Source organism: Cetorhinus maximus, chromosome 2, assembly GCF_964194155.1.
Source record: "Cetorhinus maximus chromosome 2, sCetMax3.hap1.1, whole genome shotgun sequence".
NCBI lineage: Eukaryota > Metazoa > Chordata > Chondrichthyes > Lamniformes > Cetorhinidae > Cetorhinus > Cetorhinus maximus.
Window position 1 is genome coordinate 90050443 of NC_135880.1, and position 1153433 is coordinate 91203875.

Sequence of the window (1153433 nt, forward strand, 5' to 3'; positions counted from 1 at the left end):
TAATAAATTAATTTACCATATTGAGAAAGCTGCCCGTCCAACCTTAAGGTTGGTGGGCAGGCGAAGAGCCCAGGCGGCCTTCGCATTTTTCATGAAACCTCATCAGCAGGCGGGATGAGGTTTCATGAAGGTTTCATTAATTGAATAAAATTTTTTATGAAAATTCATAAACATGTCCCAGCTCATGTGACACTGTCACATGAGGGCACATGTCTGAATAATCTTACTTTTTAAATTTTTTCCAAGTTTCAAACTTAAGTTAATCTCCCTGAAGCAGCTCCGTGCCTCAGGGAGATTTCTGCGCTCTTTCGCGAGCATGCCCCGACTCTCCCTCCTCTCCCCACCTACACAGACAGCGCAGAGCGCTTCCAGACCCGCGTCATGCTGGGCGGGCCTTAATTGGCCCGCCTACGTAAAATGGCGGCCGCAGCTGATCGCTCCCATATGTCTCCTATCACCCCCACTGCTCCTTTTCTATGCAAATCCAGCCATTAATGAACTAGACCCAGTTTCCTCTCTTTCTAACACCACGAATGGAAGCGATTCTGGCCACTTTATACCATAGATGGGAATTATTATGAGAACAGAAGCTCCTATCTACACTGGCCAAATCACTGCTATTAGCAGCAGAAGCACTGCAGAGAAGAATGGATTTCCAGTTCAGTCCATTAGCAGCAGGACTCAGATAGGAGAAGGGGAATGAACAGGAATGCAGAAATGGAATTGGTACCAATGGTGGGGAGAATGAAAAGAAGGAAAAGGATCACTGGATAACCATGAAAGAGCAATGAAAATGAGAGGGGAAGGGGGAAGAAGCTAGGAATAGTGCTTTGTCTGGGGAGGAAGTGAAGGGAGTAGGAATGGAGAGTGACAATATAACCCGGGGATGGGGGGGGTGCAGCAGCCTGATCTGAAGATATTAGAGGGAGAAAGATGGTCAACTTGAATGTAATGCAATGAGTACCACTATGAACTGAGTTGGAGGGAAGAAGGGTGCCAGGTTGAATTGAGGGGAGAGGGAGAAGTGTACCAGGATGAATTTGAAGAATTAGGTGAAGAGACAGTGGGGTTGATTTAAAGCTTCACCACTTGGGCAGTTACCTGGTGGAGTAAACTACCTGCCCACTGTACAACCTGGAAATTTTTAGTCCGCTGAAATCAATATGATGTAGCTTTTTCTATAAATGATGTGCATATTAAACTTGACAATATAAAATGATGATGGGGCCAGTGATCTGTAAACAAAAATTATGTCAATTAAAGGATGGTGTGGCTGTGACCATGCCCAGCAACGAAGCTGAAACCACTGAAGATAACATTTTGCTCACATCTGATTGTTTTCCTGACATCTCACTTCTCCCTCATTCTACAAAAGCTGCAGATGGTGTAAACATGCTCATCAGGCTTTCCCTCCTCCCTCAGCACTACCCTATTGTAGTGCCTGTGGTGTTCAATTGTTCAGTGCTTGATTCTGTGTCTATTGACTGCTCACTGGGTAAGGTTAGTTAAGCCTGAATGTGGTCACTTAAAAAGAGAGAGACTGAACTAAGGTTAGCTGCTGTAAACACGAGAGCAGCCATTTTAAAGCATTGTAAATAAAGCTCCTTACACATATAAACTGGTGTATCATCTCTGCATATCTCTGCAACATAAAATACAACAGTGCCTTTCTCCTTTCAGATACCCAAGAACTACAACATAGTCAGGAGGAAGATGTGGGAGAAAAAGATACTGATGATGAACAAACATCATCACTCAATTTCACATTCATAGCCACCAACTCAGATACTGATGCTGCACGTACTTTAGAGGGTAGTTTAGAGGAAGAATCTGCGTGTAATGGATTACCAGGCAGGAGCGGCCTGCTGCCAGGACAGGGGAAAGTGTAGCGCAGGTGTGGCCCCACCAGAGGGTAAGGTCACACACAATGATCTGCAGCAGAGAACTCGGATGTGGACTTTAATGGGGTGACGTACAAAAAAATGCTGAGGTGTATACAAAATGAAATGCTTGCTGCTTTGGGAAACCTGCCAGAAAGCCTGTGATCAATGTCGAGAAGCTTGGAGGGATCTGGCACTGACATGACACAGGGCTTTGTGCAGAGCTTGGAGCCCACCCTGTCCAGCGTGGAAGTGGTGGCCAACTCCATTACCACACTTGACAACCCAACTATGAAGCAGCACCTGATGGCTGATGTCTCACATATCATTTCAGCTCAAGCAGAAGCTAGCCAATGCCTAAGTGCTTCAGTGGAATCTTCAACTGAAGCCATGCAAGCTCAGCTTGTTGCCAGCATTCAAAGGAACTTGCAGGATGTCAAGCTGTCCAGTAATCTGTCCTCCAACAAGGTCACTGTGGCACCACCCTTCAGATGTGGCAGTGGGTCTGAGGAGAATGTACCTGCTGTCCTCCCTCAGGATGATAGCAATGGCAGGAGTTTCTGGGAGTAATTTGGGAGACACAGCAAAAATTCATCCCTAGGAAGAAGAAGCATACTAAAGGGAGGACGAGGTAACCATGACTGACAAGGGAAGTCAGGGACAGCATAAAAGCTAAAGAGAAAGCATACAATGCAGCGAAGAGCAGTGGGAAACCAGGGGATTGGGAAGCCTACAAAGACCAACAGAGGACAACTAAAAAAGAAATAAGGAGGGAAAAGATTAAATATGGGGGTAAACTAGCCAGTAATATAAAAGAAGATTGCAAGAGTTTTTTTTAGATATATAAAGGGTAAGAGAGAGGCAAAAGTAGACGTTGGGCCGCTGGAAAATTACGCTGGAGAAGTAGTAGTGGGGAACAAAGAAATGGCGGAGGAACTGACTAGGTACTTTGCGTCAGTCTTCACGGTGGAAGACACGAGTAACATCCCCAAAGTTCAAGAGAGTCGGGGGGCAGAGGTAAGCATGGTGGCCATTACCAAGGAGAAGGTGCTAGGAAAACTGCAAGGTCTGAAGGTGGATAAATCACCTGGACCAGATGGATTACACCTCAGAGTTCTGAAGGAGATAGCTGAAGAGATAGTGGAGGCGTTAGTGGTGATCTTTCAGGAATCACTGGAGTCAGGGAGGGTCCCAGAGGACTGGACAATCGCTAATGTAACCCCCCTGTTTAAGAAGGGAGTGAGGAAAAAGACAGGAAATTACAGGCCGATTAGCCTGACGTCGGTCGTTGGTAAGATTTTAGAGTCCATTATTAAGGATGAGATTTCAGAATACTTGGAAGTGCATGGTAAAATAGGGCAAAGTCAGCATGATTTCATCAAGGGGAGGTCATGCCTAACAAATCTGTTAGAATTCTTTGAGGAGGTAACGAGTAGGTTAGACAAAGGAGAGCCAATGGATGTTGTCTACTTGGACTTCCAGAAGGCCTTTGACAAGGTGCCGCACAGGAGGCTGCTCAGTAAGATAAGAGCCCGTGGTGTTAGAGGCAAGGTACTAGCATGGATAGAAGACTAGCTGTCTGGCAGGAGAAAGAGAGTGGGGATAAGGGGGTCCTTCTCAGGATGGCGGCCGTTGACAAGTGGAGTTCCGCAGGGGTCAGTGTTGGGACCACAAACTTCACTTTATACATTAATGATCTAGATGAAGGAACTGAGGGCATCCTGGCTAAGTTTGCAGATGATAAAAAGATAGGTGGAGGGACAGGTAGTATTGAGGAGGCGGGGAAGCTGCAGAAGGATTTGGACAGGTTAGGAGAATGGGCAAAGAAGTGGCAGATGGAATACAACGTGGGGAAGTGTGAGGTCATGCACTTTGGTAGGAAGAATAGAGGCATAGACTATTTTTTAAACGGGGAGAGAATTCAGAAATCTGGAGTGCAAAGGGACATGGGAGTCCTAGTCCAGGATTCCCTTAAGGTTAACTTGTAGGTTGAGTCGGTAGTTAGGAAGGCAAATGCAATGTTGGCATTTATTTCGAGAGGACTAGAATATGTGGGATGTGCTGCTGAGGCTTTATAAGGCTCTGGTCAGACCACATTTAGAATATTGTGAGCAATTTTGGGTCCCGTATCTCAGGAAGGATGTTCTGGCCCTGGAGAGGGTCCAGAGGAGGTTCACAAGAATGATCCCAGGAATGAAAGGCTTAACATATGAGGAACGTTTGACCACTCTGGGTCTGTACTCGATGGAGTTTAAAAGGATGAGGGGGGATCTGATTGAAACTTACAGAATACTGAAAGGCCTGGATAGAGTGGACGTGGGGAAGATGTTTCCATTAGTAGGAGAGACTAGGACCCGAGGGCACAGCCTCAGAGTAAAGGGAAGACCTTTTAGAACAGAGATGAGGAGAAACTTCTTTAGCCAGAGAATGGTGAATCTATGGAATTCATTGCCACAGTGGGCTGTGGAGGCCAGGTCATTGAGTGTATTTAAGACCGAGATAGATAGGTTCTTGATTGGTAAGGGGATCAAAGGTTATGGGGAGAAGGTGGGAGAATGGGGTTGAGGAACTTATCAGCCATGACTGAATGGCGGAGCAGGCTCAATGGGCCGAATGGCCTAATTTCTGCTCCTATGTCTTATGGTCTTAATTCATCCTCCCAGCACTGTCACTCTGGCCAGTGGCCTTGCTGTTGCCTGGCAGCCAGCCAGTAAGGCACACACAGGACAGGGAGAAGGGTGATTAGTTGACTTTTGCATGGAAAATTGGATGGTTTGATTCATAAATTTGGTTTGGAATGTTTGCTTTGTGATGGCTTTTATTTTTGCATTGTGGCCAAGAAGACACAGTGATGGTCAATGACAGAGGGTAGGTAGGTGTGGGACTGGTTAAGACCCCTTCTACCCCATATATTTCTCCCTCTTTGACCAGTTTGACCTCCTCTGTGGAAGCCACACTCACAGCCTGCCCAAATTGTTGCCTGATGAGTCCCATCCCAGAAATACGTGTGTACAATGTGGATGTTATTTTGGTGCAGGTACTGGATCCCTTATCCGGTGTCCCAAAATTTGGAAGGACCCGAAAGCTAGCTACATTCGAAGCTGGCGCCTGGGTAGCAATTTGAATAAAATCCTTTCATTTTTTATTTTTCATACTTTATTTTATGTATTATGCTAGCACATATTAGGCCTAGGACATAAAAGCCGTAAAATCCCCAAATCCAGCATACGTCCGCTCCCGAGCTTCCCTGATATGGGGTCCAATACCTGTACTGGAAAGGAACCTGTAGCTTCAAAAATGAGGATGCTACTCAAGTGAATTTTGAGGCCTATGATTTTATGTACATGTAGGTGAAAGTATTATTAAGGTAACAGAAAGCAGAATAGTGAAAGGAATCATGGGAAGAACTTTTTGTCCCGTGGGTGGGCGTGCGCCCGACCGAACGGGAGTAAAATAGTGCGCGATGACGTCGGGTGAGCGTCCCAACGCTGTCGCGCACTTGCCCAATATTTTGCTCGACGGGTATGCGCTCGTCGCACGGGTAAAACGGGCAGGCAGCCAACCGTCATTTTCACAAACCTCATCCAAGGGTGGGATAAAAAGGGTCAGCAGCATTGCCAGTGTGAGTAGTGAGCTGTTTTGGAGACAGTTAGCAGCTGGTTGCTTATTGGTATTTATCAGCTTCATCTCCATTCAGGGCTTCATTCTTAGCATTTCCAGGCCTCATTTCAGGACTCATTGCTGTCTGCCAGGCTCCTGGAGGATTCAGACCATGTGGACCCTTCCAGGTATCAGGCAGCCATCCCTTACCCTGGTAATGGTGATTGTGGTCTCCGTTGGTGGCACCTCCTCTGAGCAGAAAGAGAGGGCCAGAAGGGAGAGGAGGCCAGATGTCCTAATGCAGCTTCCAGGGGAGGGACCTGTGGGAGGAAAGCTGCAGACACCAGGAATGCAGGGCCAGCAGGAAGTCCAAGGTGGAAGGGGCTGCAGGAAACACCACTATCCTGCTGCCAGCATTTACAGGTGATGATATAGCTACCTCAAAATATCTGAGGTGCAATGCCAAAGGAGGCTCTGCCTCTCAAGAGAAACTCACCACCATTTGCCAGATAATTGGGCCTGAGATCAGCTCCGACTGTGTGGGTGGACACCCCATGTCAGTGGCTCTGAAGGTCACAATGGCCCTCAACTTCTATGTCTCCGGCTCTTTCCAGGGCTCAGTGGAGGATCTATGTGGAGTGTCCCAATCAGCTGTCCACAGTTGGGTCAAACTGGTGACAGAAGTTCTGTTCAGGTGGGTCCTGATCTTTATTCAGTACCGTATGGACGAGGCCAGCCAGGCTGAGCGAGCCAGAGGTTTTGCAGCAATTGCTGGGTTCCCCCCCATCCAGGGCGTCATTGACTGCACACATGTGGCCACCAAAGCATCAGCCAGGTACCTTTGTCAACAGGAAGGGTTTCCACTCCATGAACACGTAGATAGTGTGCAACCACAGGATGCAGATTCTGCAAGTCTGTACAAGGTACTCTGGCAGCTCCCATGACACTTACCCTGAGACATTCTCAGGTGCTCCAGCCCGACTGGATGGATGGCTGCTGGGTGACAAGGGCTATCCCCTCAAAAGGTGGCTCATGATGCCCCTCCACCACCCAAGAACAGGGGCAGTGGTAGAAAGGACCATAGGTCTTCTCAAGATGTGCTTCTGATGCCTGGGCCGTTCAGTGGAAGCACTACAATGCCCCTCAGAGCGGGTGTCACTGATAGTGGTTGCATGCTGCACTCTCCACAATCTGGCAGTGGCAAGGGGGAACCCATTAGAGGAAGAGGATCTTGACGTAGCTGCACAGGATGAGTCCAGTAGTGAGCCTGAAGAGGAGCAGGGTGAGAAGAATGCTGAGGGCATGGAGGCAGACCTCGGTAACCTCCAAGGAGGTTGGGACACCAGGAACGCCTTGATCCAATGCTCCTTCAGCTAGGCTACCAAAGGTCAGCTTCAGCCACATGCCAGGGCTGCCACCTCCATCCCGGGTGTCTGAAAGGACCCTTTCATTTGAACACAAAGAACACTCAGTGCTTGTGCAATAAAGTTCAGAGTCACGTACATCCAGCCTTACATACTGGCATTCCCCGCACCAATAAAATAAAAAGGTGAAGCATACTCAGGCCATGACAACAAGAACAAAATTGATCTCATTTCAACAATTCCAAACTATTTACATAAACTTCTCTGGTCTTCATTCCCAGACCAGTATAGATAAAGTAAACATAAATGAACATAAAATCACCCGTGAGCTGTCCCTCTTGTGCTCATGGTGCCTTTAACTTATGTTTGTGAGTGCTACGTCTAGATTCTTCCCCCTCACTGACACCGGTATTACAGACAGCCTGCTCCCTTTGGTGTCTTGTTGGCCTTGATGACCTTGGCCTTTGTCCTTTGGCCAGTGGAGCCTGTATTGGCTCCGCCTGGGAGGGAGTGGCCAGTGCCATGGCTGGTATCTCCCTAGTCACCGCAGCCTCATCAGATGTCATGGTCACTGCCGGAGGGGCGGAGGAGCGGCTGACATCATCCAGTGCGCCCTGAGAGGAGCCCGCAGAGACAACAAGCAGCTCATGCACCGATGTGAGGTCGCTGTGGACTCCCTGCTCACCATTGATGGATGGGCGCCTAGCTGGGATATTAGGTGCCTCATCCATCTCCCACACTGGCACTGACCACCTGAGGTCATTGCCTGTGTAAGGGCTTGCAAGTCCGAGCGCAACCCCAGGAACCCCTGATTCAGTTCCTGGAGCTGCCTCTCCATGAGAGTCGCCACTCGCTCAAAGGAGGAGGCAGTGTACTCGGCCATGAGGTTCAACGCTGTGCTCATGTTCCACATGGACTCATCCATCATGGAGACCCTGGCACGCAGACACTCATGGATTTCTGCCAGGTCCTCCTGCACATCCCGCTGGACATCCAGCATCTGCTGCCTAATGGATGACTCCGGAGGCTCATCTTCAGCCTTCGACTGAGCATCGTTCTGGTCTCCAGCAGTTGTCTGACTGCTGGCGCCCTGGGCATTCTAAAAAAAGTGCCCTCACCAATGTGCACTGAGATACTATCTGCTGATCTAATGCTCACCGAGGTGCTGGTATCTGCGCTGGTGCTTGCCTCAGAGAGTGGTTGTGACGCAGGTGACAGTGACACATGGTGGTCCTCCGGTGTCAGGGGTGGTCCTTTGGGGTCTGCAGATGGGATGCCTGCTGGTGAACCTAAAAGAGAGTAGAAGGACATAGGCGAACCTAAAAGGGAGAAGAAGGACATGTCATTAGTTAAGGTCATCACACTGTCACTGTGCATGCCAGATACCTTGGTGAGACAATGGAGATCAGCATCATGATGCCATCGTCTTTCAATGATCAATGGGGCCTCCAGGTTTGAGGCTCACATCCATTAGGAGACTGCACTAGAATGGTTGCACAATCTGAAAGTCTCACCTCCGTGCATTGCGATCTTACCTTTGTCTGGCATACCCACCTCTCCATGCCAGTTGCATGGGGAGCGTGCTGGCTCTCCAGCTCCAGGGCACCTTGCTCGAACCAGGAGAACATCAGCAGGTTGGGTGAGCTTCTGCCTGTATGCGCCATCTTGGCTTGGGTATGGCTTGTCTTCTCCTGAAACAACAGAGGAGCATTGATTAGTCCACTCTCTACCTGCAGCGCCATTGCAGCCTGGCCAGCCCCAGCTGAGGAGCACCTCACAGGGCACATCCGAGTTGTGGCCCTCAACCCGCAAGGCACTCAGTCCAAGCAGCCAAGGCTCATCCCATTGGCCAACTCCAGCGTGATTGACAGTTGGCACTCAGACTCTAGCACCCTTGGTGTCCCTCCTGGCAGCTACCTCCTCCAGGAGGACAGCGAGGCACTCATCAGAGAAGCGGGGGGTCCGAGTACCGACCCAATCTGCCCTCCCACCTGGTGTTTACTGCTGCACTCGAGTGCATTTTCAGAATGGCAGCCAGCCTGGCAGCCTTTCAGGGGCCGTCCCTGATAAGGGCAAAATCCAGTCCCATTTAACTGGTGGAATGTCATAGCAATGTGGAGAGGGAATTTCTTTGTGATGTCTTGGGCTTGAAAGTGTTAGCATGTCTGCCAATCCTTGTAAATTATTCTTTCAGTGGAACTAAGTACCATGCAATTTATGTCTAAAACATGATCTAACAAATCTACAGATTTGAACCATTGGTCCAAAACTTGTCTGCAAGTTAACAATGCTGAATAAGCAGAATTACTATCCAGAATATGTTAAAAGTATTGAATAACGTAGTGTGATAGAACTTTTTTTTCACCTCTGGGACCTGGGTTCAAATCCAATCCAGACTGATGAGATGAAACAATGCTCACCCTAGTTTATAGGTGAAACAACTTGTAACAGTCTCTCTTCAATTTGAATCAGCCACACAGGTCACAGCACAAACTGCTAAGACATTAATTGTCATTCTCTAGGACTGGCACCCATCACATTAATGAGTTCAAGCACACCCCAATTTCCTGCAATAAATGTAGGAATATTGCTCATTAATTTAATTCATACTTAAGTCTAGCCAAAACATCTGTCTGTGATTAGCTAAGTACTGGTTTCTATTCTATTTAGTGAAGAGTGCTAAAATAAATCCCTTTGAGCCTTCAGTCTTTCAACAGACATCTTATAAATGAAAGCATTATGATCAGCTTTTAAAGACAATTTTGCATATTGATATCTATTGACAATTCCTCATGTCGGTGATAATTGTTTCTTGCGGATGGCTGGTGAGATATCAGCGTTGGTTGTGAGTTTGTAGCTGAGCCCAGTCTTAGCCTTGTAGGCTTTCCCACAGCGAGGGCATCAGTTGTCTGCTGTAGATGTAGTGGCGGAGAGTTGGCTCGAGCATCTGCCCTCTCTTTTCATCTCTCTTGCTGTTTTCCCTCAGTGGCTGCTTTTGTTGATTGGGAGCTCGTGACACCATTTCTGATGTTGAATCACTATTTTGGTTGTGATTGGGCATCTGCTTCCTATGTGTTGATATAAATAGAGCAGACCTTCACGGAGGTTTTGAGATTGTCTTTGAAATGTGTGAACGGTCTCCCTGGTATAGCTCTGAGTAGAGCACCTGTTTGGGCAGGCTGACAACATGTCCTGCCCATCTCAAATGAAGTGAGATTATCATGATCTTTACATTTGATGTGTCTGTGTCTTGGAGGATACTCATGTTTGTTCTTTTGTCCTCCTACTTGGTGTGCAAGGTCCTTCCAGGACAGCATTGATGTTGTTGTTCTATGGCTTTAATATGGCGTCTATAAGCTGTCCAAGATTTAGCAGCATAGAGAAGTGCAGGGAGAACCACTGCCCAATGGACTTTGAGTTTGTTGGCTCTGATATCATGATTCTCAAAACTTGAGTAGATAATTTATTATAGGCCGAACTGTCATATTGGATATGGTGGTGTACCTTGTCATCAGTATCAGCTTTAGATAGATAGCTTCCAAGATATGGGATGTAAGGAACATTTTCCAACACTCCACCATAAATCTTAATTGAAGGTGTTGTCCATTTGGTGTGCATTGGTAGAGGACTTTGGCCTTCCAGGTGTTCAGGTCAAGTCCCATGCTGTCAATGCTGACAAATTCACCCAAAGCATATCTATTGTAGTTCTTCTTCAGAATGAGCACTAACTTGCGCATCCTTAGCGTACCATAGTTCTATTACAGAAGTGGTTGTTGTCTTGGTTTTGATATTCGGCCTGTTGAGGTTGAAGAGTTCACCATAAGTGCAATTAAGTTATTACCATAACTAGGGGGACACTGTCAGTAGTAAGTTGCAGTGTTGCCGCAAGAAAAATTGAGAATATTGTTTATGCACTGTCAGCCTCCTGTTTTGACAATAAAGGGACCTGTGGTGGAGCCCTTATTTAGTACCACAATTTGCACATTGTCATGTAGTAGATGGATGATGTTTGTGCAGTTATGGCATCTACATCGCTGTAGCACTTTCAAGGGAGCAGTTCGATTCACTGAGTCGAAGACTTTTGTGAGATTGAGAAAGCCGTGCACAAAGGGATGTTCTGCTCTCTGCACTTCTCCTGGCAGGTTGGAAGCACATCGGGATTCTGGAAGGACCTCCTTTGCAATTAGCAATTAAGAAGTACCTAGCTAGGACTTTAGCAACTGTTGCGAGCAGTGCCCCTGTAGCTGTTACAGTTCGACTTGTCTCCTTTCTTGAAGATTGTGATCGTGATGGCATCTCTAAGGTCACCTTGAATTTCTTCATTCTGCCAGAGGTTCACAAATAGGCCATGTATCCAAGAAATTAGTACATCTCTTCCAAGTTTCAATACTCCTGTAGGGATATTGTCAGGGCCAGAAACTTTGTTGTTTTCCATCTGATTGACAACTGCTATCACTTCATCGAGCATTGGATCATCATTGAGCTCATGTCTGATTGCATGCTGTGGGATGTTCTCCAGCAGCTGCATGTCCACCATGAAAGTTCTGACTGAGTATGTCTACAAAGTGCCCTTTCCAGCAAGTGTTCATCTTGTCTGTGTCTTTGAGGGGTATCTTGCCATCTTTGGATCTTACCTGTGTCAGTCCATGTGTTGAGGGTCCATAGATGGAGGATACCCTTCATCATATTGTGTGGCACCACCACCAGGGCAAATGGGATAGATTTCAAACAGATCTAGCAATTCGAGACTGGGCACCCATGAGGCGCCGTAGGCCATCAGCAGCAGCAGGATTGTACTCAAGCACAATCTGTAACCTCATGGCCCGGCATATACCCCCACTCTACCATTACCACCAACCCTGGTTCAATGGAGAGTGTAGGAGGGAATGCCAGGAGCAACATCAGGCAAACCTAAAAATAAGGTGTCAACCTGGTGAAGCTACAATACAGGACTACTTAAGAGCAAAACTGCACAAGCAGAAAGTGCTGGATAGAGTTAAGCGATTCCACAACGAATGGATCAGATATAAGTCCTGCCATATCTAGTCGCGAATGGTGGTGGACAATTAAACAACTCGCTGGAGGAAAAGGCTCCACAAATACCCCCATCTTCACTGATGGGGGAGCCCAGCACATCAGTGCAAAAAAAAAGGCTGAAGCGTTTGCTACAATCTTCAGCCAGAAGTACCTAGTGGATGGTCCATCTTGGCCTCCTCCGGAGGTCCCCAGCATCACAGATGCCAGTCTTCAGCAAATTCGATTAACTGCATGTGATATCAAGAAATGGTTATGGGCCCTGACAATATTCTGGCAATAGTACTGAAGACTTATACTCCAGAACTTGCCGCGCCCCTAGACAAGCTGTTTCGGTACAGCTACAACGCTGGCACCTACTGGCAATGGGGAAAATTGCCCAAATATGTCCTGTACACAAAAAGCAGGACAAATCTAATCCGGCCAATTACCGCCCCATCAGTCTACTCTCGATCATCATTGAAGTGATGGAAGGGGTCGTCAATAGTGCTATCAAGCGGCACTTTCTTAGCAATAACCTGCTCACTGACACTCAGCTTGGGTTCCGCCAGGGTCATTCAGCTTCTGACCTCATTACAGCATCAGTTCAAACATGGATAAAACAGCTGAACTCCTGAGGTGAGATGAGAGTGACTGCCCTTGACATCAAGACCGTATTTGAACAAGTGTGGCATCAAGGATCATCGGTAAACTGGAGTTAATGGGAGGCAGAGGGAAAACTCTCTGCTGGTTGAAGTCATACTTAGCACAAAGGAAGATGGTTGTGGTTGTTGGAGGTCAATCATCTCAGTTCCAGGACTTCACCGCTGGAGTTCCTGAGGGCAGTGTCCTCGGCCCAACCATCCTCAGCTGCATCATCAATGACCTTTCTTCCATCATAAGGTCAGAAGTGGGGATGCTCGCTGATGATTGCATAATGTTCTGCACCATTCGTGACTCCTCAGATACTGAAGCAGTCAATGTCCAAATGCAGCAAGACCTGGACAATATCCAGGCTTGGGCTGACAAATGGCAAGTAACATTCACGCTACACAAGTGTCAGGCAATGATCATCTCCAACAAGAGAGAATCTAACCATCGCCCCTTGACCATCAATGGCATTACCATCACTGAAACCCTCACTATCAACATCCTGGGGGTTACCATTAACCAGAAACTGAACTGGACTAGCCATATAAATACTGTGGCTACAAGAGCAGGTCAGAGGCTAGAAATCTTGTGGTGAATAACTCACCTCCTGACTCCCCAAAGCCTGTCCACAATGGCGACGCACAAAGAAAAACTGAAGCTGAAAACTAGCCAGCTGATGGAGAAGGTGCAGAGGAGTCCCAGTGACATTGGCTCCACAGAACTGCAAATCGCCATCTTAACAGCAGAACCAACAAACATCCCATGCTAATGGCAATCGACAGGCGGAAGAAGTTGTTGAACCATCTCTGACTACATGCTGCCGAATGGCAGAAGCAGAAAGCAGCAGCTGCAGAGAAAGCCCAGTCCGTCAATAAGGAAGTGAATGAAGGTATAGCAGTGTGATCAGAAATGCATGTGGAGCATATACTGCTGGGCTGAGTATATGTGTTGTGCACAGAAACTGTATTTTACGAGAAGACAATGAAACTCCAGTGTCAGATTAATAAATATTTATCTCTATAAAATAAAATCAACAAGGCACAAGCCAACAGTGTGATGGAATACTCTACACTTGCCTGGATGAATGCAGCTCCTTGAACACTCAAGAATCTTGACACCATCCAGGACAAAGCAGCCCGCTTGATTGGCACCCCTTCCACAAACATTCATTCCCTCCACCACTGACACACAGTAGCAGCAGTGTGTACCATCTACAAGATGCTCTGCAGGAATTCACCAAGGCTTCTAAGGCAGCAGCTTCCAAACCCACAATCACTACCATCTAGAAGGACAAGGGCAGCAGGCACATGGGAACATCACCACCTGGACGTTCCCCTCCAAGGCACTCACCATCCTGACTTGGAAATATATCGCTGTTCCTTCACTGTCACTGGGTCAAAATCCTGGAACTCCCTCCCTAACAGCACTGTGGGTATACCTACACCACCGGGATTGCAGCGTTTCAAGAAGGTAGCTCACCACTACCTTCTCAAGGGCAATTAGGGATGGGCAATAAATGCTGGCCTAGCCAGCAACACCCACATCCCATAAAGGAATTTAAAAAAGATTGCAAGATCTGTGCATTTTGTTATATGGCCCTGCCTGCTTCCCTCTCTGTTGAGAAGGTGTCAATAAAGTTAGTTCAATAATGGCTGCCTGCAGTAGAGCATGTGTTAATCTTACTCAGTGCAATACACAACAGGTATCATTGGTTGCCTCAAAAAAGGCATGTGTGTCATGCATGTCAGCAAGGAATTGAATTTCTTCAGCCTTCTCTGTCCATTTGTTCTTCAAATTGCGGGTCCTTCTTTAAACTTTAACTTTGGCTGCCTGGTGGGTGAGCTTCTTTTCTGTAGGATATGAATCCTGTTGTCAGGTTTAGAATGCTGCCCATTTACAATCGATGAGTTTGCATCTTTCTTTTTTGCTCTCATCAAATCAGTCCTTTTCTGCTGTCTTTTAGTGGTGTTTCTGAGGATTTCTTGGTATGTATGAGTGATGGTGGATTTTATTGATTGTTGATCATCTTGGATGTTGCTTGCTGGTGTGACCGCCCGTTCCTGTAGTTTCCAATTGATTTGTCCTTGAAATTCCTTGAGCTTGATATTGTTTAACAGACCAGAAACTTTGAACTCTCTCTGTATATGTCATGGCTGTTGGTCCATTTTGGGGGACACCTCAAGCGCCAATACAAGGAAATGAGTTACTATGTCCAACATTCATCAGCCGTAACCATGGCATGTGCAATGTGCACATCTTTTTAATTCCTGGTCCTGACGATCACATTCTTTATTAAGTGCCAGTGTTTCAATCTTGGATTTTGCCAGGATGTCCTGAAATGGTTTATTTGGCAGAAAAAACTATTCATGACCACAGGATCACATTCAGCATACAGGATAAGGAATTGGATGTTCCAACTCCATGCTTTCCAATGGTGTTTGGCCAAAGAGTTTATGGTTGATCCCCACCATGGCATTAACATCACTGAGAAGCATGATCTTTGACAGTGATGGTACAGCTGCAAAAAAGGTTGTGGATATTCCAATGCTGAATAAATTTAAGGTTGGGCTAGACAGATTTTGGTCTCTCAATTAAGGGATATGCGGACCAGGCGGGAAAATGGAGTTGAAGCTCTTGTTCAGCCCTGATTATACTGAATGGCAGAGCAGACTCGTTGGGCCATATGGTCTACTCTTGCTCCTATTGCGTTCTTGTGTTCTTGTGTTCTTGCTTATTTTGCAGTTAGCCTCCATACTTGGAGGTTGTTCTGGCTATCCACTGCCCGCCGACATTCCAAAGACTCACAACCTTGTAAGTGAAGCAATTTCTCCTCATCTCAAGCCCTAAATGATTGGCTCCTTATCCTGAGACTGTGCCCCATTTTTTAGATTCCCTGACCAGCGAAAACAATCTCTCAGAATCCACCCTATCAAGCCCCTTCAGAACCTCCCATTCTTCTAAACTCCAGAGAATTTAAGCCCAATTAACTCAGCTTCTCATTATAAAACAATCCCCTCATCTTTGGGACCAATTTAGTGAACCTTCACTGTACCGCCTCGAATGCAAGTATATCCTTTCTTAAATGTGGAGACCAAAATTGCACACACTATTCCAGATATAGTCTCACCAAAACCCTGTACAACTGTTGCAGGACTTCTTTATTCTTGTACTCCAATCTCCTTGCAATAAAGGCCAACATGCCATTTGTCTTCCTCATTGCTTGCTGCACCTGTATTCTAACTTCCTATGCTCCACACCAAAGACCCTTTGAACATCAATACTTACGAGTTTCATACTTTTGAAAAAATATTCTGTTTTTCTATTCGTATGACCAAATGGAATAACTTCACACTTCCCTACATTATCCTTCATCTGCCATATGGCAGATCTTGTTTTGCACTCACTTAACCTGTCTATATCTCATTGCAGCCTTTCTGTATACTCCCCACTGCTTACCTTCCCAGAGACTGTAGCAGTAGGATGTTTAGGGTAGGGTGAGGTAGAGGGTGGTGCCTCTACATCATTCAAAACCCCCATTCGCCTACTTTACAGCACTCTGTGACATAGTGCACAAGGGTTGCCATTCAATAAGTCCCACCATAACAAAATCTTTCAATGGTGGAGGTGCTGGTGGCTGTGGAGGTGGACGAAAGGCTGCAGTAGGGCCTTGTCCTCAATTATACAGGCTTGATCATTGAAACCAGGCAATGCCCAGCCAAGACAGTGCGGGGCCTGATGAACATGCAACACTCTAAAAGTCACCAGAAAAATGCCCTTGTACAGATGGCAAACTTCCTCCAACCCCTTGCTGATCAATTAGAGATGACGGGAGCAAGATCATGATATCTGGAAGCTTCTCGTCATAACCTGACACAAAGACAGCAGGTGGAACGTACAGAACTAAGAAGAATCAGTTCGCTGTTCTGACTAACCACATAGACACTTTTGTGTCTGGAACAGAGTATTTGCCACATTTTGTAAGAATAATTTTGATATTCCATCTACCCTTATACTGTGTGTAATAATCAGCTTAGTGTCTGCAAAATTATGTTCCCAGTACAATTTAATGGCAGCAGAGATCTCATTCTAGATTATTTGCTTATGAACATGATTCCATGTACCACGGTGAAGATTTAAAAGTATGTTAACTTTTATCTTTCACTAATTCTGAACAGTCGTCCCTCCTCCCAACTCAAGAGTGAGAAGGCAGTCAGAGCGTTATACTTTCACTTCTGCTGCTTTGATGAGGCAGGAATAGAAATTTTGCCCTGGTAAACTTGATATTTGTAGGAGGCTATAATAACTAAGCTTAGAAAATGATTGGTGGTCTGTTTAAAATGACATTCAACAGCTGTACCCCTGGGACATCTTTAAAAATTTAAACTGCAGTGAGGCTAGTTTGTGACTTGCTAATGAACATTGCTGGTTGCAAAGTAACATAATTGTTAATTAGAAAGAATCTGTGTTAAATATATGTTGGAATTGTTTCAGCCAAGTTTTTCAAATTGTAAAATGATCATCATCATTTTGTGTAGATAACTGAGTGTTAGGGTTATTTGTCAAATGTGACTTTTAATCTTGAGGAAAGAAAAAGAGAGTCTACATTGTTGGGCAGAGGATGAGAATAATATTCCTACTTTGACATTTAATTTAAACAAGCTTGAAGGGCAATCCTATGTTCAAATAGAGAAGAATCCTTAAAACCAGCTTTGTTGGAAGATCTACAATATCCTCATTCATTCTAACTATGTCAGAAAGATATGGTTCCATTAAGAAGGCTAATTTTCATAGAATCAAAGAATGGTTACAGCACAGAAGGAGACCATTTGGCCCGTCATGTCTGTGCTGGCTCTCTGAATGAGCAATGCATCTAATGCCATTCCACTCCCTTCTCTCCGTAACCCTGCACATTCTTCCTTTTCAGATAATAATCCAATTCCCTCTTGCATTTTCACAGAACATAGTAATAGTTTCAAGCAGGAAAATGCCATTGGTCCATCTAGCCCACCCATCCATAATATTACTGCATTCCTCATAACCCTATAAAGATAGGCTGAGGAATGCCAAGGAACAGATAAGGCCAGCAAAGACGGTTCACAAAGGAAATATAGCTGGACACTTGAAAAGGAATTGTAAAGCATTCTTCAAGTATGTCAGAAGTAAACAAAGAATGCATAGAGGGGTTGGCCCACTAAAAAATAAAAATATGGGAGGGGAAAATAGAGAAAGCGCTGAAGTACTTGATCATTACTTTTCAATTAAAAAATGAGGGAGAAAGCCATAATTGGAGTCAGTTTAAATTGAACATAGAATTTTTTTTAAATAACAAGAGGGCATATTGGGGAAGTTGCTGCATTTCAAATAGATAAGGCTCCGAGCTCTGATAACTTTCATCCCTGGATTCTGAAGGAATTGATTGTGAGTCTTTTTCAGACATCACTGGACTCAGGCTAAATCCCAGAGGATTGGAAAATGACAAATGCAACTCTCATCTTCAAAAAAAAGGCACAAGATGAACCATCTAATTGTAGACCTTACTGCCACTTGTGGGAAAATGTTTTAAAGTATTATGAGGGATAATGTAAGGGAGCATCTTGAGGAGCATGTGCTAATCCAAAATGGTCAATATGGTTTTAGGACTGGAAAATAATGCTTGACTGAGTCATTGAATTTCTCTGGGGGATTATCATGAAAGGACTCAAACTGAACTGAAAAGCATTCCTGCGGTGTAGTAGTGAGTACTCGCTAAAATGTTTCTAATTTTCTACTGCAAGACTGAGTATTAGATTAGAGTACTGACTTTTGACTTCTGGGACCTCTGCTGAAATCCAACTAAAATCCAGACTAAAGTGATAACAGTCCCCCTCTCGATGATAGCTAGAAATGACCGAATTGAAGCAAACTCAATCCAATTCCTCATGGTGTGGGGATAAACTGCTAATAAGTTAATTTAAGCAGTTGATATATTGAATGGAAATGTTCACACTAATGCAGATAGAGATCTTTTCTGAAGTTGGAGATAAAACATACTATTCAGTCACAGTAAAGAGAGTCGGCATCTGCTTGTGTAAAATGAAAGAGATCGATGCTAACAGTGATTGAAGCTAACATTGTGTGTAAATTTGAATGATGTTCTGTTCCCCAGTACTGACTGTCACACAAAAAATTCACCAAAAAACAAAATACTGCACAAATGCATGTGATGTAATCACAGTAAAAATGAAAGAACTTCAAGAGAAAGCGTGAATGACCCCTCTGGGGAGGCATAGAACTCATCTAGTGAAATTGGACTCTCACTTCCTGCCTATATGTATTCATTTTCTCTCATATCTCCATTTGTTTTTGAGCTGATAGTATTACCTCTCTTATTACCAGCTCCAGCCTGGTTGACATTCTCTTAACAATGCTATTCATGCTTATAGCCACCAAGGTAATGACATTGCTCTGCAAGTTAGACTAAGTACATGTATTTAGTGTGTGTTATGGTATGGTAATATTTATGAGTAAAGGAATGGTCACTAACTTTTGACTAGATCTTTAAATTGTACATCAGTACAGAGATTATGCTTTTAAGGGTGTTTTAAGAGGTTCTCCCTAAAACGTAAATTTTCCATGTGATTCTAAAAACCTTCAAAGTAGTGGAGCTTTGTGCTTGTTACTTGGCACTTCATCCAGTCTCACAGGAGTTTTCATGGTCAGCTGGACTGAAATATGCAGTCAGTTCACCACCCATATAAAGCTTGTCCTTAAGAATTACTGGGAAAATTAAAGGGATGTAGTCACTTAAAGGTAAATTTTAGCTTTGTATTGCAAATAAAACATATAAGTTTAGAACACCAAAGAAGGCCAGTTAGCCTATCATGTCTGTGCTGGCTTTTTGCTAAAACAATCCAAAATGAATTACATTGTCTTGTTCTCTTCCCATGACAATTGATTTTTCTCTGTTTCAAATTTATTAGCTTTTTCCTTAAAAGATACAATGGTTGTATCTCAATCACTCCCAGTGTCAAAGCAATCCATGTTCCAACAGTTTTCCATCTAAAGAAATTTCTCCTAACCTCGCTTCTCATTCTCCGAGCGACAGAAGTAATTGTTACCCCTCATCCTCAATTCTTTGTTTCCTATTCACCTTCTGAATGGTTATGTATTTATGCAGCAGGTTATTAGCAGAACTACTGGAACTTATAACATTTATTATTATTGAAAGTAATATTAATGTGGCATGAATGCATTTTACTTCCCTTTACAATGCAAGCATTTCAATTTCGGGACCCAGAACATGAGATGTAAGTGAGCGCAAGAGTGAACATTTGCTATTGCAAGCTCAGGAATATGCTTTGTCAATTTTTCATTACTTACACCACAGACTAAAACCAAGTTTAGAAATTTTATCAAATGTACCCAAGTTGGTGAAATATTCCACTTGAACAGGGACTAGTTTATTGTATGTCCCAGGTATGATGGCTTAATATTTTCGACTACTAACACATACTTAAATGACTTCATTGTCATGGTATTGAAAAATGATTTACCTGTTCCAGAAGCTGGTCCTTATTTGTATTTTAGCTGATGATAAACTGTATGAAAATGTTAGGAGAACTGTGGCAAATATATATATATATATATGTATATGTATCATCTTTAATGTTAAAAAGGAGAATAGTTGGTTATGTAGGGTCTTCAGGATACATTTCTACCTGAGCAATCAGATCTGGAAACACATGTGGCACAGCAGTATTGGAAAGAAGTTGCAGGTTTGAGCTCATTAAGTGCATGATTAGAAGCTTAACAACAGTAGCAGTATTGAAGGTGCATTCTGATTGGCTTTTCAATGGATCATTAATTGTCATCTATCCAATTTCACAGGAAGTGCACAGAGCAGAGACAAATGTTCTTGACAGTATTAAAAGAGGAGCAAATATTAACTCCTATTCAATACTTTCTCTGTAGTCTAAGAGCAAATCACCTCTTACATTGCCATTTTCTTCTTACATCAATTTAACTAGAGAATGAGTAGTAAAACACATGGTTGTGATTTTTGTTTCACTTTAATTATAGGTTACTAGAATTATAATTGAATCAAGATAAAGGCAGAATTAGTTTGCCTGGAGATTTTGCTTGGATGAGCATTATGCTTGGATCAGGATTTTGAGTAGCTCAAGATAAAATTATAGCAAAGTGCTTTGGTTAAGAAATGCGTTTTGCTGGGATCAGGAATTCAGTATAATGGGGATAAATGGGACACTTCAGCATTTGATTCTGATGCTCAGGTCAGAATCAGGTGTTGGATCGGATATTTGTTAATCTGGAATTGACTGTGTTTGCTTTGACCCTCGACGAGACTTCTAAATAAACAAAATTACATATTAGAGGAAGGGGCTCATTCAGCGGCAGCGAGACACAAACCATATAGTTATAAGATACAGGTTGCAAAATTCTGCTCTGTAGTGTTGGGTTTTAGGTACTAGGAGTGCCGTTTTGCCTCCAAAAATTGTATCTGTGGGTGCAGGCACACTTCTGGTGCTAGTCACGCAGACACCATTTTGTTGAGGATGTCGCTCATGTGGGTAGTAACAAGAACTGGACTGGAGAATTGCAAATGTTACACCTTTGTCCAGAAAAGGATGTAAGAATAAAATCAGCAGCTAAAGGCTAGTCAGTTTAATGTCAGTGGTGGGAAAACATTTAGAAGCATTTGAATTAAGAATTATTACTGCAGTGATATTTATCTACGGCACTATCAAAATATAACATTGTAAACGCATTAACAACTAATTTAAACATACAGCACAAGTAATATTCTCTCCCCTCTGTAACATCTCATCATTAAATATTTTGCCTTGGCAATATCATAATGCTGAACCCGGAACAGCTAGGATTTAATTCTGAACTTTTAATTTACTTTCGAGCAAACATTTCATTCCTCGCAGCTTACGGTATCAGTATTAGTTTCAAACAGAGCCATTCTGTTTTAAAGCAGTGCTTTCCTATGTTTCATCATTAACTTTGAAAACTGTTGCTATCTGCTTTGTCAGCTCTTGCTCAGGTTTTACCTGCATGTTTAATTCAGACAGTTATAATTTGTCTCTAGTTGCCATTAATCCTTTGTCAGTCCAATGTTCCAATCTTCTTTTAAAATTAGCAGTCTGAGCTTCTGAATCTTGGGACACGTTAATTTGAAATAGTAATTTCCACTGCAAGGTTTCAGGAAGTCATGGACTTTTGTATGGCACTCAATTTCTTTCGTACATTTTCAGTTTCAACAGCTTTGCTGCAATTTTCTGAATCACTGGAGATGGCAGCACCTTATCCCAGGCTGGGTCATTCCCTAGAGGAAATTTGAAACATTGTGGCACTATCCCCACAATTACTAAACCAAAAATTAAACCACATTTTAAATTAATCCTATACAATGTAACGGATAAACAACCACCATTAACACTCCATATCAATCATATAGCAAATTTTCCAGAGGGAAATTCCCATCACCTACCAATTTCAGTGATTGAGCTGACTCCGTGTTTCTAAAAATATTAGTTTTCTTGCCTGCTTCATGGACAAAAATTGGGTCATTTCACCCTTAAATACAAAACTTCTTTAATCTTCTATGCGCTGATCTACCCCAACAGTAAATATATTAGAAGCTACAGGTTTGTCATAAGCTCCACTTACTGGCACAGCATTTTCTGAAGACACACTATGCAATACCATAAATTATATAGTCTTGTGTTTTAATTTTGAACAGTCAGCTTTTGCATGTCCTCTCATGACAAAAATAACAGTTGGTCCCCTTCAATCACACTTATCCTTCATACTGTCTTCTTTACTATTCTGAGGAGTATCTATCTTTTTATTTTTGCTATTTTCTTCACTGTAACCAGAATTTTGATCCTTGTCAAACTTTGTATCTCTAGTCTTTCTGTGTGGGTTTGTAAACAAAGGCAAGCTGATACTCACATGCTTGTGAATGTTGGGATTTTCATTGTGTACTAAACCCCAGAGTAAAAACATTCTTGTAGGGGAATAACCATATTGGTAAAAAAGGCAACCACTAACTTAGAATGCAAACTAACAAGGTTTATTGAACAACAAAGATCAATAATTAATAACTAATTTCATTAGTCAAAACTTGGCATGATACACTGTCTTTCCCATAGATCCCAGGACTTCTGAGATCTTCTCTTCTTGGTTCCTGGGATTTCTTGGGCCTTCTCCTCTTGGTCCTTAGGACCTAATATCTTGACTCTTGAAGTCTTGAAGATTCTACCTTAGAATTAAGTTGACTAATATACATTCAAAAAGCCCTTTGCATCTTTAAGACTTGAACTCTAATTTCCCAGTCTATCTATTTCACAGCCACTCGCTGAATACTTTCTACCTCTCTCTCGCTCTCTACAACTGCTGCTGAGCGCTGAATGCAGCTTTCACGTTCTTTCTAAAGCAACTACCTCTAGTCTGAATACTGAATTCTACTACTGATCTAAAACTGATATCTTGCATTTCTCACGGCAATTCCCAGACCCATAGTCACCTCTTGGTTTCTTGTGGCAAACCCTCAACCTATATGACAATTACCTTAGTCATTACTAGGTTTCTTAGGGTAAACGCTCAAACCTATATCTGGGTTCTTTATGGTCAACCCCAAACCTTACCTGTTGACTGGCACAACTACTAACTCCTAACTCTCTCCCAACACAAGCCCCCTTTTAGCAAGTCTCCTGAGACTAATGCTAACCCCTGACAAATGCTGCTCCGCTATTTTTATATCCTTTCTGCAGGCAGCTTTTGCAACATTCAGCCCAATTCTGAGCACCTGTGTTAATACAACTAATAACTTTTCCCAAATATTTGTATCACCTGACCAATGGAAAGTGAGCTTATGGCTTCCCTGCAACAGCCACTTACACCCTATATTTACAATTCTTGACTAATGGGAAAAGTACTTATGGCTTCCCTATAACAAACTAACCACTACTTGTATGCTTTCTTACAATTCTAGCCCTTTGGCCATCCTTTAAGCCAATCCGTATTCCAGTTTTGGTTTCCGTTTACTGGTAATGCTGGACTCACTGGAGCCCGAATGCAACATGTGACCCAACTACAACCTCAGTTCACGCCTGAGTTTTTTTTTTCCTTAAAGTTACATGATAGTATTTTATACTTAAAGAAAGGCCAACTTAAAGATTTCATAACAGCACTCCAATTACACAGAAAAATTAAGACTTTCCATCATTATATTTGTGTACAGTACAATTTGATAACTTAAACCTTATAAATTATGTAAATGTGTCAATGATATGACATCTAACATGAAGCAATTCAGAATCATCTGCCATGATTGCAACTACCCTTATTTTGGAAAGTTTATGTTCCTCCAGGTGGGGCCATATTCCTAAAGGGATACTCTTATTAAATATTCTCTCGTTAATATTACTGCGTTAAGGTTTTCAAAATCTTGTTCAAATTTCTTAGAGTTATAGCACCTTTTAATTATAATTTCCTTTTCTCTAGCAAATTCCGTAAAAGTCTGATCCTGTTTCTTCCTTAAATTTCTAAACTTTGCCTGTAAGATTCTGACATTAATTCACACCCATTGAGAACAGCAGTTTTCACTGTATCATAATGAATGGACTGTATGTCTGAAAGAGACAAGTATACTTCTAATGCCTTTCCCACAAACCTCTGCAATAAAATTGTCCAAATTTCTTTTGGCCAATACAGCTTTGAAGCAATTTTTTCAAACCGCACAAAATATATTTCAACTCCTCCCTTACTGAATTTAGGCAAAATTGTTAAATCAAAACTAAGCATTAAATCTGAGTAATCATCAGGATTTTCAGCCAGTCCCTGTCTGCATAATCTCAGCTTTGTTTTTTGTCAAAATCAAATTTCCTTGTCTCTTTTTCTCTCTGGAATTCAACATTTTCCCTTACTAATTTTTCACTTTCTCTTTCTCTTTGGAATTCAAGGTTTTCCTGTTCTTTTGCTCTTTGGAATTCAAGTTCAAGTTTTCACACTTATTTTTCTTTTCCTCTTTCTGATTAAAGATTTTCATTTCTTTCTCTTTCTTAAATTAAATTTTTAGCTTTTCTCTATCTCTTTCCAATTTGAGTTGTTTCATTTGTAATTGAATTCTAGTTAACTCAACTTGAGTGCTATCGGGATTACCCTGTTCTTCTCTGATGCTTGTTGCCCATCCCTAAATCCCCCTGAGAATGTGGTGATGAGCCGCCTTCTTGGACTGCTATAGTCCATCTGGTGCAAGTGCATCCTCAGTGCCATGAGGAAGAGAGTTCCAAAATTTTGATGCAGCAGTAGAGAAAGAACAGCAATATAGTTCCAAATCAGGATGGTGTGTGGCTTGGAGGAGAAATTGCTGGAGGTGGTGTTCCTATGCGTCCACTGCCTTTGCCCTTCTAGATAGTAGAAGTTGCAAGTTTGGAAGGAGATGTTGAGGGAGCCTTGATGAGTTGCACACAAATGCACACACACACACACACACACACACACATGAAACAAATAAAGATAATGCATTTTTACGGTTAATTCAGACTCTGATTTATGATTTTTGGCAGGCTTGTGGTTTATTGATTGGATTTGATGTTTTAAAGTTGAAGTGAGGACCTTGTAAACAAAGGGTTCACAGGAGATTGTGAGATTTCTTGCAGTTGAATATCTAAGAGGTTGGTTCTCGAGTGAACTTTGAAAGTGGAACAGGTTAAGTACTTTGGCTGCTTGATGACTTGCAGCTCGATTCAGACTGGTTCTCAGACTGGCTGATGGCTGATGGTTCTTAAAAAAGGCAAAGATAACACTGGCTTTTCTGCAGTTGCTGTCTCTTTGGTGTTTTCCTGTGGACTGCCCTGGTCTATCTGAGTCTTTAGGTAAAACTCATTAGACGGAATCGCCCCAGATTTGCACTAAGTGCGGTAGCGGTGGGAAAAATGACATTTTACAGCCAACCGCAGTGGTGGCTTCTCATGCCGTATCATCCCAATCCCGCTGCATTAATTATACATTCCCCTCATTCGCCCATCAGGCCATCACCTCGCTGCTTCACCACTCCAGGTGCCATATTTAAAGTGCAGCTGCATGCACACCTCTCAGTGCTTCCAGCCCACTAACAGCTGCACAGAAGACATGGCCCTGAAAGGTAAAGAAATTGCAGCCCTCAGGTTTAATGACACGTCCCTTGGCGTCTTTTGGATGCAGTGGAGGCCTGCCATGATGTCTTCTACCCCTGCTCTGGCCGCAGGATGGGTAGCAACATCACCAATCCAGCATGGGAGGCGGTGGCGGCAGTAGTCAGGGCCAATGTGCTGCAACAGAGGACAGCTGCCCAGTGCCAAAAAAGGATGAATAATCTCCTCCGTTCTGCTAGGGTACTTCATTCTTCTCAACACTCCCGACTCACACACTCACAAACTCATCACTCATCCACAGGGATCTCACACCACAAGGGACAACACCACTAACTCTCACACACGCACTCACATCGTCCATCAGACTCAAATCTTCTGGAGCTCGTGTCCTCATCCCATCCATGGCTCCGCTCACCACACAAACATCGCATGCAGTGCCATGTCCTGCTCACACTCTCTCCATCTGTTTTCATGCAGGGGAATGCTGCTCAGGTCAGCAGGGAGAGGTCCCAAGCCGGGGCTGGAGGGCCCACATTAGGCCCCTCACTCACTTTGAGGACTGTGCCATCGCGCGGGCTGGTGAGGATATGGATCGTGCCTGAGGTGACGGTGAGGTCGGCGATGAACACCCTCGTGAGGATCCTGCATCACATTATCCCTCTCTAAACGCAATTGTGAGTGCTCTCTCTCCTGCTTTTGACTCTGCTGCCATGCACTAATTATCTCTACTTTGGTTCACAGGGAGCTCTGCCAAGCAACCGACACCCTCAGCCAGCCAATCCCTCAACTCCATCCAGGTCCTCATCCCCAGCCAAGAGGATTCCTCCATTGAAGAGCTGGAATTAAGCAGCCTGGAAGACCCGTCACAGCGCTTATCCATACCATCCACCAGCGCAGATACACACACCTCGGTGGGCCTAGATCTAGAGCAGGCTCGGGTTCACAATCTGGTGGTCACTGCATGGACACGCGTCTGCAGCAGGAGGAGGCAGGTTCAGCTGAGCTCCCCAGCTCCTGGAGGACTGCTAAGGAAGAGGCATCTGTGAGGTCCAAGTCAGATGATGAACCTCTGGATTTGGCCTTTTAACTCATCCTGGACAGTCAGCAGAAGGCGTGGGAACATCATGCAGAGCTGTTGGAAGCCCTCAACAGTGTGGCATGCGAGTCAGAAGCCCTCAACAGAGTGGCACGCATGCCTGCTTGCTCCCTGATGAAGTGGTGCCCACATCTGCGTGTATGGAGGTCTCCATGGGGAAGATGGTGGATGCCATGGAAACCCTGGTCCAGCAGAACGTGGAGATGTGCGCAGACCTTCACTCTATCGTGGAAGCCATGGGTAGCAATGTGAGAGTGAAATGGGCACCTTGACTTCCCCCCAGGTGCTCCTTCCCCTCAAGAAGTCAGGCCGGGACCCCTGGCACCCGAAGGGAGGACAGCTGGAACACCTGATCATCCACTCCGGAATCTCAGAAGCTGTCCGCTCCCTCCAAGTCCCATTTGCCTGTGAGTCCCTCAACCTTGTCCTCTGTCACCGCAGAGGGAGCAGCTGGCCCACAGGAGGACAGCCAAAGCCAGCCAAGACCCTCAGCTCTCCAGAGGACCCATGCCAATTGCAGCAGAGGCAACAGAGCCAACCACTGCACAGGCTGTCTCCACCCCTGCTGCTGTCTTTCAGATTCATTGACAGGCTTTGCAAGTCCTCCCACTGCATTCTCCCTCCCCCACTCACTAGCAGTTCAGCTGCATGCAGCCAGCCCATGAGTGATTCTGGAGGGAGAAGCATGTGCGTGTGTCTGTGCGCACTTTCGGAGCATTGTGCAAGCACTTTCCCACGCACGCGGATCCTTCCTCTAACACACTCATCTCACTGTCCTGAGCATTTTTAATGCTGCCTGTTGGGGTTCACTTTCAGTTGACCATCTGAACTGACCTTCATCTCCACTCACCCACTGATCACACTCCCATGCAGCACCTGATCTCGCCCACCATGACTCTCATTTCACTTTTGATTTAGCCAGCATGGTGGTCATACAGTGTTTCTTTCTTTCTCCCATCCTATCCCCTCTCCCAGTCACCCATTTCCTCTCCCCCATCACTGTTGACCCCTCGGCATCACCTTCCACCTCCCCTCCTTGACCTACCATCTACAACCCTTTTATTAAGTGATACCCAGCTCAACGTGCACATTCCCTCCCTTCCCGAAAATCCCGACCCCATCCACATTGACCTCCCCAACCTCTTCCTTCCCACCCCCAAGGTCCGTGTCTGCCTCTGACTCCCCACCAACCACCCTCGCCCGTCCCTTGTACCATTACCATCGAACCCCCATCCTCCCACCCTACCTGCCCTCGGCCGTGCTTACCATTCCCTTGTACCATGCCCATACTCAGTTCACTCACCAGGAGGCAGTCATGGATTCCTCAGAGCCCTCCCTTGCAAGTTCATCTGGGCATCCCCACCTCCAGACTCCTTCACCCTTGCAATCCCTTCCTTCCTTATAACTCCTGCCCCCCCGAGACCCCTTCCCCCCGAGGCCCTTTTCCTCCCCCGGAATCCCCCCCACCTCCCTCCCCTCCCCCAGGGAACCCCTTCCCCCAAGGAACTCCTTCCCCACTCCTGGAACTCCTTCCCCCCCGGACTCCCCTCCCCACTTAGTCCTTCCCCTCCCGAGACTCCTATTCCTTAGTCCTTCCCCCTTCCTGACTCCTTCAGACACTCTCACTTCTTCCACTACCCTTAGTCCATCCCATTTCCTGACTCCTTCATCCAGCCTTACTTCTTCCTCCAGCATTACTTCTTCCTCCAGCCTTACTCCCTCCCCTCTTAGCACTCCTTCCTCCATCCTTCCTCCACCCTTACTTCCCCCCACCCCCACCAGACTCCTTCTTCCCCCTGGACTCCGTCCCCTCTCTGCTCTCCTTCCCCCCTCAGAACTCCTTCCCATACACCTTCCACCCCCTTACACCTACCTCCCCAGTTGATATTTTCTTCCCTGTTACCCCCTCCTCCGCCCCACAGTCCCTACACCCTCAACCGCCCCCGACACCTTTGTTCCCACCACCCCCCAGCCTCACCCCCTCAACACCTTCATTACCCCCCTTCCCAACATCACCCTCCAACATCTTCGTTCCCCACCTCCCGACCTCACTCCCTGACACCTTCAATCCCCGCCTCCCAACTTCACCCCCTGACACCTCTTCCTCTCCCAGTTGATCCTAGACTGTCCTCTCCCACCCCCCGGTACATCCTCCTCTCCCAACACACAGCTGGAACTTCCTCTCCACCCCCTTGACCATCATCCATTGTGTGCAGACCCTCAACGGCGACTTTTCACGTTCCGTGATCTGCTTCGCAGCAGAGCCATGTCCATGAAAATCCACCCAGCATGCCATGGACACTTCTTCAGGGTCCTGTTGCTATCGGGCTCCAGCATCATCTGCTCCTCGGTTTCCACAATATGAGCAAGGCCCTGCCGGTAAGTCCTGAGTTCTGCTTGTCACACTTGTCAAGACGTTTTCTGCACCAGTGTGTTTTTCCACCGATGTGGGCGAACAACCCAGCAAGGGGGGATGATTCTGGCAGCTGGCCTTATAATGAGGTGCAGATGTATTACAATGAGGCTCCTGACATCCGACAGCAGGAAACATGGCCCGCCAGCAACAGGCTGAATGGACAATCTCAAACTGGTTTCACATAGTCGTGAAACTGATTTTTGGCCTTCTCCCCATTGTCCGCTCACTCCACTGAACACGCCCGACACCAGCAGGCATGGAAAATTCCGCCCATTATCTCAAGCCAGTTTTGATCATTGACCAATATTGACAACACCACCCAACCATAATGGTTTGGAAGTCAAAAGCCACACATTAAGAGAAAGATGGTGGTCTTCCACACTTGTGTATAACTGGTCTTGTCAACTTTCTTTTGTTAAATTGTAAACCTGGAAACATAGAGTCTAGGAGTCCATTGATTCTGTGTTTTGGGTAAGCTTTGTACAATAGCAGACATGAACTCAACAAAGGGATGCTGCCTGGATATGTCCATTCCAGAGGAGGTTCCTCACTCAGGGTGATTCATTTAGCACTTTCCAGAAGCTTGATAGTCTGTGTTGAATAAGTAAATGTCAGCTGACCTATTGGCAGACATCGTAACTGTTCATCAGTGCCCATTTTAAATAAATAAAAGACAGTCCCAGAAGTTTTCATATGACTTCAGTCCATTTTAAAATTTATGACATGCCTTTATTGAGCATGAAAGACCTCCACTACACGGGAAAAAAATGGAATTTTGATTACATTTTTTTACTGTTGCTTTCCAGGAAAAGCAAGTGAAATAGGATCACACATTCTGCACTCATTCTACATCCATACATTAATCTTACACTGCATTTGTCTGTAACAAGTTTTATTTTCAATCTTTCTCACCATCTCTCTTGGGACGAGGCTCAAATGTAATTGAATTTTCATTGGGTGTTGGGGTCTGGCTCAAAGAAGGCTTGTATTCAGGACTCTAGTGCCTTCCACCCCCCTTTCCTTTTAAAATTCCTAGTTATATTTTGTTTAGTGGGCTAGGATTTTTATTAACATTTGGCTGTAGTGCTTGGGAATCTTTACCACTCACAGACATGTGACTTCTTATGAGCTATGGGGTTGGTGGGGTGTACAATTTAATTCTACAGTCCTGAGAAGAATTGGATTTCACAGGCTGTTGAAGGACAATGCCTGTACTATGCAAACTACATGGTTGTTCTGCTTGTACATGCCTTAACCCTTCGATGGCTGTTTCTACAATCCATGGGTTAGATAATTCTGTTTACAATGCCTTGATAAGTCTTATTTCTAAGGTGATTGTGGGTGGTGAGCTGGTTTTAGACCCCTGGAAGGTGTCTGGATTCGCTTCCTGCACCTTGTCTTCAGAGGGTTCAGTTGAATTTTTGATATTTGAATTTTGAACTTGACCATCTGGTCTTTTGGTGGGTAATTCTGCACACTCTGCATTTGTATTTCTGTTGTGGTTTTCACAAGTGCTATTTGTCTTAGGGCATATTGCCTTCCCTTTTCCATTTACCTTGGGGAGAGATTCTTCCCCAATTTGTCCCATACTCTCTGGGAAACTATTACACTGAAGTGGTGATCCAGCTTCTGCTGCACTCACCTGTGGCACTTGACTAGGTAAGGCATCTCCCTCATTTTCTGTCTGCCTGCTAGTGAATTCTCTTGGCCTCTATTTAAATATTGGAAGGAGGGTGCATTTCCTTCAACCTTTGCTGCTTTTATCCCAGTACTTTCACTCTTCTCTGCCTCTATTTTGGCCTTTTAAATTCTACAAGCCCTACTCTGGCCTCTGTAAATTTAGCTGCTTGAAATTCTACAGGCTCCAACCTAGACCCTGTAAATTCTGATGACTTTTCTTTCGCATCTTTAGTCCTTACAAGTTCTATCACTTCCTTTAGGATCTTAGGGGCTTCTTCAGCCCTCAGCAGTTGATCAGCATTTTTCTAGTTCTGATCATTTTCTCTAGTCTGTTCTGAACCCTCTGGACACTGCACTTCTAGCTAATTCATTGATGAGCAATAGGTCCACCCTTTGCATTGGTGAGCTAGGTATTACCCCAACTGTCACTAGTCCAGTGACCAACTTACTCTGCAGGTAATTTATAACTTAGGGAGCTTTCAAATATTAGCCAGTAAGCCCTTTTACCAACACTTTGGCATTTGTCCTGCTTTCAGGTGGCATCTCTGCAACCTTTGCTACAAGTATGGTTTGAAGTTCGCTACCCTCATGGCTACAGGCACTATCTTGATGACAATACCCCTGTTGGTTTCTTGGCATGCCAATAATTTACTTTAATATGCCCAGTTTTCCCACGCTGAAAACACACAGGGTGGGCTCCTACCCATTTAGCATCCAGGTTCTTTCTTTTAGAAGTGGGAGACTGATCTACTTTTCCTTCCTTCCTTGCTCTCCTTTTCTCTGGAACTTGTTTCTGTTTCATCATTGAGTATGGTGATATTTCTGGAGCCTCCTCCTCTTGTTAATTATTTAATTATCCACCATCATTCATCACTGGATGTGAAAGGACTGCAGAGCTTTGATCTGATTCATTGATTGTGGGATCACTTAACTCCGTCTGTCGCATCCTGGTTCCACTCTTTGACATGCAATTAGCTTCACCAGGTTGACACCTTATTTTTAAGTATGTCTGGTGCTGTTCATGGCATGCCCTGCTGCACTCTTCATTGAACCAGGGTTGATCCCCTGGCTTGATGCTAATAGTAGAGTGGGGGATGGGTATGTCAGGCCACAAAGTTACAGGTTGTGTTTGAGTACAATTCTGCTGCTGCTGATGGCCCACAGGGCCTCATGGCTCCCCAGTAACTTTTTAACTTAACCAAAAACCCCACACCATGTTTATATGCTTTGGCACATTTTCAGCAGACTTGTAGCTTTGTATTTAAAGTCCCAAATGTCTCCGAGCGATTCAACAGGTTCTCTTCCCCTTGCCCTACCAAGCTGAATCTTCCACTGTCCTTTTAAACAAAGTCCTCTTCACCCAATCCTCTGAGCATACTTCAATTGACTTCCAGCAGGTGGGTATTCTGAAAATGTGGGGCTGTCCAGCCATGACAGATGTTCAGTCATGTGGGTGTGGCTCCAGTCGAAGGTTTGGTGGGGGCAGCTCTGATCACGGGGGTGGTCGGGAGGCTCTGACCACAGGGATCATGGGTGGGTGGGGGAGGCTCCTGTCATAGGAGTCATGGGAGGGCTCTGTTAGTGGGGGTCCAAGGGAGGGAATCAGGTTAGCTTGGTGGGTTGTGGGGAAGCACCCCTGCTCCTCTAGCCCACACACTGTGCTTGAAAAGCAATTTGCCTGCTGAATCCAGCTGTTCTCAACTCCCTTCAGCTGCTAGTTTTCAGAACTCTGGGAAACCAGGCCCACAGACACTGGAAGTTATCTATGGTTAAATTTGAAGCATGCCACCTCATTAAAATATTTAAAAATATGATTACCCCGTCTCTGGGAGCAGGTTGCCTACCCCACTAACTCTCCTCTATTAAAACCAGAGGTGGGCAAATTGGAGGTAAAACAAAAACAGAATTACCTGGAAAAACTCAGCAGGTCTGGCAGCATCGGCGGAGAAGAAAAGAGTTGATGTTTCGAATCCTCGTGACCCTTCAACTGAACTAAGTAAAAATAGGAGAGGGGTGAAATATAAGCTGGTTTAAGGTGGGGTGGGGGTGGGGGGAGAGAAGTTGGGGGGGGTGTGGTTGTAGGGACAAGCAAGCAGTGATAGGAGCAGATAATCAAAAGATGTCACAGATAAAGGAACAAAGAGGTGTTAAAGATGGTGATATTATCTAAGAGAATGTGCTAATTAAGAATGGATGGTAGGACACTCAAGGTACAGCTCTAGTGGGGGTGGGGTGGAAAGACTGACAGGGCATTACAGGTATAGATTAAAAAATAATGGAAATAGGTGGGAAAAGAAAAATCTATATAACTTATTGGAAAAAACAAAAGGGAGGGGGAAGAAATGGAAAGGGGGTGGGGATGGATGAGGGAGTTCAAGATCTAAAGTTGTTTTGTCAAAGTTTTCATCCTGTACTCATCAGGACAATCGCAAGAATACCAATACCAATGTCAGAGGAAGCAACAACTTCATACTGTATGAGGAGACAGTGCTGATTGGTTGGCAAGTGGACTTTGATTTGTAGAGTTGTTGCCATGGAAAATGCACCAGTTAATGGTGAGTGACAGTTAACTGCCAAGTATTGTTTGAAATTTCAACCAGGCAGCTTGACTCTGATTGGTCAAGGCATTGCCTTGAGGAATGAACCAGTGAATGGCTATCACTTATTTTGTTTAGCTGGAACAGGTGCAATGTGTGTACATGTTCTTTCTGTCTGCAAAGAACAGGGCCCTGTGTATGAATATACGCAGCTTCCAGTACACACAATAGTAATAAAAATAATATAATAGTAATAATAATAATAATAATAATAATAATAATAGCAAGGCTCAAGTTCTATACTACCAAATGACTATTTGTAAACCTGGGAATATTCATAGTACTCCAAGCATGGGCTAACAGGTCTAAATGTTTGATGAAAGTTTAATGTAACTTCCTTGCTTTGCAAATCTATCCCTGTGGAAATGAACCCCAGTGTTGGGTTTCTTTTAGCTTTTAAGATCTTATTAACCTGTGTTAATGATTTGTGTATCCATACCCCTAGAAGCCTTTGTTGCTCAACCTCATTTTGACTCTCATTCAAAAAAAAGTCACCTCCTTATTTTTCCTATTTTTATACAATATTTATGGAAATTTAGAAAATAGAGAAGTAGAGTTAGAAGCAGAAACTATGTCAAGATTCAAAGTCATATTGGATAGGCAGATGAAAGAAAGGGAAGAAAGGTTATGGAAACAGATTGGATAAACGTGATTAAGAGTATTTGTTTGTATAGTGGGTAAACACTGGCATGGAATTGATTGGGTCAAAGGGCTTGTTTCCATGTTGTAACTTCCATGTATTACAGTGCACCAGAAGGATTTCATTGCAGAACAGGCTGAGTGCTGGAAATTCCAGACTGAGACATGACAATGCCATTGCTGGCAGGTAGGTTTAATTACAGTGTGACAAGTTTACTTGAGCCTTTTCCATTATAAATTGTCCCATAGAAATTTCCAATAGAAAACTTGAAAGGAAAAACTGGCAAGGGAAATAATTGCATGCATACTGGGGAACTTTGGCAGGTCCTTGGAGTTAGGTTTGGAGGTAGGGGAGGGGTGAGTAAAATTAGAACAAATTGATGTCAGACAGGAATGCCAACGTGTTCTTGCCTCCTCCCGCTTTTCTTGGAGATGGATTCCATGTACTGATGGTGAGAAGCCAATTGTGGTGTTAATGAAGCAATTGGCAGGCATTTTCTGACAGCAATGGAATTTTGCTGGCAACACACAGGACCCCCAAAGTGTCTGCACTCATCAACTCACAGGAGGCAAGCGCAAAGCAGGAGGTCAGCGTGCCAGGAAGATAAGTGATCTGCATGTTAAAGTTGCAAATTAGTAAGCCTGAGGTCAGTCACAGTCAGAAGCTTGCAACTGCACAATTATCTCCTGAAGTCTGAAGTCATGGCTGTAGTACAAAGGGTTAACAGAATGGATATGCTGATCTATGATTTAGATGATGTAGCACTGACATCAGGTAGTGATGTGCTAGGCACTCTAGGCAGTAGATAGACAACTTTGAGAGGAGATGTGCCTTCTATATAACCCACTATACATCCAGTAAATAATGTAAATAAACTAGTTTTTTTAAGTAAATGCCCTGATTTGCCAACAGTTCCTTCTGGTTAGAGCTCAGACCTAACATATTCTACAACATAGATAGTGCTGGTGGTAAAGAAGTGGCTGCTGTTTCTTTCAGCTGCTTTTTGCCTCCATTTCATCCTGCCATCTCTCATCCCTTTCACCTCAGCAGTACTCACTGCTGACACTGTGAAGGCTGCTGGCCACCCTTGCAATAATACACTCTGAGCTGAATTTAACAGGGTGCAGTGGTTCTTGCACCCCCCACCACCGGCGTAAAAGTTGGTGGGGAGTCCACCCAGGGAAAAATGGCTACCCCACAGTCATTTAAAGACCAATTGGCGGTTAATAGGTTGGAGGCAGGGTTTTCGCCGCTAGGGAGAGAAAGTCCTGCCTCAGAAAGATGCCAGACAATCTGGTAGCCAATAGCTCTGTAGTCCCAGTAATGCCAGTGGGAGCCAATGGCCACTATTGGGACTACAGACAGGCTCAATGGAGATAAATTGGTGCCTGGCTCCAGGGACTAAGTTGTGGGGGAGGTGGGCGGGGGAGGAGGGATTTCGCCAGGGTCAGGCTGTCAGGCTGGGATGATGGGGGTGGGGTCTGCATTTGAGAGACCAGTGGGGGGGATAAAGGGGCAAGTGGGATTCTGGGGGTAGTGTTTCCAATGAGCACAAAGGACCCACAAAGAAGGTCCTCCAGAACAAAACAAAATTACCTGGAAAAACTCAGCAAGTCTGACAGTATCTGCGGAGAGGGATACAGTTAACGTTTCAAGTCCGTATGACCCTTCATCAGAACTAAGACATATAGAAATGAGATGAAAAGAAGGTCCTCTACCCTTGCCTGACACCAGCCCACACGAGTAAAACTGCTGAACTTCCCACATTGCATGGGCCTCTCCCTGCAACAAGTAAAATAGCGGCGGGGGCAGGATGAAATCCTAATGGCCACTTAAGGGCCTCAATAGGCTCAAGGGTGGGCAGGCTGCCCAATGCCTCCTCCCCCACCCCCATAAAATTTCATACAGGTCAGGGGCAGGCAGGAAGGCAGTGGGAAGGCTGCATACTGGATTTTACAAGCACACCCCCTCCCCACTGCCACCTTCAACCTGCCAGCTGGGGAATAATAAAATCCAGCCCTTTCAATCGCCCTCCAGCATTCTCAACCCACCTGCTATCGCTAATTGAACGATGTTCCTGGCAATGCCCTCTTATTTGGGTGCCTGCTGGCACTGCTGTGCCGATTGGGTTTATGACCCAAAAATAGCCCCTCCCTCAAAAATAAAACTAAGGTGCGAAAATTCAGCCCAATAATTTTAGTTTCAAAATATGAAACTTGGAATGGTGGGAACATCAGTTGCCAAGTCATTCATGCACAATGAGCTCCTTTGTGGCTTTGCACTTGATTGATAGCTCTTTTATTAGATTAAGTATATGGTGCAAATTTCCCCCAATGGGCACTCAAAGGGCTTCACCTTCCCCTGATGCTATTTTACCCACAGCAGGGGGAGGTCCACACCAAGCGAGTAGACTGGCAACTTTGGCTGCACGGGCTGATATTGGGCAAAGGAAGGGAATCCCCTTTGCGGGTCCCCTGTTCTCATTGGAGGCACTCCCTGCCAAGGTCATACTTCCCCCTTTACCCTCCCACACCCGACCTCTCAAACCCATCCCTCCATCGCTTCACCCCCTCGTCGGGGCCTGCCAGCGTTACCCCCGTGAAATTGCTCTCGCCCCTTACCTTGATGTCCAGCTCCAGTATTGACTGCCTTTGGGCATTGCCTGTAGTCCTAGTAGTGGCCATCACTCCCACCTGGCACTGCTGGGACTACAGAGCTACTGGCCACACAATTGGGGCACTCTCTGAGGCAGGACATCCTGACTCTGAACGTTGGAAATCCTGCTTCCAGCTCATTAATGCCCAATTGACATTAAATGATAGCATTGCAGCCTTTCTTCCTATGGGTGGGCTTCCCACCAAATTGTTATATAGGGGGAAGGGATGGGGGAGTGGGAGCCACATGTCCCATAAAATCCAACCCAATATCTTCTAAATAGATCAGCTTGTCTCTGGGTGTCCTTTGTTCACGTATGAACCCAGCACATTTAGAAAAGTTTGTTTCATTCAAAAGCCTTGCAGTTTTTTCAACTGTGAAAGAAATGTATCGTAGAAAGGATATTTAATTCCATGAGAAGTAATCCTTCCTTTAACAAACTTTGTCAAGTTGGAAAGGGTTGCACCTTCGAAGTGTAGCCAAAAATGAAGGGGAATGGAACCTTAGATGATGGATGAGCTGAATTTCTGTTTTGTGGTTCCTGAAGTCAAGCTGGTGTTTTACAAGGTGCTTTGTGAGGAACATTGTGCTCTGTGTTGCTCTGTAGCACCAGTCTCATAGGTCATAATTACAACATGCCTATAAGGAAGTGCAACTTAGTTACAGGCCACATTGGCCATTGCCCATTGACCATCCCTGCATTGGACCATTGACCATCCCTGCATAGGCCACCCTCATGCTGCATTTTAGCAGCAGTGCCCCTGAAGGTGACAACAGAGCTCTTGATGGCCATTGCCAGGTAGGTATTCCACACCTGCACAAATGGTTGGCAGAATGTTGGCAGAGGTCACTAATTGAGCAGTTCTGGCTCTTGATCACCCTAGTTAGGCTTTTATTAGGCAGTGTCATGTGCAGTATGGTATGTTGTGACCAGGCTGTTGCTGAAGCACTGCCCAGTATAAGTGTTAGTCACGTAATCATATAGCTTAGTGAAGCCAATGTGGGTGGGGGGGGGGGGTTGGGGACGGAGCTTGTTGCAGCAATTTGCTTTGGAGGAGGAGCCTTCATCAATACATCTGTCAAAGCAAGGCAATTTTACCACTGTTAACAGAGGCATTGACTGGCAGTAGAGCTCTGAGCATGTCCCATAAAACCTGACATTGCTCCATAAATGTGTTAGCTTTGGGAAACTCATGGATACAAGTAATGGTGCTGGATGGGAATTATAAATAATTAGCACAAATCTTCATGAAACAACAGGTTAAAAAATGAAAAATGACCTAACAGCTCTTACGTTTGCATTCTACACCCTTTAGGCTAATTTTTGCTTGACCTGTCAGCTCCCAGCAACACAAATGCCTCACCACAACAACAGGGATACAAGCAGCAATTCCTGTGCCTGAATGGATAGGCCCAAGATGCACAAAATATTGGACCTCTGGCCTCATTATCATCAAGCTTTTGTGCTGCAGGTATCTAATGGGCAACCTGAGGCAACTTGCTGGAGAAGAAGAGTAGAAGATCGCGAGCTGGTTTGATAACAGTGGCTCTCAGCAAAGTTTTTAAAGGGGTTGCTGCTGCTACCTCTCCCTCGCCCCATAATTCTACCTTCTGCCCTACAGCTCACTGGCTCAATGATAATGAGGGCTGAGGCAGAATATTTATTACACCTCAGGCATATCCATTCAGGTGTGGCAATCCATCAATGCACACTGTATGTGCCCAAAAATAGACATTTCCAAGTCCAGGTTTCACTAGTGAAAGGTCAGTATTTTGATCCAGAATATCCCATCAACCCCAATTTGATTTAATTTTGACCTGTTGAATATGAAGCTCCGCTCAGAGGACTTAAAAGCAACCCCTCTGTTTCAAGAAAGGCTGGATGGAAGACTTTGTATTTATGAAAGCTCTGTCACTTCTGTGCAGAAAGAAGAACGATATTATTATTTAAACCTATCAATCAACACTTCTCCATAAGCATAAACATGAACATGTGTTGATAACATCGACTAAAGACACATTAATGTTCAGATTAGTGTCATGTTTTCATATTAACTAAGCTTGTTACTAAGCCTTCTACACTGATGTAACATTGTTTGTCTATATGTGCAAGCAGCGTGATTAGAAAATGATACAGGCATATGAGCAAGAGCACATACTTTCAGTCTTCCAATGAAATTAAAATACACACATCGAAGAGGCTGGAAGGCACCCTAAAATAAATATGGTGCGGAGGAGGTTTACCAGGATGCTGCCTGGTCTGGAGGTTATTAGCTATGAGGAGAGGTTGGAGAAACTCGGATTGTTCTCACTAGAGCGACGGAGATTGAAGGGCGACTTGATAAAGTTTACAAAATTATGAGTGGCATGGACGGAGTAGATAGTCAGAAGCTTTTTCCCAGGGTGGAAGAGTCAATTACTAGGGGAAATAGATTTAAAGTGAGAGGAGAAAACTATAGAGGAGATGTGCGGGGCAAGTTTTTTACGCAGAGGTTAGTGAGTGTCTGGAATTCGCTGCCAGAGGAGGTGATGGAAGCAGGTACGATAATACATGAATAGGATGGGAATAGAGGGATACGGACCCCGGAAGTGCAAAATGTTTTAGTTGACGGGCAAAATGATCGGCGCAGGCTTGGAGGGCTGAAGGGCCTGTTCCTGTGCTGTACTTTTCATTGTTCTTTGTTCTTTGAAATATGTTCCAAACCCTTTACAAATCCAGGAATTAATGCTGCTGGTTTGCTGTGCTGAGTGTATCCCATTAATGCAGATAAAATGAGCAGCATGTTGGTTTGTTTTTAAAGCAACTTAGCAAACATCAGTGAAGGAAGTAAAGGTATTTAGTTAAAAGCAAAACACTGCTGATACTGGAAATCTGAAATAAAAACCGAAAATGCTGGAAAAACTCAGCATCTGTGGAGAGAGAAACAGAGTTAACGTTTCAAGTCTGTATTACCTGAATCTGAAGAAGGATCACATGAACTGGAAACGTTAAGTCTGTTTCTCTCTCCACAGATGCTGTCAGGCCTGCTGAGCTTTTCCAGCATTTTCAGTTTTTAAAGGCATTTAGTGCTCATTTTATAGGCCCAGATGTTCCGTAAAGTGGCACTCATCGTCGGATTGCTGCTCCACTCAAACTTTCCATTCCTAGAGGCTGCTCCACATTTCTAGCCATGTCTTCTGAGTCCAGTTTCTCCAGAAATGCGGAGCGCAGCGTTCATCAGAGAGCTCCATCGCAGTGCTGTAGCATCAGGTGGAAGACAAGCTGCCGTACGGTAAGTTTAAATGTCCAGTGTGAAGGTTAGTGAATAGCTGAGTGGATGGCTGAGTGAGTGGGTAGGGCGGTGGGGTAGCAAGTGAATCAAGGGCTAGTTGGGTCAGTTCAGTTCAGGAGGCATAGTCCGGTAAGTGGCTAGTCAGGTCGGGTCAGGTGTTCGTCAGGTGGTGGGGATTAGTCAGGTCTGGTTTGGGGGATGGTTGGGGGTTTTGTTGGGTCATTGGGTCGAGTCAGTAGATTGTCGTGGGAGGTCAGGGGGGTAGTCGGAGTGGTGTGGGATGGTAGTTGGGAGCATTAGGGGTAGTAGTCAGGAGGGGCGAGGGGGTAGTTGGCGGGTCAGGGGTAATCGGGGTGTCGAGGGGGAAGGCGGGGGGTGATCAGTGTGAGTGATTTCGGATTGTTGGAGATCAGAAGATCAAAGGTCTCCTTTAATGTCAGTACAAATTTCTATAGGTGATGCAGCCATTAAATAAAATGAAATTAAATTGAGAATTACAAAAAGATTTTAGTAAGGATTGGATTCACCATCACCATTCTGGAGTTAGTTTTTATTTACTTTGAATACAATGACCTTAGCTTTTTCATAAAACTAGATACAATTGGATTCTACAACATTTCCAATGAATGTTAATCAGTTGCATATGAGGATTTGTGAAAGTCCCTTTTGTGATTATATATTTCTAATCCTTGACACTGATAAACTTATTTGATCCATATGTTCACTTGGTAATCATTGTTTAACATTCATCTCATGACTTGAAAAAATGGAAACAATTTAACATTGTTAAACTTGTAATAACATTTAAATCTTGTGTCTAACTCAAACTCATTTTCTTTAATGAGTACCTGTGATAAGTCATCCAGCCACTTTGTCTATTACAGTGAGGTCATTATAAGATTCCTTGACAGGAATTGTGATTTAAATAATTTTTTACTATTTTTTTCCCAAGCAACATCTAATGAATAGAGGCAGAATGACATCTTTTAAATTGACAGTACAAAGACTTTGGTGGCAAGTTTGGATCCCTGTTTCTTGATCGTGAACACACCAGAGTCGAGAACATTTAACGTTTTGGAATTCAAGCACAGCTAAGTACTAACATATTTAGGTATGCCTAATGTCAGATAGCAGGACTAGCAGCATTAAGTCCTGCTATCTAATAGCAGTTCTAAGGGCAAGGCAGAGTTCTAAAACTAATCACAAAACTGCTCAAATCAGTTCAACTGAATGTTTTTACCTTCTTCAGAATCATTTTGAACACCTTCAGGGAAAAATAAAATAATGAATTAAATCCAACTTGGAAATAACCAACACAATCTGAAGCATGTCATTCAGAATTTGAAGCCATGAACGTAGTTTATAAAGCTTTGTGATTTTTCAGCAATATTAAATTTAGCTTTATAGACCATTTTAATGAACTAGATCTATAATTTAAGCATTACTTTTTAAAATAAGCTTCTTTGATAAGCAAATATAGGTATATTAAACAGACAAGGTGGAGAACATACTTTGGGCTATGGAACTTTTAAAGGCTTATAGCACTGTTTATGGACTATAAACCAGAATAAAGGCTGACATCCACTTGTATGTTGACACAGTAATCAAAACCTGAATGAATCTCTGGTCAGTCATGAATTACTTACTTACTGTGACACTGGAAAAGCTGACAGTTCAATCACAACTCTTTTTTTTTAATGGTGAATACTATGTTTAAAGTGGTAACGCTGTTTCTTCCTCCAAATGACAGTAATGACAAATGGCTTTGAAGGAATGCATAACTTTGAACAAGAAAATATAGGCTACCTGCTGAAAGCAGGGCTCCATGCAGCCATGTGGCAATGATGAATAGAGTGATATTGTGCCTGACAAGTAGTAAAATAACTATTCATTCACTGCAGAACATCTGCAGAACACGTTATTATATGTACAGAATGGGAGGAAGCAAGCCAGAAAAATGGAAAATGGATCTTTCTATGCTTGTGAGATTGTAACATAAGAACATAAGAACTAGGAGCAGGAGTAGGCAATTCAGCCCCTCGAGCCTGCCCTGCCATTCATTACGATCATGGCTGATCTCATTTCGGCCTCAATTCCAATTTCCTGCCCTCTCCCCATAACCTTTCAACCCATTACTAATTAAAAATCTGTCTATCTCCTCCTTAAATTTATTCAGCGTCCCGGCATCCGCTGCATTGTGAGATAGTGAATTCCACAGATTCACGACCCTTTGAGAAAAGTAATTCCTCCTCATCTCTGATTTAAATCTACCACCCCTTAACCTAAAACTATGGCCTCTCGTTCTAGAATGCCCCACAAGGGGAAACATCCGCTCCACTTTGTCTATCCCCTTTAGCATCTTATATACCTCAATTAGATCTCCTCTCATCCTTCTAAACTCTAGCGAGTATAGGCCTAAACTGCTCAATCTCTCCTCATAAGACAAGGCCCACATCTCTGGAATCAATCTAGTGAGCCTCCTCTGAACCACCTCCAGTGCAATACATCCTTCCTCAAGTAAGGGGACCAAAACTGTGCACAGTACTCCAGGTGCGGTCTCACCAATGCCTTGTACAGTTGCAACAACACTTCCCTATTTTTACATTCTATTCCTTTAACAATAAATGCCAAAATTCAATTTGCCTTCCTTATTACCTGCTGTACCTGCATACTGACTTTCAGCGATTCATGCACGAGGACACCCAAATCCCTCTGCATTGAAGCATTCTGAAGTTTCTCTCCATTTAAATAATAAGTCACCTTTTTATTCTTCCGACCAAAGTGGATAACCTCACACTTATCCACGTTAAACTCCATCTGCCAAATTTTGGCCCATTCACCTAACCTGTCCATATCCATTTGTAAATTTCTTATTTCTTCATTGCAACTTACTTTCCCACCTATTTTGGTGTCATCTGCAAATTTAGCTATAGTACCTTCTATCCCTGAATCCAAGTCATTAATATAGATTGTAAATAGTTGGGGCCCAAGGATCGAACCCTGTGGCACCCCACTAGTTACAGCTTGCCATCCAGAAAAAGACCCATTTATCCCGACTCTCTGCTTTCTGTTGGTTAGCCAATCCTCTATCCAAGCTAATATATTACCCCAAACTCCGTGTGTTCTTATCTTGTGTATTAATCTTTTGTGGAGTACCTTATCAAAGGCCTTCTGTAAATCCAGATATACTACATCTACAGGATCCCCATTATCCGCTTTGCTTGTCACATCTTCAAAGAGCTCTAGCAAATTAGTCAAACACGATTTACTCTTCATAAAACCATGCTGACTCTGATGGATTGCATTTTGACTTTCCAAATGCCCCATTAGTACTTAATAATGGAATCCAACAATTTCCCAACGACAGACGTTAAACTAACTGGCCTATTGTAACTATTGAAAAATTGTTCATTTTAATTGAATGAAACCAAATAGCTTAATGCTCACTTATTCATGTCAAGTGTATTTTTTTATTGTGGACTTTCGAAGGAACGTCAAAAATCACAATTCTAGGAACTGAAAGCATAGGAAAGAAAAACAAAAGTTATAGAGTTAATTTGTGTCATCAGGACATGGCTGGCAGTGCTAAGGCAACTGAAATGCTCCAAGAGACTGTGTTCCATCCTAAGAAGGATGACTGGCCAATGGGGATGTTGGCACCAAAGGAAGTGCAAGCCTAGAGGAGAGGAGAATAGAGGGGGGTTGTTAATGTTGGGGCAAGAAATGCCTGGCAGCAGCCTACAGTTTTAATGTGGAGTTTGAATGAGTAAGTCTGATCTTGCTGGTTTCAAGCTCAGGTCAACAAAAAATTGTTATGTTAATCTTTTCTTTCCTGAGGGAATGTGACTCCATACTTGTAAATGCTGAGGCTTCTTTTTTCACAGGTCTTTGGTGCAATAATAGTGAGTAATTAGCCCAAAGTCATGCCTCAATGATAATTTCTGTATAGATTTCATCTGTGAAGATGGCAACAGCACTGCTTATGGAGGAGCAGGATCCCACTAACAGCAACTTCACATTTAACTGCAAATGTGCAGATGCCAGATGTTGCTGTCAGTTTCACACAATAATGGTGATGAGCTCTGATAACCTCATTGTTATTAGTACAGAAAAATCTGGCCTTTGATTATGACGATTTGCATTTTCCTTGGCAGGCAATGGCTGTGCATTTGTAAACCTCTGAACTTATGTTAAAAGGGTGGATTAGCCTTTACTAAATGCTAAACTATTTAATTGCAAAATGCATGATTTGCTTGCTGCTTATATAAGTGGTCACTACTGGTAGCTGATTTCCAACCTAGTGGTGGTGAATAAAATGCATGACAACTGGATGATTATTTCCAAGTTCCCACAATACTGAGCTACCATCAGAACCAAGATAAAATAACGGGTGGAATTTTCTATTTTGGAGACTAAGTGCGGTAGCAGATGGGAAAGTTGGCGTGATTCTTGCTGGGCGGCGGATCAGATTAATCCACGTGATCTCCTGCTTTCCAGCTCATTAATTATGCATTAGTGAGGAGCTCGGCGAATCTCACGGTCAGGTGGGTAGGGATTCGCCTGCCCCACAGTTACCTCATGGGTTTGAAGCTCCTGGCGCCATATTTAAATGGCACTCAGAGAGATGTTCGCTCATTGTTAGCCAGGTATGTTTTTCATTCTGGTTCTCAATGGCGCCCAACAGAATCAAATGCTCCACAGTTCAGCAAGGCCTCCCAAGGGATTCTCCTCCAGGCCATCCAGGAAAGGCAGGAAATTCTTTTTCCGAGCAATGAGAGCAGCAGATCCTCCCACCTGACCACGCCAGTCTGGGAAGAGGTCACCAGGAAGGTCAGCACTCGTGGCCGACAAAACGGACTGCCCTGCAGTGCAGGAAATGAATGAATGGCCTGATACACTCCTCCAGGGTAAACAAAACTTCTACTCACTCCAAACTCACACTCTCACAATGGGGGCAGTCTAAGGGTTAGAGTGCACAGGGATCTCACACACTACCAGCAGCTGGGACATCAGGACTGAATGTCTGCCAGCTACTTGGAGCTCATCATCTCATGTAAGTTCTTGCACAAATGGCATCTTAATCCCTTACTGAGGAGGGCTCAGCAGACGTTACAGGCATGCTTTCTTCTGAACTGCTCTTTCAACCATAGTCCGCACAGTCAATCCATCTGTCTTTAAGCAGGACAAAATTGCCCACAACAGAAGGGAGAGAGCTAAGACCAGAGGGAGGACCCCTGAGTTGAGGACATTCTCCATCCATGAGGAGTAGGTGGTAGAGCTTACTGGAGAGGATAGAGATTGTTCCTGCGTGGAAGACGAAATTGGCCTTCCCCGACAAATCTGTGAGTGTTCATCCAGAATACATTGGCCACACGTGGACAAGAACTGTGATTGACCTATAATGTTGCAGCCTGCCTGGTCAATCACTGATAATCCCTTCTCTTGAATCCAGCTACCGGCAAGAAAAGGCAAAGGCCATCTTCAAGCAAGCAACTCAGCCCCAGCCCCCAGACTAGTTCAAATGAGGATGCTGCATACCTATCTGATCCGTCACTGCGTTCACCTGCACACTCCACCAGCGCAGATACTCACACCTCAGTGGGTCCTGGTTCTAGAGTAGGCTCAGGTTCACAATCTGGTGATCACCTCATGGACACAGGTCCACAGCAGGTGGAGGCAGTGACAACCCAGGTCTCTGATACTTGGAGGACTGCTGGCGACCAGGCCCCTGCTGAGTTGGAGTCCAATGATGAGCCTCTGAAATCAACCCTGAGAGAAATGTTCAAGACGCAGAGACAGACAGAGTTATCAGAGGTTGTCACCAGACTGGAATGAAGGATGGAGGAGTCCGTCCATGTTCTGGATGATGTCATGGCTCTGACACGTGAGCACATCGAAGTCTCCATGGAAATGTTGGTGACTACCTTGGAGACCCAGGTCCAGCAGACAGCCAGTTTTGCCAGATTTGCACATGGACCTGCACACCATCGCTCTAGCCATGGGTTTGTTCCAGCAGTGGCTAGGCAAGAGGGGGACGGGACACCTCAACCTCCCTTCAGGCGCCCTCTCCCCTCAAGGAGTCAGGAAGGAGCCCTCAGGCACCCAAAGGGAGGAGGAATGTCAGCCAGACACCCTGGGGGTATCCGTTGAGGACAATCCAAGGATGTCCTGCTACTTCAAATCCCCTCTGCCTGTTACTTCTTCAACACCAGCAGGTCAGGCCGAGGAGGGGGCACCTGCCCCATTAGCAGGAGACCCTTAGCAGGGAACCCCAGGCCTTGGGCCACCAGAGGACGCCTGCCAAAGTCATCTTAGACAGCAGGGCATAACAGTCAGCAGGCTGCCTTCATCTTTGCTGTGGATGTCGGGGCTGCACCTAGACGTAGATGTAAGGTTATAAAAATTAAGAAGTTTGGAATTCACAATGGTGGCACGAGTGTTCATTCACTGTATATAATCTGTATTTTGTAAATATAGTTCTGGCTAATCGAAATGATGCAAGGTCCCATATTCATTCAAGGGTCCAAAATGTACCCCTCCCCTCACTCAATGAGTTCCCATCTGGATCCTCAGTTCCATTAACTCCCACTCAGTCTCATCACAATGATTAGCTTTTATTTCCACATTTGCGGCCTTAACAAAGGCACTTCATATGTGAGAATGATGGCTGGACAATACAGTTGTGACCCTTGGATTTCACATTATTTGGCCTCAGGATAATTGCTTATAAGATTTAGTGATTATCGTGACGCTGTCGCACTGAAGTCATAGTTTGCTGATGTAACAAGTGTTTGTTGCAATCAACATTAGAATCTTTTGTCCCAAGTGTACTTTGCAATGGTATATTTTATGACACAGAATTTTTGGAAAAAGTAGTATTCATCATCGAGCACCTCCTTAATGCCTCCTTGCAGCATGTTTTCATCTCCACTTTTAAGACTGAACATTATTCCTTTCTTAGTTCCCATTCTCCTCATGCATGACGCTGAGTGATGGAAGTAGGTTCCACTCAATGACATTTGGGATGTCTGCTAGATTGGAATGAGTGTGTGCTGTCAGATGTGTTTGCTCGTTGTGCTAAAGCCATCGACTTATATGTGAGGATCTTATTTTGCTCCTGAATGGCTGCCTAGCCATGCTTTATGGAATCTTTCTGTAAAGGCACAGTACGCAAATCAATATGGAATTCATTGCATGACTGTGCACTCATTGACTTAGGGTAGATGGAAATGATTGGCCTTTGTGAGATGAACAATGTTGAGGACTGTAATGCTATGAAAGCGATGCTTTGGCACATCTTCTGAGTGCTCAGCAGGGTATATGAAGGAAAGAAATGGTCATTGACTGCTGTGTCAATAATGACTGGGCCACGTCTCTCCCAAACGCCAAGGCAATGTAGGACATAGACTTAGCAGGCTTCTGACAATGCAGGCTCATGAGTGTTTGTAAAAATAATCAAACAATGGTTGTGCTGAGCCACTCTCTGTAAGGACAATGTGAACATAACTCGCAGCTTTGGGTGCATGCTGTAGAGTAACAGGTCACTGTGTCCCGATGTCCGAAGGCATATTGGGGATCAGTAGTAATATGAGGCCTCTGCATTATTCATCCATGAGAGCTGGCGAATGGGGAGATGGTGCTGTGCGGATGTTGCTCCCTCTTGAGACAGTCAAGCGCTAAACATTGAAGAATGTTTTTCCTGTTAGCGCCGCCTTGCTAAGCTACTGCCATACTAGCATGAGTGCATCCATGTATGCAATGGCGTTTTAGCTGCTTGATGGCTGCCGACTTGTCGATGCCATGTTGATCAGACTGCGCTATGTGTAGTTGCTTAAGAAGGTGCGCTAGTGGAGTACTAATCCCCATTCCACAGTAGCCACATGTTCCCTAGGCTGCTGCAGCTTCCAAGAATGACCCCATAATTAGGGATGAAGGTGACTTATGCTGCTCCTCTGTGATCATTGTGAGATTGTTGACCTTATATGCTGATTCTGAAAATTAAGGTTTTGTTGTGTCGCTGCATCAAAGCCTGAAGAGAACTTTGATTGTGAAAACTTTCCTTCTCCTTATTTGTCTTGAAATCTTGTAGCTATGAAGTTGTCATGGGCATAGCTCATCTGAATCCTCACCCTCTTTAGATTTATATCCTTCCAAGTCCCCCTCATCCAAAGCTCCTTGATGTATCCCTCTTGTGACACATCACCTTTGCAACGTAAAGTTGCGCAGGGCGCAGCAAACAATGATGATGTGAGACACTCTCTACAGTGAGTATTGGAGAGCCCTGCATGACCAATCCGAGCATCGGAAACACATCTTTAAGAGGCCAATAGTTTGGTCAGCTCCCTGGGTACCGAGCACAAACATGCTGGATCTGCTTTCTGTGATCACAAATGAGCTGGACATTGAGAGTGAAATCCTTTTCTATTAAGGAATCTCATAGGCTGCTGTCAGGGACCTCTCAAGGCTGCACGTGTGCAGTTGATGGCATCATGCACTTGTGGGAAGGCGGAGATTGCAGCGATTCCTACAACTCGGGTTTGCTTCATCCACGTGGAACTGCACATAATGGTGAGCTTTACTGAAAGGGGCATCTTTCACCATTCTTATGCATTTGTGTATCGCCGATTGTGAGATTCCACAAGTGGAGCCCTAGAAGAACCCGTGGGGAAAATTGTTTAGTGCAGCAGTAACCTTCAGAGCAACCAGCACGAGATGCCCTCCAAGTCCGTGTGGCGTAAGATCCTCGTGGAGAATGTGGCAAATCTGAACTACCACTTCCCTAAACTAGGGAAGACACCTGTGGCACTGTCTGGAAAAGCTCAGCAGGTCTGACAGCATCTGCGGAGAGGAATACAGTTGACGTTTCGAGTCCGTATGACTCTTCATCAGAACTAAGGAAACAGAAATGAGGTGAAATATAAGCTGGTAGAGGGGGGGTGGGACAGGTAGAGCTGGATAGAGGGTCAGTGATAGGTGGAGCCAAAGAAGAGATTGCCAAAGATGTGATAGGCAAAAGGACCCTTAATGTCCCCATTAGCACATTCCTTAGATAATATCACCACCGTCAACACCCTTTTGTCTATGACATCTTTGGCAATCGCTTCTTTGCCTCCACCTATCACTGGCCCTCTTTCCAGCTCTACCTGTCCCACCCCCCTCTACCAGCTTATATTTCACCTCATTTCTCTATTTCCTTAATTCTGATGAAGAGTAGGACGGACTCGAAACGTCAACTGTATTCCTCTCCGCAGATGCTGTCAGACTTGCTGAGTGTTTCCAGGTATTTTTGTTTTTGTTTCAGATTTCCAGCACCCGTAGTATTTTGCTTTTACCTGTGGCACTGTCTTTTGCTCATCTCCATGTATGAGCTCTGTCTTCTGCTGACCCTTGGTCGCTCCAAATGTCTTTGTTGATTTGGAAGCTCCTCGTTAGCATCTGGGTCTTCCTGGGGCCCGCTGGCTCTTGTCCCTCAGAGCAAAGATCTTCCCTGAGTTGTGCCAATCAGTGATGGGACCTTCTTCTCCTCATTCTAATCATGGTTATCAACAAGGCAGCATTGCCTGCAGCCTGCATTCTCCACTCCTGCTTGTATCTGTGAACGGATACAATTGAGCAATCAATGGTAATTCCCGTTAAATGGCCTCCCTCCCATGAGATCATCCATGAGGCAGGAATGCAGTCTCCAGCCCTTGCCTTTCTCTCAGTTTGTGAATGGCATACCAAGGCTACCCCTTGTATGATGAGATCATCCTGGAGGATGACATGTAGCTGAGATGTGACCTTGAGATGTGACCTTGAGATGTGACTGCGCATTCACAACAAGGGTCTTAATTAGGGTCAAAAGACCCATGTCCTATAGCCTACTGTCAGGCTGTCAGGTTCTGGTGGTTTTCCTCCAGTAGCCTTGACAATAACTATTGATATCCAATCCTTGCATTTGTGCCATGACTGCAAGCATGGTGCCATGAATACCATGACCAGTGCAATGGGAATGTGGAGGCTTGTAGGGTAAATGCTGCCTCTGCGCTGCGGCCTTGACCTTAGATAGTTTGACCCGACATCTGTCCTGACGTACCTCTGTAATTGATGCCAATTAAGACCATATGCACTGCAGCACCTAATTTAATTGGTTCCCACCTAAATATGCAACATTAGTAAAGGAGCCAAGTTCATTCATTGTGCATTAGATCCTCGGGTCCAGCACTCAGCTGATCCATGGTTTGAGCAGGAAATGTATGGGGTGCCCCTTCAATCAACTGCTCTGAACTTCTCCCACACTCCCAGAGATCCCTTCCTTATCGATTTTTTTTAGCTTGTTTTTCAAACTGCACCATTCTTCATTGAATGCTAAAATAGTGCTGCTGACTTTCATGCCTGAGACCAGCTTTCAACGCCCCCCATCACCCACCAAGGTCCCCTCATCCTCCTCCATACTCACCACCTCCTAATTCCCATTCCTCCTACCAATATCCAGCCTCCTTCTGTTACCCTTGACTCCATTTCTATGGATATTCCTGTTCTCCCCCAGAATCCTTTAATATTGATGACTCTGTGCTATTTGCCGACCTGACCCCCTCCCCTCCTCATGGCCCCATGTACCCTTACTTTTTGCACCCCCCGCCTTACCTCCCATGAGACCATCCAGTATCCTCCCAGGACTTTTGAGCTGCTGACTTACAGGATCCACATGCCACACCTGAATGTTACCGTGCCCTTTGTCTCACAAAACCATGACTCAAACCCCTAGGATCCAATGCCTTAGATGACTGACCACGCCCTGCACACCATGCTGTGCATGATTGTAACAGCCCAGAGATGCCTTCCCCCACCCGGGACTGGGAACGAAACATGTCCGCCATGCAGAGCCCTCTATCATGGTCCGCACAGCCCCATGACAGTCTCTTCAATATGCCCCCAACAGCATGACCTCAGCCCCAGGACAGTGTGTAACACCTCCTTGGACAACTTGGACTTATTGCCCCAGGACAATAGTTCACTACTCTCCTCCCATGTTTCCCCCTGGTCCTGCCTCTGTCTCCCCTCTCCCACATGTGGATCCCCCTGTCCTGCCTCCATCTCACCCCTCCCCTCTCTTGTCCCCCTTTGATCCTGTCTCTATCTTCCCCTCCCCTCTCGTATTTCCCCCTAGACCTGCCCCTTTCTCCCCCACTTGTCTATCATGTCCCCGCCAATCCTGTCTTCTATCTCTGTCTCCCCCCCAACCAAGTCCTGTCTCTGTCTCACCTCTCCCTGCTGGTCTTGCCTCGCATGCGCAGCCTAGACACAGCTTGTGCTCCTGATATCTCGCAGCTACATTCTTAAAGGTGGGCGAAAGCAGCGTTTACCAACCTCCAAGTTATGAATGAACTGAAGCTCGTCAGGTGCACACCACTCACATACAGTTGTGAAACAGACCATTCTAATTATCTGCTGGCAGGGCACTTAATTTGGAGTGGGAACGTAATTCAGGCAGGTTGGCCTTTTAATGAGCATTCATGAGAAGCAAATGAATGCAAATGTGGTTCCTGACATAGGTCAGTGGGAAAATCAACCTGCCTTTAACCTACCATCAAAGTCGGGAGAACAAAATTTCAAATTGATTTCCCACTGGTGGGAAACTGACTTTTTCCATCATGCCAAATTTAGTGACACCGCCTGCCACTATTCCTGTCGCTGGTAGGAGTGGGCAATTCTGCCCAGCAAGATGCAATCCAAGGGACTAGCAGCACTCCTCATAGACTCAGATGGCCACAGAAGGAGGCCATTCGGCCCATCGTGTCTGCATTGGTAAACAAAGATCTGACTATACTAATCCCATTTTCCAGCGCTTGGCCCATAGCCCTGGAGGCTATGGCAATGCAAATGAATATCTAAATACTTCTTAAATGTTACGAGAGTTTCTGACTCAACCACCCTTTAAGGCAGTGGTTTCCAGACTCCCACCACCCTCTGGGTGAAAAAATTTCTCCTCAACTCCCCTCTTAGCCTTTTACCTCTTACCTTAAATCTATGCCCCCTGGTTATTGACCTCTCCACTAATGGAAAAAGTGCCTACCTATCCATTCTATCTATGCCCCTCATAGGGCTGAATGTTCTGGCTGATGTGCGGTTGGTGGAGCCTGCATGTCAGCGCTTAAAATGTCGTGCAAGCGTCCCGACGTCAGCGCGAGGCATCGCAATGTTTAGGTCGGCGGGTGCGCTATGCAGCGCGACGTGTGCCCGCCATTAATTAAAGGCCTTGTTAAGGCCATTAAGTCACCAAATGACGAGGATTTTGAGGAGCCCATGCAAACTTCGGCTCGGCGCACGGGCCCAACGAGCAGGCGGGTAAGTGATTTTTTAACAAACCTCATCCACTGGCGGGATGAGGTTCGATTTCGGATTTTAAAAAGTTCAATAAAGCTTTTGTGTACTTTATTAACATATCCCATCTTGTGTGACATTTTCACATGAGGGGGACATAGTAATGATTTTTTTATTATTCTATTTTTAATCTTTCACAGACTTTCAGCAATTTCCCTGAGGCAGCACTTAGCCTCAGGGAGATGCGCGCTCTTTCGAGCGCATGCGCGAAAGAGCACACTCTTGCAGTTGGGGAATCCCCCCCCACCCCTGCCTGCACAGGAAGCACACAGCGCTTTCCGTCAGGCGTCACACTGGGTGGGCCTTAATTGGCCCGCCCACGTAAAATGGCGGCGGGGCCCGTTTCGGCGGCGGTGATCAGCTGCCCACCCGCCGCCGAGTCGGTCAGGCCCACCCGCCCATCAAAGGCAAAATTCAGCCCATAATCTTTTACACCTCTATCAGGTCCCCTCTCAACCTTCGTTGCTCCAAGGAAAACAACCCCAGCCTATCCAATCTTTCCTCATAGCTCAGACCCCCCAGCCCAGGTAGCATCCTGGTAAATCTCCTCTGCGCCCTCTCCAGTGCAATCACATCCTACCTATAATGTGACCAGAACTGCACACAGTATTCCAGTTGTGGCCTAACCAGCATTTTATACAGTTCCAGCATAACCTCCCCACTCTTGTATTCTATGCCTCGGTTAAAAAAGGCAAGTATCCCATATGCCTTCTTAACCACCTCATCTACCTGCCCTGCTACCTTCAGGGATCTATGGATATGCACACCAAGGTCCCTCTGATATTCAGTAATTACCAGGGTCCTACCATTCATAGTGTAATCCCTTGCCTTGTTAGTCCTCCCCAAGTGCATTACCTCACACTTTTCCGGTTGAATTCCATTTGCTACTGCTCTGCCCACCTAACCAGTCCATTGATATCCTCCTGCAGTTTATGGCTACCCTCCTCACTATTTACCACCCTACCAATTTTCGAGTCATCTGAAAACTTCTTGATCATACCCCCTACATTTCAGTCCAAATCATTTATGCACACCACAAACAGCAAGGGCCCCAACACTGAGCCCTGTGGGACCCCACTGGAAGCAGACTTCCAGTCACAGAAACATCCCTCTACCATCATCCTCTGCTTCTTGCCTCTCAGCCAATTTTGGATCCAACGTGCCACTTTGCCTTGGATCCCATGGGCTCTTACTTTCTTGACCAGTCTGACATGAGAGACCATGTCAAAAGCCTTGCTAAAGTCTACGTAGACCACATCAAATGCATTACCCTCATTAATACTCCTGGTTACCTCCTCAAAAAAATTCGATCAAATTTGTCAAACACGACCTTCCCTTAACAAATCCATGTTGACTCCTGTTGACTTGTCCTTCCACATCTGACACCATCTATAAACTGGGCGCAAGAAAGAATGAACATATTTGGTTGAAGTTTCCCAGCCCCATGGAGGCATTTTTGGAGGTAGCTGGATGAGGAAAATGCCATTGACTCCTATTAATGGATCAGCAACATGTTCCTGCCTTTTTCTTCCAGGGGTGGGCTCCCAGCAGCGACGGCGACCTGCCCACAGTTTCGGGTAGCCAATTAGATCACTTGATAAGGCAATTAGCCCATATTGTGGAAATGGATTACAATTTTTTTCAAAGATGCACAGCCACCCCTCTGCCCCACCCCCCCACCACCCACCCCCCGCACCTGCCACCGAGGAAATGAGTGTGTCATGAGCCCAGAAATTGAGTGGAGGTGGCTTCACAGTGGGAGGTCTAAGCTATGAACCATGTGAGGCCTTTTATTAAATTGCCAGCATTAAGCCGCAGTGCTCAGGCCTCCCCAAGTGTAGAGCATACCATTGCAGCCACTTCAGGAAGACTGATGACTCTGCTAATGCAGTTCTTGCTACAATCGCAGCAGCTACCCTACTACTGAAAGCGCCTCCATGACGCCACTGATGCTCCTTCTGCTGGCACTTCAGCAGCACCCACATTGTGAAGGCATCTCCTGGCCCTATCCGCTGGCTCTGCTGAATGACCTCCCGATGATGGAACACAGCCACTATCCCTAATTGGTTGTGGCTTCCAGGGGCAGTTTCTTAATTGGCTACATTTAGCATGATCAAGTTTAACATCCTGTGACAGCCATGTTCCTGACCCAGAATTGAGGTCAACCTCAGGATCGTGACACATCCAAGAAAATTCAGCCTGTCACAGCTGTGCCATGGTCATTAATTTTTCATCCTTCACAGTCTCATCGTGGATACAGACTGGAGAATTCTTAAAAGTTTTATGATCTGTTATTTAAAACTAAGATCAAAAGTGAAATACAAATATCAAACCACATAAAGACCCACACTCTGCTTGGTTAACCTTTCTGCACACTGTATGGTCACAGCAGCTGAATGCAATAGATGCCAGAAAGATTAAATTCCATGAGATGAACCTTTACATATGTTATATGTATCAGTACATCGATGCAACAAATTACAAGAAAAGTGAAGTGAATCAAACATATTATAAGTGATAAAGTCAGAAATGGAATCAGATCATCCTTATTATGATCCTTGGCCGGACTCCAGGACATTGGGAGGGATCTGCTTACTGGCCAATAACGTTCTGTTTAAAGTAGATAAAGTGTGAGATTCAAGACACTTACTACGTGAATAAAGCCATGAGATGCCACGGGTTTTGAACAAACAAAGGTAAACTTTACTATACAAGATCAGAAAGAAAAAACAATTGACAGCAGGCAGAATTTTCCGTGCCCGCTGACATCGGGCATGTTCGGTGGCATGAGCGGAAATTATGGTGAAAAGGCCAAAATTTAGTTTCACGATGCCGTGAAACCAGTTTGCAATCATCTGTTCTACCCGTCAGTGGAGGGCCACGTTTCCCACTGTTGGACGTCAGAAACCTCATTGTAATACATCTGCATATGATTATCTGGAATCATCACCGCACGCTGGATCATCCGAACATGTTGGCATGATTGCATGACAATATGTTTCACAACTGTACGTAAGCGATGGGCACTTGGTGAGCTGCAGTTTGCTTGGGACTTCGAGGTTTGTTTGCCTATCTTGTTTCAGGCAGCACTCGCAGTCATCAGCGCCAGGCTTCACAGACAGCACCAGGTCACTCTTAGGGGGTTCACGGGCAGGTCTCTACCTACCATACCAGCCATAAGTAATGGGTGGCTTTTCAATGGCTGTAGGGCTGGGGCAAGTTTGAGGAGGGGGGAGAAGAGGCCGCAGGCAAGGGAAGAAGCTGCAGAGCGAGGGCTGCACTGGGGAAGGGGGGTATCCCAGGGTATGTGTGGGGAGCACATGTTGATCTGTGCAAGTGGCCTCAAGCTGGTGAGGGCTGAGGAGGCAGCCTCCAGAGGAGATGAGGCCAGATGGGATGTGAGGGTGTGTGTGAGAGTGAGTGGTGATGTCCCTTGAGCTGGCAGTGTGTGAGATGCCAGTGAATGTGTGATGGCCTTGTGAATGTGTGGGTTTAGAGTGATGAGATGGTTGCCATACCCTGGTGGCATGGATGAGGTCATTCATCTTCTTTCTGCACCGGATGGCCAACTTCTTCTGTGCAGAATTGGCAATGACCACCACTGCCACCACCTCCCGTGCTGGAGTGGTGAGATTGCTGGACCTCCTGCAGCCGGAGCAGGGGTGGAGGACATCACGGTGGGCCCCCAAAAGGCATTCCAGTGACGGGTCACTGAACTCTGCTTGCTTTCAGGGCCATGTCTTCACTGGAGCAGTCTTGAGCTGCAAGCATTGAGAACTGTGTGCGTGGCTACAGTTTAGATATGGCACCTGGAGTTAGGGAACGGTGTAGTAATGGTGTGGCGGGCGATTCAGAGGCTGCCTGCCAGCGAGATGGTGTGTTTCCTGTAGCTGCATACTTAATGAGGGTGGGATTGGGACAATACAGTGTAAAAAGCCGCCAAGGCGGCCAGTGGGTAAAATGTCCTTTTTCTCACCCAGTACTGCACTTAGTGCAAATCTGGGACAATTCCGCCCAATATCTATCTTATACTATCACATGCTAGGACACCCTGTTTAGCCTTTACTCAGACAGCTGGTTTACTTATCGGTCATGAGAATCACTTTATCAGGCTTCGGGAATGTCTTATTTCAGAACTGTGCTGCTGTCATGTCCTTGCCAGAGATAACAGGCCTACGCTGCCTTGTGTCTGTCAGCCCAGCCGCCTGATGTAGGAACTTCCTTAATAAGAGATAAAGCAATTTCTATAATATTCAATTAACTTTTTAATAATTTTTAGAGTTAGTAGACAGTGATTTCTTACAGTGGGATTATGAGCTTCAATACAGAGCAGCTTCTGAGCACTGGAAACATTGAGATCTCCAGACACTGGAGACAGTTTTCCAGGCATTGGTGACAGTTATCTGGCATTGGAGACTGTGAGAGCTTCAGGTATTACAGACTGTGAGGGCTTCGGATCTTGGTGATATTGAGGGCTCCAGATGTTAGAAACAGTGAGGTCGCTGGATACTGGAAAACAAAATACCAAGCCAGGATGGTCATCGACTATGACATGCACATGTACTTGTCAAAGGTATAACTCCATGGACCGTAACTTCTGAGCTCCAGGGCGTCATATTGGAGGATACCCCAAAGATGAGCTGGGAAAGCCCCACCACCCAGAAATTCACAGGTACGGCAGTTGCCCGGAGGTGCAAACTTCCCTTGGGCAATTGCCCTGCCCTGGAAACCATCCGAAAATACGATTCAAATTGCAAAGTTCGGATGGTTCTGACTGTGTTACACCAATAGTTACCCAGAAAACATTAGAAGGATTAAAACCTCTTCTAACTTCTGGGTAACTATTGTACAGACCCACACCAACCCCACGATGGGACTTCCTCCACACCCCGACTGCCCCATGGGACTTCTCCCACCCCCTGACTACTCCCCTCCATGAGACACACCCACATCCCAACCCCCCCCAATCTTCCCCCCCTCCCCTACCAATGGACTACAGCCCACAATGGAAACTCCCCAACCTATGGGATACCCCCACACAGGGATTCTCTCCTCCCCACCATCAGGCCTAACTCTCACCCCTCCCCCTGCCAGACCCGAATCTCATGCCCAACCCCCCCGAGGTCCGACCCAATATCCCCACCCCGGCCTGACCTGACCCCCCAACCCCCAACAACAAGGCCCAACCTAATACCCAACCCCACTCCAGGCCTGAACCAACCACCCCCCCCACGGCCTGAGCCAACCTGACCCCCCTCCTTCTCCCGAGATCCAACTCGACCTTCCCCTGCCAGTCCAACCCAATCCGACCTGACCTTCCCCTAGGCTCCCCAAACCCCGAACAGCAAGTATAACAACATCTTTCATTCACATGGTACCAAAACATTCCATTATCAAATAAAATGTAACGCCAATCCATGTCAGGAGTTATTGAGACAGATGGAGTTAGGTTTTAAGGAGGAGAGAGGTAGAAAGATTGAGAGCTCTAGGGAGGGGATTCCAGAGCTTAGGCCTTTGGCAGCTGAAGGAATGACCTCCAGAGTGGAGCAATTAAAAATGGGAATGTGCAAGAGGCCAGAATTGTAGGAGTGCTGACATCTTGGAGGATTGTAGGGCAGGAAGATGTTACAGAGATAGGGAGGGGTGAGGCCATGCAGAGACCTGAGAAAGAGAGTTTTAATACTGAGGTGTTGTTCACCCGAGAGCTACAACAAGACTATCTTTTACTTATATAGTACCTTTATCATGTATTAATAATCAGCTGTAGCTCAGCCTGTGGCACTCTTACCTTTGAATCAGAATGTCATGGGTCAAAGTCCCAAATGAGAGACCTGAGCACAGAAATGATACTCACACATCAGTGGAGAACAAAGGAGTCTCTGCACTGTTGGAAGTGTCATCTTTCAGACAAGACATCATGGCCCTGCCTGCCCCTCAGGCAGTGTGAAAGATTTTGTGGCACTATTTTAAAGAAGAGCAAAGATTCTCCCCAGTATTTTGGCCAATATTTATCCCTCAACCAAAATCATTAAGCTGATTATAAATGGTCATCGTATCTTTGTGGTGTGTGGGATTTCACTCTGTGCAAATTGGATGTGGTGTTTCCTGCATTACAATTCAAAACTACTTCATTGGCTGTAAAGCTCATTGGGACATCCTCATTGGGACACCCTGAGGTCATGAGAGGTGCTATTGTTACAAATATTAAGTTTGTAAAATTGCTATGTTTTGGGACTGTCTCTTTAATTAAGGGTAAAATGGAGGAATGGAGGGGTCATGTGACCTGCTCTGAATTCTGCTGAACAAGCTTGGGCAGCTTGGTTGTTAAAGGTGAAAGGGGAGGCCCATGTACTGGGAAAAAGGTGCAAGATATTCTTACCTGTAACCAGTGACCACGGCAGGTGTGCTGATCGTGGATAGGCTGTTAGTCTCCAAGTCTCAGGGTGGCGTTGGGAATTCCATGGGAAATATAGAAAATCGGAGCAGGAGTAGGTCATTTGGCCCTTCAAGCCTGCTCCGCAACTCAATATGAGCATGGCTGATCCTCTTTCTCCCACTCTTTCCCCATTCCCCTTGACACCTGTAGAGTCTAGACATCTATTTCCTTCTAAAATATATTCAGTGACTTTGGCCTCCACAGCCTTCTATGATAGAGAATTCCACAGGTTCACCACCCTCTGCATGGAGAAGTTTCTCCTCATCTCAGTCCTAAATGGTCTACGCCATATCCTGAGACTGTGACCCCTTGTTCTAGACACCCACCCGGAGGAAACATCATCCCTGTATCCGGTCTGTCCATCCCTGTCAGAATTTTAAACATTTCAATAAGATCCCCTCTCATTCTTCTAAACTCCAGTGAATACAGGCCTAGTCGGCCCAATCTCTCCTCATACAACAATCCTGCCATCCCAGGAATCATTCTGGTGAGCCTTCACTGCACTCCCTCTATGGCAAGTATATCCTTTCCTAGGTAAGGAGATCAAAACTGCAGACAATGCTCGAGGTGTGGTCTCACCAAGGCTCTGTTCACCTGCAGTAAGATATCCTTGCTCCCGTGCTCAAGTCCTCTCATAATGAAGGCCAACATACCATTTGCTTTCTTAACTGCTTGATGCACCTGCATGCTTGCTTTCAGTTATTGGCGCACAATGACACCCAGGTCCCTTTGTACATCAACATTTCCCAATAATCACCATTTAAATAATACTCTGCCATTCTGTTTTTCCTACCAAAATGGATAACTTCACACTTATCCCCGTTATACTGCATCTGCCATGTATTTGCCCACCTACTCAACCTGTCTAAATTGCCTTTAAGGCCTTCAACATCCTCCTCACTGCTCATGTTTCCACCAAGTTTTGTGTTGTCAGCAAACTTGGAAATATTACATTTGGCTCCATCATCCTAATCGTTGATATATGTTGTGAATAGCTGGGGCCCAAGCACTGATCCCTCTGGTCCCCAACTAGTCACTGCCTGCCACTCTGAAGAAGAGCCATTTATGCTCTCTGTTTCCTGTCTGCTAACCAATTCTCAACCCATGACAGTATATTACCCCCTATTCCATGTGCTTTAATTTTACACACTAACCTCATCTTTATCAAAAACTTTCTGAAAATCCAAATATACCACATCAACTGGTTCTCCTTTACCTATTCTGCTAGTTACATCCTCAAAGAACTCCAGTAGGTATACCAAACAAGATTTCCCTTTCATAAATCCAAGTTGACATTGTCTATTCAGTAAGAGACGCACGATCAGTGAGTGGGGACTTTGGCCTAAGCAAGACAGAGACCAAGTGAGTATATTTGGGAATTTGGTTCAAGTGGGAATTCAGTGCATAAGGGGAAAGAGGTGCTGTAGGTAAGGTTTACTGCAAGGACGGCAACTTAGAATAGGATGCAGGGAGTTGGGTAATTAAGGGAGTTAGGGAAGGAAGGGAAAGAGGTGCTCTTTTGCTTTCTGCTTTCTAACTTTCTCAGCCTTCAGGAAGTGGTCATACTCTGTTACAGGAAAAGAAGCTAGTTATTTGGTGAGTAGCTGGTAGGTGACTAAGGTTTATTCTATTCCTAAGGTTCAAAATAGCCTAGCAACTTGTGGTAAAGTTAATAAAATATATAAAAACAAAAGTAAAATATATAATTGCATAAAATAATTAAATAGTTAATTAGAAAACATTAAGGGTGTCAAGAGAGGTGATGTGTCACAGCTGCAGTTTGTGGATGCCAGTTTGATCCAGGGCAAATATATCTGCAGTAAGCGTTTGAAGTCTGAGCAAATTCAGCTCAGAGTTTATGAGTTGGAGGCTATACTACAGACACTGTGACGCTTCACGGAGGGGGAAGGTTACCTGGTTTCTTTGTACCAGGAGGCAGTCACACTTCTTAGGACAGGGTCTTCTGATTTTGGTCGGTGGTCAGGCATAGGAGAGTATGACTATGAGTGAGGCAGGTGAGGGGACTCAGAGGGCAGGAGCACAGGATTGTGAGACTCTGCAATTGTCCAACAGGTTTGAGGTTTTTTCAGTTTGTTTGGATGAGTGTATGGGCTGCAGAGTGGATGAGCTAACTGGTCTTGGCACCGTGGTACAGGAAGCCCTTTAAGTGGGGGGAGCAAAAAGGAATGTAGTGGTAGTAGGGGATAATATAGTCAGAGGGATTGACACTGTTCTCTGCAGCAAAGAGTGTGAGTCCAGGCGGCTGTGTTGCCTGCCCGGTGCCAGGGTTCGGGACATATGCTCGGGGCTGGAAAGGAACTTGTAGTGGGAGGGGGAGGACCCAGTCATCGTGATCCATTTAGGTACCAGGATGTGGAAATGGTTTGGGTAGAGATGAGAAATGGTAAAGGCAAGAAGTCACTTGTGGGAGTTGTGTACAGGCCCCCTAACAGTAACCACATGGTAGGGTTAAGTATAAAGGAAGGAATAATTGGAGCTTGCCAGAAAGGCATGCCGATAATCATGGGAGATTTTAATTTACATGTAGACTGGAAAAGTCAGATGGGCAAAGGTAGCCTAGATGAGGAGAGCATTGAAAGTTTTCAGGGTAGTTTCTTGGAACCGCATGTTCTGGAGCCAACCCAAGAGCAGGCTATACTAGACCTGGTATTGTGCAATGAGATTGGAGTAATTAATTATCTCGTAATGAAGTCACCCCTAGGTAGCAATGAACATAATATGATTGAATTTTACATTCAGTTTGAGGGAGAGAGGTGGGGGTCTGAGACTATGTTTTTAAACTTAAGTAAGGGCAATTATGAGGGCATGAAACCTGAGCTGGCTAAAATGATTTGACAAGTTAGGTTAAGGGGTAGGTCAATAGAGATGCAATGGTTAATACTTAAGGGGGTATTTCAGAAAGCACAGAATAGATACATTCCAACGAGTAAGAAAATGTCCAAGGGATGGACACACCATCCGTGGTTAACTAGAAAGGTTAAAGATGGTATCAAACTTAAAGAAAAAGCTTATAATTGTGCAAAGATAAGTGGAAGGCCAGAAGATTGTACAGAATATAAGGAACAGCAAAGAATGACTAAAATACCAATAAGGACGGAAAAATTAGCCTATGAGAGAAAGCTAGCCAGGAATATAGAAATTTTCTGAGTCCGAGTCAGATGACGAGCTTCTGAACTCGGTCATGTCACTGCTACTGAAGCTGCAAAGGCAAGCTCGGGAACATCAGGAATGGGTATCCACTCACTCCTAAGATTGCAAGGCACGATGGAGGAGTCCGTCTGCCTTCACTCTGAGGTGATAGCACCAGCATGTCAATGCACCGAGGTCAACACTGGTAGGATGGTGGCCGCCATGGAGACCTTGGTCCAAGATGTCACTGCTGCGCGAGCGCAACTCCATCACTAATGACATAGTTGGCCTCCAACAGTGTGTACACGAGAGGGGTGCAAGGCAGCTCGATCTCACTCCAGCTACCTCTTCTCCTCAATGAGTTAGCCTGGGGCATAGGGAGGAGGATCAGCGGGTGCACACCCTGGGGCCATCCATTCAAGTGACTCTGGGAGTGACTGGCCCACCTGAATCCCTTCTTCCTGTGACCTTAGCAGCTCCGGCTCCACAGGCCGAGAGGGTGCCACTGCCACACAGCTGGACCCCAAAAGCAGGCCTGGATCCTCCAAGTCTCAGCCCTCCAGAGGATGACCGCCAAGGTCATCACAGAAAGGGTGTTGTCAGCAGGCTGCCTCCACCTCTGCTTCGGATGTCCTGGGAGCAACAAGACATAGCGGGAGGGTTAGGAAAGTTAAGAAGAATTAGTTGCGCAGCTTGGGCATGGGTGTTGATCACTTGCACCTACTGTTCACTATTGTCATTAAACTGCCAAGAATGTCTCCCTGCCTATTGCTCCTTGTTCTGATGAGCAGTGTTCTTATCACTCAAATGTGAAACCTTCCTGCACAAGATAAAGGCAGCTGTCTCAGTCCAGAGCCTTTTCACTGTGCTCTGTGCGGACTTCAGACCGAAGTGATAGTCTGGCTTCACACTCCCTGGGCACATTACTGATGCCTGCACCTCAATGGTGCTTGTCATTGCCGCTAGAATATTGTGGGCAGGCATCACAGAGCTCTGTCATTTTCTCTGTGTGCTCTAAGCACCTTTAAGGTGGGGCTGGCCCCCAACTCCTCAGCATTTGTGACCACTGCTACGCTCCTGAAGGGCTCAGGTGCTGAAGGCAGACAAAGAATCAGATGCTTCTAAAGTTTCATGGCTGTGTCTCCATGATATGACCCTGATCACAGAGCGCAAGCGATCTGTCCTTGGCCAGACAGGAGTCAAACATTCTCAGAGACTATGTGAAGATCTATGGAGTGTTCTCACTGCATGCCATTATCATCCTCCTGAAATTGAGTGACTCCACTGTGTCTCCATGACAGGAGCATTCTCCCAGAGGGCAATTGCATTGCCATAAGCCAGACTGGAGTCAAACATTCACAGATGCAATATGAGGATCTACAGGGTCTCCTCACTGCATGTCGTCATCATCCTCCACAAATCTAGCAGCTATGCTCACTGACACACAGTTTGGGTACCGCCAGGGCCACTCAGCTCCCGACTTCATTGCAGCCTTGGTTCAAAGATGGACAAAAGAGCTAAACTCCAGAGGCGAGGTGAGAGTGAGCATCAAGGAGCCCTAGCAAAACTGGACTCAATGGAAATCAGGGGGAAAACTCTCCACTGGTTGGAATCATACCTAACACAAAGGAAGATGGTTGTGTTTGTTGGAGGTTAATCATCTCAGCTCCAGGACATCACTGCAGGAGCTCTTCAGGGTAGTGTCCTAGACCCAATCATCTTTAGCTACTTCACCAATGATCTTCCTTCCATCATAAGGTCAGAACTGGGGGTTTTTGCTGATGATTGCACAATGTTCTGCACCATTTGCGACTCCTCAGATACTGAAGCAGTCCTTGTCCAAATGCAGCAAGACCTGGATAATATCCAGGTTTGGGTTGACAAGTGGCAAGTAACATTCATGGCACACAGGTGTCAGGCAATGACCATCACGAACAAGAGAGAATCCAACCATCACCCCTTGATGTGCAATGGCATTACCATCACTGAATCCCCCACTATCAACATCCTGGAGGTTACCATTGACCAGAATCTGAACTGGACTAGCCATATAAATACTGTGGCTACAAGAGCAGGTCAGAGGCTAGGGATCCTGTGATGAGTAACTCCCTTCCTGACTCCCCAAAGCCTGTCCACCATCTACAAGGTACAAGTCAGGAGTGCGATGGAATACTCCCCACTCCAACAACACTCAAGAGGTTTGACACCATCCACGACAAAGCAGCCCGCTTGATTGGTACCCCATCCACAAACATTCACTCCCTCCACCACCGATGATCGGTAGCAGCAGTGTGTACCATGTACAAGATGCATTGCTGGAATTCACCAAGACTCCTTCAACAGCGCCATCCAAACTCATGACCACTACCATCTAGGAGGTCAAGAAAGCAGATAGATGGGAACACCACCACCTGTAAGTTCCCCTCCAAGTCAGTCACCATCCTGACTTGGAAATATATCGCCGTTCACTGTCACTGGGTCAAAATCCTGGAACTCCCTTCCTATCAGCACTGTGGGTGTACCTACACCACATGGACTGCAGTGGTTCAAGAAGGCAGCTCACCACTACCTTCTGAAGGGCAACGAGGGATGGGCAATAAATGCTGCACAGCCAGCGAAGCCCACATCCTGTAAATGAATTTTTTTTAAAAGCTGGCAGATGTGACTGACCAGTTCCCTAGACATGCGCAGTCTTCGGTGAAACTGGTTCTCAGTCATCTGCAGGAATGAAAGGCGGCATCTATAGACCCTGGGTGTTGCTAGGTGCCGACCAGTGACGGCTCACTGTGGCTCTTCGGTGGGAGCCTCAGCCGCCCTTCTTCCTGAGGGTGCTGCTCCTGCCTCTGCACAGCCAGGAGCTGCAGTCACTCTCTTCTCCATTGTCTTTACTTTCTGTAGGCCATCAGGCATACAGCTAATTCACCAGGCTCCATGATCCTGATGTACTCCTCCTATGGGATAAAAGAGAGAGAGGGACACATGGTTAGCATGGGTGTACTAAGAACCTGTCCTGGTTAAGCGTGAAGGCCTCTTAATGCTTCCTGGAGAGTGCTGGCCACCACTTGGATCACCAGAGATTAGTGCGCTGCATGGCTGCCCGAAACCCCACCACCTCCACCCCACTCCACCTGACCGATTGACAGTAGCTTTGCCCACTGGACTGCATGCAGTGTTCTCAGCTCAGGCACAGGCATTCTCCTAACCCGCACTGCAAGGCTGCACTGTTAGCTTGAACCATGGGGGAGACTGGTCCAAACCGAGGTGCCGACATTGCAAGGGGCTGTGAGCACTTCCAGCAGTGACTGCTCCATGGCCAACCTTAGTAAGGAGAATGTGCAATATGTGCAGTCATCCAACTGTTCTGCAGTCTACTAAAGCACTCACGGCTTTGCAACCTGTGCTGGGGGGCTGAAAAGCTTTGGAGCACTTGGTGGCACTTTGATGCCTCTGCGTTGCCTGAGTGGGCAGTTAAGCTAGAGGCCCGACTCCAATAATGTCAATCTGGCTGTGCCTGAACTGTCTCAGCTGTGGAGGAATGGCCACTTTATACAGGTTTCCCTAATACTTGGCTGCTTCCCTCGCCCACTGTACCCCGCAACCTGAATGCTTGTGCATTATATTCAATGGCAGGGCTGCACTGACCCTCCCCACCAACAAGTCGCTTGTACAGCAGGGCTGCCCTTGACTACCCCTGCAACACTCCTCAAGCTTCAAGTCCAACAGGCGACCCTGGCGAGCGCTGCACAACGTTACTGTGTACTCACCTCCGAGTTCCCCTCAAAGTGCAGCCCGCCAAGTGCACGCCTTTTATGTGCTGTGTGAAACATGTCAGTGTGCTTTCCCATCAACATAGTCGGATGACCCAGTGGAGGGGGTTGGGGGTTGGGGGAACAATTCCAGGGGGCTGGCCTAATAATGAGATACAGACGTATTATAATAAGGCTCCTGATGTCTGATGGCGGGAAACACGGTCCCCGTCAGCAGTCTGAGCGGATGACAGTGAATTGATTTCACACCATCGTGAAACCAATTGTGCCACATTGTCTGCTGCGACCACTGAACAAGCTCGATGCCGGTGGGCAAGGAAAATCCTGGCCTATGGCCAGGATTTTCCTCTCGGCGATTTGGGGGCGGGGCCCGCTCGCCGAGGGGAAAATTATGTGGGATGATGTAGGGAGGAATCCCCGACGTCATCCCAGTCCCCTTAAATTTTTAGGAAGGTGGGCGGACAGCTGATTTCGCTGTCCACCCGCCGACCTGTCAATGGCCAATTGAGGCCATTGACAGGCTAATTAAAGTAATTAAAGACCTGCCTGGCCAACCTTAAGGCTGGCGGGCAGGCCAGGAGCCCCAGCGTGCTTCAGATTATTCATGAAACTTCATCCACTGGCGGGATGAAGTTTCATGTCTATTTTGTGAAAAAGTTATAAAGTTTATGTGCTTTTTATTAACAGGTCCCAACTCGTGTGACATTGTCACATGAGGGGGACATGTTAATAATTTTTTAATTTTTGTATTTTTAAAGTTTTTCGGACTGTCACTGGTCTCCCTGAGACAAGACTTTGCCTCAGGGAGAAGTGCACTCAGATGGGGAATCCCTTCCCTCCGGAACAGGAAGCGCATAGCGCTTCCTGTTGGGGATGCCGCTGGGCGGGCCTTAATTGGCCCGCCCACTTAAAATGGTGGCGGACCCCGTTTCAGTGGCGGGGGTCGGCTGGCCGCCCACCGCCAAGCTGGTGGGGCCCGCTCGCCATCCGAGGGCAAGATTCTGCCCTATGATTTTAAGAGATGACTGCCACTTGCATCTTTCTCTGTCTCTCCACAGCACTTTTTACAATGATAGCAGACAGTGAGAGTATCTTCCCATAGTCAGGCTTTTGGCAACAATTCAAAAATCTGTGATTGAAAGTGGTTAAAGAGGAGAAATGGTCTGGAGGTGGGGTGGGCCAGTGCAGAGGGTTAACAAAGATATTGTTCACCCAAATGTGCAGTGCACAAAAAATTTGTTGTTATGCTTCAGTGTCCAACTTACTGAGCAACGGATGACTCAAACTCTCACCTATCACTCCAAAGAGCACCTATGATTGAACAAACAACCTCATCCGTTACATTGAGGATGAGTCATATTACTAACATCGAACAAAAGCAAAATACTGCAGAAGCTGGAAATCAGAAATAAGCACAGGAAATGTTGGAAATACTCAATGGGTCTGGCAGCATCTGTGGAGAGAGAAACAGAGTTAATTAGGCCGGTGACCATTCATCAGAACTGGGAAAAGTTAGAGTAACCAGAAGGTCTGTGATAGGTTTGGAGAGAGGAGAAATTAAATGACAGATGGGTTGGTGATGCAAGGCCAAAGGGAAAGGTAATGGGGCAAGTAAAGAAACAAATGAGGAGGGATGAATGGCAGAATTATGAACAGCTGACATCTGAAAGAAATAACAAGAGAAAAGTAACAGAGTAAAACCAAAACCAGCGAAGAAAAAGAAAACAAAATGGGGACAGCGATTATAGTCTGAAATTGTTGAACGTAATGCTGAGTCTGGAAGTTAGAAATGTGCCTAATCAAAAGATGAGATGCGTTGTTCGAGCTTGCGTTGAGCTTCATCAGAGCACTGTAGAAGGCCAAGTTGAGAGGTCAGAGTAGGAGCAAGTCAATGTTCGTTGATAGCCTGCCCCCATAAATGGAGACAGAGAAGTTAAGGAAGGGAAGGGAAGGAAAGGCTGGAGATGGAACATGTGAAGGTGAGAGATGGGTGGGAATTGGAAGTAAAGATGATGACTGTAGTAATTATAGTTTTGGGAAAAGTAGGACTATAGCTTTAAGAATAATTCTGTGCTGTAAGATCACATGATCTCTGTAAACCAATGTGTGAACAGTGCGGGGAACCTCTACAGAAGGGAGTTCTTCTTTCGTTATGGAGTTTGATGCACACATGTAGTTGCTGCTGCTGCCTTGTAAATAAAGTTAAATGTTTCCACTAAGAAAAGTTGTCTGAAGATCAACTCCATAATAATGAAATTTTCCAGTTCAAGGTCAGAGCAGGAAATGGCACTGATACAATCATCAATATCCCAGAAAAAGTGGTGATAAAGGGGCTCTGAGTAGGGCTGGAACAAGGAATGTTCCTAATATCCCACAAAAAAGCCAGCAGGAAGCGGGTGGGGTTAAAGGAGAAGTTGTTCAATGTGAGAACAAGTTCGGCCAGGCAAGGGAAGGTAGTGGTAGGTGCAGGCTGGTTGGGCATCTGTTCAAGGAAGAAGCGGAGAGCCCTTGGACCATCCTGGTGGTGGATGGAGGTGTTGAAAGAATGGATGTCCACGATGAAGAGGAGATGGTTAAAGTCAGGAAACTGTAAACTGTTAAAGTGACAAGGTCATCAGAAGAGTCACGGGTGTAGGTGGAAAATATTGGACAAGGGGAGAAAAAAATAGCTGAAATAGGAAAAATCAGTTCAGTGAGGCAGGAACAGGCTGAAACGATGATTAGGATTTTCAAATCGGGTCAGGAACCCGGCCACTGGTTCAGTTCTGGGTCCCGACCCTGCATGGCATGTTCCAGACACACCCACCTGGATTTTAAAAGGGCCAGCCAACTAATGGCGGCCAACTAATTGGTTGCCATCCAATTAAAGATGACAGGCAGGCTCCCGAGGCTCGTGGGCCAATGGGATGCTCTCCAGCACTGAGACATCAACAATTCAACAACCTCATCTGCTGAGGTGGGAGCTGCAGAGCCCTGATGGAGAAAGAGAGGGTGCCCCAACACGGAGGCACCCTCTGAAGAAGAGGTCTGAAGGAAGGACAGCCACTGCATGGAATGGCCAGGGGCCATAGCTGTGGCCTGGCAGCCATTATGAGTTGTGGGGGTGGGGGTGTTCCCTTGCATGATCCATCAACGTCCCCGCTTCCTGCCCTGAGCTCATCGTATTGGCCTGGACATAGTCACCTGCATTGCCAACTGAAAACCAGTCAACGTGGGAATGAGGCCTTAATAGGTCCAGTAATTATTGATAATTGTGTGAGCTGGCTGCCTGCTGGAGATCAGTGGGAAGCTGATCTGACCCCAAGCCGCCCTCATTGAAAATCAGGCACTGCATGAATTTTAAAATTCGGCCAATAGATCTATCAAGGCAGTCCTGTTTGTGGATCTTGGGAAGAAGGTAGAGTGGGCTGTTTGGGGTTGGGAGACCATGAGGTTGGAAGCCATGGAGGAGATGAGAGTCAATGACAGTCCTGAAGACAATAGCCTGATGTTCGGTGGTGGGTTCATGATCCAGGGGGAAGTAAGAGTAAGTGCCAGACAGTTGGCGTTTGGTCTCTGCTAGGTAGAGGTAAGATCACCAGGCAACAACAACACCACCCTTGTCAGCAGGTTTGATGGCAATGTTAGGGTGGGGCCTGAGAGAATGGAGTGATACCAATTCAGAGGCAGCCAGGTTAGAATGAGGGGAGCAGAGAAATTGAGACGGCCGATGTCACGGCAGCAATTCTCAATGAAAAGATCTAGAGAGGGTAGGAGGTCAGAGAGAGGGCTCCAGGTGGTGGGAGAATACTGGGTAAAGAAGTCTGATGTGTGGGGGGAGGAATCCTGGCCAAAGAAGTAGGGGTGGAAGTGAAAACAACGGAAGAAGAGCTCCACATCATGACGATTCAATTAAGTATTCACCCTTTTGCATTCCTTTAATGTCTGTCTTGCAGGTGCCTTTGCTTGTCCTGGTGCTCCTGTAAGGAACTACCCCTGCAGCTGCAGCATGGCTGGTGGAAGGCATTAAGATGGGGTGTAAGGGGACCAGTAATATTACTAGCATCATTAAGGCATTGTGGGCTTGTGTTATCATTTTTAAATTTTAAACAAGGCTTAGGCATTAATGGGGTTAAGATATTAAAGCTGTATGCATGTAGGGGTACATGGGCAGCTGGGAGATTTGGATGGGGATATGCAATAAGTAAAGTTTCGGCGCCCGTGGTCTGAGGGGATGGAGAAGTCCAGCTCAAATATGGCATGGGGAATCATGCAGAACTTGAAGTCCATCCTTTCCAGTATCGAAGTGGTGGCCAACTCTATGGCAACACCGTGGGACCGAGCCGTATCTGGTGATTGCTGTTGCTTTCACTTCAGCACAGGCAGAAACCACCCAATGTATCAGTGTTACAGTGAGAGCTCAGACTGCTGCCATTGTGGGTGCAGATCTCAATGCACAAAGGGGTTTGCAGGCTCTCACATCAGATCAACAATCTGTGCTCCAGCAGATTACTAGGACTTCTAATGTGCTTCCTTGTGGGAGTGGCAATGGCCCCATGGAGCACAAAATTGCTGTCCTCCCTCCAGATGGCAGAATTCATCATTGCACCATTGACACTCTGCCAATGTCCTTGCTGTTGCCTATCAGCCAGACAGCCCAGATTGTTGCCAGCCACACTGAAGTGACATAGTCTGAAGCTGGTCCCTTAAGGCAGCTCAAAAGCAACATGCAAGTCCACCTACAGCTTCTCCCAGTGAAAGTTAGCAGCCAAGCTGCAGCTGCAGGCGCAACAACTCATAGGAGCAATAGGACAAGAAAAGGCATCTGCAAAGCAGACACTAAAAGAATGTAAAAGGGTGATCAATTCATTGTTGTTTGTACAATTGGCTGGGTTGCCTGATAAAGATGTTTATGAAGATTTTTGATGGCAGGTTTTAATTTTCAATGTTGGACAAGGAGGCATTGTGATGGGAAATGTGAAATGGATTAAACAATGATGAATGGTGGCTCCGTGTTGGGATGGGGAAGCTGTTGAAGTAAAAGCGGAGCCCCTCAATTTGTTCTCCTACAGTGCGTCCACTTGCATGGGGTCCAGGATACCCCCTTCCTGCCTCCTCCTTCCTCCCTTCCTCCCTTCTCCCTCCTCTTCCCCTCTCATGTTGAAGACTAGGAGGGGCTGCAGCAATTTCTCCCATAGTTGGGTCAGGTAGTCCTCTCTCCTCCTTGGCTGTATTGGAAAAAATTACCTCCAAGAACACAGCAGAGTGTTTCCATCAATTCTGCCTAAGGAAAATTCACTGAAAACACTTCTCCTGCTACAACTTGTGGAATGGCCCTTTAATTCGAACAGGTTCAAGTCCCACCTTGGAGCTATAAGCCTGAGCTTCTTTGAGTGATGCATGAATTTGTGGATTGGACCTGCATGGTCCAGGTTCCTAATCCTGGTGTTGTGTTGGTCAGTCCGGCTGTGTAATGTCAGGGAAGCGCCCCTTCAAGGTCTTCCAGTGTGTGTGGCCGATGTACCCCACCCACGCCCCTTCCACCGCCTCATTTCACTGCAGCAGAACCATGTCAGCAGCACCAAAAGCGGGCACCAGCGCATCATGTTCCCTGGAAGCAGTGGTAGGCTCCTGTATGACTGCTTGAAGCAGTGCCAGGGAAATGGGTTTCTAGCTTTCAGTATTCTAAATCAGTGCTTTAACAAATGCCAGGAGTCTGGGCCTCTGAACTACACTGGGCTGAGCACTTATGAAAAAAAATCAATATAGTGGAGGGAGGAGAACTTTATATTAGACTGTAATGGGTCGAGCAGTTTTAACATGTATTCTCTGCGTAAAACATAAATCAATTCTATTAAAAAAACTCCACAATACTATAACTATAATGTTATTTCATTAGATATACTCTATAGGCATTTATTCAGATTCAGATTACAGACAATAATTTTCTTCTGACCCTGGTTCTCAAGAAATTATAAGAGCACATTTCAAACTTCACTGAGACAAGCCCAAATAACAATGTCTAGTCTGACATTAAGTAGTTCTTGTCACTTAAGGAGACAAAGGATCTTTGCAATGTTTTTTTACTTCTTGCTTGACTTCATAGTGGAAATGCTTTTCCAAGGAGACTACATACAAAGTGAAAGAGTTGTCAGATGACTGGGTTGCCATGTCAGGGAGGTGAATTCAGACATTCAGGCATGACAGGCATTCCGCACTCTTTCAGTCAGCCATTGGAAGCCTTGGAACATTCTGTTCCGATTGTGGTGGCAATTCACTCACCACACAGCCGATTAATCTTTAATTCTTTGGTTTGTTTGTGAACAAAGAGCAATGGCGCTGTTTGTACAAGAATAATAAAACTGGTATAGAAACCTGACATAGGTACACCAAGCTACTTTGATATATGAGACTCAAGAGGGGTCAAAACACAGATGTCAATTTTGCATAACAGCTTTATGTTCATGTACACAGTAAGGATTCAGGTATCTGCCAGTGAAGACTAGTTAAGAATGAAGGGCAATGGAGGGTTCGCTGTAAAATTTACAGCATATGAATTTGTGGTTGAATGGTAATTGCTTGTGCTTGCAGACGTAATGTGAAGCTAAGGGCAACTTGGAAATAGGATCCGCTTCTTCAAACCATATGTTCTGCATTACATATTGAGGCCAACTTTCATCTTGTGACTACATCACATGTGCAGTTCAAGGATCTTAATAGCCTGATAAAAAGGGCAGAGATCTGAAATGTCAGAACTCCAAATCCTTTTATGCATAGCACATTATAATAACCAAGTGATGTGGAAGAACACCTCCCATGCCTTTTCTTTAGTCTTTTCACCTGATCTACTCTTCTTTCAAATCACACCTTTGTGAATAGGCACCCATCGTTGCTAGGCGTTGTGTTTTATGGGCTTCGTAAGAGAATTCAGACAGGATTTTAGGCCATTTATTGCCTGTTTTACTTTGTTCATGTATTTTTCTGTTAGAATTTTATAAGCCTTTTTACCAACTGGTTTAATTTACTCACTCTCCTTCCCCTCTATTCTCTGTCCCTGTGGGAATTCCCTTATTTGAGGTGCTTTTATGAAGAGGAGGATTTGTGTGCTAGCCAAGGCTCAGTTGGTAGCATTCTTGCCTCTGAGTCAGGAGGGTCTGAGTTCAGGGGTTGAGCACAAAAATCAAGGCTGACACTACAGTGCAGTACTGAGAGAGTAACGCACTGTCAGAGGATGCTACCTTTTGGATGAGACTTTAAGCTGAGGCCTCTCTGCCTCTTCTAGTGGATGTATAAAATCCCATGGTGCTATTTTGAAGAAGGCCATGGATGGAATTGTCACAGATTTGCACTAAGTATGGTAATGGGTGGGAAAAATGACCCGTTGGCTACAATGGCGACTTCTCACCCAATCCCGCAGCATTAATTATGCATTCCCAGGAAACACACCATTTCAATGGCAGGCAGGCTTTCATTTGCCCGCCATGTCATCATCTTGCTGCTTCATCACGCTGGGCACCATACTTAAAACACAACCGCTCGCACACCTCTCAGTGCTTCCAGCCCACGGCTGCTGCACAGAAGACAGATGGCCCCGAAAGGCAAAAAGACTGCAGCCCCCAGGTTTAATGACACGTTCCTTGAGCAGCTTTTGGACGCAGTGGAGGACCATCTTGATATCCTCTACCCCCACTCTGGCCACAGGATGAGCAGCAACATCACCAATTCAACATGGGAGGCATTGGCAGCGGTGGCCAGCGCCAATGCCTGACAAAAGAGAACAGCCACCCAGTGCCGCAAAAGGGTGAATGATCTCCTCTGTTCCGCTAGGGTAATTCATTCTTCTCATCACTCTCAACTCACACACTCTCAAACCCATCACACATCGACAGGGAGCTCACACCTCAAGGGACAACACCACTAACTCTCGCACACACCCTCACATCTCCATCAGGCTCATATCCTCTGGAGCTCACGTCCTCATCCTGTCCATGGCTCCGTTCACTACACAAACATTCCATGCAGTGCCATGTGTCCTGCTCACACAGTATTCATCTGTTTCCATGCAGGAGAATCCTCCTCACATCAGCAGGGAAGGGTCCCAGACCAGGGTTGGAGTGGCCCACATTAGGCCCCTCACTCACTTTGAGGAGTGCACCATCACGCTGACTGGTAAGGATGTGGACCGTGCCTGCGGGGACAGTGAGGTCGGTGGGAACACCCTCATGAGGATCCTGCACCACATCAACTCTCTCTCAAAGCAACTGTGAATGCTCTCTCTCCTGCTTTTGACTCTGCTGATATGCTCTAATTATTTCTACCTTGGTTCACAGTGACCAACACCCTCAGCAGCTAGTCCCTCAGCTCCATCAAGGTCATCACCTCCAACCAAGAGGACACCTCCTCCATCTAAGAGCTGGAAATAAGCAGCCTGGAAGCTGTCACAGTGCTTACCCACACCCTACACCAACACAGAGACACACACCTCGGTGGGACCTAGATCTAGAGCAGACTTGGGTTCACAATCTGGTGGTAACCGCACGGACACATGTCTGCAACATTCGGAGGAGGCATTTGTGAGATCCGAGTCAGATGACGAACCTCTGGATTTGGCCTTCCAACTAATCCTGAAGAGTCAGCAGAAGGCAGGGGAACATCACGCAGAGCTGTTGGAAGCCCTCAACAGAGTGGCACATGAGTCAGAGGAGTGCGTCCGCCTGCTCTCTGATGCAGTGGTGCCCACATATGCACGTAAAAAGGTCTCGGTGGGGTGGATGGCGGATGCCATGGAAACCCTGGTCCAGCAGAACGTGGAGATTTGTGCAGACCTGCGCTCCATCATGGGGGCTGTGGGTGAGTTGCTGCAGTAGTGATGCGAGAGGGAAATGGGGCACCTTAACATCCCCCTAGGTGCTCCTTCCCCTCGAGGAGTCAGGTCGGGGCTCCCAGTCACCTGAAGGGAGGAGCGGCAGCTGGACACCCCTAGGTCATCCATTCAGGCATCTCAGGGTCTGTCCTCTCCCTCCCAGTCCATGTTGCCTGTGACCCCCCTCAACCTCATCCTCTGTCACTGCAGAGGGAGCAGCAGGCCCACAGGAGGACAGCCAGAGCAAACCGGGGCCCCCAACGCCTCGGCTCTCCAAAGGATCTATGCAAAAGGCATCAGGGGGACCAGGGCCAACCATTGCACAAACTTTCTCCAACCCCTGCAGTGGATGTCAGAGCAGCACCTAGAAGTCTAAGGCGTTCAAAAGTTAAGAAATTCTGATCACAGTTGGTTGCACGGGGAACACATTTTGTCACTTTACAATCTGAAATAAATTCCTTTTCACTGAATAATGTGTAATGTTTTTCAGCTTCATTGACGTTTTGTGAGTCCTCCCACTGCATCCCCCACACTAGCAGTTCAGCTTCATGCAGCTGGCCCACGAGTGTTTGTGGAGGGATGTGTGTGTGCGTGTCAGTGTGTCTGTGTCTGTGTGTGTGTGTGTGTCTGTGTGTGTGGGGCAGAGCCTTTCGGAGCCTCATGCAAGCACTCTCCCACGCATGCGGACCCTTCCCACACTCATCTCAATGTCCTGAGCATTTTCAATGCTGCCTGCTGGGGTTTGCTTTCAACTGACCATCTGAACTGACCTGCATCTCCACCCATCCACTGATCACACTCCCATGCAGCACATGATCTCCCCAGAATGAAGTCATGGACTCATCAGAGCCCTCCCTTACATATTCACCTGGACATCCCCTCTCTGGACTCCTCCCCCCTCTTGCAACGCCTTTCCCCTCAGAACCCCTTTCCCTGCTGAAACCCCTTTCCTCCTTGGAACTCCTTCCCCCCACCGGACTACCCACCCCCGCTCCACCCCCCCCACACAGTCCTTCCCCCTTCCTGAGCGTCTGTCAGTAATCTCATATCTCCAGACAGGGATGAAGATTGCTTGTATTAGCAGACAATTAATACACGTGGAGGCTCAACTCTCGAGGTGAATTATGACAACAAATCGAATAGCACACACGCACATGGAAGACCTAACTATTATGTTGCATGGTTCTTTAGAAGTAACCCAATCACAAAATCATTTACTTAGCACGTCATAAAACAGGTCACACCAGGGTGACCATCAGCCGGGTAAGTGTGAGTGGCTAGCCCCATAGCGCCACCAATAATTTTTGCAGGCACAGTTGCACTTGCCTGGCAATATTCTGAACTGTCTTCACAAGGTCCTCCTTAGCAGTGAGTTTAATGCAGAGTCATAGCATTTATTGCGTGAATACTTACTGTGAGGTTGCACCACAGGGAGCCACAGGCAGTGACAGTGATAGTCAGACTGCCTCCACCTTATTGCATGCATACTGCAATGCAGATTTATGGGGACAGTACCATGGAGGTGGATCAAATGCTAGCTCAGTCTGTTACTTCTCACTGGAATAATGTATACATTTAGGGTTTTCTTTCCCATGTTTTTTCATTTTTGCCTGTCAGTTCTTAATCTCCTGTTCCTTCAACTTTGGCTAATGGGCTGAGATGCTTTGTGAACTTTTTCAAAAGCTTTCAGAATTTTTGTTGCTCTACAGTGACACATTTTTAAAAAATGCCTGTTTCTTTAAATTTTACTTGCTTGCAACTTTCCACTTGCATTACCAATGTGTTCTCCTCAAGAATCTGAACTGTGCCTGGATCTGTAAACAGTTATGAACTAGAGTGGTTCATGACATTTGAGTGCTATTAGCACATTACCATCTTGGCTGAGTTAGCACCATTAACCTTAACCATTTAAAATTGAATCATACTAGTTTACAAAAATCAGCCCCAATCCCAGTGAACTGTTCAGAGATTGCACCTAACCAGAGGGCAAACCTGAAAGACTAGTAGCATCTGATGCCTCAGAATAAACAGCAAAAGGAAAATTGGTTAATCTAATGAGTTACAAAGCTACCCTTTCATCTCCCTACTTCGGTTTGAAATTAGCCCAGCAGTTGATCTGCTGGAATGAACATTTCTTCCTTCCCTCGCCTAGTTTATGAATTTTGAGGGCTAATTGCAATCCAGTTCACAGTACATATAAGACAATTACATAAAATCATGGATCATTTTCATTTATGACTATTAGTTGGCTAATAAAGGAAATAAAACTGCCAGATTGCTGGAGTGGTGGCAATATTCATCGAAGATTATACTATTAGGGGAGAAGGCGGGAGAATGGGGTTGAGAAACTTATCAGCCATGATTGAATGGCGGAGCAGACTCGATGGGCCGAATGGCCTAATTTTTGCTCCTATGTCTTATGGTCTTAAAGTGCTTTAATGGAACAGTGAAAAGGAGGTTCTGCATTGCACTCAATTCACATTATTCCCTCCATTGGGACTACTTGATGATGTAATTGCCTGTAAAAAGAAAATATTCCAATTCCTTCTCCTCGTCGCTCATCTCGATTAGCATAACATGACAAAACAGCACCAAAAAAGAGTGTGCGCAATGTGCAATTTTTTAAACAAAGTAAGTGATCAGTATTTCCTTAAATAATGCCTATTCAGCCCTCATTGGAGGTATGGTACTGTAGTGTATTGGTTATGTTACTGAACTATAAAGACTAATGATTGGGAGATATGAGTGCAATTCCCACAACACCAATTGGGAAACTTAAACTCAATTAATTGCATAAAATCTGGAATACAAGTCTGAGATCAGTAGTGGTGACCATGAAACTACTGAATTGTTGTAAAAATGCATCTGGTTCACCACTGTCCCTTAAGAAATCTGCAGTCCTTCCTGGCCTGATCCATATGTGATTCCAGACCGACAGAAATATGTTTGACTCTTAACTGCCCTTTGCAATCAGCTCACAAGTCACTCAGTTGTATTAAAGAAGGTAGCTCACTGCCACCTTCTCAAGGGCAGTTAGAGATGGGCAATAAATACAGGCCTTCTGATTCCCACAACCCTTGAATGAATAAAAACAATCTAAGGAATTCATCATACAAAGACTGCATGTTTAAAAGTACACAGAAAAGTTAAAAGTACCCAGTACTTAAAATGAGATAGAAGTGATTAACTAAACATGAATCTGGCACAATGACAAATATTTCATAGCAATGTCCATACGTATTTGATTTTTCCTAGACTTGACATTTAGGCAGGTGCCACCCCAGGTTGTAAATTCTGTTGTGCAATATATGATAGCTTCATAGCTTCAACAGTCCTCTTCCTGATTTCCTAAAGCAAATAATCATATCACAGAGATTCATGCATGAAAAAGCCCAATGTAAAGTAATTGTTTAGTCATGAAGATGTGTATTTGTAATATAGACATTTATGAGAAATCCCTTTCGCTTATTACTCTATAGACTGTAACTTTTGCTAAACCAGAGGTAGAAAGATAGCACAAGAAAGAAAAACTTTATAACTTAATTTCAGATGCCATATCAAAGCATAACTTATGAATCCTACAATTCTGGTTTTAGCTCAAAGACTGTAATTTGGCAAATGTTAGGTGGATTGTTGTATCAAGCAGACAGCAAGACTCCACCGAATAAAATCGCATAAAAGCTCTATTACTTACAGTGTGCCTGGTTTGCATTTTTTTTCTTTTGTTTGTGATGTATTACAAATTTAGAAACAGAATATTCTGGAAACACTCAGCAGGTCAGGCAGCATCTGATCTTGCAACACTCAATTTCTCTGCTCACTGCATTCTAATTTACCTTACTCTGAATTTGCAGCATGTGTCTGATTATATTACACATTTAGCTTGAATAAGCATTTGAACTGGGCAAACTCTGCACTTTCAAGAGATACCAAGGATGAAATTCCCCTATATGCTACTTTTAATCAATCAGTTAATACATCAAATTAAAAAAAAATAAATAGGCCACCAACTCCATTTAAATTGGGTGCAAAAAAATTTCATATGAATGTGTTCAACCCCTCTATTCTTTTAAGTTTATTTACTCAAGTTCAAACATAAAATTGTTCAAATCAAATCTTTACATATCCGTAAGCCATGCTCAATACGTCGTTTTTCACACAATGGAACAGAAATGAGCATTATTAAATTTGAATTTTTAGCTTCAGAAGTAATCCTGTTGCATGCCCCAGTTCCAGAGGAATGGAACTTGATAATCAGTGAGGTGGAGATGGAAAAAGTAAGTAGTAACATTGCCATTGTATCCTGACCTTAGCGAACTTTAATGATATTAATCCAACTTCTTTCATATTTCTGGCCTTTTTGAGTTCTTTGCTTTCAACTCAGTATGATGGGACATTGAAAACCTACAACTTGTGCTTGGGGTCAATGATAATGAGCCCTGGAAAATAAACAGTTTTCCTTCCTGCAGGTAAACTGAATCTTGTCACCTGTAACAATTATATAAATAACTGAATTTGTAAACATAATCCACATTAATTACATAAATAAATAACTCATGAATCTATATAGTTATCCACAACAACAGATTGCATTTATGCAATGCCTTCTATGTAGTAAATTGTTACAAAACGTTTCAGTGGAGCTGGCATTAAACATTGAATTGGAGGCTGTAACCAAAGTTATGGTTACTGAGATAGGTTTTGGGGAAGTTTTTGGAAAATACAAGTGAAATCCGAAGGTGTAGGGGTTCAGGGAGAGTTTTCCAGAGTTTAGGGTCAAACAACTGAAGGATCTGTCAATCAGGGTCAATTAGAGGGAGAGTGTATACACAGGTCAGAATTAGATGAACAGTGGGTCCACAATGACAGGTATGGCAGGAAGAACGTGCAGAGGTAGGGGAAGGGAGGAGAGTCTGGAATAACTTGAAACTGAGGACAAAGATTTTCAATTTGGGATTCACTTGTGGATGTTAAGTCATTGGAGGTTGAGGGCAGGGTGACATGACAAGGACATGCACAGGACAGTATATGGGCAGTGGTGTTTTGGGCACATTTTTAGTTTTTGTGGGGTGGAAGTTGACAGGCCTTTTTTCATCACCCTGTCAAAGCTGCATCAAATAAAGTTCACGTTTCACCTTGTTTTGATATTTTCTGGCAAGAAGAGATGAGCAGGGCTGCCCATAAGTTTGTTCAAAGAGGTGACTCTGAATATTTTTTAAAATGTGGAGGTGGATGTGCAGAGGATTAGGGAGAGAGGTCCATAGAGTAGGGAGCAGTTGAAAGCTCTGTTGCCAATGATAGGGCAGTTTTGGGAAGCGGGGTGCAAAGGCAATGCACAGATGGCTACAGTCAAATGAACAGTGCATTTAGGAAGGCATAAGGGACAGAGAGGAGTGCAGAGATAGGATGAGGCTTGGCCATGGAGGTATTTTGCAGTTAATCCACGGAAAATGATAAGCCAATAGCAAAGAGGAGGGTGAAGGAGAAGTAAGATGTAGTGTACTGCAAGATATATGCAGCGTATTTTTTTGACTGGTTGAGTCTATATACTGTGGTGCCCTGCACAGAGCATTCAAGACTGGAGGTAACAAAGGCACACAGAGCATTTGAGCCCCGAGGGGCTGTGTATGGGCAATGCTGCAAACATGGAAGGAAATATATGGACTTGGTGGTCGATAAAATATAGGAGATAAAGTTAAGCTCATAATCGAGCAGGATGCTGAGGAATGAATGGAATCAGTGACAAGGGGCCGATATTTGTGAGAGGAGTTGAAGCCAGTGGCATTGGTCTTCCCAATGTTGTGCTTATGAAGTTATAAACCAGACTTGATGTAGAATAAACAATCTGACAGTACCTAGGAAATTGAGGAGTCAGGAGAGGTAATGTTAGGTATCATCTACATACATCTGAAAGCTGCCAATCATGTTGCAAATGGCAGAGTATAGGTAAGGAAGAGGAGGAATGTTGTAAAATGCCAATTTTTATTCTTTTATCTTCAATGGAGAAACATCTTATTACTGACGTCAACACATTTTAGGTTGAAAGGGCTGTACTGTGCAATTACTTTGAATCAAGTCTACTGTTTACTTTTCAAAACTGTGGAGCCTACATAGTTGTAATTCTAAGAACAATTACTACATTGTACAGAAATGCTTTTCATAGAAGTGACTTAGGCACAAATATGCCATGGCAGGTGTTTCTGCCAAATACCTTTGTTTACAAAGTCCATATGAATTACACCCACATTCCAAGGTATCACTACCAAGAAACCATATAGGTTTCTGAAACTAAGCCACCTCAGTGATTTTGACATGTTTAATTTTAAAGTGATTTGGAATCGGAGAAGATATATGGTAGAAGTTTAGGGAATACCCCTCCCCCCACCCCAGAAAAAGAACCAAAGGATATCAAATGTTTTCAAGCTGAAACTCCACTGTTACTGATAGGATGTTGTAAAATAAAACTAGCAAATTCAAGAAGAGAAAACAGTGTCATTATTATTTATTGGCCTGTATTGCTATGATTGTTTTGAAATTTTCATCTTGTCAGATGACCTTTAAGGGTGACCTGTTATAAAGTAAAGATTTTAAAGTCCTGCTGAAACTCTTTCTCAGACTCCCTGTTTCTGAAAGCATATTACCCTGCTAAAAGCAATCACAAGACAAGGAACCTTAATTTAACCTCAGCCAGCAGCAGCAGTTCCCTTGAGACACATGGATGACTGATAATATAGCAGCAAGCCGAACCAATCCAAAAATCATTGAGTCAAAGACAGAGGAGTAGAATGCACTATATTATATTTCTGACTGACTCTTCTTTATAAGAGGAGCTGTGCATGTTTATTTACGACAGCTGATCAAAATGTTTAAAGGTTTAAAAGATTGGACGCATTTTTGACACTCCCATTGCTCTAAAGCTGTAAATAGAGTCCAAGTATTTTGCTTCCAATGCACTCTGTTTGAGAGTGTTATAATAGATAATAGCTTTGTACCTAATATATTTTCTTGCTAATCAATCTAATATCTGCTTATAAAGTTATTGATTTGAATATCTCATTTTGCAACAGGCCATTTTGAACTGCACAATTTAATTCTAAGGTGACTGCATTAGCAATTGCAAGAGCTACTGATTAATAAGCAAACATTCTAATAAATCACGCTATTTTAGACTCTAAATGTATTGCCTTATAATTATCATACAATTAGCTTTCCTGTAATTTAGTTTGGTGAACCAAGATCTCCTGATCAATAGTGAATTGTGTTAAGCGCAGCAGGTGCTTCCATGCAAGAGCAAATTTGCAAAATGATTCCATCTCTAATATATTAAATAAATCCTCAGACACTGCTAGCATTCATAACAGTGCTAATCCAGCAAGGCTGTTGACAAGCTGGTGAAAGTTGGATACAATGTGCAAGACTGCGGGTTAACTTAGAAGTGTTATCAGTAACCCACACAGATTAGACGCAGTGATGGAAGCAAACGCTCACATTCAGACAAGAAAGCTATAATTAAAGCCATTTAGGTTTCAGTCGGATTCCACTTCAATGTCCTAGTCTTGTGGTTAGCAATCTGAACTCTCAGTGGCTAAAACCTTTAAGTGCCATCTAAGTAAATAATAGCCCTTTTGAGAGTGTGTTAAAACTATCCAAGATGCAATCTACTAGTTCACTTTTCCACGGTTTCAGTTTGAAATCCATTAAGAAGGCTTTCGCAATAAGGTAGATGAATTAACAGCACAAATAGATATAAACGGTCATGATATAGTTGCAATTACAGAGACATGGCTGCAGGGTGACCAAGGATGGGAACTGAACATCTAGGGGTATTCAATATTTAGGAAGGACAGACAAATAGGGAAAGGAGCTGGGGTAGCACTGTTAGTAAAGGAGGAAATCAATCCAATAGTGAGGAAGGATATTTACTCGAAAAATCATGATGTGGAATCTGTTTGGGTGGAGGTAAGAAACTTCAAGGGGCAGAAAACATTCTATAGACTCTGGAGCAGTTCCTACAGATTGGAGGGTGGCAAATGTTTCACTATTTCAAAAAGGAGGGAGAGAAAAAACAGAGAACTACAGACCAGTTAGCCTAATATCAGTAGTGTGGAAAATGCTAGTCTATTATAAAAGACATGGTAACAGAACACTTGGAAAGCATTAACGGGATTACACAAAGTCAGCATGGGTTTATGAAAGGGAAATCATGCTTAACTAATCTACTGGAGTTTTTTGAGGATGTAACTAGTAGAATAGATAAGGGAGAAACAGTGGATGTGGTGTATTTGGATTTCAAGAAGGCTTTTGATAAGGTCCCACATAAGAGGTGAGCGGGCAAAATTAAAGCACATGGGATCGGGGATAATATACTGGCATGGATTGAGAATTGGTTGACAGACCAGAAACAGAGTGGGAATAAATGGGTCTTTTTCCGGATGGCAGGCGGCAACCATTGGTATACAGCAGGGATCAGTGCTTGGGCCCCAGCTATTCACGATATATATAAATGACTTGGATGAGGAAACCAAATGTAATATTTCCAAGTTTGCTGAGGACACAAAGCTGGGTGGAGTTGTGAGTTGTGAGGAGGATGCAAGGAGGCTTCAGGGCGATTTAGACAAGTGTGTGTGGGCAAACACATGGCAGATGCAGTATAATGTGGATAAAAGTGAAGTTATACGCTTCGGTGTGAAAAACAGAAAGGCAGAGTATTATTTAAATGGTGATATATTGTTAAATATGGGGAAAAATTTTCCCCCTGTCGGGGAGGAAGTGCAGGAGCGGGCATGCTGCCATTTTACGTGGGCGGGCCAATTAAGGCCCACCCAGTGTGACGTCCACTCGGAAGCACTATGCACTCCCTGGGCGGTTGGGGGGGAGAGTCCATCAGCCTGGAGTGCATGCACGCTTAAGAGCACACGGATCTTCCTGAGGCTAAGTGCTGCCTCAGGGAGATCAGCTCCGATTTAAACTTTGTAATACAAATGATAAAAAAATTTCCCTGACATGTCCCCTCATGTGATACTGTCACATGAGTTGGGACATGTCCATAACTTTTATTGAAACCTTTAATAAAATTTTAAATACCCTCATGAAACCTCATTCCACCCGTGGATGAGGTTTTGTGCTTTTTCCGAAGCCCGCCTGGGCTCCTGGCCTGCCCACCAACCTTAAAGTTGGACGGGCAGGTCCATTGATGATCTTAATTAGTTTCAATGGCCTCAATAGTCCGTTGACAGGTTGGTGGGTGCACAGCTGACTCGGTTGCACCCCCGCCGACCTGAAAATGGAAATGACACGGGGTGACGTTGGGAGTTCCGCCCGACGTCATCCCGCGTCATTTTATGCATCGGCGAGCGGGCCCCGCCCTACTTGCTGACCGGAAGATCCTGCCCATGAATGCACAAAGGGACCTGGGTGTCCTTGTACATCTGTCAATGAAAGTAAACAGGCAGGTGCAGCTAGCAATTAGGAAGGATAATGATATGTTGGTCTTCATTGCAAGAGGATTTGAGTTCAGAAATAGGGATGTCTTACTGCAGATATACAAGGTGTTGATGAGACCAAACCTTGAGTATTGCACGCAGTTTTGGACTCCCTACCTAACAAAGGATATAATTGCCATAGAGGGAGTGCAGCGAAGGTTCATTAGGCTGATACTGGGGGTGGTAGGACTGTCATATGAGGAGAGATTAGTTTGACTGGGCCTGTATTCACTAGAGCTTAGAGGAATGAGAAGGGATCTGATTGAAACAGGGTTAGACAGACTGGATGCAGGAAGGATGTTTCCCCTTGTCGGGGAGTCTAGAACCAGGGGCACAGTCTCAATATACAGGGCAGGCCATTTAGGACTGAGATGAGGAGAAATTTCTTCACTCAGAGGGTGGTCAACCTGTGGAATCCTCTACCACAGAAGGCTGTGGAGGCCGGTGCACTGAGTATATTTAAGAAAGAAATTGATAATTTTTTTGGATATTAGGGGCATCAAGGGGTATGGAGTGAAAGTGAGAATATGGGTTGAGATAGAGGATCAACCATGATCATATTGAATGGTGGAGCAGGCTCGAAGGGCCGAATGTCCTTCTCCTGCTCCTAGCTTCTATGTTACTTTGTGAGAACTGGACTATGCTTGTACGCCTACTTATATCCCCCACAGGTTTCCATCCTAAGTCAGGAGCTCAAGATTGAGTAGATGTAGCAAACACATTTCTCCCAGGTCATCACCGAATGGAACACAGGAGCCATTTGCAGAAAATCGCCATCTAATTTTACGTAGTCAAGCGCGAGAAACACCTGGCTTGGGATAATTGAAGAAAATTTTAAACAAGAAAAATGAATCAGTTTCCCTCAAAAATCAAGACATCAACTGGAAAATAGTTTTCTGACCAAACCATTCAAATGAGACACTCAAATGTAACCCAAAAAGATGATTGTTAAAATCTGTCGGCCTTTGCTAAATGTGAAAGTAATTTGAGTCTCTCAAAAAATTGCTTGCTGTAAACTGGAAGTTTATTTTTTGTGAGTAGTTTGTGATTTAATTAGTGATGAAAACATCAAACTAAATCAAACAAAATTCTCCATCCTACCTCCACATGTACAATGCTGATCTGAAGAAGTTGCACCTTCCAAACCCACGACCTGTACCACCTACAAGGTCAAGGGCAGCAGACATATGGGAACACCATCACCTGCAAGTTCCCCTCCAAGCCACACACCATCTTGACTTGGAACTATATTGCCGTTCCTTCACTATCACTGGGTCAAAGTCTTGGAACTCCCTTCCTAATAGCACCGTGGGTGATCCTACAACACATGGACTGCAGCGGTTCAACAAGGCAGCTCACCACCACCTTCTTGAGGGCAATTGAGGTTGGGCAATAAATTCTGGCCCAGTCAGTGATGCCCACATCCCATGAATGAATATTAAATAAAAAGACAAGTTAATCAACTTTTCTCCTTCAGATATCAATGGAGCTTCGTTGTTTGTTTCAAATTTTCAGCACTGACTCTTTTTTTTCTACCTTCACTTCATAAAGAAAATGTTTTTTCTGGTCAAGGTGTGACTTTTCAAGTCTTGCTGTGAAAGCTTTCCTCTTGCACCTTTTGCTATGTTGCATGGAATCACTTACTAAGCCAAGCAGTAAGAGGATGGAAAGTAACATTTACGCCATAAATTTCACAAAGGGTTTTGAAAATCAGCTCCACGGCGTAGCCAAACATCTCTAAAAACTATCCTCAGAATTCTCACATAAGACTAAATGATTAGTTCTGTTCATTTAGAGATTACCAGCTATTAATAATAGAAAATCCAGCAGGCAATAGATGGGGTTGCCATCAGTTACAACACAATCAATTGGACCTTACATGGGATTTCTTCAGCTCCATCACAATAACTTTGGTAGAAGCTCTACTTGCTTTTGTAAACAAGGTTTGTGCATAATCTCTTCCCAATTTCATTAGCAGAGTGGAAAGAAACTCGAGGAACTTCCCAGTTAAAGAATTTTAAACAACCTAAACTGCATCATGAAGTAATTTTCTCAGTGGTTGACTTGATTGGGACCTGAATATTGAAGGGTATGTGGCATCTAGGAAGGACAGGAATCTAGGAAATGGTGGAGGGGTGGTTTTTTAATTAATGATAGTATTAGCACATTAGAGAAGGATGACCTAAGTTCAGGAAACCAGGATGTAGAAACGGTTTGGGTAGAAATCAGAAATTATAAAGGCAAGAAGTCACTTGTGGGAGTGGCTTACAGGCCCCTGAACAGTAACCATACAGTAGGACAAGGTATAAAGGAAGGAATAATGGGAGCTTGTCAGAAAGGTATGGCGATAATAATGGGAGATTTAAATCTGCATACAGACTGAGAAAATCAGATGGACGAAGGTAGCCTAGGTTAGGAATTCATAGAATGTTTTCAGCATAGTTTCTTAAAACAGCACATTTTGACACCAACCAGAGAGCAGGCTATACTAAACATAGTATTGTGCAATGAGATAGAACTAATTAATAACCTCATAGTGAAGGTGTCCCTAAGTAGCAGTAATCATAATATGATTGAATTTTACATTCTGTCTGAGGAAGAGTGGGTCTAAGACAAGGATTTTAAACTTAAATAAAGGCAATTATGAGGGCATGAAAGCACAGTTAGCTAAAGTGAACTGGCAAATTAAGTTAAAGGATAGGTCATTAGTGATGCAGTAATGGACATTTAAAGGGATATTTCAGAATACACAGAATAGACACATTCCAACGAGTAAGAAAAATTCCAGCCCTCCATGGTTAACTAAATAAGTCAAATATAGTATCAAACTTAAAGTAAAAGCATATAATTGTGCAAATATGGAGGGGAGGTCAGAAGATTAGACAGAATATAAAAAACAGCAAAGAATGACCAAAAGATTGACAAGGAAGAAAAAATTAGAGTATGAGAGAAAGCTAGCTAGAAATATAGAGACAGGTAGTAAGAGTATCTCTAGGTATTTAAAAAATAAAAGAGTTAACAAAGTGAGCGTTGGCCCTATAGAAAGTGAGTCTGGGAGATTAATAATCAAAAGGAAGGAGATGGCAGATGAATTGAAATAATATTTTGCATTGGTCTCCAGTATAGAGCATACAAGTAACATCCCAGAAATAGCTGTAAATCAGGAAATAGAAGGGAAGGAGGAACTTAGGAAAATTGCAATAACTAGGGAAGTGGTGCTGAGCAAATTATTGGAGCTGCAGGCTGACAAAATCCCGGGTCCTGATGGACTTCACCATTGGGTCTTAAAATAAATGGCTAGTGAAATAGTTGATGCATTGTTTTTAGTTTTCCAAAATACCCTAGATTCGGGGAAGGTTCCATTAGATTGGAAAATAGTGAATGTAACTCCTTTATTCAAAAAGGGAAGGAAACAGAAAGCCAGAAACTGCAGGCCAGTTAGCTTAACATTTGTTATAGGGAAAATGTTAAACATTGTAGCAGGGCACTTGGAAAAATTCAAAGTAATCAGGCAGAGTCAATATGTTTTTGTGAAAGAGAAATCATGTTTAACCAATTTATTGGAGAAGTAACATATGCTTTGGATAAAGGGGAACTGATGGATGTACTGTACTTAGATTTCCAGAAGGCATTTGATAAAGTGCCACATCAAAGGTTTTTGCGAGAAATAAAAGCTCATGGTGTGGGGTAACATATTTGTATGGATAGAAGATTGGGTAGCTAACAGGAAGCAGAGGGTAGACATAAATGGGTCTTTTTTACTGGTTGGCAAGATGTAACGAGTGGTGTGCCATAGGGTTTAGTGCTGGGGCCAAAGGTATGGTTGCTAAATTTGCTGATGATACAAAGATAGGTAGGATAGTAAGATGTGAAGGAGGCTACAAAGGGATATAGATAGGTTAAGTGAGTAGGCAAAGACCTGGCAAATGGGGTATAACGTGGGAAAATGTGAAATTGTCCATTTTAGCAGGAAAAATAAAAAAGAAGCTTATTCTCTAAATGGTGAGAGATTGCAGGGTTCTAAGATGCAGAGGTGTCTGGGTATCCTAGTGCATGAATCACAAAAGGCTAGTATGCAGGTACAGCAAGTAATTAGAAAAGCTAATAGAATATTATCATTTATTGCGTGGGGAATTGAATACTAAAGTAGAGAGGTTATACTTCAGTTACACAGGGCATTGGTGAGACCACACCTGGAATACTGTGCACAGTATTGGTCTCCTTATTTAAGGAAGGATGTAAATGCGTTGGAAGCAGTTCAGAGGAGGTTTACTAAATGAATACCTGGAGTAGGCAGGTTGTCTTATGAGGAAAGGTCGGAGAGGCTAGACATGTATCCATTGGAGTTTAGAAGAATAAAGGGCATATAAGATCCTGAGGGACCTTGACAGAATCGATGTGGAGAGGATGTTTCCTCTTGTGGGAGAATCTAGGACTAAGGGCCAGTGTTTAAAAATAAGGGGTTGCCCATTTAGGGCAGAGATGAAGAGAAATTTTTTCTCTCAGAGGGCTGTGAGTCTTTGGAACTCTCTTCCTGAAAAGGTGGTGGAAGCCGAGTTTTTGAATATTTTTAAGGCAGACATAAATAGATTCTTGATAAGCAGGGGGGTGAAGGGTTATTTGCGGTAGACGGGAGAGTGGAATTGAGGTTACTATCAGATCAGCCATGATCTCGTTGAATGGCAGAGCAGGCTCGAAGGGCTGAGTGGCCTACTCCTGCTCCTAATTTGTATGTTCGTATGTTCATATTGTCTGTGGTAACTTTAGTAGATAATCGCCGGAAAGTCTGTTTTTCATGCATCTTTTCTTGAATCTTGCAACAGGTCCTCAGTGGAGCACATACAAAGTTGACCACGTGTCATATATTGTCACATTTAGCACTTCCCTATGTGTCAGTGTCCTGTTGTCTCCAGCTGTTCTCATCACTCCACTACCAATACTTGCAGGGCCTCTTCCACAAATTGGCTTTTCTCTGCTGAAGGATGGTCAGTTTCTTTTTCCAGCAATATTGCACACATCTGATCCTTTTTTCGGCAGCCGTGACATAATCAATGCCATTTTGTCTGGCATGGAATGTTTTGTATTGCTTCTTGTCAGACCTCGTACATCTTGGTTTAATCCTGCATATTTTTTGAAGTTTCTTGTAACAATTCAGCCTCTGCTTATATCAGATCCAGCACGCTGTCTCATAGGCATCCTGATCCATAAGATTTCCTGGACTGGTTTCAATATCCTGATATCCGTTCTGGTTGGAAATTTCCCAGAGTATTTTTCCCTTATTGGCCCTGTGTTTTCTTTCTGATATTTTTGTCTCTCCCAGTTGGGGAGGAGAGAGGGAGGGAAGGAGCAGGCTAGATAGATTTTCTTTGGCCCATTAATTTTGTATCATGGGCTCAGATCTTCTGATCTCCGGATCTTTGGAAACCAGACATACCCCCTCAAGAAGTGTTTTGGGACCCAAGTCCCAATGCAATGACTCCACGGAAATTGCCCTTTGAACTTCCAGTGGGTAATTCCCCTGTTTGTTGGGACCCTCCAAAAAGTCTCAGATTCTGAGTCAGAGTCAACAACTTTGGATAGTTCTGACTTACCTGGATAATTACCCAGGAAATGTTGGACAGAAAATTCCTACTCTAACTCCTGGGTAATGATACAACTGACATTCTGACTACCCCCATGACCTCCCCAACTCACACCCGACCAGACCTGACCAACCCCCAACTTGACAACCCCTCCCGACTTAACCCATTTACCCAAGACCAGCACTTGGTGCCTATCCCTAATTGCCCTTCAGAAGGTGAGGGTGAGCCACCTTCCTGAACTGTTGCAGTCCATCTCATGTAGGTACATCCTCAGTGCTGTTAGAAAGGGAGTTCCACATTTTTGATCCACTGACAGTGGAGGAATGATGATACAGTTTCGAGTCAGGATGAAGTATAACTTAGATGGGAACTTGCAAATGATGATGTTCCCATGTGTCTGCTGCCTTTGTCTTTCTAGGTGGTAGGAAGTATGGAAGGTGCTGTTGAAGGAAGCTTGACGAGTTGCTTCAGTGCATCTTGTATATGGTACACTACTGTACTATGCACCAGTGGTGGAGGGAGTGAGTGATTAAGGTGGTGGATGGGGTGCTGACCAAGCTGCATACATCCAGACAAGTGGAGAGTATTCTATCACACTCCTGACTTGTGTCCTGTAGATGGCGCACAGGCTTTGGCGAGCGAGGAGATGAGTTACTCACCTTGGAATTCCCTGACCTGTTCTAGTAACAATATTTATATAGCAGGTCAGTTCATTTTCTGGTCAGTTTTCTGGTCAACTCGCAAGATGCTGACAGTGGAGGATTCACTGATGGTAATGCCATTGAATGTCATGGGGAGATGGATAGATTCTCTCTTGTTAGAGATAGTCATTGCCTAGCACTTCTGTAGCATGAATGTTACTTGCCACTTATCCAGCCCAAGCTTGAAGGTTGTCCATATGGGCACAGATTGCTTCAGTATCTGAGGAGTCATGAATGGTACGGAACACAGTGCAATCATCAGTGACACCCCCACTAGTGACCTTATGATGGAGGGAAGGTATTTGATGAAGCCACTGAAGATGGTTATGCCTCAGACACTATCCTGAGGAACTCCTGCAGTGATGTCCTGAGGCTAAGATGATTGGCTGCCAACAACCACAGCCATCCTCCTTTGTGCTAGGTATGATTTCAACCAGTGGAGAGTTTTACCATTCACTTCATTTTGCTAGGGCTCCTTGATGCCGCACTTGGGTCAAATGCTGCCTTGATGTCAAAGGCAGTCACTCTCACATCACCCCTGGAATTCAGCTCTTTTGTCCATGTTTGGACCAAGGCTTAATAAGGTGTGGAGCCGAGTGACCCTGGTAAAACCCAAAATGAGCATTTGCAAGTAGGTTATTGCTCTGTAAGTGTCACTTGACAGCACTATCAATGACCCCTTCCCTCATCTGCTGATGAATGAGAGCATACTGAAGGTGCGGTAATTGGCCGGGTTGGATTTGTCCTGCCTTTTGTGTACAGGACATACCTGGGCAATTTTCCACATTGTCAGACAGATGCAAGTGTTGTAGCTGTACTGGAACAGCTTGGCTAGGGCTGTGGAAAGTTCTGGAGCACAAGTCTTCAGTACAACTGCTGGAATGTTTTCAGAGCCCATAGCCTTTGCATGTCCAGTGTATTTAGCTGTTCCCTGATATTACGTGGAGTGAATCGAGTTGACTAAAGGCTGGCATCTGTAATGCAGGGGACCTCAGAAGGAGGCAGAGATGGATCATTCACTCAGCACTTCTGACTGAAGATGGTTGCAAATGCTTCAGCCTTATCTTTTGCATTGATGCGCTGGGCTCCCCCATCAATGAGGATGAGAATATTCAGGAATGCTCCTCCTACAGTATTTGTCCATCACCATTCATGACTGGATGTGGCAGGACTGCAGAGCTCCATTCTGTTCAACTAGCATAACTGATATGAAGCTTTGTCCACTAGTTCAGTGGCAGTGGCTGCGTGCAGGAATATTCTCTTCTCTGCCTGTGGTACCAGAAGGCATGCAAGACTGACCAAATGGGGCATGGTTAGAGGTGGCACATGAAATCAGCAGCAGAGGAGTGTTGAGGAATGCAGTGTGGGAAACCCTTCAATGACCTTCTTGGGTCTGGCATGATGAATGTCAGGAGAAATCCAGATGGTATGCCTTCTGGTCAGCAGTCACCAGGAGAGGGACATCCTAAGTGAGCATTGAGGTCTCCTCAGCAAAGGAAAGGGGTATGTGCAGGTGCTTTGCTGACCATGAGCATTGATCAGAAATCTAGTGCTGCTGGCCAGGTTGGAAAGCCATCTGCAATGTTGTATGTGAATGAGAAGCTGTAAATGGACAGAGGGAGGGAGGCCCTATGCTGATGGAATCATTCTTCATCTTGCTGACCAAAAGGGAATTGAATACTCAGGTTGAACACCTAGTGGCACAGTTGGTGGTATTGACATGATTCAAGAAGCAGGCACTTGATGCGGCCAGAGCATCCGCTTCAGGGACCATAGGAGCAGGAGTCCACTGCAGACAGGGTGAAGAGATCTCAACATCCCCAGGTTTGTTTTATTCGTTCATGGGATGTGGGTGTTGCTGGCTAGGCCAGCGTTTATTGCCCATGCCTAATTACCCTTGAGAAGGTGGTAGTGAGCTGCCTTCTTGAACCACTGCAGTCCATGTGGTGTAGGTACACCCACAGTGCTGTCAGGGAGGGGCTTCCAGGATTTTGACCCAGCGACAGTGAAGGGACAGCGATATATTTCCAAGTCAGGACGGTGAGTGGCTTGGAGGGGAACTTGCAGGTGGTGGTGTTCCCATTTGTCTGCTTCCCTTGTTCACATCTAGATGGGAGCGGTTGTGGGTTTGGAAAGTGCTATCTAAGGTCCAGGGGATGCATGCCAGTGTTCCCCATGCAACCACCTGTCATTGCATAAGCTGTTATCTCAGTATTTTAACAACAGAAGCATCTATTGACTGTGCTTATCCTTCATCACCATCTTGTCCAATGTTTCCCACAGAGTCAGCTGTGGAGGGGCAGGAGTCCTTACACAGGGAACAAGTTTCAGAGGACTCACAGAAAGAGAATACCTTTGGAGGCTGCACAGTCACATCTTATTAGTGCACCATCCCCCGGCACAGACACTCACTCCTCAGTGGGTCCTCATGGGTTATGAGAGGTGGTGCCAAAGGACGAAGGGCACATCATTTCAGAGCTGCAGGATTTGGAGGATGGAGAACTGGCACAGGGTGGAGAAGTTGAGCCTCATTTGTCACAAATCAGACAGCTCCGCATTTACAACCAGCCTGAGATATGTGCCCACATTTCCAAGTTACCTGAAGCACTAGGGAGTCGTGAAATGAAAATGGAGGAGTCCGTTCAACTCATGCTCCTCAATGATTCAGTGCTTTGAACATGTGAACTCCTCCCTTGAGAGAGTAGCGAACCTAATGGAGAATCATATGCAGCATCACTTAGAATGGATACGGGAATAGCTCACTGACATGCAAAAGATGCATGCCAGGCTCAGCAGCATTGACCGGTCAGTGGCACAAATGGCACAGGGAAGCATGGAGCGGATGGCGACATGGAGCCACAGACCAGCTAGTCGTCACCTCCAGCAACCAGGGTCACCATGAAGGGCCTGAAGAGGTGACAGATGGTGATGAGGGAACCGCCCTTAGGGGTTCCATCATCATCATCCACCTCCATGGACAAAGCGTCTGTGGAGTCAACCCCTTGTGACAGAGACTGCCTGTAATGATGCCGGTGCAGCAGCCTTTGGAGGTGCCCCATCACCCCCACCACTCCCTGCTGACTACCACGACAAGGCTGGTTGCCATGGGCATCTCAGTCCCAGACATGCACAAGTGAACAGCCTGTTGTCACCTCATCCTCTTCCGCATGGGGAGCACCTCATAAGATTAGCCATCTGCAGAGGCCACCACAAGGGTAATGTCATTTTGTCAGTCACTCGGGTGTTTATAATGTAAATAATAGGAAATGTTCAGTGATAAAACACTGACAAAGTTGTTGCACCAAGGTAGGCTTGGTGTGGTACAATCTCATGTTGGTGAAACGCAGAAGAATGTGAAGTGAGGGTTGGCAGAGTGTTGGAGTATGCTGGTGAAGATTCTGTAAGGTTTAGAGTCTGCAGCCTTTCTGTCCCTCCTTCCTCACCCCGGCATCTCTGCTGCTCAGCAGTCTGCCACTGTTCCAGCAGATGCTGCTTCTGATGGGTGGTCAGACCAAGCTCGCAGAAGTTTGATCCCATTTCCTCTTGAGCCTTTCCATTGTTGACGTCTGAATGTGGAGTCTGCCTGAACCACCTTCCCCCAACCTCCCCCCACATAACACCAGCCCCCACTCCCAAAAAGCCCTTGTGAAGAGTGCAGAGATATGAAGGATATTTCTTATCATTGAGCACAGTTGTCTACCTGTAAAGAAGAACTATCTCTCAGTCTTCTTTCCTCAATTTTGCCTCCTGCCTCAGTCCCGGCATTGGATATTGCTCCTGCTCTGTCACCACTTCCTCCTCCCTGTCATGGTTTTGACGGCCTGTTTAGCCTTTAGAACCAAAATCCAAGTCTGTCCCTTAAAAAGGCTGACATCAAACTCTTAATGCCTTACGTGGCCATTTAAGCATTTCAGACAGGCTGCCTCTTCCGGCTCCCAAAAGTACCTTTCAAAGAGTGTCAGGAAACCAGCAGACCAACCCAAGCGGCTGGTTTTAGTGATCGCCCGCCCCATTCCTGCCCTCACGATGATTAGTAACCCTGCTCCTATCTCTGTAAGCTCCTTCAGCCCCACAATTTTCTGAGATATCTGCGATTCTCTAATTCTGGCCTCTTGAGCACCCCCAATTTTAATTTCTCCATCATTGGTGGCCATGTCTTCAGTTGCTTGGGCCTTACACTCTGGAATTCTCTCCCTACATCTCACCATCTCTCTACCTCTCTTCCCTCCTCTAAGACACTCCTTAAAATGTATCTCTTGGACCAAGCTTTGACCTGACCTAATAGCTCCTTGTTTGGCTTGGTGTCATATTTTGTTTTATAATGCTCCTGTGAAGTGCCTTGGGATATTCTATTAGGTTAAAAGTGTCATATAAATATAAGTTGTTGTTTAGTGGTTGCATTTTCTTTAAGGTCCTCAGTCATACAAAGAATTTGAATACAATAGATTTATGTAACTTTTTCACAGGAGATTATCTCTTTTTTTTGTGTGTCAGCAGACTTGCAAATCTCCTGCTTGAGAACGAGTTGGAGCCCTCTGTCAGCAACTCTGCAAATACCACCTTTGGCTGCATGTTAGAAGATATGCATCAAAATCATGATTTATCATAGTGTGTGTCCCAAGGCAAATTCTATTTCTATAAACTATTGTGGCAGGTATGCCCCTGAAGAGCATGATTTTTAAATATTCCAACTCAATCCATCGGGCATCCTAAATTTAATTAGGTTGCATGTGTATTTATTTTAAAGGCAGAAACTCAGCTGAGCCCAATGCTACGGAATGATACAGAATTGTGACTCTCTGCTGCCTTTAGTGTTCACCTGTGGCTGGGCCCTAGGATAAGCCATGCAATCTAAACAAATTCAATTTCAAATATATTCTCCAAAACCACAGAAACAAATGACCTTCTAAAATGTCCCATCTTGGTAATTTGTGGGGGAACTGTGTCGACAGATCTGCTGTTGAATTGGTTGTTGCATGCCAGCTGATCTTGTTAGCAGAGCTCAGTGCTGTTGAGATTTATCACTTCCCTCCGCTTCACATTTAGAAAGCGCAATATTTCAGAGTTTAAAAAAAATCAAAGCAAAAGCAAATAGCATTTAATGTGGAGTAGATTAATCCTTTTATCCATTTACCTTGACTTTCTCAATTTTGCATGGCAGCTGATCTGAAATTTTAAGTTTCTTGTTATGAATCATGATAAGACTTCATGTTAAGACTTCCCACCTGATCACCTCACCTCCTTCATAATGAAGACCCTGGTCCCAGTTAATGAACCTCAGATCAGAAACTAAACATTATAGAGATCAAACCTATACTAACTCTTGTGCACTCTCATGCTTGCCTCATCACATTGCAGCTATGATGGATTATTCTATCACATAGTATCACCCTGAGGAATGCATACTAGACAAAACAGCATTTAATTCATTTTTTAAAGTGGATAAAGAGAAAATGTACATTTATATATTGCCTATCTGGATCCCTGGGCCTCCCAAAATGCTTCAATACCAAAGAAACACTTTTAAAATCTAGTTACTATTATAATGCAAGAAACATAAGCTAACTTTACAGATAGCAAGATAAATAGCAATGAGATAAATGATCAGATAATATGTTCTAGTGATAATGGTTGAGGGTTAAATGTTGGCTAAGTGATCTCCCCTGAAAATAGCCCCTTTATGTCCATCTGAAAGGCCAAATTGATCTAATGTCTAATCCAAAGATGGCTCCTCTCTCCTTTGACAGTGCAGCATTCTTCTAGTACAGTACACAATGTTATCATACAACTGCCATATTACCATTTACATTTGCTTGAGTAACACAGTATCTCACATTTGAAAGGATTTTGTTTTATTAATTGGCCCCTTACTTGCAGTTCATCTGATGTGATTGAACCTGCCTACATTTCCAGCTTCAAATTATTAGTATTCGTCTGATATTTCCCAGATGAAGACCTACCCTGGACAGGGACCTATATTAGGAAGGAGAGGGCCTGAAATTCAATTGCTGAGAGGCTGGCAGATGTAATTATGGCTGTTCATGGCTGTGAGGCTTTCTGGCTGCCATTCAAACAACAACCAGCCTCGAAGATCCGTTAAGGACCTGGGGGTAGAAAATAGAGCTACTTACATTTCAGACTTTCCCAGTCTTGCTACCTGGCCCTCTCAGATCCTCTGATTTGAGGGTTGAGGAACAAAGGCTATTGGGCAAGTTCTTGGGGTTCCCCTGCGTTCTAGCTGGTGAACCTGTAAAGTGATGAGATGGAAGTCCCTGTCAGGGCCATCTTGCTTCACAGGCATAGCTGTGCAGCACCTGCACCTACTCAGGGCATAACACTCCACCCTACCACCAGGAAATTCTTAGGAAAATGGTGGAGAATCAGCATCGCACATCTCTGCCTCTTAATCCACTCCTTTGTGCTTAGGAACTGCATTCCCCAAGCATACAGGCCTGTGAGACTGAACTGGTAGGTGGATAGGTGGCTTGTTAGGTCTCCAGTAAAACCTATTTGGTATTTCATTAGAAATACAAAGCACCAATCAGCAGCACACCGTCTTCTGATGTTCCTACCCCTGCTCTGAGATACTACAGGCTGCACATGTTGCCCCCTCTACTTCCGGTGGCTCAGATTTGGCACTGAACCTAGTCAAACGTCAAACCAGTAAGCATATGGTATTAGTTTATCAATTAATAATCCAGAGTCACATGACTTGTACCTTTGTTGTTCAATTGGTCTACAGTGGCAGCATTGTACTTTTGCAGACTCCAGGCATGTAATCTTGACATTGCATAAAATTTCCAGCAGATTATAACAAACAAAGCGGAATAAGTACAGCTTCAGATATCACTTATCAAACAGAATACCAGTTTTCATTTTTGAACCTCAAAGAAATGTGAGCTATCCAGGAGCCAAAGTTCACAGTCACTAAAATCAAGCCTTTATTCCTTTGAAGATTCACATCCTCAGCTGTGTGAAGGGAATTTTTTTTATCATCCTGCCAATATCTATCAGCAGCTGATGCTTTGTGCCAAAGAGAATAGACCAAGAAGAAGATGACAGTCCATTTGACACAGAGATCTGAAGATAAGCAGTTAGGCTGAATGCATTAAAATTGGCTGAGGATTCAGAGTATCCCATCAGGAAATTAATGTTACACTTCAATGCAAGTCAGCTTGATCACTTGGGATTTTGAACAAATAGCACAAGGATTTTCAAATGAAGAAAAATGCAGGTACTCTCCCTGTATTTATAGCACCCTAATTACCGTTATCTGCTAATTATCATATCAGATCTGTTATGTATGCAGGGTGTAGTGTGAATTGGAAAAGACTCTTCAAAATCACACAATGTCAACTGAACCCGTAATGCTAATGCTTTTGGACTGTGCTGATTCAAGGCGAGCTCATCTATTTCACTGACTGATTCATGTTTTTTTCTATACAGCAGTAGCACTCTGCTCCATCAGCCAGCCATTCAATTTTCTAGCTGACAAATATTCAGGATGAATTTATTCCTGCTTACCAAGCAATAGTGAATAAACATTTCATGCATAGAGAAGTGTGTACGATGCTTCGGTGCTGAAAAGTGCTGCTTTATGTAGCCTTTTATGAGAATGACCTTTGGATGACAGATGTGCACAGTATGTTGATTGCTGAAAATCAATCCCCCACTACCCCACCCCCCACCAGTTGCCAAACAGACCGATGATCAGGGATGTGCTGCTTTATCATTACAGGCATTCTAGTTATACTGATTGGATACAGAGCTAACCACTGTAGCAGTAAGTGTTTTGGAGCGTCAGAAAAATTAATGCAATTCACCTTAGTTCCAACCTTTTTTTAGAGCACCTGGATGAGCTTAATGCAATGAAGAAAAGCATCACTATTTCCAAGGCACATGGGGAATATCCCCCGCTGAATATCTCAAACACATATAATGAAGTTTGTCCATGGAACTGCGCAAGTCTCTTTTTCCCTATAATGCAGTCCCAGTGAAAATCTCAGGGCTATACATGGAAAAGACCCTGGTTTTTATTTTCTCTTTCACTCTGCTTGGCTATGCTTTTAACTTGATTTTTCCTTATTACTTCTTCTTTCCCCTTTTTGTTAGTATTTGAGTATTGTTGAAAAAGAAACTTTGTCGAAGCTTTTTGTTTTGCACTCATCAGGGCAATTGCAAGAATACCAATCGGTAGAGGCAGAAACTTTAAACTCTTTTAAAAAGTACCTGGATCTGCACCTAAAGTGCTGTAAGCTGCAGGGCTATGGGCCGGGTGCAAGAAGGTGGGATTAGAAAGGGCACCTGGGTGTCCTCGGGCTGGCATGGACAAGTTGGGCCGAATGGCCTCCTTCTGTGCTGTAACTTTTCTATGGTTCTATGGTCAGGGGAAGCAACAACTTTATACTGTATGAGAAGAGAGTGCTGATTGGTTGGCAAGTGGACTCTGATTGGTAGAGGTGTTGTCATGGAGAATGCACCAGTTAATGGTGACTGACAGTTAACTGCCAAGCATTGTTTGAAATTTAAACCAGGCAGCTTCACTCTGATTGGTCAAGGCATCACCCTGAGGAATGAACCAGCGAAAGGCTATTATTTATTTTTTTAGCTGAAACAGGTTTAATGTGTGAACATATTCTTTCTGTCTGCAAAGTGTATTAATATATGTAGCTTCCAGTACACACAAATGTGCCACACTGTGAACCTGACTGACAATCTTAAATCGGTTGTTGGCATAATCTTTAGCACACTGAGGATTATTTAGCAAATATTGTTCAATCATGGAATCACATCTAATGTTGAACACTGTGTTTTGACTTTTGCAAGCACAGCCCTGTTGGGTATGATTGTATCTTGCTCATTGTGAACAGCAGAAGGGACATGCTGTTTGATACTATCTGCCAGTTTTTTGGACATATGGCCTACATACCTAGCATCACACTGGCACTGAAATTCATATACCACGTTATTCATTTGTGTGATAGGCAGAACATCTTTTTGGCTTGACGGCAGCATCCTGTCAGTGACGAACACCACTTGTGTTGCTACTGCATAGTAGCAACGTGAAGCATCTAACTTCACCTGTTGCTCAAATCTTTGAGATACCTTGCCCTTTCAGGGTAATCTGAGATAGACTGGGCACTTTCAGGGTGACAGCCTTAGTTTGCATGATATACAGCACAAAATGATCTGATCAGTGTAACCATTATCCTACAGGATGTCATTGATGCGCCGATAAGGCCAATCTTATAGAGCACAGAACTGTAAGAATCCCAACACGCATATTGACCAGTGAAGGTAGGTTTGTGGCAGACCGTAGTAGAGTTGGCAGATTTCTCAACTGGTACGTCAAGGAAGGGGAGTTCATTTGATGCCCCATTTCAAAAGTGAATTTGAGCACAGGATGGAGCCCATTAAGACATGTAAGGAAATTATTACATGCTGCTATATTTAAATATAGCAAACATATCATCCACATATCCGAAATATGTGAAGGGTAGGAGGTTAGGTGTCATTCCATCGAAGACACGTTTCTCATGGAACCCAACAAAGATGTTTGTGGGAGCTTGGCCTAGAAGAGATCCCATGGCAACACCATCTATTTGGACATACATGGTGCCATTAAAGCTGAACTCAACTGCATGAGTTGCTTAGGTCATAAGCTCAATGAATACTGATTCACGCAATGGTGGCGGGTTTAGATCGCTATGATATAATGATGCAACACAAATATCTATGGCTTCCTTAAGTGGAACATTGGTGAATAGGCTAACAACATCAAATGAGCAATGGACACAGCATTGCTATCGATAAACGAGTCCTGTAGGTCTTTGCAAATGTGATTGTTATATTTCTTGCCCTGTCATCTCAATAGCACAATAATTATTGTATGCTGGTTAAGGGGAAGACTCAAACATATCCATTATATTAATGATATTGGCCATGTCTGGTGGGATTCTCATAGGATTGTAGCAGTTATTTTGAAATCAAACTTGACAAATGCCAAAATCTAGAGAATAGTTTGAGAATATGTAGACAGATTGATTTTTGCTACAAAATCTCCACGGCAGTTTCATTTTTATCCCACGTGTTTATATCAAATAATTTAGTGTTTTTCATTTTATGTGGGTTAATATAAGCAAGCAAAAAAACCCAAAGTAAATAGCTTATTTATACAGTACCTTTCGCGACCTCAGGGCGTCCCAAAGTTCTTCACAGCCATTTAAGTATTTGTGTAGTCACTGTTGTAATGCAGGATGGAGGATGCTATAATATGCCATGGAAAATAATGTTACGGGGTTTTCACCTCATCAGTCAAAAATGCATGATTCTTTTACAGCCCTGGATATGAAATATATTTACAGTGGAGGAGATCCAACATTTTGGAATCCTTCTTTTAAATGAATAATATTAAAAAATCATGATGCTGTAAGACATTGCTATTAAAACCAAAGGAGAACGAATAATCCCAACAATCCTTTCTGGGACACAATACAGAATGTGTATTAAACTGTGTTTTCAAAATATTGGTGCCACTAAGCTACAAAACACCAGTTTGGCAATGAATTGGCTATGCTTCAGGATATGGCTTATTCTGTGAGATTTGCTATACACCCAACAGGTATAGATTTAAATCATTTCTAGCCATTTAGAAACAAATATTTGGAGTGGAAATTATGTTTGATAAGCCCTTGCTTGAGGTTTCAAAATGTCTATTTAGAACTGAATGAGTCTCGGTATAACAGATGTGAATTCCTTCCTGTATGTCTGTAGAGCTGTAAAGAGACCATTTGTAACAATAAGCTGATAAACTGTGTCCTTGAAGCATTCTTCATTAGGAAAATAGGAAGGATGCTGAACTTTGTTGTGAGGAGATGCTGAACAGAGTAAACCTTGCAGAAATGCTTCTTGTCCTCCCAATGGATTACTCTTTGTACTGCTGTGTGAATGTTAATAATAGTATCTGGCTCTTAACTGTGGAACTTCAGTCTTTGACAAGCTCACCTCCTTTTGTATATGATTGGCTGATCTCTGGAAAATGACACTTCAAGTTCCTTTCCTTTATCATCTCGATCATCGATTGGTTCTCTTTTATTTTTCTGTCTAGACTTTGTAAAACTGAACATTGCAAATGGAAGTGATGAACCCTGAGAAGCAGTCTGTTTATATAACAGAATCAGTAGGTATAATAGAGAATTGAAAGGATGTGCACGAAAAAGCAATTGTGAGTCTGGAACCTAAGCAATTTATTCCAACTGGCAGCAAAACTGACCCATGCAAATCCGCTCCTGTGAGTCTATCTGCCAGATTTGTGCAGCCACACTTTCAGGTCCTTATCATCAGATCGAAACATTTGACGGATACTTAGAATTTTTTATCATAAAGATTTCTACCATTCTTTTGCCAATCTAAATGAACATTAGGTGCTGTGAATTCCTTCATTGTTTCAGATTGCCCTTGAATTTGTAGAATATGACTGTAGGTTCATGTTTGCTGGCTTTGTATTGAGTACAGTTGTGTGAAAAGAACAGAGCTTTTCTTTGGAAGGTGCATTCCAGTTAATTTGTACCAGAGATAGTTCAAGTTCAGACAGTCTGGCTGCAGCCCAGGCAATTGTGGCATGTATTAGAAGCTTGGAGACAGTTCCCTCTGGCAGTAGAGATTATCTGCACCCCTGCCCCATCCTGCACCCCAGTCCCCCCACAAAACCTCATCAGACCACTTTGGATGAATAGAGCATGATAAGCTCTTAGTTAGAAGGTTGTGGGTTCAAGTTCCACTCTAGAGACCCTAGCACGATATCTAAAATGATGTTCTTTTGGAGGATACCTTAAACCAAGGCCCTGTCTGCCCCCTCAAGTAGAAGAGCAGTGGAATTCTTCCCAGAGTCTTGGCCAATGTTTATTCCTCAACCAACATCATTAAAACAGATTATCTGGTCATTATCACATAACTTCTTGTGGGAGCTTGCTGTGTGCAAATTGGCTGCCGTGCTTGCTACAATAGAACAGCAACTACATTTCAGAAGTACATCATTGGCTGTAAAATGTTTTGGGGCATCCTGAGGTTGTGAAAGGCACTGTTGAAATGCAAATTTTTTTCTTTTTTTTAAACCATCAGATAATCATGGAACTTGCAAACTATGGTCAGAAAACGACATAAAATAAAAATGGTAGAGCAAAGAAAACAGAAATCACCAAACTGACAATCATAGCCTTCCAGTTGTCAACACCAATACTCAGATTTTGTAGATTTGATTTGTCTAGATAAGTACGAAATTTTTGAGGTATAATAGACTTTCCCATAGTTTTATTATTTCACAAAATACACCTGCAGCATTCACGAGGAAGAACAAAATGCATCATGGTACATTTGGGGTGCAAATGTTCTTGAGGAGACAGGCCATCTGTATGAAAATGTTGCTAAAGTTCAGATTTTTGCAAGTAAATCTAAACTAGCTCAGATTTTGCTCACATCCTTTTGTTCGCTGTTTGCAGAATTTATCCAGAATAGGGTCATTAAATCAAATCAGCAGCAGCCTCAAACTGCAGGACCACATTATAAAGCTGTAGTTTATCTTTCTAATGACCTACTAGTCAATTTTAGAGCAATTTTACTCAGCACTTGGCATGCTCCTGTTTTTATTGGCTGATTCCAAAGAACCAATCAACCTGGCCATTCAAAACACCAAGTTTCCAGTCCGTCCCAGTGGAGGAGACTGTGTGAAGAAGAAAATCATTTTAATCTGACAAGTTATAGGTGAGTGAAGAAGGTGGGGAAAAAAAAGAAAGAATATTGAAATAGAAGCAAAATTGTTTTGTTGTAAATTATATCATTAACCAGCAAATACTCAGAGTAACATTAGAATTTTAATACACCGTGCCACTTGACTTTAGTTACAACCATTCGGATTATGTATGCATTTATTATCTTCTCAGGCAAGTGTTTTTTTTTAAAAAATAAAAAAATAAAAACATGAGAGATTATGTACCACCTAGAATATTATTGGATTTTCTATAGACTGTATTTTAAGGCTTCATTGCTAATGCTGAGTAACATAGTGTGATCCAGGGGGAAATTAGAATTATATCTGAGATCACAGCACAGATGGTTGCTTTGGTTTTATTTCAAAATTTTCAATCATGATAAAAAGGAGATTTCAAAACAGATGCAGCAATGAACAACAATACTTAACATTTCTTAATCTGAAGACTTTACAGGCACAGATAAAAGAAGGCAGCTTTGCATCATGTGTTAGATGTCAGACATAACATTTTTACTTTCAAACAAGGCAGCCTTGAAGCTTCCAATGCATTCATGGTTCCATTTTATCATGTATCAGCGTCTTTGTGGGGTTCCTGCCAGCTAGTAAACAGGAAATTGCGCTTTAATAGCCTGCAACCGCTTTATCTGTTTTTTTACCTTCATTTGTTTTTTGAAAAATATAGGCAAAGTAAGTAGCTGCCTGAAATTATAATAATATATTAGTAGTCATTTTCTACCAAATTAAAATCCTGCTATTCAAATCACCTTTATGCTCAGCATGGGCTATAGAACTGTGATTTGATTAGAATGGGCCAGTGAAAGCTGAATTAGTGCGCAATTTAACCAAATGGGTTTCATTTTCAGATCCTACAGGAACTGACATAGACCAGATGCAATGCTTTTAGTTGCTTCCATTATTTGTTAATTAACACAAAGGCTACACATCCATTATTGCCTCATGTCACTGATGAATTAAAGCTGCTGAGAATTTGTTATTGGATTCAATTCCATCTTCCAGGATGAAAGTGTTTGTTGTTCAGACAGGGCAGGGCTACAACTTGCCTCTATGCCACTCAGTCAAGGAGGAAGGAAAATCAGCCAATGTTTCTGCTCCTGATAACTCTCCGCTGACTCCTTTTGGAAGTGCACATGTCTAGATGCTGGATGAGGTGAGAATCAGACTCAGCCAAGACAGCACACAGTCAGATGCTCTGCCCATATATGGTACCTAGACTCAGATGAAGCATAAGCCCCTTGAGTGATGTACGTGATGGTGCTTCACATCTGTACTTCAACAAGGAATCAATGCTTTTGTAAGAGAAAAATATAAAAAAAATGGAACCTCTCACCATAAGTTGCATTATCAGTTATCATAAAGTGCTCAGTGTAAGAAATCGTTGCAAAATGAACTGTGGGGAATAAGTTTTCAATTAACAACAGCTCTGTAGAAAATTTGTAATGGGATATGTATAAAAACAAATAGACTGTGCTTAGAATCTGCTGAGGAACTGATTAAATTTTCATTAAAATAATATAGGCAAACTGCCTGCATTGAATGAGAGCTGCCAGGCAGTTCGCCAATTGTCAGGGCCGTGTGGTTGCGGATGAGCTATCGAAAATCCAACAAGGAGCCGAACTGGAATTGGGACCTTAAGTGGGGCTAGAGAGAGGCTATTCCAGGGTTAGGGATAAGAGGGATTGAGACCATGTAGCTACTAGTGCTAGAGAAATTCATGTGGCAACATTTTTTTCCATTTTTGTGGAGAGGCTTGCAGTGATTTCTTTTAAGGATTACAGGTTGAGTTGTTCTATACTAAGTTGGCAGATCCCGAGAGCTCATTCCTTGGCTAGCGGATAGAGCAATGGGGGAATCACTTACTGGTAAATACACATGTATGTTATATGGAATTAAGGAAGGAATTGGCTCAACTTTGATATCCTTCTGTGACGTAGAAAATTAGAAAAAGGGACTGATCATCTGCAGAGGTAGAATCTGACCACTACCAGAAGAAACCACCGCAATGTATTGTCATATTCAGTACAAGCATGAGGGTTTTGGCTATTACGGACTGCATGGTCGTACTTTCTGAAAATGGCCACAAAACCTGTTTGATGGCTGCAACTTAGCATGTGACTTTGGGCATATAAACTGTGGGCAGTATTTGATTCTGCGGCCAATATTTAGTTAAACCTGAATAAGGGTGCTTCCCAGCCACCTGTGAAGTTTAAATATCTCATTATTTAAGGATGACCCAGCGTTTCTGGAATTTGGGGTTTCTAGACTGTTTGCCTTCGAGTGCCATATCGAACAAAAGAGAATATTTGAGCTCAAGTTGGGGCAGAGATAAATGTGAATGACCCATGACAACTGCTATTGTATTGTGGTGGTCTTGACCCCAGAAGTGTTAACCCTGCAGTCATGTGACTGAAACTATTTCCTTGATCTTTACCTTAACTTTCCCTCTTGGAACAAGAGTTCTTTGTACAGGCTTTGATGTTCTTGTCAATGGTTAATCTCACTAAGCAGTTGTGTAACTTCCTGATTCCTTGAAACATTGGTCCAGACTCCTCCCTTAGCTTCACATAGGATTTCACAGAATTCACTTTCAATCCAATGCACCCACAAGGCTTTGGAGGTTCTCTGCTCAGAAGAGGCTCACCATCCTTCTCAATCACTACAAACTCTGCCACTATGTTCTGATCACCAGCTATCACATTCACAATGAAGCATCCAACAGTGTGAAGTGGGAATTTGGATGGGCAAGGATGGAGTTTTTGACATATTTTCAAGATATGCACTTGATTCTCTTTGTCATCAGTTCCACCCACAGTGCTCTGTCGATGATGTTACTGTCACTACCTGAACCTACAATAATGCTCACTTCAGCACCACCAACAATCACTGGAACTTTCTTGTGGATGCTCCTATTGACAGGAAACATGCATCCATGATTGCTGTTCATGTCCTCAATCACTGCATCTCTTTCAACCTGTCTCACAGTTGTGCTACTTTCATCTCTTTCCTTTTGTGATTTGCCAGGCTTCCCTCTCTGATCAGCCTTGCTTCTGCACTTCTTGGTGAAATAGTCTTTGCCCCCACACTTTCTGCAGGGCAGCAGGCATAGCTTGTGTAGTGTCCCAAGTTTGTCACATCTGAAACACTCTCTCTCAGACATTTGCTGTTTACATTGATATGTACCTGGATTCCGTTGTGTTACCGATTTAACCTCAACTTTTGTCCAGCTAATGGCAGAGGTGGGACCAGTTTCATGCTGCGAAATTGTCCATCCACTGCTTCCAATGCAACTGCTATTTCAAATCTGGTCATTCAAATCTGTCACAACATAATTGCATCCATCCGATGCCTGCTTCAAATGGGTCACAAATTGGGCTACTATTTTTCCCCCTCGTTCTGTCTCATTTGATGGAAAACATGCCTTTGGAATGTGGCATTTGGCATCATGCCAAAATGGTCCTTCAAAGCTTCCACTGCATGTTCATAATCCGCGTTTTCTCCCATATTAGGCAACGTCTTGAAAGTCTCCTTCATTGAGCACCTGCATTGAACAACAATAAGGTCCATCGCTATGCTTTTGGCACCATGGTTGCCCCATGCAAAAACAGACTGCGACTGTCAGTATATACTTCGAACTCCTCCAGCCATGCTTTTCATTTCATGCTGATGAAACCAACCTCGCCCATCAGATCAAAAGGCTCAATTCTCTGACTGCATTCGTATCAGCTCCAGCAAATAAGATGACACAATCCTAAGTATCTCCGTATTTATCCTCGTCACCAATGTCACCAATGTCACATCTTGGGCTGAAAGAACAACGCTCAGAGTCATAGATTTAACTGCAAGAACAACATCATTTAATCTGCCATGTTGTGCCATCTGACCTTCAACATTCCCAGGTCAGGTGACCCCCTATGTAGTTCAGAGTGTACCTTACAGTATCTTATCCGAATACTGTATAGTATCTAGCACTCAAATCCACACACACAATCAGCTATCATCAAGACAGCAGTGGGGACAGGCAGAGGTAGGTAAGCACTGCAGACAGCACCATTGGCATGGCATGAAATTTTATAGCCCCCCCACCCCCACCCCCCTCCCCCCACACCATGCTGCCCTTGGGGGTCAATGAAATTTCAGCCCATGTCTTGGAAAAAAGAAAGGCACCCCCTTTTGAAGCTGCTACACACACTAAATGGTGAGCTGACTATGGCGAGTATTTTTTCTACTAGCAGTTTGTCACAACCATCCAAGAATGTAACGAGGAGCTGGTTCCCTGTCAACTCTTTCACCTGGTGTTGGTCTCTAACTGAACACGTGTAGATGGGGTTAGGACAAAGCAGACCAATTCCTAGCCAATAATCTTGCTTAGCTCAATTATTTAACTTGCTTCCTATTGTAGCTCATCTGATTGTAAATCGGAACCATGTGACTGCAAGTCACTTTCGTAACTAGAAATGTTGGGCTTTAGAATCGAATGTGTCAGTTTTAGAGCAAATGATCAATTCGTGAGGTGTCACAGCTCTTCTGTAACTCTTGCATGTGTTGCTGTATTTTCAATGTTGTTTGCATTGATATTGAACTGTATAATCAATTTTCTAAAAAATTGAAGCCATTGTTTGCAATAATTAATAACATTACTAGCTTACGGTGATCAGTTAGAAATGTTTAATGCATTTTGCTGGAGCTCTGCAGAACTGTGTCCTCCTCATTTTGCAGTGATGCCTTTGAGCAGTTGCCATCTGACATTGTTGTTAAAATATATTTGATGTTGTACTGTTTCACAGTCCATGTAAAATGAATTACATCTGCTACAATAAGCGATTGTAAATTTAACCATGGGCTGAATTTTACAAGCCACCTGTGGGTGGGAAAACAGAAGGGTGGACCTGTAGATTAGTGCTTTGTGCCATTGGCGGTGTACCCCGACCTGTTCACCCACCCCCACCCCTCCAAAATTTTACGTGAAGCGAAGGAGTGGTCAGGTGGGTGACCTGCCCATGGCCCAATTGAGGCCCTAAAGTGAGCAATTAATGCCCAATTAAAGGCTTCACTCCACCACTGCTCCAATATAACAGGTGGCGAGAGAGACCTGCACCTGACATGCAGCCTGACAGGTTTAACCCTGTGGGTTGTTGGCCAGTGAAAGGGAAGATACCTCCTTGGCCTATGTACAGTACCAGGGGTGGCCACCCCTCTTGCTTGGTGGTGCTGGTGTGCAGAGCTGCTGGCTTCTGGTCAGCAGCTCCATGAGGTGGGACATCCTTCTGGAGATGGATGGGAGTCCTGCCTCATACTAATTAAAGGGCTGTAGCCCAAAAAAATCAAAGTGTGGCGAGCCAGCCTAGCGGAATTGGGCTCGTCCCCGAAATTTACACTGGAGTGCGGTCATTCTTCCCGCTTTCTTAAAGGACAAGGTAACAAATCACAGGAGGGAGCAGAGGAGAATCGGAGAACACAAGGACGCCTGCCTCTCCCGAGCTCGACAAAGGAAATGGTTCTCCACATCATAGGGCCAGTTGTAACAGAATTCATGGCATTCGCCCTTGCTGAGAGTGGCCTTATGTTCTTTCTCAACCCCTAACTCATCCTTATTCTGCAATCGGGCAAGATTAGAAAGCTGCTGATGGTGTAACCATGGACCTTTTTGAGTTACACCCATCCCATTTCCCTCATCTCAATCTTCCTCCACTGAGTTCCTGCTCTCAGACACCCTAAAATTGCTGCCTGTCCAGCCACAGCAGCCCTTGAAGGGGGGGGGAGAGAGAGAGAGAGACTCAGCACAGGAGAGGTGGTGATCTGATAATTGCAGCCACCAGCTCAAATATTAGCACTGAATGTACCTTAGAAACAAGTATAGATTTGGAATCTGCGCATGGTGAGTCATCAGGGACAAGTGGGGAAAGAACGGTTTGTGTGCCAGCTCATTGGAGGGCGAGGTTGCTGACAAAAACTCTGCTGTAGAGGATTTAGATGTGGTCCTCAATGGGGCAGCATATATGAGAACTCTGGCCTGCCATACGTTCTTGTGCTAGTGGCAAGGAACATGGGCCAGAAATTTATGTCTCGCGGACATGCGCCTGACCCGAATGGATGTGAAATAGCACAAGATGACGTCAGGCGAGCGTCTCGATGTTATCATCCCACATGGGAGCAATCTACAGGTCTGCGGCATGCACAGGTGTTGGAGCTGCACCTGCCAACAAATGAAGGACCACTTAAGGCCATTAAAATCCCAATTTTTACTTTGCCCGTACAAATTTGCGCTTGTCACACGGGCAAAACGGGCAGGCAGGCAGCCCACTTTTAACGAAACCTCATCCAAGGGTGGGATAAAAAGGGTCAGCAGCATTGCCAGTGTGAGTACTGAGGAGTTAGTTTGCTGCTGGTTGCTTATTTGAACTTGACAGCTTCATCTCTGTTTTGAGCTTCAGTCTTAGCATATCTAGGCTTCATTTCAGGATTCATTGGTGTCTCCAAGGCGGAGGATTTTGACTCTGTGAACCCTTCCAGGTACCAGGCAGACTTCTGTAACCCTGGTAATAGGGATTGTGGTCTCCACTGGTGGCACCTCCTCTGAGGAGGAAGGGAAAGGAGGCCAAGTGTCCCTATGCAGCTTCTAGGGGAGAGACCTGTGGAAGGAGGGGTGCAGGGCCAGCAGGAAGTCCAAGGCGGAAGGAGCTGCAGAAGGCTCTACTATCCTGCTGCCAGGGTTTACAGGCAGCGATGCACCTCGGACATGTTCAGGTAGCTGCAATGCTGAAGGAGGCTCTGCCTCTCCAGGGAGACTGTCACCACCTTTTTTCAGATGATTAGGCCTGAGATCACCTCCAACTGTGTGGGTGGACACCCCAAGCTAGTGGCTCTGAAGGTCAGAGTGGCCCTCAACTTCTATGCATCCGGCTCTTTCCAGGGGCCAGTGGGGGATCTTTGTGGAGTCTCCCAATCAGCTGTTCACAGTTGCATCAAGCTGGTGACAGATGCTCTCTTCAGGCGGGTCATGATATTTATTTATTTCCGTATGGACAAGGCCAGCTAGGCTGAGCAAGCCAGAAGATTTGCAGTGATTGCTGGGCTCCCCGACATCCAGGGTGCAATAGACTGTACACATGTGGCCATCAAGCCGCCAGCAGGTCAGCCGGGTGCCTTCGTCAACAGGAAGGGCTTCCACTCCATGAACGTGCAGATAGTGTGTGATCACAGGATGCTGATTCTACAAGTCTGTGCAAGGTACCCTGGCAGCTCCCACGACGCTTACATCCTCAGACACTCACAAGGTGCCGAAGCTCTTCAGTGCTCCAGCCTGACTGGATGGATGGCTGCTGGGTGACGAGGGCTATCCTTTGAAAAGGTGGCTTAAGTCGCCTCTCCACCACCCAAGAATAGAGGCATGGCAGCACCATGCCTCCACAAGGGCGATGATAGAGAGGACCATAGGTCTTCTGAAGATGCGCTTCCAATGCCTGGACCATTCAGGGGGTGCGTTACAATACCCCCCAGAGCAGGTGTCGCTGATAGTGGTTGCTCCCACAATCTGGTACTGGCAAGGGGTGACCCACTGGAGGAAGAGGATCTTGATGCCACTGCACAGGCCACAGATGATGATGAATGCAGTGGTGAGTCAGAAGAGGAGCACGGTGAGGATGTGGAGGCAGACCTCTGTATCCTTCAGGGAGGCAAGGACACCTTGATCCAACGCTCCTTCAGCTGGGCTGCCAAAGATCTGCCTCCACCTCACGCCAGGGCTGCCTCCTCCATCCAGGATGTCTGAAATGACTCTTTCGTTTGAACCCAAAGTCCACTCAGTGCCTGTGCAATAAAGTTTAGAGCCACTCATGTCCAGCATGAGATACTGATGTGCCCTGCACCTACAAAACAAGCGAAGCATATTCAGGCCATTAACACAAAAGCAAAATTTATATCATGTTGGCACTCGCATCAAATGAACATAACAATATCTGGTGTTAATGGTCATCCCAGTAAACATATTAACAAAACATGACAGAACAGAAGATCACCCATGAATAGTCCCTCTTGTGCTCACAGTGACGTAAACTTACATTTGCGAGTGTTCCATCTAGTTGCCCCCACCCCCAACCTCACTGGCACCAGCACTGGCAACAGCCTACTGACTCTGCTGTCCTGTTGGCCTTGGCGGTCATCCTCTGGCCAGTGGAGCCTGTGCTGGCCCTGCCTGGGAGGGAGTGGCCAGTGCCACAGCTGGCATCTCCCCAGTCATTGTAGCCTCGAGATGCTACAGTCACTGGCAGAGGGATGGAGGAGCTGCTGCCATCATCCAGAGTGCCCTGAGAGGAGCCCACAGAGATGACAAGCAGTTTGTGCGCCAACGTGAGGTCATTCTGGACCTCCCTGCTCGCCATTGATGGATGGGTACCTAGCTGGGACACTGGGTGACTTCCTGAGGTCATTGGCTGTGTGGGGGCTTGCAGGACCGAGTGCAACCCCAGGAACCCCTGATTGTGTCCCTGGCATTGCCTGTCCGTGAGAACCTCCACTTAATGGGAGGAGGCAGTGCACTTGGCCATGAGAGCCAACGTAGTGCTCATGCTCCACATGGACTCCTCCTCCACAGCAGAGACGGCATGCACACCCTCATGGATCTCCGCCAGATCCTCCCACACAACCCACTGGACATCCAGCATTTGCTGCCTAATGGACGGCTCCAGAGGCTCATCATCTGCCTTTGAATCAGCATTGTCCTGGTCTCCAGCAGTCCCCTGATAGCCGCACCTTGGGCACGCTCTGCCTCCGCCTGTTCCTCAAGTGAGTGTGAAGTGCCCTCACTGCTATGCACCAACATTCAAGCTGACAATCTTATGGCCACCGAGGTGCTGGTATCTGCGTTCAGAGGGTGGGTGTGACACAGGTGCATCTAAAGCCAAATGGTCCTCTGGTGAAAAAGGTGGCTCTTTGGGTCCTGCATTCATGGGTGAGCTGGTGATTCTACAATCATATGTCATTAGTTTTAAGTCTTCGCACTGTCACTGTGCATGCCAGGCACCCTGGTGAGGCAATGGAGATCTGCATCACGGTGCCATCATCTTTCAATGATCAGCGGGGACTCCAGGTTTGAGACTCCCATCAATGGTGAGACAACACAAGAATGTTTGCATAATCCACACTCTTACCTCTGTGCACTGCACTCTTAACTTCGTCAGGGACCCCTGCCTCTCCATGACCGGCTGACCGAGGTGGGTGGCGGCACTCCAGCTCCAAGGAATCCAACTCGTACCTCGTCAGAATGAGGAGGTTTTGGGGGGCCTCCGCCTGTCTCAGTTCTTTCGTTGGCGTTACGGCTTCTCTTCTGGAAATGAGACAGGAGCATTGATTTGTTCACTCCCTACCTGCCACGCAATTGCAGCCTGGCAAATCGCACCCCCCCACTGGGATACCTTGCAGGACGCATCCGAGTCATGGCCCTTGACCCACAAGGCATTGAAGCCAAGCAACCAGGGCTTACCCCCTTGGCTGGTATCAGTGACAGTTGATACTCAGACTCTTAACACTCCTGAGCTCCATGGGTGGGGGGGGGACGGTCAGCCCTCAACACTTCATACTGATCCATGCCAACTTGGTACTCACCCTTGCTGAGCACAGCAGAACATTGAGCCTTTTGTGGCACTGCACACATGTGTGCTGCACAACGTTGTGGCCACTAACTGTGGCTGCCACCTCCTCCCAGGTTTTTTGGTCAGATGCGGTGGCCTCCTCCTTCCATCCCTGGGAACGAGAGGGTCCTGCCTGTCACCAACCTCCTCCACAAGGACCGTGTCCGAGAAATGGGGGAGTGGGGTGGTGCCGGGTACCCACCCGACTTGCCCTGACATCTGACGTCTCCAGCCGCTGGTGAGGCCATTGTTCGAATGAAATGGTTTCCTGGGCTGACTTCAAAGATTCTTCCCTGGCAGCCTTCAGGGAGCTGCCCCTGTCGGTTTTAAAGAGCCCACCAGGTTGCCATTGGACCCAGTGCCCGCCAGGCTCCCACCCCCCACCCGGCCCTGCTTGACCATTTTTATTCATTCATGGGATCTGGGCGTCACTGGCTAGGCCAGCATTTATTGCCCATCCCTAATTGCCCTTGTTCAGAGGGCACTTAAGAGTCAACCACATTGCTGTGGGTCTGGAGTTGCATGTAGGCCAGACCAGGTGAGGATGGCAGATTTCCTTCCCTAAAGGACATTTGTGAACCAGATGGGTTTTTACAACAATCAGCAATGGTTTCATGGTCATCATTAGACTTTTAATTTCAGATTTTTATTGACTTCAAATTCCACCATCTGCCATGGCGGGATTCGAACCCGGGTCCCCAGAGCATTACCCTTGTATGACAAGGCTCAGGGTAATGACCTTACGTAAGCTGGATGGAAATTGAGTGTTGTAGGATGCCACACAGATTTAAATAAAATATGTTCTGTGTAATGTCGGAGTTTCACTTACACTTTGTAGTGAGGGTATGTAGATAACTACATGAAGTCAGTTGGAGACATGCTTCCTTATTATTTTGTTCAGGATAAATCAAGATTTTCTCAAGGGTTTTGTTGAAAACTTGTTACAGCTGGATTAATGTGTTTTTTTTCTGACATTTATATGAGCGATAAGCAGCTATTTTGAAGAGTGTTAAAGAAGTGTTACTATAGATGGGTTGTTATCGGCTGTTGTTTTGTTTCTGCCAACAAATCACTTTCTCAGCAAATCGGATATGTTAGAAACACTTGTTCAAGCATTTTCATTAATGCATCAAAAGGTGATGAGCAAGCACCTCTCTTCTTTACTTTCTGAACTGTTAAAAATATGGTCTTAAGTGGGCACATGCTATTTTACTTCCCAAGTTTCTGAATGTGAGTGTGTTAGCATTAACAAAATGGAATTGGCCAGTTAGCACCTGTGGTAATGCTACTTTTGTACCTGGCGTGTAATCAGCAGATAGACAGCTGCCTTTTTTATTCAGCTGTGAAATGCGCACAATTTAACCAAATGGCTCACAAAAAGCTTTCACAAAATTCTACCTTTTAGACATCAGGATGAAGAAGTCCCATTGGATAGCATTATATGTGGTATTAGAAAGCTTCCTATATAGATATGTGGTAAACATTTTGACCTGGGAAAAGCAACAACAAGTAGCCAGCCATGGCAGTAAATAGGATGGCTTTAGGAAGCATGTGTTTGTATCTCCACTGGTAACCATAAGTCCTGCTGAGACAACCCCTGCTTACAACCCTGAGTCATCCCAGTCTCCCAGCAACTCTCATACTCAAAATGAGTGTACTTAACAGTTGACAAGTCCACCACTCTTTAGATGGAGGCAATTATGTTACAAATGCTAGTTTTCAATGATATATTGCAAGTACATAAAATACTTGCACACATGTGGAGGTGATGACATTGTGGTAATGTCACTGGACTAGTAATCCAGAGACCCAGGCTAATGCTCTGGGGACATGAGTTCAAATCCCTACCACGGCAGTTGGTAGAATTTAAATTCAATTAATAATTCTGGAAACGAAAGCTGATAATAATAAACCATCTGGTTCACATGCCCTTTATGGAAGGAAATCGGTAGCCCATACCTTGTCTGGCCTGCATGTGACTCCAGACCTACATAAATTGACCTGATGCCATGAGACTTCATGGGATGTTCAGGACTCCAGGGCAACTCCCTCCCAACTGTATACCACTGTGTCACCACCTCTGTTGGGTCAGTTCCGTTGGTGCCCTCTGAAATGGCCAAGCGAGACACTCAGTCGTATCGAACAGCTACGAAGCCTAAAAGGAATGAAACTGGACAGACCACCTGGCATCAACCTAGGCACCAGAAATGACAACAGCACACCAAGCCCTTTTGACCCTGCAAAGTCCTCCTTACTAACATCTGGGGGCTTGTGCCAAAATTGGGAGAGCTGTCCTACAGGCTAGTCAAGCAACAGCCTGACATAGCCATGCTCACAGAATGTTACAGACAATGTTCCAGACTCAGCCAGGGATGGTGATGGTGATGTCCTGTTCCACCAAAGGATAGATCCGCCAGAGATGCTGGCACAGTGGTATAACGTCGAGAAGGAGTTGCTCTGGGAGTCCTCAACATCGACTCTGGGCCCTGTGAAGTTTCATAGCATCAGGTCAAACACTGGCAAGGAAACCTCCTGCTAGTTACCACCTACCACCCTCTGTCAGCTGATGAATCAGCACTCTTCCATGTTGAACACTACTTGGAAGAAGCAGTGAGAGTGGCAAGGGCACAGAATGCCCTCTGGGTGGGGGACATCAATGTCCATCATCAGGATTGGGTTGGTAGTACCACTACTTGTCCTAAATGACATAGCTGCTAGACTAGGTCTTCGGCAGATGGTGAGGGAACCAAAAAGGGGGAAAACTCCTCCACTAGTCTACCTGTCACAGATGCATCTGTCCTTGACAATATTGGTAGGAGCGACCACCATACAAGGTGTATCACCTTGTACAGATGAAGTCTCTTTTTCACATTGAGGATACTCTCCAACGTGTTGTGTGGCGTTACCACCGTGCTAAATGGGATAGATTTTGAACAGATTTAGCAACTCAAAACTGGGCATCCATGAGGCTCTGTGGGCCATCAGCAGCAGCAGCAGAATTGCACGCAAACACAATCTGTAACCTCATGGCCCGGCACACCCCCAACTTCACCATTACCATCAAGCCGGGGATCAACACCGGTTCAATGAAGAGTGCAATAGGGCATGCCATGAGCAGAACCAGGTATACCAAAAATGAGGTGTTAATCTGGTGAAGCTACAGCACAGGGCTACTTGCGTGACAAACAGCCTAAGCAACTATCGATAGGTAGAGCAAAGTGATCCCACAACCAACAGATCTAAGATCTACAGTATTGCCACATACAGATGTGAATGGTGGTGGGCAATTAAACAACTCTGGAGGAGGAGGCTCCACAAAAGCCCCATCCTCAATGATGAGGGAGCCCAGCACAACAGTGCAAAAGACAAGGTTGAAGCATTTGCAACTATCTTCAGCCACAAGTGCCAAGTTGATAATCCATCTCAGCCAAGCATCACAGATTCCAGTCTTCAGCCAATTCAATTAACTCCATGTGATATAAAGAAATGGTGGAAGGCATTGGATACTGCAAAAGGTGTGGGCCCTGATAACATTCTGGCAATAGAACTGAAGACTTGTACCCGAGGCAAGCTGTTCTAGTACAGTAACTACACTGGCATCTACCCAATAATGTGGAAAATTGCTGAGGTATGCCTGTCCACAGAAAGCAGGACAAATCCAAACCAGCCAATTGCTGCCTCATCAGTCTACTCTCGATCATCGCAAAGCGATGGAAGGTGTCGTTGACAGTGTTATTAAGCAGCACAATGTGGCATTGCTGCTGACTGGAAGATCTGGGCATTATTGGTAGAGACAAACCTTTACTTCAGAGAGCGTACCTGCGAGTGTGTGTGTGTGTGTGAAAATCAGAAGTGAAATTAAATCTGGATTGCATGACCCACACTTCCTTTCTAGTGATGTCATGCTGCAATACCTTCAAGGCAAATTACAACAGTACCTGGTAACTCCACAAAGTTTAATCGTGTTCCTAAGAATAGCCCACTGAAGTATCCCAGAAGTCAGTTTTGTATCTGTCTTTAAATAAGAAGCTTTCAAAAGTAATTCCCAGACAAAGTCAATCGCCAACAAAAAAACTGGGCCATCGATTGTCTTTTGTCTGCACTGTCTTCTATTTCACTTGCTAAAGTTTTTTTTAGTTAGTTGGCAAAGGCAGATATGGAGTTAGGTTGCAGATCAGCCATGATCTCCTTTTTAGACTCTAGGGCTAAATGGCCTCCTCCTGTTCCTACATTCATGATTATACTGTATTCATACTTACAGTTCATGTTTGCAGGTGGTATGAAGATTTCTGATAATGTTAGGATTGTGGTTGATAATAAATTACTGCAGCAGATGTTAACACGGTGGGGGAATAGGCCCACGTTTGACAAATGGAATTGAACAATATAAATGTAATGTTATGCACTTGTGCAGAAACAACAACAAGCATGTTTACAACTTGCATGGTACTGAAGAAATAAACCGTTGAAAGAAAAATGTTGTCAATATTGTTGTACACAACCTTCTTGAGGTTCAAAACCAGCAAAATAAAGTGATAGCCAAAACAAGTAAGGTTTTAGGTTGCATTTTTAGAACAATTTGATCTAAAACACAACATTCCATTTTGGCCTTGTAACAGCTTGTTCAGACCTTGCTTAGAATGCTGTGACTAGTTTTGGTTCTTTATTGGCGAATGATATAGAGGATTTGAGAAAAGGTTTAGAGGAGGGCCTCAAGAATGTTATTCAGTTTAAAACTACCTTAGTTACCCAGATAGGCTTAAAAAGCTGGTCTATTTGAAGTATTATGGTTTTATTTAGTGTGTTATATACCTTTAAGAATAATACTTAAGGAAGATCGCATGATCTGTAGTAACCAATAGGAGAGTGGCATGGGCTATCTCTGCAGTCAGTGTAGAGATAGAGTTGAAGTTGAAAGCATGTGTGTAGTTGCTGCTGAGCATATTGTAAATAAACTTAATGTTTCCACCTAAGAAGTGTCTGCAAATCAACTCTATCATTAATAGAACAACTTGGCCACCCTATAAACTATTTAAATTTAGAGATGCAGAAATTACAGGGTGAACTGGGGTACCTAAGGTGTTCATATTGGCAAATTATTTCAATTAGGATAGGAAGAGTTATGGTTCAAGTGCAAAAGTTATGCAGAATTTTCTCAGATGCAAGGTAATTCTATTAGAGGATATAATGATTCAAATGTTGATTTATATTAAATCATCATGACAATGCAACCCTATGTTTTTTTGGCTCTCATTTCATGGCACTGACCTTATAGCCTATGGAACAAGTAAGCCAGCTTGTCTGACTGGGGTAGATATCATGGACACAAAAGGTAGGTGGAATACTAAGTAATATAAATCATGCTCAGTGTGGTCTTCTGGGTTAGTTGTGGTCATTTAACCAGGTTGGAGAGAAATTTTCCTGACTTTCTTTCCCTAAACTGGTCTTTGGATTTTTAAAATCCATTTTTTTTTCGGCCTGGCTGTCGCTGGGTAGAGGGTTTTGTTAATCATGATTTGTCAGAATCTTCACACCCGCCCCCCCACCCCACAAACAAGGTCACATGCATCAGGAAGGGATGTGGCTGGAGAAGACCATCACTGGCCTAATGGATTGGCAGCCATCATCCAGTGAAGGAAGTGGAGACCATTGATGGTCCAGGACTGTAATGCCTATATAAATCATTTTCTTCTCTGATTTGCTTAAACCCTCTATGAAGAGTTAACTTGTTGAATGCTTTGCCAGTTTTTCTATCCTTTAATAATGAGCAACATAGGGAAGTAGCTGCTTACAAGAGAAGGAAAGTTCAGAATAAGCACATTTTAGTCAAAGCACTCTTCAATTTTAAAGAAATAGTAATATTTTTTTAAAGAACACTAACTTCCTTGTCACCATAAAGTCCCTTGATTTGAATCTACTCCCCCAATATGCAGCTTTGGGAACATCAATTAAACTATTCATTCTAATAAACAGTTCAGTGAGGTAATTTTACATTGGGCAAATTTGAGAGCGAGGTAATTTTACATTGGTTTCCCATAGTTGAGCAGCTCTCAAATTTGCCAATCTATATTGGGGTTGCAATTTTCTTAGCCAAGATTGCAGTTTCCTGGAGATTCCCAGAGCTTTTTTGAAGCTAGTTTGGCTCACTGTCACATGGACCAGTACTGCACCATTGCCCTCAACAAGGGAAAAACTCGACCAGAGGATTGCCATGGTGACAAAGAAATTAGCAATGTTTTAAAAATTCAAACAATGAATGGATAAGATGAGTACTTTGGACAAAAAAAAACTCGCTGCTAGATTTCCCTTCCCTTTTAGCACTTAACAAGGGGATAAATGATATTGACATTAAAGAATGACTTTTTCAGCGGGCGCAGGTGTCCCTGAATGAAATACACATGTGACTATTGTTATCAGCCTAATGGACTGTTTTGACAGTTTATCATTTACAACCTGCCCTCTCATTACAGTGTAAAAGAGACTCCTGTGACTATACTACCCTGATATCTATACTGCCTGTTCGAAAGATGACTTGTTTTCTTGCCATAATGCTGGTTATTCCAAAAGGGTTTGATTTATTTTGTTCACTGACAAAGGGCCAGTTATGAATCTATTAAATAGCTGAGTGAATGTTTTTAAGTTTAGCCCTGAGTAGATCATTCTACTTGCAACCTGCTGTTTGTCACCAGTCATTGTTGAAAACATTCTTTCCTACCCAAAATAATGGATTTGGATCCCTGTTTTGGAAAATTGTTTCTCCGCTCCACCCGTGAAGAAGCACCAGTGAGAAAGCTTCGGAAATTCTGCAGGGTGAAACTTAAAGCAATTATACAAACAATTCCGCATAGTGAGACATCAGTTATGATCAGGATGCTGGCAATGGGTTCATTTGAAGTTTTAGATGGATGAGATTGACACAGCCAAGAATTCTTAACATCGGAAAATTCCACCCATTAAATATTTTCCTGCCTCACCAGCAGTGAGCATCAGAAGATCTGGTGGGAGGCCAAAAATCAGTTTCCTAACTGATTCCTAATGGGAAATCAGTTGGAATCTTCCTCACCCGACTTTTTTTGGTGGGCTGCCTTTCCCACTGGTCAATGTCGGGAATGTATTTTGCATCTCATGCATGCTCATTAACTGGGCAACAGACCGGAATTTGTGCCCTTGTGAAATCTTACGCCCCACCAATGGGAATTTAAGTTGTTCAGTTACCCAGCTTGACAAATGTGGCAGGCATGCACCCAGTGAGAGAGACCTGTTGGACTTGCTGTCACTGTTTGCACCACTGTTCTGCTGGGTGCTGACAGTCTCATGTGCAGCAGATTGCACGAAGGAGGAGGGGTTGGAAAACACAAAGCCTGGGGGGGGGGGTTGAAAGACAAAATGCAAGGGGGGAGGGGTGTGTATTGAAGGTGAAGCCCAAGGTGAGGTAGTGGGTGTGGAAGGCTAGTCAATGTTGGAGGCAGCCTGCTGACTACTATGTCCTCTTGTCTTTGACTTTGGTGGTCGTCCCCTAGAGGTCGGAGGCCTTGAGGGCCCTGGCCTGCTTTGAGTATCCTGCTCAGGGGCAGGGGCACCCTTCTCAGCCTGAGCAGCTGGAGCTGATCAGGTCACAGGCAGAGGGAATGGGAACGCCTGGGCACCCTTGGTGTGTCCTGCGTGGATGCTCCTGGACTGTCCAGCTGACGCTCCTTTTCTCTTTGGGTGCCCAAGGACCCCTCTCTGACTCCTTGAGGAAAAGGCGCACCTGGAAGGAGATCAAGGTGCCCTGTTCTCCTCTCACCTAACCACTGCAGGAACACAGCCATGGCTACAGTGATGGTGTGCAGGTCTGGGCGCATTTCCGGCAGAAACTGTGTTCTGCTGGACCTCGCTCTCCATGGTGTCTGCTATCCTGTCTTGGAGATCACAATGTGCTCACATGCTGGAGCCACGACAGAGCATACAGACAGACTCCTCCATCTCTCGTGCCACTGTTGAGGACCTCTGACTAATGTTCCCATGCTTCTCCACTGTATCTCTGCATTTTCTTCATGACCGATCTAGTGGCTCGATATCGGATTTGGACTTAGCAGGCGCCTGGACTCTAGCAGTCCTCAGTGCCAGAGGCCTTGGCTACCACTCCCTCTGCCTGCTGTGGACATATGCCTCTGAAGTAACCACCAGAGTGTGAACCTGAGCCTACACTAGACCTATGACCCTCCTAGGTCTGTCTCTGGGCTGGTGAAGGGTGCTGGTGAATGCTGTGATGGCTCTACAGGTGAGAACTCTTCTACCTCTGAGGTGGCCTGGGGGCTTGGGCTTTCTTCACTGGAAGAGGCTGGCCACCCCCTCTTCTCTTCTTGCTGGAACCTGGAATGGAGAAAAGAGAATGAGTGAGTGCCTGGGCCTGCTCAAATATTGCATGCATCAATCACCTTAAATTTCCAAAGGTCATGGAATAAGGTATGCTGGATCCTTGGGAGAGGCTGACCTCGCCCTCAGCATGTTCATGGTCCCTAACCTCCTTTCATGCTAGCTCTACAGCCTGCTGCTCAAATGCAGTGAGGAGCTGCAGCTCCAGCAGTCTACCTCCTGTCGTCTCTCACTTCCCCCTGTTGTGGGTGGCTTCTCCTGCATAAAGACAAATGGATGAATTGAGAAAGTTTGATGAAAGAGAAGGGCGTAGGCTACTAATCCTGTGGCTACTAACTGACCTCCTGATTCCCCAAAACCTGATCACCATCTACAAAACACACACAAGTCAGGAGTGTGATGGAATACTCTCCAGTTGCCTGCATGAGTGCAGCTCCAGAAAGACTTAACAAGCGAGACAGTATCCTGGGTGAAGCAGCCGATTTGATTGGCACCCCATCCACCACCTCCAAAATTTAGTCCCTTCGCCACTAACACCGAGTGGCAGCAGTGTGTGCCATGTACATGATGCATTGCAGCAACTCACCAAGGCTCCATTGATATTGACTTCCAAACCTGCGAGTAATAGGAAGTACCTGGACACGGCTGTCCAAGGAAAAAGCTGAAATTACTTTCAAACCCGATTGTATAATGGGAGCAACCACGTGTTTGTTTCACATGGTTTAATTGTTTTCCTCATGTATTTTGGAGTTATGATCTCAATCTGTACAGCACCTACACATTAGAAAATAAGTTGAATGGAGTAGAAGAGCAAAGGGATCTAGGAATACTGGTGAACAAACCATTAAAAGATTGGAGTTAATTTTAGGTGTATGGAATTCAAAAGTGGTGAAGTTGGCTGTCCTGAGCACAGTCTTAGTCTGTATTTTATGCCAGCCATGGCACAGTTGATAGCAATCTTGTTGCTGAGCCAGAAGGTTGTGGGTTCAGATTCCACTTCAGTACCTGACCATAAAACCTAGGCTGATAATCCAGTGCAGTGCTGAAGGAGTACGTACTGTCAGAGGTGCAGTCTTTCAAATGAGATGTCAAACTGAAGGGCAGTCTACCCTCTCAGTTAGACATAAAAGATCCCCTGGCAAAATTTCAAGGATGAGCAGGGGGTTATCCCTGGTGTCCTGGCCAATATTTGTCCCTCAATCAACATCACAAAAAAGAGATTATCTAGCCATTATCACATTGCTGTTTGTTGGAGCTTGTGTGCAAATTGACTGCCATGTTTCTTACCTTACAATAGTGACTACGTTTCAGTCGGTACTTCATTGGCTGTAAAGCATCTAGGGACATCCTGTGGTCACAACAGTTGTTATAGAAGTGAAAGTTTATTTTTTGTCTTTGAAAAGGGCATTGAAGCACTGAGTGCAAAAAAGATTTACAAGATCATACCAGAACGAGAGATTACAGCTGTTGCCATGCCATGTTCCTCAATCTCCTGTCCCTCAGCCCTGCTGCAACTGGTTCTAGTCTTCTAGTCTGCCTGGCCTCATGTCTTCCCCACACCCCCATTCCTTGCCCAGGCAAAGGGGACCCCTAGCATGGTGTCCATGGCTCGGTACACCCTTTCGCCTGGTGACTTTTAGATAGTGTCCAAGAAGGTAGAGGAGTGCAACATTTTTTTAGGTGATGTCCTCAAATAGTTTGTGCCATAGACTTTGTTGATTAAGTCTTGACCAAGTTTCCCAGAAAGCCTCCCCATGTGTTTTAAAAGTTCGCTTCAAAGCTCTAGCAGCAAGTGAACATGAAATGGTGAGTATCTCTTTAAGTAGCGCTTGAAATCCACACAATTTGTTTTCTCCCAAACTGCTAGATGCTGTTGGGAGAAGGCGTGAGAACAAGTGCTAGCCACCAAAATGCCATACTGCCTCTTGATGAGCACTAGTAGATGTTTTAAGTAGCAGTCAGCCCTGCGAGGAGTCTCCAGATGGTTGTTCCTAGTGCAGGTTTCAACTTCTTTACCAAGATGTTGTCTTGTGTTAAAAGTGAGTTAATCTGACATTTCAGCTCAAGATCTCACCTTGGCCACCTTGGAGGCCCTTTAGCACCTGGATGCACTTCCCAAAATCATCCCTACAGTGTTTTTGAGTTGGCTATATTAACAGAACAAATATTAGAACACCATGGCCTGAATTGCACTCAGCGGTGGGGTTGGGGGGTGGGGGGGGCGTGGTGCGGTGCGGTGGTGCCCATTGGGGGAAGGGTGGGCACAGAGACAAGTGAGGCTGTGGGTGGGTGGGATCACATGAACTCCCTGCAGACTGACAACTGCTGTGAAGATACCTCAGGGAGCTGTAGGATTATTGGAGGGATATCTGCAGACGAGGAATACCCCAAACTATCTATAATGCCACAACAAACAACTGACAGTAATACTCATTAATCATCGAACCTCAAACATATTTGGGCCTCTTAACCTGCCCTGGATTGAGAATGGTGAATAAACACGAACACACCTGGCCAATTGGGCCTGTGCGCAAAGCATGAGAGCTCACGGGCCATGTAAAATTCAGGACAATTGCACGTTTTAATGGGCTTAATTGGCCTTATAGTTGTTGGCGGGCACACACCTGACTCCATGCACCCGCCGATTATCATATCATGCAAGGGTGCCATGACGTCGGGATGCCTGCCCGATGTCATCTCGTGCGATTTCAAATGAGTTTGGGTCAGGTGTGCGCCCACTTCAGCTCCATTAAATTCTGGCCCATGATTTATTTGTCTAGAGTAGTTGAATACATAGAATTCGAGCTGTATTATCTATAAGAAGGCAATTTAAACGAGCCTGATCAGTTACTGTTGATGAGGCAAGCTGTTGCCATGGAGATGTCCTTAATCGTAAACACTGCACTCTGACAAAATTGATTGTGAGATGAAAGTGAATCACAAAATTATAAGAATCTTCACTATTCATGAAACCTGTAAAAATGGTTTAGTAGATGCATGTGATATGTTTGAATGATCTCAGTATAAAAGCATTCAACCATGGGCAATGATTGAATTAAGAGCAAGTGTAATCTAACTGATATTTTTATCAGAAATAAACTTTTCTTTGCAATGTGGCAATAAAGGGAACTTGATTCTGAAAGTTATGCGCTTGGGATGCAAAAATCCTGTCTGTTGATTTTAGCAAGAAAAAGTAGATATGAATAAAATGTGTTGTATTTACAGAAAGATGAATAATTATTTAATCATGTTTACTGTTGCTCTTTGGATTTTTAACCACACAAGTGGAATTTTAAAAATAACAAGTTATGATAAATCCATCTTTTATCCATGAAGACCTTGTTAACAGTCATTGATAGGAAACTCATGCAATAATCCACAGCAACTCAGGCAAATCAAAAAGTGAGTTTTACTGCAAGTCTGACCAATGGTTAATGAGGCTAATGCAGGGAAAAATTCCAAATTATTACTGCTGATGAGAATAAATTGGATGGTCTGTCTATTAGTTGGTACGTCAAATTCGAGGAGTAAAGGTGGCCAAGGTGTCTATTTTAGAGTCAATCCTTCAGGGGTACCTGTAACTGAATTCTCCACCGCAGTTGAAGTTGCCTATTTCTGTATCTTGAAGTCCGGACACCAAAGTCTCCATAGCTGCAGTGGCAGAATTCATGAGATGCTTGTGCCGTGCTTATAACTTACATAATTATGGTGCTCCCTAATGTTGCCAACAAGTTGTAGAGTGTTTATTGTTTATCCAAAGTTCTGTGCTTGGCCACATGCTCTTCCTTATCAACAGGCTACCCCTAAATGACATTAACCACAGACTCAAGGCCAACTTGCATTTGTAATTCACGCAGCTCTACCCATAAACAATTTCCTTCAACTGGCTCTGTACTTCCAGACTGCTGGTTCAACATCAAGTCCTTAATGAGTCATAGCTTCCCACAGTGCACCATCAGCAAGAGTGATATTTAGCCCTGCCACAAATTCCATATTCAGCACTGACTCCACACCCCTCCCTAGCCACATTCTCAGACTAAGGCAGACTGTTAACAACCTTGGCATTCTGTTTGATTCTGAGTTAATTTTATATGTTCCATCACTGTGAACACTTCTGCATTATTCCCATCTGTTGTTGCTCAGCCCCTCTATCACAAAAATTCTAATATATGCTTTTGTCACTATTATAATGTTTTCCTTGTTTAGCTTCCATCTTCTATTAATTCCAACAGATCCAAAACTCTGCTCCCTGTCTTGCATTAAACTCTGTTTACCCATTCTTGCTGACAATCATTGAATCTCCATCCTCTAATGTTTAAATTTGGAATCCTCACCCTTGTCTTTTTCCTAGGGCTTTCCTCACTCCTTCACCATAACCTCCTTTAGCTCTATATCTCTGACCCCTGAACACTGCAATCCTCTTGTGCATTTCCCCCCCCTCCAATGCTTCACCATTAGTGGCAGGGCTTTTAGCCACTTTATTTATCTGAAATTCCCTGATTAAAGCTCTCCCCTTCTCTTTCTTCCATTATCAACCTGCTTAAACCAATTTCTGCCCAAGCCCATTTGTCATTGGCCTATCAGCCCTTTGAGTCTGTTCCACTATCCAGTTAGGTCATGGCTGATGTTTACATTAACGTCATTTGATTGCCTTGGCACCATAAATTTTAATACCTTTGTCTAAATCTGTGTTTTGAAATTTTCAATTGACCTAGCCCCAGCAGCCTTTTGAGGGAGGTAGTTCCAGCTTTCTACTACCCTTTGTGCTCCCTGACATCACCCTGAGAACCCAGCTCTAATTTTAAGGCTACGCTGCACGTTCTGAGCTCCCCCACAGGAAAAATACTTTCTATCAACTCGTTTGATCATTTTAAACACCTCAGTTCAATCACCCCTTAATCTTCTATTACTGAAGCCTAATTTCTGCAATTTAGCCTTATAATTTAACCCTTGAAGCCACACTGAACTTACATTACAAGTGCTCCAAGGCCAATCTCCTTCCTGAGGTATGGTGTCCAGAACACAGTGCTCCAAATGAGATCTAACAGGAACTCTGGACTGATGCCACCATTATCCTAGCTGTTTGTCCTGTTTCCTGTCTTTTTTAAAAAGACACCTTTTTTTTAAACATTAAAAGCTCCACGTAAATGGATGTTGTGGTTGTGACAAACTGAGACTAGATAAAGGAAAGAAAGGAATCTATGATTAATCTAAGACATATAAAAAGTGACTTAGTGCAGTTTAATTGGTTGGAAAAAAAGGCGGATCAAATAGTGGACCAGCAATGGAGGTATTTAAATAGAAAGTAGTTAAAAGTACAAGATAAATGCATTCAAAAATTAAGTGGGGAGGAACAAAAACGTTTTCTGAAGGAGAGATGTGTAAAATATAAGAGGGATAATGCAAAAGCAAACTATAGTGGTAACTTTTCTTGGAGTTGCTCTTGCTCTGTCGTCACAACTTTGCTGATGTTTTTCCAGGTGGTGCTGCTGTCCCCCCCAACCTGTCTCCTACCCTCCACTGAGAATCAAAATCCCCATCCTATGTGTTGTGCACCTGCTTTGGAGTTCTAACCCCTATAGATTTAAGGAAATGTATGTAGGAAGGACAATCATAAGTGGAGGATGCTAGCGATAGTACCAAGTTCCCAGGCTCTGCAAGAAGGGAAAGTGGCCTTAATTTCTATTTGTGCTATGTGCAGCAAAGATGCAGCAACAGTCAAATGCCTCTTCATCCATAGTAACTTATGGTACATATAGAAAATGTCATTTGACTGAGGCAGTGGGAAAGGGTGGAGAGGGCACTGATTTGAAGTCAGGAAATCCAGAAGCACAAGTTTTCTCAACATTTCCTGAACATTTAGCTTTAAATTTTTATGGTAGGCCTTCTGCCCACAGTCATTCTGATTGACGGATGGGCTAGAAATCCTACAGCACAGGACAGCAGCTGAGCAGGGTTGAGAGCAGGTAGATCTAGTGAGGTGAAGGGGGGGGTGGGAGAGTGGCGTTGTGTGGAGGGGTTGGTGAGAGAGATTATACTGGGAGTAATTAGATCATAGAGGGTGTGTCTGATCATGTGAGGGGTGGTTGGTTCAGATGGTTGTCATAATTAAGCCCTGATTATGGAGGAACAGATCTTGGGATGACTGCTGTTTATTGGTAAACTTGTTGGGTCTGGAAAAAACCCACCTGTTCCTCCTGGCCGAAAAGCTGTTCTTTAGAGCCACTTACCTTTTGGATTCAGCTCTATTTTGCCTCCCTTCACCTGCTGGGTTTCCTGGAGCCTGCGAAGACCAGCTGCCTGTACTTAAAAATAGAATCATTGTTAAATATTCTAATGAGGCTCTGTGACTTCATTTTAAGTGATCAGCCTGGCTCCTGCAAGCAGATTGTTCCCCCTGCCCCTTCTTCCACCTTTGTTGAAAAGGGTTATAGGTGGGTTGGTTTTTGTTAAGGGCTTTTAACTTTTTAATCTCCACCTAAACCAAGCCCACATTACCCCCATTATGTTTATCCATGGACACTTGTGGTTTGTCTATGAAGTAATTCCAGACTGATGCTTGAATAATTGTAGCAGATTTAAAATTAATGCCATTGTCACTCCTAATTCATCAAACAATTTGACTTCCATTTTCCTAGCACCTGATAAGTTGTTTATTGCTTCTTAGCCTGGACTACATACTTAAACTGAACCGCTCTGTAGTAATACATACATCTTGATGCCATTGTCAAATTTTATTTTTAAATATGTTTTTAACATTTAAAAAATATGATATATACAAAAAGCCCTAAAAATAATATTGGATTAGCTCTAGTTAGACTTATTATACATCATCCATATGACGTGTCATATGCAGTTTGGGAGATCAGGTTGGAGAAGACTCTGATGCTACAAAGAGCTGGGCCATTAAATTTTCCGTCTACTATGTAAAAGTAATGATTGACAGTGGACAATTTGAAGGTTAGTCCTTTAAATCAATTCTTCTTTCATAATCGAACATTTGCTTCTGCTGTGTGATAAATATTACACTGCATTTTCTTTTACATTGTAAACCTCTCATTGAGATACTTATACATTTTACCATTAACATGTGACAGAAGCAGCAAGCACAAGGATGGTACCACATCTGGCTCAACTATATAGATTTTATTAATAAATGTCAACTTTCATTTGATATTTGTAGCTTATTCTGTACCACATGTAAGTAACATAGAAGCAAAAATTATACAAGGCATTTTATTTGATTTCCTGTTTTATGAGCTATCTCCTGCATACAGTGGCCTGGAAATTGGGCTGTGCCTGGGGAGTTCAGGATCCAGGATCTAGGACTAGGCCAGGAGTAGAGGGGACATCAAGCTTTGGGACTGGGGTTCAGTCAGTAGAGAGGACATCAGGATCACAAATTGGGGCTGGGAGCAGAGGGGAGATCAAGGACTACAGGCAAGATCAAACTCAGGGTTTGGGGTATGGATAAGAGCAGGGAGGCGATTAAGAGCAGAGATTGGGGCTGGAAGCAAAGGGGAAATCGGGCCGGGAGGGTTGGCCAGGAGTAAATGGGTGATCGGGGCTGGGAATTGAGAGTTGGGCTGGGATCAGGGAAAAGATTGAGGCTTGGAGCAGAGGGGAGATTGTGGCTGGGGTTTACAGGCGTTGGGAACAGAGAAGAGACCAGTGGCTGGGCCAGAACAGAGGGTGTTTGTGGCTGTAGATTGGGCCAGGAGCAGTGGCGATGGGAGGTGTTGGGTGTAGCGATTGCAGCCTTTAATGTAGGGTCAAGAGGAGGCTCGCAGCTCCACATTTAGGTAAATTACTTATTTCTTTATTGCAGGCATATCCAGGTGCTGGTGCCAGGTGTTTCAGGACAAACCAGTCTTACTGAAATGGGCTGCAGAAAGGTGCAAGGACCTTATTTGCATATGCAAAGAGCCTACCTCCTGTTCCAGGTGTCAGTATAGGTCACCTCTTATTTATTCTTATCCAGTATTCCTGGTGGTGCATTGCTGAATAGAAATGTGCACATGCTTTCTGCACGCCATATTTGGGCCTTAGTAGCTTGAGCTGTGCTTGGGAAATATGTGCCTTGTGGCCCAATTTCTAGTGGCCACTGCTTCTATTCCTCACCATGTGTGGTAATGAAGAAAGATGATGATCTCAATAGATCCCAGGAAAACTGGAAATAGTAAAACACTTTTACAGAAGCTCAGTTATATTCAAAACTGTCATTTTTTTCATTCTTTCCTAAGTAACCTTTCCACACAACCGTACTTGTGAAATTCAGAGCTGCAAAGTAGAGCAAATTGCTAAGACCAGTACAAGTAAAAGTCTTACCATCAAGAATGTTGGACCTAATTTTATTGATAGTAGTACCTTTTTTTGACAAAAACTAATTTCAGATGGAATCCTGAAAATAAAAATAATAATTTTAATCCTACAACGTGGAGCCAGAGGAGCGGTTTCAGCAATTGTGGGACCATGGATGGAATCATTCCAGATTTGCACTAAGTGCGGTAGCGGGTGGGTAAAATGACAATTTACCCACTGGCCGCGGTGGCGGTTTTTCATGCCGTATTGTCCCAACCTCGCTGCATTACTTTTGCATTCCTGGGAAGCATGCTTTTTCCATGGTGGGCGGGCTCTAATTTGCCCGCCACGGCATCACCTCGCCACTTCATCACGCTGGGCACCATATTTAAAGTCCAGCCGTGCGCACTCATCTCAGTGCTTCCAGCCCACAACTACTTCAGGGAAAAAGTCCACGAAAGGCAAAAAGATTGCAGCCCCCAACTTTAATGACGAGTCAGTGGAATGCCATTTGGATGCCATGGAGGCCTGCTGTGATGCCCTCTACCCCACCTCTCTAGCTGCAGGATGGGCAGTAGCATCACCAATCCAGCATGGCAGGTGGTGGTAGCTGTGGGTCAGTGCTAACACTGCACAGAAGAGGTTGGCTATCCAATGCAGATAGGGGATGAATGATCTCATCCATGCAGTCAGGGTATGGCAATCAGCTCATCACTCTAAACTCTCACACTCAAGCCCATCACGCATTCACTGGCAGCTCTCCCACTGCCGGCTCAAGGGACATCACCACCCATTCTCATACACATATCACACACACGTCCATCTGGCCTCACCTCCTTTGAAGACTGCCTCTTCCGCCCTCACCATCTTGAGGCCACTTGCATAGATCAACATGTGGCCCCACACACACTGGGATATCCTCCTTCCCCAGTACAGCTCTCATCCTGCAGCCTCTTCCCTTGCCTGAGGCCACTTCTCCCCCTTGCCCTGCAGCCATTGAAAAGCTATTCAAATATGGCTGATCTGGTAGGTAGAGACCTACCTGTGAGACCCCTAAAAGTGATGTGGTGCTGTCTGTGAAGCCTGGCGCCGATGACTGTGAGTGCTGATGGAAGCAAGGTAGGCAAAAAATTCTTGAAATCCTGAGTAAAGTACAGCCCACCAGGTGCATGTCACTTATGTGCTGTTGTGAAACACATCAGCAAGTTTTCCCGCCAATGTGGACAGACCATCCAGCGGGGCGGATGAGTCTGGCAGGCTGGCCTAACAATGATATGCTGATGTATTACAATGACGTTCCTGATGTCCGAGAGCGGGAAACGCGGCCTGCCGTTGACGGGCTGAGCGGACGATCGCAAACTGGCTTCACACCGTTGTGAAACCAATCGCACCATATTGTCCGCTCACACCACTGAACACACCTGAACCTGGTGGGCATGGAAAATCGCAGCCCATGGCACTGAGAGTTAAGATGGGCAACCTACGAATTGCACAAGAGGAGTCAAGAGTAGCTTATCCTACAGTTTTCCTGTTTCAGTGTAAGGACACGCTTGGACCATTCTCAGCATCTGGCAAATACATTCTGTGTACGGAATCTGCATTTTCCACGGCACTTTGTGCTGCAGTACCAATATGCTGTACCACAATCTAATCCTACTACTTTTCAACTGTCTATTTGACAAAGACGGGTTGTGTAAGCTGAAACAAGGTTCAAGAAATACTAGCAGAGTGCCATGAGGGGTTTGATGTCTCCACCACCTGCCCTTATCCCTGTCATTATTCATACTAATTCTTGATACTCTCCTGGATTGGTAGATTGGTAGATCTCTAACATAAGTTTGAGAGAGAAAGAGAGAGTGAGTGAATAAGGAGAAAGATCAGAAAGTTGCTTGTGATCATCATGTACCTTCACTGAATAAAATTGAAATCTGCATTTTACCCAGTTACACCGAGCAGTAAAATCTGGTACAATGGTTCCTCTCCCAGGGTCACAAATGGATCTGTGTTCAGACGCTGAATTTAATTACAGTTCATGATGTTACGCAAGATGAATTTCATTATGTCGCTGCAGACAAAGTATCTGCCTGCAATCTCTACGCATTGAAAGCCTCTGCGCAGCATTTTTGCAACACAAAACACAGGAACAAAAACATATTGCGGGCTTGTCAAGTGTCATTTCATTTGGACAGAATCACTCATTTTCATTTAAAAATGCCACCCACTTGAATAAAACTTACTCATGTATAAAGGGGCTTTAAATTAATCTCACCCCCAATATTGCTAGAATGTTTATAGATTCGTCAGTGCCACATGTACAAAACATTTAGAACCTTATGAAAGTTCTAAAGAATTAAGTTTATTTTTATACACAGGGGGTACTCCTTTTTAAATAAAATGTACATCCGTCCATTAATGATGAAACCACCACCCAGTTTAGTTCAGAAGCAGAATGATGAGGAAATTCCCAGGTTTGATCTCTGACCTATGCTGAGTTAGCCTATCTGGGGGATTAGGATGTCGGTACGGTTACTGTGCATATATGTGAATGCAAGGAGTGTGGTAAATAAGGTTGATGAGCTGCAGGCACAGATAGCCTAGTGGAAATACGACGTTGTGGTGATAATGGAGACCTGACTCCGAGGGCAAGGACTGGGTATTAAATATTCCTGGATACAAGGTGTTCAGGAAAGATAGGGAAGGAAAGAAAGGAGGAGGGTTGGCAGTATTGATTAAGGAAAGCATTGCAGTGTCTGAGAAAGAGAGGATGTCCCAGAGGGGTCAAGGACAGAATCAATTTGGCTAGAATTAAGGAACAAAAAAGATACAATTACATTGCTCAGTGTAGTCCATAGCCCACCAACGAGTGGGAAAGATGTAGAGGAACAAACTTGCATGGAAATTACAGAGAAGTGCAAGAATTATAGGGTTGTTATAATGGAGGAGTTTAGTTATCCAAATATAGATTGAGACAGTAGTAGTGTAATGGGCAGAGGGGGGCAAGAGTTCTTTGAATTTTTTTGCATCAGTATATTTTCAGTCTGATAAGAAAGGCATTGTTGGATGTGGCTCTTGGGTATGCGTTAGGCCAAGTGGACCAAGTTTCAGTACAGGAACATTTAGGGTACAGCGATCAATGCATCATGAGGTTTAGGTTGGCTATAGAAAAGGACAGGAGCAATCCAGAGTAAGAATAATTAATTGGAGGACAACCAACTTCAATTGGGTGAGAATGGATCTGGCACAGATAAATTGGAAGCAAAGATTGGCAGGAAACTGTAATTGAACTATAAGGTGCCTTTTAAAGAAGAGATGGGTTGGGTATAGTCACGGTAGATTCACAAAAAGGGCAAAGGAAGGGAAAACAAACCCAGAGCTCTCTGGATGACTAAAGAGATGGAGAGTAAGATGGGGCAGAAAAAGGGTGCATATGACAGTTATCATGTGGATAATACAACTGAGAATCGGGCTCAACGTAGAAGGTTTTGAGGGGAATTGAAAAAGCAAATAAGAGAAGGAGAGAGTATGAGAAGAGCCTGGAAACTAACCATAAAAGGGAATCCAAAAATCTTCCAACTTCCAAAAATAATGCCAGAGGATTGGAGAATTACAGATGTTATACACTTGTGCAAAAAAGGACGTAAAGATAAACCCAGCAACTACAGGCTACTTCACTTAACTTGGTGGTTTAGAAACTTTTCGGAACAATGGCTGGAATTTTCCAGTCCTTCACACCGGCGGGATCTTCCGGTCCTGCCGATGTGAACGGAGATTTCAATGGTTCACCGGCCCCTCCACGGCGGTACCTGGAAAATTCCGGCCCATGATTCAGGACAAAATTAAATGTCACTTGAGCAAATGTGGGTTAATTAAACAAAGCCAACATGGAATTGCTGAGGGAAAATTGTGTTTAACTAACCTTGGCCAGAATTTTCCCGAAGGCGATTTGGTGGCGGGGCCCGCTCGCCGACAGGAAAATGACGCTGGATGACATCGAGAGGAACCCCCGAGGTTATCCCGGTCCCTTTAAATATTCAGGAAGGCGGGTGGACAGCGAAATAAGCTGTCCACCCGCCGACCAATTAAGGCCATTGACAGGCTAATTAAGATCATTAAAGATCCTGCCCATCCAACCTTAAGGCTGGCGGGCAGGCCAGAGGCCCCAGCGGGCTCCACTGGCGGGATGAGGTTTCATGTCCGTTTTTAAAAAGTGTAATAAAGTTTATGTCGTTTTTATTAACATGCCCCATCTTGTGTGTCATTGTCACATGAGGGGGACATGTTAATAATATTTTTATTTCTCTATTTTTTAACTTTTGTGCACTGTCATTAATCTCCCTGAGACAGCACTTAGTCTCAGGGAGCAGTGCACTCTTTCACGTGCATGCACGAAAGAGCGCACTTTGACAGATGGCGAATCCCTCCACCCCCCGCACAGGAAGCGCTTAGCGCTTCCTGTTGGGCAGACCACTGGGCGGGCCTTAATTGGCCCGCCCACTCAAATTGGCGGTGGGCCCCATTTTGGTGGCGGGGGTTGGCTGTCCGCCCGCCGCCGAGCCGGTGGGGCCCGCACGCCCACCAAGGGCAAAATTCTGCCCCTTATTTGAGTTTTTTAATGAGGTAACTGAGAGGGCTCATGAGCGTAATGCCATTGATGTGGTGTGGATGGATTTCCAAAAGTTGTTTGATAAAGTGCCGCACAGCAGACTTGTTAGATAAGTTAGAGCTCATTGAGTGAAATGTGGGGTAACAACATGGATACAAAATTGTCAGAGCGATAGGAAACAGTAGTGCTGAATGGTTGTTTTTCAGACAAAAGGATGGTTTTTAGCGAAGTTTCCTAGGAAGGATGTGAAGACATGAAAGAGGGAAGAGCATGGGTCCCAACACCGACCCCTGGGGAGCTCCACTATAAACAGTCCCTCACTCTTTTTGATATTTGACCTAGTCTTTGATGTACTGTGCACAATTTGAAGATTTTCAGATGGCACTGTGAAGAAGATAGTGTTAAACTTCAAAAGGGCATAGACAACTTGGTGGAATGGGCTGACAAGTGGCAGATAAAATTTAATGCAGAGAAGTGTGAAATGATTGATTTGGTAGGAAGAACGTGCCGCCACAATATAACATAAAGAGTACAAATTTAAGGAGTGTGCAGGAGCAGAAGGACCTTGGAGTATATGTGCACAAATTGTTGAAGGTGGCAGGACAGGTTGAGAGAGTGGTTAATAAAACATATGGGATCCTGGACTTTATAAATAGGGGTATAGAGTCCAAAAGTTATGATAAACCTGTATAAAACACAAATTTGGCCTCAGCTGGAGTCTTGCATCCAATTCTATGCACCACACTTAAGGAAGGATGTGAAGACATTAGAGAGGGTTCGGAAAAGTTTCATGAGAATGGTTCCAGTTGAGGAACTTCAGTTACATAGATTGGAGAAGCTGAGACTGTTTTCCTTTGGGAAGAGAAGGTTGAGAGGAGATTTGATAGAGGTGTGCAAAAACATGAGGAGACTGGACAGAGTAGGTAGAGAGAAACTGTTCCCAATGGTGGAAGGATGGAGAATCAGAGGGCACAGATTTAAGTTAATTGGCAAAAGAAACAATGCCAACATGAGGAAAACATTATTTTACACAGCAAGTGGTTAGCACTACTTGAGAGTGTGGTGGAGGCAGATTCAAAGGAGGCATTCAAAAAGGAATTGGGTCATTATCTGAAAAGGAAAACTTTGTAAGGATACATGGAAAAGGTAAGGGAGTAGAATTAGGTGAATTGCTCTTGAAGAAAGGCGCCACGGACACAATGAGCTGAATAGCATCCTTCTGTGCTGTAACCATTTTGTGATTTTATGGGCGTGCTACAGTTGACCTCGGCACCACTAAGATCATCCTCATAACATCTACTTGCAGCCTAGTTGAGTTGTTCTTGTGATACTGGTTGACATTAGCATGAGTGTGAATGATGGGTGAGTAGAAGGTCAAGCACAGCTATAATAACTTGCATGGGATGGAAAATAGTTTAGTGGACAGTACCATCAGAATCATTCGTCTAATTATGGCAATCACAAAATTCCAGATAGAGCGAACTAGAAAATGTATGAATGACCAAACGCAGAATGATTAACACTAATGTGCTGATTCTTTTTTGATTTTCAACCTTTCTCAAGTTGCCTGAGCACAAATTTTGTGTACTGATTTATAAACTATATTTACAAAAGTGCTATGTTGCACCTTTTAAAGAATATAAAGCATAATTTGACTAGAAAGTAGGAACCGTTGGAGGAGGTGTAAAATTATAAACCAGTTTGTATCTAATCCCATTTTGTTGGATTTTGTCTCACTTTCAGAGTTTGTTTCCTCTCTTGTGGTGTGTAGAATAAATACTGTAGCCAGTCTGTTCTGCACTGTTAACGTATCCTAGGAACCTAAAATAAAGCTCCGCACCAAACAGCAAGAAAAGGAGCAGCTAAACCAAGGAATTAACAGCAAAACGTTGGGATCTGGAGAGCAAAATACTTTCTCTAAAGTGTTATATTGAACTGCTGAAGTGGGACTCATGAGAGACAATTGTGGAACTGCTCCAGGGAGAAATGTAACAGGCTTATGAAGATAAAGTCGTCTCAGAGGGGACTATATTCACTGGCATGAGAAGATGCGGAACATGCGGCTGGTATGATTCAATTTCATGTTAGTTAATGTCCAAGCTGGACCAGAATTTAATTCTGAGAGATAAGGCTAATTTAGTCTTTGGGTAATAGGGTAAAATGGGTGCCTTTTGGAAGAGATTTACAGCAGGCAGCTGAATTGCCATTGCTTGTTTTACGTATCAAAGTTTAAACTACCCCAACTGTGCCTAAATAAATATAACGTAATGGAAAATCCTTTTTTTTAAAAATGGTTAAGAAAGAGATTACAGGGACACTGGAGTTGAGGCACCACTGAGGATTTCAGATCGTTTGGGGAGGTTCCCTATTTCATATAGGGATACTGTGTACCCATGCTATTTTGGGCACTCATCATGTCTGACTTCCAGGTGCATTCTCTTTACAAAGGGGCCGACGTGAAAACATTTAGAATTATTGGCGATTTTTCTTCAGGGTTCTAGGCTCCCGGCCAGCCTGAACCTAAAGTTGTCCCTGTTTAGGGAGGTATGCCTGGTGAGATTGGGTGTGTACCTCTGCTAACCATAGGCTTGGTCCCGATGAAGGCCCAGAGTGCAGGAGCACTGGTGTTTCCAAGCCCCTGCCTCAGCCTCACCATGTCTCTGACAGGCAAAGGCTCTCCCTAAAAGACTATTCAGCAAATTTTGGTGCAAAGGCAGAAATCGGTGTATTTGGCTCCTCACTAATTGTTCCATGTCTTCCTACTGGATTACAGGATTATGGTCTCAAATTTTTAGAACCAGTGCTTTGAACATAACAGTTGGTCTAAGGGTGGATGGGTCACATGCCACCTTCCCTGTCACAGGTAAAATGGCAGTGATAACGGGAAGGGTACAGCACTCCTCTCCCTCACTTTGCATCCTGCTCATGTGGGGGTTGTCGGGGTGGGGGCAGGTGGGTGGTTGCAGTGTTGGCGTGGGAGCGTGAAATTCTGTCTAAAAAGTACAGCAACTAATTTAGAAGGCAAATGGAATGTTGGCTTATTAGAAGGAGGATGGAATATAAAAGTAGGGAAGTCTTGCTACGACTGTACAGGGTGTTGGTGAGATCACACCTAGAGTACTGTGTACAGTTTTGGTCTCCTCATTTAAGGAGGGATTTACTTGCTTTGGAGCAGTTCAGAGAAGATTCACCAGGTTGATTCCAGGGATGAAAGGGTTGCCTTATGAGGAAAGGTTGAGCAGGTTGGGTCTACACTCATTGGAGTTTAGAAGAATGAGAGGTGATCTTATTGAAACATGTAAGATTCTGAGGGGGCTTGACAGGGTAGATGCTGAGAGGATGTTTCCCCTTGTGGGGGAATTTATAACCAGGAGCATAGTGTATCCCATTTAAAACAGCGCTGTAGAGGAATTTCTTGTCTTGAGGTTTCAGGTGAACCTTTGGAACTCTCTACCACAGAGATCAATGGAGGCTGAGTCATTGAGTATCTTCAAGTCTGTGAGTTAGACAGATTTTTGAACTACTGGGGAGTCACTGCTTATGGGAACAAGCTGGAAAATGGAGTTGATGCCAAGATCAGAGCAGCCTCGATCTTGCAAATGGTGAGCAAGCTTGGGAACCATAAGATTTACTCCTATTCCTACTTCTTATGTTCTTATGTTGGATAATACTGATATAGGAAAGGGCAAGGCAATAATCTGAAATCTGAGCTGGTGTGAGAATCGGCCCCAATATAGATCAGTGAGGATTGAGGTTATGGTTAAGTGAGACTTGGGCCTGGATTTTCACAATGATGAGGAGCCTCTCTATTGTTGTGACAATTGTGGAAGAAGCCAAAAATCAGAAGTTCTGCTGCCAAACATGGCACCTACTATTTTCATGGGCGCAGGAATGGGCCCGCATCAGGATTTGTACATGTGCGTTTTGCCAAGACAGTTGCCCATGTAAATAGGCAACTGGCTCCACTCATGTCTAATTTTGGTGACCCAGAGGTGTAAAACATGATGTCTGGAGGTTAAGCTTGGTAGCAGCAGGTTTGAACTTTGTGGAGTCCTTTGGCGAGGTAGGGTACTCCTTTGTCTTTGGTCCTGGGACACCCTAGGGGAAGGGCAGATGCCCTTTGGGGGATATCAGGTGCCCCTTGGGAGAGGTAAGCTACCCCTTGAGATTGTTAAAATTAGGCATGAATGTGCGCAAAAAGTGCATTAACTCCTCAACTATCAAGCTCATTGGAACTGTCAAAGGCAACTGTCAAATTTTTAAGGCACTTAAAACTGCTGCCCTTTAAATCTATGAAAAAATGTCTGGAATGTTTATTAAAAAATCATTGCTTGCTATTTCACTCAGGCTGTTGAGATAGGCCTGGGGTATACCATTATTAGATTAGTGTTGCATGACTGATTTCACAACCTTCCATTATCGTATTAGGATGCCTTCTATTTCACAGTTTGATTGACAGCTCCAAGTGGTTATAGATTCTTTGAAGTGGGACTATGAATTCTAATGTTTGTTTCTATAAGGGATTAAGCACTTGGATGGAATGTTTGTTTTGATAAGGATGTAGTTGAAGGAGGATAAATGTAGTGAATGGGTCTTTATGAATAAGAGTGTTCTTCTAAAAAATCTAAAGTCTGCAATAGATACTTAGTACTTTATTTTATTTAACTTCAGCGTCGGTCCTGAGGTCTGCCCATGATGTACTGAGTGAGTTGGCATGATAGGCGTTAGGACAAAGAGTGATGGGTGGGGGGCATAGATTGACATGAGTTGGCACTAAGTTGGCATAGCATCTATAAAGGGACATGATAGGTGAGTAGGGGTTGGCATGGAGGACATACAAAACTATGGGGATGGGTAGAGGGCATAGGTTAGCATGGAGGGTATGAGGAGTTATAGGGGTGAGTAGAGGGTCATAGGGTTGGCATGGATGAGGCTTGGGAAGTTGAGGCGGTGTGAGGGCTAGATGGCTTTTCTTTTGGTTTTATTGCTTTAATAATCTTGGACACAGTGCCAGAGCACAGAGGCAGGCCTTCCGCCCAGCCTGCCTCCGCTCATGGCAGCCTCTGCACTCTTTCTGGAGGTGGCGGGCCTGATTCTTAGAGAACCCCGCGATCCTGGAATGAAAATCCCAACCTCAGGGGCACTGTCACCTGGGTTTGGTTGGTCAGATATGTTTCCGGAAATGTCCTGATTCTGTGCTCCCGACCCAAGAGCAAAAATCCAGGCCTTGGTTTAGGATAGAATATGGGCAGCATGGTTTTGGCCAGGCGGGAGTTTCTGAAAGGTAGAGAATGGGAGAGCCTCTATGGAGAGCATCACAGTAATTGAATCTAGAGGTGACATAGGCATGTCTAAAAGTTTCAACAACAGATGAAACCTGAAGATAAGCGATATAATGGAAGTCAAAATAAATCCTTTTTGTGATAGAGAGGATACAGGGCTGGAATTTCAGTTCCATGTCAAATGAGAACCATCTTCTTAAACCCCTTTACCCTGTGCCCTCCATCCTTCCCTCCAACAACAAGTGCAAGGAGCTCATGGACTTCTTTGTCACTAAGATCGAGACCATACAATCACTTGCATCTGCAGCGTCTCTCCTTTCCACTAGCCCATCTGAGCAAACTTCTTATAATACTCCCCCTGTTGTTGCCCTGAACTTACATCATTCTCTTGTTTCTCTCCACTCCCCCCTCATAACCTCCCTGAGCTCATGTTGTCCATGAGATTCACCTCCTGGTGCCTCTAAATTTTCCACTAAACTGCCAATCACCCAACTTCCCCTCCTGGTCCCCATGTTAACTGACATTGTAAACAGTCCTTTCTTCAGGTGTCATCCCTCTCTCCTTTAAATCTGTCATCATTATCCCACTCCTAAAAAAAACAACCTTTGACACTGCTGTTCCTATAACGTATTGTCACATCTCCAACCTCCCTTTCCTTTCCAAAGTCCTTGAATTTGTTGTCACCTCCCAAGCCTTTCCCATTAATGTTTGAATTGCTGCAATCGGGTTTTTGCCCCTGACACAGTACCAAAGTGGCCATTACCAAAGTCACAAATGCCATCCTATGTGACTTTGACAAAGCTAAATTTTCCCTCTTTACCCTTCTCAATGTGTCTGCAGCCTTTGTCATCGTTTACTACACCAATGCCTAACTACTGTTGTCCATCTGGGTGGGACAGCTCTCATATTTGGTTCCATTCTTAGTTATCTAATCATAGCCAGAGAATCACGTGTAAGGCCTCCTTTTCCTTCTCCCACGCTCAGAGAGAATCTAGCCTCAACCTCGCTCCTATTTCTCATCTACATGCTGCCCCTCAGCCATATCAGTTGAAAGCACAGCAATAGTTTCCACATGTATGCTGACAAAACACAGCTCTATCTCACCACAACCTCACTTGACTCTTCCATTGTTATTAAATTATCAGTCTACTTTTCCGACAACCAGTACTGAATGAGCAGAAATTTCCTCCAATTAAATATTGGAAAGACTGAAGCCATTGCTTTCGGTCCCCACTCCAAATTCCGTTCCCTAACTATTGACTCTATCTCGCTCCCTGGCAACAGCCTGAGGTTTTTGTGATGTTTGTATCACATTTGACCCCAAGGTCAGATTCCAACCTCATTCGTGACATTGTTCAGACCACCTATTCCCAGCTCCATAACATCACCCAACTTCATACTGTCTTAGTTCATCTGCTGCTGAAACCCTCATCCATCCCCTTGTTACCTCTTGGCTTGACTGTTCCAATGCATTTCAAATGGGTCTCCCACATTCTACTGCCATAAATTCGAGGTCATCCAAAACTCTGCTTCCATGTCTTAACTCATACCAAGTCCCATTCCCCTATCACTCCTGTGCCTGCTGACCTACCCTGGCTTCCGATTAAGCAACACCATGATTTTAAAATTCTTATCCTTGTTTTCAAATCTTTCCAAAGCCTCGTCCCTCCCTATCTCTGTAATCTCCTCCAACCCCACAACCCTCCAAGATATCTGAGCTCCTCTAATTCTGGCCTTTTGTGCATCCCTGCTTTTAATCGCTCCATACTTGGCAGTGGTGCCTTCAGTTGCTGAGGCCCCAAAGTTCTGGAATACGCTCCCTACAACTCTCTGCCTCTTTACCTCATGTGCTCCCTTTAAGACATTCCTTAAAACCTAACTCTTTGACCAAGATTTTGAGCATCTGACCTAATAACTTTTTTTGTGGCTTTAGACTGATCCTTGCTCTTTTAAGAAATCGAGGGACATGGGGAACAGGTGGGAAAGTGGAATGAGGCCAAAGATAAGCCATGCCCATGTTGAATAGTGGAGCGAGCTCATTAGTGTGGTCTTCTCCTGCTCTTATTTCTTATGCTCACATGATGTCATACTTTGTTTTATAACACTCCTGTAAAGCACCTTGGGACATTTTATTTTGTTATAGGCTCTATATAAAGATAAGTTATTGTTAGGGCAAGAATATTTGCCGCAGCCAAAAGCAAAATATACTGAAGTCCAACAAAGCAGCTTGAAGATCTTTGTAAACAAGGAATGCTCATGCAAACCTGCAGGGGATAAAAGTAGAAGGCTGGAATTTTCCGGCCCCATTTGCGTTGGGCGTCATGGCGGGTGGGGGGGGTTTACAATATGGCGAGATGGCCAAAAATTGGCTTTTTGCTGTCGTGAAACCAGTTTACGATCGTCCGCTCTATCCATTAATGGCGGGCTGCATTTCCCACCGCCAGATGTTGGCAATGTCATTTTAATACACATGCATTGTTGGAGTGACTTCAGAACGGCATACTTCATGAGTGCTTTTAAAAGGTGTGCACTTGGTGACCTGAACTTCGAGCGGAACTCAGAGGTGAGTGCACACAAACTTGCACAGCACTTGTGAGCATTGCCCAGAGGACATCTAGGATGAGGCGGTGCACATTTACGGTGCTATGGTCCCAGCTGATGTTACTACTGGACAAGCCTGATCCCAGGGTGGAACCTGATAGATCCTAAATTTTATTTTTTGTTACAATACGTGGAGAGTGGCTTTTAAACAGAGTCATAGAAGTCAGCTGATAAACTTTTAACAAAAGAATAGGTTTTCCACAGGTGCAGGGTGCCATCGACTGCACTCAGATGCTTAGGTCTCCATGGCAACAAGCAGTCAACTACATCAATCACAAGGGCTTCCACTCGCTGGATGTTCAGCTGGTGTGCGACCCTCACAAACACATCCTACAGGTCTGTGTATGATCCCCAGGGAGCGTCCACAACTCTGACATCCTTAGCAGGTCTCAGACCCCTGACATCTTCCAGGATCCAAAGAGGCTGCAGGGTTGGCTCATCGGGGACGAGGGCTACCCACAGAGGGCGTGGTGGATGACGCCTGTGCGACAGCCTCAGACTGCAGCAGAGAGACAGTATAACGAGGTTCATGCTGCAACCCAGACTTTGGTGGAGCAAACGATTGGCATTTTGAAAATGAGGTTCTGGTGCCTCGACAGGTCCAGAGGAGCACTGCAATACAGTCCCCGGAGGGTGTCGCACATTATCATAGCTTGCTGCGCACTCCACAAACTGGCACTCAATGTGGGGAGGACCTGGCTGAGGAGATGGAGGAGCTGCACATCTCCTCCAATGAGGAGGATGTTGAAGGTGATGATGGCAATGAGGTCCTTGAAGGCGAGGATGCTGGCAATAAGGCCACCGCACTGGCCAGATGAGGCAGGCGCACTCGAGAGGCCCTCATAGCTGCAAGATTGGTGGAGGATGATGATAAGATGCAGTAAGGACACTCCTGAAATCTTTACCTTGCAGCTGTGAACGTTTAACTCCTGTGTGGATGATGGCAGCGCACATACACTCAATACTCAAGCTCAAGTCATGGAGACGCAGCGGAGGCCCTAATAGTCCCAAGATTCAGGAGGATGGTGACAACATGCAGTGAGGACACTCCATAGATCTTCACATAGCCTCTGAGAATGTCTGACTCCTGTCTGGCTGAGGACAGCTTGCTTGCACTCCATGATCAGGGCCATGTCATGGAGACACGGCTGTGAAACTTTTAAATGCACCTGATCCTTTGTCAGCCTTCAACACTCTTCAGGAACACAACATCACTGGTCACAGATGCTGAAGAGACCAGCCCCACCTCAAAGCTGCTGAGAGCACACAGAGAGAATGACGGAACTCTGTGACACCTGCCCACGACATTCTGGCAGCAATGGCAAACACCATCGAGGTGCAGGCATCACTTAATGTGTCCAGTGAGTGTGAAGCTGCACCATCACTTTGGTCTGAAGGTTACACACTGCACAGGGAAGAGGCCCTGGACTAAGGCACCTGCCTTTATCTTGTGTAGGAACCAAAGTTTCACATCTGAGTGACATGAACACTGCTCATCAGAACAAGGAGCCATAGGCAGGAGATATTCTTGGGAGTTTGCATACAATAGTGAACATTATGTACAAGTGATTAACACCCATGCCCAGGCTGTGCAGCTACGCCTCATTGATCCTCCCTCTTACCATTGGGGACCTAGGGTGGAGGGTGTTGCACATAGCAGTCCCTTACAACTGTAGGATGTGTTGGTTCGCGGACTCCCAAGATACCTGCACCTTTTGCGGCCTTGTAGAGTCTATGGACCATGTATATGTTAATTGTTATAGGCTGCACCCCCTTTTTAGTTTCTTGTATTGTTTGCATTTCAGTCCCACGCTCCTGAGTGGGCACCCAGTGCGGAGGAGGACTTCCTCGTGAAACTGCTCCTGGGCCTGGCCAAGTTGGCCATTAACAGCCCAGGCAGCGGGCGATTGAGGGGGTCGTCCGACACGACTGTTTGCTCCTCTTCCACGGCTATGTTCGCAGCCGGGTGTCCCTGGAGAGGGAGCACACGGTGTCTGCCGGCACCGTCGAGGCCTTCTGTGCCTCATGGGCACCGGGGGGACTGGGGTGCTTTATTGACCCTTTTAATCACATTTTGTTTTAATGTTGGTAAGTCTCCATTAAGTTTTGTCTTTGTTTTTGCAGTTTCCCTTTAAGGGGCTGCTTTTTAATTTGTCCCTGATTTTGTTAACTTAGGTTATTTGTTTTGACTAAAAAGAGTTACATCATCTTAACACCTGGGGTGTTCACCTGCTGATCATCCTATCTATGAGTGCTCAAGGGCCCCTGGCTGACTCCTTGAGGAGAAGGGTTAGCTGGGGTGAGATCAGCTGCCCCGCACCCCTCTTGCGTTGACACTGTTGAAGGCCAACTATGGCATCAGTAATGGATTTCAGCCCACATAGCAGTGCAGGACTGATGTCCTGGATCAAAGTCACCATGGAAGTTGCCATCATACCTCAGTGCGTTGGCATGCCAACGCACCATCACCACAGACTGAAGGCAGATGGACTCCTCCATCGTGCCCTGTAATCTGAGGAGTGCAGCAGACATCCCTTCCTGATGTTCCCGAGCTTGTCTTTGCAGCTGCAGCAACTGAGGTATGACCAAGTCCAGAGGCTCCTCATCTGACTCAGACTCAGCAGATCTTTGGCCTTCAGCAGTTCTCCGAGTGCCGAACGCCTGGGAAGTCCCTGCTGATGCCTGTTGTGGATCAGACAGTGCAATCTGCTCACCAGATTGTGACCCCAAGGCTACTCTAGAACTAGATCCCACCGAGGTGTGTGTCTGCACTAGTGGAGGGTGTGGGCGAGCGCTGTGATGGGCCCTCAATGAGGGTGTCATCAGATTCTTCTTCCGAGGTGTATTTGGGGCTTGAGTCAAGGACCTGGTTCGTGGACTCTCTCGGCTGCTTCCCAGATGTGCCCGTGAAAGCAAGGAGAGATAATTAGTACATGTCAGGGGTCTGTGGAACATGGGAACTGACTAACAGCATGGTCACCTGATGGATGTTGCACTGCTGGATCCTCAGTTGGCTCAGCTCTGCTGACCTCACCATCAGCACAGGAACCGCCCGATTGTCGCCGGCCAGCTGGATGTTTCAAAGTCTCAGGACCTTGATGTCAGGCATTCCTTCACCAGCCTGTGACCTCCTTTTTGTTGTGTGCCAGCTTGTCCTGTGTGAAGGCGGATGGAGAAAGTGTAAGCAGCATGCCTTCCCGGCCAGATGAGAAGGATGCCTGGCATCTGTGGATGGTGAGTGAAGCCGTAGACTGCATGAGGACACGATCGTAGGGCAGATGAAGGTGTGTGTGGGAGAATGAATGGTGATGTCCCTTGAACTGGCAGTGAGTGAGATCTCTGTGGATGTGTGATGGGTTTGTGAGTGTGTGGGTTGAGAGAGGAGAAGGGTGACTTACCCTGGTGGAATGGAGGAGATCATTCATCCTTTTTCAGCACTGGGTGGCTGGCCTCTTTTGCAGGGCATTGGTGCTGACCACCGCTGCCACCACCTCCCATGTTGGATTTGTCATCTTGCTTGCTGGCCTTCGCTCAGAGCAGGGGTAATAGGCACTTGAGGGAGGCATTGCTAAATTTGGGGCAGCCATGACTTTGCAACAGCTTCCAATCCCTTAAGAGAATTCTAGCCCTGTGCGGGGACACCCTTTAAATATGGCATCCAGATTACTGAAGGTCAGTGGGATGGGCAAATCAGAGGCCACCCACCAGCAGTCTGTCGTGTTTCCTGGGAATACATTATTAATAAGGCTGGGAATGAGAAGACACGGCGTGAAAATCTGCAATTGTGGCCGGTGGGTAAAACATCCTTGTTCCTGTCTGCAACCGCGCTTTGTGCAATTCTGGGATGATTCTGCCTGAAGTCGCTAGTGAATTTCCTAGTTCTGCAGAGAATCTAAGTTGCTCAACACTTTGAAATAATATTTAGCTTTTTAAAAATACATTCCCTATACTGGACATTTTATTGGAAATAGCTGCACTAAAAACATTGCAAAATTACACCTGATAATGATGTTTTCAGCAGTTTCAATTTGAAGCTGTTGATTTTATTCATAGATTTCTCTTAGGACATCATCAGTATTCAGCAATTATTGACTGAAGCTAGTCAATTATTAACAGGTCAGTGCTTTCTAGCAGTGAAATGGTTTCTAAAACTTTACAAAACTATATACACCAAGTAATTATTGGAGCCTAGGGACTTCCATCTCTTCATCACTTCGGTGCTTATAAATGGCCTTTGTTGTCAGTGGTCCCTAATTTCAGAGGCTCCTTTTAAGCTTTGATGATCTTGTATCTTTCTGAAGAACCTCTCCTGGGTTTCTCTCTTCAACCCAGTGAATGATTTGATTTGTAGTGACCAGGATAAAATAAACTGAATTGTCTTTTGAGCATGATTGAATGGATTAAGGTTAGTTTTTACAGATTACTAACTTTTTGCAATACATGGCAGGTAATCTGCTCACTTTATTCTCCACTTCACAATGTCTTTACCTCAGGTGGAAAGACATTAGCATTTCACTTCATCATTCAATTGCAGAGATCTTATTGTAATTTGCCACATATTTTTTGCTTTATCTTATACATATGAACCTCTATTCTTGCTATCATATAAAAAATTTATGATCATGCAAAGAAATCATAAACTAAAATTAAACCAGTAGGTGTGCAATATTTGACTAATCTATAGGTAGTGTTGTTGTCTGTTCAGTGCGGTGGGTAAAATGGCTTCAGCCTCAATTCTTTATTCATAAAGCTATGACATGAGAGGCCACATCTCTGAAGTCACGTAACTATGGCAAGCCACAGTACACAACATGCACAGCGCGCAAAAGGCAAAGGCATTTCTCCAAACATCCCCCTTATTTTCGTAAAAAGAAAAAATACATTGTGCATACACAGTCATTTGCAGTTGTAAGGTACCCACACACAGAATCTATAAAGAAAGCCCTCAGTTGTGGACAGAAACTGTTCCTTCTAGTCTGTCTCAATTTTGTCTGTCTCTTCACATGCGTTGCACACTGTTGAGACTTGTGAATCCCAGTTGAAAGCTTGTTGTGGGATAGCCAAGTTGGTACTATAGAGTTGATCAGCAGACACTCCTTAGGTGGAACACATTCTATTTATTTACAAGGTACTCAGCAGCTACACGTGTGCTTTTACACCAAATCCTGTCTCTATACTTCTGCTTCTAACTACAGACCACTGACTGCAGAGGTGGCTTGTGCTACTCTTCTATTGGTTACACAAGATCATGTGATCTTCCTTTATAACATCCTTCTTAAAGATATACTACCTATTATATAAAACCATAATTATCTCACACACATAATCTTTAAAACATTCAGGTCTTCTAATGGTACAAGTGTGGGTTGTTGTAGGTTGTTCTTCTGGTGACATTGCCTCCAGGGAATGTTGTTGCTGTGGTGAGCGTTGCTGCTGATCTGTTGCATTTGTTGGGGTGCAGTTGATCTCTGGGACTGATGGTCTATCCATTCCTTGTTCAATTGGCAAAATCACAGGGAGGTGATAGCGTAGTGGTATTGTCACTGGATCACTGAATCCCTACACGGCAGATGGAATTTGAATTCAAGTGCAATGATGACCATGAACCCATTGTCAATTGTTGTAAAAACCCACCTGGTTCACTAATTCCCTTTAGGGAAGGAGACCCTGTCGTCCTTACCTGGTCTGGCCTACATGTGACTCCAGCAATGTGAAATGGCCTAGCAAGCCACTTGGTTGTAACAGACCACTACAAAGTCACGAAAAAGGAATGAAACCGGACGGACCACCCAGTATCGACCGAGCACCAGAAATGAGAATGACAATGGCAGTCACAGCCCTGTCGACCCTGCAAAGTCTCGGGGCTAGTGCTAAAATTGGGAGAGCTATCTCACAGACTAGCATAGTTTTCCTCATGGAATCATAACTTACATATAATGTCCCAGGCTCCATCATCACCATTCCTCAGTATGTCCTGTCCCACCGGCAGGACAGAACCAGCACAGTGGTATACAGTCGGGAGGGAGTTGTCCTGGGAGTCCTCAACTTTGACTCGGGGCCCCATGAAGGATCACGGCACCAGGTCAAATATGGGCAAGGAAACCTCCTGCTGATTACCACGTACCGCCCTCCTCAGCTGATGAATCAGTCCTCCTCCATGTTGAAAACCACTTGGTGGAAGCACTAAGGGTGCAGAATGTACTCTGGGTGGGGGATTTCAATGTCTATCACCAAGAGTGGCTCGGTAGCACCACTACTGAACGAGCTGGCGGAGTCCTAAAGGACATAATTGCTAGACTGGGTCTGCGGCAGGTGGTGAGGGAACCAACAAGAGGGGAAAAAAATACTTGACCTCATCCTCACCAACCTGCCTGCCGCAAATGCATCTTTCCATGACAGTGTCAGTAGGAGTGACCACCACACAGTCATTGTGGAGATGAAGTCCCGACTTCACATTGAGAATACCCTCCATTATGTTGTGTGGCACTACCACTGTGCTAAATGGGATAGATTTTGAACAGATCTCGCAACTCAAGACTGGCCATCCATGAGGCACTGTGGGCCATTAGCAGCAGCAGCAGAATTGTACTCGAACACAATCTGTAACCTCATGGCCTGACGTATACCCCACTCTACCATTACCATCAAGCCAGGGGATCAACCCTGGTTCAATGAAGAGTGCAGGAGGGCATGCCAGGAGCAGCACCAGGCATACCTAAAAATGAGGTGTCAACCTGGTAAAGCTATAACACAGAAATACTTGCGTGCCAAACAGCATAAGCAGCAAGTGATAGGCAGAGTTAAGCGATCCCACAACCAACAGATCAGATTTATGCTCTGCAGTCCTGCCACATCCAGTCGTGAATGGTGGTAGACAATTAAACAACTCACTGGAGGAGGTGGCTCCAAATATCCCCATCCTCAACGATGGAGGAACCCAGCACATCAGTGAAAAAGATAAGGCTGAAGCATTCGCAACCATCTTCAGCCAGAAGTGCTGAGTGGATGATCCATCTTGGCCTCCTCCGGAGGTCCCCAGCATCACAGATGCCAGTCTTCAGCCAATTTGATTCACTCCATGTGATATCAAGAAATGGCTGAAGGCTCTGGATACTGCAAAAGCTATGGGCCCTGACAAAATTCTGGCAATAGTACTGAAGACTTGTGCTCCAGAACTTGCCATGTCCCTAGCCAAGTTGTTCCAGTACAGCTACAACACTGGCATCTACCCGGCTATGTGGAAAATTGCCCAGGTATATCCTGTACACAAAAAGCAGGTCAAATCCAACCCGGCCAATTACTACCTCATCAGTCTACTCTCCATCATCAATAAAGTAATGGAAGAGGTCATCAGCAGTGTTATCAAGTGGCACTTCTTAGCAATAACCTGCTCACAGACACCCAGTTTGGGTTCTGCCAGGGCCACTCAGCTCCAGACCTAGTTACAGCCTTGGTTCAAACACGGACAAAAGAGCTGAACTCCCAAGGTGAGGTGAGAGTGACTGCCCTTGACATCAAAGCAGCATTTGACAGAGTGTGACATCAAGGAGCCCTAGCAAAACTGGAGCCAATGGGAATCAGGGAGAAAACTCTCTGTTGGTTGGAGTTATACCGAGCACAAAGGAAGATGAGTGTGGTTGTTGGGGATCAGTCATCTCAGCTCCAGGACATCGCTGCAGGAGTTCCTCAGGGTAGTGTCCGAGGCCCATCCATCTTCAGCTGCTTCATCAATGACCTTCCTTCCATCATAAGGTCAGAAGTGGGGATGTTCGCTGATGATTGCACAATGTTCAGCACCATTCGTGACTCCTCAGATACTGAAGCAATCCATGTCCTAATGCAGCAAGACCTGGACAATACCCGGCTTGGGCTGTCAAGTGGCAAGTAATATTCGCACCACACAAGTGCCAGGCAATGATCATCTCCAACAAGAGAGAATCCGACCATCGCCCCTTGATGTTCAATGGCATTACCATCACTGAATCCCCCACTATCAACATCTTGGGGGTTATCATTGACCAGAAACTGAACTGGACTAGCCATATAAATACTGTGGCTACAAGAGCAGGCCAGAGGCTAGGAATTGTGCGATGAGTAACTCACCTCCTGACTCCCCAAAGCCTGTCCACCATCTACAAGGCACAAATCAGGAGTGTGATGGAATACTCTCCACTTGCTTGGATGAGTGCAGCTCCTACAACACCCCAGAAGCTTGACACCATCCAGGACAAAGCAGTTCTCCACCACCAACACATAATAGCACAATAGCAGCAGTGTGTACCGTCTACAAGATGCATTGCAGGAACTCACCAAGGCTCCTTAGACAGCACCTTCCAAACCCATGACCACTACCACTGTTAGGGGGAAATTAAAATTGCTAAATAAGAACACTGTAAGAAGTTACTGAAGAACACTTCAAATCTCCAAGCAGCCATGGATGTTAAACCTATTGACAGCTGAGGGTAAGCAGATGGACATTGCACACAAAGGAGCTTTGGGTTTGTGTGACTTACACAGTTTCAAGAGATGAGCTAATGTCCAGTCACAGGCAGAACCATTCAAGTGGTGCAACGATGCGGTGAAGCCTTGAGAGCTGGACTGGAGATAAAGCATAACATAAAGTTAGTTTAGGTATACTCCTCTCTCAGATAAGGACAGGGCAGATGGTTTAGCTTAGATATGGGAAAACATACAATGGACAGAGGGGTCTTTGATGAAACAACAGCAGTCTTGAGTTGAGAACACCAAGGTCTTTGCGTAAGTGTTTTAATTTTGATTGGATAATATAATTATGTATACACCCTTTAGAATAATTGGTTAGCAAAATCACATGTTTATGTACTCAATAGGATAGTTTTAACATGGTACCTATGTGTAGGTTACCAGTTGGATATATTCAAATGTATTGTGATAAGAAAAAGTACAAAAGTAATGAAATGTCATCAATCAGGGAGCTGGGTCTTCATTCTTAGCAATGATTGCGGCTCCCTTGCATATGCTTGAATAAAACCGGTAAAGGAAGCCTGAGTCTCTCTGGTCGCTATGTGGTCGGGGATTGTAGTTTTTCCTCTTCAACTGGCCTATGTGGTAGTTGCAGGATTGGAGGGAATGCCCTCTTCAAACGCCTAGAAGGATAAGGACAGCAGATAGATGGGAACACCACCACCTGAAAGTTCCCCTCCAAGCCACTCACCATCCTGACTTGGAAATATATCGCCATTCCTGCACTGTCGCTGGGTCAAAATCCTGGAACTCCCTTCCTAACAGCACTCTGGGTGTACCTACACCATATGGACTGCAGTGGCTCAAGAAAGCAGCTCACCACCACCTTCTCAAGGGCAAGTAGGGATGGGCAATAAATGCTGGCCCAGCCAGTGAAGCCCACATCCCGTGAATGAATTTTTAAAAAAAGCCGTCTGCTGTGAAGAAGCTATTTCAGGAGACGTTTCAAAATACTCAGAAAAGATGCATTCCAGTGAGACAAAGAGAAGGTTGCACTATCCATAATTAACTAAGGAGTTGAAATATATAAAACTGAAAGAAAAAGCATATAATTATGCGAGGATGAGTGGCAGATCAGAATATTGGACAGAATATAAAGAACAGCAAAGAGTGACTAAAAGATTAATAAAAAGGGTGAAATTTGAGTTTGAGGGAAAACTAACTAGAAATATAAAAACAGATATTAAGAGTTTCTATAGGTGTTTAAAAAGGGAAATAGCAAGTTAAGTGAGCGATGGTCCTCTAGAGTCATTTTGGGGAATTAATGGAAACTAAGGAAATGGCGGATGAATTGAACAGATATTTTGTGTCTGTCTTCACTGGAGAGGATACAAATGATATCCCAGAAATAAGTGTGAATCAGGAGGTGAAAGGAAGGGAGGAACTTAAAACAATTACCAGGGAAAGGGTACTGAGAAAATTATTAGAACTAAAAGCTGACAAGTCCCCAGGTCCAAGGATGACGTCTTAAAAGAAGCGGCTGCTGAAATAGTAGATGCATTGGTTTTAATCTTCCAAAATGTCAATGTTCTGGCTGCTATCTCACTCTTACCCTGTTTCTCCACTGCAGTCCAAACCTTTCATTTTTTGATGACACTTGTCTCTCACACCTTGGTTCCCTCCTGCCAGCTCAGTTTCTCTTTTGCTCTTTCATACATTCTGTTTTCCCTTCTATAGTTTGCCATCTTGATGTGGTAGAGAGGCTTGTGTGCTCTGATGATTCCTTGAACAATCTCGTTAGGAGCTCTTTGTTACTGGTAGGGCCACCCATGGCAGCAAGGTCAGGGGAAGGACCTTACCAAGTACAGTCCCAAAAGTCCTCAACTTCAGGACAGGCGAAGGATACCTATGTGTCTCACTGGCTGTGAAGGCGGAAGAAGGCTACAGTGGCAAGGTGGTCCCGATCATTGTGGTTCGACATGTCACTGAAATCTGACCACCAACCAGTCAAGATTGTGTGGACAATGATGGTGTGCCAAGGTCTCTATGTTAAACAAAATCACATGCAGGCATCTACCAGGGTCCTGCTGCATACAAGGAACTTGGCTTGTCCTCGAATATTGCCAAAACAAAATTCATGTCAACCCAGACCTGCCAGTCAAATATTTCACCTCCCATATATGTTGAAAGAGAGACCCTGGAATATGTTGAGTCCTTCCCATACTTTGGCAGCTGCCCCTCTCAAAAGGCCACCATTGTCAATGAGATCCAACACTGGATCAGTTGTGCCAGCTTAGCCTTCAACAAACTATGGTAGTGAGTGTTTGACAATACAGACCTCTGAAAGTTACCAGAAGTCCTGGTGTACAGAGCAGTTTTCATCACCACATTGCTGTGCTGCAGTGAGACGTGCATGGTGTATCAGTGACATAAGAGCGCTAGGGAAATTCCATTAGCAATGCCTCCGCGGCATCCTCCAGATTCAATGGGAAGATCATCAAACAAATGCTAGTGTCTTTTTTGAAGTCAGCTCCACAAATATTCAGGCAACAGCCCCACAAAATAAACTTCAATGGACTGTACACTGTCTGGATGGCCAGAAAGTGTCACCCCTGTCAGGTCCTGTTTTCTCAAATCTCAAATGGCCAATGTTCCAGGAAGGACATAGAAAGCACTTGACAAACACTCTGAAGCTCTCCTTGAAGTGTGGCAGCATTGACATTATTGACTGGGAGGAACTTGTTACCAATCATTCAAAGTGGCAACAACTTGTCCATCAAGCTGCATCACATCTTTGAGTCACAATGTCTCAATCTTGAGGCTAAGTGGTGGCAGAGAATGAAAGAAAAGGAAGCAAATCCTGCAACCTGGATCCCACTACCTCATGGGACATCCTGCCCCATATGCCCAAAGGTCTGTGGTTCGGGAATTGGCCTGTTCAGTCACATGAAGACCCATGGCAGAAACTTGCAACCCTGAGTAAACATCATCCTTGAATGGTGGGATAGCCAAGATGATGACTTTCTGTTTCATTGTTTATTGCTGAGTTCCTCCTTTGCTCTGTCTGTTCACTGAATTTCTCCATCTCCTTCTATGGTACGGCTACTCTTTCTCGCTTTCTCATTTCCTGTTGCTGTCACCGGCCTTGATGTTCTTTCAACCTTTCTCTTTTCCAGTCTGATCTCCTCCTTTGTTGTTCTAACTGCCCTAGTGTATCTTCTACTTCCCTTTTTAAGTCTGAACTTCCCCATTTTATATTATACACTATGTCACAACATCCATTTCCAGCTTATGCATGTTTTAAACCTTTATTTGCTCTATTTCTTACCACATTGTTTCCATAGTTTTCTATTGTTTATTTTGAATTCTCATTGAGCTCTAGTTTGCCATGTTGCTTTCGCAGCTTTCTTCTCAATGTGTCACTGGCCCACCCACCTTCTATGTTGCTGTTGTGAATTCCTACTTCATGTACTGAAATATATCTTTGTTACTCTCCAGTTAATCAATTGTTGGTATTTAAATGAAGCTTAACTGGAAACTTGCTGACATCATCATCAATCAGTGGTAAGGATGTAAAAGCCAAACATCGTGTGTGTGTGTGTGTGTATGGGTGTGGGTGTGTGGGGTCAAGCTGATTCCAGAGGTGTTTAAAAATGGCAGGTGGGACCCGGATGCAGAAAGCCTGTCACCAATCCCAGCAGAACCCATTTTTGCTGACTGGGGAAGGGGACAGGCGGGAAACCCAAATTCAGCAGCACTGAAATGAGTGATGAATTCAGACAGACCCCATTTTTTGCTGTTCCAAAGGCTTTAATCCACAGCGTAGGAGTCACAAATACATGGAGGAGGTGTAAATGCTTGTGAAGGGCAGTAAGGCCTGTTTAAGTGTCATAATCTTAAATTATTTAAATCCCAGCTCTTAAAAAAATGTAGAAACAATAGACTGCAGCTCTCAGTTGGAATAAAAAAGGAGACATGAGTACTTTGACAGGCTAACTGGTGTAGCTTAGATAAAAACATTAGTTATCTGTTCCTGCAGTTTCAGTAGACATCATTCCTGGCATTTCCCAAGGGCTATTTTTAGACCTGAGCCCATTATGAATGTTTAGTTGAGTTTCAAAAGCTCCAAAGCCACTTATCTCAGCAGGGCGACTGAGTTCCTATTTTGACTGGCAATTTAAAGAGGTTTTTAAATAATTAACTGTCTATGGTGTGGTTAGTGAATAGAGGTTTGTTTTTACAGCAGATTTATCATGATGGATTTAAAATTTTTGAATGGGTTTCATGAATGAGTTTTGTTCAGCATCAAGTGTGTTTGAGTGAGAGCTCTTTTAGGTTGTTGGAAATTTAATCTTCATCTCCACATGGCTCCTGAGGTCAGTCTATAGTGGATACTGGGTGAGTGGCTATGGAGGTGGTATTAGGGGGCATGGAGATGGCATGTGGGTATGAGGGGGTATCTAGGTAGCATGGGGATATGAGGGTTTATGAAAAGTGGCCTGAGAGGTGAGGGCTAGGGGTTCTAACAGCCTTTTATACAGCTGGGCCAAAGTCTTAGAGAACCTCTAACCGTTGCCCCTCGGCACTCGCTCGCCTCTATGACCGCCTCCAATTTGCCTGCATGCATGCAGTGGCCATTTTTATGGAGATGGGCCTGTTGAATCAGGAAATTTCCTGATTTGAGCTTCCTGCCTTGATGGTGAAAATGCAGCCCAAGGTCTCAATCCAGTTTCTGTTGAACGATATTTCCAAAGTGATTTGGGTGTTTGACATGCTTTATGGATTGTAAAGTGTGGACTGCAGCCCCAGTGATCCAGGAAGACAATTATATTTCTTTATTCAGGAAAAACACTAAGCAACGACAGGCAAGCACCAGAATGAGTAAAACCTCACTACATCCTGTGGAAAACAAGGGCAGGATTATTCTTCCAATAATAAAATCAAGACTTGCATTTATATAGTGCTTTTCATGACCCCCCTGCTGTCTCAAAGCGCTTTACAGCCAATGAAATACTTTTTGAAATGTAGTCAATGTTGCAATGCAGGAAATGCTACAGCTAATTTGCATTCAGCAATCCCTACAAACGGATCAGGTAATCTGTTTCTTGTGATGTTGATATCATAATCAAAGAGTGAAAGAAGAGAAATATTAAAAGATTAAAATGTAGATGAAGTTAAGGAAGAAAAGTGGAAAGATTCCAGGAGAGGTGGCTGATTCAATATTTCCCATTTTATTCTAACGACTCTCTTTCTGTGTAAAGATTGTCTTACATTTTCACTTTTTCTTTATCTGGTTTGTGAATGTTACCTAAGCGAAATGATGTCTCCAAAAATACCTTATAGAAATAGAGCCATTTTGGATATTCTCTGCTAAATCTTTTCCATCATTTAGAAAAGTGACAAAACCGAGTTGACTTCATAAGTAAATACTTTGGGTAAAGTACCTGGTAATGGACACAATTTTGTTTTCACAAAGTTATAGAGCATATCTTAATTTCTCCTGAGGATATAGTTAATTAAGTTTTAATTATAAAACTAGTTCATTAGAGATATAAGATGCACACATAACTGACCTTGCTCCTCTTTGTGATATCTCTGGATTAGATTATAGTGATTAAAAGTATATTTTTCTTCATTTTTTAGATTTGGTGAAAAAAGTAGATGCAAATGTAAAATGGTACTTCCAGATATATAGGTTGGGGCCCAGAAAGTAGGTCCAGGAACACATGGCAGTATTTTTTTAAATATTCATTCATTGGTGTTGCTGGCTAGGCCAGCAATTATTACCCATTCCTAATTGCTCTTGAGAACTGAATGGCTTGCTAGGCCATTTCAGAGAGCATTTAAGAGTCAACCACATTGCTGTGGGTCTGGAGTCACATGTAGGTTAGACCAGGTAAGGACAGTAGATTTCCTTCCCTAAAGGGCATTAATGAACCAGATGGGTTTTTACGAAAATGATTTCATGGTCATCATCAGACTTTTAATTTCAGATTATTTATTGAATTCAAATTTCACCATCTTCTGTGGTGGGATTTGAACCCAGGTCCTCAGAGCATTACCCTGGGTATCTGGGGTATTAGCCCAGTGACAATACCACTATGCTGAGATGCATCAGCTAGAAATCTTTGCTGCTGATCTAGGTTGACTTTCTGGGGTCAGACGATTGTTTGCTGCTGTGCATTACAGTGGTGGGTGCCTGTGCCACTCAGGGGGCACCTTGGTCGCACTGTTGGAATTGCAAGCGAAAGTTGTCAATTTGATGAGAGAAATCAGAAAGATATAGTTGCCCCCAGCAGTCCTCTTTGTAATGGTTTTGGGGTGTTGCTGTTCTACCAAAATGAATGAAAGGAGCAAAATATAGATCCCAAATTTCATCTAATTCTACTCCGCCACTGTTTGTAGGATAACGAGGTCATTCCATCCTTTGTAGCAGAGCTGTTTTTTTTTAAAGCAAACACTTTCTTTATGGATAAAAACAAAAAGCTAAAAGCTACTGTGGATGCTGGAAATCCAAAACAAATACAGAATTACCTGGAAAAACTCAGCAGGTCTGGCAGCATCGGCGGAGAAGAAATCAGTTAACGTTTCGAGCCTTCATGGCCCTTCGGCAGAACTGAAGCATAGTTAGAAGAAGGGAGAAATATAAATTGGTTTAAGGTGGGGGGGGGGTGGCGGGGGGGGGGGGGGGGGGGGGGTGGCGGGGGGGGTGGGGGGAGAGAGAGACATTGAGGGTGTGGTGATTGTGGAGATGAGCAGATAATCAGAAGATGTCACAGACAAAAGGGTCAAAGAGGTGTTTTGTCTGAGAAAAGTGCTAATTAAGAATGGAGGACAGGATATTCAAAGTACAGCTCTAGTAGGGGTGGGGTGGAAAGGCTAACAAGGTTTTAGTTTTAGATTTAAAAATAATGGAAATAGGTGGGGAAAGAAGAATCTATATAAATTATTGAAAAAAAAGCGGCGGGGGGGGGGGGGTGGTGGGGGGGTCGGGGGGAGAAAGGGGTTGGAAATGGGGGGAGGGGGAGTTTAAGATCTAAAGTTGTTGAATTCAATATTCAGCCCGGAAGGCTGTAAAGTGCCTAGTCGGAAGATGAGGTGCTGTTCCTCCAGTTTGCGTTGGGCTTCACTGGAACAATGCAGCAAGCCAAGGGCAGACATGTGGACAAGAGAGCAGGGTGGAGTGTTAAAATGGCAAGCGACAGGGAGGTTTGGGTCTTTCTTGCGGACAGACCGCAGGTGTTCCGCAAAACGGTCGCCCAGTTTGCGTTTGGTCTCTCCAATGTAGAGGAGACCGCATTGGGAGCAACGAATGCAGTAGACTAAGTTAGGGGAAATGCAAGTGAAATGCTGCTTCACTTGAAAGGAGTGTTTGGGCCCTTGGACGGTGAGGAGAGAGGAAGTGAAGGGGCAGGTGTTGCATCTTCTGCGTGGGCATGGGGAGGTGCCATAAGTGGGGGTTGAGGAGTAGGGGGTGATGGAGGAGTGGACCAGGGTGTCCCGGAGGGAACGATCCCTACGGAATGCCGTCAGGGGGGGTGAAGGGAAGATGTGTTTGGTGGTGGCATCATGCTGGAGTTGGCGGAAATGGCGGAGGATGATCCTTTGAATGCGGAGGCTGGTGGGGTGATAAGTGAGGACAAGGGGGACCCTATCATATTTCTGGGAAGGAGGAGAAGGCGTGAGGGAGGATGCGCGGGATATGGGCCGGACACGGTTGAGGGCCCTGTCAACGACCGTGGATGGAAAACCTCGGTTAAGGAAGAAGGAGGACATGTCAGAGGAGCTGTTTTTGAAGGTAGCGTCATCAGAACAGATGCGACGGAGGCGAAGGAACTGAGAGAATGGGATGGAGTCTTTACAAGAAGCGGGGTGTGAGGAGCTGTAGTCGAGGTAGCTGTGGGAGTCGGTAGGCTTGTAATGGATATTGGTGGACAGTCTATCATCAGAAATTGAGACAGAGAGGTCAAGGAAGGGAAGAGAAGTGTCAGAGATGGACCATGTGAAGATGATGGAGGGGTGGAGATTGGAAGCAAAATTAATAAATTTTTCCAGGTCCCGACGAGAGCATGAAGCAGCACCGAAGTAATCATCGATGTACCGGAGAAAGAGTTGTGGGAGGGGGCCGGAGTAGGACTGGAACAAGGAATGTTCCACATACCCCATAAAGAGACAGGCATAGATGTGGCCCATGCGGGTACCCATAGCCACACCTTTTATTTGGAGGAAGTGAGAGGAGTTAAAGGAGAAATTGTTCAGTGTGAGAACAAGTTCAGCCAGACGGATGAGAGTAGTGGTGGATGGGGAATGTTGGGGCCTCTGTTCAAGGAAGAAGCTAAGGGCCCTCTGACCATCCTGGTGTGGGATGGAGGTGTAGAGGGATTGGACATCCATGGTGAAGAGGAAGTGGTTGGGGCCAGGGAACTGGAAATTGTTGATGTGACGTAAGGTGTCAGAGGAATCACGGATGTAGGTGGGAAGGGACTGGACAAGGGGAGAGAGAAGGGAGTCAAGATAACGAGAAATGAGTTCCGTGGGGCAGGAACAGGCTGACACAATCGGTCTGCCAGGACAGTTCTGTTTGTGGATTTTGGGTAGGAGGTAGAAGCGGGCCATCCGAGGTTGGGCGACTATCAAGTTGGAAGCTGTGGGAGGAAGATCTCCAGAGGAGATGAGGTCAGTGACAGTCCTGGAAACAATGGCTTGATGTTCTGTGGTGGGGTCATGGTCCAGGGAGAGGTAGGAGGAAATGTCTGCGAGTTGACGCTCAGCCTCCACGAGGTAGAGGTCAATGCGCCAGACAACAACAGTACCACCCTTGTCAGCGGGTTTGATGACAATGTTGGGGTTGAGCCTGAGAGAACGGAGTGCAGTGAGTTCAGAGAGAGACAGATTAGAATGGGTGAGAGGAGCAGAGAAATTGAGATGGCTAATGTCACGCCGACAGTTCTCAATGAAAAGATCAAGAGAAGGTAAGAATCCAGAGGGAGGGGTCCAAGTGGAGGGAGAATATTGGAGGTGGGTAAAAGGATCCGTTGAACGGGGAGAGGACTCCTGCCCAAAGAAGTGAGCACGGAGACGAAGACGGCGGAAAAAGAGTTCAGCATCATGCCGAGCCCGAAATTCATTGAGATGAGGGCGTAAGGGTATGAAACTAAGTCCTTTGCTGAGCACTGAACATTCAGCATCGGAGAGGGGAAGGTCAGGGGGTATAGTGAATACGCGGCTGGGGCTGGGATTGGAAGATGGGGTGAGGACGGAGGGACAAGCAGGGGTGGAGGGTCCCAGATGGGTGTTGGAGTCGATGAGTTGTTGGAGCTTGCGTTCCTTAGCACTTGAGAGAAAGAGAAAAAGTTTCTTGTTGAGGCGACGGATGAGGCGAAGAATAAAATGAAACTGGGGGCATGCGCAGCTTTGAAAAAGGGTGCGGCGGTGCTGCTGGAGGGAGAGGTCGAGTGTGTTCATATGGCGGCGCATGGCACTGAGTGTGGATCTCAGAATGCGACGGGAACAGCAGTCCGAGAAACGTTTTATGTCCCGGAGATACCTGTAATCCTGGGTGGGTTCGAAACAAGAGGGATGGAATTTCAGTTGAAATCCACGTGGGGTGAGTCGGAGACGGAGACAGTCACTGAGAAAGAAGATATGGCTGTGAAAGCGGGTTTTAGTAAACACCTTGTCAAACACCAGGAGAGAAATGGAAAGCAATGAAGGTGAGCAGGGCAGAAGAGACAGTCGGAAATCCTGTCGGAGGACAGAACCGTACTTCTTCAAAGAGGGCATTTCTTGAAGAGGGGTGGCAGTCAATTAAACACAAAGATAAAAACAAAAAGCTAAAAGCTACTGCGGATGCTGGAAATCAAAAACAAAAACAGCACTTTTCTCAGACAAAACACCTCTTTGACCCTTTTGTCTGTGACATCCTTTGATTATCTGCTCATCTCCACAATCACCACACCCTCAATGTCTCTCTCTCCCCCCACCCCCCCACCCCCCCCACCCCCCCACCTTAAACCAATTTATATTTCTCCCTTCTTCTAACTATGCTTCAGTTCTGCCGAAGGGCCATGAAGGCTCGAAACGTTAACTGATTTCTTCTCCGCCGATGCTGCCAGACCTGCTGAGTTTTTCCAGGTAATTCTGTTTTCACTTTCTTTATGGGTTCAGGCCATGATTCCTACCTGGACCCCAAGTGGGTTCCATTTCTGCTAATGGCTAGTGAGGTATGCCACAAATGACCAACTATACACCTGTCAATCCATTACACTCGGATGCAGAATTCAAAAGATTCACAACCCTCTGAGAGAAGAAATTCCAACTCGTTGCCCATTTTAAATGGATGACCCCTAATTCTGAAATTAGGTCCCCTACTCCTAGATTCCTTGTTAAGCACCTTCAAAATCATGATAAGACTACCTCTCATTCCTGTAAATGATAATGATTGTAGGCCCAACCTGCTCCAGATTTCCTCATGAGGCAACCCCTTCAAACTGAAAAACAAGCTCATGAACCTGAGCTGCCTTCAATGCAATTATCTTTTTCTTCTTGAGTTATCTGCCTGAAGGTAGTTCCTTTGCTAATTATTTGCCAAACCATGGCTAAGTGTCATGATTTTTTACTATGGGTAGGATGGGGAGGTAAGTCTCAGGTCTGTCTCATCTGGAGTAGGGATTGAACCCTGTGATGTTAGTATTAAACTGATCCACATGCTGTCTGTCTAGCTAACTAACCTAATCAGCCCCCTAATGCATGCATCCCTCCTTAAATAAGGAGACCAAAACAGCATGCAGTATTCCAGTTGTGGTCTCACCAATGGACTGAACAGTTGTAGCTAGACTTTCCTATTTTTAAAGTTCAGCTCCCTTGCAGTAAAGGCCAACATTCCATTTGCCTTCCTAATTATTTGTTGTACCTGTATGCTAACTTTTTGTATTTCATGTATGAAGACACCCAGATCACTCTGTACAGTCCCACTCCATTTAAATAATATTTTGCTTTTCTGTTCTTACTACCAAAGTGAATAACCTCACATTTTCCCACGTCATACTTCACCTGCCAAATTTTTGCCCACTCCCTTAACTTACATACATCCCTTTGTAGAGTCTTTGGGCAGGATTTTTCCAGCGACAGGGTTTCCCAACCCCGCCCGAAAAGTCAGCGGGGAACACATCCCCACTGTTACTGGTTTCCCTGCAGCAATTAAATGCTCCAAAAAGCGTTAATTGGCTGGAGGCGGGACTTCCATCCCTCACTCAGAGGAAGTCCTGCCTCAGATTGCTGCCAGCCAATCTGATTGGACTGTAGCTCTGTAGATCCAGTGATGCCAGTGCCACAGTGGCCAGCTCTGAGGCCACAAGCAGTCTGAGAGTCCTGGACAAGGTAAGTGTGGGTGGCCTCATGACAGGGTGGGAAGATGAGGCCCAGAGGGGTGGGTGGTCTTGAAGGAGAGGCCAGGGTGAGAAGGAGCACCTGCAGGGGTAGTCCTTTTGGGAGACACCTGATATGGAAAGGAGGCGATTAAGGGAGGTCCCCCCTGCTTCTCACCTGAGCAGAATGTCTTTCCAGGCTTCCCCCTGCCCCAGAACTTCTGCCAGCCTTAGAATTGAGGTCGGGTGGGAAATGGCCCTTAAGTTGGCATTAATTGCCCATTTAAGGGCCCCAATTGGGGCACAGGCAGGCCGGCATAGACCTTGCCCGAACCACTGTAAAATTGCAGTCAGGTTGGGGGCAGGTGGTGGGAAGGCTACCTGGGAATTGTATAAGCCTTCCATGCCTTCAAACCCATTGGCAGAGCAAGGTAAAATTCTGCCCTTTGTGTCATCCTCACAACTTGCTTTCCAACTGTTTTAGAGTGGCCGAATTGTACTATTAGTGAGAGAGTTGATCTGCAGACACTTCTTGGGTGGAAACTTTTAGTTTATTTACAATATACCCAGCGGCAACTACACGTGTACTTTCAACTCCAACTCTCCTCTGCACTGACTGCCTGGTAGCCCGTGCTACTCTCCTATTGGTTACTACAGATCATGTGATATCTCCTAACAAGCATTATTCTTAAAGGTGCATTACACACTAAATAAAACCATAATTACTACATTCCTTCCCCCTTTAACTCGGCTATACAGATTATATTTACAAATACATATTTTTCAAGACAACATGATATTTACACTAGATAGGAATTTACAAGTTCAGTCTTTCAGGTGGTTTCCTGGTACATGTGGAATGTTGCAGCCCCACAATTTCAGATTCTTTGTCAGGAACCTTCTTTTCTGGAGTTGCCTGAACATCAGGTGCTTTGGTGGGCACTTGCAGTTCTGTATCCTCAGCTCTTACAGGAACATCAGACATGCCAGTCCTGGGTTGAGTATCCTCAACAGGAAACTCTGACTCGGTCATGATCACTGGTGGAACCAAATCTTGATGATTTGTCTCTTTCTTCCTTAAATGGTCCACATGTTTACAGATTATCTGGCCTTCCACCTCCATGTGGTAAGATAGAGGTCCAGTCACTGCACTTATTTCACACTGGAAACACTTCGGTCCTTCCCCAAAGTTTTTCACGTATACCAACCCTCCCACGGTAAATTTCCTGCCACGATTATGCCAGTCATGTCGAGTTTTCTGGCTTCCCTGACACCTTCCCCTCTAAATTCGACATTATTGAGCTCAATCTTGTCCTTAGACAGCGTTTCAACAATAACTCCACAGGTGTGACACCTGTTGTTGTGTGAGGGGCGTGAATCTACCCAGTGACACAGATAGATTACCTCCCTCGCTTGAAACATGCATTTTTCTTTTTTTAAACGCACTCCAGCTTGCAAGAAACATTTTTAGACTTCTTCTAAGTTTGCCCAATGCTCTTTTTCAGTGAATCCTGTCACCAATACATCGTCTAAATAGACTACAACCTGGGGCAGTCCCAGCAGCAAGCTTTCCATTGTTCTCTGAAAGATGGCACAAGCGGAGGAGACACCGAAAGGCAATCGTGTATATTGGTACAACCCTTTGTAGTTATTAATTGTGACAAATTCCAGGAAGCATTATCCAAATCTAGTTGTTGATAAGCATGACTCATGTCAAACTTTGTGTACGTTGTCCCTCCTGCCAGTTTGGCATACAGGCCTTCGATTTTTGGAATGGGGTGTCTGTCTAGCTTTGCTACTCTATTAACCGTCAGTTTGTAGTCTCCACAAATTTGGATGCTTTGATCGGGTTTAAGGACGGGGACTTTGGGTGCTGCCCGTTCTGAGAACTGAACAGATTGTATAACACCCAGTTTCTTTAGTCTGTTTTCAGTTCAATGTTGACTTTTTCTCGCAGGGCATGTGGCATTGGTGTCGCCTTCATGAAGCAAGGGGTTAATTCTGGATTCTCATGAACCTTGGCCTGCAGTCCCTGGATTTTCCCCAGTTCATCCTTAAAGATGGTGGTGTACTTTCTAAGTAGCTCTAGTCGCCCACTTGCTCTCAACTGGAAAACTTCAGCCCATTCTAACTTAATCTTCTTTTAACCAATTTTGCCCCAGGAAGCTTGGTCCTTCACCTGCTACCACCATCAAGGGTAGCTTTGCTGAATGGCTTCCATAATGGACAGTTACTCTGCTTATGCCTTTTGCTTTAATATCTTCACTCATACATGTTTTTAGCTTGGTGGCTATTTCTTCTAAACTTAATTGATGTTCACCATTATTCAAATACCTGAAGGTATGTTTCCCAATTACTGTAGTACTGTAGTAACACCATGTCCACTTCAATTCTAACAGGTTTGCCATTTATTTTCACTGCCAAATACTGGTTCTGTCTTTCCAACATTCAGATTAAACAATGAGTAAATGCCTGAATTTGTTGTTTCAGGCTCTTCTACATTGTAGATTTCATTGGGCTCTTCTTTTGTTTACAAGCCTGCTTGAATCTTTCCTTGCGCTGCCTCATCATATGTCAATTTCCATGACAATAGTAGCATTCGATTTTTTTAAACTGCAAATCGCTAAAAGACTGATTATTTTTCCAGCTCTATTAAAATTTTTCTTCGATTTTACTGCTGTTATTTTTCTTTATTCTTCGACTAGCGGGGGCTGTTTCCTGTTTCTCAGCAGAGTCTCACTTTCTGATGAATTGCTTGCAACATAAATTTCAAAATGCTGCAACGCTAACACTAGCCCCAAAGTCTCCTTTTCAATTGTTGAATATCTTCTCTGTTGTACATTCAACTTCAGTGAAAAATACCCTATCGGTTTCTCAATTCCAGTTTCATCTTCTTGTAACAGTACAACCTCAATGCCTATATCATTTGCGTCAACGGCCAACTTGAATTGCTTTGCATAATTAGGTACTTCAAAACTGGTGTCGTAGCCAATACTAAAGGTTTTCAAACTGTCAAATGCATTCTGACACCCCAGTGTCCATTGAAACTACTACTACTTCTTCTTTAATAGTTTAGTCAATGGAGCAGCCACACTGCTAAAATTTGGTACAACTTTCTGGTAAAACCCACTCATGCCGAGAAATCTCAAAACTTCTCATTTTGTTGTAGGCATGGGGAAATTCACGAAAGCTTAGACTTTCACATCTCTCGGAGCCACCTTATCATATCCAATAATATGGTCTAGAGATGTAACTTGCGCTTTTGCAAATTCACTTTTAGCCAAGTTAATTACTAAATTAGTTCCTTATAGTCAACAAAATAATTATTCCAGATGTTGTAAATGCTCCTCCCATGTTTGACTGAAAACTATCAAGTCATCAATATGAACAGCACAGTCCTGCAATTACTTTGTTTGTTGGTCTTTGAAATGTTGCAGGTGCATTTTTCATACTAAAGGGCATAGCTTTAAACTGATATAGTCCATCTGGCAACACAAAAGCTGATATCTCCTTTACTTTCTCTGATAATAATGCTTGCCAAAATCCTCTTAGCAAGTCAATCTTAGTGATAAATTTTGATTGTCCCACTTTCTAATGCAATCTTCTAACTTGGTATAGGGTATGAATCCGCTTTTGTCACTGTATTCACCTTTCAATAGTCCACACACACATTTGTGTTCCATCCGGTTTCAGTACCATCACAATTGGCGAACTCCAGCTATAGCAACTAGATTCAATTATGTCATTTTGAAGCATGGATTCAACTTCTTTCTGTACTTGTGATAACTTTGCCGGATGTAATCTATAAGGATATTGCCTTATCAAAGATGAAACTTCTACACACACATCGTGTATAGCTAAATTTGCCCTTCCCAGCTTATTCCCACAAATAGCTTTGTGTGATTGCAATAGGTTCTCCAAATCACTTTGATACTTGTCTGGAAGGTAACCCAATATTACATTTAAAATTTCAAGTACCCCCTTATCATCCAATTTGATTAGAGGAAAATCAATTTCAGAATCCTTCATTTCTACCTCTTTATCCTTATCTACCACCACTAATACTTCCTTTTGGTCCTTTTCCCTGTCAAAGTACTTTTTAAGCATACTTATATGACACACAATCTGCTTCTATCTGGAATATTTATTAAATCATTTACTTCACTCAGCTTCTTTTCAATCCTGTAAGGCTCACATAGCCTTGCCTTTAACGAGTCACCTAGTACTGGTAACAAAACTAGTACTTTATCCCCAGCAACAAAGCTACGAGCTATAGCTTTCCTGTCTGCCTTCACTTTCATCACTTGTGATATCTTTAAATGTTGCCTAGCCAACTTGCATACTCTGTCCAATCTTTCTCTGAAGTTTGATACATAATCCAGGAGAGTAGTTTCTGAATTTTGACCCACCGATTTCTCATGAATCAATTTCAGTGGTCCTCTTACCTCAAAATGACTAAATCTGGTTGATGCATTAGGAACAGCCCTAATAGCAAATGACAAGAATGGATTTCCTCAACCTAATCCTGTGGATAGACCTGACTATACACCCTCAGCATAGTTTTTAAAGTTCGATGCCATCTTTCCAAAGCCCTTTGTGATTCAGGATGGTAAGCTGCTGACTTAAACTGTTTTATTCTCAAACTGTTCATTACTTCATTAAACAGCTATGACATGAAATTTGAACCCTGATCTGATTGTATTTCTTTTGGTAAACCATATCTTGTTAACAAAAAGAAAAAGTCAACTCTACCACATTTCTCTTTGTTGCAATATTTCTCAAAGATATCGCTGCAGGAAACCTTGTAGACACATCCATTATTGTCAATAGGTAGTGATCTCCACTTTTAGTCTTAGGAAGGGGTCCTGCACAATCAATCATGACCCTAGTGAAAGGTTCTTCAAATGCTTGAATTGGAATTAAAGGTGCCAGCTTAATCACTATTTTTGGTTTCCCTATCACATGACATGTATGACATGTTCTACAGAATTTGACTATATCTCTATGCAATCCAGGCCAATAAAAATGTTTTTGTATTTTTGCCTGTGTCTTTCTAATTCCTATATGTCCCCCCCATTGGAATTTCATGAGCTATTCTCAGGATCTAATTTCTATATCCAAATGGTAAAACAATCTGATGCACTTCCCTCCAGTTTTCATCTGCTGAAACATAATGCCACCACTTTCTCATTAACACATTATCCTTAAGGTAATAACATTCTGGAGTACATTCTGCCTATGTTTTTGAGTAAGCTGTTTGACATACCTGTCTTATTTGCATATCCTTTTTCTGTAACTCTACCAACAGATTTGAACTAAATACCTCAGCTGCATTATCCTCCATTCTTTCTTCCTGAACAACCTTCTCAAAAACATTGTTAGATAATTGGACTTCAACACCTTCTCACTGCCTTTTAACTTCCCTGTTCTTCCTGTTTCAACCTATGAGCTTGTGATCTTATCACACAATCTGGAAGCAATCCGGGATACTCTTTCTGCAACATTTCTGTTGAAAACACCTCTACAGGCTGCTCAACTACCATATACAACACCCACATCTGTGACACAGGTGTATCATTACTTAAAATAAATTGAACCCCTTCAATGGGCAATTTTTCTACTACTTCAACAATCACCGCACCTGTTTTCCACTTACTCTTTAAATTTACTTTCCAGAATGGAATAGGTTTAGTATCTCCATGAACCCCACTTATTATCACCTGTTCCTGCAATACTCCCTCTGAACAACAAATATCACTATCCCACAACATTAAGGATTGACTAGCTCTTAAAATTTTAATATCTTTACCAATCCACCTTGTACACATGGAAAGACTTTCCCTTCACATACAAAATCTTTAAACATTTTGGCAACCTGCTTCTCGGAACTCCCTTGGGTAAATTACTTCTTTACCTATCACTGATTCTTCCTGTTTTACCTGTACACAAACCACTGGTTCTTGCTGTGCCTAAATCTCAGAACCTTTTACTTCCAGAACTTTTCTGCATCCCAATAATCCCAACAGATTTTCCCTGTAATTTCCAACACACTGACTTTGTGTGCCTAACTTTATTACAATGGAAATGCCTCAATTTTCGAGTGTCATTTCTACCCTCAGCACCTTCCTTTTTATTCTGAGAAAAAACTTCCTGGGAATTTCCATTTACTCCTTCACTTCCCTGACTACCCACCCTCATTTCACCTTCCCATTCTCTATCCTTCTCTGATTTAAAAGGGTGACAAAAAAAGGTTTAGATCTATGAACTAACTCATAATCATCAGCTATCTCTGCTGCTTATCTTACTGCTTTAACTCTCAGTTCCTCCACTTGAGTTCTCACTACTGAAGGAATTGATTGTTTAAATTATTCCAAAAGAATTACTTCTCTAAGAATTGCATGTGTTGTCCCTATCTTTAATGCCCATATCCACTAATCAAAATTATTTTGTTTTACTCTCTCAAACTCAATATAAGTTTGCCCAGATTGTTTTCTCATATTCCTAAATTTCTGCCTATATGCCTCAGGAACCAAGGCATATACACTGAAAATAGCCTATTTTTTTTTTACTGCATCATAATCCACTGACTTCTTCTGGTAGTGAAGCATAAACCTCATGGCTCTGCCCATCAACCTGGATTGTAACAACAATGTCCAGTTTTCCTGTTGCCATTTCATCTGTTTAACTATCTTCTCAAATGAAATAAAAAGGCTTCCACATCTCTTCCCTCAAACTATGGAAGAGCTTGCACAAATTTAAACATCTCCCAACTAGGTTTTAGGTTAAAGGTTTTCTCATCAACAGAACTTTTCTCAGCATCTGACGTTGCTTTTTAAAAATCCAGCTTTTTAAGCCGGTACCCTCTGTCTCTTTCCTTCATTCTGTCTTCCATTGCTAACTTTTCTCTCTGGAGATCGAGTTTTGGCATTTCCTTTCCTTTTTAAAATAATCTTTCTTTTTCCCTTTCTTTTTCTGCTGCCTCTAGTTCCAGTGTTTTCATTTCCAATTCTTCTTCCTTTTCATTTGTCTCCAATTCAAGTTTTCTCAGTTCCTTTTGCTTGTTTGAATTCAAGCCTCTTCATTTCTATCTGAAGTCTCAGTACCTCAGCTGTGACTCACTAGTGTCAGGTATCACTTCCAACTTTAAATGCTGTGCTATCACTTCAACTATGTGTGCTTTCTTTGCCACTACAGGTAACCTCAACTGCAACTTGTTCACCAACTGTGTTAAATTACCCTTAGATACTTTTTGTAACCCAATCAGAGTCATATTTTCTACTTCCAAAAAAGATTTAGCTTTGGATACACCCATTTTTGTAGCCTCACCACTTTAAAAAATCGTCACACCAACTCCTGAATTCAAAGTGCTTCTCGTATTTGTAACCTTATGATTCACCAGCTCCAAACCAATCAAGGAATTTCAAATATATCCCAGATGAGCCCCCAATTTGTTATGACCTGGCAGATGCCAGGCAGATCAAATCCATGAGGGAAACTTGATCACGCGATCACAACTCTTTTCCAATTTGTATTTTATTTCGAGATGCGTGTCCTGAATTCAGAAGTAATAAGACTATCACAACTTCAGAGGTTTTTAAAAAAACTAAATTAAACATTTATTAACTAAAAAAAAGATTTCAAGCACATACATAGGTCTATAAATTACCAGTATAATAACTCCTAAAACCCCTATTTAACCTGGCTTCCAGTTACACCCCCGTTAAGGCAATGCTTAAAAAAAGATTTTAACAGACCCAGGCAATTCAAAGTGAGTTTTCTTCACTTTGGTTCCTGTAGATAGCAACTTGGTGCACAGAGGCTGGAGGCTTTTTACACTTTTGTAAGATCTTAGAATTCCTTCTTCTCTTACATATAGCATCATCTTCTTTGTTTCTCCCTTTTTAATGCAAATTCCATTTTTCCTACATGTCTTTGGAACTTTACCTTTCTCATAATATAAATCTTTTCATTGTACTAATTTTATTAGTAACCTTTGGGAAAAATAAACACACTGTTTGGCTTAGCTTCTTCTCACTGTGTGTAACATCCTACCATCTCTTTGAAATTCAAACTACCCTAATTTATCTATAAATGCAAATTTTCCTTACACCTCACATTCTAAAATTTCAGCCATATTTATACATTTAGCATTTCAAACCTAGCTTCTTGCTGATGACTCAATGCCTCCAGATCAGCTGTCTCCAATTCAATTATATCCCCCCACCCTCCATACACACACCCCACACACTCACACACACACGCACAAACTATCCAAACCCCACTATTAACCTACCTTAACAATAAATCACAATATTATGAGAATTATTATATTATCATGACAGGCCCCTCTACCTCTACACTTCATCTAAGCCAATAAATTGCCACTATATAATCCACCAATAATCCAATTCTTGCCACTACACTTCAGGAAGGATGTGGAGGCTTTAGAGAGAGTGCAGAAAAGATTTACAAGAATGGTTCTAGAGATAAAGGACTTTAGTTACGTGATAGATTGGAGAAGTTGGGGTTGTTCTCCTTAGAGAAAAGAAGATTGAGAGGTGAATTGATAGGGTGTTCAAAATCATGAAGGGCTCAGACAGAGCAGGCAGAGAGGAACTGAGGAACTGTTCCCATTGGTGGAAGTATTGAGAATCAGAGGACACCAATTTAAAGTGATTGGCAAAAGAATCAAAGGTAAGATAAGGAAATTTGAGGTTACTTGGTGCTGGTAAAAGAAAAAAGACTTGCACTTTTTTAGCATTTTTCATGATCTCATGATGCCCCAAAGCGCTTTACAGCCAATTAAGTAATTTTGAAGTATAGCCAATATTGTTATGTTGAAATGCTTGCACTGGCAACTATTTTTTTGCCTCAAGCTGCCTTAAGCTGGTTAGATTTTTGTGCATGTTGCAAATAGTTTCAGCTGGAAAGTCAACTTGGTATTTCAGGGGCGAGGCCAAATTCCCAACAACAGAAACTGGATCTGTAAAATTGTAGAAATGCTTCAATTTCAAAATTAAACCATCTGCAACCATTCCAGGATCAATTCTTTTTAAAATTTTAAAATTACCACAGATTCCATAATGTTGGAAAATGTTCTTAATTTTCCACTGAATGATCTTGCCTCCAGAACGCCTGACAAAATCTATCTCATGTCATCATCGCTTGGGTCACCTTTCAGAAATTTCTGAATCCACTGCAACTTTAAAGTGCATATTATATTTCAGTGCTTCCCCTCCGATACAAATGTTTGGTAATGTTCAGTTCATATTATAACTTGCCCATTTTTTTCACTGCAGTTTGAACGTAATAACTCATTTTGACACATGACACACTCATTTTGGCCAGTATTTTTGAAACTGACCTTTGCTTCTTTATGAGATTGGCATGCATGTGAGCATGGATGATGGAACTTTTGGAAATCTGGCAAGCAGCTGCAGTGTGAAAACTGTGTTACTTTGGGTCAAGAGTTGACCCTAAGAGAAGTGATTTAATAATGGCAGCACAATAACCAGATGTAAATTGGATCCACTTGAACTGCAATGAAAGGCATTCCTTTACAGCAGGATCATTGGATTTAAATGATAGATTGACAAAAAGGAGTGGTTAAAATAAAATTATGTTGTGTAGCTAGACGGCAATCCTCAAACGGTTGTGGAAAATGTTGTGGGATTGATTAACTGGAAATTTTTGTTCGATCTTCAAATGAAGGCATGATGAAGACTTTCTGAACTCAGAATAGATAGAGATATGAAATTAGTTGTGCAATGCGGTGACAGGTGTGCGAAAACATTTTATAGCTTATTTAACTTCCTTTTCTTGCGAGTAAAGTTGGTAATTATTGTACGGGGAAAGAGCTCTCAATGGGGAGAAAAATATATCTGCATCCCACTACAATATTTTAAACAAAGCAATAGCTCTGTGGATCACAAATGTTTAATGCCTCATTTAATGTAAAATCAAGATGAGCTTGAAGTTACTTATCCATATTGAAACTGATTTTTAATAATGTATTTTAAACATTAGCCCCTGAACTCTATCTGATTTGCTTCCTGCTGCTTTCACGATGCGATGCAATGCAATGGGAGAAAAATTGAGCAGGGAGTCAAGAGCCTGATTGTAAACATTTTTTTTTTGCCAATTCAAACAGGCATAAGCAATGGAGTATCTTCATGGTGCATAATGGGTAAACAAATTTACACATACATCTGGACAAAATAACACTAAACTGGAACCCTTCACAAATGATGATGACTGCTGGAATCGTTATTTGCAGGGCCCCCCTTTCTGTGGTGCCTAACATAAGTCAATGCTGTTTTTATTAGAAAGAATTCTCAATTTTACCAATGTTTTGAGCAACACATTGCAGATTTTGCTTCCTATAACCAAGCACACTGCCTTATGGGAATTGAATGAATCAACTTAAATTTTTATTACTTGGCATTACAGGATTTGGGAGATAGCATTTTGCAATTCCATCCATTCTTCCAGGGGAAGCACAAATCTGCTCTCTGCTTATATTTTTCTTTTGAAAACACCGGAATGAGGTTTCCCCAGAGGATGCAAGTTTGGCTTCGGACAAGATGATTTTGCTTCCTCTTGCGAGCACTAATAGATGGTTAATCATTGGAGATCTGAACATTTTTGTCTTCCAAGCTTCCCCCGGCTTTAGAAAAGCTATTGAGTGAGGGGTGTCATGAGCAAACTGAGTTGAAAATGCAAAGGAACTCGAATCATCCAGGCCCACTGCTTTGCAGTGACTGAGTAAATCACATTTTGCTTTTATCGCATGAAGTAACAGAAATTTTAGCAACCTTGTGGGGCTTACGTTTCATAATTCGGTCTCTTAGTTTATGTGGAATAAAGGAGTCAAATGCAGCTTTTTATTACAAGTGATTGAAGGTTTGTGCCACTGTTTGGTGGATCCCATTGTACAATTCCCCTCATTTTCTGTGAGAAACAGAAACCTGAGACCTTAGAATTGCCCTAATCTGCTCCCCCACACCCAGCATCACCAGCTGTTTTTGCACAAAGCTCCATTTTCATGTGTGAGCTTAGATTTTGATTGCAAACAGAATGAACTGAGCTTGATCCTGTCCTCAACACCCACACCCCTTCTTTTCCAGCTGGGCTCACAAAAATGCCATCACAAACACGGGTCAAGGTTGATATTTATTCTTCCCTAGGCAAGGCAAGCTGACGTAGTTTGTAACATTTCCACATCAGTCCAGCTTAACGCAGCTCCCAAAGTTTAGACAGGGATTGAACCATGGCAGGATGTTCACAGCCCATGTGCCTTGGCTTATCTATTGAGCTAAGGGAAACCTTACTTATCTTAGGCTTGTTTGTGAATTATATTTTGGCTTAATAGAAGAACAGAGAAATCTGTAAAATAAATGACGGGTGAATGGCTACTACATCAGAATGCCTATTGGCACCATTGTCATCAAATGAGATGGAGCTGAGGTAGGACTTATGACAGGATAGACAGGATTTTACAGCAAACATTGTTGATTAACTCGGGAGAGTCTATGGAAAATCTATTTAAATAGTGCACTGCAGAAAACAGTTTATCAAGCGTATTGACTATAGCAAAAAGGAAACTCATGACCAAAACTACAGCAAGATCTCCTGATAAAAGTAGTGATTTCTCTGGCAAAATGCAGTAAGTGGAATATAGTTACATGCAAATTATGCACGTAAGACCAAACTGTCACTTACGGCAATGCAATCTCTAGATGTGTTTGATTGGATAATTACACAATCATCTCCATTCTGGCCAGGAATACCAGTGTCATTATATGCAACCCAACTTCATTAGCCATTCCCCTCCCCCTACCCCCCGCCACCAATGCCACTGCCATTATGTCAGTTTTGAAGATGCGACTGGTAATGTGCTGGGCTTGCCAAGGAATCCAATGTTTGGACTTCCTATCTCCCTGAGCATTATTACCTCCACCGACCACTTCCTTCGTCTTCCCCAAGCGATCAGCCAACCCAATATCTGAACGCCCCCCCGCCCGACCTGAGCCCCCACACTACCTGTCCCACCTACTGAGTAACATTCCTACCAGCAGGCCCAATTTAAATGACAGATATGTAGCAAATACTTGGAGCATGGAGCTATGGGAGGATGCAGGGAAGGAACAGGAAATCAGAGTTGTTGGGGGTGGGGTGGTGTGGTGGTAGATGGTAGTTTTATTTTATTCATTCATGGGATGTGAGCATCACTAGAGAGACCAGCATTCTTGCCCATCCCTAGTTGCCCTTGAGAAGGTGATGGTGAGCTGCCTTCTTGAACCGCTTTGGTCCATGTGGTGTAGGTACACCCACAGTGCTGTTTGGGGAGCGTTGGGTTAGGGGGATCAGTAAGTTGGGGGGGAGGGGGGGGCGATAGTGGGTACAGTTTGGTCAAAGGAAAAGAAAATTGGTAGCTGGAGCACTGGAATCCCACATTCTTTGTATGTAGGCTTGGGAAGGACAATCCTACTCCTGCTGGCTCCACATTCAGGTATCTATATTTAAAAAACTTGTCGTTTGCAGCGTAACAGGCAGTCCCTTTAAAGTTGCTAAAGATTTTCCTAAGTGCAATCTGCTCTGCCACCAGTTGCCTCTAGGCAAATCAACCCTACTGTCCATCATATTGGAGGTATTTAGTACCCAAAAAAATTGGCACTGTAATTTCTAGGTCATTAGTTCTTGCTAATTTTCAATGTACCTTTTCCTTTATGTAAGATTACTAAAATTTATAGCTCTATTAAAATTCAATCACTATGACATAATTCAAATGGACTTTAATGATTTGTAAGACGAACATACGAATTAGGAGCAGGAGTAGGCCACTCAGCCCCTCGTGCCTGCTCCTTTATTCAATAAAATCATGGCTGCACTGATTATAACCTCAACTCCACATTCCTGCCTACCCCTGAGTCCTGCCTACCCCTCAATCTGAGTCCAGAAAGCTGTAGAGTGCCCAGTCAAAGATGAAGTGCTGTTCCTTGTGCTTGCGTTGAGCTGCATCGGAACATCACCACAGACAGAAAAGTCAGATGGGCGCAAGGTGGAAAATTAAAATGACCTGCGCCTGGATGCTCAGGTTCACACATGCGGACTCAATGGAGGTGTTCCACAAAGTGATCAACCAGGCCCTTGATTTTCATGGAGTCAGGCTGAGTCAGGAGGCCTTTAAACATGGCAGGGCCCAATTCAGCGATTTCCCTGCCCCAGCCTGTATCCAGCCAAAATTGCCGGCACGGGGTAAGAATGCGGGCAGCATGCTTGCAGGCAGCGTTCCTGCCCTTGTCGGCTCCATTGTGGGGGTGGGCATTTAAAACCCCTTACATTTTTGATTAAGCCACGTCCATTTTATTAATAGATGTGGTTCACAGCACCTTAAAGGAGTCATGAACTATGGGGGGGCACCTTATTCCCGGGCCAGGGACCAAAAAAAATCCTTCCAATACTCTCTTTGAAATACACATCACTTCTTACCTCCTCATAAAGTTGTCAATCACACACAGTGATTCATAGGGTGGAATCATCCCAGAATTGCACTAAGTGCGGAAGCAGGCATGAAAAATTATGTTTTACCTATCGGCTGCAATAGCCATGTCATTAATTATGCAGCCACAGGATATACACCATCTCACTGGTGGGCGGCCTCTGTATCGCACGCCACACCGTTACCTCACTGTTTCTTCACTCCGGTTTTCATATCTAAACTACAGCCATGCACACAGTTCTCAACGCTTGCAGCCCAGGACTGCTCCCATAAAGATAATAATAATAGAAAATGCTTGAAAAACTCAGCAGGTCTGACAGCATCTGTGGAGAGAGAAACAGCGTTAACGCTTCGAGTCCGTATAACTTTTCTTCAGAGCTAAAAAGAAGTAGAAAGTGTTGGAATTTATACTGTTTAAGGGGGGTGGAGCAGGTGAAGCTGGATTGAAGGTCAGCGATAGGCGGGAGCTAAGGAGAGATTGATGAAGATGTCATGGACACAAGACAAAGGGAGTGTTAATGGTAGTGGTAAGGGCTGAAGAAGGTGCTGATAGTGGCAAAAAAGGTAAGAAAGCAGAATGTGTGAATAACAGAACAAGGGTCATCACTCTGTGAAAGAACAACATGAAACAAGTGACAGATTGCCCTTTAAGGGGTTGGGAGGGTGGGGAGGGGACGGTGGTTGAGGAAAAAGGAATAAAAAAGGGGGTAAAACAATGAATGAACAAAAATAAGTAAATAAAAAAGAAAAAATAAATTTTCAATGAGGGATTAAAAAAGGGGTGAGGATAGAAGAGAGAGTTCATGGTCTGAAGTTGTTAACTTAATGTTAAGTCCGGAAGGCTGTAAAGTGCCTAAACAGAAGATGAGGTGCTGTTCCTCCAGTTTGCGTTGAGCTTCACTGGAACATTGCAGCAGGCCAAGGACGGACACGTGGACATGAGAGCAGGGTGGAGTGTTGAAATGGCAAGCAACAGGAAGGTCTGGGTCATGCTTGTGGACAGACCGAAGGTGTTCCGCAAAGCAGTCACCCAGTCTGCGTTTGGTCTCTCCAATGTAGAGGAAACCACATTGGGAGCAGCAAATGCAGTAGACTAAATTGAAGGAGGTGCAAGTGAAGCACTGCTTCACCTGAAAGGAGTGTTTGGGCCCTTGGACGGTGAGGAGGGAGGAGGCAAAGGGGCAGGTGTTGCAACTTTTGCGATTGCACGGGACTGTCCACCAATAATCATTACAATCCTAGTCATCTGTTTTGTAACCAGTTTTGTTTCAAGTTTGAAAAGTGATTGTGGACATTTACATAAAATTTTAATAACGTGTCCTTTTAAAAAAAAAAATAATCATTACAAGCCCACCAACTCCCACAGCTACCTCGACTACAGCTCCTCACACCCTGCTTCCTGTGAGGACTCCATCACATTCCCTCAGTTCCTTCGTCTCCGTCAGATCTGTTTCAGTGATGCCACTTTCCAAAACGGCGCTTCTGACATATCTCCCTTCTTCCTTAACTGAGGTCTCCCCACCACGGTGGTTGACCGGGCCCTCAACCGTGTCTGACCCATCTCCCGCGCCTCTGCCCTCACACCTTCCCCTCCCTCCCAGAACTATGATAGGGTCCCCCTTGCCCTCACTTTTCACCCCACTAGCCTCAGCATTCAAAGGATCATCCTCTGCCATTTCCGCCAACTCCAGCATGATGCCACCATGGGAAGGGGATGAGGTCTAATAATGAGGGTATCAGGTGTGGTGGAGGAGTGAACCAGGGTGTCCCGGAGGGAATGGCCCCAACAGAATGATGACAGAGGGGGGTGGGGGGAAATGTGTGTGATGGTGCCCTTGCCATGTATTCACCATACTTTCTGACCTTCCCCTCTCTGATGCTGAACGTTCTATACTCAGCAAAGGACTCAGCTTCATCTCCTTAACACCCTCACCTCAATGGATTTTGGGCTCGGCACGATGCTGAACACTTCCTCCACCGCCTTCGTCTCCGTGCTCACTTCTTTGGGCGGGAGTCCTCCCCTCCTTCAACGGATCCCTTCACCTGCCTCCAGTATTCTCCCTCCACCTGGACCCCTCCCTCTGGCCTCTTACCCGCTCTTGATCTTTTTATTGAGAACTGTTGGCATGACATTGGCTGTCTCAATTTCTCTGCTTCTCTCACCCACTCTAACCTGTCTCTTTCTGAACTTGCCACACTCCGTTCTCTCAGATCCAACCCTGAATTTGTTATCAAATCTGCCGACAAGGGTGGTGCTGTTGTTGTCTGGCGCACCAACCTTAACCTCGCAGAGGCTGAGTATCAGCTCGCAGACACTTCCTCCTACCTCCCCCTGGACCATGATCCCACCACCAAACATCACGCCATTGTTTCCAGAACTGTCACTGACCTCATCTCCTCTGGAGATCTTCCCTCCACAGCTTCCAACCTCGTAGTCTCCGAGCCCACTTCTACCTCCTTCCAAACACCCACGAACAGGACTGTCCCGGTAGACTGATCATGTCAGCCTGTTCCTGCCCCATAGAACTCATTTCTTGCTATCTTGACTCCATTCTCTCTCCCCCTGTCCAGTTTTTTCCCTCCTACATCCACGATTCCTCTGATGCCCAATGCCATATCAACAATTTCCAGTTCCCTGGCCCTAACCGACTTCTCTTCACCATGGATGCCCAATCCCTCTACACCTCCATCCCCAATCAGGATGGTGTGAGGGCTCTCCACTTCTTCCTTGGACAGAAGCCTACACAATCCCCATCCACCACCACTTCCTCCGCCTGGCTGAACTTGTTCTCTCATTGAACAATTTCTCCTTAAACTTGTCTCACTTCCTCCAAATAAAAGGTGTGGCTATAAGTACCCGCATAGGCCCCAGTTATGCCTGTCTCTTGTTCCAGTCCTACTCAGGCCCCCTCCCACAACTCGTTTTTGGTACATTGATGACTGTTTCAGTGCCGCTTCATGCTCTCGTCTGGACCTGGAAAAATTTATCAATTTTTCTTCCAATTTCTACCCCTCTATCGCCTTCACGTGGTCCATCTCCGAGACTTCCCTTTCCTTCCTTGACCTCTCTGGCTCCATTTCTGGTGATAGACTGTTCACCAATATTCATTACAAGCCCACTGACTCCCACTGCTACCTCGAATACAGCTCCTCACACCCCGCTTCCTATAAGGACTCCATCCCATTCTCTCAGTTCCTTCGCCACATCTGTTCTGATGATGTCACTTGAAAAACCACGTTTCTAACATGTCTTCCTTCTTCCTTAACTGATGTCTCCCCCCAACTATGGCTGAAAGGGCCCTCAACCAGGTCTGGCCCATCTCCTGCGCCTCTGCCCTCACCCCTTCCCCTCCCTCTCAGAACCACGATAGTGCCCCCCTTGATCTCACGTTTCATCCCACCAGCTTCTGCATTTGAAGGACCATCCTCCGCCATCTCTGCCAACTCCAGCATGATGCCACCACCAAATACATCTTCCCTTCACCTCCCCTGTCAACATTCCCTAGAGACCGTTCCCTCTGGGACTCCCTGGTCCACTCCTCCATCACCCCCAACACCTTATCCCCTTCCAACGGCACTTTCCATGCAATCGCAGAAGGTGCAACATCTGCACCTTTACCTCCTCCCTCTTCATTATCCAAGGGCCCAAGCACTCCTTTCAGGTGAAGAATTGCTTCACTTGCATCTCCTTCAGTTTGGTCTACTGTATTCGCTGCAGTCTCCTCTACATTGGGGAGACTAAACAGACTGGGTGACTGCTTGGCGGAACACCCTCGCTCAGTCCACAAGCATGACCCAGACCTTCAAGTCGCTTGCCATTTCAACACACTATCCTGCTCTCATGCCCACATGTCCTTCCTTGGCCTGCTGCAATGTTCCAGTGAAGCCCAACGCAAACTGGAGGAACAGCACCTCATTTTCTGATTAGGCACTTTACAGCTTTCCGGACTTAACATTGAGTTCAATAACTGCAGACCATGAACTCTGTCCTCCATCTTCACCCCTTTTTTAATCCCTTTTTTAAACTTTATTTTTTATTTACTTATTTTTATTTTTATTAATTTATTCATTGTTTTATTTCCTTTTTGTCCCTTATTCTATCCTTTTGCCCTCCCCCACCCCACCCCCTAAAGTGCCATCTGTCACTTGTTCTATGTTGTTCTTTCACAGAGTGATGACCCTTGTTCTGCTAATCACACATTCTGCTTTCTTAACTTTATGCCACTATCAGCATCTTCTTTAGCCCTTACCACTACCATTAACACTCCCTTTGTCTTGTGTCCATGACATCTTCATCAATCTCTCCTTAGCCCCCACCTATTGATGACCTTCTATCCTGCTTTAGCACTCCACCCCCCTCCCCTTAAACAGTATAAATTCCATCCCTTTCTACTTCTCTTTAGCTCTGAAAAAGAGTCTTGCGGATTCAAAAGATTAACTCTATTTCTCTCTCCACAGATGCAGTCAGACCTGATGAGTTTTCCCAGCATTTTCTGTTTTTATTTCAGTTTTCCAGGATCTGCAGTATTTTGCTTTTATCTTAATGCTCCAGTAAGGACATGGCCCTGAAAGCCAAGAAGAGTTCAGTGACCTGTCACTGTCTTTTGGAGGCCCACCATGATATCCACCACCCCTGCTGTGGCTGCAGGGGGTCCAGCAATGTCACCACTGTGGTTGGGAGGCAGTGGCAGTGGTGGTCAGTGCCAATGCTGCGCAGGACTGTTTGGCCATCTAGTGCAGAAAAAGGATGAATAATCTCACCCGTGCTGCCAGGATATGGCAACTATCTCATCACTCTAAATTAACACACTCACAAAGGCCATCACACTTTCACTGGCATCTCACGCACTGACAGCTCAAGTGACATTACCACTCAATCTCTCACATACACCTTCACATCTCCACCTAGTCCCATCCCCTCTGGAGACTGCCTCCTCAGCCCTCACCATCTTGAGGCCACTTGCACAGATCAACATGTGCCCCCACACACATCCTGGGATATCCTCCTTCCCCAGTACAGCCCTCGCCCTGCAGCCTCTTCCCTTGCCCGAGGCCTCTTCTCCCCGTTCCCCAAGCATGGCTAACCCCTGCAACCATTGAAAAGCCATCCCTGCCTTATGGCTGGTCAGGTAGGTAGAGACCTAACCATGAGCCCACTAAAAATGTGGTGCTGTCTGCGAAGCCTGGCGGTGATGACCATGAGTGCTGCCCGAAGCAAGGTAGACAAACAAACCTCGAAGTCCTGAGTGAAGTGCAGCTCTCCAGGTGCACATTGCTTATGTGCAGTTGTGAAACATGTCTGTGTGATGGCTGGATGTTTTAGTGTGGGGGGATGATTCCAGCAAGTAGGACTTATAATGAGGTGCTAAAGTATTGAAATTAGTTTCCGGATGTGCAGTGGCAGAAACGTGGCCCGTCATTGACAGGTGGAGTGGCCGATTGCAAGCTGGTTTTATGACAACGTGAAACCGATTTTTGCAATCTCCCAATATTTTATATGATGCCCACTGCAATCGGGAGCAGACGATTATGTCCATAGTATGAATCACAAAAAGCTATTATCCGCTTCATCCCTCTTAATCTTGTGTAAGTAAACACAGAGGCATTGAAAAATCTCTTCAAAGAAAGATAATGTAATGAAGATGTTAATCAAGCATAGCTGCCACTCCCCTGTAAGATGCACCAAATTGCCTACAGGGCTGAGCCTATTACCCATTTTTGGAGCCCAGCCAAGCATTCATAATGACACCACCTGGAAAAACAGATGTCTCAACCTCCTTTGTTGATACAGTTGCCAACCAGAGGCTGGCAGTTCTTTTGACCCAACAGGCCCTCCGGGAGTGGTGGCCACTGGTAGGAGGCCCAGGATGAAGGACAGTGATGGAAGTGTCAGAGGAGAGATAAGTTAAGTGGTCTTGCTGCGTGCAGCCAGGCAGGCTCCAGTGAGGAAGGGGAGGGGGCTCAGTGTGGAGGGAAGCAGGGTTCTTCCCATGGAGGCAGCCCTTGCTGCCATCAGGACCCTCTGTTGAGCACAGGGAGCCTCGATGGGAGGGCAACCCCCAACACACAAGCAGGTTACCAGAGCATACCTGACAACCTGCCAAAATTGTGTGTCTCACCCCATCTCTAGTGGAATACCAGAACAGCAGGATTAATTTGCCACTTAAAGGCCTCAATTGACCTCTGGGTTGAAAGGCTGGTCCTTGACCTTCCCCACCCCTGAGTGAGTTGCAGAGAGGAGCAAAGGCCATGGGCACTCCGCCCCATGCCTTCCCACCCAATTAAACAGTACGCTGCCTGCAACGTGGGAGAGATTAAATTCAACCCATTTCACTCTGTCTGGAATCTTGGACTGCTCCCGGCAGAGGGAATGAGGTGAGTGGACATAATTATGCGGGAGGTGAAATGTCAGCTTCCTGATGGTGGGATGAAAGTAGGGAATTAGGGTTGTGGTGGATTGAAGGCGGACCGAGCTTCCCGGCGGCAAATGGTGCTTTTGTATGTCATGCGTACTCATTAAAACACCATTTTCCCAGATTAAATGATGCCTTTGAAAGGGGAAAGGTTTAGGGGGAACATTAGGGGGAACTTCTTCACTCAGAGAGTGGTGGGAGTGTGGAACGAGCTACCATCTGACGTGGTAAATGCGGGCTCACTCTTAAGTTTTAAGAATAAATTAGATAGATACATGGATGGGAGAGGTCTGGAGGGTTATGGACTAGGTGCAGGTCAATGGGACTAGCGGAATAATATTTCGGCACAGACTAGAAGGGCCGAATGGCCTGTTTTCTGTGCTGTAGTGTTCTATGGTTCTATGGAAGGAGGGTCGTGGTGGAGCTATGAGGGTTTGTGGGGGCCAGAGTAAGGAAGCTGGTCTACACAAGGAAGGTTAATAGCTGTAGGTGCAGGGTGAAGCAGGATGCTGGGGACATCCACCTTGATAGAAGGAACATCAGTTGTGAGATTCTGAGAGTGGAGGATAACAGAGGGCAAGTCAAGGGTGATGGAGGGAGGTTTGATAATAATGGACGGCAAGTCAAAGGTAACAGCCATTGCTCACCTGCCGCCATGAGGTTTGTTTGCCCTCCACCGCCCCCCCTCCCCACCACCATGCTTTCCTGAGAGGCACCAGGAGCTGGATGTAACTCCAGGCTCCTCCTCCCCCTTTCACCCTGGCTCTGGGCCCGACAGGTTAGAGACAAGTGCAGGTCAGAACACATACTCACTATCGCATCAATGAGCAGCTGGGTTTGGCCCTCCATGACAGTTGCCAGTCTGTCTGTGGAGAAAGCCATGAGTCGTATAGAGTGGGTGATCATAGCACTCATGGCCTGGATGCACTCCTCCAAAGTCTGTGCCAGTGCATGCAACCTGTCTGGTATCTCTGCCACATCTCTATGAACCTCGCACTGCACATCCAGCATTTGCCACCTGACAGATGATTCCCGAGTCTCATTGTCAGACTGGGGCTCAGCATCTAGGTCACCTCTAGCACTCCTCTGACTGTCAGAGGCCTGCTCCATCTCAGTCTCTGGCAGCTGTACGTGCGACTGTGATCTGCTTTCACCAGCATGTGTATTCCTTACAGCCGAGGTGCACATACCCACCGAGGTCCATGTAACTGCTCTGTGCTGGGTTTGGATCAAGGATGAGATGCTGTGCCCTCTGATACATTCTCCTCCTCCTTAGAGGTAATATCGTTCCCTGGGGCGTAGAATTAGCAGCTGCCAAAGTTGTAGCTGTATAGGAAACAAAAGGAAAGAGAACTGGGGCATGTTCAACATTCGAGGTGAGTGCACTCACTCCTCATTGCAAACATTGGAACTATTGGGAGATGCAACTCAGTGTTTGACCCTTACACTATTCAACAGAGATTCACATCTTCCTCCCTGATGCATGGAAGCTTCAAAGTCACAAACCATCAATGCTTGATTCCTGACAGCTTGCCCATGCACCCTCCCTTCCCCAGCCCTCTCTACACTTCTTTTAGAATTATAAAACTTGTCCTTGCAATCTCACCACCCCAGGGCCTTCCTCCTATTTAGCCTTGACCAATGACTCCATTGTCTCTAGACATTGGCTGCCAACTGCAGTATCTCCTCCTCAATGGATTCAATGTGGCCAGGTTTGGCACACCACCTCTGGTCCTGCTTCTCTTCCTGGCATTGTGTGCCCTCCTCCTGTGATTAATGAGGGATATTGTAATGAAAACGATGCTGTGCTACAATCATGCCTTTAAAAATGTGGCCATTATATACTGTGTCATAAGCACACGTTTCTCAATGTTGTTTGCGAACTAACAGGTGTTGCATTCCACCGCACCGCCCACCCTACCCTCCCCTTCATAATCCCTGTTGCCATGCTGAGTGGCATGTATACACACTTGGGCAACACACATGACAATCCCATAATTGTCCCAAAACACACCCTTCCAGATATGCCAATCTCCAGAATGGTGACACACTAACCCTTGTAGATCTCAGTGCCTTTTGTGGCACTGAAGCTGACCCCAAGGCTGCTGACCTCAGCTGCAACTTCTGTCCTGGCTGTTTCGGTCAGGCTAGGAGGTGCCCTCTTTCTGTCAGCTGGCATGTGGGCCTCCCACCTGGCACTTTCAGCCTGGAGGAGAACTGGCGGGGAGTGATTGTCAAATATTGGGGTCATCCTCGGTCTTTTGCCCTCCCCATCTCCAGGCTCCATTCTCTTAGCCATTTCTGGAGAGGCAAAGAGAGTTAAAGTAATAATTTTCAATATCTCCCTAAACACTTGCTATTCACCGGGGGATTGGGTCAGCTATATTCCAATGTAATTTCTTCCTGGGCAAAAGTCCTGAAAACTCCCCAACTAGAATAACAGTTATACACTTTTATAAATTATCTCTTACCTACTCTAATGGTTACAGAAATTCAAAATCTTCACCACAAATTTCTTATGTGTCCAAACAATGTTTCTTGCTGCAGCTGCCACAGTCTGGTGCCAGGGGTCCCTTTAAATGAGTGGATGTGACCTCCTTCCGGGTCACAGCCTGCCCTCTCTGTCCCCGGACATCCTGCTTTCAGTAGCCAATTGGGCATGCTGCCCATTATTGCCTGAAGCTGTTGGCCGGCTCGCCACCAGGCGGCTATTAACTGGTGTTATGAACCATCTTTCAAAGGCAGGGGTGGGAGTTGGTGATCCATTGACTTTTGGAATGGACTCCTGCCCACCACTGCAGTATGTAAAATTCAGTCCCTGGAGCACTGTGTACAGTTTTGGTCTCCTTAACTAGGGAAGGATACACTTGCCTTGGGGTGGTGCAACAAAGGTTCATTAAATTGATTTCTGGGGTGAGGGGAGTGTCATCTTAGGAGCTTTAACAAGGCTTACTATATTCCCTAAAGCTTAGAAGAATGAGAGGTGATCTCAATTAAACAGAAGATTGTTAAGAGGCTTGACAGGGTAGATTTTGGGAGCGGTTGCCCTAAGAGCATAAGAGCGTAAGGAATAGAAGCAGGAGTAGACCATATGGCCCCTCGGGCCTGATCAGCCATTTGATAAGATCAAGTGGATCTTGGGCTTCAGTTCCACTTTTCTGCCTGCTCTCCATTCGCCTCGATTCCCTGTAAGATCAAAAACCTATTTCAGATTTAGATTTATTTAACAATGGAAAATCCACAACCTTCTGGGATAGAGAATCTTGCAGATTCACAACTCTTCAATTGCAGAAATTTTTCCTCACCTCAGTACTGGATGATCAGCCTCTTATCCTGAGACTGTGCCTCTGTGTTCTAAATTCTCTAATCGGGGAAACAAGGTCTCAGCATCTACCCTGTGAAGTCCCTTCAGAATCTGGTATGTTTCAATGAGATCACCCCTCAATCATTTAAACTCCAGAGAATTTAGACCCAATTTACTCAGATTTTCATCACTGGACAACACTCTCATCTCAGGAACCAATCTAGTGAAACTTTGCTGAACTATCCCCAATGCAAGCATATCCTTCCTTAAATATGGAGACCAAAACTGTGCACAGTATTCCAGGTGAACAGTATTCCACTATTACTGGCTGGGAAGTGTAGATCTAGGAGTCATAATCTCAGAATAAGAGGTTGTCCATTTAGGGAGGAGATGAGGACAAATTTCTTCACTCAAAGGGCCATGAATATTTGGAATTCTGTACCCAGGGCACTGTGGATGCTCAGTTGTTGAGTATATGCAAGACAGAGATTGATAGATTTTTGGATACTAAGGGAAATAGGATGATGCAGGAAATTGTAGCTAAGGTAGAAGGTCAGCTATGATCTTATTGAACAGCAGAGAAAGCTTATGGTGTCAAATGACACATTCCTGCTCCTATTCCTTACGTTCTTATGTTCTTCCGAAAACGAAACTCATTTGACATGTCAAGGTACGTGCTCCTTGGTCTGTATACACATCGTTGGTTCAAGTTAGGTGCAGTATGACCATTTATGACGGAAATCAACTTCTCTCTCATGCCTATTCTGACCTGTCTCTTTTCTCAGAGTCAGCAAATGTAATGGCATGTCTAGCATCAGACCCATCATTAGGACTATGGCATTGCTGCATTAAATAGAATTACAGAATTTTACAGCACTGAAACAGAGCAGTCAGTACAACAGGTCTATGCTGGTGTTTATGCTCCACAAAAACCTCTTCCAATCTTGCTTAATTCCACCCTTACGATCAATCCATCTTTTCCTTTCTCCCTTTATGTACTTAACTGGCTTACCCTTAAACAAATCAACACTATTCACCTCAATTACTCCATGTAGTATCAAGTTCCAGAAATAATCCTGTACTTCCAGGTAGCAGATAGTCTCAATAACAGATAGAAATAATTAATACAGCAGCATAAAATGAAAGGAATGCCAAGCCAAAAAAAAGATGCTTAAAAGTTGTGATGCTAGTACTGCCAAATTAAGTTTGCTCCCTTTAAGGCTGAAATCTCAAAAATGGCTGAATGGGCTTTCCCTGTCCCTGTTTTAAATAGGTGCTGAAATCCAGTTGTGCTTGCACTGCACTCAAACTGGATTGTGAGGGGAATAAGTGATCTAAATAAATTTGGCATGCGTAATGAAAGAAGCGCATCTGCTCTGTTCCCCTGACATTGGTTTACCATATTATTAGCATGTTGGTCTATATCATCGTTGAATCAGCTTCTATGCCCCTATGTAGCTTCAAAAGTAAACTCAAAGACCAGCCCGCATTTCCCTCCCACCAGTCTCATTGTGACTGGTCACAACGGCGCCATCTGCTGCATGCCTGGGTGGTGTTGCTGGGGGCAAAGGTCCAGGTCCCTGGCACATTTCCATGGCAACTGGCTATTGTGGTTGTTTTTCAAGGCCACCACATGAAAAGTGGCAATAGCCTCCAAAAAGCAGCCATCATGTTCCTAACGTGCCCACTCTTGATGTAGAATACTTGGTAGCAGTCTCCTATCTTTCTATTTCACTTCCAGAACTTATTTGATAAAGAGTCAGCCAAGGCTTTCAGCAGGATCTTTCTTCGTTTCTTTAGTGTGATACCAATCTTCCACTTTAACACTTTTCCCATGTCTTCTGGTGTTGCAGTGGAGATCCTGTTGCAGCTCTAGCTAAATTCCTCTCTTCTGCAGCAGTGGGCTGTCCCTTGGTTACTGTGACATCATAGCAGTGAACAGAAGTCCTGACCTGCTGGAACACAGTGCCTGGGGGAGAAACTCAGCATGGTGTGGCTCATTGCATTTATAGATGCAATGTTGTTCATTTTTCTTTCATTCTGACTTAAAAACATGGGTTTAAAAGAGGGTTTCAAATAATACTGTCATTCTTGTGATCTCTGATGATATCAGTTCCTTTTTTTAAAACTTCTTGCCTGAGGGAAACAATTTGATACTATACATTTTGCTGGTATAAAACATACTAATATCTTTTGATGTCCATTTCAGATGACTTTTAGTTAATACTTTAAAATACTTAAGGACATGATTATTTATGTATATATAAAATGTAAAAGGATAACTTGTCAGAACCAGAACAACTGAGTGACTAAGCTTTCATCTTCACTTATTGGATATAAAAGCCTAGACATAACTTTCTTCAAGGAATGCTATTTTTTTCGGGAAGTGCAACCTCTATCTTTGCCTTGCTTCACATAAGCCCATCTACACTCTGGTGAACTGGCAAAATGTGATCAATAATAATCAAGCCTACAATTTTAATGTGTTTCCTAGCTGGGAGGGTAGGACCAGCCACTGAGACATGTAGGAAAAACGTGTTTTAGAGCTACTTCAGGAGCAAGAAAAACAACAGTGCATCTCAGACAAGGCTTCTTTTTACACATGCATGGGTTTCTGTTATTCCAAAAGGTTTAAATTGTACAGTCAGTGTTCACTGATGACAAAACAAATTACTTTAGATTTTTAATTAACTAGTAGGATGTAGAGCCCGGTGCTTAACTAGTAGGTTAACTTCTAACGTAGTTCAGAAAACCATCCAGCCTTTAGAATCCTGATTATCCTTTGTTGCTTTCACAATGTGTATGTAATTATTTCTACATTAAATATTATAAAATAGAAGTGGATAAATGTATAAATTCATAGACCAATGCTTTAGTTGCAGTTATTAAATTATTAAGTGGAATTAAAAAAATAATCTTACTTTGTATTTATTTTATTTTGGTGTTTGAATATAATTGCAGCCCTTAAAGGGCTAGATTAATACATTTTGCAAACTTTTCCAAAGATGCTTTCAATTCTTATTTAAAATAGTAATTTGCTTCTGATCATGTACCCCTCAAAAATGGCATGTGACAATTGCAGCAATACTATACTGCTGGGAAAAGAGAGTAGAACATTAATGGCACTTCAGCCTACTTTCATTATATTTCCTGAAATACATCATCCTTGCTGAAGTAGTACAGCAGTTGTCACTTCTGTACAGTGTAGCCTCAAAAAGTATCATCTTAAATCTTTCAAAGAGATAGGAATTACAGTAATAACTTACTATAGTAGTAATGTTCTCCTAATTTTATTATTTTCCTCTATTCACATTGCATCTGAAACTTCTAATTCGACCATCAGTCAGAAATTGCCACTATGTCCAACATTGTCTGTACCTCCAGGCATGTTAGTGGCATAGGCTAGTGAGCAGCACCAGTAGAGTAGGAGGAATTAGATAGACTCATTGGAGGCCCCAGTGGCACAAAGAGAAGTAAACTGAACAGCTGCCTGAATAGAAAAATATGGAATTAAATGTTGATGTGCAAATCTTTGGGGCACATGTATCAATGCATCAACAATCTACAAGAAGCAGTGATGCACTAAGACAAATCACTGCATCAAATATTGGAATGATATTGGCCTGGATTTTGTGGTAGAAATAACATTGAGGTTAACAGCATTCACCATTGTTTAAGTGCAAATTGGATAGCAATATCTGTCAACTGCATTTGCACACGGACCTGGACCTGGACCTGGACCCAGTTTCTCCTGCAAGAAGTTTGTGTGTGGCCTAATGAAAGATTGTGGGAATGTGTGTGCCAGGATAAAATAGTGTTAGCGCCTGAAAGATGTGTACCAGTTTTGGCAGCCTGCTAATCTTAAATGTGCACTAGATTTTCACATCATCATCAATCACACAATTCAATGGTGCTGGCCATTTTCTATCTGTTTGTGAGTGAAACCTGACAGATCACCTGGCATCGACCTAGGCACCGGAAACAACAATGGCAAACCCAATCCCGTCGACTCGGCAAAGCCCTCCTTACTAACATCTGGGGGTTAGTGCCAAAATTTGGAGAGCTGTCTCACAAACTAGTCAAGCAATAGCCTGACATAGTCATCCTCACAGGATCCTACCTTACATTGTCCCAGACACCACCATCTCCATCCCTAGTTAGGCGCTGTCCCACCGGCAGGGCAGACCTGGCAGAGATGGCGACACAGTGGTACACAGTCGGGAGAGAGTTGCCCTGGGAGTCCTCAACATCGACGCCGGACCCCATGAAGTTTCATGGCATTTGGTCAAGTACGGGCAAGGAAACCTCCTGCTGATTACCACATACCGCCACACCTTAGTTGATGAATCAGTGCTCCTCCATGTTGAACACCACTTGGAGGAAGCACTGAGGGTGGCAAGGGCGCAGAATGTGCTTTGGATAGGGGACTTTAATGTCCATCACCAAGAATGGCTCAGTAGTATCATTACTGACAGAGCTGGTTAAGTCTTAAAGGACATAGCTGCTAGATTTGGTATGTGGCAGGTGGTGAGGGAATCAACAAGAGGGAAAAAAACACTTGACATCATCTTCACCGACCTGCCTGTCGTAGATGCACTTGTTTATAACAGTATCGGTAGAAGTGACCATTGCACAGTCGTTGTGGAGGCGAAGTCCCGCCTTCACATTGAGGATACCCTCCATTGTGTTGTGTGGCACTATCACTGTGCTAAATGGGATAGATTTCAAACAGATGTGGCAACTCAAGACTCAGCGTCCATGAGGTGCTGTGGGCCATCAGCAACAGCCGAATTGTACTCGAACACAATCTTTAACCTCGTGGCCCGGCATATCCTCCACTCTACCATACCATCAAGCCAGGGGATCAACCCTGGTTCAATGAAGAGTGCAGGAGGGCATGCCAGGAGCAGCACCAGGCATACCTTAAAATGAGGTGTCAACCTGGTGAAGCTATAACACAGGACTACTTGCTGCCAAACAGCATAAGCAGCAAGTGATAGACAGAGCTAAGCGATCCCACAACCAACGGATCAGATCTTAGCTCAGCAATCCTGCCACATCCAGTCGTGAATGGTGGTGGACAATTAAACGACTCACTGGAGGAGGAGGCTCCACAAACATCCCCATCCTTAATGTTGGGGGAGCCCAGAACATCAATGCAAAAGATAAGGCTGAAGCATTTGCAACAATCTTTAGTCAGAAGTGCCGAGTGTATGATCCATTTTGGCTTCCTCTGGAGGTCCCCAGCATCACAGATGCCAGTCTTCAGCCAATTCAATTCACTTCACGTGATATCAAGAAACAGCTGAAGGCACTGGATACTGCAAAGGCTAGGGGCCCTGATAATATTCCGGCAATAGTACTGAAGACTTGTGCACCAGAACTTGCCACGCCCCTAGCCAAGCTGTTGTAGTACAGCTACAACACTGGCATCTACCTGGCTATGTGGAAAATTGCCCAGGTATGTCCTGTACACAAAAAGCAGGACAAATCCAACCCGGTCAATTACTGCTCCATCTGTCTATTCTCGATCATCAGAAAAATGATGGAAGGGGTCATCAACAGTGCTATCAAGCGGCACTTACTTAGCAATAACCTGCTTATTGATGTTCAGTGTGGGTTCTGCCAGGGCCACTCAGCTCCTGACCTCATTACAGACTTGGTTCAAACATGGACAAAAGAGCTGAACTCCCGAAGTGAGGTGAGAGTGACTGCCCTTGACATCAAGGCATCATTTGACCAAGTGTGGCATCAAGGAGTCCGAGCAAAATTGGAGTCAATGTATCAGGGAAAACTCTCAGTTTGTTGGAGTCATACCTAGCACAAAGGAAGATGATTGTGGTTGTTGGAGGTCATTCACCTAAGTTCCAGGACATCACTGCCAGAGTTCCTCAGGGTGGCGTCCTAGGCCCAACCATCTTCAGCTGCTTCATCAATGACCTCCCTTCCATCATAAGTGCAGTAGCGGGGAAGCTCGCTGATAATTGCACAATGTTCAGCACCATTTGTGACTCCTCAGATACTGAAGCGGTCCATGTCCAAATGCAGCAAGACCTGGACAACATCCAGGCTTGGGCTGACAAGTGCCAAGCAATGACCATCTCCAACAGGAAATAATCTAACCATTGCCACTAGACATTCAATGGCATTACCATTGCTGAATCTCCCACTATCAACATCCCGGGGGTTACCATTGACCAGAAACTGGATTGGACTAGCCATATAAATACTGTGGCTACAAGAGCAGGTCAGAGGCTGGGATTCATGCGACGGGTAACTCACCTGCTGACTCCCCAAAGCCTGTCCACCATCTACAAGCCACAAGTTAGGAGTGTGATGGAATACTCTCCACTTGCCTGGATGAGTGCAGCTCCAACAACACTCAATAAGCTTGACACCATCCAGGACAAAGCAGCCTGCTTGATTGGCACCCCATCCACAAACATTCACCCCTTCCAACACCAATGCACAGTAGCAGCAGTGTGTACCATCTACAAGATGCACTGTAGGAACTCACAAAGCCTCCTTAGACAGCACCATCCAAACCCATGACCACCACCATCTAGAAGGACAAGGGCACAGGTACATGGGAACACAACCACCTGGAAGTTTCCCTCCAAGCCACTCACCACCCTGATTTGGAAATATATCACCATTCCTTCACTGTCGCTGGGTCAAAATCCTGGAACATCCTCCCCCCCACCCCCCACCCCCCTCCCACAATGGCACTGTGGATGTACCTCCACAAGGACTGCAGCAGTTCACGGGAGCTCACCACCACCTTCTGAAGGGCAACCAGGGGATGGGTAAGAAATGCTGGCCTAGCCAATGATGCCCACATCCCATGAATGAATTAAAAAAAAGTTTCTGGCGCGAGTTTGATTTTTTACTATGTGTCACTCATATCATGGGCCGAAAAAGGAGTGTGTAGTGGTGCTGAATTATATAGTACACTACACTTCGTCAAACCCATCCTGGATGCTAAACCATATATATAGCAAACAGCGAACTGTATGGGCCAGATTTTGCACTCAGCGGCACATGAATGGCGGCAGCCATTCATTACATTTGGGTTGGCGATTTTGCACTGGAACTTGCTGTGAATGAGAGGGCCAAAATACACAACACCCTCTATAGAGCATCTTTGGCCTGTGCAAATAGGTCAAGAAACTGTGTATCTCCTTAAATAATCAGGCTGAAGAATTAATTAACAGTGTAGCATCTAATCCAGGAACTGCCAATTAGAATATTCAATTGAACGTCCAATCAAGTGCAGAAAATGAAATAAAGAGAGGGAAAGAAAAATTGGAACAAGAGCAAGATATATGAGACAGGGAATTTAAAAATATATATTTTTTTAGTTTTAAATCTACAGCAATAATTAGAATCTGAAGTTTTATATTTGACGTTAAAAGTTAATTTTCAGTCCCAGAGAAGTTGCTTGGAAGTAATTAAGAATTATCATGCTATTAAAGAGGTACTTACACTGGAATAGACAAGCCTTAGCCTTTCTGTTGAACTTAATTCTTATTTCTGAGGGACATGCAACAACTTCACACCATTTAATGTGCTTCTTTGGTAAGTTAAACAGCGGAATACCATTATAACAAAACTTTTGGAGAAGTAAGGATCTGGTATTTTTGATTTAGTTAAAGCTTTGAACTAGTACTGATGTAGATGGGTGAGGCAGAGTTGGGACTTCTGTTGGTTTTGACATATGCAATAATTTCAACAATCTGCATAAACACTCAAATCAATACCCATTAGACTTAATTCCATAAGGACACATTTAAAAAAAATGCTGGTAATGAATGTAAAATGTCACACTCGTGCATTGGAGTGCTAGTCTGAGATTGGGACTGAGACATGTAGTTGGAATGCTGACTGTACTGTACCTGACTTGGGAGTGCTTGATGTCAATATTGGATGCCAGAAATGAGAGCAGTAACATTTCCCAGCACTGACATTGCTCATCTTAAAGGAGCACAATTTTTTTGAAAAACACTAATGGACCAAAACTGTGTGTCAATTTCCCAAAATGCAGTTCTGATGTATGAGCAGGAAGTTTGCGCTATAATGCACATCAGTGTTAATACCATAAGCCCACCTCCATTTTGTCAGGAATTCCTGCCATTTGGAGCCAATCTGTCTGTGTTTTTTGAACAAATTGCCTTTCATCATAATTGTCCCCATTGCAATTAGTCACCATTACTTACTAATTGTGATGTAATGAAGATTTTTAAAGAGTTGTTTTGTTTCAGGGAAAGGAAGAAAGACAAAGCAGGGAAAGAATGGACAATAAGTGACACTGGAGAAGTTACAGTGACAAGCCTGGGCGGTCAGAGAAAGAATTGTACGGTCCAAGAAAAGACTACATCCAGCCCTCAGCCTTGGATTCATGATCAATTAGCTTACAGTTAAGCTGTATAATTAAATAAGCAGTGGCTATGGTTGACTCAGAGAAGTCTTAACCCTGAAGATGGCTTCCATTATATTCCTCAACAGTTTGCAGGTAAGCAAATAAATGATTTTCTAAAGTAACCTGGACAAATCAGTGAAATCAGGGATTGAGGGAGACAGCCTGTGAGTAAAGTGAAAAAGATAATCTCATCTATTTCAATAGGAAAATGGTCAAAATTGCATCATAATTAAAACTTGGTATTGTTTTTGGCAATGAACTGATTTTCTTTGCAGATACTAAATTTAGCAAATTAAACACTTTCTCTGCTTCATTCTTGACAGGTCTTGGTTATGTCATAGATCCCTAGGATCTAGGGTTTTAGGGTAGGTTTTAGGGTTAAGCATCAGATCTGTGGAATTGTCAAGGTCAACCTTGGTGAGATACAATATAAAAAAGACAGTCGATGTCATGCAGTTAGGTTAAACATTGCATGAACACAGTCTCTTTTAAATAATTCATGCAGCTTCTTGTACGTGGCTGTATTAATTATTTCAGCCCTCCAACACCACGGAGTATTGTTCTTGCTTGATTTGAATTGCGAGTAGTATCAACTGCATAATAACTGTTGAAAAAAGAAAACAAATGTATTCATAGGATGCAGCATTCATTGTGCACAAGTACAGAACTGAATATGCCTGACAGATAAAGAAAAAGGGGAAAAAAGTCACCATGATGTTAAGAGACAGCCTAGCATCTCTGCAGAATAAATTACATGATTCACTGAAGGCCTAGGCACTGCATCTCTCATACACAGAAATTGGAATGATAAAAGCTTGCATTGGCTAGAGATGGTATTTACTGTGTGATAGATTTACTAGCACCCCTTGTACAGTCATACTGTATTGAATTATTGGCCTTTATTTAGCTGCATGTCCGCTGAAGCTTGAGTGTCTATTTAAGCATAAGTGAGCTGGAGCACTGCCAAAGCTTTCAAGCCTCTGGCAGATTTGTGGATAGAAGCAAATGGCATCAAGCTCAAATAACAAGGGGCTTAAGGACAGGTCAGTGCTGGAAAAACAATGCAGACAACAGTAGCCTATGAATATTGATGCATACATAAATATTAATGAAAGAAGCTGCAGACCATTTGTTTCATAACCCTTGTTCCCCGCACTTCAAACAATACCGAAAATCCTTGTATTCTCTGGTATAAGCACTACATAAATATTATTCAATTTTTCAGAGGGGAATACAATTGTACAGTATTACAGGAAGTAAGCACCCAATAAATCTCTTCAAACATTTTCGTATCTTTTAAGTCCTGCCGAATCTATAGATTTATATAAAAGTTTTATGTATTCACTATCACTGTTGCTTTCATTTGAAAAATAAACTAGTGTAATACAGCTCTTATTTGTTAAAGGAGCTACCCTTCAATGATGTGCAATGATTTAACACCATCTAATGCAACACATAGTTGAACACACTTGTTGTGCCAGACGTAGAAAAGCTTTATTGCAATTGTATTTGTGCTGCTGCTTTTTCCTTGCTGAGTATGTTGTCAATGTATGAATTTTTAAAAACTCTTTCTTGGGATGTGGGAGTCCTGGCAAGGCAAACCATTGTTTCCCATCCCTAATTGCCCTTGGACTGTGCAGCTTGCTAGGCCATTTCAGAGGGCAATTAAGAGTCAACCACATTGATGTGGGCCTGGAGCCACATGTAGGCCAGACGAGGTAAGGATGGTAGATTTCCTTCCCTAAAGGGCATTAGTGAACCAGATGGGTTTTTAACAACAAAAATTGATGATATCTGCCATGCTCACCATTACTGAGACTAGTTTTAATAATTAAATTCAAATTCTACTAGTTACCTTGATGGGAAACATGTTTCCAGACCACTGAACATCAAGCCACTGTTTCTACTACTGAACATCAAGCCATTGTTTCTTCAAACCTGCTGACAAGGGTGGTGCTATTGTTGTCTGGCGTACTGACCTTTACCTCGCAGAGGCTGAGCGTCAATTCGCAGATACTTCCTCCTACCTCCCCCTGGACCATGACCCCACCACTGAACATCAAGCCATTGTTTCTAGGACTGTCACCGACCCCATCTCCTCTGGAGATCTTCCTTCCACTGCTTCCAATCTCATAGTCTCCCAACCTCGGACGGCCCGCTTCTACCTCCTACCCAAAATCCACAAACAGGACTGTCCCGGCAGACCGATTGTGTCAGCCTGTTCCTGCCCCACGGAACTCATTTCTTGCTATCTTGACTCCATTCTCTCTCCCCTTGTCCAGTCTCTTCCCACCTACATCCGTGATTCTTCTGACACCCTACATCATATCAACAATTTCCAGTTCCCTGGCCCCAACCTCCTCCTCTTCACCATGGACGTCCAATCCCTCTACAGCTCCATCCCCCACCAGGATGGTCTGACGGCTCTCCACTTCTTCCTCGAACAGAGGCCCGAACAATCCCCATCCATCACTACTCTCCTCCGTCTGGCTGAACTTGTTCTCACACTGAACAATTTCTCCTTAAACTCCTATCACTTCCTCCAAATAAAAGGTGTGGCTATGGGTACCCGCATGGGCCCCAGTTATGCCTGTCTCTTTATGGGGTATGTGGAACATTCCTTGTTCCAGTCCTACTCCGGCCCCCTCCCACAACTCTTTCTCCGGTACATCGATGACTGCTTCAGTGCTGCTTCACGCTCTCGTCTGGATCTGGAAAAATTTATTAATTTTGCTTCCAATTTCCACTCCTCCATCATTTTCACATGGTTCATCTCTGACACTTCCCTTCCCTTCCTTGACCTCTCTGTCTCAATTTCTGATGATAGACTGTCCACCAATATTCATTACAAGCCTACCGACTCCCACAGCTACCTTGACTACAGCTCCTCACACCCCGCTTCCTGTAAGGACTCCATCCCATTCTCTCAGTTCCTTTGCCTTTGTCGCATCTGTTCTGATGATGCCACTTTCAAAAACAGTTCCTCTGACGTATCTTCCTTCTTCCTTAACCGAGGTTTTCCACCCACTGTGGTTGACAGGGCCCTCAACCCTGTCAGGCCCATCGCCCGCGCATCCGCCCTCACACCTTCCTCTCCCTCACAGAACCATAATAGGGTCCCCCTTGTCCTCACTTATCACCCCACCAGTCTCCACATTCAAAGGATCATCCTCTGCCATTTCCGCCAACTCCAGCATGATGCCACCACCAAACACATCTTCCCTTCACCCCCCCTGGCAGCATTCCGCAGAGATCGTTCCCTCCGGGACACCCAGGTCCACTCCTCCATCACCCCGGTCCACTCGTCCATCACCCCATACACCTCAACCCCCTCCCACGGCACCTTCCCATGCAACTGCAGAAGGTGTAACACCTGCCCCTTTACTTCCCCCGTCCTCACCGTACAAGGGCCTAAACACTTCTTTCAGGTGAAGCAGTGCTTCACTTGCACTTCCCTCAATTTAGTCTACTGCATTCGCTGCTCCCAATGCGGTTTCCTCTACATTACAGAGACCAAACGCAGACTGGGTGACCGCTTTGCGGAACACCTTCGTTCTGTCCGCAAGAATGACCCAGACCTCCCTGTCGCTTGCCATTTCAACACACCACCCTGCTCTCATGCCCACATGTCCGTCCTTGGCCTGCTACAATGTTCCAGTGAAGCTCAACGCAAACTGGAGGAACAGCACCTTATCTTCCAACTAGGCACTTTACAGCTTTCCAGACTGAATATTGAGGTCAACAACTTTAGTTCATGAACTCTCTCCTCCATCCCCACCCCCTTTCCGATCCCCCTTTTTCCAATAATTTATATATATTTTTCTTTTCCCACCCATTTCCATTATTTTTAAATGTATTTCCATCCATTGTTTTATCTCTACCTTTTAGCCTATTTCGATCCCTTCCCCCCACCCCACCCCCACTAGGGCTATCTGTACCTTACTCATCCTGCTTTCTACCCTTAATGTCACCATTAGCACATACCTTTTGTCTATGACATCTTTTGGCAATCTCCACCTATCACTGGCCCTCTATCCAGCTCTACCTGTCCCACTCCCCCTTAAACCAGCTTATATTTCACCTCTTTTCTATTTTTCCTTGGTTCTGATGAAGAGTCATTCGGACTCGAAACATTAACTGTGTTCCTCTCCGCAGATGCTGTCAGACCTGCTGAGTTTTTCCAGGTATTTTTGTTATTGTCCTCAGAGCATTAGCCTGGGCATTACTAGTCCAGTGGCATAACCACTTTGCCACCATCTCCCCATAAACATGCCTTGATGTGTTTATTCATGTGTGTGAGTGTGCATATGTGTAGACATATCAGCCAGATAATGATCCTTTAATGGATCAGTTAGTAAACTACTAACTGGTGTAGAACTGGCTAGGCAAGTTACATTCGATTCTTGACCTGTGCTGCTATCTGAGATGGTTCTCAGCATCATAACCAGGGAGGAAGAAAAATTAATCAACCAGGTTTCCAACACTTGAATGCTTAAATATGCCTCCACCTGGAAAGTGTGGATATCCACTGAGTCCAGGACTAGACATAGATGTGAATGCTCCACAGGTGATTAGGAGCAGTCTCTCAATGTCAGGGCTCTTGCAGAAAGGATGGTCAATTGGGCAGGGAAGCCAGTCTCTTACAAATCAATGCTTTCGGGAAAGAAAGAGAAATTGGAATTTTTCTTTTTCTTTTTTGTAAAGAACAAGATTATAATTGATCAATATTAAAGATTTAGCATCAAATCATATTCTATGTTCTATGGCGTTCTTACCATATTTAATGAATTCCAGTATAGCAAGTTCTGCTCATGAGTTCGTTGGTAATTTGCCATATGGTGTTGCACTGAGCCACACAGTTTGGTAAAGTCCCCCAAATTCAGTTTGTGTTCAGTGCTTTGTATCATCAAGTGATAGCCCAGCGATTAAATGTCCTCCAACTCTCATTTTTCTAAAGTCATGTTGAGAAAAACGAAGTACTTCAAGTTTTTGAAGCAGATCTAGCATAAGATAATTTATTTAAGAGGGAAGGGGAATGGAAGAAAATCAAAGGGAAGGAAAATCTTAAAATGCAAAATAAAGCCTTGCAGTGACCTGTGGCATTTTCTGCTTTTAGAAATGATGCTTTTCTCTTTTGTGGTTAGGGAAGAAATATATATTACAGGAAACTGGATGCTGACCTCCGGTCTATCCAGGTAGATTCTAAGCACAAAAAAAATTGTCTTTTAACTTATGTGGTTTAGCAAATAGCAATGATAACCCACTACCATCAGACTGACCAAAATTTCAAATTGGCTATCTTTGTCCAACTCAATGCTGCAAGATTAACAGCCATTACTGCCCCCACACCAAGGCCGGTATTCAAGCCTGTGCTTATACTGTTGAATGGATAAGGAGTACCATACCCACTTGGCCACCAGGAGTAGGGAGGTTGGCGGGGTTGGTGTGGGTGAGAGTTGAGCACATGTAGACATTTCCCGTTGAATTCATGTGCAACACCTCAACCACTCAACCATCCTGGAAAAGTGCCGAATTGGCAGACATTGCCCAGTAAAACGCAATAGTGCAAGTTTAACAGCCTCATTAGTTGCTGAGGCTAGCATAGTAGAAACTTGCATTTTGCAGTCAGCTAAGGTTTAAGGGATTGTTGCTTTAAGTGAGAACTATTATTCCATTTCCAAGTAGGGTGTATTGAATAGGTTAAATTACCATATAAAGCAAAGGCTAATTAGCGCTAATTTTAACATGTAAAACAGTTTCCATGTCCCTGTGCAGCTGCAGAATCCAGTGCCACACTGCTTATCAGAGTACAAGGTGAAAATTATATCTTTGCACAGCTGAAAAATAGAGCACTAACAAAGACTTCCAGCCCCACACAGAATGTGTGCTGCTAGTAGACTAGGGAATGTACTCAGCTGTGTAGAGCTGATTATGAAAGATGAAAGAACCTAACGTTTAATTCCCCAGCCTCAACAACCAGGCACACAGCTCAAAGAGAAGCCAGAAGGATTCATGCCTTCTGTTTTGGAAAGAAATCTTCAGCTAAATCCTCAAATGATTCATTGTAGGTATATAACTTACAAAGACATCCCAGTTTAATGGCTTGCAGCATATCTTTAGCAAGTTCAGCAATTCAAGATTGTACGTTAATCAATTTTTTGTGAGTTGTCAAATCAATTTTGGTGTGTATTTTCTTGCAATGTTAATATCAGTCTCATGGGATGAGCCATACCACTGGCAATTTAATAGAATTTGTGATTATGCTAAATGCAAAGTTATTATTTTCAAACCATAATCATTCCAAAATGAATACAAATTTGAAAGCTGGACTCTCTGAAACTGGCTATAGAAGAAGATATTGTATATTCACATTAAACCTGAAACTCCTTTCACACCCTCCACCACCATTCTCAACAATTTGCTCCTCTCCACCACATCCTTCAGCATATAATCACAAGGGCACACTACAATGTCTCTCTTTCTCATTCAAAACACACCTCTTGCCTTTCTCTCTTGAACCTGCTACTCAGCACTTTATTCTTATATCTAAAGAAATCTTCCTCACTTCTTATGTGGTTTTATCTTCATTGCTTCCCTATCCTCATTCCACCTCCCGTCTTTTCCAGCTTTCAATACATGTACTATGTACAAAATGCCCTTAAATCACCACTTACCTTTTCAAAAGCCACTCAAACTCTCAACCTCTGTTTCTGTGGGGCAAAACAATATGAAATGCAAGAAACAGGAGTAAGATCAGTGGAGGATTACCTAATATCATTGCTCTCGCCCAAGAAAAGCAGGACACTCCCAACCCTTTATCTCAGCAAAGGTGCAGCAAGTTGCACAATGTCAAGTTATTTTTTACCAAGATTATCAACTGCAAATGTGCAGCACCTATCTTTCATCCTAACTCGTCTCTTTTCTCCTTTCTTTAGCCCCTTCTCAGCACCCATGCAGAAGATGACACCTTGGACGAGAGTAATCCTCCTGATGGTGCATCATTACAGGTTCCATCCCTGTCAAGAACAAGCACAGACATTTACACTCTGTGTGGATTACAATGAGTTAGTGGGGTCTGCACACGATGAAATGCCCAGCACAAGTGAGCAGCAGCAGGTGCTCATGGTGGAAACAGCCCAGGAGAAAGTTTTCCTCAGAGGGAGAGGTCACCTCCCCATTCTGTTGAGTAGGAAAAAGAAGCAAACGCTAGAGGCCATGAAAAGAAAACTGCCTTCCTCACACAGAATTGAATTCTAAAGATCTCATCCAGTACTGTGGCTTGAGCAGGTGAAAACCCATGGCTTCTTTTCTTAGCATCTTCCTTCACAATTTTTAATCACTTGACACCTGCACTTCAATTTAATTTCCTGCACTCCTCTTTTACTAGAAATTAAAATTTATATCCTCCACAGCCAAACACAACGGACTTCAGACAAGGAATGACTTTTCCAATGGGTATATTGCTTGATGCCATCACACTTGAGAAGTTGTAGCCACAGCTTATCCAGGTGCGGAGAATCAAACATCAGGTTGGAAGGCAGCAGCTTGCCAGGAACAGCGCTCCCCAAACATTTGTGCAAGTCACACTGGCCCTACAGGACCTCACCGAGAAAACTTGCAACCAACAGCTGCAGCTCTCCAAGGATGCTATTGGGCATCTCAGCCAAATTGTATCACCTGTGGCTGAATTCCCCTCCATTGGTGGGTGCAGCATAGAGTGAGAATATGGCACTTATCCTGTGAAGTTTTTTTAAACAGCTTTCATTTGTCCTCATGGTGGGTTTGGAATATTAATGAAACCTTTAAATAGCTGCAGCCAGTAAAAGAGCGATATCATTTTGAGCAGCCAAGAGTGCGAGATTTTCATGGATTATTTTCTGAAATGGATTTTCATTCTTTTTGGTGAATGCTGTTCTGCAAACTGTAAGATTAAATTATTAAATATGAGAAACCCAACACCAGCCCTCTGCCTATGGATCCATTTCCGGTTTAACCAGTGAGGTTTCGAGGTCAGACGAGTAACCCATTCAAGGTGGGTCAGTTATCATAACATTTAAGTGAGGCTGCGTGACTTAGGTTTTGGCAATAATTTGGATTTAATGCCTTCAGCAGATGTTTTCCAGGGCTCAGAAAAGCCAGCAGCTGAAGAGGAGCAGCTGCGAGGTGCAGCAGGAAAGAGCCTTTCCAGTATTGCTTCTGAGGCAGGAGGAGCAGAAGCAAAACTGTCTGAAATCTCCAGACATCTCCTCATGATCTCCATTTCTCCCTGCACCATGATCCCTATTGTTCCCTTCACTTCATTATTGTTTCCTCTCCCTGCCCTGCATTCTCTTCACCCATTCCCCTCTCCAGAGCATAATTTAGAATCCCTCCTGATGGGGTGGGGAAAGAAAATGGAAAAGAAGGGTAGTGATATACAGAGTGCTGAGGAATACAGAGCAAAGGACCATAGGGTAATAGGTAGCATCCATACCTTGGAACCCCAAATATTAAAAGAGTGGCCTACACCTTTAGACATGCTAGAACACAACATAACCATAGACACGATGTCTGAATTCACCATTATAGAGCTGGTAATACCATCTCAGCATAGTGACTCCAGGATCACCACGCATGCTTATAGTAACTGAGCTAACATCACCCATAATGTAAGGTCTTCTCACTATTGACCCAGATCTTCTGGTCTCTGGATTGTCAGAGACCGGGCATATGATCCAAGATGTGTGTAAGGACTCAGGGAAGTCCTGATGCGCTGACCTCCGTGATAATTGCCTGGGAAGTTTGAACTTCTGATGAGCAATTCTCCTGCTCCCTGGGACCCTCCACGAAAGCCTCTGTCTCTGAACTAGTGTTCGAGGCTTCGAACAGTTCCGTGGGATTTAATTGAATAGGTATCCAGGAAATACCAGACAGAAAAATCCTAGTCTAATTCCTGGGTAAGCATACAACTGCCCCCCCAGTCGCTCACAATGACACCTCTGACTGCCTCCTAGACTCCCCGCCTACCCCCCTGAGCCCCCTACTACCTCATAATCCGACTCGACTTGATTACACCCCGACCTAACTAACTCCAGGCCTTATGATGCCTCCTGACCGGATTCAGCTACCTCAACCCACCTATCACTTCACCCACCTGCCATCCTACTCACCTATCATCCTACCCGTCTACCAGCGTATCCACCTGTCACCCTATCCACCTACCACCCTATCCATCTGCCATCCTACGCACCTACCAACCTATCCATATATCATTTCATCCACCTGCCATCCTACTCACCTACCATCCTACCCACCTACCAGCCTATCCACCTGCCACCTCAGCCCCTGCCAACCTACTCACCTACCACCCTATCCACCTACCAGCCTATCCACCTGCCACCCTACCCACCTACCACCTCAGCCCCTGCCAACCTACTCACCTACCATCCCATCCGCCTACCAGCATATCCACCTGCCACCCTATCCGCCTACCACCCTACCCACCTACCACCCTACCCACCTACCACCCTACCCGCCTGCCACTCCACCCACCTACCACCCTACCCACCTACCGCCTTACCCACCTACCACCCTACCCACCTGCCACCCTATCCACCTACCACCCTACCCACCTGCCACCCTACCTACCTACCACTTCACCCACCTACCACCTCAGACACCTGCTACACTACCCACCTGCCACCTGACCTCTTACCACCTCACTCACCTGCCACCCTAGCCACCTGCCACCCTACCCTGCACAAGAACCTTACTCTGTGAGCTTCTCTTCACAGCAAAACAGTTCAACAGTTAAGCAATGAAGTAACATTTAATTTATGGAAACAAATGAAGCAAATTCAAACAAATAAGTACGCTTATGGAGAACAAACTAAACATAAGAGCAAGGTTTCCTATACAATGCCTAGTTTATGTGATCAATAAGTTCCTGGAGCACTTTCAGTCAGTTCAACTGCAGTATGGAACTTCAGCCTTATTAAGATAAAAGCAAAATACTGCGGATGCTGGAAATCTGAAATAAAAACAGAAAATGTTGGAAAAGCTCAGCAAGTCTGGTAGCATCTGTGGAGAGAGAAACAGAGTTAATGTTTCGAGTCCGTATGACTCTTCTTCAGAGCTAAGGAGAGGTAGAAATGTGATGGATTTTGTACTGTTCAAGAGGGGATGGAGCAGGTGGAGCAAAATAGAAGGTCAGCGATAGGTGGGAGCTCAGGAGAGACTGACAAAGATGTCATGGACGCAAGACAAAGGGAATGTTAATGGTAGTGTTAAAGAATAAAGAAGGTGCTGATAGTGGCATAAAGGTAAGAGCAGAATGTGTTAATAGCAGAACAAGGGTCAGTACTCTGCGAATGCAAAACATAAGAACAAGTGACGGATGGCCATGTGCAGGTTGTGGTTGGTGGGGGGTGGGGGAGGTGGGGAGTGTGGGGGTGTTGGGGGGGGTGGGGGGGGGGGGTGGAATTAAAAATAAATAAATAAATAAATGGATTTTAAAAAGAGGTAGGAATGGAGGAGAAAGTTCATGGTCTGAAGTTGTTGAACTCAATGTTAAATCCAGAAGGCTGTAAAATGCCTAATCGGAAGATGAGGTGCTGTTCCTCCAGTTTGCATTGGGCTTAACTGGAACATTGCAGCAAGCCAAGGATGGGCATGTGGGCATGAGAGCAACATGGTATGTTGAAATGGCAAGCGACAGGAAGGTCTGGGTCATGCTTGCGGACTAAGTGAAGGTGTTCTGCAAAGCAGTCACCCAGTCTGTGTTTAGTCTCCACAATGTAGAAGAGACCACATTTGGTGCAATGAATGCAGTCAACCAAATTGAAGGAGGTGCAAGTGAAGAGCTGCTTCACCTGAAAGAAATGTTTGGGGCCTTGGACAGTGAGGAGGGAGGGGGTAAAAGGGCAAGTGTTGCTCCTTCTGCAAATGCAATAGAAGATGCTGTGGGAAGGGGATGAGGAGTTGGGGATGATGAAGGAATGGACCAGTGTGTCATGGAGGGAATTGTCCCCACGGAATGCTGACGGGGGTGGGGAGGGTGAGGGGAAGGTGTGTTTGGTGGTGGCATCATGCTGGAGTTAGCGGAAATGGCGGAGGATGATCCTTTGAATGCGGAGGCTGGTGGGGTGAAAAAGTGAGGACAAGGGGGGACCCTATCATGTTTCTGGGAGGGAAGCGAAGGAGTGAAGGCAGAGGCACGGACAAACGGTCGGACACAATTGAGGGCCCTGTCAACAGTGCGGGGAACACTCGGTTAAGGAAAAAGGAAGACATGTCAGAAGGTGGCATTATTGGAACAGATGTGACAGAGGCGGAGGAACTGGAAAAATGGGATGGAGTCCTTACAGGAAGCAGGATGTGAGAGCTGTAGTCGAGGTAGCTGTGGGAGTCGGTGGGTTTGTAATGAATATTGGTAGACAGTATATCACCAGAAATGGAGACAGAGAGGTCAAGGAGGGGAGAGGATGTGTCGGGGATGTACCATGTGAAGGTGAGAGAGGGGTGGAAATTGGAAGCAAAATCAATAAATGTCCCCCCCACCCCCTCACTGTGTTAGCCAGGGCCCTCAACCGTGTCCAGCCCATCTCCCATACCTATGCCCTCACACTCTCCCCTCCCTCACAGAACCAATGATAGGGTCCCCCTTGTCCTGACTTTTCAGCCCACCAATCTCTGCATTCAAAGGATCATCCTCCGCCATCGCCGCCAACTCCAGCATGATGCCACCACCAAACATATCTACCCCTCACACCCCACCCCCTCGTCAACATTCCGTAGGGACTATTCCCTCCAGGACACCCTGGTCTACTGCTCCATCACCCCCTACACCTCAACCCCCTCCCACGGCACCTTCCCATGCAATTACAGAAAGTGCAATACCTGCCCCTTTACCTCCTCCCTCCTCACCGTCCAAGGGCCCAAACACTCCTTTCAGGTGAAGCAGTGCTTCACTTGCACCTCCTTCAATTTGATCTACTGTATTCGCTGTTCCCAATGCAGTCTCTACATTGGGAGACTAAAAGCAGACTGGGTGACCGCTTTGTGGAACACCTTCGCTCAGTCCGCAAGCATGACCCAGACCTCCCTGTCGCTTGCCATTTCAACACACCACCCTCCTCTCGTGCCCACTTGTCCGTCCTTGGCCTGCTGTAATGTTCCAGTGAATCCCAATGCAAACCGGAGGAACAGCACCTCATCTTCCAATTAGGCACTTTACAGCCTTCCAGACTTGATATTGAGTTCAACAACTTCAGACCATGAACACTTTCCTCTGTCTTTACCCCTTTTTTAATCCAATTATTATTTTTCTCCCCACCACCAACATCCCCAACCCTCCCACAGGGTCATTTGTCACTTGTTCTTATCTTTTGCTTTCACAGAGCGTTGACCCTTGTTCTGCTATTAACATATTCTGCTTTCTTACCTTTATGCCACTAGCAGCACCTTCCTTAGCCCTTACTACGACCATTAACACTCCCTTTGTCCTGCGTCCATTACATCTTTGTCAAATTTTTCCTGAGCTCTCCACTATCCCTGATCTACTATCTTGCTCCACACCCTCTTAAACAGTATAAAATCCGTCACATTTCTACCTCTCTTTAGCTCTGAAGAAGAGTCATACAGACTCGAAACATTAACTCAGTTTCTCTCTCCACAGATGCTGCCAGGCCTGCTGAATTTTTCCAGGATTTCTTGTTTTTATTGCACCTTTATTAATGTTACTTTTGATGCATGTTCTTATACTGAGTAGACCTCAGCTGGGCCTCAACGTCCCATTCCTGCAAATTTCAAGGATTTCAACTCTGATTTACCTAATGGAAAAATGGATTCATGTGGTGTGCTTTAGGTAATGAGGGATTGGGTTAGTGGTTGACTGCTTCTTGTCCCAAAGCACATCACTCCACCAGTTTTCCCACAGTAACAGAGCTTGCTGTGCACTTAAGAGGCACAATGACCTTGACTGGACATACAACTTCCTCTATCTCCAGTGGAATGAGGCTACCCTCTGCTTCAGGTAACTGGGGCAAATAACTGGAGTAACTGAAGGTAATGTAATGATGTACATATATATCCCACACAGAAACAATTGATTTTCTATGTGAATCCACACAAGACATGTCAGAAGATTAGATTTCTTCCTGGATCAATCAAACTGCCCTGAAACTGTTTGCTGCAATAATGCTGTAATACCTTGATTAATATGGGGGATTGTTAGAGGTTATATAGACTGGGATTTTCCATGCCTGCTGGTGTCGGGCGTGTTCGGTGGCGTGAGCGGACAATATGGCGAGAAGGCCCTATATGGAGACACGGACCCTGGGAGTGGAAAGGAGGAGGTTGGGTAGGTCAGCGTGGATGGGGATGGAATTTTCAGGAAGGAAGGGAATGTGCACGTCCACCTGGACATCCCCGAAGGAAAAGGATTGTGGTTGGTAGGTCACGGAGGGGAGGTGGAAGGTGATGTTGGGGACGTAAACAGTGATGGGAGAAAGGAGATGGGTGACTGGGGAAGGGGAAAAGATGGCGGAGTGCATGGACAACCGATTCCAGACCAGGCTGTCCAAATCAAAAGTGAAATGACTGTTGTGGTGGGCGAGATCAAGTGCTGCTTGGGAGTGTGATTGGCGATCGGTGGGCGGAGATGCAGGTCAGCTCAGATGGACAACTGAAAGTGAACCCCAGCAGGCAGAATTGAAAATGCTCAGGGCATTGACGTGAGAATGAGACGTGAAGGATCCGCGTGCGTGGGAGAGAGCTTGCACGAGGCTCCAAAAGGCCCTGTCACACACACACTTCTCCCTCCAGAATCACAATGGGCCAGCTGCTCCCTCTGCGGTGACAGAGGACGAGGTTGAGGGAGTCACAGGCAAAGGGGACTTGGAGGGAGAGGCCAGCATCTGAGATTCCTGAGTGGATGACCCAGGGGTGTCCAACTGCTGCTCCTCCTCCCTTCGGGTGCCCAGGGGCCATGGCCTGACTCCTTGAGGGGAAGGACCGCCTGGAGAGACATTGAGGTGCCCTGTTTCCCTCTCATATTGCCACTGCAGGAACTCACCCATGGCTCCCATGATGGAGTACAGGTCTGCACAAATCTCCGCGTTCTGCTGGACCAGGGTCTCCATGGCATCCACCATCCTCCCTATGGAGACCTCCATACACGCACATGTGGGCACCACTTCTTCAGAGAGCAGGTGGACACACTCCTCCGACTTGCATGCCGCTCTGCTAAGGGCTTCCAACAGCTCTGCATGATGTTCCCTTCTGCTGATTCTCCGGGATGAGTTGGAAGGCCACATCCAGTGACTCATCATCTGGCTCGGACCTCACAGATGCCTGATCCCCAACAGTCCTCCGAGTGCTGGGGAGCTCGCACAAACCTGCCTCCTCCTGCTGCAGACATGTGTCCATGCGGTGACCACCAGATTGTGAACCTGAACCTGCTCTAGATCTAGGCCCCACCAAGTTGTATGCCTCTCCACTGGTGGAGGGTCTAGGTAAGCACTGTGATGGGTCTTCCAAGCTGCTTATTTCCAGCTCTTCAATGGAGGAGGTGTCTTCTTGACTGGAGGTGAGGACATGGATGGAGCTGAGGGACTGGCTGGCTAAGGGTGTTGGTTTCTTGGCAGAGCTCCCTGTGAATCAAAGTAGCGATAATTAGTGCATGGCAGCAGAGTCAAAAGCAGGAGAGAGAGCACTCACAGCATTGAGAGAGGGATGATGTGGTGCAGGAGCCTTACGAGGGTGTTTGCTGCCGGCCTCACCGTCACTGCAGGCCAGGTCCATTTCCTCACCCGTCAGCGCCATGGCACACTCCTCAAAGTGAGTGAGGGGCCTAATGTGGGCCACTCCAGTCCCCGGTCTGGGACCTCTCCCTGCTGATGTGAGCAGGCTTCTCCTGCATGAAAATAGATGGAGAGACTGTGAGCTGGACACATGGCACTGCATGGAATGTTTGTGTGGTGAGCGGAGCCATGGACGGCTTGAAGTTGTGAGCCCGAGAGGATATGACCCTGATGGAGATGTGAGGGTGTGTGCGAGAGTTAGTGGTGTTGTCCCTTGAGGTGTGAGATCCCTGTGGATGTGTGATGGGATTGTGAGTGTGAGAGTTGAGAGTGAGGAGGAGAGTGAATTACCTTCATGGAATGGATGAGACCATTCACCCTGTAGTGGCACTGGTTGGCTGTCCTCTTTCGCAGGGCATTGGCACTGACCACCACTGACACCGCCTCCCAAGCTGGATTAGTTAGGTTTCCGCCCATCCTGTGGCCAGATTGGGGGATAGGGGACATCAAGTTGAGCCTCCGCTGCATCCAGAAAGCACTCGAGGGACATGTCATTGAACCTGGGGGCTGCAGTCTTTTTGCCTTTTGGGGCTATGTCTTTGCAGCAGTCGTGGGCTAGAAGCACTGAGAGGTGTGCGCGCGACTGCACTTTAAATATGGTGCCCGTGGCCTGAAGCAGTGAGGTGATGGTGGTGGCGGGTGAATGGGAGCCTGCCCGCCATGGAAATGTCATGTTTCCGGGAATGCATAATTAGTGCGCAGGTTTGGGACAATACGGCGTGAAAAGCTGCCATTGCGACCGGCAGGCAAAACGCCATTTTACCTGTCCAAATCTGGGACAATTCTGCTCATAATAATTCATTGTTGGGATGTAGGCATTGCTGGCTAGGCCAGTATTTATTGCTCATCCCTAATTGCCCTTGAGAAGGTGTTGGTGAGTGTCAACCATATTGCTGTCAGTCTGGAATCACATATAGGTCAGACCGCTTAAGGATAACAGATTGCCTGCCCTGAAGCATATTAGGAATTTTCCAGCAAGTGGTGACTTGACTGTCTCAGTCAGCTTTTGCTTGTATGTCCTTTTTTTTAAAAAAAAACACGTCTTTCTTAAAAGTTCAATATGTTGTAATTAATTCGGGGCTATGATTGGTGGCCATGATACTTCCTGCACATGATGAATGAAATGAGATTCATTCTCATTTCATTACAAAAGGAAAAAAATTAAATATAAAACAACAAACACACTCACACACACATTCATTCTCTTAGCCTTGGTCAATATTACCTTTTCGGTTCTAACCGGGTCTCTAAATTCTGGACAGGCTGTCTGCAATCACATTTGACTTACTGGCAATTTGGGTGATTTTTAGGTGGCACACTTGGCGTGACAAACTCCAATGGAATAACCTGGCATTCTGTGTCTTAAACTTTTCCACAAAGCTTAATGGGATGTGGTCAGTATAGACTGTGGTCTCTCTCTATCGGACTCTTTCGGACATATATCTCAAAGTGTTTGAGAGCCAGTATTAAACCAAGGGTTTCGTTCTCTACCATCTCTGATGTTTGTTTAGTTTTTTGGAGAAGTACCTGATTGGTCTCTCTATCCTTGATTCATCTTCCTGGAGGAGGACAGTCCCTACCCCAATGTCACTTGCATCGATGGCTACTTTAAATGCTTGGTTAAAGTTCAGGGTTGCAAGCACAGGCTCGCCTATTAAAATGACTTTCAGCTTTTCGAAAGCAGCCTGGCATTTCTCATTCCATACTATCGTTGCTTTTTTTGGTAGTAGGTCTGTCAGCTACTATACTTAAGTTTGGAAGGAAGTTGCAGTAGAATCCACACATACCCAAGAACCTCATGGGGCAGGATTTTTAGTTTGGCGGGCAGGCGCAATTGGCGGGCCCAGGAGTGGCCAGGGAACGGACTGCCGAATGCAATTGGCCCCCAACTGTGATTTCTGTAAAGTGCATGTTGAAATGCTCAGTGCCGTTGGTGTGGGGGCGGGAGGAGGGCAGGCACTGACGTAAGCGTGGGCACGGGGGAGCGCGGAATGAAAGCTCCCTGAAGGCAGAGAGCTGCGTCAGGGAGCTGAAGAATTTAAAAGCAATAAATAAAGATTTAAAAATCCTGAAAAAAATATCCACGCATCAGAATCAGTCACCTGAACAAAAAGGCGATGAAAATTCTGTCCAAACATTTTAATTTTAAAAAAATTAATAACGGAAACTTCACCCCGCCCTTCGATGACGTTTCATCAAAAATGCAAAGTCCGCCTTGCAGATTCCCTTGTCCACCATCCGTAAACCGGAGTCAATTGGAACTTTAATAAGCTTAATTGTCCCCTCGATTGTCAGCGGGCGCACTTCTGACTTTCGCGCGTGCCCACCAACTGAAATATCACATGAGCACGGGATGACGTTGGGATGCTCGCCCGATGTCTCAATGGTTTCACTCATGTGAAAACTTCACCGTACCATCCTTGCTCAAATGGACTGGCTGAAAGGGCAGTTCAAATGTTCAAGGCAGGCATGAAAAAGCTAACTGGCGATTCCTTGGCAACCAAGGTAGCACGCTTTCTTTTTCATTACAGGACTATCCTTCACACAATAACAGGTGCCATACCTGCCGAGTTCTTGTTGAAACGCCATCTCAGGATGAGATTGAGCTGAATGCCGAATTCAGAGGGGAAGGTGGAAAGGAGTTGGGGAAGCCAGAAAACTAGGCACTACTGGCATAGTTGCAAGAGGAAATTTTTATCCATGGAGAGCTGATATATGTGAAGAACTTCAAGGAAGGACTAAAGTGGTTACTGGGTGAAATAAGTATGGTGACTGGACCTCTCTTACCACGTGGAGGCGGAAGGCCGGATCATCTGTAAAATGTGAACCATTTAAGGAAGAAAGAGACAAATCACCAAGAGAAGTGAGGTAATGCATTTGGGGAGGGCAAACATACCTAGGGAATACTCAATAAATAGGACGATATTGAGAGAGGTTGAGGAAATGAGGGCCCTTGGAGTGCATGTCCACAGGTCCTTGAAGGTGGCAGGACAGGTGGATAAAGTGTAAAGAAAGCATGTTAATGTTTTCCTTTATTGGGTGAAATATTGAATACAAAAGCAAGGATGTAACGATGGAACTGTATAAAATGCTGGTTAGGCCACAGCTGGAATGTTGTGTACAGTTCTGGTCACCACATTACAGGAAGGACATAATTGTTCTGGAGAGAGTAGAGCGGAGATTTACAAGAATGTTGCCAGGACTTGAAACTTGCCGCTATGAAGAAAGATTGGATAGGCTAGGGTTATTTTCTTTAGAACAGAGGAGGCTGAGGGGTGACCTAAATGAGCTGTACAAAATTGAGGGGCCGAGGTAGGCTAGACAGGAAAGACCTGTTTCCCCTAGCTGGTGGGGTCAATTACCAGGGGGCATAGATTTGAGATGATTGGTAGAAGGATTAGAGGGGACATGAGGAAAAACTTTTTCACCCAGAGGGTGGTGGGTGTCTGGAATTCACTGCCCGAATTGGTGGTTGAGGCTGAAAAGCTCAATTCATTTAAAAGGTACCTGGATATGCACCTGATGTGCTGCAACCTGCAAGGCTGCAGACAAAGTGCTAGATAGTGGGATTTAAAATGAGTAACTAGCTTCTTTTTTCTCACTTTATGGCCAGTGCAGATGTGATGGGCTGAATGGCCTCTTTCTGCATCATAACTTTTCTATGGTTCCATGGCTAATTGTCAAAACAATGGGGGTCATTTTTGACTTTCTTTGCATTGAAATTGGGATATATAAGCGGCAGCCGATTTGCTACCATTTGCTTTCTGCTACCACCAGAGTTGAAAAATTACAACCTCGTATCTCACCAAAGCAAGCAGGGCTACATCAAGAAACTTTAATGTCACAATGCACTTAGAATTCTAAAGAATCAAAATATATAATAGCTTCATAAAACATACTTGAACGTAAATGTAATATATTTTTTTAAAGGAATGCTTTGATTATGGAAAGTGGAGTGAGGCAGATGTTTCCACATACAAGGTCACTTTTTAATTGAATACAATTTATGATGGCATGCCATATTCTCAAGCTTGTTAACTTTGAAATCAATGACATCTTTCATGGACTTTTGATGCACATTGCATCCTGCAGAAACATGTTTCACAGTCTGCCTTCATTATTCAACCACAACATCTGCCACACATGTATCTTATTTGTGGAATTTAATAGAATTTGCTTTAATTTACTGTCAAATATACTACTACAAATGGACCTAATTTACCTGAAATATTTGGCAGTTCTTAAGCATATAACTAAAAATAAACAAAATGGGCATAAAATTAATTTCCGTACTAGAGGCTGGACCCGCAAACTTGAGAAGGACGTCTGCCCAGGCATCCTGTGTTCACCAGAAGCAGCTGAACCAGCATTGCCCTGATGTCAGTCAGCCTGAGTGGTTGACGTGATAACCATTGCTGACATTCGGACCTCAAAGGTCCATTGTACAAATCCATACATCATTCACCAAAGATCAGGCATTCAGCTGCAAGAGGGCCCACCTTAAGATTTACTTAAAGGATCAAAGACCCAACTTGTAGGTAAGGTGATTTTTAGAAACTTCTGCTAGTGCAGGCTGACTGGGAGTACCTTTGAGTATTATTGGAGGTGATGTGGTGAGTTCCTGGATTTGACAGGGAGCACCTCTGCACCCTCACAGGGAGAGCAGAGGATATGTGATCTGTCCACATAGAGGTTGCAATCACCATTGTAGTGCCTCTGGGTCTGCAGCACATCAGGGGCATGGAGCAGAGGCTGAGCTGAGGGCAAACTTTGCACAATGTCCTGAGCCAACTTGGAGCTGTGTACACCGTACATCAGTATTCCTCCTGTATGCCATGCCAACAGGGTCATCATCCGAGCCCCCTTTAGCCAATTGGTCTGTGACCTCACCCTTTGGTAAGCTGGCAAATGAATCATCCTTTACCTCTATCCAATCCTGTATGACGAGCCTGGTGCTGATCCAAACTCTATATTAGCCTCCAAGATATGTACAGTGCCAATATTTGAGCTGGTAGCTCTGAGTGCCTGATCAAGTGACAGGGCCTGTTCATCAGTGCTGTGCAGTTGCTCTGCCTCTTCCTCCAAAGGCTGCTGTGGTTGGACAGGCAGCAACTCTTGGGTGTCTGAAAGCAGGAAATCAGTGGGGGGAGGTTGATGTGAGGGAAGCAAGTTGGGGTGGGATCAGGAAGTCTATGGTCACACCATCAGCAGCTCATTCATCATGCTAGATAATAAGATGAGGGTGAGCTGGAAGTTGAGAAAGGGCATAAGGCAGGAACACACTATCATTCTCAATGTTGTCATTCAGCATCACTGACATGGGCTCTGTCACTAGATCCATGATGCTGAGAGCCATGTCCTCATGGGGCTCAGGAGATGCAGGCCTTTGCTGTTAATGGTATTTTAATTATGTTAAGACACACAGGTGAAGGGCATTGTTTAATTAACTAATTAGAGCACTTAAAAAGAGACTTGGTGTTGTCACTGGGCTGGTAATACAGAGGAGGGTAATACAGAGGAACCAGGGAGCCAGGTTCGAATCCCACCGCGATGGGTGGTGGAATTTGATTTCAATAAATATCTGGAATTAAAAGTCTAATGATGGAAATTTGCTGGTCGGTCCTGCATGTGGTTCCAGACACGGTTACGACAGCAGATAAAAAGAGACTTGGCCTTGCCATTAACAGGTCCAGGCAGCGGACGGTCAAGTGGGTGGTCCAGCCCGACTGTCTGCCCCTCTTCCACAGCTATGTTTACAGCCGGGTGTCCTTAGAGAGAGAGCACACAGTGTCCACCAGCATGGTGCAGGCTTTCCATGACCGGTGAGTACCTTGGGGACTGGGGTGCAATATTGACCCCTCACAATCACATTTTGGTTTGACCTTTGTAAGTTTCCTTTGTGTTTTGTCTTTTCTTGCAATTCCTTATAAGGGGCTGTCCCATTTACTTGTTCATTTGATCTTTTGTTGATTTGTCCCCTTTTTCTATTGGTTGTTTTCAAAAAGAGCATATAAAGAGACTGGGGCTGGCAATTAACAGGCCCAGGCAGCGGATAGTCGAGGGGGTCATCCAACCCGACTGTTGGCCCCTCTTCTGCGGCTATGTTTGTGGCCGGGTGTCCTTGGAGAGGGAGCATGCGGTGGCATACTTGACGCTTTCCATGGCTGGTGGGCACCACGGGGACTGGAGTGCTTCCTCAGCCCCCAAAATGACATTTTAATTTAATTTGGCAAGGTTCCTTTTAATTTTTTCTTTAGTTACAGTGTCCTTCAGGGGCTGTCAATTTGTTAAGATTAGTTTACTCTTTAATTTAATTTGCAAATTGTTTTTTTGCCCCCGGTTAATTTGGCCTACCAAAAGAGTATAAAGTGAGACTGGACCTGGCCAGGCTGACCATTAACCGATCCAGGCAGCATGCAGCCGAGGGAGCTGTTCAGCCTGACTGACTGCCCCTCTTTGGTGGCTATATTCGCAGCCGGGTGTCCTTGGAAAGGAAGCACGGGGTGTCCACTGGCATGCTTGAGTCCTTCCGCAGCCGGTAGGCACCAGGGGGCTGGAGTGCTTCGTCTGTCCCCAAAATGACATTTTAATTTGACTTAAATAGGTTCCTTAAAAAAAAACTTCTTTGTTACAGTTCCCCTTTAAGGGGATTATCACTTTGATTTGTTCGGTTTTTTAAATTTGATCTGTTCATCTGTTAATTTAGTTGCAGGTATGCTCAGAAGAGTATAAAGAGACACTCTCCTTGTGAGCCTGCTCCTGGGCCTGGCCAAGTTGGCCACTAACAGGACCAGGCAGTGGGCGGTCAGGGGGGGCTCATCTGGTCCAGCAATTTGCCTGTCTTCTGCGGCTATGTTCGGACCAGGTGTCCTTGGAGAGGGAGCAGTGTCCACTGGCACGCTTCAGGCCTGTGACCAGTGGGCACTGCAGGGGGCTGGAGTGTATTATCAACCCCCTAAACGACACTCTCATTTAATTATGTAAGTTTCCTTTAAATTTTCTTTTAGTTACAGTGCCCTTTAAAGGACTATCAATTGGTTTAATTAGCTTTTCTTTATTGGTTAATTAGCTTTTTTTTCCACCAGCACTCAAAAGAGTATAAAGAGAGACTGCTGAGATGTTGGGTTGGTAGGAAGGAAAGTTACATAAATAATGCTGCATCCTGTGAATAAACCTATTATCAAGAAAAGTATTAGTTTCTAGTTTCATGCTTCACCAACTGATTTCTGATCCTTATAACATGGTAGCAGAGAATGGTTGCCTCAAGTTGAGGATTTGAAACTAAGATTTTTTTTAGACAGAAGATTGTAACCTGAGTTACTTGTGGAAAAAAAGTTGGCTGAAAGCAGGTATAAAGTGTCAGTCTTATGACCAATAGAAAAAAGAGTGCATATGTGGACATATGCCATGGCTTTACCAAAGAGAAAACAGGTCTTGGCATTACGACTTCCCGGCAAAAGCAAAATAAGCAGCAATTGTTTTTGTGAACTGGATGCCCATCACTTGGACACTCATGAAGGTTTGGATATTCCATTCAGTTTCATGGATGGAATTTAAAAGAAATGTGAACTATTAAATGCCTATGTGGCAAAGTCAGACTTTGATAGATTTGGAAAGATGGATGGTTATTCCAAATTGGAATATATCATGGATTTTAATAGACTATGTTATCTCCAATGATGATTCACTTGATGAAGAGATATCAGCTAGGGCAGCAAGATGAGCCAGGTGCTCGGAAGGCTTCGCATCAGAGCAGTAAACGATCACAGCATTGGACTGTCCGTGAAGATTGAGATGTACAACACTCTTGTCATTACTTGCCTCCTTTATGGCTGAGAGTCCTGAACTTTATACTGCAAACGCAAGAGTTGGAACAATTTCACATATGTACTATTTGTTCCATCCTCTGTGTCTGTTGGCAAGACTGAATTACAAACCTCAATCTTGGATTGAGCCCAGACAAGTATTGAGGCAATGCTCCTGATAGCCCAACTACGCTGGCTAGGGAATGTAATTAGAATGAATTCGCATTCCAAGACAGCTGCTGAATGCAGAGCTAGTGTCTGTCAAAAGAATTCAAGATTGGCTGTGCAAGTGCTACAAAGACATGCTTAAGGGAAATCTGAAGTGGTGCGGCATCAAACCTACCGAGCTGGAAGAATCAGCTGAGAAGGAACTTGCTGGAGAGCCCTGATCCGTAGAGTTTCTGAAATTTTGAAAAGGATTGACGTCAACGTCTTATTGCTGCCTGTGAACAACATCATAGAGATGCATCTGTCCAAGTCACAACACATGAGTTCCAATGCCCCAACTGTTTCCAAATCTGTGCATCCAGACTGGGACTACATAACCATCTCTGTGTTCCTCATTGATGAGTCTGCACATCTATCATCTTCACCGAACTCAAAAGGCAACGATCATCATCATCGTAAAAGATGGCAAAAATTCAATTTGGAAATTCCTTGTTTAGTGTTTGCTTTTAAATTGTTGGATTGTGCTAGAAGTGTCTCACATGGATAGGCTCCTGGTCTTCTCTGGAGAAAGAGACTTGCAGTTGGATCAGATATCGGATGCTTTAAAACTATTTCTGAGAAAGCAATCATTTCCAGCACCCTTCATGGACAAATGGGATATTTGGCTGTGTCACAGAAGATGGAGGACTTCCATGATCATGGTCTTTCAAGAGTTCAGATTTGGGGTGCAGGCATCAATACAACTGAAGAATTACAGACAAATGAGGATGGAGCCGTTTTTGGCAGATCTGGCCGATGACAGGATTTAAGTAATAATAATAGATAAATGCACCCCAGGAATTCCCGGGGAGCTGTTAACAAATGATTCAGATGTGACTAAATATTATGCAGCAATTGTCTAAAGCTGAGCAACAGGGTTTTTGAAGTAACCTCTGTCATGGAAAGTATAGAATGGAAGATGACGATATTGAACAGTCAGAAGAAATTGTACTGGTTACAAAAATCTTCAGTCTGGTAATGAGTGTACCAGTCATTGATCACCCCTTGACACTCAATGGCATTACCATCACCTAATCCCCCACTATCAATACCCTGAGGGTTAGTATTGACCAGAAACTGGACTAGTCATATAAATACTGTAGCTACAAGAGCAGGTCAGAGGCTAGGAATCCTGCGACAAGTAACTCCCCTCCTAACTCTCCAAAGCCTGTCCACCATCTGCAAGGGCATAAGTCAGGAGTGTGATGGAATAATCCCCACTTGCCTGGATGAGTGCACATCTCCTGAATGAATAAAAATAAAGTTGTGGATTCATTTAATTGTGCCATGTTGAATAGTGGTTGCACATTAACAGTATGTGGAACTGATTGGTTGAAATGTTATTTAGATTCACTCATATTCCCTGACCTTTGATTTTTACTACTGAGAATTCTACTTGCTTCGGGTTTGGGGATGACAATATACTGGAAAAAGGTCACTGGAAAAAGCGATGATTCCATGCAAAATAGCTGGAGTAAGCCATGTTATTGGTACAGATGTGGCATCTAGTGAGATACCCTTGCTACTCAAGAGTCTTCATGGAAAAAGGCATAAATGGAACTGGATATGAAACATGATAACAAGTCTTTGGAAAGTCAGTAGATTTGCAATTTACCCAAATAGAACATTACTGCTTCCATACATAGAAACATAGAAAATAGGAGCAGGAGTAGGCCATTCGGCCCTTTGAGCCTGCTCCACCATTCATTATGATCATGGCTGATCATCTAACTCAATACCGTGCTCCCACTTTCTCCCCATATCTTTGATCCCTTTCACCTCAAGAGCTATACCTAACTCTTTGAAAACATACAATGTTTTGGCCCCAACTACTTTCAATGGTAGTGAATTCCACAGGCTCACCACTCTCTGGATGAAGAAATTTCTCCTCATCTCAGTCCTAAATGGTCTATCCCGTATCTTCAGACTGTGACCCCTGGTTCTGGACTCCCCCACCATCGGGAACATCCTTCCTGCATCTACCCTGTCTAGTCCTGTTAAAATTTTATAGGTTTCTATGAGGTCTCCCCTCATTCTTCTGAACTTCAATGAATATAATCCTAACCGACTTAATCTCTCCTCATATGTCAGTCCCGCCATCCCAGGAATCAGTCTGGTAAACCTTCGCTACACTCCCTCTATAGAAAGAACATCCTTCCTCAGATAAGGAGACCAAAACTGCACACAATATTCCAGGTGTGGTCTCACCAAGGCCCTGTATAATTGCAGCAAGATATCCCTGCTCTTGTACTCGAATCCTCTCGCTATGAATCCTCTCGCTATGTCTTCTTCACCGCCTGCTGCACCTGCATGCCCCTTTAACTAAACCCACCATCTCTACTCAGAATGTTAAGGAAGTATTAATGGCTTTAGGTGATAGGAGTTTGTGGGGGAAAAAAGCAAATTGCCTCAAAATTTGCTCATCTCTCTTGGCACATGTTACAAATTCTACTAAAGGATGCAGGGATGGTTGATCAGTGCACAAAGTTCATTGAAGAGATTAGTGAAAAGTATGATATATGCAAAAAATATTGGAGGAGACCATCAGAGTGAAAAGCAGCATGGAGAAAGGTGGACCCAGCCAGTTAAAACAGCAGGGGAGGGGAGAGCAGTTTCAGCAAGATGGGGTGGGCCTCAGCCTGTGAACTGGCTGCATTCTCAAGATATGAAAGTGTGACACCGTAGGGAAACAGAAGTGATTGGTGGGTGAGTATTTTTCTCATTTATCTTTCAAACTTGGGTAATTTATTATTCATTGAATGTTTTTATTAAATATTAGTCAGGATTATCAGTATTAGTAAAGTTTATTAGTATTGACAAAGCTTTATTAGTATGTTAAGGTTTGTTACCACTAATAAGGCTTATTATCAGTAACACGGTTATTAGTTAATAAATAAAGTAATGGCAGGGGGTTGCTCCAAACTTGAGCGTGCACATCCTGTGCAATGTGGGAACTCTAGGATGCTTCCCGTAACTATTAGTACAGGAAGTGTTGTCAGTTGCAGCAGCTTCAGCTGCATGTTTCAGAAGTTGAGCAGCAGCTGGCATCACTGTGGTGCACCTGTGAGGTTGAGAGTTATGTCATTAGCACGTTTATAGACGTGGTCAACCCACAGTTTAAGGGTATGCAGGGAGATTGGGGAAAGGGTGATCACCAGGCTGTCAAAAAGAAATGGGCAGGTAGTGCGGCTGCCCCCTGAGTGCATCCCACTCTCCAACCAGTATTCAATTATGAATACTGATGAGGGTGATGGTTCATCTGGGGATTGCAGTCAGAGCCAAGTCCATGGCACCACAGATAGCTCAGCTGTACAGTGGGGTACAAGAAGATGAAGAGCAAGAGTGATAGGGGATTCTATAATTAGGCGAGTAGACAGGCGTTTTTGTGCTACAGATGTGAATCCAGGATGGTATATTGCCTCCCTGGTGACAGGGTCAAGGATGTTACTGAGTGGCTGCAAAACATTCTGAAGGGGGAGAGGGTGAACAGCCAGAGGTGATGGTCCATATTAGTACCAATGACATAGGTAGAAAAAGGGATGAGGACCTGCAGGCAAAGTTTAAGGAGCTAGGTAAAACATTAAAAAAGCAGGACCTTAAAAGTAGTAATCTCTGGATTACTCCCAGTGCCACATGCTACTGAGCATAGAAATAGGGAGTTAGAACGGATGAATGCGTGGCTGGAGAGATGGTGCAGGAGGGAGGGCTTTAGATTCTTGGGGCCAGTTCTGGGGAAGGTGAATCTGTACAAACTGGATGGTTTGTACCACAACAGGGCCAGGACAAAAATTCTTACTGGGAAGTTTGCTAGTGCTTTTGGGCAGGGTTTAAACTAGTTTGGCAGGAGGATGGGAAACAGGGTGAATTCAGATGAGACAAAATCAGAAATGGAAGGCAGAAAATTAGCGAATGAATCTGGTAGGCCGAGGAAACAAGAGTTAGAGAATACAAAAAGGAGTTGATTTAAAGCAGGTGAGCTGAGGGCACAAATGTGGCAGTTTGATTTTTTAAAAATTCATTTTGCTGGATGTGGGCTTCGCTGGCTAGGCTAGCATTTATTGCCCATGCCTAAATGCCCCTGAGGTGGCAGTGAGCTGATTTCTTGAACCGCTGCAGTCCATGTGGTGTATGTACACCCACAGTGCTGTTAGGGAGGGAGTTCCAGGATTTTGACCCAGTGACAGTGAAGGAACGGTGATATATTTCCAAGTCAGGATGTCAGTGGCTTGGAGGGGAATTTCCAGGTGGCGGTGTTCCCATGTGTCTGCTGCCCTTGTCCTTCTAGATGGTAGTGGTCGTGGGTTTGGAAAGAGCTGCTTAAGGAGCCTTGATGAGTTTCTGCAGTGCATCTTGTAGATGGTACACACTGTCCCACTGTGCATTGGTGTTGGAGGGAGTGAATGTTTGTGGAAGAGGTACCAATCAAACAGGCTGGCTTGTCCTGGATGGTGTCAAGCTTTTTGAGTGTTGTTGGAGCTGCACTCATCCAGGCAAGTGACCCCTGATTTGTACCTTGTAGATGGTGGACAGGCTTTGGGGAGTCAGGAGGTCAGTTACTCACCTCAGGATTCTAGCCTCTGACCTGCTCTTGTAGCCACAGTATTTATATGGCTAGTCCAGTTCAGTTTCTGGTTAATGGTAACCACCAGTATGTTGATAGTGGGGGATTCAGTGATGGTAAAGCCATTGAATGTCAAGAGGCGATGGTTAGATTCTCTTTTGTTGGAGTTGGTCATTGCCTGACACTTGTGTGGTGCGGATGTTACTTGTCATTTGTAATAACTATTACAGCAACATGGCTTAAAGAAGTTCAGGAATGGCAGCTCAATGTTCCTGGTTACAGGGTTTTCAGATGAGATAGTGGGGGGATGGCACTTTTGGTTGAAGAAACAATCCTGTGAGGAGGGATGATATCTTAAAAAGGTCATCAATTGAGGCCATATGGTTTGAGCTAGGCAACAAAAAAGGGGCTGTCACACTGCTGGGAGTGTACCATAGACCCCTAAACATTCAGAGGGAGATAGAAGAACAAATATATAGGCAAATCTCTGAAATGCAAAAACAATAGAGCAGTAATAGTAGGGGATTTTAACTACCCTGATATTAAGTAGGATAGTTTTGGCGTGATAAGAATAGAGGGAAAATAATTCTTAAGATGCATTCAGGAGAACTTTTTAAGCCAGTATGTAGCAAGTCCAATAAGAGAGAGCACAATTCTGGACTTTGCTTTAGGCAATGAAGCAGGGCAGGTGGAATGAGTAACAATGGGAGACCATTTTTCTGTAGTAATCATAATTCAGTTAGTTTTAACATAATTATGGAAAAGGACAAAGGTAGAACAAGAGTTAAAATTCTAAATTGGGGTAAGGCCAATTTTGCTAAGCTGAGAAGTGATTTAGCAAAAGTGGACTGGAAACAGCTTCTTGAAAGTAAATCGGTGTTAGATCGGTGGGGGGCACTGAAAGGGGAGATTCAAGGGGTTCAGAGTAACCATGCCCCCACAAAAAAAAGGGTGGGATGGCCAAATCCAAAGCTCCTGGATGTCAAGGGACTTACCGGGTAAGATAAAGCAGAGAAGGAAAGCTTATGTCAGACACCAAGAACTCAACACTATGGAAACCTGAGGGGAATACCGAAAGTGCAGGGGTTAAATCAAAAAGGAAATTAGGAAAGCAAAGAGAGGGCATAAAAGAATATTTGCAAGCAAAATCAAGGAGAACCCAAGGATGTTTTATTAATACATTAAGAATAAGAGGATAACTAAGGAAAGAGTAAGGCCCATAAGACCAAAAAGGTAACCTATGCGTGGAGGCAGAGGATGTGGGTATGGTTCTTAATGAATACTTTGCACTTGTCTTCACAAAAGAGAGGGGAGATGGAGGCATTATAGTTAAGGAGGAGGAATATGAATTATTGGATATGATAAACATAGGGAGAGAGGAAGTATTAAGGGGATTAGCATGCTTGAAGGTAAGATAAATCACCAGGCCAGATGAAACGTACCCCAGGCTGTTAAAAGAAGCCAGGGAGGGAATAAAAGATGCTCTGACCATCATTTTCCAATCCTCACTGGATACAGCTGTGGTGCTGGAGGATTAGAGGACTGCGAACATTGTATCTTTGTTTAAAAGGGGAATGAGAGACCGAATAACACAAGTCAGTCACTCTGACCTTGGTAGTAGGCAAATTATTGGAATCAATTCTTAAATAGAATAAACTGTCACTTAGAATCAAGAACAGTCAGCATGGATTTGTTAAGGGAAGGTTGTGTGACTAACTTGATTGAATTTTTTGAGGAGGTAACAAGGAGGACTGATGAGGGTAGTGTAGTTAACGTGGTCTACGTGAATTTTAGCAAGGCTTTTCACAAGGTTCCACCTAGCAGACTGGTTAAAAAATAAAAGTCCATGGAACCAGGGGAATGTAACAAGCTGGATACAAAATTGGCTCAGTAGCAGGATACAACGAGTAATGGCTGACGGGTGTTTTTGTGACTGGAGTCTGTTTCCAGAGGGGTTCTGCAGGTCTCAGTAGTAGGTCCCCTGCTTTTTGTGGTATATATTAATGATTTTGACTTAAATGTAAGGGATATGATCAAGAAGTTTGCAGATGACACAAAAATTGGCCATGTGGTTGATAGTGAGGATGGAAGCTGTAGACTGCAGGAAGAAAGTGACAAATGGATCAACCTGGAGAAGTGAGGTGATGCATTTGGGGAGATCAAACAAGGCAAAGGAATGCACAATACATGGGAAAATACTGAGAGGTGCAGAGGAAGTGAGGAACCTTAGAGTGCATGTCCACAGATCCCAGGAGGTAGCAAGATGGTTAAGAAGACATATGGAAAACTTTCCTTTATGAGCTGAGGCATAGAATAAAAGAGCAGGGAGGTTATGCTGGAACTATGTAAAACACTAATTAGGCTACAACGTGAGTACTGTATGCAGTCTGGTCATCTCATTAGAGAAAGGATGTAATTGCACTGGAAAGGGCACAGAGGATGTTGCTAGGATTGGAAAATTGGATTTTTCAGCATTCTTTCGTGCACATGCATGAAGTGTGCACTTGGCCTGCTTGCCCTCCTCCCCCCACCCACACAGACAGCGCTTAGTGCTGCTGCTCACGTATCATGCTGGACGGCCCTTAATTGGCCCGCCAGAGTGAAATCACGGCGCGCTGTAGATCGCGGGTGGCAGTTGGCTTCCCTCCACTGGCGGTGGCCGCTTCCACCGATCCCGCACGCCAAGGGCAAAATTCTGCCCTATGTTTCTGAGGTCTATTTTAAGTCTCCCATTAGCACGAGACTTGGTGAAGTATTGCTTTGGGTTGAAAGGTTGGCACAAGGACCAAAACAATTTTACCTTGCATTTTATAGACATGGCAACCAGATTCAGTCTTTCTACAGGAATACATGTTAAAAACAAAAGACTGTAGATAAAATCATGGAAGAATGGATAAGGATTGGATTGGGAACAGTGGCTAAATGTCTCACTGACAATGGGGGGAAAATTTGCCAATGACAAGTTGAGACATGTGAAAATAGGAACATTGTACTTATGAACGCCACAGCTAAAAGTCCTCCCAGCAATGGAGCCTGTGTGAAAAAAATCAGTGATCGATGAGATGCTTCATAGGATCTTAGCTAACCAACCAAATTGCAAGCTTATATCTGCCCTGTCATGGGCAGTCCATGCAAAGAATTCGCTTCAAATGGTTGGGAGCTATTGTCTGTATCAGTTGGTCTATTAGAAAAATCACAAAATACCTTTGGTGCTGTGTGTTAATCCCCCAGCCCTAAAAGTTCCACCCTTTCTGTGCACTTGAATGCCCGACATGCAGGGAGAAGGGCATTCATCAAGGCAGAAGTCTCAGAGAAAATTCAGTGAGCTTTATAGCATTGCATAAGGATGTCGAAGGTAAACTTTAATCTTGGTTATTTAGTATACTATAAAAGAGAGATTCAGAGTTGAAAGGTCTGGGTAAAGTGATGAGGTGTGATGAGAAAAAAGTAGTCCTCCAACATGTGGTTAAACTATTAAGGTCCATTCATCTTGATTAATCGGGATTGATCATAAACTTTCAGAATCTGAGCAATTAATAGAAGGTGATGAGGCAGCCTGTACCCCTCATGCTCAAATGGTTGACAGTTATGAGGAATAGAATAGGTAGATAAGGGGCAGGATGATAGACAAAATGATACTGATGCACAGAACAGGGCAATTGTACCCAAAGGACAACTGCATAAAGTTGATACCAGGGTGACGTACATACCAGAACGTCCAATGAATGGGGGGATGTGACTATTGTAGGGAGTGCAGGCAAAGCCACTGCCAAATTTAAATGTTGGCTAAATGTCCAAGAGGTAAGATCTATGGGTTGGCAAAATGAAATGATATGGTAGAAAGCAAGAAAATGCAGTGCAAGTCCCCATGGTGGATCTGGAAGTGACTCTAGCACTAGGAATCAGTCGTATACTAGTGGCAAAACCTCTGATCATGGGAGGGAGAAATCCTGTAGCAGTGGTGCAGAAAGACATAGGAAGGCAAGGTGAGGCCAAGGCTTGGCTAGGCCATAGAACAAGAACAACAGAACAACCTAGGAATACTACTAGAAATAGAAGGCCTTATGATAGGGAAGTTTTGGTGACTGCAAACAAATTAGAAAATGTAATAAGAGGCAAAGCAAAACGTTGGATAGTTGGGAGGAACTTAGTCTACTCTGAAGTGACAGATAATGGACAGCCATCCTTTTCACACAGATGGATATGTATGGAAAAGGTACTACCAGATGGGACATATAAGGCTGAAGTGAGACTAATAGATCAGGGTTTTGAAGAGGGACTTGGAGATTAAGATGTCAGAGTGGACTCCCCCATGGCAGGAAAAGTGATCTTGAAAATTTTCTTAGCTCTGTTAGTCACATATTCATGGGAATGTCGATCGATATAAAAGCTGCATTTTTGCAGGGTGAAAAGTTTCAAAGAGAAATCTTTTTGAAACTACTTAAAGTGAGTGAGTGATATAAAAGGGAAGCATTGGAAATTTAACAAATGTATTTATAGATTGAATGATGCATTGAGGGTATGGTATTTCTCAGGTACATCTGTCTTGCTGAAAAGAAGAAAGGGAAGAAAATCTGCTGTCCTTACCTTTAGGGAAGGAAATCTGCTGTCCTTACCTGGCCTACATGTGACTCCAGACCCTCAACAATGCAGTTGACTCTTAAATGAACTCTGAAATGGCCTAGCAAGCCACTCAGTTCTCGAGGACGATTAGGGATGGGCAATAAATGCTGGCCTAGCTGGTGATGCCCACATCCAATGAATTTTTTTTAAAAGTGTGATAAGCAAAGGTTAAGCATAAAAGTAATGTTAGAGGAAAGAAATCTCTAAGATAAAATGGGTCTAAGATAAAATGGCAAGTCACCAATTACCCGACTGCTTTACAAAAATGAATGCTTGCTTTAAGAAATTTAGAGGTCCTAGAAGCATGGGGTATTGTAATATGATGGATTATACAAAATATGTTTAAAAAACATATTTTTTGTTTTAAAAAAATTCTGATTTGTTTTGCAATTATTTGTGTGTCATAAAGTTTTTGTTTAAAGAAAAAAATGGAAATCTGTTAATGGCATCATTGTTAAGATACACAGGTGAAAGGAAATGTTTAATGAAGTACTTAGAGCACTTACAAAGAGAGACTGCTGGGACCCTGGGTTGGTAGGTAGGAAGCAGACATACATAATTCTGCATTCTGTGAATAAAACTTTTGGCAAAAAAAAATTACTGCCTAGTTTCATACTTCATGTGGGATCGTTATAATGCTTGTCCCCCACCAGTTCTGCTCTGCTCCCTTCTATTGAATCCCACCTTGTCCTGAAAGAGTGAGAGCAGAAAGCCAGTGATTGTGTAGTGCTGTGTTTTGGTAATGTACCAGTCATAGCTGAATAGCTGGAGTTATATGGAAGGAGTGAGAGGTGGGTGTGTGGCTGGCAGCATTGGAAGGTGCGTGGATGAGTTGGAATATCTAGATGTTATATGTGAGTCCTGAGTGCCAGGCAATGCTGCTGGGTCAGTGATATGAGTGTGATGCATTGAACGCATGAGAGGTGGGTTGGTGACGTTATATGAAAATGACCACTTGCATGTGGTCATTAAATTTCTTGTGGCACTGCTCTCAGGTTCTGGGTCCAGACGTCCCTGGCCATCTGTCCCCACTCCCTTCCAGGATTTCCATTGAGGGCCTCCTGTTTTTTTTCCTCTTGTGCACCACCACTATGGTCTCCAGCACCATATCAGTGACCCTGAAGCCCTCTCTCTGCTCTGGTGTTCCATTTTCCTTGAGTACAATTGCAGCAATAGTATTCAGCAGCAGTGCTTTGTCATTTAGTGCACTTTCCCTATAAGAGTGGCAGGCAGCCTTTAAGAACAGAAGGCTGCCTGCAGCACTGCAATTACTACTAGGGACAACAAGAGACAACAGCAGCATGGGAGTTATTTGCCCTATGCCATAATCATATAAATGGGTGACAGGATCAAATTTGTGTACTGCCCACCTCTACTGGAATTAGCACGGACAGGACACGAATTGCAACCTCTGTGGCCAATTATTTGCACCATCCAGTTTTTATCTCAATGTCCTTTATTTTTATGACTGTTTACATATGGTAGCCTGTTACTGATTGCCACCAATTTGGGACCATACTGACCAACATTGTTGAGGTGTCAAATTACATTAGATTTTCCCTCAGTTCCGCTCAATCATTGCAAATCATATTTTTATTTAGTATTTTCTTCCAAAATAAACTATATTTATTCCTTAACCAATATCACTATTAGAGATTATCTGATCATTATCACATTGCTTTTTGTGGGAGCTTACTGTGTGCAAAATAGCAGCTGCATTTTCTATGACTAGCAGTAACCACACTTCAAAGGTAACTAATTGGCTGTGATGCACTTTGAGATGTTCTGAGGTTGTGCAAAGCACTATATAAATGCAATCCTTTATTCTTTTTCCCTTCCTATCTAATGGATAACAGCACTGATTTATGCTCTGGTAAAATTTTTATGGATACTATCAGTTATTCAGTACCTCCCCAATCCTTAGTTTGGGTCACTGAGACCAATTGACGTGCTGTTGGTGCCACTTCGTATGTGGCAGGTTAATACTGCACGGACCAATATTTTGGACTTTGGCTTGAATGTATCATTTTTACCAACTGAGCTATCAGGAGAGCTTGCTCTGAATTTTAAGTGTCTTCTTTTTCTCTTTTTGAAAGTTGCTTGTACTGATTTGAAAATTTCTTTTCAGGCTCCCATGATTATTATAAAAAATTCCCATACCAGTTATTGCTATTAGCTGTAGAGTAAAAGGCCATGTATCCTGCTCCAAAAAATGCCTCAGCCCAAACACAGAAAAACATTACATACTGATCATCCATTTTCTTACAGAGAGAAGATGTTTCTTACTTCAGTATGGGCTGGATTTGAATCCTAGAGGTAAAATCCTGTCTATCCCACTGCAATATTTAGTTCTTACCCCTAGTGACACTCAAAAAGCTTCAAATGTGTTGCATCTTTAACAACTGGATTTCAGTCAGGTAACCAAAATACTAGGACTAATGAATGTGTTTAAATAGTTTTGTCGCTAGTTATGCTGCCAAGCCTGCTATTGGGGTTTAACTGCCTTTCATTGTGCAGTGGTTAATGTATTTTTGCAAAATCCTTTGGTTCATTGTTCTGTCTCCGTTATTAATCTTTTGTTTTAAACATGCTACCAAATATTAAAACAAATGTACAAAGAAATTTTACACAGAAATTTTACACTAATATATTGTATGTAATAAATTAAACCCCACAATATTTTACATAATATTTAAACATTTATAATTTCTTTCAGCAGTTATTTTAGCTTGCTGTTTGGTTGTCAATCTATTGTAGGATTCTGCTACCTACCAGGTGTAGACATGGTGAGAAAGATGACACTTTAATCATCAGTTGGATTTTAAGGTTTGATTAGAAAAAGAACGTTGGGAACAGAGATGAACCTAGCAGAAAACTGACATTAGGAGAATGGACTATAAGGAGTAAGTGGCTTCATGCCATGAAAAATATGCATTCAATGGAAAATTGACGATAGAAGAGGTGATAATAAAAATGCATCATATCGTTCTGAAGTAGCAGCTAAATGGTTCAGGAAGACAATAGTTCTACACAAATGTAATTTATCTGTGCATGAAATAAAACTGACCTGATGAAATGTCATGAACTTCATATGTGCCATTTCAATGTTGGGAATAAAAAGTGTAACACCAATATCTCTCTATCATTTTACATGCACTGATATGTAACGCCATGCTCAGATCAGACTGCATCTTGTAGCAATCAAACAGCAGTGTTCACAAGTTATTCTTCTACTGGATCAGTTATTGTATTGCTACTGCAATAACAATTTAAAAGGGGATCACTGACTAAAAGGATGTTCCCTTAAAAATCGGAAGGATGATCTTGCCACATTTTCCACCATGGTAGATCATAAGCAGGTATAGAATAAGGAAGGCATTCAACCCATCAAGTCCACTTTGTCCCTTCTTTCATAAATTTTACTCCATCCATTTAACCTCCTGGGGGGAAATACAAATACACCCTGGACTCCAAAGATAATTAAATGATCTCCTCAATCCATCCCCAGAGCTCAACTGTTGAGCCAAAAGGCAGCTCTGAGTGATTAGAACACTTATTAGTGATAATGTGGATGCTCAATTACTATGTCTGAAAACTATTACAACTTCTCCATGCACAGGGCCATGTACAAGACGCTGAGATCATTCACAAATCATGCTTGTACTCTCCCTAGCATGAGAATCTCCTGTAGCTTATAAGTTGTAGTTTTTGAAGCAGCAAGGACAAATATTTTATTATTCCATCCTTAGCTCAGTCAAGTACACATAATCTTCAGCAGCAATGCCCGAACTCTCTGCAAGTGCAGAAATGCAATATACTTTCTCTTACTTGTTAATTTGAGGGCACCTTCATGAAGTCAACATACTATTGATCTTCAGAAATGCAATTATAAGTGCGAAAATAATTTTGCTCTACCACGAGCCTCCAATCATGACCTTGTTGCTCACAGTAGCCTTCGTCATCTGTTTTCTATGCAATGCATGTGTTATTGTTTAGCCCAAATGCTTTGGGTGAAGCTGATCCTACACATGAATATCTCCTTAATGCTGTTCATTATAGTGATGTTGGTTTATATGACGGTGACATTGAGTTTCATGACATATAATAGTGACTGGGGTTTTTTTTCTTTTGGTTCCTTGCATTAACTGGAGCAAAGACAATGTAAATCTACTGTGAAATGTTGCCTTACTGCTGTCTCCGCAGTGAATTGTAGTGTCATATTTACAGTTCGAGAAATGTGAATATAGCACTAACATGCAGGTATAACAGAAGGAATAATTACTAAAAGAAGAGAAAATTGAATTAAGAATTTCAAAACCCATGCGTATTCTTCCAAGTGCTAAACACAGGAGATAGGGAGAGAGATCCATGATGTTAGGTCTTTGTCCCCTTGAGTTTGTCTTTAGGATTTCTGGAGTTTCCCCAAAAATAGGTGCACCTGCAAGGCAATGGAAATCTATCAAATGAGCAACAAGATTACATTCCCAGTCCACTGCCTCGTTTTGCAGATCCTTCTTCTGCCAGGCGCCCATTTTGGAGAGGCGCTCAGAAAGATCATAAACAGGCAAGCAGCAATCCTGTAGCTGAGTTCCTTTACAGTGAACTCAACCAGGGATCAGCAAATGCCTTTCTGTTTGTTGTTCTTCAACCACAGCAACTGGTCGTTGCTGCTGCAGGCAGATCCTTACCTAGATGTGTTCTTGTGATGTCACTTTAAAGAAAAAAATGAGAATCACTTGTAGGTCTTCTGTAGCAATGGACAAATGTCCTGCCACCTTTTCTAAACATCTTGTCACAACTGTAGCACAGGAGACCAGAATTCTAGATTACATGATTTTTTAAGGACTGAAAAAGTGATCCAATTTTAGATTTTGATGTTAGCAGTGTAACACTTGATATCACTTATACACACATACATCCTCCAACAGTGTCAGCTGAAATGATTATTGTTAATTGTTTATTTACATGCACTCTGCTCACATGGAGGGAGAGGAATTAACCACCTACATCATAACACTAACATTTTTCTTAAGTCTTCAATCTAATTGAGATTGTAACCAAGAATTTTGTTTCTTGAAATGCCAACGTCTGTTCCCTTTATGAAGTGATTGCCCTTAATGCTAAAAATATTTCTTGATATGGTGCAGTACAGCTAGCTATTGTACAATGAAATATAAAGGAAAATCCTTATAAATCAGCATTAATGTCACTAAGAAACTTGGAAGCAAATCACAAGTGTAATTCTGCAGTGTTGTTCCCACTTGGAAACTACTAAATTGTCCACAAAAAGGTAAGCAAAATCGCACCATTTCATTATCTTAAATCTGAGGATTGTCACTTTGATTACAAGGACCTGATGGTGACAACTCAGGTGATGTTAAGCACAAATCACAGATGAAACAGTACTTACGAAACATTATTTTTCATCCAATGTGCTATTCAATGGCTCAAATTCTGTGGGAGGTGAGGGAGGTAGATTCATGGTGAACTCTCCATGATAACCATCATTACTGCTCTGAAGTTGACAACAACTTCAGGATGTTGGGTATCTGCTGATTATCACAGAAATCCTGAAGTTGTGGTCTGTTACTCGTGGTACCAACTATTGCCCAGCACCCCCCACCCCATCCCTGCTCCCCACCGCAGAGCCTGCAATCACTGAAATAAGTGAGAATTTTGACTTTCCTGCTCCTACATTGCTGTTTGGAAACCCCATAAAAAGTTGGTTTCACCTTGTTCAATCAAATGTAACTGAGCTTTTAACATATTAATAATATAGTTGTATTGCTGAAAAATGAGACATGCTATTGAAGCTTTTCATCTTGCACTCATCAGGACAGCTACGCAAGATAAACCAACAGTAAAGGGAACAACAATTTATACTGCATGAGAAGAGAGTGCTGATTGTTTGGCAAATGGACTCTGATTGGTTGAAGTATTGCCATGGAGAATACATCAGAGAACAGCTAACTGTTAACTGCCAAGATTTTGTTTCTGATTCAAACCAGGCAGGCTAATTTTGATTGGTCAAGGCATTGCCATGGAGAATGAACCAGGGAATGGCTGTCCCTCAAGCTTTTGTTTACTTGGAAAAGGCATAATGAAACGAGCAAAGTACTGATGTACCCAACCAGCCCATGTTTGCAAAGCTCAAAACATAGTGCCTAACATTAGATGTGATTCCGCAATTGGGCAACACTTGCTAAACAATCCTGATTGTGCTAAGAATTACACCGAAAACCAAATTAAGGCGATCAGTCGGGCTCGCGGTGTGATTCACTTATGCACGCTAGAAGCCACATACGTTAACACATAGGGCCCTGTCCTTTGCGGATCGAAGGTGCATGTCTATGCATTTTCCAACCTTTTCAAATTAAACAAAAGCTTGGGGGACAGCCATTCCCTGGTTCAATCTCCATGGCAGCACCTCTACCAATCAGAGTCCACTTTCCGACCAATCAGCACTCTCATGCAGTATAAATTGTTGTTCCTTTCACTGTTCATTTCCTTTGCATAGCTGTGCTGATGAGTGCAAGATGAAAAGCTTTGATAGCATGTCTCTTTTATCAGCAATATTAATAAGGTATGATGAACAGAAATAGCTCTGAAAAAATAATTTTATATTTGTGGAGTGGGGTTAAATGCTAATTCAAAGAAAGACTTGCATTTATATAGTGCTTTCCATGACCACAGGACATCTCAAAGCGCTTCAAACCCAGTTAAGTACTTTTGAAGTGTGGATACTGTTGTAAGGTAGGGAACGATGGAGAAGTAGATTTTCAGCTAAATTTTTAAAAAGCATTTTCAGAATATTTTAGCTTCAACGTTCATCACATATGTACATCTCAACCTTAAAATTTTTATTTAGAACAAATTAAAATGATTTTATTTTACAATTTATTTATTTACAGTTTACACCTGATTGGGTGGGGTGTGAAGCTGTGCAAATCCTTTTATATGTTTAGCTGCTCGGACATCATGATGACATCACTCCAGTTCCGTGCTGTAGACGCCCAGTTGCAGTATAACCCCACAGCAATAGAGATGACATCTCCCATCGAAGAGACCACTTGAATTTTTCATTGAGGCTTACTTCGAGGTCAGCAGTGAGCGCTCTTGCTTTGTCACTGACCACAAACTCTGGGAAAATGTTTATGTTTTCAGTACCTTTCCGAATATTAAATAGGTTGAGCAGAGTCCATGATTTGAATATACTGGCCTAGAAATTGGTTCTGGTCCATTATAACCAATGCCATGCATTCAGTGTATACCCCAACCAAAAGGACTGAGGTTGGCTTGAAATTAAACCTGAGGCCTTGTAATGATTGTAAGTTAAACCATTTCTTACTGTTATGGGGATCATGTGACTGTATAGAACTTATGGGGATCATGTGACTGTATAGACCAATCAGCCCTAAGCACGGGGAATCTTAGGGATGGAGCTTTTTGCCTTTGGTCTTGGGACAAGCATGTAGTCTCCTCTGAAGTCTGTTAATAAAGTTCACTGTTTATTACAAGAAACCCGTCCTGCACTCTTCAGGTTTATTGCAACTCGTGACGAGGATAAATAGCGTAAACGCAGCACCTCGACTTGTGACTGTGAGTATTTCAATATTTTAATGGAAGAAAAGAAGTATACTCACCAGTAATGACTCACTTTGGCAGAATTGACCTGTACAACTCATCTGTCAAGGACTAGAGTCAATACATTGAGCGATTAGGTTTCTATTTTATAGCTAACGAAATAATGGCAGAGGAGAAACAGGAGGCAATTCTCCAAAGTGTCCGCAGGAGCAAAACCTATAACCTAACTCGTAGCTTGATGGCTTGACGTACATCGTGAAGTTAAAACAGTTAATGGAGCACTGTGACTTCGGTGATATCTTAAATGACGTTGCAAGATCATTTGGTTTGCAGCATAAACGACGATGCCATTCAGCGCCGTTTGTTTACAGAAGTTGAGATAGATCTGAAGCGTGTCATGGAGATACCGCTAGCAATGGAGAGTGCTGAGAGGGATTCACAGGCTCTGCAGAGTGTGCAACATTGCGCCGTTCTGCAGCTAGGATGGGAACCTGCCACTGGGCGTGGCGCGAAGATCAGGGAAGCAACCGCGACGCAGGACACGGTCCCTATTGCTAAAAAAACAAAAGAAGCACTGGAAGCAGCTCACCAGTAACCCAGAAATTAGTGTTACCGTTATGAGGGAAATCATGCACCCGCAGTCTGTAGATTTAAAGAGGCAGAATGCCACTACTGCCACAAAAAAGGGTATGTTGTTAAACAGTGCAGAACTCAATCAAGACAGCCATTCAGACAGCAGGTCAAGTTAAATGAAGTGCACAGTATAGAAGTGCCAGAAGTTACTGAAGCTGATGTTTATTCCCTACACAACCTGAAGGCCAGGAAAACTGAACCAATCACTGTTACACTTCAAGTAAATGGAAAGCCTCTGCTCATGGAGGTGGCCACAGGAACATCGACCACAGCGATGGAAGAACATATCTTTAAATATCTCATAGAAGGTAACCAGCTATTGAATTTGGAGAAAATTGCTGCTCAGTTAAAAACATATACAGGAGAAGCAATACAGGTGAAAGGCATCACCTCTGTACCTGTATCATACAGACAACAGACAGCTCAGCTGCCAATAATTGTTGTAACAGGAGAAGGACCTATCCTTCTGGGCTGTGATTGGTTGAAGGAAATCAAACTAAATTGGTCAGAAATTTTTTAGGTCAGAACAGGAGGAATTCCAGAGTTACTGAAAAAGTATGACCAAGTATTCCGAGATGGGTTGGGGAAAATCAAAGGTCTGCAAGCTAAAATATACATGAGCCCTGAAGCAACGCCCGAGTTTTTTAAGGCTCTGAGAGAAGAGGTTGATGCAGAATTATGTCACTTGGAGAAGTTAGGAAAAATACGGTCAGTCCAGCTTTCAGAATGGGCAGCATCCGTAGTCCCTGTGATAAAGCCGGACCAAACTATTCGCATCTGCGGAGATTATAAATTAACGATAAACAAGGCTGCAAAATTAGACAAACACCCAATTCCAAAAATTGAAGATCTGTTTGCTAAACTCGCAGGAGGAAGATCTTATACTAAACCGAACTAGAGTCATGGGTATCAGCAGCTCGAGCTGAACAACACATCAAGAAGTTATGTCACCATAAACACGCACAAGGGCCTGTACCAGTAAACACGCCTACTCCTCGGTGTGTCCTCTGCCTGAGCAATTTTCCAGAGAACCATGGAAAGCTTATTATAAGGACTCCCCTGAGTTACAGTGTACCTGGACGACATCCTAATCACAGGATCTAAGGAAGCAGAGCATGTGGCAAACCTGGAAGAGGTTCTTAAGAGATTTTTAGAGGCTGGCATTCGTTTAAAAAAAGAAAAGTGCACTTTCCAAGAAAAGGAAGTTGTGTACCTCGGTCATCGAGTGAAAGCCCAAAGGTTGCATTCATTGGAGGAGAAATTCATGGCAATCAAGGAAGCGCTGTATCCTACTAATGTCACGGACCTCAAGTTATTTTTGGGCACGATAAACTATTGTGGTCAATTCTTGCCTGATCTATCTACAGTGTTAGCCCATTTAGATTTGTTATTGAAGAAAAACCACAGATGTTCCTGGAAGGCACAATAAGAGAAAGCCTTCATTTGAGTTGAGAAACTTTTACATTAGTCATGTCTGCTAGTGCACGATGACTCATCTAAGGGATTGATACTCACTTTGATGCAACTCCCTATGGAGTAGGAGCAGTATTGTCACACAAGATGGAGGACAGATCTGAAAGACCGATAGGATATGTATCCAGAACCCTTCCTGCAGCTGAGAAAGGATACTTGCAAATTGAAAAAGAGGGTTTATCTATCGTATTTAGAGTAAAGAAATTCCATCAACATTTACATGGTTGACACATCACCATAGTGTCAGATCATGAACCACTGTTAGGATTGTTTAGTGAAGATAAGGTAATCCCACCGATAGCCTCTGCTAGAATTCAAAGATGGGCTTTAATTTTGTCAGCATACGAGTACACTTTTATACACCATCTGGGTTTGCATAGAGCAAATACAGATGCCCTCAGTCGTTTCCCTTTGCCCGACAGTATTACACATGTTCCAGTACCTCAGGAGGTAGTACTTGCATTGAATTTCCTGGGCTACTTACCAGTCTGTGTGAGACAAATGAAGAATTGGGTGAATCAAGATCCAATTTTAATAAAAACCCATGAACAAGTATTACAAGGATGGTCAAATGCACAAGTTCCTGAAGAATTAAAACTATTCTTTATACATAGATTTGAACTGAGTTGCCAAGATGGTATCTTACTATGGGGAGCAAGAGTAGTTTTCACTGTGCAGGGAAAATAACCAGTATTGGAAGAACTTCACAATGTGCATCCTGGTATTTCGAAAATGAAGATGCTCGCAACAAAGTTTTATCTGATGACCAGGCATAGACAGTGATATAGAAAAAATGGTGCAACACTGTCTCCAGTGCCAGCAACAGCAGAAATTGTCTGTTTCAGTTCCACTGCATCTGTGGGAGTGGCCTAGTCGACCCTGGGCTAGACTACATATAGACTATGTAGGTCCATTTCTAGGTACCATGTTTCTTGTGATTATCGATGCACATTTCAAATGGATGGATGTGTTTGAAGTGAGATCACCAACTTTGTCTGCAACCAATGAAAAACTGCACCAGGGTTTCAGTGCTCATGGTTTACCTGAAGTTATTGTGTCAGACAATGGTACTGCTTTTACTAGCACTGAATTCTAAAGATTCGGGAACCTAAATGGGATTAAACACGCCAGAACAGCACTGTATCATCCCTTGTTTAATGCCTTGGCAGAGGGAGCAGTACAAACCTTTAAAGCAGGCATGAAGAAACTATCAGAGGCAACATTAGAAACACGAATTTCAAGATTCCTGTTCTGCTATCACACAACTCCTCATGCTACTATTGGGTTAACACCTTCAGAATTGTTGATGAAGAACTGACTCCGTACAAGATTGAGTCTAGCATTCCCTAATCTAGCGGGAAAGGTGGAGAGAAACCAGGGGAGTCAGAAAGTGAATCATGATGTTCACAGTAAAGATTGAGAGTTTACCGCAGGAGAGACAGTTTTTGTATGAAATTTTGCAACTGGACCGAAATGGGTCCCTAGTACAATCGTCTTTGAAACAGGACCTTTATTTTATCAAGTAGAAGTGGAAAACAGGATTGTTAGGAAACACGTGGATCATCTCAGAAGTTGAGAAACCCTCCAGCAACCAGTTAATCCACCTGAAATCGAAGTCGAAACTTCGACCCCTGAGGTTCCATAATTTTTTTTTTGGAAAAATATACTTTATTCATAAAATATCTGAAAGAAAATTAGAAAACATTTCTAAATGGCAATCACAAAAAGTGCAATCAGATTCAACTTTTCCACATAGATCATGAGGTGCTTCAATACAATCAATGAATATTACAGGCATTTCAACATGGTCATTACAGTCAGTCAGACAGTGCAATGGTATTCAAGTTATTGGCATAGATATGCTGCACTCTTCAATACAATTATGATACATTTTGTTTTCACTGTATGCATTCCCTGTGAGTCATACAGCCGAGGGGTCTATACAATTCCCAGCCTCTTGGTGCCCTATGGCAGAAAGGTCTTAGTCAGCGACCTTTCCCCATTGCGCCTTTGCGGTGGCTGCCCCAAGCTTTAGTGCATCCCTCAGCATATAGTCCTGGACCTTGGAATGTGCCAGTCTGCGACACTCGGTCGGGGACAACTCTTTGCACTGGAAGACCAACAAGTTTCAGGCAGACCAAAGAGCGTTTTTCACCGAGTTAATGATCCTCCAGCTGCAGTTGATGTTTGTCTCAGTGTGTGTCCTTGAGAACAGCCTATAGAGCAGAGAGTCCTGTGTCACAGAACTGCTCGGGATGAACCTCGACAAAAACCACTGCATTTCTCTCCACACCTTCTTTGCAAAGGCACATTCCACAAGGAGGTCTCTAATTATTCTGAACTGCCAGTGTCTTGGGATGTCTCCGAAGCTGCAGTTCCTGTGCAAGTTGATCCAATGGAAGAACCTCCAGCTGTAGAGTCGCTTTACCTAAATCCGAAAACCTCTTCAAAGACTACATTTATAATGACATGAACTGTATATTATTGTATATAATATGGGTTAAGATGTTTTGTAAATAAGAGGGTAAAACAAAAGTAAAGTCGGAGGAATGTAATGATTGTAAATGAAACCATTTCTTACCATTAAGGGGATCATGTGACTGTATAGACCAATTAGCGCTAAGTGGGGGGAATCTTAGGGGCAGAGCTTTTTAACCTTTGTCTGGGAACAAGCATGTAGTCTCCTCTGAAGCCTGTTAATAAATTTCACTGTTTCTTACAAGAAACCCGTCCTGCACTCACCAAGTTTATTACAGGCCTCATTTACATTTTTGCACAAGCTGTTGATACCTATTGCACCTCTACAAGCAGCTTGCCCATTTTATACTGTTGGCTTTCAGTCTGTTTGCCTGGATATGCCAATCCTGGCCAGATAACAGAGTTCCTGTGGGCCTTGCAAGAGGTACAGCCTCCAGTTGCACCTTATAAGACTAGTGGCATCAGAGGGGCAGAGACAAGGATGGTGTAGTAATTATGGTTTTATTAGTGTGTAATGTACCTTTAAGAATTATACTTGTTAAGGAAGATCACATGATCTATTGTAACCAATAGGAGAATAGCATGGGCTACCTCAAGAATCAGTGTAGAGATGGAGTTGGAGTTGAAAGCACACATGTAGTTGCTGCTGAGTATATTGTAAATAAACTTATATTTTTCACCCAAGAAGTGTCTGCAGATCAACTCTATCATTAAAGCACAACTTGGCCATCCTACAACAAACTGGTGATGAGAATAAAACTGAATTGAACAGAAGAAATCAAGTTAGAAAGAAATTGGCACACCCAGTGATTGTAAGTAGCAAGCTCTGTTAGAATTGAAGAAGTTATCCCCTCACAAAATGCCACAATTTGGGAGAATTGATCCTTTTGAACTAGCCACAGATGATTGGTCTCAATACACAGAATGCCTCACATTCTTTTTTCAAGTGAATGAGATTATGCGGAAGAGAAGAGGTGAGCGATCCTCTTGAATACTTGTGGGAGTAAAACCTACAGCCTGATTCAAAGTTTGATGGCACCCAGTGCTCCAGATTCAAAGAATTTCGATGAATTGGTGGACCTCGTGAAGGGTCACTTTCAACCAAAGCCCTCAGTCACAATTCACGAAATAAAGCCCCAGGTGAGACAATTGCATGCTACATGTCAAATTTGAAGCAGCTAATGGAACATTGTGAGTTTGGTAGGACTCTGAACGACATGTTCAGAGATTGTTTAGTGTGTAGTGTGAAAGAGGACACTATTCAGAAAAAATTATTGTCCGAAGTGAATCTGGATTTCATGAATGCACTCGAGATAGCCCTGGCCATGGGAAGCGCAGGAAGAGATTCAAAAGCAATACAGGGTGCTCAAAATGGTGCTGTCTTCCATATCGGGTGGGAAATCTCAGCTGAAAGAGGTGTGAAAAAGCGAGACTTTGCTGAGAAGCGGAAAATAGCCTCAGCTAGCTGAAGAATAAAGAAAAATAACTTAGCAGTGAAATTGAAGAATAAGAGTAATAGATGTGGAAAGTCTTTTAGCGATTTGCAGTTTAAAAAAATTGAATGTTACTATTGTCATAGAAATGGACTTATGATGAGGCAGCGCAAAGAAAGATTCAAGCAGGCTTGTAAACAAAAGAGGCCCAATGAAATCTACAATGTAGAAGAGCCTGAAACAACAAATTCAGACATTTACTCGTTGTTTAGTCTGAAAGTTGGAAAGATAGAACCAATATTTGTCACAGTGAAAGTAAATAGCAAACTGTTAGAATGGAAGTGGACATGGGAGCTTCCACTACAGCAATTGGGGAACATACCTTCAGATATTTGAAAAATGGTGAACATCAATTAAGTTTAGAGGAAACAGCCGCCAAGCTAAAAACAGATACAGGTGAAGACATTAAAGTAAAAGGCATAAGCAGAGTAACTGTCCATTATGGAAGCCATTCGGCAAAGCTACCCTTGATGGTGGTAGCAGGTGAAGGGCCAAGCTTCCTGGGGCGAAATTGGTTAAAGGAGATTATGTTAGAATGGGCTGAAGTTTTCCAACTGAGAGCAGGTGGGCTACCAGAGCTCCTTAGAAAGTACACCATCATATTTAAGGACAAACTGGGGAAAATCCAGAGCCTGCAGGCCAAGATTCATGTGGATCCAGAAGCAACCCCTTGCTTCATGAAGGCGAGACCGGTGCCATATGTCCTGTGAGAAAAAGTCAACATCGAACTGCACAGACTAGAGAAACTGGGCGTTATACAACCTGTTCAGTTCTCAGAATGGGCAGCACCCATAGTCCACATCCTTAAACCCGACCAAAGTGTGCAAATTTGTAGAGACTATAAACTGATGGTTAATAAAGTAGCTAAGCTAGGTCAGGCACCCCATTCCAAAAATCGAAGACCTGTATGCCAAGCTGGCAGGAGGGGCAATGTACACAAAGCTTGACATGATTCATGCTTATCAACAACTAGATTTGGATAATGCCTGCTGGGAATTTGTCACAATTAATCCCACAAACGGTTGTACTAATGTACACAGTTGCCTTTCAGTGTCTCCTCTGCTTGTGCCATCTTTCAGAAAACAATGGAAAGCTTACTGCAGGGACTGCCCCAGTTTGTTGTCTATTTAGATGATGTATTGGTGGCAGGATTTACTGAAAAAGAGCATTTGGCAAACTTAGAAGAAGTCTTAAAATGTTTCTTGCAAGCTGGAGTGCGTTTAAAAAAAGAAAAGTGCATGTTCCAAGAGAGGGCTGTAATCTATTTGGATCACTGGGTAGATTCACAGGGCCTCCACCCAGTTGAGGAGAAAGTGAGAGCCATAAGAGACGCACCTGCGCCAAAGAATGCCTCAGAACTCAAATCATTCCTAGAAATGATCAACTATTATGGGCGTTTCTTACCTAATTTGTCTACAGTGCTGGCCCCCCTGCAGTCTCTACTCAAAATGAACCAACACTGGTCTTGGGGGGCGCCCAAGAAAGAAGCTTTCATAAAGGTGAAACAATTGTTGCATTCATCCAATCTATTAGTACATTATGACCAGACGACAGGATTGGTGCTGACATGTGACACATCTCCCTATGGACTGGGAGCAGGGCTCTCTCATCAGGTGGACAACAGCATGAATGGCCAATAGGTTACGTATCAAGAACGCTCACCACAGCGGAAAAGGGATACTCATAAATAGAAAAAGAAGGCCTGTCCATCAACTTTGGGAAATTTAGGACAAATATAATAAAGTAATATAAATAATCCAAAGTAGGATAAAGTTAATGTAAGGGACTTAGAAATAAGACATGGCAGGGCAGCTCAGTCGAGTGGAATGCATGTCCTGTAATATGTGCGAAGTCATGGATGCTACCGGTGTCCTTAATTACCACATGTGCAGGAAGTGCTGTCAGTTGCAGAAACTTGAGATCTGGGTTTCAGAGCTCGAGCGGCGGCTGGAGTCAGTGTGGCTCATCTGCGAGGCTGAGAGCTATGTGGACAGCACGTTCAGAGAGGTGGCCACACCACAGCTTAAGGGCCTGGGGACAGGGAGGAAATGGGTGACCACCAGGCAGTCCAAGAGACGTAGACAGGCAGTGCAGGAATCTCCTGGGGCTCTACTCACAAATCAGTTTTCCGTTTTGGAAGCTGGTGAGGGCACTGGTTCTTCAGAAGAGTGCAGTCAGAGCCAAGTTTGTGGCACCACGAGCGACTCGGCTGTACAGGAAGGGAGGAAGAAGAAAGAAAGAGCAATTGTGATAGGGGATTCATTGGTTAGGGTAGCAGATGGGTGTTTCTGTGGCCGTAGATGTGACTCCAGGATGGTATGTTGCCTCCCTGGTGCCAGGGTCAAGGATGTCACAGAGCAGCAAGGCATTCTTCTGGGGCAGGGTGAACAGCCAGAGGTCGTGGACCACATTGGCACTAATGACTTAGGTAGGAAGGGGGGAATGTGGTCCTGCAATCAGAATTTAGGGAGCTAGGTAGAAAATTAGTAAGCAGGACCTCAAATGTAGTAATCTCCGGATTGCTCCCAGTGCCTCGTGCCAGTGAGTAAAGAAATAAGTGGGTAGCGCAGATGAATGCGTGGCTGGAAAGATGGTGCAGGAGTGAGGGCTTTAGATTCATGGGACACTGGGACTGGCTCTGAGGGAGATGGTACCTGTACAAGCCAGGCAGGTTGCACCTGAACAGAGCTGGGACTGAGTTCCTTGCAGGGTGTTTTGCTAGTGCTGTTGGGAAGGCTTTAAACTAACTCAGCAGGGGTGTGGGAACCAAGAGAAAATATTACAGAGAAATACCAGGGTGCACAAAATACTGGGAGGGACAGATAGCACTAATATAGAGAATAGTAAGTTAATAGTTGAAGTCAAGGTGAGGGAGAAAGTAACAAAATCTAAAGCAGGGCTACTATGCATGTTTGTGAATGCATGGAGTATAGTAAATAAATTGGGGAGTTACAGGTGCAGATTACCATGTGGAAATATGATGTTGTGGCAAAAACAGGGAGCCGGTTCAAGGAAGGGCAGAGCTGGGTGTTAAATATTCCTGAGTTCAAGGTGTTCAGAAAAGAGAGGAAAGGAAGAAAAGGAGGAGAGGTGGCGATATTGGTTGAGGAGAGTATTGCAGTGCTGGAGAACGAGGATGTCCCAGAGGGTTCAAGGACAGAATCAATTTGGCTAGAGCTAGGGAACAAAAAGGGTGCAAATACATTGCTCAGTGTAGTCTATAGACTGCCAACTAGTGGGAAGGATGTGGAGGAACAAATCTGTAGGGAAATTACAGAAAGGTGCATACATTATAGAGTAGTTACAATGGGGGACTTTAATTACCTGAATATAGACTGGGATAGTGGTAGTATAAAGGGCAGAGATGGGTAAGAGTTCCTAGAGTGTGTTCAGGAGAACTTTCTACAGCAGTATGTGTCCAGTCCAACAAGAAAGGAGGGACAGCTAGACCTGGTTCTTGGAAATGAGGTGGGCCAAGTAGATCAAATTTCAGTGGAGCAACATTTAGGAGACAGTGATCATTGTATTGTACGTTTTAGGATGATGATAGAAAAGGTCGATGGGCAATCCAGAGTGAGAATAATTAACTGGACGAGAGCCAACTTCGATGCTTCGATGGGGCAAGAATGGAGCTGGGCCAGATAGACTGGAATGAAAGACTGGTGGGTAAAACTTTAGCTGAACAGTGGGCTACCTTAAAAAAAAATGGGTTTGGGTACAGTCAAGGTATATTCCATCGAAAGGGAAAGGTAGGGCAAACAAATCCAGAGCTCTCTGGATGTAAAAGGGGACAGAAATTAAAATTTTAAAAAAGTATGCTTATGACAGGTGTCAGGTAGAAAATACAATTGAGAACCAAGAGTAATACAGAAAGTTCAGAGGGGAAATGAAAGAGAATATTAAAGAAGCGAAGAGGGATTATGAGAAAAGGCTGGCAGCCAACATAAAGGGAAATCCCAAAGTCTTCTATAGACATATAAAAGTAAAAGGGTGGTAAAAGGAGGAGTAGGGCCGATTAGGGACCAAAAGGGAATTTACACATGGTTGAAGAGGCCATGGCCGAGGTATTAAATGAATACTTTGCATCTGTCTTTACCAAGGAGGTAGATGCGACCCAGGCCATGGTGACAGACGAGGAAACTAGAAGAGTTCAAAATTGACAAGGAGGAAGTGTTGAATAGACTGTTGGTACTTAAAGTTGACAAGAGACCAGGACCGGATGAGATGCATCCAAGGATATTGAAGGAAGTGAGAGTAGAAATTGCAGGGGCACTGGCCATAATCTTTCAGTCTTCCCTAGACTTAGGGGACATGCCAAAGCACTGGAGAATTGCAAACATTATGCCCTTGTTCAAAAAGGTTTGTAAGGCTAAGCCTAGCAATTACAGACCAGTCAGTTTAACTTCAGTGGTGGGCAGGATTCTAGAAACAATTATTTGGGATAGAATTAGTAATCACATGGAAAAATATGGGTTGATAAGGAAGAGCCAGCATTCATTTCTAAAGGGGAAATCATGTTTAACTAACTTGCTGGAGTTTTTTTAAGAAGTAATAGAGAAGGTCAATGAGGATAAGGCAGTTGATGTGGTGTACATGGACTTTCAAAAGGCATTTAATACAGTGCCACACAACAGACTTGTGAGAAAAGTTATTGTTATTATTAAAAGCACAACTCGGTCACCCTACAACAGATGGGAACTTCTTATAAACAGGGATCCTGTGAACTCTGCCCTCAAAAGGACCCTGGTGTATCCTCGGTGGCTGTATACCAGCTGGAATCCAGATAGGGGTTGATGCCCTGAACCTATTACACTGAAGAGAAGATTTTTTTTTTAAGCAATGTTTTGTAGTCTCCTTATAACATGGGAGTGGGGGTGGGGGGTTGGGGGGGGTGGGGTGGTGGTGGTGGTGGTGTTGGGAGGGTAAGTTAAGGGGTGTGGGGGTTGTGGATCAGTACTCTGTCCAGGGGTGAGGCTGGCAGTGTCCTGCATCTGGCCAACAGTTGCCAGATTTCATGGCAGCTTGGGGATGGCAGACACCTCTAACAAAGCAGCAGGTTAGTGTGTGGGGGGGTGAAAATTATGAAAAAACTGAAAAGAAAGGAGAGCCCAGGAGAGGCTATTAAAGTCTCCAGAACACAAAATAGGACAGAGTGTTTGGAAAGGGCTAGGAATCTAACTTCAAGCACATCAGATAAAGGGACGACAATGAGAAAGGGGACGGGAAATACAGGACTGAAGGTGTTGTATCTGAATGCATGCAGTATACGAAATAAGGTAAATGAGCTTGTGGCGCAGATTGACATTGGCAGGTATGATGTGGTGGGCATCACGGAGACATGGCTGCAAGGGGAACATGACTGGGAGCTAAATATACAAGGATATACATCCTATCGAAAAGATAGGCAGGTTGGCAGAGGGGATGGGGTTGCTTTGTTAGTAAGAAATTAAATTAAATCGATAGCAAGAAACGACATAGAGTCAGAATCTGTGTGGGTAGAGTTGAGGAACCGCAAAGGTAAAAAAAACATAATGGGAGTTATGTACAGGCCTCCGAACAGTAGTCAGGATGTGGGGCACAAGATACACCAGGAGATAGAAAAGATGTGTAAGAAAGGCAAGGTTACAGTGATCATGGGGGGATTTCAATATGCAGGTAGACTGGGAAAATCAGGTTGGTAGTGGATCCCAAGAAAAGGAATTTGTGGAATGTCTATGAGATGACTTTTTGGAGCAGCTTGTGGTGGAGCCCACTAGGGAACAGGCAATTCTAGATTTAGTGATGTGTAATGAGGCAGATTTGATAAGGGAGCTTAAGGTGAAGGAACCCTTAGGAGGAAGTGACCATAATATGATAGAATTTACCCTGCAATTTGAGAGGAAAAAGCTGGAATCAGATGTAACGGTATTACAGTTGAATAAAGGCAACTACAGAGGCATGAGGGAGGAGCTGGCCAGAATTGACTGGGAGATGAGCCTAGCAGGAAAGACAGTGGAACAGCAATGGCAGGAGTTTCTGGGAGTAATTTGGGAGACACAGCAAAAATTCATCCCTAGGAAGAAGAAGCATACTAAAGGGAGGACGAGGAAACCATGGCTGACAAGGGAAGTCAGGGACAGCATAAAAGCTAAAGAGGAAGCATACAATGCGGCGAAGAGCAGTGGGAAGCCAGGGGATTGGGAAGCCTACAAAGACCAAAAGAGGACAACTAAAAAAGAAATAAGGAGGGAGAAGATTAAATATGAGGGTAAACTAGCCATTAATATAAAAGAAGATTGCGAGAGTTTTTTTAGATATATAAAGGGTAAGATAGAGGCAAAAGTGGACATTGGGCCGCTGGAAAATGACACTGGAGAAGTAGTAGTGGGGAACAATGAAATGGCGGAGGAACTGAATAGGTACTTTGCGTCAGTCTTCACAGTGGAAGACACGAGTAACATCCCCAAAGTTCAAGAGAGTCGGGGGGCAGAGGTGAGTATGGTGGCCATTACCAAGGAGAAGGTGCTAGGAAAACTGAAAGGTCTGAAGGTGGATAAATCACCTGGACCAGATGGATTACACCCCAGAGTTCTGAAGGAGATAGCTAAAGTGGAGGCGTTAGTGGTGATCTTTCAGGTTCACTGGAGTCAGGGAGGGTCCCAGACGACTGGAAAATCGCTAATGTAACCCCCCTGTTTAAGAAGGGAGTGAGGCAAAAGACGGGAAATTACAGGCCGATTAGCCTGACCTTGGTCGTTGGTAAGATTTTAGAGTCCATTATTAAGGATGAGATTTCAGAATACTTAGAAGTGCATGGTAAGATAGGGCAAAGTCAGCATGGTTTCAACAAGGGGAGATCATGCCTGTTAGAATTCTTTGAGGAGGTAACGAGTAGGTTAGACAAAGGAGAGCCAATGGATGTTATCTACTTGGACTTCCAGAAGGCCTTTGACAAGGTGCTGCACAGGAGGCTGCTCAGTAAGATAAGAGCCCATGGTGTTAGAGGCAAGGTATTAGCATGGATAGAAGATTGGCTGTCTGGCCGGTGGCAGAGAGTGGGGATAAGGGGGTCCTTCTCAGGATGGTGGCCGGTGACTAGTGGAGTTCCGCAGGGGTCAGTGTTGGGACCACAACTTTTCACTTTATACATTAATGATCTAGATGAAGGAACTGAGGGCATTCTGGCTAAGTTTGCAGATGATACAAAGATAGATGGAGGGACAGGTAGTATTGAGGAGGTGGGGAGGCTGCAGAAGGATTTGGGCAGGTTAGGAGAATGGACAAAGAAGTGGCAGATGGAATTCAACGTGGGGAAGTGTGAGCTCATGCACTTTGGTAGGAAGAATAGAGGCATAGACTTTTTTCTAAATGGGGAGAGAATTCAGAAATCTGGAGTGCAAAGGGACTTGGGAGTCCTAGTCCAGGATTCTCTTAAAGTTAACTTGCAGGTTGAGTCGGTAGTTAGGAAGGCAAATGCAATGTTGGCATTTATTTCGAGAGGACTAGAATATAAAAGCAGGGATGTGCTGCTGAGGCTTTATAAGGCTCTGGTCAGACCACATTTAGAATATTGTGAGCAATATTGGGCCCTGTATCTCAGGAAGGATGTGCTGGCCCTGGAGAGGGTCCAGAGGTGGTTCCCGAGAACGATCCCAGGAATGAAAGGCTTATCATATGAGGAACGTTTGAGGACTCTGGCTCTATACTCAATGGAGTTTAGAAGGATGAGAGGGGATCTGATTGAAACTTAGAGAATACTGAAAGGCCTGGATAGAGTGGACGTGGGGAAGATGTTTCCATTAGTAGGAGAGACTAGGACCCGAGGGCACAGCCTCAGAGTAAAGGGAAGACCTTTCAGAACAGAGATGAGGAGAAACTTCTTTAGCCAGAGAGTGGTGAATCTATGGAATTCATTGCCACAGAAGGCTGTGGAGGCCAGGTCATTTGAGTATATTTAAGACCGAGATAGATAGGTTCTTGACTGGTAAGGGGATCAAAGGTTACGGGGAGAAGGCGGGAGAATGGGGCTGAGAAACTTATCAGCCATGATTGAATGGCGGAGCAGACTCGATGGGCTGAATAGCCTAATTTCTGCTCCTATGTCTTATGGTCTTATGGTCTAATGTGTCTGGTATGCTAATGAAGTAACCTTCCCCTGACCCCACATAATCCAGCCAGGTCAGTGTCAGTGATCAATAGTGCACAGATTACTGTTATAACTGTTAGGAGTTCATGGATTTTCTGGACCAGTAAGTCTAAAAAATGAATGAGGAAGACAATAACTCCTTAATTATTTATTTACAGCTGCTCTTAGCAGTTAAAAAACCAGATCGTTTTTAATTTAGCTGAGATGTGACCAGCTATGTGTTTAACCTGAAATACAACACCATTAAGAAATTAGAATGCTGGGACTAAATTATGATGTTAGAGTTAGTCTTTTACCAATGAGCCAGAACGTTTACAACCTAGTTCCTGTGATTTATATGAATGTGACCCAGAATGACCACAAAGAAAGGTAAATCGCTTCAAAAATATATCAATTCCTTTTCAAATGAAAATTTTATTAAATCTTTTTTCCCAATTGTTAGGACCAATAGCAGTTCAGTTTTGGCAAGGCGCCTTCTTTTTAATTTCTTGAATGCTTGCTGCTTCATTTATTTCTCTCTCTGTATTTATCCATTCTCATTTGGGTTATGAATCCTTTTGATATCAGAAATTGAGCTGCTAATGCCTTTCTTGCACAAATATTTTCATAAACTGATGCTAAGAAAATACACAGCATTAGTATTTTGCTTGACAAATATGCTTGTTGTGCTGACAAGTCCAGATTATACAGAGAATGGTATCACAAAGTGTATTTGATTACCAGGGACATTGGCTCAGCAAAACATGAGTCTGTCACTACTGCAGCCAAAACATGTTCTTGACAAATTGCCACTTCGTTTCATCTTTACAGTGAGGGAAAAAAAGGTTTTTTTTATATATATATGCTGAAAGAAAGGAAGGCAGTTTTGGGATTTACAGACACTGAGGAATACATGGAATATATATTTTGTTATATTTCAAGCAAAATTTTCACTGAGTTGCACAAGTGCGGTGGCAGGTGTGAAAAAAGGCCACAGTGGCGGGTTTTTGTGCCGTATTGTCCGCTTCCTGGCACATCCCACCTCATTAATAATGCATGCACAGGAAACACACCGGCGGGATGAGGTTTCATGTAGGGTTTTAGACAGTTTAATAAAGTTTTAGTGTAATTTATGAATATGTCCCATCTCATGTGAGGGGGACATGTTAAGGATTTTTTTTTCTATTTTTAACGTTTTTAAAACTGTCAGTGATCTCCCTGAGGCAGCACTTAGCCTCAGGGAGGTGTGCGCTCTTTCGTGCACATGTGCGAAAGAGCGCACTCTTGCATTTGGTGAATCCCCACCCCCCCCCACCCCCTGCCCATACAGGGAGTGCATAGCGCTTCCCAGCGGACGTCACGCTAAGCGTGCCTTAATTGGCCTGCCGATGTAAATGGCAGCGGGATCTGCTTCTTCGGCGGGGATTGACTCCCCGCCCGCCGGAGATTGGGTCAGGCCCGCCCGCCCAGCAGGCAGAAAATTCTGGCCACTGTTTCTGAACTTCACCTGACTAGATGACACATTTCACCCCTCCTTTGAAAACAATCTAGTCTGGTTTATTTAAAATGCAAATGTCCTTTTACAACTTACATTCTAAACCTCCCCCATGTTTACCGACTTAACATTTCAAACCTAGCTTATCTTTTGTTACGTCAAAGCCTCTAGACCAGCTACCTTTAATCCAATTAAGTCACACACACACACACACACACACACATATGGACACAGATGCCACTATTTTCCAATACATTCCAATAACATTATTATATTTTCCTGGCACGGTTGCAGACCAGCTGAACATTTAGCGAGTGGAAGCCCTTGCCGTTCACATACTGGATTGCTTGTTGCCATAGAGATCTAAGCACCAGGTGAATGCAGTTGATTGCACCCTGCACCTGTCAAAAATTAGAGATCACCACAGATCCCAATGCCCTTGCTTCCTGGTTTTCCTGATCCTGGGCGAAATGCACAAATGTCTGTGCCTTCGCGAAGATGGCGTCCGTGACCTCCTGGATACACTTGTGCGTGGAGGCTTGTGAGATCCCGCACAGGTCACCTGTGGAGCCCTGGAAGAAGCCACTGGCATAAAAATTGAGCACCGTAGTCACTTTTGCTGCTACTGGCAGAGGATGTCCTCCAAGTCCCTGGGGCACCAAGTTCTGCGGAAGGTGGCATACATGACCGACCAGTTTCCTAGACATGCGCAGCCTTTGGCAACAGGTGTTCTTGCTCATCTGCAGGAATGACAAGCACCATCTATAGACTTTGGGTCTAGCGAGGTGCCTAGGTGTGATGGCTCACTGTGGATCTTTAGCTGTGTCTGGAGGAAGCCCTGCCACCCCATCATCTTGATAGTGGCGTGCTCCTCCCTTTGCCAAGCCAGGCGCCTCTATCTCAATCTTCTTCTTCTCTGTTCCCTGTAAGCCAGGTCACCAGGCTCCATGATCCTGATGTTCTCCTCCTGCAGTGTCAAAGAGAGAGACAGGAGGGTTAGCATATGTCTCCTTAATCTCTGTTGGTTAAGTCTCTGGCTCTGGCTGCGTCTCACCGCCCCTTCACACATGCTGGAGAGTGCTGGCCACCACTTAGATGGCCACTGTGTAGTGTGCTCACTGGTTGTCCAAAACCCCACCCACCTACGCCCCACTCCACTTGACCGATTGGTGTCAGCTTCGGCCATTTGACTGCTGCTGTGCTCTCTGCTCAGTTGCAGGCATTCTCCTAACCTACACTGTAAGGCTGCACTGTTAGCTTGAACCATGAGGATTACTGGTCCAAATCTGAATAAATATATTACAGGGGGCTCTGAGTGCTACCACCAATGACTGTTCCATGCCTACCTTTTTGCAAGGGGATTCAACAACTTGCCCAGATATCCAATTGTTCAGCTTCCCCCTAAAACTCACATAAATTTGCAGCCTGCGCCTGAGGGGTGAAAAGTTCTGGAGCATTTGGTGGCACTTTCATGCTTTTCTGTTGCTTGAGTGGGCAGAAAAGCTTCAGAGGCCCAACTCCAAGCATGTCAATGGAGCTAATGGTGAACGGTCTCAGCTGCAGAAGAATGCTCATTTTTGACAAACTTTCCCAAGTGCCTGGTCACTTGCCTCACTCTCCCACAGTCCCCCCGCCCCCGGCATGCACTTGTGTACTTCCATCAGTCTGCGTTGCCTTGCCTCTCCCCGGCCCCGCCCACACTGCAACCCTTGCCTCGGCACCACAATGAAAGCAGCCGGGAAAAAGCGACTTACCTATGCACAGTGGCACATACAATAATTCCTCCAGTTCATACTTGTCAATTAAGATAGGAAGAATGTAGAATGGGTGGCGCCTCTTCCTTGATGTCCTATGGACAATCCTTGCAAGCACTGCACAAGTTTGTGTGCACTCACCTCTGAGGTCCCTCGCCAGGTGCACACCTTTTAAAGGCAGTCATAAATCACGCTTTTCTGAAGTCACGCCAATGTGGGAATTAAATTTGATGTTGAGGGACGGTTCCAGCGTGTGGGCACAATAATGAGTTGCAAATGCATTAAAATTAAGCTCTCAACATTGGATGTTGGGAAACATGGCCCACTACTGACGGGGGGAAGGGAGATTGGTGTCCTGGATTTGTGTTGCTGGGAAATGCGACTAGGGCCATCTTGCGAAATTTCCACTCACGCCGCCCAATATGCCCACTGCAAATGGGAGTGGAAAGTTCCGGCTTTCAGCCCAAATCCTTTTCACAATTTTGAAAGAGCATGCAAGTAGAAAGTAGTTTTGGTATCCAACACTTCAGTTTCTTCAACTATTAAATGTTGAAGCTTATTGAGTGTGAGCATGCTAGCTGGCATCTGAAAAATTCCTGGTAGGAGCAGACAGAACATTTTATTTTTACATTGGCCCTTTACATTGGTTTCAGTGGATTTTTTAATGGTTAGTTCATTTTAATACCATGCAAGCATATCTCTGTTGTGAATAAATCCTTCCACCTAAGTGCCAATATTAACTTAGTACTTTATATACTTGTGTAAAAGTCAAATTTTTGAGACCCTTTTTAGGCAAAAACTTAAGGGGTCGACTTTAACATAGGAGATGTTTTTGAGGGGTTTACTTTCAACTAAAAAACATCTGCCTGGCATACCTAACATGGCTCTCAAAAGAATCCACAAGGTCATGGGGGAAGTAGCGACCACACCAGCCGTTTATTGTCTCTCTGTCTATCTGTGGATTTTTATTAAGGAGCCTCCCCCAACCCCCACACCCCGGGAGAGGAAGCAGCAGCATTGGCTGGACCTGTGGTTTCAGTGCTGCTTGGAGGGTCAGAGAAAGGGAAGGAAAGGGAAAGGCTATGCCCAGCCCTTGACCTAAACCGTGATGCAGGGGTTTGCATTAAGTCTATGTTCACAAGGGCCCAATTGGCAAGGTCTGAGCCTCCCCTCCTCTCCGCAAGAAGGCTTAGGGCAATGATTAAGGACATAGCCCAGGGCATTCACTTTTTTAAAAGCCTGGAAGTTGTTCCCCACATCTTGTTTCCATGTGCGCTGTTTATTACTCTTCTTCAATCTGCTGGTTTCTCCCCTGAAAATTCAAGAGCAATCTACATTCTTCCTATCTTAATTGACAAGCATGAACTGGAGGAATTATTGTATGTGCCACTGTTTTAATGAATAATGAGTTGTTGTTTTTGATTGTAGAGATTCTGAAATTTTTGGGCTTTGATTCCCTGAAAAAGTGGGGATGCCTCTTACATGTGGTATATGAAAAACTATGGCTGGGATTTTCCTCTCTGGGCCTAAGTTCTATGGCAGGGGTGGGAAGTGAGAGTCTTTGCCTCCGCAGAGCCTAGCGGGAAATCACGCCGAATTGCGAGATGCTGGGCTCATTAATTATGCAGCTGGGGGTTTCCCAAGCTTTTTAGCAGTGAAGCCGCGTGTCCCACCTTCGTATCTGGGCACCATATTTAAAAGGTGCCCAGACAGCTGCAGCCTTATCCAACTCTGAACGGAGGTCCAGGAAGGTGGCTTGGAACCCAAGGCAGCACCTGTACCAATATTCAGCGAAGCATCCCTGGAAGTACTGCAGAACGCAGTGGAGGACAGGAGGGATGTCCTCTACTGCCCCAGGGGTGGAAGGAGGCGGCCCACCTAACTCACCAGTCCTGCATGGCAGGCAGTTGCCAGGGTGGTGAGTGCGAACAGTGCGGACAGCCCTGCAGTACAGGAAAAGGATGAATGACCTCATCCAGGGAAAGTGAACCCTCTATTGCTTATCTCAGAGTGGAACTGGGACATGGCCACGGTGGCCAGGCCACCATCTGTGCTGCCCATGCATAAAGGGCTTCTCAGCATGATTTATTGATGCCTCATAGCCATGCTACTGTCCACGTAGTCTGCAGGTACTGAGGTGACTGCCGGTCCTTGACTCCTCCGCACAAAGTGCTCATAATGTGCAGCGGGGTGGATGCCTGGCATAGAGGCCACCAGCAAGCACAGCTGATGTCATGCCTCCTTATGCCTTATCCTTTTATCTGCATGAGCTTATTGCTCTGGAGGGTGCTGCCAAAAACCCCTAGTGGACTAATTGCAGCGCCATCTTTCACATAGCATACAGTAGCCAGTGGGTTGCTGCTGTTGGCTGGCAGCAGGTGTATGCCACCTGCATCCCAAGTGCTCACAAACCATCTTCTCTCCTTGTGCAGGAAAAGTTGGTGCACAACAATCATGAGAGAGAGAGGATGGGAGGGGGCATATCTCAACTAAGGGAGCTCATGCCATACGAAGATAGGGCTGACAAGCTGGCAGAGGAGGATCAAGACCAGGCATGTGGATGTGACAAGTTAGGTGTCCAGACTCCATTCAGCAAGGAACAATGCTTAATGTCTCTACCTAGAGACCTATAGGTCATGCGTGGTGCCATGTTGGAGGCAACCCATACAGTCACTCACTTTCTCCTCTCGCAATTGCAGGTGCCAGCAAGAAGAGGGTGAGGTCAGACCCTGGATCCCAACTCTACCACCAGTTCCAACCTGCAGAGGAGCGAGGATGTTGAGGGCAAAGACACGATTGTACCTGTAGAGCTGTCACAGTAGTCACCTGCACCTAGCAGTGTTCAGAGACACCCACCTCGGTGGGTATGAGAACTAGTTCAGGCAGGATCCCACATTCTGGTGTCACTGCGTTTCTGCTGCAGGAGGAGACAGGGGTAGCCAAGCTCGCTGGCACTCTGAGGACTGCTGGGGAAGAGGCCCCTGCAAAGTCTGAGTCAGATGACGAACTTCTAGGAACGGTCCAAGACAGGATGCTTGAGATGCAACAAGAGGCATGGGAACATCAGGCAGAGCTGTCGCAGGCATTCAACAAAGTGGCACGTGAGGTGGAGAACTCCATCTGCCTGCTGCCTGATGAAGTTATATTGACCTGTGCAAGCATTGAAATCTCCATGGGGAGGGTAGCAGACACCATGGAGATCTTTGTCCAACAGAATGCCCAGTTTCTGACAGAGATGCGCGCAGACCTGCACTTCATCGCAGTTTCCATGGGCAAGGTTTCACAGTGGCAATGCAAGAGGGGGAACAGGACACCTCACCTCCATTCAGGTGGAATCAGGGAATGACCCTTGGGCACCCAACGGGAAGAGGAGTGACAGGTGGACACCTCTGGGACCTCCGCTCAAGACTCTCAGAGGGTGTGCAGCCCTTCAGATTCCCCTTTGCATGTGACCTCATCAGCTTCAGCCTTTGGGTGCAGCTGCACCAGAGCAAGAGACCAAAGTAAGCTGGGGCCCTCCAGGCCTTGAGGATACAGAGGACGCCCGCCAAAGGCATCAAGGACAACAAGGCATAGCAGTCAGCAGGCTGCCTCCACTCCTGCTGCGGATGTCAGGGTAGCACCTAGACGCAGTGGCAGGCAACAAAAAAGTAAGCAGTTCCGATGTCACATGTGGTTGCATTGGTTCACTATCATTGTTCAATGTGGATACACTTTTGTAAATATATGGACACTTGCACTTTTAGAAGGTCTGATGCCTTTTCATTACGCTTCATAGTTATTAAACCTGTGCACATCCTCTGCATCCAGGGGGACAACCCAGGCTGGGTCTACGTGCCCCAGAAACATGCTTGCACAGGGAGGCATCGATCTTTGCCAGGGCCCTTGCCAGCCACATGTGCGAGAAGCCACCCGGGCATGCTGTTCCTTTGCCATTCACACCGTCCTCGATTCCTAAGGCTTTGCTTTGGCAGTACTCCAAGATGGAGTTCCCTTCAGTTGTCCAGTTGAGTTGACCTACAAGTCTGCCCATTCCTAATGGCCCAAGTCCCATGCAGCATCTCGATATCTCCACTACAAGGCACTGGATATTTGTGAGCAGCCATGGTGCAAGACACTTTTGAGGCTCAATCCAATACCTTTCATGCTCCCTTGGTTACCCACACCTTCCTCACCTGCCACAACCACTGACCCTCCTGATGTGACCTTTGACCTCTCCAGTCACCTTAGAACCGCCCCCCCATCACCCTTCGTCTAGTGCAGGTAAATGTTACCGCCCCCTTCCTTCCTGAGGAGCCCACCCCAGTAACTGTTGAGATGCCCCCCTCGTCCTGCTGACCCCAGAACCTGCCTTCCAACAACACTCAGTGCCCCTTCACCTGCCACTGCAGGACCCTCATCCTCCCATCCTACAGGATCCCACTGCCCCCTTTAACCCTCACCATCCCTTCATATCACTAATTCCCTCACTTTGCCCTCCAGGACTCAGCAGGAGACAGGACAGACCCCTTCCTCTGAACCCCTTCCTCACCCTAACTGCCCAATTACACCTGCAAATTCCCTCACTGCCCATTCACACCTGCATGCACACATACCTCCTGTTGCCCATTACCACCTGCACACTCCGCTGCCCGTTCACACCTGCAGATTCCCTCACTGCCCGTTCACACCTGCACACACACATACCTCCTGTTGCCCGTTACCACCTGCACACTCCCGCATTGCCCGTTCACACCTACACACTCACTCACTGCCCATTCACACCTGCACACACACGTACATCCTGCTGCCCGTTACCACCTGCACGCACACACTCCCCCACTGGCTGTTCATGTCTGTAAACATACACACCCTCTGCTCCCTATTCACACCTGCACACACAAACCCCTTCTGCCCATTCACACTTGCACACACTACCCCAAACTGCCTGTACTCCACCATGGCCCATCCCACACTCCTGCTCCATGAAACACCTCACCTATCCCTCACCCCCACTGCTTTTCATTCTTTCTCCCAGTTACAAACCGCAGTGTTCCCTGCCCCCCGTTTAGCCCTCCGCCCCTGCCCCAACTCTTCTACCCTATCCTCTCCATCTTCTTGACCCCACAACAGAGAGACCATCACCGCTCCACACAACCTCAAGCTGCCACACACCTGCAGTAGAGTCCACCTGATCGATCCCACAGATTCTTGTACGGTCCACCAGAGCGATGCGGTGCTACTGGGGAGCCCACCTGAGCGATGGCCTGCCCAATAAATGCACCACATGGTGCTCAGGAAACCACCAACTATAGAGTCCTCCATATTTTCCAGCATCTGAGGGCTCTCCCTGGCCTCCATCCAGGTAAGTCCGACAAGGGGATGTCACGTTTGTCCGGATGTGTTCCGGACCGGCGCAATTTCACACTGGCCATGGAGCGGGTGGATGATTGGCCGGTGGGGGAATGTTCCCATTAGGGGTTAATTTGAATCTGTCAATGGGATACAAAAGGGCTTCCCGGCAGCCTGTGGTAGGATTGGGGACACGCCATTATCCTGCCAATACTGTCTGGACTGCAAGTTCCCGTCCTCAAATCCCACCATCGGGAAATTGATTTTCATATTCTCGTGGGATTGTTTGCCCGTACCCCCCACCATGACGTTAGCTGGTGGGTGTGTGGGGGATGATTCCCCCCTACTTCTTTTAAGGCTATAAGTCATGGGGTCAACTTTTACAGAGATGGAATTTTACACGAGTATGTATAGTATATACGGAAGTAATGTTGGCATTTAAATTGTATTCAAGAATGTGTTACTGCCTTGAAGAGAGTGGAAATAAGGGAAGATATTTAGAGGACAAAAAATATCTATAAAAGAAATGAGGATATTGGGCCGGATTTTTTACAGAGCTGTGGGGAAAGGGGGTGGGGCATGACTCACAAATGAGAGAAAGCCAAGCTCAGTCGTGCCGTTTGAACTCAGAAATAAAAACAGAAAATGCTGGAAAAACTCAACAGGTCTGACAACATCTTTGGAGAGAGAAACAGAGTTAATGTTTCGAATCTGTATGACCCTTCAGACCCTTCTTATTTTGCTTTTATTCATTTGAACTCAGTGCTGAGTTCAAGCAGATTCCATTTTTGCTTTAGCAAAGGTCCTATCCCACAGTTTGGGAGTCACCAATTTATTGAGGAGACATAAATGCTCATGAAGGATGGATAAGGGATGTAGGACTGTCAAGCTGTGAAGTTATTTAAATCTGCTTCCCTTTAAATATTTGAACAAAATAGCCAGCCTTTATCAGAGTTGAAAAAATCTGTTCTAGCATTCACATAGGTGTTTGTTGACATTAGCCCAAGGGCTGTTGTTATAAAATATGAATGCTTGGCTACTTTCCGCAACCTATAATTATCCCAGCAGAGGGACTGTAAGTTCCATGATGGAATCTGTACTTAAAAAAGCTTGTATTTTTTGAGACTGCCCCTTAGTGCAAAGGGGAATCAAAAAAAAGAAACTGAAAAAGGAAACAGAGAAAGGAAACTGAACCTCCCAGTTTCTAAAGAAACCAAAATTTCTGAGCAGACTGAAGCTGGTTGAAGCTATATAAAGGGATGCAGAGCCATCCAAGCGGAGTAATAACAGTTGATGAGTCCAGTGGTGCAATACAGGCAAGCTGTATGAGACAGAGGACAGACCCAGAAACTGAGAATAAGTTGCTGCAGCTGTTTCTGTTACTTGAAGATAACATCGGTGGATCTATGTTATCCAGACCGAGTTGCGGAGGTTACATAGCCCTGTGACATTTTTGGTGAAGACCATGCCCATGGAACATGGGTTGTCTGTGCGCTGCTGTCAGCTGAGGATCAGGCTGGCTTTTAGAAGGAGAGGAGCTGAAATTCTTCATGAGAAGATGGAGCTTTGAAGGACTTTGTGACTGAGTTTGATGATTTATATACTGTGTGAACTGCTGAACCAATTTGTAACATCGGTCTTAGTTGTATCTGCCAATAAATGTGTAATTCATAGTTTATAATTGACCACAATTTGCCTGGTAATGTGTGTTTTAACTTACGTTGATTCTGGATGTTAAAGCATAGGTGGTTACCTAAGGTAATACTTAATGCTTGCTTTGTTTGAGTCTTGTGTAGTATAAATGATTTTGGGTGGGATTTTCCAGCCCCGACAATGGTGGGCATCATTGTGGACTGGACTGGAAAATTTGGAGCTCTATGGCTCTCCAAATTTTCCCATCCCACCTGCGATTATGCCTGCCAGTGTCGGGGCCAGAAAATCCTGGCCTTTGTTTAAATCTGTAGAATCTTGTGGCTTGGAATTTGGATTTCTACTTATAAAAATCATTATTGGTCTCTATGGAGATCGTAAAAATTCAGTTTGATTGATAGCTCAAAGAGATTATTAACGTATTAGCTGTCTTTGATGTGGTGTTATGAATACAAGTCTGTTTGTTTTGATAAGGGATTAAGTACTTGAGGGACTTTTAACATGTTGAATGGGCTTTCATGAATAGCAGTGTTATTTTATTATAGTGAAGATATAGATATTTAGGGCAGAATTCTTGATAGATTTCTGGTAAGCAAGGGGGTGAAAAGTTATCAGGGATAAGCGAGAATGTGGAGTTAAGTTTATACTCAGCTCAGCCATGATCTTATTGAATGGTGGAGCAGACTCGAAGGGCCGAGTGGCCTACTCCTGTTCCTAATTTGTAAGTTCATATGTTTTTATTCCATCCATTTGTCTTCATGCAGAGAAGGCCAAGCTTGCCCACTACAGGAGGGAGAGGTCCCAGATGGAGGAGGTATGGCCAACATACTCGAGCTGACCAAATTCGAGGAGGCTGCCACCGTGATGGCAGGAGAATACATGGATCGCTCCTGTGGTGAGGGTGAGATTAGCCTCTCTCAGCAACCCAGGCCTCCATGAGTTAATCATATCCTGACATTCACAGTGAGTGACATGCAATGTTATATTCAGCCTACTCCTGAATTAAATCTATCTTCTCTCTTTTACAGCCACCAGCAGGCCCAGACTGATCACCAGAGCTAACATAAGCCCCAGCCCATCTCAGAGTAGGAGGGTGAGAACCCATTTTATGAAGGCCCAGCACTGCATTCACCTGTACCCTCCATCAGCGCAAAGATACACACCCTGGCGGGTCATGGGTCTAGATTAGGCTCAGGGCCACATTCTGGGAAACACCTCACCAACATGTCCCTGCAGCAGTCAAAGGCAATGACAGCCCAGGTCTCTGGAATTCGGAGGCCTGCTGAAGAATAGCCAACCGCTTAGTCCGAGTCAGATGATGAGCCTCTGGAAACAGCCTTTGCAAACATGCTGGAGATGCAACAGGTGGCAGAACGTCTGTGTTCTGCCTGATGTCGGGCTATGACATGTGAGCACCTTGTGGTCTTCATGGGAAAGGTGGCGACTGCCCTGGAGACCTTGGTCCACACAGTTTCTGCCTGATTTGCATTCGGACCTGTACTCCATCACTATAAGCATTGGTGGGATCCATCAGTGGCTAAGTGAGGGGGAGAGGGCAGGGCACATTGACCCCACTCCAGGTGCAGCTTCTCCTCAAGGAGTCAGGCAGGGGCCCCCAGGTACCCAAAGGGAGGAGGACCAGCAGCTGGACACCCATGGGCCATCCACTCAGATGACTCCGAGTGTCCAACCGACCCTAATCCCCTCTGCCTATGGCCCTATCACCTCCAGCACTGTCATTTGAATGTGTTGTGCATATGCATCTATGTGCCCTCTTATTGCGAGAATGGCCCAAGCTCCCACTCCGTGAATGCCTCCCTTTGTGAGCCTCAGATTCATGTAATGTTTAGCAAACTCTTGTTAGTTACTTGCCCGTTGTGTAATGTCAGGGAGATGTGTCAAGCTCTTTCCTGAGAGTGTCTGCACCTAGAGTTTGGAGCCTTTATTCCTTACAAGGCATCAGAGAGTTATGTGGGGTGTTGTGCCTTGGAGGGTTGCAAGTAATGTTTCATCAACAATGTAATGTCTTCATAGCTAGTGCCAAAGCACAAGGCCTGCAGCCATGATGGTCTCTCCAACCATGCACATATCTCTGTGGCTGCAGGAAGTGTCTCATTCAAGGTGGCCACAACTGCATAATATACAGTTGATGCAGGGTTTGAGCTGTTGTGCTGCTTTGCATTTCCGACACCAGCTTTGGCTGCTGACCTTTCCAAAGATGTGGGCCTCATGATCCTTGAGGGTTGCAGATCTAAGGCCATATGCAGGCCTTGCTCTCAACATCACTGCTTGTAAAGGAGCAATGGCATGGCACTAAGGGACAGGAGCGATGCACTGGGTTCCCCTTTCCTGGGCCTTACTTCTCCTGGAACCTTGTGGCTATCAGTGTGTCACAGGCAAGTCTTCCATGTTGTGCCACTTTGAGAGCATCATCACATGGAAGTGGACACTCATTGCCCTCTGCAGGTTATTACCCTTCCATGTCTTCATCATCCGAGGAGGTCTCAGCCTCCTCCCTGTCTCCCTCTGGCAAGTGATCTCCCCTTTGAAGTGCCAGGTTGTGCAAGGCACAGCAGACCACGATGATGCAGGACACCCTCTCTGAAGAGTACTGCAGAGCCCCACCTAAGCGATCCAAGCATCAGAAGTGAGTCTTCAAGCTGCCAATGGTCTGCTCTATGATGGATCTCATTTGCATTGTGCTCAGCATTGTACCTCTCCTCTGAGGCACTTTGAGGACGACACACGTGTGTCATGAACCACCTTTTCAGCGGGTACCCTTATCACCCAGCAGCCAACCCTGTAAGCATCACGGCCCTTTGAAGATCTGAGGGACCTGGGAGTAGCTCAGGATGTAAAGTCGTGGGAACACCCAGGGTACCTGGCACAAATGTGCATGACGTGCTTCTGATGATCATGCACCAGTTGACTATTCAGGCAGTAGAACCTTTTCCTGTTAATGAAGATCAGAGGCTGGTGCCATGGAGCTCTCAAAGCCACATGTGTAAAATAGATCACACCCTGTACTCTAGGGAAGCCTGAGATTACTACAAATCCCAGAAATCTAACAACCTGGCTAGCTTCATTCATTGTGGACTTAGTATAATGATGAGCCCTACTGGAGAGGGCATCTGTCACCTCTTTTATACAAGGACTGGGAGATGCCACATAGCTCCCATGTGGATCCCTATTGAGCATACAAGCCTTGCCCCTCCCTGGAGCAGGACCACGAAATGCGTGCCATGCATAGCCCTGTAGCATGACCCGCAAAGACCCAGGACTGTCTTTAATCTCTCACCCTGACTACAAGGTCCACAAAGCCCCAGGGCTGCCTTTAATCTCCTACCCCAGCCTTTTTCCCTCAGTCCTGGGACACTGACTGTCGCTCAGCTCCCCGGTTCCTTCAGGACTGAGCACAACGCCATTTCCCTCCCCCACTCCACTCTTTATAACCCTTCCTACTGTGCAAGCGTTACCCCCCCAGTCATGAGTGTACGTGCAATCCTCCCCTCTTCAGTTACACTAACCCCCTCAGCCTTCTCTACTCTAGAGTCTGCATCCATTCCCTCCCACTTGTGCCATATGATGCCTACTCACTCTCCTGCTGTCCCTGTGTTGTCAGGCTCCAGCTTCCCCACCCCCAATCTTCTTTCTGCTTGCCATCTTCCCTCCACACCAAACAAGTCCCCCCTTGTACCCTTCACCCTCATATCTCTGTCAACCACTCCCCCAACCATCCCTCCCCCAACATCCCAGTGGCCATGCTGGCCTCTGTTAGTAGAGTGCAGACCTGCTTGAGACCCGCAGCACACACTGAGGGCTGTCAGTCTAGAGAAGCGTAGTACCTGCCGTGAGGAGCCCAACAAGTCAACCAAGGCAACCACCATGAAGAGCCCAGCTACGCACCCGTGACACCCAACTGTGATCAGCCCAACTAGGCAGCCCCACCAATCTGCTCTAACACACCAGCTTTGGCATGGCTGATGACGCGGAGCAGCATTGTTGCAGGTAGGCTTTGAATGTTGCACTCACCTCTAAGTCATAAACAAAGTGAAGATAGACAGCTGTATGCCACTCAGGTCGGTCTGAATCACGACCAGATATAATTTCCTGATAGCATGGCACGCAATTGGGAGGGGGAACGTGATTCCAGCAACTTGCATTTTTATTGAGTATTCTAGACATGCTAATGCATGCAAATGGGGTTCCCAACATGGATCAGTGGTAAATCCAACCCGCCACCTTCAAGTCATGAAAGTGCTGAGGGGAAAATTCCGACTTGTTTTGCCACCTGCGGAAATCCAACTTTTAGCTTCTCTCTGAATTTTCCATGCCATCCACCATGAATTCCATTGCTAGCGGGACCAGAAAATTTCACCCTTAGATCTTTATTTTATTTCACCTCAACATAGCTCCTGAGATCTGCCCATGGTGGAGAATTAATGAGTTGCCATGGATGGTTTAAGGACCCATGGTTGGCATAAAGGGTGTGAGGGCACCGGGGGGGTAGGTGGTATGAGTTGGCATGGTTGGAGCACCGGTTGTGGGTGGAGGGGTGATGGGGTATGAGTAGTGAGGGTTAGAGAGCCCAATATTTAACAAAACAACTGTGATGAAGTCCCAGAGAACCAAGACAGACCTTTTAGACAGCCTGCCCCAGACCACAGCAGCCCAAGTGGCCACCTCCAATCCAGGTCCAGGAGCTGTGGGCTGGACTCCACCCCACACCTGAAGCTCCCCCTCAACTTTTCCAGAGCGAAATTCATGCCAGTTTGGGCATTTTTTCCTGAGGCATATGCGCTGAGCGTAAATGTGCCGATTTCAAGCTCCCCACCTCGGGTGCGAAAATCCAGTCCATTATCTCACAATAGCTTAACAATAAACAAGCCTCTGTGCTTTGTTGTATATTCTAGAATGAGCTATAAATCTCACTTCAGGCACCCTTTCTACTTGGGGTGGATTTCAGGAACCTGCCAAGAGGTGAAGCCCACACAATGCATTATTGAATGTTTGGGAAGATGATTGAGCTGTGTCATTAACTCCTTTAATAAGGGAGGCGAAAAATGCTCAAAATTTCTAAGGTCTGGACCTTATGTAGGTTCTAATTTTGTCAGAAGGCACACTATTAGTTGGTGTAGTCACTGTCCCATCAGGATGAAGATAGGGATCTCCCAGGCTGGAAGGTTCCTTATCATAGACAGGCAGGGGACCATGTTTGGGGCTGATACAGTTGCCACCCCTAATGCTCAAACACAACTGGGTTACAAATATGACACCAAGCCATATTATGAGATATTAGATCAAAAGACCAAGAGCTTAGTCAAAGGTTTTAGGGAGTGTCTTAAAGAAGGAAAGTGAGGTAGAAAGGTAGTAAGTTGTAGGGAGGATTGTGGGGCTGGAGGAGATTACAGAAATAGGGGGAGGTGAGGCCATGGAGGGCTTTAAAAGGAAGAATTAGAATTTTAAAATAAAAATGTTGCTTGGCCGGGAGTCGGTGTGGGTCAGCAAACACAGGGGTGATATGGGAATTGGTGCAAGTTAAGACATGGGCAGCATGTTTTGGATAACCTCAAGCTTAGGAAGGGTAGAATGTGGCAGACCAGCCAGGAGTGCATTGGAATAGTCAAATCTTAATCCACTCCAATATTGTCCTCTTTATTACTCTTTCTGTCTCTAATTCACCTATTTCCTTCTCAGTCTTTCACTTAGTTTCTCTCTCTCTAGTTTTTTGGTTTCATTGTTCAGGGAAATAAGCCATTGGGCGTGATGTTCATGAAGTCACAGATGTGGCATTGATATTGCTGTGCCATTATCACATTGGCGTCACAGCAATTTGCAGTACAATTGTTGTGTAATATCAAAGGTGAACATATATTAACCAATTTGTGTTATTCGCTGCCAAATCTGCTATTACAGCAATTTCTAGTCCAATTTCTTATCATATCCTCATGGCAATAATGCATCAGGGGATGACCCTTAACATTTATTTTTATTGCAAACAGGAAAATGTTATTCTTAAACAGAATTTAATCTTGCTTAGCTTTTGTGCAGTAAAGAAAATCTAGGAAAGGAGGGTGTGGAACTAATTTCTATAGTTGGCGTTGCTGGCTGAGCCAGAAACTATATTAAAATGAAAGATAAAGAGAACAGCATCAGCTTTTCCTTTGTCAAATTATTGTCAAGGTGGCTGTAATTATAGGCTCAATGTTCAAAATTGCCAAGTATGGTGTTTTTGCAGCACTAACGCTATTAGTGTTGCACTGTTTCTGCATCAGAAAGCAAATGCGAAACTTTGAAACAATTTATGCAACCACATCAATCAGTTGTGACATATATTTCCATTTAAATGATCCCATCAGTACAACTGGAGTACAGTGTTTCCTGTCTGAAATGACTATATTTAGTCCAGAAGAATATAATACGTGTAAATTGATGAGATGGTGACTTAGCTATCAATAGTTACTTCATTGCAAATGAATCAAGGCTCAAAAAAAAATGGTTAAAAGTATAACATTTCTCAAAATATTTTACTTCTTAACCAAATTTTTATTTAACACTCAAATAATCATTCACCTTTTTTTCATGCACTGTGATTTCCAACAGATGATAGTGATATAAAAGTGAATTAGAATAATATAATGGGCCAGAATTTGCTGTCAAAGAAACAGTGAAGCTGATGGCACTTGGCGTTATTCATTATAATACATTTTTCATTACAATCTGCATTTGTAATGTAGATGCTGCACCAAATTCAGATGAGGGGCAGACATGTGGTTAAATTCCAAAATCCAAAAGTTGCTACTTGAGTTGTGCTGCTCTGCCATTAGCTTCGCGAAAATGGCATCTCACTATCTGGCTCACTATTGTACGACATTGAATAGTGTGAAGTTGTATTTGCGTGATAAATATGAATAAAACTCACCACAGAAAGTTAAGTCTTGATAATTTCAGTCTAGTTACCTTTTAATGACATGGGAAGTGTTAATTACCACCAATCAAACCCTCTGGCACTGAAAATTAACTATTACAAGCGTGAAGTCTCATTCCTTCAGGTTTTAATTGCTGTTAGATATATTAAAAGTGTTGCATTTTACGAAAAAATGTACTTTTCCTTTCTATCTTTTTTCCCTCCTAATGCAATGTTTCTTTTCCCTCTATTTTTTATCCTTCAGTGCCTGATTTGACATTGAACTGACCCACTCTAAATTAGACTTCCTGCATTTCTTGCACTATTTATTTCACAATCCTTCAATATGATTTGTTATGAAGATAAACAGTTGCTTACCCTCTTCACTCAGTTCCCCAGCTGCTTGGTTTCTTTCGCTGCACTGTTATCTACTCACACTTTCAGCAACTTGGCACACCAGTAATTTAATAACCAAATTGTTTAAGGACAATTCTGCCTGACTGCTGCTGCTTGTAGCTACTCCTAACAGGAGATCTGCTGTTTAGCATGTCACACTCGTCTGTCTTGCGCTATCCTCACACATCCACTGTAACTTGTCTGTAGCCACTCTGTGGCATCCATCATCCAACTACACCTAGGTCAACCTCTCTTTCCGCTGCTCCACTTTACCTTCTAGAAGAGATCTCTTTAGCTTCTCAGCTCTGATCAAGTGGCCGAAATACTGACATTTCCTTTTCTGGATGTCACTTTTTAGAGTTCATTTTGCTCTTGCAATTCAAGCAACACGTAATTGGTCTTGTGGTCTATATATTGAATTTTAAGCATATGTATTAGCATTTCAAAAGCCTCTATTTTCTTCAACAGATCTTTATTGCCCAGGTTTCTAAGGCATACAGGAAAGTGGATAGAATGTAGCATCTTATGAATCTTTTCCTTGTTACAAGCTTCAGTTTTCTTGCTGTTTACACATTCTTCATCTTCACAAAATTACTTCTAGCTATCTCTATCCTTCTTCTGACTTTGGCATTGCATCTACCATCTTCTGTTATCATTTGACAGCAGACCCAATAGATGCCCCATCATAGAAAATTATAGCCTGTTATCTTACAAGAAAATTCTCAGTTGCTAACTTAGTTTTGTGCCATACAGTAGTGACAGGATCTCTGAATGAACAGAGATTTGGAAAATAAGTTGCAGATCACAAAGATCAAAAGGCACTTTGATTAAAAGAAACACAACATGGGGTGGAATCATCCCAGATTTGCACTAAGTGCGGTAGCGGGCGGGGAAAATTATGTTTTACCTGCTGGCCGCAATGGCGGCTTCTCATGCCATATTGTCCCAAATGTGCCACATTAATTATGTATTCCTGGGAAACACACCATTTTGATGGTGGGCGCACTCTCCTTCGCTCGCCGCGCCATCACCTCCAGCATGGGAGGCAGTGGCAGCGGTGGTCAGCCCAATGTCCTGAAAAAGAGGACAGCCACCCAGTGCTGCTACAGGGTGAATGATCTCATCCATTCCGCCAGGGTAACTCACTCTTCTCATCATTCTCAACTCACACACTCACAATCCCATCACACATCCACAGGGATCTCACAACTCAAGGGACAACACCACTAACTCTCACACACACCCTCACATTTCCATCAAGCTCATATCCTCTTGAGTTCGTGTCCTCATCCCGTCCATGTCTCCGCTCACCACACAGACATTCCATGCAGTGCCATGTGTCCTGCTCATACTCTCTCCATCTGTTTTCATGCATGAGAAGCTGGCTTACATCAGCAGGGAGAGGTACCAGACCTGGGGTGGAGTGGCCCACATTAGGCCCCTCACTCACTCTGAGTGCACCATCGCGCTGACCAGTGAGGACCGTGCCGGCGGTGACAGTGAGGTCGGCAGCGAACACCCGCATGAGGATCCTGCACCATATCATCCCTCTCTCAACGCAAATGTGAGTTATGTCTACTTCAGTTCACAGGGAGCTCTGCCAAGTGACCGACACCCTCAGCCAGCCAATCCCTCAGCTCCATTCACCTCCTCACCTCCAACCAAAAGGACACCTCCTCCATTGAAGAGCTGGAAATAAGCAGCCTGGAAGATCTGTCACAGCGCTTACCCACACCCTCCACCAGTGCAGACACACACCTCTTTGGGAACTAGGTCTAGAGCAGGCTCAGGTTCACAATCTGGTGGTCACCGCACGGAAACGTGTCGGCAGCAGGAGGAGGCAGGTGTGGCCGAGCTCCCCGGCACTCTGAGGACTGCTGGAGAAGAGGCATCTGTGAGGTCCGAGTCAGATGACAAAACTTTGGATTTGGTCTTCCAACTCATCCCGGAGAGCCAGCAGATGGCAGGTGAACACCACGCAGAGCTGTTGGAAGCGCTCAACAGAGTGGCATCAGAGTCGGAGGAATGCGCCCGCCTGGCCTCTGATGAAGTGGTGCCCACATGTGCATGTATGGAAGTCTCCATGGGGAGGATGGCGGATGCCATGGAAACCCTGGTCCAGCAGAATGCCCAGCAGAATGTCTGCACACGTGTGCAGACCTGCACTCCATCGCGGGGGCCATGGGCGAGTTCCTGCAGTGGCAACGCGGGGGGGAAACTGGGCATCTCGATGTCCCTCCAGGTGCTCCTTCACCCTCAAGGAGTCAGGGCCCCTGGGCACCCAAAAGGAGGAGGAGCAGCAGCTGAACACCCCTGGGTCATCCATTCAGGAACCTCAGAGGCTGTCCTCTCCCTCCGAGTCCCCTTTGCCTGTGACCCCCTCAACCTCATCCTCTGTCACCGCAGAGGGGGCAGCTGGCCAACGAGTGATTCTGGAGGGAGAAGTGTGTGTGTGTGTGGCAGAGCCTTTCAGAGCCTCGTGCAAGCTCTCTCCCACGCACGTGGATCCTTCCTCTATCACACCCACCTCAAGGTCCTCAGTATTTTCAGTGCTGCCTGCTGGGGTTCTCTTTCAGTTGTTCATCTGAGCTGACCTGCATCTCCACCCACCCACTGATCACACTCCCATGCAGCACCAAATCTCGCCCACCATGACTCACGTTTAATTTTTAGACAGCATGTTGGTGATACAGTATTTCATTTGCTTCCCCGTCCTTTCCCCTCCCCCAGCCACCCATTTCCTTTTCCCCATCATTGTTGGCCCCCCTGGCATCACCTTCCTCTGTGACCTACCAGCCCTTTACTTTCAGGATGTCCAGGTGAATGTGCATGTTCCCTTCCTTCCCGATAATCTGACCCCCTTCCACATTAACCTCCCCAACCTCCTCCTTCCCATGCTCAGGGTCTGTGTCTGCCTCCGAGTCCCCACCAACCACCGTCACCTATCGGTATTCTACTGATACCCTTGAACCCTCACTCGCCTACCCTACTGCCTCAATCTGCCCTCAGTCACTCTCACCATTCCCTTGTACCATGTCCACCATCAGTTTGCTCCCCAGGAGGCAGTCATGGACCCATCAGGACCCTCCATTGCACGTTCACCTGGACATCCCCCTCCGGACCTCTTCCCCCATTTGGAACCCCTTTTACACACAGAACCCGTTCCTGCCCCCTGCAAACCCTCCACCCTCCCAGAACTCCTTACCCCCCCAAACCCCACTGGACTCCCCCACATCCCCTCGTCCTTTAGCCCTTCCCCCTCCCCGTACTCCCTCCCCTCTCTACACTCCTTCCCCTCCTTTAAACTTCTCCCTTTATATCTTCCACCCCATTACACCTATCTCCCCAGTTGTCCTCTTCTCCCATTATCTGCTGCTCCCCCCGGACTCCCTCCCTCCCCGTCGACACCTTTGTTCAGCCCCCGCAACCTCACCCTCACCCCCAATACCTTCGACTCCCCTCTCAACCTCAACCCCCCCGACACCTCCAACCCTCCCCTCCCAACCTCACCCTCCCGACACTTTTGTTTCCCCCCCCCAGCCTCTCCAGCCTTGACACCTTTGTTCCCCCTTTCCCAACCTCAGATTCCCTCCCCCCTCTGCCACCTCTTCCTCTCCCAGCTGATCCTAGATCTTCCTCTCCCAAACACAGCTGGACCTTTCTCTCCCAACACCTCGGCCATCATCTGTTGTGAGCAGACCCTCAACGGTGACTTTCCACCTTCCGTGGGCTGCTTCACAGCAGAGCTATGTCCATGAGAATCCACCTAGCATACCATGGACGTTCCTCCAGTCTGCCGTTGCTATCGGACTCCAGCATCTTCTGCTCCTTGGATGTCCGCATTGTGAACAAGGCCCTGGCGGTAAGTGCTGACTTCTGCACGTCACACTTATCAAGACATGTTATGCACCGGCATGTTTTCCCACTGACGTAGACAGATGATCCAGCTTGGGGGAGGCTGAGTCCGGCGGGCTGCCCTTATAATGATGTGCAGATAGATTACAATGAGTTTCCCGATGTCCAATGGTGGGAAACATAGCCATCATCAACAGGCTGAGCAGATGATCGCAAACTGGTTTCATGACGCCATGAAACCAATTTCTGCCTTTCTCACCATATTGTCCACTTACGCTGCCGAGCTCGCCGGTCGCCAGCAGGAATGGGAAATTCCGCCCATATAGCTTACATCACGTTTACTGATTTGCACAGAAAATGATTTGCAAGCAATTAATTTTCATCCAAAAGACATCTATGCAGCCACTAGATATATCATCCTAATCCACCATAATTAGAAGTGAGAATACCTTCTCAAGCATTACACAGATGTGTGATGTGAAGCAGATTAGTTTTTTGACTGAGGATTGCTGAAAGGAGAACTATTTGTGAGACTAAGGATCTGCAGAGTCCCTTGCACATTTAGCTTTGGATGTTATGAGGGTCCAATGTTATTTATGTATTTTTATTTCTCCACAAATGTTGACAGTTGTCTTGAGTGGAAATTTGGAACTTACCGTTTTAAACTTCACCCTTGTAACCCAGTAAACTGACTTCAAAATTTTTCTCTTCACTTTAAAATCACCCTAGGGACTTGCTTCACCATATCTTATTGATCTTCTCTTACCTTATGGCCTGGATTTTCGTGGAGTCATGGAGACCCTGCAGACCTTCCAAAATGGCAGGTAAGGCCCAGATCTCGAAGTCTTGCCCCCATTCCCAATAGTTCCCATTTTTGCCGATTGTGGAAAGACACAGGGCATGACTCACACGTGGGAAACCCAAACCTACCAGGGCCATTTGAACTCAACACTGAGTTCAAACAGACCCCAATTTATTTTGGAGCAAAGGCCTTAGTCAGCAATGTGGGAGTTAAAAATTTTGAGAGTAGATGTAATGCTCTTGAAGGGTGGTTAAGGTCTGTAGAACTTCAAGCTATGAAGCTATTTAAATGCCCAGCTCTTTAGTAATTTTTAAAAAGCAGCCTGCCTTTGTTAGTGAGAGGTAAAAAGAAACCTGGTCTAGCTACAATAGTTTTTCTTAATGTTACCCTAAGGACTATCATTTTGTCATTGCTTGGCTGCTTTTTACAACCTATCATTGTCCCAGCAGAGGGTCCAAAGTTCAGTGTTTGGTTTACAGCTCAAAGAGGTTATTAAATGATTAGCTGTCTTTGATGTGGAGTTATGAATACATGTCTGTTTTTATAAAGGATTAAGTACTCAAAATATTTAAATGTTTTGAATGGGTTTTCATGAATGGAAACATTTTTATCATATGAAAGGCTGTAATAGATAGTTAGAACTTATCCCAACATGGCTCCTGTGGTCTGCCCATTGTGGATACTGGGTGGGGTGGTATAGAGGAGTGTAAGGGCAAAGGGTGGTGAGTGGGTTGGCATGAGTTATGAGTTGGCATTGGGGCAATAAGGGGCCAGGGGAGAGGGTGATTGGACAAGGGTTGACATGAGGGTATGAGGGCCATTGGGGGTGGGTGGGCAGCATGAGTAGGCACGGTGAGTGGGTGGGGAGTATGAGAAGGTATGAGGGCTGAGGGCCAGAGGGCCTAAAATAAAAGCTAACAACTGTGAAGGAGTCCTGGAGAACTGAGATGGCCCTTTTAAATAGCCTACCTCGGCACTCAGCAGCCCCTGTGGCTGCCTCCGATGTACACTGGGGTGGTGTGCCCAACTCCATTCGCAGGGGCGCCTTCCCTCAACCCACAATAAAGATCCTGCCATTCAGGGGAGTTTCTCTGCCAGCCGGGAAATTGCCCAATTTGCACAACATGCCTCAGGAGCAAAAACCAAGGCCTCTGTGCTTGCTAAACAAGGAACCACCATATTAAGACCAATAATCTAGAAAGAAACTGCAATGCCAAGGTTGATAGTCAGGCTGTTTATAGGGCTGAATTTTACGCTGATCAGGCAGGTGCACACCCGATCCGATCGCACGAGATGAGGTTGGACGAGCGTCCTGATGTCATCCCGCACTCGTGCAATATTTCGGTCGGCAGGTGCTCGCAGGTGTCAGAGCCACGCCCGCCATCATTTAAGGCCATTAAGAAGGAAATTGACCAAAGTTTCACATTTCCCGTGCGATTTCGTGCTCATCACATGGCCAACCAAAAGGACACTTCCTCCATTGAAGACCTGGAAATAAGCAGCTAGGATGATCTGTCACACTGCTTACCCGCACCCTCCACTAGTACAGAGACATACACCTCGTTGGGAACTAGGTCTAGAGCAGGCTCGGATTCACAATCTGGTGGTCACCGCACGGAAACGTGTCGGCAGCAGGAGGAGGCAAGCGTGGCCAAGCTCCCCGGCACTCTGAGGACTGCTGGAGAAGAGGCAACTGTGAGGTCCGAGTCAGATGACACAACTTTGGATTTGGTCTTCCAACTCATCCCAGAGAGCCAGCAGATGGCGGGGTAACATCATGTAGAGCTGTTGGAAGCCCTCAACAGAGTGGTACATGGGTTGGAGGAATGCGTCCTCCTGCTCTCTAATGAAGTGGTGCCCACATTTGCGTGTATGGAGGTCACATGGGGAGGATGGCGGACACCATGGAAACCCTGGTCCAGCAGAACATGGAGATGTGTGCAGACCTGCACTCCTTCGCGGGAGTCATGGGTGAATTCCTGCAGTGGCAGCAGACCAACGCAGTGTTATTGCTCCCCAAATTTGTAAATGGAACAGGCCTTTTATAAAGCTAAGTATTTAGGGAATGAATAAATAGTGACCACCAGTTAACATTTCTAAGCATTATTGAATGAGTAGTTAACAGTTTGTTCTGAATATCTCACTCAATATCATTGTTCTATCATATAGATTTCTTTTATATAGATTATATATATAGACTATGTTGCTGCCGCAGTCCTATCACATTCTGCCGTTTTGTGCAGGGTACCTGACTTTAGTCAATCTTATATAACTGATAGCCATTCAAGAGTAGCATTTTTTCAGTTAAAAGTGGGTTCTAGCAAGATAGATTTTCAACTGGTGACTTCTGAGCTAATTAGTTGATTTTAATTCAGTTAAGGTTGTGTGTGTTTCTTCAGGATACAGTGAGATTTTGTTGGTTTAAGGATGCCTATGAAGGTTACTTAGGTTATAGCGTATCCTTTTAACTGCCATCTCTAAACAAAAGCAAAAAAACATCATCCAATGAAATGGGAAATCCTAAGAAGTTGCCTCACATTTAAAGGAAAGTAACTGGATGAAATACTAGAAATAGAATCTCAACAATTGCGGATGATACAAAGCTTGGAAGCATTGCGAACTGTGAAGTGGATAGTGTAGAACTTCAAAAGGACATAGACAAGTTGGTGGAATGGGCAGACAGGTGGCAGATGAAGTTCAATGTGGAGAAATGTGAGGTGATTCATTTTGTTAGAAAGAACATGGAGAGACAATATCAAATGAAGGGTACAGCTCTAAACTCTGCAGGAGCAGAGGGACCTAGGTACATATGTACATAAGTCATTGAAGGTGGCACAAGTTGAGAGAGCAGTTAATAAAGCATTCAGTATCCCAGGCTTTATTAATATGGGCATCGAGTACAAAAGCAGGGAGGTTATGTTGAACTTGAATAAAATGTTAGTTCAGCCTCAGCTGGTATATTGCGTCCAGTTTTGGGCACCGCAGCTTAGGAAGACATTTTGAGAATGCAGAAAAAATTCATGAGAATGGTTTCAGAGATGAAGTTGTGAAGATAGATTGGAGAAGTTAGGACTGTTTTCCTTGGAGAAAAGAAGGCTGAGAGGAAATACAAAATAATGAGGGGCCTGGACAGAGTAGATGGGAAGAAACTATTCCCACTCATGAAAGGATTGAGAATGAGAGGCCATACATTTAAAATAATTGGCAAAAGAAGAAAAAGCAACATGAGAAAAAAAACTTTTTCACACAGCCAATGGTTAAGGTCTGGAATGCACCGCCTGACTGTGTGGTGGAGGTAGATTCAAGTGAAGCATTTAAAAGGGAATTAGACTGTTATCTGAAAAGGGAGGATATGCAGGGTTATGGTGGGAAGGCAGGAGAATAGCACCAAGTGAATTGCTCATTTAGAGAGTCAGTGCAGACATGATGGGCCCAATGGCCTCCTTCTGTGCTGTACCAATCTGTGATTCTGTGTAACTTGAGGCAAGATTCGTGTACGACTAAGGGAAGTATTCTAGTCCAGTTCTGATGTGGGCTTGATCTGCAAAATTTGTGCTGAAGCTAGAATAGCCAGCGACTTTCCCTACTGGCAAGAAATGGGAAGATGGATGGAAGTTGGGTTACGTGAAGAAGCATTTATCAAGCCAAGGTCAATCTGCTGTACATATTTTTAGAAGCACAACTTTGTGCCCAATGGGATTGATGTGTGAAGTATGCTATCACAAACCACTAATGACAGACAGAGGAGACTGGTGCTGATGGAAAGACAATGTTCAAAGCCAGAAGAAATAAATGCTCTCATACATGATGTTCTACTTGCAGTACAAATTAACAATTCCATGAACTCTGTACAGAATATAAATGACCACATGGCAAAATATTTGCATGTACCAGCAAGATGGCATAGCAAAAACTATGCTTTCGAGGTTTTGGAGGTAATCAACAGTGTTATCCATGCAGGGTTATGTTGGAGATTCACCTGTCTTCCCATCATACATTTATCATTGATGAAAGCACAGATTTTTCTGTTAACAAAATGCTTATAATTTACTTTAAGTTGGGAGATGCAGCATCTACAGTGCATAAGACAGTGTTTGGTGGAATCATTAACTTGTCTGCTTGCAATGTGCAAACCATTATAACTGCTATCAAAGATCTTTACATCTGAATAAGCTGGACATGATAAAAATGGTGATGTTCGCTTCAGATGGTGCTTCTGTTATGCTAGGGGAAAACAATGGTGTTGCCACACAACTCAAGCAGTGCATTCTGTGTTAAAGAACTACACTGTGTAGCTCATTGAGAAGATCTAGGCTTATTCAATGCCTAGAACAAAGTACCCATGATGAAGGAAATAGAGACACTTTTGAAGACCATTTATATAATCTTCTGCAGATCTTCAGTTCGAAGAGGACAATTTGAGGATGTCATAGAAAATGCGACTGTATCGTTTAAACCCCTAAATGAAGTAAGGTGGCTCTCCAGACATTTCATTGTAAGTGCTTTGATGTGCAATTACAAGACCATTCTTAGATACTCTGAACATGACATCTCAGAAAATAATGACCCCATAGCAAAGTACTGCCTGAAGAAGCTCTCTGACACTAATTACTGTATCACTCTAACAGCATTAAATGATGTATTATATGAATTAGCTGAACTGTCCAAATGCTTTCAGAAGAACTCTTTGACAACACTTGAAGCTGTACAGTTAGCAAGGGCCAAGATCCACAAGATGAGAGGACAATATCTCTGAGAGACAGTCTGTTGGAGCAATAGTGTGAAAAATCTAATTGCATCACTTTCATCACACCAAATTAGTTATGAATTTGGCACTAAAAACATTAACAAGCTAGTTGACGAGTATAGAAAAATTTTGGACCTTAGTCGACTAAGTCTAGTGAAGTCATTTGCCCAAAACACCATGGAGGAGGAGTTCATTGTGAACCAGTACAATGATTACAAATACATAATTTTCAGGGTGACATGCAGGGGTCAGGTCCCGCATGTCAGTGCATAAAATGATGCGACCCAACGTCACCGCGCGCCATCGCGATATTTCATTGGGCAGGCGCGCGATGAAGTGTGATGCGCGCCTGCCATTAATTAATAGGCTAGTTAAGGCACTTAATTCGGCACTCGATGCTGATTTTCAGGCGCCCATGCGATCTTCGGCTCGGCGCAACGGGCAGGCGGGTAAGTGACTTTTTATTAAAACTCATCCACGGGCAGGATAAGATGGCTCAGTGGGGTTGTCAGTCTTTATTGCAGAACGTTTTTCAAACTTGCCTGTGTGATCTATAGCAGTTCAGAACAAATTCCATCAGCTTTCTGTGTACTTTGAACCTTCAAGTCAGCACTCTGCAGTCAGTAATCTTTATCGGGTCTGCAGCTTTCTGGAGGCCTCCCTTTAGCCTTGGTGTGGGTTCTGACATGTCTGCTGGAGGCAGCTCCTCTGAGGAGGAAGGGAGGGCTAGAATGAGGACAAGGCCAGGAGTGCACAATCAGCCTCCAGGGGAGCCACCTTTGGGAGTACAGGCATAGGCACAAGGGATGTAGGGCCAAGAGGTAGTCCAAGGTGGAAGGGGCTACAGAAGATGCCACTATCCTGCTGCCAGGGTATACAGGTGGAGAAGTAGCTATCTCAATATGACTGAGGTGCAGTGCCAAAGGAGGCTCCAACTGTCAAGGGACACAGTACACTACATCTGTCAGATGATTGGCCCTGAGATCTCTCCTGTGTGGCCAGACACTCCATGCCAGCGGCTCTGAAAGTCACAGTTGCCCTCAACTTCTGTGCCTCTGGCTTCTTCCAGGGCTCGGTGGGTGATCTTTGTGGTGTCTCGCAATCAGCTGTGCACACTTGTGTCAAGCAGGTCACAGACGCTCTGTCCAGATGGGCATTGGCCTTCACCCACTTCCGCTGGGACCAGGCAAGCCAGATACAGTGAGCTAGAGGCTTTGTGGCCATTGCTGGCTTCCCCTGCGTCCAGGGTGCAATAGACAGCACACATCTGGCCATCAAGGCACCAGCAGGTGAGCCCGGTGCCTTCGTGAACAGGAAGGGCTTCCACTCCATGAACGTGCAGATAGTGTGTGATCACAGGATGCTGATTCTACAAGTCTGTGCAAGGTACCCAGGTAGCTCCCATGACACCTACATCCTCAGACACTCCCAGGTGCTGGGGCTCTTCAGTGCTCCAGCCTGCCTGGATGGATGCATGGCTGCTGGGTGACAAGGGCTATCCCTTCAGAAGGTGGCTCATGACGTCTCTCCGCCATCCAAGAACAGAAGCTGAGCAGTGCTACAATAGGAGCCATGGCACCACAAGGGCTGTGGTGGTGAGAGCCATCGGTCTTCTCAAGATGTGCTTCCGATGCCTGGACCGCTCAGGGGGCACACTCCAGTACCCCCCACATCGTGTCTCGGTGATAGTGGTAGCATGCTGCGCCCTCCACAATCTTGTGCTGGAAAGGGGGATGCTGTGGATGCTGCTGCACATGATGAGTCCAGCACTGATCCTGAGGATGAGGAAGCACAGGGCAATGATGAGGGGCTAAACGCTGACCCGGGACTACACCAAGGAGGCAGGGGCACCCGGGAAACTTTAATCCAATCAACCTTCAGATAGCTCCACACAAATGGATCAGGAGGGCCAAACTTGCCTGGCGCTTCCATACGGAGCACTTAAGGGCTACATCTGCCACTTCATTAGCTGCAACCAAGGGCTTTGGACATAAACCTTAATGTCCGCTCAAACACTCATGACATGTATGTAAAACATACAAATGCAGCACAAAGGAGCCACCCTCAGCCATGGTAACACATCTGGATTTAATTTCATCCATGATATGGTGCAACAAAATGAAAGCAAAACGTTTTTACAACAGCAATAAACAATAATTCCTTAATCTAGGGCCAACACAAAAGCACCAGTGAGAAACCCGTGCTGTGCCTAAGGTGCCTTATGCTTACATTTACGGGTGCTATGTCTTGGTGCTGCCCCATCGCTCGGAGTGGCTTCTGAGACAGCCTGCTGACTCTGCTGTCCCGTTGGCCTCAACCTTGGCGGAAGTTCTCTGGCCTGTGGAGCCTGTGCTGGCCCCGCCTGGGAGGGAGTGACCAGTTCCACAGTGGCAGACTTAATGGATGCAATGGTCACTGGCAGAGGGGTGGAGGAGCTGCCATCCTCATCCGTAGCACCCTGAGAGGAGCCCGCAGAGACAACAGGCAGCTGCTGCACCGACGTGTGGTTGCTTCGGACCTCCCTGCTCACCGTAGATGGATGGGCACCAAGCTGGGAAACTTGGTGCCCAGACCATTTACCACATTGGCAATGACCAGCTGTGGCCACTGGCACTGTGAGGGCTTGCAGGTCCGAGCGTATCCCCAGGAGAAGCTGCTTGTTCTCCTGGAAGCTCCTCTCCAGGAGAGTCGCCAATCTCTCCATGGAGGAAGCATGACGCTCTGACATGAGGCTCATGGCATCACTCATGCTCTGTGTGCACTCCTCCACCATGGACACCAAGCGAAGCATAGTCTCATGCAACACTCCCAGATGCTCCGGCACACCCGGTCACATTTCCTGCAGCTGCTGCATCGCGGACGAGTCCAGAGGCACATCATCACTGCCCGACTTAGCATGTGCCTGGTCCCCTGCAGTCCACCGGCTGTTGGCGCCATCGGCACTCTCTGTCTCTGCCAGCTCCTCCAGCGATTGTGAAGTGCCCACTCCACTGTGCCTCAGGGCACTAGCTGATGTTGCAATTCCCACCGAGGTGCTAGTATCTGCGCTGGTGCCTGCCTGGCAGAGACGGTGTGACGCAGGTGACAGTTCACGGCCCTCAGGTGTGAGAGGGGCATCTGTAATGGAGACTGGTTGCCATCCTCTGATGATGCTGAAAATAACAACAAGGATAGTGGATCAGTTAGCGTCCATACAGTGACACACTTCATCCCTTTCCCCCAGGCTCATTATGAGCTAAACCTTCCAGAACCTAAGGACACGAACATTGGTGCGGTGGCAAATAGTCAGGAGGAGGCCCAAACATTATAGACGGATACAGACGGGCTGGTCAGATGGCCTAAGAAATGCCAAATGAAATGTCATGTGGATAAGTGTGAGGTGATGCACTTGGGCAGGACAAACAAGGGACGGGAATACACGAGGAATGGTAGGACCATGGAAAGTAAGGATGATTAGAGGGACCTTGCTGGGCATGTCGACAGGCCCGTTAAGGTAGTGGGACAGGTACATAAGGCATTTAAGAAGGTAAATGCTATACTTGCCTTTATTAGCCAAGGAATAGAATATAAGAACAGGGAGGTCATGTTGCAAGTGCAGAAAATGCTGCCGAGGCCTCAGCTATACTTCTGCTTGCAGTTGTGATCAGCGCTTCATGGGAGGGATGTGATTGGAGTGGAGAGAGTGCAGAGGTCGCTGACCAGGATGCATCCTGGGCTAGAGAGTTGGAGTTATGAGGACAAATAGCATAGACTGGGGATATTTGCTGTGGAGTACAGGAGTTTGAGGGGTGACATTATTGAGCTTCATAACATTATGGGGAGCATAGATAGGGTGGACAGAAAGGAACTTTTCCCCTTGGCGGAGGGATGAGTAACCTGGTGGCATTTATGTAAGGTAAGGGGCATGAGTTTGACAGGTGAGGTGATGAGGGACTCTGGCACACAGTAATGTGAGACGCACTGGCTGAAAGGGTGGTGGTCGCAGAAACTCTCCTAACATGTAATAAATATTTGGATGTGCAGTTGCAATGCCGTGGCATACAAGGCCATGGGGATAGTGGTCAGAAATGGGATAAGGTGACTTTGGAAAGTGCTGGACACGCGCATCTTCGAAGGGCCGAGGGACCTTTGTCTATGACCCACACCTCTGACTCTATCAGTCTGTGAGTGAGCAACGTTGCTACATTAACGATTCCAACAATCTTCAGTACTTTGGATGGTGGGAAGACAAGAGCGGATGTGACTGTGGACCTCAAATACCTGGCCGTTCCACCCCAGCCTCACTGACACCTGTGGACCTGAGCGCATGGCCCCTTTTAAGCTCCAGGGCCTCCTGCTCAAAACGGCTCAATATCACCAACTGGGCCTGGCCGCTTCCAGTGTGCAAACGCTCATAAGCATTGTGTGCATTTTTCTCCTGCAAAACAGAGAAGACCATTGATTGGGGCTAATTGCTCATGTACTCTGCACGTGCACACCACACCCCAACCACTGTGGCCCATCTGAGGCCTCCAGTGCCTGCTGCCCACGCTCCTGCTGATTGGTCACAAAAAGATAGTACGGCTGCTCCCAACTCCCCCCACCCCCAAACGGCCACCTTGGACACATTCTGCGTCCATCACTTTCAGAAACACACGGTCTTAGCGCCCATGGCAAGGAGGCGTAACTAGGTGCGGCGCTGAGGGCACCAGATGGCTCTTGGCCACGACACCTTGAGGATCCCCTTCCACAATCTCATCACTGTGAATAGCACATGTGTTGGAGTTCTGAGTATGCGCCTAGCTGCATCTCCTGCAGGTTGCCCCCAGACTAATCATGTGCGACTAAGACCAACACATGGTGCGGAGGAGAACCCATTTCCTCATGAGCCACTCAGGCTGATGTAAGCATGGGTACTATCTGCTGCCCACCCAGCGTGCGACAAATGCCCAACATAATTCAATGCAGTCATGACAGTAAGACTTGGGGCGGGGGGGCCTCAAAGGCTAAGGCTACCTGCTGGGTTAAATGGGCAATAACAACATGGTACTCACCCTTCCAGAGCGCAACAAATCATTGAAGCGCTTACGGCACTGGATCCAGGTGCGCCGCACCACATCGTGGGAGCTCACCACCTCCGCCACCTCCTCCCAGGCACACTTTGTCATGTTGGGGGGGTGGGGGGGGGGGGGCCCTCCTCCTCCCATCCTGGGGAAACAGCACCTCCCACCGTGCTTCCACCTCCTCGACAAGGGCAGCAAGGCAATCATCAGAAAAGCGAGGGGCACATTGGCCCGTGGGTGGCGAGCGGGTCTGTGGCTGCCTGCCCACCAAACAGTGCTGGAGAAGTAAATCTGGACACAGCATATAAACACAGGAAGACTGGTAAGGACAGAAAAGAAAAGATTCTTGATCAGGGACAAGTATCTACCCCATTTAACCTGCCAACTACTGGCCCAGGGTCTCATTTCAGTGACAGGGTTAGTGGTCAAGGCATATACGTGTGAATTTTCATCATCGAGGCAGGTAGTGAGAGTCAGGAAAATTCCTGGCTTGGCACCCCTCCCCCCCCACCTCGGCAGAAATTGCCAACAAGGGCGGGATCTTCGTTGCTGGAAGGCAGGTGCAGGCTAGAGTTGGGCCAGCTGACTTGGGAAGAAGTTCAGACGCAGCAACAGGGGCTGCCAGAAGCTGAGATAGGCTGTTTAAAAGGCCAAGCATATATAATGAGGCTTGTCTGAGAGCCCAGAAATCCAATACATTTGTTGAAACAGCTGGGCCCCAGAGAAAGCAGTGCTTTATTTACAGCTCAGGCTCTCTGATCTCTGCTGTCAATTTCACAATGTTTATTTACACAAGGTTAAGTGGTTTCAAGGGTTTGTGGTTTCTGTTATTGATATTTTAAAGGGTCTGGATGATTGCCTTGTAGTGAAATGACTTTTTTAGCATTGTGGAAACTGATGAATGAATGGCTTTTTAAAAAGTGTTTTTAAATGCATCCTACTGTCACTTTAGGGTTCATTGGTTCTATACAATGTATTGTGGGTCAATGGGCATGGAAGTGCCATAGCTTGGTGTAGGTGGCATGAGGGGCCTTAGGGGTGGGTGGAGTGCCATAGCTTGGCATAGGGGGCATAAAGGTCCATAGGAGTTGAAAGAGTGCTTAGCTTGGCATAAGGGATATGAGGAGCCATGAATAGAGCAAAATGACCCCGTCTGGTTGCTGCCTTTTTTTGGATAGATGATTGGTTAGCTAACAAGAAATAAAGAGTATGCATAAATGGGTCATTTTCACTTGGCAAGATGTGGCAAGTGGAGTGCCAAAGGGATCACTGCTGGGACTTCAACCTCTTACAATTTAAATCAATGAATTGGATGAAGGGACCAAATACATTGTTTCTAAATTTGCTGATGACACAAAGATAGGTAGGAAAGTAAGTTGTGACGAGGACATAAGTATTCTGCAAAGGGACACAGATAGGTTAAGTGAATGGGCAAAAATTTGGCAGATGGAGTATAATGTGGGAAAGTGTGAACTTGTCCACTTTGGCAGGAAGAATAGAAAAGCAGCATAATATTTAAATTGGAGAGAGATTACAGAGCTCTGAGGTATAGAGGGATCTGTGTGTCCTGGGACATGAATCCCAAAAAGTTAGTATGCAGGTACAGCAAGTGATTAGGAATGCAAGTAGAATGTTGTCATTTATTGCAAGGGGAATGGAATATAAGAAGGAATTCCAGGATTTTGATTCAGAGGCAGTGATGGAATGATGATATAGTTCCAAGTCAGGATGGTATATAACTTGGAATGGAACTTGCAGGTAGCAGTGTTCCCATGAATCTGCTGCTCTTGTTCTTCTAGGTGGTAGAAGTCACGGATTGGGAAGGTGCTGTCAAAGGAGGCCGGGCAAATTGCTGCAGTTGGTACATGCTGCTGCCACTGTGCATTGGTAATCGCGGAAGTAAATATTTGAGATGGTGGATTGAGTGCCAATCAAGTAGGCTGCTTTGTCCTGGATGGTGTCGAGTTTCTTGAGTGTGTTGGAGCTGCACTCATTCAGGCAAGTGAAGAGTATTCCAGCACACTCCTGACTTGTGCCTTGTAGATGGTGGGCAGGCTTTGGGGAGTCAGGAGGTGAGTTACTTGCCACGGAATCCTCAGCATCTGACCTGCTCTTATAGTCACAATTTTTATGTGGCTGTTCCAGTTAAGCTTCTGGTCAATGGTAAACCCCAAAATGTTGATGTTGGTGATTTTAGAAAATTGCCATCAGACGTTAAAGGGAGGTTGTAGATTCTGTGTTTGGAGATAGAATTGCCTGGCAGTTGTGTGTTTTGAATGTTACTTGCCACTTATCAGCCAAAGCCTGAATGTTGTCCAGGTCTTGCTGCTTGTAGGCATGCACTGCTTCAGTATTTGAGAAGTTACGAATAGTACTGAACACTGTAATCCTCAGTGACTATCCCCACTACCAACTTTATGTTGGAGGAAGGTCATTGATGAAGTAGCTGAAGATGGTTGGGCCTAGGACACCTGCAACAATGTCCTGAGGCTGAGCTGATTGGCCTCTAACAATCACAACCATCTTCCTTTGAGCTGGTATGACTTCAATCATTGGAGGGTTTTCCCCCTGATCCCCACTGACTTCAATTTTACTTGTGCGCCTCAATACTACACCCAGTCAAATGCTGCCTTGATGTCTAAGGCAATTACTCTCACTTCACCTCTGGAATTCAGCTCTTTTGGGCCAAGACTGTAATTTTCCACATTGTGGGTAAATGCCAGCATAGTAGCTGTACTGGAATAGTTGGCTCAGAGCATGGCTAGTTCTAGAGCATAAGTGTTCAGTACTGTAGCCAGGAGGATTGATGAGTGTAGTGCAATGGATGTTGTTTACATGGATTTCAGTAAGGCATTTGACAAGGTTCTACATGGCAGACTGGTCAGGAAAGTGAGATCTCATAGAATACAGGGGAAGATGGCAGGTTGGATCCAAAATTGGCTCAATGACAGGAAACGGGGTAATGGTCGATGAATGTTTTTGCGAACGGAAAATTGTTTCCAGTGGTGTTCCACAGGGCTCAGTGTTGGGGCCCTTGTTGTATATATTAATGATTTAGACTTAAATGTGGGAGGCATGATTGGCAAATTTTCAGATGATACAAAATTTGACAGTGTAGTTGATAAGAGGATAGCTGTCGACTCCAGAACAATATCAATGGTTTGGTTGAGTGGGCAGAGAGTGGAAAATGGAATTCAATCCAGAAAAGTGTGAGGTAATGCATTTGGGGAGGGCAAGCAAAGCAAGGGAATACTCAATAAATGGGTAGTTATTGAGAGGGGCTGAGGAAGTGAGAGACCCTGGAGTGCATGTCCACAGGCTCTTGAAGGTGGCAGGACAGGTGGACAAGGTAGTCAAGAAAGCATATGGAACACTTTCCTTTATTGGGCAAATAATTGAATACAAAAGCAGGGATGTAATGATGGAACTGTATAAAATGCTGGTTAGGCCACAGCTGGAACTTAGTGTACAGTTCTGGTCACCACATTACAGGAAGGACATAATTGCTCTGGAGATCTACAAGAATGTTGCCAGGTCTTCAAAATGTCAGCTTTAAGGAAAGATTTGACAGGCTAGAGTTGTTTTCCTTAGAACAGAGGAGGCTGAGGGATGGCCTAATTGAGGTGTACAAAAATATGAGGGGCCTAGATAGGATAGACAAGAAAGACTTGTTTCCCCTAGCTGAGGGGTCAATTATCAGGGTGCATAGATTTAAGGTGATTGGTAGAAGGATTAGAGGGGGACATGAGGAAATGTTTTTCACCCAGAGGGTGGTGGGTGTCTGGAATTCACTGCCTAAGTTGGTGGTGGAGGCTGAAACGCTCAACTCATTTAAAAGATACTTGGATCTGCGTGTGAAGTGTTGTAACCTGCAAAGCTACGGACCAGGTGCTGGAAAGTGGGATTAAAATGAGCGGCTAGTTTCTTTTTTCTCTTTTTGGCCAGCGCAGACAATGATGGGCTGAATGGCCTCTTTCTGCACCGTAACTTTTCTATGGCTTTATGATATTGTAAAAGCCATTAGCCTTTTTTTAGATTCAGTGCTTTCAACCATATCCTAATTACACATGGATACCACACTTTGATTCATCTGGAATTCCTTACTTACTTCTCTCTGACCAGTCACTTGCCTCTCAGCTTTCAAAATCTCTTAAAAATCAAAGACCAGAATTTAACTTCCACCCCTCGCCAACTCCCATCAACCCCACCACCCCAGAGCAGGCTGGTAGGTGAGGGGATGATGTGTAAGTATTAAACTTCGTGGGATTGAGAGAGGTGCCATGACCATCATCTATGCACCCTGGCAGAATAAGTATCAGGTACCTTGCCCACCCACCATCCAATTAATGGCCACTTAAGGACCCTTTCCTGTGACTGCTGGTATTTTACTAGTAGTGGATGAGCCCACGCAACATGGCGAGACAGCCAGGTGTACCCTGGCAGTCTGCCTCCAGGCTTGGAGGGATTTCTACTGTTCAGGCACCTTGCTCTATGGGAGGCCCCCTCCCCCCAGCGACAAGGGCTGTTCCCACTTGAAGAACCACCCCCACTGGCCTATCACCCTCCCCAACCCACCCCTCCCTGGGGCCTACCTGGATGGCCCTGGTAAGCTGCTCCTACTCACCTTAACTCTGGGCCTCCAGCCTGGTCTGGGGCCCACTGCAGTTGCAACAATGGCCACCGCTGTCGGTGGTGCTGCAGGGACTGAAGAACTGCCAGCCCTCTGAATGGCTGGCAGCTCTTCGAGGCAGGACTTCCTGACTTAAGAGGAGTGGAAACCATGACTTCAGGCAACCAATTGTTTGATTCACATAAAGTTCAGTTGTGGCTTCCAGGGCCAGCAGAGGCGGGCTCATCTCTGACTTTCCAGCTGTGGGAAAGGCCACCACCTCCACATTAAGAGAATGATAGCATCGTAGTAGTGTTACCGGGCTAGTAATCCAGACTAATGCTCTGAAGACATGGGTTCAAATCGCACCATGGCTGTGATGGAATTTAATTCAATTAATTGAGAAATATGAAATAAAAAGTTAATCTCATTAATAATGATCGTGAGACTACTGGATCATTGTAAAAATCCATCTAGTTCACTAACATCCTTCAGGGAAGGAAATCTTCCATCCTTACCTGGTCTGGTCTATGGGACCTGAGACCCATAGCAATGTGGTTGACAGTTTTGCCCTCTGAAATGGCCTAGCAATTCTGTGGATTAGGGATAGACAATAAAGATTGTCTTTGCCAGCAACATTCACATCCCACAAACTGCTATAACGTTGGAAACAGGGCAGACAATTTGCACACAGCAAACCTCCACAACCAGCAATGCGATTTTGATTGAGGGATAAATATTGGGCAGGGCATTGAGGAGAACTCCCCTGCTCTTCTTTGAAACTGACATGGGATCTTTGATGTTCATCTGAAAGGGCAGATGGGGACTTAATTTAACTTCTCATCTGAAAGATGGCACTTCTGATGGTGCAGCACTCCCTCAATATTGCACTGGATTGTCAGCCCTGGCTTTTTGGGCTCAAGTCCTGGAGTGGGACTAGAACGTGGAACCTTGAGACTCAGAGGTAAGGTTGCCACCAACTGAGTCACGGCTGACAGTGTAGTGAAAAATGGAGGTGTTTCTCTCTCTGTTTTGAGAGTTGTTCTTGAACATGAGCAGTTTTATTCAAAAGCAAGCTGCAGTCTGATACAAAAATAGAAATAAAAATACCTGGAAAAACTCAGCAGGTCTGGCAGCATCTGCGGAGAGGAACGCAGTTAACGTTTCGAGTCCGTATGACTCTTCAACAGAACTAAGTAAAAATAGAAAAGAGGTGAAATATAAGCTGGTTTAAGGGGGGTATGGGACAGGTAGAGCTGGATAGAGGGCCAGTAATAGTTGGAGATAGCAAAAAGATGTCATAGACAAAAGGACAAAGAGGTGTTGAAGGTGGTGATATTATTTAAGGAACGTGCTAATTAAGGGTAGAAAGCAGGTCAAGAAAGGTACAGATAGCCCTAGTGGGGGTGGGGAGAAGGAATCGAAAATGGCTAAAAGGTAGAGATAAAACAATGCATGGAAATACATTTAAAAATAATGGAAATAGGTGGGAAAAGAAAAATCTATATAAATTATTGGAAAAAAAGGAGGGGATTGGAAAGGGGGTGGGGATGGAGGAGAGAGCTCATGATCTAAAATTGTTGAACTCAATATTCAGTCCGGAAGGCTGTAAAGTGCCTAGTCGGAAGCTGAGGTGCTGTTCCTCCAGTTTGCGTTGAGCTTCACTGGAACAATGCAGCAAGCCAAGGACAGACATGTGGGCATGAGAGCAGGGTGGAGTGTTGAAATGGCAAGCGACAGGGAGGTCTGGGTCATGCTTGCAGACAGACCGAAGGTGTTCCGCAAAGCAGTTACCCAGTCTGCGTTTGGTCTCTCCAATGTAGAGGAAACTGCATTGGGAGCAGCGAATGCAGCAGACTAAATTGAGGGAAGTGCAAGTGAAATGCTGCTTCACTTGAAAGGACTGTTTGGGCCCTTGGACGGTGAGGAGAGAGGAAGTGAAGGGGCAGGTGTTGCACCTTCTGCGGTTGCATGGGAAGGTGCTGTGGGAGGGAGTTGAGGTGTAGGGGGTGATGGAGGAGTGGACCAGGGTGTCCCGGAGGGAACGATCCCTGCGGAATGCCGCCAGGGGGATGAAGGGAAGATGTGTTTGGTGGTGGCATCATGCTGGAGTTGGTGGAAATGGCGGAGGATGATCCTTTGAATGCGGAGGCTGGTGGGGTGATAAGTGAAGACAAGGGGGACCCTATCATGTTTCTGGGAGGGAGAGGAAGGTGTGAAGGCGGATGCGCGGGAGATGGACCGGACACGTTTGAGGGCCCTGTCAACCACCGTGGGTGGAAAACCTTGGTTAAGGAAGAAGGAAGACATGTCAGAGGAACTGTTTTTGAAACTGGCATTTGCCAGATGCGAGGGAAGCGAAGGAACTGAGAGAATGGGATGGAGTCCTTACAGGAAGCGGGGTATGAGGAGCTGTAGTCGAGGTAGCTGTTAGAGTCGGTAGGCTTGTAATGGATATTGGTGGACAGCCTATCACCAGAAATTGAGACAAAGAGGTCAAGGAAGGGAAGTGTCAGAGATGGACCATGTGAAAATGATGGAGGGGTGGAAATTGGAAGCAAAATTAATAAATTTTTCCAGGTGCGGACGAGAGCATGAAGCAGCACCGAAGCAGTCATCGATGTACCGGAGAAAGAGTTGTGGGAGGGGGCCGGAGTAGGACTGGGACAAGGAATGTTCCACATACCCCATAAAGAGACAGGCATAGCTGGGGACCATGTGGGTACCCATAGCCACACCTTTTATTTGGAGGAAGTGAGAGGAGTTTAAGGAGAAATTGTTCAGTGTGAGAACAAGTTCACCCAGACAGAGGAGAGTAGTGGTGGATGGGGATTGTTCGGGCCTCTGTTTGAGGAAGATGTGGAGAGCCATCAGACAATCCCAGTGGGGGATGGAGGTGTAGAGGGATTGGACGTCCATGGCGAAGAGGAGGCGGTTGGGGTCAGGGACCTGGAAATTGTTTATATGATGTAGGGTGTCAGAGGAATCACGGATGTGGGTGTGAAGTCTGATATTTCTGTTCCTGGACTTGGCTCAGTGCCTTTCCCAAACACATGAATAATTGGAATAATGAGAAATAATGCCACTTCATAAGTAATGCATTAATATGACATTGAACCAACCAAAATTTCTTTAGTTTTAAGAAAACACAAGTATTTCAGCACAGCATTCTACTCAAGACTACAGTTCCCCATTATAAGGAAAAAGTAACTTACAGTTGAAAAGAAATATGAATAAACATAACCTTGTGGCTGAAGTATGTTTGACATAAATAATAAAGATAATGGCCTTGATGCTAACTCTTCCATGACGAGTGGGAGGGGGTCGGTAGGGGTTAAATTGAAATAAAACAAGAAACACCACTGCTACCCAGGGCATATGCACCTGGCATAAGATTTAATGCCATCCCAGTGCCCTGTGTTGGTTACACAGGCACTTCATTAAGATAGTTAAATCGGCTCCCACAGTGCAATTGGAAGCCCAGTTTAGATTTTATGGCTGCAATGCAGGTTTCCCAGTTGTTGGAAATCAACAGTGAAAGAATGGCAGGAGCTGCTGGTGTCTCGAGGTAAGTACGGTTCCAGTATCCCTCGCTATCTTGGATCATTCATCATGCAAGACACAGGCCAGGATTTTCCCCTTGCCGATTTGGGGGTGGGGCCCGCTCACTGAGGGGAAAATGAGGCGGGATGACATCGGAAGGAATCCCCGACGTCATCCCGGGCCATTTAAATTTTTAGGAAGGTGGGTGGGCAGCGAAATCAGCTGTCCGCCCGCCGACCTGTCAATGGCCAATTGAGGCCATTGACAGGCTATTTAAAGTAATTAAAGACCTGCCCATTCAACCTTAAGGCTGGCGAGCAGGCCAGGAGCCCCAGCGGGCTCCAGATTATTGATGAAACTTCATCCATTCATGTCCGTATTGTAAAAAATTAATAAAGTTTATGTGATCTTTATTAACATGTCCCATCTCGTGTGACATTGTCACATGAGGGGGACATGTTAATAATTTTTAATGTTTCTATTGTTAATATTTTTGACATTGTCAGTGTTCTCCCTGAGACAGGACTTTGCCTCAGGGAGCAGTGCACTCTGTCACGTGCATCCACGAAAGAGCGCACTTTGACAGATAGGGAATCCCTACCCCCCCGCACAGGAAGTGCATAGCGCTTCCCGTTGGGGATACCGCTGGGCGGGCCTTAATTGGCCTGCCCACTCAAAATGGTGGCGGGCCCCGTTTCAGTGGCGGGGGTCGGCTGCCCGCCCGCCGCCAAGCCGGTGGGGCTCGCACGCCATCCAAGGGCAAGATTCTGCCCCCAGAGTCTTCCAAAGAAATTTGGGCTAGACTTAACAAAGGTTCTGAACTTACTTAAAAAAGTATGGAGAGGCCACAGCATCTTGATTATAATGAAAATTGGTCTTTAGAAAGCCCTTGTGCGACTAATAACAATGTATGGCTGTGAGAGCTGGACCATGAAGAAGAGTGATGAGGCTCGAATAAGAGCGTTTGAAATGAAAGGACTCAAATAGATATTATGTGTGTCATGACCAGCCAAATGAACAAGTGAGAAAGCTGGTGTTAAGAACTTGTTTGAGGCAGTAATATCAAGGAAGCTCACATGTTTAGGACATGTGATACGAACAGGAGTGGAGTGTTTGGAAAAAGAGGTAATGCAAGGAAAAACACCTGGAAAACATGCATAAGGATGGCCTATGATGACATTGAAGGATAATATCAGAATGTGGACTGGCCTCTCTATAGGACAGGCGGTGAGGGCTGTGGAGAATAGAAATCAGTGGGGAAAGATGGTTAACAGTGCAGCCAACCCTTGGAATGAGGACGGATGAAAGAGAAAATAAGACGTTCTTGTGGGCCAGGAGGAGCTGGGTAGCTTATTTTTACTTCCCCATTCCTCCCTGCAAGGTCTGATCAGAGGTTGGGCCAGTAACAGAGGTAGAAAGTGATAATGAAGCCCTGCTGCTAAACTTAGCACAGCTTCTATTTCCCCCGCCTTGCTGGGTTCTCTGGCCATTTTTAGCCTCCAGCCATATTGCTTCTGCCTCCGTGTAAATATTGGGGCCAATGGGGTGAATTTCCTCAGAGTTTCTCTCCTTCCGCTCCCACCACTTTGCCAGAAGTGCAGTAGAAACTTTGTTCCTGTGTGTAAATGATATTCACTTCCAAAAGAGGTACAGTGATGAAAAGGGAGAAGATCCAAGGAAATTCACCCATGAATTCAGCTGTGGCTCACTTGGTAGCAATCTCACCTCTGAGTCATAACGTCCTGGGTTCAAGTCTGTTAGAATCACATCTCTCAAGATTGAGTTTTCCTTTTACAAAATGGAAGGCCATTACATTACTTGGGCATTTGGATACTAAGCTGGGATTTTTTTTAAAAAGGTAACCAGGCCTCTTCCAAGAAATCACCCGACCTTTATGGTTTGAGGAAGATCTGGTTGCTTGTTTTGAACAACAATCACTTTAATTGATGCGGAGAAGAACTGAAAAGGCAAAGGGTGGTAACTTGCTGGAAATCACATGGGAGAAGCTGTGAACCTGCTGGTTTTGAAGGCAGTCTTGTTGGGGAAGAAGCTGAGGAAGGAATGCTACCCTAGCTGTCTCATTCTCTCTCTCACTACCTTGCCTGCAATTGTGTGTGCCTATCAACCTGTAGGCAGAGAACACTCATATGAATGTAACTGGTCTGCATTTGGACCTGCAAGGCTGAGACCAGCTGGTGAGAGCTTCCAGATGTCCACCGGGACCAGTGGCCCGTCTTCATATGAGGGAACTCCAGGTTGACAGCATCGAGACCCTGCGAACTTTATCCTTTGTGCTATAACGCCCATCCTCTAAGTCCCAACTCTGCAGAGAGGCTCTGTTTGTCCTTTGTTTGTCTGTGTCTGTGTGTGAGCTGGGGGGACTTCTCAGGGTCTTTATTAACTGAGGCATAGAACATAAGAGCAGGGAGGTTATGCTGGAACTGTATAAAACGCTGGTTAGGCCACAGCTAGAGTATTGCATACAGTTCTGGAATCCGCATTATTAGGAAGGATGTGATTGCACTAGAGAGAGTGCAGAGGTGATTTACCAGGATATTACCTGGGCTGGAGAGTTTTAGTTATGAGGAGAGATTGGATAGGCTGGGGGTATTTTCCTCGGAGCAGAGGAGATTGAGGGGGGAGATGATTGAGGTGTATAAAATTATGAGGGGCATAGATGGGGTATACAGGAAGGAACTTTTCCCCTTGGTGGAGGGATCAGTAACCAGGGGGCATAGATTTAATGCAAGGGGCAGGAGGTTTAGAGGGGATGGGAGGGAGAATTTTTTCACCTGGGGGTGGTGGGAATCTGGAACTCACTGCCTGAAAGGGTGGTAGAGGCAGAAACCCTCTTAACATTTAAGAAGTATTTGGATGTGCACTTGTGATGCCATGGCATACAAAGCTATGGGCCTAGTGCTGGAAAATGGGATTAGAATAGTTAGGAACTTGTTTGACTGGCGCAGACTTGATGGGCCAAAGGGCCATTTTCTGTGCTGTAGACCTCTATGACTCTATAAAGCACATTTCAGTGGTCCATACAAGGTAATCAAGAGGGTTAGTAAAGTAAATTATTTGATAGGCACCCCAGATCGCAGGAGAAAGAATCAGCTGTGTCATATCAATATGTTAAAACAATAATATTGTAGGGAAGAAGAGAAAAAGGAGCAGGTATGTCAGTTAGTAAGGACAGTGGAGGATGGAAGAGACAGAGAGTGAAGTGAAAGAAGATTTAGGCAGCCTACAAATCAAACTATCCAATTAGATAACACTGAAATAATAGGACAGTTAAACGTCATATTTTCATACTTAGAGGTAGGACAACAAGGGGATCTAGTAAGGTTACCTGTGCCAGAAGTTTTAGTTTATCGGGCGGACGTGCGCCTGACCCGACCGATTGTAAAATGACACGCGATGACGTCAGGCGAGCGTCCCGACATCAATACGCACGCGCAGAATCGGCAGCGTGCCCACTGACAATTAAAAGGCCCATTAAGGCCATTAAAAAGGTAATTGAAATAAATTTTTCGCTGCCTGTCCAACCGCAGGCAGGCGGAAAGGCTGAGTGGCCTTTGCATTTTTTGGGAAACCTCATCCATGGGCGGGATGAGGTTTCCAACAGCAATTAAAAATTAAATTAAAATTAAAACATTTCAATAATAACATGCCCCTGCTCATGTGACAGTCACATGAGGGAACATGTTTTATAACATTTTAAAAAACTTTATTTTTAACGTTTTAAATTCTTCATCTCCCTGAGGCAGCTATCTGCCTCAGGGAGCTTTTCCAGCGTACACCCGTTTGCATGTGCAAAGTTGTGCTCTTGCCCTGCTCCCCTCCACACAGAGGCAGTGGTGAATGCTGCAGCTCATGTTTCACATTGGGCGGACCTTAATTGACCCACTAGTGCAAAATCGCGGTCCAGCCCCGATCACGGGCGGCGGTCAGCTTCTTGACCGCCCCCAGCCCACGCCCGCCGAGCCCTCCCGATGAGGAAAAAATCCTCCCCTTACAGAATTTAAAGAAATTTGTAGGGACAAACTAGGATGTACAACTTTAGCCACGCATGATGTGGATGTAGTAGAATCTTCTCCTATAAAACAACATCCTGATCATTTAAATCCAGAGAAACAAGCTCAAGTGATGGCAGAAATTCAGATTATGTTAGAAAATCACCTAGTTGAGCCTAGTCAAACCAGTTGGAGCTCTCCAGTAGTATAAGTGCCTAAACCTGATGGGTCAAACAGATTCTGCACAGATAAAAGGTTAATGTAATAACAAAAATGGATTCCTACCCAATCCCTCGTTGAGAAGATTGTATTTACAAGGTTGGCAGTGCCCCAGAATCACAGAATCTTAATGGCACAGAAGGAGCCATTTGGCCCATTGTGTCTGCACCGGCTCTCTAAATGAGCATTATGACCTAGTGCCATTGCCTTGCCTTTTCCCCATACCCCTGGTACCTCGTTTCTATTCAAATAATCATGTAATGCCCTCTTGAATGCCTCGATTGAACCTTCCTCCACTGCACTTCCAGGCAGTGCATTCCAGACCCGAACCACTCGCTGTGTGGACAAGTTTTTTCTCACGTCACATTTGCTTCTTTTGCAAATCACTTTAAATCTGTGCCCTCTCATTCTTGATCCTTTTACACGTGGGAACAGCTTATCCCTATCCACTCTGTCCAGCCCCCTTAGGACAAGGGCAAATATTGCCAAGAACAGGAAAAATTCAGGCCTTGATGGAATTTACTATCCCTAAAACTAAACGGGAAATCATGAGATTTTTGGGGATGTGCGACTTCTAACATAAATTTGTGCTAAACTTCAGTGCAAAATCTTCTCAACTAACAGATTTATTGCATAAGGCGGCAAAGATGCTATGGTCAAGAGAGTGCCAGGCAGCTTTTGAGAAGATGAGGGTGATCCTAACTAATGAACCATTGTTAGCGCCCTAATTTCACTAAACCCTTCAAGCTGGCAATTGATGCTAATAACCTGGGGGTGGGTGCGGGTCTTATTGCAAGATGAAGAATCGGGCATAGAGAAGCCGGTGGGATACTTTTCTAAAAAAATTTAATCAGCATCAAAAGAGATACTCTACGGTAGAAAAGGAAACCCTGGAGTTATTACTGGCTCTTAAAGATTTTGAGGTATATATCTGTCATGGCTGTAAGGAAACCCTAGTTTATACTGATCATAATCCTTTGGCCTTTGTGGAAAAATTTAAGACTCAGATTGACAGACTGTTCTGATGGAGCTTGCTAGTACAGTCTTATAACATAAAAATTGTTCATATTGCTGGGAAGAATAATAGAATTGACTCCAATCATATCACTGTGTCTGTGCCTGATCTGTCTCAGTTGCAGAAGCATGGTCAGTTTATACAGGTATCCCTAATGCATGGCCATTTCCCTCACTTACCCTACCCCCTAACTCGATTGCCTGTACGTGGAACGCAGCGCCAGGGCAGCACCTGACACCAACCCCCCCCCCCCGCCCCCCCCACCACCAGCAGCAGTCCCCTCCAAGGCTGGCCAGCTCTTGCCCCCAGACACCCACCCCACTCAGCAGTCACCTGTGTCTCACAAGTGATTATTTAAATATGTAGGCCTCAAATTATATATAACTAGTTGACTGACCCGGACACTGCTCATAGACAAAAAGTAAATGTGTGTCCAACTCTCCCTGTAACTTCCCTTCCTGTTTCCAACTCTCCAATATCTTTTGACTTACTCTCTCTGACTTTGTTTCTTTCACTCTTTCTGATCCCTTTCTTTATTCTGCCTATATGGCTTTTCTGCACTCTTTTATTCTTCTCTCCATTCTAACTTTCCCTCTCTGTATGCGCCCCTTCTGTATATTGCTGTTTTCCCTCTATATCCCTATTGTCCTTCTTCTCTGCTGTCTCTCATATGCTTTCAGTGAAGGACTATGGGGGATGGGATGGACAGGCTAGATTTGGTTAGGTTCCTGCAAGTGGTGAGTGGACTGTAACTGGAAGGAAGCAGACACTGGTAGTGGAGTTTACAGGGATCAGTGGTTAAGGTCATACAATAAATGTAATTATTGGATCTGCCTATATGATAAATGTGTTTTCTTAAACTCACTATTAAAACCATACCATGATGTGATGGATGATTCCTGACATAAAAAATACTGATTTTAAAGGTGAACAAAAACAAAATTGGGTAAAACATGTTTAAAACTGGCTAAACATAATAAATTGGTTTTGGCATGATTGGAAATGACTCTGTGACAATTATAGTTGCTCATATTACTGTAAACAAAATACAGACGTGCGAGGATCAATTTTGTTTAAATACAAAACAAAAGCTCCATGTGAAAAAATAATTCCTGTGTTTAAAAAGTCACTCATGCAGACAATAACTAGGCCAAGGGAGATGGGCGGTTTGAAATACAAGGCTTGAATTAAAATGGTTAAGGAAAAATAAACGGGAATGAATTGGAAGGAGATGAAGAAATGAAAAAAAAATGGAAATGTGTATTCATTAGCCCCCGGTGGCACCTCAGTGTCAGAGACCAAGAGGCCAAATTTAAATTCAAACTACATCAAGTAAATAAATGTGATAGTAAATGAAATTAAATCAGGAAATATAAAGAAACTGTAATCATTTGAGAAAAATCCACATTGTTTTCAACTCAAGAGGAAGTCTGACACAAACAGGTCAGTAGTCATTAATAGCTGTCAACCAGCTGACAGATTTAAGAGAGCAGAAGGATTAATGCATTATGGTTTAGAATCTCAAATTTGTGAGGATCAGATTAGGCTGTGGTGTCCCTCATGGATCTGTGGAACAATGAAAATGATTACAGTTGTGTTGATTTATTCTTTCATAAAAGGAGTGGCTAAAGATTTGTTTGGGAATGAATTGAAGAGATAGGCAAAACCTGAGATCATTACATATTCCATGGGACACAGATTTATGTATTGCTAGGCCTGTGGGAGAATGGGAGGACATGGCTGAAGTGAGGCTGGAGGCATATTCTGGAATTTCAAACATGATTGTCTTTTGAGATCAGGGAATATTTCTGTATATTATTTCTTCAATAGGTTAAATGGGTGGGATAGAGTCTATAACAAATGAGAATTTACATTGTCAATGAAAGATGCAGGTTTAATAGATCAAATGGCTTTTTTTAGTCGCACTAATTGTGTAGATTAACAAATAAAGAATGGGAGGGGGTTTTTCAAGCTAAACTAGAGGCCTTCATCTGGGAGGAGCTTGCCTCATGAATTTGGCTGTGGACCCATTGCTCAAATACAATTTTGTCACTATTAAACACTAGAACTTTCCAGTGAAAAAAACAGTGAGGCTAACTGTGTTCATTGTGACTAAATTGTAAATAGGACAACGTCCAGCAACCACACACGCACAGTTAAATACAGAAATCGGGGGTTGCTGTCCGAGCTCCCCCGCTCCTCCACAGACTGTGTTATATTGCTGAGAGATTCTCCATTAAAATGCATGGAAGGGTGTGAAGCTGTAGCACTTACATGATAAATACCCACTAAACACACTTATCCATTCCGGTATAAGCAAATCCTAAATAGTGTTGTAAGGATTAATTACTGCCAAAGAACTTTGGGGGCACTGAAAATTAACTTCTACTATTGTGGAAATCATTTCTTTAGATATTAATTATTGTTGGAAATTTAAAGTAAAAAAAATTACTTTTTCTTTCTGTCCCTTCTTTCTTAATCCCATTTTCCCTTCCTTTTCTCCTCTTTGCTTTCTGTACTTGATTTGACAATTATAAATTCTGACTGACACATCCTGGTTCAGATTCTAAATTGCTCATTAATCTGATTAGTTAAGGAGATATACAGTTGCTTGCCCTGTACTCACAGGTCCCAGATCCTCTGTTGAGGCCGCTGCAGGGAAATGATTTTCTAATTTCAGCAAGTTCTGGTGCAGAAGCCCATTGAAATGTCTGTGGGCAAGTGTAATTTTAATGTATGATTGGTGCCATTCAATCTTTGCTGACCACAAAATAAGGCCTATGGGATAAATATAATTGCACTAAGTCAAACTTTGTCACAGTTCCCTCCCAGTCCTTAATGCCTGTTTGTCTTGAACCACTGCCCCCCCACCCCCAAACTCTAACTCAAGCACCCCCACCTGCCCTGCCACCATTGTCCTTCCTTGCCATTGCCAACCTTATCTCGTCCCTGCTAACAATAGATCCATATGTTGGCCTTTCCAAAGCCAAAATTGGATGTTATTTTGTGTGTTATTTACAATGCCACACTCAGTCCTGAGCCCAGTGATTTTAACAGAACACAAGAGTTGACAAATCTCCTCCACTCTCAGCAGATAATTGTAGATTTGTTTTGAGCTTCACTCATAAGCACTCTGAAAATGAGCAATTACTCTTAACAATAGCTGACATGGATCTATCTCCCCTACCTGAATCCCAAATCTCAGCCCTGGAAAAAGTGGAAGGGCTCTGACTGCTCAGTTAATGGTATGCTCACAGATTGGGCTGAAGCTTATTATCGGTATGTGTGGAGAGCATAGAAGATGATGAGTGCAATGCCAATAAAATATTGCTGGCTGGCATTCTGCATATTTTAACTTTGCTATCATTGCCATCTGTCTCTGTAAGTCACACGCTTTTGCAAAAACAGTCTCCAATTTTTATCACAGAGACTGGCATTGTGGTTCTTTTTTAAAATACACAAACAATAAGATTTTATTCAAAAAACACATAGTAATTGCCTCCTACGTTTTCTGGCATAAATTTAGCACTAATTAACGAGAATAAATTAGAATTTGTTATGGTGCATGGAATTTTGGAACCAGCAGAGCTTGCTGCTCTGATGTGTGTACTGTTTGCCCATTTCTTTCAAAAATCACTGTAATGCATATATTCATCAAAAGATGTAAAAAGCATTACTGAGATTTAGCAGAGATTTTAACTAACATCATTGTGCTTTTGGTTGTGAAATGACATGTGCCACATACAATAATTCATTTTCAATTCTGCATAAAGTTTATTTACCAGGGAGGAAAGGAAATAAATTTGTAGCAAATAGTCTGGTGCACTGACCTCTACCTCGCAGAGGCTGAGCGTCAACTTGCAGACACTTCCTCCTACCTCCCCTGGACCATGACCCCACCACTGAACATCAAGCCATTGTTTCCAGGACTGTCACTGATCTCATCTCCTCTGGAGATCTTCCTTCCACAGCTTCCAACCTCATAGTCTCCCAACCTCGGACGGCCCGCTTCTACCTCCTACCCAAAATCAACAAACAGGACTGTCCCGGCAGACCGATCGTGTCAGCCTGTTCCTGCCCCACGGAACTCATTTCTTGCTATTTTGCCTCCATTCTCTCTCCCCTTGTCCAGTCCCTTCCCACCCATATCCGTAATTCCTCTGACACCCTACATCATTTCAAAAATTTTCAGTTCCCTGGCCTAGCCGCCTCCTCTTCACCATGGACGTCCAATCCCTCTACACCTCCATCCCCCACCGGGATGGTCTGATGGCTCTCCACTTCTGCCTCGAACAGAGGCCTGAACAATCCCCATCCACCACTACTCTCCTCCGTCTGGCTGAACTTGTTCTCTCATTGAACAATTTCTCCTTAAACTCCTCTCACTTCCTCCAAATAAAAGGTGTGGCTATGGGTACCCACATGGGCCCCAGTTATGCCTGTCTCTATATGGGGTATGTGGAACATTCCTTGTTCCAGTCCTACTCCGGCCCCCTCCCACAACTCTTTCTCCGGTACATCAATGATTGCTTTGGTGCTGCTTCATGCTCTCATCTGGACCTGGAAAAATTTATTAATTTTGCTTCCAATTTCCACCCCTCCAACATTTTCACATGGTCCATCTCTGACACTTCCCTTCCCTTCCTTGACCTCTCTGTCTCAATTTCTGGTGATAGACTGTCCACCAATATTCATTACAAGCCTACCGACTCCCACAGCTACCTCGACTACAGCTTCTCACACCCCACTTCCTGTAAGGACTCCATCCCATTTTCTCAGTTCCTTCGCCTCTGTCGCATCTGTTCTGATGATGCCACTTTCAAAAACAGTTCCTTTGACATGTCTTCCTTCTTCCTTAACCGTGGTTTTCCACCCATGGTGGTTGACAGGGCCCTCAACCGCATCCGGCCCATCTCCCGCGCATCCGCCCTCACACCTTCCTCTCCCTCCCAGAACCATAATAGGGTCCCCCTTGTCCTCACTTATCACCCCACCAGCCTCCGCATTCAAAGGATCATCCTCCGCCATTTCCGCCAACTCCAGCATGATGCCACCACCAAACACATCTTCCCTTCACCCCCCCAGCGGCATTCCGCAGGGATCGTTCCCTCCGGGACACCCTGGTCCACTCCTCCATCACCCCCTACACCTTAACCCCCATCTATGGCACCTCCCCATGCAACCACAGAAGATGCAACACCTGACCCTTTACTCCTCCTTTCCTCACCGTCCAAGGGCCCAAACACTCCTTTCAAGTGAAGCAGCATTTCACTTGCACTTCCCTCAATTTAGTCTACTGCATTCGCTGCTCCCAATGCAGTTTCCTCTATGTTGGAGAGACCAAACGCAGACTGGGTGACCGCTTTGCGGAAAACCCTCGGTCTGTCCGCAAGCATGACCCAGGGATCCCTGTCGCTTGCCATTTCAACACTCCACCCTGCTCTCATGCCCACACATCCGTCCTTGGCCTGCTGCATTGTTCCAGTGAAGCTCAACGCAAACTGGAGGAACAGCACCTCATCTTCCGACTAGGCACTTTACAGCCTTCCAGACTGAATATTGAGTTGAACAACTTTAGATCATGAACTCTCTCCTCCTTCCCCACCCCCTTTCCGATCCCCCTTTTTTCCAATAATTTATATAGATTTTTCTTTTCCCACCTATTTCCATTATTTTTAAATGTATTTCTATCCATTGTTTTATCTCTACCTTTTAGCCTATTTCGTTCCCTGCCCTCCACCCCACCCCAACTAGGACTATCTGTCCCTTGCTCATCCTGCTTTCTACCCCTAATGTCACCGATTAGCACATTCCTTAGATAATATCACCACCTTCAACACCCCTTTGTCCTTTTGTCTATGACATCTTTTGGCAATCCCCACCTATCACTGGCCCTCTATCCAGCTCTACCTGTCTCACCCCCCCTTAAACCAGCTTTTATTTCACTTCTTTTCTATTTTTCCTTAGTTCTGTTGAAGAGTCATGCGGACTCGAAAAGTTAACTGTGTTCCTCTCCAGAGATGCTGTCAGATCTGCCGAGTTTTTCCAGGTATTTTTATTTTTATTTTTGTAGCAAATAGTTTCTCTTCTCACAATGAACCTTTATGCTTCAGCCTAGTGTTTATTTTACTTCAGCGTTTGTTTTGACCACCTACGTTTTGCTTATGTGTTTGTCGCTAGCAATAAAGATTTTCTAATTGATTAACATGGTAAGCAGGTTGAATACCACTGTTCTTGCCATGCAGCAATAGTATGTATATGGGGAGGTCACGGCGTAGTGGTATCGTGACCCAGGGTAATGTTCTGAGGACCTGGGTTCAAATCCTGCCATGGCAGATGGTGGAATTTGAATTCAATACAAATCTGGAATTAAAAAGCCTAATGATGACCCTGACAATTATTGTAAAAACCCATTTGGTTCACTAATGCCCTTTAGGGAAGGAAATCTGGTCTCCTCACCTGGTCTGGCCTACATGTGACTCCAGACCCACAGCAATGTGGTTGACTCTTAAATGTCCACTAAACAAGGGTAATTAGTGAATAGCAATAAATGTTGGCTTAGTCAGTGACATCCAGATCCCATGAACAAATAAACAAAAAAAAATGTCACTGTCCCTTGGCAGCATGCTACTAAAGCTATGCAGCATTTAAACAATAGCTGTACTTGTAGCAATGATACTTCTGTGGAAATTGGGGGGGGGGGGAGCAGCATAATCTGCCACATGTAATTCTGCTGTTAGTATTTAACATTTGTAGTAATTTAATGTGTAATATACCTTTAAGACAAATGTTGTAATGTAAGATCACATGATCTTGATACCAATAGCAGAATAGCACGGGCTACCTCTGTAGTCAGTGGTCTTGAGTTAGAGTCTGAAAAGTAAAGACAGAGTTTTGAGTTGTAAGCATGCTAGTGTAGCTGTGGAGTTTCTTTTGTAAGTAAACAGAATGTGTTTCTTCTAAGAACGATCTCCTGATCTTCTCTGTCTTGGTACCAATTCGGTCACCCCAAAACAAGCGTGCAACCCAGATCCTTTAGCCTCAACAAACCAGGCAACAACATTTCAGGAGATATTCCAGCTAACTTCTCTTCCCTCCCCATAAATATAAAATGTTGTTGTGATAGAATAAGTTATCTAGCATCCTTAATGTAATAAAATATCCCAAGGCACTTCACAGGAGCATTATAAAACTAAATTTGACACTGATCCATATAAGGAGATATTAGGGAAGATAACCAAAAGCTTGGTTAAAAAGAGGTAGGTTTTAAGGAGTGTCTGAAAGAAGGAAAGCAGGATAAAGAGGTGGAGAGGTGTGTGGAGGGAATTCCATTGCTTGGGACCTAGGCAACTGAAGGCACTGCCATCAGTTGTGGTGTTTCGAATCCACCCAGGATTATAGGTCTCTCTGGGACATACAATGCTCCTCGGACTGATGTTCCTGTCGCATCCTGAGATCCACGCTCAGTGCTGTGTGCCGCCATATGAACACACTTGGCCTCTCCCTCCAGCAGTACCTCCTCACTCTATCTCTAAGCTGTCCTTGTCCCCAGTTTCATTTTATTCTTCGTCTCATCCGACGCCTTTACAAGAAACTTTGTCTCTTTTTTTCAGGTGCTAAGGAATGCAATCTCCAACAACTCATTGATACCAACGCTCATCCAGGACCCTCCACCCCTGCTCATTCCTCTGACCCCATCCCGTCTTCTAATCCCTGCCCTTGCCGTGTATTCATCATATCCCCTGACCCTCCCCTCTCTGATGGTGAACGTTCAGTACTCTGCAAAGGATTCAGTTTCATACCCTTACCCCCCCACCTCAATGAATTCTGGGCTCAGCACGATGCTGAACTCTTCTTCCGCCGCCTTCGTCTCCGTGCTCACTTCTTTGGGCAGGAGTCCTCCCTCTGTTCAATGGATCCTTTCACCTGCCTCCAATATTCTCCCTCCACCTGAGCCCTTCCCTCTGGCCCCTTACCTGCTCTTGATCTTTTCACTGAGAACTGTCGGCGTGACATTGGCTGTCTCAATTTCTCTGCTCCTCTCACCCACTCTAACCTGTCTCTTTCTGAACTTGCCACACTCCGTTCTCTCAGACCTGCTGACAAAGGTGGTGTTGTTGTTGTCTGGCATACTGATCTCTTCCTTGCAGAACCTGAGCGCCGACTCTTATACACTTTCTCCTACCTCTCCCTGGACCATGACACCCACCACCGAACATCAAGCCATTGTTTCCAGGACTGTCACTGATCTCATCTCCTCTGGAGATCTTCCCTCCACAGCTTCCAACCTCATAGTCTCCCAACCTCGGACAGCCCCCTTCTACCTCCTCCCCAAAATCCACAAACAGGACTATCCCGGCAGACCGATTGTGTAAGCCTGTTCCTGCCCCACAGAACTCATTTCTTCCTATCTTGACTCCGTTCTCTCTCCCCTTGTCCAGTCTCTTCCCACCTACATCTGCGATTCCTCTGAAGCCCTATGTCATATTAACAATTTCCAGTTCCCTGGCCCTAACCGCCTCCTCTTCACCATGGACATCCAATCCCTCTACACCTCCATCCCCCACCAGGATGGTCTGAGGGCCCTTAGCTTCTTCCTCGAACAGAGGCCCGAAAAATCCCCATCCACCACCACTGTCCTCCGTCTGGCTGAACTTGTTCTCTCACTAAACAATTTCTCCTTAAACTTTGTCTCACTTCCTCCAAATAAAAGGCGTGGCTATGGGTACCCGCACGAGTCCCAGTTATGCCTGTCTCTTTATGGAGCATGTGGAACATTCCCTGTTCCAGTCCTACTCAGGCCCCCTCCAACAACTCCTTTTTCAGTACATCGATGACTGTTTCGGTGCCACTTCATGTTCTCGCCTGGACCTGGAAAAATTTATTAATTTTGTTTCCAATTTCCACCCCTCCATCATTTTCACATGGTCCATCTCTGACACTTCCCTTCCCTTCCTTGACCTCTCAGTCTCACTTTCTGGTGATAGGCTGTCCACCAATGTTCATTACAAGCCCACCGACACCCACATCTACCTCGACTACAGCTCCTCACACCCAACTTCCTGTAAGAACTCCATCCCATTCTCTCAGTTCTTTTGCCTCCATTACATCTGTCTCGATGATACCACTTTTCAAAACGGCGCTTCTGACATATCTTCCCTCACCAAGGTTTTCCACACACAATAGTTGACAGGGCCCTCAACTGTGTCTGACCATCTCCCGCGCCTCTGCCCTCGCACCTTCTTCTCCCTCCCAGAACCATGATAGGATCCCTCTTGTCCTCACTTATCACCCCACCAGCCTCCGCATTCAAAGGATCATCCTCTGCCATTTCTGTCAACTCCAGCATGATGCCACCACCAAACACATCTTCCCTTCACCCCCCCATCAGCATTCCATAAGGACCATTCCCTCCGGGACACCCTGCTCCACTCCATCACCCCCAATGCCTTCTTATGCAATCGCAGAAACTGCAACATCTGCCCCTTTACCTCCTCCCTCCTCACCGTCCAAGGGCCCAAACACTCCTTTCAGGTGAAGCAGCGTTTCACTTGCACTTCCCTCAATTTAGTCTACTGCATTCGCTGCTCCCAATGCTCGACATTGGAGACACCAAACGCAGACTGGATGACTGCTTTGCGGAACATCTTTGGTCTGTCCGCAAGCATGACCCAGGCCTTCCTGTCGCTTGTCATTTCGACACACCACCCTGCTCTCATGCCCACATGTCTGTCCTTGGCTTGCTGCAATGTTCCAGTGAAGCTCAACGCAAATTGGAGGAACAGCACCTCATCTTCCGACTAGGCACTTTACAGCCTGCTGGACTTAACATTGAGTTCAACAACTTCAGACCATGAACACTCTCCTCCATTCTCGCCCCTTTTTTCAATATTCATTTTAAATTTTAAATGTTATTTTTTTATCCACTTATTTGTATTTATTTTCATTTTTCTTCATTGTTTCATCCCCACCTTTTATCCTATTTTCAATCTTTCTTCCCACCACCGTCCTCTCCCCCCACCCCACCCCCACTCGGGCCATCTGTCACTTGTTCATGTTGTTCTTCCCAGAGTGCTTATCTTTGTCCTTCTATTATCACATTCTGACCTTAAGGCCACCATCAGCATCTCCTTTAGCCAGTACCACTACCATTAACACCCTTTTGTCCATGACATCTCTGGCAATCTCTCCTTTGCCCCCACCTATCACTGGCCTTTTATCCAGCTTCACCTGCTCCACCCCCCTTAAACAGTATAAATTTTATCACATTTTTACTTCTCTTTAGCTCCAAAGAGTCATGCAGACTCAAAACGTTAACTCTTGTTTTTGTTTCTCCACAGATGCTGTTAGACTTGGAGCTTTTTTCAGCATTTTGTTTTTATTTTAGATTTCCAGCATCCACAGTATTTTGATTTTGTCATACCATTTGGTTTTAGTATCTCATACGAACTGTTTCTGCAAAACCATTTTGAGCGGTTTGTGGTCAGTCTCTACCACAAATCTTTTTCCAAAGAGGTAGGTATGGAATCGCCTGACCCCAGCCACAAGGGTTGACGCCTCCCGTTCTATGTTGGAGTAGTTTGATTGGGCTGAAGCTTTTGGAACCAAATGCAATTGGCTCTCTTTTTTGAAGCATACAGGCTTCTGGACCTGTTTGAGAAGCATCTACTTCCAAGGTTCTCTCTTCTCTCAGATTGTAGAATTGTAGCGAGGATGAGTAGTGAATTCTTGAGCTTGTTGAACATTTGTTGATGGTCCTTGTGCCGTGGAAAAAAAGCACTTCTTTCCTGAGCAATCCCCAAAGTGGTGATCTCTCTGTGAGAAGTTGGGAATCACTGTCGTCATTGGATCTCCCTCAATTTGAAGATAACATCGACTCAGGCTCATGAGTTTCTATCATGGGTGACCACGTGACTGAACAGGCCAGTTCTTGGCCCACAGGTCTTTGGGCACAAGGGGCAGGATGTCTCACATGATAATGGGATCCAGGGTGCAGGATTTGCTTCTTGCACTTCGTTCTGTGCTGCTGCTCTGCTTCATCATTAAGACGTCTGGACTCAAAGCGTGATGCAGCTTGATGTACAAGTTGTCACCATTTTGAACAACTGGTAGCAAGCTCCTCCCAGTCAACAATGTCAATGCTGCCATGCTTCAAGGAGAGCTTTGAAATATTTTCTTTGCTTTCCCTGGAACGTTGGCAATTTGGAGTGTTGAGAAAACAGGACCTGGTGGGGAGAAGCTTTTCGCCCACCTAGACACAGCGTCCAGTCCTTTGTAATTGATTTTGCAGAAGTTTTGCCTGAATACTTGTGGAGCTGGCTTCAAGGATACTAGCCTTTGTTCGATGGTCCTCCTATTGAATCTGGAGGATGTGGCAGAGGCATTGCTGATGGAATTTCTCTAGCATTCTTATGTGTCACTGATCCACAGTCCAGGTCTCACTGCAGTACAGAAGTGTGGTGACAACAACTGTTCTGTACACTAAGACTTTCGTTGACTTGCCAAGATCTTTGTTGTCAAACACTTGCTGCCGTAGTTTGTAAAAGGCTGTGCTTGCGCAGCTGATCTGGTGTTGGATCTCCTCATCAATGGTGGCCTTCTGAGAGAGAAAGATGCTAATGTCTGGGAAGTGCTCAACATATTCGAAACTCACTCCTTCAATGTATATGGAGGTGGAATATTTGGCTGACCAGGTGTGGGTTGATGGCGAGATTTGTTTTGGAACATTCAAAAACAGGTTGAGTCACGTGTGAAGAATTGAACAAATGAATAATGGCTTGCAAATCTGGTGCAGAGTGAGAAACACTGCAGTCATCTGCAAACTGTAGATCACGTATGACTATGGTGGTCAATTCAGTTTTGGCACGGAGGCGACTGAAGTTAAAGAATTTTTCATCTAGCTGGTATGTAATACTCAGACCAGAGGGAAGTTGATCCTTGATGAGGTGAATAGCCACTCTCAGGTAGATAGTAAATAGCATGGGGGCTATCACAGTCTTTTTTGACACATGGGTCTGGAATTTGAAGGTGACTGTTTCAGGTCACCCACTTGAGACAGTTATAGTCATATCATCATAAAGCAGTTGCAGGATTGTGATGAAGTTTCTTGGACATCCAGATTTTTGGGAGCACAATCCAGAGGGTCTCACAATTGCGGAGTCAAATGCTTTGGGTCAGGTCAGTGAATGCAATGAAGAGTTCCTGCTGCTGTTCTTGACATTTTTCTTGGATTTGTCTGGCAAAGACCATGTCAGAGATTCCTCTGGAACGTCTAAAGCCAAACTGTATCGCCAGGAGGATTTCTTCAGCTAGAGGAAGTAGGCTATTCAGGAGAACGTATATCAGGAATTTCCCTACTTTGGTCAAGTGGGGAATACCTTGACAGTTTCCACAACGTGATTTATCTCCCTTCTTGAAGATAGTTACTATTGTCACATTCCTGAAGTCAGGGGGAGTTGTTTTTCCTCACAAATCTGTAGGATGGGTGCATGGAGTCTTGATGTGAGCAATAGCCAACTAGGTTTGAAGACTTCAGCTGGAATGCTTGTTGCAGCTCTCCCATCAATGGATTCTGCCACAGGGTACTAGGGGTTAGCCTGGAAAGTATCGGCTGCCATTGTGGATTCATGGTTGAAGAGTTGTTGAAAATATTCTTTCCAATGTTGGTGGATGGCATTGTTGTCCTTAAGAAGAGTTTTATGCTTTTGGTTATCAGGTCCACTTTGTCTGGCAAACGTTAGCTGCGCCCTTGATATTAACACATTAGTTGATGCTTGAAACAATATAGGCAGAGAGACTGATTAACTGAACAATCACTGGTGGTTTATTGGAACTAAGAAGAGCACTGACACCATGTGTGCTTCTTCAATCACCTCCAGCTCTAGACTTAGTTACCCAAGAAGCCCCACGCTGTGTAGCAATTGGTCAATACAGTCACATGATCAACTAACTACATTCTCTTAAAAGGTACATAACACTCCACTTTACCACATCCCTCACCCTTTACTTGAAAGTAGATTTGACAAGCATCACAACATCCCAATTATTTACATGAGTAACTATTTACAAGTCATGTCTCTCAGGAGGCTTCCTTGGATGTGTCGAGCATCGTAGCTCAACGGCCTCTGCTGGTTTTTCTGAGACCCTCCTTCACAGGGGCCAACTGTCCACCAGGCTCTTCGGTGGAAGTGGGCAAGTTTGTGTCTTTCACCCCTTTGGGTCCAACAGGCCCACCTGTACTTCCAAATCATGTGACATTTCTTCCATGTGCGGTGCAGACAAACGCAAATGATGACAGCATTCCTTCTTGTGGGATTCTCTTTCTTCTCTGGAGATGATCCAAGTGTCATCTAATTATTTGGCCATTTACCTTACGTTATAGGAAAGGGGTCCTGTCACAGCATTCACTTTGCCTAATAGCCAATTAGGCCCATCTCCAAAGTTCTTCACGAGAACTGTATCTCCCACTGTGAAATTTCATTCATGATTATGGCCATGTCTAGCCTTCTGGGCTTCTTGGCTTCTCTCCACCCTCCCCGCTAAATTCAGCGTGATAAAGAGTTAGACAGGTGCAGAGACGACTCTTCATTAGTAATTCAGTAGAGGCAATACCGGGGTATGTGTGGTGTCGTCCCATATGCAAACGGGATCTGTGACAATCTGCTGCTGATGGAATACTCATCCAGTTTTTTCATCCCAGACTTAAAAGTTTGGACCACCCGCTCAGCCAAACCATTAGAGGTGAGTTGGTAAGATGAGGTTTTGATAGGAGTTATTCTGTTGAGGGTTGTAAACCTGTGGAACTCCTCACTGGTAAATGCAGTCCGGTTGTCTGACACGAGCGCCTCTGGTAACCCGTGCACTGCAAAACTCTGTCGCAAACAGCCTATGGTGGCTGCAGATGTGGGTGACTGGACTTTGTGGACATCCATCCACTTGGAGTGGGTGTCTATTAATAAAAAAAGGAACATTGTGTCCATGAAGGGCCCCACGTAGTCGGCGTGGAGGCGCACCCATGGCCCCCCTGGCCATTCCCAGGTGTGCAATGGAGATAAGGGGCATTGCTGTTGTACCTGCTGGCGTTGTACCTGTTGGCATTGAAGACAACTTTTGACTAGGGTTTCAATGTCCACATCCATCCCTGGCCACCACAAGTAGCTGCGCGTGAGCATCTTCATCCAACTAATGCCAGGGTGAGCGCTATGTAATTCGGCCAGTAATGGCCTTCACCCTCTCAGGGGCACAATAACCCCTGCTCCCCAAAACAACGTGCTGTCCTGGCAGGTGAGTAAATATCTGTGATTGAAAAAGGGCTTCACGTCATCAGGCTTTTATCTCGCATCCGGGAGCCGGTCTTGAAAGGATGGTCAGGCGAGCCAACGTGGATCTTGGCTTGTCCACTCACTGATTTATTTGGTTTGGACAGGGGAGGAATCCAAAAAGTTTAGTACTGAGACAAATTAGGGAATTGGAACCATCACATTGTTATCTGGCAAAGGGAGGAGGTGGCTCAGCACACCAACATGTGCGATCTGGCTTCCCGATTGGTGAATAAAAGTGTATTCGTAAGCAGCCAATATCAGTGCCCACCTCTGAATGCGAGCCAGTGCGATGAGGGGGTGGGTGTTGCTTTATCTTCTCCAAATAATCCCAGCAGAGGCTTGTGGTCGGATATAATGTGAAAATGGTGACCATTAAACAAAACAGACAAGCCCTCCTTCTCAATTTGAGAATATCACCACTCTGCAGCACTGAGCATGCAAGATGTATAACCAATGGGTCATTCAGAACCATCTGCTATCCGATGTGAAAGTACATCCCCTACCCAAAAAGGGATACGTCGCAAGTTAAAATCAATTCTTTCTTTGGGTCAAAATGGACCAGCAGGGCCGATGATCTTAACAACTGCTTTACCTTCAGAAACGCCTCCTGGTGTGGAGCTTGCCAAATCCATTTATGATTTTTCTTAAGCAATGCATATAACAGAGCCAGTACAGTTGATAGATTTGGGAGAAATTGCCCATCGTAGTTTATCATGCCTAAGGTGGCCTTTAGTTCTGTCGTGTTTCTCGGTCCTTGTGAATAGCCTTGACCTTTTCTTCCATGGGATGCAGTGTTGACCTTATGGCCCAAGTAAACTACCTCTGGCTTCGAAAAGACATTTTTCTCACTTCAAGTGCACCCACACTTGTGAGAAACATTTCAACACCTCTTCCAAATTAGCTAAGTGTTCTTCGTCTGTTCATCCAATAGCGAAGACATCATCCGGATAAACAATGACATGGGGCAATCCCTAAAGCAGATTTTCCCTGGTACACTGGAAAATAGCACGCGCTGATGACTCCCCCAAGGATAGATGAGTACAATGATACAATCCTCGATGTGTATTGATGGTCATGAATTCCCTAGAGCCTTCTTCCAACTCTACCTGCTGGCAGGTGTGGCTCGTGTCGAGTTTTGAATATGTGCTGCCCCCTGCCAATTTCGAACATAATTCGTCAGTCTTTGGTATCGGGTGTCTATCAAGTTCGGCCACTCTGTTTACAGTTAACTTATAGTCATCGTATAAGCGAATGCTTTGATCTGGCTTCAGTACAGGTACTATTCGGAAAATCACACTGGTTGTAAGACACCCAACTTTTCCAGCCTGCTTAGCTCGGTCTCAACCATGTCCCGTAGAACATAAGGTACTGGTCTGGCTCTGGTAAATTTGGGGATTGCATTAGGGTCTACGTGGATTTTGGCTTCTAGCCCACGAATCCTTCCTAGCTTGTCACTAAAAATGGAAGCGTACTTTTGTAACAATTCTTGTAAGTTTCTTGTTCTGATTGGAAAAATCTCAGCCCATTGCAATTTAATCTTTTTGAGCCAGTTGTGACCAATTAAACTGGGGCCCACCCCAGTTACTACTATAAGGGGTAAATTTGCAGATTGATCCCCATACTGCACCAGGACTTGACATATCTCTTTCACTCTTATTTCTTTGCCTGTATATATGTTTCTAATTTAGTGTCCGAATCTTAAAAGGATGAACTCTTATTCAAGTGTCAGAACACATGTTCTTCTATGGCAGACATTGATGCCCCAGTGTCGACCTCTATCTTGATGGGTTGCTCATTGACTCTAATGACTACCTGGATTGGCTCAGTTCTACCCACTTTCAGGTTGTATAATGAATAGATGTCAGATTCTGCTTCCTCCGGTTCTTCAACAAGACAGGTTTCACAATTTCTACCGTTGTTTTTAAAATGCTGTCTCAGCCGATCTTGACAGTGCTGCATTGTGGCCACTGTGGTGGCAGAAAAAGCATTTAATGTTTCTGAACTGTCGATCGCCTGCAGGCTGCCTCAGTGCATTTCTCTCACTAATGTCGTGGGTTTCACTGTAGTGCTGTTGTTCTTCAGCGGTCTGCACACAGTGGGCGGTCCCTGGCTTTCTATGGATTCCGACATTTTTGCGCCTTTTGTTACTGGCCCTTCCCGCCCTACAAGATGGATGGCGCCATTTTATGTATTTTTATTGCCTCCGATTTCTAACAGTGCTCTCCATGGCTGTTGCCAATTCTAATACCTTACTGAAGTCTAGGTTAATTTCAGATAGTAATCGCTTTTGAACAGCATCATCCCTGATTCCGCTTATCAATCGGTTCTCAACATGTAATTAATTGAAGTTCTGAACTCTCAATATTCCGTTAATTCCTTTAAAGCAGCTACATAGCAAGCGATTCTCTCTCCTGGAAGCCTATTCCTCGAACTGAATTTGAAACGCTGCATAGTGACTGAGGGCTTTGGCTTCAGGTGGTTTTTTTACAATGTTTACTAACTCGCCAAAAGTCTTCGTATTGGGGGTGTTAGGTGACGTGAGGCTATGGATCAGTCCGTATGTTTTGTTCCCGCATGAGGACAAAAGAGTGCCCTCTTGTCCTCCCCTGCAATATCATTAGCAGTAAAGAACGCTAGGCGTTCAACATAATGAGACCAGTCATCAGAAACGGGGTCAAATGGTTCAATATGCCCAAACCACGGCATTCTCAATGATTAAGGAGATTGAGTTTTCAAAGGTAGTGGGGAAGTAACGTAGCTGGCTTATCGCTGCTTTCTTTATTGCCGTCAATTGATCCAGTTTATCCTTGTTGCCAGTTTTAAGTTTTGGTTATCAGGTTCGCTTTGTCCGGCAAACGCTGGTTGCGCCCTTGATATTAACACATTAGTTGGTGCTTGAAACAATATCGGCAGAGAGACCGGTTAACTGAACAATCACTGGTGCTTTATTGGAACTAAGAACAGAGCACTGACACCATGTGTGCTTCTTCAATCACCTCCAGCTCTAGACTTCCAGTAACCCAAGAAGCCCCACGCTGTGTAGCGATTGGTCAGTACAGTCACATGATTAACTAACTACATTCTCTTAAAAAGGTACATAGCACTCCACTTTGCCATAAAAAGAAACACCATCCTGTAAGTGAAGGGGATTTTGTCCATTTGACCTTTGTGTAGATGGCGCATGTGGCTTCAAAAAGCTTTGCATGTCAAAAGCAGTATACTGTTGGATCTCTTGAATTTTAGCTCACCATCACATGTCCTTGATCTTTTGAGTTTGTCTTTGGATGTCAGCCTTGACCTGTTGGAATGCTGCCTTCCTGATTTATGACCTTGGGTTGTTCTTCCAGGCAATGGAAGCTGCTCCTTTTTGTTCTAGGAGGTCACATATTTCAGGACCATTTTCCTCAAACCAGTCCTGGTGATGATGATTTTCAAACCCAATGGTCTGTGCACATTAATCTAGTACAGCTGACTTTATTTAACCCCACTGTTCTGAAATTGAGTTGGATGTGTGAAAATTTTCCAGGTTGGTCGTGAGCTGCACTTGGTATTCCTCTCTTTTGTTGGGCTGCTTTAGGGCTGAGATGTTTATCTTCTTCCTCTTGGACTCTTAGGTTTTGCGATGTCTTGGTGCTAGATGGATGTTCATTCCTGATCGAACAAGTTGATGATCTTCCAGCAGGCATCAGTCCCCCATGTGGATTGAATAATACAGACAGTACTTAGGCCTTTGACTTGAACAATGACAATCGAGGTGGTACCGGTGCTTTGATCTAGCATGCCTCCATGTAGTTTTATTTTTGTCCTCCTGGTGGAAAAGGCAGTTTGTTATAACAAGGCTATGCTGGGCACACTTTGTCAGCAGGAGGATGTCATTTGCATTGGCTTTTCTGATACCATTTTTCCCAATGATTTCTCTTCAGGCATCAGAGTCATGGCCAACCCTGGCATTAAAGTCCCCCAGGATAATGATCTTTTCTTCTTTTATGGTGGCAGTGAGAACTTTATCAAGATTGGAATAGAACTTTTCCTTAACATCTTCATCAGATTTAAGGGCTTCATCGGATTTAAGCACTGATTATGGTGGCATATTGATCATGGGTGAGCTGAAGGTGAAGTGTCATAAACCTTTCATTTATACAATTGGGAAGTTCTGACAGTGCATCCAAAATCCTATTTCAGATGGTAAAACCAACTCCAAGGACACAAGGATCATTGTCAGCTTTTTCTTGCCCGTAGACAGTGTATCTGCTTGCTTGTTCCTTCAACTGCCCCTGCACAGGAAGGTCACTGAGGGTGGTGGTGTCAATTTGGAGTCTTCATAACTCTGATATGACTTTGGTTCTTCATTCTGGACGGTCACTAGAGATTGTTAGAAAACCTATGGACAGTCAAAATTGCAAAATTTAAGGTTTTCTTTCTTTAACCACAAGGATCCCACAAGATGTGGTTCCCCAGCCAGGAGAAGGTGGAACAGCCCTTTTGCAATTCTATCATGGGATGTGGCCATTGCTGGCTAGGCCAGCATTTATTACCCATCTCAAATAGCCCTTGAAAATATAGCGGTTGAGCTGCCTTCTTGAACCGCTGCAGTCCATGTGGTGTAGGTACACCCACAGTGCTGTTAGGAAGGGAGTTCCAGGATTTTGACCCAGTGACAATGAAGGAACAGTGATATATTTCCAAATCAGGATGGTGTGTGGCTTGGAGGGAACTTGCAGGCGGTGCTGTTCCCGTGCATCTACTGCCCTTGTCCTTCGAGGTGGTGGATGTTGCTGGTTTGGAAGGTGCCGTCAAAGGAGCCTTGGTGAGTTGTTGCAGTGCATCTTGCATATGGTACACATTTTCTGTTGGCCAGTGCAATTCTATTCTGTTAACTGGAGGTGAAACCTTTGCTGATGAGACAGTGATTTTTGTGTAGTTCTCCTATGTCTCAAGGGCAATGTTGAATTCATAGAAACATAGAAAATAGGAGCAGGAGTAGGCCATTCGGCCATTCGAGCCTGTTCTGCCATTCATTATGATCATGGCCGATCATCCAACTCAATAGCCTGCTCCCGCTTTCTCCCCATATCCTTTGATATTTCGCCCCAAGAGCTATATCTAACTCCTTCTTGAAAACATACCACAAAGTAATTGAGGTCAAAACATTGTAACGAATTCCACAGACTCACCACTCTGGGTGAAGAAATTTCTCCTCATCTCAGTCCTAAATGGTCTACCCTGTATCCTCAGTGAGACCTTCAGGGCATCCTTGAAATGCTTCGTCTGACCTCTAGGTGAACATTTCCCTTCAATTAGCTTGCTTTAGAAGAGTTTTTGCAAGCACTCATCAGGCATTCTGGCAACATGTCCTGCCCATCTTATCAGAGCTCTCTTCAGCAGAGTGTGGATGCTAGACATGTTAGTCAGGAAGAGAATCTCATTATTAGAAACCTTGTGGAGACCATTCAAGATCAGATGACAAGACAAGCAGGTTATGTGAAAGTGGTGTAGATTGTTTGATTGCCTGGATTAAACTGTCCACATCTAACAAACATACAAGAGGATGGAAAGGACAACCATTCTGTACATTTCACTTATGTTGAGAGACTAATTCCTCTTCACTCCAGGATGACTTATTGTAGCTTCCCAAAGAGAACGCTGGCCTTAGCTATTCTGGAATTAACTTCATCAACACCAACTGCTCTGGAGTGGGTGCTGCCAAGGTAGGTAAATTTGTCGACTGCTTCAAGCCATTAGTTAGCTTCACATACAGCTTTTGTGGGGGAGGTTGGTACACAATCTTTTTGATGCTAACGGAGAGACCAAAGCAGATGAGAAGTGGCCTATGCTATGTTGCATTTCTTGTTCTAAACAAACATTTAGGGCACAGTCATCGGTGAGAAAGTCACAAGTTACAGTTTCATGAACCTTGGTTTGTAATCTCTTCAAACTGAAGACTGCCATCTGTGCAATATCTAATGTGGATGTCACTTTTGCTGACAGAAATTGCTTCAGAAAAGATGGCAAACAGCATGATGCTGAATAGGGTAGAAGTCAACACACAGTCCACTTGAGATTGGGGAGGTGTTAGGAGACTCTCCAGCATCCAGAAAATGAATAAACATGCAGTTGTGAAATTATTGTGCTATAATAAAAACAGCCAAATTTTGCCATGATCTTCCATAGGCCCTCATGACTAGTTATGTTGAAGGCTTTAATCACATCAACAAATGTTGAATGCAAATTGCAGTTCTGTTCTTGGCATTGCTCCTGGAGCTGATGTTCACAAACACCATGTCAACTGTACCACAGCCTTTTCTGAAGTCACTTTGATTCTCTGGTAGAAGGTCCTCTTCGAGATGTCAAGCAGCTTAGCAAGACTCTTGCAAGTATTTCTGCAGCAATACACAGTGGGGAGATTGCTCAATGGCTGTCAAAAACTTGACACTTATCCTTCCCTTCGTAAAGGTAGACAATTGATGCATCTTTGAATTCCTAAGAAATGGCTTCCTGGTTCCATGTTATCTGGAATAGTTTGGTGAGTTTGTCAATGAGCACTGTCTCCTGTCTCGTATATTTCACTTGGTATTGCATTTGATCCTGGTGCCTTGCCTTTTGACTGGAGACTGATTGCTTTCATGACCTCAGCTTTGTTGGGGGTGTAAGCAAGTGAGATGTTGACTTCCGTTTGGGTAAGCAGGCAATTGCCTCTTTATTAATTGTTCATAGCCAATTCAGAACATTCTGCTTATCTCTAAGATTTTGGCCTTGTCTGTAACCAGTGTGGTTATGTATTATTTGAATACAAAAAGGTGAGAAGGCACAGCCAGCAGTGATGTCAGTGGTGGCAGGGTGTGGTTGGGATAGTAAGCTCCGCTGCTTGAATTTTCCCTCAATCTCTCCTTGAATCCCAACCAATTGAGTTCTCCTGCTTTCTACCCTATCACAGACCTTCCCTTTTGTTCTCTGGCCCCATACCCCCACCATCTCTATACTTGCTTAAAACTGGTTACATATCTAAATTTAACCAATTCTGCCTAAAGGTTATTTACCTGAAACTTTCCTTATTTCTCTCTCTACAAATGCTGTATACTTGCAGTATTTTTGGCTTTTATTTCAGAATTTCAGCATCTGCAGAATTTAACTTTTGTGTTGTAGTAGTCTGATGACATTCATTGCTTCAGCTCAAAAATTATGAATGACCACTTGAGGTGTCAGATTGTGCTTTTAGAACTATAGTCCACAAGACACTTCCAGTGTTGACTGTAGCTCAATGGGTACAATCCTGCTTGAGTCAGAAGGTTGCGAGTTCCGGAGAGCAGTATGTAACCTAGGCTGGTGGTACTGAGGGAGGTGCTGCACTGTTGAAACTTCTGTCTTTCAGAAAGGTGTTGATGTAAATGTCTCATGTAGGTTGTCACGCCTACATAGTTATACTCATGGAGAATCGTCACGATGATGTGACCCAGGCATGAGTGATATCAATCTGTAATCTCACCAGTTGATCAAACATACATTGAGTTGTTTAAAAAGGACTTTTAAATAACAAGAAAAGATATGGACTAAAAATGGCTGCCATAAATCACCTGATGCCTGGTATTGCAGTTGCACAGTTTTCTGGAAGGTTCCAACATGGAATACAATTCCAACATGTCATGGCAGGTCCTTCCCTGGAATTTCACACCTGAGGATTTCAAGAACTACTTAAAAAGGATTTACTGAAAACTGTACTGGACTTACATCTGCATTTCTATAAGGCTACCTCTCCAGCTGAAAAAGTCCACTAGGACAATGCTTATATGTAAATACATCTTCCTATCTCATCAAGATGGCTAATAATTCATTCAGGGTTAATGGCTGGGACAACACAGAATCTAATCACCCCAGGCCATGAAACAAAAGTACCATCGTTTCAGACATCAGATAAACAAGCACCTTCTAAAATCATTATGAGGAGAGAGAGGTCATGTGACTGAAGTAACCATTTTGAAATCTCTTTAATACAGCACACAAGCTGCAAACAGTGGTCAGTTGTTTGGAAAAGCTGCTAATGAAGCAGTAAGGAGCTCTCTTCTCTCCTTTCCCAAGTTAAGATCCTATCTCTTTACAGTTTAAAAATCTAACACAGAGATAGTCAATTTCCATCAAAAGGAACCACAGATGCAAAAATCATCAAATTTTTGGAAAAGGCAGATTTTTTTTTTTAAAGTTTCTGGTAATTGCAGTTTTACATGGGCTTCAATTCAACTCCTGGAATCTAAAGACAAACCTGGGAATATTTCTGCAGTAGCTAAGGACTCAAACAGTGAATTCTCAAATATTTTACCTTAAAGCATTTGAAGTTCAACTTGGCTAAGAAAGCGACAAGCTACAGTAAAACTTGAAATTTTGAATGATTGTGTATGTGTATGAGTGCAGGTTGCAAAATGTCGAGACCCATGGGTTATCTTTTAAAATATTTTGCTATCTTTACCTGGGTGGGTTTTTAATTCAATAAAAACTAACGGCCCCTTTTTGTTTTAAAACTCTAGAAACCCTGCCAGACTCATTTCCTTTCAATCAATACATAAATGGTTAAACACAAACATTGAGTAAATACCTTTATCCTCCTAAATCCTTCGAGAAAACCTGTTACAGTCAGACTTGGAGTGGTACAATAGGGGAGTCAAATTTTAACCCTCCTCATGTGGCCATAACAGAATGGACTATCTACTTCGAAACAAAATAGAGTCGAGAGGTCAGATGACCTCTTCTGTTCTGCCACTATACATCGAACTACTCAAGCCTGCAAGTTAGCCTGCTTTTCTGGACAGGATATTAAAATGCAAGTGACCTTTTGGGAAATTCCATAGAGAACGTATTAAAATGCAACAAATCTTTCCTGTGGATTTAATGGCTGCACATCTGTCTCTGGTCAATAGAGAGATGCATCACGGGGAACCATCCTTCCACCTCTCCCCTGTCTGTAACAAGGTGGATATTAAAGATCTCTTGGTACTGTTCAAGGAAGAGCAGGACAGCTTCCACTCCTGACTAATTTTTTCCACCATAACCAATACCTAAAACAGATGATTTAGTCATTTGTTTCATGACTGTTTATTGGAGCTTGCAAATTGGCTTCCATGTTTCCTACATTACAACAGTGACTGCACTTAAAAAAATCACTGGAAGTACTTGGGAAATCCTGAAATTAAGAAAGGCACTATACAAATGCAAGTCTCTCTTATTTTCTTTTTGTTCTTCAGGCCAAGGGAGGATAGATATAATGGCACAAACTTTACTGAGCCATTTCGGTTGTCTCCAGCCATAACTCCAGTAGAAATCCAGCAGAATTCCACTCAGATTTGGGCTTCGTGGTGGCCTTGCTTGGGAGTGGAACCAACCCCAATCTTAGCCAGGCTATTGACATGGAGGCATAGAGAATTAGCATGCTGGGAGGTCACTGGCCTGAATGGGATCTGGCTCATGTTTGGAGGCTGGTATTCCAAGCCAGAGAAGATGTACCAACTTGAAGAATGGAACTATGGAGACCCATTAGCGTGGGGAATTCCTGACTAGTGAAGCATCTTGCATCCCTGAAGATGTGGATAAATTTGTTTTCAGCCAGAGAATAACCTGCAATAACTTCTCTTGCTGCTCCCACCCCATTATTTCTGGAGTGCTCCACACTTTTCCTTAGCCCTCTCCTGTTTCTCATCTACATGCTGCTCTTCGGTGACATCATCTGAAAGTACAATGTCAGGATCCATATTAACTCTGGTGCACCCATCTCTACCTCTGCACCAAATTCCTAGACCTCTCCATTTGCTCTGGTTTGTCATGCTGTTTTTCCGACATCCAGTATTAGACATTTAAATATTAGAAAGGCCAAAACCATTGTCTTCAATCTCTCCTACAAACTATTCCCAAGCCACCAACTTCATCCCTCTCCCTGGCCACTATCCAAGGCAGAACCAGACTGACTATTCACAACCGTGACCTTCTATTTGACCCTACGACACACTTCCAGCTCCACATCACTATCACCAAGATTTCCTGCTTCTAGCTCCGTAACATCATTCATCTCTACCCTGCTTCAGCTCATTTGCTGCTGAAACACCCAGCAATGCCTTTGTTGCTTCTAGCCTCAACTGTTCTTATGCTCTCTTGAACATTCTCTTATTTTCCACACTATGTAAACTTGAGCTCACCTAAAACACTTCTGCCCATATCCTAACTCACCAAATCCTGCTCCCCACTCAGCCCTGTGCTCGCTGAGCTACATTGGCTCCACATCCAGCAACAAGATGATTTTTTTCATCTTGTTTCCCCATCTCTCCTCTCCTCATCTCTCTAACCTCCTCCAATGCTACAACCTGCTCTGGTCTCTCTGCTCTAAATCTGACTTCCTGAACATCCCTAATGTTAAAGGCTCCACCATATTTTCCTCAAAAGAAGTTTTATTCATAATACTTATAAAATTACATTACATAACAGTTCAAATTTGATATTACAAAGTGTAATACAGATGCTTCTTTCAAAACAGTACATGGTGTCTCACTACACTTGCCATTTCTGATTATATTTACAAATGCATTTACATTTCATGTCAAACATTCACTGGTGCATAAAGACCCAAGGGGTTTTACACAGGTTCCAGCCCCTAGGTATATTATGACAGTGGCCTTTCTCCATTAAGCCTTAACGTGGCTGTCCCAAGCTTTGTGCATCCCTCAGCATGTAACTGGACCTTGGAATATGCAAGGCTCTGGAAGACCAGAGGTTTTGGGCAGACTAAAAATCATCTTTAACTGAGTTGATGGTCCTTCAGTAGTAGTTGATATCAATCTTGGTGTGCATCCCTGGGAATGTCCACATAGCATCCAATCCTGTGTTATGGGGCTGCTCGGGATGAACCACAACAAAAACCATTGCAACTCTTTCCAGGCCCACTTTGTCAAGGTGCATTTCAGGAAGAAGTGAATGACAGTTTCTTCCCCACCACAAACGCCTCAAGGACAGGGAATACACGATGAATGGTAGAACCCTGGGAAGTACCGAGGATCAGAGGGACCTTGGTGTGCATGTCCACCGGTCCGTTAAGGTAGTGGGACAGGCAGATAAGGCGGTTAAGAAGGCATATGGGATAATTGCCTTTATTAGCTGAGGCACAGAATACAAGAGCAGGGAGGTTATGCTGGAGCTGTATAAAACACTGGTTAGGCCACAGCTAGAGTATTGCGTGCTATTCTGTATTCCACATTATAGGAAGGATGTGATTTCATTAGAGAGAGTGCAGAGGAGATTTACCAGGATGTTGCCTGGGCTGGAGAGTTTCAGCAGCTCCCTACTTACCATCAGTCTAGCTATGTTTTGGTGCTTGTTTGAAAGTTTTGGTCCTGAAGTACTCTGCCAAATGAGTTTGACAGTCTGCTGGAGGAACTACCCGACAGGGTACACCCTCTCCTTTATGCATGGGACCTCAAGGACATTATGTGCAGGACCACTGCCTGATGGACTTGTGGTCAAGGGTGTTTCTCTGTACAACTTTTCCACTAGGGACAGGTGGTGCGGCATGGTTCAACTAATTGGACCGTTCTGTGGCAATGTGGCCATACCCATCCTTCACAACACTGGAGACAATAGAACATCAGCAAGTAGTGACGCATGGCATTTGCATATCAAGGGTCTAGGTAAAGCTTGTTCCAGCTACACACAAAGGTAGCCATCAAAATGAGGTGAAGTTGGGTACCCTATATCTAGAGATTTGTACATCAGGCTTACTCCTGCTCTTAATTCATGTTTGTATGTCCATGTAGACATGGTCCATTTTGATCTGCAGATAACGTGAAAGATGGCTTGGCTGACCAGCGAGCGTTGGAATGGGCTACAGGCTAGACCTGCATCACATACAGCAATATCAAGGGTGCCTCACACCCAGTGACCAGGTTTGTAGTTGCAATGGAGAGGGAACATTACTCCCACATGCCTAGTTTCTGTTTCACCTTGACTTTTTTCTTAAGCAATACTGAAGAGTAAAGACATATCGTTGAAAATTTTTGTTTTGTACTCATCAGGACAGGTTCACAAGAATACCAAGGCCTCAAAGGGAACAACAATTTATACTGCATGAGAAGATGGTGCTGTTTGCTCCACTAACAGGATGCTGCCATCAAGCCAAAGAGACATTCTGCCTACCACACAAATAAATAATGTGGTACATGAATTTCAGTGCCAGTGTGATGCCAGGTATGTATGATATACGTCCCAATTACTGGTGGATCATATCAAACAGCACATTCCTTCAGCTGTTTGCAACAGGCAAAGTACTGGCCATGCTTAACCAACCTGTGCTTGCAAAACTCAGAACATGATGTCCAACATTAGATGTAGTTCCGTGATTGGACAATATTTTACTAAACAATCCTGATTATGCTAAGAATTACACTAACAACCAATTTAAGATAATCAGTCAGGCTTTCAGTGTGGCTCACTTATGCATGCTAGAAGCTACATATATTCACACACAGGGCCCTGTCCCTTGCAAACAGAAAGCAAATGTCCAGGCATTGTGCCTTTTTCAACTAAACAAAAGCTTGGGGGAGAGCCATTGCCTAATTCATTCCCCATGGCAGTGCCTTGACCAGAGTCAACCTGCTTGGTTTGAATTTAAACAAAAGCTTGGCAGTTAACTGTTCACTGCTCCATAGCAACACCTCTACCAATCAGAGTCCTCTTGCCAACCAATAAGCACCCTCTTGTCCTGCAGTATAAGTTGCTGTTCCCTTTGAGAATTGAGAATTCTTGTGAATCAGTCCTGATGAATAAAAAATGAGAAGTTTCAACAACATGTCGCTTTCTTCAACAATACTCAAGTTCCATACTACCAAACTACAGCTTCACTCTCCTTCCAGGTTTTGGTGCATGTCACTGCTCCTCCTAACCATATCACCACCACCACCTTCATGTTGTCTGACTTGATGGCGAAACACACAAGGGATCAGTCGGCCAGTTCCCAAAGAACCTGGCCTCACTCTTACTTCATTGGTCCACCATTGGTTTTCTGCCTTTAGCTAGCTAGGCCCTAAGCTCTGGAATTCCCTCTTGGAACTTCCGCTATCTGCCCTTCTCCCCTCCTTTAAGAGACTCTTTAGCACCTACCTCTTTAACCAAGTTTTGATCATTTCTCCAAATATCTCCTTCACATCAGATTTTTTTTGCTAACGCTCCTGTGAAGAACATTGGGGCATTTTGTTACTTTAAAGACACTACACAAGTGCAAGTTGTTGTTTAACCTTTTGGCAATGACTGACTTACAGGTGGTGACCAATTGACAGCTCCATGTGACTGAAGTGCCTTCTCACTGATCCAGCATATTCTAGCGGTATCAGCACCAGTAAGTACAACCCCACTGTAACCGCTGGTTGGGATAATGAGATCAAGATTTTAGAACAGCACACAACTGTACATTTAATATAGTTCAAATTGTGGATCACTTTAAGGAAAGACAATGAAACGATCATGAATGTTGCATGCGCATGAAATCTCATGGAAGCTGTGTTTTAGCACAAAAACTGATTTTTATCTTTCAGGTGAATTAATAACCCTCCACTGAGATATATTTATGTTAGATTGAAACAAAGCAAATCCTGCATAGCTTTTGGATCAAACGTGTCTTTATTCTTGAGTATAACAGTTCCTTAGGACATGCAGAAATGTTTTTACTCTCAAGTATTTTTTCAGTGCGATATCTTTTGTAGGTTTGGACAAGTTGCCAATGTACACAGCATTGTAACAGTAAACAGGTGAACCTGTCAGCATTACAAGTGAGGATAGCTTACAAATTATACTAAAACAGACAACTCTAAACCAGACAATAGTGTAGGAGCACACATTACACTAATTTTTGACAAGTTTTCAGGATTGCTTCCCAAAATCCACATGATTCGAGTCAAATCGGGTTTAATATACAAAGGGTGGTATCTTCCATTCTGGAGTATAGGTTGGGTGGTGCGACAGGAAATGAAAGTGCCTTCTGCTTGCAGGCGGGATGGCTGAGTGCATGTGATGTCATGCTGTTCAGCTCATTACATTTGCATGTGCGAGGAGCTTGGCAAATCTTGTGGTGGGGGTGGGCAGGAAGTCGCCATCCCTGCCTTACCTTACCTCAGGGGGTCAAAAGTCTGGGCACCATTGCTACAGGACATCTGGACAGCCAGGAGCTCTAGATTATTTGCCCAGAATGTCACAAAAACACAAGAAATAGGAGCAGGAGTAGACCATATGGCCAGTCAAGAATGCTCTGCCATTCAATATGATCATGGTTGATCTTGGGCTTCAACTCCCTATCCCTTAACTTCCTGAGACACCAAAAATCTGTCTATCCCAGTCTTAAATATATTCACCGCTGGAGCATCCACAGCCCTCTGGGTAGAGATTTCCAAAGGATCACAGCCCTTTGAGTGAAGTAGATTTCTCCTTATCTCAGTCCTAAATGGTCGGCCCCTTATCCTGAGACTGTGACCCCGTGTTTTAGATTCCCCAACCTGCAGAGACAGTCTCTCAGCGTCTACCCTATCAAGCACCTTCAGAATTTCACAGGTTTCGATGAGGCTACCTGTCATTCTTTAACTGCAGAGAATATAAGCCTAATTTAATTAGCCTTTCATCATAAGCAATCCCTCATCTCAAGGACCAATTTAGCAAACCTTCCAATGCATGCACATCCTTTCTTAAATGTGGAGACCAAAATTGCACACAGTACTCCAGAAGTGGTCTCACCAAAACCCTGTACAATTGTAACAAGACTTCTTTCCTCTTGTACTGTAATCCCCTTGCAATTAAGGTCAGCATGCCATTTGCCTTAATTTCTTTCTGCACCAGCATGCTAACTTTCTGCGTCCCTCGTACGAGCACACCCAAGCCTCTTTGAACATCAAAACTTAAGTTCCACACCGTTTAAAAAATATGCTTTTCTATTCTTACATCCAAAATAAATAACTTCACACTTCCCTACATTACACTCCATCTGCCAACTTGCTGTCCACTCATAACCTGTCTCTTTACAGCTTGTCCTCCCCACATCTTACCATCCCACCTAACTTGGTATCATCAGAAAACTTTGATAAATTACTCTCCATCTGTTTATCTATAATCATTAATATAGATTGTAAATAGCTGAGGACCCAGCACTGATCCTTGCAGCATTCCACTATTCATTGCCTGCCAATTTGAAAAAGCCCCATTTATGCCCACTCTCTGCTTTCTATCCATTAATCAACTCTCTACCCAAGCTAAAATTTTATCCCCAACGCCATGAACATTTATCTTGCCTATTAATTTCTTGTGTGGCACATTATCGAATGACTTTTGGAAATCCAGGTATACTACATCTACTTGTTCCTCTTTATCTACCCTCCTAGTTACATTCTCAAAAAACGAATACATTTGTTAAACCGCATTTCTCTTTAGTAAAACTATGTTGATTTTTTAAAATCCTTCTATGCTTTTCTAAGCGCATTGTTAAGACTTCTTTTATAATAGATTCTAGCATTTTCACAACTGATGCTAGCCTAACTGGCCTGTAGTTCCCTGTTTTCTCTGTTCCTCTAGAGGAGACAATGTGTGCTCTCATGGTTCAGCGATGCCTCCATGCAGGTTCCCCTCCAGGCCATTCAGGAAAGGCAGGAGGTCCTGTTTCCCAGAGTTGGCAGCAGGAGGCCCTCCTGTCTGACCACGGTAGCCTGGACATAGGTCATAGTGGAGGTTAGCACCCATGGGGCCCACAAAAGAACCGCCTGGCAGTGTAGGAAAAGCATGAACAATCTGACGTGCTCCGCAAGGGTAAGTAGCACTGTCTACTCACTACAAACTCATAAGGGCATCAGGCAGTCTAAGTGTTCAGCTGCAGAAGAATGTAAGACAGGAGCTTGGTTTGCAGGGCTCAGCAACAGATGGGGTATGTTCACTGACTGTGTGGCAGCCACTTCATGCTCTCAATAACCTATCAGTTGCAGGACATTGTGCTTGTTAATCACTTACTGGGGAGTGCTCAGGAGCTGGCATATCTATGCAGCATGCTCCTAAACTCCTCATGCACCCATTGGGATGGCACTTAATGCTACTGCCTGTCTGCAGAACAAGAATACTCACAACCAGATGGAGTGGGCCAAGACCAGTAGCAGCACTGCCAGACCACAGAGCCCTCACCACCTTTGAAAAAGAAGCAGCTGAACTAGCTGGGGTGGACCAGGACCATGCATGCACCAAAGGTGAGACAGGACCTCCCACAGCAAGCCAGTGAGGATGCCTCCAGTCTGCAGTTGTCAGAAGCACCGACAGAGTAGATATTGTTTTAATAAGGGAGCTTGCTTAAGTATCAACTACATCTTTCTCTCCTCTATTCTAGGTACCAGCAAGGAAAGGGGGAGCAAAAGAACCCAGACGACCCACAGCTCCAGCTCCAACCCCACGTCTGAGGATAACATTTCAGAATCCTCAGAGGATGCACCCTCACAGCATTCACCTGCACCCTGCAACAGCGCAGGTACACTCACCTCGGTGATTCCACATTCTAGACTAGGCTCTGGGTCATAACCTGGTGAGCTCATCACTGACAAGGCTCCGCAGCTGGCAGAGGAAGTGACAGCCGAGGTCTCTGACACTCGGAGAACTGCTGGAAACCAGGCCTCTGCTGAGCCCCATGCAGATGATGAGTCTCTGGACTCAGCCATAAGAGTGGAGATGCAAAGACTTGCATGGGAACATCATGCAGTGTTGCCAGAGGCCATACAGAGACTGGACCGAAGGCTGGAAGAGTCCGTCCACATTCTGTCTGCTGTCATGGCTCTGGCATGCGAGTGCTTGGCTGCCTTCATGGAAAGGGTGGCAGCTGCATTGGAGACCCAGGTCCAGCAGAACACACAGTGGCTGTCGGATGTGTACGCAAACCTGCAGTCTGTTGCTCTAGCCATTGGTGCATTTCAGCAGTGGCTAGATGAGAGGGGGATGGGGCATCTTGACCTCCATCCAGGTGCCCCATCTCCTCAAGGAGTCAGGAGGGTGTCATCACGCACCAACAGAGAGGAGCACCACCAGCCAGGCACCCGGGAGTTTTACCCAAGGACACTCCAAGGGTGCCCTGCTGCTCAGCCTCCCCTCTGCCAGTGACACCATCACCTCCAGCAGGTCAGGCTGAGGAGGGTGCAAATGCACCTTTGCAGGAGACCCTTGGCAGGCAAGGGCCCTCTGGGCCTCAGGCCACCAGAGGGCATCGCCAAAGTGAACAGATTGCAGCGACCAATGTAGTTATCACATTGTTTGAAACTTTCCCTCCGTCCCTGATCAATTCAGCCAATCGGAAGGCCTGTACCTAGCATCAGTCTACCCCTGGCACCCACTCCGCTCCCACATACCCCAGCATTGTGAAGCCTATACTGGAAGACCACAGATGAGTGCTTCTCTGATTCAGACATCCATGTGCACGGATACATGCTGCCTGAAAGCCATGTCTGCGCACTCTCCCTCAGACACTACTGAGCTTCCCTCCAAAACACTTGGGATACATTCGGTAGACCCTATCCATAGATGTAACACCCATTCCTTTATCTGTCATTATCATCTACCCTGATAATTTCCCTGATAACTTGAGGTTCTAACGGGGCACATTGTGGTTATCGCCCACCAGGGTCCCAAGTAGCTCCTTGCCCACTCTGGCCATCCCTCCCTCAGTCAAGAAGAGATGGTCTTCAGCTCAAGCTTCACTGTTGTTCCAGACCTTGCTGGATTGATGCTGCATGAGACCCTGAGTTATGGAGGAATGCTGCTGCTGCCTTTGGAGTTTGACCATAGAGGTGAGAATAAACCTGAGCACGGTTCTCCATCCAGTTGACTAATGATTATTAGCGTCCCCCTGTTGGCCCACTAAGCACACCAGTAACTCCACCCACCACTGAAGACCCTCCTCCCACCTTGAGTCCTGGCTCTCACCGTGGGACTGCATTGCGACATTGCAAGTAAAACAATGCTGTGCATCTCATCTCGACAAAGGTCCAGCACCTTCTACTGTACCCCTGCTACCCACCAAGTTCCCCCCATTTTCCTTTACCAACGCCACATTATCCTTCACCTCAACACGCTCACTTTGCAGTTCTCCCAAGCACCCTGTAATACTGTGTGTCTTTAACTCTGTTCTCCCCCTGAATCCTTAACCATTAAGCCGACTTTTCACAACTGCCTTCGTGAAATCTATAGTACCCGACCACGAACCTGTCACTCCCACCCTACTGGATCCAACTTCCCCTGTCACTATCATCGTATCCTGTGCCTCCCAATCTTAACCTTCAGGACCCAAACCTCAACATTCACAGCCCCATCCTTTAGACACCTCCCTCTGCCACCATCACTGCGCAGAGAGCCCCTACCCCAACCAAAAGCATCACAAATGCTCGATCGAGCAGATTAGCCTGCCTCGCTTGGCCGCAGACAACCTGCACCATCCATCCACGGGCAGCCTCTGCAACATCCCTCCTCGAGTAACCTGCACTTCCCTGCCTCCCTTGCCCAGCCACTGCTCCACCATTTCCCACTAACCCTTCCACCTTTGCTTGGCCACTGCTCCACCCTTCCCCATTGACCCTTCCACCTTTGCCCTGAAACTGCTACACCCTCCCCTGCTAAGCCTCCCTCCCTTCCTTCCTTATCCTCCATACAAGTTGCACTGCCACCACCTGGTCTCAAGCATAGGTTGGCATTTACAGACACTCCTGGTAATCATGGAAGAAGTCAACCTCATCAGGGTGCACGCCACTTATCTGCGGTTGTAAATGTGAACATTTGAATTTCTCACTGACAGATAACCTAGTTTGGAGGGAACACTTAATTCTGGTGAGCTGGCCTTTTAGTGAGCATGCATAACAAGCAAATGCAGGCAAAAGGGCTTCCCAACACTGCTCGTCAGGAAGCTCAACCTGCCTTTAAAGTATTGAGAACTTAACTGCAAAACCTCACCCTGCGGTCTCAAGTCTGATTTTTGGCCTCCAGCTAAATCAAGACCCCCTGCCCCCTGAGCTTCCCCCTGCAGGCAGGACTGGAAGACCCAATCTAGAGGGTGAAGCATGATGTGTTGTGCAATTGAATATTAGTGACGTTTGGTCAGGCGATGTCTTCAAAATATTTACAGCTTCAGGATCAAACGTACCAACCTTGTTCCAATATTTTTAACTATTTTAAGAATGTCAAACATTGCAACTGCATTGCAGAGGTTACTTGTCATTCTTTTGTGTAGGTTGTAATATAATTATAGATTTCTTTTTTGCCAGCAAATTCTTTTCATAGAAACTTCATTTTTAAAAAAAGCAGTATGTTTTTTGTTAGATAAAAGCAAAAAACTGCGGATGCTGGAAATCCAAAACAAAAACAAAAATACCTGGAAAAACTCAGGTCTGACAGCATCTGCGGAGAGGAACACAGTTAACATTTCGAGTCCGTATGACTCTTCAACAGAACTAAGGAGAAATAGAAAAGAGGTGAAATATCAGCTGGTTTAAGGGTGGGGTGGGACAGGTAGAGCTGGATAGAGGGCCAGTGATAGGTGAAGATAACCAAAAGATGTCATAGATAAAAGGACAAAGAGGTGTTGAAGCTGGTGATATTATCTAAGGAATGTGATAATAAAGGTACAGATAGCCCTAGTGGGGGTGGGGTGGGGTGAAGGAAAGGGATCGAAATAGGCTAAAAGGTAGAGATAAAACAATTATTGGAAATACATTTAAAAATAATGGAAAAGAAAAATCTATATAAATTATTGGAAAAAAGGGGGATCGGAAAGGGGGTGGGGATGGAGGAGACAGTTCATGATCTAAAATTGTTGAACTCAATATTCAGTCTGGAAGGCTGTAAAGTGCCTAGTCGGAAGATGAGGTGCTGTTCCTCCAGTTTGCATTGAGCTTCACTGGAACAATGCAGCAGGCCAAGGATGGACATGTGGGCACGATAGCAGGGTGGTGTGTTGAAATGGCCGGCAACAGGAAGGTCTGGGTCATGCCTGCGGACAGACCGAAGGTGTTCTGCAAAGCGGTCACCCAGTCTGCGTTTGGTCTCTCCAATGTAGAGGAAACAGCATTGGGATTTTGTGGGTGTTGTCAATTTTTCTGGCCAAGGTGAGGTATGTTAGTGTTGGAAAATGGAAAACATTCCATTTCCATGATCAAACGCACACACATACTGGTCAAATTTAAAAGGAAGTTGAATCAATCACTATTGAGTAAGAGAAGTGACTGTTATAGAACCTAATCTGCTTGGTGGAAAACCGATGGGATCAGGTTAGCTACCTGTTTTACAAGACCACTCCAACTTTATTTTCCATCGAAGTCAACAGGCAAACACGTATTCACCCGGTAGCATCCACATAACGCCTACCACATACACCAATCTAGACTCTGATCCTGCTATACCTATTTATATATATAGAAGTCAAAAGATTTGTTTTGAAGTCATTTATTGGTTTATTTAGATTTAATTTATTAATACTTTTGAAAGTTTCTTTCAGTTCTGCCACTGGAAGCTATTATAAAAGCCGTAAATCAGAGACCAGATGAATCATTACATAAGTAAATACAATCAAATGCAGGCCAGTGGGAAGAATGTTAAAGCTTTACTATGAAAAGACAGGTGAGCTACCTGCTCGTACTTCAAGCGGTGACAATACCACTTTTTGCAACCTATGATTCAGCTCATTACCCTGGCTCAGTGCCTATTCTACTAGCAATTCAACTTTCTTTAAAGTTGACGCATTTCACCCTCCCACCCCACTGCTGTTCTCAACACACCAGTTTACTGAGAATCCTCTTTCTCCTTCTGTCCTTCTGCTTCATATTGACTTCATCAGATCAATTAACATCCTGTGACTTGATACCCAATTAGAAGCCTGATTTCACTGGCTAACCAATTAGCATCTTGCCACCTGATAACCAATTAGAAGCCTAGTTGCACTGACTGGCCAATTCACACCCTACAGCCTGAAGGCATAATTTTCAATTAATAGATTGTTTGCACTGGTAGGCCTTTTGATCTAATGGTCTTGATTGAAATTTATAATTGCATAAGATTACGTTAAAAACATTGTGTGCGGGGATGTGGTATTTAGAAATCTATTTTTCCCACCTTGTCTCTGTAATTTATGTAAATCTTATAAAAATGTGATATATTATAGCACTTTGCATAATGGCATCCTATTAATGCTCTGGCCCCAGTAATGAATGAGTGGATGAGCTTGCCTGCAAGCTCCATCCCATTCCTGATAAAAAGTTGAAGAATTATATTTAATAAATTGAACAAGAGGAATTAGATGGTACATACATGTTCATGCATTCGCTCAGAAAAATCTGGTCTTTATTTTGCATATCAGCCTCAACTGGTCCTACGGGAAAGCAAAACCACAGAATAGTTTATTGATTCAGGAGAGAAATTGTGCAGAGAAATATGCTTCATGCTGTTCTTCTGAAACCTGATGTAATTATAATATAATGTACAGGTCGAGTATCCTTTATCTGTAAACCTGAAAGCCGAACACATCTACAAGCCACACTTTTTTTGAACTTCATCCTTTAGCGCGGGAAGTCTCTGACCCGAGCCAACACGACCCAAGACAACATGAACCTTGCCAACTGCACCCGACATTTATTATTCAGTGGTACATCTTACTTATCTAGCCATTTTATTTACTTTAGACTATGGCTAGCTTAGGCTTCAGCCATTGTAATGTAAGTAGGCCTCGGCCTATATGTGTTATCCGAAAACCGAAATTATCTGAAATCCAGAACACAATCAGCCCCAAGGGTTTTGCATAAAAGATACTTGACCTGTACTTGAAACCAAAAAAGTTGCAATTGAAATATATTGTCAGAGTTTTTGGCCTGTGTAATCATGTTTATTATATGATTCTGGTGATTTGTTGCATATTATTTTTAATAATGTTAAAAATCAAACACAGTGAGCTTACTGGAAAGTTGAATCGTTGTCCACTGTTGACTAAGGATGACCAAACAAAATGTCTGGCCATGAAATTTGGACAGTGGATGGTAGACTTTAAAAAAAAAAGTTCTCACTACCTGCAAAGATAAAATTCAATTTAGCAGGAGAAGATTGTGTAATTCACACTGTGAGCAAAATGACACCTATGTAACCCAAGCCAGGCAGACACATACATATTGTACAGTGCAGTGTTTTGTTCGAGAATAAGTGCTTATAATGTGATTATTTCTTGGCTCAGCTTTTTTTTTTTGCGTTAGTCGATTGTGTTTCTTAGTTGTGCCTTTCCCCACCCCAACCCCCACACCTCTTACAGAACTTCCTTTAGCTGAAAGCAATGAATGGTTATGGGCACAAACTTCAATTTTCTAATCGCTACATTGCTGATCCCTTCCTCCAAAAAACACTCCAAATTTAAATCCAAGTTTGTTCTTTAGCCAAGTATATTCTGTCATCATTTTCCCATAAATATGAACCAATTAGCAAAATTATGAAATATATTTCATTTAAAAACATATCTAAGTTTTTGCACAATGCATTTTTTCTTCTTTTTCAGGCTTTGCTTTTTTGAGCGAATTGCCTTAAACAAATGTTAACTTTATCATTGAATGAGATTTCACTCAGGAATCTAATGCCATAGTGACCTTGAAATGTGAGCAATAAAGATACAATAACAAATACTGTTAAATGTCATACAGCAACTTGTAGGATGTGTATTTCTGTTGCTCTTGAAACTGAGGAATGAAATTGTAGCCAGCTCCAGGAAGAGAATCTCCCCAGATAAACTTCTAGAACACAAAAGAACCATTATTCTTTCATTTTTTACATGAATCATCTCTACTTTCCTTGATAAGAACAAGGCTATGCATCTTTCAAAGCAAGTAACAGAAAGAGTATGACATGGCCACATTTTATTGCCTGTCAGGCACAGATGAATAGCACAAACCAACTCCATTACACAAAGGAGAATGAATTTCATTTTTAATGCACAGTAACACATTCATTTTACAATTCATAGCTATGCGTAATAGCTCATTTTAAAAAATAAATTATGTATGATATGAACTTCTGTATTCAAGAAGTGCATTTCTTAGTATTCATTTAAAGCTGCCCTGTGAGTACTGTCTGCTTTATACCCTGAAGGTTGAGCTTTTGAAGATTATCATCGAACATGCAACTGTTAACTCATCTCAGACATTTAGAATGCATGGATTTTATGCACCCTACTTACTGTGAACCACTTATCGTGGAATCAGCATATAGTTTGTGATGGTTTTCATCATAAATGTTGCCTGGAAACAGAATTGAAGAAAATCTTTTTAAGCTTCTTGCTTTTATCTACATACTGATTTTAAACTCCACAGAAACAAAGAGGGTTCTATAATATATATATATATATATATATATATATATAATGCTAATACTGTTTTAGGAGGCAGCAATAAATCACATGTCATGAGATTTTCATCGTGTAACAATAATCTTTTCAAATGAATGTCAAGAGATTGCCTCAGTGTGATTTCTATCGACTAGTCAAATGATCTGATTGCAAAAACTGGCTCAAATGACTCCTTTCTTACCCTCCAAAATCAGGCAGTTTAATCTAAAACAAGACATCATCTCAAACGGGAGCATTTTATGGGCTGCAAATAATTGCAATTTGATGTATGTCGTCCTTGATCATTATCCTTCCAGTAAAGTATGGAAATGTTTACGATTGGATAATCCTGTTTAAGTGAATGACAAGACCTTTTGCATTTTAGCTTTCAACAATGAAGATAGAGGCTGTTTTTTAAATCAATATTTCTGGAAGGAATTAATTTGTGGCACACATGTTTGATTTTAGAACAATAGTGTATTAAACCCAGCACTACCATGTACCTGTCCTCTAATTCCGTGTAGCATTATTTCCCTATCATATAATTCCATGATTGATCTTGTAAGCAGATTACATGTTTGGATGTGTGTGTCTGTGTGTATATACAGTGCCTGTGTATGTGTGTGCGTTAAGTGTATGTGCATGTTACGTGTGAGCGTTGCTTGTGTGAATGCATGAACATGCATGTACACTTTTATTCCATTGTTGAAGGCTAAGATTTAATAGTTCTTGTCATTTATTTAAACAGGTTTATCCAATCACAGAAATTTCCAAATTTTAATGTAAAGAGTATGATTCAGAGAAAAGCTTCTTCTAGTCTACCTCAAAATTCTCCTTGACTACAATCTCAGAACAATTTCTTTACCCCTCCTCTGACAACTGTATCAATCTTGATTGCTCCACTTCTCGTTATGAATTCTGAGTATAATTGACAGTTTGGTATTCATTTGTGCTGTGTTGTGTGTATTTTGTTTACAGGGTGATACTCATTATGGATTTGGGCTTGCGCAAATAGTACCCTGAACGACTAGTGCAAAAATGCTACTTTGATCCAATCAGTTTGGGTTGGTTTCAACATCAGTTTCCAGAGATGAAAGGATGATGCATTAATCTACTGAAGCATCTACTCCTATGTGTGCTTGTGTACATGTGCACGCATATGCATGTGTACATGACTGCCTGATCAGCAAAATGTGACCAGTTAAATCACGTTACCTCTACAATGTTTAAGAGTTAATACTGTATTATGACAGTAGCTCTCACAGCTATGATAAGAACGACTATAAATGTTATGTCCTGCTTGAGAACAAACTCAGATAAGTATAATTATAGAACTATGATTGGGATGGTTATTTCAGTCTCATTGGATTCTCTGCGCAAGGTAGTCCCACCTTCCTGTAATATGTACAACGGAGCATTCAGTTTGGAGTCAACATGACATGACCTTGTAGCTAGAACTGATCCATATTATAAAAGGCGTATTTCAAAGAAAAGAGCGTAAAATTGCTTTTTGTGATCCTGTATCCACAAGTTAATATCCTGCTGAATAAGGTGTCATGCAATCTGACTACCTGGGGGCATCTTGGGTGCAAACAGTGCAAGTTTCCAGATGTGACTGAAAAAAGGTTGTTTTTCTAGCTGACAATATGTTGTACTCTGTTATTGATTGAAGCAGTTATTAACATAGCCTGTTCAATATGATTATTTCTAGATGGAAATTACCACTGGTTAGCTCTCTGTATTGTAAACTCCATTTTATTCCATGCACTGCTTTCTGATAATAGCTCTGCAAAAGCCACAAAACAGCTGTAGCAGGTGTAACAATGGATTGCAAAAATGGAACGCATTTCTCTCTTTATTCTTTCAAAATTATTTCTTGCTATGTAGAATAACTAAGTGTAATCAGTTGCTGTAAATACAATTAAACATGTCACCAAAAGAAAATTGAATATTTGTCAATTTTCTTTTATCTTTCCTGTTATTAGTTTGGGGTGTGTTAATTCTTTGATTGATTCTGCTGTTTTAAGTCCCATTCTGCTGTAGGCTGGTTGCATTGTTTAAACAATAGAATAGATTCCGAAATACATTATGTCATTTCCAAGTCTGCCAAGGGACAAGACGTGTAGTGGTTAGCAAATCTAATCTAAAAGAGCTGGGGCTAGATCAGCCTAAAGTCAATGCCTTGTGGAAGCAAATGACATTGCATCATTTTAATGATATCTTTATCTGTCTGAATGTTTGATTATTCGTAGCTTTAGTCTGATGGAGATAAAAGCACTGCAGTAACTGTCTCAGTTAAGTGGTCCATGATAAGGGCTTACAAATGGCAAACCATGCCGCTAGACCACTACTGGACTTAGCGGCCAGAATTTTCCAGCCCCTCACATCAGCCGGATCTTCCGGTCCCACCGATGTGAATGGAGATTTCAATGGCTCGCCGGCCCTGCCACAGGGGAACCCGCCGCAGGGGGTCTGGAAAATTCTGGCCAGTGTCTTTAGACTTTTAGGAGGTTTCAGGAAATCCTGACATATTCAAACCTTTGATGGATTTCTTTCACACATTCATTCACTTACAGATTCCTTTGACTTCACACTTCAAATATCAGTAAGCTGGAAATTATTCCTAAATTAACTTCTTCCATTTTAGGACCAAGGAACTTGTTAAGTTGACACTCCCATAATCTGACCAATATAGATAGTCTTAGTCATTGCCTAATATGCTTTTATGTTTACACTTATTTCAAGGAAAGCAATATTTATGCAGAGGGCTATGACTTCGGGCTGTTGCATTGCCCTTTTACTGCCAGTGCACTTTGAGTCCTCAGTGGTGATCTAATAGAAAGGTCAGTTCCCATAAACCATTGCAGGTAGGTAGTTCACCTAGTTAGTGGAATATCAAACATTTAAAATCATGGCACACTCGTAGACCCTGACACTCCAGGAAGTGTGCTGTCAATGAATGGAGTACCACTTTCCTTCCAATTATGAAAACAGCTGGATTTTCATCTTAGAGGCGGATAACTTGAGTCAGGAAATTTCCCAGCTTTGCGCACCCATTCGGGAAAAAGTGTCCCGCATGGCGCAATATTCTTTCCAGCAGGATGCTGGATAAAGTTGGGCAATTTTCTTTCCAGCAGGACGGATGCAGGATAGAGTTGGGCCATCTGCCCCGGATGAAGAGATGGCATCAAGGGGCTGCTAAGTGCTGAGGTGGGCTGTTTAAAAGACCTAAAAAGTTCTCTGGGAATTCATCCCAGCTGTTTTGTTAAATATTATGCCCTCTAACCCTCACCCCTCATATTCCCTCCTGCCCCCACCTACTTCCTATTCCAACATCCAACCATCAATGGCCCCTCACACCCTCCATGCCAACCCATGCCCCTCTACCCACCCCAATGCTCCCTCATACCCTCCATGCCAACCCATGCTCTCACTCATCCCCGTGGCCCCTTTATAGCCCCTATGCCAACTTAGTCCCAACTCATGTCAACTCATGTCACCCCACCCACAATCCTTTGCCCTTACACCCTCCATGCCAACTCATCCACTATCCACCATGGACAGACCACAGGAGCCATGTTGAGGTGAAATAAAATGAAGTTCTATGCATCTATTAATACTCCACTATATGAAGAAACACTCTCATTCATGAAAGCCCACCTAATACATTTAAATCCCCTCAAGTACTTAATCTCAAATGAAAACAAACATTTCTATTCATAACCCGCATCAAATACAGCTAACCTTTTAATGATCTCTTTCAGCTGTCAATCAAAATGTGAATTTATAGCCCACCTACACTCACCCCCACCCCACCCCACCCCACTGTGATAATGACAGGCTGTGTAAGCAGTCAAGAAGTAATAATGCTACAATGATATCATTTAGAATTTAGATAGGCATTTATCTATTGATAAAAACAAAAAGCTAAAAGCTACTGCGGATGCTGGAAATCCAAAACAAAAACAGAATTACCTGGAAAAACTCAGCAGGTCTGGCAGCATCGGCGGAGAAGAAATCAGTTAACGTTTCGAGCCTTCATGGCCCTTCGGCAGAACTGAAGCATAGTTAGAAGAAGGGAGAAATATAAATTGGTTTAAGGTGGGTGGGGGGGGGGGGGGGGCGGGGGGGGATGGGGGGAGAGAGAGACATTGAGGGTGTGGTGATTGTGGAGATGACACCTTGTCAAACACCAGGAGAGAAATGGAAAGCAATGAAGGTGAGCAGGGCAGAAGAGACAGTTGGAAATCCTGTCGGAGGACAGAACCGTACTTCTTCAAAGAGGGCATTTTTTGAAGAGAGGTGGCAGTCAATTAAACACAAAGATAAAAACAAAAAGCTAAAAGCTACTGCGGATGCTGGAAATCCAAAACAAAAACAGAATTACCTGGAAAAACTCAGCAGGTCTGGCAGCATCGGCGGAGAAGAAATCAGTTAACGTTTCGAGCCTTCATGGCCCTTCGGCAGAACTGAAGCATAGTTAGAAGAAGGGACAGGATCCTCCGACAGGATTTCCGACTGTCTCTTCTGCCCTGCTCACCTTCATTGCTTTCCATTTCTCTCCTGGTGTTTGACAAGGTGTCATCTCCACAATCACCACACCCTCAATGTCTCTCTCTCCCCCCATCCCCCCCCGCCCCCCCCCCCCACCCACCTTAAACCAATTTATATTTCTCCCTTCTTCTAACTATGCTTCAGTTCTGCCGAAGGGCCATGAAGGCTCGAAACGTTAACTGATTTCTTCTCCGCCGATGCTGCCAGACCTGCTGAGTTTTTCCAGGTAATTTATCTATTGATATTGCTAGAACCTATGCCTTTTACTCTCACAGACCCAGGCAGGCAGTTTTTCTTTTCATATCTTAAAGGGAAGGTGATTTGAATAACTTGACAATTTGACAGTTCTGCATACCTTATTCACCCTTCAAGAGCATTTATGCCTCCACCATAAAGTCATGGAACATACACTATGGGTTTAGGCCATTCTTGGAGTGAAATTTGGATCTGCTTGTCCTGTGCACTGAGTTTAAATGCCCAAGCTGATTTGCAATTCACGCCCTTGCACTTCACACACCACCCCCTTTTCCCTACTAATGAAAATGGGATCTTCTGGAAATGGGGGTGGGGCTTCCGGATCCAGGCCCCATTCACCATTTGCAAAGGTCCATGGAGTCTCCACGACTCTGTGAAAATCTGCCCCTTAGTATCAACATTAAGGTACTTAATTGCCTTAGATTCTTTGCCTCAGCTTATTATGCTCTACCAGAATGTAAATGTAGAGGGGGGGAACTTGGGTTTGGGAGGTACTATGGGCAATTGACTTTAATGGAAAAGAAAATCATGTGAGCTGCTGATTCACTATTGTCCGTTTTGCAGTGCTATCCGAGACCAATTTCATCCTCTTAATGTTTAGAGTCAATGGAGTGCAGTAAATGGAATTGATCACACTTAATGATACACAGGGGAATATAATGTAAAATCACTTACCTAGATTACAATAGGTTGAACACCAGCATTTCAGAAGTTTAAACTCAATATTCTTAACAGTCATTCCTTTCTTTTAACCATTAAGCAAGTTTGCTATGCTACTAGAGGTACATTGTAATACTATTCCTATATTTTAAGCTAGAGTTGAATTAAAAATAGTTCTAGCTTTAACAAAACATAATCAATGCAATGAATTTTTTAAAAAAAATATTGCCATGGCGTTCAGTTATAGTATTTCAAATGTCTTATTTTTTCAAAAGCAACTGAGGAGTGTGCTACAACAATTGCCTGACATTTCCTCATGGATCCAATAAATGACTTGGTTCATATCTGTACGTTTTTTTAAAAGAAGCTAGCTAATAATATTGGCAAATGGCTGCATGAAGTAGGATAAGGCGTCGAGTAGGTTTGAATTTCTGACAGCTCTATCTTCCTGCCTAGACAGCCTGACAAGAAGGTATGCTGTCTCTTTAAGATCAAGATTTTTTGTTGTTATGCCAAACTGCAGATGCTGTTCTCAGATTCAACAGTGTTGGGAATCCTAATGGTCCGACTGCAGCTCATTTCACAGTAGTTAGAACAAATGCACTTCCACTCAGCACTAGAATCATCATTTCTCTTCAGCTGGGGCTGCTGCCACTGAAGATTAGGACTCTAGACAACCCTCAGGGGGTTTGTCTTTGCCAGCTGAGTTGCTTTTTATACAGCAACAATTTATTAAATTGCCTTCCTTTTAAGTGCAGTAATAGGCCTTGTGCTTAGAATAGTTTAAGAGGCATCCAGCACATTTTGAGATGGTGGGAGTAATTATATTGTGTTTACCTAACAAGACAGTTTAGATTGCATTCTCATTGACTGAAAAGAGGGAAGGTGATTTTTGTTTTGGATTCCCAATGACAGTAATCAAGCTGGGGACTGTATCCTTGATTTATTTGAAATTTAAATCTTGAAGTACTGCAGATCATTGTCCTATTACTTTGAATGAAGCACATGACCTAAAGCAATAAAATGAAACTCTGGATTATTCCCAAATAGTGCTGAGCATTGTGCAGGAAACTTAAAGCATATTACTAACGAGTTATTTCATGGTTCATTACTAAAAATGGAGACCTTGCAATCAAATTTTTAGAAGTGGCTGTTCTGTGTCAGCTGCAAAAGAGATTAAGAAAAGGAGCATTGTGGGAGAGGCATTTAAATTCAGCCACTTTGAAAGGATGCGTTGAGTAATTGGTTTAATCATTCACCGCCAGAACTGGTTGGACCACATAAAGCACTATTGGGTCTGTCCCTCATCTGCTAAAACTCTCACTATTTCAGATCTGGAAAAAAAAAAGATAATCCCCAACTTCTTTTCTTGACTGCAAATTGTCTTATTAAAGCCAATTCTAGTTATCCTCCACCCTCACTTCCAAAAATAAGTGTATGGCCCTCTTTTGTCCCTAACATCAAAACCGCTGATCAGCTGGCTCCCATGTCCCTCCCTTCCACAAGCCTATGGCCAAAGTTTATCTAAAGATCTCCCCTGCCCTAGCCCTGAGCTTGACTCTTTCTATGGTTTCACTCCTATCTCCCGTCATACCAACTCTGAGCTCATCTTGAACAGGAGACCCACCTCCTGCTCCCGCAACCCTACTCCTACTAAACTGCTGACCACACAGATTCCCCTCTTGGTTCCATTGTTAGCTGATATTGTTAATGGTTCTTTCTTCAGGTGCTGTCCATCTCTCCTTTAAATCTGGTGTCATCACTCCTCCTCAAAACAACAACCCTTGATCCTACTATCCTTGCAAACTGCTGTCTAATCTCCAACCTCCCTTTCATCTTCAAGGTCCTTGAACTTGTTATTGCCTTCCAAATCCATGCCCATTTTTCCCAGAACTCCATGTTTGAATCCCTCCAATCAGGTTTCTGCCCTGCCACAGTACCAAAACAGCTCTTAACAAATTAACAAATGAAATAGTATGTGATTGTGCCAAAGATAAACTATCCCTCCTTGATCTTCTAGATCTGCCTGTAGTCTTTGACATGGTTGATCACAGCATCTTCCTTCAATTCCTCAAGAATACAACACAAAAAATAGGAGCAGCAGGAGACTATATGGCCCTTTGAGCCTACTCTGCCATTCAATATGATCATGGCTGATCTTGGGCTCCAAGTCCATTTTCCTGCCCACTCCCCATATCCCTTAATTCCCCGAGAGACCAAAAATCTGTCTATCCTAGCATTAAATGTATTTAATGATGGAGCATCCACAACCCTCTGGGATAGAGAATTCCAAAGTTTCACAACCCTTTGAGTGAAGAATTTTTCCTCACCCCAGTCCTAAATGATTGGCCCCTTATCCTGAGACTGTGCGCCTGTGTTTTAGATTCCCTGACTAGTGAAACAATCCTTCAGCGTCTACCCCATCAAGCCCCATGAGAATTTTGCAGGCTTCAATGAGATCACCTCTTAGACTCCTAAACTCCAAAGAATATAAGCCCAATTTACTTAGCCTCTCATCATAGGACAACCCCTTCATAACAGGGACCAGTCTAGCGAACATTTGCTGTACCACCTCCAATGCAAGTATATCCTTTCTTAAATGTGGAGACCAAAACTGCAGACAGCATTGCAGCTGGGTGGGACTGCACTCAGCTGATTCCATTCTTGTCTATCTAATCGTAGCTAAAGAATCACTTGCAATGCTTCCCTTTCCACACTGTTGCCTCTGCTATCTCCAAAAGAGCTATCCTTCCACCCCCGCCACCACCCCCCCCCGCCCCCCCCCCCCAATGTCTCAACTGTATGCTACCCCTTGGGGACATGATTTGAAAGCATAATGTTACTTTTCACATATAGGCTGATCACCTCACTGCCACTTCTCTTGGTTCCTCCAATGATGTTAAATTATCAGGCTGCTTATCCGACACCCAGTATTGGATAAACAGAAATTTCCTCCAGTTAAATATTGAGAAGACTGAAGCCATTGTTTTCAGTCCCACTTCCAAACTCCTTTCCTTCGTTACCAACTCCATCCGTCTTGCTGGTAACTGAGACTTAATCAGACTGTTCACAACCTTGGTGTCTATTTGACCCTGTAATGAGCTTCTGACCATATAGTCAAGCCAACGCTAAGACCACCTATTTCCACCTCCATAATGTCTCCCGATTTTGCCCCTGTCTCAGCTTATTTGCTGTTGAAACCCTCATTCGTGTCATTATTATCTCTAGTCATGACTATTCCATGTACTTCTTGCTGGTCTCCCACATCCTATCCTCTGTAGGCTTGAGGTCATTCAAAACTTTGCTGCCCATGTACTTAACTCACATCAACTCCTGTTCACCTAACATCCCCTATGCTTGCTGAGTAACATTGGCTTCCAGTCAAGCAATGCCTAAAAATTCTCATCCTTGTTTTCAAATATCTCCAAGACCTCACCCCTTCCTATCGCTATTATCTTTTCCAGCCTCAAAACACTCGGAGATACCTCAGCCCATTCAGTTCTGGCCTCCTGAGCAAGTTTTTTGTCACCTGACCTTATATTTCCTTCCCTGACTCAGTATCATATTTTGTTTTACAATGCTCCTGTGAAAAGCCTTGGGGCACATGTCATTGTTGTTTAGCGTTTAGTAAAATAGGTATTAAGGAATGCGCTTTCTAAGCCTTGCAGCCAGGCAAAATACCAGCAATTTAAAGGGGCCATGCACTTAAACAAATCACCCTCGCACTGCAAAAATAAATTATAGGGTACATTGAAACCAGTGGATGCCTAATAAATATAGGTAAATGAAAATTAAGTGCATTTAATGATTCTTCTGTAATTTGCAAATTCCCAGGTGCTGGATTCTAAAATCTCAGACACGAACCTTCGGGAGGCTCACTCCACCAATATTAAGGCTGCATCTATTTACAACACAAGTGGGCTAAACCAGATTTCTGATTGGTCCCCTCATAAGATACACCCAACAGTTTGAAGCCCTGAAGAAGAGTCATATGGACTCAAAACTCTGTTCCTCTCTCCACAGATGCTGTTAGAGTTCTTCCAGCATTTTCTGTTTTGGATTCAGATTTCCAGCATCTGCAGTATTTTACACCCACCAGTTTGTCTGGATTGTGTAATGTGATCCTGTCTGCTGCAGTAATTCAATGTGTAATTTCACACAGTTGTCAGGCAGCTACAGGGCTGAGACAAGGCACAGTGCTAACAGTTTTGCTTTCAGAGAACAGACAGCATCACATTCCCAGTTAAGAGCATGCACCACACTCACACTGCTGAACTCAGAGATTGCATAGCTCTCCCACAGCCGAGTTCAGAGAACACACAGACCCTCATACTACTGATAAAAGCAAAATACTGCGGATGCTGGAAATCTGAAACAAAAACAAAAAGTGCTGGAAAAACTCAGCAGGTCTGACAGCATCTGCGGAGAGGAATACAGTTAACGTTTCGAGTCTGTATGACTCTTCATCAGAACTAAGAGATATAGAGTTCTGATGAAGAGTCGTACGGACTCGAAACGTTAACTATATTCCTCTCCGCAGATGCTGTCACTCATACTACTGAGTTCAGAGAACACACAGTGCTCACACTGCCAAGTGCAGAAAAAACTCAGAGCTCACACTTTGAGATCAGAGAATAGTCAGCACTCAGACTATTTCATAGAACACACAGCACTAAATATATTGAGTTGAGAGAACACACCGGTCTCATGCTAGCTAGTTTAACGAATGTGCAGTGTTGACACTCTGAACTCAGTAGATTTAGTGCTGTGTTTCCTGAAATTAGTTGTGTGAGTGCTGTGTGTTCTATAAGCTAAGTATTAGCAGTGTTTGTTCTCTCAACTTGGCAATTTGAGTGCAATGTGTTCTCTGGACATTGTGTGAGCTCAGATAGGAAGCGATGAGGCCATGGAGGAATAGCAACATGATGAGCTCTCTCTCTTTTCAGGTATCATACACTAGGAGGGCTTTGGCAACAATTGACTTCCATGCCTTTGTCCATGGTGTTATCCCTTCACAGCTGAGGTTACCCCTGGACCAGCCTGATCCTACAGTGGAACCCGGCTTGATAGTTCCTAATTTTTAATTGTTTGTTTAGATACGTGGAGAGTAGCTACTGAACAGAGTCACAAGAGTCAGCTGATGAACTTTTAACAAAAAAAAGCATTATTCAAAAGAAAAGATGAACCACATTACAATATTAATTGACCCACTATACCTTTACAGATATGTACAGATTTGTAAGGATAACACAAGTCACAAAAGCTATCTTATACTTTAATGTCCACATGTGAGCCAAAAGAAAGGTGACCTGTGGTCAGGCGTACCATGCTCTTGAAACTAGCTGACAGATGCCATCCTAAATGGATGCTATGGATTGCTCCTCAACTCCCCCCAGATGCTTGTCACACTGTGAGCCAACCAGTCTCACTGAACTCCATCTTTCACACGGGGGTTTCCAATCGCTACTCTCCAAGGCCTCACCTTGGAATCTTCTCCCAAACCGATGCTTTCTTTCAGATGCCTTCTGCAAAGATTCACCTCCAGGGTTTTGAACTCTCCTTCTGATGTTCTTTTCCCCTGGGTCACCATATGTATTCTAGCTGTCTTCCACGCACTCTCTCTCACTGACTCAGCCATAACAGTACCACTGCTCAACATGCCCATAGCAAATAGTTACAGACCTTCAGTTGTCTTTTTGGACCTTCTTGCCTCTTGCAGGCTGTTCTCGCTTTAAATCTGCTTTCTGCAGCTTTTGTGTCTTTAAACCTGAAGCTTGGAGTCTTTCTCTCTGCCCCTTACTCTTAACTTCATTTAACAGGACCTTCTCCAGGTTCCTGTCCTTCCGTTTACTAGAAGGTCTGCTTGAGACTTTCCCCTGTTTCTGTCTTACTCCTTTGGCCTTGGGACCTTTTGGTTCTTTTGGGAAATCTGCAGCTCCCTCTCTCAGTGTCCAGTCTCTCTGGGGTTCTGGCTTCAAACTTTCTTAAGTTTAAAGAAACTTAAAACTGCTGTTTCTTTAGTTTTTCTGTAACTCTGTGGGCTTCCTTGGACCCTTGTTGCTAGGCAACAGCACTGTTTTTTTTCTACTCTTGTTTGTTTAAATTAGCTTAGAGTTGTAAAAACTTCATTAAAAATGTAAGCACCTTTTTAAAGTGAAACTAAAACTCAATTTGACCTTTCTTAACACAGAGAGACAAATAAAATTTAAACTTTAAAGCTAAAACTCATTCCAAACACCCACAAAATATAAATATAACTTACTTAAACTGTCTTTATTTCTTAACAATGGTTATACTTGGCAAGGTGCTGCAGTGGTTTGCCATTGCCTTCTGCAGGTTCTGGCTGACTAGGAAACTTTCCCACCTGCCATAGGCATATCCAAAGGATTTACAGGTTGATACTCAACCTGGTTGGCCACATTATGAATGCACCTTCCATGGCCATCAAGTCTGGAGTGGGACTTGAGCCTGGAGCCTTTGGTTCAGAGGTAGGAACGCTACCCACTGCACCAGAAAACCTCCTACTAACATGTGGGTAAGAATTTTAAAATCATTATGTTGGCTGACAAAGAGCCAATATATGTCATTGTACATGGGATGATGGGTGAATAGGACTTGCTGTGAGTTAGGATACATGCAGGAGAGTTTTGGATGATCTCAAGATCACCAACGGTGGAAGTTCACTGAATCACAGAATGTTACGGCGCAGAAGGAGACCATTCAGGCAATCGTGATTGCACCAGCTCTCCAAATGAGCATGATGCCATTCTCCTGCCTTTTGCCTATAACCCTTGCACATTGTTTCTATTCAAATAATCATCTAATGCCCTCATGAATGCCTCTATTGAAACTGCTCCACCATACTTCCAGGCAGTGCATTCCAGACTTGAACCACTTGCTGTGTGAAAAAGTTTTTTCTTAAATCATATTTGCTTCTTTTGTAAATCACTTAAAATAGAAACATAGAAACATAGAAAATAGGAGCAGGAGTAGGCCATTCGACCCTTCGAGCCTGCTCTGCCATTCATTATGATCATGGCTGATCATCCAACTCAATAGCCTGCTCCCGCTTTCTCCCCATGCCCATTGATCCCTTTCGCCCCAAGAGCTATATCTAACTCCTTCTTGAAAGCGTACAATGTTTTGGTCTCAACTACTTTCTGTGGTAACGAATTCCACGGGCTCACCACTCTCTGGGTGAAGAATTTTCTCCTCATCTCAGTCCTAAATGGTCTACCCCATATCCTCAGACTGTGACCCCTGGTTCTGGACTCCCCCGCCATCGGGAACATCCTTCCTGCATCTACCCTGTCTAGTCCTGTTGGAATTTTATAGGTTTCTATGAGATCCCCCATCATTCTTCTGAACTCCAGCGAATATAATCCTAATCAACTCAATCTGTGCCCTCTCCTTCTCGATCATTTTACGAGCAGGAACAGTTTCTCCCTATCTACTCCATCCAGCACCCTCATGATTTTGAACATCTATATCAAATCTCCTCTTGGCCTACTCCTCTCCAAGGAGAACAGTCCCAAACTCTCCAATCTATCTTCATAACTGAAGTTTCTCACCCCTGGAACCATTCCTGTAAACCTCTTCTGCACTCTTTCCAATGCGTTCACATCCTTTCTATAGTGTGGCGCCCAGAACTGTACTCCATACTCCAGCTGAGGTCTAACTAGTGTCTTATATAAGCTCAGCATAATCTCCCTGCTCAGTTACTTTATGCCCCTATTAATAAAGCCCAGGATACTGTATGCTTTATTAACTGCTCTCTCCACCTGTCCTACCACCTTCAATTTTCTATGCACATATACACCCAGGTCCCTCTGCCCCTGCATCTCCTTAAGAATTGTACCCCTTGTTTTATATTGTCTCTCCATGTTCTTCCTACCAAAATACACCACATCACACTTCTCCACAGTGAGCTTCACCTGCCACTTATCTGCCCAATCCACCAACTTGTCTATGTTGGTTTTTTTGAAGTTCTGCACTGTCCTCCTCACAAATTACAATGCTTCCAGGTTGAGTATCATCCACAGGCTTTGAAATTGTCTCCTGCACTCCAAGATCTAGAACATTAATATATATCAGGAAAAGCAAGAGTCCCAATACTGACCCCTGGGGAACTCTACTACAAACCTTCCCCCAGCCCGAAATACATCAATTGACCATTACACTCTGTTTTCTATTACTCAGCCAATTTTGTATCCACATTGCTGCTGTCCCTTTTATTCCATGAGCTATAACTTTTCTTACAAGTCTGTTGTGAGGCACTGTATCGATGCCTTTTGAAAGTTCATGTACACCACATCAACAGTATTACACTCATCAACTCTCTCTGAAACCTCTTCAAAAAGCTCCAGCAAGTTAGTTAAACATGATTTCCCCTTTAGAAATCTATGCTGGCTCTTTTTAGTCAACTCACATTTTACCATGTGACTATTAATTTTATCCCGAATAATTGTTTCTAGAATCTTGCTCACCACTGAAGTTAAAGTAACTAGTCTGTAATTGCTGGGCTTATCCTTACAATATTTTTTTGAACAAGGGCATAATGTTTGCAATTCTCCAGTTCTTTGGTGCCTCCCTTGAGTCTGGGGAAGACTAAAAGATTAGAGCCAATGTCCCTGCAATTTCCTCTCTTACTTCCTTCAATATTGTTGGATGCATCTCATTTGGTCCCAGTGCCTTGGCAACTTTAAGTGCCGACAGTTTATCCAACACTTCCTCCTTACAAATTTTGAACTCTTCTAGTGACAGAGTTTCCTCGTCTGTCACCATGGCCCCGGTAGCATCTGCTTCCTTGGTAAAGACAGGGTAAAGATGGGATTAATTAATAATCTCATAGTGAAGGTGTCCCTACGTAGCAGCGACCATAATAATGAGGGAGAAAGGAGACTATGTTTTTAAGCTTAAATAAGGGCAATTATGAGGGCTTGAAGGCAGAGCTGGCGAAAGTGAATTGGCAAATTAGGGACAAAAACAAAAATACCTGGAAAAACTCAGCAGGTCTGACAGCATCTGCGGAGAGGAACACAGTTGATGTTTCGAGTCCAAATGACTCTTCATCAGAACTAAGGAAATAGAGAAATGAGGTGAAATATAAGCTGGTGGAGGGGGTGGGACAGGTACAGCTGGATAGGGGGGCCAGTGATAGGTGGAGACAAAGAAGAGATTACCAAAGATGTCATAGACAAAAGGACAAAGGGGTGTTGATGGTGGAGATATTATCTAAGGAATGTGCTAATGGGGACATTAAGGGTAGCAAGCAGGACAAGCTAGTGGCAGATGGCCCTAGTGGGGGTGGGGTGGGGGGAAGGGATCGAAATGGGCTAAAAGGTGGAGATAAAACAATAGATCAAAATAAATTTTAAAATAGGTGGGAAAAGGAAGATATATTTTTTTAAATTATAAATTATTGGAAAAAAGGGGATCGGAAAGGGGGTGTGGATGGAAGAGAGAGTTTATGATCTGAAATTGTTGAACTCAATATTAAGGCAAACAGCTGCTTCAGGGAGCAGGATCTCCACAGAATAAACAAAATAACAGAAATTCTGCAAAATACGTCCATGCAGCACAATCGAGCACCTGAAAGCATACCTCATAAAAAAAACAGTCCCCAGATATCTTTTTATTTTATTTGACCACGGAGATTTCATCCCGCCCTGGATCAAAGTTTGAGCAAAAATGTAAAGGCCGCCTGGCCTATTCGCCCGTCCACCAACCGTAAAAGTGGACCGGCCGCGAAAAATTGCTTTCAATTGCCTCCTTAATGGGCTTAATTGCCCACATTTCTGACTGCCTTGCCTGCAGAGCGAGATAACGCGCAAGTGCGCACTGACATCGGGACGCTCACCCGACATCACCTCGCGCTTTTTTGCAGCCGGATGGGTCAGGTGTGTGCCCACCTGCGGGAAGTAAAGTTCTGCCCATAAAAACAGATAGTAAGAGTTTCTACAAAATATTTTAAAAAAGAAACGAGTTAACAAAGTGAGCATCGGTCTTATAGAAAGTGAGTCTGGAGAATTGATAATGGAAAAAAAAGAAATGGGCGATGAATTGAAAAGGTATTTTGTATCATTCTTCACTATAGATGATACAAGTAACATCTCAGAAGCAGCTATAAATCAGGAAATGGAAGGGAGAGAAGAACTCAGGAAAATTACCACCAGAGAAGTGGTACTGAATAAATTGTTGGAGCTGCGGGTAGAAAAGTGCCTGGCTCCTGATAGACTTCATCCTAGGGTCCTTAAAGAAGTGGCTAGTGAGATAGTTGATACATTGGTTTTAATTTTCAACACCTCCCTAGATTTGGGGAAGGTCCCATGAGATTGGAAGATAAGACCATAAGACATAGGAGCAGAAATTAGGCCATTCGGCCCATCGAGTCTGCTCCGCCATTCAATCATGGCTGATAAGTTTCTCAACCCCATTCTCCAGTCTTCTCCCCGTAACCTTTGATCCTCTTACCAATCAAGAACCTATCTATCTCGGTCTTAAATACACTCAATGACCTGGCCTCCACAGCCTTCTGTGGCAATGAATTCCATAGATTCACCATTCTCTGGCTAAATAAGTTTCTCATCTCTGTTCTAAAAGGTCTTCCCTTTACTCTGAGGCAGTGCCCTCGGGTCCTAGTCTCTCCTACTAATGGGAACATCTTCCCCACGTCCACTCTATCCAGGCCTTTCAGTATTCTGTAAGTTTCAATCAGATCCCCCCTCATCCTTCTAAACTCCATCGAGTATAGACCCAGAGTCCTCAAACGTTCTTCATATGTTAAGCCTTTCATTCCTGGGATCGTTCTCGTGAACATCCTCTGGACCCTCTCCAGGGCCAGCACATCCTTCCTGAGATACGGGGCCCAAAATTGCTCACAATATTCTAAATGTGGTCTGACCAGAGCCTTATAAAGCCTCAGCAACACATCCCTGCTTTTATATTCTAGTCCTCTTGAAATAAATGCCAACATTGCATTTGCCTTCCTAACTGCTGACTCAACCTGCAAGTTAACCTTAAGAGAATCCTGGACTAGGACTCCCAAGTCCCTTTGCACTCCAGATTTCTGAATTCTCTCCCCATTTAGAAAATAGTCTATGCCTCTATTCTTCCTACCAAAGTGCATGACCTCACTTAGATAGATTAGATAGCTAATGTAACTCCAGTATTCAAAAAGGGAGGGAGACAGAAAGCAGAAAACTACAGGCCAGTTAGCTTAACATCTGTCATAAGGAAAATGTTAGAAGCTATTATTAAAGAAGCTATAGCAGGGCATTTGGATAAGTTCAAGGTAATCAGGCAGAGTCAACATGGTTTTGTGAAGGGAAATCATGTTTAACCAACTTATTGATGTTCTTTGAGGAAGTAACATGTGCCATGGATAAAGGGGAACCGGTGGATGTACTGTACTTAAATTTCTAGAAGGCATTTCCAGAAGGCATCAAAGTGTCACATCAATGGTTATTGCAGGAAATAAGAGCTCATGGTATAGGGGGTAACATGTTGGCATGGTTACAAGATTGGCTGGCTGGCTAACAGGAAGCAGAGAGTAGGCATAAATGGTTCTTTTTCAGGTTGGCAAGATGTAACAAGTGGTGTGCCACAGGGATCAGTGCTGGGACCATAACTATTTACAACTTATATAAATGACTTGGATCAAGGGATGGATGGGATGGTTGCCAAATTTGCTGATGACACAAAGGGTGGAATCGTCTGTGCCCAGTGTCAGGTGTGTTCAGTGGTGTGAGTGGACAATATGGCGATATCATGAAACCAGTTTGCAATCGTCTGCTCAACCTATCAATGGCATACTGTGTTTCCTGCCGCCGGACATCGGGAACCTTATTATTATACACCAGCATATCATTATAAGGCTAGCCCTCTGGATTCATCTCTCCACCCCCCAGCCCACCCTCAACTGGATTGTCGTCCACATCGGTGTGATTGCACGCTGACGTGTTTCACAACAGCATAGTAAAGGCATGCACTTGTTTGGCTGCACTTTGAGGGGAACTTGGAGGTGAGTGCACAGTAACGTTGCGGAGTGTTCATGAGCAACGCCTGTTGGACTTCAAGGTTGAGGTTTGTTGGCGGGAGCAAGGGCTGCCCTGTGGTTGAGGTGACTTTGTGGGGAGAGGGGGCCAAAGGCTGCCCTGCGGTTGAAGGTAGTGCACAAGCACATGCGGGCTGGGGGGTGGTGGGTGAGGGAAGTGGCCACGCATTAGGGAAACCTTATATAAAGTGACCATTCCACTGCAGCTGAGACAGTTCAGGCGCAGCCACATTGATATGATTGGAGTTGGACCTCTAGCTTATCTGCCCATGCAAGAAACGCAGAGGTGTCAAAGTGCCACCAAGTGCTCCAGGGCTTTTCTTCCCTTGGGCACAGACTGCAAACTAATGAGCATTTCATGGGCATGTTGTATAATCTCCTTGCTAAAGCTGGCCGTGGAGTAGTCACTGGTGGAGGCGCTCACAGCCCCTTGCAATGTCATCATCCTGATTTGGACCAGTCTCCCTGATGGTTCAAGCTAACAGTGCAGCCTTGCAGTGTGGGTTAGGAGAATGCCTGCGCCTGAGCTGAGAGCACAGCATGCGGTCCAGTGGGCAAAGCTGCCACCAATCAGTCGGGTGGAGTGGGGCAGAGGTGGGTGGGGTTTCGGGCAGTCATGTAGTGCACATTTCTCTAGCCATCCAAGTGTTGGCCAGCACTCTCTGGAATGCGTTAAGAGGCCTTCAGACTTAACCAGGACAGGTTCTTCGTACAGCCATGCTAACCCACTCGTCTCTCTCTTTCATCCTGCAGAAGGAGTACATCAGGACCATGGAGCCTGGTGAGCTAGCCATGTGCCTTGTGGCGTACAGAGAGCAAAGATGACGGAGAAGAGAACAACTGAGGTGCCTGGGTGCACAGAAGGAGGAGCAGCACCCTCTGGAAGAAGGGGCGGCTGGGGTTCCCGCACATGCTGCCGAAGAGCCACAGTGAGCCATCATTAGTCGGCGCCTAGCGACACCCAGGGTCTATAGATGTGGCCTTTCATACCTGCAGATGACTGAGAACCAGTGTCACCAAAGACTGCGTACATCTAGGGAACTGATTGGTCACATCTGCCAGCTACTGTAGGGTTTGGCGCCACGGGGAAATGGAGGGCATCCAGTGACCGTGAAAGTGACGGCAGAGCTCAATTTCTGTGCCAGTAATGCCTTTCAGGGCTCCACAGGTGACCTCTGTGGCTATCGCAAGCCTCCACCCCCAAATGCATCCATGAGGTCACTGATGCCAGCTTTCCGAGGGCAGACAACTTCATGCATTTTGCCCGGGACCAGGAGAGTGGGATGGAAGAGCGATTGGATTTGCCCAGATCTTGGGTTTCCCAGGTGCAGGGTGCCATCAACTGCACTCACATGGCGCTCAGATTTCCATTGCACAACGTCAACCACAAGGGATTCCATTCACTGAATGTGCAAGTGGTGTGCAACCACCACAAACACAACAAAAATAAAAATACCTGGAAAAACTGAGCAGGTCTGGCAGCATCTGCGGAGCGGAACACAGTTAACGTTTCAAGTCCGTATGACTCTTCAACAGAACTAAGTAAAAATAGAAAAGAGATGAAATATAAGCTGGTTTAAGAAGGGGGAGGGTAGAGCTGGATAGGGGGCCAGTGATAGGTGGAGATAGCCAAAAGATGTCATAGACCACAAACACAAACACATCCTGCAGGTCTGTGCACGGTTTCCAGGGAGTGCCCACAACTCCTACATTCTCAGTCAGTCACAGATCCCTGGCATCTTTCAGGTGGTCCGCAGGCTGCAGGATTGGTTCCTTGGGGTACAAGGTCTACCCGCAGAGCTGTGGCTGATGACACCTGTGCGGTGGCCTCAGACTGCAGCAGAGTGAAGGTATAACAAGGCTCATGCTGCAACTCGCAACTTGGTGGAGCAAACCATCGGGATGCTGAAAATGAAGTTCCAGTGCCTGGACTGGTCTGGTGGAACCCTGCAATACAGACAACAGAGGATGTCACACATCATTGTTGTCGATGTTTCAGTTATACAGAGCACTAGTGGGACTACATCTGCAGTACTGTGTACAGTATTGGTCACCTTAATTAAGGAAAGATGTAAATGTGTTGGAAGCAGTTTAGAGAAGGTTTACCAGACTAGTACCTAGAATTAGCGGGTTGTCTTATGAGGAAAGGTTGGACAGGTTAGGCTTGTATCCACTGGAGTTTAGAAGAGTAAGAGATGACTTGATTGAAATCTTTAAGATCCTGACAGGTCTTGACAGGGTGGATGTGGAGAGGATGTTTCCTCTTGTGGGAGAATCTAGAACTGGGGTCATTGTTTAAAAATAAAGGGTCACTCATTTAAAATGGAGATAAGGTAAAATTTCCTCTCTCAGAGGGTCGTGAGTCTTTGGAACTCTGTTCCATGAAAAGGCGGTGAAAGCAGAGTCTTTGAATATTTTTAAGGCTGAGGTGGATAGATTCTTGATAAGCAAGGGGGTGATAGGCTATCAGGAGTAGGTGGGATGCAGATTTCAGGTTACTATCAGATCAGCCATGATCTTATTAAATGGAAGGGCAGACTCGAGGGGCCGAATGGCATACTCCTGCTCCTTGTTCATATGTTTGTATGGAAAGTATTCATTTAACATCTCAGCCATGCCCCTGCCTCCACATGTAAATCCCCTCTTTGGCCCCTAATCAGCTCTAGTTTGGAATTTGTTCAACTATATTGATTAGTAAAATCTAGCAAATAATACATCAATTATAAGACCAAAACAGGATATTTTTAAATTTAAAAACAATTATTCCTTCTTGGATTACAGACAAGGCCAACATTTATTGCCCTTCTCCACTTGCCTTTGACAAGTTGGTGATGAGCTGCCTTCTTGAATCTTTGCATTCCATGTGGTAAAGGTACACCCACAGTGCTGCTGGGCAGGATCTTCCAAGATTTTGACTTAGTGATGGTGAAGTAAGGTTGGTGATATATGCCCAAGTCAGGATGGTGTGTAACCTGGAGGGGAATTTAGAGGTAGGGTTTCTATGTGCCTGCTGCCTTTGTGCTTGTAGGTGGTAGAGGTCATGGATTTGGCAGGAGCTGTTGAGGAGGCCTTGGTGAGATGCTGTAGATGGTCAATGGTACACACTGTAGCCATTGTGCAATGGTTGTGGAAGGAGTGAATTTTTAAGTTGGTAATGCCATTGAATGTCAAGGGAAGGTGTTTAAACTCTCTCTTGTTGGGGGATGGTCATTTCTTGTCACTTGTGTGGTATAAATGGTACTTGCCATTTGTTAGCCCAAGCCTAGATGCTGTCCAAGTCTTTTTACATATAGACATGGACATGGACTGCTTGAGATTCTGAGGACTTTCAAATGGTGCTGAACACTATAATCATCAGTGAACATCCCCACTTCTCACTTTGATGAAGGAGTTGAAGATGATTGTCCTAGGACTCTACCTTCAGAAACTCCTGTGTCAGTGTCATGGGGTAGATATGATTGGCCTCCAACAACCACAGCCATCTTTCTTTTTCCTAGGCATTATTCTAGATTGTGCCAGTTTTCCACCCTGATTCCCACTAACTTCAGTTTTACTGGGGCTCCATGGTGCCACACTTGATCAAAATGCTGCCTTGATGTCAGGGGCAATCACTCTCACGTTCCCTCTAGATTCAGCTCTTTTGTCCATTTTAGACCAAGGCTAAAAAGAGGTCTGGAACCAAGAAATCCTGGCCCAAACTGAGCTTCGGTGAGCAGGTTAATGGTGATAAAGTGCCAGATAATGGCACTGTCGACAACACCTTTCATCACTTTGCTGATGATTGAGAGTAGGCTGATGGAGCAGTAATTGGTCAGATTGGATTTGGCTTGCTTTGTATCGACAGGAATATTCTGGGCAATTTTCCACTTTTATAAAAACAGAAAATGCTTGAAATTCAAAGAAGGTCTGAACATCTGAGGAGAGAGAAAATCAGAGTTAATAGGCCCACTTTTAGCTGTGCAAGTGGATGGGTTTCGAGTGGTTAAAATCTAGGTTAACACTTCAGGTCAATGACCTTTCGTCAGAACTAGGTGTACTTAATGTAACAATTTTTAATAAAGGCAGGGAAAGGGGCTAATAGAAGCAAGAACAAAAGGGAAGGTCTGTGATAGGGAGCAAAGCAGGAGAGATTAAATGACAAGGCAAGACAAAAAGAGATGGTAATTGGTGTTAAGACCCACCCCCAGGTGAGGTTCCCCAAAGTTGTTGATCCAGGTGAGACCCCTCAATTTGTCACCATCTGGCTGGGACACCCCCAAATTGTTATACCTCGGGTGAGGAGCGATGAACTGGCTCCATGCCTTTATTCAGCACCACCCCCGCTCCCCCCAGCCCCACCTTGTCGGTTATAACAAGATTTAATCTAAAAACGATCCTTTTCGCAGATATCTTTTTCCCAGACCCAATCATTCTGGTTTTGAAGGATCCAATTTGATCAGATTTTCTTGAGTTAAAGGTAAGAGTAAGTTCATGATTATGACATTGGATAAGTGAAAAAACAAAAGATATTCATGAGAGGCAGCATGGTTTTGTGAAGGGGAGGTCGTGTCTCACTAACTTGATCGAGTTTTTCGAAGTGACAAAGATGATCGACGATGGAAGGGCAGTGGATGTTATATACATGGATTTCAGTAAGGCCTTTGACAAGGTCCCTCATGGCAGACTGGTACAGAAGGTAAAGTCGCACGGGATCAGAGGTGAGCTGGCAAGATGGATACAGAATTGGCTTGGTCGTAGAAGACAGAGGGTAGCAGTGGAAGGGTGCTTTTCTGAATGGAGAGCTGTGACTAGTGGAGTTCCGCAGGGATCAGTGCTGGGACCTTTGCTGTTTGTAGTATACATAAATGATTTGGAGGAAAATGTAACTGGGCTAATTAGTAAGTTTGCAGACGACACTAAGGTTGGAGGAGTTGCAGATAGTGAAGAGGATTGTCAAAGGATACAACAGGATATAGATCGGTTGGAGATTTGGGCAGAGAAATGGCAGATGGAGCTTAATCTGGACAAATGCGAGGTAATGCATTTTTGAAGATCTAAATCAGGCATGAATTATACAGTAAATGGCAGAACCCTTAAGTGTATTGACGGGCAGAGGGATCTGGGTGTACAGGTCCACAGGTCACTGAAAGTGGCAACGCAGGTGGATAAGGTAGCCAGGAAGGCATATGGCATGCTTGCCTTCATTGGCAGGGGTATTGAGTATAAAAGCTGCAGCTGTATAGAACCTTGGTTAGGCCACACTTGGAATATTGCGTGCAATTCTGGTCGCCACATTACCAGGAGGATATGGAGGCATTGGAGAGGGTGCAGAGGAGGTTTACCAGGATGCTGCCTGGTCTGGGGGTTATTAGCTATGAGGAGAGGTTGGAGAAACTTGGATTGTTCTCACTAGAGCGACGGAGATTGAGGGGCGACTTGATAGAAGTTTACAAAATTATGAGTGGCATGGACAGAGTAGATAGTCAGAAGCTTTTTCCCAGGGTGGAAGAGTCAATTACCAGGGGACATAGATTTAAGGTGAGAGGAGAAAACTATAGAGGAGATGTATGGGGCAAGTTTTTTACGCAGAGGGTAGTGAGTGTCTGGAATTCGCTGCCAGAGGAGGTGGTGGAAGCAGGTACGATAGTGGTGTTTAAGAGGCAGCTTGACAAATGCATGAATAGGATGGGAATAGAGGGATATGGACCCTGGAAATGCAAAATGTTTTAGTTGACGGGCAATATGATCGGCGCAGGCTTGGAGGGCCGAAGGGCCTGTTCCTGTGCTGTACTTTTCTTTGTTCTTTGTTCTATGTCCAGCAGAAGTGTAAATATGAAAAGTGGAATCATGACCAAAAGCTGCTATCCAAAAAGAAATGGTGTAAGAGGTTACTGTTGTGTTTCCTTCTATCCTTCAAACACAAACTCACCAATCACTCACATAGAACTGGCAAACGATGTTCTGAAATCGTTATTCAACGATTAGAGTAGTATAGACGTGTTGTTGGAAGAGCTCTTACTAGTACATCCAACCACTGTGTCATATAGCAAATTACATCATATCCTGCCTGATGATGTATACAGATTATGGACATATGCGCATTAAGACATACTATAACATCTATGATCTGAAAGTGTTGAACTCAATGTTGAGTCTAGAAGGCAGCAAAGTGCTAAGTCGAAAATTAAGCTGCTCTTCCTCAAGCTTATGTTGAGCTTCACTGCCACTTTATTTTGTAGACACCAGTTTGGAACAGCTTGGCTTAAGGTGCGGCTCATTCTGGAACACAAATCTTCAGCAATAGGGCCGGGATGTTGTCAGGGCCTGAAGACTTTGCTGTATCCAGTGCTCTCAGCCATTTCTTGATGGCATGGGGAGTGAATCAAATTGTCTGAAGACTGGCATCTGTGGGCCTCAAGAGGGGGCTGAGAATGAACATCCACTCAGCAGTTCTGGCTGATGATTGTTGAGAATGTTTCAGCCCTGTCTTTTGCACTCACGTGCTGGGTGGTGTCATTTTTTAGTATGAGAATGTTCATGGAACCTCCTCCTCTGACTAGTTGTTTAACTGTCTGCCACCATTCCTGGATGTGGCCGGACTGCAGATCTTTGTTCTGGTGTGTTGGTTGTGGGATTGTTTAGCTCCGTATGCAGCATGCTACTTCTGTTGTTTAGTCACAAGTCACCCGATCCAGAAAGGATACATTTTATGTTGCTGAAGGAAGCTAAAATGGAGATAGCTTAAGCTCTGACCACAATCTTTGATCCTCCTTGAATGTTGAAGCAGTGCCAGAGGACTGGAGGTATGAAAAAAATTATTCAAAAAATGACATTGGGATAAGCCTCGCAGTTACAGGCCAATCAATTTAACATCAGTGAGAAAGCTACTAGAGACCATTGTCAAGAACAAAATTAATTCTCACTTGGAGAAGGAAATTTTAATAAGAGATAGCCAGCACCAATTTGTTAAAGGCAAAGCATGCCTGACTAACCCAAATAAGCCATTTAATGAAGTAAGAGAGAGAGTGTTGATGAAAGTAGTGCAGTAGATGTTGTAAAAATGGACTTTCAAAAGGCATTTGATAAAGGCATCTCATATCAGATTTCCTTGGAAAATAGAAGCATATGGCATTAAAAGGATAGTAATAACTTGGGTATGAAATTGTCTAAGTGATAGGAGGCAGAGAGTATTTAGGAGGCAGTGAATTAATACTGCTCACTCTGTAGTGAAGGGTGCAGGGGGGTCCCCCAGGATCAGTACTAGGCCCATTGCTTTTCTTAGTCTACATAATTGATGTGGGCTTAGGCATAGGGAGTACAGTTTCAAAGTTTGCAGTAATGCAAAATTGCCAATGTAGTAAACAGTGAACAGGATAGTAGTTGACTTCAGGAGGATAAAGACAGATTGATGAAATTGGCAGACACATGGCAGATGCGATTTAATGTGGATAAGTGTGAAATGATGCACTTTGGGAGAAACAACAAGAAGAGACAGTAAAACTAAATAATACTATTTTGAGATGTGTAAGAGCAGATGAACCTGATGGTGCACATTCACAAATCCTGAATGTAGCTGGGCAAATTATTAAGGTAAACTGCAAAAACATATGTGACACTTGGGGCTTTGTAAGGAGGGAAATTGAATACAAAAGCAAGGAAGTCATGTTAAATCTTTACAGATCATCAGATAGGCCTCAGTCACAGGGTAGTGTACAATTCTGTGCATCACATTTTTAGGAAGGGTTTCAATGGCTTGGAGAAGTTACAGAGAGGCTCACCAGGATGATCCCAGATATGAGACACTTCAGTTATGTGGAGAGATTGGAGGAACTGGGATTGTCCTCCTTAAAGCAGAGATGGTTAAGGGAAGAGTTTAGGTTTACAAAATTAAGACGGGCTTTGATAAAGCAAGTAGGAAGAAACCTTTTCCTCTGCCAAATGGATCAGTAACCGAGATCATAGATTAAAGTAATTGTTAATAAGTGATAGAAGGGAAATGAGAAGGAATTTCTTCACACAGTGGGTTGTCATGATTGGAACACATGACTCAAAAGGGTGGTAGAATCAGATTCTATACAATCTTTCGAAAAGCAATTAGAAATGTACTTGACAAGGGCTAATTTGCAGGGCTATGGTGTAAGTTGGACAGCTCTTTCAAAGAGCCAGCATGGGTGTGGCAGGGCGAATGCCCTCCTCTTGTGCTGTAAGATAATCTGATTCTATGAATTAGCATCCATGTAGTCCTGTGTGTAACTTGAGCAGAGTGACACCTTGGGCTTCATTTACAAAATGGGGTTCAGTACCTGACTCTCAGATCATTTCTGGGACCCGACCCCTCACCATGTCTGTGTTGCAAATATGTAAAGGCCCTGAATTGGCCAGAGGTGAGCTTAGCCCTCAATTAATGGTTTCTGGTGCTGCCTTGAAGCAGGAACTGGCTCTGGTGTGCAATGCCCAAAGGCATGGCAATGCTTGCCATTATCTTGCAAAAAAGAGCAGGCAGGAGGGTAGAGGACCAGCAGCCTCAAGGTAAATACAAGTGGCCATACAATCAATTATAAGGTACTTAATCCACTTTGTTTGAGTTACCTTTTTTTCCAACACTTGAATACAGCAGCAACATCAGGTTATGGTTCCCCACATTGTTCCTGACACTTGTGCACTAAAGTGTACCAGTCCTTTCACTTTTCACGACCTCCACTTTGAAAATCTTCTTCCAGCCCTCTCCAGCCTGTTAACAAGTTCTTCAAGGAGCTTAGCAGGCAGTTGACTGGAGATGAGCAGATTGCCAGCTCCTCCACACCAACCCTCGCTTTGAAAATTGCAGCACGTTCTGGAGGTGTCAGCAGACTGACACGCCATTGGAAGCATTATTTGCAAAATGCACCTAAACCTAACATCACCCCCACGGGTGTTTGATATTCAAACCTGTATTCTTCAGGTACACCTGTTGCTGTTACTGGCATCTGTTTTTGCATTCCTCATTATTCTCAGAGAGGGATATGCTGGTCCATGAAGTTATAGATTGTGGTAGAATATAATTCTGTTGCTGTTCATGGTCCACAGCAATTCATGGACCCCAGACCTGAGCTGCTGGATCTGTTTTGAACCTATCCCTTTTATTACTTTGGTAGTGCCACACAACATGATGGAGGGTGTCCTCAATGGGATTATTATACATGCCACTGGTTAGACCACATAGAATCATAGAATGATACAGCACAGCAGGAGGCCATTCAACCTTTTGTGTCTGTCCCAGCTCTTTGCAAGATCAATACAATTAGACCCACTTCCCTGCTCTTTCCTCATAGCCTTTCCCTTCATGTAGTTATCCAATTATAATGGGTTCCGATAGAACAAGTAGGGAGAAATTGTTTCCTCCTTTTAAAATTATTATTGAATCTTCTTCTTCCATCCTTCAGGCAATGCGCCCTGTATCATAACATATTTTCCCTCATGTCACCTCTGGTTCTTTTGCCAATTACCTTAAATCTGTGTCCACTGCTTACCAACCCTTCTGCCACAGGAAACAGTTTCTCCTTATTTACTCTTATCAAAATCCTTCAAGATTTTGTATTTCTTCTTATATATTTCTTCCCTTTATCTTCTCTGCTCTCACATGAACAACCTGTTTCACTGGTCTCTCCACACAACTGAAGTCTCTCATCCCTGAGACAGCTCTAGCAAATTTCCTCTGCACTCCAGATGAGATTGGTGCCAACAGCATGGGGTTTGTCCCTATTCCAGCTCGAGTAGATTCAGAACCCTCCTCCTTTTTCCTACTTGTGGTGGAGGCCATGGCATTGTGAGTTGGACCTGCTTTTGGGCAGAGAACGGAAGAAGAAGACGACTAAACTGCCCATTTGACCAGACTGTACGTCCCCATAAATCCTGTAACTATTCTTCTCATTGGTAACTATCGGCGGAATTTTCCTTACCCGCCCGCCGCCGCGATCTTCCGGTCCCACTGTAAGTCAATGGACTTCTGGCTGGGGTGCCACCTCACCCATGGCGGGTCCCACCTTCAACGTGGCCGGTAAATCCCAGCCTATGTCTCTGAGTTTCGTGTCACTGGCAAACTTTGAAATGATGCCTTTCATATTCAAACCCCCAGGTCACTCATATATCTCATAAAGAGCACCTCCACATTTTTACTCTTCTTCATTTGGTTCTTTGTGGGTCTCAATTTGCTCTTGTTAAAGCAACTGGATAACAGGGAGGTGCTCCAAGTTCCATCGGGACCTCTAATTGGCCCATACAGTCTGCCAAATATGAAATGATTCAGCTACCATGATTTAAGGCAGGGTCAATGTACTTCAGTCCTCAGGCTGAAATTTCTTGAGATTTCATATTGCAAAATATCATACAGCCTGGAGAGGGGAGAGCAGAATGGGAAACAGAAACAGTTTCTGACTGGGCTGTGCCTCTTTTTGCACTTACGAAATTCACAGTGGAAATCAATGGGAAAATGGGGGGAAAACTCTCTGGTGGTTGAAGTCATATCAAGCACAAAGGAAGATGGTTGTGGTTGCTGGAGGGCAATCATTTCAGTCCCAGGACATGGCTATAAGAGCTCCTCAGGGTAGTGTCCTAGGCCCAACCAGCAGCTCCTTTGTCAGTGAAATTTCCTCCAAACTAAGTCAGAAGTGGGGGATGTTCACTGATGATTGCACAATGTTCAAACCGCTCGCAACTCCTCTGATACTGAAGCAGTCTGTGTCCATATGCAGCAAGATGGAGGATGGAATCGTCCCAGGTTTGCACTAAGTGTGGTAGCGGGCAGGTAAAACTGCATCTTAACAGTTGGCCGCAATGGCAGCGTCTCATGCCGTATCATCCCAAATCTGCCACATTAATTATGCATTGCCGGAAAACACACTGCTTCAGTGGCGGACAGGCTCTCTTTGCCTGGCACGCCATCATCTCGCCGCTACATCACACTGGGCGCCATATTTAAAGTGCAGCCGCACGTACACCTCTCAGTCCTTCCAGCCCAAGACTGCTGCACGGAGTCTGAAAGGCAAAAAGACTGCAGCCCCAGGCTAAATGATGCATCCCTCGAGTGCCATTTGGGTGCCCTGCAGGTCCACCATGATGTCCCCTATACCCGCTCTGGCCACAGGATGGGCAGCAACATCACCAATCTGGCTTGGGAGGTGGTGGCAGCGGTGGTCTGGAGTGCAAAGGGACTTGGGAGTCCTAGTCCAGGAGTCTCTTAGGGTTAACTTGCAGGTTGAGTCGGTAGTTAGGAAGGCAAATGCAATGTTGGCATTTATTTCGAGAGGACTAGAATATAAAAGCAGGTTTGTGCTGCTGAGGCTTTATAAGGCTCTGGTCAGACCACATTTAGAATATTGTGAGCAATTTTGGGCCCCGTATCTCAGGAAGGATGTGCTGGCCCTGGGGAGGGTCCAGAGGATGTTCACGAGAATGATCCCAGGAATGAAAGGCTTAACATATGAAGAGCGTTTGAGGACTCTGGGTCTATACTCGATGCAGTTTAGAAGGATGAGGGGGGATCTGATTGAAACTTACAGAATACTGAAAGGCCTGGATAGAGTGGATGTGGGGAAGATGTTTCCATTAGTAGGAGAGACTAGGACCCGAGGGCACAGCCTTAGAGAAAAGGGAAGATCTTTTAGAACAGAGATGAGGAGAAACTTCTTTAGCCAGAGAGTGGTGAATCTATGGAATTCGTTGCCACAGAAGGCTGTGGAGGCCGGGTCATTGAGTGTATTTAAGACTGAGATAGATAGGTTCTTGATTGGTAAGGGGATCAAAGGTTACGGGGAGAAGGCAGGAGAATGGGGTTGAGAAACTTATCAGCCATGATTGAATGGCAGAGCAGACTCAATGGGCCGAATGGCCTAATTTCTGCTCCTATGTCTTATGGTCTTATGGTCAATGCCAAGCCCTGCAGCCACCCACTGCTGCAAGAGGATGAATGATCTCCTTCGTTCCGCCAGGGTAAGTCACTCTTCTCATCACTCTCAACTCACACACTCACAAACCCATCACACTTCCACAGGGCCCTCACTCACTGCCGGTTCAAGGGACATCACCATTCACTATTTCACACACGCCTTCATTGTCCTCATCCCGTTCATGGCACCACTCACCACCCACATATGCCAGGCACACTTATCATCTGTCCTGGCAGGCATCCTGCTTACACTCTCTCCATCTCTACTCATGCAGGACAAGCTGGCACATAACAAGAGGGAAAGGTCACAAATTGGTGGAGGAATGCCTGGAATCAAGGTCCTCACAGACTTTGAAAAAAGAGTAATCCAGCTTGCTGGCAAGGATCTTGACCGTTTCTGTGCTGGTGGTGAGGTAGCATCGGGATCACAATCTGGTGAGCACTTTCTGATCCACAGCAGGCTGCGGTAGGGACTCCCCAGGTCATCGGCACCCGGAGGACTGTTAGAGGCCAGCAATCTGCTGAGTCGGAGTCAAATGATGAGAGTTTGGACTCGGTCATGTCACAGTTACTGGAGCTGCAAAGGCAAGACTGGGAACATCAGGCAGGGATGTCTACTGCACTCCTCATATTGCAAGACATGATGGAGGAATCCATCCGCCTTCAGTCTGAGGTGATAGCACCGGCATGCCAATGCATCGAGGTCAACACTGGTAGGATGGTGGCCGCCATGGAGACGTTGGTCGAGGACATCGCTTCTGCACTGTGCTGGCTGAACTTCATTGCCAACGCCATAGGTGGCCCCCAACAGCATGTACATGAGAAGGGTGCAGGGCAGCTCGATCTCACTCCAGCAACCCCTTCTCCTCAAGGAGTCAGCCGTTAGGCACCCATAGGGAAGAGGATCAGCACGTGCATACCCTGGGGCTATCCATCCAGAGTGCCCGGCCCATCCAAATCCCCTCTTCCTGTGATCTCAGCAGCTCCACAGGCTGAGGGAGGTGCCACTGCCACACAGGAGGATCCCAAAAGTAGGCTGGGACCCTCCAGGTCTTGGCCCTCCAGAGGACACCCACCAAGGTCATCACAGACAGGGTGTAGCAGTCAGCAGGCTGCCTCCACCTCTGCTGTGGATGTCCGGGGAGCATCAAGATGTAGTGGCAGGGTTAGGAAGTTTAAGAAGAATTAGTTACACAGCCTGGGCATGGGTGTTAATCACTTGTACGTACTGTTCACCGTTGTAAATAAACTCCCAAGAATGTCTCCATGCCTATGCTCCTTGTTCTGATGAGCAGTGTCCGTGTCACTGAGATGTGAAACCTTCCTGATAAAAGATAAAAGCAGGTGTCTCAATCCCTGTGCTCTGTGCAGCCTTCAGACCAAAGTGATGGTCCAGCCTCACACTCCCTGGACAAATTACTGATGCCTGCATCTTGCCGGTGCTTGTCATTGCTGCCAGAATGTAGTGGGCAGGCACCACAGAGTTCCGTCATTCTCTCTGTGTGCTCTCAGCTCCTTTAAGGTGGAACTGGCCCCAGCTCTTCAGCATCTATGACCAGTGGCATTGTGCTCCTGAAGGGGTCAGGTGGTGAAGGCGGACAAAGGATCAGGTGTTTTTAAAGTTTCATGGTTGTGTCTCCATGATATGACCCTGATCATGGAGTGCAAGCGAGCTGACCCCGGCCAGCCAGGAGTCAGACATTCATAGAGGTTATGTGAAGATCTATGGAGTGTCCTCACTGCATGTTGTCATCATTTTCCTGCAATCAAGTGATTATTATCATGTGTCTACGTGACTGGAGCATTATCACAGAGGGTATATGCACTACCATAAGCCAGACTGGAGTAAAACGTTCACAGATGCCATGTGAGGATCTTATGGTGTCTCCCACTGCATGTCGTCATCATACTCCCCAAATCTAGCACCTATGAGGGCCTCCCGGGTGTGCCTGCCTCGTCTGGCCAGTGCGAGGGCCTCATCATCGTCATTGTCACCTTTGAGGATCTCCTCACCCTCATCACCGCCGACATCCTCTTCATTGAAGGAGACCTCCAACTCCTCAGCCAGCGCCTCTCTCCGTTGCAGTGCCAGGTTGTAAAGGGTGCAGCAAATGACAACGATGCGTGACACCCTCTGCGGACCAGTCCAGGTACCAGAGCCTCATTTTCAGCATTCTGATGGTTTGCTCCACCAAGTTGTGAGTTGCAGCATGTTATACTTTTGTTATAACGTCGCTCTGTTGCAGTCAGAGGCAGCTGCACGGGTGTCATCAGTCACAGCCTCTATGGCTAGCCCTGGTCCCTAAAGAGCCAACCCTGCAACTTCTGGACCCTGAAAGATGTTAGGGATTTGTGACCAACTGAGAATGTAGGAGTTGTGCACACTCCCAGGAAACTGTGCAGACCCGCACAGTTTCTGCTCATCAACTGCACATTCAGTGAATGGAACCCCTTGAGGTTGACATAGTTGACCACGTGTTGTGATGGAGATCTGAGCACCACATGAATGCAGCCAATGCCACCCTGCACCTGTGGGAAACCCGAGATCTGGGCAAATCCAATCCCTCTTGCATCCTGGCTCTCTTGGTCCTGGGTGAAATGCACAAAGTTGTATGCCTTCGCAAAGATGGCATCCAAGATCTCATGGATGCATTTGTGGGTGGAGGCTTGTGATATACAACAGACGTCACCTGTGGGGCCCTGAAAGGAGTCACTAGCATAAAGATTGAGCACTGTGGTCACTTTCACGGCCACTGGCAGTGGATGTCCTTCATATCCCCGTGATGCCAAATCATGCAGTAACTAACAGATTTGACCAAACAGTTCCCTAGACATGCGCAGTCTTTGGTGACATTGGTTCTCGGTTATATGCAGGAATGAAAGGGTCTAACTACGCGCCGACCAGTGACGATCTCTGTGGCTCTTCAGCAGCGTGTGCAAGAGCCTCAGCACCTCTTCTTCCTAAGGGTGCTGCTTCTTCCTCTGCCCAGGCAGGTGCCTCCACCGCTCTTTTCTCTATCGTCTCTGTTCTCTGTACGCCACGAGGCATACAGTTATTTCACGGGACTCCATACTGTTGATGTACTCCTCCTGCAGGATGAAAGAGAGACACGTGGGTAGGCTTGGGTATAGTAAGAACCTCTCTTGGTTAAGTCTGAATGCTCCTTAACATTTCCTGGAGAGTGCTGGCCACCGCTTGGATGGCCAGAGATTAGTGCGCTGCATAGTTTCCTAAAACCCAAACCACCTCCACCCCATTCCACCTGACTGGTTGGCGGCAGCTTTGCCCATTGGACTGCATGCTGTGCTCTCAGCTCAGGTGCAGGCATTCTCCTAACCCACACTGCAAAGCTGCACTGTTAGCTTGAACCATGGGAGACACTGGCCCAAATCAGGATGATGACATTGCAAGAAGCTGTGAGCATCTCCACCAGTGACTGCTCCATGGCCGGATTTAGCAACAAGATTGTACAATGTGCCCAGTCGTCCAACTGTTCTGCAGTCCACTAACATGCTCATTAGTTTGCAGTCTGTGCCCGAGGGGTGAAAAGCTCTGGAGCATTTGGTGGCACTTTCATGCCTCTGCGTTGCTTGAGTGGGCAGATAAGCTAGAGGCCCGAGTCCAAGCATATCAACGTAGCTGTGTCTAAACTGTCTCAGCTGCAGAAGAATGGTCACTTTATACAAGGTTTCCCTAATGCATGGCCGTTTCCCTCCCCCCACATCCTGCATGTGCTTGTACACAACCTTCAACCGCAGGGCAGCTCTTGTCACCATCCCCCCAAGTCGCCTCAACCGCAGGGCAGCCCTTGTTACCACCCCCCCAAGTTGCCTCAACTGCAGGGCAGCTCTTGCATACCCCCTCCCTCCAACGCGCCTGAACCTTGAAGTCCAACAGGTGACCTGAGTGAGCACTGTGCGACATTACTGTGCACTCACCTCCGAGTTGCCCTCAAAGTGCAGCCCGCCAACTGCACGCCTTGTATATGCTGCTGTGAAACACGTCAGCGTACAATCACGCCGTCGTGGGCAGATGATCCGGCATGGGGGGACGATTCCAGTGGTCTGGCCTTATAATGATATGCAGATGGATTGCAATGAGATTCCCAGTGCCTGATAGCGGGAAATGCAGCTTGTCTTCGAAGCGCTGAGCGGACGATTGCAAACTGGCTTCACAACGTCATGAAACCGATTTAAGACCTTAAGACCAAAAGACCATAAGACATAGGAGCAGAAATTAGGCCATTCGGCCCATCGAGTCTGCCCTGCCATTCAATCATGGCTGATAAGTTTTTCAACCCCATTCTCCCGCCTTCTCCCGGTAACCTTTAATCCCCTTACCAATCAAGAACCTATCTATCTCGGTCTTAAATACATTCAATGACCTGGCCTCCACAGCCTTCTGTGGCAATGAATTCCATAGATTCACCACTCTCTGGCTAAAGAAGTTTCTCCTCATCTCTGTTCTAAAAGGTCTTCCCTTTACTCTGAGGCTGTGCCCTCGGGTCCTAGTCTCTCCTACTAATGGGAACATCTTCCCCATGTCCACTCTATCCAGGCCTTTCAGTATTCTGTAAGTTTCAATCAGATCCCCCCTCATCTTTCTAAACTCCATCGAGTATAGACCCAGAGTCTTCAAACGTTCCTCATATGTTAAGCCTTTCATTCCTGGGATCATTCTCGTGAACATCCTCTGGACCCTCCCCAGGGCCAGCACGTCCTTCCTGAGAAACGGAGCCCAAAATTGCTCACAATATTCTAAATGTGGTCTGACCAGAGCCTTATAAAGCCTCAGCAGCATATCCCTGCTTTTATATTCTAGTCCTCTAGAAATAAATGCCAACATTGCATTTGCCTTCCTAACTACCGACTCAACCTGCAAGTTAACCTTAAGAGAATCCTGGACTAGGACTCCCAAGTCCCTTTGCACTCCAGATTTCTGAATTCTCTCCCCATTTAGAAAATAGTCTATGCCTCTATTCTTCCTACCAAAGTGCATGACCTCACACTTCCCCACATTGTATTCCATCTGCCACTTCTTTGCCCATTCTCCTAACCTGTCCAAATCCTTCTGCAGCCTCCCCACCTCCTCAATACTACCTGTCCCTCCACCTATCTTTGTATCATCTGCAAACTTAGCCATGATGCCCTCAGTTCCTTCATCTAGATTATTGATGTATAAAGTGAAAAGTTGTGGTCCCAACACTGACCCCTGCGGAACTCCACTAGTCACCGGCCGTCATCCTGAGAAGGACCCCTTTATCCCCACTCTCTGCCTCCTGCCAGATAGCCAATCTTCTATCCATGCTAGTACCTTGCCTCTAACACCATGGGCTCTTCTCTTACTGAGCAGCCTCCTGTGCGGCACCTTATCAAAGGCCTTCTGGAAGTCCAAGTAGATAACATCCATTGGCTCTCTGTTTAACCTACTCGTTACCTACTCAAAGAATTCTAACAGATTTGTCAGGCATGACCTCCCCTTGATGAAACCATGCTGACTTTGCCCTATTTTACCATGCACTTCTAAGTATTCTGAAATCTCATCCTTAATAATGGACTCTAAAATCTTACCAACGACCAAGGTCAGGCTAATCGGCCTGTAATTTCCCGTCTTTTGCCTCACTCCCTTCTTAAACAGGGGGGTTACATTAGCGATTTTTCAGTCCTCTGGGACCCTCCCTGACTCCAGTGATTCCTGAAAGATCACCACCAACGCCTCCACTATCTCTTCAGCTATCTCCTTCAGAACTCTGGGGTGTAATCCATCTGGTCCAGGTGATTTATTCACCTTCAGACCTTTCAGTTTTCCTAGCACCTTCTCCTTGGTAATGGCCACCATACTCACCTCTGCCCTCCGACTCTCTTGAACTTTGGGGATGTCACTCGTGTCTTCCACTGTGAAGACTGACGCAAAGTACCTATTCAGTTCCTCCGCCATTTCTTTGTTCCCCACTACTACTTCTCCAGTGTCATTTTCCAGCAGCCCAATGTCCACTTTTGCCTCTCTCTTACCCTTTATATATCTAAAAAAACTCTTGCAATCTTCTTTTATGTTACTGGCTAGTTTACCCTCATATTTAATCTTCTCCCTCCTTATTTCTTTTTTAGTTGTCCTCTGTTGGTCTTTGTAGGCTTCCCAATCCCCTGGTTTCCCACTGCTCTCCACCGCATTGTATGCTTCCTCTTTAGCTTTTATGCTGTCCCTGACTTCCCTTGTCAGCCATGGTTGCCTCGTCCTCCCTTTAGTATGCTTCTTCTTCCTAAGGCTGAATTTTTGCTGTGTCTCCCAAATTACTCCCAGAAACTCCTGCCATTGCTGTTCCACTGCCTTTCCTGCTAGGCTCATCTTCCAGTCAATTCTGGCCAGCTCCTCCCTCATGCCTCTGTATTTGCCTTTATTCAACTGTAATACCATTACATCTGATTCCAGCTTTTTCCTCTCAAATTGCAGGGTAAATTCTATCATATTATGGTCACTTCCTCCTTAGGGTTCCTTCACCTTAAGCTCCTTATCAAATCTGCCTCATTACACATCACTAAATCTAGAGTTGCCTGTTCCCTCGTGGGCTCCACCACAAGCTGCTCCAAAAAGCCATCTCGTAGACATTCCACAAATTCCTTTTCTGGGGATCCACTACCAACCTGATTTTCCCAGTCTACCTGCATATTGAAATCCCCCATGATCACTGTAACCTTGCCTTTCTTACACATCTTTTCTATCTCCTGGTGTATCTTGTGCCCCATATCCTGACTACTGTTCGGAGGCCTGTACATAACTCCCATTATGGTTTTTTGACCTTTGCGGTTCCTCAACTCTACCCACACAGATTCTACATCATCTGACCTTACTTCATTTCTTGCTAATGATTTAATTTCTTTTCTTACTAACAAAGCAACCCCACCCCCTCTGCCAACTTGCCTATCTTTTCGATAGGATGTATGTCCTTGGATATTTAGCTCCCAGTCCTGATCCCCTTGCAGCCATGTCTCCGTAATGCCCACCACATCATACCTGCCAATTTCAATCTGCGCCACAAGCTCATTTACCTTATTTCGTATACTGCGTGCATCCAGATACAACACCTTCAGTCCTGTATTTCCCGTCCCCTTTCTCATTGTCGTCTCTTTATCTGATGTGCTTGAAGTTAGATTCCTAGCCCTTTCCAAATACTCTGTCCTATTTTGTGTTCTGGAGACTTTAATAGCCTCTCCTGGGCTCTCCTTTCTTTTCAGTTTTTTCATAATTTTCCATGAAGTTGAATCCACCCCCCCACATGCTAACCTGCTGCTTTGTTTCTTGGAGTTTTACCATCCCCCCCCCCCCACAACTTTCTAGTTTAAAGTCCTGTTGACCACCTTATTTACCCTTTTCGCTAGAACATTGGTCCCAGATCGGTTCAGGTGGAGACCATCCCAACGGTACAGATCCCTCCTGTTCCAATACTGATGCCAGTGCCCCACGAAATGGAACCTCTCTTTCCCGCACCACTCCTTTAGCCATGTGTTTACTTCCCTTATTCTCGCATCCCTATGCCAATTTGCACGTGGCTCGGGTAGTAATCCGGAGATTATAACCCTTGAGGACCTGTTCTTTAATTTAGTTCCTAGTTCCTGATAATCCCCAAACAGGTCCTCTTTCCTAGTCTTACCTATGTTATTTGTCCCGACGTGGACCACAACAACTGGATCCTCCCCCTCCCTCTCCAATATCCTTTCAAGCTGGTCAGAGATGTCCCTCACCCTGGCACCGGACAGGCAACATACCATGCGGGACTCTCGATCCTGCTTACAATTCCCCTAATTATAGAATCCCCTACAACTACCACTTGTCTTTTTGCTCCCCCCTCTTGAATGGCCTCCCGTGCCATGGTGCCGTGGTCAGCTGGCTCATCCTCCCTACAGCCCTCTTCCTTATCCTCACAGGAGCAAGTACCTCGTACCTGTTGGACAAGCTCAAGAGCTGAGGCTCCTCTGTTCCTGAACACAGGATCCCTCTACCTGCCTCACTTGCAGTCACACCCTGCTGACCCTGACCACTGACCGGACTTGAGGTACTTAATCTACCGGGTGTGACCGCCTCCTGATACAAAGCATCCAGGTAACTCTTCCCCTCCCGGATGTGCCACAGCGTCTGGAGCTTGGACTCCAGCTCATCAATTCTGAGCCAGAGTTCCTCCAGCAACCAACACTTGCTGCAGATATGGTCACTGCAGCTCACAATGGGATCTGCCAGTTCCCACATCATACAGCTACAGCACATCACCTGCCCAGCCATCTCAACTTAGATAATTAATTTATTAATTAGCTTTGCAGTGTTTTTTTTCTTCAAATTTGGTGCAGATTTCCTACCAACAGATTTCTGGCCTTCTTGCCATATTGTCCACTCATGCCACTGAGCACGCCCGACGCCAGCGGGCATGGAAAAGTCCAGCCATAGACAATGTTCAGGCTTGGATTGATAAGTGACAGTAACAGTCGCACCACACAAGTACCAGACCATCTCCAACAAAATAGAATCTAACCACTTCCCCTTAACATTCAACAACATTACCATCACTGTGTCTCCCATCATCTACATCCTGGGGCAGGATGAGGGGGGAACAGTCTACATTGACCAGAAAATTAACTGGGCCAGCCATATAATTACTATGGCTACAAGAACCTTGAAACCATTAAGAACAAAGCAGCCTACTGGATTAGCATGCCTCCCACCACCTTAACTATTCGCTTCCCACCACTGATGCACAGTGGTAGCAGTGCATATCATCCACAAGATACACTACAGCAAGTCACCAAGGCAACTTCAACAACACCCTCCAAATCAATGACCTCTATCGCCTAGAAGAACAAAGGCAACAGGTGCCTGGGAACACCTACATGTTCCCTTCCAGGCCACACACCATTCTACTTGGAACAATATCGCCATTCCTTCACTGTCACTGGGTCAAAATTCTGGAAGACCCTCCCTAACAGCACTGTGGGTGTACCTACACCACACAATTGCAGCAGTTCAAGAAGATGGCTCACCACCACCTTCTCAACGGCAATTAGGGATGGGCTATGAATGCTGGCCTAGCCAGCGATGCCCACATCCTGTGAAAGAATTAAATAAAATCCAATTTCTGACCCAATTCATCAACCTGGAACCTCCATGGAAGTGCTATAAACAATTAAAAATCACAAATAATCTGATCCAGCTCAAGGCAGATTTTTATGCCTTGTAATGAATCTAAGCTAGCTCCATTCAGATCAATTGGAAATCGGAGTTGGGTTTGATGTTCAGTCTTAACAATGCAGTGGTGGTCCTGAAGGGGGTGGGAGAATGGAAGCTGGCTGTGATAGTAACGTCTCAGTAGGCCTAAATTTCCTGATAATCTCCATAGTGATCCCACTCAATTTCCGGCAGGATCACGAAGAAGAGTTCTCCCCTTGATATCCTGAAAAACCCATCAGATGTGGGAAGGTGACATGGAATAGTGACAGATTAAAAAGTACTGACAAAACCACATTTCATGACCCATTAACAGTATTCATTGTTTTCCAATTGAAGTTGCAGTTTCTAAGCAAATAGAAGTAAAGTTTATAACTAATGCGCTTTGGTCTGATTTTGTTGTAAAAGAAGGCATTTAGCCTGTTTCAATTGAAAAATGATACTCACCTAAGTGCTTGTTTCATAAAATCTAATAAATTCCAGTAATCCCCGAATCAACTCTAACTGTAACCTATGCATGCAACTTAATAAACCCCTTCGTTACTCACACAGAATTCTCATTATATGGTCATGCTTGTTTATGGCCATTGTAGAAAGTGCATAAAGCTAACAAAGTTACAAATTTCTTTGGGAATGGCAATAAATAAGAAATCAGGATTGTAATTATAAAATAATAACTTCCACTTATGTAGTTCTTCTTTAAGAGAATGACTAAAAGCATTTACCAAGAAGGGATACAAACATTTACCAAGGAGGGCTGTATCTCGCTGTTTGGGTTGCCTTGTGAAGAGCGCCTGAGGTACTGAGGGATGCTACTGTTCTTCAACATACACAACCCCCTCTGAAGAAGCCAATAGAGTAATCCTAATGTTATTCCCAGTGTGAACCCAATTGAAGATCCCATTGGACCAACACTTTCTTCAATCTGGGAACTCTAGGTAGATTCATCATAGATAAGTAAAAAGCTTGGCATAATAAAAAAGATTGTTGGGCAAGGATTATGTGATGCACTTTTACCAGTTAATTAATAAATTTAGTGACTTCCACCATTCCAGATGAAGCACTACCTCCAGAATGCTGCAATTTATTACAGGTATCTGAGTAAGCCACTCTGTGACTCTTCCTTTCTAACTAGCCTTTGCAGACATATTTCTTTTCACCATGATCACATCCATGGCAGATGGTTCACAGTAATCTTGAGGGAGCCAGAAAATAAGGTTATCCATGAACAGGCCTAGAAATGGCAATGTATTTGGAGAACCTAAACCACCTGTACTGGAAAATGCATGACTATCAGCTTGATTGTGGGTGAAAAAGAAACAAAAATCACTATATTTTATCTTATTTAAGCATGAGTAGATAAGCAGGCTTTATTGAATGTTAAAGTTGAGTTCAGATCCCTGCACCTAGTAAAAAACTTCCTTTGTCATTGTGACTTGAGTTAATTAGAGTTTCCTGACCTGAGTGGCACATGAGACAACCCATCTCTCCCATGGCCATCTGGCCAAAGCATGATATTTGGCTCAATTGGAGTATCATCTTGGTTTACATCAGAAGATCGTAGCTCTGCAGTTGATGTTTATATTTGCAAGTCTATAACAGTCTTCTTTGGGCTGCTTCTGCAACAAAATGCATTTCTATGTCGACAGGTCATCAACCTGGCTCACAAATCCGCTACTAAAAGGACTAGTGGACAGCTTTTAATCTGACCAGTGAGCTTGCACGTGAGTAGGGGAGAGATCACATCCTGAGTGAGACATAGCCAGAGTGAGTGTGGGTATTAGCAATTTGGTGCATTGTGGGAATTCAGTGCAGAGGGGAAGAGGTGCTCTTTGCATTTTTTATTTGCTATACAACTTCTTAAATCTTCAGAGAGTGGTCTTGCCTTGCTGTAGCAGTAAAGGCTACAGGAGAGAGAAATGACTGGTAAGTAGTGGGTAAGGTCGGGTAAGTATTTACCACTTTTATTGCTTATAGTTTAAGGCTTTTTTGTGGTTTATAGTTTGTATGTTCTGTAGTTATGAGGATCAGGAAAGGAGGACCCTAGAGTAATTGATTCAAAAGATTTAATTTAAAGGGATAAGTCATGGCAGGAGAGCCCAAAGCCGTGTGCTCCTCGTGCTTCATGTGGGAAGCCGGAAACATTTCCAGTGCCCGGGACCAGCATGTGTGCAGAAGGTGTGTCCAGCTGCAGCTCCTGGAAGCTCGGGTTTCAGAGCTGGAATGACAGCTGGGGACAAAGTGGAGAATCCACAAGTCTGAGAGCATTGTGGATAGCACATTTAGAGAGGTGGTCACACCGCAGCTGAAGGGACTTGAGGAAGGAAGGGAATGGGCGATCACCAGGCAGTCCAAGAGAAACAGGCAGGTAGCTTAGGAATCCCCTTGGGTCCTGCTTGCAAATCGGTATTCTATTTTGGAGGCTGATACCTCCAAAGAGTGCAGATAGAGCCAAGCTTCTGGCACCACAAGCAGCCTGTCTGTACAGGAGGGGAGGAAGAGAGGAAGAGCAATAGTAATAGGGGATTCCATAGTCAGGGGAACAGATAGGCGCTACTGTGGCCGTCAACACGACTCCAGGATGGTGTGTTGCCTCCCTGGTGCCAGGGTCCGGGATGTCACTGAACAACTGCAGGGCATCCTGAAGGGGGACGGTGATCAGGTAAAGGTCATGGTACATGTTGGTACCAATGATATAGGTAGAAAGAGGGATGAGGTCTTGCATCAAGAATTCAGGGAGTTAGGCAGTAGACTGAAAAGCAGGACCTCTCGGGTTGTAATCTCTGGATTTCTCCCAGTGCCACGTGCTAGCGAGCTCAGAAATAGGAAAATAGTGCCGATGAATACGTGGCTTAAGAGCTGGTGCAGGAGGGAGGGTTTTAGATTCCTGGATCACTGGGACCGTTTCTGGAGAAGGTAGGACCTGTAGAAGTGGGACGGTCTACGTCTGAACCAAAGCGGGACTAACATCCTTGTGGGCTGGTTTGCTAGTGCTGTTGGGAGGAGTTTAAACTAATTCGGCAGGGGGAGGGGACACAGAACGTTAGCAGAGTAGGGACACATCATAACACAGTAAAACAATCAAGTCAGAGGGAGTACAGCTGCATTAAGTTTCAAGGGAGCAAGGCAAGGCTGAATGGCCTCTACTTTAATGCCAGGAGTATTACAGGTAAAACAGATGAGTTAAGGATGAGGATTGACATGTGGAATTGTGATAAGGTAGCCATCACAGAGATGTGGTTGAGGGATGGGCAGAATTGGCAGCTCAACATTCCAGCATAGAGAATCTTCAGGTGAGACAGGGGAGGGGGTAAAAGAGGAGGAGGTATTGCATTATTAGTTAAGGAGTCAGTTACTGCAGTAAGGAGAGATGATATCTTGGAGGGGGCATCGAATGAAGATTTGTGGGTAGAGCTTAGGAATAAAAAAAGGGGCAGCCACATTGTTGGGTGTTTATTATAGACCCCCAGATAGTCAACGGGAAATTGAGGAGCAAATCTGTGCACAATTTGCGGAGGTGTGGACATTAGGTGATTTCAACTTTCCCAACATTAATTGGGATAGACATAGTGTTAAGGGCTTGGATGGAGTGCATTTCTTGAAATGTGTACAGGAGAATTTTTAGGTCAATATGTAGAGGGTCCAACAAGGGACGGTGCATTGCTGGATCTAATTCTGGGGAATGAAGCCAGACAGGTGGCTGAGGTGGTGGCGGGGGAGCATTTTAGTGATAACGACCACAGCATGGTACAGTTTAAGCTTGTTAAGGACAAAGAAATAGACAAGTGGTTAAAAAAAATTCTTTGGATTGGAGGAGAGCGGGTTTTAGTAAAATAAAGCAGGATCTTTAGACTGGGAACAGCTACTTATGGGGAAATCTACAGAAGAGCAGTGGGGGGTGTTCAAAAAGGAAATGGGGAGGGTACAGGCTTAACATGTTCCCTCTAGGGTGATAGGAAGGAGTAACAAGCCCAGAGAGCCATGGATGACCAGAGATATAGAGGATATGATGAGAAAGAAAAGAGAGGCTTTCAGCAGGTACAAGGGGAGCAAATCAGCAGGAGGCATTAGTGGAGTACAGACAGTGCAGGGTGGAGCTTAAGAAAGCAATTAGGAGAGCAAAGAGGGGATATGAGAAAGCTCTGGCTGGTAAAAGTAGGGAAAATCCCAAGATATTCTATAAGTATATCAATGGGAAGAGGATAACCAGGGAAAGAGTAGGGCCCATTCTGGACTAAGGGGGCAATCTATGGGTGAAGCCAGAGGACATTGGTAGAGTGTTGAACGAATACTTCACATCCGTCTTCACCCAAGAGAATGAAGATGAAGGTATGGAACTCGGGGAGAGGGACTGCGAGGTTCTTGAGCAAATTGATATAGGGAAAGACAAGGTATTGGAGGTGTTGGCAGGCTTAAAAGTGGACAAATCTCCAGGTCCGGATGATTTGTGTCCCAGACTGCTGAGGGAGGCAAGGGAGGAGATCGCAGGGGCTCTGACCTAAATCTTTAATTCCTCTCTGGCCACGTGGGAGGTGCCAGAGGACTGGAGAACAGCTAATGTGGTTTGGCTATTTAAGAAGGGTTGTAGAGATAAGCCAGGGAACTATAGACCAGTGAGTCTCACGTCAGTGGTAGGGAAACTATTGGAGAAAATTCTGAAGGAGAGAATCTATCTCCACTTGGAGAGACAAGGTTTGATCAGGGATAGTCAGCATGGCTTTGTCAGAGGGAAGTCATACCTAACAAATTTGATTGAATTTTTTGAGGAGATGACCAGGTGTGTAGATGAGGGTAGTGCAGTTGATGTAGTTTATATGGATTTCAGCAAAGCCTTTGACAAGGTCCCAAATGGAGGCTTATAAAGAAGGCAAATGCACATGGGATACAGGGTAATTTGATAAGGTGGATTCAAAATTGGCTTAGTTGTAGGAGACAGAGGCTGGTGACAGAAGGCTGCTTACTGAATGGAAGCCAGTGTCCAGTGGCGTACCACAGGGATCTGTACTGGGTCCCCTAGTATTTGTCATTTATATAAATGACATAGATAACTATGTGGAGGGTAGGATTAGTAAGTTTGCGGATGACACAAAGATTGGCCAGGTGGTTAACAGTGAGGTTGAGTGTCTTGGGCTACAGGAAGATATTGACGGGATGGTCAAATGGGCAGATAAGTGGCAGATGGAATTTAACCTAGAAAAGTGTGAGGTGATACACTTTGGCAGGAGTAATTTGACAAGGAAGTATTCAATGAACAGCATGACACTAGGAAGTTCTGAGAAACAAAGGGACCTTGGCTTGTGTGTCCATAGATCTCTGAAGGCGGAGGGGCATGTAAGTGGGGTGATGAAAAGGGCATATAGGGGTCACTTGCCTTTATCAATCGAGGCATAGATTACAGAAGTAGGGAGGTCATGTTGGAGTTGTATAGAACCTTGGTGAGGCCACAGCTGGAGTACTGTGTGCAGTTCTGTTCGCCACATTATAGGCAGGATGTGATTGCACTGGAGGGGGTGCAGAGGAAATTCACCAGGATGTTGCCTGGGATGAAACATTTAAGTTATGAAGAGAGGTTGGATAGACTTGGGTTGTTTTTATTACAGCAGAGAAGACTGAGGGGCAACCTGATCGAGGTGTACAAGATTATGAGGGGCATGGACATGGTGGATAGGGAGCAGCTGTTCCCCTTTGTTGAAGGGTCAGTCACGAGGGGACACAAATTCAAGGTGAGGGGCAGACGGTTTAGGAGGGATCTGAGGAAAAACCTTTTTACCCACAGGGTGGTGACGGTCTGGAATGTGCTGCCTGGGTGGGTGGTGGAGGCAGGTTGCCTCATATCCTTTAAAAAGTACCTGGATGAGCACTTGGCATGTCATAACATTCAAGGCTCTGGGCCAAGTGCTGGTAAATGGGATTAGGTAGATAGGTCATGTGTTTCTCACGTGTCGGTGCAGACTCAATGGGCCGAAGGGCCTCTTCTGCACTGTGTGATTCTGTGATTCTGATTCTGTGACTCTTACCTTTCAATCTATTTGCCTTGTGTGGTGTTACTAGGAATTATAATCCCAACTGTATCAGTCTCAGATCATTGGAGCACACAAGCCTTCCCACAAAATCAAGGTGCAAGCTTCAGAGAAGGTACCTGACAAAGGACAGGTTTGGAGTGGCCGAGGAGAGGAGGCGGAAATGAATGAAACTGTCTTGATTCATCCTTATTTTCAGTATGAATCAATATTCTGCACTGGCACAGCCAGCAAGCACAACTGTGCCTAAAATCGACCATTAACACAAAGTAGTGCACCATCATGTATTAGTTATTGAAATGCTGGGGTTTGCATTGGGCAACCTGTTTTTCAGGCACCATGCCACCTCCTAAGACCTCAAAATAGCAGGCAGGAAGTACATGCTCATTTTGAGTGGAAGTGTGCCAACTCCCGTATTGGGTAAAGACAAACGATGCCCTTTACCTGCACTCCTGAAGCAGGAGATCCATTGCATTTGCAAATAAGAGGCCCAATATCTGCTTCAAGCCCCAGCTGCTACATTGGTTGGCCAAAGGCAGCCGGGGATGTTTATATTCCTGATCCTGTCTCCAAGTCACCAATCCAGACTAGCCTGTTCTGTCCCACAGTTCAGACACACATCCCACTAACCTCCACTGATCCCAAATTGCCTGTCACCCAATCCAAAGTTCAGTTCCTCTTTCCCAACAAACCCAAACCAAATATACATAAAATAAAAATGGAAAATACTGGAAATTCTCAGCAGACAGGCAGCATTTCTGGATGAAATGATCTGTTCTGATGAAAGGTCATCGACCTGAAATGTTAAATCTGTTTCTCCATCCACAGTTGCTGCCTGACCTGCTGAGTATTTCCAGCATTTTTTGTTTTTATTTCATATTTCCAGCATCCACTGTATCCTGTTTATCGATTTTTCCCAAACTATGCCTATCTAGCAAATTTGAAGGAGCCACCATCTCCTGTAGCACCATCTTCATACTGGAGGAACAAGGCTCAATACCCAGAGCTCCTCTGAACTCACCAAAGCTTGGCATAATAAAAAAGATTGTTGGGCTAGGATTATGTGATTATGTGACATGCTCATGTCACATAACTTTTACCAGTTAACTAATAAATTTCATGATTTCCACCATTTCCAATTGGTACCAATGATGTAGGTTAAAAAAAGGATGAGGTCCTACAAGCTGAATATAAGGATTTAGGACGTAAATTAAAAAGTAGGGCCTCAAAGGTAGTAATCTCAGGATTACTACCAGTGCCATGTGCTAGCGAGAGTAGAAATAACAGGGCATATCAGATGAATACGTGGCTGAAGAAATGGTGTAGGGGGGAGGGATTCAGATCCCTGGGACATTGGTACTGGTTCTGGGGAAGGTGAGACCAGTACAAACAGGACAGGTTGCATCTGGGCAGGGCCAGGACCAACGTCCTCGGGGGGTGTTTGCTAGTGCGGTCGGGGAAGGTTTAAACTAGAATGGCAGGGGGATGGGAACCTGAGCAGGGAGACAGAGGATGGGGAAACAAGGATAGAAACAAAAGACAGAAAAGTAAGAAGCAAAAGTGGATGGCAGAAAAACAGAGCGAGAAACAAATGGGGTCATAGTGCAAAATAAAGCTAAGATGACTAACAAGGTTAAAAAGACAAGTCTAAAGGCATTGTTTCTTAATGCGCGGAGCAGTCACAAGTAGGTCGATGAATTAACAACATAAACGGTTATGATATAGTTGCAATTACGGAGACATGGCTGCAGGGTGACCAAAGGTGGGAAATGAACATCCAGGGGTATTCAATATTTAGGAAGGACAAATAGGGAAAGGAGCTGGGGTAGTGTTGTTATTAAAGGAGGAAATCAATGCAATAGTGAAGAAGGATATTGGCTTGGAAAATCATGATGTGGAATCCGTTTGGGTGGAGGTAAGAAATACCAAGGGGCAGGAAACATTGGTGGGGGCTATATATAGGCCTCCAAACAGTAATGGAAATGTAAGGGAAGGCATTAAGCAGGAAATTAGAGACACGTGCAATAAGGGTACAACTGTAATCATGGGTGACTTTAATCTATATATAGATTGGACAAACCAAACTAGCAATAATACTGTGGAGGAGGATCTCCTGGAGTGTGTACGTGATGGTTTTTTTAGACCAATACGTTGAGGAACCAACTAGAGAGCAGGCTATCCTAGACTGGGTATTGTGCAATGAGAAAAGATTAATTAACAATATTGTTGAGTGGGGTCCCTTGGGGAACAGCGACCATAAAATGATAGAATTATTCATTAGGATGGAGAGTGAAGAAGTTGAATCCAAAACTAGGGTCCTGAATCTAAATAAAGGAAACTACGAGGGTATGAGGCGCGATTTGGCAATGATGGATTGGGGAGCCTTACTAAAAGGGTTGACAGTGGATAGGCAATGGCTTATATTTAAGGAACATCTACATGAATTACAACAATTATTCATTCCTGTCTGGCGCAAAAATGAAACAGGAAAGATAGCTCAACCATGGCTTACAAAATAAATTAGGGATAATATTAGACCCAAAGAGGGGACATATAAAATTGCCAGAAAAAGCAGCAAGCCTGAGGATTGGAGCAGTTTAGAATTCAGCAAAAGTGGACAAAATGATTGATCAAGGAAGGGAAGATGGAGTATGAGAGTAAACTTGCAGGGAATATGACTGTAAAAGTTTCTATAAATATGTGAAGAGAAAAATATTAGTAAAGACAAATGTAGGTCCCTTACAGTCAGAAATGGGGAAATTACAACAGGGAACAAAGAAATCGCAGAAGAATTGAGCACATATTTTGGTTCTGGCTTCACAAGAGAGGTCATAAATAATTTCCCAGAAATGTTAGGGAACCAAGGGTTTAATGAGAGGGAGGACTTGAAGAAAATCAGTATTATTAAAAAAATGGTGCTAGAGAAATTAATGGGGTTAAAGGTTGAAAAATCCCCAGGGCCTGATAATCTACATCCCAGAGTACTAAAGGAAGTGGCCCTGGAAATATTGGATGCATTGGTGGTCATCTTCCAAAATTCTATGGGCAGGGTTTCCCCATGGGGGGAAGTTTAAGAGCGGGCGCGTGGAGGTGCACTTCTGCTCGGCACCCTCAACTGGGGGCACACCGCCATTTTACGTGAGCAGGCCAATTAAGGCTCACCCAGTGTGACATCCGCACGAAAGCGCTATGCGCTCCCTGTGCGGGCGGGGGGAGAGAATCCCTAAACGCGCATGTGCACGAAAGAGCGCAATCATCTCCCTGAGACTAAGTGCTGCCTCAGGGAGATCATCTCTACTGTACAAATTATTAAAAATAGAGAACAAAAAAATTCCCTGACATGTCCCCTCATGTAACACGGTCACATGAGTTGGGACATGTCCATAACTTTTTTAAAAACTTTAATTAAATTTTTTAAAACCTACATGAAACCTCATCCTGCCTGTGGATGAGGTTTCATGCTTTTTATAATGCCTGCCAGGGCTCCTGGCCTGCCCGCCAACCTTAAGGTTGGATGAGCAGGTCCATTAATTACTTAAATGACACTGTCAATGGCCTCAACTAGCTATTGACAGGTTGGCAGGTGCACAGCTGATTTTGCTGAGCCCCCGCCTACCTGAAAATTTAAATGGGGCGCCTAACATTGGGAGTTCCGTCCGACGCCACCGCTCATCATTTTACGCATTGGCGAGCTGGCCCCGTCCCCCATTCGCTGATGGGAAAATACTGCCCTATGTACTCTGGAGCAGTTCACACAACTTGGAGGGTGGCAAGTGTAACCCCACTATTTAAAAAAGGAGAGGAAAAACAGAGAATTACAGACCAGTTGGTCTAACATCAGTAATGGGGAAAATGCTGGAGTCTATTATGAAAGACTTGGTAACAGAACACTTGGAAAGCATTAACGGGATTAGGCAAAGCTAGCATGGGTTTATGAAAGGGAAATTATGCTTAACTAAACTGCTGGAATTTTTTGAGGATGTAACTAGCAGAATAAATAAGGGAGAATAGATAAGTGGATGTGGTGTATTTGGATTTCAAGAAGGCTTTTGATAAGGTCCCACATAAGAGGCTAGTGGGCAAAATTAAAGCACATGGGATTGGGGGTAATATACTGGCATGGATTGAGAATTGGTTGACAGACCATAAACAGAGAGTGGGAATAAATGGGTCTTTTTCTGGGTGGCAGGCGGTGACTAGTGGTGTACCGCAGGGATCAGTGCTTGGGCCCCAGCTATTCACGATATATATAAATGACTTGGATTAGGGAACCAAATGCAATATTTGCAAGTTTGCTGATGACACAAAACTGGGCGGGGTTGTGAGTTGTGAGGAGGATGCAAGGAGGCTTCAGGGTGATTTAGACAAGTTGTGTGTGTGGGCAAACACATAGTAGATGCAGTACAACATGGATAAATGTGAAGTTATATGCTTTGGCGTGAAAAACAGAAAGGCAGAGTATTATTTAAATGGTGATATATTGGGAAATGTGGATGTACAAAGGGATCTGCATGTCCTTGTACATCATCTGTCAATGAAAATAAACAGGCAGGAGCAGCAAGCAATTAGGAAGGCAAATGGTTTGTTGGCCTTCATTGCAAAAGGATTTGAATTCAGAAGTAGGGATGTCTTACTGCAGTTATACAAGGCCTTGGTGAGACCACACCTGGAGTATTGCGTGCCGTTTTGGTCTCCCTACCTAAAAAAGGATATACTTGCCATAGAGGGAGTGCAGCAAAGATTCATTAGGCTGATACTGGGGATGGTAGGACTGTCGTATGAGGAGAGATTGGTTCAACTGGGCCTGTATTCACTAAAGTTTAGAAGAATGAGATTCAATTCAACATATAAAATTCTAACAGGGCTAGACAGACTGGATACAGGGAGGATGTTTCCCCTTGTTGGGGAGTCTAGAACCAGGGGCCACAGTCTCATGATACGGGGCAGGCCATTTAGGACTGAGATGAGAAAAATTTCTTCACTCAGAGGGTGGTCAACCTGTGGAATTCCCTATCATAGAAGGCGGTGGAGGCCGGGTCATTGAGTGTATTCAAGAAAGAAATTGATAAATCTTTGAATATTAGGGGCATCAAGGGGTATGGAGAGAAAGCGGGAATATGGCGTTGAGATAGAGGATCAGCCATGATCATATTGAATGACGGAGCAGGCTCGAAGGACCGAATGGCCTACTCCTGCTGCTAGTTTCTATGTTTCTATTTATGCACAGGAGAATAATGCTGCATTTGGGGTGAGGCCTAAATTTAACTCCCAATGTGAACTTAAATATGGTAATTGTAGGTGGATGGGGTTAAGAGTATATTTTCCCCCTACAGTTCATGGTTAGTCTTTCAAAAAAAAGACTCATTTTGCCATTTTTTCCTCATGGGAAACTAAATTCAAGTGGTCAAGTCTTTCACTTGGAGTTGTTAGTTTTTCTCCTTCTACCTTTGTTCTGCTATTTCTTGCTACTCTTGTTTGTAATTCATTCTGGATAAATGTCACTGAGAAATCATTCATCTTGTGTAAAGCTCTTTCTCTATAACATTTACATTTAGATAAGTTCACATACATAAAATAATGTAATATATTTGAGATCGATCAGAAACTGCTTGTTGAATCTAATAGTCTTTTCCTATTACTAAAAATATTTATGCTTGTATCATTACCTAACAGCTATACTTTATGGCCTTATCCAGAATTATTACTCCATTAAGAGATATACAAAGGAGCTGCTATAAAATAATAAATGACCTGTGGCTTTATTATTTACAAGCATGTCGGAGATGATTCTAAGTAAATGGTGCCTCAAATATACTTAGCCATTGTGTTGCATCATTTGTTGGGGCGGGAGGGATAGGGTTTCATATATTCTCAAAGATTTTTGCTGGAGGAATTTAGTGATGTCAGTGTAAAGCAATATATTGCAAATTGGTTTGAGGATTGGTATGTACTGGGTGGAATTAGGAAAGAAGATAGCACCATCGGCCAGTTCAAGGAAGTGTTTATTATGTCATACATGGTTAGCAAAATGTACAAATACATTACACTGCTTCCCCTTTTCAAAAAAGCATTGTCAGTATGCTTTTATCCCTTCTTGAATTATATTTACAAATCTTTACAAATTAAGTTTAGTAACTGGTTTACAGAGTCTTCCTGACCTCTTTTCAGGTTTTGGTGTAGGGTCAGGTTTTGAACTGTTTGGTTTTGGTTCAGTACTCACAGAAGATCCCTCTTCTCTCTAAACAATTGGTACTTCATACACTGAAGTCTGAACTGATTCATACTCTGGTATGAGCTTGTGATCAAATGAATCATAGTCATGTTTTGTTTCATCCCTTGTCAAGATCATAGAAGAAAAGAAAGAAAGACTGTTATTTACATAGCTCTTTTCATGAGCTCTGTCCTCTCAAAGCATTTCACAGCCAATGAAGTACTTTTTTGCAGTGTAGTCAGTGTTGCATTGTAGAAAATGTAGCAGCCAATGTGCACACAGCAAACTCCCAAAAACAGCAAAATGATAATGACCAGATAATCTGTTTTTGTGGTGTCGCTTGAAGGATAAGTATACCTTCTTTGTTGTTCTTCAAATTAGTGCCTTGGGATATTTTACATACACCCAAGCAGGGAGATGGGACCTCAGTTTTTAATGTCTCATCCAAAAGCTGGCTCCATCAGCACTCCACTGGAGTGTCAGCCTTAATTCTGTACTCAAGCAAGATCATGGCCAGGATTGTACAGCCCCGCTGTGGTGTGTCTCCCCCTGCCCACACACCGCACACCCCACCCCCCCCCCCCACCCCCTGTGGGTGCGGTGATCTATTTAAATCTCCATTCAGTTTGGCAGGACCGTAATATGCCGCCGGGCGGGAGGGGCCGTGAAATCCTGGCCCATGTGATCTACATGGACATTTCTCACTTTCCCAACAATTTCAAACAAATATTTTTGGTCCCACACATTTCTATTACATTTTCCATATTCCACTTATGTGGCTTGTGAGGGGAGCTCAAAATATGAACATGCTCATTTTGATTGAAACTGCATTCTCTTTTGTTTATGTCATACTGACATTTACTGAACTGTTCATGTTCAACTATAACAGTCAAGTTTGGTAAAACCATACTCAAACGTGTCCTTAATTATCTCTTCATCCAAAGCTCAGCAGGTGTACATCCTTTAGTGAAGTGTGGGGTTGTTCTATACTTCAGTAGAAAATTAGCCAGTCACTGTTTCATACAAAGTTTTGAACATGCATACAGCACTTGCCTCCTGAGTGCTTCTTTAACTGTCCTAATAAATCTTTCAGCTACTCCCTTTGATGTTTCATGGTAAGGAGGATTGACGGTTTGATACTCTTTTGCTTCCTAAAATTTTGGGACGGAGCAGAACAGGCAGGTTGCTCAGGTAATCCATGACAAGCAAAAATAGATTGTAATTTGTCTGTTATTAATTCAGTATTGGTGGTGTGACCCATGTCCTTTACTTTGATCCACTTTGAGTGACTATTGAAGAATACCAAGAAATTGTCATTTTCATTTTCACAAAAGTCTACATGAACCCCTTGAAATGGTCATGTAGGCCATGGTCATGACTATAAAGTAGTTTTAGGCAATTTACTTCTGCAACTTAGGCAGCTAGTATATTCACTAGCTAGTTCTAGGTCATTGTTTAAACCAGACCAATAAGCAAAACTCCTAAACGTAGGTTTCATACTAACTATGGAGTTTTCCCTGAATCCTATCTCTTAAAGAACTAGGTCCTACCACTCTATGGCCCCACATGATGTAACCCTGTTCACATGACAACTCATTGCGACAATTGTGGAATGGTTCCAGTTCCTCATCTGTACACTGGTCAAATGTTGTCCATCCATTCGATGTCTATTCGTAGACCTTTTTCAACACTGAGTTCTTCTGAGGTCCAGTTTTCATTTCAGTTCAATTGATTGGAAAGTTCTCATCCACTACTTCTACTGTGAAGGTTGCACCTGTGTAGCCTACATCTGAGTCATCATGCAGCAAATACATCAGCTATAGTATTTTCTTTTGACCTTCAATATTCAATGTTGTAGTGTTATTATGAAAGAAGTACAGCCCACCTATGTATTGCAAACTTTGGTCCCAGGATAGTTATTAGGGGTTTATGCTGTGTTACTAGCATGAAGTTTTGACCAAAAAAAATGGTGAAACGTTTTGACTCCAAAGATGATTCCAAGCACTTCCTTTTCTATCTGCATGTAGTTGTGTTCACTCTTGGTCAGTGTATGTGATGCAAATGCTATGTGCTTAATTGCCAACACCTTTATACAAAAGTCGCTGTCATTGTGGCATAAATGCTGTCTTGTGCCTCAGAGATATGCAAAGATGACCTTCACTAGGTTCTATGTGTGAACATGAGCTTTATTACAATGTTTTTAAAATGCCTGCTTTCTCATAGGTCTGAATTTTTCAGTCAGCGTGTGGGGGCGGGGCCAACACACCGGCGCATAAAATGACGTGCGATAATGTCGGGTGTGCGTCCCAACATCATCGTGCTGTCTCGCAATGTTTCATTCAGCGGGCGTGTGCCGGAGTCGGCTGTGCGCCCGCCGATAACTGATAGGCCTATTAAGGCCATTAACGAATTAATTAATGTAATTGTAAAGGCGAAAAGGTCAAGTGGCCTTCACGTTTTTTAGGAAACCTCATCCACGAGCGGGATAAAAAAAAATTCTGAAATATAAAAGCATGTCCCATCTCATGTGACATAGCCACATGAGGGGACATGTTTAATTAAATTTTCAAACCATTTATTTATTTATTTCAAAAGCACTTCAATCCCCCTGAAGCAGCTCCATGCTCAGGGAGATTGAAGCGCGTATTTGCGTATATGCGCAAAAGAGCGCTGGCCCAGACTCTCCCTCCTTCCACCACCTGCACAGGCAACGCTGAGCGATATGATTTGCGTCCTATGCTGGGTGGGCCTTAATTGGCCCAGCCGCTTAAAATGGCGGCGCGGAGCCAATCACGGGCGGCGGTTGGCTCCACGACCGCCCCCACCCGCTCCCGTTCCCGCCGAGCCTGCCCGCTGATTGAAAAATTCAGGCGATACTCACTGATTGTTTTCAGTTACTATAACCATACCCACAGGCTTGACTCACAGCACACTGTAACTGAGCCAGCAATGGTCACACAATCAAACACTGAACAAATAAACACATCATTTCCCCCTTGTTAAACTAAAAGATCTTATTTTAAATTAAACCTTCTTAAACAACAAAAACGTACATTGAGCTGAAGTCTCCAGTCGGCGAGCGGGGGCGGGGCAGGCATTCCAACATCACCACGCGTCATTTAGGTTTTCAGTTCGGCGTGCGCGCACCGGTGTTGGCTGCGCACCCGCCGAACTGTCAAAGGCCTGTTAAAAACTAATTTAAACAATTAACTGAGCTGCCCGTCCAACCTTAAGGCTGGCGGGCAGGCGAAGAGCCCAGGCGGCCTTCGTATTTTTCACGGAACCTCATCCACGGAGGGGAGGAGGTTTCATGAAGTGTTTGAAAGTTCAATTAAATTGTTTTAAAAAATCATTGCTATGTCCCAGCTCATGTGACACTGTCACATGAGGGGACATGTTTTAAAAGTTTACAAGTACTTTATTTAGAAATTTTAAACTTAAACAAATCTCCCTGAGGATCACAGAGGTGCCTCAGGGAGATTTCTGCGCTCTTTTGTGCGCATGCATGAAAGAGCACACTCCTGACTCAGGGAATCCACCGCCCGCACAGGGAGTGCTAAGCGCTTCCGGGCGAGCGTCATGCTGGGCGGGCCAATTAAGGCACATAAAATGGCGGCGCATACTCGATCAGGTTCGCGCTCGCTCCCGCCTGCCCCCGCACAACCCCCTCAACAGGGGTCAAAATTTAGCCCATTGATTCATTTCTTAGAGTTTAGAGTGTCTGTTTTCTCTAAGTGCAGAGGTAGTCTTTGTGAATGAAGGTCGCTAATGACAATACTGAGATCTATGAACTAGAGATTGTGGTTCTGCGTGATCACCTCAATGAGGCAGGAGATCAACATTGTGGTTGTTCACCAGAAAAGGAAAAGTATCCTCATAATTACTGTCCTTGTACTATCCTGGTCTGCTTGCTTTCAGCTGTCTCATGTTCCACTTTGTGTTGTCATCTAAGCACTGGTACCGAGCAACCACTTGGTCTTCTTTGGACCTGATAGAGATGATGAGAGTTTGTTTGATGCAAACCCAATCCCCAACTTCAAAGCTTGGATCCTTTACGCAGTGTTTGCTTGTTGGAATACGCTTTTGCTTTACCTTGTCACTTTATGATTTCTGCTGTTTTCACTCTGAAATTCTCGTTGGATGGTGGTGATGGCTTAAGAATGGTCAGTGGCATATCAAATTTACGACTAATCATGAGTTTGGCCAGTGTTTGATAGAAGCCTGCATGTGACTTTGTTTAACATGGGGACCTTGGGACGCCTTCATTGTCCACACAATCTTGACAGGTTGGTGGTCAGGTTTCGATGACATGTCGAACCATGAAGACCAAGACAACCTTGCACTGCAGCCCCTTCCACCTTTGCCACTGGTGAGACACACAGTCTGCTTTCACCTGTTCTGCCATTGAGAACTTTTTGGACTGTACTTTGTCCGGCACCTCCCCCAACCTTGACGCCATGGGTGACCCTACCAGGAGCAACGAGCTCCTAGCAGCATTGCTCAAGGGATTATCGGAGTGCCCAAACCTCTTCATCACGTCAAGGTGGTGATCCATGGAGGGTGTGGTCATGGTACTGAACTATGATCCAAAACCTGATCTTGTATTTGAATGAGATAGAACTGCCTCAAGGCAAACAATGTAAAATCCTACCATTGGAGTATACATTAAAAATCATACAGTCTGCCTGCTGTGGCTTCTGAATCAGCAGAAAGCACTACAATGACAGACCAAATAGCACTGGCTAAAACACAGGTTGAGTTTATAATAAGAAGCATAATTATATAGAAGCGTAATAAATTATCAGCTACACAATACAAAAACAATACTTAACTATAGAGAACTATAACAATTTTGCAGTTTATCAGCTCTTTTTTAACTTAATTTTGAATGAATCTATGATGACAAACTTTATACAAGCGCTGCATGTTGCAGTCATTTTGTATAATGCCACAGCAAAATAGCAAATGGAAGCACGCAAGACATCAGCTTGGTTATTTATCTCTCTTTCTTTGATCTTCAAACTGGAACAATGGAAGATAAAAAGGTATCCTTCAAATTGCCCCCTTCAAATTATTAATGACAGATCAAAGGCAAAAAGAGCTACAAATGCAAACCCAATGTATTGGGCTTAATTAGATTCAGGTTTCTCTGGCCTTGCCAGAGAATAATTCTGACATTTTTTTGCAGTAGCAAAGGGCGGAATCATCCCAGATTTACACTGAATACAGTAGTGTGCGGGCAAAATGACGTTTTACCCGCCGGCAGCAATGGCGGCTTTTCATGCTGTATCATACCAAACGTGTCGTACTAATTGTGCATTCCCAGGGAACATGCCATTCCATGGCAGGTGGGCTCTCATTCGCCCGCCACGCCCATCACCTCGCCGTCTCATCATGCCGGGTGCCACATTTAATGTCCAGCTGCACACACATCTCTCGAGGTGCTTCGAGCCCACGACTGCTGCACGAAAGACAGGGTGGACCCGATAGGTGAGAAGACTGCAGCTCATGCTTTAGTGACGCGTCCTTCAAGTGCCTTTTGAATGCCATGGAGGCCCACTGTCGATTTGGCTACAGGATGGGCAGCTGCATCACTAATCCAGCATGGGGGGTGGTGGCAGCAGTGGTCAGCACCAATGCCCTGCAAAACATGACAGCCAACCAGTGCCATTACAGGATGAATGGTCTCAGCTGTTCCACCAAGGTAACTCAGTCTTCTAGGCATTCCAAACTCACACACTTACAAACCCATCACACATCTGCAGGGACCTCACACCTTAAGGGACAACACCACTAACTCTCACACACACCCACACATCTTCATCAGGCTCATATCCTCTGGAGCTCACGGCCTCATCCTGTCCATGGCTCCACTCAGCACACAAACATTCCATGCAGTGTCATGTGTCCTGCTCACACTCTCTCTATCTGTTTTCATTCAGGAGAAGCTGCTTCACATCAGCAAGGAGAGGTCCCAGACCTGGAGGTGGAGTGGCCCATATTAGGCCTCTCACTCACTTTCAGGAGTGTGCTATCGCGCTGTTGAGGATGTGAACTGTGCCTGCAGTGACAATGAGGACGGCAGCGAACACCCACCTGAGGACCCTGCACCACATCACCACTCTCTCGACGCAAATTCGAGTGACATCTCTCTCTCGTGCTTTTGTCTTTGCTGCCATGCACTAATCAGCTCTACTTCAGTTCACTGGGAGCTCTGCCAAGAGACCGACACCCTCAGCCAGCTAGTCCCTCAGCTCCATCCATGTACTCACCTCGAGCCAAGAGGCCACCTCCTCCATTGGAGAGCTGGAAATAAGCAGCCTAGGAGATCCATCACAGCGCGTACCTGCACCCTCCACCAGAGCAGAGGCACACGCCTGTGTGTGTCTAGGCCTAGAGCAGGCTCGGGTTCACAATCTGTTGGTCACCGCACAGAAACGTGTCAACAGTAAGAGGAGGCAGGTTCAGCCGAGCTCTCCAGCACTCAGAGGACTGCTGGGGCAAAGGCATCTGTGAGGCCTGAGTCAGATGGCGAACCTCTGGGTTAGGCCTTCTAACTGACCCTGGAGAGTCAGCAGATGGCAGAGGAACATCACGCCCAGCTGTTGGAAGCCTTCAGCAGAGTGGCATGCAAATTGGAGGAGTGCGTCCGCCTGTTCTCTGATGAAGTGGTGCCCACATGTGCTGTTTGGAGGTCTCCATGGGGAGGATGGTGGACGCCATGGAGACCCTGGTCCAGCAGAATGCGGAGATATGTGCAGATCTGCACTCCATCGTGGGAGCCATGGGTGAGTTCCTGCAGTGGCAACGCGAAAGGGAAACGGGGCACCTCGATGTCCCTCCAGGTGGTCCTTCCCCTCAATGAGTCAGGCCGGGGCCCTCGGGCACACAAAGGGAGGAGGGGCGGCAGCTGGACACCACTGGATCATCCATTCAGGAATCTCAGAGGCTGTCCTCTCCTTCTGAATCCCCTTTGCCTGTGAGCCCCTCAACCTCCTCCTCTGTCACCACAGAGGAAGCAGCTGGCCCATAGTGGAGGGAGAAGTGTTTGTGTGACAGGGCGTTTCGGAGTGTCGTGCATGCACTCTCCCATGCTTGCAGATCCTTCCTGTATTACTCTGACCTCAATGTCCTGAGTATTTTCAATGCTGCCTGCTGGGGTTCTCTTTCAGTTGTCCATCTGAGCTGACCTGCATCTCCGCCCACCCATTGATCACACTCCCATGCAGCACCTGATCTCACCCACCACGACTGTCGTTTCACTTTTAATTTGGACAGCATGATGCTAATTCAGTTTTACTTTTGCTGCCCCATCCTTTACCAACCACTAGTCACCCATTTCCTCTCCCCCATCACAGATGACCCCGCCAGGCAACACCTTTCACCTCCCCTCGTGACCTATCAGCCAAAACCCTTTTCCTCCGGGTATGTCCTGATGAACCTGTGCATTCCCTTCCTTCCTGGAAATCCCACCCCCATTCACATTAACCTCCCCAACCTCCTCCTTCCTACCACCAGGGCCCGTGTCTGCCTCCGAGTCCCACCAAACAACCTCACCATCCCTTCTATCGCTACCATCGAACCCTCACCTTCCCATCCTACCGCCTCACTCTGCCCTTGGTCATTCTCACCATTCCCTCATATCATGCCCACCCTCAGTTTGCGGTCATGGACCCATTAGACTCCTCCTTTGCATGTTCACCTGGACATCCCTCCCTCTGGACCCCTTCCCCCTTGGAACCCCATCCCCCCTCTGGACCCCTTTTCCCCTGGAACACCTATCCCGTGGAACCCCTTCACCCCCAGATCCCCCTACCCCCCACCCCAGACTCCCCCCTCCCCTCACTTAGCCTTTACCCCTTCCTGAATCCATCAGAAACTTCTGAAGATGGTCGAGCCTAGGACACTCCTGCAGTAAAGAGTTGGAACTGAGATGACTGACCTTCAACAACCACATTTTCCTTTGCGCTAGGTATGACTCCAACCAGCAGAGCGTTTCCCCCTAATTCCCATTGACCCCAGTTTTGCTAGTGCTCCTTGATACCACACTTGGACAAATGCTGCCCTGATCTCACTTAGAACTGTATTTCCAAAAATTCCAACTGTCTAGTTTTTGGCCTTCATTTGTCACATTTCTTCAGCTACTAATTTGCCTACCCGCATCCTCACTTCTATCTTTGATGCCATAGTCCACACTAAAACCATTATTCTCTCTCATCCTGGCTGCTCCCGCTGATCTCCACTCACCCCTCATTTCCACTTTCTTAAGTACAGGGGAAGCATACTTGATTTGATACAGCAGACAACTAGTTTAGCCATTCACCAGCGGATCCGGCTGGACAACATAAAGCGCTACTGGGCCCTACTCGCGTCTGTCAAACTTCTTACCATCTCAGGATCATCCTGAAATGCAAAGCTAACACTGGCATCTTTATTTCCACTGCGAACCATCTTCTTAAACCCCTCTCCACCGTCTTCTTCACCCTCACCTCCAACAATAAGTACGAGGAACTTATGGACTGCTTTGTCCCTGAGATCAAGACCAGCGAAGATCAGCTGCCTATGCTTCTCCCCGCCTTTCCTTTGACTCACCAGACCAAATTTCCACTAACACTCCCCCCTGCACTAGCTCTCAACTCACATCATTCCCTTGTTTCTCTCCTATCTCCCCTCATGGAACTGTACTCATCAATTGGTAGGTGATTTACTTGTTGTTCCCCACACCCAGGCTTCCTATTTGCAGCACTAAATGAAAAGCAGAATGCTGCAGATGCTGGAAATCTGAAATAAAAACAGAAAATACTAGAAACATTCACATTTCCAGCATTTTCTGTTTTTATTTCCTATTTACATCTGTACAGGGCAAAAGTGTAACCTCCAATAAACAAGTTACTCTTTCAAATCAATCTATATGAGGCATAATCATTCAAATTATGATGCAAAAACATAATGTTATCATATTTATATGGGTATATCAATGCAATTAATGGAAAATATACTTTCTTATGACTCTTAGCAGCGTGTTTCTATAATTGAGCACTGTGGGATGCCATGACATTGCTGACAAATGCGATTTAGTGGAAAGCAGTTACAATTTCCTTACCCTTTTTGTGTTGTGAACCTAATGACTCAGCCTGCATCTGTAAATGTCAATATACCTATCTTGGGGAGAAAGGTTTTTTTTAAAATTTCCATGAGTTCACCCTACATTAGATAGAAAGAGCACTCTAATGATGTAGTGCAGGTGGATAAAGAGAAAATCAAGGTATTGATTCAGAGGTGAGTATCTGGGGGTCTTGTGCTTAAATTATTAGCTCAGTGATTTTGAGAAAGTGGTTTGGCAAATGGCATCAATTGCTTTCAAAAGGCTGTAGAATTCACTTCCCTCTCAATCATAGGCTGAAAATTCATTTTTCTTTTCTTTAAAAAAAATGGTTTCCTGTTTCAGTGCAATCCTTTACCAAGAATTTATAGTTTGATAGTTAGAATCTTTTTGGCCCTGTAGGGCAGTGAGAAACAGGCCCTGAAGTTCCAGTGCAACATAAGGGAAGGAGTTAGGTAGATCAAAGTGGAATTTGAGATAGAATATCAAATCTGCTGGGTGTTTCTCCTGTGAATTCTATGATCCATACAAGTTTGGGGAAGTGTCTTCCACCCACTCTTCTTAATGAACATTAGGGGTTTGCAACATTGGGGGTTGGGAAGTATACCTTGACTACAATTCCACGCGGTGTACCGCAATAGATTGGGACTATGCCAGCTGAGATCCAAATTGCTTCAGTTGCTGGGGGGTACCTCAGGAAGACCCCAATTAAAAAAAACTTTGCTCCTCAGTGGAAAAGAAAACTTTTTTTTACTTTCCTGTATTTGGCTCATTTTGGGTCTCTTGTTAAAAAACTGGATAACAGGGTGGTGCTCCACGTTCCATTGGGGCCCCTAATTGGCCTATACAATCTGCCAAATGTGAAATGATTCCGTTACCATGACATGAGACAGAGTCAATGTATTTCAGTACTCGTACAATCTGGAGAAGGAAGAGCAGAATGGGCAACAAAATTAGGTTCTGCCTGGGCTGTGCCTCTTTCTGCACCTTCAAAATTCCGACAGAGGGACACAGTGGAATCAATGGAGATCATGGGAGAAACTCTCCAGTGTTTGGAGTCATATCAAGCACAAAGGAAGTTGGTTGTGCTTGTTGGAGGCCAATCATTTCATCAGTGACGCTCCCTCCAACATAAGGTTATAAGTGGGGATGTTCACTGATAATTGCACAATATTCAATACCATTCGTGACTCCTCAGATACTGAAACAACCTTTACCTGTATGCAACAAGACCCAGACAATCCTCAGGTTTGGGCTGATAAGTAACAAATTACATTTGCACTGTACAAGTGCCAGGCAATAACATCTCCAACAAAAGAGAATCTAACCATCTCTCCTTGACATTCAGTGACATTACCATTACAGTATCTCCCACTATAAACATCTGGGGAGTTATTGTTGATCAGAAAAGTAACTGGATCAGCCACATAAATACCGTGGCTACAAGAGCATGTCTGAGGCTGGATATTTTGTGTGAGTAACTCATGATTTCTGCCTTCTAGATGGAGGAAAAGCTTTGGGAAGTCAGGAGGTAAATGTAATGGAATACTCTCCACTTGCCTAAATAAGTGCAGCTCCAACAACACTCAAGATACTTGACACCATCTAGGAGATGGTGACACTCCATCCACCACATTAAGCATTCACTCAGTCCACACCCATCGTAGTGTGGCAGCAGTGTGCACCATCTACAAGATGTACTGAGGAAACTCGTCAAGCCTTCTTTGACTGCACCTCCCAAACCCACAACCTCTATTACCTAGAAGATCAAGGGCACCAGGTGCATGGGAACACCACCACCTGCAAGTTTATCTCCAAGCCACACACCATGGTGACTTGGAACTGTATCACCATTCCTTCACTGTCGCTGGGTCAAAATGCTAAAATTCCTTATTTACAGCATTATGGGTATACTTTCACCACATGGGTTGCAGCAGTACAAGAAGATAGCCCACCATGGCCTTCTTAAGGGCTATTAGCATTGGCCAATAAATGCTGTCCTTGCCAGCAGTGCCTACATTCCATGAATGAATAAAGAAAACAAAGGCCGCCTCCTCTCATGGTGATGAAACTGGAAGAAATGGGAATGTTGGGATCACAGTGATCATTCTAAATTTAGTTAGTTTCTCTGAATTAATTGTAGACCTTCATGAAGCAGACCACAGTGCATTGCTGGATTCAACCCTGATGTGAGTGGAGCCCAATAGTTTTTAGGATTTTGTTTTGTGTGAGGGAATCAAATATTGGCAAGGCGTTGCAGTTATTCTTCACTAGATAAGTGCCTGAGTTAGGCCAAACAGGCATGAGTGCCCACATAAAATATAAAATATATGAGCTTGCTAATTGAGGAGTCATGACAGAGCCAGCATTGCAACAATTAGTGGGTGGAAATGCTGTACCACTGTAGATTTTTTTCTGGATGTATCTTGAAGGATAGTTGTAAACATGTCAAAGAAAATCACTGATTTTGTCCTAAAATTTATTAATAGTCACTTTATTTTCTCTTTTTATATGAATTTATCGCTAAAACTTCAAATGGAGTAATAAACCTGTAAGTGGGATTCTGTTGGTGGTGTGTCCTGTTGTGCAAAGAGAAGTGATCAAGGCATGTGACTTCAGATGGAATTTTCTGTGCCCGCTGGCATTGGGTGTGTTTGGTGGCGTGAGCAGGCAATATGGCGAGAATACCAAAAATTGGTTTCACAATATTGTGAAACCACTTTGCGATCGTTCACTCAGCTCCTGAACAGTGGGCCTCATTCCCTGCCATCGGACGCCGGAACCTCATTGTAATGCATCAGCTTATCATTATAAGGCCAGTCCCCAGGACTCAGCCCCCAGCTGGATCGCCTGCCCACGTCAGCGGGAAAACACGCCTGGATGAATGCAACTCCAACAAAACTCATGAAGCATGACACCACTCAGGACAAAGCAGCCCGCTTGATTGGCACCACATACACAAACATTCACTCCCTTCACCACTGATGCTCAGTGGCAGCAATGTGTACCATCTACAAGATGCACTACAGGAACCCTCACCAACCTTCCTTAGGCAGCACCTTCCAAACCCACAACCACGACCACCTGGAAGGACAAGGGCAGCAGACACATAGGAAAACCACCACCTGGAAGTTCCCCTCCAAACCACTCACCATCCTGACTTGGAAATATATCACCGTTCCTTCACAGCCGCTGGGTCAAAATCCTGGAACTCACTCCTGAACAGCGCTATGAGTGTACCTACACCACATGGACTGCAGTGGTTCAAGAAGGCAGCTCACCACCACCTTCTTAAGGGCAATTAGGGATGGGTACTAAATGCTGGCTTAGCCAGTGACACCAACATCCCATGAATGAATTTAAAAAAAAGGGGAGAGTTTTCTTTTCCAGAGTTGGACACAGAAGGAAGTAGGATTGGGAAGGGGAAGGGATGTGGATGAAGAATGATACAAGGAATTGATCAGAGATGGCCTGATCTCTGATTGATATGATGGGATTTTCAAGGCCACATGGGATTGTGAGGTTAAGGGGGACGCCATGAATATAGGTAGGGAGACTAAAACAGTGCGAAAGATTTAGGGGGGATAGGAGGGCTGTGGACTCAGGTGAGAGAGAGCATGATCAGTTAAGATGGAGATTGAAATCACCAAGGGTGAGAAGTCACTCAGTACAGAGGCTGAGGGAGGAAACAGGGAAGTTCTCTCAACATTTTAATGGTACTTGAGAGGGCAGTAGAGAAAGAAGATTTTAAATGGAACATCAGAGGGGTGGAACAGGTGAGGTGCTCAAAGGAGGAGAGAGGTAAGAGCACAGGCCATGATGTGATTTGGTGATAAGAGCCACACTGCCACCATGACAGTCTGAGCAGGACAGGTTTGAAAGGGAGTGGGGAGGTTTCATTTTGGGGGAAGGTGTCATCACCCCTCAGCCAGGTTTCCATCAGGGCCATGATTTTGATGTAATCATCCATAATAAGCTCAAGTCTGGCATGGGCCTTGATCAAACTTCAAAAAGCCTGGTGCAGAATAGCTGATGATTCAGCAAAAAAATAATTGAACACCTGAGAATGGGTTTTACATGAAGGCCTTAGACTAAGGCTACTGCTTCAAAGTGACAGAATAGACGGAAAATTTTTTAAGTTACCATATTGGATTTCAACATTGTTACTAGTATTGCTAAAAAAAGGAGACGTGCTGTTGAAGCTTTTCACCTTGCACTCATCAGGACAGATGCAGGAAGGCCAAATTTTAAAGGGAACAACAATTTATACTGCATGAGAAAAGGGTGCTGATTCATTGGCAATTGACTCTGATTGGTCGAGGCTTGCCATGGAGAATGCACTGACCACCGCTGCCATCATCTCTCATGCTTGATTGGTGACCTTGCTTGCTGGCCTTTGCTCAGAGCAGGGATAGAGGACATTGTGGCAGGCCTCCACTGTGTCCAGTAGGCGCTTCAGGGAGGCACTGCTAAATCTGGGAGCAGCACGTTTCCTCCCTTTGGCAGCCATAAGTTCCCAGCAGCTTCCTATCCCTTGAAGAGTGCTAGCTCTTTGCAGGGGCAGCCTTTAAATATGGCACTCGGTTTATTGAAGGACTGAGGTGACAGCGGGGCAGGCAAATCAGAGGACACCCTGCCAATGTGATTGTCTGATTGTCCCCCATGCTTTTGTTTAACTCAAAAAAGGTGCAATACCTGGACATGTTCCTTTTGCCTGCCACGGATAAGTCCCTGTGTATGAATGTATATAGCTTTTAGCAAGCGGAAATGAGTCACCTTGTGAGCCCAACTGAAAGTCTTAAATTGGTTGTTAGTGTAATTTTTAGCACACTCGGGGTTGTTCAACAGATGCTGTCCAATCACAGAATCACGCCTATCTTTAGATATTATGTTCTGAGTTTTGCAATCACAGGCTGGTTGATACAATCAGTATTCCGCCTATTGTGCACAGTCAAAGGATCATGCTGTTTGGTACGATTTGCCAGTCATTGAGTTGTGCAGCCTTTGTACCTGGCATCACACCAGCACTGAAATGCATATACCACAATTTGGCCATGCCATCTATTTAGGCAAATACAGAGGGTGGAATTGTCTCAGATATGCACTAAGTGTGGTAGCAGGTGGGAAAAAGGATGCTTTACCCATTGGCCGCAATGGCGGGTTTTCGTGCTGTATCATCCCAATCCCTCCTCATTAATAAATCATTCCCGAGAGCACACTAGGTCACAGGTGGGGTGTCCTCTGATTTACGCACCTCGCTGTCACCTCAGTCCTTCAATAAACCAAGTGCCATATTTAAAGGCCACCCCTGCACAGAGCTGGCACTCTTCAAGGGATAGGAAGCTGCTGGGAACTTATGGCTGCCAAAGGGAGGAAACATGCTGCTCCCAGATTTAGCGGTGCCTCCCTGAAGCACCTACTGGACACAGTGGAGTCATGCCACAAAGCCTTCTATCCCTGCTCTGAGCAAAGGCCAGCAAGCAAGGTTACCAATCAAGCATGAGAGGCGGTGACAGCGGTGGTCAGTGTCAATGCCCTGCAAAAGAGGACAACTACCCAGTGCCGAAAAAGGATGAATAGTCCCATCCGCTCCACCAGGGTAAGACACTGTTCTCATCATTCTCAACTCACACTCACAATCCCATCACACATCCACAGTGATCTCACAGCTCAAGGGACAACATCACTAACTCTCACACACACCTTCACATCTCCATCAGGCTCAAATCCTCTGGAGCTCGCATCCTCATCCTGTCCATGGCTCCGCACACCACACAGACATTCCACACAGTGGCATGAGTCCTGCTCACACTCATTCCATCTGTTTTCATGCAGGAGAAGCTGGCTCATAACGGCAGGGAGAGGTCCCAGACCAGAGGTGGAGTGGCCTACATTAGACCCCTCAGTCACTTTAAGGAGTGTGCCATGGCGCTGATGGGTGAGGACGTGGACCGTGCCTGCGGCAACAGTGAGGTCGTGGCGAACACCCATTTGAGGATCCTACACCACATCATCCCTCTCTCAGTGCAAATGTGAGTGCTCTCTCTTGTGCTTTTGACTCTGTTGCCATGCACTAACCATCTCTACTTTGGTTCACAGGGAGCTCTGCCAAGCAACTGACACCCTCCGCCAGCCAGTCCCTCAGTTCCATCCACGTCCTCACCTCCAGCCAAGAGGACACCTCCTCCATTGAAGAGCTGGAACTAAGCAGTCTGGAAGACCCGTCACGCTGCTTAGCTACACCTTTCACCAGTGCAGGGACTCACCTCAGTGGGACCGAGATCTAGAGCAGGCTCTAGCGTCATGCCAATGTGCCCGGATGATTCAGCGTACAGGGATGATTCTGGTGAGTAGGACTTATCATGAGATGTAGATGTATTAAAATGACGCTCCTGACGTGTGGTGGTGGGAAAAGCGGCTCATCACTGGCGGGCGGAGCGGAAGACCGCAAACTAGTTTCACGACTGCATGAAACCGATTTTTGGCCTTCCTGCCATATTGTCCGCTCACACCCGCCATGACACTTGACACCAATGGGAAGGGAAAATTTAGCCCAGGGTCATTAAATTTGAACTCAACTGCATGAGTTGCTAAGATCATAAATTCAATGAATGCCGATTCAGAAAATGGTGGTGCATCTAGATTGGCATGATATAATGATGGGACGCAGACGTTTATGGCCTATTTGAGCAGCACATTAGTGATATTGCTCGCAATGTCAAACAAGCACATAGACACTGCATTGCTATTGATTTGCAGGTCACGTATAGACTTTGTGAAGGTGAAAGAATCCTTCATTGCGTATGTGGAAAATGCACTCAGAAGTGGTTGTAGTAATTCACTCAACCATCTGGACAATCCATGTTGTGCCGCAGCAGATACCTTACACTTTACCTTAAGTGTACTGGGACATCATGTTTGTGTGCCTGGGGCAGCCTGTACTTTTGTGGACACAATGAAACTTGAAGACAAATCCTATCACATACACCACAAGGCAGCTTGTTGCTCTTACACAAATCTGTCAAACATTTTTGTAACTTGCTTTCGAACAGGGCTATGCGGTCATGCATGAACTGGCGATGGTTCCATTAGATGTGAATTTGGACATGTCATTAAGAACAGCATGCATTTTATCAATATAGTAGTACTTGTTAAAGATGACTATTCCAAGACCTTTGTTGGGCTTACATGTTTGTATATCTGGGTTGGCCTTGAGGCCTCGCAACACCACCAGATATTCATGCTGCATGTGAAAATTGCCAATCTGTGCTTGCAAAACTCAGAGCATAACGTTTACTGTTTGAAGTCATTCTGCAATTGGACAGCACTTGATGAACAATCCCAAATGTGCCCATAATTATGCTAAAAACCAGTTTAAGATTATCAGCCAGGCTTGCAATGTGGCTCACTTATGCTTGCTTGAAGCTACAAGTATTCATATGCAGGGACATGTCCTCTGCAGGCAAAAGGAACATATCCAGGTATTGCACCTTATTTGAATTAAACAAAAGTATGGGGGACAATAGTTCCCTGGTGCATTCTCCATGGTAACACCTCAATCAATCAGAGTCAACTTGCCAACCAATCAGCACCCTTTTCTCATGCAGTATAAATTATTGCTCCCTTTGAATTTTGACATTCTTGCTTCTGTCCTGATGAGTGCAAATGAAAAGTTTCAACAGCATGTCTCTTTTTTCATCAATACTCAAGATCTGTACCAAGTAACTAATTGTTATTACAGTTTAGGGTCACATTCCACCATTTAGTTTGTCATTTTCTGTCAAATGTTGAAGGCAATATTGGTCTTTGCCAGTGTTGCAAAATGGGCTCATTGCCAACCAGCAGCCTATCTTATTTATTTTTTCCCATTGACTTCACATAAAAGAAAACCAGGTGCAGTGTTAACAGGCTGCCATTTCGTTATGAGCCCATTTCATGTTACTGGGGAAGATCAGTTTCAATCGCAACTGTTTTTCATTCAGCTCATTTTCATTCATCAAGTTCTCCTCAGCTTTACTCAGTATCAGCTAAATCTTTGATGTGGATTTGGCTGGATAGCGAATTATAATTCATAGTTGTTAATGAATTGTGTTTCATGCAAACATCAGTTTTTCCAGTCTCATGTGAACATTGACCGGAAAAGCATTGTTAGCCATTGCGTTGTTTCTCATCTTGGTATGCAGTTAAGTGAAATTTAGGTTTATAAGTTTGCCTTTTGTAGATTAAAATTGCTAGCAGGGATTGTATTTATTGCCCATCTGGTCTTTTGTAAAATTGTTTAGTTTTTAATCTTCTGTAATAGCAAGGATATATAATATTCTAATAAAATATGCAACACATCTATGTTTATGTGAGTAAGAATATAATATATTGCATCTTGAAACTATAAAACTATTAAACAGCTTTAATATTCGATTGCCCAAAATTGATTCATTTTACAAGCTGCCAGCTATCTGACTGCCTTGCCATGCCCTTATTTGATAGACTCTAATATGAAATTTCATATACTGCAAAGATAAACTCAATAGCATTCACACATTAACAAACAAATTATAAGCAACATATGCAAAACACATTAGCATCTATTTAGCACAACAAGCCATCAGATGTGCGAAAAGAAATGGTCTGAAAAAGCCTCTGAAGGTTCTTGAGCAAGACTGTTGACAACTAGAAAAGAGCTGTTCCAGTATGTTAGTGTAGGTTGAGTATATGGCTGGGATTTTGTCAACAGCCCACCATTCCTGATGCCATAACTGGAACTGTGTGTCACTCCTGCTTTCTCTCTTTTTAGCCGTATCCCACGCGATTACAACAAATGTCAGTGGCATGCATGCAAAAGACATGCGATTTAGGGGCAGGGGAAGGCTTTCAAAAGTGAAACCCACCATCTGCTGACAATGCTGCACCTACAGGTAGCCTATGAAAGAACCTCCTGGTCAAACAGGGAGACTCTGTATCATGGCTACAACTTTGCTGCCCAACTACTTTGTCATGAACATAAGATCTGAGAGTGCAAAGGCGGCACAAAGGTTTTTCAAAATTTACTTTCACTTGCAAATATTTTACATTACATTGGTTTCATTTTACTCACATGTGCATCATCATTATTTGTTCAGACTAGCTTAGTCAGAGAGCTAAATATACTGGCATGCCTCATGGTTGGCATGCATTGATGGCTATCAGGGAGTTAGTGACTTTTCCTTTATTGTGGAAGAAACAATGTTGTGTTTTTTGTTTGCTCTTTATTGAATGTTCATACTGGTGTCCAGTGTTGCGCTCGCCACTGTGTGGGACATGGCTGATCTCACAGATTCAGCTGGCCCTGCCTTCTATACATTGTAAGGGACATTTCCCAAGGTCACTCTCAGTGGGGCTAATGGAAATTAGAGGAACTCAAAGCCCTGTAAGGACTCTGCCAACTAATACCCTGAGTGGACTCATATTGGAACAGTTCTGACACCGCCATTTAAGCCTCTCATATTTTTACCTTGACTGATTGACCCCACAACTAACCCTGACATACCACACCCAGGATGCTAGGCCTTTCCAATTCACTCCCCCATGCCACCAACCCCACCCTTGTTCTCCCCTGCATCCAAGTTCCATTCCTCCATACCCCCATCCACAGTCCATAACACCCCTCGCCATTGACTCATCCTTGCTGGTCCCCAGCCTCCATGCAAGAGTCCATTCTCCTGCTCCCCTCCCTTGTGCCATAGAGGTAAACAAGGAAAACCGCTGACCTAAGACACAAATGCACAAAGCTGACTGGTGCACGCCACCTTTAAATGATCATGAACTGTGTGCCACAAGATTCTTGTATGCCCCTGACTTTATCTTGAAGATAGCACCTAACTTAAAAATATTTTACACTAATGACCATTCATGGCATGCAAATATTTTACAAGCAGGAACCCGCCAAAGGCCAGCATAATGCTTGGCATGCCGCAAACACACTGCTGTCTTTATCTCTGCAACTCAACCCGCTGTTGGGGAATAGAAATTTCACATCCTGCATAATTAAGTCACCCCCACCACGTTTTCCACTCTTGTGGACTCTGTAAACCCCTATGTGTTTAACTTATGCTGCAATATTAGGTCATCATTGCATAATACACCTGCCATAAAAGTCAATGCACAATTTGGAATCACTGACATTTTAGACATGCTTACTTGTACTTCTATTGTATGGATTTGTTTTGTTAAGGGAAAGTCATGTCTTATTAACTTAATTGAATTTTTTGAGAAAGTAACAAGGAGGATTGATGAGGGTAGTGCAGTAGATGTGGTCTACATGGATTTTAGTAAGGCATTTGACAAGGTCCCACATGGCAGATGGTCAGCAAAGTAAAAGCCCATGGAATACAGGGGAATGTGGCAAGTTGGATCCAAAATTGGCTCAGTGACAGGAAACAAAGGATCATGATCGATGGATGTTTTTGCGAATGGAAAGCGGTTTCCAGTGACATTCCATGGGGCTCAATGTTAGGTCCCTTGCTGTTTGTCCTATATGTTAATGATTTGGACTTAAATATGGGAAGCATGATTGGGAAATTTGCAGATGACACAAAAATCAGCCGTGTAGTTGATAGTGAAGAGGATAACTGTCGACTCTAGAATAATATCAATGGTTTGTTTGAGTGGGTGGAAAAGTGGCAAATGGAATTAAATCCAGAGGAGTGTGAGGTTTTGGGAGGGCAAACAAAGGAAGGGAATACTCAATAAACTGGAGGATATTGAGAGAGGTAGAGGAAATTAGAGACCTTGGGCTGCATGTCCACAGGTCAGTGAAGGTGGAAAGACAGGTAGAAAAGACGGTAAAGAAAGCAAATAGAATGCTTTCCTTTATTGGACAAGGTATAGAATACAAAGGCAGGGATGTAATGCTGGAACTGTATAAAACACTGGTTAGGCCACAGCTGGAGCTTTGCGTACAGTTCTGGTCACCACATTACAGGAAGTATGTAATTGCTCTGGGGAGAGTACAGAGGAGATTTACAAGAATGTTGCCAGGGCTGGAAAATTGCAGCTATAAGGAAAGATTAGGTAGGCTAGGGTTGTTTTCCTTAGAACAGAGGAGGCTGAGGGGTGACTTGATTGAGGTGTACAAAATTATGACGGACCTAGATAGAGTTGACAGGAAAGACTTGTTTCCCTTAACAGAGAGGTCAATTACCAGGATGCACAGATTTAAGGTGATTGGTAGAAGGATTAGAGGGGGACATGAGGAAAAACCTCTCCAGCCAGAGAGTGGTAGGTAGCTGAAATTCGCTGTCCAGATTGCTGGTTGAGGCAAAAACACTCAACTCATTTAAAAGGTACCTTTTTCTGCACCTGAACTGTTGTAACCTGCAAGGCTGTGGACCGGGTCCCGGAAGGTGGGGTTAGAATGAGTGGATAGTTTTTTTTCAAATGACATGATTGGCTGAATGGCCTCTTTCTGTGCTGTATCTTTTCTATAGTTTATGGATTCCTTTCATAAGCTTGGTATCACTCAAAGATGCCTCAGCCAGCATATCCAGTGAGCAGCTGAGCCTTACAGAGCAGCAAGATCTCAAATGTGGAGTAGGGGTCACGGTTTCAAAATAAAGGATCTCCCATTTAAGAGAGAGACAAGGAGGAATTCCTTCTCTCAGGGGGCCATTAATCTTTGGAACTCTCTCCCATCAGAGATCAGTGGAAGCTGAATCATTGAAAATATTGAAGGCTGAGTTAGACAGTTTTTTGATCGACAAGGGAGTCAAGGGTTGTGGAGACAGGCAGGAAAGTGGAGTTAAGGCCACAATCAAATTAGTAATGATCTAATTGAATGGTGGAGCAGGCTTGAGGGGCTGAATGCCTATTCTTGCTCCTATTTCTTATGTTCTTAAGTTTTTATTATAAAATTCACTGGTCGCTGGGTATAGTGAATATTGGAGAAGCAGGTGCATCAGGAAATATACCCAGAAAGAAGTCTGCCAATTCTCCCAGTCCAGGAGCACTTGGATCCTTTTATCTTCTCCACAATTGTGTCTAAAAGTCAAACACCAAACAATTAAAGTACTTCACTTGTCAGGTGGTTAGCAAAGATCAAATTTCCTTGGAGAAAAGAAGGCTAAGAGGAGACTTGATAGAAGTATTCAAGATCCTGAGGGGTATGGACAGGCTAAATAGTGAGAAACTGTTCCCACTCAAGAGAACATCAAGAACTAAAGGGCACAGAATCAAAATAATTGGCAAAAGGAGTAAATGTGATGTGAGGAAAAACTTTTTCACCCAGAGGGTGGTTGAAGTCTGGAACAAACTTCCTGAAAGGGTGGTGGAGGCAGGTTTGATTGAGGCATTCAAGAGGGAATTGGATTGCTACCTGAAAAGAGAGAATGTGCAAGATTACGGAGAAAAAGGCAGGGGAGTGAGACTAGGTAGAATGCTCTTTCAGAGAGCCAGTGCAGACTCGATGGGCTGAATGGCGTCCTCCTGCACTGTAAATATATTGTGATACTGCGATACAATGAGATTGGTCGGCCATTTGACAGTTAACATGGTTATTTCAATAATGTTAGTGACTCATTTACAGCATTGACTCTCAATCCAATCCCAGCATTCCAGTGCACATGCACTTTAATACTTTCCTCCCACATGCACTCTAGATTTCAAAGTACAATCCTGCTCCATCTCCTGTATTGAAGCCTTCCCCATGTGCTTATCCACTTCCCTAAAGCATTCCCTGACTACTCCACTCTGACTATGTTTCTCCATTTCATTGAGCTGTACCCCAAATAACGCATCCTGATTGCCACTCCCTATCTGACCTAACCCCAAGCTCAGCAACAGGACCTGACCCTGGGTCCAGTAGTATGCTCCCTGCCCAGTGCGTAGGTAGAATTTTATGCCTGCTTTAGGAACAGGTTGGCAGGCAGGGGGATGGAGCATAATTGAGAGGCATGGTGGGGGTGCAGTGCCAAAAAAACCATCTGGTTCACTAGTGTCCTTTAGGGAAGGAAATCTGCCATCCTTACCTGGTCTGGCCTACATATGACTCCAGACCCACAGCAATGTGGTTGACTCTTAAATGCCCTCTCAACAAGGGCAATTAGGGATGAGCAATAAATGCTGGCCTAGACAGTGTCACCCACATCCCATTATGAATATTTTAAAAAGTACAATCCTGAGGGAAGCCAGCCTTCTGGGTGCCAACTGACTTTTAAAAAATTAATTCACAGGATGTGGGCTTCACTGGCTGGACCAGCATTTATTGTCCATCCCTAGTTGATCTTGAGAAGGTGGTAGTGAGCTGCCTTCTTGAACCGCTGCAGTCCACGTGGTGTAGGTACACCCACAGTGCTGTTAGGGAGGGAGTTCCAGGATTCTGACCCAGGAACAGTGAAGGAACGGAGATATATTTCCAAGTGAGTGACTGGCGGGAAACTTCTAGGTGGTGGTATTCCCATCTATGTGCTGCCCTTGTCCTTCTATAAAGTAATGGTTGTGGGTTTGGATGGTGCTGTCGAAGGAGCCTTGGTGAATTCCTGCAGTGCATCTTGTAGATGGAACACACTGCTGCTACTATGTGTCAATGGTGGAGGGAGTGAATGTTTGTGAATGTGGTGCCAATCAAGCAGGCTGCTTTGTCCTGGATGGTGTCAAGGTTCTTGAGTGTTGTGAAAGCTGCACCCATCCAGGCAAATGGGTAGTATTCCATTACACTCCTTACTTGTGCCTTGTAGACGGTGGACAGACTTTGGGGAGTCAGGAGGTGAGTTACTCTTGCACGATTCCTAGCCTCTGATCTGCTCTTGTAGCCACAGTATTTATATGGCTAGTCCAGTTCAGTTTCTGGCTAATGGTAACCCCCAGGATGTTGATAGTCGGGGATTCAAAGATGGTAACCCCGTTGAACATCAAGGGGTGATGGTTGGATTCTCTCTTGTTGGAGATCGTCATTGCCTGATACTTGTGTGGCGCAAATGTTACTTGCCACTTGTCAGCCCAAGCCTGGATATTGTCCAGGTCTTGTTGCATTTGGACATGGACTGCTTCAGTATCTGAAGAGTAGTGAATGGTGCTGAACATTGTGCAATCATCAGCGAACATCCCCACTTCTGACTTTATGATGGAAGGAAGGTCATTAATGAAGCAGCTGAAGATGGTCGGGTCGAGGACATTATCCACACTTTTCTGTAAGATATGATTCCATGAAGGTGACCATGTCAGGCTGTTGCTTGACTAGTCTGTGAGACAGTTCTCTCAGTTTTGGCACTAGCCCCCAGATGTTAGTAAGGAGGACTTTGCAGGGTCGACAGGGCTGAGTTTGCCGTTGTAGTTTCCAGTGCCTATGTCGGTGTCGGGTGGTCCATCTAGTTTCTTGCTAGGTTTCTTGATAGGTAGATGAAGAGTGAATATTGGGCTACTACATAAATACTATTAAAATAGCAACATTTTTTACTTCTTATGTTACAAGTACATTTATATTCTTGTTGACTCTCAGTTTATTTAGCATGTTTGCAATTTAATTTTTAATTAAAGACAGTTTTCCCACAGGTCAATTCATACAAATATCTTTACAGCTTAAATATAGCCACAGTCAGGAATACAGTACAGTTTATTATTTTTTTTTCCTTCACTTGCCTCTTTCAGAATTTATTTTCCTTGAACATAAGACCATTTCCAATAGTTAAACAAAGGCTAACAACAGTTCTGTAAAATTAAGTAATTAACAATTTTGCCAATATTCTATTCCTCTCCTCCTTGATCCTTTGTCAGAGTACAGCTCCAAGGGAACAGATTTGTCTTTGGTACCTTGCTCATGTTACCATTATTCATCTTCGTGCCTTCATAATACCCACGAGGAAAACCATTCTCTCAACATCCACCCTGTCAAGTCCCCTTAGAATTTTATATATTTCAATAAGATCGCCTCTCATTCTTCTAAACTCGAATAGGTATAGGCATAACGTGTTCAAACTTTCATCATAAAATAACCCCTTGACCCCAGGAATCAACTTCGTGAACATTCTCTGAACTTCCTCCAATACGAGTTTATTTTATTATTCATTCATTGGATGTGGGCGTCACTGGCTAGGCCAGAATTTATGCCCCTCCTTAAGTAACAAGATGAAAACAGTATGCAGTACTCTAAGTGCAGTGAGGCTTCCCTACTTTTATTCACTCCTATCCCCTGTGCAATAAAGGCCAACATTCAATTTGCCTTTCTAATTACTTGCTGTCTGGGTACCTGCGTGCTATCTTTTTGTGTTTCTTGTGCGAGGACACTCATATTCCTCTGTACCACACTTAACCGATCTATATCCTTTTGAAGACTCTTTGAGTCCCAGTAACATCTTGCTTTCCTACCTATGTTTGTATCATCAGCAAATTTGGCTACAATACACTCAGCTCCCTCACTCAAGTCATTAATATAGACTATAAATAGTCGAGAGCACCAGCACTGATTTCTTTGGCACTCTACTTGTTGCAGTTTGCCAATCTGAAAATGACCCATTTATTCCAACTCTGTTTCCTACTCATTAGCCAATCCTCTGTCAAATGCTAATGTATTACCCACAGCATATGAACTCTTAACTATTGCAACAATGATCTCTTCTGTGGCATTTTATCGAATGTATTTTAGAACTCCAAGTACACTACATCTACTGTGACTCTGTCACATGAGCTGGGATATGTTTTTAATTCAAAAATAAAGTTTTTATTTAATGTTTATTTGCTGTAGGAAACCTCATCCCACTCATGGAGGTTTCCTAAAAAATGAAAAGACCGCTTGGTATTTTCGCCTGCCCGCCAACCGCTAGGTTGAATGGGCAGCGTCAATTTGAATTTAATTAGGTTGTTAATGGCCTTAATAGGCCTTTTAATTATCGGTGGGCGTGCAACTGGCTCCGGCGCGCACCTGCCGAACAAAGTATCATGAGGCTGTGCAATGTCGTCGGGACGATGCCCGACATCATTACGTGTCATTTTACGCTCAGGCGTGTTAGGCATGTGCTCGCATGCCAAGCATAATATTCTGCCCAATGTGAAATTCTTTCATGCTATGATCATTCTTGCCTACAGGATCCTTTACCATGAGATCTTTAGTTAATCCCGTCTCAATAGATTCACCAGGTCTAAAATAGCCTGTTGCCTGGCTGGTTCCAGAACGTATTGTTCAAGAAACTTTCCTGATTACAATCTATGAACTCATCTTCCAGACAACCTTTGCCAATTTGATTTGTCTAATCTATGTGAAAATTAAAATTTTCCCTGATTATTGCAGTAACTTCCTCAGAAGCCCCCATAATTTCTTGATGGGCAGAATTTTGCCCTTGTTGGGTGGGCACGGGGTGGGGCAGTCGGGAAGCCGCCTGTGATTGGGGCCGGACCACAATTTCATGCTGGTGGGCCAATTAAGGCCTGCCCAGCGTGAAATGCGTACTGCAGTGCTCAGTGCTGCCTGTGCAGGGGTTGTTGGAGGAGGGCAAGCGGGGAACTTTGCGCTTGTGCGCGGGTGAGCGCTTGAAAAGCTCTCTAAGGCAAAGAGCTGTCTCAGGGAGATGAAGAGTTCTGAAAAACAAAAATAAAGGATTTTTAAATGTTAAAAAAACAGGTCTCCTCATGTGACAGAGTCACATGAGCAGGGACATTTGAATGAGATGCAAAATTTTTTATTTTATTTTTATTTGCTGTTGCCTTTTCACCTGCCCGCCAACATAAGGTTGAATGGGCAGCAAAAAATATAAGTTAATTAATAGTTTAATAAGTCTTCTAATTGCCGGCGGACGCACTGCCGATTCCTGCACGCACCTGCCAATCGAACTATCGTGCAACTGCGTGTTGATGTCGGGATGCTCGCTCAACATCATCACACGTCATTTCATGCTCGAGCGGGTCAGGCGCGTGCCCGCCCGCCGAGGTGAAAATTCTGCTCGATGAATACTCTGTCCTACAATCTAGCTACTATGAGGGGGCCTGCAAATTTCTTCCACAAGTCACTTCTTTCCTTTGCTATTTCTTATTTCTGTCCAAACTGATTCTATATCTGGATCTTCGGAGCCAAGATCGTTTCTCATTACTATATTTATCTCTTATTAAGAGATCTACTCCACCTCCTTTTTGCTTTCTTCCTATCTTTCCAAAATTTCAAATACCCTTGAATATTCAGTTCTTCGTCACCTTGCAACCACAGTTCTATAATGATTATCATATCATACCTATTTATTTCAATTTATTAAATAAATTGGATAACCAGGGAAAGAGTAGGGCCCATAAGGGGCCAAGGGGGCAATCTATGGGTGGAGCCAGATGACATCGCTAGAGTGTTGAATGAATACTTCACATCTGTCTTCACCCAAATTTGATTGAATTTTTTGAGGAGGTGACCAGGTGTGTAGATGAGGGTAGTGCAGTTGATGTAGTTTATATGGATTTCAGCAAAGCCTTTGACAAGGACCCACATGGGAGACTTATAAAGAAGGCAAATGCACATGGGATACAGGGTAATTTAATAAGGTGGATTTAAAATTGGCTTAGTTGTAGGAGAGAGAGGCTGATGACAGAAGGATGCTTTAGTGACTGGAAGCCAGTGTCCAGTGGCGTACCACAGGGATCTGTGCTGGGTCCCCTATTATTTGTCATTTATATAAACGACATAGATGACTATGTGGGGGGTAGGATCAGTAAGTTTGCGGAAGACACAAAGATTGGCCGGGTGGTTAACAGTGAGGTTGAGTGTCTTGAGCTACAGGAAGATATAGACGGGATGTTCAAGTGGGCAGATAAGTGGCAGATGGAATTTAACCCTGAAAAGTGTGAGGTGATACACTTTGGCAGGAGTAATTTGACAAGGAAGTATTCAATGAATGGCACGACACTAGGAAGTTCTGAGGAACAAAGGGACCTTGGCGTGTGTGTCCATAGATCTCTGAAGGCGGAGGGGCATGTTAGTGGGGAGGTGAAAAAGGCATATGGGACACTTGCCTTTATCACTCGAGGCATAGATTACAAAAGTAGGGAGATCATGTTGGAGTTGTATAGAACTTTGGTGAGGCCACAGCTGGAGTGCCGTGTGCAGTTCTGGTCGCCACATTATAGCAAGGATGTGATTGCACTGGAGGGGATGCAGAGGAGATTCACTAGGATGTTGCCTGGGATGAAACATTTAAGTTATGAAGGGAGGTTGGATAGACTTGGGTTGTTTTCGTTGGAGCAGAGAAGACTGAGGGGTGACCTGATCGAGGTGTTCAAGATTATGAAGGGCATGGACAAGGTGGATAGGGAGCAGCTGTTCCCCTCGTTGAAGGGTCAGTCACAAGGGGACATAAGTTCAAGTTGAGGGGCAGGAGGTTTAGGGGGAATGTGAGGAAAAACTTTTTTACCCAGAGGGTGGTGACGGTCTGGAATGCATTGCCTGGGAGGGTGGTGAAGGCGGGTTGCCTCACATCCTTTAAAAAGTACCTGGATGAGCATTTGGCACGTCATAACATTCAAGCTATGGGCCAAGTGCTGGTAAACGGGATTAGGTAGGTAGGTCAGGTGTTTCTCATGTGTCGGTGCCGACTCAATGGGCCGAAGGGCCTCTTCTGCACTGTGAGATTCTGTGATTCTGTGATTCTACTGTACCAGTTTATCCATCTTGTTATGAATACTCCATGCATTCAGGTAAAGAGCCTTTAATTCTGTCTTTTACCATTTCCATTACTCTGATTATATTTGCTGGTGAACACATATGTTTGAACACTCTACCTCTGCAACACTCTGGTTATAATTTCCTGTTTCACTACCTTGAACTATTGCTTGTTCTTTCTGATTAACTTGCTTAACCTCCCCTCATGCGAGCTCTCCCCCACCCCCCCCCCAACCCCCCGACACACACACACACACACACACACGCACACATACAGACACCACCCCCCCCCCCCCAACCCTCCACCCCCCAACCGACTATTTAGTTTAAAATCCTCTCTATAGTACTACTTTTACGATTCACCAGGGCACTGGTCCCAGCAGAATTCAAGTGAAGCCCATTCTTACAGTACAGCTCCCTCTAACCTCAGTACTAGTACCCGTGGCCCATGAATCAAACCCCATTTCTCCACAACAGTCTTTCAGCCACACATTCAACTCTCTAATCTCATTTAACCTATGCCATTAGTTTCTCTTTTCTGCCATAGAATTTTGCCCTTTTTCAGTTAATTTCAGAAATATCTTACAAGGAATATATAATAGACTATTCAACTCATTGCAACAATTGAACACTTGAACTTGCATAATTCTTGGGCCAACACAAATCTGGATTTACACCGAACAAATTTCCCTTCAGGAATTATTAACTTATATTCCTTTGCTCTGCCACCTTTTCAATTTTTGATCGTGGGGGTGTTATTCAATAACATTTTAGACTTTTGTGTGAGATTTAAAAAATGAAATGCAGAAATGCTTACTGGAATGCAACAGAAATTACAAATCAATTATCATTAATTAAAAGGAAAAGGAAACAACATTCAGTCAACTGCACAACATCTGTAAATTAGTCCAGCACAGACCAATGCTGTATCGTTGCCACTAATGGGTGTAAAGGTTAATGAACTAAATCACATTCTGTAATAATTACAGAATCATTGAACACCATGCATTGCCTTGTCATCACTGTTCCACTATCACTCATTAAAAAAGTAACTATGTCACATGAGCAAAGCAGACTCAGAAAATCAAGGCCATTAATGCCCTTCTCCTTCCATGACTTTAGCATACATAGTCTGAAAAGATGCTATGTGCTGGTGGCAAGGACCCTTGGCCATGATTTTCTATCAATTACATTTATTCCAGCAAACTAATTTGATGAACTAATCCACAACTTTGTTTCACACGAGGATATACTGTATAGGTGTGGGCCCTGGGGGATCAGCATACAGAAAATAATCTAGGTTTTCCACCTATTTTCTTGTCTGTAGTATTTCATTGTTGCTGCTGCAAGATAGGAAAGGAGTGTATTTTCAACAGAACTTCTGTTATTGTCTTTTACCTCATTTACTCTCATTCTGCTAACAGCATATGTGAAAAACTGTGTATTCTCCACTGCTGCTCTGCTCTTCACAAGCGTTCATAAAAATGGACTCAAATTCTACTTCAGTAAAAAAAGTCTAACAATTATTACTGCAATCATGGACTAGGCCAGTCTTGTATTATGCCAGGCACAGTGCTCATCCTCATATAAGTATAAAAATGGGAATTGTGCAAGGTTGCTGTTCTTGAGAAACAATTGGAGAGACTGTGATAACAGAAAGGATTCCTAGCATGCAGGCAGTCACCTTGTAGCTAGATAGAAATAATCAAGCAAAGAAAGGGAAGTGAATGGACATCCACTGGGTGAAGGAGGACGTCGATAGGTAAAAGCACTGAAAGCTCCTGGAGACTGGAAGTTGTTCCATAAGTATATGGTGCTGAATACCTATGACACAGATAAATATAGTACTTAGAGAAAGGAATCACAAGCAATGACATGGCACTGTGAAATAAGTAGTTACCAGAGGAAGACATCGGGTTGAGAAGAGAGAGTTGGTAGTTATAAGGGATTTTATGCCTTCCATGCATCTGCAATTGGGAGTCTTGAATGGTCTGTTGGCTTCAGGTGCCAAGGTAAGAAACAATTCTGAGTGAGCAAAGAATATTGTGGAAAGGGAAGGTGAATAGTGTGAAACTGTGGTTCACACTAGAACCAACGACATAAGGAAGACAAGATGAAGGTACTATAGGGAAATATGAAGAGTTAGGCTTTAGACACTAAAGAAGCACTTCCAAGATTACTCCCATTGCTTCCACGAGATAGTTTAGGAAGAAATACATTATACACATCATCATGCAGTTCAGTAGATCATGTAGGAGGGGTTCAAGAGTTTAAAGAAAAAAGAAAGACTTACATTTGGTATCACATCTTCCATATCTTCGGAATCTCCCAAAGCGCACACCGTCAATAAAGTATTTTTGAAGTGTAGTCACTCTTGTAATGTAGGAAGCAGAGCAGTTGGGTTGCACACAGCAAGTTCCCAGAAGCAGCAATGTGGTCATGATCAGATAAATTGTTTTAGGTGTTAGTTCTAGGCATTGGTTTGAGTTCTGTGACAGGGTAAAGCTCTACAGATAAATGTTATCAAAGTAAATCCGTACCAATGCAAAGAGGCTAATAGAGTAATGGAGGAAAGGTTTGAACGAGTAAAACAGGGGACAGGGACACATCTTGGAGAATATGGTACAGCGGTTAAGAATAAATACATTTAGGGATCAAATCAGTTTAAAATAGTGAATTCAAGTGGGCATGAAGAAATGAGCTACTCCTGTTCCTATGTTCGTATATATATCTCCGAGAGCTAAAAAATTAAGAATTAGTAGAAGCGAAAAGTGTCCGAAGAAATATGAAAATGGTAACTGTTTCAAATTTGCAGGTGTACACGAAGTGTTCCCTCAGGTTCAGTGCTCAGAGGCAACCCCTTAAGAGAACCTTTCACCTCCAATGCTCTGCAGGGGATTTTTACTGCTCAGTATCTAGTTAAGTGATTGCATTACCCAGGGAGCATAATAACAAGTCGCTTGCTGTGTATGATGAATACTATGATCATGTAGATGTCACCATATATTTGCTTCTATCTTTTCAGGAGGTGGAATGAAAAACACTCTGGTGCCACGTGCCCGATTCTGAAGTACTAAACTGATTTATTTTTCATGAAACATTTCCATGCACACAATACAGTTTTCATTGAAGTATATCCATTTTTGTATTGCTCCTCACATAAAACAATAAATATGTGGCCCTGCCCTCTTTATAGAAACAGAAAATTTACAGCATAGAAGGGGGTCCATTCAACCCATCATGTCTGTGCCAGTTATGGCCTAAGCAGCCACAGGTTAGAACTAACTGAACCGACACAAACTTTTACACTGAAATACTGCATGTATTCATAACTCGAACAACCTGGATTTGCACAACCTCTGACTCAGACTGTTCTAGTTTGACTTCTCCAGAGAGAGATAGAAAACACTCTCCTGCAGGTCTGTATCTTAAGTACTGTCTGACCAAGCTAACATATTCAATGAAAAGCTCTTCCTCCTGCTGTGGTGGCTCACAGCAGCTAAATTGTCTGTTTAGCTAAGTCACCCATTGGGCACACTGAATAAAAAACATTCATGCTTTAAGGCTTTGCACTGCCAAGGGATATGCTCAATTACTCCCTTGTCTCAAAACTCATGTGACATGTGAGAGTACACAGTTTCAATGGCTGTTCCATCTGGTATCCCACCCAACTCTCCTAATCAACATACTAAATGGCTCTGTGTGACTCTCAGAATTTTGTAAACTGAACCTGACCTTACATTAGTAATATTATGTAAATGAAGCCAAAATTCCTCAAGGCCGAATAAGTAAAAAGCTGAATATGTTACAGGGGTGGAGTATGAAGAGCTATGCCTTATGGTAAATAGAGAGTTAAGGAGAAGGATATTGAAGGAAAGATGTAGAAAAAGACATAAAGGAAAAGTGATTGAATGAATAAGAATGTATGAGGCTTTCACTGGTTAAGCAATGGAAATAAAGTTAAGGAAACAGAGGCACTAATTAAAAGGAGAGTTATGACGATGTTATACTGGCAATATTTAGCTATAACCTTTTTAAGGAAGACAGGGAAGGGAAAAGCAGAGGAGGGTTATTAATTAAAAATGTGACTACAGTCAATAAAAGAGCAGTTTTTACCGATGTTGTTAGTCGCTTTGAGTCTGTCTAGATAAAGTTAAGAGCCCAATTTTGCCTTTAGGTTCCACCCAATTTCAGGTTAATCTGGAAGGGGTGCAGTGGAAAATTGACTGGACAGTTTTTATACTGGCGCTCTGCCAGCTGATGTCTTTTCTGGGATTTTCAACTGGATGTGATACCAGTCATTGCATACATCAGCCAACATATGGGTTTTTTTCCAGGTACTAGCAAAGCACCTTTAATTCTGCAACAGTTTGTTTTGTTAGCCCAATCACTTTTCTCTGTCACCAACCAGTTCCTTAATCCTATCCAACCTAACAAAAAGTCCAAAGATTTCAATCAGGAGCTATATACAGAGAGCTGCGAGTATCTGCTAAATGGAGTGGCTTGTAAACAGTGTGACTATATGAATCTTGTGAGAGTGGGAAGTTGGAGCAGAGAGGGAAGGAGGTGCTAAGTAATTTAAACCAAGGGATAACAGCAAATATATAAATAATCAGAGCAATTAATTATATCTAAAGGTTGCTTTTTAAGCACAATGATGGGACTGTGGACCCATTGCCTGAAATTCCTGCCCCATATGTGAAATATATTTTGGGGAGGTGAAGAGAAACAACCAGAAGCCGTGGTTTATGTGGGAACCAATGACATAGGAAGGAAAAGGGCCAAGTCCTACAATAGGAGTTTTAGGTGATAGGACTTCAAAGATCGTGACCTCTGGATTACTCCCAGTGCTGTGTATTAGTGATGACAGAATTTGTGGGATAAAACAGGTTAATGTCTAACTAGAGAAATAGTACAAGAGGGGGAGCTTCTGATTCCTGGGGCATTAGGACCAGTTCTGGGGCAGGAAGGACCTGTTCATGGTCATTGGTAGTTATTAAAAAGAACAGTGGTCCTAACACTGACCCTGAGGAACACAGAATTGCAGAATTTTTACAGCACTAAGGAGACCATTTGGTCCATCTTGTCTGCACCAGCTCTCCAAATGAACAATTCACCTGGTGTCAATCCCCTGCCTTCTCCCCATAACTAGTTAACCTGGGTTGCACAGCAGCAGTCCTGGGTCAATTGTCCTCACAGGAAGGTTAAAAGTACGGTGGGGGAGGGTTTCATTGAATTTGGCTGGAAGATGGGCACCAGGATGAAACATTAGAGAGGAGAACTGGGACAGAAAGCAGACAGTGGTGATGAATAGTTGATTTTTAACTTGAGTAAAGCATACAGTGTTCCTTAGGGGTCAGTATTAGGACTACTGTTCTTTTTGACAGCTGCTAATGACTTGGTTATATGCAGTTTCAAAGCTTGCAAATGATATAAAATTCAGAATTGTAGAACAGTGAGGTGGTTAGTAAGAGACTTCAGGAGGATACAGCAGACTGGTGAAATGGCCAGACACAAGGTAGATTAAATTTAACAGGAGGAGAAAGAAATACTGAACTGAATGGTACAATTTTAAAGAGACTGCAGGAACAGAGACACCTGGTAAGTACACAAGCCTTTGAAGGTGGAATGCCAAGTTTAGAAGGGTGTTAATAAAGCATATGGGATCTTTGGCATTATTAATAGAGGAATAGAGTACAAAAGGAAGGCAGCTATGCTAAACTGATAAAACACTGTTTAGGCCCAAGCTGGTGTTTAAATCCAATGTGGAGAGGCTGGAAAAGCTGGTATGTTTCCCTTAGGGCAAAGAAAGTTAAGATGAGCATTGAGAGGGGTGTTCAAAAGCATGAATGGTTTTGATACAGAAAACTGTTTCCAGTGGCAGAAAGGTAACCAGAGGGCACAGATTTAAGTTGATTGGCCTAACTTTTGGCACTTTGTCGCACTCTTGCTTGATTTACAGCAGAGGTTTCCTTGGAAAAGCTGCCGATTTTTGGTCCCATGAAATTTTACATATTTTGAATAAATTTCTTTTTTAGTTTGAACTCATTCTTCCCTGCCCTACACTAATGATTTAGTTAGCAGTGGTTTTCCAGAACCATCTTACCACCCTGTTAATTCTCCGGTGTATCTTTATAAGATAATGGCTGCAAAATTATTTGGTGCTATGGGTGGTGTTCTTGTTGCAAAATGGAATCTGTGTCATATGCACACACTTCTGGTGCGGGTCATATTGGATGACATCTTGACTAGGACTTCAGCGCAGGCAAATGGAGCAACTGTTGGAACAATGCAGTGTACTGCTGATTTAACACCGGTGCTGCAATTTTGAATGCCTTCTATGAACCTTGCACAGATAAAAATGTGTTCAGCAGCAGGAAGGACCCACCCCTCTCTGTTATCATGGGTTTGTCTTGGGATTCATTAGCTTCTTATTCTGGAAGAGATCTCACTGGAGGCAATGGTCTTTGTTCAAAAAACATTTATTCACGTGCTATTTTAAAAGGTTAAATAAGACTAACATATCGCTAGAGCTGCTCTCTGAGATGCTACTCAGACATCCTCTCTCAATGAGTGACTGCATTGTGACATAGCTTCCTCTGAAGATGCTCAATATATGCTCTCATTAGAATTAAACCTTTACTCTACATCTCCCCAAGCTCACTATTCCCATAATTGTTAACCTCCTGTACTATTTACAGTTCCCATCCAACTCGTACTGCCTCCCCCTCCCCCCACCACCTCCAATTCACTTTTACCAAAGGTGTCAATCCCCAACAGTGTCCTTGGCTCTCTTGGAGGACATTTGGAATGTATGTGTCCCCTTACCTTCTCCTTGGAAGGCAAACACATTGGTGAAGTGGGAGAGCAGCTTTTCATGACAGCTAGCTCCTGGGCTTTGACTCTTACAGAGACCTGAATATAAAGGCAGTGAATGGAAGAAAAACTGACTGAAGGGACAGCCCTCCAGCACTCAGACAATCACAAACCCTTGAAAAGGAGGACAACGAGCTGAAATTCTCCTTCTCATTTTCTTATGCGTTGCACACTGTGGAAAGGTGAGAGCATCAGCTTGACAAAATGAGCACTTTCAGCTCCTATGAAGAAATTTGCGGCTGTATCATTCACCGCTGCTATGACGACAAGAGAAACATTCAATACTTGATTAAGGAGTGAATCTGATAGATGAAAAGAATAACAAAGAACATCCTGAATACACTGCAGGAGGTGAGGGAGGGAGGAATTCCCTACTACTCTTAGGGTAGGAATTTCTCTTTCTGTAGGTAGATGTATCATTACCATGCTTGCTTCAGTGTGAGGCTGCTCCGCTGCAGGCAGTGGCATCCTGGGTCAGCAGGAGAAAGTAGGATTGTGCCATTATCAACAATGGAATAGACTTCAGGGCTGGGACCTATGGGAAGTTCCTGCAGAATTGCTTGAAAGTTCAACATCAGCATCAGGTGTTTGTACTACAAGAGTCTCAGTAGTAACAGGAAAGACAGATGATGTCAATACATCTTCAGGTAGTTGCTCTGTAGCCAACTCTTTTATTTGATTGCTGTGGTAATTTCTTTAGCTGCTGTATGGCATTTACACACTCCTTCACTGCAATATGTTCACTTTCATTTACTGCATCATTTCTAATGCATAAATCCCCGTCTGTGGCTTGCGCTGTGTGATTGCTAATAGCTAGGTTTTTAGCTTAGCATTCTCTTTTAGGTCGTTAGACTTTCCAACTCTTGCTTAATTTTAATATTTTCAAGCTCCATTTGATGTGCAACTTTAAGTTTTTCTAAGGTACTCTTCAACTGTAGGAGCTCTGTAGTATGGGCCTCTGCTTCTTTACTAAAAGAAAGCTTGGGTGCTTCCATGGCTTGCTGATGAGATCCAAGGCTTGAATTTTTCGGTCATCAGGTGTGCACGATCGGTGGGCCTGGGAGCGGTCAGGAAATGGAACCCCGACTGCGATTGGCCCCTGACCACGAATTCATGCTGGCTGGCCTATTAATGAAAAGCTCAGCACTACTGGGGTTGGGGCAGGAAGAGGGTGGGCGACAACATCACTACGGGTGTGGCTGATCGCTGTGAGAAAGCTCCCTGAAGGCAGACAGCTGCCTCAGGAAGCTGCAGACCTGCAATAAATGAAATAAAACTCTAAAAAGCTGCAAAAAAAAGTCCATGCATCACAATCAAGCACCTGAAAGCGTACCTCATAGAAATGCTGCCCCCAGGTATTTCTTTTTATTTTATTTCCTCGAGGAGATTTCATCCCGCCCTTGGATGAGGTTTCATGAAAAATGTAAAGGCTGCCTGGTCGATTTGCCCATCCGCCAACCGTAAGGTCAGATGGGCCACGAAAAGTCAGAGACATTGAGCTGTTAATGGGCTTAATTGTCAGCGGGTGTGCTTCTGACTTTTGCACACGCCTGCTGAGCAAAATATCGCACAAGTGCGCAATGACGTCATCTCACACGATTTACGTCCAATCAGGTTGGGCGCACGCCGGCCCGTGGGACATAAAATTCTGCTCCCATTGTCAGCTCCAGCTTACATTTATAGACATTATTAACCTCTGAACTTTCACTATTGGTTTGATCCAATTTGGAGTTAAGTGCTTCATTCTCCCTGGATCGCTTTTTGCTGGCTGCTTGCAATTGTTGTTGCATGTCATCGGTGGGCTCACTGGAATAAGTAGACAAATTCATAGATTACCTTCTTCAACAAAAGAATGATCCTCCTCAAAAGAGACAACAAAGACTTCACAATCATTGGCAGTGGAGTCAAAGAGTATAGAAAGGTCCAGGACCTCTTCTTTCAAGCGATCATCTGCCTCTGCGGTAACTTCATTCTCTTGCATTCTTCCCTGAAAGAGCAAATTAAGGTCTAGGATCCCATCTAGCGGGTGATCACTGCTGTTGTTGGAGCATCCTGTTTTCATCTCTTCTAGCCTGTCTCCAAAGAGAAGTGAAAGATCTGCAATATCCTCCTGTGGTCCTAGAGATGATATTTCTTCTATAAAGACTGGCTCACTGCATAACGAGTCGACTCCAATTTATGCTGCAGCTGGAGAGTAGGCAAGATTCAAAGCTACACAAGCCTATCTGTTTAATAAAGAACACAACTGATTTGGAAGGATATACAGTTTATCAATGATCTCTCTCCCATTATAGCGAAGGATAGCCTGCATCTGCCCTCGCACTCTTATTGCGATACCTCCTGCACCTTGAAGTTGCTTAGAATAAGTTTGCAGAATTTCATAATTCAGCCATGAAACTTTGTCAGATAGCTCTGAGACACTTGCTCCTGTGTCTAACTTGAATTTGGTCAGGTGCTCAATGTCAGCACTCCAAAACTGGCTTTGGTCTCCTTATTTGAAAAAAAAAGATATAACTGCTTTAGAAGCAGTTCAAAGAAAGTTCACTCAGGTCATTCCTGGGATGGAGGGCTTATCTCATGAAGAAAGGTTGAAAAGTTCAGCCCTATGCCCGTTGGAGTTTAGAAAAATGAGAGGTGATCTTATTGAAACATGCAAGATCTTGAGGGGACTGGATAGACTGGATACTGGGAGGATGTTTTCTCTTCTAGGGAAGACTAGAACTCAGGGATGTAGTTTAAGAATAATAGATCTCCCCTTTAAGATGGAGATGAGAAGAATTTTTTTCTCCTGGAGAGTCATTAGAGTGCTGAATTCTCTTCCCTAGAAGGTAGTGGAGGCTGGACCTTTAAATTTATTCAAGGCTGAGTTAGATCGATTTTTGTTAGACAAGGGGACCAAGGGTAATGGGGTGCAGACAGGAAAGTGGAGTTGAGACCAAAACCAAATCAATCATGGTTTTATTGAATGGTGAAGCAGGGTCAAAGGGCTGAGATAGGTTAAAGAGGCCAAAAGCTGGTAGGGCAATCAGGGTGGAGGAGAAACCTCCCTCTGCTGGACTATTCACAGTCAGGCCGTAACCTTTCAACCCTATGGACCAGTCATTGGAGTATGGAGCCACCTGCTCCAATGGACCCCTGGCCTGTCTCCACGAGACCACACCCAATGGTACTCCCATGCGCTGCACTCGGGTGAGGGGCACTGCTCAAAAGACAATAAAATACTGGTGGCATTGCAAAATTGCCCCTAATTAGCGCTTTAAATTCTCTAATTACCTGGGCTGGATTTTCTGCTCCCCATCGGCTGGTTTGAAGGCAGGGAGGCATGTAAAATCCAGCGGGTGGCCTTCCCGCCCCCTACCCACCTTCCCTGACCTGTATGAAATTTTACAGGGAGCAGGGGAGGCTTGGGCAGCCCAATTAATGGCCACTTAGGGGCTTCATCCCAGCTCCATCAGTGTTTTACTTGCAGCAGGGCAGGGAGGTCCACACCATGCAAAAAACCCGGCAGCATTATTTGTCAGGGCTGGTGTCGGACATGGGTGGGGAACCTCCTTTATGAGTCCCCTGGGCCCATCAGAGGAAACCCCCCCAAAAGTCATCCACCCCTTTAACCTCTCACTCTGGCTTCTTGAATCTGTCCCCCAACCCCAATTCCCCCAACCCTCTCCTTGCTGAGATCCCTAACCCTGGACTTACCTGGCCTCCTTAGCATGATGGGACTGCTTGTATTCCCAATTGTGGCGGGCACCGCTCTAAAGCACGATTTCCTCCCAAGAAAGGGGAGGGTGTCTCACCTTAAAACAATTAATACTGCTCTCAGCGCTGAACAGCTGTGAGGCAGCCATCAGGTTCATGGGTGGGTTCTTCACTGAAATTTAGCTAGGGGGTGGGGGCAGGGACCATGGTGTCCCATAAAATCTATCCCCCCACCCCACCACCCCCCACCACCCCCCACCGGCTCCACAGGTATGGGAAAATTCAGCAACCTACACATGGAGGCAGAGGGCATAGCTGAGGTAATAATTAATACTTTGCATCTGACTTTACGAAGGGAGAAGGTGCTACCCAGGGCATGGTAAAAGATGAGGTAGTTCAGACACTAGATGGATTTAAGATTGAAAAGAAGGAGGTACTGGATAGACTATCTGAAGTTGATAAGTCGATAAGGCACCAAAACCAGATGAGATACATCCAAGGATACTAAAGGAGTGAAAGTGGAAATTGCAAAGGCACTGGCCATAATTTTTCAGCCTTCCGTAGACTCAGGGGTGGTCCCAGAGAATTGGAAGATAGCAAACGTTACACCTTTGTTCTAAAAAGGCTGTAAAGATAAGCAACTACAGGCCAGTCAGTTCAACTTTGGTGGCGGAGAAACTTCTCAAAACAATAGTTCTGGACAACATTAATAGTCACATGGACAAACGTGGGTTAATTAAGCAAAGCCAGTATGGATTTCTTAAGGGAAAATCATGTTTAACTAACTTCCTTTTTTTGAAGAGGTAACAGAGAGGGTTGGCGCAGGCAATGCTGTTGATGTGATGTACATTGCCTTCCAAAAGACAGTTGATACAGTGCCATACAACAGGCTTGTGAGCAAAGTTATATCTCATGGAATAAAAGGTCAGTAGCACCATGGACACGGAATTGGCTGAGTGACAGGAAAGTAGTGGCTATTGGATGCTTTTCATGCTGAGTAAGGTTTGTAGTGGAGTTCCCCAGAGGTCGGTATTGGAACTCTTGCTTTTCTTGAAATATATTAATGATCTAGACCTTGGTATACAGGGCACAATTTCAAAGTTTGCGGATGGTACGAAATTTGGAAGCATTGTAAACTATGAGGAGGATAGTGCAGAACTTCAAAAGGACATAGACAATTTGGTGGATTGGATGAACAGGCGGAAGATGAAGTTCAATTCAGAGAAGTACAGGGTGATTCATTTTGGTAGGAGGAACATGGAGAGACAATATAAAATAAAGGGTACAGCTCTAAAGGGGGCGCAGGAGCAGAGGCACCTGGGTATATATGTGCATAAATCATTGAATGTAGCAGGACAGGTTGAGGGAACAGTTAATAAAGTATACAGTATCCTGGGCTTTATTAATAGGGGCATAGAGTACAAGGAGGTTATGTTGAATTTGTGTAAGTCATTAGTTCGGCCTCAGCTAGAGTATTGCATCCAGTTCTGGGCACCACCCTTTAGGAAAGTTGTGAAGGCATTAGAGAGAGTGCAGAAAAGATTCACGAGAATGGTTCCAAGGATGAGGAACTTCAGTTATGAAGATAGTTTGGAGAAGTTGGAATGTTTTCTTTAGAAAAGAAGGCTGAGAGGAGATTTAATGGTGGTATTCAAAATCTTGAGGGGTCTGGGCAAAGTAGATAGGCAGAAGTTGTTCCCACTTGTGAAAGGATCAAGGATGAGAGGGCACAGATTTAAAGTATTCAGTAAAAGAAGCAAAAGTGATAGGAGGAGAAACCTTTTTACACAGCAAGTGGTTGGAATGCACTGCTGAGACTGTGGTGTAGGCAGGTTCAATTGAAGCATTCAAAAGGGAATTAGACTGTTATCAGAAAAGGAAGAATGTGTAGGGTTATGGGGAGAGGGTGGGAGAATGGTATTAGGTGAGTTGCTCAGTCAGAGAGCGGGTGCAGACACAATGGTCCAAATGGTCTCCTCCTGCACCGTATCAATCCTGTGATTCTGTGAATTGGATAGCTTTAGCAAAGAGCCAACATAGACATGATAGGACAAATGGCCTCCTTCTGTTCTGCGTATTATTCTCTGATTCTATGACTCTAATTTCTTTTCACCAAAATTGGGGCCATTCAGTCAGCTGTCTTTGCTGTTTTCTCCTTTCACCTATCCACCAGGCAAATCTCCACCTGGACCTCTCCTGACCTTTAGCAAGGTTAAGCAAATTGGAAGGCTGAGAGGGGTGGGGAAAGGGTTATTTGACTTTTCAGTTCCTTCTCCTCTGCAAACTTATCACTTCCATGAGATTGGTGACCTTGGAGCGGTTAAGCAGGTAATCCTGGGGGACCTGTGTGGGTGGGGTGTGCACTCCTGCTCCTCCTGGCCCACAAGCAGTGCTAGAAAAGCACTTACCTCTTCCACACAGCAATCGTCATCTTCCTTTATTGTCAGTTTTTCTGAAGCGCAGGAAACATGGCAGGAAACAAGGGTTACACCTGGAAGACAGAGGAAATGTGGGAATGGCAGCCTCATTACAATATTTAAAGGAACAATGCTCTTCCTGGGAACGGGTTGGTTGTCCACTCCTTGTCCTACCTCTGCAGGGGAATTACCCCCAGTTCCATGGTCAATATTTGTCCTCAATCAACATCAAGAAACACATTATCTAATCATTATTGTTGTTTGTAGAAGTTGCTGTGCACAAATTGGCTGCCATGTTTGCTATGTTACAACAGCAACTACACTTCAAAAGTATTTCATTGGCTTTAAAGTGCTTTAAGACCCTCAGTGGTCGTGAAAAGAGGTATACATAAGTGCAAGTAGTCACTTGGTAGTCCAGAACTTGAATATTGCTGAAAGAGAGACATGGTGACAAAGCTTTTTGTCTTGCACTAATTAGGACAATGCGAGAATGCCAGATTTCAAATGATCACCACAATTAATACTACAGGAGAAAAGGATGCTGATTAGTTGGCATGTCAACTCACAACATGGCTCATTCATGTTTGTTAGAAGCTGTATACATTCATGCACAGGGACCTGTTCTCTGCAAACAAAAGGAATATGTTCAAGCCTTGCACTTTTATGAATTACCATGGAGTTGGGGAGCCTATATTTCCCATTGCTTTCTCCATGGCAATGCCTTGGTCAGAATCAACTTTTCAATCAATCAGTACCCTTTTCTCCTGTAGTATAAATTGTTGTGAGTGTTTGAAATTTGGCATTCTTGTGTTTGTCCGGATGAGTGCAAGGCAAAAAGTTTTGGCAACATGTCTCTCTTTTCAACAATATCAATGCAAATTTTTCCCTTTCTCTTTTTAAAACTGGAAGCGGATGGGTTGAAGCAGGTGAGGGTTGGATGGAGTTTTTTTAAAAGTTTTTACATCCCATGACATGTTTGGGGGGTTTAAAGTTCCCTTCAATGACCCCAAAGGTCTCCTGGACAGCCTCCTATCTTTCAGCCTCTATAAACTTCATTTCATGCAAAAAGCTGCTTGTCATGTATAATCCAGCACCAAGTCCCACTTATGGTTCATTCTGGATTTGTATTAACCTAACTTGGCTCGTTCCCCTTCAAACTTAAAGGAGCGCCATCTTCATCAACAAATGTGATTGGTAGGCCCTTATTCACCTCTTCACAAACACATACATAAATTCTGTCACTTGTAGGTGACTTTGCTGATAAAACGACCTCCCCGCTCTTCTCCCTGAAAAACATTTCCTAAACAATTGTTTTCACCACAACAGTGTCCTTCAATCATTTTAAAAATGTGCACTGATGCTGAAATCCCATGTTGACTGCAAAACTCACCTTCTCTAATCTAAGCAAGTTGGAACTGTTTACTTTTGCTTCTATGGTTCCTGGCCTTATTTCAGTGTAGTGTTAGGATGACTGTTATGAACAGTTATTGCCGCATATGGAGGATTTTAAATTACCCAGGCCTGCAAGCTAAAGCAGTTTGATTGCATTTAATCAGGCTCTGCTCTGCAAAAATCTTGTCTGGGTAAATGAGTTACCGTTAGGAAATGCAATGAAATGCATAAGGAGAATCAATTGCAAATGCTAGCACATTATCTCTCTGTCAGGTTTGTTCACTGTTTATCTGATTACATGTATAATACAATAGGACCTAATAAAAATATGAGAGTTTTACACAACCAATGCAGATGACAGAGGAAAATTTTGTAGCATTTATCTATCCTCTTAGGCTATAACAATAAATTGCATCCATTCTTCAATGCTTTCAGAATCCTCTGTCAGCACCAAGCATTGATTGGGACTATCAATATGTGAGGACTCACAGAGAAGCTATAAAATTGTATGACATGATGCAGAGCTTCAAACACCACCATCATCACAGATTTAATTGACAGCTTATTTGCTACTAGAGAAACCCATTGGTTGCCATAGCAACAAAATTACGTTGTTTACTGGTTTCATGAATATTGACTTTTGCTTGTCAAATTATTGCAATTTTAATAATACTGAATTAGCCCACAGGTCTATCTTCCGTTACCTTCCATGGCACATCTTTTTCAGTGAATAGCCTATTTGCCACTAAATTGTTAAATTATCTACAGTGCTCACTCTACAATAATTCAAATAAAGATTCTCACTGTGCAGATTGCTCAATTTTAACATGTGACTGAATTATCCACACAACCTCTTCAAACGTCGAAAGACTAGGCTCTCCTTTGATTCTCCGTGGATCATTAAGAAATTGCACCACTGAAGGGTAACTGCAGGATTTCCACTTCATTTCCGTCAGGAAGCGGCAGGTGTGCTACAATCTACCTCCCTGGCTAAGAAAGAACCAGTCAAATTCCTGATATTTAACCAGTGATTCCTGGTGAAAGTTCATGGATGCCTGAATAGGAACAGGATTTGGCAGAGCAGCAATGTCCCACATGGAGAATAGATCACTGATTCTCAATGTCTCATTACAAACATGAGGAATGGCCATTTGAGTGAGTTGCTGGCTGTCAGCACTTGTAAAGCCCACCACAATAAAACAATTCCTTCCTGCCTACACATATTCTCACCTGAAGTTTAATTTATTGTTTGAAATCTAGTGAATATTAAGGTCACTGCAAGGTGTGGCATGAGTCAACAGACCAGGGAAGTGTGCTGAGTTGTGTGTCCTAAGTAAGTTGGTTAGGGGGAAAAAATTACCTCAATGAGTGCCTTCCATCTAAAGTATCAGGCATTTGGATACACTATTTGTATAATTTATTATAAACTTATTTATTTATTGGAATCACATTTCTGGTTTAAAGCCTCATTTCTACTGGTGCAAAATCTAGTTCATAATTCATATGTTTTAGAATATAACTTTTAATTTTAGAAACTAAAATTTTAACTGTAGATAAATGGGGGAATCTGATTGAGAAACTGATAAACAACCCTGAAGTAAATGTAATTCAAACAAGCTTAGAAACATATAACATAGGAAGTAGGAGCATTAGGCCATTCTGTCCTTTGAACCTGCTCTGCCATTGAACTAGATCATGGCTGATCTTCTACCACCACGCCATTTTCCAGCACTATCCCCATTTCCCTTGATATCTTTAATAACTAGAAATCTATCGATCTCTGTCTTGAATACATTCAATAAATGAGCCTCCATTCCCCTCTGGCGTAGAGAATTCTGAAGATTCACCATCATCTGAGTGAAGAAATTGATCATCATCTCAGTCCTAAATGGCCAATCTATTAGTCTGAGCCCTAGTTCTAGACCTCCTGACCCCGCCTCCAGCCAGAGGAAAAATCCTTCCTGCATCTTCCCTGTTGAACCTTTAAGAATTTTTTATGTTTCAATGAGATCACCTCTCATTCTTCTAAACTTTAGACAATATAGGCCCAATCTCCTCAATCTCTCCTCATAGGACAATCTCCCCACCCCAGGGATCAGTCTGTTGAACCCTCATTGCACTGTCACTATGGCAAGAGAATCCTTCCTTAGGTAAGGAGACCAAAACTGTACACAATACTCCAGGTGTGGTCTCACCAAGGTTCTATACAATTGCAGCAAGACATCTTTCTCCTGTACTCAAATCCTCTTGCAATAAACATCAACATACCATTTACTTTTCCAATTGTTTGCTGCACCTGCATGTTAGCTTTCAGTGACTTATGAACAAGGACATCCAGCTCCCTTTGGACACCAACACTTCCCAATCTCTCATCATTTAAGAAATATTCTGTGTTGTTCCTAGCAAAGTGGATAACTTCACATTTTTCCACATTAACTTCCATCTGCGATGACTTTGCTCATTTAGCCTGTCTAAATCCCATTGAAGCCTCTTAGCATCCTCCACACAGCTCATATTCCCACTCAGTTTTGTGTCATCAGCAAAATTGGAAATATTACATTTGGTCCCCACATCTAAATCATTGATGTGGATTGTGAATAGCTGGGGCTCAAGCACTGATTCTTGCAGTACTCCATTAGTCACAGCCTGCCAACCTGAGGATGACTGTTTTTTAAAAATTAATTCATGGGATGTAGGCATCGCTGGTTAGGCCAGCATTTATTACCATCCCTAATTGCCCTTGAGAAGGTGTTGCTGAGCTGCCTTCTAGTATTGCTGCAGTTCATACAGTGTAGGTGAACCCACAGTGTTGTTAGGGAGGGAGTTCCAGGATTTTGACCTAGGGACAGTGAAGGAACAGTGATATATTTCCAAGTCAGGACGGTGAGTGACTTGGAAGGGAACTTCCAGGTGGTGGTGTTCCCATGGATCTGCTGCCCTCGTCCTTCTTCATGGTATTGGAAGGTGCTGTCTAAGGAGCCTTGGTGAGTTCCTGTGGCGCATCTTGTAGATTGTGCACGCTGCCGCCACTGTGCGTTGATGGTGGAGTGAATGTTTGTGGATGTGGTGCCAATCAAATGGGCTGTTTTGTCCTGGATGATGTCAAGCTTCTTGAGTGTTGTTGGAGCTGCACTCATCCAGGCAAGTGGTGATTATTCCATCACACTCCTAGCTTGTGCTTTGTAGATGGTGGACAGGCTTTGGGGAGTCAGGAGGTAGTTACTCACCGCATGATTCCTAGCCTCTGGCCTGCTCCTGTAGCCATTGTATTTATATGGCTAGTTCAGTTCAGTGTCTGGTCAATAGTAAACTGCAGGGTGCTGTTTGTGGGGGATTCAGCAATGGTAATGCCATTGAATGTCAAGGGCGATGGTTAGATTCTTTCTTATTGGAGATGGTCATTGCCTGGCACTTGTGTGATGCGAGTGTTACTTGCCACTTGTCAGCCCAAGCCTGGATGTTGTCCAGGTCTTGCTGTATTTGGAAATGGACTGCTTCAGTATCTGAGGAGTTGCGAATGGTGCTGAGCGTTGTGCAATCATCAGCGAACATCCCCACTTCTGACCTTATGTTGGAAGGAAGGTCGTTGACGAAGCAGCTGAAGATGGTTGGGCCCAGGACACAACCCTGAGGAACTCCTGCAGTGATGTCCTGGAACTGAGATGATTGACCTCCAACAAACACAACCATCTTCCTTTGTGCTAGATTTATTCCTACTCTCTGTTTTCTGTCCATTAATCAATTCTCAGTCCATGTTAGTATATTGCCCAAGTCCCATGTGCTCTAATTTTGCTTCCTGAACTCCTGTGTGGGATGTCATCATAAGCCTTCTGAAAATCCAAGTATGCCACATCCACTGGTTCACCCTTACCTATTCTGCTAGTTTCATCCTCAAAAACCTCCAACAGGTTTGCCAAACATGGTTTCCCTTTCATAAATCCATGCTGACTCTGCCCAATCTGATCATTATTTTCTAAGTATCCAGTTATCACACCCTTTATAATAGATTCTAACATTTTCCCTACTACTTATTTCAGGCTAACAGGTCTGTAGTTCACCATTTTGCCTCTTGCTCCTTTCCTAAATGTTGGAGTTGCATTTCAATGTGCAGGAACCATTCCAGAATCTGTAGAATTTCAGAAAATGACCAACAACGCATTTATTATCTCTACAGCCACCTCTTACAACACTCTGGGATGTATATCATCGGGTCCCGGGGATTTATCAACTTTCAGTTCCATTAATTTCTCCAGTACTACATTTTTACAAATACTAATTTCTTTCAGTTCCTGATTCTCCCTAGTCCCTTGGTTCTCTAATGTTCCTAGGAGGTTTTTTTATATTTTCCTCTGTGAAGATAGACAATAAGTATTTGTTTAGTTTCTCTGTCATTTCATTATTCCCCCACTTTAAATTCTCCACTCTCTGGCCCACATTTGTCTTTGCTAATCTTTTCCTTTTTACATACCTATAGAAGTTTTTACAAATCGTTTTTATGTTTCTCGCTAGTTTACTTCCACATTCTATTTTCTCTTTCTTTAGCAGTTTCATGATCCTCCTTTACTGAATTCTAAAATGTTCCCAATCCTCAGGCTTGCTAAATTTCTGGCAGCTTTATAAGCCTCTTACTTTGATCCAACACAATTTTTAACTCCTCTTGTTAGCCTTTGTTTGATCACCTTTCCTGTTGGGTTTTTATGCCTCAAAGGAATGTAAATATGTGGTAAAGTACATATTCGTTCTTTAAATGCTAGTTATTGCCTGTCTACCATCAAACTTTTTAATGTAGTTTCCCAACCTATCTCAACCAATTTGTCCCTCATACATTTGATTAGGTTTCAGACCCAAGTTTCAGGCTGAATTACATCATTTTTAAACATAATATAAAATTCCATCATATGGTCACTCTTCCCTACAGGCTCCTTTACAGCGAGATTATTAATTAGCCATTTCTCATTGCACAATACTAGATCTAAAATAGCCTGTTTCTAGTTAGTTCCTTAACATACTTTTCTAGAAAACCATCTCGTATACATTCTGGGAATTTGTCCTCCGCAACATTAGGGCTAATTACGTTTACCCAGTCTACATGTAGATTGAAGTCCCGCACGATTACTGTACTAAACTTGTTACAGGCACTTCCAATGTCCTGATTAATGCCATGCTCTACATTACCACTACTGTTTGATGGCCTACAACCAGCTTGCACCAATGTTTTCTGCCCGTTCCTGTTTATTAGCTCCACCTAAACTGATTTTAGGGGAAGAATTTTCCGGTTGGCGAGCGGTGGAGGGATCTGCTCGCCGACACGTAAAATGTTGCACGCTGACGTCGGGTGGCGTCCTGATGTCACTGCGTGTATATGAGATTTTCAGTTCAGCGGGCACGCAGCCAATTCGGCTATGTGCCCACCGAACTGTCAAAGGCCTATTAAGGCCTATTAAAAACTAATTAAATCAGTTAAATGAGCTGCCCGTCCAACCTTAAGGTTGGCGGCCAGGCGAAGTGCCCAGGCGGCCTTTGCATTTTTCCTGGAACCTCATCCACAGACGGGATGAGGTTTCATGAAGTGTTTTAAAATTCAATAACAGTTAATAAAAAAAATTCATTGACATGTCCCAGCTCATGTGACACTGTCACATGAGGGGACATGTTTTAAAAGTTTTCTTTTTCTTTTATTTAAATTTTACAGTCTTAAACTGACCTCCCTGAAGCACCTCTGTACGTCAGGGAGATTTCTGCGCACTTTCGTGCGCATGCAGGCCCCGACTCAGGGAATCCCCCCCCTGCCCGCACAGGGAGAGCTCAGCGCTTCCGGGCAAGTGTCATGCTGGGCGGGCCTTAATTGGCCCACCCACGCAAAATGGCGGCATGGACCCAATCGGGGGTACCGATCAGGTTCGTGCTCGCTCCCGCCTGCCCCCGCACAACCCCCCTGATGGGGGAAATTCAACCCTATTGGTCAAATTGTCCCAGATTTGCATTAAGTGCGGTAGCGTGTGGGAATAAGGACGTTTTACCCACTGGCCTCAATGACGGCTTTTCACGCTGTATCGTCCCAATCCTGGCATGTCCCACCTCATTAATAATTCCCTCCTGGGAAACACGCCGGGTCGCTGGCAGGGCGGCCTCTGATTTGCCCATCCCAGCATCACTTCAGGCCTTCAGTAAACCGGGCACCATATTTAAAGGGCGTCCCTGCACAGAGCGAGAATTCTTCAAGGGATAGGAAGCTGCTGGGAACTGAAGGTTGCCAAAGGGAGGAAACTCCTGACCCCAGATTTAGCGACACCTCCCTCGATTGCCTACAAGACACAGTGGAGGCCCGCAGCGAAGTCCTCTACCCCCGTTCTAGGTGAAGACCAGCAAGCAAGGTCATGAATCCAGCATGGGAGGCGGTGGCAGTGGTAATCAACGCCAACGCCCTGCAAAAGAGGACAGCCATTCAGTACAGGAAGAGGATGAATGATCTCCTCTGTTCCGCCAGGATAAGTCACTCTTCTCATCACTCTCAACTGACACACTCACAAACCCATCACACATCCACAGGGATCTCACTCACTGCCAGCTCAAGGGACATCACCATTCACTCTCTCACACACACCTTCATTGTCCTCATCCTGTCCATGGCATCACTCACCACCCACACATGCCAGGCATCCTTGTTATCTGGCCTGGCTGGCATCCTGCTTCCACTCTGTCCTTCTATATTCATGCAGGACAAGCTGGCACACAACAAAAGGCAGAGATCACAGACCATTGGAGGAATGCATGACAACAAGGTCCTCACAGACTTTGAAAACAGGGCCATCCAGATGGCTGGTCAGGATCTGGACCATTCCTGTGGACAGGGTGAGGTCGGCAGTGCACAACTAAGTGAGGATCCAGCAGTGCAACATCCAACAGACAACCATGCTGTGAGTGATGTGTCCTGTTTCACAGACCACTGACATGCACTAATTGTCTCTCCTTGCTTCCGCAGGCACATCTGGGAAGCAGCCAAGGGGGACCACAAGCCAGGTCCTTGACTCAAGTCCTGAGGATACCTCGGAAGAAGAATCTGATAACACCCTCATTGAAGTCCTGTCACAGCGCTCACCCACACCCTCCACCAGCGCAGAGACACACACCTGGGCGAGATCTAGCTCTAGAGTAGCCTCGGGGTCACAATCTGGTGAGCAGATCGCACTGTCTGATCAACAGCAGGCAGCGACAGGGACTTCCCAGGTGTCCAGCATTCGGAGGACTGCTGGAGGCCAGGAAATCTGCTGAGTCCGAGTCAGATTATGAGCCCCTGGACTCGGTCATACCTCAGTTGCTGGAGCTGCACAGGGAAGCTTAGGAACATCACGCCTCAGATTGAAATGCATGATGGATGAGTCCATTAACCTTCAGTCTGAGGCGATAGCGCTGGCATGCCAATGCACCGAGGTCAACACTGGTAGGATGACAGCAGCCATAGAGACCTCCTGTACTGCTGTGTGGGCTGAGCTCTTTCACTGATGGCATAGTTGACCCCCAACAGTGTCAACGTGAGAAGGGTGTGGGGCAGCTTGATCTCACTCCAGCCCCCCCTTTTCCTCAATGAGTCAGCCAGGAGCCCTCGGGCACATATAGAGAGGAGGATCAGCAGGTGCACACCCTGGGGCCATCCACCCAGGTGACTCCGGGAGTGTCTGGCCCATCCGAATTCACTCTTCCTGTGATGCCAGCAGTTCCAGCTCCACAGGCCGAGGAGGGTGCCACTGCCACACAGCAGGACACCAAAAGCAGGCCGGGGGGCCTCAAAGTCGTGGCCCTCCAGGGGACACCCGTCAACGTCATCACAGACAAGGTGTAGCAGCCAGTGGGCTGCCTCCACCTCCACTGTGGATGTCGGGGGAGCGCCAAGATGTAGCGGCAGTGTTAGGAAGGTTAAGAAGATGTAACTCTTTCGAGTACATTCACAGTTCTTGGTTTCCGGGAGTGGGACATGAACCCACAACCCTCTGATTCAAAGGCGAGGGTGCTATGAACTGAGCCACAGCTGACACCTTTGCACAGCCTAGGCATGGGTGTTAATCACTTGTACATAATGTTCACTATTGTAAATAAACTCTCCAGAATGTCTCCCTACCCACGGCTCCTTGTTCTGATGAGCAGTGTTCCTGTCATTCAGGTGTGAAACCTTGGTTTCTGCACAGGATAAAGGCAAGTGTCTCAGTCCAGGGCCTCTTCTCTATGCTTGGTGCAACCTCCCGAGCACACTGATGGAGCACCTTCACAGTCAATGAACACATTACTGATGCCTGGACCTTGATGGGGCTTATCATTGCTGCCAGAATGTCCTGGGCTGGCGTCACAGAGTTTCGTCATTCTCTCTGTGTGCTCTCAGCACCTTTGAACATCTGCGTCCGGTGACAGTGTGGTCCTGAAGGGTTCAGCCCACAAAGGATGCCATAGGATCAAAAGAAGTTGAAGTTTCCCCACTGCATCTCCATGATATGACCCAGTTCACAGAGCACAAGTGAAGTGCCATCAGCCAGACAGGAGTCAGACATTCACATAAGCTATGTGAGGATCTATGCAGAGTGCTCACTGCACGTCGTTGCCATCCTCCACCAATTTAGCAGCTATGAGGGCCTTCTGAGTGTGCCTGCTTCAGCTGGCCAGTCTGATGGCCCCATTGCTGTCAGCATCGCCTTTGAGGGCCTTCTCACCCTCAACTTCATCGATGTCCTCCTCATCGGAGGAGACATGCAGCTCCTCCATCTCCTGCTCAGCCAGCTCCCCTCCCCGTTGCAGCACCAGGTTGTGAAGGGCGCAGCATCCAACGACAATGTATGACACCCTCTGTATTGCAGGGCTCCACCAGACCTGTCCAGGCACCGGAACCTCATTTCCATCATCCCAAAGGTTTGCTCCACCAAAGTGCAAGTTGCAGCATAAGCTTCATTGTACTTTCTCTCTGCTGCAGTCTGAGGCCACCGCACAGGCGTCATCAGCCACACCCTCTGCGGGTAGTCCTTGTCCCTGAGGAGCCAATCCTGCAGTCTCTCTGGATCCTGGAAGACGTCAGGGATCTAAGACCTGCTAAGGATGTAGGAGTCATGGACACAGCATGGAAACCATGCGCACATCAGCTGAACATTCAGCGAGTGGAAGCCCTTGTGGTTGATGTAGTCAAGCGCTTGTTGCCATGGAGATCTGAACGCCATGTGACTGAGGCACCCTGCACCTGTGGGAAACCTGAGAGCTGGGCAAGTCCCAGCACTCTTGCATCCTGGCTTTCCTGATCCCAGGCAAAATTATCAAAGGTCTGTGCCTTCACGAATATGGCATCCGTGACCTCATGGATGCATTTGAGTGTTGGGGCTTGTGATATCCCACAGAGGTCATCTGTGGAGCCCTGAAAAGAGCCACTAGTGAAAAGATTGAGCACCACAGTCACTTTTACAGGCACTGGCAGTGGATGCCCCCCATGTCCCCGTGGCACCAAATCCTGCAGCAGCTGGCAGATGTGACCGGCCCATTTCCTGGACATGCACAATCTTTGGCAACACTGGTTCTCAGTCACCTACAGGAATGGCAGGCACCGTCTGCAGATCTTGGGTCTAGCTGGGCGCCGTAAAGTGATGGCTCGCTGTGGCTCTTCAGCAGCGTGTGTGGGAACCCCAGCCGCCCCTACTTCTTGAGGGTGCTGCTCCTCCCTCTGTCCAGCCAGGTGCCTCCTTCACTGTCTTCTCCTTCTCCGCTGTCAGTAAGCCATGAGGCATGCAGCTAGGTCACTAGTCTCCATGCTCCTGACGTACTCCTCCTGCAGGATGAAAGAGATAGATGCGTGGGTTAGCTTGGGTATCTAAGAACCTCTCTTGGTTAAGTTTGAAGGCCCTTTAACGCACCTCAGAGAGTGCTGGCCACCACTTGGATGGCCAGAGTTTAGTGCGCTGCATGGCTGCCCAAAACCCCACCCACGTCTGCCCCGATTGGTGGTAGCTTTGCCCATTGGACTGCAGGCTGTGCTCTCAGCTCAGGTGCAGGCATTCTCCTAACCCGTGCTGCAAGGCTGCACTGTTAGCTTGAACCATGGGGGAGACTGGTCCGAACCTGAATGAAGACATTGGAAGGGGCTGTGAGCACCTCCACCAGTTACTGGTCCATCGCCAGTTTTCACAGGAGATTGAACAATTTACCCAGTTGTCCAATTGTTCTGCAGTCCACTAAAACGCTCATTAGTTTGTAGTCTGTGCCCGAGGGGTGAAAAGCTCTGGAGCACTTGGTGGCACTTTCATGCCTCTGCGTTGCTTGAGTGGGCCGATAAGCTAGAGACCCGACTCCAAGCATGTCAATGTGGCTGCGCCTGAACTGTTTCAGCTGCAGAGGAATGGTCACTTTATACAAGGTTTCCCTAATGCCTGTCCACTTCCCTCGCCCATCCCCACCGCATGTGCTTGTGTACTAGCATGAGACTGTGCTGCCTGGCCTCCCAAACTTGCCCCAACCGCAATGCTGCCCTTGCCCCCAACATCTCGCCCCATTTGCAGTGCTTCCCTTGCCCCGCCACTGCACTGTCAGCCAGTGATTTGTCTGTCCCCTCACCTGAATGTGCGGCACTTCTTTGAAGTTGAACGGGTGATCCTCACGAGTGCTGCGCACTGACCTCTGAAATCCCCTTGAAGTTCAGCTTGCCAGGTGCACGCTTTTTAAAACAAAAAGCTAAAAGCAGTTCTGCCGAAGGGTCATGAAGACTCGAAACGTTAACTGATTTCTTCTCCACCGATGCTGCCAGACCTGCTGAGTTTTTCCAGGTAATTCTGTTTTTGTTTTGCACGCTTTTTAAATGCTGTTGTGAAACCCATCAGCATGCCTGGATGTTCCAGCGTGGAGGGATGATAATTATATGTAGATGTATTAAAATGCATACCCGATATGGGGCAGCAGGAAACACAGCCCACCATTGACGGGCGGAGTGGACAATCACAAATTTTTCACAACAGCACGAAACCGGTTTTTGGCCTCGCCGCCATATTGTCCACTCATGCCCATCATGATGCCAACGCCAGCGGGGACGGAAAATTCCGCCTGACATCTTGATTTTCCAATCTAAGATCCTCTCTCACTAAAGTACTGGTCTCATCCTTTATTAACTGCACTACTCCACCTCCTTTTTTGCCTATCCTTCCTAAATGTCGAACACCTTTGAACATTCAGCCCCCAGCCTTAGTCACCTGAAGTCATGCCTCCATTATGGCAATTAAATCGTACCTGTTTACTTTTATTTGTGCCAGTAATTCATCTACCTTGTTACAAATGCCATGTGCATTCAGATAGAGTGCCTTTAATTTTGTCTTTTTATTATTTTTGCAACCTCTCGTCTTATTTGCTGGCACATTCTTAAGTTTGTAGTCTCTGTCCCTTCTTGCCACCACACTCTGATTATCATTTCTCTTATTGCTACCTTTCTCTCTTGGAGATAATTGCACTTCAAAGGTAGCCTGTGTTTGTCTTGCAAGGTCAGAGTTGATAGTAAAGAGAAACTTGAACAATGAATGAACCGTATCTCAACTTGTAATGGAGCCCAGGAGACTGGAGAGAGGACAGCTCAGTCTCACTCCAGCTACCCCTTCCGCTCACAGAGTCAGCCAGGTGCCCTCGGCACATATAGAGAGGAGGATCAGCAGGTGCTCACTCCGGGGCCATCCACCCAGGTGACTTCGTGAGTGTCCGGCCCACCTGTCCCCTCTCTTCCTGTGACCTCCGCAGATCCAGCTTCACAGGCTGAGGAGGGTGCCACTGCCACACAGCAGGACCCCAAAAGCAGGACGGGGCCCTCCAAGTCTCGGCCCTCTGCCAAAGTCATCACAGACAGGCCGTCACAGTCAGCAGGCTGCCTCCACCTCTGCTGTGGATGTCTGGGAGCACCAAGATGTAGTGGCAGCATTAGGACAGTTAAGAAGAATTAGTTGCACAGCCTGGGCACAGGTGTCAATCACTTATACATAATGTTCACTATTGTCAATAAACTTCCAAGAATGTCTCCCTGCCTATGGCTCCTTGTTCTGATGAGCAGTGCTCTTGTCACTCAGGTGTGAAACCTTTCTGCACAAGATAAAGGCAGGTGTCTCAGCCCAGGGCCTCTCCCCTGTGCTCTGTGTGACTTTCAGGCCACAGTGATGGTCCAGCCTCAGACTCCCTGGAAACATTACTGAAGCCTGCACCTCAGCAGTGCTGGTCATTGTTGCCAGAATGTAGTGGGCAGGTGCCACAGAGTTCTCCCATTCTTTCTGTGTGCTCTCAGCACCTCTAAGGTGGGGCTGGCCCCCTTCACACCAGCGTCTGTGACCAGTGGTGCTGTGCACCAGCTCCTGAAGGGCTGAGGTGCTGAAGGCAGACACAGCATCAGATGTGTCTGAAGTTTCATGGCTCCATCTCTGAGATGGCCTTGATCATGGAGCGTAAGCGAGCTGCCCTCAGCCAGACAGGAATCAGACATTCTCAGAGGTCATGTGAAGATTTATGGAGTGTCCTCACTGCATGTTGTCATCATCCTCCTGTGATTGAGCAAATATTAGGGCCTCCACTGCATCTCCATGACAGGAGCATTCTCACAGAGGGTGTTGGTGTTGCCATAAGCCAATCTGGAGTCAAACGTTCACAATGTGAGGATCTATGGGGACACCTCAATGCATGTCGTCATCATCTTCCACAAATCTAGCAGCTATGAGGGCCTCCCGAGTGCACTTGCCTTGTCTAGCCAGTGCGAGAGTCTCATCCCCGTCATCATCACCTCCAAGGACCCCCTCACCCTCATCCCCGTCAGCGTCCTCCTCATTGGAGGAATCATGTAGTTCCTCCATCTCCTCCTCAGCCAGCTCCTCACCCCATTGCAGTGTCAGTTTGTAAAGGGCATAGCAGACAACGTGATGTGTAACACCCTCTGCGGACTGTATTGCAGAGCTCCACTGGACCAGCTGCACGTTCAGTGAGTGGAAGCCCTTGTGGTTGATGAAGTCCACTGAGTGTAGCGATGGAGACCTGAGCACCACATCAGTGCAGTCAATCGCGCCCTGTACCTGTGGGAATCCCGAGATCAGGGCGAATCCAATGGCTCTTGCATCCTGGCTGTCCCGGTCCCGGGTGAAATGCACAAAGTTGTGTGCCATGCTAGGCGCCGACCAGCCACGGCTCACTGTCGCTCCTGGGCAGTGTATGTGGGAGCCCCTGCTTCTCCTTCTTCATGAGGTTGCTGCTCCTGCCTTTGCTCAGCCAGGTGCCTCAGTCACTCCCTCCTCTGTCTTCTATGGTCTCTGTAGGCCATCAGGCATACAGCTAGGTCACCAGGATCCATGATCCTGATGTGGTCCTCCTGCAGCATGAAAGAGAGAGAGATATGGTTATCATGGCTGTACTTAGCACCTTTCCTGGCCCTGTGTGACTGCCCCTTAATACTTCCCGGAGAGTGTTGATCACCCCTCGGATGGCCAGAGATGAGTGCGCTGCATGGCTGTCCTGTCAACCTGTGACATGGGGGACACTGGCCCAAACCAGGATGCTGAGATTGCAAGGGACTGTGAGCACCTCCAGCAGTGACTGCTACATGGCCAGCGTTGGCGAGGAGATTGTACAATGTGTGCAGTCCAACTGCTTCGCAGTCCAATAAAGTGGTGGCGGACTCGAAGTCTGTGCCAGAGGGGTGGGGGGGCAGGGTAAGGTATAAAGCCCTTGGGGGCCCTTTGGTGCCTCTGCATTGCTTGCATGGGCAGGCAGGCTAGGAACCTGACCCCAATCACATCACTGTAGTTGTGCCTAATCTGTCTCAGTTGCGGAGGCATGGTCAGTTTATACAGGTGTTCCTAATGCAGTCTTCCCTCACTTACCCTGCTTCCCACCTGTGCGCGGGATGCAGCACCAGGGCAGCACTTGACCCCCCTCCCCCACAGCAGTCGCCTGCGAGGCCAGGCATCAGTTTCTCCCACCAATGTGGACTGACGATGCAGCGGGGTTCTAAGAGCCTGGTGGGATGGCCTTTTAATTATATGCTAACATGTAACAATTAGCTTCCTGCCGACCAATGGCGCGAAACGCGGCCCGCTATTGGCGGGCTGAGCAGAAGATCGCGACCTCCCTTCACACTGTCGTGAAGTGGATCCCGCCATATTTTCCACGCATGCCACCTATCATGCCTGCTGCCAGCGGGCTCAAAAATTCTACCCGTTATGTCTAAGATCCTCACTAATTTTTACTCACTGAAACCATTCAAAAGACTACTCATGAGAGACCACGTTCATAAATCAGAGACAGAGGTGACTATAATTCATTACTTTATCTGTATCTAATCTTTGTTTGTGTGAGAATGAGTGTGCGAGATATTGCCTCTAATTCAGAGAATGTAAGTGAGAATAAACAGCTTTTGTTTTAAACGCACGGAAACTTGCTGCTGAAATTATTTAATTGGGATCCATACTCCGAGGGTAAGAAAAGACATTCCTCTTACATAAGAAATTTACTAATCACGTACAGTAAAGGGAATATATACATTCTGTCATTGACATCTCTTAGATAGAATTTTGCTTTTGAATAACATTGGCTAGAAAATTCCTCAGAACTGTTTTCACTTCATCCCTGTAACTTCACTGAATATGCAGTAAAAACCATTAACTACTATATCTTTGGTGAGATCTGCATGGAAAATGTGGTCCTCACTAGCCTCAATCACTTATGTTTTCTCACCTTCTCGCTCCAATCATGTCCCCGATCCCTTCAGGGTTTCATGAGCTATTTCCCTTCTTACCACATCTTAGGTGTAGGATTTTTTTTATTAATTCATGAGATGTGGGCTTCGCTGGCTGGGCCAGCATTTATTGCCCATCCCGAGTTGCCCTTGAGAAGGTGGTGGTGAGCTGCCTTCTTGAACTGCTGCAGTCCATGTGGTGTAGGTACACCCACAGTACTGTAAGGAAGGGAGTTCCAGGATTTTGACCAGCGACAGCGAAGGAACAGTGATATAATTCCAAGTCAGGATGGTGAGTGACTTGGAGGGGAACTTCCAGGTTCCCGTCTATCTGCTATCCTTGGCCTTCTAGATGGTAGTGGTCGTGGGTTTGGAAGTTGCTGTCTAAGGAGCCTTGATGAATTCCTGCAGTGCATCTTGTAGATGGTGCACACTGCTGCTACTGTGCGTTGGTGATGGAAGGAGTGAATGTTTGTGGATGGGGTGCCAATCAAGTGGGCTGCTTTGTCCTGGATGATGTCAAGCTTCTTGCGTGTTGTGGGAGCTGCAGTCATCCAGGCAAGTGGGGAGTATTCCATCACACTCCTGACTTGTGCCTTGTAGATGGTGGACAGGCTTTGGGGAGTCAGGAGGTGAGTTACTTGTCGCACGATTCCTAGCCTCTGACCCATTCTTATAGCCACAGTATTTATATGGCTAGTTCAGTTCAGTTCCTGGTCAATGGTACCCCCCAGGATGTTGATAGTGGGAGATTTAGTGATGGTAATGCCATTGAACATGAAGGGGTGATGGTTGGATTCTCTCCTGTTGGAGATGGTCATTGCCTGGCACTTGTGTGGCACGAATGTTACTTGCCACTTGTCAGCCCAAGCCTTACTGCTTTTGGACATAGTACTGGGTAAAGCAAGACTAGGTCCAAGGAATTTGAGAAGTAGCTTCTACAAACTGAAATAAAATATATTCCTCAGTATAGCTGGCATATTAGTAATGGTGCAGATTTGGAAATTAGGTACACTGCGCATGTTCAGACTGCACAGGCCATCATAGTTCTGGGTAAAAAATATTAACTCCTAGACCATTAATTCCTAGACCAAATCTAGAACTTTTGGGTCTGGCTGAGGCCATCAATTACATTATAATGAAGGCATTAAAAACACAAAACACATTTCAATGACCAAATGTAATCATGTTGTGTGAAAATGGAAGTTTGGACATTACAAATTTCAGTTATTGAGAAAAAGTGTTAATGAAAAATTTTCAGAAAGCATTTTGAGGGAATTGGGAAAATCAATGACCATTGTATTGAGTTTGCATAGGTAATTTGATTATAAATACAGAGATAAAAACATAGAAACTAGGAGCAGGAGCAGGCCATTCGGCCCTTCGAGCCTGCTCCATCATTCATTATGATCATGGCTGATCATCCAACTCAATACCCTGCTCCCACTTTCTCCCCATATCCTTTGATCCCTTTCACCTCAAGAGCTATACCTAACTCTTTGAAAACATACAATGTTTTGGTCTCAACTACTTTCTGTGGTAACGAATTCCACAGGCTCACCACTCTCTGGGTGAAGAAATTTCTCCTCATCTCAGTCCTAAATGGTCTACCCCATATCCTCAGACTGTGACCCCTGGTTCTGGACTCTCCCACCATTGGGAACATCCTTCTTGCATCTACTCTGTCTAGTCCTGTTAGAATTTTAAAAGTTTCTATGAGAACCCCCCCTCATTCTTCTGAACTCCAGCGAATATAATCCTAATCGACTCAATCTCTCCTCATATGACAGTCCCGCCATCCCAGGAATCAGTCTGGTAAACCTTCATGCACTCCCTCTATAGCAAGTACATCCTTCCTCAGATAAGGAGACCAAAACTGCACACAATATTCCAGGTGTGGTCTCACCAAGGCCCTGTACAATTGCAGCAAGACATCCCTGTTTCTGTACTCGAATCCTCTGGCTATGAAGGCCAACATACCATTTGCCTTCTTTACCGCCTGCTGCACCTGCATGCTTACATTCAGCGACTGGTGTACGAGGACACCCAAGTCTCATTGCACATTCCCCTCTCTCAATTTATAGCCATTCAGATAATAATCTGCCTTCCTGTTTTTGCTACCAAAATGGATAACCTTACATTTATCTACATTATGCTGTATCTGCCATGCATTTGCCCACTCACTCAGCTTGCCTAAATCACACTGAAGCATCTCTGCATCCTCCTCACAGCTCACCCACCCACCCAGCTTTGTGTCATCTTCAAATTTGGAGTTATTACATTTAAATCCCTCATCTAAATCATTAATATATATTGTGAATAGCTGGGGTCCCAGCACCGATCCCTGCGGTACCCCACTAGTCACTGCCTGCCATTCGGAAAAAGACCTATTTATTCCTACTCTTTGATTCCTGTCTGCCAACCAGATTTCTATCCATCTCAATACACAAACCCCAATCCCATGCACATTAATTTTACACGGTAATCTCTTATGTGGGACTTTGTCGAAAGCCTTCTGAAAGTCCAAATAAACCACATCCAAAGGCTCCCCCTCAACAACTCTGCTAGTTACATCCTCGAAAAATTCCAATAGATATGTCAAGCATGATTTCCCTTTCATAAATCCATGCTGACTCTGTCCGATTCTGCCACTGTTTTCCATGTGCTCAGCTATTAAATCTTTTATAATGGACTCTAGAATTTTCCTCACTACCAACGTCAGGCTTAACAGGTCTGTAATTCTCTGTTTTCTCTCTGTCTCCCTTTTTATATAGTGGGCTTATATTAGCTACCCTCCAATCTGTAGGAACTGTTCCAGAGTCTATAGAATCTCGGAAGATGATCACCAATGCATCCACTATTTCTAGGGCCACTTCCTTAAGTACTCTGGGATGTAGATTATCAGGCCCTGGGGATTTATCGGCCTTTAATCCCATCAATTTGAGAAAACATGATAGCAGAAAGTTAAATGGCAGATTCGTAATGTTTCAGGTCAAGATGACCTTTCATCAGAACTATCTTGTTTTCGATCAGATTTCCCCTCAACCTCTTTTGCTCCAGGGAGAATAACCCCAGCTTCTCCAACCTCACCTCGTAGCTAAATTCCCTTATTTCTGGAACCATTCTGGTAAATCTTCTCTGCACACTCTCAAGGACCTTCACATCCTTCCTAAATTGTACTGATCGGAACTGGGTGCAATGCTCTAGTTGTGGCCTAGCTAGTGCTTTATAAAAGTTTGGAAGCCTACCTCTCCATTTCCCAGCCCAGGTTAAAATTAGGCCTGCAAGTTAGGCACTTGGGTGGGATACTGGGGATGCTGACATTTCTAGAACTATATGAATCATCATCAATCAGATCATAAATGTTCTTTCTTTATTTCAAATTCCTAAATGAAATTTACACTAATCAGAAAATCAGACTGTTAAGCTAACTATATTGCAATAGGAGCTGTAGAACATGATTTCTAATTGAACAAAACTATAAAGCAAGGTTAATATAATACTTAATGGATGGCAGCTCTGCAAATATACTTTCATTTAAGATTTGTATATATTTTTTGTTAAAGTCAAATATTGTTAAATTCTATGATCATTGATCTGTTATCAGTTTAGAATATTATGTGTGTTATGTGTAGCATAATTTATGGAAATATTTATTAAAAAATTCATTTACAATTTCATTGCATATTGTGTAAAAAAGAAATCTTCCTGCTGCGATTGTGTCGAGAGTCTTGATTAACAAAAATACCATTTGTTTCATCAAAATATTATATGCAGTATAGCAGGTGTTACAAAGCAATACAGGAATAATTTAGAATAGATGTGTTCATGATTAAAGCCCAAGAAAGCCTTCACAAAAAGCCATGGATTTGTTTTTGGTACATCAATAGACAAGGAAGTCAGTGAATCAATCCTACTCTGAAGTGTAGAGAATTTGGGATAGGAATTCATCTTGGACAGTAATACAGGGTAACATGGTCATTTGAGACCTCAGGGGATGGTCATCCTTACACTTTTGCAAGTCACCCCAGATCCAGGTAAAGGTTTCATGCACAGGGCTATGAGGCATGACCAACAGTGAATCTTTTTTGTGAATCTTTTCAAAACCAGTGAATCTTTTTTGGTGATGGTAGAAGAGCTTAATGGATGCTTGCAGGTGGAGGATCCTTTGGGAAGAGGATTAGTGCTTCCTTTAAGTGCACATAAGAAAGACAACAGGAAACCACCTCATATTCTTTTCCCTAGTCATATTGCTCATTGAAAGGGTAAATGGGAGGCTCCTACAAGCAGCTGAAGAGAAAAGCGCAAAACCACAGTGCAGCAAAATGAGGAAATGACTTGGCCTTAGGCAGTCCAGCAGAACGTGGAGATGTGTGCAGACCTGCATTCCATTACGGGAGACATGGGTGAGTTCCTACAGTTGGCCCACAGGAGAGCTGGAGGACAACCAAAGAAAACCGGGGCCCTCAAGGCCTTGGGTCTCCAGAGGACCTATGCCAAAGTCATCAGAGGCAGCAGAGCCAACCATTGCACAGGCTGTCTACCCCCCTGCTTCAGATGTCAGGGCAGCACGTAGAAGTCTAAGCTGTTCAAAAGTTAAGAGATTCTGATCACAGTTGGTTGCATGGGTGAACACATTTTGTCACTATACAATGTGAAAGTGAATTTACTTTTATTGAATAATGTGTAATGGTGTCTTTCAGCTTCATTTATAGGCTTCGTGAGTCCTCCCACTGCAGTATGTGTGGAGTGCAGGGCCTTTCGGAGCCTCATGCAAGCACTCTCCCACGCACATGGATCCTTCCCGCATCACTCATCTCAATATCCTGAGCATTTTCAATGCTGCCTGCTAGAGTTCTCTTTCAGTTGTCCATCTGAACTGACCTGCATCTCTGCCCACCCACTGCTCACACTCCCATGTAACACCTGTTCCTGCCCAACACGACTCTCGTTTCACTTTTGATTTAGCCAGCATGGTATTGCTACAGTTTTTCTTGTGCTCCCCATCCTTTTGCCTCCCCCAGTCACCCATTTCCTTTCCCCCATCACTGCTGACATCCCAGCACCACCTTCCACTCCACCTTGACCTACCAGCCACAACCCTTTCCTTTCGGGGATGTCCAGGTGAACGTGCACATTCCCTTCTTTCCCGAAAATCCCACCCCCATTCACATTAACCTCCCCGACTTCCTCCTTCCCACCCCCCAGGGTAAGTGTCTGCCTCCAAGTGCCCACCCTCATCGTCCCTTCCACTGATACCATCACACCCTAACCCTCCTAGTCTACCTCCTCCACACCCACCCTCAGTTCGCTCCCCAGGAGGCAGTCATGGACTCAACAGAGCCCTCCCTTGCAAGTTCACCTGGACATGCCCCCCCTCCGGACTCCTCCCCACGTTGCAACTCCTTCTTCCCTCGGACACACACCCCCTCCTCCGGACTCTCCCCCACCTTTGTATGTCCCCATTCCTGATTCCTTCCTCCCTTCGAACTCCTTCCCTTACACCTTCCTCCCTCCTTACACCTACCTCCCCAGTTGCCATCTTCTCCCCCGATACCCTCTCCTCCCCATACTCCCTCCACCCCTCCCAAGCTCCCCCATGACACCCTCATTCCCCTCAGCCTCACTGCCCCCAAAACCTTTGCTCCTCCTACCTCATCCCTCAACACCTTCGTCCTCCTCCAACCTCATCCCCCTGATGCCTTTGTTCCCCCTCTCACAACCTCACCCACCCCAACACACCTTCCTCTCCCAGTCGATTCCAGGCCTTCCTCTCCCACCTCCTGGTACATCCTCCTCTCTCAAACACAGCTGGACCTTTCTCTCTACCCCCTCGATCATCATCCGTTGTGGGCAGACCCTCAACGGTGACTTTCCAACTTGTGTGAGCTGCTTTGTGGTGGAGACATGTCCATGAGAATCCACCCAGCATGCCATGGACATTTCTCTAGGGTCCCGTTGCTGTCGGACTCCAGCATCTTCTGCTCCTTGGATGTCCACGATGTGAGCAAGGTGGTAAACCCCGACTTCTGCACATCACACTTGTCAAGACATGTTCTGCACTGGTGTGTTTTCCTGCCAACGTGGGCGGATGATCCAGCGAGGAATGATGATTCCGGTGGGATGGGCTTATAATGATATGCAGATGCAATACAATGAAATTCCCATGCCTGGCAGGCAGAGCAGACGATTGCAAACTGTTTCATGACGTTGTGAAACCGACTTTTGGCCTTCTTGTCATATTGTCCGCTCACGCTGCCGAACACACCCAACGTCAGCGGGCATGGAAAATTCCGCCTAATGGAATTAAATATTGGACAGTACAATGAATGTCAATGAAATACTGCCTGTTTTGTGCTCCTGCTCAAAACTACTTCCAGCATTTGGAGTGTTGAAATGGAAAGACTCATCTTACTGATGAGACCTTTCTATTATGGTGGAAGTTGTGAAAAAATTAAGACTTGTTCACTAACGACCCTCATATACAGATTGTGATTTAGTATTCACTTTGTTTCTTTGTTTTCGGAGAGCAAGCTATTTTGCATTTCATTCTACTGAACCCAATGATAAATGCACTGTTATGCAGCCTGGGCTTCTCGCTGCAAAATTACATTTCGAGCAATGCACCTTGTTCTTTTTCTTTACAGAAATTATGGTTTTCAACATGGACTAACATGAAGGGACTAGTGATAATATACAACAGATAAAACTCTTTGCTTGCTATGAGGAAGGTATGGTTGATATCAAAGGGATTCTGTGAGAACATTTAGAGTCTGGGTAAAAACAAAAAGCTGTGTTGAATGTTCCTTTGTTGGTTTAATCACAATCATAGACATTTAACTGGGTAATTATTTTCACATTCGTCAGATTCAGAGCAATATTTATGATCTATTGCTAAACATAGAGCCGGATTTTCAATTGCCGATGGAGATGGGAATGGGGTGGCTCTGGATCCTGTCACCTCTGGGACAATTTGCCATTTTCAAATGGCAAGCACTGCCAATTAACCATCTTTAAGCTCCTTAAGGGGCTTGTTAAGGTGCCTAACTGGAACAGAATGGGATTTTCAGTTGATTTTCTGGACAAAGCTGAAAAGTCCAGTGCACAGCTTTAGGGCAAAAGAAAATTTGATTCTATCTCCGTTTTTTCAGAAATTTGAGGGGTCAACTAGCACAGGGTTAAGCATCAAATATTGCTGAGTTGAGTACTGTACCTCAACTTGACATCCTTGGCCACTTTGCACTGCCTTTAGCTTCTTGGCTCTTCTCAACAGGCAGCGATAGCCCACAATGTGGCTGCCGCCTAGCTTTGCCACTGGTGCCAGGCAAGTGACTGCCTCCTGCTGGAGGCACTGAGTACCTCTAATTGGATACCAAGCTCCCAATCAGCCCATTTACATTTAAGAATGGTGTCATCAGAGTGACGCAGTTCAGGTGCAGGTTCGGGACCCAGAATTCATCGAGGTATCAGATATGTGACCCCACATTAAAAATGTGGCCCACAGTGCGCACTGAAATTGTACCAGTAGGCAGAATAGTATTCATGTGCTCATCCACTGCCAGTGTTTACATAGAAATGTCTTGTGCCCAGGATTAAACTCAATATTGCATATCTCAGCATTGTGTGTTACCTATATAGTTTGAAGCAGGTACTAGCTCAGACAAACATACTTCAGAGATTTTATGAGCTTGATGATGCAACAATCAGTGAGTCACTGATCACAGGTGAAAGAGAAGCAGAGGTGGTAGGTAAGAAAGGTCTGGTTATTCTTATATGGGTGCATAATAGGGACAAGGGGCCTGCTGAGTACAATGTAATTACAACCTCACAAAGACACTAATGAAATGGTGAGCACATCACTTTCCTAATTTTAGGAAACACTGCAAGCTATTCTGGGTAGTGCCGCAGGTTCCAACAACTTGGCGGGGGTGGGGGCTTCAGGGATCCAGATGGAATTGCATTTTGTAGCATTTCTTCAGAATATGAACATACATAGAAACATATGAACTGGGAGCATGAATAGGCCATTTGGCCCTTGAGCCTACTCCACCATTCAATGAGATCATGGCTGTTCTGATTGTGGCCTCAACTCCACTTTCCCTCCTATCTCCGATGAAAGCTTCCACCGATATTGCTGAAATTTATGCTGGGGTTGGGAACTCTGCTCCCCCGGCATAAAAGTCGGTAGCGAGCCCATTCTGGCTTGGCCGGCTAGCCCTGCTTTAATTGGCAGGAGGTGTGCCTACTGCCACAGTGAGGAGGAAGTCCCACGTCCGAGAGCAGCCAGCCAATCAAATGAGAGGACGCCAGTGCTGGGAATGCAACAGTCTCCAAGGAAGGAGTGTTGCATTGAAGCTGGGATGAAAAGTGAGGCCAGGATCCCATCGGGACCAGGCTGGCAGGTGCCGGTGAGAGGGTGGAAGCAGGGATTGTCAGGGCAGTGGGGTTGGGGCGGTGGGGTTAAGAAACCCTGGGCGGGGGGGGGTGGTGAACTACCTTGGGGGAGGGGGAGGGGTCTCCAATGGACATGGGGGTGTCTGAAAAGGAGGCACCGCCCCCCCCCGCCCCCAACTTTGCCCGGCCACCAGTCCACCAGATTTTACCTGATGGGCTGGGCATTTGATCCTGGCCTGCCCCACCCTGGTCCACAGGCAAGTGATTGAATTGTCTTCGAATTAATACTTCCTGGTTTAGGCTCTGCTGTCCCAATATTGACAAGGTGGGTTTTTTTTGAGAGAGGGTGGGGTGGAAGCGGGGGAGCAGGTGAGGAGGGGCTGGGCGATGGTCTGGGGGAATAGAATCACTGCCCATTAAGCAGCTTGATTGACTTACTTGGTTCCCAGTTGAGTGGGATTGCCTCAGAGGAGGTTGGAGCCACATTAGCCTCAACAACCTGCTGTTACCTTAGTGAGAGTGTGGAGGCGGTCCAATCCTCAATCCCTGTAAAGTGAATGATCCGTAGGGTGTCTGATGCCAGGGTGGAATCTGATCAAGACACTGACCTGAGGTAAATCCTATCCTCAACCCTAGGGTGGGGAGTCCAATCCTCAAACAGGGGAGTGGGGTGTGTGGTCTGATTGGGGAGGGGATTCAATGCCAGGAAGTCCTGTAAGCTTTGGGTCTGAGGAAAGTACCCTGCTCCTCCTGGCACACATGCTGTGCTGAATAGGCACTTAGTTTCTCCTTGATGCTATCCTCACCTCCCTTGAACTGCCAGGTTTCCTGAGGCCTCCTGGGAGCCTATAAGAAATGTTAAAGTGCTGCTTCCAAACTCATTATAATAGTTAAGTGGCCAATCTGCCTCCTGTGAATAGGTTGACTGCCTGACCCACACTGCCCCTGCTAAATCAGGAAGTGGGTAAGTTGGAGTCAGGTTTTTAAAAAATTACATTTCACCTAAACCTAACCTACCCATTTTTTAGGGTTAAGATGACAACCTGAATGTCTCGATGAGCATTCATCAATCTGATATGTTGAAGAGGCACGATGCCACGGTGACACCCACAAAGGTAACACAGATGCTATGCGGAAAAGGATCTCTAGTAACCATAACTTGGCACTCGAAAGCCCACTTAAAGCCGGTGGGCAGTTGTAATCCCAAGGAAAGACAAGGGCCATTCCTTCACTGTTGATCCCAAAATCTGAGTCAGTGCAGCTATAGATATCCCCAAAGAACTACAGATACAACAAGAACCTGGAGCACACCTTCAAAAGGAAAACTCTCAGTGGTCAGAAAAGCAAATCCCAGCAGTGCTTGCTATGCAGTAAGGTGGTGAAAAATAATGGTGTCTTCGAGCATGGGCATAGTTTACATAAAATGTAATTAAATGAAAGGGTTTAATGAGGCTCTCACATATCCTTGGAAAGCATCTAAAAGATAGAACATTTTTATAGTGCTGATTACAGTGCTTTGCAAATCTAGCACTCAAGCCTAATGGTCAGATTCAGTGAATCGCATTGTCTGTATGTATGGGTGTACTTAGGCTCTCTTCTCTCTAAAATTCTAAAAACACAAAATGCTAGATACACTCAATGCTCAGGCAGTATTTGTGGAGAAAAGCACTGTTAATGGGAGAAATTTTAAGCACCCCCACCCACCTTGAAAAATGGATGGATTTGGGTCAGGTGGAAGTCAAAATGTAAAAACAAGTCTCAGCTACAAACCCAACCCACCTTCAACCTCTCAGTTGCAATTTTAATGGAAGTGTAAGTGGTGGAAGGCAACCAATTAGCTCCCAGGAGATGGGTCACTCATTAAAATAGTTTAATAAGACTCATGCTTCAGATTTTTTTTTCTCTCTTCCAGCTGGCTAGTCAGGTTTTGTGGACCTGGGAAACCTGTCAGCTAAAGGGAGGCAAGGACTGTTTCATGGAAGAGTTAAGTGCAGCATGTGTTTGGGCTAGAGGAGCTTCACTCCACACCCAGAAGCAAATCTATTAACCTCTTCAACAATTGGGCTCCACTCCTACCTTGATCTAATATCCTCATAATGTCCTCCGTAGCTTGCAATCTCAACACACCCCTATTGTCCTCCATGCATCCCCACCCTCCGCAATCTTCTCCTATCCTCTCTGATCTCCCTGGTCTCTCATGGTCTTCACTCCTCCTCCCACGATCTCTACAGCAGTTTCCACAATCTTCACCATTCCTCCTTTGATCTCTTAGCACCATCCCACCCAGCAACAATGTCCCCTTCTCCCCTGGTCTATCTCACCCTCCCTCTGTTTGATGTAGCATCCCTTACTCCCACCCCGATCTCTCCAATCTCTCTAGTTCTCCCATTGATGCCCTAAAACTCCAATATCTCTACACCAGCCTACCACTAATGCTCCCCCATTCCCAACCCTGAGCTCTCCCTCCCTCCTCTGTCTCTGGCCTGCTGATGCAGGCCCCCCTGCCGACATACACACAGCCCCACAATCCGGTTGGTTGCATCCGAAAATGGAGACAAAAGATGGTAATCAGGCCCGGCCATTAAATTCAGCATGAGTTGATGGAAACCTGTTCTTCCAGGATTCCTGAGCTCAAAAGTGCAAACCCTACACCTGCCCCCATGCCCCACCCCCACCCTTCCACCCTCCCGCACTCTCCATGCCTCGCTGTTAATGTCAGGGCTGATATTTCAGATGGATGACCTTTTGTCAGAACTAGTGGATATCTCTAATCTAGGTTTAACAATGCTGTAGTATTGTTTACATGCTTCAATTAAAAACAGTCAAGGTTATTTATGGCTGGTCCAGTTATTACATTGAATGTCATGTCATATAGAATTTATTTAATTTGTACGTGACTTAATCATTGACAAACTTTCATTCCATAAGACAACAGTGTAAAAATCACAAACCACACTTGAGCATATAGACTCATAAAGAACACCTAGAGGGGGAAGAAATGGCAGTAAGCACAGAACATGTGGCATCTGTTGCTAAAGGTTCTAGGCCAGGATTCTAGCAAGGAAGAGCCATAGGCATATCAGGGTATCTACTTGTTTACACTATTTACATATGCACATAGTGAGTTATGGGGAAGGCACATCTCTGGTCAGGGCTGCCCAGTACCTTGCACCTGCCCACCTGACATTGGTGACACATCATCATGTGGCCCATAGATTTACATATCCATTCTGTAATATCTTTTATACAACAGTACCTGCTACTTATATCAACCATGAACTGGATTGGCATAATTCATAGCCTGTGTGTCATTGTTAACTTGAGGATAAAAATTTTAATGTTTAATAGATGTGGAATTCTGATGCCATGTCATTCAGACTCTATCGGAAGCAAGAATTTCATTAGATAGACCAAGCAGGTGGGGGTTGGGGGGAAAAGAAGCAGGAGTTCCTATTCAATCAACAGTGCATGTCTCCAAAATCAACAGTGTCTGCTGCACATTGTACAATTACATGAGCCAGAGAATAAGAGGAGCAAAAGCTAGAGCCTCAACCCTTCTCAGACAAGGAGGAAGAATGATTGATGACAATGTACAAGCAGAAAGGGCTTGTGCATCAAATAATGATTGACAGGACCTTCACCATGTCTGCAATTTGGAGCTTGCACAATCATAGTAGCATATGAAAATGAAGGAGAAGAATCGAGTCTCTCATACAGTTATGGTGCAACACATTCTGACTCCCTTTCCCCTGTCAATCAGTCACAGAGTGCTCTGGGAGAAGAAAAGTTACAAAGAAAAATCTTCCCTGGCCAACCTCGGGAAAAAAAATTCTGTAAAATTCCCCTCCCATTTCCAAAGGTAACTAAACAATTTCAGAAGTACAGCAATGAGGAGGCATAGCCACCAATACTTGTCTACCTTACATATATAATTATGTTAACTACATGCGAGAAGTGGTCCAGCTCCACTTTGAAGGTTTGAATAAAAAAAGTTGCCTTGAATTTGGAGCAGCAGCCCTTTAAGAATCCTGCTCCCTGAGTACCCCGATGCTCACAATCATAATACCATCTGTATTATACATAGGAAGAAAAGAGCTTTCAGTTTTATATAGCACCTTTTATGGCTTCAGGACATGCAAAAGTGCTTTACAACGAGTTAAGTTGCACTGTAGGAACTGCAGCAATATCTCACAAACGGCATTGTGATAATGACCAGATAATCTATTTTAGTGATGTTGTAGAGAGGCAAATATTTCCCATGGCACAAGGGAGAACTGCCCTGCTTTTCTTTAAAAAAATTGCTTTGGAATGTTTTACGTGCATCTAAGAGGGCAGACAGAGTCTTGATTCAACATCTCATCTGAAAGATTGCACCTCTGGCAGTGCCAAGCTCCCTCAGTACTGCACTGGAATGTCAATCTAGTTTTTGTGTCTCAAGCCTCTGGAATGTATGTGAAGCCATGACCTTCTGATGCAAAGGTGTAAATTACACCAATTAAGCCACATCTGGAGCATAATACAAGAGTCATGAAGAAATGTAATGGTCACATGCCATTTTGTCCATGATTAATTAATCATCCCCAAAGCAAAATACTGCAGATGCTGGAAATCTAAACTAAAAACAGAAAATGCCGGAATTACTCAGCAGGCTGGCAGTATCTGTGGAGAGAGAAACAGGAATAACGATACAGGTTGATGAAATCTGTCAATCATCAGGATTGATTGATCAACTCTAAGCTAGAAGAGGTGAATAATTCAATAATTGTGAGGGGAATGCAGTTTAGGAAACTGTAGGTGCACTTCTTGCCACGGTCCTTGCTGACAGCATCAGATCAAGGAATTGCCCCTAGTATTCAACTTCTATGACCAGATATCATCATAAGAACATAAGAACATAAGAAATAGGAGCAAGAGTAGGCCATTTGGCCCCTCAAGCCTGCCCTGCCATTCAATAAGATCATGGCTGATCTGCCCCAGGCCTCAACTCCTCTTTCGTGCCAGCTCCTCATAGCCCTCAACTCCCCAATATTTCAAAAATCTATCTACCTCCTCTTTAAATACTTTCAGTGATCTAGCCTCCACAAATCTCTGGGGTAGAGAATTCCAGACATTCACTACCCTCTAAGAGAAGAAATTCCTTCGCATCTCAGTCTTAAATGAGTGTCTCTTATTCTGTAACTATGTCCCCTAGTTCAAGATCCCCCCACTATTGGAATCATCTTCTACCCTGTCAAGCCCCCTCAGAATCTTGTACGTTTCAATAAAATCATCCCTCATTCTTCTAAACGCTAATGAATAAAGGCCTAACCTGTTTAGTCATTCTTGGTAAGTCAACCCCTTCATCACAGGAATCAGCCTAGTGAATCTCTTTTGAACTGCCTCCCATGCCAATATATCCTTTCTTAAATATGGGGACCAAAACTGTACACAGTACTCCAGGTGAGGCTCCACCAATACCCTGTACAATTGTAACAAGACTTTCCTATTTTTAAACTTCAACCCCCTAGCAATACATCTCACTGTTCGCTATAAAATTATTTTGATTCATCCTTTATTGCTATTAATTATCACACCATGCTATGCCTGTATTGTTTCTGAGTGCCACAACCTTTTTTTTAGAACTATAGTGTTATTGGTTAGCTACAGAATATTTTCTAAGAGGTTCGAATTTAACAAGCCCACTGCCTGACTCATTAAATCTGTTGGGCAGAATTTCAGTTAACAGCCATTAGTCAAGTCCTTTGGAGCAATAGAGGAAAGATCATTGCAGACATAATAGTGCTGATGGTGCAAAGCAATTACATATTTGTCTGGTGGGATAATTATGTCTAAACTTTACTTGACCACGTAAGGTTGGGATATCAGTTACTTGGCATTTTTCAAGTGACTGATTACAGTTGTTCATTTTTCAATAAAGTCTTTATGAGAGGAAAGAAAAGAGCCTGCATTTCAACTGGATTAAATCACAAATGGATCAAGAAGTACTGTAGTGTTACAACAATGTGTTTTTGTGGCTCAGTGAAGTGACAGACATCTAAAGAGTTTTCTAGCTGCTGGAAATTGACAGAGGTGATTCATTCAGCACCCACTGGTCATTAAAAGTTAGCGTCAGTAATTCACCAGGAGTGCACGCTGACAAGCTGAATGCTAATCTTTTTTTGAGCATGCAATCAATTTCTAAGGGAGAAAATAGATCAGGAGATGAGCTATTTAAAGTGTAGGCACTTCACTTCAGTGCAAGTGTGAACTCTGAGGTCAAGCATGGATCGGAAGCTTCACAATGGATCATACATAGAAATGACCAAGGGCTGGATTTTACTGCCCACCCCCGCCTCCCCCCACCCCAGCCAGGCATGTTTTCGGTAGAAGGGGCACATAAAATATGACGTGAGGGTAGCCCGCCACCTTTCTGCCCACTCCCCCACCCAGTCCACATAATATGGAGGGTGGGTAAGGAGACCACTAGTCCACCTGCCTTTCAGCCTATTGAGGCCCTTAAGTGACCAATTAATGGTCACTTAAGGACCTCAATCTGCCTCCACTGCCATAATACACCGAGCAGCGGAAGGCAGGCGAGAATGTAAAGGCTGTTTTATCTCCAAAGTTGTGAAAGACTGGGAAGGAAGTGGAGGGGTATATCTTTGGGGGGTGCTTTGTGTGCATCGGGAGCACTCCCCTAAGATTGTACCCTCCCCACTTTGTGCCTCCCCACTTGTCCTCTTTATAGCTCGCTTTATCGGCACTCCATCATTCACTCCGAACACCGCTCACGTGCCATGGTTGCAGTGTGCACCATCTACAGGATACACTGTAGCAACTTGCCAAGCCACAAAGAAAACCAAGGACAGCAGACCCATGGGAACACCATCACCTGCCACTTCCCTTCCAAGTCACCATCCTGACTTCGAACTATATCATTGTTCATTCATCATTGCTGGGTCAAAATCCTGGAACTCCCTTCCTAATAGCACTGTGACTGTACCTACAGCACATGGACTGCAGCAGTTCAAGAATTCAGCTCACCACCAATTTCTCAAGGGCAATTAGGCATGGACAATATATGCTGGCCCAGCCAGCAACGCTCACATCCAGCGACTAAGTAATAAAATAAAAGCTGCCCAATATTTAAATGTTGATGCTCACTACATCGAAGAAGCAATTTTTATTCTGCCCACTGACTGGAATGGGGCTGAATAAGTTGCTAAAATAGTGCTGATATACTTACCGTGACCTTCCTGCCTCTTTCACACTGTCACTATTTTAGTTGTGTGCTTGTTAGCGGTGGTATGTTAAAATCAGGGTGCTATGAGGCAGTTAAGACCCTGACACAATTTCAACTAAAAACCATGGCAATCCTATGCAGTGCCGGATTTGCTGGTAAAACTTAGCTACAAGCTGATCTGGAGCCAGGAAGTGAAAGATGTTTAATTTTTGGGGGGGGTTGCTTTGAGCCAGGAGGAGAAGAAGCTTCTTTGGGTTCCGCAAGGAAATCTTGGGCTTCCCCTGCCCAGGGTCACCCCTCCACCCCATCAACCACAAAGCCTAAGTGTTAGTATGACTGCTGAGGACCATTCCTTTGCCTCTCCCACTCCTATTCACCAACCATATAGCACTTCCCTCCAGATGTGGCTGGGAGACTAACGGTATTCTTGCAACTGAAGCCCGGGAGTTAAACTCTTTTGGACCTCACACTCTGGAGGGTCAGATGGTTTCCCCTCTGCCTCTGCCTCCAAGTGAGAGTTAAAACCTGGGCACTGAGGTGGTAGGATACAGGTCCATGATTATACTTCTCCCCACATTGAATTCCTGAATGGGGAGGTGTTTGAATGGAGGATGATCACAATCTTAAGCAATGAAGAACCGGAAGAATCAGTTTAACCTGTCCCCCTGTAGGTTTCATTGTGGGATTTGCTGGTGCCTTGAAATGAGAGCTCACAGTCTTGGCCAGCAATGATACATGACGAGGAGATCCAAAACAGGACAAAACACCCTAGAAAGAAGGAAATTTGCTCCCAAAATAGTTGTCTCCACTTTCAAAATTATTTTTTAAGGAGCCACAAGAATAGCAACCCGGATATGTACCGCATTCGTGGCAGATGACATCATTGTGCAACCTATGGGGAAAAACTTGAAGTGAGATACTATGCAAAACTGTTCCTCCCAAGATTTTATCCAGTCATATTATTGACATCCTCAAACAGTGGTTCAGATGCCTGAATTTAATGGTGCGATGCAGCAGTATAGCCTGGTCAAGAGGTTACTTCTTCTTGTTTCTTACACATCTTTTCACCACAAAGGAACACATTCATGGAGCAGGCATGGGAAAAGGGACAGCAGCCACCAGTGGCTGTAGATGAGCACAACAACAAAGCAGCAGATTGGTCTACACCACCAGCAGCTTGCTCAGGAAGAGTCCTCAGGCAGGCTGTAATAGATCAAACATTTATTTAAGTGGCTGTAACCTCCAGTGCATACCTGTCATCTCCGCAAATGCAAAATACCCTTACTTTATGAAACTTTGCCTGTTAGTGCCAGTCACACCTCAAGACCCATGAATGCCACGTAATTTCTCCTCACGTACTGTGGTTTGCTTCATACCTGAAGAATTATCAAAACACATTTCAGTATTAGATGTCACAACTTTTATTAGCCCTTAAATAATACTGGGGCCAAAAAGGGTTAAATTATGAGGAGAGGTTGCTGGAACTAGGCTTGTATTCTCTTGCGTTTCAAAGATTAAGCAGCGATTTAATTGACTTGTTTAAGATGATTAAATACATTGACAGGGGAGATAGAGAAAAACTCTTTCCTTTGGTGAAGGAGTTCAGAACAAGAAGGTATAGAGCAGGGTTGAACTGTTCAGGATGAAGTCAGGATGTACTCCTTCAGACAAAGGGCAGTGGAAATCTGTAACTCTCCAAAAAGCTGTTGAGGCTAAATGACTGGAAATTTCAAAACTGAGATTGATAGATTTTTGTTAGACAAGAATATTAAGGGTTATGGAAGCAAGGCAGGTGGATGAAGGTAGGATGTGGATTAGCAGTAATCTAATCGGCTGGCAGAACGAGTTAAGGGGCTGAATGGCCTACACTTGTTCCTGGTTTGTTCGGTCTCAATCCTGAAATCTTTCTGTATTTCCATCAATCGTCATGAAAATGAGAGGACATGCCAGCATTTTTCTCAGTTGTGTTCCCAGTAGGCAAGACTCTCTGCTGGGAGCTCAATTTCATAAATTAGCCTTTAGAGTCAAACTTCTGACCTCAGACTGTCCTCTGTGCAGTTTTCAGCTGAGCCCTCTTGCCCCAATTAATAATTATATTAAAAAATACAATCATTGAAAAGACTACTGGTAAAGAGTTTGGTTATGACAGGAATATTAAACAAGGATTTATTAAGTGACATATCTTTTATGCCTAGCATAATATTAAACCCAGGAGTGAACAGTTTTAACATTGCAGCCTAATAGTGAATTTTCCATATGTAGGCTGGAATTTTATCCTCTCGCCAGCAGTGGGGTTCGTGGCAGGCACGGATGGCACATGCTGAGGAAACGACTGGGGTTGGGGGGGGTGGGTGCGAGTGGTGCTGGAAGACACGGTTGGGACGGCAGTTGAGGGGTTGTTGTTAAAAGACACGGTAGAGAAGGAAACCAGGAAGCCTTGAAGGGCGGGATGGAGGCTAGAAAGCTTTGAAGAAGGGGGTGGGAATGTTCAGAGGGAGGGGTCAGTGCTGTCAATGCTGGAATATTGGCAGGGTGAACCAAGGATACTGATGGTGGGAGGGCACTGTGACTCTGAGAGGGGGCAGTGGGATGTGGTAGGGTGGGAGGGCGAGGGTCCAGGCGAATTGCAGGTAGATCTTGACTGCGGAGTCGTTGGAGAGGATAAGAATTTTCATAAGGATCTGTGGCGTGGCAGATCAGGGTGGGCATGGGGACTATGACAGGTGTGAGCTCAGTGGAGAAGGAAGGCATTTGAAGGGTAACGGTGATGGGCCCTAGGGTGATGGGAGTGGCTCAAGGGTAACTGATGTGAGGGTGGAGGTAACACCAGGGTGGAGAGGGGGTGTTGCGGAGAAGGGAAGGAGTGTTGATAGTGATTGGGGAGGCGGTGGGTTACAGGAGGACAGTGGAAAGTGTTGGAGACGGTTTGGAAGGTGATGCGCACTATCCTGAGGCACAGGAACATCGGGATGTTGATGCCCTCAATGTCCAGTTAGGCTTGTATTCTCTTGAGTTTCAAAGATTAAGCAGCGATTTAATTGACTTGTTTAAGATGATTAAATACATTGACAAGGGAGGTAGAGAAAATCTCTTTCCTTTGGTGGAGGATTTCAGAACAAGCAGGTATAGAGCAGGGTTGAACTGTTCAGGATGAAGTCAGGATGTATTCCTTCAGGTATAGGGCAGTCGAAATCTGTAACTCTCCAAAAAGCTGTTGAGACTAAATGACTGGAAATTTCAAAACTGAGATTGATAGATTTTTGTTAGACAAGAATATTAAGGATTATGGAAGCAAGGCAGGTGGATGAAGGTAAAATATGGATCAACAGTAATCTAATCTAATCTAGGTGGGAGGAGGGTCGTCAGATGGGTGGATCTGAAGGTCAGCTCAACTGGACAACTGAAGGAGAGCCCCAATAATCTGTCCTGACGAGGCAAAGGTCCCTCTGTAGGGTCTAGAGGGCAGTTCTGGGAAGGGGAATAGTGTGAGTGGGAGGCTTCTCGCACATGGCTCGCATGAGCCTTGGTGAAGAGCAATGCCTTGATGTGCAGGCATGATTCAGGAGCACATAGACCCAGTCTTGATCCACTCCTGGAAAGAGGTGTGTGTGGATCAGGGAGGAAATGTGCACAGCCAATAACACAAGCAGCAGCAAGAGGAACCCAAGAGACACCCGTGAAGCGAAATGATTCAAGTATTTACAAAGGTGCAATAACCACATACAATGATTACCCCTGCCACCAGCGTTAACTTAATACTTCATAATTTTTCTTACTCTACCACTACATCTAGGTGCTTCCCCGACATCTGCAGCAGAGGTGGAGGCAGCCTGTTGACTGCCATGCCCTCCTGTCAGTTATGACTTTGGAGGGCATCCTCTGGAGGGCTGAGGCCGGAGGACCCCGGCCTTCTTTGAGTTTCCTGCTCTGGGGCAGGTGTACCCTCAGCGGTCTCAGAGGCTGGAGCTGAGGGTCACAGGCAAAGGGGGCTCGGCACATATGGACACTTTTGAAGAGTCCTGGGTGGAAGATCCTGGGGTGTCCGGCTGATGCTCCCCATCCCTTTGGGTGTCTGAGGACCCCTCCCTGGCTCCTTGAGGAGAAGAGCCACCTGGAGGGAGTTCGAGGTGCCCGGTCCCCCTCTTGTGTACCCACTGGAAAAGCTCACCCATGGCTACAGCAATGGAGTGCAGGTCTGTGCACATCTCTGGCGAAAACTGGGTGTTCTGCTAGACGAGGGCCTCCAGGGCATCCACAATCCTCCCCATGGACACTTTGATGTGCTCATATGCCGGAACCATTACATTGGAGAGCACGCGGATGGACCCCTCCATCTCTCGTGCCACTCTGTTGAAGGCCTCTGACACCTCTGCTTGATGTTCCTCTGCATCTTGCTGATACTCCAGCACTTTCTCCGTGACCGCTTCCAAAGGCTCATCATCTGACTCATACTTAGCAGAGGCCTTTCTTGGCTGTCACTGCCTCCTCCTGCTTTGGACACGTATCTGTGAGGTGACCATCAGAGTGAGAGCCAGAGCCTAACCTAGATATATCACATGTGTCTCTGGGCTGGTGGAGGGTGCAGGTAAACGCTGTGACAGCTTTACAGGTGAGAAGTCATCCTTGCCCTCTTCCGAGCTCTCGTGGCGGCTGGGGCTGAGTTCAGGTGTGGGGGCTGGTCTCCTCCCCCTCCTCCTACTGGCACCTGAAATGGAGAGAATAGAGAATGAGTGACTGCCTAGGCTGGTCCCTACATTGCACACAGCATCACCCTCAGGTTCCGATTTTCAGAGATTAAGCATGCTTACTCACTGGATGCTTGAGGGAGGCTGACCTCGCCCTTGGCACAGACACGGTCACGGTCCTCCCCTACCAGCTCGGCAGCCTGCTGTTCTAATCGTGTGAGGGGTTGGATCTTGGGCTTTCTCCCTCCCGTCTTCTCCCTCTATCGCCTGTTCTGTGCTATTTTCTCCTGCATAAATATAGACAGATGATTGTGAGCACTTCTGGTGCAGGAACAGGTCTCATGTTCATAATTCTGTGGCTAATAAGTGACCTCCTGACTCTCCAAAGCCTGTCCACCATTCACAAGGCACAGGTGAGGAGTTTGAGAGAATACTGTCCACTTGCCTGGGTAAGTGTAACTCCAACAACAGTCAGGAAGCTGGAGACCATCCAGGATGAAGCAGGCCGCTTGATTGGCACCCCATCCAGCACCACCAACATCCAGCCCCTCCCCTACCGATCCATAGTGGCAGCTGTGTGTGCTATGTGAAAGATGTACTGTTCCTAGTTCCCAAGGCTACTTCGGCAGCTCCCTCCGTACCCACAAGCTCTAGCAGCTAGAAGGACAAAGGCAGCAGATGCATGGCATCAGCAGCATCTGCAAGTTACCCTCTACTCCAACCTTCACCTCACAGATAATGAATTACTTCTGAGTGTAATCACTGTTATTATGTCGGTAAATACAAGCCAATTTGCACATAGCAAAGTTGCACAATCAGACATGGTCTGGCTGATTTGACGAGTATGCTTTGTGCTACTTGCTAGTTTTGCAAATGGTAGTTTTAAATAAAGTGAAAATTTGATTGGTTGGCGAAATGATGGTTGTAGATTTTCTAATTACCTCATTAATGTAACTCTTTTCTCATTGCTTCATGTTTAACCAAAAAGGTATTGGTAACTTTTCAGACAGTTGTTATTTAAGTTAATTATATATTTCTATCTTGCAGACGTGTGATATTTTTGAGATGTGATGCTTTCAGAGTGGTGATATTACAATCTTTTTAATTAGCAGATAGGTAAATGTCTTTGCATAGAATATCATTTAATCGAAACACCAACTGTTCCTATGGGAAGAATTTTCCCCCCGTTGGGCGGAAGTGCAAGGGCGGTCGTGTACGGGCATGCCTCTGATTGGCACCCCCAATTGGGGGCGCACCGCCATTTTATGTGGGTGGGCCAATTAAGGCCCGCCCAGCTGATGTCTGCCAGGGAGCGCCATGCACTCCCTGTGCAGGTGATGGGGGAGTCCCTCAGCCGAGAGTGCGCTCTTTTGCACATGCACACAAAAGAGCGCACTCATCTCCCTGAGGCTAAATGCTGCCTCAGGGAGATTGGCGCCAAATTTAAAAATGGTGAAGGAGCAAAAATAAAATTTCCCTGACGTCCCCTCATGTGACGCTGTCATATGAGCTGGGACATGTCCATCACTTTTAATCAAACTTTTATTAAAAATTAAAAAACCCTCATAAAACTCCATCCTGCCTGTGGATGAGGTTTCATGCTTTCTCTGAAGCCCACCAGGGCTTCCAGCCTGCCCGCCAACCTTAAGGTTGGACGAGCAGGTCCATTAATTATTTCAATTACTTTTTAAATGGCCTCAATAGGCCATTGACAGGTCGGCAGGCGCACAGCTGATTCGGCTGTGTCCCCGCCGCCCTGAAAATTGAAATGAGGCGGGGTGACGTTGGGAGTTCCGCCCGACATCATCCTGCATCGTTTTATGCATCAGCGAGTGGGCCCCCACTCACCGACCTAAACATCCTGGCCTATGGTGCTAGTGAATGACTGAGCCACATGGACCAGGGAAGATCCCGTGTTTGCCCCTCCTCCACTGTACTGCATTTCCTAGTTCCCCAGCGATGTTGCACCCATGAAAATAAACCCTTCTCCCACTGTGTTCTGCTCCCCAACTTGGAATGGGTTTCTAATAACTAATTCAATCTAGCTTATCCATAGAAAAAGCAACTGAAGCACCCTCCATAATTCATAAATACATGACCCATGTGATACTGAGTCACAAGAACACAAGAGGTAGGAGCAAGCATAGACCATACAACTTGTTAAGCCTGCTTCACTATTCAATACGATAATGGCTGATCTTGAGTTTCAACTCCTCTTTCCAGCTCGTTCCCCCATCCCTTGATTTGCTGAGAGACCAAACGTCTGTCTATCCCCAGCCTTAAATAGAGTCAATGATGGAGCATCCACAACTCTCTGTGGTGGAGAATCCCAAAGATTCACAATCATTTAAGTGAAGAAATTTCTCCTCACCTGAGTCCTAAATGATCAGCCCTTTATCCTGATGCTGTGCCCCCATTTCCTACATTCCCCAGCCAGTGTCTACTCTGTCAAGCCCCTTCACTCCTCACTGTTCTAAACTCCAGAGAATATAAGCCCAATTTACTCAGCCTTTCATCCCTGGAACAAACCCAGTGAACCTTCGCTGTACTGCCTCCAAGGCAAGTATCTCTTTCCTTAAATATGGAGGTCAAAACTGCACACTGTAGTCTATGTGTGGTCTAACCACGACCCTGTACAATGGTAGCAAGACTTCTTTATTCCTGTACTCAATCCTTTAGCAATAAAGGCCAACATACCATTTGCCTTCCTAATTGCTTGCTGTACCTGCCTTCTAACTTTCTGGGGGGAATTTTCCCCTTGTCGGGTGGGCTGGTCAGGAGCAGGCATGGGCGGGCACGGAGCTGATCGCCGCCTGCGATCGGGTCCACGCCGCCATTTTATGCGGGCGGGCCAATTAACGCCCGTCCAGCGTAATGTGCGACTCCTGAGGGTAGCGGGAGTGGGCAGGCGGTGCCAGGAGTGCAATGGCGACCCGGCGGCCTGTTTAAATGAAGCGCTGGCAGCCTTGGAAAGTCTGATCACAATGGCCAGAAGAAGGGCTCACCAGAGGGCTTCTGGGGAGCAGGCCAAGCCGGAGGGTAGGGCAGCGGGGCAGTGTGCCCCTCGGTTTTACGGTGAATGCCTAGTTGCCCTCCTGGAGGTGGTGGCAGCATGGCGAGAGGTCCTCGTTCCGAGGGATGGGAGGAGGAGGCCCCCCCCACCTGACCAAATGTGCCTAGGACGACGTGGCAGAGATAGTCAGCTCCCCTGATGTGGTGCGACACATGTGAGTCCAGTGTCCCAAGCGATTCAATGACCTCTCGCCCTTGGGAAAGGTGAATACCATGTTAGCAGAGGCCACTTAATACAGCCGGTAGCCTTTTCTCCCTAAGCACCCCCCCACCCCACCCTACACCCCCCAACAACTCTGAGTTCAGTTACAGCCTTGAATCATTCACGGCATCTGTCCCTCACTGGGTGGGCCAGCAGATATTGCCCATGCCTAGTTCACCCTGAGAGGGTAGTGCTGAGATAGATTCTGCACCCACAGCATGTGCTACACTGACACCCATAGTACTGTTTTGGGGGCAATCTCAAGGATCTGCACTCAGGCAGAGTGCTGGAACTGCGAAGCATGTCAAAGTCAGGGTGCTGACATGCTGGGAGGGGAGCTTCCAGGCGGTGGGGCACTAATCTATCTGCTGCCCTTGGCATTCCACATGCTTGTGCCTCCTTGCTTTAGATCGTGTGGTGCCAAATGTGATGGAAGCAGCATTTGGGCAAGGGGGGGTCAGCCCTGGATTCTTGGTGTGACTGTGCGGCAGCTGTGGGGTGACGGAGTACTGGAGTCCTGCAATGTCCCACTCTGGCTGGGGTGGCAGGGATGCGATGGGAATCCAGGTACAGGCTGGACTAATCAATGTTCCTCTCTCCTTTTCAGGAGAAGACTGCGCACAATTCCGCCGAGCGGATGTGGACTGGCGGAGGCCAGGCCCAGATGGCCATCATGACTAAATTCAAGCAGGAGGCCATGGATCTGGGGAGGCGCCATGCGCCCATGTCCACCGGTGGCGGTGAGGCTGGGGTGCCACGGGGAGGTATGTTTGCAGAGCACTGAGGTCACCACATGTGTCCCAGCAGCCATGGCACTGCTGAATGCTCAGTGACTGAAGCTTGCAACATGGGTTGACCATTGATTATGGAAGGATGAGCGCATACTGATCCAGAGGACAGGCATGCATGTTGACATTGTCCCCACTTCAACTAATCAAATGTCCTTGTTTTCCCTTTTAGCATCACCGGAGCAGGGCCAGGAGGAGGAGGCAAAGGGGCCACCGCTCACACCTGAGGGCCCGGAACTCACCAAAGTCACACTGTGTCTGCCAGGCAGGCACCAGCGCATGTACTAGCACCTCGGTGGGAATTAGAACATTGGCTCGTATCCTGGGCACAGAGGTGAGGGCACTTCACACTCGCTTGAGGTGCGGGCAGAGACAGAGAGTGCCCATGGCGCCGGCAGTCAGAGGACTGCAGGGGACCAGGCACATGCTCAGTCGGTGGCTGGTGATGTGCCTCTGGAGTCGTCCCTGAGGCAGCAAACGCTGGAAGTCCAACAGGGTGTGCGGGAGGATCTGACGGAGATACATGAGGCTATGCATGGCATGGTCTCCGTGCTGGAGGAGTCCACGCGGAGCATCACCAATGTCATGGCTGAGCGCCATGTTTCCTCCATGAAGGGAGTGGCAACTCTCCTGGAGAGGCTCCTCCAGGTGACCAATCAGGGCTTCCTGGGGATGTGCTCGGACCAGCAAGCCCTCACATCGGCATTGACCTCAGCTGGTCAGTGCCAGTGTGGGTGATGGTTTGGGCACCAAGTATCCCAGCTCAGTGCCCATCCATCTACAGTGAGCAGGGAGGCCCGAAGCGACCTCACATCGGCGCAGTAGCTGCCTGTCGTCTCTACGGGCTCCTCTCAGGGCGCTCCGGATGATGGCAGAAGCTCCTCCACCCCTCTGCCAGTGACCGTGGGGTCCCAAGAGGCTGCGACTGCTGGCTAGATGCCAGCTGTGGAACTGGAAGCTCCCTCCCAGGCGGGGCCAGCACAGGCTCCACGGACCAGAGGATGGCCATAGAGGCCAACAGGACAGCAGAGTGAGCAGGCTGTCTCAGATGCCAGTGCTAGTGAGGGGATAGCACCTATACGTAGCACCTGCAACCTTAAACTTAAGGCGCCTTAGGCACACCATGGGTTTCTCACTGGTGATTTTATGTTGCCCCGCCATTAGTTCATGATCGCTTGGTATGATGTGTAACACCTTTGTAATTATTTTTTTCTGAACTTCATTTTGTTAAATCATTAAATTTTGATATGTGAGTATGGCTCAGGGTGATTCCTTACTTCTGCGGGTGGACGGGAACCCATGATGTTATGAGTGATTTGTGGGACATTCAGCTTTATTAACAAGGACCTTAGTTAATGTTCCTATCCAAGCAGATTTTGCCCTCAGGTATCAAGTATGGAGCCTACAGCCCAGGCTTGTCCTGGAGGTCCATATGTGGTGTGCTAGCTGAAGGTTCGTTGGATTAAAGTCTCCCGGGTTTCCCTGCCTCCCTGGAGTATGCCCGGGTCAGCATCTATCCCCCCAGCATTCCCCTGTGCATGCTCATCCTCAGACTCACTGCTGGACTCATCGTGTGCAGCCGGAGCAACTGTGTCTACATCTTCTTCGTCCACTGCGTCCCCACTTTCCAGCACAAGATTGTGGAGAGCGCAGCATGCAACCACTATCAGCGACACACGATCTGGGGGGTATTGGAGTGCGTCTCCTGAGCGGTCCAGGTATCAGAAGCGCATCTTGAGAAGACCGATGGCTCTCTCCACCACAGCCCTTGTGGAGGCGTGGCTCCTATTGTACCGCTGTTCAGCTTCTGTTCTTGGATGGGGGAGAGGTGTCATGAGCCACCTTCTGAGGGGATAGCCCTTGTCACCCAGCAGCCAACCATCCAGCCAGACTGCAGCACTGAAGAACCCCGGCACCTGGGAGTGTCTGAGGATGTGAGCATTGTGGGAGCTGCCTGGGTACCTTGCACAGACTTGTAGAATCTGCATCCTGTGATCACACACTATCTGCACGTTCATGGAGTGGAAGCCCTTCCTGTTGACGAAGGCACCGTGCTCACCTGCTGGTGCCTTGATGGCCACATGTGTACAGTCTATTGCACCCTGGATGCGGGGGAAGCCAGCAATGGCCACAAACCCTCTGGCTCGCTGTGCCTGTCTGGCAGTAGTAGATGAAAGTCAAGGCACGCCTGAACAGAGCGTCTGTCACCTGCTTGACACAAGTGTGGACAGTTGACTGGGAGACTCCGCAAAGATCACCCATAGACCTCTGGAAAGAGCCGGAGGCATAGAAGTTGAGGGCAGCCATGACCTTCAGTGCCACTGGCATGGGGTGTCCACCCACACAGTTGGCGCAGATCTCAGGGCCTATCAACTGACTGATATAGTTGACTGTCTCCCTTGAGAGACGGAGCCTTCTTCGGCACTGCACCTCAGACATATTGAGGTAGCTGCTCCGCCGCCTGTATACCCTGGCAGCAGGATAGTAGCGTCTTCTGCAGCCCTGTCCGTCTTGGACTTCCTGTTGGCCCTGCGCCCCTTGTGCCTGCGCCTCTCCTCCCAAAGATGACTCCCCTGGAGGCTGAATGTGGACTCCTGGCCTCTTCCCATTTCTGGCCCTCCCTTCCTTCTCAGAGGAGGTGCCTCCAGTGGAGAGTTCAGCTCCCATTCCCAAGCTAAGTGAAGGCTTCCTGAAATCAGCAAGGCCCCAGAAAGGATGTTTACTCAGAGTCCTGACCTGAAGACTGTTACTCTTGTCCAAGCAGCTGTGAAGAGTTTTGAAGTATTCCTGCTCACACAGGCAAGTATCAGTAACTTACACAATTAAATGTCTAACAAATAACATTCGTGACCCCACTCACCCCTCTTATCCCCCCTGTGGATGAGATTTATACAAATATCTCCTACCCACCTGCCCGTTGTGCCCATGTGACATCCTGAAGATCACATGGGCCCTTTAAAATACCAGACAATTGCTGCCTCAAGGACCTTAAGTGGATGATTAATTAATGGCGGGCACACATTGGAGAACATTGCGCCCGCCTACCTAAATATTGCAATAGCGCGCAATATTTAGGTGGGCGGGCACACGATGTCACCGCGCGTCATTTTACACGTTGGCATGCAGGGCCTGCCCCCACATGCCACCGAGAAAATTCTGACTTCTGAGTTCCTTGCACAATTACACTCAAGTCACCCTGAACATCAACATTTACAAGTTTCACACCTTTAAAAAAGTATTCTGCTTTTCTATTCTTATGGCCAAAATGAATAACATCACACTTCCCCACTTTATACTCCATCTGCCATCTTATTGCCCAATCACCTAACCTGCCTATATCTCTTTGCAGCCTCTCTGTATCCTCCTCACTGTCTACATTCCCACCTAGCTTTGTATCGTCAGCAAACTTAGATACGTAACTGTCTTTTTATATAGGCTATTAATAAAGAATGTAAATAGCTGAGGCTTCAGCACTGATCCTTGTGGCATTCCACTAGTCAAAGCCTGCCCAAGGGATTGCCCCATTTATCCCTACTCTTTGCTTCCTATCTGATAACCAATCCTCTATCCCTGCTAATACATTACACCTAACTTCATGAACCCTTATCTTTCCTATTCACCTTTTGTGCAGCACCTTAGCGAATGCCTTTTGGAAATCCAGGTATAATACATCTATTCTTTCTCTAGACTACTAGTTACATCCTCTAAAAAATTTGTCAAACACAATTTTCCTTTCATAAACCATGTTGACTGGTTCTAATCATACTATGCGTGTTAAGTGCATTGTTAAGACTTCCTTAATAATAGATTTCAGCACATTCCTGACAATAGATGTCAGGCTAACTGATCTATAGTTGCCTGTTTTCTCTCTCCCTCCTTTCTTGAATAGTGGTGTGACCTAGACCAAGAAGATCCAAAATCAAAATATTCTTTCCTGGAGTTAACAGGTAATGTCTGCAGCACTGAAAGACTCTCTGTAGTGACCTTTGATGAGCAGGAATGTGGCCGTTGATTAATTCAGAACAAACAGCTGACCATCAGCTGATGACAAGTTTAGGATCAGTTATGATAACTTGAATGACACTCAAGGTGGAATCTTAACTGAACAGACTTGCATGCAGCAGGGAGACTGGTAGTGTGTCAGGAACCTGTTTGCAATTGAAATGGGGTTTTCTGTGGCTCTTTAACTTTAACCACAGCGTTAGCATCCTGCTTTTGGGTTCCCTGGCCAATCATGGAGTGTAATAATGGTACACTTTTCTTATTCGCTCATGGGATGTGGGCGTCACTGGCTGGGTCAGCATTTATTGTCCATCGCTAATTGTCGTTGAGAAGGTGGTAGTGAGTTGTCTTCTTGAATTGCTACATTCCATGTGGTGCAGGTACACTCAGTGTTGTTAGGGATGGAGTTCCAGGGTTTTGGCCCAGTGACAGTGAAGGAACTTCGATATATTTCCAAGTCAGGACAGTGAGTGGATTGGAGGGGAACTTCCAGGTGGTGGTGTTCCCATCTCTCTGCTGCCTTTGTCTTTCTAGGTGGTAGTGGTTGTGGGTTTGGAAGATGCTGTCCAAGGAGCCTTTATGAATTCCCGCAGTGCATCTTGTAGATGTTACACACTGCTGCTACTGTGCGTTGGTGATGGAAGGAGTGAATGTTTGTGGATGGGGTGCCAATCAAGCGGCCTACTTTGTCCTAAATGGTGTCAAGCTTCTTGACTGTTGTTGGAGCTGCACTCATCCAGACAAGTGGGGAGTATTCCATCACACTCCTGACTTGTGCCTTATAGATGGTGGACAGGCTTTGGGAGTCAGGAGGTGAGTTACTCGCCACAGAATTCCTAGATAATAATCCCTATGCTGTCAATGAAGGCTCTTTATTTAAAGGGACTCCAGCAGGAGTCAGAGCAGTTGCAGGAAAGCTTACTCCTGAGGAAACTGAAGGCAAGAAGATGGAAGGAAGAGGTCATGCTGGACATGAGGACCAAAATGGTGGTCTTGTTTTCTGTGGACTGGAGGAAGAGACCAGCCACCTAAACAAAGCTGGAGTATGGTACCCAGGACTGGGATTCAGTGTCGGAAAAGATTTAATTACCTCATTATGTTAAGAAAGGTGAGTGTCATACCACTTTCAGATAGCATCCATCACTCTCTGACTTTCCCAACATTCTCCTGCACAGCACTCCTCTGACTACACATCCTGTAGGTCCATACATTCTTTTCCCTCCAGTCACCTCCTCAAATCTTCATCTCAACAGACAACACTGACAGTCAACATCATTCTATTACACTCTCACACCAATCCCTTACCCCCTCAATTGTTTTCACTCTATCCTAAACACACGTTCTACTTTTCACACTCAAAACTCTTTGATTTCTCTCATTGCAGGAGAAGAGAACGCACAACTCTAGGGAAAGGCAGAGAACTGGAGTGTGACCTGCAGCCATGATCAACCTGACCGCATTGGAGATCGGCAGGATAGCACACACACTAGGCAGCGGGGATGGACATGACCCAGAGGTCTGGTGACAGCATTAGATATGGCACTCAGCGTTCACTCATTTGAATCAATGTCACTAATAACTGAAATGATGGCCTGAATTTTTCCCGCGTTGGGCGGGCTTGGCGGGAGTGGGCGGGGATGGTGCTCACGATCGGCTTCGCACCGCCATTTTATGCAGGCAGGCCGATTAAGGCCCGCCCAGCAAAATATGCGAGTGGTAGCACCAAGTGCTACCTGTGTGGGCGGGGGGGATGAGGGACAGTCAGGGCCAGCGCTCTTTCACACATGCTTCAACCTCCCTGAGGCACAGAGCTGCCTCAGGGAGATTGAAGCATTTTTTAAAATAATAAATAAAATCAATAAAAATTTAATGAAACATGTCATCTCATGTGACTGTGTCACATGAGATGGGACATGTTTTTATTTTTCAGGAAAACTTTTTATTTAATTCATAAAAGCTTTAGGAAACCTCACCCCACTCGTGGATGAGGTTTCCTAAAAAATGTAAAGGCCGCTTGGCCTTTTCGCCTGCCCGCCAACTGTAAGGTCAGACGGGCAGCGTTAATTTGGCATTAATTAATTTGTTAATGGCCTTAATGGGCCTATCAATTATCGGTGGGCACGCGGCCTACTCCAGCGCGTGCCCACTGAATGAAACATTGCGAGATAGCCTGATGACTTCGAGGCACACATCCGACATCATCACACGTCATTTTATGCGCCGGCATGTCGGGCCCACCCCCGCACACCGACTGTAAAATCCTGGCCAATATGATTTGCACTTTGCTGAGTTTGTGCCCTTGCTCCATGTCAGCAATAACTCATATCTTAATCTCCAGAGTGACAACATGGGTTACAATGAAGGAGATGAGGGAGGAACCCAAAGAGTCCCCCTAGAAGTGTAAGCACTGCACAGTCACATGACTCATGCATACCCTCCAGCAGCCCCAGTATACACACCTCGGTGGTTACTGGAATAGAGGTAGTGAGGTTGTCACATGGTGAGATGCACAGAGTAAAGGGTTGACATCAGAAGCACATGGTGCTGAATTAATGATGAAGTAACAGAGATCTGGAGTGATCAGAAGTTCCAACCTTGTACAGAGGTCCTAATATGTATATAGTAGCTGCAAATAAAGAGTGATAGGTTTAACAAGTCTCAAGCAGCTTACTTTTGGAGAATAGATGAGCTCCAAAGAACCTTGTCTAGACCCAAACACATGACAAAACATGGTAGCAACAGACAGCAAGTATAAGACACAGAAAAATCTTCAGAAGCAGCTCTACAGACCTGTCAAGCCAAGAGATCCTTGAAAGAAAAACAAAAGGAACAGATTCAAGCATTCACCAGGAAGTTGGAGCACTGCGGATACAGCAGATGCAAGCTGAGACACAGACCCAGAGTCCAGACAGCAGTGAGCAAAGACCAAAATCAACAAACAACACCAGTGAAGGAAAGATTTTTTCACCCAGGGTGTGATGGGAATCTGGAACTCACTGCCTGAAAGGGTGGTAGAGGCAGAAACCCTCATAACATTTAAGAAGTATTTGGATGTGCACTTGCGATGCCATGGCATACAAGGCTATGGGCCTAGTGCTGGAAAATGGGATTAGAATAGTTAGGTACTTGTTTGACCGGCGCAGACTCGGGTGAAGGGCCTTTTTCTGTGCTGTAGATCTCTATGACTCTATGACTCTATGAAGCAGCAACAATTCCAGGGCTCAGTAGAAGCATGGAATCCACATTATCACTCCCAGAACCAACTTGGAGTCCTGAAGGCTCACAACATGCTCAGCACTGAGACAACTGGAGAAAGAGGTTTTCCAGATATAGAACCACTCCTTGTTTGTACAAAAAAGAACAAAAGGATCAGGTCAGTACATTACTCAGCAGTTGAAGCTATTGCCGATGGTATAACAGTGAGGGAGGGAGTCGATGAGACTTCAATTTCATAACAAGAAATCTTACAGGCATTTGATTCATATTTCAACATTTGCAAAAATTTAATCATTAAAAGGGCAAAATTTAACAAACACAAGCAAAAGCCAGGCAAGAGCATGGATTCATTAATCAACAATCTATACAAGCTGGCAAAAAATTGCCACTATGGAATTTGAGGGATGAATTGATTCATGATCGAATAGTAGTTGGGGTCTTAGATGAAGCTCTATCAGGTCTATTGCAGACAAGAGAGGGTTTAACTCTAGTCAAAGCAGTACAAATTGCGAGACAAACTGAGCTCAGAAAACAAAATAGAGTGTTTGTTTGCGGAGGTGAGGTCCCATGGAAAAGAACGAGTGAGGTCATTCAGTATGTAGGTCATAGAGGGAAAGCACACCAAAGCAGAAGTCCATGAAAATGGAAAAAAATGCACCGACCGCCATTTTGAAATGTCCTCGGTGTGACAGGGAAAGCCTGCACAAGCGGAAGGCATGCCCAGTAGGGGGAGCTGAGCGCTACAACTGTGGAAAAGTAGGACATTTTAAAACCGCCTGCAGGTCTAAAATGCTGACAACCTGCAAAAAGGACAAAACCCATCTAGACCCCCAACACATGACGAAACACACATCACACATAAGCAGGAGCAAGTGGTGGAGACAGGGACAGCAGAGGAGAGTCTCCATCGGAGGGTGCACGATGCTCCAAACTCTGCTTAGCTGGACAGAGATGCTGAGCCTCGGGGGTCATCCACGAAAATTGAACCTAGAGAGCAGCAACAGGAAATATGTATGGTTCTGTCAACATTTCTAGAGAAAGAGATTGGAGGACTTCATCTCTCATTGAGTTTTGTTGTCTCAGCCATTTAGGCTGATGTCCACATTCATAGAAAGAGTGGTCGCATGCGCAGACAACCAAGAGCATGCTGGTCCAGATCAATGGCCTATGCAGTCTGGCTGCCACTTTACACATGATGGAGCAAGGCATTGCCCTTGATTTTCAGCATCTCACTGGAATGCAATAAAGTGTTCCCCAGCTCTTGGCTAGCAAAGAACTGCAGGTCAGCCATTAAAGTGAAAATGGAGATAAGGCACATGTAAGTGAGGCAATTCTCAAGGCTCTCCCACTTCTTAGCCCTACCCCTACCCTCATCTCAAACAGACACCCACATGCTGCCTCCTGTTCTAATGACTGAGTCTGTCCCTGCACACTCTTTGGCGGGGCCCTCATGGACTCTAAAACCCAGAAAGCTTCTATCATGGGGCAACTCAACTGTCGGAGCAGGGGAATGAACAGCCTGTCTCTAGCTCTACTGAAGCACTCCACATGGGAGTAAAAGAAAGTAGATGAGGAAGACATCACAAGAGAATTCACCTGGGTGTGTTTAGCAATGTTGATGGTATTTTGCTGATGTTTATTTACTGCCTTTTTGCATTCCTGTTCACACTGGACAGGAGTCTTCAGATGAATGTTATGATCAGATTTCAAGAGGAGGGAAGAGTGTAAAGCTGATGGTGGCCTGTTGACTATTGTAAAGAATTCTGTCTTGTGGGGGGAAGCAGGGAGAAGGGTGGAATAGGTTTTCTGATGGCACTGTCAGATGGCCTTGCATACACAGATTAAGTAAAGCTTGCATGGATGAGTCTGTTGTGGCTTTTCTGCCAGTTGGATGTGTGGTTGCAGGCACGATGGCTGCATCTGGCTTCTCCTCCTCAGCCCCCTTCTCCTCAGAGAATGCCAGGTGCTCTGCACCTTCCTCGTCCTATGTTCCACATCTCTCTGCTTCGAAGGACATAGCAGACCATAACCATTCTGGACAGCCTTGATGGGGTATACTGAAGGGCACCCTCAGAACTTATCGAGGTACCTGAAGCACATCATGAGCATCACAATACCTTGTCCTCTCATAGCCCTTGTGGTTATGTGGCTCCTGTTGTGTCTTTTTTTTGGTTAATCCATAGGATTCCTTACAGGAGTCATTAGTTAGACCTTCAGAGGATAGTGCTTGTTTCCCAGGATGTAAACACTGATGTTGTGTGGAGGAGCAAAAACCTGCAGGAGATGATCTAGCGTAGACATGCATGATAACTTACTGGAGGTGACAAACTAACATAGTGGGGTTTGTCCCACTGTCCCTCAACTGAGGGAGTTGAGCCCTTTGTGATTGATGATGGCTCCTGGCTGATCTGAGGGCACCTTGATAATCACATACGTTCCAGCAATGAGTCCCTCCACCTGTGGTAACCCAGTCAGTGCAGCAAAGATGACAGCCCTCTGTGTTTGACTGGCCTCATCCGTGACAAGGTGGACAGAAGTGGCAGCCTTGAAAAACAAGACATTGGTGACCTAGGAGATGCACTTGTTGGCGGCAGATTGTGAAATCCTGGAGACGGCACCAGCGGAAAGGAGCCGGAGATGAAGAAATTCCAGGCTGTGGTGACCACTGACAGGCACTGGCATTGCCTGCCTAGTGGCTCTCTTGAAAAGAGGTCTCCCTCCAGGAGGCTGCTGGTGTTGGCAACCACCTGCCATGAAAGCCTGAGCCTCCAGAGGCACTGTTTGTTTTTTGTTATTTTGAGGGAGGTGACCATCTGTCTGTGGACCCTTTGCTGAGGGTTTCAAGCTGCAGTTCTTGTGTCCATTCCCTCTGTCCTATGAAGCAGCTGGTGGCTGCAGAGAAAGTGGCTGCTGTTGGTGCTGCACCTGTTGGGGTGGCTGTTTTGCTGCTCCTCATTAGAGGCCCAGCCTCCTGATGCCTAAGTTGCTCCCAAGCTTCAGTAAAGCCTCACAGCAATCGAGATCAGATGACAGGGAAGATCCTCCAAGCCAGTTAAAAGTACTTCTAAAATGTTGGAAATGACCTTCAAAGTAGTTGAGGCTCACAGAAGTAATCCTGCAAACACACGCCTTTCTTTGAGGCTGGCTACAAACATTGCAGTTTCACTTTTTAAAGATTTCTCAGCACATTAGTTTTATTGTTCAATGACTCCCTGCTGTACTCTCACCTGGTTGACCCTAGAGAATCCACACAGCCCAGGAAACCTGTGCACTGGCTCTTGAAGCCAGAATGCTGGGTTTGATTCATGGTTACATGCATCTTTGTACATTGTAAGTACTTACCTGACAGTTCCATGGGCATTCCCTGCTCACTTCCAAACCCGCCGGGTGGGATCATGTCAGGTTCCCAACCCATCGTCATGGAAAGGGGCTTTAAACCCTCTCACCTGCCCACTCCCAAGCCCACCTCCCCATTAGAGTTAAAATTCAGCCCTCTTTATTCATGCCTGAAGAATAGTCCCACAGGCACTGGAGGGGTGCTGATATCTGACTGTACCACAGTGGAGAGGCAGAACAAATAATTAACATTTAATCAATTTGGCTATACTAGCATTGCAGAGGACATCTTCATCCAATGCCCTTCAAGATCATAGGCAGGATTTTCAGGTTGTCGGGCGGGCGCGGTGGGTGGGCCTGGGAGCAGCTGGGAAATGGTCCACCTCCCGTGATCAGCCCCTGACTGTAATTTCACACTGACTGGCCAATTAGCAGCCAGCGAGCGTGAAACGCGTGCTGAAAGGTTCAGCGCTGCTGGGGTGGAGCTGGGAGGAGGGCGAGCGCTGAAATCGGCGTAGGCACGGGGAGCGCGCAATGAAAGCTCCCTGAAGGCAGAGAGCTGCCTCAGCAAGCTGAAGAATTTGAAAATCAAAAATAAAGAGTTGAAAATTCTGAAAAAATGTCCCCAAATAGGGCTCACTCACATGAGCGTATACATAATAAAAATCATGTCAAACCATTTTTTTCCAATTAATGCCGGAAACCTCATCCCAGCCATGAATGAGATTTCCTCAAAAATGCAAAGGCCACCTGGCCGATTCGCCCACCTGGACGGACAGCAAAAAATCTCTCTTAATTAATACTTTAATGGCCTTAATATGCCTCTTAATTGTTGGCGGGCGTGCTGCTGACTCTCGCACGCACCCGCCAACCGAAATATCGGGCAAGTGCACAATGACATCGGGACACTCGCCCAATGCCATCGCGCGCTATTTTATGCCCGATTGGGTCATGCATGTGCCCGCCCATGGGACGTAAAATTCTGCCCCATGACTTAATTCCTCAGTGATACTGCAGTTGGACCGTACTGTCTTCAACCAATGCCACAAACTCTGTACTGTTGCCACCAACTTCATCACATTCTTGGCCACTTTTTCAGATTGATACCAATGGAAGGATTTTCCATTCGTCAGGTGAGCCAGCGTGAATTGTGCTCAGCACTGCCTGGGTGGGTGGGGGGAGGAGGGCGAGCGTGGAAGTCAATGCATGCATGCAGTGAAAGCTCTCTGCAGGCACAGAGCTGTCTCAGGGGCCTGGAGATTTTCCACAGTAAAAATAAATTTTTTAAAAATAAGGAAAACATGTCCCCTCATGTTCATGTGACTTTGTCACATGAGCAGGGACATGTTGCAAATGAGTTTTAAAAGTTTTTATTTTTTTAAAATCGCTGGTCGAAACCTCATCCCACCTGTGGATGAGGTTTTGCAAAAAATGCAAAGGCCGCTTGGCCTATTCGCCCGCTCACCAACTAAACGGTTGATGGGTCGCGATAAATTCCATTTAATTAATTGATTAAGGGCCTTAGTAGACCTCTTAATTGTCGGCGAGCATGCTGCTGCCTCTCGCATGCGGCCACCAAGCAAAATAGAGTGAGAGTGCGCGATGACGCCAGGACACTTGCCCAATGTCATCGTGCACTAGTTTACTCCTGTTCAGGTTGGGCGTGCGCCCGCCTGATAAAGGAAAAATTCTGCCCCAACTGTTTGAAACTTCAGTGTTCTAACTGATGCCGAGCTGAGCTTCTGACTCCATGTGCTCTCCAGCACAAAGTTTGTATACTTTTACCTTCGTAACATTACCTTCAGCCCATTTGTGCATTTTAACTCTCATCTATGCCTTTGTCAAACCAAACTCAACAATTCCAAACTGCTCCTGACTGACCTCATCCATAAAATTCAGTTCATCCTAAACTCAGCTGCTGGTATTCTATCCTTCAACAAGCCTGTTCACTCACCTCTCACTGACCTACATTGCCTCCTAGTCCCCCAACACCTCAAATTTAAATTGATCATCCTTGTATTTAAATTCCTTAATGGCATCTCGGCTTACTCACCCTGTAACCTCCTCTGGCCCTTTTTCCAACTCTGGCTTCTGTGACCTCCCCCACTCCTTTCACCCAGACTTGGTCATTAGCCATTTAGGCCCTATTCATTGTAATTTCCTTCTTAAATTTCTGTACCTTCCTATCCTCCAATGCTCCTTAAAACTCATCTCTTTTATCAAGCTTTTAGTCACCATCCTTCTTTGGCTTGATGTTGATTTTAAAAAAAATCTGATTATGCCTTTGTGAAGCACCTTGGAAAGCTTTTCTACATTGCAGTTATTATATAAGTGTAGGTTGTTGTTATTCTTCTTACATCTCAGGAGCTAAACATGTGCAGAGAACACTGATACTCTGAGGGGATAGATGTGCATTTATTGCTGCCCCCAGAACAAGTCTGGTTTATCAATTGCAAGGACCAGTCTGAAACGTTAAATTAATGACACAGGCTCAGGTTGCAGTGCCACACATCATAATTAGTGTCAGTCATTATCAACAGGCGAGGCAAGTTGACAATGAGGCATTTACTAAATCAGAATGGAAGAACAGTGCAAAGCAAAATACAGAAAGGGAAGGAATCAGTTTTTATTCCTTCTTTATTTTCCAGGAGAAATGGGTGGATGATGTAAGCTTTAATAATGCAGTGCTGGGCCAGCTTTCTTAAATAATCACCAATAAACACTGATCTAATATTCAAGAAACGAGCACTAGATTTTAATCAGGGCTGCCAGGAAGTCCAACGGAGTTTAACAGTCTAGACTAAGAAATTAAAGTGCCCTTCAAACAAGCAATGGTTTTAAAATGGGGTAAAAGGAGATGTGAGGGACTTTACATGTTACCAATACTCCATTGTGCTTCTGGAGCCAACAATGCCTGAACTTATATAAAGATTTAATTGATTATCAAAACATAAAACCATTCACACCCTAAGTAAAAACCATTCTGTATATCTTCTTTTCCATTTTTAGCATTCAATTTCAAACAGACATTCTTATAATTGTCAACAACTGACACTCAGATAAACTGAGACTTTTCTATATTTTGACTGAATTCTGAAAACTAATGACTGTTCTATAATGGCTCACATTAAACAGCAAAGCATTCTCCTTAAGGCTCACTGTAAATTAACAACACTCCTTTGCTTTTATTTTCTAAATAATACGTTACCTGAAACATCATTAAAAATCACTGCAGAGTAGTATTGTTGAAAAGTAAGCTCATGATGGGGGTTGGGCAGGGGTGGAGGTAAGCTGTTGTTGTGTGGGGTAATCCTCTCTAATAAAAACGTTACATTTCCCACAGAGTGCACCATTCCTAAGGGACCCTCTGAAAAATCACTGTCATTTAAATGTGCATGCTTAAGTACCGTTAATACCTTTTCCTATTGGCTCTATAAGCATAAATAGTTCAGTAAATTAAAACATCATTAACTAAAAATAACAAGCTAAAATACATTCTCAAGATTATTTTGAGCTTAACCTTTCATAATTAGATTGTTTGCCTTATCCCATTTTAACAGCAATATAAAAATGTCCCATCAGACCTTGACATAGTGGTAAAATGCATGTATGCTTTTTAATGTAATAAATATTCATGAAGTATTTCATGTATCAGGTATTTTGAAATTTAACCGTTTCTCTTACTGTAGTGTAAACATTGTTGAACGGTAATGTTGACATCTATTGTGCCTGCCCTTGTGGTTGTTTCAATTATGAGTGACGTAGTAAAGAAAATTGTAATTACAAAATGGTTCCAGGCTACTCTTGTAGTGATCCACACAGCCTAGATAGTCAAGAATGTGTGCACATGGCCATTAATGTTTATATTTTAATTACCATAGACCAGATGTGGGAGGTCTCGCAGTGCAGTGGTAGTGTTCCTACTTCTGGGCCAGAAGATCCGGGTTTGAGTCTCACTTCAGGACTTGATGGCCAAGGAAGGTGCATTCATAACAGCCAAACAGGTTGATTATCAGCTTGTAAATCCTTCCGAGAGTGGGTGTGTTTCCTAGTCAGCCATACTGAAAAAGGCAATGACAAACCACTGCAGTACTTTGCCAAGCATAATCATGGACCAATCGAATTGAAGCACATGGTTGCCAACACCCTCTTAGGGCATAACTCCTGAAGGAGGAGGAGGGGAACAGGAGCTTGCAATCTTAATGACAAGAAGAGCCATTCTTTAAAATTTAGTCAAAAATGCAACATCTTAAGAGCTACAGTGCTGTTACTCAGGTGTCAATAATAACAAGACAGACACATTTATGGATTTTTATGCAATACCGTTTTACAAATCTACATGCATTAATATCAACGAAAGAGGACATTTGAGTATCAACAAAATGTAAAAGATTTTAACTAGAAGTTACTAACTGAACAATGCTTTCTTGCAAGTACAATGTTAATAGAAGTTTAAAACAACAAAGCAAACCATTCAGTTAATATCAACTCCTTCCATAAATGAAATACTCTTGCTTTAATGCGATATCTGCTGCTGAATTTCTTTGGAGAGTTGTTCGATATCTGGACAGTATATTGTCATTTTCATTTTCAAGCAGGAGTGTAAATTTTCATTGTTCAATTGGCTTCTCAATTTGCTTTTTTATGAAATTCATACTTGAAAACACTTACTCACACTGGAGTTGAAAATGCTGGCTGGTGATAGTTTTGACCATTTTCACCTGCTGTTGTGTCCCTCACAGATAAAGGCATGACTTCAATTTTTTGAATAATTTCATTTTGGTTTTTAAAATCACTGTACGCTACTCTGAGGGCAGAATTGTCCCAAATTTGCACTAATGTGGTAGCGGGCGTGAAAAAAGATGTTTTACCCATTGGCCGCAATGACGGATTTTCATGCTGTATCGTCCCCTTTCCGACACGTTCTGCCTCATTAATAATGCATTCACGGAAATACTCCGGATCACTGGTGGGCAGGCTTGGATTTACCTGCCATGCCATGACCTCAGAGCCTCCTCACCTTGGGTGCCATATTTAAAGCACACCAGAGCACAGCCTACTTCATGTTATAGACCAGGACTGCTGCAGGTGACAGATGGTCCCAAGAAAAAAGCAGCAACCTCCAAATTTAGTGACTCCTCTCTGCGGTGCCCGCTGGATGCAGTGGAAGGCCAATGCAATGCCCTCTACCCACACTCTGGCTGCAGGAGGTCCACCAGTATCACCAATCTGGCCTGGGAGGTGGTGGCAGCGGCACTCAGTGCTACTGGAGCACAGAGGAGGTCAGCCACCCAGCGCAGGAAGAGGATGAGTGCTCTCATCTGTTCTGCCAGGGTAAGTCAACCACTTCATCACTCTCAGCTCACACATTCACAAACCCATCACACACCCATAAGGCAGAATTTTACGACAGCGGGATTTAACGTTCCCACTGTTGTCAATGGGATTTATAACGGCCCACCACATTTTACGGCCCTTGTCCCCGCTGAAACAGGGCCGTAAAATTCTGCCCATAGAGATCTCACACCTCAAGGGCCAAAATCACTAACTCTCACACACACCCTCACATCTCCATCAGACTCATATCCTCTGGAGTTCGTGCCCTCATCCTGTCCATGGCTCCGTTCACCACACAAACACTCCGCGCAGTGCCATGCGTCCTGCTCACACTCTCTCCATCTTTTTTCATGCAGGAGAAGCTGGCTCCCAACAGCAGGGAGAAGTCACACACTGGGTGGATTCCCCAAGGAAGACCTTGTCTCGTAGCCATTGAAAAGCCATCCACATCTGGCTGATCTGGTAGGTAGAGACCTACCCGTGAGCCCCCCTAAAAGTGATGTGGCGCTGTCTGTGAAGCCTAGCGCTGATGACTGTGAGTGCTGACTGAACCAAGATAAGCAAACAAACCTTGAAGTCCCAAGCTAAGTGCAGGCAGTCGGCTGCACATCGCTTATGTGCTGGTGTGAAACACATTGGTGGGAAGGGCAGATGATCCAGCGAGTGGGGATGAGTCCGCCGGGCTGGCCTTATAATGAAATGCTGATGTAATACAATGCGGTTCCTGACATCCGATGGCGGGAAACGCGGCCCACCATCAGCAGGCTGAGTGAATGATCGCAAACTGGTTTCACGCTGTCGTGAAACCGATCGCATCATATTGTCCACTCATGCCAGTGAATATGTTCAATGCCGGTGGGCACGGAAAATCCCGGCCTTAGGCTGGGATTTTCCCGCCAAATGTCAATGGATTTTTTGCTGGTCCCCCAAATTTTTGACGAGTCCCGCTACAGGCAGGACTGGAAAATCCCAGCCTTAGATAAAGTTTTCTTTTCCATATTTATCATTTGTGAACAGCTTTCCTCAATCTCTTTTCACAATCTTTCCTCATTTCACAATCCCTTGAGCTGCCACAAAGCTAAAAATATTTGAGCCGCCTGTTGATTTCACTCATTTAACAAGCATGTTTCTAGATTTCTCTGCTTGTTCTTCAGCTCCTCCACTACTTCCAGGCTTCTCCAGATGGATAACTTAAAGGTAAGACAATGTGAAAAGTTTCTCAGCTGCAATTTCTTGTTGTTGGCAGAGAGGCCTGATGAATGAATCCAAATGAATCAGTAAATTCATTGGAAATTCTTAATTTTCCTCTTCAATTCTTCTCTTCTTTCCAAACCAGCCTCAAACAAAGGGCCAGGTTAAGTTTGTTCCTTCAATGATTTATCTGCCTGTTAACATGCAATACGCATGTTCATCAATACAGCCTCAATGCCAGGGCCATAGTAAATGAGCTCTTTTATTGATGAATGTGGTTGCTTGTATGTGATCACCAGCGCAGCATCAAGACCATCAAGAGCACTTCTGTTACAATTGACTAACCAGCCCTCCATGTGTTGTACAGCTACCCAATCACAGACCAAAAGCCCATTAGCACTGATCAATTAGGTTCCAAATATGGCGACCAATCAGAATGCGCCATTTATGGGCAAGCTTTTTGACCAGACCAGCTAGAGCCAGAGTATTGTTTAATGTGCCTGCCTGCATGTATCCTATGTGATTGGATGGCAGGCGATAGTGCAGGGTACCATTTTTCCTGATAAAGCATTCGATTGACAAGAGTTTTTAGGTAGCTGATGAGTTTTTTTTATATTTCTGCATTGTTGAAAGGTGTGTTCATTCAGAAGCAGTTCGAGAGCTCCACATCAGACAGCATGGAGCTATAGGTTGCGACTCCTGCTGTAGCACTCGTTTTCCTTGGAAATAGTATAATGGTAATAAGTTATGCTCAAAACTGAAATCCAAGCAACAGCTTATTCACCACTTATGAGGGTTGATTTTACTATGTACCCTCCCATCATCCAAAGGCCCACAGATGGCTTGTGGCCAGGTTCACACATAAAAAATGGCCTTTTGAGTGAGCTACAGGTACTGTAATTCCCGGCAGCACCTGCCAACCAATCCAGGCGTAAGTCAACAATTATGAAATTATGCCTGTTTAAATTTCCTTTAGGCTGTGTATACTTTCTTCCATTCCTGGAAAGCATACAAACGGACACTTTTTTGTTTGGCCTCACGTCTTCCTGCATTATGAAACAGAAAATGCCTGGTGGATAAGAAACTTGACGCTTGACTGTGCTCCAACCTTCCTGCATTAAAATTAAGAAAAGTGGCTGCCAAATTGGGAAAGTAGGGATCGTTTTCCAACATTTCACTTCTGGTATGGAGCCTTGCCCAGAAGAAGCACAAATGAGAAATTTGACCATCTTTGGCACATGGTTATCCCACTAATAATTTAAATGGTCAGAAAATCACAAGGAGCATATATTCAAATAACTGATATGTACGATTCCCCGCTGGGAATATGTTTGGAAGATTAATCCTAGAGCCCCATTACAATACTGTAAACAGTCATTGTATTTGTTTTTTCATTGGCTCTACAACCTTTTCAAAGTACTTGAGGGAAAGATAGGTAATAGTTGATACTAGATCATGGAAGCAATAATCTATGGCCCTTCAGGTGCACTCCAGTGTAACTTCAGCGGGAGTCTGGGGGAAGATTCATACATTCGACCAGGAGCCAGTTATGCCATGACCTGGTCTTCTCAAACAGTTTATTTGAGTGGTTGAGGTGCCATCTCCCTCAAACTATGCCAGTGGTATAGTAAGAATTGTGGCCAGGGTTATGGACTGCATATGACAGGAATTCCCGCATTCCTGATCTGCTGGAACATTGTTGGCCAGTACAACCTGAAAACATTGGTGCATCATCCCTGTGATTGGCAAAACTGGGACAGTCCTTAAGAACCCAGGCATGTGCCATGGCCTGGACCCATCTTAAAAACAAATTGCCAGCATTCCTCAGCCTCCCGATAATTGGGGCTGATGTGCTTTTAAAGGATAATTTCAGGGAGACTGTCTCCCCCACTGTGGCCTCATCCCACCAGAACCTACACATTCTGCAGCATTTTGTTACCTCCAGTGGAAAGCAGGTGCCTAAAACATGGGCCTGAATTTTACCCTTGGGGTGCACCCGAAGTCGGCGCGGCCGGAAGCAGATGTAAAACCCGCTCCAGGCCAAGGTCGCGCTGTGAACACAATCTAACACTGGCTGGACAATTAACAGCCAGCCAGTGTGAAATGTGCCCCGAGAAAGGCTTAGCACTGCCGGTGGGGGCGGGCGCCGACGCCGTCACGGATGCTGGTGAGCACTTCCTCTGAGCTCCCTGTAGGCAGACAGATCCCTCAGAGAACTGCAGACCTCCAGATAACAAAAGAAAGCACAAAAATGCTTCAAGAAGTGTCCATGCAGCGCAATCAAGCACCTGAAAAGCATACCACATTAAAAAAAAGTCCCCAGATATTTCTTATTATTTTAAATCCTAACGGAGTTTTCATAAAAAATGTAAAGCCCGCCTGGCTGATTGGACCGTCCGCCAGCTGTAAGGTTGGATGGGCCACAAAAAAATCACTGACATTTAGGCCATTAATGAGCTTAATTGCCCCCTCAATTGTGGGCGGATGATCTTCCGACTTTTGCATATGCCCGCCAAGCGAAATATTGCGCGAGAGCGCAATGACATTGGGATGCTTGCCTGACATCATCTCGCACGATTTCACACCCGTTCGGGTCAGGCACACACCTGCCCATGGGACGTAAAATTCTAGACATAATCTAAACTTAAATGATCCCACCTCCTCCTGACTCCACAATCTTTCTCAGGGTCATAACCTGAGGTCATGGGTGGATGCATCCCATATTTATGCTGGGATACTTGGGCCATGGATCTTCAATTCCTATATTTAGGTGTTACAAATTCTTCTGATAGAATCTGCCTTGAGTATGATCAAGACCAGAAAACCTGCCTATTTTAGCTACGTCAGAAGTTTCATACATTATAAACTACAACAAAATTTGCAGTGATACACTTCATAAGGGCCGACTTGATCGTGCCCTTCCAGCAAGAGTAGGTGAGGACTGACGGCTGAGAAATTGTGTGCTGCAGCCCATGATTTCCCATTCATCGAAAAGCTTTTTTTATTACCTTTTGATATGTATTATTAATCATTAATCATTATATATTATTAATTGAGTGCATTATAAAACATGTTATGAAAATGCTTCTGTTAAGTGGCTTTGTTGTGGCAGAAGGAGCTGTGCACAATCAATCTAATATAATCTAACACTAAGACCACATGTAAAGAAACTGTTAAGATAATATTCCCATAGCTAGTTTAACAGGAAAGTAATTGCATTTTGCTAAGTATTTGTAGTTTTCTCATTTCTCTGAGATGAACAATTCTAAAATAATGTCTAGTTTAATATTTCAAAGAATTAGCTGGCAAGAGGGAAAAACAAAGTGCGATATTAAAATGGAATCAGTTTGATTAGTTGCGTCTCTAGAATTTCACTGAGCCTAAACAACATTCATTGCCAGGCACACTTTGTCATTCAAAATGGGGTTTATTTATGTATCAGAAGTAAGAGTACATAAAGTTCAGCGTGAAGCACTGAATCTGATTGCTTTTTGTAGTCTCTAATGTAGAGCACTGATTAGCCACAGTATGAGTGAGACTGCTTGCAGGCAAACATTAGCATTATAACAGTCCTTTTGTGTTCTTTCATTAAGGTCAATAGGTACATGAACATAAATTAGAATACTGGACCGCAATTGTATTTGAGTAGATCACGTGTAGTCATTCAGTTGGATCTATATTACATCTGTGCACTAATCCGGCACTAATGCAGGAAGTGTAGCTTTCAGAGTAATCCACACAACCCTTCTGTATAACATATGAATGCACAAAAACAAATCACTGACTGGCTTGATTTCCTGAAATGACGTTGTCTACGAACTGGGGCAACTTGAGTTGATACTGAATTTAATATGAAATAATCGGTGCTAATTGGCATTGTTTTCCTGGTTTGCCCATGTTCCAGTGACATATTTAATTTATGCACAATGCATGATTGTGTATATCCCTAGATGTAAAGTGCCAATAATTAGAAACTTCTAAGCAGATATCATTTGGTATGCAAGGTTATATCGCATGTTCGGTGAAAATATTCAGTGTACAAGAGAGATTTGAAAGCAAGATACTATTACATTTCAAAAGATGTAATCAGTATGGCTTAAAGTTGTTCTGTGAACCTTTCTTTCAGTTTTAACAGTCAATTTCACCTTCAATACATTTTATGCTTTTTACACCCCAACCAGCTTTTACCAATACTGGTGTGCTGACTTATGATTTTTTTGGCATTGGTGCTATATTTTTTCTTTATCTCCATGAAATTCATTTTTGAAAAAGCCTGCCTGTGTGTGACAAAGCTGGCACATCTTAACAATGGTTACTGCGGGTCAGATTTTTGATAAATCTACTGCACTAAAACATTTTTTTATATATGATAGTGCATTTTTTTTCACTGTGACCACAAAGCACAAGCAGTGCTGCAGGAGTTATGGTCCATAACCAGTATTAGTGCACATAACAGTTGTTTTTTTTATCTGTTGATCTGAAGAAGGCCCTTAGGAGGATCTTTCTGTGTTGTGTGCTGCTTCGTTCTGCAGAGCACTCAGGCAATAACCTATCATCATTATTACAGGGGTCTTCACAAGCTCCTGCAGAAAGATGTTCTGAACCTTACAGCTCCATCAACTCAGTAATCTATTCCAATCAACTGGTGATGGATTTGACATGCCAATCGTATCCAAGCCCATGTGCGTGTGATTGTCGACTCGGTCAGAGCTGCAAGCAACCTTTAGAATCATTTGGAAAGAAATCTCCAGGTACAAGTTTCTCCTTTCCTCAAAAAGGGCTATTTTTCTAATGGAGATTGCATCATTATTTATTTATTATTCTTTATGTCCCTGTCTCACTCCGTTAGGTGATAGGTGTGATATTTGCAGAGTGTTTTCCATCCTTCCATGGCCAAGAATTTAATTTGATTCTGCTTCTCCCAATATGACACTTAATAGGAGCATTTTAGTGATATAAATATTTACAGTTCACAACGGGAATATAGTTCAATCTCCAAAAACACTTGTTGTTAACAGGTTCATTTACTTTCCTGGTAACCTCTTCCACCATCTCACCAAACAATGAAAACATGGGCAGCGGAATGGAGTGGATCATGCTGGAGTAATAATGTGTACTATGAGAACTCTTTTAACTAAAAAGGCACTATATTAAACTTACATAATGTTTAACCACTGCTAAATCTTTGTTATCTACGGTCTCCTTTCAAGAAAACATCCTGATACTTCCTTTGGAAAAATCATGCTAATTCACTAAACATTGGACTGACCCAGGATTATCTCATTATCTTATAGGGTATGTTCCAGAATTTTTTAGAGAATCAAAAGCTTATGTAAAAAAAAATTGTCTCCCTTCGGCTAATGTCATACCAGTAGATTTCCAGTGGCTGCATTGGAATTCGCAGCAAAGACGTTTCTTTGTTTTCGCAGAAATCCTATTATTTTTTTCCAATCCTTGAGAAACGTAGGGAACTTTTGTTGGAACATTGTTTAATGTCACCCTCTGCAAAAAAAAAATCTGGAAAGTGATGAAAGCCTGTGCTATGTGAAAACAGATGCTGCCTAGGGAATGTGTTTTAATTGTTTCCAAATGCTGCTCATGTCTGTGAAAATCATCATCTTTTGTTAGCCAGGAATGAAAAAAAGAGTACAGGAAAACTAATCTTTATGAAACAGTAATGTTAGCCTCGGATGTAGTAGCCTCTGCCATTGCCATGGCTTTCCTGTTATGTACTTAAAATATTTCAGTACATGTCTTTTCATTAAAGTATTTCTTTTTTTACCTGAATAATAGCTGGTTCATTAAATCCTTTAACTTCCTTTGACCTTCTCTCCTACTCTAAATGTGGTAATGCTGAGACTTAATTAGAAGGTCCTGGATCAGAGACTGGTAATCTCTGACAATTCTGAAAACTCATTTTATTGCAACAAGAAAACTGAAAATGTTTCTACTTTCCTTCAGCTCCCTAGTGTCTTCCACAATCGGTGTGTTCCTTATCTTTCAACAACTCAGCTGTCTACTACGCCTCAGTGGTAAGATTTAAATGAGAAAACAACAGAATCTAATCCTCTCTCCCTACTTTGCCGTAGGCTGATATAGGCAGCTTGTAAGAATAGTATTTGTTAAGAGGCTGAAAGGCATCTGTCATTGTCCTCTGGTCTCCTTTCCACAATGTTTCATCCCTTTGCTATTTAAAATAGGCAGAAAGAGGAAAAAAAACACATGGATATACCCCTGTTTCCTGCAGTGAGACTTTATATTTCACAGGAAGAAAATGACTGGAATTGTACTGTATCATTTAAATAGCTCCTCTCTGTTGGAATCGTGCCATCTTGTTAATGAGTTTCCGAGCCGTGTGTCTTATCCCCCCATCTCTAATGGCACCATTTACCAGGAAGATAATTTGTGCTGTTTTGATTAGCTTTTCCTTGCCATTACACTGGAAAGTACGCAAGAGTACGAAGTCACTCCACTACAGGATTCATGGGAAGCTAATGGTCAAATGTTTTTCATCCTCTACCAAGTAATGCCTTCCTTGTCCAGAAGTGTCACTATCACATTACGGTTAAAAAAATGACAAAAATACAACTCCATCCTGAATAAGTGTGTGAAACCCATTCTAGACAGCACTGAAGGCTGCATAAAATATTTGTAGCTAGCTATTGATGTCCATATTCATTTTGAAAAGGCACTTATTGTGACACTACTACAATACAGATTCCAACCAGTCCAACACCTACTATTAAAGTAACATCAGTATGCAGCCACCTGTGTCTCAGGTGTTCAATTTGTTTCATATCATTTATCTTTTCATTTGCTTTAGCTATAAAAATGATGAATTAAATATTAATTGTGGGTGTTTTACAAGCTTTTAAAAAAAATCTCCATAAACCAATTTATAAAATATGCAAATTATAGGAAGAAAAACAATAATTACATTACACAGATTGAATTATTTCTCCCAAATAAAATAGAAGTTATTCCCCAGACTGTTAGAAGGACTTTGGCTTTGGCATTTCATTTAATCTTATTTCCCACAAAATCAATAAACAATAACATAAGCGAGAGGACGACTTGGCAGTGCACTGTTGTTCAATTGCAGTGTTTTTATAAAGTGTCATTTTGAGCGCACAAAGAAAGCAAGAAAATGAAATTGGTGCTTTTCATTGCTTTGTTCACATAATGTGTATTCTTAAGATGTAATTGTGATACATGTAGCAAGCAAAAGGCTGTATCATTAAATTTGCATGACCTCCATTTTGGATTGATTTATCTGTGGCCTTTGCAGCTCCTCCTTTTAATGAAAAAGGATTGAAGGATATTGCCATTGCTTGTGACTGCTTGTAGCACTGCATGGTTCTGTGTGCTGTGGAGGCTCCTGATTGGTTAGTAAGTAGCAAACACCAAGTGGTAAGAGTCAATTGTGTTTGCTGAGCAGGATTTATCTTCTCACCAGCTTGTAACCCAATGCTCCATGCCACTAAAGGTCAATGCTACAGTGTGACAGACAAAAGGAGTGAGGTATGGCAGAGGTTGGCCTGCTGGGGGTCAGCTGTGACAGACTTGCCCCTTAAACCTGAGCAGCCCCTTGTCACTTCGGCAGCTCCTTCTGAAAACAGTTGGTCTTTTGAGAATTCCCGAACTTCATTGCTTGCTGTCAAATCATAATGAAAATTCCTCCTTGTGGCCTCTGACCTGTCACCTGCACAGTTTCTGTTTCATAGCCTCATAAGGCATGAGCTAGGGGGAATGAAAACCGGTTTCAGAGGTATTCACAGGAAGATATTTTTATTGAAGATGGGCATAGGTTGTTAAATGTTTGAAACAGACGGTGGGTGATTCTACACATTCTGCAGCTACCATTCATTTTCTGATTAATTGCACAGGATGTTCAGGCTGCTGGGAGGCAGGAAGGCTGGCAAAACAGCATGGAAAGGCATCAGATGGCATGTGCGAAGCCTTCTCACCACCATGCCATTTTGCCAGCCGTTGGGAAGGTGGCCCACCTGCCCGGAGCCAAAGTGGGCCATTTAAATATTTATGAGGTCAATTAAGGGCCTCCTCCTGCTTAAACCAGCATTTAACCAGTGGCAGGAAGGACCTCCGCCATGTACAGAGACTGCCAGGTAAACCATGGCAGCCTCATTACAAGGTAGGAGTGCCCCTTTGTGGGCACTCTGGCCCACAGACGGACCCCATGGCTTCGGGGTCATCTGCCCTCATCGACACACCCTGCCATTGCTGGGCCTGTCTTATTGGCCCCAGCACCCACATACCCATGCTGCGATAGCTGCTGAGCTGCCAGCCTTGTGATTAGGCTGACAGTTCTTGTGAACAGCCAGCCATCCCTAATAGGATGGCAGCCCTGGTGATAGCTACTTAGTTTACTGCCACCCGTAAAATGCGGCCAATTGAAGTAGTGTCACCAGTCCCCAACGCCCACCCCGACCCCATCCCACTTTCAGCAATGGGGCTTCTGTCACCTCCAAAAATCTTGGCCTATATGTTGGTGTACAATGAATGCAATTCATTTCAGTTTTCTCCTCTCCTGAAGGAACTGACTCTTGCTAGGACTGCTCCATAAGTATCAGCCGTCTTCCTATACTTCTCTTGTTCTTTATGTGTGAAGTGTGCAGAGGGAATGCTAACAGATGTTTGAGTATGGGATATATTACAGCCAAGCCTAATGTGATCTCCACCTTTCAAAGAAAAGCTTCTGCAATGTCGTTGATGCGAGCAAAGTCGCATTTATTACCCAACCCTAATTGCACTGAGACAGCATGGACATAAAGGGTTGAATGGCCTCCTTCTGTGCATAAATCTTTCTAAATTTCAATGGTAGAATTTTACAGTCCCCCATTGCAGGTTTGCATGTGGTGGAGGGCCAAAATGTTCCCCACCGGGTGGCCATCCTGCCGTCCTCCCGCCTGTCCTTGACCTGTTTGCAGTTTTATGGGGGTGGGCCAGGCCTATCATGGCCTGGCAGCCCTCAGCCATATTGAGGCCCTTAAGTGGCCAATTACTGGCCACTTAAGAGCCGCTTACACCCAGTCTCAATTTTAAGACTGTCACAAGGCTTTATCATTTGCAACAATCTTCAGCCGGAAATGCCAAGTGGATGATCCATCTTGACCTCCTCTGGAGGCCACCAGCATCACAGATGCCAGTCTTCAGCCAATTCAATTCACTTCATCAAGTGAATATCAAGAAACGGCTGAAAGCACTGGATACTGCAAAGGCCATAGGCCCTGACAATATTCCTGAAGACTTGTGCTCCAGAACTAGCTGCGCCCCTAGCCAAGCTGTTCCAGTACAGCTACAACATTGGCATCTACCCAGCTATGCAGAAAATTGTCCAGGTTTGTCCTGTACACAAAAAGCAGGAAAAGTGCAACCGGCCAATTACCGCCCCAACAGTAACTCTCAATCATTATTAAAGCGATGGAAGGGGTCATCAACACTGCTATCAAGCGGCACTTACTCAGCAATCACCTGCTCACTGATGCTCAGTTTGGGTTCAGCCAGGAACACTCAGCTCCTGCCCTCATTGCAGCCTTGGTTCAAACATGGGCAAAAGAGCTGAACTCTAGAGGTGAGGTGAGAGTGATTGCCCTTGACATCAAGGCAGCATTTGACCGAGCGTGGCATCAAGGAGCCCTAGGGCGAAGTTCTCCCAAAATGAAACTAAAGTGCAGTACCAGGCAGTTTCGGCAGCCCCAAGCCCGCCGTCTGTAAGGGCGAAAACTCGCACCCGATTCTGCGCTTGGAACCTCATTAATTATGCAGAGGCGCGTTTCGCTCTGTATCACCTGGCGGGTTGGGAGCTGATTCGTCCTCATGTCATCAGCTGGCGGGTTCGAAGGTATGGGCGTCATATTTAAATGCCAGTCCGACACACAATCTCAATCTCCCCAGCCCACTAGAGATGTCTAGAACCCACAAGAGAAAGGCCAAGAGCCTCAGGACAAAGTCGCACCCCGCTTCACCCACCAGGCCCTCCAGGCCTTGGCCAGAGGGGTGCAGGAACAATGACATGTGCTCTACCCCACAGATGGCTGCAGTAAGCACAGCAGCCTCACCTCTCAGGCCTGGGACACCGTAGCAGAGCAGGTCAGCGCAGCTGACACCTGCGCCCAAAGTGCCACCCGGCGCAGGAAGAGGATGAATGATCTCACCCACTCTGCCAGGGTAAGTCATCCTTCACCACCCTCCAATATCAAACTCTCATCATGGCATCATGCACTCAAACAGCTACTCTCTTCAGGGGTCTCACGCAACCATTAGCGGGGGACACATATCAACACTCATTCTCTCACCGAGATGTTTACATCACCACCATCCCATCTACCATGTTGCTCACACTCCATCCTCTGGCCCTTCTGGGGAGGGTTCACCACACACAGGGGACATGCATCTCACCCGACCTCTGCTCCATCCGTTCTCATCATGTGCCTTTCTTCCTCATACAGGCGCGCAATAGATGCGAGAGATATCAGACCGGGGGAGGAATGGCCGACATCATTACCCTCAGTGAGTTTGACAGAGCTGCAGCTGAGTTGGTTGGGGAGGACAGGGATCGCTCCTATGGGGAAGGGGAGATCGGCCTCTCCCACCAACCCAGTAAGGGTCACAGCTCCATCACTTCATCAAATCCTGACGTTCACAATGAGTCACGTGCAGTCTTATCTAGCTCATGCTCATTAACTGAAGCTCTATATTTTCTAGGCACAAGCACATCGAGGCCCTGAAGCCATTTCAGCATCACCAGCGCGAGCCCCTGGACCTCATCTGAAGATGAAGCTCCAGAAGAGCCATCACGGTGCTCACACGCACCCTCCAATAGCTCAGAGATACACACATCAGTAAGGCACAGATGTAGATTAGGCTTGGGCTCACTTTCTGGGGAACACATCACTGACATGTCCCCGTAGCAGTCAGAGGCAGGGACAGCCCAGGTCCCCGGCACTCGGAGGGCTGCTGGAGACCAGCACTCACTCGGTCTGAGTCAGGTGATAAGCCTCTGGAAGTGGCCGCCAAATCAATGCTGGATGCAATGACAGACGGCGGAACATCAGGCAGAGATTCGGCGGTCACTCAGCAGACGAGAACAAACAATGGAGGAGTCCGTCCGTGTTCTGTCTGATGTCGGGGCTCCGACATGCAAGCGCCTCGAGGTCACCATGGGAAGGCTGACAACCACCATGGCGACCTTGGTCCAGCAGGTCTTGTCGGATTTGTGCTTGGCCCTGCACTCAATGGGCACCATCAGGACGTAGGCGACATGGGGGCAAGGCACCTTGACCTCCCTCCGGGTGCATCATCTCCTGCAGGAGTCAGGGCGGGGCCCTCAGGACCCTCAGGATACAGGATAGATGAGCTTCAGCTGAACACCCCAGGGGCCTCCTCCCAGGACAGGCCAAGGTGTTCATCCGCTCCCTTCAGGGTTGTTCACAGCCCCCTCTGCCTGTGACCCCATCCACTCAAGCTTCTCAAGCCACCAAGGGCACTTCTGCCCCTGAGCGGGTGACTCTTATCAGGCCGAGGCCCTCCAGGCCTCGGGCCACCAGAGAATGTAGGCCAAGGTCATCACAGACATCAGGATGTAGCAGTCAGCAGGCTGCTTCCACCTCTGCTGTGGATGTCGGGGCTGAAGCCAGGTGTAGTGGTAGGGTTAATAAAGTTAAGAAAAAATTGATGTCACTTTTGGGTCACAGGTGTGCTAGACATTTAACTAAATTGCACTTTTGTTAATACATTTGATGGTTATGTGAATGTTCCTGTCAACTGAAAGTGTTGTGATTTTGTACTTTGGAATCCTCTTATTTCAATGTTTAGCCTTCCTCCCACTCAGTCATAGGGTGGAATTTTCTGTGCCCGCTGATGTTGGGCGTGTTCAGTGGCATGAGTGGACAGCATGGCGCAATCAGTTTCACAATGGCGTGAAACCAGTTCATTATTGTCTGCTCAGTCTGTCAATGGCGGGCTGTGTTTCCTTCCATTGGACATCAGGAACCTCATTGTAATACATCAGCATATCATTATTAGGTCAGCCCACCGGAATCATGCCCCCCTCCGCCCCACTGGATCACCCGTCCACATTGGCAGGAAAGCACACGGATCTGTTTCACAACAGCACATAAAAGGCGTGTTTAGCGGGCTGCCCTTGGAGCGGAACTCAGTTAAGTAAACAGTAACGTTGTGCAGCACTCACCAGGGATGCCTGTTGGAATTCAAACTTGATCGACTTGTGGGGGACAGGATGGTTAAGGACAGCCTTGCCGTTGAATATAGCGCGCAAGCATTTGGGGTCGGGGAGTAGGGTGGGCGAGGGAAGAGGCCACGCATTCGGGAAACCTGTATAAAGTGATCATTCCTCTGCAGCTGAGATAGTTCAGGCCTCTAGATTATTTGCCCACTGTCGCAACACACGGTGGACTACGTCAACCGCAAGGGGTTCCATTCGCTGAACGTGCAACTGGTGTGAGACCACCAGAAACACATCCTGCAGGTGTGCGCACGGTTTCCAGGGAGTGTGCATGATGCCTACATCCTCAGTCGGTCACAGATTCCTGGCATCTTCCAAGGTCCACAGAGGCTGCAGGGTTGGCTCCTTGGGGACAAGGGCTACCCACAGACGATGTGGCTGATGACACCCGTGCGGTGGCCTCAGACCGCAGCACTGCAACGCTATAATAAGGCTCATGCTGCGGCTCGCAATTTGGTGGAGCAAATGATCGGGATGCTGAAGATGAGGTTCCAATGTCTAGACCAGTCTGGTGGGGCCCTGCAATACAGTCCACAGAGGGTGTCACGCATCGTCGTCACCTGCTGTGCTCATTACAACCTGCCGCTGCAACAGGGAGAGGAGCTGGCTGAGGAGGAGATGGAAGAGCTGAAGGCCTCCTCCGATGAGGAGGACTCTGACGGGCTGAGGAGGTCCTTCGAGGAGACGATGATGGGAATGAGGTCTTCACACTGGCTAGATGAGGCAGGCACACTCAGGAGGCCCTTATAGCAGTTAGATTATGGAGGATGATGACAACATGCAGTGAGGTGACCTCATAGATCCTCACATCACATCTGTGAACAGTTGACTCCAGTCTGGCTTATGGCAGTGTGAATACCCTCTGTGAGAATGCTCCTGTCATGGAAATGCAGTGGAGGCCCTAATAGTTGCTCGATTGCAGGAGGATGATGATATCAACATACAGTGAGGATACTCCATAGATCTTCACATAGCCTCTGAGGATGTCTGACTCTTGTCCGGCTGAGGGCAGCTCGCTCTGGAATCAGGGTCATGTCATAGAGATACAACCATGAAACTTTAGAAGCATCTGATCCTTTGTCCGCCTTCAGCACCTGAGCCCTTCAGGAGCACAGCATTAGTGGTCACAGATGCTGAAGAGATGGGGGCCAGCCCCACCTTAAAAGCGCTAAGAGCACACAGAGAAAATGAGAGAACTCTATGAGGCCTGCCCACTACATTCTGGCAGCAATGACCTGCACTGCTGAGATGCAGGCATCAGTAATGATTCCAGGGAGTGTGAGGCTGGATCATCACTTTGGTCTGAAGGCTGCACAGAGCACAGGAAAGAGGCTCTGGACTGAGACACCTGCCTTTATCTTGTGCAGGAAGGTTTCACATCTGAGTGACAGATGCATTGCAGGAGTGACATCCTGGACCAAGGTCTCCATGGCGACCGCCATCCTACCCGTGTTGAGTTTGGTGTGTTGTAATGCAGGCGCTATCACCTCAGCCTGAAGATGGATGGATTCCTCCATCATGCCTTACAATCTGAGGAGTGCAACGGAAATCCCTTCCTGATGTTACCGAGCTTGCTTTTGCATCTCCAGCAACTGTGACATGACTGAGTCCAGAGGCTCATCATCTAACTCGGACTCAGCAAATTTCTGGCCTCCAGCAGTCCTCCGAGTGCCGGACACCACGGAAGTCCATTCGTTCACCTGCTGTGGATCAGGCAGTGCGATGTGCTCACCAGATTGTGATCCCGAGGCTACTCTAAAGCTTTGTCCCTCCAAGATGTGTGTCTGCGCTGGTGGAGGGTGTGGGTGAGTGCTGTGATGGGTCTTCAATGAGGGTGCCTTCAGATTCCTCTCCAGAGGTTCCTTCAGGGCTTGATTGGAGGCCCTGGGTCATGGACTCAGTCGGCTGTTTCCCAGATGTGCCTGCGGAAGCAAGGTGAGATAATTAGTGCATGGCAGTGGCCTGTGAAACAGGACACATCACTCACAGCATGGTTGTCTGATGGATGTTGCACTGCTGGATCTTCACTTGGTAGAGCAGCGCCGACCTCACCATCAGCACAGGAATGGCCCAGATTGTCATTGGCTAGCTGGATGACTGTTTTCAAAGTCCGTGAGGACCTTGGTTTCAGTCATTCCTCCACCGGCCTGCGATCTCTCTCTGTTATTGTGTGCCAGCTTGTCCTGCATGAATAGAGATGGAGAAAGTGTAAGCAGGACGCCTGCCAGTCCAGATGATAAGTATGCCTGGCATGTGTGGGTGGTGAGTGGTCCCACGGATGGGATGAGGACAATGATGGTGAGTGTGAGAGAGTGAATGGTTATGTCCCTTGAATTGGCAATGAGTGAGGGTCCTGTGGACACGTGATGGGTTTGTGAGTGTGTGAGTTGGGAGCGATGAGAAGGTTGACTTACTCTGGCAGAACGGAAGAGATCATTCACCCTCTTGTGACACTGGGTCTCTATCCTCTTTTGAAGGGCGTTGGCACTGACCACCGCTGCCACTGCCTCCCAAGCCGGATTAGTGATGTTACTGCCCATCCTGCGGCCAGAGCTGGGGTATAGGACATCCCGGTGGGTCTCCACAGCTTCCAAAAGGCGGTCCAGTGATGCGTCATTAAACCTGGGGGGCCGCAGTCTTTTTGCCTTTCAGGGCCATGTCTTCCTTGCAGCAGTTGTGGCCTGGAAGCACTGAGATGTATGCACGTGGCTGGACTTTAAATATGGCACCCGACGTGATGAAGCGGCGAGATGATGGCGGGCCCACTCGCCATGGAAACGGCATGTTTCTCAGGAATGCATAAATAATGTGGCAGGCTTGGGATGATACGGCGTGAACACCCGCCATCGCGGTTGGCGAGTAAAACGTCATTTTACCCGCCCACTGTCACACATAGTGCAAACCTGGTACAATTCCACCCATAGTGTCCCACTGTGAGATTCACATTCCTGTGATGTCAATCTCAGTTGGATTAGTATCTGCACCCCTTGTAGGATGTCAGGGAGATGTGTTTCAATCTTTATTGGAAGTGTGTGATGTACGCCTTTCTCACCGTTCTTCCTCGAAGAACACCATTGAATGAAGGCAATTCATAAGCATTGTTAACCTAGCGGCATGTGTCTCCCCTCAATGGCAGTGGCAGAAGAAAAGACATGCCTAGGGATCTCCTCCTCCCGTGCATGTCCACATCTCAGCCGCAGCAGTGTCGGCATCATTATATGGCGGCGAAGTCTTCAAGTTTTCTCTAGCATCGATCTTGCTCCTAAAGTGGGTTCTCAGTTCCCAGATTGAGTTCGCTCACAAGGCCCCACGGACCAAAGCAAACATCATGGCCTGGTGATTCATGAGGCAAACATGAATGCAGGACTCGTTCTTGCTGCAAGTGGGTGGACATCCCCTGAGTTGAAAGAAGATGGTACTGAGGGCTAGGAGAGATGTGGCCATATTCCCTCACTTGACTTTACTCTTCCTGGAACCTATCAGTGATTAACATATCACGGGCACGTCTCCCACGTCTTCTTCCATGGTGTGATCGCTCTCATACTGATCCTCAGCAGCATCCTGAGGTTCCTGGGCCTCCAGATCTTCATCCTCTGATGAGCTTTCATCCTCCCCCAGATCATCCTCTGGCAGGAGGTCACCTCTTTGCATAAGCAGATTGTGAAGGGCGCAACACACTGCGATGATGCGGGAAACCCTGTCGGGAGTGTATTTGAGTGAGACACCTGAGCAGTCCAAGCACCTGAAGCGCATCTTCAGAAGTCCTACGGTCTGCTTTATAAGGGAATGTACGGAGCTGTGAGCAGCGTTGTGCCTCTACTCAGAACAACTCTTGAGGGCAACGCACCAGTGTCATCAGCCAGTGTTTCAGTGGGTACCCCTTATCCCCAAGCAGCCAAACCTGCAGACGTAATGGCCTCTTGAAAATCTCAGGCACCTGAGAGTGACTCAGTCATGGCAAATCCAGGGTACCATGCACAAACTTGCAGTATGTGCTTCCGGTGATCACACACCAGTTGATGGACTGATAAACTTTAAGGTTTACAAGCATTAGGGCCTGCTGCCATGGAGGCTGTATAGCCATATGGGAGCAGTCTATTGCACCCTGCACTCTAGGAAAGCCTGAGCTGCTGGCAAAGCTGGTGAATCTTGCAGCCTGGCTATCTGCGTCCAGAGCAAACCTGGCATAATGATGGGCCTCCCTGTCATGGACATCTGGAACCTCCTTTATGCATCGATGTGTTGTGGACTGAGAGATGCCGCACAGTTCGCCTGTTGATCCTTGGAAAGAACCTGAAGCCAAGAAATTGAGTGCAACGGTCACCTTCAAAGCCACTGGCAGGGGATACCCTCCAACACCGTGTGGCATCAGGTCTTCATGGAGAATGTGGCATTTATGATGTACCAGGTCTTAGGACAAGCACAGACATGCACGGCATTGCCTCTCGCTCATTTGTAAATAGGACATTCTTAGACGATAAACCCTAGGTCTGGCGAGTTGCCCCCATTGTCTGGGTCTCTCCTCCTGACCATCCTGTTCATCCTGTGGCTCCGCTTGACTATGTCCCTCCTGCTGGAGCTGCGCGCGAAGTCGCCTCTCCCTCCTTCCCCTCCTCCATTGCACTAGGACCCTGACAAAGGCAGCATTGAGCCCTGGGATCCATAGAATCACAGAATTGTTACGGTACAAAAGGAGACCATTCGGCCCATCTTGCCTGCACCAGCTTTCTAGGCATTTTAACTTAGTGCCAATCTCCTCTCTTTTCCCCATAACCCTGAACATTGTTTCTATTTAAATAACCATCCAGTGCCCTCTTGAATGCCTCGACTGAACCTGCCTCCACAACAATTCCAGGCAGTGCTTTCCAAACCCTCACTACTTGCTGTGTGAAAATGTTTTTTCTCACTTTGCATTTGCTTCTTTTACAAAACACTTTAAAACTGTGCCCTCTGATTCGTGATCCATTTACGAGCGGGAACAGTTTCCCCCTATCTACCCTGTCCAGACCCCTCATGATTTTGAAAACTCCTATCAAGTTTCCTCTTAGCCTTCTCCTCTCCAAAGGAAGCAGTCCCAACTTCTCCAATATTTCCTCATAACTGAAGTGTCTCATCCCTGGAATGTGACATATGTGATGTACCAGATCTCGGGACAGATATCTCCATATCTACACAAAAACAAAAATAGCTGGAAAAACTCAGCAGGGGTGACAGCATCTGGGAGAGGAATACAATTAATGTTTCAAGTCTGTATGACTCTTCATTAGAACTAAGGAAATATAGAAAGGAGGTGAAATATAAGTTGGTTGAGGAGGGTTGGACAGGTACAGCTGGATAGAGGGCCAGTGACATGTGGAGGCAAAGAAGAGATTGCCAAAGATGTCATAGTCAAAAGGACAAAGAGGTGTTGACAGTGGTGATATTAACCAAGGAATGTGCTAATGGTGACATTAAGGATAGAAAGCAGGATGAGCAAGTGACAGATAGTCCTAGTGGGGGTGGGGTGGGGGGAAAGGATCGAAATAGGCTAAAAGGTGGAGATAAAACAAAGGATGGAAATAAATTTTTAAAAAATGGAAATGGGTGGGAAAAGAAAAATATATTTTTTAAAATTATAAATTATTGGAAAAAGGGGGATCGGAAAGGGGGTGGGGATGGAGGAGAGAGTTCATGATCTAAAATTGTTGAACTCAATGTTAAGTCCAGAAGGCTGTAAAGTGCCTAGTCAGAAGATGAGGTCCTGTTCCTTCAGTTTGCATTGAGCTTCACTGGAACATTGCAGCAGGCCAAGGATGGACATGTGGGCATGAGAGCAGGGTGGTGTGTTGAAATGGCAAACGGCAGGGAGGTCTGGGTCATGCTTGCGGACAGACCAAAGGTGTGCCGCAAAGCAGTCACCCAGTCAGCGTTTGGTCTCTCCAATGTAGAGGAGGCTGCATTGGGAGCAGCGAATGCAGTAGACTAAGTTGAGGGAAGTGCAAGTGAAATGCTGCTTCACTTGAAAGAAGCGTTTGGGCCCTTGGACGGTGAGGAGGGGGGAAGTAAAGAGGCAGGTGTTGCACCATCTGTAGTTGCATGGGAAGGTGTCGTGGGAGGGGGTTGAGGTGTAGGAGGTGATGGAGGAGTGGACCAGGGTGTCCTGGAGGGAACGATCTCAGCGGAATGCCGCCAGGGGGGGTGAAGGGAAGACGCGTTTGGTGGTGTCATCATGCTGGAGTTGGCGGAAATGGCAGAGGATGAACCTTTGAATGCGGAGGCTGGTGGGGTGATAAGTGAGGGTAAGGGGGAAGACATGTCAGAGGAACTGTTTTGGAAAGTGGCATCATCAGAACAGATGCAACGGAGGCAAAGGAACTGAGAGAATGGGATGGAGTCCTTACAGGAAGCGGGGTGTGAGGAGCTGTAGTCGAGGATAGCTGTGGGAGTCAGTAAGCTTGTAATGAATATTGGTGGACAGTCTGTCACCAGAAATTGAGACAAAGAGGTCAAGGAAGGGAAGGGAAGTGTCAGTGGTGGACCATGTGAAAATGATGGAGGGGTGGAAATTATAAGCAAAATTAATAAATTTTTCCAGGTCCAGACGAGAGCATGAAGCAGCACCGAAGTAATCATCGATCTACCGGAGAAAGAGTTGTGGGAGGGAGCCTGAGTAGGACTGGAACAAGGAATGTTCCACATACCCCATAAAGAGACAGGCATAACTGGGGCCCATGCGGGTACCCATAGCCACACCTTTTATCTGGAGGAAGTGAGACGAGTTTAAGGGGAAAATTTTCAGTGTGAGAACAAGTTCAGCCAGACGGAGGAGAGTAGTGGTAGATGGGGATTGTTCGGGCCTCTGTTCGAGGAAGAAGTGGAGAGCCCTCAGACCATCCCGGTGGGGGATGGAGGTGTAGAGGGATTGGACGTCCATGGTGAAAAGGAGGCGGTTGGGGCCAGGGAACTGGAAATTGTTGATGTGATGTAGGGTGTCAGAGGAATCGCGGATGTAGGTGGGAAGAGACTGGACAAGGGGAGAGAGAATGGAGTCGAGATAACAAGAAATGAGTTCCGTGCGACAGGAACAGGCTGACACGATCAGTCTGCCGGGACAGTCCTGTTTGTGGATTTTGGGGAGGAGGTAGAAGCGGGCCGTCCGAGGTTGGGCGACTATCAGGTTGGAAGCTGTGGGAGGAAGATCTCCAGAGGAGATGAGGTCAGTGACAGTCCTGGAAACAATGGCTTGATGTTCAGTGGTGGGGGTCATCTCCTGACTAGGCACTTTACAGCCTTCCGGACTTAACATTGAGTTCAACACTTTCAGATCATGAACTCTCTCCTCCATCCCCACCCCACTTCCGATCCCCCTTTTTCAAAAAATGTATAATTTTAAAAATATATATTTTTCCTATCCCACCCATTTCCATTATTTTTAAATTTATTTCCATCCTTTGTTTTATCTCCACCTTTTAGCCTATTTCGATCCCTTCCCCACACCCCACCCCCACTAGGGCTATCTGTACCTTGCTCGTCCTGCTTTCTACCCTTAATGTCACCATTAACACATTCCTTAGCTAATATCACCACCGTCAACACCCCTTTGTCCTTTTGTCTATGACATCTTTGGCAATCTCTTCTTTGCCTCTACCTATCACTGGCCCTCTATCCAGCACTACCTGTCCCACCCCCCCTCCCACCTCAACCAGCTTATATTTCACCTCATTTCTATATTTCCTTAGTTCTGATGAAGAGTCAAATGGACTTGAAACATTAACTGTGTTCCTCTCCGCAGATGCTGTCAGACCTGCTGAGTTTTTCCAGGTATTTTTGTTTTTGTTTCGGATTTCCAGCATCTGCAATATTTTGCTTTTATCTCCATATCTGCTTTTGCCTTCTCTCTGAAAGGAAACATTGAAAACATTAATGATTCAAGCGGCAAGAAAGTGAAGTTCAGAGGATGACACGTTTGGAGACTGTAAGGGTCCATAGTTTTTCCTGCCCTACTTGCATGGTGGCTGATGCCGCCTTATCCACGATACACTAGCAACACACATCGAAGTAACCAAGATGGCATCACAGATGTAACATCTTGAGCCCTGCGTGGGATGTTAAAGTTTAAGTGAGATGAGTGACCAAAACTAGCTCCGTGCTCCAATCTCTGATGTGGCATTTTAATGACTAATCAGTTGCTTATGATCAATGAGTGGATGCCCTTTGCCATATTAGGAGTGTCAAACCTAGTAAACACGTGACAGGCCTTCATTGATGGAATGCCATATATGTTACAGCTGTGTCTCCCTCACTGCATGCATTCCCAAATTCTACATTCCTATGTGTTACTCTTGAGATGCAGCCACTGTGATGTGTAGCCACTGAGTTCTGAGTAGCCCATTAACAGAGCTAATGAAGCCTGTCCACCATCTACAAGGCACAACCTGAATTAGGGGCTGTGCTTGATTCACCCCTTGTTATTGTTAATTTAGTTAATTGTTTTGACTCTACAAGAGATACAAGGCACACATCAGGAGTGTGATGAATACTCTCCGCTTGCCTGGATGAGTGCAGCTCCAACAACACTCAAGAAGCATAACACTATCCAGGACAAAGCAGCCCGCTTGATTGGCATCCCATCCACAATCATCCACTCCCTCCACCAGTGCCAGCAGTGTGTACCATCTACAAGATGCACTGCAAGAACTCACCAAGCCTCCTTGGATGGCACCTTCCAAACCCACAACTGCTACCATCTAGAAGGACAAGGGCAGCAGGCACATGGCAATGCCACCACCTAGAAGCTCCCCTCCAAGCCACTCACCATCCTGACTTGGAAATACATCGCCATTCCTTCACTGTCGCTGGGTCAAAATCCTGGAACTCTCTCCCTAACAACACAATGTTCAGCACTATTGGCAACTCCTCAGATGCTGAAGCAATATGCAGCAAGCCTGGGCAAGTGGCAAGGAACAATCATGCCACACAAGTTCCAGGCAATGACCATCTACAACAAGATACAATCCAACCATCTCCCCTTGAGAATCAATGGCATTACTATCACTGAATCCCCCACTATCAATATCCTGGGGGGTTACTATTGACCAGAAACTGAAATGAACTAGCCATATAAATCCTGTGGCTACACGAACAGGTCAAGGACTACACCACATGGGCTGCAGCGGTTCAAGAAGGTAGCTCATCACCACCTTCTCAAGGGCAATTAGGGATGGGCAATATATGCTGACCTAGTTAGCAACATTGATATTCTGTGAAAAAATAAAAAAAGACTGTCCCCTGTGTGTGCTCCCTCCCCTTCTGGCCTTTCCATCAAGACTCCTCAGCCCTCCTGAGCCTCACCTCCCCTCCTTGCCATGAGATCCTTCACACTTACCTGGATCTTGGAGGGTATGGGGACGATAGGGGTGGGTGGAGGGGCATAGTTTGACCTTTTGACTATGGGGCCACCATGATTGGGAGAGATGCATACTCTGCCAGCTCTTGGGATAGAGGGTTGAGAATCCCCTGCTATCCAAAAAATCCTGCCCTAGGTTTCTCCTGCCGTCTGTGTAGTGTTGGTGGTCCCATGACAGTGTCAGGTAGAAAGTTCTAAATTCTGAATCAATGAAGCTGAAGGTACAATGATATATATCCATGCCATGATGGTAAACAAACCCACTCCAAGGCCTTGATATTCTTCCAAAAATGTGGTGCCAAAAATTGGATGCAATGGACTAGATTGTTGCAGAGTAGGGGAGGCTCTGTGGACCTTTAAAAATGGTGGCCAGTACTCCATTCAGGGATTCCTGGATTCCTGGCCCCATTCGTGACAGCCCCAGTTTTCATCAGCACTGGATAAAGGTGCAGGCTGATACAAGTCGTGAGCAAGCACTTTGTACTCATCACCTGGGCGGCTCCATTGTGTGAATAGGCATCTCCTAGCCCTCCACAGTTTCCGTGAAGCTTGGCCTGCTTTTCAAGGAGTCGTGATTCATGGCCCCTCAGGGGTGAACCACAGCGTGGATGAGGAATCCTTTTGAAAGCTAAGTTCAAAAGGTCTTACCAATGCTCCCTTGCCAACCTATGCCCCTCCACCCATCCCCATGGTCCTCATAGCCTCCGGACCAACCTATGGCATTTTCAAGCCCATTCACCTAGTATACACACTATACAGAACCACTGAACCCTATAGTAACATTAACATGTATGAAAAAGATTTAAAATATTTTAAAATCTCTAGAGAGTGATTCTGGGGAATTAAAAATAAGAAATAAGGAAATGGCGGATACACTCAACAGATATTTTGTGTCTGTCTTCACTATAGAAGACACAAATAAGATCCCAGAAATAAGTGTGTATCAAGAGGTGAAAGGGAAGGAGGAACTTAATACAATTACATTCACCAGGAAAAGAGAAATGAGAATATCATTAGAACTAAAAGCTGGCAAGTTCCCAGGTTCCGATGGACTTCATCCTAGGGTCTTAAAAGAAGTGGCTACCAAGATCGTAGATGCATTGGCTTTCATTTTCCAATACTCCCTAACTTCTGGCAAGGTCCTATCAAAATGGGAAGTAGTGAATGTAACTCCTCTATTCAAGGAAGGAGGGAGACAGAAAACAGGAAACTACAGACCAGTTAGCCAAACATCAGTCATAGGGAAAATGCTAGAATCTATTATTAAGGAGGTAATATCAGGGCACTAGAAAAACCTTCATGCGATCAGCCAGAGTCAACGTGGTTTTGTGAAAGGGAAATCATATTTGACTAATTTATTAGAGTTCTTTGAGGAAGTTACAAGCAACATAAATAAAGGGGAACCTGTGGATGTGATGTACTTGGATTTCCAGAAGGCATTTGACAAGATACTATATCAAAGATACACAAAATAAGAGCTCATAGTGTAGGGGGTAGTTAGCATTGATAGCAAATTGGTTAGCTAACAGGAAACAGAGGGTAGGGATAAATGGGTCATTTTTGGGTTGGTAAGATGTAATAAGTGGAGTGCCAAAGGAATCAGTATTGGGAACTCAGTATTTGCAATCTATATCAATGATTTGGATGACAGGACCAAATGTATGGTTGCTAAATTTGCTGGGATAGGTAGATGAGTAATTTGCAAAGAGGACATAAGGAGTCTGCAAAGGATTGTAGACAGGCTAAGTGAGTGGCAAAAATAGCAGATGGAACATTTTGCGGGAAAATGTGAACTTGTTCACTTTGGAAGGAAGATTAGAAAAACAGAATATTATTTAAATGGAGTAGGATTGCAGAACTCCACGGTACTGAGGGATCTGGGTGTCCTGGTACACGAATCACAGAAAGTTAGAGTGCAGGTACAGCAAGTGATTATGAAGGCAAATAGAATGTTGTTTATTGCAAGGAGTATAAGAGTAGGGAAGTTTTGCGACAGTTGTACTGGGCATTGGTGAGACCACATCTGGAGTACTGTGTACAGCTTTGGTCTCCTTATTTAACAAAAGTCATAATTGCATTAGAAGCAGCTCAGAGAAGGTTTACTCAACTGATTCCTGGGGTGACGGGGTTGTCTTCTATGGAAAGGTTGGATAAGTTGGATCTGTATCCATTGGAGTTTAGAAGAATGAGAGTCGATCTTATTGAAACATATAAAATCTTGATGGGCTTTGACAGGGTGGATGCTGAAAGGATGTTGCCCCTTGTGGGACAGGCTAGAACTAGGGGGCTCAGATTACAATTAAGGGTCTCCTGTTTAAAACGGAGATGACTTACTTACTTAGACTCAGTTCTTCCAGTCCCATGTGAGACAATGAGCAGCAAGACTCCATCACTCGCCCCGGTTCATCGCGATTTCTTTCACTCCAGCCCAGGTGGTGTCCAAATCTTGAAGGTTCTCCTTGAACGCACTTCACCAGGTCTTCCTTGGCCGACCCGTCTTCTTTCTCTATCTGGTGGTGCCCATTCTGCATCTACTCAGGCGGGGTGAACATCTAGGAGGTGAGATACATATCCTGCCGACCTCAGTCATCTCCCTGTCACAATGTCCCACAGGCAATCTGACCAGTTCTCTGTAGCACTTCTTCATTGGTGATATTGTCTCTCCATGTGATGCCCAGAATTTTACATAAGCAATGCTGGTGAAAGACATCCAACTTACGTGACACGTTTGCTGCTCTGTTCCATGTCTCGTTGGCATAGATTGCAGTTGGTACTGCTAGGGGCATGTAAAGTCACAGCTTCATGGCTGTGTTGATGGTGTTGGATGATGGCGACGAGGAGAAGTTTTTTTCGCTGAGAGGGTCGTTAGTCTGTGGAATTATCTTCCCCAGACAGCAGTAGAGACTGGGTAAATGAATATTTTTAAGGCTGAGTTAGATAGATTCTTGACTGACAAAGGAGTCAGTGGGTATAGGGGGTAGACAGGAAAGTAAAGGCCACAATCAGATCAGCCATGATCTTATCATGTGGTGGAGCAGACTTGAGGGGCCTCCCCCTAATTTATATGTTCATAAGTTCATAAAAAGAAGTCATCATTCATAACTTGCTACTTACTTTAAAAAAAATTACTTATGCTACAGCCCTATAAAAGTTTCAATCATCTAGACCCTTTAAATTATCAATAGCTGAAACTGCAAGCACTTGACACCTCTTTGTATTGTGTAAATAAATGTTGTGCAATGAACAGAATAGATCACAGATAAAGAGCTGTCAATCAAGCATTGTTTTTTTCCCTGGGGCGCAGCTGTTTCAATGGGTTAATAAGTGTCTGAGCTCTCAGCCAAGCCTCACCATGCATTCTCAACTGAGAGCCCAGACACCCATTAATCTGTTGAAACATCAGCTCCCCAGGGAAACATTGCATGATTGACAGTTCTTTCTCTGTGATCCATTCTGCCCATTATGATAGGGTCTCACCCACAGCGAGAGTGAGGGATCCGGGCCACATGTGAGTGAGGGTGGGATTGTGGTCACCTGATGGGTGTTGCGGTATGGGTTTGGAGGGGAGTTGGCACCAAGGCAACGTGGTGGCTTTTAGTTCTTCCCACTCCACTCCGTTCATTGTCCCTCGTTCAGGCACTGAGTTCCTTTCAATGAGGTTCTAAAACCCCTACCCCACCCTCTCGGGAAGTCTGCAAGCAAACATGACTGCATTCCAACACAGTCTTCTCTCTTTTCTTATCCCTTTTTGTTTGCTGTCAAAAAAAGGCACACAGAGGCTTTGAAATACAATGGCTGGGATTTTCCGGACCCGCTCGCAGCGGGTATCGCCATGGGTGGGACTGAAAATTTGACAGACCAGCCAAAGGTTCGTTGACTTGCAGGAATTGCGGGACTGGAAAATCCTGGCCAATGAGCCTGAGGTTATTTTCTGTTTTCCTATACAGACTAACAAATTGCTTCTTCACAAGAAGCAACAGGACAGGTAGCTCATTTTATCTGAACAATCTATCAGCTTTTCTAAACTTGCTTAGATTTAATTTTTTGAAATTAATTTATGGGGTGTGGGGGTCGCTGGCTAGGCCAGCATTTATTGCCCATCCCTAATTGCCCTTGAGAAAGTGGTGGTGAGCTGCCTTCTTGAACCGCTGCAGTCCATGTGATGTAGATACACTCACAGTGCTGTTAGGGAGGGAGTTCCAGGATTTTGACCCAGCGACAGTGAAGGAATGGCAATATATTTCCAATTCAGGATGGTGATTGGCTTGGATGGAAACTTGCAGGTGGTGGTGTTCCCATGCTGCTGCCCTTGTTCTTCTAGGTGGTAGAGGTTGCGGATCTGGAAGGTGCTGTCAAGGGAACTCTGGTGAGTTACTGCAGTGCATCTTGTAGATAGTACACACTGCTGCTACTGTGCATCAGTGGTTGAAGGAGTCAATGTTTGTGGATGTAGTGCCAATCAAGCAGGTTGCTTTGTCCTGGGTGGTGTCCTACTTCTTGTTGTAGATGGTCATTGCCTGGCACTTGTGTGGCACGAATGTTACTTGCCACTTGTCCAGGGCTTGCTGCATATGGGCATGGACTGTTTCACTATCTGAGGAGTCAGAAATAGTGCTGAACATTGTGCTGTTAGGGTAAGAGTTACAGAATTTTGACCTAGCGACGGTGAAAGAACAGTGATATATTTCCAAGTCAGGATGGTGAGTGGCTTAGAGGGGAACTTGTAGGTGATGGCATTTCTATGTGTCTACTGCCCTTGCCCTTCTAGATGGTAGCGGTCATGGGTTTGGGAGGTGCTGTGTGAAGAGATTTGGTTAATTCCTGTAGTGCATCTTTTAGATGGCACACACTGCTGCCACTGTTCGTCAGTGTTGGAGGGACTGACTGTTTGTGGATGTGGTGCCATTTAAGCGGGCTGTTTTGTCCTGGATGGTGTCAAGCTTCTTGAGTGTTGTTGGAGCTGCGCTCATCCAAGCAAGTGGAGAGTATTCCATCACAATCCTGACGTGTGCCTTGTAGATATGGACAGGCTTTGGGGAGTCAGGAGGTAATATGCTTTTTATAAAGGAGTTCACGACAACACCATTCAGCGCCATTTACTTGAAGAGGTAAACATTGATTTGAAGCACACCATGGAAATAGCACTAGCCATGGAAAATGCTGCGAGAGACTCACAGGCTTTACAACACATACAACATGGCACTGTACTTCATGTGCAGTGGGAACCTACTGCCAGGTGTAGCGTGAAAACCAGAGACACAGCAGCAAAGCGAGAGGCAATATCCGCTGTTAGAAACATGAAAAGGCCTAGTAGAAACACTTCAGCTGCAACTACAAGGTTAATCAGTTATAGGTGTGGGGTGACCACATGCCAGACACCTGCACATTCAAGGAGGCAGAATGCCGTTACTGCCATAAGAAGGGTCACGTAGTAAGGTAATGCAGGGCAAAGTCAAAACAGCCCATTAAGCAGCAAACCAATATGATTGAATTGAAAAAATACAGCAGAACCTGGAGCTGTCAATAGCAACATCTATTCCCTGTAAAACGTCACAGCTGTAAAAACTGATCCTATCACTGTCACAATCCAAGTTAACGGGAAGCCACTAATAATGGAGGTAGATATGGGAGCCTCAATCACAGTGGTGGGATAGCACACATTTAAATACCCAAATGAAGGTACCAAGCCACTGAATCTGGAGTGAACAATGGCTCAATTGAAGACATACACTGGAGAATCTAAAGGGAATTGCCACAGTACCAGTGTCTGATAGGCAACAGACAGCCCAGCTTCCAGCGATCATAGTGACAAGTGAAGGATTTTGTCTTCTGGGCTGAGACTGGTTACAAAAAAATCAAGCTCAACTGGTCTGAAAATTTTCACTTGCGAACAGGAGGAGTTCCTGAACTGCTAAGGAAATACGACAGTGTATTTCAGAGTGAGTTAGGAGAATTGATGGGCCTGCACATGCTGCAAGGATCCCTCAGGTCAGAATTGGTTCCTCTGGAAAATCATGAAGGGAAACAAAATGTATTTAGTGCCACTCTGAACAAACAGTTGGCAGAGAAGACTCAACAATGTTCAATATTCCAGGAGGAAGCCAAGAGATACAAGAAAGAGACTGAAGAGCTGAAGAATCAGCTGAGTGAAACAAAAGAGGCATCAGAAGGAAAAGTTGTAGAACTTTCTTAGAAGTGAGTGGATAATGAAGCCATGGGTAGCTCAACTACTGAACTGAACCAAGTGAAGATTTCACCAGAAAGAAATTTGGCTGACTATGAAATCAAAATGAAGAACGAGACAAAACTCTGCGGCAAACAAAATGAAAAAAGACAGAAAGCAGATCAGAAAGGCCAATAGGCTATGTCCCCAGAACCCTCTCCTCAGCCGAGAAGGGTTATTCCCAACTGGGAAAGAAAGGTTTATCGGTGATCTTTGGAGTGAAGAAATTCCACCAATATCTGCATGGATGACATTTCACCATTGTGTTGGACTATAAATCATTAATGGGTTTATTCAGTGCAGATAAAGCCATTCCGCCAATAGCATTAGCAAGACTTCAAAATTAGGCTTTGATATTATCTGCATATGAGTATACCTTTATGCAACTTTATACTTCTATGGCTTGCATATTGCAAATGCAGATGCACTCAGTCATCTCCCATTACCAGGTAGCATTATACATGCTCCAGTGCCACAAGAAGTTGTGCTTGTACTAAATTTCTTGGATTCTTCTCCTGTGTGTGTGAGAAACAAATTAGAAATTGGACTAACAGAGATCCAATTTTGTCGAAAGTCAGGGACCTTGTATTGCAAGGATGGCCAAATTCACCAGCATCTGAAGAGATGAGACCATTCCATGCCCGAAAAACAGAGTTAAGTTGTCAAGATGGAATCTTGTTGTGGGGATCAAGAGTTGTCGTTCCTTCGCAAGGAAGAGAATCGCTTTTGACAGAGCTTCACAGTGCACATTCAGGCATATTGAAGATGAAAATGCTTGCGCAAAGCTATGTCTGGAGGCCAGGCAATGACAGTGACATTGAAAGCATGGTCAAGCACTATCTCCATTGTCAGCAACAACAGAAGACGCCTTTCTCAGCTCCACTGTATCCGTGGGAGTGCCCTGATCAACCCTAGATTAGACTACATATTGATTATGTAAGACTATTCTTAGGTACCATGTTTTTGTTGATCGTAGATGCACATTCTAAATGGATGGATGTATATGAAGTCAGGTCACCGGCATTGAGCGTAGCTATCAAAAAGCTGCATTAATGTTTTAGTATACGTGGCCAACTGGAAGTCATCGTTTCTGATAACGCTGCAGTCTTTACCAGTACAGAGTTTAAATGGAATCAGATGTATTAAAACAGCCTCATATCATCCCTCATCAACTGGTTTAGCTGAAAGAGCTGTGCAAACTTTTAAATCTGGAATGAAAAGATTATTCAAAGGTACTCTAGAAGCTTGACTTTCCCACTTCTCAATTATTGTATGACGCCTCATTCAACTACGGGTTCGACGCCATCTGAATTACTGATGAAACGCTGCCTACGTACAAGGTTAACTCTGGTGTTTCTAAACTTAGAGGGCAAGGTAGAGAAGAATCAGAGTAGTCAAAAATTGAATCACGATATAGCAAACCTCAAAGATTTACTGTAGGGGACGCAGTCTTTGTGCAGAATTTTGGAAGTGGACCTTGTGTTCCTGGTACAAGTGCTTCAGAAACTTGCCCTCTTGTCCTTCCAGGTGGAAGTGGAAGACCGAATTGTTCAAACACATGGATCATCTTAGGAATAGAGGGACATTCCAACAACCAGCTATTCCGCCTGTGATTAATGTCGAACCATTAATCGTCGAGGTGACAGTTCGAACTAGCATAGACATGCCCAATCTCTCTGTAGTGTTGCTAGACCCTGAACTGCCACTTTCTAATGATGTATCTGGTGCTGCAGTTCCTGATAATGTCAATCCAGTGGAAGAACCTCAAGTGGTAGAGTTACGCCGCTCTAACTGAGTATGGAAACCACCTCAAAGACTTAATATTAATCACCTGAGTTGTTTATATGTATATGTTGTGGGATATTCAAATATTCTCTGTAAATAGAAACTGTGAAACAAACTAAAGGGGGAGGAAATGTTGTAATTGAAGGTATAGCTTCTCCCACTCCCTATCAGGGGTCAAGTGATTGTTCTTGGCGGCTCCGACCAATAAGCCCTAAGTGCAGGTAATCCGGGGGGTGCGGGGAGGTGGCGGGGGGGGGTGGGGGCGGATGGGGCTTTCTTGTCGAGGACCTAGTTCAAGCATGATGCATCTGATAAGATCTCTCTAATAAATTTATCTGCTTCTAGTTGAAACCTGTACACATCTGGAAACCTCAATATCGAAATGCAATCGGCCCCAAAGGTTTGGATAAAGAAGACTCAACCTGTAGACTGTATGGCTGAGTATCACACTACAGTATACATTGCATTTACCTACTGAGTCATAAGGGACCTCCCAGAGTACAGGTACATGAAACTGAACTGACAAAGAACATTGCAGTTTCATTTTTCTTATTTTCTCTCAGGAATCATGTTCTAATAAAGCAACATTTTCAAAGGGATAGTAAAGCAAACATATTTGTAAACATTGGGCAAATAATAACTGTGAACAAATGAATTGCACTATCACAGTTTGGCTCCTTACCCTTCTACCAAGTGTATAAATGGTGTACAGAGTCTTACAGCAGGTCAGGAATCGGCATTCACATCCTTTTCCGGACAAAACAAAACTAATGACAATACTGTAGACTCGTGGAAATGTTAAAGCCATAGAATGGAGCACAATTCTCAAAGAAAAATCTTGAAATTGGATTTTACATGGAAGATAAAGCTGCAAAAAGTTGCAAGGATAACCACTTTGTGAGAAAATGTTTAAATTGCTGCACTGCATGTAAGCCCACACTGCAGCAGGCACCGTTATCTCTAAAGGAGGTAGACTTGGGTATTTCATTACCACAAGAAATGCAGATCATCTCTGCCTGACATTTACTTTACACCAGCCAGTATATATCTTCCTGTATATGCATCCTCAAATCTGTCATCAAAACATATTTGTGACAAGGCCACAGGCAAGAATGGAACTGTCTAATCACTGTGGAGCTGATGTTTGATTATCAGCACGTAGCAGCACATTCCACATCTTTTTACTGTTTAACCTTTTTGCCACAAAGTGTTTGGAAGTGTTCCAGTTTGCTTCAACATGCTATGTTAGCAGTCCCTCTATTAAAGTGCAGCCCTTCCCACTGCAACCAACAGCAAACGTGAAAAGACTGATTATGTTGCTGAGGAATTTCATTTTAAAAATAGTGCACAGTGATCGGAAAAAAAGCAATGCAAATTAAATAAACGACAGGCCTTAATGCAGAGCAGCGGTGCTGCATGAGTACTCTTTGTTGCTTAAGTGTTTCCTCTGGACTAAAAACAATAGATTAAACTGTGAAAAAATGCAAATCAAAATGGGTGCGTAAAAAACTGATTTGTACGAGGGAGTGAAATGATACTAGTTTAACTGTTTCTTGTCAAACTCTGGTAATGAGCATCATTTTTCTTGCTTTCTTTGCTGTTGCTGGTATATAATTTTAAGAATGGTGCGAGTAATTCTAACCCAACAAATCATTATTTTATTAAAATGTGTTGAAAAATGTCTTTATGGCCTGTTAGCACCAATAAAAACCATTTGTTGCATGATCGGTATAAATCACACTGCTCATTTACCGGAGTTAGTTTCTGCCCAAAGAATGGTGTTTTTTCACTGAATTCACCCTGGCTATTTATCTCTATTCCCCCTGACAGCACCGTTGATGGTGTCAGCTTGGCAAGCCCAGAAGAATATGCCACATTGTTTGGAAAAGGCAGCCTGCCAACCCCTACAGTGGCGAATTCTGTTTGACAAAGAATCTCATGTTTCCTCCATTTGCATGTCTTTAGTGAAAAAGAAATGATTCCTATCAGAATTCCGAAAAAAAAAATAGTTTGCGATAAGAATAGTTTGGAAGAAACACTCAGCAAACACTAAAGAGGTTTTGGTAACATAGTCACGCCTATCCTCTTTATGCACTTACCTAGTAACAGGTATGAGATGCTTACAAGCTGCGCTTTTACAGTAACCATACATATGAGGCGCTGGAGATGTATGAATTTTCAAGTTCATCACATGATGTACAGGACAACAATCCATCGCTGCCTTCAACATACGTTGTTTGGTCATTAGAGGTACACACAGATCTGCAAGCAACCAAAGGCAGAACCACACATGTTCAATATCTATGGACTTTACAGTGTCAAAAATATGCCAATTGTCAGCATTTTATGCTGCTAGTCAGTGTTTGTTGCCTTCTGCCTGCTTGTCAGCATTTGCTAACAAAAGAATCAGCATAGGATTTTAAACTTCTGGTGCTACCCAGACATCACCCAAGCATACTGCTGGGCAAAAGTTCACTGTGGCTCCAACACTCTTGAGAAATTTGAGACACCAGATCTATCAAATATGTCAGAGGGATGTGCGTGCAGAGCAACACGTGGGGTTGTTCATTTTTAAACAATTATCAAAATGTGGCTCCTTATTCTGAATTGATATTTTTGACCTTGCTATTCAATATTTGGCAAAATGACAATTCTTGTGTAGTTCTGTCATTGTTTATAATTTACATCATGTTGGGCTGGATTTTGCAAATGAACAATACCAGCAATAAATTTTATTTGCATCATTTGCAAGCCCATTGACATTTTATGGGCTTTTGTACTGGATGTTCCTGTCAGCCAACCAATGAAAAAGGGCAGCACCCTTTGGAAAACATCCAGGACCTTTGTGAACAGGGTAAACAATTGTATATCTCCTTAACTAATCAGATTCCGAAAAAAAAATGTGGAGTGCAGCTGAAACAGGAAGTGTCTGTTAGAATATTTAATTCAAATTCAAATCATGTACCGAAAGTAAAATACAGAGAGAGGAAAAGGTTGAAGTAAGAAAGAGAGAGATAAAATTGGCAGAAAGAAAAAGTAAGAAAATATTTTTAATTTCAATTCTTTATTAAAAATCCCCAAAAATATTTAAAATCTGAAGGAACGAGATTCCACAATTGTTAAAGATGATTTTCAGTGTCAAAAAGGTGGTTTGGCAAACATTAAGGCTTCTCACAGTAAAAAGTGCACTTCAATTGGAATTGACAAACCCTAACTTGTCCTGCCAAGTTTAGTGGGTGTTTTAGGTAAGTACAGCAAATTCACATCCTTGATTTGAATAAGTGAGTGTTTTGGCGAGATTCTGTTATTGGGTAGCATCTGGAGGAGCTGGGAACTTAGACAACAACTTCCTGATTCTTGCATTTAACTACGCATGTGCAGTCACTGGATGTTGCTGTCTGATTTACGCTTTAATAACGGGGAGTCCCACCATCATTTTTACTACAAAATCTGGCCCAGTATATATTAAATTCACGTGTAAATAAAATAGACTGTAGAAAAAGGGAACATGAAAGCTGATATTGTGACCTGAATGCCATGCACCCAGTGTTGGTGTTGGTGCTGTGCAGTGTTACATGTACCTATGCAAAAAAAGGCTGACCTTGCCAGATAATGCAATGTCACTCTATTGGCACAATTAACTGGTGCTCTGGTCATGTCTATCTGCTGGGTGCCAACAACCAGTCAAGGCTGTTTAACTGTCCTTTGTGTGTCAGGCATGGAGGTATAGAAGGATTGTGGATTGGACGAGGGCCAGGGCCATGTACAGAAAGTAAAATAAAGAGAAAGAACAAAAGATTGGCATGTGAGAGAGAGAGAGATAAAATAGACAGAGAGAAAAAGTAAGAACATGTTTTTAATTTAAATCCTTTATTAAAAATCCCCAACATTATTTAAAATCTGAAGGAATGAGAGTCCACAATTGTTCTTTAAACATTTTTTTAGAGCACACTGAGGGGTTGCCTTCCCCTCAGCACCAGTTTAGGACCATGAGGCAGTCATCATATTTAAACATTGCTGGCGAGCATTCACACAATTTTGACTGACTCAGCAGGTTGGTAGTGGGAACCAAGACTGACTACTTTGGGGGTGGGGGTGCAGGGTGTGATGGGGTGGTCTCCAAATCAAAAGAATGACACACACCATGACCCATCAGCACTTTCAAAAGGGAACTGAAATTCATCAAATTCTTCAGGGATCCATGTTGCATCATGGACAAGACTACCAACTGTCTGTTGGTTGACATGCCAGTACAACACTATACATTCAGTATAGACCCGGTCCTATGTATCCCAGACTGGGAATGATGAAACTTGTAGCCCGGGAGTTCCTTCCGCTGCCCATTCCCCTTACAATGCTTGTGATCTTGTATGGGTTTCGGTCCAAATAAGGCCCCATTGAAATTGATGAAGAAAGTTAAGATCTGACTTATTTTAGTCCCAGATATATCCCAGGGCCTTCAACCATACTCTATAACAATTTTCGATTGCTATCGTTAAAACAAAAATCTGATCCTCTTGTCCTGTTATTTTCTTCTCTATTCATTCTCCACAATGTATTATTTTCCTCACCCCACCATCATTCCATTCTCTCCTTAGTTTAACCTTCCATTTCCACCCTCAACAATCACAGCCACTCAAAGCCACCAAAGACATCTGTTTAAATTAATAGGAGATAGTAGTTGCCTAATTTGGTGCAAATCATGACAAATCCCCCATTCAGAAAATGCAATTGAAGAAGAAATGTTAAAATGAGCGGAACAAGGAACCATTCTATTGAATAAATCACATTAAAACGTAATCATTGGGGGACAGGAGCGGGCACAGGTGGGTGCACAGCCAATCGCCGCCCATGATCAGCTGCGCGCCACCATTTTATATGGGTGGGCCAATTAAGGCCCGCCCAGTGTGATGCGCTCCCTGTGCGGGCGGGGGGAGTAGGCTGAGTTGGGGCCTGCGCTCTTTCGCGCATGCATGTGATAGAGAGCAGAAATCTCCCTGAGGCAAAGAGCTGCTTCAGGGAGATCAGTTTGATTTTTTAAAATTTCAATAAAGACAAAAAAATTTTTTTAAGATGTACCTTCATGTGACAGTGTGACATGAGCTCAGACATCTCAATGAATTTTATTTAAAAATGTTATTAAACTTTAAAAACCTTCATGAAACCTCATGCTGCCCGTGGATGAGTTTTCATGATAAATGTGAAGGCCGCCTGGGCTCTTCGCCTGCCCACCAACCTTAAGGTTGAATGGGCAGCTCTGTTAATTATTTAAATTGCTATTTAAATGGCCTTAATAGGCCTTTGACAGTTTAGCGGCCACACAGCCGAGTCCAGTGCGCGCCTGCCAAACTGAACATCTGAATGACGCACAGTGATGTCGGGACGCACGCCCGATGTAACCGTGTGTCATTTTACGTGTCAGCATCTCAACAGTTAAATGCAACTATTAATGAACTTCTGAAACAAAGCATTAAAGAAAGAAAAAAGCTGTTAATACATCAAAAGTGAGAATATTTCATAAACGGTAGCAATAATCTTTTCCTCTCCTGCAATAACACATTCAGGTGAGGCACACTGGATTGGTAGGATGTGGATTTGTTCTCAGTTCCACACACAGTGGTTTCCCCGTATCAACTGTAGTTTTGGGGGAGAGTTCTTTAAAAGAAGATGCATGTTTAACTATAGGGGAGGAAGATTCTTCAAGGATGGCTGAGCCTGGGTCATTCTTATACATTATCTAGCAGCTGATTCAATATCAGCACTGGCAAAGGTTAGATGCCCCTTCTCATCACTGAAGTACAATGACATCTAAAAAGGAGAGAAAATATAAATAATTAAGACAAACAAAGCACTTTAAAATGACCAACCAAGTTAATTTTTATTTTGTTTTATAGTGGCCATTTTAAACAAATTAGGTCATAGGCTGTGATCGAAGAGCAGAATACTGGATGCTGGGAAATCTGAGATAAAAACAGAAAACGCTAGAAATGCTCAGCAGATCTGGAACATCTGTGGAGAGAGGGTCAAAGTGAGTGTTCCAGGTCAATGACCTTCCACCAGAACTGGGAAACGTTAGAGGTGTAATAAGTTTTGAGCAAGGGATGGGCTTGAGGAACAGCACCTCATGTTTTGATGTTTTGATTAGGCACTTTACAGCCTTGCGGACTCAAAATTGAGTTCAACAATTTCAGACCATAAACTCTGTTCCTTTTATTTCCATTTTGCATGTTTCAGTTTTCTTTTATTTCCACTTTCTGAACAGCAGCGCACATGCCCTAGACACTAGAGCCAGGGAGAGAAATTGTGGGCCCTGGTGCTTCCCCTGTTTCCAGGACCTTTATCTCCCACCTGAACCCTCCCCCTCACCTCCTTTGGGTACCCATAAATGGAAGCCATAGTCACAATATGTTTAGCAAAACTTCTTGGCTTTTATACCCTATGTCTCTATTTATAAAGACCATCATAAGCTCACGTTTCATTATGAAACATAGTATGATACAAATGATGTCAATATCCTGGGGGCTACCATTGACCAGAAACTGAACTGGACGAGCCATATAAATACTGTGGTTACAAGAGCACATCAGAGGCTGGGAATTCTGTGGTGAGTAACACACCTCCTGACTCCCCAAAGCCTGTTCAAGACACAAGTCAGGAGTGTGATGGAATATTCCCCACTTGCCAGAGTGCAGCTCCAACAACACTCAAGAAGCTGGGCACCATCCAGGACAAAGCAGCCCACTTGATTGTCACCCCATCCACCACCTTAAACATCCACTCCCTCCACCACTGATGCACAGTGGCAGCTGTGTGTACAATCTAGAAAATACACTACAGAAACTAATCAAAGCTCCATCAACAGCATCTGCCTCTACCACCTGGAAGGACAAAGGCAGGAGATGCATGGGAACACAACCACCTTCAAGGTCCTCTCCAAGCCATACACCATCCCGACTTGGAACTATACCACCTGTCCTCTACTGTCATTGTATCAAAATCTTGGAACTCCCTTCCTAATAGTGCTGTGGGTATTCCTACAACACATGAACTGCAATGGTTCAAGAAGGTGGCTCACCACTACCTTCTCAGGGGAAATTAGAGTTGAGCAGTAAATGCTGGTCTAGCCACCAATGCCCACCTACCCATGAATGAATAAATAAAGAAAAACATTTTACAACCACAGCTTTGTCAGACAATTACACACAACTTGGACATTTATATCATACAAGCCGTTCTGCTTCTTTAAACCTGGCCCTATGCAATATCCAAACAGCAACATACAAAGGACTCGAACCTCACAAGCACCACAAACAACAATCCCACGTACAAATGAGAATTTGAACTAACAGTGACATATTCTATTGGCACGTGACTCTTGGTTTCACTTCTAAGTTTAAAATGGCAAAGCCTTCCAGTAAATTAGCAACGGCCAGTCACCTGCAATAATGTACTAATTCTATCCAAGCAAATGGGTTTTGTTAACAGAAAAATTACACTTTGCACCGGGTGATAAATACTTTCTCATTTTAAATTGAAACTAACCACACTTACAAATGTCCAGCATGGAGTATATTTCACAGAATCCGAATTACAGAATCACAGTGCAGAAGAGGCCCTTCAGCCCATCGAGTCTGCACCGACATGTGAGAAACACCTGACCTGCCTACCTAATCCCATTTACCAGCACTTGGCCCATAACCTTGAATGTTATGACGTGTCAAGTGCTCATCCAGGTACTTTTTAAAGGATGTGAGGCAACCCAACTCCACCACCCTCCCAGGCAGCACATTCCAGACCGTCACCACCCTCTGGGTAAAGAAGTTTTTCCTCACATCCCCACTAAACCGTCTGCCCCTCACCTTGAACTTATGCCCCCTCGTGACTGACCCTTCAACTAAGGGGAACAACTGTTCCCTATCCACCCTGTCCATGCCCCTCATAATCTTGTACACCTTGATCAGGGCGCCCCTCAGTCTTCTCTGCTCCAACTAAAACAACCCAAGTCTATCCAACCTCTCTTCATAACTTAAATGTTTCATCCCAGGCAACATCCTGGTGAATCTCCTCTGCACCCGCTCCAGTGCAATCACATCCTTCCTATAATGTGGCGACCAGAACTGCACACAGTACTCCAGCTGTGGCCTCACCAAGGTTCTATACAACTCCAACATGACCTCCCTACTTTTGTAATCTATGCCTCGATTGATAAAGGCAAGTGTTCCATATGCCTTATAGTAGGAGAGCAAAGTGCCAGATGAAGCTGGAAACTTGAAATATAAACAGAAAATGCTGGAAATACTCAGCAGGCCAGGCAGCATCTGCAAAGAGAGAAGCAGAGTCAATGCCTCAGTTTCATGAACTGCACTAATTCTGACGAACAGTCTTTGACCTTTGTTTTTCTCTCTGCACACATACTGCCAGACGTGCTAAGCATTTCCAACACTTTCTGTTTCAATTAGGGCAAAAATACCCCATTTTGCCAACCCTCCAAAAAGCAATCAGGCTTCTTATGAGCCTTACATTCCCCTTCAGCAAGAAACCCAGAAACAGCTGCCTGAGATCTGGTTTGGCACAACATTAATCATGAAAAACAGTTAAGGTATGCTGACAACATAAACAACTTGCTGAGCAAAAAAAATCAATGTCAAAGCAATAGTTTGATAATTTTTTTAAAAAGTAATTAATAAAAATGACCATTAAAAAGTGCTAAGAAGCACAGCGAATTCATAAAACCTTCTTTGTCTTTTCGCTTGAGAAGCAGGGCTAGAGAGAGACAGACTAGGCTCTAAGACTTAGTCACCAGGGAAGGGGGAGGGGACCAGGCCTGAGCTAAATTGTTGGGTTTAACTAACACTGGCTTTGCATTCACCTCTGGTGGTGCACACTCCGAGCTGACCTTGGCAGAATCCATACAGAAGTAGACATTGGAAGGAAGTTGACTTTCAGCCTGGGTTTTCCTCCTCTCCCTGCCAGGTGTATGGAAAGAGTTTGGCATGCTTTCTCCCTGCCCTGTCTAACCCTCCAGCTGCCACAGACCTCACTGTTGCTGCAGCTAACTCTCCTCCTGGTCTTCCTGGCGCACGCCACCATCTTGATCTGCAGGCAGCTCCTAGTGTCCTTTAGTGGTTCGGCGCCTGTGCGGGAGAGCGAGAGTGAGGCCAAAGGCAGACTGTGTCACCTAGAATGCACCCTGGCTGTCAAAACATATGGCAGCATGGAGTCAGGCTCTTGCTCCAGGACAATTGGATCTCGAGTATGGAAACTTTGTCCCAGAGCAGGCTGCTTGCTACGCATTTGTGTACTAGTACATTGAGGGGTGAGGCGGCTACTTGAGATGGAAAGGGGTGGTGCTGCTGGTAAAAGCAAAGCCAAAACCTGCTAGTTGAGCCTGAGAGACTCAAAGGCACGGGTCCCACTGTTCTGCACCTCGCATAGCACACCCCCTCCCCCACCCCGGCCTTTGCTAGGCACATCTCTTGTTTCTTGTTCTTTTTCGTTCCCTGTCACTATTCCCTTTGTCCATGAAAGACTAAGTGTGGAACCATTCCAGATTTGCACCAAGTGTGGTAGCGGGCGGGAAAAAGGACTTTTTACCCACTGCCCGCAATGGCGGCTCTTTGTGCCGTATCGTCCCCTTACCCGTGTGTCACGCCTCATAAATTATGCTCTCCTGGGAGACACGATGGGTCGCTGGCAGAGCGGTCTCTGATTCACCTGCCCCGCTGTCACCCCAGCGCTTCAGTAAACCGGGCACCATATTTAAAGGCCGCTCCTGCACAGGGCTAGCATTCTTCAAGGGACAGGAAGCTGCTGGGAATTGATGGCTGCCAAAGGGAGGAAACCTACTGCCCCAAAATTTAGCGACGCCTCCCTTGAGCGCCTATTGGATGCAGTGGAGGCCTGCTGTGAAGTCCTCTGCCCCACTCTGGCCGAAGACTAACAAGCAAGGCCACTAATCCAGTGTGGGAGGTGTTGGCAGTGGTGGTCAGCTACAATGCCCTGAAAAAAGGGACAGCTAGCCAGTGCCGACAGGGGAGGATTGATGTCCTCCTTTCCGCCAGGGGAAGTCACTCTTCTCATTACTCTCAACTCACACACTCACAAACCCATCACACACCCACAGGGATCTCACTCACCTCCAGTTCAAGGGACATCACCATTCCCTCTCTCACACACACCTTCAACTGCCCTGCGGATTGTGTCCTCATCCCATCCAAGGCACCACTCACCACCCACACATGCCAGACACCCTTCTCATCTGGCCTGGCAGGCATCCTGCTTACATTCTCTCCATCTGTCTTCATGCAGGACAAGCTGGCACACAAGAGAGAGAGGTCGCAGATGGGTGGATGAATGCCTGACATTAAGGCCCTTACAGACTGTGAAGATAGAGTCATCCAGCTGGCCAGCGCCGAACTGAACTGTTCCTGTGCTGACAGTGAGGTTGGTGGTGCTCTACCAAGTGAGGATTCGGTAGTGCAACATCCATCAGACAATCATGCTGTGAGTCAGTTCCCCTGTTCCACAGTCCCCTGATATGCACTAATTATCTCTCCTTGCTTTTGCAGGAGCAAAAACAGCAGAAGGGTTCACAACCCAGGTCCTTGACTCAAAATCTGAAGACATCTTGGAAGAAGAATCTGATGACATCCTCATTGAAGAGCCATCACAGCACTCACCCCCACCCTCCACCAGCGCAGAGACACACACCTCGGTGGGACCTAGTTCTAGAGTAGCCTCAGGATCACGATAGTGAGCATATCGCACGGCCCAATCCACAGCAGATGGAGGCAGGGACTTCGCAGGTTTCTGACACTTGGAGGATCGCTGGGGCCAGAAATCTGTTAAGTCCGAGTAAGGTGAGGACCCCTTGGACTCGGTCATACCTCAGTTGCTGGAGCTGCAAAGGTAAGCTCGGGAACATTAGGAAGGGCTACACTCCTCAGATTGCAAAGAATAATGGAGGAATCCGTCTGCTTTTAGTTTGAGGTGATAGCGCCAGCATGCTAACACACCGAGGTCAACCCTGGTAGGATGGTGGCCGCCATGGAGACATTGGTCCAGGACATCACTCCTGCACTACTGTGTGGGCTGATCTCCATCGCTGACACCATAGTTGGCCTCCAATAGTGTCAACGCGAGATGAGGGCAGGGCAGCTCGATCTCACTCCAGCTTCCCTGTCTCCTCAAGGAGTCAGCAAGGGCCTCTCGAGCACCTATAGGGAGGAGGATCAGCAGGTGCACACCCCGGGACCATCCACCCAGATGACTCCAGGAGTATCCGGCCCACCCGAATCCCCTCTTCCCATGACCTCAGCAGCTTCAGCTCCAAAGGCTGATGAAGGTGCCACTGCCGCACAGCAGGACCCCGAAAGTAGGCCGGGGCCCTCCTGGTCTTGGCCCTCCAGAGGGCGCCCATTAAGGTTATCACAGACAGGGTGTCGCAGTCAGCAGGCTGCCTCCACCTCCACTGTGGATGTCAGTGGAGCACCAAGACGTAGTGGCAGGGTTAGGAAGTTTCAGAAAATGTAGGGCAGAATTTTGAGTTCAGTGAGCGGGCGCGGTCCGCGGGCTCGGGAGCGACCGGGAATCGGACCGCCGCCCACAATCGACCCCCAACCGCGACTTCACACAGGCGGGCGAATTAAGGCCCAGCGTGAAACGTGGCTCCTCACTGGTCTGGAAGGGCCAAGTGGGGGCGGAGGCCTGTTAGCCACCAGGTCAAATGGCAACCCTGGGGCCAGTTTAAAAATAGCCCAGGCAGCCCCTGGAAAGCTGCCAGCGAGGAAGACATCTTCGGTGTTATCAACAGGAAATTATAGCTTCCAGTGCTGCTGCAGACGCCAGGAGGGAGGGCAGGTCGGGTGGGCACTTGGCTTAGTGCCTCGCTGTCCTCCTGGAGGAGGTGGCTGCTAGGAGGGACACCCTTGTCCCCAGAGATGGAAGGAGGAGGCTGCCGCATCTTACAAAAAGAGCTTGGGAGGCGTGGCAACACTGATCAGCAGCCATGATGTTGTGCGGTACACCTGGGTCCAGTGCCACAAGAAGTTTAACGACCTGCTGCACTAAGGAAGGGTGAATACCGTGTTGACATGGATCAGTGTGTTGAAGTGTTAAGGTCTGGCCATCCCCCTCGTGGAGCTCAGGGGTGTTAGAGTCTGCATGTCAACCATAAATGAAGCCGGAGCTGGCCAAAGGGGTGAGCCCTGGCTGCTTGGACTGAGTGCCTTGTGGCTCGAGAGCCACAACTTGGATGTGCCCTACAAGGTGCTCCTCAGCTGGGGTTGGCCAGGCTGCAATGGTGCTGCAGGTAGAGAGCGGACTAATCAATGCTCTTCTGTCCTTTCAGGAGAAGATGGCCCATAACAACACTGAAATGTTATGCACAAGCGGAAACCCCTCAAACCGCCTAATCCTCACGAGGTACGAACAGGATGCCTTGGAGATGGAGAGCCAGCATGCACCTTGATCAACTGGCCGTGGAGAGGCTGAGGTGTCGGATCAAGGTAAGAGTGCAGTGTACAGAGAGTATCAGATTGTGCAAACATTCTTGTGTAGTCTCATCATTGATGGGAGCCTCAAAACTGGATTCCCCATGGATCATTGAAAGATGATGGCACCATGATGCAGATCTCCATTGTCCCACCATGGTGTCTGGCATGCACAGTGACAGTGTGATGGCTTTAACTAATGACATGTCATTGTTCTCCTTTAGATTTGCCACCACACATCCAATTGCAGGACCCCAAAGAGCCACCCAGGTGGAGGCAGAGAGTGCCCAGGACGCCAGCAATCAGAGCACAGCTGGAGATCAGGACAATGCTGAGTCGAAGGCAGATGATGAGCCTCTGGAGTCGTCCATTAGGCGGCAGATGTTGAATGCCCAGCGAGGTGTGCAGTATGATCTGGTGGAGATCCATGAGGGTATGTGTGCCATGGTCTCCATTATTGAGGAGTCCATGCAGGTCATCAGCACTGTGTTGACCCTCATGGACGAGTGCACTGCCTCCTCCATTGAGACAGTGGCGACTCTCATGGAGAGGCTGCTCCAGGAACAGAATCAGGGGTTCCTGGGGTTGCCCTTGGACCTGCAAACCCTCACACAGGCACTGACCTCAGGTGGTCAGTGTCAGTTTGGGAGATGGATGAGGCATCCAGTATCCCAGCTAGGGGCCCATCCATCAGTGGTGAGCAGGGAGGTCCAGAGCTGCCTCACATTGGCGCATGAGCTGCCTGTCACCTCCGTGGGCTCCTCTCAGGGTGCTCTGGATGACATAAGAGCTCCTCTGCCCCTCTGCTAGTGACCGTGGCATCTGAGGAGGCCGCGGCGACTGGGGAGATGCCAGCCGTGGCACTGGCCACTCCCTCCCAGGCGGGGCCAGCACAGGCTCCACTGATGACCACCAAGGTCACCAAGGCCAACAGGACAGCAGAGTCAGCAGGCTGTTTCCAATGCCAATGTCAGCGAGGGGCTGGGGGGTCGGGGGCAGCAAGACGTAACATTGGCAAACATAAGTTAAAGGCACCATGAGCACAAGAGGGACTGGTCACGGGTGATCTTCTGTTGTGCAATGTTTTGTTTGTGTGTACTTGTCTGGGGTTGAAGACCAGAGAAGGTTCTGTTAATTTGTTTGGACTGTCAAGATGAGATAAATTTTCTTCTGTCATAATGGCCTGAGTATGCTTCACCTTTTTTATTTAATGTGGTGCAGGGTACGCCAGTATGTAATACTGGAGGTGGGTGGCTTTAAACTTTATTGCACGGGCACTGAGTGGACTTTGGGGTCAAAGGAAAAGGATTATTTTAGACATCCAGGATGGAGACGGCAGCCCTGGCATGAGGTGGTAGTGCTTATTTGGCAGCCTAGCTGAAGGACCGTTGGATCAAGACATCCCTGGAGTCCCTGCCTCCCTGGAGGTTACAGAGGTCTGCCTCCACGCCCTCAGCATTCTCTGCACCGGCCTCCTCTTCTGACTCACTACTGGATTCATCATCTGTGGTCTGTGTCAATATCCTCTTCCTCCAGTGGGACTCCCCCTGCCAATGCCAGATTGTGGAGAGAGTAGCATGCGACTGTGATCAGTGACACCCGCTCTGGGGGGATATTGTAGTGCACTCCCTGAATTGTCCAGTCATTGAAATCGAATCTTCGGAAGACCTATGGTCCCCTCTATCACCGCCCTTGTGGAAGCACGACACCTATTATAACGCTGCTCTGCCTCTGTTCTTGGGTGGTGGAAAGGAGCCATAAGCCACCTTTTCAAGGGATGGCCCTCGTCATCCAGCAGCCATCTATCCAATCCGGCTGCGTCACTGAAGAACCTTGGCATCTCAGAGAGTCTCAGGATGTACGCGTCATGGGAGCTGCCAGAATACCTTGCACCGACGTGCAGCATCTGAATCCTGTGGTCACACACTATCTGCACGTTCATGGTGTGGAAGCCCTTCCTGTTGACGAAGGCACCTGGCTGACCCGCTGGCGCCTTGTTGACCATATGTGTGCAGTCGATGGCTCCCTGGATACGGGGGAAGCCAAGCCTCTGGCTCTCTCAGCCTGTCTGGCCTTGTCCGTACGGAAATGAATGAAAGTCAATACCCACCTGAACAGAGCTTCTGTCACCAGCTTGATGCAACTGTGGACAGCTGATTGGGAGACTCCACACAGATCCCCCACTGAGCCCTGGAAAGAGCCAGATGCATAGAAGTTGAGGGCCATTGTGACCTTCAGCGCCACTGGCATGGGGTGTCCACCCACACAATCAGAGCTGACCTCAGGCCCAATCTTCTGACAAATGGAGGTCACTGTCGCCCTTGAGAGGCGGAGCCTCCTTCAGCACTGCACCTCGGACATATTGAGGTAGATGCATCGTCGCCTGTAAACCCTGGCAGCAGGAAAGTGGCATCTTCTGCAGCCCCTAATGCCTTGGACTTCCTGCTGGCCCTGCTCCCCTTGTGCCTGCACCTCTCCTCCCACAGGTTGCTCCCCTGGACACTGAATAGGGACACTTGGCCTCCTCTCCCTTCTCCCCCTCTCTTCCTCCTCAAGGGAGGTGCCTCCAGCGGAGACCACAATCCCCATTACCATGTTTACAGAAGGCTGTCTGATACCTGGAACGATCCACACAGTCTGAATCCTCCAAGGTCCTTGGAGACACCAAGGAGACCCGAAATGAAGCCTGGAAATGCTAAGAACGAAGTCTCAAACAGAAATGAAGCTGCCAAGTACCAATAAGTCACCAGCAGCAAACTATCTACCGATCTCCTCACTACTCACAGTGGCAATGCTGCTGACAGTTTTTATCCCACCCGTGGATGAGGTTTTGCAAATTATTGGCTGGCCGCCTGCCCGTTTTTCCTATGCGACCATGCAAAATCGCACGGGCAACGTAAAATGAGGATCAATTACTTTTGTAATGGCCTTAACTGGCCTCTTAATTAATGGTGGGTGCGGCTCTGACTCCCGCTTGCGCCTGCTATCCAAAATATCGCGTAGAATGCTCACCCGATGTCATCACGCGTTATTTTACGCATGAGTGAGTCAGGCGTGCGCCTGCCCGCTCAGCAAAAGATTCTGCCCGTAGTTTCACTGCATGGGCACGGGTGTTAATCACTTGTACATAATGTTCACTATTGTAAATAAACTCCTGACAATGTCACCCTGTCTATGGCTCCTTGTTATGATGAACAGTGTTCGTGTCAGTCTGAAGTGAAACCTTGGTTCCTGCATGAGATAAAGGCAAGGCCTCTTCCCTGTGCTTGGTGCAGCCTTCCCAGCACACTGATGGAGCACCTTCACAGTCAATGGACACATCAGTCATGCTAGCACTTTGATGGGGCTTATCATTGCTGCCAGAATGTCCTGGGCCGGTGGCACAGAATACCCTTATTCTCCCTGTGTGCTCCCAGCACCTTTGAGGTGCAGTTGGCCCCCATCTCATCAGCATCTGTGCCTGGTGACAGTCTGGTCCTGAAGGGCTCAGCTCACGAAGGATGCCATAGGATCAGGAGAAGTTAAAATTTCCCCACTGCATCTTCATGATATGACCATGTTCACAAAGCACAAGCCAGCTGGCAGCAGCCAGACAGGAGTCAGACATTCACGTAAGCTATGTGAGGATCTATGGAGTGTCCCCACTGCATGTCGTCACCATCCTCCTGGAACGTAGGGACTATAGGCATCCGCTGCATCTCCATGACAGGAGCCTTATCACAGAGGGTATGTGCACTGCCATCAGCCAGACAGAAGTCAAACATCCATTGATGCAATGTGAGGATCTATGGTGTCTCCTTACTGCATGTCGTCATCATCCTCCACGAATCTAGCAGCTATGAGGGCCTCTGGAGTGCGCCTGCCTTGTTTGGCCAGTGTAATAGCCTCATCACCGTCATCCTTGCCTTCGAGGACCTCCTCATCTTCAACCCCATCAACATCCTCCTCATCGGAGGAGGTGTGCAGCTCCTCCATCTCCTCCTCAGCCAGCTCCTTCCACCATTGCAGCGCCAGGTTGTAAAGGGTGCAGCAGGCAACAACAATGCATGACACCCTCTGTGGACTGTATTTCAGGGCTCCACAAGACCGATCCAGGCACTGGAACCTCATCTTCAATATCCCAGTGGCTTACTCCACTAAAGTGCGAGTTGCAGCATGAGCCTCATTGTACCTGCTGTCTGCTGCAGTCTGAGGCCGCCGAACGGGTTCCATCAGCCAAATTCTCTGTGGGTAGCCCTTGTCCCCGAGGAGCCAACCCTGCAATCTTGGTGGACCTTGGAAGACATGAGGGATCTGTGACCTAGTGGGAATGTAGGAGTTGTAGACACTCCCAGGGAATCATGCGCAGATCTGCAGCAAATGGAAGCCCTTGTGGTTGACGTGGGCTGGGATTTTCCGTGCTCGTTGACGTTGGGCGTGTTCAGTGGCATGAACGGACAGTATGGCGTGATTAGTTTCACGATGGCATGAAATCAGTTTGCGATCTCCCGTTCAGTCCACCGATTGCGTGCCGTCTTTCCCACCATTGGACGTCAGGAACCTAATTGTAATACATCTGCATATCATTATTAGGCCAGCCTGCAGAAATTGTCCTCCCCCGCTGGACCGTCTGCCCAATGCCGAAGCGTTTCACAACAGCATATATAAGGCGTGCACTTGGTGGGCTGCACTTCGCTCGGGACTTCAAGGTTTGTTTGCCTACCTTGCTTCAGTGAGCACTCACAGTCATCAGTGCCAGGCTTTACAGACTTTTAGTCTGCACCACATCACTTTTAGGGAGGCTCATGGGCAGGTCTCTACCTACCAGGTCAGCAGATGTGGGTGGCTTGTCAATGGCTGTAGGACAAGGTCTTGATTGGGGAAGAGGGAGAAGTGGCCTCAGGCAAGGGAAGAGGCTGCAGGGCGAGGGCTGTACTGGGGAAGGAGGGTATCCCAAGGTGTGTGTGGGGGCACATGTTGATCTGTGCAAGTAGCTTCAAGATGGTGAGGGCTGAGGAGGCAGTCTCCAGAGGAGATGAGGCCAGATGGAGATGTGAGGGTGTGTGTGAGAGAGTAAGTGGTGATGTCCCTTGAGCTGGCAGTGAGTGAGATGCCAGTGAATATGTGATGGGCTTGAGTGTGTGAGTTTAGAGTGATGAGATGGCTGCCTTACTCTGGCTGCAAGAATGAGATCATTCATCCTCTTTTCACACTGGATGGCCAACCTCTTCTGTGCAGCATTGGCACTGATCACCACTGCCATAACCCCAGATCACCACTGCCACCGCCTACCAAGCCAGAGTGATGATGTTGCTGCACCTCCTGTGGCCAGAGCAGGGGTAGAGGACATCACAGCGGGCCTCCACAGTGTCCAAAAGGCGCTCGACTGCAGTCTTGTTGCCTTCTGAGGCCACGTCTTGTTTGCTGCAGTCCTGGGCTGGAAGCACTGAGCACGGCCATACTTTAAATGTGGTGCCTGGCGTGATGAAGCAGCGAAGTGACGGCGTGGCAAATGATTCGGAACCTGCCCGCCATGGAAACGGCATTTAACCCAGGAATGCATAATTACAGCGTGAAAAGCCAACATTGCGGCTCGTGGGTAAAGTGTTGTTTTTTCACCCACTATCGCGTTTAGTGCAAATCTGAAACGATTCTGCCTGCACTTGACTGCTTGTTACCACTGAGATCGATGCGCCACATAAGTGCAGCCGATGGCACCCTGCACCTGTGGAAAACCGGAGATCACCGCAAATCCCAGCGCTCTTGCTTCCTGGTTTGCCTGAACCTGGGCGAAATGCACAAAGTTCTGTGTCTTTGAGAAGATGGTATCCATGACCTCATGGATGCTCTTGTGGGTGGAAGTTTGGGAGATCCCGCAGAGCTCAGCTGTGGAGCCCTGGAAGGAGCCACTGGCGTAAAAATAGAGCGCTGCAGTTACTTCCACGGCGACTGGCCATGGATGCCCTCCATGTCCCCGTGACACCAACTCCTGTTGGCATGTGGTATATGTGATGGACCAGTTCCCTGGACATGTGTAGTCTTCAGCGACACTGGTTTTCGGTCATCTGCAGGAATGACAGGCATTGTCTGTAGACCCTGGATCCAGCCAGTTCCCAGTTCTGATGAACGTCAACAACCCAAAACATTGGGCCGGAATGTCTGAGCTCCAGGGCATCGTATTTGGAGGGAAACCCAAAGATGCAAAGAGAAAACTCTCCCTAACCAATGTTCCCAGGTAAGGTTTGCACGGCAATTGCCTGGAAAGTGCAAACTTCCCCTGGGCAATTGCCCTGCACTGAGAACTATCTGAAAATGTGATTCAAATCATGAACTTTGGATATTTCCAACTGTGTTACACCAATAGTTACCTAGAAAAAGTTAGAAGAATTAAAACCAATTCTAATTTCTGGCAATTATTGTACTGACCCACACCAACCCTCTCCCTGCACCCCGCACCAGGATTCCCGTCACACCCCCCCAAACCCACATGGACTCCCCCACCCCAAAGGGACTCTTGCCCCTGACACTTGGGGCCCCCCAACTAGGCCTGGCTGCTGACCATACCCCCACCCCCCCTTGCCAGACCCAACTCTCACCCCACCCCAACTCCCCAAGGTCTGAACTGGCCTGGCCTGGCCTGATGCACCTCCCCCCAAGGCCTGACATGACCTGATACACACCTCAAAGCCCAATCCAACCCAACCTGACACCCACCTGAAGCTGGACCTGAAAATGCCCCCAAGGCCTGACCCAACACCCCAACCAAGGCGCAACCCGACCCCTCACAAGGCCCAACCCAACCCAACCAACACCCCCACCAGGCCCCACCCGACCCGACCTGGCACCCACCCCAAGGCCTGTTCCCTCACCCGCTCCCCATGGGTCACCCCTACACTGCCTCCCCAAGGCCTGACTCTATAAACATCCCCCAGTCCTACCCACTTACCTTATACGCTTACCTTCTCCCTGGCTTCTCAAGGACCTTTAAACCTGGCTGGAGTTTTAAACTTGCCTGGTTTATGGCAGCTAGTGCCATAAAAAAGGGGCATGGTTGCTTACGACTCTACAGCCCTTGATACTCAGCCCCAGGGACCGCTACACTGCCCAGATCTCCCCTGTCCTGAGTCAGAATGTCAGGTGAGGTAGGATTGCCTGAACATTAGGGTAAGAACTTTCGAGTGGAGTGACAATCCGACTCCATTGCCACTCCATCAGAAGTTACGGCCATTAATTCTGTTCCTCTCTCCACAGGTGCTGCCTGACTGCTGCATATTTCCTGCATTTTCTATGTAGGAGCATAGACTCCTCTGTTTTCAGCTGGTTTAGTGATTCCCAGCTTATATGCGTAAACAACCTGCTGCTACCAGTCAAACAAAGAGGGAGTAATTTTGACATTGTGTGAGAATATAAAGTGGGTGATTCACAAATTGGCAGCTCAATTCAATGGAAATAAAATCAGTAGAGATGCTGCTAATTCACCATCACCCATTTTACACTATCATACAAAACAATACTCCTGACAGAGAGGATGAAATGGATTTTATGGTAATTGACAGTCTGCTTTACATCTTTCTTTTTAATTTCCAATAACCTCAATAGAAAGGTAATTCAGATGGGATGTAAACGAGCTGCCATTCCCTATGAGCCAGAGGTGTCAGCTGTGGCTCAGTTCATAGCACCCTCGCCTTTGAATCAGAGGGTTGTGGCTTCATGTCCCACTCCCGGAAACCAAGAACTGTGATTGTACTCGAAAGAATTGCAATCTGTGACTGTTGCTAACTCGAAAGAGTTCCCGATGAGCTGGAGGTGTCAGCTGTGGCTCAGTTCATAACACCCTCGCCTTTGAATCAGAGGGTTGTGGGTTCATGTCCCACTCCCGGAAAACCGAGAACTGTGATTGTACTCGAAAGAAGTTGCAATCTGTGACTGTTGGTAACTTGAAAAGAGTTTCCCTATGAGCCAGTTTTGAACTAAGACAAAGACCAATTTTATCCCTAGAAACTCCTTTGTTGACCACCCACTAATTACATAGGAAACATCTTGTGTTACGATCCAGTTAGGGGCCGTTAACATTTAAAAAGAAATCCAAATACCTCGTTTTAACCAATAGAACAATGCCTTAAGATTTCATCTCTTTTTAACTAAACACACTTCATTACATATAAAAGACTTAAACAAAACCAGCACTGATAACCTCACATTATGGTTTATTTCCTACTGCCCCCAAGAATTCTCTTATAAGACGCATCAATCTTAAAAGGCAGGATTTTTAGGTCGGCATGTGGGCGCAATTGGCGGACCTCGGAGCGGAGGGGGAACAGGCAGCTGCCCACAATTGGCCCCTGACCGGAATTTCATGCTGGCTGACCAATTAAAGGCCAGCCAGCTTGAAATGCACCCTGAAATGCTCAGCGCTGCTGGGGTGGGGTTGGGAGGAGGGCAGGCACTGACGTAAGCACGGGCACAGGCAAGCGCTGAATGAAAGCTCTCTGAAAGCAGAGAGTTACCTTAGGGAGCTGAAGAATTTAACAGCAATAAGTAAAGATTTTAAAATCCAGAAAAAAGTGCCCACACATCAGAATCAGTCACATGAACATATACATGATGCTAATTCCGTCTATACATTTTTAGTTTTTTTTAATTTAATAACGGAAACCTCGACCCGCCCTTGGATGAGGTTTCATCAAAAATGCAAAGTACGCCTGGCAGATTCGCCCATCTGCCAACCATAAGGTTGGACAGATCACGGAAAATCAGGAACAATTGGAACTTTAATGGGTTTAATTGGCCTCTTAATTGTTGGCGGACGTGCTTCCGGCTTTCGCATGCGCCCACTAACTGAAATATTTTGCGATTGTGGAATAATGCCTGGATGCTCACCCAACATCACCACCACTATTTTACGCTTGAGCAGGTCGGGCGCGTGCCTGCACGCCGAGCTAAAAGTTCTGCCCACTGTAGATTCTCTCACAAACTTCAAACTAAGCAATCTTCCAGATTCTCTTCCTCACAAACTTCAAACTGACATTAATCCTTGACCATCTTCCACATGGTCAAGATGAAGTTAGTGTTTTACTCTGCTTATAGTGCAGGTCTAACAGTCATTTATTTTGGATAACTTCTCTCAGTGTGCTGCAAACCACATGAGGTCCAAACTGAAATTAAATTCCTCTCCCAGCAAATACCCAGATAAATTGAAACCAGAGAGTCTTCCTAAGCTCCACCTGTCTCCATGATGTCAAAGCCTGCTCTGTGCTAACCTCAAACTGACCTTTAAGTTAATTATCCCTCATTTACAATTTCTCCAGCTAAGTAAGCCCACCTGCTGCTTTATAGTTCTATCTCTTCTATTCTGACTCTATTAAACAAACATGGGTAACCTTCTCAACTGTCATTTCTTTAGGTGTTCTGGCAATCACTAATGCCCAGCATTTTAATTACCTTACCTTTACAACAATAATATTCCCAGAGCTAAATATTACCTGTAAAATATTAACAAAAAGCATGAACTAGATATTAGCAACAATTGTTAGAAGTCCTCAAACAGCATAGAGACAGGTACCTTTGCAACTTGGTGTAAAATACTCTTTATAACATAGTTCTAGTTATATTTTGTGGTTCCTGTATGGGTACTTAAAGGTAGCTCACCAGAGATATTGGAATGCACCTAATTTTTAAAGGCAGCGTTTAAAGTGTATTTTTTAAAGTAAATTTGTAACAAAGAGACTTCAAGGAAGATGCTTGGAAAAAGAGGTTACAGTAATTTGGAATAGTATTGTACGGAGGAAAGAATCTGAGTTTAAATGATGCTGTGCATACAGTACGTAACTATTAATACAGTCACATGGCACAACTTGTATTACTGGAAATCACTTCCAGCTGTCTCCTTAGGCAAACTAGTATCTGTTCAGGATTTGATGTCCGTATCACTTCATGCTGCTTTGGTTTCCTACCAATTGAAGACATATTGAAACAAACTTTTTAAATAATAAAAACGATTTTTTTTTTTAAATCACATGTGAACTCCTAGACTGTCACTAAGCTTCTGGTGTTAGAAAAGGGTGGCAGGTGAGTCAGGTCTTTTCTTTTTAAAACTTGATAACTTTTCCTTCCAAATTTCTGCCTCTGCGCTGTGGTCCCAATTTTCCTCTTTGCAACCCAGAAATGCTCAAATCCAGGCCTCAAAATGGAAGATAAAGGGGCCAAGACCCAATATGCCAGATTTCCATTCCCTTTATGATGTGGAGGGATTTCTTTGAAATTCCCTAGCGAGGGGCAATGGTTACGTTCGAAGCAGTTACACACATGAAAGTAATGAAGGGAAGACATAGAGGGCCTCCTTTCTCATTTTCCTCCAGGTAGGCTTGGCATTTACTCATTTGGGACCACACTCAGAAGTTGAGGTAGCCTTTGAGGTAGGAAAGGCATGGGGGTGAAAAAGGTATGTGGTCTCCTTGGTCCTGGCCTTAAACCTGGTGACCATTACTATTGCTGCAGGCTCTTAGGGTTTCTACCCCAAATATTCGACTCAGAGGCTGCAAGAGGAAAATAGTGCACTGTCCTTTTCTACGATTATAAATGTCACCCGCTGGCGAGTAGAGCTCTGTGAAAGTGTTTAAGTATGACATACAGGGTTCTGCTTTCCCTCAACCAAAAAACAGGATAACATAACAAGATGATTTCTATTCACACTGCACTAAAGGGAGGTAGAGATACCTCTGATATAAAGGGGGCATTCATCACATTCCACAATTGAAACCCAAGTGGAGCAATGACCACAAAAAACTCATTTAAAAAATACTAAAATTTAGCAAACTGAGGTTTTTGGTGACTGGAAGAATTTGTGCTGAGAAAGCTGGTCATAGGAGTGGCTGCACTTAAACTCCTTGAAGAACAGTGGTACATCTATGCAGCGTCGTATGATTTTCAAGGCTTCTTACAAGCAGATTTAACTTCTAAGCTTTTTGAACGACTCGTATCATTAACTATGTGGTGCTAAGACAACTTTGTAGGTAACATATGCACCATGCTATTTTAATCTCAGGCTGTTACTAAATCATCCTATTACACACCCCCAAAAATCCTGGGACAGGAAGTAGGTGGGTAGTAAAATCTCAGGCCCTTGCGATATTTACACTCATAGGGAAAGACTTTAAAGGGAATTATACATTGAATTTATTTGCCACGGGGAAAATATACTCCAGCAGCTATAGGGGGTTGGCAGAGAAAGCTAATTCAATTAGCACAATCAGTCCTTTCATCAAAGTGTCTAATAAACATTTTCAAATCGACATATCATGTTGCTGACATTTGACAGCATTATTTCTACAGCCTTTTTTATAGATTTTGAATGAGTTTTAGAACTGCACATTCAGCCCTCATATATACTGTTCCTCTTCCCTGTACCCTCAGTGTATTACACAGCATTTACTTTAGCTCAACAATAACTTCCATTGCATAAAGTGTCTCAAAGTGCTTCACAGAATAAACAAATGGAAATAAATGCCAAGACAGCAAAGGAGAGATCATGAGAATTTTTTTTTGTCCTTCATTCATTCATGGGCTATGGGCATCACCAGCCAACATTTATTGTCCATCCCTAACTGCCCTTGAACTGAATGGCTTCCCAGGCCATTCCAGAGGGCAGTTAAGAGTCAACGACAATACTGTGGATCTGGAATCACATATAGGCCAGAACAAGTAAGGACAACAGATTTCATTAGTGAACCAGATGGGTTGTTATGACAATTGGTGATGGTTGTCATGGTCACCATTACTGAGATGAACTTTCAAGAGTTTATTAATTGAATTGAAATTCCTCTCATTGCTGTGGTGGGATTTGAACCCATATTCCCAGAGCATTATCCTGGGCCTCTGGATTCTTAGTCCAGTGATCCACTGCACCGCTGTCTTCTCACACAGCCAAGGCTTGGTTGAAGAAATGGTCTGTGAGATGATTTTTAAAACGAGAAGAGGACAGTGGAAAGGCAGACTTTAAGTAGAAATTTCTAAGGTTACATGAGATGGCTAAGGGCACTGCCAACTATGGTGAGGGGAAGGGTGGGAGGATGGACAAAGGGCCAGAGCTAGAAGGAAAGAGTATTTAGAGTGATAGGGCTGAACTAGATAAATAACCTAGGGTAGGCCAATGGATGTTGGGACTCTGGTACCTGATAATTGCCTGGGCTTCCCTTGAGAGTACAGCACCTGCATCAATAGCAAATGTACATCTTGGGTGCCCATTTGGTGAATTTCTGAAAAAGTTGATAATAGCTTTGTATCAGGCCCTCCTCACATTGGAGGATCTGAGAATCCACCATAAGGTCATTTTCTTCATTTAGAGATTAACAAAGAAAGTCTTTCGCATTGAAGGCTCTGTAGTTCTTTCTCTTCATTTCCCTGCCCAAAGGCAGGCCTGACACAACCTCCACCACAGGTAGGGCAAGGAGGCAGGTCCCAAATCCACCCTACCCAGAACAGAATTGAACCCTGTGCTCTTGGCAGTAATCTGATCCACACTGGCCATCCAGCCAACTGAGCCAACTGGCCCCCCGAGGAGCCTGAGCTACTGCATCACTTTTCTTTGAATGTTGTAGTCTGGAGCTATGAATTGGGATGGTAGAGGTGAGGTTGCCCCTGCACTGTGTGCAGGATAACCCAAATAGGCTGGATCCCACAAGGCCCCAGGCCTCCAGAGGACGCTGACCAAAGTTATCATGGTCAACTGGGAATCAGATAAAAGAGCCTGCCTCCATCTCAACTGCTGAGTCAGGATCACACCAAGATGTAGTGGTAGGAAAAGAAAACTTAAGAATTTATGAGAGCACAAAGATGGCATGGTGTTCTTACGAAATTCACTTTGACACACTTTTAAATATTCATCCTTGGGATGTGGGTGTTGCTGGCTAGGCCAGCATTTATTGCGCTCCCTAATTGTTGTTGGGAAGGTGGTGGTGAGCTGACTTCTTGAACCACTGCAGTCCATTTAGTATGGGTACACCCACTGTGCTTACAGGAAGGGAGTTCCAGGATTTTGACCCAGTGACAGTGAAGGAAGGGCGATATATTTCCAAGTCAGGGATGGTGAGTGACTTGGAGGGGAACTTCCAGATGGTGGCCTTCCCATCTATTTGTTGTCCTTGACCTTCTAGGTCGTAGTGGCCGTGTGTTTGGAAGGTGGGCATAAGAAGCCTTGGTGAGTTCCTGCAGTGCATCTTACAGATGGTACACACTGCTGCTACTGTTCGTTAGTAGTGGAGGGAGTAAATGTTTTTGGATGTGCTGCTTTGTTCTGTATGGTGTCAAGCTTCTTGAGTGTTGTTGGAGCTGCACTCATCCAGGCAAGTGGGGAGTATTCCATCACACTCCTGACTTGTGCCCTGTAGATGGTGGACAGGCTTTGGGGAGTCAGGAGGTGAGTTACTCGCCATAGGATTCCGAGCCTCCGACTTGCTCTTGTACCCACAGTATTTATATGGCTAGTCCAGTTCAGTTTCTGGGGGGGTGGTGGGTGGGCAAGGCCTGCCCTGTGATTGATGGTAGTGTACATGCACGTGTGGGGTTGGGGGGAGGGAAGCGGTCACGCATTAGGGAAGCCTTCTATAAAATGACCATTCCTCCACAGCTGAGACAGCTCAGACGCAGTCACATTGACAAGTGTGTAGGGGGGCCTCCAGCTTTTGGAACCACTCAAGCAAAGCAAAGGCATGAAATTGCCATCAAGTGCTCTTGAATTTTTGACCCCTCGGGCACAGGCTGCAAACTCATGAGTGTTTTAGTGGACTGCAAAACAGTTGGACGACTGGGCACATTGTACAATCTCCTTGTTAAAGCTGGTCATGGAGCAGTCACTGGTGGAGGCTCACAGCCCCTTGCAATGTCATCATTCAGGTACGGACCAGTCACGCCCATGGTTCAAGCTAACAGCGCAGCCTTGCAGTGTGGGTTAGGAGAATGCCTGCGCCTGAGCTGAGAGCACAGCATGCAGCCCAATGGCCGAAGCTGCCGCCAATCAGTCAGGTGGACTGGGGTGGAGGCGATGGGGTTTTGGGCAGCCATGCAGCGCTCTAAACTCTGGCCATCTAAGTGGTGGCCAGCACTCTCCGGGATGTGTTAAGGGGCCTTCAGACTTAACCAAGGGAGGTTCTTAGATCACCCATGCTAACCCACATGTCTCTCTCTTTCATCCCGCAGGAGGAGTACATCAGGAGCATGGGGCCGGGTGATCTAGTTGTATGTCTCGTGGCCTGCAGAGAGTGGGGAAGAAAGGAGAAGAGAGTGATGGATGCGCCTGGCTGGGCAGAGAGAGGAGCAGCACCCTCTGGAAGCAGGGGAGCTTGGGCTCCTGCACACACCGCTGAAGATCCACAGCGAGCCGTCACTGTTCTTTACCTAGTTAGATCCAGGGTCTATAGACGCCGCCTGCCATTCCTGCAGATGACCGAGAGACAGTGCCGTGGAAGACTGTGCATGTCTAGGGAATTGGTCAGGCACATATGCCACCTGCTGCAGGATTTTGTGCCACGGGGACATGGAGGGCATCCGCTGCCAGTGGCTCTGAAAGTGACTGCGGTGCTCTATTTCCATGCAAGTGGCTCCTATCAAGGTTCCACAGGTGATCTTTGTGGGATATCACAAGACTCCACACCCAAATGCATCTATGAGGTCACAGATGCCATCTTCACGAGGGTACACAACTTTGTGCATTTTGCCCGGGACCAGGAGGACCAGGATGCAAGAGCGATTGGATTTGCCCAGCTCTCAGGTTTCTCACAGGTCCAGGGTGCCATTGACTGCACTCAGGTGACACTCAGATCTCCGTCGCAACAAGCGGTAAACTATGTCAACCACAAGGGACTCCAATCATTGCATTTTCAGCTGGCATGCGACCACCACAAATGCATCCTGCAGGTCTGTGCATGGTTTCCAGGGAGTGTTCATGACACCTACATTCTCAGTCGGTCTCAGATCCCTGATATCTTTCAGGATCCATGGAGGCTGCAGGGATGGCTCCTTGGGGACAAGGGCTACCCACAGAGGATGTGGCTGATGACACCCATGCAGCGGCCTCAGACTGCAGCAGAGAGAAGGTATAATGAGGCTCATTCTGCAACTCGTACCTTGGTGGAGCAAACCATCGGGATTCTGAAAATGAGGTTCCAGTGCCTGGACCGACCTGGTGGAGCCCTGCAACATAGTCCACAGAGGGTGCCACGCATCATCATGTCCTGTTGCGCCCTTTATAACCTGGCACTGCAATGGGGGGAGGAGCTGGCTGAGGAGGGAATGGAGGAGCTGCAAGTCCTCTTCGATGAAGGGCTGTCAACAGGGATGAGGGTGAGAAGGTCCTCGAAGGCAACAATGACAGCGATGAGGCCATCGCACTGGCCAGACAAGGCAGGCCCTCGTAGGTGCTATATTTGTGAAGAATGATGACGACATGCAGTGAGGAAGCACCATAGATCCTCACATTGCATCTATGAACATAAGACTCCTGTCTGGCTGATGGCAGTGCACATACCCTCTGTGAGAATGGTCCTGTCATGGAGATGCAGTGGAGGCCCTAATAGTCGCTCAATCGCAGGAGGAGGATGACAACACGCAGTGAGGACACTCCATAGATCTTCACATAGCCTCTGTGAACATCTGACTCCTGTCTGGCCAAGGGCAGCTGCCTTGCACTTTGTGATCGTGGTCATATGATGGAGATGCAGCCATGAAACTTTAAAAGCATCTGATCCTTTATCTGCCTTCAGCACCTGAGCCCTTCAGGAGCACAGCATCACTGGTCACAGATGCTGAAGAGATGGGGTCCAGCCCCACCTCAAAGCTACTGAGAGCACACAGAGAGAATGATGGAACTCTATGATGCCTGCCCATGACATTCTGGCAGCAATGACAAACACCATCGAGGTGCAGGCATCAGTAATGTGTCAAGGGAGTGTGAGGCCGGCCCATCACTGTGGTCTGAAGGCTGCACAGAGGACAGGGAAGAGGCCCTGGGCTGAGACGCCTTCCTTTATCTTGTGCAGAAAGGTTTCACATCTGACTAACAAGAACACTGCTCATCAGAACAAGGAGCCATAGGCATGGAGACGTTGTTGGGAGTTTATTTACAATAGTGAAAATTATGTATAAGTGATTAACATCCATACCCAGGCTGTGCAACTACATCTTCTTAACCTTCTTAACCCTGCCGTTACATCTTGGTTCCTGTTCGACATCTGCAGTAGAGGTGGAGGCAACCTACCAATTGCTACACACTCTCTGTGATGACCTTGGAGGCTGCCCTCTGGAGGGCTGAGACTTGGAGGCTCTGCTTCTGGGGTCTTGCTGTGTGGAAGAGGCACCTTCCTTGTCCTGTGGAGCTGGAGCTGCTGGGGTCACAGGAAGAGAGGATTGAGATGGGCCGGACACTCCAGGAGTCACCTGGGTAGGTGGCCCCCAGGTGTGCACCTGCTGATCTGCCTCCCTATCGGTGCCCAAGGGCCCTGGGCTGACTCCTTGAGGAGAGGAGGAAGCTGGAGTGAGATTGAACTGCCCTGCACCCCTCTTACGTTCATACTGTTGGAGGCCAACTATGTCGTCAACAATGGAGTTCAACCCGCGCATCAGTGCAGGAGTGAAGTCCTGGACCAAGGTCTCCATGGCAGCTGTTATCCTACCAGTGTTGACCTCGTTGCATTTGCATGCCGGAGCTATCACCTCAGCCTGAAGGTAAATGGACTCCTCCATTGTGCCTTGCAATCTGAGGAGTGCACTGGACATTTATTCCTCATGTTCCCAAGCTTGCCTTTGCAGCTCCAGCAACTGTGACATAACCGTGTCATCTGGCTCGGACTCAGTAGATTTCTGTTCTTCAGCAATTCTCTGAGTGCTGGAGACTTGGGAGGTTCATGCCACTGCCTGCTGTGGATCAGAAAGTGCAATGTGCTGACCAGACTGTGGTCCCGAGACCACTCTAAAGTTCTATCCCACCAAGGCATGTGTCTCTGCGCTGGTGGAGGGTGTGGGTGAGCGCTGTGACGGGACCTCAATGAAGATGCCTTCAGATTCCTCTTCAGAGGTTTCTTTGGGCTTGACTGGAGGCCCTGGGTCATGGACTCCATTGGCTGTTTCCCAGATGTTCCTGCGGAAGCAAGGAGAGATAATTAGTGCATGGCAGTGGCCTGTGAAACAGGACACATCACTCATGGCATGGTTGTCTGATGGATGCTGCACTGCTGGAGCCTCACTTGGTAGAGCAGCGTTGACCTCACCGTCATCACAGGACTGGTCCAGATCCTCGCCAGCCAGCTGGATGGCCCTATTTTCAAAGTCCGTGAGGACCTTGATTTCAGGCATTCCTCCACCGGCCTGTGACCTCTCCCTGTTGTTGTGTGCGAGCTTGTCCTGCAGGAATAGAGATGGAGAGAGTGTAAGCAGGACGCCTGCCAGGCCAGATGATAAGTATGTCTGGCCTGTGTGGGTGGTGAGTGATCCCATGGATGGGATGAGGACAATGACAGTGTATATGAGAGAGTGAATGGTGATGTCCCTTGAACTGGCAGTGAGTGAGGGCTCTGTGAATGTGTGATGGGTTTGTGAGTGTGTGAGTTGAGAGTGATGAGAAGGGTGACTTACCCTGGCAGAATAGAGGAAATCATTCATGTTTTATTTGGCTCTGGGTGGCTGTCCTCTTTTGTAGGGTGTTGGCGCTGACCACTGCTGCCACCACCTCCCATGCTGGATTGGTGACATTGCCACCCCTCCTGTGACCAGAGCAGGGGTAGAGGGCATCATGGAGGGCCTCCACTGGGCTCAAAAGGTGCTCGAGGGACGTGTCACTAAACTGGGGGCCTGCAGTCTTCTTGCCTTTTGGGGCCATGTCCTCTTTGCAGCAGTTGTGGGCTGGAAGCACTGAGAGGTGTTCATGTGGCTGCACTTTAAATATGGTGCCCGGCGTGTTGAAATAGCAACGTGATAGCGTGGCAGACGAATGAGAGCCTGTCTGCCATCAAAACAGCATGTTTCCCGGGAATACATATTTAATGAGGCGGGATTGGGACAATACAGCTTGAAAAACCGCCATTGCGGCTGAAGGGTTAAACGTCCTTTTTCCCGCCCACTACCACACTTAGTGCAAATCTGGGATGATTCCACCCATCGAATCACTATGTATCAAATTAGCTAACGCAAAGCTGATACATTTGTTTAAAAGTAACTAGATAATTATCTAGGAATTGATTTGAATATTTTAAGACTAAGTACTGTGTGGTAGGATGCATAAATACTTGCTGTTGAATGCAGACCTGAATCATGTTGAGATCACCGGATTGTCTTCTGTGGAATGCAGCCGGCCATGTTAAAAGCTCTTTGGTATCCTGGTGGTTTGGTATTCGGGGTGCTCTTGTTAATTTACCTTCAGCGGTCAGGGCAAAATTTCACGACTGCTAAGAAATTACACTGCGTGACACTAGCTTACAAACCCAAAAGATACTTGACTGAAATTTCACCCTCCACTATTCAATTTGAGATCTTAACCTGAATAATGTCAGGGTCAGAAATTTTTAGATGTGATGATTCACTTCTTCAGGGATGTTTAAAAAAATGAGGGTGTGTATACAGCAAAAACAGTACAGGTTCAATAGCCTACTTTCCTTGTTCCATACATTCTTTTATTCTTACAAAATTATTGAAAAATATAACAAATTGTGATTACAGAACTATTAAAAAATAAGATTGCAAAGTCATTGTAAAATAATTATTACAAAAATATGAGAAAAGAATATGCGATTATACTTATAAATCAAACTATTTTTTATTAACTCACATTACTGCAATGCTCTGAAAGGCAGGCACATCATGTAACATCTCCAATGTTTGAAACATTGCAGCCTCTAGCGTAAAGCTTCAAAGTCTGGCACCTACAAACCATCAGCAAGGCAAATAACTCCAGGAGTTCATAAGGATGATTGATGCATTTTTAATTATCTCTGGGGTCAATAAGAGCAAATAAAAGACACCGATGCATTTATCTCTTCTATTCCTTTATTGATTTGTTGAAAGAAATTTTTATCTGTAATGTTTTAGTCCGGATTTTATGTAACACATTTTTGACTATACCTCCAAAAAGTGCTTTGAAATATTTTTCTCCATCAAAGGTGCTATATAAACGTTGTTGGTGTCAGAAACCTTCAAAGATGTTTCCTCTGGTCCTTGTTGATGAACCCATTTGTCAAAAACATATTATAAATCTGAATATATAACTAAAATAAAATATAAATCAACAATGGGTTCAAAGGCAATTAAAACTGAAGCAATATACAGTTAATTATATCTGTAAGAGTGAGCTCTTTAGTCCTAAAACCTTTCATATCAAGTTCAGATACTACAGATATATTATAATAATTATATATCAGTTATTATATACTGTAGAAAAGCAATCATGGCACCAGTTCAGGTAACCATATTTAAGACAGAGTATCTGGCCTTCAGCCTGATTTGTGGAACTGCAGATGTTTCCATTCAACCAAACTAATCAGCACCAACAGTGAAATGCAACTGAAAACTACCAGAATTGATGGGTTTACCATCTGTGGCTTAATTCCTCAACATTCCCATTTAAACTTACATGACCACAGTTGTAAAGGAATAGTTTTACAGTACATTTGCTCCAAAAAGGGAAACTTGACTCAATTTAAAACTGAAGTATAATAAATCAGTTTTTTAAAGTATTTTAAAACTTAACATTAAAAAGCTTTGCTTTGAACATGTTTCCCTCCCCCAACCCCTACCCCAGCAGCAACCCCCCGCCCCCCCCATTATCAGAGAACAAAATTTCAGAGTTTTTGTTTACTGATGAAACTGACTGAACTCTGCTCTTTGCTCCAGGTTCAAGCCCTGTCATGGGGCCAGGAATTGGGAACACAGAGGAGAGGCCAGGAAAATTAATAAGCCACAAACCTACAGAATCTGATCTCTGTTAGAAAATAAATAACTATTTGGCAAAAGGAGTGGAAAATATAATAAGTGACTGTACTGTGCTACAGGATTACATATAGCCAATTCTAATACTTGACTCACCAATATAATCCTCCGCCACAGTATTCTCACCATATTTTGCTTTCTCCTGATGAGATTCAAACATGAGCATTTGCCATCAAAAGGTGGGAAACATTCTACCTTCTATGTACAATGCTTGCTGACATAGATGTGATACACCAAGTAACAAGATATAATTTGGAGGACTGATTTGTAGAATATTTTTCTACCAACCGATCACAAGCTTATTTTACAATTTACAATTAAAGCCCAAAAAACAATATCTAATTTCTATCTCCAGAAAATTTGATGGTTCTATAAAGTGCTTTATGGAAAAATTGGGGGCAATTTTAACTTTAGTCAATAGTGTAAATGGGGCAATATAGAATTGGCCATCCATTGTACACACCATCAAATTATCTTTTCATTCAAGTCATCTTGATGCCTGAGGTTAAAAAGAAAACAGACTCCAGGAGAGTGTAGCCAATATTTTCTGAACATGCACCGGTGCTTTACAGAAAATCATGGATGCATGGTAGGTCAATTTCTGATGTGGCAAACTCTGCTTGAGGTGGGCCCTGACCGGCCTGCACTAGGTAGTCAACAACAACAAGATTAACAACATAAATTTACATAGCATAACATCCCAAGGTGCTTCACAGGAGCATTATAAAACAAAGCATGACACTGGGCAGAATATTAAGGGGCCTCCACTGGCAGGTTTGCAGGCAGGAGGGCCCATAAAATTCCCCAGGTAGCCTTCCCGCCACCCACCCCTGACCTATCCTCAATTTTACGGGGAGTGGCGAGACCTGAGGTGGACAGCCTGCCCTTGCCCCAATTGAGGCCCTTAAGTGAGCAATTACTGGTCACTTAAGAACCGCTTCCCTCAATTCTGAGGCCAGCAGGAGGAGGTCAGAGACAGGGGAATGCCCAGCAGCCACCATGCTCAGGCCTCAAGCAGGAAGGGGGAGTAGCGGCTGGGGGGTGGCGGTGGGAGGGGGGAGTGGAGTTGGAGGGCAAGGAGTCGGGGGTAGTGGTAAGGGGAAGCCTCCCTCCTGGCCCCCTTTCCACATCAGTTGGTACCCCTCCAAGATCATCCCCCCCAACAAGTTGCTCCCTCCCCCCTCAGCCTCTCCATCAAGACCTCCCTGCCCCCTATCCCCCAACCTGTAGCCCTCTCCTCATAACACTGCCGTGAGACCCTGTACTTATCCTGCCTCCGGGACTTAGAATCTGGGGACTGCTTGTAGTCCAGTAGTTGCCACTGCTTCCAGTGGTGCTGCTGGCACTACACAGCTGCTGGCCAATCAGATTAGTCAGCAGCTCTCTGAGGCGGAATTCCTCCCAAGTAAGGGATAGAAGTCTCAGCTCTGACCAATAGACACTCCTCAATGCATCAAATTACTGCCAGGCAGCTGGCATCAGCCGGATGCATTCCCAACTAACCCTTTGGGTCGTGGGGCAGCAAACCCTGCCACCTGTTAAATTCTGACCAAGGAGACACTAGGCCAGATGACCAAAAGCTTGGTCAAAGAGGTAGGCTTTAAGGAGTCTCTTAAAGGAGGAAAGTGAGGTAGAGAAGCGGAGAGTTGTAGGGAGGGTATTCCAGAGTTTGGGGCCAAGGCAACTGAAGGCACAGCCAACAAGGTGGAGGGATTAAAATTGAGGTCAGCATTTGAGGAGTGTAGAAATCTCAAAGGGTTGTGGGATTGGAGAAGATAAAAGAGATAGGGAGAGTTGAGGCCATGAAGGAATTTGAAAACAAGGATGAGAATTTTAAAGCCAAGATGTTGCTTGACTGGGAGCCAATGTAAGTCAGCGAGCGCAGGGATGATAGGAGAGTGGAACTTTCTGCAAGTTAAGACATGGGCAGCAGAGATTTGGATGATCTCAAGTTTACAGAGGGCAGAATGTGAGAGACTAGCCAGGGGTGCGTTGAAATTGTGGACTTTAGAGGTAACAAAGGCATGAATAAGGGTTTCAGCAGTTGGTGAACCGAGACAGGGCAAAGTCAGGTGATGTTACAACGGTTGAAATTAGTGGTCTTGGTCATGACTTGAATATGAGTTTGGAAACCCATATGTGCATTAATGCTAACAACTGATGCAAGATCCATATAAACTTGACTATGGAGCTGGATTTTATGGCGGGATGGACTGCTCGCTGCCCACTCCCCACTCCCCACCAAGCACCATCCCCCCACCCCACCCACCGGAAGGTAAGTCAGCCAGCAGCCAACATCCCAGAGAGAAGCCCGTCCCACGGCCATAACATACGGCCGGAAGGCTAAACTAGGTGACAATTGGACATCTGCCCCTTAAAGGGATGAAGTTCCACACTCAACAGCTGCCAAGCTGATTGGCTAGTAGCTTTTGCAGCCCTGGCAACTCGAGAGCTCAGTAATGTGTGCTGATGGGACTGCCAGGAGGAGCAGGAAGAAGAGTGATGGCCGCTGGAGACAGGGAACTCCCAGGCTTTTGGGTTGGGCGTTGTCCGAGAACCCAGGGAGCTGGGAGAGGTGGGTGGGGAGCTGCGTTTAGTAGGGAAGGCAGTGAGAAACGAAGGGAGGCGGCTTCACCTATTGAAGGTGTGCCACCGATGCACACGGGGCACCCCAAATGATGTGCCCCCCCTTCCTTCCTGCCCCTTTTCAACTTGGTGTCAAAAAACATATCGCCCACTCCCACCTACCTGCCCACACCAACCATATTATGAGGTGGCTTGGCAACAAGGTCAATTGACCTTTAATTATTTATTTTAAAATGGTGGGCAGGCTGCCAATTTCAGCGCCTGCCCACCTAACATATTATGGGGGAAAGCTCGGGAGTTGGTGGTCAGCTGGTGGGGTGCGTGCCCCTCGTACCCCACCCCCGCTAAAAATACATCCGGTGATGGGGGCAGTGGTGTGGGGTCGGGGGGTGGGGGGGTTGGTGGCGGGAGGTGGGTTGCACAATTCTGTCCTATAAGATGTAGTTTTCTTTTTCTCTCTTAATAGTCAATGACAAATAATATTGTCGTTATACTGATACTTTTCTTTGAGAATTTGCCACTAATTGTCATTTTTGCAATTGAAACACTCACTTTTGTCAAGTTTGTATCTCAAAAGTTAAAATAGTTGTTTGGTAGTCCAGAACTTGAGTATTGCTGAGAAAAGAGACATATTTTGTTGAAACATTTCGTCTTGCACTCATCAGGACAATTTGCAAGAAAACACCAATATCAGGGGAAACAACATATTTATACTGTATGAGAAGAGTGCTGATTGGTTGGCAAGTGGACTCTGGTGGAGGCGTTGCCATGCAGAATGCACCAATTGATGTTGATTGACAGTTAACTGCCAAGCATGTTTGAAATTTAAACCAGGCAGCTTGACTCAGATTCCCCAAGGCATTGCCCTGGGGAATGAACTAGTGAATAGCTGTCACTTATTGTTTAGCTGAAACAGGCGCAATGTGTGTCCATGTTCTTTCTATCTGCAAAGAACAGGGCCCTGTGTATTAATATATGTAGCTCCCAGTAGATGCAATTGTGCCACACTGCAAGCCTGACTGACAATCTTAAATTGGTTGTCAGCGCAATTCTAAGCACACCGTTTTATTTAGCAAGTGTTATCCCATCACAGAATCATATCTAATGTTGGACACCGTGTTTTGAATTTTGCAAGCACGGGCTGGTTGGGTACCGTTTGTGCCTTGACCGTTGCGAACAGTGGAAAGGACATGCTATTTGACATGATCTGACAGCCTTTGGGATGTATGGCCTACATACCTATCAGTCCATACCTGGACTGGCTGGGCTGGGCGGTCAACAGAACCCGTGTCCCAAAGAAGGAACTGCTTCAAGTTAATAGCAAATGCAGAGGAGGCCTACTAAAAGGGTGCCTCTGGGAATATCGCTGAGTCAATCTCACCGCCAGCAAGTGTGGGCTCAGGACCCCCCCATTTGTTCCTGATGTCAGGGTACTGAAGCCTGCAGTTAAAGCCTGCCCATGATCTTGGGTTGTGACGTCTGAATAACGGTGGGAAACATTTTACAATTGCCATTCTCTGTGATTTTTGTTTCCACAGCAATAAAGACAATTAGTAATAAATTAAGGATCCCTTATTTTTCTTAAGGAATTTTACTCAAAATCAAGTCGTCTACATTCATCAAGAACATGATGAATGTCGATGACTTGGAAAAATGCTTGGTAATTCAAAGAGCAGTCAAAGGATTAATTCCACCCCTGGTGAGACAGTCAAGTGCTCAAAAAGAAGAAAAAGTTTTCTTTATTTAACTATATCATGGGTCTATTCACCTAATATCACAGCTATAATAACCATAAGCAGTACAGCAACTGTGTCATGTTTATTGTGCAAATATGAAGTGTCGTGATGTACAGATAGTGCAGTCAGTGGAACCTACTGGCTTCAACCTCATTATTATTTTTGGCCATATAACTTCAATAAAGCTGGAATGAGTGAAGAATGAAGAATTAATGACAAGCTGTGGCCTCTGTTAGCATCACCATTGCTAATGTTTAGACACCTCCACTGACACCAGATCCTCACTGGAAACAAGGATTTCAAGAAGGTTAACCTGCAGGCAAATACACATCAATTTAGAATTGCTCTTACACTCCATTATAGCATTCCCTTCAAGCTCTGGTACTAATCCCGACTTCTCTTTAAGATCATTCATGCTGCAAATAGCATAGGATGGGCTGAGATAATATAGGGTATGATAACGTAGTGGTGATGTTGCTGGACTAATAATCTAAAGATCAGGAGCTCAAAATCTCACCATGGCTGTTTAAGAATTACAATAGGAAAGCCAATACCAGTAAAAGAGTAACCATAAAGCCATCACATTGTCATAAAATACAATTTGTTTGCTACTGTCCTTTAAGGAAAGAAACCTACACGCTTTATCTGGTCTGGCCACCTGTGACTACAGTCCCATAACAACATAGCTGACATTTATCTTCTGGCTCAAGTTGCATCAAACTGTTACAAACAATGGCAGCAGTTCAATATGGAAGCCCAACATTACCTTCCAAAGGAAACTAGGGATGGGCAATAAATTCCTGCCTAGCTAGCAATGCCCAAATCTCAAGAATGATTTTATTAAAATAAGGCTAAGCGCCTCTCAGGAAAATTGTAAGCCTATCCTAATTCATTCCAATGTTTGATTCATGCAAGTGGATTATCCATGCCCCTATATAAAGGCTGTAGTGGGTATGGATGGCACCACTGCAGGAACCACTGCAAGGTAGCTATTTCTCAGATGCAAAAACGGACTGTAAAGGATAGTTTTTAAACCCTGCCACCCATTGAGCATAGTGCATGTAGTCAATTAAGATAGCAGGGATTTTGTAACTTGTCCTTGCACCATTCCCACACCTCACCCCACCATCATAAATTATGTCAGAATAGGTATATGAAGACCGCCTGCGACAGGCTGGGGCCTTATTTATATCGACAAGTCATGACCTGAAAATGTCATTAGTGCTGCAGCAGCATTTATGCTACCTGATTCAGGGGGGAGTGGAATAGTCCAAGGTATATTGGAAAAAAATTGCCTCATGAAATTCTTGCGGGCGAGGAGGAGCACGGGTGATTCTTCAAACCCCACACCCGAGCAATGCCTCCTCTAAATATTTTTCATTGTGCACAGTCTGTTTAACTGGATACTTGATACCTTTAAAATTTTTGTGCAGCCATGCACACGCAGTACCTTAAAGAGGACAACTAGTGAATGTCCTGCAAGGTACCTTCCCAGTTGGTGCACTGCTGCTTGTGTGCAACTTACAAGGAACATTACTTCTGAACCTTGGCACAGTCTCTCCCTTCCTGCAAAAGAACTCCTGTAAAACTGCTTCCCCAGTATTAACTTAATTCTGGGGACCATTCCCTTGATTTGCAGGCATCCTCAGGCTCCTGATCCAATTGATCCTGACCGTCAGCCCTGCCATTGTCTCATCAATTTCAGGCGAGAGAAAGACCTGGGCAAGAATTTCCCTATTGGCAAGGGGGGGCCCACGCCCGCTCCCGCACTTCCCCCCTGATGCAGGGAAAATTTTGCCCCTGGAATCTTTAAATAAGATGCAGGAGTTGAAATAGTGCAGCCTAACGTTGAGCTTCCCAGGGGGATTCCCCATCTCCTCTCACACCCAACCTGCTAAGTGTCAGTGACTATTTAAGGCACATATGCACAAAGACATATAGACCCCATTTTAATCTAACCCACCAGGCAGGAATAGGTGGATAAGTGGTTAAAATTGAGAAAATCAGTTAATCCTATTCTTGCTGGGTCAGATGTCCCACTCATGAGTAAAACTCATTGGCATTGGCATCACAAACTGACTGACATGACTGAAAGTAGCATTTAGAGGCACCCATCTGCTGCCACTCAGGGCCGTTAGGATCTATATGCCATTTCAAATAGTACAGTTCCGAGTCCATTCTGACCTTCTTGTTTGCTTTCTTTTGATTTTTTTTCCCACCTCCCTTGGTAAAATAATCCTTACTCACTGTAGGCTCACACTGTTACAATGACCATTTGGGCCCTCATCAAAACACAAATCACAGTTTTTGAGAAAGGAGCGGCTATAAGTGAGGCTGTGGGAAAATGTAAGAAGACTACACATTTTACTTTTCAGTAAGTAACACAATCTAATTATGAGCTTGTCTGCCACACAGTACAAAATTTCATGGCAAAACTCAAAAGCTGTAAAGCAGGCAGTTAACAGTAGGAGAAAAATTAGTGACAAAAGCTCAAACAAAAAGCTCACCCAATTCAGAAAGGGACGGCTACACAATCTCCGGCCCCCGTGGAGTCTCATGACATCAGATCAAACATAGGCAAGGATACCTCCTGCTGATTACAATGTACAGCCCCCCTCCCTAAGCTGATGAATCAGTGCTCCTCCATGTTGAACACCACTTGGAGGAAGCACTGAGGCTGGCAAGGGTGCAGAATCATCTTCATCTGCCTGCCACAGATGTATCTGTCCATGACCGAATCGGTAGGAGTGACCATCACACAGTCCTTGTGGAGGCAAAGTCCCATCTTCACAATGAGAATACCCTCCATTGTGTTGTGTGGCACTACCACCATGCTAAATGGGATAGATTTCAAATAGATCCAGCAACTCAAGACTGGGCATCCATGAGGTGCTGGGCATCCATGAGGTGCTGTGGGCCATCAGCAGCAGCAGGATTGTACTCAACCACATGATCTGTAACCTCATGGCCTGGCATATCCCCTACTCTATCATTACTATTAAACCAGGGGATCAACCCTGGTTCAATAAAGCGTGCTGGAGTGCCAGGAGCAGCACCAGGCATACTTAAAAATGAAGTGTCAACCTGTTGACGCTACAACACAAGACTACTTGCATGCCAAACAGCATAAGCAGCAAGTGGTAGACAGAGCTAAGCAATTCCACAACCAACAGATCAAATCTAAGCTCTGCAGTCCTGCCACATCTAGTCATGAATGGTGGTGGACAATTAAATAACTCACTGGAGGAGGGGGCTCCACAAATATCCCCATCCTCAATGATGGGGGAGTCCAGTGCATCAGTGCAAAAGATAAGGCTGAAACACTCGCAACACTCTTCAGCCAGAAGTGCTGAGCGGATGATCCATCTCGACCTCCTTGGGAGGTTTCCAGCATCACAGATGCCAATTTGATTCTCTCCACATGATATCAAGAAATGGCTGAAGGCACTGGATACTGCAAAGCCTATGGGCCCTGACAATATTCCAGCAATAGTACTGAAGATGTGCTCCAGAACTTGCTCCGCCCCTAGCCAAGCTGTTCCAGTACAGCTACAACACTGGCATCTCTCTAGCAAAGTGGAAAATTGCCCAGGTATGTCCTGTACACAAAAAGCAGGACAAATCCAACCAGGCCAATTATCGCCCCATCAGTCTACTCTCTATCATCAGTAAAGTGATTGAAGGGGTCATCAACAGTAATTTCAAGCAGCACTTGCTTAGAAATAACCTGCTCACTGATGCTCAGTTTGGGTCCCACCAGGGTCACTCAGCTTCTGACCTCATTACAGCCTTAGTTCAAACATGGACAAAAGAGCTGAACTCCAGAGGTGAGGTAAGAGTGACTGCCCTTGACATCAAGGCAGCATTTGACGAGTATGGCTTCAAGGAGCCCTAGCAAAACTGGAGTCAATGGGAATCAGGGGGAAAACTCTCCGCTGGTTTGAATCATACCTAGCAAAAACGAAGATGGTTGTGGTTGTTGGAGGTCAATCATCTCAGTTCCAGGACATCACTGCAGGAGTTCCTCAGCATAATGTCCTCAGCCCAACCATCTTCAGCTGCTTCATCAATTACCTTCCTTCCATCATAAGGTCAGAAACAGAGACGTTCGCTGATGATTGCACAATGTTCAGCACCATTCATGACTCCTCAGATACTGAAGCAGTCCATGTCTAAATGCAGCAAGACCTGGACAATATCCAGGCGTGGACTGACAAGTGGCAAGTAACATTTGCACCACACAACTGTCAGGCAATGACCATCTCCAACAAGAGAGAATCCAACCATCGTCCCTTGATGTTCAATGGCATTACTATTGCTGAATCCCCCACTATCACACCCTGGGGTTACCATTGTCAAGAAACTGAACTGGACTAGCCATATAAATTCTGTGGCTGCAAGAGCAGGTTAGAGTCTAGGAATCCTGTGGCGAATGACTCACTTCCTGACTCCCCAAAGCCTTTCCACCATCTACAAGGCACAAGTCAGGAGTGTGATGGAATACTCCCCACTTGCCTGGATGAGTGCAGCTCCAACAACACTCAAGAAGCTTGACACCATCCAGGATCAAGCATCCCGCTTGATTGGCACTCCTTTCACAAACATTCACTCCCTTCACCACCGACAAACAGTAGCAGCAGTGTGTGCCTTCTACAAGATGCACTGCAGAAACTCACCAAGGCTCCTTAGGCAGCACCTTCCAAACCCACGACCGCTACCATCTAGAAGGACAATGCAGCAAATATATGGGAACACCACCACCTGGAAGTTCCCCTCCAGGTCACACACCATCCTGACTTGGAAATGTAACGCCTCTCCTTCACTGTCGCTGGGTCACTGTGGGTGTACCTGCACCTCAAGGGCTGCAGCAGTTCAAGAAGGCAGCTCACAACCACCTTCTCAAGAGCAAATAGGGATTGGCAATAAATGCTGGCCTAGCCATCGATGCACACATCCTGTAAATGAATAAAAGAAAAAGATGCCTAGCAGCATGTCCAAGGCTACATACCAGGTTTCAGTGTGTGACATTCATAGGCTACTGGAGCTTTACTCTTGCAGTTTATAATATAATCCGAACCTCTTGAATATGCTGTAGTCTTATAGAATCCTCCCAACTATCTATTATTCCCTGGATAATGAAGATAAGGATTTTAAGTTTCAAGGCTTCTAGCATAAATTATACTGAAGTTCTGAAGGTTCAGAGTTTAGTCTGTTGATGCAGCTGCTAGAACATTAAAATACCTGTCAGTCGGGGTCAAGATTATGTTCAAGGAGGAGTTGTACTCCCAGATGCTGGGGCAGAAACGTATTGAATGGAAAGCTATAACTTCAGCTTCGCCCTGAACTGGAAATTTGAATCTTTGAGGTTTTTGTTACAGTTTGTATCAACAATACTTATAATTACAATAGCTTATTGTGAGGCAAATCACACACTAAATATTGAATATTGCATTTTAGAGAATTGTCAGAGAGGGTTTTTTTTACTTAAAATAAATGGTGAGGTTGAAAAATATATATCATATGCAATAAAAAATCATCTGATGAATATGTTTTCTCAATAAAGTTAGCCTTTATGGAAATATTTCTTTCAAACGCAAAGAAGGATATGCTGAGGAAAATGCAGGAAAATTCTATCAAGAATTTATGCATATTACCTCACTGATATGAGATGAGATTCTGAAAAACATTCAGGGCTGAATGAATTACCACAGCAAACTGCCATTGATTTTTACAGGTCCGGTCACTGAGGGCATTTATGATTTAGTGTTGTTATTTAGTCTGCAGGGTCTTCCTGAACCGCTGCACATTCTACTGTTTTTCATTAGTCTTTATTTTGTTGAATATCCTTGCATTTTAAAACACCTTAATCTAAAAGATTTTAATGTGTTCCCAAATGTACCACCAAAATATAAACATTTTTTTAAAATCCATGGTGCTTCGTGAATATAATATAGGAGAGTGCTTTTGTGTTGCAGGTATTAAATAGCAATCGTACAGACATGTAATTAAACACTTCAAACAGTAACAGCATTAGCTGTGGCTTGCAAAACAAAACCTAGAACCTGCATTTCAAATCAGCTTGACTGATCTGCTGCTACAGATGCAGGTTTTAGAATATATTTTCTGCACAATGCCTATCCTGAGAAATTCATTTTCATTATTATTTATTTAACTAAAGTGAATATGAATTTATCACACTTTCAAGGTCTAAAATAAAATCCAATTGGATTACTGCTGAATTACAAGTAGCTGTTACTTGCTACACTGGCTAGCTAATGTGATCTATAAAAGGTGTTGAATTTCAAAATACGTACAGACCACCTAAATGAATTCAATAAAAATAATACTTGGTAGATTAATATACCATCTTTAATCATCTGAGAAGTCTGGAAAAGACCAGGTCTCCAGTAACAATTCCACAGAGCAACAGGTGTGGGCTAAAAAGTGCAAATGAGCAGAATTAAATCAAGGGACAATGGTAGAGCTGAGAGTTCCTTTGCAAGGGTGTACATGATTTACAAGCGATTAATTTTCTTTGAACTCAGTTTTTCTTACTGAAAAATCTAAGCCGTAAAGGCATATGCTGTCCCATAGGATAGCAACAACAACCTGCATTTGTATAGCACCTTTAACATTGTCAGCCCTGTTATTCAACAAAATGTGACCAAGCGACATAAAGAATTATTAGCACAGATGGCCAAAAATTTGGTCAAAGTGTCAGGTGTTAAGGTGCAAGGGAGTTACAGAGTTTTTGGGAGAGAATTCTGAGATTAAGGCCTAGACAGCTGAAGGTAAGGCTGCTGGTGGTGGAGTAATTAAAATCAGAGATGTGCAAGAACTTGAAATTGGAGATTCACAGAGAAAAATATCAATATTATTAACATGTCCCCCTCATGTGACAATGTCACACGAGATGGGACATGTTAATAAAAACAACATAAACTTTATTACACTTTTTAAAAACGGACATGAAACCTCATCCCGCCAGTGGATGAGGTCTCATATATTATCAGAAGCCCGCTGGGCCTCCTGGCCTGCCCGCCAACCTTAAGGTTGGATGGGCAGGTCTTTAATGATCTTAATTAGCCTGTCAATGGCCTTAATTGGCCATTGACAGGTCGGCGGGCAGACAGCTGAAGGTAAGACAACTGTCCGCCCGCCTTCCTAAAAATTTAAAGGGACCGGGATGATGTTGGGGGTTCCTCCTGACGTCATCCCGCGTCATTTTCCCGTCGGCAAGTAGGCCCCGCCCCCAAATCGTCTACGGGAAAATTCTGGCCTCTGTCTTTCTCTCCACTGATGCTGTCAGACCTGCTGAGTTTTTCCAGCATTTTTTGTTTTTGTTTCAGATTTCCAGCATCCACAGTATTTTGCATTATTTTGCCCAATTTATAATTGTCTCCTGTTTATTAGTTCTATTTAGTTATAATTAATTATGTCATCAAATTAACGTTACAGAATAGTGCTCTCAAAATTGCTGTACCTGTGCTATTCAGGGCTATTTGTGAAATATAATAAATTTTGCAGAGAATCAATGTTTGTTCACTAACCCCAGTATCCTTGGGTGCATCTCATCCGGTCCTGGTGCCTTATCAACTTTAAGTACAGGCAGTCTATCCAATAACCACTCCTTATCAATTTTAAACCCTTCAAGTGTCTGAACTACCTTGTCTTTTACCATAACCTGGGCGGCATCTTCTTCCTTGGTAAAGAGCGGTGTGAAGTATTCATTTAATATCTCAGCCACTTCCCCTGCCTTCATGCATAAATCTCCTTTTTGGACCCAAATCAGCCCCACTCATCCTCTTATTGCCCTCATGGTAAATTGGCAAATGAAGCCAGAGAATTAATAATAAATTGATCAGATATTAAGCACATAAATAAGCATTTCAATCTCTGCATTTATTAAGGACAGAGCATGCCAGGGGTTTATTACATGATTTTACTGCAAAAGGCAGGCATCTGAACTCACAAGAGTTGTATTGTTGCAATTGCTAACTTAAGGAATACATAGCTGAGGAGACCTGGAGACCATTCCTTTCTATTCGACTGAAATATCGGATACTGCAAATAATAGACAGGGTGAGTATAACTTCTATTGGGCCTAAAGGTATGTATGGAAGAAGACAGCAGATGTCAGGAAGCCAGCCAAGATAAAGCTAAATTGTATTTTGAAATGGCACGTATCAGTAGACCTGTCACAAAATGTATCTTCCTAACCTGTAAATCATTTTGCTCTGAACCATAAGAACCATTAATAGAAACCTGTGCTGTTCTAAGAATTGGGTACTAAATGCTTCCCATACTTTACTACACTACAGCATGGGAGAAATGCAATGAGCAAATGTACATTCAAACAATGGGCACATAAAAGTTTCACAAATGAAATCCTTAAAAACCAACCTAACTCTATGATGCATATGCACTTAATGCTAAACTGGCAGCTATATTGCTGTCTCTGCTACCTAAATTCAGAGAGATTTATCTACTTGGTGGACAAAATGGCACAATAGAAGGGAACAGAGAAAGTCACCTTGGTCTTCATTGGGTATTCGAAAGAAGAAGTGATGGTGAAGCTGGTTCTCTGTCTGAACTTATGGCAAAGAACTTGGGCATATTCTCACTGGAAAAAAGGTTAAGAAGTGATGTCATTGCTTTCTTTAGCATTCCAACAGATCCAGATAATGTAGACCATGACAAGTTATTTCACCTTGTTCAGAACAGTAGAACTAGAGCACATAACTGCACTTGAAGGTGTGTAAATTCAAAACTAGTCTACTGAAATGAAATAGTTCATTGTTATCCTAACCTGCCTGAACTGGTGGGGTCAGTTGCGACACTGGTTTGACAACGCAATACCCCCGCCACCTCAATTCTACTCTCCATTGAAGTCAGTGAGTGTAATATTGGACAAGTGTAAAACCAATGTTGCACCCAATCCTGCAGATTTTCCATCTGGTGAATTAGGTTAAAATTGCATTTATCAGTGAGCAAGGGGTCAACCTAGGAAACAGGCTCCTTAGTGAGATGGTAAAAGCAGTTACTATAGATTCATTGGATTAATTTATTTCATAAAATAACATGCAGCATGATGTGTGATATATTGGGAGATAAAACGTGACTATGGACCTATGGGTCCGGAAGCTCTCCATAACTGAGGTTGTTCTTGCATCATTTTGAGTCCATTGTAGACTAATTGACTAATTGATAGCTATGATTAGTCAATAACTCCATTACTATTGCATCATGAAACTACCAGGATGGAAGAAAGGAAATTAGATGAAACTTGACGGGTGGTGGGTGGTGCGGAGGGGGTGGGGTGGGATTTTTATTTAAAACATAGACGGGTTTGGGTCAGCTGGGGAGCTAAAGTCAGAAAATCTGTTTCCTAACCAAAACTCACTTCCCACCCACCCCTTGCATCTTTAACTGAATCCATAAGGTGGGTGGGCAACCAACCTGATTTAAGGAGGCAGTTTCGAAATGTAATTATATTAAGGAGGCTGTGAGATTCTGTTCCTGATCCCACCACTGTAACCAGGCCCTGATCTCCCATCCAGACAAACCCTGATCTCCACTGCTCACTAAGCATCGCCATCTCCCCCCAACCAGGCCTATATCCTCAACGCCCCCATCCCCCCCAACTAAAACCCCAATCTCTCCCCACCCCACCAGGCTTTCTCCATTCAGCTGCCTCTATTCAGCCACATCATCCTTGATCATCCCTACCATCCCTGTTGTACCCTGCTATTCCCAATCGCGACCCCTCCAATTGTTCCCCACCCCCACTCCCTGATCAAAACCCTTTCCAGTCTAGCTTTACCTGGTCTTTTGGCATAATGATCAGCTCCTCATATGACTGAAGGTCCAGCTGTCCATTAGGCTCAGCCTCCTGGCTGGGAACCAATCATTAATGTCACTAACAGTCTGAAGCTAAAACTCCACAGTGTGGCAGAGAATCTCAAATGGCGGGTTCCCCTGACTTTCTGATTGACCTGCTCCCTTTGGCCAGGTCAGTAAAAATTCTGCCCTTGGTCTTATTTTTTATCCAGTAATTCCTATGTTCCTAGTACCATCATATTCTTATTATGTCCTGCCCATTTAATCCTTCACTCACTGACAGGTACACACTCAAGCACAATTAACATCGCACATTCTCTATATTCCAATATATTTCAAGGCATTTTTTTCAGACAGCATTTGTGAAGTGAGACTACCACAGTCCCGCAGAAGTGTAATATCTGGTGCGATGACAGGCACGTTGAACTTCTTCACCCCTGGGTTATTTCAGGCTGACTGTGGAGGCCTGAAGGGGATCACCCAGCTTGCAGGACATCATTGCATAAAGTTATTCACAGATGCCATGTTTCGCCGTGCCCATTTTCATAGCTCCTTCACTACAGAAAACAGCAATCAATTGGAAAGAGTCAGAGAGTTTGCAGCCATGGCTGGTTTGTGATGGGTGCAGGGGGTCATTGAATGTACCCAAGTGGCCATCAAGGCACCAGCAGGGAGCCAGGGTCTTTTATAAACCACAAGCAATACCACTCCAACAATGTGCAGATTGTGTGCAACCACCCTCAATGAATCCTATAGGTGTGTGCAAGGTACCCAGGAAGCAGCGATGATTCATATATCCTGAGACACATCCAGGTGCCAGGGATATTTACCGGCCCAGACACTTTGGATGGATGGATGCTCGGAGACAAAGGATACCCCATGAAGAATGGAAGATGACGACTTCAGTTTAAAGAGCTAAGACGGAAGCTGAGTGCCGTTACAGTGAAAGCCAGACATCAACCAGGACCATCACTGAGCAAATCATTGGTCTGCTCAAGATAACATTCAGGTGCCTGGCCAGAGCAGGTGGATCACTCTAATATGCACCAGCCAGAGTCTCCCTCATGGCATTAGTCTGCTGTGTGCTGCACAACCTGGCCATCCAGAGAGTGGAAATCCTTTCAGGGGAGATGAGGGAGACAGCCCAGTCCTCTGATGAGAGGTCAGTGGAAGGAGAGATTGAGCCTCAGCAGGCAGATGTCCAAGCCGATCCCAGGGAGGGTATTGATGGCCGTGAGACATGGGATGCTCTGATCATCAAAAGACTCCAGTAGCTGAATCTCTCCGACTCAGTCACCTTCATGGCCAATGTCACCTTACACAGGCACCTCCATGACATGAATGCCAGTGCTATCACCTCAGAGTGAAGGTGGATGGACTCCTCCGTTGTGCCTTGCAATCTGAGGAATGCAGCAGACATCCCTGCCTGATGTTCCCGAACTTGCCTTTGCAGCTCCAGCAACTGAGGTATGACCGAGTCCACAGGTTTGGGCTGAGCAGATTTCTGGCCTCCAGCAGTCCTCCAAGTGCCGGAAATCTGGGAAGTCCCTGCTGCCACCTGCTGTGGATCAGACAGTGCAGTGTGCTCACCAGATTGTGATCCCAAGGCTATTCTAAAGCTAGGTCCCACCAAGATGTGTGTCTTTGCATTGGTGGGGCTTGTGGGTAAGTGCTGTGATGGGTCTTCAATGAGGGTTTAAGCAGATTCCTCTTCTGAGGTGTCTTCAGGGCTTGGGTCAAGGGCCTCAGTCATGGACTGCCTCGGCTGTTTCCCAGATGTGCCTGCGGAAGCAAGCAGAGATAATTAGTGCATGGCAGTGGCCTGTGAAACAGGACACATCACTCACAGCATGGTTGTCTGATGGATGTTGCACTGCTGGATCCTCACTTGGTTGAGCACTGCCAACCTCACCGTCAGCACAGGAACAGTCCAGATATTCGCTGGCTAGCTGGAAGAATCTATTTTCAAAGTCCGTGAGGACCTTGATTTCAGATATTCCTCCACCAGTCTGCGACCTCTCCATTTTATTGTTTGTGCCAGCTTGTCCTGCATGAATAGAGATGGAGAGAGTGTAAGCAGGGTGCCTGCTGGGCCAGATGATAAGTATGCCTACCATGTGTGGGTGGGGAGTGGTCCCATGGATGGGATGAGGACAATGATGGTGTGCGTGAGAGAGTGAATGGTGATGTCCCTTGAACTAGCAGTGAGTGAGATCCCTGTGGACATGTGATGGGTTTGTGAGTGTGTGAGTTGAGAGTGATGAGAAGAGTGACTTACCCTGGCGGAACGGAGGAGATCATTCATCCTCTTGCGGCACTGGGTGGCTGTCCTCTTTTGCAGGGCGTCGGCGCTGACCACTGCCTCCCAAGCCGAATTGGTGACGTTGCTGCCCCTCCTGCATCCAGAATAGGGGTAGAGGACATTATGGTGGGCCTCCACTGCATCCAATATGTGATCCAGGGATACGTCACTGAATCGGGGGTTGCAGTCTTCTTGCCTTTTGGGGCCATGTCTTCTGTGTAGCAGTACTGGGCTGGAAGCGCTGAGAGGTGTGCATGTGGAATATGGTGCCTGGAATGAGGAAGCGGCAAGGTGTTGGTGTGTCGTGTGAATTAGAGGGTGCCCGCCAGTGCAACGGCGTGTTTCCTGGGAATGCATGAAAATGACGCGGGATTGGGACGATATGTGTGAAAAGCCACCGTTGCGGCCGACGGATAAAATGTTCTTTTCCCTCCCGCTACTGCAAACCAGAGATGATTCCGCCCATTAAAATGCTCAAATCTCAAAAATTTAAATCTGCACCCAAGTGTGACTAATGTGGAGCTTTCTTTAATCTTTTCTGGATGCTGCGGTGCCATGCTGCTCTTCACTGACAGCTGCAGTAGAGACGGGCTGCTGAGCCTTATGTCCTCTTGTCTGCAATGACTTTGGCGGCTGTCCTCTAGTCACCTGAGGCCGTGAGGGCCCCAGCATTTTGGGTGTCTCCTGAATAGTGGCAGGGCACCTATCTGTTGATGTGGCACTCAAAGGTATCTGTGCCAATGGCAAAAGGGCGGAGGAAAGGCTTCCACCATCAGGAGCACACTGTGAGGTGCCCCCCCACCCCAATGGTATCAGCTGCTGCTCATCCTCTGCCATGAGGTCTATTTGGCCCTCCCTGATTCCCTGAGAGGGACCAGGAACTGGATGTGACTCCAGGCTTATTGTCCCCCACTTGCCCTGGCTCTGGGCCCCAGGGAATAGAGACAAGGCCTAGATGGACTCCTCCAATGTCCATCTAGGTCCACAACGCACTATTCCTCTGGCATCTCTGCCACATTGCCATTGCCCTCACGCTGCATGCCCAGAGGCTCATCATCAGACTGGGGCTAAGCATCTAAGTCACCTCTAATACTCCTCTGACTGCCAGAGGTCTGCTCCATCTTAGTCACCAGCAGCTGTCCATGCGATTGTGAAGCGCTTACAGCCGAGGCACACGTAACTGCTGAGGTCCATATATCGGCGCTGGTTCTGGGTGTGGAGCAAGGATGTAACACTGCACCCTCTGATGCATCTTCCTCCTCCTCAGGGGTTAATATTGGCCCCTTGGGGCTAATACCAGCAGCTGCCAATGTTACACCTGTTATAGGAAACAAAAGGAAGTGGAGTTGGGGCATCTTCAACCCTTGAGGTGAGTGCACTGAGACGCGTTTCCTCATTACAAACATTGGAGCCACTGGGAGATGTGACTCAGTGTTTTGAGCCTCACACCAATCAACACTGATTCGCATCTTCCTCCCTGATGCATAGAAGCTTCAAAATAAAAAACCTAACAATTCCTGACAGCTTGCCCAGCCTCATACACCCTCCCCTCCCCAGTTCTCTTCACAAGTGTTTGTTGGAATTATAAAAATTCTCCCTTGCAATCTCACCACTTTGGGGCCTTCCTTCTGTGTCACCTTGACCGATGGCTCTGCTCCAATCATTGGCAGCCAATTGTAGAATCTCCTCCTCGATAGGAGTCAATATGGCCAGGTTTGGCACACCACCTCTGGCTCTGTTTCCCTCCCTGGCATTGTACACCCTCTTTTCCTGCAATTAAAGAGGGACATTGTAATGATGATGATGCTGTGCTACAATCGTGCCTTCAAATGTATGGCCATTACGTATTCTATTGGCAGTGCTGTTCCCAAAGTTCTCTGACAACTAACAGATGTTGCATTCCCCACTGCCTCCAACCCCCACTCGCAACCCCCCCCTCACCACCACCACCCCATCCTTCATAACCCTTTGCTATTCAGGCTGGCATATGTGAATCATGTTGCTTTACGCATTTGGGCATCACACGATACCATCCCATAATGGATCCAGAACACACCCTTCCATATATATCCATCTGAAAATAGTGACACACTCACTCTTGTAGAGCTCAGAAAGTCATTGAGCCCTTTGCAGCACTGAAGCCAGGTTCGCTGGATGACCCCAAGGCTGCTCACCTCCCACCATCACTTACAGCCTGCAGGAGAGCTTGCTGGAAGTCAATGTTAAACCTTGAGGCCACACTTGATCTTTTACCATCTCCTGGCTCCCTTCTGTTGGCCATCTGTGGAGAGACACAGAGAGTTAACAGCCTGATATTTAATCTCTCCCTAAACATTTAATATTCAACAGGGTTATGTATCAGCTGCATTCGAATGCTATTTCTTCTTTGGCAAAGGTCCTGAATGCTTCCCAACTATATGAACAATCAAACACATTGTAGGGATTTGGACACAATACTAAGCCCCAGAGTAAGAAAATTCTTGTTGAGGAATAATCTTATTTGCAAAAATGACAATCACTAATTTAGAATGCAAACTAACAAGGTTTATTGGACATAAAAGGTTAGTGCTTAACATTCCACTAGTCAAGGCATGGCATGATACACAAGTTCAATGTGTGTAGGTCTGTCTTTCTGTGGATCCCGAGACTTCTGGGGTCTTTTCTTGGTTCCTTCAGGCTGGTCTCTTGACTCACGACGTCCTTTGAGATTTTAACTTAGTCAGCTTAACTCCAACATACATACAAATCCCTTGCAGCTTTAAGACTTCTACTTTAGTGGATCTTTCTTTCTCTCTCTCTCTTTCTCTCTTTGGTGAAGACAGTTGTCTAAAAAAGACTATTCATTTTCTCTTAAGGTAATTACCTTTAGCCCTAATACTGGATTCTAATACTAATCTGGATTCTTATGGCAATCCCCAACCTGTGGCAATTACTTTAGTCACTTCTGGCTTCTTGCAGTAATCCTCAACCTATGAAAATTACTCAACTGGCAATGTCCCACACAATGGCTAACTTCTGAGCAAGTACTCAACTACTGACCCCTAACGTTATCTCCTGACAAATGCCCCTAGCAAGTGTCCTGAGATGAATGCTATTCCCTGCCAAGTACAAAAACCCCAGTGATACTTCCCTATTTTTCTACTCTTATTGCAGACAGCTTTTGCAAAATCCAGCCCAAGTATGTGCACCTGTGCCAACACAGTTAGCAACTTTTAACCAAATATTTTGCAATTCTTGACCAATGGGGAGAGTGTTCCTGGCTTCTACACAACAATCTGATCTTAGTTTTTACCCTTTTGACCAGAGACCCATCTGCAAACCATTCTTCTAATCAATCAGAATTGCAGTCTTGGCTTCTGTTTACTGCTAATGTTAGACTCACTGGAACCCAAATGTGCAAAATGTGTCCTAGCTATAACTCCACATGTTCTTTCTTAAAGTTACCTGACAGTATTTTGGGACTTAATGAGATGTCAACTTATAGATTTTCTTAACAATATTCCAATAATACATACAAATTAAGAGTTTACATCACCAAGCAATTTGATACAGTACAATTTCTTAACTTAAGCTTTATTAATTACACAAATGTGCCAACAAGGTAAAGTCATCATTTTCCGATGCTGTTGGCCGGCTCCATGCCAGGTGGCCGTTAATTCACTGCTACATGTATTATTTGCCATTTTTCAAAGGCGGGAGGGGAGAGTCGGCAATCCATTGACTTCCAGAATGGTCTCCCACCCCCTGCCAAGATATGTAATATTCAGCCCCTGGGGATTGATTATTGTGTTGATTACCTCCTGTTTGCTGGTTCATAGGGTGAAGTGGGCTAAAAAAGTGGTAGACCTGTAACACCATTTAAAATTATTCATATAAAAATCTCATAATATCACCTGCACTTTTCTCCAGCACCTTCTAGCCCAGCAAAACACGTGCATATGCATTGACCATTCAGGGTCGCTAGAGGATCAGCTGCAGGCAAAATACATTTAGAAAGGCAAAGTAAGAAGATGAAATCAGTGGTTTTAAGGCCATTTCTGTCCTGGTTTTCTTGTTTTTTTCCTGCTACGTAGGTTTTCATAAGTTCCTATGGTAATTTCTCTGCTGCTTGTCTTTTTTCTTCCAGCTTTATCCTTGGTGAAAATGAATTCTGTGCCCACCCGCCAACAACTTGCCACCCATACCTTTCCACTTTGTTGCATGTACATTGTTTTGGCAAAGGACACGATAAATGGAGCCTCCAATTCTCAAGGTAGGTGCTGACAGCAAATCCCATGGCACAGATATAGGTGAAAGTCAAAAAAAAATGGAAAGTTCTTTAGGGAAACACCATTCACAGAATGTCATGTTTTCAGTTGTATTGCATGAAAGAAGGAACACCAGGGTGATCATCAGGCAACAAACCCTGTTTGCCTGCACCAGCCTAACCATTTTGCTGGCATTATTGCACCTACCTGGCAACAACCATGGTGAACTTTCTACTTAGGATCTGGAGCAGCACATCCAGTTGTAAAGGTGCCATCAGTTGCTAACATGCACCATAGAGCTGGCACAGCCAGTCCACTGTGGCTTCAAGCCTGTTTTTACTTCCTTCCTGACATACTACAACTTACAGGGATGATGCCATAGAGTGGGAAACAGGGTCATCCTTGGATGCAGCATCACCTCAAACAAGGAGTCAGATGCTGCACTGTTTGCCCACAGATTATTCCTTGTGTTTCAGGCTTCTTTTCTTTTCATTTTTGCCTGTCACTTGCTCCCCTTCAGCTTTGGTAAGGGCTGCCATTGGGTTGAGATAAGATCTGCATCTTTCCAAGGGTTGAAAATTTTTAAGTCTCCCTATTCTGCGACTTTCCTTCAATATTCATCCACGGACAATTTCTGCTCCAAATATGATTGTGCAGTAGCAACGTAGCTAGAGTAGCTAAGATAATGACATTGCCTCTCAGGTAGCACCTCATCAGGACTATCAGCATTGCTGTGAAAGAGACAGTGGATGTGGAAGAAAATGGGCAGCAAAGCAATTCACAGTAGCAGTTGATGTGGCAAAATCAGTTGCATGCAAAAGAAGCTATGAGGCCATTTGAATTTCAACATTCAATAAATCTGCGCAGCCAACGAAAACACCAATCCTTTCACAGGGTAATTGCTTAAAATTAGCCATTTAGTGATCAGGCATCAGTTGCAATCCACCAGCGCTAAGAGGAAACACTGTGGGAAAAGACTAATGTTCCTCACACATCAATGAAGTGGTAGGAAGATAAATTGGTTACCTTCAATCTGTGTTGAGAATTTCTTAGTAATTGTATTGAATAAGACAATGGCTAAGTGCAGATGGACAGTGACACTCTGAAGAGTTGTAGAACACAGTGCCATGTCCATAAAACATGAAAGAGGTCATAACCTGTGTAAATCAAACCTTACTTTCTGGTTATTTAAAAATGGACTTTGCTGGACCAAAATTATGGCTGCTACAGGTCAGATGATTTGCAAGTTTGTTACAGTTCTGGAAACTTGCAACAGTAAATACAGGACAAAGCTCAACCCTCATCCCTGTGGAATCTCACACCTATCATTGTGTGGACCCATTACAATCAATGAAACAAAGGAGCAGCAGATGGTCTGTCTTTGCAGCCTGGACTTAAAACAGAGAGTGCCACTGAAACTCGTTATAGCTGCAGAGCTGCTAATAGCCACTATCGATCTCCTAAGGTGAACAATAGATTTTAACCAGACACATAGAAACTGATTGTTAACCTGAAACAGATTCATCAATGGGCAACACCACATGACCTAAGCTTTGGAAAGTTTTTAATGTTATATTCCTTGACTCAAGGGTCTGCTGTTAACATCCAGCCTGTCAAATCAAAGCAGGGCTCCAGGCTGACAACAAAGTCTGCCTCAAGACTATATCTCCTCCAAGCCTGGCCCTCTGGAAGATTCCTGCCATTGCTTGTAGAACGGATCAAGTCTCTGTATACCAACACCTTCTTGCTGCCTCGTTGCTAACTTGTAAGGAATTTGGCAACTTCTGCTTTCAGCTAGCTGAACCACCTGAATTTTAACTCCTATGTGAAGGAACCCTCACTGGACCCTGACATTCTGGATCCTAATATCCATGTAAATTAATATCCATATCTTTGTTTTTGTTTTGTTTTAAGTAACTTAAAACTTGTAAAACTCTTTTCTTTCCTATCTCCTTCTTGTGTGCTTGTATGTAGTTGCAACAACTATCCCCAGGTCTAAATGTATGAATAAACAATACATCTGATTTAACCCTAAAGAGAGTTTGCTGTGAGTCACTTTAAAATTGACTTCACAAACAAAGGGTTTGGGGAAACATGACATAGCCTTTTTCAAAAATTATAACAACTCTGTTTATGGACAGATAGAGAGAAAAATAAAGGAGTTCAGTTTGCCTCTCAAGCCTGTCCATAACAACAGTATTTCTGAAAGTATTTCAGGCCACTTTCTTTCATGCATGTGGGCAGAGTGTTCCTTAGAAAGATGACTTGGGCACTTGTCTAAGTCAGAACTTGATGCACCAGTCTTCCAACCTGCACTAATAAAGATGCATTCTCAGAGTCAGCATTTGCTTTCTGCACTGGCCTTGCATTCAGATTGTTTGTGACTTCCTGAAAAGTTAAAGACCTTCGTGTAGGAAAGTTATGGAATATGTAAACAGCAATGATCCTAACTCTTGTGTGGGGTGTAATCTAATGATCCCTGAGAGTTAGGGTTGCCAACTCTGGCAGGGCATACTCCAAGAGATGTTGGTGGAAATGATGTCATGGAAAGCTGGCGGCATGTCACAAGTTGGTTCTAGGTTTATGAGTTGGCTGTATGAACAGAAATATGAATCCTGTTCCACCTCCTCTTACTGATGTCAAATAGTTGGTTGGGAAGAGGCACTGGAAACACCAGCAAGAATGAAATCTCATTCTCAAACCATATAAAATAAAGCCCTTTGCCAAGCTTTGACTGTGCTGTGAGCCCAGTGCGCTTTTGATACAGTTACAGCTGCAAACCCGCGATTGACATAAATGGAGACATTCCAAAAATTGGAATCCTGATACTCTAATGGAACTGGAATCAGAATGCTGTGTAACCATTCAACATTCCATTCCAGCCCAGCCTGCCACTGTTGAATTTCACATACTTAAAAGTGAAAAATTTGAAATTTTAAAAATCTCTAGCAACAATTTATTGTGTGCAGCTGTAACTTTCTGCTGTAAGTTATATGAGCAGTTATGTGTAAATTGGGAATGTTCTTAAAATGAACAGGGAGGTTAAGGGTGAGGCAAGCAGCAGAATGAAGTAAGTTCTGATGATTTGCAACTCACCACATTGCTCTTTTCTGGCTGAGCTTGCTTACCAATTGTGCATTTGTAACAGCATGCAGTATGAACTCATCGTTATTTTTCCAGCAAGGTTTGGAGACAACATCCTTTGTTAGTTGTAGCCTGGAAATTACTATCGGTATAAGGCCCTAAGACTACAGAAATACTCGGCAGCGGTCTGAGCTCTACTTACCCTCTGTCACAGCCATACTCAATCGCTACTTTCATACTTTACCTCAACTTCTGGTGCTTCATTTGAGACAAGTCACATCACCGCTCCCATATCCCCTCACCCCCGGCTGCAGTCCTCTGGGAGTTGCAGTCTGCTCTCCACCAAGCTCCCTGCTCTCTGCCATGCAGGAATAGCAAGATTATATTTACCAACCAGTGCTGCGGGACCCTACTGCCTGGTTTGGGGGCATGATGGTGCTTGTGGACAAAACTGGTCCAACTCACTGAATGGCATCAACATAAAATATTGTTTTAAAATCTCCTGGAAGGTTTTCTTTGCCACAGGGAGATTGATGCCAATTTCTGTAGACGCCATTCTGTGGGGGTTGGCAACCCCACAGAGAGTTTTTAGGAATTTAAATCAGTAATGATCCTGATGTTTGTGCTGGTCTCATTGTATTGGTGTTCATGTTCTGACCACAATGATGTCAATGGCCAAAGCTAAAGAATGTGTTGTGTATTCTTGTGGTTGTCTAAGGAAGAGGTTCAGAGGCATAGAGTCTAAACAGTAACCATTATTGTAGAACATAACTATGTGCATAAATACGAGACAGTAGGCTTCTTCAGTCCAAAACATGAGTTTTCTCCATTCAGGCTACTACCAGACTACTACTAGTCATGTGACTCCCTTTTCATCATCATGTGGGTGCTAATGTTTCCCCAGTCCCACATTAACCCTTTCAGCCCTGAACATCTTAAAACTACAGAATGCAGCCATGGTCTCCCAAGAGTCACCTTTCCAGATTTGCTTCATCTTCAAATAAGCCTGGACTTTGGACATTGACTCTGCATGCAAATGTTGATACAGTGGCAACGAGTAATTCATATAATGGCTTTGACATAATAAAACATCCCAAGGTGCATAAAAAATTGGCAACAATTTGGAAATATTAAGACAGATGGCCAAAAGGTTGGTCAAAGAAGTAGGTTTTAAGGATAGTCTTAAATGATGGAAGTGAAGAAGAGACGTAGAAAACTTTAGGTAGGGAATTCTAGAGCTTAGGGCTTTGGTAGCTGATGGCAAGGCTGCCAATGATGGACCGATTAAAATCAGGGATGCTTAAGAGGCAAGGATAAGAGGACTGTAGATATTTCAGAGAGTTGTAGGGATGGAGGTGATTACAGAGGTAGTGATGGACGTGACCATGGAATCATTTGAAAACAAGAATGAGAATGTTAACATTGAGGTATTGCTTAACCAGGGATTGATGTCAGTGAGCACAGGGTGATGGGTGAAAGGGGCTTGGTAATTAAAACATGGGCGGCAAGATTTTGGATCACCCTAGTTTACAGAGGGTAGGACTTGGGAAGCTGGTCAGGATTGCATTGGAATAGTCAAGTCTAGAAGGAAGAAAGCCATGGAAGAGGGTACTAATTAATCAACTGAGCACTGATGCAATAGAGCCTCTGGCAGAGTACACCAAGTATCAAGGGAGAAACTTTTATCACACCCCACCAACCCACTCTTGTTAACTGAAAGTCACATAATTCACATTTCCCGAGAATTTAATTTTTTAGCACTAACTTCGCTGTTATTTATGTTACTTAATTAATTTTTGGAAAATCAAAAACCCCTTCAAATTATGCAGAATGGATTGTAGATTTTAAAGTTTGAGTGGATGAATACTTGAAAATGATATAAATAAAAGTGTTGTTGAAAAAGAAAGAAAAGTCCTGGGAAAGGATAAGGAGATGATTAGTTCTTTCAAAGAACTACCAGAGGCTCTAAAATTTATATTGAAGATTGATCGATGGATAGGCGTCCACATGACCATCTAGACACCATTAAATACCCCTGCACTTTTGGAAAACCAGCATTTCAGTAGAACTGGAAAACTCCTGTCATTGCTATTCACTAAGAAAGAGGATGAAGGGGTTGGCTCTTCTGAATAAAGCACTAATCATCTATGTGCAATTAGATTGCATTACATACAGCAATGCATATTTCAATATCTCCTTAATGAATAGTTTTTCCATCAACAGTTATTGAACTAGGCTACAAATGCCTTAAATATAGTAGCACATTCTACTCTCCATGCCTCTACAACAACCTTAAAATTATTGTAAATTAAGCATTAATCAAGCTCTATCTTGCCATTCTACTGGCCAATATTGCACATGTCCTGACAGCCTAGCAGCAATTTCTAGGTTTACATTTTCAGCTATTTGGAAGAAAGCACTGGAGGAAGCCTGTATTGTTTCAGAGTAGAATTTAGAGTTGATGTGATAGTACTGTAGTTTCACTGGCTTCTATGCATTGTCCTGGCAAAGTCAGCAGCAACACCAAAGTAAACTTCTCAGACTAACTAAACCAACAGCTGAGAAACCCATTTTTTTTAACTACACATTTTTTCCTTTGGTGACTCTAGCAACTTTACTGACAACTATTCAAGACCCATGCCTTGGGAACTAATGGTACTAAATGCAATATTAATGAGGTTTGGATTATTTATATTCCCACAGCAGCCACTACACTGAACCAGCACCCTCTTTTTAGTTCTGTTCGTAATGCCTGTCGCACTTCCTTCTTAGCACAAAAGTTATCATTGGCAGTTGCAGATAAGATTACCTGGCAATGTATTTCTATCTATCTCCAGTGATAAAGGTTCTATATAAAATGAGTTTGGACAGTCTCAACCAAATTTCCATCGCAGTGTAAAGATGTCTCTAATTTGATACAAATTGCCCATCTTGTTTAGAGAGTCTTCAGGTTTGGTATCAGAAACAGGAAAATGTCCTCCTGATGGCGAGGGATTGCTTTTGTCAGGTTGTCAATTTAGGTGTCCTGACATTGTGGAGAAGGGGGAACTTTGTTTTCAACCGAACCATGCAATGCCTGGCTTAGGATTGCTTGAAGTAGTGTAATGGGTTAATGTGCAATGTAAATTGACAGCCTACATCATCAGTGATGTAAGATCACCCTGCAGCAGAGCCTACTGAGGAGTGGTTTTATATGAAGCCTCGTGCTAAGCATTGTCCTGTGTGTAGTTAGAATAATGCTTAATAAGAGATAAAGTTTACCAACAGCCTTGCCTCCAGCAGCTTTCATTGATCCTAACTGAGAATAATCTAAGCTAAGACCCACAACCATGATAACAGATGGTAGCAACAGTAGAGGCAGCGGAAAAAGCAATGAGTAAGAATCCTAAGAGTGAAGTCAGAAGGAAGAAAACCCAGAAACTGAAAAAGCAGCAAGCAAAATAATTGTGAGGGAAGGGTAGCATGGGAAAATGCCAGCAGAACTCAAAGAAATGCTAGAGTAAAGAAAAGCTATGGAGAAAATTCTTACTGTTACTAGATTGGTTTTAACACATGAAAGGCCTTCATCAAGCTGAGAAGTGACAGAACTGGTGATTTAACAGGTACAGAACCGCTTTGGAATTAGCAGGGAAGTCTAGCAAGGAACAGGTCAGTACCCTTCTCTACACCATAGGCAGTAGTGCAGCCAACATATTAGTCAGACAGGCCATAAATGAAGAAACAGTGACATACAAAAATGTTATGAAAGCTTTTGATACATATTTCAGCCTTAGAAGGAACACAAACATAGAAAGGGTGAAGTTCAATGGATGTACCCAAACACCAGGAGAGCACATAGATTCCTTCATTAATGATTCATAACAACTAGCTGAGAATTGGAGCCTTGAAAGGTGAATTAATTTGGGGTTGCATTGTTGTAGGAGTCTTAGAGAATATTTTATCACATTTTCTACAGTCGAGAGAGAATTTAACGCTATCAATGGCTGTGCAGTTAACAAGGTAGGTAGAAGTGAGGAAGCAAAATTGTATACTTATTCAAGGTGACAGAGGGGTTTTGTGCTGAAAAACAACTGATGCAGTGCAGTTTGAAGGATACAGAAGAAGCAACACACCTACTTAAAAACAGGGAAAGAGCGAAGAGGGTGCAGTAGCCACCATTACTCAGTGTTCTCACTGTAGCAGGAAAAGGCTGCATCAGCACAAAGAATTTCCCACCAAAAATATGGAGTGCCATTCCTGTAAGAGGAGAGAACATTTCAAAGCTGTACATCACAGCAAAAAGCTCCCAGCTCAGAAATTTAAAGGGGAACCAATTAAAGCAAGTAGCAATCAAGAAATTGAACACGCAAAAGGCAATGAAGTGCCATTCTTGGGAGAAATTACAAGATCTAATTAGATCAATTGGAGCACAGGCATTTTGGTCAACGGACATAAAACAAACTTCAAATTAGACACTGGAGCAGGGGTTTCAGTTCTTTCAGACACAAAACAGTGGCTAAAGCAAGACTCCCTCCAGCTAGCGACCATGCAACTCCACAGTCCAGGAGGTATTCAACTGAAGGTCAAGGGACAGTTGACTGCTACAGTTTAGTACAAGAGAAATCACAAAAACTTGGTATGTGAACCAAAGCCAAGAGTGTTCAGTATTAAGCTGGAAAGCTTGCTCATCTACAACTCATCTATAAAAGTAAAAGCAGTATAAGAATTGGGAAACCAAGGCAAACTGAAAGAATACAGGACAGAATTTCCAAACTTATCTAGAGTTCTTGGGTAGCTGAAAACAGCTTATCACATCACATTGAGATCAGATGCCCAACCAGTGTGCTTGTTCACCCCGAGGAAAGATCCACACCCACTTTTACAGAAGGTAAAGCAAGAAATTGAGTCAATGCTGCATCAAGGAGTAATTTCACTTGTAACAAAACCTATAAGTTGGTGTTCAAGTATGGTCCCTGTACTGAAACCAAACAGCAAATCTGTGTTGGCATCACACAGTTAAACAAAGCAGTGGAAAGGGAGATCCACCCATTGGCGTCTGTGGATGAGAGTCTGGCAAAGCCAGCAAAAAGCTAGCTAAATTTTTACCAAACTAGATGTAATCAGTGGCTTATAGCAACTACCTCTGGATGAGGAATCCAAACTACTGACAACATTTATCACAGTTTGGGAGATATTGGGCTGAACTGTGCCGTCGGCGAGCAGGAGGCGGTGCTCGCTCGCCGACGCACAAAGTGATGTGGGATGACATCGGGGATTCCTCCTGACATCATCCCGCCCCATTTAAATTTTAAGGAAGGTGGGGGAACAGCCAAATCAGCTGTCTGCCCGCCGACCTGTCAATGGCCAATTGAGGCCATTGACAGGATAATTAAAACAATTAAAGGACCTGCCCGTCCAACCTTAAGGTTGGCGGGTTGGCCAGGAGCCCCAGCGGGCTTCTGAAAAAACATGAAACCTCATCCACCAGCGGGATGAGGTTTCATGTAGGATTTAAAAACTTTAATAAAGTTTTAGTGAAATTTATTAACATGTCCCATCTCTTGTGACATTGTCACATGAGGGGGACATGTTAAGGATTTTTTTATTTTTCTATTTTTAATGTTTATAAAAGTGTAAGCGATCTACCTGAGGCAGCACTTAGCCTCAGGGAGATGTGCGCTCTTTCGTGCGCATGCGTGAAAGAGTGCGCTCTCGCATTTGTGGAATCCCCCCCGCCCGCACAGGAAGCGCATAGCGCTTCCTGCTGGGCGTCACGCTGGGTGGGCCTTAATTGGCCCACCCACTTAAAATGGCGGTGGGGCCCGCTTCTCCAGCGGGGATCGGCTCCCCGCCCGCCGGAGATTGGGTTGGGCCCGCCCGCCTGGTAGGCAGAAAATTCTGCCCATTGCTTTAATTGACTACCATTTTGTATTACATCAGCACCAGAGGTCTTTCGGAGGACGATGACAAATATTCTAGAAGAATTACAAGGAGTCACCTGTCACATGGATGACATCCTGACCCTCGAGTCCACTACATCAGAGCATGATGCCAGAGTGAGAACAGTGTTGCAATATTTGTAAGAAACAAGATTAACCTTTAATAATAAACATGAGTTCTCGGAACCAACCATTAAATTTCTGGGGCATATCGTTCATGCATCAGGCATCAGGGCTGATCCTCAAAAAACCAAGGCAATTAAAGAATTTCCACCACCTCACAATGTCACAGAGCTTCAATGCTTCATGGGAATGGTGAATCAAATAGGAAAGTTTTTACCTCATCTGGCACGTGTAAACAAACCATTGCGACAATTGCTTAGGCAAGGCATGGTGTTGGGAAGAAAATCAACAAATTTCATTCAAAAGGATAAAAGAGATGCCCATTTCACCAGACAGAATCACAGAACTGTTATGATGCAGAAGGGGGCCATTCGGCTGCATCGTGTCTGCACCGGCTCTCCCAATGAGCATTATGACTTAATGCCATTCTCCTGCCTTTTTTCCTGTAACCCTGCACATTGTTCCTATTTAAATAATAATCTAATGCCCTCTTGAATGCTTTGATTGAACCTGCCTCCACCACACTTCCAGGCAGTGCATTCCAGACCTGAACCACTCACTGTGTGAAAATGTTTTTTCTCACATCACATTTGCTTCTTTTGCAAATCACTTTAAATCTGTGCCCTCTCATACTTGTGCTTTTTACGAGCGGGAACAGTTTCTCCCTATCTACTCTATCCAGCCCCTCATGATTTTGAACACCTCTATCAAATCTCCTGTTAGCCTTTTCCTCTCCAATCTCTCCAATCTATCCTCATAACTAAAGTTTCTCATCCCTGGAACCATTCTTGTAAACCTCTTCTACACTCTCTCCAATGTGTTCACATACTTCCTATAGTGTGGCACCCAGAACTGTACACAATATTCCAGCTGAGGTTTAACTAGTATCTCATATAAGCTCATCATAACTTCCCTGCTCTTGTACACCATGCCCCTATTAATAAAGCCCAGGATACTGTATGCTTTATTAACTGCTTCCTCCACCTGTCCTGCCACCTTCAATGATCTATGCACATATATATTCAGGCCCCTCTTTACCTCTTACTTTATATTGCCTCTCTATTTTCTTCCTATCAAAATGCATCACCTCACACTTGTCCACATTGAACTTCATCTGCCACCTAACTGCCTACTCCACCAACTTGTCTATGTCCTTATGAAGTTCCGCACTGTCCTCCTCACAGTTTACAATGCTTCTAAGTTTTGTATCATCCAAAAACTTCTAAATTGTCCCCTGCACAACAAGATCTAGATCATTAATATATATCAGGAAAAGCAAGGGTCCCAACACCGACCCCTGGGGAACTCCACTACAAATTGTCTTGCTATGATTCAGGATTGCCTCCGATAGTTGTCACAGATGTATCATCGGACTGGACTAGGGGCCGTAGTCTTTCAGACTCAGAGAGATGGTAAACATAAACTAATGTATTATGCATCTTGATCATTGACTGAAACCGAACAAATATACACTCTAATTGAGAAAGTAACATTAACAGCTACGTGGGCTTGTGAGAAGTTTATTGACTATGTCTTAGGCCTTACCATTGAGGCAGATGACAAATCATTAGTTATGTTATTAAGTGCTATAAAATGAGCAAAGATGCAGCCAAGAATGCAGAGATTTTGTTTGAGGTTGATGAGATTCGAAGCTACAATTGAGCATATCCAAGGAAAACAACAAGCTACAGCTGACGCATTGCCATGCATTCCTGTTGAAAAGCCTGAACAAGAGGACATAAATTTTGTCAAAGATGTGGAGTCCTATACTTCATTGACCACAAAATTTCTGCCAGCAACAACACAGAGGCTAAAAGAAATTCGAAAGGCATGAAAAGCAGGTGAAGAATGTGCCCAAATTCAGGAGTACAGTCCGGGAGGATGACAGAATATTTTCCAAATAATCTCATCCTGAAACAATACCTCAAGCAATGAAGACATCTCAGCGTCATGGATGACTTGCTGATTTATGATGAGAGGTTGGTCATACACAGAATCCTCAAATTTGAGATCCTTCAGAGAAATTACCAGGGTCACTTGGACATTACAAAGTGTTGTGCCTGAGTGCAAAATTCTGTTTGGTGACCGGAGTCTAAAAATCATTAGAAGAAATTATATCAAACTGCATCACTTGTGCGATCCATTGCCAGGAACAAAGAGAACCACCGATGATATCCTCATTTCTGTCCAGAATGGGGGAATGTCTTGGAATAGATTTTATTGTGCTCAAAGTGAAGACATTCCTCACAATTGTTGACTATTATTCCAGATGGATTGCGGTTAAGTGTCTGCATGGTCCCACCTCAGAAGCTGTCATTATGTTACTAAAAGAATTTTTGTCATGCACGGCATTCCAGACTGAGTCATTTTAGACAAAGGCCCACAGTTTGCCAACGCATGTTTTAAGCAGTTCACAGGAACCTGTGGGTTTGTCCACATGACTAATTCACTCAGATACCCACAAGCTAATTGGGAGACCAAAATAGGAGTAAGGACAGTAAAGGCTTTGTTGAAGAAAAATGACAATATTATCTGGGCACTGTTGAGCTACCATTCCACACAACTCCAGAATAGTCTGGCTCCATGCAAAAGGCTAGTTAATGGCCACATAAGGGCTTCAGTCTGCTTCCACTGGTATTCTACCTGCAGCGGGATAGGGGGAGAGGAGTGCCATGCAATGTGAGCAGGCAACCAGTTATATACTGATGGGCCTGCCGCTGGCCTGTGGGGGGCTCCTCATGCTCAGGCACCATTTGCCCAACGGGGGACCCACCTGTGGCAGGGGACCTGCTGAAAATAAGTGCCTCCTCCAAGGATGATCCTTCCAGCTCTTTAAACTGACTCTCCTTTCCCGCCTCACCGAAGCCTGCCTGCCTGGGCCCTTTGATCCCACTCCACTTGCCTGTGTTTGGGTTTTCCCTAGTTGTTCCTTCCCCTGGGGCCTACTGCAGTAGAGGCAGTGGTCACCACCCCTGGTAGCACTGCTGGTACTGAAGAGCTGCTGGCCTCTGATTGACTGGTAGCATGTTGAGGCCGGACATCCATTCAGCAGGACCCGGGAACTGCAACACTTATCATTTTGTGCCTGATTGACTTTTAATTACATTGGGGTGCCTGAAAATGGCTGCGGCAGGGTTACCATCAGGTCTCCACCAATGTGACCATTAACTTTGGCATAATATCTGTGCCAGCTGAAACAGAGCTTTCCAGACTAACCCTACTTTCTTGCTCTGTTGTCTTGCTTCAAGTATCCAAGTACTTTTTAAATGTTATTAAGGTTTCTGCTTCGACCATCTTTGTGTGTTCCAGAACCCCATCACCCTCTGGCTGAAAAAAGTTCACCTCAAATCTTTCTACCAATTACTTAAATTTTTTCTTCCTTCTTATTGACCTCTCTGCTAAGGGAAATGAGTCCCTCTTATCCACTCCATCTAGACTCCTCATAATTGTATATGCCTCAATAAATTTCCCCTCAGTCTCCTCTGTTCCAAAGAAAATAACTCCAGCCTACCCAATTGCAAAAAATCTCCATTCCTGGCAACATCCTCATTAATCTCCTCTGAACCCTCTCTAGTGCTACCTCAATCTTCTGGTAGTGTGGTGACAAGAATTCTTTAACCATCTTATCTATCTGTCCAACAGCTTCAGAGATCTGTGAACATGCAGTACAAGGCCACCTCTATTCCTCTACATTCTTAGTAACCTTAGTGACTACTATTTATTATGCATTATCTTGTCTTTTTGCCCTCCCCAAATATATTACCTCACACTTCTTTGGATTGAATTCCATATGTCGCCTTCTCCCCACCTGACCAGTTCATTGATATCTTCTTGCACTCTTCCTCACTATCAATCACACATAAATGAGTGCAATACTGAAATTAGAATTCAGAAGGTAGCATTGATTTTAACTGCAAACTTTCATAAATTACACCATAAAAAATTAACTGTAATATGTAATTCAACCATTTTATGACTATAATGATTTTTATGCCAAATTTCATGTTTATGATTGGGGTTTATCTACAAAAAAAAGTTTTGTGTTCATTTGTAGTTCACATAAAACCTTTTTTTAATCTGATTACTTGATCAGTGATTCATACATTAACTCATCAGCTGAGAATTTCCCAATTGGATCTTCTTTATAACAATGGCTATTATACATTCTCTTTTGGATATACAACAGTTCAGAAGAAGTGCAGCTTTTACTAATATCTTCTTTGTTTGTAATGTGTCAAATAAATCTTATGCTTTTGTTTTCAAGATTGGATACTATATGCACATTCAATTTACTCTTGCATTGAAAACATGTTATAGGATTACAGGCTGTATAATTTTGTGCCTCAGAGGTCAAGATTTCAAACAGAATGATATGATGCTTCATCAGTGGTGAAACAGCTATTGATCTTTAAGATTGATTAATTATGACACAAACTGCATTAATTGTCACTTTAGGTCTCATATTCCTCCATAATTCATCTAAAATCAATGCCATGTCTAATATAGGAGCAATGTTTTTGATATATATGCTACAGTATATGATCATGAATTACACATTTTGTAATTAGTATAATGAAGGGACACAAATCTAGCAAGGCATTCTTCCATCATTAGAAACTTATGCTTTTCAAACCAGATATTCTTGTACTCAGTGTCAAATTTGAGCTCTGAAAGTAGCAGTGGAATTGTGAGCTCATTGTTATATTAAGGACAGATATTTTGGGAGAATTTCAGTGAGCACTGATTAATGCATAAACGCTTTTAAGATGGTGCTTTTAACTTTTACATTACCTTTCTCTTATGTTTCTGCATTAAAGCTGAGAGTGAGATATCTGCATTTTTCAGAGTTAAATATTTTTCTTTAGCTCTATTTCAGATTCAAGTTTTTCACCCCGCCCTTCCCCACTTTGGATGTATCAACACTTCTACAAATCAACACAATACATCAATGCTTTCTTTATCTTTAACAGAAGTTGCAAAGTTGAAGTTCTGGAGTCAAAATCCAAACCTTGGATTGATTTATATTTTGGACAGCCTGGGTTTTATGATCAGATGCACTCCATCAGGGTGGAATTCCTTTATGCTGAAACAATTGAATGCACCTCAACAACTTCAGTGCACTGTATATTTTAATGAGCTACCAGGTTGTTTGCTTGTTGAATGTTGCTTCCATTGGACTTCATTTAATGACAGAGGCCTTTATTCCACTGATTGAAGTGTGGAGGAGTTACAGCTGGTGTGAGAAGGGGAGGGGCTTTGCATGCAAGTGTCAGGCACCTTTACCATTATGAGTGCATCTTGGGAGCCCTTGAAGTGGAGGGCCAGAAAAAGCAAATGACGACAAGCTTCTCATAAATATTATTTATCTAACACCACTGGCCTGAAGGTATTTGGAAAATGTGCACCATTGTAAGATAAAATGGGTTACTCTTACATCAATTAAGTGGCTGCCCTTGACATCAAGGCAGCATTTGATCAAATGTGGCATCAAGGAGCAGTAGTAAAATTGAAGCCAATGGGACTCTGGTTGGAGTCATACCGAGCACAAAGGAAGATTGTTGCGGTTGTAGGAGGCCAGTGATCTCAACCCAGGGAGTTCCACAGGGCAGTGACCTAGGTTCAATCACCTGCAGCTATCTCATCAATGACCTTCCCCTTATCATAAGGTCAGAAGTGGGATGTTCGCTAATGATTGCACAATGTCCAGGCCTATTTTCAACTTCTCAGATGCTGAAGCAGTCCATGCCTGCATGCAGCAAGGCCTGGGCAATGTTCAAGTTGGGCTGATCAGTTGCAAGGGATATCTGAACCACACAAGTGTCAGGTAATGGCAACCTCCAAAGGAGAGAATCTAATCATCTCCTTTTGACATTCAACAGCATTACCATTGCTGAATCCCCCACCATCAGCATCCTGGCAGTTACCAGAAACTTAACTGTCATATAAATACTATGGCTATAACAGAAGGTCAGAGGCTGGGAATTCTACAGCAAGCAAATCATCTGTTGATTCCTCAAAGCCTGTCCACCATCTACAAGGTACAAATCAGGAGTGTGATGTATTACACTCTACTGGCCTGGTTGAGTGCAGCTCCAACAACACTCGAGAAGCTTGACAGCATTCAGGACAAAGTAGCCTACTTGATTGTCACGCTGCTTATCATCTTAAATATTCACTCCCTCCACCATTAGCGCACAGTAGCAACATGGTGTACCACCTACAAGATGCAATGAAGCAACTCGCCAAGGCTCCATCAACAGTACCTTCCAGACCCTCAACTTCTACTACCTAGAAGAACAAGGGTAGCAAAGACATGGGAACACCACAAGTTCCCCTCCAAGTCACACGCCACCTTGAATTGGAACTTTATCACCATTCCTTCACTGTCGTTGACTCAAACCCTGGAATTCTCTCCATACAAATACTATGAGTGTACCAACAGCATAAGGACTGCAGTGGTTCACGAGACTGCTCATTGCCATCTTCTCAAAGGCAATTTGGGATGGACAATAAATGTAGGCCTAGCCAGCATCCAATGAACAAAATTTTAAAAATTATTTTAGGTATCATATTTTTCCATAATGCATTTAACTAACATCAATACTATGTCTAATGTTTTGATAAAGGGGGTCAAAAAAGAAAGAAAGATGGTGTCATTTTTATAAAGAGTTCAACATAGACCTCAGATATTACTACCAGCAATCAAAGGATTTGTACACTGGGTTTATTTAAGCTTCCAGGTCACTGAGCATTAGAAAGGCCAGTATGGAATTTCCCATTGGCAGCCTGCCCCATTCTGGGTAATGGGCCATGTTCTACCCCAAAAATCCCCAGCAGAAATTCACAGCCTAGGTTGCAACCAATCACACCCAGTGTAGCTGCTGATTTCCCCACGGCAACACTGAACTCTTGGCCATTTTACCCTGGGGGTATGCCGCTGGCCTATGTAAATTTGGGGATAGAGTGTGATGTATATACTGTTAAAACTAGACTTTCCATACTTCTGTGCTATCTCAATGGCAGGAACACCTGTTGGCTGCTCTGTTAGAAGAGGAACTTCTTAAGACTGAGGTGACCTTTAACTCAAGGCAGCTAAGTCCTAAAACGGACTTGCTTCATCTTCTTTGCTTCTATTGCCACCTTGTAACTAATAGTAGGCATTGGCTTAGCATGGCTACAGATGTGTGGAAAATAGGACTTAGGCCCAGAAATTAGCCTTTGCCCATTTTGAAGCCCAAACTTGGTGCAACCTGCGTATGTCCGAACTGAGATGCCCAAGAATCAAAGAAATATTTGACTTGAGCTGCCAGCGTTAGATCTGCCTCCACAGATAGCTTGCCTGAGTAAAGATATCAATGTCAGGTGTTACGACCGGTCCCTGGCCGAGGTCTCCCAACTTGTTATGATCCCAGATGAGATACCCCAAATTGTTATGCTCCTCGGTGAGGAGGAATAAATTGGCTCCCTTTCTTTATTCAACCCCCATGGTTGGTCACAACAAGGTTAATTTAAAAAGGATCCATTCCCTCATGGATACCTTTTCCCAGTCCAAATGTATTTATGTTTTAAAAGAAGTCAATTTAACCAGGCTTTCTTGTGTCAAAGAAATAGTGAGTTTATTAGTTACTAAAACACAAGGAAAAAATAATAAAAATGCAACACACAGGCACACATATTAGAAATGAGAAGTGAGTCCAGAAATAAAGCTTACAAAAATGAGATATGAATCAGTCTTTGGCTTGTCCCTGAGACGTAGCTGGTGAAACATTGCGGCCATTAAATTGGGTGATTCCAGTAAAGCTGACTTTGGCAGATGAGCAGTGGATCAGGAGATTCTTGGTTCTGTAGGTTAGCTGAAAGGAGTTGCCCTGTTTCCTTTTTGACCGTGGCTTTGCTCACCTGTGACTTGCCTCCAGCACTCAGAAAAAGAGGACTTTTTTACCTGCGAGTGCAGGGATGCCTAGTTGATGTTTTTCAGCTGTGACCTTCACAGCACACCTTTGCACACCTGGAACACCAAAACTAGCACACAGAGACCAAAGTTGCAGTTGGCTTTTAACCCCTTTTCTTCTGTATTCCTAGAAGGGTAAAAACAAACATGTCTTTTGCCCACAAACAGCTTTCTTTCAACTCACATCATGTCCACAATCTGGGATATAACTCACAGGAGATGGTTTCTGCTGAGATGGTAATCAGCCTTCATTATCTCTGCAACCACAGGAGAATACAGTTCAGTTTTTGCATTGCATCTTTCCCTTTGAAGTGTCTCTGTCTGAAGTAGGCCTTGACACATTTTGGGTACGACCTTCCATTTTCTGGATGAGTTGGTCAAGTGTATTCCACATAGAAATTTTCTAGCAAGTGGTTACATTACAGTCTCAGCCAGCTTTTGCTCGTATGTCATTTAAAAAAAAACCTTACCAAAAAGTTCAGTATGTCCGTAAGTAATTCTGGGCTATGATATGTGGCTGATACGGTTCAGTTTCTGGTCAATGGTAACCCCCAGTATTTGATAGTGGGGGGTTCAGAGATGGTAAAGCCATTGAATCTCAAGGGGAATGGTTGGATTCTCTTTTGTTTGAGATGGTCATTGCCTGGCACTTGTAAGGTATGAGGGTCACTTGCCACTTGTTAGTCCAAGCTTGAATGTTGTCCAGGTCTTGCTGCATATGGGCACAGACATCTTCAGTATCTGAGAAGTTGTGAATGGTGCTGAACAATGTGCAATCATTAGCGAAAATTCCGACTTCTGACCTTATGATGGAAGGAAGGCCATTGATGAAGCAGCTGAAGATTGTTAGGCCTAGGACACTACCCTGAGGGACTCCTGCAGTGATGTCCTGGAGCTGAGATGATTGACCTCCACAGTCATCTTCCTTTATGCCAGGTATGACTCCAAAAAGTGGAGGGTGTTCCCCCTGATTCCCATTGACTCCAGTTTTTCTAGGGCTCCTTGATGCCACACATGGTCAAATGCTGCCTTGATGTCAAGGGCAGTCACTCTCACCTCACCTCTTGAGTTCAGCTCTTTTGTCCATGTTTGGGCTAAGGCTGTAATATAGTCAAGAGCTTAGTTACCCTGGTGGAACCCAAAATGAGTGTCAGTGAGCAGGTTATTGCTGAGTATATGCTGCTTGATAGCACTGTTGGTGACTCCATCCATCACTTTGCTGACAATCAAGAGTAGACTGGTGGAGTGGTAATTGGCTAGGCTGGATTTGCCCTGCTTTTTGTGGACAGGACATACCTGGACAGTTTTCCATATTTTTTTCATTCATTCATGAAATGTCGGTGCTGCTGGCTAGGCCAGCATTTATTGCCCATCCCTAATTGCCCTTGAAAAAGTGGTGGTGAGCTGCCTTCTTGAACCACTGCAATCCATATGGTGCAGGTACACCCACAGTGCTGTTAGGGAGGGAGTTCCAGGATTTTGGCCCAGTGAGAGTGAAGGAATGCCGATATATTTCCAAGTCAGGATGGTGAGTGGCTTAGAGGGGAATTCTCTTCGTTGGTGTTCCCATGTGTCTGATGCCCTTGTCCTTCTAGATGGTAGCAGTCGTGGGTTTGGAAGGTGCCGTCTAAGGAGTCTTGATGAGTTCCTGCTGTGCATCTTGTAGATGGCACACACTGCTGCTACTGTGCATCAGTGGTGGAGGGAGTGAATGTTTGTGTAAGGAGTGCCAATCAAGTGGGCTGCTTTGTCCTGGATGGTGTCAAGCTTCTTGAGTGTTATTGGAGCTGCATCCAGGCAAGTGGAGAGTATTCCATCACACTCCTGACTTGTGCCTTGTAGATGGTGGACAGGCTTTGGGGAGTCAGAAGGTGAGTTACTTCCCACAGGATTCCTAGCCTCTGACCTGCTCTTGTAGCCACAGTATTTATACGGCTAGTCCAGTTCAGTTTCTTGTCAATGGTAACCCCCAGGATGTTGATAGTGGGGGATTCACTGATGGTAATGCCATTGAATGTCAAGGGGAGATGGTTGTATTCTCTCTTGTTGGAGATGGTCATTGCCTGACATTTGTGTGGCAAGAATGTTACTTGCCACTTGTCAGCCCAAGCCTGGATATTGTCCAGGTCTTGCTACATTTTGAAATGGATTGTTTCCATATCAGAAGAGTCGTGAAAAGAGAGCTGAACATTGTGCAATCATCAGCGAACATCCCCATTTCTGACCTTATTATGGAAGGAAGGTCATTAATGAAGCAGTTGAAGATGGTTAGGGCTTGCTTGGTAGATGCCAGTGTTGTAGTTGTACTGGAATAGCTTGGCCAAGGGCACAGCAAGTTCTGGAGCACACGTCTTCAGTACTATTGCTAGAATGTTGCCAGGATCCACAGCCTTTGCAGTATCCAGTGCCTTCAGCTGTTTCTTGATATCGATATTTCTTGAGTGAATCGAATTGGCTGAAGACTGGGATCAGTGATGCTGGGGATCTCAGAAGAAGGCCAAAGTGAAGCATTCACTCAGCACTTCTGGCTGAAGATTGAAGTGAATGCATCAGCCTTACCTTTTGCACTGATATGCACTCCCCCGTCATTGAGGATGGGAATATTTGTGGAGCCTCCTCCTCCAGTTAGTTATTTAATTGTCCACCGCCATTCATGACTGGATGTGGCAGGACTGCAGAGTTTAGACCTGATCCATTGCTGTGGGATTGCTTAGCTCTGTCTATCATTTGCTGCTTTTTGCCGTTTGACATGCAAGTAGTCCTCTGTTATAGCTTCACCAGGTTGACACCTCATTTTTAGGTATGCCTGGTGCTGCTCCTGGCATGCCCTCCTGCACTCTTCATTGAATCAGGGTTAATCCCCTGGCTTGATGGTAATGGTAGAATGGGGGACATGCCAGGCCATGAGGTTACAGATTGTGGTTAAGTACAATTCTGCTGCTGCTGATGGCCCACAGCGCCTCATGGATGCCCAGATAGATTCTGTTTGAATCTATTGCATTTAGCATGGTGGTAGTGCCACACAACATGATGGAGGGTATCCTCACATGAAGACAGGACTTCTATTCCACAAGACTGCGTAGTAGTCACTCCTACCGATACTGTCATGGGAAGGTGCATCTGCAACAGGTAGATTGCTGAAGAGAGGTTAAGTAGGTTTTTCCCTCTTGTTGGTACCCTCACTTCCTTCCACTTGCCACAGACCCAGTCTAGCAGCTATGTTCTTTAGACTCGGCCAGCTCAGTCAGTAGAGGTGCTACCAAGCAACTCTTGGTGACGGACATTGAAGTCCTCACCGGAGTACGTTCTGTGTCCTAGCCACCCTCAGTGCTTCCTTGAAGTGGTGTTCAACATGGAGGAGCATTGATTCATCAGCTGAGTGGTGGTGGGTGGAGGGGGGCGGCATGTGGGGTGATAGGTAATGACCAGCAGGAGGTTTCTTTGCCCATGTTTGATCTGATGTCATGAGACATCATGTGGTCCAAATCAATGTTGAGAACGCCCAGTGCAACTCCCTCCCAACTGTATACCACCATGGCTGGTGGGACAGGACATACCCAGGAATGGTGTCTGGGACAATATCTGTAAGGTATGATTCTATGAGTGTGATTATGTCAGGGTGCTGCTTGACTTACTGGAAGTGGGATTAAAGTGGGCTATGGTGGGTAGTGATTGTGATCCCCATAGAGTTTGGGAAGCACTCCTGCTCCTCCTGGCTCCACAGAATAGATTTATTAACAATTTTTTTAAACTTAACTGGAGTTGATGACCTCGGCTGTAGAATCCTCATTGTTGCCCAGTTGATCAAAGTGGTCATTTAACTGTTGTTAGGCCCCTAATTTATATATTCAAGAGGCCTAATAGCTGTTTCAGGCACCTGTCAGGGCCTCATAAAAATGGGCCCTCTGAATTTGACAGTGCGACCAGCAACTTCTGAGACTGGCTTCAGGCCTGCCACCTGCTAAATTGGTATGTTAAGGACGTTTGAAAAAATCTTTAGTTCATCAGCATTGACATCATCCGTGATGAACAAACCCAGCCAACAAAATAGAAGACCATGGGGACTCAACTGCATAGCCCCACCCCCAAGGGGGAGGTGGTGCTGTGGGTAACTGGAGCAGCCATCACTAAGGCACTGGCCAGAGCGTCACTGATGCCATCCACAATGAAGGTATATTTCTGCCTTCTACATCTTTGTAAATTCGACTCCAGCCTTATCCCACTATCTGATATATAAATTGCAAATGGAGTAACAATGTACCTCTTCCCTTCTGCCACTGATAGATACTGGTTAAACAGGCAGGGCTGTTTGCCGTAATAAACTGAATAGTCATATTGAGAAGACCACTGATCTGAGTCTGTGCAATTTAATATTACACCTATGCTTTAGCCCAATTCCAATGAGTTTTAATATTATTGGCTGATTTATTATTATGCCCTTCTGATATTAATTTGGGAATCTAATATGACCACATCTAAATAACTGCTCACTATGCCTGGTGGCCTCTTTGTTTTGACAATTATTCCTCACTTAAGAATTGGGAATGGCTGATCTTTAACAGGCAAATTCTTTATTCCTGAATTGTGGCTACAACTTTAAAGCCCCAAGGAAGACTCATTTGTCATTCTATTAATACACCTATCAGTGTAAAATTTCTGTTTATTTCTAAATTAAAAACTTTCTAGTAGTGTTAAAGGCAAAGTAACAGTGATTCCGCTAAAGTGTACAAATATGTATGGAAAAGTAGTGGAAAGTTGCAAATTTATGTGAATTATGGGCTTCAGCAGCTGCCATCATTTCCCAAAAATGAATCAATTTAAAACAGTCTCACACCAAATAACAATCAAACTGTTTCTTATTGGTGTGAAAAGTTTGTATCGTATAGCTTTTATGATTTTTTATAAAAAATTGTGGTCTAAGAAAATTAGCTTCTTCACGGTGAGAAAGTTCTCCTTGGTTGGCAAATGGAATCTGATTGGTAGAGTCATTGCCTCTCTTCTCATGAAGCATAAATTATTGTTCCCTTTACATTTGATATTCTTGTGAATCATCCTAATGAGTGCAAGACAAAAAGCTTCAACAACATGTGTCTTTTTTTAGCAATACTCAAGCTCTGTACTACCAAATGACAATTTGGTTGTTCTTCGGGACATTGAGTCTCCAAATTCACACAGATCTTGGATCAGCCAAACTTGATTGATTTCAATGGAAAACAAAATAGGGTGGGGTGCATTGTGGGCAGCCTATCTGATATTGCCTGTTTTACACCTTTGCCCAAAGCTACAATTCCACCCAAGGTGTTCTTGTCAGCAAAGGAGGGTCCATGGATTGGCACCAAGGAAAGGAGGGCCATTATGGGTGTTACGCATGCCCAATGGAAGTAGGTAGGCTAGACAGAAACTGCCACCTCCATTGATCCCTGCACAGATACTGATCGCAGAGAAGGTCACCGACCTCACCAGGTTTCTACTTGAATAACTGATTCTCGGTACCAGTGTTGATCCTTAAAAAGAAATCACTTGAAAGACATGCAGAGATAAAAGAAATTTGTCAACACTATTTGGTGGACCTCTCCTGAATGAGCAAGCATTACCAATGACCATTGTTTGGGATCTGTACAAAACTGCCCGTCGTACATTTAAATCACCTGCTCATGGAATGCCAACTCAGCCTGGGCTGTTTGGGGAAACCAGTCCCTTTCAGGCAAACTACCTAAAAAATTTGGGTCCAAGTCTTTATCATGGGGGGTAAAAAAGTGACAGAATCCCAAATCTTGACACCCCTGCTGAGCGTAAATGAATAGCATTGCAGCAGCAATTGGCGTGAACTGTCAAATTAGCTTTAATTAACTCCAATCTGTTAGGTTCAGATGCCCTATCCGCCTTGTGAATTTAACCCATTGAAAGCAAACATTAACACATCTTAAAATAGATCTCTTCAATGGAGATATTTTCAAAAATCTGGAAACACAATAGCTGATCTTATAGCTAAGGAGCTACAATTATCCTTCATGCCCTTTTTTTAGGAGGAGAAGAAAAGTCAGGTACACATTTGTATATAAGGGAGGAGTTAGAAATGCAAAATGACATTTTTTTCCTGATGAAATGTCATTGACCTGAAATGTTAACTCTCTTCTCTTCACAGATGCTGCCTGGCCTGCTAAGTATTTCCAGCATTTTCTGTTTCTCTTTAAGATTTCCAGCAGTATTTTGTTTTTGTATATTTTTATTCTTGTTCCTGGTATTAGTTTGTTTGGAATATTTTATTACATCTTTCTTTTACCTGAAATGAAACAAACAGATGTCAGCCATGATTTAATCGATAGCACTCTCACCTCTGAGTCAGAAGGTAATGAGTTCATATCAGGACACTGTTTACTCCAGGATTTGAGCATGAAAATCAACGTTGGTATACTCTAGTGCAGTACTGAGGGGACGCTGCACTGTCGGAGGTATCATCTTTCAGGTGAGATGTGAAAGCAAGGTCTCATCTGCCCTCTCACGTGGATCCCAGGGCATTATTTCAAAGAGCAGCAGAGTTATCCCCAGTGTCCTGGCCAATTTTTATCCTTCAATCAAAATGCCAAAAGGTTATCTGGTCATTATCAGGTTACTGTTTGTAGGAGTTTGCTGAGTGCAAAATTGGTTGCTGTGTTTCCTGTGGTATATTGCAAGGTCTAAGCATTTTGTTATATTGCCCTCTCTGTTGGCGAGGCATAAATAAAGTTAGTTCAATCATGGCTCCCTGCAGCTGAACATCTGTTAGTCTTACTCAGTGCAAAACACAACAACATTACAACAGTGCCTAGGCTTCAGAAAACACTGGCTGTGAAGTGCTTTGGGACGCTGCTTTGGGATGCCCTGTGGTTGTGACAGGTGCTATATAAATCCAAGCCTTACTTTTGCTACATTTAATGGCCATTATTTTTTTTGCAATGAGGAGAAATCAAGTGCCTATACTAGGGGAGGTGATGGTGTAGTGGTATTGTAGCTGGACTAGTAATCTTGGGGACCTGGGTTCAAATCAAGGTCTGAAAATCTGGAATTAAAAGTATAATGATAACCATGGAACCATTGTCAATTTGTTTTTTTGAAAAAACTGGTTCACTAATGTCCTTTAGGGAAGGAAATCTGCTGTCCTTAAGTGGTCTGGCCTACATGTGACTCCAGTCCCACAGAAACGTGGTTGACTCTGAAATGGCCTAGCAAGCCAGCCAGTTCTCAAGGGCAATTAAGGGATGGACAATAAATGCTGGTCTAGCCAGTGACACCCACGTCCCATGAACGAATAAAGAAAACATATATATACTTTGTCAGGGGGTTTAGATACTTTGGAAAAATGTCTTATTCAAAAACTTGCGAAAGTTTAGGAATGGTCCTGAGCGATTGGATTCTGGCTGCTTTTGAATAACTCCTGTTGGAAAGTGTGGACATGTTGATAATAGATCGGAACTGGATCAAGTTTGGCTGTAATAACTCACATGGATCACAGTCTGGGCTCACATACAGTTTGGTCAAGTATGAAGGATAATGTGGACCCGTGGAACTGTATTTCAGCAAGAGCGAAGGAAAGAAAATACGGCAACAAATAGTGCTAAATACTTTATTGACGTATATGGTTAAAAAATAATATCATTCAGCTCTATCATATCAAATAATATCATAAACTGCTCTAAAGAAGAGTCATACGGACTCAAAACGTTAACTCTGTTTCTCTCTCCACAGGTGCTGTCAGACCTGCTGAGTTTTTCCAGCATTTTTTGTTTTTATTTCAGATTCCCAACATCCACAGTATTTTGCTAATATCATTCAGCATTTCTGCTTCTGACTACAATCCAGTGGCCTCTGTGGAAACACTACATATGTGGACACTGGCTGAAAACAGGTTGGATCTTGTTCTGATTCAGGGTCAGTAATGGAGCGGATGGTAGTACCAAGGAATAAAGAAGTCCATGGGATTGAGAAAAAAACATAGATGGTGCTGTGCTGTAAACCAGTATTTAGATCACAGGCACTCTGAACATCGCAGGGGGTCTAGAGATCACAGGGGTATCTGAAGTTTGCAGGTGGTAGAGTTTTTAAAAATTCTATCATGGGATGTGAGGTCGCTGACAAGGTTAGCATCTGCGGTCCATCCCTAATTGCCCTTGAGAAGGTGGTGGTGAGCTGCCTTTTTGAACCGCTGCAGTCCATGTGATGTAGGTGCACCCATAGTGCTATTAGGAGGGGAGTTCCAGGATTTTGACCCAGCAACATTGAAGGAATGGAGCTATATTTCCAAGTCAGGATGGTGAGTGACTTGGAGGGGAGCTTACAGGTTGTGGCATTCCCATGCATCTGCTGCCCTTGTCCCTCTAGGTGGTAGAGGTCGCAGGTTTGGAAGGTGTTGTTGAAGGAGCTTTGGTGAGTTGCTGTATCTTGTATATAGTATACATTACTGCCACTGTGCATTGGTGATGCAGGGAGTGAAGGTTGCTGGATCGGATACCAATCAAGCGGGCTGCTTTGTCTTGGTGTCGAGCTTCTTGAAGGTTGTTGGAGTTACACTCATCCAGGCAAGTGGGGAGTATTCCATCCCACTCGTGATTTGTACCTTGTAGATGGTGGACTAGCTTTGGGGAGTCAGGAGGTGAGTTACTTGCCTCAGGATTCCCAGCCTCTGACCTCCTCTTGTAGCCACAGTATATATATGGCTAGTCCAGTTCAGTTTCTGGTCAATGGTAACCCCCAGGATGTTGATGGTAGAGAATTCAGCAGGGGAAATATCTTTAATATCAAGGGATGATGGTTAGATTCTCTCTTGTTGAAGATGGTAATTGCCTGGCGCTTGAGTGGCATGAATGTCACTTGTACTTATTAGACCAAGCCTGAATGTACTCCTGGTGTTGCTGCATTTGGACATGGACAGCTTCGGTATCTGAAAAGTTGCGAATGGTGCTGAATATTGTACAATCATCAGCGAACATCCCCACTTCTGAACCTATGATGAAGGGAAGGTCAGTGATGAAATAGAGGAAGATTAGGGATATTGGTGGAGCCTTCGCCTCTGGTTCATTGTTTAATTGTCCACTGCCATTCGGGGTATGACATGAATGGATATGGCAAGACTGCAGAGTTTTCATCTGATCTGTTGGCTTTGCTATTTCTTATCTCTCTCTATCACATGCTGCTTCCACTGTTTGGCAAGCAAGTAGTCCTGTATTGTAGCTTCACCAGGTTAACACTTCATTTTTATGTATGCCTGGTGCTGTTCCTGGCATGCCCTCTTCATTGAACCATGGTTTACCATTACCATCAAGCCAAGTGATGAAATGAGGGATCTGCTGGCTATAAGGTTACAGATTGCAGTTGAATACAATTCTTCTACTGCTGATGGCCCATAGCGCCTCATAGGTAATTGTCTGAAGGTCACAGGCTGTAGGGAGTCAACCAGAGGTCTTGAAGATCACACAGTGTTTGAGAATTGTAGGAGGCATCAGAAGGTTGCTGGGTCCCTGAAGGTTATGGAGAGTCTAGAAATAGTGGGGAGATAGGAAGATCCCTGCAGAAGATTTGCTTAAGAAGCCATGGGGAAACTCGTCTGCCATACCTAGATCACAAGAGGTGCTGGAAAAGCACTTACCTGCTGGATCTGACAGCTCCCGAGTTTGGGTTCAAGAGACAGAGCCCACAGTTATTAAATTTAAATGCCTCCCAAAATATAAGGATCAGAGTCCCATTCAAATAGTGTAATCATTGTCCCACCTTTCCAGGGTGGATTACTTGGATGTTTCCAAACTTGCTGTGACTAAGCTACCGGTAGAATCCACATACTCCAATGAATTGCTTTCAAGATTCTCACTTACAAATCTTTCCATCACAATCTTTTTCCATCCTACTTTATTGTTCTTCTCCAGATACAGACCCTGCCAATAACCACCACTCCTCAGACACTGTCTTACTCTTCACTCTCTGTTCCCTCTGCTCCAACTTCAGTAGCTGCCCTTTGGAACTGTCTCTAAAAACATTTACACCTCACCACCTTGGTCCTCCTGCTCTCCAAAGCATTTGAAAAATCTATTTCTTCAACCGTGAGTTAGTCCTTGCCTTTTTGCTTGTTATCCAGTTTGTCCTTTACCCTGTAAAGGTTCTTTGATGTGCTTTCTTTGTACATGAAGACAGTTCTTGGAACGAGAGTTGTTGTTGTAAGCATTAGCCAAATGCATTGGTATAGTGTCTTTAATATAAAAAAATGTCAATAATTCACAAAGATGTAAATCACAGTATAATTGTCATTGCCTGGACTATAGTAAGAGGGGCAATTCATCATTTAACCATCACAGCACTGGTGAAGCAAAGCAGGGCCACAGCTGATAGTAACAGCTGGCAAGAACACATTGATATAATATTGGTTCTGGGTACACAGTCTCTGGAGAAATTGTTCCACAGGGAGGGAATACTAAGGGAGAATGTTGTACAGCAGCCAAAATCTTTAGTTATATATCTACAGTCAGGGGATATATTAAATACAGCACTGGAAAACACAACAAAACAAAACACAACTATTATTGATAATAAGCAGAAAGACTAAGCCAGAGTTTCAGGAATATTTCCACCAAGTTGCATGTTAAAACAATTCTCTTTATAACCACTAATTATTAAAGCAGACCAAGCCTACCGTTGCTGATCAACAACAATAGTATTTTTAAAGCACCTTTAAAATAGCAAAACATCCCAAGGTGCTTCATAGTTTCATTATCAAATATTGAAAATAATAGGACAAGTGACCAAAAACTTTGCCAAAGAGTGCCTTAAAGGATGAGGAAAAAGTAGAAATATGGTGAGGTTTGAGAGTGTAATTCCAGAATTCTGGGCCTTGGTGCTGAAGGCACGGCCACTATTGGTGAAGAAATGAAAATTAGGAATGTGCAAGGTGCCAGGATTAGAGGGGTGTAGAGATCTCAGAGGCTGTGAAACTTGGCTATTGTACTACCAGAGCATCAGAAGGCAGCCTTTCACACACTGAAATCTATTGGCTGCCACCACACAAAAGGGGGTTGCATTTACTGTAAGGATCAATATCCCAGCCAATAAAACTGAGCAATGGATATGTACATCAAATAGATACCATAAAGATATCTTAACAAAAAGTGAATAGATACATCAGCTCTATCCTACATGATGTTTGCCAATAAGAGAAGATATGTATTTCTTGTGGAGATTAAACAATCAAACTTTGTTTGGGCAAATGAAAAAGCATTTTTCGGATTGAAAGTGCCACTGTTGTTTTGTACGAACTCTAACATTGGCTAAGTCGGTGTTTATACCACTTATTCTACCTTATTAATATACTGATTAGTCAATTTCCATTCCATTCCCATGAGCAAATTGGCAACAGCAGCAACACTGATTATAGCAAGCGTTGAGTTTGCAGCAGTTCTGAACTACAGAGAAAATGTGGCAAAGTTTATTTTATGCAGAGTTGGCTCTGCATAAGATGGGGAAGAGAAAACAAAGCAGATGTGGATAAGAATATTACACAATCCACGGTATACCAAAATGTTGTCTCATTGGGGCTTATTTTTATTTTGCTATCTTTATATTGAAATACGTTTTGACGGAGAGATTAGGAAACAGTTACCACAATTTAATTGGGTTCAGTGTGGGAGTAGAAAAGGAAAAAGAAAAAGCAAGGACAAGGATACCTGATTTTCAACTAGATAAGAGAAAGTTTGTCCAGATTCTATAGAAGGGAAAATTAATAAATAAAACTGTAGCTATTAATGCAAAATACTTAAGCAGGAGATTCAAAGTGTACAAGTACAATAAGAAAAATAAAGGGAGTTCTTCAAAGGTTGGAATTCTGTAGATAAGCAGGGAGATTGGATCAAAGTTGGAATCATTAAATAAACATTTAATACTTGCAGCACAGATAATAAAAAGACTATAAGAACAAATGTACAATGTACAAGAAAACTAAGAAGAGAAATTAAAAAGATGGGACTAAGTATGAAAGGGTGGGGGAGGCAAGTGTATAGCAGAGAGTGTAGGAGTAAGAGGAATACAAAATAAGTACTTTCCCAGTTTTCAGAGAGGAAGTGAATATTGAGATTAAAAAACTATCAGAGATAGGTCTGAAACCATTAGTGGAAGTATGTTACAAGCCATTAGGCCAGTACTGGAATTAAAAATTTACTTCAGTTGTCAAAACAGAACCCCCTGCTGAACTAATGTTTTTATTGGTTTGGGCTCGTAGCCAAGCACACATAGTAAGGCTTGCTTGAGTTGTTGATTTGGTTGATTGACATCTTTAAGTGGTTATAATAAGTTGCTCTTTCTGTGATCTTTTTTGTCAATGTCTCAATGTTTATTTGGACAAGATTAAGAGATATGATGTGTTTGAAGCCCCACTTTTAATGGTCTGTTTACTGACATGTTTATGGGATTACAGGAACAACAGGGGTTTTTTCCATGAGAAGATTTGTGGATAGTGTTTTATTTTTCTCTCTCAGCAGTTCCACACTTGCCATTGTGATTACATGGCTCATTGGTTATGAACATAAAGCATATTAGGTGAATGAGCATGGAAGGCGCATGAATTGGCATTGAGTTAGCATGGACAGTCTGAGGGACCATTGGGAGTGGCAGTAATCATGAGTTGGCATGGAGAATGTAAGGAACCATGGGGTGGTTTTGGACCAAAAGTTGGCATGGAGAGTATAAAGGGCAATGGGGATGGTTTAAAGCATGAGTTAGCATTGAGTTGGTATAAGGGGCCATGGGGTGTAGGTGGGGGTGAGGGGTAAGGAATTGTGAGGGGTGAATGCTAGAGGACCTAAAATCCTCTAACACAACTGGGACAAAGTCGCAGACCTTCTAACCAGCCCACTTTGGTAATTGAATCACCCCCATCCACCCTCATCTCTCCCCATCATGGCTGCCAATGCTTCCAGGGTCTACAGGCCAGTTGTCATCCCACACCCATCTCCTTGGAGCAAAAATTGTGTGAATCCAGGCACTTTTTATCGAGGCATGTCCAGCAAGTCGGGAAATTTCTTGACTCGAGCTAAGGCCCCTAGTGTCAGCTGTGGCTCATTGGCAGCACTCCTAGCTCTGTGTCATAATGTTTGTGGGTTCAAGTTTATCTCCAGAGATTTGAGAAAAAAAACCTAGATCGATGCTGTGGTCTAGTACTGAGGGAATGCTGTATTGTCATAAGTGGCAGATTGTCAGATGAGAACCAAGGCCCTGTCTTCTTTCTAAGGGAGATGTAAAAGAGCCTGTGGTTCTATTTCAAAGAAAAGCAGGGAAGTTATCCTCAGCATCCTGGCAAATTTTTATCCTTAAGCAATGTTACAAAACAAATTATCGGGTCATTATTATATTGTGTTTGTGGGAGTTTGCTGTGTGCAAATTGGTTGCTGCATTTGCTGCATACAACAGTGTCTACCTTTCAAAAAATACTTCATTGTCTGTAAAACACATTGGACACCCTGTGGTCATGAAAGAAGCTATCTACTTGTAAGGTTTTCTTTTATTTCATTACCTAAAATCAGAAAACTCTAACCAAACAAGAATGACTCTGAATGGGTAAGCAAACAAATTAAAAGTGAAATAAAGAAAAACAACTTCTACAATTCTGCAAAGTAAACAACAACAACTTATATTTATATTGTGCCTTTAATGTAATGAAATGTCCCAAGGAGCTTCAACAGGAGTATTAGAAAACAAAGTATGACACCAACCCACATAAGGAGCTATTAGGACAGATGACCAAAATCTTGGTCAAAGAGGTAGGTTTCAAGGAATGTCTTAAAGGGGGAAACCGAACTAGAGGGGCTGAGAGATGTAGGGAGGGAATTTCAGAGCTGGGGGACTAGGCAACTGAAGGCATCACCAGGTATGGTGGAACAATTATAATTGGGAATGCACAAGAGGCCAGAATTAGAGGAGTACAGATATCTCAGAAAGCTTTGTGGTTGGAGGAGATTGCAGAGATAGAAAGGGGCAAGGCCATGGAGAGACTTGAAAACAAGGATGAGAACTTTAAGATCAAGAAGAATGGCAATTGCCACAAGTTAAGATACGGCAGCAAAGTTTTGAACGACCTCAAGTTTATGAAAGGTAGAATGTGGGAGACCAGACAAGAGAGCATTGAAATAGTCAAATGTAGAAGTAACGAAGGCATGGATGAGGGTATCAGCAGCAGATGAGCTATGGCAGGGGCAAAGTCAGGCAATGTTGTGGAGGTGAAAATAGGCAGTCTTAGAGATTCACTGGGTGAATGCAAGAACATGTAGGAACAAGGCAAAAGGGATCAAAAAAGCAATGAAAAGCCTAGGAGTATAGCTACAGCAGTAAAACATTAGTAGATTATTCTTTCAGTTCTGCAATAGCAAGAGGGCTGCCAGAGAAGAGCTGAACATTTTAAAAGATATAAATGGTTTGAAACTGAGGAAGATCACAAAATAATATATTCTGAACAATTACTTCCACAAAGTATTCACAAGGGGGGCCATAAGCAGCATGCCCTTTCCAAAAACAGCCAAATAAGGCAAAATCTTCTGAGATAAATAAATGAGATGGAAGTCCTAGACATGCTGAAAGGACTTAAACAAACATATCCCCGGGGATAAGCAGCATTTATCTCAGAGTGCTGAGAGAGCTCAGGGAGATTTGTGAAGCATTGGCAGTCATTATGGGGGAGTCAATAGTCACTGGGGAACTGCTAGTAGAGTAGAAATAGGCTAATGTTGTGCCCATATTCAAACAAAGAGAATAAAATAGATACAGGGCCCCATAAAGCTATTAGTAAAGTATTTGATAATTGAAACAAAAACAGAAAATGCTGGAAAAACTCAGCAAGTCTAACAGCATCTGTGGAGAGAAAAAAACAACATGAACAAGTGACAGATGGCTCTAGTGGGGGTGGGGTGGCGGCCAGTTTGCTAACCATTTCAACACACCATCCTGCTCTCATGCCCACATGTCTGTCCTTGGCCTGCTGCAATGACCCAGTAAACTGGAGGAACAGCAACCCATCTTCTAATTAGGCACTTTATAGCCATCCGGACTTAACATTGATTCAGCAACTTCAGACCATGAACTCTCTCCTCCATCCTCACCCCTTTTTTATCCCCTATTTTCAATATTCATTTTTTTATTTTTTATCCTTTTATTTATTTTTTAATTTTTATTCATTGTTTTATCCCCACCTTCTATTCTATTTTCAATCCTTTTTCCAACCACCCTCTTCTTCTCCAACCCCAGTCCCCACTCGGGCTATCTGTCACTTGTTCATGTTGTTCTTTCCAGTGTGCTTACCCTTGTCCTGCTATTACCACATTCTGCTTTCTGACCTTAATGCCAGCATCAGCATTTCCTTTAGCCAGTACCACTACCATTAACACCCCTTTGTCCTTTTGTTCATGACATCTTTGGCAATCTCTCCTCTGCCTCCACCTATCACTGGCCTTCTATCCAGCTTCACCTGCTCCACCCCCCTTAAACAGTATCAATTTCATCACATTTTTATTTCTCTTTAGCTCTGAAGAAGAGTCATACGGACTTGAATCGTTAACTCTGTCTTTCTCTCCACAGATTCTGTTGGACCTGCCGAGTTTTTCCAGCATTTTCTGTTTTTGTTTCAGATTTCCAGCATCCGCAGTATTTTGCTTTTATTTTACTAATTATTTGATAATTGATTTAATTCTGCAAAAAATAATGGGCCTGGAATTTTCCTATGGCAGGCGGGCTGGGCGGGAGCGGACGGGGGTGGGCGCGAAGTCAATCGCTGCCCACGATCGGCTACATGCCGCCATTTTATGCAGACAGGCCAATTAAGGCCCACCCAGTATGCGCACGAAAGAGTGCTTCCATCTCCCTGAGGCATAGAGCTGCCTCAGGGAGATTGAATAGATATGAAAATAATTAGAGAATCGGTTTAAAAATTTATTCAAACATGTCCCCTCATGTAACTGTGTCACATGAGTTGGGACGTGTTCGAAAAGTTGGGAAATTTTATTTATTTATTTTATGAAAGCTTCAGGAAACCTCATCCGGTCCGTGGATGAGGTTTCCTGAAAAACACGAAGGCGGCTTGGGCTTTTTCGCCTGCCCACCAACCTTAAGGTTGGACAGGCAGCTTTATTAACTACTTTAATTAATTTCTCAATGGCCTTAATAGCCCCTTAACATTTCGGTGGGTGCGCAGCCAACTCCGCCGTGCGCCCGCTGAACGAAATATCGCAATGGCACGCGATGACATTGGGGCACATGCCCAACATCATCATGCATCATTTAGGCATTGGCGTGTCGGGCCCGCCCCCGCATGCTGACCGGAAGATTCTGCCCACGGAATTGATTATCAGGATAAAACTTGAGGTTTGTTCAATAGCTTAGCGAACAGCAGCCAACATTGGTTCATAAGGGGAAGATCCTGACTAATGAATTGCCTCAAGATTTTGGTGGAAGCGAGTGTGGTAAACTTGAAAATATAGGCTTCCAAATGAAAGATTAGTGTTAAGCTCAATTCAGGGTAAATGTTAAAAATGAATGAGAAATTGCCTGACGTGTGCAAAACAATGTGGACTTGCTAGAGAAATTATTTTGGGTGGGGGCAGGAGTACTGACCAGTGTTCCCAGAGCTCAGTATTGGTACTGTTGTATGATGTGCCTTCATGCCATTGTAAAGTAAAGGCGCTCGGCAAAACAAGGGTTACCATGAGACTGTAGAATAGCACCACCCATGGCTTGATATGTAGAGTCACATGGTAATAGACTGAGAGAACAGTCTAGAAATAACACCCTGGAAGCAGCCTGCATGGGAGAAACAGCACCATGCATGACAGTAACCTGGGATCTGTAAATAGTTAAAGGCTAAGAATAAAGGGTTCATGTTTAAACTTACAAGTCTCAAGATCTTAGCATTGAGACATCTAAAGAACCCATATTATGACATGGTTGGTTGTGGTGGGAGCTCCTAAAAGATATCACATCAATGATAATCTGAAATGTGGCAGCATTTTAAACTATGAACCCAGTGCAATATCCCAAGGTATGAAACACTCAAAGCAGCTGAAGCTTTGAGTAGAGAGACATGCAAAAAATTGAAGAAGCAATTGCAGGAGCTTCGCTACAGACTTAGAAGTTGAGGAATCCACCAGGGTGAGTAGTAGCCCTTTGCAAAACCCGACTGGTACAGAGCATAAAAGTGCTTAGATCACAAGATAGGTGAGCAACATTATAAGAAATTGCAAGACCCCGAGTGACACTGAGTTAGGAGACCTAGTTAGATCACAAGTCTGTGCGCAAAAATACAAAAATTACAAGACCCTGAGTGACGCAGATTCAAAGGACCTGGTTAGTTCATGAGACAGTGAGCAAAAGTAGAAAAGAGAATCTGTACTTACATTATAGAGTAGTGGCAGTCCCACAGCTCAGCATACCCTAGGGCAGCTAGAGGAAAGCTACAACGCCAGCCAGCACCATATAACAGGAGGTGGCCAAGCTGAAGTTAAAAAAAAGGAAAAAAACCCTGCAGAACAAAAAAAAGGCTGGCAGAGTAAAGTGAGAAACCTGCAGAGTACAGTGAAAAGGAGGGAAAAGCCTGCAGAGTTTAAGAGAAGGGGAACCCATTTCAAATGGGTCCCAAGCTTCTTGCATAAAGAAACAAATTGGTACAGAGTTAATAGCTCGCAACTTAAAAAAAAAGCAAGCCCGCCAAGTCTCCCAAAAAAAGCAGAAGAAAACCTGCAGAGTTCAAAAGAAGAAATCGCTGCAATGTTTCTTTTATGAAAAGAAAATGTTTTGAAAGTTTCACAGCTATTTTAAAAAATGCGTAGTGCATGATTGCTGGTCAGCCTGCCAAAATTGAAAAATTGTGGGACACTCACAGGGAAAAAAAACCTGCAGAGTAAAAAAAAGGAGAAATAATTGCTTTGAAATCAATTTTCAGGGCCAAGTGAAAAAATCGCTGCAGTAATCTTTTCAAAAGTTTGAAAAAAAAGGCCCATGATTCTGGGGGTCCCAAAAAAGCATGTGGAAAACACAGAGACAGAACTGACAAGCTGCAGAAACAGCCTGAGTGAAAAAAAATGGTTACTGCACCAACAGTCTTAAAGGGATAACAAAATTTAAAGCTGTAACTACAAGAAAAAATAAATGGCCATGGACAGAAAATTAGAAAAGCCAGACACATTTTTGCTATGGAAAGGGCTAAAGCAGATCCAAGAGTGGGAGTCTTGGAGAAGACAGCTTTTAGTTTATAGAAGACTTACAGAACTAAGTAAGGAATCCAAAGAAGTACAAGTTGGTAAGTTTTTATTCATCTTTGATTCATTTGCTGCTGAAGTACTCCACAGCCAACATATAGATCCATACTCAACAACATTTAGTGAGATATTAAAAGACTTTGATAGGTATTATAACCACCCAATAAAGCACCAAGGGCAACAAGAGATCCTAGAGAGAGGGCAACTCCCAATAAAGTACCAAGGGCAACAAGAGATCCTAGAGAGAGGGCAACTCCCAATAAAGCACCAAGGGCAACAAGAGACCTCAGAGAGACGGCAAATCCCAATAAAGCACTCAGGGCAACAAAAGACCCCAGAGAGAGCTCAACGGAAAACCCCAAAGAGTGGGAACCAAAAGACCCCAAAATGAGGATGACAGATGGCAGTGCAGAGTGAGCAACTGGCTATGAATGAAATAAAGCAACTGAGGTAACTCCAAAGAAACAAAATGTGCAAAAGGTAATTAAAGCTGTTCTACAGGAAAATGTTCACGTCAGAGCTGAACTGCAAGATTTGAAGTGCAAGATTCAAGCTGAATATATACCTTTGAAAATGTACAATAAACTGAAGTCTTCAATGAACCGAGCTGTTCAAGGTCTGAACAAACAAATTTCAGAGACAATACAAAGGTATCAGGAGGAAATAGCAACCCACAATTCCACAGTTGGAAAATCAAAGCAGGAGTTTTGAAAACTCAACTAGATGAACAGCCATGCAAAACAGCAGGCAGAAAAGGCACGCAAAGGAGGTGTGACCCTGAAAGTCTCCTTGAAGAATCAATATGGAGCCATGGAAAATTGTGAGGACCTAAAAAGGGTGTTGAATATTACTTCAGATAAAGCTGCTTTGGAATTATCAGTAGCAACAAAATGATGCACTGAAGCCCAGAGTGAGTTGGCAAGAGGCCAACATGAAAATGAACAGTTGAAAGAACAACTGATTGTCCTTTAAAATCAAATGCAAAAGGAATGCATAACCAATCAGCAACATGAAGACATGCAGATTGTCTTAAACAGCACAATTGAAGCACAGCAGAAGAAACTCAAGGAGACAATGCTGAATTACAGGAAAGCTCAAGGTAAAGCAAGCGAACTTCACAAAGAAAAGGAAAACCTCTTACCAGACCTACACACGCTTACAAGAATTCTTTAGGGCAAAGTGTATTCCCCTGGAAAATTACGAAGAAAAGAAAAATGAATTTAACATCACTCTGAACAAATAGTTAGCAAAGAAGACTCAATAATGTTCCATATTCCAGGAGGAATCTGAAAGCTACAAGAAACAGGCTGAAGAGCTGAAGAAGCAGTTGAATGGAAAAGAGGAGGCATTGAAGAAAAAAGCCATCAAACTTTCCAAACTGTGAGTGGATAATGAAGCCATGTATTGCACAATTACAGAACTGAAACAAATTAAGACTCCACTGGAGACAGACTTGTCTAACAGTGAAACCAAAATGAAAGACAAGGAAAAAGTTATATTATGGCCAAAGAAACAAAAGACAGAAATAAAATCAGAAAATGTAAAGCCAACACTGAAGCATGAGGGACTAGAAGAAGGAGTACGGGATGTCTCAAGCGTACTGAGAACCATTGAGCTGACTGGAACGATTGATAAGGTTGCAAAAGGATTTGAAAATAAAGCAGCAAGCAAGTGTTTGGGTGAAATTGTGAGACAAGTGGAACTGAAGATTCCATTTGTGAAACGTATACGTCCAGCAAGAACATGGCAGGCAGAGTATTACTGACAGAGTAAGATATGGAAAAACTGTCAAGGCTGAATTTGTGAAGTCAGAGACTTGAGGCCGGAGATGAAGGGATAGCAAGTAAAGATTGTATTGTAATACTTGATTGGAAGGGAGGAAAGTTTACTTTGGTAAAGAATGGGGTTGTTATATGATTTCCCTGCATACCATTGTAATGTAAAGGTGCTCGGCAGAGCAAGGGTTAACATAGGACTGGAGAATAGCACCACCTATGGTATGATGCCTTGAGTCACATGGTAATAGGCTGAGAGAATAGTCTAGAAAGGACACTCTGGAAGCAGTCTGCATAGAAGAAACACCACCATGCACGACAGTAACTTGGGATCTGTAAATAGTTAAAGACTAATAATAAAGGGTTCATGTTTAAACTTACAAGTCTCAAGATTGAGACAATTGAAGAAAGAGAAATTATGTTGGGATGGGACAGGAGTACTGACCAGTGTGCTCCAGAGCTCAGAGTTGGTACCACTGCTGTAACTAAGTTACATTAAAGACTTGGATCCAAAAACTCACTGTAAATTGGACGGATTTGCAAATGATACCAAACTGAAGGGCAATGGAATTGAGAAGATAATTCAGTAATGGTAAGTTGGGCAAAAGATACAATTGGCCAGAACAATGACAAATGAATTTAATGTCTATAAATAAAGTACTTTGCATTAGAAGGAAAAATAGGAGACCTTGAATTGTGTTTAAATAGCTAAAGATGAAATTGAAAAAGACCTAGGACATCAAAAATGTCTGACCAATGCTGTGCAGCAATCAGCTAAGCACATAGGCTGTTGAAACATTGTCAAAACAATAAAATACAAATCAGAGCAAGCAAATGTCCATTTCTGATTTCTGAGAAACAAGTGAGGCTCTCAAGAGCTGGTGACAGCACAGAGAAGACACAATGTTGGAGGCTTTTAAACCGGGCACTTAAAATAGTTCACTGACAGTGCCTTCCAGCCCAACAACTTCTTTCAACAAGATATACAGGAGCAGCAATGTACTGGGAACATTATCTTCTCAAGGTTTTGTGCTATGTCATGCTGTGCCCTGAGCTGGGCACATACCACCACTACTCTTGCATCGTTGCTGGGCCAACATCGTGGAATTCCTTACAGAATACCATCAGAGGAGCAGCATCACCACAATGATTGCACAGGTTCAAGAAGAAGGCCCATCACCATAGGGATGAACAATAAATGTTGCCTTGCCACCATTGCTCACATCCTGAGAATGAATACAGAAGAATTATTGAAGTTGCTTAAGGCTTCTAGAAGAACTCTTTTTGTCAGTAGTTTTCTCCTCTTCCCTTCTCTTGTAAAAATCTTGGCTCCTTATATTTTCACATATGCCATTTACCCTCTGGTGCTGCATCCAAATGACCGCTCTACATGGTGCATGTTAGCAGGGGGTTCAATCATGGGAATATCACAATCAAGGCCAATCTGTTCTCACCTGCATCCATACATGTACATGCTTCAAGAATGATCATGTGATTTTTAAAATTTCATTCAAGGGATGTGGTCTTTGCTGGCTAGGCCAGCATTTATTGCCAATCCCTAGTTGCCCTTGCGAAAGTGGTGGTGAGTTGCCTTTTTCAACTGCTGCAGTCCATGTGGTGTAGGTACACCCACTGTGCTGTTAGGAAGGGAGTTCCAAGAAATTTGACCCAGCGACAGTGAAGGAACAGCGATATATTTCCAAGCCAGGATGGTGAGTGACTTGGAGGGGATCTTCCAGGTGGTGGTGTTCCCATCTATCTGCTATCCTTATCCTTCTAGATGGTAATGGTTGAGGGTATGGAAGGTGCTGTCTAAGGAGCCTTAGTGAATTCCTGTAGTACATCTTATAGATGGTACACACTGCTGTGACTGTGCATCGGTGGTGGAGGGAGTGAATGTTTGTGAACGTGGTGCCACTCAAGCAGGCTGCTTTGTCCTGGATGGTGTCAAGCCTCATGACTGTCGTGGGAGCTGCACTCATCCAGGCAAGTGGGGAATATTCCATCACACTTCTGACTTGTGCCTTGTAGATGGTGGACAGACTTTGGGGAGTCAGGAGGTAAGTTACTCGTCACAGGATACTTAGCGTCTGACCTGCTATGTAGCCACAGTATTTATATGGCAAGTCCAGTTGAGTTTCTGGCCAATGGTAACACCCAGGATGTTGATAGTGGGGGAGTCAGTGATGGTAATGCCATTGAACATCAAGGGGCGATGGCTGGATTCTCTCTTGTTGGAGATGGTCATTGCCTGACACTTGTGTGGCGCGAATGTCACTTGCCACTTGTCAGCCCAAGCCTGGATATTGTCCAGGTCTTGCTGCATTTGGACATCTGAGGAGTCGTGAATGGTGCTGAACATTGTGCAATCATCAGTGAACATCCCCACTTCTGACCTTATGATGGAAGGAAGGTAATTGATGAAGCAGCTGAAGATGGTTGGGCCAAGGACAATAACCTGAGAAACTCCTGCAGTGATGTCTTGGAGCTGAGATGACTGACTTCCAACAACTACAACCATCTTCCTTTGTGCTAGGTATGACTCTAACCAGTGGAGTGTTTTCCCCCTGATTCCCATTGACTCCAGTTTTGCTAGGGCTCCTTGATGCCACACTCGGTCAAATGCAGCCTTGAACTCAAGGGCAGTCACTCTCACCTCATGTTGGGAGTTCAGCTCTTTTGTCCATGTTTGAACCAAGGCTGTAATAAGGTCAGGAGCTGAGTAGCTCTGTTGGAACCCAAACTGGGCGACAGTGAGCAGGTTATTGCTGAGCAAGTGCTGCTTGATAGCACTGTTGATGATCCCTTCCAATACTTAACTGATGATGGAGAGTAGACTGGTGGGGCGGTAATTGGCTGGGTTGAGTTTGTCCTGCTTTTTGTGTACAGGACATACCTGGGCAATTTCCCACATAGCCGGGTAGGTGCCAGTGTTGTAGCTGTACTGAAACAGCTTGGCTAGGGGCACGGCAAGTTCTGGGGCACAAGTCTTCAGTACTATTGCCGAATTATTGCCTGGGCCCTTAGTCTTTGCAATGCCTTCAGCCATATCTTGATCTCACGTGGAGTCAGTCGAATCAGCTGAAGACTGGCATCTGTGATGCTGCGGACGTCTGGAGGAGGCCAAGATGAATCATCCACTTGGCACTTCTGGCTGAAGATTGTAGCAAGTGCTTCAGCCTTATCTTTTGCACTGATGCGCTGGGCTGCTTCATCATTGAGGATGGGGATATTTGTGGGGCCTCCTCCTCCAGTGAGTTGTTTAATTGTCCATCACCATTCCTGACTGGAAGTGGCAGGACTGCAGAGCTTAGATCTGATTCATTGGTTATGGGATCGCTTAGCTCTGTCTATCACTTGCTGCTTGTGCTGTTTGGCATGCAAGTCGATCTGTGTTATAGCTTCACCAGGTTGATACCTTATTTTTAGGTGTGCCTGGTGCTGCTCCTGGCATGCCCTCCTGCACTCTTTATTGAACAAGGGTTGATGCTCTGGCTTTATGGTAATGGTAGAGTGGGGGATATGCCGGACCATGAGGTTACAGATTATGTTCGAGTACAATTCTGCTGCTGCTGATGGCCCACAGTGCCTCATGGATACCCTGTCTTGAGTTGCTAGATCTGTTCAAAATCTACCCATTCAGCAGAGTGGTAGTGCCACACAGATATCCTCAATGTGAAGGTGGGACTTTGTCTCCACAATGTCTGTGCGGTGGTCACTCCTACTGCATCTGCGACTGGCAGGTTGGTGAGGATAAGGTCAAGTATGTTTTTCCCTCTTATTGTTCCGCTCAACCACCTGCCAGAGCCAGTCGAGCAGCTTTGCCCTTTAGGGCTCAGCCATCTCGGTCAGTAGTGGTGCTACTGAGTCACTTTTGGTGATGGATATTGAAGTCCCCCACCCAGAGTACATTCTGCGCCCTTGCCATCCTCAGTGCTTCCTTCAAGTGATGCTCAACATGGAGGAGCACTGATTCATCAGCTGAGGAAGGGCAGTACGTGGTAATCAGTAGAAGGTTTCCTTGTCCATGTTTGACCTGATGCCATGAGACTTCATGGAGTCCCGAGTCGATGTTGAGGACTCCCAGGGCAACTCCCTCCTGACTGTATACCACTGTGCTGCCACCTCTGCTGGGTCTGTCCTGCCGGTGGGACAGGACATACCCAGAGATGTTGATGATGGTGTCTGGGGCATTATCTGTAAGATATGATTCCGTGAGGATGACTATGTCAGGTTGTTGCTTGACTAGTTAGTAAGGGGGACTTTGCAGGGTCGACATGGCTGGGTTTGCCGTTGTCATTTCCAGTCATTCATTTTTTGAGACTTTTTAGTGGATTGATACAACTGAGTGGTTTTCTAGGCCATTTCAGAGGGCACTTAAGAGTCAACCATATTGCTGGAGTCACATGTAGGCCATACCAGGTAAGGGCACAGATTTCCTTCCTTCCCATTAGTGAACCAGATGGATTTTTACAACAATCAACAATCGTTTCATGGTCATCATTAGACTTTTAATTCCAGATTTTTAAAAAATTCAAATTCCACCATCTGCCATGGCAATATTCAAACCCAGGTTCCCAAGCATTACCCTGAGTCTCTGCATTACTTATCCAGTGGCTATACCACCATGCCATCACCTCCCCTTGCCGTTGAGAAGGTGGTAGTGAGCTGCCTTCTTGAACCGCTGCAGCCCTTGTCATTAAGGTACACCCACAGTGCTGTTTGGGAGGGAGTTCCAGGAATTTGGCTCAAAATTCAGCTTATTATTCCCCCCTTGCGAGCTCAGGACACTGAGCTCTTTGAAGCACCCAAATTGCAACACTGCAGTGATCAAGTGACTTAAAACAGACCTGAGAAATATTATTCTGTAAAGTTGACAATGCTTTTTCTTAAATGAAATGTGACAAATGATGATGGGCAACCAAAGACATAACTGGCTTGACCTACAGTTAACTTATAGCAATGCAGACTAAAAATTTCTGCATCACTATTTCTTCTTGAATGCTGAACGGATTCAGTACATGAGTATGTTTATGAGAAGCAAAGTTCACATTTCAGGTCAATGACGTTACACCAAGGTCATTGACCTGAAACGTTAACTCTGTTTCTCTCTCCACAGATGCTGCCTGATCCATTGAGTATGTCCAAAATTTTCAGTCTTTTTTATTTCAGGCTTTCTAGCGTCCTCAGAATTTTATTTCTGTGAATATTGATGAGGTCTTGCAAATAACACAATGCACAATCGTGCTGCCACAGTGTCCAAGTTCAGCTGCAGAGTCGCGCCAGCTCTGGAGCCATTTAGAAATGGCAAGTGGCAACTGATTCCAGGACTCCTGCACCCATTCCTGGTGCTGGAAATTTTCACCAACATGGGGCAAGAATGCAGATAGTCAGCCCACATCCTGCACTCCCAACCTGGCTGGTTCCATTCCAGGGGCACGCATCTCATATCCCCTTGAAATTTGCATGGAATCGGACCAGCTTTGGGATGATCTGTGGACCCTCAGAGGCGTCATGAATCATCATTTGGATTTGGGAACCTTTTGAAAAGTAAGTTTAAAAGGCCTTACCCATGCTACTTCCATGCCATCGCCATATCCTTCCTGCCCTCTCCATGGCCTTCATGCCACCTCCATGCCCTACTTCCCACTTCCATAACATTTCCATACCTCCATGCCATGTTCATGGTCTCCATGCTACCTCCATGTTCCCATTGACATCTTTATGAGGTTATAATAAGTTATTCTTTCTGTGATCTCTTTTGTTGATGTCTATTTGTTTACTTGGAAAAGATTAAGATGCATGAAGTGAAGGAAAGCTTCTGTTATTGTTACTACAAATAACTGTTTGATTGGCAGTGTTATACGGTTGTGGGAACAGCAGTTTTTTCTCAAAGCAGGTTTCTAAATGGGTGCATTATTTCCTCAGCATTTCAGTTGCCATTGTTATTATATGGCTCAATGGTTCTGTATATAGTGTATATTGGATAAATGGGCATGGAGCATGGATGGGTCATGGAGCATGGATGGGGCATGGGGGCTGTGGAGGGGAGCATGGGGGCATTGAGGTGTCATGGAAGTGACATGGAGGACAGGGACATACGCACATAGTTTGTTTGTATGTCCATGTCCATACCACCTCCATGCCACCTTCATGACACCTCCATGCCCCCCAATGGAGGGAGCATGCAGGCCATGGGGTGCACCTTGGATGCATGGAAGTCTCATGGAAGCCATGAAGGTGACTTGCAGGGCACAGAGCGGGCATGGGCAATTGGTGGGGGTTGTGAGTGTGTAAGGGGTGAAGGCTAGAGGGCTTAACCACTTTTAATATAACTGGGAAAAACTCCCAGAGAACTGAGGTGGGGCCTCTAACCAGCCCACCTCAGCACTTATCTGCCCTGTGGCCGCCTACAACCTGCTTCTGGAGTCAGCGGGTTCAACTGTCCCCTGCCCCTGTCTCCCTGGAGTGAATGCTATGCATAACAGGGCCCTTTAAACGAATTGGGCCTGTCAATTCGGGAAATTTCCTGACTCGAGCTACCCACCTCAGTAGTGAAAATCCGGTATTTCATGTATCATGATGCCCAACTGTTCCCCCTTCCAACCCCTCCCCCTACCATACACACACACACACACCCATCTTTCCTCTTAGTAACAAGTGTCCAATAGGCCTCAAGCAAGACGAGTATCAGATCAACAGCAACAACAAAAATGGCTTAGATTTATACGGTGTATTTAGAGATGGAATAATATTCCAATGCATTTCACAGGGACATGAAGTAAACAGACCTCCTCCTGCTGTTCTGAGGGAAAAGAACTTTCCTCTGCACCCTTGACGTCTGGAGGAGCCCCCCCAAGGAGGCATTACTGAACCTGGGCACCACGCATTGTCTAGATGCTGCCATTTCACTGCCGCCATACTTGTAAACCACACTTCACTCTCCCCTACCTGTGTTGCCTTAGTACAAAGAGCTGCCTCCCCTTTAAATATGGCACCTGCTTGTTATCTGCCGGTACTTTCTCCTGGCCATTCTGCATTATTGACTGGTCCTCACGCACACTGGCTGTTAATTGAACAGCTATGATAAAATTGTATTTCCTCTTCCACCCTCTGCCCACATGGCCACCCACTTAGCAACCTGATTTCAGGCCTTCCTCTCTGATGGCAAAATTCCACCCATTGTGTTCAATTCTGGGCATCACACTTTAGACAGGATGTCAAGACCTGATAAAGGCTACAGAAGAGCTTTATCAGCATGGTACCAGGGTGGAGAAACTACAGTTATGTAGATAGGCTAGAGAAGCTGGAATAATTCTCCTTAGAACGATAAAGGTTAAGAGAAATTTTGATGGAAGTGTTCACAATCGAGAACAGTTTTGATAGCGTAATTAATGGTAGAAGGGTAGGTAAATAGAGGACATAGATTTAAGCTGATTGACAAAAAACTAGAGACAACATGAGGATTTTTTTTTACACAATGAGTTATTGTGATCTGGAATGCACTACCTGAAAGGACAGTGCCAGCAGGTTCCATAGTGATTTCCAAAAGGGAATTGGATGAATACTTGAATTCAAGAAAATGAGAGGGCTATGGGACAGAGCAGGGGAGTTGGACAAATTGGTTAACTCTTTTAAACAGCCTGCACAAGTATGGTAGACTGAATGGCCTCCTTCTGCACTGTATCATTCCACAATTCTATGTCATCAGTACAAGTGCATAGCTCCAAGGAGTTGTGAGGTTTAATAGACCTCATTTTAGGCCCTTTTCCACTTTGAACTAGAGCTATTTTCTTTGAATTCACTCTTTAATATTTTCCCTTTTGTCTAATTTGAATTGATCTCCTGCTCCTTTAGAATTCAACTCTTTGACAGACATAGGCCGACCCTGGTATAGCATGGCATTCCTTTGGGAATACCGCAACACTTTGGGAAGATAGAAGATGTGTATAGTCAAGTGTATAGAGTCATGCCATAGTGTTCTAAATGCGTTAGAGGACCTGTGACCTGGAAGCTTATGCTTCACCAGGAAGGCAGTTGTGGAACTTTGCTGTCTCCTGCAGTACGGTCTCAATACCTACTACTCAACTGGCACAGCTTTGCCTGCAGTGCTGAAAGTCACAACTTGATTCATCTTTTATGCATCTGCTTCCTTTCAGATTGCCTCAAGTGACATGTGTCAACTCAACAGTTCACTGCTGCTTCCAGCAGCCCAGTAAATTGGTAAGGCCAACAATTTCATCACTCTTCTGAAGGTTGAGAAACATCAGCAGGAAAGTGGCTGTGTTCGATAATGGAACCCATGTGGGAATCCGTGGCATTTTTGCACAAGAAGAAATTATGTTCCATTAATGTGCAGGTTGTAAACAAGCACTGGAACTGCATCATGAAGGTAGATTACAGGCACCCTGGAAACTGCCATGATTCCTATGTTCTAGAGCAGTCTACAGTTGCAGAGTTATCTCACAATGCTGCTGGCTGAAATGGGTGGCCCCTTATAGACCACAGACAGCTTCTGGAACCCTGGCTGATAACACCAGTGTGGAATCCTAAAACAGCAGTCTAAAATAAATAAACTGAAACATGTAGCTCTGCTCGGAACCAAATAGGATACATTATTGATCTATTGAAACCACTGTTGTTTGACGTCCGTCAGAGATATGCTGCATGCCCCCAAACAGGTATCAAACCTTATGGGCACGTTGAAAAAAGAGACATGTCCTTTTCACCTTGCACTCATCAGGACACTCGCAAGAATACCAATTTAAGGGGGAAAACAACAATTCATACTGTATGTGAAGAGAGTGCTGATTGGTTGGCAAGTGGTATTGCCATGGAGAATGCACCACTGATGGTGACTGACAGTTAACTGACAAGCATTGTTTGAAATTTAAACCAGGTAGCTTGACCCCGACCAATCCATTATGGTCGAAGCTAACAGCGCAGACTTGCAGTGCGGGTTAGGAGAATGCCTGGGCCTGAGCTGAGAGCACAGCATGCAGTCCAATGGGCAAAGCTGCTGCCAATCGGTCAAGTGGAGTGAGATGGAGGTGGGTGGGGCTTCGTACAGCCAATGAGCGCACTACGCACTGGCCATCCAAACGGTGTCCAGCATTCTCCTGCATATGTGAAGGGACCTTCAGACTTAACCAAGAGAGGTTCTTAGTACATCCATGCTAATTCATGCACATCTCTCTTTGATCCTTCAGGAGGAGAACATCAGGATCATGGATAAAAGCAAAATACTGCGGATGTTGGAAATCTGAAACAAAAACAAAAATAGCTGGAAAAACTCAGCAGGTCTGACAGCATCTGTGGAAAGGGATACAGTTAACGTTTCGAGTCCAGGATCATGGAGCCTGGTGATTTAGCGGTATACCTCATGGCTTACAGAGACCTCAGGAAATGAAGAAGAGAGTGGCGGAGGTACCTGGCTCGGCAAAGGGAGGAGCACCTCTCTCAAGACGAAGGCCGGAAGGGCCTGCTGCACACACAGTTGAAGATCCAGTGCTCATAGGTGCCTTGCTAGACCCTGGGTCTATGGACGGCCCCTGTCATTCCTGCAGATGACTGAGAACCAGTGTCGCTGAAGACTGCACATGTCTGGGGAACTGGTCGGTCACATATGCCACCTGTTGCCGGATTTGGCGCCACGGGGACATGGAGGCATCCACTGCCAGTGGCTGTGAAAGTGACCACGGCACTCAAATTTTATGCCAGTGGCTCCTTCCAGAGCTCCACAAGTGACCTGTGTGGAGTCTCAGAAATCTCCATGCACAAATGTATCCAGTTGGTCATGGACACCATCTTTGCAAAGACACAGAACTTTGTGCATTTTGCCCAGGATCAGGAAAGCCAGGAAGCAAAAGCGCTAGGATTTGCGCAGATCTCTGGTTTTCCACAGGTGGAGGGTGCCATCGACTGCACTCACGTGACACTTAGTTCTCCATGGCAACAAGTAGTCAACTATGTCAACAGCAAAGGCTTCCACTCGCTTAATGTTCAGCTGGTGTGCGACCACCACAAACGCATCCTACAGGTCTGCGCATGATTCCCAGAGACCATCTAAGCTCCTACATCATTAGCAGATCTCAGATCCCTGACATCTTCCAGGGTCCACAGAGGCTACAGGGTTGGCTCCTCAGGGACAAAGGCTGCCCACAGAGGATGTGGCTGATGATGTCTGTGCGGAGGCCTCAAACTGCAGCATAACAAGGATCATGCCGCAACCCGGACTTTGGTGGAGCATAGGATAGGCATTTTGAAAATGAGGTTCTGGTGCCTCAACAGGTCCAGTGGAGCACTGCAATACAGTCCCCAGAGGGTGTTGCGTATCATCGTCGCTTGATGCACGCTCCACGACCTGGCACTGCAATGGTGGGAGGACCTGGCTGGGGAGGAGATGGAGGAGCTGCACGTATTCTCTGAAGAGGAGGAAGTCGAAAAGGATGATGATGATGAGGTCCTGAAAGGTGAGGGTGCCCTTGATGAAGCCAAGCACTGGCCAGACGGGGCAGGCGTGCTAGGGAGGTCCTGATAGCTGCAAGATTGGTGGAGGAAGATGACAAGATGCAGTGAGGACAGTCCTGATATCCTCACCTTGCATCTGTGAACATTTGACTCCTGTGTGGCTGATGGCATCACACATGCCCTCAGTGCTCAGGCTCATGCCATGGAGATGCAGTGCAGGCCCGAATAGTCACTAGACTCCAGGAGAATGATGATGACATGCAGTGAGGACACTCCATAAATCTTCACATAGCCTCTGTAAAAGTCTGACTCCTGTCTGGCTGTGGGTAGCTCACTTGCGCTCTGTGATCAGGGTGACATCATAGGCTGTGAAACTTTAAATGCACCTGATCCTTTGTCAGCCTTCAGCACCTGTCCCCTTCAGGACCACACCGTCACTAGACGCAGATGCTGGAGAGATGGCAGGGGCGCGGGGTGGTGGTGGTGGTGAGTGGGGGGTGTGGAGTGGGTGCCGCTCCACCTTAAAGGCACTGTGAGCACACTGAGAGAATAACGGAACTCTGTGATGCCTGCCCACTACACTCTGGCAGCAATGACAAGCAACTTCGAGGTGCAGGTTTCACTAACGTGTTGAGTGAGTGTGAGGCTGGCCCATCACTCTGGTCTGAAGGTTACACACTGTACAGGGAAGAGGCTCTGGACTGAGACACCTGCCTTTATCTTGTGCAGGAAAGTTTACATCTGAGTGAAACGAGCACTGCTCATCAGAACAAGGAGCCATAGGCAGGGAGACATTCTTGTGAGTTTATTGACAATAGTGAACATTATGTACAAGTGATTAACACACATGCCCAGGCTGTGCAACTAATTCTTCTTAACTTTCCTAACCCTGCCGCTACATCTCGGTTCTCTCCCAACATCCACAGCAGAGGAGGAGGCAGCCTGCTGACTGCTACGCCCTGTCTATGATGACCTTGGTGGGCGTCCTCTGGAGGGCCAAGACCTGGAGGGCTCTGGCCTATTTTCAGAGTCCTGCTTTCAGTGTCCAGGCTATTGGCCTGTGGAGCTGAAGCTGCTGGGGTCACAGGAAGAGGGGCTTCATTTGGGCTGGACACTCCCAGAGTCACCTGGGTGGATGGCCCAGCACCTGCTGATCCTCCTCTCTATGGGTGGCTGAGGGCCCCTGGCTGACTGCTTGAGGAGAAGGGGAAGCTGGAGTGACATCAAGCTGGCTCACATCCCTCTCATGTTGACACTGTTGGAGGCCAATTATGGCATCAGCGGTGGAGTTCAGCCCATGCAGAAGTGCAGGACCAATGTCCTGGACCAAGGTCTCCATGGCAGCCACCATCCTACCAGTGTTGACCTTGATGTGTTGGCATGCTGGCGCTATCACCTCAGACTGAAGGTGGGCAGACTCCTCCATCATGCCTTGCAATCTGAGGAGTGCAGCGGACATCCTTTCCTAATGTTCCCCAGCTTGCCTTTGCAGCTCCAGTAACTGTGACATGACCAAGTCCAGAGGCTCCTCATCTGACTTGGACTCGGCAGATTTCTGGCCTCCAGCAGTCCTCCGAAGGCCAGAAACATGGGAAGTCCCTGCCACCGCCTACTGTGGCTCAGACAGTGTGATGTGCTCACCAGATTGTGACCCCAAGACTACTCTAGAACTAAGTCGGTGTGTGTCTCTGCGCTGGTGGAGGGTGTGGGTGAGCACTGTGATGGGTCTTCAATGAGGGTGTCATCAGATTCTTCTTCCAAGGTATCTTCAGGGTTTGAGTTGAGGGCCTGGGTTGTGGACCCCCTCAGCTGCTTCCCAGATTTGCCTTTGAAAGCAAGAAGAGATAATTAGTGCATGGCAGGGGACTGGGGACAGGGGAACTCGCTCACAGCATGGTTGTCTGATGGATGTTGCACTGCTGAATCCTCACTTGGTTGAGCACTGCCGACCTCACCGTCAGTACAGGAATGGTCCAGATCCTCGCCAGCCAGGTGGATGGCTCTATTTTCAAAGTCTATGATGTCAGGCACCCCTCCACCAGTCTGTGATCTCTTCTTCTTGTTGTGTGCCAGCTTGCCCTGCATGAATAGGAATGGAGAGAGTGTAAGCAGGACGCCTGCCAGGCCAGATGAAAAGCATGCCTGACATGTGTGGGTGGTGAGTGATGCCATGGATGGGATGAGGATATGATCCGCAGGGCAGATGAATGTGCATGTGAGAGAGTGAATGGTGATTGCCCCTTGAGCTGGCAGTGAGTGAGATCCCTGTGGATGTCTGATGGGCTTGTGAGTGTGAGTTGAGAGTGATGAGAAGAGTGACTTTTCCTGGGGGAATGAAGGAGATTACTCATCTTCTTTCAGCACTGGGTCGCTCAAGGCGTTGGTGCTGGCGACCGCTGCCACCACCTCCCATGCTGGATTTGTCACCTTGCTTGTGGTCTTCACCCAGAGTGGGGTGTAGAGCGCTTCATGGCAGGCCTCCATGGCGTCCAGGGAGGCGTTGCTAAATTTGGGGGCAGCATGTTTCCTCCCTTTAGCAACCATAACTTTGTAGTAGCTTCTGATCCCTTAGAGAGTGCTAAGTGTGCAGGGGCGGCCTTTACATATGGTGCCTGGATTACTTAAGGTCTGAAGTGACAGTAGGGCGGGTGAATCAGAGACCGCCCCACCAGCGATCTGGCGTGTTTTCCAGGAATGGGGTGATACATCACAAGAATCTGCCATTGCATCCGGCGGGGCATCAAGATGATGGCTGATGCCCTCTTCACGAGGGCCAGCCAATACATCCATTATTGCACTGATCCAGCCAGTCAGTCTGAGACAGCAGAGGATTCAGCACAATTGCTGAATCCCCCAGATGCAAGGTCTCAAAGACTGCACACATGTGGCCATCACAGTTCCCATGAGCCAGCCAGAGGCCTTCATTAACTGGAAGGGATTTCATCCTTTCAACGTGTGACTGGTCTGTGAACACTGCAGCACATCCTGAAGCTGGGAGTAGCCATAATGTTTACATTCTCCAGCACTCCCAGGTGTCACAGCTCTGCACCTCCAGTCCCATACCCTGCTCCCCATCCCTATGCACCTTCAAGGATGGTTACTTGGGAATATCTACTGGAGAGATGGCTGCTAACACCAGTGAGGAACACTAAGATAGAGGGTCACCATCACCATTCGCTGTTGCGAATACTTTCAGGTGTTGAGAAATAAACATTTATACTTCCTTTTTTTAAACTTATGAGAAAACCCGTCTTTTAGTTTGTTCTTAAGAATCACAGCACTCAAGGATGTTAAAAAAACTTCTTCTATAAAACACATCTTTCTGAGGCCAGTCAAGAGGTGGGAAAATGGGGAAGAATCCTACAATCTCTCCCCTGTCTGTAACATGCCTTGTTCTAGAGTTAGAAAGAGTAAAAGACTGTGCAAAGATCAATAAGCATTCCATATGAGAAGCAGCTGGCTGAAAAAATGTATAAGTACATGTGGTACTATTCAGAATGTTGGAAGAAGTTGAACACTGAGGAAACCTACCTTGGCAATTATCTTCATGGTGTTGAATTTCTTTGTCATCTTGAAGGATCGCTTTTTATTTGCATAAATTCTCATTTGGTTACCTCTTCCCAACCTGAGCATAGTTTTCTGAGGTAGGTGTCCAACAACTCAAAAATGTCACAACTTGTTGGCGGAAGAGTCAGTAACCAGAGGACACAGACTTAATGTAATTGGCAAAATACCCAGAAAGAAGATGAGAAGAATTACCACATGAAACGTTGCTACACAAAATAAGAGCTCATGTTGTAGGGATAACATATTAGCATAGATAGAGAATTGGTGGTTAACAGGAAACAGGGATAAATGGGTCATTTTCAGGTTGGAAATATGTAACCAGTGGAGTGTCACAGGGGTCAATGCTGGGACCTCAACTATTTACAGCCTATATCAATGACTTGAATGAAGGGACTGAATGTCTGGTTGCTAAATTTGCTGATGACACAAAGATAGGCAGGAGAGTAAGTTGTGAAAAGGACTTCAGGAGTCTGCAAGGAGATATAGATGGGTTAAGCGAGTGGGCAAAAATTTGGCAGGTGGGCTATAATGTGGAAAAATCTGAACTTGTCCACTTTGGCAGGGAGAATAGAAAAGCAGCTTATTGTTTAAATGGAGAGAGATTGCAGAACTCTGCAGTAAAGAGGGATCTGGGTGTCCTGGTACATGAATCACAAAAGTTAGTATGCAGGTATAGAAAGCAATTAGGAAGGCAAATGGGATGTTATTTATTGCAAGGGGAATCGAGTAGAAAAGTTTTGTTACAGTTGTACAAGGCGTTGGTGAGACCACATCTGGAGTACTGTATAAAGTTTTTGTCTCTTTATTTAAGATAGAATATAATTGTATTAGAAGCAGTTCAGAGAAAGTTCACTTGGCTGATCCCTGGGATGGATGGGTTATCTTATGAGGAAAGGTTGGGCAGGTTGGGCCGGTATCCATAGGAGTTTAAAAGTATGAGAGGTGATCTTAATGAATCATATAAGGTCCTGAGGGGGCCCGGTAGGATGAATGCCTAAAGAATGTTTCCCCATATGGGGCAGACTAGAACAAGGGGATACAGCTTAAAAATAAGGGGTCTTCCATTTAAGATGGGACGGAGGAGAAACTTTCTTTCAGTGGTTCATTAGTCTGTGGAATTCTCTTCACCAGAGAGCAGTGGAGGCAGGGTCATTGAATATTTTTAAGGCTGAGTTATACATTTTCTTGATTAACAAGGAAGTCAAAAGTATAGAGGTTAGCCAGGAAAGTAGAGGCTACAATCAGATCAGCCATGAATGTATCAAATGGCAGAGCAAGGCTTGAGGGGACGAATGGCCTACTCCTCCTAATTCGTACATTTGTATGTTCGTACTATTTTTCCACAGTATGTTGTCATGATCTGGAATGCATTGCCTGGAAGTTTCAATAGTAACTTTCCAAAAGGAATTGGTTAAATTCTTGAAAAGGAAAAAAAAATGCATGGTTATGGGGAATGAATGGAGGAAGAGGACTAATTAGATAGCTCTTCCAAATTGCATGATGAGCTGGTTGGCCTTCTTCTGTGCTGTATGACTCTACAATCCTGTTATTTTTACTATTGCCTCCCTCAACATGATCGCTAGGGCTTTCTCAGTAAAGGAAGCTGCACTCTGTAACCATTCCTAGGGATTGGTGGATTCCTGGCCCATCGCAGCACAATGCACAACAAAGTCAGTCAAACATTTGCAGACAGCAGGAATTGCAGATGCAGAGGAGCTGCACCAGCAGATTTATGCTCCTGTCCAGGAAATACAACCTCCCTGCTCTTGGCCTCTACACTCCAACATTGTGACTCAAATTGCGCTAAGAACACACGAGCAGTTTGTAAATGAGGAGACCATGATGAATCCCTTCTGTGCAACGGAAATACAAAATGTGCAGAGCAAATGAATTAGTGCTGCTGATGCATTTCCAGCAGAATTTCAGACAGTCTGTTTTGGCTTGTGTGCCATTTTGAGTGTCAAAGATTCCATATTATTGTCACACTGTCTGAATGCTGAGCTTCACTTGTGGTCCATGCTTTTTATGTTTATGTTCAATATTTTCTCTTCAAATACCTCTGGTTATATTCTACTCAACTATACATCTACAAGTATTGAAACCATTGTGTCAGAATTAATACCTCCATTCTGACCAACATATATAGACCTAATTTGCTCCTGAATGCAGTGAATAATAATAACTTTGGCACTTGCTCACAGTAAACTGAAATGGAGCACATATTGTGAAGTGCAGCCTTATTCATACGTTCTGAAGAAACATGTTTCATAAGTGGATCAGTCTTACAAGCTTTTATATGCTGAATGTGTGAGTTAATTAGGGAAAAGATTGAGCTTTTTTAATCATTCATATAAATTGGATGCTCTTATCACAGAGGATTTTGTAAACAGGCTTCACTGCAGTACCAGGATTATTGAATAAATGTCACAGTGGCAGAAATTATTGATAGTAGACGAACGAATCAATAGATCCTTATAATTAACAGTTTTCAGTGATATTTAATACAACTCAAGCTTTATCTAAAATTATTCATTTGGCTCATTTAGCAGACCATGTGGCTGATAATGTGGTCCAGGAACAGTGATGCTTCTTTCACATCTGCCATTATAATGCAAAATCAGGGCATTTAAATAAATATCATGAGCTCCAAGTGCACAATAGATGCAATAGGAGTGCCATAGGGACAAGGAGCTTATTATGCAGTGCCCATACCTTGTAAAGAACTGCTGGCTATTCTGAAAAAGAGGAATGCTTCAAAATTGCAAAAGGCTAAAAGGCGCAGGGCTTGATGAGATCTATCTTTAAGAAGCTATCTGTAAATTCAATTGTTGCAAAGCGTACAAACAGATCCAACATCAAAACAGCTGTGAAAAGCAGCTCCTGGCAACAAGTCACTCTAGTGAAACCTGATGCACCCAAGGTATTACCAGTGGCTCTGTGGAACTTCAGGACCAATAACATTTAACTACCCTTCTGCAGGCTAGCCTTCTGAGTCCGATAACATGACCCTGCAGCCTTCTGCTTAAAAACCTGACTAACTACCAACGTCTCTTTTTTTCATCTCTCTGTGTCAGACAGCTGCTGCCGAGTATTTGGGACCAGGAACTCTCCAAGAGAACCCACATGAGCTGTTTATTGATTGTCAAGGCAGACTAATGGATTGTTTGACCTGAAACAATGGGTGGAATTTAGTGGAGCCCACTGGAGTGGGCAGGATGGTGGACAGGTGCGAGAATCCCAGAGGCAGGAAAACTGTCCCACATTTAGTCAGCGGTAGGAAGGGGCCAATGCAGGAAATCCTTTCACTAATGGCAGAAAGGCAATTAGGCTCATTAATGAGCCACTTAAAACCAATTACCCCAAGCCAACTGGGGTTGAATGGTGGCTCAGAGATGACACAAGACCCGCATTGGTCTCCCGTCCCTCTAGAAAGGTGCCCTGTCTGGTTTGCCAGCTTTCTATCAGTGGGTCCCTCATTCACAGGGACTCTGTGCCCAATTGAAGGACCCGTTATCAGGAAGGGAGGGTCTGCTGAGAGCCACCCCACCTTGCTCTTGCACCCAACCACCTTGCTTCCCCTCCACACCTGGCCAGCAACTCCCTCCCTGTGATACCTAGCCTGTTCAACTTACCTCTCTCCAGGCTTCAGCGATGAGCTTGGTGAAGGCCCCAGTGTATTACCGACAGTGGCCAATGCTTTTGGTGGCACTGCCGATGCTGGAGTGCTGCCAGCCTCTGATTGGCTGGCAGGTCTCAGGAGTGGCATTCCCATCCTACTGGGGACTTAACTGAACCGGGGGCCTAATGCTGTCCAGATAAGTGCCGGCTTATCTTGTAATTGTGTCAGGCCTCATGGAGAAAAGTGACACGGTGTTCCCACTGCTTCTCAACTGCTGGCACAAGCCCCATCAACATCTCTAAATTCCACCCAAGAACTCTGTTTCTCTCTCCACAGATGCTGCCAAACCTGCTGAGTGTTTCCAGCAATTTCATTCATTATATTGGATTGCTTATTGTTTACAGTTTTGGGAAATCAGCTTCAAAACCTGGTGCATTTTGACAACGTTTTTTCTCTCCACACCTTTGTTTAAACTTGTGAGAATACACCTTGCTTTAAAAAACTCAAAACTGCCCTGAAACCTGACAGAAGCACTTGCTCCCTTTTTCTTTCTTTCACTTCTCAGTTGTATGCATCATGTGTAGGCAATCTGATAATGTTGCTGTAAATTGCAGTTACATAGTGCACAGGAGCTGCCTGCCCTGACCTGTAGGTTTGCCACCAGTCTGCTTTTGACTTGGGTAGAATGCTTTGAGGATGAGTTGTCTGGGAATTTCTAAATCTTAGCAATCTTAATATTGTGCAAAGCAAATATTAGAACTCAATGCAAAAAGCAACTGAATGAATTGGGACAAAGCTACTTACCTGCTCTCCGTCTTTCTCCCCCTTCCTGTGAAGAAGGCACTGACATTGTACCGCAGCTCACCTTCACACCCTTGCAACACACCTGAGACTGGGTTCAAATGCAAATCCATATCCTTTCACTCTAAGAAATGATTTGAACATCAGGATATTGTGCTATTGTGACACTTTGTGAGGCAATTTTTTTAAGAGGCATTTGGCTTTCCTAAGCAAACTAGTGAATGGGTACAAAAGAAATTAAAAGCTAATGCAATGTTATCTTCATTGTAAGGTAGCTGGAAGGGGTGGAAGTTATGCTACAGTTGTATTAAGCTCTGGTTAGACTCTTTTAGAATACAGCATTTAATTCTGGGCACTGCACCTCAGGAGTGATATACTGGTCATGGAGGGAGTGTAAAAGGCTTTAACTTTACAGCAGACATAACTCTTTGACTGAATACACCTGATCTATTATTGAATTAGATGGCAGAAACATCTGGCCAAACCAATAGTCAACATTTGACCTCCCTGTTTGTTCCTTTTTATAAGTTTCCTTTAGATTTTGCCTCTTGTCTTTGCAGTTTCAAGGGGCTGCCTTTTATTTTGTCCCTGATTTTGTTAATTTAGTTTATTTGTTTGCAACAAAAGAGTTACAAACAACATTTTTAATTAATTGGATTGTGTAGATTCTTCTTAACTTCTATCTATTGTCATAAAAAAGTCTAATCTTATTGGAAGCTATTTACACTGTTTTGACAGCTGGTGTTACAGCTAGGTTGATTGTTTTAATTATATACAGAAAACATGTGCCTGATTTTGTGGTAAAAATAATGGGTGCAGAAATCAATTCTGTGTAAAAAGTGTAAATTAGATAGTAACTTCTGCAAACTGCACATGTGCAGTTAAACACTTCAACATTGGGAAGTTGCTGTCTGGGTTGCCCTGCCACACCAGAAGCTGTGCTATGCTGATACTTTGCAAAGAAACTTGGCATCGAAACACATGGAAGAGGGTGAAGTTGCTGTACTGACATGATAAAGATGCCCATTAAACTCACCAGGAGAGGTTAGAGCTTGTCCATTCTAGTGGAAGAAAATTTTTAACAGTGTGTAAAGTCTAAATTATTGGCAAACAACCTCTATGACACTGGGAATTATTTTTTTACCTGTGCAAGGACTCATTCCTTCAGATTTCAATTTGTGTTGAACTTTTTAAAATTTTCTCTCTGCCTCTCTCCCTCTGAATTCCAAATTTCTTTCCCTCTCTTTTATTTTGCTTTCTCCCCATGGTTTTGCATTGAAATAACTCGCACTTCCTGGTTCAGACTCTGCACACCTCAGTAACCAATCAAACTGATTTCTTAAGGTGACAGCACTGTTGTTTGCTCCGTTTAATACAGGTCCCAGATCCTCCTGTAGAGGGGGGGTTTACGTTGTTTTGGCTCCCTAATTTACAGCAAATTCCAGTACAAAAACTCATAGAAATTCTGTGGGCACGTACAAGTGTAATGAACGCCTGGAGTCATTTGATTACCACTGACTACAAAATCCAGACCATTACTACCTATCGTATACACACTTCTAAGTCTGGTTCTTTAATAAAAGGTTAGACAAGAGAATGTTCAACTTGCAATGAAGGTGTTCCTGATTAGAAGAAAATTCTGTCATATGTATGATCTTAAATGAATAACACTCCACATTCCAATGTTCGGCAGGGAAGGATTCCTGCAGTGTCATTGCAGAGGAGAAAGCATGAAAGGATTTGCATTGAGTTTTCTCTGTTCATTTCATTTATACAATGACACATTTTTTTGAAAACTTTCTGCACATTTTGCCTGAGAATTTCATTGGGCATTTTAAAACTGCAACAAGACGGATCAAACAGAGAGAATAATGAAAGACACAAAATTTGAGTCGGTCGAGTTGTTGGGAACGACATTAGAGAGGCAGGAGGCCCTCCGAGTGGGGTGTGCTGCACCTCCAGCTGCTTCTGGCATGCCCTATGAGGTGTCCTATTCTAGGAAAAGTGCTCACTTGGGTGTCCCCTGGGTTGTGGGAAACCTTTGAACAGGTACAGTCATGATGTCATTCAGTCCTACCAGCTGATTTGATGCTCTATTTGAGAACTTTGATCACACAGGTTCATTTAACATATTTATTTGTCACTCACCAAAGAACGTGTGTTCAGCCGCGAGAGGTCCAGTACTAGTGTAATTTAAAGGGCCAGGCAGGCACCTTACCGCTAAGGTGATTTTTAAGGACTTCTGCTTTGCAAAGTTTTGGGAAGCACTGTGGAAAGTTTTTGGAGGTGTTGTGACAAGTTTGTGGATTCAGCAGGGTGTGTAGAGGATTTGGTGACCTGTCCACACAAAGGCCACAACAAGTAAGGGGGCTACAGTAGCAGTGCCTCTTGGGCTGCTACACGACAGAGAGATGGAGCAAAGGCTGTGGAAAGGGCAGTTTGGGGTGGACAATAAATGCTGGCCTTGCCAGTGACACCCACATCCCATGAACAAATTTTAAAAAAAGCTCTGCACCATGTCCTCTGCCAAGTTGGAGCTGGTCTCCTCGATGTTTCTCGAGAGTGACAGGATGCTGCCTGGGAGGCTAGCCAATGCACCCAGCATCTTGGTGTGCATCCTTCCCAATGTTCTCCTGTATACCACACCATTTTGGCCCTCATCTGAGTCCCCTGTAAAAGAGCCTGTCTGTGACCTCGCTGTCTGCTGGGTTGGCATATGAACTATCCTTTACCACACACCTAGCTTCAGCCCACTCAACCCACTGACTCATCAGGTGTTGGTCCCAGCTCTATACACACCTCCAAGGTAAGTGCAGTGCCCAGCTTTGAGCTGGTGGCTGTGACTGCCAGACTAATTGACAGGGCCTCTTCATAAGTACCGTGCTTAATGCTCCCTCTCCACCTTCAGGCTGAGCTGAGCAGGCATCAGTTCTTGCTGGCTGAAAGCGAGAAATCAAAAAGAGGAAGACTGGGTTGGGGGAAGTGGGGACAGGATAAAAGCAAGAGGTACATGGGCACACCATCAGCCACTTGCTCATCTTGCTAGATAGCAGAATGAGGATGAGCTGGGAGATGAGAAGGACCATATGGCTGAACACACTGTCATTCTCAATGGTCCCAGCGACATCGGATGCCAGCCCCATGATGCAGATTATTATCTTCTTTGTATGGCTCAGGAGATGAAGACGTCCTTGTCCCTCTGCTCCCCTCTGTTGTATGACACCTTGAGCTACAGGAGAGAGGGAAGAATGTAGTGATTGTGTGGCACTGTACTTGGGTGATATGTCTACCAGAGCTGAATAGCTGGAGGTATGTGGAGGGAGCGAGCGTTTGGGGTGAGGTTGACATCATTGGAATGGGTGTGAAGATGAAGTGCGGTACCTTGATATTAGATGTGAGTCCTGAGTACCAGAGATTGGTAATGGGTGAGTGATGGATATGTGCTGCATTGAGCAGTGTGAGGGGTTGGTGGCGTAGTGGGTATGATTGAAAATGTTTTCACTAATCTTGACCACCTACTTGAGGTCATTAGGCAGCTTGTGACACTAATCCCTGGGACCAGACTCCAGGAATTGACTTCCCTGACCACCTGCTACTCATTCCTTCTAAGAGTAGTGTTCAGGCCCTTCTGGATCCCCGTGGAACAGTGGTGTCTCTCCTCCTAACCATCTCCATGACTAAGGTCATCAGCACCCTATATGTAAACCTGGGAGCCCTCTGTCTACCTGATGGTCCCTTGCTTTTCCTTCTTCATGATTACATCAATAACATTAAGCAGCAGCCTTCTGCAATTCACTGCAGCTTCCCTTTAAGGAGGATGGACTGCCTTTGAGGACAACAGGTTGCTGCTCAGTCTGGTGTTGAGCACTCAGGTCACCAGAAGTGCAGGCCCAGCTCGGACCAACTCGACAGCCAGGTAAAAAAGTCATAGAGTTTTAGAGGTCATAGAGATCTACAGCACAGAAAGAGGCACTTCAGCCCATCAAGTCTGCACTGGTCAAACAAGTACCTAATTATTCTAATCCCATTTTCCAGCACTAGGCCCATAGCCTTGTATGCCATGGCTTCGCAAGTGCACATCCAAATACTTTTTAAATGTTATGAGGGTTTCTGCCTCTACCACCCTTTCAGGCAGTGAGTTCCAGATTCCCACCACCCTCTGGGTGAAAAAATTCTTCCGCACATCCCCTCTAAACCTCCTGCCCCTTACCTTAAATCTATGCCCCCTGGTTATTGATCCCTCCGCCAAGGGGAAAGTTCCTTCTTGTCTACCCTATCTATGCCCCTCATAATTTTATACACCTCAATCACATCCCCCTCAATCTCTTCTGCTCCAGAGAAAATAACCCCAGTCTATCTAATCTGTCCTTATAACTAAAACTCTTCAGCCCAGGCAACATCCTGGTAAATCTCCTCTGCACTCTCTCTAGTGCAATCACATCCTTCCTATAATGTGGATTCCAGAACTGCACACAATACTCTAGCTGTGGCCTAACCAGCATTTTATACAGCTCCAGCATAACCTCCCTGCTCTTATATTCTATGCCTCAGCTAATAAAGGCAAGTATCCCATATGCCTTCTTAACCACCTTATCTACCTGTCCCGCTACCTTAAGATAGCGTTGGACTTGCACACCAAGGTCCCTCTGACCCTCGGTACTTCCCAGGGTCCTACCATTCATCGTGTATTCCCATGCCTTGTTTGTCCTGCCCAAGTGCATCACCCCTCACACTTATCCGGATTAAATTCTATTTGCCACTGATCAGCCCATCTGACCAGCCCATCGAGATCATCCTGTAATCTAAGGCTATCCTTCTCACTATTTACCATCCCACCAATTTTCGTGTCATCCTTGAACTTACTGATCAACCCTCCTACATTCAAGTCTAAATCGTCTATATATACCACAGACAGCAAGGGACCCAACACCGATCCCTGTGGAACCCCACTGGACACAGGCATCCAGTCACAAAAACACCCCTTGACCATCACCCTCTGCTTCCTGCCACTCAGCCAATTCTGGATCCAATTTGCCAAATTGCCTTGGATCCCATGGGCCCTTACCTTTGTTATCAGTCTCCCATGCGGGACCTTATCAAAAGCCTTGCTGAAGTCCAAGTAGACTACGTCAAATGCATTGCCCTCATCTACACACCTGGTCACCTCTTCGAAAAATTCAATCAAATTGGTCAGGCATAACCTCCCCTTAACAAAACCATGCTGACTGTCCTTGATTAATCCCTGCCTCTCCAAGTGTAGATTAATTCTGTCCCTCAGAATTGCTTCCAATAGTTTCCTCACCACTGAGGTTAGACTGACTGGCCTGTAGTTTCCTGGTTTATCCCTTCCTCCCTTCTTGAATAACAGTACCAAAGAGGAGGTAGCATCAAATTTGGGGCTGCCTACCCCCACGACAATGGGTGCAGGCAGGTCATAAATCATAATCCCTGTGCCCAAGAATTGCACGGGCCAATTTCTAATGCAAGGTGCAAACAGAAATGAAAAAATATCAAAACCAAGGGGTAAACAAAGAAAATGGAGAAATGAGAGTAAAAACAAATTGAAGTTAGATAGAATTACATAGAATGGACAACACAGATATAGGACATTCAGCTCAACTGTGTTAATGCTGCACATGAGGTTCCTCCCACCCTACTTCACCTAACTATCAACATATGCTGCTAGTTGAGGATAGTAAAGAAAGAAAAGCAGAGTCATAATAGTAGCTTGCTTAAAGTTGCTTCATACTTCATCACTTCTCAGTGAGTTCTCACCCAAATGTTTACAGGAAAACTAAATGGAGAAATATGAATAAAATAAAGATGAATAAAATCATGGACCTAGAAATTCAGCCATGCAATTCCTATTTTTCAGCCAAATGACCTTCTAAGCTTCCAATATGATGACAGGAGGCACATTTCATTATGAGCAATAATAGCTCCACTTCCTGTATTGGTAAAGGCCAGAAGAGTATCAGCATGTAGTGTTCACAGCTGAAATAGTCATTAGTTCTTTTGCATATGCAAATAAGGGGGTGTAACTCCTAGTTGAGGCCTTCGCTGCAGGATTGGCTTGCTCAGAGGCAGCCAGTTCTGGCTGCATCGAGGAAACCAAGTTTATGTGTGACACAACCAGCTGTCCCTGAGATAGAAACCAACAAGATACATTTAAAAAATATGTTTTCCTGAATATGGAGCTGAAAGGAGAAGATGTGCTCCTCCTGACCCTACATTCAATGAAAAAGGACAACCATCAGCCACTCCACCCTTCCCGTTTGCCACTGTTTCCCCATCCAATCTGTTCCACCCCAACCACTGCTACCTACGGACCCAATTGCTTCCATTCCTGAATCAATAACCCCCTTCCTCATTCCTGGTTCTTCAATCAGGAAGGATTTGCAAAAAAATCTGTGAGGATAGTTGCTCTTTATGAAGTGTCCATTTATGAGGTGTTTCTGTCATGCTGCCAGACTGCATTCAGCCACAACAAGGAGAGAAAAAACCTCATCATTGCCACAGTATTTTTAAAGAAGTAATGAATGTGAAATGAAGTCACTGATGCTGCAATAAGTGATTGATAACAATAATAAGCTATGTCTGTTTTACCTTGACATACTGACGATCAACTAGACTACTGACAGTGTTGAACTTTGATCTTGGCCTTCAACTCTCTAGATTATCCTCAGTTTGACAGAAGAGTACACAGACATATCCATTAGAAGTTAATTAAGATATAAAATGCATGGCGTAATGTGGGACCACGGGAAGATATTCTATTTGCTTCAAGGTAATAGAAAACGTATCACCCTCAATTATTGCCGTCATGTTTTGCACATCTGTAGACAATGAGCATTTACACAGAAAGAAAAGGACTGAGCTTTACTATTGTTTGAAATTTGTGTTTTTGCTATTCCTGTCATGCCTCTAACAAAATCTTTAATCTGCTAGCCTAAGAGAGTTTTTGGTTACCTTTTACCCATGCTTATTAAGTAAGAACGGACAGTGAGGCAGATTGTGAAGCACAGCAGGGAGCACCACAAGATAAGCATTTCTTTTTAAGAACAAGGAGAAACAAGTATTTTCTTATCTTTGTCATTGCTGCTGTGTAATTTATGGGCGTTAAGAAGAACCTTCAATCTTCAAAGGCAAAAATCAATATTAATCCACTCTCACTTGTAATAGAAGGATGTGGCTGGGGAAAGTGTCACTAGGTACAGGGGAACTGCAAACTCAGAGTGGTCAAAGGATCCTTAAGGAAAGACAGTCACTGCAGAGTTAGTAAAATAGGGCGTGAGGGTACATTTGATGTGGAAAATTAATTCTGTCAGTATAAAATTCTGCAGCAAACAGAATTTAAAAAGAAACATTTCATCATTGTTTAAACAGTAATTTCCTGTAAATACTCTGTCATGATTATTTAATCGTTTGCTGAATGCAAAAAGATGTAAGATATGTATGCTGCTTGGAGAGGTGTTAATCTGTACAGCATATTTTATTCAGCAAAATAAATTTTTCATCAGCCTATAGCTTTCAACTACTGATTGCACAGCATCAGGCTGAGGGAAAAGAATATAAATCAACCAGCTTCCTCCTGAGTAAGATTGAAAAATAATTGATAAAATAATTCAGTTTTATTTTGCTCGACATATTTCCATGATATTCCATCTGCTCAACATAATACATTCATTTTATGATTTTTTTTGTATTTTTAAGATTACTGCATCTCTTAATAAAAAAAGTCTTCAAGATGAATAACATAAAACTGTTTTTGAGAAAGAAAAATGGGTCACCTTTCATTTATGAATGCTTACATGCATGCATAAATCTGCCCTGATTAAAAAATCTTTCAGCCAAATCGTAAGTTCAACAATGGCTGACTGTTACGGGGACAGTCTGAACCCAAACTGTCATCATGAACAAACAACTGCCAGCCTGCAGTCCTTTTGTCAGGTCCTGACAAGTGGATCAATAAAAACACAGAGAAAGTTCAATAAGAACAGACAACAGTAATCTGGCTGGCTTTTCAGAGGCTGCAAAAGCCTGGAACAACCTCCCCTTGTTCATTTCTTCAAGCCCCTTCAGGCTATCACCTTTCCTGGCCCCTGTTAATTAAAAACTGCCTCCCGCTAAAGTTCGTTGGCAGACATTTTCCTGGTGTCAAACATTCTACTGGCTGCTGTGAGAGGAAATTAGATGAGGGAGAACTCTGAAACTGTGAAAAAAAAACAGAGCATTAGAGCCAAAATCACATCTTATTGCTTTGGGTCATCAATCAGCAACTGCAAATTTGTAACATGACTTCATCTCTCTGCACCTCCCCCACCAAACAAATCGAAATGTGAATTACATATTATGCTACATTCTTAGACTAATTCTCTTTTGTTCCCTTGGCAGCACAGAACACCTTGAGACCACCTTCTACAGTGCAGAGAAATAAAGGATTTTTTTTCTCTCTCAGCGGCTGTGGCAGTGATTAGAATTTTAATTGTCTGGCACAGAGTGGAGAAAATCATTGAAACGCCATAAAAGATTCACAATGCCAGGGAGATGAAGGGTGTGCTGATGCAGCTTCACAGGCTGATTGTTACATTAGTAATTCTGCATGAACATTAAGTCCAATCGATTTGCACCAAATGCCGCTCAAACATAAAACCCGAACCAAAACATGTTTCACTATAGATTGTACAGTGCCTGAACTTTGAAGTGACAACATAACCTTTACTTGATTTTTGTGTAAAATTGGATACCAATGTGATCTCACTGCAGTCATTTCCATACCAATAATTAACGTTATAATTACAAAACCGAGCCACAAACTTTAATTGCATTTTGCTGATCATTTCCTCCCACGTGAATGGCATATTTACTATTAACAGCCTCTATAGCTTATTTAATGCTCTCATAATTGAATATGTCTGTTAAGAAAAAAATATGAAGGAAATTGATGAAAGAGAAAAGAGCCACTTTTAGTTTCTATACACTTCAGAGAAGAAGCTACCAAAATGAGCCTGTAAGAAATTATGCCGCCAATAGAACTTAATTATGGAGCATCTATCACAGTGACAATATTATATGGGCTTTTTTGGATTTGATAAGCCAAAAAAATTTTTCTTGCTATTTGTTTTCTTCCAATGTGGGGATAACTGGCGAGAGCATCAAAATTATAGAAAACAAAATAAAGGATCAAATAACAGTAGAGTCAACTACTAGTTCTTCAAGATGATTATTGGGCCTGAACTTCCACGGAGTGGCAATCAGAGTCAGGCGGGCGTTCTGACTCAGGCCAGGCGAGAAGGGTGCAGGGCAGCGCGCTCCTGAGGCCTTCAGTCAAGCCCTGTTGAAATAGAGGAAAGAAGGCCACACCCGTTTTTTACAGTAACAGCTGCCGTAAATCAGGTGAGTTTAAAGGTCCAGCCACTTTCAAGTCAGGGAGAAGGTAGGTTTATCAGGTAAGTTGTTAGAATTTGGGGTGCGGGTTGGCCAGTCAGTGGCCAGTTGGGGCTGGGAATGTTGGCCAGCCTGGGGGCTGTCGGCTGTTCAGAGTGGGTGGGGTGTCAGCCAGTCGGGGGGTGGGGTGGGGTTGTCAGCCAGTTGAGGGGAGGGGGTTTGGGGGTGTTGGCCAGTTGGCGGGGGTAGTAGGGGGGTGTTTCCCAGTCGGGCGTTGGGGAGCTGCCACCCAGTTTGGGGTTGCCAACCAGCCAGACGGGGGTAGGGGACGGTGTCAGCCAGTCGGGGGTGGGGTTGTCGCCCAGTCAGGAAGATGTTGACCAGGTCGGGGAGGGGGTCGGGAAGTCTGGGAGGGGAGTTGGAACAGGATCTGGGTAGCTGTCCTTGGGGGGGCAGTCCTGTTGTCGGGGGACAGCAGCCCAATAGGGGGGAGTAGTCGGAAAGATGGGGGTGTCCCGTGGTGGGGGGTGGGTCAGTAAAATAGTTACCCAGAAGCTAAAAGTGGTTTAACTTTTTCTGGGGAACTATTGCTGTATAGTTGGAACTATCTGAAGTCTGTGATTTAATTTTTGAATGGTTCCCAGTGCAGGGCAATTGCCCATCAGAAGTTTACACTTCCAGGCAGTTGCCATGCATTCCTTACCAGGGAACTTCCGAGGGGCCCCCCAGTACACCTTTGGGGTACTCCCCAGATAAGATGCCCTGGCTCGGAGGTTATGGTCCATTGATTTTGATACATCAATATTTGTTAGTAATGACAAGAGGTAACATGAAATTGAGGAGATATGCATTTCATTCTAGATATTTATCATGTTGATATCACAGATGGGAACAATTTAGCATTAGCATATTAATACTAAAAAGGATTCCAAGGGGGATTTTCTGAATTTGGGCGGTATTGTAAAACGGGTGACAGTGAATTGGCAGCCCATTTTACATCTCTGCATATTTGCATTTCTATTTACATTATCACACAAAGTCAAAATGACACTTGCTTCAGACTGAAAAAGCACCTAGAAACAGCCATCACAGTTACCATAAACAAAACAGCCACCACCCATACTCCAACCATTACCCCAAACAAGATAGTCACCATCGGTACCCCAAACAAAAGATGCCAGAAATACCCCAAACAAAACACCCAAGTTAAACAAAAAAATATAACTTTTTAGCACTTCTTTCATAACAAATAATCATCATTATGCCCCAAACTAAATAAAAACATCAGCAGAGCTGCCAACTTGAATGGAATCTAAGCCAATAATACATAATCAGGCTTAGCTGAGAGCCCAGAAATCCATTAGACTGTTGAAACAGCTGAGCCCAAGGGAAAACACTGCTTGATTGATAACCCTGGCTCTCTGATCTTATCTGTCAATTGCACAATGTTCAATTACACAAGATAAAGAGGTTTCAAATGCTTACGATTTCTGCTATTGATACTTTAAAGGGTCTGGATGATTAACACTTTTATTGGCAGGTGGTAAAAAGGTGTTTTTTTAAAGAAAATGGAAAGTTATCAATGAACGACTTTTTTAAGAAGGTTTTTTAACACATCCTATTGTCGCTAAATGATTACATTGGCTCTATACAGTATAATGGGTGAATGGGCATGGAAATGCCATAGTTTGGCATGGGGGGCATGAGGGGTCATAGGGGGTGGGTGGGGGACATGCCTTGGCATGGGGGCATATGGGGCATGTGGTGGCATTCATGGGCATGGGGAGTGTGTGGAGGTTGGGGCGTTGTGAGGGGTGAGGGCTTAATGGCCTCCTGTTTTTCATTATAACCAAGACCAAGTCCCACAAACCGAGGCAGGCCTTTCAAACAATCTCCCTCAGCACCTGGCAACCCCTGTGGCTGCCTCTGAACATTGTCATGCATCGGCTGGCCCGACTGCAGCCTACACCCACCTCCCCTACCACACCAGCCTGGAATGAAATTCTAACCTTTCCTGGCACTTTCTCCTGAAGTGGGCGAGCCAAGCCAGGAATTTTCCCAACGCTGGCTACCTTCCTCAAGGGTGAAAATCCAGTCCATCATGTCCCAAAACAAACAATAGAACAAATTAAGCAGTTTCTATCTGTTAGCCCCTTCAGGGAGTGGGCTTACCTGGAAGCTGGGTGAGGATTGGATGAGCATCAATAGCTTCAGATCAATGCTCTGCAGTTCTGCCACATCCAGTCATGAGTGGTAGTGGATAATTAAACAACCAACTAGAGGAGGAGGCTCCACAAATATCCTTATGGTCAATGATGGGAGAACCCAGTCGAAATGTGTGCAACCATCTTCAGCCAGAAGTGCTGAGTGGATGATCCATCTGGGCCTCCCCCTGACGTACCTACCATCACAGATGCCTGTCTTCAACCAGTTTGATTCACTCCACATGATAGCAAGAAACAGCTGAAGGTACGGAATACTGCAAAGTCTATGGGCCCCGACAACATCCCAGGAGTTGAGGTTTTGAACACTTGTACTCCAGAACTAGCTGCACACCATAGCCAAGCTGTTCCAGTACAGCTACAACATTGGCATCTACCAGGCAATGTGGAAAATTGCCCAGGTATGTTGTGACCACAAAAAGCAGGAAAAATCCAACCCAACCAATTACTGCCTCATCAGTCTACTCTCAATCATCAGCAAAGTGATGGAAGGCATCATTGGCAGTGCTATCAAGCAACACTTACATAGCAATAACCTGCTCACTGAAACACAGTTTAGGTTTCACCAGGGCCACTCAGCTTCTGACCTCATTACAGCTTTGAACCAAACATAGGCCAGAATCTTATGCTCCTCCTCTGGTGGTCTTTTTGGCTGGGGTAGGAAGGGGGAAGTGTGAAATTGAAGGGAAGCAATTCCCTCCAGGTTCCCACCCACCCCAGCCACACGGCGATTTTATGCTTGGGCAGGCAGGGCCTCAGATGGGAAGCCCACCCTTGCCCCAACTGAGGCCCTTAAGTGACCAATTATTGGCCATTTAGGGGCCACTTCCCGCCCAGACTCAATTTTTAGGTTGGCAGGAAGATTCTCCGTAGGGAAGCCAAAAAAGTTACATCCAGGGCAGAAAGGGGGGGGGTGCCTCCATCAGAAGCCCTCTTGTGAAGTTGGGCGCCCCCTCCCTTTAAGGTCTGGGGGTGCCCGGACCGCCCTCGGCCTCTCCCCCAAGACCCCTCCTCGTGCCCCCCCCCCAGAGACCTTCCCCGCCCTCTCCGCCCTGGGACATCCTAAACTTACCTGGGCCTCTGGATCCTGGACTTAGTCTCCAACGTCTTCTTCAACTCCTTTCCTAGCTGGCTGGCAGCTCCCTAAGGTGAGACTTCCTCCCGAGTGAGGGGTGGAAATTCTGCCTGAAGCCAATTAACGTTTGTTGGAATATAAATTGGCTGCGGGCAGTTGGAGTAGGAGGGGTTGTGTTCCCCACTGACTCTTTGGATGGCGGGAAACAAGACCCCACTATCATAAAAGTTCATGCCATGGACAGAAGAGATGAATTCCAGATATGAGGCACCATTTGACCAGGTGTGCATCAAGGAGCCCTAGCAAAAGTGAAGTCAATGAAAATCAAAGGGAAAACTCTCCACTGGCCGGATTCATACCGGGCACAAATGAAGATGGTTGTGGTTGTTGGCGGTCAATCCAACACCTGCCCAAGACTCAGGCTCTGGACTTCCGACCTAACCTCAAGTCTTCACTTTTGAACCAAGCCTCAAGCCTGAACCCTGCAGTGAGCCTTGAGCTGTACTGTTCTCCCCCGCCTACCCGACTCAGGGCTTCCAGTCCCAGAACCTCCTGACCTTATACACTCTTGCAAGTTGCAAATTCAGAGTCTGCCAAGGCTCCGCTCCCATGTACTTCTCCTGTGCTCCTCACTCCTTCTTGACTCCAGTCCAACTCCAGGCAAATATGGTCTGACATCACGGCAATACACGCACAGTAAGCACCAAAGATACAAGAAACACAAAAATACTAGAAATATCAAGCAAACGACACTCTGTGGGGAATCGTTATGGGACATGGGACAATTATGGTACAATCCCATAAAATACAAGTCAGTTGGCCACCATGCAAGGAGATCTCAGAGATATAAAACAGAATTTTGCCCTTGATGGGTGGGCGGGCCCCACTGGCTTGGCGGCGGGCGGGCAGCCGATAGCCGCCGCCGAAACGGGTCCCGCCGCCATTTTAAGTGGGCAGGCCAATTAAGGCCCGCCCAGCGGGCTGCCCGATGGGAAGCGCTATGCGCTTCCTGTTGAGGGGGGGGGAGTGATTCCCCAACTGTCAGAATGCGCTCTTTCAAGCATGCGCGCAAAAGAGCACACATCTCCCTGAGACTAAGTGCTGTCTCAGGGAGATCACTGAGTGTTATAAATATCAAAAATAGAATAATAAAAAAATTATTAACATGTCCTCCTCATGTGACAATGTCACACGAGATGGGACATGTTAATAAATATAACTAAAATGTTAATAAACTTTTTAAAAACAGACATGAAACTTCATCCCGCCAGTGGATGAGGTTTCATGTTGTTTCAGAAACCCGCTGGGGCTCCTGGCCTGCCTGCCAACCTTAAGGTTGGACGGGCAGGGCCTTTAATTGCCCTAATGATCTATCAATGGCCTCAATTGGCCATTGACAGGTCGGCGGGCGGATAGCTGATTTCGCTGTCCGCCCACCTTCCTGAATATTTAAATGGGGCGGGATGACGTCGGGGGTTACTCCCAACATCATCCCGTGTCATTTTCCCCTCGGCAAGCAGGCCCCACCCCCAACCCACCGACGGAAAAATTCAGGCCATAGAGAGTTTGACTGATCAATGGGAGGAGAATCTATAATCACGGGATCTGGTCACTTCTGCACATTGCATGGCCATAGTAAATAACATGTTTCAGCGAGATATTGGTGAAATGTTTATTTGTTGGAAATAAAGAAACACATTTGAGCATTCTGATACTACAAACCAGTGAAAGGTTGGATTGCTGGGAGTAAAGTAACAAAGCAGCTGTTTTTTGCTTCCTTTATTGGGCTGAGTCTTCTGGCTGGAGTGCAGGTGGTGGAGTCCGCACGCCAGCGCTTAAAATGTCGCGCGCTGACGTCGCGCGAGCATCCCGACGTCAGCGCGTGGCATCACGATATTTCGGTCGGCGGGTGCGCTATGCAGTGGGACATGCGCCTGCCATTAATTAAAGGCCTTTTTAAGGTCATTACCTCTCTAATCGACCAGGATTTTGAGGAGCCCATGTGAACTTCGGCTCGGTGCACAGGCCCAACGGGCAGGCGGGTAAGTGATTTTTTTACAAACCTCATCCAGTGGCGGGATGAGGTTTGATATCGGAATTAAAAATGTGTGATAAAGTTTTTGTGTATTTCATTAACATGTCCCATCTTGTGTGACATTTTCACATGAGGGGGACATGTTAATGATTTTTGAATTTTTCTATTTTTCATGTTTCACTGCCTTTCAGCGATCTCCCTGAGGCTGCACTTAGCCTCAGGGAGCATAGCGCTTCCCATCGGCCAGCCTGTTTCGGTGGCGGCAGTCGGCTGCCCGCCCATCAATGGCAAAATTCTACCCATTATTTTCTTTTCTCTTTTTGCAACCTGTTACTATCTGTAATCATTCCCTAGAATGATTTTAAATTTCCTGTAACCATTTCAAAACTGTGCTCATGTTAAATCTGTAATCATGGGTACAAATAAACTATCCCCATTAAGCATAACAACATTTTGAGTGGGTTGTAATTTGTGGGTCAAAGAGCTATAAGCATAGTGTTTTATAAAAGATAGAAGGGGGAGGTGATAACGTAATGGTATTCCGTGATAACGTAATGGTATTCCGTGATAATGTAATGGTATTCCGTGATAACGTAATGGTATTCCATGATAATGTAATGGTATTCCATGAGTAATCCAGAAACCCAGGGTAATGCCCTGGGGACCCGGATTCAAATTCTGCCACAGCAGATGGTAGAATTTGAATTCAATAAAAATCTAAACTTAAAACTATTGTTGATTGTTGTAAAAACCCATCTGGTTCAATTTAGGGAAGGAAATCTGTCGTCCTTATCTGGTCTGTCCGGCCTACAATAATACTTGACGATACATACTTGACCTCATCCTTGACTCTTAAATGCCCTCTGAAATGGCCTAACAAGCCACTCAGTTGTATCAAACCGCTACAAAGTCACAAAAAAGGAATGAAACTGGGCAGACCACCCAGCGTCCACCGGAAACAACAAAAACAATTTCAGCCCTGTTGACCCTGCAAAGTCCTCCTTACTAACGTCTGGGGGCTACTGCCAAAATTGGGAGAGCTGTCTCACAGGCTAGTCAAGCAAAAGCCTGACACAGTCATCCTCATGGAATCATACCTTACAGATAATGTCCAAGACACCACCATCAAAATCCCTGCTGGTGGGACAGGACAGATACAGTAGAGGTGGCGGCACAGTGGTATGCAGTCGGGAGGGAGTTGCCCTGGGAGTCCTCAACATCGACTCCAGACCCCATGAAGTCTCATGGCATCAGGTCAAACTTGGGCAAGGAAACCTCCTGCTGATTACCACGTACTGCCCTCCCTCAGCTGATGAATCAGTGCTTCTCCATGTTGAATACCGCTTGGAGGAAGCACTGAGAGTGGCAAAGGCGCAGAATGTACTCTGGATGGGGAACTTGTCCATCACCAAGAGTGGCTCGGTAGCACCACTGCTGACCGAGCTGGCTGAGTCCTAAAGGACATAGCTGCTAGACTGGGTCTGCGGCAGGTGGTGAGGGAACCAAGAAGAAAGAAAAACATACTTGACCTTACCCTCAACAGCCTGCCTGCCGCAGATGCATCGGTCCATGACAGTATCGGTAGCAGTGACCACTGCACAGTTGTTGTGGAGACGAAGTCCTGCCTTCAGATTGAGGATACCCTCCATCATGTTGTGTGGCACTACCACTGTGCTAAATGGGAGAGATTTCTAACAGATCTAGCAGCTCAAGGCTGGGCATTATGAGGCTCTGGGCCATCAACAGCAGCAGAATTGTACTCGAACACAATCTGTAACCTCATGGTCTGGCATATACCCCACTCTACCATTACCATCAAGCCAGGGGATCAACCCTGGTTCAATAAAGAGTGCAGGAGGGCATGCCAGGAGCAGCACCAGACATACCTAAAAATGAGGTGTCAACCTGGTGAAGCTATAACACAGAACTACTTGCGTGCCAAACAGCATAAGCAGCAAGTGATAGATAGAGCTAAGCGATACCACAATCAATGGATCAGATCTGAGCTCTGCAGTACGGCCACAGCCAGTCATGAATGGTGGTGGATAATTAAACAACTCACTGGAGGAGAAAGCTCCACAAGTATCCCCATCCTCAATGATGGAAGAGCCCAGCACATCAGTGCAAAAGATAAGGCTGAAGCATTTGCTACAGTCTTCAGCGAGAGGTGCCGAGTGGATGATGCATCTCGGCCTCCACCGGAGATCCCCAGCATCATAGATGCCAGTCCTCAGCCAATTCGATTCACTCCACGTGATATCAAGAAACGGCTGAAGGCACTGGATGCTGCAAAGGCTATGGGACCTGACAATATTCTGGCAATAGTACTTGTGTTCCAGAACTTGTGCTCCACACCCCTAGCCAAGCTGTTCCAGTACAGCTACAACACTGGCATCTACCCGACTATGTGGAAAATTTCCCAGGTATGTGCTGTACACAAAAAGCAAGACAAATCCAACCAGTCCAATTATCGTCCTATCAGTCTACTCTCGATCATCAGTAATGTAATGGAAGGGGTCATCAATAGTGCTATCAAGCGGCACTTGCTCAGCAATAATCTGTGCACTGACGCCCAGTTTGGGTTCCACTAGGGCCACTCAGCTCCTGACCTCATTACAGCCTTGGTTAAAACATGGACAAAAGTGCTGAAGTCCCGAGGTGAGGTGGGAGTGACAGCCCTTGACATCAAGGCAGCATTTGACCGAGTGTGGCATCAAGGAGCCCTAGCAAAACTGGAGTCAATGGGAATCAGGGGGAAAACTCTCCGCTGGTTGGAGTCATACCTAGCACAAAGGAAGATGAGTGTGGTTGTTGGGGGTTAGTCATCTCAGCTCCAGGACATCACTGCAGGAGTTCCTCAGGGTAGTGTCCTCAGCCCAACCATCTTCAGCTGCCTCATCAATGACCTTCCTTCCATCATAAGGTCAGAAGTGGGGAAGTTCGCTGATGATTACACATTGTTCAGCACCATTTGCGACTCCTCAGATACTGAAGCAGTCCATGTCCAAATGCAGCAAGACCTGAACAATATCCAAGCTTGGGCTGCCAAGTGGCAAGTAACATGCACACTACACAAGTGCCAGGCAATGACCATCTTCAACAAGAGAGAATCCAACCATCACCCCTTGAAATTCAATGGCATTACCATCACTAAATCCCCCACTATCAACATCCTGGGGGTTACCATTGACCAGAAACTGAACTGGACTAGCCATATAAATACTGTGGCTACAAGAGCAGGTCAGAGGCTAGAAATCCTGTGAAGAGTAACTCCTGACTCCCCAAAGCCTGCCCATCATCTGCAAGGCACAAGTCAGGAGTGTGATGGAATACTCCCACTTACCTGGATGAGTGCAGCTCCCACAACACTCGAGAAGCTTGACACCATCCAGGACAAAGCAGCTTGTTTGATTGGCACCCCATCCACAAACATTCACTCCGTCTACCACTGACACACAGTAGCAGCAGTGTGTACCATCTACAAGATGCACTGCAGGACTTCACCCAGGTTCCTTCGACAGCACCTTCCAAACCCACAACGACGACCTCTAGAAGGACAAGTGCAGCAAATAGATGAGAACACCACCACCTGGAAGTTCCCCTCCAAGTCATTCACCATCCTGACTTGGAAATATATCGCCGTTCCATCACTGTCGCTGGGTCAAAATCCTGGAACTCCCTCCCTAACAGCACTGTGGGTATACCTACATCGCATGGACTACAGCCGTTCAAGAAGGCAGGTTATCACCACCTTCTCAAGGACAACTAGGGATGGGCAATAAATGCTGGCCCAGCCAGCGAAGCCCACATCCCGTAAATGAATAAAGAAAAGAAACTCCTACAGATCTGTACCTCAACTCCATTTATCCTCCTTGTTCCCTTGATCATCTTACCTAACAAAAAGATGCCCTCAATCTCAATCTCAATCAAGCTCAATCTTGAAAGATTCAATTCACCCACCAACCTCAGCCCTTTTGAAGAGTGAGTTTAAGAATTCTAGTGCCCTTTATGTGAAAAAGTGCTTCCTGGTATCACTCCAAAATGGCCTTGCTCTAATTTTAAGCTCATGCCCACTTGTTCAGGATTGTTCCAACTGAGGAAATAGTTCTCTGTAAACTGGTAGATAATGGATAATAGAAGCTAGGAGAGATGACCAAAAGCATAGTTCAAGGGATGGTTTTTGAGGAGGCTTTTAAAGATGCAGAGAGAGTTAGAAAGATCAATGATTCCGAAAAAAAAGTAGAACCAAAATGCTGAAGAGTCTCCCGCTCTTGGCGGAGTGGAGGAGGTAAGTGGGGATGAACATGAGGTCAGAGTTGAAAGACAGGAAGGCAATGGATGGGGTGAAGTGCTGGAGGATGGTGTGAGAGAGACCATGAGGCAAAATGAAGATGAGGATGAGGATGTTAAAATCAATGGATTCGGGGGCAGGAAGCTAGTGTACATCAGCAAGACACGGTATGGGCAGTAGAGTTTTGAACAAGTTGAATTTTATATAGAGTGGAATTCAGTGGGCTGCTGAGGAGTCTAATTAATGAGAGAAGTGGAGCTAGGGATGAAAAAAACAAGCAATCTGATAGATCAGTTTTGAAATTGAGCTGAGTGTGGAACTGACCCAATAAGTACAGATAATGTTGCTGTTGAGTCAATATATAACCAAAGGACAGGGAGAAAAAACAAGGCTGAAATTTTGAAATGCTCCCAAGGTAGCTGTACAGAGGCAGGAGAAGAAGACATTGCTAAAGCTATGCTGAAAACTTTGAAACTGGTATGAGTGAAACCAGACAATGACAGCTCCAAGGAGGAAGAACACAGAGAAGAGATGACAGAAGGGGATGGATTTGTCAACAGTGTTGAATGTAAAGGACAGGTTATGGAGGACAAAGAGGAACAATGCACTATATTCAAAGTCACAGAGGGCATATTGAGGACCTTGACTAAGGCTGTGGCAGAAGATAGATTGAAGGGACTCAAACAAGGAGCTGCAGGTGAGGTGACCACAGAATGAGGAAATTGGAATTAGAGATGTGGTCGTAAGAATACTTTAATCTTAGGCTAGTTAGTCATTGTGATGTTTCAGAATAAACAACCGTTACTGTTCAGATTAAAATGATTCAGTTGGTAGCACACTAGCCTTGGAATGAGAAAGTTATCAATCAAGCCCCTTTGCTGACGTGAACTCAAAATCTAGTTTGTCAGTAGTTGCTAGGTCAGATGTTGAGCCACAATCTGTTTCCTCAATTAAGTGAAAAATATCCCTTGGCACTATTCTAAGAAGAATATGAAATCCTCCTAACGTCTTAGCCAACATATTTCCCTCAACTAATTGCCATGGTCATTGATTCAATTGCTATTTGTGGAACCTTTACAAATCTGCTACCGTATCTGCTTTTCTAACGATTGCACAGCACTTCAGAAGTAAAACATTTTGGAAGTTCTGCAGCTGTGCTAAGACACAAAATAAAGTGTTTTTTAACAATAATTATTTTGCCTTGTGGGATAGAGTAGAACTAGGGGGCACTGTTTAAAAATAGGGGGTCTCCCATTTAAGGCTGAGATGAGGAAATACCTTTTCTCTCAAAAGGGCCATTAGTCTTTGGAACTCTCTCTCCTCGAGAGTGGTTGAGGCAGGGTCATGAATATTTTTAAGGCAGAGGTAGATAGATTCTTGACTAACAAGGGAGTCAAAAGATATCGCAGGTAGGCAGGAATGTGGAGTTGGGGCCATATCATATCAGCCATGATCTTATAGAATGGCAGAGCAGGTTCTCGGGGCCGAATGGCCTACTCCTGCTCTTAACTGTTATGTTCATATGTTTGTATTTCCTCCATCTCAAATGGAAGCATAGTTACTGACTCCTAATCTAAACTGCAGCCATCACCTTTGCCCCAAAGATAGATGCAATTTTTATACTGAAGCTATACATTTTTCTTGGAGTTTAAGACAAATGTTGCTATAAATATATATATATATCATATATGTATATATATATATTCCGTGTTTTGATTAGAATGTCACTGTCAGGGTTATGCTAATGCAGATGGAGCTTTCTGCCAACTCTAAAATACAATTAAATCTTGCATAACATTCTGTATTTAGATTCCTTTCCTTTTTTTAATAAAATTTAAGTTTAATGAAATCTCTTTTTTTGCCAGCAGGTAAGAAGTTAACATTCAATGGTACTGCCATTCATCACTTATGGCATGGCAGTTATAAAAAAATTAGAGGCCAACACACACGCTTTCCACCATCAGTAGCAAAAGGATTTCCACAACACATCAAGAATACAATCTGTTCTGAATCAGACTACCAAACATTTGTTTTATTTTCAATTCTTCACCTCCTGCACACATGGAATGCTGGCAGTTTTTTATCTCTTTTTCTGAGATAAACAAAAAGAATGCGTAGTATACAGTGAACGGTTAACAGGGACATGTATTATAAGTAAAGAAATTGGTTTTATGTTAGCATTGATTTTTGTCCCTTCACTGATTGCTGTACAAAGCATAGTGAATACCTTAAAGCAGCTACTGATGCTTGATAATTATCTCACAAGGCAGGAGTGGCTGATACAGTTCTAACTAATGAGTGGAGTAAATTTTCATCTGTCCATTGGGAATCAGGGGATTATTTTTAATAAATTCTACAAATTATTGTACTAAAAGGAAACTTAAGTGCACTGATGCAATGATTGATGGAACAATCTAAGGTCAAAAGGTCAACCTTTGCTCAGCTGTGATTAAAGAAAACTCAATGTGAAGCCAATGTGGTGAATGCCTGCAAGAAAGGATTCAGACACACTGGAAGCAACAAACCCAATTTTGTTGACAACAAAAATCTATCCTTCTCTAGTCATTAAGCTATAGTGTTTAGATTGATTCTGCCAATAGGTCCAAACCTAGGAAATAATAGTAACTAGTAAATCAGACTTGATTGCTGTTTCATTCATGTGAATATCTTTTCAGAGCTCACTGCTTGAGTCCAGACCTACAGAATTAGTATAAGTTTGTGGACGTGCAGTTTTCATTTTAGTCATATTAACTGTAGACATTGTATGTAAGAAGGAGTGGCAAGGCCTAAATTGATGCTGACTTGTTAAAGGGAAACATAAAGCCACTAAAGAGCTGCTGTTACATTAAATGCAGCTGAAGTTGAATTATCTGGTGGCTCTCATTCAAAATTAAAGGAACTGATCTCAGATGGAAAACTGATGTTCTGAAACTTCAATGCACATAAAGTGCAGTAAATGGAATTTAAATTATTGCCTCTTTCTATACACTAACAGGAAAATATAGTTTTACTCAGTTTGCTTTCTGAAAGCTAGGATGCCCTAGATTGGGCTAAGTCAGAATAATGAACAATTGATTGACTGTGAAAACACATGCAAAAATGTTGCCTAAGTAGCTAACCAGCCACTTAGCTGGTGTAAATAAAGCTCTGTGAATCAATCCAGCTATAGAGAGTACAGTTAAAGGCTGAAATGGACAGGCAACAAAGGTAATGCAAACCCCAATTTCAAAATCAGTTTTGCAGGCCAGGTATGGGGTAAAGAAAGTTTCACTCCACAGTGCTAATGGGTAATACATGAATCATAGAGAGTTAAGCAAGCAACGCCTGCCATGAATGTGGGAGTGATGTACCCAGAGAACCTGTAAAGGTATCTTGAAGAAAAGTGCCAAGGCGAGAAATGAGGATTACCATGGACAATGGAGACTTCTGTGTAATTTTTATATATGCAAGAGGCTATTACTTATCACTTATAGGTGTCAGATGAGTTTGCTTGTGTTCCTTAATATGGTTAACCTGATTTGGCCCTGTAATCTAATTGGAACAGAGGGAAGTCAGAATGAGTGTTGTCAACCAGCTCAGATTTCAGAGTGACTGTAGTTATACATAGATGAAATTAAATCGCAAACAATAAACATTCTATAGGCAAGATGCTTTCCAGCCAGATAAGTTATGTTCAAGTACTAAAACGTATGCTGCAGTTTGAAATAAACAGCAGCAAATATATTTTCATTCAGTGCACATCTTTCTTCCCCTCATAGAAAAAGGATTTCTGATAGGCACTAATAATAGGTAAACTGGCCAGTTGGTAGCATAAAATTGAAGAATTACCCCAAATGGAGAAGATTTAAGGGTGGGTTTTATGGGGGATCAGATTACCCATTTCCATGCCCCCCAAACCAAAAGGTTAATTGGCAACTCGTCGACCAGAAACCCAGCTGCCCGGCAGCAATTTAATGCTGGGGGGTGGCCTTAATAGAGACAGAGTTGGACTTCTGTCCCCATCTGCACATGATGAGACACTGGGTACGAATGGCCTGCAGCCAGGGTGGCCGAAAGGGTAGTGCAGGTGCCAGCTCGCCTGAGGATGAGGTCTCACACAATTTCTGCTGCAAAGGATTCAGATGAGGGCTTCAGTGGGATATACAGACAAAGGCTGATGAGTATGGAGAATTAAATGCTTGGTGCAGTGGGAAACTTGCCATAAAGCCTACAGTCACTGTCAGGGAGAATGGAGGAGTCCAGCACCAACTTGACACATGGCTTTGTGCAGAGTTCGGAGTCCAACCTTTCCAGCGTGGTGACCAACTCCACCAGCATATTGGCAGACCAACCATGATACAACATCTGATGGCCGATGTCTCAGCTTCCATTGCACCACAAGCAGAAGCCACCCACCATCTAAGTACTGCAGTGGAATCTCAGACTGAAGTCAAGCAAGTGCAACTTGTTTCCACGAAGGCACAGACTACTGTCAGCCTGATAGAGGACAGCAGCTTTGGAACCCCTGCTATTTCCCCAGGGTGGTACCTCACAATCCTCACAAAGTATTAGACTGCCATGAGCCCTGCAAGACCTTTTGCACACTCACATCCGCAGTGATGAAGTATCTCCTACGATGGCACACCACTCCACCACTTCACCATCTTCAAGGAGCAGTACAAACTACCAATCGCTTTTACTAATTCAGCAACGAGCAGTAGAAATAAATCTGAAGATAACCTGAAAGCAATTAATGATCCCTTTAATTAGCCTGAGAAATGGGAGGCCTTCATGTTGCTGTGAGAGGTTAGGAGAGAGTGTTACCTGGAGCGATGAGGTTGAAATTGGCAACATTACAGTCAAATCAGTGCTACATGCTGGCTGACCTCATGATATGCCTACTTTGCACATTTCTGGTGCACCTGATCTATCAACCTATCCAAAATGTTGTTTGCTGCAGTCTGCACCAGAAGCCATGTGTGCATGGCATGGACACCATTTTGAACCTGGAACAGCATCCACAGCACCAAAAACACCTGTGCTATGTAACCAAAATTTGTGGCCCTAGTGTTTTATTGAATAATTCACTCATAACTTCTCTGGGAAACCATAGAAGAAACTAAAACCATTACTGAACCTCTCAGCATGCTCTTAATAAATCAAAAAAAAAGTTATTACCAGATCTCTGGGTTTGTGCGGGGACATGGTTTAAGAATAAGAGGCCTCCTTTTAAGACTGAGGTGAGAAGATTTTTTTTCTCCTGGAGGGTCATCAGTATGTGGAATTCTCTTCCCCAGAGAGCAGTAGAGGCTGGTCATTTGAATTTATTCAAGGCGGAGTTAGACAGATTTTTGATGGCCAAGGGAGTCAAGGATTATGGGAGGCATACAGGAAAGTGGAGTTAAAACCACAACCAGATCAGCAACGATCTAATTGAATGGTGGAGCAGACTTGAAGGGCTGAATGGCTTTCTCCTGCTCCTAAGTCATAAGTTCCTATGTTTAGTTGCATTAAACCCATTCGAGTACTAGAGAAATTTTAGGAACTTTGGAGGAATTAAAATGGACTCCACTCCTACATTGTGACAGAATTAATGGGCTGAATATCCTCTTTGTTGGGGTGGGTTGTGTGGGGGCGGGCAGGAGCGGGGGCGGGCGCGAACCCGATCAGCGCCCCCGATTGGGGACGCGTCGCCATTTTATGTGGGCAGGCCAATTAGCTGAGTGCTCCCTGTGCGGGCGGAGGGGGGATTCCCTGAGTCGGGATCTGCATTGCACATGTGCGCAAAAGAACACAGAAATCTCCCTGAGGTGCAGAGGCAGATCAGTTTGACATGTGTAAATTTAAATAAAGGGAAATAAAAGCTTTTAGAACATGTCCCCTCGTGTGGCACTGTCACATGAGCTGGGACATGTGAAAGAATTATTTTAAAAATTTTTATTGACTTTTAAAACACTTCATGAAACCTCATCCCGCCCGTGGATGAGGTTTCATGAAAAATGCCTGGGCTCTTCGCCTGCCGTCAACTTTAAGGTTGGACAGGGCAGCTCAGCTAATTGAATTAATTACTATTTAAATGGCCTTTGACAGTTTGGCGGGTGCGCAGCCGGGCCGAACTGGAAATCTAAGTGATGCCCGGTGATGTCGGGACACCCGCCCGACGTCACTGTGCGTCATTTTACACATCGGCGAGCGGACCCCGCCCCCACTCGCCGACCGGAGAATTCTGCCCAACGTATATTTAGCACATTGGTCAGCTCCAAATGCAAAAGAATTTTAATTCCCTAAGAGCTTCCTGGAAAGCACCTTCAATACATGTTCCACAATCATACACAGAAAAATTCACATTTTTATTATTTACAGTATTGTGATTTATTAAATGAATTGGGTACACATACCAATGGGCATGGAGCAGATATTAACTCGGATGTTACCCAGTCGAGCAGATTTTATGTGAGTTCCTGAATGCATGTCAAAAACATAGCTGGAATATCATCAATAAACATTTGATAATTACCAGATATTATCAAAGCTGTTCATCCATCAAAAAAATTATAAGTGTATCTCAAAGAGAAATCCATCCATACATTCATTTATTTTATTTTCCTTGCGTTGTTTTCTTTATGACGTACAACCATAACCAGAAAGTAAGTCAGAGAATGATTTATGTTTGAAGTGTAAATAGGCTGTTTTGACATTCATGTGGTTGTTCAAATGAGCTGCATGTGTGCCTGTATATTTATGAATAGCTTCAAAAAGCAGCTTGCCTGTTAAGCTCTATGTGAACAATTTCTGCAGGATAAGATCTTTAATAAGCTCCGTACAATTTCCAGTGTTATCTTGCGTGAAATTTTTTAAAAGATATTGCACAGAGAGAGCAATAAAATCATTAAAATGCAGAAAAGTGCTGTATTCAAAAAGTAGTACTTCAATGTATAAATTCTAAAAAGAATTCTGAGGATTTAATTTTTCTGATAAGCTATCGGTTAAAATGTTTGTGTAAAATTCATTTGTAGAATAATGCAATATAGTTAATAATCCTTTTAAAGTAAACAGGTCAACTATGTTTTGAAGAGTCCACAATAGGGTTTTGCACATTTGTGTTGCTGGTGCACTACTGGAGGAAACTAAACACTTTGGGCCGGATTTTGACTATCGAGCAGTTAGCTCGAGTCAGGCAATTCCCTGACTTACAGGACCCGCCTCAGTAAAAAGTGCCCTGATGCAGTCAATTTTTGCTCTGGAGGGCAGGTGTGGAATGGGCCTTCTGATCACGGAAGCAGTGCATCGGTGTCCACAGGATGAATGAAAGCCTAGGCAGGCTGGTTAAGAAGGCCTACCTCAGTTCTCTGGGATTTCTTCCCTGTTGTGTTAGAAAAGTTTAAGCCCTCTAGCCTTCACCCCTCACACCCTCTCACCTCCCACCCACCCCCACCCACCATGATGATCCTTTATTCCTTCCAAGCCAACTCATGCCAACTCACGCCCTCTAGCCACCTCCAATGGCCCCTCAAGCTGCCCATGCCAACTCAATGCCAACTTATACCCCTTCCTGGCCCATTCACCCTGTATGCACTATGTATATAACCAATGAGTCAAATAATAACAATGGCAAGTGTGAAACTGCTGAGAGGAATCTTTTGAAAGAAAAAACTGCTGTTCCTACAACCCTATAAAGATGTCAATCAGACAGACCATTAAATTATTGATAACAGAGGGTTCAAATGCTTCACATCTCTTTATCAAATTAACATTGAAACATTGAGATATTGACAAAAGAGATCATAGAAAGAACAGTTTACTATAATCACTTAAAGATGTCAATCAAGCAAAGTCAACAATTCACTTCAGTTGTCAAAACAGAACCCCCTGCTCATCTAATGCTTTTATTGGTCTGGGCTCACAGCTAAGCTTCATTATGGATACTTGACATGAACTGGCATTAAGTTGGCATGAACAGTATGAGGGGCCATGGGAGTGGCTGGGAGACATGATTTGACACTGAGTTGGAATGGAGGGTGCATGGGCACATGGAAGGGGTATGGGGAGCATGGGTAAGACCTTTCGAACTTACCTTTCAAAAGGTTCTCAAATCCAGTCTATCGTTCATGACTTCTCTGAGGGGCCACAAAACAAGAGTCATGGAGAAGCTGGCCCAGCTTCACAAAAATTGGAGGGCACAAGGAGGAGCCTACCCCTGCAATGGAGCTGGCCAGGTGGGGAGTGCAGGGACCTGCACCCTTATACCACGCCAGTGAAAAATGGGGGCGCCGGGAACTGATGCGGGAAACCAGGAATCGGGGCCCATCCATGGTTTTAAATGCTCCCAGAGTCGCGCTGACTCTGCGAAAATCTGGGCCTTAGCATTTTACTGATTATTTTGGTACAACATACCTGGGACATATGTGAAGCTGAAACCATTTCTAAACCCCATTTGACAATGCATTGATTTTTCAGCAAGTTAACTTGGTTGAGAGAATGATACTGCTTTGGTGGGACATTTTGGAAACTGAAATATCACTTACTGAGGTGTTCATATTCAATTTATGACCTGGAGTTCCCTCTATGGGCGCAAACAAGAAACTTAACCCAAAATATGTCAAACTGTTGCTGTCTGGCCAAAGTGAAATTGTGCCCAAGTTTCACGCACAAACTAATTAACATAAGCCCGACCATCAAACTTCACATGCATCAGCAGAATCAACCAGCAGAATCGATTTGTAACTTGAACCCAGCCAATGGGGCCTCAAGGTACTAAAGGATGGGATAATATAAAAGATGAGGATAAACATTTTCCCCTTCAGAATAAATCTGGAGACCACAGTGTTTACCTTTGTGTCCTTCAAATCTTTGTGTCAATTCAGTTCCAAAGGGTTTTTTTTTTATTTTGAGGAAACAGATTTCATTGTTAGAACAAGTCGGGAATAGCCTGCTCCCAAGTTTATCCTTAATTACTACTAATATTAACTCTCAATTAGCCAATTAAACTTCCAATTTATTCAAAGATTAAAGGAAGACTGACTCAGTGCAAGAGCCGGCCGGATTGTCCATCATGATTAATTCCTTCTGAAATGAACGAATGGAATCCAGGCTGTTGAAAAGGTTTTAAAGTCACACTTACTACAAGTGGAACAGAAAAATATTTCTAATACAAAATATGGCATTACATTCAACATATAATATATCTCTTTTTTTTTCTTATTTCAAGTACTTACATTTTACATCAATACAGGTTCACAGGTGCCCTTGGGGTAAGTGTCCAGTGCCAAGTGTCCATTTTTTATATGTGAACATTAATAGTGAATGTTGACAGGCTATTCAACCATGAGGGAATCTCAGCTGAACGTCTGTTATCCGGACAAATGTGCATCCAGCAGGAATGACTGGATGGTGATCAGGAATTGGGTCTTTTCTCCCTCCCTAGTCCAGATCATCTGAGGTTGTTCATTCACATTTGTGCAAATGCAATAATCAAAACATTCACAAAATAACAACAAATTTGTCCCTTTAGATCTGATTTAATTTATTAACAATAGTTGAGATTGGCTAAAGATGGGGAATTGAATCCGGAACCTTGTTGCTCTCTATGTCTTAGCTACTCATTAGATAAGCACTTTAAGCATTGTGGGAGTGCATAGTGCTATTGTCATATAGATGAATTATGTGGATAGAGCAGCCTTGCAAAATGTAGTTGAAAAAATTTATGATTATGACAGAAATATATGTGTATTTGTGGAATAGTACAAATCAAACACATGGGCCACATGGGATAGAGATTCTAATGGCTCTTCAATAACCATGAATCATTATGTAACACCTGGAGTTTACAGCTCTCATAATCAACTGGGTGTTGTGGTATTACAATATTGACATGCACTGAAGTCACTGTTTACATGTACCTCAATTCCTAACTTTGATGTCTTGGCTCACCTGATCATGCATTGATAATTGGTATAATGTGTTACTGTTGTTTCAGCAACTTATATATAACTCCTACATCATTACTACACATGTATGACCTATGCAACATAATGCATACATGCCCATTTAAGTATTCTTAAAGTTTGGAAGAAGCCAGAAACCAGATTTACATGGTTGAGAGTTAATGAGGCTATATTATTCAATGTGTCTCACTCATGTAGCTGCTTCAATCTAGTAAAACATTATACAGTAATCAGCTAATGGTCATAATGTCTTAGCTTCTGCTCCTCAATATGTCCTCTTTTTGAACACTAAAGCCTCATAACACATAAACAAAACAATAATGCGTCAGCCCCCTTAGAATGATTTCAGTTATCACTAATAGCTTCCTTTCAAATCATATTTGCATGTTACTACAGTAATCTATTTACTGTAATCTTGAATCTAAATCAGCTGAAGCAGTGATAGGTCATTCTTTAGTTAAGTCTACATATATTAAATTGACCCGGGGCTAGTACGTGCTTTCTGGGAAGGGATTGACAGGCATCTAAGCACCTCATTTTATCTATTTTTATTTTTAATGAAAGCATTCTAAAGTTAATTTCATCCTTTAAAAGTATTGCTGCCGCACTGAGATTTAATGAAGGCTTAATCAACATCAGCTTTGAGAGTTCTTTATGTGCAATCCACTGCTAGATAAATTACTTAACACAAGGAAATTGAACACTAATGTATTATGCAACAGATTAGTTTTTACATTTGCATAATGTGTTACAAATGACCTGCAGTTTCAAGCAATAGAAACTCAATAAAAATGAAAGTTGAAAGAATGAGTGATGTCAATATTCTAATTATTTCATGTTTGCCTGTGGATCGAGGGTGGCTTGCTATTATTATTAATAAATATCCATCTGGACTTGTGCTGTCACTTTTGCCAATGAGCTTTCCTTTCTGTGGAGTTGTGTATTCTGTATTCTGCTTGTTTGTAGTGTGAGATTTTATCTGCTTCAGGATCTGAACTCAGATAGCTGAATGCCTTTGAATCACAGGGTCAAGGACAAAGACCCATCTGCTGTCAACATCAAGCTTGACAACTGCTATCCTCGATTTATTTAATAATCTGCTTCTCTTCTAACAGGCCAGACTACTTAAATACCTGTATGGGCACTGTCAATAGTGTTTAGCTGAAGTGTAATATTACATGAATCACAGACCCTTTAGGCTGTATAATGGACTGGTAATTTATTACTGAAGGACAGAGCTGTTCTGAAAATTCTGCTAGCACATGTGGCATGGTATGAATTATCTAAGCACAAGGGCAGCAGATGCTCTCATTAAATTTACAGTCATTGCCAGTGGAGAGTGAAGGGTTTTTTAAAAAAAGTATATATGCAGCTGTGGCCTTATGATGATATATGTGCCTGTAACACTAGACTAGCACTAAATACAATGGACAGATTGAACACCCATCTGAAACCACAAGAAAACACTTCCATTTGATCATTGAAATGGGGCTTTTATCATTCAAAACCTTTTAGTTTAATTAGGCTTTAGAATCTTAAGCACACACCTCTTTTTCTATCCATGCGTGAGACTAAGATTTCAACTGAACCATGTCTTTCATAGTCTGTTTTATGGCAAAGGTTTTTGTGTATGTGAGGGACTGTTGTGTACTGCTCAAAAGATATATCACAGTCACGAACAAATTCCTGACCCATAAGATGTATTTTAGGAAAGCAATAAAGATCTCAATGATAGGGTATAACCTTTCAACATGTTTTGCCTGCAAGTAAGATTCAAGAACTGCCATCTACCATTTAGGAACATTATGCAAACACCTTCTAATGCTCCTAGCAACTGAGTTTATTAATGTTTAACTTCATTGAGTACTGAATTTCTCTGGCATTTTACAAGACACACATCATATTTCATCACTTAACATGCTCTGGTATTGCATTCAGCAGTTATGATACTGAATAGGGAGTAGGTGGATGAGAAGATCAGACCATAATTATATGCAATGTAACCTTTTTATTTCAACATATACTAAAAATCCTTTATTGATCTGCTAAAATGTGAATTTCCCATAGAATTTTATTTTAGTTATTAAAATTGCAGGAGGCTGCACTTTAGAAGTTCAGCAGAATGTGTTTTAAAGGGCACCAAAGATTTCATTTTAAAATATTGGAGGAACTTTGAATTGGGAGGGGGGAGGAATACAAAAAACTATATATTCTGCATGAATTTTCTTCCAAATGGCATTAAAATGACACAGGTATCATAGAGAACAGTCAGCATTACTTTACTAGTTAGAGGTCATGCTTTATAAGCTGACTGGAGTTCATTGAGGGTTAACTAGACTAATGTAGGAGACTAATTCAGTAGGAATAGTTTACTTGGATTTTCAAAAGGCAGAACAAAGTTCCTTTTATGAGGCTAATAAGGAAGTTTAAAGCTCATGAAAAAGGCCCATAGACAAATTGTCTAGACTGATTTGAGAATTAGCTTGGCAATGTAAGACAGAAAGTGATAATAAACAGAAAGCGTTCCACTTGAGTAAAAATTAACTAGTGCCAGTCTACAGGGATCTGTTCTGGGACCACTACCATCTACAATATTCATGACTAAGATGGAACAGAATTCCTACTGTAATATTGATAAACTTGTTCCGAACATTAGAGCATACGAATTACATATGAACATATGAATTAGGAGCAGGAGTAGGCCATTCGAGTTCTCGAGCTTGCTCTGCTATTTGATAAGAATTCTGTGAATAGGTAATGAGTAACAAGAAGATTGACTATCTTCAGAGAGACTTGAACCAATTATGTAGATTAGCAGAGATGGATATTATAGAAACTAAAGAAGAAACCTTTTATGTCCTAAAATGCATCTTAGCCAATTAAGTTGTTATGACCGGCTGAGGAGTAAGCTGGCTCCCCTTCTATTCAGCCCCCTCAATTGGTTGCCACAAAGGTTTTAAAATTTATTTTCCCTGCAAATGCCATTTCCAATCCAAATGTATTGATTTGTTAATAAGGAGCCAATCAAACCAGGTTTTCTTGAGGCAAAGAGGAGTAAGTTTATTAGTTACTAAACCTGAGAAAAATAATAGAGATGTGGCCACACACACACACACACACACACATTTCAGAAGTAAGAAAGTTAGAGTCCAGTAAAAAGTTAAAAGAATATACAATTAAGTACTTTGTTTGTCTTTGAGGCATAGAATGCTGAAAGTTGAGGCTATTTGAAGTTAGTTGGTTTCCTGTGAAATTCTGAAGTTGACTTGGGTCAGGTCTGCACTTTGTTGAAGATGCTCTTTTAGCTTCAGAGAGAGAGAGAGAGAGAGATGAAGAGAGCGAGGGAGACAAAGAGATCTTTACTGCTCTCTTCTAGCAGTGTTTTTAGATTACTGTGATCTTTCTTTTTCCTCCTCCTTCTCTTGATTCTGCTTGGCAGAACCAGTTTTTAAAACTCCTGTCTATATATTCCCAGAAAGCAAGTTGATTAGCATGTCTTGCAGTCATTGTTGCAGACCAAGTAATCCCAATTTTTGATCTTTACATCTCCAAAATGTTTGACACAATTCAAGATATAAATCAACAGGGGATGGGGATTATTTCACCCTCCACATGTGGGTTTTGAATGTCTGATGAGTATATCGCTGATTAGCAGTTCCCTTTGACTTGATAGAACTGGAGCTGATCAAAGTCCAGTACTTTTAATGCCTTTTAATGCATTTTAATGCCTTCTTTTCAAGAGAGTCCCTGTTTGAAGTGGACCTTGACACACCCTCAGGTATGAAATTCCATCCAACAGGTCTGCAGTACAATTCATATAGAAACTTTCCAGAGATGTGGTCAACTTACAGTATGAAAATCAGGGACAAGAAATTCCTGCCCAACGTCAATGGACTTTGGCTGCATTTTCTGGTCCCACCTAGGCCAATCCGCTTCACAGGCAGGGCCAGAAAACCCTGGCCCAGGTGACTTGTATTTTCTTATTTTTTTTAAGAACATGTCTTCTTTAAACTATTCAATATGTCTATGGTTAGCTGGTGATGTTGTAGCTAGATCTTACTCAGTCATGATTTCCCATTGTCGTGACATAAATACCTTTTGAAATGTTGTCATTATTGTGTTGGAAATGCAGCAGCCAATTTGTACTCAGTAAACACCCATAAGCAATAAAGCTAAATGATCAGATAATCTGTTTTGATGGTCTTAGTCCAGTGATAAATGTTACCAGGACACCGGGCGATCTCTCTGCTCTTTCTTTAAAGTCATAGTATCTTTCACACAGACTTGAGAGGACAGATGGAGTTTTGGTTTACCATATCACCTGAAAGGCAGCAGGCTGAATTTTTTTTGGAGGACTTTGAAGTCATGCCCCCTGGGGCGAAAGCACAAAGTGACCCTGCTCTGACAGGCAGCGGGACCCAGGGTCCTCATTTTGCCAGCGTTGGCCAATGGCCAATTAATAGGCTGGGGCCACTGTCCAATTGAGGATGGCATCTCACCCCCTAGAACTATTGGCCCAATTAGAGAGCCGGCAGCTCAGCAGCCTTTGCAGCGCCACTGGTGACAGTGGCCATTACTGAAGCTGCAGCTCCAGAATGAGGCTGCCTCAACATCAAGCTGCCCTCAAAGAGCTGGTAGGTTTTTTGGGGAGGAAGCCAGGGCCCATATGGAGGTCATGGTGCACCTGCAGCACTGTTGCCACAGGGGTGGCCATTGCCATTAGGGGACCCTTCCCTGTGCTGTGGACCATCCATCAAGCAGGCCAATCCCCTTTCCAGAACCCGCTGAGAGGCTGCCAAGGCTTACCTGGTTGCCTCGCTATGTGGAAGCAGCACTCCTGCCATGAGCAAAATTCCCATGGGAGTGGGAAGTAGCCCTTAATTGGGGCGGTCAGTGGCTCAATTAGCCACCTAGCAGATGGCTGCACCACTGAGATACCCATGCTGGCAATATGCCAGCCACAACCATATTGCCAGCCCTCCCTTCTCCCAGCTCATCATCAATGGGCTGGGAAAATTCATCCCGGCATCTCTAATAGTGCAGCAGTCTCCCTGTACTGCACTGATATATCAATCTAAATTATGTGCTCAAATCCAAGATATATTGACAAATCAAAGCTGAACCTAAATGTGGATGAATATAATGCGTGGATCCATAAGATAAAAATAAACTTGTGTATAACATGAAAGGATTTAAGGATTTATTCTTGGGGTTAGTTGAGTCAGGAGTGAGTTGTTGCAAATTCCTTAGAAGGTTTGTGTTTCCTTGGCCTCTGCCCATAAAATGGAAGGGTTCATCACTCTTGTAATAGCTCTGTGGAGTTTGGGGGATCGGCCAAATCCATTGGCATTCATACAAGTGCTTCCTTTTAAAATGACAACACTATGAACACTAATACTTAATAACAATAACACTAATATGACACTAAGGTTGGAGGAGTTGCAGATAGTGAAGAGGATTGTCAAAGGATACAGTGGGATATAGATTGGTTGGAGACTTGGGCGGAGAAATGGCAGATGGAGTTTAATCCGGACAAATGCGAGGTAATGCATTTTGGAAGGTCTAATACAGGTAGGAATTATACAGTAAATGCCAGAACCCTTAAGTGCATCGACAGGCAGAGGGATCTGGGTGTACAGGTCCACAGGTCACTGAAAGTGGCAACGCAGGTGGATAAGGTAGTCAGGAAGGTATATGGCATGCTTGCCTTCATCGGCAGGGGTATTGAGTATAAAAGCTGGGAAGTCATGCTGCAGCTGTATAGAACCTTGGTTAGGTCACACTTGGAATATTGCGTGCAATTCTGGTCGCCACATTACCAGAAGGATATGGAGGCGTTGGAGAGGGTGCAGAGGAGGTTTACCAGGATGCTGCCTGGTCTGGAGGTTATTAGCTATGAGGAGAGGTTGGAGAAACTCGGATTGTTCTCACTAGATCGACGGAGATTGAGGGGCGACTTGATAGAAGTTTACAAAATTATGAGTGGCATGGACAGAGTAGATGGTCAAAAGCTTTTTCCCAGGGTGGAAGAGTCAATTACTAGGGGACATAGATTTAATGTGAGAGGAGAAAACTTTAGAGAAGATGTGCGGGGCAAGTTTTTTACGCAGGGGGTAGTGAGTGTCTGGAATTCGATGCCAGAGGAGGTGGTGGAAGCAGGTACGATAGTGGTGTTTAAGAGGCAGCTTGACAAATACATGAATAGGATGGGAATAGAGGGATTCGGACCCCGGAAGTGCAAAATGTTTTAGTTTGACAGGCAATATGATCGGTGCAGGCTTGGAGGGCCGAAGGGCCTATTCCTGTGCTGTACTTTTCTTTGTTCTTTGAACATCCAGGGTGGAGGAGAGAAGTCCACATCCCCCAAGCTGATTTTTAAACCAAGTTAACTAAAACAGCAAATTAAACTAAAATGAGAACAAGAATTCCATGCAGTGCTCATCAATTATGGGGTGTTTCAATAAAATTTAATAGCCTCTACATGGAGATGTTTGGGTTACCTTATATACTTCGGAGATCTCAAAGCACTTCACAGCCAATGAATTAGTTTAGGACTGGAGTCACTATTGTTTTGTAGACAATTACAGCAGCAAATTTTCACACAAGGTTCCACAAACAATAAATGAGATGAATGCCCAATTAATCTTTTCAAATCACTTTTTGAGGAATGAATAAATGCCCTCCAGAACAGGGTAGTTTAACATCCTATCAAGCGTCTCAGTAAGGTCTCAGTACAGTACTGAGGTATCAATATAGATTATATGCATTGGTCCTGCTGTAAGGTTTAAATCCACATCCTTACAAAAATTCTACCAAATGAAGCAAAACGACACTGAAGAAAATACTGAAGGGAGGCACAATATAGATCTTCCAAATAGTGAAAGGTATGAATATGTTGAAAGCAAACAGGTAACTTTTCTTGGACAATGAGCACAGGAGTGGAGGACCCATGTGCAAGATTCACAAACCTCAGGCAAGGTTAGTGATTAGAGAAAAACATTTGTTCCCCATAGGATCCTAGACAATGGGTTTGATTCAGGGTCAACTGACACTTTAACAAAGGAATTGCAACAATATTTGTTGATAGACTAGTTTGAAGGTTATAAAGAGATTTAAAGCTCTACTTGATTTCTTTCTTGGGGAGGTCAGGGAAGAAAATTTAACATAAAAAAGGTGGATCAACAGGTGGTGTGGGAGACAGTCCCATGATGAAACAATCAAATATGGCGGCTAGCCTTTTCCAGCAGGGGCAGGAGATAGAGGTTAAGACTGTTTCTAGGTCCTCCCCATCCCACCCAGGGGAGGGAAACTGTCTTTCACATGTGTTTGTCAGTGGGATAGCCAATTTATGGCTTGAAGACAGATTCACCATCCAATTAAGGATGATTGGTGGGCTTTCAAATATGGAAGGCCAATCAGAGTCCTTCCAGCTTGAGAGGAGCAGCAAACTGTGATGAAGGGTAAGGAAAGAGGGGGACCTTCAAGTTGGAGGCATCCTCTCTCCAAATTTTTCAATCTTTAATTAAGAAGTAGATTCAGCAGCCAGGCCACCATTGTGGTGGGTGAGGGGAGCCTGTGGCTGCTTCTGCACCCAGGCAGGCATGGAGGCCTCTAGGCCTGCCTGGAATGCTGTCCCCCAGGCCTACCACCATGAACCGGCCTCCAGGCATCTAAACTGGTCCCTGCCCCCTGCAGGAATCTGGAAGCTGACTGAAGAAAATTGCAGTTGGTCTCTGTTAATTGGCCCTCATCAGGCTTGCTAATTAGCTACATGCTGAACATGGATGGGTAGCCCAGCTGGCCTCCTGTCCTCCTCTGCAAAAATGGCCCGGAGGTAGCATGGAACTGGAGGACTGGCACATTGGCCGGTGGGGTTATTTTGAGCTCCCACACCACCATGCCTTGATTCTGCTCCCTGCAGCTTTCTCTCTTTAATTCGGGACCATTTTCTCTGCTCCTTGCTTTCATTTCACTGAACTGGGCCAGTTCAGATTCCTGTTCTTTTCCCTTGACCTCACTGCCTTCCTGGAACCATTTTCAGCCCAACTCCCTGATTTTTGGGACTTTCTTATTTCTTTGGGACCTGCTCCCTGCAGCTCCTTTCCTGCTTGCTCTGGCAGTTTCTGTGGAATGCCCCATGTAACTGGAATCAAACTGGTTTGTTGACACACAAGCTTACACACAACAAACCAGAAACCACATCAAAGGAACAAACTGTTATTACAACTTCTTGAAACTGTCATTCATTCGCAGATGAATGAAACATCTACTATGTTGGAACTCATTGGCATTTGAAACTCAGTCAAGTGTTGATAATGGCCACAGCTGTCCAGCAATAGATTGCTCTCTGGGAAGGACAGAACAGCAGGTGCTCATTTCAATTTCAAAGCAGACTGCCTATCAGTCAATTTAGAAAAGCAGATCATTAGATGTTCTTTCGAGTGTCAAAACCAGCCTTTTTTTCCTAAATCAGCCAGAGCCATTTAAATCACAGTAGAAAAGATGACAGCACAGGCTGACAGGATATTTTGATATATTTTTCACTACATTATGGTACTTGCTACATTAGAAAGTGTTGCAATGCATGTGAACAAATACACAAGGCTCGACAATGTAAGGGTCAACTTATCTTTAAAGGACAGATCCCTATGATAAATCACTGCATCAAAACACATCTACATCACAATACAGAACCTAATAGTGATATTTGAAGCTGTGAAATAGCTTTACACTTACCTTTCGGAATGTTCCAGACTCCTCAGCAGGCTTTCCATTTTCTTCACAAACTCTCAAACCTGTCATGCTTTTGATGGGCTTCCAAAGCCCCTCGCCACCATATAAAAAAGGGGGAACCCGCCTTCAGTGGGGGAGGGTGTACATTTTGCATGCTAGGCATTCCTGACCTGCAAAAAGGCCAAAGGGAAATGATGTAGGGTCAGGGAAAATTGGACTGCCTCAAAAAAAAACTAAGGGCTGGATTTTTCCATGCCACTCTTGAAAGGCTTAATGGCAGACGGGGAGGAGAATGCAGCGGGAGGTCCAAAAATTGGTCTCCTGCATGCGTGAAATGAGGGCGGGTCATCCGTTACTGCACATCGTGGTGAGTCGCTTTTTTTTAACCAGAGGCCAACATGAAGCCAATTTGCATCCCGCTAATGCGATGCAGGTGGAGGCCTGACCAGAATCACCCGCCCCCCACACCCGATCGTCTGTGATGCCAGCAAGAAATCACGCTGGCCCAGAATACATCTGGACCAATGTGGCCTGTAAAATCAGGACTTAGCCTTGAGCAGCTCATAGAGGTCCAAAGAGAAGATGGATGACTCTAGCAATGAAGAAGTGGTGTGGGGGTTCAGGCCTGGCGGGTGGGGGGGGGGGGGGGGGGGTGGGGCAGGGGAGGTTGGGGGTGTTGGGGAAGAGGGAATCAGAGAGGGTCTCTCAATGTCATCTGAAATGGAGCAAGGGGGTAGTAAGGGCCGTGGTGGCTTGTGGCCGGAGCAAGGGTGCTTGTGCAGGCCTGAATGGGTATGGGGGAGTGCAGCGGTCTGAATGGGTTTGGGGGAGTGCAGAGGTCTGAATGGATATGGGGGAGTGCAGCGGTCTGAAGGGGTATGGGGAAGTGCAGGGGTCTAAAGGGGTATGGGGAAGTGCAGAGGTCTGAAGGGGTATGGGGGAGTGCAGAGGTCTGAAGGGGTATAGGGGGGTGCAGAGGTCTGAATGGGTATGGGGGAGTGCAGAGGTCTGAATGGGTATGGGGGAGTGCAGAGGTCTGAATGGGTATGGGGGAGTGCAGCGGTCTGAATGGGTATGGGGGAGTGCAGAGGTCTGAATGGGTATGGGGGAGTGCAGAGGTCTGAATGGGTATGGGGGAAGTGCAGAGGTCTGAAGGGATAGGGGGAAGTGCAGAGGTCTGAAGGGATAGGGGGAAGTGCAGAGGTCTGAAGGGGTATGGGGGAGTGCAGAGGTCTGAAGGGGTATGGGGGAGTGCAGAGGTCTGAATGGGTATGGGGGGAGTGCAGAGGTCTGAATGGGTATGGGGGGAGTGCAGAGGTCTGAATGGGTATGGGGGGAGTGCAGAGGTCTGAATGGGTATGGGGGGAGTGCAGAGGTCTGAACGGGTATGGGGGGAGTGCAGAGGTCTGAATGGGTATGGGGGGAGTGCAGAGGTCTGAATGGGTATGGGGGGAGTGCAGAGGTCTGAATGGGTATGGGGGAAGTGCAGAGGTCTGAAGGGATAGGGGGAAGTGCAGAGGTCTGAAGGGGTATGGGGGAGTGCAGAGGTCTGAAGGGGTATGGGGGAGTGCAGAGGTCTGAATGGGTATGGGGGAGTGCAGAGGTCTGAATGGGTATGGGGGGAGTGCAGAGGTCTGAATGGGTATGGGGGGAGTGCAGAGGTCTGAATGGGTATGGGGGGAGTGCAGAGGTCTGAATGGGTATGGGGGGAGTGCAGAGGTCTGAATGGGTATGGGGGGAGTGCAGAGGTCTGAATGGGTATGGGGGGAGTGCAGAGGTCTGAATGGGTATGGGGGGAGTGCAGAGGTCTGAATGGGTATGGGGGAGTGCAGAGGTCTGAATGGGTATGGGGGAGTTACAGACGTCTGAATGTTTATGTGGGAGTGCAGAGGACTGAAGGGGTTTGGGGAAGTGCAGAGGTCTGAAGGGGCATAGGATGGGTGGGGGGGTGGGGGGTGCAAAGATCTGAAGGGGTTTGCATGGAGGGATTGGTGGAGTCAATGGTGGACTCCTGGGATGCAGACTGAGGGTGACCATGGTGGGAGGGTATGGTGAGGGTTAAAGAGGGCAGAGAGAGCCAGTAGGTTGGGTGGATGTGAGTGTGACAGTGCCATGTGAAGGGGTGCTAAGGGTTGTTAATAGGAATGATGAGGTGAACACGGACTTGGGGGGTGCGTAGGATGAGGACAAGTCACTGGTAATGGGGGTAGGAATCTTGGGGAGGAAGGGAACCTCGACGCTAATCTGGAAATTTCCGAAGGTGATGGGGAAGGGTTGCAGGGCGGTGGTGAGGTCAAAAGTTATGCCGGGTTGGGGGGCGCGGTGGTCAATGATTAAGAGGGGTAGGATGTGAGTGACTAGGGGAGCGGACAAGGTGTCACCTCGAAGTTAAAACATTACTACTGCCATTACTGGGCTAGTCGCCACTATCCTGAGCATTGTGGTGGTGGTCTCGAGATGCTGCATGGAATTTGGGTCATTGATGGTAGGTGGGGATGCAGGTCATCTCAACTGGACAACTGAAAGGGAACCCCAGCATGTAGCACTGACAACGCTAGGAACCTGGGACACATCAGATTTTGAAGGATAAAGGCTCTGGTCTGTGCATATCTCCAGCAGAATCTGTTGGACTAGGATCTCCGTGAAGTCCACCACCCTCCCCATGGAGACCTTGATGCGAGCACATCGGCAACAATTCAGCAGCCAGCCTCTGCCTTGAGTGCCGCCCTGTTAAGGGCCTCCAACACCTTGTCATAATATTCCCCTACCGCTTGCTGACTCTCCACCATTGGTTGGAATGTTGTTTCCAGAGGCACATCATCAGACTCAGACCTTGTAGATGTCTCTTTTCCAGCACTCCTCTGAGTGTCAGTAAGCTCGGCTCCTCCAAGGCCCTTCCTACACTAGAGCTAAGACCCACCGAGGTGTGTTTCTCTGGGATGATGGAGGGTGCAGGTGACTGATGTGATGGCTCGACAGTTGAACTTCACTCATGTGATGTCCTCATGCTCCTCTGGGCTTGTGTTGGAGCTGGACAGGGTTCCTTGTGGATTGGCCCTTGCCCTCTTATTGCACCTCGATTGAGAGAGGAGAGAGCGAGTGACAGCATGAGCTGCCTCCAGCAAGGCACCCTTGGCCCTGAGATTTCTATGACATACATGGATCCTTACTGGTTGGAGGCTGCACACCAATCTCTCCATCTGCAATGGCTCGGTCCCGCTCCACCCCTACCAGCTGGGCTGTCCGTTCCTCGAACTTTGTTACTTCCTTCAGGTGTAGCCAAACCCCTTCCATCTTCTCCCTCTCTCGCTGGTTATGGCTCAATCTCTCCTGCTCAAAAAGAACAGAGAAGATGGGTTTGACAGGAATTATAGTTAGCATCAATTTTTACATAGCAATGTCATGTTACTCTCATGCTTCCAGTCTTAGAGATAATCCACTAGATTGTGTGGCTTGTCATTGATGCAGGTTGTCCTGAAGGATCCGGGGCCACCACCCTCCAGAGCGGTGAACCTATCCAGATATATGGATAAGGCTCAGAGAGGCACGTCCTTTGCGGAGCTTGCTGGTGCCCTTACTGCCTGAGCCCCTCCCTCCAGTTTCCCCCATTTCCCTCCCCTCATCCTTCCAGACAGCATGTGAGCTTTCTCTGTGTGGAAGAGTGATGAAGGCACAGTGGACTTTCCAGCTGCAGAGTGCATGGACTGCAGTGAGGGAATGAGGCATGGCCTTATGGTGTTGCCACTGAGGACCATTTCCCCTGAATGATTCATTGTGGTTAGTGTGAGTCGCTGAGGGTTCACTTACCCTGGCATTGCGGATGAGGTCTCTCATCCTCTTCCAGCATTGGAGGGCTGACCTGGGCACTGACTGTGGCAGTGACCAGCTCCCATGCAGTGTTGGTTTCCCTGCTCGGCCTCCTCCTCCCATCAGCTGGAAACAGGACATTCCTCTTTGTCTCCATCTGGTCGAGGAGGATGCCCAGGGATGCATGACTGAACTTCGGCGCCGGAGGTCCCTATCCCTGCTTGCCACCTGGATTAGCCTTTTCAGTAAATTGGTGTCCAGGCACCATTTAAATATGGTGCCATGTATGACAGCGGGGCTCACACCACATAGCCCACCCTGCCGTGCGATCCATCAGGAAACTCCCAACTGCATAATTAATGAGACCGGGGTTGCACGATACCGCGTGAATTCCCGACTGCCTCTGTGGTGGCAAACACTCCCCATCCCCACCACGGGACTTAGTCCCAGAAGGGAAAATCCTGCCCTAAGTGTGGCTATTCTCGCACCCAAAGGTGCCTCCGCATACAGAAGAAAATCCAGCCCTAAACTATATTTTGTTATTGGTTCAGTCATATTTAGCATTTTGCCCAATATATATTAGGATTCAAAATTTGGCAAAATTTGCTGAAGCTCTTTTCTATTATCGTTTTCCATTGTTTTATATAAAAGAACCATGGCACAATTCATATTCTTTCCATCACCCTGTGAATTCTTGTGTCCCTTTTCCTAATACCACGTTTATGCTGGGGAGATGAAGGTGTTGTGATTAAAATGTGCCCCACTGAACAAATCAGTGTTTCTGCCAGCAATTTGTTGCACTTGTTACTCTCTGCTCTTAGTTAAGGGGCCAGGACAGGATGTTCTTTCCTGATACGCTTAAGACCAGAGATCGAAGATTTAGGTTCTTCAAGGTTAAGCACTGAAAGAAGGACAAACAACATCTGAACTATTCTTCCTTGGATGTGCTTCACAGCAATATCGCAAAACTCAGGGCAAATTAAAACAAGGATCATGCATTTTAGAGGTTTCAACCAAGAAAACTGTGCCTCCTTCACTCAGCTTCTGAATTATAGCATTGTACATACAGGGCTGAATCTTCAGGTCCTGCTGGGCAGGAACGGAGGTGGTTTGGGGAATGAGAATACCAGCCGGCATTTTGGCTTCATGTTGCTGTTCCCAGCACTGGTGAATTTCACAAGGGCAGGGGGAGGGCAGCCCCAAGAAACCACCTGATCAGTTGATAATTGTAATTAAGGTTGTTAATGAGCTCATTAGGAATAATTTGTTAAGGACATGTTGAGGTATTGGTGGAGGCTTCCATGCCGAAGAAGGGAGATTCTTCGGCTGAAGAAATTAAGGTGGCAACGCAGCTAACTGGACCTGTCATGCCAATCAAGAATATATACAAAAGAGAGAGGGCCCAGGTGATCTCTGAGGATGAGAAAAATTTCAAGGCCTTTGCAAGCTTCCGTATGGCCCGTGCAAATGCACGTTTGTTTGGAATCCGTGCTAAGAGAGCAAAGGAAGCAGCAGAGCAGGATGTTGAGAAGAAGAAGTAATGAAATAAAATATCTGGAGGCACACAGGCTGCAAGCTGGGTCAGGGCAGATCAGGTGCATGGAGGTGGATACAGGGTGAGGAGCAAGTCGTGGCCACCACAACAATTAGATGGATGCAGAAAAGGAAGAAGTGCTCAGAGGTTACACGGCCATTGGCACACAGGTGCCTTTTGTGCAGGAACTGGGCAGTACATTGAATTCCAGATTGATGGGCCTTGCAGGCAAAAAAGGGCAGTCTCACACGTTGTGGTGGTCTCCTGCAGTGTCCATAAATTGGCATTGACCTTGAAGTCCTTGAGGGCCTAGAATGACAGAGCATATCAGAGAAATAGGAGGAGGAGAATGAGGAGGAAGATGCAGAACATAGAGGTACCCCGGCTGCACAGGGTGGTAACCAGGCCTGGCACAGGACTTGAGGGTCTCATGTGATGCCTCAATTTTAGGGACCATTTATTGCCATTGCTGGATATGTATTTCCTGTCACTGTTCATAGACACTTACTCTCCTTCACCACTTCATCCCTCTTTCCCTATTCCACTATTAAAATAAGGAGGCTCACACATCTGACTTTATGTGTAAATATTCACATGGTGTTCAAAAAGACAAACAGTGAACATTTACAAATGAAAGACATTCCAGTTCCACTTGATGCTCTTCCCAATGCAGTGGCCACTTCGACACAGTTCTCCCCTTATGGCCTCAGATGAGGTGGAGGCAGCCTTGTCGTGTGTCTCTGCTTGAGGCTGAGATGCATGTGACGGTCATCCTCATCATGGAGGTGCCGCTGGGAGCACCTCCAGAGGCTACTGCATCAAGGTTATTACAGGGACAGCCTTCATCACAGGGGTCTGCGTCACGGAGGCTCCTTCAGTCAGAGGGACCAACAAGGCTGATGATGTTGGCATTGGCGTCCCATGAGAACTGGCATCCTCATCCTCCTTGGGTCTGCCTCTGATTTGCCTGGCACTCTAGATGGCATGAGTGGAGCACCAGTTGGGGCACAAATGGCATCCATTCCAAATATCTCTGCATCATTAGTGCCACTGACCAGTGAAGGCTACAGAGTGTGCCATGCATCCTGTGTACATCATTGTGCAGTTCATGCATACATTCAGAGTTCTGCCGAATATGGCTTCCTATGAGGTAAGCCACTCTCTCCACAGAGCAGCTCATGTTTTTGAAGCCCTGAGCTACGTTGGTGCATGAGTTGAACAGACTTAATTCTCAGCCCACGACCTCTGTCATGTGATCAAATGACTCCTGAGCAACAAAGTGGAATAATTGAACATAGGTCTTCACTATCAGTGAGAAGCATTGGAGTCCTCAGGTGACTCAATGTGAAACAACTTTTAAGAGGCCAGAGGACAAAGACTGAATGGTTCACAATTTTATCTGCGTTTTCTTGATCAGCAAATCTGGAGACTGCTGATTGCTGCTTCTTACAATATATTTACCATGCAAATATCATAGTTGCATATCTATTATGCAACACAATCAACTATGCAATACAACTTTATTGCAATATTTCATTCCTCAAAAAGCTTATTAAAGCTCCAAGATAGAGTGGGATAATAGGTAAGTGGACAAAAGGACAAGATTGAAATCAATGGAAAAGTCTCGAGACTCATGTGCAGGATAAAACCGGTTACTGATTCACTATGAGCCCATTATGAACTCCTGTCCTAGCAACTTCATCCCACAAAGTCTGCTCACAGTAAATTTCTATTAGCAACAAAATAAACAGAACTCTAGCCATGATTCCACCCTCTGTGCACAAGATAATTATGGATGACAAAGGCCATTTAGCCCAGTTCATCTCATTCATACAAGCATATGTTTTGGGAGCAGGAGTATGCTATTTGGTCCCTCGAGCCTGCTCCACCATTTCATAACATTGCCTACATTGCATCATTGACTATAGTTCAAAAGTATTTAATTGGCTGCAAAGCGATTTGAGACATTGTGAAAGGTGCTGTGTAAATGTAGGTTTTGTCTTTCTTTCATTATATTTGCATGCAGTATGCAGAGTAAATGTGGCAATGGTGAAATTGAAGGCTTAATGCTAATTCTCTAAGGATAATTAATCACAGAACAGTCAACTGATATTAGGAAAGCGGCTACAAAGAAATCACTAAATTTACAAAAATAATTCAACTCTGTAGCTAATACAGCCTTACCATTCTGACTTCTCTGGTGCCAACCCAGAATATACCATAATTAGCATCTGCTCCTTTTACGCTAATGATATTATCCGCAGGATTTGTCAATCCAACATCTACAAGCAGCTTAGGAAAAATGTAGACTGAATTGTTGATCTGAATTTTTCAGAGAAGAATGATACAACATGCATAAATTAAGTACAGCCTTAATTCAAGAACTGGATTATTTCTCATTCTCCCAGAAACTCATACAAATTATGTTGCATCTTTACAGCTTAAATGGAAAAATGCAATTAATAAATAAAAGCTCCAACATCAAAAAAGGACTGACATCCCCAGCCCACACCACCCCTGCCACCCCACCTCCCCAAACCCCCAACCTTTCCCCACCCTTCTAACAGCCCCCATCCCTCCAACACTCCACACCCCTTCAATACCCTCACCTCCTCCACAACCCTCCAACACCACCAACCTTCTTCTCCACCCCTCCAACACCCAACCCCTCCACCCATCCAACCCTCCATCTCTCCAATACGCCCAACATTCTTTCCCAGCTCCAACAGCCCCCAACCTACCCCCAACCCTCCATCAGCTCAAACCTCCCTCCACACCTCCAACAGCCCCATCCTACCCCCAAATCTCCAACAGCCCCAACCTTCTCCCCCACACCCTGCCCTGCGAAATTGCTCCTCCCCAGAGTCTAACTGGCCCTAAAATAGAGATTTCAATTACCACTTTAAGAACAAACACTCTCAGTCACTGTGGTGCTGCTGACCTTTGGGTAGCTGCGTGTTTTCCCGACAGGGTTTTCAAAAAAATTCAAACTATGAGGCTGCCGAAGGTCAGAAACAGCAGCCACAGCAACTCAGCAAAAGTGACCTGACTGGCTTTTAAAAAATCAAACTCTCAGGACGATGGTTCTAATTCTTTCAGAAGTCGGTCTTTCAGGTCTGCCGCTCTGCCACTGGCGGCTCAGGGACAACAAGAAACTCCATTTAGAGGAATGAGCCTGCCCCACCCCACCCCAAACCTTCAGGCCCCAGTGTTGGCACCGTCTGCACCCCCTCTCCTGAGCCCTGATCTCAGAGGATGTTAATCTCCTTTCCTGATTCTTTGGAACCATTAGGGGCCATTTCCTCTTGGCACACAAAATCCTGATAGGTTTCTGTACCTTCCTTTGCATTTGCACAAAGAGTTACAATTTTGGTGACTATCGATATGGGCTGCGTTGGAATACTGTCTGTGGATTTCTTTGCATGCCAGCAGTGGTCCATTATATGGCCTGGTTCACAATTAAAACAGACAGGGCGCAGTCCTGCTGCTCTGCCTTCTACATTTCGTCTTTTCAAGGTTGAGGAGGGGTTTTCCCATTTTTCTCCCTTCTCTTAGAATCTATTTCCTTGCCCTCTGTCTTCCTTTCATCTTTTCCCTGCTCTGATTCAGAGGTCTGTGAGTCAAATCCTCAGCCTTCATTACAGCTGCCCTTGCTGAGGTAACCTTTTGTTCCTCAAGGTGCATTTTAATATTGCAAAGGAGACAATTTTTGAACTCCTCAAACAAAACCAATTCTCTTATTCTATCTTAAGTACACTCTATCTTTGAAGCGTGCATCAATCAGTCAAACGCAAACTCTTCGACTCTTTGAAGTTTCAGATATGTTTGTGTGGGTTTTTTATGGGAATTTCAGAATTGCAGACGATATGCCTCTGGCATGCATTCATAAGCACCCACAATTGCATCCTTAGCCTGTTTGTAATCAGCAATCACTTTCCGGGCCAGGGTTGAGAAGATCTCTTGGGTTTTTCCTGTTAACTGACTCTGTATCATCAGAGTCCACACTTCCTGGGGTAAATATAACTGATCAGCTACATTTTTTTGAAAGTAGTAAAGAAGAATTCTATATCTCTCTCTCTGAGTTTGGGAACAAATTTGGAGAATTTTAGGGTTTCGGGGCTGTCCCAGTGTTACAGGGGTTTTGGCTGTTAATAGGCAGAATAAGATTTCCACTTAGCAGCTTGAAGCTGCATTTGGACTTTATCCATCTGTGGTTGCAGCTCCAATTTCAATTTCTGTAGCTGAAAATTCCATTCTTCCCTTTTCCTCTCTTCCTGAGCTTCCCACTCTTTCTCCTTTTCCTGAAATTCTAGCTCCTTTTCTTGGGCTAATCTTTCTTCCCGAGCTTTCCTTTCTTCTCTTTCTTTCTCAGCTTGTGACTCCTCCCTTTCTTTTTGCACTTTAAACTCCAGTTCAGTTTTCAGCTTCTTTGGCTCTATTTTGGCTAAAGTATAACCCTGTCTGGTTCGGAATCAGTTTCTGCTGCCTGTTCCACCTCTGGATGGAATTCAAAATGCTCAGCCAGCATTTTCAGGAATTCCTATCTCTTCGTCTTTCTGGGGATATGAAGTCCCACTTACCTAGCAATGGCTGTTAGTTGCTCAATGTCTAAGGATGCTAACTTCTGTCAATTCAAACCCTCTTGACCAATAAATTGTTGTGTCAAAATTTGCTATCTTAATATACTGTTAGCACTTTTTCTATAAAACAAAGCTTGTTACAATAGATTCTGGTTTGGTTTCAAACAATTTAGACTTTGGTATTTCCCTTCTATTTCCAATTCCTTTGCAGTTCAAAATTTGGCTCTTTTTACAATGGATTAAATCCCACCTTCTAGTACAAATTTGGCTTTGGCTTGTTTTACAATGGTTAATATCCTGGACAAGAGACCCCAATTGTCACATATACATAGAAGGCACTTCCTTAAAGTGGTCCATGAGCTAAGAATTTGCATGTGTGTATGTAGCCCCTTTTTAATTTGTGAATGGTTCAATTCAAAAATAACCCAGCAGACAAACTTACAAGATAAAAGGTTAGTTTATTACAAAACTACTGCTGAAAGTCGCTTAGGTAGAAGTGATAAAGTTATTAACTAAAAGACAGACACAAAGGTTAAAAGCAGATAAAGATAAAAAAGATACTTAAAGATGAGATTTCAAATCAGTCTCTGAGATATCGTTGTAGGGTCCATTGTTTAAATTCCTTCTTTCCAAAGTGAAGGGACTGAAACTTAAGGTTAGGTGTTGCAGTTGCAATGGCTTCTGTAGTTGAAGATCTGGAGTTTGAGTGAACTCAACAAACAGAACTGGTCCTGGGAATGAGTGAAAGTTCTGTTTTTCACTTTTACAGCACTGCAAGTGGTGGCTCTTGGTAGCCTGATTTAGTACAGCAGTCCAATAGCTGTTCCTGGAAACCTTCCTCGGTCTCTCCCTGTTGAGAAGCAGTTTCTATTTCCAGGTGTCTCTCTCATGATGTTCAAGATGGTTCTGCACACAAAATGGATGTTTGTGCCAGACTTTATACAGTTCCAAAACTTAAAATGGCTGCTATTCCAAACTGTCAAATCATGCTTCCATATTAGGTAATGGGTGAGTCTGGGGGTGCATGGTTCCACCCATGTCTTTTTTAGTTGAGGTAATTAACCTTTTAAAGGTCTCAGCCATTAGCTTCAATGTTTCCCATTCTCCCAGATTTGAGGAGTTAAGAAAGAGCTATTCACAGCTCCAGGGAAGCCACAATGAATTTCTGTTTACCCTGGTGGAAACGTGAATTTAATTTCAAATGTCTTCACATGTCTGGATATGTCCATTTGGAGCTTTCTGGAAGCTTGAACACATTGCAGTGGAAAAGGTCAGGTGACTTTTGGCAGCCTTCTTTAAGATTCCTTGTGTCCACTTAAAAAGGAAGATTAGCTTTTTTATAAAATCTATAATATCACAACTACATGTTCATGACACCTCACACTGCCTCAGGGAACTCTTAACGTGTGGGAGCACATCTGCTGCTGGCCTAAGTAGAGCCTCCTTTCTTGAGACCCCCGAGGTCCTGCATCTGTTGCTGTTTAGCATGGTTGTGTCTGTGCTCTGTCCTACTAGGGGTCTGCCCATAATCTGCCTCTCACCTCCTCCTACACACTCGTGACATGCTCACCTCCCAGTGCAACCCTATCTAACGATGTGTGGGGACCCACTAAGGCGAGTGTATCTGCGCGGGTGGATGGTATGCTTGTAAGTTGGGACAGTGATTGTTCTGGCATTTGCTCTGACTGCGCCTGGCCCAGTGGTGGTGCTGGAATCGGTCTTTGTGGCTCGTGTTTGAGCCTGTGGGTGAGACAAGAAGAGATCATGAGAATTTGCCTTGGAGAGTAGAAGCTTCTGAGACTTTCCAATGAAACTAAGGGCAGGGTCACCCCAGATCTAGAGTGAGGGTGGCAGTGGGCAGGTAAAAGAATGCTTTATCCACTGGCCGCAATGGCAGCTTATCATGCCATATCATCCCAACCCTGCCTGATTAATCATGCATTCCCAGGAAACACGCCATTTCGCTGGCGTAAGGATTGAGCGCCACATCATCCCTCTCTCAAAGCAAACATGAGTGCTCCCTCTCCTGCTTTTGACCCTGCTGCCATGAGTACTTATCTCTACTTTGATTCATAGGGAGCTCTGCCAAGCGAATGGCACCCTCAGCCAGTCAGTCTCTCAGCTCTATCCAGGTCCTCACCTCCAGCCAAGAGGACATCTCCTCCGTTGAAGAGCTGGAAATAAGCAGCCTGGAAGACCCATCACAGTGCTTACACACTCCCTCCAACAGTGCAGATATACATCTCGGTGGGACCTAGATCTAGAGCAGGCTTGGATTCAAAATCTGGTGGTCACCGCACAGACATGTGTCCGCAACAGGAAGTGGCAAGTTCTGCCAAGCTCCCCAGCACTCGGAGGATGGGTGGAGAAGAGGCTTCTATGAGGTCTGAGCCAGATGAAGAGCCTCTGGATTCGGCCTTCTAACTCATCCTGGAGAGTCAGCAGATGACGGGGGAACATCACGCAGAGCTGTTGTAAGCCCTCAACAGAGTGGCACACGAGTCGGAGGAGTGTGTCTGCCTGCTCTCTGAAGTGGTGCCCACATGTGCGCGTAAGGAGGTCTCCATGGGAAGGATGGAGGATGCAATGGAGATCCTGGTCCAGCAGAACACGGAGATGTGTGCAGACTTGCAATGTATCATGGTAGCCATGGGTGGGTTCCTGCAGTGGCAACGCAAGAGGGAAACAGGGTACCTTTACATTCCTCTAGGTGCCCTTTCCCCTCAAGGAGTCAGGCCAGGGTCTTCAGGCACCCGAAGGGAGGAGGAGTTGCAGCTGGACACCCCTGGGTCACCCACTCAGTAATTTCAGAGGCTGTCCTCTCCCTTCAAGTCCCCTTTGTCTGTGACCCCCTCAACCTCATCCTCTGTCACTGCAGAGGGAGCAGCTGGACCATAGGAGGACAGCCAAAGAAAGCTGGTGCCCCCAATGCCTTGGCTCTCCAGAGGATGCACACCGAAATCATCAGAGGCAACAGGGCCAACCATTGCACAGGCTGTCTCCACCCCTGCTGTTGATGTCAGGGCAGCACCTAAAAATGTTAGGCCTAGAAAAGTTAAGAAATTCTGATCACAAGTGGTTGCATGGGCGAACACATTTTGTCACTTTATAATCTGAAAATATATTCTCTTTCACTGAATAATGTGTAATGGTGTCTTTCAGCTTCATTTACAGGATTCATGAGCCCTCCTTCTGCAACCCCCCTCTCACTAGCAGTTCAACTGCACACAGCTGGTCCACGAGTGATTCTGGGGGAGAAGTGTGTGCGTAGCAGATGGAGGAAGGATCCGCTTGGAGCCTTGTGCAAGCACTATCCCACCCAAGCGGATCACTCCTCCATCACATTCATCTCACTGTCCTGAGCATTTTGAATGCTACCTGTTGGGGTTCTCCTTCAGTTGTCCATCTGAGCTGACCTGCATCTCTGCCCACCCACTGCTCACACTCCCATGCAGCACCTGATCTCGCCCGGCACAAGTCTCCTTTCACTTTCGGTTTTAGAAGCATGGCGCATGGAACATTTGCCTTTAGCTCCCCCATCCCCTCCCCCAGTCACCCTTGTCCTTTCCCCCATCACTGTTGACCATCCTGGTGTCACCTTTCACCTCCCCACCATCACCTACCAATCACAATCCTTTTCTTTTGGTGAACGTACAAATGTTCCCTACCTTCCCAAAAATCCCACCCCCATCCACATTGACCTCCCCGACCTCCTCCTTCCCACCCCAAGGATCTGTGTCTGCCTCTGAGTCCCCACCAATCACACTTGCCGCCCCTTCTATCGATAGCATTGCATCCTCACCCTCCCACCCTACAGGTTCACGCTGCCCTCTCTCATTCTCACCATTCTCTCCTTGCACGCCCACCCTCCTCAGAGGGCAGTCATCAACTCCACAGGCACCCCCCCTTGCAAGTTCATCTGGCCAAATCCCCCCCGCCACCTTACTCCTTCTCCCTCCAGACTCCTTGCTCCCCCAGGGACCCCTTCCTTCCCCTGCACCCCTTCCTCCCCACCCTGGACCCCTTCCTCCCCCCCCCCCCCACCCGGATCTCTTGCTCCCCCCGGATTCCTTCCTCCCCCCGGACTCCTTCCTCCCCCCGGACTCCTTCCTCCCCCCGGACTCCTTCCTCCCCCCGGACTCCTTCCTCCCCCCGGACTCCTTCCTCCCTCTGGACTCCTTCCCCTTCTGGACTCTTTCATCCCTCAGGACTCCTTCCCCCCCGGACCCCTTCCCCCCCTTTTACTCCTCCCCTCTTCCTTACTCCTTCCTCCACCTTTACTCCTTCCCACCCTCCGGACTCCTTCCCCCCCTCGGAACTCCTTCCTCCTCCTGGAATCCTTCCCTCCGCCAAACTCCTTCCCCTCTCCAAACTCCTCCACTTACATCTTCTTCCCCCCTCATACCTACCTCCCCAGTTGCTGTATTTGCCCCCGTTACACCCTTCTCCGCCAATACTCCCTCCTCCCCAACCTCACCACCCCCCCAACACCTTCATTCCCCTGTCCCAACCTCACCAACACCCCCCTACCCCCGACACACCTTCTTCCCCCAGTCAAATCTAGACCTTCTTCTCCCATCCCCCGGTACACCTTCTTCTCCCTGTCAAACATGCACTCCCCCTCTGCACCCCCTCGACTGTCACCCGTTGCAGACCATGGCCAAGACACTGAAGTCCCAAAGCAGAACCTCAACAGTGACCTTCCATTCTCCATGAGCTGCTTCGCGGTGGAGCCATGTCCATCAGAATCCACCCAGCATGCACTGGACATTCCCCCAGAACCCCGTTGCTGTCGAGCTCCAGCATCTTCTGCTTCTTGGATGTCAGCGATGTGAGCAAGGTCCTGATGGTAAGTCCCAATTTCTGCATGTCACACTTGTCAAGTCGTGTACTGCACCGGCGTGTTTTCCCACCAATGGGGATGGTAAATTTGGCGGGGGAGGGATGATTCCGGCGAGCTGAGCTTATAATAATATGCAGATATATTACAATGAAGTTCCCGATGTGCGGCTGCCATTGACAGGCAGAGCGAACGATTGCAAACTGGCTTCACAATGTCGTGAAACCAACTTTTGGCCTTCCTGCCATGTTGTCCACTCATGCCCGCCATGACTAATGACACCAGCGGGCACAGAAAATTCTGCGCATAGTCTTTGGCATGCTGTCAGACCGGCTGGAGTGTAATGGACCCCCTTAACGTAAGCAAACCAGTTTCTATTCACCCTCTCCACCAGGAATGTCCACCTTGCCTTCCCCGAATTCCTTGCGGTCAGTGACCCTAGAAATCTCCATGACTCCCTTTTCCATTGCGGTGATAATGTGTAGGAAAGGAACCTCTCCTCCTGTCTGGGCCTTCTCACAGGCAAGGACAATAGAGATATGGATAAGGTACTGTTGGCCTCTATGGCCAATAGCAATGGCTCATGTACATAAGAAGCTGCCTGTATCAGTGCTGACAGGCCCTCAACATAGCTATGGCTCTGAACCTTGCTGAGGGGTCAGTAAATACCCTGGACACACAATCCCCCCATGTTCAGGAGCAGCGTGCACTCTCAGGATCCTCCAGCTGGTGCGTCTGCTGGAGATTGAATACCCGCAGAGGCCTGTCCTGAAGGTTTGACGGAGCGAACAAGATTATTGAACCTCTTCCTACATTGGACCTCATTCCTGTGGGCCACATTTCACCTGCTCACTGTCTCAGCCACATTGATCCAGGCTTTCTTAGTCTGAGAGGGTGGCCTTCCTCTCCTACTCTCTGGAAAGTGGACCTCCCTCTTCAGCCTCACTGCCTCGAGGAGGGCCTCCAAGTTGGTATCCACAAAGTGAGAGGCAGCCCTCTGCTTCTCCTCCTCCATCAGTAACAATACCACAGCAAATGATTCAGTCAAATGGCAGCCACAATAATAGCTGCTGTGGTCAATTTAAATCCAGCCCATTCTCTTTCTGTTCTGGCTTTGTTTCCGCCACCTTAGCTGTTAATTGGCCAGCTAACCCACCCTCCAGCCAGTTAACAGTCCACCCCCGTGAAAATCGGGGGGCTGTGACTGCTTCCCTACCTCGGGACCAGACCACGACCTGTAAACAGTCCCGACATTTGTTTCCCGCCCCCGGGAAGGGAAATCCTGCCCATAATGTTTATCTTCTGAGCCTTCATTAAAATATGTATTGCATTTATCATTATCTTTATCCGTGTAAGCAATTTTTTAGGGTATCTTGTTAAATTTTCCCTTCCTGTCTTTTTCTCTCTTGCCATACCATGAACTGTTTCCCAGGTTTGATCCTGGGTTTCTGCCATTGACCGTTAATACCATCTGTTTGGGGTGTGCATCAGTGACTAGGGTGACTCCCTATGATTTTTCTCTCTTTTCCAATAAGAAGTATTGACATCCAGCACGACTGTGCTTTCTCACAACAGCAGGACTGAAATTAAGTTTTTTTTAAAAAAAGGAGAATCATGTGCAACAATCAGGCTCTCACTGTGCCAGCGTAACAATTCAGGGCTCCAACCTGCTATTGTAGTTCTCTACCCCAACTTTAAAAATATTCTGAAGTTGCACATTTAATCATGGTTAACAGCCGTCAAGTGGAATTTAGTCAAATAAATCTGACTTGGTAGAAGACCACAGCTTTGTTTAATAAAAGTGCTGGTGTCTCCCTGGAACACATCTGCCATATCAATCACTCAGCGTTAACACAAATCATTCTTATGAATGCTCTTTCTACTTCTTGTGAGGTTTTAAGACTGACATAAGCTTTTTGAATGGCATCAATCAGGAAGTTATCCTATTTTATAATGTAGATGAACAACACCATATTCTGCATTAAAACAAATAATTTTTGATATTTTAATCTCTGACTATCTTAATCAAAACAAACAAGGAAACATTAAGATCAACCCAAACAACTCATGTCAATTAACGGGAACAAACTAAATATTTATCCGATAACCTCCCATTTTACATTTATAATTTGATGGCAATAATCTTAAGCCTAAAAATAAAAACCGCAGTTATCTCATTGCATTCTCATCCCATCCTTCTTTGCAGCAGTATGATAAAGCCCATTGGTTTAGGTGAAATGATTCATTATACAGTAGGTGCAGCTACTAAACCACTGCTGCACAAACCCAAGTACTGGTAGTGCTGCCGTACCAATCAAATGGGTTCATCTATACTATGGATCTACACAATATGTGAATGTACACAATGATTGCTCCATTCCAATTGGAAATGTTTTGCCTCGTCTTACTGATGGGAATGGCCCTTGTGGAAAAATGCCAAGTGAGTCGAGTAGAAGGTAGGCAATGTTAGCAGGGTATAATAGATCCCTATATCCCCAGCAAACTTTTCCATTCCCACTTTGTTTGATATAAAAGATCCTCCTCAAAAATTAGCTCTTCGGCAAAAATTTTTGTCACCCGACCTAATATCTCCTTCTTTGCTTCATTTTTGTCTCATTACTCTCCTGTGATTTTTTTTCTATGTTAAAAGGCGATATGAATGCAGGTTGTCATTGTGTTTAACCTTTCAATTGTCATTCACCACAAAAAATGCTTATTGCTAAATGCAAATGCTAAAAAGGCCCTTGCAAAATTCAAAATGTGTAATGACAGACAACGGATTTTATTCTTATAAGCATTCAGGTTAGTCTTCTCAACAATTGAGTGAACAAGTTAAAGACACCAATATATCATGCACTGTTCATTGGTTACAAAAACATAGTGTAAATTGATCAAATTTGAAGATATTGCCAAACTAAGAGCTGCAGTTCAATCTGAGGAGACAGCTCAGGAATTCAAAAATGAATTGGGTATTTTACATAAATGGAATAACAAATCAGATAAAATTTAAGGTGGATAAATGTAAAATACCACACAAATGGAGAGAAAATGAGCAGCAAGGTCACAATTGGTATACAACAATGTTGAAATGGAAAGAAATCTTGTGGCTTCATTAGACTTTTGACGTTCAACATTTCCAAAAAATCTAATCACCGTCAAACATCAACTAAAATAATGAGCAAAATAGCCAATTCAGTAAATACAGTGAGAAGAAATTATTCTGAAGCAAGTCAGATTATATCTCGAGTACTTTGTTCAGTTCTGGTCACAACACACAAAGTTTGGAATGGCCTTTCTCATCTATATTTATCTTCTCTTCATGTGAGCTGAGCACATAGACTGGGGATTGAATCTGGAATATTTCTGGTTTATATAGCTCCATAACTCATTGAGGCATGTGAGAAATTTTCACTACTGTATGCATAAGATAGGCTGAGTTAAGTTTCTCACTTTGTTGCAATGGTGGTGGATCTTCAGCAGGCAGCACTTTCATCCATCCCTTGGTAGCACCTTTGACATTGGCTCATTTCCCAGAATTAGAATGATTAAAATAATTATGACTGGGCCATTTAGGGTGCCTCTGAAGTACCCAGCTCAGGCTTGGGAGAAAGAAACTGTTGTGGCATCTGTGTGGGGTGGTCCAGCTGAAGATCCTAAAAGTAGTTCATTTTCCTTGGGTTTTGAACATGTGACTTTGACTTTGTCATGTTGGAGTTGTATAGAACCTTGGTGAGGCCACAGCTGGAGTACTGTGTGCAGTTCTGGTCGCCACATCATAGGAAGGATGTGATTGCACTGGAGGGGTTGCAGAGGAGATTCACCAGGATGTTGCCTGGGATGAAACATTTAAGTTATGAAGAGAGGTTGGGTAGACTTGGGTTGTTTTCGTTGGAGTAGAGAAGACTGAGGGACGACCTGATCGAGGTGTACAAGATTATGAGGGGCATGGACAGGGTGGATAGGGAGCAGTTGTTCCCCTTAGTTGAAGGGTCAGTCACAAGGGGGCATAAGTTCAAGGTGAGGGGCAGGAGGTTTAGGGGGGATGTGAGGAAAAACTTTTTACCCAGAGGGTGGTGACGGTCTGGAATACACTGCCTGGCAGGGTGGTGGAGGCGGGTTGCCTCACATCCTTTAAAAAGTACCTGGATGAGCACTTGGCACGTCATAACATTCAAGGCTATGGGCCAAGTGCTGGTAAATGGGATTAGGTAGGTAGGTCAGATGTTTCTCACGTGTCGGTGCAGACTCGATGGGCTGAAGGTCCTCTTCTGCACTGTGATTCTGTGACTAATTCTGTCCTGCTCTTCCCCCACCTCCTCTCACAACTCTGACACCCAGGAATATCCCCATTACCTGTGTTTATTAAAAGCCAGCCAGTATGAAACTCACGTTGCAGTGCTGAGTGCTACCAGGGTGGGGGCAGGAGGAGGGCGAATACAGAAGTTCACACATATGCGCGAGTGAACGCAATAAAAACTCCTAGAGGCACAGAGCTGCCTCAGGGAGCCAAAAATTTAAAAACACAAAAATAAAAAAATTACCACTGTTAAAAACATGTCCCTTCATGTGACTCTCACATGAGCAGGGACATGTTATGAATGAAATTTAACAATTTTTATTTAATTTTTAATTGCTGTTGGAAATCTTATCCCTCCCTTGGATGAGGTTTCCTAAAAAATCCAAAGGCCGCTTGGCTTTTTTGCCTGTCTGCCAACTGTAAGGTTGGACGGGCAGCGAAAAATTTCAGTCAATTATTACTTTAATGGCCTTAATAGGCCTATTAAGTTAGGACGTAATAGTCCCAACTCCCGTGCACGCCCGCTGACTGAATTATCGCACAAGTGCGCGATTGCATCGGGACACTTGCCCTGCGTCATCACGCGTCATTTTACACTCGAGTGGGTCAGGCCCACGCCTGCCCGCTCAGCCCAAATTTCTGCCTCATTTCAGGTAGAAAATCCCCAGGAATGAAGTCAGATGCTGGGAAGCTTGTAGAACCACTTCCCACCCAATTTTCTTCTCTTATCTGCCCATCTTGTACTGGTTTGTCATTGTAACTGGAGAGGAGATTTGACCTGGCTGTTTTTGTTTCATTTATGCTCATCCTTCTCATGAACACAGTTCCACACATTTTATTCAGACATATCCAACAGCATCTTCCAGTCCATGTGCTCTCTTTTGCTATTAAAATCAGATTGAATTCAAATTGAATTGGTTTAAACTAGTTCCAATCTACTAACAGTGTACTTGTGGCTCTGCTCAAGGCATGCTTCAGATGGCATTAAATCTCTGGCAGACGCGTGGGACTCTGGTGTAATCTGAAGCATGATATGAGTGAGGATTCAAATTGGAATCTTCACTTCAGCCTGAAGCCACATTTAAAAACAGTACCAGGAGTTGATACTGAACTAGCGGTGGTTATAAAATTTGGCCAAATCAAGTCAGAATGAACATCCATAAAACAAAGACTGGAATTCCTCAAATGAGAAGAAAAATTAAAATTAAAATGAGATGAAATGGAAAATGTGACAAATTTATGGCTAATGATACAAAGAAAAATCAGATTGGTTATACCAGCGAAGCAAAATATAATTAGAAAGTATAAAAGAGGTTATGAAGAAAGATAGGCTGATATCGTAACAGGCAAATAAAGGACAAAACGTAAAAGAATAATTAAAGAAGGGGTGCAGTCAAATAAAGATGCAAATCAAATCCTCTTGGGTGGGAGATTATGGCTGTGATTTAATGTGGGCAACTGGGGTCTCATCCACTATTTTGACTTCTGGTGGGAGCTTCATGTAGCTTTTCTCCAGGAGGCCCGCACTACTACGTTCCAGTCAGGCGCTAACCTGGCAATGTTGGGCATCCTGTCCAATTAAGCCCCCAGTCGGGCAGATATTCCGTCCCCTGAAAGCAGCTGACCAATCAGACTGGCAGCTTTCCAGTATCAGCAGCACCACCAGGAGCGGTGGTCACTAACTGGTACTGCAATGTGACCTTTGACAGAGATCGCCAATGGATACTTAAAGAGAGGTGAGTGTGGGCAGGATGGCTGTTGCACGGAGGGAGCTACCAGTGAGGAAGGGTAGAGGGGTCGAAAGCAAGAACAGGGAGTGGTTTCATGTGGGGCTCCTTTTCCCAATGCCAGGTTCCTCAATTGGGCACGGAATGCCTGCAAACAAGGGACTCCCCCCACCCCCCCCGTAGGCCACTGACTAACCCAACGGGATTTGTTGGGCATCTCTCTGGATGGTGAGTCCCCTGCCCACCACTGGTTAAGTATCAGCAGTGATGGGATGATGCCTTTAAGTGGCCACTTAAGGGCCTTAATTGGCCTCCAGACAGGAAGGCCACCTACCAATGGAGATAGTGGTGTAGTGATAATGTCACAAGACTAGTAATCCAGAGGTAATCCCTAGCCCAAGCTAATACTCTGGGGCATGATTTCAAATCCCACCAAGGCAGCTGGTAGAATTTAAATGCAATTAAGCCTGAGCTTGAAAGCTAGTCTCAGTAATGGTGTTGTAAAAACCCATCTGGTTCATTCATGTCCCTTAGGGAAGGAAATCTGCTACCCTTGCCTGGCCTATGTGTGACTCCAGACCCACAACAATGTGGTTGACTCTTGGCTGTTACTCTGAAACGGCCTAGTAAGCCTCTTAGTTCAAGAGCAATTAGGTTGTGGGCAACAAATTCTGGCCTTGCCAGTGATGCTCATGTCCCATGAAAGAATAAAGAAGAAAAAAAACACAAGGCTTCCCACCTTGGTTGATCAGAAGGAGGTGGGAGGGCAGTGGGATCTCCACTCCAATCCTCCTGCCCGATCAAGCTTCCCCACCCGCCTGCTCCAGAACTTGCCTGGGGGCGGTGGGGGTGCATTAAATTCCACTCAATGAATGAATACTTTCTATTGGCTTTCACAGAAGGAAATGCTAGTGGGAACAAAATGAAAACAACAGAGGCCAGGATCTTTAAGCCTGTGAGTGGGTGGGTGGGGGGGGCCCGCTCGCCGATGCATAAAATGATGCGGGATGATGTTGGGCAGAACTCCCGGCGTCACCCTGCCTCATTTCAATTTTCAGGTCGGCGGGGGCACAGCTGAATCAGCTGTGTGCCCGCTGACCTTTCAACAGCCTATTGAAGCCATTTAAAAAGTAATTAAAATACTTAATGGACCTGCCCGTCCAACCTTAGGGTTGGGGGGCAGACCGGGAGCCCTGGCGGGCTTCAGAAAAAGCATGAAACCTCATCCACAGGTGGGATGAGGTTTCATGAGGGTTTTTAAAATATTAATAAATGTATGCTTTAAAGTGATGGACATGTCCCAACTCATGTGACAGTGTCACATGATGGGACATGTCAGGGAAATTTTATTTTTGCCCCTTCACCATTTTTAAATTTGGTGCTGACCTCCCTGAGGCAGTACTCAACATTCCCGGCTGAGAGAATCCCCCCCTCACCCGCACAGGGAGCGCATAGTGCTTCCTGGTGGACATCACGCTGGGCGGGCCTTAATTGGCCCGCCCACATAAAATGGCAGTGCACCCCCAATCGGGGGCGCTGGTCGGAGGCGTGCCCACCTGTGTCCGCCCATGCACTTCCCCCCCCTGATGAGGGGAAAGTTCTTCCCATAAAATCGAGACAAGCAAACTCAATATAGACCAAAACTTAAACTTGTGACTTTCTTGACCCAAACAGCTTATTATCACCCTGCTCGGTACATAGGTCCATTGAACCTTGGCAGGAACCAAGCTCAATGGGCAGAATTTTACGACAGCGGGATTTTATGTTCCCGCTGTTGTCAATGGGATTTGTAATGGCCCACCACATTTTATGGCCCCATCCCCGCCGAAACAGGGCCGTAAAATTCTGCCCAATTTGATTTTATACCAGAAAATTTGGAACAATGGCTAAGATAATGTGCTCATTAACAAATCAATGGCCATATGTATTAGTTGGGGGAAGGAAACACAATGGGGTACATTTCAAGAACTTATGCTGAAGGCATAATTGGACAAAAACCTTTCAAGCCTTGCTGACCTCTGCACTTGAGTTCTCAATATGCATGAGTGGTCGGTGAAGCTCTATGCCCAATTAGTAAAATCCATCCTGTTGTATAAATCTCATATTATTTTGACTGCTTGAATGGATTCAACAATTGATGTTGAAAGTTTTTGTGATGTCTATGGAAACAGAAGGGCCAAGTCAGTGACCCTGACTGAAAAGCTGCGGGACCATGGCATTCCTATGACACTTTATGCTCCTGGGTTCAGTAAGCTCACCATTATAATAGGCTTTCTGTTCATTTTTCATGAGGTGAAATGGATAAGGGGATGGACAACTGGAGGCCAGCAGCTCTTAAAGACCTACATTCCAGGTATCCTGTAAAATCATCAATAGCTTGGACTGTAATTCAATCGTTATTTTATTTCTGTCTGCGGGAGATCTATCAAGATGACAATAGAAGACATATGAGAAGATGTATCCAAACCTGCCTCATTTGATGACGGAAGCTTGGATATTTTGCTAGAGTGTTGCAGCTGATAAGAGAATCCTCTTCCTGCCACAGTGAGCAGCTAGTTTTGGCAGGAGATGAACGCTATCTCCTAAATCCGCAGGTTATAGCAGGGATTCCCAAACTGTGGATCACGATCCCCAGTGCGGTCGTGGGATGAGATTTTGGGGTCATTGAGCTCCAAGGCTGTAATGGTGGCCGCAGAGTGGAGACTCTGTCAGGAAAGTCTTTGGACCAGTTCCACAGTCCCATAATATGCGCACGTGACTGTTTTTTTACCAGGTTGTGCACCTTAATAATAAAATAGTGAAGGTTACTATCCTGTTGTTTTATTTTATTGTGGTGCCACGACACCCCCCGCCCCATTCAACAACAGGTCACCCCTCTGCTCACAACTGAAGGCCACCATCCCTCCTCCACACTCGCTCAACAACTCTTGCACGCCCCATTGTTCTCTCTGGGGTCACACCAAGTCTGAGGCATTAAAACAGGGTCACACTAGGCAAAAGTTTGGGAAACACTGGGGGCAACATTTTCCCCCTGCTGGGGGGGATGTGTGGGAGTGGGCGCGAGAGGGCGGGTTCCCGATTGGCGCCCCCGGTCGGGGGCTCGCTGCCATTTTACGTGGGCAGGCCAATTAAGGCCCGTCTAGCGTGACGTCTGCTCAGAAGCGCTGTGCGCTCCCTGTGCGGGTGGTGGGGGGGGGGGGGGGGGGGGGGATCCCTGCACCGGAAGTGTGCTCATTCACGCATGCGCACGGAAGATCGTACAGGTCTCCCTGAGGCAAAATGCCGCCTCAGGGAGATCGCTGGAAGTTTTTAAAATTTGCGGAAGTGTGGAAAAAAATTCCTGACATATCCTCTCATGTGACACAGCCACATGAGCTGGGACATGTCAATTTCTTTTATATCAACATTTCATAAACATTTTAAATCCCTCGTGAAACCTCATTCTGCCCGTGGATGAGGTTTCATGTTTTTTCTAAAGGCCGCCTGGCCTCCTCGCCTGCCCACCAGCCTTAAGGCAGGTCCATTAATTGGCTTAATTACTTTTTTAAAGGCCTTAAGTGGCCGTTGATAGTTCGGCGAGCACGGAGCCAATGACGTGGGATGACGTCGGGACGCACGACTCCACACTCGCTGGCCGGAAGATGCAGCCCCAGGCTTTAGGAAGAGCTGAGTAAAAGATTTTCTGGGTGTTTCAAACTAAATGTAACAAAGGTAATTTTTAGATCATGACCTTCCAGCAGAACCTTTTGATGAAAGGTCATGACTTGAAATGTTAACTGTTTCTTGCTCCACAGCTGTTGCCAGACCTGCCAAGTACTTCTAGAATTTTCTGTTTTTATTTCCGATTTCCAGAATCTGCAAGTAATTTGCTTCAGGGTTTAAATGTAACAAAGGTTTGCCAATTCTAACTGTCCCAGGCCATTGCATGTGTGCAACAAGTACTGCACTCTGAAAATGGTGCAGCGTCAGTGAGGGAACATGGAAAACACAGACTCACTCTTTCAGACCCTTCAAACCTGCACTTGAGTTTTCTATGTACCTGCTCATTCTGATAATTGTGAGACAGGGGACTGCTGTAAAATGAAGGCGCTGTGCCAGCTATCAGGGTTTTGTGCATTAACTTGAATGATTTGTATTTATTGCCCAAGACCCCTGCACATAATTTAGTGGCGCCTTTTCTATTCATGTTGTAAGCCGTAGGGTGGGATTTTCCGGCCCTGCCCGCCCCCGGGATTGTCCGGTCCTGCTGAAAGTCAATGGGCTTTTTGCTGGCCCGCCAAATCTCCCATGGCGGTCTCACCACAACGAGGCCAGAAAATCCTAGCCATACATTTTTTATTTGAAGGCTTGATTGACTCCATGCACACCATCAGTGAGACCCTGCAGTTTGGAGAAACTCCATGCACACCATCAGTGAGACCCTGCAGCTTGGAGAAACTCCATGCACACCATCAGACCCTGCAGTTTGGAGAAACTCCATGCACACCATCAGTGAGACCCTGCAGCTTGGAGAAACTCCATGCACACCATCAGACCCTGCAGTTTGGAGAAACTCCATGCACACCATCAGTGAGACCCTGCAGTTTGGAGAAACTCCATGCACACCATCAATGAGACCCTGCAGCTTGGAGAAACTCCATGCACACCATCAGTGAGACCCTGCAGCTTGGAGAAACTTGCCACTTGTAAAACGTGCTGTGCCTCCTTATGTCCCTGCCTCTTTTCATAGGCATAAAGTGGTGAATCTTTTTTTAAATGTGTAGAGGAGTTTTATTTTTCAGCTATCTTTACTAAACCAAGAAAGCTTGTGTGGCATCATTCAATTTAACTGACATATCAAAATGCTTTTTGATGTTTTCGAGTTGGGAGTATTAGGCTTGCTGGTAGTCTTCAAACAATTCGAGTGAAAGAAAGCAGGTACTGGAATATAATTGTGCAACGGCAGTGGGCAAATAGCCTGCTGTGTTGGAATGCAAGTATTGAATGACAGGAACCACATTCTGAATCAATCACATAAATAGTTTCCAAGACCTCACAAACATACAATATTGGCAAACAGGTAATGTGGGAAAAGTAGAAGGAAATTGGGAAAAATAGAGGTAAATTGAAGTGTCAATCTTTAAAAAGCTTGTTGGAATAAATAATTTCACACGGTAGCTTGTACGTTCCAACCAAAACTTCATTAACAAATGCTGACATCTTATTGAATGCACCAGAAAATTCTAAACAAGTAACTTAGACCATAATGAAACTTGACTACTCTTGTCTCTTGATTCACTGCCAAATGCAGCTTTATTACATGTTGGCATATGTGGGATTTTGAAGTCACCATTCCTTTCTGTGATTTTGGATTTCGAATCCCCTCTCCCACATACCCAGACAATAAACAGTCACTTTAACCTTCATAGTGATAGCATTAACTCCATTCCTCATCTATTGCTAAGAATTACGCTGCAGTGTATACCTTGTGATTTTTTTTCTGCTCCTCATTGGACAGATGTAGGATGGGGTATAATCACCACAGGAATTGATAAGTTTTTTGCAGGTATGGTTCTTGAGCTTTTTACTGAAATAATGATGGTGTTAATATTATTACACACTGCAGAACTAGGTCTATTTTTTGCACTTGCCACACCATTAACTCCAAATCCATTAGTGTCCATTTACAACACAATATTACACAATGGCTAGCACTCACAGTCAATTAATGCATTCAACATTGGCAATGTAATACTGTGAAAAAGGCACTAAAATTACATCGTTATTCCTATGAAATATCTGTAGCCAGTACATTAGCACAACAGAGATGTGGCACAGCATATTTTGTAGTGTTTAGTAATAGCACTACAGAAGGAGCAACACAACTCAACCAAGCACAAATGACATGACTGATAGGACTGACAGTGGGTATTAGTGTATTTGTGAGTGACTATTGTGCTCTTACTGTAGATTCAGCTAATCTTCTACCAAAGAAAGCTGACCTGTTGATAATGGAAACAATTAGACTCGGTTCTATTACTTGCACTTTTCTGGATGATCCTATCCATGAGTACTGCAGAGAGAGAAAAAAATAACCTTTCACCTCTCCCTAACATTCAGTCATTGTTTTCCTCAATCTCTCTCAGTTGCATTTAATCTCACTGCCTTTTTCTTTGCTTTGACTCTGCTTCATTTTTTTCTCCATGTTTGCTCTGCATTTTCCTGTCATTTGTACTCTTTCTGCTTTAGTTCTGCTAATTTATTTATTTTGCAGCCATTACTATCGACCTTTTCTTCAATCGTTATAGTATTTTAAAAAAATCTTGTTGCTATTTCCTCTTCTCTCACTCATGGGCCTAAACTGATGGTACAGTGTGGGCTCTTAACATGAGAACCATATTGACTTAGGGCAGAACTTTCTGCCTGTCAGGTGGGCGGGCTCGACCCAATCTCCGGCGGGCAGGGAGCCGATCCCCGCTGGAGAAGCGGGCCGCACCGCCATTTTATGTGGGCGGGCCAATTAAGGCCCGTCCTGCATGACGTCCGGCAGGAAGCGCTATGCGCTTCCTGTGCGGGCGGGGGGGATTCCCCAAAAGTGAGAGTGCGCTCTTTCACGCATGTGCACAAAAGAACGCACATCTCCCTGAGGCTAAATGCAGCCTCAGGGAAATCGCTTCCACGTTGAAAAAGATTAAAAATAGAAAAAAAAAAATTCCCTAACATGTCCCTATCATGTGACAATGTCACATGAGATGGTGCATGTTCATATTTTACACCATAACTTTATTAAACTTTTTAAAACCCTGAATGAAACCTCATCCCGCCGGTGGATGAGATTTCATGTTTTTTCTATTTGCCGCCAGGGCTCCTGACCTGCCCACCAACCTTAAGGTTGGACAGGCAGGTCCTTTAATTGTTTAAATGATCCTGTCAATGGCCTCAATTGGCCATTGACAGGTCAGTGGGCCCGCAGCTGATTTTGCTGCGCCCCCGCCTTCCTGAAAATTTAAATGGGCTGGGATGACGTCGGGGTTCCGCCCAATGTCATCCCGCATCATTTTACGCGTCAGCGAGTGGGCCCCGCCCCCTGCTCGCCAACGGCAAAATTCTGCCCTTAGTCTGTCCCTCGTCCGAAACAGAACAATATTAAATGTGGCTGTTTACATTCTAAGAGAGTCTTAGAAACCATTTAAATAAGATATGCTTTTCCTAAGTTTTTTTCCCTTTTCTCGAAGACTCTGGGTCTTTTTGGGGACATGGTTTATTGGACTTTAGCAGCCTTCCTATAACTTGTCAAAATGGCCATTTTTCTGATTTGAACCTTGACACTGAGTGCTGTCAGGCTATTCCACTGTAGAGGGCACCACACAAGAAATATTGTGCCTATACCTGACGATCACACACACACTTTCTAACACTGAAGAGCTCCCTAGCCATTGACTGTTGAAGCCAATTGCACTATCCTACTGCCACATTGGCTGCAATCATTTAAGTCAACACAGACATGGATCAATCATTAACCAAGTAAAGCATTTCGCAGATTAGCATTACTTTCTTGCCTCTACTTGGCTGTCCTTCAGGATTCCATTAAATTTAAGAGTCTCAATAGATGTAGAATCCCTGTTGGCATCCTTCCATCAGTGTAAATCTGTTGGGGATGGGGAATAGCTTCATTTGGTGCACTTTTGCTAATGGCTGAAGAGACCATTCTGCGAGAAGTAGTTACTACCAAAAGTGCCATATATGAAGTGGTTATCAGGTGTCATTGTGGGTTATTGTTTTCGGTGTTGGCACCTGTTGCCAAGCTACTCTAGCCACTAATCATCATGGTGGCATATGCCAGCCCACAGGCGGAGTCACCATTTTCCTCTGTCATCAGCTAGTGACTCTGAAGTGAGCTAATCAATGTTTAGGGCCTTCATCTCACACTTGTAAGCATCCCTGAAGCGGAGCTTTGGGAATCCTACTAGTCATCTGACTCTGGATACCTCACCATGCAGAAAGTCCTCAGGTATGCGGCCATCTTCCATCCGGCGAAGGCACCCGAACCAGCTAAATGACCTCTGTTTACTGAGTGCCAAGATACTTGGGAGTCTGGCCTTTGAGAGGATGGGCATATTCATGATTTTGCCCTTCCATGAGATGCTCGGAATGTGCCGCAAGCAGCATAAATGAAGTTGTTGAGCTTCCTTTTTCGATAGCTGTAAGTCATAAGTCATCAATGTTTCATGGTCATACATCAGGTGCTGAGAAAACAGTCGTCATAAACCCGCTTCTTGGTCCTAAGAGTCAGCTTGAGGTTGTTCCATGCGTGTTTTGTGAGGTGTAGAATACTGATTCCAAATCCAAGGTCCAAATCTACCTGATTGGTCAGTCACAGCAATTAAAGGAGGGGATTGGGAGGGGTTGTTGAACATTGGCTTTGAAACATTGATATTCATTTTCATTACTATCTTGTTGTGTTGCTGGCTGTATACCCAGATTATAATTGAAAAGTGGAGGCAATTAAAACTACAACACATCATTTAGTTATTAATTATTACTTCATCCTATGAGGAGTCAGCAGATTGCACAGCATTATAGATATTTAATGTTATTATTCACAATCTTACAATTAATATTGATTGCATATTCAATGCACTGGCTCCAGCTTCCTCAGATTTTTGTGGCCAATAATTACCTCTTTGCTCTGTGAGGTCAAATACAAAACAGCCAACTTCATTTATGAATCAATTTATTTGCAGTAATGTTGTTATACTTCTGTTGACGCTTAGGTGACTTGCCGGTTTTATTGGTTAGTCACCTATCTTCCTTTTTTTGATTAATTCCCTTAACTGATACCACTGTCACTGCCATATATGGTTCCAAATATCAGCCTAGTAATGGCTTATAGTATTAGAGTGAGGAATTGCGTATGGTTGCCCCCATTAGGCACTATGAGTGCTCTGGCTCCAAGATGGCATCCGTGATACATATGCATGTTCCGATGCAAAGCACGCCAGACTCCATCTTGATGCAGATGTTAGCGTGTGCATAGTGAGCATCTCTCAAAAGTATGCAGAGCTAGCAGATCATGATGTTGCTGATTTAATACCAGCACTGCCATTTAGAAGCTCAATACTCCAGCCAACACCTTTACATGGGCGAAGAACCAGAAAGGACAATCCGCCCCTCCCTACCAGCATTATATAAAAGGATCATCAGCTACTTACAGTTTAGTTGTTGGTTGATTTCTTATGACTGTTGCTATAATTCTACACATTTTTGGCTCATTCCGTAGTAGTTTCCAGTTTCAAAAGTCTCCTGGGAGTGGTGCAAGATTTGCCAAAGTGCTTTTTGCTGACTTCAAGGATTCTGTACAAATCTCTTGCTCCCGGATATGGGTAGACTAGTACACCTTGGCCTTAAAAGAGAGTATGATATGGAGAATGAGCAAGGTATGCAGAGCGGGACAAGCTGCTGGAAGATGAGGGAGAAGGTGGGGGAGAAGAGCTGTCAGCAGGAGGACATATCTGCCCTAGGTGTTCAAGGAGCAATTCTCACACATGGGCCTCAATGAGGAATTGTGTCTGAGATGTCTGTGTAAGGAGGGCCTCACTGTAATCTGCCAACTCCAACCTCAGAACAGGGCAAGGACAGCATTGCAATGGTTGTGTGGCTGACTGAACATTTATGCGCCTGGCATTTTCCAGATTTGACCTGTAGATATTAGCAACGTCTTGCAATTTGCATACACTGGCTGGAATTTCCCTGTCCCACCAGCAGCAGGAATCTTGGCAGATGGGGCAACTTAATTTTATGGGAGGCCAAAAATCAGTTTCCTGATGGCGGGATGAAGTTTAGAAATTATGTTCTCAGGACTTCAAAGGCAGGTTAAAGGTGAACAATATCGGGAGATCCAATTGCATTCATTAGCAAGTCATGCATGCTCATTAAAAGGCCACCTCTTTGGAATTAAGCTCCCCCTCTGAATTAAGTTCCTGACATCGAGAAATTAGAACATTCACGTTCACGATTGTACATAAGTGGCGTGCATCTGGCGAGGTAGGCTTATTCCATGATTGATGGTGAGTTGTGACTGCATTGCTCTCTTTGGGGAGGGTCTGTAAATGCCAGCCTATGCTTGAGACCGGATGGTTGCAGTGCAAAGTTTCGTGGAGGATGACCTAGGAAGGGAGGAAGGGTTAATAGGGAAGGGTGAAGCAGTAAACAGTGGCTGGGCAAAGGTGGAAGAGATAGTGCAGGCTGTCTGGGTGCCTTTTAAATAAGGGCCTGGACCTTTGACCCCATGAGGTAATGGTGGGTGTGGCGAGTTCCTGCCTGCCCCACCATGAGAATTGGTGAGGTCCTCGCGGATGCATATGTAATGAGCCGAGCAACACAAGATTGCGCGTGGTCAGTCACCCCACCCCACAGCAGGAATCACTCCCACTTCCACATCCCCCCTCCACTGAACTTCAACTCCAGAACAGACAATTCCAGCCACTATTGCAAAAGCAAATCACTGAGGCTCTTTATTCAAAGAGAGTGATTTAATTTCATTCTCTCTTTCCAAAGACAAGCTGACCAACATGAAAGTCTGCTGCAGGCTTCACAAACTCGTTATTATGAAGGGGCATCCATTGCCACAGGCTATCATCTAAGATATTGAGGAGGAGAAAGCAGAAAAGATGGAAGAGGAAGAGAGGTGGGACCTAGACAGCTCCTGTCTGAACTGTTAGTAAGTACGATACTGGTAAACACTTCCCAAATCCCCCATTCCCAACAGTACAAAGGCTCTGATTACTGACTGTCACATCATTTGGTCACAAGGTTAAAATGCAAACCATGATAAAATAAAGTTTCCAAACTAAATGTATAAATCTAAGGATGTCATATTGCATGCAAACATCAACTAATCACTCATGTGCATTCCCTTAGAGCCTGCCATGTGAGTGGCTTTGCCTGCCCTGGTGTTCCTACGCATGGTGGAAGCATTGCTGGTGGAACACTGCTGACTTTCAATGGAGGTGACTGCATATAGCCTTACAAGACACCTTCTTGCCTAGAAGGCCCAACTTCAGGCTGTGTCATCTCGGGCTATGGGCTAGCTGGATGGCAGGCAACAACGAGGGAGCTGGCAAGGTGGTAGTGGTGAGAGGATGAATGGTGTCATCCTGTGAAAGGATAACAGGCTCCTGCTCCATGGAGACATGCCACAACTTCAGGACTGCACCTCAGCAATCTGAGCAATGTGCTGGAAGACCGATGGCAGAATTGCTGTGATACCCTGAAAGCCCCTTTGAATACTGGTATCTGCAGCCATGATCTGCAGGCAGAATCTGAACTTGCACACTCAGGCTTTTGATAGAAGCTTTTAGTTCTTCAACGGAAGCTGAGACATTGGCCATCAGTTGCTACATCATGGTCTACAAGTGTACTATTGCAGGTGGTCACTACTTCAACAAAAACAAAAATACCTGGAAAAACTCAGCAGGTCTGACAGCACCTGCGGAGAGGAATACAGTTGATGTTTCACCACTTCAATGCTGGTGTTCCAACTCTGCGCAAAACCCTGTGCCAAGTTGGTGTCAGACATCTCCATGCTCCTTGACATTGTACACAGGCTTTCTTGCAAGCTTCCCATTGCACCAAGCATTTCGATGTGCATACCCATCAGCTTTTGTCTGTACGCTGCCCCATCAAAGTTCCTCAACTGAGTCCTCAGCAGCAGAATTCTTGTGCAACTTCACCCTCTGACAAGCTGGCACCTGCCCCTCCTTGCCCACTGCTCTCACTGCTACCCACTCCTGCCCTGTGTCCCACCAAGTGCAGATCTTCCCTCTGATGTACCCTCTGAGGTGCACACAGTGTCATTATCTGAGCTGGTGGCTGTGGGCAGAATTTAATCCAGTCCATTGGGCTGAGAGGCGGGAGCTGAAAAGTTGGTTTCCCGTCGGCCATGGCAGATCACCATTCCTGCCGGAGGCTGGCATGAGATCGTTTTGCTGGGGTGCAGATGAAGGCCCGACTGGAATTTCCTCATCTGTCCAATTATCCACACCGCCAGCGGCATATCACGCCGGTCTGGAACACATCTGGACCAATGCACATGTGCACATGTCGGGACTCACCTGGAAGGAGGCATGGGGCAGCTTGTGGAGCTCAGAAGGTGGAGGCCTCCAGTGGGCGTGGACCCTGGAATAACACGTGCAGTGGGTTGGTGGAGCATCGACCACATGGATCTTCTTGCTGCAGGAGCCTCCAGGAGGTTGATCTTCAAGCTACAGTTGGATGTCTGCATGAGATACTTTTAGGTAGCGATGGTCTGTGCTGGGGGAGGGGTGGTGGAATGAGGGGAGGAATGAAGGGGCACGGTGAATATGGAGACCTAGAGAAAGGGGGGTGTGGGAGGTTGGGGTGGTAGGGGAAAGAGAGAGATGTTGTAGGGGGTCATGGAATGGGTGAGCTGGTATGAAGCTGGAGGGTGGGAAGGGCCGTGCCGGCTTGGGGGCCGGGACCTGGGTGGGATGTGCAGATGTGAATGGGAATGGGGTGTGGTTGGGGTGGGGTGGGGGGGCGGGTTCAGGGGAAGGGTCTGAGGTGCTAACTGATGAGTCCAGGGGGGCACCCTGAGGCAGTTGTTGATAGGAAGGGATGGTGAGGGTTAAAGTGGGCAGTGGGAGCCGGTAGGATGGGAGGGTGAGGGTTCGGCGATGATAGGTGAAGGAGCACTGAAGGTTATTGGAGGGGAGATGGAAGGAGAAGCGGATTCTGGGGGTTGGCAGAATGAGTGGGGGCAGATCTACTGTCATGGGGGTGGGTTCCTCGAGAAGGTAGGGGACGTGGACATACACCTGCACAGGGTGGAGGGTGGTAGAGGCATGTTGAAGGGTAACCGTGGGAAGGCTAAATGTTACACCTGGGGGGGTCAATGGCTATAGGGGAGAGGGTGTGGGTCACGGGGGGAGCGGTAAACGTATTGGACTGGACATCAAAGATTACATGAACCATGGCCCCTCACAATTATGCAGAGCCTTGTGGTGAAGATCTCAAGATGCTGCTTGGGAGTTGGTCATTGGGGGTGAGCAGAAACGCAGGTCAGCTCAACAGGACAACTGAAGCGGAACCCCAGCATGTCGCACTGACAGTGCTATGACATTGGGACAGGTGAGATTGTGAAAGGCAAAGGCTCAATGTGCGCAGGAGACTTCTTGCACATGATTCACGCGGGCACTTTGCCTCTCTGCACATGCATAATTCCGGGGGACATAGACCCAGTCTGAGGTGTCCCTCTGAAGATGGTTGGGGGTGGCAGCACACAGGCTTAAGGACTGTGAATCACAAGTAAACCACAGCAGACCTCATAAAGTGCAAATATACTCTATTTAAAAAGTGTCATAACATGAAAATCATAATGCACCCGTGCAACTACATGTGAAATCAAAACTTCTTAATCTTGCATTGCCTACCACTTCTTCTAAGTGCTCCCCCTGGTGGAGGCAGCCTGCTGACCAGTTGGCCCTGTTGCCTTGGATGATCTTGATGGCTGTCCTTTGGAGACCCAAGGCCTGGAAGGCCCCAGCCTATCTTGGCTGTCTTGTGGTGGGGCAGCTGCTCCCTCTGCAGTCATAGAAGACGAGGCTGAAGGGGTCACAGGCAAGGAGGATCCTAAAGGGCTGGACACCCTCAGTGAGTCCTGAGTGGTGGTCCCAGGCTTGTCCAACAGCTGTTGCTCATCCCTTTGGGTGCCTGAGGGCCCCTGTCTCACTCCTTCAGGAAAGGGCACCTCGAGAGAGGTCAAATTGCTCTGTTCTCCTCCTGTGTAGCCACTGCAAAAGCTCACCCATGGCTACAGTGAGATCTGTGTACATCTCTAGCAGAAACTGGGTGTTCTTTCCATGCTGCCCGCCACCCTTCCCATGGAGACCTTGATACGTTCACAGGTCGGAACTGCTTCATCAGGGAACAGGCGGATGGACTGCACCACCTCGTGCCACTGTGACAAGGGCCTCTGTCACCTCTGCCTGATGTTCCCCTGCCTCTTGCAGCAGCCCCAGCAACACATGCAGGGCCCATCCCAGAGTCTCGTCATCCGACTTGGACCTCGCAGATGCCTCTTCCCCAGCAGTCCTCCGAGTGCCGGTGAGCTTGGCTGACCCTGCTTCCTGCTCTGGATATGTGTCCGTGCAGTGGCCATCAGAATATGAAACCCTGCCTGAACTACATCTAGTTCCCACTGAGGTGCGTGTCTCAGCGCTGGTGGAAGGTGCAGGTGACGCCACTACAGGTGCACTTTCTTCCTCTTCCCCAATGTCCTTGGTACTCTGTTTGTGGAGGATCTGCAGGCCAGGACTCCCTCTTCCTGCCTTGCTCTCTTCCTGTTTGCACCTGTACATGAGGACACAGTGAGTGACCACATGAGCTGCCTCCAACATGAAGGAACACATGACCCTTGGGTTTCTATGTGACTATATTATACATGAATCCTTACTGAGAAGAGGCTGTTCGCCGACCTCTCCATCTCCGCAGGCTCAGTCCGGTTCCTCCCCTGCCAACTGGGCTGCCCACTCCTTGAAGCCAGTGAAGGTCTTGAGGTCAGGCTGGCCCCCTCTCTCTCTCTCTCTCTCTCCTGTTGTGCCACAACTTTTTCTGCGCAAAGAGAGAAGATGGGGTTGAGAGCAATTGGGTTTCATATATCTTTCGCATGCTTCCAGCCTTACTAATAACCCATTGGATTGCGTGCCATCTGATTGATGCTCTGCAGGTTGCCCACATGTTTCTGAGGCAGCACCTCCAGAGTGGTGAGCCTCTGCAGATAGAAGGATAAGGCTCACAGGGGCATGTCATTGCTGGTGCCCTCAAAGCCTAAACCCCTTCCCCCCACCTTCCCAGTCAGCATCTGAGCTCTCTGGGTGGTAGGGTAAGGGTCCCACAATGGCCTCCCCACCGGCAGACCAGACAGACTGCAGTGGGGTATGAGACATCACCTTATCTTGTTGAATAGCTCTTTTATGCCGCACAGATGGTGCGCTTGCCACTGATGTCCATGTCCCCTGTACCATTCAGTGAGGTGAATGTGGGCAGTTGAGGCTTCACTTATCCTGGCAGCGCAGATGAGGTCCTTCATTAGTTTCCAGAACTGCAGGGCGCTGACCACCCTGGAAACTTCCCTCCATGCAGTATTGGTCTAATGGCTCAGCTTCCTCCTTCCATCCTTGGGGTGACTTCCAGGATGCATCATTGAATTTGGGGGCCAGAGCTCCCTGAAAATGGCACCCATCTCCTCCTTCAATGGTGGGTAAGTTGACGTTGGGCTTCGCACTTGAGGGGCTTGTCGTTAATTTGAAGATTATGGGGAGAACTTTTCCCCCGTCGGGGGTGGGTGGTTGTACAGGGGCAGGCAGGGGCGGGCATGGACCCGATCGGGGCTGCACCGCCATTTTACGTGGGCAGGCCAGGAAGTGCTGTGCGCTCCCTGTGCGGGCTGGTGGAGGGGGTTCCCTGAGTCGGGAGTGTGCTCTTTCGAAAGAGCGCAGAAATCTCCCTGAAGCACAGAGCTGCCTCAAGGAGATTAATTTAAGTTCCCAAAATTTTAATAGAGAAAAGAAAAAATTTTAAGACATGTCTCCTCATGTGACAGTGCCACATGATCTGGGACATGTCAATGAACATTAATGAAAAAATTTAATTAATTAATAAACCCTTCATGGAACCTCATCCCACCCGTGGATGAGGTTCCATGAAAAATGTGAAGGCTGCCTGGGCTCTTCGCCTGCCCACCAACCTTAAGGTTGGACGGACAGCTCAGTTTATTTAAATGGCCTTAATAGGCCTTTGACAGTTCAGTGGGCGTGCAGCCAACTCAGCTGCGCGCCTGCCGAACTGAAAATCTAAATGATGTGCGGTGACGTTGGGACCTGTCCCCGCTCCTGCTCGCCGAGCCAAAGATTCAGGCCCATGTCCCCTTCTCCTTGTTCTCCCAACCAGAGAAGGTAGTTCCTCCATATCTTCCTTAATGGGGGCATTGCTAAACTCAGCTAAGGGTTGGAGATCACCCTTGTTCTGTGCCAGAAGCATTCAGTTACCAAATATCGAGATGAGTAATGAGATCTTGTTTCTGCTGCTACAGTTCCAAATAGACTTTTCACTGCTAAATAACAAACGCAGAATGCACAAGAGTCTTGCTTGGGTCAGCGGGGCTTTCAGCATGTTTCACTGCCCCTGGGAGAAGAGGAAAGAAACAACAGAAACCGGATATAAACAATCAAACAACATTTCAAGCATAAGACTTACTGTATGGCAATAATCATAAAGAAACAAAGACCGCAGTTTTCCACTTCTGTGCTCTCCAGTTCCTGATTTGCCACATTCACTTTTATCCACAGAAAATCACGGGCTGCTGAGTACAGCTGTGGCAAATCCTGGCCAAAGTTCTTTCCCCCTTTTTGCTTTTGTTACACAAATGAGTGAAGTTTTCACAGAGAGCAAATAGATTTACAGGTTTAAACCACTTTTCTGATCATATGTGCCAGCTCTGAAAAGATTACTTCACTCTGATTGTCTTACATAGCATTCATTAACTGCATTTGTCAGAATAGGAGATCTTCTTCCTCTTAGGCAGTCTCTCAGGATCGCGAATTATTTGCTCCCACTCCAGCTCGATGGGTTCCGAGATGGCCGATAAGTCCAATGTGCGATCTGCAGATTCACATGGGGCAGGGGATGCTTGAAGGGTTGGGTAGATGAGTTGTTTGGAGGTTTGTGTGCTCCTTCCAATGCCTCGACCTCACTTCTGCATGTTCCTGATGAAGTCTTTCAACGAGTTCAGTGCCTTCCCGAATAAGCCTTCTCCATTTTGGCCCATCACAAGCCAGGGCCTCCCATAAAGCAGCAGGGATTTTTGATCTCTTCAGGGATGTTTCGAGGACATCCCTAAAGCGTTTCCACTGTCCTCCTGGGAGTTTCCTGCCGCAAGCGTGTTCTGAGTAGAGCAGTTGCTTCGGGAGTCTGGTGTCGACATACGAATGATAGATCCTGCCCAGTGGAGCTGGTTTTGAGTGATTAGAGCCTCAATGTTGGGCAAGTTGGCTTGGGAGAGGATGTTGCTGTTTGACTGCCTTTCTTGCTACTAGATTTGGGCGATCTTGAAAAGGCATCGCTGGTGGCATTTCTCCAGTGCTTTGAGGTGCCTGCTATAGGTCGCCCAAGTCTTTGAAGCAAATAGGAGCGCAGGGATCACTGCTGCCCAGTTAAACCATGACCTTAGTTTCAGGCTTAAGCACCTCCTAGCATTTGCCTCATAGCATTTGAGATGCATTTCATCCGACAGTAATAGTTCTATGAATTCCTATGCTATTAGCAACTGACATTGAACAAGAGGAGGTAATCAATTTACTTGCTTAAAGAAAGGAAATAATATTAACAAACAACACAGTTTAATGTGATTACTGGCTATCAACGGCATCAACTGTGCAGGTTGCTATAATGTTAATTTTTTGACTTTGTTCACTTAATTGGCAGAGAGCATCACTCCCCTTGAGCACATATCAGAATTCCAGGTTTACACTGCACACCAGATTCCAATCTAAGCAGTGGTGGAATGTTGTGAGCAGTGTGTGCTTAAACTTCTGAGATATGCTCACATAAACATGATTCCACATTAGGAATGCAATTTAATACATTTTCCACTTGTAGGAATGATTTTCCAATCACCTGCAGAAGGGCAGCAGAAGCACAACTGACACAAAGGCACAGCAGGTCATAGAATCATAGGGGAGAAATGCCAGATAATGGACCATCTCCAGCAAGAGAGTCTAACCACTTCTCCTTGACATTCATTGGCATAGCCATTGCTAAATGCCCACCAACAACATCCTGACATGTCCATTGACCAGAAATTTAAATGGACCAGCTCCATAACTGCTGCTGCTACAAGAGCAGGTCAGAAGCTGGGAATTCTTTGGTGAGTAACTCATATCCTGACTCCCAAAGCCTGTCTACTAACCACAAGACATCGGTCAAGAGTGTGATGGAATACTCTCCACTTGCCTGGATGAGTGCAGCTCCAACAACACTCAAGCAGGTCAATAGCATCCAGGACAAAGCAGCCTGCTTGACTGTCACCCCTTCAACGTTCACTCCCTTCACCACCAGCGCACCATGGTTGCAGTGTTCATGATCTACAAGATGCTTTAAAGCAACTCACTAAGATTTCTTTGGCAGCACCTTCCAAAACTGCAACCTCTACCCCTGAGAAGGACAAGGGTTTCAGTGGGGAACACTGTCAAGAAAACATTATAAGGTTAATATTTTGACATGCAGGTTTTGTAAGCATTTATTATTGGGCTGCCAAGTTTGCAGACTACTGCTTCTTGCACTACTAAGTGTTCATGTCATGCCTTAGTCTTATTAAAGATTTCATGCAAAAATATTTAAATGAAAACCAGCTCAATTTTGTGGAATTTGCACTAGGTGTGTTCCTTGTTCCTTTCATACCATTTTTGGAATGGGGCTTCCTCTCTGGGGGTTAAATTTTCAGCTGCATATACCCCCAGTACAGAACTTACACATTGGTAATGCATTGGAGAATCTGGACACCATGTATTTCCATGTATTGACATTAGTGGATACATAATCGCTAGGGTGCGTTCCCAAATTTCCAATCCGCACTTCTGCTGTATGAAGCTCTGCACTGGGCATGCTGAAGTGAGAGACTTTACCCAAGGCCACCAACCATTGTTTTATTTGCTTTAAAGCATTAGTAGACATGCAAAATAGATTTGACTTTTTTCGGCTGACATGTTGGCCATCAGCTTTTGCAGCAACTTGCCACAACTATATTATTCAATAACATGCAGACCTATATAGATTAAAGAGGTCAGTATGCAGTCTCTAAAAAAGCTAATTAATCTGTTGTGTTAACATATTACACCATGTGGTTGGCATTATATCAATTTGAATGGAAATACTGTTCTATTACCTTTTACCCTGATTATTACCATCCCTATGTTATGATACTATTAGATTTTATATGAATAAATATATCTTTTTGGTGCATTAAACTATAAATTACCGTTGGCAATAGCAACGGACAAATGCTTTAATGCATTGGGACGATGTTCTTCTGTCCAGTATTTTAATGGGTGTGAACCAATGCAAAATAAATGTGTTAGCGCCTTAAATTAAATAATCCACAGAGGAATGTCACACAAAAGGGTTCTGCTTTTGTCTCCTGATACAGCTAACAGCCATTTCTAGACTATTGTTAGTTTTGAATGCTTACCTCTGGCCTTTAGAATTCAACTTATGTTTCTCATATCAATCACCATGAACATGTATCCAATTTATTTCTCTATTTGTTTTGAACTCCCTTGTCATAGCTTTGCTGTTTGCATAAACTGTTCTGTGTTGTACTTGGATGAGAAAAGTAAAATGGTGTAATCGGATCTGCTTTTTGCCAGTGGCATTCTTCCCAGCCAAGTACCTATGTGGGAGCATTTACAAAGTTTTTCTAATTCAGCCTGCTGAATTCCATTGATTCATTTAACTGTTTAATGCATGTCTGACCTGGCATACAGTTCAGTAAAATATGTGAAAGTACATAAAGTATACGCATAAATGGGCAGAACTTTTAGGTTGGCGGGCGGGTGTGATCAGCAGGTCTGAGATCAGCTGTGGAATGGACCGCTGACTGCGATTGGCCCCCGATTGCGATTTCACACTGGCTGGCCGATTAATGGCCAGCCAGCGTGAAATGCGTGCTGAAACGCTCAGCACTGCCAGGATTGGGATGGGAGCAGGGCGGGCGCTGATATCAGCGTGGGCATGGGTGAGCGCTGAATGAAAGCTCCCTGAAGGCAGAGAGCTGCCTCAGGGAGCTGAAAACTTGAAAAATCAAATCAAAGGTTCCAGAAGCTGAAAGAAAGTCTCCATGCATCATTTTAAATCACCTGAAAATTTAGCTACTGAAAATGCTGTGCACAGGTATTTATTTATATTTTATTTCATCACGGAAACATCATCCTGGCAGTGGATGGGGCTTGAAGAAAAATGCAAACTCTGCCTGGCTGATTTGCCCATCCGCTAACTGTAAGGTTGGACGGGCAACATAAAATTAAAGACAATTGCAACTTTAATTACCTTAATTGTCGGCGGGCGCCCTTCCGACTTTTGCACATGGCCGCTAACCGAATATCGCGTGAGCGTGGGATGATGTCTGTACGCTCGCCCGAAGTCAGCTCGTGGGATTTCGCATCCGATTGGGTTGGGCGGCACATCGCCCGTCGACCTAAAACATCTGAGCAATGTTTCAACTTGCTTATTGCAAAGTGACTTCTTTTAAACAGCAAGGTTGTTTAGTCTAAATCAGCAGAGAAGTATCCTTTGATGTCAAAGGTGGCAAACGGAACCTCACTTGTTGTATTTCGTGGAACTTTATCTGTTATCCAGCTTTTTAAATATTCACATTCATTACATTCTCCACAGAAAATTCCGAACTTTTGTTACTCTTTATTTTACCAGTGGAATTGAAGGCTTTCCTTTGAGTTTACACTAGCTACTGCCACAAACTCACTAGGAGGGACAGTCAAATGGAGGTTGATCCTTCAGTTTTGTACTGGAATCCTCCTGTAATTGAGCCTGTTGTCTCATGTCCTGGACAGTTTGAGCCTGGGATGCCCTTTTCCAGTACTTGCGAGTGTTCTGCATGCGCACTGCGCTCTCCTCTTCGATCCTGTCTCAGGGAAAGCCTGAAAAGCTCTGACAGCGAACCCCCACCCTCACAGCTCTGGCAGCACCCCCATACCCCCACCTCACCCTCACAGATCTGGCAGAACACACCCCCACCCCACAACACTCACCACAGCCCCCCTCACTCTTACAGCTCCAGCAGTACCCGCAGCCTCTGCCCTTACAGGTCTCTGCCGATGCCAAAGTGTTCCTTAAATTTTTCACTGGAGTTGGTCACCCTGCTGCCACCTACTGCCACTTTGGGGATTTCCTGCTAAATGTGACACTGGTTGATCAATGGATGGAATTGTCCCAGATTTTCACTAAGTGGGGTAGTGGGCAGAAAAAAGGATGATTTACTCACCAGCTGCAATTTGCGGCTTTTCATGCCATATCATCCCAATCCTGCCTCATTAACTATGCAGCCAGAGGAAACACGCTGTCTCACTGGCGGGCAGCCTCTGAATCGCTGCTACACCGTTACCTCACCGTTTCCTCACTCTGAGTGCCATATCTAAACTGTAGCCACGCACACAGTTCTCAATACTTGCAGCCCAAGGCTGCTCCAGTGAAGACATGGCCCTGAAAGCCAAGAAGAGTTCAGTGACCCGTCACTGCCTTTCGGAGGCCCGCCATGATGCCCACCACCCCACTCTGGCTGCGGTAATCTCACCACTCTGGCTTGGGAAACGGTGGCAGTGGTGGTCAGTGCCAATGCTTCACAGAAGAGGTTGGCCATCCACTGCAGAAAGAGGATGAATGATCTCATCCGTGCCATCAGGGTAAAGCAAGGCCATCACACATTCACTGGCCTCACTCACTGCCAGCTCAAGGGACATCACACTCACTCTCACAGAAACGCTCACATATCCAACTGGCCTCATCTCCTCTGGAGATGGCTTCCTCAGTCCTCACCATCCTGAAGCCACTTGTACAGATCAATATGTGCACCACACACTCCGGGACACCCTCCTTCTCCAGTACAGCCCTCGCCCTGCAGCCTCTTCCCTTGCCTGAGGCCAATTTGTCCCCCCTCCCCAAGCGAGCCCTAGCCCTGCTGCTGATGACAAGCCAGCCCCACCTTATGGCTGGTCTGGTAGATAGAAATCTCCCCGTGAGCCCCCCTAAAAGTGATGTGGTGCTGTCTGTAAAGCCTGGCGCTGATGACTGTGAGTGCTGCCCAAAGCAAGGTAGGCAAACAAACCTCAAAGTCCCGAGCTAAGTGCAGCTCACCAGTGCACGTCACTTATGTTCAGTTGGGATCACGCCGATGTGCTCTAATGATTCTGTGTGGGAGGATAATTCCGGCGAGCTGGGCTTATAATGATATGCAGATGTATTACAATGAAGTTCCTGACGTGTGGCAGCAGGAAATGCGGCCCCCCATTGATGAGCGTAGCGGACAATTGCAAACTGCTTTCAAATGCAGTGAAGCCGATTTTAGGCCTTCCAGCCATATTGTCCACTCGTGCCCACCATGACGCCTGAAGCCAGCGGGCACAGAAAATTCCACTCAATGTGTCTGTCAAATATTGCTGGATCCATTGTAATGACATATTTTTTGTCATTTGTGCCAAAGCAACACTGGGAACAAGGAACCCTGGGTGAGGCAACTAACCTCATGTATGGGGGCAGTGCAGGCAGAATGGGATGAAATGGAGTTCAGCAGGAGTGGAGTGTGGCACAATACGGGACAAAGGAACATAGCACAGTGGCGAGACTGGCTGGAGGCAGCAGGAGCGCAGTAGAGAATTTTAAAATTAAATCTATTGATTCTCAAGAATTTCCACAGGGATTTTCCTGTGGAAAATAGGCAGAAACTCCAGAGAAACAAGTAAATGGCATTTAAACCATCCTCTGAGATTTTCAGTGATCTTCCATCAAAGCTACTGTGGACAGTAAGGAGAAAGCCATGGAAAGTGTTTCCTCCTCAACCCCATAGGAACACTAGTTTTTGGTAAGTGATATTGTTCTAATTTTAAACGGTTCTACAAATGTATTAAATAAATTATGAACAAGTGGAAATGCAACACTATTAGATATTCTTTTTTCTACCTCCTCAAAAGGTAAAAACAATGAAAGGTTGTGTGAGCTCATGAGTCTACCTTACCTATCTGTGAATATTTCACTCTGTCTGGTTCAATCGCATAATTGTCTCTCTGTTTTCCCTGTTTAAACCCCTCAAACAGTTACGAAGGTCCATTAAACTTCCCATGACTGACAGTCCATTGAAAAATAACTGCTTGTCATATTCAATAGTACAACCAATTGTGAAGTTTGTATCTATTTAAAGTCCATGTTGGCTGCTTGCTCAAGGCTGCCAACATGGAAACAATAATGACAAACTTCACAATATGTGTCTCAATATAGACTGGGACAGAAAAATCAGAAGAGGTGGTATCATAGTGCATGAGTAAGCATCTGCCCACTGGGAACCTTATTATTGCCTAATCCTGCTGAAATATATAAGGTCAGGTCCCCTCATTTAAATGTGAATGGTAGAATCTTGGCAGAAGGGTGGCTGCACGCTTTTGAGGGGCAGATGGGGGACAGGGAGGTTCCAGGACTCGCTTGGAAATAAGTGGAGGAGATTTTAACCCACTCTGCCAGTGGGAATGGAATAGTCCTGCAGTTGAAATGATCTTCCAAAATGTTCAACCTCATTCTTTTTCCATGCCCACACACTGTCACCTTAACTGGGACTTTTTTAGGTGACTTAGGTGGGAGCCTCATTAATATATGATTTTCCAAACCGCTAAGCAACAAGCCCACTGCAGCCACCTCATTCAGAAAAATCTGGCAGGAAGAAACAAATGCCTTGATAGGTAAATTATCTGTTATTGAGCTAGGAGCAGCAGACGTTCTTCTCTAGACCAGACAGGAAAAGGCTGGCTCTCTGCTACGTTTCTTCCACCTCCTTCACACTTGCAAGAAACTGGAAATCCCCTGATGGGCAGCCTGATTTTCTCCTACCAACGGAACATAAATGAGGCCAAGCAGCTAAGTTGATGCCTTTTAGTGGTGGTGTGGGTGGATTGATGTTCATCTCACTGTGCCATCCTCCCAATCCTCTCTCACCCGTCGCAAATCCACTCCAAGTTAAAATTTGCCCCATCCATCCTGTTTGTAGCTCAATGTACAATTATTTTTAAGGTCTCCCAGAGTCAAAGTCAAGTAGCAAGCCTGGACCGCCAGACTGACTTCACGTAGACCAGCCAGCAACCTGATGTACCTGTTTCCATTGGGTATCCCAGCCGACTGACAGGTTTCACACTGGTGGCATGGAACATGCTGACCTGGGATTTTCCTTCAGCCCCGCCTTCTCTGCCGCTCAGAGAAGAAAGTATGTCTTTATTTGGGGTGTGGGGAGGGTTGGAGACTCCACCCCAAACAAAATACAGTGCAAACTGTTGGAGAAGGCCTGGACCTAACATTTCTAGCTTCCTGACTAATTCTTGGCTTTTCCACCTCAATCCTTCTAAATGTAAGGTAGAAATATGCTGGAAGGGCTATAGATATTCAGCCCTTTTAAATAACGTGCTTGAATTAAAGGGTCACTGGCCAGACTAAAACAGGAAAGAACAGCCTCAGCTTTTGTCACTCTCCCTGTTGTCTGAGTGTGCAGCAATACCCTGATGGTTTTCCTAAGAGTCAGATCATCACTCAATACAATTCTAAGCATTGTCTCTGTTGAAATGAATACTTGCCATTCACCCCCTCCAGCCCCCGACCCCACAACCCCCGCTCACTATCAAACAGCCGGTTAGTGCTCACTGTGTAGGCTTAAGCATTATGAATGACCACTTGGATGATATAACATAGGAATGATGATGCCTATGAAATATTAGCCCAGTATAAGCCACTATATACTGGAAAGAATGGTAGCAAAATGATAGGGGGAAAAGCCTCAAAGAATACTGTAGTATATAAAATGCATACTGTACAAATGTATTATCAATAAATCTCTATGATATTAATGTTAATGACAAGTATTAGTGTAGACAATTCCTGAACACAAATTACTGCTAGTCCACAGAAACATAATGCTTCAGGGATTGCTTTGCATTTTTCTCTTGCTCCAACAATCACTTCAGCTGCTTGTGCACTTGCAATCATCTATTACGCTTACCAAACATACTTATTTTCAGAAAAAAATGAGCTACTGACTACTACCCGAGTCAGGTAGTGTGAGTCAAGAAATTTCCCAGCTCGGAGCCTGCCTTGGGAGAAACTTACCTGAATGGCTGGATCTTCGTTCTGAAGGGGATGGGTACAGAATGGATTTGGGCCTGCCACCCTTGGAATCAGATTGGAGGTGACTATAGGAGCTGCCGAGTACCATGGCAGGCAGTTTGTCCCAGTTACGTAAATATTATCTCCCCTAGCCATCACCCCTCACACCTCCTCAACCTCCCACCCACTTCACATGCCCCATCCATGTTAACCCATGCCAACCCATGCTCCCCTCCATCCTCAATGGCTCCTCATAGCCTCCATGCCAACCAATGCTCCCTGCCCACCCCCAATGTTCCCTCACGCCTTCCATGCCAACACATGCACCACCGCCCACACCCAATGGGCCCTTATAGCCCCCTGCTAACTTAATGCCAGCTCAGGCCAACTCATTCCAACCCACCCATCAAACTTTACATTTACACCCTCCATGCCAACTCAACCAGTACCCACCATGGGCAGGCCTAGAAGCCATGTTGAGGTAAATAAAATAAAGGTCTAACTATTACAAACTTTACTGCATAAAAATACTCACATCCATGAAAGCCCATTCAAAACATTTGAATCCCCTCACATTCTTAATCCCATATAAAAGCAAACAGGCATGTATTCATAACCCACATCAAAGACAGCTAATCATTTAATAACCTCTTTGGTCTATCAATTAAACTGTGGGCTTAGGACTTAGTATCCTCCACTGAGATAATGATAGGTTGTGGAAAGAAGCCTTAATAATGACATGATGATAGCCTTTATGGCAATGTCAACAATCAGCTATTGTCGTTGCTAACATTTTTTTAACTCTCACTGACACAGGCAGCCTATTTTCTTTAAATAAAGGGCTGTAGATTTAAATGACTTCACAGCTTGAGTATGTTTTAACCATTCCATGAAATAGGCAAGCTGTTTCTTATACTTCTAAAGGGCTGAAGATTTAAATAACTCCACAGCTTGACAGTTCTACAGACCTTATTTGCCCTTCAAGAGCATTTACAACTACTCTAAAAATTCATGGCTCCCGCACTGCTGGTTAAAGCCCTTGCCACAGGAAAAATGGGATCTATTTGAATTGAGTTCAAATGACCCTGCTGAGTTTAGTTTCCCCTCATGTGTGAGTCATGTCCTGCCCCCTTTCCCCTGTAAGCTGGGATCTGTCAGAATTGGGAGCAGGACTTCCAAATCTGGGTCCCACCCACCCTTTTGGAAGCTTGGTGGAGTGCCTACAACTCCACAAAAATCTGGGCCTAAAGGATATTTTGAAAATGCAACCTTACCATGTGAAAAGAGTGGAAAGTCTTAGAATGGAAACTACCCTGAAAGTCAACTGAAGGTTTGATACATTCCCTTAATCGAACACAAGCAAACTTTTCAAGAAACTGGTGCAGGACATCAAACAGAGTGACTGGATTGTCGTGCTGGACTTTCTTTGATTTTCATCCCTATTGAGGAAGCGCCTAACATTTCTCTGCTTTTTGCATCCAGGACGAGGTCAGGAAATCTTGTGGAGAATCATAGGCCCGAAGCTGCATCCTGTGACTGCACAGTAAAATGCTTTGGAGGCCTTTCACTGCATTGTGGTTCATTGATGATCTTTTCAAGGTAAAAACTAAATGAACTATTGTGTGAAAATAGCAAATCAGGTTTTCAAGGCACTCCAAAACTTTCAACTTGACCTTCATTTCATTTTTCATGCTATAAACTTAAGGGGCAGAATTTTACGTTCCACGGGCGGGACCCTGATCAGGTGTAAAATCGCATGAGAAGACGTCGGGCAAGCGCCCCCGACATCATCACGCTTCGTGCACTATTTTATCCGGTGGGCTCGTGCAAAGGTCGGAAGCGTGCCCGCCAACAATTAAGAGGGCAATTGAGCTCATTAATGGCGCAATGGTCTCTGATTTTTCATGGCCCGTCCAACCTTACGGTTGGCAGATGGACAAATTGGCCAGGCGGCTTTTGCATTTTTCATCAAACCTCATCGAAGGGCAGCACTTTTCTCAGCTATATTTTCAGGTAGTTGATTGTGATGCATGGACATTTTTTTTCGTAAATGGATTGAGAAACAGAGGGCGCAGTTTTAAAGTTAAAGTTTTGCAAATGAAGCAAATGCAAGGTGAGAACAAACTTTTTCACGCAGCGAGTAGTCAGGGTTTGCACTGCCTGGAAGTGTAGTGGAGGCAGGTACAATTGAGGCATTCAAGAGGGCATTGGATGATTATCTAATTAGAAACAATGTGCAGGGTTACAGGGAAAAGGCAGGAGATTGGCACTAAGTTAAAATGCTCAGAGGGCCAGTGCAGAAATGATGGGCTGAATGACCTCCTTCTACACCATAACAATTCTGTGATTCTGTGGTACTGGAGTTTAGTGTACGATTTACGGTAGGCATATCTCTGTTATTTGCCCCAAATTCCATTCCTCTGTACCAAAAAATGTTATATTTGCGAATCAGTATTTTGGGGCCCACATTCCTCCCATCGTAGCATTCAATTTTTCTGAAATCATTCCAGAGCTTCCACCTCTATTCCTTTAGCCAGAAGTCCATTGCATGTACCAAATCATGGAGAGGAAAGTATAGACACTTAAGAAATATGCCTCATTAATCGGTTTGGATGTAGCTTGCTACCAACAAGGTAAATCTTTTGAAATATGCTTAGCTGCGTGTGGAGCTGAGAGGGTTGGAGCACTCCTCCTTACCCTGGCCTTCACTTGCCTGAGGGTTAGAATGTTTCCTGCCATCGGACATCAGGAACCTCATAGTAATACATCTGCATATCATTATCAGACCAACCCGCTGGAAACGTTTCCGCCACCACCACCCTGCTGGATTGTCCGTCCTCGTCGGTGGGAAAGCACCCCAATGTGTTTCACGACAACACATCAGCACTTGGCGGCCTGTACTTTGAGGGGAACTCAGAGATGAGTACACAGTAACGTTGTGCAGTGCTCGCCAGGGTCACCTGCTGGACTTCAGGCTTGAGGAGCATTAAGGGGGATCAAGAGCAGCCCTGCAGTTCAGGTGACTTATGGGAGGTGGCAAGGTCTACCTTGCAGTTGAGGCGACTGGTTGGGGGGGGGCAAGGGCTGCTCTGCAGTTGAAGTAACTTGTGGAGGGGTGGGGTCAGCAACAGCTGCCCTACTGTTGAGGCGACTTGTGGTGGGAGGGCAAGGGCAGAACTGCTGTTGAATATAGCACACAAGAATTTGGGGTGGGGGAAGGGTGTGCGAGGGAAGCAGCCACGCATTAGGGAAATCTGTGTAAAGTGACGATTCCTCTGCAGCTGAGACAGTTCAGACGCTGCCAGATTGATATTATTGGAATTGCACTTCGAGCTTATCTGCCCACTCAAGCAACGCAGGGACATCAAAGTGCCACCAAGTGCTCCAAAGCTTTTCTCCCCTCACCCCCCGGCAAAGTCATGAGCATTTTAGTGGACTGCAGAACAGTTGATTGACTACACACATTATACAATCTCCTCGCTAAAGCTGGTCATGGAACAGTCACTGGTGGAGGTGCTCACAGCCCCTTGCAATGTCACCATCCCAGTTTGGACCAGTCTCTCCCATGGTTCAAGCTAACAGTGCAGCCTTGCAGTGCGGGTTAGGAGAATGCCTGCGCCTGAGCTGAGAGCACAGCCTGCAGTCCAATGGGCAAAGCTGCCGCCAATCGGTCAGGTGGAGTGGGAAGGAGGAAGGTGGGGTTTCGGGCAGCCATGCAGTGCACTAAACTCTGGCCATCCAAGTGGTGGCCAGCACTCTCTGGGAATCATTAAGGGGTCTTCATGCTTAACCAGGACAGGTTCTTAGTACACCCATGCTAACCTCGTGTCTCTCTCTTTCATCCAGCAGGAGGAGTACATCAGGAGCATGGAGCCTGTGAACTAGCTGTATGCCTGATGGCCTACAGAGCGTGAAGATGATGGAGGAGAGAGCGACTGAGGCTCCTGGCTGCGCAGAGGTAGGAGCAGAAACCTCAGGAAGAAGGGGCAGCTGGGGCTCCAGGCCATGTCGCCGAAGAGCCACAGTGAGCCGTCACAGGCTGACGCCTAGTGACCCAGGGTCTATAGACGCCGCCTTTCATTCCTGAAGATGACCGAGAACCAGTATCGTCGAAGACTGCGAATGTCTAGGGAACTGGTCGCTCACATCTGCCAGCTACTGCAGGATTTGGTGCCAAGGGGACATGGAGGGCATCCACTGCCAGTGGCCGTGAAAGTGACTGCGGTACTCAAATTCCTTCTCTAGTGGCTCCTTTCAGGGCTCCACAGGTGACCTCTGTGGCCCTCACAAGCCTCCACCCACAAATGCATCCATGAGGTCATGGATGCCATCTTTGCGAGAGCGCACAACCTCATGCATTTTGCCCGGCACCAGAACAGCCAGGATACAAGAGCGAGTGGATTCGCCCAGATCTCAGGCTTCCCATAGGTGCAGGGTGCAATCGACTGCACTCACTTGGTGCTCAGGGCTCCATTGCAACATGCAGTAAACTACATCGGCTGCGAGGGGTTCCACTCGCTGAATGTGCAGCTGGTGTGTGACCGCCAGAAACGCATCCTGCTGGTGTGCGCACGGTTTCCAGGCAGTTTGCACGATACCTACATCCTCAGTCGGTCACAGATCCCTGAAGTCTTCCAGAGTCCATAGAAGCTGCAGGGATGCATCCTCGGGGACAAGGCTACCCGCAGAGGCCATGGCTGATGTCAGTTATACAGTATGTTGATAGGTTACTACAGCACATACATAATGTGGAGGAAAATTTCCTTTCTACATAAAGCAAAATTGTGAATATGTTGAGGCCAAAATTCTGTGGCTTTTGGATGCACTGCCACATTCAGGAGTGAGTGTAGTGAAAGGATAGACTATGTGGTCAGGGCCCAGATATGACAGGCTCCAGCTTTTGTCATGAGCCTTGATTGGGGTGACACTTCTGCATATATCCTCAAATGCATTCTAAAAGGGGATGAGAGAGAAAGGAAACTCCCAAAGGCAGGAATTTTCTCAATCTCAGTCTAGGAATCCACGCAAGGCTAATATGCAGCCTATGAGAGGACCACTTGTGTTTTGGCTCCCTTATAAAGGGGGCTTACATAGCCCAGAGATAAGTTATCCCGGTGGTATTGCTCCCAGGAATTTTCAGGGCTCTTCCTTATAAATACTTTAATAATTTTACTGTACAAAGTAAACAGAATAATCTTTCCCCTTTTTTGCAGTTCCTACCTAGGCTTGCTGTTATGCCTGCAAAACATTTGAGAAAACAAAGGAAAAGCTTTTGAAAAAGTCCAAGGGCTAATTACAAGTGATCATCAAGCAAATTAGAGATTTTTTTTAGATCACATTGCATCTTAAACCTAGTTTTAATTCATTTTTAGAACTAGGATATCTCTGAATTTAATAATGTTCCAATTCCAAAAGTACATGATAACTGCTTAGGTTTAATCGTAATATATTTGTGATTTAAACAAACAAAATGAGTATACTTATGGATGTAATTGCAATGTGACCATAAGCTGGTTTGATTCCAGATCCTGTGATTGTGTGCACCGTGCAATTATTCTTTTACGCTCTGGAGGCAATCTGTTCACCCATTTGCTGTGAACTTTACTTCTGGTACAACCGGAATGAAACTAGAAATGTTGGGCATAGTTTGTGCCAGAAGCCACAGTATGAGGAAATGACATCCTATTGAGCTAAACACTGAATTCAAATATAGCAGTTGCTTAATATTGTGTGGAGCTGGTCTTGTAACACTCTCTGATGTCCAAGTGAGGTGATCATTTTTTATTTGAAGCCTTGGCCAGGTGGAACATGTTGAATCATTTCTCCCTGGGTGGAAAACTAAATGACTGTGCCTGACCATGAATAAATTTGATTGTCTTGAAATAAGCTTCTGGGTTTTGATTCTACAGCAGGAGTTAATAGCAAGGATAATATATTGAATTAATTGCAATTAATGTGACAGAGGTAAATAGGAGCCACCCCTGTACACCTAGAAGTAAAGATGACTTTTAACAAAGTATTTAAAAAGCTGGAAATTCAGGGCCAAAATAAAGAAAAAGAAAACCCAAATATATTTTGATATTTAACTTTGATTGAGCAAATAAAAAGTGTCTAAATTATATGTTAAAAGGGTGAGATGAAATAAGATGGGAAAAGGTATAGGGCATAAACACCAGGATGGACCTGTTGGGTTGATAGGCTTGTTTCTGTGCTGTAAATTGTATTTAAATCAATGCTTTTAGCTGTTTACTATGTTCATCAATAGAAATGACAAGTAGGTCTGTCAATAACAACATCAGCCTTTACACAATTTTCTTCTGGGACTGCTGCAAAAGCAGGGATCCAGTGACTCAAGCACAGTATTCACCTAATGTAATCCTGAACATGACAGTCCCTGAGATGGCACACCATAGCTTCAATGCAGAGATGTGCCTGCTCCAGATCCATTGCTCCTGCCAATGTTTGAGATTAGAGAAGGACTCAAGACTTGACTTTGTGTGATAATGTAAAATGGACAATTGCAAATCAGTAGTCTATTTTACATCCCTTTATTTTTATTTCCACAATGGACAGAGCTGTTAGCTTGATTGCCATCTATTCCAATTGGATTCAATGCTGCACGATTGGTGCAATATGTGAAATCTACAGGCTACACAGCAACAACTCATCCAGGTAAAACATTTGAATGTGCCAGCTTCCTACCCACCATTTGGTGGCTTAGTGGGCCAGTTAACACCTGAAAAATGCACACACTGCATCGGAATTTATAAGTCATAAAGTTTAAATCAACAGTACCTAACAGCCTACATCTATCACCAAAAAGTACAAAAGCACAAATATCATGGTGATCAAGCACACTAGTCCTCTGAACCCAAACACAAATAACACAGAAAAAAAAGGAAAAAAACATGTGGCTGGGGTAGTTGAGCAGTGCTCTGATTGCCCATCAAATGGGCGCTGCCAGGGAGATTGCAGGATTTAAAATTTCTCTCAATCATCAGCAAAGTGATGAATGGTGAGATTAACAGTGTCATTAAGTGGCACAGAACAATAACCTGGTCTCTGATGCTCAATTTGGGTTCCATCAGGATGGTTTGGCTCCAGGCCTCATTACAGCCCTGGTCCAAACATAAACAAAAGAGCTGAATTCCAAAGATGAGATGAGGCTGACTGCCCTTGACGCCAAGACAACATTTAACCAAGTATGGCACCAAGGAGCTCTTGTAAAACTGAAGTCAATGGGAATCAAGTGGAAAACTCTCCACTGGTTGGAGTCATACCTAGCACAAAGGAAGATGGGTGTGATTGTTGGAAGCTAATTATCTCAGCCCCAGGTCATCACTTCAGGAGCTCCTCAAAATAGTGTCCTAGGCCCGACCATTTTCAGTGCTTTCATCGATAACCAACCTTCTTCAAAAGATCAGAAGAGGGTACATTTGCTGATGATTGCATAACGTCCAGTTCCATTTGCTAATTCCTCAGGTACTGAAGAAGTCCATGTCCACATGTAGCAAGACCTGGACAATATTCAGGCTTGGGCTGATTAATGGTAAGCAGCATTCATTTCTAGGGAATGCTCATCTCCAACAAGAGGGAGAATTATGTGCTCCACCTCCACTCATGACCCTTGATATTCAATGGCATTATCATCATTGAATCGATATTTTGGGAGTTACCATTGACCAGAAACCTAACTGTGGCAGTCACATTAATTAAGTGGCTACAGGAGCAGGTTAGAGGCTTGGTGTTCTGTGGTGAATGAATCACCTCTTGACTCACCAAAGCCTTTTCATTATCTATAAAACAAGTGTGATGGAATACTCTCCACTTTCTTGGATTAGTGCAGCTCCAACAATGCTCAAGAAGTTCGACACCATCAAAGGCAAAGCAACCCACTTTAACGTGTGGGAAGAATTCCCATACCCCTCCCTGAGTAAAACTTCCCTGACGTGTGGCCAAATCCCCTAGGTTACACGTCCCTGATGTGCCGTTGTTCAATTCCCTCTTTTTAGTTCTTAAACACTAGAATTACAAAATGGGACACTAACACCAGAATTTGGTTGCAAACCCGTTCTCAATGTTCTTTAGTGAGTAAAACTATAATAGACAAAAATTAATTACAGTATTCGGGTCTGCTCACTGTCACCTGGCCGGTCAGTCTTCTGCCGGTGAAGTGGGTTCCGTGGAGCCAGTGACCAGCCAAACTCCTCTTCCTGCATCTGTCTGCAGATCAGCTGTCTTCTTTCTTCTTTCTTTTTTCTCCCGTTCTCTCTCTATCCTGTCCTTCTCCTTTCCTGGCTTAAAGCTGACAGGTTTTTAATACCCTTCTTTTCTGCAGGGCTCCTTTCTTCATATAGGCAAGATTTCGAGGGGCCACAGTGACCTAATCAGTTGGTGGTTAACTTCGCCCATTGTGGTCACAATTTACTGTGATCTAATCAGTTCAGCAACTTATTTCCTGGCCTTTGTTGATTATTTATTATAATCTCCTTCTTAGGCTATCCCTTGGGGTTGAGGATGACTTGCTTCCACACTAAAAATGAGTTCTCAGGTGACTAAAGAGCTCAATGCCTGACCTACAGTCTCTGTCATTGGTGGGACAGATGGTGGTTGGGGGAGCGGGTGGGTGGGGTGCCCGAGTTGCCATGTGCTCTTTTAACGCTTGGCTTCAGCTGGCCCTTGGCGATGAGACTCGAGGTGTTCAACTCCTTCCCAGATACTTTCCCTCCACTTCAGGTGGTCTTGGGCCAGGGATTCCCAAATGTCAGTGGGAGTGTTGCACTTTTTCAAGGAGGCTTTGAGGGTGTCCTTGGAACGTTTCCTCTGCCTTCCTGGGGCTCGCTTGCCATGTTGAAGCTCCGAGTAGAGCGCTTGTTTCAGGAAACTCGTGTCAGGGATGCAGATGATGTGGCCGCCCAGGGGAGCTGATCGAGCTTGGTTAATGCTTCAATGTTGGGGATGTTAGCCTGAGTGAGAACACTGACGTTGGTGCGCCTATCCTGCCAATGGATTTGCAGGATCTTGTGGAGGCAGCGTTGTTGGCACTTCTCCAGAGTTTTGAGGTGCCTGCTGTACATAGTCCACGTCTCTGAGCCATATAGGAGGGCTGATATCACTATTGCTCTGTAGGCAATGTGCTTGGTGCTGGGTTTGAGGTCCAAGTCTTCAGACACTCTCTTTTTCCGGTGGCTGAAGGCTGTACTGGCATACTGAAGGTGGTGTTAAACCTCGTTGGCAATGTCTGCCCTTGTTGACAGTGGGCTTCCAAGGTATGGAAAGTGGTCCACGTTGTCCAAGGCCTATTATAATAGAGCACAGTAATGGGTGAAACAGTGCAAATATCATTATTTGATAATGCTAAATAGTTTAGCCATGCCCTTTTGTTCCAGGGTCAAAGCTCCTTCTGCAGTTTGCTGAGGTCAGCTAAATTGTCCTGTCAATGACCCGGGGAATGACTCAGGAAGATATAATAATTTTCATAATGTTATTGGAATTTATTGTAAGGTAGAGTAACAGTGGGTTCTGTGTGTATGTGTGTGTGTGTATGTGAGATTTAATTGAATTAAAGACAGCTTTGATGTAAGAAGAGAAACTAGGTTTGAAATGCTTAATAGGTAAACATGGATGAAGTTTTAGAATGTGAGGTGTAAAGGGAGTATTTGCATTTTTAAATAAACCAGAGTTGCTTGAATTCAAAAGAGGGGGTGAAATGTTACACCTAGCCAGGAGAAGTTAAGAAACAGTGGCCAGAATATAACGTTTGTTGGGTGGGTGTGCACCTGACCAGACTGAGCATAAAATGACACGCAATGACGTTAGGCGAGTGTCCCAACATCATTGCGCACTTGCGCGATATTTCAGTCGGTGGGCGCACGCGGGAGTTGGCAGCTCACCTGCTGACAATTAAAAGGCCTATTAAGGCCATTAAAAAAGTCATTGAGTTAAATTTTTCACTGCGTGTCCAGCCTTATGGTCGGCGGTCAGGTGAAAAGACCAAGCAGCCTTTGCATTTTCTAGGAAATCTCATCCACAGGCGGGATGAGGTTTCTAACAGCAAATAAAATTTAAATAAAAATGTAAATGTTTCATTAAGAACATGTCCCTACTCATGTGACAGAATCACATGAGGGGACATGTTTTTTAACAATTTAAAATCCTTTATTTTTATTTCTTAAAATCTTCATCTCCCTGAGGCAGCCCTGTGCCTCAGGGAGCTTTTCCAACACTCACCCACACACATGCGTGAAGTTGCATGCTCACCCTCCTTCCCCCCACACACAGACAGTGCTGAGCCTGCTGTGCATGTTTCACACTGGGCAGGCCTTAATTGGCCCGCCAGCAAGAAATCGCAGTCTGGCCCCGACCGGTCCCGCCTGCTCCTGCCGAGCCCACACGACGAGGTAAAAATCCTGGCCAGTGTGTTTATTTTTCCCAAAGATTGCTGGTAATACTTTGATAGATTTTTATTATTAGAGAGGTAAAGTCGAAAGACATAGCGATATGATGAGAATTTGCATTCAAAGGGGAAACTATGTATAAAGGAGAGAAGGCAGTGTGTAAGCGAAGGCATTTTATGATCTAACACAAGTGTGAAAAGCCTCCAGCATCTAAGCCTCAAGCTGCTGTCTACAAGGGACTGAAACTGAGAAAAACTCACTTTGAATTCGACTGTGCAGGGTACCGTGTTACTTTGCCTGGGTCTTTTAAAATCTATGTGTCTTTCTGTTGCCTTAGCGGAGATGTAACTGAGAGTTAGATTAATCAGGAAGCTAGGAGTTATCATAGTAGTAATTTGTAGACTTATGTATGTGCTTAAAATTATTTATTTTATTAATAAATGTTTAATTTGGTTTTGTAAAAACCCTCTAAGACTCGGTGGACTTATTACTGTTGAATTCAAGGCACACATCTCGAAACAAATATACAAGTTGCAGTTGTGGCAGTTGTTTCAAGTTTCCCTTTGGGATTTGAGCAGCTCAGCATTTACCATCAGCTGTGCCATAACACCTCTTACAAATGACACCCATCCACCACCTTAAGCCTTCACTCCCTCCACCACCAACACACTCAGGCTGCAGTAGGTACCATCTGCAAGATTCACTGCAGCAACTCACCTAACTTTCTTCAACAGCACTTTCCAAATGAATTACCTCAATTGCATAGAAGAACGAAAGATATAGGCTCATGGGACTACAACCAGCTTCAAGTTCCCCTCCAAATTACAGACCATCCTGTTTCTTCATTGTCGCTTGGTCAAAAGCCTGCAACTCTCTTTCCTAACAGCACTTTGGATGTATCTTCACCACACTGACTGCAGCAGTTCAAGAAAGTGGCTCACCACCAATTTCTCAAGGACAATTAGCAATAGGCAATAAATTCTGGCCTTGCGGAGGTGCCCATATTCTATGAATGAAGAATAAATATTAAGAAACACATTTTATTCCGCAGCTGTAACCTAATAGGATTGTCCAGCTTATCCAAAAGGAAAGACTTACAATTTAACAGTGTCTTTCATGACCACAGGATGTCTCAAAGCACTTTACAGTCAATAAAGTATTCTTTGAAGTGTAGTGACTGTTATAATGTAGGAAGCGTGGCGACCAATTTGCACACATCAAGCTTCGACAAACAGATAATTTTTTTATGATGTTGATTGAGGGGTAAATGTTGGCCAGGACAATGGAGATAATTCCCCTGCTCTTCTTCAAAACAGTGCCATAGGATCTTTTATATCCACCTGAAGGGCAGACAGAATCCTCATGCAACCTTTCATCTGAAAGACAGCACTGTGCTCCTTCAGCACTGCATGAGAGTGTCAGCCTTAATTTTTGTACTCAAGTCCTGGAGTGAGATTTGAACCCACAACTACTGACTCAGAGGCAAGAGTGCTTTTTTTTATTCATTCATAGAATGTGGGCATAGATGGCTAGGCCAGCATTTATTGCCAATCCCTAGCTGCCCTCAAGAAAGCGGTGGTGAGCTGCCTTCTTGAACCACTGCAGTCCATGTGGTATAGGTGCACCCACAGTCCTGTTAGGAAGGGAGTTCCAGGATTTTGACCCAGCAACAGCGAAGGAACGGCGATATAATTCCAAGTCAGGACGGTGCGTGGTTTGGAGGGGAACGTCCAGGTTGTGGTCTTCCCAAGTGTCTACTGCCCTTGTCCCTCTAGATGGCAGTGTTCATGTTTTTGAAAGGTGTTGTCTCAGGAGCCTTGGTGAGCTCCTGCAGTGCATCTAGTAGATACTCTTTCGAGTTATCAACAGTCACAGATTGCAACTCTTTTGAGTACAATCACAGTGCTTGGTTTCCGGGAGTGGGACATGAACCCACAACCCTCTGATTCAAAGGCGAGGGTGCTATGAACTGAGCCACAGATGGTGCACACTACCAACTCAACCACAGTTAACACTATGACACTGATAGGCTTTGGTCTTGATAGGCTGAATTAATATTTCCACCATTTACTGCAAAAGACTTCTCCCTCTTTACATTGAAAAACAATGATGGCTTCAGAAACCCTTTAAGGCTTGCTGGCACTAGAAATCATGTCATATGTTCAACTAGCATACCATGCACGTCACACAGAGAGGGCCACAAAAAGTGTTATAAGATGACTTGGTATTATCCAACAGGTTCAACTTCTTTATTCCTTGGCATAACCAGCACGGGATTAACAGCATCTGGACTACATATTGGCCCTCAGCAGAACTTTATATTCATTTTAAAATAGTGCCAAGGAATCTGCAACATCCAGCAGGGCAGGACCATGGTCACTGACAATGCAGCACTCCTTCAAAACAGAAGTATCAAGCTAGATGAAGTGGGCAAATCCTGGAATGGGCCTTAAATCCACCACCAACTGACTCAGAGATGCAAATGCTACCAACTGAGCTAGACTATTATAAATAATAATATTAAATAAAAACAGAAAATGCTGGCCTGACAGCATCTGTGGAGAGAAAAACAGAGTTAACGTTTTGAGTCCGCATGAGGTCATATGGACTCGAAACGTTAACTCTGTTTCTCTTTCCTTGGTGCACTGAGGGGAAAATCTCGTCCTGAGGAGTTTAGAAAAAGAATTACGTATGCAAGCTTGTGACGGATGAAGGTGCCCCTACTGCTGGTATAGAGGCAAGTGAATGCACTGGGTATATGTGAAAGTCTCGCTGTGGCCTAGGGTTAGAGTATGTTGCTGGATGAAGATTTTTAAATCTATCCACTAGAGCATGAGGAGCCATTGGATTTGGTCAGGGCAGGGGCAAAAGGTGAATGGGAAATAGAATGAAGGAAAAGGTTACAGATTTCTGGTTGAGGTAGGTCTGTAAAGTTGTCTCTGGAGGATGACGAGGAGGGTTTGAAAGTGTTGACCCTGGAGATGACAAAATAGGTTTCCAGTAGTGAATGGGCTTCAGGTAAAAATAGATGGAGGTGATACTTTGGAGACTTAACTGGGTACTCTTGATGACAGATGTAGGGATTGTCATGCGTATCATGGTCAAGCACTGTCAGATTCAGTCTGGGTGATTTGCTAAGGAGGAAGATGAAAACAGGGTCTAAGGTCCAGAGTTTAAAGTGAGAATGGGACACAATGGCTTGTCGGCATTAACTGGATAAGTTTCTGGCTAATCCAGGACTTGCTGTTTGACAGGTAGTGGAACAGCACAAAAACAGTCATGGATTTGGGGAAGAGCAAGGTATATCTGTATGGTGCTGGCATGCATATGTAATATTATCTGAGGCTTACAGATAATGCCGCCTAAAGGACACAAAAGATAGCAGAGAACTGTGGATGGAATATGAGGCCCACCACAAATAACCATGCCGTCACAGAACAGAAGTCACTGCAGGAGATGTGTTGGTTCTGGTAAGAACAATGCTTTTAACTACAGTATTTTCTTTCCTCAGCCCTTTCAGTACATAAACAATCTTTCTCATTATAAACAGAGGAAAATATGAGCCGGAAACTTTTTTGGAAGAGCAGAAGGTAGAGACATATTGGACAAAGGGTCTGAACTTAAAACATTAATCTTTTGGTTTTAGTTGGGCATTTCCAGCACTTTCTGCTTTTAACTTCAAATTTTCAGCATTCTGTTATTCTACACTGGAGACAGTTTACTCATTTGCTATAAATTTTAATCTTGTCTCTGGAGTCTGGAATGGTTTACTCTCAAAAAGCCTTTTGCTTTGTTCATTAATTTTAATGAAAACATAAAGCAGTGAACACAATTTATGCTCATGTCTACTATGTTGTTAAAATTTGAAACAGCTGGACCTGATATACAGGCAGTACGAGGACATGTAGAAGCTTGAGCATTTTATGCCAAAAAGAACATAGCAATCATGCGAATGTAATACTGCTCTGTTTGGACTATTCATCGTTATGAACCATCTGTAGCTTGCACTCCAGGAAAACCTTTCCTGTATTTCAAAAGTCAGGTAAAAAGCAATTTATCTCCAACAATGGTTTTCTCTTTCTCACAGAAAATTTTGTGAAGAACATTTCCTTTGACACAAAAAGGCTATGTTGTTTCCAAATGAAAGGAATATTACTGCTAAATATAAAGTCATAAGGAATGAATGCAGAACTTCCATACTGGAAACCATTAATAATAGCTACTTTTACACATTCGGATGATTATGATAACTTTCTTTCTATTGCCTAGAATATGGAAGTACAGGACTTGCCATTTTTCCACGGTCTATAAGTTTTATTGCCTGACTAATCTGGTAATGGGTGCAGAGAGTAGTGAAGAAAAATACATTTTATTAGTCCTTATTTATTATACATTGACCATTAGCTTTTACAGTGGTTGCCACAGATACTTGCTAAAACTGTTAGATCGCGATTCAATATGACAGTATAAAAGTATTGAATTTTTAAATGATTAGTGACATTTTTATAAGCTTCCTAGCTTATAAAATGAAGATTACTGAATAGATGAACAATATTCTACCAATGTAATTCTAACATGAGCAGTTATCCGGAGATGTTGGTCTATTTTACGGCATTCCCACCACACAGACCTAATTACCCACCTTTGTTCTGTGTTAAGTGTTAATTGAAAAAGGATTTACTTCTTTTTGCATTGTCTTGTGTTGCCCATAGTTTATTTCCGATGCCCTGACTAATTATATGCACTAGAAAGGTAGGTCACACTACACTGCAGCTGTTACTTTGACAATTGACTGACATAAATTTTATTTAATTATTAATTCATTTTTAAAGCTGTTATTCAGTATAATGGGCAAGTACAGAAACCCTGGAATAATGGTCACAAAATTCAGCTACTTAGTGCCTGGCTTTTTGATGCTGCAAGTGCCGTTTTGGCTCCAAAATGGTGCCTGCAGTGAGTGGAAACAAATCTGGTGTGGACGCCACCTTGCTGAGGGCTTTAACGTGTGCAGGGGGCAGTCACCAGAAGTATGCAGAGTAGGCAGATTGTGATGCCAATCAGCGTTTAGCACTGATTTAATGCTAGTGCTGCCATTTTGGAGATCAATACTCAGTCTACACTGTATAGCTATTTAAAGGGATCATCACCTACCTACAGGTCAGTTGCTGAATGATTTCTACTGGCTATAACTCTGATCATAGAAGTGTTTAATAGTTTCTGGAGCCCTTTAAAGTTGCTAATGTCTACAGGGAGTGGTGTGGCACTTGCGAGAATTGCAGGCTTCTCTATTTGGCAGGGTGCCATTGACTGAAAACACATCGCTTTGCGGGTGTCAACTTTGGGATGTACCACAACCAAAAGGGGTTCCACTCCCTCAATGTCCAGCTGGTATATAACCATGCGCAACATATCATGTAGGTCAATGTTCAGTATGATAGCAGCAGTCATGAGGCCTTCATTCTGAGGCAGTCTGCTGGACCATTTGAGCCACCATGACAAGCCAGAGAGTGGCTGCTGGGCAACAAGGTCTATCCTTTGATGGCAAGGCTCATGATGTCTGCAACCCAGGAAAAAGTGGGCAGCATGCTTGGAATGAGAGCCATATGCTGCCACAGGGAATAAGAAAGAGAAGATGATTGGAGTGCTGAAACAACACTTCTGCTGCCTAGACCATTCTGAATGAGCCCTGCAGTACTTGGAAGAACATTTGTCAAGCTTCGTAATGGTCTGCTGTGTGCTGCACAACCTCACCATTGTCAGGGGACCGTCCTTGTCACCAGCTCTGCAGCAATCAGCTGAAGATTAGGAGGAGGAGGAAGAGGAGCAGAAGGAAGAGGTGCAAGGGAGGAGACAAATTAGACAGCCCCTCTCTGGCCAGACTGGTGTGTGGACAACTCATCTGACTACATAACTCCAAATCACCATTCAGCAACTGTCCCACACTTCTTGTCTTCCCTTTGTCACCAGCCATCACAATGTCTCCTATGTACAAAGCAAAACAAAGCCAGCACAAAATAAACATCTCAAAACAAATTAATAAATCAAACCTTACATACAAATATTAACTCATCACTCTTATGGATTCCTTAGTGCCTGTGCCTTTGCCTGCCTGGTGCTCCTAAACTGTCCTTTCTAGTGACTGCAGCATGATTGGTGGAAGGTTGTTGGCTTGCAGTGAGAAGACTGCAAATGGCCTTGCTGGATGCTGTCAAGCATCTCTGGGACTAGAATGCCCAGCTTCAGATTGTACCATCTCAGGGTGAGTGGCAGCAGTCTTAACGGGCGGGCTGACAGATAACTCCAAAGTGACAGTGATGGGAGGATGAATACTGTCAACCTGAGAGATGACAGCAGGTTCATTTGCTCACAGGGTCACTGCTCCTCCCCTGGGGCTGTGCCTCTGCAATCCTAGTAATCTGTTGGAGGAAAGTTTGTTGGATTGATGTGATGGACTTCAAACCCCTTTGCACACTCGCACACACAGTGTGACCTTGCATGACAGCAAGTTGAGCTTGTATTACAGAAGCCTGATCTTCCATTGCAGTCCCCAGGGAGTGGCTGCTGTTTGTGCTGCAATGGAAGCTGAGACATTGGCCAACTGATGCTGTATCATGGTTGGGTCACAAGCTAATGAAATTAGCCACCACTTCCACACAGGAAAGGATGAGCTCTAAGCTCTGCGCAAAGCCCTGTGCCAAATTGGTGCCGAGCTCTTCCACGTTCTTTAACATTGACCACGGTCTTCCTGGCAGGCTTGTCAATGAACCAAGCATTTTAGTGTGCACACTCATTAACTTCTCCTGTAGACTGTTCAATCAAAGTCCTAATCTGAACCCCTGCAGCAGAACTCATGTGAAATCTCACCCTATTGCGCCTGCATATTTTCATCCCCAGCACAAGCCACTCGTGCATGATTTTCACCATGTACAGATCCTGCCTCTAAACTATTCTCTAAAGTACACAGTGTCAATACCTGAGCTGGTGTCTGCAAATGTGAGGGCAAACGATGGTGTTCCTTCTTCATCACTGTCTTCCTGCTCTTTCACTTCTTGCAGCTTCCACTGCTGCCAGGTCTGTTTGCAGTTCTTGGGTATCTGAAAGGGGAAAAGCACAAGAGGGGAAATGTGAAAAGTAAGAGGTGGGTGCTTACAATATCTGAAACCTGTAAATCAGAAGAGACTGTGGGATGAGGGATAAATGGGATGTGAGAAGGAGGATTAGGTACAAGGAAATTGTCAACTTTGATGGGTTCAGCCCTGCTGTTGGTCATGGCTTCAGCAATAGCCACTCCCATGAAGACCAGCACCATCTCCTTATTCAGAGTGAGGACATTCAGCCATGGCAGTCCCCTAACAGTGAGCTGCTGCTCTAGTTATACAATAACTTGTCCTGTAAAAGACAGTGAAGTGGCAGTGAGTGTGGTGCAATCTGTTTGGGCGTCTGTCATGGCAGAAAAGCTCACTCTTTGTGTAGTGTCACAAATGTGTAATTATGATATTACAGATTTTAAGTGCAACTGTTTTAAAGGCACATTTCTGTTTCAAGCCTTTATATTGAGTCTAAAAGCCTTTTCTAAATTGAAGTACGGTCAGGCAACATTGCACCTTCCGGTGTTCATTTAAACCTTGGCCATCTCTAAAGCTAACTATGAAGGGACAGTATAAAATACAAAAACCATTAAAAGTACAAAGGGATGTCCATTGAATTCTAAAAGGTGCGAAAAACTCTTTTACTTCTGAGGGGGCAGGAGATAGAAAGGAGTTTCAAAGGACTGCAACATAATTAAAACAGAAAATGCTGGAAAAACCCAGTCAGTCTGGCAGCAACTGTGGAGAGAGAAACAGAGTTAACGTTTTGATTCCAATATGACTCTTCCTTGGAACTGAAGAGAGGTAGAAATATGGTTTTATGCTGTTGAAAAGGGGGGAGGGGCAGGTGGAGTAAAATAGAATGTCAGGGATAGGTTAGAGGGCAGGAGAGATTAAATGACAAAGGTGTAATGGAACACAGGGTAAATGGAGTGGTAATGATAGTATTAAACACTAAAGCTTTGGTCCAGCGTAGGTGTTAATGGCAGAATAAAGGTCAGAACTGTCTGAAAGTATAACCATGAGAGCAAGATACAGACAGGCACTTGGGGGAAAGAAAAGTCAAAATGGAGGACAGAGTTCATGTTCTGAAGTTGTTGAACTCAATGTTGAGCCCAGAAGATTGTAAAATGCCTAATTGGGAAATGAGGTGCTGTTCCTCCTGCTTGCGTGGGCTTCACTGGAACATTGTAGCAGGTCTAGGACAGAAATGTGAGCATGACAACAAGCTGATGAATTGAAATGGTAAGCGACTTGAAGGTTGGGGCCATACGTGCAGACTAAGCAAAGGTTTTGCCCCTAAGTAGCTTTAACTCGTACTAACCTGTCATGATTTTACACCCCCTGCTCAGGAGTGCAGATATTCAATTGTCTGCTTACTACTTGCTGCAAAGTGCAACCATTTAATTTAACTAGCAATCCAATGTTGGTGTGCTGCCTGCATCAGTAGCAATGGGCATGGGATAACTCCACATCATGATCCCCATGTGCCCATTTTTGGGTTCTACCCAACTTTGCCCCAATGGGTTTGTGTCAAAATGAAGAATGACATCACCAAATCTGTGGACATGGTGTTTTTATCTCATATATTGGAGAAATAAACAGTAGCAAAAAAGCTAATGAAAAATGAGCTGAAGTAAGAAAGGTTAACAGTTAACATGTTGATCTTACTAATCTCCCAGTTATTGAATGATGGTCCTAATTAAATAATCACAGAGCTTGTTGCTTCTCTAACAAGCAGTGTACCGAGCATTAGATTAATAATCCCTGCTCTTTTTTGCATTATATTTGCAGACTTGAGGTCTGTTTCCAATTTGCAACTGTTCTGAATTTAATATGCAACATGTAAATGCTATGAAGGACGAACATGAGTGAGAGAGGTTGCCATAAAGAAACTGTAACAGTACAATCTCAAGTCCAATGTGATGGAGGTTTTTACAGAATCTGATACATAATGTGCAGGGCAATTTCTTTCAGTAAAACAGCCACACATTTGTATTTTTATTGTCACCCCATTACTTGAAAAGATATCAGGCTTCAGGGTGAAGAACAGAGTGAAACAGAACGGTGTCTGTGGTAATCTGAGGTCTAATACACCTTTAAGAGACTGTGAGCAGATTGACCACATGACTGAAAGACCCAATAGCTGTGTAGCATGGGCTACCATGTTAATGTTAGTCTTGAGTAGGGTCTGGTTGGAGAAGCACACATCATGTTAGTGCTCTGTTGTTCGTGTAAATAAATAGTATGTGCTTCATTTCATATTGGTCACTGCGTCTGCAGTATATTGTAATCGACTCGCCCGCCGATAGATAAGCGTGCAGCCGGTTCACGAGCAAAGCGACCCCAAAGTAAAACATAACAACTGGCGACAAGGCAAAACACGACCAGTCGACGACACCAAGGAAACCGCGAAAACTCAACTGTAGTGAACCAGCCGCGCCCTGCAGGCTGATTGTGAGTACATTACAATTGTAAGCCTTCACCCATAGTCGCCAAAGTTATCGCCCTCTAGTGTGCCGCAATTTGACTGCATCGAACTGCTTGATCACACCACCGATGACTGGTCACATTATATTAAACGCCTCACGTTTTTCCTTTTGGCCAACGACATATCGGGGGAGGAGAAGAGGCAGGTGATCCTCTTATCGACATGTGGCAATAAAACATACAGCCTAATTCGTAGTCTATTGGCACCCAACACCCCAGATTCCAAGAGCTTTGATGAATTGGTGAATCTAGTGAAAGGCCACTTTCAACCGAAACCCTTGGTAATAACGCAGCATTTTAAATTCAATTTGAGGTGTCGCGGCCCTGGAGAGACAGTTGCTTGCTATGTAGCAGCCTTAAAACAATTGTCAGAGCACTGTGATTTCAGGACGTCGATTAATGACATGTTAAGAGACCGATTAGTTTGTGGGATTAACAAAGACACTATTCAAAAAAGGTTATCAGAAAAAAATTTAGACTTCAGCAAGACGCTGGAGTTGGCGCTCGCAATTGAAAGCGCAGTCAGGGATTCAGAAGAAATCAAGGGAGCGCAAAATGGCGCCGTTCTTCATGTTGGGAGGGAGGCACTGGCTAGAAATAGCGTGGAAGCACAGGGCTCCGCGGAAAGGCAGGAAACAGCTGCCATTAATAGACCAGCAAAAAGCAACAGCTTAATGGATAAAATCCACATTCATAATAGCAGAATTGGAACTAGACAGCCTAAAAACGAACAACAATTTAAAAGAGCCAAATGTTTCCACTGCCATCACAATGGGCACATTATGTGATATTGTAAAGACAGATTGAGGCCAAATTTCAAACAAAAAGGCAGAAGTCGTGAAATTTAGATAATGGAGGAGCCAGAAGAAACAGAGTCAAATATTTACTCGCCAGTATATGTTTCATTTCATATAGGTCTCGGCGTCTGTAGTATATTGTAATCGACTCACCTGCCAACATATAAGCATGCAACCGGTTCACGAGCAAAGCAACCCCAAAGTAAAATGTAACAGTGTCCTAGCACCCACTTTGTTTGGTATATCCTTCTCCATGTTCCTGACCTTTGCCTTCCCTGCGGATATGGAAGGAGTTTACTTGAATAATAGGTCAGATGGCAAGCTCCACAATCTATCCAGGCAGAAAGCAAAGACAAAAATATAGCACATCTTGCTCAGAGAGCGCTTCTACGCTGATGATGCCAGTCCACTAGTCATTTACAAAGAAATCAGCAACAAAGGCTCATGGATTATCTCTCCTATGTCTGTAACCTGTTCTCCCTGAGTATAAACAACAAAGAAACCATGGTTATGGGACAGCATGTCACATCTCCACCCCTATTACGCTAAATATCACCCCGCTGGAAGTGGTTAGCAAATTCTGCTATTTTGGGTCCACAGTGACAGGCAAACTGTCTCTTAATGCAGAACTTGATGCATGCATGCAGAAAGCAGCTACCACATTTGGCTGATTCATGAAACATGCATGGAATAACATCAAGCTGGCTCTTAAGACCACGTGTGCTCTGAGGCCTGTGTTCTCAGCACTTTGTTGTATGGCTGTGAAAAATGGATGACTTCCAGCTACCAAGAAGGGAAGATCAACAAGTTTCACCCTCTCTGTTTGTGGTTTGTGTGCATCTCAAGGAAGGACAAAATCACAAATGCAGTGGTACTCTCAAGGGCAAATATCTTAAATATTTCGGCACTCATCAAGCAAAGGTACCTTCACTGGCTCGGGTATGTTCGCAGGGTAGAAGATAGATGTATACTCAAGACTTTCCTGTCTGGCAAAGTAGCTGGAGTCAGAAGCCCAAAGCTCTTTTTCAGGATCTTGCAAAGTCACTCGATAAGCTTAACACCATCCAGGGCAAAATAACCTGCTTGATTGGAACCCCATCCGCCACCTTAAAGATTTGTTCCCTCCACCACTGGTGTACAGTGGCAGCAATATCTACCAACTATAGCACTGCAGCAACTCACCATGGCTCCTTCAACAGCCCCTTCCAAGCCTGAAACCTCTACCATCTGGAAGGACAAAGGCAGCGGATGTAAGGGAACACCACCGCCTGCAAATTCCCCTCCAAACCACTCACCGTCCTGATTTGGAAATATATCACCGTCCCTTCAACCGCGGGGTCAAAATCCTGGAGCTCTCTTCCTAACAGCACTGTGGGTGTACCTACACCACATGCACTGCAGCAGTTCAAGAAGGCAGCTCACCACCATCTTCTCAAGGGGCAATTAGGGATGGGCAATAAATGCTGGCCTAGCCAACAATGCCCACATCCCATGAAAGATTAAAAAAAGGAGGCTGTATCTGCCCAGGGTGCCCAGGGAAGAATTCCCCCACCTCAACCTCAGTGCTTTTGCAAATATGTCACCTGTTGCAGCCACAATTGCAACCTCAGAGCAGGGCAAGGGCTGCATTGTTAGTGACTGCGAAGCTGATGGTGGTGATCAATTTTTATGGGTCTGGTCCTTCCAGGCTGGAGCTGGAAATATTGCAAAATCCTGCACTCTGCCGTTTAATGTTGCACGAGGGAGATCACTGATGATCTCTATTCATTGAAAACTAACTACATGTTATTTTACCTTACCACAGAGAAGCAGACAGAGCAAGCACCTGGTTTTGCTGAGATTGCATGGCTTCCCCATGGTGGAGACTGCACACTCATTGCTTTTGTGGCTGCTGTGTGTGAACTCTGCCCTATACCAAAATTGAAGAGATTCCAATCCCTTAGTGTCCACCTGTTGTGTGACTGGATGGAGAGAATCCTACAGGTCAATGTGTGCTACCCTGTCAACAGCCATGATGCCTTCATTCTGCAGAGGTTCACATGCAAGCTGCATTTGAGCCACCACAACAATATGGTTAGTGGGCAACAAGGGCTATCCATTGACCACATGGCTAATTATTCTGGTACACAACCTGTGTACACTTGTGCAGCATGCTTTTAATCAAAGCCTTGTTGCCATGTGGAATGTGAAAAAGCAGATTGCTTCCACTGCCTGATTGCTCTGGAGGAGCCCCGCAACACGGCAGAACGAGTGTCAAGAATTATGGTTGTTTGCTGAATGCTGCACAACCTCACCATCAGGAGGCAACAGCACTTGCCACCAGGTATATGGTGAGCAGCTCAGGAAACAGGGGCATGAGGAGGTAACCTGGACAGTCCCTTTCAGGTTGGGCTGTCAGCGAAGAGCTCACCTGAGTGAAACACCAGTACCTGCAACCCCAATTCCCCAATTAACAACATTCCCACACCTTGGGCTGGATTTAATGGAGGTGATGAGAGTCTTGGCTGCCAGCTGGAGAGCTGGCAGGAGCCCCTCATCTGCTCTTTTAGGGAAGGCCTGCCAAATTAATTGCCACTCAGACACTTGACTGGCCAGCGACGGACCTTCCACTGGGATCAAGGACCCTGGGGGGGTGGAGATCCCGCCAGCCAAGAGCTACCGGCCATTCAGAAGCCAGCAGTTCTTCTACACTCAGAAATACCACAGGGCAGGCGGTGGCTGCTGCTGGTACTAAGCCCACCTGAAGCCTCAGATCGAGGAGGAACCTAAGTACAGGTGAATGAGAGCGGCGGGGGTGGAGGGAGGGGTGGTAAGACAGTAGGGTCATCGGGGAAGAGGGTGAAGTGTATAGCCAGTAAGAGCAGGAGGGTGCCTGTCACTGCTCCTCCACCCCCCCACCCCCACCAACCTGCAGGGTCTCTCGATTAGGTAGAGTGCCTTTGACCAAGGGATCCCTTCCGGGGAACCCATAAGCAACCCAGGATATTTGCTTGGCGTGTACCCCACATGGCAAGTCCCCCGCCCACCTCTGGGTTAATACCAGTGGTGGCGGGATGAGGCCCTTAAGTGGGCATTTATTAGCCACTTGAGGGGTTCAATTGGCAATGGGGCGGGAAGGCCACCCATGAACCTTCCCACCCTGGACCTAATCAGGGTGGAAGCGGGGAGGTGGTGGGGCTAAATATTGGGAAGACCAAAGCCATTGTCTTACGGTCCCCACCAAAAAATCTTTCCCTAGCCACGCTGAGTTCATTTATCTACCTGGCAACTGCTTGAGGCTGAACCAAATTTCTCACAACCTTGGTGTCATATCTGACCCCAAGATGAGCTTCTGACCACATTTACGCACCATCACTAAGAACACTATTTCCACCGTCTGTCCCTGCTTCAGTTCATCTGTTAGTGAAACCCTCATTCATTATTTTGCCACCACTAGACTAGACATCAGTCCCAGTCTCCCATGTTCTACCTTCCTTAAACTTGAGGTAACCCAAAACGCCTCTACCTGTATCCTTACTTGCATCAGATCCCATTCATCCCATGGTCTCTGACCTACCTTGACCTCCAGTTAAATAATGCCTTGATTTAAAATTCTTATCCTTATTTTCAAATCCCTCCATGGCCTCACTCCTCCATGGCCTCATTCCTCCCTATTACTGTAATCTCATCCAAATCCACAACCCTTCACGATATCTGTGCACATCTAATTCTGGCCTCTTGAGAGCGTTCCTAACATTAATCACTCCACCATTGATGACCATGCCTTTGACAGCCTACCCTAAGCTCTGAGATTCCCTCTCTAAACACCTCTTTCCCTCTTCCTCCCTTTCCTCTTTTAAAACCTGGCCAAGCCTTTGATCGTTGACCCTTATATCTCTTTATGTGGCTCGTGTCATGTTTTGACTGATAATACTCCTGTGAAGCACCTTGGGGTATTTTATTACATTTTTTTTTAATTCATTCATGGAATGTGGGCATCACTGGTTAGGACAACATTTATTGCCCAATCCTAAGTGCCCTTGAGAAGGTGGTGGTGAGCTGCTTTCTTGAACAGCTGCAGTCCATGTGGTGTAGGTACACCAACAGTGCTGTTAGGGAGGGAGTTCTGGATTTTGACCCAGAGACAGTGAAGGAACGGCAATATATTTCCAAGTCAGGATAGTGAGTGGCTTGGAGGGGAACCTCCAGATGGTGGTGTTCCCATGTGTCTGCTGCCCTTGTCCTAGATGGTAGCAGTTGTGGGTTTGGAAGGTGCTGTCTAAGAAGCTTTGGTGAATTCCTGCAGTGCATCTTGTAGACGGTACACACTGCTGCCACTGTGCGTCGGTGGTGGAGGGAGTGAATGTTTATGGATGGGGTGCCAATCAAGTGGGCTGCTCTGTCTTTGTTAACAATGCTATATAAGTAAAAGTTGTTGTTGTTATTGTCGTGCATTCCCTTAGTACCTGTCTTCTGTGTCCCTTTGCTTGTCCCTGTACTCCTATGCAGTGCTACCTCAGTGAGTGCAGCGTGGATAGCTGGTGCTGGTAGCTGCTGGCTTCCAATGAAGGAGACCTTGGATGATGAAGACAAGCAGCTTTGGACTTAGAAAGCCCGGCTGTGAACTGTACCATCTCAGGGTGGATGGCAACTGTTTGGTCTGGTGACAACAGCAATGGCACCGACAAGAGGATGAATACTGTCATCCTGAAGATGACAGCAGGTTTCTGCTCCATGGGACCACTACCATCCCACTGGTGCAGCACTTTAGAAATCCCAATAATCTGTTGCAGGACAGGTTGCTGGGCTACTTGGGTCAAAATCCTGGAACTCCCTCCCTAGCAGCACTGTGGGTGTACCTACACCACATGAACTGCAGCGGTTCAAGAAGGCAGCTCACCACCACCTTCTCAAGGGCAACTAGGGATGGGCAATAAATTTTGGCCTAGCCAGTGATGCCCACATCCCATGAATGAATAAATAAATAAATAAACTACTGCGATACCCTGCAAGCCCTTCAGCACACTGTAACCACTGCCATGGTGGCAGCAGCCAGAGTTTCCACTGCTGCACTCAGTCACTCAGTGGTTTCTGCTTGTGCTACAATGGAAGCTGAGAGATCAGCCTTCATGATTTGGGTTGACAAGTGTGCGAATAGAGTTGGCCATCACTCCCATGCTGGAAAGAAAAGAATGGGCTCTAAGCACAGTGCAAAGTCAAGTGCCAAATTGGCACTGGACCTCTCCTTGCTCCTTGACTGTGACCACAAGCTTTCGGGCAGGCTTCCCGATAGGGCAAGGATTTCACTGTGCAAATAATCAGACTTCATCTGTATGCAGTCAATGAGTCCTCTGCAGCAGTACTCGTGCACGACCTCCTCCTCCAGCAAATTGACACTATCCTTGTCCCATTCCCTGGCTGCAAGCCACTCATATCCAGTATCTCACCATGTGCAGATCCCACCTCTCTGCTTTCCTCTAAATTAACTGCAGTGTCAGTGTCTGAGCTGGTGCTGCAAGTGTGAAATCAAGTGATGGTGCATCTTAATCACCACTTCCCCTTGCTGTTCCTTCACTGCCATTATAGGAACCGCTTCTTGGGTATCTGAAAGGAGTTAGCAACAAGGGAAGGTTGTGGTACAGGGAGGGGAAAAAAACAAATGGTGCATGACCCATCTGCAGCTTATAAATCAGAAGAGAATCTGGGATGATGGGGGAGTGAGATGTGAGGATTAATTATGAGGACACCGTCATTTTCAATGCTTTCAGCCCTGTAGCTGGCCACGGCCTCCATAATGGTCTTCCCAATAATGGCCAACAGCACCTCCTCCATGGGATTTGTATGAGAGAGTGCAGTGCAATGAGCTTGGGTGATGTGGTTGAAAAGTTGGCAGTGTGTGCAAGCTGTGGGATGTACGTGGATGTGAGGCTTGCAGCAGTGTTGAGTGTGTGACGGTGACATATGAATGTCAGTTATGAGTCCTGATTGACACAGATTATTGGTGGAAGAGTGGTGGATCTGTGATGAATTGAGCAGTGTCTGATCCTAAAATGGCATTGGAAGATGCATTCATTGGCTGTGACAATTTACGTGAGGCCTTTGAACTTCTTGCTCAGTGCTTGATACCTGGTATTGACCTTCATGGCTATCTGCTCCCACTGCCTTCTGAGCTGGGGGGCTTCCTGGCCCCCTCAGAGACTGGACATCTTTCCTCCTTTCAACCTCCTCCACTAAGGTCTCCCATATAGCATCTGAAAAACTTGAAGCCTGCGTTCTCCCATGTTGTGCCATTCTTCTCTCTTTTCCAGATCAGATTCAGCTTCCACAGGCTGCAAGTACCCGAGCTAGCCACAATGCACCTCCCCTTTAAGAAATGCCAGCTAGCTTTAAGAAGTGCTCAGGTGTCCAGCCAATCAATATCATGGACCACAGGCAGCACAAAGTTCATGTTTAAGAACATAAGAATTAGGAGCAGACGTAGGCCATTCAGCCCTCGAGCCTACTCTGTCATTCAGTAAAATCATGGCTGAGCTTTGTGATAATTTTAAGGGAAACCTAAGGAAAATCCAACATTCCGGGGTGGGCTTTGTTGGCTCTGAGTTGCCCAACCTCATAAGAAGTTGCAAACAGCTAGCAACACAATTAAAAAAAGGCCGAGATGCCCTGGTTTTCCAATCAACACTCCTGGTAAATGTAGCTCACTCTCTGGAACATGGGAGTATGGAATTAACACATTTATTTATTCCTATCTGTTCTATACCTATTCAAATTGTTTATCCAGCTTGTTTTAAAATGTTAGTCAACACATCAACTGCCTTGGGAGACATCTATACTGAACTTCTGAATGTGGATTTGAACTATTTTTAGAAGTGAAACTATCCTGACCTCGAGTTTGCATCTAACCAAGATAAATTATGTTGGAGGGCACAATCTCATTTGAATCACCTAATCAACCTGAATAATCTTTAAATCATAATTTGCACAAATTGGATTGTGAATTGATGCAGTGTAAATAGAGATTACATCCAGTTGTGTGTCAGCCATGTCTCAGTTGGTGGCACTCTCATCTGAGTCAGAGAACTTCAGATGAGACGTCAAACCGAAGCCCTACCTGCCTATCTTTCATGGCACTATTTTGAAGAAGAGTGTCCTGACCAATATTTATCCCTCAAACAACAGCGCAAAAACAGATTATCAGGCCATTAACATATTGCAGTTTGTGGGAGTTGTTATGTGGAAATTAGCTACTGTGTTTCCTACATTACAACATTGCAAAAATACTTCATTCACTATAAATGCTTTGGGACATCCTGCGGTTGTGACAGGTGCAATATAAATGCAAGTCTTTTTTCTGCACCAATACAGTCCAAACTGAGTCATATCACAAGTATGATCAGAACACAGAAAATGTTGGCCTTGCAGCATCTGTGGAGACAGAAGCAGAGGTAACATTTCAGGTCAATGCCTTTCATCAGAAAGGTCATTTCATCTTGTATTTTTATTTCAGATTTCCAACATCTGCAGTGTTTTGCTTCATAATCAGAGCAAATTTTATGATGGGCAACATTCATATTTGTAAGATGCAATGTCCCTTTAAAGTAAGCGTACATTGTTTCCAGTACACATTTCTGAACCTATTTAATATGCCTTATTATATTTTCTCTTGATGATTACAGCACGCGATCTGTTTATTGAAGATTGGGCAATGCGTGTACAGGGTTCACCGGACAGCCAGTTTCAAATATATGAAATATTTGAAAGAACAGTGCTCCTACCAAATTGCACTGAAATAAGAGCCTCAAATATTATTGAGGGACAAAACATGTTTCTAACCCTGTCAAATATTTTCATAGCATCATAAAAGTTACAGCACAGAAGGTGGCATTCAGTCCATTAACTGGAGCTGTCTACTATAACCCCATTTCCCTCTATAAATCTCCTTATGTTCTCCCTTTTAAATGATGTAGTAGTCTTAGTCTCAAAAGTCACTTCTCATGTTCTAATAATTCTGTGTGGAAAATATTTTTTTCTAAATTCTCCTTTCATTCTTCTGATAATCTTTAGTTTATGCTCTTTCGCTACCAATTCACCAATCATTGGCCACGACTCACCCTCTCAAAATCTTTCTGAATATGAAAAAGTCAACCAATCCATCTTCTCCAATAATGTAACCAACAGGCTGGTGGTGAGAGAAGCAAACCATGCCTGGCAATGAAGGATATAAACCTAGCCCATATCACATGTTTAATAGAAGTGTAACCGAGCACAAGTCAAAGCTACGTTAAGTACATCAGCATCAAAATTCATTTCAAGTTTTGTCCATGCTCAAAGAGCGTGCTTGTAAGGAAGGACAAGGGCTCACAGTCGTAATTCACATTCCATATCAGATCACAGCTGCTGGCTACAGGAAGCTTTGTTTAGTCTCTGATTAGGTTCCTGTTCTATTCTCTGTGGTGCAATGTTGAGAAAAAAACAAGAGAAATCTTATCCGTGCATGGTATTATAAAACAGGAAAGGAAGGGGAAAAAGCTAAGCAAAGCTCTCAGGCAGATTATTAATGTGTCATTTACAAGTCCCTACTACTTACTGCAGAACAAAATGTTGTGTGGTGTATAAAGTTTCCCCTCCTCCCCTCCCCGGCCTTCCAGTTCTATTGCTTTCACTAAAATGCTAGCTAGACAGTTGGCTCAGCCTCAAAGGAGAATGGAGAAGCATTATATAAATCACTGATGCATTTCACAGCCAAGATAAACTCGAGCTACAGAGATAGGCTCAGTTAGTTCAACAAGCACATTGGCCACTCTGATCACTCTGGAAGAATAAAAAATACATTCTTGCAAAAATACACAAAAAAGAAACAAATTACTGACAAACATTTATTCTTAGATTGACAATAGTTTCATTTTCCTCCATTGATTAACAACCCAATATAGTTCTAAATTTATCTTTCTTGGAAAAGGGAAAAAGAGAGTTTATATGAGGCTGTTAGAAGTGCCTTTGAAGATAATGCATTCCAGCTGAGCATATCATAGTTCACCGCAACAAACATTGGCAACTTTTCTAAAACACGGAATAGCCAGCTTCTGCCATTGCATATTATCTAAGGATCAGTTGATTTCATGACTAAAGACATAACTTTCCTAAATTTCTTTCCCAAAGGCATAGCTGCAATTATTTTTAACAAATCACCAAGTCATGAGGAGTAAAAAAAGGCATTTCCACTGCCACCAACCCATCCCCCTCCCCCCTCCCCCCCTCCCGCCTTCCCCCAGGCATCCCAAGGGAAAATCTGCTTTAAATATAAGGCTGTCACACACCATTAAAAGCTACCCTCCCACTTCCCCATCGTGCTTAGCACAAGGTGACTGTAATAGACCATGATTTCCTATATCAGGAGGCTGTTTCATCTGCTTGTATCCGATACATGGTGCTCGCTGCTGCTTGAATTTGGCTTGAGTTCATATTTGAATCAGAGTCTATAAATACATGAAGTGTTGCCAGTTTGACAAGCAGCTAGGGATTTACCAAGCATCCAATCTAGAGCGCTTTATAGCCTTGGACGCTGGCTGATGAAATGTGGCTTGGGACGCAATAAGCTACCCGGGCGCTGGCCCTGACCAAGGGGAAATCTGCCAATCTAAGTCTCTGCGGAGGGTACAAACTCTAACAAGAGAGTGTAGGGAGGGGAGACTCTCCAGTATTTTGTACTGTGCTATTAATTTGCAACTGAATGGTGTATCTGTTAGTTTTACAAATCAATCAAGGTGCTTGGCTCTTTACTGGTGCAGAGGTCACAGGCAGCGGCAATATGATTCGGCTTGCAGATGGGACCTTTTGAGATGTCAAACAGGCACTCCATGACGCACATTAACACCCACATGCTCCTCTATGTCACTTTCAATTTATTTTATCTTACTGTGTCAGCCAGCACAGCTTACTCCCATATTAATAACTGAACTTTTTATTAAAGCCAGGAAAAATAAACACTGCTGGTAGCGCTGCAGGACAGTTGGCTCGTTTTCATGAAAGCTGAGAGCTGGCCCCCTGTCTGGAGGGGAATTTTTTTTTTAGCATTCTAAGAAGGAAACAGGCAACAAATGTGGATGTGGTATGAGTACAGAAGATTGAATACAGTCTCTTGTTTGTTAGTTTGGCAGAATAGCTGCTCCATCAATAGAGTGATGGGCAGAACGCTAACAGTAGTCTGTGAAGTCCCACCAGAATACTAATTTCCATTTTAAAGCATTCTGCAAGCCTGTTTTGAAAGCCTTTGTGGTTGCCTCTCAGAACTTTCAAGAATCAAAGCAATCTTCCCCTTCCCCCAGGGTCATCACCCTTCCCACAGTTTGAATTGGATATGAAAAAAATACTGCAATGTTTGATTGATCATAACTAGCAGTGTGCTTTCCAGTGGTTGATTGAAGTTCGTGTAATTGTCCTATTTTTAGTAACTGCTCTCTCTGTCTTCAATTATCTGTCATGATTTTTAAAACCAGAGGAAAGATCAGTCTCCATAAACATCTGTATTTTTTAAAAAACAGCATATTCAAGATCTGCACATCTCACATACTCATGGTGACTGGGCCGAGATTTTAAACTGTTGCTGAGGTGAGGCCGGAGGCGGTTGGGCCCACAATTTCCTGCCTCCAGCCAGCGTGCCGGTATACTGGCATGTTCCTGCATCCAGACCATTTTGGAACATGCTGGTCTCGGGTGGGATTGGGGGGGAAACAGCTACCTGCTCAAGTGACATATAGCTAAGTAGTCATCATTAAGGACCTATTAAAGTTATTCTGCCAGTTGACATACGGGACCCCTGTTGAAGCCAAAACATGGCCCAGTGACAAAGGCAGACCGAGAGGTTAGCTCTCCATCAACTACCTTTGTCACCCCGAGATGGTCACAGCTGTGGAGAGGCTCCCCAGATGGCCTCCTGTTGGCCCTCCAGCCTCAGGAGCCCGTCCACCATCCATAAAGAGATGGCAAGCAGGCTCCCTGGCTGCTAAATATCCAGCTTCTCAAAAATCATGCCGGGACCTGGAAATGTCCCTGACGTCAAGGTGCTGACCCCAGAGCTAAAATGCAGTCCCCACCTTCTCTCACTGATACTCATAGATTCTGTGTCTCTCATTCTATTCACACTCAGGGCTGAATTTTGAGGTCCTGCTGGGGAATGAAAATACCGGAGCTGTTTCCCAGCTCTGTTCACTGCACCGGCAACTTTCACTAGGATGGCGGTGGGTAGCCCTGAGAACCTGCCAGATCCAGTAATGATGTCAGTTAAGGTAGTTGAAGAGCTCATTGAGAGCTCATTGAGGAATATGTTCAGATTTTGGCATGAGCACATGGCCTGCACACAGTGGGCAGAATTTAATGTGTGCAATGGGAGGCCTGCCATCTACAATGAGATCTGGTGGCATCTCCATCTCCAGGAGCCCTGAGGGGACATAGTGCCTAATTGGGAGCTGTAACACTGCTGCCTGGGCTCCTGCCTCCACCAGGGACATTTAATTGCTGCACTGCTGGATATCCTTCTGCCATGAGCTCTCGGTCAATTGCAGGTGAGCAGCTCTGCAGTACCAGTGGCAGCATTGGGAGTGGTGGTCACTGCCAGTACTGTGCTGGGGCCTGCGCAGAGGATGCTATCTGCTGCCTGATCACATGGCACCTTCCACCTCTGAACTCAGCTCCAGGGGGAGCATTAAATTCCACCCAGTATCCGGAGCAGGCCAAGTGTAGGGGGAGGTGGTGGTGTAAAGGTAATGACATTGGATGGGTAATCCTGATGCCCAAACTGATACTCTGGGGACAAATCCCACCATGGCAGCATGAAATTCCAGGTGGGTTTAAATTTAATCCATAAATCGAGAGTTAAAAACTTGCCTTAGTAAGAGTAACCACGAATCCATTGTCCAAGGCTGTAAAAACCCATCTGGTTCACTCACGCTCCCTCAGGGAAGGAAATCTGTCAGCCTAACCGGGTCTGGCCTATGTTTGACTCTAGACTCACACCAATGTGGCTGACTCTGCCCTGCTGGCAAGCCACTCAGTTTTATCAAACTGCTACGATGTCAAGGAGGAACGAAACCAGATGGACACTCGATGTCGGAATAGGCACCAGAAATGACAAAGGAAAACCTGAACAAAAACAGAAAATGCTGGAAAAACTCAGCAGGTCTGACAGCATCTGTGGAGAGTGAAAAAAGCAAAGTTAACATTTCGAGTCCGCATGACCCTTCTTCAGAGCTGAGGGAAAACCCAGGCCTGTCGGCCCTGTAAAGTTCTCCCGACTAACATCTGGGGCCAAATTTGGGAGAGGTGGGCCAGGAAGTGTTCTGCTGTTTCCCACTTACTACACCCCCACAGAATCAGTACTCCTTGATGTTGATTGGAATCTTCCAATTGGAAGAAGCACAGTTCCCCTTAGTCCAGGGCTCCTTTGTGACACCATCCTGTTCTTTTATGGCACACTCTGTTCCAGGATAGCAACATTGTAGATATTTCTCATCCTATTCCAGTGAACATGTCCTTCGACTGCAGCCATGGTAGTTTAAAGCCACATCCAATTTTTAACGCCATAGTCCAAGGAAAATAAAAATAGGTTCTTTACACATGTGATATCAAGAAACAGCTGAAGGTGCTGGATACTGCAAAGGCTATGGGCCCTGACAATATTCTGGTAACAGAACTGAAGAGTTGTGCTCCAGAACTTGCGATGCCCCTAGCCAAGCTGTTCCAGTACAGTTACAAAACTGGCATCTACCTGGCAATGTGGAAAATTGCCCCGGTATGTCCTGTACACAAAAAGCAGGACAAATCCAACCCGGCCAATTACCACCCCATCAGTCCACTCTTGATCTTCAGAAAAGTTATGGAAGGGTTTATCAATAGCGCTATCAAGCAGCACCTGCTTATTAATAACCTGCTCACTGACACTCCGTTTGGGTTCTGCCAGGGCCGCTCAGCTCCTGACCTCATTACAGCTTTGGTTCAAACATAGACAAAAGGGCTGAACTCCAGAGGTAAGGTGAGAGTAACCGGGCTTGATATCAAGGCATCAAGGAGCCCAAGCAAAACTGATGTCAATGGGAATCAGGGGGAAAACTCTCCACTGGTTAGAGTCATACCTAGCACAAAGGAAGATGGTTGTGGTTGTTGGAACTCAACCAGCCAGTCCCAGGACATCACTGCAGGAGTTCCTCAGGGTAGTGTCCGAGGCTCAACCATCTACTATTGTCTCATCAACAACATTCCTTCTATCCTGAGGTCAGAAGCGGGGATGTTCGCTGATGATTGCACAATGTTCAGCACCATTCGTGACTCATCAGACACTGAAGCAGTCCATATCCAAAGGCAAAAAGACCTGGACAATATCCAGGCTTAGACTGACAAGTGGCAAATGACATTTGCACCACACAACTGTCAGGCAATGACTATTCTCAGAAAGAGAGAATCTAACCATTGCATATTGACATTCAATGGCATTGCCATCACTGAATCCCCCACTATCAACATCCTGGGGGTTACCATTGACCAGAAACTGAACTGGTCTAGCCGTATAAATACTGTGGCAGGTCAGAGGCTAGGAATCATGCAGCGAGTAACTCACCTCCTGACTCCCCAAAGCCTCTCCAGCATTTACCAGGCACAAGTCAGGAGTGTGATGGAACTTGCCACATGCTTAGATGAGTGCAGTCCCAGCAACATTCAGGAAGCTCGACACCATCCAGGACAAAGCAGCCCCCACTTGAGTGGCATTCCATGCACAAACATTCACTTCCTCTACTGCCGACACACAGAGGCAGCAGTGTGTACCATCTACAAGACGCGCTGCATGAACTTATCGGGGTTCCTTTGACATCACCTTCCAAACCCATGCCCACTAAGATCTAGAACCACAAGGGTAGCAGACACATGGGAACACCACCACGTGGAAGTTCTCCTCCAAGTCACACACCATCCTGACTTGGAAATATATTGCTGTTCAATCACTGTTGCTGGGTCGAAATCCTGGAACTCCCTCCCTAACAGCACTGTGGGTGTACCTACACCACAGGGACTGCAGCGGTTCACCACCACCACCTTCTCAAGGGCAATTAGGGATGAGCAATAAATGCTGGCCTCGCCAGTGACGCCCATATCCCATGAATGGATAAAAAGAAACTTACTCAGCAATAACCTGCTCACTGATGTTCAGTTTGGTTCTGTCAGGATTACTCAGCTCCTGACCTCAATACAGCCTTGGTCCAAACATAAACCAAAGAGCTGAACTCAAGAAGTGAGGCAAGATTGACTGCCCTTGACATCAAAATAGCATTTGACCGAGTGTGGCATCACGGAGCCCTAGCAAAACTGAAGTCAATGGGAATTAGGGGGGAAACTCTCCACTGGTTTGACTCATACCTAGCTCAAAGGAACATGGCTGTGGTTGTTGGAAGTCAATCATCTCAGTCCCAGGACATCACTGCAGGAGTTCCCTTGGATAGTGTCCTAGGCTCAACCATCTTCAGCTGCTTCATCAATGACCTGCCTGCCATCGTACGGCCAGAAATGGGAATGTTCACTGATGATTGTACAATGTTCAGTTCCATTTGCAACTTTGCAGATGCACAAGCAGTCTGTGTACATATGCAGCAAGACCAGGCCAACATTTAGGCTTGGGCTGAGAAGTGGCAAAATGATATCCGTGCCACACAAGTGCCCAGCAATGACCATCTCCAAAATGAGAGAACCTAACCATCGCACCTTGACATTCAATGGCATTACAATCGCTGAATCCCCCACTATCAACATCCTGGGGGTTACTATTGACCAGAAACTGAACTGAACCAGCCATATAAATACTGAGCAATATACAAGAGCAGGTCAGGGGCTGAGAATCCTGCAGTGAGTAACTCACCTCCTGACTCCCCAAAGCCTGTCCACCATCTACAAGGCACAAGTCAGGAATGTGATGGAATACTCCCCACTTGCCTGGGTAAGTGCTTCCAAACATTCAAGAAGCTCAACACCATCCAGGACAAAGCAGCCCACTTGATTGGCATGTCATCCACCATTGATGCACAGTGGTAGCAGTGCGTAGCATCTACAAGATGCACTTGCCAAGGCGCCTTCAACAGCAGAATTCAAACTGCAGCTTCTACCACTTAGAAGACCAAAGGCAGCAGATGCATGGGATCAGCAAGTTCCTCACCAAGTCACATGCCATACTGACTTGGAACTATATTGCATTCCTTCACTGTCGCTGAGTCAAAATCCTGGAACTCTCTTCCGAACAGCACTGTGGCAGAACTGGACTAACCATGGGCTACACCACATGGACTGCAGCAGTTCAAGAAGGCAGCTCACCACCACCTTCTCATGGTTAATTAGAGATGGGCAATAAATGCTGGCCCAGCCAGCGGCGCCCACATCCCATGAATGAATAAATTTTAAAAATGGTGGAAGGAACATAGCGGGGAGCCTGTCATGGCCACCCCAACAAATCTGGTGGACTACATGAAAGGGAGAATGGTGGACTGGGGAAATCAGTCTTTATCACACAGGTGCCATCAGGTCAGTGGAGGTTATGGGGAGAAGGTCAGAAAGTGCATGGGCAACACAGGTGTTCGTTGCCCTCTTGGCATTGTGGGACATAACAGAAGGGGGGAAACCTTCCAAACGCAACTGGGATACAAGGAGGTTAGCCACTGGCAATGGGAGCATGACTCCAGGTTCCAGGTCCAGTGGTGATAAGCAGTCACATGCTCCACAGAAAGGGCACAGCCCCAGGCAGCAGGATTGCAGAGGAGAAGGATGAGGGACAGGGAAGCCACAGAGACCATACCATCAGCATTGGATCTACTGGTGAAGACAAAGCTACTTTGAGATGACCAAGAACCAGTGCCTGAGGCAACTGCACCTATCCAGGCAGATGACCACATGAGATTTCTGCCTTGTTGCCAAAGACCTTGCACCTTGCAGCACTGATTGCCATGCCCTGCCTGTGGCCATCCAAGTCACTGTCACCTTGAACTTCTTTGCTTGCGGCTGCTTCCAAGGATCAGCTGTGGACCTTGGTGGTGTCTCACAAATGGCTGTCCACCACTGCTTCTCAGAGGGCACTGATGCCCTTTGTTGTGAAAGCTGAGTAATAGAGTCAATTCCTAACAGATGAGGCCTCATTGGCTCAGAGGGCGGTGGGTTTTGTCTGCACCGCTGGATTCTCCCAGATGGAGGGCATCATCAATCCCATCCATGTGGCCATCAATCGCCAAGTGAGCAGCCAGGAAAATTCATATACAGGAAGGGTACCATCCCCTCAACATTCAACTTGTCTGCAACTACAAGAGCTTCCTGCATGTCTGCTTGCTTTCCTCACATCTGTCACGACACCTTCATCTTCCAGCAGTCCAGGCTGCTGCAACTCTTCATCTCACCATCAAAACTATGTGGATGAGTTCTCATTCCTCTTAGACCAAGCTTTTGGTCATCTGACCTAATATCTCCTTATGTGGTTTGGTGTCAATACTTTGCTTTCTAATGCTCCAATTAGCTGTTTCCTAAAGCTCCAATGAAATGCCTTGGGATGTTTTATTACATTAAAGAAGCCATAAAGTGTTTTTGTTGTGTTGTTCTAGGGGACAGGGGCTATTCCTTGAAGAGATGTCTGCTCTCCCCTTTTTGTGACCCTAATACAGCAGCACAGAGGGTTATGGGGGGCAGATGGTAAAGTGGAGTTGAGTCCACAACCAGATCAGTCATGATTTTATTGAATAGCGGAGCAGGCTTGAAACGCTGATTGGCCTACTCCTGCCCCTAAGTCCTATGTTCATATGTCCTAAGTGTGACAGTGCTTGTTCTGAACTGTACTCCATCTGCGCTTGGCCTGGTGATGGTAAGGGAAATGATCTTACCGTCTCCATTTCTACACCTGTAGGACACGAAAGACAGGATGATGAGAACTAGCCTTGGAGAGCAGAAGCCTCTGAAGTGCTGAGTCTTCACATGCAGCTCAGTCTTAAGCATGCTATCAGATAGGGCGGAGTGCAATGCACCTCTTTAATTAACACATTGCACTCTCTAATCACCATCTCCATCACAAATGTCCATCTCACAATACCCGACTTCCTTGTGATCAGTGGCCCTGGCAATGCCCATTGCTCACTTTTCCATTGTGGTGATGATATGCAGATATGGAACTTTTCAACGTGCCTGGGCTCCCTCACAAGAATAATGGGCCTATTTCTCCTGCAAGGACAAAAGAGAGGGAGCTAAGGCACTGAAAGAAACACTTGCATATATAAAACGCTTTTCATGACCACTGGATGACTCAAAATGCTTTACAACCAATGATGTACTTTTTAAAGTGATGTCACTGTTGTAAAGTAGAAAATGTGGCAGCTAATTTGTGTTCAGCAAATTCCAATAAACGCAATGTGATAATGAACAGATTATCTATTTTTTTAATGTTATTTTGCAGAATATTCATGTTCGCTTTGGCTAGACGGTGAGAGTGTGGTGCAGAATAATGCCAACAGTGCAGGTCAATTCCCTTAATGGCCATGGTAGTTCATGGAGGCTTCCTTGCCCTGTCCTACACTTGATGCGGAGCGGTGCCCCTCAAGCTATATAACTACTTGCCTATGGTCCTTCGTGGACTATGGCTAATTACCAAAAAATGACCAAATATTGGCCAGGACGCTGGGGATAACTCCCCTGCCCTTCTTCAAAACGGTGCCATGAGATCTTTTACATTCACAGAAGCAGACAGATGGGGCCGTGGTTTAACATCTCATCTGAAAGACGGCGCCTCCAACAATGCACTTTCACTACTGCACTGGAGTATCGACCTTGATTTTTGTGCCAGCCTCTATGATCAATGTGAACTGCTCCAATTCATTAGAAGCTGTATGGAGCAGTACTGGCTGTTGCACAGGGGCACCATGGCTCTCAGCCTTGCTGAGGGATCAGTAAGTACCCTGGGCACACACTCCTCCCATGTTCAGGAGCAGCATGTGCCCTCAGGCTTCGCAGCTGGAGTGGCTGCTGGAGGTTGAATACCCTGAGGCCTGTGCAGATGGTTTGGCATTGCACTCCCCTTGCCAGAGCAAAGGTCATTGAATCTCTTCCTACACTGGACCCAGTTTCTGCTCACCACACTCCTTCTGTTCACAATTTTATTGACCTTCAGCCAGCACTGATGCGCACAGCTTCTAAAGAATAGTAGCAGTTGGCATTGATCATAGAAGCTGGCACAAAAATCAAGGCTGACACTCCCGTGCATTAGTAAAAGTGACCTTCATCCAGGCCTGCTTGGTTTGGGTGGGTGGCATTCTCCTGCCACCTTCCAGGAAGAAGACCTCCCTCACAGACTCGAGGGGCTCTCTGTCATGCTTTGGGCTGAGCGATTGTACCCATGACTTGGAACAAGCGCTCATTGCAACATCTTTAGAATGAATTTTTCTGGCTCTGTGATGGCAGGCTTGCAGGCAGCGGGGAGTGGCCAGGAACAGGATAGCTCCCTGATGCATTCCCACCATTAGGGAACTTTCCCAGGGGCAGGCTGGGGAGTAGATCGGCTGCCCATTCCATAGAGGCGGGAAGCCAATTAGTATAGTTAAGGTCCCAATTAGGTTCCAATTGCAAACACGCCGGCATTTCGCTGGCGTTGGAGCTCAATGGAGGCTCAATGCAGCAAGTTGGGGGGCAACAGAGCTGAAGGCTCCATGTTGCAAAAAGTGGGCTATGTTCATATACAATCATGACATAGACCAACCCAGCAGAGGGGTCTTCCCTCCATCCAAATGTTTCTACCAGCCTGGATCCTTTTCAGTTGCTATCAGCTGTTCAGCCCAGAGAGGGCATCTCCACGTTGAGGCACTGCCGAGGTTCCAGAGCTGCCAGAACTCTGACTAGGCTGGTATCATCCAGAACCTGCCCACCATCCTTAATTGGACAGCGAGAAAAGGCAGACAATTAGGTGACCATCTTCAGGAAAATTGCTCTGTTGGTCTCGGTCCCGGCAAGTTCAGGTATGAGAACCCCATTTGGTCCCAAGGTTGGGATCCCAAAGCCTGCAGGAAAAATCCAGCCCTTAAAGTCAGGATAGCATCCTTCAGGTCACGCCATGCCGCTCTCCTTAGTCTATAACAAATATAAAAACCTCTAGAAACCGCTAAGCATTTCTATGTACTCAGAAAGCCAGTAGAAATCAAGCAGCAACGAACCTGAAAGTAGCTGATGATCACTTTAAGTATTGCTGATGGAGGATTCTTCCTGAATGCACACTCAGCTGTGGAAATTTAAGAATTCCAGACGTTAGCTGGGGCCTTGAGTTCCAAAATAGCATGACCAGCATGAAGTCAATGTTCGTCATTAATTGACGTCACAATTTGCCTACTCTGCATACTCCCAACAGATGCTTCCTGCACATATACAGCTTCACTAAATTGACATCTGGCGCAGCCAGCAGTAAGGAGTGTGTGAACATCCTGTGAATGCCATTTTGGAAGTGAAATAGCACCTGTAGTACAAGAAAACGGTCACCCTGCATCTGAATTCAGTGTCACCATCTATCACTGTCATATTAACACTCATTATCACTGTCTCTCACTGTCACTCTCAGGATCTGTCTCGCTCACTGCATTCACACTCATTGCGCAGAATCGTCCCAGATTTGCACTAAGTGCGGTAGCGGGTGTGAAAAAAGGCATTTTACCCACTGGCTGCAAAGGTGGGTTTTCGTGCCATATTGTCCTCTTCCCTCCTCATAAGTTAAGCAATCATGGGAAACATGCTGGATTGTTGGTGGCAGGCTTCCAATTGGCCAGCCACACCATTACCTCATCGCTTCCTCATGTCGGACGCCATATTTAAACTGCAGCCACATGCACACTTCTCAATGTTTGCAGCCCAGGACCGCTCTGCTGAAGACATGGCCCCAAAAGTCAGGAGGATTGCAGCCCCCCGATTCAGTGGCACATCCCTGGGACACCTTCTGGACACCGTGGAGGCCACTCTGGCTGCAGGAAGCCCATCAGCCTCACCACACTGGCTTGGGGAGGCGGTGGCAGAGGTGGTCAATGCCAATGCTGCACACAAGAGGTTGACCATCCATTGCGGAAAATGGATGAATGATCTCATCCATGCCACCAGGATAAGTCAACCATCTCATCAACCTCAACTGACCCACTCACAAGCCTATCACACATTTACTGGCATCTCACTCACTGCCAGTTCAAGGGACATCACCACCCATTCTCACATGCACCCCTCACATCTCCATCTGGCCTCATTCCCTCTTGAGACTGCTTCCTCATCTCGTCCATGGCTCCACTCAGCACACATGCGTGGCTGCCATCCTTCTCATTTGACCTGGCATGCGCTTTGCTCACACTCTCTCCATCTGTCTTTATGCAGGACAAGACCAGGGGTGGAGTGCCAGACATCGAGGTTCTCACTCCATTCAAGAGTTGAGCGTTGGAGCTGGCCGGAGAGGATGGCAACCGTTTCTGTGGTGATAGTGAGGTTGGCGGCAACCATCCACTTGAGGATCCTGCACCTCATCATTCCTCGCTCAACACTACTCTGAGTCCACTGTTCCATGTTCAACATGGCTGCCAAGCACTGATAATCTTCACTTTCTCTCCTAGGTAATCTGACACATTGCCTTCGGGCAAACTTGACCTTCGCTCTAGGGCTGCGAGCACCTTGGTTGAGGACCCTGAGGGCAGCACCATTGAAGACCAACTACAGCGCTCACCCACACCCACCACCAGTGCAGCAACACACACCTCAGTGGGACCTAGATGTAGAGCAGCCTCGGGATCACAGTCTGGTGAGCACACCACACAATCTGTTCCACAGCAGGCGAGGCAGGGGCATCCTTGCTTGCCAGTACTCAGAGGTTTGCTGGAGGCAAGGAATCTGTTGAGTCTGAGTCAGGTGATGAGGTCTGGACTTGGGCCCGTAATCAGTTGATGGAGCTGCAAAGGCAATCATGCGAACATCAGGAAGTGATGTCTGGTGCATCCCTCAGATTGCAAGGGACGATGGAGGAGTCTGTCCACCTTCAGCCCGAGGTGATACTGCCTACATGCCAACACACCAAGCTCAAGACTGGCAGGATGGCGGCCACCATGGAGACCTTGGTCCAGGACACCAGCCCTGCACTGGTGCGTGGGCTGAACTCCATCACTGACACTGTAGTTGGCCTCCAACAGTGTCAACGTGAGAAGGGTGCAGGGCAGAGCACTCCAGCTTCCCCTTCTCCTCAAGGAGTCAGCCAGGGACCGCCAGGCACCCATAGGGAGGAAGATCAGCAGTTTGACAGCCCAGGCCCATCCACCCAGGTGGCTCTGGGAATGTCCGGCCGATAAAAGTCCCCTCTTCCTGTGACTCCCGCAGCTCCAGCTCCACAGCTTGAGGAGGGTGCAGCTGGCCCACAGCAGGACACCTTGGAGGGCTGGGGCCCTCCAAGTCTTGGTCCTCCAGAGGACACCCACTGAGGTCCTCACAGACAGGCCGTCACAGCCAGCAGGATGCCTTCACCTCCACTGTGGATTTCGGGGGGAGCACCAAGACTTGGCGGCAGGGTTAGAAAGGTTAAGAAGATGTAGCACAGCCTAGGCACAGGCGTTAATCACTTGTACATAATGTTCACCATTGTAAATAAACTCCCAAGAATGTCTCCCTACCTATGGCTCCTTGTCCTGATGAGCACTGTTCAAGCCACTCAGATGTGAAACCTTTCTACACAAGATGAAAGTGCCTAAGTCCAAGGCCTCTTCCCTGTGCAGTGGGTAACCTTCAAAACAAAGTGATGGTCCAGCTTCACACTCACTGGACATATGTGATCCCTGCACCTCGATGGTGCTGGTCAGTGCTGCAGAATGTTGTGGGCAGGCGTAACAGAGTTCCGTCATTCTCTCTGTGTGCTCTCAGCACCTTTGAGGTGGGGCTGGTCCCCATCTCTTCAGCATCTGTGACCAGTGATGCTATGCTCAGGTGCTGAAGGCAGACAAAGGATCAGGTGCATTTAAAGTTTCATGGCTGCGTCTCCATAATATGACCCTGATCACAGAGTGCAAGCTAGCTACCCTCGCCCAGACAGGAATCAGACATTCTCCGAGGCTATGTGAAGATCTATGGAGTGTCCTCACTGCGTGCCGCCATCATCCTCCTGGAATCAAGTGCCTATTATGGCCTCCACTGTGTCTCCATGACATTAGCCTGAGCACTGAGGGTACATGTGCTGCCATCAGCCACACAGGAGTCAAATGTTCACAGATGGAAGTAAGGATGTCAGGACTGTCCTCACTGCTCTTGTCATCATCCTCCACCAATCTTGCGACTATGAGGGCCTCCCGAGCACGTCTGCCTCGTCTGGCCAGTGCAATGGCCTCATCGCCGTCATCCTCACCTTTGAGGACCTCATCACTGTCACCCCCTTCAATGTCCTCCTCATTGGAGGAGACATGGAGGTCTCCCATCTCCTCCTCAGCCAGGTCCTCCCACCATTGCAATGCCAGGCTGAGTAGCGTGCACCAAGCTACAATGATGCATGACACCCTCCGGGGACTGTATTGCAGTGCTCCACTGGAACTGTCGAGGCACCAGAACCTCATTTTCAAAATGCCTATCGTTTGCTCCTCCAAAGACCAGATTACAGCATGAGCCTCACTATACTGTCACTCTGCTGCAGTCTGAGGCTGCCGCATGGGTGCCATCAGCCATGTCTACTGTGGGTAGCCATTGTCCCTGAGGAGCCAACCCTGCAGCCTCTGTGGGCCCTGGAAGATGTCAGAGCTCTGAGACCTGCTAAGGATGTAGAAGTCGTGGGCGCTCCATGGGGATCATACACAGACTGTAGGATGGGTTTGTGGTGGTCACACACCAGCTAAACATTCAGCGACTGGAAGCCCTTGTGGTTGACAGAGTTGACTGCTTGTTACCATGGAGATCTATGCACCACATGAGTGCTGTCAGTGGCACCCTGCACCTGTGGAAATGTTGAGATCTGCGCAAATCCCAGCGCCCTTGCTTCCTGGCTTTCCTGATCCCGGTCAAATTGCACAAAGTTTTGTGCCATCGCAAAAATGGCGTCCATGACCTCCTGGATACACCTGTGCGTGGAGGCTTGCGAGATCCCACACAGGTCACCTGTGGAGCCCTGGAAGGAGCCACTGGCGTAAAAATTGAGTGCAGCAGTCACTTTCACAGCCACTGGAAATGGATACCCTCCATGTCCCCGTGGCGCCAAATCCGGCAGCAGGTGGCACATATGACTGACCAGTTCCCTAGATAAGCTCAGTCTTTGGCGACACTGGTTCTCAGTCATCTACAGGAATGACAAGCGCCGCTTGTAGACCCAGGGTCTAGCAAAGTGCCGATGACCAATGGCTCTCTGTTGATCTTCAGCTGCGTGCGCAGCAGGCCCTGCTGCCCCTTCATCTTGAGGGAGGCGCTCCTCCCTTTGCTGAACCAAGGGCCTCCATCCTCACTTTGGTCTGAAGGCTGTAAAAAGCACAGGGAAGAGGCCCTGGACTGAGACACCTGCCTTTATCTTGTGCAGGGACCAAAGTTTCACATCTGAGCGACACGAACACTGCTCATCAGAACAAGGAGTAATAGGCATGGAAACATTCCTGGGAGTTTATTTAAAATAGTGAACATTATGTACAAGTGATTAACACCCGCGCTCAGGCTCTGCAGCTAAATTTTTTAACCTTACCAACCCTGCCACTATGTCTTGGTTCTCCCTGGGCATTGGTGCCGGAGGTGGAGGCAGCCTGCTGACTGCTACGCACTGTTTGTGATGACCTCGATGGGCATCCTCTGGAGGGCTGAGACCTGCAGGCCCCCGGCCTGCTTTTGGGGTCCTGCTGTGTGGCAGTGGCCTGTGGAGCCACAGCCCTGCTCAGCCTGTGGAGCTGGAGTTGCTGCGGTCACAGGGAGAGGGGATTTGGATGGGCCAGACACTCCCGGAGTCTCCTGGGTGGATGGGCCTGGAATGAGCATCTGCTGATCCTCCTCCCTATGGGTGCCCGAGGGTCCCTGGCTGACTCCTTGAGGAGAAGTAACTGGAGTGAGATCGAGCTGCCCTGCACCCCTCTCATATACACATTGTTGGAGGCCAACTACGGCGTCAGCGATGGAGTTCAGCCTGCGCAGCAGTGCAGGACCTTGTCTTCAATGAAGGTGCCTTCCAATTCCTCTCCAAAGGTTTCTTCAGGCCTTGATTGAAGGCCCTGGGTAGTGGGCGCCATCGGCTGTTTCCCAGATGTGCCTGCGAAAGCAAGGAGAGATAATTAGTGCATGGAAGGGGACACATCACTCACAGCATGGTTGTCTGTTGGATTTTGCACTGCTGGATCCTCACTTGGTAGAGCACTGCTGACCTGACCGTCAGCACAGAAAAAGTCCGGATCCTTGGCGGCCAGCTGGATGGCTCTATTTTCAAAGTCCATGAGGACCTTTATTTCAGGCATTCCTCCATCAGTTTGCGGCCTCTCCCTGTTGTTGTGTGCCAGCTTGTCCTGCATGAATACAGATGGAGAGAGTGGAAGCAGGATGCCTGCCAGGCCAGATGATAAGTATGCCTGGCATGTGTGGGTGGTGAGTGGTGCCATGAACGGGATGAGGACAATGAAGGTGCGTATGAGAGAATGAATTGTGATGTCCCTTAAACTGCCAGTGAGTGAGATCCCTGTGGATGTGTGATGGGTTTGTGAGTGTATGAGTTGAAAGTGATGGGAAGAGTAACTTACTCTGGTGGAACAGAAGAGAACATTCATCCTCTTTCGGCACTGGGTGGCTGTCCTCTTTTGCAGGGCGTTGGCACTGACCACCACTGCCACTGCCTTCCAAGCTGGATTGGTGATGTTGCTGCCTCTCCTGTGGCCAGAACAGTGGTAGAAGACATCCTGGTGGGTCTCCACTGCGTCCAAAAGGCGCTCAAGGGACTGTCATTAAACCTGGTGGGGGGGCTGCAGTCTTCTTGCCTTTTGGGGCCATATCTTCTGTATAGCAGTCGTGGGCTGGAAGCACTGAGAGACGTGCACGCGGCTGCACTTAAAATATGGTGCCTGTTGTGATGAAGCGGTGAAGTGATGGCACAGCAGGCAAATGGAGAGCCTGCCCGCCATGGAACCAGTGTGTTTCCCAGGAATGCATTATTAATGAGGTGGGATCGGGACGATATGGCAAGAAAATCCACCATTGCGACCGGTGGGTAAAACGTTCTTTCTTCTTGCCTGTTATCTCACTTATTGCAAATCTGGGACAATTCCACCCAATATCTCCCACAATTTCAAGGTCTCATGTTTTATTATGTTTTGTTGAATTTGTAGTCAAAATTCAGGAGAATGACTTAAGTGCATCAATTTCTCCTTTCTACATAAAGCATGTAGTGCATTTGGACATTGCTGTTACTATGGAAACCAAGGGAATATAAATTCTTAGCTCACTTGGCACACTCCAACTTTAATACTGCCACGAGTGTACCAGGAAATCCAGGTACCATATATATGAGGGGTCTGCCTATTGTTGGAGCCTTTGTCAGCCCTTCACAAGGACAGTGGCATCAGAAGGGTCAAGCTTAGGGGTCAGGATTCCCAAAACTGGAATATCTTGTTTCCCTGCTAATCACAATGACTTGGTGCAGAATGAATAATTGTCAGTAAAAGATGGAAGTAGACCACACCTCTGGCTTGGAGCAATGAAGGAAAAGGAGGCAATTTTTAAAAACCATGTTACTGTCGATCCCTCCAGAGTGGGCGCCGTATTCTGTAAACTCTGGGGAACCAGTATACTGCAGAGAGTGAGGGTACAGTACAAAGCAAGCAATGGGGATGCCGTGCTCTGCAAACTCTGGGGGTACACCGCAGGCTCTAGGGTACAGAACACTGCAGGTAGAGTATATTGTGGACTCTGGAAATAACATATACTGCAAACTCTGAGCACACCCTGGAACTCACTGTCTGAAAGAGTGGTGGAGGCAGTAACCCTCATAACGTTTAAGAATTATTTGGATGTGCACTTGCAATGCCATGGCATACAAAACTATGAGCCTAGTACTAGAAAATGGGATTAGAATAGTTAGGTACTTGTTTAACCTGCACAAACTTGATGGGCTGAATGGCCTTTTTCTGTGCTGCAGACCTCTATGACTACAGTACACTGCCATCTCTGAGAGTACAGTACACCATAGACTTTGGTGTACTTTGTTGGGGGGAGGGGGCCTCCAGTACATTGCAGGTACAGTATATCCACAACTCCAAAGATACAGAATATCACAGACTCTGGGATACAGTATACTGCAGACTCTGGGGGTACAGTACACTACAAACTCTGGGGGTACAGTATTTTATTCATTCATGGGATGGGGGCATCACTGGCTAGGCCAGCATTTATTGCCCATCCCTAATTGCCCTTGAGGGCTACGTGTCACAGGTAGGGCAGACCAGGTAAGATTTCTTTAGTGAACCAGATGGGTTTTTATGACAATCAACAATGGTTTCTTGGTCATCATTAGATTTCTAATTCCAGATTGTTTATTGAATTCAAATTTCACTGTGGTGGGATTTGAACCCTGGTCCCCAGAGCATTACCCTGGGTCTCTGGATTACTAGTCCAGTGACAATACACTACGCCACCAGCTACCCTATACCAAAAGCACTGGGGGTACAGTATACTGCAGACTCTGGGGTACAGTATATCACAGATTCTGGGGGTAAACTATATCACAGACTCTGGGGGACAGTATATCACAGACTCTGGGGGTGCAGTATATCAGATTCTGAGGGTACAGTATACTGCAGACTCTGGGGGTACAGTATATAATAGATTCTAGGGGTAAACTATATCACAGGCTCTGGGGGTACAGTATATCATAGATTCTAGGGGTACAGTTGTTAAAATCTCTATAGTGACCAATAACATTTTTTAAAGAGCTGAATTTCCCAGCAATCAATGGAAAGAAACTGTAGGACAAGATTGTATATTTTTAGTCTCTTACTGTAACAAACAAACTGAAACTAACATAGATCAAACATGGCCTAACAGGCAACTGATAACACCAAACTACAGAAAAGGTACTTTTGCATTAACTAATTAGAAATAAGCCGCACTAAATATTTTTACTTTATGCCACGCTTCTGACAGAAATGTTGCAATAGGTAAATTCCCAGTTATTCCCAGCTGTCCAGCAGGCTCACTTCACCCTGCCATATCAGGCCAAATCTTCCAGTGTCCATTGGAAATCATTCCACTCAGTCTGAGTATTCCCGAACAGACTTCCGTCTTCAAGACCCACCTCAGTGACTCATTATTCCTTAAAGCCCCAAAAGTCCCATCAGCCCTGTCCCCTTCCTTTTGAATTGATAATCAGCTTTTACAAGCGTTCTGCTTAGTTGGTAACACAGGAACAGTTCACCCTGCTCCTCACAGCAGGAGCTGCTACTTTTCCACACAACAGTAAACCCTCTGTCTTTCTTTTGCTGTGTCTCTGTGCCTCCAAATAGCAGCTGTCACTTTTTCTGTGTCAAGGTGTGAAAATAGTCACTTGCTTTTCAATAGGTTTGGGTTTGGGTTTCTTTCCCCATGACAACAAGATCACATGAGCCTGCCTCCAGGCAGAGCTTCACTATCCAGAGCATTCTGTTTCACCTTAAGTTGAAGGAGCCATTTTAAAACATAATTCTCTTGGAAAGTTAAACATTCATAACACATTGTGCTGAATCTTCGGCTCGGTGAGAGGGGGCGGGGCCCGCTCGCCGAGGCGTAACATGATGCGGGGTGACATCGGGCGTGCGTCCTGACATCACTGCGCGTCATTTAGATTTTCAGCTTGCCAGACGTGTAGCCGAGTTAGCTGCTTTCCCGCCGAACTGTCAAAGGCCTGTTAACTAATTAAGCCTATTGAGAAAGCTGCCTGTCCAACCTTAAGGTTAATGGGCAGGTGAAGAGCCCAGGCGGTCTTCGCATTTTTCATGGAACCTCATCCAAGGGCGGGATGAGGTTTCATGAATGATTTAAAATTTTCGGAAAAATTTTTATTAAAACTAATGCACATGTCCCAGCTCATGAGGGGACATGTCATAAAAAATTTTAAAACACTTTATTGAACTGTTAAAACTTAAAACTAATCTCCCTGGGGCACCCTTGTGCCTCTGGGAGATTTCTGCACTCTTTCGTGCGCATGCATGAAAGAGCACACTCCCAACTCAGGGAACCCCCTCCAGCACAGGGAGCGCTCAGCGCTTCCGGGCGTGTGTCATGCTGGGTGGGCTTTAATTGGCCTGCCCACATAAAATGGTGGCACAGGCCCGATCAAGGGCGCCAATCGGGTCCATGCCCACCCAAGCCCACCTCCGCACAACCCCCCCAATGGGAGGAAAATTCTACCCAGTATATCACAGACACTAGGGGTTTAGTACACTGCAGACTCTGTGGATACAGTACATTGCAAACTCTGAGTTACAGTACACTGCAGATTCTGGGGGTACAGTATACTGCAGACTCTGGGGGTGCAGAACACTGCAGACTCTGGGGGTACAGTATACCGCAGACTCTGCGGGTACAGAACACTGCAGACTCTGGGGGTACAGTATACCTCAGACTCAGGGGGTACAGTATACTGCAGACTCTGGGGTACAGTATGCCACAGACTCTGGGGGTACAGTATACCGCAGACTCTGGGGGTACAGTATACCACAGATTCTAGGGTACAGTATGCCGCAGACTCTGAAGGTACGGTATACCCCAGATTCTGAGGGTACGGTATACTGCAGACTCTGGGAGTACAGTATACCGCAGACTCTGGGGGTACAGTAGGCTTCAGATTCTGGGGGTACAGTATGCCGTAGACTCCGGGGGTACAGTATACTGCAGACTCTGGGGGTACGGTATACCGCAGACTCTGGGGGTACAGTAGGCTTCAGACTCTAGGAGTACAGTATATGACAGACTCTGGGGGTATATAGTGTACTGCAAATCCTGGAGGTACAGTATACCATAGACTCTAGGGGTACAGTACACTGCAGACTCTGGGGATACTTCAGACTTGGAGATAAAGTACAGTGCAAACCCTGGAGGCACAGCACACTGCAGATTTGTTGTGTATAGTATACCACAGAAGCTGGAGATAAAATATGTTACAGATTCTTGGGTAGAGTATGCTGCAGGTTCTTTGGGTACAGTGGTGCAAACTCCAGGGACCCAACACACATCAGACCCTAGGGATGGAGTATACCACAGACTTTGGGGAGGTACAATATATCACAGGTGCTGGAGCAATAGGCACTGCAGACTTTGGGGTACATTATATGGCAGACTCTGGGGTTACAGTATACTGTAAACTCTGGGCATACAGTATATTGCAGACTTTGTGGGTACAGTACATTGCAACCTCTGGGAGCTCCCAGGCACTCAACGATACCCACATAAGCGCAGGATCCTATTACTGATAATTATATGATGGAACTTCCCATGAATCCAGAACATCTGCCAAGGTCAGCAGCAGAGGTTTCCATGGGAGCAGCCCCAGGGTTGTCACCAGGTTTACAGAACCACAGGTTTTCAGGGGCCAACGTGTGGGTGCAGGTCCTGGTCTATCGCCCCCAAATTGACTTTAACAAATCTGGTAGCTGGAACTTGAAAGCACTTATATAGATCCACATAAGAGTGATTTTACAGAGCCTTGTCTTTTGGCAGCATTTCAGTAACTTAGTCACGTGTTTTTCATGATTTCCATCCATAAAGTGCTTGCGACTTCTGAAAAGATGTGTAACCTGATTTTTGAGACTAACAAACGCAGCATTGAGTTGCAAATTAGTGATGCAATCTGAAATATTGAGAAGTTCTCTCATTGCGGGTGGAAAATCATAGGTTGGGACAAATTCTTCATCCTTCATCACTGGGTCAAAATCCTAGAACCTAATGGCATTGTGGCAGTTACATCATCACATGCATTGCAGCACTTCAACAGCAGGCTTATCAGCACCAACTTCTAAAGGGCAATAAATGTTGGCCTTGCAAATGATGCTCATATCATGATAATGCTATTAGCTATAAAGACATGGCTTCAGGCCAAAAACACAAACTGACAATTAATACTGACACAATCCCAAAGAAGAATAGTAAGTATATTTGCTGATCATCTTGCTGAGGAAAAAAACCCTCAGCTTCTAGAGATAGAATCATTACAACACAGAAGGAGGCCATTTAGCCAATCGAGTCCTTGCTGGATCTTTGTAAAGCAATCCAGAAATTCCCATTCCCACCCATCCCTGTAGCCCTGCAAAGCTTATTTCCCTCAAGTGCTTAACCAACTTTCCTTTGAAATCACTGATCGTCTCTGCTTCCACCAGCCTCCTAAGTACCTAGTTGCAGGTCATTACCACCTGCTGCGTAAACATTTTCTTCCTCGCATCCCCACTGCATCTCTTGCCAAAAATTTTAAATCTGAGCCCTCAGTCCTTTTACCATCATCTAATGGGAACAGTTTTTCTTCAGAGTTTTTCTTTTGACTAGGCACTTTACAACCTTCCGGGCTGAATATTGAATTCAACAACTTTAGATTTTAAACTCCCCCTCCCCCCATTCCCACCCCGTTTCTTCCCCCTCCCTTTTGTTTTTTTTCAATAATTTATATAGATTTTTCTTTTCCCACCTATTTCCATTATTTTTAAATCTACAACTAATACCTTGTCAGTCTTTCCACCCCACCCCCACTAGAGCTGTACCTTGAGTGTCCTGCCATCCATTCTTAATTAGCACTTTTCTTAGATAATATCACCACCTTCAACACCTCTTTGATCCTTTTGTCTGTGACATCTTTTGATTATTAGCTCCTATCACTGCTTGCTTGTCCCTACAACCACCCCACCCTCAACTTCTCTCCCCCCACCCCCCACCTTAAACCAGCTTATATTTCACCCCTCTCCTAACTATACTTCAGTTCTGTTGAAGGGTCATGTGGACTCGAAACGTCGACTCTTTTCTTCTCCACCGATGCTGCCAGACCTGCTGAATTTTTCGAGGTAATTCTGTTTTTGTTTTACAGTTTTTCTTTGTCTACCCTATCTAAACCTGTCATAACCTTGTGCAGCTCTATCAAACCTCCTTTTAATCCCCTTTGCTCTAAGAATAACAGCCCCAGCTTCTCAAACCTCACCTTATAGATAAATTTCCTCATCTTTCCCCATTACCAACACCTCTTGGGAACACTTTGCTACATCTTCATATGCTAAAAGCACTATATAAATGCAAGTTGTTGTTGATTTCCTCTAAAGAGCACAGCCAACAGCAGACCAACCAGGTGAACAAGTGCAGTTAGCTACATTCCAGTAGCTTAAAAGAGCCTGCTGAGCCTGAAATATGACAAAGATCACTGCCTTTCATTATCTCACACTGGTTTTGTCTCAACTGTTACGTATTCAGCAGGCTATATTCTGCAACTGAATAGAATTAATTGGGTCGTTCTATCAGAATGCAAAATGTTATAAATAGTACTTAGAGGATTAAATACACCAAAGAAATTGGAAACAGGTGTTATTCACTATGGGTCATTCAACCAATATTGCACAGCAGATGCCACTTTGACTAGTTGCAGACCACAAGTGAGTCAGTACAACTGAATATTATAAATTATAGGTTCTGAAGGTACTACAGAAGAAAAATAAGAAAAGATTTGGTAGAGAGGAACCATCAAATAAGGAGAAATACTTATGTCATTGACACTGCCAGAATAACATTTCAATATTCAAATATTCCACGCTGGCAAATATGTTGATAACTCAAATACAAGTTTTACAAGTGGGACATGTCCTTGTCATAACTTAAGTTGTAGGTTAGCAATTAAATGTGACAACATGTGGAAGGAATTTCTCCTCTTTCTTGCATATAGGTTGGGGTCTATCACTGATTTATATTGGAACTCAAGTTTGCTAAATCTGATTAATTGTTTTAAAATTGTCTCCACAATTGTCATAAGTGGAGGCATTTCCTTCCCACCTGTATCCTCTCACCCACAAACCTTCTCAACATTTCATAGAGATAATTCTTCCCCATGCAGTTCACAAAGGCACTATTTTGCCCTCGTCTTCCTCCCAACTCACAGGGGCATATCTCTTCCTCCAATTCATCCCTTACCACCATTCGGACTATCACTTACAGCTGTTGTTTTTCTTAAGGATCTAATACCTGTTGTCATATGGAGGTGGGAATTCTTGATCTCTCAAAAGTGTCACAAGATTAGTAATTCCCACCTACCCACAATGGCCATCTTTACTTCTATCTGACATTGCTTCCTGCCATAAATTTTTATTCCAATATAATGTCTTCAACATGCAAAAGAAATCAATCACAAGTCGTAGCATCAGAAGTATCAAGTAGGATGTAGCAGCAACAATGAGTGGGAGCTTTGCAACTGACTGTGGTGGCTCATGCAGTGACCTTAGAGCAGCACAGAAAGTTAAATTCCCCATTGGTGTTTACCTGAAAATTTCAATGCTTGAGAAATTGCACCCAAACTGTGCTTGAAATTGCAGTTAAAACTCAAGTTTCCACTAAATTCATTTGTATAATCACAAATGTAAAATCTGACATGAAACAACACAATCAGGCAATGCAATAGAATGCAATTGTTTCTTTCTTTTTGTTCCATGTATTAAGAGTGGTAACCTCGTGGAGTTTTATCAATATTGCTGAAAATGGGTTTATCAGCAAAAACAAGCATTTGTTATGAAAGCACCCAGTCCTCCATCAGTAAAGGATTCAAAATTATTGAAATGATTTTAAAAAAGTAAACTGAACCATATAATAGTTTCATTGGGATAGGCTGGTCAGTTTCTTAATAAATAACATTTTTTTTGATGTGGAAAAAAAGCTTAGTATCTACTTGTGTGCCTAAGAAAATGAGTGCAACTTGAAGAACCTTTGTTGTGTGTGCCTGCATGCCATTGTAATGTAAAAGTGCTCGGCATAGCGAGGGTTAACATGGGACTGGAGAATAGCACCATTCACGGTATGGTGTATAGGGCAGAATTTTCCTAAAATTGCACTAAGTGCGGTAGCGGGTGGGTAAAATGGAGTCCTACCTGCTGATGAAAATGGCAGGTTTTCACATTTTCATTTCTTCCCGAGCCCTCCTCATTAGTTATGCATTCCCAGGAAACACGCCGTTTCCATGGTGGACGGGCTCTCATTCGCCAGCTCGCCATCACCCTGCTGTTGCATCACACCGGCCTCCATCTTTAAAATGCAGCCGCCAGCAAAGCGCTCATCGCCACCAACTCACCACCGCTGTCTGGGAGACATGGCCAGCAAAGGAAAAAAGACTGCAGCCCCCGCTTCAACGACGGGTCCCTCGAGCGATTGCTGGATGTCATGGAGGTCTGACGGGATTTGTTCTACCTCCGCTCTGGCCACACGATGGGTAGCAATGTCATCAACCCAGCTTGGGAGATGGTGACAGCAGTGATCAGCACGAACGCCCTGTAGAGGAGGACAGCCCCCAAGCGCCACAAAAGGATGCATGATCTCCTCTGTTCTGCCAGGGTAAATCACTCTTTTCATCACTTCCAACTCACACACTCACAAACCCATCGCACATCCACAGGGCCCTCACTCACTGCCAGTGCACGTGACATCACCATTCACTCTTTCACACACACCATCATTGTCCTCATCCCATCCATGGGACCACTCACCATCCACACAGGCCAGGCATACTTACCATCTGGCCAGGCAGGGATCCCGATATACTCTCCCCATCTCTAGCCATGCAAGACAAACTAGCTCACAAGAGGAGGGAAAGATCATAGACAGGTGGAGGGATGCCGGAGATCAAAGTTCTGACAGAATTCAAAAACAGAGCCATCCAGCTGGCCGGCGATGACCGGGACTGGTCCTGTGCTGACGGTGAGGTCGGCACTGGTCTACAACGTGAAGATCCAGCAGTGCAACATCAGACAACCATGCCCTGAGTGATGTGTCCTCTTTCACAGGCCACTGCTATGCACTATTTATCTCCCCTTGCTTTCGCAGGCACATCTGCCAAACAGCCAACAAAGCCCATGACCCAGGGCCTCCAATCAAGCTCTGTAAACACCTCTGAAGAGGAATCTGAAGGCACCCTCTCTGAGGACCCATCACAGCACTCACCCACACCCTCCGCCAGCGCAGAGACACACACCTTGGTGGGACCTAGCTTTAGAGTAGCCTTGGGATCACAATCTGGTGAGCACATCACACTTTCTGGTCCAGGTGGAGGCAGGGACGTCCCAGGTCCCCGGCATTGGGAGGACTGCGGGAGGCCAGAACATTACTGAGTCCGAGTCAGGTGATGAGCCTCTGGACTCGGTCATGTCACAGTTGCTGGAGCTGCAAAGGCAAGCTCGGGAACATCAGGAAGGGATGTCCGCTGCACTCCTCAGATTGCAAGGCACAATGGAGGAGTCCGTCCATCTTCACTCTGAGGTGATAGCGCCGGCATTGCAACGCACCGAGGTCGACACTGGCAGGATGGCAGCCGTCATGGAGACCTTGGTCCAGGACGTCGCTCCTGCACTGCTGCACAGGCTGAACTCCATCACTGATGCCATATTTGGCCTCTAACAGTGTGTACGTGAGAGGGGTGCTGGTCAGCTCGATCTCGCTCCAGCTACCCCTTCTGCTCATGGAGTCAGCCAGGGGCCCTCGGGCACCCAGAGGGAGGAGGATCAGCAGGTGCATACTCTGGGTCCATCCACCCAGGTGACTCTGGGAGTGCCCAGCCCATCCGAATCCTATCTCCCTGTGACCTCCACAGATCCAACTTCACAGGCTGAGAAGAGTTGCCATTACTACACAGCAGGACCCTGAAAGCAGGCTGGGGCCACCAAGTTTTGGTCCTCCAGACGAAGCCCACCAAAGTCATCATAGACAGGGTGTAACAGTCAGCAGGCTGCTTCCAACTCTGCTGTGGATGTCCGGGGAGCACCAAGATGTAGCGGCAGCATTAGGATAGTTAAGAAGAATTAGTTGCACAGCCTGGGCACGGGTGTTAATCACTTGTACATAATGTTCACAATTGTCAATAAACTCCCAAGAATGTCTCCCTGCCTATGGCTTCTTGTTCTGATGAGCAGTGTTCTTGTCACTGAGATGTGAAACCTTTCTGCACAAGGTAAAAGGCAGGTGTCTCAGTCCAGGGTCTCTTCCCTGTGCTCTGTGCGGCCTTCAGACCAAAGTGGTGGTCCAGCCTCAGACTCCCTGGAAACATTACTGATGCCTGCGCCTCGGCAGTGCTGGTCATTGCTGCCAGAATGTAGTGGGCAGGCACCACAGAGTTGTCTCATACATTCGGTGTGCTCTTAGCACCTTTAAGGTGGGGCTGGCCCCCATCACATCAGCATCTGTGACCAGTGATGCTGAGCACCAGCTCCTGAAGGTCTGAGGTGCTGAAGGCAGACACAGCATCAGATGCATCTAAAGTTTCATGGCTGCGTCTCTGAGATGGCCCTGATCATGGAGCGCAAGCAAGCTCCCCTCGGCCAGACAGGAGTCAGACATTCTCAGAGGCTATGTGAAAATCAATGGTGTGTCCTCACTGCATGTTGTCATCATCCTCCTGTGACCGAACGACTATTAGGGCTTCCACTGCATCTCCATGACAGGAGCATTCTCTCAGAGGGTATTGGCACTGCCATAAGCCAGACTGGAGTCAAACGTTTGCAACTGCGATGTGAGGATCCAAGGGGACACGTCACTGCATTTCGTTATCATCCTCCACAAATCTGGCAGCTATGAGGGCCTCCCAAGTGTGCCTGCCTCATCTATCCAGTGCGAGAGCCTCATCTCCATTGTCATCACCACCGAGAACCCTCTTGCCCTCATCCCCGTCGGCATCCTCCTCATTGGAGATGGCATGCAGCTCCTTCTTCTCCTCAGCCAGCTCCTCTCCACGTTACAGTGCCAGGTTGTAAAGGGCGTAGCAGACGATGCGTGACACCCTCTGCAGACTGTATTGCAGAGCTCCACCAGACTGGTCCAGGCACCAGAACCTCATCTTCAGCATCCCGATGGTTTGCTCCACCAAGTTGTGAGCTGCTGCATGAGCCTCATTATGGCATCGCTCTGCTGCAGTCTGAGGCCGCCGCACGGGTGTCATCAGCCACGGCCTCTGCGGGTAGCCCTTGTCCCCAAGGAGCCAGCCCTGCAGCATCTGTGGACTCTGAAAGACTGCAGGGATCTGCAAGCGACTCCCGGATGTAAGTGTCATGCACACTCCCTGGAAACGATGCGCACACCTGCAGGATGCGTTTCTGGTGGTCGCACACCAGCTGCACGTTCAGTGAGTGGAATCCCTTGTGTTTGATGAAGTCCATCGAGTGTAGCAACGGAGACCTGAGCACCACATGAGTGCAGTCAATTGCACCCTTGCATCCTGGCTGTCCCAGTCCCGGGCGAAATGCACAAAGTTGTGTGCCATGTAAGATGGCATCTGTGACCTCATGGATGCATTTGTGGGTGGTGGATTGTGAAATCCCACAGAGGTCACCTGTGGAGCCCTGAAAGGAGCCACTGGCATAGAAATTGAGCGCCGCAGTCACTTTCACAGCCACTGGCAGCGGATGCCCTCCATGTCCCTTTGGCACCAAGTCCTGCAGTAAGTGGCAGATGTGAGCTACCAGGTCCCTAGACATGCTCAGTCTTCGGCGACACTGATTCTCAGTCATCTGCAGGAATGGCAGGCGGCGTCTATAGACCCTGGATGTTGCTAGGCGCCGACCAGCCACAGCTCGCTGTCGCTCCTGGGCAGTGTGTGCGGGAACCTCTGCTGCCCCTTCTTCCTGAGGTTGCTGCTCCTACCTTTGCGCAGCCAGGAGCCTCGGTCACTCCCTCCTCCGTCTTCTTCACTCTTTGTAGGCCATCAGGCATACAGCTAGGTCACCAGGATCCATGATCCTGATGTGGTCCTCCTGCAGCATGAAAGAGAGAGAGAGACGTGGTTATCATGGCTGTACTTAGCACCTTTCCTGGCCCTGTGTGACCGTCCCTTAATGCTTCCCGGAGAGTGCTGGTCACCCCTCGGATGGCCAGAGATGATTGCGCTGCATGGCTGTCCTGTCAACCTGTGACGTAGGGACACTGGTCCAAACCGGGATGCTGAGATTGCAAGGGGCTGTGAGCACCTCCAGCAGTGACTGCTACATGGCCAGCGCTGGCGAGGAGATTGTACAATGTGAGCAGTCCAACTGCTCCACAGTCCAATAAAGTGGTGGCAGACTCGAATTCTGTGCTGGGGGTGTGGGGAGGGCAGGGTTGGGAGTGGGGGTAACGTAAGGAGTGCTTGGTGGCCCTTTGGTGCCTCCGTGTTGCTTGCATGGGTGGGCAGGCTAGGAGCCTGATCCCAATCATATCACTGTGGCTGTGCTTGATGTAGTTGCAGAGGCATGGTCAGTTTGTACAGGTGTCCCTAATGCATGGTCACTCACCTTGCTTACCCTGTCCCCTACCTCAATTGCCTGTGCACAGGTTGCAATGCCAGGGCAGCATTTGACCCCGTCCCCCTCAGAAGTCGCCTCTAAGGCTGGCCAGCACTTGCCCCTAGACACCATCTCCCCACTCAACAGTTGCCTCCGAGGCCAGGCATCAGTTGCACCCCAAAACAAAAACAGAATTACCTGGAAAAACTCAGCAGGTCTGGCAGCATCGGTGGAGAAGAAAAGAGTCGACGTTTTGGATCCACACGACCCTTCAACAGAACAGTTCTGCTGAAGGGTCGTGTGGACCCGAAACGTCGACTCTTTTCTTCTCCACCGATGCTGCCAGACCTGCTGAGTTTTTCCAGGTAATTCTGTTTTTGTTTTGGATTTCCAGCATCCGCAGTAGTTTTTTGTTTTTATCAGTTGCACCCCCCCCCCACCATCCCTGAGCCCTGTAAACAACGGGTGAGCTGTGGAGAACGCTGCTGCTCACTCACCTCAGTTCCCCCAAAGTGAAGGCTGCCAAGTGCACGTCGCCTGCGTGTTGTTGTGAAACACATCGCCGTGCTTTCCCACCGATGTGGACTGACGATACAGCGAGGTTCCAAGAGCCTGGCGGGATGGCCTTTTAATTATATGCCAATGCATTACAATTAGCTCCCCGCCGTCCAATGGTGGGAAACTCGGCCTGCCATCGGCGGGCTGAGCAGACGATTGCGACCTGCCTTCACGCCGTTGTGAAGCAGGTCACGCCATATTTTCCACGCACACCATCTATCACACCCGCCGCCAGCGGGCTCGGGAAATTCCACCCATAGCGTCACATGGTAATAGACTCAGATGACAGCTTAGAAGGAACCTGCATGGGAGCAGCACCATGCATGGCAGTAACTGGGATTTGTACATTAGAGCATAAGAACATAAGAAATAGGAGCAGGAGTAGGCCATTCAGCCCCTCAAGCCTGACTCGCCATTCAATAAGACCATGGCTGATCTGCCCCAGGCCTCAGCTCCCCTTTTGTGTCAGCTCCTTGTAACCCTCAACTCCCCGATATTTCAAAAATCTATCTACCTCCTCTTTAAATACTTTCAGTGATCTAGTCTCCACAACCCTCTGAGGTAGAGAATTCCAGACATTCACTACCCTCTGAGAGAAGAAATTCCTTTGCATCTCAGTTTTAAATGGGTGTCTCCTTATTCTGTAACTATGTCCCTTAGTTCGAGATTCCCCCACCAGTGGAAACATTTTCTCAACATCTACCCTGTCAAGCCCCCTCAGAATCTTGTACCTTTCAATAAGATCACCCCTCATTTTTCTAAACTCTAATGAATAAAGGCCTAACCTCTTTAGCCATTCTTGACAACTCGACCTCTTCATCCTAGGAATCATCCTAGTGAATCTCTTTTGAACTGCCTCCAATGCTAGTATATCCTTTCTTAAATACAGGGTCCAAAACTGTACACAGTAGTCCAGGTGCGGCCTCACCAATACCCTGTACAGTTGTAACAAGACTTTTCTATTTTTAAACACCAACCCCCTAGCAATACGGGCCGAAATTCCATTTGCATTCTTAATTACTTGCTGCACCTGCATGCTAAATTTTTGTGTTTCATGCACAAGAAAACCCAGATCCCTCCGTGCTGCATTTTTTTGGAGTCTCTCTCCATTTAAATAATATTCTGTCTTCTGATTTTTCCTACCAAAGTGCATGACTTTACACTTTCCTACATTAGCCTCCATCTGCCAAGTTTTTGCCCACTCACTCAGCCATCTATATCCTCTTGCAGACTCCTTATGCCCTCATCACAATATGCCCTTTCACCTATTTTTGTATCGTCAGCAAATTTAGATACATTACACTCTGCCCCCTCCTCCAAGTCACTAAAATGGATAGTAAATAATTGAGGCCCTAGGACTGATCCTTGTAGCACTCCACTAGTTACATCTTTCCAACTTGAAAAAGATCCATTAACCCCCAATTCTCTGTCTTCTGTGTTAACCAATCCTCAATCTATACTATTACATTACCCCCGATACCATGAGCCCTTGTCTTGTGCAATAACCTTTTATGCGGCACCTTATCGAGTGCCTTCTGGAAATCCAAATACACTATATCTACTGGTTCCCTTTTATCAACTCTGCTTGTTATATCATCAAAGAGCTCTAGCAAATTTGTCAAACATGATTTCCCTTTCACAAAACCATGTTGACTCCGTTTGATTGCGTTAAACTTTTCCAAATGTCCCGCCATTCCTTCCTTAATAATGGTCTCTAGGCCAGTCAGCCTAACATCTGTTGTTGGAAAAATGCTAGAGTCCAATAGTTTCCTGCTTTTTGTCTTCCTCCCTTCTTGAACAGGGGTGTCATATTAGTGGTTTTCCAATCCGCTGGGACCCTCCCGGAATCCAGTGAGTTCTGGAATATTTCGACCAATACCTCCACTATCTCTGCTGCCACTTCTCTTAAAACCCTTGGATGCAGGCCATCAGGTCCTGGCAACTTGTCTGCCTTTAGTTCCATTAGTTTCTCAAATACTTTGTCTGACTGTTACAAGATCTTTCGTCCCTTGCTTATCTGATATCTTTGGAATGTTTATGGTGTCCTCCACCGTGAAGACCAATGCAAAAAATTGGTTTAAATTATGTGCCATTTCCCTGTTCCCTGTTATCAATTCTCCAGTTGCATCCTCCAAGGGTTCCATGCTCACTTTAGCTACTCTCTTCCTTTTTATATACCCGTATAAGCTCTTGCTGTTTGTTTTTATATTTCTTTCCAATTTACTTTCATAATCAATTTTCTCCCTCTTTATTAGCTTTCTAGTCATCCGCTGCTGGTTCCTAAAAAATTCCCAATCCTCTGGCCTACCACTAGTTTTTGTCGCTTTGTATGCTTAGTTTTTGTTTGGATACTCTCCTTGACCACCTTTGTTAACCATGGGTGGTTCATCCTTCTCATCAAGTCCTTCTTTTTGACCAGGATAAATTTTGGCTGAGCGTTATGAAATATCTGCTTAAATGTCTGCCATTGCTCATCCACTGACCTTCCCCTTAGTCTATTTTCCCAGTCGGCTTTAGACAACTCTTTCTTCATACCTCTGTAATTGCCCTTATTTAAGTTGAGGCCACTGGTTTGAGATCCAAGTTGCTTGCCCTCAAACTTAATTTGAAATTCTACCATGTTGTGATCGCCATCCCCTAGAGTATCCTTAACTACAAGATCCCTTAATGCAATAAATGGTTCATGTTTAAACATAAATGTCTCAAGATTTCACAAATGAGACACCAAATGAACCCATAGCATAACAGCCTTCTTCAATGGGAGAAATCTCACAATTTCTACCTCAGCTTTATGTTTATGTGTGTTGTCTGATTCGGATGAATTGAATCTTGAACCAGTGTAAAGGATTGTGGGAAACACAAACATAAGTTATTTTGGGGTAACTCACGCTTATAATCCTCCGATCTTTTGCGCTGGTTCGCCCGATTGTGCCGGAATTATGGGCACAAAACCTAGGGTGAATAACACTTCTGTCAGCATAAAATTCAGCATTTGTCATGTTTGCTTTTACTTACAGCTTTTTGTTACAACTGACACAACTTTGTGAAGAATGCAAAAATGGGATGCCTTAACTGTAGAGAAAAACAATAAAAATCAGACTACACTTTAAATTCTCAAATGCCAACCATTAAACTGATGTTGGCCTTCTGGTGTTTGTCTATTATTCATGCAAAGTGGTGTTACTTAATAAAAAATGGCAAAATGTTGCATTACACACTTGGCATTTATAAATTGCTGGTACAAGTGCTTTTGTGTATTCATTCAGCCATTATCTATGTGAGTGGCTATTCAGATTGAAAAATAGTATTGGGAACAACCTGAAAAAGCTTCTGGATCTTGGATCACACTTAATCGTTGATTGGCTACACAAGCAAATGCAAGATTTATTAATCGAAGGACAGCAATTCATTTCATGTCATGCAAACTAGGAGTTTGGACAGCTGATTTGAGTAAAATGGTGGGTGTTACTTGTACCAAACTAATGCCTTGGGCAGAAATTTCCCTTTTAATCTTGAGAGATTTGACGATGCTGGTACCAATGTCTTACCTATTTCACTCAGGAGTGCAATCTTTTGCCTCCTTTATTCCACGCGGCAAAGAATCATTTCAGACTGTCAAATGTTAATAAGACAATCTAACTGCATTTTCTGGTAGATCTTTTTGTGTCAGCATACCAGAACTTTGTTGGAGAAAGAAATGACTTCAAATTCTGTATGATGCATTCACCAGCCATTTATTCCCGAGGAGGAGGGAGACACTTTAAAGGATGACAAGGTCCATTGAGGGCAGATGAAAGCCAAGTTTATTTTAATTTCACTGCTGAATTCAAATTTATTTGCTTATTAAAATTAAGTTCATTGCCAAACACCTCTCACAATATGGTTGTGTTCCTCCATAAAAATCAATTAACTCCCTGTGTCAGTACCATATTCACACAGCTGCACTCTTTTTAACAATATATGGTGAAAGGAATGCACTGTGGAAAATTAGAGGATGAAGAATAGGTTCCAGGATTGACCTTGAGGTAAAACATGTTTGCAATGCAAAATGTGGAACAAATGCATTTTTGCTGCAGCATATACTGAGTAAAATCTAGTCCAGTGTTTAGTGTGAATCCTAGGAACTGATGAAGTATAAATGTTGTGAAGTTATTTTCTTCAATGAGCTTTCAAAGTGAGAGATCTGAGGCTGCAAATCAGGAGATTGACTTCAAGCTGTTGTAAATGCCTGCTGTAGATCTCCTGCTGGTTTCAGCTAGAAATCAAATCTCGATGCATGCGTAGGGTTGGTGATTTAATATCTGCCTGACTGGCTTGAGGCTCAGCTGATATGAGTTAAGTTGGGACATCTTCTACTATAAACCTTCAGGCATTATACCTGATCAGAACTGAAGGCAGTCTTAGACAAACAAAAATATTTAGAGCAAGACTTGAATAGCCTTGTAGAGTTTTAAAAAACTCACCCCAGTGTTAAATTCTCAAGTTAGTGGAGCATTTGAATTCACACTAAACAAGCCTAACCACTTCCAAAAGTGATGGTGTCTTTTTAATACTTCCTAACCCAGCATTAGGAATGCCAATAAGCCAAGAGAATAGTTCGATGTTCAGGAATAACATCCCCGTGCTGGACTATCGATTGTCTATCTTTTTGCTTATAGTAAAGAATATAGACAACATAGGTGTCTGAAGTTTCCTCAGGGGCTCTTCCAATCTACCGCTGTAACTTCGGCCCAAGCCTTGTTTAAACTGCATAAATGGAGAATCCGCTGATCTTACACGGGAGCTACATGACTGATTGAGAGAAAATACTTGGTGACAGTTTCTAAATCTAAGTGTGTAAAGCAATCTAATTTAAATCATATTGTAAACAGTCCAAGTCGATTTGCCTGTCACTATCATCCCTGAGGAACAGAACTACAGTGTGTATATGGGTAGAGTGATGTGATACCTTCCCCAGAGCATGAACACTAAAGTAGAATGTAAGTGCTGAGCTACTGCAATAAATTCACAGCAACTTGATCTATGGAGGAAGTTATCTTCAAGTAAAACAAAGAATTAAAGCATACTGAAGAACTGTGTCTGAAAAAATTTACACGGACAATGTCTTTGAGAAAATTAGGCCGGATTAAATATTTCTTACATAGTTGAAAGCTGCCTTTCCCCATTACTGCTACAAATAAATGCATCCACTGCCAAAAGCAATGGTTGCAAAAACACAGCCTTACAAAAAGCTGAATACCAACTCAAGCAGAACACTTGGGTTGGGGTTTCTGCTTTGGGGCAATCGGAAAATTTGGTGCAGGTTGGATTTAAAATAGCATTGGTTAGGTTGCATGTCCAAGTTTACAGTAAAATTAATTTGCATAATCACAAATGTAAAATCTTCCATGAGCCTGTGCAATTGGACAGTGTAATAGTACGTAATTATTATTTTTTTCTTTGCATTAAAAAGAATCATTGGTGTATTTAAGAGTAGAAACCTGGTGCAGTTTTATTAATGTAGTGGAAAATGGGGTCCTGACAAAAAATAAACTCCACCCTTTCTTCAGTCGTATAAAACCCATCACCTTTCTGAGTCTCTTTAGTTCTGAACAAGTCATACAGACTCAAAATGTTAACTCTGTTTCTCTCTCCAAACCTCCTAATATTGACCAGATTTGATCACGATGCCTTGGAGCTAGAGTGCTGCCACCCACCTCGTTCAGCCAGTCATGGAGAGGCAGGGGTGCCAGACGAAGGTAAGAGTGCAGTGCACAGAGGTGAGCATTTTGGATGGTGCAAACATTCTTGTATAGCTTCTTAATTGATGGGAGCCTCAAAACTGGAATCTCCCTTGATCATTGAAAGACGATGGCACCATGATGCAGATCTCCATAGCCTCACCAGGTTGCCTGGCATGCACAGTTACGGTGTGATGACTTAAACTAATGACAGGTCATTGTTCTCCATTAGGTTCACCAACAGGCACTCATTCGCAGGACCCCGAAGATCTATCCCTGATGCCAGAAGACCACCGGGCTTCAGCTGCACCTGCATCACTCCCGCTCTCTGAACCAGGCACCAGCGCAGATATCAGCACCTCAGTGGGTGTTAGATCTTTGGCTAGAAGGTCAGTGCACAACGATGAGTGCATTTCACACTCGTTTGAGGTACAGGTGGAGGCAGAGAGTGTCCAAGGCGCCGGCAGCCAGAGGATTCTTGGAGACCAGGACGATGCTGGGTCAAAGGCAGATGATGAGCCTCTGGAGTCGTCCATTAGGTGGCAGATGCTGCATGACCAGGAGGATCTGGTGGAGATCCATGATGGTATGCACGCCATGGTCTCTGTTGTGGTGGAGTCCATGCGGAGCATAAGCACTGCATTGACCCTCGTGGCCAAGTGCACTGCCTCCTCCATTGAGAGAGTGTCGACTCTCATGGAGAGGCAGCTCCAGGGACAAAATCAGGGGTTCCTGGGGTTGCACTCGGACCTGCAAACCCTCACACAGGTACTGACCGCAGGTGGTCAGTGCTGGAGTGGGAGCTGGAAGAGGCGCCCAGTATCCCAGCTAGGTGCCCGTCCATCAATGGTGAGCAGGGAGGTCCAAGGCAACCCCACATTGGCGCCTGTTGTTTCTGCGGGCTCCTCTCAGGGTGCTCTGGATGATGACAGCAGCTCCTCCACCCGTCTGCCAGTGATCATGGCATCAGATGAAACTGCGATAACTGGGGAGATGCCAGGTCCACTGTGGCACTGGCCGCTCCCTTCCAAGTGGGGCCAACACAGGCTCCACTGGCCAGAGGACAACTGCCAAGGCCATCAAGGTCAACAAGATAGCAGTCAGCAGGCTGTCCCCGATGTCAGTGCTAGTGAGGGTGGGTACACCAAGAAGCAGCACTCGTAAACGTAAGTTTAAGGCACTATGAGCACAAGAGGGACTGATCACGGGTGATCTTTTGTTCTGTAATATTTTGTTTGTATGTTTACTGGTGTGGAAATGAACATCAGAGATGTCTATGTTAATTTGTTTTGATTGTGAAATTTACATAAATTTTGCTTTTGTCGTAATGGCCTGAGTATGCTTTACCTTTTTTTTGGTGCAAGTTACACCAGTATGTAATAATGGACATGAATGGCTCTAAGCTTTATTGCACAGGCACTGAGTGAACTTTGGGTTCAAACAAAAGGGTCATTTCAGACATTCAGGATGGAGGCGGCACCCCTGGCATGAGGTGGAAGCAGATCTTTGGCAGCCCAGCTGAAGGAGCGTTGGATCAAGGTGTCCCTGGTGTCCCTGCCTCCCTGAAGGATACAGAAGTCTGCCTCCACACCCTCAGCGTTCTCCTCACAATGGTCCTCTTCTGACTCACTACTGGATTCACCCTCTGTGGCCTGTGGAGCTGGGTCAAGATCCTCTTCCTCCAGGGGTCTTCCCTTGCCAGTGCCAGATTGTGGAGAGCACAGCATTCCACCACTATCAGTGACACCCGCCCAGGTGGCATTGTAGTGCTCCCCCTGTTCGGGCCCGGCATCGGAAGCACACCTTCAGGAGGCCTATGGTCCTTTCTATCACCGCCCTTGTGGAGGTATGACTCCTATTATAATGCTTCTCTGCCTCTGTTCTTGGGTGGCGGAGAGGCGTCATAAGCCACCTTTTCAGCGGATAACCCTTGTCACCCAGCAGCAACCCATCCAGTCAGGCTGGAGCACTGAATAGCCTTGGCACCTGGGAGTGCCTGAGGATATAAGCATCATTGGAGCTGCCAGGGTACCGTGCACAGACTTGCACAATCTACCTGGCCTCCTCTCCCCTCTGTTCCCCCAATACAGCTTCCAATGGAGGGACCTGTGGGAGGAGCTCGCAGGCACAAGGGATGCAGGGCCAGCAGGTAGTCTAAGGCAAAAGGGGCTGCAGAAGATGCCAGTATCCTGCTGCCAGGGTTTACAGGCAGCGATGCAGCTACCTCAATATGTTCGAGGTTCAATGTCGAAGGAGACTCCACCTCTCCAGGGAGATCATGACCTTCATTTGTCGGATGATTGAGCCTGAGATCAACTGTGTGGGTGGAAACCCAATGCCAGTGGCTCTGAAGGCCACAGTGGTCCTCAGCTTCTATACCTCTGGCTCTTCCCAGGGGTCAGTGGGGAATTTTCGTGGAGTGTTCCAATCAGCTGTCCACAATTGTGTCAAGCTGGTGACAGAAGCTCTGTTCAGGAATGTTATGACATTTATTCATTTCTGTATGGACAAGGCCAGCCAGGCTGAGCGAGCCAGAGGGTTTGCAATGATTGCTGGGTTCCCCTAAATCCAGGGTGTACATCAAGGCGCCAGCGGGTCAGCCATGTGCCTTCATCAACAGGAAGAGATTACATCTGATAAACTTACAGAATGTCCTCCTCTCCCTTCTGCCCCTCTCTTCCTCCTCAGAGGAGGTGCCTCCAGTGGAGACCACAATCCCCATTACCAGGGTTACAGAGGGCTGTCTGATACCTAGAAGGGTCCACACGGTCAAAGTCCTCCAGGGGCCCTGGAAACTCCAATGTGTCCTAAAATTAAGCCTGGCAATGCTAAGACTGAAGCTCAGAACTGAGGTGAAACTGTCAAGTTCCAATAAGCAACCAGCAGCAAATAAACTCCTCACTACTCACAATGGCAATGCTGCTGATCGTTTTTATCCTTCCCTTGGATGAGATTTTGCAAAAGGCGGGCTGCTGCCTGCCCATTTTGGCCGTGTGATGAACGCAAAATCACCCGGGCAATGTAAAATCAAGATCAATTGGATTTTTAATGGCCTTAAGTGGCTTTTTAATTGATGGCGGGCGCGGCTTCAACAATCACGCGCATGTGGGATGACATCGGGACACTCACCCGACGTCTTCTCGCGCGAATTTACACCCAATCTGGCTGGGCACAAGCCTGCCCATGGAGTGCAAAATTCTGCCCATTGTGTTTTGAGCAGGCAACTGTAAAACCATTAGCACAACATTGGAGATGAAGATTCACAAATATTTCTGCTTTTGTCCATAGCTGGCTGGGGCAGACGTCTCATCTACTAACCTTTGTGTTGGCTTGCCTGAAATGTTTATACAATGCAAGGGGCGTGAGGTGTTAGCCTTTGCCCATTTTTAAACTGTTCAGGAACTTCCAGAACTACCATCATGTGGTCAGCGGTGGCCACTTTAACAGTCCAGCCATTTGTCCATTTAAAAAAAACAGAATTTAAACAAGTGAATATGGAAGAGAAACAAATTTCTTTTTGATTTCTTTCTTGTTCATGTTGTCTTGGCGAGTCATCAATATCCTGATTGTTTCAATCTGCAGGCATGGCCAAGTGTTGTGGTCTGAGCCATCTTTGAGTGAAATTATTTTAACCCAGTGTTAATACTCATGGAAAGTTGATTTAGGCTTGGCATAGCTTGCACTTGAACTTCCACAATCTTTGCTTTGGTTCAATTAATTTCACCCAGATTGTGCTGATAAAACGAGCACAAACTAGTAGAAAATCTACCTCTTGTAACACCAGTGCACAGATAAGGTAGAGGACTTTCAGATTATATTAGAATAGGTAGCTTCATTTTTAAAATGAACAACCATCGGCAGAATATTACGCTCGACGTGCGGGCACGCGCCCGACACGCCTGAATGTAAAATGACGTGCGATGACATCAGGCGAGCATCCCAATGTCATCACGCAGTCTCGCTGACAATTAAAAGGCCTATTAAGGCCACTAAGAAGCTAATTAAATTCAAATTTACGCTGCCTGTCCAACTTAACGATTGACGGGCAGAAGAAAAGGCCAAGTGGCCTTTACATTTTTTAGGAAACCTCATCCACGAGCGGGATGAGGTTTCCTAAAGCAAATAAACATCAAATAAAATGTGACAGAGTCACATGAAGGGACATGTTTTATGACAATTTTATTTCTTTTATTTTTTTTTAAACAGCGCTTCCATCTCCCTGAGACAGCTCCGTGCCTCAGGGAGATTGAAGTGCTCTTTTGTGTGCATGCGCGGAGATCGAGCTAGGCCCACTTGCCCTCCTCCCCCTCACCTGCACAGATGGCGCTGAGCGCTGCCGCTCACATTCTATGCTTGGCCGGCCTTAATTGGCCCACCAGCGTGAAATCGTGGTGCGGAGCCGATCGCGGGCAGCGGTCAACTTCCTGACTGCCACCACCAAGGACCCCCGCCGAGCACCCCCACCAAGCACCCCCACCAAGCACCCCCACCAAGGGCAAATGTGTTCAGTTGGTTTATCTTTGTCGTGAAAGCATTTTTTCCAATAGAAATATTTGAAGGGATTTAATCATTTGCACAATATAAGTGATTTAATATGCTGGGGATTTGTGCCATTGAAAACATGATTTGTGCTCCAGATAGTACACAAGCAATAAATCAGCTAAACACTTCTGGCTATTAGTGGAGGAATTGGTTACTAATTATGTGATTTAGAATACAATTCTTTATTTATTTACAGGAAGACTTAATTTCAGCAGGAGATGGGTAGAAAGTGGTCTTAACTGTATAATCATCCATATATTAATATACAAAGATTTGAAGTTAACAAATACCAACATGAATAAGAAAAATAACATTTTTTTTTAGGCTTTCTTTCTCCTACTTCTCTACGTTCTTTTCTTGATTGTGCTGACTTCTGTTCCAGAAGAATTCAGCTAGCATCCCTCTAGAAGCTTAGCCCACTGGCTGTTCAGATTATGAATGTTGGCAGGCAATTTGAGCACAGGAGGGACATGCAAATCTTGGCCTTGCTCTCACTCAACTTTCACATACATTTGCATTGGGAATTTCCTCAGATAGAGTTGTAAATAAAGTTTCTACAAATCTTCTGCCAGAGTTACAATGGCTGATTCAGAAATTCTCAACCATAGTTTCCAGTAGGGATCAGGGTAGCAATTAGGCGTGGAATTCTGCTTCATTACTTTTTTCATTTCGTGGATGCCCCAGCTGCTCCAGACTGAGATGTGGATCTGATCTGAGCTTCCTGGTCTGTATGGCTTTGTATTACACAAGAAAGGTCTAAAATAAATATATAGTAGTCCACAAGTCGGTTTGCTTCTGTTGTGGTCTATTTTGCCCTGCAAGCAAAAATGGAACATTGAGATAGTGTAAGTTTGAAAACCACATGGATGAGTGACAGACAAGTGACTACATTGCTTCGTAGCTTGTGTATACAGGCAGTCTTTGGACTTATGACACAGTTGGTTCCTGAAAACTGCGTCTTAAATCGAAACATAATGGCTCAGATCCAATTTTCCCAAAAGAACAATGTTATAAATGGAGGATTGGTTCCTGAACCAAGGCCCAATACCCTATTTTCACCAAAATAACCGAGAAGTTTTTACTCAATCAATTATAGATAAGTAATATAGCCACATTAATGTATTTATGTTATAAATAGAAATCATATTGACATAAAAAGTCATATAAGCTAAAAACATGTATAGGCCAGAATTTTTAGCTCAGTGTGCAGGCATGTGCCCAACCTGAAAGATCGTAAAATGGCACGTGATGATGTCGGGCGTGCGTCCCGAAGTCATCGCGCACTCACGCGATATTTCAGTTGGTGGGCGCGTGCCAGAGTCGGCAGCGCGCCCGCCGACAATTAAGAGGCCTATTAAGGCTATTAAAGTCCCAACTGAATTAAATTTTTCACTGCCCGTCCAACTTCATGGTTGGGGGGAAGGGAAAAGGCCAAGTGGCCTTTGAATTTTTTAGGAAACCTCCTCCATGGGCGGGATAAGGTTTCCAAGAGCTATTAAAAATTAAATGAAAATTGAAACATGTCATTAATAACAGGCCCCTGCTCAGGTGACAAAGTCACATGAGGGGACATGTTTTTAACATTTTACAATTCTTTATTTTTAATTTTCAAAACTCTTCATCTCCCTGAGGCAGGCCTGTGCCTCAGGGAACTTTTCCTGTGCAGCCTGTGCATAAGCGCAAAGTTCCCCACTCGCCCTCCTCCCCGCCCACTTAGGCAGCACTGGGCGCTGCAGCATGCATTTCATGCCAGGCGGGCCTTAATTGGCCCGCCAGTGTGAAATCGCGGTTAGGCCCCGATTGCAGGCGGCGGTCAGCTCCCGGACTGCTCCTGCCCCCCGCCACTGCCGAGCCCGCCCGATGAGGGCAAAATCCTGGCCATAGAAATATATTACAGTACTGTACTGTACACTGTACATTACCCCTAACTACAAATGATCTAAAAAGCATAAACAAATTTTAAAGCCTTAATTTTTTTTTTTTACGTACCTTGTCTTCAGCATTCCTGGGCTCATGGTTGGGTCTCACTGGGTGAGGTTTTCAGGGGTTTTTGGGATGATTTGGAAGGACTTCTGAGGTGACTGCTGGAATTTTTGAAGGACTCTTGTTTGGACAGAAGGGCTCTTGGCTGTAGGTTTTTCTGGAGTCTTGTCTCCCCTTTCCTTGTAAGTTTCCCTGTAGCCACTGTGCGTGTGCCCCTATCCACTGATGCACTGCCTTCAATGTTGGGACCATGTTCCTCAAACAGGGACATGGCAGCCTCCAAATATTGAAATATCTCAGCCAACGCTCGTGTTATCAAGGCTTTACGAGGAGGTGTCTCTTCAACAGTGGGTGCATCTTCTTCTTCCTCTGTCATTTTTTGCTGTTCCAATTCAATGAGGTCCTCAATAGGTAATTCTTCAGAATGTGATGCCAGCAACTCATCAACATCCTCTGGTGCAATGTCTAAGTTGAGTTCTTTGCCCGATTCAACAACATTTTTGATCACCTCCAACAGCGCCTGGAAAGCTTTGGAAGTGAGATACACACTCAGGACACAATTTTCTCCAAACGCCATTCTGATTTGATTGTTTGATTGTATTCTATGCCTCACCAATGTTTTTAACTACATGATAAATGCTGAAGCCCTTCCTGAAACCCATCAGAGTTGGTCCACCTTTCTTCTCAGTTGCCCTGATTGCCTGCACAAATGTGTGCCCAAGATAGTAGGCCTTGAAGGATGCAATTAACCCCTGGTCCATGGGTTGGAAGAGTGAGGTAGTGTTTGGGGATAGAAACACCACCTTGATGTCAGGATGCATGTCATCAAGGATGGTTAGATGACCAGGGGCATTGTCAAGGGTTAATTGCAAGATTGTTTTTGCTACAATAATCCCCAACACTTGGCACAAAATGCTGATTAAACCAATCCTCAAAAATGTTCCCATTGAACCACGTCTTATGATTGGATTTCCACATCACTGGGAGAAATGCCTTGGAATATCCTTTGAAAGCCCTGGGTGTTTTCTGAATGGTACACAAGTAAAGCCTTAAGTTTAAAGTCACCTGCAGCATTGGCACCAAGCAAAAGAGTGAGCCTATCTTTAACAACTTTGTACCCTGGCATGGATTTCTCCTCTTTGGCAATGTAGGTTCTCAACAGCATTTGTTTTACAAAAGAGCCCAGCTCTGTCAACATTAAAAACTTGCCGAGTCATTCAGGGGATATCCAAAACTCTACTGATTTCAGTGTGCATCTCACCTTATTCAGACCTCTTAATTATTTCCATTTTTGTACTCATAGTAATTGTCCTACATTTCTTAGGAGAAGAAACATCACTTGCACCACTCTTTTGCCCTGATTATGGCAAAGAAACACTGAATTTTAAGAAAAAGTTTGGGAACACAAAGATTCACCAAGTACAAATGGCGTTGGAACAGCAACTGAGTATCCTGAGTCAGGGAGGTGGGCGGTGCAAAATGTCGATGCGCACGTATAAGTGTTTGAACTTGTTCACTGGCATGGCATCACCGAGTTGAAACCGACATGGGAAAGTCAAAACAGGGTGTCAATTTGTTTAATGTCAGAAGCGCCGTTCGTTCTAACTCAAAATCTTAAAGTCAAGGACTGTCTGTAAGTGAATAGCTTTCATGTAGATTAATTAAGCTTGATTTGTGGGTGTCAGCTTTCCAAATGGTAATATGACAATGGTCCCAGTTTGATTAGTGTGTCCCAGTGTGATACATAGATGTGTGTGAAAGGGCTTTTCTCTGATGGTGCAATATACAACCTCCATCAGGGCAAAAGGAAAACTTTTAACAGCTTACACAATTTCTCCATCTATTTGACATAGTTGTCTAAGCCTTACCTTGGCAGACTTCTTGAGGCTATTAAATCTTTTGCTTACCAGATGTTCTTTGGATGTTTGAGAATTAAGCGAAACTGGTAACCCTTTCTATGTCAAGCAGCCTATTTATCTCCTTTGTGAAGAGGCTGCACTGGAATTTCAGAGGCCAACAGTCTTTTGCAATATTTCTTGCAAAGGATCTCTAGCCATGCCTCAGAAAATGAAGTTACTTGGTACTTTTCCCCAAATAATTCTTCTTGTGTATCCTGGAAAAAGTGAAGCTGTGTGCTATTTTATGACCCTCACTTAAAGCAAGTTACCATATGGCAGACTTAGTTGGGGTCAGGAGTTCAATATTAATAGTTAACTAGACCAACTATATGAGTGGGTCATAGGGGGATTTTTAACTCCAATGTGTGAAGCTGGTAGAAAGCGTGGACCGATCACCTAGAAGTGAACTATGCCTAGCTTGATGATCTACAAGGTCAATATTATCTACATATAGATGTATTTCAGAGGAATATTTGTAAATGCATTAAAAATATTAAATTGCAATTGTGCTCTTGTCCAACTTGAATACTACATCAAATTTTTGTCATCAAGAAACAAGAGAGGTATTCAAATACTGGGGCCAGTGCAGAGAAAAGCCACAGTATCTGAAAGCTTAGGGCCAATCCTCAGAAATTGGGAGGAGTGAAGGGTGGATGTGGAAAGGGAAGGACATTGCTATGGAGATAGGGAAAGAAGATCAGCCATAAAAGCTAGAGAATGAGAGGTGTAATTGGCAGAGGCCAGGCCAAAGGTTTCCTTCAGGGACAAATGCAGCACTCCAGTTCCTCCTGGTCTGCAAGGAGTTCTGAGAAAGGTAAATACCTTTTGGAGCTAATAACTCCCACCTCCCTTTTACTGCGGGGTTTCCCAACCCCAGGGAAACTCGGGCAGCAATGGTGAACTTTAAATTGGGTTCCCAATAACACTCTGTGCGTGCTCAATTTAAATATGTTAATTAAGTGTCCCCTAGTGGGACATTCAACTGCCTCAAAACCCACTGCTGTAAAATTGGCGCTGGCCACGTGCGCATTGGGTTAGGTCACATTTTATGGTTTAACCCCATCCCTAACCCTGTCATGCCCATTGTGGGGTGCCTATTATCAAGATTATAGATGTAAACTGTACAAGGTAATTTTGGAACTGATCTCAGGAAATTGTTTTAAGACTCATCAATGTACGGAATAAACTTCCAAATACAGTAGTGGCAGCAAAAGCCCAAGAAATATTTAAGAAACAATTGGACATTACAATAGGGGAACATTAGGATATGGCTGGATGGATGAATTGATACGGACCAAATATCCTTCCTTATCTGTAATTATTTTGTGATCTTACAAAGAATCCATGGGATGAAAAATTTGTTAAGGCATATTTTTGGATACAGGATCCTGATGCATGATCACATCATGCTCAGTCCCAGTGAGGTAGGCAACACGCACATGGGGCAGAACTTTCCCGTTGGTGTGCAGGGGCGGGACCCACACGCCGACATGTAAAATGATGTGCGGTGACGTCGGGTGAGTGTCCCGATGTCACCGCGTGCCATCGCGATATTTCGTTGGGCGGGCGTGCAATGATATCCGATGCGCGCCCACCACTAATTAACGGGCCACTTAATGCCCGTGAGGCACCAATCGACAGCGACTTTTCGGCGCCTGTGTGATCTTCGGGTCGGCACACAGGCACAACGGGTAGGCAGGTAGGACACATTTGTAAAAACCTCATTCACAGGTGGGATAAGAGGGCTCAGTGGGGTTGCGCGTGTGCTCTGTCAAATATTGATTTTTCAAAGTTATTGACACTTGCCTGTGTGATCTGCAATACTTCAAAACGCATAACAGCTGCTTGGACTGGACTCACAACCTTCAGGTCAGCACTTGACAGTGCAGAATCGTTTTGGGGCCTGCAGGTTTCAGAAAGCCTTCCCTTAGCCTGGGAATGGGAGTTGAACTCTCCACTGGGGGCACCTCCTCTGAGGAGGAAGGGAGGAGGCCAGGAGTACACATTCAGCCTCCAGGGGAGCCACCTTTGGGAGGACAGGCACAGGCACAAGGGGCGCAGGGCCAAGAGGTAGTCCAAGGTGGAAGGGGCCGCAGAATACACCATTATCCTGCTGACAGGATTTACAGGCAGCAAAGCAGCTACCTCAATATGTCTGAGGTGCAGTGCCAAAGCAGGCTTCATCTCTCATGGGGGACAGTCAACTATATCTGTCAGATGATTGGGCCTGAGATCTCCACTAACCGTGTGGGTGGACACCCCATGCCAGTGGCTCTAGAGGTCACAGCTGCCCTCAACTTCTATGCCTCTGGCTCCTTCCAAGGCTCGGTGGGTGATCATTGTGGTGTCTCCCAATCAGCTGTCTACACTTGTGTCAAGCAGGTTACAGACGCTCTGTTCAGGTGTGCACTCACCTTCATCCACTTCCACTGGGATCAGGCAAGTCAGACACAGTGAGCTAGAGGCTTCGCGGCCATTGCTGGCTTCCCCCGCGTCCAGGGTGCTATAGACTGTACAGATGTGGCCATTAAGTCACCAGCAGGTGAGCCCGGTGCCTTCGTTAACAGGAAAGGCTTCCACTCCATGAATGTGCAGATACGGTGTGATCACAGGATGCTAATTCTACAAGTCTGTGCAAGGTACCCAGGCAGCTCCCTCGACACCTACATCCTCAGACACTCCCTGGTGCTGGGGCTCTTCAGTGCTCCATCCCGGCTGGATGGATGACTGCTGGGTGACAAGGGCTATCCCCTCAGAAGGTGGCTCATGACGCCTCTCCGCCATCCAAGAACAGAAGCTGAGCAGCGCTACAATAGGAGCCACACCTCCACAAGGGCTGTGGTGGAGAGAGCCCTCGGTCTTCTCAAAAAGCTCTTCCGATGCCTGGAGCGCTCAGGGGGCGCACTCCAGTACCCCCCAGATCATGTCTCAATGATAGTGGTTGCGTGCTGCGCTCTCCACAATCTTGCGCTGGAAATGGAGGGATGCAGTGGACGACAAAGATGTAGACGCTGTGGCTGTAGCTGCACACAATGAATCCAGCAGTGAGTCAGAGGATGAGCATGCACAGGGAAGTGCTGAGGGAGTAGGTGCTGACCTGGGCATACTCCAGGGAGGGACACCCGGGAGTCTTTAATCCAATAAACCTTCAACTAGCACACCACATTTGGACCTCTAGGACAAGCCTGGGCTGCACGCTCTATACTTGATTCCTGAGTGCAAAATCTGCCTGGATAGCAACATTATCTAAGGGCCTTGTCAATAAAGCTGAATGTCCCACAAATCACTCATAACATTATTGGTAAACATCCACCTGCAGAAGAAAAAGGACCCTCAGCCATGGTGACATGTCTGAATTTAATATTATAACAAATGGAACTTAAGAAAACAAAATGACAAAGGTGTTCAACATCACAACAACTCATAAAGACCTCATTGTGGGCCAACACAAAAGCACCAGTGATAAACCCATGGTGTGCCTAAGGTGCCTTATGTTTACGTTTTCGAGTGCTATGTCTTGGTGCTGCCCCCTCGCTGGGAGTGGCATCTGAGACAGCCTGCTCACTCTGCTGCCCTGTTGGCCTCGATGACCTTGGCGGCCGTCCTCTGGCCCGTGGAGCCTGTGCTGGCCCCGCCTGGGAGGGAGCTGCCAGTTCCATAGCTGGCATCTCCCCAGTCATCGCAACCTCACAGGATGCAACGGTCACCGGCAGAGGGATGGAGGAGCTGCTGCCCTCATCTGGAGTGCCCTGAGAGGAGCCCACAGAGATGACAGGCAGCTGCTGTGCCAACGTGAGGTCACTTCACACCTCCCTGCTCACCGTGGATGGATGGGCACCGAGCTGGTACACTTGGCACCCAGACCATCTCCCACACTGGCACTGACCAGCTGAGGTCAATGCCGATGTGAGAGCTTGGTGGTCTGAGTGCATCCCCAGGAAACCTTGATTGGTCTCCTGGAGGAGCCTCTCTACGAGAGTCACCACTCTCTCCATGGAGGACGCTTGGCACTCGGACATGAGGCTCATTGCATCAGCAATGGTCCACGAAGACTCCTCCACCATGGACACCAAGCCAAGCATAGCCTCATGTTTCTCCCCCAGATGCTCCCACACACCCGGCCGCATTTCCTGCATTTGCTGCAGGGCAGACGACTCCAGAGGCACATCATCAGCCACTGACTGAGCATATGCCTGGTACCCTGCAGTCCTCCGACTGCTGGCACCATGGGCACTCTCTGTCTCTGTCAGCTCCTCCAGAGACTGTGAATTGCCCTCACCACTGTGCCTCAGGCAATATTCTAACTCCTACTAAGTTGCTAGTATCTGCGCTGGTGCCTGCCTGGCAGAGATGGTGTGACGCTGGTGAGACTTCAGGGCCCTCAGGTGTGAGAGGGGGGGCCTCTGCTGCTCTTCCTCCCAGCCCAGCTCCGCTGATGCTGAAAGGAAGAACAAGGACATTGGATCAGTTAAAGTGGAGACCACGTCAATGTGCATCCCTGTTCCCCGGATCATTATGCGCTCATCCTTCCATAAGCAATGGTCAAGCCATGTTGCAAACTTCAATCACTGAACATTCAGCACTGCCATGGCTGCTGGGAGAACAATGGTGACCTCACCGGTGGGCAGACATACCTGCCCGTGGCACCCCAGCCTCACCGACACAGGTTGATACTGAAGGCATGGTACCTCTCCAGATCTAGGGCCTCCTGCTCGAAGCGGCTGAGAATTGCCAACTGGGCCAGCCCTCCGCCAGTCCTCGCCCGTTCGGCGGCATTATGTGCATTCTTCTCCTGAAAAGGAGAGAAGAGCATTGATTAGTGCTACTTGTACCTGGATTCTCTTCGCGGACGGCCCGCCCCAACCAGAGTGGGACATTGCACGGCTCTAGTGTCTCCTCACCCCGCTGCTGTTGAACAATCACACAAAGATGCTCGGCCTGTCCCCCACCCCTCCCCCTTGGCCAAATGCTGCCTACATCACATTAGGCACCACACGGTCTAACCTTCCAATGCAAGGAGGCACAAGCATGAGGAGCACAGAGGGCAGCAGATCGATTGGTGCCACATCACCTTGAAGCTCCCCTCCCAGCATGTCATCACCCTGAATTTGACATGTCCTGGAGTTCCAGCACTGCTCCCAGGTGCAGCTCCTCCAGGTTGCCCCCAAAACAGTAATGTGGGTGTCCCTGTACCACATGCTGTGGGCGCAGAACCCATCTCTTCACCGCCCTCTCAGGGTGACCTCGCCATGGGCAATATCTGCTGGCCCACCCAGCGAAGGACACATGCTGTCAATGATTCAAAGCAGTTATTACACTCAGACTTGGGGTGGCACCAGGGGGCACCAGGAGGGAAAGCCAACCTGCTGGGTTAAGTGACCAATGCCAACATGGTACTCACCCTTCCCGAGCGCAACAGGTTGTTGAAGCGCTTGTGACACTGGATCCAGGTGCGCCGCACCACGTGACGGGAGCTCACTATCTCCACCACCTCCTCCCAGGCACGTTTGGTCATGTGAGGGGGGGGGGGGGGGGGGGGGGCCTCCTCCTCCCGTCCCTGGGGTACGAGGATCTCTCGCCATGTTGCCACCTCCTCGAGGAGGGCAGCAAGGCAATCATCTGAGAAACTAGGGGCACAGTGCCCCCCAGCCCTACCCTCTGCCTGGCCTGCTCACTAGCAGCGCCCTGGGGAGCCCTTCCACTGGACATGATTCACAGCCCTTGAAAGGCTGCAGCAGCTTTTTAAAACAGGCCGCCGGGTCACCATTGGACCTGATGGTCATAGCAGTCCCGCCACCGCCTGCCCACTCCCGCTGTCCTCGGGAGCCGCGGTGCACGCTGAGCGGGTCTGAATTAGCCCGTCCACGTAAAATGCCGGCGCAGACCCGATCGCAGGCGGCGATCAGGCCCGTGCCTGCTCGCACCTGCTCCTGCACGGCCCACCCAACAGGCAGAAAACTCTGCCCATGATTTCAGAGTGCCAGGCCAGTGAGGACCATGCTGCTTACTGAAATGTACTCTCAAAAGGGGGCACAGCAATCTGCCTGGCTAGCACACATTTCAGTCATCCTGTATGCCTTAAAGTAGCCTGCCCCTTTCAAAGGGAAGCTGTATTCATTGTACAGAAGTTGCTGCAGACTGTGCAACATTTTGAAAAAAGCAGTAGCATAGGAAATTGAGCAAAAGGCAAGAGGGGGAGCTCCCAGGTTTTCTGATGTGGTGCAGGAGGCATTAGTGCAGGAGGTGGAAAGAACGAGGGATGCAATGTTTCCACAGGGCACCAGTAGGTCCACAAGGCAAGCTCTGAGAAGTGTGCTCATGGAGATTAATTCCTGGAGGCTCTCCCCGACAACTTGGCAGCAGCACCAAAGGAAGTTCAAAGACCTCATGTGCGGTTAACATCGGTGAATGCAACTTCACATGACACCTGCTTTCTGCCACTCTCACATCGCTCACTGTACTGCAGCCCCATCTCTCACTAATCATTCATCCCTAGTGGTCAGGGCACATTCAGATACTCCGCCTCACCTTCATTCAACTACCAATGCTGCCAGCCTCACATTCAGTTCTCACTGCTTCAATGTACCTCCAGCTATGGCAGACACATCGCCAAAAAACATTGCAAAACACATTCCCTCGGTTCTGTTCTGCTCCCTCTTGAAATGGGTCACCTTGTCCTGCAAGAGAGAGACAGGTATGCCTGCATCACCCGAGACCACTGGAGGTGATGTTGCTCTCACCAGACTGACTCTGACAGAGGCCATCGCATCCAATGAAACCAAGAACATTGAGGATGATGGTATATGCTTACCTTATGCCCCATCTCAAATCTCACCTCACACTCATCCTGCCAGCTGGCATAAAGTGCAAGCTGCAGATGGTGTGACCATGGCACTCTTGCTTTCCACCCCACATGCTTCCCTCACCTCAACCCTGTCCTTTCACATTCTGCTTTCCGACACCAAGATCTGGCACCCAGCCAGCCACTGCAGCCTCAGGGGGTAGGGCGACAACTACACCTGACCTCTGATGAAGAAGCACTGTCACATGATCTGACAATCACAGTTGCCAGCTCAGATATTGGCAAACTTTAGAGCGAAGTAGCGAAACAAGAGCTTCAGAAGTGGGCTGCAGCCAGGTCAGGAAGAAAGGATCGCACATCCGGGAGAGTGAGGTTTCAGACAAATTCTTTTGTAGAGGACTCTGATGAGGACATTGATGGGGCAACATAGGGGAGAATGCTGTCACCAAAATCCTTGGTGTATTGACTGGACTGCCAGGCACTCTTGTCACTATTAATGAGCATGGAGGAATCCAGCTCTAAATTGGCAGTGGGCTTCACACAAAGCTTGGAGCCCATCCTTTCCATCATGGAAATGGTGGCCACCTCTATGACAGACCTATCCATGATGGCCAATGTCTCAGCCTCCACTGCAGCACAGATGAAGGCTGCCCAACCTCTCAGCGCTGCAGTGGAAGCTCAGGCAGAGGTCATGAGATCCATCCTTGCTGCGATGCAAGCTCAGGCTGCTGCCATCATAGCTGCAGGTCTCAGTGCTTAAAGGGGCTTGCAGGCTCTCACAGTAATCCAACAATCTGTGCTCCGGTGGTTTATTAGGATTGCTGAGGGGCCACCCTGTGGAAATTACAGTGTCTTTGTGGTGCATGAACCTGCTGTTCTCTCAAGATAACAGAACATTTGTCCACCCAGCACTAACAGTCTTCTAGTGCCCTTGCTATTACCCTTCAGCAAGCCAGCCAGACCTCTGTTGTGCATGCTGAGGGGGTACTGTCTGAAGTCAGATCCACAAGGCCTAGGGATGCTTGAGACTGGCCTGTAAAGCCATTTGCGACCCCTCAACTGAAAGTCAGCAGCCACCCATCAGCTGTGCTACAGTCACTGTATAGGAGCACTAGGCTAGGCAAAGGCACCCATAACACAGGCACTCAGGGAGTGTACAAGGGTGAATAATTCAGTTTTGTGTATATTGTTGGAAGTGTTGGCAGATAAAGTTGTTATAAATTATTTTTTTGTTGGCGACTTTTATTTCAGGACTTCAGCCAAGAGGACAATTTGATGGTACATAGCAGATGGATGGCAAATGGAAAATGGTGGACAATTGTGATGTGGAGCTGACATCTTAGTGGAACTAGTTCAGCGTTCATTCATGGACAGGCCATCCAAAACAAAAGGGCACAGGATCCCTCCTCCCTGCCTCCTTCTCCCCAGGTGGCCTCTGAATGCCTGGCACCAAGGACCATGTCCTCATGATAGTTAGCTTTTGGAGGATGCAGCAGACCACCATGTACCTGGACAGATGATCTGGTGAATACAAGAGGGTTCCCGGAGCAGTTCAGGCAGCAGAACCGTTCCTTCAGGATGCCAATGGTTTTCTCCACAATGTTCCTAGCTGCTGTATGGCTCTAGTTGTAGTTATGCTGTCTTGTGTTGTCAAGTGATGGAAGGGAGTCATTAGCTAGGTGTAGAGAAGGTATCCCTTGTCTCGCAGCAGCCAGAATCTGGTTCTTCATTGTGGCCAAAGATGGTGGGTAGAGGATGAATGTGTGATGGCTGCTGCCACAATGGTGGGCATTCACTGAGAGGATCTGGGTATGATCACATAACAAATAGACACTGACAAGATTGATAGCCATTGCAGTTAAGGAAAATCTCCCCATTAACAAGTGGGGCCCACAGAGATACAGGGTGCAGTCGATTGCAGCCTGAACTTTTCGGGATCCCATCAGCTTGGCAAATCCATATGGTCTCTCCTTCTGCTTCTCTCTAGTCAGTAAGAAGGTGATTAACCCCTCTCCTTCAGAAGGCCTCTGTCACCTTTCTGATGCCTTGATGGATGGCACACTGTGAGATGTTGCTGCTGTCACCTGCTTATGCCTGGAAGGATCCACTGGTGTAGAAATTTCAGTCAACAGGAACCTTGATTCTCACCCTGACCCTTCTGTACAGCTGCAGTCTAGGTTGTAGGAAGTGGAGCTTGAAAGGATCCACTGGCATAGAAATTGAGGCCGCTGGCAGCCCTGTCCTTGCCAGCTGTGAGGCTACAAGTTTGGTTGCAGGAGGTTGCACAGGTCAGTCACCATTTCCTTGTTGAAATGCAGGCACCTCGGATATTCAAAAAAATAAATAAATAAAATAAAATAAAAATACCTAGAAAAACTCAGCAGGTCTGGTAGCATCTGCGGAGAGGAACACAGTTAACGTTTCGAGTCCGTATGACTCTTCAACAGCACTAAGTAAAAATAGAAAAGAGGTGAAATATAAGCTGGTTTAAGGGGGTGAGTAGAGCTGGATAGAGGGCCAGTGATAGGTGGAGATAGCCAAAAGATGTCATAGGTAAAAGGACAAAGAGGTGTTGAAGGTGGTGATATTATCTAAGGAATGTGCTAATTAAGGGTAGAAAGCAGGACAAGCAAGGTACAGATAGCCCTAGTGGGGGCGGGGTGGGGTGAAGGGAAGGGATCGAAATAGGCCCTCTATCCAGCTGTACCCCCCACCCCCTTAAACCAGCTTATATTTCACCTCTTTTCTATTTTTTACTTAGTTCTGTTGAACAGTCATATGGACTCAAAACGTTAACTGTGTTCCTCTGCGCAGATGCTGCCAGATCTGCTGAGTTTTTCCAGGTATTTTTATTTTTATTTTTGTTTTGGATTTCCAGCATCCGCAGTTTTTTGCTTTTACCTCGGATATTCAGGTGGAGGTAGGAAAAATATTCCCTAAAGACTCAAGCTGAGTTGTTCACTCTAGTCACTGACTTGAACTTGAGTCTGACTTAAGTCAAATTTTTTTTGAATCATGATTTGATTTGACTTGGACAAAGTTGACTTGGTGGCCTTCCTTAGTCTAAAAGCAAATGGTATTTTTTTTAATCCCAGCACAATACAGCCCATCAACATTTCAGTACGAACCACAATATATGTAATCCGGCAAAGGTTTTGTTCTCCCCCTGCCTGATCCCACCCATTGTCATCATTGATTGGGTGCTTTAGAAACGGAACTGTCAGATTCGCAGCATCTCTGAAGAAGAGTCATACAGACACAAAATGTTAACTCTGTTTTTCTCTCTCCACACATGCTGCCAGGCCTGCTGAGTCTTTCCAGCATTTTCTGTTTTTAGGTTTGCAGCAGTGACTGGCTGAGCAGTTTGTCAATCAGGAATAGTCTTAAGCGCCAGATTCCTCGTTCCTTCCTTTCTCACTGACCTTGTGTGAGGAGAGGGCTGTTGTTGACGTTAGTGGAAACACCGGAGGTGGAGGACGGAACTCCAGCTCGTGTGTTAAATAAAGGGTCTTGACCCAGTTCCTGTCAGCGCGCACTGCACACCCCAAAGTAGACAAAACACAAAACACATGGTTGCCCCCGACCCAACTCTTCCATTCTCCCACCACCACCCCAGCCCAAACCAAGCTTTCCACTGCCGGGTTCCTGAATAGGAGAGAGGGTCATGGAGAGAGGGACAGAGAGAGAGGGACAGGAAGAGAGGGTCATGGGAGAGAGTGACAGAGAGAGAGGGACAGAGAAAGAGGGACAGGGAGAGAGGGTCATGGGAGAGAGGGACAGGGAGAGGGACAGAGAGAGAGGGACAGGGAGAGAGGGTCATGGGAGAGAGGGACAAAGAGAGGGACAGAGAGAGAGGGACAGGGAGAGAGGGTCATGGGAGAGAGGGACAGAAAGAGAGGGACAGAGAGAGAGGGACAAGGAAGAGAGGGACAGGGAGAGAGGGTCATGGGAGAGAGGGTCATGGGAGAGAGGGACAGAGAGAGGGGGCAGGGAGAGAGAGTCATGGGAGAGAGGCACACAGGAGAGAGGGACAGAGAGAGGTGGACAGATAGAGAGAGGGACAGGAAGAGAAAGACAGGAGAGAGGGGGATGGCGACAAGGAGAGAAGGATGGCGGGGGTACGGGGACAGGGAGGGGGAACAGAGGAGTGAGGGACAGGGAGAGAAGGATAGGGAGTGAAGGAAGGGAGAGAGGGAGACGGGGACAGGAAGAGAGGGACAGAGGGAGGGACAGGGGGAAGAGGAACACAGAACAGGGACAGGGAGTAGGAACAGGGTAGAAGGGGAACAGGGGAGAGGGGCAACAGGGGAGTGGGATAGAAGAGAGGGACAGTGGGAGGGACAGGGAAGAAGGTCCTCAGAACATTCAAGCAAAACCTCAACACTGTTACAGGTATTACGTAGCAACTGCATTGAATGCTGAAATGTTGAGGTCACCTAGGTAATTGCTTGGTGACTAATGCCTGTATTGCTCTCGCGAGCTATACACCAATTATGTCATCACCAAAAGTCATCTCATTTTGTTATATAAGTTATAAAAGTTTGGTCACAAAGAGAACACTGTCTGTAAAGGATGTGGAACGAAGGTGGTTGATGGTTCTGTGATAACAGCCATTTTGTTTCCCACCTAAAAAGCCATCCTGAAAAGTAAATTTTAACGTCACTTTTTTCACAAACTAAATGCAATTTTTACTTGTGCTTATACTTGGAGAAACGTTACTCTTTTCCGAATACATAGTTCTGAATGCATTCAGAAACTTTATTAGTTGTTATATTGGCCATGATTTCCTGTGCCCAGCTTCAGGCATGTTCAGTGACGTGAGCGGATAATATAGCATGGTCAGTTTCACGACAGCGTGAAATCAGTTTGCGATCATCCACTCAGCCCGCCGGTGGCGTACTCTGCCCCCAGACATCAGCAACCTCATTGAAATACATCAGTATTTCATTATTTGGCCTGCCCACCGGAATGTACCCCACTGCGTTGTACCCTCATGTTGGCAGGAAAGCATGCTGGTGTAGAATACGTCTTGACAAGTGTGACGTGCAGAAGTCGGGACTTCCCACCAGGGCCTTGCTCACATCACGGACATCCGAGGAGCAGAAGATGCTGGAGCCCAGCTGGATTCCTGGAGGAATGCCCATGGCATGCTGGGTGGACATGGCTCTGCTGCGAAGCAGCTCATGGAAGTTGAAAAGTCACGGTTGATGCTCACAACGGATGATGGCCGACTCCAGTGCGCGCCCGCCAACCGAAATATCGTGCGAGTGCGTGATGGCTCACCCGACGTCAAGTCAAGTCACGGGCACCCGCCGCCAAGCTAAAAATTCTCCCCTCTGTGTATTCCCCTCTCTGCGGTTTGAACTCTATTTTCTTATCATGCTAAAGCCCAAGAGGGACTGGAGCTTAGGCCCCTATAACAGAAGCGGGCTTCCCCCTGACAGGACAGAAAATTCCTCTTATTCCTTGGCAGGACGCAGCCCTTTGCAATCCAAAAAATTAGCAAAACTCCTCCAAGGACACAGCACAGTTCTTCCACAAATGTTGCATCAACACAGGCAAAGCAAAATCATCTCACCTAGAAGTTGGATGGTTAACCATTTAAGTAATGCTAGCAGGGTGTCCCTCACTTCAGCTGGGAGTGATTATGAGAGTGGATTAAGTGGACCGCCATGATCCAGAATGGCAGATTTGTATGCCAGGTCTGCAATAGAGGCTGACTGACAATCTGCGCACTCTGCATGCAGCTGTCACACGCACAGCAGGCATGCGCTAGTGCCCTGTCAGTCAGGGCCTAGCAGTGTGGGCTGCACAGGAGGTGTACAGAAGCCTCCGGCTCCCCATTGTTTCACTTCAGGGCTTCCATAACACCAGTGGTACTGTGGAGCCCAATTTCACGGGCCATGGCCAGAATTTTCCATTCCCATTGGCATCGGGCATCATGGCAGGTGTGGGCGTAAAATATGGCGAGGAGGCCAAAAATCAGTTTCACACTGTCGTGAAACCAGCTTGCAATCATCCGCTCCACCCATGGGCGGCTACCTTTCTATCTGCCGCTCATCGGGAATGTCATTTTAACACATCTGCATCTAATTATAAGCCCTATTCACCAGAATCATCGCCCCACGTCAAATTTACCACCCATGTCAATGGGAAAACATGCCAGCCCAGAACACATCTTGATTGCAGAAGTCGGGATTTAAAGTTCGGGCCTTGCTCACATCGTGGACATCCCAGGAGTAGAAGATGCCGGAGCCCTGTAAATACTGGACCGAGGAGGAACACGTGCATCGCATGCTACGTGGATTGTCATGGACGTGGCTCCACTGTGAAGCAGCTCACGGAAGGTGGAAGGTCTGCTTTGATGTCTGGGGTCTGTTTCAGGACGTCAGGTTTAGGCCATGGGCTGCTATGGATGATCAGCCTGGGGGTGCGGATAGGAAGGTCCAGCTGGAAGGCGTATCGGGGGTGGTGGGTGAGGAAGGTTTATGTTTGACTGGGAAAGGAGTGTGTACCGGCTTGGTGAGGTTAGGAGGGGGGAATAAAAAGTGTCGCGGGGAGGGGTTGAGATTGTGAGGAGGGAAATGATGGTGCCCGGGAGGTGAGGTTGGAAGGCGGGGAACAAAGGTGTTGGGGTGGAGGGAGTAAGGAGGGGGTAACTGGGGAAAATGCGGTAACTGGGAAGGTAGGTGTAAAGGGGGAGGAAGGTGTAAGGGAAGTTTGAAGGGGGGAAAGAGTTTGGAGAGGGGAAGGAGTTCGGAGGGGACAGGACTTTGGGAGAAGGAAGGAGTTTGGAGGTGGGCAGGAGTCCAGGGGGAAGAAAGAGTCTGAAGGGTGGAAAGTTTCCGTAGGAGGAAGGAGTCAGGGGGAAGAAGGAGCCTGGAAGGGGGAAGGAGTCCAGGGGGAGGCAGGAGTCTGGGTGGAGGAAGGAGTCCAGAGAGAGGAAGCATTCCAGGGGAGGAAGGAGTCCAGAGTGAGGAAGGAGTCCAGTGGGAGGAAGGAGTCCAGGGGGAGGAGGGAGTCCGAAGGGTTGAAGGAGTCCAGTGGGGCAAAGAGCCTGGGGGAGGAGTGAGTAATGGTCAAGGAGGGAGTAAGGGTCGAAGAGGGAGCAAGGGTGGAGGAGGGAGTAACGGGGGGGTGATGTCCAGGTGAATGGCCGAGGGAGGGGCCTGTGGAGTCAACGACTGACTCCTGGGGAGTGAACTGAGGGTGGACATAGTAGGAGGGAATGGTGAGTATGAGAGGGAGCCGTAGGGTTGGAGGGTGAGGGTGCAATGGTAGCGGTAGAAGGGAGCGTGAGGGTAGGTGGTGGGGACTCGGAAGCAGACACAGACCCTAGGGATGGGAAGGCGGAGGTCTGAGTGGTCAATGTGGATGGGGGTGGGATTATAAGGAACATGCACATTCACCCTGACATCCTGGAAAGGGTTCTGGTTGGTAGGCGACAGTGGGGAGGTGGAAAGTGATGCCGGGGGCAGGGATCGACAGTGATGCGGAAAGGACATGGGTGACTGGGGAAAGGGGATGGCGGAACTGAAAACAAACTACAATAACCTTGCTTCTGAAATCGAAAGTGAGCAGAGCCTCGTGCTGGGTGGGCGCAGGTGCTGCTTGGGAGTGTGATCAGTGGGTGGGCGGAGATGCAGGTCAGCTCAGATGGACAACTGAAAGCGAACGCCAGCAGGCAGCATTGAAAATGCTCAGGACAGAGAGATGAGTGTGATGGAGGAAGGGTCTGTGTGTGTGGAAGAGTGCTGCACTAGACTCCTACAGGCCCTGTCACACACACACACACACACACATCCCCCTCCAGAATCACACATGGTCCAGCTGCGTACAGCTAAACTGTTAGTGGTGGGGAGTGGGGGTGGGGGATGCAGGAGGAGGAATCGTGAAGCCTATAAATGCAGCTGAAAGACACCATTACACATTTATCAGTGAAAGTGAATATATTTTCCAATTATAAAGTGACAAGATGTGTTCACTCATGAAACCACTTGTAATCAGAAATTCTTAACTTTTCTGGGCCTACCACTTCTTCAAGGTGCTGTCCTGACATTCGCAGCAGGGGTGGAGACAGCCTGTGCAAGGGTTGGCCCTGTTGCCTCTGATGACTTTGGTGTGTGTCCTCTGGAGAAACGAGGCCTTAAGGGCCCCGGTTCGCCTTGGCTGTCCTCCTGTGGGCTAGCTGCTCCCTCTGCGGTGACAGAGGACGAGGTTGAGGGGCTTGCAGGCAAAGGGGGCATGGAGGGAGAGGACAGCCCCTGAGGTTCCTGAGTGGATGACCTAGGGGTGTCCAGCTGCTGGTCCCCCTCCTTCGGATGCCTGAGGGCCCTGCCTGATCCCTTGAGGGGAAGGAGCATCTGCAGGGACATCGAGGTGCCCAATTTCCCTCTTGCATTGCCACTGCAGGAACTCATCCATGGCTACCGCGATGGAATGGAGGTCTCCACATTCTGCTGGACCAGGGTCTCCATGGTGTCCACCATCCTCCCCATGGAGACCTCCATACGCGCACATGTGGGCAACATTTCATCAGAGACCAGGCAGATGCACTCCTCCGACTCGCATGCCACTCTGCTGAGGGCTTCCAACAGTTCTGCATGTTCCCACGCCTTCTGCTGACTTTCCACAATGAGCTGGAAGGCCAAATCCAGAGGCTCATCATCTGACACGCTCCTGCCAGATGCCTCTTTCCCAGCAGTCTTCTAAGTGCTGGAGAGCTTGGCTGAACCTGCCTCCTCCTGCTGCAGACACATGTCTGTGTGGTGACCACCAGATTGTGAACCCAAGTCTGCTCTAGATCTAGGTCCTACCAAGGTGTGTGTCCCTGCACTGGTGCAGGGTGTGGGTAAGTGCTGTGATGGGTCTCCCAGGCTGCTCATTTCCAGCTATTCAATGGAGGAGGTGCCCTGGCTGGAGCTGAGGACCTGGATGGAGTTGAGGGACTGGCCGGTGGAAGGAGCACTCACAGTTGCGTTGAGAGAGGGATGATGTGGTGCAGGATCCTCACGTGGGTGTTCGGCACCGACCTCACCATCGCCGCAGGCATAGTACACATCCTCACCAGTCAGCGTGATGGCACGCTCCCCAAAGTGAGTGAGGGGTCTAATGTGGGCCACTCCACCCCCGGCCTGGGGCCTCTCCCTGCTGTTGTGAGCTAGTTTCTCCTGCATGAGAAGAGAAGGGGAGAGTTTGAGCAGGACGCATGACACTGCGTGGAATGTTTGTGCGGTGAGCAGAGCCATGGACAGGATGAGGACGTGAACTCCAGAGGATATGAGCCTGATAGAGATGTCAGGGTGTGTGTGAGAGTTAATGGTGTTGTCCCTTGAGGTGAGAGATCCTTGTGGATGTGTGATGGGTTTGTGTGTGTGAGTTGAGAGTGATAAGAAGACCATAAAACCATAAGACGTAAGAGCACAAGTAGGCCATTCAGCCCATTGAGTCTGCTCCGCCATTCAATGAGATCATGGCTGACCTGATAATCCTCAACTCCACTTTTCTGCCTTTTCCCCATAACCCTTGATTTCCTTACTGATTAAAAATCTGTCTCTCTCAGCCTTAAATATACTTAACGACACAACCTCTAAGGCCTCTGTGGTAAAGAATTCCACAGATTAACAACCCTCTGAGAGAAGAAATTCCTCCTCATCTCTGTTCTAAATGGGTGACCCCTCACCCTGAGGTAATGCCCTCTGGCACTAGACTCTCCCACAAGGGAAACAACCTCTCAGCATCTATCATGTCAAACCCCCTAAGAATTTTATATGTTTCAGTAATGTTGCCTCTCATTCTTCTAAACTCCAAGGAGTACAGGCCCAACTTACTCAACCTTTCCCCATAAGAAAATCCCTCCATACCCATAATCAACTTAGTGAACCTTCTCTGGACTGCCTCCAATGCCAGTTTATCTTTCCTTAGATAAGGGAACCAAAATAGTTCACAGTATTCTAGATGTGGTCTAACTAGTGCCTTGTACAGTTTTAGCAAGACTTCCTTATTTTTATACTCCATTCCCTTTGAAATAAAGGCCAACATTCCATTTGCCTTCCCTATTATCTGCTGAACTTGTATCTTAGCTTTTTGGGATTCATGCACGAGGACTCCCAAATCCCTCTGTTCTGTAGCTTTCTACAGTCTTTCCCCATTTACATAATATTCAGCACCTCTATTCTTCCTGCCAAAATGCATAACCTCACATTTTCCCACATTATATTCCATCTGCCAAGTTTTTGTCCACTCACTTAACCTGTCTATATCCCTCTGTAGACTCTTTGTATCATCCTCATCACTTGCCATCCGCAAACTTGGCGATAGTACATTCACTTCCCTCATCTAAGTCATGAATATATATTGTAAATAATTGTGGTCCCAGCACTGATCCCTGTGGCACTCCACTAGTTACAGGTTGCCATCCTGAAAATTCCCCCTTTATCCCAACTCTCTGTCTTCTATTAGTTAGCCAATCCTCTATCCATGCTTACATACAACCTCCAACAACATGGGCTTTTATCTTATTAAGTAGTTTTATGTGCGGTACCTTATTGAATGCCTTTTGGAAATCAAATTATATTACATCTACTGGTTCCCGTGTATCTATCCTGCCTGTTACCACCTCAAAAAATTCTAATAAATTTGTCAGGCATGACTTCCCCTTCATGAAGTCATGCTGACTCTGCTTGATTATATTATGCATTTCTAAATGCTCTGCTATTACATCCTTTATAATAGACTCTAACATTTTCCCAATGACGGATGTTAAGCTAACAGACCTATAGTTACCTGTTTTTTGTCTCCTTTCCTTTGTGAATAAGGGCTTTCCATTGGCAGTTTTCCAATCTTCTGGGACTTTTCCAGAATCTAAGGATTCAATGCATCCATTATTTGTGTAGCTACTTCCTTTAATATCCTAGGATGCAACCCATCAGGTGCAGGGGATTTATTGGCCTTTAGCCCCATTAGTTTCCCTAGTACTTTTTCTCTAGTGATAGTTATTATATTTATTTCCTCCACCCCTTTTGCTCTTTGATTATTTAGTATTTTTGGAATGATATTAGTGTCTTCAACCATGAAGACTGATGCTTTGTCCCTTCCTGTCACACTCTGGGTATCAATACCTTGTAAGGAACATATCTTTTTATTTCTGTTAGACTGTTGTAAAGAACAAGACTGGAATTTTACAGCCCCATCATGGGCGGGACCCTCCACGGGCGAGGCGGCGCCCCAGCCAGAAGTCCAATGACTTGCGGTGGGACCAGAAGATCGCAGCAGTGGGTGGGCGAAGAAAATCCCGTCGCATATCTTTTAATTTCTGTTGAATTGTGGATTAAAATTACAATGGCTGCAGTTTGAAAGACATGTCCACTGGAATAGGATGAGTGATATATACAATGTTCCGTCCTGGCACAGAGTGTACCATGAAAGATAGGATGGTGCCAGAAACGAGTCCTGGACGAAGGGAGCTGCCTGGCAACAAAAATTTAATTGGGTCCTGACCAGGTGACCAGGTTTTGTGCGAGAAGCAGTGCAGCTGAATAGCTCCTAGCCTGAAAGGAACAAGACCTAAAACCTGTTTCTATTGTGTACGGAAGATTCCAGTAATTCTACAATAAGTTAGCTGGCTTTTTCTCCTCCTATCTCAAAACCTGTTCTCCCTGAAAACCCCTGTCAAGAGGCAAAGGGGAAAATCACTGTTAGAGGCATTGAAAGGCAAGTGCGCACCCAGTGAACTAAAGACTGAAAGGAATTTGGAAGGCATTGATCAAAATCAACCCTTCGACTCCTGTACTCTGGATTGGTGCTATTGGCCTGTTTTAACCCACCCTTAAAATCCATGTTTTGTGTGTCTTATGTGTCTTGTGTTTGTGTGTGTGTGTGTGTGTGTGTATAGGGATTTAAGAAAGAGGTAGAGTTTAAGCTATAGGGTTAGAAGTTAGCAGTTCATATTTCTTTCTTTTGCCACTGATCAACAACAGTTTGTTCAATAAACAGTTATTTACTTATTAAGTTTACAAACCTGGTGCTCATATTCTGTTAACCTAAATTAAGCAGTTAGGTAGAATTGGGGAATTCTGGTGGTTTGGTCAAACTTTTCACTTTTGTCGCGGCTCGGGGAACTGTGGGGCTTGATATTACAATGCACTATCCCCAGTGATTCGTGACAACCCCTAAATAGTTGCCCTGCAAGGCTGCCTTATCCTTTTGCTTTGTTAGCCTACGTATCCCCTCTCCAGAACCGTCCACCCACCTATTTATTTTAAAGCCCTCTCTACAGCCCTAGTTATTCAATTCGCCAGGACACTGGTTCCAGCACGGTTCAAATGAAGCCCTTCCCACCAGAACAGCTTCCTTCGACCCCAGTACTGGTGCCAGTGCCCTATGAATGGAAACCCATTCCTCCCACACCAATCTTTGAGCCATGCATTTAACTCCTTGACTTTATTTATCCTATGCCAGTTTGCCCGTGGCTCACGTAGTAATCCTAAAATTATTACCTTGGAGGTTCTGCTTTTTAATTTAGCTCTCAAATGTTCAAATGCTTTCAGCAGAGCCTCCTTTCTAGTCCTATTAATGTTGTTGGTACCAACATGGATGACAACAACTGGATCCCTCCTCTCCCATTCCAACTTCCTCTCCATCCCTGAGGAGATGTCCTTAACCCTGACACTGGGCAGGCAACACAGCCTTCGGGACTTACGCTCATGGCTGCAGAGAACAGCATCTATCCCCCTAATTATACTGTCCCCTGCCACTACTATGTTCCTATTTCTTCCCTTAACTTGAATGGCTCCCTGTACCACAGTGTCGTAGTCAGTTTGCTCATTCTCCCTGCAGTCTCCCTGTTCTCATCCACACAGTTTGCACAAACCTCATAGCTGTTGGACCATTGCAGGGGCTGAGGATCCTCGAATGCTATCCACAGGGTCCCCATACCTGCTTCACCTACAGTTACACCCTCCTGTCGCTGATCATAGACCAAATTTGAATTACCTAATCTGATGGGTGTAACCGCCCTCTGGAGCAAAGTGTCCAGTTAACTTTCCCCCTCCCTGATGTGATGCAATGTCTGCAGCTCGGACTCCAGCTCCTTAACTCGGATCCAAAGTTCCTCGATCTGCAAACACTTATTACAGATGTGTTCACTCTGGATTACCTTGTTGTCCAGCAGCTCCCATATGCTGCAGCTGCAACACATCACCCATCCTGCCATCGCTATCGTATTTTATTTAATTACTTAATTAATTACTCTAGTATCCCTGCTCTTTACACTTGAAGAATCCCCCGCTCTTTACATTTTATTGTAATTTTTTTTACACACCAGTATCGATCTTATACTTAACAAACTTTTTTTAAAAAAAGAGAAAAAAGATAAAAAAATCTAAGGACCTAAACGCAAACTAAAGGCCTTAGTTTTACTTTAAAGACTAGAAATACTCGCCAATCCTACTCACCAATCAGCTGCTCTCCATGCCCTTTAATGGTCTCTCACTCTTCTCACACTCTCTCAGTGTTTAAGGCCCTGCTGCTCCTCTCACTGTTAATAGCCCCACTGCTTTAAAGTGATTTACTGAGGCAGAACGGATGAGAGCATTCATTCTCTTCCTGCACTGGATGGCTGCCCTCTTTTGCAGGGCTTTGGCACTGACAACCACAGCCACCACCTCCCATGCTGGATTGGTGATCTTGCTTGCTAGTCTTTGCCCAGAGCCGGGGTAGAGGACATGGCAGTGGGCCTCTACTGCATCCAGTAGGCGCTCGAGGACAGCGTCGCTAAATATGGGGACAGCATGTTTCCTCCCTTTGGTAGCCATCAGTTTGCAGCAGTTTCCTATCTCTTGAAAAGTGCTAGCTCTGTGCAGGGGCGGCCTTTAAATATGGCACCCAGGTTACTGAAGGCCTGAGGTGACGGCGGGGCAGGAGAATCAGAGGCCACCACGCCAGTGACCTGGCGTGTTTCCTGGGAATGAATTATTAATGAGGCAGGACATACCAGGAACAGAGCTATATGGCGTGATAAGCCGCCATTGCGGCCGGTGGGTAAGGCATCCTTTTTCCCACCCACTACCGCACTTAGTGAAAATCTGGGACAATTCTGCCCCATATTTTTACATCAGAAAGATATTGGCCATCTAAATAAAAACAACAAAAGAATTGATGATTGACTTATTGGCCTTTTGTTGTTTTCTGGCGGGGGAGTTTGATTTCACAAGACTGCTTTCTCTTTTCAGAATCATAAAGGGGATAGGTTGTATTCCCTATTTAAAAGACATCACAAGTCTCCAGCAGGAGACTGGTGGAATTTCTTGAGAAAGAATGTCAATGTCTATTTTCAGGCATTGGCACGATGGAGGTCATTGTACCTTATCTCGTCTGGAGGGAAATCCATGGGATCAGCTGAAATGCTCATTTCACACCCTGTCCAATATTACTCTCCGTTGACTCACTGAAGAGTAAAATCAGATGGGATGTGAAACCAGCAATGTGCCCAATGAATCAGTCTCCCAACAAGTGGGTTAGGCTAAAATTGTCACCGCAAGTTACAGTGGGAAACTAGGAGAAACACTATGGATTTCTCTGAAGTGTTTTCATTTCTGGGTACCCATAGGAAACATAAAAAGAAAATCAACCAAAACTCACAGTAACAACTGAAAGATGTGCCCCATGACCACATACTACAGCAACAGCTAAAAATGGAAGAATTTTTGCTTTTCCTGGGTGTCAAATGTCCTGGGAACATCATGCCCTGCACATTTAAATGCCTTCCAGCTCATCAGAAGATGGAAACATTTAATCCAGCAGGAATAGTTTTCATGAAATGAGTATGCGATTGTTGCTGTTTTTATGTGTCCTGGGGCTGCTGCCTGGCTGCTGATTCTTCTGTGTTTTGAAGAGTTCGTTCCCATTATCTCCATAACTTCACGAAGGCTGATACCCTGTCCCCTTGATTAGTTAGTATTCTCTGTGCTGGGGTGTATCTCACAATGAATCTAGAGTACATGTTGAAAAGATTGGGTAATATATAACATACCTTGTCTCACTCCTCTTCTGATCGTTGTCCATTTCTGAGCTCATTAACAACTTTTAATATGTATTATTGTTTCCAGTAAAGATTCCCAATAGGTCGCGTACCATGCCATCAATTTCATCTATCGGCAGCATATAGTTATTAATTTTCAAACTTTGGTCTGTCAAATACTTTCTCACAATCTATGAAATGTAGATACACTGCTCACTTCATTTCTATTGCTTGTTTCTCAAACTGAATGCTCCTTTGGGTGTCACGCTTGGCTCAGTAGTAGCATTCTTGCCTCTGAGTGAGGATATGATGGGTTCAAGATTCGCTCCAGAGACTTGAGCATATAGTCCAAGTACTGCACTGTAGGAGGTTCTGTCTTTTGGATGAGATTGTTATACCACCAGGAATGTGTTTTCTCATGTGAAACATGAGAAGAAGAGTACAGGAGTTTTCCTGCTGTCCTGGGCAATATTTTCCCTGAACTGAAACAAATTATCTGGTCATTATTTCATGGCTGTTTGTGGGACCTTGCTGTGTGCAAAATCGGTTGCTGCATTCCCTAGATTATAACAGTGACTACACTTTAAAAAGTACTTAATTGACTGTAAAGTGCCTTGGGGCATCCTGAGGTCAAAAAAGGTGTTAAATAGATGCAAGACTTTTCCTTTCCTCTTTGTCAAAGCAAGGTATTCCTGCCTTCATCCTCCAACCTTTTTCCTTTTTATTTGTTTCAACATATACTCTGAATTTGTTTATGTGAAGCAGTCAGGATGAGTTAGGAGTTGGACTTAAGATCAATGTAAAATTGATAAACAATTTGAGGTGTGCCAATGATTGTACTGATTTTGGATACAGAGAAAAAGAATATTTGAGAAGTTGCTTTGGAATATGGATTGAAAATAAATGCTAGAAGGACAAAGTCAATGGCCATCATAAAAAAGAGAAGCAACTAAAAATTGGCCAGGTGATTTCGCAGTCTAGGAATCTTGCCGATTGACAAAAGTAGAACCCACCTGGAGGTCCAGCCCTGGGCCATAGCATTCATCAAGGTCCAGCCCCCTTGCAGAGGTCAAATCAGCATCTTTTGAGGGGGCCCAGCACTGTCCCATGAAGCAGGCATCTTCCACAGGATTTTCCCTGGCTTGTCGGCACCTGAGATGCACACCTGGTGACATGGGCATCTGCCATTGTTAATGAAGTGAACTGGTCCAGAAATCAAGGCTGGTTCAGTGCTCATGACCTCGGGAAAATATCATTCCCAACCCACCACTGGCAGCAGGGTTCACACTCTATCAGAAAATCAATGCTTTTTGTCCTTGCTGAAAATATCAAGTCTGCAACAAATTTATAGATTGGAGGGTTAGAGATTCTGGAAAATAAATCCCAGGCCACAAAATTTGGCTACAAAGCATTAAGATTTTCAGTGTAATGAGTGATATTTTGTCTCCAAAATAGCATCTACGATGTGCATCTACGATCTGGTGTAAATTAGGGATTGTATTGACAGAGATTGTTTGCAGATGAATAATGGGAGTGAAGCGCATTGTGCAACATGTGAGTTTAATGATGAAATTGGTAGGATCTGGTATTTGAAGATGCATTCACTAACCTTGACCACTCGTGTGAAGTTGTTTTTCTTTTGGCGGCTCTGCCTCCAGACCCGTGAGGCCAGATGCATGGCATTGACTGCCACAGCTCTCTGGTGTCCCTGACTTTGCAATGTTTGTCTGGAGGGCCTCCTGCAGAGTTCCTTATAGATAGATGCTATTTCTCCTCCTTTCCACCTCATGTGCCAAGGCCTCCAGTGCAGCTTTAGAAAATCTTTCAGCAATTCCCTGCCACACGATGCTATTATTGAGTGTCTTTCAGAACAACCTCCAGCTTCTGCTCCAGCCACAATGTACATCTCCTTTAGGAAGAGCAGGATAGTTTTCAGAGGCTTTACCACATGCTAGCCTCTCACAAGTTTGCATCCCCTGCTCAGGTGGGCTGCCACTCAACAGTGTGTTTAGTGCTGGCTGTACACTGCTATCAGTTAAATTAGCAGGCAACACAAAGTTTGTATACTGCCTGTATCAGAAGCAGTGAATGTGGGATAAGCCCACATTACCATCCCTGCACATATTTTCAAGCCCTGTCCAATTCTGCCTCCCTAATGTTAAAATGTAGCAGTCATTACCCTGAGCACTATGCTAGCCTATCCATCTGTGCCCATAATACAATAACACTTTTTGTGACCAAATCGCAGAAACTGGTGAAATATAAATGTTACAAGAAAAACAGCTTTCATTTTGGAAAACTTTAATTGTTGTACCCTAAATGTCTGGGACAGGAAAATGTGGGGTTTACATCTGCATTAAAGGAAAATACTGATGCGCATCTCCTGTTGAAACCCTGTCAAATGGCAAACTTGGTATGGGTGTCAGTCAGGTAATTTAATATTTCCCAGTACATGTACTGACTTGGGATAATCTCATATAAATCAGAGGGAGTGGTGAAGGGAATAGAAGTATAGACAATGCTTAAATTCAGTTTTGCTCATTCAGCAACTTTCAATTCTATGCTAAAATAGTTTAGGGTAAGCCATTCAACAGATTTTTTTAAGTTATAGGGTGTTATTGAATACACATAAGGAAAATGTTAATAACATTAAGTTAAAACAGATTATTCATTTGCTGCAGCTACAGAACATTTAATGATAGTGTTTGGTTATGGCAAGCCAGGTAAGCAAAGGAAAGCTTTTTTTTGAGTACTGTCTAATTAAGTGTGTGAATCATATGTTTGTACATGTCACTCAACATTGGAGCATTTTTATAGCCAGTGTCGGAACATGTGACTAAGCTGTTGAAAATCCTGCAGGAAAATTTCCAGTCTCAGACTATAAAGCTTAGTGTACTTGTAGAGCAGATGTGCAAACAGGCAGCCACCATAGAAGACATGTTCCACGTCCTGAGGCTCAAATTATAGTAGATCGGGCTTGATGTTACACAATAAAAAGTCACCTTGATCTTTTAACTCAGTAGAATAAATTTAGTTCCTCTTCTCAGACATTCTTAAATAAGCCCACACTATTACAATGTGGCAAACTAAAAATTGGTTGAAGCACTAAAATCATGCATGCTACTTGCTATGGATGATGTTAACTTATCACCAGCTTAACTGCCTGGAGCAACAATATTCCAATAAAGTACATTTGATGAATGCACAGTCGGTTTTGCTTAGGAGTCTCTCAGTTGGGGTGACCCTAATATAAAGCAGCAATATGTAATAACTGAAAAGGCTATTCCAATTAACAACTTGATATACAAAAGAACTGAAATGGCCTAAAATACACCCTCTATGTCTGAAGAGATATATTGGCCCTCTGTTAAAGTGCTGTTTATCAATGACTTCATTTTTCCTACATAAAGAGATTTTACAAGTTTATATTGGAAAGGCATGATCATTTTTTCAATGGAGGAAGTAAGTATGTTATCATCAAATGTCACTGGGGTACTACATTTTTTCTAATAATTAATCTGACAGGAAATGGGAGTTTTGCACTGTGAAATCTGAAATAGCCTTTAAATCCTCTAAAGATTGTCACCGGAATTGGCAGCTTTGATCCCTCTTTAGCTAACAATGGGAAGTTTTTTTTTTATTGTACTTTGTAATTTTCTGCTCTTGCCATTTTTTCTTAAAGGTCCTATCTCTTCCTGAGGTACAATTCTGTTCTTGGTACAATCTGAGGGAGGGAGAGAGTAAGAGAATCATCATGTCTTCTCAGATTTTTCTGAATTACGTTTTAAGTTCCCTGCTCCAAATACCTACTATAGGTAGCGGCACCTCTGATTTCAGATGACAGCAGCTCTTAAATATTATGGTAAAGTGGCTGTTCATCATAATGGGACTTCCCAAGTCCAACACTGATCTTCTCTGATGCTCACACATGCACACTTCCCTTTGTCGCTATGTAGCAGGCAGGAGTTGGTCCCCCAGCTGACTTTTCTATTCCTTAACAAAAACAAAAACAGAATTACCTGGAAAAACTCAGCAGGTCTGGCAGCACCGGCGGAGAAGAATAAAGTTGACGTTTTGAGTCCTCATGACCCTTCAACAGAACTGAGTAAAATTAGGAGAGGGGTGAAATATAAGTTGGTTTAAGGTGGGGGAGGGGTGGGGGGAGAGAAGTGGGGGGGTGGGGTTGTTGTAGGGACAAGCAAGCAGTGATAGGAGCAGATAATCAAAAGATGTCACAGACAAAAGATCAAAGAGGTGTTGAAGGTGGTGGTATTATCTAAGAGAATGTGCTAATTAAGAATGGATGGCAGGACACACAAGGTACAGATAGCTCTAGTGGGGGTGGGGTGAAATAAGACTAACAGGGCATAAAAGGTATAAATTTAAAAATAATGGAAATAGGTGGGAAGAGAAAAATCTGTATAAATTATTGGAAAAAACAAAAGGGAGGGGGAAGAAACGGAAAGGGGGTGGGGATGGAGGAGGGAGTTCAAGATCTAAAGTTGTTGAATTCAATATTCAGTCCGGAAGGCTGTAAAGTGCCTAGTCGGAAGATGAGGTGCTGTTCCTCCAGTTTGCATTGAGCTTCACTGGAACAATGCAGCAAGCCAAGGACAGACATGTGGGCAAGAGAGCAGGGTGGAGTGTTAAAATGTCAAGCGACAGGGAGGTTTGGGTCTTTCTTGCGGACAGACCGCAGGTGTTCTGCAAAGCTGTTGCCCAGTTTACGTTTGGTCTCTCCAATGTAGAGGAGACCGAATTGGGAGCAACGAATGCAGTAGACTAAATTGGGGGAAATGCAAGTGAAATGCTGCTTCACTTGAAAGGAGTGTTTGGGCCCTTGGACGGTGAGGAGAGAGGAAGTGAAGGGGCAGGTGTTGCATCTTTTGCGTATGCATGGGGAGGTGCCGTAGGTGGGGGTTGAGGAGTAGGGGGTGATGGAGGAGTGGACCAGGGTGTCCCGGAGGGAACGATCCCTACGGAATGCCGCCAGGGGGGGTGAAGGGAAGATGTGTTTGGTGGTGGCATCATGTTGGAGTTGGCGGAAATGGCGGAGGATGATCCTTTGAATGCTGAGGCTGGTGGGGTGATAAGTGAGGACAAGGGGGACCCTATCATGTTTCTGGGAGGGAGGAGAAGCCGTGAGGGCGGATGCGCGGGAGATGGGCCGGACACGGTTGAGGGTCCTGTCAACGACCGTGGGTGGAAAACCTCAGTTAAGGAAGAAGGAGGACATGTCAGAGGAACTGTTTTTGAAGGTAGCATTATCAGAACAGATGCGACGGAGGCGAAGGAACTGAGAGAATGGGATGGAGTCCTTACAGGAAGCGGGGTGTGAGGAGCTGTAGTCGAGGTAGCTGTGGGAGTCGGTAGGCTTGTAATGGATATTGGTGGACAGTCTATCACCAAAAATTGAGACAGAGACGTCAAGGAAGGGAAGGGAAGTGTCAGAGATGGACCATGTGAAAATGATGGAGGGGTAGAGATTGGAAGCAAAATTAATAAATTTTTCCAGGTCCCGACGAGAGCATGAAGCAGCACCGAAGTAATCATCGATGTACCGGAGAAAGAGTTGTGGGAGGGGACCAGAGTAGGACTGGAACAAAGAATGTTCCACATACCCCATAAAGAGACAGGCATAGCTGGGGCCCATGCGGGTACCCATAGCCACACCTTTTAATTGGAGGAAGTGAGAGGAGTTAAAGGAGAAATTGTTCAGTGTGAGAACAAGTTCAGCCAGACGGAGGAGAGTAGTGGTGGATGGGGATTGTTCGGGCCTCTGTTCGAGGAAGAAGCTAAGGGCCCTCAGACCATCCTGGTGGGGGATGGAGGTGTAGAGGGATTGGACGTCCATGGTAAAGAGGAGGCGGTTGGGGCCAGGGAACTGGAAATTGTTGATGTGACGTAAGGTGTCAGAGGAATCACGGATATAGGTGGGAAGGGACTGGACAAGGGGAGAGAGAAGGGAGTCAAGATAACGAGAAATGAGTTCCATGGGGCAAGAACAGGCTGACATGATCGGTCTGCCGGGACAGTCCTGTTTGTGGATTTTGGGTAGGAGGTAGAAGCGGGCCATCCAAGGTTGGGCGACTATCAGGTTGGAGGCTGTGGGAGGAAGATCTCCAGAGGAGATGAGGTCAGTGACAGTCCTGGAAACAATGGCTTGATGTTCAGTGGTGGGGTCAGGTCCAGGGAGAGGTAGGAGGAAGTGTCTGCGAGTTGACGCTCAGCCTCCGCGAGGTAGAGGTCAGTGCGCCAGACAACAACAGCACCACCCTTGTCAGCGGGTTTGATGACAATGTTAGGGTTGGATCTGAGGGAACGGAGTACAGTAAGTTCAGAGAGAGACAGATTAGAATGGGTGAGAGGAGCAGAGAAATTGAGACGACTAATGTCACGTCGACAGTTCTCAATGAAAAGATCAAGAGAAGGTAAGAATCCAGAGAGAGAATATTGGAGGTGGGTAAAAGGATCCATTGAACGGGGAGAGGACTCCTGCCCAAAGCAGTGAATTAGTCTACTGCATTCGTTGCTCCCAATGCGGTCTCCTCTACATTGGAGAGACCAAACGCAAACTGGGTGACCGCTTTGCAGAACACCTGCGGTCTGTCCGCAAGAATAACCCAAACCTCCCTGTCGCTTGACATTTTAACACTCCACCCTGCTTTCTTGCCCACATGTCTGTCCTTGGCTTGCTGCATTGTTCCAGTGAAGCTCAACGCAAACTGGAGGAACAGCACCTCATCTTCCAACTAGGCACTTTACAGCCTTCCGGACTGAATATTGAATTCAACAACTTTAGATCTTGAACTCCCTCCTCCATCCCCACCCCCTTTCCGTTTCTTCCCCCTCCCTTTTGTTTTTTCCAATAATTTATACAGATTTTTCTCTTCCCACCTATTTCCATTATTTTTAAATTTATACCTTTTATGCCCTGTTAGTCTTATTTCACCCCACCCCCACTAGAGCTATCTGTACCTTGTGTGTCCTGCCATCCATTCTTAATTAGCACATTCTCTTAGATAATATCACCACCTTCAACACCTCTTTGATCTTTTGTCTGTGACATCTTTTGATTATCTGCTCCTATCACTGCTTGCTTGTCCCTACAACACCCCCCCACCCCACTTCTTCCCCTCCCCCCCACCCCCCACCTTAAACCAGCTTCTATTTCACCCCTCTCCTAATTTTACTCAGTTCTGTTGAAGGGTCATGAGGACTCGAAACGTCAACTTTATTCTTCTCCGCCGATGCTGCCAGACCTGCTGAGTTTTTCCAGGTAATTCTGTTTTTGTTTTTGTTTTGGATTTCCAGCATCCGCAGTTTTTTGTTTTTATTTTTATTTCTATTCCTTAGTTGGGTTGCAGAACCCAACCATAGCATTCCACATACCGGTCTGGTGAAGATAAAATAACATTGTGGGGCAGAAATCAAACTTAAAATTTCCTCCTTGATGTGGCTCAGTATCAAAATTGGCTATATGTACCCATAGAGCCATCAAGTCACTTCAAAATCAAGGTTAATTTGTTCATGAGAAAAGAAACAAACAGGCACAATTTCCAGGAACTAGCTTTCAGCCATTTAACTGCCATGCTTCCCAAGCCCTTTGAAACTTGTGTAAAGACAAATAAATTCAAATCTGGTTCCCAGTGGCACAATGGAAGTGCCTCACTTCTCGACATAGATCACTTACGCAACAATCAAAACAGCAAAGGGCATGTACGGGGTGGGTTGGGGACGCACTCCCATTGTAACATTGTTAATTCCCTTATGCCCCCGATCCTATTCCACCCATCATGGGAGGTTAATATCAAGTGTCACGACTCACTGGGGGTAGTGCGCTGTGATATCAAGGCCCAATGCTACCCAAGCCGAGACAAATGTGAGGAGTTTTATCAGACCACCAAACTGCCCCAATTCTATCTAACTGTTTAATTTAGGTTAACAGAATACAAGCACCAGGTTTGTAAACTTAATAAGTAAATAACTGTTTATTGAACAAATTATCTTTAACCAGTGGCAAAAGAAAGAAATGTGAACTGCTAGTTTCTAACTCCATAACTTAAACTCTACCACCTTCTTAAACCCCTGTACACATACATACACACGCACACACACACGTAATAGATACAAAGCATGGATTTTAAGGGTGAGATAAAACAATCCAATAGCACCAATCTGGAGTACAGTATTAGGTGTCTTAATTTTGATTGATGTCTTCCAAATTCCTCGCAGTCTGCTGTTGATGACGTGAGGTGGTCTCCCAACACTTTCAGTCTGTGGCTCACTGGTTGAAAACTTGATTTTCAATATCTTGACTGGTGATTTTTCCCCTTTTCCTCTTGACAGGGGTTTTCAGAGAAAGCAGGTTACAGAGAAGTGAGGAATAGCAGCTAGCTATTATGGTAGAATTACTGGAATCTTACAAACACAGGAGAGAGAGGTTTTATGCCATCCTTCTTTGCAAGTTAGGAGCTATTCTCCCTGCGCTGTTACCACACAAAAACCCTGGTCACCTGGTCAGGAGCCAATAAAATTGCTGTCGTCAGGCAGTTCCTCTTAGTCCAGGTCACCTTTCTGGCATTGTCCTGTTCTTTTATGGCACACTTTATTCCAGGATAGCAACATTGTAGATATTCCTCATCCTATTCCAGTGAACATGTCTTTCAAACTGCAGCCACAGTAGTTTTTAAGGACACAGTCCAATTTTAAAGCCACGGTCCAAGAAAAATAAAAATAGGTTATTTACACAAGACCAATGTGAATGAAAGGCAAAGAGAGACACAGGGAGACAGAAAGAGTGAACCAAAACCCAACAAGACAGGGACAATAAAAAAAGTGAAAGGGAAAAGGGTGGGTGACAAGCAGAGACACACATCATATTGACTATATTTTGCCTCTGATTGACCAGCAACTCTGGGCAGGCAGGACATCCACCTCTGGTGTCCTTGATTCTGAGGCAGGCTCACTGCTGTCAAGTTAATTGTCTGGGTGGGACTTAATACAGTTGGCCTTTCCTAAAATTGGCAACAGAGGGCTCTCGCGGCCCTCCAGCCAGCAGACTGGAAAAAAAAAAAACCCATCTGGTTCACTAATGTCCTTTAGGGAAGGAACTCTGTCGTCCTTACCTGGTCTGGCCTACATGTGATTCCAGGCCCACAGCACTGCGGTTGACTCTTAAATGCCCTCTGAAATGGCCTAGCAAGCCACTCAGTTGTAACAAGCTTCTACAAAGTCACAAAAAAGGAATGAAACCAGGTGGACCTCCTGGTACCAAACTAGGCATCGGAAACAACAATGGCAATCTCAATTCCATTGACCGTGCAAAGTCCTCCTTACTAACATCTGGGGGCTAGTGCTAAAATTGGTGGAGCTGTCTCACAGACTAGTCAAGCAACAGCCTGGCATAGCCATCCTCACAGAATCATACCTTAAGGATAATGTACCAGATTCCACCATCACTATCCCTGGGTATGTCCTGTCCCACCCTCAGGACAGACCCAGCAGAGGTGGCGGCACAGTGGTATATAGTCAGGAGGGAGTTGCCTTGGGAGTTCTCAACATCGAATTCAGACCCCATGAAGTCTCATAACATCAGGTCAAACATGGACAAGGAAACCTCCTGTTGATTACCAGGTACCGCCCTCCCTCAGCTGATGAATGAGTGATCCTTCATGTTGAACATCACTTGGAGGAAGCACAGAATGTATTCTGGGTGGGGGACTTCAATGTCCATCACCAAGAGTGGCTTGGCAGCACCACTACTGACCAAGCTGGCCGAGTCCTAAATGACATGGCTGCTAGACTGGGTCTGCGGCAAGTGGTGAGGGAACCAACAAGAGGGAAAAACATGCTTGACCTCATCCTCACCAACCTGCCTGCTGGAGCTGCATCTGTCCATGGCAGTATCGGTATCATGACACTTCACAATCATTGTGGAGACGAAGTCCCGTCTTCACATTGAGGATGCCCTCCATCGTGTAGTATGGCACTACCACCGTGCTAAATGGGATAGATTTCAAACAGATCTAGCAACTCAAGGCTGGGTATCCATGAGATGCTGTGGGCCATCAGCAGCAGCAGAATTGTACACAAACACAATCTGTAACCTCATGGTCTGGCATATCCCCCACTCTACCATTATCATCAAGACAGGGGATTAACCCTGGTTCAATGAAGAGTGCAGGAGGGCATGCCAAGAGTAGCACCAGGCATACATAACAATGAGGTGTCAACCTGGTGAAGCTATAACGCAGGACTACTTGCATGACAAACAGCATAAGCAGCAAGTGATAGGCAGAGCTAAGCAATCCCACAACCAAAGGATCAGGTCTAAGCTCTGCAGTCCTGCCATATCCAGTCGTGAATGGTGGTGGACAATTAAACAACTCACTGGAGGAGGAGGCTCTACAAATATCCCCATCCTCAATGATGGAGGAGCCCAGCACGTCAGTGCAAAAGATAAGGCTGAAGCATTTGCAACAATCTTCAGCCAGAAATGCTGAGTGGATGATGCATCTCAGCCTCCTCCAGAGGTCCCCAGCATCCCAGATGCCAGTCTTCAGCCAATTCGATTCACTCCACGTGATATGAAGAAAGAGCTGAAGGCACTGGATACTGCAAAGGATATGGGCCCTGACAATATCAGTACTGAAGACTTGTGCTCCAGAACTTGCCATGCCCCTAGCCAAGCTGTTCCACTACAGCTACAATACTGGCATCTACCCAGCTATGTGGAAAATTGCCCAAGTAGGTCCTGTACACAAAAATCAGGACAAATCCAACCTGGACAATTACTGCCCCATTAGTCTATTCTCGATCATCAGTAAAGTAATGGTAGGGATCATCAACAGCGCTGTCAAGCGGCACTTGCTTAGCAATAACCTGCTCACTGACGCCCAATTTAGGTTCCGCCAGGGCCACTCAGCTGCTGACCCCATTACAGCCCTGGTTCAAACATGGACAAAAGAGCTGAACTCCTGAGGTGATTTGAGGGTGACTGCCCTTGACATCAAAGCAGCATTTAACCGAGAGTGGCATCAAGGACCCCTAGCAAAACTGGAGTCAATGGGAATCAGGGGGTAAACTCTCCACTGACTGGAGTCATACGTGGCACAAAGGAAGATGGTTCTAGTTGTTGGAGGTCAGTCATCTCAGCTCCAGGACATCACTGCAGGAGTTCCTCAGGGTAGTGTCCTCGGACCAACCATCTTCAGCTGCTTCATTAATGACCCGCCTTCTATCATGAGGCCAGAGTGGGAATGTTCGCTGATGATTGCACAATGTTCAGCATCATTCGCAACTCCTCAGATACTGAAGCCGTCCATTTCCAAATGCAGCAAGACCTGGACAATATCGAGGCTTGGGCTGACAAGTGACAAGTAACATTCACACCACACAAGTGTCAGGCAATGACCATCTCCAACATTCTATGGTTCTATGGTTCTAAGAAAGAATCCAACCATCGTACCTTAATGTTCAATGGCATTACCATCACTGATTCCCCCACTATCAACATCCTGGGGGTTACCATTGACCAGAAACTGAACTGGAATAGCCATATAAATACTGTGGCTACAAGAGCAGGTCAGAGGCTAGGAATCATGCAACAAGTAACTCACCTCCTGACTCCCCAAAGCCTGTCCACCCTCTACAAGGCACAAGTTAGAAGTGTGATGGAATACTCCCCACTTGCCTGGATGAGTGCAGCTCCCACAACACTGAAGAAGCTGGACACCATCCAGGACAATGCAGCCCGCTTAATTGGCACGACATACACAAACATTCACTCCCTCCACCACCAACGCACAGTAGCAGCAGTGTGTAACATCTACAAGATGCACTGCAGGGATTTACCAAGGCTCCTTAGACAGCACCTTCCTAACCCATGACCACTACCACTTAGAAGGACAGTGTCAGCAAATAGATGGGAACACCACCGCCTGGAGATTCCCCTCCAAATCACTCACCATCCTGGCTTGGAAATATATTGCTGTTCCTTCACTGTCACTGGGTCAAAATCCTGGAACTCTCTCCCTAACAGCACTGTGAGTGTACCTACACCACATGGATGCAGTGGTTCAAGAAGGCACCTCACCACCACCTTCCCAAGGGCAACTAGGGATGGGCAATAAATGCTGGCCCAGCCGGCGAAACCCAAATCCCGTGAATGAATAAAAAAAAGACGAGACCCCTGTCCCCTCCATTTAGTGCCACCTAACATCTTTGGAGGCCCACTAGTGTTTACAAAAAATCTAGCCATTCAGAGATTGAAGAAACCAATCTTTTTATATATACACAATGCCATATTCCTATCCCACCATCAATTTCTTAGCAGGAATGTACATGCCAGGTGAATGGTCATAAGTACAGAAAAAAAGAGTTTGCATCCATGTCAAACTTGTTAGCAGTTGTTTATCTTGGCATCTGGCAGATTGTGGGCACAAGCACATCTCTAAAACTTAAGCACATAATCTAGGCTGATACTTTAATATAGATTTCAGGGAAGGTAGTGTTGTCAATAGGTTGAGATATTAAACTAATGCATATTTTTCTGCTTAGGTGGACATAGAAAATACAAATACACTATTCCCAGTGTCCTATCTAGCATCTATCCTTCGACCAACAGTACAGGAAAATAATAACTTGTAATTTATCTCATTACTGTTTGTGGATCTCGCAGCACACACACTAGTTGTTGTGATTGCCTACAAGACATTGACTACAATTAAAAATAATTCATTGGCTGTAAAACACATTGGATATCCAAGGACATGAAAGTCGCTACACAAATTCACATTCTTTCTTATTGTCTGTCACATCCTCAGAATGTTACAAAGTATTTAACATATGAGATATCTTAGAAAGGTAGCCATGGTGCTAGATCACCAAATATGGCAGCCATTTTACATATAGCAGTGTCCCACAAATAGCAAATGAAAGGAACAACCTAATAATCTGTTTTGCTCCTGTTGGTTGACAGTAGACTGTAGATCAATACAGCAGGCGAACTTCATGCTCTTGGATATTTCCATTGGTTGTGTATTATCTGCTCAACCAATCAGATAGAACCTGAATTTAAAACTCACCTGAAAGATAAGGCGTCTTGACAATTCAGTACTCTCTCAATACTATTTAGAATGCATGTACAAGTCATCGGCCAAAATTTTTATCTCGTTGGGCGGGCATGGCAGGTGGGCCTGGGAGTGGCGCACAAACGGCCCACAAGCCATGATTCGGCCCCGACTGCAATTTCACACTGGCTGGCCGATTAATGGCCAGCCAGCGTGAAACATGCGCTGATAACCTCAGTGCTGCCTGGGTGAGGTTGAGAGGAGTGCGAACACTGAGGTGTGCACCTAAAGCTCCCTGTAGGCACAGGGCTGCCTCAGGGAGCTGAAGATTTTTAACATTAAAAATAAAGATTTCAAAAATAAGGAAAACATGTCCCCTCAAGAAATATCGCATGGGTGCGCGATGACATCAGAACGCTCACCCGACGTCATCACACGCTATTTCATGCTTGTCTTTGTTGGGCGTGCACCTGCATGTCGAGCTGAAAATCCTGCCCATGGAGTGAACACACAGGGGTTCTAAATCAGAGGAAAGAGAACCACCAAATGAGACATATTAGAATGTCAGTGGCAGCACACATGAGTTTCAAATTATACATTTGCGTATTTCATCCCTGTTACTGAAGGAAACAGAAGGGTTGTGGCTGACTCCTTTATCTGTAAAGTGGTTGAGAAGTCCACGTTTAGTGGTAAGAGTTCAATTATGGCTGATACATGTGGGGTTCTTAGTGGTCTGGAAACTTGTGCACATGCAATCAGAATTCTACTTTGGCCTCAAGGTTTTAAATAAAGAAATTTTGATTCACAGTCCAAACCAAAAAAAAACACTTCTTACTGTTAATGTTCTGAGTTAAATGAGGTTGGCAATGTCAATTAAATTCCCAGTGGTCATGAATGCTACCATGCATAATGCAATAGTGAATGGGTGACAGGAATCATTATGATGGTAGGAGGAATGGAAATGTCATGCTGACATAATGAAGGAAATGGAGTAATCAGAGGTTCAGGGTTTAGGTACATTGTTAAAGCAGTTCAGAGGGAACATTAGATTGAATGTAACTGGTACTTCATCTAATCTGGGAGCACTTGATATTAAAATTTGCAGTAAAACAAAAAATTCATTTCATAGCACTCGGCTAAAGGATATTTTTATGAAGAAACCATACACCAGAAGATTTCAGAGTACTACAATCAGTTTTAAAGGGTGTAATCTATCACAGCAGCTGTCCCTGCACTTATCTGAAGTATAGATTGGTTGAAATTGGTTAATTCAGAAAATGCAAATTCGACACAGATTGTTTTGCCCATCATGGCGCTTGCAAAGCCTGTAACTATTTGTCCTGGCAAGGCTCAGCCTGACTGGCACGTGAGCAAGATCATGAGCCCATGGTCAAGCCATTCTTTTATAGAGAACAATGAACAATCAACTGATACTGAATAGCACTATGTTTCTCTAACAACTAGAAATGCCACTTGAATTTAAAATATTTTCAAACAGAATCATTTGTTTTAAATCAAACATATTCCAAGTGTTTTTACTTTGCAAATTCCAACGCTCAGCTTTTGTGCAATGAATTGCCTTTAGTAATTGGAATAATTTGGAATACCCTACCAAATGCTATAGTAACCTGCCAAACATTCTGTTTAGAAGTAGCTGTACAAGAAAAAGATCGGTTCTATTTCTATCCAACGCAAAGAATATTAAAAAAACACCCAAAAGTCAGAATGCATTTTAGTTATGGCTTTCAAATCCTTTGTGTTTTACATATCTAAAACAAAATAATGATATCTTACTAAAACACCAATTTTTGATGCTGACAATTGTATACATGGGCCACCAGAATCAGAGGATCCTGCTGCATGAAACGTACGACAACAATTGGCTTAATGCATATTTAGAAACTGCCCTATTCGTGGATGTGATTAATTGAAATTAATTAAAGAAGCAAATTATAGTTGGTTAACACACAACTGTATGAGAACAGGTAATACACAAGATTGATTGTCACTGCAGGCAATCTCTAATGCTCATTGCCAACATTCTAAACAGAATGTTGAAAATATATAAATCAACTAAACCCACAGTTGACAGCTAAATAACAGAAGTGCTGAACTCATTCCAACTGAGACAGTCCACTTAGCTGCAGTCTGTTTGTCTGTACATGGATCCCTAGTGCTTTGTATGTTAGTGTAGTAAATTCTCTACTGGAAGACTTCTGCCAAGTCTGCAGCACGATCCTGACAACATTCTTTTCAAGCCAAAAATGAAATCCTCTCCAGCAAGCTGAGATGACATGCTGTTTTTTTGGCTACATTTCTGCTGTGTCTCTGTCAGTACTGGCAGAGACACTTGTTTATTTGACGTGTTCTGGTTAGCATGACTCACCCACAGAATTTCTGCATTCTAGTCCAGCGTCTTATTTTTTTGTTCCAGGTAAATCTTTTCTCGCTCCCCTTTTCAACTTGCTTGCTTCAAAATCTGAACTGGATTAGAAGAGTACAAGTATTCAAGAGGCCATTTACAGGTGAGCACTCAACACTGAACCTCAGTGTGATGCAGTTATGCAGGACAATGGAACACCAATGTACTGCAATACAAAAGGGTGTGTTATAGGTATTATTCCTTTGGTCCCCCAATTCTGTTGGATGCTATGGTTTGTAATCACAGCCATGCTGCATGGGGCAATGCCAGACAGAGACAAGGGGATGGAATAATACAGGGAGGCAGACAGTATGCCCACCCCACTCCCCAACCCCAACCCCAACCCCAGAAACCACGTCAGCATGGAGCTGACACGCTCCACACCGACCTCATTAATGAGGGCCGAGTGGGACTTCCTCCTTCTGGAGCTGCTGGCCAATCCGAATGGCCAGCAGCTCCCTCAGTCCCGGCAGCACCAGGAAGGCAACAGTGGCAGCTGCCGGGACTGCAGGTGAGAAGTGGAGACCAAGGCCTAGGAACCCTAGAGCAGGTAATTCCGGGGCCTTGACCTGGGAGGGTTCGGGAGAGGGGCCATGAGGGGGAGGGTTTAAGGGAGGGAGCTGATAGGAAGGAAGTGGGTGTTCAGTCTAAGGGCGGGCATCCCACGATCAGCAAAGGGCAGCCCCCAAAGAGCGACAACCCCTCTCCTTCCTATCCTTTAACCATTTCAGGTTAAAAATTGGGCTTACCTCTTTCCACCCTGCTGCCCATGCCAAACGTATTATGGCATGGGTAACATATTATCCGGGTCGATAGGTTTGATAACAAGCTTAATTGACCATTAATTGTTGATTTAAATATGGCAGGCAGGCTGCTGAGTTCAACTTCTGCTTCCTCCCTCCATATTATGGGGATGAGCTCAGGGGACAGGAAGATGGTGGGATGGGCGCCCAACTCATTTTATGTGCCCCCCACCCCCCCCCGGACAGGAAACACGCCCACCGGGGGCACGTAAAATTCAACCTAAGGTAACTCCTTAAAGGAAGGACAAGCAAATCTGAGCATCACCAAGCCATTCTCAGGTACCCAGAAATGCTGTTCAGATTAGTATAGATCAAAGCCTAGCTGCATTAGGTCCATCCAACCTCACAACCACAATTAGTTCATGGCAACACTATGGGCAGAATCGTCCCAGGTTTGCACTAAGTGTGGTAGCGGGCGGGTACCTGCAATGGTGGCTTTTCATGCCGTATCATCCCAAACTTACCACATTAATTATGCATTCCCAGGAAACACGCTGTTTCGATGATGGGTGGGCTCTCCTTTGCCCGCCACGCCATCACCTCGCTGCTTCATCACACCAGGTGCCATATTTAAAGTCCAGCCACGCGCACACCTCTGTACTTCCAGCCCACAACAGCTGCAAAGAAAATAGGATGGCCACAAAAGGCAAAAAGACTGCAGCCCCAGGTTCAAAGAAGTGTCCCTCGAGCGCCTTTGGGACACAGTGGAGGCTCGCTATGATGTCCTCTACCCCCACCCTGGCCACAGGATCCAGCTTGGGAGGCAGTGGCAGCAGTGATCAGCACCAATGCCCTGCAAAAGAGGACAGCCACCCAGTGCCACTACAGGATGAATGATCTCCAACATTCCACCAAGCTAATTTAGTCTTTTCATCACATTCAACTCACACACTCACAATCCCATCACGCATCCACAGGGATCTCACACCTCAAGGAACAACATCACTAACTCTCACACACATCCTCACATCTCCATTAGGCTCATACCTCCTTGAGTTCACGTCCTCATCCTGTCCATGGCTCCGCTCAGCACACAGACATTCCATACAGTGCCATGTGCCCTGCTCACACTCTCTCCATCTGTTTCCATGCAGGAGAAGCCTGCTCACATCAGCAAGGAGAGGTCCCACACCAGGGAGTGAAGTAGCCCACGTTAGGCTCCTCATTCACTTCAAGGAGTGTGCCATCACGCTGACTGGTGAGGACATGGACAATGCCAGTGATGATGGTGAGGTCAGCAGCGAACACCCTTGTGAGGATCCTGCACCGCATCATCATCCCTCTCTCAATGCAAATGTGAGTGCTCTTCCTCCTGCTATTGACTCTGCTGCCATGCATTAGTTATCTCTACTTCAGTTCACAGGGAGTTCTGCCAAGTGGCCGTCACCCTCAGTCAGCCAGTCCCTCAGCTCCATCCATGTCCTCACCTCCAGTGGAGAGGACGTCTCCTCCATTGAAGAGCTGGAAAGAAGCAGCCTGGAAGACCTATCACAGCGCTTACCCACACCCTGCACCAGCGCAGAGACACACACCTTAGTGGAACTTAAATCTAGAGGAGGCTCGGGTTCACAATCTGGTGGTCACTGCACAGATATGTCCGCAGCAGCAGGAGGCAGGTTCAGGCGAGTTCCCTGGAACTCGGAGGACTGCTGAAGATCAGGCATCTGTGAGGTCCGAGTCAGATGAAAAGCCTCTAGGTTTGGCCTTCCAACTCAACCTGGAGAGTCAGCAGAAGGCGTGGGAACATCACGCAGAGCTGATGGAAGCCCTCAGCAGAGTGGCATGCGAGTTGGAGGAGTGCATCTACCTGCTCTCTGATGAAGTGGAGGAGTGCATCTACCTGCTCTCACATGTGCGCATAGGGAGGTCTCCATGGGGAGGATGGCAGACGCAATGGAAACCCTGGCCCAGCAGAATGTGGAGATTTGTGCAGACCTGCACTCCATCGTGGGAGCCATGGGTGAGTTCCTGCAGTGGCAAAGCGAGGGGGAAACGGGGCACCTCGATGTCCCTCCAGGTGCTCCTTCCCCTTAAGGAGTCAGGCCGGGGCCCCTGGGCACCTTAAGGGAGGAGGAGCACCCCTGGGACATCCATTCAGGAATCTCAGAGGCTGTCCTCTCCCTCCGATTCCCCTTTGCCTGTGCGCCCCTCAACCTCGTCCTCTGTCTCCGTAGAGGAACAGCTGGCCAATGAGTGAGGGAGAAGTGTTTGTGGGGCAGGGCCTTTCGGAGCCTTGTGCAAACACTCTCCCACACACACGGATCCTTCCCGTATCTCACACACAATATCACTCACACAATGTCCTGACCGCTTTCAATGCTACCTGCTGGGGTTCACTTTCAGTTGTCCATCTGAGCTGACCTGCATCTCTGCCCACCCACTGATCACACTCCCATGCAGCACCTGATCTCACCCACCATGACTCTCGTTTCACTTTTGATTTGGACAGCATGGTCTGGACTCAATTTTTCATCAGCTCCCTTGTTTTTTACCCTCCCCCAGTCATCCCTGTCCTTTCCCCGATCACTGTTAAACCACCCCCCCCGGCATCACCTTCTACCTCCCCTCTGTGACCTACCAGCCACAACCCTTTTCCTTCAGGGATGTCCAAGTGAACATGCACATTCCCTTCCATCCCAAAAATCCGCCCCATCCACCTTCCTGACCTCCTCCTTCCCACCCCCATGGTCCGTGTCTGACTCCGACTCCCCAACAACCACCCTCGCTGTCCCTGCTACCACTACCGTTGAGCCCTCACCCTCCCACCCGACCTCACTCTGCCCTCGGTCATTCTCACTATTCCCTCATACTGTGCCCACCCTCAGTTTGCTCCCCAGGAGGCCGTCAGGAACCCATCAAACCCTCCCTTGCACGTTCACCTGTACATCCCTTCCATCTGGGCCCCATCCCTCCTCCAGACCTCTTCCCGCCTCGGACCCTTCCCCCACCCGGAACCCCTCCCCCCCTGGAAGCCCTTCCTCCCCATAGTCCTCTCAACCCCTGGATTTCGCCCCCCCACCCTGCCACCTAGTCCCTCCCCCTTCCTGACTCCCTCAGTCACCCTTACCTCTTCCTCCATCGTTCATCCTTCGCCCCACCCAACTCCTTCCTCCAGCCTTACCTCTTCCTCCAGTCTCACTTCTTCCTCCAGCCTTACTCCTTCACCCTTTCCAACTCCTTTCTCCACCCTTACTTTTTCCTCCACCCTTAATCCCGCCTCTCTCTGCACTCCTTCCTCCCCCAGACTCCCTCCCTTCTTCTCAGTCCTTCCCTCCTCCAAACTCCTTCCCTTACATTTTCCATCCCCCGTACACCTACCTCCCGAGTTGCCATCTCCTCCACCTTTACCCCCTCCTCCCCCATACTCCGTCCACCTCCCAACCTCACCCCCTGACAACCCCCGACACCTTCATTCCCCTCCTAGTCTCACACCCCCGACACCTTCATTCCCTCCTCCCAACTTCACCCTCCCAACAGCTTCATCCATCCCTCCCAACCTCACCCCCAACACCTTCATTCCCCCAACCTCACTCCCTCAACACCTTAATTGCCCCCCTCCCAACCGTACCGCCAACACCTCTTCCGCTTCAAGTCGATCCTAGACCTTCGTCTCCCACCCCCTCGACCATCATCCATCGTGAGCATCAATGGTGACTTTCCAGCTTCTGTGAGCTGCTTCACAGCAGAGCCATGTCCATGAGAATCCACCCAGCATGCCATGGACATTCCTCCAGCGTCCCGTTGCTGTTGGGCTCCAGCATCTTCTGTTCCTCAGATGTCCGCGATGTGAGCAAGGCCCTGGCAGTAAGTCCCGACTTCTGCATGTCACACTTGTCAAAACGTGTTCTGCACCAGCATGTTTTCCTGCTGAAGCGGGCGGACGATCCAGCAAGTCGGTGGGGTTTAGGGGTTGGGGGGGTAGGATGATTCCGGCCGGCTGGCCTTATAGTGATATGCTGATGTATTTCAATAAGGTTCCCAATGTCCAATGGCAGGGAACACTTCCCGCGATCGGCGGCCAGAGCAGATGATGGCAAACTGGCTTCACAACATTGTGAAACCGATTTTTGGCCTTCTTGCCGTATTGTCCACTCATGCCACTGAACACTCCCAACGCCAGCGGGCACAAAAAATCTCGGCCCAGAAGCAGAGGGAAAGCTCAAAAATAAGTAATTCTGTTCTGCTTCAGCTCCAAGGTTTTGGGTCCCTCAACTCTGAGACCCCTCTGAGTGTGGTTCCGCAGGGGTTCTTCCCATTTCTTGCCATAAGATTTGCGTCAACCCTGGGGAAATGGCAGAATAAATTGTTTTCATCAGTTTATGTCACTTTTCTGGAAAGTTTGACCAACCTTCCACTGAAGTTGGAATGAGAGATGGAGAAACGCCATGGAAATTCTTCTCCCTGATCTTTAAAATGCTGAGTGGTATAATTGATGTAACAGTGAGCATGCAGCTTGACTTGGACACTGGAAAACTAGAAGACATGCATATCAAGTTCACAAAAAAGGCCCATCATCAGCTGAACTTGGCAAGAATGAACATTATGCCACTGAAGTTACACACACCAGACCCCATCAAGTCTTTTGGGGTTGGACCTCATCATCCAGGTATAGCGAATTCCAATAATTAGGAGCTCAATGTTTTGGGCAGCATTTCCAGGGCTGCTGCAAGGATTTAAAGGCTACAGCAGGATTTTAAGAAGAGAGTACATCACTTGGCTGCAAATTCATTGTACCCTCCTTCTTCCTTACCAACTTTAACAAGCACAAGCACCATTACCTACTCCTTATTTCAAATAGTTAACCCAAATGAACTTTCAGATCAAGTAGTGAAGGCAAACAGCTCTTGTAATATTCAAGAGTTAATGCGATGCTGTGATGCAGGAATTGTAGATATCAGTAGAAGAATGAGCTAGTATAGTCAAAGAAACTCCCTCATCTGTACTTATCTTTGCAATCTCCGTTAAAATAATAGACAAAGGAATGGCATAGTCAGCATTCACAGTCATTTCTCTGTTCTAGACTCAACGAATTACTGATAAGGTAACAGTATAAAGGTAGCTCTTCATCATCGCTACTACCACAAAGCTTACAATCTTAATCAAAGGTGGCAACATGCATTGGCTTCACCATGTCCAACTTGCTATCCAGTGCTTTTCGAGACAGGGATTGATGGACTCCTTTGGATCTCTCAAGGGAAAAGATAGTTCATTTGGGTTAAGTCGAGCAATACTGTTCTATTATCATTTCTCTCTATTCTTCATCATTGCATAATGATTCTATGCCTTCATTAATATGTAAGTCTTCAAAATTGTGATTTGATCTAAATTAAAATGGATCAATGAGCTGACTGAACAGTGCTATACAGCTTCATTTGAAGAAAACTATCTTAAATGAGAGCCCTTCCTTCTAAAGGGGCCTGATACAGACATGAAAAAGAATGAAGTATAGAGAAGCACATTGAAATCATTAATCAGACATTAGGTTTGGCTAATAGGTGGGGATAAAACAATTAGTTGGCCACAAACTGTTTATAATTATTTGTTTACTAGTGGTTGGGGAATTCTTATCAGTTCATGTATAATCGAATTTATGAAGAAGGAAAATGCTTTGAACATATGGAATAATTATGACTGCGTATTATGCATAGTTGATAATCGTATGGAGAATAGGTTGAATGTGGCTTGCAGAAAAGGGTTAGTCTTATGAATTCCCACACCTGGCATGAAACATTTCCCACTGGAATTACATGGTATTCATCCTTTATAAGTATTTGAGTTGCTCATGACTTGTCAAAAATCATGAAGGTCTCAGGCAATTGAACCTAATATAGAGAGAGGGCTCTGGCATTTATCAGCCATACCATGTTCATACGTATATATAGTGTTATGAGGATGAGCTTTTTAAAAAAAAATACAAATTCTTAGTTTGTTTTCTGGCTGGATTGTTCCAACAAAGCTGAAGCCTTCTAAAAGACAACAGAGACTGCCAGATGGCTATAACATACAGCTTGCATTCCACCAAGTGGGATGAAAAGAAAAGATACTCAACCCCTGGTGGGAATGAAAGACTCCATCTCCTGTTGGCTTTATACTACCTGAAACTTTCAAAATGTTTCTGAGTTGAGAGGTCAAAATGCAATTGTTTGTTGTAAAACAATGACTGCAGCAGACATTGGCTAATTGAATTTCTCTGGAATACACAGCCAGCAGGGTACTTTAAGGGACTGTGTTACCAAGCAGGAGACAGATCAGGATGCTGTGCTGAAACAGGCTGCAAAAGCTGTTTGCTCTCTCTCTCACAGAAGTATTGTGCCCGGATTTGCAAAGTAACCATCCTTAGAAGAGAAGTCTAATGCAAATGAAGATCTTTTCTGCTCAATACAACAAACCCAGGAAGACAGCAAAACAAAATGGCTGCACCACATCAAGACCAGCCAAAGAACAGCTAACTGTATAGTCCTTTGTTTTATCTTCTTCACAACTTTAAAACATCCTTAAGGTATCCTCTTATTCTGCCATCTGTACTAGTGTGTGTGTGTGAGTGTGTATGTGTATGTGTGAGTGTGTGAGTGTGTGTGTGTGTGAGTGTGAGTGAGTGTGTGTGTGTCTGCATGTGTGTGAGTGAGAGTGTGTGTGGACCCAGGCGAGTGTATGTGCCATGTGAATGGTGGTTGCGATTTATCGAGTTTTTTTTTAATTCGGGAAATTGTTTCAATAAACTTATCTTGTTCTTTGTTTAACCTAAGAAAAGCTGTCTGACTAATTCTTTACAATCTGAAAGTGTAAATAGTGGGATTCCTGCAGCATTGGAAAGCACATCCTCTCTCAATTCACAAAAGTCCCTGTTACAGTCAAACCTGAAGTGGTAGAATAGGGGAGTAATTTCATCCTTCCACACATGGTTGTAACAAACTTGAGGGTTGGAGTCTGGGATTGATCCCACAGACCTCAGAGGGAATTGGAGCGGGGAAAGTAAATTGTTCCCAAGAAGCAATAAAAAAATAAACTGCTCTACAGGTTTTCTTGGGTTTACAATACAAACATTTCCATATTTGAAGCCAGCACCTTGCTAGAACATTACTTTTGATAATTTAAAGGCTCTGTCCCTCGAGGAGTCCAAAAGCGCTATAAAGAGTTGCAGTTAGAGTTTCCCGCAAAAGCCAGGAAACCTGAAATTTTAAAATTAGTGGGCAGAGAATTGGAGTGTGAACCTGAGAAAATTGAAAAAGAGGAAAAGCTTTAGCGAAATCACAGCTAGAACAGAGATGGCGCGAGCTAGAATTCGAATCTAGGGAAAGAGAGAAGAAAGAAATAAAGAAAGTGGGAAGAGAGATGAAAGAGAGTGAGAAAAAAGGCAAGTGAAAAGAGACAGAAGGAAGGGAGAGAGAGGAAAGGGAGAGGAAGGAAAGGGAGAGAGATGAAGCTTTCCAAAGAAAAAAGTAAGAAAGGGAGATAAGATGACGTATATTGTGTGTAGGGAAGTAGAGGCAGCCGAGGCAGGCTGGAGCGTAATACCCCCAAAAGGTACAAGACTGTCCAGAGAGGCTGGAAAGGTTGGAGAAAACCACCAGAGATCTGCAGAGGAGCAGGTCAGACCTGGGATGATAGAATAAGGGGGTCATTTCACCCTACCTCATATGGTCATAACAATAGAAAATATATTGATGAGCACAAAGCACAACATTATGGTTGAAATTGCAGTGGTACATGGGTGAATTGGTTGCTGGGAGAAACCAGAATTTGGGGTGGAGCCAGATTCCAGGAGGCTTTTGACCCAATTTTGTTCCAGCCCAATTTCCAGCGTTGAGGAGCATCAGGTATCTCTTCCACCTATGTCCCCTATATGGTGGTCAAATTTAGGGGATTTCCAACAGGGGTTGTTCCAATCACACCTCTCTTCAGACAAATGAAATTAACTTTTGTCAACTCAGAGCTGCTGAGTTCCACTGAAGTTCGAGGAACGGCTGCACTTGGGGAAGGTAAGCAATTTGAGAGGGGATCAATTCCCTCTACATAAATGATCACATGCTCCCCTAAAAGCATTTTTTAAAAAAGCCACAGAGGGCTAAAGTGGATAGCTCCCAAACACACGTGTGGGGATTGCAATGTTCAATTAGCCTATGCCTGCTGGATGTCATGCAGACTGGACAGTATCTCCCTGCTACCCATGATTGTTATGTGCAGCCAGTGATACATATGGTTTTGATTAGCTGCACGTATCAGCAAATAGCCCAAGATCAAAAACTTGCTAGCACTACTTAAAACTATCCTGCACTTCTTAAGCCAGCCTGCACCTATTAAAGTGCCGGGAGGGTGGTGGAGGGGTACTTTGTGGCTGGAGCATGTGCTGGGAATCGCTCTGCAAGTGAGTCTGACCTGGAAAAGAGTGAAGTTAGATCTGAGTTGGATATCTGTGCATGGACAGACATCAGTAGTGGGCTGCAGCCAGGGCAGGGAACAAAGATAGTGCAGATGCCAGCTCACCAGAGGGTGAGGTGTCATCGGAGTTTTGCTGCAAAGGACTCCTTTCATAGAGCAAAATACAGAAGAAAGCTGGTGGACGTAGACAACAAAATACCAGCATTGGCTTCATTGGTGAAAGAAAGATTACGTTCAATGTCAAGAAAAAAGAAGTCTGGCACCAACTTGGCACAGGGCTTTGCACAGAACATGGAGCTCATCTTTTCCAGCATGGACATGGTGGCCAACTCTATCAGCACACTTGTGGCCCCAACCATGATGCAGTGTGTGGCCATGTTTCAGCTTCCATTGCAGAACAAGCAGCTTCCACCAAAAGCTTGAGTGCTGCAGACGTCAGCCAAGGTCAGCTTTCTGCCATGCCAGCTCAGACTGACCTCATGAAGGCTTGGGCTGCTGCCATCAGTGTTATACAGTCATATAGTTATAGAGGTCTACAGCACAGAAAAAGGCCCTTCAGCCCATCGAGTCTGCAATGGTCAAACAAGTACCTAACTATTCTAATCCCATTTTCCAGCACTAGGCTCATAGCCTTGTGTGCCATAGCATCACAAGTGCACATCCAACTATTTTTTAAATGTGATGAGGGTTTCTGCCTCTACCGCCCTTTCAAGCAGTGAGTTCCAGATTCCCACCACCCTCTGGGTGAAAAAATTCTTCCTCACATCCCCTCTAAACCTCCTGCCCCTTACTTTAAACCTATGCCCCCCTGGTTATTGATCCTTTCACCAATGGGAAAAGTTCCTTCCTGTCTACCCTACCTGTGCCCCTCATAATTTTATACACCTCAATCATGTCCTCCCTCAATCTCCTCTGCTCCAGAGAAAATAGCCCCAGTCTATCCAATCTCTCCTCATAACTAAAACTCTCCAGCCCAGGCAGCATCCTGGTAAATCTCCTCTGCACTGTCCCTAGTGCAAACACATCCTTCCTATAATGCAGATTCCACAACTGCACGCAATAGTTTAGCTGTGGCCAAACCAGCATTTTATACAGTTCCAGCATAACCTCCCTGCTCTTATATTCTATGCCTCAGCTAATAAAGGCAAGTATCCCATATGCCTTCTTAACCACCTTATCTACCTGTCCAGCTACCTTAAGGGACTGGTGGACATGCACACCTCTGATCCTCGGTACTTCCCAGGGTCCTACCATTCATTGTGTATTCCTGTGCCATACTTGTCCTGCCCAAGTGCATCACTTCACATTTATCCGGATTAAATTCCATTTGCAACTGATCAGCCCATCTGACCAGCCCGTCTATATCCTCCTGTAATCTAAGGCTACCCTCCTCATTATTTACCACCCCACCAATTTTCGTGTCATCCGCAAACTTATTGATCAACCCTCCTACTTTCAATTCTAAATTATTTTTTTATACTACAAACAGCAAGGGACCCAACACTGATCCCTGTGGAACCCTACTGCACACAGGCATCCAGTCACAAAAACACTCCTCAACCACCACCCTCTACTTCCTGCCACTCAGCCAATTCTGGATCCAATTTGCCAAATTGCCTTGGATCCCATGGGCTCTTATCTTCGTTAACAGTCTCCCATGCGGGGCCTTATCAAAATCCTTGCTGAAGTCCAAGTATACTAGGTCAAATGCATTGCCCTCATCTACACACCTGGTCATGTCTTCGAAAAATTCAATCAAATTAGTCAGACATGACCTCCCCTTAACAAAACCATGCTGACTGTCCTTGATTAATCCCTGTCTCTCCAAGTGTAGATTAATTCTGTCCCTCAGAATTGCTTCCAATACTTCCCCCACCACTGAGGTTAGACTGACTGGCCTGCAGTTCCCTGCTTTATCCCTTCCTCCCTTCTTGAATAACGGTACCACTTTGGCTGTCCTCCAGTCCTCTGGCCAGAGAGGTATTGAAAATTATTGCCAGCGCCCCTGCTATCTCCTCCCTTCCCTCACTCAACAGCCTGGGGTACATTTCATCCGGGTTTGGAGATTTATCTACTTATAAGCCTGCCAGGCCTCTTAGAACCTCTTCCCTTTCTGTGCTAATTTCTTTAATTATATCACAGTCCTTCTGCCTGATTTCCATACCCATGTCGTTCCTCTCACTTGTGAACACTGACACAAAGTATTCATTTAGAACCCTACCTATGCCTTCCGGCTCCACACACAAATTGCCACTATTGTCCTTAATGGGCCCTACTCTTTCCCTAGTTATCCTCTTACTCTTAATGTACTTGTAAAATAACTTTGAATTTTCCTTTATTTATCTGCCAATGTTTTTTCATGCCCCCTTTTTGCTCTTCTAATTACCTTTTTAAGTTCCCCCCTACACATTCTATACTCTTCTAGGGCTTCAGCTGTTTTGAGCCCTTGGTATCTGCCATAAGCCTCCCTTTTTCTCTTTATCCAATCCTGGTTCAAAGTACCTGCAGGCATCCAGCAATCTGTCCTCCAATGGTAACTTGGATTGTTAGGGGAGTGGCAGTGGCTCCATGGAGCACAAGCCTGTTTTACTCTCTCAGGATGATAGCATTCACCCTCCTACCATTGCTACTCCGCTATTGCCTCTCAGACAGCCAAGCCAGACTGCTGCAGCCCATGCTGAGATGGTGCGGTCTAAAGCTGTGTTTTCTAGACCCAGAGCTGTTCAACGTTGTCCTCCAAAGCCATTTGCCGTCTCCTCCATGGAAAGTCAGCAGCCTTCCACAGCCACTGGGATAGCACTGTACAGGAGCACTAGGATGTGCAAAGACACAAGAAAGCGGGGCACTAAGGGAATGTCCGAGAATGATCAGTTTACATTACATGCAATATGGCATGGTTTAATTTATAAACTTGGTTTGGAAGGTTTATAGTGTGGTAGCTTTTTTCTTTGCATTGTGGCAGAGAGGACAATGTGATGGTTAGTGATAAGGAGTGTGGTACTGTTGGTGAATGGGGAATTGGGGTTGCAGTTACCAGCAGAGCATTATTCAGAGTGGCAGAAGGTGGCAAAAGGCATTCCACAGGATCGGTGTTGGGACTACTACTGTTCACAATATACATTAACAATTTGGACTTTGGAATCAAAAACACTATTTCTAAATTTGCAAATGACAACAAATAGGGGGTGTAGTCAATATTGAGGAGGACTGCACCAAATTATGGGAGGACATTAATACATTTGCAGAGTGGGCAAATGTTTGGCAAATCAAGTTCAACACAGATAAATGTGAGGTGGTACTGATGGACTGCAGAAGGTGGTACATTTCAGTGAGGACATACTGAAGCGCAGATGTCTCAATCAATGTTCTTCGCCGAGATTCAGATCGGAGGATTGTTCCCTGTGCAAACATGAAGTCCAGCTGAGAACCTTTTTCCTCCTCCTTCTCCTCTTCCTCCTCTTCCATCTTCCAGTAGCTTGTCCTGCTCTGCATGGCTTCTGTACATTCTCCGATATTCATTCTACAAGTCAAGTTGTATTCCGAGAGGAAAGCCTACTAGTGCACCAATGTCTGGGAGCAAGTGGTTTGTGCAGAAGTCTCTAAGAAATGCTCAGCACCTGCCACCCCCTGTGAACTTTTGAAACTTGAAGCAACTGTAGAAAAGCACCAAACACTTGAAGAATTGTTACCAGAAGAAACCAACCAGCAACTAATCTGAATGTAAATCGCTTTAAATAGCATTGTTGGGGTTGGGGTTGGAGGATATTTCTTCTACTGCTTAAAGCACTTTCTAGCTGTGGCCAGAACGTGGAACTCCAAGATGCCAGCGCTGGCATTAAATCAGTGTTGCAAGTTAAATGAATCATGTTCTGCTTAGTCTCAGTGGACATTAACTGCGTGTGCTAACGCCTTTACTAAGATTTTAAGAACCCTCCATTTGATTTTCATTCTCACTTGCCGGAAGACAGCCCAAAACCAGACAATAATTTCCTGTGACAGGATCTTCCAAAGCGACGCTTTAGCATTGCATTACATTAACTGAAGTACCCAGTGACATACCAATACATCAGACACATTAGCTAGCTCTTCATCAGTTTTATCACATACCCAGAATGTGCAGCAAGAAGACATCGGCTCAGTACTCAGGGCATATAAAATATCATCTTAGTTGCTTGTCTGCTTTCACTTAGATCACTATGACATGATAATATTACATCCCACAATGCAACTTGGCTGAGCGCATTTGGCAGTGTAGGTTAACTCTGTTGTCACCCTGATTATCACAGTGGTCAAAACCAGCATATATTTACTTTGTAGTCCTTCTCAGACATCTCTTGAACATTTTGATGCACTGTCTGAAGGATTGTCAGGGAAACATTCAGCTCTAGTATGACTAATTTTGTACCACATGAGAATACCACTACGCCATCACCTCCCTCAAAATAATTACACCTATGTACGAATTTTTCACAAGTAGAATTACTTTTCCTGATTATTTTCCTTCTCTCATTGTTTTGCTTGTTCCTATGAGGGGACTTGCTTATCGCTGGGCTCTCAGTTACAACATAAAACACTAAATAACACATATTTTTCTTTTTATAGATCCAGATGGTCTGTCTTCGAGCCAGCATTTTCCATTTTGTTTTAAATTGTTTTTACCCTTTACGTTTGGTTACTTAAAATTTGTTTATACTAATAGAGTGGTGAGCAAATCAACTTTTATTCCATTAAAATTTACCATACATCCTGACATTTATTTCTCATATGTTCATATTTTAATTTAAAACATAAAGTAGCAAAATTAGCTTTGTTTTACTTTTATATAATTTGGAATATAACAAATATGTTTCATAATTATATGTGACCATTTGCTTGAACAGATTTCTTTTTAATCACTTCACAGTCCAATGCCTTTTCTCACATCTAAATTGATCTAAATTGTTCCTTACTCATTCAAACACTGATTTTATAATACCCTGCTGCTTAATGTCAGTTATCCTCCTGTCTACAGTTTGTGGAGTTCTCCTGCTTTTATTTAAAAAAAATTCATGCAAAAATCACTTAGACATGTGCTATTTGAAAGATGTAAATTACTATAGGTCAGAAGTTTTCATCCAAATATTGTTGAACTGTACCAATTTCATATTTTATTGGGAGAATAGTCAAGCAGATTCAGAATGAGAATTTTTATATGCTGTCATTAACTCATCGGTCTAGGGTGACCTATTTAAACATGATTAGCTTTATGACTGATTGCCTGTAAACCAGTTTGGGATACAGCGGAATCTTTCTGAACTGTTTCCATTTCACAAAACGTACACCGAAATTCTGTTGGCTGATGTATCAGACATGCTATTAGCGCAGAATTTCTATACCTTTTACAGGTGATATTATCAGTCTTCCAGAGACCAGCATGGCTAGATATTGGGTTGAAATCCTGACCACTGGGTTTCTGTCTCTCCTTCACTATATCTGCTACTTCTGATGGGGTGTTGGGGCAAACAACTGTACATATCTCTCCCACCTGCTCCTCCTATGTCAACAATACCTTGGGGTGTGTGTCTGTTGGGATCCCAGAGTCTCCTACAAATTTCACTTTCCACAACACCTTCCAAACCTGCAACCTCTACCACCTAGGAGGACAAGGGAAACAGACACATGGGAGAACTACCATCTACAAGTTCCCCTCCAAACCACATATCATCCTCACTTGGAACTATATCGCTGTTCCTTCACTGCCACTGGGTCAAAATTCTGGCACTCCCTCTCTGACAGCACTGTGGATGTACCTACACTAAACTGAATGCAGCAGTTCAAGAAGGTGGCTCACGCCACCTTCTCAAGGGCAATTAGGGATGGGCAATAAAAAAAGCTGGCCTAGACAGCAATGCGCACGTCCAGTGAAAAGAATAAAAAAAAACACCAATGAAGGTACACTGTGCTGCCTGCAGGAGACCAGAATACCTGTGATACAGGCCATCAGCAAACCCCCTAATGCCATTTTTAATGGAAGTTAATTGGAGCGCTATCAATTGCCATGTGGAAACAGGCTTATCAGTGAGGGAGAATATTTTCATCAGCTTCTGGCATCCAGTAAAGTTGGCCAGATCAACTTTTCAACATAGCAGCAATGAGCTGCTCCAATATCCCACCAGTTTTGCAGGGTGAGCGCCCCAGTAGCATAGATCCTGGAATTGTTGTCCTATTCCAATATGTAAATAACACTATTTCCTGGGTTTGGAATGGGTGCATGGTGTGGGCAGACCTGCTACACCTCTTACCATGCCACTGTGCCACTGGAATTCACAGAGTCACAGAATCTTAACGGCACAGAAGGAGGCCATTCGGCCCATCATTTCTGCACCGGCTCTCCAAATGAGCATTATGACCTAGTGCCATTGACCTGCCTTTCCCCCATACCCTTGCACATTGTTTCCGTTCAAATAATCATCTAATTCCCTCCTGAATGCCTCAGTTGAAACTGCCTCCACCATACTTCCAGGCAGTGCATTCCAGACCTGAACCACTCGTTGTGTGAAAAAGTTTTTTCTCATGTCACACTTGCTTCTTTTGCAAATCACTTTAAATCTGTGTCCTCTCATTCTTGATCGTTTTACAAGTGGAAACAGCTTCTCCCTATCTACTCCATCCAGCCCCCTCATGATTTTGAACGTCTCCATCAAATCTCCTCTCAGCCTTCTTCTCTCCAAGGAGAATAGTCCCAACCTCTCCAATCTATCCTTATAGTTGAAGTTACTCATTTCTGGAACCATTCTTGTAAACCTCTTCCCCACTCTTTCCAATGTGTTCACAGCCTTCCTATAATATGGTGCCCAGGACTGTACACAATATTCCAGCTGAGGTCTAACAAGTGTCATACATAAATTCAGTATAACCTCCCTGCTCTTGTACTCTATGCCCCTATTAATAAAGCCCAGGATACTATATGCTTTATTAACTGCTCTTTCTACCTGTCCTGTTACCTTCAATGATCAATGCACATATACACACAGGTCTTTCTGCTCCTACACCCCCTTCAACATTTCACCCCTTATTTTATATTGTCTGTCCATGTTCTTCCAACCAAAATGCATCACCTCACACTTCTCCGCATTGAACTTCATCTGCCCCTATCTGCCCACTCCAACATCTTGTCTATATCCCCTCGAAGTTCCACATCTTCCTCCTCACAGTTCACAACACTCCCAAGCTTCATATCATCCACAAACTTTGAAATTGCCCCCTTCACACCAAGATCTAGATCATTAATATATAACAGGAAAAGCAAGGGTCCCAATACTGACCCCTGGGGATCTCCACTACAAACCTTCCTCCAGCCTGAAAAAGATACATTGACCATTACTCTCTGCTATCTATTTTTCGGCCAATTTTGTATCCACGTTGCTACTGTCCCTTTTATTCCATGAGCAATGACTTTTCTAACAGTTGGTTGTGTGGTACTGTGTCAAATGCCTTTTGAAAGTCCATGTACACTACATCAACAGCATTACCCTCATCGACCTTTTCTGTTACCTCTGCAAAAAACTCCAGCAAGTTAGTGAAACATGATATCCCTTTTAGAAATCCTTGCTGGCTCTTCATTATCAGCCCATATTTTCCCATGTGACTACTAATTCTATCCCAAATAATTGTTTCTAGAATCTTGCCCACAACTGAAGTTAAACTGAATTTCTAGACTATTACATTTAATTTTTCTGTTAATCCAAAAACACAAACTTGTCTCCTCTCTTCTCAGACACCGATGGATCTACTGTGTTTTTCCAGCGTTTCCTATTATTATTAGTAAGAAGAGCAACACAGATCTAAATACAAGCTTATGGCGCCTTCCAGTATTTTTAGTCCGATAAAAACTGCATATAGTACGCGATCTGAGAGATAACTATGAGTTACGGTGGCCTTTTAGGAAGAATTATCATCTGGCAGTTATCGCCACCAATTTTAGCAGCATGTGCAAATTGTGAAATCTCCTACCTGCTGTTGAATAAAGCATCAAAATTGATTAAACTGCTGAGCAGCAGTTAAATGAATTGAGTAGGCATTTAATCCCCTCATTTGGATGGAGAGGAGCAGGCCAGGGGCTAATGATAAAATATTCCTTGATAATGGAGGCTAGGAGAGAAGAATCGCTAGATTTGAAATCCAAACACTGGATATTGTCATTCATTAAGCCCTGGAAAGGAAGTCTATCATGTATGAAACAGATTACTCTCCACAAAAAAAAATCATTCTGCAGGCTTGGAGGAATGTTCTTGATAGCCAATATTAGTTGATCAGATGGTGGAGCTGAACTTGATGCTCAGCAAAAAATTGAAGTCAATAGTGAAAAAATTGGGCAAGGAAAATACCGGTCCATTATCTCCTGTTTTGTACTCCCACCGAGGACCATTTTCAACCCTAGCAGACCTGGGTACAGGATGTGATGAAATCTAAATTTACTGTTCAGAGGTCGGGAACTCCAGTTCCTGATGAACCTCGGGTCTCCCACGCATGCATTGGTCGGGAGCTGGCCGCACATGTACAGTTCTTTTACCCTCTTCAGGCTGAGGATCAGCCCCGCACGCCTGCACAGAAGAAAAGGAAAAGAACAGCTCAATAATGCAGGTCAGGTGACCTGACATGGAGTGCCATTATCAAGTAGGTGTCCCAGGGAGTGGGACACTGGAGGGGGATAGGGAGAAGTCCCAAATCAGGGAGGAGGACATGGAGAGGTTCCAAAAAGAAGCCCCAGGTAAGGGATTAAAGACAAGGGACAGAAATAGATCCTGTTAAATTAAGTTAAAAGAAGTGGGCAAGGGAATAGGCTCCAAATTAAAGAAAGAGCTGCAGGCGGCAAACTTTAAGCAAAGTGGGCACGAGAGAATCCCTGGAGATCTGAGAAGACAGTCGAAGGTTGGCGGCTCCACGGGACATAGTTACCCCTTTGTAGCAGTGGTGTTCTGCTTGGCATGGCCAAAGATCTGAGATTGTGTTGGGAAGGTGAAGTTTGCATGCACTTGGAGATCTTGGGGAAAAGAATCTTGCAAGGCGAGATTGAAACCCTACGAGATGGGTCATTGTTGAAGCTTTCCAAGTGGGAACGACTTTTGTAGATAATTCCAAGGTGAGATCCTCAAAGGTGAGAAAGACAAAGTTTCAGTGAGATTGGTAGGCTCACAATGTGACAAAGGTCTGGGTGGGTTGTTGAGAAATCTCTGGAATCGGGTTTGGTTATATCTGTCATTTGCTCTGTCCTGTGGTGTGTTCGACTACAGATCACCTGTTAATTCACATGTACCTCATGTCCATGACATGTAACCAAAGAAAGGGAAGGGAATTTCAAGACATTTGATGTCATTTAAATAGGCCACCTTGGGCATCATTGGGCGATACATCATTGACCCATAGAAATTCTAGGTAAAAAATTAAGGCTGGGATTTTCCAGCCGCAGGGTGGGATCAGTAGCCAAAAGTCCATTGACCTTCGTCAGGACTGGAAGATCCCAGCGGCGGGCGTGGCCAGAAAACTCCACTCGAAGCTTTTATCTTCTGTTCACCAAATAAACTTGCTGTTCACTTTTTTATATTCTCTTTGTATGCCAAATTTCCTGCTTGGAACAGGTGCATGCAGATTTAGTGGTATAATAATCAAACCAAAAATTTGGGTCTGATTCCAGACAGCTGTGAAAGTCTGACCCCCCCTCTCTGAAAATTGGAAAAGTTCCTGGAGATGGGTTTTTAATGAGCCCATAATGAATTTAATTCCAAGGCCCACTTCCTCCCCAGACCTCAGGAAAATGGGGGAGGGCAGAAACTAAGGTGGGTCTTCCAGTCATGCGATGTCATAGCCATTTTTATGCTAGTCATTTTCAGGCATTCTTTGGTGCAGGGCTTTGATCCTGACCAAAAACCAAGCCTATCAATCAAGCTGACTTTCAGAAGGGGAACCTGCTTGAAAAGTAAGGATGCATGCTGCAGAACAGTGTGCGAGCTGACCTAAACTCCTCCCCACAAAATCCACCCCAATCAAGACTGTTACTCAGTGAAGAATAGGGAATTATCCCTATAGGGTCCGAGACAATATTACTTTCTTAATTAATGCCACCTATGACAGGTTACCTGTCGTTCATTCATTTAATATTGGTGTGACCACGCTGTGTGCAAATATGTTGCCGCACTTGCCTACATTATAACACCAACTACACATGATAAGATAATCTATTGGCTGTGAAACACTTTGTAACATCCTTCATGTATGAAAGATGTTACATAAATGCAAATTTAATATTAAGCAATACTGAGTGTGCAACAGGTATCGAAGACCTGGATCATTTTTGAGCCTAAAGCTTACATTCTTTTTTGGGGTTGAAGTCCAGCAGTACCAGAACAGAGGGGTTGGAACCTAGGCCTAGCCTATCTCCATTAGGTTTCTGCTCCATCTTCACACCCATGATAACGATCACCATGAGACAGTTGTGTGAGAGCACTTCTTCTGTCTGTCCCTTGCCATCCAACAGCACTACTGGGGCAATTGGAAATATACCTTAAAATGAAATAGAACCGAAGACAAGGATGATGCACCTTAAAGGCAAGGCCTGTGCCCGTGAAATTGTTGGAGAAATGGAAATAAGGGAAGGTTAAGTTTATGTCTTTTTTCTCTTTGAACTTATAACTTTGATGTATTGATGTTATAAAATTTTATTTCTAGGATATGTAGTGTAATGGGTGGAGAACCGAAAGGGCTGTTGCAAGGACATTTTGTCAGAATATGATTGATGTCTGTGTAAAATGTTTTTATGTTTCGCTGTCTTTCAATGAATGTGTTATTTGAGCCAATCAGTGTGTTTTGTGTCCTACCCAACACCTTAATGGCAAGCTATTGGATAAGGGCATTTAGCACCATACAACACACTTGCAGACTGGCATAAAGTCTATATTCAACGTTGTGCAATCTCCGTTGGGCTGATTCCAGAATGGTGCACTGACATACCTTCACATTCCAGGAACATTCTTTAGTGAATCAACCAAATGGGTCTCAGTTATCAATTTATGAGATGCTGAATTGTGAAGCATTAACATTTAGTTTAAGTTTGAAGACCTTACACAGAGCATGCAAGAGCCTCATTGAAGCCCTAAAGTTAATGTAAATGAATGCTAACAAGTGCCATGCCAAATTTTCATCTCTCATCCACTTAAAAGGGGCTCTTTTGGGATTTATTTCCTCTAGCCTTCATAGTTTTGATTCCTGAAAGCATGGGTGATTGTTTACTGAAGTATTGCAAATTAAGAAACAAAGAACTTGTATTTGAATAGTACTTTTTGTACCGCTCAGACATCCCAAGATATGTTGCAATTGCAGATGTTCTTCTACCTTCAATCTCAAGCCTTCCTTCAGCTCTCAGTCCTGCTCCAGATTTTGCTGTCTTTCGTCCTCTCATTCCTGGCCCCCATACATGTCCCAGATTTTGCTGCCTGTGTTTTTCATTGAATAGATTGCTTGCTTTAAGGAAATCTTGAAGTGTTTAATCTTAAGTAAATAATTGAAAAACTATTTTTAAAAAATATACGGATAACTGTAATTCCGCACATTGAATATTTTAAAGCAATGGAAAGAATCACAAAATATGGATAATTAACTTAAGTAGAAAAGAAAACTTAGGAAAAACGAGCCAAATATTAGGAGGAAGATGGAAGGGGAAATAAAAATCAAACATTGACACGGAGAGCAAACCAAATACAAGGAAAGAACGAATAACATCAAAAGTTACTTTTAATATTTTGCCTAATATCTTCAAATTATGTTTAAAATGTTTTATGTCAGCAATCTCATGGGAGATCAAACAAAAATAACTTATTAGTGTTGACACGTAGCGTTGCAGCAAACTACCACCTACACTCCCTGCTCCAGTTCCTTCGAGAACTGTTAATTTTTAAATATATTTATATTTACAGTGCCAATGAGTTAGGCAGATAGAAATTTAAACTAGGTTTGTGACAGATTATTAGAACATACTGTTTGCAGAATATTAACTGAGGCAATTCTGTGGACTGAGTAGAATAAAAATTAGTCCCTGTCTCAACACGGGAATAAATTATGCAAATGAGAGACCACTGAACCGTGAAAAATATGACAATCTGTTTCTCTACACAAGTAGTATAAATGGGAAATAATTGTTGTACCGAATAGATGCTCAATGTTTAGTTTGCAGTATGTATTTAAATACAAATAAATACAAATCCCAAACTCTTGATAGTGCTTAACAACACTCACCTGAAGGACAATTTCCTTTGTGTGCTATGTCTAATGCAGGCACAGATATATTAACAAAGAATATGTTTACTGTTTTGCTACACACAGTGCACCGAGAATTTTTTTTCCCTGATTGGAGTAATCGACCTAAAATAATCGACCCCAGAATTGAAGGTCTTTATAAAAATGAGGTTCAGTATGAATCACAATCTGCAACAAGGACAGGTAATGCCTGGAGAAATCACTGATCGACTATATTTTGAGCCGTTTCTCATTTGTTGAAAGAATCAACATCATTTTTAAGAAATATTCAACACAGGACTAAGCAAAATTGAAGCCAGGACAGCCGAAAGGGAGCGAATAATTAACATTATCCAACATTACAGTATTATCCTACATTACAACAGTGGCTAAATTTCAAAAGTATTTCATTGGTGTAAAGTGCATTGAAATGTCCAATGGTTGTGAAAGGCACTATATAAATACAAGTCTTTTTTTTTTTAATGATGTTGCACAGTGTCAAACTGCTGGAAATGCTGGCAGTGATAACCCACACTCTCTAGTGATCAGTTACACCTCATGTAGGTTTCACCTACATTAGAAAGGATTGGTCAGCATATCTTTTTCCTTGAATTTATAAACCGATACATTTCCAAATGTCTTGGTGTTTGTTGATGTTGTTGTTGTTGATGTTTCCAAAAAGCAGGTTTGATTATTGTAGGCCTGCGCAGTCAAAGACAAAAACTGTCTCTGTGCACTGAGTAGCAAAATCGTAAACATGTTCACCTCGATTTGGCACATGCACTGTCCAGGTTTCCTGACATAACTTCAACGCAACATCATTGGGAACCCTATAGAAAAGGCAGAAACTGCCTTTTATATTGTTTTTCCAATGTTTCCTCTAATCTCTCACAGGCATCATGATGGGAGAGTGAGAGAGCCGTGACAAAAAGTTCAGAGTTATTTGTGAATATGCTTATGACTGCACCACACACAGAGCACAAAGGAAATCTCATCTCCAACTCCCACTGTCCACCCCCTCCCCAACCCCTGTTGACCTTTTTTTTTGGCACTATCAATATTTGGGTAAGGTTTGTTTATAATGGGCCATGTGGGAGTTTAAAAGATCCTGGATTTAACAATTTAGTATAAGGCCATAGATATTTTCTTTCATGCAATTTATACATTTTAATCTTGTCACAGAAGTTAGATTTAAGTTTCTCAGCCTTCTTTTTAACTCCAGTAAGCACTGCTGTAGAATGCCCCTGGAGGTCATTGAATCATACAGTATTATGATGATATGGGAAAGATCATTTGGCCCATCAAGGGTACAGGCATTGCAATAATATAGCTGATATAGACCAACAGTGTAAATGGATAAATTAAAGCAGAACTTTGGAACTCATCTTTTTTGTCCTCTATCCAGGGCATTCTCCATGTCTCCAGTTGCTGCTTATATTTTAAGTTTTTTTCCCACAAAAAGATGTGTTCTTATATTACTGAGTTTAAAAATAAGGGCCACATGAAAAGCAAATTCCTCCCAGTTAAATGTATGGAAATGTAATATCCTGTTCTCAAGGCTGATGTACGCCAATTAGTGCAATGATCACATAATAGTGTGATCATATTATCTTGGTCAATAATAATTTAGTGCAGTTGACGTTAATTGTTATTGACAGTCTGCATATTTATCACTGAATTCTGAAACGTATTCATTGAGTAACTCATGGAGAACTTCACTGACATTGCATGTCACAGGGCCTCCCATAAATAATTTTCAACTCCCAGAAACAGATAGCGCCATCATTTAGAGTTCTCCATTTGACTCTGAAAATGGGGCTAAGAAAGGTTTCCTTAGAGGGAATCAAATTTTAAAATCCACTCATTTCACTGATGAAATTACTTTCAAATTATATCTAGTGACAGTCCAGTGAGATTTGAGCCCTGAATTTAACTCGGGGCAAGTGACAAGGATGCATGGGGCTGACGGGGTAAGCACCAATCTCGTGTTGGCTTGTCAGTGTGAGGCTCAGGCCAATTGAACTCCGGGACCTCATTTAAGTTGGCTACCCTTCCGATCCTGGAGTAAATCAAGCAATGCACTATGTGGCACTTCCAGGTACACTCTCTGAACAGTATTTAAAGCAGGGGTGCACCCCTTAATGCACCTGCTTGCAGTTACTGCTGTATTTGATCAGGGAGCAAACATTTCCATAAACTGAAGTACCTGGCAGAGAAAAAGAGAGAGAGATGGAGAGAAAGGGAAAGAGATGGTGCAAAAGCTACCTGTGAATTCTCAGATACCTCCATGGAGATTTTTATTGAGAAGGTGAAGGAATGGAGGGAGGTCCTCTTCCCCACCTCTCACAATAACATCTCAAACGCGGAAGTGGTCTAGGTGTGGACACGATTGCTGCTACCAGCATCACACCCAGAACATGGCTGCAATGTCAAAAGAAGTTCAATGAATCCATGAGAGCAGCCAGGGTGCATATGACTCTTTACCTCTCCACTTTTCTCAGTAGCATTTTGCAACTGTACTTCACTCTAACCCCTACTGTCATGGTCTCTTATGGTCTGCTGCCACCATTGATGTTGAGGGTCTCGATACAGACCTCAAGGGAACTGTCTCTATGCTACCTATGCTAAGTAAGATATTGAAACAGACAAGGGTTCTGGTCGAACACAATTACATGAAGTTTATTACCAGCAACAACTATATACAGCTCTGCACAGGCCATGATCTAGCCTGGGTCCTAACAGTTACATAGGCCAGGATTTTACGCTGGTTGTGCGGACGCGCGTTCGACCCGACAGCACATGAAATCGTGTGGGAAGATGTTGGTGCGTGTCCCGACATCATCACGCACGTGCGTGATATTTCATTCGGCGGGCGCACGCGGCAATTGGAAGCCTCAGCGCCGACAAATAAACGGGCAATTAGCCTATTAAGGAATCAAATTGAGATCGATTTTATGTGGCCCGTCCACTTTTATGGTTGGCAGACAGGCCAATCTGCCAGACAGACTTTACATTTTCGCTGAAACCTCAATCCAGGGAGGGACAAAATGTCCGGAGAAAATATAATGAAAGAAGATATCTGGGGACTGATGTTTTTAGAGTTCTGCTGTCAGGTGCTTGAATGTGTTGCATACACACAGTGTGATGCATCTTATTCTTGTTATTTAACCTGTCCAGGTCTGCAGTTTCCTGAGGCAGCTCAGCAGCAACTGTCTGTCTTCAGGGAGTTTGCTAGAAGCACCCACCCGCACTTTTGTCGGCGCCCATCCTCTTCCTGCACCCACCCCACAATCAACCCCTGGCAATGCTGAGACTTCCTCAGCGCATGTTTCACGCTGGTAGGCTGTTAATTGAGTGCCGCAATTGTGTTTGGGGGCCGATCATGGGCAGAAGCGCATTTCCCGTCTGCTTCCGGCCCGCTGATCGTGCGCATCCAACGGCTGAAAAAGTCAGGCCCAGGAGCTTCCATCTGGACCGAGAGTAGATGGGATGGGAGAGTAATACAGATTTGCCTCCCAAACATCAAATTGGTGGGTGAGGGTAGACCATCTCCCTGTGGTGTGGCATGAAGATTGAGCATGGCGATTCGGGAATCTTGCTAGGTTGCTTTGTACTTTACTTTGACTGTCTGGATGGTCCGTTCTGCTAACCCGTTAAACTGAGGGTAGTGCGGGGAAGATGTGATGTGATTCACACCCCATTTTGTGCACATATCCTGGAAAGGTTGTCCTGTATATTGAGGACAATTGTCTGAGACAATGGCTTCAGGCATACCAAACATGCTGAAAATCACTGTGAGTGTGTCAGCAACCGTAAAGCTGGTCATGTCCTTGATCAGGGAATGAAAGGGAATTTGGTAAAATGGTCAGTTACCAAGATGTAATCTTCACCGCCTCAGTGGAATAAATCACTGACTGTTTTTGACCATGGGACAGGGAGGATTTCATGTGGTAACAATGGTTGTCTGCTCTGCTGTGGTTTGTGCATCTGGCAGATATGGCATGTCTGTGCCAATATGTCAATGTCCTTGTTAATAGCTGGCCAATAAACCGATTCTCTGGCAAGGTGTTTTGTTCATTCTGCGCCCATGTGCCTGACATGTTGGTGACTTAACATGGTTTGATGTATTGCCTGAAGTTTGAGGACTTGCTTGCCTTTGAATATGATGCTTCTGGAATTGCCCAGTTCATCTCTGTAGTGCTAAAATGATTGGATACTTTTGTGAAAATCCTGGGTGTGATTGGACAAACCTGCGATAATAACTTGCTTCAGCTGTTGAAGCTGTGGTCTTCTTGGGTGGCCTGTTGTATCATTTCAGCTTGACCTTGCCTGGAATAGACCAAGTCGATGTGGAGATTGTCTTCCACCTCATATTCGATATTGTCTAAGTGGACGTCTAGAGGCATGTCTTTGTTGTTGGCTGGGTTGGTATTTTAGAGCCTGGTTTATATTGGACATCAAAGTCGTAGCCCTGAATCTTCACGAGTATACGCTGGAGCTGTCGTGGCACACTGGTGAGGGGTTTATGGCAAATCATCTCCAGTGGCTTGTGGTCAGATTGGACCTTGAAGCTTTTTCCAAACAGTTACGTGTGGAAGAGTTGGAAGCCAAATACTAACACAAGAGTCTTGAGTTAGAGTAATTGGCTTGTGCAGAGATAAGAGCCTTTAAGAAAAAAGCTACAGACTTATCGTCCCGTAGTAGGCATGCACCAAGACCCTTCTGTGGAGCATCCACCTCGAGTACATTGTGTTTGAAGGGGCAATAGTATTACAAGACACATGTACTCAAAGACAGGGTGTCCTTCAAACTCTGAAAAATGTGCTGGTTGTCCTCCTGCCATATGTTTGGCACATCCTTCTTGAGGAAGTTCCTGAGTGGGGCAATTTTGGCTGCAAAGCCTGCGATGTACAGAGATAGAAAGTTAAAATACACGACACCTTTGCAGGTTGTCCTGGGGTTGTGGGGTAGGCCTTTCATGCATCTTCTATTTTTACTGGATCTGGCTGAACACCTTCGTACATCTTCAGCCCTACAGCCAGGAGTAGATGGGGCCGAAAAAATTGATCTGGCTCGCATTGATTTGGCATTTGGCACCATTTAAAACAGGGCCATGCTTTCTGGCTGCCTCCATCAGCATGTGTATCTTGTTGTCATGTTATGCTTTAGTCTCACCAAGGATTGCCATGTCGTCGTCAATGCACAGGCACCCGGGTACATCTTCTATGATGCGGTTCATGTGTTGTTGAAACATGTCTTGACTCACTGAGAGCCCAAACGGCAAGTGCAAGAAGAAATACCGTCCAAAAGGGGTACGAAAAGTGGTGAGCTCTTGTGATGCTGGTGCTAAATGCATGGACCAGCAGCCATTCCTAGAGTCCAATATCAAGAAGTGTCAGGCTCCAGTGAACTTGGGATTCAGTTCCTCAAGCATGGGGATTTTGTGAGGAAATCACTTTAGTGCCATGTTGAGCCGTATTGGATCCAGGCGAAAAGGTAGTGAACCATCTTTCTCTAGAACCCAGGTGATGGAATTGCACCAGTCTGCGTGTTGCTCGGCTTTCTGGGTGATTTTATTGAGGACCATCGTGTCCAACTCTACCTGCAACTTGGCTTGGATATGGATGCTGCACTTTCTCGGTGGGCCGATGCTGGGTTGAGCACCATCCTTTAGGTGATGCACTGTGCACCCCTGAAGTCTCCAGTGGTGCTGAAGCGATCTGGGTACATGGATGTAAGGTCCCTTATGGAGTCAATTCTTCCTTTGGTGCTTTCCTGTGTGGAGATAGCGGCCTCTGTCACGTGTTGGATAGCAACCATGTGCGTGTCCCTGCATGTTGGCAGACCAATGATTCCCGAGCCACTGATTTCCACAACATAAAATATCCCCAGCGTTCACCTGGATCTTCCGCATTGACATTGTATTGTGATGGTGCCAATGCACGGGATGTCAGACCTATTGTCAGCAGTAAGCCTGTCAGATGTTGATTGGACTATACCGTGCCTTTGTCCCATGTATGTGGTAAGATTTGGCACTTGCAGTGGCATCGATTTTCGCACATATGGTATACTGTCCATAGAGTTGTGGGTATTTAACCTTTGTAGTGGCAAATGCTTCAGCTCATCTGACCCCGTCCACATGATGAGTGAGGTTGACAATATGTACGGTTGGGCTTGGAGCTGTACACTCTGGTGTATAGCGGCTGTCTTTCACTTCATTGACATGTTTACGTTTTGCGGGATGAGCCCTGGAACTATCATTGGTGTTGGATTTCTGTGGAGTCTTTCTTTATTGTGAGTTTTGTACTTTGGACATGTCTGGTTTGTTGCATTTGCAACACATTTTTGCCCAATACCACCCATTGAAGCATAGAAACATAGAAAATAGGAGCAGGAGTAGGTCATTCAGCCCTTTGAGCCTACATTGTCAGGTAGGTGCCAGTGTTGTAGCTGTAGTGGAATAGCTAACTTGGGGCATGGCTAGTTCTGGAGCATACATCTTCAGCCCTACAGCCAGGATGTTATTGGGGCCTATGGCCTTCATTGTATCCAATGTCATCATCTGTTTCTTGATGTAATACGGAGTGAATCAAATTGGCTGAAAACTGGCTTCTGTGATGCTGGGGGCTGCAGTAGAAGGCTGAGATGGATCATCCATTTGGCACCTTTGGCTGAAGCTGGCCTGCCTTTTGCACTCGTGTGCTGAGCCCCACCATAATTGAAGATGGAGATGTTCACAGAGCTGCCTCCTCTGTTTTATTGTTTAATTGTCCACCACCATTCACAGCTGGATGAGGCAAGACTGCAGAACTTTTATATGATCCATTGATTGTGGGATCACTTAGCTCTGTTTATTGCCTGCTGCTTCCACTGGTTATCACGTTTACAGTCACATGTTGCAGCTTCACCAGGTTGGTACCACATTTTTAGGTAAGTCTCATGTTACACTTGACATGCTCTCTTACACACTATTTATTGAAGCAATGTTGCTCCCTTGCCTTGATGATAAATGTAGAGTGAGGGGTATACTGGGCCATGAGGTTATAGATTGTGTAATTTCCATCAGTGCATGAATCATTTGTTCTATAAAGTATTTGACTGCATATGTCAAAAGAATTCTTAATCAGGTATCCATTCTTTTTTGGAAGTGTTCTTTGACCTATTTCCTGAATTTCCTCGGACTTTTTGCCTCTGTCCCCCCATAATGTAGTCGGAAATGCTTGAGCTGGGTTCCCATAGCTCTTCCAATGATCAATGGCAGAAAGTCCAAGTCAATTCAGGGCCATAATGTTGACGACTTCTCGGGGAAGCTATCGAGTTGCTACTTACTCTATAGACAGAAAGAACTTCTCATTTTTAATCTCATTTGCAATTTTCTAACCATGTATCTGTGTCCCTTATGTGGTGTCAAAATTGGTCCATAATGGTCATCAGGCCCATTTCATCCCAACATGGTAGATAATTTCAGCTTCTTAGAGTTCTGCTTATTCCAGAACATCCAATGTAACATGTTAGAGTGAGTCTGAAGCTGAAACAATTATGGACCTAGGTACTCTGTAGGTATGGTAGGTCATGATGTCTGTCCAGCAAACTTACACTTTATTCCAGGCTCTGTCGTGGGAATGAGAAAATACTGACTTTGAATAAAATGACATTTCCAATTAGATAGTCAATTACTTACTTATTGATCTGGTGACTGTGTGGTCTAATATGTTAATCTCTGCTTTTTTTCAATAATTTTGCTTTAACTACCAGATAAAAATAAACTGGTTGCTACAGATTCAATTTCAGTCCCAGTTTTGCATTTACCATCAAGGTTTGGCATTGAGCTAACAACCACTTCCTCTGTGTGCAGCTAAATGAATGTCAGCAATAAAATACAGCTGTCTTGAAACTCTTTGTGAATTGCAGACCTAAATCTGTTAAATTGTTTTTAATGTGCTGGGAATACTCTGGCAGAATTGTTGAATTGAAAAGAAAAAACACAAATACTGGAACTGAGCATCAGATCCGTAAGCATTTGGAAAGTCTTATTTACTGTTTGATTTATCAGAACTTAAGAGTTTTAAGTTTTAATGAAGGGTCCCAGCTGTAACCAATTTTTAAGGTAAATTTTTGGCCTCACCACATGTGTGCTCCATCAGCTCTGAAGAAGAGTCATACAAACTCAAAACGTTAACTGCTTCACTCCCCACAGATGCTGCCAGACCTGCTGAGTTTTTCCCAGCATTTCCTGTTCTTACTATTGGTGCTCCATCAGATTGGATCGCTCGCACATTAGGGCACCAGTCAATGAAAATCAGACAGGTCCTATAACAGGCAGGGGTGATCTGCTCAGTCAGGTTACCATTCATGTAGGAAAGATGAAAATTTACGCCCATCTCTCTCAGGTACTACCTGATATATATTTCCAACATTTTCATTTTCAATTTTTGACAATATTGCTCCAGTTTTGGATTGTTTGCGTAGGTACCATTAAGAATCCTTAATGTCTGTTACAGGAAAGACAGAGTGAGGATGCCAGGAATTGGATTTCTATCTCATGTGTGGATGCTGACCAGACATTTGATTAGTGATGAAATGAAGAATCTGTCCTGGTCTGCACCATGGGTGAGATATGGATTATGTTCTATAGCTCCTCATCGTCTAAGTAAGGCAAATAATTAAATTAAAATAATAATGACCAGACATAGATATTCGCTTCAAATGGAATTTATATTGGGATGGATCTTGCTGCATAAATAACAGCATATTAATAATATATGCAGTCCTATGAAAATACCTCCATCAGTGCATCCTCTACCCTCAAACAGCTACTAGACTTCACTCACTTCACCTATCTCCAAACTTGGACAACAGCTCATTGATGCTTCGTCCTGATTCCACTTTCGGTCATTATTCCAGCCCAGGTCCTTTGATAAGGGAATGGGACTTTCTGTGAATTAAGACATGGGCAGACCCCAAGTTTACAGAGGGTAGAATTTGGGAGACCAGCCAGGAGTGCATTGGAATAGTCGAGTCTAGAGATAACGAAAGCATGGATGGGTGTTTCAGCAGCAGATGAGCTGAGGCAGGGTGAAGTTGGCTGATATTACAGAGGTAGAGGTAGACGGCCTTAGACATGGCACGAATATGAGGTTGAAAGTTCACCTCAGGATCAACTGTGACACCAAGGTTGCGAACAGAATGGTTTAATATCAGACTTTTGCCAGGGCACTGGATAGAATCAGTAGTTAGAGAATGGAGCTTGGAGGGGGTACTAAAAACAATGGCTTCAGTCTTCCAAATATTTAGCAGGAGGAAATTTCTGCTTATCCAGCATTGGAGGTCAGATAAGTAGTCTGATAATTTAGCAACAGCGGAGAAGTTGAGAGAGGTGGGAGTGAGGTAGAGCATACAGGTGACTTGGAGGGGAACTTCTAGGTGGTGGTGTTCCCATCTATCTGTTGCCCTTGCCCTTTAAGCAATGTGATAATTGTTAATGCTAAAGCAAAATACTGCAGATGTTGGAAATCTGAAATAAAAACAGAAAACATCAGCAGGTCAGGCAGCATCGGTGGAGAAGGCTGTAAAGTGCCAAATCAAAACATGAGGTGCTGTTCCTCAAGCTATGAGCTGAACTTCATTGGAACATGTCTAACTTTTTCAAGTTCTGATGAAAGATCATTGACCTCAAACAGTTGGCCGAATTTCATCGGGTCTGTTAGTGGCAGAAACAGAGGTGGAAGGGGGGCTGGTGAAATAGTGGGGAGTTGCATTGGATAGCTCCCCAATGCAGTTCTGGCGGCAGGGATGTTTCAAAGTGGCGGGCAAGACTGCAGATGAGCCATGGAGGCGGACAGCCAGTTTGCTTAATTAAGGCTGCAATTAGAGGCCATTTTCTGGTGCAGGGTGATCCTCACCACCCACCGCCCCTTGCCCCTTCCACCATCATGTGGGGAGGCTGCCAGCTTAAAGGAGATGGCCTCTCTGTGGCATCCCAGGGAACCATTGAAGCCAGAGCTAGAGGGTGCCATGGGCAGGAAAGGCTGTCCCTGTGGACCCAATGATCCCCCCAGATGGCTTTTCCCCCATTCAGTGTGATATTCTGCCCTTGGATATCTTGAGTTTTAAATTCTACTTACCCTCCAAGGCTGCCTCCACCTTGAGGCACCCCTGAGGGCCCTGATCTGCCTCAGCAATGCCCACCTCTCCCCATGGAACTGCTGAGGCTCTAGAGGTATTAATCAACCTCTCTGGCTCAGAAATTGAACACATTAAGCTAAATAATCTCATTCTATCAGGTGCTAAATTGTTCTTAGAGATATTCAAAATGTTAAATTAAGCATTTTTTATCTCCAATCCTTTTGTCTTTGTCTTTTTTCTCTCTTATCCCAATCTTGCTTTCACTGTCTTTATTTCTCTTTCCCTACCTAGTCGGATTCAAGTTGACCCTCTTTCTCAGTCCACCCTCTGTTTCTTCCTTAATCCTTAATTCTGATTGATTAAGGAGATGGACCGTTGGCCATAGTCTTCACTGAAGTTCCAGATGCCCTTCTTGTCCTCTCCACGGTGTTAGCAGCTTGCACTCTGAGCATCTTGCAGCATAAGAAATATTTGAGCTGAAGAGTGCAGAGAAAAATCGAATCAATGAGACACACCACAAGATGCCCCGCTCCAGCAAGATCTGGATAATTGCTACTTGTTTGTTAATATTGTTACTGGTCAAATGCTTTATTCTGGCAGTGACGGTTGTGACATTGGGCGGAATTTTCCGTGCCCGCTGGTGTCGGGCGTGTTCGGTGGTGTGAGCAGGCAATATGGCGAGAAAGCCAAAAATCGGTTTCACAACATTGTGAAACCAGTTTGCAATCACCCGCTCCGCCCGTCAATGGCGGGCTGTGTTTCCTGCCATCGGACTTCAGGAGCCTCGATGTAATACATCTGCATATCATTATAAGCCCAGCCTGCCAGAATCGCACCCCCACCCCCACCCTACCGCCCACTGAATCGTCAGCCCACGTCGAGGTGATTACACACTGACCTGTTTCACAGCAGCAAATACAAGGCGTGCACTTGGTGGGCTGCACTTGGAGGGGAACTTGGAGGGTTTTTTTTCTTATTCATGGGATGTGGGCTTCGCTGGCTGGGCCAGCACTTATTGCCCATTCCTAGATGCCCTTGAGAAGATGGCAGTGAGTGCACAGTAAGGTTGTGCAGCGCTCGTCAGGGTTGTCTGTTGGACTTCAAGGTGGAGGCAACTTGGGGAGGACAAGGGCTGCATCGTGGTGGAGGCGACTTGTGGGGGCAAGGACTTCCCTATGGTCGAGGCAACTTGGGGGAGCGGGCAAGGGTTACACAGCAGTTGATGGTAGAACATAAACACGTGTGGGGCGGGGGGAGAGAAATGGCCACACATTAGGGAAACCTTGTATAAAGTGACCATTCCTCTGCAGCTGAGACAGTTCAGGTGCAGCCACATTGGCATGCTTGGAGTCGGGCCTCTAGCTTATCTGCCCACTCAAAAAATGCTGAGACATGAAATTACCACCAAATGCTCCTGAACTTTTCACCCCTAGGGCACAAACTGCAAACTAATGAGCATTTTAGTGGACTGCAGAACAGTTGGACAACTGGGCACATTGTACAATCTCCTCACTAAAGCTGGCCACGGAGCAGTCACTGGTGGAGATGCTCACAGCCCCTCGCAATGTCATCATTCAGGCATGGACCAGTCTCCCCCATGGTTCAAGCTAACAGTGCAGCTTTGCAGTGTGGGTTAGGAGAATGCCTGTGCCTGAACTGAGAGCACAGCATGCAGTCCAGTGGGCAAAGCTGCCGCCCATCGGTCAGGTAGAGTGGGGCGGAGGAGGGTAGGGTTTTGGGCAGCCATGCAGTGCATTAAACTCTCCGGCATGCATTAAGGGGCCTTCTGACTTAACCAAGAGAGGTTCTTAGTACCCACGCACCTATCTCTTTCTTCCTGCAGGAGGAGTACATCAGGAGCATGGAGCCTGGTGACCTAGCTGTATGTCTTGTCACATACAGAGAATAGAGGCGAAGGAGAAGAGAGCAACGGAGGCGCCTGGCTGCCTAGGGGGAGCAGCAGCACCCTCAGGAAGATGAGGTAGCTGGGGCTCCTGCAGACGCCACTGAAAAGCCACAGCGAGCCATCGCTGGTCAGTGCCCAGCTAGACCCAGGGTCTATAGACACCGCCTTTCATTCTTGCAGATGGCTGAGAGCCAGTGTCGCTGAAGACTGCGCATGTCTAGGGAACTGGTTGGTCACATCTGCCAGCTACTGCAGGATTTGGCGCCATGGGGACATGGAGGGCATCCATTGCCTGTGGCCATGAAAGTGACTCTGGCACTCAATTTTTATGCCAGTGGCTCCTTTCTAGGCTCCACAGGTAATCTCTGTGGGATCTCACAAGCCTCCACCCACAAATGCATCCCTGAGGTCACAGATGCCATCTTCACGAGGGCACAGATCTTCGCCTGGGACCAGGAGAGCCAGGATGCGAGAGCAATTGGATTTGCCCAGATCTTGGGTTTCCCACAGGTACAGGTTGCCATGGACTGCACTCATGTGGCGCTCAGATCTCCATTGCAACAAGTGGTGAACAACAACCGCAAAGGCTTTGCTGAATGTTCAGCTAATGTGCAACCACCACAAACACATCTTGCAGGTGTACGCATGGTTCCCAGGGAGTATCCACGACTCCTACACCCTTTGCAGGTCTCAGATCCTAATGTCTTCCAGGGTTCGTAGAGGCATCTGGGATGTCTCTTCGGAGACAAGGGCCACCCACAGAGGCCGTGGCTGATGACACCCATGCGGTTGCCTCAGGCTGCAGCAGAGCGACGGTATAATGAGGCTCATGCTACAACTCGCACCTTGGTGGAGCAAAGTATCGGGATGCTGAAAATGAGGTTCCGGTGCCTGGACCGGTCCGCTAGAGCCCTGCAATAGAGGGTGTCACGTATCGTTGTCACATGTTGCGCCCTTTACAACCTGGCGTTGTAACGGGGAGAAGAGCTGGCTGAGGAGGAATTGTCAGGAGCACTAGTCACAGATGCTGACCAGGTGGAAGCCAGCCCCACCTTAAAGGTGCTGAGAGCACACAGAGAAAATGACGGAACCCTGTGACACCTGCCCACGACATTCTGGCAGCAATGACCAGCACCATTGAGGTGCAGGCATCAGTAATGTGTCCAGTGAGTGTGAGGCCAGACCATCGCTTTGGCCTGAAGGCTGCAAAAAGCACAGCGAAGAGGCCCTGGACTGAGACACCTGCCTTTATCTTGTGCAGAAAGGTTTCACATCTGAGTGACACAAACACTGCTCATCAGTACAGGCAGGGAAATATTCTTGGGAGTTTATTTACAATGGTGAACAGTATGTACAAGCAATTAAAAACCCTGCCCAGGCTGTGCAACTACATCTTCTTAGCCTTCCTAATCCTGCCGCTACATCTTGGTGCTTCCCCGACATCCACAAAGGAGGTGCAGGCAGCCTGCAGACTGCTAGGCCCAGTCTGTGATGACTTTGACAGGCGTCTTCTCGAGGGCCAAGACCTGTAAGGCCCCGGCCTGCTTTCGGGGTCCTGCTGTGTGGCACTGACACTCTCTTCAGCCTGTGGAGCTGGAGCTGCTGGGGTCTCAGGGAGAGGGGATTTGGATGGACCAGACACTCCCGGAGTTACCTGGGTGGATGGCCCCAGGGTGTCGAGCTGTTGGTCCTCCTCCCTATGGGTGCCCAAGCACCCCTAGCTGACCCCTTGAGGAGAAGAGGAAGCTGGAGTGAGAGCGAGCTGCCCTGCACCCCTCTCATGTAAACACTGTTGAAGGCCAACTATGGTGCTCAGCCCACGCAGCAGTGCAGGAGCAACATCCTGGACGTAGGTCTCCATGGCGGCCGCCACCCTACCAGTGTTGATGTTGGTGCGTTGCCGTGCCAGCGCTATCGCCTCAGATTGAAGGCGGATGGACTTCTCCATTGTGCTTTGCAATCTGAGGAGTGCAGCGGACACCCCTTCCTGATGTTCCTGAGCTTCCCTGTGCAGCTCCAGCAACTGAGGTATGACTGAGTCCTGAGGCTCTTCATTTGACTTGGACTCAGCAGATTTCTGGCCTTCAGCAGTCGTCCGAGTGTCAGAACCTGGAAAGTCCCTGCCGCCGCCTGCTGTGGATAAGACAGCGTGATGGGCTCACCAGATTTTGATACCGAGACGATTCTAAAGCTGGGTCCCACCAAGGTGTGTGTCTCTGTGCTGATGGAGGGTGTGGGTGAGCGCTGTAATGAGTCTTCAATGAAGGTGCCTTCAGATTCCTCTTCAAAGGTTCATTTGTGCCTTGACTGGAAGCCCTGGGTTGTGGACTCCGTCGGCTGTTTCCCAGATGTGCCTGCGAAAGAAAGGAGAGATAATTAGTGCATGGCAGGGGACTGCGGAACAGGGGAAGTGACTCACAGCATGTTTGTGTTGGATGTTGCCCTGCTGGATCCTCACTTGGTAGAGAATTGCCGACCTCACTGTCAGCACAAGAATGATCCAGATCTTCGCCGGCCAGCTGGATGGCTCTATTTTCAAAATCCGTGAGGACCTTGATTTCGGGCATTCCGCCACCAGTCTGTGACCACTCCCTCTTGTTGTGTGCCAACTTGTCCTGCATGAATAGAGATGGGGAAAGTGTAAGCAGGACACCTGCCAGGCCAGATGATAAGTATGCCTGGTCTGTGTGGATGTTGAGTGGTCCCATGAACGGAATGAGGACAGTGATAGTGAGTGTGAGAGAGTGAATGGTGATGTCCCTTGCCCTGGCAGTGAGTGAGGGCCCTGCGGATGTGTGATGGGTTTGTGAGTGTGTGAGTTGGAAGTGATGAGAAGAGTGACTTACCCTGGCGGAACAGAAGAAATCATTCATCCTCTTGCGGCACTGGGTGGCTGTCCTCTTTTGCATGGCAATGGCACTGACCACCGCTGCCACCACCTCCCAAGCCAGATTGGTGATGCCGCTGCCCCTCATGCAGCCAGAGCTGGGGTAGAGGACATCACGGCAAGCCTCCAAGGTGTCCAAACGGCACTTGAGAGACGCGTTACTAAACCGGGGGCTGCAGTCTTCTTGCCTTTCGGGGCCATGTCTTCTGTGCAGTAGTCCTGGGCTGGAAGCTCTGAGAGGTGTGCGCAGAGTTGCACTTTAAATATGGCGTCCGACAAGGTGATGGCATGGCAGGCAAATGAGAGCCCGCCTGCCATAGAAACGGCATGTTTCCCGGGAATGCATGATTAATGAGGCGGGATTGGGACAATATGGCGCAAAAGCTCGCCATTGCGGCCGGTGAGAATAATGTTCTTTTGCCTGCCCACTTCGTGCAAATCTGGGATGATTCGATCCATTATCTCCATGAAATCCGAAAATAGGTTCACAGAGATGGTGTTATCACAAGTGATATAAATTCACGGTATAATCTCAAAAATCAGGAGCAGTTTTCATCCCTTATGGTGGAAAAGCATGTTTATGAGATGTAACTATTTTGACAAATTAAGGTTCTCTTTTGTGGTCAGTATTTGCATTGATCCCCAGCTGTAGAGTATTTCTGAACCCTTCAATGCAGTCAGTTGCCCACAATATCCTGCAAAACAAGTTTAAAGTGTACAGTCAACAGTTAGTGAATGAATATCCTGTAGTTTTATATGTTCCCCTAATTTGACATATGATATTCAAAGTACGCAGTATATGGTATCAGTTATGTTGAGATTATGCCATATGACGAATATAAATTTGTGCCTGAGTTTTGAAAGCAGTAAAGTTTTGAAATAATATTTTTCTACTCTCACCACCCCTGCTGAAGGAACTGACCGCTTGGTATATTACCCTCACCCAAGTCAATGCTCAAGATTCATGTGTGAAACTTTGATAGGAATATAATTGAGCTATTCAACTGCAATGGCATTACAATGGAATCAGAGCTCATCCTCCCTTGGCATGCATAAGCATTACAAAATTGTGATCAAGAACTCCAGCCTATTACCTCACCCTTAACCCAGGGCACCAAAACCCCTGCGTTTACTACTAGCCCTGTCCCTCTATTGCCCCTAAATGGGATCAGCTAACTCAGTACAGAGGTTAAACTGGGGATCTTCCTGCTCTATATGGCTAAACTACTTAGTGGACAGACTTGCTGAGGCATCAGATGATTGACTTGGCGCCGTTCTTTCCCCAGACATAGTCAGCAGCATCTTCACATGACATGATTAGGGGCAATGGATAGAGTGATTTCAGGTCTAATCAGATGGCCTGCAGCCTTGGTAGGCCGGCAGCCCCACTTGGAGAGATGGGCGCTGCTCAGGCAGGAAGGAGAGAACAAAGGTCAAGGCGATCCTTTGAGGCGTGTGTCACATTCAAAAATGATAAGGGCCAAAGCTGGTAGGCCCCTCAGAGGAGAGGGGAAACCTTTCGTGCCCACGGCCCCATTATTAGGCACGGAGCCCTCCCCTCCAACAGCCCTTCTGGTCTGCTGCCAAGAGCCCACCTCCTTGGAGTTTCTGGGCTTGCAACTCATCAGGAGGCCGTTCCAACACCAGGAAGATCCCAACAGAGTCACCCTGCCCCCTCATTAGCTCCTTAATTGCTCATTAGTGGCTACCTGCCGCAGCCGACATTCACTCTCCTCCAGCAAAATCGCCCGTGTTGTAATATGCCTTTAAGGAATATCAGAATGATATCACTAGAAGGGAAATGTGTCATGTGATCCTGTCTTAGTTTCATTTTTGATTTGAGCAAAGCACACGCACAACTCTGATACCTTCAAGCTTTATACCTATGTATAACTGTTGTCATGTGCCTAGTCTTAATAAATGAACTCACAATGTATTTACCCAAATCCTTATGAGTGATTGGTACCTTATGTCTTGTACAGTAAATTTGACTGAGGTATTATATCACTATGACAACATGACAGCCTGGAGATGGGAATGTTTTGGTCTACGCCTTCATCTCCAAGTTTGCTTCCCGTCTCACTTTCAAACCTGCCTCTGCAAATCTGGGAAGATTCTGCTCGATGTTGTGCAACCAGTGCATGGCCTAAGCAAGAAGCCCAAGGAACAATAAATATTGATCTAGGACACCTAAAAGAAGAGTCCCAGTGCCTGCACAGATTGCGCACAGGCCATCCCACCGCTAAAATGTTTTGCTTTATTTTACACATGAAAGATGTGTGCTCAACATACCAATTTCTACCCCCAGTTGTTTGAAGTAGGTTCGATTATTTGATGTCCTGAAGATAAAATGGAAAAATCAGTCAGGTTATAGAAATACTTTCAGGTTGTAATTGTGAAAAGCTGGCTTGTGAAATGTACATTTATACAATCTAGTTTAGCCCAAATAGGACAAGCATCTAAAGTTGCAAACTAACCACAATGACCATTAAAGTATTTTTGACATAATGCCCTCTTCTTAGAACATTTTTATTTTCAGCTGAACGTATACTACCAAACATAGAAACACACAGAGGCCACCTACAGATGTCAGACAACAGGTCAGATACCAAAGAAATACATTATTATGTACTCTGAAATGACTGTTTAGGAATGTGTTACTGCACAGGGCTTATTGTACCATTTTCTTTTCTCAGTGACATACCAACAGTTCCCAGAGTAGGGCTTGTTCCCTATGGTCTGAAGACTTTATATTTTCTATACTTCATTCTCATAGAGGTATATATCAAAGAGGCCATCAATTTTTCCATGTTCAATTATTTGCATTTTGAATAAAATATCAATCTCCACTAAGCTATCAGCTCCCTTGCAAAATGCTAAGTAGGATGTCAGAGACCAGGGTGATAAGGTCTGAAAATGGGCACAGGGATCACAATGTGTGATAATCCCATGCCTGTTTGTTCTGGTCAGACACATGAACTTCATTGTTGCCAGCTAACTTACATGATTGCAGTGTGCAGCCATCCGCAAACATGCTGTTGAATGGCTGCAAACTTTAGCAGGGGTTCCAGGTTTGTGTGAGGGTGGCACAACTTAAAGCTAACCTGTATTATTTAAATCCAATCTATACCGCTTATAGGGGAGGTGTATTCTGGCTGGAACAGGTGCTAGTTGTGGCTGGGGAATAGAGTCTGACCTGCAAGAAGAATGAATATAGTGCAACATAGAGAAAATCTGCTCCTACATTCTCAGGCGCAGAATTGGAGATCTTGACGTAGGAGGTTGACAGGGGGGAGATCGGTCCTCTATCCACACAGGACCAGGAGGCTCTCCAGACAAACTCTGGGCAGGCAATGGGAGAAGATATCTGTTGCAGTCAATGGAAGCAGTGCAGTTCAGCAGACCGGGATTCAATGCAGCAAGAAATTCAGTGGCATCATATGACTGATCAAGGTTATTTAATTCATCTTCAAATGCCATATCCTCACACTTGAACCAATATTCTCACATACTACCACATGGACTGCAGCGGTTCAAGAAGGCAGCTCACCACCACCTTCTCAAGGGCAACTAGGGATGTGCAATAAATGCTGGCCCAGCCTGCGAAGCCCACATCCCATGAAAGAATTTTTTAAAAATACTGCTTAATTCATCACCCCCCGCCGCCCCCCCCCCCCCCACCCCCCCCCCACCCCCGCATCGCACACCTACTAACAATTGCTATCAATTACAACTCAAACTTGCTCCTCACACATGGAGTGCTGCTGCAAGCCTCATATTCACATTTCACAGCTTTCACACACTGCCAACTTTCCAAATGTGCCAGGAACATCACCCAAATAGATTGCACCACACTCACTGACACACTCCCGCCTCTATTGCAATTGCAGAAGAAGTTGGCAGGGGACAGGGGCAGCTGCATGTCCTTAACTCCGATGGAGAAAACAGTGTTTCCATCACTGGAGTGGCCATGCCTGAAGCTGTGGCCAACGCCACAGCTGAAACTATTGAAGATGACAGTATCTTCATACTAATCCTTCGCCTCACATCACACTTGCCCCACATTCCACAACCTCTTCTTATTTATATACTGCAGATGATTAAATGACACACCCAGCTAATGTGTTCTCCCCTCCCCTCGCAATTCAACCTTTATGCCTTTCTTCCTCCAGATATCTGAGACCTGCAACATGGCCAGCAGTACAGGAGCAAGAAGTGGTTGAAGAAGAAGAGGCTGATAATGAAGAAGCACCATCACTCACTCTCACATCCGCAGACACCATCACAGATATTGATTAGAGGAGAGCTTAAGGGGTACCTGCACATAGTGAGGCACTGGGCACAATTGTCCTGGGGAAAGGTCAGCACCTCTTTGGAGAGAGAGGTCATACACAAGTTCTGCTGCAGAGGAGTCAGATGAGGACTGCGATGGGTCAATGTACAGAAAAGGGTTCTGATGGAAAATCATTGACCTGAAATGTTGACTCTGCTCCTCTCTCCACAGATGCTGCCAGATCTGCTGAGTATATCTAGCATTTTCTGTCTTTATTACAGGGAAAGGTTGTTGAGTTTGTATAATGAAATACTTGGTGCATTGTCAGGCCTTCCAGAGAGGATGTGGTCACTGTTGAGAACCATGGAGGAGTCCAGAAAAAACTTGGTATTGGGTACTGTGCAGAGCTTGGAGCCCATCCTTTCCAGCATGGCAGTGAAAGTCAACCCTATAATGTAGCATCTGATAGCCGATGCCTCAGCTTCCGTTGCAGCACAAACAGAAGTCATGTTTGATTGCTGCAGTGGAAGCTCAGACTGAAATCATTCAATCTCAGCTTGCTGCCATGCAGGCTCAGACTGCTGCCATCACGGCTGCATTTACAAGCCCTCAAAGGGGCTTTCAGGGTCTCACAGCGGTGCAGAAATCTGCCCTGCAACAAATTAGGATTGCTGAGACCACGCCCAGTGGGAGTGGCAGTGACTCCATAGAGCACAAACCTGCTGTCCTCTCTCAGGATGCAGGATTCATCCTCCCATCCACCATTGCCACTCCCCCATTCCGTTGTCAGTCTGACAAGTAGTCCAGACTTCTGTTGCCAAGGCTGGGATGTTGCCAGGTCTTCTAGAGCCAGAACTTGGTAATTAATTTCATAGTTTCTCTATGCTTTCATAATTGTTTTTGTTTAATTCTCTCCTATTTTCTTCATATTCTCTCTTATCATGCATTCCTTTGCTGTCTATTTACCTAATTTATGCATCTTGCCTAACCCTCATTTGTTCCCTTATGTTTTTATTCATCCATGGAGTCTCACTAATGTTTAGTTTGTTCTTTTCTTTTTGTGGAATATATTTTTCCTGCACCCTGTTTTAAAACAACTGTTTTAAACATTTCCCATTGTTTTTCTACATCATTGTTTGTCAAATTGTTGCCCATTTTATTTTTCAAATTTTATCCTTGGCCGCTCAAAATCAGCTTTTCTCTAATACTAGTGACCTGTTTTTTGTCATACTTATGTCTGAAACCCACCCAGTCTAGTTCAGGTGGGGAGGCCATCCTGATATAATGGGAAGTTGATAGTGGCCATTGAGTTTCGATCTTCCCTTTTGTTCATTATAAAACATGGAGATAGGCAGTCTGGAAACTTCATAGTCTTTAGGTATTGACCCATCCTTAGACAATGAGATGTGTGAATTCCACAAATGGCTGTGAGATAGCCTCACCTATGTCTACATTTAATTAGGCATTCGCCAGAGACTTGATACTGCCAAATGCCAAAAGATGCATGATTTGTTGTAGCCATCTGAACAGCTTATTTGTGTATAATTTGTAAAAGTATTTACTGAAAGTTAGCAATATGACATGCCTGCAACTGGGCATGGCGCTCCTGTTGTATAATCGCATTTATTCCCTTGCCATCAATGTCCTTCTTTACTTTATTCTTTCCTATTCTCTCCTGTCCTGCTTTGTTTACATTTATGCTGCTTACGTTTCTTGTAGATCTCATACCACCCGCCTCCTCCCCCACCCCATTTTACTAGTTTACAGCCTTTGCCGCCTCGCTATTTACCCTTTCTGCTCGGACACATGTTCCATTCCAGTTCAGGTGGAGCCTATCCAATTGGTACAGCTCTTTCCTGTCCCAGGACTGGTGCCAGTGTCCCATGAACAGGAACTCCTCTTTCCCACACCAGCCTTTAATTACATGTTAATTCTCCTGATCTGTCTGCTCCAATGTTAATTTGCATGTGGTTTGGGCTATAATTCAGAGATTATTAACCTTGTGGTCCTGCTTTTTTAATTTAGAGTCCGACTCGATACCTTTCAGCAGGACTGCCTCACTGTTCCTATTTATTCCAACATCAACCATGATAACTGTGTAACCCCACCTTTTCAAGTTCCTCTCCAGCTGCTGTACCTCTTCCCCTCATTGCGCTGAATTTCCTCACTCACCAAATTCCCTGAATTAAGGAAATACTCTGTGGAAGTGGTACTCCATCGAGCTGGTTCTTGGGAGAGATGAGGAAGGTGATTGAGGGACAGCTTTTAGTGTGAATTGCTCACCCAGCTGAAAAGGCTTGAACCTGTGTACCCCTTCTCAGGCACCTTGAGAGGAAGAACAGAGAGGATGGTTTCCTGATGGGAAGAGTTTGCATGGGATTAACAGGAGAAAGAGAGTTTCTTTAACTTTTCTGATGGTTAATGTAGGAAGCAATAGGATGAGAAGGAAGACAAGCAAAAATTTAACCCAAACTTCGAACTTTCGAAGCCCTTCGACTTTCTCATCTTCAAAACCCAACACTTTTTATAGCCTTCTTTCCTGCGATTTACAGAATTTCTTCCTTGTGAGGACGAAAGGTCAGAGTTCTGAGAGGTCACCACCTATTGCAACTTTCTCTTAAAAATGTAAAAGGTGGGAAATACTTTGTCATCCAACATGCAGTAAAGCCAGATGTTAACGTGCAGCTGATAATAATCGTGATGAAAGGTGCATGTGACAAGCAAATATATTCCAGGTGAGATTTTTGCATCATGATTAGCTTTAAAGATGTCACTTACTCCCCCTTGGAGTGTCTCACTGCCACGGCTCACACACTCGGACTTGGACACCTCATCCTTATTGTCGAAATGCTGCTGCTGGGTCACTTGATGCCACTGGTTGTGGTTCTGGGGCCAGTGGGACCGGGAAGTCATGGTTGGCTCTGGAGCAGGCCAGCTTGATCCAGGAATCAGGAGGCCAGGGACCAGCAGCTGTGGGGACAGGATCTGGGGCAGTCTGGCTGCGGTTCCCTCTCTTGGCCTCTCCGGTAGGAGCAGCTCTGGGTTCAGTGTGGGTGTCCCCAGGGTGAGGGTGGCTGCATTCCCAGTTACTGCCTCCCTGGCCGAGTTCCCTGTGGTCAGGATCTGAGCTGCTGTTTTCCAGCACATCTGCACAATGTGCCACCACTTACTTTCCCGCTGTTTCTCCAATCACAGGCTGTTTCTCTCCCACTCTTGCTGCTGATAACCTCAACTGCATCTCACTCGTGAGCCTAACAGCAACAAGAATGGGAGAGAAGCAGCCTGTGATTGGAGCAGCAGCTTGTCACAGTCAGTGATTTATCTAAATTTGCTGATGATACCAAACTAGATGGGAAGGTAAGCTGCGAGGAGGACACAGAGAGGCTGCAAAACGATATAGATAGATAGGTGAACGGGTAACAAGGTGGCAGATGGAGTATAAAATGGGGAAGTGTGAAGTTATTCACTTTGGTCATAAGAATAAAAAGGCAGAATATTTTTTAAAAGGTGAGAAACTTGTAAGGTGTATGATGTTAAATGAGACTTGTGCTGTGCTTGTACAAGGAATGCAAAAAGTTAGCATGCAGGTACAGCAAGCAATGAGGAAGGCAAATGGCATGTTGGTCTTTATTGCAAGGGGATTGGAGTAAAAAACCCTGTACAGGGTTTTGGTGAGAACATATCTGGAGTACTCCGTGCAATTCTGGTCTCCATATTTAAGAAAGGATTAGAGGCAGTACAGCGAAGATTCACTAAATTGGGCCCTGGGATGAGGGGATTGTTCCATGCTGAGTGGCTGAGTAAATTGGGCTAACAGTCTCTGGAATTTCGAAGAATAAGAGGCGATCTCATTAAAACCTCTGAAATTTTGAAAGGGCTTGATAGGGTAGATGCTGAGAGATTGTTTCCGCTGGTCTGGGAATCTAAAACACGGGCACAGTCTCAGGATCAGGGGCCGATCATTTAGGACTGAGATGAGGAGAAATTACTTCACTGAAAGGGTCATGAATCTTTGGAATTCTCTACCCCAGAGGGTTGTGGATGCTGCATCGTTGAATACATTTAAGGCTGGGATAGGCAGATTTTTGGTCTCTCAGGGAATCAAGTGATATAGGGAGTGGGCAGGAAAATGAAGTTGAAGCCCAAGATCAGCCATGATCATATTAAATGGTGGAGCAGGCTCGATGGAATGTGAGTTCTACTCCTGCTCCTATTTCTGATGTTCTTATGTTCTTATGGGCTGAATTTTTCAGTCGGCCTGCAGGGGCGGGCCCAACATGTTGGCACATAAAATGATGTGCAATGACGTCGGGCGTGCATCCCAATGTCATTGCGCTGTCTCGCAATGTTTCATTCGGTGGACACGTGCCGGAGCACGGCTGCCGATATTTAAACAGCCTATTAAGGCCACTGAGGAAGTGATTAATGTCATTGTTTACAATGCCCATCCAACCTTTAGGTTGGCGGGCAGGCAAAAAGTCCAAGCGGCTTTCGCGTTTTTTAGGAAACCTCATCCACGAGCAGTATGAGGTTTCCTAAAGCTTTCACCCCTTAAATAAACATTTTTTCTGAAATATAAAAACATGTCCCTTCTCATGTGACACAGTCACATGAGGGAGCATGTTTAATAAAATTTTCAAACCATTTATTTATTTATTTCAAAAGCACTTCAATCTCCCTGAGGCAGCTCTGTGCCTCAGGAAGATTGAAGTGCTCTTTGCGCACATGTGCAAAAGAGCGCAGGCCCAGACTCTCCCTCCTCCCCCACCTGCACAGGTAGTGCTGAGCGGTACAGCTCGCGCCTTACGCTGGGTGGGCCTTATTTGGCCCGCCCGCGTAAAATGGCGGCGCGGAGCCGATCGCAGGTGGCGTTCGACTCCACGACCACCCCTGCCCGCTCCCGCCAAGCCCACCCGTTGACTGAAAAAGTCAGGCCTATGTCACAGATTCTCTCCCACATATGGGGGCCACTTTTCTATCATTGGTCGCCCACATGATTGAATTTTCCTGGGCTTGTTGGGGGCTTTGAGCATCAGAAGCAGCAGAATTGTGTCAAACCACTGCAGAAAAGTCAGAAAAAGGGTAAAATCAGATGGACTAGCCAACATCAACCTAGGCACCAGAAACAACAGCTGACTCTGCAAAGTCCTCCCCATTAACATCTGGGAACCTGTGCCAAAAGTGTGAGAGCTGTCCCACAGACTAGTCAAAAAAAACTTACTGACTCATACCTTACAGCCAATGTCACAGATGCCTCCATCACCATCTCTGGGTATGTCCTGTCCCAATGACAGGACAGACCCAGCAGAGGTGATGGCACAGTGGTATACAGTTGAAAGGGATTGACCATGAGAGTCCTCAACATCAACTCTGGACCCCATGAAGTTTCATGGCATCAGTTCAAATATGGGCAAGGTAATCTCCTGCTAATTACCCCCTACTTCACACCCCTCCCCCACTTAGCTGATGAGTCAGTGCTCCTCCATGTTGAACACCACTTCAAGAAAGAACGGAGGGTAGCAAGGGTGCAGAATATACTCTGGGTGGGGGACTTCAATGTCCAATCCCTGGAGTTTCTCAGCAGCAATACCAATGACTGAGCTGGCAGAGTCCTGAAGGACATAGCTACCAGACTGGGCTTGGGGCAGGTGATGAGGAAAGCAAAAAATGGGAAAAACTGATTTGACTTCATCCTCTCCTATCTACCTGTCACAGATGCATCTGTCCATGACAGTATTGGTAGGAATGACCACCTCATAGGCCTTATGGAGACAATTAAAGCCCCACCTTCACATTGAGGATACCCACCATCGTGTTGCGTGGCAAAAAATGGGATAGATTCAGAACAGATAGCAACACAAAACTGGGCAACCATGACTTGCTGCAGACCATCAGCAGCAGCAGAATTGTATTCAACCACAATCTGTAACCTGTAATCCATAGTCCAGCATATCCCTCACTCTATCATTACCATCAATCCAGGGGATCAACCCTGATTCAATGAAGAGTGCAGGGAAGCATGTTAGGAGCAGCACCAGGCATACCTAAAAATGAGGCGACAACCTGGTGAAGCTAGAATGCATGCTGAACAGTAAAAGCAGCATGCAATAGACAGAGCTAAGCAATCCCACCGCCAATGGATCAGGTCAAAGCTCTGCAGTCCTGCCACATTTTGTGGTGAGTGTTGGTGGACAATTAAACAAATAATTGGAGGAGGAGGAGGCTCCACAAACATCCCCATCATCAATGATGCAAGAGTCCAGGATGTCAGTGCAAAAGACAATGGGCAGGATTTTGCCCTAGGTTGGCGGGCGGGCCCCACCAGCTCAGCGATGGGCGGGCAGCCAAACTCCGCCACCGAAGCAGGCCCCACCGCCATTTTAAGTGAGCGGGCCAATTAAGGCCCACCCAGCAGCCTGCCCAACGGGAAGCGCTATGCGCTTCCTGTGTGGGGGGGGTGGGGGGATTCCCCATCTGTCAAAGTGCGCTCTTTCACGCATGCACATGAAAGAGCGCACTGTTCCCTGAGACTAAGTCCTGTCTCAGGGAGATCAGTGAAAATTTTACAAACTTAAAAATTAGAAAAATAAAAAAATTATTAACATGTCCCCCTCATGTGACAATGTCACATGAGATGGGACATGTTAATAAATATCACATAAAATTTATTAAACATTTTTAAAGCGGACATGAAACCTCATCCCGCCAATGGATGAGGTTTTATGTTTTATCTATTGCCCACTGGGGCTCCTGGCCTGCCCACCAACCTTAAGGTTGGACGGGCAGGGCCTTTAACTACCTTAATTATCCTGTCAATGGCCTTAATTGGCCATTGACAGGTCAGCAGGCGGACAGCTGATTTCGCTGTCCACCCGCCTTCCTCAATATTTAAATGGCCGGGATGATGTCAGGGGTTCGTCCCGACGTCATCCCGCGTCATTTTCCCTTCGGCGAGTGGGCCTCGCCCCCAAATCGCCGACGGGAAAATTCAGGCCAATGAGACTGAAACACTTGCAACCATCTTCAGCCAGAAGCAAAGCGGATGATCCATCATGGTCTCCCCTGTCAGGTCCCTAGCTTCAAAGATGCTGGTCTTCAGTCAATTCAATTCACTCCACATGATATGAAGAAAAGGCTGAAGACACTGGCATCAGCCAAGGCAATGGACCCAAGCAACATCCCAGCTATCATACTGAACACTTATGCTCTAGAACTAGCCATGCCCATAGCCAAGCTTTTCCATTATTTCAACAATTCATTCATTTACGTGACAATGTGGAAAAATTCCTAGTTATTTCCTGAACACAAAATGCAGGAGAAATCCATTTTGGCCAATTACTATCCAATCAGGCTACTCTTGATCATCAGGAAAATGTACCTGACAGTGCTAGCAAGCAGCAGTTACTCAGCAATAACCTGCTCATCAATTCTCAGTTTGGGTTCTGCTAGGGTGTCTCAGCTCCTGACCTCATTACAGCCTTGGTCCAAACATGGACATAGGAGCTGAATTCCAGAAGTGAGGTGAGAGTGACTGCCCTTGACTCAAGACAGCATTCGACCGAGTGTGGCATCAAGGGACCATGGTTTCTTGAAAATTGAACTCATTGGAAATCGAGGTAACACTCTCCAATGGTTATAGACGTTCCAAGCAAAAGGACGATTGCTGCAGGAGTTCCTCAGGGTCATGTCCTATAGCCAATCAAGTTCACCTGCTTTATCAATCACCTTCTGTAGGATAAAGGGTTTACGGTTATATTAATTAGTTAATATATTAATGAGGATGTAAGCATGACTTCAGGGTCAGAGGACCAGGAGGCTTCAAACGGACAAGACACAGAATAATCTGTGCCTAAAGAACAATGTATTTACCATGAGGTTCTGGATGTAATCAGTTCTAAATAAATAGTTTCAAGAAATATTAACTACTGACTATCCAAAGACACTCATAGAGTAAGTGAATCTTCATCAAGACAGAAGACAACACAAGGGCGACAAGCCAAGCCACCTTTCCTCCATCATAAGGTGGGGATGCTAACTGATGATGGCACTGTGTTCACTACCATTCGTGACTTCTCAAATACTGAAGCAGTTCATGCAGCAAGTCCTGGGCAACATTCAGTCTTGGGCTGATAAGTGGCAAATAACATTTGCACCACACAATTGCCAGGCAATGACCATCTCCAACAAGACAGAATCTGGCCATCCCCCCCACCATGACATTCAATGGTATTACCAACTCTGTATCCCTCATCATCAAAATCCTGGGAGTCAACACTGACCAAAAACTTAACTGGACCAGCCATAAATACTGTAGCTACAAGAGCAGGTCAGAGGCTGGGAATTCTGCAGTAACTCACTTCCTGACTCCCCAAAGACTGCCTGCTAAATTAGCACCTCATCCACCAAGCTAAACATACACTTCTTCCACCACCGATGCACAGTGACAGCAGTGTGTAATATATACAATTTTCACTGCAGTAACTTCCCAAGGCTCCTTCGATAGCACCTTCCAAACCCATGACCTCGATCACCTACAAGGACAAGGACAGCAGACGCATGGGAACCTGAAAATTCCCCTCCAGCCACACACCTGAATTGGAATTATATTGTTGTTCCTCTAACTGTCGCCATATCAAAATCCTAGGGTTGCATCTTCCAGTCGGCGAGTGGGGGAACGGGCCCCGCTCGCCAATGTGTAAAATGACATGGGGTGACGTTGAGCGCGCGTCCCGTCTCCCTGCGTCATTTAGATTTTCAGTTCAGTGGGTTTGCAGCTGAATCGGCCTATTAAGGCTATTAAAAAAGTAAGTTAAATGATTAATGACTTGCCCATCCAACCTTAAGGTTGGCAGGCAGGCGAAAAGCCCAGGCGGGCTTCAGAAAAAGCATGAAACCTCATCCACAGGTGGGATGAGGTTTCATGGGGGTATTAAAATTTGTATGAAATGTTTAAATAAAATAAATTGACATGTCCCAGCTCATGCGACACTGTCACATGAGGGGATATGTCAGGAATATTTTTTTCTGCCTTTGATGAAATTTTGAATCTTGAGCTGATCTCCATGAGGCAACACTTTGCCTCAAGGAGATCATGCGCTCTTTCGTGCGCATGCATGAAAGAGCTCACTCCCAGCTCAGGGAATCCCCCACTGCCTGCACAGGGAGCGCACAGCGCTTCTCCGCACGTCACGCTGGGCGGGCCTTAATTGGCCTGCCCACGTAAAATGGTGGCGCACCCCCACCTGGGGGCATCGATAGGGAACCTGCCCGCCCGCACCCGCACAACCCCCCCAAACGGGGGGAAAATGCTGCCCCTGGAATTCCCTTCCTAACAGCTCTATGGCTGTACCCACACAATATGGATTGCCACAGTCCAAGGAGGCAGCACATGCACCCCCACCTTTTCAAGGGCAATTAGGGATGGGTAATAAATGCTGGCCTCACCAGTGACGTCCACACCTAACATCAGTGTGCACAGCAGCACAAAAAAAATTAAAGCTACCATGCATTCAAATGAACAGGCCATGCACAGCAACAAAAAAATTAGAATGGACATTGATGAAAACCTAAGAAGTATGGCGTAACACTTCCAAGCAGTTAGACTGAGAGTGCAAGAAGACATGGGCCTGAATTTTACCTTCGGCGTGCGGGTGCACGCCCGACACGCCGGAACATAATATGACGTGCAATGATGTCATGCGTGCATCCCGATGTCATCGCACACTCACACGATATGTCGTTCAGCGGGCGCGCGCCTGAGTCGGCTGCGCACCCACGGACAATTGAAAGGCCTATTAAGGCCATTAAGGACCTAATTAACTTGAAATTTACACTGCCCGTCCAACCTAACGGCTGGCGGGCCGGCAAAAAGGACAAGTGCCCTTTAAATTTTTTAGGAAACCTCATCCCCAAGCGGGATGAGATTTCCTAAAGCTAATACCATTTAAATAAAACCTTTATTTTGAAAATAAAAACACATCCCATCTCATGTGGCACAGTCACATGAGGGACATGTTTCATTAAATTTTTAATGTATTTTTTTTAAAAAGCGCGTTAATCTCCCTGAGGCAGCTCCGGGCCTCGGGGCCAGAATTGTACGTTCGGCATGCAGATGTGCGCCTGACACACACGAACGTAATATGACGCGTGATGACGCTGGGCGTGCATCCCGATGTCATTGAGCACTCACGCACTATTTCATTCAGCGGGTGTGCGCCAGAGTCGGCTGCGCACCCACCGATAATTGAAATGCCTATTAAGGCCATTAACACGGTAATTAACTGGAAATTTATGCTACCCATCCAACCTAATGGTTGGCGGGCTGGTGAAAAGGCCAAGCAGCCTTTACATTTTTTAGGAAGCCTCATCCACGAGTGGGATGAGGTTTCCTAAAGTTAGTACAATTTGAATAAAAGCTTTATTTTGAATTTAAAAGCATGTCCAATCTCATGTGACAGTCACAAGGTGAAATGTTTCATTAAATTTTTATTGTCTTTAATAATTTTTTCAAAAAGCGTTTCAATCTCCCTGAGGCAGCTCTGTGCCTCAGGGAGATTGAAGCGCTCTTTCTTGCGCATGCACGAACTTCGCACCAGGCTGGCTTTCCCTCCTCCCCCCGCCCGCACAGGGTCACAGCGCTGCTGCTTGCGATCCACGCAGGTGGACCTTAATTGGCCCACACACGTGAAATCACAGTGCAGAGCCTATTGCGGGCAGTGGTCGGCTCTCCGCCTGCCCCCGCCCACTCCCGTCGAGCCCGCCCGACGCGGGAAAAATTCAGGCCATGGGCTTGTCATAACTTAAGTTGCAAGGATGCACAAAATTCCTTCACTTATTGCAGTAACCAAAAGTGCATTTAATAGCAGCAGTGATTGAGAAATTGCTAAAGAAAAAGATGTGTGCTGAAGACGTAGCATTTATGTTTTGGGGGGTAATTGTCCGCCATAACACTTTGACTTTTGACTCCTGCTTTGCTGCAACAATTAAAATTTGGTGTCTATTATAACTAAGAATAAGTTTCAGTGCACTGTTTTAAATACATCATCACTCCAATCCCTGGTTTATTTCCAAACCCTGTTAATTCCGTGAAACAGCATAATAATAAGCATTGAATGAAAGCCAAGAGCCTCATAAAACAGCCGATCTCTCAAGGGCTACTGAGGAGGGTCCAGGTGACCACAGTAACATTACGAGTACCACTGAATTTTCCACTACTATTGCAATTGAAGTATGGTTTACCATGAGCTCATTAACTTGGCTGAATCACAGCTTGTTTGTAAATTGCTTCAGCCTGTCTACATGAGCCTGACTAAAGATGGCAAAAAGAGACAGAAGACAGCTGATTTAAGCTCCATTATTATGTAGGCAGTATCAGTTATATATTTAACTTCAGACATACTGCAAGAACATATCAACAATGTCAAGGACAAGGACAAATACCTGTTTATTATCACTTACTGCTCCAAGTAACAAATAAATGACAGGGCTAACAGGAATGTTATCTACATGATAAATAAATCATTAGACAAACTATCAATAATTCAAAACTTGTCAGAGTTAGTTTGTGTTGTAATCATTGCTCGCCACATTAATACAAAGATCATAATGTACATATGTTTCTGTACCCATCAAAGGCTGAAGTCCCTTCGTCAGTTCATCAACTGTGTTATGTTGTTCTGCAACTCATACATACCACTGCCTCTAAATTAGCCAGCTAGGCATTAGAGATAAATGCTAAACCTGGAACTCTGACATGGGCCAGTTCAGGTTAATTTACTAAGTATTTGGAACAAACAAACATTTTGTGCTAGAGCACTCTGCCATTCTTCATATTCTGCCGGGTAACCTTTTTTTGTGTACTTTTCCTAGCATTTTCCACCTTTCTTTCTCTTGCCTTTCCCAGAGGCTCTCGTTGTTGTGCAGTTCAATGAATGCCAGCTACTAATCAAAGCATTCCTGATTGACAATTCTTCATGAGTGATCATAGCAACATACATTTTCTAAAGCTCTGTCCAAGCTGGTGGCATGCTTGATTGGAGGGTTGAGCAGAAAATCAAACATGGAATTCAGTCCAACTGACACACCACATTTCTGATTATCTGGTGACTAAAATTATATATAGAAACATGAGAATATAGGAACATGATCAGGCTATTCAGCTTCTGAAACCAGTAACCTGCCACTGATATCAAATTGGAGGTGTGCTAGACAGTGAGGCTGATACCAACTGACTGCAACAGGACACTGATAAGTAAGCAGAATGGGCAGACAAGTGGCAGATGGAATTTAATATAGAGCAAAGTGAGGTGATGCATTTTGGCAGAAGGTATGGGGGAGGCAATTTAGACTTAATCGCACCATTCTAAAGGGTGTGCAAGGACAGAGATTAGGACTTCATGTGCATAGATGTTTGAATGTGATAAGACACACTGAGAGAGTAAAAAGCAAAAAATGGAATCTTAGGCTTCAAAAATAGAAGTATTGAGTACAAAAGAGGGAGGTTATGTTGAACATATATAAAACTCTGGTTTAGTCACAATTAAAGTATTATATCTAGTTCTAGTCACCATACATCAGAAAGGATTTGAGGGTCCAGGAGAGGGTGCAGAGGAGATTTACCAGAATGGTTCTAGGGAAGGGGGATTTTAGCTACAAGGTTAGGTTGGAGAAGCTGGGGTCGTTCTCTTTGGAACAAAGGAGATTAAGGGAAGATTTTATAGAGGTCTACAAGATTATGACAGAGGTAGATAAAGAAGCACTGTTCACTTTAGCTGGTGGTACAAAGACTAGGGAACATAGATATAAGAGTTTGGGAAGAGATATAGGGCGATGTAGGCAAGAACTTTTTTATGCAGCAAGTGGTAATGACCTAGAAAGTGGCATCACAAGGGTGGTAGAAGCAGAGATGATCAGTGATTTCAAAAGGCAACTGGATGGGCACTTAGGGAAATAGACTTTCAGGGCTACAGGAATAGAATAGGGGAATTGGCCTTACTGGATTGCTCTACAGAGAACCAGTATGCACTTGGTGAACCAAATGGCTTCCTTCTGTGCAATAATGACTCCATGTCCTTGATGTTGTTGAGCTTCTTGAGTGTTGTTGGAGCTGCACTCACCTTGGCAAGTGGAAAGTATTGCATCACACTTCTGACTTGAACCTTGTGGATGATGGACAGGCTTTGGGGAGTCAGAAGGGGAGTTATTTGCCTCAGAATTCCCAGCTTCTGACCTGCTTTTATAGCCACTGTATTTATATGGCTGATTCAGTTCAGTTTCTAGTCAATGGTAACCCCCAGGATCTTGATAGTGGGAAATTCAATGATGGTAATGTCAGAGGAGAGACAGTTAGATTTTCTCTTGTTGGAGATGGTCATTGACTGGCACTTGTGTGGCTCAAATGTCACTTGCCACTTATCAGCCCAAACCCATGTGTATACGAACATACGAGTTAGGGGCAGGAGTAGGCCATTTGGTCCCATTCTATAAGATCATGGCTGATCTGATTGTAACCTCAGCTCCATATTCTCGCCTACCCCCAATAACCTTTCTTCCCCTTGCTTATACAGAATCTATCCACCTCTGCCTTAAAAATATTCAAAGACTCTGCTTCCACCACCTTTTCAGGAAGAGTTCCCCTTTACTTTTAAACTGTGACCCCTAGTTCTGGATTCTCCCACAAGAGAAAATATCCTTTCCACATCCACCCTGTCAAGACCCCTCAGGATTTTATATGTTTCAAGTCACCTCTTATTCTTCTAAACTCCAGCGGGTACAAACCTAGCTTGTCCAACCTTTCCTCATAAGACAACAAACCCATTCCAGGTTTTAGTCTAGTAAGCCTTCTGTGAACTGCTTCCAACCCAATTGCATCCTCCCCTAAATAAGGACACATAATCCAGATATGGTCTCACCAATACCCTGTCTAGCTGAAGCATAAATGTTGCCCAGATCTTGCTGCACATGGGCATGGACTGCTTCAGGATCTGAGGTACTGAATGGTACTGAACATTGTGCAATCATCAACGAACATCCCACTTATGACCTTATGATGGAGGGAAGGTCATTGATGAAGCAGCTGAAGATGACTGAGCTTAGAACAATACCCGGAGGAACTCCTGCAACGATGTCCTGGGACTGAAATGATTGGTTTCCAACAGCCACAACCATTTCCCTTTGTCCTAGATAGGACTTCAACCAGTGCATGAATCCCATTGACTCCAATTTTGCCAAGCTCCTTGAGCTCACATTCCGTCATCTCTGGAATTCAGCTCTTTTGTCCATTTTTGGGCTGTGGCTGTAATAAGGTCTGGAGACAATTGGCAACATGTGAGCAACCTATGGCATCTTTCAGGTCGCTGCAAAACTCCATGCATGCAGCTCACAAGGAATATTGGTTTCCATGGCTCTTCCACCAATATTATGGTGGATGATCAGGGGAATCCCCTCTCAGAAATTCATCCCCCTCAACTAATGTGTCCTGTGCCTATATTCACGGTTGCTTCTGAATTCACATCTTTCCTGAATCTATTTGTTAACTTTTATAGTTGGTTTTCTAGGTTGGAATGTATGCATAGTGGCAACCTATGGAGTAGATAACCCTTCCCCAGAGTTCTGAGTGGTGAAATTTGCAGCACCATGCAGACAGAAGTAGTTCTGCAAGGAGGTAGGCGGCTGATCTATCCATTCATGCTTCTAACATGTCATCCATCACATAGATGGCCCCATTAGGATACTTCCACAAAACAACTCAGCAAGGGTCTTTAGCCATGCTAGATCTTTTGCTCAGCACCAGCCAGTTATTCTTCAACTGCAACATCTGTCCTTTCTACACCCGTGATAAATGATTCACCATCTACTCCCTCCTCACCTGGTGCTCTCTGTTTCAAAACACTGAAACCATTCAATATGCTTCCACTTGAGTTTGTACCTACTCATGTCAGGATTCAGAATGCGAAGTTTTGCTGCCCTGTGCATTCAGCTTGCTGCTCCTTAATTCAGGAACACCTGAGGAAAAGGGTGATGGTAGATGATGATTACAGACACAAAGCATGGTCAGTTATTGCTATTTTTTGTGATGCAGGGCAATCAGTGATTTACATCTCCTGAAACTCATAGTACAGATAAGGAATATGAGTAGAACTGTAGAAGATACTCTCTGTCATCCACCTCGAGTATTAATCAAATCCTCTTTGAATTCACAGTCAATAATCTCTATTAGTGTATGGTTGAAGTGGGTAAGAGATGCTCAGTATCAGTTCAGAGATGCTTTCTTTTTCATTGAATGGTGCCTTTCTTCTGCAAAATTTCGCAAACAATAATGACTTGGCAAACCCCAGTAAGTTGAAATTCTACCCCAATACGTTAAGGCCGAAGTTCCAAATGCATGACAGTGACAGTGACACTCAACAAACACTGTGCCCATAGGCAGGTCATGAATGCAAAGTGCCACCATTTCCCTACATTTACAAGTGAGACTCTGCTGATGGAAAATTGGTCCTATTGAATGAAACTTTCAGTTAGCGTTTCATTTCTGTAACTATCTTTATATAACAAACAGAAGTAATAAAGAATTTTTATATATAAAAAAAGACCAATAACAGGAAAGGATTGTGAAGTAATATATAAAAGTTTGAAAGTATATGAAATTATTTGTGTACAGACCTCATTGGAAGAACTAACCAATGATAGCCTGCTGACCGCACACTGCCTTGACAGTGGCTTTTCTACTTCAAGTGGCTAGGTCTCAGTATCAGACTCTTGAGTTGAGATGCAGCTGTTCCCCATGCTTAAGCAAGCATGTGCCACTTTCCAAAAGCCTATTGCACTTGGCAAGCTGCTACTATCCTGCCTGCTCTAACCTCAGATTTTGCACAAAACATCACAATACTACAGTGTTGATGTTACTCCTTGGGTATGATTTTGATTTCAGGATCCAGCACAATTTCCTTTGTCATCCCTGGTGAACTGTAGCTTCCACACACAGCATTGCTTGGTGAGGACAATATAGCTTTGCCACATGATAATTGTACAATATTAAGGTGGTAGTGATTCCTGATGAGGCTCCTCCAATTGTGTCACGTTTCCCTCATGTTTGTTTCCTCTTACTGCTGATCCTCTTCCAACAAGTTCATCTTGTTGAGGCTTGCTGCCATAACCATTCTGCTGCATGCACTGAAACACACAAGGCCTTCTGTTGAATGTCTCCTTCTCTGCTCCATGCTGAACCTCTGCCAGTTTCCTCTGTTGATTAAATTGCAGTTTTTATTTGGCCATCATTAACGTGATATGTAATTGAAGTCTAGCCTGAGTAAATTCAGTTAATTGCTGCTTAACAAGTAAAAGAAATTCAATGCAGCATCAATACATTAATGTGCCTCACGCCAATTCACTTTTAGACGTCACTTTTGGAATGTGAGGAAGTGTTAGGTAAAACGCAATGAGGGTGAAATTTGTTTTGGGTAGTAATGTAAAAAAGGCAATAGTGCGTTGGCAGCTGATTTTACACTCCAAGAAAGAAAATTGGACAGAGTGTAAAATGGGATGCAGATGTGCTTTCACCCATTTGGCACTATGGCCTGAGACAAATGAAACCTGAATAAAACTGCACCTTGAAGCACAAAAAGCCCTAACGTACGGACCAGCTTAATTCTGAAATCTCCTGTCAATCAATTCACTAGGAGCACAGGGGAAGGATCCATACCCCCTCATTTTAGCCATCAGTAACACCACCAATGGTCGGAACAAAACGGTGAGACGCCAATTCCAATATCGGTATCACGGACTAGTTTCCTAACAGATGGTACTCAGTAAATATGGTATTTAAGATCTGCTAAACAAAATGAATAAACCATAAGGAGAGCCTCTAACCCCAGAGGGCCATTCAAAATATGTTTTTGAGCAGGTGAAAACCTACAGCTGATGTTGTGGAAAACATATCATCAAAAAGAGCCACAAAAGAACGTTGAAAACATGGGTCCAAACCCTGGCTAACATTAGCTGAATGGATTAAAAGAACCAATATTTAGAATGTCACAGAGATGAAGATTGGAAAATATGGTTTAATGGTTTAATGATAAGCATTTCATAAGAGGTTATCAAATGTGGTTAAGAGATGTCCATTACTGTATTTTTATATATAGGAGACACTCCATTGACAAAGCTGTCCTTAGGACTGGAATGAGAGCAGATAAGAAATTTGAAAAATGACAAGTGTGAGGGTATGCAAAAATGTATAGCTCAATGGTTCAGACTTGCATACTCAATAAGCAACTGGTAAATAAATGGTTAATGCATTGAATGGAGCTGCCCCAAATTACAGTTAGAAGAGAGAAGCCTAATTCAAAACTACATCTGAGTCAAGCTTGCTAACAGCTTGTTACATGACAGCCTTTATGACTCAGAAGATAATAGACTCATCTCAAAGATTTGAGTTAGACAAGTCTCCTAAAATACTATTCAAAATGAATCATTTGCATCCAGGAGGAATACGAAAGCATTACATTCTTCGAAACTCCTGCAAGAGATAATTATAACACTGGAAACAGCTACAAAAATAACTGAGTCAGCCATTAGTGCTATTGATACCTTCTGGTTGTGATCTTTAATTTTCAGAAGCTGGAAACAGTCTGCTGGGAAGGATAGGAATGAATGACTACAGAAATAGTACTGTAATGGCTTGGCTGTAAAGAATCCTCAGAGAACAAATATGATGGTTGAATTATCGGTGTCGGAAGGAATAGATGAAGGAGTATTTTCTCAGGCAACATAATTTTGAAATCATCATCTTAAACTGCTCAAAGAAAGGAATGCCAATTGGCAAAGCTCCTTCCTTCGTAATTCAAATGAGAAAAAAGACAGATCCAGAAGTGAGTGAATTGTAAACATACACATTCTTCTTGAGCGTTTCCTCTTCTGCAATGTAAACAGTGAATAAAATGACCAATGCGACCTACTGCCTAATACTTTATGCGGTCTGGTAAATTTTTTACTTTTTTATTTACTTTCCAAAAAATTCTGGAAGAGGGTCGCCAGAAAACCCTTGCGTATACAGGAATGGAGATCATTCTGAAAAATAGGTCTAAATAAAGAATATAAAATATATTTTAATTATATTGCCTCTTGGAACAAAATATGGGTATAGGGAGTATCTTGCTAATCAATCCTCATGAAGGCTTTATCCAATTGGATTAAGTTGATACCATGAGATTCTTTGAATTGAGATGTGATCCGAGATGTTTGAAACCATGTAGCAACCAACAAAAAGGGAAATTGTAAGCACGCAATAGGGGAAGGAGGATAGCTTCATTGTTTGTTTGTTTTACTAAGTAAACGTAGTGGGCTGCATATAGATTGTTATGATCCCCATAGAGACCGATAACTTTTTAGAAAGAGATATGAATTTCCCAGCAATCAATGGAAAGAATTGCACAACAGGATTGATTTTTGATAAGCAAGGAGGTGAAAGGTTATTGCTAGTAGGCAGGAATGTGGCATTGAAATTAGAATAAGATCAGCCATGATGTTATTGAATGGCAGAGCAGACTCGAGGGGCTGAGATGCCAAGTGGCCTACTCCCAACTCCTACCTCATATGTTTGTAGGATTTCACGTTTAAGACTATTACAGTAACAAACTAAAATCAACATAGACTAAACATTAGCTAATAGGCAGTTAATATGCAAAACTAAAGAAAAGGTACTTCCCGATTAACTCAACTAAAAATACTTTACGACATGTTTGTATGTTATACCACACTCTCAACACAAAAGTAGCCTTATAGGTTAAGTCCAACACTCCTCTTGGCTTTTCAGTGGCCCCTTCCTTTGCCCTGCCTCACAAGGGTGAGTCTTTGAAAGTCGCTTCACTCAGACTTCTGAGTGTCCCCAAACTGACTTCAAGTAGCAAGGCCCACTCCAGCGACTCCTTGTTCCTTAAGCTTCCACAAATCCCATCTCTTGATCAGAAAATCAGTTCTCCTTGACATCCTACTCAGTGGCTAACACAGGACAGTCTTTTTTATCTGCTTTACACAGCAGAAGCTATTTCAGTCTTCCTCTCCGGGTCTTTCTGAGTCTTAGTGTCGTGTCCAGAAAAGCCCACTGCCTCTTTTATGACCAAGTGTGAAAACTGATTTTTTATAGGTTACAGCCTGGGCCTCTTTCCCCATGACAACCAAATCACATGCCTTTCCCCCTCAACAGTTCCTAAGTCTCTATAGGGCCCAAGTCTATCCAAGACTTCAATATTCATATCAAAGCTGAGGGTGCTCGTCCAGCACCACTTTCACATTCTTGGACAGATTGCAAAGAAACATCAAACAGGTACTCTCTCTCTCTCTAGCCCCCAACTTTTCTCTATCTTTCACAACACCTCTCATCTTTTTGCATTTTCATGAAATTGCTAATGCCAGTGGTTCTCCGAGTCTTTATTTCATGTTCCATCTAAGCTGCCAGTACACCATCTATGCAATCATTACAGATATTGGCTGAAACGTTCTTTCCAGGGGCAGCGGTAAGGGATTCATCAGCTTTCCCCACCCACTGAACTGGGCTAACTTTGGATAGGCTTCCAAGTTTCCTGAGACAGCCAGGTTCCCTATTTGTACCTCTAAGGGTATAAGTGCCTGCTGGGCACCGGCAAAGTAGAGCTTCTCACCATTACCTTCGCCAGAGTCAGCAGCAAATGTCCAGATAGGTGGATCCCATAATTGCCTGGCCTGTGCATTTTCTGGGCCACGATCTCAAGGGCAATTAGGGATGGCCAATAAATGCTGGCCTTGTCAGTGATGCCCACATCCTACGAAAGCTCATCGGGTGGATGGGGGCAACCTCCTGGTTGCAAACCAGTGGGCCAGTGAGGCCTCCTTTAAATTCTCATCCCCTGTAGCTACGATTGCCAGAGGGTCACAGTTGCTGCAATGGACCTGCCTGTGGAGGGATTCCTCTCCAATATGCTGGCCTGGTAGCTGTGCTCACATTTTATTTTTAAATATTGAAAAGTCTTCAGAGGGCGCCTCCATCTTGAAGTGACTCACTTAATCCAGTAGTGCCCACCTCTGACAGAGGAGCTGCCAATCATTCCGTGCTGGACAGCTTCATCTTGACCCTCCAGATTTGGAGCATGCCTACCATCCTTAATTGGATGGCACCTCCTTCAAAATCTCCCTCTGGGTTTATTTCAACTGTGTGATATGCTAATGAGACACATTCATCGCAGGAAGTGATGCAATGTCTCACAGTCTCACTTTTCCTTGTAGATTTCATGGCAAGATGAAGCCACCGTAAGATGTTTCCTAATAAAGTTAACATTTTCCTAAACTTAGCAGACTCTGTAAATATCCTGTATCAGCACAATGAGACAAGAATACTATAGGACTCACAACCAGGAGCCAAAGAGTATAGGGGATATACAGGAGAGGTGATAATTAGATCAACTATAAGCTTATCAAATGGTGGAGCAGGCTCAAGGGGCCAAATGGCCTACTCCTGCTCCTAATTTGTATAAATGTCTGTATGTCCGTATGTTTGTATTTGTGGGTTCCCGCACTGCATTACATTCCATTAGTGGGAACGGAGGTCAGGAATGAAAATCCTGTGCCTGGTATTTTGAAAATTGAAAGACATTGTAGTTTATCTGTCACTTTAGCTAGGTTATTGAAATTTGGATTGGCCAGAAATGGTACTAATCCTAGGTCGGAATTTTCCACTCCTATTGGCGGTGGGCGTCGTGAGTGGACAATATGGTGAGAAGGCCAAAAATCGTTTTTAAGCCATCGTGAAACCAGTTTACAATTGCCCGCTCTGCCCATCAATAGCAGGCTGCGTTTCCTGCCGTCCAACATCAGGAACTTAATTTTAATGCATTTACATCTCACCATTGTGCCAGCATGACGAAATCAGCCCCCACATCAAATTTACCTCCCATGTTGGCGTGACTTCAGAACAGTGTGATTTCCGACTGCCTTTAAAAGGTGTGCACGTGGCAAGCTGAACTTAGAGGGGAACTTGGAAGTAAGTGTATCCAACCTGGCACAGCATTCGTGAGCATCACCTGTAGCACATCCAGGAAGAGGCGCTACACCTTCCGTGGAGGGATGGAGGGGGGCGGGGGCAGGTGGCACAGGCAAATCGCTCTTTCCCAGCTGGCTTTCAGTGCCGTGCCGGGGCAAGTGTTCCAGTGCGGGTGGGGCTGGGAGTGAGGACAAGGCAGCACAGACTAAAGGAAGTACACAAGTACATGCCACTGGGGGGGGTGGGGGGGTGGGGGTGTGTGCAAAGGGGGGAATGGAGGGTGAGGGAAGAGGCCACGTGCTTGGAAAAGCTTGTCAAAAGTGAGCATTTTTTTGCAGCTGAGACCATTCAGCAGTGGCTCCATTGACATGCTTGGAGTCGGGCCTCTGAAGCATTTCTGCCCACTCAAGCAATGCAAAAACATGAATGCGCCAACAAACACGCCAAAACTTTTCCCTCCTCGGGCGCAGACTGCAAATTAATATGCCTTTTAGAGGGTGGCAGAACAAATTTGACAACTGGGCAAGTTGTAGAAACCCGTTGCGAAAGGTGGCCATAACGCAGTCACAGCCCCTTGCAATGTCTTTATTAAGGTTTGGCCCAGTCTCCCCCATGGTTCATGCTAACAACGCTGTCTTGCGGTGCGGGTTGGGAGAATGCCTGTGCCTGAGCTGAGAGCACAGCATGCAGTCCAGTGGGTGAAGCTGCCGTCAATCAGCCAGGTGAAGTGGGGCAGAGGTGGTGGGGTTTCAGACAGCCAATGAGCGTACTATAATGGTTATCCAAGTGGAGGCCAGTATTCTCCGACATGCGTGATGGGCCTTCAGACTCAACCAACAGAGATTCTTAGGGCACAGATGCCAACCCATGTGCCTCTCTCTTTGATCCTGCAGGAGGGGAACATCAGGATCATGGAGCCTGGTGACTTAGCGTTGTGCCTTATGGCTTATTGGGAGCAGAGAAGAAGAAGGAGAGTGTGACGGAGGCGCCTGGCTCGCCAATGGGAGGAGCACGACTCTCAAGATGAAGGTGCTGCAGGGCCTTATGCACTGACAGCTGAAGATTCACAGCGGGCAATCACTCATAGGCGCCTCGCTAGACCCAGGGTCTATAGAAGGTGCTTGTAATTCCTGCAGATGACTGAGAACCAGTGTCGCCAAAGGCTGTGCACATCTAGGGAACTGGTAGGCCACATATGCCACCTGCTGCAAGATTTGGCAATAGTGACCACGGTGCTCAATTTTTATGCCAGTGAACCCTTCCAGGGCTCCACATGTGACCTGTGAGGGCTCTCGCAATACTCTGCCCACAAGCCTATCCAGGAGGTCATGAACCCCAGCTTCTGGAAGGCACAGAACTTTGTGCATTTCGCCCGGGATCAGGAAAGCCAGGAAGCAAGAGTGGTGGGATTTGCAGGGATCTCTGGTTTTCCACTGGTTCAGCTGCCATCGACTGCACTCATGTGGCGCTTAGCTCTCCGTGGCAACAAGCAGTCAACTACGTCAACCACAAGGGCTTAAATTCGCTGAATGTTCAGCTGGTCTGCAGCCACCACAAACACATCCTACAGGTCTGCACATGATTCCCAGAGACCGTCCATGATTCCTACATCCTTAGCAGGTCTCAGATCCCTGACATCTTCCAGGGTCCACAGAGGCTGCAGGGTTGGCTCCTTGGGGACAAGAGCTACCCACAGAGGACGTGGCTGATGACACCCATGCAGAGGCCTCAGACTGCAGCATAACAAGGCTCATGCCACAACCTGGACTTTGATGGAGTAAACGATAGGCATTTTGAAAATGAGGTTCCGGTGCTTGGACAGTTCCATTGGAGCATTGCAATACAGTCCCCAGAGGGTGACACACATCATTGAAGCTTGCTGCGCACTACACAACCTAGCGCTGCAACTGGAGGAGGACCTGGCTGAGGTGGAGATGGAAAAGCTGCACGTCTCCTCTGATGAGGAGGACGTCGAAGTGGATGAGGGTAATGAGGTCCCCAATGGTGAGGATGCCGGCGATGAGGCATTGCACTGGCCAGATGAAGAGATGTGCTCGCAAGGTCCTAATAACCACAAGATTGGTGGAGGATGATGACGAGATGCAGTGAGGACTGTCCTAACATCCTCACTTTGCATCTGTGAATGTTTGACTCCTGTGTGGCTGATGGCAGCACACATACCCTCAGTGCTCAGGCTCATGTCATGGAGATGCAGTGGAGGCCATCATAGTCACTCAATTGCAGCAGGATGATAATGACATGCAGTGAGAACACTCCATAGATCTTCACATTGCCCCTGTGAACATCTGACTCCCATGTGGCTGAGGGCAGCTCGCTTGCACTCTGAAATCAGAGTCATATCATGGAGATGCAGCCATGACACATTAAGTGCACCTGATCCTTTGTCAGCCTTCAGCACCTGTCCCCTTCAGGACTACACCGTCACCGGTCACAGATGCTGAAGAGATGGTGGGGGGGGGCCATCCCTACCTCAAAGGTGCTGAGAGCACACAGAGAGAATGACGGAACTCAGTGGCACCTGCCCACAACATTCTAGCAGCAATGGCAAACACCATCGAGGTGCAGGCATCTTTAATGTATCCAGTGAGTGTGAAGCCAGGGAATAGGAAAGAGGTCCTGGTCTGAGACACCTGCCTCTATCTTGTGCAGGAACCAAGGTTTCACATCTGAATGACACGAGCACTGCTCATCAGAACAAGGAGCCATGGACAAAGAGATTCTTGGGAGTTTATTCACAATAGTGAACATTATGTACAAGTGATTAATACCTGTGCCCACATGGTGCAATTACATCTTCTTAACCTTCTTAACCCTGTTGCTATGTCTTGGTGTTCCCCTGGCATCCACAGCGGAGGTGGAGGCAGCCTGCTGACTGCTATGCCCTGTCTGTGATGACCTTGGTGGGCCTGAAGGGCCCTAGCCTGTTTTGGGTATCCTGCTGTGGACCAGGTGCACCCTCCTCAGCCTATGGAGCTGGAGATGATGGGGTCACAAGAAGAGGGAGTTTGGATCAGCCAAACATTTCTAGAGTCATCTGGATGGATGGCCCCGGGTTTTCAAGCTGCTGGTTCTCCTCCCTATGAGTTCTCAATGGCCCCTGGGCAAAATGCATCACTTCACACTTCTCTGCATTAAATTTCATTTCCCATGTGTCTACCCATTTCATCTGTCGGCTCGTGTCCCAAGGTTTGCTCCATTCCCAAGACTTTTGTCATTTGTAAACTCCTATAACCAAATCCCGGTAATTAATATACCTCAGAGTTGTGGCCCTAACGCTGAACTCTGGGGAAAGCACTGTATATTTCCTACCAGCATGTCATATTATTGTGAAGGAAAAATAGCATATTTTTTCTATCTCCCTCTGAACAAATGCAAAACAGAATCAATGTCCTTACTAACATTCTAATGACATCAAGCTATTGAATTCATCATGAATATATGTGTCATCTGTCAGATTTTGAGTCCATAATGTAGAATGTGAAAAAAAAATACAATTTGAATATTTAATTATTCTACAACAATGATACTGCCCTTCAAGAGGGTAACTGTTTGGGCATGATGCATTTTGAAACATTCTAAGGAGAGCGTGGTGGGAATCTGGAACTCACTGCCTGAAAGGGTGGTAGAGGCAGAAACCTTCATAACATTTAAGAAGTATTTGGATGTGCACTTGCAATGCCATGGCATACAAGGCTATGGCCTAGTAGTGGAAAATGGGATTAGAATAGTTAGGTACTTGTTTGACCAGCGTAGACCCGATGGGCCGAAGGGCCTTTTTCTGTGCTGTAGACCTCTATGACTCTGTGACAATATGGTTCTATATAAATAAAAGCCCTTTCTTATCAGTAGCACTGAACAAGGCACTAAATAATGGGAGTAACATATATTTAACCTGTTATTATTATTTTTTGTTTTAAATCCAGATGTGAACCCATATATAACGCTTAAATACATGAAGGGAAAAATATTACAGGACGATAGGGAAAGAGTAAGTAAGTGTGAGTAGTGGGACAGCTCTTTCAAAGTGCCAGCATAGGTATAATGGACCCTTCCATTGATCGTGTCTTTGGCATAGTAAAATGGGAGCTTCACAGAGGCATTAAGGAAGCAGATGGAGAGCCAAAGCATCAGCTATAAGGAGGGCTAACCAAAGCTTGGTCAAAGAACTGGAATTTTAGTGGGATCCTACATGAGTACACAGAGATGGAGATTTGAAAATGTTAAATAGCCTCAGTATGCATTCTTGCCTGAGAGCCAAGACATCCATTAAAGTGTTGAAACAGCTGCGCCCCAAGGAAAACATTGCTTGACTGACAGCTCTGGCTCTCTGCTGTCAATTTCAAAATGTTTATTTACACAAGATAAAGAGGCTTGCAATCTCTGCTATTGATACTTTGCAAGGTATGGATGATTGACACTTTTATTGGGCTGCAGTGAGAAGAGCTTTTTTAAAGAAGTGGAAAGTTGTGAATTAATGATTTTATTAAAGCTTTTCTAACACATCCTATTGTTACTATGGGGTTCATTAATTCGATACAGAATATATAGCGGGTGAATGGGCATGGGAGTGCCATAGCTTGGCATGGAGGGTATAAGGGGTCATGGGGGGGTGGGTGCAGGGGCATAGGTTGGCATGGGGGTTTGAGGGACCATGGGGCATGGTTGGGGGACATGATGCAGCATGGATTGGGCATGGGGATTGTGTGGGGGCTGATGGGGTGTGACGGATGAGGGTTATAGGGCCTTATTGTTTTTATTAATTGTTTTTATTATAACTGGGCTGAAGTCCTACAGCACCGAGGCAGGCCTTTTAAACAGCCCGCCTTAGCAACCAGCAGCCTCTGTGACCGCATCCAGGTTCTTTCTGGGGGTGGCAGGCCCGACTCCTGTTTACACTTACCCTCCCCAGAATGAAAATCCCATCTCTGCTGGCACTTTCGCCTATGGTAGGCACATCAAGCCAGAAAATTTCCCAACTCCCACCACCCGCTTTGAAGATGAAAACCTAGCCCAACAATCCAGCAATGGATTTGTGGGACTTTAGAGAAAGACTAAATGTGTCACTCAACTGCCTTCACCTTCCTCTCACAATTGGGAACATCCCCAGCATTTATCCATTCTTAGCTTCTGCCGAACCTTTGGGAATTTTCTATACACTGCAGTCAGAGTGCTGTACAGTAGGACTTATCGCTCAAATGCTTCCTGGTTATTATAGTTATTAAGTCTTTTCAGCTGCCAATGCTGTTACAATACCAACTTAAACCCCAAGTCTTTCAGAAAGGCTGAGGCCTGCAAATAAAAATGTTAATGAAGGTACTTAAAGGAACAAAAATCAATTTTATGCTTGCCTTTAAGACCATAAGACATAGGAGCAGAAGTAGACTATTCAGCCCATCGACTCTGCTCTGTCATTCAATGAGATCATGTCTGACCTGATAATCCTCAACTCCACTTTCCTGCCTTTTCTCCATAACCATTGATTCCCTTACTGATTAAAAATCTGTCTATCTCAGCCTTGAATATACTTAATAGCCCAGCCTCTACAGGCCTCTGCAGTAAAGGATTCCTCAGATTCACTGCCCTCTGAGAGAAGAAATTCCTCCTCATCGCGGTCTTAAATGGGCGACCCCTTACTCTGAGATTATGCCCTCTGCCCCTAGATCTCCCGTAAGGGGAAACAACCTCTCAGCATCTACCCTGTCAAATTCTCTAAGAATATTATATGTTTTAATAAGGTTGCCTCTCATTTTTCTAAACTCTAATGAGTACAGGCCCAACCTACTCAACCTCTCCTCATAAGAAAATTCCTCTATGCCTCCAATGCCAGTATATCTTTCCTTAGGTAAAGGGACCAAAGCTGTTCATAGAGGGCAGAGTTTTTAGCTCGGCAGGCGGGTGGGCCAGCCCGACCAAGCGTGAAATGACACATGTTGACGTCGGCCGAGCATGCCGACATCAACGCACAGTCGCGCAACTGTTCAGTTGGTGGGCATGCGCCGGAGCTGGCAGCACGCCTGCCGACAATTAAAAGGCCTATTAAGGCCATTAAGTTATCAATTGTCCTTAATTTTTCACTGCCCATTTAACCTCATGATTGACGGGCAGGCAAAAAGGCCAAGTGGCCTTTGCAGTTTTTTGGAAACCTCATCCACAGGCATGATGAGGTTTCCAAAAGCAAATACAAATGAAATAAAAACTATCATTTTTAATTAAAAACATGTCCCCGCTCATGTGACAGAGTCACATGAGGGGACATGTTTTATTAAATTTTTCTGTTGCTTAATAATTTTTTCAATATATTCTTCATCTCCCTGAGGTAGCTCCTTGCCTCAGGAAGGTTATTCAGCGCCCTTCCGTGCGCATGTGTGAAGTTTGCATGAGGCCTGCTCGCCCTCCTCCCCCTGCCCACACAAGCAGTGTTCAGCACTGCCACTCGCATATCATGCTGGGCAGGCCTTAATTGGCCCGCCAGCGTGAAATTGCGGTGTGTTGTCAATCACAGGCGACAGTCAGCTTCCCAACCATTCCTGCCCACCCCCACCGATCCTGCACACCAAGGGCAAAATCTGCCCAGTATGCTAGGTGTGGTCTAACTTGTGCCTTGTATAGTTTTAGCAAGACTTCCCTATTTTTATACTCCATTCCCTTTGAAATAAAGGCCAACATTCCATTTGCCTTCCCTATTATCTGCTGAACTTGTATGTTAGCTTTTTGGGATTCATGCACAAGGATTCCCAAATCACTCTGTGCTGCAGCTTTCTGCAGTCTTTCTTGGGGTATAAATAATATTCAGCTCCTCTATTCTTCCTGCCAAAATGCATAACCTCACATTTTCTCACATTATATTCCATCTGCCTTGTTTTTGACCACTCACTTAACCTGCCTATATCCCTCTGTAGACTTTGTGTCATCTTCACCACTTGCCTTCCCACCTATTTTTGTGTCATCCACAAACTTTGTGATAGTACATTCACTTCCTTCATCTAAGCCATGAATATATATTGTAAATAATTGTGGTCCCAGCACTGATCCCTGTGGCACTCCACTAGTTACAGGTTGCCATCCTGAAAATTCCCCCCTTACCCCAACTCTCTGTCTTCTATTAGTTAGCCAGTCCTCTATCTATGCTAATATCCTACCCCCAACTCCATGGGCTCTTATCTTATTAAGTAGCCTTATGTGCAATACCTTATCAAATGTCTTTTGGAAATCCAAATATATTACATCTACTGGTTCCCCTTTATCTATCCTGCTTGTTACTTCCTCAAAGAATTCTAATAAATTTGTCAGGCATGATTTCTTCTTCATGAAGCCATGCTGGCTCTGCTTGCTTATATTATGCATTTCTAAATGAACTGCTATTATACCCTTTATAATAGACTCTAACATTTTCCCAATGACGGATGTTAAGCTAACTGGCCTATAGTTGCCTGTTTTTTGTCTCCCTCCCTTTTTGAATAAGGGCTTTAGATTGGCAGTTTTCCAATGTTCTGGGACTTATCCAAAATCTAAGGATTCTTGGACGATTATTAGCAGTGCATCCACTATCTTTGAAGCTACTTCCTTTAATATCCTAGCGTGCAACCGATCTGGTCCAGGGGACTTATTGGCCTTTAGCCCCATTAGTTTCCCAAGTACTTTTTTCTAGTGATAGTTATTGTATTTATTTCCTCCCCCAACCACCCCCCTTTTGCCCCTTGATTATTCTGTATTTTTGGAATGCCATTAGTGTCTTCTACTGTGAAGAATGATGCAAAATACTTATTCAACTCCTCTGCCATTTCCTGGTCCCCCATTATTATTTCTCCAAGCTCATTCTCTAAGGGGTCTTTGATATTTTGGCCTCTCTGTTCCTTTTTATAAATTTAAAGAAGCTCTTACTGTTCATTTTTATATTACTTGCTAGTTCACCCTCAAAGTTTATTTTCTTCCTCTTTATTATTTTTTTGGTCACCTTTTGTTGGTTTTTAAAACTTTCCCAATCCTCTGGCTTACCACTAATCTTTGCCACATTGTATGTTTTTTATTTCAATTTGATACTATCCTTAACTTCCATGGTTGGTTTATCCCCTTCCTAGAATCCTTCTTTCTCACTGGGATATATCTATGGTGTGAGTCATGAATTATTTTCTTAAACATCTCCCATTGTTCATCAACCTTTTTTTCTGCTAAACACCTTTCCCAGTCCACTCCAGCCAACTCTGCCCTCATTCCTTTGTAATTACCCTTATTTAAGTTTAGCACAGTTGTTTCCGACCCAAGTTTCTCATTATCAAACTGAATGTTAAATTCTACCATGTTATGGTCACTGTTTCCTAGGGGATCTTTTACTTTGAGATCATTTATTAAACCTGCCTCTTTATACATTACCAGATCCAAAATAGCCTGATACCTGGTTGGATCCAAAACATATTGTGCTAGGACACTGTCCTGAATACATTCTATGAATTCTTGCTTGTGGTTACCTCTGCTAATTTGGTTTTCCCAATCTACATGAAGATTAAAGTCACCCATAATTAATATACTGCCTTTTTTACATGACCTCATTATCTCCTGATTTATTCTCTGCCCTACAGTATAGCTTCTATTAGGAGGCCTATAGACTACTCCCACTAGTGTCTTCTTCCCCTTGTTATTTCTTACCTCCACCCATAAGAATGCTACATCTTCCGATCCAAGATCACTTCTTCCTATCGTACTTATTCCATCTCATACTAACAAAGCTACCCCACCACCCTTTCCTTCCTGCCTGTCCTTTGGAAAAGTCACATGCCCCTGAATAATTAGTTCCCAGTTTTGATCTCCTTGGAACCACATCTCCATAATGGCTATAAGATCATAGCCATTAATTTCTATTTGTGCCGTTAATTCATTTATTTTGTTCTGAATACTATGTGCATTTAAGTAAAGAGCCATTAAATTTGCCTTTTTACAATTTTTTCACTCTTTGACCCTACTTGCTGCTGTTCTTTTGCATTTGTACACTCTGTCCCTTCCTGTCGCACTCTGGAAATAGCTGCCCTGTAATGCTGCCATATCATTTTGCTTTATAAGCCTATGTATCCCCTCTCCAGAACCTCCACCCCCCCCCCCCCCCCCCCCCACCCCATTTAGTTTAAAACCCTCTCTTCAGCCTTAGTTATTCGATTCGCCAGCACACTGGTCCCAGCACAGTTCAAGTGAAACCCGTCCCATCGGTACAGCTCCCTTCTACCCCAGTACTGGTGCCAGTGCCCCATGCACTGAAACCCATTCCTCCCACACCAATCTTTGAGCCATGCATTTAACTCCTTGACTTTATTTATCCTATGCCAGTTTGCCCGTGGCTCACGTAATAATCCCGAGATTATTACCTTGGACGTTCTGCTTTTTAATTTATCTCCTAACTGTTCAAGTTCTTTCAGCAGAACCTCCTTTCCATTCCTATCAATGTCATTGGCTGTTGTTTAATTAGATTATTTTTATGTCTTTATTATGTTGCAATTTTCAACTTCAAGTATCTCAGTTGCTCGGAAAACAAGGATGGCACCCAAAAGAATTTTCAAAAGAATATAGAACTGAGCAGGTCCCCTTGTTCTATTCGGAATTATTTTGTGGAACCCGAAACCAAAAGCATCAAAAATAGCAATAATATGAAATTTATGCTACTTTGACCTTAGGCAAAACTTTGGTATATAGGTCACATGTTTTATTAGCTTGGGAACATTTGGTTAAAAAATCAGCACACAATCAATACATACCTTCCTGAATATGTTCAATTCACCTCCAGGTGCCATCAAGTTCAATTGCATTTTTTTTTCCAATTTGAATAATACTTTAGTGAATTTACTGTTTGTTGAGGTTTGAAAGCTGAAGTTTGGTTCAAACAGTCAATTATTATCATTTCTACCTTACGCTATGGTCAGGTTAATGATTTTCATACATATCACTTTCAGTGGTTACAGAATATTGGCCTTTTACCAAGTTTCTGAATTTAATTTGCGGCTATGTGGCAAAGTAAAATACCAGTACAGTTTCACACATGCATAGACAAGCTCTGTGGAAAGCAAAGAGATCAATTTTACATTGTTTAATCCTTTCAGTAGACGCATTTAATAAAAAAAACACTTTTAAATTAGGAACCATTCATGCTGGAAGCCAATTACAAATCTATACCAGAAAGATATTTATCCCACATATTCAAGGCCAAAAATACATTGAACACAAAATTAAAAGTTGTGCCAGCATTTAGCTCATCTTTCCATAGAAACTTATTGTTTTCACCATCACAGTATCTAAGTGACTCCAGAGCTTTTGATTCCATTATTTTAAACAGGAAACTACTCCAGCTATTAATCTCTCTTTGATGTTTGTCCTGAGACCAGCCCTCAACTGCTACTGGTTTCTACTCATGTTCGCTTGGTCTGCGGTTGCGATCTAACTTGAAATAGTCCTCAAGATTAACATTTTCCATCCCACTTAATGGAACTTCTAATCAGGGGCGGAAAGATGGTGCATTCCTAGCGGGGGAGGATGTGGGTGGTAGGAGGCTGTAATTTTGGGAAGGAACCCATATTTGCCGGGTTTCCACCCTTTGCAACTTCCTTGAAAAGTTACATTTTGAGGCCTGTTCCTATTATGTTGATGGTCAGTTTTGGGGTATGTATGGACGTGACCCCAGGCTACCCCACAAAATTATCTAGATGACCATCTGATAGGTCCAGTTGGTCTTGTGCTTGCTGAGGTTAGGTATACGTTCAAATCTGCACAAACTGAAGGCCCTAACAGTGAAGAGATGAACAATACTTTCAGACGGATTATTAAATATCATTTAAGAGATGTCTTGCAAGTTCCTGGAAAATTTGTCAAAGTTTACATCTTCAGTTGAATTCAGGCCTCAGGTGTCAACTTTCAGAGTGGCAGGATGACACTCTTCAGCAGGGCAGGCACCTCTGATGTTCCATGACAGACGCGACCGCCTACCCTGAATAGTTAAATGATTCCATCCAGAAATTTAGGAGATGGTCAGTGGCAGCCCAAAGCAGTGGGAAAAAATCTCACTCTGTTGCACTTGACCTACTTAATTTTTTTAAAACTAATATTTTATATACCTCTGTAAAGTCCACACTCATTTATCTCTTTTCAAGGCCGAGGGGTTCGTGTTTTTTGAACATTTTCGTGTAACAGTGTTGTCCCTTAGATTTTGTTTGTTTTCCTTGTACTTTGGTGAACTGAAAGCTGTATTCAAGGTGCGACCTGACCAGAGGCCTACATGACTTCAGCATGACGCACTCAGACCACGCTATCAATTTGGAAGCTCAGCATTCGGTTTGCTTTGTTGATTGCTGCTACTTGCATAAATATTTTGCAATCATATGCTGTCGCATTAGAACAATTTTTTCATAGCATTCATGTTATCAAAATACAGTAACTTGACCTAAATGAAGCAGGAAACAGTTTGATTTTCCTGTTATTGTTGAATCAAAAAGTATTTTTAAAAATACTTTACATCATCTTCTGACACATGCTGTTTTTACTGTAACCCTTGGCTGCAATTTATTTGTATCAATTTAATAGTAATATGCTCATTCACAGAAATAATTTATTCAAATAAAATATATTCTGATTTATCTCTTTGCTTTTTAAAGAAAAACAAAGGTATCTTTTGTGTGTATCAAGTCTCCAGCTAATACCTAATTAAGCATGGACATAGGTGAGGGTACCTCACAGCCATTTGTGAAACTCACACATCTCATTGTTTAAGGGTGGGCTAACACTGAAAGATATTGGAGTTTTCAGACTGTTTGTCTCCATGTTTCATACTGGACAAAAGGGAAGATCAAAACTGAATGACCAATATCAACTTTCTATTGTATCATGATGGCTTCCCCATCAAAACTAGACTGGATGAGCCTCAACAAAACATAAAATAAAAAATAAAAAATACCTGGAAAAACTCAGCAGGTCTGGCAGCATCAGCGGAGAAGAGTACAGTTGACGTTTCGAGTCCTCATGACCCTTCAACAGAACTAAGTAAAATTAGGAGAGGGGTGAAATATAAGCTGGTTTAAGGGGGGGGTGGCGGTGGAGAGAGAAGGGGGGGTGGTGGTTGTTGGGACAAGCAAGCTGTGATAGAAGGAGATAACCAAAAGATGTCACAGACAAAAGAACAAAGAGGTGTTGAAGGTGGTGATTTTATCTAAAAGAATGTGCTAATTAAGAATGGATAGCAGGACAAGCAAGGTAGCTCTAGTGGGGGTGGGGTGAAATAAGACTAAAAGGGCATAAAAGGTATAGATAAATGATCGGTGGAATACATTAAAAATAATGGAAATAGGTGGGAAAAGAAAAATCTATATAAATTATTGGAAAAAACAAGGAGGAGGGGGAAGAAACAGAAAGGGGGTGGGGATGGAGGAGGGAGTTTAAGATCTAAAATTGTTGAACTCAATATTCAGTCCAGAAGGCTGTAAAGTGCCTAGTCGGAAGATGAGGTGCAGTTCCTCCAGTTTGCGTTGAGCTTCACTGGAACAATGCAGCAAGCCAAGGACAGACATGTGGGCAAGAGAGCAGGGTGGAGTGTTAAAATGGCAAGCGACAGGGAGGTCTGCGTGATGCTTGCGGACAGACCGAAGGTGTTCTGCAAAGCGGTCACCCAGTCTGCGTTTGGTCTCTCCAATGTAGAGGAAACCGCATTGGGAGCAACGAATGCAGTAGACTAAGTTGAAGGAAATGCAAGTGAAATGCTGCTTCACTTGAAAGGGTGTTTGGGCCCTTGGACAGTGAGGAGAGAGGAAGTGAACGGGCAGGTGTTGCATATCTTGCGTTCGCATGGGGGGGTGCCGTAGGAGGGGGTTGAGGAGTAGGGGGTGATGGAGGAGTAGACCAGGGTGTCACGGAGGGAAAGATCCCTGCGGAATGCCGCCGGGGGGGTGAAGGGAAGATGTGTTTGGTGGTGGCATCATGCTGGAGTTGGCGGAAATGGCGGAGGATGATCCTTTGAATGTGGAGGCTAGTGGGGTGATAAGTGAGGACAAGGGGGACCCTATCATGTTTCTGGGAGGGAGGAGAAGGCATGAGGGCGGATGCGCGGGAGATGGGCTGGACACGGTTGAGGGCCCTGTCAACTACCGTGGGTGGAAAACCTCGGTTAAGGAAGAAGGAGGACATGTCAGAGGAACTGTTTTTGAAGGTGGCATCATCAGAACAGATGCGACGGAGGCGAAGGAACTGAGAGAATGGGATGGAGTCCTTACAGGAAGTGGGGTGTGAGGAGCTGTAGTCGAGGTAGCTGTGGGAGTCGGTAGGCTTCTAATGGATATTGGTGGACAGTTTATCATCAGAAATTGAGACAGAGAGGTCAAGGAAGGGAAGGGAAGTGTCAGAGATGGACCATGTGAAAATAATGGAGGGCTGGAGATTGGAAGCAAAATTAATAAATTTTTCCAGGTCCCGACGAGAGCATGAAGCAGCACCGAAGTAATCATCGATGTACCGGAGGAAGAGTTGCGGGAGGGGGCCGGAGTAGGACTGGAACAAGGAATGTTCCACATACCCCATAAAGGGACAGGCATAGCTGGGGCCCATGCGGGTACCCATAGCCACACCTTTTATTTGGAGGAAGTGAGAGCAGTTAAAGGAGAAATTGTTCAGTGTGAGAACAAGTTCAGCCAGATGGAGGAGAGTAGTGGTGGATGGGGATTGTTCGGGCTTCTGTTCAAGGAAGAAGCTGAGAGCCCTCAGACCATCCCAGTGGGGGATGGAGGTGTAAAGGGATTGGACGTCCATGGTGAAGAGGAGGCGGTTGGGGCCAGGGAACTGGAAATTGTTGATGTGTCGTAAGGTGTCAGAGGAATCACGGGTGTAGGTGGGAAGGGACTGGACAAGGGAGAGAGAAGGGAGTCAAGATAGCGAGAAATGAGTTCCGTGGGGCAGGAACAGGCTGACATGATTGGTCTGCCGGGACAGTCCTGTTTGTGGATTTTGGGTAGGAGGTAGAAGCGGGCCGTCCGAGGTTGGGCGACTGTCAGGCTGGAAGCTAATTTTGCTTCCAATCTCCACCCCTCCATAATTTTCACATGGTCCATCTCTGACACTTCCCTTCCCTTCCTTGACCTCTCTGTCTGCACTCTTATTACCCCATGCCCCAGCAGAGCCATCAGAACCATCAGTCGTCAGCCAGTCTGAGAACCAGACTTTGAAACTAGCTACATGCCATCAAGCAGCCAAAGTACTTAATCTGTTCCAGTTTCAAAGTTCGCTTGAGAACCAACCTCCTAGATATTCAGCTACAGGAAATCTCGTCATCTTCTGTGAATCCTTCCCTTCATAAGACCCTCACTTTAACTTTAAATCATCGAATTCATTCTAGAAACCACATGCCTGCCACATGGGAGGCCGGAAATCATAAATCAGAGACTGAAATTAACTGTAATATGTAAAAGTGCGCTATCTTTATCACCTTTATCACTATCCAATCTGTGTGTATGTGTGTGTGTGTGTGTGTGTGTGTGAGACCGGGTGTGTGACATTACATTAATTCAGGATAAGTGTGTGAGTATAAATAATGTTGTTTACTTTTAAACTCATGAAAGCTTGCTGCTGAAGTATTTAATTGGAATACACACTCCAGGGGTAAGAAAAGACACAACTCTTTCCATACAAAACATAATGATTATGAACAGGAAGAGAGCATATACATTCTGTTCATGACAGTCATCCTCCTTCATTCATCAATGACAACAATTGAGTGAGAATAATTCATAGTAAGGAAATTTGAACAGGAATTAGGATCCTGAATTGCACAATTCACTCAAAATCTATGGAGATAAAGTAGAGTAACTAAATGAGTATTGAGTACTCTGACAAATGAAGGAAAAAGAAGCAATCATAATCATCAGTGGACCAAAAGATAAGCACTTTAACGAAGACAATTTCTTGATCACTGGGATTTAGTTTATCCTAGACCTCAGAGGAAAAAATCCATTTGGTCCGTTGTACACAATTGAATCATCAGATACATATCAAACGACAGACGATGATGCCAACTTGTAACGTAAATAACACCATGATCCCAAATACCCCAATTGTTTCAACAGACAAGTTGTTTGTTTTGAAAGATACCAGCCTAAGTAAAGTTGGAAACACTTACAATTGAGCAAAATATTTAGCAAGAATCAACGCATTTCAGTAACAAAAGATTAATATTTTGCTTCTTTTTACTTGTAGGTTTGAAATGTCCAAAATGTGTTAATTTGCTGAGTCTAAATCTGATGACATATTAGTTGTTGGCTACAAGGAAACAGAAAATTCTGGAATTACTTAGCAGACCTGGCAACACCTGAGCTTCAGCTTTTAACCTCATCTTTTAACAGGGCATTTTACAGCCTGCTGGACTCAACGTTGAGGTCAACAATTTTAGTTTGTAACCTTTGGCCCAATTTTGCTCCCCTTTTCTTTGCTGGTTTGTTTTTTTCTCTCTCATGTTTATCTTTTTCCCTTTTATTTGCTTTTGGATGCTAGCTATTCAGGATCCTGCCATTCACAGCTCCTCTAGACAGATCTTTTATTTTCTTTACTTTTCTCATTACCACTCCCTTAGGCCCTGCACCATTATCTCTTTTGCCATTTCATCTCTCCACCCTATCACAATTCTTTCTTTTTGTTCCTTTTTCCACCCTCCCCATTTCACTTGCTTAAAACCTGTTGCATTTCTAACATTTCCCAGTTCTGGTGAAAGGTCCTAGACCTGAAACATTAACTCTGTTTCTGTCTCCACAGATGGGACAGAATTTAATCCAGATGAGGGGAGACTGGCCTACCGACTTGAGTGCCAATAAGAGCCTCGTGTCGCCTCCACCGGGGAAGGCCGGCCCTATTAAGTGCCAACCAGACACGTAAGTGGCCAGCGGTGGGCCTTCCCCGGGATCAAGGACTCCGAAAACAGAAACCCACCCCTGGAGATCTGCCAGCCAGAGGTCACCAGCTCTCCATTGCAGGCAGTGCTACTGGGAGCAGGATGAGGTCCTCAAGTGGGCAAAATGCCCCCAAAGGGGCCTCAATTGGCATATGGGTGGGAAGGCCATCCATGAGCCTTCCTGACCTAGATTTAATCGGACCAGAGGTGGGAAGGTGACGGGGTCCCCATCTTGCATCTTCTAGCCTGATTAATTGCCACCCCCCTCTCCAAATGCATCTTGGGGAAGGATATTAAATTCCACCTAAGTTGTCTGACGTACTGAGTATTTCCAGCAGTTTCTGGTTTTTTTCAGATTTTGAGCATCTGCAGTATTACGCTTTTGTATTAGTGCCATTTAATTCTGGTTATGCGCCTTCAGGCATTTTTCTGTATTTTGTATAAACGTTAATTTCATTGACTTTGTCATTCAGCCTTTTTTTTGTAACGCCATAGGCAAAACGCAAATTTGTGATCCCAGGAAAGTCAAACTGGGCTTTTTAAAATGTTTGTTTGGAAATACGCATTTCTGACTATTTTAAGTTCAGATGCTTCCATTGTTTATTTATAGGAACAATAGTTTCAATATGGAAACAATACAGAAGTTCGCAGGCACACAAATCTTTGCATTTACATGATGCCATTTTTGGTATTTTGCTATTGCTGCACACAATATCCTACAAATTCTGACTTTGTGTCCCCACTTAAATACCCCCCATCTTGCCAACAGGCACAACGTGATATACTGTTCATTTTATCCTTGTATATCCATTTGTGGTTATTTGATGTCTCTACAGTTCAGTGCCAATTACATTTCACAGAAGGTCAACAGATGTCATATTCCAGAGAGTCTTGAAGGACATCCAACAGAAGACATCAGGTTTGAAGAAAAATACAACCGGAGAAATGAGGAGTGTGAATATATGTAACTTGCTATACAGGGAGGCTGTCGATTCATAGGTAGACATCAATCAAAGTTACAGCCATCAAATCAATATACTTATCCCATATTGATCCAGTAAGCTGGTGTAAATACATTGTGAAGAGAAGTAAAGAACATGGTTGAGAATTAGTGCAACAGGATCAAGGGAGACCACAAACGGTGAACCGAGAATGATGCGACTGGGAAAGATTGAAGAATGACTGTATTTAATCACTTATACATGAAAGTTAATTCGGTCTACTCTCAAACTTTCTGTGGAGGGAAATATTTTACAATCAGGAATGTATAATTCATACAGCTATTCGGCACCCTATATGCATGGTACAACATTTGATCATTTGATGGTTATTTATCTTCTCCTTCTAGAAACAGGCTGCATTGAACAAAAAACAAAGTTCTAATGTGAAGGGACTCAGCTATAAGCCCCTCAGCTCTGTCTTAAAGGTCATTGGTTGGGGAAATGTACACAGCATGGTTGGTGTGCAGGCTAGAGATCTTTATAATTATAACCATGCACCTTCTCTATACAAACATGTTTTAGTAAGCCAGTGATTGTATTGCAAAGCAAATGCTACAAATTACCTCAGTACTTCTCCCACTCTGCTGCCGTAATATCATCATCAACAACAACAATCACAACAACAACTACAACTACACCAACAACTATAACGACAATACAAAAGCGAAATACTGCAGGTGCTGAAAATGCTGAAAATGCTCAGCAGGTCAGGCCGCATTTGTGGAGGGAAACAGAATTAGTGTTTCAGGTCGGTAACCCTTCATCAGAAAAGAATGAAACAACAATTCACATTTATATTGTGCCACTAACACAACAAAATGATCTAAAGTGCTTCACAGGAACAAATTCATATAAGAATTGTCAATGAGCCAATGAGGAAGGTAAAAGCTTGATCAAATAGATATGTTTTGAAATGCATCTTAAAGGAAGAGAGAGTGGAGCAGAAGCAGCGAGGTTTGGCCTTGGAATCCCAGAACTTCCCACCTGGAGGACTGAAGTCTTGGCCATGAATGATAGGGTGAAGGAAGTGGGAGATGCGCAATAGGCCAGAGTTGGAAGAGCACAGAGATCCCCTTCAGCCGAAGTTCAGTTGAAACCTTGTTAATGTGCAGAAAGTAGGTTTCCATCAAACTTCCATTGAAGTTATGTGGCCAGAATGCGAGATGCCCCGAGGGCGTTTTTAAAAATTCGTTCATTGGATGTGATGCTGGTGAGGCCAGCATTTATTGCCCATCCTTAATTGCCCTTGAGAAGCTGCTAGTGAGCTGCAGTCCATGTGATGTAGGTACACCCACAATGCTGTTAGGAACAGAGTTCCAGGATTTTGATCCAGTGACAGCGAAGGAGCGGTGAGATAGTTCCAAGTCAAGATGATGTGTGATTTGGAGAGGAACTTCCAGGTGGTGGTGTTCCTAAGCATCCTTGCCCTTGTCCTTCTAGGTGCTAGAGGCCGCAGTTTTGGAAGATGCTGAAGGAACCTTGGTGAGCTCCTGCAGTGCATCTTGTAGGTGATACGTTATGCTGCCACTGTGTGTTGGTGGTGGAGGGAGTGAATGTTTGTGGATGGGGTGCCAATCAAGCGGACTGCTTTGTCCTGGATGGTGTCAAGCTTCTTGAGTGTTGTTGAAACTGCATTCATCCTGGCAAGTGGAGAGTATTCCATCACACTCCTGAATTGTGCCTTGTAAATGATGGACAGGCTTTGGAGAGTCCGGAGGTGAGTTACTCATCACAGGATTCCTAGCCTCTGACCTGCTCTTGTAGCCACAGTGTTTATATGGCTAGTCCAATTCAGTTTCTGGTCAATGGTAACCCCCCAGGATGTTGATAGTGGGGGGGTTCAGCGATGGTAATGCCATTGAATGTCAAGGGGCAATGGATAGATTCTCTCCTGTTGGAGATGTTCATTGCCTGGCACTGTGTGGCATAAATGTTACTTGCCACTTGTCAGCCCAAGCCTGGATATTGTCCAGGTCTTGCTGCATTTGGACACGGACTGCTTCAGTATCGTAGGAGTTGTGAATGGTGCTGAACATTGTGCAATCATCAGCGAACATTCCCACTTCTGACCTTATGATGGAGGAAAGGATATTGGTGAAGTAGCTGAAGATGGCTAGGCCCAGGACACTACCCTAAGGAACTCCTGCAGTGACGTCCAGGTACTGAGATGATTAACTTCCAGCAATCACAACCATCTTCCTTTGTGTTAGGTATGACTCCAACCAGTGGAGAGTTTTCCCCCTGATTCCCATTGACTCCAGTTTTGCTAGGGCTCCTTGATGCCACACTCGGTCAAAACCTGCCTTAATGTCAAGGGCAGTCATTCTCATCTCATCTCATGAGTTCAGCTCTTTTGTCCAGGTTTGAGTCAAGGCTGTAATGAGGTCATGAGCTGAGTGGCCCTGGCAAAACCCAAACTGAGCGTCAGTGAGCAGGTGATTGCTGAATAAGTGCCACTTGATAGCAATGTTGATGACCCCTTCCATCACTTTGTTGTTGATTGGTAGTAGACTGATGGGGCGGTAATTGGTCGTGTTGGATTTGTCCTGCTTTTTGTGGACAGGACATACCTGGGCAATTTTCCACATAGCCGGGTAGATGCCAGTGTTGTAGCTGTACTGCAACAGCTTAACTAGGGGTGCAGCAAGTTCTGGAGCACAAGTCTTCAGTACTATTGCCGGAATATTGTCAGGGCCCATAGCCTTTGCACTATCCAGTGCCTTCAGTCATTTCTTGCTATCACGTGGAGTGAATTGAATTGGCTGAAGGCTAACATCTGTGATGCTGAGGGCCTCCAGAATTGAATTTGGGAAAGATTGGCATCTGTGATGCTGGGGACTTCAGGGGGAGGCCAAGGTGGATCGTGCATGCGACACTTCTGGCTGAAAATGTTTGTAAATGTTTCAGCTTTGTCTTTTGCACTAATGAGCTAGGCTCCCCTATCACTGAGGATGGGGATATTCATGGAGACAAAAACAGAATTACCTGGAAAAACTCAGCAAGTCTGGCAGCATCGGCGGAGAAGAAATCAGTTAACGTTTCGAGCCTTCATGGCCCTTCGGCAGAACTGGAGCATAGTTAGAAGAAAGGAGAAATATAAATTGGTCTAAGGTGGGTGGGGGGGGGGAAGAGACACATTGAGGGTGTGGTGTGATGATGACACCACACCCTCAATGTGTCTCTTCCCACCCCCCCCCCCCCCCCCCCCACCCCCCCAACCAACTTAGACCAATTTATATTTCTCCTTTCTTCTAACTATGCTCCAGTTCTGCCGAAGGGCCATGAAGGCTCGAAACGTTAACTGATTTCTTCTCCGCCGATGCTGCCAGACTTGCTGAGTTTTTCCAGGTAATTCTGTTTTTGTTTTGGATTTCCAGCATCCGCAGTAGCTTTTAGCTTTTTGTTTTTATATTCATGGAGACTCCTCCTTCAGGTAGTTGTTTAATTGTCCACCCCCATTTGCGACTGGATGTGGCAGGACTGCAGAGCTGTGAATCGACCTGTTATTTCTGGGATTGCTTAGCCCTGTCTATCGCATGCTGCTTTCTCTGTTTGGCATGCAAGCCAATGAAGTTGGCATGCAGAACAGTTGCCAGCGAATGTCTCCTCCTCTGGTCTGTGCTGAAGCTTGTCAAATCCCTCACTGCCGTAACACCATGTTTATTATTGCCATTTTCACTGAGAGGCTTTAATTGGTGATTGATCCCTCTTGGTGCCAGAAGGGATTTTGAAAGCATAGGCAAAAGTGTACTAAATATCCTGTTATTGTTAATGCATCAAATCACTGCACAGTAACACACTCTTTAGGGATACTTTTCCAGAGGAAACATTTGGAGAGTCATGTGCAGCACAACCTTGAAATTGAACTGAGGCTCCCAGCCAGATGTGAGAAGTTGAAAAATTACTGTTTCAGTGCATGTGTTAACTCTAACTTATGGAGTAAATCCCCTCCCCTGCTCATTGCATTCTTCAGAAAATTCGGCTTTAAACAGATTCAGAGAGGATGAATATGCTACTTATAACATGATAGAAGGGTTTATGATTATGAAAAATGGGGCACGGCAGATGGATGCAAACTGTTTCTAGTATTTGATAGGTCAAGAACAAAGCCATAGGCACAAGATTAACTGCAAGAGGTTTGGGACAGAGGGCAGGAAAAGCTTCTCCACACAGAGGGCAGGATTTTCCCGTCGGCGAGCAGGGGCAGGGCCCACTCGCCGACACGTAAAATGACGCGCGGTGATGTTGGGCGGAACTCCCAATGTCACCGTGCCCCATTTAAATTTTCTGGGAGGCAGGGGTGCAGCAAAATCAGCTGTGTGTCCACCAACCTCTCAATGGCCAATTGAGGCCATTGGCAGAGTCAATTACACTAATTGGTGGACAGTGTCACATGAGGGGATATGTTAGGGAAATTTTATTATTCTATTTTTAGCTTTTTTACATTTAGAGTCGATCTCCCTGAGGCAGCACTTAGCCTCAGGGAGATGAGTGTGCTCTTTCCTGCGCAAGCGTGAAAGAGTGCACTCTCGATTTTGGGATTACCCCTCCGCCCGCAAAGAGAGCGCACGGCACTTCTGTGCGGATGTCACGCTGGGCGGGCCTTAATTGGCCCGCCCACGTGAAATGGCACCGCGCCCCCAATTGGGGGCGCCAATCAGAAGCGAGCCTGTGTGCGCCCGCCTTTCAGCTTCTCCCCCAACGGGGGGGAAAATCGTGTCCCGAGAGCTGTGAAGCTGTGGAATTAGTGTTTAGAGGTAATGGTTGAGGCAGAAGCTAAGTCAACATTCAAGATAAGTTTGGAAAGGTGGATGAAGGAAAAGGAGTCGAAAGGATATTGAAAAAGGGTGGGTAAATATGATTAGTACTATTTACTTGCTTGGAATGTAAATGGCGACATGGGCTGGTTCAGCCTAAAGGCTTATTTCCGTGTTATCATTCCTCTATATTTCTATGTACATAAGTTTTTTTCCTGAGTTAATTTATTTTTGTAAATGATGTCATTCTTGACATGCAATTGTACCAGCTCCTGGATAGTACAATTGGCAATGTTACTGTAGTATTGGTGATCGGCCTAAAGGTAGATCCTCTGACCATTTCTCCATACCTCGCATTCTTGCACTTTCCTCTTCAGTTGGTCGTAGAAACCTCCCATTTTCAACTTCAAGTTGTCGAATGCCATCATTCTCTATCTCCCCCTTGGTATATATTCTTCTAGTCTTCCTTCAATCATCTCTTTCAGCAAGTTCTCTTGCCTTAGAGTATGGCCAATCCAACCTGTTGCCTTTTCTTGATACTATTCGCTAACGATTTTTCCTCCTTCCCCATCCTGAGAAAACTTTTTCATTGCTCTTGTGTTCTCTCCAACTGACCAGCTCCATCCTTATCCGGCACCATATTTCATAAATTTCGAATCTTTGGATGTCCGCTTTTCTCAAGGTTCACATTTCAACCCTGAACAAAAAGATACCTCAAATCACAGTCTTGATCATTACATACAAATAGGCCATTCGGCCCCTCGAGCCTGCTCTGCCATTCATTAAGATCATGGCTGATCTGTTTGTGTTTAAAATTCCACATTCCCATCTACCCCCGATAACCTATGATTCCTTTGCCTATCTACCTCTACCTTAAAAATATTCAATGAACCCGCCTCCACTGCCTTCTGAGGCAGAGAGTTCTGAAGTTGCACAGCCCTCCGAGAGAAAAAAAATTCTCCTCATCTCTGTCCTAAAAGGGCAGCCCCTAATTTTAAAACAGTGCCCCCTAGTTCCAGATTCACCCACAAGAGGAAACATCCTTTCCACTTCCACCTTGTCAATACCATTCAGGATCTTATATACGTCAATCAAATCACCCCTCACTCTTCTAAACTCCAGTGGAAACAGGCCCAGTCTGTCGAACCTTTCCTCATAAGACAACCCGCTCATTCCAGGTATCAATCTAGTAAACCTCCTTTGAACCGCCTTCAATGCATTTACATCCTTCCTTGAATAAGGAGACCAAAACTGCACACAATATTCAAGATGTGGTCTCACCAATTCCCTGTATAACTGAAGCATAATATCCTTACTTATATGTTTAATGCCTCTCATAATAAAGGATAGAATTCCATTAGCCTTTTTTATTACATGCTGTTCCTGCATATTAACTTTTTGTGACTCATGCACAAGAACACCTCTGCAGCTTGGAATTCTGCAGTAATTCTCCGTTTAAGTAATACTCTGCTTTTTTATTCTTCCTGCCAAAGTGAACAAATTCACATTTTCCCACATTATACTCCATCTGCCAGATTTTTGCCCATTCACTCAACATATCTATATCCGGCTGCAACCTCCTATACTTTCCTACCTATCTTTGTGACATCTGCAAATGTAGCTATCATGCCTTTACTCCCCTCAGTTAAATCATTGATATAAATTGTAAAATGTTGAGGCCTTCCCCATGACAGACGTCAAGCTAACTGGCCTAGTTTCCTGTTTTCTGCCTCCCTCCCTTATATTTGCTACTTTCCAGTTTGATGGAACTTTTCCAGAAACTTGGGAATTTTGGAAAACCAACACATCTACTGCTTCATTAGCCCTCACTTATAAGACTCTAGGATGAAGTCCATCAGGACCCAAAGACTTGTCAGCCCGCAGCTCCATCAGTTTGCTCAGTATTGCTTCCCTAGTGATTGTAATTTCACCAAGATCCCCTCTCCCATTCCACCTCCTGACATATAGCTATTACTGGAATGTTTTTTGTATCCTCTATAGTGAAGGCAGAAGCAAAATATTTGTTCATGTCATCCACCATTTCCTTATTATCTACCATCAACTCCCCATTGTCACTCTCTAGAGGACCAACACTCACTTTACTTACTCTTTTCCTTTTTAAACACCTGGAGAAACTCTTGCTATCTGTTTTTACATTTCTAGCTAGCTTCCTCTCATACTCTAATTTTTTTTCCCAATTAACCTTTTAATCACTCTCTGCCATTCTTTATATTCTAACTAATCATCTGACCTGCCATTCATCTTTTCCTTAATTTTGATGCTTTCCTTAACTTCTTTAGTTAAGCACGGATGATGGGTCCTCCCTTTAGAATTTTTCTTTATAGTGAGAATATACTTATTCTGAGTACTCTGAAATATCCCCTTAAATGTCTGCCACTCCTTCGCTATTGATCTATCCCCTAGCCTAGTATCCCAGATCACTTCAGCTAGCTCAGCTTTCATGCCCACAGAGTTGCCCTTATTTAAGTTTGAAATACTAGGCCTGAATTTTTAGCTCGGCAGGCAGGCACGATTGGCGGGACCAGGATCAGCCGGGAAATGGACCGCCGAATGTGATTGGCCCCCGCCCGCGATTTCACGCTGGCTGGCGAATTAACAACCAGCCAGTGTGAAGCGTGCGCTGAAAAGCTCAGCACTGCCGGGATGGGGGCAGGAGGAGGGCGGGCAATGTCGTCAACACGGGCGTGGGCAAGCGCTGAGAGAAAGCTCCCTGAAGGCAGAGAGCTGCCTCAGGGAGTCTCAAACCCAAAAATGTTCCAATAAAGTTTTAAAAAGCAGAAAAGAAATGTCCGAGCATTACAACCAGGCACATGAAAATACAGATGATAAAAATGCTGCCCACAGATTTTTGTTTTTATTTTACTTCATAACCCAAACTTCATCCTGCCCTTGGATGAGGTTTCATGAAAAATGTTAAGACTGCCTGGCTGATTCGCCCGTCCATCAACATAAGGTTGGACAGGTGATAAAAAATAGCAGACAATTGCACCGTTAATGGGTTTGATTGCCCTCTTAATTGTCGGCAGGCGCGCTTCCAACTTTTGCGCGCACCTGCCGAATGAAATATCGTTCACCCGATGTCATCTTACGCAATTTCACGCCCGATTGGGTCGGGCACGGGCCTGCCCAATCAGCGTAAAATTCAGCCCTAATCTTGGACCCACTCTCCTCCCTTTCAAACTGGATGTAAAATTTACTCATCTTGTGGTCGTTGCTACCTAGGGATGCCTTCACTTTGAGGTCATTAATTAATCCTGTCACATTACACAATACCAAGCCTAATATAACCTGCTCTCTGGTTGGTCCCAGAATGTGCTGCTCTAAGAAACTATCTCAAAAGCATTCTATGAACTCTTCATCCAGGCTACTACTGCCAATCTGATTTTTCCAGTTTATATGTAGGTTAAAATCACCCATGATTATTGCCGTCCCTTTATCACAAGCATGCAATATTTCTTCTTGTATACTTTATCCTACATTGTGGTTACTGTTAGGGGGCCTGCAGATGATTCCCACTGGTGACTTCTTTCCCATACTATTCTTCATCTCCACCTAAATTGATTCTACCTCCTGATCTCCTGAACCAAGGTAATCTCTAACTATTGCACCAATGCCATCCTTGATTAACAGTGCTACCCCTCCTCCTTTACCTAGCTTCCTATTCTTCTTGAATGTCATATACCCCTCAATATTCAGGACCCAATCCTTGACATCTTGCAGCCATGTCTCCCTTATGGCCATCAGATCATATTTATTTACTTCAATGTGCGCTATCAATTCATTTACTTTGTTATGAATACTACACACATTGAGATACAGAGGTTTGTCTTTTTGTCATCTTTGTAACTATTTTTGTGACTTTTGGTGTATTCTTAGGTTTTATCTCTCTGCCCCTTCCTGCTATTCTATGACCCTCATTTCCCATATTACTATTATGGTCTCCCTGAATCTACTCCTTGATTTGCCACATCTACCTAAGCTTGATCCCTCAACCTCCTTGTTTAGTTTAAAACCCTCTCTACTTCCTTAGTTATGTGATTCGCAAGAACACTGCTTCCAGCATGGTAAGATGTAGACCATCCCAACGGTACAGCCCACATTTTCTCCAGTACCAATGCCAGTGCCTCACAAACTGGAGCCCACTTCATCCACACCAGTCTTTGAGCTATGCATTTATCTCTCTAATTTTATTTGCCCTATACCAGTTTGCACATGGCTCATGTAATAATCCAGAGATTATTACCTTTGAGGTCCTGTTTCTTAATTTGGTACCTAGCTTCTCATACTGACTATGCAGAACCTCCTTCCTTGTCCTGCCTATGTTGTTGGTATCTACATGAACCACAACAACTGGATCCTCCCCCTCCCACTGCAAGGTTCTCTCCAGCCCTGAGCAGATGTCCCAAACCCTGGCACCGGGCAGGCAGCATAGCCGTCTGGACTCTTGCTCTTTGCTGCAGGGAACAGTGTCAATCCCCCTCACTATACTATCCCCTACTACCATTACATTCCTGTTTTCTCCCCCCGCTTGAATGGCTCCCTGTACTATGGTACCAAGGCCACCCTGCTCATTCACCTTGCAGACCTTGCTTTCATCCACACAGGTTGTGAGCACCTCAAACCTGTTTCATAATTGCAAAGTCTGAGGCTCTTCCACTACTGTCTGCTCGGTCCCATTACCTGCCTCACCCATGGTCACATCTTCCTGTTTCTTACTGCTAACCAAAACAGACAACCCTATTCCAAGAGGCGTTACCATCTTCTGGAATAATGTGTCCAGGTATTTCTCCCCCTCCCTTATGTTGCGCAGTGTCTGCAGTCAGCTTCCAGATCAATAATCCTGATCTGGAATTCCTCTAGCTGCTTATACTTTCTGCAAATGTGTTTGCCCTGGATCGCCTTGGTGTCCAAAAGTTCCCACATTCCAGAGCTGCAACATAACACCTGTCCTGCCATTGTTACTTATGTTATTTAGTTAACTTAATTTAATTACTCACTATTAACTTAGAATAATTCTTATGTATACCAAACTTCTTGCCCCCATACACCGAATCCCACGTGAACATAATTCGCTACTCATTCAGTCTCCGCCTCACTCCGGCATAGTCACCTACCTCCTCACGTGCCCCTTACTTTTCTTAAGATCTCCACTTATTCCTATGTTTAACAATTCTTTATGTTTGGAGAATACATTCTCTGCCATTGCTATTCTAGCTTTGCTTTCTTTATGGCAGTAACCACAAGATGCTTCCCAGGTATTTAAACTGTGATGCTGAGATATCTGTTCCAGCTGTTGATCACCTATCTTAACCTGTACTTTCCCACCATTATTTCTTCCAACCTTCTTAAGTTTTGTCTATTTACATTATTTACAAATACTAATGGATAGAATGAATGAAGTAATGAAAGATTATGGAATGAAAATTAATGCAATGCTATTATGCCTGCACCCGATTACTCTCTCGGCTATCTTAACTGAGGGAGTAACCAGCATTAACACCCCTGTCAAAATAGCGTCTGCTACAAATAGCAAAAAGAGTAATTTAGTAGGTGCTTTAACTGTCTGTATGATGACACTGTGAACCGTAATTTCTACATTTTAATGTAACATTTTAGGAAGTTATGAAAGAATATTTTGTGTTAATAAAATAGGCAGCTTCAAACTGAAATATATTAACAGAATACATTAAAATTTATAGGCCATGATTTTATTTTATTTTTTAGTAATGGCTTTAAAAAATTGTGCTTCATATCATAAAATTATCTTAGCTACGTCAAATAAAATACATCCAATTTATTGCCATCTTTTTTGCAGTGGTGTTGGGACAGTTACAGCTATCTGTAACTGTCCCAACATAATACAGTATTAAGCCCCACACAAGCCAATTTCCTTTCGTTAAATCACCATATCACTGGACTGAGCCCAGTTTTATGAATAAACCTGACCGATGCTGCTGATTTGAGGATATTATTAGATTGTAGAAAGGACCCTTCTGGGATAAGTACCTCATGAGCACTCTGTGCTTCAATATTACCACAATGCATCATATGGAATAGCGATTGATTAACTAGCTTGGTGGGTGGTATATTTCATCCTGGTCTCAGGAGGAAGTTTCGCTGTGCTTATGTACATCAAAAGTCCATGTAAATTTAGAATTTGAATATACAAGCAGACCACCTATTGATGTGCACTGTTGATTAAAATACCATTTGTGAGCTCTGGTATAATTGATCGATACTAGTGTCACTTTAACACCTTACTGAAGCAAGATAGTAAAACACTGGCCAATGTTTCAACAGAGCTCTTTTTTTAAATTGCTAACTGGGTATTAATACTGTGTATTTAGGTGTGCATCAGAAACATAGATGGCAACTTTACACAATTAAATGCACAACCGTGCTAATTCGTCATTTTCTAATTTAAGCCAATCAATTATTTTATTTGCTTAGTCTGGCTCATTTGATAATATTATCAATTCTGAATTGGAAGAAGTTAGAAGGTCATAACTAACACCAGTGCTCAGCTTGCACCAGCTTAAATATTCATGCCCTCCAACACAGATACACAGTGGCTGCAGTGTGTACCATCTACAAGGTGCACTGCAGTAATTCAACTTTGACAGCATCTTCCAAACCCGTGACCTCCACCACCTAGAAGAACAAGAGCAGCAAATGCATGGGAACAACACCATCTGCAAGTTTCCCTACAAGCCACATATCATCCTGACTTGGAACTACATTTCTGTTCCTTCACTGTCGCTGGCTCAAAATCCTGAAACTCCCTCCCTAACAGGGCTCTGGGTGTATCTACACCACATGGACTGCAACAGTTCAAGAAGGCTGCTCCCTACCAGCTTCTCAAGGGAAATTAGGAATGGGTAAACATTGCTGGCCTAGCCAGTGACGTTCACGTCACATAAAAGAATAAAAATAACTGGAAACTTGATGAAACTGACAATACTTTACTGTACTAAGGGGCTCAATGGTCATCAATTGGGCAATGTTCAACTGCTGGCCTCTAAGTCTTTTGCATGATAGCCATAAGGCCAACAATTCAACATTGGTCGGGCACATCGACCATTGGCGCCAATGACTGCCACCTTCTCAAGGGCAACTAGGGTGGTAGATGGACAAACAATTCACCCACCTGAAACAGGCAGGAATCTGTTTCAATACATGAAATTGAGGTGACATGACAGTTGTATTTATTAGGTAATTTTTTTCAATTAGATTTCTGTCAGAAAATAATATTTGGAAATGCAGTAAATGTGTAATTTGAGACATAATAGGAATAAAACTGGATTCAGTGGTGCTCTTTTATTGGGTGCTTAAGGACCCCTTAATGTTCCCAAATGGAATCCTTGGTTCTCGCCCACACATCTGGCATGAAGTGCATTGCCGCTAAACAAGTTAGGACGCATGCACCTAATTTCTAACAGAAATATGTAGAGCAAGCACATCATTTGACAATAGATGTCATTATGGAGCTCAACAGCCTACACCCAGGGTGGAATTTTCCAGCCCTACTGGGATCGTCCGGTCCTGCTGAAAGTCAATGGATTTTTGGCAGGGCCACTGAATCTCCCCCAGCGGGTCCAGCCCCTGTCTTTGGCTCACACGGTTGAACATGCGTGAAGGACCCACCATCAGTGCAACTTAAAGGGTCTATGAACTGCTTACAGGTTAGTTGCTGGTTGATTTCCACTGGTGGCTACTGAAAGCATACATATTTTTGTTGCTCCTCATTGTCTCAATTACCTGAAATCTACAGGGAGAGTGTGCCAGATGTTGATGTTTTTGCTTACTTCAAGGTTTCTGCACAAATCAGTTGCTCCCACATAAGGATGCACCAGGAGGGCTTCCTCTCAGAATTGAGTATGACTGAGACAATAAGCAGAGGCCCCACAGATCGAGACAAACTACAAGAGGAGGAGAAGGGTTCTTAGCAGGGTTTCATATCCACCCAGAGTGTTCAGAGAGCAATTTCCCTACCTAAACTTCAGCAAAGCTAGTGCTTGGGACTGCCAGGCTTTAGAAAAGTTGTCACTGATATCTGCCAACTGCTGTAACTACAGCTCTACCCTCATCAGGGCAAGGACCATATTTCCAGTGGCTGTTGTATTACAGCCTACGCTGTTATATTCATGGGCTTATGGAAAATGGACACTACTTTTAAAACAAAGATGGAAAACGAACACTCTGCTTTAAAACAAAATGGATCTGAGCGGTCAGATGACCTCTTTTTGTTTCTGCCAACATACATGGAACTATACACGGCTACAAGATAGCCTGCTTGTCTGGATAGGGCATTAAAATGAAAATGACCTTTTACATAATTTCCTTGAAAAGACATTAAAATGCAACATATCTTTCCTGGGGAGTTAATGGCTCCATTGTCCAAATACCTGCAGACGCAAGTTCACAATGGCCTTTCAGGTTTCTAGGTGGCGGAATGACATTCTACAGAACAGGTGTGAGAAGAAATCCATTCTTTCAAGGAGATGCAGATAGGTTAAACTCAAATGCTATTGTGTGTCAATGCCCAAGTCATCAGTAACCATGGCCAGGATTTTTACCTTGTCAGGCGGGCATGGCAGGCGGGCCCAGGAATTATCTCAAAGCTGACCGCCACACACGATTGGGCCCCAACATCGATTTCATGCTGGCTGGCCAATTGGTGCTGCTGACTCCCGGGCGTGCCTGCCTACTGAAACATCATGTGGGTGCGTGGTGACATCGGGACGCTCACCCGACGTCATCATGCATCATTTTATGCTCAAGAGGGTCGGGCGTGTGCCCGTCCACTCAGTGAAAATTTCAGCCCCATTTGTGTGGACAATGAAAAACAGATGCTATGGTCACCTGACAGAAACCAATGATAAGGGATATTTATGAACTCACATTTTGAGAGAAGCCTCAGTCAGTCTGGGAAACAATGAGACTCAGAGGGAACAGACCGGGATCAGCAAAGGAAACATCCTGCCTAAAATCCGGCCTAAAAAGAGACAGAAAATTGGGACTAGCCTTTACCTACCAGCTTGAACAGCCAAACCGGATTTTTACTACAGAGGTTCAACTGCATCTCAATTGGAGTGAAGCCATGAACCTACTGCTGCAAGCAATAGTCCACTGTGAATCCGCCACCAGAAACTTTCAACCTCCATTGCTTCACTGAAGCAAAAGGAAAGCATCAGGCCAGCAATGTTTCAAGCTTCCATCTTGAGAGAATCAAGTGTAACAGTGAATGTTGGACTTTTAAGACCTAAGTGCGTGCTAGTTCTTTTGTAATTACCTTTTCTTATGTGTCTATGTGCGTGGTTGAGTGGGTGCTGTTGCGAATAAATTCGGGTGTTGAGAAAATAAACATTTATCCTCCGGTTTTTAAACAGACCAAGAAAATCTGTCTTTTGTCTGTTCTTGAGAATCACAGCACTCGAGGGGGTTAAAACGCTTTCTTCGTTAAAACACATTTCTCCAGTCAGTCAAGAGGTGGAAAAGGGAGCACTATCCTACCATCTCTCCCCGTCCGTAACACTTTGAAGGTGACCGTGGCAATAAACTGGTTACTTCTGGGCTGCTGCTTGAGATATTAGCAACACCTCGCACTTAGCAGTGCAATGTTGCATAGGGGAGGTAGATTACTGAGGCTTCCTATGCAAAGAGAATTCTCATTCGCTCTCGCCAAAGGGAAGCTGGTGGAGCGAGCATGAGGGTTTACCAGGATTGTAGCCTGGTCTTGCCTCATGTGTACTCTGCCATGTACGTGAACCAAAAGGAATTCCATGCTTCCTCAACATGCAGCTGATGTGTAACTGTACATCATGCAGGTCAATACCTGATATCCTGGCAGCAGGAGTTATGCCTTCACTCTGTAGCAGTTCACTGTACCATCTGTATTTCACCCAACACAGAAAATTAAAGAGTAGCTACTGGGTTACAAGGGCTGATGGCATGGCAACAAAAAACATGATAACACAAGGAATGTGACAGACAAGAACATTGGCATCCTGAGCATTGGAGGAGCCCTGTAGTACTTGGCCGAGTGGGTTTAGAGATTTGTTGTGGTAAAGTGCATGCAGTACAATGTTACAATCATAGGGGAACAACCCTTGCTGCCAGCTATCAGGCAAGAAGCTGAGAAATATCAGGAACAGGAGGAGGAGCTTGAAGAAGCAGAGGAGGAAGTAAAGGATGAACAGGAGAATCCTGGAGAATCCTTTTCTGCCCAGGCTGTACATGAAAAGTTACTTCATCAGCAAAACCAATAACCTCAACCCTAATTCTCCATTCACCAACCCTTACTTTCTCCCTGTCACTGACCATCACATTATTTGGGGGAGGCGGTGACATAATGGTATTGTCACTGCACTAGTAATCCAGAGACCCAGGGTAATAATCTGGGGATCAGTGTCAAATTGCACCATAGCAGATGGTGAAATTTGAATTCAATAAAAAAAATCTGGAATTAAAAGTGTAAGGATGACCATGAAACCAAAGTCGATTGTCGTAAAAACTGATCTGATTCACTAATACCTTCTAGGGAAGGAAATCTCCTGTCCTTACCTGGTCTGGCCTACATGCAACTCCAGACCCACAGTAATGTGGTTGACTCTGAAATGGCCTAGCAAGCCACTCAGTTTGCAAGGGCAATTAGGGATGGGCAATAAATGCTGGCCTAGCCAGCGACCCCCACATCCCATGAATAAATTTTTTTAAATCTACTTGTCCACCATGCAAAAAATAAAAACTAGCACAAAATAAACATTCCCAACCAAAGTTATAAATTAAAACACACCATATTGCATTTAAATGTTAACGGGTCACCCTAATGCCTTCCCTTAGTGCCTGTCCTAGTGCTCCCATGCAATGCTTTCAGAGTGGCTGCAGAATGGCTGGTGGAAGGTTGTTGACTTTCAAGGCGGGAGACTGCAGATGGCCTTGGAGAATAACCATGAGCACCAATTTCATACTGCACCATCTCAGCCTGGGTGGCAGCTGTCTGGGCTGGATGGCTAAAGGACAAGAGCTCTGGCGAAGTGACAGGGTTGCGAGCCAAATGCTTTTATGGGGAGAGAGGATGTTAGGCTACACAAAGAGACTGCCACTCTCCTAATAATCTGCTGAATAACAGATTGCTAGCCCACTGTGACACCCTGGAAATTTCTTTGAACACTGGAATGCAGACCCGCTGTGACAAGAGTCTGAGTTTCCACTGCAGCATTCAGACATTGCGTGGCTGTTGCTTATGCTGCAACGGAAGCTGAGACATTGGCCGTCAGACCAGGATCATGTTTGAGCCCAGAGCTGAGTTGCTGGAGTTGGCCACCCGTTCCATTTTGGGAAAAATGGACTCCAACCGCTACTCAAAGCCCTATGCCAAGTTGGTGCTGGATTCCCCCATGCTCCTTAACAGTAACCACAGTCTTTCTGACAGGTTTCAAAATGCACTGAGCATTTCAGCGTGTGAAACCATCAGTCTCTTTCCTTGGACTGTCCCTTCGAAGCCCTCACCTGAGTTCTCTACAGAAGAGATTGGGCTGCTCAAAACTGGGCACCACTGAGATGCTGTGGGTCATCAGCAGCAACAGAATTATATTATTTTAGCACAATCTGTACCTCATGATCTAGCATATCCCTCATTCTACCATCAAGCATGGTTCAATAAGGGTGTAGGAGAGTTCATCAAGTGCAGCATCAGGCATACCTAAGGGCTACAACAAATGGCTACATGCAGCCTAACCTGCAAAAGAAGCATGTTGCAAACCAATCAAATCTGTCATAAACCAAATGATTACTTCAAAGCTCTGCAGTCCTGACACATCCAGCTGTGGTGGACAAGTAAACAACTGATAGGAGGACAAGGCTCCACAAACATCCCCGTTCTCAATGATGGTCGAGCCCAACCCATCAGTGCAAAAGATGAAGCTGAAGCATTTGCAACCATCTTCAGCCAGCTGTGCTGACATCTCTGCCTCTTCCTGAGGTCCCCACTCTCAAACATGTTAGTCTTCAGCAAATTCAAATCATTCCATGTGATATCGAGAAATGGCAGTGGGCACTGGCTATGAGTCATGGCAACATCCCAGCTTTGATGCTGAAGACTTGTACTCCAAAACTGGCCGCACTTTTAGCCAAGCTGTCCCTGTACAACTACAACACAGGCATCAACCCTACAAATTTTGAGGCTACAGATATGGCAGTTGTTTTGTGAGTACTGTTGTGAGACTGAGATCAGACAGGACCAGGAGGTGGAGATGAGCTGGCTATGGGTAAATTGAAAAAGGTGCCAATCGATCACAGATGATAGGGCAGGCCTAATGAGACGGAGATTGCATTGAGACAGATTAGGGAATTGTTTGTTCCAAGGACAATTAGCAGTGAAGCAGGTTGGGATGGGCAAGTGGAGGAGGCTGGGGATGAGGAAGTGGCTGGAGTGAATGAACCCTGTTAGAACTTCTGGCAACAAGATCAAAAGGAATGAACCTAAAGCAAAGTGAAACAAAAACAGAATTACCTGGAAAAACTCAGCAGGTCTGGCAGCATCGGCAGAGAAGAAAAGAGTTGACGTTTCGAGTCCTCACGACCCTTCAACAGAACTGAGTAAAATTAGGAGAGGGGTGAAATATAAGCTGGTTTAAGGTTGGGGGAGAGAAGTTGGGGGGCAGGTTGTGGTTGTAGGGACAAGCAAGCAGTGATAGGAGCAGATAATCAAAAGATGTCACAGACAAAGGAACAAAGAGGTGTTAAGGGTGGTGATATTATCTAAGAGAATGTGCTAATTAAGAATGGATGGCAGGACACACAAGGTACAGCTGTAGTGGGGGTGGGGTGGAAAGACTGACAGGGCATTACAGGTATAGATTTAAAAATAATGGAAATAGGTGGGAAAAGAAAAATCTATATAAATTATTGGAAAAAACAAAAGGGAGGGGGAAGAAACGGGAAGGGGGTGGGGATGGAGGAGGGAGTTCAAGATCTAAGGTTGTTGAATTCAATATTCAGTCCGGAAGGCTGTAAAGTGCCTAGTCGGAAGATGAGGTGCTGTTCCTCCAGTTTGCGTTGGGCTTCACTGGAACAATGCAGCAAGCCAAGGACAAACATGTGGGCAAGAGAGCAGGGTTGAGTGTTAAAATGGCAAGCGACAGGGAGGTTTGGGTCTTTCTTGCAGACAGACCGCAGGTGTTCTGCAAACCGGTCGCCCAGTTTACATTTGGTCTCTCCAATGTAGAGGAGACCGCATTGGGAGCAACGAATGCAGTAGACTAAGTTAGGGGAAATGCAAGTGAAATGCTGCTTCACTTGAAAGGAGTGTTTGGGCCCTTGGACGGTGAGGAGAGAGGAAGTGAAGGGGCAGGTGTTGCATCTTCTGCGTGGGCATGGGGAGGTGCCATAGGTGGGGGTTGAGGAGTAGGGGGTGATGGAGGAGTGGACCAGGGTGTCCCGGAGGGAACGATCCCTATGGAATGCCGCCGGGGGGGTGAAGGGAAGATGTGTTTGGTGGTGGCATCATGCTGGAGTTGGCGGAAATGGCGGAGGATGATCCTTTGAATGCGGAGGCTGGTGGGGTGATAAGTGAGGACATGGGGGACCCTATCATGTTTCTGGGAGGGAGGAGAAGGCGTGAGTGAAGCAAAGCAAAGAGAGTTGGGTAAAGTCAGTTTTCTTAACCCTACCCTATCCTTCCTTAGATAATACTTCAAAACACTTATTAGGTAGTCATACAGCTTTGCCAAAGATCATGCAGTTGACATAGACAGCTGTCTTTCTCACAGCTGAACACCAGACCTATGGTTTAAATGGCTACAAATTGTGACAAATAAAGACAATATCTTGCTACTGAAATTGTACTCAGCTGCAAAGCAGGAGATTTGTATTATATCACAATGGGCTCAATTAACTCAGTTGGGTAGAATGAAGCCAACAGCATGGATTCAACCCCTATACCGGCTGTGGTAGTTCATGGAGACCTACCTCCTTGTCTTGTCCCACACTTGTGGAGTGGTTCCCTTCAAGCTATATATAACCAATTGTCCCTCTCTAATGGACACAAAGTCGGTGGTCCTTGCGGACTATGGCTAATTACCTTACATTATAATGACTCTGTTGTCATATTTTACAGGATAAAGGAAGTTCAGTACATGTTTCAAGTTAGTAATTTAATGCCATGACTGTTTCAGGACAGCACTTAAGCGAATGACAAGGAGAGATCAAATTTAATTTGGATCATCTTGATCTGAACTGAATATTATAGGGCCGGAATATAAGTGTAGCATTTTAGATAGGACTGCATAAGTGATCTTTTGTGTTATTTGTAGCAAAATTATAAATTCTTTTATAAAGAATACATTTACAAATAACAAACAAATAACAAACCTTTGGTATGATATAATTGGACTTGGCCGTGATGTTTTTATATTGAATCGTCAGTAGACATGAAAGGCTTGATTTTTCAATTGTTGTAATTTTAACCCTGATATTAACCCATGAATTTTAAATTGTGTCACGAATTCATAAGATGTTTGTGGATCAGATTGGACATTCAACCCATCTATATTCATCTATCCTAAAGTCCACCATTGCATCGAAGGTTTCCAGAACTTCTGCCTTCACTATTCTATATGGAAGTTCATTCCAAGTGTTGATTACTCTTAGGGGTAGATCTTGTGCAATATTGTAAAATGGGTATCAGCAAGTCAGCAGCCCATTTTACATCTCTCCCCATTTTTATTTCCATGGACATCACTTCCCTCAATGAAATAGTCGACCAAGATGACTATGTTTGTTCTTCTTATAAAGGGCACCAATCTCCTCACTGTGTGATGTTTTTGGTGGGGGGGAGGGGCCTAATTTGGCAACCCCAGCCAAAATTATTGGTTTCTCCAGTCAGGTGGACCTGGGATGCACCTCCCACTACCAGTATCAAAATGAGGCAGCCTCCCTCTGATCCTGCATATTTTCATAGGGCCAGGAGCAGAAACCATCGGCAAATGCATCCTAGCAGTTGCATCTGATGTTGGCCCAAGGAGTTTTAGCCTCAAGACTTTTCCATAGACATAACGATAGATTTTAAAAGAATCAAGAAGTTTAGAGCTTTGCTTGACGATCTACACGTGGGGGATAAAAGTGTTTTCACTTATCAAAACCATAATTATCTTTAACTTACTTTGATCATTTTATTTAATAAAACTTCACTTCTTTGTACATATTTTCTAGCTGTGGCAAACTTCAATCCATCATTTTCAAGTAATTGGTAGACATGATAGCACAAGGTCTATTAATGCTTTCTCTCTCATCTGGGACAGCAGCTGGAAGGTGTGTTGGTAAAAGCATCAGCGCAAGACCCCAGAGAAACTTAAACAAATAACATTTATTGAACTTCTAAATTATTTACAGAGTAACTGACCTTTTGTGCTAAGCTCAAACACACTTCTCAGTTTTACCACAAGCCTGATGACTTCTCCAGTCAAAACAGTGCAAGCTTTCAGTTATATTTTCTTTGCAGTTTGTTCCTAACACATTTAATTGTTCTTTAAAAGTAAATGTGATAGATGAGAACCAGTGTAATTTCAGAATAAAGATAAGCTTAGAATGAGAATAAGTTAATGATGCTAACACAATGTATGAATTGCAAAAAGATTACTTAAATATTCTACAAACCATGACTATACTCAGTATACATAATTTCTTTGCAGCAAAGTGTATCAATTTCATGCTGGCCTTCAAAGTTAAATTCACAAAACTACAGAATGTCGATCCAACATTAAAAATGTATTATCATTGGTGAATAGGATCATTTCAGAATCATAAAATGTTCTGCCACAGGCTGCAAAGGTTTATTCAAGGTTGCCATAATCACAAAAATATAGAGAGCTTCCAATGAAAGTAGTAGAGTACATTGAAACCTGTGACACTTTGTCACTGAGTAAATTGCTGGTGAAGACTTTAAAAGGCTTATTCAATCCTTACTCTATGCTGAGTTGGCTGTTCACATTTGGGATGGTCCTAAGTGCCACTCTGTGCCTCAGGACTTGGGGTGAGTGGTGGTAGTTGTTAAGGGTAGAAAAACAGGGTTCCTGCTCTTGGTCTCCATCCAGTGATTTTTGCTGGAAATTCTCTGTATATGGACTTAGAACATTGAACATAGATATGATGACAACTTTTATAAGTGTACTTACAAGATAATGGCAGCTATCTATACACCAAAAAATGTTTCCTAATCTGTATATGTTTCATCCCGGAGAATACCATGGTTCTGTAAATCTGAGGGAGCTCCTTCCTGCTGAAACTGGAAGAATCATCTAAATGGATCGGTGTCCTGTGAGAACCGAAGAAATTGGCCATTTTATTTTAGCTTTAGCATTGACTTTGAGGCTTAAGCTTCCTCTGTAGGACTACATTTTCCCGATTACCTACACTAATGGAGTTACATTTCTTAGGAATTTTTTGCCAAACTTTAGTTTCCTGCTGTGGTCAGCTCATTCTTAAACTTGCCAAAAATTCTCCTAATTCTTTATGGCTTTCTTTGCAAGAACTTTTGTCTTGGTGAATTTGGCACATTTTCTCAGTTTATTTTAACATCCCAAGGCTGCACAAAAATCACATACGTATTTACCTGCACATTCTCAGTTGTTTCACAACAGATTCCTGAAAATGTTCTAACATACACAGATTTAGTGGAATGGTTTCACTTCTTATAATGTAAGATAACTTATGGATTGAAGCGGAGGGAGCAAAACCTTTGGAAAATTATCTCTGCAGTTTTTTTTTCCAATTGTGTCAGTTATACATGTTTTATTCTATAAAAACAATACATTGCCCATCCATAGGTAAACACATTCCTTTTGTTCAGATTTCTCCCCTATATGTACTACAGTTCTAGCTTTGGAAACATGCTACAATATGAATGAGCTGGCCTGTGGAGGCAGGAAATATTAGTATTGTACATAAATTACAACAAGGAACCATGAGGCCTTTTGGCACAATCGATGTTGGTGAACACCCAGTGATTCTGCACTGTACCGTATCAATTGTCTCAATATCCTTCTTGAAGTATGGTGCGCCAAACTGCAGACTGTACAGCAACTGTTGTATTACTGAAGTTTTATGTAGATTCACTATTACAGCTCAACTTTAAACTATATACCTCTTCCCATAAAATCCAGTATTTCAATCTTGATGATGATTAAAAGATTTGATAGGGTAGATAGAGAACAACTATTTACTCTGGTGGAGTTCTTCTGCTCGGCAGCCCAAAACGAGGGGGCTTAAATTAGAACAAGGCCATTGAGGTCAGAAGGAACTTCTTCACACAAAGCATAGTGAAAAACCTGGAAATCTTGCCCGCAAAAAGCTATTGAGTCAAGGCCAATTGAAAATTTCAAAACTCAGGTTGATAGATTTTTGTTAGGCAAGGGTATCAAGCATTATGGAACCAAGGTAGGTGGATGGAGTTAAAAAGCAGGTTAGCCGTGATCTAATTGATTGGTGGGTCAGACACCATTTTCCAAATATTTTTTATAATGTCATCCACTTGAGGTGCTGCTTTGAATATTGTGTGAACTTGAACTCTCAAATCTGAGAGGACTTGACAGGGTGGATGCTGAGAGGATGTTTCCCTTTATGGGAGACTAGAACTAGGGGACACAGCTTAAAAATAAGAGGTCTCCCATTTAAGACAGAGATAAGGAGATTTTTTTTCCCTCAGACGTTCATGAGTCTGTGGAACTCTCTTCCGCAGAAAATGGTAGAGGCAGGGTCATTGAATATTTTAAGGCAGGGGTAGATAGATTCTTGACTAACAAGGAAATCAAAGGGTATAAGGGGCTAGGCAAGTATGTGGCATTGAGGCCACAATCAGATCAGCCATGAACCTATTAAATGGCGGAACAGGCTTGATGGGCCGAATGATCTACTCCTGCTCCTATTTCTTATGACGTTATATTTAATTCCATCTGTATATTTTGTCGGTTCCACCATTTTATTAATATCCCCTTGCAGCTTCCTTTGCTCCTCAGGAATATTTGCTCTCTCTTATTTAAGTATAATTTGAAAATTTGCACACCGCTGTCTCTAGCCAATATCCAAATCATTGATCTACTATCATGAAAGGTGATCCCATTTTCGAGGTCAAAGTATTTCCACGCCAAAGATGTCTCTGGCATGGCTCACACTTGTGGACATCATTATATTCTGGCACAACAAAAACAGAAATACCTGGAAAAACTCAGCAGGTCTGGCAGCATCGGCAGAGAAGAACAAAGTTGACATTTCGAGTCCTCATGACCCTTCAACAGAACTAAGCAGAAATAGGAAAGGGGTGAAATATAAGCTGGATTAAGGAGGTGGTGGGGGGGGGGGGGGGGGGGGAGAAGTGGGGGGTGTTGTTGGGACAAGCAAGCAGTGATAGGAGGAGATAACCAAAAGATGTCACAGACAAAAGGACAAAGAGATGTTGAAGGTGGTGATATTATCTAAAAGAGTGTGCTGATTAAGATTGGAGAGAAGGACGAGCAAGGTAGCTCTAGTGGGGGTGGGGTGAAATAAACCATGGGTGGAACACATTTAAAAATAATGGAAATAGGTGGGAAAAGAAAAATCTATATAAATTATTGGAAAAAACAAAAGGGAGGGGGAAGAAACGGAAAGGGGGTGGGGATGGAGGAGGGAGTTCAATATCTAAAGTTGTTGAACTCAATATTCAGTCCGGAAGGCTGTAAAGTGCCTAGTCAGAAGATGAGGTGCTGTTCCTCCAGTTTGCGTTGGGTTTCACTGGAACAATGCAGCAAGCCAAGGACAGACATGTGGGCAAGAGAGCAGGGTGGAGTGTTAAAATGGCAAGCGACAGGGAGATCTGGGTCATTCTTGCGGACAGACCGAAGGTGTTCTGCAAAGCGGTCACCCAGTCTGCGTTTGGTCTCTCCAATGTAGAGGAAACCGCATTGGGAGCAACGAATGCAGTAGACTAAGTTGGGGGAAATGCAAGTGCCCCTCTTCCATCCCATTTAGACCAGCATTGCACTTTAAACAATGATGGCCTGTGAAAACAATTCCCCAGATGAGCCGGCTTGTGTACAAATTTTGCTCTGGTGTTGTTGAATTTTCCCATTGCACGAACAGATCAAATCTGACATAATGGAAATTAGATCATATTGCAGAACTGCAACACTATCAATGGGATGGTAAACATATGATGGAGATTATTATGATCACCCACCAGCATACTGTGTTACTTGTGTGAAGACACTAGTTATACATCATACAGCATCTCACATAAAGAACACCAAACAAATGGTGTAATAAAAGGACCATTAGATAGCACCTTTTGTTTATTGTATATTTGATAATTATTTGCAACACTAAAACGGATGCTCAAAGTGAATGAGCCAAAGAATGCTCTGCTTCCTCCTTAAGAAGTATTGACTTCATTTTTGGACATCCTTTTCAATGTTTTCAACAGTTTTTTAACCTTGTAAAGTTGTGAAACCATGAATTAATAGCAGGATTTAATTTGCCCATTACCCTGTTGTGCCCAGGTTTAATAGAGGGAGAAATGCTATTTTCTATTTAATCTTCCTTTTCTTTTCAATTCTAAATGTGTCAGTCTTGAGGCTGGTGTCCTATAAACATTTTTTTTCTGCTGCAATTCCAAGTTATCCCATGGTCCTGATTTTATGCCACTATAAACAGAGTCATTGATGTTAACATTGTAATTACTGCCTTCAAGGAACAATAGCTCCTTTTAAACCCAAGAGACAACATTCAAACAATCAGCGCCCTTTGCCTTAGTACTCTGACTTTGCTCAATGTTGGTGTAAAGTTCAAGATATTTATAAGCATTAAACACAAGATAGGGTTGAAAAAAAAGCTACAACCTTTCCTTTGTATGTGTCTTTCACAACAATTTTTCGCCAGTTAAGTTATTTTTCGGACTATGGATCACTGTTCTTTGAAACAGTAGCCTCCAACTTGAACCCAGCCCATCCAGTTGGAGTGAAGCAGGGTCTGGTTGAAAGTCTGTTTTAGACCCTGTCGTTTTGAAGTCAATGCAGAGTAAAATCAGTTCAGGTGTAAAACTGGTGCCTGATCCGAGCACATTCTTCTCCCACCAGGTCTGTTAGATTTAGATCAGAGCAAGCGCTTGTAAACATTTTCTTGGTAGGGAGACAAAGACTTTTCATCACGGTATTGTGAAAAACCTGAGAAATCACAGAAGGGCTACTGGCCCCTTAAATACTCATTATCGAGTGAGTCAGTGATTTAATTGGATGACAACTGCATCATTGCACCTTATGTTAGAAATAAGCAAGAAAGATAATTGCTAAAGGATAAAATCAGAGCTCCTTTAAGAAGAGTGTAGAGTATCCAGTTCGATGTTTTATCCATTTCACTCATCTGTTTTAATATCACATACAATAATTATTAAACTGAATATGAGCATAAAGTTTTACATAATACAGATTCGGAACACATCTGAGGGTCAAGTGTTTCTTAACCCACTTAATCAGATGCAAAATGTTTTTTTCCCATGCTAAATGTTTCTGTAGCCAATCAGTTTATTTTACCAAGCCTTTGAGGTTGCCTTGAGATTGCAATAACTCAGCTGATGAAGGCCAGGATTCAGGTTAATGACTCATTTGTGTATTGAGCCTTAGAAAACCATATGCAGGGTTGGTTGATACAGTGCAATGTAAGACAATTATTTGCATCGAGTGGTTCAGGGATGATGAAGAACTCAGAGGAAAGATTGATTGGGATGAGGGTGGGAGGTAGTGCAAAGTTCACAAAGCAGTGATCAAGCTTTTGAAAGTCCTCTGAGGAACGCTTTATTAAAAGGCACTGCGACAACGATAATGCTTTCCTGTTATATGTCCTCCTTCAATCTAAGACATTAATTATGAAATGAGTGATGCTATTCCAGACTCACCATGCCCCACCCCAAGTCATTGCATTGAAACACCAGCTGAACCTTTTATTTCTCTCTGACCGTGAGATGTATTCTCAGCAGTGACTGCTGAAAGACAGGTAGTAACTTGAGAAATCTGTCACCTCCCCAGTGAGCTTGAGCAAGCATGCTTTGCACTTTCTATAATAGGGAGGAAAGAAATGGAAACTATTAGCCAGTCCTATGGAATGCTTGGTTAGTTTTGTCAGTTGGTATACTGCATTATACACACTAGAGGTTTGAAACCAATTTATCTATATGCGCATAGGGCAGAAAAAAAGATTTGCATCAAGCTGGTTTAATCTTAACCTTGAGATAGTTCACGAAAGGAAGTTTAAACAATGAAGCAGCCTGCATTCATCAATGAACAAAATAAATTTCAATCTGTGGGTGTACCTTCACCACATGGACCGCAGCAGTTCTAGAAGGCAGCTCAGCACCACCTTCTCAAGGGCAATTAGGGATGGGCAATAAATGCTGACCCAGCCACATCCTATGAATGAATAAAAAAAGGTCAGCATTTGTAATAGTTTTGCAGTTTTCAGTCAGAGGATTGGTCCTCAGGTAATGTGTTGGGGGCCCCACTGAATATGGGGCCCCTGGTAAAACACAGAAGAACAGGCAAGTAACCATTGAATTAATTTCATTTAAGCAGTCTTAGACTGATACGATTTGCTGTATTGTCACTTTATATATAGCTTTATAAAGACAAGTTGTTTTTGATGCTTATTTCTTTGTGTATTTTACTAAATATTCGTCTTTTAATGGATTGGAGATGGTTTGCAGGACTGTTTAAGGCATGCCCACATTGCTGACTGAGCCCAAGGCCCCTAGAATTCTTAATCTTGCTCTGCTTACTGTAAAGTGAGATCTTCCGCCCTCCAAAAAACTGACTCACTCAAAAGAAAAAAATGTTGGATTTGTTATATTATTTAAGGGTTTTAGGCATGCATTTAACCTAATCCACCAGGAACAGAGCACGTTTGGTTCAGGTGCCTGTGTTGTGCCCCACCCAAGGTCATGCTTTATTGACTTTACATTTATTGCTGCACACATGCCAAACCAACACACAACCTTGCACCATAAAATCATTTTTGCACAATCTAGCTGCTTTATTCATGGTCAATATACAGACACATATGTTCTACAATTTAGGCCAGTAAATATTTGTTTTGTTGATTTGCAACATCTGAAAACTTGTTCCCTATTTGGATGGCAAATTTGATATCACACAAGGAAACAGATCCAAACTGAAAGAGGGCTTATACACAAACAGTTGACACCCATTTAGAGCTACTCAGGATATTTTGAGATAGAAATTTAGATGCTCCTATTTTTCTGCGTGTGATCCCTGCATCCAAATGGTGAGGTCTGAGACGGCCGCAATATTGGGCCTCGGACCTCATTTCCATCAAACTAGGGTGGTGCAAGAAGCATGCTGGCAAACAGGGAACAAAGATCAGGCCACAGCTGGTGTCGCAGTGGCCTTCAGATGTATCAGGACTAGGTCGGAAGGGATCTGGGAGCAGCGACCCACATTAAGGTAAGTGTACTTCTAAAACTCACCTTGTTGGTAACAGGTGGTCTCAGGTCTTGATTTTCCTGAGTGCGACTGGCTTGCAATGGTGTCCTGAAACAGGTGTTAGGCCCTTATTTGCATATGCAAAGGTACCACTTCCTGCTTCAGTCATGGGCACTGGAGGATGATTTTCTTGTTCACACAACCAGAACGCATGTGCATTTCCTGCCTGCCATATTAGAGGCTTAGTAGGCCAGTTAATGCCTGACAATTGGGCACTGTTCAGCCAAATTTACAGCCCACAATATTTTAAGAACATGGAGAGAATAGAAGAAAGCAGATTTCTTTATGATCACAAAGGTAGCACCTAGTTTTTATGTTTGGTTTTGCTAATGCCCACACAGGCAATTAGTACCTTGTACAGGGAACTCTATTGGTATTTTTATATTTGCTCCTTCTCTATCTTTATAAGCCTAGGTGAGTAGTTTGAGAGTGATGCCAATAATTTAGACCATGAAAGAACCTCACACCTTGCTTGCCATGTTCCCCTCACTAATGTTTGCACAGCTACAGACACTCCGAAGTAAGCAGTTAGTGAGCTTTAGAAGGAAGCACTGACTTGAATGCAGTGTTATTCAGTCTAAAATTGATGGAAAAATCAAGCTACACTTAATTCAAGGCAATTATGATATTTAAATGAAGTTCTTGCATTTCTTGTACAAGGGCATAAAATTCTGGTCGAAGATTATGCAGAGTGCAAAAAATAGTGTAGATCCAGAAAAACGGACCTTTGCTTGATTTTTCAGCCACCAGGTACTTATTCCAAGCTGTTTGTTACAGGTATCGGCTGGGGAATAATGTTGACCACGAGAACTCCCCTGTTCTTCTTCAAGACCCACAACATCTACCACCCTGAAAGACAAGGACAGGAGACATGTAGGAACACCAGCATCTCCAGGCTCCCCTCTAATACACACACCACCTTGACTTGGAAACATATTGCTGTTCCTTCGTCCTTGCTGTGCCTCTCTACCTAACAACACCTTCACTACACGAACTGCAGTGGTTTAAGAAGGCAGCTTACCACCACCTTTTCTAGGACCATTATTGATGTGCAATAAATGGTGGTGCCAGTAACGCCCACATCCTGTGAATGAATATAAAAAAAGAATCTTTATGTCTGCTTGAGAGGGCAGGTGAGGCTTTGGTTTAATGTCTTGTGTGAAAGACAGCACCTCTAAGCATTGGCCAGCTGACTAAACCTCATTCCCTCTGTAGAGCACTGGAGTGTCAGCCTAGATCAGGTGCTCAAGTCTCTAGAGTGGGGCTTGAACCCATGACCTCTGACACAGAGCCATGGTTGACATAAGAAATCGGTTATTTTTGTCTGTTCCAACAACAGAGCATGCAAAGTCTTTCACCACGTTCCTATAAATTAAAAAAAAGACCTGTTCCTCATAAAATATTTAGCAGGATAAATTTCCCTTATATCAAAAAACAAATGTGGACCTAACAGCAGTTTCCTGAATTTTCCTGCTTGGCTCTGTTCAGATTGGGTGACGATCTGAGATAAACACAGCTTCAATTGTGCTGATGTATGGCAGCTCACAAAAACGTGAATTACTGAGCGTGAACATAACACATAAAGAATAGAATGACAAAGGGCCCCTTGGTCCATTAAGCTTGCTGTTTCCAACAGATGCTGTACAATTTGCACTAATATGGACTCTATCGACTGTTGAATCAGTTCAGGATCAATTGGGCCAAAAGCAGCAGTTCCCAACAGATACAAATAATTCTTTAAATGGAGTGATGCATAATCAAAAAATCATACCATGTAAGCTTAAATAGCCAGGATTTATAATATTCATAATAAGATTACCATTTGCCATGCAAACAAAATAAAGATTTGGATGATGTTGATTAAATGTGTTTCAGTTCTTAACCTTCCTCAATTCAGAAGTATTAAAATGAACTAAAAATGAAAGAAGAATTACAGACAAAATTATTCAATTCTACATTAACATTTAGGCTATCGGTCATTTTTTTCAATTTTTATTTCATGCTCACAGACTAGAGTTAAGGATAGATTAAAGTCAGGTTTGACGAACAAATAAAAGCTTCTGAATGAAAGGGCAAAGAACTTATATTTAAAAAAAGACTATGATAAAGATTTTTTTAAATAATGCTCAATACTTCTAATATCATTGCACAAGGACATAGGGCAGAATTTTCTGGTCAGCATGCGGGGGCAGGCCCGACACGCCGACGCATAAAATGACGCACAATGTCATCGCGCACCATCGCGATATTTCGTTCGGCGGGCGAGTGCCGGAGTCGGCTTGAACCCATGACAGATACTGAGGCCATTAAGAAATTAATTAAAGCACTTATGAATGCTGCCCTGAAGCTTTTATTAAATAAATTAATTAATTTTCATAAATATAAAAACACGTCCCCACTCACGTGACACAGTCACATGAGGGGACATGTTTAAATACATTTTTAACTCAATTCTTTAATTATTTTAATATTCATTCAATCCCCCTGAGGTAGCTCCGTGCCTCGGGGAGATTGCTGCGCTCTTTCGCACGCATGTGCAAAAGAAGGTAGGCCCTGACTCTGCCTCCTCCCCCCACCCGCACAGGCAGCGTATCACACTGGGCGGGGCCTTAATTAACCCGCCTGCGTAAAATACCTGCACGGAGCCGATCGCAGGCGGCACCCCTGCCCACTGCTGCCCAGCCCGCCCGGCATAGGAAAAATCCTGGCCATAAATTATATCAGATCAATTGAATAAATTTCATTGAAGGCATTCAGCATCAAGCCACATTTAGAGTGCTTCTTGGAATCCATCTACTTGCATCAAATACTCTTTGCATTTTTATTCATTTACTTATTCGCTTTCAGAAAATTAACATTTACTACTCATAAAATCATTTCCAGTTACTGGTCTGAGGTCGAGGGGGAAGATAGCAATGCTACATATTCTAATACTAGCAACTGTTTCGTCACATGGGGTGAATTTTACGGACCCCTGACAGCATATTTGAAGGTGCGGTGTTGTCCCGCCACCTTCCTGCCCATCCTTGACCTGTCTTCCATATTACGGTGGGCACGTGTGGCGTCAGACAGCCTGCCTGTCCTTAATGGTCACTTAAGGGCCTCATTCTGCCTCCGGTACAATTTTTCGTCTGGCTGTGGAAGGCAGGGGCAAGGCGAGCAGCCCGGTAGCTTTCACTACACAGGCTGCTATTGGGCAGGATGGGGTGGGAGGTGGGGGGGTGGGGGGGTACCTCTTTTGGGAGGGACCCTATACCCGTTGGGAGCACCTTCCCGAGATTGTACCCCAACATTATCCTTCCCCTCTGGCCTCTCATACATTACAACCCCCATCCCTTTCCCCACCTGACAGGGGTCTGCCAGGCAAGACAATCCCTGACTTACCTGAAACTGGGGGTCCATCGCTCTTCTTCTCCCTGGACTGCTTGAAGTCCCAGCAGTGCCAGGAGCAAGCAGTGACCAATGAGATTGGCCAATGGCTCTCGAGGGCAGGACTTCCTGCTAGATGGGGGTGCAAATCCCACTCCGAACCAGTTAAGGCCTCCACCAGCATTTTATTGCTGCAGGGCAGCCAGGTTTCTGGTCGGTGCGGTGCCAACTGACCTGTATAATCCACCCCATAGAGTTGAAGGCATATGTGGAAACAAAATTAAACTGATTACAACATAACATTGCAAGGCAAGTATTTGGGGAGTAACTTGTTGGAAACATGTTTTATCATTTTAAAATCAGCTAATAGAGGTTTGACACACACACACACACACACATTAGAAAAGGATCTTTCCGCTTTGACTACAGTCTTTAATTTTCACCAGCATTAAACAACCAAATGTAAATCATTCATGCAGCTGGATGATACGAATCAGAGGCAGAGAGTGCAATTAATTGCAGTTCTTGGATGCAACTGATAATCACATGTAGAAGCCGTGTTGAGAATTAATTAGGAAAGGGCCTTAAAAGCAGCAGGGAGTAACCAAGTGACCTTTATTCACAGCCAGTTAAACATAAGTGTGACTAAAAATGTCACAATGCACATCAGAACCTTAATACTGATTGCCTAGATAGAAAATTAATAATTTAGAGGCACAGTAAGAATAAATATCCACTGACAGAGATGAAGGTGCTGCATTTCTAACATTCATCTATCATTCAGCAGCGCTTGCATTTGGAAATTGAGAATTTTCACCACCAAGGAACACAATTAGTTTTATGACCCAGCATGACTGCCTTATTTATACCAGTAAGCTCTCATTCATCCAGGAGAAAAGGAAGCTCCCATCAGCACATCTTGAGAACTGTTCTGCTCAGAATTTAAAAGCAGACTAATTAATCCTTTATTAGCTAATTAATTTCAAGCTTTGTAAGCACAACAGGTACAAAATCCAAAGCATTGAGAACTGTGAAAATGTAATGTCTCAAAAGAGTAATTTCTAAATAAATATTTTTAGCTGTCAGGGTATGGTGTTTTGTTTCTCTTCCTCTTGTCACTTCTTTCTTCCAAACTCTTATTTTTATTAGTCCTGAACAGGAATGAACAGCTAATATGAAATACTCCACAACACTGAAGACACCAAAACCATTTGGGAGGGAGGTAATGTGGTTGTGTACCAATTATAAATGAGACAAATAACCTTGGGTTGTTTTGATCTAATAGAGGTCTGGAGTGTTTAACGGATTGCCATATCCACACTCTACTTTCTTTCCCTGCCTCACTTATTAACTGATGTCTCTTATCTCATTTCAGGCTGTCCAGTAGGGATTATAAACACTGAAGCAAACTAGGTAAGTAATCTATTCCCCTCTCTCAATAGAATATTCATACTTCTGTCTAGCCATGAGTTTCAAGCTAGATACAGTATCAGCTCATCAGTACAAACATGGACCTTGTGTATTATTAGCATCAGTGTTTGAATTCTCAGTGAGTCCCCAGACAAGAGTGGACAGCAGTGTGCTGCCCAAAGGTAGACCTTTCCTTTACCTTCTGAGCAATGCACCAACACCTCTCGATTCACCAGATTGGGCAGGGGCACCATGACAACCATTAGACAGGGCACTAATAATCTACTGAGCTTTCTCTGCTCCTCTAATGAGTGCATTAGTATGGTGGTACAATTTTGCAGTCGCCTCCATTATCTCACCCAATTGTCCAATGATAATGGAAAAGTTTTAACAAAAGATGTTAGCAAGCTATTTGACCGCAGACACCATCACAGTTGAGCCCAATCCAGCACTCACTTATATCCACAACTGTGCACTTCCATTAAGCTCTACTAGATAATGAGATAGCGATTAAGACATAAAACCTGGATGATTCACCCACCCCAACCCCGAACCTAATGGCGACAAGACAAATTACAATGTTGTTACCATAGCTGCAGCTGAAATCAGATAACTCAGAGTTAACCAGGGATCAAACGTGGGCTTAATCTGTACATTCCAGCTGTTCATAGGATATATTCACAAAACTATCAGAAGAACTTAATACTATTTGTTTCAATCAAGTGCCTCTCCCTATTATCTTTCCCTAGCGACTGCACCTTGAGCACATAACCTAAACTAACACTTCAGTGGCCTGAGGTAGTGCTGCATGGTCAGAGGTGCCATCTTTCAGATAGTACAAGAATACAAGTGATAGGAGCAGGAGTAGACAATACGGCCCATAAAGCCTGCTCCACATTCTACATGACCGAGGCTGATTTTGGGCTTCAACTCCCATTTTCCTGCCTGCTCACCATATCCCTTCATCCCCTGACAGACCAAAAATTTGTCTATCCCAGCCTTAAATCTAAACGATGATGGAGCACCCACAGCCCACTGAGGTAGAGTATTCCAAGATATGCAACCTTTGAGTGAAGAAATTTCTCACCTCAGTCCTAAATGATCGACCCCTTATCCTGAGACTGTGCTCCCATGTTCTGGATTTCCCAGACAGGAAAAACAGCCTCTCAGTATCTACACTGTCCAGCCGCTTCAGAACCTTGTATATTTTAATGAGATTACCACTCATTCTTCTGAATTCCAGAGAATATGGACCCAATTTACTCAGCATCTCATCACAGGACAATCCTCTCATCTGAAGGACCAATCTAGTGAACTTTCGCTGTACTGCCTCCAATGCAAGTATATCCTTCCTTAAACATCAAACCAAAGCCTCATCTGCTCTCCCAGGTAAATGGAAAAGAACCTCCAGACTAATATAAGAACAGCTGACAAATTTTCCCAGTATCCGGGACAATAATTATCCCTCACCAAACACCAATAAAAAACAGATTATTCAGTCATTTATCTCATTGCTGCTTTGGGACTTGGTTGTACACAAATCGGCTGCTGTGTTTCCCTACAGTGATTACTCTTCAAAAAGTATTCCATTGGTTGTGAAGCTCAGGGTTTTTAGTTATTTGTGTTAGCAGCCAGGCACCTCCACTCAGCTGGAACTAAAAAAAATGGCTTTTATATGCTGTGTGATGCCCACTGGTCACAAAAGGCAGCCAAAGAAATGGCAGACATCATATCCCAATGTTCCTGAGGCTCCACAGGCACATGTCAAAGATGTGAACATGGCTACGTAGTCAAAGGTAACTTGCTCTACATAATAACATTATTATAATAACAACATGGATTTATTAATGGCATATCCTGCAAAGCCCAGAAGCACACCCAGCAGAAGGTCCTATGACCCTACTCACCCTTCACACTGGAAGACTAAAAATTAAACAGTGTTATAGTGCAGTTCAAGTAAAAATGTGACCACATTGGCAGGTTTATCTGAACTGATCCTGCGTGAATCAGCTGGTGAGGTAGCCTGCGGACCTGTGCTCAGCCCTAACCCACAGATACACTGCACATGCACTACGTAACTTGTTTTTCAGTATCTTTTTAATTCATTCACGGGATGTGGGCTTTGTAGGCTGGGCCAGCATTTATTGCCCACCCCTAGATGCCCTTGAGAAGATGGTGCTGAGCTCCCTTCTTGAACCACTGCAGCCCATGTGGTGTAGGTACACCCACAATGCTGTTAGGAAGGGAGTTCCAGGATTTTGACACAGCGACAGTGAAGAAATGGTGATGTATTTCCAAGTCAGGATGGTGAGTGGCTTGGAGGGGTGGTGTTCCCATGTGTCTGCTGCCCTTATCCTTCTAGATGTTAGTGGTTGTGGGTTTGGAAGGTGCTTCAAGGAGCCTTGGTGAATTCCTGCAGTGCATCTTGTAGATGGTACACACTGCTACTACTGTGGGTCAGTGTTGGAGGGAATGAATGTTTGCGGATGTGATGCCAATCAAGTGGGCTGCTTTGTCCTGGACAATGTCAAGCTTCTTGAGTGTTGCGGGAGCTGCACTCATCCAGGCAAGCAGGGAGTATTGCATCACACTCCTAACTTGTGCCTTGTAGGTGGTGGACAGGCTTTGAGGAGTCAGGAGGTGAGTTACTCACCACAGGATTCCTAGCCTCTGACCTGCTCTCGTAGCCACAGTAGTGGCTAGTCTGGTTCAGTTTCTGGTCAATGGTAACCCCAGGATGTTGATAGTGGGGGATTCAGTGATGGTAATGACGTTGAATGTCAAGGGGTAATGGTTAGATTCTCTCTTGTTGGAGATGGTCATTGCCTGGCACTTGTGTGGCTCGAATGTTACTTGCCACTTGTCAGCCCAAGTCGGGATATTGTCCAGGTCTTGCTGCATTTGGATATGGACTGCTTTAGTATCTGAGGAGTCGCGAATGGTGCTGAACATTGTACAATCATCAGCGAACATCCCCACTTCTGACCTTATGATGGAAGGAAGGTCATTGATGAAGCAGCTGAAGATATTTGGGGCCTAGGACCCTACCCTGAGGGACTCAATGCCTTGGAACTGAGATGATTGACCTCCAACAACCACAACCATCTTCCTTTGTAGGGACAGAGACAGCTGATAGTGAGCGAGGATAAGTGGATCAAGTAGATTTTTATGCTATTACAAACCCATGGGAGGATCGGGGGTGGAGTGGGGTGGGGACAGGCACAGGGGCGTGGGGGTAGGAGAGGAAGGAAGGCCAGTTGCTTCTCCTTTTCTCTTTCTGCTTGAATTGCACTTACTGATCCTCCTTAATTTTGCTGGAAGGTATAATTTTGACAGTTAGCTGTAAACATCCCCGTTAATTACGTACCTCAAACAACAAAGTAGATCACTCACAAAGCCAAAAGCTTAGATGCAGAGGCTGCTTTTTAAAAAATTCCTCTTTTGCCAAGTACCAGCACGCAGCTGTTGTTGCATGTATGATTACTGAAGCTAAACTTGCTGATACAACTGTTTGCAGCCACAGTGTTTGAATGTAAATGCTTTGGGAACTGCCTGATGTAGCTTGTTTTCCAAGCAAGGGCAAATTTTGCCAGCCGCCTCATCGAATTATATGATACAGATGTCAGGTTCAAGGGGGCTGCGTTTAGTCACTCTCTCTATTCCTAGGTCAGCTGCAATCATTTTCAGGAGCTATTAGTTTTGTATTTATGCACAAGCACCAATGGGATGAAAAGTTCAGTGAACAGGAAAATGTTGCTGCTTGGTTGCATGTGCGACAGGTTACTTATTGCCCTGCCTTTCACAGCAACTTAGCAGTAACCTGGGTAACAGATACAGAGATGTAATGGGATCACACACATTAGAAAGGAGGGAATGCTAACACCAGAAGCAGACCATCTGCTGACTTATGTTCTCAGGGCTGTTTGCTTGCTAAAGAGCTTCTGACAATTCGTGTAGTTTCATGTAAATCAGTCCAACTAAAACCACAGACCTGCCCTAGTTTGATATTCCCTGGTGGTTTTGTGTGCAATTCCATTGAAAAAATATAGTTTAGTTCGTGATTAATTAGCTAACCTTTGGAAAGGGAAAAAAAAATACATTAAAAAATCTTACTTCAAGATGTGAAAACTTGAAGGAGTGAGCACAGAGTGCATGGACTCCTAGACTCTATGCTGGGGTTTTCCAGCCCTGCCCGCCACCAGGATCTTCCGGTTCGCAGAAAGCCAATGGACTTTTGGCTGACCCACCGCATATTCTGCAGCGAGTACCGCCATGGCAGGGCCGGAAAATCCCAGCCTAAGTCTCCATTCAGTTCAACAAAGTTCTCCTATTTTCTATCAATGGCCTTTTAGATTTAAGCCACTCTGCTTGGATAATGGCCATTGACTGTGACTGAAACTGACTTCTGATATTGAGACTTGATTAGCCCAGGACCCAGAAGAGACCAGGGCAGACTACAGAAGAACACTGACGAGACAACAACTGCAGAGAAAGACTGTGCCATCTTTGCCTATTAAGGAACGTCATCAGCCAGTCTAAGAACCAGACTCTGAAACTAGCTGCAAGCCATCAAGCAGCCAAAGTACTTAACCTTTTCCTGTTTCAAAATTCACTTGAGAACCAACCTCCTAGACATTCAACTACAAGAAATCTCACAACCTGCTGTGAACCCTTTGCATTACAAGATCCTCACTTCAATTTTAAATCATTGGGCAAAATTTTGCCCTTGATGGGTGTGCGGGCCCCACCGGCTCGGCGGCGGGCGGGCAGCCGATCGCCACTGCCGAAGCTGGCCCCACCGCCATTTTGAGTGGGCGGGCCAATTAAGGCCAGCCCAGCGGGCTGCCCGACAAGAAGCGCTATGCGCTTCCTGTGCGGGGGGGGAGGGATTCCTCAACTGTCAAAGTGCGCTCTTTCACACATGCGCGCGAAAGAGCGCACATCTCCCTGAGACTAAGTGCTGTATCAGGGAGAGCGCTGAAAGCTTTATAAACATCAAAAATTGAAAAATAAAAAAATTGTTAAAATGTCCCCCTCATGTGACAATATCACACGAGATGGGACATGTTAATAAATATGACTAAAACTTCATTAAACTTTTTAAAAACAGACATGAAACCTTATCCCGCCAGTGGATGAGGCTTCGTGTTTTTTCAGAAGCCCGCTGGGGCTCCTGGTCTGCCCGCCAACCTTAAGGTTGGACGGGCAGGGCCTTTAATTGGGTTAACTACCCTGTCAATGGTCTCAATTGGCCATTGACAGGTCGGCGGGCGGACAGCTGATTTCACTGCCCGCCCGCCTTCCTGAATATTTAAATGGGGTGGGATGACGTCAGGGGTTCCTCCCGACATCATCCCGCGTCATTTTCGGCGTCGGCAAGCGGGCCCCGCCCCCAACTCGCCAACGGAAAAATTCTGGCCATTAAATCCATTCAAGAACCCATAGGCCTGCCACATGGGAGACCAGAAATCATAAATCAGAGACTGAATTAAATGTAATCTGTAAAAGTGCACTATCTTCACCTGTATCCAATCTTTGAGTGTACGTATGAATGCGTGAGACTGAGTGTGTAACCTCACATTAATTCGGGGTATGTGTGTGAGAATAAATAATCTTTTTTTTTAAAGTCACAAAAACTTGCTGAAGAATAATCTAACAGGAATACACACTCCAAGGGTAAGAAAACGCATACCTCTTTCTGTACAAAACATACTGATTATGGACAGTAAGAGAGAAAATACGTTTTGCTCATGATAACTGAATCAAAGAGGGCGTTACCGGGGAAGAAACAAAATCTTGCTCAATGAGGTAGGTTTTAAGGAACGACTTAATAGAGAGAGAGCGGTGGAGGCCTGGAGCGCTTCAGGGAGAGAGAATAGGGCCTAGACAGCTGAAGACACAAGAAGCTGAAGAACAGAAGAAGAAATGTAAACACAAAAAGGAGAATTTTAAATTGGAGATGTTGGGGGACCAGGAGCTAGGACAGGAATGGTGGGTGAGTGGGACTTGGTGAGGGTTAGGATATGGACTGCAGAGTTTTGAATTAACCGAGGTTTACAAAGTGCTGAGCATGAAAGGAGAACATTGCAATAATTGAATCTGGAGGTGATAAAAGCATGGTCAGGGTTCCAGCAGCAGGTCAGTTGAAATAAAGATGGAGAGAGTTCAGGATGATAAAAACAGAAAATACTGGAAATACTCAGCAAATCCATAAGACCATAAGAACATAAGAGCAGAAATTAGGCCATTCGGCCCATCGAGTCTGCTCCGCCATTCAATCATGGCTGATAAGTTTCTCAACCCCATTCTCCCGCCTTCTCCCGGTAACCTTTGATCCCCATCAAATCAGGCAGTCTCTGTGATCACTGACCTGAAACATTAACTTTGTTTCTCTCTCCACAGGTGCTATCTTTTCTGTTGACTATTTCCAGCATTTTCTGTTTATATTTCAGATTTCCAGCATCTGCAGTACTTTGCTTTTGGTCGTGGAGAACAGAAACCTTGGGCAGAATCTTGCCCTTGGATGGCGTGCGGGTCTCACCAGTTTGGCGGTGGGCAGACAGCCGACCCCCGCCACTGAAACGGGGCCCGCTGCCATTTTAAGTGGGCGGGCCAATTAAGGCCCGCCCAGCGGCATTGTCGACGGGAAGCGCTATGCGCTTCCTGTTCCGGGGTGGGGGAGTGGAAATTCCCATCTGTCAAAGTGCGTTCTTTTGCGCATGTGCGTGAAAGAGTGCACTTCTCCCTGAAGCAAAGTCCTGTCTCAGGGAGATCAGTGACAGTGGAGAAAACTTTAAAAATAGAAACATTAAAAAATTATTAACATGTCCCCCTCATGCGACAATGTCACATGAGATGGGAATTGTTAATAAAGACCACATAAACTTTATTAATTTTTTACAAAATGGACATGAAACTTCATCCCGCCAGTGGATGAAGTTTCATGAATAATCTGGAGCCCGCTGGGGCTCCTGGCCTGCCCGCCAGCCTTAAGGTTGGCCAGGCAGGTCTTTACTTACTTCAATTAGCCTGTCAATGGCCCCAATTGGCCATTGACAGGTCGGCGGGCAGATTGCTGATTTCGCTGTCCGCCCGCCTTCCTAAAAATTTAAATGGACCGGGATGACGTCGGGGGTTCCACCTGACGTCATCCCGCGTCATTTTCCCCTCGGCGAGCGGGCCCCGCCCCCAAATCGCCGAGGGGAAAATCCTGGCCCTTGGGTTATCTTTGGTCTCCACATGACCCTCGGGAAATGGACAGTTTTGACACAGAGTGAATAGTGCTTGATCTTAAAATCAAAGCACAATGTTACTAGAAGGCTTTCTTTCCATGGAGCATTTTATATTTCTTTCCAGCAAAATTAGCAAGACATATGAGCTGAATTTTCCCCCCGTCAGTGGTGGGGGGGCGGTGGGGGTGGGAGGGAGGGGGGTGGTGTGGGGGTGGGCAGGAGCGAGCGTGAACCCAATCGGCGCCCCCGATCGGGTGCTCGCCGCCATTTTACCTGGGTAGGCCAATTAAGGCCCGCCCAGCGTGACGCACACCCGGAAGTGCTGCTCGCTCCCTGTGCGGGCAGGGGGATTCCCTGATTCGGGTCCTGCATTCTTTCGCACATGCACGCAAAAGAACACAGAAATCTCCCTGAGGCATGGAGGTGCCTCAGGGAGATTAGTTTAAGTTTTGAAAAGTGTAATAAAGGTAAAAATAAAGTTTAAAGACATGTCCCCTCATGTGAAACAGTCACATGAGCTGGAACATGTCCATTAATTTTTTCAAAAAATTTTATTTAATTAATAAACCCTTCATGGAACCTCATCCCTCCTGTGGATGAGGTTTCATGAAAAGTGCAAAGGTCGCCTGGGCTCTTCGCCTGCCCGCCAACCATAAGGTTGGACGGTCAGCACTCTTAACAGCTTTAATTACTTTGTTAATGGCCTTAATAGGCCTTTGACAGTCTAAATGACGCGCAGTGACATCGAGAGGCCTGCTTGACGCCCGCCCGACGTCACCACACGTCATTTTACGCGTCGACGAGCGGGCCCCGCCCTCGCTTGCCGACGGGAAAATTCCTCCCATAGAGTTAAGTTTAAACTCCAACAGGTTTCAGGCATGCGGATAAGATGCCAACCCTCCAGGACTGGCCTGGAGTCCCCAGGAAATGAAGATCAATCTCCAGGACACTGTTGTGTACAAACCTGGAGAAAAATCATCAGGCCATTAAAAAAAATACTGAAAATGGGAAAAAGAAGGCCATTTTGCTGATGATCAAGCATCATCCAATCGGACAATGAGTCATTTTGCTTTCCATTTGGCATAGGAAGGTAGTGTGTCACAAGGCTGGATTGTGTTAGCTCACTGATGGCAAGAGTGGGGGTTGGGGGAGGGGGGCAAGTCATTTGATGAAAGCTCCAAGAATATATTTATTCACAGTTGGTCACCCTACATGTGAAGCTAGGTGAATGCAAATCACGCTCACAGACTTCTGTTTAAGGCCCAGAGTATTTTAATCCTTGAGTCTCAGCTGTAGGCTGCTGCTCAGCTACCTTGTCCAATTGTTCCTATTGAAAAGAACTACATAGAATACAGCAGAAATGAATTCTTGCTGGAGGACATGTTCTCAAAGCTAACCAGCAAATGAATTAGTGGCTCATGTATTGGTGCAGCCATTCATTTTGAATGCTACTATTTTGGCATAAGTGCATAGCGTCCTAGAGTTTTACAGTACGGAAAAAGTCCCTTCAGCCCATCGTGTCCGTGCCGGTCATCAAGCCCCTATCTACTCTAATCCCATTTTACAGCACCTGGCCCATAGCCTTGTATGCTACGGAATTTCAAATGTTCATCTAAATACTTCCTAAATGTTGTGGGGGTTCCCGCCTCTATCACCCTTTCAGGCAGTGAGTTCCAGATACCCTCTACCCTCTAGATGAAAAAATCTTTCCTCAAATCCCCTCTAAACCTCCTGCCCCTTACCTTAAATCTATGTTCCCTGGTTATTGACCCCTCCACCAAAGGGAAAAGTTTCTTCCTACATACCATTTCTATGCTCCTCATAACTTTGTACAACTCAATCAGGTACCCCTTGAGCCTTCTCTGCTCCAAGGGAAACAACCCCAGCCTATCCAATCTCTCTTCATTGCTGAAACACTCCAGCCCAGGCAACATCCTGGTGAAGGCTAAACAATGTAGATGATGGAAAAATGAAACAAAAACAAAAAGTGCTGGAAAAACTCAGCAGGTCTGACAGCATCTGTGGAGAGAAAGACAGAGTTAACGTTTCGAGTCTGTATGACTCTTCTTCAGGACACCCTGGTGAATCTCCTCTGCACTCCCCTCTAAAAGTAAAGATTTACTTTCTCCTATATAAAAGCAAAAACTGCGGATGCTGGAAATCTGAAACAAAAACAAAAATAGCTGGAAAAACTCAGCAGGTCTGACAGCATCTGTGGAGCGGAACACAGTGACGTTTCGAGTCCGTATGACTCTTCATCAGAACTAAGGAAATAAGAGAAATGAGGTGAAATATCAGCTGGTAGAGGGGGGGTGGGACAGGTAGAGCTGAATAGAGGTCCAGTGATAAGTGGAGGCAAAGAAGAGATTGCCAAAGATGTCATAGACAAAAGGACAAAGGGGCATTGACGGTGGTGATATTATCTAAGGAATGTGCGAATGGGGACATTAAGGGTAGCAAGCAGGACAAGCTAGTGGCAGATGGCCCTAATGGGGGTGGAGTGGAGGGAAGGGATCAAAATGGGCTAAAAGGTGGAGATAAAACAATAGATTGAAATAAATTTTAAAATAGGTAGGAAAAGAATTTTTTTTTTAAATGATAAATTATTGGAAAAAGGGGGATCGGAAAGAGGGTGGGGATGGAGGAGAGAGTTCATGATCTGAAATTGTTGAACTCAATATTAAGTCCATACCGGCCCCCTTTCCGATCCCCCTTTTTCCAATCATTTATAATTTTTAAAAAATATATTTTTCCTTTCCCACCTATTTTAAAATTTATTTCGATCTATTGTTTTATCTCCACCTTTTAGCTCATTTCAATCCCTTCTCCCCACCCCACCCCATCCACACAAGGGCCATCTGCCACTAGCTGAGTTTTTCCAGCTATTTTTGTTTTTGTTTACTTTCTCCTAGCTGACTATGGACAGCTTCCTTGAAATTCTCCTCATAGTACAATCTAATACTGAATTGAGTGGCCTTTCAAGATGTGGCCCTCTCCATCTCACCAGAAGGATAAAGAAAGATTTGCATTTATATAAGACCGTTCTCATTCTCAGGATGCCCAACGCAATTTACAGACAACGTAGAGCTTTTGAGGTGCATTTACTGTTGTAACATAGGAAACTCGGCAACCATTTTGTCCACACCAAGGTCCCACAAACAACAATGAAATAAATGATCAAATAACCTGCTTTAGTGATGTTGATTGAGGGATAACTATTTGTCAGGACACTGAGAGAACGCACTTGCTCTTCTTTGAAATTGCACAGCGGGGATCTTTTACATCCATCTGTCAAGGCTGGCAGGGGCCTCAGTTTTACATTCCATCAGAAAGACGGTGTCTCCAACAATGCAGCACTCCCCCAGTTTGATAGCGCTGGCAACAGTCAACAAAAACTGGACACCCGTGGCCACCCCTTTTTCCTGTTCATTGGTCAGGTAAAGAACTCTGTCTGCTGGCAGAGGGTTAGTAATTTTAAAATCAGAGAAGATCCACTTGGAGAAAATTTAATCATGGTTTAATCGTGATTTCAATAAAACTGAAAATTTGAAATCTTGCGCAGACACAGTGGTCTCCTATCTCAGCTGGGGATCCAGAATTCACTGGCAGTGTAAATGTGGGAGATTCTAGAGGGGTAAACAGCTCCAGCATACAGCTAAATCTCTTAAGCAGCTCTGCAGTACAAGAGCACCGTAATTCAGAGTCGGAAGAAAAGTGTCCTTCAGGTCAGACAACATCGAAGCCTAAATCAGCATTCTGTGACTGTAAAATAAGGAAGATTTGTGTGCTGTGACTTCATGTGCTTTAGACTGCAAATGTCAGAATATCTTTTCACTCATGGCACTGAGCAATCGATAGGTGACCTTCACTGTCGCTCAATATCCCAGTTTTTGTCTGTTGTACCATGTAGTCTCTTTTCAAAATACTTTACTGTATTAATAAATCCCCATGCTCTGCCACTGCAGACATCAATTTCACGCTCATGATAATACTAGTGCGGCATTAGTACTGAGGTCAATAGTAGGAATGTGCATGAATCTAGGTCAGGGAAATGAACTTTAAATAATAAGCCCCATTCATTTCTATTTAAACCAGACTGAGCATAAAAGGTCAAACATTCGACTTTGGAAAGATCAGTGTGGCAACCAAACTGTCAGCTGCAAAGCTGGGATCAAATGTCATGTATCACATCACATGTGTGTAACACAGCTGACCACCCAAGTACAGATTGACATGAAGTGGCGTTGGGCATTCACATTAACTTTGTAGAAAGAGTCAATTTTCTGCAAAATAATATTTGACGCAACTATCATCATCAGTTTAAATTGTGACCTTTTGGATTTATGGGACCAATTGCCATTACCTCCTAGGGGACATCTTTTTTTCAGCTGGATTTCTATTCCACTTCTCAATTTTCACCCTGCCTCACATTTTCACGATACATTCCTCCACAAGCTGGGTTCACAATGCAGCTTTCTCCCTGCTTCACCAGAGTTAGTTATAATTTAGCCATTAGGCCTCTGCATCGTTTGTATTTCAGGCACTGACCAGGAAATTGGTTCAAGGTCAAATCAGGGTGCAACTCTGGGGCAACCTATCCCACACCTGCCTAAAGAGGCCAATGGCTGGAATATGGCAAATTGGCCTGCGGCTTCATTAGGATAGTACTGGAGCATGCACCAGTCAAGGCAGGGTGGGAGCTAAATCAAAAACAAAAATTGCTGGAAAAACTCAGCAGGTCTGACAGCATCTGTGGAGAGAGAGACAGAGTTAACGTTTCGAGTCCAGATGACTCTTTTTCAGAACTAAAGAGAAGTAGAAATGTGGTGAAATATATTCTGTTTAAGGGGGGTGGGACAGATGAAGCTAGATAGAAGGCCAGTGGTAGGTGGAGGCAAAAGAGAGATTGCAAAAGACATCATAAACAAAAAGTCGAAGAGGTGTTGATGGTGGTGCTTTTTTGGGAGCTAAGTCAGCAGCCTGGGTGAGTTTGGCTGAGAGGGGAGGCAATTGGGAAGGGGAAACGAGTGGTCAGTGGCAACAATGCTCCCTGTAAAATTTTGTTATTATTGTAATGATGTTGGTTACAGAACATGTCTGTTAAAGAAGTCTTCATAGTCTTCTGTATGTTAACAGCAAGTCTTTATTAAGTACTTGTAAATATTTACAAATATACAGTAAAGGGTACAGGCAAGGAGTTATCTCCATCTTAGGTCTCAGCACGTCTCTGGCCAACACCATTGGCCATAGGTCTAGGTCATATGTCTTGTTACATCACTGTGTGGGTGGTACTGTACTCAGTCTCACATTAACCCTGTATGTACCAGACCATACTACTATACCTCCCCCAAAGTCTTTATCCCATGGATATAGAGTTACTTTAGTTTACTTCAAATCTTATGTTGTTATAAGTCTTATGCATTTACCTTATTGTTACTTAACGCTATTCCAACATTATTGGTATTACAGTATTAGTATTAACAATATTCTCAGTACTTAACCTCCCCACTTCAAGTCCTTGAAGTTAGAGGCTCAGGCAACCTGGCGGCCTTATATCCCTTCCACATCTCGCGCTGTTGGGAGAGTGGTAGGTTCTGGTGGTTTTAGTTCTTGTTGTTGGCTTGGAGGTTGGACTGGTATTTGGGTATGGTTTCATTCTTTCCGTCCATTGCTTTATGTTGAGCCACACCTGATCGGTTCAGCTGTTGTGTCATTGCACAGTTACTGTTACTCTCAATCGTTTCTTGCTAGGGGGATGAAGTTGGTATTTGACTCCTTGGTGCTGCCTCTTCTTTTTTTCTGTGTGGGCCATCTGAAAGCCCTCTGAGGCTGAGGAAGAACGTTCCTGTGGCTAGAAGAAGGCTGAGTGGAATGCACACCTCTGCTTTTTGTTTTTGATGGTGATAGACTGCTACCCGGTTGCAGCATCCCTTATGGTTGTGGCATGCTGGCTGGAAGTTGCTGTGTGTGCACAGTTGTACCATCATCATAGTTGGAGGTAGAGACTTCTCAGGCTGATTATCATTCTCTGGTACCACTTCCACGGAGGTGCCATGGTAATCTCATGGGCGGTAGATTGGTCTGACCAGTGGGGGTTTTCCAGGACCTAGAATGATAATGGAAAAACCTGCTCCACAAAGAGAGATCGAAGGTAAAATCTGAGTCTGAATACTCTTTAGTGTTTGCGTACTCAGGACTGTGCTGTTCTGACTGGCTAACGATAGTGGTAGTCTTTACATCTTCCGCTGTCTGGAGGTGATCCAGGGCTACGGAGGCATCCCTGCTCAGGAGAGAGAAAGGCTGGTTATGGATGGCTTATGTCAGCTCAAAGGTTTGTTTGCTGCCATGCTTCAATGGTCCAGGATCATGCTGATGACCAGGAGTTGGACTCCCCCTGCTCCATAAAGTGGAGTGTCCATTGCTCGAAGCCAGAGGCCTTTGAGCCATGGTTTCTTGTCTGACAGGACTGTCACACTGGCACCTGAATCTAATTTAAAATTGGTTAGATGACCATTTACCAGGATGCCAGCATTCCAAAATGAAGAACCACAATCTTTGATCTCACCCAAGAAGCACGGCTGTGTGTCTTCTGGGTTTTTGGTCTCGACCTTATGGATTACCTTTGGGATGTCTGAGCGGTGCTGGGGTTTTGACTTGCACAGTTTGCCAAAGTGTCCCTGTCTGTTGCAGTGGAAGTATTGGGCTGTCCTCACAAGACACTGATCTCTCCTGTGAGGGCGCTTTGCACCGCAGCGCTGGCAAGGTCATTCTGCTGGGCGGTTTAGGAATTGCTTTCCATGACTTGGACTGTCCCTGTGTCTTTGTGACCTGATAAGCTGGGCTGAGGGTTGGCTTCTGCCCCATGTTGTATTTTCTCCCCTCAGGATTGTCCTGTGTTGGGCATGTAGCTCAGACAGTCTAACTAGCTGGATTGCTTTGTCTAGGGTAAGATCATCTTTAGCTTGTAGGAGGTCAGAAAGTGAATCGTCTGTGACACCCACCACTATTCTATCTCGGATGCACTCAGGCTTTAAATCTCCATATTCACACCCCTCTGCTATCTTGTAGAGGTCAATTATGAAGGAATCAATAGGTTCCCCAAGCCGTTGGGCTCTCTCATTGAATTTAGATTTTTCCAATCTAAGGATTTCAAGTTGAAATAAATTTAAAACCTCCTCAAATTTGGCAGATGACTCATCAATATCTTACCATACAATTATGTCATCCGCAGTTGGCCCTATTGAGTAAAGAAGTGTGTTTATTTGTTCTACTTCTGATTATTTTATTTAAACTTGAAGCAATGCTGTACCTTAAAAATCTTTTCCTCCAATGACTCAAATTTTGTGACTGGTCTGGGTCTTGGGTGAGTCCCAGTAGAGTTGGAAGTGTGGAATTGTGATCCACGTGGAAGATTTTAAAATTGTGGGTACGGCTTGAAGAGCTTACAGGCTTCCAAGATGGTTCCGCCATTCACTGCAGAACAATGGATTTCCCATGCTTCCTGGGTCTTGGCGGGCTTCACAAAATGGTGGCGGCGCGCTTCAGGATGAAGAACTTTCAACAATGGCTGAATGGATAGGCACTCTGCCAACTTTTAATCAACGAGGTAGCGCTGCGAGTAGCGAGATGTTTGAATGAACTGCAGGTCTGCTGTTTAAGGATTTGGACAGTCACGAGGTTCCCAAGAGTTCTGTAAGTTAATTATTAAATTTTTTTTTTGTTCAACACGGAGGCCATGTGTTGAGGCTCAGAGTCAGGGAATCAGGATTAGCGATGGGTTTAGTTTTAATGGCGCTTCTGACTGAATTAGTAAAAGGGCTTCTCAGGACTGGTTACAGCCTGGAAGTGAAAAGAATTTAGCTCAGCCTTGCGGGCTGTGAACTCTGTATGCTGAAGCTGTGTTTCCAAATAAGATTGTGTGGAGTCTTCCACTGCAGTGAAACTTCTGCCTTTAGCTTTCAGGCTCTTGTCTCTGGAGCTTTTTCTGGCAAATTTTCCCAGCATCTGTAGCTTCAGTTGGGAGCTTCTTTCAGTTCAGAATCAGTTGAAGATGTCCTTTTTCTTAGTCTTTCAGCAGTTCTGTGAGGATGAGGGTTTTGCTCCAGAGCTGCCGCCATGTTGGGATGGTGTTGGTTACAGAACATGTCTGTTAAAGAAGTCTTCATAGTCTTCTGTATCTTAACAACAAGTCTTTATACCTACTATGTAACTATGTACAAATAGACAGTAAAGGATATAGGCATGGAGCTATCTCCATCTCAGCTAGAAAGGTGAATATATCTATCAAGGAAATTCCAGAACTTAGGGCCAAGCGGCTGAAGGCTCGGCCACCAATGGTAGAATGGTTAAAATTGGGAATGCACAAGAGGCCAGAATTAGAGGAGCACCCTATCTTGGAGGGTTTTGGGGCTGGAGGAGGTTAATGGAGATACAAAGGTATTACCGTGGAGGAATTTGAGAACGAGGATGGGAATTTTTAAATTGAGCCATTTCTGGACCTGGATTTAGTGTGGGTCAGCAAACACAGGAGTGATTGGTGAACAGGACCTGGGGAAAATATTCCCCGCGTCAGGGGGAACGTGCGGGAGCGGGAGCGGGCGCGGGCAGGCACGCCCCCAATTGGGGGTGCGCCGCCATTTTACATCGGCAGGCCAATCAAAGCCCACCCAGATATGCGCTCCCTGTGCAGACAGGGGGGCCGGGGGGGGAATTCCCTCAGCCGGGGGTGCGCTCTTTCGCACATGCACGCGAAAAACTGCGCAGATCTCCCTGAGGCTAAGTGCTGCCTCAGGGAGATCAGCTCCAATTTAAAACTTCCATTGAACATGTTTAAAAATTTTCCCTGCCATCTGCCCTCATGTGACACCCATGGATGAGGTTTCATTCTTTTTCTGAAGCCCGCCAGGGCTCCCGGCCTGCCCGCCAACCTTAAGGTTGGACAGGCAGGTCCATTAACCACCTTAATTACTTTTTCAATGGCCTCAATAGGCTGTTGACAGGTCGGCGGGTGCGCAGCTGACTCGGCTGCACCCCCGCCAACCTGAAAATGGGAATGACGCGGGGTGACATCGGGAGTTCCACCCGACGTCATCCCGTGTCATTTTACATGTCGGCAAGTGGGCCCCGCTCGCCGACTGGAAGATCCTGCCCTTGATGTAAGTTAGGATACAGACAGCAGGGTTTTGGATGACTTCAAGTTTATGGAGGGTTGGAGATGGGAGACCAGCCAAGTGAGCAGGTCTGGAGGTAACAAAGACATAGATGAGGGTTTCAATAGCAGCCAAGCTGAGGCAGGAGAGGAATCTGTAACCATCTCCATAACTTCTTGGTGGCACCCTCCAACTGTTCCTTTAATAAATACTGGTTAGACCACACATAGACCAGGTAAATCTGATAAGAGTTGTAAATGCATTCAATGTAAACCAATTAGCACAATCAAGGGCCTAATGTCTGTTTAGATGGTCGCCAGAGATACCTCTACACATACAATATAGCATTGGATATCTTTCCAGGACTGTGAAGGTGCGGAGGTTAGCCCCCTAAATTGGACCTATTTGCTTCTGTTTTCTGCCTGGAAAATTGGCACAACCAGGGGTGCGGGCGAGAGGAGTGCGAGTTCTGATGTTTGCGCATGCGCACGGGTGTACTCTGTAAAAGCTGCCGGAGGCACAGAGCTTCCTCAGGGAGCTGAAGAATTTTGAAAATAAAAAATAAAGAATTAAAAAATGTTAATAACATGTCCCCTCATATGACTCTGTCATACGAGCAGGGACATGTTAGACATTAGTTTGAAAAATTTTATTTTTTTAGTCACTGAACGAAACCTCATCCCGCCCATGGATGAGGTTTCGCTAAAAATCCAAAGGCTGCTTGACCTTTTCGCCTGCCCGTCAACTGTTAGGTTGGACGGGCAGCGAAAAATTTCATTTCATTCGAACTTTAGTGGCCTTAACAGTCTGTTAATTGTCAGCAGGCACGCTGCCCACTCCCGCACACGCCCGCTGACTGAAATATCGCGTGATTGCGCGATGACGGCAGGACGCTTGCCCGACGTCATTTCACACTCGTTCGGGTTGGGCGTATGCCCGTCCAACAAGGCCAATATTCTGCCCTTGATGTTTTTATGTTAAAAGACATTAATGGCATGCTAAATGTAGGGGTGCCTCAAAAGCTCCAATTTCCTTTTATAGCCAAACTCTCAATCTTTTCTCCGCTAGAAACTCAAGGGACCGCAAACTGGCAGTTTCCTTATTGAAAGCAGATGAGATCTTCCGCTCTGCATTTAAAATAAATCCTTTTTTTCTTAGTTTTCCTCCACTATTGACAATCTACTTGTAGGAGAATTCATTTTAATGTTGTACTTGACAATATTGAGTAGGACCAACTTATTAGTGTAACTATAAAATCTTTTGACATCATGTAAACCAAGAGATTATGTTACTTTAATGTCTGTATTTATTTGCTTTGATGGATGAACTCTGCTATTTAAGAACCACATCAAAACCTGCTACTCTGTGTTTTGGATTCTAAAAACATAAGCCACATTTTTTGCTGCCTAAGTGCCAAAATATTTTTCCCCTTGATCTTGGCTGGTTTGCTTGACGTGAGCCAACAAATGTGGCCTTGGCCTAAAGAATAACTGCTTTCACTAAAGAGATCAGATGTTAGCTCACTTCCACACTTAAGATCTTGTGGTTTCACTGACCACCATTTGTAGCACATTCCCAGCATTCTTTCTATCAATCTTGTCAGATGATACTCAGTGCACACTGTGGGAGAGGGAGGGTGTGAAAACAGGAAACTCTTTTTTCTCTATAATAACAGCAGCTCCCATGCTGACAGTTGTAAAGGAAAAGCAGTCGGCCACCTGACAAGGTACCAGTGTAGTACTGGAATTCTGTACACGGTATGCAATTAGTATGGGCTGCACAGCTTGTACACAATTAGATTGCAAAACAAGATAAATTCTAACAGAAAAATAGCAGGTTGGTACTACGTGACCTGTTTATGTCAAGCTAAAGCTGGAGATATTCTGATCAGGAGGTAAGCATTAACCCATAAGATTTCCAACCATTCACAAAGTAACTTGCCTTGGCTTTCATTCACCTAATAAAACCTGTTCTGCTTCCACAACAGACAAAACCATACAAAGACAGCAATATAAATCAGATCTCATCGGGGCCTTTATACGCCAGTCAATAAGCTGCTAAAGGCAGACAGGCTTTTAAGAACCACTGAACCCTAAAGCTTTTCTGCTTCATTTGTTTTGCAGGCTATTAAGTCCAGAATTGGTGCCTCAACAGGAGATATTTACCCCTATATTCTGGCTCCCTATTTATCTGATTTTAACTTATATACCCATGTATAGTTGTAACAACTTGAACAAACAGAATGACTACAACAACAATTTGGATTTATATAGAATCTTTAACATATAAAAACATCCCAAGATGCTTCACAGAGGTGTGATTGGGCAAAAAAAGGGCACCATACCTAAATTTGGGATATTAGGAGACGGACCGAAAGGGGAGGTAGAAGAGGTAAAGAGGCGGAAAGGTTTAGGAAGTGACTTCCAGAGCATGGGGATTAATGTCTGAAGATACAGCTGCTAGTGGTGGGGCAAAGGGAGTGTGGAATGCACAAGAAGCTGGAATTAGAGGCATGGAGGAATTATAGAACTGGAGAAATCACATAGATAGGGAGGGGCCTGACCAAAAAGGGATTGAAGCACAAGGTTAAGAATTTTAAACTAGGAGGTTTAGATGAGCAGAGCCAATGTAGATCAGGGAGGACATGGGTGCTGGATGAATAGAACCTGGTATTGGACAGGATAATGCCAAAGCAGATGCAGAAGGTAGCTGTGGATTTATCCAAAGATAAAATACAAGCCTGGAAATTACAACAACAGGAGAATAGAGAGGCTGAAGAGTAGTCATGAATTAGAGTAGGAATTAGGGACAGCCTAGAAATTACCTAACAGGGGAGAAAAGAAAGGTGACCTGACGGGATAAGAGGAAGGAGAGGAGACAGAAGAGAAGGGCACAAGAAGGGCCACCAGCAAAAAAACGATAGAGGTGATGGGCTCAGGGTCTGGAGCGGCAGCCAAAATGCACACAGCGATGGCTGTAGATGGAATTCAGGTTGCGCAAGTATGTCCAAGATTGGAAGAGATTCCTCCTGGTTGTAAACAAAGGTCGTTCTCCCTTACTCCAAGCGCAATATTGGATAGATCAAAAATTGTCACACACAGTACCTTAATGTTACAATAATATTTTACAGTATCTAATTTATCAACTGCCAGCGACAGGTGCAAAATTTCACTGGCTTAACAAACACTAAGGGGATGAATTTCTTCTCTATTTGTCTGGTTCCAACTCTGTATCTCCAGTAGAATTTCAACAGAAGCTTTATTGACCCATATCAAGGAGATTCTGCTGACCATGGTAATGTTTCTGTATTCCAGAAGGTGCAGCACAACTCTATAAAGACTTCCCTTTGTCCTTCTCAGTCAAAACACAGTTTACATTATAAATTTTCCTCCTTTCTATCTTTGGTGTTTATTTTGGCTCTAGGACATTCAGTACAATGCATGATAATACCGCAGGGTTTTTCATGTGATTAATTCTGGCACTGAAGCCAGAAAATAGTTGCTCTCTAGTTAATTGTACAAGTTTATTGCTACCATAGTACCTAGAGATCCTAATCAGCAAACATCTGTTGCCCACAGTAACTCAGGGAAAAAACAAAAGAGCTAGCTAGCCCCACCAGCACAATTACCTGATTCCTGGAGATCAGCTGATTTATTTTTTGACATTAACAGCTCTCTGAATACTCCAAAGAAGCTGCTGTATGCAAGATATGATTTGTTATTCAAGTCATTGACCATTGCATTCTTTCTTCTGGAGAATTATACTTGTGTTGCACAGGGCTAACAGTTTAATGACTTCTATATTTTGCATACTAAATTTACCCTTCACAAAGCACAGTAAAACTGGGTGAGGATTGTTCAGTGAACATCAAATGTCCTGCTTATTTACTCATTCAGCCCAGCAAGGCAGTCTGGCATTTCAACTGCAGTGATTGACAAGCACTGCATGACCTCTATGCCACATAAGCATTAGCGATTTTAGCTTCTGCTAAATCAAAAATGCAATTCTTTCGGTCATATAATGTCTGGAAAAGTGACATAATGATAATGGGCAGGTGGGAATACTGAACACATTGGCCGCATACATGCTGCATCTATATCAGTACTTGACCTACAAAAAGATCACAAGGGTTAGGTCCATTTTAATATAAGTATAGCAATGACTAAACAAACTGGGCAAGCTGATCTTGTGTGTTCGCTTTCAAAGAGCTGGAGTAATAATAAGCGTATTCCTTCTTGCTTATTATTTTCACATCCTTGTCATTTAGCAGGATCCAACTAGGCCTATGACTGTGTGAATAATACTCTAAATATCCTGGTGTCTAATTTTCGAAAACACTGTACATCAACTCAAGTCAATGCAATCTTTGCGTCCCTATTTGTCACAGAATTTGTTTCTAATTTTACTTTTGTTTCAAGTGCTTAACAATTATGTTAAGAATAACAAAGAAGTATAAATTAGCTTCATGATGTAAATTTATTTTGATATTAAAGCCTTTAATATCAAAATAAATTTGCATCAGCGAGGCATTTTACACTTCTTTGACACTTCCGTTGCTGAAGACACTGAATGGTTGAGGCATTCAGACCAGGAAAGTAACAGGTTTAATCCCCGGTCTACGTTGAGTTAGATGATTTTTGCCTGTCTGTACTAGAGCATTACAGGTGGGGTTCCTGCCCATAGTCAGTTCACAGAAACCCCTGCTATAAGTGCATGTATCTGTTGATGTGGTCAAGGCACAAGTGGGTTCAGTGGGGTGTCCTCTGCTGTATTCTTGAATAACATGCCTACTTTGGTGAGGCATTAGAGGGTGACCAATGTCCCAGAAAGGAATTTACTGTTTGTTTAAACAAGACAAAAATGTAAATAAGAGAATTCAAGATTATGCCTCCAGTTTTGATTAATATTAAACCAATTTACTTTATGAGCATGAAACTATCTGCTGTGCATGTGGAAAATATACATGTAGGGACAAACAATTTCAATTTCAGTACTAACCAGACTCAATTAATAGCATATTTGCCTCTGGGTCAGAAAATTATGGGTTCAAGAATCACTCCAGGACCTGAGTGCATAATCATGACTGAATTCCTCTGTGACTATGAATGTGGGGCATTTTCCCTCCTTGTTCTATCTGACCGCACTGCAGTCTTTGTTAAAATCAATTATACCATCTTTCTCCAACACCTCTCCATTGTCCAGCTCAGTGAAACTCACCTTCCTTGGTTCTGCTCTTACTGTTCAACTGTAACCAGAGCATCTTCAACAATGGGTTATCCTCCATTATTGTTAACTGTTGAGGCATTCAAGGTTTTATTATTGGCCCCTTCCACTTCTTTATTTATGCTTTTCCCTTAGTGACATCATCCAAAGACATAGGGTTATGCTCTGGAATGCCATCATTCTGCACCTTCCTCCCCCATTAAGACCCTCCTTAAAACTCACCTCTTCAACCAAGCTTATAGATCTCTCCTTTGTCTTGGGGTCTATTGGACACCAGTGTACCCAAGGTAAACACACCTGCAGTAAGTGTCTGCAGCTAGAGGAACTTCAGCTCAGGGTCATTGAGCTGGAGGCTGAGCTGCAGACACTGCGACACATAAGGGAGGGAGCAAGTTACCTGGACACTTTGTTCCAGGAGGCAGTCACACCCCTTAGGATAGGGTCATCTGATTTGGCCCATGGTCATGGACAGGAGGGTGTGACTGTGAGTGAGGCAGGTGTGGGGATCGCAAAGGTAAAGGTGGAGGAGACTCAGCCTTTGCAATTGTCCTACAGCTTTAAGGTTCTTACAGCCTGTATGGGCAAAAGTGGGGGTTGCAGGGTAGATAAGCAAACTGACCATGGCATCGTGGTATAGGAAGCTGGGGGGAGGAGGAGTGGGAGTTAATAGGAATGCAGTGGTAATGGGTGACAATGTAGTCGGGGGATAGACACAGTTCTCTGCAGTTCAGAATGAGTCCAGAAGCCTGTGTTGCCTGCCTGATACCAGGGCTCAGGACATCTGCTCTGGGCTGGAGAGGAACTTGCAGAGGGAGGGGGAGGATCCAATTGTTGTGGTCCACGTAGGTACCAATGACATAGATAGGACTAGGAAAGATGTTCTGCTTATAGAGTATGAGCAGCTAAATTAAAAAGCAGAACCTCAAAGGTAATAACTCCTGGATTATTACCTGAGCCATGAGCAAATTTAAGTAGGGTAAATAAGATTAGAGAGTTAAATGTGTGGCTCAAAGATTGGTATGGGAGAAATGGGTTTTGATTTATGGGGTGCTGGCACCAGTACTGGGGAAAGTGGGAGCTGTACAGCTGGGAGCAGAGAACTAGGGCAGGAGAGAGGGCTTTAAATTAAATAGTGGGGCAAGGGATCAAGTGAGGGAGGATGTAATAAATTACAGAGCAAGGACAAGGCAAGAGGGCAAGGTAACAATAAGGGAATTGATCATCTGAGTGTGGCAGGGAGGGACAACGCATACAACCTTAAGATTGTGCCAGCAGATAGGCTAGAAATTGTGAAAATAATAAAAAGACTAAATTAAAAGCATTCTATCTGAATGAACACAGCATTCACAACATGGTGGGTGAATTGGCAGCACAAACAGAAGTAAACAGGTATGATCTAATTGCCATTATAGAGGTATGGCTGCAGGGTGATCAAGGCTGGAACTGAATGTTCAAGGGTATTCGACATTTAGGAAGGGCAGATAAAAATAAAAATGGAGGTGGGGTAGTGTTGTTTATAAAGGATGAGATCAGTACATTAGTAGGTGAGGATCTTAGATCAGAAGATCAAGATGTAAAATCAATTTGGGTGGTACTACGAAACAACAAGGGGCAGCAAACATGGGGAGGAGTTGTTTATAGGCCCCAAACAGTAGGGGTAATGTAGGGTATGATATAAACCAGGAAATTAGAGGTGCATGTAACAAGGGTAATACAATAATCATAGGAGACTTCAATCTGTATTTAGACCTATAAACCTAATTAACACTAATGTTTTGGAGGACAAATTTCTGGAATGTATACAGGATGGTTTTCTAGAACAGCATGTTGAGGAACCAACCAGAAAATGGGTTATTTTAGATTTGATATTGTGCAATGGAATAGGGCTAATTAATAATTTCATTGTAAAGGAGCCTCTAGGGAAGAGTGACCATATTATGATGGAAATTTACATTATCTTTGAAAGTGATGTAGTTCAGTCCAAAACTAGGGCCTTAAATCTAAACAAAGGAAACTACAAAAGTCTGAGGGACAAATTGGCTGTGGTAGATTGGGAAACTAAGCTATGAAAGGTATGATAGTAGACAGGCAATGGCTAGCATTTAAAGAATTAATACACAGTTTACAAAAAATTTACATTCCTTTGAGGCATAAAAATCCAGTAGGAAAGTTGATCCAACCATGGCTAACAAGAGAAGTTAAAGATTGTGCTAGATCAAAGGAAGAGGCTTATAAAGTTGTCAAAAAAAATAATGAGGCTGACAATTGGGAGCATTTTAGAATTGGGCAAAGGAGGACCAAGAAACTGATTTAAAAAAAGAGAAAATCGAATGTGAAAGTAAACTGGTGAGAAGCATATAAACAGGCTGTAAAAGCTTCTTTAGGTATGTAAAAAGTAAAAGATTAGCAAAGAGAAATGTGGGCCCAGCACAGGCCGAGACAGGAGAATTTATAATGGTGAATAAGGAAACGGCAGAGAAACTAAATAAATGCTTAGGCCGGGATTTTCCAGCCTCACCCTGGCGGGACCCGCCACGGGGGATGCAGTGGGCCAGCGGCGGGAATGGACGATCCCTGCGGCAGGTGGGGCCAAAAAATCCACCCTTTGTGTTTGATTTCACAGAGGAAGATACAAAAAAATCTCCCAGAAACACTAAATAATCAAGGGACGAGTGAGAATGAGGAACTGAAAGAAATTAGCATTAGTGAAAATATAGTACTGGAGAAATCAATAGGACTGAAAGTTGATAACTCCCCTGGACCTGATGATCTATATTCCAGAAAGGGGTGGTTATAGAGGTAGTAGATTGGTTGGTGGTCAACTTCCAAAATTTGATAGACTCTAGAACGGTTCCTGCAGATTGGAAGGTATCAAATGTAACCCCACAATTTAAGAAAGTAGGGAGAGGGAAAACGGAGAACTACAGGCCTGTTAGCCTGACATCAGTAATAAGGAAAATGCTAAAATCTATTATAAAGGATCTGATAACTAAACAATTAGAAAATAATGGTAGGATTATAATGAACTACTTTGAACTGCCATGAGTGTTTTATAGGCAGATGTGACAAGTTATTTGCGCACAGCAAGGTCTATGTATAGTTGATTTTCATTTGTTGGCATTATTTGAATGAAGAATATTGATTGGGATACTGAGATCTATTCTATTAGTTACATCCTCAATAACTCCAACAGGTTTGGCAAGCATGATTTCCCTTTCATAAATCCGTGTTGACCCTGCTCAGTCCTACCATTATTTTCCAAGTGTCCAGTTATCACATCCTTTATAATAGATTCTAGCATTTTCCCTACTACCTTCAGAATGTGTTGTGTTCCTATGACATGAAAAGAAATCCAACACCATATGTTAAAACTTTATTGTTATTGCTATTTTTAAAAATGGATTTTCTGCTGAATCAAAAAGGATGGCTGCTACAAGTCACATGATCACAGGGTTTGCCCTTTGTTCTGGAAGCTACCACCAGGAGTTACTAGAACAAAATAGTTCTTCACTCAGCCTATGGAACCCCACATCTCATTGCATAGACGCCTTGTAATCACTGAAAGCAGAGGAAGTACAGATGAACTGGCTCCCCTAACTGGAACTATCACAAAAGAGAGAGATCAAAACTCATTATACTAGGAGAGATACTAATAACCAAGTTGTCTGTCTCCTAAGGAGGAACAATGGAATTCTGGCCAAAAGCACAAAACTGATTGTTAAGCTGCAATTAACCATTAATGCGACATGTCACATGACCCAATCCTCTGGCATTTTTGGACAGTTTTAACATTATGTCTAGAGCTTCATAAGCAGTCTGTTGTTTAACATCCAGCTGGTGAACCACCAAGAAGCACCCTCCAGACAGAACAACAGCTTGCTCCTCACATCTGTCTCTTTTGGAAAATTTCCTACCGTCTCCTGCAGAACTTACCCAGTCTCCATGTACCTACTTCATCTTGCGGCATCAGTATAAACTTTAAAGCGAATTCTGCAATTCTTGCCTTCAGCCAGCTGAACTTGAAGTCCAACGTGAAAGAACTCCCCATTGGATTCTGACTTTGGACTCTGAAAATCGTATGAGCTAATATTCATTTCTGTGGTTCTTGTACTGTTGCTATTATTATGATATGGCAGATGGTAATTGCCAGGTTGACCACATCACAATGCGAAACTTGGTCAAGCTATCACAACGATTTTCAATTTGTATTTATTACGAGAAGGTATGTACATTGAAGTCAGAAGTAAAGAACCCATTACTATCTGTGGAGATTTTAAAGATTAAAACATTTATTAACAAAAGAAAAAAGTTAAACACACAAGATTACAGTTATACAGTTAAACTTAGGATGGGATTTTCTGTGCCTGCCAGCATCGGGTGTGTTTGGTGGCATGAGCAGACAATATGGCGCAATCGGTTTCATGACGGCGTGAAACCAGTTTGCGATCGTCCATCCATGTTGGCATAAAACACATTGACATGTTTTACAACAGCATATAAAAGACGTGCACTTGATGGGCTGCATTTTTGAGGGGGACTTGGAGGTGAATTATACAGCAATGATGTGTTGCGCTTGCCAGGGATGCCTGTTGGACTTCAAGTTTGAGGCGGGTTGGGTGGGGAGGGGCAAGGGCTGCCATGCGGTTGCGGCAACTTGTGGAGGGGGCAAAAGCTGCTGTGCGGTTGAGGTGACTTATTGGGGGTGGGGGCAAGGGCTGCTGTGCGGCTAAGCGACTTGCGGGGGGGTGAGGGCAAGGGCAGCCCTGCCATTGAGGTGACTTGTCGGGAGGGTGTGGCAATGGCTGCTGTGCGGTTGAGACTACTTGCTGGGAGGGCAAGGGCATCCAACCATTAAGGTGACTTGTGGGGAAGGCAAGGGCAGCCCTGCCATTGAGCGACTTATGGGGGATGGGGGGGCAAGGGCTGCATTGCGGTTGAATATAGCGCATAAGCATTTGGGGTTGGGGGTAGGGTGGGTGAGGGAAGCGGACACGCATTAGGGAAACCTGTATAAAGTGATCATTCCTCTGCAACTGAGACAGTTCAAGCACAGCCACTGATATGGTTAGAGCCGGGTCTCTAGCTCCGCTGCCCACTCAAGCAACACAGAGGCATCAAGGTGCCACCAAGTGCTCCAGAGCTTTTTACCCCTCGGGCACAGACTGCAAGGTAACGAGCATTTTAGTGGGCTGCAGAACAGTAAGACAACTGCACACTTTGTACAATCACGTTGCTAAATCTGGCCATGGAGCAGTCACTGCTGGAGGTGCTCACAGCCCTTTGCAATGTCAGCATTCTGGTCTGGACCAGTCTCCCCCATGGTTCAAGTCTACAGGGCAGCCTTGCAGTGCGGGTTAGGAAAATGCCTGCGCCTGAGCTGAGAGCACAGCATGCAGCCCATTCAGCAAAGCTGCCGCCAATTGGTCAGGCTGAGTGGGGTGTAGGTGGGTGGGGTTTCGGGCAGCAATGCAGTGCACTAATCACTGGCCATCCAAGTACTGGCCAGCACACTCCTGAAAGTGTTAAGGGGCCTTCAGACTGAACCAGGACAGGTTCTTAGTACACCCAGGCCAACAACGCATCTCTCTCATTCATCTCTTACATCAGGAGCATGGAGCCTGGTGAATTAGCTGTACACCTCACGGCGAATAGAGAGTGAAGACGACAGGAGAGCGAATGAGGTGCCTGGCTGCGCAGAGGGAGGAGCAGCAACCTCTGAAAGCAGCGGCGGCTGGGGCTCCCACACATGATGCTGAAGAGCCAAAGTGAGCCATCACTGGTCAGCGCCTAGCGACACCCAGGGTCTATAGATGCCGCCTTTCATTCCTGCAGGTGACCGAGAACCAGTATTGCTGAAGACTGCGCATGTCTAGGGAACTGGTCGGTCACATCTGCCACCTGCTGCAGGTTTTGGCGCCACAGAGATATAGAGGGTATCCACTGCCAGTGGCTGTGAAAGTGACCACAGTGCTCAATTTCTACACCAGTGGCTCCTTTCAGGACTCTACAGGTGACCTCTGTGGGATCTCACAAGCCTCCACCCACAAATGCATCTATGAGGTCCCGAATGCCATCTTTGAGAGGGCACACAACTTTGTACATTTCGCCCAGGACCAGGACAGCCAGGATGCAACAGCAATTGGATTCGCCCAGATCTCAGGTTTCCCACCAAGGGCAGGTTGCGATTGACTGCACCCATGTGGCGCTCAGATCCCTGTGGCAACATGCGGTCAACTACATTAACCACAAGGGATTCAATTCGCTGAATGTGCAGCTGGTGTGAGACCACCAGAAACACACCCTACAAGTATGCGCACAGTTTCCAGGGAGTGTGAACAACTTGTACATCCTCAGTCGGTCAAAGATCCCTGAAGGCTTCCAGGGTCCACAGAGGCTGCTTGGTTAGCTCCCCAGGGACAAGGGCTACCCGCAGAGGCCCTGGCTGATGACACCTGCGCAGCAGCCTCAGACTGCAGCAGAGCAACAGTATAATGAGGCTCATGCGGCAACTCGTAGCTTGGTGGAGCAGACCATCGGGATGCTGAAGATGAGGTTCCAGTGCCTGGGTTGGTCTGGTGGCGCCCTGCAATATAGCCCGCAGAGGGTGTCACGCATCGTCGTCATCTGTCGTGCCCTTTACAACCTCACACTGCAACAGCAAGAGGAGCTGGCTGAGGAGGAGATGGAGGTCTCCTCAGATGGGGATGATGGTGAGGGAGTCCTCAAAGGTGACAATGATGGGGAAGAGGCCCTCCCACTGGCCAGAAGAGGCAGGCGTGTTCGGGAGGTCCTCATAGCTGCTAGATTTGTGGAGGATGATGACGACATGCAGTGAGGAGACACCATAGATCCTCACATTGCATTTGTGAACGTTTGACTCCAGTCTGGCTTATGGCAGCACACATACCCTCTGTGAGAATGCTCCTGTCATGGAGAGGAGGTGGAGGCCTTAATAGTTGCTTTATTGCAGGAGAATGATGACGACATGCAGTGAGGACACTTCATAGATCTTCACATAGCCTCTGAGAATGTCTGACTCCTGTCTGGCCGAGGGCAGCTAGCATGTGCTCTGTGATCAGGGTCATATCATGGAGACACAGCCATGAAATTTTAGAAGCATCTGATCCTTTGTCTGCCTTTAGCAACTGACCCCTTCAGGAGCTGGAGTACAGCATCACTGGTCACAGATGCTGAAGAGATGGGGACCAGCCCCACCTTAAAGGTGCTGAGAGCACACAGAGAGAATGATGGAACTCTGTGACACCTGCCCAGAACATGCAGCAACGACCAGCACCGTTGAGGTGCAGGCATCAGTAATGTGTCCAGGGAGTGAAAAGGCGATTCCGATGGGCTGAACACTCCCGGAGTCACCTCGATGGACGGCCCCGGAGTGTGCACCTGCTGATCCTCCTCTCTATGGATGCCTGAAGGCCCCAGGCTGATTCCTTGAGGAGCAGGGATAGCTGGAGTGAGATTGAGCTGCCTGGCACCGCTCCCACATACACGCTGTTGGACGCCAACTATGGCATCAGCGATGGAGTTCAGCTTGCGCAGCAGTGCAGGAAAGATATCCTGGACCAAGGTCTCCATGGCAGCCGCCATCCTGCCTCGGGTGTGTTGGCATGCCGGCGCTGTCACCACAGAGTGAAGGCAGATGGACTCCTCCATTGTGTCTTGCAATCTGAGGAGTGCAGCAGACATACCTTCCTGATGTTCTCCAGCTTGCCTTTGCAGCTCCAGCAACTGTGACAAGACCGAGTCCAGAGGCTCATCATCTGACTTGGACTCAGCAAATTTCTGGTCTACAGCAGTCCTCTGGGTGCTGGACACCAGGGAAGTCCCTGCCGCTGCCTGCTGTGGATCAAACAGTGCAATGTGCTCACCAGATTGTGATTCCGAGGCTACTCTATAGCTAGGTCCCACCGAAGTGTGTGTTTCTGCACTGGTGCAGGGTGTGGGTGAGCGCTGTGATGGGACTCCAGGGAGGGTGCCTCCAGATTCCTCTTCAGAGGTTTCTTCGCGGCTTGATTGGAGGCCCTGGGTCATGGACTCCCTTGGCTGTTTCCCAGATGTGCCTGCGAAAGCAAGGAGAGATAATTAGTGCATGGCAGTGGCCTGTGAAACAGGACACATCACTCACAGCATGGTTGTCTAATGGATGCTGCACTGCTGGACCCCTCACTTGGTAGAGCACCGCCGACCTCACCATCATCTTCGGACCGGTCCAGATCATTGCCAGCCAGCTGGATGGCTCTGTTTTCAAAGTCCGTGAGGACCTTGATTTCAGGCATTCCTTCAGTCTGCAATCTCTCCCTGTTGTTGTGTGCCAGCTTGTCTTACATGAATAGAGATGGAGAAAGTGTAAGCAGGATGCCTGCCTGGCCAGATGATAAGTATGCCTGGCATATGTGGGTGGTGAGTGGTCCCATGGACGGGATGAGGACAATGAAGCTGTGTGTGAGAGAGTGAATGGTGATATCCCTTGAACCGGCAATGAATGAGATCCCTGTGGATGTGTGATGGGTTTGTGAGTGTGTGAGTTGAGAGTGATAGGAAGAGTGACTTACCCTAGCGGAACAGAGGAGATCATTTATCCTCTTGTGGCACTGGGTGGCTGTCCTCTTTTGAAGGGTGTTGGTGCTGACCACCATTGACACCACCTCCCAAGCCTTGTTGGTCACACGCTGCCCTTCCTGCGGCCAGACCAGTGGTAGAGGATTCCAGCAGGCCTCCACGGCATGCAAAAAGTGTTCCATTGATGCATCATTAAACCTGGAGGCTGCACTCTTTTTGCTTTTTGTGGCTATCCTCCCTGCAGCAATCATGGGCTGGAAGAACTGAGATGTGGTGCGTGCGGCTAGAATTTAAATATGCCGCCTGACATGATGAAGCGGTGAGGTGATGGCAGGCGGGCGAATGAGAGCCCGCCCATCATGGAAATGGTGCCATTTTCCCGGGAATGCATAAATAATGTGGTGAGTTTTGGATAATACAGCGTGAAAACCCACCATTGCGGCTGGTGGGTAATCCCGCCCACTACCGCAATTAGTGCAAATCTGTAACAATTCCGCCCTATTATAACAGTTCCCAAAAGATTTTTGCTTAACTGGAATCCCAACTGCCCACCATTTTGAGGCAACAATTTGAATAGATTCTTAATCTTTAAAATGTCCAGCAATATTACCACAAGCATCCACTGTTGCAATAAGGGAAATATTTCACAGCTTCTCTCTCCCCGTCACTCGACAATGGAATTCCAAGGCTTTTAATAAAACCTTGCTCTCTGGAACAAGCAAACACTTCTCTGGGGGGTGGGGGAGTGGTGCTAGAGGCTGCTTTTTCACAGGTCTGTTTCACACAATCCACCTCTCAAGATCTCACAGGACCACTCACCATACAGCTTTCCATCTTTCTTTAAATATATTTTCTCCCTTTTTATCCATAAATCCCATTGTTTCACCCTTGATTTGGAAGTTACTTTACCCAGAATATAAAAATCTTTCATGTTGTCCTTACAGCTAGCATTTTCAAGAAAAATCAACATAATAACTTTGCCTTATTTATGTTGCCAGTTATAAAACATCTTATCATGTCTCTTTGAAAATCCAAAAATCTCTCAACTTATCTACAAATGCAAATTCCATTCACACTGTATCTGCTGAGACTTCATTTTAGCTTAACCATCTCCATTTCAATATGCCTGTTTTTTACATTTAATCCCTTTGATGCTTCAAACCTTGCAGTCTGACCATCTTTAGTTTAATTAAATTAGTCACACGCACACACAAACGCACAACACAGTCCCCACAAGCCTGCTTTAAAGTATCCCATAGTAATATTAGGAAAAATAATATTACCTTTACACTATTCATAATTGTAAAATTCCTTTTTCTAATCCCCTCTTTAGTGTATGTGTGTGTGTTTAGTGGAGTGGGAAGTTGCGAACACTCCTCCCCTGGGTTTTGAATGTGAATTAAACTAACCACCTGAGTTAATCATTTAGTGAGTTTGCTGTGGGTTATTAGTAAATTCCATCACACAAACTGAGGGTTTGGAAAAACACGCCACAGCATACTTTAAAAATAATTCAAAAGACCTTCTGCTTATGGAGAGGTGGTGAGGGGAAATACAGACATACAAAATAGGAGCAGAAGTAGGCCATTTGGCCCCTCGAGCCTGCTCCGCCATTCAATAAGATCATGGCTGATATGTTTGTGTTTTGAGTTCCACATTCCCATCTACCCCCAATAATCTTTGATTCTCTTGCCTAACAAGAATCTATCTACCACTACCTTAAAAATATTCAGTGACCCCCACCTCCAGTGCCCTCTGAGGCAAAGAGTTCCAAAGTCGCGCAACCCTCTGAGAGAAAAAAATTTCTCTTCATCTCTGTCCTATAAGAGCGACCCCTAATTTTAAAACAGTGCCCCCTAGTTCTGGATTCGCCCACAAGAGGAAACATCCTTTCCACTTCCATCTTGTCAAGACCATTCAGGATCTTACATACTTCAATCAAGTCACCCCTCACTCTTCTAAGCTCCAGTGGAAACAAGCCAGCCTGTCTGTCCAACCTATCCTCATAAGACAACCTGCTCATTCCAAGTATCAATCTAGTAAACCTTCTCTGAACTGCCCCCAACGCATTTACATTCTTCCTTAAATAAGGAGACCAAAACTGCACACAATATTCAAGATGTGGTGTCACCAATTCCCTGTATACCTGAAGCATAATATCCTTACTTATATGTTTAATGCCTCTCATAATAAAGGATAGAATTCCATTAGCCTTTTTGATTACATGCTGTTCCTGCATATTAACTTTTTGTGACTCATGCACAAGAACACCTCTGCAGCTTGGAATTCTGCAGTCATTCTCTGTTTAAGTAATACTCTGCTTTTTTATTATTTCTGCCAAAGTGAACATCACCTTTTCCCACATTATACTCCATCTGCCAGATTTTTGCCCAGTTACTCAAACTATCTATATCCATCTGCAGCCTCCTTATGTCCTTTTCACAACGTACTTTCCTACCTAACTTTGTGTCATCTTCAAATATAGCTATCATGCCTTCGCTCCCCCCACCTAAGTCATTGATATAAATTGTAAAAAGTTGAGACCCCAGGACAGACCCCTGCCGGACTCCACTCATCACACCTTTCCAATCAGACAAAGATCCATTTATGTATACTCTCTGCTTTCTGCCAGTTAGCCAATCTTCTATCCATGCTAATATGTTACCCTCTACACCATGAGCTTTTATTTTCTACAATAACCTTTGATGTGGCACCTTATTAAATGATTTCTGGAAATGCAAGTACAGTAAGTCTACAGGTTCTCCTTTATCCACCGTACATGTTACTCCTTAAAAGAACTCTAATAAATTGGTTAAACATGATTTCCCTTTCGTAAAACCATACTGATTCTTCCTGATTACCTTGAACTTTTCTATGCGCCCAGCTATAATTCTTTAATGATCGACTCTAACACCTTCCCCATGACAGACGACAAGCTAACTTGCCTATAGTTTACTGTTTTCTGCCTCCCTCCCTTCTTGATTAGAGGGGTTATATTTGCTACTTTCCAGTCTGATGGAACTTTTCCAGAATCTAGAGAATTTTGGAAAATTAACACCAATACATCTACTACCTCATTAGCCACCTCTTTTAAAACCCTAGGATGAAGTCCATCAGGACCCGGAGACTTGTCATCCCACAGCTCTATCAGTTTGCTCAGTACTGCTTCCCTATTGATTATAATTTCAAGTTCCTCTATCCCCTCCACCTCCTTTACAGCTCTTTCTGGAATGTTTTTCATAATAAGTCTCATTTGCCTGTCCCTCTCCTGCCCATAACACATGCATGTAGTCTGCTGTTATAGCTTCACCAAATTGGCACCCCATTTTTAGGTATACCCAGTGCTACTCCTGGCATGCTATCTTACACTTGTCATTGAACCAGGGTTAGTCCTTGGCTTGATGGTAATAGTAGAGTGAGGAATTTGCCAGGTCATGATTACAGGTTGTGGTGAAATACAATTCCACTGTCACTGTTGGCCCATGACGCTGCATGGATGTCCAGTTTTGACCTATTGATGTGTTCTGAATCAATACCATTTAGCATGGTGGTAGTGCCAGACAGCTGGACTGAGGATGTGCTCAGTGCAAAGATGGGACTTCATCTCCAGAAGGACTATGTACAGGTCCCTCCTACTAATACTTTCATGGATAGATACTCCTGCAGCTTGGGTGGATTGGTGAGAACAAAGTCAAGTGGGTTTTTCCCTTGTGTTGATTTTCTCACATTCTGCCACAGGCCCAGTTTGACAGGTATGTCCTTCAGGACTCAGTGCAGTCAATATTGGTACCACCAGTCGCTCCTGGCGATGGGCAATTAAATCTCCCACCCAGAGTACAATCGGTGCTCTTGCTAACCTTGATTGCTTTTTCCAAGTGGTGTTCAACATGGAGCAGTAATGATTCAGCAGCTGAGGAGTCCCAGGGCCACTCCCTCCTGACTGTATACCACTGTGCTGCCACCTCTGGTGGGTCTGCCCTGTTGGTGGGACAGGACATAACCAGGGATGGTGATGGTGGTGTCCGGGACATTGTCTGTCAGGTATGATTCGGTGAGCATGACTAGTTCAGGCTGTTGTTTGACTAGTCTGTGGGACAGCTCTCTCAATTTTGGCACAAGTCACCAGATGTTAGTGAGGACGACTTTGCAGGGTCGACTGAGCATGTGACTTTGTTATTTGCGGTGCCTAGGTCGATGCTGGGTGGACTGTCAAGGATAAGAATGCTAATATGTTGAATCTCATTCAATTTTTCTGCAGCAGTTTGATACAATTAAGTGGCTTGCTAGCTCATTGGGCAGTTAAGTGTCAACCATATTGCTGTGGGTCTGAGTCACGTGTTGGTAAGGACTGCAGATTTCCTTACCTAAAGGGGCAGTTTATGACTATCTGGTTGTTTAATTAATTAGAATGACAATTTTTTAAAAATTCCAGATGTATCTAAGTAATTAAATTTAAAGTCCCCCAGCTATCCTGGTGGAATTTGAACTCATATCTCAAGAGAATTAAAATAGGCCTCTGAATTCCTCACCCAGTAACATCACTATTATGCCATCATTATAACATTTGCACTATGTGCCATATCCGTCGATAGCCTTACCAAATAAAAATCTGCCAATCACAATCTTAAAGGTATCAATTGACCAGCAAAGAAAAGACTTGCATTGCATGGATGCCATGTGATTAAAATCACTGATTATCTAGAGTGAAATATTCCAAAGTGAGTTCTAGCATCACTTCAGGCCTACTTCTACATTGTACTAATGCCAGTCATAGTTGTGTCAAACCTGTGCTAAAAAGGTATTCTTGCAGAGTTAACCAGCAGAAATTTTAGTCTGGGCTTCACACTGCTTGATTTTCCTCTCGTTTTCTCTCTTCTTCTGAGTCTTGCTGAGCTTGGTTTGTTAGCTGCCTGCCATGCTCCAAGAAACCATTCTTCAAGCATGAGCCAAGACAATGAATATAAGCAGGCTTTTCAACCTGATGCAATCCACAGGGAAAATATTTCAGCATAGCTCAATGAATAGCAACTAGGAGAAGGGACCCTGACAAATATTCCCTTCCCTAAACCAAAAATATTGAGGCAATTGTTGTGCCTCAATTATTGCCGCAGTTAATGTATTACAGGAAAAAATAAAAACATGGGAGCTTCTGGCCTATATGTCTCAGTGGTACCCTACAAACTGCACTAGATCAATGGCAAAGCTCTCCTCTATTAGTTCAGCTAAGAATCTGAGCCCATACTAGGTCTTTCTGAAATTGACTTGCATTATAAATAGGGCTTCGCAACTTTATAATGTCAAATGCAGGTTAATTGTAGTACTGTAAATGTACAACACTATCTTTAGATTTAATGGATTTAAAGATGAAGTGATTTCATTTAGATTAGCCTTGTCAAAAAAAGGTGTTTTATTTACAGCATCAGTTTTCATCATATTCTTCCCTGGTTATGTACAGATAAAACCAGTTCTGAATGATCTAAATATATACACACACAATGTTATGTTAAGAATCCTATTTACTGAATAGGAAAGTGAATCATTGCAATTCTTCAGGCAGAAGGCAGGTATAGGTCATGTAGAATCAAATGTAAAAGACTAATTAAAATCTGGCATCTAATGTTTTGCCTCGATTGTCATTGCTATAAGAACATAAGAAACAGGAGCAGAAGTAGGCCATATGGCCCCTCAATTCTGCTCCCCCATTCAATCAAATCATGGCACACCTGATCTTGGCCTCAACACCACTTTTCTACCTGTTGCCAATAACCTTTGACTCACCTATAGTTCAAAGATTGATCGATCTCAGCACTGATTATAATCAATGATTTAGCCTCGACAGCTAAGGTATAGAATTCCAAAACTTAACAACTCTCCTCCTCATCTCTATCTTAAATGGGATATCCCTAATTCTGAAACTATACCCTAGTTCTAGACTCCACAACGAGGGGAAACATCCTTTCAGCATCTACCATTTCAAGCCCCATCAGAATAATATATATTTTAATAAGATCACCACTCATTCTTCTAAAGTCCAATGAGTATAGATCCAAACTTCTCAACCTTGACTCAAAAGCCAACTCATTCATCCCAATGGTGAACCTTCTCTGAACTGTCTCCAATGCAAGTTTAACCCTCCTTAAATAAGAAAGTCAAAACTGTAAACGGTTCTCTAGATGCAGTCTCACCAATGCCTTGTACAGGTGTAGCAAGACTTCCCTACTGTTATACACAACCTCCTTTGCAATAAAAATCATCATTCATTTGCCTCCCTAATTACTTGCTGTGCCTGCATGCTGACTTTTTGTGATTCATGTATGAGGACACCCAGATCCCTCTGTACCATGGGATTCTGTAGTCCCTCTCCATTTAAATAATATTCTGCTTTTCTATCCTTCCCACCAAAGTGGATGACCTCACATTTTCCCACACTATATTCCACCTGCCAAATTTTTGCCCACTCACTTAAGTTAGCCATATCTCTTTGCAGACTCTTTGAGCTGGACTTTCAATTGCTGGTAGGGTCAGGAACAGGTGTGGGAGCAATTTCAAGAGACCTGGTGGGCATCTCTGGATCCTGACGTTTCCAAGATGCATTCCAGTTTTCAAAGTGAGGTAGGAGGGGGGAAGTCAGAAACCCGCTCGCCTCCAATTAAAACCTGTTAAGCTCCTTAAGACGTTTGAGTAGCTCCTGCCTCTTGGTGACACTTGGTGCCACAGTTTGGGTGCCAGCTCACTATTGGCCCAATTAGGGCATTTACATTTTAAAATTGCGCCACGTGAGCAACACAGCTGCAGCACATGGTCAGGACCCAAAATTATCCGGGGTTCAGGTTTCAGACCCCGATTTGAAAATCAAGAACTTTGTGTCCTCCTATTACTTCCTTAATAATGGATTCCAGCATTTTCCCAATTAGAGATGTTAGACTAACTGACCTATAGTTTCCTGCTTTCTGTCTCCCTCCTTTCTTGAAAAGAGGTGTTACATCTGTGGTTTTCCACTCTGCTGGAACCTTTCAAGAAACTGGGGAATTTTGGAAGATTTTGGTTATTTTGGTATTCGCTCATTGACTAAGAAATGACTAGAGAGTTGAACATGATGCAATACATTTAGTTCTGTCTGTAGATGTATTTTAGTAATGATCATTGATTGATAATTACAGTTTTGTAAAATCATTTCTCTTTAATTTTCCATGTAGAGCAAAATATACCCCCACTTCTACTTTGAATCTGCTGATAATACCATATCTATGTATATTTAGTTCCGTACAGAATTACAGAAGTAACCACAATATATTTGGGTTAGTTTCCCACAAAGAACAAAGCTTGCTTCACAGTTGTTGCCCTCAAGTTCAAGAATCAGCTGAGACCTAAACCCATGGGTTGAGGATAGTTGGTTGTAAGTTATTCCTATCCTTCCCACTATAGAGTACATTGTTCTTATTGTTATAGAAAGCTTTTTTTATGTTTTAGGGGCAAACACAATGGGTAAATCCTAGACTTAATCGTCAGTCTATGTGATGTTAGCTCGTCTATTCAGCAATGAAGTCATTATGTTGTGGATATCTAGTTCATAATTATTAAGTTTCTGAATATAGCTTTTAGTTTTAGGAGTTTTTAACTGTAGAAAAATGGGGGCATCTGGCTAAGAAATTGGTCGGCATCTCGGGTGAATGCAATTCTAACAAGCCTAGGCTTAATTATCCTGTGTTTTTCTTACAAGGTCAGATTTGATAATTGAAAGGAAACTTAAACAATGGGTGAGCGATTTCTGGACTTCTGGGTAGAGCCAGGATGTCTATTGTTATCTCAATAAAATACGCTAAAAGCAAACAATTCTGGGAAAGAGTCGTAAACTCCATTAGCAATATAAATTATTGGGTTACAGGATCAAAGAGTTATGTTTAAGGTAAAATAATTTGCTTGAATTTCTGGTTGAATCATTCCAAAAGGATGCCACATTGCCACGGAGAAAGTGATTTAGGGTGAATTTTGGTTAGAAAGTTCTTTTGCTTAACTTATGTGTGTGTGCTTGTTGACAGAGCAGACAGTTCAGTTTGGGCTTTGTGAGGGAAAAACAGCTGGAAGGTTTGCTCTAGTTTGCAGCTAATGGAAGAAATCTACAGTGGTCTTCACAGAGCCTTGTGGCAGAAAGCAGTTAGCAGAGTTAGCTTGGAAAACTGTGGGCGGAATTTTCCCAAATTTGCACTAAGTGCGGTACCCACCTGCCACGATGGCGAGTTTTCACGCCATATCATCCCAAACCCACCTCATTATTTATGCACTCCCGGGAAACACACCGTTTCCATGGTGGGTGGGCTCTCATTCGCCCACTGGACATCATCCTGCCGTTGCATCAGGCTGGGGCCATGTTTAAAGTCCAGCCGCAAGCACAGTGCACATTACTTCCAGCTCACCAACTGCTGCACAGAAGATAAGGCCAGCAAAGGAAAAAAGACCGCAGCCCCCCTCTTCAATGACGGCACCCTCAAGCGACTGCTGGATGCCATGGAGGCCCACGCTCTGACCGCACAATGGGCAGCAATGTGACCAATCCAGCTTGGGAGGTGGTGGCAGCAGTGGTCAGCGCCAACGCCTTTCAGAAGAGGACAGCCACCCGGTGCTGCAAGAGGGTGAATGATCTCCTCCGTTCCATCAAGGTAAGTCACTCTTCTCATCACTCTCAACTCACACACTCACAAACCCATCACACATCCACAAGGGTTTCACTCACTGCCAGTTCAAGGGACATCACCATTCACTCTCTCACGCACACTGTCATTATCTTCATCCCGTCCATGGGACCATTCACCACCCACACACGCCAGGCATACTTATCATTAGGCCCGGCAAGCGTCTTGCTTACTCTTTCTCCATCTCTATCCATGCAGGACAAGCTGGCACACAACAAGAGGGAGAGGTCACAGACCGATGGCAAAATGCCCGAAATCAAGGTCCTCATGGACTTTGAAAACAGAGCCATCCAGCTGACTGGCCACGATCTGGACAGTTCCTGTGCTGATGGTGAGGTCGGTGCTGCTCTACCAAGTGAGGGTCCAGCAGTGCAACATCCATCACACAACCATGCCGTGAGTGATGTGTCCTGTTTCACAGGCCACTGCCATGCACTAATTATCTCTCCTTGCTTTCGCAGGCACATCTACCAAACAGAGTCCATGACCCAGGGCCTCCAATCAAGCCCCCAAGAAATTGCTGGAGAGGGATCAGGAGGCACCCTCCCTGAAGTCCCGTCACAGCGCTCACCCACACCCTCCACCAGCGCAGGGGTACATATATCAGTGGGACCTAGCTTTAAAGTAACCTCGGGATCACAATCTGGTGAGGACATCACGCTGTCTGATCCATAGCAGGCAGCAGCAGGGACTTCCCAGGTGTCCGACACTCGGAGGACTGCTGGAGGCCAGAATGGTGCTGAGTCCGAGTCAGATGACGAGCCTCTAAACTCGGCCATGTCACATATGCTGGAGCTGCAAAGGCAAGCTCGGGAACATCAGGAAGGGATGTCTGCTGTACTCCTCAGATTCCAAGGCACGATAGAGGCGTCCATCCGCCTTCAGTCTGAGGTGATAGCACCGGCATGGCATCGTGCCGAGGTCAACACTGGTAGGGTGGCGGCCGCCATGGAGACCTTGGTCCAGGATGTCGCTCCTGCATTGCTGCACGGGCACAACTCCATCGCTGATGCCATAGTTGGCCTCCAACAGTCTGCACGCAAGAGCAGTGCAGGGAAGCTTGATCTCACTCCAGCTACCCCTGCTCCTCAAGGAGTCAACCTGGGGTCCCCAGGCACCCTTAGGGAAGAGGATGAGCAGGTGTACACTTCAGGCCCACCCACCCAGGTGACTCCGAGAGTGTTCGGCCAATCCCACTCCCCTCGTCCTATGACCTCAGCAGCTCCAGCTCCACAGGCCAAGGAGAATGCCACTGCCACACAGCATGACACTGAAAGCACAAGTCTCAGCCCTCCAGAGGACACCCACCAAAGTCATCACAGACAGGGTGTCACAGACAGCAGGCTGCCTCCACTCCGCTGTGGATGTCTGGGGAACAACAAGACATAGCTGCAGGGTTAGGAAAGTTAAGGAGAATTAGTTGCACAGCCTGGGCATTGGCGTTATTCACTTCTGTTCACTATATTGTTCACTATTGTCAATAAACTCCAAAGAATGTCTCCCTGCCCATGGCTCCTTGTTCTTGCCACTCTGATGTGAAACCTTTCTGCATAAGATTAAGGCAGGTGTCTCAGTCCAGGGCCTCTTCCCTGTGCTCTGTGCAGCCTCAGGATCAAAGTGATGGTCCAGCCTCACACTCCCTGGAAACATTACTGATGCCTGCATCTCGGCGGTGCTTGTCATTGCTGCCAGAATGTAGTGGGCAGGCGCCACAGAGTTCTCTCATTCTCTCAATGTTCTCTCAACACCTTTAAGGAGGGGCTGGCCACCATCTCTTCAGCATCTGTGACCAGTGGTGGTGTGCTCCAGCTCCTGAAGGGCTCAGGTGTTGAAAGCGAACACAGCATCATATGCGTCTAAAGTTTCATGGCTGCATCTCTGAGATGGCCCTGATCACGGAGCACAAGTGAGCTGCCCTCAGCCAGACAGGAGTCAGACATTCTCAGAGTCTATGTGAAGACCTATGGAGTATCCTCACTGCATGTCATCATCATCCTCCTGCAATCGAGCAACTATTAGGGCCTCCGCTGCATCTCCATGACAGGAGCATTCTCACAGAGGGTATTGGTGCTGCCATAAGCCAGACTGGAGTCAAACGTTCATAACTGCAATGTGAGGATCTATGGAGTCTCCTCACTGCATGTTGTCAACATCCTCCACAAATCTAGCAGCTATGACGACATCCCGAGCGCACCTGCCTCACTTAACCCGTGCGAGGGCCTCATCCTCCTCATCATCACCTCCAAGGACCTCCTCAGCCTCATCCCTGTCGGCATCCTCCTCATGGGAGGAGGCGTGCAGCTCCTCCGTCTCCTCCTCAGCCAGCTCCTCCCACCATTGCAGGGCCAGGCTGTAACGGGCGCAGCAGACAATGACAATGCGTGACACCCTCTGCAGACTGTATTGCAGGGCTCCACCAGACTGGTCCAGGCACCAGAACCTCATCTTCAACATCCCAATGGTCTGTTCCACCAAATTGCGAGCTGCTGCATGAGCCGCATTATAGCGTCGCTCTGCTGCAGTCTGAGGTCGCCGCACAGGTGTCATCAGCCACGGCCTCTGTGGGTAACCGTTGTCCCCAGGGGGAATATCCTGCAGCCTCTGTGGACTCTGGGAGACTGCAGGGATCTGAAAGCGACTCAGGATGTAGGCATCGCACACACTCCCTGAAAACCATGCGCACACCTGCAGGATGTGTTTCTGGTGGTTGCACACCAGCTGCACGTTCAGTGAGTGGAAGCCCTTGTGTTTGATGAAGTCCACCGAGTGTAGCGACGGAGACCTGAGCACCTCATCAGTGCAGTCAATCGCACCTTGCCCTTGTGGGAATCCCGAGATCAGGGCGAATCCAATGGCCCTTGCATCCTGGCTGTCCCGGTCCCGGGTGAAATGCACAAAGTTGTGTGCCATGGAGAAGATGGCATCTGTGACCTCATAGATGCATTTGTGGGTGGTGGATTGTGAAAGCCCACAGAGGTCACCTGTGGAGCCCTGAAAGGAGCCACTGGCATAGAAATTGAGCACTGTGGTCACTTTCACCGCCACTGGCAGGGGATGCCCTCCATGTCCCCTTGGCGCCAAGTCCTGAGGTAATTGGCATATGTGAGTCACCAGGTCCCTAGACATGTGCAGTCATCAGCGACACTGGTCTCGGTCATCTGCAGGAACGGCAGGCGGCGTCTATAGGCTCTGGATGTCGCTAGGTGCCGACCAGCCACGGCTCGCTGTCACTCCTGGGCAGTGTGTGCAGGAGCCCCTGCTGCCCCTTCTTCATGAGGTTGCTGCTCCTACCTTTGCGCAGCCAGGAGCCTCAGTCACTCTCTCCTCCGTCTTCTTCACTCTCTGTAGGCCTTCATGCATATAGCTAGGTCACCAGGCTGCATGCTCCTGATGTGATCCCCCTGCAGCATGAAAGAGAGAGAGAGAAGTGGTTATCATGGGTGTACTTACCACCTTTCCTGGCCCTGTGTGACCGTGCCTTAATGCTTCCCGGAGAGTGCTGGTCACCCCTCGGATGGCCAGAGATGAGTGTGCTGCATGGCTGCCCTGTCAACCTGCGACATAGGGGACACTGGTCCAAACCAGGATGCTGAGATTGCAAGGGGCTGTGAGGACCTCCAGCAGTGACTGCTACATGGCCAGCGTTGCCGAGGAGATTGTACAATGTGTGCAGTCCAACTGCTCCACAGCCCAATAAAGTGGTGGCGGACTCAACGTCTGTGCCGCGAGGGTTGGGGGAGCAGGGGCGGGGTAAGGTATGGAGCGCTTGGTAGCCCTTTGGTGCCTCTGCATTTCTTGTGTGGGTGGGCAGTCTAGGAGCCTGACCCCAATCATATCACTGTGGCTGTGCCTGATCTGTCTCAGTTGCAGAGGGATGGTCACTTTATACAGGTGTCCCTAATGCGTGGCCACTTCCCTTGCTTACCCTGCGCCCCCACCTCAATTTCTTGTGTGCAGGTTGCAACGCCAGGGCAGCAGTTGCCCCCACCCCCGACAACAGTCACCTCCATGGCAAGGCAGCACTTCACCCAGGCTCCCTGGTGCCCCTGAAGCCTGCAAAGCAACAGATGACCCTGGCGAGCTCTGCAGAATGATGCTGTTCACTCACCTCCAGTTCCCCCAAAGTGAAGGCCGCCAAGTGCATGTTGCCTGCATGCTGTTGTGAAACACATCGACGTGCTTTCCTGCTGACATGGACGGATGATCCGGCAGGGCTCCAAGAGCCTGGCGGGATGGCCTTTTAATGATATGCTGATGTATTACAATGAGCTACCTTTGGCAGGCTGAGTGGACGATCGCGACCTGCCTTCCCGCCGTCGTGAAACGATCGTGCCATATTGTGCATGCACGCCACCTATCACACGCGCTGCCAGCGGGCATAGAACATTCCGCCCTGTGGGAAAGCAGTTGGATTTGCCAGTGACCTGAACAACGAGCTGAGGCATCCACAGTCGTGTGGTCGGTAAAAGAAAAGGTGGAGGGTAGCGAAGCCAGTAGCTAATGGAAGGACCCCCATAGAAATCCTGACTGCTGTAGCACACCTTTTAGATTGGTCCCAGGAAAAGTGAATGAACCTTTGAGATTTTGTAAGATAAGGGAACTCTTGATGGGGGGAAGCAAAAAGTGGAACTGATCTTATAGCATAAATCTTTATAAGTATAGCGTTAGTTAGTGGTGCTTGCTTTGCTTAATTTCTCTTTATTTTTATGTTAAAATTTGTTTTTGTTTAAAAACGTGAAATCTTCTGTCGATTAATGGCCAGGTGTTTGGATTTCTTCTTTGAACGCTAAGGGACTCGAACAGGATCATAAAAATTGTAATTGATCTAGTGTACTGAATTAGGGAGAAAAATAAACATCTAAAATCTCTGTCCTGATCTCTATTGAGTGACCTTTGCTGAGGTGGCGAAGACAGTATCCATTCTAACTCAGAGGTCAATTAGTTAACATCCTACTTTATTATAACATGTATTATAATGTCTCCATTGTACAGCAGCATGGAAAAGGTTTAATTTAAAATGATTAAGTCTGAGGTTTGACACCTCAACTTTCTCCGAAGCCAGTTTCCCGATCTAGTCCAGTGCTGGCAGCATCTTGGACTGGACATTTTAGGATGAACTGATTTCAAATATTGTGCATAACAGGGGTATCAGGAAACTCTAGATTCAGCTGAATGTAAACTCTGAACGTTATTGCCAACATACTGCTCGGAGGGTTTGGCACAAAACATGTCCTGTTATGGTTAATTACAATGCAATAAAAACATTTGAGTGTTCTTTTGGATAGAATGGTCAGATTTTACATTCCTGTCCCCAAGGCAGCCAGATAGATCTTAATCCATTTTTCTTCATGTGCTCTTTGTACAGAAAGATCACTGAAAATTACTCATTCCAGGCCAATCTTGTGATGATTTTTTTAAAAAGAAATCAGATTGTTAATATTATTAGTGCAGAATTTTCATAATTGTGACTTTCCTCACTCCAGCATCAGTGTCGTTAAGGAAAGGGAGGGAAGATAGTAAAGGTTTATTTTTGCCTCAGGTGAGGTCAGCATTTTGCATGAGTATTTTGCTCTTCACTTGCACCAGTGAAATATGTCACAGGCTGATCCACATTCACATCAAAGAAAAACAGTACTTCAGACCGACCTGCAACACAATCCAGGGCCACCTGATCCAAAAAGCTTCCATCAGCTGAGTATTAAGAAGAACCCAGTTAGTTATGATGCTTTAAATCCAGCTTGGCTTAAATAGAAGCACTCTTGTTTCTGAGTTAGCAGGTTGTGGTCTCAAGTTTCACTCCAGAATTGAGCATAACTGAGGAATTACTACATTGTTGGAGCTGCTATTCTTTGATTTAAACATTAAATTTTACAGGTGGGTTCTTTCAGAGCGGAACAGTACTTGTAGGGACGCTAAGAAATTGCAGACCTACAACTCTGATTTTCACCCATCCACTTAAATGGAGAGAAAATCAGATACATCCTGCCAGAATTTCATATTCAACCAAAGCCAACCTGATGGGTCTTGCAGTTCACGTAGGTGCTCACAATCTCACAACACCTTTGAAAAAAAGCAAGGTTTCTTCAGTGAGTGTTGGCAGGCTTTTCTGCTCTGGATACTCTCCTAATCTTGTACTCACCTGACTTTCACACACACTAATGTTGCAGCAAAACTCACTGCTTAGTGGTCAGGGGAACGAGGCCTAGTTGAATTTTTTTCACCTCCATAGTGCTGAAGCCTATCTTAAACCAGCAAACTCAGCAACTGATCAAGGCCTTCTAGCTCTGTATGATTCAGTGCCAGATTGGTCAGTGCAGTGACCTGCGAACACTTCAGTTAGGCTCCAAAATGTAATGTTAACCCAAGTGCTCATAGAAGTATCATTAAACGTTATCTGGGAACACACACATTTCTTGTTCCTTCAACTTTTGGTCTAACACATCTGAAGTGAGAAAGGAAGGTCAATATTTCTGCAATGAACTAGCTTCCAGAAGAGTGTTAGATTGAGATTTTGAGAAAAATATTTCAATTTAATTCATACAGTTTTCATACATTTATGTATTTTTTAAAATTTGCATTTCTGTGCACAAAACAGTTTGCCTTTCCCTGCGGTATACTGTCATGTCTATGTGCAAAAGCATACCAAGCATGAGTAACTGAGTATATAATGATGCCCCTTAGGTACAGATGAACTCATGCTGCATCCTCACAGTTAGTAAGCTGAATATAGAAGAGTTTAGAATCATATCATGTACTCTGAAGGTATTTCAAGCCTGAATATTGTCCAAGTCTTGCTGCATGCCGGCGTGGACTGTTTCATTAGGAGTTACAAATGGCACTGAACATTGTACTCCTGCAGCAATGTCCTGGAGCTGAGATGTATGACCTCCAACAACCACAGCTTCTTCCTTTGTACAAGATATAACTTCAACTAGTGGAGAGTTTCCCCCCCTGATTCCTATTGACTTTAGCTTTAGAATGTCAATGTTTGATGTCGCACTTGGTCAAATGCTGCCTTGCTGTCAAGGACAGTCACTAGCACCTTACCTCTGGAATTCAGCTCTTCTATCCACATACCCAGTTTGTGATGAGGTCCGGAGCCAAGTGGTTGCGTAAGATCCCAAACTCAGCATTAGTGAGCAGGTTATTGGTGAACACGTCACTATTAATGATACCTTCCATCACTTTGCTGACGATTGAGAGTAGACTGTTAGGGTGGTAATTGGTCGGATTGGATTGTCCTGTTCATTGGGTACAGTACACACCTAAAGGTCAATTTTCCACGTTGCCGGGTAGATGCCAGTGCTGTAGCTGTACTGGAACAGCTTGGCTAGATGCACGGCTAGTCCTGGAGCACAAGTCTTCAATACAATGGCAGGAATGTTGTTGGAGCACATGGTTGTTGCAGTATCCAGTGCCTTCAATCATTCCTTGATTAATCAAGTGAACCGAATTGGTTAAGGACTGGTTTCTGTGATGGGCCAAGATAGATCATCCACTTGGCCTTCTGACAAATAAATGTTGGTAGACAATATTGTAGGTAGAAATGAATAAGTGTGCAATGTATTGCTCAAAGAAAAGAAAAATAAGCAACCCACCTGCTCAATAAATGTATTGTAAAAGCTGAAGCTGAAAGAGACCTCAGTGTCTCCGACTCAACATGTCCATCCAATTAATAGCACGAATCGAATGTTTAACTACATAGTCAAGTCAGTAGGTGACTGAAGATGGGAGGAAATGCCTCAACCTTGTCTCTTGCACTCACATGCTGGATTCTGCCATAATTGAGGATGGGGATGTTCGTAGAGCCTCGGCCTCTTGTTTGTTGTTTGATTGTCCACCACCATTCACAGTGGATGTGGCAGGATTGCAGAGCTTTGATCTGACCTGTTGGTCGCAGGATTGCTTAACTCTACCTATTGCATGCTTCTTCCACTCTTTAGCGTGCAATATGTTGTAACGTCACCAGCTTGGTATCTCATTTTCAGATACACCTGGTGCTGCTCCTGACACACTCACCTACAAGTCTCACTAAACTAGAGTTGTTCCAATGGTTCGATGGTAAAGGTGGAATGAGTGATATGTCGGGCCATGAGTTTACAGATTGTGGTGAAGTACAATTCTCCTATTGCTGATGGCCCATAAAACCCCATGGTTGCCCAGCTTTGAAGTTACATCTATCCTGAATCTATCCCATTTAACACTGCGGTAACACAATGGTATTCTCAGTGTGAAGATGGAACTTCATCTCCACAAGGACTGTGTGGTCTTCAGTCCAACCTATACTGTCATGGACAGATGAATCTCCTCGTGAGAATGAGGTCAAGTAGGTTTTTGCTCATATTGGTTTTCTCACTACCTACCACAAGCCCATTCTGCCATTTATATCCTTTAGGGCTTTACCAGATTGGTAACGGGGGAGGCGATGGCATAGTGGCATTTTTGCTAGACTAGTAATCCAGAAACCCAGGGTAATGCCCTGGAGACCGTGTTCAAATCCCGCCATGTCAGATGGTGGAATTTGAATTCAATATAAATCTGGAATTAAAAGTCTAATGATGACTAAGAAACCATTGTCGATTGTTGTAAAAATCCCATCTGGTTCACTAATGCCCTTCAGGGAAGGAAATCTGCTGTCCTTACCTGGTCTGGCCTACATGCAACTCCAGGCCCATAATAATATGATTGACTCTTAAATGCCCTCTGAAATGGCCTAGCAAGCCACTTAGTTGTAACCGCTACAAAGTCACAAAAATGAATGAAATCGGATGGATTGACCTAGGCACCAGACACGACAACGGCAAACTCAGCCCTGTCAACACTGCAAAGTCCTCCTTACTAACTCCGTAATTGCTAGCGCCAAAATTGGGAGAGCTGCATCACAAGCAACAGCCTTACATAGTCATCCTCATGGAATCATATCTAACAGAAAATGTCCCAGACGCCACCATCACCATCACCTGTCCCACCGGCAGGACAGACCCAGCAGAGGTGGTGGCACAGTGGTATACTGTTGGGTAAGAGTTGCCCTGGGAGCCCTCAACATCGACTCTGGACCCCATGAAGTCTCATAGCATCAGGTCAAACATGGACAAGGAAACCTCCTGCTGATTACCATGTATCGCCCTCCCTCATCTGATGAATCAGTTCTCCTCCACTGCTTGGAGGAAGCACTGGGGGTGGCAAGGGTGCAGAATGTACTCTGGGTGGGGGACTTCAATGTCCATCACCAAGGGTGGCTCAGTAGCACCACTACTGACCAAGTTGGCCAAGTCCTAAATTGCATAGCTGCTAGATTGGGTCTGCGGCAGGTGGTGAGGGAACCAACAAGAGGGAAAAAACATATTTGACCTCATCCTCACCAAACTGCCTGCTACAGATGCACCTGTCCATGACAGTATCGGTAGGATTGACCACTGCACAGTCGTTGTGGAAGCGAAGTCCCGCTTTCACATTGAGAATACCCTCCATCATGTAGTGCGGCACTACCACCGTGCTAAATGGGATAGATTTCAAACAAATCTAGCAACTCAAGACTGGGCATCCATGTGGTGCTGTGGGCCATCAGCAACTGCAGAATTGTACTCAGACACAATCTATAGCCTCATGGCCTGGTATATCCCCCACCCTACCATTACCATCAAGCCAGGGGATCAACCCTGGTTCAATGAAGAGTGCAGGAGGGCATGCCAGAAGCAGCACCAGGCATACCTAAAAAATGAGTTGTCAACCTGGTGAAGCTATAACACTATTTGCATGACAAACAGCATAAACAGAAAGTGTTAGACAGAGCTAAGCGATCCCACAATCAACGGATCAGATCAAAGATCTGCAGTCCTGCCACATCCAGTCTTGAATGGTGGTGGACAATTAAACAACTCACTGGAGGAGGAGGCTCTACAAATATCCTCATCCTCAATGATGGAGGAGCCCAGCACATCAGTGCAAAAGATAAGGCCTGAGCATTCGCAACAATCTTTGGCCAGAAGTGCCGAGTGGATGGTACATCTCAGCCTCCTCCGAAGGTCCCCAGCATCACAGATGCCAGCCTTCAGCCAATTCGATTCACTCCACATGATATCAAGAAACGGCTGAAGGCACTGGATACTGCAAAGCCTATGGGCTCTGACAATATTCTGACAATAGTGCTGAAGACTCATGCTCCAGAACTTGCAGCATTCCTAGCCAAGCTGATGCAGTACAGCTACTACACTGGCATCTACAGGGCTACATGGAAAATTGCCCAGGTATGTCTTGTACACAAAAAGCAGGACAAATCCAAGCTGACCAATTAACACCCCATCAGTCTACTCTCGATCATCAGTAAAGTGGTGGAAGGTGTGTCAGCGACAGTGCTGTCAAGCAGCACTTACTCAGCAATAACCGAATCAATGACACCAAGTTTCTGTTCCGCCAGGACCACTCAACTCCTGACCTCATTACAGACTTGGTTCAAAGATGGACAAAAGAGCTGAACTCTCGAGGTGAAGTGAGAGTGACTGTCCTTGACATTAAGGCCGCAATTGACCAAGTGTGCCATCAAGGAGCCCTTGCATAACTGAAGTCAGCGGAAATCAGGGGGAAAAATCTCCGCAGGTTGGAGTCATACCTAGCGCAAAGGAAGATGGTTGTGGTTGTTGGAGGCCAGTCATCTCAGCTCCAGGACATCACTGCAGGAGTTCCTCAGGGTAGTGTCCTAGGCCCAACCATCTTCAGCTGCTTCATCAATGATCTTCCTTCCAACACAAGGACAGAAATGGGGATGTTCGCTGATGATTGCACAATGTTCAGCACCATTCCCGACTCCTCAGATACTGAAGCATTTCATGTCCAAATGCAACAAGACCTGAACAATATCCAGGCTTGGGCTGACAACTGGCAAGTAACATTCGTGCCACACAAGTGTCAGGCAATGACAATCTCCAACAAGAGAGAATCCAACCACTGCCCCCTGATGTTCAATGGCATTACCATCACTGAATCCCCCACTATCAACATCCTGAGGGTTACCATTGACCAGAAACTGAACTGGACTAGCCATATAAATACTGTGGCTACAAGGGCAGGTCAGAGGCTAGGAATCCTGCGGAGAGTAACTGAACTCCTTACTCCCCAAAGCCTGTCCACCATGTACAAGGCACAAGTTAGAAGTGTGATGGAATACTCCCCACTTGCCTGGATGAGTGCAGCTCCCACAACACTCAAGAAGCTTGACACCATCCAGGACAAAGCAGCCCGCTTGATTGGTACCACATCCACAAACATTCACGCTCTCCACCACTGACGCACAGTAGCAGCAGTGCGTACCATCTAAAAGATGCACTGCAGGAACTCAGCAAGGCTTCTTCGACAGCACCTTCCAAACCCATGACCACTACTGTCTAGAAGGACAAGGATGGCAGATAGATGGGAACACCACCACCTGGAAGTTCCCCTCCAAGTCACTCACCATCCTGACTTGGAAATGTATCACCATTCCTTCACTGTCGCTGGGTCAAAATCCTGGAGCTCCCTCCCTAACAGCTCTGTGGGTGTACCTACACCACAGGGACTGCAGTGGTTCAAGAAGGCAGCTCACCACCACCTTCTCAAGGGCAACTGGGGATGGGCAATAAATGTTGGCCCAGCCAGTGAAGCCTACATCACGTGAATGAATAAAAAAAAATAGCTGAGGCAACCAATCCCCATTCCAGCCCACTGAGAGGATGGTAGGTGATAATCAACAGGGGATTTTGTTTGACTTGATGCCATAAGACTTCATGGGGTCTGAAGTCAGTGTTGAGGACTCCCAGGGCTTTCTGTCCGTACACCACTATGCCAGCAACTATTGTGGGTCTGTCCCACTGATGGGGCATGACATACCCCGGGATGTTGATGAAGGAGTATGGGACTGTAGATTAAGGGTATGATTCAGGGAGTATGGCAATGTCAGGTGTTACTTGAATAGTATGTGGGTCTGCCAACTTTGACACAAGTCCATAGGTGTTCATGAAGAAGGCTTTGCAGAACAGGCTGGACAAGGTGTTCTTGTGTCGTTTCCAGAGTCTGGGTCAATGGTGGGTGGTCTGTCTGGTTTTGCTACATCTTTTCTTGCAGCGGTTTGATAAAAACTGAATGGCTTGCTGGGTCTTTTCAGAGGGCCGCTAAGAATCAGCCACACTGCTGTGGGCCTGGAGTCACATGTTGGCCAGACCGGGTAACAATGATGGATTTCCTACCCTGAAGGGTATTAATTAACCAGATAGGTTTTTATGACAATCCAATAGTTTCATGGTCACCATTGCCGATGTATGAATATTCCAGTATTATTTTGTAATTGGATTTAAATTCCAAGCCTCTGCATTAATAGTCCAGTAACATAACCACTCAGCTACAATCCCCACTACATGTACTATACTACTGTACATATTCATATATATTTATATATATATATATATAAAACACACACACAAACACAAAATCATGCCCACAGTTACACACAGACACAAACACACCATACCCACAAAATCACACACATACTTTCCAGCAAAGATCATTGGATGGTGATCAAAAGTGCAATGTTGGCTAAACCTCTCTTTCCTCCCTTCAGATGCTCCTTAAAAACTAGGCGCTGGATTTTCATTACTGAGCTGGGTAGCTCGAGACTGGAAATTTCCTGACTGGCCAGATCCACCTCAGTAATAAGTGTCCTGAAATGTGCAATTTTTTGCTCCAACGGTGTGAGGGTATTGGCTGGGGTGGGGGAAGGTGTGTGGTGGAATGGAATCAGGCCCGCTGATCCCGGGAAGCAGATCAGAGGCGGAGGTGGGCCTTGATGATGAAGAGGATGAATCGCATTTCTGACCCAATATAAAGAGCCTCCCTGGACGTGGTTCTTGCTGTGAGGGAGGAAACTGTTGGAGTGTTGCTGGCTTGTGGCAGGAAGCATCTTTCAGGAGTCAGGTGAAGAACTGTAATTGTTGGTGAACTGGTTGTTACACTGGAAGCGAAGACCCAAAAAGGGCCTTCCATTGGAAACCAAAGTGATTAATGCTGCCTATATTGACTTTGTCTAACGAAGGAGCACACAGCCATAACGTTGGCAAGCTTCACAAAGCCCAGACATGGAGGTGGCTGCATTTCATTAGCACCTGTAGGCCCAGACTCTCTGCAATAGGTAAGATTATCATAATGCCATGAGGCAGATTTTTAGATGCTTCAGAAAGTTTACCCTTCCACTTACTCTCTCACCAACCAAATATCACAGTGTGGGCCACCAAATGTGCCTTGTCCATTACCCTCAGAGTGACACATTGTCATTGCAGATGAATGTGACTCAGAGGGAGTAGGCCAGCAGGGGCATGTGTGCTCAGGAACACACCATGCCATGTTGGCGTGACAAAAAACAAATGCCAGGCCACCCAACATTCATGCTGCCCTCCAAACCAACCTCCAATCCCCACTCCAACCCCTTCATGCCACAAAAGGGGGCAGGTGCAGGAGGAATGGCATCGTGGTTTTGTGACTAGCACCTTGAGATTCTGATCCAGGTAGTGCAACAGAAGAAGGACATTCTCTACCCCAGAAGAAGGAGGAACATTCCCAGCATAATGAAGTGAGCATGGCAGAGATTGCATCCATGGTGAGCATAGCAGGAGAACACCATTGTCCAGTGGTGCAGAGTTCCATGACCTGCTGCATTCCATCAAGGTAAGTTGGCAGAAGCACATAGATGTCCCTGTGATGAATGACAGCTGAATGCTGCACCCGTTGCGGTACATACCACTCATGGACAATTGTATGGCCAAAGCACTCATGTAGGTCCAACAGTAATGTGAATGCCCACTGGAATCTACCACCACATTGATGAACTTTGTGGCTGGATGCACGCTAGAATGGGCTTACATCACTGTGTCCTTGCAAGAGAAGAGGGCTCACAACGCCAGCGAGATGGCTCAGACTGGGGAATAGGTCAGCGAAGCTAAGGGCGATTTGCTCAATTTGAACAGGTGGCAATACAGATTGCAAGGGTGCCCTCTGAGCTCATTATCAGAGATGGTGAATTGCCCATAGCAGCTGCCAAAGGCTGCGTTAGAGACACTTTCAATCATGGTATCAATGGTGAAGGTGATGCTGTTCGTGCACTAAGCAGATTGGGAAGTTGGTTTGAGGAGGAGTGCGAAGAATGGGTTGCATAATAAGATGGTTGAAGGCGCTGGCGTGGATCCGCGCATGCTCTCAAGACCAGCTTTAATTACCTCCTTTTGTGTATCGCCAAGATCCCATCAGTGCTTGCCCACTGCCGCTCCCCCACCCCCACTCCCCCACCCCCGGCCAGCTCAACCCGCAGGCATCAGGAGGAGAAAGAGATCTCTGAGGAAACATCACCACATCTGATCAGCCAACAATCCACCAACACAGATACTAGCACACGGGAGTATTGTCGTGCATATTTAGAATTGGTGGCATGTGGTGAAAGACACCGTACCAAAGCACAGGTGGAGGAGTCTGAGTTAGACATCTGTGCACAGCCCCCCTCGGAGAAGGGAGGAAAGTTACCATGATGCTCCAGCGGGTAAGGGGGCAGGGCCTCAGAGTCTCCTAATGGGTCACTGTACTTGGAGCAGCAGCAGCAGCAGATGTGTGGATATTTGGCAGAGTTCCCTGAGGCAATGAGAGCTCACACAGTTCAAGTGGCAGAGTCCATCACGGTGATGAATTTGACCCATGTCTTGGAGTCTCAATCGCATGAGCTCCAACCATGAGAGATTGGCCAATATCATGGTGAGACACATGCCACATTGAGTGTATGCAAGTAGGGTTTGAATTCCTGCAAAGGGTTCAAGGCTCACTCAGTAGCCTGGAGCACACCATTCAGAGTATGAGCACTGATCTCAATGGAGTACATAAGGAGATGCATGCCCACATCAGCACTGGTGGCACAATGGCAACTGGAAGGGATGCCTGCTGTGCCTCAGCAGCCATCCCCAGCCCCAGCTAACCTGCCTGAAAGCCAACAGGGGCTGTGGAGGTTGGAGAGAGGGATGAGGGTTCCGAGAATATCTCAGCTTCCACCTCTTCCCTGGCACCTCCACCAGAGCCCTCATCTGTGAATTATGTCCCAATGACAATGGCTTCCCCTGTGGAAAGACAGAGCCCACAATCTCATTTAGATGCCTACACAATGAGGCCAGCCATCGTGCTCCTGAGTGCTGTATAGCCAGAGGGGTGATCAGCCTGCCTCCACATCTTCCAAGGCAACACGGAGAGCACCATGTAGGAGTGTTTGCAAGCAAGGGGCACTACATTGCTTCAATCACTGATGGTGCTTCAATCACTGATGGGTTCACAGTGGTGTCACTGCTATGTTGGTAGTTACTTTAATGCATACTGTAAATACACTCTGATCTTTCTGCAATGGATGTGGTGGTCTGTCATTGTACAGTAATACAATTACCAGGTAAACAAAAAGCAGCAGGTTTTTACCAGTGACAATGGAAACTGCAGCTAGTAGTCCATCTCTCAGTGATGGTATGAGTGTCAAGGGTTTGGCCATTTGCATGTCTGGCAGTGGAAGGCTGGGTCTTTATCCAGAGGTTCATTGGAGGTAGTTGTCCACCAAGGGGTGTGGATGTAGAAGGCAATTCCAGCATTTGTTGTCCATCCATTGATGCTTTTGAGGAAATGGCGATGATCCAGCTTCTTGATAAGATGCAGTCCACCCTGAGTGCAGTCAGACGCAAATATGTGTTCCACAGTGAGAGCACAGTGGCTGCTCCACAGGTCAGCATGTTATGTGTCTTTGATGAAGCTTGCACGTGTGGGATCTCCCATGCAATTGAAGCCTTTCTCCTTCTAAGCGGTCGAGGCTGTGGCATGACAAGGAGCCTCAGTGAGTTGCAGAACTATTTGTTGTAGATGTCACACACTTATGATGCTGTACACCAGTGGTGGGAGGTGACTCTGAAAGAAAGTGGATGATATGGAGAGCACACATGTGACTTATTCCTGCACATTGTCCAATCACTGCATTTCTGTTGGCCCATACACTCATATCTGCAGGTCCTGAGTCTCTACTCGTACTGCATATGCATACTCTTGACATTGTGGTTTGGCTAGACACAAGGTGAAGTTGTCTTTGGTTATTTGCCAGCCTCTAATATAAAATTGCAGGGTCAGCTTTAAAAGGGAATCTTGAGGACAATTTGTGGACAATGGTGAAGCCATGGGTGATGATTTTGTCCATCAATTGGTGCTGATGACTTTGACTGTCAAGGGTTGCCATTAGCATTGTCTCTTGTTGGGAATGATTGTCTCCTGAAAGATGTGTGGTAGCAATGTTAATGGGCACTTAAGTGGCAACTGCTCACCAGAGACTTGTTGCTGGATTTGTATTAAGATCGTCAAAGGGTAACCTTTTTTCCCCCAGAAGCCAAACATGGACCTGGGATCTGGGCAGAAAAGTTGCAGCTGATGCGAATACCCCTGAATAAAAGTCGTCATGAATAAATGAATAAAAATGAAAATAAATAAAAATATTTATTCATTGTTTTATCCCTGCCTTTTATCCTATTTTCGATCTTTTCTCCACTACCTTCCCCTCCCCCCACTCCACCCCCACAAGGGCCAGCTGTCACTTGTTCATGTTGTTCTTTTCAGAGTGCTTACCTTTGTCCTGCTAATTTCACATTTTGCTTTCTTATCTTAAAGCCACTATCAGCACCTCCTTTAGCCCTTACCACTACCATTAACACTCCCTTTGTCCTTTTGTTCATGACATCTTTGTCAATCCCTCCTTTGCCCCCACCTATCACTGGCCTTCTATCCAGCTTCACCTGCTCCACCCCCCTTAAACTGTATAAATTTCATCACATTTTTACTTATTTTTAGCTCTGAAGGAGAGTCATATGGACTCAAAACGTTAACTCTATTTTTCTCTCTACAGATGCTGTTAGACCTGCTGAGTTTTTCCTCTGCTGTTTTTGAGGCAGGTGATGAGTTGATTGTGGCACAAGTTCTTCCTCCAACATGGCACAGGTTTCTCTAAACATTTGTCCTGACATTTGGAGTCTTCACCTCCACTGCCTCTCACTCATGTCGAGAAAACCTTTTCGGAGATACTTCACCCTTCACTCAGGGTAGGGGTGGGGTGGTGGTAGGACATCTACATCCAGGTCCCACTCGCAATTTTTAAACACGGACGGGACTGAATTTTCCTGCGTCGGGCGGGATCGGCGGGAGCGGGCGCGAGCGGTCGCAAAGCCGACCACTGCCCGTGATCGGCTCCGCGATTGGGGCCAGCACTCTTTTGCGCATGCACACGAAAGAGTGCTTCAATCTCCCTGAGGCATGCAGCTGCCTCAGGGAGGGTGAAGCAGTTTGTGAAAACATTTTTGCAGACATTCAAAATTTTGAGACATGTCCCCTCATGAGATGGGGCATGTTTTTATTTTTCGCATAAAATTTTTATTTAAGTAGTAAAAGCTTTAGGAAAACTCATCCCGTTCATGGATGAGGTTTCCTAAAAAACATAAAGGCCTCTTGGCCTTTTCGCCTGCCCACCAACCATAAGGTTGGACAGGCAGCGTAAAGCTGACCTCAATTACATCCTTAATGGCCTTAATAGGCCTTTTAAATATTGGCGGGCACGTAGCCGACTCCAGCGCGCGCCTGCCGAACGAAACATCACAAGACAGCGCGATGACATTGGGACACACGCCCGACCTCATCACGCATTATTTTACATGCTAGCATGTTGGGCCTGCCCCTGTACACCGACTGAAAAATCCTGGCCACTATTTTGAAAGGTCAGTGGAATCTCCCCAACTCTGAAAAAATCCAGCCAAAGTTCTTTGATTAAGCTTTTTGCCATCTTCCCCTCATTTCTCCTTGTGTGGCACAATGCCAAATTTTGCTTTATAACACTCCTGTAATGCGTCCTGGGACACTTAATGAATTATACTAAGGATGCAATGCAAAATCTAATTTGTTGACGTTGATTTTTTTTCCCCTAGCAGAAAGGCACAGAAACCAACTGTAATACAGTACCACTGTTGCCATGCTGGCTGAGGTTTGAGAATTCAGGACAGATGGGGAAATCAAACTTTCCTTACTTGCACACCAAGCAATACTCTTTTCAACTCAACCAGTAAAAATTATTTTATCCAAGTGTTCCTGATCTATTTGTGGAACCAATTGAATTCTTACAACCTCACACCAAGTAACCAAATCATAGAGCACCCGTATTTATCCACCCCTCCAATGTGCCAGCCATCATATACACTTTGTACTCACATGCTGCTTTAGTTCAAAAATCATTCAGGTTTCCACCCCTGTCATACTGTACAAAATCTTGCTGAGCAAATCACTGAAATCAATTGTTTCCCCTGAATCAGCCAGGCTCAGTACCCAACTATAATTGCCATATTCAATTGATACATTCAGCTCCAGCTTACTAAAGCTATCAATTCCCAGTAAAGGTAAGGTTAATATTGATTACATAGTTCTGTGAAGTTAGGTGAAACAGGGAATTACATTACAGCAGCAAAAAACAAAATAATAGTCAGATTCTCACTTACTTTCAGCTGTTCTGCATAAACACATTGATCAAAATCTGTGCGGAACATAAATGTGATTGTGGGTTCAGGTCATTGCTCTTCACTTTTATATCAAAGGGGGTTGGGAAAAGAAAAAGGTATTGATGGACTGCTTTCCACAATCTTTTTCAATGTGCCTGAAAGGGAAAAGATATTGCTGGGATTGGCACTTTACCACATAACTGTCCTCTTAATTGTTAAATTCAAGCCATCAGAGACTTTAACTGAGGCAGGAACTAAGGATTAATGGCACAGGATGAATTGTACCTTCAGAAGAGGTGGGGGGAAAACTAGTAAAAGGAAAATGGTCAAACATGATGGAGTTTTGGAAAAGGCTTTTTTTTTTTTGCTTTTCCAGGAACAAGTCGATATCAAGTAAGACTTATGAATACAGTCAGAGTAGCATTCAGTTGTTCTGATGCAGTAGAGATTCCAGGTACATGCCTTTCCGACACACTGAAATCAAAAGCTGTGCCATTGATAGGGATGAACAAGTGATCCCAGCTCCCAAACAACACTTTTATGTGTGAACTTAGACATTAAGAGTGGGGGAACCTAGAACAATGTCAGGAACCTGGAAGTTTCAGCGTGTATTTGTCAGTGGCTTTTTATTGCAGCAACTGCATCTGCATCCCACCATTTAGAGCAAGTGGATCTGATGACAACCTACAGCAATCTATTTCAGATGAAGTATTTAAAGATTAAAAGAAGTATTTAAAGATGCAAGGATCAGAGTTGAAGCATGGTTCATGTGTCCAGCAGAGCCAAAAGCTGCCAAAATGGAGATACAATGTAGCAAATCAGTGACACATCTCAGTGATGCTTTAGCATCACATGATGCTGCGGGCTGTAAGGGCTCGCAGGGAGATTCATTTCCCTGCAGACAAGAGGAAGAAGGCTGGCTCCGAATACAATCAGACCTAGTTGGAAGTGATAGAGGAGGTCAGCAGCAGAAGTGTGGTACCACACATGGGAACATAGGAACAGGAGTAGGCCATTCAGCCCATCGAGCCTGCTCCAACATTCAATTAGATCATGGCTAACCATTTACCTCATTGCCACTTTCCCGCACTATCTCCATATCCCTTGATTTCATTTGTCTCCAGGTATCTATAGCTTTCTGTCTTGAACATGCTCAATGATTGAGCTTCCACAGCCTCCTGGATACAGCGTTGTAAGAAGTTCAATGATCTAATCAGGGCAGGAAAGATGAGTGCAAGGCACACTCAAGTATAAACTTCTTCATTCTGTCTTTCCAAGTTATCTCTTGCACATCACTCCTCATACCAATACGCCTTGAGGGCGCACCCATTCCTCCCAGTTGTTACAAACAGGGTCGGGAGAGAACTGAAACCCTGGTACCCTTTCCCTTACTGTCTGCAATCAGAGAGGTTTTGGAGAAGAAGATGTGTGATTTCTTAGCCCCTGGAGTGTGTAGTCAATTTAAATAACAGCAGCAAGCTTTTGTAGGTTTAAACAAAGAAGATAATTTATTCACACATTCACCCCAAAAGTTTAAACACTACATCACTTACATGCACACACACACACACGAGAAAGATACAACTCAAGAGAATAGTGCGCTTTTACAAGTTGTAAACAGATGCAGAGTTCTTAGTTCACGCATTTGGGTCGCTGTAGGAAAAAGTCATTGTCGGCCTAGCGAAGACAGCATTTTTAGGATAGTTTAGGTGGTTTCAACATTATATCAATTATTATTGCCTTGAAAAGATGGGTGTTCAGCAGGTCGCAAAGTTAGTCACTTGTGGTTTATTCTTATCAAGAAATCAAGTTTCTTTACTGGTAGATGTGGAATAGGAATCAAGCTGGGAGACCTTTTAGATATAACAGTCTCCAGGTTCAAAAAGGCAAGGGCCTACTGCCTTTTCTGCTGTTGATATTTTGCAGCTGGGGGTCTATGTAGACTGACTGACTAGTTTCTCTCTGGTTCTTGGAATAATAAAGTACTTGGTATCAGGAGCTAGTTTTGGTCACATGACGGCAAATTCCAGTGCCTTCCATTGTCCACATAATGGGTAGGAGCTAGGATGATTGATACACAATGGGGGAATGATTGGTAACCCACCAACATATGAGCTATGATTAGCTCACTGGAAGACCTTATTTTTTACTTTATCCTCACAGTTCTGACATGTCTGGCAGTCATTGTTTATTAAATTTTTCACATTGTGCTGGTTAGGATAGTCCTTTTGTACCCGAGAAACCAATTTGCATTTGAGAACTTTCCACAGGCATTTTCAGACAAGAGTTAATCCTTTATCTGTGCAGAAATTGCAAAAGCCATGTGACCCTTAGCAGCCACCTTAACAGCCTTGTGAGTGTCCACTTTCAAATAAAAGACAATTCCAGAAAATTATATACTGAGTGTTGTCCATGTTTAAAGTTATGAATAGGACATGACTTCACTGGGCATAGCACTATCCAGGAACCTCCTCACTCCCAATCTGGCCAGCCATCAATTTCAACTTGCCACGCACACAGAAACCCGCCTACCTTGTCACGTTAAAATATCCCCTTAAGTATAAGCCGTGGCATTGAGGTTGAGGTATCACAGCCAAATGTGAGAGTATTGAAATCATTCGGTTCAGCTGCCAATATGACATTCAGTCCAACTATTGCTCAGTTGGAAGGACAGTCAATCAAACTGTTTTAATCAGTCATCTGATATCAATTGTCTTTCAAGCGTGATCACTGTTCAAATATAAACCAGATCTGAATTATGCCCAGATTTTGTCACTACGCACAGCTCTGTATAACAGATGGAAGATTCATATAGCCACACACCGTATCCAATTATTGTGATTATTGTAAGACTGTTCCCTATAACACTTCATTCTTGTTGAAGGCAGCAGGAGATTGTCTTAAGTTAAAATTATTTTGACCTAATCTTCCTGGTGAGTTTGCCACAGTATTACATTGTGTGATTTTACTCTCCATTCTCATGCTTCAACTGGCAGCTGATAGGGGCCAAACATTTTCTCTAATAATTACAATAAAAGAATGTAAATTGTGTTGCTTGTGTTTGAGGATTTGGTTCAGGTGTGTGAACCAGAAATCAACATTTATATTTAAAGAAATGTGAAAATCAGCACATTGGACAATATAGGACAATTTAATTTTTTTGGTGTTCACTGTTAAACTTGGAAGGATTTTAATCCCAACCCTATTTCTTTGTTTTCATCCTTGTTGTGACTGAATGGGAGTGTTCTGTGTTTTTAAAAAATGCAATGGCCAGGATTTTCCTACCCAAATCTCTGTTGACTTCAGCGGGACAGGAAGATCCCACCAGCGAGAAGGGCTGGAAAAACCTGCCCAATGTATCACCAGTTAACTCATCTCCCTGATAGGACACAGTTTATCGCTGGCAATGTTTCTAAAGCATTATTATGGTTCTCTGGCTAGTGGGGGTAAAATCTGATATGAAAGGGTGCACAAGACAGATGGAATTGCATTGACTGGCCATTATAAAACGTCCTCAATATTCAGTTTCATCAAAGTGAATGGAAACTGAATATTGAGTAGAACATATAACAGGCGAGCAACGTGATACTGCATGCTTTGTGTCCCTGCTCACATCTAATTTTACTGTCAATGTTTCCCGGGTTCGGATTCAGCCTAGACACCAAACCTCTGAAACATGCAGGCCTGAGGATTTGATATCACTACTGACTCAGAGCCTGGTGGCAGACTAAATTCCAAATGCTCTTATGCAGCTGGCTATTTCCCTATTTGCATCCCTTCTCTGAAACTACATGTCACATATGCCTCAAAATGCCCTCCATCTCTCTTGCCACCATTTTTGTTAGAAACAAATCTGAAACCATTTTTATCCATTCAGTGTGTAGGGCAGGAGCAGATCAACTCAGCCTGTATGCTTAACTTGTGACACCACTTCATTGTACAATCAGGTATTTAGATTCTGAATCTTTAGGATTACTGATTGTTGGTCAGACAAAGAAAATGACCAAGGACAGTTTGCCTGTTTGTCCCATTATCTTCATGATTTAGTTAATACAATTATAGTTCAGATCTGCTCTCAGTTCCATAATACTGGACTGAAGAGGCAAGCCTAGGGTTGCTTGTATTTTCCTTCCTGCAAACACAGAAGTCCATGCATTTTGTGACGGCCATGCATTTGGATTTGAGAAGAAACTGAATGTGACTTTCACGTGCATGCGGAGGACATCTCCAGTTTCAGTTGTTTCACAATGGAAGCTTTGCACGGTATTCTGCTGGCACAAAGGTTCACGATAAGATTTGACTGCCAAAACAAACTCCTTAACTGTTACCAGCACATCGCTCTAATAAACCAAACTATTCTCCACTCACATGCTGGCATTGAACCTCTGAGCTATGAGTAATGTCAAAATATAAAAATCGAGTGCAGGATGTTCCTGATTTTAACATTTTATACTTAACACTTTCAAATGAACAATAGCAATCAAAAGACAAAAGAAATGAATGTAACTTTTTTTAACTCTGCACACTAAATACAGTCAATCACAACTAATTAAGAGTTGGAGACACCAGTAGAAACCAAAATATTTCCTCCCCCTAATTTTCTCAACACCTCTCTTAAATTGGTTGGGTACTATGGATGGTTGTCACCCTCAGTTATGGAAACTTAGATAGTGGCGGAGATTTTACAGGGCCTGAAAGAACATGCTAGAAAGCAGGGGGACGTAAAATCAGATGGGCTGGTAGTGGGGTACATGCCCATTGCCTTCCAGCCACCGCTGCCATTTTACCAGCAGTAGGGAAGGTAGCAAATGGCCAATTCATGGCCACTTAAGGGTCTCATCCCTATGCCACTGGTATTTTACTAGCAGCAGGTGGGCATTTTGACCACGTGGGGAGACTGGCAGACATACCCTCCAGGCTCGGGAGGGGTGCCCCCTTGGTTGGGCACTCTGTGACCCAAAGATGGCCTCTATGATGGCAAGGGCTATCCGTGCTGAAAGAGATCCCCCACCAACACCAGCTCATTCCCCACCCTCCCCTTCCCCCGCACCCACCCCCCCAACCTGGTCACCCACTGGAGTCTGCCTGGCTGACCCTGGCAAGCCCCACAAACCTACATGCATTCTGGGGCTTTTCTCCATCTTTGCTGAACCAGGCCGGCTGCAGTCCCAGCAATGGCCACCGCTCCCAACGATGCTGCTGGCACTGAAGAGCTTGTCACCAATTGGCTGGCAGCTCTTTGGAGGTGGTACATTCTCCTTTTGAAGGGGCAAAAGTCCCAAATGCAAACAATTAGTTGCCTGAGGAAAGTAAAATGCAGTTGGAGCTTCCATGACCAGCAGAGGCAGAGTGCCCCTAACTTTCCAGCCAGTGAACATGCTCTCCTCCGCCCCATTAAATCCCAGCCAGTGGTGGCAAACTATTAGTGGATAGCATCAGAGTATAGGCAGATCTTTAACCTATGTCATCTCACACACACGCCTTCCAGCTGCGGGTTAGCTTGCATCTGTCAAACAAACATAAATTAATGCTTCTATTGTGGAACTCTTCCTCTGACTGCAAGCTGGACCCTGAGCTCCCTGTCCCAGTCTGAGGAGCTCTTTGTTTCCCACCTTATACACTGTTCCAATGAAACTCATATCACTCCTGCCATTTAACTACCTCCTGTTTAACCACTGGACATACCCTTTATCTATTTTAACACAGGCACAAGACCACTTATTTTAAATGAGTTAATGCCTCTTCTAAACAGACAAAGGAGTGCCATGTGAACACATAGCAAGCTCACCCGGTAATACTGGCATCAGTCAATTGCTTTAAGCTGTGTGGCTGGTCAATTCAACAATAATGATGCTGCAGCTTCAATGCCTTATACAGCCAGTATTTATTTTCCTCCTAGCTTTAAAACTATGCAGGTCATTGAAGGGAATATTTCTAATACAATAATATGTACGAGGAACTTCTTTGTTACGAAGACCGAGGCCTTCTGATCAGCTGCTTCTGCCGTTGACCCCACCGTCAACATGTCCAAACTCCCTTTCCTCTCCAAGGTCCTTGAACGTGTTGTCACCTCCCAAATCTGAGCCCACCCTTCCTGAAGCTCCATGCTGGAACCCCTGCAATCAGGTTTCTGCTCCTATCACAGTACGAAAACAGCTCTTATCGAAGATAAAATTACATCCTATGCGACTGTAATAAAAGTAAACAATCCCTTCTCATTTTTCTCAACCTGTCTGCAGATTTTGACATGGTCCAACACACCATCCTCCTCCATTGCTTCTCCCAGTCGTCCAGCTGGGGTGAACTGTTCTCACCTGGTTCCATTCATAACTATAGCCAAAAAATCACTTGCAATGACTTTTCCTCTTGTTCCCACACCGATACCTCTGGGTGTCCCCCTTGGATCTCTCACTGATCCTTTCCTGTTTCTCAACTCCATACTGTCCCTCGGCAATATCATTCGAAGCCACACTGTTAGTTTTTACATGTACACTGATGGCACCCAGCTCTACCTCATTGCCACCTTCTCGATTCCTCCATTGTTACTAAATTATCAGTCTGCTTATCTGACATCCAGTATTGAATGAGCAGAAGTGGATGAGGGTCTGGTGGCATAGTGAGAATGTCTCTGACTGGTAATCCAGAGGCCCAGGTGAATGGTCTGGAGACATGGGTTCAAATCCTGCCACAGCAGCTGGTGGAATTGAAACTTAATCAATAAATCTTGATTTAAAAGCTAGTCTCCCAATAATGGTGCCCATGAAATTATTGGTGGTGGTTAATTAAACAGCTCACTGAAGGAGGGGCTCCACAAATATCTCCATCCTCAATGATGGGGGAGCCCAGCACATCAGTGCAAAAGATAAGGCTGAAGCATTTGTAACACTCTTCAGCCAGAAGTGCCGAGAGGATGATCCATCTTGGCCTCCTCCTGAGGTCCCCAGAAACACAGGTGCCAGTCTTTAGCCAATTCCATTCACTGCACAGCTGAAAGAAGTGGATAGAGTAAAGGTTACGGGCCTGACAACATTCCAGCAATAGTGCTGAAGACTTGTGCTGCAGAACTAGCCACACCCCTCGCCAAGCTAGTCCAGTACTATAACACTGGCATCTACCTGGCAATGTGGAAAATTGGCCAGGTATGTCCTGTCCACAAAATGCGGGACAAATCCAATCTGACCAATTAGCACCCCATCAGTCTATCTCTCGATCATCAGTAAAGTGGTGGAAGGTGTGTCAGCAACAGTACTATCAAGTGGCACTTACTCAGCAATAACCTAATCAATGACACCAAATTTCTGTTCCGCCAGGACCGCTCAATTCCTGACCTCATTACAGCCTTGGTCCAAACATGGACAAAAAAGATTGAAGAGATGAGGTGAAAGTGACGGCCCTTGACATCAAAGTAGCATTTGACCGAGGGTGGCATCAACGAATCCTAGCAAAACTGGAGTCAATGGGAATCAGGGGGAAAACTCTCCACTGGTTGGAGTCACACCTCGCACAAAGGAAGATGGTTGTGGTTATTCGAGGCCAACTATCTCAGCCCCAGGACATCACTGCAGGAGTTCCTCAGGGTAGTGTCCTCGGCCCAACCATCTTCAGCTGCTTCATCAATGACCTTCCTTCCATCATAAAATTGAAATGGGGATGTTCGCTGATGATTGCACAATGTTCAGTACCATTCATGACACCTCAGATACTGAAGCAGTGCATGTCCATATGCAGCAAGACCTGGACAACATTCAGGTTTCAGCTGATATGTGGGAAGTGACATTTGTGCAACACAAGTGCCAATCAATGGCCATCTGCAACAAGAGAGAATCTAACCATTTTCCCTTCACATTCAGCTACATTACCATCGCTGAATCCTCCATCAACAACATCCTGGGGGCTTACCATTGACCAGAAGCTTAATTGTACCAGCCATATAAATATTGTGGCTACAACAGCCGGTTAGAGACTGGGATTCTGCAGTGAGTAACTCGCATCCTGATTCCCAAATCTTGTTCATCATCCTCAAGGCATAAATCAGGAGTGTGATGGGATACTCTCTAATTTCCTGAATGAGTACAGCACCCACAAGAAGCTCGGCATCATCCAGGGCAAAGCAGCCTACTTGATTGGCACCCCATCAACCACCTTCATCATTTACTCCTTCCACCACTGATGCACAGTGGCAGCAATGTATATCACATACAAGATGCACTGCAGCAACTTACCCAGGCTCCTTTGACAGCACCTTCCAAACCTGTGACCACTACCATCTAAAGGCAAAGGACAGCAGATACATGGGAACACCAACACGTGGACGTTCCCCTCCAAGCCACACACAATCCTGACTTGAAACTATCGCCGCTCATTCACTGCCACTGAGTCAAAATCCTGGAATTCCCTTCCGAACAGCAATGTGGGCGTTCCTACAACACATGGGTTGCAGCGGTTCAAGAATGTGGCTCACCACCACCTTCTCAAGGGCAATTAGGAATGGGTAATAAATGCTGGTCCTGCCAGCAATGCCCACATCCCATGAAATAATAAAAAAAATAAATATTGGGAAAATTGAAGCTATTGTATTTTTTCTTGCTCCAAACTCTGTATACTCTAGTCACTGACTCATTCCCTTCCCCTGGTAACAGCCTGAGACTAAAGCTGACTGTTCGCAATCTTTGTACCTATTTGGACCCAAGATGAGTGACCACACATTTGCACATCACTAAGACTGCCTATTTTCACCTCGTAACCTCACTCGACTTTGCCCCTGTCTCAGCTTGTTTGCTGCTGAACCCCTCAATCATGCTATTGTACCTCAAGACTTGAGGATTCCAGCACATTCCTGGCTGGTCTCCCACATTCTACCCTCCATAAACTTGAAGTCATCCAAAACTCTGCTGCCCATGTCTTAACTCACACCAAGTCCCTTCAACGATCATTGCCGTGCTCATTGACTTACTTGGCTTCCAGTCAAGCAATGTCTTGATTTTAAAATTTTCATCCTTATTTCCAAATCCTTTCATGGCCTAACTCCTCCTGAGCTCTATAATTTCGTCCAGTCCCACAGCTTTTCAAGATAGCTGTGCTCATCTAATTCTGGCCTCTTGAACAACCCCAATATTAATCACGCCACCATAGGTGGCTATGCCTTCAATTGCCTAGGCCCTAAGCTCTGGAATTCCCTCCCTAAACCTCTTTGCCTCTGTACTTCACTTTCCCACTTTAACACGGTTCCTAAAACATACCTCTCTGACCAAGCTTTTGGTCACGTGGCTCGGTCTGATATTTTGTTTTAAAATGCTCCTTTGAAGTGACTTACGTTAAATTTTATTACATTAAAGTGCTATATAAATACAAGTTTTGTTGTTTTGATTAGAGCTAGCCAAATTGTCTGACCCTGTTGATATCACGCCTCATGGTGGGTGGGGGGTTCGGGGACAATATGGCGAGGAGGCCAAAAATCGGTTTTATACCAGTTTGCGATTGTCCGCTCCACCCATCAATGGTGGGCTACGTTTCCTGCCGCCAGAAGTCAGGGACGTCATTCTAATACATTTGCATCGAATTATAAGCCCTGCTCGCTGGAATCAAACCCCCATGTCAAATCTACTACCCACGTTGGCATGACTTCAGAATGGCATGCTTCACGGCTTCCTTTAAAAGTCATGCACTTGGTGACCTAAACTTCGAGGGGAACTCGGAGGTGAGTGCACACTGATGGAGGCACTCACAGCCCTTTGCAATGTCTTTATTAAGGTTTGGACCAGTATCCATCATAGTTCAGGTTAACAATACAGCCTTGCAGTACGGGTTCGGAGAATGCTGCGTCTGCCGCCAATCGGTCAAGTGGAGTGCGGCAGAGGTGGGTGGGGTTTCGGACACCATTGAGCGCATTACACACTGGCCACCCATGTGGTGGCCAGCACTTTCCTGAATGCTTGAAGCAGCCTTTAGGCTTAACCAAGAGAGGTTCTTAGGACACATTAGCTAATGCACGCATCTTTCTCTTTGATCCTGCAGGAGGAGAACATCAGGATCATGGAGTCTGGTGATTTGGCGGTATGCCTCATGGCTTACAGGGTCAGAGAAGTAGAAGAAGAGAGCGGCGGAGGCACTTGGCTCAGCAAAGGGAGGAGCATCTCCCTCAAGATGAAGGGGCAGCAGGGCCTGTTGCACATGCAGCTGAATGTCCACAGCGAACCATCGCTCATGGGTGCCTCACTAGACTCAGGGTCTATAGATGCCGTCCGTCATTCCTGCAGGTGACTGAGAGCCAGTGTCTCCGAAGGCTGCACATGTCTAGGGAATTGGTCAGTCACATATGCCACCTGCTGCAGGATTTGGCGCCACACGGACATGGAGGGCATCCACTACCAGTGCCTGTGAAAGTGACCGCTGCGCTCAATTTTTATGCCAGTGGCTCTTTCCAGGGCTCCACAGGTGAGTGGGATCTCGCAAGCCTCCAGGCACAAGTGTATCCAGGAGATCATGGACACCATCTTCACAAAGGCACTGAAATTTGTGCATTTCACCCGGGATCAGGAAAGCCAGGCAGCAAGAATGCTGGAATTTGTGCAGATTTCAAGTTTTCCACAGGTGCAGGGTGCCATTGACTACACTCACATGGCACTTAGATCTCCGTGGCAACAAGCAGTCAACTACGTTAACTGCAAGGGTGTCCACTTGCTGAATGTGCAGCTGGTGTGCGACCACCATAAATGCATCCTACTGGTCTGTGCACAGTTGCCAGGGAGCATCCATGACTCATACATCCTTAGCAGGTCTCAGATCCCTGACATCTTCCAGGGTCCACAGAGGCTGCAGGGATGTCTCATCCGGGACAAGGGCTACCCGCAGAGGACGTGGCTGATGACACCTGTGTGCTGGCCTCAGACTGCAGCATAACAAGGCTCATGCCGTGACCTGGCTTTTGGTGGAGTAAACTATAGGCAATTTGAAAATGAGATTCCAGTGCTTCGAAGAGTCTGGTTGAGCACTGTAATACAGTCTCCAGAGGGTGTTGCACATTATCGCTTGCTGCGCACTCCACAACCTGGCACTGCAACGGGGGCAAGACCTGGCTGAGGAGGAGATGGTGGAGCTGCACGTCTCCTCTGATGAGGAGGACATCAAAGGGGATGATGATGTTGAGGCCCTCGAAGGTGAGGATGCCGACAATGAGGTCATTGCACTGGCCAGATAAGGCAGGCGTGCTCTGGAGGCCCTCATAGCTGCAAGATTCATGGAGGATGGTGATGAGATGCAGTGAGCACAGTCCTGATATCCTCACCTTACATCTGTGAATGTTTGACTCCTGTGTGGCTGGTATCAGTGCACAAACCCTCAGTGCTCAGACTCATGTCATGAAGGCACAGGGGAGGCCTGAATAGTCATGAGCTTCCAGAAGAATGATGGCGACATGTAGTGAGGACATTCCATTGATCTTCACATAGCCTCTGAGAATGTCCGACACCTGTTTAGCTGAGGGCAGCTCGCTTGCGCGCTGTGATCAGGGTCATATCATGTGAAACTTTAAATGCACCAGATCCTTTGTCAGCCTTCAGCACCTGGTCCTTCAGGAACACAGTGTCACTGGTCACAGACGCTGAGGAGATGGGGCGGCCAGACCCACCTTAAAGGTGCTAAGAGCACACAGAGAGAATGACGGAACTCTGTGATGCCTGCCCGCAACATTCTAGCAGCAATGACAAGCACCATTGAGGTGCAGGCATCAGTATTGTGACCAGTAAGTATGAAGCTGGACCATCACTTTGTTCTGAAGGTTACACACTGCACATGGAAGAGGCCCTGGACTGAGATACCTGCCTTTATCTTGTACAGAAAGGTTTCACATCTGACTGACACGAACACTGCCTATCAGAACAAGGAACCATAGGCAGGGAGACATTCTTGGGACTTTATTTACAGTAGTAAACATTATGTACAAGTGATTAACACCCGTTAGTGCAACTATATCTTCTTAACTTTCCTAACCCTGCCACTAGGCCTTGATGCTCCCCGGACATCCACAGCAGAGGTGGAGGCAGCCTGCTGACAGCTACACCCTGGCATGTGATGACCTTGAAGGACATCCTCTGGAGGGCTGAGAACTGGAGGCCTCTGCCTGTTTTCAGGATCCTGCTGGGTGGATGGCCCCGGGGTGTGCACCTGCTGATCTTCCTCCCTATGGGTACCCAAGGGCCCCTGGCTGACACCTTGAGGAGAAGGGGAAGCTGGAATGAGAACAAGCTGCCTGGCACCCCGTTCGCGTTGACACTGTTGGAGGCCAGCTATGGCATCAGCAATGGAGTTCAGCCCGCGCAGCCATGTAGGAGCGATATCCTGGACCAAGGTCTCCATGGCAGCTGCCCTCCTACCACCATTGAGTTTAGTGCATTGGCATGCCAGCACAACCACCTCATACTGAAGGCAGATGGACTCCTCCATCGTGTCTTGCAATCTGAGGAGTGCAGCGGATATCCCTTCCTGATGTTCTTGAGCTTGCCCTTGTAGCTCCAGCAACTGAGGTATGACCTCATCTGACTCAGACTCAGCATATTTCTGGCCTCCAGCAGTCCTCCAAGTGCAGGACACCTGGGAGGCCCTTGCCGCCACCTGCTGTGAATCAGACAGTATGATGTGCTCACCAGATTGTGATCCCGAGGCTGCTCTAGAACTAGGTCCCGTTGAGGTGTGTGTCTCTGCACTGGAGGTGGGTGTGTGCGAGCGCTGTGACGGGTCTTCAATGATGGTGTCATCAGATTCTTCTTCCGAGATGCCTGCAGGGCTTGAGTCGAGGGCCTGGATCATGAACTCCATCGGCTGTTTCCTAGATCTGCCTGCGAAAGCAAGGAGAGATAATTAGTGCATGGCAGGGGACTGCGGAAAAGCTGCCATTATGGCAGTTGTGTAAAACCTCCGCCTGCCACTGCACTTGGTACAAATCTGGGAGGATTCCACCCAATGGAATATTAGACGTTAGTTTCATCGGCTGGTGTAATGCCCTGGATTTGTTTTAAAATGGCTAGAATTGCAAAGACATTATGTGTTAAAATGGCTGCAGAAGTCACCTGACCTACAAATTGGCCAAGTTTCTGGAAGCCACTGAAAGTGGGCTAGCAGGGGATATATCTAGGAAGTTTCCTGATAGACTTCTCACCTGCCATTGTCTGAATTCTCTGAAAAACATAAGAACAATAGGCCACCAAGAGCTCCTTTGTTAATATGGATTGTCCTCCACTGTGTGCCAATGGCCAGCATCACATGATCAGAACCCCACTTGTGCAAAGCTATGATTATAAGCTTGTTTGTTTTGTTCCAGCAAAAAGAGTCTGCAGAATGGACCAGTAACATACAGAAGAAGACTGCAGAATGTAACATCTTCTTTCTCTCTCTCTTTCCCTGCTATTCTATGGTTTGGAACCCTATCTCTGTTACATTTTGGAATACATCACAGAGATAGATTGAATTTCGATTGAAAGAAACTTCAAATGTCATAACATTCACTTTTGAAAAAGATGGATTACAGTTTAAAAAAGACTGTTTCCAGAAAAACAAACAGCTTACATCGACTATAACAATCCTGGAATTTCAAGACCACCAAAGGAACATGGAATGCATATTTCTTTACTTTCGTATGGACTTGAACTCTTACCAATACCACCTCCTTCACCCTGTAACTTGTTCTGCTTTGCATGCTAGTTTGTGTGTGTGTGTGTTTGTGACTCGTTGGATTTGAGATGTGTTTTTACCTTTTACTGTGAACTGGACTAGCCATATAAATACTGTGACTACAAGAGCAGGTCAGAGGCTAGGAATCCTGCGTCAAATAACTCACCTGCTGATTCCCCAAACCTGTCCACCATCTAGAAGGCACAAGTCAGGAGTGTGTTGGAATATTCTCCACTTGCCTGGATAAGTACAGCTCCAACAACACTCAAGAAGGTTGACGTCATCCAGGAGAAAGCAGCCCACTTGATTGGCACCCTGTCCACAAAAATTCAATCCCTCCACCACTGACACACAGTGGTAACAGTGTGTACCTTCTACAAGATGCACTGCAAGACTCCTTAGATAGCACCTTCCAAATCCATGACAACTACAACCTAGAAGGACAAGGGCAGCAGACACATGGGAACACCACTAGCTGCAAGTTCCCCTCCAAGCCTCTCACCATCCTGACTTGGGAATATATCAACGTCCTTCACTGACACTGGGTCAAAATCCTGGAACTCCCTCCCTAACAGCACTGTGGGTGTACCTACACCACATGGGTTGCTGAGGTTCAAGAAGGCAGCTCACCACCACCTTCTCAAGGGCAATTAGGGATGGGCAATAAATGCTGACCCAGCCAGCAGTGCCCATATTCCATCAATGGATATAAAAAAAGAATGTCTTAGAATTCTACCTGAGTGAGTTTTTAACAATAAAAATAACTTGTTCCGTGTTAACTCAAGAGATCTGGCTGGATTATTTCTTTATATAGCTGTACATGTTGTCAAGTACACAGTGAATTGAAAACTCTCAACTTTTTCAAAAATTCAAACTCTGTTATAGCCAACCTCTGGAGTGGAAAAGGGAGGAATTTATTCACTCCTCCAGACTCTTAAAGTTCACAGTAAAACTTGGGTACTCACCGAAAATCACATTTCTAAACCTATCTCATTTACAAGATATTTCCAACTTTGCATCCAAGATCAGTGGGGCCTTTGTTTGTAGACACACATTAAAGCTGAAAGGCTTCACAGAAACCTACATCGAAAATGAAGCGCTGGAATCAGGTTTGCGTGTTCCAGCATCTTGCCAGAGATTGAAGGCATTTTACTTGAATATCTTATGCAGTTTAAGGAAGAATCTTGTTACTGCCACCAGCAAGCTTCACGGATTGTTGATATTCCAGGTCATGAGGTGTGACTTCCTCCTTTCCGCCATATCCCCAAATTCTTCCCCATTTGCAATGCTCTCTCTTTATTAGTCAATGGCTGCTCCTAATGATTTTGAATTCCAGCCCACAGGGAATTAGTAATGCTGCTTTATTGTGCATGAGAGGAATTTTGAAGAATATTTTATGTATATTCCCTACAAAGGTTAATTTGTTTCTTGACTAGAGTTTTTGAAAGCTTCATATACTATGCCACATAATCGAGTAGCAGCATGCAGCCAGCCAAAACGATGGTAAATTTTAAATTCAAACAGTCTGACCCTTAAAAAAAGCCTCGGCAGGAGTATGGGTGAGTAAACTTTTTTCTAATTAAAAAGGAAGGGAAATTCTGTTCCTTTAAGTGAAATTAAATTTTCAGATTCAATTATCTGCAGTATTTTGCATTACATGAAAAAGGCTTGATCTATTTAGGGTTGAACGAAAATGGGTTGTACTGTACGAAAGCAGAAATTTCTTAAAAATAAGCTGGACTACAAAGGTTAATTTTTGGCACGAGGCCAAGTTTAATTATAAACTTTCAAACCACAAATAGAGGACTGTGGTGAAGAGCAGCTTTAAGCACTAACCGTCAGCACTGACCACAACTGGCTGTTTGAGATTGGTGGAAGCTGCAATCAGATCCATTTACAGTAACTGCCACCATCTGACAGATACTGCCAGCACACATGGTTTTTGTATCTTCTAATAAATATAGACCACAATTTCTGATGAGCTTTTTTTTAAATAAATATTTCTCCTGGATTGTTTTGATTTATTCATGTTACTGAACCATCGGATTTCTGAAACTCAACCATCATGAAAAGCCACGCAAATAAGGTTATGTAACCAAATTCTTAAATCGCTACTAAATTTAGGTTAAAGTTCATTTCCGTACAATGGAAAGTTATTAAACTTGAATAAATGTGGTCATTAAAAGGAGGTAATTCATTTCTAAAAGTTACGACTACTAAATGCAGGTTTAGATTTGCACTTCATTGGTATAGCACAATAAGCTATCTGTGTGCTAATAACAGTTGATCCTGGTTATTGCAAGCAATGCTAAAAAGGTCGACAGGGTCAGCTGCACTTGACTAATCAATAGTTTTCAAACATATTGATGCTTGGAGTACAAGTGAAAGTTCCCAAAAGGTCAAGAAGGTCAGGATGAAAAAGGCAGCTTTTTCTGAAGCCTGTGTTAACGCTTGTAAAATGTCACATATCCCTAGTGTTTACCCCAGTCACACAACTGGTAAAGCCTGACACCAAATATCAGCGTTCAAACACAGAGCAACAAACAATGGGTCATTGTTCTATTTTGTGGAATGTTATTAGTCTGCGCTACTTAAGACGTATGACATCTAACAAAATGTTAAGAGTTGATGCACTAGTATTCTTCAGGAGAAACCTACTGCTATTCTGTTGGGACTATTCATGAACATCTTGGGTGGGAGAAGTGAACTTTGCGATACATTATCATTACAAAAAAAAAGGTGAAAGCTGGAGGAACGTGGCATGATTTTAAAGCAATTACAATTCCTTTTCTTGCCAGGATGTAGCAATAAATTACAAATCTGCCACTTGGAAGATCATATTACCTCAGCATTTGCCAGGGAGGTACATTTTATAGACTGTGACTTGCATGCAGTTTCAAATACTGTATTAAATTCTCCTCAGTGTGTTTGTTATTAATCTTCAGTGAAACTGACACACACAGTCTGATGATGTTCAGCAAGGAGAAATGCTAAATAGTTAATAATAACATACTAATGATTGCTTCCTATAATAAGGTTTTATCAAGCCTCTGCCAATTTAATAGCTAGCTTAATCAAGATCAGAGTGTGTATTTGGGGTGAAGGTGATTATCCTGATTATTCTGTTAGTAAAAATCTTGTTATCATTTAAGGAGGTTGCCATCCAATTATAGTTATTTCCACTAAGCTTTTTTTTAGAAATATGTCACACAGTAGAAAAAATGCAATAAAAGAATTTCAAGTAATCATCAAATTTTAAATGCAGTACTTTAATTCCCAGACAATGTACTTGTAAGATAACCCTTAAAGGGCCGTATCAATATCTGGCAAGATCTTTTTCCATGTCGCAAATACAGTCAGGTTTGTTGATGAGCCAGTGATATTATCACATTATAAGTTATATTTGGTGCTGAATTTTTGTTTAAATAGAACCTCAGAGTCACAGGGAGTAGCAGACCTCCATTGATTAGATTGTTCAGATCATTAGATCATAATGGTAGTCTCATCCCATTTTGGTAGCAGTCATGTATTTTCAAACTCTGCAGGCCTGTTTTTCTCTGTGGAGCAATTCCTTCCCTTGTAAATGGATTCATTTGGGTCATTTGTAGTTTGTTTTTCATTTGCTGTGGGTCAATGCAATCCAATCCTTCAATTTTCTATAAGGGAAGCATACTCTTAAAGCTTGATTTATTTTTTAAAAAGTTATCTCCAGATCTGCCATTTTCAATTTCCACCAGAAACAGAGAGAAAATGGAGGAGCAGCTCGAGAGGAAGAAGAAGGGGGCGAATGCGTTCTATCATTTTTACCTTCTTCTCCCAAACATTCATTCCATTTTATTGACTTAATCCTTCAGAGCACTCAATATCTTGCCTATACTTCTGAGTTTAGTATCCTGCTCCCAACCACCTCTGGCAATATTGAGCTTGAACTGCCTTTTTAGGAACTCCTTGAAGAGGTCCACACTCAAAACACTAATTTTGTCAAATCACCAGGTGCTGACCTGCTGAGTTCCTCCAGCAATTCCTGTTTTTGTTTCAGATTTCCAGCGTCTGCAGTATTTTGCTTCTGGTTCAGTTAATCTTCTGGGTTTTGTTAAGACTTGTTGCACTGTTGATTACAGCCTGAACTTAAACCTACTAGATTTATTAAGGCATCTGCTCTTATCGAATCTAGCAGGTTTATGTTCAGGCTGCATGTGGCTGCAGGAGGCCCATGTGTCAGGAATTGGAAGCCGGGCTAGTTCAGGACTTGCATTGTATAAAAATAGCGAATGTTATTGTTAATTGGATTAAATCCTGCTGTGAATAGCTTGTACTTAGGTTTGTTATTGTTGCTATATTGTGTGATTGTGCTGTACTAATGAAATGTTGATCTGTTTTAATGTCACTTTTTGTTGTTTGTATTTGTGCTTGCTTTTTCCATTCACAAATAATTCAATATAGCAAACGTTTATTTAATAAAAGCTGAGACAAAGCAGAACACTTGCATTTGATGGCATCAAATGAGACCAGATGCAGATTTAAGTTGAGTTGAACCAGTTAAATGAATGGATCTGCAGATGTTTTTTGACGTGGACAAGGACAAGGTAAGGCTTGCATTTATATAGAGCCTTTTATGACCTCAGGACTTCCCACAGTGCTTTACAACGAATGATTTTTTTTTGGAAATCCAATCACTGTTGTATTGCAGGAAATGCAGCAGCCAATTTGTGCAGAGCCAACTCCCCAAACAACAATGAGATAAATAAGCAGAATTTCTTTAGGTATGTTTACACATATGCAGGTTAAAAGATCAAGAAAAAGACTCAAGGGCAGTAGTTGTTCGCTTGTTAAATAACGCAATCTGGGATAACTACAAGTAAGGCAGAGTTTTGTTATGTTGCTGGGTCTATTGAATGGAAAATCCTTGGAGGATTTCTCCTTAGGCAGTCCCTCAGGATCGAGGGTGACTTGTTTCCACTCTAGTTTGATGGGTTCTGAGAAGACTGATAAGGCCAATGCATGATCTGCAGACTCTGCCACATGTAGAGCAGGTGGTGTTTGAGGGTTAGGCAGATCAGTTGCTGGAAGGTTTGTGTGCTCTCTCTGACATCTCAACATTGCCTCTGTGTCTTCCCAACAAAGTCTCATGATGTGTTTAGCGCCTTCCAAATGAATCTTCTCCATTTTGGTTGTTCACAAGCCAAGGATGTCCATGAGTCAGTGGGAATGTTTCACCTCTTCAGGGATGCTTTGAAGACATCCCTAAAGCGTTTCCATTGTCCTCCTGAAGTCTCCTGCCATGACTGAGTTCCAAGTATTGCAGTTGTTTTGGAAGTCTGGTGTCAGGCATACGAACGACACGTCCCACAAAACGGAGCTTCAGTGATTAGCGCCTTGATTCTGGGCATGTTGGCCTCAGAGGGGATGTAGTTATTGGACTGCCTTTCTTGCCACTCTTGGTTCTTTAGTACTTTTGGGAGGATTTCTGTATCTTCCTCCTTGAAGACAGACACAGGATGAAATTTTCCCCTCCAGCCTGCGGCAGGTTTCTGGTGGGCGGGGCAGGAAATTTGGAGAGAGGCCAAAAATTGGAAACCCAGCAGCGGGAAACAGTTTGTAATTTTCCCCTCAACACATTCATGGTGGGCTGATGGAGGGTAGGGTTTCCTGCTGATCCATGGCGGAACCCCATTCGCATGCGTTACCAGGACATGAATGCTCATTAAAAACACCATTCACCGGAATCAGGTAGGCCTCCCAATCTAGCAACACGTCAGTGGAAAATTAGACAGGTCTGAAACACGCTTGGAAATAAGTGGCATGCAGCTGTTAACCCTCACTTCGCTCCTGAATTCAAGGCAAATGCAACACTGAAAGGCTACCTGCGAAAGTGCTGCTCCAGGTTCTCACCAAAGACAGTGAGACGCTTCACTGGTGGGGTTGTAGGCTTGCTCTCCTCACTGGGTCCCTCCGTTGTCTGGGAGTGTGTTATCTGGGGGTTCAGGCAGGGCAGCAAACCAGACAGGGACCAGCATTGTGACCGGTTGGGGGGGGTGGGCTGTGGGTGGATAAGGGTGCCAGAGTGAAATCAGTCCTGGGGCTTTGCAGGCCATGCTACAGGGCTATGCATGGCACATAACATCGTAGTCCTGCTCCAGGGAAGGGCAAGAGCTGTGTGTTCAACTGGGATAAGGCACAGCTTGGTGTGCAGGGCATGGTCATTATCTTAATGTTGCTGGCCATGGTCTTGTCTGTGTTGATACTGGGCTGCAGATGGGACGCTAAGCGTTAGGGTAGGCATCTGCAGCCTATAAAGGGGGAAAAGGTAATACAAAAAGGAGTATTCAAAACTTTCCTGGGGAGGGTTCTCCTCTGTATGTGACTGTGCACACAACCTCAAGATGAGGCGAGGTGAGGTCCACAGTGGGCATCAACAGTTATGGGTTAAGTTGGGGGTTGGAATATCGAGTGCAATTACTATAGTATCCGCTAGGATATGTTGGGGGAGGTTGAAGAATAATTGGAGGGAGCTCCACCTGCACCAGGAAGATTGTCGAGACAGTAACACTCACAGAGAGAGAGTCAAAGCTCGTGTCATAATAAAATTTCAACACCACCATCTCGGCAACACGAAGTAATGGCACAGTAACAAATTGAAAGTGGAAAATAATCTGGATAGGAGGGTTTGAGTCGGTATGGGAGGAGCCCAGGGCTTCCCTCTGGGGCCCATTTCAGCAGACAGGCTTATCCTGCTGGCACACAAAACATTAAAATAGAGTTAGAGCTGAGAGAGAAGTGGAAGATCTCCTTGATAAGGTTCCGTTGGAGCCACTGCCTTTTTTTAATGCTTTAAAGAGAGACTGAAGGAGTCACTAATTTCACAATGCCGTCCCCCCATTTGAGCTTCATCAGAGAGGTATGTGAGAATGTTAATGAAGGCAAGCATCTGGGAAACACAGCTGGTGCATATGTGCCAGATCATCAATGAAAGCCTGTAATGTGCTTCATCCAATTGGCATCAAGTCATTGCTGATGTGCAAGTTAAGGTTGATCAGCATAAAAGATAATAGATTGCAGGAGTTCATACGAAATAGGAACAGGAGTAGGCCATCGCTGATCTGTTTGTGTTTTGAATGCCACAATCACATCTACCCCCGATAACACTTGATCCCCTTGCCTAAGGAGAATCTACCTCCGTCTTAAAAATATTCAATGACCCCGCCTCCTCCACCGCCTTTTAGGGCAGAGTTCCAAAGTGGCACAACCGTTTGAGAAAAAAAAATTCCCCTTATCTCTGTCCTAAAAGGGCAACCACTAATTTTAAAACAGTGCCCTGTAGTTCTGGACTCACCAAAAAGGGAAACATCCTTTCCACATCCACCTTGCAAGACCCTTCATGGTCATCATTAGACTTTTAATTCCAGATTTTTTTGCTGAATCCAAACTCTTCCATCTGTCATGGTGGGATTCAAACCCAAATCCCCAGAACATTACCCTGGCTGTCGGGATTACTAGTCAGGTGACAATACCGCTACACCACCACCTCCCCTTTACACTCAATTCCTTTCACAGGATACCATTCCATTAGCCTTCTTAGTTACTTGCTGTACCTGCATACTAACTTTTTGTGACTCATTCACGAGAATACCTCGATCCCTCTGCACTTCGGAATTCTGCAACCATCCTCCCTTTAAGTAATACGCTGCTTTTTTTTATTCTTCCTGCCAAAGTGAACAACTTCACATTTTCCCACATTATACTCCATCTGTCAGATTTTTTCCCACTCACTCAACCTATCTACCTCCATCTGCAACCTCCTTGTGTCCTCTTCACAACATACTTTCCTACCTATCTTTGTGTCATCTGCAAATTTAGCTACCATGCCTTCGCTCTCCTCATCTAAGTCATTGATGTAAATTGTATAACTTTGAAGCCCCAGTACAGACCCCTGTGGGACTCCACTCATCACATCATGCCAAAGAAAAAGACCCATTTATGTATGCTCTCTGTTCCCTGCCAGCCAGCCAATCTTCCATCCATGCTAATATGAGGTAACCATGAGGTTTTATTTTCTGCAATAACCATTGATGTGGTACCTTATCAAATGTATTCTGGAAATCCAAGTACAGTACGTCTACAGGCTCTCCTTTATCCTCAGTGCATGTTACTCCTTCAAAGAACTCCAATAAATAGGTTAAACGTGATTTCGCTTTCACAAAACCATGCTGACTCTTCCCAATTACCTTGAGTTTTTCTAAGTGCCAGCTATAACCTCCTTAATGATTGATTCTAATGTTCCTTTAGTATGGTCACACATTTCATATTGTCTCCAAAGCTCTCACAAGTTCTGTGGGATTGTGAAGTAAAGTGTCAGGGCCTGAGCACCTCGGTATGTGATTGTGTGTCTCAGCTACAAGGCTGCATCAGTGAAAGGCTATTAGTGCAGACGCAGCTCTGGGGCATTACATTGGGCAGAAATTTTCACTCGGCGTGTGGGCACATGCCTGACCTGCTCAAGAGTAAAATAGTACATGATGATGTCGGGCGAGCGTCCCAACATCATCACGTACTCGCGCGATATTTCGGTCGGCAGCGTGCCTGCTGAAAATTAACGGGCCTACTAAGGCCATTAACATTGTAATTGATGGAGATTTTTTGTTGCCTGTCCAACATTACGAATCGGCTTGGTGGCCTTTACCTTTTTGAGGAAGCCTCATCCAAGGGCGGGATGATATTAATTTAAAAAAAATGTTTGGACAGGATTTTCATCATCCATATGTGCAGCATTCGGCCTTGCACCTTCAAACCTCATGTTTCACTCAGCCCTGTTCATTGGAAAGATCAGTGGCGAGCCCTCCATTGGTGCCCTCTGAGAAGTGATAGTCGCTTCAACAGCGCAGATGCTGCGCCAAAAGACTTGGTGCAGTGGTGGCCACCTTTATGAGAAGCTTATTGCGGACACTGAGATGTGTGCATGGTTGGAGAGAGTAACATGGATGCAGGCCTTGTGCTTTGGCACTACCAATGAAGGCATCCTTCTCATTTTGAAAGACAATTACAGCTAACCCTCCAAGGCTAGTGAGGATGTCGAACTCCATGCTGTTTTGTGAGGAGTTTGGTCGCTAGTACATTTTTCAGACGCCTCAGTAAAGAGTTTCATACATATCACTAACATAACACAAAGGGTAGAGTAACTATCATAGCCAGAATTTTCCAGCTGACGTGCGGATGGCGTAGCCTGCACGTCAGCGCATAACATGATGCGTGCTGACGTTGTGCGAGCGTGCTGACGTCAGCACGTGCCACCGCGATATTTTGGTGGGCGGGCGCGCTCAGCAGCAGGACGCTCGGCCGCCATTAATTGAAGGGCTCGTTAAGCCCCTTAACTTGCCAATTGTGTACGATTTTGAGGGGCCCATGCGAACGTCAGGTATCCACTTTCATCCACTTCCGCTGCGACCAGGCAAGTCGGGCACAGCGAGCCAGAGGCTTCGCAGCCATTGCTGGCTTCCCCCGTGTCCAGGGTGCAATAGACTGTACACATGTGGCCATCAAGGCGCCAGCAGGTGAGCCCAGTGCCTTCGTCAACAGGAAGGGCTTCCACTCCATGAACATGCAGATAGTGTGTGATCACAGGATGCAGATTCTGCAAGTTTGTGCAAAGTACCCAGGCAGCTCCCATGACGCTTACATCCTCAGACACTCCCAGATGCCGAGGCCCTTCAGTGCTCCAGCCCGGCTGGATGGTTGGCTGCTGGGTGACATGGGCTATCCCCTGTGAAGGTGGCTCATGACGCCTCTCCGCCATCCAAGAACAGAAGCTGAGCATCGGTACAATAGGAACCAGGGCACCACAAGGGCTGTGGTGGAGAAAGCCATTGGTCTTCTCAAGATGTGCTTCCGTTGCCTGGGCCGCTCAGGGGGCGCACTCCAGTACCCCCCAGATCGCATCTCTCTGATAGTGGTAGTATGCTGCGCCCTGCACAATCTTGCGCTGGAAAGGGGGGATACAGTTGACGATGAAGACCTTGACGCCCTGGATGAAGCTGCAAATGATGAATCCAGCAATGCCTCAGAGGATGAGGAAGCACAGGGCGATGATGAGGGGCAGAACGATGACCTGCATTTACTCCAAGGAGGCAGAGACATCCGGGACACTTTAATCCAACGAACCTTCAGCTAGCTCCACACACATGGATCAGCAGGATCAGCATTGCCTGGCGCTTCCACACGTGGCACTTAGGTGCCACATCTTCCACCTGTTCAGCTGCAAATAAGGGCTTAGTACAGAAACATCAATCTCCACTCTAACACTCATGATAAATCTTTGAAAAAGAAAAATGCACCACAAACAAAAGACCCTCAGTCATGGTTACAAAGGTGGACTTTATTTTGCCCAAAACAAAAACACACACCATTTGTTAGCAATCACAAAAATATGGGTCCCTATTCTAAGGCCAACACAAAATGACCAGTGACATATCCGTGGTGTGCCTAAGGTGCCTTATGCTTACGTTTGCGGGTGCTACGTCTAGGTGCCGCCCCATCGCTCGGAGTGGCTTGTGAGACAGCCTGCTCACTCTGCTGTCCTACTGGCCTCGATGACCTTGGTGTGCGTCCTCTGGCCTGTGGAGCCTGTGATGGCCCTGCCTGGGAGGGAGTGGCCAGTTCCTGAACTGGCACCTCCCCAGTTGTCGCAGCCTCAACGAAAGAAACGTTGACTGGCAGAGGGGCGGAGGAGCTGCTGCCCTCATCTGGAGCACCATGAGAGGAGCTCGCAGCGACGACAGGCAGCTGCTGCGCCGACGTGAGGTCCAAATCTACCTCCCAGCTCACTGCAGATGCATGGGCACTGAGTGCTGGCGCTTGGTGTCCACAACATCTCCCACAATGGAAAACAGCACCTGTGGCCAGAACCGCTGTGAGGGCTTGCAGGTCAGAGTGTAACCCAATCATACTTTGATCCATTTGGTGGAAGCCCCTCTCTATGAGAGTTGCCAATCTCTCATTGAAGGAATCCTGAAGCTCTGCCCTGAGGGTGGATTCTTCACGTGCACTCTGCCTAGACTCCTCCATCGCAGAGAGCAACTGAACCATTCCCTCATGCAACCCTGCCAGATGCAAATGCACTTCCTGCCGCCTGTCCTGCAGCTGCTGCAATGGGGACAACTCCAAAGGCAGGTCATCAGTGCCGGACTCAGCATGTGCCTCATCCCCTGCAGTCCTCCGGCTGCTGGAGCCATCGGCACTCTCTGCCCCTACCATCTCCTCTAGCGATCGTAATGTGCCCTCTCCACTGTGACCCGGGACACTAGCCGACGGTAAAGTCCCCACCGAGGTGTGTGTGTCTGCGCTGGTGCCTGGCTGGCTGAAATGATGTGCCGCAAGTTGCACTTGTTGGCCCTCAGGTGTGGAGGGGGGGCTCTGGGGTCGAGATGCGGGTCGCTCTGGTGGTGATGCTAAAATTAACAACAAGGACAGTGCATCAGTTAGCGTACATTCAGTTCAACCTTTCATCCCTTTCCCCCCCAGCCTCATAAGTCGCTCACCCTTCAAGACCCTAAGGAGACGAACATTGGTGGGGTGGAAAAGAGTCAAGAGGAGCCCCAACCATTAAACGCACAGGCAGACAGGCTGGTCAGATGGCCTCAGGAATGCCACATGGCATGTTATGAACCCTAGGAATGGGGAGAGTGCAGAGGTACCTGACCTGGATGCATTGTGGCCTGGATAGTTGCGGGGCTGAGGAAACATCGCAAACAGTAGCGACATTTGCCGTGGATCACAGGAGGTTGAGAGGTCACATTACTGACCTTCATACCGTAAGGACCGGGTGGGCAGAAGGCAACATTTCCCCTTGGCGCATTGAGTGCCATGATGTTCACAGCTGAGGTGATGAGGACCTTTTGGACAAAGTAATGTGGGGCACACTGGCTGAAAGGGTGCTGGAGGTCCCAAACCCCCTCAGATGAAATAAGTCTTTGGCTGTGCAGCAGCAATCTAATGGCATGTTAGACCATGGTGATAGTGGTCACAAATGGGATAAGGTGACTTTGGAAGGTGGTGGAGATGCGATTCCTCAAGGGGACGAGGGTCCCTTCTGTAGGACCCACACGTCAGAATGTCTCAGTCTGTGAATGAGCTTTGTTTCAGCATTAACGATTGCAGCAACCATCAGTGGTTTGGATGGTGGGCAGATAGAGTGGATGGGACTGTGGACCTCAAATACCTGCCCACTGGACCCCAGCCTCGCCGCCCCCAGCCGCCCTGGCCTCCTGACTGCTGCCCAGCTCCATGGCCTGCTCCTCGAAGGGTGTGAGGCGCTTGAGGAGGGCGCACCCACCTCCAGTCCTCTGGCGCTCCCGGGCATTGCGGTGAGTTATTGCCTGCAAAACAGAGAAGAGGATTTATTGGGGCTGATCGCTCATGTACTCTGCACGCGCACGCCGCACCCCAACCACAGTGGCCCATCTGAGGCCTTCAGCGGCTCCTGTCCACACTACTGGTGATCAGTCCCCAGAAGATAGTACGGCTGGTCCCAACCCCCTCCCCCAACGGCCACCTTGGACACATTCAGCGTCCATCACTTTGAATATCACACGGCTCTTAGCGCCCATGGCAAGAAGGTGCAACTAGGTGCGGCGCCGATGCCAGCAAATGGCACTTTCCCAAAACACCTTGAGGCACCCCTTGCACCATCTCATTACCATCAATAAGACATGTGTTGGAGTTCTGAGCATGTATCGTGTAGCCTCACCTGCAGGTTGCCCCCAGACTACTCAAATGCCACAAAAACCAACATATGCTGTGGGGAGAACCCATCTTCTCCTCAACCACTAAGGTTGATGTAAGCATTGTCAGTACCCATTTGCCCACCCAGCGTGCGACAGATGCCCTATGCAGTAACGACAGCAAGACGTGGTGGGGGGTGTCAAAGGCTAAGACTGCCTTCTGGGTCAAATGGCCAAGACAGACATGGTACTCACCCTTCCAGAGCACAGCAAATAATTGAATCTTTTCCTGCACTGTGTGCCAGTGCTCCACACATCATCATGGGCACTTACAGCGTCACCAACCTCCTCCCACGCCTGACTGATGACATGGAGGACCCTCCTCCTCCCATCCTCCGGATACAGAAGGTGCCACCAGATGCCCACCTCTTGCAGGAGGACAGCAAGACATGCATCAGAAAATCGGGGGGCGCAGTGGCCCCCTGCTGGCCTCTCCTGCAGCCTGCCCCCCCTCCTCCTGCTCATGCTGCTGTCCACTCGGACCTCCCTTCCTCTCTCGAGTAGCCATGGAGCACTGTCTCAAGCAGGCTGCCTGGCCACTCTTTAAACAGGCTGCTGGCTCCCCATTGGAACCAGAGGTCTGAGGCCGCCCACCCCCGCGACTATTTTCCCGTTCTCCATGGGAGTCACTAACCCGCTGGGTGGGCCTTAATTGGCCCGAACGTGGAAAATGGCGGCACGCCCCGTTTCTTCAGCGGCAATCGACCTCCCGCCCGCCGCCGAGTCGGTCAGGCCCGCCCGACTGACAAACGGAAAATTCTGGCCCATGAATCAGCTACACATCACATCAATGTGGCTCACAAAAGGAGGCTAACACTGAGTGGGAGCATGGCTCACCCTCGCAATAAGAGAGCATATCATGATGCTTTCAAATTACTACACCATTCTCATGCAAATGTATTTACAAAGGTGCAGGTTATTTACAATGATTGAACACTGTGACCCAGAAGTGATTTCAAAGCATCCCAATTTTTCTAACATTATCACTATGTCTGGGTGCATCCCCAACATCCACAGCAGAGGCATAGCTAACTGCTACGCCCTGTTGTCTTTGGTGACTTTGGCAGCCATCCTCTAGAGGGCCGGGAGCTAGAGGGCCCCGGGCTGTTTTGGGTGCCCTTCTGTGGAGCAGCCGCATCCTCCTCGGCCTGTTCAGCTGGAGGTGATGGAGTCGCAGGCAGAGAGGATTGGAGGGGACTGGACACTCTTGGGGTCACCAGATGGCCCCATGGTGTCCATCCGCTAGTCCTCCTCCCTGTGGATGCTCAGGGGCCCCTGCCTAAGTCTCTGAGGAGAAGGAGCACATGAAGGTGCCCCACATCCCTCTCACCTAGCCACTGATGGGTCCCACCAATGCCTATAGTGATGGAGTGCAGGTCTGAGTGCAAATCCAGCAGGATCTGCTGGACCAAGGTCTCTAAGGCAGTTGCCACCCTTCCCTTGGAGGCCAAGGGGCTTGCAGTTCAGAGCCACGACATCAAACAGAACGCAGACAGACTTCTCCATCCTTCGCTCTAGTCTGCTGGCTGCCTCTTGGAACTCTACTTGGTTTCCCGCCTTCTGTCATTGCATTTCCAGCATGTTTGACGTGGTCGTTTTCAGAGGCGCATCATCAGACTCAGCCTGATCTCCAGCAGTCCTCTGATTGCCAGAGATCTGGGCTGTCACTGCCTCCGACTGCTGCGGAGATGTGACTGTGAGGTGTTCCCCAGAATGTGACCCCGAGCCTACTCGATAACTAGGACCCACCAAGGTGCTGTGTCTCTGAGCTAGTGGAGGGTGGAGGTGAATGCAGTGATGGGTCTTCTTCATATGGCTCCTCAGCTTCCTCACCTGAGGTGGACTGTGGGCTGGGGCTTATTTTGGGTCTCAATGTGTGTGTGGACCTGATGGTGCCAGTAAGAGAGAGCAGATAGATTTACTTCAGGAACAGACTGAATACAACATTGCAAGTCACTCACTGAGAATGTCAGGGTGTGATCAACTTATGGAGGACTCATCCGTACTGGCTTGCTGGGAGAAGCCAAACTCGCCTTCCCCACAGAAGATGTCCCTGTCCTGCCCTGCCAACTCAGCCACATTCTCCTCGAATTTCGTGAGATCCACGATATCTGACCTCCTCCAGTCTGGGATCTTGTGGGCATCTTGTGGGATGTTGTGAGCAAGCTTGGCCTAGGTGAAGACAAATCGATGGAATGTAATGAGAAGAGAGGGAGGAGAAGTGTGCATGCCTGCTGTGTGTGCTGAGCCCTCCCTAGTAAGGAGTGAGGATGGAGTTTGTGCAGCACGATAGATGAAATGCTGGTGATGTTAAAGTGCACATGAGACAATCAGTGCTGATGCATCTCCTTCTAATATTGTGTGAGACACCCGAGTAGTGCAACCCTTTGAGTTGGGGTAGAGAGAGTAAGGATGCATTTAAATATGATGCCCGGACCTTTGACCACATTAGGTGATGGTGGGGCGGGCGAATCAGTTCCTGGCCCGCTACGTGATTCAGAGAGAAACCCGCCTATACATAATTACTAAGCAAAGGAGCACGAAATGGGTGCAATTTCCCGCCACGTCACCCAGCGGAAAACACACCACAAAACACGCCTGCCACCACACTTAGGGCAGAATTTTCCCCTCATCGGGCAGGCACATGCCCAGCCCAAATGGGAGTAAAATAGTGCGCGATGGTGTTGGGAGAGCGTCCTGACGTCATCGTGCACTCTTGCAATATTTTGCTCAGGGAGCGCGCAGGAGGTGGCAGTGCACCTGCTGACAACAGAGGCCTATTAAGGCCCTTAATCAATTAATTAAATCAAATTTTTTGCTGCCCATCCAACCGTTCGATTGGCAGGCGGGCAAAAAAGCCAAGCGGCCTTTGCATTTTTTGCGAAACCTCATCCACGGGTGGGATGAGGTTTCGACCAGCAAGTAAAACAAATAAAAACTTTTAAGACTAATTTTTAACATGTCCCTGCTCATGTGACAGAGTCACATGAGGGGACCCATGTTTTCCTTATTTTTCAATTCTTTATTTGTGATGTTAAAAACCTTCAGCTCCCTGAGGCAGCTTTATGCCTTCAGGGAACTTTTACTGAGTGCATGCCTGCGCATGCACACACTTCAGCACTAGTGCTCCTCCAACTCCCACCCCGGAAGCACTGAGGCTCTGAGAGCGCCTTTCATGCTGGCCGGTCGTTAATTGGCCAGCCAGCGTGAAATCGCAGTTGGGCCCCAATCGCGGGCGGCAGTTGGTTTCGTAGCTGCTCCCGGGCCCACCCGCCATGCCCGCCCAAAGAGGTTAGAATCCTGCCCTTAGTCTCCGGAAGAGAAAAATCCACCCAAGCCATTTGTTTAGTTTCTCCGCCATTTCCTTTTTCCCCATTATAAATTCTCCTGTCTCTGCCTGTAATGGACCCGCAATTCTGTTTGTTTATCTTTTACCTTTTATATATGTATAGAAGCTTTTACAGTTGGTTTTTATGCTTCTCGTCAGTTTACACTCATATTCTATTTTCGCTTTCTTTATCGGTGTTTTGATCCTCCTTTGTTGAATTCTGAAATGCTCCCAATCCTCAAACTTACGACTTTTTTTTAGCCACTTTGTAAGCCTCTTCCTTTGATCTAATGCAATCTTTAACTTCACTTGTTAGCCATGGTTGTATCACTTTTCTTGTTGGGTTTTTATGCCTCAAGGGAGTGCATATTTGTTGTAAATCATGCATTAATTCCTTAAATGCTAGCCATTTCCTGTCAACCATCATACCTTTTAATGTAGTTCCCCAATCTACCACAGCCAACTTGCTCCTCATAACTTTGTAGCTTCCTTTGTTTAGATACAACAGCCTAGTTTCAGATTGATCTGCATAATTTTCAAACTTAATGTAAAATTCCATCATATTATGATCACTCTTCCCTAAAGGCTCCTTCACAACAAGATTATTAATAAGCTCTTTCTCATTATACAATACTCAATCTAAAATAGCCCATTCCCTAATTGTTTCCTCAACATACAGTTTTAGAAAATCATCTCATATACATTCCAGGAATTCAACCTCCACAGCATTATTGCTAGTTAGGTTTACCTTGCCTATATGTAGATTGAAGTTCCCCCATGATGAACTATATCATGGGACATACAAACATATGAAGTAAAGTTTGGGGAAAGACCATCTAGTTTGCCAAGCCCACCGCTCCTTTCAAACAGGATACTATTATATACACCAGTGACGTACATCTTCTAGCCATGCAATTTCCTAGAAAAATCATAAGAAATAGGAAAAATACCTGAGGTCAATTTAGAAAAGATTCTGGGAGATTCTTCTCCAACTCTCCACAATAATAAAGAATGTTCCAACAAACCCTTATATAAGCAGTTGTATTGTAATATTGTGCAAAGGATAGAAATACATCACCTGTTCTATTTCCTGCTGCTAACGTGGTAGAGCAGTAGCATTGTTTCAGGGCAGCTTTGCCCAGTATATCAGTTAGTGTAAAAACCTATCATTGAGATGCCAACATCTCTTCTACACATACAGTACATTGCAATAAGGGAAAATAAGTCACCAAGGCCCAAAGCTTAGCTCCTCCAATGCTCCGTAAATAAAAGCAGACAAAGTCACGGTTATGGTCATGGTTATGGCCCTGATCAGTGAGAAACAACCGGGAAGCACAATTGGCCTGACTAGGAACTGGGGGGGGTGGTGTGGGTGGTGAGAAATTTTAAAAATCAGCTAGTGTCCCACTGAATTTCCGTCACAGAGGCGGGAAAAAGGAGCCATGTTTGCTTTTGTGTTAGAAAACCGCCTCTGGTGAGAAACTAATTAATTGAAGTTCAGATTTTCATAGAGGGTGAGGCCTGAATCAGAATGGAGATGGATTTCTTGCCCGATTAGAATCAGTGGAGACGAAAACAGAGGTAGGTCAGAAAAAGTGTGGGGCTTACTTCAATAACCCATGGCAGCCATCACTGAGGCTGATCGTTGTACAAAGGGTAAAATCTGCTAAATGGGCCAAAGCCTTCCTAAGCACCAGAGGGAAGCAAGCTGTCAAAGGAGAGCCAGAGGCCTGGCACCCGGATCCGGGCTGTCCCTCACTTCATCGAGGCCAACCTAGATCTAATGTTGCATATTTTGTGGGAGAGGAGAGTCCTCCTTCTAGACGGTGGCAGGAGGCAGCCTTGTCATGAAGCAGGGGCACCTCTCTGTTAAGCGTCATCCCCCTACACCTCCAATTCCTCATACATAAGAACATAGCAATTAGTAGCAGGAGTAGGCCACTTCAAGCCTGCTCTGCCATTCAATAATATCATGACTGGCCTGATTTTAACCTCATATTCCTCCCTACTCCTGAAACTTTTCACCCTTTCCTTATCAAGAACCTGTGTACCTTTTGCCCCCAATAAGCCGGCTCCTTCCAAGGTCTCAAGGTCCACAACTGTCTGGAAGGACATGGTATGGAAAAGGAACAGCCCGCCCTAATGACAGAGACTTTATCAGGAAGTATTGCTCCGGAATTGCCTCTCAGAAGCCATTTGGAAGGGTTGCCAGTACCTGTGGAACCACAACAATCAGCGCCTTTAGGAAATGAGGACAGGAAAGACACAGCTTTATCCTGAAAAAGCATTAATAATAAATAAAGAATGTCACTATTTTTTTGTTGTTGTGGATTCTCCCAGAGCAGCCAAAACTCCTTTGAGTGCAGCTTTGCTTTGTGCAAGTTTCTGAATGATTTCCTCCAACAATGACCTAGACCCTAGAAATTACTCTGCCAGAGCCAGGACACACAGTGGATGTAAATTAGGTGCACTTTCTTACATCAAAGCAATTAGTCTGAGTGAAAGAAGGACTTCAGGACAGTTTGCAAGAGGCAGTTTGCTTAATTAAACCCAGCCACCAATTATCAAATATTTCTTAGACATTAATGGGCCCTCTGTATGTGTAATTAAATTTTTATTGTGTTGAATTTGCATGGATTAAACCACAATCTGTTCAGTTAGGGGGTTAGTTAATATTCAGTGCAAAGCTACAGCTGTCCTCAATCTCAGTAGGGAGGCCAGGGGAAAAAGAGAGGCACTAGAATAAGGTGAAGTAATAGGATCACTATTCATTTTGTTCACCCAGTTGACATTCTTCACAGTCCTTAAAATTATAGTGAAGTGTGGAGAAAGCACAATACAGAATAGCAGGTAGCAAAAGCCAGTCCCTCCCCTGAACCAACCCACAAAAAAGAGAAGACAAGTAATTGTGAAATCTTCAACAAAGGTCAAGGGTGTGAGAAAAATGCTGTGAACCCATGTGCATTGGTGCCAATCACACTTTGCTTTCTAATCACATGATCAACACATCCTCACTTAGAAACACCAGGACTCTCAATAAACATTGTTTTCTATAATAGTGTAATGCGATCATATGTGCAGTTGTGCCTAAGTCATCCTAATAGTCACTTATGAAAATATTTAATATTTAGGACCTACCTACAATCTAGTAGACTAGAAATAATTCTCTTCTATTTCCATTTCATTTTCCTTCCTCCCATCCTAAATGTCAATACCTAGAGCGGTACAGTTCCAGAAGCTACAAATGCATTGCCCAAACCCTCACTAAATGCCAGGAATGAGTGAATGGTTGCAGACTAATCTTGGAGCATAATCCTCTCTTCACTTAAAAAATAACCTGCTTTTGTCTCATATTTTTCAATCCCAGTGCAGCTACATGGTAATTTCTCTTACAGCTATTCTCTCACCCAAAATATGCCTTCTGCTCACCCATGCACACTCATATCTACTCACCCTCCCTTCCCTTTGGTAACACCACTTTATTGTAGGAAAAAATTGACCAGCTGATCGATAGCTGGAGTGCAATGAAGGCATTACTGTGACAGACAAGTCGTCTTATTTGAAATCACAATGATCACAATAGTCAGAATGCTCTCTACCTATTACCAGTCACCACCCACTATAAAGGAGCACAGATTACCGATGCACTTAACCATCTCAGTGTTACAAGGGCTCTCATGAGTCCTGCTAAAGTGTACCCAGAAAAAAACAGCTCTAACGTCCCTGCTGACATTTTGACTAACGAGTCAGATAAGATAAGAATGCAAGTAAAAGAGTATGCAGCAGATTTCAGCTCATTAAAATGCTATGTCCACTCAGAGTGCTTTAAATATTGGCTCACATTTCATTTCTTTTATCAATACGTTACAAACTGCAAATGAAGAAAAATAGTTGTGTCAAAGTACAAGTACCCTTTATCTCTTCAGCAAATACATTTTGATGAGTCTTCATTTAAAATATATATATATACCATGCTAATTGTTTTTAAACCACCTAAGGAAGCTTGGAACAGACAGGCTGTCGACAAAAACCACTGAAGAAATATGGCAGTTCCCAGAGAGGGATTGGCTCCATGGTGATGCAGACTGTTTGAGTTAGCCTATGCTTGATTGATTATACTTGCAGCTATGACCTATTTCATTTAGTCACTTAGAATCTTTTTCCCAGTTTTTCAGTTTGACTGAAGTTAGCGTTGACTGCTGAGCATGCCTATTAAGGGCAACAAACAAATAAATCACAGCATATTGCAAAATGTAAGCACAATAATTCTTCCTGCGTGTGTAATTTTATTGCCCCTTTCACAATGGTGAATGTCATACATTTTTTCTCATCTCCATGCAGAACTGCAATTATCCAATAATACCCATGAAAGGGAAATTTGCAGTTAAACTGTGAAGCGATATACATTTGAAGTATTAGAAGGAAAGGGTAGTTTGGGATGGAGGTGGGTAGTTATGGCAAGCAGACACAGGGAAAAGGTGGAAAGCCAACACCAGTCCCCTGGGGTTTTCAGTAATCAGCAGACAAATGGTCTACATTCACAGCATGCATTCATTCTGCAACAAGAGCCTGCCAACAAGAGCCTGTCTGTGTGTATATGTGTTATGTGCAAAAGCTTGCATTTCACCATTCAGCTGCCTGGGAATAAAGAGCTGATGACAAACAGTGCTCTGAGCCTCTGACATTTCTGTTTGATCTGGTTAGATCCAAGCATTACTCAGATGCTGCACAACGAACAAATTGTGGATTTCTGACAATGATGTCATGAGCTCAACTTGTGAAGATCATACATGTCATTTTAAGAAGCCTAGTAATTCATGAAATGGCCAACTAGCTTTACTGTAAAGCGCCTCAAATATCCTGGGATTCTTTCTTTCTCAAAAAAACATCCTGTTTAGCTGCTATTTGGATGTAGATTTCCATACTTAAAAGGTTGATTGTACACATTTTTAATGGAACAAGATTAAAAGTAGGATGATGTTTCTTTAAAAAAATTGTAATGAATGCATTACTCACATTTTTCAGAAACAATTGTGCTGTTTCATTTCTTTGCAAAAACAAGTCAGGACCATATTTAATGCTGATTTGCTTCTTTTATGAATGGAACAATATGGCTGCAGATCAACCAAAATATAATTTCCAATTGAGTTTACAGGAAGTATGAACATATTTCTTTTGTAAACGCCATCACACTGCCATGTGACTAACCACACATTTTGTAACAGAAATTAAAATATCACAGATGGCTTCTGTATATTTGTTTTCCAGAACTGAAAGCTACAATTCAGTTTTCTATTAAGAATTATCTTGATGTTGCTGTTCTTAATAAGGAAGGTTTACAGGATTTGAAATCGCTTACTAATGAATAATTAAGCATGCTGTTAACATAAGAAAATAACATTTTGACTCCTTATTTGTGAGTATATTCAGCAGCCAGTACAGTCTGAGTCATACAGATCAAAAAGGTCCCAACATTTGATTACTGGTCCCTTCTGAATTAGCTGATCTCAGCTGGGCAGCGTTACCGACACTGCAATTGGTCTCAATGTATACCAGGGTTTAGGAGGTGAAAAATCAGCCGGGTTCCCGCTTCCTTTAGTGACCTCAAACTAGAAAGTGTTTACGAGTAGACATAGGGTGAGGGCATGAGTGATTGTTCACACACCTCTGGATAGATGACATTTTGTTTTGTGGGAGAGCTGAACTGATGCTTTACAGTGCAATTTTCAAAAGATCTCTTTTTAGCAAAAATGATATTCAGTAATGATTAACATTTAGTATGCTTGTTTACTTCAAGTAACATTTAATTTTCCCCAGGGATGGTGTTGGAATCTGGCATCTGCAAGTTCTGATGAAGTGATTTAAAGTAGAAATGAAACTGGGGACAAGAGTACAAGGTCATTATAGAGAGACCAATATTTCGTTGCACAGACAGCCAAGGCAGAAGTGCAGCTTGCAGCATTAGTTTCACAACCCTAGGCATTGATCAGTGGCGCATCACAGCTTTTTTCTGGAGGTACTCGCAGTTCTGAACTGTGAGTCATCATGGCAACTTTTTCAGGCAGCAACATCCACACATAACAAAAACAGAATTACCTGGAAAAACTCAGCAGGTCTGACAGCATCGGTGGAGAAGAAAACAGTTGACGTTTCGAGTCCTCATGACCCTTCGGCAGAACTGAAGTATAGTTAGGAGAGAGGTGAAATAACATCCACACCTGTTTTGCACAGCCAGTTCCTTATTGGAAAAGCCAGGCTTTTACACAGCCTGAACAGCGATTTAATTCCTCTATATATTTTACTTGTATTTTTTGTTTTGCTCCCAATATTAGAAAAGGATGCGGATGTCGCCAAGATATTGGGCTGGATTTGAACTTCCTAGAAGAAGTGAGGTAGGATTCGGCGGGGAACCTTAGGCTGTAAGTCAGGGTTTCCTCACATGCTGTTGAGTTTTAACTCCAGAGACTGCATGCAATGTCACCGCCGACTCGTACCAGCTATTGGAGTTAATGCGACAAAGAAATGATAAAAAGCATTTACATATATCTGTACCGCATGAGAGGAAGGTAGCACCCTTCATGATTGTAGTACATCATAATATGCTTCACGGCTAATGAAGCACTTTTAGAGTACTTTGTAATATAGAGAAACACAGCAGGCAACTTTTGCAGAGCAATGTTCGGCAAACAGCAATGAGATATGTGGCAAGATAATATGCTTTAGTGATGTTGGGTGAAGGCTAAATGTTGGTTAGGAAAGTAGAACTCCCTTGAACTTTGAATAATGCCATGGGGTTTTTTGCGGACAATGAGATGGCAGATAGGACTTTGGTTTAATGACTCATCCAAAAGGCAGGACTTCCAACAAGTAAAAGATATAAAGGACCATTCAACCTCATAAAATTGGTGCAGTGGTCACTATTGACTACAGCATAGAGCAAAAGGACCTGAAGGAAAGTACAGTCTGGGAGAACAGAGCAGGGGCCAGACCAAAGAACAAACCACTACAAGGAGTACAATTACAAAAGCATAGTTGTCTTCTGGCCATGGCAAAGAGCCATTGCAAGATGATGCCCAGGCTCCTTCACACCACTACTAGGTTCTGCTGGTGAAGGTGGCAGCATCGTTTTTTTTTACTTTTTTGAGCCTTCAATAAAAAATAGACAGATTTAGTGAGCAGGGGCCTTTAAATTTATTGCCGTGACTGACTTCCTGTTCGTGGCCCAACACCTCTGTCCCGATCTAGACTCCTGATTGGGCATGGAACCCTGCTTTGCACCTCTGATTGGCTGCCTTCCCACCCGACGGCTACTAATTGGCCACCCGCGCTTGATTTCTGATCTGAGAGACAGGTGCAGAAGTGACCGGACCACTCACTTTCCATCCCATCTCCCTAATCCCGTCGAAAAACGTAAAATCCAGTCCAATTATTCACCATTCATGGCTTCAGGATGCAAGTCAGTCATCATCAAAGATAACCATTTTGGACAATTGGATCCCCTACCCCGAAGTCAGACACATTTAAAACAAACATTGGATTTAAATAAGTGTACCATTTGTATGCACATTTTTTATGGTGTATTTACTGCTCTTTTTAATATCTTTATTTGTTTTAGTTCTCCTGAAGCCTCTAATCTTAACTCTCTTCATCTGTGAGGTATTCTCAGTGGCATGAGATCCATCACTTACTGCATCTCTATATTTTCACTTCCTCTGAATCATATCTGCATCAATGCCAGGATAGATCTTTGCTTTAATCACAAGAGGTTTGGAGCTTTGAGTATGGCATCACTTTTGCAGGGCCACACTGGCAAGAATAGTCGCTGACAGGTAAGGCAGCCTTTGCTTCTGCACGTGCACTATTGAAGGAACAGCATTTGCTCACAGGACGCCAATCTGAGCATAAACACTCAACAGCTGTGAACTCCATGAATCTCCCCTCATGGTTGCTTTTATACATTCTCTAAGTTGCAATTGGCCATGAATATTTGGGTTAAAACCTATTCACATTTGTTTGGAGGCCAGTGACTGCCCAAAAATTATGCATATGATCTAACATTTTGGCACCAAACGTCCTCAGTCCTTCCAGCACATTCCCAAATCTCCAACAGGATTGTGGCAGAAGGGCCACAAATTAGGCCAGGACCCTTCCACAGTGATGCTAATGTTCTGAATACACAATCAGCAGGGACCCTTCCCATTGCCAGCATATATAAAGCCACATAACACACAAGCTTTATCCATAGTGTTACCAAAAATATCATTCTGAATGTTAATAAATGCTTGAATCCAAGCTATTGATTAGGGAAATTATGAAATGGATAAAACGTGGTACTTGGTGTAAGGTTTTCATTCATAGTCTTCCACCGGGGAATTTTCACAGTAGGTGCACAATGAATGTAGCCGATAGTCACATTAATTTTAAAAGTTCAACAGATTTTCCTTAAATGAATCCTCAGAAAACATAGAGATTAAGGTTTGTGGAAGATTGTTCCAGTCCTTAATTTTTCTTAAGAAAATAGAGTTAGCAAAGGAAGTGTATACACTTGGAGCGTATACACTTGGAGCTATTGGCTATGAACCCTTTGAGCTCAGTCACTTTTAAACTTAATGCACTGCTTAGAAATATTTAATTGCTCATTTAAAATTTTATAAATGCATGTCAACCCATGGGCTTTTCTTCAGTTCTGGAGACTGTGCCAGCCTAGCAATGTGACCAACTGAGAGACACTAGAATCTCGTGAGTAATTGTTTGTTATGAAACAAGCTGCCTAGCATTGAACATTCTCAAGGAGGGTAATGTTTTTAGTAGTATATGGCTCCCAAGCACTATGCTGTATTCTGAGTGTGGTCCAATGAACGTCTGGTACAGAATTTCCTTTACTGCAGTTGAAGAGTGCTGGAAGTTCTGTTTCATAAACCCAAAGCATTTTGGATTCGTTCGAGGCTGCGTATTGACTTTGCACATTCCACTTTAAATTATTTTGCATGTGGATTCCTAAGTAATGGCATTCTTTAGTAACTTCAAGGAGGAATCATGCATTGTGTGATTGGGTACTGCTGGGCATTGCGAATTGCTGATTCACATGATGTTACATTTCTCTACGTTGAATTTCATTCTCCATCTATTGGCCCATCTGATGAGATTCTTTAGATCTTCCTGAAAGATGTTGGTGTGTAATAGCTCATGCGCTTCCAGTTACTCTACACCACCTGATTCACCTTGCTCTGTAAAAATAAGTTAGAAGGCACCTTATGCAGCAGGTAATACACTGGTGGCCATCCCATGTTTTGTCAGACCTCAATGTGGACAACATTGCAAAAGGCATGAGCCAGCCCACAACAGACAGACATCAGCCCTTCACATCCAACAAGCACATCACACAATACAGCAGCATGCAGAACACCAAATGAGTTGCAAATCAACCCCTTACATTATTAAACAGGTGTGCAGCAGAGGTAGAACACATCATGGAGGGGGGTTTGTACAGTACCTATCCACTCCCATTCATTTGCACTCCTTCAACAATCTTCCACCCAATTGATAGGGCAACTGTTATTTCATAACTTCTTGTTAACTACATTCCATGGAAGAATGTGTCGCTCTTTATATGCCATGGCCATCTGTTATGTGCAACATTTCCTTATCAATTTCCTATATTACAACGGTGGCTACGCTTCCAAAAAAAAACTTAACTGGCTGTAAAGTGCTTTAAAACACGGCGATTTGTGAAAACTGCTTTATAAATGTAAGTCTTTCTTTAAAAATAAAAACAATACAGGTTAAGACAGTGAAATTTGAAACATGCATTTATTTCTGAGTCAGTGAAAACTAGTCAATTCCCATCCATATATATCCATCATATTCATAGCTTTTCTTTGGTAACACTATATAATAACACTACAGCCTTCCCTCCCCTTGCCATATAATCTTACAAAAATCCTAAACTTTATCTGGTGTCTAACATTTTGCTACAGGTTATATCTGCCATCATAATAATGAACTGTCCAGCTATGCCTTTTTTTCTGTAAAATGGTTATCAATTATGTTCTTCATGTCCTGGTTTGTAAATTGGGCTTTTAAAATTTGGCAGGCAGCCATCAATACAAAGTTTGACACTCTTCTGCATAATCCACAGCTGCCTGAATGAAAATTACAGCATTTATACAAATTAACAGCCAATTTAGGTGATTATGAAGTGTGAAACTAACATTATTACAAGCGAGTTCTGATTGGTTGGCTTTCTGCCTTTCCCACTAACAAATTCTGTCAGGGAAATCATTGTCTGCCTCCATTTTTATAGGCAGGCCTTTAAATCAAGAAAGAAAACAACAAATGAAAGCCTTTCTGCCTAAAAGAGTAAAAGTGCAGTGGCTTCAACAGACTTCAATTAAATGCTGGGCATGCATCACTTTTTTCGGTTGACTTTGTGTAGCCGAAAGAAAACCAGCCAATTGGAACATACCTCTAATAAAGCTCCTTTCACACCTCTCAGGCAACTAAACAGGCATTTGACTGATATAAATAAAAATTTCTCCAATCCAGCAACATTCTTGAATAGTGGTTCCACAAAGAATGTGGAAAATGCTGATTTGTTCACAAGGTTCAGTGCTCGTGGAAACAAAGTCACAGGATGAAAAGATATCATGTTCTCCCAGTTAAAAGAATGCTGCTCTTTGGAAAAATGATACAGTGTATTTGTCAATCATAGAAAACTCCAATGCAGGTCCAGTGATGCACCTGTATTACAGCAGTAAATGTCTTAGGGTAGAAATTGGTACATCCTGTGCCCATTAGTTGGGTGTAAAACGTGTGCAAAGCTAGTGAGTTTAGCATTGGGACATCCCGCATCCATCTGAAGTGTCAATTTTGGGTAGACAAGCAAGGCAAAGGAGTACACAACAAATGGTAGGAAACTGAGAAACATAGAGGAACAGAGGGACCTTGGATTGCATGTCCACAGATCCTAGAAGTTGGCAGATAAGGGGCTGGATTTTACAGCGCCCCTACCGGACTTGTTTTCAGCAGGTGCCATGTAAAATATGATGGGCGGGTAGCCCACCACCTTCCTGCCCACCCCCAATGCAGTCCACATACTACAGGGAGTGGGTAAAGTGCCCATTCATCTGCCCTCCCTTAGGTATATTGGGGTCCTTAACAGCCCAATTAATGCCATTTACAGATGTCAATCCGCCTCTGCTGCCACAATACACTGGGCAGTGGAAGGCGGGTGAGAGTGGAAAGGCCATTTTTTTCACCAAAGTTGGTGAAAGGGCGGGCAGGAAGGTTCTGAATCCTTTGGGGGCTGTGCTGTGTCCTTTGCCTGGCCTCCAATAACTGCCACCCCCGCCCCACTTCACACCCTCTCTAGGGTGCCTGATCACTCCCATCCAAAAGGCCCAGGACTTACCTAGGTCGAGGCCCTATTGATCGCCTTCGTGAGACTGCTTGTAGTCCCAGCAGTGCCCACTATTAACTACCCTCTGAGAGAAGAAATTCCTCTCTATCTCTGTTTTAAATGGGCAACCCCTTATTTTGAGATTATGCCCTCTGGTCCTAGACTCTCCCACAAGGAGAAACAACCTCTCAGCATCTACCCTGTCCAACCTGCTAAAAATCTTGTACGTTTCAATAAGGCTGCCTCTCCTTCTAAACTTCAGTGAGTACAGGCCCAACTCAACCTCTCATAAGAAAATCCACCCATACCCATAATCAACTTAGTGAACCTTCTCTGGACTGCCTCCAATGACAGTATATCTTTCCTTAGAAAAGGGGATCAAAACTTTTCAAAGTATTCTAGGTGTAGGCTAACTGCTGCCATGTGTAGTTTTAGCAAAACTTCCCTATTTTTATACTCCGTTCCACGTGGAATAAAAGCCAACACTCTATTTGCCGTCCCTATTATCTGTTGAACTTGTATGTTAGCTTTTTGGGATTCATGAACAAGGACTCCCAAATCCCCCTGTGCTGCAGCCTTCTGCAGTCTTTTGCCATTTAAATAATATTCAGCTCCTTTATTCTCCCTGCCAAAGTGCATGACCTCACATTTTCCCACTTTCTATCTGCCACTTTTTTGCCCACTCACATAACCTGTCTATATCCCTCTGTAGACTCCTGTGTCATCCTCACCATTTGCCTTACCACCTATTTTTGTATCATCCGCAAATTTGGCGATAGTGCATTCATTTTCCTCATCCAAGTCATTAATATAAATTGTAAATAATTGAGGCTCCAGCACTGATCCCTGTGGCACTCCATTAGTTACAGGTTGCCATCCTGAAAATGCTCCCCTTATCCCAACTCTCTGTCTTCTATTAGTTAGCCAATCCTCTATCCATGCTAATATACTATCCCCCAACAACATGGGCTCTTATCTTATTAAGTAGCCTTACGTGCGGTAGCTTATCAAATGCCTTTTGGAAATCCAAATACAATACATCTACTGGTTCCACTTTATCTATCCTGCTAGATACCTCCTCAAAGAATTCTAATAAATTTGTCAGGCATGATTTCCCCTTCATGAAGCCATTTTGACTCTGCTTGATTGGATTATGTAATTCTAAATGCTCTGCTATTACATCCTTTATAATAGACTCCAACATTTTCCCAATGACGATGTTAAGCTAACTGGCCTATAGTTCCCTGTATCTTGTTGCCCTCCCTTTTTGAATAGGGTGTTATATTGGCAGTTTTCCAATCCTCTGGGACTTTTCCAGAATTTAAGGATTCTTGGAAGATTACTACCAGTGAATCCGCTATCTCCGTAGCTACTTCCTTTAATATCCTAGCATGCAACCCATCAGGTCCAGAGGACTTATCGGCCTTTAGCCCCATTAGTTTCCCTAGTACTTTTTCTCTAGCGATAGTTATTGTATGTATTTCTTCTCCCTCTTTTGCCCCTTGATTATTTAGTATTGAAATTGGTTCACAAGCCAGGGACCCTCATGAGTCAGCAGGGAGGTTTGAATCTTCAGGGATGCTTTAAGGACATCGCTAAAGCATTTCCCTGTCCTCCTGGGAGTTTCCTGCTGCAACTGCATTCCAAGTGGAGGAGTTGCTTCGGGAGTCTGGTGTCAGGTATACAAATGACATGTCCAGTCCAGCGGAGCTGGTTTTGGGTTATTAGAGCCTAATGCTTGGCAAGGTGGCTTGGGAGAGGACACTGCTGTTGGACCACCTTTCTTGCCACTGGACTTGGAGGATTTTGCGAAGATACCACTGGTGGTACTTCTCCAGTGCTCTGAGGTGCCTGCTGTAGGTTGTCCAAGTCTCCTCCAGAGGCAAGATGAGCAGGGGGTGCTCCGTTGATTCCACAGTTACTGCAATTACTCACCCCCACCCCCTACAACACCACCCCCTCCCCACCCCCCACCCCAACCCCTGCCCCCCAGCTCAAGCAGGTTCTAAGGTAGCATGCAAGAGGAAAACAAATCTCTGGAGAAAATGTTCTAATGTAAACATCCCTTTTTGTACAGAAATGGGAAATATATCCCTTCTGTACAGAGCGGACTTGAGAATTCAACATTGCCCAATCATTGCAGCTTAGTGTAAGCTAGCAATAATGCAGGATTTCAATTAACTGCCCTGAGGTTCACCTTGTCCTAAAGTGGAAACTTGAAAAACACGTAAATGCTTCCAATTCCTGCCTGGATTAAAATCCCATGAAGATTGATATTTTCCTCTTCCCAAAATAAATTCCATCAGCTTCCACCCAAAAGAAAAACAGTGAGAAACTGGTTCTACCTAGCGGTGCTGCAGGTTTATATCGATTCTCTGGAGACAGACACACATTGAAATCATTGAGGACTCCCGTGGTGCTGTCTGACTCCAGGAAATCGATGTAAATCCACAGCGCTGCTAGGGTAGAACGGGTTTCTTCCCCAAAATCCCACTAAAATCAGGCTCTCTTTCCCCTAACCCCAAAAAACATCCCACTTGGATTAACTTCTGTCCCATCACCATCCTGGAATCACCCGCATTAACACAGAGCCCCAAAAAGAGGAGGGCAGAAATGCCCCAGAATCAGCACCAATTTCCCAGCACCATTTGTGGCTCAGCACCCAGTTTCACTCTGTGGGGATTGCAGAGACTCAGGGACCTCTACACACCCAGTTAAAAACAAACACAAACTGGTATCAAAATGCTGCAAACATTGCTTGTCCTTGAATCCAATTAAACTTTTTCTATTTTCTCACACCGTTAAAACGAGGACACCCATTAGAGGAATCAATCAAACACCTCCCAACCCAGCAGGAGCAGGAAAGTGAGGAGGTAGGTCCAGGTCTGGATGGACAGAGTGCCCCGGTCCAGATTGCCCCCTCTGGCTACATCTTGGTGTTGGGGCAGGCACCTTATTCTCTTCCCAATGCCATTAATCAGAATAAGCCATTTCATAATGCAGGGTAATCCACTCTCGATAAATCAAAATCATGTTATATAGTAAAAAAAGATCCTGGATTGCTTTCAATAGTCAATGGGAGATAGATGCTGATTCCGGAAGACTCCGCGCCAATCCAGGGTGGATTGTCGCCACACTTTTAAATATTTATTTTTAAAACCAGCCCTTCCCCAAGAGTCAGGAGGAACAGGGTGCTCCTTTGATTCCACGGTCACTGCAAAAACTCACCCCCCTACCCGTATCCACCACCCCGGCCCTCACCACTGCTGCCCATCCTATCTTTCCTCCTGAAATGTAACTTTGGTCTGCCGACAGAGACACAAAAAGCCCAACATTCTTCGTCTTCAATGCTTGGGCAGCCTATGGATATGAGGCAAGTGCCAGCAGCTCACACATAAAATGTTAATGAGGCTCAAGGCCCAATTTGTGACAGGCCTCGGGCCTCCTGCTGGAACATTGGTGCAAACATTTTTGGCTGGACACCTGCCTGGAGTCGCCAGTGGTGGGATTTCTGTTCACTGACTAAACTCAGAGGAAGTCTGACCCATTTTAATGGGCCGGAGGTTATTAAACATACAGGTTGGGTTGTCAACCCTGGCTAGACCCTGGGAGATGTCAACGGAAGTGACATCATGGAAAGCCAGCAGCATGGTGCGAGGGGGTTCTAAGGTAGCACGAGAGAGGAAAGCAAATCCCTGGAAAAGTTTTCAATTGTGAACATCCCTGTTTGTACAGAGGTGGTAAATATGTCCCTTTTATACAGAGCAGACTTGAGAATTCAACATTGCCCAATCATTGCAGCTTAGTGTAAGCTAGCAATAATGCAGGATTTCAATGAACTGCCCTGAGGTTCACCTTGTCCTAAAGTGGAAACTTGAAAAACAAGTAAATGCTTCCAATTCCTGCCTGGATTAAAATTTCACAAAGATTGACATTTTCCTCCCCCCAAAATACTGTCATTTGCCTAAGTTCAGTGGTGCTGAATTTCTTTTTGAAGAAGTTAGGCATTGAAAAGTTATTTAAAGGTGCTCCATGAACGCAATTCTCCTTTTAAAGACCTAATCTGTGGAAAACTCACCACTTGTATATCAATGGGGTTTGAATTATAAATATTGACCACATTAAGCCAGAAAATACTTCTGAATTGTGCTGGAAATGGTAGCATTTCAATTCAGGGCCACATAAGGTCCAAATCAATGTTTCCTAAAGGGAAAATTACACTCTGTGATAATGTAGCCATATTATCTGCTGTTGTCACTTCCTGTTTCCTGCCATCTCCTTGGGTTGAATGCCAATATAAATTTTCCATTCTATTGTTGCATTTGTTGTCTTTACAAAAGAACAACCTCCCTTGCACGCCATGTCAAACTTCCTATATCAAATGTAATGACATACACTAATACATAAAACATAGAAGCATTTAGTAAATTTGTGGGACACTGAATAAACTAACAAGAAATGATACTGTAATTGTTGTCACATAATATACATGTTTATTTTCTTGTAGACATTTGGATCAGGAAAACTCCTCCTCCATAAGGTATTATGCCCTAAGAGACATTTGGCAACCATGGACTTCCATTGGATTGGTCCATCATTATGCTTGACAAAGTACTGCAGTGGTTTGCCATTATCTTCTACAGTAGGGCTGACCAGGAAATTCTCCCACTCTTACTGCCTGCTATCAGGCACATTGGAAGGGCTTGCAGGCTGATAACTGAGCTGTTTTGTCATGTTATGATGCACTTTTTGTGGCATTCAAGTCTTGAACCTTGAACCTTCAGGCCTAGAGGTAGGGATGCTACCACTGCACCACAAGACCTCCCCCATCAAAAAAGCTACATTGACAGAATAATAGAAAACAAATCCATTTTTCTCATTGTGTATTACACAGCTATGGTAGTACGTGGAATATATTTTTATTGCTGACATGTTTCCCTTTTAGGCACAGGGATTGAGAATATTTCTTCATATTCCCTCAGTAATTGGGACCAGCACAGACTCGCACCTTAGCAGGTACCATTTTTTTCTTAATTTTCTCACTGGGTTCCATTGCAACATTCTTTGTTTGTGAACTTTGACAACTAATATTGGCAGGTAATTCAGTCCAACGGCATCACACCGGGATAGTTCCCATCCTCAGCTGTCGTCAACACAAGAATCAGGAAATGAACCCTGGATGATTTTTTTCCCTTCCAACTGGAAACAATATTGAATTGTTACATGGAACATTTGGTCAAGAATCCCAAATGAGTAAATTTCCATTTGGACATGATATTGAATAACAGCTAGAAGATGGTAAAGCAGATCAGAGTCAAAGTACACATTAGCAACAATCTCCACAATGTAATGGAATTTAAAGTCAGGCTTATGATGGAAAAGGGAGAGCATAGATCCACACTCGGTGCCATGCGTCACCTCATGTACACACTCGACCTCTCTCTCCAGCAGCACTAACTCACACTATCTCAAAGCTGTCCTTGTCCCCAGTTTCATTTTATTCTTCGTCTCATCTGATGCCTTAACAAGAAACTTTGTCTCTTCCTTTCAGGTGTTATTGAAACGCACGTTCCAACAATTTATTGATACCAACGCCCATCCGGCACCTTCCACCCCTTCCCATCCCTCTGACCTCATCCCTTCTAATCCCAGCCCGTGCCGTGTATTCACCATACTCTCTGACCTCCCCTTTGATGCTGAACGTTCTATACTCAACAAAGGACTCAGCTTCATCCCCGTACACCCTCACGTCAATGAATTTTGGGCTCAGCAAGATGCTGAACTCTTCTTCTGTCGCCTTTGTCTCTGTGCTCATTTCTTTGGGCAGGAGTCCTCACCCCTGTTCAATAGATCCTTTCACCCACTTCCAGTATTCTTCTTCTACCTGGACCCCTCCCTCTGGCCACTTACCTGCTCTCGATCTTTTCATTGAGAACTGCCGGCGTGACATCGGCTGTTTAATTTCTGTGCTGCTCTCACCCGCTCTAACCTGTCTCCTTCTGAACTTGCCGCACTCTGTTCTCTCTGGTCCAACTCTGACTTTGTTATGAAACTTGCCGACAAGGGTGGTGCTGCTGTTGTCTGGCGCACTGACCTCTACCTTGCAGAGGCTGAGCGCCAACTCGCAGACACTTCCTCCTACCTCCCCCTGGACTATGACCCCACCACTGAACTTCAAGTGATTGTTTCTAGGACATTGTTTCACTGACTTCATCTCCTCTGGAGATCTTCCCTCTACAGCTTCCAATCTCATAGTCACTCAACCCTGCACAGCCCGGTTATATCTTCTCCCCAAAATCTACAATCAGGACTGTCCCAGTAGACCAATCGTGTCAGCCTGTTCCTGCCCCACAGAACTCATTTCTTCCTATCTTGAATCCATTCTCTCTCCCCTCGTCCAGTCTCTTCCCACATGCATATCAACAATTTCCAGTTTCCTGGCCCTAACCACCTCCTCTTCACCAAGGACCGAATCCCTCTACACATCCATCCCCCACCAGGACGATCCAAGGGCTTTCCGCTTCTTCCTTGAACAGAGGCCTGAACAGTTCCCATCCACCACCACTCTCCTCCGTCTGACTGAACTTGTTCTCTCACTGAACAATTTTCCCTTTAACTTGTCTCACTTCCTCCAAATAAAAGGTATGGCTATGGGTACCCGCAGGGGCCCCAATTATGCCTTTCTTTTTATTGGGTACTACTCAGGCCCCCTCCCACAACTCTTTTTTCAGTACATCGATGACTGCATCGACGCCGCTTCATGCTCTCATCTGGACCTAGAAAAATGTATCGATTTTGCTTCCAATTTCCACCCCTCTATCACCTTCTTATGGTCCATCTTCAACACTTCCCTTCCCTTCCTTGATCTCTCCATTTCTGGTGATATACTGTCTACCAATGTTCATTACAAGCCCACCGACTCCCACAGCTACCTCGACTACAGCTCCTCACACTCTGCTTCCTGCAAGGACTCCATCCCATTCTCTCAGTTCCTCCGTCACATCTGCTCAAATGATGCCACCTTCCAAAACTGCGCTTCTGACATGTGTTCCTTTTACTTTAACCGAGGGCTCCCACCACTGTGGTTGACAGGACCCTCAACTGTGTCCAACCTATTTCCCACACCTCTGCCCTCACCCCTTCCCCCCCCCCTCTCAGAACAATGATAGGGTATCCCTTGTCCTCACTTCTCACCTCAACCAGCCTCCACATTCAAAGGATCATCCTCTGTCATTTCCACCAACTCCAGCATGATGCCACCACCAAACTCATCTTCACTTCACCCTTTAGGTAGGGACCATTCCCTCTGTGACACCCTGGTCCACTCATCCATCACCCCTAACTCCTCATCCCCTTCCCACTGCACCTTCCCATGCAATTGCAGAAGGTGCAACACCTGCCCCTTTACCTCCTCCTTCCTCACCGTCAAGGCCCCAAACACTCCTTTCAGGTGAAGCAGTGCTTCACTTGCACCTCCTTCAATTTGGTCTACTGTATTCGCTGTGGTCTCCTCTAATTGGGGAGACTAAATGCAAACTGGGTGACCACATTGCAGAACACCTTCACTCAGTCTGCAAGCATGACCCAGACCTTCCTGTCGCTTGCCATTTCAACACACTACCCTGCTCTCATGCCCACATGTCCGTACTTGGCCTGCTGCAATGTTCCAGTGAAGCTCAACACAAACTGGAGGAACAGCACCTCATCTTCTGATTAGGCACTTGACAGCTTTCCGGACTTAACATTGAGTTCAACAACTTCAGACCATGAACACTCTCCTCCATCTTTACCCCTTTTTTAATCCAATTATTTATTTTTATTTTTATTTGCTATTTATTTATTTTTTAAATTCATTTTTTAATTATTTTTCCTCAACCCCCTCCTCTCCCCCACCCCACACCCTCCACAGGGCTATCTGTCACTGGTTTCTATGTTGTGCTTTCACAGAGCGCTGTCCCTTGTTCTGCTATTAACACATTCTGCTCTTACCTTTATGGCACTATCAGCACCTTCTTTAGTCTTTACCACTACCTCTAACACTCCTTTGTCTTGTGTCCATTACATCTTTGTCAATCTCTCCTGAGCTCCCACCTGTCCCTGACCCTCTATTTTGCTCCACCTGCTCCACTTCCTCTTAAACAGTATAAAATCCATCACATTTCTACCTCTCTTTAGCTCTGAAGAAGAGTCATTATGTTCCCGAAATGTTAACTGTTTCTCTCTCCACAGATGCTGCCAGGCCGGTTGAGTTTTTCCAGCATTTCTTGTTTTTATTTCAGATTTCCAGCATCTGCAGTATTTTGCTTTCATAAAAGAATTCTATGACTTTCCAGATTACTTGCATTAGCTTGGCAGAAGTGTGCTTGACAGGCCAAGATCCAGTTCCTGTCAAGCAAGTAACACAATGTCCCGAACTTAGACATATGTCACCAATCCTTCGTCATCATCCTGTTAACTCCCATTGTGGAAACGGCATCCACACAAGGATTACAGTGGTTTAAGGAAAAGCTTCTCATGGCAACCAGAGATGGGCAATAATTGCAGATTTGCCAGTCATCCATATCCAGAGAACAAATTTTAAAGTGAGTAGCATCAGTAAGGATCTTGTTATGTAGACCTAAAGGGGTAAACCATAAATCTCTGCAGGCGATAATGAATATGTTGCAGGCACAGATACAGCCATTGCTGGAATACTGTGTACAATTATGGTGATTGTACTACAGCTGGGATAGCCAAGTAGAAAAGGGCATCCAAACCTATATATTTATGCATCTGGGCTATGAGAATAGGCTAAAGAGCTTTGGATTTATTTTGGAGAAAGTTCACAGAATCACACAGTACAGAAGAGGCCCTTTGGCCCATCGAGTCTGCACCGACACGTGTTATTGAAGTTATTGAAATGTTCAAAATTATCGAGCTGTCAGTCTTGCTTCAGTGATAACACTCTCGTCTTTAAGTCAGGACATTCTGGATTCAAGCCAAACTCCAGAGACTTGAGTACAAAACCTAGGTTGACAATGCAGTACTGAGAAAGTGCTGCATTATTAGAGGTGCCATCTTATGGATATTAAACCAAGACTCCGTCTGTGCTCTCAGGTGGATGTATAAAAGCCCATATGGCAGTATTCAAAGAAGAGCAGGTGTGTTTCGCATGATGTCATAACCAACATTTATTCCTCAGCCGCCATGATTGAAGCAAATTAACTAGTCATTATCTTATTGCTGTTTTTGTGACCTTGCTGTACACAAATTGGTTGTTGTGTCTTCCTACAGTGTAACAGTGACTGCATTCCAAAATAGTTAGTTGCCTTTGAAGCAATTGGACATAGCCTAACATCATGAAATGCACTATATAAATGCAAGTTCTGCCTATCAGGGAACAGGTAAATTGAACTCAGGAATGATGGCCGACTGGTAATGTTACTGGAGAATTATTCCAGATGTCCAGGTTAATACTCTAGGGACATGAGTTCAAACTCCAGCATGGTAGCTGGTGGGATTTAAATTCAATTAATTAATAAATACGGAATTAAAAGCTAGTATCAGTAATGGTGACCATGAAACTATTGGATTGTTGTAAAAACCCACCTGGTTCATTAAAGTTCTTTAGGGGAGGAAATGTGCTGTCCTTACCTGGTCCGGCCTACATGTGATTCCAGACTCACAGCCATGTTATTGACTCCTAACTGTCCGCTGAAATGCCCGAGCAAGCAACTCAGTTCTACCAACAGTTACAGAAAAGTCAAAAAGGATAAAAATGAGACATCGGCCTTGGCATAGGAAATCACAATGGCACACCCAGCCCTATTGACCGTGGAAAGTCTTGCTCACAGGGCTTGTTCCAAAATTGGGAGAGCTGTCTCACAGACTAGTCAAGTAACAGCCTGACATAGTCATACTCACGGAATCATACCTTGCAGACAATATCTCAGACGCCACTATCACCATTTCTGGGTATATCCTGTCCCACTGACAGGACAGACCCAGCAGAGATGGCGGCACAGTGGTATACAATTGGGAGGGAGTTGCCCTGGAATCCTCAAATCAACACCCAACCCTATGAAGTCTCATTGCATCAGGTCAAATATGGGTCAGGAAACCTCCCACTGATTCCCACCTACCGCCCTCGCTCTGTTGATGAATCAATATTCATCATGTTGAACACAAGACTTGGAAGAAGCGCTGAGGATGGCAAGGATGCAGAATGTACCTGGGTGGGGCCTTCAACGTCCATCACTGCCTTGGTAGTATCATTACTGAACAAGCTGGCTGAATCCTGAAGGACATATTTCCCTGTGGCAGGTGGTGAGGGAGCTAACAAGAGGGAAAAACCTACTACATCTCACCCTTACCATCTACCTGTCAACGATGCATCTGTCCACAACAGTATTGGTAGGAATGAACACTGTACGTCCTTGTGAAGACGAGGGCCCTTCTTCACACTGAGGATATCCTCTATCACGCTGTGTGGCACAGAGCAGATTCAGAATGGATCTAGCAGCTCAAAATTAGGCATCCATGAGGCATTATGAGCCATCAGCAGCAACAAAATTGTATTCAACCATAATCTATAACCTCAGGCCTGGCATATCCTCCACTCTGCCATTACCTTCAAGCCGGGGGATGAACCCTGGTTCAATGAAGAGTGTGGGAGGGTATGCCAGGCATTTCTAACAATGAGATGTCAACCTAGTGAAGCTACAACACAGGACTACTTACATGCTAAACAATGGAAACAGCATGCAATAGACAGAACTAAGTGTTCTCACAACCAAGGGATCAGATCTAAGCTCCGCAGTTCTGCCATGTACAATCGTGAATGCTGGTGGATAATTAAACATTAATATCCACATCCTAAATGATGGGGGAGCCAAGCACATCACAGCAAAAGAGAAAGCTGATGCATTTGCAGCCATCTTCAGCCAGAGGTGCTGAGTGGATGACCCATCTTGGCCTCCTCCTCAGGTCCTGAACATCACAGTTACCAGTCTTCAGCTAATTCGATTCACTGCACATGATATCAAGTAAAGGCTGAAGGCACTGAATACTGCAAAGGCTATGGGCCTTGACAACATTCTGATAGTAGTACTGAAGACTTGGGCCTGAATTTTTGTTAAGACAGAGAAGGTCTCTGTCTTAGCCAAAATGGCACTAGAGAGCTGCGAGTCGCACCTCGAACCCAGCACCCACCATTTTCGCCAGAGGAGTGGCGGGCTGGTGTAGGGGGGGGGAGGGTACAGTGAATAGAGGCAGGTCGTACTTGGCACAGAGGCAGCTGCATGTGTTAAAGTGTAGCTGCCTTCAAACAGACCCAATTTTCACCAATGGGGTGATCAAAACATGACTTGTGGACTTTACGCTTTTCAGGAGAAGACCTGAAGCTGCCAGAGTTATTTGGAGAGGTAGGGTGCCCTTTTGGATGTGTCCAGGGACACCTTTGGGAGAAGTAATGTGTACTTTTGGAGATGTCAAGTGTCCTTTAGGATTGTTTAAAATGAACATGAATATGCATAAAAAGTGGATAACCTCATTGGAACTGTCAAGCTCATTAGAATTGTCAAGCTGTCAAGGAAACTGTCAAACTGTCAAGGCAGTAAAATCTTCTGGCCTTTAAATTTTAAAAAAACAAGCAGTCTGCAGTTTAAAAAATAATAAGTGCTTGCTATTTCACTCTGTCTCTTGTCACAAGCCTGAGGGTTATAATTATAGGATTTGTGCTGCATGACTAATTCTACAACATATTTTTATCATAGTAGGATGCCTATCAGTTCAAAAACAGAATTACCTGGAAAAACTCAGCAGGTCTGGCAGCATCGGTGGAGAAGAAATCAGTTAACGTTTCGAGCCGTGAAGGCCGTGAAGGCTCGAAACGTTAACTGATTTCTTCTCCACTGATGCTGCCAGACCTGCTGAGTTTTTCCAGGTAATTCTGTTTTTGTTTTGGATTTCCAGCATCCGCAGTAGCTTTTAGCTTTTTGTTTTTATGCCTATCAGTTCAGGTTGATTGACAGTTCCAAGTGATTATAACATCTTTGATGTGGATCTATGAACAAAACTTCTTTTTTTTATAAGGGATTAAGCAGTTGAATGAAATGTTTATCTTTATAAGGAATTAATCATTTGAAGGAATATAAATGTAGTGAATGGGTTTTTATGATTTTTTTAAAGTAGTAAAGCCTGCAATAGATACTTAGAACTTTATTTCATCTTAACCTGGGTCCTGAGATCTGCTCATGGTAGATGCTGGGTGAGTTGGCATGGAGGGTGTAAGGGCAAAGGGTAGTGAGTGTAGGGGCATGTGTTGGCATGAGTTGGCATAGCAGCTTAAAGGGCCATGGGGGGGGGGTGGGTAGAAGAGCATAGGTTGGCATGGAAGGTATGAAGGGCCATAGGGGATGGGTGAGGAGGCATGGGATGGATTAGGCTGGCATGGACGGGGCATGGTGACTGTGAGGGGTGTGAGGGTGAGGGCTAGAGAGCTGTTTTTGTTGTTTTTTTTAACACTTGAGACAAAGTCCTGAAGCACTGAAGCGGGCCTTTCACGCAGTACACCTCTGCATGCGGCAGCCCGTGGCTGCTTCCCGACACTTCCCGGGAGCGGCAGTCCTGACTTCCCACCTGCCCCATTTCCCAGAATGAAAATCCGATTGTCCGGGGCACTTTCTCCTGAGTTGGGTTTGTGGAGCGGGAATTCTCCCGACACTGTGCTCCCTACTCGGGAGTGAAAATTTAGGCCTTGAGCTCCAGAACTATCCACACCCTTGGCCAAGCTGTCCCAGTCCATCCACATCACTGGCATCTACCCAATAGTGTGGAAAATTGCCCAGGTATATCCTGTCCACAAAAAGCAGGACAAATTCAAACCAGTCAATTACCACTTAAGAGCCTCAATAAGCACCACCTGTAAAATTGCAGACAGATCAGGGGTAGGTGGGATGCAGCGGGAAAACCACCTTTTAATTTTCATTTTATGCCCCCCCCTACAAACCCACTGGCAACGGCCCATACAAATTCTGCTCATACAACATATAGCACAGAAACAAGCCACAATACAGAGAGGAAATTGAAAAAGGATAAAAAAAGGCCAAAGTGAGAGCATGACAAAAGATTAGTGGATAACCTAATGGGGAAATGAGAAATCTTTATAAACATATGAAAAGGACAAATATAGTTAAAAGAATGATAGGACAAGGGTCACTAAGACCACTCATTTCAATCTCTGTAACATTGCCCATCTCTGCCTGTCTCACCTCACCTGCTGCTGAAGCTCTTAGCCATGCCTTTCTTACTACTAGACTTGACTACTCTAAGGGGCTCCTGGCCCAGTTCCCACATTCTACCCTCTGTAAACCTGGGATCATTGAAAACTCTGCTGCCCATGTTCTAATTTGAATCAAGTTCCAACATTGAGCTACATTGGCTCCCGATCGTACAATACTTTGATTTGAAAAATTCTCATAATTGTTTTCATACCTCTCCATGGCCTCGCCACACCCTATTCCTGTAATCTCATTCAACCCCATATTTGCAATCCTGTAATTCTGGCCACTTGAGCATCTCTGATTGGTGACTATGCCTTTAGTTACCAATGTCCTCAACTTTGGAATTCCCTCCCTACAAATCTTTATCTCTCTTTCTTCCTTTAAGGTGCTTCTTAAAATCTACCTCTCTGTCAAATTTTTTGATCATCTGTCCTAATATGTGGCTCGGTGTCAAATTTTGTTTAAATGTTCCCGTGAAGAGCTTTAGGACATTCATTATGTTAAAGGAGCGATATAAATACAGGTTGCTGTCGTTGTAAATCATTCACAGTATGATAAGAAGGTTCAAACTGCTGAAAGGCGAATTCTGAAAGGGAAATTTCTCCTCATACAAAGAATGCTCAGGGTTGGATTTATGGGCAATGCAAGTACAAATGAATGATCTAAGATGGGCCAAACAACCTTCGTCATCCATATTATCTTGTGATCTTGTTCAGAAAAACAGTTATTGTAAAGTTAGTCTTACTAATAATGATAAATGCGCTGATGAATCAACAGTGAGGGCTGCTCAGCACTCTGTCAACAGGAACTTCATGCTTCAAGCAAACTGGAGGAAGAAATTTCTGATGGCATGTAACAACACGCAAAAGAATGAGCTGAAACTGAAACACACAAGTCCTGGCACAACAACAAACAGCCATTAACGATAAACCAGCAGTGGACTAGCCCCGTGTGATCTCCACACGGCAGGTGGCTGACGAATATATATGAAGCGAGCCTTATTATCTTGGGGCTAAAGGTCCTTAAAATCAATTTGTGCTGCAATGTACAAAGGTCATTACCAGGCTATGAATTTCTCTGCCTAGTTTAAATGCATTTAGATTAAATGGCCTGGCTGATAAATATGATTGGTAAGAAAAACTGAACGAGCACAGTATATTGTACATTTAATTATTTCACGAACTCCTCTGTTTTTTTTTTCCCCTCATTTAAATAGATTCAGTGGTCCCGGTATTTACAGGAAGGAGGGGAACATGCAGAGGAGGCCAGAAAGGGCTGAAGAACCCGACAAGGCCAGGGATACGAATGTCATGCTGAACTCAAACACAGCAATGTATTATAATCTTTTTTCTCCCCTTTTCTGCCTGGTAGCCAGCCAAATTGATGGCCTGGCCAGCTGGCAGCTGGGAAAGCTAATGGCAGGAGACCTCAGCAAGGCATCCTGATAGACACCACAAAACCCAATGCCATAAAAATGGGTGTGTATGCGAACGTTTGGGGTCATGTTCCCCGTATTTTTCATTTTTAACCCCTCCTGACCCTCTCCCACCTGTCACGGAGGGTTAATAACAAGGTCCAATACGTTTGCCGAAATCCTGTTTAGCTTTTCAAACACTGAACCTCATCATAGGAGGAATAGTTTACTACTCTCTGTTTGCTATTTGCAGAAATGCAAGTGTCATAATCAATCTTGCTCTCAGTTTGTAAATCAATGTAAAGTTATATAAAATGTAGCTTTTTAAAATGCAATTGAAGAAGAGCACTTGCTGCGTTGCCAAAATGAGCTTTTAGACGTGGGTGAATTAAGGGACCATCCCTTGCAACTGCCACATTTTATGAGAATATTTTACAGAGAAAAGCAACGGCAACATGCAAAGTTCGTGGGTAGCAAAATCAGCCAATTTTGCTCATTCTACAGAAACCCTTGCTTCTGCTCCAAATGCCTATCCACTTTAAAGGCATGTGAGGGACAATGGGAATACATTCTCATTCACCTGTTGTCTAGCTTTATTTCAAAGGCACTACATTAGCAGTTATGAATGGCTTGCTTTCACATCTATCACTGTATCTGAATGGCAAGCAAATGGGACACAGTTTGTGAAACAATGTATATTTATATGTAACATAGCTTATTGAAATGCAATTGAAGAAGAGCACTTGCTGCGTTGCAAAACTTGAGCTAGAGGTTTGAATATTTAATATTTTAGTTGTTTTTATTATTTTTCAGTTTTCTTTCTCTTTTCCACTGAGCTACATGTCAGCTGTGAATCAGTTACTAGAACTCTTGCTTCTGAGTCAGAAGATTGTAGATTCAAACATGACTCCAGAAACTCGAATTGGAGGTGCCATTTTCAGATGAGACTTTAAACTAAGGCCCAGGGCAGAATTGTCCCAGGTTTGCACTAAGTGTGGTAGCGGGCGGAGGAGCGGCAGCTGGAAACCCTTGGGTCATCCACTCAGGAATCTCAGAGGCTGTCCTCTTCCTCCGAGTCCCCTTTGCCTGTGAGTCCCTCAACCTCGTCCTCTGTCACCGATGAGGAAGCAACTGGGCAACGAGTGATTCTGGAGGGAGAGGTGTGTGTGCGGCAGATGTTATGACCCCCAGCTGAGGTTACCCCTGGACAAACCTGATCCCAGGTTGGAACCCAGCTTGATAGATCCTAACTTTTATTTGTTTGTTTAGATACATGGAGAGTAGCTACTGAACAGAGTCACAGGAGTCAGTTGATGAATTTTTAACAAAAGAATAAAACATTTATTCAACAAAAAATTATGAACTATATTACAATACTCCTACACCCACAACCAGACCTTTACAGATATATACAGATTTGTAAGGATAGCACAAGTTACAAAAGCTAACTTATACTCTAAAGCCCACAATAAGTACACAGTCCATGTACCAATAGGCACCCTGTGGTCAGACACACCACACCCTAAAACCAAGTGACAGGTGCTATGGATCTCTCCGCAACTGACCTCAGATGCTTGTCACACTTGTCTCACTGAATTCCTTCTTTCACACAAGGGTTTTCAATCTCCACTCTCAAAGAACTCGCTTTGGAATCTTCTCCCAAACTGACGCTTTCTCTCAGACCCCTTCTGCAAGTGTTCACCTCTAGGGTTTTGAATTCTCCTTCCGATGTTCCTCTCCCCTGGGTCACCATGTGCATTCAAACTGTCTTCCACGCACTCTCTCTCACCAACTCAGCTGTCAATAGCACAGCACTGCATCACTTGCCCATATAAAAGAGTTACAGACCTTCAGTTGTCTCTTTGGACATTCTTGCTTCTTGCATGCTGTTCTCACTTTAAATCTGCTCTCTGCAGCTTCTGTGTCTCTAAATCTGAAGCTTGGAGCCTTTCTGCCTCTCACTCTTGACTTCATTAACAGGACCATTTCCAGGTTCCTGTCCTTCCTTTGGCTAGAAGGTTTTCTTGGGACTTTCCACTGTTCCATTCCCCTGAATTTTTGGGGTTTTTCTTAGCTTGGGACTGACTATCTGTCCCTCTGGCTCCAGTCTCTCTCTGGCTGCTACTTTCAACCAACTTTAGATGGAGGTGGCTACCTGCCCCTTTCAGGCGGCTCCTAATGGCAGCTATCTTCAAAACCTGCTGAACCCCAACAATTCCAAAACAAACTGCTGTTTCTAGCTTTTGTGTGTGTGTCCGTGGGAAGGACCTGCCTCTCTGGACCCATGTTGCTAGGCAACAGCCCAATTCTTCCTGTTTGTTTACCTTAGCTGCAATAGTTGTAAAAAACCTCATTAGAAATGCAGGCACCTTTTTAAACTGAAACTAAAACTCCATTTGACCTTTCTTAACACACAGATACAGAAATACAAATCAAACTTAAACTTTAAAGCTAAAACTCATTCCTAACACCTACAAATACCAATATAGCTTCCTTAAACTGTCTCTATTTCCTAACATGACCTTTTGGAGTCCTGTGCAGACAATCTCCCATGCACATGGATCCTTCACGCATTACACTCGCCTCAATGTCCTGAGCATTTTCAATGCTGCCTGCTGGGGTTTGCTTTCAGTTGTCCATCTGAGCTGACCTGCATCTCCACCCACTCAATGATCACACTCTCATACAGCACCTGATCTTGCCCACCACGACTGTCATTTCACTTTTGATTTGGGCAGCATGGTCTGGATTCGCTTTTTTGTCAGCTCTCCTCTCTTTTCCCCTCCGCCAGTCACCCATTTTCTTTCCCCCATCACTGTTGACGCACCCCCCCACCCCCTCAACCCCCTGGCGTCACCTTCCACCTCCCCTCTGTAACCCACCAGCCACAATCCTTTTCCTTCGGGGGTGTCTAGGTGAACATGTACATGCCCTTCCTTCCCACCCCATCCACATTCACCTGCCCAACCCCTTCCTTCCCACCTCCAGGATCCGTGTCTGTCTCTGAGTCCCCACTGACCACCCTCGCCGTCCCTTCTATCACTACAGTCAAGCCCTTACCCTCCCACCCTACCAACTCACTCTGCCTCGGTCATTTTCACCATTCCCTTGTTCCACACCCACCCTCAGTTTGCTCCCCAGGAGGCAATCATGGACTCATCAGAGCCCTCCCTTGCACGTTCAACTGGACTTCTTCCCCTCCGGACCCCTTCCGCGCTTGGAACCCCCTCCCTCCCTTGGCACCCTTTCCCCCCTTAGAACCCCTGACCCCCCAAGACACCCCTGCCCTTGGTCCTATTCCCCCCTGCCCTCGGACTCCACTCCTGCTTAGTCCTTCCCCCACCCTGACCTCTTCAGACACTCTCACTGCTTCCCCCATCCATACTTCTTTCTCCATCCTTACTCCCCTCTCTGCACTCCTTCCTCCCCATGGACTCCTTCCCCTCTCTACACTCCTTCTTCCCTATGGACTCCCTTCCCTCTCCACTCTCCTCTGCCTTACCCCCCCGTACTCCTTCCCTTACACCTTACACCCACTTTACAACTAACTCTCCAGTTGCTGTCTTCCTGCCTGTTATTATCCCCTCCTCCCCTTGTATTCCCTCCCCCCTCCCAACCTCCCCCCGACACCTTCATTCCCCCCTCCCATCCTGACACCTTCATTCCCCCCTCCCAAACTCACCCCATCCTGACACCTCTTTCCCTCCAGTCGATCCTAGACCTTCCTCTTCCACTGCCCGGTATATCTTCCTCTCCCAAACACAGCTGGACCTTCCTTTCCACCCACTTGACCACCAACCATTGTGAGCAGACCCTCAACGGTGATTTTCTGAGTTCCATGGGCTGCTTCATGGCAGAGCCATGTCCATGAGAGTCCACCCAGCATGCCATGGACGCTCCTCCAGGATCCTGTTGGTGTTGGGCTCCAGCATCTTCTGCTCCTCGGATGTCCACATTGTGAGCAAGTCCCTGGCGGTAAGTCCCGACTTTTGCACGTCACAGTTGTCAAGGTGTGCCCTGCACCGGCGTGCAATCATGATCCAGCGGGGCGGGGGTGGAGTGGGGCAGGGGGGTGGGGGGAGCGGCAGTCCAGAGGGCTGACCTAATAATGATATGCAGATGCATTACAATGACGATCCTGACATCCGATGGCGGCGAACGCGGCCTTCCATCGGCGGGCTGAGCAGACGATCACAAACTGGTTTCACGACATGACAGTGAATGTGGTACCATTATTCAAGAAGGGTAGTAGGGATAAACCAGGTAATTAGAGGCCAGTGAGTCTAAAGTCAGTGATAGGGAAACTATTGGAAAACATTCTGAGGGACAGGATTAAACTCCACTTGGAGAGGCAGGGATTAATCAGGGATAGTCAGCATGGCTTTGTCAGAGAGAGATCATGTCTAACAAATTTGATTGAATTTTTCGAGGCAGTGACTAGTTGTGTAGATGAGGGTAGTGCAGTTGATGTAGTCTACATGGACTTCAGTAAAGCTGAAGTGATGGGAGAATGATCAAGAAGGTAACAGCCAATGGGATCCAGGGCAATTTGGCAAATTGGATCCAAAATTGGCTTAGTGGCAAGAGGCACAGGGTGATGGTCAAAGGTTATTTTTGCGATTGGACGCCTGTGTGAAACCGATTTTTGGCCTTCTTGCCATATTGTCCGCTCATGCTGTTGAGCACGCCGGATGCCAGCGGGCACAGACAATTCCGCTTCCAATCTCCCTTCTCAGATGCATGTAAAAGATCTGAAGGCCCTATTTTGAAGAAGGATAGTGGAGTTGTCCCTGGTGTCTTGGCCAATATTTATCCCTCATTCAACATCAATAAACAAAGAGATTATCTGATCATTATCACATTGGCATTTGTGGTAGATTGCTTTGCATAAATTGGCTGCTAGGTTTACTAGAGTACGCCAGTGACTACACTGGCAAAGTACTTGATTGCCTGTGAAGTGCTTTGGAACGTCCTGAGGTCATAAAAGGCCATAAAAATGCAAGTCTTTTCTTCGTTTTTGGGTATTGGCCATTCTTTGATATTTTAGTTAAGTGGCCATTCTCTATGTGTAAACCTGGAAAATCACAAGTTGAGAATTTTACTCCTGCATTCGACAGCCTACAATCATCATCAATACCGACATTCTTGTCCCAATTTACACACTGTCCTGGGCCCTGGATGTATCAATGGATAGTGATCAGGAATGGAACCCTGACTAAATTTTTGGCTAAACCCATTGATATCGAGTTGTCACTACTGCACCTAACACTATCCCCGCTGAATTTGTGGACATTTGACTTTGTTTCCCTTTGAATCAGCTGTTCTACACATCCAAATAAAAGAAAATGAGGTTTTGAAATAATTCTTTCCAGTTTCCTGTATCGGGGAGCACAAAATAACCATTTCATACTTTTTTTTAAAAACTCGTTTAAACAGATTCTGTGTCTGCACAATTGAACCAATCTAAAACAGTTATGCTTCTATGCACAAGCAATACATTGGATCATTTCAGTTCCATCTGCTGCAACAGATTATAAACTAAAATGTGCAGCTCTGGAATAAATGCTGAAAAACAAACATCACATCTTTTGAATTGACTGTTTAAGTAAACGGAGGGCCTCTGTGAATTGTATAATTTTATGACTATTTTATTATCATTTTCTGCAGCTGTTCAAACACTAAAGAATGATATAATAAGTGATACAGTACACAAGTGTACAGAAATACAGGAAACTGAAGTATTTCCACAAAGCCCTCCAGGTTCCTTCCCCCATTCTTGAAGACTAATCTGAGCATTACATTTGCACCTTTAAGAGATTAGGTTAGTGGATGCATATACTGTGGCTTGAATCATGAACCTCTGTTCAACTCCAACAATGGCAACTTAAATTGCTATGGCACTACTCACATACAATGACATCTTGCAGTGTCTTACAAGACAAAGGGATGACAGTGGACATCAAAGCAGAAGGGAAAGTGAATGTTTTGGGTGCAAAGGTGAAGGCATGGTTCAAGAGGAGGGCATTGAGGAGCTTTCTGAAACCATGCCCAAAATAGCAAGCCGCAGAGATGTAGAGAAGGAGTTCCTGCGAGAATAGTAAATGAAGAAATGCAACAAGAGATACCTCTGTTTCAAAGGAGCAAAGAATGCACTCTACAATACATGGTTGGAGGAAACCAGAAAGAAAAATGCGGTAAGGTCGTGAAGGAATTTTAATCTAAGACAAAGACAAGTTGCTAAAGTGTTTTAAGTTCTTGGAGTTCACAAAGATAGTGATTGGAGTGCAGGACTTTCTGCAAGTGTATCTAAATGAGTTGTAATTTGTGAAGAGCGAAGTCCTTAAAAGAACAAAAGCAAAAATTCCACAGGGATCGTTCCCTCTGGGACACCCTGGTCCACTCCTCCATCACCCCCTACACCTCAACCCCCTCCCACGGCACCTTCTCATGCAACCACAGAAGGTGCAGCACCTGTCCCTTTACTTCCCCTCTCCTCACCCTCCAAGGGCCCAAACACTCCTTTCAAGTGAAGCAGCATTTCACTTGCACTTCCCTCAATTTAGTCTACTGCATTTGTTGCTCCCAATGTGGTTTCCTCTACATTGGAAAGACCAAACGCAGACTGGATGACCGCTTTGTGGAACACCTTCGGTCTGTCCGCAAGCATGACCCAGACCTCCCTGTCGCTTGCCATTTCAACACTCCACCCTGCTCTCATGCCCACATGTCTGTCCTTGGCCTGCCGCATTGCTCCAGTGAAGCTCAACACAAACTGGAGGAACAGCACCTCATCTTCCAACTAGGCACTTTACAGCCTTCCAGACTGAATACTGAGTTCAACAATTTTAGATCATGAACTCTCTCCTCCATGGCCACCCCCTTCCCGATCCCCCCCTTTTTTTCCCAATAATTTATATAGATTTTTCTTTTCCCACCTATTCCCATTATTTTTAAATGTATTTCCATCCATTGTTTTATCTCTACCTTTTAGCCTATTTCAATTCCTTCACCCCACCCCCACTAGGGCTATCTGTACCTTGCTTGTCCTGCTTTCTACCCTTAATTAGCACATTCCTTAGATAATATCACCAGTTTCAACACCTCTTTGTCCTTTTGTCTATGACATCTTTTGGCAATCTCCACCTATCACTGGCCCTCTATCCAGCTCTACTTGTCCCACCGCCCCCCCTTAAACCAGCTTATATTTCACCTCTTTTCTATTTTTCCTGAGTTCTGTTGAAGAGTCATACGGACTCGAAACGTTAACTGTGTTCCTCTCCGCAGATGCTGTCAGACCTGCTGAGTTTTTCCAGGTATTTTTATTTTTATTTTTCCTTAAAAGAACATCTGGATTGAGCCTCAAGCTAACAAAGATTCAGGTGAGGATTTTAACAGCAGTGCAGAACAGGCAGGGAACTTTGTCATACTGGCTAGATCTTCAGCAAGGACTGCAGCAGCTGAAGAAGGCCCACTCCTACCTTCCCGGAGAAGCTAGGCCAAAATCTCCCACATCCCAAGGACAAATTTAGAAAGATTGGAAGAAAGTGGTCTTGTTAACAGAGAAAATGTGGAGTATGCAGTTCACCCATGTTCTTCACCATGGGTCATAAGCTGAGGTGGCAGTTAGGCAGTTGATGGAGTGTTCAAATGCACTCTGGTCACATTTGCGTTTGGACTGCAAATGATCCAATGTAACCTGTGCTGTTAGGTGCAGCCCCAAGAATGAGGGACAGAAAGAAAAAAATTTTGAAGAGAAGGGGCTGACCCTAATAACAGTGTTATGGCAGCTGGTTCAAATCAAAAACAACTGTAGTAATTGATGCCCCCACAGTCACTGCTCTTCTGTTCAGTGGAGATCACTGGACTGAAGGGAGACAAATAGATGGAACTAAATAGATGCAAAGGAAAAGCTCCAGAAAGCAGATTCTAGAAATCTAATTGACTCAGTCAAAATGTAAGTCCCAGATGTTGTTAATTCAAGTGCACATAGCCCGCAGTCAGCTTGATCATCCATCGCTATACCCGAAAAAATAACCTGAAAAAATACCAGCCCTAATAGCCTACCTGCAGCTTTGTCTGAGTTGAACAGGTGTCATTGAACCAAAGTGGAAAGGCAAACTTGAACACAGGTGCATCTGTGGGACTGGCTGGCAGCGTTGGGCCTGTTGACTGATGCTGGACAACATCACCCCACAAACTTCCAGGCCAAAAGACATGATAGACTCCATCCCATACTGCACCACCCCTTCACTAACCCACAAGAAAAACAGTTTACTCACCAAATTGGACCTTCCAATCTCAAACTTCAGGCAACCTCTTCGCAGTTGCCGGAAGAAGAAAATGAGGCATCTCATTTCTGAGGGATGACTCAGGCTGGAATTTTTCGGCCCCGTTGGCATCAGGCGTCATGGCGGGTGGGGAGGGGACAATATGGCAAGAAGGCTAAAAATTGGTTTCACACCAGTGTGAAAGCACAGTGGGATCATCCTATGGTGTCCACCAAACCTGCTGGTGGCCGGCGTGAACACGCCTTGCATCCCGCTAATGGGATGCAAAATAAGGCCCAGTTGGAATTGCCCCCCACGCTAGATTTACCGGCCTAGGACACATCTGGACAAGTGTGACATGCAGAAGTCGGGACTTACTGTTAGGGCCTTGCTCAGCTCGCAGGCATTCGAGGGGCAGAAGATGCTGGAACCCTACAGCTACCGGACCCTGGAGGAGTACATGCATTGCATGCTGGGTGGATTGTCATGCACATGGCTCCACCGCGAAGCAGCTCACGGAAGGTGGGAGGTCTCCATTGATGTCTGCGGTCTACTTCGGGACATCATTGCCTTGGCCATGGGCAGCTCTGGATGATTGGCAAGGTGAGGGAGAGCAAGGTTTAGGTTTGACTTGGAGAGGAAGGTGTATCAGGAAGGGTAAGCTGAGCTGCTAATTGGGGTGGGGGGGAGGGGTGGATGCAGTGGGAGAACTCGCGAAGCCTGTAAATGAAGCTGAAAGACAACATTACACGTTATTCAGTGAATGTGAATATATTTTCAGATTATCAAGTCACAAAATGTGTTCACCCATGTAGCCACTTGTGATCCGAATTTCTTAACTTTTCTAGGCCTACCACTTCTTCTAGGTGCTGCCCTGACATCCGCAGCAGGGGTGGAGACAGCCTGTGCAATGGTTGGCCCTGTTGCCTCTGATGACTTTGGCATGGGTCCTCTGGAGGGCTGAAGGCCCTGGTTTGCTTTGGCTGCCCTCTTGTGGGCCAGCTGCTCCCTCTGTGGTGACAGAGGATGAGGCTGAGGGGGTGAAAGGCAAAGGGGATTCAGAGAGAGAGGACAGCCTCTAAGATTCCTGAGTGGATGACCCAGGGGTGTCCAGTTGCCACTCCTCCTCCCTTCAGGTGCCTGAGGGCCCCTGCCTGACTATTTGAGGGGAAGGAGCACCTGGAGGGACATCGATGTGCCATGTTTTCCTCTTGCACTGCCACTGCAAGAACTCACTCACGGCTATCATGATGGAGTGCAGGTCTGCACAAATCTCCGGGTCCTGCTGGTCCAGGGTTTCCATGGTGTCCATCATCCTTCTCATGAAGACATCCATACCCGCTCAAGTGGGCATCGCTTTATCAGAGAGCAGGCAGGTGCACTCCTAGACCTCACGTGCCTATTTGTTGAGGGATTTCAACAGCTCTGCATGATCTTCCCCCGCCTTCTGCTGACTCTCCAGGATGAGTTGGAAGGCCAAATCCAGAGACTCATCATCTGGCTCGGACCTCATAGATGCCGCTTCTCCAGCAGTCATCTGAGCTCTGGGTAGCTCGGCTGAACCTGCCTCCTCCTGCTATGGACGCGTGTCCATGCGATAATCACCAGATTGTGAACCCAAGCCTGATCTAGATCTAGGTCCTACTGAGGTGTGTGTCTCTGCGCTGGTGCAGTGTGTGGGTAGGCACTGTGACGGGTCTTCCAGGCTGCTTATGTCCAGCTCTTCAATGGAGGAGGTTCCTTTTTGACTGGAGGTGAGGACGTGGATGGAGTTGAGGGACTGGCTGGCTGAGGGCGTCAGAGCTTCCTGTGAACCAAAGTAGAGATAATTAGTGCATGGCAGCAGAGTAAAAAGCAGTTGCATTGAGGGAGGGATGATGTGGTGCAGGATCCTCATGGGGGTGTTAGCTGCTGTCCTCACCATTGCCACAGGCACGGTGAATACCCTCACCAGTCAGCAAGATGGCATGTTCCTCAAAGTGAGTGAGGGGCCTAATGTGGGCCACTCCATCCCCGATCTGGGGCCTCTCCCTACTGATGTGAGCTGGCTTCTCCTACATGAAAACAGATGGAGAGGGTGTGAGCGGGACACATGGCACTGCATGGAATGTCTGTGTGGTGAGCGGAGCCATGGACGGGATGAAGACGCGATCTCCAGAGGATATGAGACTGAGGAAGAAGTGAGGGTGTGTGTGAGAGTTAGTGGTGTTGTCCCTTGAGGCGTGAGGTCCCTGTGGATGTGTGATGGTTTTGAGTGTGTGAGTTGAGGGTGATGAGGTGGTTGCCCTTCCCCGGCGGAACAGATGAGAGCATTCATCCACTTCCTGCACTGGATAGCTGACCTCCTCTGTGCTCTGGTGGTGCTGACCACCGCTGCTACCACATTCTATGCCAGATTGGTGACTCTGGTCGACCTCCTGTGGCCAGAGCAGGGGCAGACGACATTGCGGCGGACTTCCAGCAGGTGCCCCAGAGAGGTCTCACTGAATTTGGGGGCTGTCGTCTTCTTTGCTTTGGGGGCCACCTATCGCCTGGAGCAGTCCAGGTCTGAAGACAGGAAGTAGGATTTTATAAAAGCAAAAAACTGCGGATGCTGGAAATCCAAAACAAAAACAAAAATATCTGGAAAAACTCAGCAGGTCTGAGAGCATCTGCGGAGAGGAACACAGTTAATGTTTCGAGTCCGTATGACTCTTCAACAGAACTAAGGAAAAATAGAAAAGGAGTGAAATATAAGCTGGTTTAAGGGTGGGACAGGTAGAGCTGGATAGAGGGCCAGTGATAGGTGGAGATAGCCAAAAGATGCCATAGACAAAAGGTCAAAGAGGTGTTGAAGCTGGTGATATTATCTAAGGAATGTGATAATAAAGGTACAGATAGCCCTAGTGGGGGTGGGGGGAAGGCATCTAAATAGGCTAAAAGGCAGAGATAAAACAATGGATGGAAATACATTTAAAAATAATGGAAATAGGTGGGAAAAGAAAAATCTATATAAATTATTGGAAAAAAGGGGGATCGGAAAGGGGGTGGGGATGGAGGAGAGAGCTCATGATCTAAAATTGTTGAACTTAATATTCAGCCCGGAAGGCTGTAAAGTGCCTAGTCGGAAGATGAGGTGCTGTTCCTCCAGTTTGCGTTGAGCTTCACTGGAACAATGCAGCAGGCCAAGAACAGACATGTGGGCATGAGAGCAGGGTGGAGTGTTGAAATGGCAAGCGTCAGGGAGGTTTGGGTCATGCTTGCGGACAGACCAAAGGTGTTCTGCAAACCGGTCACCCAGTCTGCATTTGGTCTCTCCAGTGTAGAGGAAACCGCATTGGGAGCAGCGAATGCAGTAGACTAAATTGAGGGAAGTGCAAGTGAAATGCTGCTTCACTTGAAAGGAGTGTTTGGGCCCTTGGAGGGTGAGGAGAGGGGAAGTAAAGGGGCAGGTGTTGCACTTTCTGCAGTTGCATGGGAAGGTGCCATGGAAGGGGTTGAGGTGTAGGGGGTGATGGAGGAGTGGACCAGGGTGTCCCGGAGGGAACGATCCCTGTGGAATGCCGCCAGGGGAGGTGAAGGGAAGATGTGTTTGGTGGTGGCATCATGCTGGAGTTGGCGGAAATGGCGGAGGATTATCCTTTGAATGCGGAGGCTGGTGGGGTGATAAGTGAGGACAAGGGGGACCCTATCATGGTTCTGGGAGGGAGAGGAAGGTGTGAGGGCGGATGCGCGGGGGATGGGCCGGACACAGTTGAGGGCCCTGTCAACCACCGTGAGTGGAAAACCTCGGTCAAGGAAGAAGGAAGACATGTCAGGGGAATTGTTTTTGAAAGTGGCATCATCAGAACAGATGTGAAGGAGGTGAAGAAACTGAGAGAATGGGATGGAGTCCTTACAGGAAGCGGGGTGTGAGGAGATGTAGTTGAGGTAGCTGTGGGAGTCGGTAGGCTTGTAATGAATATTGGTGGACAGTCTATCACCAGAAATTGAGACAGAGAGGTCAAGGACGGGAAGGGAAGTGTCAGAGATGGACCATGTGAAAATGATGGAGGGGTGGAAATTGGAAGCAAAATTAATAAATTTTTCCAGGTCCAGACAAGAGCATGAAGCAGCACCGAAGCAATCATCGATGTACCGGAGAAAGAGTTGTGGGAGGGGGCCTGAGTAGGACTCGAACAAGGAATGTTCCACATACCCCATAAAGAGACAGGCATAACTCGGGCCCATGTGGGTACCCACAGCCACACCTTTTATTTGGAAGAAGTGAGAGGAGTTTAAGGAGAAATTGTTCAGTGTGAGAACAAGTTCAGCCAGACGGAGGAGAGTAGTGGTGGATGGGGCTTGTTCAGGCCTCTGTTCAAGGAAGAAACGGAGACCCCTCAGACCATCCCGGTGGGGGATGGAGGTGTAGAGGGATTGGACGTCCATGGTGAAGAGGAGGTGGTTGGGGCCAGAGAACTGGAAATTGTTGATATGATGTAGGGTGTCAGAGGAATCCCGGATGTAGGTGGGAAGGGACTGGACAAGGGGAGAGAAAATGGAGTCAAGATAGCAAGAACTGAGCTCTGTGGGGCAGGGAGAGGCTGACACGATCAGTCTGCCGGGACAGTCCTGTTTGTGGATTTTGGGTAGGAGGTAGAAGCGGGCCGTCCAAGGTTGGGAGACTATGAGGTTGGAAGCTGTGGAAGGAAGATCTCCAGAGGAGATGAGGTCAGTAACAGTCCTGGAAACAATGGCTTGATGTTCAGTGGTGGGGTCATGGTCCAGGGGGAGGTAGGAGGATGTGTCTGCGAGTTGACGCTCAGCCTCTGCAAGGTAGAAGTCAGTGTGCCAGACAACAACAGCACCAGCCTTGTCAGCAGGTTTGATGACAATGTCAGGGTTGGACCTGAGAGAACGGAGTGCAGCAAGTTCAGAGAGAGACAGGTTAGAATGGGTGAAAGGAGCAGAGAAATTGAGACGACTGATGTCACGCCGAGAGTTCTCAATGAAAAGACCAAGAGAAGGTAAGAATCCAGAGGGAGGGGTCCAGGTGGAGGGAGAATATTGGAGGTGGGTAAAAGGATCCGTTGAATGGCGAGAGGACTCCTGCCCAAAGAAGTAAGCACGGAGACGAAGGCGGCGGAAGAAGAGTTCAGCATCATGCCGAGCCCGAAATTCATTGAGATGAGGGCGTAAGGGTATGAAACTAAGTCCTTTGCTGAGCACTGAACGTTCAGCGTCGGAGAGGGGAAGGTCAGGGGGTATAGTGAATACCTGGCCGGGGCTGGGATTGGAAGACGGGATGGGGACAGAGGGACAGGCAGGGATGGAGGGTCCTGGATGAGCGTTGGTGTCGATGAGTTGTTGGAGCTTGCGTTCCTTTGCACCTGAAAGAAAGAGACAAAGTTTCTTGTTGAGGCATTGGATGAGACGAAGAATAAAATGAAACTGGGGGCACGGGCAGCTTAGAGATAGGGTGCGGCGGTACTGCTGGAGGGAGAGGTCGAGTGTGTTCATATGGCGGCGCATGGTACTAAGTGTGGATCTCAGGATGCGACGAGAACAGCAGTCCGAGGAGCGTTGTATGTCCCAGAGATACCTGTAATCCTGGGTGGGTTCGAAACATGAGGGATGGAACTTCAGTTGAAATCCACGTGGGGTAAGTCGAAGACGGAGACAGTCACTGAAGAAGGAAATATGGCTGTGAAAGCGAGTTTTAGTAAACACCTTGTCAAACACCAGGAGAGAAATGGAAAGCAATGAAGGTGAACAAGGCAAAAGAAAGAGACGGAAATCAAGTAGGATTTTATGTTTGTCGGGCGGGCATGCTCCCGACCCGATCACGTGTAAAATCATGCGCGATGACGTCAGGCGAGCGCCCTGAAGTCATCGCGCACTCTCATGATCTTTCAGTCGGCAGGCACGCGTGAGAGTCTGCAGCGTGCCCACCAATTAAGAGGCCTATTAAGGCCCTTAAAAGATTAATTAATTTGTATTTTTTGAGAATAGGCCAGACGGTCTTTACATTTTTTATGACACCTCATCCACGGGCGTGATGAGGTTTCCAACAGCAAATACAAAACCAGTAAGAAAAAAATTTTCCATCCTTTCAAACATGTCCCTCATCATGTGACTTATTCACGTATGGGGACATGTTTATTTCACCTTTAATATCTTTATTGGTCAGTGTCCAATTCTTCAGCTCCCTGAGGCAGCTCTGTGCCCTCAGGGAGCTGACAGCGTGCCCTCTGGTGCATGCGCAGACGTCCACACTCGCCCTCCTCCCGCCCCCACCCCAGCAACACTGAGCGTTTCAGCGCGCCTTTCACACTGGCTGGCTGTTAATTGACCAGCCAACATGAATTCTCTGCCAGGGCCTGATCGCAAGTGGCGGTCTGTTTCGCAGCCTCTCCTGCGCCCGCCCGACAAAGTGAAAATCCTGCCCATGAAATAGGCATACACTCTGGTGCACTTTAAACATGACGCCCGGACCGGGGAAGCTCTGAGGTCATGGCGTGGCGGGAAAATCTGAGCCCGCCCATCAGTGACCCGGCGTGTTTCCTGTAAATGCATTATTAATGAGGCAGGATGCGTCGGGAATGGCACAATATGGAGCAAAAACCTGCCATTGCGGCCAGCGGGTAAATCATCCCTTTTCCCGACCGCTGCTGCTTTGTGCAAATCTGGGACAATTCCCCCCTCAGCCTCGATCTATTATACATACATATTCAGAACCAGCTGTTTGTGGAAGTATCAGAAATTCCAAGGTAACGTGCAGTGTGGAAAGCAGAGATCTGGCATAATTAGTTGCAAGAGGCCAGTGGCAATTGAAAGCCCAGAAGTGTGTGTAGTTTAGTCCCAGTAAGAATTCAGCCTCAGGCTGAGTTCAATAGGGATATGGGAACATGTTAGTGGAGGGTAGGATAGCATATAGGTTGTCTTAGTGAACCAGTAATCAGAAGCCTAGGCTAACGATCTGGGGCAGAATTTCAGGTTCTGTGGACGGGCGGGCAGCCGACCTGAACGGGCGTAAAATCGCACTCACGTTAATTGGCCAGCCAGCGTGAAATCGCGGTCAGGGGGCGATTGCGATCGGGGGACTGTTTCCCATCCACTCCCGGGCCCACTGATTGCGCGTACCCGACGAGTGCAAAATTCAGGCCCTGGAGATGTGAGTTTAAATCCCACCATGGCAGTTGGGGGATTTAAATTCAGTTAATTGAATAAATGTGGAAAAATAAATTAGTAGCTGCTGGTGACCATGAGGGTCGATTGGCTAAAGGCCGAGTGTGTAGTTAAGATTAATGACAACAGTAAGGGATTTGATTCCCGTTCCAGCTGAGGTAGACTTGAGGTCTACTTCCTCACACTACCCGTAACACAGAATCAGCAAGGAACTGCCTTCAGGCAGAAAACTTGAGAAGAATGGTGACCATGCAATGACTGGATTGCTGCAAAAGCCTAACTGGTTCACTATTACCCTTTAGAAAAGGAAATCAGTTGTCCTCACCTTATCGTGAGGCTATGCCCCTTTATTTTTTGAAAATGTGACTTTTCAACCTTTAACTGACTGGAAATTTTGCAAATTGAAATAAGACAGAGCAAACTGAGTAAAAATGCAAGGCCACATTCCAAGGTGAAGGGAGAAACAAACAAATCGCCCTCAGGGGACTGTGGAGAGAGACACTTCTTAGAATCCCATCGAGACTCACAACTGTCTAAGGAAGAGGCATTACAAATGCAAAGACTGGATGTTGAAACAATGGCTGTCACAGACAGACACACCCAAAACCTCTTGGAAATACACAATGGGTAAAGTATCTCAAGGCAAGACAGCCAGCCACGAGAGAGAGATTGCAAGAGACACAGGTGGTGTCAAGAAAGTCTTTACCAGAGAAAACAGGCTGAGGGCTGCTCTCTCTCCCCTTCTGTCTTTTGGAATAAGAATGTCACCTGGTTCAAGAAGCCAACTTCACCAGGAAACTACCAACAAACCGAGATTTTGAAATAATTGGAACATCTTCGATATCTGACCACATCCAAGGAACCAGCTAACCTAAATCGACTGCAGCGAGGAAAACGTATGCCTCAAGGACAATCGAGGGCACTTAACTGTATATTATTTGACCTTTTTTGTTGGGCACTAAGACCCCTTATTTCTGATACCTGTTTGTGCGTGTGTGGACAAGACCAGCAATGGTGAGGAAATACTATCAGGTGCAAGTTCCCATCAAATCACACGTTAAATAGCCAAGATTTTTGCCACAATGGGAAACCTCTCCATTATGGCAAAAAAGACAAAATTGACCAAAAATCATATATCCCACACCCAAAAATGGCACCTCCCATTACATGGGGGCTGGGGTGGGGGTGGAGCATATTTCTTGCACGTGTATTTTACGGAGCAGGTGGCCATTTAAATCATCAGCTGCTCCCACTGAACTGGTATTTTGGTAGGCCAGGGGTGTGAAACCCGAAGTGTGCAGATCAGATCAGATAATAGCAGGCCTGAATGTGGTGGATTCAATTGGATAGCCAGGGTATCCCATTGGAGAGTTAGGTGCCCCTTTGGGTATGGTCCCGGGACACCTTTGGTAGGGGGGGGTGGGGTCAGGTGCCCTTTGGTGGAGGTCAGGTGTTCTTTGGAATTGTTAAAATTAGGCACAAATGTGCGTAAAAAGTGCATAAAATCATTACTGTCAAGCTCATTGGAACTGTCAACAGAGCTGTGAAAATAACTGACAAAACCGTCAGAAGCACATGTCAAACAAAGCGAACTGTCAAATTGTCAAGGCATTTAGAAGTCCTGCCCTTTAAATCTTTGAAAAAAATGTCTGGAGTGTCAAAAAAAAAAGTGATAGCTTGCCATTTCATTCTGCCTGTTGACATAGGGCTGAATTTTACGCTGATCAGGTGGGCGTACGTCCGACCCAATCGGGCGTGAGATGACATCGGGCGAGCGTCTCTACATCATACCATGCTCGTGTGATATTTCGGTCCGCGGGCGCACACAAAAGTCGGAAGCGTGCTTGCCGACATTTAAGAGGACAATTAAGCCCATTAACGCGCAATTGTCTGTCATTTTACGTTGCCCGTCCAACCTTATGGTTGGCAGATGGGCAAATCGCCAGGCGACCTTTACATTTTTCATCAAACCTCATCCAAAGGCGGGATGAGGTTTCCATCATTAAATAAAATAAAAATAGAAATCTGTGGACAGCATTTTTACAATCTATATGTTCAAGTGTCTGATTATGATGCTTGGGCATTTTTTTCCTGATTTTAAAAACTTTATTTCCTGGGTTTCAGGTCTTCAGCTCCCTGAGGCAGCTCTCTGCTTTCAGGGAGCTTTCTGTCAGCACTCATTTGCGCCCGCACTGACGTCATCGCCTTCCCTCCTCCCATCCTCACCCTGGCAGTGCTGAGCTTTTCAGCGCATGCTTCACACTGGCTGGCTGTTAATTGGCCAGCCAGCGTGAAATCACGGTCGGGGGCCGGTCACAGTTGGCAGTCCGCTTCCTGACTGTTCCCGGGCCAACCGATCGCACCCACCCGCCCAGTTGAAAATTCAGGCCATCTGCCTCAGGGTTTCCATTACTGGATTAGTGCTGCATGACTGATTTCACAATCATCTATTATCAAAATAGGGTGCCTGCTATTTCACAGTTTGATTGACAGCTACGAGTGGTTATAGACCCTTTGATCTGGGACTATGAATTCCAATGCTTGTTGTTATAATGGTTTAGGCACTTAAATGAAATGTTAGAGTCATAGAGGTCTACAGCACAGAAAAAGACCCTTTGGCCCATCGAGTCTGCACCGGTCAACAAGTACCTAACTATTCTAATCCCATTTTCCAGCACTAGGCCCATAGCCTTGTATGCCATGGCATCACATCCAAAAACTTCTTAAATGTTATGAGGGTTTCTGCCTCTACCTTTCAGGCAGTGAGTTCCAGATTCCCATCACCTTCTGGGTGAAAAAATTCTTCCTCACATCCCCTCTAAACCTCCTGCCCCTCATCTTAAATCTATGCCCCCTGATTATTGATCCCTCCACCAAGGGGAAAAGTTCCTTCCTGTCTACCTATCTACGCCCCTCATAATTTTATACACCTCAATCATGTCCCCCCCTCAATCTCCTCTGCTCCAGGGAAAATAACCCCAGTCTATACAATCTCTCCTCATAACTAAAACTCTCCAGCCCAGGCAATATCCTGGTAAATCTCCTCTGCACTCTCTCTAGTGCAATCACATCCATGTTTGTTCTTATAAGGTGTTATTTAGTTGAAGGAATATAAATGTAGTAAATGGGCTGTTATGAATGAGTGTTTTTCTTCAATATAGTGAAGTCTACATTAGACACTTAGAACTTTATTTAATAGACATTTATTTTATCTCATCTCTGCATGGATCTTGAGGTCTGCCCATGGTGGATACTAAATGAGTTGGCATGGTAGGTGTAAGAGCAAAGGGTGGTGAGTGTGGGGACATGGTTTGGCATGAGTTGGCACTAAATTGGCATAGGAGCTATAAAGGGCAATGGCGGGGTGGGTAGAAGGGCATAGGTTGACATTGGAGCTATAAAGGGCCATGAGGGGCAGGGTCAGTGGAGGGCATGAGGTAGCATGGGTTGGCCTGGATGGGGCATGGGGATCATGTGGGAGGGGATGGGGGGTGACAGACGGGGCTGGAGGGATGTTTCTTGTTTTAATCTTTATTTTTAAACTTTGGACGGTGCTGGATCCCTGAGGCAGGCCTTCCACTCAGCGCGCCTCTGCACCCGATGTCCTCTTCAGTTTTTCCCGGGTCACCAAGCCCGATTTCTAGTCCAAGTTAACAGGCAAACAAGTGAACAGACAAGGTGATGGATGAACAGTGGTGAGTCTTCAGATATGAGCTGCATGGAGTACAAAATAACCACATTTGTCTAATCTGTAAAGAAGATGCATTAAAGTATTGAGTTCCGTGGATAAATGGAGAATTGACTGTGAATTTCTGCTGGAGTTCTCTTGATTTCTTGCACATCTTTGGTGGGAGATCTGCAGAACCCCTGAAGTGTGATAAACAGTTGCTTTTTCTGAGGGTTCTTCCCATCTGCCGAAGTTACAGTAAGCGATCAGGGAACTAGAACTAAACTGAAACTTAGAAAAAGGTTTATAGTCAAGGTATGGTTAACAATACTAAAGATAACCATTAGGAAGATAGAAAATGTAATAGGTGACAATAAAGATAAGAAGGCCTAAAAGTGAATCTGAAATAATATAATGCAAAAATAATATAAAAGGAAACCGCAAAGGCTTTTATGAGCGCATAGAAAGTAAAAGAATAGTTAAATGAAGGGTGGGACCATTCAGGCCAATGGAAAATAAAATCAGGAGAAATGTAAACCAGACAATCAATCGTATCCCATCTGTTTCCCAGCAAATGGGTTACGTAACTGATTCAGCACAGACAGGGATCCAACTTCCTGGTCTTTCTGGCACAAGTGCTGGTTAGCTTTAGCTACACAGAAGTTCACACAGGTGTTTAATATAGTCATTCAGTATCTCTAAGATATTTCTTTTTGGATCCCATATTTTCACAGTTCACAGAGCAGTAGGTGTTTATGGTTCAGTGCATGTGGAGGTTGAAGCTTTGAGCAATAAGCTAGCCTATTGATACCATATCTGCTCTGTGCTCTCCTAAGCTGCAGACAGTCATGTGAATCAATTTTTTTTAGCTGAATGGAAACTCTTTCGCACAGAAACTGTTAAGTATTATGAAGCAGAATATAGGCCATTTACAGAAGCAAGGAATGTTTAATAGCTGTTACCTCTCAATAAATTGAATAGCTGATGGGTCTCCCCTGGCACTGCTTACAGCAAACCAATGCCACTACTTTATTAGGAAAGGAATGTTATATGATATACTGTTCTACTGCTAAAGTGCAGCTTATGAGACAACTCTGAATTTAATTGTTAAATTGCGCTCCTCAGGACCTATTCATGACTGCTTGCTCCACCCTCCTGATCTGGCTCCCCTTTCCAATTACCACCCTATCTCCTACCTCCCTCTTCTCTCTAATTTTTTTTTCATCCCATTTTGTGTCCATCGTTCCCATTTCTTCTTTTTTCAATATCTTCATTCTACATCACCAAGACAACCCTGATAAAACTCAGCAATAACAACTTTTGAGATTATGGCCATAGTGCTTTAGCCCTCTTTATCCTTAACCTCTCATGGCAGTTCGATACAGTTATTCACTCCACCCTCCTCCACCATCTTTCCACTATGGTCGAGCTCAGTTGCATTGTACTATTGTTGTCCCACTGCTATCATTTCCAATTAAACTAGCATATCATGGTCACCTGGATATGCTCCAATGCACAATCCTTGACTCCTTTCTTTCCTTTACTTACAAGTTGCCCCATATAATTTATGGGAATAGATTCAGCTTTCATTTGTACACTAGTGCAACCCAGCTCTATCTCAATGCCATTACTCTTGGCATCTCAAATACCATTTCTGTTCTCATTCAAAACTCTGCTGCCCATATCCTAACTCATCAAATCCATTCACCCATCACCCCTGTGCTCTCTGACCTGCATTAGTTCCCGGTCTAGAAATGTCTTGATTTAGAAGTTCTCATTCTTGTTTTGAAATCTCTCGAGGCCTTGCTCCTTTCTATCCCTGTAATGTCCTCCAGTCCTTCAGCTCTCTGTCAATCTCAGCACTTCTCCAATTCTGATCCCTTGCTCATCTTCGATTTTAATCGCTCTACCATTGGCGGCAGTAGCTTCTATTGCCTAGGCTTTAAGCTCTGGAATTCCCTTCCTAAATCACTTCAACTCTCCATCTTGCTCCTCCTTTAAAGTTCCTTAAAATCTAAATCTTTGGCCGGGCTCTTGGTCACCTGTCCAATCAGGAAACATCCCTTTTTTCTCTACTCTGTGTCTCTGTATCTTCCAAACAATTACCAACCCCAGATTATGTGCTCAAATCTATGGCATGGGGCTTGAATCCATAACATTCTCACTTAGAGGTGAGAATTGTATCACCAAGCCAAGCTAACACCTTAGAATATGGGATAGAGAGGAACTTGAGATAAGATTGGCAAGTTCATCGCCAGGAGTAGAGGGCAGGACAGCTGTAGTTGCTGCTCTAGGAGTAACAAGTAATAGATTGGGCAATGAAGTCCAGTTCACTGGGGCCAATGAGTAGATTAAAGGGTCAACTTGGAGTTGGCTGTGGTAATTACCAGACCAACAATCAATGGAGGAGTGAAGCACCTTTCAGGAACTAGTAGCAGAGTAGTGTTTGATCAAAGATCCATCAGAAGAAGGGGGAAAGATCCATTAGACCATAGAACACTAGCATATGGAGCAGAAAGTGGAAGGTTTAATTCATGAACTGCTAAGGGATTAGAGTTAGATTCAGAGAGTCAGCCAATTTTGGATGGGGAGACGAGTGGAAGAACAGAATTTGCTCCAGGAAAACAATGGGAGCATAAAGCAGGATTTAATCCAGAAGCAAGCAGGAAAGTGAAGCACAGCCCAAAAAACATGTAAATGATTGGAGGGGGGGAGTGGGGGGGGAAGTGTAATTTGATGCAGCAGACCAACAAGTGAGCAGAGTTTTTTTTTCAGGAAGGCAGACTGAAAGGAAGGAAACTAAGAGCAAAGTCCCGCCAGGGTGCCAGAAGAAAAATCCAGTTTTAAGAGGCCAGTGAGGCAGTGTAGCTTGGCCAAGGAAGACCAGTGGAGCAACATACTTTGATCCAGAAATCAGTGAACAACGACTATACTAAGCAACAAAATAGCAATCAGATCTCGGGGACCTGTGGAGCAGGAAAACAATAGAGCTGAGCTCAGGAACATATGCAGCATTGGAGTAAAATCCAGATCCCAACGGAGCAGCAGAGTTCAGCCCGGAGATCAATGGAGTGTTCCTCTGTGCTCAAGTAGATGATATCATACTTAAAGCAAAGCTGGAATAGTTTGTTTGCATCACCTGTCCTCTCAGCAGCAACTTGATCTCAACTATATAATATATTGACTGCACAACCATATCTTCTTAAGGAGTTACTGTTAGTTGGCTAGTAGTCAAAAACCTGAGAGTGTATGAATCTATTCTGGCTTGACAGTCTGCATTTGCTAATAACGAACTAACATTTTCTTTTTTTATTTAAGTATGGGGATTGGTCTTTTCAGGGAGATCAGTTTTATGTATAACAGAGATGATTAAATGCAACACATGTATTTAAAGTGTGCATCAGGCTGTAAGTAGCTATTAGTCCTTGTGGCATAAGTTCAGTCAGATTCCTGAAGGTGATAGACAGCCCCTTAGGAAGTCAGTGTGAGCCTTTGGTGGCTATGGGATATTTTTGACCTGAAATGCGTAAAACAACATGTTGTTTTTCTAGGTTACTGGAGGCAAGCACACAGCAGATAATTACTTCCAGTGCTCTCTAGTTAATATTAAAATCAGAGAGAGGATGGGCCCACATTGTTTTCATCAAAATGCCTGAAGCTCTGTTTGTATTAGCTTTGCCTGTATGTGACCTCAGTTTAATAGCCTTGAATGTAAAATTGTTGCATTGTGCCACTGCTTTGGGGAAGCAAACTGTAATCTTTTTTATATGATATTACTAATTATTTTGTTATACGTCGTCTTTGTTTAGAGAAATAAAATGACCTCGGTTTTTAAATGTATCTTATTTTATTCATGAGGGGCAAATCGAATTAAAGAGCAAACAAATTTATTTTACAAAACAATTTCTTTTTTATTACTCTGAGCTAGAGAAAGGTCTCTCTCTCTGCTAAGCAGGTGACTGTTTTTTGCTGTCTAGGCCTCAATGGCAGGAGGTTTAAAATTAAGATTGATGTTTTCTTATTCTGTTAGTAAGGTCACTATGTCATTTCCTGTATCCTGTTTGCTGGGGTTTTAAGCAGACAAACAGCACTGTGTTTGGCGTGGTGCTTGCTGATGAAACTGTACTGACAGAACCATAAACCAATTTGTAAACCAAATAGGAAGGTTATGACAGCCATGTCATACACTGTAGTTTCGTGCTCAGTGTCACATCCATCTTCATTTCCAGATATTCAGTCTGATGGCGGGGAAGATTAAATGGAAGCCTTGTTCTTTATTTTATCCCATGAGAAAGCCATAGGTGGGCTAACACATAAGGATGAAGTATTCTATTAAAATGAAAACATTTACCACAATAAAATAGTTTGTTCTTTTGCAGTGCCAACAATTTTGCTGTAAGTTAAAGTCCCTGAAAAGCGGCTTTATGAAAGTTTTTTTTCTCCATTTTTGTGGATTTACAGTTCAAAAGACTGCATAAATAAATGATGTAAAGAGGCTGTCAGATCCAACATGCATACCAAGTACCTCAGTTGGGTTCAGAACACGTAGCCGATACTTTAAACAATCTGGCGAATATAGCAAGCTGAGATACTCAACATCTCCATCTCAGTGTGTTGTCACAGTGTATAGAGTGATTATAATTGGTAATCAGTTTCAATGCTGGCAATTTCAACTACACGATGCATTTTTATCCATGCTTCTGTCAAACTCAATTAACATTCTAACACAGCGCCTGCTAAAATATTACAGGAGGCTCTGAGCTAATCGACAAGTGCTGTGAATTTATTCTTAATTAATTAAAACACTGCCCATATTTTACAATCTATAACATTGCTACAATCCTGCTTATAGTAACAATCAAAATAATATTCATTGCATCTTAAATGAAAAAAAACACTCAAATCGTTACAGCTCTCTTTTTTTGAAAAAACATTCTGTATTCAAGACACACAGACTAGTCACCGAATTGGAAATTCTTGTTATTCATTGCACGCTTCGCTATTGTTTGGTGAAGTGAGAGATGTACTGCTGTGAAATTACATCAGATGTGTCAGATGCAATTGAAATTTGAGGAGAAAAAATACATTACTGGCATTACTGCACTTTATGTCACTTGGACCCTGGGTTTGCTCTATTTGTGTATATCTATATATATGCACAATAAATAAATGCAAAGTACAATAAGAAAAATTGAGGTGAACTCGCCCTCATGTCGATAGATAAGAAGGATGCAGTAGACATCAATCCCCATCAATCAAACTTCCCAATGGATCTGTTTATTATTCCTTTTCTTATCTACATCTGCTGATATCAGCAAACTGTAACAGCAAGATCTCATTGCGTTGAATTGCTCTATTATTTCATATACCTACCATAAAATAAGCAAATTGACACCCCCTAGTACAAGGGTCAACTGGAGGAAACTTTATGAGTGGGTAAATAATGAAACTGCTTTCATATTCTGTGCCTGTATATAATCCATTAAGCTAACCACCTTTTGTTTTAAACAAACATGAACAGATGTGGCTTTAAATTGAAACTGTGAAGTAGTCAGAATTATTTTTGTGTTCTTCTGACAAGATATGTTTCAAGTAGATGCAAATTTTAGTGTATTTATCAGTATAAAACTGTCACGTAGCGTCCTACATGAGAGTAGTGCATTTCCTTTCCTTCCAACCCCTGTATATGGTTTGTCCCCTATTGTGCCCTTCCTTCTGGCCATTGTGTTCAACAAAAATATAGACAACAGCAATTAACAGTACTTCTCATGTAAAAAAATTGTACAGGGCAAAGCAAAATATGAGTACACACTGAATAGAAAGGGAAAAAAGGAAACTGGGAAGGCAGGTGAAGCAATGGTTGAAGAGTTATTGAAAGGCTTTTGAAAACAGGAGTGTGAGAAAACAAGAGAGCAAGACTGATAAATGTTACAAAAGTCTTCCCATGCGTTTCTAACCCTATTCCACGTTTGAATTCAAACCTTAAATGTGAGAAAGAAAATCCGTGGGAGAAAAATTAAGTGTCGTAAAATTGGACAGGGCAAGAAAATGGTCCTAGGTACTGCAATATGTTATTAACCCACCCCCATTGCAAACTTTGTGCTGCCTGCTGATTTTCATGATAGATGCTTGCAGCCAGGGCTAAATATGCTGTTGAGTGACTGTATACCTCACCAGGGGGCCAAGTTTGTGTAACAAGGACACCAATTAAAGCTAGCCTCTATTACATAAAGCTAGCTTGCACCTCTCAAAGGGGTAGTGCATTTTGACTTGAATAGGTGCTAGAACTAATTACAGAAGAGAGTGCAGACAAGAAGAACACTGAATTATAGCACAACAGAGAGTGAAGTCAGTGAATTCATCTTCAAATGTCATATTCCGCCAACAACACTCTTAGCCTCACATGCTACTGAATGCACCCTGCCCCTATCACTCACCTACCAACAATCTCTAGCAACCATGACTCATACCTAACATTCATAGCTTCAAATTGGGTAGCTATTCAGTCATAACAGCTACATCATCCAAATACATTACAACACACTCACTCCCTCTCTCTTGTAGGACAAGATAGCACATAACTGGAGTCAGCAGCGGCTAATTGGCTACATGCCCTCACCCATGAAGGAGACATTATTGGAGCAGCCATGATTGAGGTGGCAGGACTGAAGCCATCGAAGATGACAATATACGCATACCTAATCCCCTTTCTCACATCTCATACATCCCACACTCTCCTCTGATTTACAAGCTGCAGATGGTGTAGGTGTGCATCTTTGCTTTCTACACTTCCCCTGACCACATGCTGAAAAGGCTGAACAGATTCCCCCTTCGCTGTCTCAATGTATCCTCAGCATTTCTTGGCAGGACAAGGTCACCAATTCAGGGGTCCTGGAGCATACGGATTTCATCAGTATACACTCATTGATAAGTCAAGGGGGTCTACACTGGCTCAGCCTCGTTAATTGGATGGATGATGACCAGATACCCAAAGACCTACTGTGCTGTGAATTGATCACTGGGTCATGATCTCTTGGGCGCCCATGCCTCTGCTATCAGGGCACATGCAAGTGAGACATGAAAATGGAGGACATTGACACTGCCAATAAGGAGACAGTTGCTGATGGCTGTGACCTCTGGAGGCTGGCTGTTTAGAAGGACAGAGGGAGAAGTGAGCAGAAATAAAAAGCTCAGCTGGCTGAGAAGAGAGCCCAGAGAAAATAGAGGCCAGTGAATTGTACATCTTTTTAACCCAGAGGAGGGGTCCTGAGCCACACCAGGCCATGCTTAACACAGAATTGACCACCATGGCACAAACCATTCTCTTACAAGATGGAAGGCTGGACCTCATCAGCACCCTAGCCAAAAACTACCAGTTAGCCAGGCAGAGGTAGAAGAGCAGGAAGAAAGCGAGAAGAAGCAACTTGGTCACTCATTTTAACACACACTGTCACCAGCTCAGATACTGACACTGCCTGTAATTTAGAGGATAGCTTAGAGATAGGTTGAGTCACTGAGCCTGAGTGGCCAAAGCCAGTTCACTGAAACGTGAGGTCACACACAAGTTCTGCAACAGGGCCCCAGATGAGGGTTTCAATAGCACAGCTACGGGAGGAGGTTGATGGGTATACACAATTAAATGCTTGGTGCGGTCAATGTCAAAGAGCACCAAGGAGACTGGCACCAATCTGACTCAGAGCTTTGCACAGAGCTTGGCACTAATCATCTGCAGTGTGGAAGTGGTAGTCAGCTCCATCAGATTACTTGTAGATTCAGTGTCTGATGGCTAATGTCTCAGCTTTTATTGCAGCACAGGCAGAACATCATCACACCCAACATCAGGGTGCAGCAGCAGAAATTCAGGTAGAAGTCACACATGTTTTTCTTGCTACCACATAGACTCAGACAGCTGCCATCATTGCTGTGGATAGCAGTATTCCAAGCAGTTTGCAGGGCCTCACAGCATTTCAGCTATCTGTTCTCCAACGCATTACTAGAATTGCTGAGTTGCCAGCCCAGAATTGCTGAATTGCCGTCCCGGGGGAGTGACAGTGGCACTGTGGAGCATGAACCCGTTGCCCTCTCTCAAGAAGCTAACATCTTCCTACCACAGCCAGTGCCCTTGCTGTTGCCTGTCAGCCAGTTAGCCCAGACTGTTGCTGACCACACCAAGCTGGTGCAGTCTGAAGCCAGATTACCTAAGGCCAGAGCTGCACGAGGGTGCCCTCCAAGGTCATCTGCAATTTCCCCAATCAAAATCAGTAGCTCTCCATCAACCAGGGTTCCTCCAAAGTGATCCAGGCAGTGGAAGCTTAAGGACCCTAAAAGCATGCTCAATCACATTCCATGTAACAGCATGGTTTTCATTGTATGCCGTAGCTACCCACATGGGCTTAGGTTTGCACTGGAGCTATGAGCCATTTTGTCAGAACTTGTTCAGTAACCCCTCTCTGATTTGTCACGGTGGCTCAAATACAGAGGGTACAGTGAATTGTCACAAAATAAATGCACCATTGCTGTGGCCAGAATACCAGGCAGTGGTCTGCATGATATGATGTGTGTGGTCACACACAGAACTGGACATTGAAGAGGTGGAATGCCTTCCAGTTGCAACACCCTCAAAGTAACGCGTGTGCAGTCAAAGGCACCCTGCAACCTGGAAAGCCTGCAACCTTCACAAAAAAAACAAATGTTCACTCCACCTGCTTCTCTCTAGCAAGAGAGAATGATATGTAACCTCTCTTTTGGAATACAGAGCCTCAGTGACCTCCCTTACGCAACAGTGGGCAGCGAACTGGGAGGTGTTGCAAATATCACCTATTCCAGCCTACAAGGAACCGGCACATAAAGGTTCATGGCCATGGTCACCTCACAGCCACTGTCAATGCGATCCATGCCCTGTTCTGACACTGCAGTTGTGGGTGCAACAGGTGGCAGATTTCAATGAAGATCCCTTTAGTAAACTTCCTTAGTCTGGCACTCTTACCCTCATTGAGGCTGAAGTAGGAGAATTGCTCCTTTAACACTCTAGGTAGATATGACCTCCTGCTTAGAGCCCTTTTCCCCCTCCTCCCTCTTCCTGCAGTTTGTCCTGCTCCGTGTCACTTCTGCTCATTTGCCCTGTTATGCTGTAGGTCAAAGGGGGATGCAGACTACTGCACCCATGTCTGCAGAACCTTGAGGTCAGGCCAAAGTTCCACGGCATGAGCCACGTTGCTCCGTGTAGACATCAGCAACTTTAAGCAACTCTGGAAACCACCGAACACTTCTACAATCAGAGCAAGAGCCAGTAGAAATCAATCAACAACTAACCTGAAAGTGGTAAATGATGCTTGTAAATAGTATTGGTGAGGGTGAGGGCCTTCCTGCTGTTCACCTGTGCATATTTAAGAGGCAGTGTTATGTGAAGCATTGAGTTCCAAAATGGCAGCGCTGGCAAATTACATGCTGATTGATGACATGATCCGCCTACTTTGCATACTTATGGTGAACCCTCCCTGCTCAGCTAAATGGCATCTGGCGTGCCTAGCACTGGAAGTGTACACACAAATCATAGATGCCGTTTTTGAAGCTGAAAAGCCAGTCTCTTTGGAGCCAAAATTTGCAGCAAAGACCTTAAAAGCCCTTTAGAGGTTAACAAACAAGAATCTCATGAGGTGTTGCACAGGAGGAGGATGTATATAAAAAATTAGTTTGAACCCATGACATTTGAAATCCATCTTCACTCCTGTGTCATTTGAGCCAATCTGATTGCTGGATTAGGGAGTGGAAGGTGGTAGGAATCAGTGACCATTCATTCCTCAGCCCAGAGGGAGCTGCCCTCTGAGATAGTGGGGAAAAAATTCAATAAGGCCTGTCTTCAGACAGGGAAACCACGATGCACGATTATCCCGCACTATGCCCTTTTTGGCAGGCAGCACATAAACTTCAGGCTGCTGGTTCATTTAAATGATTGCAGCATGCAAGCCAAGCATGGAATGCACTACTGACTGGCTGAATGCTTAACAGGGCGTGTGGCTGGCACAATGCACAGACTAGCCTGGACCTCTTAATGGTAGCCTGCCCCTCTTAAACAGGAGTTGCACTCATTAAAAAAAAACAACTGTTGAACCAATTTCAGAAAGGCTTGCTTTAAAGGGAAAGGATAGCAAATGAAGCCACAGGCCAGAGAGAGGGGTCCCAGATTTTTGGATGCAGTACTGGAGGCCAAAGTGTTGAAGGAGGATGGAGGAGAGGCTCAATGTTTCCACAAGGGTTTGTAGGGGGTGGGGCCCGAGATGCTCAAAGCACATCCTGAGAAAGGAATGGGAGTTGGTGGACAGGGAGTTCAATTTTCAGAACCTGGTCTGAGGATTTGGCTGCAACACTGGAAGAAGTTCAATGACCTGACGTGAGTGATCAAGGTCAATGAATGCATATTCAAAGGACACCTCTTACCCATCAAACCACCAACCTCTCATGCTGCTCAATTCATCACAGCCCCACCAGTTGTCCATCAGCAATTAGGGCTTACGTCTCTAACATTCAGATACTCCACCTCACCCTTGAACAGTGACCAATGCTGCAAGCCTCACATCCAACTTTTGCAGCTTCCACATACTTCCAACTATGGTGGACACATTACCCAAACACATTGTAACATATTCACTGACATTCATTCCCCTCTCTTGCAAGACAAGGTGGCCCATAGCAGTATGCTGCTAGCAGAGAACCAGCAGGGGGTGGGGGTTGGGCATGCCTGCATTGACTGAGTCCGTCCTCTGGAGGAGATGGTGCTCCATATAATGGGGCCAGCTGTGACTGAGGCCATTGCATGTGGCATCACTGAGAACATCCAGAATGATTGCATGTTCCTGTCTAATGCCCCTTTGCAAATAGAGTCAGAGTCAGCACATGGTGAGTAGTTGGGCATAAAGTAGGCTGCAGCCAGGCCAAAGGGGAAATGTTAGCCTGCATGCCAGCTCACCTGTGGGTGAAGTCCCATACCCCCACCAGCTCTGTTGCAGAGGACTGAGATGGGAGCATCGATGGGGCATTGTACAGGAGGACATTGATTGGCATGTACACAGTGATACTTTGGCAGACATTGACATGCCTATCACAGAACCTAGTGTTACTGTCAAGGTGCATGCAAGAATTTGTGTTTAACTTGGTATAGGGCTTCGTGCAGAGCTTGGAGCTGAATTTTTCTCTCGGAAGTAGTGGCTAACTCCATGGCAGCACCTGTGGACTCACTCAACATGCAGCATCTAGTGGCTGAGATCTTAGCTTCCACTGCAGTACAGGCAGAAACCATCTGAAGTATAAGTGCAGCAGCAGAAGTCAAGATTGAGGTGGTGACAACTATACTTGTTACCATGTATACTGCAGAGTCAGATGGCTGCCATCAAAGCTGCAGGTACCAGTGTTTAAAGGGGCATGAAAGCTCTCTCAGCAGTCCACCAACCTGTCCTCCAATAAATTACTAGGAACACTGAAGCATTGCCCTAGGGCTGTGCCAGTGGCTCTGTGATGCACAAGACTGTTGACCTCTATCAGCATAACACCATTTGTGCTCCTCCCAATACCCTTGCTGTTGTCTTTCAGTCAGCCAGACGGCTACCATCCATGCCAAGTGGTGTAGTCTGGAGCCATTCCCACTAGGTCTAGGTCATTCTGGAAGACCATCTACAGTCTCCTCAGTAAAGTCAGCAGTCTTCCACCGACAATGCTGCAGCAACTGGAGCCCCACTTTGTAGAGCACTAGGCATCTGTAAGACAGGCACTATAAAATGCATTAATATGAATAATTCCATTTGGAATTGGAAGTGTTGGTGGATAAAGTTGTTATGAATTTTTTTTGGTGGCTTTTATTTCAGAATTTGCCCTAGAGGATGCTTCAATAGTAGGTAGATTAAATGGTGGGAAATTGTGAAATAATGGGCGGGATAGGGTGGAGGGGAGGTAGTGGCATAGTGATATTGTCACTGAACTAGTATCTAGAGACTCGGGGTACTGCTCCGGGGACCAATAAAAACCAATAAAAATCTGGAATTAGAAGTCTAATGATGACCATGAAACCATTGTCAATTGTTGTAAAAACCCATCTGGTTCACTAATGTCCTTTGGGGAAGGAAATCTGGCATCCTTACTTGGTCTGGCCAACATGTGACTCCAGACTGACAGCAATATGGTTGACTCTTAAATGCCCTCTGAAATGGCCTAGCAAGCCATTCAGTTGTATCAAACCATGACAGAAAATTAAATAAGGATTGAAACCAGACAGGTCACCCAACATTAACTTAGGCACTAGAAATGACAAAGGCAAACTCAGCCCTGTCAACCCTACAAAGTCCTCCTTACTAATATCTGGGGGCTTGTGCCAAAATTGGGAGACCTATCCAACAGCATGATTTAACATGAACAACCAATTAAGCAACAACCTGATATAGTCATACTCACAGAATCATACCTTACAGATAATGTCCCAGACACTACCATCACCATCCCTGGGTACATCCTGTCCCACTGGCAGGGCAATGGTATACAGTCGGGAGGGAGGTTCGCTGGGAACTCTCAACATCGACTCCGGACACCAAGAAGTCTCATGGCATCAGGTCAAACAAGGGCAAAGAAATCTTCTGCTGATTGCCATGTACGGCCAACACCCCATCCCCACCCCCATCAGCTGACGAATCCATGTTGAACACCACTTGGAGGAAGCACTGAGGGTAGCAAGGATGCAGAATGTACTCTGGGTGGGGGACTTCAATGTCCATCACCAAGAGTGGCTCATTTTCACTACTGCAGACCGAACTGATGGACTCCTAAAAGATATAGCTTGACTGGGTCTGTGGTAGGTGGTGAGGGAGCCAACAAGATAAACATATTTGACCCCATCGTCACCAACTTGCCTGCTGCAGATGCATCTGTCCATGACAGTATCAGTAGGAGAGGCCACCACACAGTCGTTGTGGAGACGAAGTCCTGTCTTCACATTGAGGATACCCTCTATCATGCTGTGTGGCACTACCATCGTGCTAAATGGGATAGATTTTGAACAAATCTAGCAACTCAAGACTGGACATCCATGAGGCACTATGGGCCATCAGCAGCAGCAGAACTGAACTCGAACACAATCTGTAACCTCATGGCCTGTCATATCCTGCACTCTATTAGTACCACCAAGCCAGGGGGTCAACCCTGGTTCAATGAAGAATGCAGGAGGGCATGCCAGGAGCAGCACCAGGCATACCCAAAACTGAGGTGCCAACCTGGTGAAGCTACAACACAGGACTATTTTTTTTAAATTTATTCATTCACAGGATGTATGCTTTACTGGCTGGACCAGCAGTTCTTGCCCATCCCTAGTTGCCCTTGAGAAGGTGGTGGTGAGCTGCCTTCTTGAACTGCTGCAGTCTATGTGGTGTAGGTACACCTACAGTGCTGTTAGGAAGGGAGTTCCAGGATTTGGATCCAGCGACACTGAAGGAACGGTGATATATTTCCAAGTAAGGATGGTTAGTTACTTGGAGGGGACTCCCAGGTGGTGGTGTTCCCATCTATCCTTGCCCTTGCCCTTCTAGATAGTAGTGATCATGGGTTTGGAAGGTGCTATCAAAGGAGCCTTGGTGAATTTCTCGCGTGCCAAACAGCATAAGCAGCAAACGATAGACAGAGCTAAGCCATCCCACAACCAATGGATCAGATCTAAGATCTGCAGTCCTGTCACACCAAGTTTTAAATGGTTGTGGACAATTAAACTCACTGGAGGAAGAGGCTGCATAAAAATTCCCATCCTCAATGATGGGGGAGCCCAGCATATCACGCAAAAGGTAAGGATGAAGCATTTGCAACAATTTTCAGCCAGAAGTGCCAAGTGGATGATCCATCTCTGCCTCCACCGGAGGTCCCTAGTATCACAGATGCCACTCTTCAATCAATTCAATTCACTCCATGTGATCTCAAGAAACGATTGAGGGCACTAGATACTGCAAAGTCTATGGGCCCTGAGAGTATTCCAGCAATCGTACTGAAGACCTGTGCTCCATAACATGCTGCACCCCTAGCCAAGCTGTTCCAATCCAGCTTTAAACCTGGCATCTACCCGAGAATGTGGAAAATTTCCCAGGTATGTCCTGTAAATAAATCCAATCTGGCCAATTACCTCCCCATCAGTCTATTCTCAATCATCAGTAAAGTGATGGAAGGGGTCACCAATAGTGCTATGAAGTGGCATTTGCTTAGCAATAACCTACTCACTGACACTCAGTTTGGGTTCCACCAGGATCACCCAGCTCCTGACCTCATTACAACCTTGGTTCAAACATGAACAAAAGAGCTTGAGGTGAGAGTGATTGCCCGTGACATCAAGGCAGCATTTGACTGAGTGTGGCATCAAGGAGCCCTGGCTAAACTGGAGTCAATGGGAATTGGGAGAAAACCCTCTGCTGGTTGGAGTCATAACTAGCACAAAGGAAGATGGTTGCAGTTATTGGAGTCAATCATCTCAGTTCGAGGATATCGCTGCAGGAGTTCCCCAACGTAGTGTCCTGGGCTCAACCATCTTCAGTTCCTTCATCAATGACTTTCCTTCCATCATAAGGTCAGAAGTGGGGATGTTCGCTAATGATTGCACAATGTTCAGCACCATTCACAACTCCTCAGATACTGAAGCAGTCCATGTCCAAATGCAGCAAGACCTGGAAAACATCTTAGCTTGGGCTGACAAGTGGCAAGTAAATTTCTCGCCACACAAGTGCCAGGCAATAACCATCTCTAATGAGAGTGAATCTAACCATCGCCCCTTGACATTCAATGGCATTACCATCGTTGAATCCCCCACCATCAACATCCTGGGAGTCACCATTGACTAGAACTTGAACTGGATTAGCCACACAAATACAGTGGCTACAAGAGCAGGTCAGAGGCTAGGAATCCTGTGGTGGGTAACTCACCCCCTGATTCCATAAAGCCTGACTACCATCTACAAAGCACAAGTCAGGAGTGTGATGGAATATTCTCCACTTGCCTGGATGAGTGCAGCTCCAACAACATTCAAGAAGATTGACACCATCCAGGACAAAGCAGCCTGCTTGACTGGCACCACATCCACAAACATTCACTCCCTCCGGCACTAATGCACAGCAGCAGCAGTGTGTATCATCTACAAGATGTACTGCAGGAACTCACCAAAGCTCTTTACACAGCATCTTCCAAACCAACCCAGCAGACAAATGGGAACACCACCACCTGGAAATTCCCCTCCAAGCCATTCACCATCCTGACTCCGAACTATATCGCCATTCCTTCACTGTCGCTGGGTCAAAATCCTGGAACTCCCTCCCTAACAGCACTGTTGATGTAGCCATCCCACATGGACTGCAGCAGTTCAAGAAGGCAGCTCACAACTACCTTCTAAAGGGCAATTAGGGATGGGCAATAAATGCTGGCCTAGCCAGTGACAACCATATCCCATGAATGAATTAAAAAGAAACTGTGATGTCAGGATGTTAGCTCAGGAAACAGAATCTGAGTATTCCCTTATGGAATACCAAAGCACAATGGTCCTGAATGCCACTCCCTCCTCCTCTTCCTCACCCCCCCCTCCACTTCCCAAGGTGGGCTCCAAATCCCTAGTGGAAAGGGCTTTGCCCTCATGTAGCAAGGTTGTGGAGAACACAGGAGACCACCATGAACTTGGCCACACAATCTGATAAATACCAGCCCAATGTTGATGGTTCGTTTTATGATGTTCCTGGTGCTGCATGGCTCTTATTGTAGACGTGCTGTCCTTGCATAGTCGGGACAGGAGCCATGAGCCACGTGCATAGAGGACATCACTGTCACCCAGCAGTCAGCCTCTGGTTCTTCAGGCCAAAAAATGGTGGGTACAACTGACTGCAATTGGATGAAAGCATCATGACTTTGGGTATTCACTGAGAGGACCTTCTGGCCATGGTCACACACCACCTGGCATTAATAGAGTGGTAGCCATTACAGAGTGAGTACTTTGCCCCATTCACATGTTGGGCACACAGAGCTATGTGCCTTCAGTCAATTGCATCCTGCACCACTGGGAATTCCACTAGCCTGGTATATCCACACACTCTCTTCTGCTTCTCTCTGGTCAATGAGATGATGATATATAGGAACTCTGCACCTCCCTGATGCAGTGATGGATGGCAAACTCTGAGGTGTTGCTAATGTTGCCTTCTCCTGCCTGGCAAAATCCACTAGCACAGACATTTAAGCGACAGCCACTGGCAACACCATCCTCACCCTGCTGTGCAGCTGTGGGTCAAGTTGGCGGTGGTGGCACAGTTCAATAACTACCTCTTTGATGAAACACAGGCCCCTCAGATACTGTTCCTGTCTGAGGTGGATGTAGGAGTAGTGCTCCCTGATGACCCTGGCCAGAATTTTCCAGCCCCTCACACTGGCGGGATCTTCTAGTCCCACTGATGTGAACGGGGATTTCAATGGCTCACCAGCCCTGCCTATGGGGGAACCTGTAGCAGGGGAGGCTGGAAATGTCTGGCCCCTTGGTGGGTAGGGTCTTCTACTGAGAACCCTCCTGCTACCTTTATGCACAGCTTCTCCTCTCCATCGCCTGTGCACCATTTTCAATTCATGTTGCAACCTAAAAGATATTGCAAGTATAACCCTCATTACTGAAGCAGTCTTCCTCCTCACAGGCCTATGAACTCCCCCGACCTCCTTGTTAAAATCCAACACCAGTCTTTTTTAAACCTAAAATATTTGCAAAACCCCTCCAATAACACTGAACGTATTACTTCCAGTAACTCTGAGCACAAGAAAGTCAAAAACACCTCATCTGGAAGTTGGATCATAGCCCTATAAATAGTATTAGTGTGGGGGCGTGTGGGGGTTGGGGCAGGGGAGACACTCATGCAGCTGAGCACATCTTCAGCTGGGAGTGATTAAAAGAGGGTTTTAACTGGACCTGCATGGTCCAAAATGGCAGATTGTGCACCGAATCAGTGTTAGATATTGCTTCACATCACAATCCTCCCACACTGCATGCTTCCAGTACTAATAGCCAGGGTGTGCTGTGTGGGCTGTGCCAGAAGTGGCTGGAAGCACCCTGGTAACTACTTTTGCAGTTTTGGGCTTTGGTAGTGCCACAGCACCAGGGGTCAAAGGTCATATGAGAACTCCTCCATTTCCAGAACAGGGAAGGCTTTCATATGATTTATGTGCTGATAGTGTGAAATGCCAGTCATGTAATCCTACATGTGGATGCCGCCTGTCATGACTCTTTCATCATGTGCCAATCACTATGCTAATCCTGTGGATTCAAAGTAATGTAATGGGATGATTGATTAGTGATCAGGAACTTCCCCTGTAGTCGCGGCTTATGACTGCAGTAAGGCTTCGGCGAACAGAGGTGGAGAACAAAAATAATGAGACCCTAATGCTGCAAGATGTGTATTAGAGTAGGTTATATGCATTCTAATGTCTAATTTTAGTTGCCTGCAATACATCGCAATGAAGGAAGGCTTACCGTTTCCTGATGCTGAAGGGGCCGATAGCAAAGAAGGTGGAAAAGGACCTCCATTTCCACAGCATCCAGAGATCGAGTGTCAAGGAGGGACAGTCATCAGCCAGTGTTCAGAAAGGAGAAGACAGCAAATGCTGAGTACTTTCAATGAATAAACATTGACATTCTAAATGAATTCACTTGATGTCTGCCTGATTTTTCTCTTCTGCACAAAGTCCTTCATTATCAAAGATTTTTACTTGTTTCCTTCATAAAATGTAAGTCTAAATTTCACAAACCTTTGCCCAACTCAAAAAAGGAGGCATACATTGAAATAAACTGAAATGTATGTCTTCCAATTGTGTTTACTTCCCAGCATAATATTCACCAGTGCTTTCCAACAAATTGTGCACCCAACCTGTAACTACTTCTCATCACAGTGTCTACCTTTCATACCAGCTACATTAATTGCTCCAGCTCTTAAGGTACTATTTCTGGGTGGTGAGGCAAGGTTGAGAACAAAGGCTAGAAATATTTTAAGGAGCCTTAGGCCTGAGTTGAAGCTGCTGTCTCAGAGGGAGCCGTTTCAAACAGCCTTTTTCTTGCATTGTCTGGAGGTGGCAGGCTATGTTTGAATCTTCCTCATGTACAGGTTTTTAAAGGGCAATAAGGAAAGCAGACTCAGTGCAATTTTCCCGAGGTACTAATACCTAGTATTAGTCCTTGAAGCCCACTGGTGCAGGGCAGAGGCTCAGAGGTACAACTTCTCAGTGTAATAACTGACATAAGATTTCTAATGGAAGCCCTGTTAAATGGTGATGTTCAGGCTAACTCTCAGTGCATCTATTTAAGCTGGTAGCTGCCATTCCAAAAGCCACCAATATTCTTTGTACTCCTCATTGTACCTGTTTCTGCAGAAACCTCTTGAAGTGCCACTCCCTCCAGGATGTTCTGAGCAACTTTCTGCCTTGTGCCTCCTTGCTAAGTCAGAAAATCCTGCCCAGAGCATCTTGCCAGCTAGAACTGCATGGAAGAAATGCAGCCCAAATTTCCAATATGCAGTTTGGAGAGTGAAGCTTCCTGCTAGCAATGTGAATTTGCAATATTACAAAGGAAAACAAACATTGCTGAGAATACTTCACACATAAGGAAAAGCCTAGGAAGGGAAAGTGCTATTTATCTAGGATACTAGAAATCCTTCTAGTATTTCTGCTCATCCAGTCTGGAATCCAACTCTTACATGTACTCTTCCATACTTTTTCTTTCTAGGACCTAAACTAATAGACATTCCATTGGGAGTAAAGAAATGTTTGAATGCTTGTTGAGGAGACAATCTTGTGAGTAAGTTGGAATTTCTCCATACTCATGAAGCCATTTGACAGCCACAACTTTTCATCACTTACATCTGTTTAATGGCTATTTAACAACTTGAAAAATATGGAAGGAGCATCATGATTGGTTATTTTACTTTCAATCCCACTTAGAAATTCTGTCCTTGCTTCTGTCCTGTCTGGGCGAGAATCACACTGTGCCAACATTTTTTGTGCTGTTGATAAATTCTACAGAAAAAGGAACAGCCCATTTTGTATTTTAAAAATTTGAGCCCATAAGCAATATCCTAGTGTTTTGACAATTCAGTCCACTTCTGAATATTTACAGTGCAGAAAAATTAATGGAACTTGACAAGATTTCGTCTGCATAATTTTCTGCATAAATGTAAAGCTGTAAGCTAGGCATTGAATAATAGGATTCAGATTTGTACCCACAACTACCCAGGCAGCAAGTTAATAGTTTCAGCCATGGGATAGATGGGAGGTAGTGAATGGATTCCAGACTCTTTAGTACAGGGAATGGGCAGTCTTAGATTGCTCTGGTCCCACTCCTCAAAGTGGTATTGACAGAGGCCCGGGAACAGTCAGATGCCTCTTTTGCTTAGGTAATGGTGTGAATGCTTGGAAAAGTCAAAGTGCATAAGGAAAGAGAACAAAGCGTCCTTAAAACCCTGATTTTTATTATATTGTGCAGGTGCTACATATGTCATTGGGATAAAAGTCAAATAAAAACCTGTATTAGTAGATTCGCCAAAGGCTCATTTAATTAATATAATGAGTAACTCAGCCACACAAACTGCACGAAGATTCCAGACTTGATTCTCAGTCTGTGTTGCATTCACTGAGCTCAGCTGGGGCAAACACAGTGACATTCTATTGATCTCAATGATCCCGTGTTAGGAAGAGAAAAATCAACCAAAATTCTTCTCCTGATCAACACCCAGTGACTCCTGCCAGATCTATGTGCAACCAGGTTAGGAACAGGCTTAACTATGATGCTGTGTGGTCAGAGTCTGACCACATTTAAAGAATAGTTACTGCAGTGAGGTTCCAGAGTGCTCTGCACCTGCAGAACTGTATCCCAAGAGTCAACAGCTTGAAAAGAGAAAGAGGAAATGAGAGAAAACTGGCAGAGAAGGTAGAGGGAGGAAACAAGGAATCGGAGAACTACAATGAAGCAGATTCAGAACAGTGTGAGACAACTGATTTGATCACTATGTACAACAAAATCTCAAAGGTATCCAGTATTTCTCGGGAAGTCTTGTTGATGTGGAGCAGAAATGCCACTCTAGTCCACTTGGGTCTAATGGCCTGTTTCTGTGCTTTAGATGTAACTCTATGTAAGTGTCCTTTTAGAATATGCATATGATTTTACAAGAAACACTAAATAAAGGAAACCTTCACAAGCACATTTAGACCTCAGAGAAATAAATGTCCTCATATTAACAATGCAAATTGGAAATGCAAAATATGTTTATAAAAAACATTGGTAATACACTGGATTTTGGAATTCCCAACCTTTGGTTATCCAGATTAACCACTTTATCTCTTATGCTTTAATGTTGTAACCTGGCCTTGAGAGAATAAGCTAACTGCAGTGCTCTCCTGATTTACCTTGCTAATGTGCAGCCTGTAAACCAACTGCATTGTGCAAGTCCGCCATTTTGTTTGTGCACAGACTGGCCATAGCATTTTGACCAGTACAGATATGCAAAGTAGTGGTTGCATCATAACTCCCACTACCAATACATTTTGCTGCCAATGGCGCACTGTGTTTACATGACCCAGGAGTATTGGCAAGGGTCAGCAAAATCCTGCAACAAAGGGCGCTTTTTTATGGGTTTATTTAATAGTCTGCTGGCTATGAGACCTGAGGTCTGTGGGAGAAGATGGGATACACAGTTGAATATCAACATAAAAGCCCCTTTACAGAAAATCCAACATCAGTGCTCATTTAACAAGACAAAAACCTCATTTAAGATTAATGTTATATCTTACCAAAGAACCATTTTCATTTGTAGTAACAGGATTACCAAAAAAGTTAAAGCTCAAACCCAATGAATCCACCCTGAAGGCAATTTCAGCCCAGAATTACAATCATTTTTTTTACCTGATTTCTTATTCCACGATGACTTCAAGCCTGATACTTTGACATTTGCCCTATAGGTGAATGGAGATAAAATTTATGGAATACTAGAATATACATCCAAAGCAGAACATTAATAACTTGGTAATGCTTTTAAATAGCGTCTAGCTATCAGCCTCACCTTTTGGTAGGAAACCATTTGTAGATCAGTGATTTTACCTGTTGTCATTAGTATCAGTCATCTTAATGACAAGTCATAGTTAAGGCCTTTTCCTGACAAGGTTAACTTGATCTTAAAATATCTCTAAACTAAGGGTAATTTTAGTCGTAAAATAAAAAGAAGAAACCTGAAAATAAACACTAATATTAGAAGGTTCTTCTTTGGTGCAACAACTGATTATTATATCCGTACACCAATGAGAATTAATGAGTTCTTCATATCTCCATAAGTCACTGCTGGTTACTTTAGCATAGAGTGCATAAGTGGAATAATTAATATTTTTCAATCCCCCATGTACCTTCCTGCTCTAATACATGATTGTTACAGTCAAAAATCAACAGTGCAAGTGACAGTCAATTTGGTGTAAGGATAGAGGAATATTAGATGCATTGTCATCAAGTATGAATCACCTTGCAGATAAGAGCGGGGTGACTGAGTACAAAAATAAATAAGACAGTCTGTCTTCAAATACCAAAATAAGATTGAGAGAACATTACTACCTGTCTATGGGAATAACAGACTTGTCCTTAACTCATTGATCTATGCTCAAGTTCTTCTTCAATAATGGGCTAGTGAGCCTATTCTTCAGAGAAACAGATAATGCCATCTATCAATAACATTGAGCTGCAAAGATTTATAATGACATTAGGCATCTAAAAGTATTAATATCAGGTTATGCATAGTATACACTTCATGATGCTTCTAGATATTGTATGTACAGTCTTACTCTCTAAACTTTAGAAATCAAAGATCAGCGTACGATAGACAGCTACACAACTCCACTGTTAATAGATCAGATCAAAACCCTGTAATCCTGTAACATCTGGTTGTGAATGGTGGTGGAAAATTAAACATTTAGCTGGAGGAGAAGGGTCCATGAACATTCCCATCCTTAACAATGGTAGAGCTCAGCATGAGTGTAAAACAGGGCTGAAGCGTTTACAAACATCTTTATCCAAATGTACAAGTTGGATGATCCATTTGGCCTCTTCCTGAGGTCCTCACTATCGAAATTGCCACTCTTTAGCCAATTAGATTCACATCACTTGATAGCTGGAAAGGCTGAGCATACCAGATAGAGCAAAGACCCTGGTCTCCATTTTAGCCTGGAGGAAGGTTCCATGCAGCGGGGCTGCTGTGAGGCTGGGAAACTTGGAAGAATGAATTTCCAGAAAGTCAGGCAGCATTTAACAGCAGGGCTCCTTTGAAATTTTTCTGTTGTTTAGCTGTCTACATAAGGTGACCAGATTTTCAAAAGTCAAAACTAGAACACATTGAAAAGCCTTGGGAAGGTGGGGCTTCTTGATGATTGACATATTGGGTGACCAATGGCAGGAGCCTGGGGGAGGGGCAGTTGAAGGTTGGAGGTCATGTGATGATATCTTAATTGGTCTAAATGGTCATGTAATAATCAGAAAAGTGAAAAGCTCCTGATCAAACTGGCCAATTGTTTCTGCTTGCATAACTTTTTGCTGATTTTAGATATTATAATTTTAGGATGCAGTTATATCATGAGATTAGTATTGGTGTAATTGCATTTAAAGTGAGGGGGTGAGGAGTTGCAAAGGGGTTGGAGGGGATTCAGTGAAAGGTGGTACAGCCCAGCCCGGGCCTTTGCTGCAGCGTCTGTGCCCAAAACTGGCCACCACAACCCGCCTTTGCTCTCGCTCACTCACTCATCGGCTGCTGCTGCTCTCTGCCACCTCTGGCATGCTGCTGGAAGGTACTAAGGATTTCTTCCTGAGCAGTGCATGGCCTCCTGTTCTCTTTCTCCACCAGCTGGGCGTGGCTTATTGTGCCAGCGTTTGTGTGTTTGAATTGGTGTCTATCTATCTGAAGCCCGCAGCAACTCCTGGTCACTAATCGTCCCCTGGGTTTGGAACTGCCACTGCTTGATTGCACCAGTCGGCACCCACACCTCTGATTGAATGAAACTCTCCCACTTGACCCACCAGCCAAAGTCTTTAGTTAGGGGCCCACTGATTAGTCGATTTCTGGATGTCAGCTCAGCCCTTTGAACGATTTAACAATTTTAAAGGAGCCCACTAGTAAAAAAAAGTTACGTCCAACTCTCCCGAGTATGCTACCAATGGATATTACATGGAATGCGAGGGGTGGGTTAAAAGGGAGGGGACTCAGTGGAAACTGAAAACCTGGACATTTCAGCTATCTGGAGAAAATTGTTGAGACCCCGGGACGCTTCGTGAAAAACCTAGACTGTCCCTGCAAAACCAGGGCGTCTGGTCACTTTATGCCTACAGGCAGCCTGATTGGCAGTCTGTAGGCCAATTGGATGAGGAAGCTTACTTCATATGGCTGCAGCTAAGGAGTTCAAATGGGTTTAGTGCCGGGGTTCTGACTATGTGGGGCGGGAGGTGGATGCTGTCCCAATGATGGGGGAAGTTTCCTGATTGCAGGGAGAGAGTCCGATGTCAGGGGGACTCAATTATGGTGACATCATATGGTGCTCAAATGTGTCCGACAATCGGGAGGGGAGTGGGGGGGGGAGCGGCTGGCTGGAGGTGTAGTTTACTGGAGCTTGTTGGGCCTAGAAAGAATCCTACTGGTCCTCCTGGTCCACAAGAAGTGCTGTAAAGGCATTCATCTACTGGATTTAGCCCTTCTCACCTCCTTTTAGCTTTTAGATGATGTCAAGTTTAAGGAGGGTAGACTGTGGGAAGTTAACCAGGAATGCATTAAAATAGCCAAGTCGAAAGTTAACAAAAGCATGGATAAAGGTTTCAAGAGCAGATGAGCAGAAACAGGGGCAGAGTTGGGTGATGTTAGAGAGGTGGAAACAAGCAACCTTAGTGATGGCTCTGGTATGTGATCAGAAGCTTACCTTGGGTGTAATATGACGCCAAGGTTGAACAGTCTAGTTCAGCCTCAAGAAGCTCAACAACATCCAGGACAAAGGAATCCACTTGATCTTCAGCCCATCCACCACTTTAAACATTTATTCCCTCCAACACTGGCACACTGTGGCTGCGGTGTGTACCATCTACAAGATACAACCACTCACCAAGGGTTCTTCAGCAGCACCTTCCAAATCTGCAACCTCCACTACCTAGAAGGACAAGGGCAGCAGACGCACGGGAACAACATCACCTGTAAGTTCCCCACCATCCTGACTTGGACTTATATCATCTTTCCTGCATTATTACTGGGTCAAAATCCTGAAACTCCCAAACTAACAACATTGTTGAGCACCTTCATCACACAGACTGCAGCAGTCAAGACCACCTTCTCTAGGCTAACTAGGGATGGTTAATAAATGCTGGTCTTGGATGCCCACATCTTCTGAATGAATGAATAATTTTTAAAAATCTACAACCACCATCAGTTGAAGTTGTTGAACATTTTTTGGTTATTTCTTATATTCTGTGCAGTTCACTTGCAGTGCATTACATTGTGCTTAAAATCCATTTTGATGTGCTTATCTAAGATAAAAGCAAAAGACTGCGGATGCTGGAAATCCGAAACAAAAACAGAAAATGCTGGAAAAACTCAGCGGGCAGAATTTTTCCCCCGTTGGTGGGGGGGGAAGTTGAAGAGCGGGTGCGCCACTATTTTACATGGGCGGGCCAATTAAGGCCCGCCCAGCGTGACATCCGCATGGAAGTGCTATGCGCTCCCTGTGCGGGCGGGGGTGGGGGTTTCCCTGAGCCGAGAGTGCGCTCTTTTGCGCATGCGCCCGAAAGAGCACACTCATCTCCCTGCGGCTAAGTGCTGCCTCAGGGAGATCAGCTGTACATTTAAAAATCTGAAAAATAGAAAAAAAAAATTTCCCTGACATGTCGCCTCATGTGACACTGTCATATGAGTTGGGACATGTCCATCACTTTTAAAAACACTTTAATTAAATTTTTAAAAACCTACATGAAACCTCATCTCGCCTATGGATGAGGTTTCATGCTTTTTCTAATGCCCGCCAGGGCTCCTTGCCTGCCCGCTAACCTGAAGGTTGGACAGGCAGGTCAATTAATTACTTTAATGACTCTGTCGATGGCCTCAAATGGCCATTGACAGGTAGGCGGGCGCACAGCTGATTTTGCTGAGCCCCCGCCTACCTGAAAATTTAAATGAGGTGCAGTGATGTCAGGACGCCCACCCAATGTCACCGCACGTCCTTTTACGTGTCAGCGAGCGGGCCCCGCCCCCGCTCGTCAACCCGAAAATTCTGGCCAGAGTTAACGTTTTGAATCCCTATTACTCTTCTTCAGAGCTAAAGAGAAGTAAATATGTGATGAAATTTATCCTGTTTAAGTGGGGTGGAGTAAGTGAAGCTGGATAGAAGGCCAGCAATAGGTGGGGGCAAAGGAGATATTGACAAAGATGTCCTGAACAAAAGGACAAAGGGAGTGTTAATGCTAGTGGTAAGGGCTAAAGGAGGTGCAGACAGTGGCATTAAGGTAAGAAAGCATAATGTGATAATAGCAGGACAAGGGTAAATACTCTGAAAAGAACAACATAAGCAAGTGACTTGTGGGGGTGAGGTGGGGGGAGGGGCGGCTGGTGGACAAAAATGATGTCCTTATCATTGCTTTTCCTTTTCTTCTGAGTCTTTGTTTGAATAAACACCCTAATCATTCTTCCTTCATAACTGTAACTCTGCAACAAAATGCTGTGTAATTTTTTTTTGCTTCTGTTTAAGTGACCATTGTGTAGAGCGATAATGATTTTTTGGATTGCAAAAAATTATTAATCATATTAATTAATAACATAACTCCAAGGACTTCAGCTTTTTGAACTATTGAGCACATTCTGAGCTTTGAAGATCAAAGACAAAATCGAACATTTTCTGTATCTTAAAATTTGTTTGATAATGTAGATAACAACTTTGAGTGCACTGTATTTGTCAAATAAGGGACCTCTTGATTTGTTACTTCTCAGTTTTTGTTTCACTGCATAAGTAAGGAAATGCCTAATGGCTTATCAATACTGAGTTCTTTATGACCATCACACCTATAATGTGTTGGATTTCTTCTTCCATCATACCAATTTATTTCCAAAAATATAATGTCTCCCAAAAATATAATCTTTAATTTGTGATTTTGATTACAACCAACTTCTGACTAATAGTCAATATCACTGGAACCTTCATAAGCTGCAGCTTCCAAGGACCTCACTAATAATAACTTAAGAAATTAAACAAGAAACAAAAGGCCTTTTAGTCCACCCTATCACGCTTCTTCCCTTCAGAGGCCATTTGCTCTTTTGTTGATTTTACCAATCCCCAATATGAGGAAATCAGCTGCATCCAGAAACTCCAGGAAGCTGAATACAACAGAAGGAAAAGGAATGGCCTTTTATTTTCTCCAGTTCTGTGGGAAATGCTATGGAATTGTAATACCGCTGAAATAGTCCTCGTTATAATCCAAGACAAGTTTAAGAATAAATGGGGTAATGACTTGAGGTCATCCAGGACTAATATCACAAGAGTAGAGATGTGAATTCATTCTTTCAAAAAAAACAATAAAGGCTGTTTGAATGCCATTGCTGGTAAGACTAATGTGTTACTAAGCTATACAGATCAGAAGGTTCCAGGTTGAATTCCTGGTCTGTGCTGAGTTACCTTGCCTCAACCAGGGTGGTAGTAAAAGTGCTACCGATGTGTTAAGTGCTCCAGGTTGGGAGAGCTAGCCAAGATTCTGATTCCTGATTGCCATATGTTGACCCTTCCACATGTGAAGATGGTGCGTGAGGCCTGGATCAAGCTCAGCTTTGATGCCCCGGCAAATACTCAGGCCTAGAAATAGGATCATGCTGCACTTGTTTTTCCAGGATTTTAGGGGTTTTCCAACAAACCTATAAAAAAGTTTCAGCTGCATTGAAAATGCCAGTAACTCTTGTATACAATGGTTCACACTTTGAAATGCAGACACTGTTTTCACATTCAGGCTTTTAGATGAACAGCAATTTTCTTCCTGTTTTCCTTATTGATTTCTACAGCTGGTTATTATTGACTGTGTTTGTAATAAGGACTGATCCTTAGAGACACAGCTTGCATTTCTTTATTTCCATCAAACATGCTGCAATGTAAGTCTCCTTATTACTCAATAGATGTTTACCCTTTGAAGTCAACTGAAGTGAGGACAGTAAACTAATTCCAGATGGATTATTTTACCAGGCTGTTTTGGGTTATAGCAAATGAGTTGGTTTGCTTTCTTTTTAGAGAAAGAGGGAGAGTGAGAAAACGATGCAACACCATTATTTGAGTCTACCACATTTTAAAATCATTGTGTTAGAAGTGCTTGAGCAATTAGGTTGTCAACTAACTAGCAATTTGGTAAACTTCAGTTGGACTATAATTGCCTGTCTACTTATACAAAGCCCAACTGCTGCATTTATTTAATACCTAGCCTACATAAATAATATTCTGCAGAATAATATTCTGAATACATAACCAGTTATATATTAAACATTATCTCCATAAGCATATTGTATTATTCCCCTGCAAATCCTACTTAGAAAGTCTGCATTTGCAATCATTGGCTTCACTCTCACACAACCCATTGACACCTTTGAATTACATGGATACAATATGATGTAAAGCAACATACTGAGTCTCTTGGCTGCAGTTGAAATGAATAGTATTGCAATAATGAAGATATAATGACATTACCTCCAAGAGGGTCATATTTATCTGTGGTTGTCTCAGCCATATCCTCTTGGGAATGGGTGTGTTTAATTAAGGACCATTTTCTTTCGAAACACTTGCCAGCTGCTTACTGTGTCAGATATTTATGCAAAGAAACATATTTCCTACAGAGATCATCTATAGTTAATATGCCATCATTAGATAAAATGAAATACATATGTTTTCAATCTTTATATTGAATAGCATTTTGTCATTGTCTCATGCAAAAAATTAATGGATGAACTAAGTATAGTTTAAAAGAAAACAGTTTTACATGCTTGCTTAGTCACTACTGCCCACAGTGATTCCCAAAGTATTAGTATACAACATTACATGGCGTAGCAAAGCTAACATCAAGCAATGTACTGGCAGCATTTCCTACACAAATTAATTTCCCTGTAAAAGGCACTTTACACAGAACCTATACATTCCATCCTTATCATATGATTGTTAAGTATAAAACTTGGAAGACCAATGGACTTTGATGTCTAATTTTTCATGGTTACGTTTATTAAAGGATATTTACTATGGGCGGAATTTTATAGCCCCATTGCATTGGGACGGGGCCATAAAATCCAGCGAGTCATTCAAAATTCCATTGACTTCAGCAGGGCTGTAAAATCCCACGGGCGTAAAAGTCTACCCAATAGAACAGGCCTGATAAAAATACTAATGGTTCTGCTTTCAAGGATCATGTTCTAATGAGTATGGGGTGTATCTCCTCTGAGATTCACGTCTGTGTAACCTGTACATCTCACCAATCAAAATCCAATCAATTAAAGCATTCAGAAGAAAATATCCCTAGCATTTTCAATAACATCAACAGCGAGAGTAAAAGTAATAACATTAATTGTCATTCTAACCAAATTGGAAATACTGTTGTAAAATGATAGAAAAGAATCTCAAATTGTCGACATAGGACATTCAAGCAACCATTGGGCTGAGTCATTAAAAACTACACTGACCTACAAGGAAGTGTTCTCGATGGCAAATTTAATATATATAAAAAAGCTACAAGAGATGCGCTAAAACTACTTACATCAAGCAACAAATCAAAAATTCGAAGTAAAACTCAATTGGGTTCCTGAACATAGAGAGAGGAGAAACAGCCATTTAGCCCTTCAAGTCCATTCTGCCATTCAGATAGATCATGGCAGGCCAGTATCTCAACTCCATTTACCTGTTTTGTTCCATGTTCCTTAATGCCCTTGCCTGATAAAAATCTACCAATCTCAGTTTTGAAATTTTCAATTGACTTGGCCTCAACAGATTTTGTGGGAGAGATTTCCACTCCCCTTTAAGCTAAGACATCTTTCGTGACATCAGCACTGAATGGCCAACTTCCAATTTTAAGGTTATGCACCCTTATTCTGGACTTCCCGGCAAGAGGTGATTCTTTCTACCCTATCAAATCTTTTAGTCTTCTTAAATATCTCAATTCAATCACCCCTTAATCATTCAATAGGATTCATTTGATCATGGATCACATGTACCTCAACTTAACTTACCTGCACCTTTACTGCTGTTCCCATCGCATTCTGAGATCCACATTCAGTGCCATGCGCCGCCATATGAACACACTTGACCTCTCCCTCCAGCAGCACCGCCGCACCCTTTTTCAAAGCTGCGCGTGCCCCCAGTTTCATTTTATTCTTCGCCTCATCTGTCGCCTCAACAAGATACTTTTTCTCTTTCTCTCAAGTGCTAAGGAACGCAAGCTCCAACAACTCATCGACACCAACACCCATCTGGGACCCTCCACCCCTGCTTGTCCCTCCGTCCCCACCCCATCTTCCAATCCCAGCCCCAGCCGCGTATTCACTATACCCCCTGACCTTCCCCTCTCCGATGCAGAGCGTTCAGTGCTCAGCAAAGGACTTAGTTTCATACCCTTACGCCCTCATCTCAATGAATTTCGGGCTCGGCATGATGCTGAACTCTTTTTCCGCCGCCTTCGTCTCTGTGCTCACTTCATTGGGCAGGAGTCCTCTCCCCGTTCAACGGATCCTTTTACCCACCTCCAATATTCTCCCTCCACCTGGACCCCTCCCTCTGGATTCTTACCTTCTCTTGATCTTTTCATTGAGAACTGTCGGCGTGACATTAGCCGTCTCAATTTCTCTGCTCCTCTCACCCATTCTAATCTGTCTCTCTCTGAACTTACTGCACTCCGTTCTCTCAGGTCCAACCCCAACATTGTCATCAAACCCACTGACAAGGGTGGTGCTGTTGTTATCTGGCGCACTGACCTCTACCTCGCGGAGGCTGAGCGTCAACTCGCAGACACTTCCTCCTACCTCTCCCTGGACCATGACCCCACCACAGAACATCAAGCCATTGTTTCCAGGACTGTCACTGACCTCATCTCCTCTGGAGATCTTCCTCCCACAGCTTCCAACCTGATAGTCGCCCAACCTCGGACGGCCCGCTTATACCTCCTACCCAAAATCCACAAACAGAACTGTCCTGGCAGACCGATCGTGTCAGCCTGTTCCTGCCCCACGGAACTCATTTCTCGTTATCTTAACTACCTTCTCTCTCCCCTTGTCCAGTCCCTTCCCACCTACATTCGTGATTCCTCTGACACCTTACGTCACATCAACAATTTCCAGTTCCCTGGCCCTAACCGCTTCCTCTTCACCATGGATGTCCAATCCCTCTACACCTCCATCCCCCACCAGGATGGTCTGAGGGCCCTTAGCTTCTTCCTTGAACAGAGGCCCGAACAATCCCCATCCACCACTACTCTCCTCCGTCTGGCTGAACTTGTTCTCACACTGAACAATTTCTCCTTTAACTCCTCTCACTTACTCCAAATAAAAGGTGTGGCTATGGGTACCCGCATGGGCCCCAGCTATGCCTGTCTCTTTATGGGGTATGTGGAACATTCCTTGTTCCAGTCCTACTCCGGCCCCCTCCCACAACTCTTTCTCCGGTACATCGATGATTACTTCGGTGCTGCTTCATGCTCTCGTCGGGACCTGGAAAAATTTATTAATTTTGCTTCCAATCTCCACCCCTCCATCATTTTCACATGGTCCATCTCTGACACTTCTCTTCCCTTCCTTGACCTCTCTGTCTCAATTTCTGATGATAGACTGTCCACCAATATCCATTACAAGCCTACCGACTCCCACAGCTACCTCAACTACAGCTCCTCACACCCCGCTTCCTGTAAGGATTCCATCCCATTCTCTCAGTTCCTTCGCCTCCGTTGCATCTGTTCTGATGACGCTACCTTCAAAAACAGCTCCTCTGACATGTCCTCCTTCTTCCTTAACCGAGGTTTTCCACCCACGGTCGTTGACAGGGCCCTCAACCGTGTCCGGCCCATATCCCGCGCATCCGCCCTCATGCCTTCTCCTCCCTCCCAGAAACATGATAGGGTCCCCCTTGTCCTCACTTATCACCCCACCAGCCTCCGCATTCAAAGGATCATCCTCCGCCATTTCCGCCAACTCCAGCATGATGCCACCACCAAACACATCTTCCCTTCACCCCCCCTGACGGCATTCCGTAGGGATCGTTCCCTCCGGGACACCCTGGTCCACTCCTCCATCACCCCCTACTCCTCAACCCCCACCTATGGCACCTCCCCATGCCCACGCAGAAGATGCAACACCTGCCCCTTCACTTCCTCTCTCCTCACCGTCCAAGGGCCCAAACACTCCTTTCAAGTGAAGCAGCATTTCACTTGCATTTCCCCTTAGTCTACTGCATTCATTGCTCCCAATGCGGTCTCCTCTACATTGGAGAGACCAAACGCAAACTGGGCGACCGCTTTGCAGAACACCTGCGGTCTGTCTGCAAGAAAGACCCAAACCTCCCTGTCGCTTGCCATTTTAACACTCCACCCTGTTCTCTTGCCCACATGTCTGTCCTTGGCTTGCTGCATTGTTCCAGTGAAGCCCAACACAAACTGGAGGAACAGCACCTCATCTTCCGACTAGGCACTTTACAGCCTTCCGGGCTGAATATTGAATTCAACAACTTTAGATCTTAAACTCCCCCTCCCCCCATCCCCACCCCGTTTCTTCCCCCTCCCTTTTTTTTCAATAATTTATATAGATTCTTCTTTTCCCACCTATTTCCATTATTTTTAAATCTACAACTAATACTTTGTTAGTCTTTCCACCCCACCCCCACTAGAGCTGTACCTTGAGTATCCTGCCATCCATTCTTAATTAACACTTTTCTTAGATAATATCACCACCTTCAACACCTCTTTGATCCTTTTGTCTGTGACATCTTTTGATTATCTGCTCCTATCACTGCTTGCTTATCCCTACAACCACCCCACTCTCAACTTCTCTCTCCCCCCGCCCCCCACCGTAGACCAGCTTATATTTCACCTCTCTCCTAACTATACTTCAGTTCTGCCGAAGGGTCATGAGGACTCGAAACGTCAATTGTTTTCTTCTCCACCGATGCTGCCAGACCTGCTAAGTTTTTCCAGGTAATTCTGTTTTTGTTCTGCACCTTTACTTGTCAATCTCAGTCTTGAAAATTTAAATTGACCTAGCCTTTTAGAGAATTCAAACTTTCTATTACACTTTGTGTGAAAAGTGCTTCATAATTTCACTCTCAACTTAACCAGCTGCAATTTTAAGATTATGTCCCCGAATTGCAAGAATACTAATGTCTAACAATGAAAATGTTCATGATTATAAATAACACAAATCAACAGATTTTAACTATTAATTCATCCACAAAGGATAAAGTAAAATAGAAATCATTTTTTAAGGAGTAAACATTATTATGCTGAATGTTATTTTGATTAAAAATTCAGTTTGCATGGAATATCTCTTTAAAATAGTTTCAACTACATTCAATATAATGGATTTAGTGCACTAAGATTATAATTATTCATGTTTAATTGGAAAGGAAGCTGTAATAACATTCTAGTCTGTATACATATAGGGAATTCTGAAAAACATTACACCTCTGTTTTTGTCCTTGATTGAGTGCTAAATAATAATGAATGATTGTAAATTTTGGGCTTCATTTTCATGTTGGCAAACCAGTCCTGAATCTCATTTTTTCATTCATTCTACAGAATTGTCACTTTATTAAACATAAATAACCCTTAATATTATTTCAGTGCAACTGAAGCTGATTACTTGTATTCCTTCAGGGATCATGGCATATTCAAATCACAGTCTTAAAAATGTAATATAGGTAAGCCACTGTGAGTTTTGCTATTTTCGCATAATCCAGGTGTTGCTGCATCCCTGTGCTCGCCAATTTAAAATTGTTTCATTTCTAATGCTGTGCTCCCATGTTAGTGTCACTTGCTCCCAACAGATGGGTCTTGTGCAGCCAACGATATACTATAAGGCTGGCAGCTCAGAAGATACAGTAAAAAGTAGCAACCAATCTTAGCAAGTCAGACAAGTTTGTCTTTAATGTTACTGCTGACTGAACAAGATCCACGCACTGAGAGCGAGCAGTACTAGCACAAGCATTAATTCAATTCAAAAGTGGCTTAGGACTCTCAGTTATAAAAACAATTCATTCCTTGCAACTACAAAGTAAGGCAGCGGGCGATCGACGGGGGAGTCCCGCCCAATTGTTTGTCCCTCTTCCGCGGCTACGTTCCCGGCCGGATGTCCCTGGAAAGGGAGCACGCGGTGTCTGCCGGCACCATCGAGGCCTTCCATGCCCGGTGGGCACCGCGGGGACTGGGGTGTTTTGTTGACCCCTTTAATCACATCTTAGTTTGATGTTTGTAAGGTTCCTTTAAAGTTTTTCCTTGATTTTACAGCTGACCTGACTTAGGGGCTGTGCTTGATTTCTCCCTTGTTTTTGTTAATTTAGTTTATTGTTTTGACTCAAAAGAGTTATAAAGTAAACACTTCCAGTTTCTTAAGCATTACACAATATTTCTGGAGTTGATCTGCACATATGATACTATACTCTTGTGGTCCTGCCATGGCTCAATTGGTCACTCTCTTGTCCTTAAATTGCAGTTACATTAAATACTGTACTCATGTCGCTGTTTATTGATAAATAGATCACTGGGCCTGACTGCCTGCCTGGCCTTGGTGTTCCCAGACCCCACAAACCCCTCTTCAAAAGTATCCAGCCATTGAAGTGCCCTCAACCTAATGCTGCAGCCTCAACATTGGCCACTTCTAACAGTATTCCTTCAGTTGCTGCTGGGCTGTCAACCTTTGCATCGGGTCTGCAGCTCTTGGGGGTGGGTTGCCATCCTTGAAAGGGCTGTCAGTCCTGGTGGTGGTCACTTAATTGGTCACCACTGGGAAGATGCCTCTTTGGGTTCCCCTTTTGACCCAGCAACAGTGAAGGAACGATGATATAGTTCCAAGTCAGAATGATATGTGGTTTGGAAGGGAACTTGCACCATGGTGGTATTCTTATGCTTCTGCTGCCCTTATATTTCTAGGTGGTAGAGGCCATGGACTTGGAAGGTGCTGTCCAAGGAGGCTTGGTGAATTGCTGCAGTGCATCCAATATTTCTTCATAGTATTTTGATACCTGGTCAGTTTATGGCCATTTTCTAGTTTCATTATTGTTTGCTTCTGTATGTATAAAAAAATAAATTATCTGTCACCAATGACACTTCAAATGTGGCAGATTCACCTTCAGTCAAATGGGCCTTTCAATAAGTGAGAGAAGCCCTACTGAACTGTGATCTGCCAAGTTCATAGCCTATTTTGTGTAATATGACACAAAGTCTTTGAAGAGTCAATACAGTGATTGTCTGAACTGAGAGGCCTGTTTTCAAGGTGCCCAGCTACCTTGCTCTACCTTGCCCTGAAGGTGGTGAACAGTTTGAGACTGTTACTTGAGCAGCTTCCTTGAAACATATGAAACCCAATTTGAGTGATATGCCTGTCACTTCCAGAACAAATAATCGTTCAGCTTTGATTAATTGTGACCTGTATCTGTCCATCTTCTTTAGTCACAGTTTTTATTAATTTTGAAAGATGTCTTTTAATATGATTCATCTCAATTCATTCTACAAAGCAAAGAATGAGTATAACTTGCCCTCCTGTATCTAGGCCGTTGAGTGAATTTCAGTTTCATTGGGCACTTGAATAATCTAGGATGAATGGGAACAATGTTCCATGCCCACTGGCATCGGGTGTGTTCAGCAGTATGAGCAGACAATATGGGAAGCAGGCCAAAAATTGGTTTCATGACATCATGAAACCAATTTGCGATCTTCCGCTCAGCCCGTCGATGGCAGGCCACATTTCCCGGACTCCAAGGATTGGAAGGGCTGAGGGGGTGAGTCCAGGAAGGTAGGAGAAATAGGGGGGTGGGGGGTAAGGAGTTCCAAGGGGGAAAGGAATTCCAAAGGAGGAAGGAGATCGGAGGGGGGGATATTGAGATAAACGTGCAAGAGAGGGCTCTGATGAGTCCATGACTGCCTTCTGGGGACCGAACTGAGGATGGGTGTGGTACGAGAGAATGGTGAGAATGATCGAGGGCAGAGTGAGGCAGTAGGGTGGGAGGTTGAGGGTTTGACGGTAGCAGTAGAAGGGACGGCGAGGGTGGTTGGTGGGGCCTTGGAGGCAGGCACAGACCCTGGGGGTGGGAAGGAGGAGGTCGGGGAGGTTAATGTGAATGGGGGTGGGATTTTCAGGAAGGAAGGGAATGTGCACGTTCACCTGGATATCCCCGAAAGGAAAGGATTGTGGCTGGTAGGTCATGGAGGGGAGGTCAAATGTGACTGCCAGGGTTTAACAGTGGTGGGGGTATGGAAATGGGTGACTGGGGAAGGAGAAAGGACAGGGTAGCGAAAGAAAACTGTACAATCACCATGCCAGCTAAATCAAAAGTGAAACGAGAGTTGTGTTGGGTGAGATCAGGTGCTGCATGGGAGTGTGATCAGTGGGTGGGCGGAGATGCAGGTCAGCTCAGATGGACAACTGAAAGAGAGCCCCAGCAGGCAGCATTGAAAATGCTCAGGGCATTGAGATGAGTGTGATACAGGAAGGATCCATGTGCGTGTGAGAGTGCTTACACGAGGCTCCTAAAAGCCTTGCCCCACACACACACACACAGACACACACACACACAGACACACACACACACACAGACACACACACACACACAGACACACACACTCACACACACACAGACACACACACTCATACAGACACACTCGCACTGACACACACAGACGCACAGACACACACACACACGCACAGACATAGACACACACACTCACACAGACACACACACTCACACACAGACACACACACTCACACACAGACACACACACTCACACAGACACACTCGCACTGACACACACAGACGCACAGACACACACACACGCACTCACGCAGACACACACACACGCACACACACTTGTCCATCCACAATCACTCGTGGGCCAGCTGCATGAAGCTGAACTGCTAGTGTGGGGGATGCAGTGGGAGGACTCACAAGGTGCCAATGAAGCAGAAAGACACCATTACACATTATTCAGTAAAAGTGAATTTATTTCAGATTGTAAAGTGACAAAATGTGTTCACCATGCAACCAACTATGATCAGAATTTCTTAACTTTTGAACAATTTCTAGGTGCTGCCCTGACATCCACTGCAGGGGTGGAGACAGTCTGTGCAATGGTTGGCCCTGGTCCCTCTGATGCCTTTGGCATAGGTCCTTTAGAGAGCTGAGGCATTGGGGGCCCCGGTTTGCTCTGGCTGTCCTCCTGTGGGCCAGCTGCTCCCTCTGCAGTGACAGAGACAAGGTTGAGGGGGGTCACAGGCAAAGAGGACTTTGAGCGAGTGGACAGCCTCTGACATTCCTGAGTGGATGACCCAGTGTGTCCAGCTGCTGCTCCTCCTCCCTTCGGGTGCCAGGGGGCATCAGCCTGACTTCTTGAGGGGAACGAGTACCTGTTGGGATGCTGAGGTGCCCCATTTCCCTCTTGCTTTGCCATTGCAGGAGCTCACCCATGGCTCCCACGATGGAATGCAGGTCTGCACATATCTCCATGTTCTGCTGGACTATGGTCTCCATGGCATCCGCCATCCTCCCCATGGAGACCTCGATACACGCACATGTGGGCACCACTTCAACAAAGAGCAGGTGGACGCACTCCTCTGATTCGTGTGCCACTTTGTTGATGGCTTCCAAGAGCTCTGCGTGAAGTCCCACACCTTCTGCGGATTCTCCAGGATGAGTTGGAAGGCCAAGTCTAGAGGTTCGTCATCTGACTCGGGCCTCACAGATGCCTCTTCCTCAACAATCCTCCAAGAGCTGGGGAGCTCGGCTGAACCTGCCTCCTCCTGCTGCAGACATGTGTCCATGCAGTGACCACCAGATTGTGAACCCGAGCCTGCTTTAGGTCTAGGTCCCACTGAGGAGTGCATCTCTGCACTGGTGCAGGGTCTGGGTAAGCGCTGTGATGACTCTCCCAGGCTGCTTATTTCCAGCTCTTCAATGAAGGAGGAGTCCTCTTGGTTGGAGGTGAGGACCTGGCTGACTGAGGGTGTCGGTTGCTTGGCAGAGCTCCCTGTGAACCAAAGTAAAGATATTTAGTGCATGGCAGCAGAGTCAAAAGCAGGAGAGAGAGCACTCACAGTTACATTGAGACAGAGATAATGTGGTACAGAATCGTCATGTGAGGTGTTCATTGCCGACCTCACTGTTGCCGCAGGCACAGTCTATTTCCTCACCAGTCAGCGCGATGACACAGTCCTCAAAGTGAGTGAGGGGCCTAATGTGGGCCACTCCACCCCCCCACACCACACCCTCCCCCCGCCCCCAGTCTGGGACCTCTCCCTGCTGATGTGACCAGCTTCTCCTGCATGAAAACAGATGGACAGAGTGTGAGCAGGACACATGACACTGCGTGGAATGTTTGTGTGGTGGGCGGAGCCATGGACAGGATGAGGACACGAGCCCCAGGGGATATGAGCCTGATGAAGGTGTGAGGGTGTGTGTGAGAGTTGGTGATGTTGTCCCTTGAGGTGAGAGATTCCTGTGGATTTGTAATGGATTTGTGAGTGCGCAAGTTGAGAGTGATGAGAAGAGTGACTTACCCTAGCGGAACAGAAGAGATCATTCATCGTCTAGCGGCACTGGGTGGCTGTCCTCTTTTTGCCATGCGTTGGCGCTGACCACCGCTGCCATCACCTCCCAAGCCGGATTGGTGATGTTGCTGCCCACCCTGCTGGCCGCAAGGGTAGAGGACATCATGACGGGCCTCCACTGCATCCAAAAGGCTTTCAAGGGATGTGTTATTAAAGCTGGGGACTGCAATCTTTTGCTTTTTGGGGCCAAGTCTTCTGTGCAGCAGTCCTGGGCTGGAAGCACTGAGAGGTGTGTGCGCGGCTGCACTTTAAAAATAGCGCCCGGCGTGATGAAGCGGCAAGGTGATGGCATGGCGGGCGAATGAGAGCTCGCCCGCTATCGAAACAGCGTGTTTGCTGGAAATGCATAATTAATGCAGCAGGACTGGAACGATGCGACGTGAGAAGCTGCCTTTGCGGCCAGCAGGTAAAAAGCTTTCCTTGCCTGCTACCTGCTAGTGCAAACCTGGGCCGATTCCGCCCAATGGAAATGTCCTATTCCATGTATGATTTTTTCATCAGAATTATGCTCCAAATTGCAATAATTATTGCTGTTTAAGTATGCTTCATATCTTGAAATCGTTTTAAAATACTGATGAAAACTCATATATTCTTTAACAATAACAGGTCAGAATTTGCTGTAACAGGGTATCTAATGGGGACTGCCATTAGCTAGACTTGCTCTTGCAAATTTAAGTTTTAACACTTTTTGCATGCCAAGTTGCTGAAAATGTGAGCTGGTAACATTGCAATGAGGGAATCCAGGAATGTGAGACCTGAGTAAACAGGGCAAGTAACTGTGTATCTCCTTAACCAGATTGAAGCACTGTGAAATAAACAGCACGAGGGCTGAGAAGGAAGTGTAAATTAGAATAGATACATTCAATGGCAAAGAGTAATAAAGAGAAGGAAAGAAAAATTGGATTAGCAGGGGGGGAAATGACAAAGACTTTCTTCTTGAATGATTGCATTTTAAATTAGGCATTTTTAAAATCTCAAACATTAATTAATACCTGAAGGAATTAGACCCAACATTTTAATGCTATCATTAATTTTCAGCACAGGGGAGAGTGATTAGCAGCGATTGATAGTTACTGTATTCACAAAAAGGAAAGGATAGTTGCACTTGAAATGTCAAAAGTTAACTTCCTACATTGGGTTAAGTTTGTTTCTACCGTTATACAGTGCTTTTCTTTCAATGGTGAGGTTTCGTGAAGTTAATGGTGGAGTGGCGCAATGCTGACAGCAACTGTCAGATATTTATGTTGAACCACACATCTGCACTTTGTCAGAAGTTGCTGTATCATTTATGTATAAAATTTGACAAGCCTCACTGTTATTTTGGGAGCAAATTCTGACCTAATATAATTAATTCTGCTGTATTGCATAAATGTGGCTTGTGTTTCCTTGACTTTAGAAGCTTGAAGAGTTATCAAATAGTGGTGTTTCAAATAATAAAGGGGTTTGATCAGGTAGATGCATTTCCTCTGGTCAGTGAATCCAGAACAAGACGGCATAATCTTAAAATTAGTGCTGGGCCACTTAAGACTGAAGTTAGGAATCAATTTTTGCACAAAGGGTAGTGTAAATCTGGAAGTCACTCCACAAAAAGGCTGTGAATGATGGATCAATTGAAATTTTCAAGACTGAGATCAATATATTTTTGTTGTGTAAGGGTATCAAATGATATGGATCATAGGTGGGTAAATAGAGTTACGGTTCAAATCAGCCATGATCTGTTTAAATAATAGAACAGGCTCGAGGGGCTGAATGGCCTACTCCTGTTCTTATATATTTTTATCACTATGAACATAAACTTATATTTTGGTTCCTAGAAAGCATGGACCAAAGAAGTTGTACTTTGTACCGGACATGAGAAAAACTACTTGGATAGCACACAAACCTTAACATCCTTGAGGTTGCAAATTCAGTTATACCAATGTTTGTTTTTCCTTTCTTTCCTTTCACTTAGGGTTCAATAATTTTCAGGAATCTTGACTGATCTACATGTGGGAAAACGTAAAAATATTGCAGAATTTTTCCAGATAGGGTAAAGCTGATGACAGAGAAAATTATATGAAATCTGTGGGATCAATAAACTTGATTGCCCAAAATGCCTTTTTTCATTCAATATGCTTTATGTTCTTGAAGAGTACAATGCTCTGGCTGACCTCCATGTCCTCAAAATCAATTAAAGATACGTCTCTAGTCCATTAAGATCCTTTCATGAGCCAGACCCTTCATGCATTATAAAATTACCTTACACTTATCTCACAATAGAATGGAGATAAATTTTATTGTCTTCCCTTCAGTCCTCTCCGGAGGCTGTTGTCTCTTGCTGAGATATGTCCCACTGTAACAAAAACAGAATTACCTGGAAAAACGCAGCAGGTCTGGCAGCATCGGTGGAGAAGAAATCAGTTAACGTTTCGAGCCTTCACGACCCTTCGGCAGAACTGAAGCTCGAAACGTTAACTGATTTCTTCTCCACCGATGCTGCCAGACCTGCTGAGTTTTTCCAGGTAATTCTGTTTTTGTTTTGGATTTCCAGCATCCGCAGTAGCTTTTAGCTTTTTGTTTTTATCTCTATGTTCCACTGTTGCTTGTTGTCCTCTGGCACTTTACTTAAGTAGCCATTATTCATCTACAATCTTTAACAGTAAGCCTTTGCAGCTATTCATCCATAATGACATCACAGTTGAAGAAGCCATGGGATCAAAGGTTAACATTGCTTTGGGTAAGGTGGAAGGAAGTTTCAAATAACTTTTTTTATATTCTATTGAGCTCTCATTACAATAAGCTTCATTATCAGAGTAATCCCTTCCACACATCAAGTAGACAGGAGACCAAATTATTCCAAGCCAATATCAGTATCTCAACTTTGTCCCAAGAATTCAGTGGCTTTATCCATTTAGTCACTGTGTCACACAGAAAAGGAAGGCCTCAAATATGATTTCCCCATTTATACTGAGTCAGCCTATCTTGCTGGATTAATGACAGAGTTGGCACAACTGGTGTCAATATCTGTGAGGTCAGGGTGGGAATAATCAGCTGGAGTTACTATTCTTGACCCCTGAACAATTTCTGCTAGAAGTGAGTGTGCACAGGCATCAGGGGAAGATAAGCTGACCCCAGCAATTGGACAGCATGCCCATGTTCACTGCCCAAACTCATCCAATAATAACAACCATTGAGGCAAGATACTGAAGAATAACTAGGGCCTGTGCTAGTCTCAGGAAAGGATAGGTGAGGAGAAAATTGGTGGATAAAATAAAGAAAAAAAGAATGTTGTCAGTTTCTACAGGTAAAGGTATAACAAAACAAATAGAAGTCTTAAATAGGCCTGTAAGAATTTATTGAACATATCAATTAATTTATCAATACACAGATACGTGAATACAGTATTTAATGCAATTGGGTCATGCAAGTCAATCCTATTTAGTTAAAGGAATAGAAACCAAGTGTTTTGTAATTCAGAAATTTCATTAGCATTAATCATTAGATCAACTGTTTTACACAGTTTAATCACTCATGAACTTGCATATAAAGTGCAAGGGAAATTAAGAGAGATACGCCATACCTCTTTCCACAGAGAATTTGTTGTGTAAGTGACACAACGATGTTTGAACATGATTAACCCAGATTCCAGTAAAACTGACACATGCTTCATTGATGTCTGCAATGAAGAAAACACTTTCCTGTATTGCCAGGAATGAAAACTGTGGACTCCACAATCACATTTGTCAGTTGTTGAACATTCTTGGAGACTAACATAGACCCTGCAGACATAAGAGAGTCATGCAAATGGGATGTTCCAACTCCATAACATCGCCCAACTCTGTCCCTGCCACAGTTCATCTGCTGCGGAGATCCTTAGCTACTTCTAGACTTGACCATTCCAATGCACTCCTGGCTGGTCTCCCACAATCTACCATCCATAAAGTTGAAGTCATCCAGAATTCTGCTGCCCACATCCTTATTCACACCAGGACCCATTCTTCCATCACACCTGTAAGATTCTCATTATTGTTTCCAAATGCTCCATGGCTCACCCTCCCTAGCTCTGTAATCCCCTCAGCCCCACAATCCTCTGAGATATCTGCATTCCTGCAATTCTGGCCTCTTGTGTATCCCTGATTTGAATTGCTCCACCATTGGCGGCCATATGCCCTTTGCTGCATAGGCCCTAAACTCCGGAATACTCTCCCTAAACTTTCTGCCTCCTTTAAGTCTACCTCTTTGACCAAACGTTTGCCCATCTACCCTAATGTCGTCTTATGTGGCTCAGTGCCAAACTTCACTTTATAATGCTCCTGAATTACCTTGGGATATTTTATTACATTAAAGGCACGATAAAGTTATAAGCTGTTGCTTTCCCTTGAACATCCTTGTTAGCAGACAAGCACCCATAAGTCCTGGGTCCCATGACTCCAAAGCCATGGGCAGCCTTCTCTTCAATCTCTGCTGGGGAGGTGGCACAGATTCACCCATTCCCCATTCCTCTAGCTGCCTCATACTTTGTGAATCACCTGGTACCACATCCTCACTAACAGTATTTAATTCTGGTGCCTGGGAGTGAACAAGCAAGTGACACACTGGATAAGGTTGAGGGGTTTATGGCACAGAGTCACAGAGTTGTTACAGCGCAAAGGAGGCCATTCGGCCCATTGTGTCTGCACCGGCTGTCCAATGAGCATCATTACTTAGTGCCATTCTCCTGTTTTTTCCCCATACCCTTATACATTGTTTCTATTCAAATGATCATCTAATGCCCTCTTGAATGCCCCAATTGAATCTGCCTCCACCACACTTCCAGGCAGTACATCCTGGACTCGAACCACTCGCTGTGTGGAAAAGTTTTTTCTCACATCACATTTGCTTCTTTTGCAAATCACTTTAAGTCTGTACCTTCTCATTCTCGATCCCTTTACGAGTGGGAACAATTTCTCCCTATCTACTCTGTCCAGCCCCCTCATGATTTTGAACACCTCCATCAAATCTCCTCTTAGCCTTCTTCTCTCCAAGGAGAACAGTCCCAACCTCTCCAATCTATCCTCATAACTCAAGTTTCTCATCCCTGAAACTATTCTTGTAAACCTCTTCTGCACTCTCTCCGATGAGATCACATCCTTCCTATAGTGTGGCACCCAGAACTGTACACAATGCTCCAGCTGAGGTCTAACTAGTGTCTTATTTAAGCTCAGCATAACCTCCCTACTCTTGTACTCCATGCCCCAATTAATAAAGCCCAGGCTACTATATGCCTTATTAACTGCTCTCTCCGCCTGTCCTGCCACCTTCAATGATCTATGTATATATACACCCAGGTCTCTCTGCTCCTGCACCCCTGTAAGAACTGTACCCCTTATTTTATATTGTCTGTCCATGTTCTTCCTACCAGAATGAATCACCTCACATTTCTCCACATTGAACTTCATCTGCCGTCTATCTGCCCACTCCACCAACTCGTCCATGTGCTTTTTTTTATTATTCATTCAAGGGGTGTGGGCATCACTGGCTAGCCCAGCATTTATTGACCACCCCTAATTGCCCTTGTTCAGAGGGCACTTAAGAGTCAACCATATTGCTGTGGGACTGGAGTCACATGTAGGCCTGACCAGGTAAGGACAACAGACTTCCTTTCCTAAAGGACATTAGTGCACCAGATGGGTTTTTATGACAATCAGTAATGGTGTCATGGTCACCATTAGACTTTTGAATTCCACCATCTGCCATGGCAGGATTTGAACCCCAGAGTATTACCCTCAGTCTCTGTATTACTAGTCCAGTGACAATACCACTACACCATCGCCTCCCCAATATGGGTTCAGTACTGTCCTCCTCACAGTTTACAATGCTTCCAAGTTTTGTATCATCCACAAACTCAGAAATTGTCCCCTGCATACCAAGATCTAGATCATTAATATATATCAGGAAATGCAAGGGTCCAACCCCTGGGGAACTCCACTCCAAACCTTCCTCCAGCCTGAAAAATATACATTGACCATTACCCTTTGCTTCCTATTACTAAGCCAATTTTGCATCCATGTTGCTACTGACCCTTTTATTCCATGGAGTATAACTTTTCTCACAAATCTGTTGTGTGGCACTGTATTGAACTCCTTTTGAAAGTCCATGTACACCACATCAACAGCATTACCCTCATCAACCCTCTCTGTAACCTCTTCAAAAAAACTCCAGCAAGTTAGTTAAACACGATTTCCCCTTTAGAAATCCATGCTGGCTCTTCCTAATCAACCCATATTTTTTCCATGTAACTACTAATTCTATCCCGAATAATTGTTTCTAGAATCTTACACATCACTGAAATTAAACTGACTGGTCTGTAATTGCTGGGCTTACCCTTACAATCTTTTTTGAACAAGGGCGTAATGTTTGCAATTCTCCAGTCCTCTGACACCTCCCGAGTCTAGGGAAGACTGAAAGGTTATGGGAAATACCCCTGCAATTTTCACTCTCACTTCCTTCAATATCCTTGGATGCACCTCATCTGGTCCCAGTGCCTTGTCAACCTGAAGTACTGGCAGTTTATCCAAAACTTCCTCCTTATCAATTTTGAACCCTTCTAGTGACAGAGTTTCCTCCTCTGCCACCAGGGCCTCAGTATGCAAAGTATTCATTTAACACCTGAGCCATGCCCCCTGCCTCCATTTGGAAATCTCCTTTCTGGTCCCTAATCGGCCCTTCTCCTCCTTTTACCACCCTTTTATTATTTAGGTGTCAATAAAACACTTTGGGATTCCCCTTTATGTTGGCTGCCAGTCTTTTCTCATGATCGCTCTTAGCTTCTCTTATTTGCTTTTTTACCTCCCCTCTGAATCTTCTATATTCAGCTTAGTTCTCAGCTGTAGTTTCTACCTGAGACCTGCCATAAGCACACATTTTCTTCTTTATCTTAATTTGTATCTTGTTTTTCATCCAGGGAGCTCTGGATTTGTTTGCCCTACCTTTCCCTATCGAGGGAATATACCTTGACTGTGCCCAACCATTTCTTCTTTCAAGGTAGCCCATTGTTCAGCTACAGTTTTTCCCACCAGCCTTTGGTTCTAGTCTATCCAACCTGGCTCCGTTCTTGTTCCATTGAAGTCACCTCTCCCCCAGTTAATTATTCTTACTCTGGATTGCACATTGTCCATTTCTATTATCATCCTAAACCTTATGATACAATGATCACTGTCTCCTAAATGTTCCCCCCACTGACACTTGATCTACTTGGCCCACCTCATTTCCAAGAACCAGGTCTAGCAGTGCCCCCTTTCTTGTTGGACTGGACACATACTGCTGTAGAGAATTTTCCTGAACACACTCTAGGAAATCTTACCCATCTCTGCCCTTTATACTACCACTATCCCAGTCTATATTCAGGTAATTGAAATCTCCCCCATTATGATTACTCTATAATGTTTGCATCTCTCTGTAATTTCCCTGAAGATTTGTTCCTCTACATCCTTCCCACTAGTTGGCAGTCTATAGACTACACTGAGCAATATATTTGCACCCTTTTCATTCCTTAGCTCTAGCCAAATTGATTCTGTCCTTGGACCCTCTGAGACTTCCTCTTTCTCCAGCACTGAAATGTTCTCCTTAACTAATACAGCCACCCCTCCTCCTTTTCTTCATTTCCCATCTTTCCTGAATACCTTGTACCCAGAATATTTAACACCCAGTCCCGCCCTTCCTTGAGCCAGGTTTCTGTTCTCGCCACAACATCATATTTCCACATGGCGATCTGCATCTGTAACTCCACAATCTTATTTACTATACTCCATGCATCCACAAACATGTACAGTAACATTGATTTAGGCTTCATGACTTTCTCCTTTACTCCAACTCCATCTATTAACTTACTATTCTCTATCCTAGTGCTACTTGTCTCTCCCAGTATTTTCTGCACCCTGCATCTTTAATAATCTCTCCTGGCCAAGTTAGTTTAAAGACCCCTAACAGCATTAGCGAAATGCCCCGCAAGGAACTCAGTCCCAGCTCTGTTCAGGTGCAACCTGTCCAGCTTGTACAGATGCCATATTCCCAAGAGCCAGTCCCAGTGTCCCATGAATCTAAAGCCCTCTCTCCTGCACCATCTTTCCTGCCTTATCCTCCTATTTCTGTACTCACTTGCACACGGCACTGGGAGATCCTGCTTGCGATTTTTTGACCTAGCTGCCTAAATTCTGATTGCAGGACCACATCCCCCTTCCTACCTAAGTCACTGGTACCTATGTGGACCATGACCTCTGGCTGATCACCCTCCCCCAGAAGAATGTCCTGCAGCCGCTCAGTGACATTCTTGACCCTAGCACCAGGGAGGCAACATACCATCCTGCAGTCACATCTACAGTCGTAGAAATATCTGCCTGTTCCCCTAACTAATAAATCCCCTATCATTATTGTTCTTCCACTCTTCTTCCTCCCCTCCTGTACAACCGTGGTGCCACAAATTTGGCTCTGACTGCACTCCTCTGAGGGACCAACAGAATCCAAAACAGAAAAACGATTTACGAGCGGGATCGCAGAGGACCTCTGCACTATCCGGCTGGTTCTCTTGGATTGCCTGGTGGTCACCTATTTCCTTTCTGCCTGTATGCTCCTAGCCTGCGGTGTGCTATCCCTATAGTTCTCAGCCTCGGAGCTGTGCCACAGTGACTCCAGCCACAGCTCGAGCTCCGAAACCTGGAGATCAAGTTTCTGCAGCTGGCAGCACTTCCTACACATGTGGTCATCTAGGACACTAGCAGTGCCCACAGCTTCCCACATATTACAGGACACACATTCCACACAACCGAACAACCCTGCCATGTCTTAACTTTAATTCCCCTACAATAGCTTTAATGTCCTTTGGTTTACTTATATTACTTTACTGGCCCTGACTTAATTTTAATCTCTTATTCCAAGTGTTTCTTACTTAAAAACAAGTAGCTACTCTTTAAAGATAATACACTTTGCTAATTTATAGGTATTTAAAGACACTCCCTAACAGCAGTTTCTCACCAACCAATGAGCTTACAGTTTTCCTGTGATGTCACTCTTCGTTTTTTATCTTCAACCCCGGCGTTCTAGAGCTGAAGGTGAAGCAGCTATCTCTTGTGTGTTCTCCAACCAGGTTCGCTCTCTCTCTCAGGTAATTGTAGGTCCCGAGCCCCGCAGTCTCTTTCTATCCTCACCGTCTCCATTGGTTCACTCCCTGCCTCTCTCCCAGGTAAATGGCAGAGAAACTAAGGGCAGGATATTGGTCCAAGACTCATGGGTGGGCATAAGGTTGACTTCCGCTCCCTTATCAACATCACGGATAACAAGAGAGAAATTGTGTCAGCCCTCATCCTCACCACCATAATCTTCTTCCTCCTCTGCTCTCATTTCTGTGGTTGATCTGCAGGAAAAGAAGGCATAAACTAAAAATGGAGAATAATTAACCCTTGGGATTAAGGTGATAGAGAAGGGTGTGAAAACTTGTGACTTGTGGTGATCCATAGTGATTCATGCTAACAGAATATCTGTGCAGTCACTAACCTGCCACCAGAATTCTTCCCCTGACCTCACTATTTCCCACACCAACAGCTGACTATCTCAGCTCCAAGTCCTATTCCTCGAAGGGAATTTGCTGTTTAAAATCAGGAATGCCTCATCTGGTCCACTACCCCTGATGGGCAGTGTGTTAAGTTTCTGCTCCCAAAAGATTGAGTGAATTGGTGAATGCTAGCAACTATGAAATGTTCGCTAGGTGATTTGAGAGATCTGCAGTAAGAGATATGGTCATATCACCCTGTTACCGAAGAGGAAGGGGCTTTAGGTTTGTGCAAGCAATTAATTGCTGTTAGGGGAGATGGGGACACATGTTGTAAAATCCCAAATTAGTGGCCCCCAAACCCAGGTGCATGTGGTAGGTTGTTTGTGCAGTGTAGAGACAAAAGCTTTCACCAGTGCCAGGGTTCCCAAGTAAAGAAATGAAAGTGTTTATGTGTTACCTTGCCTGTCCTGATCAGGTTATTGAACTTTTGGTATCACTGGTTTGCACTGTTGGGGGTACCAGAGTTTGCACTCAGTGCCAATGCCCTCTCTCGCCACAATTTTTAGAGGCTTCCTTCCACAGATAGCCATTGAAATTGTGGGTTTTTCTTTTCTTCTGGGATGCCATGCAGTTTTCCCTTCTCTGGTTGCATCTGCCAGATGCATCGTTGGTAGGCATTTTTGTAAAGTGGCACAAAATATTCAGGAAACATAGGGGACTATTTTCCTCTTGTCGGGCGGGCACGACGGGCGGGCCCAGGAACGGCTGTGCAGCGGTCCGCTGCCCATGATTGGGCCCCAAGCTGCTGGGTTGGGGGCGGGAGGATCACAAGCGCTGAAGTTTGCGCATGCGCGGCGGATGCGCTAAGTGAAAGCTCCCTGAAGGTACACAGCTGCCTCAGGGAGCTGAAGATTTCTAACATTAAAAATAATGAATTCAAAAATAAGGAAAACAGAGTCACATGAGAAGAGATGTTAAAAATGAGTTTTAAGTTTTTTTTTAATCCCGCCCATGGATGAGGTGTTGCAAAAAATGCAAAGGCCACTTGGCCTATTTGCCCAGTGCCAATCATAAGGTTGGACGGGCAGGGAAAATTTCACTTTAATTAATCTATTAACGGACTTAACAGCCCCCTTAATTGTCGGCGGGTGTACTGCCGACTCCCACGCGCGCCCGCCGACCGAAATATTGCAGGAGTGCACGATGACATCGGGACTCTTGACCGATGTCATCGCATGCTATTTCACATTCATGCATGCCGTGCATGTGCCCGCATGCCGAGCTGAAAATTCTGGCCATACAGCAAAGCTAACTGATGTCAACTTACTGACCCAAGTCATCTGCTCACCTGATGCACACTCAGTCCCTCAGTTGGCCTATTGCTGCAGTCTCCAACCTAAATGGATTTAGCAGAAGACAATCAGCAAAAACAGAAAAGAGCTGACTTTAATGTCAAGTGGTACGTTCAAGTCTCCTTGCTCCACTAAACAGCTGGTCTCGTAACCGGCACCGCTATGTGGTTAATGAAGTAGACATGCGCCGAAAGAGGCTGGGTTGTCATATGGAGGCTATGACAAAACAGGAATGCAAACAGGTGGGAGCTTTTGGGCGAGGCTGTCTGATGAAGAATTGATAGGCAAACTGTCTTCCCTGCTCTCTCCAGCATTTTCAGGTTTAGATTACTAGCATCTGTAGTATTTTGCTTTCTGTTTATTTGGAGGGGGTGGGGGGGAGGGGAGGGGAAGGACCTGGCCTGTGAATATGGTGCATGGGCAGGTCGCCCAGAACACTGACAAACTGCATCAATTGTGGATGGTTGGCTTAATGAATGTCTGTGAATACTTGAAAGTCTCTCTGTCCAGGGTTTTTCCTGTGGTCTCTTTCTCTCTCTCTATTGTAAATGCATGAAGGGAAGGTAAGTGTTATAATAACATTTTTTCTTCCAATATGTCTGATTAACATTCCCTTCTGATTTACTCCATCTACTTCAACACTATTAAGCATTCGGTTCACTTAAAATCCCAAGCCACTATTTGCTGATCATGTGTTCAGTGCGATGTCTTATGTGCTGGAGACAAGCATTGAGCAGCTTTCAAAACACAAAGTAGCATATCGATTTCCTCCAGCAAATAAAAGCAGCACTGAAGTCTTGAGATCTGTGCACATTAAATTTAATGAGGCCCTAATTAATCCTTATTCTTGGAGTGCAACAGAAACATTATCAGCCAATACAAATATCAAGTGCATTGTTCTACAAGGATCTTTATGTATTTACTGATTTCACACAACAATGTGTGCTTTATCCCCTGCTGTAATTTTAAAATAGAAAATCTCGGGAATTTGTTCAACTTCTGGTTTTCCCAGAAAGCAGGCTGCTCTTAATTGTGCCAATCTATGGCGAACAAAATTAACAGCAATATCAGCTGTGGCTCAGTTCATAGCACCCTTGCCTTTGAATCAGAGGGTTGTGGGTTCATGTCCCACTCCCGGAAACCAAGAACTGTGATTGTACTCAAAAGAGTTGCAATCTGTGACTGTTGATAACTTGAAAGAGTATCCTTGGACCCAAATGGCACAAAGCCATCTTTGTGAGTTGGTGGAAAGGAATTTCAGGTGTCATCCAGTTCTTCTGTGTCTCCACTCCTCTTTTATTATCAGCTGTCAAATTGTGTCAGAAGCTTCCTGCCTGCATCTCCCACCTTCATCGCTACCCTTGTCCCTAGTGCAGACATCACTAGAAAAGACTGACAGGATAATATCTGTCAGAATTTCCACCAGTACCACCAATGTTGGCCTCCACACTGAACACACCTGCATGATCTGGGTAAACATAGCACGTTTGCATCTAATCCCGATGGAAGCAGGGTCAGTGTGTGTCTGAAATGCCACTTATTTAATGGCAAATTTAAAAGTCAGGCAGTATATTGCTATACTACGATAAAAGCAAAATACTGCGGATGCTGGAAATCTGAAATAAAAACAGGATATGCTGGGAAAACTCAACAGGTCTGGCAGCATCTGTGGAGAGAGAAACAGAGTTAACGTTTCAAGTCCATGTGACTCTTCTTTGGTGAAGAAGTCATACGGACTTGAAATGTTAACTCTGTTTCTCTCTCCACAGATGCTGCCAGACTGCTGAGATTTTCCAGCATTTTCTGTTTTTATGTATGTTGCTGTACTACACCTGGCTGATGCATAGCTGAACATGATTTCTGGATTCAGCTAACTTGCTTTCCCCAGCCTATGCCCGGGCACAGAAATGCTCCTGAGAATAGGTAAATGTTCCAGATCAGAGGCAGAAGTATGTCAACCACCTATGAGACTTTGGGCAAATTGCAAAGTAAGCAGCTAAATGGTCTCTAGCCCTGCTAAGCCTTGTTAAATCTGATTTTTTTTTAAACTTACCTGTATGGAGGTGTTAGGAGGCTGATGGCAGTCCCTTTTCAGATTCAATCTGAAGAGGTCTGAATAATCCCAGTGCTGGAATGGGTAAGTCTGGTGCACACCTGATTTTGGGCCTCAGGCCTCATTTAAATTAGGCCAGCGAGCTTTGTGCATGTTCTAGAAGCTCTGGAACTCCCTCCCTAAATCTCTCTGCCTCTCTACCCCTGTTTCCTCCTTTAAGGCACTTTAGCAGTTCCCAAACTGTTGGTTGGTTCACAGGAAGAGTGATTGAGGCTGTGGCTGGGATATGTTTAGAGGCCCTGAGACTGGTGACTGCCTCCATTAGTGCGCGGCGTGGTGCGCTCAGGGAATTGTTTTGTTTTCTTTCCATCAGGTCAAAGCTCCGCCCCTATCCATGCATTGATTGGTTGAGTTACACAATAGACAGGGTTGGACATGAGGGATCGTTTGGCCTATCCTCATGTCAATCATCCCAAAAGAGCCTGGTTGCAATGGACAGGGGAGGGGAGGGAGAGGGCCTCATGTGATACAGGGACACGTCAATCAACTTGAACAGCAGGAAAGATGGGAACCTGCACTTGGAGGACCAGTGAGTGGTGGAGGGGGTGGGGAGGTGAAAGTTTGATTAGAGGATTGGGGTGACAGGACGGGGCTAGAAAAGAGTCACTGTAGAAACTTCCAGAACTGATTTGCCATGTGCTTCTCTAATCTGCAGCTCAACTGAGAGTCAATTTGATAATTAACAGCAACTTGCTTCTAACACCACAAACAAAATTTTATGCAGAGCTTCTACCTCCAGCAGTGAGTCTTCTGACTCTGTTGCAAATCAAGAAGGTAAGAAACATGTTTGTATAAACAATGATGCTTTCCTTGAGTGTTTTTACCAAATCTGAAAAGACAAAACACCTCATTTGTCTTCAAGTGCTGTCTAGCGAAAGCATGAAGCCAAATAAGCTGAAGCGACATTTGGGTGTTCACCAGGAATAAGTCAGGAAACCACAATCATTAATTCTCCAATGTTGAAAAGAGGAACTTTCGCAGCAGCAAGTTTAGTTTAAGAGGTCCTTAACCGTCACTACAAGAGTTCAAAGAGCATCTTTTGAGGTGAACTGTCAGATTGCACAGGCAATTGGCCTCACACGATTGCAGAAACTTTGATTTTACCTGCTGCAATTGAAAGGGTTAGGATAATGTTTGGCGAGGTGGAGGCAAACAAACTTACAGCTGTACCCCTCACAAACACCACCATGGAGCAAAGAATTGAGAATTATCATGAAACGATGATGGTGGAGCATGTGAATTGCACACCTGCTTTTGCTTTTTAAATTGATGTGAGCACAAAGGGACATGATACATACATATTGGCTACTGTGCGCTACATGTGGAAGATTAGTATTTTTGAAGACATATATTCAGTCCCCCATTTCCTGGTCATGAAACAGCACAGGGAATCTACAGTGTGTTACAGGGGTACATGGAGGACAAAAAGATTCCCTGGGATCACATGGTTGGATTTTGTACTGATGATGCTCCATCCATGGCAGGCCACAAGTCAGGCCTGCATGCCTGAGTGAAGAGAGTTGCTCCGTCTGATGTTTAGATTCACTGCATCACAACTAGCAACTAAAGAAGTGAGCGTGGAGCTATGTGAAATATTGTAGCGTGTCAGGTCAATCGTAAGCTACGTTAAATCTCACCCACTTTGTGCGGGTCTTTATATTCTTTCATAGGATGTGGTGTCAGGGCCCATCCTTAATTACCCTTGAGAAGGTGGTGATGAGCTGTGTTCTTGAACCTTTGAAGTCCATCTGGCGCAGGTACTCCCACAGTGCTGTTAGGAAGGGAGTTCCAGCGGCAATGAAGGAACAGCAATATATTTCCAAGTCAGGATGATGAGTGGCTTGGAAGGGAACTTGCAGGCAGTGGTGTTCCTATGCATCTACTGCCCTTGTCCTTCTAGGTGGTAGACGTTGCAGGTTTGGAAGGTGCTGTCAAAGGACCCTTGGTGCGTTGCTGCAGTGCATTGTGTATATTGTGCACACCGCTGCCACTATGCATTGGCGGTGGAGAGAGTAAGGCCCAGATTTTCGTCCCCAAGTCAGGTTTGCAGACTCATAAGGTTTCCCGGCTTGGAGAACCCAACCTTTATGAATGGCTGCCCGCAGATCGGATTTTTGGTCAGCGGGGTGGGCTGAAATAGGAGTCAGGGCGGGCGACCCCAGAATGAGTGCTGAGGCTTCTGGGTGCAGAGGCAGCCTGAGCCAAGGTCTGCCTCTGTGCTCTGGCATTTTGTTTACATAAATAAAAAATAATAATAATACAAAAAGCACCCCTGCAGCCCTCACCCTCAGCTCCTCGCCCTTCACACACTCCCTATACCCCACCCATGCCAACCTATGCTAACCCATGCCCCCCACCCTATGGCCCTTCTCATCCCTATGCACCACTACCCACCCCCATTGCCCCATACCCACTATGCTAGTTTGGTGCCCCTCTACCCACTCCCCATTGCCCCATACTGACTATGCCAATTTGGTGCCAACTTATGCCTCCATCCACCACCTTTGACCTTACCACTGCCATGCCAACTCACCTAGTATCCTTGGGCAGTTCCTTGACAGCTTTGACACTCCCCGGACAGCTTTGACAGCTGGGCAGCTCTTTTACAGCTTGACAGTTCCGATGAGTTTATGCAAAAAAAAGTGCATTTAACAAAGTGAACCCAAAGGGTGCTTTACCTCTTCCAAAGGTATCCTGGGATCCTGTCCAAAGGGATACCTTACATCTACAAAGGGGTACACTGGCTATCCAAACAAATCCACCTGTTCTAACCTGCACATTCCCGATTCTACACCCCTGGCCTCCCAAAACCCCCTGAAAGCAGTTGGTGATTTAAATGGCCAGCTGCCTCTGCATGCGTGTGCCCTGACCTGACTCTAGTCCTGCCCTTGTGAAGACGGAAAGTGCCGGCTTCAGGAGTGGGATTTCAAAATTTAGGCCATTTCCAGGATTTTTGCCACGATGGAGAGCCTCTCTGTTGTGGTGAAAATCTGAGCCTAAATGTTTAAGTCAGTGGACGGGATGCCAATCAAGTGGGTTGCTTTGTTCTAGCTGTTGTCTAGCTTCTTGAGTGTTGTTGGAGATGCACTCAAACAGGCAAGTGAAGAGGATTCCATCAGACTCCTGATTTGTGCCTTGTAGATGGTGAACAGGCTTTGGGGAGTCAGCGAGACTTGGGACAGAATTTTCCACTTGATGTCCGGGGGGGCGGGCCCCGCACGTCCACGTGTAAAATGATGATATTTCGCTGGGTGGGCGCACAATGAAGTCCGACGCGCAACCGCCATTAATTAAAGGGCCATTGAAGGCCCTTTAGTGTTCAATCGATGCCGATTTCTCAGCGCCTGTGTGATCTTCGGGTCGGCGCACGGGCGCAACGGGCAGGCGAGTAGGGGACATTTGTATTAACCTCATCCATGGGTGGGATAAGAGGGCTCAATGGGATCATGAATCTGCTCTGTGAAGTATTTACTGTTGAAAGTTTTTGAAACTTGCCTGTGTGATCTGCAATACTTCAAAACGCATCCCAGCTGCTTTGTCTGGACTCTTAACCTTCAGGTCAGTACTCTGCAGTGAGGAATCTTTTCCGGGCCTGCAGGTTTCAGGAAGCCTTCCCTTTTCCTGGAGTTGGAGCTGAACTCTCCACTGGAGGCAGCTCCTCTGAGGAGGAAGGGAAGGATAGAATAAAGAGGAGGCCAGGAGGCAAAAATTCAGCCTCCAGGGGAGCCATCTTTGGGAGGACAGTTGCAGGCACAAGGGGCATAGGGCCAAGAGATAGTCCAAGGTGGAAGGGGCCGCAGAAGACGCCACTATCCTGCTGCCAGGGTATACAGGCGGCGAAGCAGCTACCTCAATATGACTGAGGTGCAGTGCCGAAGGAGGTTCCGTCTCTCAAGGGAGACAGTCAACTATATCTGTCAGATGATTGGGCCTGAGATCTCCGCTAACTGTGTGGGTGGACACCCCATGCCAGCAGCTCTGAAGGACACAGCTGCCCTCAACTTTAATGCCTCTGGCTCCTTCCAGGGGTTGGTGGGTGATCTTTGCAGTGTCTCCCAATCAGCGGTCCACACTTGTCAAGCAGGTGATAGACGCTCTGTTCAGACGGGCATTGACCTTCATCCACTTCTGCTGCGACCAGGCAAGTCAGGCACAGCGAGCCAGAGGCTTTGCGGCCATTTCTGGCTTCCTCCGCGTCCAGGGTGCAATAGACTGCACACATGTGGCCATCAAGGCACCAGCAGGTGAGCCTTCGTCAACAGGAAGGGCTTCCACTCCATGAACGTGCAGATAGTATGTGATCACAGGATGCAGATTATGCAAGTCTGTGCAAGGTACCCAGGCATCTCCCACGATGCCTACACCCTCAGACACTCCCAGTTCAGTGCTCTGGCCCGGCTGGATGGATGGCTGCTGGGTTATCCCCTCAGAAGGTGGCTCATGACGCCTCTCCGCCATCCAAGAACAGAAGCTGAGCAGCGGTACAATAGGAGCCACGGCACCACAAGGGCTGTGGTGGAGAGAGCCATCGGTCTTCTCAAGATGCGCTTCCGGTGCCTGGACCTCTCAGGGGGCACACTCCAGTACCTCCCAGATTGTGTGTCGGTGATAGTGGTTGCATGCTGCGCCCTGCACAATCTTGCACTGGAAAGGGGGGACGCAGTGGACGATGAAGACGTTGACGCAGTGGCTGCAGCTGCACATGATGAGTCCAGCAGTGAGTCCGAGGATGAGCATGCACAGGGAAATGCTGAGGGGGTAGATGCTGACCCGGGACTACTCCAGGGAGGCAGGGACACCCAGGAGGCTTTAATCCAAAGAACCTTCAGCTAGCACACCACACATGGACCTCCAGGACAAGCCTGGGCTGCTGTCTCGATGCTCGACACCTTAGTGCAAAATCTGCCAGGTCAGCAGCACTAACTAAGGGCCTTGTAAATAAAGCTGAATGTCCAACAAATCACTCATTACATTTTTGTCCACCATACATGTGCAGAAGAAATGAGGCACCCTCAGCCATGGTCACACATCTGCATTTAATTTGTGAAGAAAAATAACTTATCACAAAGAGAAAACAATAGTGTTAACAATCAAAAAGAAATCATAAGGACCTCATCTCAGGCCAACACAAAAGCATCAGTGAAAAACCCGTGGTATGCCTCAGGTGCCTTATGCTCTCGTTTACGGGTGCTACGTCTTGGTGCTGACCCTTCGCTGGGACTGGCATCTGAGCCAGCCTGCTCACTCTGCTGCCCTGTTGGCCTCGATGACCTTGGAGGTCGTCCTCTGGCCCCTAGAGCCTGTGCTGGCACCGCATGGGAGGGAGCTGCCAGTTCCACAGCTGGCATCTCCCCAGTCGTCGCAGCCTCATCGGGTGATCCGGTCAATGGGATAGGGGCGGAGAAGCTGCTGCCCTCATCTGGACCGCCCTGAGTGGTGCCCGCAGAGACTACAGGCAGCTGCTGCGCCGACGTGAGGTCGTTTCGGACCTCCCTGCTCACCGTGGATGGATGGGCAACGAGCTGGGAAGCTTGATGCCCACACCATCTCCCACACTGGCAGTGACCAGCTGAGGTCAATGCCAATGTGAGGGCTTGCAGGTCAGAGCGCATCCCTGGGAAGCCCTGATGGGTCTCCTGGAGGAGGCTCTCCACGAGAGTCGCCACTCTCTCCATGAAGGATGCATAGCGTTCAGACATGAGGCTCATTGCTTCAGTAAGTGTCTGCGTAGACTCCTCCACCATGGAGACCAAGCCATGTATCTCATGTAACCATGTTATACATATACATGTAACCATGTATAGCCTCATGTATCTCCCCCAGATGCTCCCGCACACCCGGCCGCATTTCCTGCACCTGCTGCGTCGCGGTGACTCCAGAGACACATCATCAGGCACCGACTGAGTGTGTGCCTGGTCCCCTGCAGTCCTCTGACTGCTGGTGTCATGGGCACTTTCTGTCTCTGCCAGCTCCTCCAGCGAGTGTGAAGTGCCATCACCGCTGTGCCCCAGGACACTAGCCGATGTTCTAATTCCCACCCCCCCACCTCCCCACCAAACCAGATTGAAAATTCTGCCCTTGGGGTCTGATCATGGTGGGTGGCTGGTTCAACGTCATGAGGGAGGGAACTGCAAAGGTGTTTTGAACTGAGGAATCAGCTGCTTGCATTTCCAATGGACTGAAGAGAACAAGAATTTGTTGATTATCTCTGTGACCAAAACAAGATTTGCCTACATGCCTTTTTCACAGACATTTCTGGGGAACTAAATGAACTGAATGCAAATAAACGTTCTTCAACTGAGTGATCAAATCACAGCATTTGTGAAGAAAATTGCATTCTGGGAGAATAATAAGCTGAAATTGAAATTCGATTCTTTTCCACAACTTTCCAAGGACAGAATTTTAAGCCCCACAGGCAGGAATGAACCCGCCCAAACAGGTGTAAAATTGCACGCGATGATGTTGGGCGAGTGTCCCGACATCATCGCGCACTCGCACGGTATTTCAGTTGGTGGGCGTGCGGAAGAGTCGCCCGCAAACAATTAAGAGGCCTATTGTGGCCATTAATTTATTAATTAAGAGAGATTTTTCGCTGCCCGACCAACTGGGTTGACGGGCAGGTGAAATGACCAGGCGGCCTTTGCATTTTTGAGGAAACCTCGTCCTCGGGTGGGATGAGGCTTCCGACATTAATTTTTTTAAAAGTGTTTTGACATAATTTTTATTATGTATCTGGTCATGTGAGTGAGTCCTATGTGGGGGACAATTTTTTCAGAGTTTCCAAATCTTTATTTTTGATTTAAAAATTCTTCAGCTTGCTGAGGCAGCTCTCTGCCTTCAGGGAACTTTTCGTTGCGTGCTCCCCCGTGCCTGCGCAGACGTCAGCGCTCGCCCTCCTCCCGCCCCCATCCCGGCAGCACTGACCCTTTCAGCGTGCGGTTCACACTGGCTGGCTGCTAATTGGCCATCCAGCATGAAATCACGGTCGGGGGCCAATCACAGGCAGCGGACCAGTTCCAGCCGCTTCTGGGCCCACCCACCACACCTGCCCGACGACCCAAAAATCCTGCCCCAAATCCCTGTCCAACAATGAAATTGAACAGAGACCCACTCGGTGATGACCAACCATCTCAGTTGCCTGGAGGCAGACTTTGTGTCCTTTTGCTCCAATTTGGATGTGACAAAGTTCAGTTGGATCCAAAACCCCTCTCAATATCAACCTGACAACGTGGGTTTGCCCACAGCAGAAATTGAGCAGCTTATTGAAATTTCATGTGATTTTTGCAAAAACCAAGTTCCAGAGTTTGTCAGGATTCTGGTTCAATGTGATGACTAACTATGAGATGTTATACTACGTGCATTAAAAGTGATGGTTCCTTTTACCAATACGTATTTGTGTGAAGTTGGATTTAACATTCTTGTCTGCATCAAATCTCTTTATCAATCAACCATGGATATCTCATCAGAGATTCGATGTCCAGTATCAACCACACTGACAGATTTTGAGAGACTGAGTCACAACATGCATGCCCATGTGTCTCATTAGGCCCAGTGGCTACATAAATAACACCTTTACAAGTACTTTAAAAACACAGATTTTCATACATATGTGATGTATTATGTGTTCATCTTTAATATGTGAACTTCAATAATTAGATATGTTGGAATGTTACCATATTGCTGTTTTGTTTTGTTTTTGTTGGTATCTGGGATCGCTTTGACTTTCAAGTATTAAAATTGGCTCACATTGGAAAATAATTTGGGAAGCACTAAGACCTACCTCTTTGACCAAGTTTTTGGCCATCTGCCATAATATTCCCCATGTGGCCTGATGTCAGGTTTTGCTGTATAGTGCTCTTGTGAAGTGCTTTGGGGTTTTTAATTAGGTTAGAGGTAGTATATAAACACAATATGCTGTTGTTGTTGTTTAGGTCTATAGAACTATACAGCCTGAATTTTTCAGTTGGCATGCATGGGCGACCAGCAGGCCTGGAAGCGAATGTGAACTCCGCTCCTGCCCGAGACTGGCAGCCGACAGCAATCACACCCTAGCTGGCCAATTAACAGCCACCATGGCGAAACTCGTTCATTGATAGGGCCAGCGCTGCCAGTGTAGTTGGGGGAGAGTGGGTGGGAACAGGACAGGCACCTCAATGAAGTCAGCTGCGGGCGGGGGGCATGGTTAAAAGGTCACCAGGAGGGATGCAGTGAAGGTTGTGGTGAGGAACTTTGGGAGTTTGTTCCGTGGCAGGAGTCAATCAATTCTCAGTCTTCAGATTTGAAGGCAGGACCAACTTGTCCAAGGATTTGAGTGATATCACCCAGAGGACCAAGCCAAGGAAAATGCCATGGTAATGGCCGCAGACAAGCAATGTGTTGTTTTTCCGATGATTGTTTGTGGACCCTCCTGCAGGCAGTAAGTGATTGTCAGGAGGTACTGCTGCCATGCGATAGCAGGAGGAAACCTCCACACATCAGCAAGAAAGCCTAGACAGAGGCGGCAGCCATGAGATCGTCGACAGGGCTTCGGTGCTTCTCTGCTCTGCAAGAGTGAGTAAAGAAGCCCCTTTGCATCTTGAATGAATGTATATGTATGGACATGCATTTGATGGGGCTGGAAGGTGGTAAATGATCGGCGCCAGTCGCCAAGTTGACCTGTGCCCAACAAGGCTGTCTAAGACTAGACAGGATAGTAGGCATGCCCAGAAGGGGGAGGTCCTGCAATGTGTTGAGCACATGGACCAGTGATGCTGGGGAGGAGCATGTAAACCTTAAATATATCGAGAAGAGACTCATGAATCTGCTCTCGTCCCCACAGGAGAAGAGGAAACACAACGAAAATGAACGGAGCCGTACTGATGGTGGTGTCTGGAGTCTGGCTGAGCTGGCACCGATGGAGGAGACCATTTTATGATTGGTTTGCGAGCATGTGGCAAGATCTACTGGTCGAGGAGAGACAGGGTTTCGGAGAGGCAAGAGTGAAGGGAACACACTTTTGATGGGAGGACGGGCCCATAAACAGAGGGCAACGGGTCAAGGAGTACAAGGTTATTTCGACTGTTCCTCAATGTTCTTGCATCAGTAAATGTTTGATAGCACAATGCCCTTTTGCAGAATGCAGCAGCAGCTACTTACTCAGTTTCTTTAATGCTCATGTACACTCTCTGCTGTTTTTCATCCATCAGATGGATCATAGTCCAGACCAGTAGAGGATCTGGATAGTCCATCATTAACTTTGGAGGAGGAGGGATCCTCAGATGCTGTTGTCACATCCTCACTCCACACCATGCACCCGCTCAGATATTGGCACCTCAGTGTGGTTGAGTGTGTCGGTACAGATGCTTGCACATACTGGGGAAGTCACGTCACATTTGCCTGAGGAGCTGTCGGAGACTGAGAGTTCCCAGGCCTCTCACATTCAGAGGAATGTTGGAGACCAGGAAGATGCTGAGTCCCAGGCAGATGATGAATCTCTGGAGTCCATTAGGTGGCAAATGTTGGATGTCCAGCAGGGTGTACGTGGAGATCCGGTGGAGATTCCAGAGGATTTGCATGCCTTGGTTTGTACAATGGAAGAGCCCATGCAGAGAATGAGCACTGCTGTCACCCTTAGCTCTGAACGCATGGCCTCCTCCATCGAGAGGTTGGTGACTCTCATGGAGAACCAGCTCCAGAAGTTCAAACAAGGGTTTCTGGGGATGTGTTCAGACCTGCAAGCCCACACATTGGCAGTGACCTCAGCAGGTCATTGCCAGTGTGAGAGATGGATGAGGCACCCAGTGACTCTGCTGGCTGCTCGTCCATCTATGGTGAGCAGAGAGGTACAAGGGTTGGTAGATGACCTGCAGTTCCATGCATCTGGGGACTCCTCTCAGGGCGCTTCTGATGATGATGGCAACTCTTCCGCCAGTTACTGTTTCATCTGAAGAAATGGTGATGACTGAGGGGCGTCTCACCACTGTGCAGGACTCTCCCACCCAGTCGGGGCTCTCACAGCCTCCAGCAACCAGAGGACAACTGCCAAGGTCATCCAGGCCAATGGGGCATCTGAGTCAGCAGCCTGCATCTGATGCAGCTGCCAGTGATGGGCAGCACCAAGATGAAGCACTTGTAAATGGTTTAAGAAATAACTAAACACAACTGAAAAACGGAATTGTTTTGTATTGTTGTTCCACATCACTTTATTCAATTCTCACTTCATATCACATGTCATTCTTGTGCTGAGTGCCATCAAGATAGGAGGCCTGCAGCTCAATCCAGAAACTGTAATTGAGCATGAGTAATTGAATAACTGATAGTTTTTTTCAAGAGGAGGTGCAGGAGAAGGAGGGTGTCAGGAAGGGTTCATGAGCTCCGAGCGATAATGTTAACTGCAGCTTCTCAATGTTTTGGAGTGTTGACTTTCGAAGCCTATTGGAAGTTCCTTTGAAGGAGAGTTTCCCTGGTGTCCCTGGCTGCCTTGCTGAGTCCTCAGCATGAGCCTGTTGCTATGCAGGTTCTTCTTTGAAGTCTGTGTTGGAATTTTCCTCAAATGTTTGTGACAGTACATCGCAGTCTTCCTCTTCCATCCGATCTCCCTGAGACTGAGCCAGATTGTGCAGGGCATAGCACACAGCCACAATGAGCAACACGTGATCCGGTGCATATTAACAAGATTCCCCCAGACCAGTCCAAGCAAAGGAACCTCATTTTCAGGATGCCTGTTGTCCTCTCAATTGTGGCCCTCGTGGGGACGTGGCTTCTGTTGTAACTCTCTCCGGCAGATGTTTGTGGATGTCTGATTGGTGTCATCAGCCACCTTTTTTTGAGGATAATCTTTATTCCCCGCCAGCCAGCCATCCAAGTGTGCGAGAGTTGGTGGGGGTGGGTGCGGGATGAAAACTTGTATGTGCTGGAGAATATAAGAGTCATGGCAACTCCCAGGATACCTTGCACAAACCTGGAGGATCTGCTGCTGGTGATCGCATGCTCACTGGACATTGGGCGAGGGGAAGACTTTACAATTCACAAAGGCCCCCAGCTCTCCAGCAGGTGCCTTGATCACCACATGGGTGCAATCAATTGCACCCTGAATCTTTGAGAAGCCAGCAATAGCTGCAAATCCTCTTGCATGCTCTGCCTGGCTATCCTGATCTGTTCTGAAATGTATGAAGGTATTCATCCTTCTGAAGAGTGCGTCCGTAACAAGCTTTATGCAGCTGTGTGCTGTGGACTGTGACACACCACAGAGACCTCGTACAGGAACCTGGAAAGACACTGAAGCATAAAACTTAACGGTGACAGTCACTTTCAGTGCCACAGGCACTGGGTGTTCCCAACACAGTTGGCTGCAATCTCAGGACCAATCATCTCACAGATGGAAGTCACTGTCTCCCTTGAGAGGTGGATAGTTCTTCTGCATTGCACCTCAGCCATGCCCAAGTAGCTGTATTATATCTGCGCACTCTTGCAGCAGGGTAATGGTGCCTCCGTTGGCCCCTTCTCCCTTGCTAGCCTTGCTGGCCTTCAACCTCTTCAGGGTGTGCTGCTTGGTCTTGTGGGTGGACATGCTGATGATGTCTCCAAGTGGCTGGTCTCCTCTCCCTTCTTCCCCCTCTCCTCCTCATCTGAGGGAGAGCCTTCACCCGACATGACAGGTCTCTTAAAACTGTGGTACATTGCCTCTTTCATTTCCTGAATCGACCCTTTAATTGGCATCGCACGGGCTGCTGACATTTGGGCACAAACGCCCACTGAAATATTGTGATGCGGCGTGGTGACACAGGATCCTCTCCCGACATCATCACGCTTTATTTCATGGCATATCGGGAGTGCCATGCGCCCACACCTGCGCTGTAAAATTCAGGCCTGTAAGTTTAAAGCACAGCGGGTGGCCATCTGCTACATTGTGTCTGTGCCAGTTCTTTGATCAAAGGATCCAATTGAATCCCATGTCCCACTCTCCTGTTGTGGCCTTGTATCTTCCTCTGTTTCAAATATTATTCTCCCATTTTCTTTATGGATGGAATTGTCTCTGCCTCAGTGTCTCCAATGCAGCACCTGCATTTACATTTCTCCTAACTCCATCCCTCAGTCCCTTATTAATAATGTTAAATTGCTGATTCTCTGGAGCAATAGACATTGGTGGATGTGTTCTGCATTTGGCAGTGAATGAAAATGGGAATGAGATCTGCATAGCAGTCACCATTGTGGTCCTGTGAGGGATGGAGGGCGGAATTTCTGTCCTGGGCTGAGATGGGTTTCATGGCTCCCATTCTGCCAAGGAGCTCCACGGTTAGGCCCAGATCATCCAGCTCTATGGGGCTGAATATTTTTGCCTGCATTGTTACAGGGCAGAGGAATGGGAAACGTGCAGAAGAAATTCATCTTGGCTGTAGGGCAATAGCGAATCAGTAGTCCATTTTGCACTCTGGCAGATCATCGGCCTTAGTGTGAATAATAGGATGAATCCCGCCACCGGAGGCTCTGGCTGTTTTCTGAGCTCTTCAGTTGGGGGAGAACTGTGTTTTCCAGGTGCTGGTGGGAGTGCATCATTCGTGTAGTTGGCCAAATCAGGGTTATCTTAGGCTGGGCAATGGGAGGTGATGGAATGCACAATCAAACTATTTTAGCGCAGAAGCAAAATACTGCAGATGCTGGAAATCTGAAATAAAAACAGAAAATGCCAGAAAAGCTCATCTCTCCACAGATGCCACCAGACCTGCAGACCTGGGGGAGAATTTTCCCCTCATCAGGCAGGCACGACGGGCGGGCCCGAGTGCAGCCGCGCAATGGTCCGCCACCCACGATCGGGCCCTGACCGTGATTTCACGCTGGTTGGCCAATTAACGGCCAGCCAGTGTGAAGCCACGCGGTAATGCTCAACGCTGCCGGGGTGGGGGCCGGAGGAGCGCGGGTGATGAAGTCTGCGCATGCGCGAGTGTGCACTCAGTGAAAGCCCCCTGAAGCCACAGAGCTGCCTCAGGGAGCTGAAGATTTTTAACATTAAAAATAAAGATTTCAAAAATCAGGAAAACATGTCGCCTCATGCGGCCCTGTCACATGAGCAGGGACATGTTGAAAATGAGGTTTAAAAATTTTTATAGTCTTTTTATTGACCGTTAGAAGCTTCATCCCGCCCATGGTTGAAGTTTCGCAAAAAATGCAAAGGCCATTTGGCCTATTCGCCTGCCTGCCAGCCGTAAGGTTGGACGGGTAGGGGAAAATTCACTTTAATTAATTTATTAATGGTCTTAACAGCCCACTTGATTGTCGGTGGGCACGCTGCCGACTCCCACATGCACCCACCGACCGAAATATCGCGCAAGTGCGTGATGAAATCAGGACGCTCGCACATGTCACCGCGCTTTATTTTACACTTGTGTGTGTCGGGCATGTGCCCACACACTGAGCTGAAAATCCTGGCACTGGAGTTTTTCCAGCATTTTCTGCTTTTATTTTAGTGCAGCTTCCATGAAGGATGCAGTGAGTGCAAATGCACTTGTTTTGTGCTTCCGTTCATTTCCATGTTATGCTGTTTGGGGAGGTTTTCTAAACTTCAAAGGAAGGTTCCTCCTAGTAGTTGAGTTGGATGGTTTTTGGACTCCATATGAGCAACAATACAAAGCGGAAGGGCATCTTTTGTGCTCTACTTTTCTTTTTCACAGTGATATTTACCAGACTTTTTGTGCTTCTCCTGAGATACATTATTTATATTTTAGTGATTGCTTGTCTCCTTGGTGTTTTTTTAATCGATATATACGAGGGAATGAGCTGGCGAAGGAATCCATTCCTCCCAGCTTAATCTGCTGGCAAACTCCTGAGGTCACAGAAAACCTCCTGCTTGGCCTTTTGAAGCCCCTCTTCTATTATTCTAAAACAGCTGGTGCTGCTCGCTTCCAAATGGCAGGTCACATATGCAGCCAGGGTCAACACCAAAGTAAGTTTGTGAGATTGACTAAGGTCAGGAAGGCTCCCTTTTTTACTGGTGATTTCTGATCACTGGCCTTAGAGCAACAGCTTTTTTGTTGCCATTGGCTGTGTGAGACATGTGAATCAAGAGTTGGCTGCACTAGCGTAGCGCGAGAGCAATACAGAACAGTTGCCTGTGGCACATATTTTTTACTAATGTTTTGTTAAAATATATTTGATAATTCTGTTCAGTATTCTATTCGATTTTATGCAGTAATTTTATACAGTTTAGAATTGCTAGTTTACATATTGCTTTGAGAATCACAATGGACAGAGAAAATGCGATTTTTTTCTCTAGTATTCCTATAAAAAAGGAGGAGCCACTCTATTAGCTTCTGTATATAGCAGCCATTCACCTACTGAAAGCAAGCAGCAGTGATAAATGATTACAAGCCATTAACCAAGTTCAGTTGCAAGATCCTCTGCAAATTAATTACTACCTTGATCACTATGGTGATGTTTGCACATCTTGTCATCCTTTCACTGAGGCTGGAAAAATTAACAACCCAGAGCACCTACAGTATTGTTCTTGACTCCAGAGAGTATTATCTGTCTTCCTGATCCAGCCCAAACTGTGATTCCTAATATACTCCATTCCACTTTGTGGACCAGGCAGGTGCAGTATCCAGAATGCATGCACATATTTCAGGTGCTCAGTCTCATTGGTGTAGTAAACATGCACTATCCAAAATATTCATTGTGTATTGCAATTCAGGGAGTACAGTTTATCTTAATATATTGCTTATGGAATGTTGAGCAGCCTCACTCAGCGTTGTCATGTTAATTTGAACATTTGAATAGAAGAAAAGGGGGTGATATTAACCCTCCAGGGGAGGTGGAGGGAGCAGGTAGCTGCAGAGTGTGGGGGGGCGGGAAGATGTTAAAAATTGAAAAATAGGCAACCCAACTGCAGTGGCCTATTACAAGTTTCTAATGGAGGTGAGGGAAGTGGGGGGCAGGGAGGTTGCAAAGATTTAAAGGGCCAGATCCATTAGCTGCATGCCTTAACAGCGATGCTTGTGGGCTGCAGGAGAGATTCCCCTGGCCCAACAGGAAAACCTGTAAGGCCACACCACACTCCACCAACCCCATTGTGTGATCTGTGCAACAGCCTCCTGGTCACATACCGCCTCCCAATGACTGCTCCCCTGACAATAATAGATCCCCAGCTGCAGTCTGGAGCATTAGCTGGTAGGCAGGTAGTGCCCAGAGCCAGCCAGTCTCCAATCTAGCTGTGGCCAGTAAACAGAGAACTCTTAAAAAAAAGTCAGACCCTGCCATTAAGTTCGGCAATACATTAGGAAAGCCGATATGTTTGGGTTTCCCGGCCACTAAATCTAACAATGACCATCAGAACAAAGAGCCTTTAATAATGAGGGTGGATAGCACACAAAAAAACAGGACAACTTTAAATTATAAAGTACCTTTAAGTAAAATGTCCCAAGAAGCTTCACAGAAACACTATCAAACAAGGTTTGACACTGTGCCAAATAAGGAGATATTAGGGTAGATGACTAAAAGCATGGACAAAAACGCAGATTTTAAAGGAGGAAAGAGAGACAGAGAGGATAGGGTGGGTATTCCAGAATTTAGGATCTTGGCAGCTGAAAACATGGCCACCAATGGTGAGCGATTAAATCTAAGAATGTTTGAGAGGCCAAAATTGAAGCATCTTGGAGGATTGTGGGGCTGGAAGAGATTACAGAGGTATAAGAGGATGAGGCCATGGAAAGATTTGAAAATGAGTATACAAATTTTAAAATCGAGGCTTTGTTTAACGAGGAGCCAGTGTGGGTCAGTGAGCACAGAGGTGATAGGCGATGGGAGACTTGGTGTGACTTAGGACAAGGGTAGCAAAGTTCTAGATGGCGCCACGTTTACAGATGGTAGAAAGTGGGAGGTCAGCAGAGTATGTTGGTTATAGTCAAGTTTAAAGGAACATTACGCAAAGGTTGCAAGGTTGATGAGAAATAATCAAATCTGTGATAAGGATTATTTATACATCAATATTTAAGTATTCAAATAATGTGACTGTTCACAACAAAGCAAGTGTTCATATTGCTGTAAAAAGAAACATGTCTAAGTTTTTCATCTTGCACTCACCAGGGCACTCACAAGAATACCAATATAAGGGGGAAAACAACAATTTGTACTGTCTGTGAAGAGAGTGCTGATTGGTTGGCAAGTGGCATTGCCATGGAGAATGCACCACTGATGGTGACTGACAGTTAACAGCCAAGCATTAGTTGAGATTTAAGCCAGGCAGCTTGACCTTGATTGGTCAAGGTATTGCCCTGAGGAATGAATCAGCGAATGGCTGTCACTTATTTTGTTTAGCTGAAACAGGTGCAATGTGTGTACATGTTCTTTTTCCCTGATTTCACCCACCTTTAAGAGCATTGTTGTGACACTTCAGGTGCCTGCATCACAAACTGCGCCGAGGCCATTTTTTCCACCACGCCAAATTTAGTGCCCCTGCCCTCCACGATTCCTGCCAGTGTTGGGAGCGGAAACAGTGGGCTCTCCAATACTCACCCCAGTGTGTCCCACATAATCGTTGTTTGCTGTGCTCTGTGCAGCCTAGTGCTAACAAAAGGGGGGGCGTGTTGCCATAGGTAGACACGGAGGACCCAGACGTTTCCTCAAGTGACAAGGACTTGGAAGGGGATGAATCTGAAGAGGGCGAGAATTCCCTCGATCCACATGAGGATGCCATTGCATGGGCATGATGCAGCAGACGTGCCCGTGACACCCTCATAGCTACAAGGTTTTAAGAGGAATAAGGGGAAGACAAATTTTCAGTTCTCTCCATGCTTCAGTGCAGGGCACACAACAACACCTTCATTAACATCTTTAACATATCACGAAAGGTCATCAATCTCATAATGATCATGGAGGAAGAACAAGTTACCTCCAACCCTAACAATGGAGTCATCCTTGGAAGGCGTGGTAGCCTAGCGACCATATGGCCCTTGTGGAATGTGATAAGTACTCCACTCGGGCACATCATTAAGCAACTACACATAGTACAGTCCTTTCAACTTGTCTACTGGCCTGTGAGGATCTTACTTTGCTCCTGAACAGCTGCCGAGCGGTGCTTCACTGAGTTGCTTTGTTAATTCACAGAATGCAAATCAATATAGAATTTATTGCAAGATTGTGACTCATTGACTTAGGGCTCATAGAAAGGCAACAAGTCAGTGGCCATGGCACCTTTTAAGAGGCTGAAATGCTATTGCACACAAGGATCATGCCAGTATGACAGCAGATAAGCAGGGTGGCTCTAAGACAGAAAATTTCATCAATGGTTAGCGCTCAACCATCTCAAGAGGAAGCTACAGACAGCACCATCTTTCCAAACACCAGCTCTCATGCATGATCAATGCAGAGGCTGCATTTTGATACCATTCCCCAAGATGCCATCGGGTATCAGGGCACAGTGATCTGTAACACGTTAGCGTGGACCCAAAGCTGCAAGTTATGTTAGCATTGCCCCTTGACATTCAATGGCATTACCATTGCTGAATCCCCCACTGTCAACTTCCTGGGGGTTACCATTGACCAGAAACTGAACTGGACTAGCCATATAAATACTGTGGCTACAAGAGCAGGTCAGAGGCTAGGAATCCTGTGGCAAGTAACTCACCTCCTTACTCCCCAAAGCCTGTCCACCATGTACAAGGCACAATTCAGGAGTGTGATGGAATACTCCCCACTTGCCTGGATGAGGGCAGCTCCACCAACACTCAAGAAGCTCAACACCATCCAGGACAAAGCGGCTCAATTGATTGGCACTCCTTACACAAACATTCACTCCCTCCACCACCGACTCATTCGTGGCAACAGTACGTACATCTACAAGATGCACTGCCGAAACTCACCAAGGCTCCTTCGACAGCACCTTCCAAACCCACGACTGCTACCATCTAGGAGGACAAAGGCCACAGATACATGGGAACACCACCAACTGGAAGTTCTCCTCCAAGCCACTCACCATCCTGACTTGGAAGTATATCGCAATTCCTTCACTGTCGCTGGGTCAAAAACCTGGAACTCCCTCCCTAAGTTACACCACATGGACTGCAGCAGTTCAAGAAGACAGCTCACCACCACCTTCTCAAGGGCAATTAGGGATGGGCATTAAATGCTGGCCTAGCCAGCGAAGCCCACATCCCATGAATGAATAATAAAAAAATATTGTCCTCACAGAGAGTCGTTCAGCAGGGCCATCCTTTGATTATTGACACTCATTACCCTGCATCCGTCGGAAGTATGCCAAGTTTACATCCTACATTGCCGTGGCATTTGGGAGAGACGTGGTCCACTCAGTTTTGACACAGCAGTCATAGATAACATATTCCCTTCATAGATCCTGCTGAGCACTCTGGAGATGTGTCAGAGCTTCATACTATTACAGTCCTCGACATTGTCTATCTCACAAAGGCCAATCCTTTCTATGAACCCTAAGTTAATGAGTGCACAGTCATGCATTGAATTCCATATCGATTTGCATTCTATGACTTCACAGAGCGACTCAGTGAAGCACTGCTTGGCAGCTGTTCAGGAGCAAAGTAAGATCCTCACAGGTAAGTAGACGAGCTCACCAGGATAAGCACACACCTCTGACAGCACGTACTCATTCCCGTCTAGCTGTCATTTTAAATGTGACTGAGTGGAACCAACTTCCATCACTCAGCATCATGCATGGGGAGAGTGGGAACTAATAAAGGAATAATGTTCAGCCTTAGACACAGAGATGAGAAAATGCTGCAGGCAGGCATGAAAGGCTATGGTGCTCAGTGGTGAATACTACTTTTGCCAAAACCTCACAGTCATAAAATAAACACCATTGCAAAATGCACTTGGGTGAAAAGACTCTAACATTGGTCCAGATAACTTATTTGAACATCACTAACCTTGATGAACAATTCTCATGAGGCCAAATAATGACTGCCTGCGATGCAAGAATTACATGTGTATTGTCCAGCCATCATTTTCATACAGATAGTTCATGTCGCAGATGTGGAACTAAAGGCGATTCACTGTGATGAGATTGAGAGAGACTTAATGGAACTGAGGGACAAGATGGGAGATAGTTGTGGGTTAGTGGGCAGGGTGTTCATTTTTTACCCTTGACTGAATGCAGGACCTTGCACCACATTGATCAGCCATTCAATGCCTGAGATTTGGAGAGGGATTAATGTGAAATGTATTTGTAATAGTGCAAATTATGTACAGTGAACGAACACCCATGCCATCATTATGCATTCAAAACTTCTTAATTTTTATAACTCTAGTATCTGCAGCAGAGGTGGAGGTCATCTGCTGACTGCTATGCCCAGTTGCCTGAGATGACTTTGATGGGTATCCTCTGGTGGCCCAAGGCCTGAGTGCCCTGACCTGCTAAGGGTCTCCTTTCCTGGGGAAGATGCACCCTCCTCAGCCTGACCTGAAGTTGATGGGGTCACTGGCAGAGGGGATTTGAAGCGGCAGGACGCCCCTGCATAGGTGCCACTGGGGTGTCTTGCTGACACTCCTCCTCCCTTTGGGTGCCTGAGGGCCCCTCCCTGACTCCTTGAGGAGAAGGGCACCTGGAAAGAGGTTGAGGTGTCCCATTCTCCTCTTGCCTACTCAGTGCTGGAATGAACCCATGGCTAGAGCGATGGTGCGCAGGTCCAAGTGCAAATCTGACAGAAACTGCTGGACCTGGGTCTCAAAGGCAGCGAACACCCTTCCAATGGAGACTTCGATGCACTCACATGCTGGAGTCAGAATATCAGACAGAACATAGACAGAGCCCTCCATCCTTTGTCCCAGTCTGACGCTCTGCCTGATGTTCCTCTGTCTGTCTTTGCATCTCCAACATTTCTTGTCATTGGATTCGGGCTCTGCAGGGGCGTGGTCTCTAGCAGTCCTCCGACTGTCAGGGACCTTGGCTGTCACTGCTTCTGCCTACTGTGGACATGTGTCTGTGAGGTGATCACCAAATTGTGACCCCGAATCTATTCTAGAACTAGGACCCACTAAGGTGCATGTATCTGCGCTGATGGAGAGTGCAGGTGAAAGCAGTGATGGATCTTCTTCAGATGCTTCCCCTGCCTCCTCATCTGAAGTGCTCTGGGGGCTGGGGCTGAAGTGCTTGCTGCCATCCTCCGCCTTTGTTTGCTGGTGGCAGGAATATAAACAAGAGATAATTGGTGATTGACTGGGCAGGGTCCTACACTATGGACAGAATCTTCGGCTCAGTGAGTAGGGGTGGGGCCCGCTCGCCATGGCGTAAAATGACACGCGGTGACATCAGGCGTGTGTCCCGACATCACTGTGCGTCATTCAGGTTTTCAGTTCAGTGGGCGCGCAGCCGACTCGGCTGTGTGCCCGCCGAACTGTCAAAGGCCTATTAAGGTCATTTAACTATCAATTGAAACAATTAACTGAGCTGCCCGCCCAACCTTAAGGTTGGTGTGCAGGCGAAGAACCCAGGCGGCCTTCGCATTTTATCATGAAACCTCATCCATGGGCAGGATGAGGTTTCATGAAGGTTTTTAAAACCTTGTAAAAATTTTTAATAAAATTAATAGACATGTCCCAGCTCATGTGACAGTTTCACATGAGGGCACATGTCTTACAAATTTTTTTTTTCCTTTATTAAATTTTTTTGAACTTAAACTAATCTCCCTGAGGCAGCTCAGGGAGATTTCTGCGCTCTTTTGCACAGGCCCCGACTCAGGCAACACCCCCATGCCCACACAGGGAGCACTCAGCGCTTCCGGGCACGTGTCACACTGGGCGGGCCTTAATTGGCCCGCCCACATAAAATGGCAGCACCCAGCCAATCGTGGGTGGCGATTGGCTGCACGCATGTCCGCGCCCGCTCCTGCCCAACCCCCTGAGGGGGAGAAAATTCTCCCTATAGGTCACTCACAGTCATTTTCCACATGTTGTCGATGTATATGGACCTTCACTGGCTTGTTGAGGGAGGCCAACATTTCTTTCTGCACAGGGACGATCTCTGTCCTCACCTGTGAGCTCCATCGCATGCTCCTCCTGGGAGGAATGTGCCCTCAGCTCAGGGGTACCATGTCTGGTCTTCATTTTCTCCCATCAGTTGTGGGAGATCTTGTCCTGCATAAAGACAGATGGATTGACTGCGAGCAGTCTGGGTGAAAGAGCATTTCAGAAGCATGCATGCCAGCTGTGTCTGCTGAGCCCTTCCCAGTAAGGGGTTAAGATGCCATTTGTTCAGGATCTTACACGAGATGGTAAGTTTAAAGTGGCTGGCAGACATGCAATGCTGATGTCCCATCGGTTATTAGTGTGTGACATCCCTGTGGACTCTAACTCTTAGACTGCCTGGTGACCTTATTAGAGCGTGAGTTTGGAGTGAGGATGTTTGGTTGTCATGATAAAGCAGATGTTCAGGCCACACTTGACGTCCAGTGAGTGAATGACCGTGTGGGTGCCGTTTAAATATGGTGCCAGGATGCTAGGATCTTCGACCCCATGAGGTAACGGCAGGGCAGGCAAATCCTTGCCTACCCCACTACGAGATTTGACAAGCTCCTCGTTAATGCATAATTAATGAGCTGAAAAGCAGAAAATTGGGCAGATAAATCCAAGTGCACCCCCCACCCCCCAAGCGAGATCACGCCGACTTTCCTGCCTGTTGTGATATTGTTTGCATGCTAATGCAGACAACGACATGTACCTTTAAGGAGCTGCATAATAACATCACTACGACATCACCGTGTGTAAGGCTGGAGGATAAAAGGTACAGCCTCCATATTAGATGTTCACTATTTCCTGTGATCTCTGCTGTAGGTGTTCATTACTGTCTGTGACTTTATATCAGTAAGACTTTATGTTTCCCTTATGAATCAGGCATAGTCAAGTAATCAGCCTTTTTAACTGTTGGGAGCCAAGCTAGATCAAGGCCTGTGCAGAGCTGTATATAGTGTTGCGAGTAATAAACTTCATGTAATTGTGTTTGACCAGAATCCTTGTCAGTCTCATTATCTTGCTTAGCATAGATAGCATAGAGACAGATCCCTAGGGGCAGAATTCTACATCGAGACCCTCAACATATATGGTGGCAGCAGACCGTAAGAGACCATGACACCGCCCACCACTGCATTTAGTTTCCAGAATGGAAGGACCCACTCCTGATCACTACCCAGCAATTCCTGCTATAGTGGAGAACAGATTGACCTTTACTGTAATCTTCAATTGCATTCAGCCAGACAAACACAAATGTGCAGTAAAATAAATGAAGGAATAATCCCATTGCATGTTTACACACTGCATTAATAATAAAACAAGTCATATCACTGCATAATATGATTAAATGAAACATATGAAACAATTTAGTATCCTTTGTGGTTCAGGTGGTAGCACTGTTGTTTCGGAGTCACAAGGGCTTGAGCACAAAAAATCTATGCTGACGCTCCAGTGTAGTACTAAGGGAGTTCTGCACGGTTGGAGGTGCTATCTTTTGGATGAGATGTTAAACTGATGTCTTATCTGCCTGTTTGTGTGGATGTTAAAAGATTCCATGGCACTATTTCAAAGAAGAGCAAGGGTGTTAACCCTAGTTTCCTGGCCAATATTTATCCCTCAATCAACGTCACGCAAACAGATTACCTGGACATTATTACATTGCTGTTTGGGGGAGTTCGCTGTACGCAAATTAGCTGCTGTGTTTCCTTCATTACAACAGTGATTACACTCATTGGCTATAAAGTGTTTTGAGGCCTCTGATGGCTGTGAAAAATGCTACATAAATGCAAGTTTTTCTTTTCTCTCTTATTTGCTTGGAACCCCTGGTGGGGGCCCTATATTTCGTTGTTTATGCACAATTTTAATGCAGCAACCCATTCAGAATAAAATGGATTAACTATGGCATTAAAATAGCACACAAAGGAATTCTACACAAATGTGTGAATGAGTATATTACCAGACAGATTAAGCCCTTCTCTGTCTAGACTCACACAATAAGAATGGCAACTTGACTAGAGGCACCAGACAGCAACCAGCACCTTTGGAACCATATTCCTGCATTATCAGCTACTTCAGGAAAAGGAGGGGAGGAAACTGGAAAAATATTCCAAACAGTTTCTAACACTGAGAAATAGAACAATATAAAAGCAGTACACTTGGGCTGTGTTCTTGCATTGCCAGCTGCAGAATTCAGTACTTATCACCATTGGCTGAACAAATTGACTGACAATACAATAAAGCAGTCACAAAGACTAGACCTGGTATCACTTTATACTTTGGTTCCAGAATAGGGCAGTATGTTAACCTGATCTGTCAGGTGGAACTGACTGAACCTCTGAAGTTAGCAGCACAACTATAACTAGGTTTACCTTACCTCCATTTTCAAAAAAAAATTATTATGACAGTCAGGATTGGTAAAGCTAGACATAGTATAATAGCATACCACACAAATAATTAATTGGGATGAGAAAATAATGATGGGGTAATTACCTTGTGAAATGGGTATGACACTACCAATTTTAAAGCTGTAAATTATACATCCCATTTGAATCACTGATTCTAGTGCATTGCTTAAAATGATCATGGTGTCACTGCCGTTTAGTTGCTTGTAAGACAACAGCTTGATAACTGTTTTGTTTCTTTTCAACAAAACATTATTGCCCATTTTCCACCCGACACTCATGTGCAGGTGTCATTACATCAGGAGCAGGAGACCAACTTATATTTCCCCCAGTCCAAAATGCTGAACAAAAGTGTAATGCTCCTCTTGTCCACCTCACCAAAAGATATTTCAAATTTCTGAGATATTGCAGCACAAAACAGAACAACAGCACATTCTGGTGTGTATCATTCATACCCAATGAGGCAGAAGACAATAAGTTTTTAGCTTCTATCCCGTTGATAGAATTTGAGGTTTAAAGGTAACTCAACAATCCCATCCTCCAATAGGGAGCCTCATTTCATGGGATTGTGTGTCAGACAATCATCGCAGAAGTATTGTAGCACTATCCATGACCCACACATCTATGGGGCAAGTGCAAGATCACTGAATTTACAACAGTAACAACATGCATTTATATAGCGTCTTTACATAGTAAAATGTCCCAATAAGGCACTTCACAGGAGCTTTATAAAGTAAAACTTGACACCAAGCCACATAATGAGATATTAGGACAAATAACCCAAAATTTAGACAGAAGTAAGTTTTAAAGACCTTCTTAAAGGGGGAAGGGAGGAAGAAAGGTGGAGGCATTTAGGGAGGGAATTACAGAGCTCAGAACCTTGACAACTGAAGGGACAGCCTCAAATGCTTGTAGAGATTAAAGTCGGAAATCCTCAAGAGACCAGAATTAGGGAAATGCAGAAAACACAGAGGATCATGGGATTGGAGGAAATTTCATAGATAGTGAGGGGCGAGACCATGATCAGAATTTCAACATTGAAGTGTTGCTTGACTGGAAACCATTGTAGATCAGAGAGCATGGAGATGATGGCATTACGGGACTTAGGTCACGGGCAGCAGAGTTTTTGATGACCTCAAGCTAAGGGTAGAATGTGGGAGGCTGGCCAGCAGTGCATTGGAACAGTCAAGTCTTGAAGTAATAAAGACATGGATGAAGATTGCAGCAGCAGATGAGCTAAGGCAGGGGCAGAGTTAGGTGATGTTACAGGGATGGAAATGAGTGGTCTTAGTGATGCTGCATTAATGTGGTCCAAAGCGCAGCACAGGGTGAAATAAAATACCAATGTTGCCAACAGCCTGGTTGAACCTCAGACAAATGGCAGATTGGGAGATAGAGTCAAACGAATTTAGAGAATTTACCTTACTATTCATACGTAACAGTATCATTACCTGATTTTGCACCACCGATAGGGAGATGAGGCCAGCTGTTGACAGGCACTTCCAGAGTGTCACCCCACTCCTGCATGAGGTTCTGTAGCAGAGCTGTGGGGCTGCTGAGGTTCAGTCCCAGGGGAGTGGCCTTGACTCCATAGTAGAAGCACCTGCTGTCCTCCCTCAAGACCAGAGCATCTCTCCTCCCCACCAGTCACTCTACTGGTACCCTTGCTGGGCCAGACTGCCTTGGCTAATTCTGGGTTGCTGCCATCTGCAGCAGGGCTTCAAGCCCAGAGTTTCTTAATGCCAAGCACCACATCCACCTGAAGTGATCTCAATAGAGTGTTGCCAACCTTTCACCTCCCTAGATGTTGGCACTGGTAAAACACTTTGTAGTAGTGCTATGCTGGAGAAATCAGCAAACAAGACTCCACTGAGAGCTCACACAAGAGTGAATCCAAACTATTTTTGTTAATGATGACATACACGGTGACAATATTTGTTCGATAAATATGCTTTTTATCCTAGATTTAGTGCTAGTGTTTATCTTTGTGGTGAACTGATGACAAGACCCATGAGGCTGGACTGAAGGAAAGCAATTAAATGGAGTTATTAAGGACAGTGGTGATAAGGATTGCAAAATTATTGGTGTGTTGGGGTTGGGAAGGCTGGTTTAGATGGAGCATTCTTCAAGTGACCTGGTCTGAGAGTTGTAGCTGTGAGGGGCACTGGTAGTCAATAACTGTCTAGCTGCTTCTCCTCCTGTTGCACTTCTTGTTGACTGGGTGATGGTGAGGGATAGTCCCTCACGTTGGCAAAGTTACACAACATGCAACAGATGACCAGAAGTATGGATACATGCTCAGGGCTGTACTGCAAAGCATCTTCAGAATGACCTAGGAAGCGTTGCTCAAGCACATTGATTATTTGATCAATCACCCTTCTTGTGGCATCATGGCTCTTGCTATAGGCCAGCTCTTCAGCTTCTAGACAGGAAGGATGAGCCATATCAGGAGGGAATAGCTCTTGATGCCCTCGTCTGCCTGCAACTTAACTACCTGGTTGGAAAAAGGTGGCACCAAGGACGAGTGCAGGATGAAAGAGTCTTGACTGCTGGCAAGGTACATATCTGCATGATGTTCTGCCTGTGGCCCCAAATCAGCTGTACACTGAGGGAGTGGAATATTTTGTGACTGTTAAAAGTACTATGCTGGTGATGGGGAGCATGTAAGGCAACATAGATACAGACTATGGCACCTTGCAGACTGGGGATACTGCCATGTGGGTGAAGCTTAGTGCTTTCTTGTCCTGTATCACTCTATTAATAGGAAAGTTGAAATAGGCTTTCTTCCTGGTTTAGAGAACCTTGGTGAGCACCCTAACATAGTGATGGACCGCAAATGTGATATGTCACTGAAGTCATCTACTGCAAACTGGAGGATGCCTTCACCATAAAGTAAAGGACCACATTAACTGGATATCCACAGACAATGTCTTGATACAAGGCTCGAGTTGTACAACAATTGGAAACCTCCTTTGTAAAGCAAAGATGCTTCATACGTTGCTCCTCAAGGTAATTTGGTAGAAGTGCTTGTTGAATATGCATTGTGGATATGATCTCCTGCACAGTGCTCTGCTCTTCCCTCTTATGGCAGCTGCTCCTGCTCTCGGCTGTCTTCCTTGCTGGTCCCTCTCATTCTCTAGCCTGAAGACAAACCTATGAGACCATTTATGATTGCAGTCAAACTATTCATTAGATAGCCAACACAGTAAAACACCAACAAAAACAAAAATACCTGGAAAAACTCAGCAGGTCTTACAGCATCTGCGGAGAGGAATACAGTTAACGTTTCGAGTCCGAATGACTCTTCATCAGTTCTGATGAAGAGTCATTTGGACTCGAAACGTTAACTGTATTCCTTTCCGCAGATGCTGTAGGCCTGCTGAGTTTTACCAGGTATTTTTCTTTTTGTTCTAGATTTCCAGCATCTGCAGTATTTTGCTTTTATCACAGTACAACATCATCAGTGATCATGGTCTCTTTAAAAAAAATAAATATTCCAGAGTGATTAAACCCAGCTTAAAACAGGCAGAAGTTAACCAGTAACATGAACTGACAACAGACCTGTAAGTTCTAAGTGATGTCTTTAAAAACTGTGCTGGTGGTGGGGGGTGCGGTGGGGTGGTGGTGGTGGGGGAGTCCTTCCTGTCAATTATGTTACGTGGGCACTGGGCAAGATCTGCACATGTGGTAAGGCATGTGCTGTATTTTTTTCAGGACCCTAACGTAAACAACATAATCCAGTTTTCCGTATAATTCTGATAGGCACTCCTGACACCAGCAGAATTACTACACCAACATGCTGGGTGGCACATTTCCGACTCATAATGAGCTTGTGCTACCTGCCCAATGTACTGGAGGCTGAGGAACCCACTTAATGCCAGAGAAAATGGATGCTGTGTGATCAAGTTACTGGATCACCTGATGGATATAGCAATGGTTTCCCTACCAAATGGTTCTGATCTAGAGTACTAAATTGCTTTTCTTAAATATACTTTATTCATAAAATTTGTAAAGGCATATTACATAACAGTTCAAATTCGATATTACATAAAGTGCAATGCAGATCATTTTCTTTCAATACAGTGTATGAGGTGTCTCACTACATTTGCCATTACAGGTTAGATTTACACTGAGCATTTACATTTCATGTCAAATATTCTCTGGTGCAAACAGCCCGAGGGGTGTTACATAGTTTCCAGACCCTCAGTGTACTATAGTGGGAGGGCCTTATACACATTGGCTTCTCCCATTGAGCCTTTTGCAATGGCTGCCCCAAGGTTTAGTGCATCCCTCATCACCTAGTCTTGGACCTTGGAATGTGCCAATCTGCAACACTTGGTCTAAACTGTCACTTTAATCAGCTACTCAGTTTCTTCAACAGCCAGAAACAGCACAACATTGGCGGTCCACATAATTATAAACATAAGTCTGATGATTGTAACAGTGAGGAAGCTTGGGAGGAAGTAACTGAGCCATGAGAGGTCACTTTAACCTAACCTGCCAGACAGATTTGTTAAAATTACGCCCTTTGTCTTTGTAAGCTGTAATGTGCACAATATCCTTTAGCTTATTTTTTAAGTACACCATCACTTGTCACTTATCCACTATCTAATTGCTTTTTTACAGACTCATTGCCCAGAAAAGGAGGTCAAGTTCAGTCCCTGTCACTCTAGGCACAACTTATCTCAAATAACTAAATCTAACATTTTCCTGAAGTCACTTTCACATTTTCCATTTGGCTAGGACTGTTTTTGTTAGGCGAGGCACTGAGACAGAGCTTTAAGCAAACATTCCCTGCTATTATCAGTCATGCCTTTCAATAGGAATAGGTCATAACCCAATCACTGATTGGACCGTTTGCCTGCAAATCTGCAGGGTTCAGAGCAGTGACACAAATATCATACAACTGTCACTTAAACTAATGATTATAAATTATGCACAGGGTCAGATCCACTCAGTCACAAGTCATTTCCTCAGCCTCCCTCTGGACTGCTAAATTCTGCTGTACTGCAGTTTTCTTCAAGCTAGCTCTGCCATGAAAGTTTATTGCACAGAATCAGCTGCACAGGACAAGGTCGCGCATCACAAACTCACACAACCAGGGTTTGTTCATGACCTGAAAAGGTCTTCAATGCAGGTATTGTACTAATGAGTTATTAATGACACAAATGTAGCATATATTCTGCACTGGTTTTTTTATTCCATATTTGTGTTTTACCAGTTAAGGTTGATTCTTCCAGCATACAACTGCATTACTTATTAAATTTGTAGTTCCACCTACGGGCTCTTGGTTTTCCCAGAGTCCACATAAGGTAGTCAAAGAGCTTGTTTCCCAATTACTGACCTCCACACACCCCATCCCACCATCCCAAACGCAAATTGGGCTGAACTCACTCCAAGTACACTCCACCTGAAGGCACATGAATCCACCCATATTTGTTGGCTCAGCTCAATATATTGGCCCCATCAAGGGGGGTATGCCAAAAAGAGAGAGCGAGGGAACTGTACTGCTGTGGCTGCCACCAACATTGGTTTTGGGGCCTTCTCACTACTGTCCTATTGCTCTGAAAAAAGTCACCCATCTTCTTGGAGTCTCAACAAACTGATACCAGACAGCCCTAAAACTTGCCAAACAGACGCCTTGGAAAATAAGGCAAAAAATGTGATGACAAGGTATTATATCATCAATGTACTTCCCTCTGTTTCAAGAAAAATGCTCCATAACCCCTCAGGGAAACTTCTAGAAATGCACATGGAGCACAAAAAGATTGGAGGCATGTTGCATTTGTCCCTTTTCCCCTCCATTTTGCAGCCAAAACTTAAATGGTATTTTGTGTGCAATGCAGGACATAATCTACATTAGTTCTCCAACCATCTTCAGATAAAAAGAATAAAGAAAGAACTGAGAAAAGGGAACTGAAATAACTGAAAGACAGAAGATGGAAAGAAAATAGAGTGAGTATTACAAAATAAAAAAGGAAATCCAAAATGAACAGGAGTGGAATAAAATCATTACATATATGATGCTTTCCAAATAAGAATTCATGTCTGTCTGGCTAAGCATCAAAAGTCAGTGGGGGCTGGTGTTGTTTTTTGGCAGGTATATCATATGCTATACCTGCCTAACCAAGACAGCTTATCACCATGGCAATGGGCCAGCCTGGGTCATCCCGAGGAAGAGTTTTAAAGAAGTAAAAAAGTTAAAAAAAAGGTCCAAAAAAAAGTGGTTTTGCAATTGGTCCTTTGGCTGTGAGTTTTATGCATGGGATATACTAAAAGAGAAATTGTTTTTCATGTGTATGCCATTTTGCAGATATTGCTAGTGCTTCAATTGCCTTACCTGATGAGCCGCTTTTCCTGAAATGCACAAAATCAAGATTTTTTTAAAAAACCATTCCCCCAAGCGTTTTTCTTTTCACCATCGTCATCGGGATAAACATTTCAACAAGACTTGATGCTTTTGATCCTCAGCAGGCATCCAGTTGATTACTGGATCTCACATCTAGGGGTAGATCTTGACTTTGTGTGATTGTGTATAACAGCTGAGAACTGACAGATGACTTCAATGGAAATAAAAATAGGGAGAGATTTTAAAAGGAGCTGCCGATTCACTGTCATTCACTTTGCACTACCCGCACCCTAGAGTTCACTTTTAGAACCAGAGAGGCACTCTTCTGATTCATGATTCTATATCTGTCCCACCAGTATAAACAAATGATTAAGATTGAGAGCAAGGTGAAATAGGATTAATATCCTGAAAATGGCATACACTTAAACAAGTGTAATCACAGCAAAAGCTGAGAAAAACATTACACTTCAAACGTTGCCTACACAGCAGTCTTAGTTTTATTCCAAATATTTAGAATGAGTATCTCCTCACTGCGATTTTTTTCACCTTGTTTCATATGCTTGTTTCAACTCTTTTAGCACTGATCATATATTAAATATACACACATATATAAAGCAAAAAAGGCACATCCAATGCAGTTTGAAGTACAGAGGCTCTCCTAAGTAACAGATGACTGGGCCAGACAACAAAGAAAAGACAACTGTACACAGAGCACAAGATCGGCCAAACCTAGGCATCACAAGAAAAGCTTTTGAGAGCAGTCAATGGGTCAGAGCCGCAGCAGAGGTCTCAGGTCGAACCGTGCAAGCTCAATTTGAAATAAATTGAAAATCAAGCATGAATATTTCTCAACCTTCTCATAAATCATCAACTATTTAAAATAAATCAAATTAACAAACAGAGGAAATGATAATGCCGTTAGAGAAAAAAAGAGTCTCTTTTAGTCCTGGTATATGTAATGACAAATATAGCACTGAAGCATTCAAATCAAGCTTTTTATTCAACCATGGTGAAAACCTCTGATGAGATTATTCCAGTCCAATCAGTCAATTTTACTGCCTATGACAATAATTGTCCAATACAACATATCTTTATTAAATTAATGATGAAATCAAATTGTGATGCACCTGGCCATGTTGGTGATATATAAGATATATAAGTAAACCAGGTAATTACAGGCCAGTGAGCCTGACGTCACTAGTCAGTAAATTATTGGAAGGTGTTCTGAGAGATCGGATATATAATTATTTGGACAGCCAAGGGCTGATTAAGGATAGTCAGCATGGCTTTGTGCATGGTAGGTCTTGTTTAACGAACCTTGTGGAGTTTTTCGAGGAGGTTACCAAGAAAGTAGATGAAGGAAAGGCTGTGGATGTTGTCTACATGGACTTTAGTAAGGCCTTTGACAAGGTTCCACATGGGAGGTTAGTTCAGAAGGTTCAGACACTTGGTATCCATGGAGCAGTTGTAAACTGGATTCGAAATTGGCTGTGTGCGAGAAGACAGAGAGTGGTAGTGGATGATTGCTTCTCAGACTGGAGGTCTGTGACTAGTGGTGTGCCTCAGGGATCTGTGCTGGGGCCATTGTTGTTTGTTGTCTATATCAATGATTTGGATGATAATGTGGTGAACTGGATCAGCAAGTTTGCTGATGACACGAAGATTGGAGGCATTGTGGACAGCGAGGAAGGCTTTCAAAGCTTGCAGAGGGATCTGGACCAACTGGAAAAATGGGCCAGAAAATGGCAGATGGAATTTAATGCGGAAAAGTGTGAGGTGTTGCATTTTGGAAGGACAAACCAAGGTAGGACATATACAGTAAATGGTAGGGCACTGAGGAGTGCGGAGGAACAAAGAGATCTGGGAGTTCAGATACATAATTCCCTGAAAGTGGCGTCACAGGTAGACAGGGTTGTAAAGAAAGCTTTTGGCATACTGGCCTTCATAAATCAAAGTATTGAGTATAGGAGTTGGGATGTTATGGTGAGGTTGTATAAGACATTGGTGAGGCCAACTTTGGAGTATTGTGTGCAGTTCTGGTCGCCTAACTACAGGAAGGATATCAGTAAGATTGAGAGAGTGCAGAGAAGATTTACTAGGATGTTGCCGGGTCTTAAGGAGTTGAGTTACAGATTAAACAGGTTAGGACTTTATTCCTTGGAGCATAGAAGAATGAGGGGAGATTTGATAGAAGCTTACAAAATTGTGAGGGGTATAGACAGAGTAAATGCAAGTAGGCTCTTTCCACTTAGATTAGGAGAGATAAACACGAGAGGACATGGCTTTAGGGTGAAAGGGGAAAGGTTTAGGGGGAACATTAGGGGGAACTTCTTCACTCAGAGAGTGGTAAGAGTGTGGAACGAGCTACCATCTGATGTGGTAAATGCGGCTCTGTCTTAAGTTTTAAGAATAAATTGGATAGATACATGGATGGGAGAGGTCTGGAGGGTTTTGGACTAGGTGCAGGTCAATGGGACTAGCGGAATAATATTTCGGCACAGACTAGAAGGGCCGAATGGCCTGTTTTCTGTGCTGTAGTGTTCTATGGTTCTATGGTTCTAAGGATAACGGTGCTCATGAGACAATATTGTTTAGAAAGTTACCAACCTACAATGTTATTACTTTAATAACATTTCACTCCTGAGATTAAGTCCTGTTCCTGAAATATTTTTCCTTCTCTTTTCAATGAAGGGAGGAAAAAACTAAGAAAGGATCCTACTGTGATTCAGAAAAGAACATTTAAATGATTTGATGCCACTTGAACAGACATGAGAATACAGGTCCTTAATAAATATTCCCATGTCCTGCTGTTTTCCACCAACCTTAAAAATAGTAATGTTGTGTCCAGAAATAGATACTTCATCTATGTTGATTGAACTATGTGGCTACAATCCACAGGAATGATGATGAAACAAGTGGCTTTCAATCACTGAATAGAAAACCTGCTCTAAGATACAAACTTATACAGCTCACTGACACCCCGTTTGGGTTTCCCCAGGGCCACTCAGCTCCTGACCTCATTACAGCCTTGGTTCAAACATGGACAAAAGAGCTGAACTCCAGAGGTGAGGTGAGAGTGACTGCCCTTGATATCAAAGCTGCATTTGACCGAGTGTGGCATCAAGGAGCCCCAGCAAAACTGGAGTCAATGGGAATCAGGGGGAAGACACTTCACTGGTTGGAGTCATACGCAGCAGAAAGGAAGATGGTTATGGTTGTTGGAAATCAGGCATCTCAGTTCCAGGACATCACTGCAGGAGTTCCTCAGGGTAGTGTGATAGGCCCAACCTTCATTAAGGGCCTTCCTTCCATCATAAGATCAGAAGTGGGGATGTTCACTGATGATTGCATAATGTTCAGCACCATTCACAACTCCTCAGATACTGAAGCGGTCCATCCAAATGCAGCAAGACCTGGACAATATCCAGGCTTGGGCTGACAAGTGGCAAGTAACATTCATGCCACACAAGTGCCAGGCAATGACCATCTCCAATAAGAGAGAATCTAACCATGGCCCCTTGACACTCAATGGCATTACCATCGCTGAATCCCCCACTATCAACATCCTGGGGGTTACCATTGACCAGGAACTAAACAGGACTAGCCATATAAATACTGTGGCTACAAGAGCAGGTCAGAGGTTAGGAATCCTATGGCGAGTAACTCACTTCCTAACTCCCTAAAACCTGTCCACAATCTACAAGGCACAAGCCAGGTACGTGGTGGAATACTCCCCACTTGTCTGGATGAGTGCAGCTCCAACAACACTCAAGAAGATTGACACCATCCAGGACAAAGCAGCCCGCTTGATTAGTACCCCATCCACAAACATTCACTCCCTCCCCCATCAACGCACAGTGGTAGCAGTGTGTGCCACCTACAAGATGCACTGCAGAAACACACCAAGACACCTTCCAAACCCACGACCACTACCATCTGGAAGGACAAGGGCAGCAGATGCATGTGGTCACCACAACCTGGAAGTTCCCCTCCAAGCCACTCACCATCCTGACTTGGAAATATATCGCCATTCCTTCACTTTCACTGTGTCAAAATCTTGGAACTCCCTTCCTAACAGCATTGTCAAAGAATCTACACCACATGGGCTGCAGCGGTTCAAGAAGGCAGCTCACCACTACCTTCTCAAGGGCAATTAGGGATGGGCAATAAATGCTGGCCTAGCCAGTGATGTCCATATCCCTTGAATGAATAAAAGAAAATGATTGGTCCCCTTTACCTAAAATCACTGTATGCTCTGACCAACAAGTTTACGAAAACTATGTGTTGGCTATTCATCCAATAGCTCAGCATATTAACACATTCACACATTTATACTCATGGATTTTTGGAAAATGGACACTTCGCTTTGAAAAACAAAATGGAGAATGGACACTCTGCTTCAAACCAAATTTGATTTGAGAGGTCAGGTGACCTCTTCTTTTCTGCCAATATACATGGAACTATATAAGGCTGGAAGCTAGGCTGCTTGTAAGGACAGGACATTAAAATGCAAACAACATTTTGGGACATTTCATTGAGAAGGCATTAAAATACAACAAACCTTTCTAGGAATTAATGGCTGCCATTGTACAAATAATTACAGAAGCTAGTTTGCAATGGACCTGCAGACTCCTTGGCTTTAAAGTATAATTTGGCCGAATGGATATGAAAAGAAACATATTCTATTGCAAGGAGATGCAAATGGGTAAAATTCAAACACCATTGTGTGTCAACATCCAAGTCATCAGGAATCATTTGTACGGACAATGGAAAACAGATACTATGGTTACGTGACAGAAACCAGGTTTTGATAAGGACCACATATTAAGACACATTTTGAGACCAGCCTCAGGTGGAGAGAGAGAGAGAGAGAGGGAATAGATCTAGACCAGCAAAGGAAAGGCCCTGCCTAAAAACCTTCAGCAGGCAGAGTGTTAGAGATAGCCTTTACTCACCGATTTGAAGTACAAAACCAGATGCTAGGTTTTATAGGAGTTTTGATGGGTGGGTGGGGGGGGGGACGACTTTTAAAAAGCCTGTCCTGCAGCAATAATACACTGTGAGCAGTACAAACAGGCTCAGGGTCAGGCTTCTGCTCCTCAGTGGGAGGAGGAAGTCCCACCCTCAAGTGCTGCCAACCAATCAGATTAGCTGGAAGATCTCACAATCCCAGCTGTGCCAGAGCTCAGTAGTGGGCACTGCTGGGCAGCAAGCAGGTGCAGGAAGAAGAGCAATAGGGAAAAGAGACAGGTAAATCCTGGGATTTTAGTGTGAGGAGAGAGCAGGGAGCCCAGGTAGGGGGTGGGGCTGGATTTTGGAGGGCAGGCAGAAAGGAATGAAGGGGCGGTGTCATCTTGGGTGAGTGCAGCCAATGTCCACAGAGTAATACCCAATTGATGTTTCCCCCCTCCTACCCACCTTTTCAAACTTGGCCATCGTATTCTGGCCCACCTGCCACTGCACAGCATTTTATCGCAGTGGAGGTGGATTGAGGCCTTTAATTGCCAATTAATTGGGCAGTTAAGGGCCTCAATAGGCCTAAGGGTGGCCGGACGTACACCCTCCACATATTATGGGGAACAGGTCAGCGTGAGTGAGCCTCTAGGGCTGGCCATACATGCCCAACCCCCACCGAAAACATGCCCAGCGGGGGACCGTAAAGTCCAGCTTCAGGTTTTCACTATAGTGGTTCAGCTGCCTCAAATGGAGTGAGGCCTGAAACCTATTGCTACAAGCAATAAGCCACTGCAAATCTTCTGTCAGCAACTTCCAACCTTCATTTCTTCAGTGAACTAAAAGGAAATCACGGATCTGCAATGTTTCAATTCCATCTCGAGAGAATCAAGAGTGATAGTGAAATTTTGGACTCTTAAGGCGTTAAGTACATGCAACCTCCTTTGTAATCACCGTTACCCTGTGTGTGTGTATGTGTGTGTGTGTATGTGAGTGAGAAAACCTGTCTTTTATCTATTCTTGAAAATTACAGCATTCACAGAGTTAGATCTCTTATCTTTAAAACACATCTGCCTCCAGTGTCACAGACATGAGTTTTCTCACTATCCGTGATGGATGTGTTTAGTATGTGAGATGTGCGTATTTTCTTACCGTCAATTGTGATTTTCCCAATTTACATACTCCCAGCAGCAAGCATTTTGTGAACTTTAAAATAAAGGTTATTTATTATCGCACACTTGACCCAGAGGTTTAAAAATGTAATGTATCACTCACCCACTCACCTCACATATACTATTGTTCACACAAAAATTGGATACAAGTGAAGAAAAAAAGTATGATTTTAAAGTATAATTGGGTCAGTCTCTCTTTTGTGGCAGGCCTGTAGTTTCTTAAATAAGTTGGTGATTTTAGTTGAAGTGAAGGTCTTGTAAGTAGAGGTTTCTCAGTAATCTGTGAGGCTTCTTGTAGTTGAACTGCTAGGGGGTTGGTTCTCAGGTGAATTTAAAGTTGGAACAGATTGGGGAGAATCATTTTCCCACTTTCAAGATATTGCTGTTTATTACCATGGCTGTTTAGTTGACTGCGGCTGGTCTCTCTGTCTCTGCAGAGCTGATTCTTGCAGTTTTTTAAAATAGGCAACAAACCTGGCTGACTCACCCATGTAACCTGTTACAAGTGCCAAGACCTTTCCCAAATAAGGCGGGTGGTCAGGTCAATAAGCATCCCCTGTTTGTCGTTTGACACTGTGAAATTTACCCAGTCCGGGTTTGGATGATGGAGCCTCATAACAATGGGAGATCAATTCATTCACCATTCACATTTGTCTAATACACATTGAATTTCGATGTGTCTTTTGTCCATAGACGAGAAAGTTGAGCCAGCTGGAATGCTATAATCTTTTCATTGACGTCCTGTCCTTAAACAAAGGGATGTGAGAGTTTCCTGGATGGCTGTAAGTGTTCATGTTTAATTAGGTATTTGCTTGAGTTTCAGGACTGTCCGGAGCCAATACTACCAAATGTCACGTGGTTTTCAGCAGCCATTTGAACAGTTTATTTCTGTTCAAAATTTTAAAATATTGCCTGAAAGTTCACTGGAATGTGACACCAGTCAGTCAAGAGGTGAAAAAAGGGGGAACCATCCTATGATCTCTCTCCTGTCAGTAATAATATTTATCCAGTACATAGTGAAGTCATGCAGATCATGAACGGCCAAGGTTTGATCGCCAGACAGTGCTGAGCGTAGACATTAATATCAGCCAAGGCAGCACTAGGAGTGCTACATGTTTGCCTCAGCAAACTTGGCTTAAGGAAAGGAGCAATTGGAAAGAGTTCCTGTTCCTGCTCACTATCCTGCAATTCATGTTAGAAATGCAAAAGAATGAAAAAGAAAGGCTCATTGACACAGTGGCCAGGACTTTCTGCTCCCGCCCACAGCGGGCATCATGGCGGGTGGGTGCGGAAAATATTGAGAAGGCCAGAAATCAGTTTCGTGTCATCGTGAAACCAGTTTGTGATTGTGCGCTGCAGCCTTCAATGGAGGGCTGCGTTCCCCACCCCAGCACTCCAGGAACATCATTTCAATAAATTTGCATCTCATTATAAGAACTGCTCACCAGAATCATCGCCCCACACTGGACCATCAGGACACATTGGAGTGCAATTAGAACGCCGTGTTTTACAACAGGATATAAGTGAGGTGCAGCTGGTGACCTGCACTTCACTTGTGACCTCAAGGTTCGTTTACCTACCTTGCATCACGCAGTGCTTGCAGTAATCATAGCCAAGCGTCGCAGGCAGCACCACATCGTTTTCAGGGCGTTGTCAAGGCAAGTCTCTACCTACCAGACCAGCGGTAAGGTGGGGGTGGGTTTTAATGGGCTGCAGGGTTAGGGTTGCACTGGGGAAGGGGGCGAACTGGCCTGAGGCATAGGAAGGGGCTGCAGGCAAGGGCACCACTGGGGTATTAGATTGGGGAAGGTTGCACTCAGACAGATGACTGAGGGGATGATGCAGAAGGCTAATGTCCTCAGTGCCAGGATGGGGAGAGAGCAAGTTGCAAAATGACAGAAGCCACACGGGACCAGAATGGGAGGATTGCTGAGTGAAGAAGCGTCTCAGTCTGCATTGCTGAGCTTACAAAGACTGTCCTTGTCCCAGTCCAGGGATGGGGAGGGCATGTCAGCCCAGTCTCAGTCGTGACCAGTATGTTGTGCGCAAGGCATTGTCATAACATCACGTGCCTCAGTCCATGGGGGTTTCAGGCATCATACTGGGCTACAGATTGCACACAGTCAGGAGAGACATCTGCAGTCTACAGATGGGGAAAAGGCATTGAGGGGGTGTCTGATGGTGCGTATGGGGGGTATATGCTTAATTGTGCAAGTGGCCTCAAGATGGGGAGGGGTGAGGTCCACACGGGGCATAGGCACATCTATCTCACCATATTCCAGGGTTAACAAAGGGATATCCACCACAACCATGATGGGATCAAGGAGTGCAGGGAGAGGATTGAGAGGTCCGTGAAGGAGGGAAACCTGAACATTAAGCTCCCCTGGAATGAAGGGCGGGATTTCCACACTCACACAGGGAGGGTCCAAGCTGGTCTGGCAGTGACACCTGAGCACCGCCATCTTCCAACCTGCAGCGATGGCGCAGTACAAATTAAAATGAGGACAACATCTGCTGGTGAGAAGCTCTGTGGGCTGATTGGAGGGCAGATACATGCACTGGGGGTGCCGATTATAGGAGCACTCAGCTGAACTGTGCATTCCCAAATGAGGAGAGATGCACAGCGGAGACAAGTTAGGAGCCTTTCAATGACAAAGTAGAGAATCAGGAAAGTGAAGCATTCATGCAAGACTAATTCCACAAAGTGGAATTAATGAATCTCCTTATATTAACCCCTTGTTCGCAGTGTAGAAATTCCCCAGAGTGATAACAGACTCCAGAACAAGTGGGTGACTGGACAAGCTTCAGATGCATGCTACAATCATGGCGCTGGCAGGTTCACAGAAGAAAAGCCTCAAGTCCCGCTCAAATACTCTCATCTCCTGGCTGAACATTTACGCTCATGTTTTTTTCCAATGATTATGAGAGTGGAGTGAATGAGGCTCCCAGTTCTGGACTGAAAGCAGCACATCCAAGCGACTGGCCAAAGCAACCTCATAGCAGTCGGTCATGTAACAGGGATGGGGTGGTGTTGGGGGGAGGAAGGGCACCTTGAAAAGCTTCCCGCGCTGGCCAGTTGCCGACTCAGGAACAAAGCCCTTGAACACACATTCACTGATGAGTCATTGACAGAAAGAGGGCCTTTGGAGACTAATGCTGACACTTGTCTCTCTCATTGATACTGCAGAGAGGAGACCATCAGGAAGCTAGAGGCTGGATTTATCGCTGCCTCCATTATCGCTTATAGGCAGGAGAGAAGAAGGAGAAGATCGCGATGGAGGTACCTGGCCTACCAAAGGGAGGAGCAAAACCCCCAAGACCAAGAGGCAGCCGGGTCTCCTCCAGATGCAGACGATGAAGCACACAAGACCGAGGGTATACAGAACTCACATGTCTTATCTACAGATGAGTGAGAGAGTGTCACCAACGCCACTGCGTGTCCAGCGATCTGGTGACTCACATTTGCCAGGAATTGGCGCCACTGGGGCTGGGAGGGCATCCATTAGCCAGTGGCTCTGAAAGTAATGGCTGCACTCAACTTCTATGCCAGTGGCTCCTTTTAGGACTTCACTTGGGACCCCTGTAGGATTTCTAAAGCGTCCATGCACAAATGCATATATGAGGTCACAGACACCCTTTTTGCAAAGGCCTTCAGTTATGTCAACTTCGACAGAGATCAAGCAAGCCAGGACGCCAGAGCACTGGGCTTCGCTGAGATTTCTAGATTCCCACAGGTTCAGAGTGTCATCAAGTGCACTCATGTGGCTATAAAAGCTCCCTGGCTACAGACACTGCAATACATAAACCAGAAAGGCTTCCACTTGATCAATGTACAGCTGGTCTGAGACCATAAGAAACTTCTCATGTAGGTTTGTGCCAGATACACAGGAAGCATCCACGACTCGTACATCTTGATTAGATCACAGATCCTGGACATCTCCGAGGGACCACAAAGGATCCAGGGTTGGCTCCTCGGCAACAGGGGGTACCCACAAAGGATGTGGCTAATGACACCCATGCAGTGGCCACAGAATCCTGCAGAGAGAAGGTGCAATGAAACTCATATCACTACCTGAGCATTGGTGGAGCAGACCATAGGGATGTTAAGAATGTGATTCTGATGCCTGGACAGATCTGGTGGAGCACTCCAGTACCCTCCCCAGAAGGTCTCACTGATTATCATGGTTTGCTGCACGCTGCATAACCTAGCGCTGCAAAGTGGGGAGGACTTGCCAGATGCCGATATGGAGGAGCTGCACATCTCCTCTGATGAGGAGGACAGCGAAGGGGATGAGGGCATTGAGTTCGAGGAAGCTGAGGCTGTAGGGGACGAGGCCATACCATGAGCCAGATGAGGCAGGTGTGAGGCCCTCGTAGCCACCAGATTCCTCAAGGAGGATGACGAGTTGCAGTGAGTACCCTCTTGGACAAGTCCCCTTCATCATGGGCCAACATGAACACCAGCGTTTATATTCCTCCCATTTCAACCATGAACTTCAATACGAGAGTGAATAGTTACACATAAGGCTCCCATTTTCCTGATCCTTTGAAGGATGATGAAGCCTCAGTAGCATGTAGTCCTTGCTGAGATGAGGTACTAACTGGAGGAGGGGTCCCGGCATCAGAAGATGCTGCCTCTTCAAGCGTCTCCCCAGCATCACAGGTGCAAGAGCAGCCTGCAAGAGCGAGAAGCTGTTCCACTATCCTCAGTGGGCTCATAGCTGTATGCCTTCAATCTGACAAAGCTCCTCAAGGAGATCCATCTCCAGCAATGGGCAACGCATTCTGTGTAGCGTCGATGGTGGAACCAATAGGTGACACTCGGGCCAAGGCAGCCGAAGACATTCCACCAGTGTGAATCTAATCAGAGATGACTCCGTCCTCTGTGTCACTTTCTTCACTATCACATTAACATCTGACACTCTCAGTTAGGGATGCTGGCCTGCTTTTATCCTCAACTTACTATGCATGTGGACCACCTGAGGATGACGATGTTCAGCCACTTGCATATAAGACATTAAAATGCCTCCTCTTTAAGACACACATTGTGCCCTCATCGCCAGCCCTGTCCCTTGTGAACTCCAAAATGCTCAGACACCATCAGGCCCTTAAGTTAACTAATAAAGTTGCTAATAAAGAGCGGACTTCATCTTCAGTACATCCTCACTCCTATCCCATTGTTCCCCTCAACATTGTCCAAAGCTATGATGTGCACTCCCAGAGCATGCTCAAAGGCTCTGCTGACCACCAAAAATCACCATTTGCAATTAGCACCACATGTCTCTGCGAGCACTTAGATGATGGGACACACAGCGCTGCATCCCAACATTGTGACAAGAATCTTGCTGCCACAATACAGACAGTTACAGGTTGAGAAACGATCAAGGCTGTAGGTTCGAGCTCCAGGGCAATAATGTGGCTGAGAGCTTCAGCACCTTGATGTGGCAAGATGCTCGCTTATTGGTGAGATTAGCAGGTGTCCACTCGGAAAGTGGGAAATGTGGTTGCTAGCCAGAAGCACAGACAAGCTCTGAGTATGGGCTCATGACATGAAAACCCTGTTGAATGACAGAGAGCACATGGAGTTGCATGATATACAACCCCACTCCATGTGTGAACACATCTCTCCTTGTACTGCACTTCCATCTTTCAAGAATGCAGATGAGCTGGGGAGAACACCTCTGCCTCAATCTTACACAGCCAAGAATAAACATGACATGACCTTACAAAACACATGAACAAGGTTCCTTCCACAAGCACACTTAACATTAAGGTCGAGATATCACTGATGTCGAGAATTATCTGAAAAAGGGACACACGCTGTGGTGATCTGGAATCACACGACATAGATGAAGGCCCATGATAGTGACATCTGTGATAAGTGGAGGGAGGCATCATGCTATCACACCTGATTGACAGCAACACAGCTTATCACAAAAAGGAGGCATACACAAGAGGAGATGTGAAATGGGTGCGATTCTATTTATATTTGTGAACATTATATACATGTTATGAACACCTGTGCCACCGTTGTGCTCCTAATTTTTTTTAACTTTCCTAACCCTACCGTTATGTCTGGGTGCATCTTGGACATCCACAGCAGAGGCGGACGCAGCCTGCTGACTGCTACGCCCTGTTGTCTGTGATGACTTTAACAGGTGTCCTCTGGAGGGCCAAGACCAGCCTGCTTTGGGTGTCCTGCTATTTGACGGTGGCACCCTCCTTGGCTTGTGGAGCTGGAGCTGATGGGATCACAGGAAGAAGGGATTGGGATCAGCCAGACACCCCTGGAGTCAGCTAGCTAGAGGGCCCCGGGCTGTACGTGTGCTGGTCTGCCTCCCTATGGGTGACCGAGGGCCCCTGGCTGACTGAGGAGAAAGGGCAGCTGGAGTAAGATCAAGGTGCCCGCCCCCACTCCTCCCCTCAACTGTTGTGTAGCCACTGATGGATGCCACCAAGTGCTACAGCGATCGAGCACTGCTCCTGCTGATGTTCTGGACCAAGGTCTCCATGGCGGCTGCCATCCTACCAGTGTTGACCTTGGTGTGTTGTCATGCCAGCGCTTTCACCTCAAACTGAAGGTGGACGGACTCCATCATCCGTTACAACCTGAGGAATGCAGCTGACATCGCTTCCTGATATCCTGTGATTGTCGCTGTAGCTCCACCAACTGATTTAGGACCGAGTCCAGAGGCTCGTCATCTGACTCAGACTCCACAGATTCCTGGCCAACAGTCCTCCGAGTGCTGGTGACTTCGGATGTCCCTGCCTCCCTCTGCTGTGGACCAGATTGTGTGCTGTATTCACCAGGTTGTGACCCTGAGGCTGCTCTAGAACTGGGTCCCACTGACCTGTTTGTCTCTGCTTTGCTGGAAGGTGCGTATGAGTGCTGTGAAGGGCCTTCAATGGTACTGTCCTCAGGCTCCTCAGCTGAGGTATTGTTTTGGCTGGAGCTAAGGGCCTGGCTGGCTGGGGACCTCAGGCGCTTGGCAGAGGTGCCTATGAAAGAAAGTAGAGATAATTAGTGCATGGCAGGTGACTGTAAAACAGGACAACGCATTCACAGTGTGGTTGTCTGAGGGATGAGTTGTTGCAAGATCCTCACATAGGTATGTGCCGCCGACATCACCATTGCTGCAGGCACAGTTGACATCCTCTCTGGCCAGCCTGATGGCTCTGTTCTTGAAGGCCGTGAGGACCTTGAGTTCCGGCATTCCAGCCCTGGTCTGGGACCTCTGCCTGCAATTGTGTGTGAGCTTGTCCTGCATAAAGACAGTTGGAGAGTGTGAGCAGGAGCATTGCCAGGGCAGATGATAAGGATGCCTGCCATGTGTGAGTGGTGAGTGAAGCCATGGACAGGATGAGGACACAAGCTCCAGAGGAGTTGAGGTCAAATGGAGATGTGAAGGTGTGTGTGAGAGAGTGAGCGGTGATGTCCATTGAGCTGGCAGCATGTGAGATGTCAGTGAATGTGTGATGAACTTGTGAGTTGATAGTGATAGTTTGTTGACTTACCCTGGTGGCATGGATGAGATGATTCATCCTCTTTTTGCACTGGGTGGCTGACCTCTTCTGTGCTGTTTTGGCACTGACCAGCTCTGCCACCGCCTGCCAAGCTGGGTGGTGAGGTTGGTGGACCTCTTCCAGTCATCGTGGGGGTAGATGACTTTGCAACAGGCCTCGGCTGCATCCAGCAGACGTTCCAGGGAGGCGTCAATGAATTTCGGAGTTGCATGCTTCTTCCTTTTGGGATCCATGTCTTCTGTGAGCAGTCCTGGGCTGCAGACATTTAAAAAGCTGTGCATGGGTGCTATTTAAATATGATGCCCGGAGTGAGGATGTGGAGAGCTCACAGCGGGGCGGGTGAATCAGAGGCTGTTTGCCAGTGATCTGGCGTTGTTTCCCATGCATACATAATTAATGCAGCAAGAGGTAGACGCTGCAGCCGGCAGGTAAAACGCTGTTTCTCACATCTGCCGCTGCACTTAGTGCAAAGAGGGGAAAATCCCATCCAGCATCTTTCGCACCGCAGGATGTGCCAAAGCACTTTACAGCTAATGAGGTCCTTTTGAAGTATAGTCAGTGTTGTAATATAGGAAATACAGCAAACAATTTGTGCACAGAAAGTTCCCAAAAACATCAATGTGAGAATGTTTTTGTGCTGTTGATTAAGGGCTAGGTATTAAGGGCATAGGGATAACTTCACTGTTCTTCTCTGAAATTGTGCCATGGGTCCTTCACATTCTTTTGAGAGAGCAGACAGGATCTTAACATCTCATCTGAGAAACCTCTGACATTACAGTGCTCCCTCAGACACCAGCATTGGGACATCAGCAGTTTTTGGTTTTTGCACTCAAGTTCTGGAGTGGAACTTGATCTCACAACCATGTGACTCACATATGAGAGCGCCACAGCTGACCTATGGATGCATGCAGAGACCAAGTAAATATACAACTGGGCTCAACTGCAGTGCCCACATGCTCCAATAACCTTCCAAACAGTTATACATATATGATGACCATTTAGGCATGGAGAGGGCACCAGGCACCCCTGGAACTGTACTTCAGAAATAAGCTTGTGGCTTCACGAGAGCAGGAGGAAAGCTTGCAGGAAAAAGAGGTGGAAAAATAAATAAGTAATGAATAAATAAACCAGTAATTGAAAACCATGGCTGCAATGTCAGCCTAAAGTGCTCTCCAGGAATCTGACGCGAACAGGTGCAATGCTGATTTTATGCTCCATCAAAGTCAATGTGCATTAATCTTGGGTGAGATTTAAAAGCAGCAAGTTTCCAGCCTAACAAGCTCGGTTAAAATTAGCCCCATAATGAATTTAAGAGAAATGCAAAAGATGTGTATGACCCACTAAAAGAAAACTGGAAAGCTTTAGTGAAACACCCTCTTTTTATGTTGGCCAGCTTTTATTTTATTCATCATGAATGTGGGCATCATTGGCAGGGTTAGCATTTATTGCCCATCTCTGAAACCTTTAATCCCCATAGCTTGGCATAGACAATAACTTACAATCAATTTTAAACCTCTTACCAGGAGAAGATTTCTCTTTTCTCACCAATGTTCTCACCCCTCCTCTCCAGAAGCTATCGAATCTAATTTTGAGGTATTGATGCATTGGCACTGGGTTCTTCCCAGTACCTCAATCAAATGGTCATTATTTGGCTATATCTTGATAGTGATATTTGTAGAAGAGGCAAACATAAGACATATCACAACCAAACCCTATCATATTCACAGCCAATTGCCACACACTGGAGCCAGGATCTCGAGTTTGTTAATAAAGTGAGGATTTTGCACTCCCTAACACACAGGTGCCGAGGCCAATTGTAGTGCCTCTATTGCCACCCTGGTTGCAATCGCCTAATTTAGTATAGAACAGGAATTGGACTTGGAGCTTATTGATCCAAATGGTTCAGCTGCTCCCTGTATCAACTCACTGTGCCATCGGGGAAACGCATCACAAGAAGATTGCTGGGAAACTGAATGCTGTGTATTAAAATTTAATACCACTTCCAATCTGAACAGTAAGTGAATTCCCTGATCATCCTGGTGCTGAAATATTTTACCGAAAACTCATCAGCCCATGCGCACCTCGTTTATAGACCTAATTGAAAAATGATTTAGCTGTCAAATGCTCCAATCATTGTTAAGATTATGAGTGCAAGCAGTATTAGCAGACTATTTTTTCCCCTTCTATGCTTGACAATTGTGTGGCTGTAAATGCAATCACTGACGAGCTCCCTACAGTGCAATTGCTACAAAATATTCATTGGATGTCAGCCCTATTTAAAGTCAAGTCCAACACACCTATTCATCTGTGCTACGCTAACGGTGCATCGTCTCAAATTAAACTACCATGAAACGGTGGCTGTTAATAATTTCTGCTATGATTTAGCATACTTGAAATAACAGGTGAAGATGTTGCGTGGCCAAGGCAATTAAATTCTTTGCAATCTACAGCTGCCCATGTAATCAGAAATGGAACAATGCCTCCTTGCATAGGGAATGGCCGCTTGAGCTGCAATCAGACTGTGTTTGTTATCCAGCAGAATGAACATGCTAACTGTCAGGCCAGCTGCTTACTGGACGGATTATCTTGTAAACTGTTTAAACAGACTGCAATCATTGAGCAGAAGTGTATTTCTCAAAATCTACCACCTTAATGTCTCCAATTTCTGCCTGCTTCAGTCAGGATCCTGTGAAGTGATAAGCTTTGGATCAAACATTCCCTACTCAGTATAAAGTATTAGTTTGTTGCACAGAAATGTGTGCTTTTTCCACTCGTGGCTACATTTCTTCTGCTGTCCCTTCTTTTATCTTTCTCACAGCCTCTCTTTCTGGCTTTGTGCCCATTTTGTGTTCTTCAAATCTTTATTTGTAATAAAGCAGCCTTTTAAAATAATGATAATTTTATATTCCAAACATTTTTAATGATACTGTTGAATCGGAAACAACATTTTTTGTAGCCTTTGTTCCTTGTTATTAAATATATAAAGTTTATTACTGAGTCTCCAATTCAATGCAACCTTTGCAATTTCATTCTCATGTTCTTGTACTTAATAAAATTGTTTTCTGCCTCTCTTTCATTTCCTAATGTGTGCTCAATCTTCCCCGCTTCCCAGCCATTAATCCACAATGTCTCTTGCATTAACGAACGTTTATCTCTTTCATTGGATTTTGGATACTTGAACAGAATCTATTAAGCTTTGCAAGCTCTTAAATCCTTACTGAACAAGAAAATAAAAATAAATGTTGAAACCAAAGTGTTCAGCGAATAAAAGGCTGTATTAATGCACTATAATAATATGCATACCACCTTTTGAAATTCAGGCAATACTTAGTTATAATTTCCTAGTGACAGGATTAAAATAGTCATGATTCTGCGGATTACTATAATAACCTATTCATTATCATAATACGCTTAAGAAGAAGTTTGTTGCCATGGCTATCCATGATGTAGAAACATTAGTAAATGTACAACTGAAAAGCAGATCTGCATGCATGTATAAAATTTAATTCAGTGTATCAGATGCAGGATTACTCTTGGTACAAAATATTTTGTTGGTTTGGAATAGATTGACAATTCCACAGGCAATACTGATTGCATCAAGCCATAGGTAAAAATATTGGCCAGCATCTCCACTGCTAGGCAGCTCCTATAATCACCCTATTTGACAAAAAAGAATTAAAATCTTCTAGAAATTAACCTTTATTAACATTCCGACATCAATTCTATTTAAAGAAAATGATGGCGGAAGAAAGAGAGGAGGAAGTGGCCGAGTGAGAAAGTAATGGGAATATTTGTACAGATTTTACCACACTCCTGTTTTAGTTGGCTTGAAGCAATGTTAATTATGATACAGAGACAGGAAGGTAAAATCATTAATGTAAGATTGTCATTAGATTATGAGCATTTACCTTTCCTTTTTCAGTCTTTTCTTATTTTTATTCTGAAAATTTGTTTTTACACATCCAGGCATTGGGGAATATAACTCTTCCCAAGACCCTTGACTTGAATTTTCATTCATAAAAACACTAATTTTTAATGATATAGAGACAGTCCAGAAAATAAAAACATGTGGAGAAAACCTCTGCTAAAACTGCACCCAAACAATGGCTGATCCACTGGAAACATACCTCACACCATTTAAGGAAAGAAGGGGTGTTGCCTTATGCTCTTCCAGATTTCCCCAGCTTTCCACTCATTTACAACCCTTGCAAATCGCTGCCAAAATGGAGGTGGTGGTGCTAAGCATGCATGCTGGATCCCACAGCCAGAAAAAGACCGGGAAGGTGAAAGGTCACAGTGCAATTCTGCGACACTAATTTGGCTGGAAAGCACTTCCACTACTTAAAAGCTGCAGTTTCTAAGCATTTGAAGGTGCTTTGTGAGAATATAAAGGGTCCACTGCATTGTGAAAGAATGGATTTCCCTCTGATGAGAAGGATGGCAAGAGCATAGAAGTGGGAAGATTGAAAACGAAGAGGGTGCAGTTTTGTGCACGCAGTTAACAGCCAACCCTTCCATATCTGTGGCACAAGGTCTGCAGAGCACTATGGTCTTATTTAGACTTTTTCTATAAGTAATGTCTGAGAAAGCTTTTCCCCCCTACACCATGAGTTGCTTGTACCTGACTTACAGCCTCTTTCCACTGGGGCACTGCTCCATCTGTGGCAGTGAAGGTGACATTAGCACTAAACTTTTATATATTCGGATGTTTCCAGGTGACCTCTGTGACATTAGTATCATTAGTCAGAAAGCAGGTCATCGCTGCATTAGACAGGTCACAAATGCACTGTTCAGGTATGCCTTTGAGTTCACTCAGTTCCATATGAAGTAGAAAAAGTGAGAAAGAAAGCAATTGACTGCTTCCAAGCAGTTGGATTCCCACAACTCCAGGGTGCCATTCATGCCTGTGTGGTTGTAAAGGCTTCCTCTGTAAGCCCCATAAACTGGAACAGATGTAAAGATAGTGAGTGATACCAGCCACCAATGCATGCCACCTGGTGAATAGCTGTCATGTGCAATGATTAACACGCTCAA

At 45.0% G+C, this 1153433-nt stretch overlaps 1 long non-coding RNA gene across 1 annotated transcript; it reads left to right on the plus strand.

Annotated features, from left to right (window-relative positions):
* Positions 1-1014698: 1014698 nt before the first annotated feature.
* Positions 1014699-1025496, plus strand: LOC144690420 (uncharacterized). The gene is made up of 3 exons (XR_013578886.1): positions 1014699-1014731; positions 1015427-1015486; positions 1025438-1025496. It is a non-coding gene; the product is annotated as an uncharacterized LOC144690420 (long non-coding RNA).
* Positions 1025497-1153433: the final 127937 nt, after the last annotated feature.